The sequence below is a fragment of the Loxodonta africana genome, chromosome 4 (assembly GCF_030014295.1).
Source record: "Loxodonta africana isolate mLoxAfr1 chromosome 4, mLoxAfr1.hap2, whole genome shotgun sequence".
NCBI classification, from domain to species: Eukaryota; Metazoa; Chordata; class Mammalia; order Proboscidea; family Elephantidae; genus Loxodonta; species Loxodonta africana.
Window position 1 is genome coordinate 151,981,964 of NC_087345.1, and position 1,153,433 is coordinate 153,135,396.

General features: G+C 41.1%; 7 protein-coding genes, 1 long non-coding RNA gene and 1 other non-coding gene across 26 annotated transcripts; 7 read left to right on the top strand and 2 right to left on the bottom strand.

The window, feature by feature from the left end:
• Positions 1-19,273: 19,273 nt before the first annotated feature.
• Positions 19,274-103,246, top strand: DHTKD1 (dehydrogenase E1 and transketolase domain containing 1). Its single transcript, XM_023548919.2, has 17 exons — positions 19,274-20,054; positions 41,985-42,140; positions 47,723-47,934; positions 48,779-48,973; positions 51,229-51,498; positions 56,031-56,202; positions 58,250-58,448; positions 59,951-60,263; positions 69,653-69,737; positions 70,580-70,719; positions 78,180-78,330; positions 83,295-83,401; positions 90,876-91,040; positions 94,054-94,136; positions 95,313-95,482; positions 97,084-97,169; positions 98,048-103,246. Exons 1-17 carry the CDS (start codon positions 19,901-19,903, stop codon positions 98,147-98,149), a joined length of 2,760 nt encoding a protein of 919 aa, XP_023404687.1. The 5' UTR covers positions 19,274-19,900; the 3' UTR covers positions 98,150-103,246.
• Positions 103,247-103,474: 228 nt separating this feature from the next.
• On the top strand, positions 103,475-130,990 carry SEC61A2 (SEC61 translocon subunit alpha 2). 5 transcript variants are annotated; one of them, XM_064284857.1, is made up of 12 exons: positions 103,475-103,579; positions 105,902-105,969; positions 107,701-107,766; positions 112,584-112,662; positions 116,634-116,765; positions 117,183-117,292; positions 122,575-122,728; positions 123,713-123,873; positions 124,190-124,387; positions 126,431-126,622; positions 127,132-127,208; positions 129,908-130,990. In XM_064284857.1, the coding sequence occupies exons 1-12, from the start codon at positions 103,573-103,575 to the stop codon at positions 130,092-130,094; spliced, it is 1,431 nt and encodes a 476-aa protein (XP_064140927.1). In that variant the 5' UTR covers positions 103,475-103,572; the 3' UTR covers positions 130,095-130,990. The 5 variants fall into 5 exon arrangements, with proteins under 5 accessions (XP_064140927.1, XP_064140928.1, XP_023404681.1 ...); XM_064284861.1 differs by having other exon boundaries at positions 103,493-103,611; XM_064284858.1 differs by lacking the exon at positions 127,132-127,208.
• Positions 130,991-133,062: 2,072 nt separating this feature from the next.
• On the bottom strand, positions 133,063-161,827 carry NUDT5 (nudix hydrolase 5). 7 transcript variants are annotated; one of them, XM_003410582.4, is made up of 11 exons: positions 161,619-161,827; positions 149,305-149,346; positions 149,087-149,190; positions 147,752-147,819; positions 141,827-141,876; positions 140,275-140,382; positions 138,810-138,905; positions 138,082-138,183; positions 136,344-136,352; positions 136,159-136,212; positions 133,063-133,629 (listed from the first exon to the last, which is right to left on the bottom strand). In XM_003410582.4, exons 3-11 carry the CDS (start codon positions 149,147-149,149, stop codon positions 133,520-133,522), a joined length of 660 nt encoding a protein of 219 aa, XP_003410630.1. In that variant the 5' UTR covers positions 149,150-149,190; positions 149,305-149,346; positions 161,619-161,827; the 3' UTR covers positions 133,063-133,519. The 7 variants fall into 7 exon arrangements, with proteins under 7 accessions (XP_003410630.1, XP_064140935.1, XP_023404685.2 ...); XM_023548917.2 differs by lacking the exons at positions 133,063-133,629; positions 136,159-136,212; positions 136,344-136,352 and adding an exon at positions 152,688-152,788 and having other exon boundaries at positions 137,410-138,183; positions 149,309-149,346; XM_064284863.1 differs by lacking the exons at positions 133,063-133,629; positions 136,159-136,212; positions 136,344-136,352 and adding an exon at positions 152,688-152,788 and having other exon boundaries at positions 137,413-138,183.
• Positions 161,828-161,907: 80 nt separating this feature from the next.
• On the top strand, positions 161,908-223,589 carry CDC123 (cell division cycle 123). Its single transcript, XM_003410581.4, has 13 exons — positions 161,908-162,196; positions 166,846-166,917; positions 177,867-177,924; positions 178,469-178,501; positions 185,398-185,493; positions 187,780-187,886; positions 200,206-200,254; positions 203,961-204,036; positions 205,411-205,533; positions 206,635-206,663; positions 216,750-216,878; positions 221,298-221,435; positions 222,074-223,589. Exons 1-13 carry the CDS (start codon positions 162,123-162,125, stop codon positions 222,098-222,100), a joined length of 1,011 nt encoding a protein of 336 aa, XP_003410629.1. The 5' UTR covers positions 161,908-162,122; the 3' UTR covers positions 222,101-223,589.
• A 100,131-nt stretch (positions 223,590-323,720) lies between these two features.
• CAMK1D (calcium/calmodulin dependent protein kinase ID) lies at positions 323,721-815,184 on the top strand. 5 transcript variants are annotated; one of them, XM_010590728.3, is made up of 11 exons: positions 323,721-324,211; positions 511,392-511,523; positions 629,589-629,663; positions 734,093-734,231; positions 740,209-740,335; positions 764,867-764,942; positions 795,527-795,639; positions 796,928-797,006; positions 804,130-804,217; positions 806,152-806,273; positions 808,173-815,184. In XM_010590728.3, the coding sequence occupies exons 1-11, from the start codon at positions 324,120-324,122 to the stop codon at positions 808,195-808,197; spliced, it is 1,068 nt and encodes a 355-aa protein (XP_010589030.1). In that variant the 5' UTR covers positions 323,721-324,119; the 3' UTR covers positions 808,198-815,184. The 5 variants fall into 5 exon arrangements, with proteins under 5 accessions (XP_010589030.1, XP_023404679.1, XP_003410782.1 ...); XM_003410734.4 differs by having other exon boundaries at positions 323,726-324,211; positions 806,152-806,269; XM_064284866.1 differs by lacking the exon at positions 323,721-324,211 and adding an exon at positions 498,244-501,047 and having other exon boundaries at positions 806,152-806,269.
• Positions 389,301-447,880, top strand: LOC135231272 (uncharacterized). The gene is made up of 2 exons (XR_010321953.1): positions 389,301-402,378; positions 402,420-447,880. It is a non-coding gene; the product is annotated as an uncharacterized LOC135231272 (long non-coding RNA).
• LOC111750889 (U6atac minor spliceosomal RNA) lies at positions 419,147-419,272 on the top strand. Its single transcript, XR_002785946.1, has one exon. It is a non-coding gene; the product is annotated as a U6atac minor spliceosomal RNA (small nuclear RNA).
• Positions 815,185-868,458: 53,274 nt separating the features above from the next.
• On the bottom strand, positions 868,459-984,426 carry CCDC3 (coiled-coil domain containing 3). Its single transcript, XM_003410733.4, has 3 exons — positions 983,795-984,426; positions 981,063-981,237; positions 868,459-871,398 (listed from the first exon to the last, which is right to left on the bottom strand). Exons 1-3 carry the CDS (start codon positions 984,190-984,192, stop codon positions 871,123-871,125), a joined length of 849 nt encoding a protein of 282 aa, XP_003410781.3. The 5' UTR covers positions 984,193-984,426; the 3' UTR covers positions 868,459-871,122.
• Positions 984,427-1,087,235: 102,809 nt separating this feature from the next.
• Positions 1,087,236-1,142,052, top strand: OPTN (optineurin). 4 transcript variants are annotated; one of them, XM_010590726.3, is made up of 14 exons: positions 1,087,237-1,087,407; positions 1,094,923-1,095,099; positions 1,096,303-1,096,505; positions 1,098,175-1,098,336; positions 1,103,010-1,103,083; positions 1,105,730-1,105,864; positions 1,112,302-1,112,404; positions 1,114,664-1,114,779; positions 1,116,148-1,116,297; positions 1,116,676-1,116,769; positions 1,118,325-1,118,483; positions 1,124,117-1,124,247; positions 1,125,108-1,125,187; positions 1,134,218-1,142,052. In XM_010590726.3, the coding sequence occupies exons 2-14, from the start codon at positions 1,094,934-1,094,936 to the stop codon at positions 1,134,343-1,134,345; spliced, it is 1,701 nt and encodes a 566-aa protein (XP_010589028.1). In that variant the 5' UTR covers positions 1,087,237-1,087,407; positions 1,094,923-1,094,933; the 3' UTR covers positions 1,134,346-1,142,052. The 4 variants fall into 4 exon arrangements, with proteins under 4 accessions (XP_010589029.1, XP_010589028.1, XP_023404677.1 ...); XM_010590725.3 differs by having other exon boundaries at positions 1,087,238-1,087,407; positions 1,125,105-1,125,187; XM_010590727.3 differs by lacking the exon at positions 1,116,148-1,116,297 and having other exon boundaries at positions 1,087,236-1,087,407.
• The last annotated feature ends 11,381 nt before the right edge of the window (positions 1,142,053-1,153,433 follow it).

Sequence of the window (1,153,433 nt, forward strand, 5' to 3'; positions counted from 1 at the left end):
AAGAAAACAGTAAGGAAGGAGTCACTAACTTCAATGAATTAAGGGGATAGACTAGGACATCAGAAGGTAACTCAAGAGCTGAGGTAAACTAGATGGTGCCTGGCTACAACCAATGACTGCTCTGACAGGGAACACAACAGAGAGCCCCTGAGGGTGCAGGAGAGTAGTGGGATAAAAAAAAAAAAGTGGGATGCAGACCCTAAATTCTCATAAAAAGACCAAGCTTAATGGTCTGACTGTGACTAGAATGACCCTGGAGATCGTGGTCCCCAGACCTCCTGTTAGCCCAAGACAGGAACCATTCCTAAAGCTAACTCTTCAGACAGGGATTGGACTGGACTATGGGATATACAATGATACTGGTGAAGACTTAGCTTCTTGGATCAAGTAGACACATGAGATTATGTTGATATCTCCTGTCTGAAGGGGCGATGAGAGCGTAGAGAGGGTCAGAAGCTGGCCAAATGGATATGAAAAGAGAGAGTGGAGGGAAGGAGTGTGCTGTCTCATTAGGGGGAGAGCAATTAGGAATATATGGCAAGGCGTTTATAAATTTTGAATGAGAGTCCTACTTGATTTGCACAATAAAAATTAAAAAAAAAAAAAAAGCTGAGGGAGCTGGGGGTACAGACAGAAGGACTGAGTCCAAAGGAGCAGATGTTGAAAGGGAATGAAAGACAATGAGTTTAGAAGCTGCAGTGGAAAGCAGAGAACATGCAGCTATGAAGTCAGACTTCCTGAGTTCAAATTCTGGTTCCAACACTTACTAGCTATTTGAACTTGGGCTAATTATTTAACCAGTTTAAAATCACAGCTTTTTATCCTTAAAAATTGTGATAATACTAATACTTTTTGTAGGGTATTGTGAGGAGTAAATGAGGTAATTCAGATAAAAGCACTTAGCAAAGGGCTTATAGTATGTGCTCTGTGTTAGCTTTTACTAAATCATTCTGGAAACAGTAACACACACTTTTCTTCGGATAGGCATAAATATGGGTCTCTTCTAGTCAGTTGGCCAGGTAGCTGTCTTCCAAATTTCTTGGTATGGACGAGAGAGCACTTCCCACACTGCAACTCTTTGTTGAAACATCTCAACTGGTAGTCAAGCAATTTCTGGAGCCTTGTTTTTCACCAGTGCCTTCAGTGTGGCTTGGAGCACTTCCTTCAATACCATTGATTCTTGATCATATGCTACCTCCTGAAATGTTTGGCTGTTGACCAATTCTTTTTGGTAAAGTGACTATATGTATTTCTTCCATCTTCTTTTGATGCTTCCTGTGTCATTTAATGTTTTCCCTATAGAATCCTTCAGTATTGCAACTCGAGGCTTGAATTTTTTCTTGTTCTTTCAGCTTGAAAAATGCTGAGCATGTTCTTCCCTTTTGGTTTTCCAACTCCACGTCTATGCACATGTCATTATAATATTTTATTTCTCAAGCCACCCTTTGAAATCTTTTGTTTGGCTCTTTTACTTTGTCATTTCTTCCATTTTCGTTAGCTACTTGACATTCTAGTGCAAGTTTCAGAGTCTTTTCTGACATCCATTTTGGTCTTTCCTTCCTTTCTTGTCTTTTTAATGACCTCTTGCTTTCTTCATGTATGATGTCCTTGATGTCATTCTACAACTTGATTGGTCTTTAGTCATTAGTGTTCAATGTGTCAAATCTATTCTTGAGGTGGTCTCTAAATTCAGGTAGGATATACACACGGTTGTACTTTGGAAAGTGTAATATAATGACACTTTGTAATCTCTGGTTTCACTTCATTTGCAGATAACTAGTATTCTTTGGAAAACTAAATGGCCTTAATTTTTAAATTTCTGAGCTTGTCATGGATTGAATTGTGTCCCCCCAAAATATCTGTAACTTTGGCTAGGTCATGATTCCCAGTATTGTATTATTGTCTACCATTTTGTCATCTGATGTTATTTCCCTATGTGTTGTAAATCCTATCACTGTGATGTAATGAAATGGATTAGCGACCGTTACACTGATGAGATCTACAGGATTAGATAATGTCTTAAACCAATCTCTTTTGAGATATAAAAGAGAGAAGCAAGCGGAGAGACATGGGAACTTCATACTACCAAGAATGAAGAGCAAGAACACAAGTCCTTTGGACCCAGGGTACCTGTGCTGAGAAGCTCCTTGACCACGGGAAGATTGATGACAAGGACCTTCCTTCAGAGCCAACAAGACAAGGCCTTTCCCTGGAGGCGATGTCCTGAATTTGGACTTGTAGCCTACTAGACTGTGAGAGAATAAATTTCTCTTTGTTGAAGCCATCCCCTTGTGGTATTTCTGGTTATAGCAGCACTAGATGACTAAGACAGACCTGTATTTCTAAGTCTCTGCTGTGGGATATCTATGATGAAATATTCCACATATGTTTAAACCTAAAATGTCCAACACCGAACTTAGTGTTGGTTTCCTCCACCCCATCTACTTCTTTTTCTGTTTCCGTTTTGGTTAGTGGTGTCTCAGTCTTCACTCACCATCCCTTATCCAAATGCAATCAAAATGTCTGAAAAAGACCTTGACTATGTCTTCCTCAATGTCCCCACTGCACAGTCATCTCAAGTCCACACTATTCCTGCCATGTCTCCTAGTTCTTCTCCCTAATTGCTTCTAATTGAGCCTCTTCCTTACATTAGAGAGTATTGTTTCAAGCACAAGTCTAAACATTTTACCCCCTGCTAAAAACCCTTCAGTGGCAATGGTCTCCAAACTTCTTTGATCATGCAACCTAGTGGGGTGGGGTAGGGGGCACTGTCACGATCCACGTATATTTATTTAGCTGTAAATTGGATATATATGTACTACTACACAGATGTATTATGCACATTATAATAAACCCCCAAAAACCCAAACCAGTTGCTGTCAAGTCCATACACACCCCAAAATAGAAAAGATAAGATGAGAATAAATATAAACAGAAATTCTAATATTTTTGCCTAAATGCACCATCTTGTATATTCAGGGATGTGCAAATTGACTTTGGAAGCCAGTGATTTACAGGGTAAAATTCATAGTCACTAGTAGGAGCCCTTCATAATGTGACTCTAGCCTATATATCTAGGATCATTGCCGGCTACTACCCCACAAATAACTTGCATATACCAGACTTCTTCCCTCAGGACACATGTTATGCTTTTGCCTAGAATGCCCTTCCTCCTGTGGATGCTTGCAGACTAGCTGGCTTAAGCATTATTTTCCTAGGGAAACCATTCTTTATTACCACCACCTCACATATCTTGAATTCGGTCCCTGTCCCCACCTAGGTTCTCATAATAGCCTCTGAACACCTCTGTCATAACATTCATTATGTTATATTGAAATAATTTGTTTCCATTTTCCTCATAAGACTGTGAGCTCTTTGAGCCTATGATTTATATCTCATTAATCTTTGTGTCGACATAGTGGTTAAAAGCTACAGCTGCTAACCAAGAGGTCCGCAGTTCGAATCCACCAGGTGCCCCTTTGAAACCGTGTAGGGCAGTTCTACTCTGTCCTATAGGGTCCCTATGAGTTGGAATCAACTCGACAGCAATGGGTTTGGTTTGGTTTTAATCTTTGCATCTTGTTGTTGTTGTTAGGGGCCATCGAGTTGGTTTCCACTCATAGTGACCCTATGCACAACAGAACAAAACACTGCCCAGTCCTGTGCCATCCTCACAATTGCTGTTATGCTTGAGCCCACTGTTGCAGCCACTGTGTCAATCCATTTTGTCAAGGGTCGTCCTCTTTTTCATTGATCCTCTACTTTACCAAGCATGATGCCCTTCTTCAGGGACTGATCCCATCTGACAGCATGTTCAAAGTATGTGAGACGCAGTCTTGTCATCCTTGCTTCCAAGGAGCATTCTGGTTTTACTTCTTCCAGGACAGATTTGTTCGTTCTTTTGGCAGTTCGTGGTATATTCAGTATTCTTTGTCAACACCACAATTCAAAGGCCTCAATTCTTCTTTGGTCTTCCTTATTCATTATCCAGCTTTCACATGCATATGAAGCAATTGAAAACTCCATAGATTGGGTCAGGCTGCATGTTAGTCCTCAAGGTGACATCTTTGCTTTTCAACACTTTAAAGAGGTGTTTTGCAGCAGATTTGCCCATTGCAATGCATCTTTTGATTTCTTGACTGCTGTTTCCACGGGTGTTGATTGTGGATCCAAGTAAAATGAAATCCTTGACGACCTCAATCTTTTCTCCATTTATCATGATGTTGCTTATAGGTTCAGTTGTGAGGATTTTTGTTTTCTTTATGTTGAGCTGTAATCCATACTGAAGGCTATGGTCTTTGATCTTCATCTGTAAATGCTTCAAGTCCTCTTCACTTTCAGCAAGCAAGGTTGTGTCATTGGCATAACGTGGGTTAATGGGTCTTCCTTCAATCCCGATGCCCCGTTCTTCTTCATATAGTCCAGCTTCTTGGATTATTTACTCAGCATACAGATTGAATAGATATAGTGAAAGGATACAACCTAGCACCTAGGTTGTATCCTAGGACCATATAAACCCATTGCTCTTGAGTTGATTCTGACTCATAGCGACTCCATAGGACAGAGTAGTACTGCCCCACAGGGTTTCTAAGGTTGTAATCTTATTGGAAGTAGACTGCCACATCTTTCTTCTGTAGAGTGGCTTGTGAGTTCAAACCCCCAACCTTTCAGTTAGCAGCTGAGTGCTTAACCACTATACCACCAGGGCTTTTTTCTAGGAATGTAGAAGGCATTTAAGAACATTTTAGTAGGAGGATTAATAAATGAATGAGAGCATTCCTGGAGGGGTAAGGAGAGGTAACCTGCGTATGGAAGCAGTAGCATGTAGGATTAAACTAGAAGGAAAAGTATTTTTCAGAGGAAGTAGTCATAGGCTGGAGTTGCATTTTTATTTACCAAGCAATATACCAACTCTTAACAAACCAAGTATAAGATTCCATACCCTTCTTGTGATTTCCATGAAAACTAACTCCAATTTTTGACACTGATAGGTCAAATGGATGGACAGAGAGAGATAAACAGATGCCTCTATGTTAGAGTGTGTTGGGCATTGATCCACTCAATGATTCTATTTGGTAGGTAATATTTTCCGTTTTTTACAAATGGGGAAACTAGGGATTAGTGTAGTTAAATAATATGCCCAAGATCACACAGCTGCTAAACAAGATTTCAGCTCAGGCCTATGCGATTTCAAAGTTCATGCTCTCATGTAATATTTCCTTCTATTTTAGGATACTTCCTCCACCTTATACAACTGAGTATACCACTTATGGTAATACATATATTCCCTTTTACACAATCAGAGTATATAATGAGAAAAGTAATGATTTTATAATCTAGTTCTAATAAGATCAACCAATACATTTAATAAAACAAGAACATATACCTTGATCAGACCTATATGTTACTAAATCTATAAAAAAAAAAAAAAAAGTTGCGTATGAGTTGATTCTGACTCATAGTGAACGTACAGAAGAGAGTAGAACTTCGCCACAGGGTTTTCAAGGAACAGTTGGTGGATTTGAACTGTAGACCTTTTGGTCAGCAGTCAAGGTATTAACCACGTCACCACCAGGGCTCCGTACCCAAGGTAGTACAGTAGAAAGAGGACTGGGCCACAAATCAAAGACCTAATGTCTGGTTTTAGAGCCCTGCCACTGCATGTCCAACCTGTCAAACTAGGGCAAGTCATTTTTAACTTCCCTATGACTCAGACACTCATTTCAAAAATGAGTAGATTATATCTTTATGGAATCAAAGTGATAACAGCAACTCAAAAGATTAGATAGAAAACTTAGGGGGCAGTCAGTTTATGTTAACAGAGTAGGAACAACTCAGAAAAGAAGGGTAAGAATGGTTGCACAACTTGAAGAATGTAATCAGTGTTACTGAATTGTACGTGTAGATGCTGTTGTATTGGTGTATGTTCTGTGTACATTCTCAACAACAAAAATTATTTTACAAAATGAAGATTAGATTTCATAATTAGACTTTTATGATTTTAATTTAGTTTTGGCAACACTTCACTACTTCCAAGTAGCTAAGAATCCGAGTGAAAAGTGGTTGCCTTCATAATCCAGGATTATATTGTCACATTGAGAAACATAGCCAGAAAAAATATTGCTGGGAGTCTTCTGGAATCACTTCATTTCTTGTATCACTTGTTAAAGATATGGTAAATAAATGGCTTATTTTTCTTCTAGAAGGTATCATCCTGCAGACATAATAATGTATACATTGTACTTACATAAAATTTCCCCATGGAAGTTGTAGAAATCATCATTCTATTGTGTTTTACCCCTTTTTCATACTTAATGAAAGACTCATTTAAACAGCGATGTCACAGTTAAAAACATGATCCCCGCTCTTGAAGATGTTGTCTTTTGGGAGAGAAGGTAAGTGGGGGAGGAAGGGGGAGGAAGTTAAATAGAATGGCGCTGCCTCTGTGCACTATAGGAATTCAGGAAAGGGAGAGTTTGATTCTGTTGAATTAATTAGCAGTTTCACAGAACATGGGTGAGAAGGCTGGACTGAGAGTCTCAATCCTGATGAATGTACCTTCTGAGAGAGTGAGTGTAGAGATAGAAAATCAGAAGTTGGAAGAGGAAAATGACTGGAAAAGGAGTCAGAGTAGAAATGGAAAGAATAGGAGAAGACTAGTAAGACAAGACTGTCATGGCAGCCGGTGGAGGAGTTACATGAGACAGTGCATGATAACGCATTGCCATCAAGTATGGCAATCCTGTAGGACAGAGTAGAACAGCCCCATAGGGTTTCTAAGGCTGTAATCAGCTGTGAAGATGGTGCAGGACTGGGCAGTGTTTCACTAATCAGCAGAGGAGATGGTTAGTATCAGTATTAGGTTACAAAAAGTCTGTGGCTTCATTTTGGGTGTGCTTTCTCTCACTCTGAGGGAAGCCAGCTGCCATGTTTGAGCTGCCCTATGAAGAGGCCCACATGGCAAGGAACCGAAGGAGGCTTCTGACCAACTGCCAGTAAGTGAACGACACGAGTGAACGTGGAAGCTTGATTCTCTCCCAGTGGAGTCTTCAGATGGGATCAAAATCTCAACCAACAGCATTACTGCAACCTCTTGAGAGACCTTGAATTAGAGACACTCAGCTGAGCCATGTCTGGATGGCTGGCATACAGAAACTGTAAGATAATACAAGTCTGTTGTTTCAAGCCAATAACTTTTGTGATAATTTGTTACACATAACAGATAACTAATATAATGGGTAATGATTAAGTGAATATTACATGATCTGTACATATAGGGTTGCTATGAGTTGGAATTGACTCGACGGCAACAGGTTTCGTTTTGGTTTTATACATATATTTATATACACATATTTTCATACATATGAAATGTTTCACAATTTAGGGAGGAAAATCATGAAAACAAAGAGCTTGAGTATTAGCCAGAGGAAAAGAAATCAGAAGTTGTTGTTTATAAGGAATTGTTATTAATCAGGAAAGAAATGAAACCAAGTGACAGCAATAGAGAAAAGATGTTTTCAGCCTAAAGAATTCATGTGAATAAATTTCACCTTTTCCTTCTCAGGGTCTGAATAGTTGGTCATGTATACCCTACTCTTCTTAACATTTCTAATAAATGTGGGAAGGTGTAAGGAAATGAAATTAGTCAACTTGGTGATAGGTAAATTTTGGACTATATATAAAATTTAATAATGCACTCATGTGCCCCATTATCACAATAATTCGAAAATTGCTTTTAACGAAATGTTACAAATGGAAGAAATTAGTTTCAAAGGTATAAATTCTAGAATGTCCATTGCTTTAACAAATAAAGAAAAGGACTTCTCTTCAAAAGTATAATAGGCCATTGGCTAGCTTGGTGAACTAACTGTATATTTGAACCCTCTATTAATGAGGCAAGCAGCCCTGGTGGCATAGTGGTTAAAGCACTTGGCTGCTAACTGAAAGGTCAGTGGTTTGAACTCACCAGCCTCTCTGTGGGAGAAAGAGGTGGCAGTCTGCTTCTGAAAGACTTACAGCCTTGGAAACCCTATCGGGCAGCTCTACTCTGTCCTCAGGGTCACTATGAGTCGGAACCGACTCAACGCCAGTGGGTTTGGTAATTTGGTTTGTTAATGAGACGGAATAAGCAAAACCTACAAAGATCTTTACCCTCATGCAACTTATATTTTTGTCAGGGGAGACAGGCAGTAAATGATAAAGAGGTTATATAGCAAGCTAGGAGATAGTATGTGTGATGGTAAAAATAAAAAATAGAGCAGGTTAAGGGGATCAGAAATACAAGGAGTGATGAGATGAGTTGCAGTTTTAAAAAAGGTATCATGATGACCTCACTGAGAATATAACATTCTTTTTCTTTTTTTTGTTATAATTTTTAATCATTTTAAATGTTTAAATTTGAAAGTATTTTAAAATGTTGACACCCATGTTCCCAGCACCCACAATTTAATAAATACTAGCATTCTACCATGTTGGGTTAAGAATTTTCTAAAGAACTAAAACGTTGCAGACGTCATAGAAGCCTCCTATCCCTCCCCTCCTATTCCTCTCCACGCCCCAACTATAGTCAAATGCGCTAAAATTTATATGCATCTTACCCCTCCATATATTATACTTTTACTCTATATGCACAACAGTCATAAAACACATAGACTAGTTTGGTATATTTCTTAAATTTATGTGAATATCATTTATATAATCTTCCCTTTCAACTTTGTAATCTTGGGATCTGTTTATGTTGATATGTGTAGATATGGTTCATTCATTTTAACCTCCAGACAGCACTTCATTATATGAATAAGTAAAGCCCACATTTTTAACTTCTCATCTAGTGGCCCAATGTGCATCCTTTTAGTTTTTATATTAGGTCTTAGAATCAAACACATGTAGAACTTCAAGGAACTTTAAAGACGGTGTAAGACCATGAGGAAATAGAAAGGTTGTGCTCTCCTGAGGTCACATAGCCAATCAGTGTAAAAGATGGAATTAGAACCTAGCAGCAGTCTCTGGGCGGCACGAATGGTTAAACGCTCAACTGCTAACTGAAAGGTTGGAAGTTCGGACCCACCCAGAGGCACCTTGGAAGAAAAGCCTGGTAATCTGCTTCCAAAAGGTCACAACCATGAAAATCCTATGCAGCACAGTTCTACTCTGACTCATGTGGGGTCACAAGGAGTTGGAATCAACTCAACAACAACTGGTGGTCGTGGTCATAGCCTGATACCCATGGAGTTCCTGAAGGGCGAATAATTAAGAACTTGGCTACTAACCAAAAGGTTGGCTGTTCAGACCCACCTGGAGTGCATTGGAAGAAAGGCAAGGGAATCTGCTTCCCAAAGGTCACAGCCATGAAAACTGTACGGAGTGCTGTTCTACTCTGAAAACACACGGGGTTGCCACGAGGCAGCATTGACTTGAAGGCAACTGGTTGGTTGGTTACTTAGTTTAGCCTGAGACCCAGCACAGTGCTCTCTCAACTACTACAACACTGTACTTTATATGTCTATATAGAAATAAGATATTAATAAAAAAAAAGGAAAACAAAATATTAAAGTTTTCCGGGAATAATAACATTATTAAGCTAAATGATATAGACTATAGTCTAAGAAACAGCCTTAATCACCGCAATTCCATTCCTAGGTATATACCCAAAAGAACTGAAAGCAAGGACTCAAACAGATAGTTGTACACCGAGGTTCATAGCAGCATTATTCACAACAACCAAAAGGTGGAAACAACTCAAGTGTCCATCAACAGATGAATGGATAAATAAAACATGGTATATTCATATAATGGAATGTTATTTAGCCACAATAAGGAATGGCATTTTGATACATGTTACAACATGAATGAACCTTGAATACATTATGCTAAGTGAAATAAGCCAGACACAAAAGTACAAATATTGTATGATTCCACTCATATGATATACCTAAAATATGTAAATTCATAAGTACGGAAAGTTGATCAGTGGTTACAAGGGACTAGGGAGCGGAGGGAGTGGGGATTTATTGTTTGATGGGTACAGGGTTTCTGTTTGCGTTGATGAAAAAAGTTTTGGAAATAGATAATGATGAAAGTTGAGCAACATTGTGAATGTAATTAATGTCACCAAATCGTACACTTAAAAATGGCTAATGTGACAAATTTTATGTTATCTATATTTTACCACAATAGAATTTAAATAAGAATAGCATTAATAATCTATTAATGTTTGTAATTGTGCATTTCCCAAAGTCTGCTATTTAAGTATTTTTTAAAAAATTGAATGTTCTTATTTTAATACTTTTGTGTCTATGTTTTGCTTTTCTTTAGGAGATAAGAAGACCTGACTGCTCAGGATGAGGCTCTCTCCCTAGTTTGGTTACTACTAAAGGCTCCAGGAAATTTGAGGTACCATTCTAAAACCTAGTTCTCCCAGAACAAATGCAGAGGAAGCTGATCCTCTTCTCTGCTTCTGTTCTCTTACTGCTTAACTTTTCCACTGTTACTTGTACATTCACTTGACTGGGACGTATTGATTGTCGCATGTACAAAGGACTGTAATTCCAAAGTCATCTCCTTAAAGGAAGAAGTAGTTTCAACACCTATGCCTTACCACATTTAATCCAGAAATACTTAATTTTGTTGACTAGAAGATTAAAAGAAACTGTTTATAACAGTCCTAATACAAGAGATTGACTTTGGATGTGGTAATTAGTTGGGAAAGCCCATTCAGACAGATTTTGAAATTTTTACATTATTTTCCATAATCAAAACCCCAAAACCCATCTCTTTCTTGAATGGATAAAGCAAATAAAACGAATTTTATAACGAAACTACAATGCAGTATATGCCACTGGCAACTGATGGGCCTTGTGAATTTGAAATATTCAAGTCTAAACACTTTAAAAATATGACCACATTAACCCTTTTGCTATATAGCCCCTAGGCCTCTGGATACTAGCCCCTCCTTGACACAGCATTTGTGTAAAAGCAATTCTAACAGTCGGGAGTTCTTAATTTTCATCCCGTTTTGCTTTATCCTAAAGAACTAGTGAGTCATATAACCTCTTTCTCTATAGGAAAAGGTATTATTATCCACCTACTTTCTAGAAGCTCTTTAAATGCTGAAGTATAATGACTTTGTAGGGAGAAAAAAAAAACCTGAAGTGTTGGCATCTTTGGAGAATGTGCCTTTCACCTTTTCAACTTGCCTGAAGCCTGGTTCCCACTGCAGTATTTGTGAGTAGGGGATTGGATGTGTGTCACTTCCAAATATTTCTCTTCTTCCTTCCTGTAAAAACTTTATCCCTTCAGAGCTCATTGCCAACTGGCTATATCATCCTGGATGCTCTCTGCCTCAAAACTCCTGGTAATTTTCTCCTCATTTATTCAGACTTCAGATCTGGCCCACAGTCTCCTTTATAAACTCCTCTCTTTTTAACCCCATTTGAATTCAACAGATTCCTGCATTAAGAACATAGTTTATTTTCATTTATTCACCCATTCATTATCCATGCATGCAATTTTTAATAAGTGTTACTATCTATCAATCACTGTTTTGGAAATCGAAAAACAAAAATGAATAAAGCAGTATTCTTGGCCTCAAGGAGCTAAAATCTAGTGAGAAAGACAGGCAGAAATTGATAGTGACGAAGTTGTATGAAAGGCCCGCCGTTATCCTAAGCCATTTCATTGTCCAAATGGAAGATCCTGTCCGGCACACTGCCCTCACTGTACTTTAATTTCAGCTCTGACAATTTTTACCCACACCCCACTTTAGCAAGCTCCTCCCAATGACCATACCCTGGGGCGGGACTGACAGGCAAAGGTTACATTTCCAAAATCTCAAACACCAATGTATCACTTGCTGACAACTTCCTTTCCTTCAGCTCTCTATCCTTTTTAGGTTTTGTGTGTGTGTATAAGTACATACATAACAAAAAGTTTGTTGTTTCCACATTTTTACATGTACAATTCAGTGACTCCCCTTTTGAGTTTTAACTTACCTTCTCTTCTATCTCCACAAGATATCGAGCTTCTTGAGTTCTCATTTTCTGCCAATCCCCTTACCTTAGTTTATTCCCTTCTTTATTCACTCCTGTCATACATAACTCCAACTTCGTAATTACTCTCTTAAAAAACCAAACCCAGTGCCGTTGAGTCGATTCCAACTCATTGCGACCCTATAGGACAGAGTAGAACTGCCCCATAGAGTTTCCAAGGAGTGCCTGGTGGATTTGAACTGCTGACCCCTTTGGTTAGCAGCCATAGCACTTAACCACTATGCCACCAGGGTCTCCATTACCCTCTTACCCTTTTAATAATAATGATGGTGTTTTAAACAGAGAAGAAAACATTCTTCGATGGTTACGAAGGTGGGGAAGGAGGGAGAGGGGAATTCACTAAGTATATAATAGACAGGGATAGGGATCATCTTGGGTGAAGGGAAGCATAACACACAATACAGGGGAAGTCAGCAAAACTGGACTTAACCAAAAGCTAAGGAGTTTCCTGAACTCGACCAAACACTTCCAGGGACAGAGAAGCTGGCATGGGGCCTGGAGACCATGGTTTCAGGGGACAACTGGTCAACTGGTATAACAAAATTTATTAAGAAATTGTTCTGCATTCCACTTTGGTGAGTGGCATCTGGGAGAAGAAAGTTTAAGAAAAATAAATAAATAAATAAATAAAAATGATGATGATGATGATGATAGCTGCTATCTATTGAGCATCAACTAGGTTCCAATCATTGCGATAGGTGTTTTACATAAATACTTAAGTAAGCAATTTATAGATGAGTATACAGTCTAAGGAAACCCTGGGAGCATAGTGGTTAAGTGCTACTACTGCTAACCAAAGGGTCGGCAGTTCGAATCCGCAAGCGCTCCTTGGAAACTCTATGGGGCAGTTCTACTCTGTCCTATAGGGTTGCTATGAGTCGGAATCGACTTGATGGCACTGGGTTTGATTTTTTGGTTTTATATGGCCTAAGAGTTTAAAGAACCTGCCCAAGGGTATGCACTAAGTGGCAGGACCTGAATTCAAATCTGAATCTCTCTGACCCAAAGCTCATATTCTTTCCACTAGGCCACATTGTTCTTTAGCCTCTGAAGACCTGTTGTGTTCTGGGAGGAAAAGCATTCTGCAATCTTATACTGGCGCCCAAGATTAAGAGTTAGTGTCATCCTTAAATTAAGAACTGGTGAGTAGAAGTTGAAGATCATAATTTAAACTTTTACCATTTTATTATTAGCTTTATTAAGAATGAATATTTTAGAAGGACAGATATTTAAAATGAATAATGTCCTTTATAAAATAACATGCATTATAGCAACATTGGAGGAGAATGGGAAGTATTAAATTAAACTTCAGATCTGAAAAACTGAATTTAAGTCCTACCTCTATTATGTATTAGTTGTATGTGCCTGGGGTCTGTAGGAAATCAAATCTATAAAATAAAGTTGGTACTACTCACCTTAAGAGGGCAGTGGTGGTTCCGTGGTAGAATTCTTCCATGCAGGATACCTGGGTTTGATTTTCGGCCAATGCACTTCAAGCACAGCCACCGCCCATCTTGTCAGTGGACGCTTGCGTGTTGCTGTGATGCTGAACAGGTTTCAGTGAAGCTTCCAGACTAAGATAGACAAGGAATAAAGCGGACTGACTCAATGACATCTAATAACGACAACCCGCCTTAAAGATCGTCTAATCTTTAGAGCTGTATTTCCAACTATGTACTATGTATCTCCACCCAGATGTCTCACAAACACTTCCAAATCAGTATGTGCAATTTGGTATGTCCAGAAGGCTCCTACAAGCCTTTTCCTCCAGCACACTCTATTTCATTAATGGCATCATTAACCATACAGAGGCCCAAACTGGGTGATCCTTGTTTCCCTGCCTCCCTACTTGTTCTTCATAGCTAATCACGAAGTGCTATATTCTATTTTTTTTCCGTTAATTCACGTATTCGAAATTTATCTACTAAGAACCTACTAGGTACTGGATACTGTGCATCAGGCACTGAGGATACCCACACTCTTGTAGCTTATAGTTCACAATGAAGTCACATCACAATCGCATTTAAGTTACATCAATTCAATCAATTACGCAATTATGCTTGGAGGGAGAAAGAGCGAATGACCGATTTAAATACTATAATTAGACAAAAATTAAATAAGTACAATTATGATATATCTGGTAGCCAGGGAGCACTTATCAAAATTGTAACTATTTAATGAGGAAATGTACACTGTACTACCAGAATGTATAGTAGGGAAACTAAAGTAGCCAGGGAATCAGGGAACAGTTTTCAGGAAGTAACTCTAAGCCAAGTGCAGGAGGAGAGGTAGCGGTTATCCAGATATGTGTTACTGAGGGTGGAGTGGGGAGGAAGGGGAACTTTCTAGGCAGAGGAAATTTGTTATTTGTCATTAGGTACCACTGAGTTAGTTCCAACCCATAGCGACCCTATTTACAACAGAATGAAACACTGCCCAATCCTGTGCCATCCTCACAATTGTTATGTTTGAGCCCACTGTTGCAGCCACTGTGTCAATCCATCTACTTGAGGGTCTTTCTCTTTTTTGACGGCCTATACTTTACCAAACATGATGTCCTTCTCCAGGTACTGGTTCTTCCTGATAACATGTCCAAAGTACATCCTTGCTTCTAAGGAGCATTCTGGCTGTACTTCTTCCAAGACACATTTGTTCATTCTCTGGCACTCTATTTAATATTTTTTGCCAACAGTATAATTCAAAGGTGTCAATTCTTCAGTCTTCTGTATTCATTGTCCAGCTTTTTGCGTGCATATGAGGCAAATGAAAACACCACGGCTTGGGTCAGGCATACCTTAGTCCTCAAAGTGACATGTTTGCTTTTTAACACTTTAAAGAGGCCTTTTGCAGCAGATTTGCCCAATGCAATATGTTGTTTGATTTCTCGACTGTTGCTTCCATGGTCATTGATCATGGATCCAAGTGAAGTGAAATCCTTGACAACTTCAATCTTTTCTCCATTTACCATGATGTTGCTTATTGGTCCAGTTGTGAGGATTTTTTTTCTTTATGTTGACGTGCAATACATACTAAAGACTGTGGTCTTTGATCTTCATTAGTAAGTGCTTTGAGTCCTCTTCACTTTTAGCAAGCAAGGTTGTGTCATCTGCATAACGCAGGTTGTTAAAGAGTCTTCCTCTAATCCTGATGCCCCATTCTTCTTCATATAGTCCAGCTTCTCGGAATATTTGCTCAGCATGCAGATTAAGTGTGGTGAAGGGGTGCAACCCTAATGCACATCTTCCCTGACTTTAAACCACGCAGTATCCCCTTGGTCTGTTCAAATGACTGCCTCTTGGTCTACATACAGGTTACACGTGAGCACAATTAAGTGTTCTGGAATTCTCATTCTTCACAATGTTATCAATAATTTGTTGTGATTCACACGGTCGAATGCCTTTGTGTAGTTAATGAAGCATAGGTAAACACCTTTCTGGTATTCTTCGCTTTCAGCCAAGATCCATCTGACATCAGCAATGATACCCCTCATTCCACTTGTGTGCGATGTTAATGATGTTAATGATCGTGTTCAATAATTCCCACATTCTGTTGGATCATCTTTCCTTGGAATGAGCACAAATACGAATCTTCCAGTTGGTTGGCCAAGTAGCTGTCTTCCAAATTTCTTGGCATAGATGAGTGAGCATCTTCACTGCTGCATTCATTTGTTGAAATATCTCAATTGGTATTATGTCAATTCCTGGAGCCTGGCAGAGGAAATAGCAAGTGTGAAAACCCTGAAGCAGAAAAAGTATGGCTATTCAAGGAACTAAAAATAGAGTCAGGTATGATAGAAAGACCAAGACCAAGAGGCAAAGGAGTCTAAGATATTGGTTACAAAATGATGTGCAATAATTAAAAATGGATCCAAGCTGAAAAAATAGGCAAACCAATATGGAATGGATTGATGAAAAAAGGGAAGGGAAAATGGGTTACAGGTTCCTGTGAGGTTGAAGACTGGATGCTAGAGAAATTCAGCCAGAAGGACAGAAAGTTATAGTTAGAAAAATAGGATGTTTGATTTGATGATTTTAGAAGTGATGCAAATTCTAACTACCAGGAGAGTGGTTGACTAAAAAGGAATGGGGAAGAATGTCATCAGAGACTGAAAGCGTGGGTTTTTAGATGAGTTGTCTGTATCATCTTGGATAATGGCAGGAACTGAGGTGTCTAGGAAGACTTGGTAAATGAAAAGGAGTGACTAAGAAGTTGGCAGATGATATTAATGAGGAGAAGTGGATGTAGTACATCCCTAATACGTGAATTCAAATCAACAAGGAAATTTGTAAGACAGTAGGCAGTTCCTGGGGCTAAGGATGATATAGATTCCACCTATGGACCCTAAACTCATCCAAAATAGTTCCCAAATCTGTCCACTCTCCATCATTATTGCTAGTCCAGGCCATCATGACCTCTCTCCTATCTGACAGTGGAGGCTTGCATATTGCTATGATGCTGAACAAGTTTCAATGAAGCTTCCAGACTAAGACCAACAAGAAAGAAAGGGGGCAACACTAGCTTTTTTAACTTGCCTTGTTTTGGATCTTTCCCTGGCTAGCCATACTTAATACACATTGAGTCAGAGTGATCTTTAAAAATTAATATCTGATCAGGTCATTGTTGCCTAAACCCATTCAATAGCTCTCCGTTCTTCTTTGGCTAAAGTTCAAATGCTTTAACATGACTTAAAAGCTCTTTAAATTCACAAGGAATGACTGGAACTAATAGAAGATTTCAGCAAAGTATCAGGCTACAAAATAAAGCATACAAAAATCAGTTGGATTCCTCTACACCAACAAAGAGAACGTCAAAGAGGAAATCATCAAATCAATACCATTACAATAGCCCCCACGAAGATAAAATACTGAGGAATAAATCTAACCAGAAAGGTAAAAGACCTATACAAAGAAAACTATAAGACACTACTGCAAGAAACCAAAAGAGACCTACATAAGTGGAAAAACATACCTTGCTCATTGATAGGAAGACTCAACACTGTGAAAATGTCCATGTTACCCAAAGCAACCTACAGACACAATGCAATCCCAATCCAAATTCCAATGGCTTTTTAAAAATAAGACGGAGAAACAAATCACCAACCTCATATGGAAAGGGAAGAGGGCCTGGAGAAGTAAAGCATTACTGAAAGAGAAGAACAAAGTGGACTCGAGGCCTCACGCTACCTGATTTTAGAACCTACTATGCCGCCACCATAGTCAAAACAGCCTGGTACTGGTACAACAACAGATACATAGACCAATGAAACAGAATTGAGAATCCAGACGTAAATTCATCCACCTATGAGCAGCTGATATTTGGCAAAGGCCCAAAGTCCATTAATTGGGGAAAAGACAGTCTCTTTAACAAACAGTGCTGGCATAGCTGGATATCCATCTGCAAAAAAAAGAAACAAGACCCATACCTCACACCATGCACAAAAACTAACTGAAAATGGATCAAAGACCTAAATATAAAAATCTAAAATGATAAAGATCTCGGAAGGAAAAATAGGGACAATGCTAGAAGCCTAAAACATGGCATAAACAGAATAAAAACATAACTGATGAGGAAAATATCAGCCCAAGAGACAGAAAGGTCCACATATACCAGAGACTCCATCAACCTGAGACCAGAACTAGATGGTGCCCCGCTACCAAAAATGACCGCTCTGACAGGGAACACAACAGAGTCCCTGATGGAGCAGGGGAAAAATGGGGTGCAGAGCTCAAATTATAGTAAAAAGACCAGACTTAACAGCCTGAGTGAGACCAGAGGGATCCCAGAAGACATGGCCCCTGGAATCTCTGTTAGCTCAGAACTGAAACCATTCCCAAAGCTAACTCTTCAGACAAAGATTAGACTGGACTATAAGACATAAAATGATACTTGTGAAGAGTGTGCTTCTTAGCTCAAGTAGCTACATGAGAATAAATGGGCAGCTCCTGTCTGGAGGCAAGATGAGAAGGCAGAAAGGGACAGGACCTGGCTGAATGGATACAGGAAATACAGGGTGGAAAGGAGGAGTGCGCTGTCACCTTATAGGGAGAGCAACTAGGGTCACATAACAATGTGTGTATAAATTTTTGTATGGGAAACTAACTTGAACTATAAACTTTCACTTAAAGCACAGTAAAAAAAAAAAAAAAAGCTCTTTAAAGATCCCTGATCTTCAGTCATTTCTTAAAACTACGGTCTTCCCTTTTTCCCAGCTAGAAGCTTCAACGTGGTGTGTTTTCACACTAACTTCCAAACATTTGCATTTGCTATTCCTTTTCTTCCCTTTCAAACCTCCTCCCATATCTCCTCCCTCCTTCTTTCAGCTTGATCTTGCTTAATATTTCACCAGAAAAAAAAAAAAGAAGCAGCAGCAGCAGAAAATAACTTCTTCATCCTTCCACCATCAACTCTATCAATCCACCTGAATATGTACTCTTATTCTCTGCCTTTCCTCTTTGTGTATACAGGAGGTGTCCCCACTCCTGTCCAAGGATAACCTTTTCACTTGTGGATCAAGTCTTCTCTGGGACTTGATATAAAAGGACATTGATCCTGTAACTGGTTCCTCCCTTTCTACTCAAAACTCTTTTAGTTATCCAGTATCCCATATCTACCTTTCCAGCTCTATCTCTTAATATGCACCCAATTCTCGAGCCTTTTCTAACAACTTGCCATCTCAGGCTTCTTTGTTCATGCCTTTTCTTTTCCTTGGTACACCTTTCTCTTGTGCATTTACCTAACTCGTCATCCCTCAAGATTCTATTCCAGCGTCTCTTCCCTTGGGAGGTTTCCCTTGGCACACCTGTCTGTGCTGAATGTGGCTTCTCTGTGCCTGAAGGGCACCTGTGCATACCTGTGTTGTAGCATCTATGATACCGTGTTGAGTCCAGTCTATAACTAGACTGGAAGCTGATTAAGGGCAGACACCATATATTATTAATCTTTGTAACCCAACAGAGTCCTTTGTAAGGATATTGAATGAATGAGTGAGGAGGAAAGATATCTTGGGATCATAAGTATAATGTTCTTGGGAGTATAGGGGTATGGCTGCACAACTGACTGGAATGTTGAATGGCTGACTGGGAAAGGATTCAGACCCCTCTCTCCTTCACCACACAAAAAAAAAATATACAGCCAAAGTTAAAGGTGAGTCACAGAATAAAATAGTTTGGGAACCTTTCTCAGAGATAGACTAAGGAAGAATCTCAAACATCTCTACATGGATGTAATCTGTCATGCCCGATTTCTTTTGACTCATCCCTTTCTTGAACGTTTCCCCCTCTCCTATTTTCTTCTTTCTTCATCAGTGTTTCTTAAGAAAAAAAAAAGGGGAGGGGGGAGGGAGAGGGGATTGATTTGGTAGCTCTGTCATACATTCTTTCCCTTTTTTCCTCCCCTGGTTTCAGTTCCAGCTACTTTACGTCAACCCTGTCGTTAATTTTTTATTTCTGTACGAGAACCCTTGTTGCGTCTGTGTGTTTGTATTCTGGGGTTTTCAGGAGAAGGGTGATAGGTGAATGCTCAGTAGCGGGAGAGTGCAGGATATACAGATATACCGTGTTTTGTACTATTAAGCCAGTAATGCTCCGTTCAGCATTGCCTCACTTTCCCCCGCAACCAAATCCGGGACTAACGCCACTCCCGAGGATTACCCCGGAGTCCCGCCCCACTGCGCGAGTAAGCCTTCGCTCCACTGGACGCTCCGGCGGGCGGGTCCCTCCGGGCCAGTCACGCGCGGGGGCGTCGTCCCGGGGCGGGGTTTCGGACCCCAGGGCTGGAGTCTGCGGTCCCTGAGGCTTTCTGCGCTCCTGGCCTCATGCTGCAGCTGTCTCCCGGGCCGGGAGCCAGGCTGGAATATGGCCTCGGCCACTGTGGCAGCAGCGACACGGGGCCTCGGCCGGGTACCCTGCCTCCTCCGGCGCGGCTACCAGACCGAGCGGGGCGTCTACGGCTATCGGCCGAGGAAGGCGGAGAGCCGGGAGCCCCGGGCCGGCCTGGAGCGCCCTACAGGTCGGCGCGCGGCTGGGGATGCGGCCCCGGCTTTGGGGGTGGGGAGTGGGGGGCTGCGACTGGGGAGGAAAGGGATCCCCTGCCTGGCCTGCGGTGGGGTACTGGGAGGGGGTCGTGCAGCCGGCCTGCGAGGGTGCGCAGGCCAGTGGGCAGGAAGGGGAGGCTGACCGCGAGCTCGGCCCCTTGTTTAGGACTGACTCGCCGAGGGGGCAGCGGGAGGCAGGCGTGGGTGTTGGCAGTGTCGGGGGCACCCTCCTGTCCATCCTGTATAACTGGGGATCCCGGGGTCGGGGTCTCAGCGTTGGTTCCACGCTTGGGGCGTCTTCCCGCCTTCTGAGTTAGAACCTGGTTTTAGGAGCTGTTGTCTGTTCTATTTATTGGTTAGTAAACTTGTGGGAACTTGTGGCAACTTAGCACTTCGCCGAGGCAGGGCTGTAGGAAAAGACAAGTAAACAGATCTCCCAGCTTCTCGAGGTAACACTGGGATACATTTCCCGGGCCATCTCCAAAACTTTTGTTTCTTGAAGGGAAAGGGGTGAGCCAGAGGTGTGTGGGGTCCAAGACTGCTGCTTGGGAGAAAAGGGCACTTAGTTCATTGACTTGGGTAACGGCATGGTATTTATTGTCTAGTTGCCTCCTGGTCCTGGCCTCTTTTACTAAACTTGGAACCATGTTACTGGTGGTTTTAATGGCTCAGGAAAAATGAGTATCAGTTTTTGGACACTCTGTTACATGCTTATCTGCAAGAGACAAATTTTGAGTATTTGGTTTATACTCCATAGTTCATGTATTTTCATTTCTCCTCCCAGAGTAGAAAATGAATGTGAGTTGATTATTAGAGAAAAACCATTTGGCATCTTTAGATCCAATTATCAGATTAACAATTAAGATCCCTATCCTCATCTAAGTAACTGACCTTTGAATCTTATTTCACACACTGAAACATTAATATTTTGCTCTTCACTTTAGGGGGAATTTAATATAAAACTGATTTCTCTCTCTTAAATTCATTGAAGTTCTTCTCTAGGGAAGCATTTTGGTCAACTAAATTGTTAATCCCTTGGAGAGAAGACTGCATATATTTTATCCCACTTTGCAAATTGACAGTCTAGAATTTGATGTCAATTGTTCTCAAACGTAAGTACGCATTCAAATCCCCTTGAGTGCTGTTTGAAATGCCAGTTCCCAGGCCTCACCTCCTCTGAGGTTCTAATTCAGTGGCCTGAGATGAGGTCCAGAGATACGTGCTTTTATTAAGCACCCTCCAGCTGGTTCTCTAGCAGGAGGTGCATTGGGCATCCTTGGCCAAACACTGTTATAGTCGTAAATGATTTATGTACATAACGTGTTTAATAGCTCCCTCTCCATTTAAGGTCATTTCAGCCTGTGCCCAATGCACAGTGACCTCGCTTGATGTTTTACCTTACAGTTGAGTCTCTATTTTATTCCTATTAACAGTCTGGCCGCTGAGAGTTAAGGCTTGCTTGGGAGATTACCTGGGCCAGTGGTTCACTCTCAACTGGAAGATTGTATCAGAATCATCTTGGGATCTTTGGACTGGTGTGGTTTGAAAAATATCTATGGAGTTAATTTTATAATAAACCCCTTCCTATTACTTATCATCAAATTGTTTTACCCTCTCTCTGTTAGTGAATTCGCTTTATTGTGGGGTGTTTGGTGAAATTTGAAAGTTCAGTATTGAGGCAGAAATACAGGCCAAGGGTATACATTAGTCCCCCCTTATCCAAGGGGGATATATTCTAAGACCTACAGTGGATGCCTGAAATCCAGAACAGTACCGAACCCTACATAGAAGACTATGTATACTATGATTTGTCCTATACATACATACCTGTGATAAAGTTTAATTTATAAGTTAGGCACGGGAAGAGATTAACAGCAATAACTAATAATAAAATAGAATAGTTATAACGATATGGAAACCCTGGTGGTGTAGTGGTTAAGTGCTATGGCTACTAACCAAAGGGACAGCAGTTTGAATTTGCCAGGCGCTCCTTGGGAACTCTATGGGGCAGTTCTGTTCTGTCCTATAGGGTCACTATGAGTCGGAATCGACTCAACGGCACTGGGTTTTTTGGTATAACAATATACTGTTATAAAAGTTAAGTGAATGACGGAGTGGGATGGCATGAGATTTCATCATGCATACTCATTTAACGTGTTCAAACCACAGTTTACCTCAGGTAACTGAAACCTCGAAAAGCAAAACTGTGGATAAAGGGGGCTGGCTACTGTAATCTTGTGTGGCGTTGGGAGGGAAGGGTAAAAAAATCAATACTCAGAAATACAGTTGTTGCACCGTTGCAGGATGTGGCTTAAGGTATATTGTTGCTAAGAGTAATAACTTTCTTTTCACTCTCCTTAGTTTTTGTAATTGTTCGAATAAAACGTAAAGCCAAGTGGGCCATTTTGTAACTTTCTTCAAAATTACCGTTGTACGTAGATCTGTGATTTTTTTCTGTTTTCTGTTTCAGGACTTATCACATTATTATTATTATGCTTTAGGTGTAAGTTAACAGCTCAAGTCAGTTCCTCATACAAAAATTTATACACACGTTGTTGTGTGACCCTAGTTGCTATCCCTTTAGTGTGACCACACATTCCTCCTTTCCACCCCTGATTTCCCATGTCCACTCAGCCAGCTCCTATCCCTTTCTGCCTTCTCATCTTGCCGCTAGACAGGAGCTGCCCATTTAGTCTTGTGTATCTACTTGAACTAAGAAGCACACTCTTCACAAGTATTATTTTATGTCTTATAGTCCAGTCTATTCTTTGTCTGAAGAGTTGGCTTTGGGAATGGTTTTAGTTCTGGGTTAACAGAGTTCAGGGGCCATTTCATCTGGGGTCCCTCCAGTCTCAGTCAGACCATTAAGTCTGGTCTTTTTATGTGAACTTGAATTCTGCACCCCACTTTTTTCCTGGTCTGTCAGGGACTCTTTGCTGTGTTCCCTGTCAGGGCAGTCATTGGTGGTAGCGGGGCACCATCCAGTTCTGGTCTCAGACTGATGAGTCTCTGGTTTATGTGGCCCCTTTTGTCTCTTGGGCTAATATTTTCCTTGTGTTTTTGGTGTTCTTCTCCTTTGCTCCAGGTGGGTTGGGACCAATTGATGCATCTTAGATGGCCACTCGCTGGCTTTTAAGACCCCAGACGCCACTCATCAAAGCGGGATGCGGAACATTTTCTTAATAAACTTCGTTATGCCAGTTGACCTAGATGTCACCTGAAACCATGGTCCCTAGACCTCTTTCCCTGCTGCACTGTCCCTCAAAGTGTTTGGTTGTGTTCAGGAAACTTCTTAGCTTTTGGTTTAGTCCAGTTGTGCAGACTTCCCCTATATTGTGTGTTGTCCTTCCCTTCACCTAAGATAATCCTTGTCTACTATTTAGTAATATAATTCCCTCGGGTTATTTTTTAATAACTCATTTTGTAAATCTTTATCTCCTACTAGGCTGTGTGGGAGAAAGGGGGAAACAGAGTTGAATATATCACTTCCAATAGTATCCGATTGGCCAGAACTCAGTCACATCTCTACACATACACATCTACAAGGGAGATTGCAAAGCATAACCATTATTCAGAGTGGCTGCGTACCACTTAAAACTTATTTTGAGAGAGAAGTGAATACTGTAGATATTGGGAAACAACTAGTAGTCACCACATTCCGCTTCTTTTTCTACTCAAGTATCCTAAGCTTTTCTTTCTACACATAGAATGTATTCCCCTTCTCTGTAAGGGAGAAAACCCCAAAGTCCTATTCAATTCCTGAATCCAGCTCTATTCTAAGTCCATTATCTTTAGGAAATGTGCAATTCTCTCCATCAAGTCTGGCTGTGGCTCCTCATGGTCTGGCATGTTATGAACTGCCATCTACCCCATACATATATATATATATGTATATAAACACACACATCCAGTATACAAAGATAACTCCCATTTGTAAAAGGAAAGAATGAGGAGTCCACAGCAGTCACTGGCTCGAACCAGTTATCAAATCCTGTTAGGCAGGAATTTAAAAAACTCCTCGATGTGGCAATGTAGTAAATTCCTTAGTTTATTTGACCTCCGCCAGCTGTGCCCTCTTTTCATTCCCCAGGCTTTGCCTTCTGGGTTCTTCCTTGACCATTATTTTCTGTGGCCATACCTGAGGTGGGCATTGTAGAGTATCCTCCTTTGAGGCTGCACAACTTCCACAACCTGCTTTATTCTGATAAGGAGCCTGAGAGTTACTTTGTTGTTTTTGTTAGTTGTGGTGAAGTTGATTCCAACTCATGGCGATCCCATGTGTGCAGAGTAGAACCATGCTCCTCAGGGTTTTCAGGGCTGTGACCTTTCAGAAGTGGGTTGCCAGTACTGTCTTCTAAAGTTGCCCTGGGTGGGTTTGAACTGCCAACCTTTCGGCTAGTAGTTGAATGCTTAACCATTTGTGCCATAGGGGTTATCAATGATAGGTTTTTTTTGTTCATTTGTTTTTCTAGCCACATTTGGAATTTCTTTGGCAGTGCACTTTTCTTATAAAATTCATCGATGTGCAGTATTTATGCTTCTGGTCATTACGAGAGCAAATTGCCGCGGTCAGATCTCATCTAGACAGTTTTTAAACCTGAAAATTCTGGTCTTTTATTCACTGCATCTTTGCTCTACTCATTTCCCTCTCTCTAAAATTTTAATGGTGTCTACCTTGAGACTGATGGGGGTAGTGGTGGTTCAGTAATAGAATTCTTACTTTCCATGAGAGAGACCTGAGGAGCCTGGTCCATGCACCTCCTCTGCCCATCCATCAGTTGAGGCTTGTGTGTTGCCATGATGTTGATCAGGTCTCAGCGGAACTTTCAGACTAAGATGGACTAGAAGAAAGGCCTGGCGATCTACTTCCAAAAATCAGCAAATGAAAACCTGATGGATCACAATGGTCTGATCCACAACTAATCATGGAAATGGCACAGGAATAGGCAGCATTTTGTTCCATTGTGCTTGAGGTCACCACGAGTTGGGGCCAACTCGATGGCAGCTAACAGCAACAACAACCTTGAGGCTATCTGAAGTGATAGGCTTGAGTGGGAAGATAACCACTAATCTGATCTTAAAGCTCATTGTCTGACATAGAATGCCTACCTGAAGGTACTAGAGGAAGGGTCCAGTCTACTCTCTTATCTCCAGCTAAGACAGCCTCTTCAGAACCACCTTTTCTAATTGCTTCTGTTATTGTTTTTTTTTGGCTTTTTCATCCTTGCCACATTATAGGCACTGAGGCCAGAGACAGAGAGCACCTCCCTGTAGTTAGCTAGGTGCCATTGAGTCGACTCCGACTCATAAACAATCCTACGTATAACCAAATGCAGTGTTGCCTGGTTGGTCCTATGTTATCTTCACAATCGTTGCTATGTTTGAGCCCATTGTTGCAGCCACTGTGTCAGTCCATCTCATTGAGGGTCTTCCTCTTTATCGCTGACCTTCTACTTTACCAAGTACAATATCCTTCTTCAGGGACTCGTCTCCTGATAACGTGTCTGAAGTACATGAGACAAAGTCTCGCCATCCTTGCTTCTAAGGAGAATTCTGGCTGTGCTTCTTCCAAGACACACATTGTTTGTTTTTCTGGCAGTCCATGGTGTATAGCCAATATTCTTCACCAACACCATAATTCAAATGCATCAATTTTCTTATTCATTGTCCATCTTTCACATGCATAAGGCAGTTGAAAATACTATGGCTTGGGCCAGGCACACCTTAGCCCTCAAAGTGACATCTGCTTTTTAACATTGTAAAGAGGTCTTTTGTGGTAGATTTGCCCAATGCAATACGTGGTTTGATTTCTTGGTGTTGATTGTGGTTCCAAGTAAAATGAAATCCTTGACAACTTCAATCTTTTCTGTTTATCATGATGTTGCTTATTACAAATGACAGGTTTACCAGATGTTTTGTCATATAGCATAAAACTACTCATCAGCTTTCCAGTCTGAAATATCTATGTCCTTGGCACCTATTGCTGGAATGCTAAGCCAGTGTGTCTTATGTATTTTAGGTTCTGTTATGACAGCAGCCACCTCTGATACCAAGTTCTGTACTAGAGAGGATGAGTTTAGACAGACTTCAAATAACAATGGCTTAAATAAGTAAAAGTCTGAAATGGCATGACAGCTTTGCTCTGCAAAGTCATAGAGAGTCAACTACCTTTTGTCTTGTCCCTTTACCATTCCATGGGTGTTGTTCTCAACTATTTGATCCAAAATGGCTCATCACTGCAACCACATACTACCCAGTACATGGCATCTTCTTCCATTAAAGATGACACAGTGAAGAGGAAGGAGATATGGTCAAGGTTATGGTGACCCCTACTCCTCTGTGCCCTTTGATCAGCCTTCTTTCTTCATATGTTTATCTTGGATAAAGTAAATTCCTGCAAAGGATGACTGCATGATTCACTGAGCCTTCCTTTGTATTAAGGTTTTAGGGATATTGAATTGGCTTCTAGTAACCTTTTGGATGGTAGTGGTATGACTAGTTAAAATTTGACTTGTGGTAGGTGTTCTGTGTAGCTGGCTATTAGTAACAGCTTGTACTTTAACCTCTATTTCCAAGTAAACTTGGAATTTCTCAACAATCCCAATTTAAGATGGAGGTGAATAGTGATTCGTGGGTATAAATTTCATAATGGAGGCTTTGTGACCTGTTATAAAACATAGCATAATTTAGAGACCATCAGGAAGTGGGAGCCCTAGGATTCCAAATAGCATTTGGTGGCTATCGAAGTGACATACTGAGCTTTGGTCATTGAAATGAAGTTGTAGGGTTGTTGCATATTGGTAATAACAGGAGGCTTTACAGGAGTCATAGGAAAAAAAATTGAAGAAAAACTGATTGCATTAGAAATTTTTTAAAAATCTAGATAATTCTATAGCACAAATGCAGACCAAAGGGAAAAAAAAGGCTAAGGACCTTAGCTTTTAAACTTTCTCTCTTTTTTAAAATGCCTAATGGCTTCTAGTTTGTTCATTGCTTTTTGTATAGGCTCTTGACTTTCCTTTTCAACCTTTGTTACGGTGTGTTTGATAGAACACTGAATTTGAAGTCAAACACACCTGAGTTCAAGTCCTAGATTCTTCATTACCTGATTGTGTCACCTTCTGCAGGTCTTACCCTATTGGGTTTCAGTTTATTTTTCTGCATATAAGGATACCTATTTCAGAGTTGTTGCAAGGATTAGGTAAGATGGTGTGTGTGAAAACATTCAATACAGTGTGCAGTAAATGATCACCATAATTTACCATCCATCTGCGAGCTTTACTTACCCATCTTGGCAATAATTTAAGACAGAATTAGGAAAAACAAAACAAAACTGAAAGGACCAGAAAAAGCTGTCTTTTGAAAGTATGGTTATTTATAAGAAATAAATATATAGCAAAATAAATTGATTTTATAAAGCTATGTATGTGTTGGAAACCCTGGTGGTGTAGTGGTTAAGTGCTATGGCTGCTAACCAAAGGGTCAGCAGTTCAAATCTGCCAGGCCCTCCTTGGAAGCTTTATGGGGCAGTTCTACTCTGTCCTATAGGGTCGCTATGAGTCGGAATCAACTCAACGGCAGTGAGTTTTTGATATGTATGTGTTTGAGGTGGTAATGGAGGAGAGGATGTACAATGAACTCAGTCACAACCTAGATCTTGCTGAGTTACTTGTATAAAATATAGTGCTCTGATTCAAAGCCATTCAGCCTTTAATATGGCCATTTATGAAGTTCCTAAGTTTTTTTTTAAGGTGAAGTTGGAGACCCCCATCTCGTTTTCATAGAGTTCTAAAGGAAATTCTCCTTTTTGGAAGTCTTTATTGTTTTTATATATATTCAGCTCTCCCACTTGCTTTAAGTATATGCTGCCTTGAATAACAATAAGACTGCGAATGTGTTCTAGATATTTTTTGGGAAGGTATATATATATATATATATATTTTTTTTTTTATTTATGACTAGATGATGAAAAAGAACTACCATTGACTTTCAGTTTAAGCACAGTTACCTGTTAGTGTGGAGTCCCTGGATGGTGCAAATAGTTAACATGCTCAGCTATTAACCAAAAGGTTGGAGGTTCAAATTCACCCAGAGGTGCCTCAGAAGAAAGGCCTGGGGATCTACTCCCCTCAAAAAGCAGCCATGGAAAACCCTATGTAGCACAGGTCCGCTCTGACTCACACGGGGTCACCCTGAGTTGGAACTGACTCAGCGGCAACTGGTTTACTGGTTACTGGTCAGTACACTTCACACTGGCTAATACGAACACTTTTCCTCCTAAAAGCAAACACTTCAGTGCTGCCCCCGCCCCCACCAGCATGTTTTTTTTATGGCAGAGAATGAAGTAATTGATGTAGACATCTCTATCATCATTATTTTTAGCTTTTGTATTAGTCAAGATTCTTTTATTTGCTATCAACAGAAACCCACACTGGTTATCTTAAGCCAAGAGGGGACTTTATTTGAATAATATAAGGATGTCTCCTAGAATTGAAGAGTGAATCAAACGACCAAGACGTGGGAAGGGAAAAACCAGAGCTAACTTTGGGAATATCAGCAGAAGGTGTGTGTAGACCAACAGGGCGTAGCCGTTAATGTGACTCAGCTCCTGTGGCAACTACACCATGTGGGTTGGGGTCCCTAAGACCACCCTTATGTGTAGAGAGAAGGACTCATAGCACTCAGCATATAGCTGTACTCGTGGCTGAGATGTACTCCAGTGGTGTGAGAAGCTGGATCATCATAGAAAAAGGCACAGAGTCTGGAGGAATCCCTGTGTAGCTTCCTTATGCACTCTCCCTCTCATGAGGGGCCACACAGAGTGCACTCTTCCTCAAGTGATGAAAACTTAGCAACGTGTGTATGACATTTCTGCACAGGGAAGGCCAAGGTTTTTTTTGTGAGCTGCTAATGTAGGCACCCTCTGCTTATATCAAAATTTCACACTTCCAGAAGGAAAGCAGGTGATCGGCATAAACCTCATTGTCTGCACAAACAGGCTAGGCATTTTGGGCTACCTTTATCAGTTAGGGAAAGGTGGGAATCCTCCTGAAATCCAAGTTCTCAGACACCAGCCAAGGGCCAACCTTGTAAGCAGGCCTTTCTGAGGATAAGCAGTCTCAGGCTAACTCTTTTCCCACAACATGTCTCTGAATTCCAAGTCTCAAATTCTGGAAAGATTGAATCTGTCTCACCTTGACTCAGGTGTCTTTGGAATCCATTAACTGTGGCAGGGAGGCTGATTAGAGTAACATAGACATGGCTCCTGGAGACCCAATCCTTGGTATGGGAGGGTGCAGTTCTCAGAAAAGAGGAATTTAAAGTGAGCAAGAAGAATCTAGTTCTTGTGCTCCAAGTTTGAGGGCACTGGAGAGCTTTCACTCTTTTGCAATATGCTGAATCTCAGGACTTCTGTCCATCTGTTCAAGTAATACCACATATTTCTTGAGTATCTACTATGTGCCAGGCTCCTGAGCCAGATGCATCCCTCCAATATTTTCCATTTTATTTTGAAGAGAAATGTGCATGTGTATATGTGTTATGTTGTTTTCCCTAATCCCTCTGGCTTTGTTACGGGCTTGAACACCCAATTACTGTATTTCTACGCAAATAACATGTGCGTTATACGTTTTTGCCCTCTGCGCCACCCCCTTGCGTATTATGTTCCTAGGCACGCTATGCATGTTACACGCATGGGTGAGTTATTTATGTTATTTCCCCCTAGTTTTCTTTTTTAAAATCAACTTTATTGAGTTATTTATGTACAACAAACTGCATCTGTTGAAAATGTACAATCCAATGCCTGTTGATAGATGTAGACAATTATGAAACCACCACCACAACGAAGCTACAAGTATTTCTATCACTCCCAGTTTTTTCCTGTGCTCCTTTGCAGGCTATTCCTCCCTCCCTAACTGCTGCAGCTGCAGACTGGGAGTTGGATCTTGCAGCCTAAAATATCTTTTAACAGGAAGGTTTTTTGTTGTTGTTGATGTTATTGTTTTAAGAATACCAAAAACCAAAACCAAACCCACTGTCATTGAGTCAATTCCAACTCATAGTGATCCTGTAGGACAGAGTAGAACTGCCCCATAGGATTTCCAAGGCTGTAAATCTTTACAGAAGCAGATTGTCACATCTTTCTCCTATGGAGCAGCTGGTGGGTTCGAATTACCAGCCTTTCGGTTAGCAGCTGAGTGCTTCACCACTGCACCACCAGGGCTCCTTTTTAAAATGAATATATTCATTCTATTGCTATGATGGAGCCCTGGTGGCACAGTGGTTAAGAGCTCGGCTGCTAATCAGAAGGTAGGCAGCTCAAATCCCCCAGCTGCACCTTGGAAACTCTATGGGGCAGTTCTCCTCTGTTCTGTAGGGTTGCTATGAGTCAAGAATCGACTTGATGGTTTATTGCTATAATATCATCCTTTTTAATATTTTGATTTCATGATTTGCTACAAAAATAATACAACAGAAGCACTTTTATCTAAAACATTTGAAACTGGAACCTGGTTAGTTAATTTTTAAAAAAGCAATTTAAAGAACGGAGAAGGAGCCCTGGAGGCACAACGGTTAAGTGCTCAGCTGCTAACCAGAAGGTTGGCAGTTTGAATCTACCCAGCAGCTCCGTAGGAGAAAAATCTAGAGATCAGCTCCCGTAAAGCTTACATGCTAGGAAGCCCTGTAGAGAAGTTCTACTCTGTCCTGTAGGATTGCTATGAGTCACAATCGACTTGATGGCACACAACAACAAAGAACAGTGTCATGAAGAAATGAGAGATGACTTAAGTATTTTATTTTGGCTTAAATATGTATATTTTTTGTTTGTGTATATGCAAATCTTTGAAATGAAAAGAACCTATGAAAGCAGTCTGCTTGCGGAATATCTCTAGATCTTTCTGATTTCTTCCCCAATATTTTGCTTTTTTTCCCACAGTAACAGGCTTAGGAACAAATATAATGTACAACTATATGATTCTTCAAATATATAGTCAACTGGTGAAGACAGGTATGCCAGGTGTACTAGAGAGGAGTCTGCCAATCCAAAGCTCTCAGAGTGCAGTGGCAGCAAGTCATCTAAATGGCTGCAGTTAAAAGAGCTCTACGGTACATGTTCACTGTGAAGAATTTAGAAAATACGAGAAGGAGAAAGGAAACGCAAACCAGGAACTTCTACACTCAGGAATGATCACTGTTAAGTTTTTGGTCAATTTCATTCATATGTATACTAATTCTCTTTCTCCACACACATATATGCAAACTAACAAAAAGTAAGCTTATGCTATATATACACCATTTTAGAGTCTTTTTTTCTATCTAAATAGACTGAATTTTTTTCATTTAGCATTCTTTTACAACATTATTTTGTAGTGACTATACAGAAATGAAGATTAGTTAAAATTATTATCGCGTGACCATCGGAAGACTTAGGGTCTATAAGAAGGTAGAGGAGTAATGATATGGAAATGTCAGTGAGGAATGAGGAAGCTTTGACTCCACCTTCAAAATCTGAGGGCTGTGGGTATGGGAGTCGGAGCAGCTTCACCTTCTACTCGTGTCCTCTGGGGAAGACCAGATTTCAGTTAGGACCAGGAGTATAAGAAATGTCTGGGGTGGGGGGGATCTCATACTACCAAGAAAGCAGTGCCAGGAGCAGAGCGCATCCTTTGGGCCCGGGGTTCCTTCTCACAGAAGCTCCTAGTTTGGGGGAAGATTGATGAGAAGGCGGACAGAGAGAGAAAGCCTTCCCCTGGAGCTGAGACCCTGAATTTGAACTTTTAGCCTACTTTACTGTGAGAAAATAAACTTCTCTTTGTTAAAGCCATCCACTTGTGGTATTTCTGTTATGGCAGCACTAGATAACTAAGAATTTGGTACCAAGAGAGTGCTCTAACAGATACATAAAATGTGGAAGTGGTTTTGAAACTGTGAATGGATAGAAGACTTGGAAGAAACACCAGAGAAGGTGCAGATGGTAAGAAAGAGCAGCAGAGGACCTGCGGCAGCAGAACCAGGAGACCAGTGCTAGACACTGCTGGAGCCGACCCACGGAGCGAGAGAGCTGAGTGCCTGTGCACAAGAGGCTTCCTGGTGGAGTGAGGTACCTCCAGGCAATTATTGGTGGAGCTACAGAGCTTTGGAACAGGGCAGGGCAGATGCAGGCGTGAGACACAAGGAGCCGAGAGGCCAAGAAACCGGGAAGCAGAAGTTGAGGAGACAAGGAACGCAAAAAGCTGAGCTGCCTCAGTCTCAAAAGCTTCCACCAGGCACATATGGGCAGGAAGTTCCTATGGACGAAATGACCCCTCTGGTTATTGCAAAGAAGTCCTTAGGTACCCAGCTCCATCCTATGGAGGACAGAATGGAATGTGAATCTCCAGAGCCATATCTACTTCGAGATAATGAGTCATTTTCATGGCTTTCCATGGTGTCACAAAGTGTAGGTGACGATAACTTCAGTAACTTAGATGCTAATGAAACAGAAATTGATCCAGAAAACATGAGAGAAGAGTTCTTCAGAAGCTTAGCAGTGTTACTGGAAAATGAAGGTAATAACAGTAAGATGTTTTCTAAAACAAAGTACTGTCAATTGTTAAGGGAAGTGAGAGAGGCTAAAGCTAAGGAAAAAAGGAATCAGTTCACTACTGTTGTTTGGCTGGATTTGATGTGATCCTTGTCCAAGGAAATGAGAAACTGATTCAGGCTGTAAATGGGGAAACAGGTAAAATATGGTATTATTTACACAGCGAAAATTTGACATTCTGCATGATACGCATCTCAGTAATGGACATGGAGGACACACCTGCATGGAAAAAAAGAATTACAAGTGAAATATAAAAACATTACAAAAGAAGTTATTATGCTATACCTGACACTCTGCAAACCATGCTAACAGAAAAATTCAAAATCCAAGAAAATTTTAACATCACAGTCAATTAAGGAAGTTAACTTAAGATGCCAAGTGGATCTTATAGATATGCAATTGAATCCTGATGTGGAATACAAATTTATTATGCATTATCAAGACCTCCGTACACGGATAAGTGTTTTGAGGTCATTAAAATCCAAATGGCCCAAGGAAGTTGCACGTGCTCTTTTAGATATTTTTACAATTATTGGAGCACCCAGTGTCTGACAATGGGAGGGAATTTTCAAGCCAGATTGTTAGTGAACTCAGTAATATTTGGTCTGAGTTGAAAATTGTCCGTGGGAACCCTTGGACCTGCCAAAGCCAAAACTCTATGGAGAAAACTAATGTGGATATCCAAAATAGGATTATCTCCTGGAGGCAAGCTAACAACTTATCACACTGGGCTGAATTTTTGTGGTTCATTCAGATGACCCAAAATCAGCCCTAACACAGAGACATGCAACAGATTCCAAGAGAAGGTACATTTAGCCCTGAAGCAAAACCGGGCCTGTTTCATTCTCAGTTAACTGAAGAACTTGTGGCCAGCCTGAGCACAGAAAATGAGTTAGAACAAGCTGACGAAGAGTTAGAAAATACTCTAAGACCCAGTATGAAGAAAACATTGAGACTGGAACAGATAGTAGTAATATTGAAGAGAACCTTTTTATTACAAGGAAGATGGCGGAAAAAAACCCTTCTGAAAGTAGACCAAGATTTTTATCTTGTGTAGTTTGTGAAAAAGAATGCACAGGTGCTAAGAGTTGTATATCATGGGATGGAAATGTCCATGCAATCTGTGGAGTGCCCTCAAAGTGAGACTGATGGCGATGGCCGCAGGATAACTTGTAGTCTTTGTTATAAGACCACTCCAATGAAAAGGAAACATGATGAGCCTCAAAGACGTCTGGCTGTTCGACCATGTAAAATGCTAAAGCCTTCAGAGACACTGTTTTTACCAGGAAAAGGAAGAGATTGAATGGCGAAACAAGCTTCACTGGATTTTTTTGTCAATAAGAGACACACTTTCTGAAGACAGTAGTAATAGGAAAAGAAATGGTAACAATGGAAGTCATTCTCAAAAAGTGAAAACCAAGTGAATGCATACTAGTTTTACTTGGAAGTACGATCCCTCATATACTGAGTTTGGTGTAGTAGCCGTGATTGATGGTGAAGTGCTAAAACCACAGCGTGTTATTTGTGGAGCTATACTGGCTAATGAAGCAAATGAAACCATCAAAACTTAAGTGGCATTTATATTCAAAACATAAAGAAATAAGTTCATAACCAGAAGAATTCTTTGAAAGGAAAAGTGAATTAAAAAGCCAACCAAAGCAGGTGTTCAATGTTTCACATATAAAATTTAGTACTTTGTGGGCTTCTTATAAGGTAGCACTTCCAGTTGCTAAGTCTAAAACGCTGTACACAACTGCCAAAAGAAGTTTACTTGGAAATGTTGGGTGAACCTGCAGCAAAAAAAAGTAGCTCAAGTACCACTTTCCAATGATACCATAGCTCGATGTATTCGGGAACTGGCTAATGATATGGAAGACCAACTCATAGAACAAATAAACCTAGCAAAGCACTTTCCTTTGCAACTTGGTGGATGCAGAGATGTGGCTAATGTGGTAATTCTTTTAGTATACGTGAGGTTCAAACATGATGGTATAAGGGAAGAATTCTTTTTTCAGCTGCTTTGCCTACAAACGGAAACCCTCGTGGCATAGTGGTTAAGTGCTACAGCTGCTAACCAAAAGGTCGGCAGTTCAAATCCACCAGACACTCCTTGGAAACTCTATGGGACAGTTCTACCCTGTCCCATGGGGTCGCTATGAGTCGGAATTGACTTGACCGCAATGAGTTTGGGGTTTTTTTTTTTTTTGCCTACAAACAACTAGCTCAGAACTATATGAAGCTGTGAAGAACTACATTGTCAACAAATGTGGGTTGGAATTTAAGTTCTGTGGAGGAGTATGTTCTGATGGTGCAGCTTCAGTGACAGGAAAACATTCTGAAGTGATTGCACCAGAATGTGAAACAACCCATTGCTTCGTTCATTGGGAAAGTCTTGCTATGAAAAAATATCAGCTGAACTAAATAGCGTGCTTGCCGACATAGAAAAAATTGTGAATTATGTGAAGGCCAATGCGTTAAATTCAAGGTTATTCTCTTTTTTTTATGCGATAATATGGAAACTGATCATAAGAAACTGTTGCTGCATGCTGATTATCATGGGGAAAAATTTCCTTGAGAATGTTTGAATTACGAGATGAACTCGTAGTGTTTCTGCAAAGCAAGAAAGCAGTTTGCTCCCAGCTTTTTAAAGACCGAATTGGACAGCCAGACTTGTCTGATATCTTCAGCATTTTTAATGACCTTAATGCTTCTATGCAAGGAAAGAACGCAGCATGTTTTCCAATGGCTGATCAACTTGAAGGACAAAAAGAAAAGTTAGAAACGTGGAAAAGTAGAGTGTCTGCAGATTGTTATGACATGTTCCATAATTTAACAACAATTATCAGTGAAGTAGGTAATGATCTTGACGTTGTACATCTGTGAAAAGTCATCAATGAGCATCTAACAAATATGTTAAAATGTTTTGAATTTTATTTTCCATCAAAAGGAGATCCACAAATAGGAAATTCATGGATCCAAAATCCATTTCTTTCATCAAAAAATAATTTAAGTCTAACTGTGTCCCTACAGGATAAGTTGTTGAAGCTGGCTACTGATGAAGGATTGAAGATGAATTTTGAAAATACAGCATCACTTACTTCATTTTAGGTAAAAGTTAAAAATGAATATCCTGAGCTTGCTGAGATTGCTTTAAAATCGCTTCTATTCCCTTCAACATACCTCCGTGAAACTGACTTTTCTAAGCCTTGTTAGAACAAACCACAGAAACTCACTTTAAATATTCATTATTTCCTGTGGGTAGCATTGTCATCAATTTAACCTCAACTAGACAAATTCACAAGCAAGAAGCAATCTCATTTGTCACATTAAAAACTTTAAATATTGATATATAAGGTGTCCAAAGTATGGATATAGACAGTGTGAGGAATTTGCTATTTCACTTTTAACTCTCTGTTTAGTTAAAATTATAGAACTCTGAAAAGCTGTGAGTATAATTAGTAGCAATTCTTTATGTAAATTGCCTATATGTACACTTTCATTGAAGATTGTGTAAAGTTTTTAGAATTCTTTTTATTTTTCCCTATTACGTTTGTTATATTTATTAAAATGTAATTTTACATCTGTTAATTCTAATAAAAATTTGGTCTTGTTACAAAAAAAAGAAAGATATTCAGGGAAGAGGCTAAGAATGTAGTAAATTTTGTTAATCATGAAACAGCATTCCCGGGGTCACAGTGCAGCATCTGGGAGGGATAGAGGGAAGGCAAATGAGATTGGTCTGTTAGAGAAAATCAGAGCAATGAAAGGAGGGCCTGAGAGAAAGTAGATTTCCAGGATGGATATAGGATGCTGTGCCCAGAACTATCGGGGAGGAGAATATTCCTCTCTCTGGGTCTGCCAAAACAGCCTGTGCCACATGTTCTTGGGGGGTGAGCAGTGTCATTTTGTGCCAATTCCCACATCCATATTCTAGTGTACCATTAAAAGCCTGCCTAGTGAGTAGTTAGAAATAGAAGCAGTGATATTTAGGAGCTGATGTGAGTTTGTTAAGGAAATGTTTTCTGTAGGGGTGCTAGATTCCTATGAGGGTGTTAATAAAAATCGGAAACCCTGGTGGTGTAGTGGTTAAGTGCTGCGGCTGCTAACCAAAGGGTCGTTAATACTCCTGTATATTTATTATTGTACTTATCACACTAAAGATGTAGTTTTGTGGATGATAATTGAAGCCATGGAAAGTGAAGGAGACCACCCAGAAAGAAACAGATTGAGAAGAAGGCTCTGAACAGACCCAAGGAACACCAATGTTTTAGAGATGGGCAAAGAAGAGGAGCCCCTAGAAGTGACTGCAGTTGAGTAACCAGTGAGGTAGGAGGAAATCCAGGAGCTTGCAATGCTGTAGAGCCTAGGCAAGATTTTTTTTTTTTTTAAAGCAGAGAGTGGTCAACAGAGGCAATGCCTTCGATATAGTCTATCTAGATTTCAGCACCAAATATGAAGATATAGTCATTTCCTGGGGCAACCATTACTACAAACTTGGTGGCCTAAAACATCAGAAATTTATTTCACAGTTTGGGAGACTACAGGTCTGAAGTTAAGGTGTCATTAGGGCTATGCTTTCTCTGAAGGCTGTAGGAGATGTAGGAGAGGACCTTTACTTGTCTCTCCCTAGCTTCTGGTAGTTACCAGCAATCCTTGGCATTCCTTGGCTTGTAGCTGTTATCTCTTCTCTTGTGTTCACATGGCCTTCTTTCTGTGTCACCGTGTGTTTTCACATGGCCTTTTTAGAAGGACACCAGTCATTGGGTTTAGGGCCTATCCTAATCCATCCAGCATGACCGCATTTTCACCTAATTAGATCTGCAAAGACCCTATTTCCAAATAAGGTGACATTCTGAGGTTCTGAGTTGGACACAAATTCTGAGGTTCTGAGTTGGGGGATCCTATTCAACCCAGAGGAACTCTGGTGGTGCAAATGGTTATTTGCTCAATTGCTAACTGAAAGGTTGGTGGTTCGAACCCACTCGGCAGCTCTGCTGGAGAAATATCTGGGAATCTGCTTTTGTAAAGATTACAGCCAAGAAAACCCTGTGGAACAGTTCTACTCTGTTGCATGAGGTTACTACGAGTTGAAAACGACTCATGCAACAGCAACAACAAATTCAACCCAGTACAGAAGGTTTTCTTCTTTATAAAACAGGGACTAAAAACTTAAATTAAGGTTGAGAATACCATCACGTGTCTGTCAGCTTGTCATACGGTGTGTGTGTTGCTGTGATACTGGAAGTTTTGCTACTGGCATTTCAGATACCAGCAGGGTCACTTTGGTGAATAGATTTCAATGAAGTTTCTAGACTAAGACAGACTAGGAAGAAGAACCTGGCAGTCTATTTCCAAAAAAATTGGCCAGTGAAAACCTTACAAATAGCAGCAGAACATTGCTGTGCTGGAAGATGAGCCCCTCAGGTTGGAAGGCACTCAAAATACTAATGAGAAAGAGCTGCCACCTCAAAGTAGGGTTGACCTTAATAACACAGTTGGAGTCAAGCTTTCGGAACCTTCATTTGCTAATTTGCCACCACTCAAAATGTGAATAACAGCTGTAAACACCCATTAATAATCGAAATGTGGAATGCATGATGTATGAATCTCAGGAATCGGAAGTTATCAAAAATGAAATGGAATGCATAAACATCGATATCGTAGGCATTAGTAAGCTGAAATGGACTGGTACTGGCCATTTTGAATCAGATAATCATATGGCCTGCTATGGCGGGAATGAAAACTTGAAGAGGAATGACATTGCATTCATTGCCAAAAAGAATATTTCAAGATCTATCCTGAAGTACAATGCTGTCAGTAAATGGATGATATCCATACACCTACAAGGAAGACCAGTTAATACGAATGTTATTCAAATTTATGCACCAACAACTAAGGCCAAAGATGAAGAAATTGAAGATTTTTACCAACTTCTGCAGTCTGAAATTGATCAAACATGCAATAAAGATGCATTGATAATTACTGGTGATTTGAATGCAAAAGTTGAAAACGAAGAAGGATTGGTAGTTCGAAAACATGGCTTTGGTGATAGAAACTATACCGGAGATCACATGATAGAATTTTGCAAGATCAATGACTTCTTCATTTCAAATACCTTATTCCAAGAACATAAATGGTGACAATACACGTGAACCTCACCAGATGGAATAACAGGAATCAAATCTACTGTTGTTAGGTGCTGTCAAGCTGGTTCCGACTCATAGCGACCCTGTGCACAATAGAACGAAACACTGCCCAGTCCTGAGTCATCCTTACAATCGTTGTTATGCTTGAGCTCATTGTTGCAGGCACTATGTCAGTCCACCTCGTTGAGGGTCTTCCTCTTTTCCACTGACCCTGTACTCTGCCAAGCATGATGTCCTTCTCCAGGGACTGATCCCTCCTGACAACATGTCCAAAGTATGTAAGACACAGTCTCGCCATCCTTGCTTCTAAGGAGCATTCTGGTTGTACTTCTTCTGAGACAGATTTGTTCCTTCTTTTGGCAGTCCATGGTACACTCAGTATTCTTCATCAACACCACAGTTCAAAGGTGTCAATTCTTCTCCAGTCTTTCTTATTCATTGTCCAGCTTTCACATGCATATGATGCAATTAAAAATAGCATGGCTTGGGTCAGGCACACCTTAGTCTTCAAGATGACATCTTTGCTCTTCAACACTTTAAAGAGCTCCTTTGCAGCAGATTTATCCAATGCAATGCGTCTTTTGATTTCTTGACTACTGCTTCCATGGTTGTTGATTGTGGATCCAAGTAAAATGAAATCCTTGACAACTTCAATCTTTTCTCTGTTTATCATGATGTTGCTCATTGGTCCAGTTGTGAGGGTTTTTGTTTTCTTTATGTTGAGGTGTAATCCATACTGAAGGCTGTGGTCTTTAATCTTCATTAGTAAGTGCTTCAAGTCCTCTTCACTTTCAGCAAGCAAGGTTGTGTCATCTGCATAACACAGGTTGTTAATGAGTCTTCCTCCAATCCTGATGCCCCATTCTTCTTCATATAGTCCAGCTTCTCAGATTATTTGCTCAGCATACAGGTTAAATAGGTATGGTGAAAGAATACAATCCTGATGCACACCTTTCCTGACTTTAAACCAATCAGTATCCCCTTGTTCTGTCTGAACAACTGCCTCTTGATCTGTGTAAAGTTTCCTCATGAGCACAACTAAGTGTTCTGGAATTCCCATTCTTTGCAATGTTATCCATAATTTATTATTGAGATGTTTCAACAAACAGATGCAGCGCTGGAGGTGCTCACTTGTCTATGCCACCAAATATGCAAGACAGCTTCCTGGCCAACCGACTGGAAGAGATCCATATTTATGCCTATTCCCAAGAAAGGTGATCCAACCAAATGTGGAAATTATGGAACAATATCATTAATATCACATGCAAGCAAAATTTTGCTGAAGATCTTTCAAAAACAGCTGCAGCAGTATATTGACAGGGAACTACCAGAAATTCAGGCCAGTTTCAGAAGAGGACGTGGAACCAGGGATATCATTGCTGATGTCAGATGGATCCTGGCTGAAAGCAGAGAATACCAGAAGGATGTTTACCTGTGTTTTTTTGACTATGCAAAGGCATTTGACTGTATGAATCATAACAAATTATGGATAACATTGCGAAGAATGGGAACTCCAGAACACTTAATTGTACTCATGAGGAACCTTTACATAGATCAAGAGGCAGTTGTTCAGACAGAACAAGGGGATACTGATTGGTTTAAAGTCAAGAAAGATGTGTGTCAGAGTTATATCCTTTCACCATACTTACTCCGTCTTTATGCTGAGCAAAAAATCTGAGAAGCTGGACTATATGAAGAAGAATGGGGCATCAGGATTGGAGGAAGACTCATTAACAGCCTGCGATATGCAGATGACACAACCTTACTTGTTCAAAGTGAAGAGAACTTGAAACACTTACTGATGAAAATTGAAGACCACAGCCTTCAGTATGGATTACTCCCCAACATAAAGAAACAAACATTCTCACAACTGGACCAATAAGCAACATCATGATAAATGGAGAAAAGATTGATGATGTAAAAGATTTCATTTTACTTGCATCCACAATCAACAGCCACGGAAGTAGCAGTCAAGAAATCAAATGACACATTGCATTGGGCTACTTTGCTGCGAAAGATCTCTTTAAAGTGTTAAAAAGCAAAGATGTCACCTTAAGGACTAAGGTGCACCTTACCCAAGCCATGGTGTTTTCAGTCTCCTCATAAGCTTGTGAAAGCTGAACAGTGAATAAAGAAGACCAAGAGAAATTTTGATGCATTTTAATTACGGTGTTGGCAAAGAATATTGAATATACCATGGGCTGCCAAAAGAACGAACAAATCTGTCATGGAAGAAATACAGCCAGATTGCTCATTAGAAGCTAGGATGGCAAGACTTCGTCTCACATTCTTTGGACGCATTATCAGGAGGGATCATTTCCTGGAGAAGGATATCATGCTTGGTAAAGTAGAGGGTCAGCGAACAATTGAAAAACCCTCAAAGAGATGGAGTAACACAGTGGCTGCAACAATGGACTCAAGCATAACAAGAATTGTGAGGATGGCATAGGATGGGGCAGTGTTTCATTCTGTTGTACATAGGGTCACCATGAGTCAGAACCAACTTGATGGCACCTAACAATAACGACAACAAAATAGTCTAAGATAGGATTGGGTTTATTGAAAGATAATGACTTCCATTTAAGTGGAGTCCAGGCAGTCACTCATCTGGGATTTTATAAAGGGTATTTTTTTTTTTGGTGTTATATGAGTGACTAAATAATCTCTAAAATCTTTTCCTAATCTTTTATGAGTTATAAAATAACTGTGTACCTGGGGTCTTTGAGACATAAGGGAGGAAATGAAAAGTTGATTTTGTAGTTCTACCTACAAATTTTTATTTTTATGTAAGATACAAGATATAAAATATGAAAATATTTCAGGAAAAAACTATAGTTATGCATAATCTCAGCATTTTAGCAATATTTTCAGTTTTGGGGGTATTTCTAATGCTTATCCATCTACATAGCTGTTTTTTACAAATGTGCCTGCTGTTCTATTTCCTTTTTTTTTTTTTTCCTTCCAGTAGCTTCAGCTATCACAAGATAAATTTAAGTAAATCCATATGTTTACCGAGATTCTGATAGTCTTTAAACCTGAAAATCAATGGCAGATGTAGTGGGCAGGAACAATGCATAAAAAATGTCTAAAGCCACAAAGCCTTCTTTCAAAAGCTGATTTTGCACTTGTGGGCATTTCCTAAACTGTTTGTGTTGTTTTGTTTTCCCCTGAATTAGTTGATCATGGCCTTGCCAGATTGGTTACAGTATATCGTGAACATGGTCATAAAGCTGCCAAAATCAACCCTCTCTTTACGGGACAAGCCCTGCTGGAGAATGTCCCTGAAATTCAAGGTCTTGTGGAGACCCTTCAAGGACCCTTTAATACCACAGGTAAAGCTCATTAACAGCCATGGTGGGAGCAGAGAACTGCCAATGTGAGCTGGGAATCAGTATCTTTGGACTGTCATAACAAAGTACCAGAAAGTGGGTTGCTTAAAAATGACAAGAAATTTATTCTTTTGTAGTTCTGGAGGCAAGAAGTTTGAATTCAGGGTGCCAGCAGGACCTTGCTCTCTCTGAAGGCTCTAGGGGAAGATCCTTTCTTGTCTCTGGCAGCTTCTGGTAGCCCCAGGCATTCCCTGGCTTGTAGCTGCAGCATAATTCTAATCTCTGCCTCCATAGTGATATGGCCCTCTTTCTGCTGTGCCTGTACCCTACTCCAGTATGACTTCGTGTTAACCTAACTGATAGCACGTTTAAAAACCCTGTTTCCAAAAAGTCATGCTCACAGGTACTGGGACTTCAACATATGTTTTTGGGAGACACAGCTCAATCCATAACAAGCTCCGTTCTCCGTTCTTGAAGAAGCTGCATGCCCACCGGAGCTGAGGCTTCTCTGAGGAGACAATGAGGAGCATGTTTCAAGTGCTGTCAGGGAGGAGGAGTCTTGAGGCACTAGAGTGGTCTTCTGAGAGGGCTTGTTTCTTGTGTTCAAAACTTATTGAGCTCCTGTATGTGCCAGAGGAGCCCTGGTGGCACAATGGCTAAGTGCTCAGCTGCTAACCGGAAGGTTAGCAGTTCTAACCCACCAAGTGGCTCCATGGGAGAAAGACCTGACAATCTGCTCCCATAAAGATCTATAAAATGTTATATATAGTAGTAGCCTAGAAAACCCTATGGGGCAGTTCTACTCTGTCACATGGTATTTTGCTAAGTCAAAATTGACTCAACGGCACCCAACAATAACAACAACATGAGCCATACACTTTATATGTTAATACATTCTTGCAACCACCCCCGAAAGTTGTTACTACCATCTTAATGGAGATACTGAGAATTTAAATAACTTGTAGCTAGAAAGTGGCAGAGGTGGAATGATGACAACCCAGGTCTGACTACTTTCAAAGCCTCTCTTCTTTACTACAACCTGTGTTCTTGCCCATAACTTTCTACTTTTCCTAACCTGGGAACTCCAATAAAGTTGGGCCTGCATCACCAATCATGATCTTGGGGTCCTGCCTCATGTTACTTCTTAAAGGTAATCTTGGAAATGTCAAATTCTGGTTATTTATCAATTAGTAATATCCTGGCTATTTATTGTTTATAAATTTATAAACTACCATAGAACAGGAGACCCTGGTGGCATAATGGTTAAGTGCTACAGATGCTAACCAGAGGGTCGGCAGTTTGAATCTGCCAGGTGCTCCTTGGAAACTCTACGGGGCAGTTCTACTCTGTCCTATAAGGTCATTATGAGTCAGAATCGACTGGACAGCACTGGGTTTTTGGTTTACCAAAGAACAGTGGCTTTAAAAGCACAACACTTTATTATCTGTTATGGTTCTGGGGATTGACTGAACCCAGGCAGGTCATTCTCAGCTGGGGTCTCTCATGAAGTTCCAGTGAAACAATGGTCAGGCTGGAGTCGTTTAAAGATTCAGTCACTCACATGTCTGGGGTCTATGACTCAAACAGCTGGGGCTGGAATTCAGCTCCTTAGGTATTTCTCTCTATGCCTGTGTAGTCTCTCCACATGGTTTCTCCAGCTTGGTGGCTTCAAAGTAGCCAGACTTCTTATATGATGGCTCTCAGGACTCGAAAGGTATGTGTCTGTACAAAGGGAGCCAGGCAGAAACTGTATATCACTTTTTATGACCTAGCCTTGAGAGTCACATGGTGTCACTTCTGCCAAACTCTACTAGTCAAGGCAGTTACAGAGGCTGCCTAGGTTCAAGGGGAGGGGATAAAGACACCACTTGTGGTGGGAGAGTGGCAAGGCTCTGGAAAAACATGTGGGATAAGAAATAGAGTTGAAGCCACTTTTGGAATATTCAATCTTTGAAAAAGAAAATTCTGCCAAAATTAAAATATGTGTGAAGACATTTTGTGATCTATAAAATGTTATATATATATTGAGTAGTAGTTAATTACATATGTATTAAGGGCAGGGACAGTTGAATGAAAATTTGAAGTGTATATATACTGAGTTAATGCCAGAAGACATTTAGAGTTAAGGTTGTGTGTGTATATGTTGTCTTAGTCACTACTCAAAATGTTAAATCCTTGGTCATCTGACATCTCTGATCTGCTGATATGATTCTTCTCCTTTAGTTCATCTTCCTCCCACTGTTATCTCCCCAGCTCTTTATCGTGTCCTTTGGAACTCCATTCCATTGCACCCTCCCATCCTCGACCTATTTACACAACATCCCATCAATGTTTCTCTCTTAACTGCAGCCTGAAAGTTCAAGTTTCTTAAAGTTCCCTGTTCCTTTGCAGCTTTCAAGTAGAAGCTGCCTATTTTCTCTCTTTGAGGTATTTCAAGTCTCAGGGGAGGAGGAAGGATAGAGAAAGCCCTACATGGCTACTTCCTCCCACCTTCTAAGAGAAATTCCTCCTGCTTTACAACTCATGCTGTATGGCTATACCTTCTTTTGCCTTACTGCAGTGACTACTGACCTCCAGTTCATTCCATCTGTTATCTGACTCAATCTTCCTCTTCATGACAACTCTTGCCATTACTTGGGAGACTTGAACATCCACATCAGCACTTCATGTGACAACACAGTCTACCACTGTGGCTTTCTTTAGTCCAAGACCATCACCTACAATCCACTTTAGCTGCTATGTCTCTGAAATCTTAATTACAATATTTAACACTCTTACCGTAATTAATCCATCCTTCCAGCTACTTTACTTTACCAGGCCTACTACCATTGAGCTTTGAGCTCAGTCTGACCCCTGGTTCTTTAGCTTCTCCATTTTTTCCCAGTTAACCAATTCCTTTCTGGCTTTTCCTCCTTTGCTTCCCGATATAAGCCACGTCATTTCAACCAGTTTCACTACCACCCTCAACTTTCTTGCATTTGTACAACAAGTTTTCAATGGTAATAGTACAAAGATATGGATTTTTCAGGCTTTCTAGTGAACTAAGCGTGATTGATCCATGCAACCATGGTTCCACTCCAGGTTCGCGATTTCAACCAGTCCTGTTAATGCCACCCAGCTATCCTTTGATTCATCCTTAGTCATATCCCATTAAGACTCATCTTGAAATATCCCTACTCCTTCTGCCCTCTTAAAATGATGCCTGCCCTTCTGCCCTCACCCTCATCCTCCTACTTCACTGATAGGAACCACTTTTGCTCCCTGACTTACAAGGTTATCTAATTCTAGACCCAGCCACAACTCTTTCACCTTCCTTGAGGAAGAAGTATCTCTTAGCTTATCCTTGGCTAATCCTTCTACCAACCTATGGTTCTTGCTCCCTTTGCCTCCTCTGGGATCTCAGTTCATGAATTATCTTCTCTTCAACTCCTCTTCTCCACAGGCTTCTTCTTTTCAGCATATAAAGTCAAGGTTTTTACATCTTTAAGATCCTTTCTTCATCCCTCCCCCTTTTTAACTACTGCCTTTAATTCTTCTTACTTTTCTAGCCAAGATTCTTGAATAGCCTGTGGAAATTGTTCCTATTTCCTTACCTCTGATTTATGGCTCAGTGGTTAATTGTCTGGCTGCTAACCAAAAGGTTGGCAGTTGGAATCCACCAGCTGGTCATTGGAAACCATATGGGGCAGTTCTACTATGTCCAATAGTGTCGCTATGAGTCCGAATCAACTCAACAGCAAAGGGTTTTTAATTTACTATTATACCAACTTTGATCTCCCTTTTCCTCTACTGGTCTACTGAAATTTCTCTTGCAGATTTTACCAGTCCACTTAACTGCCAAATCAAATAGAAAATTTTAGCCCTTATTTGATTTATTTTAGTGGCACTACAAATGGCTGATCATTTCCTTCTTTAGTGTCCTATAAAAAGTGACTTTCTTCCACTTTTTTGAACATGCTTTCTGTCAGACCATGAGAACGTGCTCACTGCTCTTGCTGACCAGACTTAAACTGATTTTTTTCTTTTTTTTGAAATTACCTTTCTGCCCTGCTGCCCTTTTGTATTTAATATTTTGAACTATTCCAAGCTCGCATTTGAGAACATTCTCCTTTGATTTCTTAGGACACCAGCCTGCTCATCCCACTCTCCTCCCCACCCCACAACCACACACACATAACACTCAACAGTCTTGGAGAAGAATTTGGGTAGTCTTGGTTCCCATAACACTCCTCTTTCCTGTCCTTCCTCCTCTACCTTTGAGATCTTTTTCATCTCTTTTGTGGGATCCTCTTCAAGGGGTAAGATGTAGCAACCATCCTGCTCTGTGAAGCTTGCCAAGTAGCTTGCCAAGGTAGACTTCAATATTCCTTCATCTATGCTCTCACAGTACTGTAGGCAACCCTCAACAATAGCACATTTACCAAAACAAACAAAACATTTAACTTGACATCAGAATAAAACTACCTTAAAAATATTTTCAAATCCTCCATTCAGCATTTGACTGAGACATGAAGGTACTTAACGCAAAGTACATTCTTCTTACTGGAAGAAACCACCAGTCTATAGGGTCACTATGAGTTGGAATCGACTCGATGGCAATGGGTTTGTTTTGGTTGGTATATGACATATTGTTGTTATTTGTCTCTAAATCTTTCTTCTCCTGTAAGGCTATGATTTTCCTTGAGGGAAAAGACTGTTTCTTAGTCATGTTTGTACACTCAGTGCTAACACAGTTCCTGGCGTGAATGAATACTCCAGACCTGTTTACGGGATGAACAAAGTTATCTTTAACTTTGTATAGCTAAACTACTGTTTATCTATAACTACATATCTCTATATCCTCTTTTTTTAAGGGTTTTGAAATACATATAATTCATAAAAATAAACAGAAAATATGAGAAACCCAAAGCAATTTTTACAATTGAATGGTCAATCAATATCAAAGAGCTAAAGCTTATTGTAAGAAACCATAAGCAATATAAAGTAAGTGTTGGTTTGTTAGATCCATGTTGTAGGATTAGAGAAGTGACTGATGACTGATAACTGATTTGGTGCTGAGCTAATGAACTGTCATACAACCCTTCCTTTTATTTGGCTGAGATTCAGGTACATTTCCTTTTACCTTAAAATGTTGCTTTGATATTAACATTAATTTACGTTTAAATTCACACTAAGATCAACTGTTCAATGATAGACATTGATTTGTAGATATTAGTAAGATTTGAATATTTTGGTAGATAAGTGTTTCAGCTAAAGGTAGAATGTATGATTTTTAGCTATAAAGCAGATGAATATAGGTTTCAAATTTTAGTTTGAAATTACTGTAGAATTAAAACTTGGCATAAAACAACACGGTTGTGTTCTTGTTAAAAAAATTTTTTTTTCCTTCCTAGTTTTACTACTTTGTGGCCTTTGGCCATATTTTTAGTTTTGCCTTTAGAAAAATCAAGATAAGCATTGATAATGACCCTAGTTATTAGGAATGAAATTCCCTGAATTGAAACTTTTATTTTGGTGTGTTCTAATATTTGTTTTCTACATGGTTGGTTATTCTTTAAAATGATCCCTTTGATTCTGTTTTATAGGATTATTGAACATGGGGAAGGAAGAGGCTTCTCTTGAGGAAGTATTAGTCTATCTTAACCTAATCTACTGTGGACAAGTTTCTATTGAAACCTCTCAGCTTCAGAGCCAGGAGGAGAAACACTGGTTTGCGAAGCGATTTGAGGAGCTGAAAAAGGAAACATTTACCACTGAAGAGCGAAAATATCTGTCAAAACTAATGCTGGAATCTCAGGTATAAAAGTAATGGATAATTTTTTTTTTTAATTTTTATTTTGCTTTAAGTGAAAGTTCACAAAGTAATGGCTAATATTGATGGAATAGATCAGCTCATATTCTACAAAGATATAAATATTGAAGAAAGGGAATTAAGGCACAAACTCTCTGAACTTAGCCCCACCATTCCCTCGACACAACAGACAATGTAACACACATACCACTTCATTCTGAGTAGAAAAGAGTAGAACCTCAAACAAATGAGCTGTTGGTTCTCCTCAGTCAAAATACCTTTTATGCATTTATCTATTCATTCTACAGAAAACTACAAAATCCTTAAGATCTGACTTCTCTTTTTATTACCTGAAGTGATCGAAAGGACTATGTATGGAAGAGACTGTCAATAAAAATTAATGGAATCCAATCTCAGTTAGGGCTATGATCAGGACTCAGGCATTCTTAGATGATAAGGTGCCATTTCCCAGTTGGTATAGTTTGCAACCTTGATTAAATAGCTCTGTAGAGCCCTGTAGTAAAACTGACCAGGTGAGGCAGTACAATCTGAGGTCAGCTCTTTTACTGGAAGAAAAAGCCTTCAAATGGGGTTCCTTTTTGAGTAAATTATTCTACCATCCAGGTTATTCTCCTTGTATCCCACACTTTTGTCTAGTGTCCTCTGCAAAGTTTTTCCTACTGTGCTCTGTATTACTATGTCCGTCTCTGGGATATATAGCAAAGGGGCATTGCTCAAGCCACTTGAAGTAGTGTCGTATCTTCTTAAAACATACATAAACTTGTCTGTATTTTACTGGAGTAGTCAGCTATCTTCTTGTAACTAAAGTGTCTGCTGTGATGTTCCATAGGAGTTTGACCACTTTTTGGCTACCAAGTTTGCCACTGTGAAGCGATATGGAGGTGAAGGGGCTGAAAGCATGATGGGCTTTTTCCATGAGTTACTGAAAATGTCAGCCTACAGTGGAATAACCGATGTTATTATTGGGATGCCCCACAGAGGGAGGCTTAATTTATTGACAGGCCTCCTGCAACTCCCTCCGGAGGTAAGGCACTTTCCCTGTTTCTCACTAGCAATGAACAATTAACCATTTCAGAATAAAAACAATGATAATTCTTCCTTTTAGAAAGCCAGCTAAGCATACGAGCCAAAGGTCCAGGAGATAGCTTAGTTAACTGATCGAACTTAATGCTTCGGATAGAAATGGTATTTAGTTGATTTTCTCCATATTCTTGCATGGATTCTTTACATTTAAAAGTTAAAGGGTGTTTTTCAAGGGTGATGCAAGAGATAAATTCTGTTAGCAGATGCACGTTTTCTTATTTAATAAAAGTTGTTGAAATGAACACAAAGATCTGTGCAATTTTACCCCTAAGAAGTCATAGGTCCATTTATTTGCAGAGTTAATATTTAGTCAATACACTAAAACTAATAAGACATTGTTTTCTCAAGAGTCTACCCAAGTGAGTGCTTTTATAAGTAACCGAATCTTGGTATTCCCATTCGGTTCAATTCAGCTGCTTTGTAAGTATCTCAAAAGACTTGGTATTCAGGAATGAAGATTTTATACTAGGGACCATCAGTGAGACCTGACATTTAGTTGTGACCATTATGCATGGGTTAACCTCACTAATGTTCTAGGGCAGGATGTAAAAAACAATTATAAATGTTAAAGGGCCAGTCAAAGTTAGAATGCACAAGTCCTATGGAAGGAAATATTAGCCATAAGACCATTAGAAAATATATGTGATGTCATGTCTAAGGACCAAAATCTGTCACTACTACTCATACTTCAATTTTTCTGTTGTTAAAAACAAAAAACAAAACACAATTGCTGTTGAGTCGGCTCCAACTCATGTGTGTCATGTGCTTCATAGGGTTTTCAGTGGCTAATTGTTTGGAAGTAGATCACCAGGCCTTTCATCCAAGGTGCTGCTCGTAGACTTGAACTCTAACCTTTTGGTTAGCAACCAAGCACATTAACTATTTGCATCACCCAAACCAAAACAAACCAAACCCTTTGCCACTGAGTCAATTCTGACTCATAGCAACTGTATAGGACAGAGTAGAACTGCCCCATAGGGTTTCCAAGGAATGACTGGTGGGTTCAAACTGCTTACCTTTTGGTTAGCAGCCGAGCTCTTAACTACTGTGCCACCAGGGCTCCAAGGGACTGCGTTAAGAGGCTGATAATCAGCTTTTAAAAGAGAAGAACCTTAGAAAGGTAGAATATGGGAGAATCAAAAAAATTGACAAATGGAGGTATATGCTGAAATACATGCAGAAATTCTTAAACCAAAATTTTCTTTTTAAAAATATTCCAGGCAAAAAACTAAGTAAAGAGGTAGAGATTACTGTAAATTTTTGTATTTTTGAGAGACACCCATGTACTCATACTATGTAAGTATGTATGTTCCTATTTGCAGATAAGTCAATGAGAGGCTGTTGGGTCATTCAGTTAATTTGGATAATTTAGAAAAAAACACCATTTTTGGTAAATATTTTTGTTTGAGATCCTTTATTAGTTATTAGCCAAAGACATTTAACAATTTACTTCTCTTGTTTGTCCATTTCTAAATAAGGTAAAAATACCTATCTCATAGAAGATTGTGAAAATTAAGGGAGAGGATGTATACAGAAAAGTATTCTGAGAATTGGACAGTACAGTTATTTATATCAGACTTGAGCTAAGCAGTATACTTGACCACCTGTCCAAATGGATTAAATATTAAGTTTCTATTCTATTATTTTCCTCTCTAACCTTAAACAGATTAAGACAAAGTTCTTAAAAGATTTTCCTTATTCCAAGTCAGAAGTAACTTAATATTTGTATCATGTTATATCTCTCTTGAAATGTTGGTACTTCATTTCATTCTGAAGATCTCCAAATATTCTATGCAGTTGAGCAGTTAGAAATTCGTGCTTATCTTTAAATAATGCGTGCTTATAACATGCATTATTTAAAGATAAGCACAGTTATAGGGAGTTTCTGGGTGGTGCAAATGGTTAACACTCTTGGCTGCTAACTGATAGGTTGGAGGTTTGAGTCTACCCAAAGGCACCTTGGAAGAAAGGCCTGGTGATCTACTTCTAAAAAATCAGCAATTGAGAACCCTATGAAGCAGTTCTACTTACATATACATGAAGTTGCCGGGAGTCCAAATCAATTTGACAGCAACTGGTAATAATAGTTGTAAAGCAACTATTTTCTTTTTTATTGTATGGTTTAGAACAACCACCTCTTCCTTAGTCTTTAGTGTGATAAAATATTCTTTTCTTTTATATCTATTCATAAAATAGCTGATGTTCCGCAAAATGCGAGGCTTAAGTGAATTTCCAAAAGATTTCTCAGCCACTGGAGATGTCCTGTCTCACCTGACCTCTTCTGTTGACCTGGACTTTGGTGCACACCATCCCCTCCATGTGACAATGCTGCCTAATCCCTCACACCTCGAAGCTGTTAACCCCGTGGCTGTCGGGAAAACTCGAGGAAGGCAACAGTCTCGACAGGATGGGGACTACTCTCCGGACAGTTCAGCTCAGCCGGGGGACAAAGTCATTTGTTTACAGGTACTTGTAGCTGCAGAGAGTGAGGCGAGAGGTTGGGAAAACTGGGAAGAAAGAATGTCAAGGTTAGTAGGTCTGAAAAGAGATTGCAGATATTCGAGATGAAACCAAGATGAACATATGGGAAAAGAAGATTCTGGGGTCATTTTAAAAATTAATAGTAGATATGAGGTCTAGGTTTAAGGCTGCTGACTTTAGACTGGGGTTTTCTCTATCTTTTTTTCTTTCTTGAGTTATGTATTAATTATGAGGGCATTATAATGACAGATGTCTTGCTGCTCTGAAAGTATGCCCCACTAGGAAACTGCATGGTGTTCATATATCTAACAAGGCCACCGATTGTGGATTTAGTTTGTTTTAAAATGAAGATTTTTGACGTGAAGGCAAACAATACAAATAATTATGTGGCTCCTACCCTCAACCCCCAATTTTTGCTAACTTGACAAGCATTTTTTAGAGATTTGGACTGTGGGTCACATTCTCTTCTTCGAGTACTCATTTAAATATAAATCTTTCACTACTAGGGAATAATCCATCCTGAATATCAGTGTCTTAGTTATCTAGTGCTGCTATAACAGAAATACCACAAGTGGATGTCTTCAACAGAAGTTTGTTTTCTCACAATCTAGTAGGCTAGAAATCCGAATCCAAGGCACCAGCTCCAGGGGAAGGCTTTCTTTCTCTGTTGGTTCTAGGGGAAGGTCAATCTTCCCTGGACGTGGAGCCTCTCAGAGCAGTGACCCTGGGGCTCTATTCACCTGGCTCTTGCTTCTTGGTGGCATGAGGTCCCCTTGTCTCTCTGCTCACATCTCTTTTTTATATCTCCAAAGAGACTGGCTTAAAACACAACCTAATCTTGAAGATTGAGTCCTGCCTAATTAATATAACTGCCAGTAATACCACCTCATTAACATCATAAGCCAAAACCCACTGCCGTCGCAGGGTAGGATTTTCAACACATAGGAAAATCACTTCAGATGACAATCAGTGATTGAGTCTTCAAACCCAACTGAAATAGATAAATCTTTAAGGCAATAGAATATTCTGCTAAGTATACAAATAACCACATTATCCTATTCATGTTCATTTTTCATGGGCCAGAAACTTGTAGTATATAAATTGGGAGTAGACATCATTGAATTTGATTGTGATATGGTATTTCAAAACAGAAATTTTCAAATCATTAGCCAGACATTCGCTTTACCTCTCACTTGTCTTACTTCATGATAATCTGAAGTATTTTAGTTATTCGTATTTACCCAATACGTTAAGCAGATCTTAACATTAGCTTCGGAAGTAAGAGATGAAAATGGCGTTTTCTTTTAAAGCTATGAAAACTCTTGCCCTCCTTTGTCTACTTTGTATTCTAGATATATTTTTCCCTACTATGTCTGTACATGTCTTGCTTTTTGTTCCCAAACACCATTCTTCTTTCTTGTGGGAACTCTAAATGTGGAACCTGTAAAATCACAGTTAATAAGATTACTGCTGTTACTTTTTCTGCCTGTCATCTGTTTATCTTGGTCTTGGACCTGGCAAAAGTGAATTCTCAATTGTGATCTTCTGTGTGTGTTTGGTTGACCAACCATGTGTTTGCGCAAATGGCCCCCTACTCCCACAAAGTTTTATAGGGCATAGTGTAGTGGTTTCTCTTTTGATTTAAGAAGGAAAATAAAATGAGCAGATAACAAACACATGCATGCCTTAATGCCAAGAATCCTAAGACCCTGCAAATATGTTGCAAGTTGTGAAACGATGTCATGTTCTTATCAGATAAAACGAGCAAAGCCACTACTATAACATTTTTTACAAGGAACAGAAGAGGCAGACATGCTCTCTTCATTGCTTTACTGATCCTTTACATCATTGTTGCTGTTTGTCTTAGTCATGTAGTGCTGCCACAGAAATGTCACAAGTCGATGGCTTTAGCAAAGAGAAGTTTATTCTCTCACAGTCCAGTAGGCTACAAGTCCAAATTCAGGGCGACGGATCCAGGGGAGGTCTTTCTCTCTCTGTTGACTCTGGAGGAAGGTTCTTGTCATCAGTCTTCTCTTGGTCTGGGGGCATCTCAGTGCAGGAACCTCAGGTCCAAAGGACGTGCTCTGCTCCTGGCACTGGTTTCTTGGTGGTATGAGGTTCCCAGCTCTCTGCTTACTTTCAGGGTGCAGGCCACACCACAGGGAAACTCTCTTTATATTGGCTCAGGGGTGTGACCTGGTAAGGGTATGACAGTCCCACTCTAATCCTCTTTAATGTAAAATTACAGTCACAAAATGGAGGACAACCACAGAATTCTGGGAATCATAGCCTAAGCAAGTTAATACACCCATTTTGGGGGGGACATATTCAATCCATGACACTGTTGTTGTGTGCTGTCAAGTCGATTCCGACCCATAGTGACCCTATAGGACAGAGTAGAACTGCCCCATTGGGTTTCCTAGGCTGTAACCTTTAAGGGAGCAGGTCGCCAGGTGTTTTTTCCCTTGGAGCTGCTGGTGGTTTCGAACCACAGACCTTTCGGTTAGCACCCAAGTGCTTAATCATTGCACCACCAGGGTTCCTTTTTTTTTTTTTACATCATTCCCCATAAGAAATCTCATCAGCAAGAAAATAAAACAGTTTGGATATCAGGAACTCCTTGGCCCTGTGAGGTCTGGGTGTTGGACTTTTCACTACTAGTATGGTATAGAAAAAACATGGAGCCAAGCAGACCTGCCTCTGCTGCTTTCTACCTCAGTGAGCTTGGCTCTGTTACTTAGGTTCTCTGAGCCTCAGGTAAAATGGCAATATATTCCACTCCTCAGTGTCTGAGGAATAAATGAGAACATGTATATGAGGTGTTCAACCCAGAAGAAGGGCATCAAATGTTTAGAAGGTGGAGACATATGGTGGTTAAGTAGAAAAAGCAGTTAACTGAGGCATCAGAATATCTAGCATCTAGTCTAAGCCATGCAAAATATATAATCCTTCTGAGCCTTTGTTTCCTTATCTGTAAAAGAGATCACAGTGACTTCCTTATCTGGCTGCCTCAGTAGGTTGTTCAGTGGGTTAATGGAGATAGTGTATTAAAAAAAAAACACAAAAAACAAACAGTTGCCATGGAGCAGATTCCAACTCATAGCAACCCTATATGTATGGAGCTGTGTAAACAATAGAACACCATATATATGTAAAAAACCAAATGAAGCCCTTTGCCATGGAGTCGATTCAGACTCATAGCGACCCTATAGGCATAGATACTATACGAGGCATAGAAACTCCAAACTGTCAGTCATCCCTATGAAACCAGTCATCGTTAAGTTAATCCTGACTCATGGCCACCCCATGTGTGTCAGAGTAGAACTGTGCTCCGTAGGGTTTTCGGTGGCTGATGTTTTTGGAAGTAGATCACCAGGACTTTCTCCTGAGGCATTTCTTGGTGGACTTGACCCTCCAACCTGTCAATTAGCGGTTAAGCGTGTTAACCATTTGCACCAACCAGGGACTCCAGTCATACCTACGCCCTTTGCCATTAAGTGATTCTGAGTCCTGGTGATCCTATAGGACAGAGGAGAACTGTCCCATAGGGATTCCAAGGCTATGCATCGTTAGGAAACAGACTGGCAAATCTTTCTCCCACTGATCAGCTAGTAGGTTCGAACAAATGAGGCTAGAGGACTTTAGAATGTTTTGCTGTGCATTATGAATTGAATCTCTGCATTTTCTTGATTTTCAATTACAGTGGGTATCAAACTATTGCTACTACAAGTGGAACTGTGCTGGGATTGGGCAATAAAAGAGTCTCAAGTTTACACTAGTTACAGATAGAAACCTCATCAACACCATTTTCACTGTCTTCCAGGCGCTAAATTTTGGAGCAATCATTGGTTCTTTCTTTTCCTTTGTTCTCCATGCCCAATCAGTCTAATTTGTGCCAAATAGCACATTATGGATGTTCTGTCATAATCATTAACTTTATTTTTCCTCAAGGCCACCTTAACTTAAAATACCTATGATATATTTATCTCCCTCACCTCTGTGTCTTTGCAGTCACTTTACTCTCCCTGGTGTTCACCTCACCTAGTGAGGATTAAGTGATGTGAGCTACAGGCCGTCTCTTTTCAGGGGGGCAAGATGATTGGGGCAGAAGGAAGAGTTCAAGGTTTGTGCGCTGCACTGTTCCTTTGTGTCTTGCAAGCTGTTTTCATGAAGACTTTACCAGAGCTGATTTTCTCTCTGTGCCCCCAACAGCCCCTCCTTCTGTGGTGTTACTGTATATACTGGAATGTTCGCTTAAGTACTGAGGACAGGTGATGATATGGGGAAAAGGAATGGATCAACTGGTCGTGCCTGCAAGAGGAAAAGGACTGATTTACCATCTTTGAAAGATGCTTTTTGAGATCAGCCCAAGTATTCTAGAAGATCCATAACTAGCAAAATTTAGGACAGGGGAGTAGTGAGAGGGTGGTTGTTTTTAATCCTTTTTAGTATCTTAAAACAGTTTATTCCAGTAGGAAAACCTAAATTATGTTCTTTCTTTTTTACCCATGATTTAGGTTCATGGTGATGCTTCTTTCTGCGGTCAAGGGATTGTTCCCGAAACATTTACACTCTCCAACCTGCCACATTTCAGAATTGGTGGGAGTTTCCACTTGATTGTCAATAACCAGCTGGGTTACACCACTCCAGCAGAGAGAGGACGGTCGTCCTTATACTGTAGTGATATTGGTATGTAACACAGGGAGCAGTTGATGTTGCAAAATCAGACAAGGAATTCCTAGAGAAGCTTCTAATTCACGCAGAGCAGTGTGCCTCATTGGCTATCCCAGTATTGCCAATATTGTATTTAATATTCCTTTTAAAGTCTGCGTGTGATCCAAGGGATAAGAAAAGAATGGAACTTAGAAGGTGCAATCTCAAATTGACTAAGCAACCAGTTGAATAATTTGATAGAAACCACAGATCAGAATAGTACAACAGTATATTGTCTTTAGGATATTGAAACTTGAAGTGCCCAGAATCTTAGTCAAAAAGGATATATTCAACTACTAAATTTGGTTGGAAAGCGTGAAGAATCAAAGTCAACTTGTACAAAACCAAAAAAACCAAATGCATTGTGGTTGAGTTGATTCCGACTCATAGCGACCCTGTAGGACAGAGTAGAACTGCCCCGTAGAGTTTCTAAGGAGCACCTGGCAGATTCAAACTGCTGACCCTTTGGTTAGCAGCCATAGCACTTAACCACTATGCCACCAGAGTTTCCAACTTGTGCAAAGGCAGGCTTTTATTATCCAGATGCCTTTTGGGGATGTCTGTATGAAGCCTTTGTGATTAGTTTGATGGAGATAGTTAAGATTCATTCTAGACCTTCTCTTTGGAGAAAATCTATCTATTTCTAGGATGCATCCTTTCATGACCCTTTATCTTAGGAGGTAAAATAATAGTAATCTATACTATATATATATGTATGTAGGTATATACGTATATATACATACATAAATACGTATATATACATACATGCATATATGTATAAAACCAAAAAACCAAACTCCTTGCTGTTGAGTTGATTCTGACTCATAGCAACCCTATAGGACAGAGTAGAACTGCCCCGTAGAGTTTCTAAGGAGCACCTGGCAGATTCAAACTGCTGACCCTTTGGTTAGCAGCCATAGCACTTAACCACTATGCCACCAGGGTTTCCAACTTGTGCAAAGGCAGGCTTTTATTATCCAGATGCCTTTTGGGGATGTCTGTATGAAGCCTTTGTGATTAGTTTGATGGAGATAGTTAAGATTCATTCTAGACCTTCTCTTTGGAGAAAATCTATCTATTTCTAGGATGCATCCTTTCATGACCCTTTATCTTAGGAGGTAAAATAATAGTAATCTATACTATATATATATGTATGTAGGTATATACGTATATATACATACATAAATACGTATATATACATACATGCATATATATATAAAACCAAAAAACCAAACTCCTTGCTGTTGAGTTGATTCTGACTCATAGCAACCCTATAGGACGGAGTAGACTTGCCCCACAGAGTTTCCAAGGAGAGGCTGGTGGATTCGAATGGCTGACCTTTTGGTTAGCTGCCGAGCTCTTAACCACTGACCCACTAGGGCTCCATATATAAATATAAAATATTTATATACTATACTGTATTTTTACCCAAATCGTGTGTACTTTCTATGTTGTTTACCAACCGCTCCCTCCCCCTGTGAGGTATTTTTGTAAACGTGCTATGCTGATTTTTTTTTTACAGCAACATGTAAAAAAAAAAAATTGGTATAGTGAAGCTTATGAAAATACCTCCTGTGGGGAGGGAGCAATCAGCAAACAAATGTAGAAGGCACACATTATTTGCATAAAATATGGTAATTTTATTACTACTATAATAAATACAATAACAGAATAAATATTAGCCATTATGTACTAGTCACTGTTAAGCACCTTATATACATTATCTCATTTAAACTTCATATAACATCACTAAGAGGTAGGACCTATTGCCTCAGTTTTATAGATGAAGAGATTGAGATTGAATGAGTTTTCATAACTTTACCAAGGTCACACAGTAAGTCACAGAGCTGGAACTTGAACACACTTTTGACAGCTTGACTCCAAAGTTCAGGTTCTTAACAACCAAGCCAAACTACCTCTGAAGATGTGGGCTCTCCTTTCCACGCAGGCGACATGACTTGGAGGTGGGCTAAAGTTGTTCTGGGTTACCTAGCCTGCTTCATCTTGGTCTTCTCTACCTCAGGGAAGCTTGTAGGCTGTGCCATCATCCATGTCAATGGAGATAGCCCAGAGGAAGTGGTCCGTGCCACGCAACTAGCTTTTGAATACCAACGCCGGTTCCGCAAAGATGTGATTATTGATTTGCTATGCTACAGGCAGTGGGGCCACAATGAGCTGGATGAACCTTTTTTCACCAACCCAGTCATGTACAAAATCATCAGGTACTAGTATAAATCTTCCTTTAATGCTCCCCTCCCATTCACTCGTAGTGCTTTCTATTATTATTTTCATTAAATGCTTGCCGGTAGAGGCGCAACTATGCCTGGGACTGAAGGGTTTCTTGGAACATGAAACATTCAGTGCTAAAACTAGAACAGTCTGGGTAAAGGTGGGATGGTTGGTCACCCTATGGGTCTCGGGAGAGTTCTCCATGTTCTTTAAACTCTACATGCTTCTTCATTAAATAGAGAAAGGGCAACTTAACTTCACTTAGCAGGCCCAGGGAAAGTTGAAGTACAAGGACTTAGCAGAGCCTTGCCCAAAGCTACTTAGTGTGACACTGACAGGATTAGAAATAGAGCCTCCATGGTTCACGTCCGTATGGAGCTGCTTTGTGCCTTGGAGAGAAGTAACCTGAGGAATCCTGATGAATATTGACACTGTGTTGTCTAATACAGTAGTCACTAACCAGGTGTGGCCTTTGAGCGCTAGAAATGTATCTAGTCCTAACTGAGATGTGGTGTATGTGTAAGTGACACACCAGATTTCAGATACAGTATGAAAAAATGAATGTAAAATACCTCATTAATGATTTTACATGGATTAGATATTAAAATGATAATATTTTATATATATTGAGTTAAAATTTTAAAATAATGATATTTAAAAATCTATTACTAAAATTAATTCCCCCTGTTTCTTTTTACCTTTTCTACTGTGACTACCAGGAAATTTAAAACTACCTATGGAATTTGCATCACGCTTCTCTTGGACAGCACTGATCCAGAAAGTTAACCTGACAGGGAAGAAATGTGCTATTTTGGAAGTTTCTTTTTAAGATACTAGAAAATAGAATAGACCTCCCCCTCTCTCCCCTGCCATTTTATTTCTTCCTGGATAGACATTAAAGCAAAGGAATAAACTTGACGCTTTGTGAGCCTTTCTGGTCATCAGTAGCAGAAAGAGCTCTGCTCCGAGAAGAACAAATCTGTTTAGCTCCAAATTTACCAGCTGAATGACTTGATGAACCTCACTGCCGCATTTTTGAGAATCTATCCTGCCTACTTGTCATTTTTGTTAGGGTTAAACAGAATGATATACGTGAGCAGACCATGGCATTATTATTGGTGTTGCAAAATCCAGGTGACACTTAGTATAGCTACGGGATTCTTAATGCAACTAGAAACAGATGTCAGCAACTTTGGGTTCAATACTTTTTTAAATAAAGAGGTGCTGAGTAGGTAGACAGTGTTGATCAGTCTTGTAAATAATGTTCCCAATCCACAGAAAAACTCTACTACTAATTATTTCTACCTGGATGCATATGAAAGCTTATAAAGATAAATTTGCTTTCTCTGTTGCTTGCCTGGAAGAAGTTGTTTTCCACCCTGGTGAGTGCCTTTTTGTAGCAGTGATGCTCTGCAATGCACTTAACAGTGACTGTACCTTTCCCTCCTAGGTTTTTACAGATGAGATTGATTTTTTTTTCCTCTTTCTTGGATAGAGCCCGAAAAAGCATCCCCGACACATATGCAGAGCATCTTATTGCCACTGGCCTCATGACCCAGGAGGAGGTGTCTGAAATAAAAGCCTCCTACTATGCGAAGTTAAATGATCATTTAACTAACATGGCCCACTATAGCCCTCCTGCCACTAACCTGCAGGCACACTGGAGGGGCCTGGTCCAGCCGGAAGCTTGCGTTACCACCTGGAACACAGGTGTGCCCTTAGAGCTCCTGAGGTTTATTGGTGCAAAGTCTGTGCAGGTACCAGAGGAACTCCAGATGCACAGTCACCTTCTGAAGATGTATGTTCAGGTAGGTCCTTTCCAGGGAGCATTGAAATCTTTTGCTATTGTTTTGTCTTCTTGCTCAGCAAAGGAATTGGTGCTGGTCTGGTTGTTTGGGTTGGCTAATTCATTTGACAAATATTTATTGTGCGTCACTAAGTTCTACAAACTGATTTTAGTGTTTTGGTATTTCTGTAATAATCCAGCGGCACCTGAACCCAAGGTCGGCTGTGTCTCCAAGAGACCAAAGAAAGACTCCGGAACCAGTGATCATGACATGTGGTTTATTGGGGAGCTTACTTACAGGATTTTTCTGTTTTTACTTACAGGATAGTTGGCCCAGGGCAGTGGCTGGACCAGTTCAGCACTCCACAACTGCCTTGCAGGGGACACAAGCTTATATACTGTTCCAGCTGGGACTGAGGCTTATTGTTTTTTTTCTGAAGAGCTTAGGCAGTCAGCGTTCCCTGGGACTTCATGCCCGGGCCTAGATGTTTTTCTTCTTGTTGCTAAGGTGTTCCTCATCCTTGGCCACCAGCCCATTCATGCCACTCCTGGCCTTGTACCTTAGCCCGAGTCCATCCCGAATTCATCCCCAGCATATTGTGGGGAAGAGCAAAGCTGACTCCATTAGGAGGGAATGCATGTAACTAAATAACATTACCTTACAGGATTGACAGTCAATTAGACGACATTTTGTCTACTTCTCTCTTTCCTTTCTCCCTTCCTTCGTTCCTTCGTTCATTCCTTTCTTCCTTTTTCCCTTCCCCTCCCTTCCTTTCACTATCTGTCTTTCTCAAATAATACAAATTTAATATATGTACATTGTAAAAAATACAGAAATGTTTGTTTTGATTTTTTTCTGAGCAGCGAGTAGAATATAATTCTTTTGGGTAGCTTAAATAAAAAATCAACACACATACGCCAATGGCAACCATTTGGACTTCTAAATATGCTGAGGTCACACGTATCAATCATCTTGGTTGGCCTGGAACTTAGAGTTTTCTCTGACTGCGTGACTGTCAGTGCTAAAATCAGGAGATCCCCGAGCAAAGTGGGACAGCTGGTTACCCCAAGTTAAATGCCTTTGTTTTTCTTAAGCTTGAATAAAAAAAACTTTGCCCTCTGAGTTACTTCAAAGCACTAACTTCATTTTTAAGTTTTTGTTATAGGTAGAGACTATTACAACAAACTATGTATTATACTTGCCATCCAACTTCAGAAATAGAATATTACAAACAAGGTTGCCCATGTTTCCCTCCCTGATTACTTCTCCTCTCATACATCTGCACGGGTAACCAGCCAAGAACCTGAAGTTCATGTTCGTTTTTTTGAAGTTTATGTAATCGTTATCATACGTTAATGTATCTTTCTGTGCTTGCTTTTTTTATTTGACATTATGTTTTTGATACTTTGTTGTATTAAATTTTTTTTAAATAATTTTTATTGTGCTTTAAGTGGAAGTTTACGAATCAAGTCAGTCTGTCACATATAAGCTTATGTACACCTTACTCCATACTCCCACCTACTCTCCCCCTAATGATTCAGCCTGCTCCCTCCTTCCAGTCCCTCCTTTCATGATGGTTTTGCCAGTTTCTAACCCTCTCTACCCTCCCATCTCCCCTCCAGACAGGAGATGCCAACACAGTCTCAAGTGTCCACCTGATACAAGTAGCTCACTCTTCATCAGCATGTCTCTCCAACCCATTGTCCAGTCCCTTTCATGTCTGATGAGTTGTCGTCGGGAATGGTTTCTGTCCTGGGCCAGCAGAAGGTTTGGGGACCACGACCCCTGGGATTCTTCTAGTCTCAGTCAGACCATTAAGTCCGGTCTTTTTATGAGAATTTGGGGTCTGCATCCCACTGTTCTCCTGCTCCCTCAGGGGTTCTCTGTTGTGCTCCCTGTCAGGGCAGTCATCGGTTGTGGCCGGGCACCAACTAGTTCTTCTGGTCTCAGAATGATGTAAGTCTCTAGTTCATGTGGCCCTTTCTGTCTCTTGGGCTCATAATTATCTTGTGACCTTGGTGTTTTTCATTCTCCTTTGATCCAGGTGGGTTGAGACCAATTGATGCATCTTAGATGGCCACTTGTTAGCATTTAAGACCCCAGACAGCACACTTCAAAGTGGGATGCAGAATGTTTTCATAATAGAGTTATTTTGCCAACTGACTTAGAAGTCCCCTTAAGCCATAGTCCCCAAACCCCCGCCCTTGCTCCACTGACCTTCGAAGCATTCATTTTATCCCGGAAACTTCTTTGCTTTTGGTCCAGTCCAGTTGAGCTGACCTTCCGTGTATTGAGTATTGTCCTTCCCTTCGCCTAAAATAGTTCTTATCTACTAACTAATCAGTAAATAACCCTCTCTCACCCTCCCTCCCTCCCCTCCTCGTAACCACAAAAGTGTGTGTTCTTCTCAGTTTATACTATTTCTCAAGATCTTATAATAGTGGTCTTATACAATATTTGTCCTTTTGCGTCTGACTAATTTCACTCAGCATAATGCCTTCCAGGTTCCTCCATGTTATGAAATGTTTCACAGATTCATCACTGTTCTTTATCGATGCGTAGTATTCCGTTGTGTGAATATACCATACTTTATTTAACCATTCATCCGTTGATGGACACCTTGGTTGCTTCCAGCTTTTTGCTATTGTAAACAGAGCTGCAATAAACATGGGTGTGCATATATCTGTTCATGTAAAGGCTCTTATTTCTCTAGGGTATATTCCGAGGAGTGGGATTTCTGGGTTGTATGGTAGTTCCATCTCTAACTTTTTAAGAAAACGCCAGATAGATTTCCAAAGTGGTTGTACCATTTTACATTCCCACAAGCAGTGTATAAGAGTTCCAATCTCTCCGCAGCCTCTCCAACATTTATTATTTTGTGTTTTTTGGATTAATGCCAGCCTTGTTGGAGTGAGAAGGAATCTCATCCTAGTTTTAATTTGCATTTCTCTAATGGCTAATGATTGAGAACATTTTCTCATCTATCTGTTAGCTGCCTGAATATCTTCTTTAGTGAAGTGTGTGTTCATATCCTTTGCCCACTTTTTGATTGGGTTGTTTGTCTTTTTGTGGTTGAGTTTTAACAGGATCATGTAGATTTTAGAGATCAGGCGCTGGTTGGAGATGTCATAGCTGAAAATTTTTTCCCAATCTGTAGGTGGTCTTTTTACTCTTTTGGTGAAGTCTTTAGATGAGCATAGGTGTTTGATTTTTAGGAGTTCCCAGTTATCTGGTTTCTCTTTGTTATTTTTGGTAATGTTTTGTATTCTGTTTCTGCCTTGTATTAGGGCTCCTAGGGTTGTCCCTATTTTTTCTTCCATGATCTTTATCGTTTTAGTCTTTATGTTTAGGTCTTTGATCCACTTGGAGTTAGTTTTTGTTCATGGTGTGAGGTATGGGTCCTGTTTCCTTCTTTTGCAAATGGATATCCAGTTATGCCAGCACCATTTGTTAAAAAGACTATCTTTTCCCCAATTAACTGACACTGGGCCTTTGTCAAATATCAGCTGCTCATATGTGGATGGATCTATATCTGGATTCTCAATTCTGTTCCATTGGTCTATGTGCCTGTTGTTGTACCAGTACCAGGCTGTTTTGACTACTGTGGCTGTATAATAGGTTCTAAAATCAGGTAGAGTGATGCCTCCCACTTTCTTCTTCTTTTTCAGTAATGCTTTACTTATCCAGGGCTTCTTTCCCTTCCATACGAAGTTGGTGATTTGCTTCTCCCTCACATTAAAAAATGTCATTGGAATTTGGATTGGAAGTGCATTGTATGTATAGATGGCTTTTGGTAGAACAGACATTTTTACTATGTTAAGTCTTCCTATCCATGAGCAAGGTATGTTTTTCCACTTAAGTAGGTCCCTTTTAGTTTCTTGTAGTAGTACTTTGTAGTTTTCTTTGTATAGGTCTTTTACATCTTTGATAAGATTTATTCCTAAGTATTTTATCTTCTTGGGGCTACTGTGAATGGTATTGATTTGGTGATTTCCTCTTCGATGTTGTTTTCGTTGATGTAGAGGAATCCCAGTGAGTTTTGTATGTTTATCTTATAACCTGAGACTCTGCCAAACTCTTCTATTAGTTTCAGTAGTTTTCTGGAGGATTCCTTAGGGTTTTCTGTGTACAAGATCATGTCATCTGCAAATAGAGATAATTTTACTTCTTCCTTGCCAGTCCGGATGCCCTTTATTTCTTCGTCTAGCCTAATTGCTCTGGCTAGGACCTCTAGCACAATGTTGAATAAGAGCGGTAATAAAGGTCATCCTTGTCTGGTTCCTGTTCTCAAGGGAAATGCTTTCAGGCTCTCTCCATTTAGGGTGATGTTGGCTGTTGGCTTTGTATAGATGCCCTTTATTATGTTGAGGAATTTTCCTTCAATTCCTATTTTGCTGAGAGTTTTTATCATGAATGGCTGTTGGACTTTGTCAAGTGCCTTTTCTGCATCTATTAATAAGATCATGTGGTTTTTGTCTTTTGTTTTATTTATATGGTGGATTATTAATGGTTTTTGTAATATTAAACCAGGCTTGCATACCTGGTATAAATCCCACTTGGTCGTGGTGGATTATTTTTTTGATATGTTGTTGAATTCTATTGGCTAGAATTTTGTTGAGGATTTTTGCATCTATGTTCATGAGGGATATAGGTCTGTAATTTTCTTTTTTTATGGTGTCTTTACCTGGTTTTTGTATCGGGGATATGGTGGCTTCATAGAATGAGTTAGGTAGTATTCTGTCATTTTCTATGCTTTGAAATACCTTTAATAGTAGTGGTGTTAACTCTTCTCTGAACGTTTGGTAGAACTCTGCAGTGAAGCTGTCTGGGCCAGGGCTTTTTTTGTTGGGAGTTTTTGATTACCTTTTCAATCTCTTTTTTTGTTATGAGTCTATTTAGTTGTTCTACTTCTGATTGTGTTAGTTTAGGTACGTAGTGTTTTTCTAGGAATTCATCCATTTCTTCCAGGTTTGCAAATTTGTTAGAGTACAGTTTTTTGTAATAACCTGATATGATTCTTTTAATTTCAGTTGGGTCTGTTGTGATATGGCCCATCTCGTGTCTTATTAGGGTTATTTGTTTCCTTTCCTGTATTTCTTTAGTCAGTCCGGCCAATGGTTCATCAATTTTGTTAATTTTTTCAAAGAACCGGCTTTTGGCTTTGTTAATTCTTTCAATTGTTTTTCTGTTCTCTAATTCATTAAGTTCAGCTCTAATTTTTATTATTTGTTTCCTTCTGGTGCCTGTTGGATTCTTTTGTTGCTCGCTTTCTATTTGTTAAAGTTGTAGGGACAGTTCTCTGATTTTGGCTCTTTCTTCTTTATGTATGTGTGCATTTATCAATATAAATTGACCTCTGAGCACTGCTTTTGCTGTGTCCCAGAGGTTTTGATAGGAAGTGTTTTCATTCTCGTTGCAGTCTGTGAATTTCTTTATTGCCTCCTTAATGTCTTCTATAACCCAGTCTTTTTTGAGCAGGGTATTGTTTTTTTTTTTTTTTTTTTATTGTTCAGTTTCCAAGTATTTGATTTCTTTTCCCTGATTTTTCTGTTATTGATTTCCACTTTTATGGCCTTGAGGTCTGAGAAGATGCTTTGTAATATTTCAATGTTTTGGATTCTGCAAAGGTTTGTTTTATGACCTAATATGTGGTCGATTCTAGAGAATGTTCCATGTGCGCTAGAAAAAAAAGTATACTTTGCAGCTGTTGGGTGGACTGTTCTGTATAAGTCTATGAGGTCAAGTTGGTTGATTGTAGCAGTTAGGTCTTCTGTGTCTCTGTTGAGCTTCTTACTGGAAGTCCTATACTTCACTGAAAGTGGTGTATTGAAGTCTCCTACTACAATTGTGGAGGTGTCTATCTCACTTTTCAGTTCTTTTAAAGTTTGTTTTATGTATCTTACAGCCCTGTCATTGGGTGCATAAATATTTAATATGGTTATATCTTCCTGGTCTATTGTCTCTTTAATCATTATGAAGTGTCCTTCTTTATCCTTTGTAGTGGATTTAACTTTAAAGTCTATTTTGTCAGAAATTAATATTCCTACTCCTGCTCTTTTTTGATTGTTGTTTGCTTGATGTATTTTTTTCCATCCTTTGAGTTTTAGTTTGTTTGTGTCTCTAAGTCTAAGGTGTGTCTATTGTAGGCAGCATGTAGACGGATCGTGTTTCTTTATCCAGTCTGTGACTCTCTGTCTCTTTATTGGTGCATTTAGTCCATTTACATTCAGCACAATTATAGATAAGTATGTGTTTAGTGCTGTCATTTTTATACCTTTTTGTGTGTGTTGTTGACAATTTCATTTTTCCACTTACTTTTTTGTGCTGAGAAGTTTTTCTTTGTAAATTTTGTGTTCCTCATTTTCCTAGTAGTTGAATTTATGTTTGCTGAGTCATTATGTTTTTCTTGATTTTTATTTTGAGTTATGGAGTTGTTATACCTCTTTGTGGTTACCTTAATATTTACTCCTATTTTTCTAAGTAAAAACCTAACTTGTATTGTCCTATATCGCCTTGTTTCCCTCTCCATATGGCAGTTCTATGCCTCCTGTATTTAGTCCCTCTTTTTGATTATTGTGATCTTTTACATATTGACATCAATGATTCCCTATTTTGAGCATTTTTTTCTTTTTAAAATTAATCTTAATTCATTTTTGTGATTTCTCTATTTTGAGTTGATATCAGGATGTTCTGTTCTGTGCCCTTGTGTTGTGCTGGTAACTGATATTATTGATTTTCTGACCAAACAATTTCCTTTAGTATTTCTTGTAGCTTTGGTTTGGTTTTTGCAAATTCTCTAAGCTTGTGTTTATCTGTAAATGTTTTAATTTCACCTTCATATTTCAGAGAGAGTTTTGCTGGATATGTAATCCTTGGCTGGCAGTTTTTCTCCTTCAGTGCTCTGTGTATGTCATCCCATTGCCTTCTTGACTGCATGGTTTCTGCTGAGTAGTCTGAACTTATTCTTACTGATTCTCCTTTGTAGGAGACCTGTCTTTTATCCCTGGCTGCTTTTAAAATTTCCCTTTATCTTTGGTTTTGGCAAGTTTGATGATAATATGTCTTGGTGATTTTCTTTTTGGATCAATCTTATATGGGGTTCGATGAGCATCTTGGATAGATACCCTTTTGTCTTTCATAATGTCGGGGAAGTTTGCTGCCAACCGATCTTCAACTATTCTCTCTGTATTTTCTGTTATCTCTCCCTGTTCTGGAACTCCAATCACATGCAAGTTATTCTTCTTGATAGAGTCCCACATGATTCTTAGGGTTTCTTCATTTTTTTAAATTCTTTTATCTGATTTTTTTTCAGCTATATTTGTGTCAATTCCCTTATCCTCCAGGTCCCCCAGTGTGCATTCCAGTTGCTCGAGTCTGCTCCTCTGACTTCCTTTTGAGTTGTATAATTCTGTAATTTTACTGTTAATCTTTTGGATTTCTGAATGCTGTCTCTCTATGGATTCTTGCAGCTTATTAATTTTTCCACTATGTTCTTGAATAATCTTTTTGATTTCTTCAACTGCTTTATCAGTGTGTTCCTTAGCTTTTTCTGTAGATTGCCTTATTTCATTTCTGAGGTCATCCCTGATGTCTTGAAGCATTCTGTGAATTAGTTTTTTATATTTCGCATCTGGCAATTCTAGGATTGTGTCTTCATTTGGAAAATATTTTGATTCTTTAATTTGGGGAGTTGTAGAAGCAATCATGGTCTGCTTCTTTATGTGGTTTGATATTGACTGCTGTCTCTGAGCCGTCTATAAGATATTGTAGTGCTTTATTTTATATTTGCACACTGAGTCTTCTCTTGTTTTGTTTTCTTTCAATATACGTAGATGGGCTACTAGATTGCACTGTCCTGATTTTTGTAGCCTTTGAATCACTTATGTCCTATTACCAGCTGGTTAGAGCTGTTACCAGATATATAAGCCTAAGAGTCCATTCACTATTCTTGAGTAGAATCTGATTTTGGGTCACCAAGTGTGTGGTGCAGGCTGTCACCTATCCACCTAGAGGAGCAGCGGTGATAATTGTGTGCACCGGATTCTAGTAGCAGCAGGGGGTCACACTCCAGGGGGGGCAGGGTGCTGACAGGCTTCCCCCAAGTGCCAGTGAGGTCGTGTGTCTCTATTCCTAAAGCACTTCGTTGGGTGGGCTCTGCAGCTGTACCTTAGGCCCCCAATGCAAGTACCTCTACAGATTGGAAGGTGTCACCATCTTCAGACCCCTAAGACAGGAGGCTAGGTGGTCTGGGGGGAGCTTCAGCCCTCAGTTCCCCATTGTGGGTCAGTGAGGGTTCTGTTTGATATGCAGAGATATCAGACCTGGGAAACTTGTCTTTCCAGTAATCCGCTAAAACAATTACAGTCAGATCCCTATCAGAATTGCCTTTGCCTTAGAATAGCCACCTTGTTCCCTGTAGGGATGAAAGCCCAAGACTGTGGATCTCATATGCTTGGCTGGAGCTGGTTCTATATTTTTATTCCAATTTTGGGAAGTCAGGGAAGGATTTTTGGTCCCTGTGTGTTTTGTAGCTGCTTCTCTCAGGCCAGGAGAATGGGCTAGGAAAAGACCAAAAAAAAAAAAAAAAAAACCACAGAACACTTCACTCTCTGGCTCAGGAAATTCCAATGTTAATGAAGCCGCCTGGGAAGGGGAGGGGAGGGATCAGAAAGATAGGAGATAGGAGAGAGTAGCACCCCAGAATATAGACAAAGTTACTTATCTTGCTTGGTGAGGACTGTTTTATCTGAGATTCCGAGGGGTAGGTAGCCTGTGTGTAGTTGGCTGGGTCGAGATTGCACCCGAGGGCCAGGCCCACGTCCTGTGCATGTGCTGTCTCAGAAGCTGTGGTAAGTTCCTCAGCTCCCAGACCAAAGCCCAGCACCAAGGTTCCCCGGCTGGGACGCCATACTCCAGGCTCCAAAACCAGTCGCTGCCTCCCGGTGACTTCTCCTCCTGTCAGCCGTGTCGCTGCGCTGCCTGCGTGCACTGGCTGGGCTTCCCCCGATTTCACTTCTGGAGGCTAGGGCTGCGTCCCCTGTTTGCGCCATCTCAGGATGCTGTGCTCAGCTCCCCTGCGCCCAGTCCAAAGCCCGGTGCCAAGGTTTTGTAACTGGGGTGCTGGCTCCAGGCTCCGAAAACAGTCACTGCTTCCCCGTTGCTGCTCGTTCTCAGTCTATGTCACTCAGGTCAACTCTTTAGATGTTTGATGTGCTTGATGGTCGGGGTTCGTAGATTGTCATGTATGTGATCCATTCACCTGTTTTTCCAAGTCTTTGTTGCAAGAGGGATCCGAGGTAGCTTCTACCTAGTCAGCCGTCTTGGTCCCCTGTATTACATTTTTTGAACTCAGTGTGAAAAAGGATGTGGGCTCTTAAAAGTTTCTTTTTTCTTTGACCCCAATTGTATAGTCCAGAATGGAGAAAGTGATGGATGGAACAAAGTTAGACTGGGCCACAGCAGAAGCTCTTGCCTTGGGCTCATTACTTGTTCAAGGTAAGAAGTTTCTGTTTAGCTGCTTAGCTGGTAGGGAATGCTTCATATGACATTTGTTATGTGTGAGCTCTGTGGTTTTTGTGTTGTAACTACCTTTTGTTGCTTTCAGTGACTAGAGAGGTTCTAAAATGTGTTAACTTTTCTTTCCTGACAATTTTACTTAATCATAGTATAAGTCAAGTTGACAATCTTCATCAGAGAATAGACTATAGATCAGCTATACCTGGGAAACAAAGGGCTCGTGTTGGACATATTGGAAAGATAATTTTCTCTAAAAATTGTAGGGCAAGTGATAACTCTCCATCCTTATATAACCTCACTTTGACCACAGTCTTCTGAATATAGGACAGGTATATCTCTTTTTTTTTATATCTTAGTAGGGATAATCTATTATCCTAAAGAAAGTCCTCAGGATGAACTGATCTATAAGAATTCAGGATCACTATACCTTATTTTAAGAGCTCAGCTTGCTAACCAAAAAGTCAACAGTTTGAATCCACCAACCACTCTTTGGAAACCCCATGGGGCAGTTTTATTCTGTCCTATAGGGAAGCCCTGGTGGTGTAGTGGTTAAGTGCTGCGGCTGCTAATCAAAAGTTTGGCAGTTCAAATCCACCAGGCACTCCATGGAAACTCTATGGGGCAGTTCTACCCTGTCCTATAGGGTTGCTATGAGTCTCAAGCAACACAAAAGCAACAGGTTTGGCTTTTTTTTTTTATAGAGTTGCTATGAACCGGAAGGGACTCAACAGCAATAGTTTTAGTTTTTTGGTTTGTATATCTTATTATTACTTAGATTATTCATGGCAATCTGGATTTTTTTTTACTCTTCCTTCCATAAGGTTTTAATGTCCGCCTGAGTGGCCAGGATGTTGGCCGTGGAACTTTTAGTCAAAGGCATGCAATGATTGTTTGCCAGAAGACCGATGACACCTATATCCCTCTGAACCATATGGATCCTAATCAGAACGGGTTTCTAGAGGTAGGTTATTTCAATATCTATTGTAAAATTTAGGTCATAAATTTGGAATAGAAGTAACATACTAGGCAATAGGCTAGAGCTGTTTTACTCTGGCTTTATCTGTAATTACACAAATTTCAAAGGGGTGTGTGTTTTGTCAATCCAAAATTGACATTATAATCTGCATATTGCTGTAATTCATTAAAGCAAGTCAAAGATGTGAATAATAAACATTTCTTTCTTTTTTTTGATGAAGGTTTACAGAACAAGTTAGTTTCTCATTAAACAATTAATACATACATCGTTTGGTGACATTGGTTGCCAACCCTGCAATGTGTCAACACTCTCCCCTTCTCTACTTTTGGTTCCCCATTACCAGCTTTCCTGTCCCCTTCTGTCTTCTTGTCCTTGCCCCTGGGCTGGTGTGCTCATTTAATCTCGTATACATGGTTGAGCTACATGTATTATTATTTGTTTTATGGGCCTGTCTAATCTTTGGCTGAAGGGTGAACCTCAGGAATGACTCCTGGGGGCCCTACTCTCAAGGTTTCTCCAGTCTCTGTCAGGCCAAGTAAGTCTGGTCTTTTTTATTTCAATTTTTTGCGAGTTCAAATTTTTTCTACATTTTTCTCCAGCTCTATCTGGGGCCCTCTACTGTGGTCCCTGTCAGAGCAGTCAGTTGTGGTAGCTAGGCACCATCTAGTTGCGCTGGACTCAATCTGAAAGAGGCTGTGGTAGTTGTGGTCTTTTAGTCCTTTGGGTTAATCTTTCCCTTGTATCTTTGGTTTTCTTCATTCTCCCATGCTCCAGACAGGGTGGGACCAGTGGAGTATCTTGGATGGCCACTCACAAGCTTTTAAAGACCCCAGACACTACTCATCAAAGTAAGATATAGAATATTTTCTTTATAAACCATGCTATGCCAGTTGAGCTGGATGTCCCCCAAGACCATGGTTCCCAGCCCTCAGTCCAGTAATTTGGTCCCTCAGGGAGTCTGGATGTATCTATGAAGCTTGTATAACTTTGCCTTGGTCAAGTTGTGAAGACTTCCCCAGTATTGTGTACTGTCTTACCCTTCAAAGTTACCACTTATTTATTGTCTAGTTAGTGCTTTCCCCTCCCCACCCCTTCCCTCCCTTGTAACTGTCAAAGATTGCTTCTTTCTGTGTATAAACCTTTTCATGAGTTTTTTATAATAGTGGTCTCATACAGTATTTATCCTTTTGTGACTGACTTATTTTACTCAGCATAATGTCCTCCAGATGCATCCATGTTATGAGAGGCTTCACAGATTCATCATTGTTCTTTAGCGTTGCATAATACTCCATTGTGTGTATGTACCATGGTTTGTTTATCCATTTGTCTGTTGATGGGCACTTCAGTTTTTTCCATTTTTGAGCTATTGTGAGTAATGCTGCAGTGAACATTGATGTGCATATGTCTATTCATATGACAGCTCTTATTTCTCTAGGATGTATTGCTAGGAATGGGATTTCTGGATCAAATGATATTTCTATTTCTAGCTTTTTAAGGAAGCACCATATTGTTTTCTAAAATGGTTGTACCATTTTGCATTCTCACGAACAGTGCAAAAGAGTTCTAATCTCCCCACAACTTCTCCAACGTTTGTTATTTTCTGTTTTTTTTTTTTTTTTTGATTCATGCCAGAAATATCAGGGTGAGATGATATCTCATTGTAGTTTTAATTTGGATTACCCTAATAGTGATAGCGAGGATTTCCTCATGTGTCTATTAGCCCCCTGAATGTCTTCTTTGGTGAAGTGTCTGTTTATGCCCTTTGCCCATTTTTGAATTAGATTATTTGTCTTTTGTAAACTAACATTTCTTGCCTCCTAAAAAAAATGAAACACTTCCTCAAGGCTACCTTATTCCCTTGGGTTTAATCGGCTCGGTGAGCATGTATTACCACGTATTCTTGTGTGCCAGTTGCTGTGCTATACTCTTTAGAGCCTTAAGGGCAGGGACTGAGTCTTTTTGTTTTTTGTTCCCCCAGTAGCTAGCACAGCACCTGACACAAAATGTTTATTAAAATAAATCTTCTTTAGGATAAGATTAATGGCATGTGTCTTCTTTCCTTCTCTAGCATTGGCTTGAAAGTATAATCTTGAGTTCACTGATACTCAGTATTTACAAAAAATTCCCTTGGCAAAAACAATACTTTAGAGAGATTACATAAAAGACATGAGGCTCATCTTTTCTGTAACATAGTCTAAAATCCATCGCTGTATCAAGTTGGACTGATGATCTAGGTATTGAAAGGTTTACTATTCCTCCCACCTCAAATGTCTCTTATTGGGTTGTGATTTGATATATAGTACCAATTTGTTTTGAATATTGCTATTTAAAAAGCCTTAATTAGACTGCTTGCATCTGTTATGCGAATGCTGTTAAAGATAGCAGTTTTTGTCTAATGCCACTTCTTTTATATGAAGGCCCTGGGAGAAACTCCTTCTTAATCTTGGTATTGAGAATAGTTGTCATTCCCTTCGGAGCTGGTTTGCCTTTATTGTATATTGTTGTTGTGTTTTTGTTAGGTGCTATCAAGTGGGTTCCAACTCATAGCGACTCTATGTACAACAGAACGAAACTCTGCCTGGTCCTGCACCATCCTCGTGGTTGTTGTTATGCTTGAGCCCATTGTTGCAGCCACTGTGTCAATCTATCTTTTTGAGGGTCTTCCTCTTTTTCACTGACCCTCTACTTTACCAACATCTTTCTGTTACTCACTGTTTTAATGAAGATCCACCAGGCATCAGTGATGATATCCCTCGTTCTACATCCTCTTCTGAATTCAGCTTGAACTTCTTTGTCTATACAGTGCTGCAATTGCTTTTGAATGATCTTCAGCAAAATTTTACTTGTGTGTGATATTAATGATATTGTTCAATGGTTTCCGCATTTCGTTGGATCACCTTTCTTGGGAATAGGCAAAAATATGCATCTCTTTCAGTTGGTTGGCCAGGTAGGTGTCTTCCAAATTTCTTGGCATAGATGAGTGAGCGCTTCAGTGCTGCTTTCGTTTGTTAAAACATCTCAATTGGCATTCCATCAATTTCTGTGTGTAAACCTTTTTATGAGTTTTTATAATAGTGGTCTCATACAATATTTGTCCTTTTGTGATTGACTTATTTCCCTCACCATAATGTCCTCCAGATGCATCCATGTTATGAGATGCTTCACAGATTCATCATTGTTCTTTAGCGTTGCATAATACTCCATTGTGTGTATGTACCATGGTTTGTTTATCCATTTGTCTATTGATGGGTACTTCAGTTGTTTCCATATTTGTGCTATTGTGAGTAATGCTGCAGTGAACATTAGTGTGCATATGTAAACATCAACAGTGTCTTCAGTGCAGCTTGGACTTCTCTTCCTTTAGTGCCATCAGTTCTAGATCAGATGCTGCCTCCTGAAATGATTAAACATTGACTGGTTCTTTTTGGTACAGTGACTCTTTGTATTCTTTCTATCTTCTTTTGATGCTTTCTGCATCATTCAGTATTTTGCCCATAGAATCTTTCAGTATTGCAACTCAAGGCTTGAATTTTTTCTTCAGTTCTCTCAGCTTGAGAAATGCTGAGTGTGTTCTTCCCTTTTGGTTTTCTAACTCCAGGTCTTTGCAAATGTCATTATAATACTTTACTTTGTCTTCTCGAGCTGCCCTTGGAGATCTTCTGTTCACTTCTTTTACTTCATCATTTCTTCCATTTGTTTTAGCTACTCAACGTTCAAGAGCAAGTTTCAGAGTCTCTTCTGACATCCATTTTGGTCTTTTCTTTCTTTCCTGTCTTTATAATAATCTTCTGCTTTCTTCCCATATGATGTCCTTGATGTCATTCCACAGCTTGTCTGGCCTTCAGTCATTAGTGCTCAATAGGTCAATTCTATTCTTGGGATGGTCTCTAAATTCAGGTGGGATATACTTAAGGCTGTACTTTGGCTTTCAGGACTTGTTCTAATTTTCTTCAGCTTCAACTTGAACTTGAATATGAGCAATTGATGGTCTGTTCCATAGCAGGCCCTTGGCCTTGTTCTGACTGATGCTACTGAGCTTTTCCATTGTCTCTTTCCACAGATGAAGTCAATTTGATTCCTGTATATTACATCTGGTGAGGTGTGCATGTTTAGTTGCCATTTATGTTGTTGGAAAAAGGTATTTGCAATGAAGTAGTCATTGGTCTTGCAAAATTCTATCATGGGATCTTCGTATGAATATCGTGAATTCTCTACCTGACCAGCGTTCCCTTTTCAATATTGGCTGCTAGGAACGGTTGGTGGCCATGGTATTATCTCTGGTAATTGAGTAGGTTATCAGATGTGCCTTTTTCCCAACTCTGATCTATGTCTGAACCATTATTTAGCTTCTTTCCCTCCACTTAATTTACACTATCATGTTGTACATTATATATATTTATAAGCCACCTTAAATACTTTTTGAATAAGTAAAAGCATTAATAGAGTCAATAAGATAAGATGTACAAGTGTACATAAATGCACAAGGTGCAATGGATACATAGAAGAAAGAACAGTTGCATCCGCTTAGCGAAGTCAGAAAATGCTTGGAAGAGGGAGCCACATGAGCTGAGACTTGAAGAACATTAGGAATTGTCACTATGCATTGGAATCGACTCAATGGTAGTGGGTTTCTAGTGTAATAAGTGTAGAGAGAACATTCTGGGTGGACACAGGAGCACATATAAAAGCCTGGAATTGAGAGAGTCTGACATGCTCAGGGAACGACAAATAGCTTCATGTGACTAGAGTTTAAGCTGCTAAGTGGATATTTAGAGGACACAGAGAGGAGACTGGTCTGATAAAAAAAAAACTGAGAAAGACTTTGGATATTATGGAAAGGAGGAGCCATGCAGAAATTTTGAACAGATGATCAGATTTTTGAGTTAGAAAGACCACTCCTGAGAGTACTTTTGAAGCTGAGATTGAAGAAGGATGAGACATTAGATAGGACAACTGTTAAGGTTTCTCAGTCATCTAGGCAGGAAATCATGGGGACCTGAATTAGAGCAATGGCAGTGTAGATGGAGTATGAGGTCAGATTTGAGAACTATTTAGGAAATGAAGTGATGGGACTTAGTGATAGATGTAGGGGGTAAAGAAGAAGGATGAATCTAGGTTATCTCCTAGCTTTCTGACGTGGGCCACTGTATATAATGATGACATTCACCCAAATAGAGAGTAAAGGAGAAGGGACAGGTTTGGTAAGGAAGATGATCTGTTAGTTTTTGAATTTTTGACTTTGAGGTGGCTGAATGATACAGAGGTTTCTATCAGGCAAATATACGTACATACACATTATGTATTATATATATGTTTATATATAATACATATATGTGTATTTTATATTATATATATATATATGACTAATTAAGGGATCTCATCTTGAGATATAGATTTGGAAGTAATCAGGGTATAGGGATGTTTGAAACCATAGTGGTGGGAGAATCTCCCTGAAAGAGGAGAATGAGAAAAGGGTCAAGGGATGGGGCCCTGGGAAAAATAACATTTAAGGGACTGGCAGCAGAAAAGTGCGTCACAAAAGACCACACAGAGAGGCAGGAGGAGAGCCAGGAGTCAAGGTGTCATTGAACTCAAGGAGGGGTGAGTCAAGTAGGATGAAGAATCAAATGCCCACTGGATTTAGCACCTGGAATGTCAAGGATTGACCTTGTATTGAGCTACTTCATTGGAGTGCTAAGAGCAGAAACAAGATTGAATTTAGTTGAAGGGTAAACAGGAGTTAAAGAAGTAGAGACAAGTAGATTAGATTATTCTCCTAGAAGCTTAACTGAAGAGAAGCAATGGCTGGAGGAGTACTAGTCAGGGGAATATTTCATGTCTTCAAACTTTTGATTGTTTATACACAGAGGGAAGAAAGCCAATGAGGAGAGGTTCAGGAAAGAGGGGTGAGGTGATGGAGCCAGATTCTGGAAGAAGCAGAAAGAAGGCATGGATTAAGAATACAAGTGGATATTTCAACCTTGGATAGAAAGAAAAATAAGAAGGAGGTGAGGATAGGCAGAGATGCAAGTAAAGTGACCAGTTCAAACCCCATTTATAACACACACATAAATCTGAGAAAAACAGCAGTCTTTTTTTTTTTAAAAAATTAACATATAGATTATAACTGAAGTAGAAATAGAACTCAGAAAAGGTCATTTATATATATACAATCCTACCTATTAATAAATCATCTATTTTCATGATTCTGTGTTGTCTTTGAGTTCTTGTCCATATGTCACAAATTTTTGTAGTTATAAACATAACACAGATATATTTTTCTGAGGTTTTTTAAAAATTTAATAAAAGCTTTTTAGAGATATAATTCTCATACCATAAAATGCAGCCTTTCAATGAGTACAATTCAGTGGTTTTTAGTATTTTCACAGAGTTGTGCGATCATCACCAATATTTAATTTCGGAACGTTTTCATCACACCAAAAAGACCCCATGTCTATTAACAGTAATGACAATTAGATTCTTTCTTCTCCCCATGGCCTGATAACCATTTATCTACTTTCTGTTTCTATTGATTTGCCTATTTTGGACATTTCATACAATATGTGGCCTTTTGTGACTGGATTCATTCACTTATTATAATGTTTTCAAAGCTCATCCATGGTGCAGCGTGTCAGTGTTTCATTCTTTTTTATTGTCAAATAATACCCATAAAGCCAGATAATATCTGCATTTTTAAATATTAAAAATTTTTTTGAAACGAACAGAAAATTACAAAAAATTTGGATACAGAAGCTTTTCTTCCTCCTGAATCATTTCTGAGTGAGTTGTCAACCTGATGCCCTACAGTGTGTATTTCCTACAAACAAGGATATTCTCCTATACCACCACAGTACCGCCATCAAAATCAGGAAGTTAACATGGATACATTGATACATTACTACCCTCTATTCCTAAAATCTGGTTCAGAATCATGTTACATTTAATTGTCCTGTCTTGTTAGCCTCCACAGACATGTAATTTTGTATCCTACTTTTTTAACATATCATGATAGTTCTTTTGATTTATTGTGCAAATATGATGTTAGAAGATTGTATTCTACTCAAAGGTACGCCTTTAATTTACAACTTTCTCTCCTTTGTTTTATATTTACATTTTAAAAAAGCTTGTATAACACAGTTTTGCCCTCACCTCCAAAGGTGGGGCATCTGAGAAGTTAATTGTGCTTATCCTTGAAGAAAACCTTTAATACTCATATTCCAACCTCATTTATCTCATCCTCTCTTTGACCCAACTTTTCCAATACGCATCTGTGATAGAGCTCGGTAGACCTTTGTCAAAGGAATGCGGTGATAAATGAAAATCAAGCCCCCCTGCACCCCCCTTCCTCTATGAAAGGTTTGTATAAATGTGATGCTTTACCTCTACTGACACAGGTCAGCTGTCTTCTTGCGTGACAGTGTTTCTGTTCTGTTGCTTCTGCCTAGATCAGCAACAGCCCCCTGTCAGAAGAGGCTGTCCTGGGATTTGAATATGGGATGAGCATTGAAAGTCCGAAGTTACTGCCCCTCTGGGAGGCTCAGTTTGGCGATTTCTTCAATGGTGCCCAGATCATCTTTGACACGTTCATCTCTGGAGGTTGGTATTAGTTTGTGGAGGTGAAACAGATGCTTTGCAACAGCCACACAAGGAGGATTGAATGAAAAGGGTTGTTGCTGCTCATGAGGCTCCTGTGTAGCACTGCACCACCAGAGAGTTGTCCAGTGGGGTGTGGTGACTATCATACAGTTAAATTAACCCCTGGGAAGAGCGTTAAATCTGCCATCAGGAGGACTGGGGGACCAGGTAGCTTCTGTGCAGGGAGCACCTGTCCATTTCATGAGGAATGTGCATGGCTGTAGGAAGCAGTGGATATGCTTGCTAGCTCCCAGGCTGTTTGATTTTGGGTCTGTTCTTGGGGTATATTGAATAACTACAACATGAATAATTTGTAGGTAATGGAGCAAGAGGTTTTGCGCTCGACTCCTAGCTGAAAGACTGGCAGTTTGAACCCACCCAGAGATGCCTCAGAAGACAGACCTGGCAATCCGCTGCCAAAAGGTTACAGCCTTGAAAACCCTATGGGGGAGTTCTACTCTGCACATATGGGGTCGTCATGAGTCAGAACTGACGGCAACTAATAACAACAACAACTGTGACATAGTGAGGATTTTTGGTGAGAGTGGATGAAAATCAGCTTCCCTCGATTCAGGTCCACTCAAGCATCTGCAAGTTATAAAGTTGCATGCCTTTATTATTATTATTTGATCATCATTTACAAAAGCAGCACTTGCTTATTGTAAGGATAAAAAGTATATGAAGTAAAAAGTCAAAACCTCCTCCCAGGCCCTCAATCCCATTTTCTGGGTGTAACCACTGTTCAGTCTTAAGTGTATACTTCAGATCTTTCCTATAGTTGTATTTCTCTATAACTTTGTAGTTGTGAGGAAGAAAACTGCCTTAATTTGACTGGACTTTTGACAGGTGCAAAGAGTATTCTAAAGTGTTCGCTGCCCTCAGTTTGAGGGCAATAGCCTATGTTGTAAGCTGTGCAATGAGGAAAAGTAGGAGCTGCCCATTCTTGGTAAGAGATGTGCCTGAGATGAAATCAATGTGGTGCATGCTGTCATAGAAGCCTGGACTGTCATCTTTGCATTTGTCTGTCACTTGCTTAAGCCCAGTACATGTGTCATCAAAAGCTTTCACCCAATAAAATGGATATTTTTCCTCTAAGTATGGCATGGAAGTCATCAAAAATGAAATGGAAACATATAGACATCGATATATTAGGCATTAGTGAGCTGAAATGGACTGGCATTGGCTATTTTGAATCAGACAATCATATGGTCTACTATGCTGGGAATGACAAATTGAAGAGGAAAGACATAGCATTCATCCTCAAAAAGAACATTTCAAGATCTATCCTAAAGTATAAAGCTATCAGTGATAGGATAATATCCATACACTTACAAGATTACTTAATACGACTATTATTCAAATTTATGCCTCAACCATTAAGGACGAAGATGAAGAAACTGAAGATTTTTACCAATTTCCGCAGTCTGATCAAATGTACAATCAAGATGCATTGATAATTACTGGCAATTGGAATGGGAATGTTGGAAACATAGAAGAATTTGTAGCTGGAAAACATGGCCTTGGTAATAGAAACTATGCCAGAGATTGCATGATAGAATTTTGCAAAACCAATGACTTCTTCATTGCAGATATCTTTTTTCAACAACAAAAATAGCTATTATATATATATGTAGATCAAGAGGCAGTTGTTCAGACAGAACAAGGAGATACTGCATGGTTTGAAGTCAGGAAAGGTGTGCCTCAGGGGAGTATCCTTTCACCATACCGATTCACTCTGTACGCTGAGTAAATAATCCGAGAAGCTGGACCATATGAAAAAGAATGGGGCATCAGGATTGAAGGAAGACTCATTAACCCACGTTATGCAGATGACACAACCTTGCTTGCTGAAAGTGAAGAGGATTTGAAGCACTTACTGGTGGAGATCAAGGACCATAGCCTTCAGTATGGATTACACCTCAACATAAAGAAAACAAAAATCCTCACAACTGGACCAATACGCAGCATCAAGATAAACAGGGAAAAGATTGAAGTTGTCAAGGATTTCGTTTTACTTGGATCCACAATCAACACCCATGGAAGCAGGAGTCAAGAAATCAAAAGATGAATTGCATTGGGCAAATCTGCTGCAAAAGACCTCTTTAAAGTGTTGAAAAGCAAGCTGTCACCTTGAAGACTAAGATGCGCCTGACCCAAGCCATGGTATTTTCAATCGCATCATATGCATGCAAAAGCTAACGATTAATAAGGAAGACCGAAGAAGAACTGAAACCTTTGAATTGTGATGTTGGCAAAGAATACTGAATATACCACAGATTGCCAAAAGGACAAACAAATCTGTCTTAGAAGAAGTACAACCAGAATGCTTCTTAGAAGCAAGGATGGTGAGACTGCATCTTACACACTTTGGATTTGTTGTCAGGAAGGATCAGTCCCTGGAGAAGGACATCATGCTTGGAAAAGTAGAGGGTCAGCATAAAAGAGGAAGAATCTCAACGAGATGGACTGACACAGTGGCTGCAACAATGGGCTCAATCCTTGTTATGCTGTGTTATGTTAGGCAGTGTTTCGTTCTGTGGTGCGTAGGGTCGCTATGAGTTGGAACCGACTCCATGGCCTAACAACAACCTACATGTGGACACAGGAATCAAATCGACTACATTGTGGAAAGAGACAATGGAAAAGCTCAATATCATCTGTCAGAACAAGGCCAGGGGCCAACTGTGGAATAGACCATCAACTGCTCACATGCAAGTTCAAGTTGAAGTTGAAGAAAATTAGGACAAGTCCATGAAAGCCAAAGTACGACAAGAGTATATCCCACTTAAATTTAGAGACCATTTCAAGAAGAGATTTGATGCATTGAACACTAATGACCAAGACCAGACCAGTTGTGAAATGACATCAAGAACATCATACAGGAAGAAAGCAAAAGGGTCATTAAAAAGACAGGAAAGAAAGAAGAGACCAAAATGGATGTCAGAAGAGACTCTGAAACTTGCTCTTGAATGTAAAGTAGCAAAGGGGAGAGGAAGAAATGATGAAGTAAAAGAGCTAAACCAGAGATTTCAAAGGGCGGCTTGAGAAGACAAAGTAAAGTATTATAATGAAATGTGCAAAGACTTGGAGAGATAGAAAACCAAAAGGGAAGAACACGCTCGACATTTCTCAAGCTGAAAGAACTGAAGAAAAAATTCAAGCCTTAAGTTGTAATATTGAAGGATTCTACAGGGAATATATTAAGCAACGCAGGTAGCATCAAAAGAAGATGGAAGGAATACACGGAGTCACTGTACCAAAAAGAATTGGTCGACATTCAACCATTTCAGAAGGTAGCATATGATCAAGAACCAATGGTGTCGAAAGATGAGGTCCAAGCTGCACTGAACGCATTGTTAAAAAACAAGGCTCCAGGAATTGATGGAATACCAGTTGAAAGGTTTCAACAAATAGATGCAGCACTGGACACACTTAGTAGTCTATGCCAAGAAATTTAGAAGATTGCTACCTAGCCAACCAACTGAAAGAGATCCACATTGGTGCCCATTCCAAAGAAAGGTTATCCAACAGAATGTGGAAATTATCAAACAATATCAGCAGTACATCAACAAGGAACTGCCAGAAATTCAAGCCTGATTCAGAAGAGGACATAGAACACGGGATATCATTGCTGATGTCAAATGCAACCTGGCTGAAAGCAGAGAATACCAGAAATGTGTTTACCTGTGTTTTATTGACCATGCAAAGGCATTCAACGGTGGATCATAACAAATTATGGATAATACTGTGAAGAATGGGAATTCCAAAACACTTAATTGTGCTCACTTGGAACTTGTACACAGACCAAGAGGCAGTCATTCGAACAGAACAAGGAGGTATCATGTGGTTTAAAGTCAGGAAAGATGTGTGTCAGGGTTGTATCCTTTCACCGTACTAATTCAATCCGTATGCTGAGCAAATAATCCGAGAAGCTGGGGTATATGGAGAAAAACACAGCATCAGGATTTGAGGAAAACTCATTAACAATCTGTGATATACAAATGACACAACCTTGCTTGCTGAAAGTGAAGAGGACTTGAAGCACTTACTGATGAAGATCAAAGACCACAGCCTTCAGTATGGATTACACCTCAACATAAAGCAAACAAAAGTCCTCACAGCTGGACCAATAAGCAATATCATGATACATGGAGAAAAGATTGATGTTGCCAAGGATTTCATTTTATTTGGATGCACAATCAATGCCTATGGAATTAGCAGTCAAGAACTCAAACAACACATTTTATTGGGCAAATCTGCTGCAAAAGACCTGTTTAAAGTGTGAAAAAGCAAAGATGTCACTTTAAGGGCTAAGGTGCACCTGACCCAAGCCATGGTGTTTTCAATCACCTCATGTGCATGTGAAAGCTGGACAATGAATAAAGAAGACTGAAGAAGAATTGATGCCTTTGAATAGTGGTGCTAGCCAAGAATATTGAATATACCAGGAGAACTAACAAATCTGTCTTGGAAGAAGTGCAGCTAGAATTCTCATTAGAAGCAATGATGGCGAGGCTTTGTCTCACATACTTTGGACATATTATCAGGAGGGACCCGTCCCTGGAGAAGGACATCATGCTTGGTAAAGTAGAGGATCGATAAAAAAGAGGAAGGCCCTCAAAGAGGTCAATTGAAACAGTGGCTGCAACAATGAGCGTGAGCATAACGATCATTGTGAGGATGGTGCAGGACTGGGCAGTGTTTTGTTCTGTTGTACACAGGTTCACTATTAGTTGGAACTGACATGATGACACCTGACAACAACAACAAATATGGCATGGCGAATGCTAGAAAGTAAATGTCATGAAGATAGCTTTAGGGGGCCTGGCAGCACACTAATACTTGTTATCACTAGTCAAGTCGTGTCAGGCTGTTTTGTTCCTGCTTTCTAGCGTTCTCAGCCTATATACATTACACGTTTCTAGGAGAGGCCAAGTGGCTCCTACAAAGCGGCATTGTTATTCTCCTTCCACACGGCTATGAAGGGGCTGGCCCAGAGCACTCATCCTGCCGAATAGAGCGTTTCTTGCAGGTATGTTGAATGCCTTCTGGATTCCCAGAAGCTTTTTCCTGCTTCCTAGGTACTTTGAAAGGCACAGAACTTTCTCCTACGAATAACTTATTGTGCACTTTAAAGTGTAAGACATTGTAATATTTGAATAAAACGCGTCCAACGCAATGTCAGTATTTTTCTGGAAAAATAATGCCTTAGGCAAGTTAGTTTTTTATCTAATTAATTATATGGTTTTAGGTATTTTTGTACTTTTTTTTTTTTCCTGTGTTATGTATACGTGATTCAATGGCAGTTGAAGTACCTCAGATCAGTGGCTCCTCTATTTGTCCTTTAGTGAATGACTTATTTCACTCAGCATAATGTCTTTAAGCTCTATCCACATTGTAGCATGCATCAAGACTTCATTTCTCTTTCTGGCTAAGTAGTATACCCCCATGCGTCTGTCATTTTGTCGTACTGTGGGGGCTTGCGTGTTGCTGTGATGCTGGAAGCTATGCTACTGGTATTCAAATACCAGTAGGGTCACCCATGGCAGATAGGTTTCAGCTGAGCTTCCAAACTAAGACAGACTAGGAAGAAGGACCTAGTGACCTACTTCTGAGAAGAATTAGCCAATGAAAACCTTACGAATAGCAGTGGAACATTGTTGAGGAGGATCATGCTTGGTAAAGTAGATGGTAAGTGAAAAAGAGGAAGGCCCTCAATAAGATGGTTTGACACAGTGGCTGCAACAATAATGGGCTCAAGCGTAACAATGATTGTGAGGATGGTGCAGGACTGCACAGTGTTTCGTTCTGTTGTACATGGGGTCTCTTTGAGTTGGAACTGACTCAAGGACACCTAACAACAACAGTATTCCATTGTATGTGTGTACCACATTTTGTCTGTCTATTCATCCATTGATGGCCATTTAGGTTGTTTCCACCTTCTGGCTATTGTGAATAGGGCTGCAATGAACATCGGTATACAAATATCTGTCTCAGTCTCTGGTTTCAGGTCTTTTGGGTACATACCTAGGAGTGGAATTGTTAACAATTACCAATCTGACACAAAGGGTCCTTGTCTTTTCCCGAGTAAGAATACACGAGAAAGACAAACTTTATCTTCAGCAAGCTTTATTTTGCTTGAGTCCAGCAAAAGGAGTCAGTGGGGATCTAAGCTCTCCAAAAGACTGACTTGAAATGGGAAGCACGGCTAGGGCTTATATGGGTTCGGTGGAGACAACTGAGTAATGAATATTTAGTGGGCTTCTTTCAAGGGGCAGGTACTTCTCAGAATGGTGGTGCATGTTAATTGGGTTGTGCACACATCTGGAATCCAAGATGGAACCCGCTGGTATTCAAGATGGAGTCCTCTTGGCAGCCCTTGACATCACTTATTTTGGGATATAGCATGAGCGCACTGATCTTTGGCACCACATCACCATCTTCACTGATCTTTGGCACGATATCACCATCTTCGGAGGGCTAAGGAAGGTTAAGTGGTGGTCACACTTTGTTTTTCTGTGCATGGGGGAGCCTGTAAAGGGGGAAGTGACTAGAAAAATGCTAAGAAAGAGATAGTAATTCAAGAGCTATTTCAGCCTTATCTCATGTTGACAGGGTGTGGTTCCTGTTTACCCAACTTTTAGGTGGTAATCTTTTAACAGCTCTTCCCCTCTCTCTCCCAGGAACAACCACATCGTTTTCCGTAACAGCTGTACCAGTATACCATTTCCACCAGCAATTTTCCCACATCATTGCCAACGTTTGTTTTTGTTTTTTTTTAATCTTAGATATCTTAATGGGAGTGAAATCGTATCTTATTTGATTTGCATCTTGCTGATGGCTAATGATATTGTGCATCTTTTCATATGTTGGGTATCCATTTGAATATCCTGTTTGGTGAAATGTCTATTCAAGTCCTTTGCCTATTTTTCGATTGGGTTATTTGTCTTTTTGTTGTTAGTTGTCAAAGTTTTATATATATGTTGGTTATTAGATTCTTATCAGATATGTGGTTTCTGAAGATAATCTCCCAGTTGGTACCTGGTCTTTTTACTTATTTAGCTTGTAAAATCTTTGGATGAACAAGGTTTTAATTTTTATGAGGTCCCATTTCTTTACTTTGTGTTTTACTGTTTGTGCTTTTATTATTATATTAGATAATTTATAGTTAAAAGGCTAGTCCTGACAGTCTTGTTTCTGCATTTTCTCCTAAGAATTTTATAGTTTTAGTTTTCACATTTAGGTCCTGTTTTAGTTATCTAGTGCTGCCATAACAGAAATACCACAAGTGGACGGCTTTAACAAAGAGAAATTTATTTCCTCACAGTCTAGTAGGTTATAAGTTCAAATTCAGGATGTCAGCTCCAGGGGAAGGCTTTCTCTCTCTGTCGGCTCTGGAGGAAAGTCCTTGTCCGCAATCTTCCCATGGTCGAGGAGCTTCTCAGGTGCAGGGACCCCAGGTCCAAAGGATGTGCTCTGCTCCTGGTGCTGCCTTCTTGGTAGTAGGAGGTCCCCAATTCTCTGCTTATTTCCCTTTCATCTCTTCAGAGATAAAAGGTGGTGTATACCACACCCCAGGGAAAATCCCTTTAATATTGGATCAGGGATGTGACCTGGTAAGGGTGTTACAATCCCACCCTAATCCTCTTTAACATAAAATTGCAATCACAAAATGGAGGACGACCACAGTTTACTGGGAATCATGGCCTAACCAAGTTAATACATACGTTTTTGGGGGGACATAATTCAGTCTATAAGAGACGGTGAGGATGGTTGTACAACTTGAAGAATGTAATCAATGTCACTGAATTGTACATGTAGAAATTGTTGAATTGGTGTTATGTTTTGCCGTGCATAGGAGCCCCAGGGGCACAATGGCTAAGTGTTCGGCTGCTAACTGAATGGTCAGCGGTTTGAACCCACCAGCTGCACCATGGAAGGAAAGACCTGGCAATCTGTTCTTGTAAGGATGACAGCCAAGGAAACCCTATGGGGCAGTTCAACTTTGCCCTGTAGGATCGCTATAAGTTGGAATCAACTCGACAGCACACAATAACAACTGCTATGTATGTTCTCATCTTAGGATGGGTTCTCTAGAGAAGCAAAACCAGTAAACCGTATAAATATATATAGATTTATATTAAGGAAACAGCTCACGCAATTGTAGGGGTTGGAACGTCCAAGTCTTTGGATCAGGATAGAGTCCTTTCCCAATTCATGGAGCTGCAGAAGCTGGTGAACCCAAGATGAGCAGGTTGGAGAGCAGGGATCCCACCCACAGGTTGTGAGGGTCGAGGAATCTCTAAGGACAGTAAGCAAGACTGCAAGGTTTCTCCTGAGTCACTTAGCTGCAGGGGCTGGCAAACCCAAGATAGGCAGGTTGGGGAGTAGGAATCTTGCTCTCAGGCTATGAAGATCAGTGAATCCCAAGGGGGACAGGTAAGCTGCTAGCTCAAGTCCCAAGAACCAGAGGTCAGAAAAGAGACAGCTGCTGGATCCAGAACAAGCCAACAACATTTGCAAGGCAAGCAGGAAGGAAGTAGGCAGCAGAAGGTGGAGAGATGAAGGCTGAGGGGGCAGTGAGCAACCACAGGCCCCACCCTTGCTGGTACCACTCAGCAGATTTCATCATGGGGGTGATCACATATTGAATTTCAACAGGGAAGCAATCACAACATCATACAATTGCCAAAACACTGAGAATCATGGCCCAGCCAAGTTGATGCACAATCTTAACCATCACAGGTCCTTAATCCACTTTGAATTTGTTTTGGTATTCAGTGTGAGGCATGGATCCTGTTTCATTTTTCTGCATGGGGAAATACAGTTTTCCCTACACCATTTATTGAAGAGATTCTTCTTTCCCCATCGAATGGATTCAGTGGTCTTGTCAAAAATCAATTGGCCATAGATGTATTTGTTTTTGTTTTGAACTTAGGAAAAATAACAGCATGTTTATGTGATGGTAGGAGTAACCCAGTAAAACCAAAAAAAACCAAACCCACTTCCATCGAGTCGATTCCAACTCATAGCGACCCCATAGGACAGAGTAGAACTGCCCCATAGAGTTTCCAAGGAGCGCCTGATGGATTCGAACTGCTGACCTCTTGATTAGCAGTCGTAGCACTTAACCACTACGCCACCAGGGTTTCCAAGTGACCCAGTAGAGAACAAAAAGTAAAAAGATGATGATGTAGAGTTGAGGGCAGAATAATGGGAATGATTTCCTTTAGTGGGCAAGATAGGATAGGATCTGGTACACAAAGGGATGGGTCAGTTTTAGAGACAAGCATGGTGAGTTTGTCCAGGATAATAATTGGAAGGTGCAGATGATAGTATAGGAGTAGATGTGTTAGGGGCCTGAGGAAATACTCTGAGGTCATCACTTGATTGAGGAGGATGTGATGGGGGCTGGAAAGGTATGAAATAGTCATCTGGGAGAGGAGGCAAATGAATAGACTAGGAAAATAGAGTATAATAGTCTAGCAGCATTAAGGGCCCACTTGAGCTTGGTCAAGATGTTAAAGTGAGATCAGTCAATGTGATTGTTTTCTTCAGCTATTTTCCCTGCAGAGGCACGTATGTGGAATATGTGGAAAATTGGGATAAACTAGGGTTATGGTTTAGAGTGGGAAATGGTCAAGGAAGTCAAGAATATACAGAAAAGAATGATTATAAGGATTGGCCATGGAATTTAAGCTGGATAAACAATATTTTTAAACAGGCAGGAGGAGATGTGGTAAGAGTGAAGGACACTAAAAAGATGATGGGTTCCATGAATTGAAGGTCTCAATGAGGTTGAAAGATTTCTGGAGTCATGGTATTAAAGGGAGCGAGCTAGAAAGATAGGAAGTGGTGGTCAGAGATGGGATGTATAAATAGAGCTTATGGAGAGATTTCTGTTATTGGTCATAACAAAGATATTACCATGGGAATGGATTGCAAATGTAGGAGAAAGGACAAAGTTATTGGAGGCCAGGAGTTCAAGGAACCAAGAAGCCAGCGTATTGATAGGGTCATCTACACATAAATTAAAGTCACCGTGTTAATAATATAGTACCTACCTCATAGGATTGCTGTGAGGCATAGTCAATATATGCACACGGCTCAGAATAATAATTGCCATTTGTAAAAACGGCATGGTGGAGGCATCTGACCTCCTCAGGTAACTTCACAAAGGGAAAGGGGAGAGAATCATTATCAGCATCAACAGCCCAAGGCTGCTTGTTATAAGGAGGAGGTCAGACATGCCACCTGTCTCCGATCTTTTAACCAATTCTCACACCATCTGTGCCTCCCACAGCACCTTCTACTTTTCTACCGGGTTCAATAATTCATTGCAGTGGTCACAAAGAACTCATAGACTATACTCACGATTATGGGGTTTATTAGGGAAGTACCAGGTTACAATTTCAGGATCAAAAAATACTTAGGATACAGTTCTTCAATCAGGGCAGCCTCTTCGCTATGCTCGCAGGCAGGCCTCTCTCTGGCCCTTGCCCACTTGCCCCAGCCTCTGCCCTGCTCAGGCAAGTGTTACAAAACACATTAGCTCCACCAATAAGTGCCCAGGAGCACCCTACCCCACCAGGAAGTCTTGGCCTGAAGTTGCTCAGCTCCCTTGCTCTGTGGGCTGGAAAGCCCACTGTGCCATCTCCTGCTGGTCTCCTGGTTCTGCTGCTGCTGATTGTCACTCTTGCTACTGCTACATCACTGTCTGTCGCTGTCTTCCCTGGTACAGCTCCCTCTGTCTTTTGGGTCTAGGAGGGTCTCAGTGCAGGGATCCTGGGTCCAAAGGATACCATCTCCTCCAGTCTCTTCATCTTGGTGGTAGTCAGGTCCCCTTCTGCTCTGGCATTGGCTAACAGATGGCAAAACTGACCAGTCCACTCGTGAGGGTTCCATATGCCTTATTTGCATGCTCCCACCCCCACAATGGTGCCATGTACTTTATTTACATTATTAGTAAGCTATCCAATCCTCTTAATGGGCCACAAGCACCTCATTTGCATAGCCCATCCAGTCATTTTGTGGGCATTACAGAGACTGGCTAGAAAAGCCATGTTAAGTAATTCACTGCACCATACCATTTATATATTTACTATTATTGTTATCATTAATCTGCTTTTATTGTGATTATCTCAAACTCTTTGTTTATACCATTAGTTTTATTTTTAGCCCTGTATAAGAACTATTACTTGTAAAGTGCTTACAAGAGTATTTGTTGCTTACATGTGCTTGCTTAATTCCTCTGCTTTTACTGTGATTATCTCAAGCTCTTTGTTCACGTCATTTATTTTTAGCCTTCTCTATTCTGTTTCTTGGAGTTTTGATTTTGGTTCTCACTTTGTTTTCTTAGCACTGCACTCCTTTCTCATCTAATTCTGTTGTGTTTTATTTAAAACTGTCTGCCTTTTAAATGTTACGTTCCTTTCTTATTTTTCTTAAAAGTTATTCTGGCTGTATGATATTTACTCTTACTATGTCATTTCTTTTCATCTTTGGTTATTTGGAGCAACTCTGTCAAGATCTTACAGTTGCTCTGAGAGGGCGTAGGCGAAGTCCTTTAAGTACCATTTCCAATTGGTGCTGACTTATCTCCCTGAAACAACAGTTGAGTTTAGGCTCCACTTTTTGGACCCTGAGGACTTGGAAGTGGGAGGGGAGAGCCCTGTTGGGCTGAGCATTCTTCATGTTAAATTCTGCTCTCCCTTCTGAGATTCCAATAACCACCCCATACAAGGGCCCACTCCCCTCAGTCAGGAGCGTGTATCACTTCCATGGCCATCTTTCTTCGGCAGGAAGCAGTACCCTAGAAGAGGCAAGCTTGGCAGCCCTGACTGCTTCTCCTGAGATCCGTAGGGGCTTCTACTCTAGAAGATTTTACCTTTTTTTTTTCCCCAGGGTTGCCTACTCACTCACTGTCTCCAAAGTGGAGGGTGTTAGTAAGGATTCTCAGGATTTTGTCAACTCACTTGCTTTTCTCCCCACTGCTTGTGGAGTGGGATTAGGAGCTGTGCCACAGTATTATGCCCCACCAGGATCTTCCGAGATTATTTAGTTTCCTTGCTTTCAACCTTTCAACCTCGTTTTTTAGCTAATTTTGATTTTTTCCCCCCTCTTAAAAAAAAAAGCACCAGTTTGGTTTATTTCATTCATTTATTCGTTCATTTATTTCAGAGTGAGATTTTGATAGTTTCCTCCTACCATCCTAACCCCATAGTACTCAGAATCTTTTTTTTAAGTCTTCCCCAGATGATGATTGCAATCAGCTGTGTCTGGGAAGCACCATGTTAGAAGACACAGAATTGGGCAGATGGGGAGAGCTGTCTGAGCTCTCTTTTGATTCATACTCTACAGGTTGTAAATTTACGTTGTGGTATTGTTCTATGCTGAAGAGAAATCTCTTTTCTTTTACCAGTTGAGAACCTGTGCATTTCCCTTTGGGTAGCATATTGTAATGATGATTGACATAGATGATCTGAAAGCTCTCATTTTTCTTCCAGATGTGTGACAGTGCAGAAGAGGGAGTGGATGGAGATACAGTGAACATGTTCGTGGTACACCCAACTACGCCTGCACAGTATTTCCACTTACTTAGAAGACAAATGGTCCGGAACTTCAGAAAACCCCTCATTGTTGCTTCTCCTAAGATGTTACTCAGGTTCCCTGTAAGTAGAAAAAGGTGGTGAATCAGCCTTTCTCGTTTTGTCATTTTATTGTACTCTATTTTTCCGTATTTTGTGATGTAATTATATTTCTTAATTACAGAAACATCTTTTTAATTGGCCTCGCTGCTTTCATTTTTTTCTTTCTTTTTTTTTTAACCTTTCAAGAATAATGGGAAATACAGCTAGCTCTGAGTTTCCATTGTAACGAAGGACAGGGACACCAGGACTATCACTCTGGTGTCCTAATAAGAGCAGAAGTAATTTTTTAGAAAAAGTTTAAAAGTCCAGACGGTCTAAGCACTACTATATAGATAGCAGCAAGTTGGGAATTTAACGTATTTTGATGAAAATGAGTGGTATTATTCATCAAACTTTATTTAGTTTTTTTCTGTTAAGTGATTTATCTATCACAGGTGGAATCCTGTTTTAATAAGCATAAATATTATAACAATAAAGCTTATAGTTACAGTGCTTAAAATAGACATTTCCTCTTGATTTACCTTAACTGTTAAGTGCACAATATATTTTTAAATCACAAAAATATGCTAGTTTTCCAATAGCAGTATTCAAGATAATAAATAATACCGAACTCGAATTTATCCCACCTGCTGTCATTTCCTCAGTGTCATATAAGAGTTTTAATTAGGATTAACATTTAAAACTTTTTGCATTTATTTGGATGCTACTGTCGAGGTGAAATAAGACGTTTAGAATTTTTGTGCTGCTCACAAAGGTTTTAGAGTGTATATTTGGAATTGAGGGGTGCTGAGGAAAGTGGCTGTGATTTGCTTTCACCAGTTGTCTTTTGAAGCAGGTGTTAGCATTTGGAGGGGGATGAGAAGACACTCAGGGTTGTCACACAAGTGTAGGGTTGGTACTTTCATGAACCTCGAGGGGGTGTCTCCTTACATTTTGCGCTCTGGTCACCTCAATTGCCTCACTATCGTTCCGACCCTGGGAGTCAATATGGAGAAAATCCACTTCAAGTTATTTCACCAATAGTGGTGGTTCGTTCATATTGGCCTACTTATTCTCTCTTACCCAGCGTTCCTATAAACAACAATTTTGGCATGGCTTCCTGAGCCTAGGAGCATCACAGGTATTTCATGAAAACTTAATGCAATCCCTTTAACACACTTTTTCTGATGGAGCTCTTTTGACACATATATTTTCAGATAGCAATATTAAAGGACCAAGTCAAAATGTAAAATCACCATGATTTATTTCTAGGAAATATGTACATCTGGGATTCTTTTGACCCAACTTTCATTATATCCCTAAGGTTTACACTTCCTTCCTCAGCCATAGCTATAAAAGGAGCCTCAAAACCACTGTCGTTAAGTCCAACTCATAGTGACCCTATAGGACAGAGTAGAGCTACCCCACAGGGTTTCCAAGGCTGTAATCTTTACGGAAGCGGACTGCACATCTTTCTCTCATGGAGTGACTGGTAGGTTCGAACTGCTGATGTTGTAGTTAGCAGCTGAGCACTTAACCACTGCACCACCAGGGCTATAAAGGAGCTTAACAGTCTTAGATATAATGTATTTATATTGTTAAGTACTGAGTGAACTATTAGAAATTTGTTGAGAATTTTTTTGCTGTTTGAAACTGAGATTAAGAGATCGTATTCTGGCCCTTATATTCTCCTGTCCTCACCAACTCTTACCTAATTTATCAATATGTACTTGGGAGTCTTAAAAATATAGCAACAGCCATCCTCTAGATTTTTAGGTGAAAAACTAACAACTACTATTAAGCAATTTTCTTCATTAAACAGTAATTCCACTAATTAATTGAAAATGAGCCTGACCGTTACTGAATTTTGCTTTCTCCTTGAAAACTGAATTATTGGTATAAGCGACCTTTCAGAATACAAGTCAACCTTTTCTCTCAAGGCCTATTGGGAGATGATTTACCATGTGACACACATGACTCAGGGCTATCTGGAGTTTGAGTCTCGAGTGGTCCCTAAATCCCACTCCATTCCCTACCCAACTCTGTACCCCGGCTCCTTTCAATTCCTGCCCTAAGGAAGTGGGAACCACAGTTTAGAATGGAGAAGCATTGCGTCTATTACACATTATTTGGTAGTAAGAATAAATATTTGATGTTTGTTTTTTAAGTTATATCAAAATATCCCAGCATCAATGTGGCTGCTTCCAGTGGCCTAATCAAAATGTCATATACCCATTTGGGGACTAGAATACAAGGAAATTAACTAGATGAAAGAAAAAGAGATCAAATCTCCAACTTTGGCTTTATCACTTATCTAAATTCTTTTTAACGAGTATATATGTAAATTGAGCTAGGTGACCATAAATTAGCTTTTATCATAGAAATATTCAAGTATTTCTATATTCTTACTTGTACTGACTGAATAGGTTTCATTTATAGTAAAAACAAACAAAAACCCTAAAAGCAGAAACCAGAATTGCCCGAGTTTAGCTGTTTTGGTTCACAATGTAAATTGTATAAAATAGTGTTTCTCATTTTAAAAATTAAACATAATTTTATTGATAGTAAAGTTGTGTGATCAAACTGAAATTTTTCTTCTTAAATTTTTATTGTGGCATCTTTATTGTAGAGCCAGACAAAAGGTAATCTTATATAAAAATCAGTTGCCATCAAGTTGATCCCAAGTCATGGCAACCTAAGTGTGTCAGAGTAGAACTGTGCTCCATATGGTTTTCAGGGGCTGATTTTTCAGAAGTAGATTGCCAGGCCTTTCTTCCACGATGCCTCTGGGTGGATTCCAACTGTCAGCCTTCTGGTTAGCAGCAAACGTGTTAACTGTTTTCACCACCGGGGAGCTCCAATCTTGGTTAACCTAAAAAATAATTTGTATACAGACTGATATTTAAAAAAAGAAAAGTTACGTATGTTTCCTTGTTGTGCTGGGCTAGAATTTTTTTTACCCTATTTTTGGGTAAAGATCTCTTATCGTTAAAAGCACCTTCAGCTTATTTCCATTGGTTGATACATTTGTGGCTTCCTCCTCCCCCCTCTTTAGGCAGCTGTGTCAACTCTTCAAGAAATGGCACCAGGAACAACATTCAAACCAGTCATTGGTGATTCATCCATGGATCCAAAAAAGTAATTTGACGTGTATTTCTGCTTTCAATCTGTACATACGGTAGAATTTTAATTGGTGTGGAAACTAAAAAAAAAAAAAATCAAACCCATTGTCATCGAGTCAATTCTGATTCATAGTGACTCTCTCTATAGGACAGAGTAGAACTGCCCCAAGGCTGTGTTCTTTACGGAAGCTGACTGCCACCTCTTTCTTCCATGGAGTGGCTGGTGGATTCGAACTGCCTGCCTTTCAGTTAGCAGTCAAGCGCTTAACCACTGTGCCTCCAGAGCTCTTAGGTGTGAAAACTAGTTCATGTTAAATAATCCAAAGTGACCAAAATCTCCTCTACCCTGAGGTATTAGTTTCCAAATTTCCACAATTTGGTTGGCTTAAAACACAGAAATTTATTCTCTGATAGTCCTGGAGCTAAAAGTCCAATATTAAGGTGTCATTAGGGCTGGTTCCTTCTGGAGGCCGTGAGGGAGAATCTTCTCCACGCCTCTCTCCTAGCTTCTAGTGGCTGCCACAATCTTTGGTGTTCTTTGGCTTGTAGATGCCTCACCCCAGTCTCTGCCTCCATCATCTTATGGCCGTGCTCCCTGTATGTCTTTATGTGGCTTTCTTATCAGGACACCAGTCACTGGAGTTACGGCTCAACTTAACCTTAACTAATTACATCTGCAAAGCCCCTATTTCCAAATAAGGTCACGTTCTGAGGTTCCCAGTGGACACGAACCTTTGGAGGACACTCTTCAACCCTGTACATTCAAATTGCTCATTAGTGAGTCGTTTGTGGATCCTGAAAACGTAATCTGATGTGTATCTGTTTTCATCCGCTGCAGTAGATTTTTAATTAGTGTGAGAACTAGTTTATGTTCAGGAATCCAAAGTGACCAAAACCTCCTCTAACCTGCTGTAAGTTCTTTTAGTTGATGGAGTAGGAGTTAGAGTATGCATTTGAAGAGTAGACTTTGGAGGCATTTGGAGCTGAAGAAGGATTGCTAGAGCATAACATACGACTGACTCCAACTGCACAGCTTCATTAGTGAAGCATTTAAACCTACACTGTCTCCCTTTCTTCTGACAAAAGGCCTTTATTCTGTAGAATAAATGTTTTCATTACAATGGAACACTGAGCACATATCTCGGTTTAAGATATTTCTCTCCCATCCCACTACCCCTTTTACACCCAACAGTGTTAAGAGACTAGTGTTTTGCTGTGGCAAACATTTCTATGCCTTGCTGAAGCAAAGAGAATCTTTGGGGGCCAAGAAGCATGACTTTGCTATCATCCGAATAGAGGAACTGTGCCCTTTCCCATTGGATTCTTTGCAACAAGAGATGAGCAAATACAAACATGTTAAAGGTAAGAGGTTGTTCTTGTTAGGGTTCTTGGGTTTTCATGTATCTGAAACCTATTCAAATTAGTTTAAATGAAAAAGGGTTGTGGGTGTGAGCAGTGAGAGTTATTAGAAAATAGAAACTTATGGAATCTGAGGATATAAAAAAAAGTATCCTTGGGAATCAAGTTACTCTGTCTCTAGTCTCTCTTGGTGTCCTTCAGAGTCTGCCCTTCTCTTATCTGAAACAGCTAATTTCTTGAGGTTTGAGGATAATCAATGCTATACCATCAGTTATGAGAAATTCAGTAGAATTTTATTAAAAGACAGGCCTTCTCAACAAATGAGGCTGGAATAATTTGGATATTCATATGTACCTTATATAGAAATTAATGCAAAATGGATCATAACCTAAATGTATAATGTAAAACTATAGGACTTCTAGGAGAAAATCCTTGTTACGCAAATGTTCTGGATATGACAAACAAAAGCACAGTCCATAAAAGAAAAATTGGACTTTATCAAAATTGAAGACCTTGGTACTGTGAAAGATACTCTTAAAAGAAAAAAAGACAGGGCACAAACATATTTGCAAATCACTTATCTGACAAAGGACTATCCAGAATATTTTTAAAACTCTTCACACTCAACATGAAGAAAACAAATAATCCAATTTAAAAACTGCATAAAAGATTTGAACAGGCATTTCACTACAGAAAGGATGGCAAATAAGCACATGAAAGGCTGCTCAGCATCATGAGTCGCTAGGCAATTGTGAATTAAGCCACAATGAGGTATGACTACATACCAATTAAAATCGCTAAAATTAAACACACACACAAATCCCCACCCCCCATATTGACAATATCAAATTCAAGAATACAGAGGAGATGGAATTCTCATACCCTCCTAGTAGGAATGCAAAATGGTGCATCCACTCTGGAAAACAGTTTGGCAGCTTCATATAAAATTAGAGTTACCGTATGACTCAGCAATGCCACTCCTAGGCATTAACTCTAAAGAAATGAAAACTTTTCTTTTTATTGAGATGAAATTGACAAAACATAAAATTAACTGTTTTAAAGTGAGGGAAACTTTTTTCACACAAAAATCTGTATATGAATATTTATAAAGCAGCTTTATCCCTAATTGCCAAAAACTAGAAAGATCCAAAATATCCTCCAACTGGTGAATGACAACAGTCTGTGGTACATCCACACAATGGCATATTACTCAGCAGTACAACAAAATGAACTATTGCTGTACATAACGACGTGGATGAATTCCAACTCTATTTTGCTAAATCAGGGAAGCCAGACCCAAAAGGCTGCATATTGTATGATTCCATATATATGACAATCTGGTAAATACAAAACTGTAGGGACTGAGAAAAGAACAGTGGTTGGCAGAATTTGGGGCGGGAGAAGTTGGCTACACAGGGATAGGGTGGGGGTTGGTGGAACTCTTCTGTATCATGATTGTAGTGGTGGACATATGTCTACGCACTTGTCGGAAAAAGACAAGCAACACTATGGCATTTTGGAAAGGCATATATTTACTATATATGTTGTATATGCTTCCTTGAAGCATATGTTTACTTGAGATAACGAATTTTCTTCTTTTATAGATTTTATTTGGAGTCAGGAGGAGCCTCAGAACATGGGTCCGTGGTTTTTTGTTTCTCCAAGGTTTGAAAAACAACTGGCCTGCAAGGTAATGTCTCTCTCTCTCTCTCTTGCTTTCATAGTGTTGTGCGTGCGTGCCTGCGTGTGTGTGTTGTTTCCCCGTGATTACTAACAAATGGATTTATCCCCATTACTAATCCAATTCTTCCCTTTAAAGATAAACTAAAATAGAAAATTTACTTTTCGGCGGTTCCTTCAAAATAAAATGCTGAGTGTTTATCGAGCTGTATGTATGTGTACATATTAACATCATATAAAAAAGGTTGTTAGAGTCAAAAAAGCAAAAGCCCTTATCTGTCTGCTACCTTTCCCACTAACCAGCTCAGCAGGTCTTGACCTAAAGGTCAATATCCAAGTCCTGGAGAAGCAAGGTGATGAGCAGGCTTGTTTTATAGTATGGGACTAGAGACACCCACTAAGACACTCTGTCCTGTCCCGTCTACAAAGCTGGCGTACATCAAAGGCCCCATTCTTCCTGACGGTATCTTAAAAAAAAAATCTTAGGAAGGGAAAAATAATTAGAGGAATAATCATGCTTCTGTTTATCTTTCTTTTCTGCTTTGATTAGAATGCGGTTCACTCATTTGGTACTTGTTTGTTAGGCTCAAATCATTTTCACATGTAAACAGTTCTAACTGAAGAAAGTTCACAACTAAAACCAACTAATGGTTACCTTAAGACTAGAAAAACCAGGAATTTATCCTTCCCTCTCGTGCTTGGGATTTAGTTAGTTTTTGGTTGTGACATATATTTCCCTCCAATCTAGTCTATGTAACTCATTATTTTCCAAAAAAGCAACGCATGTTTAGATTAGCTAAGAGAGATACATGCACCTCCTTGGGGAAGCTAAGCAGAGCTCTGATCAAGTCAAAATGCCAGTTTATTTCTTCTCTGCTCCAATTATAGCTCCGTCTTGTGAGCCGACCCCCTTTGCCAGCACCCGCTGTAGGAATTGGTGCAGTTCACCTGCAGCAACAAGAAGATATTCTCACCAAGACCTTTGCTTGATGATATCATTTGAAGAAATACTATTTCCTTTGTAGACAGCTGCCAAGTAAGGAAAAGCCTACTTCCTTTACTTTCTCCCCCTTGCATTAGGTAGTACTCGAAGACTGTATTCCTCTAAGATATTGGGATGGATGAAACCAAATCTGTTGCAGAGTAGAACTGCCCCATAGGGTTTCCAACTAATGTCTGGTGGATTTGAACTTGAACTACTGACCTTTTGGTTAGCTGCTGAAGCTCTTAACCACTGTCCCACTAGGGTTTCCGGGATGAATGAGGGCAGTCTAACCGGGAGTGCATGCAGTAGCCAAGGGAAACGTTCACAGATACATGAATTCAACAAATAAACGTTATACTTCAAAGTATTATAGTGTTATGGTTTAGCTAGATCTGAGTGAGGTGTAGAACAGGTCACGATTCAGATTATTTTAGACTCTACTCTTTGTAATTAATTGTATATGGCCAGGAAAAGTTCTCTAGCCTGAGTTACAGGCACAGATAGATTACCTCAAAACTGCCTCTCAGTTTGTTTGATGTGTGTCACTTCCATTAATTCTTTTTTCAAAATTCCTCTGACTACTGGTATTTTCATTTTATGTAATATCTGGTGCTGCTCTCCAGCCACTGTGAAAATGCTTCATCAAACACTGTAGCGAAATCAGATTATTCCTGATTTGTGTTCTTCAATATATGTGTCCTTAAATATAAGCTCTTTTAAATACAAATCCCTGGGTGTGTGATCTTTCAGCCATAATATTATTAAGGAGTTTTAGCTGTAACGAAATTGGTTTGTGGTCTATTTGAACATAGTATCTTTATTTTTTTCCTTTTCAAATTGTTGTTGCAGTCACATCTTAGTATTTTTAACTGACTTTGGGTGTCTGATAGGGGATTTCAGCCCCTTGTTCATCAGCCTTGCCTCCGAAAGTCCCTGCTGCAGTGTGATATCTGTTTGTAATGCATAAAGAAAGAACACTTTAACTTTGACAGAGGGAACTTCCTAACACCAGGTGCTTGGGGACTTTTAGAGGTCACCGACCCATCCCCTCAGCCTAAAATTAGAACTAGTAGCATAAAAACAGTATCACTCCACTTGATTTTGTGCTGTGGAGGCTCTACCATTCTTGCATCATAACAGTGTTTCTGTCAGAAATGATGGGGAAAGTACCAGGGGACTAGAATGAGCCCATGCCCTCTCTACTTTTACTGGCAACTAGTGTCTTTCAGAATCAGTGTATATGCTGGTCTTGCCACAGCGGTAGATTCATGATTTACAGTTGAATGTAGTTAAGCATTAGTGCGTTGATCTAATGTTTCCATAATATTCACATCCATTTTATCTCTGTATACCTTAATGCTTGTTAATGCTTGTAACTTAGTGCCAGTTACATAAATCAGTAAAATTACAAAGATCTATTTAATGAGAATGGTTATCAATGTTGTGTATTTAACTAGAAAAAAAAAAAAAAAAAGGCAGAACATCATGTTTTTCAGAGCTCTTGGTTCTTGGTTCCTCAAAAGGCTAGGCACAAAATGAGATAGAAAATCAGTTTTTGTTTCCTTGTTTTAGTTTAGATCTTTCCACATTTCTCCCCAACTTTACACCTCACAAGTCTGTTTGTGGTTTGTTGTTACATCTTATCCAACTTGAACCATGAAATATGTTTTCTGTCACCTTAACCTTCTTACTCTGAGTCCCTACTGCATTTTGAATTATCTTGCAGGAAGGAACCATCTGAAGAATTTCAAATCAAACACTCTTTATTTCACTTTATTCTTCTTTACTCCTCTTAAAATTTGATGTGATATTTGTATCCCATATTATGTGTGTGTGTGTATGCCAAATTCATGTTCACTGAAGAATAGAGTTTAAATTGGATATTCAGTGAATGGAAATATTAGCAACAATGAAAATACTTCTTTTGTCTAAAATGATATATTATTTTTAGAAAAATAAAAATTTTTACTTCGTAAAAACCATTTTGCTCAATTTCCCTCTGTTTTCCACATACACATTTTTGGGAAAAATATTCCAAAGCATAGACTTCTTCTACTACCTTTGAATATTGAGCGATTTTTTGTAATCCCTTGACTGACGATAGAAACAACATCCCTTTTACAAAACTGAGGAAATAAGGTTTAAGAACATTAGGACTTGCACAGGAAGGAAGTCACGATGAAGAACCGAGACTTTTGGGGGTCGAGGTTCCAAAAGCGTCACCTGCATGTCTTGGATGTACGCGGACATTTAGTTTCAGTCTTCGCATGGGGTCCAGGCTAAAATTATCATATTTTTGGGAAATTTGGACAAAATGTTTAAATCCTCAATATTTATAGCATACTATTGGATAAATAAATCCTAAATCACCCTATCGAAAAAATTTTCATTTAAATCTGATAAAGCACAATCTAAAGGAGACTATTATTTCCCCACTGCCAATTGTAAAGTCATTTAATTTTAGGAAAATTTTATTAGAAATATATTACTTTAGTCTTTGTTTCCTTGAGTCTTCTCTGTTTCATATGGAGCATCAACTACAATTGAACAAAAGCAAGAAATGGCCCTGTAAGAGTAGAATGGTGTTTCATCAGTAGATACTTCATTGGAACTCCTACTACATGTATGACATTGTTCTAAACATTAGAAACACAAAGAAGTAAAAGATAAAATGGATTGCCCCCTGTCCTCAACAGACTAAAAATCTGAGAAGACAAAGCATTTTTCATGTAGAGAAGTTCTTTGGTTGGATGGGCTAAAACAAGGTGGGATGTCAAGGTAGGGTGATATTCTTGACCAATGTAAATCAGGTGTCATAATATGGTTATTCAAGGAAAAGTCCTGGGCAGCATGCAATTGCCTCATATGCATGCAAAAACTGGGCAATAAATAAGACCAAAGAAGAACTGATGGCTTTGCATTACAGTGTTGGTGAAGAATAAGGAATAAAGCATGGACTGCTAGAAGAACGAACAAGCCTGTCTTGGAAGCTATGAGTCAGAACCCACTTGATGGCAACGGGTTTGGTTTTGGTTTTTTGGGTCTTGGAAGACGTAAAGCCAGAGTGCTCCTTGGAAACGAGGATGTTGAGACTTTGTCTCATGTACTTAAGATGTATTATCAGGAGGGGCCAATCCCTGGAAAAGGACATCATGCTTGGTAAGGTAGAGGGTCAGCAAATAAGAGGAAGACCCTCAATGAGATGGATTGACACAGTGGTTGCAACAATGGGCTCAAACACAGCAACCACTGTGAGGATGGTGCAGGACTGGGCAGTATTTCGTTCTGTTGCACAGAACAACAGCAGCATGTAATAGTGGAAAGACTGAAGAGTCCAAAGTATGAAACTTTATTCCTAGGCTCTTGAAGCATGGAGCTATCCCAGAAATAGTAAAGAGGAGGTATAGGCTACTCTTTTCTTTCTGTCAATTAGATGTTCAATTTAGTGCATCTTTATTGAAAGGATATTGTATTCATGAAATTAGCTCAAAGTCAAAATTGTATTTAAATTAACCATTTGCAGGTTACTCTAGATAATACAGAAACTAATAAGCCCCTCCCTGCCATCTAGAAGTGTAGTAAACAAAAAACAAGCCAAATCAGTTGCTGTCTAGTTGAGATTAAGTAAGTATGAAAATTACTAATACAGAGTAGGGTAAGGATGAGTTCAAAGAATGGGAGATTATGACTGTGGCAGATTCTATTTTCCAAAAACGGCTACAACAGCAGCCCCACGTGCTTTTCCAAAATCTTGCCACACCCCCTAGAGGTGGAGTCTATTTCTCCTCCCTTTGAACTTGAGCAGGTCTTCGTGGCTGCTCAAGTTCATTGCATAAATGCAATGCAGTGAAGGTGATGTTGGGTAACTCCCAAGGACATCCTTTGGCACCCAGCGACCATGTTGTGAGGAAGCCCAGGCCACACGGGGAAGCCACCTGGAGGTATTCACACGGACAGCTTCAGCTAAGGTCTCAACTGACAGCACTGAATGCCAGACTTGTGTGTGAGCAAGCCTTCAGGTAATTCAAGCCCACCCACACCCCCCAGCCTTGGAGCTACCCCAGCTGACTCCACGTGAACAAAGACCTGTGCAAGCCCTGCCTAAATTGCCCCTCCCCCAGATATACACACGCATATTTTGCTCCCTTTTTGGACAAAGATTTAAATATTAGAACAGCTCATTGGATTTGATGACTACACATCATTAATTACCTTTGAAATGTTTCAGTAGCCATTAGAAATTAGATTGCAAGGGTTTAACCTGTGAGTATGAAGTTTGAGGGTCTACGATGTATGAATTTCTTAGCTTTTTGTCCACGCCTGTAGGTAGAGATTGTCTGTATTTTACCTATATAGCTCAGTAAGATTAATTGCCCAAAGCCACACAATCAGTAACCAATAGAGGAAGAATTAAAATGCAGCGCTGCCTAATTCATACGACTCTGCTTTTGCTTACACTGTGCTGCCCATGAGGGTATAAACGGAGACTATAGGGTCGCTGTATGAGTCGGAATCGACTCGACGGCAACGGGTTTGGTTTTTTGTTGTTTTTAGTGTATATGTCATTATTACAGTCAGGAAACGGCTTCAGGAAACAGTTCAACGGGAGGAGGCATAAAATCCTCTGTATCTTGGAGGAGCATAAGTTAACAGATGAGAGTTCATAAGCTATTAACGATACATACTGTGTCAAGTTAAAAACAACAACAAGAAACAAACTCGAAAAGGTTACAAGATGGAAGCAAATAAAAAAGGCCGATACGGTCACGCCTGCTCTCCAGGTAGCCCAGCTCCCGGTCTCGGAGGAGCCCCGGGCCCCGCGCTCCTCCAGGGTCTGGGGGCGCCATTGGGGCTGCTGCATTGGCCCCGGATCCAGCGCCGCCCCCGCCTGGCAGGACCGCATCTCGGCCTCCCCCGCAGGGGCGCCCAGGAAGCCAAGATCGGACACGGCCATTTCTTGACACTGAGTTTTGAAACGTGTCTCAAGAAATGAAAAGCCTGGGCCACCACGGCCGTTTTGGAAGACGGAGACCTTCAAGGGCTCCAATAATCCCCAGCCGACTGAAACAAGCCAACCCGCAACGGGAAGCCGAGCCTCGGCCCGCAGCCACGCAACTCGGAGGCGGGGCAGGCAGCCCTCGGCGCAGAGGAGGCGGGGCGAGGAGGCCGCTCTGGGCCCGCCCCCGCGCTGCGCCGGCGGTGACCATGGCAATGGAGAGTACGTCAGTCCAAGCGCCCGCGGCCAACGTCTGAGCCCGGGTTGGGGGCGGGCCTGCCTGGGCAGCCGCGCGGGGCACGTGACGCGGGGCGGAGCCTGCGTGGGGCCGGCCGGAGTTCGTCGGGAGCCGGTGCCGGGGCCCGAGCGACAGGACCCGAAAGAAGGGGACGCGGAGGCTGCTGTTCCCGCCGGCCCTCCCCAGCCGCCGCCATGGGGAGTAGGTATCCCGGGCGGAGCCGGATCCGGCGGGTGTGTGCGTGGGGAAGCGGGGCTCTCGCCCGGGGCACGGGTCCCGACAGCGCTGAGGGCGGGTGCGGCGCTTGCCCAGTGCTGGCCAGCCCGCGGCCGGGGATGCGCAGGCCGACCGGAGCGCTGCGGAGGGGCCGGGGCGGGGGCCTCCAGCGAGGCTCCTCCAGCGGTGCGAGGCCTTGGCCGGGCCGACTTCGGGGACCGTGACCCGGCGGCCCGGGGTTGTGCGCGATAGGGGGCGAGGAGCGGAGGATGGCGCGGGGAGGCTGTTGGTTTGGGGGGCGGGGAGTTAGGAAACCGGGCTAAACCTGTACCACTTTTAATTTTTTAGGAGCTTTTTTGGAAGCTTGTATTTCTTTTAACTAATCACCTTTTCTTGCTATGCTAGTTGTGATGAATAAAGCTCTCTGACTCGACTAATTAAAAAAAAAAAGTGATGCATGAAATGTATGTTAGGGGCGGAAGGGGGTGTGATTAGTAACATGGAGTTTTTCTTAAAATTTTCATTTTAATTATTCTTTAGCATTCACTGGAATGTTCCTGTGTGTAGGGTTGTATAAGTTCTAGAACTAGGACCTTGTATTATGGGGATCTTTTGAGGCCCTTCCCCAAACACCACCGCATGTATACAGCACTTAACATAGCTGTTCAGATGTTTGCTGGATAAATGGGTAACTACATACTTAAGCAGTGCACTATTGGCCAATTTATTGGACGTTTGGAAGAAGTTAAAAAGGAAGTAGAGGAGACTCTTGGCCTTGAATTTGCAGTGTAATGGGTAAAATTCTACAACATAAGAATAGACAAGTGGCAGACAGAAGCATTGCTTGAACATGAGTACCCCAGTACAGATGATCATAAGTACCAAGAAATCTGGGAGAGTGGCTTGGATTGAGGTGGAAAGGGAAAAGATTCTGGGAAGTTTCCCGATGTGAATGATACTTATTTTGCCCTAGAGATACAGTGCTTTTGTAATTCAGAGGTACAGGTTTACTTTCCAAATAGCCCATGAGAATTGCTGAATTTTTCTGTTAAACGTTAGTGATTGTCATCATTTTGAGAGGTTTTTATAAAAAGATAAGAAGCCTTGGTGCTGCAGTGGCTAAGCACTGGGCTGGCAACCAGGAGGTTGGTGGTTCGAACCCACCTGCTGCTCCATGGGAGAAAGACGTGGGAGCCTGCTTTATGTAAAGATGACAGCCTTGGAAACCCTACGGGGCAGTTCCACTCTTGCTTGTAGGGTCGCTATGAGTTGGAGACAGCAAGGAGTTTGGTTTTATAAAAAAATAGTATAATCAACTTTCAGCTAACCGTGGGAGTGTAATTAATCATACCAGTTTTAAAACAACGTCAAGATGTTAGTAAACAGAATCCAGTGCTTATAGGGGAAGATGATCGTATCTAATAGCTAGCTGTGGCTTCTTGTCTTCTGTGTGTTACAGACTCCTGGCAAAGGACTGACACTTGAGAGATTATCATCTTCATCCTCCAGTTGTCTGGCAGGTTTTGACTTAAACCATAACAGAAGACAGTTTCTAACCTGTTCTTAAAGATCCTTAGTTTATCTTTTATATACTTTAAGAGTTGTCTGGGAAAGCAGTACTTCTAATGAAATGTAATTGTTCCCTGGGTTGATTGTGGTACATAAACAAGTACTTTGCCATTACTTGTGGGAGGATGATCAAGCAATATTAAAATGTGGCTGAATGAAATGAAGTAGCGATTGTATACTTTAAAAGGTTATCTGTATTCTCAGTGGAGAATGGCATTCTCCTACTCTGAGATTTCTTATTTTCTTTTATAATGCAGTGTTTTGTGGGTACAGTCCAGTCCAAACGCCATCCAGTCTATTCCACCAATGCAGATGCCACAGTAGACTACATTTGCTTTTTTTTTTTTTTTTTTGACTTAGTGGTGATGCTCTTTGAATAATTCCTTTACACACACACACACACACACACACACACTCACTCACTGTCACTCACTGGATACAAGCATGGGGAAGCAAAGTCATGGTAAATGGATACTCATTTATTATTTTGCTTCTACTTAACTAGCCCTCAGTCCTTTTGGATTCTTTTTTCACTTGAATTATTTCTCTTCCCTTATGTATTCATTCGAAGTACAGAGTCTTGTAATTAACTAGTTTGAGAGGTGGGGTAGGGTGGGATGAAGATAAGGTTGATGGCTATTAAAAGTTAGAGAGCATTTATATTTGATTCTATAAAAAGATATGTCTTTTTTTTTTTAAACTTGTAATAGGGTCATTTATTCTTTTTCTTTTTAACAGTCAAATTTTTAGAAGTTATCAAGCCTTTCTGTGCAGTTCTACCAGAAATTCAGAAACCTGAAAGGAAAGTAAGTATGATAGTTTAATACTATAGAAGGTGGTTAAATGACGCATCGTGCTAAAAAAACAAGATTTATTTATTCTCCTTAGCCCCTCCCCCCCATTTTTTTTTGGATCCTGGCGACATAGTAGTTAACGGCTGCGGTGAGCTGTGGCTGCTAACCAAAAGGTCAGCAGTTTGAATATACCAGCTGCTCCTTGGAAACCCTATGGGGCAGTTTTACTCTGTCTTATAGGGTTGCTATGAGTCAGAATTGACTCGATGGCAGCCGGTTTGGTTTTTTGGTTTGAACCCTTTTTTGGTTATAATTGGAAAAATATTACCTGCTCATCCTTCTTGCATGAGGCACAAAATAAATAAAGGTCGAAAAGACCTCAGTCTAGATAGGTTATCTCATGGTTTCAAAAATGACTGTTCTTTAAATTGTAACATGTCCAAACCAAGTATGTCTTTGGCCTATGTGTTAGGTAAGATAAAGTTTATAACCCATTGCTGTTGAGTCGAATGTGACTCATAGTGACCCTGTAGGGCAGAATAGAACTGCCCCCAAAGGGCTTTTAAGGCTGTAATCTTATGGAAGCAGACTGTCACACCTTTCTCCCGTGGAGCACCTGGTGGGTTTCAGCTGCTGACCTTTTGGTTAGCAGCTGAGCACTTAACCACTGTGTTACCAGGGCTTCTTCAGATAGTCTATAACCACATCAAACCTACTGCTGTTGAGTCCGTTTTGACTCAGAGTACCCGATAGGACAGGGTAGAGCTGCCCTAAAAGGTTTCCAAGGCTGTAAATCCTTACTGAAGCAGTCTGCCACATCTTTCTCATGCAGAGTGGCTGGTAGGTTTGAACCTCTGACCTTTTGGTTCGCAGCCCAGCGCTTTAACCATTGTGCCACTAGGGCTCCTGATATTGTCTATAGTGATCCTTTATGATTCCTGTAGTGTACGGTCCATCGTACTTGCTAATGATGTGATCCGCTGGCCTATAAACAATCCAGTCTGTTGGATAAATTTTGATGAGTAAAGCTGTTTTAAATAAATGAATTGCAATTGTGCACGTATGTACCTCTCATTTTTTGATCCACATAATGGAAAGAAAAATCACGGGAATGCATTCAGAAGATACTCTGGCTGGATCAAATAATTCTTCTGTCATTGTGCACTTTTGGAGCTAAGGTATTTAAATTACAGATACATTATTAATACCAAACTGGTCAGTTCCCAGACATTCCTTTTCTCTAGGGCTTTTGATTTCTCAGAAACTAGCAGGAATAGAGACATAGATAGGTAAAGCTTTCGTTCAACTTACTGTTTTATTTAGAAGTGTATTTCTTCTTTATTGCTTTGCGATAATAAAAATAGTACCTCCAGTTACGTTTAAGGTGTCCTAAGAAACTGGAGCTTTTCATGTTCTGTGAAATATCTGCAGAATAGTGTTACAGGCAGTCCTAGCTGCACAGTACATATTTGAACATCCATTTCAGTTTCAGTTAATATTGTACTGTAGTGAGTAAGGACTGCCTGTATTTAAATTAACTTTGTTGTTAGAAAAATTAAGGAAGTTATTTTGGAGAAGGTCTGCTGTTTGTTTTAGCTGCTGCTAACTAGGGTGAAAGGAACAGGTTAAGAATAAAAAATAGGTACATATGGTAATGGGAGAATTTTGGTTATGATTTAATGTCTTTTGCTTTATATTTGCCATTTCTTGGTTTTGATTGATTTCAATTGGTTCTTTATACAGATTCAGTTTAGAGAGAAGGTACTATGGACTGCTATAACTCTCTTCATTTTCTTAGTATGTTGTCAGGTATGTAACCATAATATCCAAACAGCAGTACATTTGTTCTGAGGTTTTGGTTGGTTAGAATTTGAAAAATTAATTTTCATATGATAAATATATGGAAATATATTCAGCATTATTATCATTTTTAATCTGAGCTATTTTAATAGTGAAAATGGTTATCTTGTTCCACTATGCATTGGTTTACTAGTGGGGCTGAACATTTTTTCATTTTTAGTTTTCAGCTAATGGTCTTTCCCATTTTTCTCTTGATTTAGAACAGTTTCTTGTGTATAAAGGTGCCAAAACCTTTGCCATATATTACAAATTTTATCCAGTTTTTTTTGTCTTCTATCATGTTGCAAATAGCATATGTTAGTATAAGAATCCCGAGAAGCCAGTATTTAGAGCCTCTGATACATAGCGTTTATAGCTTAATAAGATTTTGCCAAGAGATTAAATTCATAAAATGAAGATAAGATGTGACCTGGCTGTGTCATAGGGTGCCAAAATACATATAGGGGGCTTTTTAACATGTATTTTATGCTGGGAAACAGTAAAACAGATTAGGTACTTAATGTGGAGGATCGCCAAATATATTTTTTGCTGGATGAAATGATTAGATCATTTAATTGTGCTTAGTTCAGTTCCATTCCTTCCCCCCTTTTGGGTAGTCAGGGAGCAAGAAATACAGAAAAATAGAAAATAAAAAAGAACGATCATCCTTATTTTTACTATCTTATTTTAACATCTTGGAAATTTCCCTCTTTTCCATCAAAAACAACTTTATTAAGTTATAATTTATAAACAATAAAGTGCACCCATTTTAAAAATGCTTGTTTTGAGAGTTTTGGCAAATGTATGCATCCAGGTAGTCACTACCTCAGTGGCTATAGGACATTTCCATCACTCTAGAAAGTTCTCTGTGGCCTTTCTCAATCAGTCTTCACCTCACCTCCCCAGCCCCAAGCAACCACAGATGATCTTCTTTCACTAAAATTTGATTAGTCTTTTCCAGTGTTTCATTAAATAGAATCAGATAGCCTACCCTCCTTTCTCTACCATTTTTTTTTTTTAATTCATCCATGTTGTTGATATATCAGTAACTTCTTCCTTATTTCTGAGTAGTTTGTTCATCCATTCACCTGTTGTCAGGCATTTGAGTTGTTCTCACATTTTGGTAGTAAATAATAAAGCTACTATGAACATTTCTTTACAGGTCTTTGTGTGGACATTTATTTTCATTTCTCTTTGGCAAGTACCTACGTGTGTAATTTCTGGGTTGTGTGGTAAATGTACGTTTAACTTTATTAGAAACTGTCAAAATGTTTTCTGAGAGTTTGCCTCATTTTTTGTTCCTTTTTTTTTTATCAGTAGTGTACGGGAATTCTAGTTGCTCTGTATCCTTGGCAACACTTGGTATTGTTGCTTGTTTCAGTATTAACCATTCCAAGGAGCGTGATTTTAACTTGCGTTTCCCTGAATAATGATACTGAGCATCGTTTCTTGAAATTATTGGGTATTTGTTTATTGGTAAAGTGTCTTTTCGTATCTTTTGACCATTTGAAAGAATTGGATTATCTTATTATTGAATTATAAGTTTTTTTTTTTTTTTTTTTTTTAGTATTTTCTGGATATAAGTCCTCTGTCAGATATATCATGAATATTTTCTCCTAGTCTGTGACTCGTCTTTTCATTTTCTTAGCAGTGTTTTTGAGGAGTAGAAGTTTTCAGTTTTGATCTTCAGTTTAGGATTTTTTCCTCTGATGGTTCACGGTTTTTGTGTCCTATCTAAGAAATGTTTGCCCCTCCTAACATTGTGAAGATTTTCTCTCGTTTCCTTCTAAACATTTTGTAGTTTTACCTTGTATGTTTTGACGTATGATCTATTCCAGGTTAGTTTTCGTGTTTGCCATGAGGTAAGTGTTGAGATTCACCTTTTCTGTGTGGGTACACGGTTGTTCCAGCACCAGCTGTTGAGAAGGCTGTCCTTTTCCCATTGAATTACCTTGGCATCTTTGTTCAAAATCAGTTCTGTGCTTTCTGTTCCGTTCCATTGACCTATTTGTCTATGCTTTTTTTAAACCACACTGTTTTTCATTACTGTAGCTTTATAGTAAGTCCTGCAATTGGGTCATTAAAGTCTTTCAGCTTTGTTCTTTTTCAAAGTATTTTGGCCATTCTAACTTCTTCATATTTCCATATATATTTTTGAATCAGCTTGTCAGTTTCCTCAGGAAAGCCTGCCGCCATTATGATTTGGATTGCTTTAAATCTGTAGATCACTTTAGAGAAAATTACGTTCTTGACAGTATTGAATCTTCTGATCCAGGTGTCTGCAGACATTTTTCTGCAAAGGGACAACAGTAAATATTTTAACCTTTGTAGCCATAATCCAAGAAGAACAAAATATAAACAAGGAAAAGAATGACAGAACAATTTATGCATTTTATGTTACTTTATCTCCCTCCCCACCCCCAATATGTTTACATAGTTGTTGAACTGCATATTTTTGTCTTTTTCATGCTTAGGTAGCTCTGCCCAGTGTGGGTGATTTCTTGACTTTTCTTCTACTCAAACAGGTTTATTCCCCCTCCCAGCCAGATTAAGAGTTTAGTGATTCCTGTTCTATCCAGTTTTCTTTGGGGAGGAGGGAAGGAAAACTTTTCTGAGACAAAGGTAGTAAATGATAAAACCCGGTCTCTGCTCTTCTTAGATTTTTGTTAGGTGTGAATGTGAGAGTTCTCACCACCTGATTGGGGCGGGCTGTATTCCATTCCAGACTTCAGATCCTTCCCCAGTCCCAGTTCAGTGCAGCTGTGTAATTTTCAGTTACATCAGAGAAAGTCAGCCCAGCTGCTGTTTCTGCTCCCTCATAGCCAAAAGACGGAAAAGATAAGGGCATCTATGCAGAGTACTGTTTCTTCAGATTTGGATTGTTATTGGGGATCCTGCTGACTTCCTGTGTGCTGGTGAGGAGTAGCTGTGTGATGAGTCTCTTTACCCCTTAGTTGTGTTTTTGCCTCCCATAGTGACCAGTGTTTGAAGTTCTGTTTGGCTACTTTATGACCCCTGTCTCCCCCCTTTTCATTTTGTTAGCTATTTTACATGTTCTCATTACGTAGCAGGGGAAGGAAATGTAATGTAATCTCAACTTGCCATGTTAATCTGGAAATACCTTGTTTGGTTCTCAGATCCCACTGCTTTTGGAAACCCCTAGTGATAACTTTCTGTTTGTCTGTCTGATTAATTCACTATTTCCATTGAAGTACAGAATTCTTTGTTTCTCCAAAGCGCTGTACTGTATTTTGTCAAGCCGAAGCCCATTATTATATGTATTACAATATAAACTTTGGACTCTTTTCAACTGATAGGTTCATAGAAAATAGCTCCTGTTACTGCTTAACTGTTGTTGGGTATCGTCCTGTAGTTGGGGAATTTATTAAGAGAAATAAAATTAGAAACTGATTTTCATAATCCTACTGACTGCAGGAAAGGAGGGCATATCGTTATTTAGGGGAGGTAGGCTGACTTTCTTCAAAGTCCCACAAAGCGTTTAACCATGGAGGCAGTGGTGTCTCTGTTAGACATAATTATGGAAAGTAATTTGAGTGAGTAACATCTTTCCCACTTAAGAGAGAATATTTTGATAAGAGCTGTCCTGTAGTGCTCCTAGGTTTTTAAACAATGATTTCCTTACTCCCTATCCCTCACGTTAGCTGAAGAGTATCTACAGCTACAGGGTGCACATAAAATATCCACAAGTCTTGCTAAACCAGTTTTGCAACTCAGCTAATAAATTTAGGTATCCAGAGAGGTTTAAGTTGACCAAACGGTTTAAAATTTCTGGCAGCATCTTAGAGATAGTTTTTGAAATTGGAAATATGTTTTTTGTGTATGTGTCTGGTCCCCGCATAATAGGGAAGAAGTATGACCAAGTTCTGTATCTTAAACATGGGTCACGTAATAGGAAGTAATCTGAAGTTAAAGTTTTTTTTTTTCCTCATTAAAAGGTAATATGTGCCCCTTATTAAAAATTTGATAAATACTGAATAGAATAAAAAAGAAAAAGTCAGCCGTAATCCCACCATCACTCTTTTCAAGATTAAAAAAGATACTTACTCTTAGTTTTATTTTCTATGTGTAGTTGCACAGTATTTATATTTTGCTTTGTTTATACAATTTTGTACCTTTCTTTTTATACCAGAGTTTCTTAATAGTGGCACTATGGACATTTTGGGCCAGATAGCTCTTTATTGTTGGGGACTGTCCCATGTCTTGTAGGATTTATAGCAGCACCCTTGGCCTCTACCTGCTAGATGCCAGTAGCAACCTCCTTCCAAGTAGTGACAACCCAACATGTCTCCAGACATTGCCAGATGTCCCTTAGGGCAAAGTCTACCTTGGTTGAGAACAGCTATTTTATATTTAATATTATGAGCACTTTCTTATTGTATCATAAGCTTCATAAGCATAATTTTTACTGACTGTGTGATTTTCCATTTTATATACCATCTTTAGTTGTACACCTAGGAGTGTGACCTTTACTGTCTTTGGTACCCATACCTTTGCAAAATTATTCTGTGATTAGAAAGATATCACATGCTATCATATTGATATCCTATCTTATAATCTGTTGATAGGAGTATTTACTAGTGAAATGCACTAAGTAATAATTTCTGTTGTTTTTATTTTCATTAAAGAACTTACATTTAAATATTTGCTTGTTTTTGTTGTAGAACATGTTTTTTCCCCCTAACTGTTCCAAACATTAAGTGAATGCATTATAAATTAACTGTGAACTTCATGTGTATTTTTATAAAGGATTTTATTTAACATTATAGATACCACTCTTTGGAATCATGTCATCAGATTCCGCAGATCCTTTCTACTGGATGAGAGTTATTCTTGCATCCAACAGAGGTGGGTATTCTCTTGTTGGTTGTTGCCGTCCACGCTACTTCTGTCATCAAATAGATCTAACAATGTGTATTAACATCTATTTTTCAGTGTCTGCAGGGAGGGGGAGGATATGAGAAAGGAAACGCATTGCCTAGGAAGAGAGGCCAACGTGTCATTAATTTTACAAAGCAGTGTATTTATTGTAAGACTAGAAGTATGTGCAGTGTATAGAGGTACTCCAGAGAATGGAGCAATTGGCACTGCCTAGAGCTTTGGTTCTCAGCCCTTTTATGGATCATGTTTCCTTTGAGAATCTAATTAAATTTGTGTATTCTCCCCAGAAAAAATGCAGGTACCCACGCACAATGCAAATTTTGCATAAAATTTCAGGAGATTCATGGACCCTCTGAGGTCTGTCTTTTTTTCTTTTTTTTCCGTGAGACCAAGAAACCCTGGTCTGCTGCGTCAAGAGGAGCTGGTGCCTAAACAGCACTTTGAACTGAAATTCAGTATATGGAATGGTAGGAGAAAGGGCATTCCATTCAGAGGAAAGCATGAGCTAAAGCAGAAATGCATAATAATAGCATGATGTAGTCTGGTAAATTTTGGGCGGGGAGTGCTGATAAATGAGGCTAAAGAGGAAGGGAGGGGCTGGATCATGAGGTTTTCTGCTGTAAGGAAGAGGGAAAGCCAGAAAACCAAACCCTTTGTCATTGAGTCAATTCCGAGTCATAGTGATCCTATAGGACAGAGTAGAACTGCCCCATAGAATTTCCAAGGTTGATTTGAACTGCTGACCTTTTGGTCAGCAGCCGAGCTCTTAACCACTGTGCCACCAGAGCGATGCTTGTTTGTTTTTTTTTAAACACTATAATTAGTTGGCAGGTACTTTTTAGTAATTTTTTAGGTTATGAAAGTATTATTTGTTTATTATTTTAAAAATGCATCACATTCATATAAGATTTAGATGAACCTGAAAATGAGAAGTTTCAGCTCTCAGGGTAACTCCTGGGAAGTTAACAGGTTGGTGAATGTTCATCCAGATTTCTTCTCTGTATATACATTCACATGTATACGTTTACATACCTTTTTTTTTTTTTAAACTAAAAAAGATATATATGCCGTTCTGTTACTAGTTTACTTAACATCTTGGATGATCTATTTCATTTAGTGGCTATATACTATTCTATTGTATGGATATGCCATGATTTATTTAATCATTCAGCAAATATTGGTTCTTACTGTATAATGGGCTTTGTGCCAGACTCTGGAATTAGAGCATGAAACAAGACAACATTTCTATTGTCGGGGCATTTATATTCTATTTGGGATCTACATGAAGCATGTTGGGTGGGGAAGAACCCTCTAAGGAGGTGACATTTGAGCAAAGAACTGAGGAAGTGCGAGAGAAGGCCATGTGAAGATCTTGGGGGAAAACATCCTAGAGAATAGCAAGTGCAAAGGCCCTGAGGTGGAAGTGTGCTTACTATGTTCGAAGAACAATAAGGAGGTCAAAATGGCTAGAAGAGAATAAGGAAAAAGGGAAGAGTGGGACTTGATGTTGCAGATGTGGCCAAGAGCCAGATAATGAAGGGCTTGTAGACCATAGTAAGGAAGTTATATTTTAAGTATGAAAGGAGACTGTTGCAGGCCATTGGGGTCCTCTCCTGCCATGCGTTTAGATTTTTTCTAATTTTATATTATAAAAAATACTGCTGTAGTGAATGTTATTGCACACTTCTGTAATTTTTTAGTACAATGAATTTCTAGAAGTTTAACTGTTTGGTTACAAGGCATGTACACTTAAAATTTTGAGGGATATGCTAAATTATCTTCCAAAAGGGTTGTATTATTTTTTACCCTGAGTAACAGTATATGAGAATGAAATTTCTCTTCCTACGTGGATATTATTAGTTTTTTAATCGTCAGACAGGTGAAAATTTGTATATATCATTAATTGTATTTCTTTAAATATTGATGAGCTTGAACATCATTTTATATTCTTACTGAATATTTGTATATCTTCTAAGTATGTATTTGTATTATATATTTGTATCTATGAATTCTATTAGTCTGTTAAATTTCTTTTTGTTATAACTGACTAGTTTAAACATAAAAATGGAATTTATTGTAAGCATACTGGTTAATTTTTGGAATCTAAAGATGAGGTAACCATTAAGCCTTGGGAAGAGGGGGAGCCCTTAGATTTCAGCAGCAGGGACTTGTGAACTCCCACATTTCTTCTTTCTTAGTTCAAAATTCCAAATTATCAGGTTCAATCAGCTTATGTTAGAGTTTCAGGGTTACATAGTACAAATTTTGGTACTAGGGGTCCACTCCCATATTGTGGGCATTTTCCTGAGAAAGATCATTGGGAAGAAACATTGGAAACACCCACACCATAAATCTGTTATTTCCTTTTTTTTTCTATTGCTTGTTTATTTTTTAATTGATTTATAAGTGCTCTTTGTATATCAGAGACATGAGCTCTTTGTCATTGGTGTTTGAGTATTTTTCTTTTGCCTGTTCATGCTGTCCTTTGCCATATGGAAGTTTCATAGTTGCATCTAATTATATCTTCCCTCTTTTTCTTTGTGGCTTCTAAGTTTTTGTAATGTTTAGAAAGGCTCCTCTCTCCCCAAGATTATAAGCATACTCACCCAAGTTTGTTTCTAGTAACTTTTGTGGTTTAGCCTCTATGTTTAAATTTTCTATACATCTAGCATTTTTTTAGATGTAGGGTATGAGGTAAGGAATCTAAGTTTATATTGCTGTAAATGGCCAGTCATCTGCCAAAGTCCATTTATCCTTTTTTTTTTTTTTTGTCTACTGATTTGAAGTACTATATTCCATATATAAAATTTTCATTAAAGCTCAGTTAGATCTATTTCTAGAGTGGATCTGTTGACAGTTATACATTTTGGTGACTCGACTTTAAAAAGATCTATCGATTGTTTACCTCTTCTTTAGATTCCAGTGGCCTTAACAATAAGAAATGTTTTCATCTTTTACTGTTGAATAAAGTGGTAATTTTGCCTATCTTAGACAATGTCAAGAATCCACTTAATGGAGTATTTTCTCTTATTGAGGGCACCTCTTCAGTATTTATAAAAGCCAAGATTTTAAGGGTATACTGTGACAGAATACAGAATGTACAGTGAAAACATAGTCTTGACCATGTAGCATTATTTAGTTCTACATTTTACCTTACACACTTGGCATATTTGGTCTTCTTGTTTTTCTCTATAAATGCAATACTTATTTTCTATAAAGAAAAGAACTTGGAAATCAGAAGCAAAAAGAAGACAACGGAAATCATTCACAATCTAGATGGGTAAAAATAACAGTAAACATCTTGTCAACCAGACTAAATAAGAGAAAACTATTTTTCCACCCAGATATAAAATGAAATCATACTGTACATGCTATTTTCTAGTCTTTTTTTTTTTCTTTGTCATCCACTAGGTCATGAACATTTTTCATGTCATTAAATATTCTGTATTGTTTTAGGTGACTTTCTATGTTGTTTTTAAATTTTGCATTAACAGTTACAGAATATTCTTCAATTTTTTTTAATTGACTTGGTATATTAATTTGGGGGTTGGTTTGTAATTTTTTATTGTGTGTTAAAACAAAAATGTTTAGTGTACTTGCTGGGAATAATCATTTGGGCAGAAGTTGTGGATGATTTCTTTCAAAGGTTTTCTTTAACATTTTAAGTTTAGGATTTATAAAAATTTACATTTTTATAGTATTGTCATTTTTATTCAGTGCATTGTTGCCGGGTAGTGTTAATAAATGATAACCTTTTAGAAATTAATGTTCAAGGAATGAAAATTTGTTAAAATTTAGGGATGTGTTACAATAGAAGTAGTTAGGGGTGGGGAATGTTTCTAAAATTATTCTGCATATAGTAATTGTGTATGGTAAAGATTATTGTGTACAATAAAGATTTATTCTTTATTCTTTACATCTTTCTCCTTCCTTTATAGGAACTTTAATGGAATTGGGTATCTCCCCAATTGTAACATCTGGTTTGATTATGCAGTTGTTAGCCGGAGCCAAAATCATTGAAGTTGGAGATACACCCAAAGACAGAGCTCTCTTCAATGGAGCCCAGAAACGTGAGCATTAAATTGTGTATAATTAAAGAGGCCTTTCCAAATTTGAGAATGTTTATGATAAAGACTTTTTTTCCCTTTCTTTTTTTAATTATTTATTTTTGTTGTTGTTGTTAAGAATATACACAGCAGAACACATACCAGTTAATAGTTTCCACATGTACAAGTCACTGACATTGATTACTTTCTTCGAGTTGTGCAGCCATCCTCACCTTCCTTTTCGGAGTTTTTCTCCCCCATTAACGTAAACTCACTGCCCCCTGAGGTTCCCATCTAATCTTTCTAGTTGCTGTTGTCAGTTTGATCCCATGTAGATAGTGCTTAAAAGAGCATAAAACTCAAGGGTAAAGATGTTTTTCTATAGTCTTTTTTGTCTTTGGTTGTAAGCATGTACTCCTTTTCCCCCCTAATTTTTGTCAGTATTTGGTATGATTATAACCATTGGGCAAGCCATTGTGTATGTCATGACGGGCATGTACGGGGATCCTGCTGAAATGGGTGCTGGAATCTGTCTTCTTATCATTATTCAGGTAAGAAATTATACTTTATCATATCAGGTAACGAAACAGTTTGATCCTTTTTTTTTTTCCCTTTCTAACAACTTTTTAGGTAATTGATGTATTTATTTTCCTATTTTTGAATTATTTTACTTAATTATAACATTTTGATTATTAAAGTGACATAAATTGTGTCGATGTGAAAAAATAAGAATTTATTTGAATAGCCTTGTGGCTGGGTAATATAAAGAATCATGGGTGTTTTATTAATTCCATTAATTCCAGGGTGCACATTTTTCACATTTTGATGTCTCTGAAATCAAGATGTTTTCTTGCCGTCGATACTGGTTTACTGTCACTGTCAGTCAGATGCACTTAGGGCAGCATCCTCATTGCCTGCACAGGTGTGTCAGGTTGGCCATAGTTGTTCCTATTGTCAAACAATACCAAATATACATACGTACATGTATTCTGTGGATTTTTTAAAGGAATGCTTTGTAATGGAATTTTTCAAGGCAAACATAATTATCACAGTGTTAAATGTCTTAAAATAGGTAAAATCTGAAAGGTATTTCTTAGAGAAGTTAGACAAGAACAGATTGTACTTAAGCCATGTGTAGTTACTTATTGGCTTTTGAAGAGAATTAAACTGGGGGGTGTAGAGTCCTGGTTATCTTGGAAGTTTTCTTGTTCATTGTATGAAATTAGGATTAATTTAGGGTTTTTTTTTTTTTTTTTTGGAACAGTTGAAAGAACTGAGGTCAGAAGAATATTTTTAAATAAAACTAAAATACCAGTTTATTAGTAGAGTTATTGAGAAGTATGACTTTCGGACTGGCATGATTGGCCATTCTTTATAGGAAACCATAGGGAGCAGATCACAATAGGGAGGATGTTTAGTAAGCATGATTCAGAACAAGGAACGTTAGATGGTTCAAATATTAATTGATATCTCAAACAGTAGAAGTGGCTTTTGTAATGAGTTGAGAATAGTTTGTCTTTTTACCAGGGCAGGAATTTTTAATGGATTGTCAGGGTTTTTGGTAGTTTTCTGAATCCTGATGTGTTCCCATTTGGTATAAGGTGCATTTCTTTAAGGAGTCCTGGTGGCGCAGTGGTTAAGCACTTGGCTGCTAACTGAAGGGTTGGTAGTTTGAACCCATCAGGGTCTCTGTGGGAGAAAGATGTGGCAGTCTGCTACCTTAAAGATTACAGCCTTAGAAACTTCACTATGAGTCGGACTCGACTGCAACAGGTTTACATTTCCTTAAAGAATGACATTGTCCTGTTTCCCTATTTAACAAAACACTTGATTGGCCAATTTATTTAGCCCTTGGAAATTAGAGGACAAAGAGGGCAATGGATTGGTATAGATGATACTCTGATTTTAATATCTTTCAGTGCTTAGGACTTTTTCGTTTATTAATTAATTAATTAATTAATCATTAACTTTTATTGAGCTTCAAGTGAACGTTTACAAATCAAGTTAGTCTGTCACATATAAGTTTACATACATCTTACTCCGTACTCCCACTTGCTCTCCCCCTAATGAGTCAGCCCTTCCAGTCTCTCCTTTCGTGACAATTTTGCCAGCTTCCCACTCTCTCTATCCTCCTATCCCCCTTCCAGACAGGAGATGCCAACACAATCTCAAGTGTCCACCTGAAGTAATTAGCTCACTCTTCATCAGCATCTCTCTCCCACCCACTGACCAGTCCCTTTCATGTCTGATGAGTTGTCTTCGGGGATGGTTCCTGTCCTGTGCCAACAGAAGGTCTGGGGACCATGGCCGCCGGGATTCCTCTAGTCTCAGTCAGACCATTAAGTATGGTCTTTTTATGAGAATTTGGGGTCTGCATCCCACTGATCTCCTGCTCCCTCAGGGGTTCTCTGTTGTGCTCCCTGTCAGGGCAGTCGTCGATTGTGGCCGGGCACCAACTAGTTCTCCTGGTCTCAGGATGATGCAGGTCTCTGGTTCATGTGGCCCTTTCTGTCTCTTGGGCTTTTAGTTATCGTGTGACCTTGGTGTTCTTCATTCTTCTTTGCTCCAGGTGGGTTGAGACCACTTGATGCATCTTAGATGGTTGCTTGTTAGCATTTAAGACCCCAGACGCCGCATTTCAAAGTGGAATGCAGAATGTTTTCATAATAGAATTATTTTGCCCATTGACTTAGAAGTCCCCTTAAACCATGGTTCCCAAACCCCCGCCCTTGCTCCGCTGACCTTTGAAGCATTCATTTTATCCCGGAAACTTCTTTGCTTTTGGTCCAGTCCAATTGAGCTGACCTTCCATGTATTGAGTGTTGTCCTTCCCTTCACCTAAAGCAGTTCTTATCTACTAATTAATCAATAAAAAACCCTCTCACTCCCTCCCTCCCTCCCTCCCTCCCCCCCCATAACCACAAAAGTATGTGTTCTTCTCAGTTTTTACTATTTCTCAAGATCTTATAATAGTGGTCTTACACAATATTTGTCCTTTTGCATCTGACTAATTTCGCTCAGCATAATGCCTTCCAGGTTCCTCCATGTTATGAAATGTTTCACAGATTCGTCACTGTTCCTTATCGATGCGTAGTATTCCATTGTGTGAATATACCACAATTTATTTACCCATTCATCCGTTGATGGACACCTTGGCTGCTTCCAGCTTTTTGCTATTGTAAACAGAGCTGCAATAAACATGGGTGTGCATATATCTGTTTGAGTGAAGGCTCTTGTATCTCTAGGGTATATTCCAAGGAGTGGGATTTCTGGGTTGTATGGTAGTTCTATTTCTAACTGTTTAAGATAATGCCAGATAGATTTCCAAGGTGGTTGTACCATTTTACATTCCCTTTTTCATTTATTTTTGAGGTTACTAATAGACCAGTTGTTGCTTCATGTTTTGTTTCTTTATAGCATTTACTTTTGTAACATGTATTTTAGAATATCCCTGATTTTTAAGACACTCGAAATTGGCATCTAGCTCTAAAAAACATTATGGATCAGTAAAAATTTTCTGGTATTTTACTAAGGATAAATTTATACTTTTTTACAGAACCTCAACTGAGTTCTGGGTTAATGTATTCTTATAGAGATTTAAATGGCTATAAAAGAGTTAAGCCATTTTAGTTTTATTTTCCCAGTATGAAGAATACCTATATCGTAAAGTGGATATGTGCTAATTTGTTTACATAAATTCTGGTATACAGATACTTGAATTATGGCTGTTCTAGTGTTAATGAATAAAGAAACATGTTGTATTTGATTGTAGGTTGGCAGTGACCCCATGTGTTTTTTTGTAGCATTGCTAATGTTGAAAATGTGTGGATACACTGAATAGATACGATTGGATTAGTGTATTTTCACATAGATAGGTTTTCAAAACTGTTTCCTTGCTATTATATATAGTATCGTAATTGTTGCTTCATTTACATGGTCAGTGTTTCATGTTTTTCAACTAGTGAGTTTTGGAATCTAAATAGTGGGTCTTGAGTAACATTAAAAAAAAAAAAAGAATAGAAAATATCAGAATGCATGGCACGTAGTAAAAGTAAGTATTTTGTGAAACTAAGTCGTTTATGTGTGTGTGCGTTGTGCACGCACCTACATGCAAGTGCAAGGTTGAAATGTAAAGTGTTGTTTTTATTCCCACTTTAGAGATTTGTATATGTTGTATATTCTACATGAACATGCAGTTAGTGTTCTGTTCTTACCAGTGCTCTAGTCAGTGAGATGCTGTAACTACCCATTTCTCATCCTTTTCATAGGCATGCATCTTTTTTTATCATCCTTTACTTTATTCCCTTAGTTATTGAGACCATTTCTCTTTTAGGTTTCTCTAATTCCCTTCTTCCATCAGGAGAGCAGAAGACTTTGATTTTTACAGGATATATATGAATCACTCAGTAATCTTATCTGAACAGGGGGTCTGAGAATCCTGGTAGTTTCAGACCTGCCCATGTGACTTTGGACGAGTCATTCAGTCAGAAGCCCATGATAACACTTTTTGGTTGGGATTGTTCATGGACAGCTGTTACTCCCTGCACTGGGACGGCTTTCTGTATTTACAGTTGGATACACTCATTACATAATTGTGGTCAAAATAAAGTCAGCAGATCTTACCTTCTCTGTTATTTTGTAAAATGTCAGACTTGGTTTTCAAGGAGTAAGGGATGGGCATGAGCTCTCTTCATTGAGAATTGTACCCTTTTCCAGTCCATTGAGAGTCAAACAAAAAAGACTTAAGTAGGCAAGTTAGGCTCTGTACAACCGTTGAAATGACAGAGAAGGAAGAAAAAAAAAACCAAAACAAAACACTATGTAATGTAAAGTAAGCATGCTTAGAATGGTATAATGTAGTTAGTTTGATCTCTCTTCTAACAGGTGATATTGGGTAAAGTGAGTAAATAATGAGGGTGGGAGACTTGAGAGCTGGGAGGAGTGGAAGTGGTGTTTTCCAGCTTTGGTAGGAGGGTGTCTTTAAAGTGGGGACATGTGGGAGATTGGGGGCATAGAAGCATATTTTCTTCCCCTTTTGATTAGGTTACTGAAGTGTGGGGAAGGAGTCATATGACTGAGGAGGTGTCACTTGCAAGGCTATGGATTGTTTTTAATTGATGCATGCTTTTACAGAAATATCTTCTCCAAGAAGAAAATTAAGAATTTTCAGTATCACATAAATTAAAGTTAGTATGCTTTTTTTTTTTTTAAATTATGAGTTTAAGAACTTGGTGAACTCTTAACTCTGTCTTCAAGTTTACGTTTAGTCCTTGTCGCTGTATGTATAGAATACATTTTTACATTGTTATAATCTTTGTACATATTAATTTATGTTCTCCTTTTTGACCTGTATATGTTATATTTTAAAAGATATATCTAGTTCACTTATTTGTTCTTTAATGGCAGTACACAATTCCATCTTGTTATTATACCATAATTCGTTTGGCCTTTGACTTACTTGGAGGTATTTGGAATGATTTCACGCTCTTGCTATCATAAATTTTATAGTTGCAAACATTTTTTGTTTTAGGGTGTTAAATAGTCCTTATTTAAGCATTTTAAGGGAAACTATTCAGACGGTGTACAAATGTATTTTAAAAGTTGAAGAGTCTACTTTACAATATAACACTATTTTCAGTCCCGTAATTTTCAGAATTGGCTTCTGTCTAAACTAAAGCAGGTTAAAAAATACAGATAGTCATAATAGTGATATTGTAAGAATTAGGTTTTAATGTTACAAATGCCCATACTTTGAAAATAGTCAATGGTGTTCACCTTCCCCCTTTCTTGAGTTTATTCTTGCTTCAGCTTACTTGCCTTTCTTTCCCCACAGTTGTTTGTTGCTGGTTTGATTGTGCTGCTGTTAGATGAGCTGCTACAGAAGGGTTACGGCTTGGGGTCTGGTATTTCCCTCTTTATTGCCACCAACATCTGTGAAACCATTGTCTGGAAGGCCTTTAGTCCCACTACCATTAACACTGGCAGAGGTACATTGCACAGTGACTGCAACTGCATGAGTTTTGCTGGATGTGTGCTGAAAACTAATACATAATATAGCCATACATGCCTCTAGATACGCTGACTTGCTATCCCAGGGAACAACTAATGCTAACTGCTCAAAAGTTAATAAGCAGAGATTTGTGGAGTATGAAACAATTAAAAAAAAAAAAAAAGTACAGTTTAGCCTTTGCTCATTTAAAACTTGTGGTTGCAAACAGATTTTTAAAATTTTGTTTGTTAACCTTGCTTAAGCCATTGCTGCATAAGTTATTTATTTGACCAGTTTCAACATTCCTAGGATAAACTATTGGTTTAGATTTTTTTTTAATGAAAAAAACTTAGTATATCATCAGGGAGGACTAATACTTTGCTGCTGTTCTACTTGGCTTTGTAATAGCACCAGAATTTTGAAATATTTTATTCTGTCTCTCCCCTTAGCCATCTCCACTTCTCTCAAATGCCATCGTACATTCTTTTTGGTTAACATGTAAACTCTGATTCCAGCCTTAAGAAAATAGCAATGATGGCTTATTAATGTTCTTGGTAAAATAAATTTAAAGGCAAGCTTGGTAGGGCAACATGTATCTTTTGATTCTGACAGCTTTATTTGCTTTGCTGCTGCTGCTGCTGCCTTTTCCCCCCTACAAATACTCCTTTTTCTTTCCCTAAAGTAAAAGAGAGGCAAATCTTTATGAACTAAATATTTGCTTTGGTTTATTCTATTTTGGCTATTTTCATCAAGAGTAGTCCCTTGAGAAAACTTCAGGTTTTATGTGAAAGAAAGCTACATTTGCCTCAACGATTACTTATTTTTAGCACCTCCACACATGGCTGTTTCATGAAACAAACATTGACAAGTTATTTTGACTCATATTTTCTACTGTACGCTGGAGTCTCAACGTTATTTGTTTTGACCGTTGGAACGACTTTGGATAATGAATCTGTAGTTAATTTCTGTCTTGATTTATCAGGTACCGAGTTTGAGGGTGCAGTCATAGCTCTGTTTCATTTGTTGGCCACCAGAACAGACAAAGTTCGAGCTTTAAGAGAGGCTTTCTACCGTCAGAATTTACCCAATCTCATGAACCTCATTGCTACAGTTTTTGTGTTTGCCGTTGTTATATATTTTCAGGTAAGCTTAATCTCTTCACTGAACTAAGGGGGTTGTGGGTTTTTGTTTTGCTCTTAAGGACAATGTCATGAAATGTTGTTAGTGTCTAACAAATGAGTGTTTCAAAATCTAGTCACACAAATAATCTCATTCTTTAGTCTCTAATTTTAAGGTGCAAAAATATTAGTAGTTATGAAATAGAAAAAGATTTTAAAGTCTGTTTGCAAGGGGAAATTTTTTTGGTGGCATTGTCCTTTCATATTCCCTAAATTTATTTGTTTTGCCTCTCTTTTCTTGATGTATACATTTTCTCTTACTCTTAATTTTTGTTTTTTAGGGATTTCGAGTGGACTTGCCCATTAAGTCAGCCCGGTATCGAGGCCAGTATAGTAGCTACCCCATCAAGCTCTTCTACACCTCCAACATTCCCATTATCCTGCAGTCGGCCTTGGTTTCAAACCTGTACGTTATTTCCCAGATGCTGTCCGTTCGATTCAGTGGCAACTTCTTAGTCAATTTACTAGGACAGTGGGCTGTGAGTATTTTGTTATTTATATTAAGTGTTTAAAATGTATTATAATTTGAATTTCATCGTTACGTTTTTACCTGAAAGAGATGAGGCATAATTGAAGCAGTTGTTCTAACATTTTGAGGTTCTCTTACGTATAGTAGGATTTACTATATGTCTGGAAGAATTAGTGAGTGTTGTAAAACTAAGATCCGTTAAGTGTTTTTTATTATTTTACTACGTAGGAAGCATTTTGCCATCACATTTTTATTTCATTTTTAGGCTAAAGTCATAGTTGCGCTCATAAAAACGATCCTGTTTTGTAATCTTACTTTACTGTTTTTCATAATAACAAGGTTTCATTCATTTATTTTTTTTTAAAGCTATTTTCTGATAATATAGAGGATACTAGAATTATCCTTTCCTCTCCCTGTCTTCCCTGCCCCACCCTTGTCATGGCCAGAACGGCAGTAAACTAACTTGTGATTAACTGGACTGGAGAAAGGCATGTAATTAACTAGACTGACGAGAGAGAGCAGTGTTGCTAGAAATAGAATCCACCAAATTCTTACTTCCTTTTATAGATCATCTTCATCATAGCTGCTTCTGAAGCACTCCAGCCACATTGTTCTTGAAGTCTGAGTTAATGTAAAATTGATTTTAATTCTGTCACCTGACATAGGGTATTTTTCCCACTTAAAGCTGTACAATTATAATGTCACTTATTCTTTAGCAGAGTATATAATTCTGGAATTGGCATTTTTATCAAAGAATAGTTTTTTTTTAACAAGCATTATCCTTGAAATATGTTGCTTATTCTGTTCATTTATGGTAATTAATAAGTTATCTTTGGCATTGTAAATTGTAGTGACTCATGTCTTTCTCCCTTTACTGAAGGTCTGTTTTTTTAGCTTAAGTTTAACAGGATAAGATAGAAACTCTTGAATGTTAATTGAGGGAACTCTTGAATGTTAATTGAAGGAAATAGGATTCCTTTTATCCAGAATATTTCTTTTCCATTTATTTGACAGATGTTTGTGTGTTGTTGTGTTGTGGTCATTATAAATAGAGAGGGATGCAGAGGGAAGTAAGGATTCTGTCCCTCCCCTCATGAGCTAACAGTCTAGCAAGAGATGATTTTCATAGTAATGAATGCATAGATTGTATTGTGATCTTAAGATTTTTTTTTTAATGAGATAATTATTGGGAAATTGAATTTGTCTATAAACAGAACTTTTGATCTGGGATTAATGATTCTAGGGCATACTAATCATTTGGAAATTGTAAATTCAGAAACCAGATATTTTAATCATTGTGACTAAACATTGCTTTCCTATCCCCTAGACCCCAAAACTTTACGTAATATGAGCAATGCATGCTATTCCCATTTATATTATAAAAATTAATAAAATTCCCGTTATGCCAAATACTCATTAAAAGATTTTGCCTTGTAATAATATCCAAACCATGTAAAGGTTAGGCCAAAATTGTTCATCTTCTGTCAGTATTTCAACTGATTGCATTGTTTGTTATTTTTGGTGAAAACACACAACACAGCATACACCAACAATTTCTACACGTACAATTCAATGACATTGGTTGCATTCTTCAAGTTATGTCACCTTTCTCGATATCCTTTTCGAAATTATTTCACCATCATTAACATAATGATTACATTATTAACAAATATTTTCAAATAGAAGAATCATGCAGACGAATTTTAATATGTAGTTCAGAAAATTTCAGATTCTAAACGTAATCTTGATTGTAGGTGTAATCATATTCCTGTCTTTGTGAAGTAAAGATCTTGTAGGTGTATTACGATGGTGTTTGTTTTTTAAAATAGCTTTTCTGTTAATAATATATTCAGAGTGTCCTACACATAATAGATGGTCACTGTGATTTTGAAGAAATGAAGATATTAGAGGCAAAAGTAAATTCTTAAGGAATCATTGGCTACAGGTGCTTTGAGCTTAAAACGGGGCCATAGTTTTTGAGAAATCTGAGAAGCCGTAAAGATGTATGCTTGACTAGTTAGGTTGATTTGTCTTTTTTATTCTTGGTCTGTAGGATGTCAGTGGAGGAGGACCTGCTCGCTCTTACCCAGTTGGAGGCCTTTGTTATTATCTTTCTCCTCCTGAGTCCATGGGTGCCATATTTGAGGATCCTGTCCATGTAGTTGTTTATATCATCTTCATGTTGGGCTCATGTGCATTCTTTTCTAAGACGTGGATAGAGGTGTCTGGTTCCTCAGCCAAAGATGTAAGTATTTGGTTTATTTGGAAAGAAGAAAAAAATGGGAGGCTTGGGAGAAACATAATTTTTAGCTGTCAAAATAGTAATTGATGCACTCATATTATTTTGTAATTTAAACTTTAATTCATACATTCTTAATGAGGAGGTGTCCCACCCATGGGGGCAAAAATTGGTTCTTAGAGGGTGAAAAATTCTTAGATATTACAGTGGTTTGTAGCGCTCCAAAGCTCAGCCTTACGCAACAAAATCTTGTTCCTTAGTTACTGAATATTTCAACTTAGGGGGATGATAATGAAACAAGGTTAAGAAACACCAGTGTAATATATGGTTAGCATGGAGTTTTGCAGCATTGTATCCTGTTTCCTCAGGCTTAAGATGGGAGCGATGTGACAATGCCTACTTGAGTGTTCTTGTATTTTATTTGGTAGTGTGTAGAAAGCACTTCTCACAGAACCTAGTAGGTAGTAAACAGAAATGTTAGAGTTTTATTTTAAAAGTTGTTTTTCTCTTGGCAGGTAGCTAAACAGCTTAAAGAACAGCAAATGGTAATGAGGGGCCACAGGGATACCTCTATGGTTCATGAGCTTAATAGGTAAAGTCCTTAGATTTAATCCTTTCTAGGAGAGAGAGAACTTGTGTGTACATATGTACTTGCTCTTTCAGTCCATGTTACTCTTTATTTGTTCAAATTCATATTTAAAGCATTTTTCTACTTCATACAGAGAGAGCAAAAATTTAACACAGAACTTGTCATTCACATCAAAATCGAGATCTAAACTGTTATTTTAGTTGAAATTATGTTCCCTTCCTTGGCCAGCACAGGTCTAAAATGTGGTTCTCAGTGCTGACTGGCTGCACATAGAATCACCATGAAGCTTTTAAGAACTGCTGATACCCCACTTTCAGGAATTGGATTTAGTTGGTTTGGCCTGGGTCCCAGGCATCAGTTTTTGTTCTTCAATAACAGCTTTATTGAGATCTAATTCATATACCACGTAATTCCCCCATTTGAAGTGTACAGTTCAGTGGTTTTCAGCATATTCAGAGCTCTGCAGTCATTACAATCTAATTTTAAAACATTTTCATCACCCCCAAAAGAAACTGTCTTAGTTATTTAGTACTGCTATAACAGAAATACCTCAAGTAAATGGCTTACAGTTTAGGAGGCTAGAAGTCCAAATTCAGAGTGCCAGCTCCAGGGGAAGGCTTTCTCTTTCTGTTGGTTCTGGGGGAAGGTCCTTGTCATCAATCTTGCCCTCATCTAGGAGCTTCTGAATGCAGGGACCCTGGGTCCAAAGGAGGATGGAGTCTGCTCCTGGCACTACTTTCTTGGTGGTATGAGGTCCCCTTATTCTCTGCTTGCTTGTCTCTCTTATATCTCAACAGAGATTGACTTAAAATACAATCTAATCTTTGTAGATTAAGCCCTGCTTCATTAACATAACTGCCTCTAATCCTGCCTCATTAACATCATAGCGGTAGGATTTATAATACATAGGAAAATCACATCAGATGACAAAATGGTTGACAGTCACACAATACTGGGAACCATGGCTAGCCAAGTCAACACACATTTTTGGGGGCACAATTCAATCCATAATAGAAATCTTGTACCCATTGCAGTCATTCCCCATTCCTGTGCTACCCTCCTACCCCCTTGCCCTATGTAACCAGTAGTCTACTTTCTCTTTATAGATTTGCCTATTCCAGGTTTCATATAAATGAGAATCATAAAACTTATCTTTTGTGAATGACTTTTTACTTAGCATGTTTTGAGTTTATCCATGGTTGCAGCATGTATCAAAACTTCATACCTTCTTATGGCTGAGTAACATCTCACTGTATTAGATAGATACCACTTTATATCTGTTCATCAATAAAAATTTGGGTTGTTTCCATTTTTTTGGCTATTGTGAGTAATGCTATTATGAATACATATGTACAAGTTTTGTATGGATGTATTTTCATCTCTAGGAGCAGAAGTATTGTGTTATGTAGTAACCGCTTGACATTTTGAGAAACTTTCCGAAGTGGCTCTATCGTTTACATTGCCGGTAGCAATGAGGGAGGGTTCCAATTGCGACACATTCTCGCCAGCACTAGTTATTGTCCTTTTTATTTTAGTCATCCTACTGGCTGTGAAGTGGTATCTCATTTTGGTTTTGATTTGCTTTTTCCTGATGACTAACGATGTAGAGCATCTTTTCATGTGCCTATTGGCCATTTTTATATCTTCTTTGGGGAAATCTCTATTCAGATACTTAGCCCATTTTTTTTTAATTGGTTGTCTGTTATTGAGCTGTAAGATTTTTTTTTTTTTAATGTATTTTGGATGGAAGTTCTTGGTCAGATATGTGAGTTGCGCGAATGTTTTCTCCCATTCTTTGGGTTGTCTTTACATTTTGATGGTGTCCTTTGATGCAGAAATGTTTACTATTGAGGAAGTCCAATTTTTTTCTCTCTGGTTACTTATGCTGCTTTTGGTATTGTATCTAAGAAGCCATTGTCTAGCTCAAAGTCACGAAAATTTATTCCTGTTTTATTCTAGGAGTTATATAGTTTGAGTTCTTGCATTTAGGTCTATGATCTAAATGTTCTAGTTAATTTTTGTTTAGTGTGAGGTAGTGGTCCAAATTCATTCTTTTGCATGTGGGTACCCAATTGTCAGCACCATTTGTTGAAAAGACATCAGTTTTTATTTATTTAGAAATAGAATCCATATACCCAACAACATTCAGTCTTAGTTACCATCATCCTGCCATTTGTGTTCATCTACTACCTGCCTTGCCTTTTAATTTTTTGGGTGGGGGGCTGGAGTATTTTAAATAAAGCCTTATTGTTTTTAACAGTTATTCAGGTGATTCTATCATGCATCTAAGGTTAATTACTGAAGAATATCAGAAAAATTTTGCCACATAAATTTATGTTTAGAACGCATTTTGAAACTTGCTTCTTTGTTCCACTAGAGACAGCTGAAGGTTACTTATTTTAAAATATTAAACATCATCATGCTTAAATCTAAATCTTGAGGGTTCTAATCTTTTGCCCTAAAAATCACATATTGTCTTCCTGGGCTATTTATTGGTTTCTTGGAGAGTCAGAATCATTTTCATAATCACAAAGTTTTCATTCACATGTAATTTTTTATGTAGCCTATCAATACTTTATCCTTTTTTGATTAGTTTAATTGTACTTTGGAGAGAACAACTGTTGGCAAAGCTTTGACATATTATTGGTTCTGTTGTCCCTTTTCATATTCTCCAGCACTGACTAAGGATTTTTGTTTTCTAGGTACATCCCCACAGCAGCTGCATTTGGCGGTTTATGCATTGGTGCCCTGTCGGTGTTAGCCGATTTCCTGGGGGCCATTGGATCTGGCACAGGAATTCTGCTTGCAGTCACCATTATTTATCAGTATTTTGAAATATTTGTTAAGGAACAGGCTGAAGTTGGCGGGATGGGTGCTTTGTTTTTCTAAATGTTCAAATATTTTTGTGTGTGTGTGAAAGGGAAAATATTTTGACACATTGTTTTTGTCAAATAATGCTGATTCCCCTTTTCTTCCCTGTCAGTTTTTTGTTTTCAAGTGCTAACTGTGCCCCATTTCTGAAATGGGCACTGAGCTAAGCCTGTGTGCAGCATTAGTACCAGCTGCCTTAAAACTAAAGTTTACATTATTTGTTCATAATGTACATCTAGTGTTGCCTGTAATGCCAGAAACCAGTGTATCTACCTTGCTGTGTTAAATCACGACAGTGAGATGGTGACATGGATTAGTTTTGCGCACAACATTCAGAACACTTAATATTCCCCCACTGGTTTAAAAATAAATTAGTTCGAATTGCTTCTTTCCAGTATTTTTGAGCGTATTTGAGTTCTGAAACATTTATATCTAATCTATTTTAGATAATTCCTTTTTATACTTTTTTAACTCATAGTATCCACATTCCCTCCCCACCTTGTGCCCCCCTTTCCCACCCCTTTTTATCTGGCCCTTATCAAAGCAGCCACTTAGCCCAGATGGGTAAAGTTAAGCTTCAAAGTGCTATGTCACTAGAAAAAACTGCTTCTAAATACTCTTCCTGTTTTTCATTTCTCCCTTCTTCCCGGTGACAGCATAAACAGTGCTGTTTTACTGTATTGGCTATGCCTTCTAATTGCAACAAGTCACTTGAGAATACTCTTTCAAGATACTATGCCCCAATTCTTTTTTGTTTTTAAAACTGCTAAAAAAAAGATTGAATTCTTCAGCAATGTCTGTAGTTCAGTGGGGGTGAACAATGAGTATTCATGCTAGGGATTTGTGTATGTTGTTGTGTTGTACAGCAGCAACATGAGTGGAAACAGTAGACAATAAACTTTTATTTAATAAAACTGTTTCAGTTGTGTTAGAAAAATAAAGAAATCTGATATTAAATGTTTTCTAAGATTGTTTGTATAGGTTCATTGTACTTATACAAAATCCATCCTGAGGTGCCTATTTAAAGAGGTCAGATGTAATTACAGTTTAATATTTTCCTAAAATATTGAGGGACAGTGACTAATTTAACAGTACTCATTTATGTGACTAACATCTGGGAAGAAACAGGAAAGCCATGGTCTCATGAAAACAATATCATTCTAATCTTCATTTGAAATGCACAGTTCTTTGCAAATAATTCCTTTTTTAAAGTATACTTTATTTTCCCCCCCAAAAAGATCAAACTTAATTTTTTCAAGATCCTCTTCAGAAGTATGAGTTTCCATCTTTTTTTTACCTTCTCTGTAAGTGTAGGAAGTACCTTGTTTAGCTTAATGTCACAAACCCAAATATTGTAGGTGCAAATAAAGGCAAGCGAGATAGTAACCACGGTCAACCGGGGGATATCTAAGGGGCTCAGACCATTGTTATCAGAGAAATATGGACCCAGTGTTAACTACGTCTGATTTTTTTTCCACGAGAAGTTGGAAATCTGGCTTTATATGAAACCCTCACATTTTAAATGTTGGCAAATATACTTTTATTAAACAGTGCCAGTAAAAACAGTGCCAGTGGAAACATCCAGTCTGCCAGCTCTCAAACTCTGATTTAATTTCCAAAACACAGCCTTTTGATGTTTATAAATAATACAAATGGCATTGGGGCTATATATTTTCTAGGATTTAGGTGTCGCTTCTAAATCGCATTCTTAGGAAAAGAGAAGAAATGTTAAGGTTACAAAAAGGGCAAAGGCCATTCTGCATTGAGGAAGATGGTAGAAGAGACATAATTCTATGTAGGCTTCCAGTCTAGGGAAAGATGGACCTAATGGCCAAGACAAAATGTCACTCCTCTATCAGCATTTAGGTTTCTCATTCCCATGGGGAGTGGCTTTGGAAGTGGGCTGTTTGCTTTATGCCTCATTTCTTGATTTTGAAGTAGGATAATGACAAAGGAAATTATAGAACTTAGTCCTTGAGAGCTCAGAGAAAAGGATTAAGGTCGTTGGAGACTTATGATACCCATGATTAGAAACAGAGTTTTAAAAAGGGTTACAGGCACAGGGGAAGGCTGCCATTAAAGCAAGTGGTTGGGGCTTAGTGTGCACATTTACAGGGAGAGTGGATTTGACCTACTAGGTTCTATACTTCTATAATTCTTTAAGTCCTTGTTTTAAGAAGTCCAATATGACCTTGTATTTTTACTCATAAAAATACTTCTGGTTAAGACAGTGAACCTGTAGACAAATGAACTATATGGCAGCAGTTTTGGCATTAGCACCCTGATTTTATGTAGAGAACCACTTTTATATTGTTCTGAGAGGTCTGACTTAACCTCTGGATTTAGGGCTAGAAACGTGACAGGGCTGGCCAATGAGAATCATCCTGAGACTTCTGTTGGATTTATCAGGAGGTGGGCTAACTGAAAAGGCAACAATCCTGGAGCTACTAAAGGCCATAAAAGGTAACATAAGAGGAAAGCTTAGTCAAGAGATTGACTCAGTATCACTCTTAGTCAAGAGAGTAATTTTGGTAGAACCTTTGGATGACGGGCTTTAGGCATGACATGAGCCAGAAACAATCCCCCATTTTTCCCTTTAAGATAGTTTGTATTGGGTTTCTGGTACTTGGAAACTTTGCTAGCTACACTTGTCGTTTAACACCAAGACAATAATGGCCAAATCCATATAAATCTTTTTCTTTAATCAACTTCATTTTTGGAAATTTCAAGTACTTTTTGAGATAGGGATGGAAAATCAGATTCTAAATGTATGTGCTCATGTCTAAGAGTAGGACCTATCTTTTCATTAGTCTCTTATTCTTAGTATAGTGAATGGAACTGACCAGTTTTCATTACATAAGAGCTGGTTCAGCTTCAGTAGTTAGGCGTAAATAATTGCTTATCAAGAATGTTACCGTCTTTATTGATTTTACACTGGGTTTTTTGGTTGGGCTATCCAGTTGAACTGTACACAGTAAACAGTTCAATTAGGAGAGGCCAAAAAAGTCTCTATATAGGTTTTTTTTTTTTTTAAACTGCTTGAAATACTAATGCAGTAAATAGTTATCTGCATACACAGATTTTATATTTGGGGCTGAGTGTCAGAAGAGTTGACCTCATTTGGAATTCATGTCTATTTTCCTACAAAATATCCTTGTGTCTAGGGCTAGATTAAAAGAGTAACAGTTTTGCTTTTTAATTCGGAGGAACTATGTCTGCATTTATGTTCTTTTTCATTAACCTTGGCTGGAGTTTAATAATGTCAAATGAAGGTGACAGTCTACCCGTAATTATAATTTCATACCACCATGTGCATTTTATGTTGCTTTATTTTGTGAAAAAGCTAATTTTAAATCTGCATTAAACTATGTTGAATACAAAGTCTGAGTGAAGACGACGTGGTGGACTTGTTTACAAAAACACGGCCGGTGTCCTTTTTGACCTTAAAATTTTAGGAAGGGCACTTCAAATGGCTTAGTGTTTGCATGTTTCAACGCCAGAGCATAGGAGTAGACTCTAGAATCCACTGTAAGATGTTCTTCAGCTACCAGAGCTATAGGAAGCAAAGAATACAAGTTAGACAATGCAATTAGTAAAGGATAATACCCGCTTATCATTCAGTCAGTATTTACAGAGCAAAGTTCCTATGCTAGATGCTGGTGATAACAGCAGTGAACAGAACATTTTCTGCCTTCAAGGATCTTAATCTGGTGATGGGATAAAGGATATAAAAGTGAGATTTCAGTCCCAGCATAAGAAAAAAAAAAAAAAAAAAGATTTAAGACAAGGGGATATATAACAAAGATAATGATTTCACATGTTAAAACAGCAAAGCTTTTTAAGTTTATAGATCCAATTGTTACACATTTATAGTTCATTGTCGGGCTCTGTTCTGAAACTAAATGGTGATGATTAAACAATATCTTAGGGATTCATGTGTCTTTTCCACTGGCAGGGGATACACATTTTCCCCATGTGAGTTAAAACTTTGCAGGGTAGGACTGGAATTATACTACCGAGAATGAGGTCTCAGAGTCTTGTTACGATACATGGAGGTTGTCAGGCTTCTGATCTGTCTCTAGTTTTCCTAGCTACTTGTTTACGAACAAGCTGAGACATTTTGATCCTTGAAAGCAGGAATCAGGTGCATGGCAGATGCTGGGTGAGTGTCCAGTGCTATTTCCTGTAGCAAACTGAACTTAAAATACTTTCCTCACAACTTCTCAAATGTTACTTGTTGAATAAATGATTATTCTCGTTCTAGTAAAGCTAGGCAAACTGGTGTTTTTATCCCTCCCTTTCTATGTATCTCTCTCCCCTTTTTTTCCCTCCACCTCCATTTTCCCTCTCTTCTAAGACCAGAAAAGAAGTTCAATTATGTGGAAAGGAGAATAATGGAATTTTTATAAAAGGATATTCTTCCAATATAGAAAAACAATATAAACATATGGCATATAACATTTAAGCACTGTGTTCCAGGCGTTTTCCATACATTTTACTCATGCCTCATCAGAAGTAGAAGCTATCATTGTTCTGTTTGATGAGAAAAGCTTAGAGAGACTAGCCAATAATTAACCAATAACTAAGAATGAATTCCTGGTCAGATGAGCCTCAAACTCAGTCGGGCCTGTCAGACTCAAAAGTGTACTGTTTATTATAGATAGCCATGGCTTTCTCTGAATGAATGCCTAGTTAATACAGTTAATAAAGGATAATACCCCTTCACTGCAATTCTTCAGCACTATTATCCTAACTCTGAGATCATGAGGTGGTGTTATCACTGCTGGTGATAACAGCAGTGAACAGAACATTTTCTGCCTTCAAGGATCTTAATCTGGTGATGGGATAAAGGATATATAAGCGAGATTTCAGTCCCAGCATAAGAAGAAAAAAAGATTTAAGACAAGGGGACATATAACAAAGATAATGATTTCACTTGTTACCTTAGGTCTAGTTTTTAAAAGGTACAGTAGGAATGGAAGCTATCTGGGAGTCCACGTCTTCAGTATAGTATCTCGTGTAGTTGTATAAAGCTTTATAAATCAAAGGACATCTGTCCACGTAGCCTTACTTATTTTACAAAAGCCCTATGAGATGGGCTGGCCAGGAATTACATAATGTAACTACATGAGCAGTGATTTACTAGCCACACAGCTAGTTAGTTTTGTTCATTATATCAGCATATCACACTTAGTATATAATAAAAAAACAACAGATACCTCAAATATTTATTGAATGAATATTGTTAAATTCTCCTTTAACTGAAATCTTACACAAAGAACCATACGACATAATGGTGTATTTGAGGAAAAGCTAAGATACATCTACTTATACCTTTACATTGCTATGGATTAGAGATTTTACCTTTTTGTGAACCAATTATTTTCTGCTTTGAGTTTTTTGTTGACACCATGTGTTTTCATTAATGGAAGCATGCTGAATCACTGAGTATGTCTGAATTTTTGATAGGTAGTATGGATTTTTTTTTTCTTGCCTACCCTGAGTGTTTAGTGGTACATATGCAGTAGCAATAATTAACAGTCCCCACTGGGGTCTACTGCTACATATATATAACAACAATTTTCAGAATTTCTATTTTCCTACCCAAAATTCAGACACCTCATACAACCCTGTAAAAACAGTGATTTCTGGCACACGCCCATTTCCTCAGTTTCAAATCGTCATAAATGCCTGTGCCTTGAGGCAGCGTGCACTGTCAGTGATACAGCAGCTTCCCAATAAACCTTCAGAGGCAGGAAAAAGTACTTGGTCCCTAAGGTACCTGTGAGCACAAAAGGGCTAAAGTATAGAATAGCTGTGGCTAGTGAGCAGGAATATATTCTTGGCTATTCCATAGAAAAACAGCCCTTATTGCATTGAATGTTTTGGTCATAATTTCAAACACGCCAACATGCAGAAAGGAAAATTAATATCAGTCAACTGCATTTTTACAATAATTTCTAGGTATCTGACTAAAATGAGGAAGAAGATAAAAGAAATGGAGTTATATTTAATACTCCATTTGCTGAGGCGGGGACGGGAAAAATACAAAAAGTTAGGTAACAGTCTTAAGAGTGCTTACCATCAAGTCTCTTCAGCAGGTCATTCTTTGGTAAGGAAATTACTTCCACAAATTCTAAACAAACAAAGTGTAGGTGAAAACAGAGCCAGAGAACAAGAGAGTCTACCAAAACAACCCAAAATGTCTAGCCATTACCACTACCACTAAGCCATATGTGGTCAGCCACTGGGAGTTGAATAACATACCTCCATCCCCTGAAAATAAACAGAGGGAGAAAATTTTAGCAAGGCCTAGAGTGGTAAGATACTGAAAGATATTTGTACAAAACATACCCAAAAGGCTCTAAGAATTAAACAGAAACCAGGATCTCCACTAACAATTTATATACATAGTAAAAAAAAAATCCAAACAGTACAAAGTTGTTCTTATTCTTCAAATCAAATATTGATTAGCAAAATTTAAAGTGTATTCTGTAATATGCATATTTACTAGTGTAAAAATTCAGCATTTAAAATGGGCTGCAATGTGATACTGAAACATGGATATGAACAACTAAAGTGGGTGAGAAATTAGAGAATATCACTCATACATGATTTACTGTGGTTATGTACAGTCACGCGTTGCTTAGCATCCACGATATGTTCTGTGAAATAGGACTTTATGTCATTTGGATGTTGTGTGAACGTGCCTAAGTAGTGAGTAATGGCATTCACTGATTTTCCACCTTTGTGTTGTTTAATAACCTTTTGTCTCACTTCCAAATCGATACTTCTCCTCTGATTCTTGCTGCTGCTATCTCTGTGAAGCACTGGTTTTGCTGCATTTGGGAGCTATGATGCAGTTCACCGTAACATTTTCAAAAGAAAAACAGATAATGCTACAACACTTGAGATGCCTGATACACGAGATCGGATGCTGCTGCCTACGAGATGAACCACACACTATTATACAGTAAACTTTTTATTTGTAAGTAAGGCAAGTTTGGAGCCCTGGTGACATAGTGGTTAAGAGCTCAGCTGCTAACAAAAAGGTTGGCAGCTCAAACCCACCAGCCACTCCTTGGAAACCCTATGGGGCAGTTCTACTCTGCCCTAGAGGGTCACTATGAGTTAGAAGTGACTCAACGGCACCTAACAACAACAGGGAAAGTTCACATTAAGATAACAATAGAAAGTACAGTACATACACAAGCCAGTAACATAAGCATTTATCATGACTATCAAAGCATATGTATTATAGATTATATATGTACTGTACCATTATATGCCTGGTAGCACAACCACTTTCTATACAAGAGACATGAGATACATGTGCTGCATGTGGGAAGCTGTTGCGTGCCCTCTATCTGGTTATGACTCCTCCGTCTTGCTCTCTGATCAGGATTTCTGAACTCTATTATAAACCTTAAGGGACCACGGATGCATATGTGGTCAGACGTTGCCTGAATGTATGTTATGTGGTGCCTGATTGTATATAAATATCCCTCTTTAAGAGGATGGGAGACAGAGCATGGGATTGACAGAGGCGTTACAGCTTTTGAGTCCAAACTTTCAAAGAAATAGAGCAAAGAATTTCCTAGCAGCTTCTCTAAATACTGAACTCAATAAGGAATAATTAATTAAGCTGCTGCCCCCTTAACAATTAATTACTTATGCAATTCTTGCAATACACGTGAAGACAGAAATCAGGGTGATTTTAAAATTTCTATTTCCTACTTAAGCCTATAGCTCATGTTACTAAATAAGAATAAACTCCATACAAAAAATATGGAAATACATAATTTAACATTTTATATAAAGTACAACTATCAATGAAGTAGTAAAAGAATGCTAAAATACATGAGATTAAGAAAACAGCCAAGAATATTGATGAAATGTCTATGAAAGGCTACTATTCTTTTAACAAGTCTAAAATCAAACCAGCAGCAAGTTAAAAATATTTCATGCAATTCAACCACCTTAAGCACAGCCAACACACACTTACCAGGCTTTGGCTTAGGTCTTACATTTTCAGCATCATCTCCATTAATGGTTACTGTCACGATGTGCACAGTACAATTTGACAGACCTGGATCCATACATAAAACTACAGAGAGAAGTAACAGATAACCTTAAAAGACACCAGTCAGATGCTTCAATTGCTTTTGTCATTTGTTTCACTCTTTATATGTAATAAGAAGGGCTCATAACTCAGAGTTAGCATAGAATTTACGCAGGAAAATTACAGCTTGTCATATTCACTCAGTATAGGTTGTAGGACTGCAGAGCACATATGTAGTAAGTATTCATATTTCTCCCAGAGTTCTGGAGTAAAGTTTGGTAACTCTGAGGGGTTACATGGTACTGTCAATTCGTAAAATCCTTTCACCACAACAAGAAAAAAAAACAATCAAAATCTTCTAGTGAGGAATGTGGCATGTGGATGAGATGCTAATAAAAAATAAAGCTTAGAATGTAAGAAATTCTGAAAGGGAACTTAATGTCAGTTCTTCTCCTTCCTGCTCAAACATTCTCTCAAGGAAGTTCACTTACACATGGTGACCATCCTAATTGATTATTTCCCTTCAGTGAATTAGCTGAAATAAAAGCCATCTTGAATTCTGATTGTAAAGAACACCCAAATAATCAACTCTTTTATGCCCAGAAGAATCTATTGCTGGGTTAATTCTCACGAGTTTGTCCTGAAGTACACAATTAGAAAGCAATACAAACCTGGAGAACATTCAGCAATGTCACCTTTATAACCAGTTTCTTCCTCAAGCTCCCGAAGAGCAGCTGCTTCTGGGCTCTCATTATCATCTATGAGACCTGGAAGTCCAAATCATTTGTAAGGTGGGATGGGAAAGTCCAGTAGTTTTTGAACCTCTCATTCTTCTAACATAGCTGCTGCTGAGCTATGTTAGAAGAATCAGAGAATTGTGAAAAGTGGTCTTACAGATAAATCTGAGGAGGCGTAGAACTTCTACAGGGGGAGAAAAAAAAAAAAGAGCAAAAAGAATAATACCCTAGGCAGATTAAGTAGGCTCAGACAGCTATCATCTGTTCCTCTTATTTAAAGATCTTAGATTTTTTTTTTTGTTTTCATGAGCACCTCAACACTAACATTTTCACAGGGCAAGGACAGCATTTATCTCCTGGGAAGATAAATGACTTGGTGGTGGTTAAATGGCCTAGCTATGTGGCTACAGCACAGGAAGCCTGTAAACGTCTTCTGTTTTCTCACATGTAAGATGGTGACAATACTGCACATCTTGCCTTCCTCCCCACCCCAGAAAAATAATGAGGCCTCATAGTGAAATGCCAAGACGAATGTGTCACTTGTGAGGAGGAAGAACAGAAAGGCGTGAACTGAAGGCTGGTGGACTTTAAGTAACTACTATGGTCGTTGTAAGGACCAAGTAGAGAGAGGCCAAATGAAAGGAGGAGAGCAGGAACTCAGATTCTTCTTCCCGAAAGGTATAAAAATATATAAAGAAAAGTGAAATATACGCTATTTAGTTAGTTTTAAAAACTTAATTCATGCAATTTATGCAAATTAATTTCTTCAATCAGGTTGTGAGTAAAAGAAAAAAAAAAACAGTTAACTATACGTTATGACAGGACTTTAAAAGATACAAAATATAAACAATTAATGACAAATAAATGAGATTTAATCTCTACAGACTGACACAATCCAATGAAGTCCTATAATAAAACAGTTTATTAAAAAATTTGGATAGCTTTATACTTACTGCACAAATAAAAAATTGTTCTAGTTGAAATTAAGACAATTTCCTTGGTCAGTTTACGTATGGCTGATCAAGACGTTTTTCTATTCGTAGCTTGTGTCCTACTTATTACTGTAAGTTACTTGTCAGGGGAAAACAGTGATAGAAAATGAAATAAGTTGACAAATTGTGGAAAAGCAAGAAATTACTCAAAGAGAGGCTACAGAGAATGTTGTGAAGAGGGTGGCATGGCTTGAAAGGTATGCTGTAACACCAGGTCTTTTACTTCACCTTCTTGGGTTCAGATGATCTTTAGAGAGGAGCCTCTCTGCAGAAATGGCTTTATTGTATAACCACAGGGACAGATAAAAGGGTGTTAAATGTTGAAGCACTGCAGTTCCCAGGCTTTGCCCTGGGCCCGTCCAGCAGCCCCTGAGAAGCAATTCTATTGCCTCTGTTTAGTCACTCACCTGCAGGGAATTCTAAGCAGTAGCCACCAATGGGTGGTCGGAACTGTTTCACCAGAACAATACATTCATAATGAAGAGTTCTCTGCAGCACTGGGATGACGGCCACACCTGCCACCAGAAAATGCAACCAAGGAAATCCACAATGAAAGATCAGTGGTGCCAGTCATTTGTTTAGAGCAATCTAACAAAAATCTCGTATTTTAAGAAGCCAAAACCTACCCTCTATATGCCATTTACAAGAAGTGAACTTAATCTACAATATGGGCAGTTAACTTTGGAAGCTACTCTCAATTAAAGAAAAAATAATCACACTTACATGTTGTTTGAATTTTCTTTTTTATAAAAAACTTGTTTTTGTTGTCATAATTTCTTTAAAATAAAATCAAAACAAAAGCTAAACGTTCAGCACAAGGTTAAGGACATAAAATTTCTGTCTACATCAATCCCCACGTAGAACCATTTCTCATCATGTGGCTAGATCATTTTTGAAGTCTTAAATTTCCTTAAAGCAATAAATCAAGTAAGTTTCACTGTAGTATATGCTAGCTAGACTGAATTTTATTTTATTTTTTTAGGGTAAAAGACCTTTTCTCTCAAGTTATTTGGCTTAATCAAAACAACAACAAAAACCACTGGGTTCTAGAAAACACAAACCAGCCAGAGGAGCACTTGGTTCCTCCTAAATGTTTTTCATCAGTTAATAAAAGTAGCTGCAGCAGAGCAACTCTGTTTGCTTCAGTACAAACAGAAAATAACACAAAGTGGAAAAATAAAAGGGACAAAAAAAAAGACCTATTGCCCAACTTCCCCTAGACCAGAGGTGATTTTCAGGATTGTTTCTGGGATCTTTGCAGTCAAAGCATTCATGCCTGGAAGGGAAAGTGAACTGAATGAATAGTCTTTTTCCCAATTCTGTTTCCTCTCAACTTCGAAAGCAAGTGTTTGGTAAGCATAAAGTTGTGCCAAATGATTTTTCCAAACTAAAGGCTAGATCCTTTGGACAGAATATTAAGCATTTCTAGAAGTTATAACATCTAGACAATATGTAGCTTCAAGTTATGATTTAGGTTTGGTTATAAATATCAGTAGGAGTCCCTGGGTGGTGCAAACGGTTAAATGCTCAGCTACTAACCGAAAGGTTGGCAGTTCGAATCCACCCAGAGGTGCCTCGGAAGAAGGGCCTGGCGATCTACTTCCGAAAGATCACAGCCATTGAAAACCCTATGGAGCGCAGTTCTACTCTGAAACACACGGGGTCGCCATGAGTCGGAATCGACTCAACAGCAACTGGTTTTTGGTTTTATAAATATCAGCATATCTTCCCCTGCAAAAGCAGTGTTCTAAGCTTAGATAGATAATAGGAGCCAGAAGTTATTTATAAAGAAAGTTTGTTTTAGTAACATAGCATTGAAAAAACTAACAGTAGATACAACACCACAATTGAAGATAACTGCTCAGAGGTCTTGCTTAGAGCAAAAAAAATCTACACCTGGCCTCCTACAACAAAAGTTGCTAACTTATAAAGATAGTTATAATAAATCTGCAATCATACCATCAGCAGACTGTCCTTTCCTGGTTGTACGTTTCACAGTTTCCCAAGTTCTGTTCAGCAGAGAGGGAAAAACAAAATCATTAAAGAGGAGAATGTTCTTAGGTTTTCTGTGTATAACCAGAACTTCACAAATGCAAGCATGAAAATGTTATCGGTTAAGAAGACTAGATCAATAAAAACATGTATTTAAAAAGAGCCAATCGTGCTTTCCTACAGCTTCTGAAAATTACCAAAAAAAACAAACCTGTGTCACCCTACACCTAGCCCTCTGGGTGCCATCTAAATATAAGGCCTGTTCACTTGAGCTGAAGCTTTCAAATCATTTACTCTAAGTACTTTAACTTGGTTCATAAGTCTACAGACGAGCAGACAGCTGGTGATTTCAGCTGTAAAGGTTTTAAGCAGTTTACGCTTGAAAATTCTAGCCCTACCTCTAAAAACGACTGAGTACAATGTGAATTATTCAGATAGTTACTTACATAATTTATATTCTTAAAACATGTGATTTGAAATATACAATTTAGGAAAACAGGCCCTTTCCATTGAATAACTGAGGAATTATTAAATTGTGGTAAATGCTTTGCATTCGAGATCTTATCTAAGAAGAAAAGCGGTCACTAAATGAAAAAGTTAAGTGAACAACAACAGACTCCTGCTTCCTTTTACGGCTTTATTTCTAACTCGCTATTTGTTTCTAGCTGTTTTTTTTACCTACTTCAGTTTTTCAGTAACATTTGTGATAGTACTTTATCTCCCAGGAACATGGGGGAGGATTGTGCTGGAACGATCACGTTGTTTAAACGGGGAGTAGTGTAGGGGGGACAGTCCCTTTCACTCTCTTATCCCTTAAATAGTAAAAGGCAGTGGCAAGAGGCAGGAATGAAGACGCAAATAATTTTAGGATCTTTTCTAACAGAAGTAAGACATCTGAGTGGCTCTGGGAACTGGGAAAAGGTGTTAAAATCTGCCTCCCTGTGTTGTTGTTGTTAGGTGCTCACAGTGACCCTATGCACAACAGAATAAAACACTGCCCAGTCCTGTGCCATCCTTGTAATTGTTATTCTTGAGCCCACTGTTGGAGCCACTGTGTCAATCCACCTCACTGAGGGCCTTCCTCTTTTCCGCTGACCCTGTACTCTGCCAAGCATGATGTTCTTCTCCAGGGATTGATCCCTCCTGACAACATGTCCAAAGTATGTAAGATGCAGTCTCGCCATCCTTGCTTCTAAGGAGCATTCTGGTTGTACTTCTTCCGAGACAGGTTTGTTTGTTATTTTGGCAGTCCATGGCATATTCAACATTCTTTGCCAACACCACAATTCAAAGGCGTCAGTTCTTCTTGGGTCTTCTGTATTCATTGTCCAGCTTTCACATGCACATGATGAGACTGAAAATACCACGGCTTGGGTCAGGTGCACCTTAGTCTTCAATGTGACACCCCTGCTTTTCAACACTTTAAAGAGGATCTTTGCAGCAGATCTGCCCTATGCAACGTGTCTTTTGCCTCCCTGCAGTAAGGGTTAAAAAATGCACTGCCCTAAGGAAACCTCTTGTTCTTCACTTTTTACCTAGTTGTTCCTAAGGTTTGGACCTTGCCACACTTCTGTAAAAAATTTCTAATACTTCATTTAGTAAAAAAAAAAAAAAAATTTCTATGTACTGAAGATGTATCCACATTGTACCCAAATTCTAAAGGAAACATGTCAAAATGAACCTATGAAAATCAGACTACTATGACAACACACAGCCTCTCAACATTCCTGTTAAGTAAGTTGCAAGAAGCCAACCAACAAGCAATTCTGAGAAGTAAGCAATATAGGTTATAAGAGACAAAAACACCTTTGGCACAGCTCTCACATCTGCCTTCTAAGGTTAGTCCTAAAGTCTGAAGAAGACAGTGCTGGGAAAAGTACTGCAGATCCCATCCCAAATATACTAGGAATAAGGGGGAAAAATAGTATCATTATAGGGATTAAGATGTAGTGAAGAAGCAGTCATGAGCCATAAATGATAAGCAATAAAATATAAATGCATTTATAAGAAATACTGAAATAAGAGTGCCCCGTGACAGTGCCCCAGACAGAGCTCTGAGAGATGTACATTTGACTGGGGGTAGAAAATCTTAGCCTCTACTTGCCTACTAGCTAAACCCTAAGCCAAAACCTCCCTGACACTGTTTGATTATTTGTAAAACTAGGAAATTAAGAGTATGTTACCTTGACAGTCTCTTCTAGTTTGAGAATTCTGATTCTAGTTAAGTTACTCCACCTTTTGGTCTCCTACCTTAAAGGAAACATAGTTTTGCTTTCTTCCCTCTAGTCAACCAATATGGGACATAGGACGGATGACAAAAGATGACTTCAATAGTATCCTGAATGTCAACGAAGGGGCATATGCCTGCATATTTTTATAGTTCTAAAATTAATTCCATATCCTCTTCCACGAGAAGACAGTGGCACAAAGGATTCTCTAGCTGATATTTTACCCCTTATATACATGCTTTGGTATCTGGTAACAGATAAAAAACACTTTATAAATTTATAAAATCATGGTCTACTGTAAAGTACAGAGATTCACTCTTGAAAGCCTGATACCTGGTATGAAATATTAATACTTTACATAACATCTCTTCTGAGGCCACATAGAAGTCCTCTGTATGGAAGAATGAAGGTGAACACGCTATAAACATGCCACATAAATGTGGTAGTTTGATAGAGACTTTGGAAACCCTGGTGGCATGGTGGTTAAGAGCTATGGCTGCTAACCAAAAGGTCAGCAGTTTGAATCCACCAGCGCTCCTTGGAAACTCTATGGGGTACTTCTACTCTGTCCTATAGGGCTGCTATGAGTCGGAATTGACTCAATGGCAGTACCACTCCCAATCTACTGAAACAGACTCTTAGGAGTGAGGCTCAGACATTGGTGTTTTGAAAACATACCCTAATGATTCTGATGCACAACTCTGATTAAAAAATACTGAAGGGGAGGACAGTCAGAGAAGAGACAAGCTGATGTAAACCGACACATACTCTACAGATTAATTAGCGTTAAGGGTTATAGTTTGTGTTATAAACTTAAACAACTTTACAGAAAAGAGAAAACCAAACTGCATCACTATAAATTGGGTTCCAATCTCTCTATATTTTCACAAATATACTTAAATATAAATACATTTGAACTTACTGTCCTCCCTAAAAAAAGGCATCTGGTAATTCCAGGAAGGCACCTTCATCCAGAAGATCTGTTGATTCTTTGTTTTGAGAGCTTGTTGAGGTGATCGTGGTCTGTTTCTTTATGTGACTTGATACTGACTGTTGTCTCCGAGCCATCCATAAATTATTGCATTAGTTTATGTTTGCTTACTGCATCCTAGCTTTTTGCTTTGTTTTGTTTTGATATGCCCAAATGGGTTGCTTGAGCAAGCTAGCTTGATTATTTTTGCCTTTGAAGTGCTGACGTCCTGTCCCCAGATGGCTAAAGCTGATGTCAGGTAATCAGTCTAGGAATCCATTCACTTTTCTTGTATGAATTCAGCTCAGGTGTCCGGGTAGCTGATTATCAAGTGTGTGGAACAGGCATCGTACAGTCTTAGAGGGGCAGGGGTGACTGGTGTAGGTACCGGCATCTGGTTGCAGCAGGGGGTCATGCTCTGAACAAGGCAGGGGGCTGAGAACCATCCCCCGAAAGTCTGTGAGGAAAGCGCGTCCCTGTTCCCTAAAGCATGCAGGTGGGTGGGTTCTGCACACAGACCATGGGCACTCAATGCTTTTGTTTGTAAGGACCGGGAGGTACCAGTTATCCTTGGACCCCTGTCACGGGGGGCTGGGTGACCTGAGTGGAGCCACCAGTCCTTATGCCCCTGTTGTGGGTAAGTGAGGACCCTATTTAATAGGCAAAGCACTGTCAAATATCAAACACCCACCTCTTCACCGCACAGCTGAAATGGTTACAGTCTGCCAACAAGGGCCTATTCTCCTGAAATAGGCCCACACAGGTCCATGCAGGGGGGAAAGGTATTCAAAATCCATGGACTGTTTATGCCTGGACAGGAGCGGCTTCTGTCCTGAGCTTTCCTGGTTAGTGGAGCTGGCAAACTATCTTTTCCCCAAATTGTGAATTTATTCCTACCTAAGGCCAGAGGATGGCTCAGGGTGCTCAACACAGCCTATCTCAGGCCCAGGGAAATCAACAGCCACCAAAGCCGGCTTGGGGGCTGGGGACACAGTAAAATATACGCAAGTACTCAGCTTTTGCTGATAGCGCTGTTCTTCTCTGGTTCCAGAGGTGTGAGTAAGCTCTGCAGTTGGCTGCTTCTCCCTGAAGAAACTGCAGCCGAATGCTACCACCAGCATGCTGCAGCCGCTCCTGGGATCCCAGTGATTCAGGTTCAGTTACTCCTCTTCGCTTCTGAAGGGTATCTCCTCTCCTGGCCGCTCAGTCCATTTTCTAACTTTGCCTCTGATGTTCAGGCCTCCTAGCTTGTCATAAACGTAATTGTTTCACTTGTTTTTTTTGGGTCTTTGTTGTAAGGAGAATCGCAGGAAGTGTCTGGCTGTTCCATCACCTTGGCCCTGCCTCTTTGAAATGTTCTTTTTGACAATGAACATGACGCTGTTCCTTTTCAAATGTGTCATTCTTGTTGCAGTCGACCATATCGTCGTCCTATTCAAAATGGCCAACACCAGTCCATTTCAGCGCATCAATGCCCAGGATATCTATCTTCAAGCATTCCATTTGATTTTGGACACCTTCCAATTTTCCTCGATTCATACTTTGTACATTCTATGTACTGATTATTAATGGATGTCTGCAGCTGTTTCGAGTCATACCACATCAGAAAATGAAGGACAACAGCAAACGAAGGATTTTTGAATTGATGATACCTTATTTCTTCACACAGAAACTATGTTACTTTTATTTGATTAGTTTCAAAACAGAATTTTGATATTAACTTGTGGATTTATATCATGTAATCCTATTTTCTCATTGTTTTATTCTTTTATATTACATTTCACTAAATAAATACTTAAGGTATTTAGCATATTTTTTTGATACTTATAATAGCAAAAGACTATAAATAGTTTGAAAAGTAGAATAAAAAGGATTAATTGCACAGCTGCCATTAATATTTTGCTAGTTTTTCTTCTAAACTTTTCTTACATATTATTAACTTTATGGAGTTTAAAAACATATATAAGATTTTCTATTTTGTTTTCAACTTATTAACTTTTTCTATATTGCTAGGCTGTTTTCATAATCTGCTTTTTAGATGGTTGCACAGATTTTACCAAATGAATACACTATAATGGAAAACAATTTCTCTATTTTTAAGATGTTTAGGTTGCTTTCCATTTTTTGTCATTTAAAATTTCGATGAACATTTTTCATTCATAAGTATGATTCCAAATAATAATTTCCTTAAAAGATTCTCAGGAGTGGTATTTACTGGGTCAGAGGGTCTGATATCTTTGATACATATACATATTTTGTGAAATGCTTTACAAAAGGGTATACCCAATTTACATTTCCATGAGCATGGTGTAGGCACATAAGTTTCACCTCAAACATAGCAATGTTTCTCTTTAATTCCTCTAGAGACTAAAAACTTAACTGGATTATTTTGCCACCTTATCAGAAATAGCTTCAGTAAGGCTTGGCTCCAAAATTTTAGGTCCACCCTAGCTACTTAAGGAGAATGGCGTTAAAATAGATTCCTGGTTAGTTGCTATAACCAATTTACAACCCAGTTTTATTCAGAGACTATAAATGATTCAAACATTGTAACAATGAGAATAATAGCTAGATTATTTGACAGAGTTTATAATGAGGACACAGTATATCACAATTTATGCCAAAACTAAACAGAGACCCTGATAACCCATTACTGAGCATTTTACAAGAGGGTAAAAAAAAAAAACAGTTTACCTAGTTTTACCAGTAGGATCCATGTAAGTTGTTCTTTCAAGCTTGACCCATTTTCCTTCTGAAATCAACTAAAAGGAGATCAGATAATAAATTGGGAAACTTTCAAACCAAACTGGTTTTATAATAATCAAAAAGGTTTTTGGTGTTTCTTTCAAATTTCTCTATGTGGCCCTCCAGTAATCTTATTTTCCTCCTAATTGTGGTCAAGTTTTCAGTTGAGTAAGTATTAAAGGTTGTTTTCCTGAAGGGTGGTTCTGCTTCTTTTGGGGGTTTTTGAGGTAGTACTGGAGGTGAAAAGAAATGATAGTGTAAAAACTCCCTGGTCGGGGGTGGGGAGTGGTAAGGAGCAACTGGAAGGAGAACAAAGGGGGGCATGTCTTAAGGGATGCTCCTAACATTCTATCTTCTTCTCTGGGTGCTAGTCACATAGGTGTGTTTACTGTGTAAACATTTATCAATGGTATTTTATGTCAATAACTACACAGGGAAGCTGATTGTGGGGAAGCCATGTCCAATGACTGGATTTCCTACAATGACATATGGGTGTCCCACCCCAGGATTGTTCTGCATTGACATTAGGGAGTTTAACTTACAAGGACTAACTTACCTATGGCACTATACTGAACTGAGCGGAAAGCTTCACTGTATACATAAAGCAGTAGCCTTTTTCTTACTATCCTATCTTTCACTTCTTGCCAACAGCAACCTAATAATTATCAGCAGATCTGTTCACAAACATGAAAAGATTTTAAATCAAAAGAATTCCAAAAGGTGTCAAGATCAGAGTTCCAAGATGAAGGATTTAAAATTTATCCATTACAATGGTTCCTGCAGGAAGATAATGGCTAAACTGAGTAATATACAAGGTATGTTAGTTCTAGAACTCACTGGAATTGGACTACAACTAACAATTTAGGTTTTTATTGTTCTTAATCAGACATGTTAGAAGTGTAAACAGCTCAGATGTGATATCTAAGTATCAAATGTCTAAGCCCTATAATTCACACATTATTTATTTTTCTATCCAGAGAAACTTTTCAGAAGAACTGAAAATTTTTCTATCAAGAGCCAAAATCCACTTTAAAATGGTCTCACTTTACCTAGTTCATATAACTAAGACGGCTAAACTATGGCTCCTAAAAAAAAAAAAAAAAAAAAACTATGGCTCCTACACAAGTGCAAAATATCCCTAAGCCCTAAGAAGAGAGGAGGAACAATGTTCAAAAATTATCTTTAAGAATATAAACAATCATTAGAAACAACAAATAGCATATACATTTTTCTTAAACTCAGATCATCTGGGGAAGGGGAAGGGAAGTGAAAGCCAATTTATACCTCTTCTGAAATAATAGACTGTTTCATTGTTTGAGAAGAATCCATTGGTTCTTGGTTTTCCATTTTAAAACTAGTCTTTATAGTCCTCAGGTAAGACGTTCACGCTGTAAGATAATGAGATTTGTTTAGGCTAAAATTATTTTCTGAATTTAACACATTTGTCTATAGACCACTGGTCAAAGCACTTAAATGATTAAAAAAAAAACACAAAAACTTACCTACCAGCAAAGCAGCTTCTCTTGTGTGAAGATCTGGGAGAACTGCCCCAGAAGGAAAAATGCAAAAAAGTAAATGCAAATGCCCCAGGAAACATTCAGAAAAGAACTTAAGGCCACCCAGTTAGATTCAATTAACTACTGTGTTCCCACATGCACGTAGGGAGCCTGGAAAGGAGGCACTTAGATACACTGTTAAAGAGATAGTCTTACTTCAAATCTAAAACTCTTTCCAAGGGGAAACAGCAGAAAAATCGTATACCTCTCTCCAAGCCCACTCTTCAACTATCGTTCCTTGTCAATTCTTTACAGCAAAACTTTTTAAGAGTTGTGTGGGCTATCTCTACCTCCTATTCACTTCAAAGCACTTTTAACACTTATCGAAGTCGGATTTGGGTATAAACAGTTAACTAGTAGGACAAGGTCTTTATAAAAAGAGCAGGTCCCTAACCCTCCCCTCCCAGGTCCCACTCCCCAGAGGCAACCAATCTCAACAGCTCTGACATTTTGATAACTCTAAAGAAACATGCTTCTATTTCACTTTCCTCCCAGAGCAACAGTTGTATCCTAATTTTGGACAGCACCACCAAGGGGATCTGGTTCAATATTGTTAGGTGCCATTGGGATGATTTTGACTCATTGTGACCCCATGTGACAGAGAACTGCCCCATAGGGCTTTCTAGGCTGTAATCTTTCCAGGAGCATATCACCAGGTCTTTCTCTGGTGGAACTGCTGGGTGGGTTCAAACCGTAGACCTTTCAGTTGGCAGCCAAGCGCTTAACCATTGCGCCACCAGGGCTCCTAGTTCAGTAGAATTATGACAATATATATGATTCGCAGCTGATCTCTGCAGCATTTACTTTTCCTTTCATGTACAATCCATTGTACCATTTGCCTACTTTTATATAAACACATTACTAATTGAACAATAAACTCACTTGCAGTTCCCTAAAATCTCCCCTTTACACATTTGCATCAAGTATTTACTCTTTGTATTCTATCAGTTTTATTTTCTTAATTCTCTCCTGGAGCCCTCTGGCCTGCTCCAGGGCTGGCTGCCCCCTATGCTTCTGGCAGAGCTCTCCTTTCGTGACCTCCCTTCATTGTCATCCTGGTGTGTGTTGGGATCCAATTTGTTGAATACCACTACTTCTTCTTTTCTTAGTTTATGCCTTCAGTTTGGAACTTGCAAGTCTAAAAATCTTTTCTCTGTCCTCACAACAGATAATCTGACCAAATACAGAACTACAGGTTGAAAATAATTTTCTATCAAATTCTTGAAGGCATTGCTCAGTTATCTGGCTTCTGGTGTTACTGTTCAGAAGTCTGAAGCCATTCTAATTCTTGATTCTTCACCTGTTCTCTTTCACTGGAAGCCTGTAGGTTATGTGTGTCTTCATGTTGGTGTACCTGGGGGTGGTAATGGTTACATTGTTTTGTGTACTCAAGTGGGTCCTTTTAACCTGGAAACTACATATTGTGCTTCTTTACAGGGAACTTGAATTATTTCACTGATAATCTCCTCCACTCCATTTTCTCTTTCAGAAAGTTTATTTAGCTGTTGGACTTCCTGGATTGATCCTCTTATTTTTTTTTCATTTCTATTTTCCAGTTCCTTGTTATCTTATCTACCATTCTCAGTGGCTATCCCAAATGTTGACTACTCTTAAGTTCCACAGTTCCCTACGCCATCTCCTAACCTTCACTTCAGAGAAAATAGAGACCTTCAACAATCAACTCTCTTACCAACTGTCTTAGAGGAAAAAGCATCTTCCCTCTTTGTTTCTTCTGGGACCCAGAGCAGTAACTATATTACCCATATGAGTCGGAATCAACTTGACAGCACTGGGTTTGGTTTTTTTTTTTTTAATCAATCTTCAATTTCTACCTCATACAGCTAGTTACTTCTATCCCAAAATATAATACCCAACAACACAAAAATCAATCAACTTCTCATAATCTGTTCTGTCTTCCAACCTTGCCAGACTTCTGGAGAGAAAGAATGACACCACTGTTTATCTTTATCTAGCCACTAGCAATCTTCTCCTCTAACACCCAATGGAAACTATTTTTTCCATTGCTTACAAATACTAGTGTTTCTCGAGAGTTCTTCTTGATCACTTCCCTATCTAAGCTATTTCTCTGATTAACCTCATCTACTTATGGATTCAGCAATCATTTACACAACAATTACTAATTTTTACTTGTTTCTGCCCTACATTGGCTGAGCTGTGCCTACAGATGTCTTGCCTATACCTCACACTCACCTCGTCTAAGCCTGAGTTTACTCCCTTAACCACATCTACTCATTGTCCCCAAGCTAGAATTTTAAGTATCTCCAATTCTTTATTCTTCTTTTTCAACCATAACTTATCAGTTATAAGTCCTAAAAATTCTATCTCTAACATTGCTTGAACGTGTCCTCTCTCTATCATCACTGCTCTGGTTAAAAACCTCAGTGCCTCACACTTGGGATGAAATGATTTCCAAAACGATCTCCTAGACTCTAGTTTTTTCTTTATGTTGCCCAGCCTTCAACATTGCTGACAGTTATGTTTATATAAAACCCCCCTAAAATCACTGTCAAATAAACGAATGAATAAAGTGAATCTGAACTGGGTAAGTCAAGAGATCCATTCTGTTCTCAAACATTAGGTTAGTTTGGGGCCTGGTTAGGCTTGTCCTAAAGAGCAGTTCTTTCTCTACTCCTCTTTATTTGACTAAGTTAATCAAACTCAATTTGAAAACTATGTTGGCACGAAGTTAAAGGATTCACATTTCCTGATTTCCAAACTTCCAACAAAGCTATATAGTAAACAAGATGGCGTGGTACTGGCATAAGGATAAACATATATTTATCAATGGAATAGAATTGAGAGTCCAAAAATAGACCCCATACATTTATGGTCAACTGATTTTCAACAAGGGTGCCAAAACAAGGATGCAATTCAATGGGGGAAATAATGTTTTTTTTTCAACAAGTGGTATTCAGGCAACTAGACACACACATGCGTAAGAATGAAACTGAATTTCTACCTCACCATATACAAAATTAACCCAAAATGGATCAAAGACCTAAATGTAAGAGTTAAAACTATAAAGGTCTTCTAAAGCACAAGCAGCCAAAGAAAAGATAAATTGGACTTCATCAAAATTAAAAACTTCTCTGCTTCAAAGGCACTATCAAGAAAGTGAAAAGACAACCCACAGAATGGGAGAAATATTTGCAAATTACGTATCTGATAAAAATATATGAAGAACTCTTACAAAGATAATAAAAAGACAAATAACCCAATTTAAAAAATGCGCAAAGGATCTGAATAGACTATCTCTGAAGATATGCAAATGGCCAGTAAGCACACGAAAAGATGTTCAACATAATTACATTTTTATGCAAATAACGAGTGTTTCTATGTTAGCCAACTGCAGCTTCCTTCCGCGAGGTATTTTTATAAGTACGGCTATACCATTTTTTAAAACATGTTCCTGTAAAAAAAAAAAAAAAAAAAAGTTAGCATAACGCGCTTATGAAAATACTTCATGGGGAGAGGACACGGTTGGCAAACAAACGTAGAAGGCGTGTGTTATTTGTGTAAAAATACAGTAGTTACTGTTGTTAAGTGCCGCCAGGTTGATTTCAACTCATAGCAATCCCATGTGACAGAGCAGAACATAGGGTTTCTTTGGCTGTAATCTTTACAGGATCATATTGCCAGGCCTTTTCTCCCACAGAGCCCCTGGGTGGGTTCCAACTGCCAATCTTTCACTAGCAGTTGAGCACTTAACCCTTGCACCACCAGGGCTCCATAATAAAACTACAATGAGCTACTACTAGAATCACTATAATCAAAAAGAAGAATAGCAAATGTTGAGAATGTGGAGAAATTAGAGCCCTCATACACTGCTGGTGGGAATGTAAAAAGGTGTAGCCTCTTTGGGCAACAGTCAAGCAGTTCCTCAAAACATTACGTAAGCATAAAGTTCCCACATGGCCCACTCTCAGGTATACGCTCAAGAGAAATGGAACACGCTCACACAGACAACTCCTACAGGAATGTTCACCGCAGCACAATGTGTAACAGCCCAAAAACAGAAACAACTCGAATGTCCCTCACCTGATGCGTGAGTAAAATACGGAATATCCACACAATGGGTTATTCGGCCACAAAAAGGAATGAAGTATTGATTTGTGCTACAACGTGCATGAATTTTGAAAACATTATGCTACGTGAAAGAAGCCAGGCACAAAAGATCACAGGTTCCATTTACAGGAAATATCCAGAATAGGCAAATTCATAGACAAAATGTAGATTAGTGGGGCCAGAGGCTAGGAGAACGAAGAATCCAGGTGGCTGGGGTTTCTTTTTGATGAAAATGTCCTGGAATTAAATAGTGGTGATGGTGGTACAACTCTGTGAATATACAGCCTCATTTAGTGCACAAAATACTCTTGTCTACAACAGTACAAAATGCTTTGGATTAAGTTTCTACCTCTTTTTTTCAAAGTAACAGTCTGATCATATATAACTTTTCTGTGCATGCCCACATTTCTTAAAGGGAGAGAACTGCAGTCTTGAAAAGTATAAGCACTACTAGAAGACACTGAAAGAAGAACTAGATAATTTATTTCCTCCAAGAAAAGGGTTCTTAATCTGTATTCCCAGAAACTCTAGGCAAAATGGTAACACATAGTGCAGGAAAGGATAGTAACACCTGCCCACCATGTGAGTATCTTTAGGAGTAAAGGGGCACTAGCTAGTCCCTACAGATTTACATAAAACCTCTGACATTTATATTATCTGCTAGGCCCCCTTATTCAAATATCTTTATAGTTACCCTCACATTTCCAAAGGGATTCTTGACTGCCAAAAAAGATGGTTCTATTCTGAAGGACAGTTTCTCATTTACAATTTTTCATTTAATTAAATTAGTTAAACTCAATTACAAAACAGTCTTGGCAATATCAAGATAGACCCTAAGCTGGCAAATGCTGAGCTATAGAAGAGTTGTTTCAAGTAGATTTTATTCAAAAATATTTAAGGTAAAACATTAGAAAAAAAAAAGAGAACTAAAAAACTGTCATTGTATGCTATCGAGTCGATTCCGACTCATAGCGACCCTTATAGACAGAGTAGAACTGCCCCATAGCGTTTCCTAGGCTGTAATCTTTACAGGAACAGATCACCAGGTCTTTTTTCTCGCAGAGCAGCTGGTGGGTTCGAACCACCCACCTTTCTGGACCTTTCCGTTAGCAGCCAAGTGCTTAACCATTACGGGGCTCCTTATAGAACAGCCTACAGGCATGTATTACCAAAAAAAAAAAAAAGGTGGCAAACAGGCTGGACCCCTCTACAGCAAGTAATTACTTAGAATGCAATCAGCCCTAGTTGGAAAGTAAGAAAAAACCATAGCCTGTAGCAATCTACACACAGTACAAATAACAAAAAATAAAGCCATTAAAGAGTGACGTCAAAAGTATTCTTTATTATATAATTCCCAAAATGCTTCAAAAAGAGGTATAAAACCACCTCAAAATTAGGACTGAAACATGGAAAGAATATTATGTTCAGTACCATTTCAGAAAAAAAAAAAAAATTTCAGAAGCAGAGGCTAAATGGTACCCTTTTGGGGCCAGTCATTGCCACGTAACCTGCCACAGAAAGAAGCAAATGAAGTTTAAATTCAATGCCTCATACTCTATTACTAACACAGGACTTTCCCAGGTTGACTTAAAATACTATTTCATGATTTAAAAGTAAAGTTTAATTTGCATTTTATTCACTTTATTAACTAGAATTTAAGCTCATTTATATTGTATTGCTAATATGTGCTACGTTTACTTTAAAATACACATGTACATAATGTTGAGTGCTCTACAATTTCAATTATGATTGTCCTTAATGTTCAACTAAGTCACAAACTCATCAACCTGTTTTAATTCAGTTCAGTCTGATACATCAGCTGTACAATGTTCCAGGGTTATCATATACAGGTTAGAGAAAACGTCACAAGAGTCTTGGAATTCTTATTTAGTGGCAGGAAGGAGTCTCTAGCTTTGTGAGTGTGGGCAATTCAAATGTTTGAGTACATATTAAGTATAAACTGACCACGATTCCTGCCCTCACTTGACTGCTAAATGAAAGGTCAGCGGCTCTAGTGGCTTGGTGGGAGAAAGGACCTGGCTATCTGCTCCCCACAAAGATTACAGTCTAGGAAACCTTGTGGGACAGTTCTACTCCGTGCTATCGAAACCAAACCAAACCCATTGCTGTCAATTCAATTCCAATTTATATCGACCCTATAAAAAACTGCCCCATAGGGTTTCCAAGGAGCAGCTGGTGGATTCAAACTGCTGACCTTTCGGTTAGCAGGTGAGTTCTTAACCATTGCACCAGCAGGGCTCCACTCGGTGTAATAAAACAAGCCAAAAACCAAACCGGTTGCCGTCAAGTTGATTCCAACTCATAGTGACCCTATAAGACAGAGTAGAACTGTCCCACAGGGTTTCCAAGGAGCGGCTGGTGGATTCGAACTGTTGATCTTTTCGGTTAGCAGCTGAACTCTTAACTACTGTGCCACCAGGGCTCTACTCTGTTCTATAAGAATCCACTCAACTGCACACAACAATTAACACTCTTATTCCTGTGGACTTTATCTTTTAGCACACAAATAACCAGAAGGGTAAAAGCCTGCCACAGAGAACACAACACCAGGGTATTTTAAATGAGGGAGGTGGTGAGGAAGACAAAAAAAAAAAAAATTTTTTTTAAAGGCTGCTACTAAAAGGTAGTTTGATATTAAGGTACGATTTAGAGACCAAGAAAGTAGAGAAGGCATTCCGGTAAAAAGAGACACATGAACAAAGAGAGAAAAACTAAGTTGGGCAAGGTCTAGAAATTACTTGAGAGTCTGGCAAGCCCCTTAGTTCTCAATCCCCCACCACCACCCTAAACAAACAAAAAGCACACACATTATAATGGATGATGTTAACATTTGCAAGGGCACACACAGAGTTGATTGGCTCTCAGCCCCTCTCCTCCCCCAAAGTTTCATGCAATAAAGCACACAACAATCCAGCTGGCATACCACAAACTCTGGCTGCTATAAAAGCTAGTTCGGAGTTAGAAAGCAATCCCTCACTGAAAGGGAAAAATAAGTGATTAATCATTCACAAACTTGGGTATTTCGGTGTTAGTAACAACAGCTAGACTAAAGTGGGAATTACTAAGACTCAAGAAGTTAAACTGAGACTCTCAAAAGTCAGCCTGAGTTTGCACTCAGACTCCTTCATTACCATAAGTGAACCCCTGTAATTTATTGAGGTTTCAAAGTAATGCAAAAAATCATAACAATAAATTATTTGTTGGCTAGTTGCTCCCTGACAAAAGTTGAGTATTATAAACACCAGCAATATTCAACCAAATAACGGATATAGGAGCTGAAATCAGAAGAACCCTTTTGATTGACAAAAAGAGGATCAGGCAGTTGGTAAGTTTAATAATTGAATAGGGAAATCAACAAGGCACTTTGAAAGAAAATATTGCTTAGGATTAAGTGGCAAAAAGCCACTTAATTTATAAGGAACAAAGAACCAAAGAATCCAGATAGTTATATTGAATAGTTTCGGTTATAAGAAGAAAACATTTAAAAATTCAGTTTTTAAAGATAATACTCTAATCAACTCTTTTTTGTACCATTTATGGTAAAATCTTGGTATTCATATCAAGTAATTCACTTTAGGCGACCTTTTCTTTGTTGACACCAATTATCCTCAGATAGCAACGACTTCCTGTACTTTAATTTGGTAAGGATGGAAACCACTGATAGTTTTTTCTTTTGACAGGTCTGGGGGAGTAGCCAACGCGGGAACCAACATTTACTGAGATTATGCTATTGGTTAGGTGATTCATAATGATTTTACCACATTTCTGGTTCAGTAAGAGTGAACTGACTATAATTACCCCAGGAAGATTAATGACTTACAGCAGTATAGTAATGAGATCAGTAAAGAACCTCTTCTAATAGTCCAGGCAAGAGATAACAGGTTTGGACTAGGGTGGTGGCAGTGGTGAGGAAACAGGTTTAATTCCTTGCAGATGAGAGTTTATTACTTGTTCTAAAATAGCTTCTGATTAAATCAAACCTAATTTCAAGGAGGAGATGCTCTACAGGAGACCGGGACATCAGGAGGAAGAGGTGGTGCAATGCTCAAATTTGGACACCCCATGTTTGAGATGTTAGCAAGATATACAAATGGAGAAAACCACTGTAGTTAGAAATATTAATCTAGAAAAATTAGTCAAATTTTATGGATTCAGAGAATTAGAGGCGTTTTTCATTATTTAACTTGGAATTGCACAATAAATGTCCTCAACCAAAATCATGTGACTGTGACATTTTTCAGCATGCATGAGAAAATTCAACTGTTTCCACTACTGTTAAGGTTTTACTAAGTAGTTAATGGTGGCAAGACAGTTAAGTGCTCAGCTGCTAACGAAAAGGTTGGCAACTTGAATCCACCCAGCGGCTAGGAAAAAGACCTAGCAGTCTGCTCCCGTAAAAATTAAAGCCAAGGAAACTCTATGGGGCAGTTCTACTCTGTCACATGGGATCACTATGAGTCGAAACTGACTTGATGGTACACAACAGTAAACGTTTTATTGAACAACCTTGATAAGCACTTCATGCCTAAGTAAAGACAAACATGGTGGCTAAGAGACAGTGAATGCTAATTTAGCTATGTTGCTGATGTTAGCTGCCCATAAGTTGATTCCAACTCATGGAGACCCCGTGTGCCGTTTAAGGCTGCTCCATAGGGTTTTCAAGGCTGTGACCTTTTGGAAGCAGAGCACTGGGCCTGTCTTCCAAGGTACCTCTGGGTGGGTTTGAACTACCAACCTTTGGCTAACAGTCAAGCACTTACTTAGCCTTTTGCACTAACCAGGGACTCTATAATTTAGCCACAGCCTTTCAAAATACTTGAGCATCTCCTGTTAGTAATGCCGATTTATTTCATGTGTATCAATAGTTAAAACCAACCACGAATATTACTAAAAATTCACTGAACACACTTCGAAAGTATGCCTGAGTGAAGAATCTCTACCAAATTCCTTCCCTGTAGTATGTGTATATTTAAGTTTATAAATTTAGCTGCTTCTCTACAAACAACTGCAATTCAGTATTAAAGCTCTGCAGCAGCCTCAACCTCTCACTCAAATAATGTTTCCTGTGCTATTAAAGTATACGACTCCTGAAGGAATATGTTCCTGGCTTCCGCTTCCTTCTATACATCTATTAATTCCTATCTTCAACATGTTTACTTTACTCAAGTTCACAAAGATTACATTTTCTTCAGCTGTGACTTCATTTCTAGGTCATATCAAAACAAGTATTGTAGAGCCCTCTCTACTCTCTCATAGATCCGGCAGTCTAGCACAATTCTCCCAGCACATATAAAATATTGCTTCCAGCTTTCCCTCAAAAGAGAAAGGTTTGCATAATCCTCAATTTTTGAATTAGGTGTAATGAACTGTTATAACTCCCAGGGACACATATTGCAACATTATAATCATTTACCTCTGCTTTGAAAATGTATCTTTAAAGGCAATGTTTCCAGCTAAACCACTTAACAGTTAACATTTTTGAGAAAATGAAACAAAGTTTATTACTGGAGTGAGAAAGAGGACGGACAGGGAGAATGGGGGAAAAGTAACTCAAACACACATCAAAACCAAACCATTGCGGTTAAGTCCATTCTGACTCATAGCCAACACAAGTTCCAGGGATTTTTCCTAATGAATCTTTAAGAAGCCTGCAGTGGATGGGGTTCTTACTTCTTTCTAATTTAAAGTTGCTTAAGAGAACCAGTAAGAATGTGGAATTTTAAGGAGAGACCTAAAATGTGTTCCCTTAGGTGGAGGTGCCTAGAACAGGCCCAAGGCTTTTAAGCACTACCAGAAGTAAAAGACATTTATTACCAGCGAGTGATTTTGCTCTCTTTTAAATACACAAACAAAACTGAAATTTCTTAACATGTACTGTTTTCTAGTTGGCATCAAAAAAACAAACAAAAAAAAAACCCAAGCCAAACCAGTTGCCATAGAGTCAGTCTTGACTCACAGCGACCCTACAGGACAGAGTAGAACTGTCTCATAGTTTCCAAGCAGCAGCTGGTGGATTCGAACTGCTGACCTCATGGTTAGCAGCCTTAGCTCTTTTTTTTATGTTATATATATATATATATTTTAATTTTTATTGTGCTTTATGTGTAAGTTTACAAGTCAGTCTCTCATACAAAAATTTATATATGCCTTGCTATATACTCCTAGTTGCTCTCCCCCTAATGAGACAGCTACACTGCTTTTCTCCACCCTGTACTTCCGTGTCCATTCAGCCAGCTTCTGTGCCCCTCTGCCTTCTCATCTCCTCTCTAGACAGGAGCTGCCCACGTAGTCTCATGTGTCTGCTTCAGCCAAGAAGCTCACTCTTCACCAGCATCATTTTCTATCTTACAGTCCTGTCCAATCCCTGTCTGAAGAGTTGGCTTTGGGAATGGCTCCTGTCTTGGGCTAACAGAAGGCCTAAGGACCATGACCTCCAGGGTCCTCCTAGTCTCAATCAGACCATTAAGTCTGGTCTTTTTATGAGAATTTGGGGTCTGCATCCCACTGCTCTCCTGCTCCCTCGGGTGTTCTCTGTTGTGTTCCCTGTCAGAGCAGTCATCGGTTGTGGCTGGGCACCATCTAGTTTTTCTGGTCTCAGGCTGATGCAGTCTCTGATTTATGTGGCCCCTTCTGTCTCCTGGGCTCATAATTACCTTGTGTCTTTGGTGTGCTTCATTATCCTTTGCTCCAAGTGGGCTGAGACCCATTGATGCATCTTAGATGGCCACTTACTAGCGTTTAAGACCTGAGATGCCACTCTCCACAGTGGGATGCTGAATGTTTTTCTAATAGATTTTATTATATGCCAACTGACCTAGATGTCCCCTGAAACCATGGCCCCCAAGCCCCCCGGCCCTGCTACGCTAGCCTTCGAAGTGTTCAGTTTATTCAGGAAACTTCTTTGCTTTTGGTTTAGTCCAGTTGTGCTGACCTCTCCTATATTGTGTGTTGTCTTTCCCTTCACCCAAAATAGTTCCTGTCCACCATCTAATCAGTGACTACCCCCTCCCTCCTCACTCTCATAACCATCAAAGAATATTTTCTTCTCTGTTTAACCTGTTTCTTGAGTTCTTACAATAGTGGTCTCATAGAATATTTGTCCTTTTGCAACTGACTTAATTTCACTCAGCATAACGCCTTCCAGATTTCTTCATGTTAACGAAATGTTTCACAGATTCATCATTGTTCTTTATTGGTGCATAGTATTCCATTGTGTGGCTATACCATAATTTATTTATCCACTCATCTGTTTATGGGCACCTTGGTTGCTTCCATGTTTTTGCTATTGTAAACAATGAGCAGCCATGGCTCTTAACTGCTGTGCCACCAGGGCTCCAATCTAAATGGGAGCAGATCGTCAGGTCTTTTTTTCCCCCCACGGAGCCACTGGGTTCCAACCATTTACCTTTTGGTTGAGGTTAGCAGTCTGTTAAGGTTACAGCCTAGAAAACTCTTTGGAGGCAGTTCTACTCTGTCTGTAAGCTCACTAAGAGTCGGAATCAACTCAATGGCACACGACAAAAGAGGAGGAAAAACGCGTGATAAAGGGATGGCTGCGAAAGAGAAAAAAAGACTGATATTTCAAGTTCGACTAGAATTCTTCCAGTCTTATGATTGCGTCATTGCAAAGATACTGGTAAAATCTGGCTGTGTTTTTCTAGGCTTATAATTCTGCGGGGCATGAGTAAATGATGTTTACACTTCAAGAAGACAACTCTTCTCTGAAAACTTCCTCTTCTCTTTTATCTCCAAAGTCAAACTCCTCAGGATGGTATAGACAGGATTCCCTCCCTCTCTCTCTCTCATAACTCTGGCCAACCAACGAAGAGGAGGCATTCTCCCCATGTGCAGCTACCTCAACCGTTACACACAAATTTATTATTTAACTGTGGTGTTTCCCGCTTTCTTTACTCCAAGTATCCGAGGCCTCTTCTCTCCCAATTCCTAGTTTTCTTCTGATCTTGTTCTCCTTTCCGCGCTTCCAGAGCGCTACCTCCCTCGCTTTCCTGGATGTGAGCCCAGTCCGCAGTAAGGGAGACACGCGCGCGGCTGCCTACGCTGGTCGCACGCTCCAGATGTGTTCCCTCTCTATCCTCTCACCGTCTTCCCCAAAGATATTTGATACGGTAATTAGCCTGTGCCCAGTTACTTACTCCAAAGTGTCGAGTGAAGGGAAGGTTATTCCTTTGGGAAGGGCGATGAAAGAAGAAAAAGCGCGTCCGATGCAGCACTCTCAGCAAATGCGGGTATTACTGCTTGAGACAGCCGCGTCTCGCGTTGGCTAAATGATGTGCGCTCCCGTCCCTCCCGGCACCCGTAGAATCCCCGCCGGTGACATCGCTTTAGATGATTATCTTCCGGGTCGCTGCGCGTCTAGAGGGTAGAAATTGGAGCCGTAAACTTCATAAAAATTCTTTTCCCAACATTTCCGGAATCCCTCTTCCGGGACCCAAACTCTGTGTGTGTGCGTGTGCGTGTGTGAGTGTGCGTGCTGAAAGTACCTTCCCCTTTCCATTTTCTTCTAGCGCCTCTTTGATCTGCAGACCGGAAGAATCCTTGAACCAAAATAGCTCGGCGGACACTTCCGGGACCAGATACCAGGGTTCCGGGAGAGTGCTGGAAGAAGAGGGAAAGGCAGTGGCGGTGGCAGTTGGAGAATGAAGAAGGAGCATGTGCTGCACTGTCAGTTTTCCGCGTGGTATCCGCTGTTCCGAAGCCTCACCATCAAGAGGTAAGGTGGGAGGAGTTACCCCGGGACGATAGGCAAAGGGGAAGAGCGATATTTGGGACAAAGCCCATTTTCGTTAAAAAAGGCAGGCCTTATACAGACTGGGTGGGAGCGACAGTGCCGAGATTTCGACTTTCTGGTGGTATTTGATCACTAGGACCGGGCGTTGTTTCGTTTTGTTGTACATAGAGTCGTTATGAATCGGAACCGACTCCGTGGCACCTAACAACAACAGTGCTATTTAAAGTGGGGAGATTAATGAAGGAGATTAGTATTTGCCGTGCGCCCTACTGCGTGTCCGAAGTGTGCTAGAGGAGTAAGGAAGGTGGGTCGTGGTTCAGTGAGGGTCGAGGACGGGATGAGTAGTGGACTAACCTAGTTTAGGCTTGAGAGTTGTGCCGTTTAGAACGAGGGCATGGGCCAGAGAGGCAAGGTACATCAGGAGAGCTGGGTAGTCTGGGCTTTGCCACTAACTCGCCTAGTCGCTTAATTGCTTTTCGCTCCGTTAAAATAACACTGGTACAGAAACGTCCAACGTCAGTCTGTTGTTAAGCTCCAAGATGATAATGTATGTGGAAAGCATTAGTAAAGTATAGATATATATTGTTAGAGATGGTAATGTACTGTGAGAGAAAGCAATATGGAAAAGGAGTGGAACGGTATTAGTTTCCTAGTTCTTTGGTCTAGAAAAAGAACTCCACCCCTGGTTTGCAGGACAAAGTAGAGGGTTAACTGTTTCATCCTTCACCTGGTCATTTAAGGTATTGTGGGCAAGGCAGCCAGGAGAATACTCCCAACTTTTCAAAAGCAATCTAGTACTTATGCAAGAGTAGGCTGTCACTAAGAGGGATGGAGCAAAGGACTGAGTTTCTTTGGATAGAATCTTCCATATTTTACCCTCTCTCCCTTTAGGTCTAAAAAAAAAAGTGGGTCACTTATTTGGATACCATCTCTTCCTCTGCATCTGTGCGCAGAGAGTGAGTACAGAGGAAACTTTTGAAATTCTGAGGGGTTGGAAGAGCACGTGGAGGTTATCAAAAAAGACAATTCTTTCTCATTGTGTTAGTCATGCCTAAGAAGCCCTAGTGGCGCAGTGGCTAAAGCAATCGACTGCTAACCCAAAGATTGGCAGTTCAAAGCCACCAGCAGCTCTGCAGGAGAAAGGTGTGGCAGTCTGCTTCCTTAGAGATTTATAGCCTTGGAAGCTCTGTGGGGTCACTATGAGTCGTAATCGACTCAAAGGCAGTGGGTTTGGTTTTGTTTATTGATACGTAGAACCTGCTTCCAGTTATCCATGGTGTAAGGGAGGCTTGGGCAACTCAAAGGCATAGAGTCTTTGCCTTTAATGATGATGGAAGTCACATCAGAACAAAAGAAAGAGTCCCAGCAGCAACAGCAGCAGCAGCATACATTGCCCTCAAATGTAGATGCGATCTTCCTATGTGGTATTCTAGTCTCTCATTACTTTGCATGATTAAAAGTAGGCTCTGGGTTCGAGGTGATGCTGGGGTTAATTCTTTAGTATTGGTGTGACAGAAGGTATATTGGTGAACTTGTCAGACATTTTAACTCCGAGTATGCATAAAACTGACGTTTGGTTTCTGTGTAGGTACCTTTATGGCCTCTAGCAGACTTTGTCTTTGCTTTTAGCAGCAAAGCATAGTGGTTAAGCACTGGACTTGGGAGTCAGAGCCATCTGCCTGGCTTTGAATCCTGGTCCCACCAGCACTTTGAGCAAATGGCTTATCCTGTTTAAGCCTCATCTGGAAAATTCAGAAAATAATAGGATTGCCATGGAAATTAAATGAGATAAAGCATTTGAAATGCTTGCTACTATTGCTGGCATATAGTAAGCCCACAAATATATTACTTGTTGTTATATTTTTAATTTAATCAAAGCTTCATGGGAGCAAAATAATTTTAGTTTACTGAAAATGCGTACCATTCATACAAGTGGAAAATAAATACACCCCACAGGTATGGTATTTTCTGATACTACTGGCCAGTCCACAACTATACCATGTAGCTTCAAACTTCTTTACTCTGTCTTTAAGTCATTTCTTCAGTCTATTTAGTTTTGTGGTGATCACTGCAACCTAACGTACAGCTGGATATCCCTCCACACTGGAGGCCAGTCCGGTGGGGTCATGCTTTGGCCAACATCAGCTTAAATGTTGAAAGACCATATTCTAGTTATTGTCTCAGCATTATTATTTAGTATCTATTTATTATATCTATTTATTGGATTCTGAGATGATTAATATGCAGATAAGACTACAGGTTTATTTTTTGACAGGTTCTGGAACTTTGGCTTAGGCTTAAGAATAATTAGCTAGGTGACATTGGCCAAGTCACTTAACCTTTCTGAATCTGTTTTTTTTCCTAAAATATGAAGATGATGTTAAGTAATCTTTCAAAGGTCCCTACTAACTCCAAAATTCTCTTAGAGCAACTTGTTTATACTGTGAATAGGGTCATATTCATTTGATGCAATAGATATTTTGTATTTCTTTTTTTTTATATCTGTCAGTCAGGCCTCATTGGACTCTTGCCAGCATGGTGGATTTCAATGACCAATTTAAGCTCTTTTGACAACCTCATTTGTGTAAAGCTTGCATTTCAGTCTTTCAGGCATAGTTCCTTTTTCTTTCACATTTTGGTAGCACTTGATTCATCTGTATTGCAGCACTTACATTGTACTGTGATTTTTGGGGTGGGTAGGAGCTATCATCCCTCTTCCCCCAGGCTTTGAGTTCTTAATGGAAACGCCTTTGGATCCTTGTTACCTTTCATAACATAAATGCAAGATAATGTCATTAGGATATCCTTAGAACTGTGACTGTATAATTGGGTGACTCATGAGAACTCTGCAGAATCTAACTGGATGTCATGTAATATCTGTGGGAATTGTGGACCTGCCAAATAGGAAGAATATGTAAAGAATTTAGAATAGAATCAAACAGTAAGTAGATATTTTGTATCTAATCAAGGGATAATGCCACCTGGAGGGGGACTGCAGATTCAAATCAGAATTGAAACCAAAAACAAGGGCTGCAGACTCAGAAATCATCCCATCTGGGGACTTAGAGACATTGTTGGCATAAAAGAGGACTGTATCTGCTCTCATTATGATGAGGAAAAATCACCCTAGATATCTAGAAACTCACATCCCTGCTCCGAGAAGGTAAAGTGGAATTTCTCTTGGAAAGGTAGTCCCTGATCGTCACGGGAAGAATATTATCTTAGTGGGTAAGTATCTTTAACCCCAGGAAGAAGTACAATTAAATACAGAGATAATCAAATAACTCAAATTTCAAGCTGTATTATTTTTTGTGTTAAATTTATTTGGTGTCTTTAAGAATTTGGAGAACAATTTAGTGCATACATAACAGATTAGCCTTATGGTACCAACTGAAATTGGGTAATTGTTTTAGAATTGTGATGAGTTAAAATGTATAAGAAGAAATTTTATGTTCTTAAATAGCACTGGAATGTTTAAGACAATCTTAGATTCACTATATTTACAGTTTAATTTGTTAGCCTTATGAGTTATATACGTGGGAAGGCTTATTTACACTTAATTGAAGTATTTAAAAAGAAAGTCAAATAGGTTATTTCTATAGAGTTTAAATTTATTAAGGGGCTTTAAGCTGCAAAGGCTCACTTAAAAGTGGTTAAAATTTAGTAGATTTATAAATAGAATACTAAGATTTGTTAATTGAACTTAAAAGCCTGAGGAAAGACTAGGCTTTTGAATTTGAAACTGAACATTGATAAATCAAATATTAACACTTAAAACCCAAGTGGCCCAGTAGTCCTTTCTGTGCACAAAAACCATTCGTAACGCAACCCAAAAACTCAGTGAATAAATGAGGCACTTTATAAGTCAGTGGTGTTCTAGTAACTCTCTAAAAGCTGGCTGTTACCTTTTTCACTTTTTAAAAAACATGTGCTTCAAGTTCAAAACAGTAGTATCTCTTAGGTATCAGTGGCAGGGATTTTTGATGATTTGTTGTAACAGGATAAGAAGCAAATTATCGCATTGGTTTCTAAGTAACTTCAAGTAGGACTTTGCCTCCTTAATGATTATCTGAAACAAAGACGCGTATAGCAGCTTTTTATCTTTGGTGATCACTTGAATAGATCCCCACCAAAACGTATCTTGGATTCTTAACCTTACGTGCTGTTGCCAACCACAGAATGGTTTCCAGATCAAGTCTGCTTCTGCTGTTTGTCTTAGAAAGTCGTCAAATGCTGTTAATCTTTTGGTTTGTTTTGTTGTATTTCCTATGTTTCTGCAAATATTTGCTGGTCTCTTTTTTCCTAAAGGCACATGATCATTGTGCTCACCCAGAATTCTTTTGAGCTTTCATACCGTGATTTCAGTCTGGTTCCTTGAATTTGGTTGTTTTTTACACCACAAAGACAATTGTGGTAATTATATGACCCTAAGTTGGTTTGTTGTGATATTTATTAACATTATTCACATTCCTAGTCAGCTGCTACCAAGTGTACATGATTAACATTTTCACTTCATACTAAAGTAAAGGAAACAAATATTTCAAAAATTAATTTCGTTTGGAATTTTTTTCTCTCTGCTTATGGCTGGCCTTTTAAAATGACACCTTTTTGGTATGTGTGTTTTTTTTTAGTGTCATTCTTCCACTTCCTCAGAATGTGAAGGATTACTTACTCGATGATGGAACTCTGGTGGTTTCAGGAAGGTAAAGTATATAAGAAAAAAAAGCCTTTGAACATTTTCATAAAGAAACGTTATAGTGATGGAAACTCAGCTTTTACTGTCTAAAATGAGTAAATTCTTAGCTTAGGCACCATTCTTTCCCTGGAGGTCTTCTCTTTTTTTCCTTGCTAAGATTGTGCTGATCTTTCTCCTTTATTCCCAGTTAGTGCTTAATCAATAATATTTCCAAGATTTAGCACTCCGCCTTCTAATAATTAACTAGTTGTGAAGTTGAACAGCTCCTTTCACAGGTGCCTTTAGAAAATGAATAGGATGGGAACTTTTTCTCCTGAAGGTGGTGGGGTGGGGAAGCTGTGTTATAACCCTTTAAAAGCCTTGAGTTTTTGAGATAAAATATTAGTTGTTTATTGCAAACAGAAAGCTTTATTAGGATTTATCATTTAATTCCTTAACATTTTGTTCCCCACAATTTACCCACCGTGGCCCCACCTTCACTTTCTTTGTTCAGTTAGTTCCCTTATTTGTAAAGGGAAGAAGTTACCCTTTTCAATCTTTTTTTAGTGCAAACTTGAAAAAGCTTAAGAATCATTGAATTTAATAGATTCCTACTTTTTCATTCAGGTCTCTGCTTCAGAAGCCAGATTATCTGAATGTTTTTCCCTTGCCATCTTTTCTAAAATAGCATAGTAGAAATTCTTGTTGGCACATCATAGTTTATCCTTCCCTTTGCTTTATTTTTCTGAATAACACCTCAGGGTTTGTGAGGATAAAAAGACATAATGTATAAGGGATAGTGTATTAACCCAATGCCCAATATATTGTATGCTCTTAAGAAATGCCAACTGCTGTCATCATCATTATTAATATTAGTAGAAATGAACATTAAACAAACATACAAGTAAATACTATATACTAAGTGAGAAGTGCTTTGAAGGAAATGGTGGGGGGAGTCATTGACATTAAATTGCTGGGGAGCAGAGGATTGTAAGCAGAGTCAGGGAATTCTCTGAAGAAGTAACTTTTGAGTCTCTGAGATATGAAGGTTGGGTGGAAGGTAACCAGTTGAAGGGTGGAGGGAAGAATCTTCTAGGCTGAAAGAAAAGCATTAACAAAGGCTTGTAGGCATGGAAGATCATGACATGGTCAAGAAACAAAGAGAGGGTCATTGTGGCAGGAGCATGGAGATGGAAGGGGACAGCGGTACAGGATTCACAGTAGGTGAGATGGGGGAAGTGGTTTGCACTCAGGTTAAGTGTGTGTGTGTGTGCGCGCGCGTGTGTGTTGGGGGGTGTCATAGCTTACAATTTATTCTGAAGACAATAGGAAGGTATTGAAGGGATCTGAGCGGGAGAGTGACTTGATTTGATTTCAGTTTTGGAATATGATGGGTTACTTTGTAGAAAATAAAGACCAGATAGGAGGTTGTTGCATCGGACTAGATGAGACCTAATAGTGGTTTAAACTAAGATGGTGGACACTGAAGCAGGGAGAAGTGAATGGGTTTGAGATATTTTTTGATGATGGAGAGGAAGGTGTCAAGAATTACTCTCGTATTTCTGATTTAGCTGTTGGGTGAACGAAAATACCATTTACTGAGACTGAGAAAAGCTTCATACTGAATAAGGCTCTTTTCGATTGAATCACTTTTGTAGGTAAAAACTTGAAAATTATAGTTATAATTTAAGTGAGGTACATTTACGGATCTTAAATAGTATATTTAAAATATACTGTAAAAGAATAAAGGAGAAAAGAGTCCCATAGTTCTACTACCTAAAAGCAAATTCTTTTTACATTTTAGCATATTTTCTTTAGTCTTTTTAAATACGTCTTTTTTTAGCCTAAGTTGTGAGCATACTACTTTTAGGGTTTTATATTCTTTTTATTGAGCATTGTAGCATAAGCATTCTCTTGTATTTAAAAAATAACATGAAATTATTTTTAATGACTTCATAATATTCATGTATATGCATTTGCCATAATCGATTTAATAATTTCCATGGTTAGTTTTTAGACATTTAGGTGATTTACACCTTTACTGAAAAATAATGCTTCAGTGAATGTATTTTTGCATAAAGCCTCATTTGCAGTTAGGATTATTTCCATAGAAAAGATTCCCAGACACAAATTATAAGGCAAATAACTTTCACTAATGGTTGTATCAGTTTATGCACTCTTCATTAGTGTAGTAGAATACCTATTTCAGAAGATGAAATTCCTGAATTGGACAGTTTTCAGTTTTCTTTAAGTTTCAAAGTTATTTGTTGTATAAAACCAAACCCACTGCCATCGAATCGATTCTAACTAATAGCGACCCTTACGGGACAGAGTAGAACTGTCCCATAGGATTTCCAAGGCTGTAATCTTTACGGAAGCAGACTTTCACATCTTTCTCCTGAAGAATGGCTGATGGGTTCGAACTGTTGACCTTCCGTTTAACAGCCCAGTACTTTAACTACTGTACCACCAGGGCTCCTTATTTGTTACATAGAAGTTAAAAAAAAGCAGAACATGTCTGAGTATAATTTCATCAGTCTCTAGTACCATGAAATAAGTGTGGACTTTTTGCTCTTTGCACTCGTACCTAACCTCCTGCCACGAATCGCCGTCTTATGTTTGCTCTCTCTGTCAGTCGGAATGATTTTGGTTGCAAGTCATAGAATATCCAACTTTAAAAGTGGCTTAAACAATGAGGCAAATATGTTATTTTACATTAATAAGAAACTCGAAGGCGTGGCAGTTATTGGAAAATTAAGGCGTTCAGTGATGTTAGGACACTTTCTTGGTTTTCCTCCCCAGAGTACAAGTTAGCTGCAGTATTTCCATGTATCATGTCCTCCCTCATACCGTCACATCCAGAGGCTGGGACAGGTGAGTTCCTGTCTTGAATCCATTTTTAAGATCAAATAAAACTTTCCCTAGAGCACTCTAGTAGACCACTCCATTGGTCAGAGTCGGGTCACAGTTCATGGAAGGGAGATGGCATAACCATGATTGGCTTGGATTAATTTATAGTTACCATTTTTTTTATTACAGTTGGGGAGAGGGCCATAAAGCACAGAAGCACTTAATACCTGAACAGATTTCGTGGCTATTGGAGTCTGCCATTGTCCCTAATTCTACATGCTCCATCTCCCATTACTTTCACGTATAGTACACCAGAATATAAGCACTCTAAGATGTTTACAGTTATAACGTAGCAGAGAATCTGGGCTCAATAAGTAATTGTTGAGTGAATGAATGAATATGGTTACTTCACTCTTTTCCATGATAGCCTATACTAAGAGTCAAATGAGTAGTATAGACCAAGGATGCTAACTGGGTTTATCTTGTTTACTAGCTCAGATCTATTGGTAATGGTTAGCTGGAGTGATGTGTTGAGAAGCATGCCGAGGCTGTACCCAGGATTCAGTGAGAAGGAAAGCTTGGTTTTATTATTATTGCTGCTGTGAGTGTAGGAGAGGAGGCAGATGACATGCATTTCTGGTAGAGAGAGTGATTCATTTTCACTCTTGGGTGCTTCCTATGAGGTGAGCGCTGAGCTTGCTACTGGAATAACAAGATGAGTGGGACATCCTACCTTGGGAATCCAGGCTTGGTAACAAAGCCAAACATGAAAATACACATCTGCATTCTGTGTTTTTTTGTTTATTTCTCTCTTTCATTTCTTTGTTGTGGTGAAAACATACACACCAAAACGTCTGGCAACGCAACAACTTCCACATTTACAAGCTAATGCTGAGTTGTGTTTTGAAAAATATTTTGTAAAAAAAGCATCAGGTAGTCTGGTAAACAGGGTTTTTGGAGTTTAAATAATCATTGTAAGCTGAGGTGATCCAGGAAGTTTTTATAATAGAGGTGATACTTGAACACGGCTCACAGGTTGGTCTGACTCAGAGGATCTCTCCCCTCCAACTACTAATCCTCATCATCCCTATTGGTCCAGGGTTCTTTCTTTCCTGACCCTATCTCCCTTAAGATAGGATAATGATAGATACCAGTTATAAAACACACATTATGTTCATATTTTAAATCTTCACAACTACGTAGAGTAGCTGCTGTTATCCGTTTTATAGATAGAGGTGCAAATCTCTTGACCAACAATGGCAAAACCAAGACATTCAGACTGTGTCTGTCTTCTCCAAAACCAGTGGTCTTACCGCTGTTTTCCAAACATAATTTTTTTTTTTAGACATCAATGCCTTTGTTTGTAATATTTCTTCTACCTCGAAGACCTTCTTCTATATTCCTGATAATATTTTGTCATATATTTATGCCTTCACTCCCCTACTAAGTGGTAATCTCTTTACGTTCAGGGACTACGTTACAGATTTTGGCTTCCCCTTCAGCGTACCGCACCAAGATTTATATTTATAGATTTGATTAGTAATAACACTACCAGACCTTGCTAGATATGATAGATATAGAAAATATAAAATACTTCAAAATATAAATACTGTATTTTTATCCAGTCCTTAGTATTTAGAGGTTTACTGTAGAAAGCCAAATCTTAGTAAATTTGCAAATTTATACACTTTTTTATCAGAGTGACCAAGTTTTAAAACATACCCTCCAGTAGACATTGCAATAAATTCTTCTGAAGAACTATACGAATACACTGCTTACAAATGTTTTAAAAATATATTTTGTTATACTAAGAAAAATCATAAATGATTTTTAGAGTGATAAAATACATTTTTCAAGTTGCCGAAGTACCTTTTGTATTGTAAGACTAAGTAAACCATGATAAAGTTAATGACGCAGTTAAATATAGAATGTGGCATTAAAGAGAGATGTAAGAGAAAGAAAGCCTAGCTGATTGTGCAGAGATTCCCAAGTCGATAGTGTGTTAGTATTATCTTTGTAGTATAGGACGTGGTTCTTAGCCTTGTGAATCTGGAAACTCAATTCTGTAGGATTACAAAGAGTTTATTATGATCTGGGGAACGGACACACATTGACCAAAATCATAACAAATGATTGATAAACCAGTTTGTCAATTTCTTGATTTAAGGAGGAGGATATGTCTTTCTAATGATTGCTACCGCTTGGAAGAACACGACACATAGTACCCCCTCAAAAAGTATGAACTGAATCACTCTCTGTAGCTTTATATTTCCTAACTATATACCTGTACTATTATTTCTTAACGTTTTCTCCATTATAGATATTATTTCTTGACTTTCTGTTCTGAAATTTGAAGATATAGCTCTCTTATACCCTCTTAACTTTTGTTATAATTCTTGGTCAAGTCAGTAGTCAATGTTTACAGTGTTATAACATCTCTCTTCACTACTCAGCTATGTTATGTATTACAGTTACCTTTTTTTTCTTTTATGACTCTGTTTTCCCCGGAATGAATAATCACGTTTTTGTATTTGCTTTATTTCCTATGTGTCTATCACTAATAGTTTGCAGATGTTCCAATAAATCATATGCCTACTGGCTGTCTTTCTAAATACTCAAGTACAGTTTCAAATCTAGCCAATTCCATTTTTTCTTCCCTGGAGATCTCTTAGGCAACCCTCCATCTTCCTGTTCCAGTCTGAGCTGGCAGTTCTCCAGGTGTGGCATGCAGCTGTTAACCTGGGACCTTTCTTCATTATTCTTCTGTGTTGGATTTTATGGTTTTTCATACCACATTTTTGTTTCTCGGGGTTTACTTGTTTTATTGAAGCACATGCTGCACAGTGCACAGGAGGGATGTCTTTTGAGTGTTTGCATGTCCGTAAAAAAGAAAAAAACTTGATTTTACTCTTATATTTGATTATTTGGTTTAGCTTAGTAGGGAATTCTAGGTAGAAAAGTAATAGTCACGAGTTTGAGGTAATAAAAATGAGTTCCTTGTACAGTGGTGCCTTGCATGTTGCTGTGATGCTGGAAGCTGTGCCAGTGGTGTTTGAAATACCAGGAGGATCACACATGGTGGACAGGTGTCAGTGGAACTTCCAGGCTTAGATGAACTAGGAAGAAGGCAATCTACTGCAGAAGAAAAACTGGCCAGTGAATATCTTATGAATAGCAGCAGGACATTGCCTGATACAGTGCTGGAAGATGAGCCCTTCAGGTTGGAAGGCACTCAGAATACGACTGGGGAAGAGCTGCCTCCTCAAAGTACAGTGGACCCTAATGATGTGGGTGGAGTAAAGCTTTTGGGATCTTCATTTGCTGATGTAGTACGACTCAGAATGAGAAGAAGCTGCTGCAAATACCCGTTAGTAATTGGAAGATGGAATGTATGAAGTATGAATCAAGCAAAAATTGGAAATTGTCAAAAATGAAATGGAATGCTTGAAGGTCAATATCCTAGGTATTAGCAGAAATGGACTGCCAACTGGGCAATCATATGATCTACTATGCCAGGAAAGACAAATCGAAGACAAACAATGTCACATTCATTATCAAAAAGACCGTTTCAGGATCTATCCTGAAGTATAGTGCTGTCCGTGATAGGGTAATATCCATATACCTACAAGGAAGACCAGTTTATATGACTATCAATTCAAATTTACACACCAACCGTTAATGCCAAAGATGAAAAAATTAATGATATTTACTTACTTCTACTCACCCAGTGTCCGTTTGTCATACTGTGGTGGCTTGCGTGTTACTGTGATACTGGAAGCCTTGCCACCAGTATTTCAAATACCAGCAGGATCACCCTTCATGGACGGGTTTCACTGTAGCATCTAGACTATGATAGACTAGGAAGGAGGACCTGGCAGTCTACTTCTGAAAAAATTGGCCAGTGCAGTCTGAGCAATTAAGATGCACTGATAATTACTGGTGATTGGAATGTGAAAATTGGAAACAAAGAAGGATCTGTAGTTGGAAGATACGGCTTTAGTGATAGAAACAACACCGGGGATCATATGATAGACTTCTCCAAGACCAATGACTTATTCATCAGTTGAAGCTGAAGAAAATCAAAACAAGTCTGCGAGAGCCAAAGTACAATCTTGAGTATATCCCATCTGAATTTAGAGACCATCTCAAGAATAGATTTAATGCAATGAACGCTAATGACTGAAGAACAGACAAGTAGTATGAAATCAAAAACATCATGAAGAAAGCTAAAGGTCATTAAAAAGACAGGAGAGAAAAGAACAAAATGGATGTCAGAAGAGACTCTGAAACTTGCTGTCAAATGTAGAGTAGCTAAAGCAGATGGAAGGAATGGTGAAGTAAAGAGTTGAACAGAAGATTTCAAAAGGCAGCTAGAGAACACTAAAGTATTATGATGAAATGTGCAAAGGCCTTTTTGGTTTAGAAAACCAAAAAGAAGAATACACTTGGAATTTCTCAAGCTGAGAGAGTTGAAGAAAAATCTCAAGCCTTAAGTTGCAATATTGAGAGATTCTATGGGGAAAATATTAAATGATGCAAGAGGCATCAAAAGAAGGTGGAAGGAATACGTGGAGTCCTTGTGCCAAAAGAATTGGTTGACGTTCAGCCATTTCAGGAGGTAGCATATGTTCAAGAACCGATGATATAGAAGGAAGAAGTCCAAGTTGCACTGAAGGCATTGATGAAAAACAAGACACCAGGAGTTGGTGGAATACCAGTTGAGGTGTTTCAACAAACGGACACAACAGTGGAAGCACTCACTCATCTATGTCAAGAAATTTGGAACACAGCTACCTGGCCAGCCAGCTGGAAGGGATCCGTATGTGTGCCTATTCCAAAGAAAAGTGATCCAGTGGAATGCAGAAATGATTGAACAGTATCATTCATATCACACACAAGTAACATTTTGCCAAAGATAATTAAAAACCAGTTGTAGCAGTACATCGACAGAGAACTGGCAGAAATTCAAGTTGGATTCAGAAGAGGACACGGAACGAGGTTTATCATTGCTGATGTTAGATGGATCTTGGCTGAAAGCAGAGAATACCAGAAAGAGATGTTTACCAGTGTTTTATTGACCATGGAAAGGCATTCAACTGTGTGGATCATAACAAATTATCAATAACATTGTGAAGAATGAGAATTCCAGAACACTTAATTATGCTCATGCAGAGCCTGAACATAGACAAAGAGGCAGTCGTTCGAACAGAACAAGGAGATACTACATGGTTTAAAATCAGAAAACGTGTGTCGGGGTTGTATCCTTTCACCATAGTTATTCAGTCTGTATGCTGGGCGAATAACCTGAGAACCTGAACTATCTGAAGAAGAATGTGGCATCAGCATTGGTGGAAAAGTCATTAACAACCTACGTTATACAGATGACACAGCCTTGCTTCCTGAAAGTGAAGAGGACTTGAAGCACTTACTGATGAAGATCAAAGACCACAGCCTTCAGTATGGATTACACCTCAACATAAAGAAAACAAAAATCCTCACAACTGAACCAGTAAGCAACATCATGCTACAACAGAGTTTGAGGTAATAAAAATGAGAGAAGATTGAAGTTGTCAAGGATTTCATTTTCCTTGGATCCACAATCAACGTCCATGGAAGCAGCAGTTAAGAAATCAAATGATGTATTGCATTGGGCAGACCTGCTGCAATAGACCTCTTTAAAGTGTTGAAAAACAAAGATGTCACTTTGAGGACTAGGGTGCATCTGACCCAAGCCATAGTATTTTCAGTTGCCTCATAAGCATGCGAATTCTGGACAGTCAATTAGGAAGACCAAAGAACAACTGATGCATTTGAGTTATGGTGTTGGTGAAGAATATTGAATATACCAAGGACTGTGAGAAGAATGATCACATCCATCTTGGAAGAAGCACAGCCAGAGTGTTCCTCAGAAGCAAGGATGGCAAGACTTTGTCTCACTTACTTTGGACATATTGTTGAGAGGGACCAGTCCTTGGAGAAGAACATCATGCTTGGTAAAGTAGAGGATCCATAAAAAAGAGGAAGACCCTCAAGGAGTTGGATTGACACAGTAGCTGCAACAGTGGGCTAAGCATAACAAAGATTGTGTGGATGGCGCAGGACTGGGCAGTATTTTGTTCTATTGTACTTAACCGTTGCTGTGAGTCAGAACAGACTGGATGGCATCTAACAGCAACAACAACGTGATTTTGAAGGCATTGCCTGCTGTCTTCTAGTATGCTGCAACGTCCCGTGTCATTCTGATTTGTGTTTTTTATTGTGAGATGTTTTTCTTTATGAAGGTTCTCAGTATTTTCTCTAATGTTTTTATATTTAATGATAATCATCTGTGTCAACCATCAGTTGTGACTTAACACGCCACCCCAAACTTAGTGGCTTAAGACAATAACTATTCTGTTTGTGAATGATTGTTCAACTGGTGTTGGGAGACAGTTCTCCTTCGTTCTCTCATATTATTATCGTACATCTTCAAGCAAAGGCACTGCCAACTTTTATCCCTGACTGTCTTTTTAAGGATGTGTTTTATATATTAAGCTGCCTTTGAAGATGCAGTTTCTCTCTTCCAAGCAGAGAGCAGATTTGTTTTCTGTCCAATATAATGAAGATAATGTCTCTTTTCAGGTAAAAATTGGGCGGATTTACTTGCAGCACATTGTAAAAGATGGGCTTCGTAAATTCAGGGCTCTTCAGTTGTGATGCAAAGTTGCTGTGTGCACAGCATCCACATGGACCACTCTGTGAGGGACAAGAAGGAACTGATATGAAGACGAAGCTCATGCTGCATGCCGTGTCATGAACAATAAGAGTCCTTTCTGTCTGACCTAGAAGTCTCATGTTTTCTGTCAGCATCTATGAAACTGTGGCAGGCTAGGCTGTTAGCTTGCAAGTAGGGTAAAATTTAGACCCTTCACAATTCTTTACTCTGGGCAGGTCTTCTGTTGCCCTTGTTAAGATCACTCACGTGGCTGCAGTCATCAGGTGGCTCAACTGAGCCAGTCTTAAAATGGCCTCACTCACATGTGTGGTGGTTGATGCTGACCAGCAGCTGAGCCTCTTTTCCATGTGCTTGCTCATCCTCAGGAAGGCCAGCTCTGGGGTCTTTATATGGCAGTGGCAGCCATTCCAAAAAGATGAGAACGGAAGCTATGAGGGCACTTGACATCGAGGCTCAGTATAACATGGTGTCACTTGTGCTACATTGTATTGGTCAAAAGGAGTCCTGAAACCAGCTTAGCGTAAAGGAATCCATTGCCATCAAGTTGATTCCAGCTCAGGATGACCCTGTATGTTACATATGTAATCTTCACGGAAGCCTATCACCAGACTTTTCTTTTTTTTTTGTGGAGCCACTGGGTGAATTCGAACCACCAACCTGTAGGTTAGCAGCTGACTGCAAACTGCTTCCACCTCCCAGGTACCTTCAATTAAAGGGAGAGGGAAATAAATGCCATTTCTTGATAGGAAGAGTAGAAGAGTCACCATGTAGAGTCACATAAAGAGATGGGAAAAATTACTGTGGTCATCTTTGTAAACAACCCATCACATCATCTGAATTCTTTTTCATTCATTGTGCTGTGTGCAATGTTTGGCCCTTTCGTTCTACAGACTTAGATTTTTAAATTTGGGCCATTTAAGAATGTTTTATCTTTGATAATTTCCTCTTTTCACTTCTCTTTTTCTGGAACTCCTGTTATTTAGATCTACTCGATTAATCCTGTGAATTTTATTTTTCTTTTGTTGTCCATCTCTTTGTTTTCTTTGTTCTACTTTTTGGGTAATTTCCTTGATTTTGCAATTCTTTTTGCATCTTTGGCATTCCTTACTTGTATGTTGGGATTGAGAGTTGTATCATTCTCATTATCATCAGAGGTAGTGTTTGAGGTTTTCTTTCCCTTGTTTTTAGTGATTTCTGAGATGAGAGCTGAAAGTTTTTATTCTGCCATCGCTTATTGGAAGTGTACTCTCATTTATTTCATATTGGTTTTTATTAGTTTCAGTCTCAGAAAGTGAACTTTTCCTAATGTTGCCCTCCAATTCTAAGGCTTTCTAGTTTTTTTATGTACTCAGTACACCTAAAATTATTACTCTGTGATACCAAAGCCTTTTTCTTTTCTTACGTTTTTCTAGGGAAGACCCACCAACACGTTCTCAGCCAGACAGTGATGATGAGGCAGAAGAAATACAGGTTGGTACAAAATAAAATGTCTGTTCTGTAGACTGTTCTAATTTAAGTGATCTCTGAAAAGGTTCTGACATTTAGATCTTAGCATACATTTAATAAAAGTAGAAAATTACATGAACATCTCACTTTGACATATACTTTTACATGTTTTTTGTTCTGGGAAAAGATGTCTTCTATTTATGTGTCATCGTTAGATGGAACACTATTTTTGGAAGCCAATACACTATTTAAAAAAATTTTTTTTTTAATAATATTTTATTGTCTTTTCAGTGAAGATTTATTTACATGGCAGTTTAGGTACCTGTTTGACAATTTCGACACAAATTATTCAGTGACATTGGTTACATTCATTACGATGTGTGCACATTCTCAGCACTGTTCATGGTTGTTCATTTCCATTAATCTAATTTATCTGCCCCCTTACATTCTCATCTTTGTTTTCAAGTAGTTATTAACTGTTTGGTCTCATACAGATGATTTTTGAAAGGAGCACAGTACTTATACTATTTAAATCTAATGTCTTGTTTCCGTCCTCTTCCCCATGCAGTGGTCAGATGATGAGAACACGGCCACACTGACGGTAAGAACAGAGCAGCCCCTCCGTGAAGACAGCCTCACACTGTCACACAAGGGTTAGCGTTAAGGATTAAATGCACACCTCTCTAAATCCCCATGTTCTCACCATTTCAAATATCTTTTTCTTTGTGAGCTATTATGTGTTATTTTGAAAAAAAAACTTAAGCAATTGTTTAATGAGTGAACATGGTTTGCCCTTTTTTCCCCTCTGATTACAGAGGAAGTATTCTAGATGTATATGTGATGCTTGGATTTATTTCTGTTGAGTATTGAGAGAAGACATCAAGCCTAACGTTAGATTTCTGAGTTTCTCTGGATCTGTGGAACCTAAATCAAAGTGAAAAAATCTATACTTACTTATTCAGTACAAAAATCTATGCTTTTTGTACTTAAATGACATAAAAATTACAGTTCCTTTTAAGTGAGAGCAGAGAAGTACATGACTTTAACCAAAATTTTATATAAAAACGTAGAAGTTGATTAAACATAGTCTTTCAGAGTAAGAGTGTTCTTGTCAATTTTAACTTAAAATATTTTTCTTAAAAAATATTTTAAGGGAATGACTGAGCAAAAAGTATACTTCTAAAAATACAGTAGGTAAATGCCCTGAGATAAAAGAGAAAGATTTTTATAAAATTTCCTAAAAATAAATGTAAAGTCACAAAATAGAAAACTAGCTTTAGGAGAAGGGTATATTCTAATGCAACTAAATAAGAAGACGCTTTTTTTTTTTTTTTAACGAAAGAAGTATAACAGTTTCTGTGGTACCAGAAAAAAAAAAAGTGGAGATACGTAAAACCAATATATTTTCTTCAGTATACGTAGAAATGGAAAGTTTGCATGTTTATTTTACTCTGGATATCATGCAGGTCAATTGCTCTTCCTTTATGAGAATTTAGTTCAGTTCAGCATATACCTTATGTATCTACCATATTCAAGGCACTATACTGGGTACTGTGAGGTAAACAAGGAGCCCTGGTGGTGCAATAGTTGAGCACTTGGCTGCTAATCAAAAGGTTGGCAGTTCGAACTCACTCAGCAGCTCCATGAGAGAAAAGACCTACCGATCTGCTCCCTTAAAGATTACAGCATGAGAAACCCTATGGAGCAGTTCTCCTGTGTCACACAGGGTTGCTGTAAGTCAGAATCAACTCCACGGCCTACCACAGCAACAGTAATGAGGTAAACAAAGCTGAATATGATTTGATTTCTGTCATTAGGGAGCTTATAAACCAGAGAAGAAAGATGACACAAAGCAGGGGTTCAATGACAAAGTACTGACAAAACAGAGAGAACAATTACAAGTCAAAGTATCTTGAAATGCTTAAGGGAAAAAGTGGTATTTGACCTGAACCTTAAAAGTGAGAAAGATTATCAGTGTCAACTCATGGTTTTTAATATATGTAGATAAATAAACACTGAAATTAATAATATAAGTGTGTCTGTGTGTATGTATGTGTGTATATTTACCAAACTCTGTCCACTGAGGTCTAGAAGTAATGACATCATGGTAGCAATGAGTACACTTAGTGGCCTGATCTTGGTTTTCTAAATACCATTCTCCACTAAAGGAATCAAAGCTTCTTGGAGAAATTTAGTACTGCAGCTACTCCGTTGCTCTTGAGTCAATTCCGTGACCCTATAGGACAGAGTAGAGCTGCCCCATAGAGTTTCCAGGGAACAGCTAGTGGATTCAAACTGCCGACCTTTTGATTAGCAGCCACGGCTCACTGTAGCTCTTAACCACTGTGCCAAGTTAGGAAAGTAAAATGAGCCTGAAAAAACATATGCCAGAAGGTAAGGAAATGCTCAATGAATGCTAAAAACCAAAAAAAAAAAAAAAAACCTGTTGCCGTCAAGTCGATTGTAACTTCTAGTGACCCTATAGGACAGAGTAGAACTGTCCTGTGGGGTTTCCAAGGATCAGCTATTGGATTCGAACTGCTGAGCTTTCACTTAGCAGCCGAACACTTAACCACTGCACCACCGGGGCTCCAAAAAATGATGTGGACATGACAAAAAAGACCCAGAGCCAGCTTGAATGAGCTTTCATTGGCCAAAAAATTTGAGCGTTATAACAAAAAATGGTGGTAATGATAATAATAAGTAGTAATAATAATACAATGGGACAGAGTAGGACAGCCGCATAGGGGATTGAATAAGTAATAGTAATAAGAATTAGAGTCCCTGGGTGGCACAAGTGGTTAAGTGCTTGACTAGTAGCTGAAAGGTTGGCAGTTCAAACCCACCCAGAGACAACTCAGGTGATAGTCCTGGCAATGTGCTTCTGAAAAATCACAGCCTTGAAAACCCTGTGGAGCAATTCTATTCTGCACACATTGGGTCACCATGAGTTGGATTTGACTTGACGGCAACTAACAACAAGAAAAAACAATAAGAACTGATGATCCCGTACTAACATAATGATTAAATTAGTTGGGGGAGAAGGGAAAGCCCTTTGCAGTAGAAAAGGCACTAACTAAAGGATGTAGCTGGTGGAATTAGAAATCACTATTTGACAGCAGCCATTGTAGTAATGATTGAACAGATGTTAAAACTAGAGGGTGAATATTTGATGAGAAAGAATATTTGCGTATTCTGAAAGTATCTCTCCCCAAATTACTTTTTAGTTACAAAGGGAGAAATAACAACTTTGCAGTGGAAAAACCTGGCAGCTACCATCTTAACCAAGTGACCAAAGTTAAACTCATCAGTGAGGGGACAGAGCTGTTTCTGTGCTTCTGGGTAGGATGTATCAGGAAAGACAGCATCACTGGTGGCGTCCCTGCCAAAACTGCACATCTCATCGTGAGGAAACATCTAACACACTTAACGTTTTAGAAATTGTAGAGACTAACTGCCCTCCTGTGCTCTTCAAAAACGTCAGGATTGTGGAAGATAAAGAATAGCAGAAAAGAACTGTTGCAGATCAAAGAGACATGACAGCTAAATGCAGTGTATGGTCCTAGATGGTTTTTTTTTTGCTACAAAAGATATTAGGACAATTGGCAAAAAACTAGTAAATCCTATAGGTTAGGTAATGGTATTGTGTCAGTGTTAGTTCCCTGATTTGGTAATTTTATTGGGTTATATAAGAGAATATACTGTTTTCTAGGAAATACACACTGAAGTATTTAGGGATAAAGAGAGATGATGTCTGTAACTTAACACTCAACGGGGGAAAAAAAACTCAGTTGCCATCAAGTCCATTCCGGATCTTGGTCACCACATGTGTATGTACACATGTATATATGTAGAGAGAGAGGAGAGCGGAGGTTGGCGGAGAATGATAAAGCAAATGTGGTAAAATGGGAAGTCTGGGTAAAGAGTATAGAAGAATTTTTTGGGGGGTGTTGGGGATTGAATTGACCAAACTATTCATTCATTGACTAAACATTCAGCTGGCCAAACAGTGAATCCTTCACTTAATATTCATGAAAGCGTTGCTGTTTGAAGAATAGAAAGATGACTGCCCTAGTATTTGAGAATCCTTGATACTCTTCTTGTAACTTTTCTGAAAGTATTTCAAAATGAAAAGTTGACAACAACAACAAAAAAGTGGTTTACTCTCATTGGTGGAACTAGGTGGAGTAGAGCAGGGAACTCACTCATGGCAAACACCTTAATAGGAGAAAAATGTGAGTCAGAACCTAGGGTGGGAAAGTAAAAGATACTGTAAGAATGATGAAGAATTCAGTGGTGTTACTACATAAACATTGAATTAAAAATGATTGGGGGGAAGAAATAACCGAGGTGGGTGAATCTCAAAAACACAGTGACGAGTTTAAGAAAGTAAGTTGCTAAAAGTATATAGAATCAAAAGACAGCATTTATGTAAAATTTTATTATTTATGGATGAGCACACATATCGTAAGTATAAAGTCGTGAATATAGAAGTCACCCAATTTTGAAAGGGTGATTGCCTGTGGGGAGAGAGGGGGAGGATCAGGGAGGAGAACAAGGACAGAAGAAGCTTCATTTCTATAGCTAATTTTTTTTTTCCTTATAAAATTTAAAGGTCTGAATCACATACACCAAATTACTTAATTTTTGGATCCAGAAACATGGGTATATATATTTTTTGTAGATTTAAAGCACTTCATGATTTTAATAAAAAATTAAGAAAAGAAACTTACCCTTTGTGAATGAGGGAGATGCAGGAATGCTGTGCTGGGTAAGGTTGGAAAGATCAGTGAGTCCACATCACAGAAGGTCTTCACATATCAGATTGAAAACGTGTGTTTCATCCCATTTGCGATGGAAACCTTTTCAGGGACAACTGAGGTGCTACATGTATTTGAAATTGGTAGTTGAGCTGTGCGCTTAAATGAATTCTATTAATGAAATCGGTTGAAAAGTAATTTTCAGGGAAAGGTAAAAAGGCACGACTCTCATACAGGTAGAAAAGTCTTTAACATACTAAAGAGCCTATTTAACTCATAAGGGAACCAGGCAAACATATTAACTGGTTCAGAAACCCCCAGACAGATACATTCATACATCAGGAATATTGAAATAAATACGTAAATGAGGCGAAGCTGGTTTTGTCCCTCTCCATTATAGAAACGTAGACCATTCCACCTCTTCCAGACAGGATGGAGTTTGCATGTCTGTAAGAATTATTTTACATTGCTTTCACTTCCCTATGTTTCACTTAGTTGTAAAAGAGCTGAAAAACCAAGCTAGAATTAGATTACCTGGGAGGGTGTCCTGTGAGTTGATAATCCATAGACTTCTGGTGAAGCCTAAGTTTTTCTCTACGGTGCGTAAACTTTAAGTTTGTTTTAGGACCATTATGGCAGGATTTCCTAAAGCTGACTAATTTGAGGATTTGAGGGAACTGATCACATCTTTTAAAATGTAATATGTAAATATAAAGCAAACCTTAGATTTTAAGTTTTATGGGCTAGGAACATTATTTTGCCCTTGAAGGTTGAGCCCTTTTATGTGGTAAGGTTTGTGTAACTGCCATTCAGAGGAAATACTGCCGATGCAGATCTAAGTGGTGGTTATTGATACCACTTTAGGGGAGACAAAGCAGCAACTTCAGGGGATTATAAGGAAATTATTGGTTTAATGTAAATTGTAATGTACTTTGATGGGGAGAGGTAAATGGAATTTTTAATGCTTTTATTCATTTTGAAACCCTCTCTAAAGTGCTACAGTTTTATTCCAAGTATCGAAGTTAAATAAGTAGTCTAGCAGAAGATTGAAACAATGGAAGGCTAGAAATAACTAAAAAATACTGTTCACCAGTGTGAAGATCAGACATGTTCAACAGAAAGAAATGTAGCCTAGTCTGCACTTAATCTCTCCCTTCTTTACCCAGTTGTTGGGTATAGTGGAGTCCGTTCTGACTCATAGCAGCCCCACCTGACAGAGTAGAATTGCCCCACAGGGTTTTCTTGCTGCAATCATTACGGAAACATCACCAGGTCTTTCTCCCACGGAGCTGCTGGGTGGGTTTGAACTGTTAACCTCTCGATTAGCAGCCTAGCGCTTAACCAATGCACCACCAGAGCTCCTTTACTCAGTAGCCCTTTGTTTAAAACTGATTTCTACCTTGGGGGATACGCTGCCATTTTTAAAATGTACGTTTCTTTGATCTGTTTCCCAGACTCTTGTCATAGTTTTCTCTCTGTGTTATAACTAGGTTAGGTCTTGAAGGTCAGCATAAACCAGTTGATTTGTTCCTGGGCAATGTAATTTAGCTAACTCTAGATCCATTCTAACTTTTTTGTATGGAAGTTGTTTATTAGCATTAATGGAGTTTCTCAGAACTTGCAATTGCCCAGTAGGGGGCAGCAATTATAAGGGTGATAACCCAAATAAGTGGCTATGTGAAGAATATGTTAATATTTTTCTGTTTTGTCTTTCATCTGAAAGCTTCACTTCCATCTCTCTTAAAATGATTTATTCCTCCTTTCTCTTGTTTATTTCTGTGCAATCCTCCGGTGGTGGCATAAGTCTCAAAAAAAAAAAAATTTTTTTTTTCAAGGCAGTGCAAAATGACCATCAAGTTTAAGTTCCTTAATCACTTCTTCTTTTAGTCATTTGCTTATATAAAATAGGAGCCCCAGTGGCACAGTGGTTAAAGGGATCGACTGCTAAACAAAAAGTCAGCAGTTCAAAACCACCAGCAGCTCCTCGAGAGAAGTATGTGGCAGTCTGTTTCCACAGAGATTTACAGCTTTGGAAACCCTACGGAATCGCTGTAGTCAGAATTGATTTGGTGGCAGTGGGTTTGGTTTTTTGGTTTGGTTGAACACTTAGAATGTTTTAGTCACCTGATTATATAAAATGTATTTTAAAATCAACCGAAAAGGAAAGAACATTTTTAACTTGACCAAAGTTCTATTTCTGAGTTTTGTTTACATTAAAACTTGTCTGGAAATAGCAGTGTTTAAATACAGTTTATCACATAATTTTTCATTCTCATAAAGCCTTTTGGAGATCTGTCCGAGATTCTTTCCCTCCAAATGGGAAGGCTTCTGGCACTTTAAATATGGGGTGTTGTTTGTAAGAACTGGAGTATGTGTACAGGTAGTATTCCATCTGCCTCGTTTCACTTAAATATTGGTTTAAGTAGGTATATTTTAAGAGATTCATTCCTTCCTCGCATTCCTAGATGCTTACTGAACTCTGTCTTTTTTAGCTTTGTGAATTTGATCCTTTTGGAAAGTGCCGTTTGAGCTGTGCCCCTCCGTACCCTCCCCTTCTGGTTAATGTTATTTGATCTATGATTTTATTTAGCTGAGTTCAGAAGCTCTGATAGTAATTTGTATTCTAAATTCTGTTTGTAATATCCTAAACTATAAACTTGAGATTTTGATCTTGCTTTCCATGTTTATTTCAATTATATTGATTTGCCCAACTGATTTCTTTTCTTTCTTTCCGTAGGCACCAGAATTTCCTGAGTTCACCACTAAAGTTCAAGAAGCTATCAATTCCTTAGGGGGCAGTGTATTTCCTAAGCTTAACTGGAGTGCTCCAAGGGTAGGAATACATAAGTGAATTTCTTACTGTTTGAATATTCTTTGTTTTGCTATTGATTTCCTTTTATATTCCCGTCGAGGGTCTAATTATATTCCTAATTCTAAAAAAGATGCTCTGGAATTTATTACTATTTTCCCTGTTATTTTATTTTTCTTGTTTTGGTATACACTTTCCTAGGTTTGTGAAATGCTGTTCTTTCTGGCAAGAGACAGTTTCATCCTCTTATACTGCAGATTGCGTTAAAATTTTGAGATGCATTCTCTGTACTTTTTAGAATTTTAATCATTCACTTAAGTTTAACAAAAAGGCTTTTTGTGTTGAAAAGTAATAAAAACAAAAATGTCACAGGATCTAGAAATAGAGCAGTTTGAGAAATCAAGTGATTATTTTCTTCTTGAATTATATTTTATTAATGTTACATTGACAAGATTTTTTGAAAAGTTAAGGTCTGGAAAAATTTACTTTTTTTTTTTTTGCTAATCTGATAGAAAACAATTTTATGTCAGCAAAACTTATTTAATGAGTTGAAGACTTATTTGTATTTTCGAAAATCATCTCATACATTTTTCTTATTGTAAAATTAATAATGAAATGTATTGAGTCTTTGTTTTATTTTACTTTTTAAAATTAGTCATACGTGTACATAGTTTAAAATTTCAAGGAGATCTGGAAGCTTGCTACAGAAGTCAGCAGGCCCTGGCACCTCTTTTGCTGCACTGTTTCCCTCTCCCCAGAGGCAACCACTCAAACATTTTAGTAGATTATTCTGTTACTTACCTCTGTTTCTTGCTTTTCAACTTTAGGTATTATTGACCTTCCACTCAGAAACAGAAAGATTCAGCTCTCTTTCATCTCTTGTCCCTGTTATTTCTATTCCCTCATCCTCATTATAGTTATATCATAATTGTGGTTAGATCAAGATGTAGTATTTACAATTATTATGATACTGCAGACACTAAGCGTACCTCCAATATACATTTACTATAATTACTTGTAGTAGAATGTATGAGTACTTGTCCTGGAGAAGGACATCATGCTTGGTAAAGTGGAGGGTCCGCAAAAAAGAGGAAGACCCTGAATGAGATGGATTGACCCAGTGGCTGCAACAGTGGGCTCAAACACAGCAGTGATTGTGAAGATGGCACAGACTGGGCAACATTTCATTCTGTTGTCCACAGGGTCGCTGTGAGTCAGAACTGACTCAGCAGCACCTAACAACAACATGATTACTTATGCTTTTTATTCAACATTTTATTTTTCATGGAGTTGATAACTGTCGTGTTTGTTCAGGTGTGTGATTTTCTGTGTACATACTGGGTTTTTTTCCCCTTTGTGAAGCAGATGTGTGTGTTCAGTACACCATCTGTAACCAGAAGTTCATCATCTTCTTCACTGGGAAAAATTATAGCGATGAATAAGTTATTGAAACTCATTTTGAGTCCTTCAGTAGTCAACTTTTTATCTATATATGAGAATATTTCTAGTCATTCCTTGCTGCTGATCTGGATTGAGGCTTTCCACTTAAGGTGGGTAGATTATTTGTTCATTTATTTGTTATTTTTGAGTGCAATCTAGGTACCAGTGCCTTCTTCCATGTAGCGTGGAGAATTGGGTAGTTCTTGCAGTTATTAGTTTTCTTAAAATTAAGTTGATATCCTGTGTCTGATCTGTCTATAGGAGGGGTATTTTTTTTTTTAAATAAATTAATTAATCTATCACTTTTAGGCATGTTTCACTAAACTTTATGAGACAATCTGCATTTAAAGTTGTGATGGTTCAGAATAACTCACCTCGTTCTCTCTCAGACTTGATAGACATGTGTCTTCATTGCCCTAGTCATCAAACTTCAGGTGTTCCAGTTGTCACTTTCCAGAAACAGGAAGAAAGAATGAACCTCTTTTTCCTTAGAGAGTAGCTGTTCAGGCTATTTCTTTACTATCTTAATAGTCCAGCTCGTGTATCAGTGTTTCTGATACTTCTTGCCCCTCTTCTTTCATCATCAGTAGGAAAAACATTGGAAAGTGGGCCTGAGCTGAAGGGCGAGGACCCTAACATCTCAATTTTCGTAACTGAGTGTCTGATATGCATTGTAATGCTCTGTTGTTTAAAAATGCAGTTTGGTATTAGACAATATAGTTAAATTTCTTGACCTTTTTTTTTAAGCCAGTGAAGTCATATGCCTTATTGATTTGTTTATAGGCTTGAGCTTCAGTCATAGCAGCTTGAGCTTCATTCATAGCAACTAACTTGAAATATTTATTAAATAGCATGTGCTTTATCGTTTAGGATGCATACTGGATAGCAATGAATAGTTCTCTGAAATGTAAAACCCTCAGCGACATCTTTCTACTTTTCAAGAGTTCTGATTTCATCACTCGTGACTTCACTGAACCGTAAGTATGTCTCTTGTTCTCTGATGTCAGTAGTTTCAGTATTTGTGCAAGTTTTTCTACAGGTGAAATTCCATGAACAACAGTTCCATGTAACAGCACTCTTTCGTGTTTCCCAAATGACCTATTAAAGCAAACCTGTCTTTTTCTTTTAAGGTAAATGCTATAAGATGAATATCTCCATGTATCAACTACTTTCTATATCTCTGAACATTAAATATTTTAGTAATTTTTTTCTTATTATAAAACCAACATGTGTTTATTTTAGAAAAACAAAATTAGAGTCTATTGGTAAACAAAAACAGGAAATGTAAAAACACCCATCATCTCATCACAATTGGCTCTGTGTATTTCTAGGATTCTTTCTGTGGGTAGGTATAGTATAGATATACCTGTCCCCACCCAGATCTTTTTTTTTTTTTTTTAACAAAAATGGGATCAAATAGTTCATACTGCTTAGTAGGCTGCTTTTGTACTTACCAATATACAGTGAATATCTTTACAGGTCATTGAGTACCTTAATCCCTCATTATTTTTAGTTCCTGTAAGAGGATTCCACTGTATAACTATAGCATGATTTGTTTGACCAATACTCTATTCTTAGGCATTTAGGTTAATTCCTAATTTTGAATATTACAATCTGCCATGAAAGCCTTGAGCTACATCTTTGTGCACTTCCATAATTATTTCCCTTTAGGATGTGCATTTCTAGAAGTGGAATTGCTGTGTTTTCTTTCTTTTGCCAGTTACTGTAATGCTAAAGAACTCATTTGCTATCTGCATTGTAGGCCTCCTTGGTCAGATCCCCTACAGTGATCTTTGTGTTTCTTTTGTTCTGTTCTGGAATAACAATTCTTCTGGACTCCTCAATCATTCCCATTTTAAATCTGTTATCTCAATTAAACTAATCTTTTAACTGACCTCTAATGTAAAACATATCACAAAATCTAGAAGCTAAGCAGGAGAACAGGGGTGAAAATATTGCATATGCATGTCACTCTTCCCCATCCATTCATTTTAGTTTGCCCTGGCAGTTCGCCCTCAGGTATTTTTTTGAAGTGGAGCCTAGCATAAATAGATGAATTCACTGCATGACACTTGTGCACCAACTCTTTACGCCTGAATGCTGCAGCTTAGGCATATGGTGTTAAAAAAGTACTGTATTAATTAATGAAAAAGGAAGCAAAGTAACTAAATGGGTATGGCTGTATTGCAAGTTTATTATAGAAGGATTTTACCTATATTGGAATTTCTAGTTCATTTACAGAAAAAATATTATTTTGACATTTGTCACTTTTCTTTTTTTAATTGTGCTTTAGGTGAAAGTTTACAGAACAAATTAGTTTCTCATTAAACAGTTAATGCATATATTATTTGTAACATTGGTTGCCAAATGAACAACATGTCAGCACTCTCCCTTCTCGATCTTGGGTTCCTCATTTCCATTTGTCCAGCGTTCCTGTCCCCTCTTGCCTTCTTGTCCTTGCTCCTGGGCTAGTATGCCCAGTTAGTCTTATATACATGGTTGAACTATGTGTGTTTTTGTTTGTTTTATGGGCCTGTCTAATCTTTTGCTGAAGCAGAACCTCAGGAGTGACTTCATTACTGAGTTAAAAGGGTGTTCGGGTGCCATACTCTTGGGGTTTCTCCAGTCTCTGGCAGACCAGAAAGTCAAGTATTCTGTGTGTGTGAGAGTTTAAATTTTGTTCTACAATTTTCTCCAGTTCTGTGGTCCCTGTCAGAGTAGCCAGTGGTGGTAGCCAGACACCATCTAGTTGTGCTGGCCTTAGTCTGGTGGAGGCTGTGGTAGTTGTGGTCCATTCGTCCTTTCAAATAGTTGTCAACTTTGTGTTGGCATAGATGTTATCAAATATTTAGTAGCTCTTGTTTTGGTAATATTATAGTAGCATTATTTTAGGAGGTACTCTCTGATTAGAAGAAAGTCATGTCTTTTTTTTTTTGCCATTATAAAGCTTTTTGACACTTTTATAAGTTAAGTGAAGAGACTAACTCTGTACCTGTTAATGCATCTCATACGGATTTTTATGTACCTGTAGTATTAGTTGCAGTGAGAGTGTGAGGACACCTTTTTTTTTTCCAAAAATAAGTATAAATCACTGTTAATTCTCTCAAGCTGATGGTTTAAAACATTTTTTTTGTTTGTTTCTCATCTTTGCAGCTTAGCTACTTGCTGCCTCTTTAACCCATTCCCCTTTTTACCTTATGTGGAGTTAACTGCGGTTCCAGTGGAAAGTAGAAATACCAATCACTTGTTTTGCATTTTGTACTCCTTGACTTTTGTGTGGGGAGGAAGTTAAATCAGCAGCTGAACTTGAAGCTTTGGATTAAGAGTGTTTACCCACAGAATGCCATCCTTCTGCTAGTATAAATAATTGCGAGTTGGCAGGAGCAAATACAAAGCACTGAGCTTTGAGCGTTTTAACTGGACACCATTAATGTGTCACCCTTTTCTGGAAATACTTGTTGGTAGTCAGTTGCATAGCAATTAATGTCAGTTCCCTAACAAGAAGTATTGTCATCATGTAAAAATTCTTTATTGATAGAATTCATTAAAGATGAACTTTTGTCAAAAAGGCCTTGTTAGGAGTTCTTAAAATGTGAAGAGCATAATTTTTTGGATTACGCAGGATTTCACTGATGATTTAATCTAACCCTTTCATAATACAGTGTCAATAGTCGAGGCCTAAATTTGTTCAGTAATTTATTAAAGGTCCCATAGCTAATTTGTTAGTAGAACCAAAACCAGAATAGAATTGCAATAATGTAATCCTAAAAGTTCTTTGTTGTTTCATTTAGTAAAGTCACAGCATTTTTTCTTTTAAAAATGCTTCTAAGATACATATCAAAAAAAAAAAAAAAAAGGTTGCATTGTTTATACTGTTTTGGCGCTCGCCTTGCAAAGAGAAACAAAGATGTTACAGTCAGGATTGCAAGTTAACAGAAGACCAACTAAAAATAGATTACATCAGTGAGGTTTTATAAGTATATATTATTTAACAAGGAGTCTGGAAATTGGATATTCCAAGGGTTAATTAGCAGCTTACAAAGGTCACCAAGGGTCCAGGCTCTTTTAGTCTTTCTCCTCTACCATCTTCAATTTATTGGTTTGGTCTTCGGTCACAAGATTACTGCTATAGTTCCAGAAATCACATGAAAACATGACTACGTCTGCATCAGAAATAGGAGGCATAGGTCTATTTCCTCCCACTCATCTCTTTATGTGATTGAGTAAAGCACTCCTGGAGGCTTCCCAGAAGACTTCCTCACAGGTCTCATTAGTTACAGAAACACTTGCCCATCCTCATCCAGTAGCTGGTAAGGAGAACAGAATTGCCATGATTGGTTTAGACCAGGGGTTCTCAAATTTTAGCATACATCAGAACCACCTGGAGAGCTTGTTAAAATAGTTTGCTGAACCCCATTTCCAGAGTTTCTGATTTGTAGGTCTGGAGTGGGGCCCTAAAATAAATGCATTTCTAGCAAGTTCCCAGAAGCTACTGATGCAGGCATTGAGGACAACTTAGCTTAATCAACACAGGCATCTCTGGGACTAGAAGGGGATCATGAAGCACAGGTGCTTCCAGTGTCTGAACCAGCAAGATTCTGTTAGCAGGGATGACAGTGGGGGATAGCTGGAGGGAAGACCAGAAGTGTCCGCCATAGTTGTAATTTGATAAAGAATATTAAGTACCCTTTTTCCCCTCTGTTCCTCAAGTGGTTATTATAGGCCCGAAACTTGAAAAAGTGGAGGTTGAAAATGACACATTTAACATAATTTGCCTGCATTGTATTTGCTGACTGAATTACTTGTCTAGCTATAAACATTCTATATGATTAGACTTAGTGAATCACAAGGTTACTTTCATTAATTATTTTATTGATTAAGTGTCACTTAAGTAGGCCAAGGCATGTAAAAAAACCTGATATTCATTGGACATTTAGAAGAAGGGGTTGAATCAGTGAAAAAATAAACCCATTAATTATTTCTCTGAGGGACTCGTGGCTAAGGAGAAATAAATTTGAGCAGGAATCAGCAAATTTCACCTGTTTCAGTAATTTAATAAACTCAGCTATACTTTTTTTCTTAAGAATAACATAAAACTAATTATTACTCCTAAAATTCAGTAGGAAACAGTCATAAGATTTAGTGTGTGAATTGACCCAGCAGAACCTTTTACCTTGTGATGTATGTAGTTGTTATTAGGTGCCATTGATCCAATTTCGATACATAGCGACCCTTTGTACCACAGAACGAAACACTGCTCGGTCCTGGGCCATACTCACAATTGTTGCTGTGTTGGAGCCCATTGTTGCAGCCACTGTGTCAATCCATCTCATTGAGGTTCTTCCTCTTTTTCACTGACGCTTTACTTTACCAAGCATGATGTCCTTCTCCAGGGACTGGTCCCTTCTGATAACATGTCCAAAGTATGTGAGATGAAATCTCGCCATCCTCACTTCTAAGGAGCATTCTGGCTAATGTGATGAATAAGGTCCATTAATTTAGATGATAGTTTTTCTGCTTTAGATTGTTTTAATTTTAGGTACTATATGTATGTATCTTTTTGAAAAACAATTCTAATGAACACACCCAGTCATTTACTTTTTTAATTATCATTTTACTTTTTTCTTTTTCACCTCCAGTGACAGTCTAAAGAAATGAGATTTGTGTATGGAAACTCTTAGTTTAAGTTTTAATTCTTTTAACAGCAATAAAAGTTACAATACCAGAACTTTGAAGTTTAACTTTTTCCTGGCTTTGAATTTTTTTCTATTTTTCTGCCCATGATTTAAAAATTTTTTCTTATGCTTTAGGAGTTGTTTACTATGAGATACAATATAACTTGCCAGTGTTTCAGAAAAGCTTATCAGTGAGGATTGTGCCCTGGAAAATACCTAGGATGGTATGCAACTTAAAAGCCTTAATAGTTTTTGTTTTCTGCCACTTAAAAAGCTTTAATGATGATGTTTTCTCATTACCTTTAAGATGACAAAACTGTGATCTCAGTCAATGGGTTTAGGTAATACCAAAGTTGTTCAGAGTGAGTAATTCACAAAGGTATTCTCAAGATACACTAATGCTGTGATTCTCCTTCAACTGTTCCTGCCACACTGACTGGTCTCAGTCAGATACAACTGACACTGTTTTAGTAGGTGATATTGTAAACCTACACCACCAGTACTAGAACCTCATACCTTGACCCCAACGATTAGGATTCGTCTTCAACTTAAGTATTTTTCACTAGAGGAGCCTCTTGTTTCCACCTCCTTCTAGCTTTTTCCTGCACAACATATTTAAGCGTAGCTCAGCTCATCATAGTACATGTAAATTATCCTTTCTCAGCCTTTTTCTTCTGTCTTTGTAACAGCGTCAGGAACATTCCACTTCTTTATACTATACCCTATTTTTCTGATTGTCAGTGCTCCCCTATTTCCACAATTCCAGATACGCATCCTTATCATTGAATGTATAAAATGTGTTCTCTTCCAGTGTATGAAATATTTGGACCAGCGTGGTAAACACTGTGCGTTGATCATATTTAGTTATGAAGTCCACAGAAAAAAGTATGTCAGTCTTAAGACATGCTTAAGACATGACAAATATGCCTATTTCTAGTTAGACTGTTGGCTGGCAGGAAACCTAACTTTAAGTTGAGAGAATAATTTGGCAAATAATTTAGGTAGAAATTTTTTTTAAAAGATGACATTTCTGTCAGTCATCAATTGATAGCTAAGCATAGTTCTTGTATGTCCCTTTTCCTTTTCTTATTTCATAATTCAAACGAATATTCCAAGTATTATTTAAACTTAGTTGTTGAGTCAGAACAGGAAAAGTGTTAAGTTTTGCTGCATATTTTTTGCCTTTGTTCATAAAATAATTTATAACATGTACTACAACTTTTGGAGCCCTGGTGGCATAGTGATTAAGCATTCAGCTGCTGACCAAGAGTTTGGCAGTTAGAACCCACATCTGCTCCATGGGAGAAAGATGTGGCAGTCTGCTTCCATAAAGATTACAGCCTTAGAAATCCTATGGACAGTTCTGCAGTGTCCTCAAGGGTCGCTATGAGTCAGAATCTACTGGAGGGCAATTGGTTTGGTTTTTTTTTATTCCTTTATGTTATATGCTGAGCTGGGATTTGAAAATTTGTGCTACCTCTTACCTTGATTTTTTGCTTACATGTTCATAGAAACAAAGCTAAAAGAAAGTTAACAATACAATATTCTTTCTCAGTATAAATGGCTTTCCTTTTTAAGAGGGAGGTGATCAGTGACTTACTGTTACTCGTGGAGGTACTGCTTTGATAATCATAAAAATGGTAATTTTGGAAATAAGGGAATCAGCTTAATTTTTTTCCCTGTTTCAGCCAAAAGTTTTTGGATCATCTATGTTCTAGTTTAGCCAGCAAAGGGAATGATACACATATTTTAAATTGATCTGACTTAAGATACCTCAGTGTTTCTATTAGAGTGCTCATATTTTCTACTAGTATTTTCAGTAGACTTGGTTTAAGGATTTTTGGTTTGGTTTTGTTTTGCCTAACCTGGAATTTTAGGATCGTTAATTTATATAAGAAATTTAAAAATTCAAGGGTTATTATTAGTATTCTTAATTATCTTACTCATTCTTTTTTTTGCTTCTTAAACTTACATCGTCAAGAATATAAATGGAATCTAAATATTCACATGCAAAACTTTCTTTGCAATATTTCAGCTAAACTCCTGAAACTGTCGTTGACCTCTATATCCAGTCGTAACCTGATGGCTCAGCACTTTCTTCTCCTTCCAAGAAGGATACTTGGTCATCTAGTTAATCACCTTAATAAGAAAAAGCCTTGTACAATAATTTCATATACCCTATGCAAATACATATCAAAATGTATACCTATTTTAAAGTTGCCATAAGAAGAATAATCAGGAGTTGAAAACAGTATTTGTAGGGATATAGAAGCATTAAAAAATTTGATGGTGAAGACCTCTGTTTTGGAATTGTCCCTTTTGATTTTCCTTTAGTATTTTTAGGTAAATACAAAATCTTTATCTACCTTGTTCTTTATAGACTATCTTAATAAAAAAAAAAAATCCTCTATTTTTTACAAAGATTCTAGTACCCACATGGTTTGAAGTTAAACAGTTCAAAAATTAAAATGATAGTAGTTCTATTACTACATTAACCATTAAGATAGTTCTGTTATTGTTGGTTCTAATTCTTGTGTCATTTTACCTCCTGTATCTTTTAGATACATTTATATTAAGAAAAAATAGGCAATTAGTTCAGATTTTATTGTGATAATGAACTATTTGTTGGAAGCTAAAATAGTAACTTTTAAAGAAAACTTGAATTGGTTTTCTTGTTATAAAAGCAATACATGCATACTTTGTAATTCCTCAAAATTAGAAGTCAAAATAAAAGTAATATGCGTTCAATATGATAAGTATAATGTTACAAATACTGATATAAGTATTAGAAGAAATTAACAGCCAGTGCTGGGAAGTAACCATTGTTAATATTTTGGTACTTATTGTACTGTTACCCCATGTATGGTATAGGTTTATTTCACAAAAATGAGATCATACTGTATATAGTTTTGGGACCTTTTTTCACTTTTTTTTAAAGTATTCTGTATTGTAAACATTTTTTCTATCATGAAAAAGTATTTTACCATATAATTTTTCATCCTTCATACTACTTTATGGATTTTTAACATTCATTGTTCATCTTTTCATTTAAGACTTTAAAAAGAGTTGAGAAAAATATTTTGAGAATAAAATTAATTAGTATAATAGGATTCTTAATAAGATAGATCCAGGGTTCCATCTTATTTAGTCACAGACTTGGGAGATATAGTGTGGAGTGGTCACTTCCTAGCAATTGAACACATGCTGAATTTTGCAGTGACTTTAATGGAGCCTAAATGACCTTTTCTGGAGCCCTGGTGGCGCAGTGGTTAAGAGCTACAGCTGCTAACCAAAAGGTTGGCAGTTCAAATCCACCAGCTGCTCCTTGGAAACCCTGTGGGGCAGTCCCACTGTGTCCTATAGGGTTGCTATGAGTCAGAATTGACTCTTCATGGCAGTGGGTTTGGTTTTGGCAACTGACCTTCTCTAGCTGAAGCCACTGGTTTGAAGGCTGTGCTTGGATGCCTAGCTGCTCTGACTGGATGCTTCCTGTCTTTTCCTTGCTTTTTCATTTCCCTAAGAATGGTGCAAGTCCACTGAAGGGGCCTGTAACTGACCAACAAACATCTCCTAGGGTGAAGTGTAGATCCATTTTCCCAAGAACCTCTTATAGTTTTAGAACTGGGGATACTTCTCTTATATTTTCCAAAATATATGGTTCTGGTTCCCACCTTGAACCCATTGGATCAGAACCTCAGGATGCATTTTGAAAAAAACAACCCAGTCATTCTGATGTGTACTTTCATTTTCAGACCTGTGTTCTAGAAACTCTGACATATCCTGAGGTTCAGTGTGTAGGACAGGTGGTTACCTGAATACAAAGACAGAATGGGAAGAAAAGGAGGCGAGGCAAGTTGTCTACAAATTTAATTGCATAAAGAACCTTAGAAATCACCTAATTCCATCCACCATTTTACTGCTGAGGCAGGCGAGAGCCGGACAGAGAAGTTAATTGACTTTTCTTAGATCATATGCTGGTATAGAATCCCAGATCCTGATTTTTTTTAACCTCTGCTCAATTGTTTTTTTATTACTTGGAACATTTTTCTTTTTTATGTAGGTTATTCAATTCAGAATATTTTATTTATCTCTGTACTGGTTATATGTCCAAACATAAATTTCATAAATGATAGAAAATGTATAGTGGACAGTTCCAGAAACGTGCTTGATGGTTATCAATCTGCTGGGGGTAAAAGGGTTTTCTTTCTTTTAAGGATAAAAATAATTATGGTAATTTTGATTAACCTGACAATTCATTAACTTAATTTTGATTAACATAAAATAATTCATGAGATTAATTTTTATTTAACATTTCTTTAAATAAACTTAAAAGTTTTCTGGTTTTAGACTATATAACTCTATAACTAAAGGTCATACACCTTTAAATTAGTTTGATCCGAAGCAAGGGATTTTTGCTTTCCAGAGAAGAATAAGGTCTTAAAATAGCACCAGCATTTGCCTGTATGTATATAAACGCTGAGGTTTTACATATTAGTGTGTTGGAGATCCACATTATATTACAGAAATAGGCCTGGTTAATGGGAGACCTATTTTTTTTTTTAGCAGTGGTACTGCTTGACTTTAAAGTCCTGCAGTGGTTGGTGGTTTTTTTCTTTTTAAAACGTAAATCTGAGAGCTTTAACGGCAACTCTAGAACTTCATCCTTAAGAGGGGGGGTATGTTGTTGCTTCAGTGTCCTCTCTAAGCCTTGGTATCCTCACATGATAAATGTGGATAATAATAGTAGCACCTTCATAAGGGATTATTGCAAGGATTAAATGAGGTCGCAAATGTAAAATGCTTCATACCATGCCTGACACATAAATGTTCAAAAAGAAAACTCACTGGTAGAAAACCTGGTGGCTTTTTAACAGAACACCCTATGTCTACCTTTCCTTTGTAACTCAGATTATGTCAGTCAGCGCCCAATTGTTAGTGGTAATAAAAGTTCTTATTTTCTCAGGATGTCAGCCAGTCATATAAACTAGAATTGTTATTGTTTGTAGTATAAATAATAAACAATGGTGGAGAATTTCAACTTAGTAGTATATTTAGGGAAGTTAAAAGGCTTTTCAAACTAAATTTTACTTATAAACTGCATAAGACATCTTTAAAAGTAGCAGCTCCAAGTTTTAATATAAGGTAACCTCACTTTCTTTCCTTTTCTCTTCCAAATGGTCAAACCCTCTCTACTGATTCACTCCATTCTTAAAGACTAAAAAGCAGAAACTAAAGACAGCCACCTAAACTTTAGCCTTCCTTTTCTCTATGTGTCCTCTCTCTCGTACCTTTCCTCATCAAGCTGGTTTGAAATATTTCATTTTGTCTTCTTATCTTCTATTCATTTCTTGGTTCTCTGCAATTCGGTTTCTACCTTTGTAACAGTACTTTAAAATTGCTCTGGCAGAAGTCACTTGATGCAGCAAATGTCCCTTGTCTAACTTCTCAGTGACAGTTGAGTCATCGTCCTGTTTCCATATTGAAACTCTCTTCCATTGGCTCTCAGGACACGGCTTTCTTATCTTCTGTTCATTTCTTGGTTCTCTGCAATTTGGTTTCTACCTTTGTAGCAAAAACCACACACGCTGCCATCGAGTCAATTTCGACTCATAGCGACCCTAAAGGACAGAGTAGAACTGCCCCGTAGAGTTTCCAAGGAGTGCCTGGCGGTTTTGAACTGCCGACCTCTTGGTTAGCAGCTGTAGCACTTAACCACTATGCCACCAGGGTTTCCACCTTAGTAGCAGTACTCTAAAATTGCTCTGGCAGAAGTCGCTCGATGCAGCAAATGTCCCTTGTCTCACTTCTCAGTGACAATTGAGTCATCTTCCCGTTTCCACATTGAAACTCTCTTTCGTTGGCTCTCAGGACACGGCTTTCTCACTCCTCTCCTGTTTCTGTTAGTCATCTTTTCTAGCTTCCGCTCACCCTTTAATTGTTATTTCCTAGGATTCTGTCATCTGTCTGAGTTGATTTTTTTCTGCTTCTTTGATTTTAGCTGTTACACTCAAATGATTATTACTTATAAGTAATTACGTTGCAATCCCTCCTCCTTTTTCAGTTTTAGGCGCTTATTTCCAGTTGCTTACTAGACATCTTAGTGTGATTATCCCATGGATATCTTCAGTTCTACACATGCCAAAAACAGTTATGTCCTATCTTTTCCCCACCCCACCCCATACCACCTGCGTTTCCTTCTGTGTCCTTTGTCTTAGTGAATAGTATGCCATCACCATCCAGTCAGTCATCAAAGCCAGACACCAGAGTCATCCTGGCCTCTTTCTCCCTCATCCCCCGTTTTCAGTCAGTCACCAAGTTTAGTAGTATTGACTTTGCCTCCTAAATATTTTTATATAGTGCTTCTCTTTTCCTTCTGCACTCCCATTGCCTTAGATAGACCCTCATCTCTCACCAGGACTATTGCAGCAGCCTTCTAACTGGTCTCTCTGTCCCCCAAGTTGTCACCCCCACCCCAGGTGATCCAGTACCACTGCCATAGTGATATTCTTAATTGAAACCTAGATGTCATTGTCTCCCTCACATATTTAGAAACCTTTCATAGCTCCTCATTTTTTATTTAATAAGCACAGTGTCCCTAGTGAGACAAACAAGATGCTTCACAATTCGGATACCCTTCCTTGCTCATCGTTTCCATCCAAACTCATTTTTTGACAATTCTCTTGTATTCTCCTCTCCATCGATATTGATCTTCTTGTAGTTCTTCAAATACTATGTGGCATTTCTCACCTCCCTCCCTGCCTTAGCACGTTTCCCTTTGCCTTAAATGTGGTCCCCTTTGCTTCCTGTTGAATGAAGCCCTCTTAACTTGTTAACATGCACACACACAAAAAACAAAGTTCATCAGTTCTTTCTTTATGCTATCAGAGTATTTTTCTTGTTTTTTTCCCCAGCGTTGTGAAATTCTTTCTCTACTTTAGACTGTCTCCACCAAACTAACCTCCTAACGAACAAGGGAGTCTTAGCATTTTAGCATCCCCAGTGCCCAGTACAGCACTTGGCATGCAGTAGGCATTTAATAAATGATATGAAAAATTATTCATGAAAACTGAGAAGTTTTAGAGGGGAAAGGAATATATTTAATAGAGGACTGAATAGGTCTTTTTAATCTTTTTTTAATGGTATGTAGAAAAGGGATTATTTTAACTTTGGGTGCCCTTAGATGGCAGAATTAATGTTACAGAGAAGTAGGCTTCTGGCTCAGCCACAACGATAGACATGACGAAAATGTGTAAAATGGCAGTGCTGTCCTGCCTTCATTTAGGATCTGGAGTTAGACTGTTTATTCGAGTTATAGTCCTGGTTTGTCTCTAAATTTGGATTTTTCTGGGTCTTAATAAAGAAGCCTTTTGACATAAAAATGGAGATTATAATAGCAACCTCATATTGTTTTGAAGCTTAAATAAAAGAACATTGCAGAGTGCCTAGGATAATGCCTGACATAGAATAAAATGCTTAATAAATGTTCATTGAATTTAAATTAGTCTATTTCTGGATGCATTTTATTAGTAAAACTTTATTCTTATGTTGAAATATAAGTAATATATGTGCATAAACTGACATCATTATACAAAAAGATTCTGTTGCCTTTTTTTCCCCAAAGATTTATGCATTGTACTGATGATACCCCAGATCCTTGTATGGAATTTGAGGTAAGAAACTTTTTGTATCTTAATGAAGTTGATAATCCTAGATGAAGCTGTGTTGGTAATTGCTATTTATTCTTAAGTGAAATGAATGAAATATTTTTGGGAACCTAGAGCCATTGAATTTTTAAATTATGAAGTAATATACATAAAAGAATTTGTTTCTCATGTATTAGAGTATATATGCAGAATATATGTAATTTATATGTGTATGTGTCTATCTGTCTATAATTATCATTTAGGTCCAACGGACCTTTTTATTTTTTATATTTTTCACTCATTTTACAAATCCAGAAGAATAAAAGGATAGTGAAAAGCAGCTTTATGAAAATTTAATAGAATTTAAACATTGCAAACCCAATTTTTTATTCCATGTTTTCCTAGTTTTGAAGTTTTACACACACATAAACACACATTCCCTGAAATGGGCAATGTCCTTGGATGCAGCTAACTGCTCATCAGCTGTCATCAATGAATATGAGACATACCTTTCTTATAAATGCTGCTTCCAGGTTTCAGCTACATCCACAATACGCTATCATTTATCATTACTCCGGTTCTTCTTTTTGCGCTTGTATTGTCATATGCAGTACTTTTGAAAATTTTGACAGCTTATAATTTGTTGAAGACAGGATGACCATCTTAGCTCCATGATTGCAAGACATTTTTATTATTAGATTTATAACACCAATTAGAATTAGTCCAATGAATTTTTTTTTAATTTCTTCATTGTTTACTTCCAGCCATCTCTGTATATACATATGCCTTCAAAATTTGTCCACTGACTCAGTATATCAAGTAAATTATAGTGTGTTGAGCATATAAGTTGGCATATCTTCCGTGATTCTACATTGTATGTAGAATGGTTAATTTGCTGTTTAATTTATTATTTACCAGGCCACCAAAAAATTACTAGATCTTAGAGCACTTGTAATTGAGATCTTTACATACCACTTGTGAGAATTTTTTTCTTTCCACTTGATAGCATAGTGTGGACGTTTTCTCAGGTCATTAAACATTCTTTTATAATGTTACTTAGGTGTGTATAATACATTCACATCTTGTGTTTCACTGAACAAACGTCTGTATTAAGCACCTGGTGTGGTTTATTACTTTGTGCTGGGAACACAAAGATGAAAAAGGCTGTTTTTTTAGCCATGCCCTGAGGCATGATCTTTGTTGAAATATCATCTAGTCCCAAGATTTATTTCACCAGCACTTTGCTCTTTTATTGCTTTTTTTTTTTTTTTAATACACTATTATCATGTCAGTGCATAGGATTTACAGGAAAGTGATATTCTTAGAATTAAAATTTGAAAAACTACAAGCAGAATCCTGTGTATTGTGTGTTACTGTCTGTGAGTATTTAAAATGATGTACAGTATAGGCGTATATACTCTTAGAATACTTCTAGAAAGGTAGATAAGAAACCAGTAGCACTGTTTTCCTCTGAAAGGAGAACAGAGATACTGGGCGGGAGGGAGAGTCACCTTTTCCCTTTTGTATTTCCTCCAGCCATAGCATAGGAATTGCCTATTCGGAGCATTATTTCAATAAGGTTTATGCAAATTTCAAAAAAAAAATTGATGTTAGTACGGCACAACTGTTCCTTACAGCTGATGCACCTCCAGTGCAGCCACCACCCGTCTGTCCGTGGAGGTTCTTGTGTCGCCGCGGTGCTGAACAGGTTTCAGGGGAGCTTCCAGACCGAGAGTAGAAGAAGGCCTGGCAACCTGCTTTCAAAAATCAGCCAGTGAAAACCCCATGGATCACAATGGTCTGATCCCATTATGCATGGGGTCGCCATGAGTTGGGCTAATTTGATGGCAGCTAACAACAAATAAAAGTTACTGCGGTTGTCAAAATTTATATGTATTTCAGTGTATGTGTGTATACAGACAGATTGATTGGCTGATTTTAGTTTGGGGTTTTCTATTTAATAATTAGGTTTTTTTTTCCTTTAAATATGACATATACAGAGTTTGACCAAGAGCTCGCAATAATGAAAAATCAGTGTATTTTGAGTTTCTGAGACATACATTTTAAGTTTCCTTTTTACTGGAAAAGACACATTACCAAAAATTTAAAAATAGAAGAAAATTTGAGGAACCTACCACCCAGATATTCCTCAGTATTAACATTTTGGTCTTTAACTTCCCTTTCTTGGAATATGTATATTATCTGTGTGTGTGTGTGTATATATATACACATTCTTTATAAAATACTTGTGTACCATTTTAAGCTATTTTTCACTTATAGAATAGTGTTATCATTTTCCCAGGTTATTAAATCTTTTTTTAATAACATGATTTTTAGTGACTACTTATCTCATATATTTGTTATTTCATTTGAGAAACATTTATTCAGCACCTGGTGTGTATTACCTACTTGGCGCTAGGAACATAAAGATGAATAAGACCCAGTTCCTTGCCCTTAGGGAACTTGCTATTTAGTAGGGGAGGTTTGTATTAAATTATCATGGTACAACATGGCATGTGCTTGCTATAGAAAGTTATGCACAAGAAACCATGGGAAACACAGTGGGGCGATATTGAGCCCACTAGGGAGTTTCAGGGAACAGTGCCTAGAGTAATTCAAGTTCCATCTCACAGATCTTGATGAGCAAAGAGGTATATGCCAGGATAGGAGAGGGTGGAGATGCTAGCAATTTATTATCAGTTAATAGTCCAAAAGAACAGGATTGGTTTTCCCCAAAGAGTTGTTTTTAAATGGAAACAAGCATACATTTGTCAAGTGTGCTATTTATAAAATTACAGCAATTCAATAACATATGAGTATTTGCACATATTAAATAACAATTACAGTAATAAGACCCATTTATGGCTTGGGCCCCTGGTTTACTTTCAAATAGGAAAACCATGGAAGGATTATAATGATTTTTTGTCATCAGCCATAATAATTATTTTTATCAGAGTAAGTGCTACAGAGGAAATGCTGGTGGTGTAGTGGTTAAGACCTATGGCTGCTAACCAAAAGGTCAGCAGTTTGAATCCATCAGGTGCTCCTTGGAAACTCTATGGGGCAATTCTGCTCTGTCCTGTAGGGTCATTATGAGTTGGTATTGACTTGACAACAACGGGTTTAAGTGTTATAGAATGGTGCTTAAGGTAGATAGTGTTTATTTTATCTTTTGATAAAATATATAAATTCCACTCTCACTGCCATTGAGTGGATTCTGACTAATAGCAACCCTTTAGGGCAGAGTATAACTGTCCCATAGGGTTTCCAAGGCTGTTTATCTTTAAAAAAGCAGAGTAAGCAGAGTGCCACATCTTTTCTCCCACCGAGTGGCTGGCGGATTCGAACCACTGACCTTTTGGATGGCAGCTGAATGCTTTAATGACTGTGCCACCAGGACTTCACATATAAATTACAGGTCAACTTATGACACAGTCATGATAAAGTTTCCCTTGGTGTTTTTTGGTGTTAAGTATTATGTCAGAGCTTCAAAATGATGAATAAGTGACAAAGATATATTTTTCATTAAGCATTTTAACAAATTTCTCCCTGCTCATTAGAATAATAGATCACAATTCTCTTCCTCACTTATCTAGAATGTTTTCTGATACTTTTTTTTTTAAACCTTTGATAATGACAGTTGGTAAATACAGTGTTGGCATAAAATAGTCTATTAGGCCAGTAAACATTCCCTTGTTGCATAGTAGTGTAACAGTTTTTCAATTCACTGCAGCTTGTTCTTCGGAAATGGTGTGAATTAATTCCTGGGGCTGAGTTCCGATGTTTTGTCAAGGAAAACAAGCTTATTGGTGAGTTTTTTTATCTTTGAAAGTAATCTTTAAAAGAAGACAGGCTTTCGATGGAAGTAAATTTTCAATAATTAGGGCAAGGATATTGATCAGCTTTAACCTCTGATGCCCCCTCTGACCAGTTGGTACTGGCTGTCTGGAATGCTGTGTTGATAAGGATCCTGAAGCCAAAATCAGCTTTCACAGAGAAAGATGTTGACTCTTAGAACTCCATAGATGAGTGATGGTCTTTACCTTTCCAGATTTAGGGTTTATGTAATATTAGCTGCTGTCTCTTTGAGACTTTCTTGAAAATTGCTATCAGTACATTGCTTATTTTAGGCATCATAAAAAGTGAAGTTTCTTTACCTTTATTTCTATTGTTGAGGTACTTTTTATTCTTCTAGGAAGAGAAAATGTGGACAAGTAAGTGCATTACTTTAAAAGTCACCCATTTTCTTTCCTCTCAGATTATTTTGTTTGCTGTGATTTTATTCAAGTTAAATATTGAAGAGAATTTGTTCTTTTTTCTCTATGCATGTTTTCTATCAGGTAAAGTTTCTCTTAACTAAGAAAAGTATGATTTGAATAAAATCATATTAACACTACTTATTTCTTGAATATGATGTTGACACTTATTAACCTACCAAAAAGAAATTTGGGATGTTTGAATTTATTATATATTCCTGGAAAAAAAAAATGCAGCCTAAACACAGCTTAGGAAGGGAGTTGTATTGGCATGTGGTTGAGGAATTGAAAGCCTTCTTTCAGAGCAGAGACCTTTCCTAGGACTGGAGCAAATTGAGGGAATTCTTACAATAGTCCCATTGGTGTGTTAGGACTTATATCAGCAAGTCATTCTGAAAAGAAATGTTTATTTTCCCATGGCTTAAAAGGTCAGATGTATGAGGCAGAGTAGCGTATATAAACAAGAAAATTGCCCCTGTGAAATACAGTGAGAACATGGAAGACATATGGTGAGGAACGTTTTAAATTTCCCTCCCAAAAGTGGAAAAGAATACCAATTTGGCAAGACATGTTTGGAAAAATCAAAGAAGCAGTTGACTATGTGTGTCCATTTCAAGTTGCTTCTTTTATTTTTTATATGGTATATTTATGCCTTTGGATTCTTTCCATTGTACTAAATAAAAATAACTCATTTCCAAAAGTAAGAATGCATGGTAATATGGAACTTTAGTAGTCACCCATTCATATGGATCTCTACAACTGCTAAGTTTTATATTGTGTAAAATGGTGAATAATTTATAATGCCATAACCTTCTGATTGGTCTCCTGATCTACTTTAATGGTTCTCTCAAAAACAGGTTAAAATCACATTTTGGTGTTCTTGAAAAGAATATTGTATAATAACAATATAAAATATTTTCTTGTCAGGTATTTCTCAAAGGGACTATACACAATACTATGATCATATTTCTAAACAAAAGGAAGAAATTTGCAGATCCATACAAGCCTTTTTCAAGAAGCACATCCAGTATAAATTCCTAGATGAAGACTGTGAGTATTTATTGACCTAGTGAAATACGTAGTAATGTTACTAAACCTTGTTTAACAGTGGTGAATATTTTAAAACTAGATTGAAACACTGCATTTTAAGCTTTATTATTATTATTATTTGGTATTGTTGATAGTTTGCATGTTAATTTTACTTTAATTAGAGGTTACTTTTAATACGGAGACAATTTTCTCTCTTCTCATTTCAGATGTTTTATTATGTATTTTAAAGGGTGTGTCTATAGCGAGGAGCCCTGGTGGCATATTATGATTAAATTCGCTAGCCAGCTGATCTACCTTTCTAGCTTCTTTATTCGAACGATCAGACAGGACAGGGTACAGGGTAAACATTTGCGATTTGTTTTTAAGAATTGAAAGTACGTTGTATGTATAGGGAGTCTTTATATGTCTTAAAATTATATCCGTTATGATGTACATGGAGCCCTGGTGGCACAGTGGTCAAGAGCTTGGCTGCTAACCAAAAGGCCAGCAGTTTGAGTCCCCCAGCTGCTCCTTGGAAACCCTGTGGGGCAGTTCTGCTCAGTCCCGTAGGGCCGCTGCGAGTCGGAATTCACTTGATGGCAATGGGGATGATGTACATTTTCTCTGCTTGCCAAGCCTGGATTCTAGAGCAGTTTTGATTAAAAAGGATTAATCATGCCATAAGCATAGCTAGATTTTTGCTTTCCTACTGCAAATCTTACTCATTTCATTACCCATCAAATAAATGGCTGATGCTCTGTCGCTAGTGCTTCCTCAGTGGCAGCATCCTTTGTTCCCATACAGCGAATTTATGAACGGGGAACTGGTTGAGATGATGTTAGTGTTTGGTTTGAATTTTTTAATTTAAGGGATTGTGATTGGGAGGTGGAGAAAAGGAAAGCAAATCATGTAAATAAAGCATTGCAGGGTGCCTTTTTATGTTTGTAGTTTTGAGATTTACGAGCATTAAGTCCTCAAAGTCAATTCTTTTCTGCAGTGTTTGATAAACTAATAATAGAATGCATTTTAATTTTTAAAAAGACTTAGACCTTGAAAATATTAGATCATCTGTTAAAATTGTGTTCCTTTATTATTAACTTGGAGTTTTCTTCTCCTTTACAGTTGTATTTGATATATATCGAGACAGTAGGGTAAGTAAAAACCATATTTGGTATGCTTTAAGTAAGCAGAGTACCATTACACGTGTAAAGATCCCACTACTCAAAATATATCCCAAACCAACTAAGGTGCTTGGAATTTTTGTGCAAATATTCTACAGTGGTCAAGAATCTCCACTTAAAATATACCTAATTAAGGAGACATATAGGTCCCTGAGTGGCCTAAACGGTTTGTGCTCCACTACTAATTTAAATGTTGGCGGTTTGAACACATCCAGCAGTGCCAGGGAAGAAAGGCCTGGTGATCTGTTTCTGTAAAGACTACAACCAAGAAAACCTATGGAGCAGTTCTACTCTCTAACACGTGAGGTCACCATGAGTTGAAATTGTTTGTTTTTGGTTTCGAGGAGACATAATATCTTGCACAATTATGTGTCACAGGTTTTAGGATTATTAATTTAACAGATGGCTAAATGGCCACTTTATGTCCTACTTTACACTTTTGTAAGAGGTTTGGGCCTGCTTAAAACAGTTCATTTGCACACTAACATGTGGCCAGGAATTCGTCACTTGATATTTAGATAAACATTTTTTAGTCTACTAAAAGATTCTTAGCATGATTTGAATCCTTTTTATTTTTAGACTGAAGGTGAGGATTAGAATAGTTAAGATTTATTCTTTAAATCTTAAAAGTGACGAAAACTTCTATAATGAAAAAGAAAAAAACCTTATTTAATAAAGAAATCCTACAGAGATTTCACTGTTAATAATGAAATTAATTTTAATTTTATTAATAAAAGAAAACTAATCTTTTCAGAGACACGTGGGCTATTAAATGTTGTCCTGTGATTAGTACTCATTGACTGAGCTGTTAAGAAGGTGGCAGATATATTTTCCAAATATGTTACCTATACACCTACAGAATTTTCTTATTCCCGTGCTCATTTCATCCTCACTGTGGTGACGCATGTGATACTCTTGAATTAGTTTTTAGAGAAAAAGATATGGCCCATATGGTCGAATTCTAGAATAACTGTTAACTGTTTACTAACTCTGGCATTTCAGACGGCATCAAGTACTATATTTTCACCTCTCTCGTCAAGGATGATGATATCTATTAAGAGAAAAAAAGGGGCTATAAATTTAGATTTGGCAAAGAAAAGAGATGTTACTTGGCCAAGTCTCAACTTTGTGGAAACAAACCTTAGTAAAAGAATGGGAAGCCAGTATGATGGAATGGCTAGAAACCTGAACAAGAGCCCAAGGTTCTAGTCCTGGCTTTGCTTCTAAGTGATAGGCATTAGACAAGGCATGTCACTCATGAAGCCAACATTTATTGAGAGCCTGTAAGATGTTGTGCTTCTAACAAGAAGTTTCAAACAAGATAATATTCCAACCCTTGAGGAGCTTACCTTCAAGTGGGGTCTACAGAGATGTCAACATTCCAAGAAATGGCCTGGTGCCAAGCAGGATCAAGTCAGTTAGTGAGTAAACCTAGCCCATTGCCTTGAATATGCAGCTTAGAAGAACACCATTCTCATTTAGTTGGTATCCTACTTAATCAATATAACCCTGTCAGGTATGTATTACTTCCCCCATGTTACAGATACTAAAACTAAGGCAATTGTATTTTATAGTGGCATTTGAAAATTTTAGAATTTGCCAAAGTCTCTCAATATATCCCTGGCTTATGTCAAGGTGTACTATAATTCATTAGGGCTGGGTGGTAGGTACAAAGGTATAAGTTGGTGAGAGTTATATGGATGTCTTTCTTACGTGAAATTGGACATGTGCATGAATAATTACTGCTGTTACCTCACAGAACTGAAATTAGTTATTTATTTATTTTTTTTTAGTGAGAAATATGCTGGTATAAACATTCAGACAATTTTTAAGAAGAGATTTAAGCCGTGATCTCAGACTCACTTGCATTTACTCAGTGGCACTTGTATCAGTTTGTTAGGCACTTTTTTTTTTTTTAACTTAGTGCGCATTAAGTGAAAGCTTACAAATCAAGTGAGTCTTTCATACAAAAACTTAAACACACCTTGCTATGTACTCCCAGTTGCTCTCCCCCTCATGAGAGAGCACATTCCCCCTCTCCACCCTGTATTCCCTGTGTCCGTTCAACCAGCTCCTTGTCCCTTCTGCCTTCTCGTCTCACCTCCAGGCAGGAGTTGCCTACATAGTCTCATGTATCTACTTCAGCCAAGAAGCTCACTCCTCACCACTATCATTTTCTGTCTTATAGTCCAGTCCAATCCCTGTCTGGAGAATTGGCTTCAAGAATGGTTCCAGTCTTGGGCTAACAGAAGATCAGGGGACCATAGCCTCCCAGGTCCCTCTAGTCTCAGTCAGACCATTAAGTCTGGCCTTTTTACGAGAGAGAATTTGAGGTCTGCATCCCACTGTTCTCCTGCTTCATCAAGAATTCTCTGTTATGTTCCCAGTCAGGGCAGTAAGGGTGGTAGCTGGGTACCATCTAGTTCTTCTGGTCTCAGGCTGATGGAGTCTCTGGTTTATGTGGCCCTTTCTGTCTCTTGGGTTCATCTTTACCTTATGTCTTTGGTGTCCTTCATTGTCCTTTGCTTCAGGTGGGTTGAGACCAATTGATGCATCTTAGATGGCTGCTTGCTAACATTTAAGACCCCAGATGCCACTAACCAAAGTGGAATACAGAATGTTTTCTTAATACATTTTATTATGCCAGTTGACCTAGATGTCCCCTGAAGCCATGGCCCCCAGATCCCCATCCCAGCTACTCTGGTCTTAGAAGTGTTCGGTTGTATTCAAGAAACTTCTGTGCTTTTGGTTTAGTCCAGTTGTGCCAGCCTCTCCTGTATTGTGTGGTGTCTTTTCCTTTACCTAATATAGTTCTTGTCTACTGTCTAGTTAGTGAATACCCTTTTCCCTCCCTCCCCACCCTCGTAACCATCAAAGAATATTTTCTTCTGTGTTTTTCTAGAGTTCTTATAGTAGTCGTCTCATACGATATTTGTCCTTTTGCAACTGACTAATTTTACTGAGCATAATGCCTTCCAGATTCCTCCATGTTATGAAATGTTTCACAGATTCATCATTGTTCTTAATCATTACGTAATATTCTGTTGTGTGAATATACCATAATTTATCCATTCATCTGTTGATGGGCACCTTGGTTGCTTCCATGTTTTTGCTGTTGTAAACAGTGCTGCAGTGAACATGGGTGTGCATATATCTGTTCGTGTGAAGGCTCTTACTTCTCTAGGATATGTTCCAAGGAGTGGGATTGCTGGATTGTATGGTAGTTCTATTTCTAGCTTTTTAAGGAAGCGCCAAATCAATTTCCAAAGTGGTTATACCATTTTACATTCCTACCAGTGGTGTATAAGTGTTCCAGTTTCTCCACAACCTCTCCAACATTTATTATTTTGTGTTTTTTGGATTAATGCCAGCCTTGTTGGGGTGAGATGGTATCTCATTGTAGTTTTGATTTACATTTTTCTAATGGCTGATGATCATGAGCATTTCCTCATGTATCTGTGCACTTTCTCGAATATATAGTTTTGTGGCCCTTCCTGTAGGAAACTAACTTTTCTTTTATGGTGGTCTCTTAGATGAAATATAATTGAAGTGTGTTTGAACTTGGCACAATGTTGCTGTTTCCTCTTCCTTATTGTGCCTGGGCAAGGTGACTCAGTGTTAATAGATCTAACCATCTTGTATGTCAAAGTGGTGACGCACTGATTCAGTAGATCTGTGGTGGCTTAGCTTCTTAGTGCTGCTATAACAGAAGTGCTACAAGTGTGTGGCTTCAATGAACAGAAATTTATTTTCTCACAGTTTAAGAGGCTAGACGTTTGAATTCATTTTCTCATAGTTCAAGAGGCTAGACGTTTGAATTCAGGGTGCTGGCCCTAGGGGAAGGCTTTCTCTACCTCTCGGCTCTGGGGGAAGTCTTTGTCTCTTTTTCAGCTTCTGTAAAAAGTTTTTTTTTTTTTTTTTCACTTTAAAAACCATGAAAAAATATATATATTTCCTAACTTTTTGTCTGCTCGATTTATCAATTACTGAGCAAGGTATGTTAAAATCTCCTTCTTCGTAATTCTGTCAGTATTTGTGTTACTTTTGGGTTATGTTCTTAGACACCTGTTAGTTTAGAATGGTTTCATTTTCTCAGTGAATTATGTCAGACACAGACCCAGTGGTAAATGATCCTGTACACATGTCATTTCATATATGTGCAGGTATATCTATAAGATAAATTACCCAGAAGTTAACATTACTGTGTCAAAAGGCAAAACGTATTTTAATTTTGATAGATATTGCATTTATCCTCTCTTGAAGTTAGACCAGATGTAATCCCTCCAGGAGCGTATGACAGTACCTGCATGCTTTCTCCAAGCTTTGCAACAGAGTATACTGTCAAACTTTGGGACTTTTTTTTTTTTGGCTCTGATTGATGAGAAATGATATCTCAGTGTAATTTGTATTTCTATTTTTCTGTTATGAGTGAGGTTAAAGTTCCTCTTTTCATGTATTTAAGAGTCATTTCTGTGAACTTTTGTTTCATGTCCTTTCCATTTTTTTCTGTTGTCTTATTTATTTGCCCCTCAGAATATAGGAGCTCTTTTTTTTTTTTTTTTATATGTTATAAGGTCAGTGGTGGTTCAGTGTAGAATGCTCAACTTCCCCACAGGAGACTCATTCAATTCCTTGCCAGTGCACCTCAGGTGTAGCCTGTCCCTGAAGGCTTGCGTGTTGCATTGATGCTGGACAGGTTTCAGTGACACTTCTAGACTAACACAGACTAGGAAGAAAGGCCTGGTGATCTACTTCCAAAAATCAGTGAATAAAACCTGTTGATCACAGTGGTCCAATACCATTGTGCCTAGCGTCCCCATGAGTTGAGGGCTGACTCAATGGCAGCTAACAACAACAGTTAGGTATTACAGAGGTTAGGCCTTTGTTTATGATTATCTCAGTTTGTTGTTAGTCCTTTATAAGAGATCAAATATATTGATCATTTTTATGGCTTCTGAATTTGAGTCATCATCTTAAAAAAAAGACCTCCCTGTGTTTTTTTCTAGTTCTTTAATGATTTTTTATTTTACATTTAAATCTTTAATCTATTTGGTATTTTTCCTGTTATACAATATAAACCCAGCTTTATCTTTGTATAGATTTGTCTCAACTCCAATGTGTTTATATTGCCCTTTAGATTGATGATGATTATGCCAAACTCTTGAGTCATTAATCCCATTTGTTGTTATTTGCAGACTCTTACTCATTGCTTTTTTTTTATTCATTGTTTCCTTTTGGTTTTGTAAATTAACCAGTTTGTTCTTTTACTGTGAGTTCATCTTTAGTGAGTTTTGTTTTGTAGGAATTCCAAAGATCCAAAGTTTTGAGTTTTTCATTGGCTTTTACCATTTTCCCCAAAATCCAGTCAAAGGAAGGCATGCTTCATTATGTCCTGTTCCAGGAGCTAGAATTTTTTTCTCATTCTCCCTTTACTGAGGTGGCAGCCCTCTGAGGTTCACTTCTCAGCCTAATTCCCTTCCTCAAGGGCAGTCTCTCCTAGTCCTTTGTGTTCGTTAACACCCATGCCCTCAGGTTCGTGGGAGGAAACTCAAGGGTTCCCACAGCCTAAGTTTACTTCTCTCTGTTTATCAGGTTCTTCTTTATTTCTGGCTTCAGGAGATTCTCCTTTCTTTCTTGTAATCTCATTTATACGTTTAAAGGGATCATTTTAACCTGAACTTCATTCTGTTTAGGACCAAAAGAAAAACCAGACCTGTCAATTCCAACTCCTGGCCACCCCATGTGTTAAAGTGCACAATGGCTCCATAGCGTTTTCATGGCTGTCATCTTTCAGAGGCAGTTCATCAGGCATTTTTTCTGAGGCACCTCTGAGGGGTTCAAACTGCTAACCTTTGGGCTAGTAGCCCAGTGCTTGGCCGTTTGCAGGCGGCTTTTAAGGTCACTATAGCCGACTATAATTCTGGAATCCTCATGTATTTACATCGTAGTCAAAATAACCTATTCCTAGAATGGGCCATCATTTTAGGACCTCTGCTGTTGTTTTCCCCTGAAATGGTCTACCCTTCCTTCTAACATCGCATCCTGGGTCATCATGGCTAACCATTACCGTTTAAGATCCAGCTACTTTGGGAAGGTTTTTCTAACCTCATCATGCAAATTTAGTTAGATTCCTTTCCATATATTCCACTGTAGTCTTGTAATGCCCTTTTCTTACCTTTGTTAACATATTGATCACTCTGTATTGTAATTGTTGGATGGTTTGTGTGTGTGTGTGTGTGCGTGTGTGTGCGCGCGCGCATGCTGGTCTGGTACATAGAGACTTGTTTGAGTAGATGGACAGATGGTCAGTTGGTAGAGATAAGCAAGGTTAGTTTGGATGTTCTTAACTGATGGGTTGCCTAGAAACAGAATTTCCCAGGAAGTCCTGTGTCTGTGATATCACATGAAAAATATAGCTATAAAAGCCTGATCTTTATAGTTTTATGCCAGATTACAGCCATTTTCCACCACATGTCTGTCATTTTGTCAAAAGAAGATGGGAGGAATACACAGAGTTACTGTACCAAAAATAATTGGTTGACATTCAGCCATTTCAGGAGGTAGCGTGTGATCAGGAACGGATGGTACTGAAGGAAGAGGACTTCCAGAAATTCCACAAATTCAAGGTGAATTCAGAAAAAGGGAACAAGGGATATCATTGCTGATGTCAGATGGATCATGGCTGAAAGCAGAGAATACCAGAAAGATGTTTACCTGTGTTTTATTGACTATGCAAAGGCATCGACTGTGTAAATCATAACAAATTATGGATAGCACTGTGAAGAACGCAAATTCCAGAACACTTAATTGCACTCACGAGGAACCTGTACATAGACCAAGAGGCAGTTGTTCGAACAGAACAAGAGGGTACGCATGGTTTAAAGTCAGGAAAGGTGCGTGTCAGGGTTGTATCCTTTCACCATACTTCTTCAATCTGTATGCTGAGCAAATAATCCGGGAAGCTGGATTATATGAAGAAAAACACTGCATCAGGATCAGAGGAAGACTCATTAACAACCTGCAATGTGCAGATGACACAGCCTTGTTTGCTGAAATTAAAGAGGACTTGAAGCACTTACTGATGGAGATCAAAGACCACAGCCTTCAGTATGGATTACACCTCAACGTAAAACAAAAATCCTCACAACCAGACCAATAATCAACATGATGATAAACGGAGAGAAGATTGAAGTTGTGAAGAATTTCCTTTTACTTGTATCCACAATCAACACCCATGGAAGGAAGTCAAAAAATTAAATGATGAATTGCATTGGGCAAATCTGCTGCAAAAGATCTCTTTCAGGTGTTCAAAAGCAAAGATGTAGCTTTAAGGACTAACGAGCGTCTGACCCAAGCCATGGTGTTTTCAGTTGCCTCTTATGCTTGTGAAAGCTAGATAATGAATAAGGAAAACTGAAGAAGAATTGATGCCTTTGAATTATGGTGTTGGCAAAGAATATTGAATATACCATGGACTGCCAGAAGAATGAATAAATCTGCCTTGAAGGAAGTACAGCCAGAATGCTCTTAGAAGCAAGGATGGCTAGACATTGTCTCAAATACTTTGGACATGTTATCAGAAGGAATCAGTCCCTGGAGAAGGACATCATGCTTGATAAAGTAGAGTATCAGCGAAAAAGAGGAGGACCTTCAACGAGATGGATCGACACAGTGGTTGCAACAATGGGATCAAGCATAACAACTATTGTGAAGATAGCATGCAGGACCAGGAGTGTTTTGTTTTGTTGTACCTAGGGTTGCTATGAGTCGGAACCAACTGGGCAGCACCTGAGCACAACAACAGCTAGTTTGTTTTTGTTTGAACTGGAGGATAGCTTCTAAACTACAGAATAAACTCTGCCAGCTGTTATAAGTCCTAACTGGTGATTTGTTTTCTTTTTTTTGGTAGTGTGCCACATTTTTAGTTTGTAGAACTCAATATTCCTATAATAACAGGTGGGATCTTTTTTTTTTTTTTTTTTTAATAGTGGAATGGTTTTACTGGTTATAGAAAATCAAGTAAAAAGGGTTTGGTGGTTAGAAAATAATCCATTTTGTTAAAATAACATACAGTATATCAAAGATAGCTTTGTAATAGCCCAGAAAACAAAGCTGACATCTTACCAAGAAGTTGATTAAGGGCCGATATTATTTCACATAATCAAAGAATGTAGAAGTGAATACTGAATTGATGTGAGGAAACAAGTGGCAAGAGATATTTGTAGGATTTCTCCTGGGGATTGTATCAAATAAGAATCCTATCCAAATGGTGTTTGGCTGAAAATTCCTTTAATGCTTCTTTGCCACTTATTAGAGGCTTCTGATGCTTGAAACAAATCCTAGTAAGAGTTTTTCATCTTAAAATCTTACTTCAACTCAGGTGAGAAACAGTGCTAGATACTAGTAATGCTGCCCAGCTCCTTAGGCATATGTAATTTTTACACTCACGTATCTGATCAGGACCTGTTTGGTATACATTTATAGCAAAAAATGAATTAATTGTAAACAACAGAATATTACACCTATATGAATGGGTCAGTGATAAAAATCAGCAGAGTAAAGATAAAAATATCAAACATTTAACTACTAAATGTTACATATATCTCTGTGATCAAATGTGTTGGTTTACTTCTTGGCATGATTTCCCAGAGTCCCGAGCTCTGTTACGTCGGTGCTATGCCAGTTTATATTGAGATGCACCTGACTCCAACTGTGACCAGTCTGACTTGAGGCTAGAATATAACAGATTGCCCACCACTACTGTCAGAATAAAAAAGGGTAGAGATTTCTTTAAGAGGTTTTTATATATACTTTAAATATCTGCTTCATATGCAGATATTTAAAGTATATATATAATGTAATATAAATATTACATTAAAATTCAAAATAAAACTGAGCATTTCCATAGTTTTTTTAGTATGTTAAAAGAAAGTGTTTTTTTATTTTTATTGTGCTTTAAGTGAAAGTATACAAATCAAGTCAATCTGTCATATAAAAACTTCTATACATCTTGCTACTTACTCCCAATTATTCTCCCTCTAAGAAACCCAATCCCTCCCTCCACTCTCTCTTTTCATGTCTATCTTGCCAGCTTCAGCTGCCTCTACCTTCTCATCTTTTCTCCAGACAGGAGATGCCAACACAGTCTCAAGTGTCCACCTGATCCAAGTAGCTCACTCCACCAGCATCCCTGTCCAACCCATTGTCCAGTTCAATCCATGTCTGACAAGTTGGCTTCGGGAATGGTTTCTGTCTTGGGCCAACAGAAGGTCTGGGGCCCATGACCACTGGAGTCCTTGTAGTCTCAGTCAGACCACTAAGTCTGGTCAAAAAAAAAAAAAAATGTTCTTCATAGCAGCCTTTCAGGAGTAAGAAGTGGTGCTGAACACTTCTAGCCATCTTCCCTTCATCTGCCTGCTTCCTTGTGAAAGTATGTTGAAGGTGCTCTTGAACTCAGTCATACTACTTATTTTTGTGCTGTTGTTATACCCCTTGCCATTGAGTTTATTCTGACTCATAGCAACGCTATAGGACAGAGTAGAACTGCCCCATGGGGTTTCCAAGGCTGTAGTCTTTATGGAAGCAGACTGCTACATCTGTCTCCCGCGGAGCAGCTTGGTGGGTTCGAACCGCCGACGTATCGTTTAGCAGCTGAGCCTTTAACCACTGCACCACCAGGGCTCCTTTCAGTCATACTACTTCTACTTTGGGTGAAACTTTTTGTGAGTTTTTCATTTTTCTCACTTGGATTTTTTACTTAAAATTTTAATGTGACTAGAGGAGGGAGTTAGAATATATCTCTTCTTCAGGGCTTTTCCTTCCCAGATCCTCCTTTTCTGCCTTCATAGGTGACCTTCACTTTAGATGTGTGGCTACTTTATCTAGACAGGTGGCCTTTCCTCAGATAGGGCCTGGAGGAAACATCTTTTGAAATAAGTTATAAGATTGTCTTTTGGGGCAAATAATATAAAGAGTATCTTTCTGATAAGAACAATTATAGACTTTAAGTATTTGTTTCTAATTTATGCTTAATAACTTTTTTTCTCTATACTACAGGGTAAGGTGTGGCTAATTGATTTTAATCCATTTGGTGAAGTAACAGATTCACTGCTGTTTACTTGGGAAGAACTGATATCTGGAAAAAACTTGAAAGCTGATCTTAATGAAGGAGATGCTCTGGAGCAGGTGGGACATTAAAAAAGATAGAAAGGAAATAAATTCATTAAATAATTGCTTGCTTGTTCTTTAGGCACTTGGATATGCAGTGACTTGTACCCTTGGGAAGTGCATAGTATAACACAGATTTACTAATAGTTACTTGCTCATGGAGGTGATCAAAAAAGGATATACATTGTGATTCATTCAGCTAGCCCTGTATAAAAAAAAATAATGATCATCTGATACATTTTTCTAGTTAATTTTTTCATGGCTTTTTCTGTCATGCCCACCTGGAAGAAGTCTCAGCCCTGCATCAAGCCATACGTCTGTGTATTCTGATTCCCTCCCAAGGCTGCTGAACACTGATAGGGTAAATTGCCCAGGTGCTCAGATTGCTTGATGTCTCTTCACATTTGTGGCCTCCATTTTCAAGTGGGCCCTTAATGCAGTGTTTTCCTAGTCAGCACTGTCTTTCATTATCATAGCGTATTCCACTTTCTCCACCCTCCTCAAATCTGCTATCCTGTTATTTCTTTCTGTCCTCTTAGCAGATGATTTCACTTCCTTCTTCTTAAGGAAAAAATAATCTGTCGATGAGAATTCATTCGATTTAATTGTCATCAAACCTACAAACTTACCCGCATCCTTTGTCCTAAATCTCATCTCTCTACCTGCTCAACATACCATTTCCTTTCATCTCTCCAGGTACCTTGTGTTACTATTTATTTTCTTTCTTATTTTTTCTTTTTCTTTTTTAATGGTACTTTAGATGAAGGTTTACAGAGCAAACTAGTTTCTCATTGAACAATTAATACACATACTGTTTTGTAACATTAATTGCCCATCCCACGACATGTCAACACTCTCCCCATCTTGACCTTGGGTTTCCCGTTATCAGCTTTCCTGTCTCCTCCTGCCTTCTTGTCCTTGCTGCTGAGTTGGTGTGCCCATTTAGTCTCGTTTTGTTTTATAGGCCTATCTAATCTTTGGCTGAAGGGTGAGCCTCATGAGTGACTTCATTACTGAGGTATAAGGGTGTCCAGGGGCCATACTCTTCAGAGTTTCTCCAGTCTCTGTCAGACCCATAAGTCTGGTCTTTTTCTGTGTGTGTGTGTGCGTGTGTGTGTGAGTGTGAATTTTGTTCTACATATTTATCCAGCTCTGTCTGTGGTCCGTTAGTCCTTTGGACTAATCTTTCCCACGTGTCTTTGGTTTACTTCATTCTGCCTTGTTCCAGACCGGGTCAGACCAATGGAGTATCTTAGATGGCTGTTCACGCTTTCCTATTTTTTTATGTCTCTTCCTTTCTACCAACTCCTGTCCATCAGTATTTGACCATGTTAATATTCAGATAGCTTCCATCTTAAAAAACAAACAAATTCCTTAACCCGGTACCTTTTGCTACTCCCCTTTCTCCCTCCTCACAGCCAAACTTTCTTTAAACAACAACTTTGTATTGCTTTTTTTCTGGCTATGAAAGTCATACACTTTCATTTTAAAAGAAAATTATAAGATCACCCATAATCTCACCCCTTTGAGAACGACCGTCTATATTTTAGTATAAAAAAAAAACCAAATCCGTTGCCATCGAGTCGATCCTGACTCAGCTACCCTGTAGGACAGAGTAGAACCGCCCTATCAGATTTCCAAGGAGCGCCTGCTGGATTCAAACTACCAACTTTTTGGTTGGCAGCCATAGCTCTTAACCACTATGCCACCAGGATTTCCATATTTTAGTATATAGCATACATATAACACCTTCTCCTCACTTATTGACTGTCTCATTATCTGACATTTCGCATTTATGACAGTAGTAAAAAATTACTATTTTGCACATTAACAACATAATATCAGACAGTAACGAATGCTGAGGTGCAAGGTGAGAGTAATACTGGCTTTGATGGTTAAGGTTATGTGTCACCTTGGCTGGGCCATGATTCTCAGTGGTTTGGCCAGTATATAGTGATGTAATTTGGCAGTTACGTAATGATGTAACTTGGCAGTTATGTAATGTGGTCATCCTCAATTTTGTTATCTGATGTGGTCTTCGTCCATTTTCACATAACACTGATTTTGCATAACAACCCAGTCTTTGGAACCTAACCATGTGGATAAGTGAGGAGAGAGGGTGTACACATACATATGAACCTTCTTAAATGAATGAGATTATATGCAGTGTATGTGTATCCTGAGTTTTTCACTTAGCATTATATTGTGAGCATTTTATATCTTTCAAAAAATAGTTTTATTTTCACATGGTCATTTTAAAAAATAGAATTATAAAAAGGCAGGACTTGAAATCCTACCATCTAGAAATAGCCATCCTTAACACGTCAGGTAATATTTTTCCAGGCATTTCTTTGTATGCATAGACACACATCTTTTATGTAAGTGGAATCATGCTAGTTTTAGTCAGTGCTTTTTTTTTTAACCGTTGAGTACTTTATATCGCCACAGGCAACTTCCTTAAATGGTCATCTGTTCTTATTGCCTGTTGGTTCTCACCCTCTCATCTATGTACCGTTCAGCCCTCTGGCAGTTAGCTTCTGCCCCTACCACTCCACAGAAACTGCTGTTAGTTGGGTCACCTACGACTTGTCACAAATTTCAGTCAACAATGCACAGTCCTCATCTTATAACCACTTACCAACATTTGAAAATGTTACCCTCCTTTTTATTCTTGTCATGCTTCTCCCTTGGTTTCTGTGGCACATGTTCTTCTCCTGGTTTTCTTTCTGCATCTCTGCCTTCATTTTGAGCATCTTTTCTTTTGCCCATGTCTGAAATATTTTTATCATTCCTGTGTCCTGGGCGCTCTTTTGTCCTGTTTCTCTAAATCTGAGCTAGATCTCTACTTACCCTACATGACACTTGCCACACAGAATTCTACTGGCATGTTGACTTGCCTATCCCTTGCATAAGATTGTAAGTTTACGAGAGCAGGGATAGTGTGTCTCTTGTTCTCTGTGTATCTGCAGAGCTTAGCACAACGCCAGACACAGTATTTGTTGAATTAATGAATGAAGGGATTTTATCCCTGCTGGCATCTTACAGTTGTGGGCCATTAAATCTGAGAGACCAAGGAGGAGAATGTAATTATATCAACACTGTTGTTATTTTTAAATATGGGGGACACAATTATTGGATAGAAACAGTTTGTACAAGATTAACTCTATGATCCAAATTTGTTATTCTCTTTTCTTCGTATAAACAAAATTATAGTGGAGGCTGAGGGATGACAAAAGAAACAGAAACTGGCTCCTGCCTCCTTCCCCGTGCTTATTCCACTGCACAGAGAACTGGCCTTTTCTCCACGCCTTGATGCTGCAGAGCCCTGCCTTGCCTTAAGATCTCTGCACTAGTCGGGTCCACTGCCATCAAAGCTATGTCCTGCTCCCTGATCCTTGCAAGACTGATTTCATCATACCATTCAGGTCTCAGTCCAGATGTCATCTTGACGAGGTTATACCTGGCCACCCCCTCAAGTAGCCTGCATAATTGCCCTCTTATTATATCACCCTGCTTCTTTGTTTTCATAATATTTTGTACTACCTGAAAATCATCCTGTTAATCTGTTTGTTTGCTTTTTTTGTTGTCTGTCTACCAGCGTTTTTTACCAATTTATCTCCAGTACCTAGAACAAGGCCCAGCACAAAGTAGATGTTTAAGAAATATTTGCCAGATGTTTGGCCTGTCTGTCATAAGATGTGGCCTGCTTTCTAGGGCTCCAAGGTCACCACTGTTCCTCACCTAGATATCTCCCATCCATGAAGTCCAAACCCAAGCAGGCTCTTCTGTCTCTGCTTGTTAATGGGCTTAGCAAATATTACATTCAGCTATACAAAATCTTTTTTGGCCCTTGGCAACATGTCAGTATTATATGCAAGACTCTGCAGATACGTTAAAGAATGTGAAAATTCTCTAGATATGATACTTGAATTTACATAGACGATGAGACAGATATACAAATAAGTAAGTTAAATGACCAAAAAAAGGTACAAAAAAAAAAAAAGTGTCGTGAAATTCAAAGCAGTCATTTGCCCTCACTATTAACTTTATCCTCCAACGCAGTACTTCCTAATCAGGCACCCAAACGATAGTATATACAAAGCGCTCTGGCCTATGTGAGACTGCTTGAGGCCAAGATGGCTGGCCTCAGGCCTCTGGCCTCCCCAGGTCTAAAGTAATCCATAGCCCATTTGCGACACACGTGGCCGTACACTGGTGGCATTTAAGGATTGGTAAGTTCCGCTCTTGGTGTAATCGGATCCTAGCTCTCTAGGAGGATACTGTTTTCAGATTCCTTCTATTTATTTTCTAGTGAATATGTAGAATTATTTTAAAATCTTGAAATTGTTTTGCTAGGATCTTTTTTAGTTTGGAGGATAGACTCCCCCCCAAAAAAAATTGCTCTCAGTAATTACTTCTTTTTTGTTCCTTTTAAAGGATTCTCCAGCTTTTCGTTGTACAAACAGTGAAGTTACAGTACAACCCAGTCCTTACCTGAGCTATCGACTGCCCAAGGATTTTGTAGACCTCTCTACTGGTGAAGATGCTTATAAACTCATAGATTTTCTTAAAGTGGTAAGATATATATGTGTGTGTGTGTGTGTGCGTCTATGTATTTATGTAGCTTTTTTTTTTTAAGTGTATTGGTCATATTTGTTTTGAAATTGGCTTTTTAATATTTTGTTCTAGTCCTGTACTACCTAGACTTTAATTTTATGATTATGAATTAAAGGAACAGAATTGAGTTAAATCATTTTGTAATGAAATATATAATAGCATTTCTCTTTGAGCCGAAGGAATAATTTATTGATTAGAATGGCTAGAAAATGTTTTTATGTTGTATGTACTATTTGAATAATTTCATACTACTTCTCATTTTTAAGAAAATATGTACACTATTTTAGGGCTAAGAGAAGATCAAATCTCTGCTGTGGTTTCTCAGGGGGTAGTGTGAATATTTTTATTTGTGTGTGTGTGTCTGTGGGAGTGTATGTATGTATGGAAGAACATATTCAAATACCTGAGGACAACTTGCCCGGGAGCCAAAATCATAAACTAGTGGGTTAATGCATGTTTTTCCATGATAATTTTCAACCACATCTTTTTCCAAGACCTCTAGAAAATTATTCTTGTGGCAGAGAAAACAATCTTGGCTGAGCAAATATCCCACTTATAAAGTGCTATTTTAATGTATTCTTGCTTTCTTTTGACAGAAAAGAAATCAGCAAGAGGATGAGTGATTAGCATTCAAGACCAAGTTAAAGAGGAAGCCGTCCCCTACACCAGGAGACTGTTCATAGGCCACAACTTCCTATCAATCCTAATCTGATGGGGGTGGGAGCGGGCAGTGTGGAAATCAATAGCTTTTTATATTCATGTATATTAATTTGGGATAAAAATGGAGGGACTTTGCTACTTGTAAAAACTAACAATAAATAGATCGTAAACACAGGAAACCATGCTGTTCTGATGATAAAGTATTTTTTATGAAACACTTGCTATTTTGGCGCGGCCTATTTATCTAGGTTTCTTGTGCTGGTATTTTTGTACCTATCAAGTAGATGGGCAGATTTATATTTGTTATACAGAAATGGATTCTCTATTAATTGCTTCTCCACTAAAAAAAAAATAGAACCGTATTTACTATAGAAAATATTTTTTCTACTTTGAGGTTTTTCTTATAATTTTCCTATCAGGTTAGCTTCAGTTTCGGCATAGCTGAAAGAATGTAGACTTCTCAGACTGTCAGATAATCATGAAAATTTATGTGTATCATAACCACCTTACTGTATATTAGTAAAACTGTCATAGATTTGGAGCCCTGGTGGTGCAGTGGTTAAGAACTCAGCTGCTAACCAAAAGGTCTGCAGTTTGAGTTCGAATCCACGAGCTGCTCCTTAGAAAGCCTATGGGGTAGTTCTACTCTGTCTATAGGGTTGCTGGGAGTCAGAATTGACTCAGTGGCAATAGGTTTGGTTTGGTTTGGTTTATCACAGATTTAATTACAATTTGGCCTTTAAAAAAAATTGGAATTTTTGAGGGTAGACTCCCTTTTTTCAACCACCATTTTAGTCGCCATTCTCTAGTGCTCTAAATGATGATGATGATGATATCTAGTTTACTAAACACTTGCTGTGTGCCAGGTACCTGCTGTGTTTTTTGTGTATTATTTTATATCAACCACAGTTTGAAGGAAATACACAATTTCCCAGGGTAATGTGGTATCAAAGAATATTTTACTAGTGGGAGTTATGTTTCTTATCACGTGATGACACATCCGGGTGCTGCCCATAGGAAGATGTAGAGAGCAGTGAGGCAGAGTTTCCTCTTTCTTTGCAGTGAAGGCAGGTTATGTGTAATAGTGGAGATAGTCCTTTTTGGTTATCTCGAACTCTTTGACTTTGTGTGTGGTTTCACAGCTACAACCACTGATACAAGTATTTTGAATACAAAAATACAAAGTTAAGGTTGTGATCTTTGTATTCCGTGTATCAAATGCCATTTCTGAGGCCACTTATTTGAGTGAGGGTACAGGCTCACTCAAAAAAAAAAAAAAAAGCTCATGCCGTAGAAAAAAATGCTTTTTGTTTTTTAAGCTGCTCATAGGTGTCTGTTCATCTATGATGGAGGGATTTAGTATTGTGAGTTGATTTAAGATTAGAACTGAAAGTTGGCTTCTCCAAAATTACGCAAGTGGAAAAAAAAAAAAAGTAAATGTGTTTGGTACCAGCTGAAAAAATGTAGACTATATTAGAATAAAAACAACTCAAGCAAAATGTAGCAAATTTTTCATAAACAGTACAACTCTTGGAATAAAATGCGTTAATTTTCCTGAGGAAATTCTCAAGTTTAACTCTCACTTCACTTTTAAAAACATGATTTTTGTACATTGTTTCCCTAGTATATTCAATTTTAATTGATTATCCTGATGTTAATATTAAATATAGACTAATATGAAGGAAATATCCTCCTTCATTCAGATATCATTTATGCTGCCCGAAGGTTAGTTTTGAATGATCTTTATATTTTATTGGCAGTATCTGTTCTTTCTTTGAGGTCCTTAAGATTTGTGCTTAAATTTAGAAAATTAATACATATGTGATGCCTTAGCCTGTTCCAGTATCCTTGCATTTGAAGAGAAGACATTACAGCTGCTGATTTTGATAGGTTGAGATAACATGTTTTCTTTGTCCAGCAAGCAGTGGCGTGTAGCAGGGGCCCCCAGTACAGCAGACTTTGCCAAAAGTTGTTAAAAAAAAAAAAATTTTTTTTTTCATTTAGATTTGCATTTTCCCAGTTTATGAATTTTATCTACCTCACCCATTTCTCTTTTTGGTGATTAAGGATTGTGTCTATTAAAAAAGCAAAAAAAAACTTTATGTGACAGATACTTTTGGCTTGAGTTTGTTTTCTTACCTATAAAATGGCAGAATAATAATCATAAGTTGATTGTGTCCATTAAATGAGAGATAAGCCCCCAACAAATGGTAGCTATTATTATCATCATTCTTTTTTTTGCAGACCATGGTGTATTAAGGGCAAGTTCTTTTTAACAGAATCAAGAAAATTTTGAGTAGGAAGGGACATCTGAAGTCACTCAGCCCAGTTTCTCTTCTCTTCCTCCCTCCCTCCCTCGCTCTCTGCCTTCTCTCCATCTCCTCCCCTCTTCCGGCTTGTCCACTTCCCTCTCAAGTCTTCCCTCCCCTCCTTCCTCTACTTTTCTTCTTCTTTTCTTTCTTCAGATGAGAAAACTGCTGTCCAGAGTAGTTAAAACTTGTAGAAAATCTTAATGGTAGCAGAATCAGAACAAAAAAAGAATTTTCTGATCTAATGGTTTTTTTTCTAAGGGTTTCTACCTTGATACTTTTTATAGGTAAGTTTTAGACAAGACAAAATGTTATTTTAATAATAAAATGTTGAAGAAAAAATTTTAAATAAAAGCAAGTACAAATTTATTTGACACATTTGTGTGTAGGAAACCCTGGTGGCGTAGTGGTTAAGTGCTACGGCTGCTAACCAAAAGGTTAGCAGTTTGAATCCGCCAGGTGCTCCTTGGAAACTCTATGGGGCGGTTCTACTCTGCCCTATAGGGTCATTGTGAGTCAGAATCGACTCGACAGCAGCAGGTTTGGTTTTTTTCTTTTCTTTTTAATTTTAGATTAAATAGAGAAGTATTAAATAATAGAGGAATTAAATGAAGAAAGAGCTGTCTTTGAAAGATCAATGCAATTTCATGTTCATATTAACCAGGCTGACCCTGAGAGATGACAGCCATTTTAAGATATTTTAAAGGCAGACTTCCCAGTTTAACTAAATGTGATCATTTATTCAAGTGTTGTCTTGGTTCATAGAAAACAGTTTCAGTAACTATGCCAAAAAAAAAAAGGAATAAATAATGATAAACTCGCCAGTCATACACAACACAGGTATATTAAGTATACACATTAAGAAAAGGCCTGAAGAATAGAAATACAAGACATACTAGCAAAAAAGTAGTTGAAATAACTAAAAGCTGTATGTTATGGGACTTCAGCAGTGAGTCTGTCAGTTAATAACCTGACGAGATAATGGATTCAAATATATTCCCTTTTTTTAACCAAAGAAAACCAAAATAAAATACTCCTAAATAAATATAGACTGTTTGAAAAGCTAATAGAAATGGGTCCTTAAGGTATGTATACGGTTGCACTCACTCATTCATTTCACAAATGTTTACTGGGCCCAGGGCTGTGTTGAGTGCTGTGCATATTTCCTGCATGTTACTGTCTTCATGGACCTAACAATATAATAGACAATGAGAACTAAGTAAATGAATAGAAATTATGATGAAACTGTGAAGGAACAAAACAGGGTAAAGAATAAGCAATGGGGTATGGACACAGATATCAACTTTGAGAGATGGAACTTCTGAGGAGGGAATAGTTAACCTGAGATCTGAGGATGAGAAGAAACCACCTATATGTTAAGAGGGGGACACATTCCCCACAGAGAAGAGCATGCATAAGATGGTCCTAAGGAGCCCTCATGGTGCAGTGGTTAAGTGCTTGGCTGCTGACTGAAGGATCAGTGGTTCGAATCCACCAGCTGCTCCACAGAAGAAAAGACCTGGCAATCTGCTCCCTTAAAGATTACAGCTTAGGAATCCCTATGGGGCAGTTCTACTCTATTACGTAGGGTCACTACGAGATAGAATCAACTCGATGGCACACAACAATAGCAAGGCGAGGAAGGCCTTGAGTGGAGTTGGAGCAGCTCAAACAGGACCATTGTGGGGAGGGGAGAGATGGGCAGGACCCAGATCATGCACAGCCTTTTTGCCCAAGGTTAGATGTTGGGATTTCATTCTAAGGTGAGGTGAAAAGCCACTGGGAGGGTTTAAGCAAAGGAGAAATGTAAACTGATTTATCTTTTTAAAGTGTTTTTCTGATTTCTATGTGGAAAACCCCCCACACATCTGTCAGTTTCTCGTACCATGGGGGCTTGTGTGTTGCTGTGATGCTGGAAGCTATGCCACTGGTATTCAAATACCACCAGCAGGGTCACCCGTGGTGGACAGGTTTCAGCTGAGCTTCCAGACTAAGACACTAGGAAGAAGGATCTAGCGGTCTACTTCTGAAAAAAATTAGCCAGTGAAAACCTTATGAATAGCAGCGGAACACCGTCTGATACAGTGTCAGAAGATGAGCCTCTCAGGTTGGAAGGCACTCAAAAGACAACAGGGGAAGAGCTGCTTTCTCAAAGCAGAGTCAACCTTAATGACATGGATGAAGTAAAACTCTGGGAACTTCAATTTGCTGATGTGGCATGACTCAAAATGAGAAGAAACAGCTGTAAACATCCATTAATGAATGTGGAATGTATGAAGTATGAATCTAGGAAAATTGGAAATTGTCAAAAATGAAATGGAGTCCATAAACATTGATATCCCAGGCATTAGTGAGCTGAAATGGACTGGTATTGGCCATTTTGAATCAGATAATCATATGGTCTACTATGCCGGGAATGACAAACTAAAGAGGGATGGAGTTGCATTCCTTGTCAAAAAGAACATTTCAAGATCTAGCTTGAAATAGATATTATTCTGTTAGTGACAGAATAATATCCATATGCCTATACAGAAGACCAGTTAATGTGACTACTAGTTCAAATTTACGCACCAACCATTAAGGCCAAAGATGAAGAAATGGAAGATTTTAATCAACTTCTGCAGTCTGAAATTGATTGAACATGCAATCAGGATGCGTTGATAATTATTGGTGATTGGAATGGGAAAGTTAGAAACGAAGAAGGGTCAATAGTTGGAAAATATGACCTTGGTGACAGAAATGATGCTGGAGATTGCATGATAGAATTTTGCAAGATCAATGATTTCTTCATTGCAAATAACCTTTTTTCTACAACATAAACCATGACTATATACATGTACCTCACTGGATGGAATATAACCAAAAAAACCAAAAGCAGTGCTGTCTAGTCAATTGCGGCTCATAGCAACCCCATAGAACAGGGTAGAACTGCCCCATAGAGTTTCCAAGGAGCACCTGGCAGATTTGAACTGCAGACCCTTTGGTTAGCAGCTGTAGTGCTTAACCACTACGCCACCAGGATTTCCTAGGATGGAATATACAGGAATCAAATCTACTACATCTGTAGAAAGAAACCCAGTGCCGTCGAGTCGATTCCAACTCATTGGAGAGAGACAATGGAAGAGCTCAATATGATTAGTCAGAACAAGGCCTGGGGCCGTATTCATCAATTGCTTATATGCGAATTAAGTTGAACTCGTTGTTGAGTCAATTCTGAGTGATAGTGACCCTATAGGACAGAGTAGAACTGCCCCATAGGGTTTCCAAGGAGCACCTGGTGCATTCAAACTGCTGACCTTTTGGTTAGCAGCCATAGCTCTTAAGCACTATGCCACCAGGGCTTTATGGAAGAAAGCAAGAGGTCATTAAAAAGACAGGAAAGAAAGAAAAGACTAATTGGATGTCAGAAGAGACCCTGAAACTTGCTCTTGAACTTCAAGTAGCTAAAGTGAATGGAAGAAATGAAGTAAAAGAGCTAAATAAAAGACTTTAAAGGCTGGCTTGAGAAGACAAAGTAAAGTATTATAATGACATGGGCAAAGTCCTGGAGTTAGAAAACCAAAAGGAAAGAACATGATTGGCATTTCTCAAGCTGAAAGTACTGAAGAAAAAAAATTAAGCCTCAAGTTGCAATAGTGAAGAATTCTATGGACAAAATATTGAATGATGTAGGAAGTATCAAAAGAAGATGGAAGGAATACACAGAGTCTCTATACCAAAAAGAATTGGTCAACATTCAATCATTTCAGGAGGTAGCATATGATCAAGAACTGATAGTACTGAAGGAAAAAGTCCAAGCTGCACTAAAGACACCGGTGAAAAACAGGGCTCCAGGAATTGATGGAATACCATCGAGATGTTTCAACAAACAGATGCAGCTCAGGAAGTGGTCATTTGTCTATGCCAAGAAATTTGGAAGACAGCAACCTGGCCAACCAACTGGAAGAGATCCATATTTATGCCTATTCCAAAGAAAGGTGATCCAACAAAATGTGGAAATTATTGCACAATATCATTAATATCACACACAAATAAAATTTTGCTGAAGATCATTCAAAAGTGGTTGCAGCATTACATCAACAGGGAACTGCCAGAAATTCAAGCCAGATTCAGAATAGGATGTGGAATGAGGGGTATCATTGCTGATGTCACATGGATCCTGGCTGAAAAATGTTTACCTGTGTTTTTGTTGACTATGCAAAGGCATGGAAACCCTGGTGGCGTAGTGGTTAAGTGCTACAGCTGTTAACCAAAGGGTTGGCAGTTTGAATCCACCAGGCGCTCCTTGGAAACTCTATGGGGCAGTTCTACTCTGTCCTATAGGGTCACTATGAGTCAGAATCGACTTGACGACACTGGGTTTTATGCAAAGGCATTTGACTGCGCGGATCATTACAAATTATGGATAACATTGTGAAGAATGGGAATTTCACAACACTTAAGAGTGCTTATGAGGAACCTGTACATAGATCAAGAGGCAGTCATTCAAACAGAACAAGGAGATACTGTGTGGTTTAAAGTCAGGAAAGGTGTGTATCAGGGTTGTATCCTTTCACCGTACTTATTCACTGTGCATGCTGAGCAAATAATCTGAGAAGATGGACTGTTTAAGAGGAACATAGCATCAGGATTGGAGGAAGACTCATTAACAACCTGCGTTATGCAGATGACACAACCTTGTTTGCTGAAAGTGAAGAGGACTTGAAGCATTTACTGATAAAGATCAGAGACCACAGCGTTCAATATGGATTACACCTCAACATAAAGAAAACAAAAACCCTCACAAATGCATCAATAAGCAACATCATGATAAATGGAGAAAGAATTGAAGTTGTCAAGGATTTCATTTTACTTGGATCTGTAATCAACACCCATGGAAGCAGTAGTCAAGAAATCATATGATGCATTGAATTGGGGAAATCTGTTGCAAAAGACCTCTTTTAAAGTGTTAAAAAGCAAAGACATCACTTTAAGGACTAAGGTGCACCTGACCCAACCCATGGTGTTTTCAATCCCTTCATATGCATTCGAAAGCTGGGCAATGAATAAGGAAGACCAAAGAAGGATTGATGCCTTTGAATTATGGTGTTGGCGAAGAATATTGAATATACCATGAACTGTCAAAGGAACCAATAAATCTGTCTTGGAAGAAGTAGAGCCAGAATGCTCCTTGGAGGCACTGATGGTGAGACTTCATCTCATATACTTTGGACATGTTATCAGGAGGGATCAGTCCCTGGAGAAGGACATCATGCTTGGTAAGGTTAAAAAAAAAAGGGTCAGAGAAAAAGAGGAATACCCTCAATGAGATGGACTGATACAGTGGCTGCAACAATGAGTTTGAGCCTAGCAATGATTGTGAGAATGGTGCAGCACCAGGCAGCGTTTTTTCTATTGTACGCAGTCTCTGTAAGTCGGAACAGACTTGATGGCACCTAACAACAACAACATATGGAAAGTAGGAAGGTCAGTTGGAGAACAATGCCTGGTGGTAATAATGGTGGTTTCTGCTACAGTGGTGGAACATGAGATAAAATGATTGGTTAGGATGGTGTTGTGCTTATAGAAGGTAGTTCTGGTTTTGCGTTGATTAGAGATATAGTTGAGAGGTAGTAATGACAGGAGATATAGCATGAAGGAAAAGAAGAAATCAGGAATAATACTGAGGTTTCTAACTTGAGCTACTGGGCAGTAGATGACACGATTTTTTAAAGTTATTTTTGTTGTTGAGAAGAAACACAGCAGAACATACACCAATTCAACAATTTCTGTATGTACAACTCAGTGACACTGATTACATTCTTTGAGTTGTACAACCATTCTCACCCTCCTTTTCCAAGTCGTTTCTCCCCCATTAACATACACTCGCTGCCCCCTAAATTTCTAATCTTTCAAGTTGCTGTTGTCAGTTTGATCAAAGGTGATTCAGTTTTGCTAAGATGGGAAAGACTAAAAGAGGAATCAGTTTGAGAGGGAGATCAAGATTTGGTTCTGGACATAAAGAATTTGAGATTCCAGTGACTTATCCAAAGGAAGATATCAAAGACCATTGGATAGATGTCAAAGGGGGTAGTTTGGATTAGAAATAAAAATTGAGGGAGTTAGCATGTGTTGACACTTAAAACCACTGGAATAGATGGTGCTACCTACAGAGAAAAGGCCCAAGGCCTTACTGAGGTAATTCCAAATGATTAGAATTTGGGTGAATAATAGGAGTAAGTTGAAAAGGCCTGGCCAAATCGAGAAAGAAAATCAGGAAATAGCTTTATGAATACTGCTAAGATTTTGAATAAGATGACAGAAAATAATTGTTCTTGTGTATTATGAGAAATGATCTCTTAATTTGTCAAAAGACCTAATGTGGTATTTAAGGTGAATTTAGACTGCATATTGATTTTTTTATGCATAAAGTACAAATATCTTCACACAATAGAATTTAACACTATTTAGGAATATAATCACTTTGAGATTCTCTAACTATGATTCAATTTTGTTAAAGCCTCAATATGAACTGAGGATGCCAGAATGTATTTTCTGCATCATTGAATTTCTTGCCTATTTGAGACTATTGAATGTGTCTTGTTCTTAGATGGGATTATCTTGTCATGTATTTATGGACTTTTAATCAAGTAAATACTTAAGCTGAATTTCCCTCTACTAAAAAAAATTTTTTTTTTTTTTTTAATTACAAGTGGGCTGCTCCCCTTTCTCAGAAAAAAAAAAAAAAAAATCTATAAAATGTCATCAGTAATTTTGGAACAAGGCAAGTCCCGGGAGAGTCAACTATTCTTTCATAGCATATATGCAATCAATCATTGGGAAACTGAGTATAAATAATGGAATGACCTTCAGAATTTGTGAAATTCTTAGTATTTTGAAAGGACATGAGATTTCTTCGAGAATCTGAAGAAGCCCATGGACTCAGAAAAATGTTTACAAACAAGTTTAGGGAGTTGTAGACCCCAGATTAATAATCCCTGGTCTAAAGCCATATACACCCACGTGTCTGTCAGTTTGTCGTACTGTGGGGGCTTGCATGTTGCTGTGATGCTGGAAGCTATGCCAATGGTATACAGATACCAGCAGGGTCACCCATGGAGGACAGGTTTCAGCTGAGCTTCGAGACTAAGACAGGCTAGGAAGAAGGACCCAGCAGTCTACTTTTGAAAAGTATTAGCCAGTGAAAACCTTATGAATAGCAGCAGAACATTGTCTGATATAGTGCTGGAAGATGAGCCCCCCAGATTGGAAGGCACTCAAAAGATGACTGGGGAAGAGCTGCCTCCTCAAAGTAGAGGCGACCTTAATGACGTGGATGGAGTAAAGCTTTCAGGACCTTCATTTGCTGATGTGGCACAACTCTAAATGAGAAGAAACAGCTGCAAATATAAATATCCATTAATAATTGGAACCTGGAATGTACGAAGTATGAATCTAGGAAAATTGGAAATCATCAGAAATTAAATGGAACTCATAATAAACATTGATATCCTAGGCATTAGTGAGGTGAAATGGACTGGTATTGGCCATTTTGAATCGGACAATCATATATGCTGGGAATGACAACTTGAAGAAGAATGGTGTTGCATTCATCATCAAAAAGTACAATGCTGTCAGTGATAGGATAATATCCATATGCCTACAAGGAAGACTAGTTAATATGACTACTATTCAAATTTACGCACCAACCACTAGGGCCAAAGATGAAGAAATAGAAGATTTTATCAGCTGCTACAGTCTGAAATTGATCGAACATGCAATCAAGATGCATTGATAATTACTGGCAACTGGAATGCGAAAGTTGGAAACAAAAAAGAAGGATCAGTAGTTGGAAAATATGGCCATGGTGATAGAAACAATGCCGGAGATCCAATGATAGAATTTTGCAAGACCAATGACTTCTTCATTGCAAATACCTTCTTTCACCAACATAAACGGCGACTATATACATGGACCTCACCAGATGGAACACACAGAAATCAAATTGACTACATCTGTGGAAAGAGACGATGGAAAAGCTCAATATCATCAGTCAGAACAAGGCCATGGGCCGACTGTGGAACAGACCATCAATTGCTCATATGCAAGTTCAAGCTGAAAGTGAAGAAAATCAGAGCAAGTCCACAAAAGCCAAAATATGACCTTGAGTACATCCCACCTGAATTTAGAGACCATCTGAAGAATACATTTGACGCATTGAACACTAGTGACCGAAGATCAGATGAGTTGTGGAATGACATCGAGGATATCATACATGAAGAAAGCAAGAGGTCATTGAAAATACAGAAAAGAAAGAAAAGACCAAGATGGATGTCAGAGGAGACTCTGAAACTTGCTCTTGAGCGTCGAGCAGCTAAAGCAAAAGGAAGAATTGATAAAGTAAAAGAACTGAACAGAAGATTTCAAAGGGCATCTCGAGAAGACAAAGTAAAGTATTATAATGACATGTGCAAAGAGCTGGAGATGGAAAACCAAAAGGGAAGAACACACTCGGCGTTTCTCAAGCTGAAAGAACTGAAGAAAAAATTCAAGTCTCGAGTTGCAATAGTGAAGGATTCCATGGGGAAAATATTAAACGACGCAGGAAGCATCAAAAGAAGATGGAAGGAATACACAGAGTCATTTCACCAAAAATAATTAGTCGATGTTCAACCATTTCAAGAGGTGGCATATGAACAGGAACCAAAGGTACTGAAGGAAGAAGTCCAAGCTGCTCTGAAGGCATTGGCGAAAAACAAGGCTCCAGGAATTGATGGAATATCAGTTGACACGTTTCAACAAACAGATGCAGTGCTGGAGGTGCTCACTCGTCTATGCCAAGAAATATGGAGGACAGCTTCCTGGCCAACTGTCTGGAAGAGATGCGTATTTATGCCTATTCCCAAGAAAGATGATCCAACCGAATGTGGAAGTTATAGAACAATATCATTAATATCACACGCAAGCAAAATTTTGTTGAAGATCATTCAAAAATGGCTGCAGCAATATATCAACAGGGAACTGCCAGAAATTCAGGCCGGTTTCAGAAGAGGACATGGAACCAGGGATATCATTGCTGATCTCAGATGGATCCTGGCTGAAAGCAAAGAATTGCAGAAAAACGTTTACCTGTGTTTTACTGACTATGCAAAGGCATTCGACTGTGTGGATCATAACAAATTATGGATAACATTGAGAAGAATGGGAATTCCAGAACAATTAATTGTGCTCATGGGAAACCTTTACATAGATCAAGAGGCAGTTGTTTGGACAGAGCAAGGGGATACTGCATGGTTTAGTCAGGAAGGTTGTGCATCAGGGTAGTATCCTTTCACCATATCTATTCAATCTGTATGCTAAGCAAATAATCCGAGAAGCTGGACTATATGAAGGAGAATGGGGCATCAGGACTGGAGGAAGACTCATTAACAACCTGTGTTATGCAGATGACACAATCTTGCTTGCTGAAAGTGAAGAGGACTTGAAGTACTTACTAATGAAGATCAAAGACCAAAGCCTTCAGTAAGGATTACACCTCAACATAAGGAAAACAAAAATCCTCACAATTGGACCAATGAGCAACATCGTGATAAACAGAGAAAAGATTGAAGTTGTCAAAGATTTCATTTGATTTGGGTCCACAATCAACAGCCATGGAAGCAGCAGCCAAGAAATCAAAAGTTGCATTGCATTGGGTAAATCTGCTGCAAAGGACCTCTTCAAAGTGTTGAAGAGCAAAGATGTCACCTTGAAGACTAAGGTGCGCCTGACCCAAGGCATGGTATTTTCAATTGCATCATATGCATGTGAAAGCTGTACCATGAATAAGGAAGACTGGAGAAGAATTGACACCTTTGAATTGTGGTGTTGATGAAGAATACTGAGTGTACCATGGGCTGCCAAAAGAACGAACAAACCTGTCTTAGAAGAAGTACAGCCAGGATGCTCCTTAGAGGCAAGGATGGCGAGACTGCGTCTTACATACTTTGGACATGTTGTCAGGAGGGATCAGTCCCTGGAGAAGGACATCATGCTTGGCAGAGTACAGGGTCAGTGGAAAAGAGGAAGACCCTCAAAGAGGTGGATTGACACGGTTGCTGCAACGATGAGCTCAAGCATAACAACAGTTGTAAGGACGGCTCAGGACCGGGCAGTGTTTCGTTCTGTTGTGCATAGGGTCGCTATGAGTCGGAACCAACTCGACGGCACCTAACAACAACAACAAAGCCATATAGAGTAAGATTAGGAACGAAGGCTTCTGCAGTCATAAGAACAGAGCCATTTTACAAACAGCAAGTTAGCAGACCAGCTTTACTTTCAGCTTAAATACCATTTCTAACGATGGTGTTTATGTAATTAATTTATAGTACTTCCCCCTCAGAGAAGTGATTTGTCAGCTCTCATAAACAAAGTAAGTTGTTATCAGTCAGGGTTCAACTAAAGAAGCAGAACCAGATTTTTAAATATATGTATTTACATTTATTATACTACATATAATCTTTATTATATTTAAAAATATAAAATGGGTTTATTACTCAATTGTGGAGGCTGGCTAAGCAAGTTTGAAGTCTGTAGGGCAGCCAGTCAGGCAGGGAAAAGCAGGAGCAGACTGGAACTCCCTGGGCACAGGCTGAAGCTGCTGTCCACAGGTGGCGTTTTTTCTCTCAGAAAAGCCTTGGCCCTGCTCTTAAAGCCTTGTGACTAAGTCAGACTACCAGGATACTCTCCCATACTTAAAGTTTATAGGGACTTTAATTACATCTGGAAAAATCCCTTCACTGTACCACCTAGATTAGTGCTTGACTGATTTAGTGGTTTTTTTTTTTTTTTTTTTTTTTGTAGCCCAGCCACGTTGACACATGAAAAGCCATCACAGACTGGTTAGGAAGGTGTTGCACTTTGAGAATCTAGTTCTGGCACTGGGTTGTAATGGATCTATTTTAAGAGTATACTGTGTGACTAAAGTAATTCGGTGTTTTTTTTGTTTGTTTGTTTAAAGTAGCAAACCGATTATTCACTTGAATAGGTGTTTTCCTTGAAACCACCTGCTCTAAAGAAGACTACACACTTTTGTGAAGTTGCTGCATTCCAAAACCTCTTCTTGCATCTTTTGGAAGTTCCATCAGATCCATTCATAAGCCACAGAAGAAAATCTTACTACTTTTATTCAATACCTTCTTTATTTTATTTTTACCTGGTTCCAGGACCCCCACAGATGCCAAAATCCGTGGATGCTCAAGTCCCTTACACAAAATCGCTTCGGCTGGAGAACCTAGCCCTGTCCCCATTCCCCCCCACCCCTCCCTGCTCTGGCCCCAAGGCCCCACCTAGGGCAGGCACTCTGATCCACCTGCCTGGAATGGCCAAGCCAAAGAGACTCCAAAAAAGGAAGATTAGGAGGTGAAGGTCTGAGGTCTGTGGGGAGCCGTATCTGGCAGTCTGCTGCCCAAGAGGCACACGCAGCAGAGGCGATGGCTCCAGGCGAGCTGGGGACCACCAGTGACCGTGGGTAACTGAAACCTCCCAAAGCAAAACCGCGGATGGGGGGTGCTATTTTTGTATATTGGTCCTTGGTTTTGTGAATCCTCGGATGCAAACCTGTAGATACGAAGGGCTGACTGTGTTAATACAGCTGCATATCGCCTTTCTTTTTTCACCATTTTTGGTTCAGAATCTTTCCACAATTCACATGTTAGCTTCATGAAGACTTTATCCATCCTATGCACCACTAGGACATTAGTTTTCCTGAATTGTAGTCAAATTTGAATGCTTAAAACCTCTTAAAAGTACAAACTTCTCAAATGGGCAATGAAAGCCATTGCAGTATTGCCTCGGCCTGTCTGTATGGCCTAACTTTTCTCTTACCTGCACATACTATTCTCCAACTAACCTGTATTACTTGAGATATTCAAGGATGTTTTGACCTTTCTCACCTTTTCCTTTGCTTTGCATGCACCCTCTCACCACAACTCATCCCTATGCAACCATCTCCTTATTAAAAGCCAGCCTTCAAGGCTTGCCTCAAAAGTCTGCTTAGAACACTGTCTCGTATTGTAGAATTTATGTGTCCTAACTGTACTAAAGGAGCCCTGGTGGCGCGGTGGTCAGCAGTTCAAATCCTCCAGCTGATCACTGGGAGAAAGATGCAGCTGTTTGCTTCCGTAAAGATTGATACACCTGGAAACTCCATGGGGCAGTTCTACTCTGTCGTACAGGGTCACTGTGAGTCAGAATTCAACTCAACATCAATGGGAATGGGAAGTCTACTAATTGGAAACTTACGGAAGGCCTAGCTTTGTGCCTTGGCTTTGTTTCCTCATAGTACTTGGTATGGTGCTCTATCTTGGCCAAATGGAATGTGATTTAGCATCATTGATGGTGTTCTGACTTAGGAGCAATTCAGAATGCGTTTCAGAAACATTTTCCACAACAAAGATAACACTGAAACTATTGCATCACTCGCGAGGTTGACAGTTTGAATAGTGCAACACTCAATTATATATGCTAATCTGTTCTTTTTATTCACAGTATTGAATCACTACTACAAAGAGTTTTTGAAGGGTGCTTGGCCTTTCCTTAACTGAACCAAATTATCATAAACCTTATTGCTGGTCTTTTATCTCATAACATTTGGTTGAACATGTTCTAGCCCTTAAAGTGAATAAATTCCACCTGAGTAATTACTTCTGCCTACATGTTCTAAAAAAATCCTGCAGAAACTCTGTCTGGCCTATTCTATGACTGCTTGCCTTTCATTTTTTTCAAGCGCTAATATCTCTTTCCCCTCTCCCCATCCCCAACATTAACAAGCACTACCTCGATATTAGACATGTACAAGCCTAAACCCAAACAGAACTGTTATCATTGTCTGGGGTGCTATGCCTTCCCCATGTTTCAAATTTTTGTTTGTTTCGCATCTAAGGAGAAAATTTTCCTGTTGGTTGTTGCACATCACATAACCTGGCAGTTACTCAAACGGACTCTAGAGCCAGACTCCCTGGGTTAGAATTGGCTCTTTCACCTGCTAGCAGCACAATCCTGGGCAAGTTACTGAATCTCTCTGACCCTCTGTTTCCTTCTATAAATTAGGGATAACTGTAGTACCTACTTCATAGAGTTGTTGCCAGAATTTAATGTGGGACACTGCCTAACATCATAGTAAATGCTCAGTAAGTATAAGCTATCGCTTCTATTGAACTATGTTATTGTCTTTATATAACTTTCAGCAATGAGCTGTCTACATCTAAAATGTAATAATCCAATAAAATTTTTTGCTTTCTACCTTCCTCTGTGTTGGGGGGAAGGGTTATGGTGGGAGATTCCTTTGTGTTTGTTTTCTCCATCCTATCTGCATGTCCATCCTTTGCCCTACCATAATATAAATGTAGAGAGCCATTGCCTCGAGTGGAACCAGTATTAACCCAACTCCCCAAATTCTCACTGTACCTGAGATACAGTGTGTGCATCTCCACAGCCACCTCATTTGACCTGGGAATAAGGAAGGGACTGCATAAGGATAAATGTTTTGCTGAAAATAAAATGCATTATCAGGAATGCTTAAAGTACAATTAGACTAAAGGAATAAATTTTGGACCAAGAAAAATGCATCCATTAAGGAGACACAAGAAATGACAAACCTAGTAATAAATAATTCTAGGATAAGGAATGCCAAATGCTATCTGTACATTATCTAATTTATAACTCTACAGCCATATGAGTTCAGCAACATTTCCCCTCATTTTAGAAAAGATGGATCTTCAGCTCAGATAACTTGCCCGAGGTAACAGCTAGTTAGTTAAAATCCAAAGCCCGTGTTCTCCACTCTACATTATTCATCTTCAAAAACCACTTAAGAATATCCTGAAGTTTGTGCAGGTTTACGCAGGCTATATTCAATCTGTAGCCCTTATAATTTTTACCTAAAAGTTAAAATTTATACAGTCTTCTGGGAAAATTCTAGTGGTGGCCATAAAGTGGCTCCTCCTTTCATGAACTAGATACCAAGTACAGGAACTTGGAAGTATACAAAATAATACTTGGAATTTCCTTACTCCTTTTAGAGCTGACTTTTTTCATTGTGTTATTTCAGGTATTAGCGATTCTTTCACCATTTCACCAGCCAGGTTGTGTTCACTTTAGTGCCACGGTGGGATTCTGGGAGGCCGCTGTTCTTCCCTCTGGCCAGGGAGACAGCCCTGAGAGTGTTCACTCTGCTCCAGACTTCCACAGTCGTCTCTGCTCTGTTATGGTTCTGCAGTTAATGACACTGCTCACCATCCCATGTTTCTGTTTTTATTGTGTGCCCCTGGGTAAGCTGTTGGCTTAATGGGGTCCCTTCGGGTAAAACAACAGTGAAGCTGTATGACTGGGCATGGTGCCATAGTGTTCTTGGGTTACATGGATTCTAATGGAATAGCTCAATCAACTTTCATTGCGTTTTGAGGGAAACAGCTATTAACAGATCAGCCTTGTGAGTAGTTTTTTTTTTTTTTTTCAATGTTGAAATTTGAAAGCTTATATGTTGATACTGGGTGGGTCCATTTTGTTATTGCCCTTCTCCACTGTAGAGTATAACCACGATGCATCTGTACAGCTGCTGGGAATGAAAATTGCCAACAGGGCAAAATTTTAGAACTTTCATTGGTTTTTGAGCCTTAAGTTGCTATGTGTTTTTTTCTCTGACTGTTCCTTTTCCTGATTCTTTGATTCCCTTAGTTTAAGTTTTCAAAAGCCCTTGACAGTTATCCTTTACCATTACCATTGAGTCCATTCCGGCTCATAGCAACCCTAGGAGGCAGTAACTTCTGATCTTGAGGAGATTTACAATCCAGTGGTGAAATAGGGACACACACACATACACACACAGTATCTAAGGAAAAATGTGTGCATGGATATTAAGTTCACGGCCAAATAACGGCAAATGAAGATGTGCTTGGATTTATAGTAATGGGTTAAGATGTAATAAGTAAAATTTTGTGAATTAAAAGTTGGTTTAATAAAATTTATTGTGTTTATGAGAAAATAATCCTACAGTTAAAAAAAAAATCCTGCCATGATTGCTACCCATCAAATGATCACTTATACAATTTGTTGCATATCTGTTAACTGTCACACAGGCTCCATACACTAGTATGACATTTGAGAAGTGAGGAAAGGAGCCTCGTTGAAGGAATTGCACTTCTATGTCAGCTTTCCTTGGCTTGGACAGAATGATTCATGGTGGTGATTGGGAGAACCAGGGCACACAAGGATACTTTAAGGGTGACTAAACTCACAAGTACAGTGGGCTTTAAGAACCACACGTGCACAAAGCCGTTGAAAATCTGTGGTCCCTGCCTTCATGCCTTGCCTTTATTTGCAGTTCACAGGGTGCCTAACTGCTAAGAAGTCCAGCCAGCAATTTCTCTGAATAGGTGGAGGCTCGTTTGTTCTTTTGATGGGATGATCTGTTGAGTAGGAGTAAGCCAGTCCTTAATCTCACTGTGTTCCTTCCAGTCACATCATTATAAAACATTGGACTAATAGGCATGGCTCCTTATTTACCTTCCTCCCCATCCCCAACCACACCCCCAAATAAGAAAGGTGAGGTAGAGATGGGAGCAAGAAAAATCCAGGTGTGTATATGTGTTTTTGTGTGTGTGTATATTCACACACTCATATGTACATATTTTTTAAATACAAATGTCATTTTAAAATTGATTTGTTTTGGTATGCAGGGAAACACTTGAAGTGGGAATAAGGACGTAAGCTAGTAAAACAGAGGAAAACTCATCAAAAGATGTAATACCACAGCTTCAGGAAAGACTCTGAGAATGACTTAATCTCTCTGGAAATTCCTCAGTGCAGTCATAAACTGGGATAAATGGAAGCAGAACCAGACCAGAACTCTCAGATGTTTTTCTCCAAACTGTCATCCCAGACTCACAATATTCACTAGATAAATTGTAGGTTTTATCTCTTTCTTCTTTCCTACTCTTCTCGTTTCCCCACCTTTCCCCTTTTTTTGCTCATAAGAAACCATCTTGTTTAGTCACGGTTGATAAGTAGGGTCCATTGTTTAGGTCCAAGGAACTGGACAGGACTATACCCAGCACTGTGTATTTATTCTTATCTGGGAAGAACTGACAGCTTGTTCTTTAATGTCTACAAATTGCTTTGAAGATGAAAAGTGTTGCATAAATGCCAAGTAACATTGTTGCCTTTAGGGATGTTTGTTTTCAGTCTGGTAAAAAGCATTTAACTCTAGGACTAATGAAAGCTCAGACTTCCATACCCAGAAGTTATCTTTGTTTCTCTCACACACACAAGTTTTGGTAGTGTTGGGGGCGTTATAGTTCTTAAATACTTAAAAAAAGAAAGAAAGAAAAGGAAAAGTGATCACTCAAACAGCAGCACACCAACTAGGAGGACAGGATAGAAGGGATGAAGATGAATACCCTAAAGACTGTTCAAGGGCATCTGACATTGCGAGGGTATTCAGAGTGGGAGAAATAGATGGCCTAGGAAGGGATACAAAGTTTTACAAAGGCAATTGAAAATATAGTCCAGTACAGGAGGATCCCAGATACCTGTTTCAATAAATTAGGTATGAGATATGAAATGTGCAAGGATATCACATGGCTGCTTCCTGTCACTGTTTGTTGTCATGGAGTTCTCTTCTTTGAAATCAGAATGAGAATGCCTGGGATGAGCCTTAGAAAAGGAGAGATAAAGATTCCAGGATATGATCTGCTCACTTCTGGGATTTTGGAATGCAAAATAGAGCTCAGGCAAAACATGAATAATGGGAAGAAATGTGGTAAATCAGTTAAGAAGCTTTGGTTGCAAGCAACTGAAATTAACTCTGGTTAATTACTGCAAAAGGAATGTATTGGAAGGATATAAAGCACCTCAGAGAATTAAAGGCAACACTGCGTAAGCAGGCCGTGGAGAGGACAAGAACACAGGAACTATAGAGATTCATTCGATGGTATCTCCCGGGCTTGGCCACTAGAGAGAATCTGGCTTCTGTTGCTGTTATCCTGCTCAAGTTTGAGAATCCTAGGAGAGACAGTCTGATTGCCCAGCTGTTAGTTTTGAGCTACGTGGACTATAGTTCTCTAGAAATTCAAAGAAGTTGGGGGATGGAAGGCATATTAATCAGCAAAGACCTCAGGGAGTAGGAGAGGTTTATGGCCACTTGTGTGAGGCTTAATGTTTAAATATTGATTCGAAACCCTAGCCAAAGGGGGACAGGCACTTTTTTAGTGATACTCTCAAGACTGCATTCACTGGGAGCAGAGAAGTTCCCTAAAGGAAAATTGAGGAATCAACATTAATTTCTATTTTTGGCCACATTTAGTTTCACATTTGGATGTCTACTGAGGTGTTCCAAGTTAACCTCTTTTAACTTTTCATTCAACCAAAATGTACTGAGCAGTTATTTGTTGTTGTTTTGGGCCATCGAATCAATTCTGACTCATAGCAACCCTACAGGGCAGAGTAGAGCTGCCCCATAGGGTTTCCAAGGCTATAATCTTAGGGAAGCAAACAGCCACATCTTTCTCCAGTGGAGCTGCTGGTGAGTTTGAATCGCTGACTTTTGGTTAGCAGCCAAGTGCTAGACCACTCCACTACCAGGGCTCCTGCAGGGGGTGATCCCAGGCTAACAGAATCCACAGTACAGATGCCTAATGAGCACATAGCCTATTGACTGTTTTGCAGTGAAGTATCATTACAGTCAGAAGCCCTGGTGACACAAATGCTTTTGCACTCAGCTGCAAACAGAAAAGTTGGCGGTTTGAACCCTCACAGCCACCCCAGGGAAGAAAGACTTGGTGATCTACTTCCGTAAGGATTGCAGGCAAGAAAACCCTATGCGTACAGGGCTGTACTGAAGTGAGAGGCTCGAAGTAATAAATTCTGCCTCTCCATTGCTGGTGTTGGAGAAGTAAGCTGCCATGGCTTCTATAGCAGCATGTGTTTGGAAGCTGGTCCTTCTCTACTCAAGCCTCCAGATGAGAATGCAGCCTGTCTGACACCTGACTTCAGCCATGTAAGACCCTGAACAGAAGACAAGATAAGCTGTGTCTGGATTCATGACCTACAGAAGCCATGAGGTAATGAATGGATGCTGTTTTAAGTCAGTAATTTGTGATAATTTTTTAACACAGCAATAGAAAGCGGATACAGAGCTCATTTACTAAATCCTGGAACTAGGGTCCGCCATTTAAAGCCCAAATGAAATTAGTTTTTGAATGACTAAAAGTCTGACCTAACACACTAGAGAATAAATTTATGGAACCCGTTATCCAAAGAACTGATAAAAATACAAAGGTTTTAGAAGAATTTTAATGATCTCATGGATGATCTTTTTTAAAAAAAATTTGGCATTTACTCTCTACCTGCTTCTAAAAATGATTTAAGCGGACTTCTGAGGCATTTTTGATGAAAATGGAAAAGACAAATACCAGTTGCTGTTGAAAGGAACTCAGTTGGTACAATGATTAAAGCACTTAGCTGCTAACTGAAAGGTTGGCATTTCAAAATCACCAGAGTCTCCTCGGGAGAAAAGACCTGGCGATCTGCTCCCATAAAGTTTACAGCCTAGAAAACCCAGTGGGGATGTTCTACTCTGTCCTACAGGGTCTCTATGAGTCGGAATCGACTCGATGGCACACAGCAGTTGCCACTGAGTTGATCCAAACTCTTGGTGACCCCACGCGTGTCAGAGTAGAACTGTGCTCCATGGGGTTTTCAACGGCTGATTTTTTGGAGGTAGATCACCAGGCCTTTCTTCTGAGTTGCCTGTAGGTAGACTCAAACCCCAACCTTTCCGTTAGCAGGCAAGCAAATTAACCGTTTGCACCACGCAGGAAGTCCAAAGGAGACAAATAGAGAAAAAGAAAGCACAGAGGATGAGGAATAAACTATGTCAAATATCTTGGCTAGTTATCATGTGGAATTTAGCTTTGCATTTCTTGAAAGTCAAGATATTTCTAAAAGGGTAAAACAATAAACTATTTATAGCAGGGATTTTTAACACTAGGTACACATTAGAATCCCCTGGAGAACTTTTTAAAAAACAGCAATGTCTGAGTCCCATCCCCCAAGGTAAGACTTAAGCCGTAAAAGTGTCCCAGGTGATTCTAATCTGCAACCTCAGTTTTAAAAAAAAAAACAACCCATTGTCATTGAGTTGATTCCAACTCATAGCAACCCTATTGGACAGAGTAGAACTGCCCCAAAGGGTTTCCAAGGGAGCAGCTGGTGGCTTTGAACTGCTGACCTTTTGGTTAGCAGCAGAAGCTCTGAACCATTGTGCTGCTGGGGCTCCAACCTAGGTTGAGAAAATAATAATTATTATATATTATTATGTTTATATTTATTATATTTGTGTATATATAAATAATATAAATGTAAATTATATTATTAAACAAAAGCAGACGTATTAATTTATCAGGAGAGGTACATTTTCTCCTGGAATTTTTATTATGAAATTTGTATAATGGAGAATGTCTTTGTAGTTTTGCAAAAATGCAAAGATATTCTTCATATGGCCACTTCTGATATCAGCTTTTGACTAAAAGCCAAAGACATATCATCAAAATGTAATTTTGTGAAGGCTTTTCTATGGGAAATGTAGGTAAATAAGTTTCTGATGGTATACCCCAAGAAAGGAATCAGAGTTTAAATTACTTAGAAGTATGAATGGACATTTCTGTCTTCCAAAATCTACTTCAAATATCAATGACCTTAGGAAAGGTTTTTGATAAAGACTGGATAACAAACAATTCAAGACTGTGGTCTCCAGTGAGAATCTGTGATAAAAACATTCTGTTCGGCGGAATGAAGGGAGATGATTAAGCCCCACATATCAGACTTGCAGGTGGCAACATTGGTATTCATCTGTAAAAGCCTACACGCCAATTTACATTCTGTTTTACACCACTGACAACTGAGATTTGATTTCTCAAAAGAACATTCCTAACTGTTCTGATTTTCAAAATGTTTTGATACAGAGTCTACAAAAGCACAAGTAGCAGTGTTATGGATTGAATTGTGGCCCCCGCCGCCAAATACGTGTCGTAAATCCTAACCTCTATACCTGTGGTTGAGGAGCCCTGGTGGCACGGTGGTTAAGCACTTGGCTGCTAATCAGAAGGTCAGCAGTTGGAACCCACCAATCGCTCTGTGGGAGAAAAATGTGGTAGTCTGCTTCTGTGAAGGTTACAGCCTTAGAAACCCCATGGGGGTAGTGCTACTCTGTCCTATAGGGTCACTATGAGTCAGAATTGACTAGACTGCAATGGGTTTGGTTTCCGTTATACCTGTGGTTATAATCCCATTTGGGAATGGCTTTTCTTTGTTATGTTAATGTGAAGTATTAAGTCAATCTCTTAAGCAAGCACAAACGGCAGGAAAGATACATGCCACATGATCAAACGGCAGGAAAGATACATGCCACATGATCACCAAGGCTTTCTCCCAAAGCAGAGAGAGAGGGACAGCCTTTCCTCAAAGCTGGCTCCCTGGATTTGGACTTACAGCCTCCTACACTGTGAGAAAGGAGCCCTGGTGTCCCAGTGGTTAAGTGCCTGGCTGCTGACTGGAAGGTTGGTGGTTTGAGCCCACCAGCTGCTCCGAGGGAGAAAGATATGGCTGTCTACTTCCGTAACATTTAGAACTTGGAAACCCTATGGGGCAGTTCTACCCTGTCCTTCAGGGTCACTATGAATTGGAATCGGCAGCAGTGGGTTTGGGTTTTTTGGGGTTGCCCTCCTTCATTCCTAACGATCCAAGTTTCCCTCTGGCACCATTTCCCTTCAGCCTGAGGAACTTGCTTTAGGATTTCTTTTGGAGCAATGAAAAGAATGCTGACAGTGAATTCTTTTAGTTTCCCTTCATCTGAGAATGTCTTTATTTCTCCTTTATTCCTGAAGACTCTTTCCATAAGGTACAAAATTCTGGATTGAGGGTTTTTCTTTCAGCATTTTTAAGAAATCATTTCACTGTCTTCTGGTTCCCATGGTTTCTTAGGATAGAACTGTAAAAGGAGTCTCTGGATGGTACAAGTGGTTTGCGCTTGACTACTAACCTAAAGGTTGGCGGTTCGAACGCGTCCAGCAGCACTGCAGAAGAAAGGCCTGGTGATCTCCTTCCATAAAGATTACAGCCAAGAAAACCCTGTGGAGCAGTTCTACGCTGTAACGCATGGGGTTGCTATGAGTTGGAACCTACTCAACACAACAGACCATTATTTTCCTTTAAATAATATGTTGCTTTTCTCTAGCTGCTTTTGAGATTTTTTTTTTCCTTCCCTCAGCTTTCAGCAATTTGATTATCATGTGTGTGGACATAGTTTCTTTTAATGTATGCTGTATGGGATTCGTTGAGCTTCTTGAATCTGCAAATTTATGTCTTTTACCAAATTTAGGAGGTTTTGGATCATTATTTTTTCAAATATGCTTTCTGCACCAGTCTCTTTCTCTTCTTCCTCTTGGACTCCAATGTCATGAATGCTAGATTTTCTGAAAACATTCCACAGCTTCCTGAGGTTCTATTCCTTCTTTATTTTTTGCCAGTATTTTTTCCTCTCAATTTTTTTTTTCCTCTGTGGGACTCTTTGCAGTGCTTTTCTTTTTTTTTTCCTCCAGCAAAGACCACTTTATTTATTTTTTTCGTGCTTTAGGTGAAAATTTACAGCTTAAGTTAATCTCTCATTCAAAATTTTATACACACACTGTTTTGTGACATGGGTTGCAATCACTACAACATGACAGCACACTCCCCCTTTCCACCCTGAATTCCCTGTGTCCGTTCCTTCAGTTCCTGTCCCTTCCTGCCTTCCCATCTTGCTTTTGGACAGGAGCTGCCCATTTGGTCTTATACATTTGATTGAACTGAGAAGCACATTCCTCATGTGTTATTTTTTTGTTTTATAGGCCCATCTAATCTTTGTCTGAGAAGTGGGCTTTGGGAGTGGTTTCAGCTCTGTGTTAGGAGAGGGTCTAGGAATAATAGTTCGGGGGTTCCATCTCTCAGCTCTTCAGAATGGATATTTCTTTCTCCATCTTGACTGGCTCTTCCCTCCATCATCTCCAGTCTTTGTCTTTCCTGAACATTATTCCTTCATACCTGTGGAATGTGCGTGGAAAGCGCCTATAGACAATTGTTATTGCTCTGCTCTTTCCTTGTATCCCGTTTGCAACAGGGAATGTGTGGGATCGATGGGTGGGGTGGAGGAAGTGAGGAGACCAGAGAGAAATCACTTCCCAAGAGAAGCTCAGATTCCTTCATTTCTTGACTCAGGGGTCAGAGCAGACCCCAGTGGTTTTGACCTCAACAGGCCAGAGAGAGCCAGCTCCTCACCCCAAGAGGCCTCTCGACTGGCAGGTGGTGTGCTATACACAGTGGGCTGTGGGCAGCAGAGAAAGCAGCAGCTGTTGCCTCCTGGAAAGTTCTGCTCTTAGAGAGCCTGTGTGCTGCTTCTCTTCCCTCAGAGTGTGTTGTTTAAGATAGCCTCAGGAAAGTGGGCCCTCTTTTGGAGAGTGGGGGACAATGAACAGAATCTTTGTATTTTTCCTCTTATACAACGTTGTCTGTTCCAAACGCAGTTAGCTCATTAACCCATTGCTGTTGAGTCGATTCCGACTCATAGCAACCCTGCAGGACAGAGTAGAACTGCCGCATAGGGCTTCCAAGGCTGTAATCTTCGCGGAAGCCGACTGCCACATCTTTCTCCAGAAGAGCTGCTTGGTGGGTTTGAACCACCGAACTTTCGGTTAGTAACTGCATGCTTAACCACTGTACCTCTAGGGTCATCATTAACCTGGTAAAGAGGGCAGAGGCTGGGCCTGACTTGTAGTTGGAGAAGGGGCATTGCAGGGGAGGGGGACAGCTGGACTGAGTCTCCTCAGTGTGTCAGGATTCATTCAGGCGGGTGATACTGCCCTCCCATCATAAGCTCAGCCTCTGCCTCCCCATTCCCCGACCCCAGTCTTTGCTTCTCCCCGGTTCTCAGCACACTGCCGCTTCTCTCTGAGGATGACTTTGTAAGTGCTACTTTCATTTCCTCTCTAGGGCGTTGCAACTATTTACACTGCTTCTCCCAAGTCTATTTTTCCTTCTCCAACTTGCCTCCCACTGTGTAATTATGTGCTAGGCGTTTCTCTTTCCATCTCTATCTGTATCTTTTGGGGGCCTCTCCCCTTCCATCCAGGTTGGTGGATCACAAATCTGTCCGCAGAGTATTTTGGTAATGGAATAAGAAGGAAATGGATAAGCGAAATCCACAGAGTGTCACCCTATCATACTCCACTAAGCCACTTGTGTTAATTTTCTTTTCAGAAACCCTGGTGGCGCAGGGGTTAAGTGCTACAGCTGCTAACCAAAGGGTTAGCAGTTTGAATCCACCAGGCACTTCTTGGAAGCTCTATGCGGCAGTTCTACTCTGTCCTATCGGGTCGCTATGAGTCGGAATCGATTCAATGGCACTGGGTTTGGTTTTTTGGTTTTCTAAAATTTTACGTTGGCTGCTAAGGCTTACAAAAATAAATGCTTCTAGTTTTAGACCCTTTACTCTCTCCGCTCCATGAAAAGTTAGTGAGCAGTGAAATGGGAGAAGGAGGGCAGAAAGGGAAATACAAAATCCTCACACTCATTCGAGTTGATCTGTCAACACATTTTCCGTCTTTGTACTTTAAAATTTTCACCAAAATGAGTTCTGTTATGAGGCTATCTGTGGCTTCCTTGGAAGGTCCTCTCTTCCTGAGAACCTGATGGCCAACTTCCAACCACATTGCTTCTGATCTCTTATTTTTCTCCAGCCACATCTTACTTCCATCTCTCACCTTACTGATGGCATTTTCTTATGGCTTTCTATGTCCCTCCTTTTAAGCTATACCCAGCATCTGGCTTCCGAACAGCTGAAGCCAGGTGCCCTTCTGCCCCCCCAAGTCACTTTCAGGCCCCTGGATTTCCCTGGGAGCTAATTGTGACGCCCCTCAGCCAACACTGCTTATTTCTTTCAGGACCGTGACTTCCCACTACAGTGATTCATTTCATGCTTGTTCTTGTTGTTATTAGTTGCCATCGAATCAATTCTGACTCATGGAGACCCCACGTGTGCAGAGTAGAACTGCTTCATACAGTTTTCAAGGTTATGACCTTTCAGAAAAAGATTTCCAGACCTGTATTCCGAGGCATCTCTGGGTAGGTTCGAACTGCCAACCTTCTGGCTAGTAGCCAAGTGTTTAATTGTTTGCACCACCCAGGGACTCCTATTTCCCGTTTACCAAAGGATAGTCTCACTCATCCAGGCTGGCTGTACAAATTAGCCTAACATGAGAATATATGTGACTGAGCCTGGCACACATCAATGAGCATTTAATAAATGTTTGTTGACTCAAAATTTAAACAAAAGAACTCAGAACTTGGGCAGGAGAGAATTTTGATTTGAATCGTATACACAGAATATAGTCGATGAAGTTATTTATTCAGTGGCTTTATGTTCCAGGCATTTGGGTTCTTCTGGTGTTCACTGTGATGAGATGGATCCTTAGTCAACCCGTGAGAACATTCACTGAGAAACTTCCATAAACTTGACACTGTTGTATCAGCAGAAAGTAAGAGAAGGACTTAGGGAAATTTGGGGGTTGGGGTGTTTTACAGTTGGTTCTTGTTGTTATCTGTTTTTTCAAGATCTGGGATCTATTTTCTGTATGGCTGGGCTGACATAAAGAACCCTGAGAGGGACCTGGAGCTTTGCCAGGCCTAGACTGGGCATCTTGTTCAGGCACCTTACCTCAGCTACTCAGCTGTAGACCCACAACTCGGATTGCACCACCACCCAAAATGCAGAACTTAACACCACTCTGAACCAGTGTGGGTTCACTGCCTAAGCACTGAGGTCTGTATTTAAGACTGTGGAAGTAGAAATGAGGAAACCTTAATTTCAATCCTGGTTGTACAGGTTCGGAATTTGGTTGTGTGATGTTCCCATAAGTTATTGGACACCCTGAATTCTTTAAATGGAAGTTTCATGGAGACAGCACCTGCTGACCCTTTCTCAAAACAAAACAAACAAATAGAAACACACAGAGGATACATGCTCAGACCTTAAGTTCTTCTCAGGCTCTTTGAAACCAGTCTGTTAATGACCATATCTGGAAAAATTACCTTTTAAACCATTCAGACAAGAGGTGGTACAGGATGGTCTAGGGCCTCAACCTTTGGATGCTGTATTTTTTTCAAGTGATGAAAGGTAATTGTCATTTGTTTTTACTTGTTTTCTGTGAAACAGTCAAATTCCCTCAAATTTTCTTACTGGATTTGTGATTACTGACCTTGGAGTGAGGAAATCTCAGTCAATATTTATTAGCTCTTAGGTTCAGTGGAAAATGTATCATGGATTTTGTTTTGTTTTTTAATTAGGAAGTGTAACCTCGGGCTGTTTTCTTAACCTAGTCAGAAGTAGTCTAAATACTGTACTTCACAAAATGTATAAAGTAGAAAAAATTGGCCTCCCGTTTCTTTGAAGTTGCTGAAAGGATTCGCCACAAGATGGCACCATGTATTTGGTAGTTAATATAAAGGCTTCCCCTGTACATAATATTTATCTTACGTTAGGTCCTCCTGGAAACCCTGGTGGGGTAGTGGTTAAGTGCGATGGCTGCTAACCAAAAGGTCAGCAGTTTGAATGCACCAGGTGCCCCTTGGAAACTCTATGGGACAGTTCTACTCTGTTCCTATGAGTAGGAACCAACTCGTTAGCAGTGGGTTTGGTTTGGTTGGTTTTAGGCCCTCCTACTTTTTTACTTAGGAGGAGTGGCATATGGCACATCTAATAATACTGTATACATGCCGACAAATGTCTGCCTTGCTTCATGAGTCCTTAGTGACTCATGTCTTCCTCACGCTCCTCACATGTGCTTTACCTTTCAACTAAGCTTCTTTAGTAACATGCTAGCCACATGACACCCAGCCCGCGGTTACTTAACATATTTTGAGGAGAAGGTGGCTTAGTTAAATTGGCCTCTGAAAGCATTTGTTAAGTCTTTCCCTCAGTTCCTGATGGGAAGTGTGGGAGGGTTGTATTATGGGTCTTCTCTCTGTCATGTTCTGTTATTGTTGTTGATTTGTTTAAACACAAAACACTTGGTTTCCTTAATTTATCTGTGGAAGATCAGCAGCACTACTAGAAAAGCATGTCATGCTTATGATACTCACTTCTGTGAAGAGAAGGATGAGTCTGAACGCCAAGGCCGGCTGATGGCCATTCGCTTCACAAGTGAAAGCAGACTTAATAATTTTTCCATTAGATGTTTAAATCCTGGATGACTGGATGATTTAGAAATTAAAGAGCTGTTTTTTAACACTTGGGAAGATAGCCATGGAATGGGTGTAGCCTTTTTTATGTGTGTACAGAGAATGGAGTGTGGGCCGTGTATCCCTGAGGTTGAATAGAACTGCCCTGGTACTGCCCTGTTGCCATGTAGCTAGGTAAATATTTGCAAAGCACCTACTGCTTCTGTGGATTTGGGGCAAGTGCCTACTAAGTATGATATAAGCTCTGTGGGGAAATGAGCCTACCCAGTTCTTATCTCCCTCTTGCAGCAGAGTTCACTGAATATGACACAATCTCCAGAGGGAAGGGAGGCCCACCAGTTCTTATCTTCCTCCTTCAGCTGGTGCTGGGACACTCTGGTGGCAAAAACAATGGGTCTATGCAGGAGCCCTGGAGACAAGAGGTAGACCCACTAGTTTGTCTTCTGACCACAAATTCCTGCCATTGTAGTACTTCCTAAGGGGCTCATGATCAGGGCACATTGAGGGGCAGACCAGGGGGCTCCGTGGTTGTTAGGGGTGCCAGTGTGTGAAAAACACTAAAATATCACGGAAGTATAAGGAAGTGGAAAATCAAAAATTTCAGAAGTCTTCTCGGACAGGGAAGTTCTAAGTGGTAGGAAAAAATACTTTAATAAGGGGCTTAAGGTGGAGGTAAGACCTCTACTCCTACCCTGCCACAATCCTAAGGTCACGTGAGACTAACAACAATCTCATTGCTTGCTAGTGGGGTACACAATTGTGGGGCTTGAGGTAGATTATCAGACATGCTTTCCTCTTTCTCCCCCACCCAGGGTTCAGGCTCTCATCTACATAATCATCAAGCAAATAGGGGAAGACTGTGGTTTTGAAGGTGTGCGCAGTTATGAGCCTGTTGAGCACCACGTGTCTTTACCATGCCCCGGTGAGGGAGAGTAATTGGAAGAGCTTCTCAGAAAAGTGTAACACAGAGTTTCATATGAAAGGGCATTATCAGAGTGTCTACGCCACAAGGACCTCAGCTCTTTACCCCTGCCTCATCTTTCCTCACTAATCACCTCCATCTAATAACAGTAGCCATACATCCTGAATTTTCAAAAACTTTCCAATTTTAGATATTCTGTCCTTTTGTTCTGTTAAGTATGTTCTTACTGTCAGTCAGATTTTGGGTCCTGACTTTTGGTTCAGAAAATTAGTCACCACGGACTCAAAAACATTGAATTCAGCAGTTCTTTCTTTCCTGCAGTAGAAAATTCCCTGCAAGAGGATCAGAGATGGCCCACTTGGGACACTGTCAGGCCAAGGGCTAGAGATTGCTTTGTTTCAACCCTGCTGGGCCACCATTGGAGATGGGTAAGTGAACTGGTAACTGTGGAATAAGATGAGATGGACGAAAGGCCGTGCTCAAGGAAATAGGTATTTTCAGAGAGCTTTGAGTTATTCAGACAGGGTCCTTTATGAAGTTAAGTGTGAAGGGAGCCACAGAAACTGAAACCCGATGTTCTAGCTCTAGACTTTTGCTGCTTGACAGAGGCTCTCTAGGTAGACCAGTGAAGGGCCGCGTCTTCTGGGTCATATTTTATTGCCCTTCTTTCTTTTATCCCATTTCTTTCTCTTTTTAAATTCCTCTTTTGTTTTGCCAGATTAATTTCGGGAGTAATTTTTTCATGGTGGGCACATGGGTTGTGAACTTTCTGAGTTTCTACATGCATGTCTTCTTGTCCCTTGACATTTGATTGATAATTTGAGTGTAGAACTCTAAATACAAAATTGTTTCCCATAAAAAACTTGGATACATTACTGCCTTCGAGCATAATTGTTTTAAGTTTAAAACACGCAAATCTTTTATTTCAGCCATCATATCTCTCCACCCCTATTGACTTCTGCTTCTTAAGCAAACCATTTCCTCGTAACCAGGGTAGCGTGATAACTTTTTGTCACCAACCCCTCTGAGGGTTCAACTGTCTCAAGCAGATCAAACAGTTATTCTCAGGATGAAAAGCCTTTGATCTTTAGTGCTAGGGGCTGGAAGTAGGACCTTTTATGGAATTTGTGACTCATTACCCAAAGGCCCAAAAAATCAATTTGTTCCTGTTGGGCTCCTAACTGCCTGGGCTGAACTTCAGCTAGACACCTGAAATCTAGCACTTAGACATCATTTTAATTAACCTGGGAACCACATATTTCTGATTGTGTGCTGGAGAACAGATGTAAATTGTCAACATCCAGTTCTAACAAAATGCCTGCAGCTTGTGTTGAGTCACACGGTAGGAGATAGCTAGGACACTTGGATGCCAGGACAAGGGACAGGATTAATTAATTTTCTTAGCAAGAGGTGATAGCTGATTATAGTTCTCTCAGCATAATTGATGATTGTGAACTAAGAATTAACCCAAGGTGGAACTTCCTAGTGGAGCTGAGTAAAGGCGTCATGGACTGCCTTGGAAATCAGTGAGTTCCTCAACACGAGAGTTATCATTGCTGGCAATATTGTAAAGCAGAGCCAGGAACCAACTGAGTGGTTGGAATACATGATCTTTAAGTTCACTTTCAATGGTGAGAATTGGTTTGCAGTACTCTACTTAGTGTAATGCTTGGTCAATAGTAGCTGCTCAAAAAACCTAAAAAACTAGTTGCCATTGAGTCAGCTCTGACTCATGGCAACCCTATGTGTGCAAGTAGAACTATACTCAATAAAGTTTTCAGTGGCATGTTTTTCAAAAGTAGATTGCTAGGCCTTTCTTCCAAGGGTGGACTCAACTTCTGACCTTTTGGTTAGCAGCCTAGTGCGTTCACCGTTTGCACCACCCAGGACTCCCAGTAAATGCTCAATATGTTCTGCATAAAATGTTTATTGAGTACATCACACCACAGCTGTAAAGATTTATGGGATCAGTGTTTTCACTTCGTTTACACTAAGCAGACTTTAGTCACAGCTATCACCAGCTACTTAGGTCAAAAAATTAATAGAATATTCTCTTTCGCAAACCGTGGCTGAGTTTGGACTGGGGACTCAGTTTGGTCCCAATCACACTACTGCTTGACGTAAACATCTGCGCTGCCACAAACTTGGAATTGTATGGGTATAACCACCACATACAGGGCATGGGCACAAAACAGTTAAACAGCAAAGCCCTACTTAATCGTCTGGATTAGGCACAGACTGAAGGGCTTTTGAATAACAGGAGAGAGGCTTCCAGGCAGCACTTGGTCTGGAAAATATGGCTTTTCTTGTCTGTGACAGTAGAAGAAGGCTTTCCATAGCATGGCCCTTCTCCTCTGGCTCCTGTGCTTACCTGTCTGAGCAGTGCCTTAGGAACAGATTCTGTTAGAGTGAGTGCCACAGAGACACAGTTGATGGTGTCCGTTACTTCAGTTAGATGGAGCATTTTAGATGGGATTTAGAGAGGCAGCCCATAATAAACATTGTTGTCATCGTGTGCAGTTGAGTTGCTTCTGACTTGTAGCGACCCTATAGGACAGAGTAGAACCGCCCCATAGGGCTTGCTAGACTGTAACCTTTATGAAAGCAGATGGCCAGGTCTTTTACCCTCAGAGCGGCTGGTGGGTTCGAACTACGGACCATTTGCCATTAGGTTAGCAGCCGAGTGCTTAACTGTTGCGCCACCAAGGCTTCTTATAATGAGCATCACAAAGTTAATATCAAGACATGACTGGCCTCCTGGCCAGCTGACAGCTCGTGTCAGAGATACGATCAAGGGCAACGAAAAAGGAAGGGGGCCTGGCAGCCCAGCCAGACTGCTCTAGCCACTCGTGATTTCTGAATCAAAAATTGGAACTCATGGCAGCATAAAGGCTTTTTATTGTTTTGTGAGTTTACTTTTATGTAGGAAAGTAATATTCCACGCTTATAGGGAATTAGAAAATAAAAACTTTATCGATACTCATCACTCTAACATAACTTTATCTTGTTTATTAAGTGCCTCCCAGGCTTTCTGCAGCCGCATAGGGCTTATTAGAGATATACAGTTTAATACACTTGTAATGCAGATATAATTGGCTTTTTTTCCCTACTTATTATATCCTACACATTTTTCTAAATATTTTTTCCCAACCTTTTTTCCAGTACTTTTAGCTTGTGGTTAAAATCATATTTTGTCAAGCAGAAGGAGTAATAATAATATCTAATAGTACTGAGGAGTCCCTGGGGGGCACAAATGGTTAAGCAATCAGCTACTAATAGAAAGACTGGACGTTCAAACCTACCCAGAGGTGCCTTGGAGGAAAAGCCTGGCAATCTGCTTCCGAAAGGTCCCAGCCATGAAAACTGTATGGGGCAGAGTTCTACTCTGCAACACAAGGGGTTGCCGTGAGTTGGAATTGACTCTGTGGCAATGGTACTATGTTTACCGTCTGCAAAACTTAATGCCATGTATTTTTACATGCACTATCTCATTTAATCCTCACAGCAACTTTTAACCATAATGCTTGATCATTCTCGATTTGGACATTAAAATTGCTTTCTTTTTATCTTTTGCTGCAATAACAAGGCCAGGGGCCGACTATAGAACAGACCATCAATTGCTCATATGCAAATTCAAGTTGAAGCTGAAGAAAATTAGAACAAGCCCACAAGAGCCAAAGCACGACCTTGAGTATATCCACCTGAAGTTAGAGACCATCTTAAGAATAGATTTGATGCATTGAACACTAATGACTGAAGACCTAATGATTTGTGGGATGACATCAAGAATATCACACACGAAGAAAGCAAGAGGTCATTAAAAAGAGAAGAAAGAAAGAAAAGACCACGAAGGATGTCAGAGGAGACTCTGAAACTTGCTCTTGAAGATTCAGGTAGCTAAAGTGAAAGGAAGAAATGATGAAGTAAAAGAGTCAAACAGAAGATTTCAAAGGGTGACTTGAGAAGACAAAGGAAAGTGCTATAATGACATGTGCAAAGACCTGGAGATAGAAAACCAAAAGGGAAGAACATGCTCAGCATTTCTCAAGCTGAAAGAACTGACGAAAAAATTCAAGCCTCGAGTTGCAATAATGAAGGAGTCTATGGGAAAAATATTAAACAACACAGGAAGCATCAAAAGAAGATGGAAGGAATACACAGAGTCACTATACCAAAAAGAATTGGTCAATGTTCAACCAATTTCATGAGGTAGCACATGATCAGGAACCGATACTGAAGCAAGAGGCCCAAGCTTCACCGAAGGCATTGGTGAAAAACAAGGCTCCAGGAATTAACAGAATACCAAATGAGATGTCTCAACACACGAATGCAGTGCTGAAAGTACTCACTTGTCTATCCCAACTAGTTTGGAAGAGAGCTCCCTGGCCAACTGACAGGAAGAAATTCATATTTATGCATATTTTAAAGAAAATGATCTAACCGAATGTGGAAATTATCCAACAATATCAGTAATATCATACACAAGTGAAATTTTGCTGAAGATCAGTCAAAAGTGGCTATGGCAGTATATTGACAGGGAACTGCCAGAAATTCAAGCTAGATTCAGAAGAGGACATGGAATCAAGGATATCATTGCTGATGTCAGATGGATCCTGGCTGAAAGCAGAGAATGCCAGAAAGATGTTTACCTGTGTTTATTGACTATGCAAAGGTATTTGACCATGTGGATCATAACAAATTACAGATTACATTGGAAAGAACGGAAATTCCAGAACATTTAATTGTGCTCATGAGGAACCTGTATGTAGATCAAGAGGCAGCCATTCAAACAGAACAAGGGGATACTTCGTGGTTTAAAGTCAGGAAAGGTGTGCGTCAGGGTTGTATCCTTTCACCAGACTTATTCAAAGGGGCATGCTGAGAAACTGAACTGTGTGAAGAAGAACAGGGTGTCAGAATTGGAGGAAGACTTATTAACAACTTGCATTATGCAGATGTCACAGCTTTGCTTGCTGAAAGTGAAGAGGACTTGAAGCACTTGCTGATGAAGATCAAAGACCACAGCCTTCAGTGTGGATTACACCTCAACATAAAGAAAACAAAAATCCTCACAAATGGACCAATAAGCAACATCAGGATAAACGGAGAAAGGATTGAAGTTGTCGAGGATTTCATTTTACTTGGATCCACAATCAACACCCATGGAAGCAGCAGTCAAGAAATCAAAAGACGCATTGCATTGGGCAAATTGGCTGCAAAAGACCTCTTTAAAGTGGTCCAAAGCAGAGATGTCACCTTGAAGACTAAAGTGCGCCTGACCCAAGCCATGGTGTTTTCAATTGCCCCGTATGCATTCAAACGCTGGACAATGAATAAGGAAGGCCGAAGAGGAATTGACGCCTTTGAATTATGATGTTGGTGAAGAATATTGAATATACCATGGACTGCCAGAAGAACAAACAAATCTGTCTTGGAAGAAGTACAGCCAGAATGCTCCTTAGAAGCACGGTTGATGAGAGTATATCTCACATACTTTGGACATGTTATCAGGAGGGACCAGTCCCTGGAGAAAGACATCATACTTGGTAAAGTAGAGGGTCAGCAAAAAAGAGGAAGACCCTCAACGAGGTGGATTGACACAGTGGCTGCAACAACGGGCTGAAGCATAACAACGATTGTGAGGATGTTGCAGAACCAGGCAGTGTTTCGTTCTTTTGTACACAGGGCTGCTATGAGTCAGAAGTGACTCGAAGGCACCTAACAACAACAACAGACAACGTTATCTCCGACCCATTCTCTAGATACAGAAAAAAAATTTCTATCTGTTTTCCTTTAGTCTTTCTATTTGGTTAAAAAAAATACTATTTGGAATTTATATTGATGTTTGGTGTGAAGTATATGCCTAACATTCTCAAGGCTGTTTCATAACAAAACCATATCACAACCCCCCTCTAACTACTACTCTCTTTCACCATTTCTCACTTCCCATTCTTGCTTTCACTGGCTCCAATTTGGATTCCACCTCAGTTACATCAACAAAACTTATCTCTCTAACCTCATCAATAACCTCCATGTCCTTAAATCTAGTGGACATTTCTCAGAACTCATCTCGTTTGACATATTGGAAGAGTTCAGAACTTTTGTGCATGCCTGCCTTCCTGTAAACCTCACAAAGAGGGAAGGGTCACATTTCAGGGAGCAGCTATGTTGCAGAATACACACAAGTGGGGCTCAACCAATTGGTTTTAGAGGTTGGTTTAACTGAACCTAACACTGAGCCTGGGACTGAGAAAAAACAGACAATTCTCTTCCCTTGCCTTTTTTCCCCAATAGTTAAAAAAATTGAGGTGTTATTTTTAAAATTTTATCATGCTTTAGGTGCAAGTTACAGCACAAATTAGTTTCTCATTCAAAAATTTATACACAAATTGTTTTGTGGCATTGGTTGCAATCCCCACAATGTTGAGGAATTATTTTCATGCAATAAGATGCACATTCAGTATTTACCGTTTTGTGTCTGATGTCTTTTGGTCAACATAATATTTTTGAGATTTATGCATGTTGTTGCATGTATTAGTAATTTCTTTTTATTGCTAAACAGTATTTCATTGCATTAATATACCAAAATTTGTCTATCTAGTTACTGGTTGATGGGAATTTGGATTGTTTCTAGTTTGAGACTATTGTGAATAAAACTGATATGAACATGTTTGTATACATCTTTCTGTAGAAATGTATTTATATTTCTCTTGGGTAGAGTCCTAGGAGTGGAATTGGTGGATCATAGAGTAGATACGTATTTAACCTTATTTAAAAAAATGCTAACCTATTATCCAAAGTTTTTGTGCCATTTTGTACTCTTACTAACACTGTAACACCATTTTGTCTTATCCTTACACCAAAACGACCCTGTTTTGTAGTCTTTCTTAAAATCAGGTGGTATAAATCTTCCAGCTTCGTATTCAAGGTCGTTTTGGCTATTCTAAGCCTTTACATTTTAGAATCAGCTTATTAATTACTACAAAAATTCTGAAGGGATTTTGATTGGGATCCTGTCGAACCTAATTGTATAAAAAAAAAAAAAATTTTTTTTTTTTTTTTTATATGCACCTTTTATCCTATGATGTCGATAAATTCACTTATTTGCTTTAGCAGGGTTTTTTGTTTTGTTCTTTTTTTTTTTTTTTTTTACAGATTTCTTAGATTTTTTTACATACACACAGTTTCACTATCTACCTACCCACCCACCCAGCCACCCGCCCAGCCGCCCGCCCATCCGTCTGTCCATCCATCCATCCATCCAGTTGCCTTTCTTGCACAGGATAGAAGCTCCAGTACAATATTGAGTAAACATTGTAAAAGCTGACCTCCTTGCCTTATTCTTAGTCTTAATGAGAATGCATTTAATACTTCAAGTGTGATATTTTATCATGAATGGTATTGAATTTTGCCAAATGCTTTTTCCACATCCATGGAGATGATCATATGATGTTTCTTATTTATTTTTGTTACTGTGGTGAAATACAAGCATTGATTTTTAAATATTAAACTAATCTTGCATTCTTGGAATAAACTCTACTAACCAAAAAACCAAACCCACTGCAGTCAAGTTGATTCCAACCCATAGCGACACTATAGCACAGAATAGAACTGCTCTATGGGGTTTCCAAAGAGCTACTGGTGGATTCGAACTGCTGACCTTTTGATTAGCAGCCAAACACTTAAGCACTTTGCCACCAGGGCTCCTAAACCCTGCTAGGTCATGCTTTATTATTGTATATATTGCTTACTTTGCTAATTTCTTAAGGATATTTGTATTTTTTGTTCTTGAGAGATGTTGGTCAATACTTTTTATTCGTAATGCTCTCGTCAGGACTGGTATCACTGTTATGCTGGCCTCAGAAAATGAGTTGGCATGTGTTTTCCCCTCTTCTGTTTTCTGGAAGAGTTTGTGTGGGATTAGTATTATTTCTTCCTTAAATATTTGACAAAATTCACCAGTGAAGCCATCTGGGCCAGTAGTTTCCTTGGAGGAAAGATTTTTAGTTATGAATTCAATTTCTTTAATAGATATCAAGCTACTTACATTTTCCATCTTCTGTGTCAATTTTGGTGAGTTGCACTTTTCAAGAAATGTGTCTGTTTCATCTAAGTTTTCCGATTTATTGGCATAAAATTGTTTATAATATTCCCTTATTTTCCTTTTAATGTCTGTAAGATATATAGCATATCCTCTCTTTCATTCCTGATATTGCTGATTTGTGTTTTCTCTTGATCCATGTAGATACCAAAACCCAGTGCCATCAAGTTGATTCTGGCGCATAGAGACCCTATGGCACAGAGCAGAACTGCCCCAAAGAGTTTCCAAGAAGCGCCTGGTGGATTTGAACTGCCGACCTTTTAGTTAGAAGCCGTAGCTCTTAACCACTATGCCACCAGGGTTTCCATACCATCTGAATAAGGAGTTATCAATTTTATTAATCTTTTCAAAGAGGCAAATTTGGGCTTTGCTGATTTTCTTTCATGTTTTTACTATTTCATTGACCTTCACTGTTGCTTTTAATATTTTTTCTTCCACTTACTTTGGATTTAATTTGCTCTTCTTTTTTAGCTTATTACAATTCAAATGTAGATAATTGATTTTAGGTCTTTCTTCTTTTCTAGCATACGTATTAATTATAAATTTTACTTTACGGTTTTAGCTGCATCCCATAAATGTTTTTTTTCCATTCATTAAAAAAATTTTTTTTTTAATTTCCCTTCTCATTGTTTCTTTTACCTGTGTGTTATTAAGCAGTGTGCTGCTTAATATCCAGATATTTAGGTGATTTTCTTTAGCACTGTTCAATAGAACTTCCTTTGATGATGGGACTACGCACTGTTCAATATAGTAGTTAATAGCCACATGTAGCTATTGTATACTTGAAATGTGGCTGGTGTGACTGAAAAATGGAAGTTTTCATTTTATTTAACTTTATTTAATTTAAACTTAAAATGTCACATGTGGCTAATGGCTACCATACTGAACGTACTTTAATTATCATTGGTTCCTAATTCTGTTGTGGTCAGAAGACACACTTGGTATGAGTTCAGTCCTTTTAAATGTATTGAGATTTGTGTCATGGCTCAGCATATTGTCTACCTCAGTGACTGTTGCATGTGAACGTGGAACACTGTGTCTTCTGCGGTTGTTGAGTGTTGTGTTCTATAAACGTTAATTAGGTCAATTTGATTGAAAGTGCTGTTCAAACCTTCCTTACTGATTTTTCAGTTTACTTGTTCTATCAATTACCAAACAAGAGTGTTAAAATTTCCAATGATGTTGTGGGTTTCTCTAATTTTCCCTTTCGTTCTGTTGATGTTTGCTTCACCTTTTAAAGCTCTGTTGTTCAGTGTAAAAAAATTTAGGATTATATTATCTTCTTAATCCTTTTATCATTCTGGAATGCTCCTCTTTTTCTTGGGTAATACTCTTTGACCTGATGTCTACTTCGGTATTAACACAGCTCTTCCAGCTTTCTTATGCTTAGCGTTGTCATCGTATATATTTTTCCATCCTTTTGTTTTCACTCTGCCTATGTCTTTAGAGTAGATCTCTTATAAATAGCATATTATTAGGTCTTGCTCTTTTAAAAAAAAGTGGTCTGATTATTTCTGTCTTTTAATTGGTATTTACATTTAATGAAATTATTGATAAGGTTGGGTTCACGTCTACCACCTTACTATTTATTTTCTCTTTGTCTCCTTTGTCCATTGTTCCTTGTTCTCCTTTCCTCCTACTTTTGGTTTAATTGAGTGTTGCTTGGTATTCCATTCTATATCTTTTATTGACTTTTTATCTATACCATTTTTTTAAAAATAGTTTCCTTTGGATTACAATAAGCGTCCTCATCTTCAGCCTATCTTTTATTAATATTATACCACTTCACATCTAATGTAAAATCTTATAACAGTATAATTCAGTTTACACTCCCTCATTTATGGTATTGTCATATATTTTTCTTTACATATGTTTTAAACTCCACAAGACATTGTATTGCTTTTAACAGCTAATTACCTTCAAAGAAAGGAAAAATCAGTCTTTTATGTTTACCCACATATTTACCATTTCCAGTGGTCTTCATTCCTTCCTGTAGATCTGAATTTCCTTCAGGTATCACTTCCCTTCAACCTGAAGAACTTCCTTCACAGCTCTTATTGTGTGGGCTTGCTAATGACAAATTATTTCAGTTTTTGCTTTTAGGAAAATGTCTTATTTTTCATTTTTGAAAGATATTTTCACTGGGCATACAATTCTAGTCTGAGAGGTGTTTTTATCCCCCAGTACTTTAAACATGTAGTTTTAGTGCTTTCTGGCCATCATTGTTTTCTGATAAGAAGTCAGCTATTGTTTTTATTATTTCCCTTTATGTAATGCATTTGTTTATTTATTTGTTTACTTACTTACCTGTTGCCATGGAGTCCATTCTGACTCATAGTCAACTGCCCCATAGGATTTCCAAGGAGCACCTGTTGAGTTCGAACTGCTGACCTTTTTGTTAGCAGCTGAATGCTTAACCACTGTGCTATACTTATTTACTTACTCTGGCTGCTTCTAAGATCTTTATTCTCTCTTTGGTTTTCAGCATTTTGACTATGATGTGCCTAGATGTGGTTTCCTTACATTTAGGCTGCTTAGGGTTTGCTGAATTTCCTAGATCGTGGGTTGCAGTTTTTTTTTATCATGGTCGGAAAATGTTAAGCCAATGTTTATTCAAAAATATTTACTGCACAGTTCTGTCTCTCCTCTCTGTGACTCTAATTACGATTATGCTATGCTAATTTTTTCCAATCTCCTTTCTCTTTGCCCTTTAGAATATTTCTATTGACCTGCAATGATTCTTTCTTCTTAAGAATCTTAAGAATACATAAGATACATAAGAACCACCTTTGGATCTTATTAAAATGTAGATTCTGATTCAGTATATCTGGGGTGGAAGTGCAAATTCTCAGCAGGTGGTCCAATGAAAGGAACTGTCAAAACTCTGGTTTTGCCTTCAGTCCCAGGCTACAGTCTTTATATCCAAGCTGTGGCCCTTCTGTTTTTTTTTTTTTTTTTAATTGGAAAGGCTGAAATGTTTACCAATTCCTCAATTCCTCTAACTTGGCAGGATTTGACCTCAAAATTCTCTCTCCCAAGTATCAGACAAGTGCTGAAATTTATGCTCATCTCTATTAGCCTTCCAGCTATTTTGTTTCACAGGACTTTCACAGTCAGGTTCGGCAAAGGATTTGAGGGAAATTTTTACACACTTTTTGGGGCCCCTCCTGAGTGGGTCCCTTCTTTCTGGGATTCCTCCTTCAATTTTCAGTCATTCTGGCAAACTCCAGTCTCTGATTATTCAGCTCAGTAAGATTTCTGCTTTCAGCTTGAGCTCCATTCCACGTGTTATGTGGACTGGTGGGATCATCTCTGGGGAAAAGCTGATTAGATGTGAATCTTGCACAATGTGTTTACCTTCTCGTAAGGGTCATATTCTGCTTTTAGTTGCTCTTCAGTGCATTCAAACAGTATTTTTTTTTTAAATATTTTGTCTGAGTTTATTATTATTATTGACAGGAAGATTAGTTAGATGCAGGGTACTGGTAGCAGAATTCTTCTCTCCTTGCATTTTTACATTAAACAAGTAATAAGACCTGGACTCTAGTCCCAGCTCTGCTACTCACTAGCTCTGAGATCTTGGACAAGTTACTAAATTTTTCTGAGCCTCAATAATTTTCTCATCTCTAAAATGAAGGAATTAGAATAGCTGTCTTCGCGCTCTAAGATTCTGAGATTTTAGGAGGTGTTTGCTCAGGTGTTGGCGCTAGGACTTAAGTAGCAGGTATGGGGATGAAAGTTTTAACTCTTCTGCCTCAAAAAGTTCTGCTGATTGAGAATCTTATCTCCAAGCAGTTTTGCCCAGGTGATTACCTTTTCTAATGCAGCCAGTCAGCCCCAGCTAACCCACGCTGAGCGTTTACCTTTGAAGTATTATTTGTCCCTATATCTTTTTCTGGAGGAAGCTACCTTTGAACTGGAAAGGGCATCTTTGCAGATGAGCAGGGTGGAGAAAATCACACAGCAGAGCAAATTGGTGACACGAGAAATTCACCGCCAATGCAAAGTTTTTACTCCACCACAGACCTACTGAATCAGAAACTCTAGGGGTGGGGCCCAGCACTGTGTGTTTGTTTTAACAGTACAGGTGATTATGATGCATGCTCGAGTGTGAAAACCAGGGGTGTGGGGGTAGTGTGGAAGAACAGAGCAGGAACATACAGCAGTCCTGGAGATGGGGCGGGAGTCAGGTGAAAACACTAAAACCACTTAGAGTAAATTTTTTGGGCTTTTATTCTTAAACATAGAAACTATTTTGGTCTTTGGAAAATTGTCATTTGGAAGAGTGGGTGGCATTGTTTAGATGATATTTAGGCTGTTGTAAAGAGAGAATTGAGGCACGAACCACATGGCCTAGGGGTCAGAGTGGGAGTTTCTTCAGACCATTTCATTCCAAACCAAGCAATTTCTTTGGTCCCCACAGGCTGAGGCACTTTAGGAGGGCTGTCTTGGAACTCCACTGGTTCTTGTGTGGATGCACCAGGCTCAGCATTGGTTGTTCCCAAGTAGGTGTTAAAGTTTGACCCCTTAACCCCTCATGGAAGCCACTTCCTCAGTTCCTGTGGCAGCCTCTGAGTGGTCACTCAACCTACAGATGGGGCTGGGCAGGTAGTCCTGGCAGCTATCTGGAAGGTTTGGCAGACCTGGCTGGGAGCACACAAGCATGTGTTATGTTGGAAGCATACCGGGGCCTACGGTTTCGTTTCCAAACAGGGGGAAAAGATGGAAACATTTCTCTAATTGCCAGGGCAATGGAGCATTTACCCTCTGAAGTCAAATTTTGTGAAGCAATTGCAAACATATGTGGAATTAAAAAAGAAAGAAGAAAAACCAGTTAATGGCTGGGATAAGAAAGAGTCTTTGTTTTTAGGTGGTTTAAAACCAGAATACGTTTGGTAAAACAAGGCATGTAGGCTTGTCCAGGATGGAGAGAACATGCTCTCATATGTTTACTGGTTTCCTAGGGATTACTGTACTTAAAATCCTCTTGAGAAATTCTGCTACCTGATAAAGCATTTAGTTCATCACATCGTTCTCTAGGCTAAACCTCCTTCCTGCCTGCCACAGGAAGGCTGCCTTTCACTACCACCTCACACCTGGCCTCTTTCCCAGGCTTTTAACAACCTTCCTTAATTTGGTGCATTCTCACTTTCCAACCTCATCTCTGAAATCCTACCTATACTAACCTCTGCAGGGCAGTACCCTTACCTGTCCTTGCGTGTCAGCCTCTCTCTCATTGCCATGGCTTTGTGAACCCTGTTTTCCTACCTAAAGTGCCTTTCTCTCCCCCGAGCTAAACTGCCCATCTTCCATGATCCAGCACCCCCTCCCTGATTCTTTCAGCCCATACTATCCTCAGGCATTTGCAGGCTCTACCACCAGTTTAGGAGCCCCTGTGTGGTGTAGTTAATGCACTTGGCTGTGAATGGAAAGGTTGGCGGTTCAAGTCCACCTAGAGACGCCTCAGAAAAAAGGCCTAGTGATTTACTTCCGGAAGATCAGCTATTGAAAATCCTGTGGCACACAGTTCTACTCTGACTCGTATGGGGTCGCCATGAGTCCTAGTCTGTTGAACAGGATCTGGTAGTGGTTTACTACCAGTTTAGTGCCTACATGAACACTGTATTGCATTTTTACTAATTGGCTGTCTATCTAGTTGGCTAGTTCCATGAGAATAGAAACCTTGAGGTCAACTTCCTTTGTATTCTCTGTAAGACCTGGCACAGGGTAGACTACAGGGAACATGAAAATAATGTGTTCATTGTCTGGTAGGGTAGCGATGTGGCATGTTATGTACCAATGTACTGAACTGAGGAGTTCTTTAGAGAAGCCCTTCCAACTATGTTCCAAGAACACTCGTTGGGTATGATGTTAATTGCTCCATCCAGGATGGAGCCTCTGAGCATCTTAGAATGAGGACTTTCTTCCCCAGTGGCAACTATTTTCCATATTACCAGCATTGCACTAAGTTAAAAACAACTGGCTAAAGCTCAAACAGAACAGGAGAATGAAAGCAGGGAGGAGTAAGAGGTCTGAAAACTCAGCTTTATTATTTTGCTCTTTAAATCACAATGCTTTGTCTATTTGGGGGAGTATGTAAAGAAACATGAAGAATATTTCTCATGTTTCAAATTTAAACATGGTAATTTAAAAATGCTAAAGGAGGAGGACAGAGAGAAGGGGGCCAAAGAGACTGACTTTCTAAGGAGGTCCTATATTTTTCTCCTGGCCATGTCTGGTCAATTCATTTGGGTCACAGCTGCTGGCCATGACTCTTTTGTATATCTTGCTGATGGGCTGTAGGGTGTGCTTTAGTTTTATGAGAAGTGGCCCCCAAATACACAATGGTTGTAAAAGTTTCACAGATTGCATCACATCTCCTAGATATAATGAAGTTGGAATGAATAGGTCTCACCAATACTGAGGGTACGTGGTGAGATACAAATAGAAACCAGCTCCAAAAATATCCCCTGAAGTCTTATTAAAACCAAGTAGTTTAGCTTAACTAATAAGAAATGTCTGCCTTGAGCAGTAAGCTCTCTTAAGAACTATTATATGGGATCAAGTGACAACAACAACTTTAAAGAGTAGGTAGGTGCCTTAGGGGGCAGTGACTTTATGGTAATGGGGAGGAAAGACTCAGAAAAGGAGGGCGAGACTCCTTGCATGACCAGAAGAATGTGATCAATGTCACTGTATTGTACATTGAGAAACTTGAATTGGTATAAGCTTTGCTGTGTATATTCTCAACAATAAAATTTTTTAAATAAGAAAAAAAAAATCTTTGCACACCGGTAATTGCTACTCTTTCTCTACCGACTTCGGTGTGTGCGCACCCACCAAAAACCAAAACCAAATCCATTGCCCTGGAGCTGATTCTGACTCATAGCGACCCCATAGGATGGAGTAGAACTGTCCCATAGGGTTTCCAAATCTGTAATCTTTACGGAAGCAGACTGCCCTATCTTTCTTCCGGCTGAACAGCTGGTGGGTTCGAACAAGCAACTTTTGGATTAGCAATAGAGCATTTTAACCACTGCACCGGCAGGACTCCTTGTGTGCACTCACATACACCCTTAAATCTCCTTTGCTTGACACAGACAAAAGTGACAACCACGTCAGTGATAAATGAACACTTGACCACCCCTCACTTCCTTTTTTCATCTCTGAAGTTCCTTTTTAAAACTGTATTACTTTTACTATGCAAATACTATAGGACGAATTAATAAATGTCAGAAAATATAGATAATAAAAAGAAAACATTTGCATGAAATTATGTCACTCAGACATAACAATTGTTACCGTTTTGTCAAATACCATTTCAGGCTTCTTTTTTTCTATGAATGTATATATGGAAATGTATATACTTTTAAGAGTGGTAATACAATAAACATTATTATAAAGTTTTTTTTACTCATCAATGTTTTTTGATCATGTTTTCATATCATTAATTATCTATATCGGCATTTTTAAGGGCTAATTATACTTCCTTTGCATGGAGGAAGAAGTATCTGGGTGACACAAATAACGGGTGACACAAATAGTTAAGGGCTGGGCCATTTGAATCCACTTAGAGGTGCCTTGGAAGAAAGGCCTGGTGATTTGCTTCTGAAAGGTCGTAGCCATGTAAACACTATGGAGTGCAGTTCTGCTTTGAAACACATGGGGTCGCCATGAGTCAGAATCAACTCGATGACACATGGTTTGGCTTTTTTGGTTTGTATGGAGGTACCATAATGTTTTAACCACTTCCCATTGATAGATATTTAGGACTTTGTTTTTGTTTTTTACATTTCTATAAATAAACCTTCAATGTGTGATGATCTAAGAATAAATCCCCAAAAGCAAACTTAGTAGGTCAAAGAGTATGCATTCTTTCAGGACATCTCATACAAATTGCCAAAATGCTGTCTGTAAGTGTCCATTCTGTAGATTCCTGCCAACAATAGACATTATTCTTACCTTTCATCTGACTCATCCTATTGGTTTTGATAAAAACTAGTGTTTTTATAGCAGTAACAACTAGATCGATGTGTACAGAGTGACCCAGAATTGGCTTGCAGTCCCAAAAGAGAATGCTGTGGAAGTTCCTTACCCGTGGAGATGTTAGTGTAAAACATCACAAAGCTGCAGTGTGAATCAGGGATCGCGTCGAGCTTTTGTGCCCTAAAGACAAGCTTATTGGTAGGATAGGCCCTGAACGTAAACAAAGCTACCTTTTTATCAAATCCCAGCCTCGATACTCTGCAGCTGTTTTATTTCTTGCAGGCCATTCTGTCCCTTACTTTCTTCAGGCCCCAAACTCTACTGGTCTAGTCCCCTTCTCTGCTATCCAAATCTGCAGTCAGGAGATCAGGTTATCAGGCGTTCCCATCTTAGTATACATTAAAGTCAATGAGCTCATTCTTCTAAAATTTATTCCTGTGTAGTTGTTAGGTGCCCTGAGTTGATTTCAATTCTTAGCAACCCCATGTTACAGGGTAGAGCTGCCCCATAGCATTTTCTTGGCTGTCATCTTTACAGAAGCAGATCAACAGGTCTTTCTCCCAGGGAGTGGCTCCAAGAAAAACCAAACCCAGTGCCGTCGAGTCGATTCCGACTCATAGTGACCCTATAGGACAGAGAAGAACAGCCCCATAGAGTTTCCAAGGAGCACCTGGCGGATTCGAACTGCTGACCCTTTGGTTAGCAGCCGTAGTACTTAACCACTATGCCATCAGGGTTTTCCAGGGAGTTGCTGGGTAGGTTCAAACCAACCTTTAGGTTAGTAGCTAGGTTCTTAGATGTTTGCACTATCAAGGCTCCTTAAAATAGTACCAGAAAAAAAAAAAAGCATTGTTCTCAAATAAAGAAATATATCAGTTGAAGGATTTTGGTTTTATTTGATTTTAACAGCTCTTACAAATCAACACAGTGAGACTCTCTACTAAACAGAGTTAGAATGTACCTGAACTGCCTGGGGAATTCCAACTTTTCACATAGACCATCAGTCAATAGGAGTAATATTATAATAACTAACTTTTCATATCGAGTGCTAGGCAAGGGGCATGATAGAGACATGTTCTTCCCCTTGTCTTAACAAGGGGAGGTGATTGCTCTGTGTTTTGGATCCCTGCCTTAGTCTATAGGTGTCTTAGTCATCTAGTGCTGCCATAACAGGAACACCACAAGTAGATGGCTTTAACAAAGAGAAATTTATTTCCTCACAGTAAAGCAGGCTAAAAGTCCAAATTCAAGGCGTCAGCTCCAGGGGAAGGCTTTCTCCCTCTGTCTGCTGTGGAAGAAGGTCCTTGTCCTCAATCTTCCCATGGTCAAGGAGCTTCTCAGTCACAGGGACCTTGGGTCCAAAGGGCGTGCTCTGCTCCTGGTGCTGCTTTCTTGGTGGTATGAGGTCCCCAACTCTCTGCCTACTTCCCCTTCCTTTTAGCTCTTCAGAGATAAAAGGTAGTGCAGGTCACATCCCAGAGAAACTCCCTTTATATTGGATCAGGGAGGTGACCTGAGTAAGGGTGGTGTTACAATTCCACCCTAATCCTCTTAACATAAAATTACAATAAAAAAATGGAGGACAACCACACAATACTGGGAATCATGGCCTAACCAAGTTAACACATTTTTGGGGGGAGACACAATTCAATCCATGACAGTAGGATTGCCACAATCAGAATTACCTTGAGAATACTACGCCTCAGTCTGTACGAGTGGTGTGCTTGTAAACCAGCTCTCTGGGGGAGAAAGTGACTTGATTAGTAGCATTTGCTGATTTCTGTGGTGTAAATAGTCTCACATGGTAGATTTTCCAGCTACGAATGATTTAACAACTATCTCCCTAAATTTCTGAATTCTTAGCAATCAGCATTTCTGTCAAGAAAGTCTCAGAGATTGCTTTTACAATAGAATTCATTTTTCAAGCTGGTATTCAGGGGCCACACCTACCTCATCTGTTTATATGATGGACACAACTGGAGGAACTGCTTCTCGAGGTCATGCATATTTTAGGAGCCAAAGTATGTCATTTTGGGATCATAGCAGTGAACTGCTACCACCTGTCTTTCTTTGAAACATCAGCCTAAGTTATTTCTTCTGTATTTTATGGTGCACAGTATTGTGGTTGTAACCAGGTGCTCACGGGAGGTTTCAGGCAGGTACATAATTCTTTGCTGAAAAAAATACGAGTCCTGCTTGCTTTGGGAAAGATGGCCTTTCTTTGAGGAAGAGAATATAGGTCAGACCCCTTAATGATCGCAACAGTTTGTCAGTTCTCGTAGGTGGCAGCAGTCATCTAAAGAATAGGGGATTCTCTATCTAACAATGCAAATAATATGAAAAAAAATGCTTATGGGATTACAAACACCCATTCTTTTCTAGATCACAGTGTCTCAAAGTTGAGTGGGCATCAAAATCACTGAGGGAGTTTCGAAAGTGTAGTTTTCTACATCCCTCCCTCCAGTATTCTGATTCAGTAGGGATGGGTTGGCCCAGGAATCTACATTTTATAAGCAATTCAGCTGAGTCTGATGCAGGTGCTGGGGAGGACATACTTAGTGAGGCTCTGGTGTAGACCTCTGAGTCCCACCCTTGTATTAACGTTGGTCATCAGACATGAATATGTTCAGACCTGTAGAAAGGCCCTTGCCCAGCTGCAGTTCAATGTTCTTTTTGTATTAATTGATTTTTTATTTCTCTCTAGTGGCAATATACATAGCCAAACATATACCCATTCACAATTTCTACACAAACCGCTCAGTGACATTGGTTACACACTTCAGAATGTCTCATTATTCTTTTTCTACCCACATTGTTTCATCACCATTAATGAGGGCTCTCTACCCCTTAAGTTCCCATTTGTGTTTTAGGTTAACTGTTATCAGTTTACACTCATATGGGCAATTCTTTATAAAAGCACTATGCTTGAGGCAAACATTCTTTATTAATTGGGCTAAACTGTTGTTTAGTTTCACGATGGCTTCAAGGGATAGTTCCGGTTCAAGGTTTAAAGGTTATTTCCGGGCATTAGATTCAAGGGTTCCCCAAGTCTCAATGGATCCAGTAAGTCTGGTTTCCACATGAGTTTGAAGTTCTGTTCCTTGGTTTTGCTCCTTTTGATCAGGATCCATCTATTGGGTCCTTGATCAAAACATTCAGCAATCATAGCTGGGCACTGTCCATTTCTTATGGTCTCATGGTAATGGAGTGTGGTTCATTATTCTATGCCCTTGACTTTTATCAATGGCTAATACAAGAAACAGTTATAAGAAGTAAAAATAGTGTTTTATATAGATTTAATAATAAATTCCTTTCAGAATTTAGTTGGGGGGGGGGACTCTTTATTATCTGAAGCAGGAGCCATCACGTATTTTTTTTTTTTTCCTTAGACCTGGCAGATGCTCAGAGTGAATTAAATTTAGCGTTCAATAACAATACTTGTCCCATCCCTGGTTCCTGGTATAATTATGACTGCCTTTTCTCCATATTTCTGATGTCTCAGCTTTTATTTTAAGGTGCCATAAATCTTTTTTGGAAATATACAATAGGTAACAAATGAAAAAAACAGGTAAAATATAGAGAGAGCTGTTAGGTATCATTATATTAACAGGGGACATAATTTATCTCTTGGTACATCTGAAGCTGAGGACTAGTAAAGGACTTTATAACATCTGAAGCTGAGGACTAGTAAAGGACTTTATAACATAATTTTACCTTACCATTTTTCTGTTGCCTTTTATATCGAATTCCTTTCCTCCCCACCCTCATTAGCATAGGGCCACCTACACTATTTATGGGCACCTGCTTTACACCTCAGAAACCCTGGTGGCATAGTGGTTAAGAGCTACAGCTGTTAACCAAAAGGGTCAGCAGATCGAATCCGCCAGGCGCTCCTTGGAAACTCTATGGGGCAGTTCTACTCTGTCCTATAGGGTTGTTATGAGTCAGAATCAGCTCGACGGCAACGGGTTTTTTGGTACTTTACACCTCTAGATAGTGCAGACAGTCAATGGTTCACGTACCCTGTTGCTAACCGAAAGGTTGGGGGTTTGAGCTCATCCAGAGGCACCTCAGAAGAAAGGCCTGACGATCCATCTACTTACAAAAAAACAGCCATTGGAAACCCTATGGAGCACAGTTCTACTCTGACACACATGGGGTCACCATGCGTCGAAATCGGCTCCACAGCAACTGGCTCACTGGTTACCTTACACCCAGTACTCTGTTTTGATCCATCGTTCTCTAAAAAAGAGATGGAATAGAGCAAATTTCTAACACTCGACAAGAGTCTAATTTTCATATTCCCTACTCACGGAAGGCCTGGTCTCCTGTCAAGTTATCTTATTTCCAGATCTGCTCTGTGACTTTTTCTGACAAATACAGTCCCAGAAGAAAGTGCCATCCCACCCCAGACCAGAGGAGGAGAGCCATCAAATCCACCCCAGCTCCAGAGGTCTGCGCCCCCATCTCCCTGCTCCCTCACTGTGAGTGGGAAGCCTCCTCTGTGGACCCCTAGCAAGAAGCCTGCTATCCTGAAGGTTGGCTCTGAGGTCCACTGTGAAAGGCTGTCCCCCAAAGCGGCACCCTCAGGGCTCTGAGCAGTCGCATAGTAACGACTCCTTTTTACCTTTGAGTAATCCAGGGTTTCTCAAACAGATTTGGCCATAGACCACAACGAGTTGCTGTGGAGTTGATTCCAACTCATAGAGGCCCCATGTGTGTCAGAGTAGAACTGTGCTCCACGGGGTTTTGAATGGATAATTTTTTGTAAGTGGATCACCAGGCCGTTCTTCTGAGGTGCCTCCAGGTAGGCTTGAACTTTCAACTTTTTGGTTAGCAGCTGAGCGCGTTAAATGTTTGCAGCACCCAGACACTCAACCATAGAACCCCTCCCTTTTTACTTTTACTTTTTCAATAATGCCTGTTAGATATCAGCAAAGGTTGTATTCAAGCCCTGGCTCCAATGAGCAACAATAAATTTCATTTCCTTCTCCAACGTGGCTCCAGTTTTATATGCCAACACTTCAGTTGCCCTTTTGTCTGCTCCGAAAGAAATCTTCACTACTGGAGAAAAATACTTTTTCTTTTTTCTTTTTTTTTTACTACAGAGTCCAGAGCTATAAGGCAGTTATAAGGAGGCCAGCTACAATATCGAAAAAAAGGATGGCGCAGTCTACTGATGGGAGATGCTGTGAAGAACAAAATGGTTGGAAGAAAATAATGGAGATTTAAAAGTCTGTGAAACAGAAGAGAGGAAGGACGGGGGGAGAGGAACACACATGTATCTAGAAAGTGAATGATTAAAAGTAGGGATTATAGAATACCCGGATCCGACATATAACCTGTGGCAAGAAGCATACCTCTCATTTGTATTCTTGTTCTGTCTCTCATTTCTCTCACATTTTGATCTGTAGAACTTCCTGGAAGACTAGACAAGATAGGTCACTGTCTTAGTTACCTCGTGCTGCTACAACAGAACTACCACAAGTGGATGGCTTTAACAAACAGAAGTTTATTCTCTCACAGTCTCGGAGGCTAGAAGTACGAATTCAGGGCACCGCCTCCAGGGGGAGGCTTCTTCTCTCTGATGGCTCTGGGCGAAGGTCCTTGTCATCAATCTTCCACTGGTCGAGGAGCTTCTCAGCGCAAGGACCCTGAGTCCAAAGGACATGCTCTGCTCCCAGTGCTTCTTTCTTGGTGGTATGAGGTCCCACTCCTCGCTGCTTGCTTCTCTCTTCTATATAAGAAATATATGACTCAAGATACAACCTAATCCTGTACATTGAGTCCTGCCTCATTAACATAATGGCCTCTAATCCTGCCCCAGTAACATCATACCTGTTGCAGTCGTCAATTTCAACTCATAGCCACCCTATGGGACAGAGTAGAACTGCCTCATAGGGTTTCTAAGGAGTGGCTGGTGGATTCGAACTGCTGACCTTTTGGTTAGCAGCTGATGCTTAACCTCTGCACCACCAGGGCTATTAGGATTTACAACACACAGGATAATCACATCAGATAACAAAATGGTGGACAACTACACAATACTGGGAATCATGGCCTAGCCAAGTTGACACATACTTTTTGCAGACACAGTTCAATCCATAACAGTCACCCACCCTTTTTTAGGAGACTCAAGACTCCCTGCTTTTTACTCTACAGTCTTTAAGGCCTCTCAATCAGCTGTAGACTTCTTGAGTGCTCCATTGCTAAGTCACTGCTTCAGACTCAAGACTAATGGATGGAAGGGGGACAATTAATTCATTGATTAGTGTATAGGATCAGAGCCAGGCCTTTGTTCATGCTGAACTGTGCTTTGGACTCAGAAGTTCTGCCAAAAGGTTCTGTGATGATGCAGTCCAATGTGAGATTGGAGCCATTAATCTGGAAACAAAAGACTTTATGATTTCCTATTATATTTCTCGACTCCTTCAGTGAGCCTAAGAGTGGGTCCTCCCTTACATATAAAACTGAAAACACAGATGTCTGTTGAGATTTGAGCCATAGGTAACAATAATATCACAGCAACTAGCATTTCATATCACATGTGACATTTTATAAGCACTTCTATCTAAATCGTCTCATGGATTCTGAAGAAAACCCTTTGTCTTAGCATCTCCCTGTGAAGCTCAGAGAGGATTACTGGCTTGCCTAAGAACATATTGTAATATGTCTAAAGGTACAGAAACAGTGACAGAGCTAGGATTTGAACACTGCCCTGTCAACACCCAGGGCAGGAGGTGGTTTGGTGATTACTAAAGTTGTAGAGATGTATTGGTAAAACTAAGAGGAGTTGCTGATGGAATAGACCCACACACATATAAAGCCCTATTTGACATTGAGTTTATGTTAGCTGTGGTGGAATATTTTGGAAAAGGATAGCGATAATGGTGGCACGGCATGAAAAATGCAATCAATGTTATCAAATTCTAAACGTGGAAGTTGTAATTGTGTTGGATGTAAATAAAGAGAAAAAAAAAAAAACCTTATTTGAGAATAAATAAAATGTGGCACAGCCATACAATGGAGTATTATTTGGTCATACAAAGGAATGAAGCACTGATTCTTGCCTCGATACGGATGGACTTTGAAAACATTATGCTGAGTGAATGAAGCCAGCTACAAAAGACCACATGTTGTATGATTCCATGTATATGAAATGGCCGGGCAATTCTATAGACAGGATAGGGAAATCTATAGACAGAAAATAGATTAGTGGGTGCCAAGGGCTGGCGGTTGGTAGAATGGGGAGTGACTACTAATGGTTATGGGCTTCTTTTTTTGGCATGATGAAATGTTCTAAAATTGATTGTGATGATGGTTGCACAACTCTATAAATATACTAAAACCCATTGAATTGTATACTTCAAGTGGGTGAGTTGTATGGTATGTGAATTATATCTCAATAAAGCTGTTATATTATTATTTTAAATCCTGTTTGGTGCAGTAGTTAAGAATTCAGCTGCTAACCAAAAGATCTGCAGTTTGAATCCACAGGCTGCTCCTTGGAAACTCTAAGAGGCAGTTCTGTTCGGGCCTATAGGGTCGCTATGAGTGAGAATCGACTCGAAGGCAATGGGTATTTGAGTTCTGATATCCTGTTTGATCTCATGAATCCATTATGCTGGACTGTTCAAGGATCATGCCTGACAATGTGGACTACAAATACAGCATTGCTGTGAAAGTGGTTGTGATCTTAAGGATTATGAGGGTAATTTCTGTAATTCTGATAAGAGTTCTGTCATTTCCCCAAAGGGGTGAGGACCTGGCCCAGAGAAAATGGTTCTCTTTGGTTCCAGCCTACAAAGTCCTGCAGCATGATGTCAGCTCTCTACTAAGAGGGCCTCCCAGATCCCATGGTGGAAGGCCAGGGACATGGACCATGTGGACGATATGGACGATGTGGATGGGCTCTGGCTACAAGATTCATGACAAGGAGCAGCTGGGGTTCCAGGCCATTCTGGTGATGGATCTGGGGCTGTGTCTGACCAAGAACCTCCCAAAGGCAGTTCTGCTCTCAGACTGCTGGGCTAGGGGCAGCTACAGGGACCAGGGATGACAACACTCCTGATTACCAAAGGCTAAAAATATGGCCCCCAAGAGATAATCTTTCTCTCATTCTCACTGTCCAAAAAATCCATTAAGGCACAGCCTCATGAGAAGGGTCCTGTTTTGCCCTCTCCTTTACTAGAACATTCTCTGCACACTGCCACTCTGTCTCTTTAATTCCTGGGTCCATTTCTTGTACCCAAAGCAGTGGAAACTATGCAGAGAGCAAGAGTGGGCTAACCTGTGTGGTGTCGGTTGAGAAATTGGCACTGCCGCTTCTAGTGTTCATGAAAATTGGTTTCTCCTTCTACTTGCGAAGACAATTCAGAAAGGGAGGGGCTTTTGTTGCCTCAGGAGGTTTTCAGGGGAATATTCATCAATGATTGCTGTCATGGATTGAATTGTGTCCCCCCAAAATACGTGTCAACTTGGCTAGGCCGTGATTCCCGGTATTGTGTGATTGTCCACCATTTTGTGATCTGATGTGATTATCCCATATATTGTAAATGCTACCTCCATAAAGTTAATGAGGCAGGATTCGGGGCAGTTATGTTAATGAGGCAGGACTCAATCTACAAGATTAGGTTGTATCTTAAGCCAGTGTCTTTCGAGATATTAAAGGGAGATGGTAACAGAGAGACATGGGGACCTCATACCGCCAAGAAAGCAATGCTGGGAGCAGAGTGCACGTCCTTTGGACCCAGGGTCCCTGTGCTGAGAAGCTCCTAGACCCAGGGTAGGTAGATGACAAAGACCTTCCCCCAGAGCAGATAGAGAAAGCTTTCCCCTGGAGCTGACGCTCTGAATTCGGACTTCTAGCCTACTAGGCCGTGAGAGAATAAACATGTTTGTTGAAGCCACCCACCTGTGAGACTACTGTTACAGCAGCACTAGATAACTAAGACCATCGTGATACTAAGAGATAAGGAAGAAAAGTTGTTAAGTGCTGAACCACTGGGGAGAGAAGGGGAAAGTGTGTCTGTGGATGTTCAACATGATTCTTAAGCAATCAGGGCTGGAAAATTCAGCCAAGAAAAGCTGGATGGAGTTTGGAGTGAAGAGATAGGCAAGACCATATGAGTGTGCAGGTGTAAAAGCCCCATCCTCTGTAGAAGGACCAGCCCCAGCCTTCCCCTAGGAGGTCCAGTGTTTCCAAGGCAACATTATTCTCGTTGATCAAAGAAGAGCAAGAGAATAAAGGCAGAGGAACAGCAGACCCACTGGGGACTAAAATGCATCCATAGCTGGTTGGAGACCAAAAAGTTAAGAAAATACAATCCTAGCCTTTTTGTCTCCACACAGGACATCTGGTTTTACCTAAGTTAGCAAATATTTATTGAGCAGCCACCCAGCACTGGGTGTTAGGCAGAATTTATTTACTGTAACGTTATGTGTCCCTGAAACATCTTCACCCTGGGCCAGAGATAGACTCTGCTTCATAGGGCAGAGTGACTCTTCTGAGGTATTTAAAGTCAAGTTCTGCAGAGACACAGAGAGCTGTCCTTGCCGGTCAAAGTTTCTCCGAAGTGAAAGGGCTTGCTCTGGGGGTTGAAATCTCAAAACTACAAATTCTGAGGGTATTCACATTTTGACAAATAGATAATATTGTTTTTTTCTTTAATGGATACATTACTACTCTTCTCATGGTTTCATTTGCCTTTTAATAGTTTCCAGTTTTGTACATTGCCATGGTTGCAAGAAAAACATCTTTAAATCCTCGAGAACTGAATTAAAGTCAGGGAACTTTTTCTTGCTTAATGTTATGAGAACACTTGTCAGGGGAGAGCCTTGGCAGAACTCCCCCTCAGAAACTGGAGAGTGTTCTCGAGGCAGATTACCATGTGTTGGACAAGAAAATGTCTACCTCTTACAGCTGGTTTTTGTTTTTTAAATAAGAAATTGTCACTCTTAGGTGCACTTTACAAAAACTACAATCAATTTTGCAGACATTAAGTGCACAAAAATTCTGAGTATAATACTAACAAAAGCTCTTTTTCTGTAAAAAAGACAGGACAAATATGTACCCAGTTCATTTAGGATAATGTCCTAAAATTATCCTGAATTACTATAAAAAATATTGAGAGGAATATAATTCTTAGAGAAAAATTTTTATGAAAGAAAATTTGTATTTTAATATTCAAAACCTCAAGATGACCGTCCAATCACTTCACAGCACCATCAGCTGATATTTGGGTGGGGGAGGGAAAAATGAGGTGTAATCCTCACCCTTCAGGATCTAAATTTTGTACTTGGAACGTTAACTATTTCCTTGAAGACAGTAAAATAGCATCTGCTTTAATTCTTCTTGATAAAGCAAACAGAAAGCTCACTTGGTTTAACATTATAATTGATTTGATCCCTAAAGCAATTTGCTTAAATAGTTCCACTGGGAATTTGGTTTGGTTGTTGTCGTCATCTGTTTATTTACTCGACATTTATTGAGCGTCTGTTAGGGACCAGGCACCACACTAAGCGTTAGAGATTTCGCAGCCAACAAGTAATCCTATGGCTTGATTGGATGGGTGGGTTTTGCCAGCTTACTTTGCAGTGGGGTGGAGGTATATGCAGTAACGTTAGAATAGTTTCCCATTTCCCCGTCTTAGACTCCCTCTTGGGCCTGAGAGAAGCCCAGATGTCTGAGACGAGCAAGAAGTGAGAGTTTTCTTTCTTATCAGCTTTTCCTCAGCCTACTTTCCTGAACCTCTTCATACTGCAAGGGATTGGTCCTGTTTCCACCCGTTAAGTGCTCCAAGTGTCCTCCTGGCTTTTTCACTCAATGGCATTCCTCACTGAAGGCCTAATGTCACGTAATGAAGTGGAAGTGTGAGGATTCTGCACAATGAGGACTCTCAAAGAGGAAAACCATATTGTTCCTTGTGAAGTTCAGAAGTGACTTGAAGGAAGTCTATCAGTGGAGTTTGTGGACTTCCACGGTTCATTCACTTCGGTGCTTTCTGCTTCCCGATGCCCAGAACTGTGGTCTTCTCAGTCACTAAATGTCAGCACAGGAACAACCTGCAGCACACTGTGTTATGAGACCGCTCCTCTCAAAGCTAAAATGACTACTTGCCATTCTTTACGTGCAGTAAAAGACCTGGTTGGAAACTTGGGATATAGAGCATGTCCCTGAGGAGACCTCTCTTACACTGTCTACTGTTGGGTAGTTGAAGACACTCTTCTCCCACTGGAGCTTTCATTGGAAGCTCTAAACCTCATGTTATCAGTTCCTTGCAGCCAATCTTATTGACCACCTACTGTGTGCAAGAAGTGTTCTAGATTGACAGATTCAAAGCCCCAACTAGGAGTAGGAGAGACTAACAGGAAGATAGTCACATGAAATCTTGATAGTTCTATGAGTTTATGCCAAGTTCTATGGGAGTACAAGGGAATAAGATATTACTATCTGAATGTGTTTTAAAAGATAAGAATTCAGTAGGTGGTAGTTAGGGTTAGCAATAGTTCAGGCAGAGGGAACATCAAGAGCAAAGAAGAAAAATGAGAAAGAGCATGGTATGGGGGACCTCAGGCACTGCTGTGACCGTGGGCAACATGCATTGGGGAAATTTTGAGAGATGAGAATACAAGAGGAAGTGGTGACAGATGGAAAGGGTCTGGTGTATGTCATGCTAAGGAGTCAGGACTCAAATATTTATTACACCTCTATTACAAATGGGGAAACTGAGGTACACAGTCACTACACCTGTTACCTAAGGTAACAATCACAAAAGTAAGATTTGGGGAAGAAATCCACAATTCTCCTGCCTATTAGGAAAAAAAAAGTAAATAGGCAGAGGTGGAAGAGACTGGTGTTTTTCATACAATGAAACTTACTGACAAACCTTCTGCAAACAAAGGTAACTCAAATTTCCTGGGCACAGCACCTGAAGGGAGGTAACTGAGTGGCACAAAGGATTAAGCACTCTGCTGCTAACTGAAAGGTTGGAGGTTCAAAGCTACCCAGAGGTGCCTTGGAAGAAAGACCTGATGATCCGTTCGCAAAGGATCAGCCATGAAAACCCTGAGGAGCACAGTTCCACTCTGCCACGTGGGGTTGCCATGAGTCGGAACTGACTTGAGGGCAGTTGGTTTAACGGCAGGAAAAGGGAATGAGACCAGTCTTTTCGCTGAGCTCCATTGGCCCTGGAATCAGACAGCCTACTTGTTAACCAGGGGATGTTAAATGAGTTTCTTTGCCTTTCTGGGCCCCAGAAACAAACTGGAGGTGATTGTATCACAATAACAACTATCTTGAAGTTTTGTTGGGAGGGGTAAGAGATGATCAGTGTGAAGCTCTTAGCATCACACCTGGGACATGGTAAGTGCTCAATAAACAGCAGGCTGGTTCCCCTAAATCCTTTTTCTTCTCCACCGGGCTCTTATGTAATTCCTGGCTCTCCTCGGAGGCCTAAATTCCCTATTGTAGCCATCCTGGGGATCCTACTCTGCAGCCTCCATGTCATTGTGTGCCTTCAAGTTGATTCTGACTCACAGTGACCCCATGGGGTTTCCTAGGCTGTGATCTTTACAGAAGGAGCCCTAGTGGCACGATGGTTAAACACTTGGCTACCAACCCTCAAAGGTCTACAATTCGAACCCATCAGTGGTTCTGTGGGAGAAAAGACTTGGCGATCTGTGTCTGTAAGGATCACAGCTTTGGGGCAGTTCTATTCTGTTCTGTAGGGTCGCTATGAGACAGAATCAACTCGACGGCACACAACAACAACAATCTTTACAGGAACAGATTACCAGATTTGTTCTCCTGCAGAGCCACTGGGTGGGTTCGAATCCTCAACCTTTTGGTTCGCAGCTGAGGACTTAACCATTCATGATAAAGATAATTCCAGCTAATGTTTATTTACCACCTACTGTGTAGGGGTATAGGGTTGCTTGGTATGAATCGGAAGTGATTTGAAGGCAATGAAGTTTTTTGGTACATGCCAGGCACTGTCTAAACGCTTTGTATGTATTAACTCACTCAATCCTTGTGACTACACAAGATAGGAAGTATTACTATTTCCAGTTTAGAGATGAGGAAACCGAGGCACCCAAATCCACTGCCTGCGAGTCAATTCTGACTCGTAGCGATCCTGTAGGACAGAGCAGAACTGCCCCATAGGGTTTCCAAGGAGCGCCTGGTGGATTCTAACTGCTTACCCTTTGGTTAGCAGCCAGAGCTCTTACCACAACGCCACCTGGGTTTCCAACTGAGGCACCAAAGCCGAAAAATCCAAACCCACTGCCATGAGTCGATTCTGACTCATAGCGACCGTACTGGGGCCCTTTTATACTCCTGAGCTGTCGCAACTAGGAAAGCAGGTCATGAACCTCAGGGTTCAGACTCAGACCTATCCCTTTGGCTACACTTTTAATTAATTGTGGACCCTTTGTGGACTTGATCAGAAAAAAACCTAGCAAGTATTTCTAACACCTTTTTGAGGAATAATGTGTTTTGTATTCCAAAAACTAACATTTCTGTGAACGTTTGGAATGATGTTTCTTTGTCAAACCAGGGCTGCTGGCATTTCAGCTGGAGGAGGGGTTGGTGCTCCTGAATGTCTGTCTGGGCAGGGCCATGTTATAAGGTAGTCACCCCACCCCCACCACAGAGCTGCAGTGCTCATTTCCCATACATCCAGGGTGTGATTCTTCTAAGTCAGTGGGTCTGGCAGGCTTCCAGCAATTACTTTATGCTTTTGGACAATCCACCTGGACTGGCCTAGTTTCCGGTGCCTTCCTACACACAGCTCTCCAGAGACGGCCCTGCTGTTTAAAGTGCAGGGCTCCCATGTGGGAGGCCTCCTTTACAGAATGGATCTTTGGGTTACAAAACATTTTAACTATTACTTGTCATTTGCCTTAATAGATTTCCCATGTCCTTTCCACATGTTAGCAGCAGGATGATGGAGTAGTACTTTCATCTTTTCTGTCCCTTATTAACTTAAGAGGGATTTTTGTCCTTGGGTGATACAAGTGGTTAGGCACTTGGCTACTAATTGAAAGGTGCCTAAGAAGAAAAGCCTGGTGATCTACTTTTGAGAGGTCACAGCCTTTGCAAACCCTGTGGAGTACAGTTCTATAGTTCTATTTTGACACATATAGGGTTTCCAGGAGCCCAAGTCGACTAGACAGCAATTGGTTTAGTTTCGTTGTTGTTGTCGTTGTGCCCACGTAAAGAATTCTTTACTGCTGATGATTAGAGTAGCTATTATTTAGTGAGTCTGTCCTGTGTTGTGGGCAGTGTGCCAAGTTCTTTAAATGCATTCTCACCAATTTCACAGATGAGGAAACTGAGGCTCAGAGGAGTTAGACTATAGATAGAGGTGGAGTTGAAACTCAGTTCTGTCTAGTGTCAAAACCCGTTTTCTTAACCATCAGGCTCTACTGCCCACAGCTGCCCAATGATCCTCTGTAGGAATAAAGTGTGGGTAACGCAGACAGTGGAGCCCTGGTGGCGCAGTGGTTAAGAGCTTGGCTGCTAACCAAAAGGCTTGCAGTTCGAGGCCACCAAATGCTCCTGGAAACCCTATGCAGCAGTTCTACTCCGTCCTATAGGGTTGCTATGAGCAACAGGTTTAATGTAAACAATAGGTTGCCTTCAAGTCAAATCCAGCTTATGGGGACCCCACGTGTAGAACCGTGTTCCGTATTTTCAAGGGCTGATTTTTCAGAAGTAGATTGCCAGGCCTTTCTTCTGAGGCACCTCTGGGTAAACTCGAACCTCTAGCCTTTCAGTTAGCAGCCAAGTGTGTTAACTGTTTGCACCACTCACAGACTGAAAATATGTAGAACTTTTATAAATTCCCCTTTGCTTCTGGAATCCATTATTTATGGAATTTGTTTTATTTAGGATAATATTGAAATTAATTTGCATTTCATGAGTTTACAGCAGCTCAGGGTAGGAAGGTGAGGAGGAGGGATGGAGAACATCTTGGAAGCCTGGGAATCAAGTTAAAATCAGGTTGAGATTCAAAATTAGCCTTATAGAACCAACAGTACAGTTGCTGTAGAAGTGGGTAACCAAGGATTGGCTATGTGCTGAAGCTTTATGGTAAAATATAGAATAATGAGCTTCAATATGTAACGAAGTTTCATTAAGTTCAGACACTTCTAATTTGGAACTTACGGTGATGGAGCAGCAGCTGAGTTAAAGCTTTCCTGTATTTACTTAGCAAAGTAATTTATTTAAAGAGAGTACAAATGAATAAGATAAACAAGGTCTTGGGGGACTGTTTAAGATAAGCTGTTTTTGGTGAGTTTTCAGTGTCTTAAATGCATTTTTTTCCAGACAACAATAAATATAGAGTATACATTTTAGTCTCAATTTACTAAAGTGGTCCCCATGGAGCCCTCTATCAGGCAGCCTTCTGTCAGCCGAACTTCCCATACTTCTTTTTTTAAACTTATGGGATTAAGGTTTTCTCAGGTTCTGATCAGTCTTTCCTTCTGATTTAATGAGCATTGACTTGTCGCTGAAGCTTTTCATAACTGTACCCACAGTTCTTCAGTTGCCTGGTATGTAATGGTGTCACACACCTATATATGTGTATATAAGCAGTGAGGATATTAGTGTCGAATGTAAGGAAAACCCAAGTAATCGCTGTACAAAGTGGTTGGTTCCCTGTTCAAGACTCCCTTTCTCTTCATGGCCATTTCTGGAAAAGATGAGCCGTCCTCAGATTCAAACAATTCTAGGGCTGGTGTTGTGTAACAACCCAGTGGCACCTGAACCCAAGGTAGGCCACATCTCCAAGAGACCAAAGAAAGACACCAGAACCAGCAATCATGACATATGGCTTATTGGGAAGCTTATTTATGGGACCTTTGGCCCAGGATGGTGGCTGGGCAAGTTTAGTGCTCTGCAACCGCCTAGCAAGGGACACCGTTCCAGCTGGGAACAAGGCTTATTGTTTTTCTCCCAAGTCGTTGGGCAGCCAGCATTCCCAGAGACTTCATCTCCAGGCCCAGATGTTTTTCTTCTTGTTGCTAAGTGTTACTTGGCCTTGGCCACCAGTCCATTCGCGCCGCTGTTGGCCTCGTACCTTAGCCTGAGTCCATCCTGAATTCATCCCCAGCATGCTTTGGGAAGAGCAAAACTAACTCCATTAGGAGGGGATGCATATAGCTGAATAGCATTACCCTATAGCTGGTCAAAACCAAATCAAACCAAACTGGATGCCATCAAGTCAATTCCAATTCATAGCAACCCTACAGAACACAGTAGAACTGCCCCATGTGGTCACCAAGGAGCAGCTGGTGTATTCGAACTGCCAGCCTTTTGGTTAGCAGCCATAGCTCTTAACCACTGTGCCATGAGGACCCCATAAGCAAAAAAACCAAACCCATTGCCATCAAGTCAATTCTGACTCATAGCGACCCTACAGGACAGAGTAGAACTGCCTCAGAGTTTCTGAGGAGTGCCTGGTGGATTCAAACTGCCAACCTTTGGTTAGCAGCCATAGCACCTAACCACTATGCCACCAGGGTCTCCCAGGGCCCCATAGGGAGCAATAAATAAAGCACAGACCTTGTCTTCCGAGAGCTCACACACAGCCTAGCAGGTAAGGTGGATTGACTTTATCTGAGAGGATGGGCATCTTGAGCTGTTTTCTAGTGATGATGATGAGTTGTACTGACTCCCAGCTTACCCAGAGTGTGCTTGTGGACCAGGACACTCATTTCACATGGCCAGTTGAGTGCAAGGAACACAGAGTGGAAGGAGGCTCAGTGACCTAGGCCTCACTGGCACCATATTCTGCTCAACTAGGCTGGATGGACTCAGCTGTGATGTGGCTTATGATGATGGCAAAGGCTACAAGTTAAGCTGATTTGCAAAGTCCATACCAGGGAAGAGAAGGAGCCCCGGTAGCACGGTGGTCAAAATGCTTGGCTGCCAAACAAAAGGTTGGCGGTTTGAACCCACCAGCTGCTCCGTGGCATAAAGATGTGGTAGTCTGCTTCTGGAAAGATTACAGCCTTGGAAACCCTGTAGGGAAGTTCTACTCTGTCCCATAGCGTTGCTATGAGTCCAGGTTGACTTGACAGCACACAACAACATATCAAGAGTCCTAAAGATATTTATACTCGTTGGACACAGAACTTCCCATCATGAACTAATCAGAGTTGTAGATAAATCTTTATGTACTGGGATGCTCATTGTGGCATTATTTATAACATTGAAAAATTGGAGGCAACTTAAATGTTTCCACAGAGGGCAATATTAATAAAACCATGGTAAATCAAGAAAATTGATTACGTAGCTAGTAAATATCTTATTTTCAAAGACTATTCAATGACATGAGAGAAGTCTCATGATACAGTGTTAAGTGAAAACAGCAGATACACTGGTCCCCTTTTTGAAAGAACAAAAACTATGTTTAGGAATAACACAGGAAGAAAACAGGCCAAAATGTTAACAGTGGTGATCTCTGGTTGACAGGATTACCAGTGAGGTTTTAGCTTTTACTCTTTTCCAGATTTCCTAATAAACTCATATTGCATAAAGCACAGCCTAAGTAAGAACCAAGCAGGAATAAGTAGCAAGACTTATTATGTACAGTAAACAGGAAAACACTGCCATGTGCATTTTTATTATATTTCTGTTGTGCTCAGAATCCCTTGTTCTCTGTCACAGAAAGAGACAATCCAAAGCCCTTTGTCTAGAATTCAAATCCCTTTGCTGTTGACTACCTTTGTCTCCTGTTATTTCCTGTTACTCCCAGCCCACCCTCTAGCTGCCCAGGCTGGCCTACACCCTGTCCCCCAAACAGGCCTCACAGGTCTCCTTCTCCCCCTCTGCACGTGCTGTTCTTCCAGTCTGGAATGTTCTCAGTGCTGCTGCCTGCCGCTCCCGGTCCTCTAGAGTTGCTCCACTCAAGTCCTTACTACTCCAGTAACATCTTCCTAGTTAGGTGTCTGAATTCCTACAAGCTTTTGTTATATTTCTGTTAACTTTCTCAGTGAGTGTCTGTTTCTGCAACTAGATTGCAAGTACCCACAGGACTACCGCTCTGTGGCTTCCAGTACAGCAATCAAAGGAGCCCTGCTGGCACAGTGGTTAAATGCTCGGCTGCTAACCAGGAGATTGGCGGTTTAAACCCACCAGCCACTCCGAGGGAGAAAGATGTGGCAGTCTGCTTCCGTAAAGATTTACAGCCTTGGAAACCCTATGGGGCAGTTCTGCTCTATCCTATACGGTCGTTAGAAGCCGGAATTGACTCAAAGGCAATGAGTTTGTTTTTTTGGTTTACTACAGTAATCAGTATACAGAAAGTAGCATTAGTACACATTAGGCACTCAATAATCAGTGTTGATAACCTCATTCCCAATCTAATTGTGGCACTACTGGCTACTGCCCATTTGGAAACAATTTCTTTTTCATGTTTCTTCCTCCCACACCCCATCCGCTAAAAGAAGGCCATTAGAGACTGATGGACCAGCCCAAAGGCAATCACAGTGAGGTGAATGAGCAGGCCAGACTGAATGAGATTAGGATATACACCTGTTATTATCGTTAATTGCCATGGAGTTGATTCCAGCTCATGGATGTACACCTAGCAGACATTCTTTCCCCCTCTCTTCTTTTCGTTGCTTTTCCTACATCTCTCTGCTGGTAAGGAATCACTTTGTATATTAACTCCACGCAGATGCTTGGACCCTTGTATCCTTTTAACCTAGCAAAAGAGAAGGAGTTGTAAAGAATAAAGACTTCTTATAGCTTTTGAAATAAATGAAGTCATCCTTCATTTTAGTTACTGGAGTTTGAAGGAGAATGGGGCCTCCCTTACTGGGCTAGCGCCCAGCTGTGTTTCTACTAGAAGTCAGGGCTGGGGACTAGGAATGATGGCAGGAACTGGTGGCCACGAGATAGAGACGAGAGGTCAGAAACTCACCTGCCTACACAGGTCAGGCAGGTAGCAAGTACACCCACTGGACTGGGTGTGAAACATCAGGCCGCGGGTGGGGACCAGAGGTGGATTTACCATGGAACCTCATGAGCTCATGACATCTCACTTGCTCGGGCCTTTGGAGGGGCCCTAGCAATTTTGTATTTACAATTTTGATTTATTCTTCTTAAAGTGGTTGCCCCGATTATGTAAGCTTCAGGTCCCACAAAGCCAGGCTTTGCCCTGGTGGACCTGTGGTGGCCTGTGTGGCCCTGGGTAAATGAGTGGCACCACTCAGCTCCAAGCGGTGACTGCTAATCAGAAGTGTTGCTAGAACTTCAGATCGTTCAGTCGGTAGGAATCTAGATTTTTGTATGAAAGCTCTTTCTTGTTAATGTTGACAACTTAAAAAAAAAAAAAAAAAAAAAACTCTCCGGGCCAAACAAGTCACATCGACAGGCTCAGTTGAGTCCATGGGCTTCCTGTCTGTTATCTCTGGTTACAGTCTGTAGAAAGGATAGAATTGCCAAATGCTAGGGATGGCTTTAAGGCAGGGTACACCTCTCTCCTTGTCCTCTGCCCAGTCAGAACCGGTTTGGACAGGTCTAAACCAGTGAGCTTTGGTCTTTTCCCTGATTGTAGCCAACAGACAGCCATTCTTTAAGTGTCTGTCACTGGTCAGAAGGGCAGGGAGCTGGCCGAGAGGGTGTGGGTAGATGGATTGGTATAAATTCATCCTTGCAACCGGCAAAGCCAACCAAAACACATGGCCCCCTGACAGTGATGGAGCAGCAGAGTCACGTTACACCTGAGGACAGCTTGGGGTGGCGGCTGTTTTTCTTCCTGGCACCTAGTAGTGTTGTAGGTGGGTAAGTGAGGATTCTATACTCCTCTGTAGAGCTGCAGCAAATGGTTTCAGGAAAGATTTACAGAATTGCTTCGACAAGGAGTCATTCACTTCTCCATAACCCTCAAACTCTCCTGAGGCTATAATGCAACCCCCAATTTCATATCTGCAGTCTTTCTGCTCTTTAGAAACTTGGAAAGAGCTCAAAAAAATAAAGGGATTACTTCTGGGTACCATATCATGTGCAGAACATGAGTGCTTTTATAAAGCTCCCGGCGTGTCAGAGCAGCAGATGGGGCCACAGGCTGGAATTTGATGCAGAATGTGGCAGAGAGGGCTATAGGAGAGAGAGATACAAGGCCCGTGGGAACCAGCGACGCTGAGGGTTGGGAGGGAGGAGGGCCCACCGCGCTCAGCTCAGATGGCCCATAAAACTGCCTTGAGTGGTTGTCTTTGGATTGCCGATTAGTCTTTGTGGAATCTGCTTTGCCCGAGAGTGGCTTTGGGGGCTGCTGCTGCTCCTTGGCTTTCAGTTATCTACCAGAACCCGTTGTGGTGACTAAGTGTGTGAAGCATGGGGCCAGAACCAGGGGGATCTCTTGTATAAACTCCACTTCTGATTTGAACAGAGGCAGAAGCAGGAAAGCGTGGGAAGGAGGGTATAGGGGGAAACTGTAGAATATTTAATTCTATAGGACTTTACGGAAACATGCCTTGTGCAGTGGGCTTCTTCTGAGAAAGGGTGTATCAGAATTCCTGGGGCCTGTTTTGAACTAAACTTCTCACCACTACTCAGAGATTCTGGCAAAACATCCCCATCTCTGCTCACTTCCAAAGGCCCCTATGGTTTGGCCTATTAAACCCAGTTTATAACCCCTTTATCTTGCAGCTGAGGCACTGGGCCCCAAGGAGTGAGTGACTTGCTTGCAGGTGGAAGGTGGCAGGACTGAGCCTGGACCACCTTGCTTACAACTTCATACCCTACTGTCAGGGATAGAATTGTGTCTGCCCTCCCACCCTGCCCTGTCATGGATTGAATTATATCCCCTAAAATGTGTGTATTAACTTGGTTAGGCCATGATTCCCAGTATTCTGAGGTTGTCCTCCATTTTGTGATTGTAATTTTATGTTAAAGAGGACTAGGGTGGGAACTAACACCCTTACCAGGTCACATCCCTGATCCACTGTAAAGGGAGTTTCCCTGGGGTGTGGCCTGCACTACCTTTTATCTCTCAAGAGATAAAAGAAAAGGCAAGCTAGCAGAGAGTGGGGACCTCGTACCACCAAGAAAGCAGTGCCAGGAGCAGAGCACATCCTTTGGACCTGGGATCCCTGTGTGGAGAAGCTCCTAGTCTAGAGGAAGATGGATGAGAAGGCTGACAGAGAGAGAAAGCCTTCCCCTGGAGCTGATGCCCTGAATTTGGAATTTTAGCCTACTTTACTGTGAAGAAATAAATTTCTCTTTGTTCAAGTCATCCACTTGTGGTATTTCTGTTATAGCAGCACTAGATGATTAAGATACTGCCCCCCCACCCCCTCCCCCTCCCCCCAGTATCTGTCAACTTGGTTAGGCCATGTTTCCCGGTGATTGTCTACCAATTTGTTATCTGACGTGATTTTCCCAGGTGTTGTAAATCCTACCTCTATGATGTTAATGAGGCAGGATTAGAGGCAGTTATGTTAATGAGGCAGGACTCAACCAACAAGATTAAAAAAAAAAATTAGGTTGTGTTTTAAGTCAGCCTTTTTTTTTTTTTATTAACTTTTATTGAGCTTCAAGTGAACGTTTACAAATCAGGTCAAACTGTCACATACAAGTTTATATACACCTTACTCTGTACTCCCACTTGCTCTCCCCCTACTGAGTCAGCCCTTCCAGTCTCTCGTGACAATTTTGCCAGCTTCCAACTCTCTCTATCCTCCCATCCCCTCTCCAGACAGGAGATGCCAACACAGTCTCAAGTGTTCACCTGATACAAATAGCTCACTCTTCATCAGCATCTCTCTCCTACCCACTGTCCAGTCCCTTTCATGTCTGATGAGTTGTCTTCGGGAATGGTTCCTGTTCTGTGCCAACAGAAGGTTTGGGGACCATGACCCCCCGGATTCCTCTAGTCTCAGTCAGACCATTAAGTATGGTCTTTTTATGAGAATTTGGGGTCTGCAACCCACTGATCTCCTGCTCCCTCAGGGGTTCTCTGTTGTGCTCCCTGTCAGGGCAGTCATCGGTTGTGGCCGGGCACCAACTAGTTCTTCTGGTCTCAGGATGATGTAGGTCTCTGGTTCATTTGGCCCTTTCTGTCTCTTGGGCTCTTAGTTATCGTGTGACCTTGGTGTTCTTCATTCTCCTTTGATCCAGGTGGGTTGAGACCCAGTGATGCATCTTAGATGGCCGCTTATTAGCATTTAAGACCCCAGACACCACATTTCAAAGTGGGATGCAGAATGTTTTCATAATAGAATTATTTTGCCAATTGTTAAGTCAGTCTTTTTTGAGATATAAAGAGAGAAGTGAGCAGAGAGACAAGGGGACCTTATACCACCAAAAAAAGAAGCACAGGGAGCATAGCACATCCTTTGGACCCAGGGTCCCTGCTCTGAGAAACTCCTCAACCAGTGTAAGATTGATGACAAGGAGCTTCCTCCAGAGCCGACAGAGACAGAAAACCTTACCCTGGAGCTGGTGCCCTGAATTTGAACTTCTAGCCTACTAGACTGTGAGAAAATAAATTTCTCTTTGTTAAAGCCATCCACTTGTGGTATTCCTGTTATAGCAGCACTAGTTAACTAAGACACCTACCTTCTAGTTTAGTCTCTTTTGACTATGTCCTACCCCCTCCCTGAGCAGGATGGTAGGATTTCACTGACTGCAGGATTTCTATAGTCAACTGTGGACAGGAGCAGGAAACCCCAAGGAAGGCTATTCAGTGTACAGTAGGGAGATCTGTTACAGTGCTCTTACTACTTCAGGGTCATGGCCGTCTTTTCCATGCCCTATGGTGCTAGTGTTTCCTACCAAGTCCAAGATTGTACTTCTCAAAGGAACTCAATAAACAGCAATTTCATAGAAGTGAATTTCTGCCCTAAAATTTAAAAAGCCTTCATATTTTTTAGAAGCCATTGAGTATAATGAGTAATGAAGAAGAATTTTTCTTTTCCCTAGGGTGTTAGACTGTCCATCTGACTGTCTGAAGCCTTTCTGTATTCTTGTTGTGTGCCACGTAGAATTATCTCACTTTGTCTATTAATTCATTCACTCACAAATTAATGTATGGGCTCATATTACAGACCAGGCCTGGATCAGATGCTGAATATATAAAATGAATGAAATACAGTCCCTGGTGTTTGGAGTACCCATAAAGAATAGCATAAAAACTAAATCTCCCCTCTCCTGGACTCATCACCTCACCCCGCCTTAAAATTCTATTTTATCATAGCATATATGAGGGCCTTGGTAGCACAAATAGTTAAGTGCTCAGCTGCAGACTGAAAGGTTGGAGGTTCAAAGTCACCCAGCAGCTCTGCAGAAGAAAGACCTGGCGATCTGCTTCCGTAAAGATTACAGCTAAGAAAACCCTATGGGGCAGTTCTACTCTGTCACATGAGATTGCTATGAGTAAAAAATGACTTGACAACACCTAATAACAACAGCGTGATCACATACGTAACTGTATCCATTGAGAGAAGAGTGAAATATTTTTATTTCCTTATCTTCACCTTGCCCTTGCTGATTCTTTTGCTGTTATTTGAGTTAAAAATCCACTTTCCTTGGCCTGCTGATATAATGTGATTTCTCTGTTCTGATAACGGTTAACTAGTTGAAGCATTTAGGAATGTTCTAGAAATCAGGGTAGTTTCTGCTCGCCTAAAAGAGGGCCACTTAAATTGACATAGGCTGCCATTGACCCAGCCAGAGTGGGGTAAGAGGAAGGACAGAGAGAGCCTGTGGAAGGCTTGGTGGAAGAGATCAGTTGGTGAAGCAGAAAGAAAGCCAAACTTGGCCTCAGATGGTCTAGGTTCAAGATTTCTATTTGTTTTTGTTTGTCTGCAGTTTCTCTACACCGTATCTAGGTGTGAATTTCTTTTTACTCATGCTGCTTGGAATTTGTTGGGCTCTTAAAACCATGAATTGATGTCTGTCATCAGTTCTGGAAATGGCCATTACCTCTTGAAATAATTGGCTGTACTCCAAAATCTCTTTCCTTTTTATGGATGTCAATTAGATGTATGTTAGATCTTTTTTAAAGCATCCCCCATTTACATTTTCCTTCCTTTTTTTTTTCCTCTCCAAGATGAATTCTGAGTAGTTTTTTCCTGACCTATCTTCCAGTTCACCAATTCTCACTTCAGCTATGATAATCTGCTGTTAACTTAGCTGTTGGGTTCTTAACTTCAATGACTGTATTTTTTTCAGTTTGAGAACTACCGTTTGGTTCTTTTGAAAACTTTTATGTCACTTTCTGTAGTTTCCAGTTTCCTACTGACATTTTCAAGCGTGGTTTTTATGCTTCCAAATATAGTAAGCAGAGTTTGTTATGGATTGAATTGTGTCCTCCTAAAATACATGTTGGAATCCTAAACCCTATACCTGTGGCTTTAACCCCCTTTGGGAATAGAGTTTTTGTTGTTGTTGTTGCCATGTTAATGTTTCCTAAGCCTAATCACTTCTGAGTTATAAGAAGCGGTATAGACACAGGGACATGCAAGCACAAACAAGGGGAAGATAGATGCCACATGAAGACTGGCTGGGAACTGAGGAACGCTGGAGCTACAGAAACTGAGACAAGGAACTTCCCCTAGAGCAGACAGAGAGCAAGCCTTTCCCTGAGAGCTATCCCCTAGAGCTAGTGTCCTGATTCAGGACTTTTAGCCTTTTTAAACAGTGAAGAAATAAATTTCTGTTCTTTAAAGGTTCACACTCATACTATTTCTGTTACGGCAGCACTAGGAAACTAAGGCAAAGTTGTTTTATAGTCTGTGTCTAAGAATTCCCATTTCTGAAGTCCTTGTGGACCCCTTTCCACTGTTGGCTATTTCTGCTATTCTTGCTCATAATGTCTTATTTTCTTGGGTGTCAGAGTTCTCTTAGATGGTATTAGGCGTTGGATTAGGCATTGTACATGTGTATATATATGAATAATGGAGGAGTCTTCTTCTAGGGAGGCTTTTCAGTTGTATCTGCCAGGCGTTAGGGGAACTACCATTCTGGAGCCACCTTAATTCAAGTTCAGAGCTTGAGACTTTGGATTACCCAGATGATCTGAACCTGTCTTCACTAAATTTAAGGCCCATATACTTCCTCTCCTTCCCCAACCTGAGGACCCAGCTTAAAATGGAGGGTGATTTATCTTAGTCCCTAGCTTTGGCAGGCCTGGTCTTTGGATTTTGTTCCCCTAGCCTTCTGAGGTCATCAAAAGAACAGCTCATTTCCCAAGTTGTTTTTTTCCGGGGTGACAAATGCCTCAGGATAAAAGCAGATTCGAAGGCTTAGCTAACCTCTCCTGGATTTGTCTTCTCCTAGATTTTGGCAGGTATCTCTTCAATACCTTATCATCTCTTTGATGCTTTTAAGAAAATTAAATATTGCACCCATCTTTTCAAGCTGTCTTTGGTGGGAGGGTTGATTTGAATTACTTAGTCTGAGTTGCCAGAAGCAGTAGTACCAGATGATCTAGTTTCAAACCCCAGGTTTGGCACTTATTAACCAGCTGATGCTGGCTGACTTTGTGTCCTCATTTATCAGATGCGTACATTAAACCCCGCCTTCTTGACAGGGTGGCTGTAAAATTTAAGCATGAAAGTTTTTATGAAGCAGAACACTAACTTTTCTGTTTATTGTCTGTGTTCACCACTAGAATGTAAGCTCCAGGACGACAGAGAGTTTGTTCTTTTTTTTTTTTTCACTATTGTTTCCCTAACACCTAGAATAATGCCTGGTACCTAGTAGATGCTCAATAAACATTGACTATGAAATTTTTTTTTTATGAAGAGTTACTTTGTAAATATAACTAAGTGTTTATGAAAGTACATGTATTTAAAAATAAAAACAGATTAGAAAACTGTACTTTGAGGAGTCAAGCTGGAATCTTAACACCAGCATCTAAATTTTAGAAGAGGTAGCTTAGTAGTTAAGAGGTTAGCTGCTGACCAAGTGCTCCGCAGTTGGAATCTACCATCTGCTCCTTGGAAACTCGATGGGGCTATTCTACTCTGTCCTATATGATTGCTATGAGTTGGAATCAACTCTATGACAACAGGTTATTCCCTTTTAGAAGCCCTGGTGGCACAGTGCTTGGCTGCTAACCAAAACGTAGGTGGTTCAAACCCACCAGCTGCTCCTCAGGAGAAGGACGTGGCAGTCTGCTTCCATAAGGATTACAGCCTTGGAAACCCTATGGGACAATTCTACTCTGTCCTATAGGGTCACTATGAATCGGAATCAACTCAACACCAATGGGTATTCCCCTTTATTGTTTTACATACATGCTTGTTATATTAATACAATCATTGTTATTTTTTCACTTGATATTATTTTGAATAAATTTTCATCTTAAGTGAAAATATGGTATTTCATTGCTTAGTGGAAATGTAGTCCTGACCTGCTGGACGCTTGCACTGTTTCCAGTTTTTGGCTACTATAGATAATGCTGTAGATGTTTGCTGATGACAGTGAAAAGGATAAGATGTATCCATTGCCAAACTTTGACAATCTGCTCAGGATCATTTCAGAAGGAGCATGTCTTTCAGTCCTTAAAGTGTAACATCCTCTAGACTGTAAGCAAAACCAAGAAAAATTGATCCCCAAGTCTCCAAAGAGAAAAGTTAAGGCTACTTCCAAAGGAGGCCAAGGAAGAAAGACATTAAATATGGAACTCAGTGTCACTGTTGAATCTTAATGATTAACTTTTGTATTTATTTTGACCAAAACTTTTCCTCGGGAAAACTTGTTTTATTTTAATGAATGCTCTGTCAATCATTGTCACAGCTTTTTTTTTTTTAACCAAGGGGTGACTTGGAAATTATAAGTTTTACCTTAAACCATGGAAGATGGGATGCTCGACTGTCTCATTCATTCTCTTCTGAAGCTTTTTAGATAATTAAATATTTTTGTAATCAGAGCAATGAAGTAACCCAAGAATGTTTTCATTTAATGATCAAACAATTAAGTGAAAACATCACTACAACAATAATGCTGGCATGTATTGACTATCTCTGAGTTAGATGCTTTATGTTCACTCATTGTCTAATTTTCTCAGAACAATTCAGTAAAGTAGATACTGATATTATTTCCATTTTTCAGATAAGAAAACTGAGGTTGGGAGAGATTACGCAGCTTGTTCAAGGCCACAAAGCTAGAGAGTGGCTGAGGCAAAACAATAGTGTCAGACTCCAAAGCCCATGCTCTTTCCACTACGCTCACTGCTCTCCGATTTTGCCTCACCATTAAAGGAAACAATGACATTTCCTACTTGTGGCAGCTCTTCAAGTTGCACTCTTTGAACCTACTAAGGCCTGTGGGGAAACCCTGGTGGCACAGTGGTTAAGAGCTACTTTTGCTAACCAAAAGATCAGCAGTTAGAATCCACCAGGTGCTCCTTGGAAACTCTATGGGGCAGTTCTACTCTGTCCTATAGGGTTGCTATGAGTCAGAATCCACTCAACGGCAATGGATTTTGGGGTTTAAGGCCCAGGGGATTTGGGTATTAATAAATTTCAGTAAGTTATTTATTTAGGACCCAGCAAGTATTCGCCAGGGCTGTGGGTAAGACAAGGTGGGTATAAGACACACTATCTGCCTTTTGGTCTCAGTGAGGAGATTAGAGCTCTGTGCACCCATAAACAAGCAACTCAAGTGGCGACTGGAGTGGTATAATCAATACTTCTGATGGGCATGCTTGGCTGAAGGTTCATGATGAGCTAGCTTCTCTCTCATGAGATCAGAAGTCTAGGATTTAAAAGTTCCATTTTATAGATATAAAAGCTGAGATAAAAGCTACCCCCATAGGGAGCAGTCCCTGGATGATGCAAATGGTTAACATGCTTGGCTGCTAACTAAAAGGTTGATGGTTCAAGTCCACCTAGAGGTGCCTCGGAAGAAGAGCCTGGCAGTCTATTACCAAAAAATCAGTCATTGGAAGCCCCCTGGAGCACAGTTCTCTGACACACATGGGGTTGCCGTGAGTCAGAGTCAACTCCACAGAATCTCGTAGTAGTACAAGCAGCCCATCAAACCTGAACCAGACCCACTGCCATCGAGTCAATTCCGACGCATAGTGACCCTGTAGGACAGAGTGGAACCGCCCCATGCGGTTTCCAAGGCTGTAATCTTTACCGAAGAAACTGCCACATCTTTCTCCTACAGAGCAGCTGGTGGGTTCGAACTACCAATCTTTCGGTTAGCATCCAAGTGCTGTGTCACCAGGGCTCATGGGAATATCAATTTGAATGATCATACGAGGCCAAATTTGATGTAAAAAAAAATTTTTTTTTCTTTCCTGAGTGTTCAGGAATAGCACAAGCTCAGGATTTGAGGTTGGAAAATAAAAGAAGTGAAACTACCCTTGGCTAGCACCCATTTCCCCCAGATCCCATCCATTAGCCATTTCTCATCTGCCAGGAAGGTGGAGGGAAGGATGGGAGGGCAGAAGGAAGAAGAGAACATCCTGAAACCCTGCATTCCTCCTGGCTCCCTTCTGAACTGTTCCCGCCTTCTCTGAGCCTGTGAAAATCCTGACTCCTGATGAAAAAGCTGAGTGCAGAGGGTCCGACTGGATCAAATTAAAACTTTGGGTCTGATGTAGGAACAGCAACAAAAAAAGTTCAAGTGTCTCGTCCAAGGATACATATCAAGACAGAAATAGAAGTCGGATCCCTGGCCTGCCAGTCTCGGGCTGGCGTGGCCTCGCTGTGGGGACTGCCTCTAACGTAACGTTCTGTGTGAGTCACAGAATTATGTGGTGCAGGGAGGCAAGTGAGGGGCTCAGCATCTTTTCATAACCCTCGGTAGCTGGGTTGCGGCAAAGAGAGAATTTTTTGTTCATGATCTCATTCCAATCAGAATGTGTCCAGACGCCCAAATATTTGATTTGAGCCTGGTTGCTAAGAGACCTCCCACTGGGACCCAGCTGCCTGCGGGCAGGAGGGCGGTATTGGCATCACTTCAGATTTCTGCCAATTTATTTTGAAACCAGAAAACCTGGAACCTCAGCCTCCTCAAGGCAGCCATGGGGAGAGGAGAGATCTGAGTCAGCCAAGTAACAGAGGAAACACCCCCACTGACCTTCTGCCACGGAGCTGCGGGAGGTTTAGGACAGAATGATTACATTGTGGTTGTTTACTTAATGTGACATGTGCTGGTAGGATAGTAAAGAAGAATTTGGAGCTTTGTGCTGGGAAACGCAGGTGACATCTTGCAATAACCTCAGGGATCCCAGAGCGATGCTGGATTTCGGAGTAATAATTGGGCGCTGTGAAAGCTGCCGTGATTCAAAATCAGAACCACGCACCCTGGTTCTTAGGTTTTAGTTGCCTGGTGACTTAAACCCCCTAGGGGAATGGCATGAGCAAAGCTGTCATCGGTGAGGGGTCAGCACACATGGGCAAGTTGGGGAAACACCACTCCTGGCTTCTCTTGTTTCTCAGCAGAAGGCAGACAGCTGAACACAACAGGCTTGATTTCCTTACTGTCATCACTGGATATGACTGCATTCCCACACTACTTGAATAGAACCCATACGGCACGACGCCTGTCCCCAGTGCCATTCTCAGGACCAGATAGTGATATACCCAGGTCTTGAATTTTCTTTCATTTTTGAACTTCTTAAGAGTATTTTATTTGTTTTTTGAATTTGGCATTTATTTGTAGGAGTCCCTGGGTGGTGTAAATAGTTAATGTACTTAGCTACTAACTGAAAGGTTGGTGGTTGAAGCCCACCCTGAGGCACCTTGGAAGAAAGGCCTGGTGGTCTACTTCTGAAAAAATCTGACACTGAAAACCCTAAGGAACACAGTTCTACTCTGACACGTATGGGGTCACCTTAAGTGCCTCGGCAGTGATTGGTTTTTATTGGTTAGAAGAAAGTCCTGCCCACAACTCAAGGAGAGAGGATGCCATAAGGGTGTGAACACGAGGAGGCAGGGATTATGGGGGCTACCCCAAGAATCTGTCTGCCACAAGGGGCAAGGCCTGGGTCCCATGAGAGCATGATGTTGGATATGAGATCCCTCATTAAGCCAGGACCTTGAGGAACCACACTTTCATCAAAAGGGAGATACCAAGGAAGCTTATCTGTCTTAGCATGGGCTCTGAGTGGGGAAAAAAAAAAGTTGCCCGCAAGAATTCATAATCACAGGCTATACCGCCTCTGTCGGTTTGTTGTACTCTGGTGACTCGAACGTCTCTATGATGCTGGAAGCTAAGCCACCAGCATTTCAGATACCAGCAGGGTCACCCATGGTGGACAGGGTTCAGTGAAGCTTCCAGATCAAGACAGATTAGGAGGAAAGGCCTGGTAATTGACTTCTGAAAAACCAGTCATTGAAATCCCTATGGAACACAGTTCTACTCTGACACACATGGGGTGGCATGAGTAGAATCTACTCTGATGGCAGCTGGTCTTTAACTGGCATTTACTGGGAAATATATTTATGTGAGAAACATAGGTTTTGCTGTCAGGATTTTTGGATGAGAGTAATGTAATGCTTTGGATGAGTAATGTAACATTGTTGTTAGCTGCCACCAAGTCAATTCCGACTGATGGTGACCTCATGTGTGCAGAGTAGAACTTCCTTTCGGAAGTAGGTCACCAGGCCTGTCTTCTAAGGCACCTCTGGGTGGGTTCGAACTACCAACATTTTGGCTAGTAGTTGAGCGCTTAACCATTTGAACCACCCAATGGTTACCCTTTATTTCCAAACAAAGTCCTACTTTCAGCTATTTCCTTGGATGCAGTATAGCACAATGGTGTTGCTTTCAAATAGAGCTGCATTCCAGGCTCCATTCTCCTTTGACTAGCCATGTGACCATGGGCAAGTTCTGAAGCCTCAGCTTCCTCATCTGTTAAAAGTCATCATGAAACAAATACTTCAGGGATTTGAGAAGAGTGGGTAGTAATTTGGGTACTTGGAAAAAATCAAATGGAAGTAAGACCTGTGAAAATCCATTGCCATTGAGTAGATTCCAACTCAGAAGTGTCCCTATAGGACAGAGTAGAACTGCCCCATAGGGTTTTCAAGCTGTAAATCTTTACAGAAGTAGACTGCCACATCTTTCTCCCTAGGAGCAGCTGGTGGGTTTGAACTGCTGATCTCTGTTATCAGCTGAGCCCTTAATCACTGTGCCACCAGGGCTCCTTCTGGGAAGCGGGGGGAGCTTGAATTTAAATATGGAAATAGGAGTTCAAAGGGACTAGATCTGGGTTCAGCACAGCATTGGGTGCACAGTAACTAGTTTTTAAGTAGTTCTGGATTTCCTTTGAGAGGGTCAAATGAAATTTGCTTGGAAAAGAAGATGAGAAAGGAGATATGCACCCAATTCCGTAGAAAGAGAACTTCGAAAGCCAAAAATTCATAGTTTTGAATGTGATGTAGAAGGTAATGGGGAGCCATGAATGCATTACTCAGCTGGGTCTCATGGTTCCAGAGGGTGTCAAATCAGCAGACAATACAATTTCCATCTTACAGACCAGGGAAAAGAAATCCTAACAAAGTGAAATATCCTTCAATACAGAGAGAATGCCCTTCAATACAGCCAGCTTTTGCTGTGAAATCTGTGTGCTGAAGCAATCTCCTAGAGGTACTTAAAGTTTTTCCTCTTTGCTTAATACACCGTGTTATCCAAGATACTAATGATTTGTTTCCATGATAGATGCTATGATGTCACAGGTGCTGCATTATGATGTCATCACAGGATCCCTTAGGCGTCTGACCAGGAGAGACAGTCTCTTGTTTTGAATACAGATACTCCTGCTAATGAGGAACATTGGCAGGGAGAAGAAGAAGGCCACTCCAAAAAAGATAAATGCGGCAGACGGAGGGCCAAATTCTGTGTGGAGATCTTGAATATAACACAGGAGATTCAGCCAAAACTTGTCTCTGAGTTTTTCAGTAATGATAGATGACAAAGCCTGGGGTAAAAATAAACCCACTTCCATTGTTGTTTCTGGCTGGTTCAGTGGGGAACAGAGTTGTTAACCTTGAAGGGACTGGGGAGATTTTTGAGATTTGGGAGCCTGGACCCTTCCAGGGAGAATGATTGGGTGAAAGCTAAGGAGCTACGAAGCCACTCTGCCTTAAGCTCCTTGTGTTCTCTTTTCTTACTTAGTTCCTGTGTAAATTTAATTAGGAGAAAGGCTCTCATTGAGGCTGGCAATTTAAACTTCTTTCCTAAATGTGTCAGTTGAAGGCCAGTGGTAGGCAGAGTACCTTCATTTTGTCCCTGGTGTAGTTAATACCCCAATAATCCCACAGGCTGGCTTTCATCCATCTTAGGTGAAATTCCACTGATGCCTCAATTTGTGAACCCTGGAAAAGGCAGTTGGGTCAGGAATACTAAGAAGCACTTGACTGATTTTTTTGCCTTGTAACTTTTTGAGTTGATGTTTTTCCCCTCCACCACTCCTCTGTCAGTTTATCATACTGTGGTGGCTTGTTTCTTGCTGTGATGCTGGAAGTTATGTCGCTGGTATTTCAAATACCAGCAGGGTCATCCATGGTGGACAGGTTTCAGCATAGCTTCCAGACTAAGAAAGACTAGGATGAAGGACCAGTGGTCTACTTCTAAAAAACTAGCCAGTGAAAACCTTATGAATAGCAGCAGAACATTGTCTGATATGATGCGAGAAGATGAGCCCCTTAGGTCAGAAAGCACTCAAAATATGACTGGGGAAGAGCTGCTGCCTCAAAATAGAGTTGATCTTAATAACGTGGATGGAGTCAAGCTTTTGTGACCTCATTTGCTGATGTAGCACAACTCAAAATGAGAAGAAACAGCTGCAAACATCCATTAATAATCAAACTGTGGAATGTAGGAGTATGAATCTAGGAAAATTGGAAGTTGTCAAAAATCAAATGAAACGCTTAAAGATAGATATCTTAGGCATTAGTGAGCTGAAATGGACTGGTGTTGGCCATTTTGAATGGGACAATCATGTGGTATACTATGCTGGGAATGACAAAGTGAAGAGGGACAGCATTGTATTCTCTGTCAAAAAGAACATTTCAAGATCTCCCCTGAAGTACAACACTGTCAGTGATAGGCTAATAGCCACAGGCCTACAAGGAAGACCGGTTAATATGATTATTGTTCAAATTTATGTACCAACCACTAAGGCCAAAGATGAAGAAATTGAAGATTTTTATCAATTTCCTCAGTCTGAAATTGGTCAAACATGCAATCAGGATGCATTAATAATTACTGATGATTGGAATGCAAAAATTGGAAATAAAGAAGGATCAGTAGTCAGAAAATAAGGCCTTGGTGATAGAAACAACACCGGAGATTGCATGATAGAATTTTGCAAAACCAATGACCTATTCTTTGGAAATACCTTTTTTCAACAACATAATTGGTGACTAAACACATGGACCTCGCCAGATGGAACACACAGGCATCACATTGACTACATCTGTGGAAAGAGACTATGGAGAAGCTCTATATCACCAGTCAGAACAAGGCCAGGGGCCGACTGTGGATCCAACAGACCATCAATTGCTCATATGCAAGTGTAAGCTGAAGCTGGACAAAATTAAAACAAGCCCATAAGAGCCATAGTGTAACCCACCCGAATGTAGAGACCATCTCAAGAATAGATTTGACAGATTGAATGCCAATGAAGACAAGATGAGTTGGGAGATAACATCAAGGACATCATACATGGAAGCAAGAGGTCATTAAAAAGACAAGAAAGAAAGAAAAGGTCAAAATGTCAGAAGAGAATCTGAAACTAGCTCTTGAGTGGCTAAATCGAAAGGAAGAAATGATGAAGTAAAAGAGCTGAACAGAAGGTTTCAAAAGGCAGCTCAAGAAGACAAAGTATTACAGTGAAATATGCAAAGACCTAGAATTAGAAAACCAAAAGGGAAGAACACACTTGGCATTTCTCAAGCTGAAAGAACTGAAGAAAAAATTCAAGCCTCAACTTTCAATATTGAAGATTTCTATACGCAAAATATTGAACAATGCAGGAACCATCCAAAAAAGATGGAAGGAATACACAAATTCACTGTACCAAAAAGAATTGGTCAATATTTAACTGTTTCAGGAGGTAGTATATGATCAAGAGCCAATGGTACTGAAGGAAGAAGTTCAAGTTGCACTGAAGACATTGGTGAAAAACAAGGCTCCAGGAATCGACAGAATACCAACTGAGATGTTTCAACAAATGGATGTGGCGCTGGAGGCACTCATTGTCTATGCCAAGAAATTTGGAAGATAGCTACCTGGCCAACTCAGTGGAAGAGATACATATTTGTACCCATTCCAAAGAAGGTGATCCAATGGAATGCAGAAATTATCGAACAATATTATTGATATCACACACAAGTAAAATTTTTCTGAAGATAACTCAAAAATAGTTGCAGCCAGAATTCAAACCAGATTCAGAAGAGGATGCGGAATGAGGGATATCACTGCTGATGTCATATGGATCTTGGCTGAAACCTGAGGATACCAGAAAGATGTTTACCTGTGTTTTGTTGTCTATGCAAAGGCATTTCACTGTGTGGATCATAACAAATTATGTTTAACATTGCCAAGAATATGAATTCCAGAACACTTAGTCGTGCTCATGCAGAACCTGTACATAGACCAAGGGGCAGTCGTTCGAACAGAGCAGGGGGATACTTGGTGGTTTAAATCAAGAAAGGCGTATGTCAAGGTTGTATCCTTTCACAGTATTTTTTCAATCTGTAGGCTGAGTGAACAATCCAAGAAGCTGGACTACATGAAGAAAAACCTGGCATTAGGGTGAAGGAAAACTCATTAACAACCTGTGGTATGCAGATGAGATACAACCTTGCTTGCTGAAAAGTGAAGAGGACTTGAAGCACTTACTGAAGAAGATCAAAGACTACAGCCTTCAGTATGGATTGCACCCCACATAAAGAAAACAAAAATCCTCACAACTAGACCAATAAGCAACATTATGAGAAATGGAGAAAAGATTGAAATTGTTAAGGGTTTCATTTTACTTGGATCTACAACGCCTATGGAAGCAACAGTCAAGAAATCAACCAATGTATTGCATTGGGAAAATCTGTTGCAAAAGACCTCTTTAAAGTGTTAAAAAGCAAGGATATCACTTGGAGGACTGAGGTGTGCCTGACCTAAGCTATGGTGTTTTCAATTGCTTCATATGCAAGGGAAAGCTGGACAATGAATAAGGAAGACTGAAGAAGAGTTGATGCGTTTGAATTATGGTGTTGGTGAAGAATAACGAATATACCGTGGACTGCCAGAACAACGAATCTGACTTGGAAGAAGTACAGCCAGAATGCTCCTTGGAAGCAAGGATGGCGAGACTTTGTCTCAGGTATTCTGAACATGTTATCGGGGGGACCAGTTCCTGGAGAAGGATATCATGCTTGGTAGAGGGTCATCTAAACAGAGGAAGACCCACAAGGAGATGGATTGACACGGTGGCTGCAACAATGGGCTCAAACATAGCAATGATTGTGAGGATGGTGCATGGGGGTCGCTATGAGTCCGAACTGACTTGATGGCACCTAACAACATTTTCCCTTTCACCTTTCCTCTTTTTAGAAACACTTGGAGAAGTAGAAGACACATTGTTGCTTGAAGGAGCATCACTTATTTTTTTTAATCAAAAAGTTACAAGTCATTTCCTTTTATATAAATATTGGCCTCTGCTTGAGGTTTTATGCTTTAAAGATAAAACCTGCTATATATTTCTGGTTATAGAAGAAATGTTTTGCTTTAGAGCTAATGCCCAGTGGCAAAATACTCTTAGGAAATAATGTATTGAGAAACCAGTTGCCATGAAGTTGATTCTGATTCATGGCACCTCCATGTATGACAGAGCAGAGCTGTGCTTCATAGGGTTTTCAGTGACTGATTATTTGTAAGTAGATTGCCAGGCCTTTCTTCTGAGGTTCTTCTGGGTAGACTTTGACCTTCAACCTTTCAGTTAGCAGCTGAGCGTGTAAACCGTTTGAAATACCAGGGACTCACCTAGGATTTAGCTAATTGATAGGTTTTCTTCAACTAGAAAACCCCTGACTGAAACAAGAACTTTGTGAAATTCTAGGATTATTTACTTCTAACACAAAATGCAGCAATCTAGTGGAAGTCTTTTGCCAGATGTGACAGCTATTTAAAAAAAAAGTTTCATACTGTTAATACCTTATGTTTATCTGCTGCCTTTCTTCTGAGAAGTCCAAAGTGCTTTGCAGATGTTATCCATCCCCATATGTTATCCCCATTTGAAGAAAGGATTGGAAAATCCCTGAAGTCAGGGAGTGAGTTAGAGGTCAGAGGAGCCCTTGGTTCTCTTATTCTGCACAGCACCTTATTCTGGTTTTACTCTGTATCAGTGCACCAGTATTGGGACACAGAGCGATGTCTTTCACCCAAGTCAAGTTGAAAACCCCTCTATTGCACCCACTCAGTTGTTTTGCAGTAGCCCTAAGGCAAAAGCCTGAACATGCAAACAGCTCTTACCAGGCCGACTGACAAACCCAATTACTTGTTGGCTTGTTTCCTGTATCAGGATGTTTGCAGAGTCACTTGTGAGTGCTGTACCTACCCACTCACCAATAACACAATTCCAAGGTCGCAGCTCGGCTGAACTGAAGTTAAGATTCAGAGAAGGGATCCTGACTCTCTCTGAGGTTTCAATGGCTGCAGGGATGCTCAAACAGTAGATTGCATTTCAGAATCCTGGCTAATTAGAACGTCTGTCTTTGGCACATTCCTAGGACTTCATCCCAGACTCAGGATTCCTATAAGTGAAATCTTTTACTAACATCAAGAAGTGGAATGGTGGGAAGGAATAATGCAGTTTTCCCTGGAGCTTCTGGTCTGAATTCCTCCATAAGGCGTGTAGTGTTCTACCACGGTTGAGGTTGGACTCACCCAGTATTAAAAAAAACACAGCCAAAAGCGCATGCTCTTTCTGTGGGTGGCAGTGTAATGAAATGTACAGTGGGGTGGCTATATCTTTAACCCTGATAGTCATACTTGCTAAAGCACTTAAAAATATTAAGCGAGAACATTCAAGGTCCTTCACCATCAAATCCTTAAAGGTTTCTCCTGCCTTGTTTCCGCCACTTCCTCCTCCATGCCCACTACACTAACCAGGGTACACACGCCACCACTTGTTGAACACATAGCTTCACAAGGTATCTTTGTGGCAGTCACTCACACTGTTTGTCATGGTAGGACTGCACTTCCCAGCCCTTTTGTGGTAGGACAGGGCTGTGTTACTACATCTGGCCAGTTACTCCTGAATTGAAGGGATGTGTGTTGACAGAGCAATTAATTGTCAGAGCAAGGCCTGGCTTGCTTTCCCTCTACCATGTTGTTGTTAGCTGTCGTGGAGTTGGCCCCTGATTTATGGCACAATGGGATTGGACTGTTGTGATCCATAGGGTTCTCACTGGCCGATTTTCAGAAGTAGATCGCCAGGATTTTCTTTCTAGTTTGTCTTAGTCTGGAAACTCCAGTGAAACCTGTTTAGCATCATAACAACACACTAGCCTCCAGTGACAGATGGGTGGTGGCTGCACATAAGGTACATTTGCCAGGAATCACACCCAGTGTCATGGATTGCATGGTGTCCCCCCAAAATATCTCTCAACTTAGCTGGGCCATGATTCTCAGTATTGTGTGATTGTCTACCATTTTATGTGATTGTCCACCATTTTATCTGATTTTCTTATGTGCTGTAAATCCTATCACTTTGTGTAATAAAAAGGATTAATGGCGATTATATCGATGAGGTCTACAAGATTAGGTAGTACCTTAAGCCAATCTCTTTTGCTGTAGAAAAGAGAGAAGCAAGCAGAGAGACATGGGGACCTCATACCACCAAGAAAGAAGCACTGGGAGCAGAGCGCATCCTTTGGACCTGGGGTCCCTGTGCAGAGAAGCTCCTACTCTGGGGGAAGATTGATGAGAAGGCCAACAAAGAAAGAAAGCCTTCCCCTGGAGCTGACACCTGAATTTGGACTTTTAGCCTATTTTACTGTGAAGAAATAAATTTCTCTTTGTTAAAGCCATCCACTTGTGGTATTTCTGTTACAGCAGCGCTAGATTAAGACACCCAGGTTTCCCACATGGAAGGCAAGAATTCTACCACTGAACCACCAGTGCCCCTCATTCCCTCTGCCATAGTGACTAGTAAGTTTAAGCTGGTGGTTGCTTCCTCAGCAAAGCCCCCACCCAACTCGTGATGGACATGTAACATGGGAAACAAAAGTTTGTTATTTTAAGCCACCATGATTTTGAGGTTTTTACCAAGCCTAGAATATTCTGATACACCTGTCTTTGATTTTTGTATTTTCACTTGTGCTTTCCCTTTTGCTTGTAATCTGCACTCTCTCTTCTCGGCTTGACAATTTCTTACTCATCTTTCAAGACCCACTTTAACAGTCATCTTTTCTGTGAAGCTGCTCCTGACACCTCCAGGAAGTTGGACCTTCTCTAATCTGTGATTCCACACTCTGTGCAGACATTCACAATAGCCTTGTTGTTGTTAGGTGCCATCCAGTTGGTTCCCACTTGCAGAGACCCTATGTACAATAGAATGAAACACTGCCTGGTCCTGTGCCATTCTCACAATTGTTGTTATGCTTGAGCCCGTTGTTACATCCACTTCGTCAGTCCATCTCATTGAGGGTCTTCCTCTTTTTCCATGACCCTCTACTTTACCAAGCATGATATCCTTCTCTAGGGACTGGTCCTTCCTGATAACATGTCTAAAGTATGTGAAACAAAGTCTCACCATCGTTGCTTCTAAAGAGCATTCCGGCTGTGCTTCATCTGAGACAGATTTGTTCGTTCTTCTGGCAGTCCATGGTGTATATTCAATATTCTTTGCCAACAACATAATTCAAAGACATCAGTTCTTCTCCAGTCTTCCTCATTCGTTGTCCAGCTTTCACATGCATATGAGGTGATTGAAAACACCATGGCTCGAGTCAGGCACACCTTAGTCCTTAAAGTGACATCTTTCTTTTTTGACACTTTAAAGAGGTCTTTTGCAGCAGATTTGCCAAATGCAATACGTCGTTTGATCTCTTGACTGCTGCTTCCATGGGTGTTGATTGTGGATCCAGGTAAAATGAAGTCCTTGACAACTTCTGTTTCTCATGTTGCTTATTGATCCAGTTGTGAGGGTTTTTGTTTTCTTTATGTTGAGGTGTAATCCGTATTGAAGTCTGTGGTCTTTAATCTTCAAGTCCTCTTCACTTTCAGCAAGCAAGATTGCATTATCTGCATATCACAGGTTGTTAGTCTTTCTCCAATTCTGATGCCCCGTTCTTCTTCATATAGTCCAACGTTTTGGATTATTTGCTTAGCATACAGATTGAATTAGTAAGGTGAAAGAATACAACCCTGATGCACAACCTTCCTGACTTTAAACGACACAGTATCCCCCCTGTTCTGTTAGAACGACTGCATCTTGGTCTAAGTACAGGTTCCTCATGAGCACAATTAAGTGTTCTGGAATTCCCATTCTTCACAATGTTATCCATAATTCATTATGATCCACACAGTTGAATGACTTTGCATAGTCAACAAAACATTGATAAACATCTTTCTGATACTTTCTGCTTTCACCCAGGATCCATCTGACATCAGCAATGATATTGTTGTTCCACATCTCTTCTGAATCCAGTTTGAATTTCTGGCAGTTCCCTGTTGATGTACTCTTGTAACCACTTTTGAATGATCTTCAGCAAAAATAGACCTAATCACAGTTTAATCTCTCTCTCTCTCTCTTTTTTTTTTAATACTTTTTATTGTGCTTTACGTAAACATTTACAAATTAAGTCAGTCTCTCACATAAAAACTTATATACACCTTGCTACATACTCCTGGGTTCTGGGACATACTCCCCATTACTCTCCCCTTAATGTGACAGCCCACTCCCTCCTTCCACCCTCTCTTTTCGTGTCCATTTCACCAGCTTTTAACCCCCTCTACCCTCTCATTTCCTCCCCTCCAGGCAGGAGATGCCAACATAGTCTCAAGTGTCCACCTGATCCAAGAAGCTCACTCCTCACCAGCAACACTCTCCAACCTATTCTCCAGTCCAATCCATGTCTGAAGAGTTTGCTTCCGGAATGGTTCCTGTCCTGGACCAACAGAAGGTCTGGGGGCCATGACCACCAGGGTCCTTCTGATCTCAGTCAGACCATTAAGTCTGGTCTTTTTATGAGAATTTGGGGTCTGCATCCCACTGGTCTCCTGCTCCCTCAGTGATTCTCTGTCATGTTCCCTGTCAGGGCAATCATCGATTGTAGCCGGGCACCATCTAGTTTTTCTGGTCTCAGGATGATGTAGTCCCTGGTTCCTATGGCCCTTTCTGTCTCTTGGGCTCATAATTACCTTGTGTCCTTGGTGTTCTTCATTCTTCTTTGATCCAGGTGGGTTGAGACCAATTGATGCATCTTAGATGGCGGCTTGCTAGTGTTTAAGACCCCAGACACCACTCTTCAAAGTGGGATGCAGAATATTTTCTTAACAGATTTTATTATGCCAATTGACTTAGATGTCCCCTGAAACCATGGTCCCCAAACCCCTGCCCCTGCTACACTGGCCTTCGAAGCATTCAGTTTATTCAGGAAACTTCTTTGCTTTTGGTTTAGTCCTGTTGTGCTGACTTCCGCTGTATTGTGTGTTGTCTTTCCCCTCACCTAAAGTAGTTATCTACTATCTAATTACTGAATACCTCTCTCCCACCCTACCTCCCTCCCCCCTCTCGTAACCACAAAAGAATGTTTTCTTCTCAGTTTAAACTATTTCTCAAGTTTTTATAATAGTGGTCTTATACAATATTTGTCCTTTGCAACTGACTAATTTCACTCAGCATAATGCCTTCCAGGTTCCTCCATGTTATGAAATGTTTAACAGATTCCTCACTGTTCTTTATGGATGCATAATATTCCATTGTGTGAATACACCATAATTTATTTATCCATTCATCCGTTGATGGGCACCTTGGTTGCTTCCATCTTTTTGCTATTCTAAACAGTGCTGCAATAAACATGGGTGTGCATGTATCTGTTCGTGTAAAGGCTCTTATTTCTCCAGGATATATTCCAAGGAGTGGGATTGCTGGGTTGTATGGTAGTTGTATTTCTAGCTTTTCAAGGAAGCACCAAATTGATTTCCAAAGTAGTTGTACCATTTGACATTCTCACGAGCTGTGTAGAAGTGTTCCAATCTCTCCACAGCCTCTCCAACATTTATTATTTTGTGTCTTTCGGATTAATGCCAGCATTGTTGGAATGAGATGAAATCTCATTGTAGATTTGATTTGCATTTCTCTAATGGCTAATGATCATGAGCATTTCCTCATGGATCTGTTAGCTACCTGAAAGTTTTCTTTAGTGAAGTGTCTATTCATATCTTTTGCCCATTTTTTAATTGGGTTATTTGTCTTTTTGTCATTGGGTTTTTGCAGTATCATGTAGATTTTAGAGATCAAGTGCTGATCGGAAACGACATAGCTAAAAGCTTTTTCCCAGTCTGTTGGTAGTCTTTTTACTCTTTTGGTGAAGTCTTTGGATGAGCATAGGTGTTTGATTTTTAGGAGCTCCCAGTTATCTAGTTTTTCTTCTGCATTCTTAATAATGTTTTGTGTACTGTTTATGCCATGTATTAGGGCTCCTAACATTGTCCCTATTTTTTCTTCCATGATCTTTTTCGTTTTAGAGTTTATATTTAGGTCTTTGATCCATTTTGAGCTCGTTTTTGAGCATGGAGTGAGGTATGGGTCTTGTTTCATTTTTTTTTTTGCAGATGGATATCCAGTTATGCCAGCACCATTTGTTAAGAAGACTCTTTTCCCCATTTAACTGTTTTGGGGCCTTTGTCAAATATCAACTACTCATATGTGGATGGATTTATGTCTGGATTCTCAATTCTGTTCCATTGGTCTATGTATCTGTTGTTGTACCAGTACCAGGCTGTTTTGACTACTGTGGCGGTATAATAGGTTCTAAAATCAGGTAAAGTAAGGCCTCCCACTTTGAGCTTCTTTTTCAGTAATGCCTTACTTATCCAGGGCCTCTTTCCCTTCCATGTGAAGTTGGTGACTTGTTTCTCCATCTCATTAAAGAATGTCGTTGGGAATTGGATCGGAATTGCATTAAACATATAGATCGCTTTTGGTAGAATAGACATTTTTATAATGTTAAGTCTTCCTATCCATGAGCAAGGTATGTTTTTCCACTTATGCAAGTCTCTTTTGGTTTCTTGCAGAAGTGTACTGTAGTTTTCTTTGTATAAGTCTTTTATATCTCTGGTAAGATTTATTCCTAAGTATTTTACCTTCTTGGGGGCTACTGTAAATGGCATTGATTTGGTGATTTCTTCTTCGATGTTCTTTTTGTTGGTGTAGAGGAATCCAACTGATTTTTGTATGTTTATCTTGTATCCTGATACTCTACTGAACTCTTCTATTAGTTTCAGTAGTTTTCTGGAGGATTCCTTAGGGGTTTCTGTGTATAAGATTATGTCATCTGCAAACAGAGATAATTTTACTTCTTCCTTGCCAATCTGGATGCCCTTTCTTTCTTTATCTAGCCTAATTACTCTGGCTAGGACCTCCAACACAATGTTGAATAAGAGTGGTGATAAAGGGCATCCTTGTCTGGTTCCCCATCTCAAGGGGAATGCTTTCAGGCTCTCTCCATCTAGGCTGATGTTGGCTGTTGGCTTTGTATAAATGCCTTTTATTATGTTGAGGAATTTTCCTTCTATTTCTATTTTGCTGAGGGTTTTTATCATGAATGTTGAACTTTGTGAAATGCCTTTTCTGCATCAATTGATAAAATCATGTGGTTCTTTTGTTTTATTTATGTGGTGGATTACATTAATTGTTTTTCTAATGTTGAACCATCCTTGCATACCTGGTATGAATCCCACTTGGTCATGATGAATTATTTTTTTGATATATTGTTGAATTCTATTGGCTAGAATTTTGTTGAGGATTTTTGCATCTAAGTTCGTGAGGGATACAGGCCTATAATTTTCTTTTTTTTTGGTGTCTTTACCTGGTTTTGGTATCAGGGATATGGTGGCTTCATAGAATGAGTTTGGGAGTATTCCATCCTTTTCTATGCTCCGAAATACTTTTAGTAGTAGTGGTGTTAACCCTTCCCTAAAAGTTCAGTAGAACTCAGCAGCGAAGCTGTCTGGACCAGGGCTTTTTTTTTGTTGAGAGTTTTTTTGATTACCTTTTCAATCTCTTCTTTTGTTATGGGTCTATTTAGTTGTTCTACCTGTGTTTGTGTTAGTTTAGGTAGGTAGTGTGTTTCTAGGAATTCACCCATTTCTTCTAGGTTTTCAAATTTGTTAGAGTACAATTTTTCATAGTAATCTGATGATTCTTTTAATTTCAGTTGGGTCTGTTGTAATTTCGCCCATCTCATTTCTTATTCAGCTTATTTGCTTCGTCTCCTGTTTTTCTTTTGTCAGTTTGGCCAGTGGTTTATCAATTTTGTTGATTTTTTCAAAGAACAAGCTTTTGGTCTTGTTGATTCTTTCCATTGTTTTTCTGTTTTCTATTTCATTTAGTTCTCAGTGGCTCTGGGTATTAGTATTTCATTTAGTCCTACTCTAATTTTTATTATTTGTTTTCTTCTGGTGCCTGTGGGTTTCTTTTGTTGCTGTCTTTCTATTTGTTCAAGTTGTAGGGATAATTCTTTGATTTGGGTCCTTTCTTCTTTTTGGATGTGTACATTTATTGATATAAATTGGCCTCTGAGCACTGCTTTTGCTGTCCCAAAGGTTCTGATAGGAAGTGTTTTCATTCTCATTGGATTCTACGAATTTCTTTATTCCATCCTTAATGTCTTCTATAATCCAGTCTTTTTTGAGCAGGGTATTGTTCAGTTTCCAAGTGTTTGATTTTTTTTTTCTCTGCTTTTCCTGTTATTGATTTCTACTTTTATGGCCTTATGGTCAGAGAAGATGCTTTGTAATGGTTCAATGTTTTGGATTCTGCTAAGGCTTGCTTTATGACCTAATATGTGGTCTATTCTAGAGAATGTTCCATATGCAATAGAAAAGAAAGTATAGTTGGTTGCTGTTGGGCGGAGTGTTCTGTATACCTCTATGAGGTCAAGTTGGTTGACTGTGGCATTTAGATCTTCTGTATCTTTATTGAGCTTCTTTCTGGATGTCCTGTCCTTCACTGAAAGTGGTGTGTTGAAGTCTCCTACTATTATTGTGGAGCTGTCTATCTCACTTTTCAATGCTGATAGAGTTTGTTTTATGTATCTTGCAACCCTGTCATTGGGTGCATAAATATTTAATATGGTTACATCTTCTTGGTGTATTGTCCCTTTAATCATTATATAGTGTCCTTCCTTATCCTTTCTGATGGATTTAACTTTAAAGTCTATTTTGTCAGAAATTAATATTGCCACTGCTGCTCTGTTTTGATTGTTGTTTGCTTGACATGTTTTTTCCTATCCTTTGAGCTTTAGTTTGTTTGTGTCTCTAAGTCTAAGGTGTATCTCTTGTAGGCAGCATACAGACAGATCTTGTTTTTTAATCCATTCTGCCACTCTCTATCTCTTTACTGGTGCATTTAGTCCATTACATTCAGGGTAATTTTTTTAATAAATTTAGTGCTATTGTTTTGATGTCTTTTTTTGTGTGTTGTTGACAGTTTCTTTTTCCCACTTAATTTTTATGTGCTGAGTAGAGCATATATTGTCCTTTCCTCATATTTGTTGTTATTGATTTTGTTTCTGTTGAGTCTCTATTTTTTTTCTTGTATTTTATTTTGATGAGTAGGATAGTTTGTCTTCTTTTTGGTTACCTTATTATTTACCCACATTTTTCTAAATTTAAACCTAACTTTTATTTCCTTGTATTGCGGTATCTTCCTCTCCATATGGAAGGTCTATGATTACATTTCTTAGTCCCTGTTTATTATTTTAATGTTGTCTTCTCTTATATAATAACATCACTGTTACCCTGTTTTGAGTTTTTTTTTTTTTATAAACTTGCTTTGTTTTTTTGGATTTCCCTGTCTGGGCTGACTTCCGGTTGTTCTGCCCAGTGTTCTAGTTTGGGTTGATACCTGATATTATTGATTCTCTAATCAAAGAACTCCCCTTAGTATTTCTTGTAGTTTTGGTTTGGTTTTTATGAATTCCTTAAACTTGTGCTTATCTGGAAATATCTTAATTTCACCTTCATATTTAAGAGACAGTTTTGTTGGATACATTATTTTTGGCAGGCAATTTTTTTCCTTTAATTTTTTAAATATGTCATTCCATTGCCTTCTTGACTGCATGGTTTCTGCGAAGCAGTCTGAGCTTATTATTATTGGCTCTCCTTTTTACGTGACTTTTCGTTTATCCCTCGCTGCTCTTATAATTCTCTCTTTATCGTTGGTTTTGGCAAGTTTGATTATAATATGTCTTGGTGACTTTCTTTTAAGATCCACCTTATGTGGAGTTCGATGAGCATCTTGGATAGATATCTTCTCATCTTTCACGATATCAGGGAAGTTTTCTGCCAACAAATCTTTGACAATTCTCTCTGTATTTTCTGTTATCCCTCCCTGTTCTGGTACTCCAGTCACTCGTAGGTTATTTCTCTTGATAGAGTCCCACATGATTCTTAAGATTTCTTCATTTTTTAAAATTCTTTTAGCTGATTTTTCTTCAAATATATTGGTGCCAAGTGATTTATCTTCGAGTTTAGAAATTCTGGCTTCTACGTGGTCAATCTGCTCCTCTGACTTTCTATTGAGTTGTCTACTTCTGTAATTTTATTTTTAATCTTCTGAATTTCTGATTGCTGTCTGTCTATGGATTTTTCCATCTTATTAAACTTTTCATTATGTTCCTGAATAATCTTTCTAATTTCGTCAATTGCTTTATCTGTGCATTCCTTGGCTTGTTCTGTGTATTGCCTCATTTCCTTCCTGATGTCTTGAAGGGTTCTGTGTATTAAACTTTTGTATTCTGGCTCTGGTAATTCCAGGAATGCATTTTCATCAAGAAGATCCCGGGATTCTTTGTTTTGAGAGTTTGTTGAGGTGATCGTGGTCTGTTTCTTTATGTAAGTTGATATTGACTGTTGTCTCCAAGCCATCTGTAAGTTATTGTATTAGTTTATGCTTGCTTACTGTGTTATAGCTTCTTGCTTTGTTTGGATATACCCAAACGGGTTGCTTGAATGAGCAAGGTTGATTATTTTTGCCTTTGGAGTTTTGACGTCCTGTCCCCAGATGGCCAGAGCTGTTTTCAGGTATGTCAGTCTAGGAGTCCATTCAGTTTTCTTGTATGAATTCAGCTCAGGTTTCCAGGTAGCTGATAATCAAGTGTGTGGTATAGGCTCTGTCCTACAGTCTTAGAGGGGTAGGGGTGTTTGTCATATATACTGGTATCTGATTGCAGCAGGGGGTCACGCTCTGAACAAGGAAGGGGGCTGAGATCCGACCCCCGAGTGTCTCTGAGGAAAGCGTGTCCATGTTCCCTAGAGCGTGCAGGTGGGTGGGTTCTGTAAATGGACCATGAGCACCCAAAGTTCTTGGTTGTAAGGTCTGGGAGGTACCAGTTATCCTTGGACCCCTGTTGTGGGTGGCTGGGTGACCTGAGTGGAGCTACCAGTCCTTAGGTCCCTGATGTGGGTAGGTGAGGACCTTGTGTAATAGGCAAAGCAATGTCAAACATTAAACATCCACCTCTCCACTGCACAGCTGAAACGGTTGGAGTCTGTCAACAAGTACCTATTCTCCCAAAATAGGCCCACACAGGTCCATGCAGAGGGGATAGGTGCTCAACGTCCACAGACCATTTACACCTGGACCATTTATGCCGCTTCTGTCCTGAGCTCCCTGAGTTAGTGGAGCTAGCAAATTATCTTTTCCCCCAATTGCAAATTTTTCCCTTCCCCAAGGCTGGGAGAATAGCTGTAGGTGCTCAAGAGTGCCTATCTCAGGCCCAGGGAATTCAGCTGCTGAAGCTGGCTTGGGGGTGGGGGGTGGGGCGTGTTAAAATATATACAAGCACTTAGCTTTTGCCAAGAGTGCTGTTCTTCTCTGGCTCCGAAGGTGTGAGTAGGCTGTGTGGCTGGCTGCTTCTCCCTGAGGAAACTGCAGCTGAACGCTAGTAACAGCCTGCTGCTGCTGCTCCGGGAATGGTGCCTGAGGGCACCCTGCGATTCAGGTCCGTTAACTCCTCTCTGCTTCTGAATAGTGTCTTCCTCCCCCTGCCCCTCAGTTCATTTTCTAAGTTTACCTTTGAAGCTCAGGGCTACCAGCTTGTCACAAATATACTCGTTTTCACTTGTTTTTTCAGGTCTTTGTTGTAAAGAGGGCTCGCAGGAAGCTTCTGTCTATTCCGCCATATTGCCTCTGCCTCTCAAGGGTGTAAATCTTTATGGAAGCAGATGGCCACATCTTTCTCCCCTGGATCAGCTGGTGGGTTTGAAAGGGCAACCTTTGGGTTAGCAGCCAAGTGCTTAACCACTGTGCCAAGTGGGCTCCTCTTTGTAAAGACTGCAGCCTAGGAACCACAGTTTATTCTTGCTGTTTGCATGTATGTCTTCCTCTCTAGTTGTTGTTAGTTGCCATCAAATCAGTTCCAACTCATGGTGACCCCATGTGTGTCACTGTAGAACTGCTCTACAGGGTTTTCAAGGCTGAGACCTTTTGGGAGCAGATCACCGGGCCTGGCTTTGGAGGCTCTGAGAATCTTTTATTTATTTTAATTTTTATTGTGCTTTAAGTGAAAGTTTACAAATCAAGTTAGGCTTTTATACAAAAATTTATACACACCTTGTCATATATTCCTAATTGCTCTCCCCTGATGAGACAGTACACTTATTCCACCCACTCTCTCTTTTCTAGTCCATTTGGCCAGCTTCTGACCCCCCTCCGCCCTCCCATCTCCTCTCCAGACAGGAGATGCCAACATAGTCTCTTGTGTCTACTTAATCCAAGAAGCTCACTCTTCACCAGTATCATCTTCTATCCCCTTGTCCAGCCCAATCCCTGTCTGAAGAGTTGGCTTTGGGAATGGTTCCTGTCTCGGGCTAACAGAAGGTCTGGGGACCATGATCACTGGCGTCCTTCTAGTCTCAGTCAGACCATTAAGCCTGGTCTTTTTATGAGAATTTGGGGTCTGCATCCCACTGGTCTCTTGCTCTCTCGCTTCTCTGTTGTGTTCCCCGTCAGAGCAGTCATGGGTTATAGCCGGGCACCATCTAGTTCTTCCGGTTTAGGGCTGATGTAGTCTCTGGTTTATGTGGCCCTTTCTGTCTCTTGGGCTCGTAATCACCTTGTGTCCTTGGTGTTCTTCATTCTCCTTTGTTCCAGATGAGTTGAGACCAACTGATACAACTTAGATGGTCGCTTGCTAGCATTTAAGACCCCAGACACCACTCTCCAAAGTGGGATGCAGAATGTTATCTTAATAGACTTTATTATGCTGATTGACTTAGATGTCCTGTGAAACCCTGGTCCCCAAACCCCTGCCCCTGCTACGCTGGCCTTTGAAGTGTTCAGTTTATTCAGGAGACTTCTTTGCTTTTGGTTTAGTGCAGTTGTGCGACCTCTTCTATATTGTGTGTTGTCTTTCCCTTCTCCTAAAATAGTTCTTATCTACTATCTAATTAGTGAAAACCCCTGTCCCTCCTTCCCTCTGTCCCCCATTTCATAACCATCAAAGAATATTGTCTTCGGCTCTGAGAATCTTGAGGTTAGTGTTTGTACTTCATTCATTTTTGTAGCCCAAGTGTTTATTTCAAAGCCCAGTCAGTACACAGCAGAAGGTCAAGAAATGTCTCACAGAAATTAAGGCACTCAGGAAGGTTGAGGGACATATTCAAGGTCAGTTCACCAGTGTTAGAATTCACAGTTCTAATATGCGAGATCTACCAGCACTGGTAATTTATCAACTATAGGAAGATGTTTTTTTAAGACTGGTTTCTCTCTGTGCTCTTACAATACATAAGTAACTTACATTTCAAAAAAGTTTGTGGTTCAAGTATCTAAAACGGAAGAAAAAATATGTTGTAATGAGGCTCTCATCTGATAATTACACATTTTTACAAGAGAAGATCAAAAAAGATATGGGGTTTTGGAGAAAATCAACCATCATGGGCAATTTTTTGAGACCACTGTGGTTGTTTAAGGAGCCCTGGTGGTGCAGTGGTTAAAGCAGTTGGCTGCTAACCAAAATGTGGGCAGTTTGAACCCTCCAGTGGCTCCATGGGAGAAACATGTGGCAGGATGCTGCCTTAGAAATTTACAGTCTTAGAAAGCCTATGGGGCAGTTCTACTCTGTCCTATAGGGTTGCTATGAGTCAGCATCAACTCTGTGGCAGTGGATTTGGATTTTGGTTTTGGTTGTTGGTTAAGCCTGGTTCTGCTTATTTGAAAGAGTGTATTTGATTCGGTGCCCTTAACTTGTGTAAATACATTTATGCACATTATCAAATGCACCTCCCTCAGTTGTCTAGAATATACTATTAAGTTCTAATACAAATTTGATGAGATTCTGTTTTGCTGTCTATTGTAGATGAAGCAAAATCCAATTCTGGGTAGAAAATCAAGGGAGGTCCTGTTTTTTGTTTTGGGCTAGTTCCTTATAAGAGAGGCAGCATGTTTATTGCTGCAGTATTTAATTTTATAAATGCATGTGTGCATATTGCCAAATGCACTTCAATGAGTTGTTAAGATTCTAACATGAACTGACAAGATTATGTTTCAATGTCTGTTGTAGAAGAAGCAAAATCCAGGTGTGAGAGAAAATCAGGGAAGGTTCCACCCTTGTTTTAGGCCTCGGTTTAATGCCCACTAGGTAAATACCCAAGGGGGGTAGGTTCGTTTAAAAATTTCCTGATTACCTTTTAAACTTGGGGCTGAAACCAATCCCAGAGGTCACCTCTCAGTTAAATAACCGATTGGCTTATAAAATAACAATATTAATGTGAGTACTTTGTTTTTTAAAAAATCATCTATATGAGAAGAAACAGTCAACATTTACCTTAAAGCAAAGATGAGAAGTTAATGGGGGGGGGGCATGGAAGCTAGATTAATGGAAACAGAACCACCAGAATGAAAGTAAGGATAATGTTGACACATTGTGAAAGATGTAACCAATGTTACTGAACAATACGTATAGAAATTGTTAATTGGAAACCAAATTTGCTGTATAAACTTTGACCAAAAACACAGTAAGATATTATAAGAAAAAGTATCCTGAGGTTTGAAAAGATAATATTGGAAAAATGGCCTGAATAATAAAAATATAGACATTTGGGGATCTAGCAGTCATTTAATTCTCCTATTTTAGCTTTGAACAAGTCTATAATTCTTTATTAAAAGGTGATTTTTACATTATGGTGAACATTTATTATGTTTGTCTTCTCATATCCATTTCTCTTTCTTCTTTTAACAGCTTCTCAGTGTTTTGTCTGATGCCTTTTATTGAACATCATGTTGACAGAAGCATTATAGTGTAGTAGTTAAGAGCATGGCTCTGGGGCCAGGTTGCTTGGTTTTTTTTCACTTATGTTATATGACCTTGGGTACATCACTTAATCTTTCCAAGTCTTGGTCTTTTCCACTACAAAATGGGAATAACGATACTGCCTACTTCCTAAAATTGATGATTAAATAAATATATAATAGGTAAAGAACTTAGAACATGGCCTGGCACATAACATGAATTCTGTGTTAGCTGCTTTATAGAATTCTTATATCACAGTTGTTTTCGTTGGGGGTTTAATAGACATTATATTCTATTATTGGCTGTGGCTATGGAAAAGTCACTAATATATTTCTTTCCCCAGTACATGTGACTTGATTTTTTTTTTTCTGGACGTACTGAAGGATTATTTATCTTTGGAGCTAAGTAGTTTGACTAGGACATGTCTCAGACTTGATCATTCTGTGCCATATATTTTCTGATATATGATGTAACTGTTCAATCTGTAGATTAAAGAAAATCTTCTTTACTAGAAAGTTTTCTTGAATAACATCTTTAAATATTTTTGTTCCATTATTCTAGGCTTTTCATAGGGGAATCTGTTTATGCATGTATTGAACTTCCTTTGTGTTTCATATCATTTTCTTGCTAATATGTTCATTTCCAGAAACCCTGATGGAGTAGCGGTTAAGAGCTATTGCTGCTAACCAAAAGGTCAGCAGCTTGAATCCACCAGGTGCTCCTTGGAAACCATATGGGGCAGTTCTAATCTGTCCTACAGGGTCACTATGAGTCAGAATCGACTCCACAGCAATGGGTTGGGTTTATGTTCATTTCCATTTTATTTTCCTCAATATTCTTGATTTGGCCTCTATATCTCTTACCAGGTTTTTTTAAGCAGTTGTCCTTATGCTATTGCCAAGGTGGTCTTTATGTTTATGATTGCTTTATTTATCTTTCTGCTTCTTTCCTGAGCTCTTCCAGTTCATGTTTTAACTCCTTCTGTTGTCTTGACCTGTGCTCCCTGAGCTCCTATGTCTTTGCTTTAATTTCTTGTTTTATATAACAGGTGTTTTAAGTTATTAAAAAAAACCATGTTTTAATGTATTTTTAAAATCTCTTCTATAGCATTTTTGTGTGTGTGTGTGTTGAGTCTTTATCTGCCATTTGTTTTTGCTTTTCCAATTTCCTTACTTTTTTTAATTGGAGGATCCCTGTAATGATTTTGTGCTAGTCTCATACTGATTTTTCATTATCTTTGAACTAGATGAGTTTTTTCATGAAGATATATTTACAAGAGGTTCAGGTTAAAGAGGGGGACTTAGCCATTTTCCAGGCCAGATGAAATTCTTCTTGAATCATTCTTGGGTTCTTTACGACACAGCGTTTTGACTAAGGGTTCTTTTAGTTTTAACTTCTTTGAATAGAGATCTGAAACTATAATGCCGAGTCCCCCTTCTCCAGTTTGTCTCTCTGACAGACTGCTTTTTTGCGAAGGTGGCAGTTTTGTGTGATTCCTGATTTAGCTATGCTTTTCCTTGGTGCTCTAATAGTGCACAGGGTCCCTTGGTGGTGCAAACGGTTTGTGCTCCACTACTAACCTAAAGATTGGCAGTTCTAACCCACTCAGAGGTGCCATAAAATAAAGGTCTTGTGATCTGCTTCCATAAAGATTATTGCCAGGAAAGCCCTAAGGAGCAGTTCTTCTCTGCAGCACGCAGGCTGTGCCATGAGTTGGAATCGACGGCAATGAGCTTGATTTTTGGATCATATTGCATGCTGTCAACAACTTATGTTAATCATCAGTATATAGGAAACATGCTCTAGTAACTCCTTTTTAACTGTTTATGAACTAAGTACACAATTTAAGATGCTAAAGGTTTTGCAGCATTTGTGAGAAGAGGCCACTAACATTAAGTGTGGTGAAACCATCAATTTGATGGAGAGGATAACATCCAATTTTTAATAAGGAATTTAACAAAAAAATTGAAAAAAAATTCCTTATTAAAAAACCTGCAATGTTTCTTGTTGAAATTTGAACAAGTTTTTTATGCGGTGTGTAACTATATGAGATCACTCAATAGAATGTTTTGACCAATGCATTTTTGGATCAAATAGTTCTTAAGTTTTCAAAAAGAAACTAATGATATTCTGTATATCCTAAACTTTTCATCTTATGAACAAATCATTGGTCTAGGAGTCCTAAAAAACCATCCAGTTTACTTACCATATTCCCTTCTACAAGCTGTACTCTATAGGCTTAGGTGGCAAAGTGTCTTATGTACAAACTTAGTGGCAGAGCTGAGACTTGAGCCTAGTTTCCTGGACTTGTAGTTCTTTCCACCATCGCAGCTTACCTTCCTGGCTTATAGCTTTAGGTATGAGAGGTTAAACAGAAGTAATTCGGAAAATTTCAAATTCAGTCTGTACATCCGATTTAGCTAGTGTTTACCCACTCCCCCCGCAACACACACCATTTGCCCAGTACTGAACCTGGGCCCGAGAAACATGATCTACTGGCACGAACGGTGAGTTGAAAAGAGTGTGATGGGCATGTAACTTGTAACTCTTTAATGATGGGCTATTAAAAATTCCTCTTCTTTGGGACCTTTAACTAAAATTTAAAACACTTTAAGGAAATGTAAGGACTAGGGCATAAACTTTAAAGAGCCCTGGTGTCACAGCTGTTAAAACACCAGCCCCTTTTGTGGAGAAAGACATGGCATTCTACTTCTTAAAGATTTACTGCCTTGGAAACCCTATGGGACAGCTCTACTCTGTCCTCTAGGGTCTCTATGAGTCAGAATTGAGTTGATGGCTATGGGTTTGGGGTAGGACATAAATATTAGTAAGCCAGAATATCTGGCAGAGCTTTCTGGAGAGGAATTGTTAGGGAACAGTGACCTTTTCATAAGGCTTAACTATTCTTAGGGAAGGTGAATTTTGTCTTTGCAGTTTCCAGGACCAATATCTTTTATTTTACATGGTGTCTCATAAATTAGATATAGCCAGACTGAATTAGTCTTTGGCATTTATACCTCTTTCTTTGGGTCACAGGGTCCATTCTTCTGGGCCTGGCCTCCCCAACTTCCCCATTAAAACTTTGTGTTCTTTCTCAAGGACCTAGTCCAGCTGAAAATAACTTAATAATATTGAATGAATATCACTAAAGAAAGTTTGGGAAAGAAAGAAAGCTCCCCATAGCATTTCCACCACTACGAAAACACTACAGCCACTACCAAATAGCTGTCTTAATTCTTTTTCATTTCTGTGTCCATTCAACACATATTTATGGATCATCTACTATGTGTAAGTCACCATGCCGGGTGCTGGGGATACAGTGGTGAAAAACCAACATGTTTCTTGCCTTCTTGGAGCTTACAGCCAAATTAGTGGACCTTACAGCTGTGGCTACAGAGCCATGTGCAACTTCTCTCCCTGCTTTCTCTTTGCCTGTACTGCTTCTGGAAAACTGCCCTCTATGACAGGGAGGAAAACCGTGGTGGCGTAGTGGTTAAGTGCTAGGGCTGCCAACCAAAGGGTCTGCAGTTCGAATCCACGAGGCGCTCCTTGGAAACTCTATGGGTCAGTTCTACTCTGTCATATAGGATCGCTATGAGTTGGAATCGACTCAACGGCACTGGGTTTGGTTTTGGTATGACAGGGAGGAAGAGAAGAGAGAGCATCAGGATTTTTTAGCTCTGGGGACAAAAGCTGAGACTGAGAACAGTCTTGGTGAGCTCTAGGGGCTGATCCTTAAGCAAGGGAGCAAGCGTGGAAGTTGGATTTGTTGATTTAGCCGGCGTTCCTAACAGCCAGCTAATCCCCTATATGCTCTTCTCAGCTTGGAGAGCCTTAAGCGAACGACTTCTGAAAGATGGAAATCAGCATGGAGGAGCGGAGGGATCAGGAAAGGGGGTGGAGAGCTGCTGAGTCCAGACGACTTCCAGGAGAGCATTCGGTTTCTCACTCAGCCGGTCCTAACTAGGCTGAAGGCTTTGGATGAAGTTTCCTTTTCAGGGACTAGCTTTTTTTTTTTTTTTTTTTTAACTTTTATAGTGAAATTGGAACAGTCGTGGGAAAGTGGGACAGGTGTCACCAATCAAGAAACGGGGCTGTTTACTCAACTCAGAGGAAGGGACGGGCAGTCTTGATAAAAACAAAGCTAAAAATTTCCGATAAACCCCTGCAGGTTGGGGTCCAGGGTTCAGGCCGTGAGTCCTCCTCTGACAGGTGGACATTGGGAGAGGGGTGGGCAGACCTCAGAGATGAGAGGCCCGAGGGAACTCTTTGTGCTGGTTTCTCTAGCCTGCAGGATAGGATGTTTCCAGGTACACGACCCTAACCTGGGTATCCAACTAAGCCAGTTGCGGGTGGGGCTCAGGTGCAGCCCTCCGAGGACGGTGTAGGGCAACCGGCGGCGGGCTGCCGCTCGGGCGCAGACGTTGACTTTCCACAAAGTCAGTTTCAGCCGATGCCGCAGAGCGTCAGAAGGAGTGAGGAAGAAGCTAGGAAAACCCAGAAGGAGCCAAGAGTGAGCGAAGGCCCGCCCAGGCCCGCGGGCACCCGCCGGTCTCTCTAGCAGGGCTTGGGGGGCAGCCCCAGCCGCGCGGAGCCTGCGCGGTGCCGTCCCGGAATTCACTCGCCGCCCAGGCCGGCAAATAACCCCGGGAGTTTTGCTCCCAAAAGGAAAAAGGGGCATTGCTTGGCACGTCCCCGCCTCCCGAGGCTCCCAGGCTTTCGCCTATTCACCAGTCCTCTTCCCTCACCACACCCGTCCATAATTTGACGTGAGCGCGGATTTTGGTGCAATGCGAATTAGCTCCAGTCACCGAGTCAGGAGGGGACCGACAAGCTCGGGTAGCGCCAGCCACAGGCAGGCGCCTCGGGCTCGGAGTCAACGCCCACCTCTGGCTCCAAGCCCACCGCCGCCTCCCATCGCCATAACAACCGGGCCCCACCCACCGGGCTCAAGGAGGAGTTGGGGCGACTGCGGACCTCTCGGGCGATCGCCCCGGACGCGAGGCGAAAGCGCAGGGACTGGGAGAAGGCGCGTCGGCCCCCGCCCTCAGCGCCCCGCAGTGGGGCGGACGCGCACCCTTCCCCGCCCCGCCACTTCCGAGCGGAACGCAGGGGCGCCCCCTCCGGCAGCGAGGAAGGAAAGCCCTCTCGCCCCCGAGACTTGACTTTGCAGAATTAATAAAGCACCCCAAGGGGCTAGGAGGCTCCCGTGTGCGCTCCGGCGCTCTGCACCTGCTTGGGTCCCCCGCACCTGCCCTCTCCCGGGTTCTGGGGTTGACGCGGGGTCCGCGCGCGGCGGCCGGGGAGCCTCGCTGGGCCGCCGACAGCCGGTGCCCTCCGCGCTCGGGGCACGGTGCTCCCGAGGAGCAGGACATCCCCGAAGGCGGCAACGCGCGGGAGGCGGGGAGGCAGCCGGGGCGCAAGGGGAGGGCGGGAACCCGAGGGGAGAGGAGGGGGAGGAGGGAGCGAGCGGGCGGGCGGGGAGGGAGGAGAAGGGAGGAAAAAAAGTAGCAGAAAGTGAGGTTTGCAGCAGGCGGCAAAGGAGTCCTTCAAGCGGCGGCGGCTGAGCCGGCAGCAGCAGGGGCAGCGGCGGCGGCGGCGGCGGCAGCAGGAAGTCTGTGCCAGAGACGAGCAGAAATAAGAGCCAGGGAGGGACCGCGGCGGCGAGAGAGTGAAAGAGGAAACTGCTGAAGAGGAAGCTCTGCCGCAGCACAAAGTCTGCCGCTGGCTCCTTCGCGGAGCATCCCCGCGCCGCCCGCCCCATCCTTCCCGAACCTGCTCGCCTCTGCTCGCCCCACCTTTGTGCCCCGGACCGTCGCCCCCTGCGCTCCTGTCACCGGGCGCCTCCTCTTCAGCGCCCCCATCTCCGGCCCCGGCGTCCCCTGGCCCCTCCACCTCGCCGCGCTCCGCACACGCCGCACTCGTCTGCCATGGCCCGGGAGAACGGCGAGAGCAGCTCCTCCTGGAAAAAGCAAGCTGAAGACATCAAGAAAATTTTCGAGTTCAAGGAGACCCTCGGAACGTAAGTGGGGACTGGGGAGAGGAGGGTGGAGGTGACAGCGGCAGCGGGTGCACAGGCGGCTCATGCTGCCACCGCCGGCGCCGTGGCAGGAACCAGGCTAGTCGTCGCGTCCTCATTGTCCGGTTCTCGGCTCTGTGGAGCCCCCCGCGCGCCCAGCGCCTGGGTCTGCTCCCTCGGGGCGCGAGTGGGCACTGCTTCTGGGCGGGGGGGAGAGTGCTGGGCTTTCAGAGAACGGCCCACGCTGGCGGGCGACTTCCCACTTCCCCTGACACCGCCGCCTTCTCGACTTATTTCTCCCCACGCGTGACTGTGGGCTGAGCATGGTGGGTATTTCTGTTGACTGAATGTGTGTGTTTACTCATCGTGTGTATGGGGGCACTGTCGACGAGAGATATGGTCACGAGAAAACCAGGTTTTGGTCATTTCCATTTCTGTCCTTACATCATGTATTCATATAGAATTGACATCTGCACGTACGAGATGTAGGCAAGACTTTGGATGGCCACGCAATTACAGGAGGAAGGAATTTCTCTCTGTTCAGGTCACATGTGGGCAGATCCTTGCCTAAGCGTATGCACAGTGCACATAGGCTCAGCCGCACTCACGGGGTGCGTTTCGCTATGGGAGGGTCTGTGAGTGTAGCTGTTCAGGCGGTTTCTCTTCAGGCAGTATTTAGTCCGATGCAGATGGCTGCGTCTCAAGAAAGCAGAAATCAGAAGTCGATGGCATGAACGTTTGAAGCGTGTGCTGCTGGCGCAGTTCAGCTGCTTTTCCGCTTCTGCCCCAGAGTTGGGTTTTCTAACAGGGCTTTGAACCGGTTCATTTCAGTGGGAGCCCCTGCTAATAATTTGCATTTCTAACAAGTTCCCTGCTGAGAATTTGCATTTCCACCCTCGTTATACCCTATCAGAACCTACATTTTAACAAGATCCTCAGGTGACTCTTAGGTATAACTTCCTGGGAACTTGTTAGAAATGCAAATTCTCAGCAGGGGTTGGAACCAAGAGGGACCCGTTTGAAGCCCTGATTTTGTTTTGTTTTGTTTTGGAGTGCCTCAGAATAGGTAGTGAAAGAGAATTCAGCACTGCTAAATGAGTCTGGGAAACCGTGGTGGCGCAGTGATTAAGAGCTGTAGCTGCTAACCAAAAAGTGGGCAGTTCAAAACCACTAGGTACTCCTTGGAGACCCTGCAGGGCATTTCCACTCTGTATGATGAGGTTGCAAAGAGGAGTAGGAAGGAGCTGGATGGCAATGGGGTAAATGAGTCTGAAGTTCAGTTATTTTCTTACCTTATATGATGGTTTTTTGTTGTTGATCAGTCTTTGTCAGTATATATATATATTCACACACATACATGTGTTAGATGAACCCAACATTTTGCAAGGGGTCATTGAGGTGTTGATTAGGCTGGGAAGAAGAAGAAGGGGTGTTTCATGGGATAAATCAATGTGATGTTGGATGCTCTTCTTTTTCCCTCTCTCCCTTTTTTTTTTTTTTTGCAGAACCACACTTTCAAAACCCAGACTGTCTTTTGCTCCATACTCAGGGTCCATTGCAGTTGTTCAGTCTTTTTCCCTCAGCCCCACCCCAGTATCTGCAGTGGGTCCACCAGAGAAGTTGTGAAGTCTGCATATGAGTTCCTCGCTGTCCTGCTGAATCTGGGGAAAGGACCTGTGCTGGGGACTAGGATAGGGTGTCCCTGCTGTTGGCTGCTGTCACTGTGCTTCAGGGTAGGGCACCCGTGGGTATAGAGTGTCTACCTTTGTTAAAATAAAGAAGGATTTGGTGCTGTCTCTCAGCACGGCAGGTTAATGGGTTAGTTTTGGTAAAAAAAAAAAAAAAAAAAAAACTTGAAAATAACCACTGAGGTTTGTTCGAGTTTGGGGTTGTGACTCTTAGGTGCTCAAGTTTCTGAGAAAGAATTGTGCTTGTCTTCCAGGGTCTGATTGTGTGGCCGTGGATGAGGGGACAGGGCAACGTGGAATCCCGTCATGTGAGAGTGCATTCCTTTGCCTGGCCTACCCCCACCTAAGCCCCTGACACTGGTCACTTGGCTCACAGCTTCCAGGCAGACTGATGCAGTCTCCCCTAAATGACTCCTGCTCCACAGGAGAGTCCTGCAGCTGCACCTCTGCAGTGACAAAGCTGCTGAAGCTCAGTGAGCTGTGGCTTCACTGAGAGGCTCATGCTGTAGCAAGTGTTGATGATGGGGGATGAATGTGGGTAGTTCCACGTCTGTGAAGAATGGGGATTTGCGTTTTGGTGTGGAGACTGGAGAGCGCCGGCAGAGCGGCCTCTTGGACTCTGGCCACGGTCCCAGTGAGCCTTGTGTGTGGGTCCCTCTTAGGGTCCCAAAGCACTGCCTTCTGCCTTGGAAAGAATTCTTAGAAAAGAGACTTCCCATTGAGGTCCCGTAGTGTTGGGAAGGGCTCTAGAAGAGCAAAACACAAACAATGTAATGATCGAGGTGTTTTAACTAAGTGATGTAATAATAGTAATGGTTTTCCTACCTGACATTATTAAATGAATACCAAGTGACAGACATTATTCTAAGTGCCTTGCATTCATTAACTCATTTAATGCTCATAATAACCTTATGAGGCAGGTATTTACTATTATGCCCAATTTATACGTGAGAAAACAAAAACAACAGAGAGATTAAGTAACTTGCCAAAGGTTAGCTAGCTATTAAGTGGCAGAGCTGATAGGCAAAGCTAGGCACAGCCAGCTCTTATCCAAATGGAGTTGAGCCACTTGGTAGATTATATAATAGCAAATGTTTGATAATAGTTTGACTTAACTTTAGTATTTGGAAAGATAATTTTAATGTGAATGTAAAGAAAGCATAATTATGGGACAGCCTGTTATATAAATATGTCAAGCTTTCAAAGCAAAATATAAATGGCCTGGTGGTGTAGTGGTTAAGTGCTACGGCTGCTAATCAAGAGGTCGGCAGTTCCAGTCCACCAGGTGCTCCTTGGAAGCTCTACGGGGCAGTTCTACTCTGTCTCAGAGGGTCACTATGAGTCGGAATCGACTCGATGGCAGTGGGTTTTTGGTGGGTTTGCATTATCAACGTCACCTTGTCTCCTTGAACTTCCTAGAAGTGCTCCCAAGTTCAGGGGATGCCTGCTTCACCCTGCTCCAAGTCCAGTGACCTTGCCCTGAGTCTAAATATGGAAGTCACTTCTGGTCCATTCTGTGTGGATTTAGAGTCTGGGCTCTTCTCTTGTTTGTAATGAAACCTTGTGTGAGACAAAGGCATCACCAGTTACGAATGGAATTCATTTCCAGAGTACTCTGCAGTTGCATTAATTTTGTCACACCTTCATCATATGTCTTGAAGATTCTCAGGCAGGAAAGCCCTGCTAGAAGCAAGACTGTCAGCTTACAGTGTTAAGATGCTTTTAAAATAAAGCATTTTAAAGGCCTGAGGAGTAGTCCCTTTGCCAGCTTTTGTAATCTGATATTTGGCTGCCTTATCCAGGTGCCTTTCCTTGCAGAGTGGAACATTCAAGCGTTCAGAGCTAAGGAGTAGAGCCATTCAGCTTGTGTGGTTCGAGGGACCTTGGTGGAGTGTGGGGGCCAAATGGGAGTGAAGGCTGGCCCAGAAGATGGGAAAAGAGATTGAGGAAGGAAAGGGCAGTGCCAGTGAAAAGACCATTATTCATGGTTTAGACACGGTTACCTAATGGCCCTGTGAGTCAGGCCTCAGGAAAAACCTTTTAACCCGTGGGCTGCAGCCAAGCCTCCTTTCAAAGGGAATCTCAGAATCTAACCGTATCTTTGAATTAGGTGGTAAGACTTAATTACTGTTTATTAATCAATGGCATGTTTTCAGATCCTTGGCACACAGGGAGAGCAAATAAACGTTGTGTAATTAAAAAAAAAAAAAATTTTTTTTTTTAACAGCAAATTAGGAATGGTAAACATTTCTGCTGCTGTGTTTGCTGAGGCTGTTGACACCATCTTTCCTGTAGAAATCCTTCAATGACTCCTGAAACAAAGTAGTTAAAATATAGTACCTGGAGAAGTATATGAATGGGAAGAAAGCTTTGATGTGGTATCTAGGAGGCACCCTAAACTCATGGAAGTTACTATGATAGTTTCCAGGCTATGAAATGCACCTGAATAGGGAAGGTCTTAATCCTTGGCACAGCACAGAGTGACTTTCTAGTACATATCATATCCCTAGAGTATGGGAAATGGCATGTTCTAGAAAAGGTGTCCTTGTGGGTATGAATCCATGTTTTCTTTATAAACTGGATGTTTTAAGGTAAAGTAATTACTCCCTGTAGGTGAGGGGCTAGGTAGGCATAGTAGAGAATTTGGAGCCTAGGCTCCAGGGATCTGGCTCAGTTACTAACGGGTTGTATGTCCTGTAAGCTGTTAGTCCATTGCCTACTTTATATCCTCTCCGTGTCTTGGCCTCCTTATGTCTAAGATTGGGGGTGTGTGTGGGGGTGGCGATGAGGGAACTAGATGATTTTTAAATACCTTTAAAACCCTGAACGTTTGTGGCTCGCGTTTGCAAGGAAGGTACATCTTATTGGTTTCCAGGAGCTTTCCTTGTGTGGCTAGGTGCAGCTCATTTCTGTTTGTTGTTGTTCGCTGCCGTTGAGTCGGCCCCTGGCTCTTGGCGACTCCATGCACAGTGGAACAAAATGCTGCCCGCTCCTGTGCCATTCTCATGATTGGTTGCAGATCACGGACCATTGTGATCGGTAGGGTTTTCACTGGCTGATTTTTGGAAGTAGGTTGCCAGGTCTTTTGTCCCAGTCTGTCTTACTCTGGAAGCTCTACTGAAATCTGTTCGGCATCATAGCAACAATCAAGCCTACGGTGACAGAAGGGTGGTGGCTACGCATGAGGCTTGTTAACCAGGAATCGAACCAAGGTCTTTCCCCCCAACCCCTGTATGGAAGGCGAGAATTCTATCACTGAACCACCACTGTCCCCATACTCATTTCTGTTTGGAGGGACAGTTTTATGCCCCTGCTAGCAGTAAAGTTAATAGCTTAGGACTGGAGGACTGATCCCACTTAATGTCCATAGCGGTGGGTCCTCTTTTTTGTCAAAGGAGTGCAGTGGCATTTCTAGGTATTGCACTGGTCCTGGGTGCATGGTGCCACTGAGTGGTTTCTATTAACCCAGCATGGCCCAGAGTCCTTCCTCAAGCACTGTGATGTGTTAAAAGATTAACGAGCTTGACTTGTACTTTTAGGCTGATATTATGGTGAAGTTATATAAGAGAGGGGTGTCATATGTTTGGACGGGGGTGCAATTTCAGTACCTGCCGTAGGCGCCATTTTCTATAGCTATGCGGCTGCTGTTCTGGGTTAATAGAAACTGCTTAGTGGCGCCGCCACAGGCCTAGGCCAGTGCAATACCTGCCAGACCTGCCATATCCTAGTTGTGCCTTTGAATGAGTGCCTGCTGGGTGCTGCTGTAGGAATAGTATAAATACAAATTTCTATGGGGCAAGCACTGTCTTTTTGTACCAGTATCATACTTACATTACATACTCTGAAACTGCTCAATAAATACACCTGTTGAGGATATGGATGATTGATTCATCTGACAGCCCAGCTGGAAAACAGACACAACTTTTTTTTTATGGGCATAGGGACTAGGGGAGAATGTAAAGTCACTTGAAATTGCTTGTACACTTGAAATTACTGATTTAATAGTGTCTTCTGGGATTACTCAGAATTTTAGAATCTGTGACAAGCATTTGAAAGCATATTACTTTCAAATGTAATATGGATTTTTCAGCCCTCTTTTTTTTAAAGAGACATGATACAAATTCTGCCTCTCATACATATAAACAAATTTATTGAACAACTGCTGTATTCTAGGTACCAGGGATATAACAGTGAACACACAGAAAAAAATGCCCACTCTTATGGAGCTTACATTCCATTGGGGGAGCCAGAATATAAAAAGGATAAATAACTAAAATGTAGAGTATGTTACATAGTATACACATTGTTATTGTTGTTAGCAGCCCCTGACTCATGGTGACCCCCTGCACAATGGAAGGAAATGCTGCCCAGTTGTATGCCGTCCCATGAGCCATTGAGGATTGGACCATTGTGATCCACAGGGTTTTCACTGACTGATTTTTGGAAGTAGATTGCCAGGCCTTTCTTTTTAGTCTGTCTTAGTCTGGAAGCTCTTCTGAAACCTTCATCATCACAGCAGCACCCAAGCCATCACTGACAGGTGGGCGGTAGCAGCACATGAACTACATTGGCCAGGATTTGAACCTGGGTCTCCCACATGGAAGGCAAGAAGTCTACCACTGAACCACCAATGCCTTATGTATACACATTAGGGAGAAAAAGCAAGGAAAGGGGATTGTTGGGGGTGGTGATCATAGTTTTAGGGTGGGTAACCAGGGAAGGCCTTGCTGAGAAGCTGATAATTGAATGAAAATCTGAAAGGGCCTTGAGGATTTCTAAGTTGTTCTAGCTAGAGGGAACAGTATGGGCAAAGGTCCTGAGGTAGGAATATGCCTTATGTTTTTGAGACAGAGTGACTTCAAGGAGGCTAATGTGGCTGGAACTAAGTGATCAGGTGGTAAGAAGGGCCTGATGAAGTGGGAGGGGAAGGGGACAATGTAGAGGGGAGGTGGAAGGGTCTTGTGGGTCACAGTGGGCTTTTGCTCTGAGAGAAATGGGGAACATTGGAGGGTTTTGAGCAAAGGACTAACTTGATCTGACTTACTTTTATCATGATTTCTGAGGTTAATGTGTTGAGAATACACTGTAAGTGCTCCAGGGCAGAAGCCGGGAGGCCAGTTAGGAGGCTATTGCAACAAACCAGGTGAGAAGTAATGGTGGTTTCCACATGGGAGGTAGTTATGGGGGTGGTGAGAAGTGGTTGAATTCTGGATGTATTTTAAGAGTAGAGCCAGTAGGATTTGCTGATGGATTGGATGTGGGGTGTGAGATCCAAGGATTTGGGGTCGGAAGAGTAGTACATTTGGTGGTTTTGTTCTGCCTGTCTGAAGTATTTTCTAAGCACCTGCTCTGTCTGGTCATTGCCCATCTGTCTGTCCTTCTGGGAAGTTCTTGGTAACAATTTACAGGGCAACCTCATGCCCTTTGGGCTTCTGGTGACCCCTCATGAACGACTTCTACATTTTAAGGTGAAGCACCTTCCAAGAGCTTGCATCTGGAAAGGGCTTTTGAGTTCCAGTCATTGTGATGATCTGGAAATGTTAGCACTGGGAAGAAATGTTTTACTTCCTGTCAAAATATTGTTTTTTTGTTTTGTTTTTGCCTTTAGCATTAGCAGTAGGAAGAGCTAGGTCACTTTAGCAAGTGGGTTCATAACCTATAACTCTCTCACTTGATTTGGAATTTAAAGCCCAAACATTTAGTAGACAATAATAAACATGAGAATGCTTACTACTCCTTTCTTTGATAGGATATTTGGAAAGGAAAAGCCAAAAGTTTTTCTTTAATGAAAAAAGATAAACTGTAGTGTCCCTATTGATTAGTAGAGAGGAATTTGGGCAGTTGGACTCTAAGTAGAATATGTTACAGAGAGACTAATAAGGACTGTGTCTCAAGTACAAAATTCCAGTTCAAACATGGAGACTTAATGAACAACAATTATGCTTGGCTGGTGCCAGGTGGACATTTGTGTGCTCTTGGGGGGAAGATTTTAGGGGTTAACTCATTGGGTTTTTCTTTGGCTGGGTCTCTATAAATCCTTTAATCTTTCCTTTCCTACGGATAAATCTCTTTAAATCCCCTCAATCTCTCCTCCTCCTCTGCCCTCTGGGAAGGCTTAGGCATTGGTCCAGTGGGAGATTGCATAGGATTGGTCAACTTAAACCCAGAGGGTGGCAGACCCCAGTACCTCCTGCCCCCAACCCTTTACCCTGTGTCAGATTTCAGAGCAATCATCCAGGAGCCCAAAGTCCTACGGGGACATGGTTCTTTCTTTGTTTTGGGGTGGGGGTGGTGGGGAGAGGGAGGAGACACGTTTCTTGATGAAGGAATTGCTTACGGGTGGCCAGCATGAAACCTGGTGACCCAGCCACTGACCCAACTTTTTTTTCTGACTCAAGATGGTCAACTAAGTGCTTATGTAGCTAAAACAGGAGGACGCATGGACTGTGGGACAGATACCAACCTGTTCTTCGCCCTCAGTTCATATTGCCTGTGTCCCTTTGACTTTCTGTGGCACAGGAGATCACTTTTTCCTTGGGCTTGGTTTTCATTACAATCCACATAATTTTTTTATGTTTATCATGCAGTGTGTGGATTAGTCAGGCTCCTGTTAGACAAAGGATAAATTCCAGTTGGATGTCATAGTCCAAATTTACTCCATGGTAGACCAAGTTCATACCATGTCTTCAGCTAGCAGCTGTGTGCCTTGTGCTGTTTTTCCTAGTATTTCAGTAGGACTCAGAGATGGAGGGGTTGTGACCCTTGGTTAACATCAGTCTTGAAGACAAGCCATTAAGATGGCATATTTGCTGAGGGCAGGTAGGCCTTTGAGAGCAGGGCTTTGAACCGGTTTGTTCCAGTTTGCACCCCTGCTAAGAATTTGCATTTCTCATAAGTTTAGAGGAAGTTATACATAAGAATCACCTTGTTAAAATGTAGATTCTGATTCAGTATATCTGGGGTGGAAAAGCAAATTTTCTGGCAGTGAACTTGTTAGAAATGCAAATTTTCATCAGGGTACGAACCAGTTTGAAGCCCTGTTTAGAAGACAATAGAGACTTAATAGAAAGGTTGTTCCGGCACAACTATTCACAGCTGTGTGACTCTGGCGTCAGTTAAGGAGGGAGTGGAAGTTGCTGGCTCGTAGGACTGTTGTAAGGATTCAGTGACGTACATAGGGTGCCTGGCACATAATTGGGACTGAATAAACAGTAACTGTCATCAAGCTCTAGTTGCCTTCAGCAGCTGTGGTTGACTACACTTGGGTATTCAAGGCCAGTACCAGTGGGGAAGAACATGTCAGTATCTGTTGAAAATTGATTTTTGGAAGCTCTTCTTGTAAATATGCAGGATGGAGCATATTTAACCTTCAAAAAAAATTGATTTAAGAAACCATAAACAATTCTTCACTGAGCCAGGGGAGAACAATTATTGGTTGTTCTTCATAGCACAGTGAGTAGATAAGAGTGTAGGCTCTGAGGCCACACAGGCGTGGGTGCAAACCTTGAGTCCATTACTCCCTAGCTTCATGGCTCTGGGCAAATTATTTTACCATTCCGGTCCTCATGTCCTCATCTGTAAAATGGGACAACAGTAGTACCTAATCAAAGGGCTGTGGGGAGGCTTAAATGAGGATGATGTGAACCACTCAATACAGTGCCTGGCACTTGACTGTGTGCTCAGTGCCGAAGGTTCTCTTTCATTAGTCCCTGCTGTGTGAGAACATTGCTCCTCAGAGGCCATTTGCAGATTTGGAGGGTGCATTTAGCCATTCAACATTCGCTCCGGGAGGAGGGCGATTAGTTCATATAGTGCTAGCATTAACCAACAGACTCAGCCTGAGATGCCCTCTGGGCCAGCTCATGTGTTGGAGTGACCTAGTTTGCTATATATCACAGGCTCATTCCCTTCCTCTACTTATCTCATCAGCATTGTCTCTCTGCACCTCTCTCTGCACCCTGAACTGGTTTTTTTTTTTTTTTTAATCAGTCCCGATCTACAGCTTGTGCAAGAAGCCTTTTCTAACTGCACTTTCTGTCTTCTCAAACTGCAAATAGGTCTTGGTGCAGCTGTGGCCCTTCTTCAGCTTCAGCACGCTTTAGTTTTCTGACAGTTGCTTCCACGTTTCTGCTTTGTTTCTTATTGGAAATAATGTTTTCATTTGATGATTTCAGGAACTTATTTACCGTGACTTTTCATCCTGGCCTTTTGTAGCTTAAAATCTAGATGTATTGCATTTATTTTAATATTGGAGTGTTTTAAAAATAGTGGCATGCATCTGAATATACCATATAAATGTATCTAACAACTTATTTAAACTCTCCTCAGGGGGATTTTTTGGGTGGGTGGATGGGGACAAAGATCTCAAATGCTTTTAATTTCACAGGTCACAGGGATGGAGGTATAACAGTTGTGGAGCAGATTTCCAAATTGGGGTTATCCCTCACCTTGACCTTTCCATTTTTGTCTTTTTGATGGCCAAACAGGGTCACAGTTTATTGATGCCTCTATAATAGGGGAAACTCTGTGGGGCAATTCTACTCTGTCCTATAGGGTGGCTATGAGTCGGAATCGACTCGACGGCACTGGGGTTTGGGATAATAGGGTGAGCAGGAGAAGAAAAAACTCCCCAAACTGAAAGTAGCCTATATTTCTACTTGCTGAGAGGACCTTTGTCTGTCTTTTACGACCACAACACAGATCATTGAAATTAGTTTTACAGGAAATTGGATTTGGTGCTGTGAATGGGACCTAAAGGTATTGCATTACATAAAACCGCAGACAATATCTGATTTTAAAGTACACTCATGCCTGCCTCCCCATGCAACTCTGCCCCCATCCACCAAGGCCCATAGTGTTGTAAAGCCATGACAACAACAACAACAAAAACCTTTGTAGGTTTAGACAGCCTGTGGGTAGAAGAAGGAGAAGCTGTGCAAAGCAGGAAGGTCTGAGGCATTAGACATCCCAGGCAGGTCCAGGACCCCTACTCCCTAGTGGCTTCTCATATCTGGGCTGAAACTTCTGCAACCTTGGAGAAAAAAAAAAAACAAATGCTTGAAATTTGCCTTAAAACGTTTAAACATATAAATACCTTGAAGTAGGTTGAGGAACTATCAGCCATTTACTATGATTTTACAGAAAATACTCTTTCTCTAATACTTAACTGCACTCAGAATTAGTGTTTGAATGGGAGAGAGGAAAGAAAATAGATAATTCTGATCTTGGAATTCTGGGGGGATTAGGGAGATTGGGAAACCCTAGTTGCATAGTGGTTAAGTGCCACTGCTGATAACCAAAAGGTTGGCAGTTTGAATCCGCCAGGCGCTCCTTGGAAACTCTGTGGGGCAGTTCTACTCTGTCCTATAGGGTCGCTATGAGTCGGAATCGACTTGACGGCATTGGGTTTTGTTTTGGTTGGGTAGGGAGATTGAGTCCCTGGGTGGTGCACATGGTTAACATGCTTGGCTGCTAACTGAGAGATTGTTGGTTTGAGTCCACCCAGGGTGCCTTGTAAGAAAAGCCTGGTGATCTCCGTAAAAAAAAAATCAGCCATTGAAAACCCTAGAGGACGCAGTTCTATTCTGACATACATGGGATCATATGAGTCAGAGCTGACTGCACGGTGACTTGTTTTTGGGGAGACTGAGAGGGGTTACAAACTGGGGAGTTGAGGGCTGAGTGAGGCAAAGGAGAACTATGTTTTTAGACTCTGGGGAGAAGGATCCCAAACAGACTTACTTGAGCCATTACAAAATTAGGTCCAAGACTGGCCTGGGCCCTGGAAAGGAGGAAGCTGTCGCCTTTCTTCTCTCTTTCTGCTCTTCCCCATTCCCCAGCATGGCCTCTGCTTCCTAACACTATAATTCAACTCTGTCATGGACTCAGACTTCTCTAGACCTGTAGGATCCTAATTACCATGAAAATCTTTACTCCTTTAAAAAACTGTACCTCAAATAACAGCAACAAAAGCTTAACTTGAACTTTTGGAGCAAGCCTAGTATATAAAGCCTAGTATATAAGTTGGGGACAGCCTGTATTTGATGATAATGTATAAGAATTCTATACCTTGGATTCTTTATGTCTATTTTAACATAGTCAATAAAAATGGAGTTTATGGTCCTAGTAATGATTAAAAAAAAAAGTTGGCTTTCTGTGACTCTTTCGGCTCTACTGACAAACAAAACCAAACAAACCCATTGCCATCGAGTTGATTCCAACTCATAGCCAGCCTACAGAACAGAGTAGAACTGCTCCGTAGGCTTTCCAAGGAGCCCCTGGTGGATTTGAACTGCTGACTTTTTGCTTAGCAGCCGAGCTCTTAACTACTGCTGCACCAAGGCCTAACACACATGGAAAGTATCATTATGTTAGAGAGATTGTAGGTTTCAAAAACATTCCTTTTTCATAAATGTTAGTATCATGCATACTTCTTGAAACCTAGCTGTCATCTTTTGGGCAGGGTTCTTGTAGACGTTGGATCATATGCTGACCTTGACTCTGAAAGTATCAAAGACGAACTTTCATCTTTCATAGTGTATGTTTCTAGCTCTATCCAGATGTTATGTTGTTTTCATTCTCAATGTTTGATTGGCACCTGCCTTAGTCACTAGTGCTGCTATAACAGAAATACCACAAGTGGATGGCTTCAACAAGAGAAGTTTATTCTCTCACAGTCTAGTAGGCTAGAAGTCTGAATTCAGCGTGCTGGCTCCAGGGGAAGGCTTGCTTTCTCTGTTGGCTCTGGAGGAAGGTCCTTGTCATCAGTTTTCCCTTGGTCTGGGAGCATCTCAGTGCAGGAACCTCTGGTCCAAAGGACACGTTCTTCTCCCGGCGCTGCTCTCTTGATGGTTTGAGGTCCCCAACTCTCTGCTTGCTATACTTTCCTTTTATCTCTTGAGCGATAAAAGGTGGTACAGGCCACACCCCAGGGAAACGCCCTTTGCATTGGATCAGGGATGTGACCTGAGCAAGGATGTTACATCCCATCCTAATCCTCTTTAACCATAGGCAGAGATTATGATTTATAACACACAGGAAAATCACAAAATGGAGGACAAACACCTAACCAATGACACATATTTTGGGGGGAAACAATTCCACCCATGACAGCACGTTAAGACAACTTTTTTTTTTTTAAAAACAGTATGTTGTCCTAGTAGAGAATTTGAAGAATATGAAGAAGAAAATAAAAATGATTTGTAGATAAAATATTGTTAACATTTGGGCATATTTTAGGGGATTTCTCCATAGAAATTAACTTTCTGGCTTGATGGATCCTGGGCAGTCCCTGGGGGTGGGGGGTGGGGAAGACCTCGGGAAGTGGCCTTGGAGGTCAGCAGTGGGGAATACCCATAAAGATAGAGTGGGACTATGGTTATTTATCAACCAGTAGGAGCACTGGTGGCACAGACAGTTAAATGTTTGGCTGCTAACCAAAAGGTTGGCAGTTCAAACCCACCCAGTGGCTCTGTAGGAGAAAGACTGGGGCAATCTGCTTCTTTAATTATTACAGCCAAGAAAACCCTATGAGGCAGTTCTGCTCTGTCACATGGGGTCACTGTGAGTTGAAAATAGACTTGATGGCACCCAACAACAACATGGAGGTATTTCAATATTTTAACAACTGGTTTGATGGAACCACTGCATTTGGGTTGAGTATCGGCTCTGGAAATAGGGGTGGCTGCCTTCATTCAGTGCTGCCATCTGACTTTCTTCAGGGTGTCAGTATCTCACATTAGCTCTGTGGTGGTGGTGCTGGCATTGTTTGGATTATCATCATAATCCCTGTGTCACCCTTATCACCACCTCTAAACACCTAGGGTCAGCGGTGGAGTAGAACATTCTGCCTAGAGGAGGCCCTGCTCAACAAACTTCCAGTGAGCTATTAGACATGGGGAAAAGGAGATAAAAAAAAGTTTGTATCCAAGTGTGGCTGACTCTCCCTGGTTGGAATGAGAACATAGGATTGTGGCTTGTTAAGCAGTTAAATTCGTTTTAGTCATTTGGTGATATAAAATAAATATGCTACATGCGTAATCCTGCCTTTGGCCAAATTGCTGACACTTGAAACTTTAAAACCATCCTCTCTTAGGACGTAGTATCCTCAGTCAACTCATTCTTGTGATGAGAATGCCAAATCTTATAACTCAAGTGAAGATCAGCTTGGCCAGGTCTCTCATTTTGTGGGTGGGGAAACCGAGGCACATGGAGATGAAGAGACCTGCCCAGGGCCACACAGTGAACCTTGACCACATCCAGCCCTCTGGTGCTTTGACTAAGCCCCTTCCTGTTGTTTTGTTATTCCTAATGATGGTAACAGTGAGCACCATATCATAACATCAACATAATGATGGTTAACAGAGAATAAACAATAATGTGCTAGAGGTCTTCCTGCTTTAGTTATTGTTTTTTACATTCTTTTATGCTTTGTAGTTCACCTTGTTGTTGTTGTTATTAGGTGCTGTCATAGAGTCGGTTCTGACCCACAGCGACTCTATGCACAACAGAATGAAACACTGCCTGGTCCTGTACCATCCTCCCAATTGTTGCTATGCTTGAGCCAATCGTTGCGGCCACTGTGTCAGTCCATCTCGTTGAGGGTCTTCCTCTTTTTCACTGACCCTCTACTTTACCAAGCATGATGTCCTTCTCCAGGGACTGATCCCTCCTGAATACAGGTCCAAAATATGTGAGACATAGGTGATGTACAATGAGCGACAGAGTGTGTATTTTGCTCCAGAGAGAATTTGGAGCTGTGAATGTTGGACCCCTTGTCCCCTGCATGTTTCTTCCTGCTGTGCTATATTTGCTGGCCATATGTCCCTAAGTAGGTGAGAGGGGATGGCATTCAGAGACCTGAGAGCTTGGACTCCCGTGATCCCTGCAGGGATTCACCAGCAAAGCCCTGAAGTTAGGATAATCCCATGCTAAGGCCCATGTGAAGCCTTCCCACCTCCAGCAGAGATGAGGTCACACAAGGCAACTCCTAGTTAAAGTTTGACACCTGCATGTTTATTGAGTAAATGAATAAATGGAATAAAAGAAGGAAGACTGGCTTTGGAGCTAGATTAATGAAGTTCAAATCCTAATTGTGCTATTTACTAGCTGTGAGACCTTGGGCAAGTTGCACAATCTTTTGGAGTTTCTGTTTTCTCATTTTTTTTTTTTTTAATGGGGATAACAGTACCTACCTTCCCAGCTTGGTATGAAGTTTTATTGCAAAAATAAGGAATAAAGCATGCCATATATTAGAGATGATAAGTAAGGGAGAACTGACTTGATTATTAAGCAAATAGGTATTAACCCCATCATGTGAGTCAAACTTTACTGAAAAGCTCTTTACCTGATGCCTTTAGGAATACCTTTAGAGATTTCATTCCTTTGGCTTACAGCTTCTTCCCGAGTATGAGAAATTAAGCATTAATAGTCTTTATAGATCAGTATAAAAGAGCTTATGTTTTGTTAGCAAGAACTTGGAAAAAGAAATGGGAAAGAGATCTTGAAAAACCACAAGGGGTTGGACTAGAATTAAGGGGTGGCAGTAATGCTGATAATACCAAGGAGGAGGCTGAAGCCTGGTAAAGTCAGCCAGAGTCATAACATTCATTCATTCATTCACTAATTCATTAATTCATTTATTCAACCAGCAGCTTTAAATGTCTACAGAGTAAGAAATTCCATGAGGGTGAGGCGTGTTCTGTCTCAATGGCCTGTGATGATTGTACTCCTTATGATCTTGAAGGTCTGTCGGGGAGCCAATATGGAGAAGAATGTGACTTGTTTTCTGTGGGGGCATGATTCTTGCAGCTACCCCTATTGCTTCAGGCGAAGGAAGGGCTGTGCCTGGTGTCAGTGGGAGACCCTGTCTTGGCTGGTTAGGCTTATGGACAGGACCTGATGAAGGAGTGGACGTGGTGGTCCCGGAGTCTTCAGGACCAATGACCTGGGATCACCGCATCCTAGGCTGTTCCCAGTGCCAGTCCTTTCTTGTAGGAATTCCAGAACGTATGTCCCCTGGGTGTGACCTCATCCTGGGAATGTGGGAGCGGTCCAGGTAGATGCAACCAAAAAAAACCAAACCTGTTGCCAGTTGAGTTGATTCCAACTCATAGCTACCCTATAGGACAGAAAAAGAAGGGTCCTCCGAAAAGGCTGATTAACTCTGAAGGTCGTAAGAGCTGGGCACCTTTCAAAAGCTCTCCAGGAATTTAGATATTGGGGTATTCTTTGTGGGTTGTCAGCATGGTCAGTGGATTATTGTCTAAACAGATCCTAACCCTGAAGCAAACTCCTGAATTCATGGAACGCTGGGTGAACCGGATCCCTCTTTATAAGCCCAGTCTGCCTTATGGGAATTAGAGAAACTTGAATTGGTTCTGGTGCTGGAAATTCAAACGGGCTTGTCTGGCCGGGATCACCTGGGAATGAGCCTTGGTTTATTCCCCTCAGTCAGACTTCTGATAATAATTTGGAAAATTGTGAGACTGACTCCACAGACTTTTTTCCCTTTAATTTATCAGATACTGTAGATTTAGACACTACTGTGTGCCAGGTGGAGCCCCAGTGGTGCAGTGGTTAAGAGATATGGCTGCTAGCCAAAAGGTCAGCAGTTCGAATCCACCAACCACTCCTTGGAAACCCTATGGGGGCAGTTCTACTTTGTCCTATAGGGTCCCTATGAGTCGGAATTGATTCGCTGGCAAAGGGTTTGGTTTTTGGTTTGGTGTGCCAGGCACTAAGGAAATGTAACAAAACATGATTCTTGCCCTTGGGAAACTTTTAGGGGATACAGACGCATTACCGTGTGATTGCAATGCAGTCTGATAGGTGCTGCAGTCGGGGACCTACACAAACTGGAAGCCCAGAAGCGGGGTGCCTCATCAGATTTGGGGGCTTAGGGAGGGGGAGCTGGGCTGTTGCCTCAGAAAGTTCCAGAAGTCAGAAATGGGAAAGATTTAGCATTCCTCAGTCAGTATTTAAAGAGCCTCTGCTGTATGCCAGAAAGAATACTGGCTTCTGTGAGTAAGGCACAGAGCTTCAACAATGTATTATGCTTAATATATATGTTTAAGAATAGTTTTAATAATAATAATAGTAATAATAATTCAAACAATAAGAGCAAACATATATTGAGCACTTAACAAGGTACTAGTCACCGCACCTTGGAGCCCTGGTGACGCAGTGGTTAAGAGCTCAGCTGCTAACCAAAAGGTTGGCATGTTCGAATCTACTAGCTGCTCCTTGGAAATCCTATGGGGCAGTCCTATAGGGTCCCTAATAGTTGGAATTGACTCAATGGCAGCGTTTTTTTTTTTTGTTGTTGTTGTTGCCATGCCTTAATTGTGCTCATGTGGAGCCTGTACATAGACCAAGAGACAGTTTTCAAACAGAACAAAGGGATAGTGTGTGGTTTAAAATCCGGAAAGGTGTCTATCAAAGTTGTATCCTTTCAGCATATTTATTCAGTCTGTATGTTGAGCAAATAATATGAGAAGCTGCACTATATGAAGAAGAACACGGCATCAGGATTGGAGGAAGACTCATTAACAACCTGCAATATGCAGATGACAGAACTTTGCTTACTGAAAAACAAAGAGGACTTGAAGCACTTACTGATGAAGATGAAAGACTATGGCTTTCAGTATAGATTACACCTCAACATAAAGAAAACAAAAATTCTTAAAACTGAACCAATTAGCAACATCATGATAAATGGAGAAAAGATTGAAGTTGTCAAGGATTTCATTTTACTTGGATCCACAATCAACACCCGTGGAAGCAGCAGTCAAGAACTCAAATGACTATTGCATTAAGCGTATCTGCTGCAAATGACCTCTTTAAAGTGTTAAAAAGCAAAGATGTCACCTGGAGGACTAAGGTGCGCCTGACCCAAACTGGTATTTTCAATCGCTTCATATGCATGTGAAAGCTGGACAATGAATAAGGAAGACAAAGGAGAATTGATGCATTTGACTTATGGTGTTGGTGAAGAATGTTGAATATGCCATGGACTTTCAGAAGAACACACAGTTCTGTCTCGGAGGAAGTATAGCCAGAATGCTCCTTAGAAGCAAGGGTGGAGAGAGTTTGTCTCACGTACTTTGGACATGTTATCAGGAGGGACCAGTCCCTGCAGAAGGTAAATTAGAAGGTGAAAAAGAAGAAGACCCTCAAGGAGATGGATTGATACAGTGGCTGCAACAGTGGGCTCAAACATAGTAATGATTGTGAGGATGGCGCAGGACTGGGTAGTGTTTCATTTTGTTTTACATAGAGTCACTATGTGGAACTGACTCAATGGCATCTAACAATAAGAAGTCACTGTGCCAAGTACAGTATTTTACATGAATTCTCTAATTAGATCCTCACAGCAATCTAATGAAAGAGGTACTATTGTTATCACCATTTTAGAGATGAGGAAACTGAGGCCCAGAAATGTTAAATAATGTGTCACAAAGACCTGTCCGTGTGGCAGAATTGGGATATGAATCTAGGTTACCTGCCTGGGGCCAAACCTGTGTACTTACTTCCCAGTAGAGTCTTCGCTGCACAGGTTGGTAAATTCTGCCCCCTTTGCTCTGACAGGAACCCTGGTGGCGCAGTGACTAAGAGCTTGGCTCCTTACCAAAGGGTCAGCAGTACAAATCTACCAGATGCTCCTTGGAAACTCTATCGGGCAGTTCTGCTGTGTCCTATAGGGTGGCTATGAGTTGGAACTGGCAACAGGCTTACCCTAACAGAAAACTGGGTGTGTACCCATATAACCACGATGCAAGGCAGCATATGCTAAGTGATATAATCATGATACAAAGTGTTTTGTTAGTTATAAAGGGAGTAAAGTAATTTTTAACAGAATGTAATAAATGGAGATGAGTCACAAGCTGTAAAGTAAACTGTTTTCTAGCATAGCTTCTGTTATGGCTTTATTTGTGGCCCCCAGAAAGATATGTTGAAGTCCTAAACCCTAGTACTTGTGACCATGACCTGTTTTTGAAATAGGGTCTCTGAGGGTGTTATTACTTAAGTTAGCATGAGCTCATACTGGACCAGGGTGTGTCCTGTTACAATCATACTGGTCTCCTTGTAAAAGAAGAATAGAGACAGAGAGACAGACTCTATTTCCAAACAGGTCACCTTCACAAGTACTAGGGATTGGGACTTCAGCATAAGCTTCTCAGTGATCCAGTCCCTCTTGGCTATTATTTGTTCGTTTCATAAATGTTTGTTAAGTGCTTACTTATGGCCAACACTCTACCAGCTGGGGCTGCGGGGGCGAATGAGAGATGTGGTCCCCTTCTTCCTGAAGCTGACAGTCCTGTGTCCTACAGGCATGCCAGACTCATTCCAGCTCCATGCCCTTGCTCATGCAGTATCCCCTGCTTCCAGAGCCTACCCATCGATTCTTCCATCAACGTAAGCTGACCTCTTGCACAGAGTTTCCCCAGATGTATCCAAACCACCCTGGACTTCCCTAACTCTGTTCTTGTAATCTTAGAATCATATATATATATATATATATATATATATATATATATATATATATATATATAGTGGTAAATATATAACAAATCATTTGCAATTTCAACATTCTTCACATGTACAATTCAGTGACGTTAGTAATGTGTAACATGTTGTTCAACGATTACCATTATCCATTTCCAAATTTTCCCATCACTCTTAACAGAAGGTCACTGTCCCCTGAGCAGTGAGTTCCCCTTTTCCCCTACCTCCCACCTGTCCCTGGTAACCACTAATAAAATTTGGTCTCTATATACTTGCCTATTCTAGATGTTTCATATAAATGGAATCATACAACATTTGTTCCTTTGTGACTGTGACTGAGTTATTTCACTCAGTGTGATGTATTCAAGATGCACCAATAGAATCGTACTCTTCAGGGCCAGTTGTTCCATGTTTCTTCTTTTTTGAATTTTTATTGAACATTTTATTGTGCTTTAGGCAAAAGTTTATATAGCAAATTAGTTTTCCAATCAATGATTCTTACACAAATTGTTCTGTGACATTGGTTGCAATCCACACAATGTGTCAGCCCTCTCCCCATTTCCTCCCTGGGTTCCCCATTTCCATTAGCGTGGCTTCCCTGGACCTCCCTGCCTTTGCATCTTTGGTTTTGGGCAAATGTTGGGCTTTTGGTTTTGTGTAGTTGATTGTTCTAAGGAGCACATTCTTCATGGTTGTTGTTATTGATTTTATACCCCCTATTTGGCTGAAAGGTAGCCTCTGGGAGTGTCTTCAGTTTCAATGTAGAAGGTTGTCTTAGGGCAATAGTCTTGGGGTTTCTCCAGTCTCTTTCAAACCAGTAGGTAAGTCTGGTATTTTTTTTTAATTTGAATTTTGTTCTACATTTTTTACCAATTCTAACCAGAACATTCTATTGTGGCGTTGGTCATAGTGGTTGGTAGTGGTAGCCAGGAACCATCTAGTTCTTCTCGTCTCAAGTTAGAGGAGACTGTGGTTCATCTGGACCAATTTAGTCCTTTGGTCTAATTGCTTCCTTGAGTCTTCAGTTTTCTTTGTTCTCCTTTGCTCCAGGTTGGAAGAGACCGATATTTGCTTCTTAGATGTCCACTCTCAAGCTTTTAAGACCCCAGGCTAGGATGTAGAGCATTGTCCTTATGAACTGTGTTTTGCCAATTGACCTAGATGACCCTGGAGACTATGGTCCTTAGCTTTCAAGTCCAGTAGGTCACTCCCAATGTCTAAGTAGTAACTGTGCCCCATATGTGCTCTATTATATATATGAGTATACATGTAACTGTCACAAATATGTGTGCAGAAATATCCACAGCCTACCTTTACATGTATGTAGGTGTACTCCTGTACAACCTCCCTCACCTATTTAGCATACATATTAGCCTATGTATCTACTCACAAATTGTTGTCTGTTATTACTGTTGTTGCAGGATTATATATGTTATAGCATTTATCGTAGTTGACCTTCATCCTTGCATACCTCTCAGTGTCTTCCTTTGCCTTGGTCACCTTATGCTGACTTCCCCGTGTTGTGTATTGGCTTTCCCTTCACCAGAATAAACACTTGTTTACTGTCTTGTTAATGATTTTCCATCCCTTCACCTCCCATCCCTGGTTACCATCAAAGAATGTTTCTTTCCATGAATAGACCTGTTCTTGACTGTTTATAATAGTGGTCTCATACAATATTTGTCCTTTTGTGATTGACTTATTTCACTTAGCATAATGTCCTCCAGATGCCTCCATGTTGTGAAACCTTTCATAGATTCATCATTACTCTTTATCGTTGCGTAGTATTCCATTGTGTGTATGTACCATAGTTTGTTTATCCATCTGTTGAGGGGCATTTAGGTTGTTTCCTTCTTTTTGCTGTTGTGACTAGTGCTGCAGTGAACATGGGCATGCAAATATCTATTCGTATTTCTTCTTTTGTGAGAGTTTTCTCTATCAGATGCAACTGAAAGCTCCTTGAGAGCAGGGGGCATTTTCTTACATGTGATTCCTTCTGTATATCCCTCAATAGCCAGCACATTGAGTCGTGGACCGAGAGTTTGCTTGATTCAGTTATAAAACTCCTAATGACATTTTCTCCTTGGTCCCTTAGGAAGCTTGCTGTTCTAAATGTCGTCATTACTGATAAGCTTCTCAGAATGTTCCCCCCATATTTTATTTCTTTGGGTTTTTTTTCCTTTCTAAATTGTCACTGGTTTTCCATGTGTGGTTTACACTGTGGATTAGCTGTGGTGAATTTTTAATCCGTGGGGTTTCCTGCCTTGTTTTCTTTCTAGCCCGTGGACAGGCTTTGCCTCTTTGTGGCCATTGGGACTGTGCAATGAGAAACACTAGCTGTAAGATAGCTATAATTAGGATATAGATGCGATATACTGCTACTGCTCAAAACAAAAAAAAATCTTCCTCAGTAAGATGCAAAGCTAAATACAAATGATATTTAGATTGTTGTCACCATGACACCCTTCTACTAGTTGGGTATTCAAGGTTATCTGTGTCCTATGGTGTCCTGTGGAACACAACTACTTTATTATTTTTCTCCTTGGGGTTTCCCCCTCTCAAGTGGGTGGCTTGTTGTAGTTTTGCCATTATCTGCGGAAGCAGTGTGTAGTTTTGGCATTTTTTAATCTTCTCTGTCACATGTCATTCCCTTTAAAAGTTTTACGATATCTTTCTACATGCCAGTTAGTTAAAACTAATTGGGTGTAATTATCTACTGCATTATTGTTCTTTAAAAGATCTGATGTGTGTAGAACTGAAGATAGAATGAGAAATTTCTGGGCATTTATAGTAGTACCTCCTGATTTTCTTTCTTTCAAAATATTGCAAACTCTTTATCTCATTCTGTGTCCCAGATTCATAGACTTTGAAGTAAAACCCTCCTTGCAGTTGGTACGCGGCCCAAACTTTCTGAGTAAAAAATGTCCAGTTTCCCTTTTGCCAACATGTATGTGCTAGATTTTCTGGGGAGGTAGCCAGGGCTGGTGTTGGAGCGTAGGGAGGTGATTAGAAATAGAATAATAATGGCTACTAAAATTTGAATATCTGCTAGGCATGATGTACTTCACTAGACAGACACTTGACCCAGGCAGTTGTTTAATTTTATCCATCAACAACCCTGTGAATTAAGCACTCATTGACAGATGAGGAGAAGTGGCTGGCTCCAAGTTACACTGCTAATAAGTCAGAGGGCAAGGATTGAATTTAGATCTATTAGAAGAAGCTTCTGGAAGGCTGTGCCAGGCTTATAGCTGTGGTGACTGAGGCTGAGCAGGTTTCTCCAGAGGGAGCTTCCAGCCTCCTCTGGGTTGTGTCCTGAGAGACTGCACCATTGGCAGAGACCTTTGTGTGCTTGTGTGGAATCTCTTTATTACTGTTATTATTTGGTCTCCAGAGTTTCACCCCTGCCACCCTTCTCCTCAGGCTCATTAACAGGCCTCAACCTTGAGACTGGAGCTGGAAGGTTGTGCAAGGCCCACTTTGCAGGTGAGGATGCTCTGCTTGGAATCTATGGCCCTTGATCATGCTCATAGGAAAGGTCTGTGGTAAGACAGGAAATTTTTTTTTTTTTTTTAGTTAAGACAGGAATGGGTCTAATAACCATTTTGCAGGTCAAGAATACATTTTGTTATTGTGTTGCTATTTCTGGACTGGCAAAGTGAAGAAAATAATTTTGAAAACATCTAGAGAACTCTGAGATTTCCCCTCAGACCATTTGAAAACAAACAAACAAACAAGCAAGCAAGCAAACAAACAAAAACCCCCAGAAAACAACTATAGCACTCATCCCAGGATTCTGGCAAACAAAATGTAGTATTTTCTGGAATTAAAAAAAATACACATCATTTAAAGCTTAGGTATCCATTAGCAAAAGGTCATGGAAAATTCAGGCAGATATCCAGAAATTCAGAAAAAAGTCTGGCTTATTTTCTCAGTGGCTAAAACATGTACGGGAATGTGATTTCTCCTTTCTCTCGTATGAACTGGTTTCTTAGTGGCAGGCGAGTGGCTAGAACAAATACCCTTTGACATACAGCTTAATATTCTTTCCCCTCATTGGAGATACATATTTTTCACAGTAAAATAATTATCTTTCTTTTCTTTTTGCAGCATATTGTAAATGTTTTTAAAAAAGTTTGCTAGATTTCCTTTTTCTCATGGTTTGGTAATTTAAAAAGCTGTTATTGTATGATAAAGGACTTGTCATAGGTCATGTACCTCCAATAGTTTCTTTATATTTTCAATAATTGGAAAACACTAGATTAAAAAAAAAAAAAAAACTAAGCTAAAATAAACCTCTTGCCACCGAGTTGATTCTGACTTATGGCAACCCTATGTGTTACAGAGTAGAACTGCTCCATTGGGTTTTCTTAGCTGTAATCTTTATGGAAACAGATTGCCAGGCCTTTCCTCCACAGTACCACGGAGTGGGTTTGAACCTCCAACATTTGAGTTGGTAGTTGAATGCAAACTGTTCGTGCCACTCAAAGACCTCACTAGAAGATAGCCAATAGGAAAATTAAAAATTTTGATCATCCACTCTATTACAAAATATATACCAGCATGAATTATAAAAATACTCATTATTTCTGTTTAGGATATGCTTTGAAATTTCTGTTTTTCTAATTATTGATATGCTAAGTGACCTTTTCATGCTGTCACAGGTAACTTCTAAACAGTAAGAAACAGTCAGAACCACATCTTGTATTGACTTAACATCTAGAGGTATCACAGGCCAAGCCTTTTAACATTCCAGTCGGAGATTCCGGTTTCGCCTGTGGTTAATTCAGGAGAAGGCGTCTGACACAGGCGACAAGCTCACAGACCATTTCACAGGCTATTACTTCTCGTTCCTCTGGAGCCGGGGTGATCTCCGGAGTCCTAGATACTGATCTGCATCACTTTCGGGGGTCGTCCTGCTGAGGGTGTATCCCGTGCAGCTGGACAGGGCCCCCGTGCTCAGAAGGGCACCTGGGTTTGTTTAATGTGTCGCTGTCGCTGTCTTGAAATGCTGGATAATTTTTGAACAAGGGTCCCCGCATTATCTTTTTGCACTGGGTTCTCCAAATTACATAGCTGGTCCTGTTCTCTTCTAAATATAAAGCTTTCTTCTCTACTCTTTTCAGCCTATTATTAAAAGTATTTTATTGACTGATTAAGTTTTTTTTTTTTTTTTTGGGTCAGTGGTTAGAAAAGTTTATTGAATACTTGGAAAAGTCTCTTACTGTGAGATCCTGGGTGGTAAACACCATCCAGGTATGTTATGAGTGTGCATTTATTTTTTTACTGTAGTTTTCACCCCTCACTCCACTTTTTAAAAATTGTGGTAAATACATAGGTAAATGAAACATTTGCCATTTCACAGTCTTCACGTGTACAGTTCAGTGACATTAAATATGTTCATCATATTGTTTAACCATCACCATTAACCAACCCAAGTTTTTCCATCACCCTTAACAGAGGTGTGGTATCCGCTAGGCAGCATACTTGTTTTAGTATATAAAAAATCTCTGAGGCACTACTTTGAAAGACTTGAGATGTTCCTAGAATGTTGTGGCTTGCTTGGTTAAAAAATCTTGTAAGTAGGCAGTGGTCTCTGGACATAATATTCCCTGGGCTGGAATCTCAGCTCTACAACTTAGTAGCCATATGTCTGTGAAAGTCCACAAACCTGGCTGAGCCTCGATTTATAATTCATTAAATGGAGATAATAATGGTACATATAATATAGGATGGTTGTGAGTTTTTTTTTTTTTTTTCAGTCATATTGTGTTTTCATTGAAGGTTTACATAGCAGTTTAGGTTCCCATTCAGCAATTTCTACACGAGTTGTTCAGTGACATTGGTTATATTCTTCACGATGCGTGAACATTCTTATTCTTTCCGTCTGGTTGTCCCGTTTCTATTAATCTAGTTTCCCTGCACCCTTACATCTTCATCTTTGTTTTAAAGTCATTGATGACTGTTTGGTCTCACGTAGGTTTTTTGTTTTTTTTTTTAAAGGAGCATAGTATTTATAGGTGATATTCATAATTTTGTGAGCCAATCTGTTATTTAGGTCCAAAGTGACCTCAGGAGTTAGTTGTGGTTGGTTATGAGGTTTTGATGAGATAAATTATGTAAGATTTTTTAGCATAATGCCTGGTATGTACGAACTGTTCAGTAAATGTGAGCTGAAATAACTTAATTTGGGGTCAGTTTTTGCCACTCTGATTTATGGCCAAATATAATTCCTCTAACTCTCTCAAAAATGTCTTATAAATCCGTTAGGAGAATTAAAAAAAAAGAACCCTTTTGAGGTGTTGTACTTGCATATAAAGGGTAAACTAGTTGCCGTTCAGTCGGTCTGACTCAGGGCGACCCCACGTGTGTCGGAGTAGAACTGTGCTCCACAGGATTTTCAGTAGCTGGTTTTTTGAAATAGATCACCAGGCCTTTCTTCTCATATGCCTCTTAGTGAACTTGAACCTCCAGTCTTTCAGTGAGCAGCTGAATGCGTTAGCCATTTGCAGCACCTGGCCGGAGACGCCATATGAAGGGTACTCATACCCATGCCCATTGCCGTAGAGTTAATTCTAACTCATAGGGACCCTATAGGACAGAATAGAACTGCCCCACAGGGTTTCCAAGGAGCACCTGGTAGATTCAAACTGCTGACGTTTTGGTTAGCAGCCAAGCTCTTAACCACTGCAGCTGGCAATCGGAAGTCAGAGTGTAGCCAGAAGCATTTAGTATTTGGTGTGTCAATTGAAAAGAGGTAAAAAAAAAAAAAAAAAGTGGTTTAACACACAAGTGTGCTTGCATACACACACACTTCTACTCTATTCTAGATCCTATGTATGCAAAAATGAATAAGATACTACCCCTCCTCTCCTCCAGGAACACTAAGAAGGGACCCTGTCATGTAACATGGTCCCACAGAACTAGACTGCCCTAGAAAAAAAGGAGATGTTTGCCCATGCATTTTCGTCTGTGATGGCTGCCATTTAGGGGCCATGTGCCAGCGGTGTTTTAGGACTCTCATTGCAAGGAATGATGGGAGAAGGGCGTACATGTGGCCTGGAAAACTGTAAGTGGGGGTGGGATGTGAATGGGTTGAAGAGGAGGGATCTCTGTGCACCATGTAAAGCCCTTTTTCCTCAGGTCTGAATCCAGCAGAGCCATTATTGTGATACTGCTCAGCTTCCAATTAAGAGGATACATGATTTTAAATATGAGAGTACAGGTTTGTAATGCTTCAAGGAATCAACCACACTTGTAGCTTATTTTATGTAGTAATTATTTGGGTTGACAACAGAAAGGGGGCCAAAAAAAAAAAAAATCGTTCCTTTCATAAAGCAGGTATCATAATGGTACTTCTGTTTTTCTTGTGATCATTGGATTGTTGCCCTTGTAAAATGTCATGATTTTTATCATAGTGCACCCAAGTCAATATATTTTTAAGAGTGTTTTTCAACCAATTTAAGGCTCACACATTCAGTAATGATATACTTGGCTAGTTGGTCATTAATTCGTCTCTTCTGGGTTACAGTTAATGGTTTGAGGCTTAGATACAAACAATTAAAAAGTACATATCTATGTGAGGTAGCTAGTGCATTTTATTATTTTCTTCCATTTTGATTTAGCTGAGAACCTTTTCCCTTAGGCTTAGAAATAAAAAAGGAGGTTGAAGGGAAAAGAAGATCCAGCTGTGCCTTCAAAATAATAATAAAAGAAAGTCAGTTGTGTACATATATTGAGCACCAACAATGGGCCAGACACTTTATAAAGTCATAGAATTAGTCCTGCTCCTTTCTTGGTGTACTCACAGCTAGACTTGGGCAAATATGATGAAAATCTGAACCCTATAAAGAGAAATCTTGGTAACATTTCTTTAAAAAAAATGGCAGGTAGGAAGAACTAGAAAAACATCACGCTGTATTGTAAAACATGTCGCTTATGAAACTCCTTTGGTAAACAGACTTAGAACAGGGGAGATATTCGATATTCTCAAACTTGGCAGTCTAAAATGCACCTAACGTCTGCCCGAGGCAAAACAGAGAATTATTATTCAGAATATCGAATCTGGGGAGGGCTCTGTGAACATCTTCATTGATCAGATTGAGAACAGAGAGACCTGGGTCACCTGGGTGCCTTTCCTGGGGCCACACAGTGAAAAAGAGACAGATTTAGCCCAAAATCCCAGAGCTTTTGTGTGCAAGGGCACTTTCTATTATTACCCTGGGATTCTAGATGCTACCTTCTTTATGGGGGCAAAAACGTACTCAAATTTATGTTTGCGTGAATAATATGACTTATACTCTTTCTTCTTCTTGTCCTACTCCTGATTCTTTGTCCAAAGCCCATTCAGGGAGACAGTGAAGGGTCGTTGGAAGCCTGTCTCAGGTTGTCATGAGGATTAAATGAACTAATGTATGTAAAGTTCTTAGCGCAATGCCCGTCTCAGAGCAAGTGCTCCATCAGCCCCAGCTCTTACTGGCATGAGTTATGCAACATGGGCGGGCAGTGCTATCTGTGGAGTGGACATTGTTTTAGGTGCCTTATGGCCATGTTGCTTTTGTCCTGCAGTCCGAGGTGGTGCAAATGTACTCACTGTTAACTGAAAGGTTGGAGGTTGGAGTCCACTCAGAGATACCTCGGAAGAGAGGCCTGATGCTCTGCTTCCCAAAGAACAGCCATTGAAAACCCTGTGGAGCACAGTTCTGCTATGACACACATGGGGTCCTCATGAGTCAGAATTGACTAAATGGCAATTGGTTTGTTTTTTTTTTTTGGTTTTTGCCTTTGTCCCGAAGTGCCTCAATCTAGCTTTCCTGCCTGAGGGACCAACTTTTATTTCTGGAAATCTTGTCTAGGAGTAGCCCCTACCTGCTAAATTATTTCTGAGTTTATTTCTGTCATTGCTTGATGAATTTTCATTGTTGATTAGTGGTCTCCTGTGGCTGACATTGCTAATAATGAGAAAGCCCTGTGTGTTTGTCTTTTTGCATACAATAGACATCTTATACAGGTTTAATCAAGTTTTGTGTTGTCTATTGAGAAAGTCCGTGGCTCAGCTAAGCCGAGTACCTGGGACATGGCAGTTGTCGGGCTGTGATTGTAGGATGAGTACAAGTTGAGCGTCTGGGTCTAGTTCTTCTTTCAATAATTGCTATGAAGCAGACATAGCCCCTTCATTTTTTTTTTTTTTTTCCTGCTTGCGTATGTGATGCTGACCTTTTGGAGACTGGGACTTTCATCAGGTGCATGTAATTGTCACAGCTAGGAAATATATTTTGTCTTTAGACTCATTCTCAAGCTTTCATACCTTCTCCAATTTGGTTAGAACTACACTCTGAGTTTTCTTGAGGTTGTGGTGGGGAATACGGAAGCAGGAAGCAGCCTGAGTTTGCCCTAGTAGATCTGGTCAGTTTTCACTTTCTTGTTAATAGGATAATTTCAGATGTGCCAGTTAGCCTATGTCAGGAGCACGTTAAAATGGCAGAAACGAGGAATTCTGCGGTGCCATAGCCTGATTAGTTTTCAGAGTGTAGGCATGGCCTTTCAGGTGACTTGGAGATACAAGGTAAGAATAAAGCTTTCAGTTCATTGCCTTTTTTCCTGTGCCACCCTTTTAAGGAAAATGGGGGGAAAAACAAAGGAGCCCTGGTGGCACAGTGATCGACTGCTAATCGAAAGGTCAGCCATTCAAAACCACCAGCTGCTCCGAGGGAGAAAGATGTGGCAGTCTGCTTCTGTAAAGATTTACAGCCTTGGAAACCCTATGGGTAACTATGAGTCAGAACTGACTTGACAGCAGTGGGGTTTGACTATGGGGAAAAAACAATTACATCAGCTAATATTTGGGATTTACTAAAGAAAACAACATTTTAGGGATGTGTGCTGGCTTCTTTGTTGTTAGTCCCATTTCCTCTACCTTCTGTCTCTACAATACTGTGTAATGATGATACACGTCAAGTCCTTATGGCATGTATCACATCATTTATACTAGATTATCAACCGCTTGTGGATCAGCCTGATGCTTCTTTTGGTAACTTAAGTAGAATCTCGCACATGGAACGAAAGATGGAATTGCTTTTCTGTGTGCTATTAAAAAAAAAAAACAGGAAAACTAAACCCATTGCTGTCGAATCGATTCTGACTCCTAGCCACCCTACAGAACAGAGTAGAACTGCCCCATATGGTTTCCAAGGAGCGGCTGGTGGATTTGAACTGCTGACCTTTTGGTTAGCAGCCGAGCTCTTAACCACTGTGCCACTATAATACTCAGACATAAAAAAATAATGGCATTGTTTAGGAATTGGAAAGATTTTTAGCTATAAACCTTGAAAATCAGACATTTAAATAGACTGGACAGCCCCATTTCCTGAATAATTTAGTTAAAAAAATAATGCTACCAATGATAATAAACAAAAACCAAATCCATTGCTGTTGAGTTGATTCCGACTCATAGCAACCCTATAGGACAGAGTAGAACTGCCCCATAGGGTTTCCAAGGCTGTAGATTTTTATGTACGCAAACTGCCCACATCTTCATCTTGCCCAGTGATAATAGTAGTAATAAAAACCAAACCGAGCACAGTGCCATCCAGTAGATTCTGAATCAGAGTAGTCTTTACAGAAGCAGACTGCCACATCTTTCTTCCTTGGAGAAACTGGTGGATTTGAACTGCTGACCTTTCAGTTAGCAGCTGAGTGCTTAACTATCACACCACCAGGCTCCTAACAGTAGTAAGAGTACCAGCTAATAAGGAGCCCTGGTGGCATGATGGTTAAGCACTCAGTTGCTAACCAAAAAGTCCATGGCTCAAATCTACCAGCAGCTCCTCAGGACAGAGACCTGGTGATCTGCTCCGGTAAAGATCACAGCCTAGGAAACCCTATGGGGCAGTTCTACTTTGCCATACAGGGTTGCCAGTTGACTTGACGGTGTACAAAAACAACATGTTCCAGAGACTTTATAAATAATTTGTCATTTAATTTTTAAAACACCCCTGTAAGTTAGGGGTTTTTAGCTCTCTCTTTTTTTTTTTTTACAGATGACACTTAGTGGCTAAGTCAGTTGCCCGACGTTACACAGCTAGTAATGGACAGATCTGGGATTTGAAGCCAGGTCTAATGCTTGAGTAAGATGTGGTGGTCTGCTTCCGTAAAGATTATAGCCTTAGAAACCCTCTGGGGCAGTTCTACTCTGTCCTATAGGGTCCCTACGAGTTGGAATCAACTTGACAGTAGTGGATTTTGTTCTAACTCTTTTAAAGTCCAGACTGACTCCCTTGTACCTCTGCGTATGTATCCCAGCTAACCAAGGTGTTGTTCTAATATAATTTGTTTAGGGGCGAAACCAGATAATCTGGTTTTCAGAGTATAGTTTTTGAAGTCTCTGTATGACTAAATACTAACCAAATTAAGTAAATAATCAAATCCCTCTTTGCTCTAGGATTTACAGATCAAAACATAATAGAGCTTTTCAAGTATTTTTTGGTTATTGTAAAGAGCCTTTTATGATAGAAATGATTTTGGTGAGCAAAGGAATGAGAACTCAGGGAGCATCCAGGCAGGAAAATTGATATAAAATTTCAGACCATGCCCAGGATAAAGTCTTCTGCTCTGCAATGAATTGAGTGGCCTGACAACTCAGGAAAATGTCAAATTGACTTTAGCTTAATGCCCACTGTGTGGGCTTTATATTAGCAGGTGTTTATTTCACCTGACACAGATATTGGATTTCATTAGATTTGTCCATTTCATGTCTTGAACTTCAGAATTACTTGAGTTTTTTTTTAAAAACATGTCAGTGTCCGTCTCCTACCTATTACAAGTACAAATAACATTGAAATTCTGTTGGAGAAATAAATACAAGGAAGTTGCACATTTAGGATCTTTTATGAATAACATTGAAATAGCCTCATGACGAAGAGCTTTAAGAATTCTGCCTTGCATAGGTATCATTATACTTAATGGTGAAACACTGAGTGGTTTCCCACTAAGATCGAGAACAGGATAAGCCTGTCTTTTTTTCTCAAAAGATTAAACATTGAGTTACCATATGCTCCTGGTATCTACAAAGAAATGAAAACACGTATGTATGCAAAAACTTGTCTGTGAATGTTCATAGTAGCATTATTCATAGTAGTCAAAAAGTAGAAACAACTTAAATGTATGTTAACTATTGAATGGATAAATAAAATACGGTGTATCAACACAATGGAATATTATTTAGCCATAAAAGGCGTGAAGTTCCTTTACATGTTATAACGTGGCTGAAACTTGAAAACATTATCCTAAATGAAAGAAGCTAGTCACATATATTATAAACCAAAAAAAAAACCAAACCCACTGCCGTTGAGTCAATTCCCACTCATAGAGACCCTATAGGACAGAGTAGAACTGCCTGATAGAGTTTCCAAGGTCGCCTGGCGGGTTTGAACTACTGTGGTTAGCAGCCATAGCGCTTAACCACTATGCCACCAGGGTTTCCACATATAAAAAAATAGGATACCATTTATATGAAATGTCCAGAATAGATCAATATAGAGACAGAAGCTAGATTAGTACTTGCTAGGATTGGGGAGGTGGAAGGGAAACAGGGTGACTGATGAAGGGTGAGATTTTTTAGGGGGGTGATAAAATGTTCTAAAATTGACTGTGGTAATGATTGCACAATTCCGTGAATGTACTAAAATCCATTGAATTGTACATTTTAAATTGTGAATTAAATCTCAATAAAGCTGTTAGAAAAAAGAATTCTTTACCTATTATATACGTGTGTGCAGTAGTATTTCCTATAGTAGTGAAAGTTGGAAACAGCTCATATTTAATAGCATAAAATTTGTAAAATAATGGGCACACTATGCAGACCTTAAATTGTGGTACAGAATATTATTTAAGGGCGTGAAAAATTAATATATTGTTTAATGTAAAAATTTTTCTATCAAGTAATATGATCCCAGTTTTGTGGCTGAATGTATATAATTATATGCAAAGAAAGAGGACTGGAAGTATGTGCATCAGTTAAAATAACTGTAGTCATCTGTGGATGTTGAAATGACAGGTAATTTTAATTTTTTCCTTCTTGTCTTATTTTCTACAATAATCATCTATTAGTTAGCAGAGAAATAAATTTTATGTAAAATTTATGTGTAATAGAATGTTCTAATACTTTAATAAAATAATAATAATAAACTAAGAAGATCACCTTATCCTTGTATACTTAATTTTACAATTATTGCTATTCTCAGAACAGTAATTTTCTTCTATGCTTTGACATTTAAACATACACATTATATTATGTAATATATAATAGCTAACTTTTATTGAAAGCTTAAATATATATGAGATAAATACTACACATACAGATACTGTAAGCTCTTGGTTAAGAGCTCGGCTGCTAACCAAAAGGTCAGCAGTTTGAATCCACTAGCTGCTCCTTGGAAACCTTTTGGGAAAGTTCTACTCTGTCCTGTAGGGTCACTATGAATTGGAACTGACTCAACAGCAATAGAGTTTTTGGTTTTATTATGTATGTATATTGTTGCTGGTGTTAGGTGTCATCGAGTCGGGTCCAACTCGTAGCGACCCTATGTACAACAGAACGAAACACTGCCCGGTCCTGCACAATCCTTACAATCGTTATGCTTAAGCACATGGTTGCAGCCACTGTGTCGATCCATTTCATTGAGTGTCTTCTTCTTCTTCGCTGACCCTCTGCTTTACCAAGCATGATGTCCTTCTCCAGGGACTGATCCCTCCTGACAACACGTCCAAAGTATGTGAGACGTAGTCTTTTCATCATTGCTTCTAAGGAGCATTCTGGTTTTACTTCTCTCAAGACAGATTCGTTCATTCTTTTTGGCAGTCCATCGTGTAGTCAATATTCTCCTCCAATGCCACAATTCAAAAGTGTTAATTCTTCTTTGGTCTTCCGTATTCATTGTCCAGCTTTGTATGTTATCATGCCATAATAATTGCTCAATAAAAGCTGTTGTTGTTAGGTGCCCCCAAGTCGATTCCAACTCATAGTGAATCCATGAGACAGTAGAACTGCCTCATAGGGTCTTATAGGCTGTAATCTTTACAAAAGCAGGTCTTTCTCCTAAGAGCTGTTGGGTGGGTTCAAACCACCAATCTTTCGGTTAGCAGTCAGCACTTAATCATTGTGGCACCAGGACTCCAATAAAAGGTAGATACCATCTTCTGGAACGTAAGTTCTGAAATATTTTATTCATTTAAAAAATACAGGGCATGAAACTATGTGTCTTTCATACCTGCCTTCCCTCTCCAGTACCAAGTTCCTTTCATGAGTGATTGAGAAAGTGGAGCCCAGGAGGCAAAGTTCCTGTGAAGAAGAGACCTCAGATGTTTCTACCCTGGGCCTTCCTGATTTCTGTAGGTATCTTGCCAGCTTAGCATCTCTGCTGTGGGTCGTGTTCTGTGCACGGCTGGAGGCAATTCCCGGAGCAGTGACTCTCAGGAGATGTCCAGTCCACTCGCCGATGATGTCTATATCCAGTGGCTCCTTTGTTGATATTTCAGGAGACTGTTTTGGGGCACTAGGTTGTTTTCCCCTCCACTTTGGGAGGAGAATGGAATACTAAGCCCTTGTTACTGTAGAATTTTACCTACGTCAGCCCTGAAACTTAGTTTTCTCACTTTCAGTTTTTTCCCCAGACTCCAGCTTTTCAATCCTATGTCTGCAAATAAATGGTGTCAAGTAAAACTGGTTAAAAGCAGAAGAGAAAAAAGCTTTGGAATATGCTGGAGTGCCTTCTTTTCCCGGGAAACATTGTTTGGCAGTCTCAGTGTTTGTGGCCTCTGTCAGGGGCTGTTAAGAGGCATGAGAAGGGTTACCTGTCTGCTAATTTCAGAGGTTAAAAGCAAACACAAAAACACATTGGATGTGCCTTTTAAACTAATAAATCGTTAAAAATGCTTAATTGCAAGGCTTCTGTGGTGGGTGCTGCTAACCACCTCTGTGATTACTTAGGATTAGCGGTTCTGGCGATTTTTCATATAAACTGTGTGGTGACATAGAGGTTTGTCAGTTCTGAAAAGAAAACTGTCACACCCTGAGGAAGTGATGAGACATGGCATGAATGTGATTGTGTTTCCATGCCTCAGGAGTCACATTAGTGCTGTTTTAAAAAGTCTGTTGTTGGGGGAAAATACTTCATGAGCCTTAGATACGGGTGAGTCTTGAGCAGTTTCCAATTGTGAAAACCATTTTCATTAAGTCTGCCTGATTTACATCCTGGGGAGCTGATGGACAGGGTGCTGCGCTGAAAGTTCTTCCAGTCCGTGTGGTGTCGTTATGGGACCTGGAAGATGAGGCAAGATTGTCTCTCTGTGTGTGAGGACAAGCTTCTGGTCGATTCCGACTCGTGGTGACCCCATGTGTTTCAGAGTAGAATCATGCTCCGTAGGGTTTTCAGTGGCTGCTTTTTCGAAGTACATCACCAGGGCTTTTTTCAGTGTGCCCCTGGGTGGACTCGAACCTCCAACTTTTTGATTAGCAGCTGAGCACATCAACTGTTTGCATCACCCAGGTACCCTGGCCGGTATTACAAATGCAGCTATACTTGATCAATGTGCCAGGCACTGCGTGAGTGGGAGGGAGAAGGCAGGTCTAACATATATATTCTGATATTTTCTAGGCGATCTTTAGTTGCAAATATACCATATCACACCAGTAGCTGTCGAGTCGACTGACTCACGGCAACCCCATGTGTGTCAGAGTAGAGCTGTGCTCCTAGGGTTTTTCAATGGCTAGTTTTTTGGAAGTAGATCACCAGGCTTTTCTTCCGAGGTGCCTCTGGGGTGGACTTGGACCTCCAACCTTTCAGTTGGCAGCAGAATGGCACCATCCAGAGACTCCCTGGTTAGATATGAGCCTTGTTATTCAAGCTTCTGGTGATTCATTGCTAGCTCCAGATTTATTTGTTCTGCGTAGTAAGATGGAAACCCTGGTGGCGTAGCCGTTAAGAGCTATGGCTGCTAACCAGGAGGTCAGCAGTTTGAATCCACCAGGCACCCCTTGGAAACTGTATGGGGCAGTTCTACTCTGTCCTATAGGGTCACTCTGAGTCAGAATCAATTTGATGGCAGTGGTTTTTTTTTTTTTTTTTATGGGCATAGTAAGATTGCACAGGGCATGTATGATTGGCTACAACTAAAATTACACGTGAAGTGAGCGAGGGCTTTGGGTGTGAGTTTGTTGTCTGTTACATGTGTGTTCCACGTGCATTTTTCATGTTCTGCAAGTCCTGGGTGTGTGTGACCTAGGTTCTTCCCACTGTTCTTGGGAAGGCTCTTTAGGATATCAAGGATTTGGGGAACATCCTGTCACTGCCCCACTTGGGTGGTTTGTTGCCAGAAGTGGCTTTCTCAGGCTTCAAGGAGAGATGCTGAGTATGGAGAGTGAGACTCAGCCTTTACACAGCTCCACCAAGAAGTTGGCTTGGAGCAGCTAAGTGGCTCTTTATCCAGGCCCAAGTGGGAATTGACCTAGTTATTGGGCCTCTTAGCCCATTGACATGATAACCAGACCTTGCTTCCTGCTGTCCTCACAGCAAGAATAATTCTGCTGAGCCTCTTGGGAGGTGCTGGGCCAGTTTTAGTAACATGCCCTTTCCTGGTTGGCTGTTGTCCAGTTATTTTGGGTGAGTGTTAATGGCTGTGAGTTTGAAAATTTTATTTATAAGAAAACGGTCTCTCTTGACAATGGTGTTTCTTGTCAGCTGTTATCTGTCTGAATCTACTTCCTTTTTGGGCAAGAGGGCTGAGAGCAAAGTAGTCTCAAAATCCACATGGCCATGGATTTCTTCTGGTTTTTTTTTTAATGCCGTCCATCTGGATTTAGGCCAAGGGAAGGGGGTAAATTCAGCGGAAGAACTTGTAGTAGAAGATCTCTTCGAGCTCCAGAGAGAAGGCAGTTTCTTACAGGCCATTTTAGTGCTGTCCATGGGGTGCCCCACCCCACAGTGCAAGGCTAATTTAACGTTGGAGGTGGTTGGTGGTCCTGGATGGAATTTCACTTTAGGTCACGTGTGTGTGACCAGTAAACTGCTTTGGCTGCTTCTGGAGGAATGAATAAGTGATGTTTATACTTTACCTTTTATAAAGCACTTGGACTACGTGGTCTGTCCATTTTCAAGGGCAATGCAGAATTTTCATACACAGCTTGGTGATGATTTGGATCAAGTGGCTGAAAATTATAAAGAGATTTGGTATCTATTTTACTCCAGAGTGAAAGGGGTTTCTAGATAGATCTCTAGAACTAGAGGGGACTTTGTGTGTATATATATATATGTGTGTGTGTGTGTGTGTATCTTAGCTCCTTGTTTTATAGGTGAAAATCAGGCACAGGAAAGTTAAACACACATCTTAGAATCACACAGTTAGTTAGGGGCAGAATAGGGCCTAATATGCTGTAGCAAAATCCAAGTAAGTGCGAGGCTGAGTCCAAACGGGACCTCTGGGCCTTCTTCGGAAGACTGCATGGGCCTCCAGTCTCAGTTCCTGTTACTCTCATGTTAAGTGAGTGCACCTCTCATTTACCCACAGGAAGCAGAAGGCTAGAGGGCTTGAAGGACTTGCCCAAGGTCATACAGCTAGTCAGTTGTTGATCCTGGTCTGAAATGCAGGTCCAGCAATTCCCCGTGTGGTGGTCCTTCTGGCCCACTAGATTCAGAATGTACTTAGGCTCCATGTACGTGAATATGGAACTCAGCACATAATCTTGATGTCAGGGTACCGGTGACAGACAATGAATGAGATGGATGGGGTTCAGTTTGGGGTCTCACTGATCTAGAAGCATCAGATAAAGCCCTGTCCTTGAAGCTTTGTGTGGCTAAGAACGTAGATGATGGTGCTGTGCACAGTTGGAGTAGTCACAGTAACAGCCACCATCTGTCATGTATTAAGACAGCAAATGTGTTGCCAGGTCCTGGAGAAGTTTATAAACACAATATCATTCCGTCCTTACATAAAGCCTGTGAGGCAGGTCCTATACCATACTATACCAGTTTCTGTTGGTTGAGTTTGCTCTGACTCATGGTGACCTCGTGTGTGTCCAAGTGGAACTGTACTCCATAGGGTTTTAAATAACTAGTTTTTTGGAAGTAGTTTACCAGGCCTTTCTTCCAAGGCCCCTTTGAGTAGACTTGAACCTGTTTACACCACCCAGGGACTCTGAGATAGGTATTAGTATCCCCATTTTACAGATGAGGAAATGAGTGTTGATCAATGTGCCAGGCACTGCGTGAGTGGGAGGGAGAAGGAGTTCAAGCCCAGGTGTGGCTGACTCCACAGCCCAGGTATGAAGCCACTACCCTTCTGTCAAGGGTGAGGAAGCCCTTTCCTCAGGGAATAGTGTGTTGTGTCCCACCCAGTCTTTTGACCCTGAGAGGTATAAGGAAAAGATTTTCTTTTAGGTCAAATTTTTGCCAGGATTCTTGTTGTTTTCAATACCAAACAAAATAGCTTAAATTCTGTTTGAGGCCCTGGGGACAAGTTGTAGGTATACTTTTTCCTGATTAAATCTAAGTTATTATGTAAATTAACCTTGCAGAGGATTGGGAATTCCTAAAGCAGACTTAGGGCTGGTATCACATATAAAGAAAATACATCAAGCTAGTCACTCTTAGAAGCTCACCTTCTATTCAGGGTTTCCACACGAAGGCAGTTTCACCCAGCTAGGATCACTGATTGCTTTTTCCATTCTTAACTCTTTTGCCAGTTTTCCAGATGCCTTTGGAAATTCGAGCTGTTTTTTTTTCTTTTCATTCCATTTTGAGTACTGAATATTTTCCCCATCACTACTTAAACTGGCATGAATAAAATATTCCTTTTCAGGATGATGATTTTCAAATGTTTCGTACTTAAAAAACAAAACACCCCAGTTGGTTAAATTTAGGAGGCCCGTTAAAACATCTTCACAGTGCCATTGGGTACATTTGAGAATAGGAATTCTGTCTTTCTGTAGACCCCTGTGTCAATTATAGTGCCTTGCATGTAGCAGGTATAAATAAACTGGAATGAATAGAAACAAATCATTCAAGACTCAAAGTAGAGTTTCCTTCTCTCAATAATCTGGTTATCTATACTAAATTTATTGGTTATCTAGTGTCACTAACAACCAGTATAAATTAAAATGGTGAGTGATTAAAAAAAAGAATACAAAGAGTAAGCATAAAATATTCCATTCGTTCATTGAATAAAGTTTCTTTTAGCTGTTACTAAATGTAAGGTATTGTCCTGGCTCCTTTGAGAGAGACAGAAATTCTGCACTCAAGGAATCTATGGTGTTAGTAAGGAAGAAAACTTATAACTATAATAAAATCTAGAAAAGTAATAAATGCCATGAGTGAGGTAAGGTGAAGAGATGCTAAAACATGCCAGGCATTTTACATATCTTTCACACATTATCCTCATAACCTTGGTGAGGCAGGTTCAGAGATTTTAATTTTCTGACTCAGGGACATTCAGCTAGTAAGTGATAAGAGTTGGGATTCAGACCCATCACTGGTACAATGTTCCTCTACCTTCGGTAAGCAGAGCTAAATGCTATGTGAGTTCAGAAATGGAGAAATTAAGTCTACTGGGCGGGGGGTGGGTGCAGGGGCGGGGGAGACTGGGTGAAAGTGTTAGAACTTGAGCCAACCTTGAAGTATAGGGAGGATGTCCAGATTTAGAGGTGGGAAGGATGAGCAAGCCATGGAGATGGTAGGGTTTACATGAAAGTAGTTCACATAGCTGGAATGATGAATACATGGAGGGACCAGTAGGAAATAAAGTTAGAAAGGTAGATAGGGCTCAGATCATGAGGAGTGTTAAATTGTAGGTTAAAATGTTTGTATTTTAGCTGGTGATACCAGCTCTTAGAATATCCAGGATGTGGGGATGCTGGCAGAGCTGGACTTGAGAAACGGACCTCAGTGCCTGGGGTAGTGTTCCTCGCAGGTCGGGTGGCTGATCAGAAGGCTGGCACGGTGGTCCCCAGCAAGGCAGGCCTGAACCACTTTGATGGGAGAGCAGAGGAGAGGGGCCAAGTGTGAGAATTACTCTACATGTGACCTTGTTGGGACCTGGTGGCAGGTTCATGTGGAAGCTGGGAGAAGACAGAGCTGAGTTTTGGTGCTGCCCCAGGTGAACATCCCGCAGTAGCACAGTGCCCCCCTTTCCTGCCTAGCTTGACTGAAATGTAATTTGTAGTTATTTCTTGATGGTAGATATTATATTGAGTTGGCCTCTGACTCATGGCAACCTCATGCACAAAGGAATGAAATGTTGCCCAGTCCTGCACCATCCCTGTGATCTGTTGCAAATCGAATCATTGTGATCCATAGCGTTTTCACTGGCTGATTTTCAGAAGTAGGTGGCCAGGCCTTTCTTTCTAGTCTGTCTTAGTGTGGAAGCTCCACTGAAACCTGTTCCATATCATAACAACACGCAAGTCTTCACTGATAGATGGGTGGTGGCCTCATATGAGGTATATTGGCTGGAAATCGACCTTGGGTTTCCCCATGGAAGGCAAGAATTCTAACACTGGACCACTAATGTCTCTGATGGTAGATAGAACATTTATATATTTTTAATTTAAATATATAGCACTTTGTGTCAGATTTTGTTCTAAGAGCTTTACAAATATCCATTCATTTACTCTTCAGAACTATGCTCTAAGGTAGACTATATTATTCTCATTTTACAGATGAGGAAATGAAAACTGGCCAGCTCCCGGATCTCTACTCTTAACCATTACTCTAAGCCTCTTACTTTGGTGTTAATTGTACATTTGAGATCCAGATTTTAGTGTAAATCCCTGAATCCTGACTCCCTTCTTTTCCCTTCCTAAAATAAAATGGTTGCATCCATTGGATACTTAATCTACATAGTGAAAGTGGTCTATGAAAATCTAGAACATTGAATTGAAATTGCTGAGCCAGGAGAACTGGCGGATGTTGCAGTGGGAAGGGACCGAAGAGATTATCTGCTGGTGAAATTTTGGCCTAGCCTCCTCAGTCCTTAGGCGGGAAGAGAGATGCAAGGGGAAAAAATGTCTTTCAGGAGCCAAGGAGAGACACACTGGAATTCAGGGCATCTGATATCTAGTCAGGAGCCCTGGTGGTACAGAGGTTAAGTGCTTCGCTGCTAACTGAAAGGTCGATGGTTCGAACCCACCAGCTGCTCTGAGGGCAAAGATGTGGCGATCTGCTTCCATAAAGATTGTTGTCATTAAGTCCATTAGGCAGTTCTGCTCTGTTTTACAGAGTTGTTATGAATTGGATTCAGTTCAACGGCAGTGGGTTCTGTAAAGATGACAGCCTTGGGAACCCTATGGGGCAGTTCTACTCTGTCCTATAGGGTTGCTATCAGTTGGAATTGACTCATTGGCAATGGAATATCTAGTCCAATGAAGAATGCTCTATTAGCTTTTTAGAGAAAACTTATTGACGAACAGTTGGTTTTCAGGTATTTAGTAGCCCTCAATCCAAGGTTCCTTAAACTAAAGCCCACAGTAGCCTTGGAGAGAGGGGATGCTGGGGACCAGGATGGGGAGCCTCAGCTGGTGGTGTGGCTTGGGGGACGGGCAGCCCCTCTCCCCCTCTGTTGAATAAAATTATTATTTTTCTGGTGAGTTTATTTTTTATTTTTAGTATTAGTATTAGGGCTTACATCTGGTGAGAATGTGCTCAGATTCTGGCTCCTCCAACCAGAATGCCCATAAGGGTCTTCTCACAGTTAATTTTCTTTTTGCTGTGTATGAAAAGAAAACCCCAAACTGCTCTCACTGGTGAAAGCTCCTTTTCTTACAGGTCCCCATGTGGAGGAGGGGCTATGTAGGCAGTATTTTACCTCTTTTCTGGTTTCTTATTATCCCTACTTCTGACCTAGGCCTTAGCAGAACAGATCTTTGAAATTATTTTAAACAAGTACTCAGAATGTCGTTGGAGTTAAGATCAACAGTTATGTTCGTTGCTCCCTTTGGCTGGCTCCTCCAGGCAATGACTTTCCATCCCTGAGGCCGGACTTCCAAGCCATCCATCTCCTTACACAGCTGCTGCTGGCTCAGCTCTGTCACCCCGGGTCATGAAGGCTCCCTCCTGTCACTGCCCACAGGGCAGGCGCCTTGCCTGTGTATTGACGCCCTGCCGCATGCTGTTTCTGACGTTTGGGTTTTTCACCCAAATGTCATCCCTAAGGATTGAATTATGGGCCTAGGAAGAGGCAGATTTTATGCAACATCTCTGCGTTTGGCACACAGCTGTGTTTGTGTGATTTCCAAACAATTTGTCTCTCATCTTGACGTTGCCCCGTCGTCTGACCCAGCTCATCTGTAGCCATCGGTAATCTCAGTTTTAATTAATCTTTCAAAGAAACAGATTAAGTTGATTGCTTCACAGGCTGAGTTCTGGTGTGTGTACCTTTCAGCTGCCTTATAGAAGTGATTAAAATAAGAATTTTTATATGAGCTTCTATGCCCAGTTAAGATTATTTTTGGATCTTGTCTCAATGTTTTTTTTTTTTTTTTTCCCATCATGTGCCTGCTTTTAACATAAGAACTGAAAAATGAGGAGAGGGGCTGGTTTTTGTCTCACTGTCGGTGTTCTTTTCTTTCTAAGAGCCTGCCATGATCTTTGCTGAATCACTAACATACAAATCACATCTTGTGTTAGTTATTCGGGGTGCTCCCATGCCCCTGCCTTCTCTCCACCCCCCAGCTTACCAAAATAAATTAAAAGGGTTAGTGACAACGCTCAGTGAGATGGATTGGCACAACAGCCACAACAATGGACTCAGACACACCAACGACCCTGAAGATGTTACAGGACCGGGCAGTGTTTCGCTCTGTTATACGTAAGGTTGCTGTGAGTTGGAGGCGACTTGACAGCAACGGACAACAGCAGTTCCTGACCTACCCAAGCAGAAGTCATTTTGCCGTTGTACCCAGACTCTGGCACTGAATTTAATAGACTGTATTGCAGATGTTCACCTCCTTATCTGCTTGTCACTGTCTCTCCAGACTGTGTCCTCTTGAGGGTCACTCTGTGTCCCAGCTACCTCTGCACCCCAGGAGGTTCCCAGTCAGGGTTTTCTTGAATGAATAGATCACCTTGAAAAAAAAATGTTGCAGTACGGTTGATTCCAACTCAAGTTGGCCCCCCGTGTGTCACAGTAGAACTGTGCTTCTTAGGGTCTTCAGTGGCTGATTTTTTGGAAATAGATCTGCAGGGCTTTTTTCTGAGGTGCCTCTGGGTGGACTCCAACCTCTAACCTTTTGGTGACCAGCGAGTGCGTTAACCCTTTACACCATCCAGGGTCTCTGGATCTCCTTTAATAGTATGGAAAAAAAAAAAAAAGCTGACAGAGGGTAAATATTGCTTAGAACGCAGGTGGAAAAAATGTTAGTCTGTAGATGGGTTTGGTTTGTCCTGCACAGTATTTAAACAATTTTTAAAACAACACATTAAAAAACGAGTAAGTTGTACATAGAAAATCCAGATTTTCAGCTTGTCTTGAAAAATGTGAAGACCTAGACTATGGCCAGCATGTGCTGGAACTGAGAGCTGAGGCTTCCCTGTGAGGGAGCTGTACACTGCCTTATCTCAGCCCCTCTGGGCCTTGCCACTCACCTACATTTTTGCTGCTTTATCTCTGTAGGGTTACTATGAGTCGGAATTGGGTGGGTAACCATTAAAATGATTTTTTAAAATCATCTATCTCTTCACATACTTTGAGTTGGTAGCTAAAATCTTTCATCATCTGCAAAGGGTGTTATTTTCAACTTGTAAATATTGACATCCTTAAACAAAACAGTTACTTCCCTGTTTTAGGTGTAGCCAATAGAATCTAAATACCATAGAGGCTTGGTACTCCCCATCATCCATTTAAAGAGACCATGAATAAGCTCTTTTTTAACTGTTGGAAATTTTACCTTATTCTTGCTTTTCCTTGAATTCAATTTCTGGATTCCCCCTAGAATTTTATCCTAGGGTATTATATTTGTTTGTGCAAAAAAATAAATATGTGTATATATTTAAGTTACATTTCCTGTGGCTGTAGTCCACCAGGCGCTCCTTGGAAACTCTGTGGGGCAGTTCCACTCTGTCCTATAGGGTCGCTATGAGTCAGAATTGACTCGACAGCACTGGGGCGGCGGGGCGGGGGCGGGGGGATAAAGGTCTAAATATATAAGAAGCTTTTGTATTTAGTTATTATTATCATCCATTTGCACAAAACATATTACAAATTTGATAAATATAAAAAGGAAAATGTAAAATTTACTTGGAAATATATCTCCTAATGAAATGCATGGAGCTTTTTTTTTTTTAAATTGGTTCATGTGTCCATGAGTGAATATTAATTATTGCTAGGATGAGAAGGTTCAGCCTCATTAGTTCTGTTCCTATTTTTGTGTTTTTATAAATGTAAGCCCATTTAAAAAAAAAAATGACTGTTTCCATTGAGTTGATTATGACTCATGGCAACGCTGTATGTTACAGAGTAGAACTGCTCCAAGGTTTTCTTGGCTGTAATCTTAGCTGCTGGGTGGGTTCGAACCGCCAACCTTTCAGTCAGTAGCCAAGAGCAAACCATTTGTGCCACCCAGGGACCTTGTAAGTACATGGAAACCTTATATATCGAAATAAGTAGATAACAATAGAAGGAGTTATGTTATAGCAGTCCCTCATCTCTTTGAAGTCCTTCTGAGTTATATGCCAAGCTTATTCTGTCTGCATAATAGTTGCTACTGTTGGCTTTTCCTTCAGCAGGTAGTTCCCAAGGAGACAGAGCATGCCTTTCTGGGAAATGGAGTGGGGTCTGCATGGGGGTGGGGTGGAGGTGCTGTCACACCATGTATGTGTCCCTTTGAGACTCATGGGCAGCAGGGAGTGTGAGGTATTTTCCGAGTGTCTTCAGGTGGATAAAAGATACAGGCCATTGCTAGACTGTAAACTCCTGAAGAAGAGGAACCATGCCATGTTTTAGTGCTCTTGGGACCTCCCACAGTGCTTTGCACCTCGTGCTCAACCATATTTAAACATCAGATAAACGAATAATTCATACATGGCTGTTATGGCTTCAGAAATTTAAGAAATAATTTCTGGGCAGTGTCTAGGTAGACAGGCTTTCCATTTAGAATATGAAGGAAGCAACAGTATTTTATTTTATTTGTACAAGATAGTCTTTTAAAACAGTTTGGTAACACAGTGGAATTCGTTAGAAAGTTTTTATAGTTCATCCGAGGGGGTAATGTTCTAATAATGAGAAATGCCTTTGCTATTTAAACTTAACTGTGAACTTACTTCTGGCTGTGTACTTAAAGTCGGAGCACTCAGAGGGCTGAGTAAGGAGACCAGCATCTGAGCTACTCTTGTGTTATTTGACTAAAGCTTGTGTCACCAGAAGATAAAAGACCTCAGAGAAGAAGCATGACGTTTGGGAGCTTCACTGACATCCTAATTTACATTTAGAAACCATGATTTTAGTCTCTGAGTTCCCATGGTTTTTAACTTTTTAATTTTATCTTATTTTTATAGCTGCTAGTCCCACAATCACTAATCCCTGCTAAATGGTACATAAAATGTAATTGTCATGGTTTTGAGAAAATTTATATTCTGGGGAACAGAGTGTATTTTAAGATGTGACTTTATTCTTCTGGAATCCCCACTTGAGGGCTTTGCATTTTAGTGGACTAGGACTTACAACCTCTACCCAGAGTGGATGTTGGCATTCAGGAAATAAGTGTTGTTACTTAATGCTCCTCTCCTCTCTCTGGGACAAATCTTTGGTCGAGAAATACCTTTCCTCCCCTTGCCTCTTCCCTTTACAGAGTATTTTTAATATCAAAGCAGATTCCAAGTCTGAGTCCCCCTTCAATAAATTGTATAGTTGATGATTTTCTTTCATTCCCATGTGTGCTGTCTTTAGTCATATTTATTTAGTCAGTCACTACTACTGAGCCTCTATTTTGTTCCTCGACCTGTGTTGGGTGCTAGAGGTGCAAATGGCAGCATTGACTGAACCTTTTAGGATCCTAGGGAGAAGGATCCATTCAGCAGTGTGGAGAGGCCAGTAGTGGGGGGTGGTCAGGGTGCCTCTATGTTTATCTGCGAGAGTCAGGGAAGGCTTCACAGAGAAGGTGGTGCTGGGCCTGAGGCTTGAGGGATGTGTAGGAGTTACCAGCTAAGGAAGGGAGGGAGGGCTTCCAGGAAGGTGGACCAGCTTTGGTCCTAAGATAGAGACATGAAAGACTTAGGCTGTGTTTTGGAGTTAAAGCAAGGATGAGGACAGTGGGAGAGGAAAATCGAAAGGGAGTTAAAAGCCTTGGTTGTCAAGGACTTTCTATGTCATGTTGAGTAATTAGGATTTTATTCTGTAGGTGGAGAGTTGAAGGAGAAGGAGGATCAGCCTTTTTTGTGTCTTTGAGAGACCATGTTGTAGCTGTACTTGAGAAGTGTGAGACAGGTGTCAGGGAGACCAATTAAGTTGTCCTGGCAGTCATCGAAGGGGGCAGTTGGGGAGATATGAGTGCTTTAATCTGGGCAATGAGGATGGAACAGAGGGGCAGATGAGATACATGGAGGTGCTCACGTTCACATACTTGTGAGCATTTTGGGTATGAGCGCACCAGTCAGGGAGAAGGGCTAAGGGATTTCATGCTTGGGCAACTGGGTAAATGATGGTGCCTTTCACTGAGAATACACAAAGAGGAGCATGTTTTAGGATGAAGGCGGTAGGTTCTGTGTGTGTGTGGACCAGTGACACCTCAGCAAAGATATCCAGTAGGCATTATTCTAGTGCTGCTATAACAGAAATACGACAAGTGGATGGCTTTAACAAAGAGAAATTTATTCTCTCACAGTCTAGCAGGCTAGAAATCTGTATTTATGGGGCCAGCTCCAGGGGAAGGCTTTCTTTCTCTGTTGGCTCTGAAGTAAGGTTCTTGTCATCAATCTTCCCTTGGTTTAGGAGCTTCTCCATGCAGGAACCCCAGGTCCAAAGGATGTGCTCTGCTCCTGGCACAGCTTTCTTGGTGGTATGAGGTCCCCACATCTCTCTGATCTCTTCTGCCTTTTATATCTCAAAAGAGATTGGCTTGAGACACAATCTAATCTTGTAGATTGAGTCCTGCCTCATTAACATAACTACCACTAATCCCATCTCATGGACATCATAGAGACAGGATTTAGAATGCATAGGAAAATCATATCAGATGGCAAAATGGTGGACAGTCACACAACACTGGGAATCAGGGCCTAGCCAAATTGATACACATATTTTTGGGGGACACAATTCAATCTATGATAGCAGGTGAATGGACACATTGCTGTAGCATAAACACAGCTCCAAGATTACATCCAGGAAATGAAGTTTATTTTTTTTGTCTCGTTTGTTTTTGCCTGTATTATCCAGTTAAGTAATTTTGTGTTGATCCTTTTGTTAGTAGAAAAGGAGCATGGAGCAAAATGTGTGAAAATATCATCGATTTTCACTATTGGTGTAACTGACTCGACGGCAACTGGTTTGATTTTTTTTTTTTTTTTTAATATTCCAGAAAGTCACTGTGAATACTGAAATAGCAAATACTGAACCATTGCTGTTAGAGGAAATAAAGGGTTAGGTTTCTGAGAGCCTCTGGTCACAATATTTTTGTCAGTCAGTACATAACCTTGTTTTATGTGTGCTTCTATTTAAAAACACATTATTTAATATATATTGTTGAATCCTTAACAGTGAACTCATGGCCAGTAGCACGATGACTCATGCCTGAACAAAGCTGTCTAACACATACCGTTTCTCTGTAAGGTACATCACAGCCTTCTTGTGCTTGGAAGCACTAGACAGCACTTTAGAACTATACTTGGAGGCCATTTTAAACAGTGAAATTACCAATAAAAAGCACGAAAATGTGAAAAACCCGGCTGGCACTAAATAAACTGCGAAAAGGATGCTTGTTTACAATGAGAGCTGAAACAAGAAGGCACAGTGTTGGCTTGCTCCACCTTAGCTAGGACCAGGCTCATCGGGTAACTCAGATTTTTTGCTGCTCTGCTGCTGTGAATGACTGTGTAAGTGCCATGAATATTGATTTTGGAGTTACAAATAAATTTTAGCAAGTAGGTAAATTCGCAAATATAGGATCTGCATATAATGAAAATCTGATGTACCTGGGAGGGAGAAGAAAGCCCAAATAATAGGAACTGGTGACCAGTGTGGAAATGAAACACTGGATGCAGTGAAAGGCTATGGGTTATTTTTCAGAAGTGCTTCAGGACAAGTTATCACCTGCCTGATACCCTGAGTTCATGTACTCATCTGCCTCTGGAATTTCACAGGGGCCAAAAATACCAACCTGGCTTCAGATGTACCTAGTTCACCCATTCACTGGCATGTGACCTTGGACAAGTCCCTGCTCTGTGCCTAAATGTCTTTCTTGTCTAATGGTGATGATGTTGTTGTTGTTGACTCCTAGTGACCTATAGGGCAGAGTAGAACCATTTTGTAGGGTTTCTGTCAGTTTGTCATACTATAGTGAGTTACACGTTACTATGATGCTGGAAGCTATGCCACCGAGATTTCAAATACCAACAGGGTCACCCATTGTAGATAGGTTTCAGTGGAGTGTCCAGACTAAGAGAGACCAGGAAGAAAGGCCTGGTGATCTGCATCCAAAAACGAGTCAGTGAAAACCTTATGAATCACAAAGAACATTGCCTGACTTGCTTGCTTTGGACACGTCATCAGGAGGGATCAGTTGCTAGAAGATGACATCGTGTTTGGTGAAGCTGAGGGCCAGCAAGGGTGAGGGAGACCCTTGGTAAGATGGATTGGCATAATAGCCACAAAGATGGATTCTGTCATGCTGGCGATTGTAAGGATGACACAGACTGGGTAATATGTCCTTGTGGATAAGGCCACCATAAATAGGAGTCAACTGGACAGCAGCTATCTGGCTATACTCATGGCAGGAATAACTTAGTGTGAAAGTTGGGATTATAGAGTTTTAGAAGGACTCTTAAAGATGAGCTTTTTAATCACGATGACAAAAGAAACGATATTTTGAAGAGTTAATTATTTTCTTTTATGTTTTTATTAATAAAAGACATACCTCACTGCCAGTGAACGCTTCACCTCAGCATGAGGTGAAGGATGGCCACTGCACTTTGAGTTGATAGAATCCTAGTCCAAAGCAAGTATATTTTAGCCTGTGCCATCTTACAATGGGGTAAATGTTTGGTTTCTCTTGGGTCCCTTGAAATACTGAAACCTCTGGTGCCTTCATTACTTCCTTTGGGAACACCCACAGCTGGCTCCAGTCCAACCAGCTTACTTTACAGACCTGAGGAGTTTAAGTCACTTACCTCAGGTCTAGGATGTAGGGACATTGTAAGGCAATACATTGCAGCTGGTGCAAATGTAGTGCCGAGAAGTCTATTGCACCAATCACTTAGCGAGGTGTCATGTTCTTTGTAGAAAACATGATGATATGGCCGTAATACAGACTTTTTATGTTTAGTCAGAAGGCAGGCAACGAACTAGCAACAATATTCCATTGTTTGCTTAGTGTGTCTGTGTATTTACTCATATGCACACGGTCCAATCCAGGTAACTATCTCAAAGAAATTAGTCACAGTCTGTCAGATATAAACATAACACAATTAACACCTGTAATTATCTTGCTCTATAAGTACCGCATGTCAAAAACCCCAGTAAAACCTCATTAATCGGGATCACCATAAATTTGGAATGCCAAATGATAATCAACAGGGCTATTCTGAAGTTGGTTAGAGCAGTATTATGAAAAAGGAGTTTGCTAAGCAAACTAGTGATATCAGTAACAATGTGGACATATTGTTTAACCTTCTTATGAGAGCAAACACTTAGATTTAATATTTGTATGTGTAGTTAAGTGTTTATTACAAGTAATTCTTATCAGGACCAACAAGACTCTTGCTTAGCTGTAATTTGCCAGTTCTTTAAAGTTATGTATTTAAAAAACATTTAAATAGCATTTCTTTTCAAATGTTTTTGAAATCAGTGGAGAAAGGGCAAGTGATAGTGTCTGACTCGTTTGCACCAGTGCCTACGAGTGTATTTGGCATAGAGGAGGCGCTCAGGACTTATTTGTTAAATGAATAATTGAATGCCTGAATTAAAAAAAAAAAATGGCGCTGGGATTATGGGTTAGCTCATTGGAAAAAACAGCTCAGTGTGTTTCTTGGTGGAGGCTCTGTTGGCATTTCAGCAAGATGATTCTTCATTGCTCAGGATTGTCTTGCACGTTTCCGGATATTCAGCATCCCTGACTCCTACCCTCTAAAAGCAGAAATACCCTCCTCCCCTCTGATCAACCACAAAACCCCCACTTATTTCCAGATGCCCCGAAGCGGGCGGCGCCATCCCTAGTGGGGATCATCACTTCTCACCTGACACCAAACCAAATTCCAGGTGTTAGGGAGTGGAATTAAAAAAAAAAAAAAAAAAACAATAATCAAGTAAGTAAAAGCAAATGCAGGTTAATATCTGACAAAAGATTTTTCTTTTTAATTAAGCTTTTTGATTCTCTGCAAAGTCGTGCTTTCTAACTCTTCCTGGGCCTCTTCTGCTACATAAATCTTTATCTCTAATTGTGGATTAGATTTTCTCATGGACTGTTTTAGCCCATTTTCATACTGCTTATTACTCGTGCCCTATTTTCCCTGCTGCTTTGCAGAGGAGATTGGAGCCAAAGTGAGTTCTCGCAACTTCCATTCTCCCAACCTCAGAATTCCTCCTTTCTTTCTGAGGAAGACTCCTCTGTTGGGTACTCACTGCACTTGCTTCCTTGGGCCTTGCTTCTACAGTCTCCTCCCCGCTGTCCCCCAGCATTTCCAATTTTGTCTTTTTCCTCTTTCTCTGTCTTTGCACACTGCCTATATAACCCTTAGCAGATGTCCCTAAATTCTAAAATAAACCTCTAACACCCATATTCCTGCCTCAGCATCTACCAGCCAATCTTATTCCTTGTGTTTATGGCTAAACCTCTCAGTAAGTTCTCCTTGTTGTTAGGTGCCATCGAGTCAGTTCTGACTCATAGTGACCACATGAGGCAGAGTGGAACTGCCCCACAGGGTTTCGTTGGCTGTAATCTTCATAGAAGCAGATTGCCAAGTTTTTCTCCTGCACAGCTGAATGCTTAACTGTTTGAGCCTCCAAGAAATTCTCCTTAGCGTGGTTGAAAGAGCATGGGTCTTGTAATTGGCAGCTTAGGACTGTTGTGTGGTACTTATTTGACCTCTCTGGAGCCTGATAAGTAAAGCAAGAATAATAAAACCTACCCTGGAAGAAAGGTCACCCTGAGTGATGGATCTAAAATGCAGATAGGATTATGTCACTGCCCAGTGTAAAATCCTTCAGTAGCTCTCCTTTGCCAGTAGAAAAGAACCTAAGCAAATTATTAAATGGTCCTGCTTCTTTTCACATTTTTTTTTTTCTCCCCATGCTTTTCCTTAGGCTTCAAATTTCAGTCACACAGAGCAGTTGATGGTAACCCACACTGCCCCACTCCCCTGCTTTACTGTGTCCCATTAAACTATCTGCTTTACTGTGTCACATCTGTGTCTTTTCTTACTATGGTTCTCTGCTCAAATGCTCTCCAGTTCCCCCTCCCCTGTCATGGTGAACTCTTGCTCACTATAGTGTGGTAACCCTTCTTCCAACCACCCACCTGTCAGTTTGTTGAACCATGATTGGCTTGCGTGTTGCTATGATGCTGGAAGCTATGCCACTAGTATTTCAAATACCAGCAGGGTCATCCGTGGTGGGCAGGTTTCAATGGAGCTTCCAGACTAGACAGACAAGGAAGAAAGGCCTGGTGATGTACTTCTGAAAATTAGTCAAGGAAGACTCTATGGATCACAACAGAATATTGTCTGATACAGTGCTGGAAGATGTGCCCTCTAGGTTGGAAGGCCTCAGAACACACAGTGGCCACACAATGGGCTTGAGCCCAGGACTGGGAAATGTTTTGATCCGTTATACATGGGGTTACCATGATTTGGAGCCCACTTGATGACAAATAACAACAACAACCCTTTCTTCAGGATGGTTTCCTGAAGAAGCCTTGCTGTTGCACTCCTCTGCTGTGTGGAGCTCTGTCACTGCACACACAGAGTGTATTACAGCCACCTGTGGTGGTGACAGTCCCCCCACCCCCACTGGACTGTGACCTGGGCTACTTCAGCTTTACTAGCTCCCAGCACCCAGGAGGTATCAGAGGGTTGGTGAAGGAACAAATGGTCTAACTAACATTAAATGTGGGAGAAGATTTGATTTATCAGTACAAGCTGTGGTAGAAATTGACAAGCACCATCCAAATAGGTGATTTTCTTGAGCATTTTATAATGGTTCATAGTCTATGTGCTTTACCCAAAAGAAATCTACTTGGGAAAAAGAAAAACAGAATTCTTCCATAGGAACGTGATTTGCTGACTTTTAAAGTTTCAAATGCTAGGTTGGAAACACCACAACCATAATTCCAGATATACTCACGGCATCGTTGACTTAATTTGCTCATGAAAATATTTGAACCAAAGATAGGTACACTCTCAGATCTTTTTCCTGAGAATTACTCATATCCATCTCATATCCAAAACAGACTAGGAGTTCAGGTTCACATGGGCATGTCATGCGTTGCTGTGGGAAAGCTTTAGTGACTCAGGAGCTCAGAAATGTGAGCAACTCTCCTCTCTCAACTTGATGGCATGCACAGTACATGGTCCGGTGGAGCTGCTGTTTTCCTATGTTCATCCTTTTCAAGTAATATTATTAGTTGATGCTGAGTCAGCTCCAACTCATGGCAACCTGAGGTACAACAGAATGAAATGTTGCGTGGGCCTGTACCATCTTCATGAGCATTATTGGTATGTTTGAGTCCGTTGTGGTGGTCACTGTGTCAGTCCATCTCATTGAGTAATTCTCTTGCCTTTGCTGGTGCTCCACTTTATCAAACACGATATCCTTCTCCAGAGATCCATCACTCCTGTTGATGTGTCCAAAGTGAGCAAGTCAAAGTTTTGGACAATATTCTGTGATCCATAGGGTTTTCATTTGTTGATTTTTAGAAGTAGATCATCAGGCCTTTTTTCCTAGTCTGTCTTAGTCCAGAAGCTTTGCTGAAATCTGTCCACCATGGGTGACCCTACAGGTATTTCAAATACTGGTGGTATAGCTTCCAGCATCACAGCAACATGCAAGCCACCACAGGATAACAAACTGACAGATGGGTGGTGGTCAAGTAACAGAGGTTTCCTTTTTATCTTTTATGATTTTTGTCCCTTTCCTATTTCCCATTTCTTATTTACTTCATTTACTCAATTATAAATGTTTATCCAGTGCTCTCCTTGAGCCAAGTGTCATGCCAGGTGCTAGGGAATCAACAGTGAGCAAGAAGACACCCATGGTCCTTGGCTTCGTGTACTTGACCCCTACACTCCCGGCTAGGAGCGAGGTGGGATAAAGACTATGAATATGTACACAAATAAAGCAGATAATTATGCTTGTGATAAGTGCTGGGATGGAAAATAAGGGGGGGGAATAAAGGGACAAACTATTTTAAATAGGAGGGTCAGTAAGCCCTCTTATGCTACTTGAAATCTTGATACATATTTTTACATTTTTTAGGGCTTCTCCATAATTCTCATCAGGTTGACTTGCCAGCCATATTGCTTGCAAATATTTCTTGATCAACTGAATTTACTAAGATGATGTTGATGACAATCCAGAAATGCTTGTGTATGTATATGTGTGTGTGTGTGTGAACTATGCATGTGTGTGTGTGTGAACTATGTGTATTTTTCTATATCTCAGATAAGCAAGTTTGTCTTTGGCTTGTGAACATGGCTGGAAAAGATAGTACTTGGGCAGGGGTGGAATTGCAAGGACTTGGAGTGATTCACCCTACCCTCCAGCCCATCCCCAAGGTGTTTAAAGGAAACGTCAGGCTCATTGAAGCTGAACATTGTCCTGATTTACTCTCAGAGTCTGCTTAATACCAACTTGTATCTGTCTCTTTGTAATAAATGTGTCTCACGGGGCTAAGGAATGCACAGGGAAAAAATAGTTCTCTGGAGGGCTGCTCCCTAGGGAAAATGAATGGATACATTTCTTGTTTGTTCCACAGATCAAAGGAGGACGCATCCAGTATGATAAGACAGTGAGGCAAATATGTAACGTGTTTGACAATAGCTATTCTCTCTCAGATGAAATGGCACACACTTAATACTGTGGCCGGAGACAAAGTGGTTCTAGACTTAGGTGGAGCCTGAACTTTGCAGAGCCTCATTTTTATCTTGAAAGATATCTTTCACTCTCGCTTCTTTTATTGATTATTTGTAGCGTGTGTCTGCAGATCTGTTCAGCTTGCTTACTCTTCTTGGGTTTGTAATAATTGGCAAAGGCGGCAGATCATAATGATTTGTTGTGGTGGCCGCTGTGTGTCTGTGGCATTTCTAGAATGTGCATGGTGAACCCATACCCTTCTCTTCTTCCCAGATCCTATCTTGAATTGAACTATGTCCTCAAAAATCCATTGCACTTCATTAATTTATTAAGCTCGGAGCTCATCTCATGGTCTCCCCTTACATCAGCTCATTAAACCTTGACTCATGGTTTGGACCAGTCTGGGTGCTGAGTCATCATCTCTAGGCTAAAAAGATCTCGGCTAGCCTTCCATGTCTTGTTTTCTTATTCCACGGGCATATCTAAGCCTTGGCAGTGCTTTGGGGGGACTGAGAGAGTGCCAAGAACCTGAGCTCAGATGTTTCTGGCTTTAGTTGAAAAAGAATTTATACTTTACCTTAGAGAGTTAGGCTGTGCTCATCCGATGGGAATTCCTGTTGAGATCCCCAGCTTGTGCAGTCTTGCAAAGCTGCTACTTGATGGCTGGCTGTACAGGTCCTTGCTGCAATGGGGATCCACATGTGGGTTAGGTAGTTCACAGTGAGAGGAGAGGTGGTCATGGCTGCAGGAGAGCCCTGTGAATTCTTTAATGAGACGCCACTGCGTTCATCCTTCCTTTGCCCAGTGCTTATACACTGAGGGGTTTTGAGTAGAAATATATTGTAAATGGCCTTTTGTGCTGCTTGAAATCTTGATATGTCATTGTTAGGTGCTGTCGAATCAGTTCCGACTCATAGTGACCCTATAGGACAGAGTGGAACTGCCCCCATAAGGTTTCCCAGGAGTGGCTGGTGGATTTGAACTGTTGACCTTTTGGTTAGCAGCCAGGCTCTTAACCACTGTGCCATCAGGGCTTCCTCTTGATATATACTTTTAATTTTTGGGGGGGCTTCCCCATGATTCTCACCAGATTGATTAGCCTGCTATATTGCCAGTAAATAATTCTTGATTGAGTTTATAGTTTTGGCTTCTTATGTCTGTTGTGAGTAATAGTTACAAAAGCAGAAAACAAAATAATGACTCCAAAACAAAGGGTGGAATATTTACTGAGGACTTTTGCTCAGTGTTGCTTGAGGTTTGGAGTCTGTCAGAGTGAGCTGGTTTCTCAGGTGGTGGGTGGCATTGGGTGAGAGTAACGGAGTAGGAGACTGAAAATTAGGGCTTTAATGCAGATGTGTTCTGTTTCCACCTGTTTACAGCAGTGGGGTCCTCTCTTTCATCAGAATCCTCATCTCCTGATACTTCCTGGGACCCCACCTGCAGTGCAAGCTTTTGGTGTTGGTGGCTCTGGACAGAAGGAGGAGAGGAGAAGTGGGCAGCTGTCTGCTTTCTTTCCCCAGCTGGCTCCTGTATGTCCTTTTTCCTCTTTATAGCCACTAAAGAAAGAAAAGTAGAACGGGTGTCTATTAAAAATGAAATCAATTGTAAGTCGTAGCAGATGCCTGGGGTGAGTCTAACAAAAACAGGCTATGGTGAAGTGGGGGTGTTTGGCGCTGAATTTTCCTGCCACCTTTTTCTTCCCCTTTCTTAGGTGACTCACTTGTTAATCTGTGTTTGGTCCTCTTGGGTTCTTTCTGTCCCTGGAAAGAGTTCATGAACCCATCTGACTGCCCTTTTCTACTTGACTCACGATGGAGCTGAGATTCTGCCTCTGCCGGCTCTGCATTGTGTTCACAGGACCGTGCCAAGGTGGTGTGCTCCATCATTTCCCTGAGTGCAGCTCTGGGCGAGGTGGATGGTTAGATGAAAGTCAGCCCTTTTCACGTCTCTGATGGTCTTGTTCTCTTGAGTTCCAGAAGTAATGCCAGACAACCCTTGGCAGGTGGGTAAGTTTAGTCATTTGGGATAGAAAGGACCCACCTTGCCTTTAGCCAAGTGGAAGGCTGGCCTTGCCGAGGTGCAGGAAAGTCTGAGAAGTGCATGGCGGTGCAGGGATGCCAAGGGCTGGCCATGGTGGACAGACAGCAAATCACTTGGTCTGACACTGTGAGTTGAGCTCCTATCCCACCTGTGTGGAGGGATGTGCTGGGAGGCCCTCTGGGGAGACTGGCGAGAACTTCTGCAGCAATGGGTGTGCAGTAGGTCATCACGACAGACTGCTAAGCTTTCTTGGGAAATTGTAAATTTGGGAATTGTACTTGTTGGTTGCAACAGTTAGGCACTTGGCTACCACCTAAAAGGTGGCTCTGTGGGGGAAAGACCTGGTGATCTGTTTCCATAAAAATTACAGCCTAGAAAAAAACCCTATAGGACAATTCTACTCTGTAACATGGGGTCAGTGAGGCAGAATCAACTTTATGGCACCTAAAAACAACAGCCACCACCGCCATAGGGAAGGACTCATGCCGTACTGGATTCCAAGGGATAGAATGGAAGATAGAGACTTAAAAAAAAAAAGAGCCTCCTGTTAAGAGCAGAAATTAAATGTCCTCTCCAAGCCTCAGGTTCTGCATCTGCCAAATGGGAATAATAGTCTGTTGTACCTACTTCATGGGGTTGTTGAGTTGATCAAAGTGGAAATCAAATATTGAAATTGAAAATTGTTTTGACGTGGTAAGTGGTGTAAGTATTGTAAGACGTGCAGGCTGTTGACAGTATTGAAGAGGAGCCCAGGAGAGCAGGGCATAGAACTGTGTTGAAGAAGAAGGAGCTAGTCATTTGCTGGTATTTATGGGCAGTGACCGGACGTCCTGGATTCTGGGTAGATCAGATTTCAGTTATTGAGTGCCATTGTCAGACCATGTATTTCAGACTAAAATATTGCCATTGTTTATTTGGAAAAAATCTTAACTGTATTTTCATGAAGTATGGAGATGAGGAGCCTGGGCCTGACAACCTTGAATCAGATTCCCTGGACTTTTATCAGAGTTCTGAAATCTATACTCTTTATATGTCCTCTGTTTTTAAGGACCGGTGGTCCTCAAACTTCTGCCTGCGTCAGCCTTACCTGGAGGGCTTGCTAAAACATAAATTGCTAGATGTATCCCTAGATTTGCTCATTCAGTAGGTTTGGGGTGGGGCTTGAGAATTTGCATTTCTATCACGTTCCCAGGTGATGTTGCTGCTGGTGGTCCCAGGCCCACCCTTTGAGAGCCCCTGCTTTATGTCAGTTTTTCTCAGTGTTGGTTCAGGATGAAGTTTTTTTACTTGTGTGCAGTAAAATGAAAAAAAAAAAAAAAAATTGAGATGTTCGGAAATCCAAATGTATCAAATGAAAAGGATTATCCTTTTTGCTCTCCTGAAATTATGCTTTCCTGTTTTTTCATGATAAAATCTTATTTCTTTTATGAAATAATGGTGATAGTAGATGGTAGTTTGGGTATAATGATCTCATTTGAACCCTAATCTAGTCCCATGATTTTTGGGAAACTTTTACAGTTCTCTGAAATCCAAAAGTCTGAGACCCATAATCTAACAAATATGGTAGTTGAGTTCTTTAATTAAAAAAAAAATTCTCCTCTAAGACAGGGACTAGTGGGGAATGAAGGTTCCTGGGTGGTACAGACGGTTTGTGTTTGTCTACTAGCCTAAAAGTTGGTGGCTTGAACCTAACTGGCAGTGCCATGGAAGAAAGGCCTGGAGATCTGCTTCTATAAAGATGACAGCCATGAAAACCCTGTAGAGTAGTTCTACTCTGTTCTACTCGGTTGGAATTGACTCAGTGGCAGTGGACTTGGTTTTTTATTGTTGTCGCTATTTAGTGGGGAATATAGGTGGTGAAATAAGAAGTATGTGTTTATTAGTTTGGCTAAGTCCTAGATGTTTTATTTTCTGATGATGATGGTGGTAAACTTTTTCCATTTTGCAAAATCCATGTTCCTTAGCAATGAACTTGCTGTACAAAGAAGACAGCAGCCTGTGTGCATCAGGTATATTGGCTGTGACATGTTTTATCTTTGAAATAATCTTTTTTCCTCTGTGGTTTCAGAAATAGCTGGGGAGAGTGGTTGGCGACGAGGATCCTGGTTTGAGTTTTTGATCTGACGTTGTCTCTATTGTGTTTCATTATCTCATATGCTGTGGGCGGTGTAAGCTTCGTACAAATATTTTACAATTTTCAAACTTTTTACAGTTTTTTCAGGCTTAGTCATTTGAATAAATCTAGCACTGAGATGCCTGCTTGTAGGCGCCTTTTTGGAAGCGTTCTGGTGAGCTTTCATCATTGCTTTGGAATATTTTAGGCACAGTGTTGAAGAAAATTGAGCAACTGTTTCCCTTTGATATGAACTAATATAATTGTTAAACTGGATAGGTGCCTTGAAAACCCTCTTGTTTAGTCACAATGTGATTGATTTACCTAGATCTGTTGGATAATTGATTATCTTAACTCTCCATTGGCTGTTGCCTGTGTAGACATAGTTTTATTTGAGCTTTTTCAAATCTTGCTTGATGACTAATTTCAGCTCAAAATAAGGAAGAAAATTATGGAGACTCAGTCCTTCATCTGTTATCAAAAGCTTCCATTTAACATTCATTTTGGATTTTCACTGAAAAAAAAAAATCTAGTTAGAAGAGAAATAAGTCCTGATACATGCTACAACATGGGTGAACCTGGAAAACATACTGAGTGAAATGTCAGCACAAGAGGACATATATTGTATGATCTAATTTCTATGAAATACTTAGAATAGGCAAGTGTATAGAGACCAAAATATATTAGTGATTACAGGGGTGATTGGAAGGGAGGAGGAAAGGAGTACTCAATACTTAGGGGACACTGAACTTCTGTTAAAGGCGATGGAAACATTCAGGAATAGATAAGGGCTGTTATTGAACAACAGGATAAACATAATGTCACCGAACTGTGCACGTGAAGCCGTTGAAATGTCCAATGCTTTGTCACGTAGTTATTTGCCACAATAAAAACAAAAGCAAAGTAAAAAATGCAAAAGTTCTACCCTCAAAAAACGAACCTTCTTTGATTTCCCGTTGTAAATCTGTTTTGTTTCACACTGTATTTTCATCATCCTTCGCATGTTTACAGACTTTTTCCCCTTTATTTTCATGTTGTGGTTGTTAGTTGCTGTTGAGTCAATTCCGACTCATGGCGACCCCACGTGTTTCAGAATAGAACTGTGCCATGGAGCTTTCAAGGCTGTGACTTTTCAGAAGTACACTGCTAGACCTGTCTTCAGAGGTGCCTCTGGGTGGGTTTGAACTGCCAACGTTTCGGCAAGTAGTCGAGTGCTTAACCGTTTGTGCCACCCAGGGGACTTCATTATTACAGTCAGGGCCACCTTTCTCAGATTATTAACTTCCATTTTCTTGAAGATTGATGTTGCATTCTTACAAAGCTTGCCTACAAAAAAACAAAAAACAAATCCGTTGCTGTTGAGTTGATTCCGACTCATAGTGACCCTATAGCTTGTCTAGTCTACTAATATATCCTGAAATGTGTGGGATTTTTTTCTTTTTTCAAAAATAAATTGAGTTAGTAAGTCATTTAGCCAGCTCCTTTAGTACCTTGGCATATATGTTGGTAAGGTACGTTTATGTCTGCAGGTATTTATATTTTCTCAGAATTAAATCTTTCATATAAGTCTGTGATTATTTTTTTCAAGGTGTTATTTACTTTGACAGATTTTGTTTCATTATTTTAAAGACAGTACTAAGAAACTGTTTCCCTGTTAGAAACAGGTTAAAATCACAGTTATTATGTCTTTTGAAAAAAATGGTAGGTGTTCGATAGGGCTGAAGTATTTACAAATATATGATCGTGGTTTTTCTTGTGCTAAGACTTGTGCACTATAGCGGAATAAACGTATTTTTTAAAGTTTATTTTTTTCAATATCTTTGTTGGTTTTCTAGTGTCTAAATAGTTTTTCTTTAGGAAATACCAGGATATTTCCTTTTAAAAAATCAGTATTTAATATGATAATGGTGAAGTCTCTGCAAATGTATTTAAAATTGACACGTTTAGTTTAAACTTTGTGGAATCATTCGTGTAATGCCATTTGCAGTTGCTGAGATTTTGTATTATTAATAGAATCGACAGATCAGCATTTTGTCAGTGTATGTAAGACTTTGCTTGTTTTTCCTGTCTTGATTGCTGGTGGCACATACAATTCAGAGAAGGAAAAAGAGTGTAGTGCAGAAAGGAAGGGTGGTGTTAGAATGACTCAAGGCTCCCTGAGTCCTGTTTCTACTTCTACTGCAGCAATCTGGCTGGAGGCCTTCATGGACACACCGTCTGCATGGTGCAAAATAATATTAGTCTAGTGCCCAGAGAGATGGGGAATAACCCCGCAGATTGTGTGCGGGGAAAGACAGTGAAGGTGAAAGAGCTTCCTTTGCAGAGTGGCGTCGCTGTAAGGCGGGGATATCACTGAGCACAGGAGGGCTCTGGCTAGTATTTGGCAGTTGGAGAGAACTAGAAACCCTTTGCCACACTCTGTCATGGTCTTTGTTTTTCCGGGGTGAGTGGAATTCTCTTTTGCCTGTGGATTTTGCTGCCTTTGCAGTCTTGTTCCTTTCTTTTCTTCTGTCCTCGTTAGTTCAGCTGACCCTGACCCAGCGCTCCTCCATCACTCCCAGCTTTCCCAGGATGTTCCGCCAAAAACGAGCCTCATCTTGGGTGTGCCGGAGTGGTTTGGTGGTGTGCTCCCTAAAAATCTTCTAGTGCTGGAGATGCCTTAGACGGCTGAAGCCTGTGGATTTTTTTTGTTAATGTCGTTGGGGCTCCTGAGTCAGACTGCCTGGGTCTGAATCCCAGCTTAGGTATATGATTTGGGGCAAGTAACTTACGTTCTTGAAGTCTATGTTTCTGCATCTGTAAAAAGGGTAAAAAAGGAATAGTACTTGTCTTGTAGGACAAACCATGTAAAGAACATACATAGTACAGTGCCTGGCATGTGATAAGTTTTCAAAAACTGTTGGCTACTATTACCATTATTGTCTAAACATAAGATGATGGGCCATATGATATGACCTTTTGAGTTTTCTTCCATTCTTTGTGTGTGTGTGTGTGTGTGTGTGTGTGTGAGTGAGAGAGAGAGAGAGGGAGAGAGAAGGAAAGAGAGAGAGATTGAAAAGATCACAACCACTCTGCAGACTTTCGGATAGGAGATATTTGAACAGAGTTTCAATGCCCTGTCTTTGAAGAAAGCCAGGAATTTTGGGGGTGCCACTGTGCCAGAAAAAACAGGTTCCAGAGAAAGAAAACATAGGCGGGATCACTTGCAGAGCAGCACTTTGTTTAGGGTGGCATTCGGCCAGGGGGATTGTTGGTCCCTGCTCAGTGGTTCTACAGAGAAGGTGGCTCTGGGGCCAAGGCTGGAGGGGGAGGAGCCCGGGGGAGGAAGGACTTTGGTGGGGGCTGGGGAAGAGAGTGAGGGCTGTTGGCCTGGGAACCTTGATTAACTTGGGGAGCCTCCTGGCCCCTTCAGAAATGGAGCCTGGGTCAGGCCCCGCACCTGGCAAACCTCAGGTAAGGGTGCGAGGGAGGAGCACGGAGCTTCTCTGATGCAGTGACTGCATTCTAATGTTGACATCAAATGGACATTGGGTGCTTTTATTTTCTTGAAAAGAAGACCTCTTCCTGCAAATTGGGCTTCTCATGCTAACTGGCATAATAAGGTAGGCAAGAATGAACAAGCGTCCCCAAGGTGTTGGAATGGAATAAATTGCTTAGCATCCAAGGTAATGTTTAGACCATTCCTTGCCCTCAGGGAACTCTCAGTCTAGTAGGTCAGAGGAAGTAGACAACATGTAATCAAAAGAAACACGTGATTACAGTATCATAAAAGCATATGGAGGAGAGAAGTTTGGCCAGCTATTGACAAATTAGAGATGGACCCACTTTATTACTAGAGACAGACCTACTTTATTATTTACACACCCTAAATTACTATCGTTCTCATCAACTAAGTTGCGTTTACCAAAGTTGGTATCATACCTAATGTATCATTTTGCACCTGATTTTTTTCTCCAACAGTATAAACCTAGGGTAATTTACCATGAATTATATAGCTGTTTGGAAATACCTTTTTAAATGGCGTTTCAATATCTCATTGTCTGGATGTTCCTTAATTTGTTTATCCACTCTCCTATTATTTAACATTCAGCTTGTACCATTTTTTTTTACTGTTATAAATAACATAAGCAGTGAATATCCTATGCATAAATCTCTGCACGATCCTGTTTATTTGACTGTGATAGATTCTGAAAAGAGGAATTAAGTTAAAAGAGATAAATTTGTTTTAAGGGCTTAATGATGCCCAGAAAGGGTTTTACTAATTTTTACTGCTACTAGTAATGTATGAGAAGGGGCCTTGGTGGTGCAACGGTTAAGCGCTAGGCTGCTGACCAAAATGTGGTCAGTTTGAACCTACCCAGTGGCCCCACGGGAGAAAGACCTGGTGATCGGCTCCCATAAAGATTACAGCCGGGAAAGCCCTAGGGGGCAGTTCTGCTTTGTCACATGGGGTCACTATGAGTCAATTGACTCCATGGCACCTAACAACAACGACAACAACAGTAATGTATGGGAGCCCCTAGGTTGTGCAAACAGCATAATCAGCTGCTAATCAAAATATTAGAGGTTCAGGTACACCCAGAGGTGCCTTGAAAGAAATGCCCGGCAATGTACTCCCAAAAAAATCAGCCACTGAAAATCTTATTGAGCACAGTTTTGCTCTGACACACATGGGGTTGCCATGAGTGGGAGTCAGCTCAATCTAACTGGTTTAGTAATGAATGAGCACCTTCATCTTATCCTGTCTTTGCCAGTGGTTATCATTATAATTTATTTGCTAATTTGATAGTCCAATATAGGATCCCCCTCAAACTAATCCGGGTATTACCTACCAAGAAAACCTTCTGTGTTCAGTTGGGGAAGGTGCCAATGATTGCACTTGTCCAGGAGTTTTGGACCTCCACATGGTAGGAAATGGGGAATGACTGTCCACCTCTGCTGCTGGATGTCTCAGAGATTTACTGACTTCTTGGTGAAAGATTTCAGCTGAAGGTATGGTGTGGTGTAAAGCATTGCTCATGTGAAACTTTAGAACAACTGCCTGTTCAGTTTTGTCTGACTTTTCCTAGTTGAATGGGTTTCTCTGTCTCTTTTTGATCTAAAATTTAGAAAGGTACCTAAGAGGTCATTCATTTCAAATCTCATCTCAAATGAATGGAACCCATTTCGCTTCTTAAAACCCTGGGGGGAGGAGAATTCATAAGCATTAATGGTTTCACCATCTATTTTCTTCAGAAATTGACAGACATGATCTCATTAATCTTCCCACCCTTTTTTCAAGGGGTGAAAATAAGTAGAAGGCAAAATTGAAAAAAATAAGCCCCATAAAGTGAATTTGCTTGCCTGAGGCCACATACAAGAGATTCCAAAATTAGAATTGGGTTATCCTGACACCTACTAACTTTGGGCAGTAACATTTTCCAATGTTGGGCAGGAACATTTTCTAAGAAACTGTGAAAAATGGGAAAATCCGCTAGATACCCAGAGCCAAGTCCTGTTTCCTGACTTTTCCACAGCCTTTACTGACAACATGCAGGGCACACATTAGAAATGAGTCAGCCCTATGGTTTTCCTAGTGCTTAAAACACAGTACACAAACAGCTAACTCCCTGTTGGGCCTCGGTGGATTCTGAATGAAGCCAGAAAGTGATTCAGACTAAGATCAAGAGGAAACACACACATACACACCAAAAGGAAGCACACACATACACACCAAATGGAAACACACACATACACACCAAAAGGAAACACACACGTACACACCAAAAGGAAACACGCACATACACACCAAAAGGAAATGCACACATACACACCAAAAGGAAACACACACATATACACCAAAAGGAATCACACACATACACACCAAAAGGAAACACACACATACACACCAAAAGGAAACACACACATACACACCAAAGGGCAAAAAAGAGTTTCTATTATTTCTAGGTTGTAGAAAATACTAAGGTTGGAAAAACTGGCCTCCAGCTTCTTAGGATTTCATTTTCTATATTGGGTTTTCTAGTAGGGTTTTCTTTTGTAAATATGTAAACACCATGGCTGTTTAACCTGGAATGTGATTCTGGGAGAATTTTACTTTCATGAGTTTTAAGACTTTTTAGTAAGCAATGTAGAATTGAAAATAATCATTTTTTTTCCACAGCCTTGCTAAAAAATCTCATCTATGTGGAACAGAATTTCATATTCTCATGGAATCCAGACTTTCTGGAGCCATGGAGGCTGAATGAACCCCTGAAACTATTGCCCTGAGATAACCTTTAAACCTTAAACCAAAAATATCCCCTGAAGTCTTCTTAAAATCAAACAATAGTTTAGCTTAACTAACTAGTAAAGAATGTCTGCCTTGAGCATTATGTTCTTCTAAGATCTATCTATATGGGATCAAATTGACAACTGCAACTTGAAAGATTAGGTAGGAAACTTAGGGGGCAGTGAGTTTAATGGGGGAGGAACAGTTTGAAAAAGGAGGGTGAGAGTGGTTGCACAACTTGAAGAAGATAATCAGTGTCACTGAATTGTACATGTGGTAATTGTTGAATTGGTATATGTTTGCTGTGTGTATTCTCAACAACAACAACAAAAATAAAATAAATTATATGAAGAAATATGGCACTCTAATGAAAGAGGCAGCAGAAACATGATGTTAATAGCCATTTGAATATTTTACGTGGATGACGCACTTCAGATTAATAAGCATTTTATAATTCTTCTTGTTATTTTGTGAATTATATTTGTTTGCATAACTTCCACAAGGCATTGTTTGCAGTGAACTTTCTGGATTACTAAGATTTTGAGGTAATTGAGGTTTACTAACTTAATTAACCTTTTATTTGTTTCATTGAGATGCCTTGGTGGAAATCTTAGTCAGTATGTTCTCTTTTGAGTCGTCTAGGAAAACACAAGCCCAGACTGCTTGGAGTTTCTGGTTATTTCGAACACCCTCTCTCATCCAAAGGGCTGTCATGTAATCTAGGAAGACTGAAGGTTTCAGGAAAAAATCAAGTGCATAGTATCAGCAAACACATTTTTATAGTCAGTGCCAAGTTACTAGCTAGCCTGAGAGTGACTTCATTTTTCTTCTGTAATGTAAAACGTCAAATGTATTTTCTTCCATCTCCAAAGGGCTTTCTTCTTTCCCCTGGGCTCAAGTGAGTGTGTGAAACAGCTGAGGAGTCCAGTCCTGTGGCCATCTCGCACGGAGCATGGCTGGGCGCAGATGGGCTTCTTATAGTACCACTGCAGCAACTGTTGTGTGAACTTGGCGCTCACCTCCATCTGGAGGAGATGAAAATACTGCTTTCCCTCATGCAAGAGAAGACCCTCTTACTGGTTTGAACTGTCTACTCAGGACCCTGCAGAATTTATTATGTGATCTCCAGCCTTCTACAGAATAAGATAGGAGAGTCTAAATGGCACCATGGTTTCCAGGTGACACCAAGCCCAGCTGCCCGCGTTTCTGGGTAAGGAATTCTATGACCAGGCAGGTATTAGGTTCCTTGTGGTTAGACCTGGTCTTCCCAGTTTCATATTCAAGGATAGGAGGAACTTTCTCTCAAGCTTTAAACAGCCTGTACTCTCCCCCTGTAAGCTTAGTGAGAAAAGGAGTTAAATTCTATTAATAACCGAACCAAAACCAAACCAGTTGCCACTGAGTTGATTGCGATGCATGGTGACCCCATGAGTGTTAGAGTAGGACTGTGCTCTACAGGGTTTTCAATGGCTGATTTTTCAGAAGTAGAGCTCCATGCCTTTCTTCCAAGGCACCTCTGGGTGAACTTGAACCCCCAACCTTTTGGTTAGTAGCCAAGCACATTGACTGTTTCCACCGTCTAGGGACTCCCCTATTAATAAAGCACCCAGTTTATACTGCCGATACTAAGGGCCAAAGCTTTTGCGGGCAGAGCAATGTTCAGTGTGTGTTTTTTTCATTGTGACTGAAAGGAGCTTAAACATCCTGTATTGCCTAGGCCAGCAACATAACAGAATAACATAGCCTTATTTCACTGTCCCCTTGATTATGCCTGGTTGTTTGACTCCTTCTTCTTTTAATAGTTCCCAATCATGCCCTTGTGGTTTTATTCTTTTCCTTCGGAGCCAGGCATTCAGGAAATATTTTTCACTGATATCCGGTGGTTACACCGTATGATAATTCCCTCCTTGGTTCAACTGCTCACACGTGCTGAGTGGCAGATACATCTGTTGGTGATGAAGCTTTAGTAAGGGTTTCAGCTGCATATAACAGGAGGGAATGGCGTCTTTCCTTTCTCTGGTTATTCTTGATTTTCAGCGTGTGCTGGTAATGAGATAATTACATAATGATCAGAAAGTAACTCACCAGCTCTGACTGAAGGTGCCTGATGTCCATCACCACATAATAACAGGTATTATGAGGAGACGCGGTTGCCTGGATGTGAACAACTGCTGAATTTCAAGCTCTAGCCTGCTGGGTAGCATGCCACCGGAACACCCAGCCAAAATGGAAGAGAAGCCTAGAACTTAAAGAGCTTGCTGGCTTATGGAAATGTTTTACCAACCTGATCTCTCTTTTGAAGTGATGGGTAATGTAGTATTTTTGGTTAATACAAATTTACGTAGCATTAATGGTTTCTTTTGGAGAGGGATTTGCTTATAGAGGAGAAATTGCTTATGTCCCTGAAGCTTGTGCTTATATTTCGAAAGCATGCTAAACAAACTCTTTGCCCTTGAGTCAATTCTGACACATAGTGATCCTATAGGACAGAGTAGAAATGCTACATAGGGTTTCCAAGGAGCAGTTGGTGGATTCGAACTGCCAACCTTTTGGTTAGCAGCTGAACTCTTAAGCATAGGATGTTTTTGTGGTACAGAATGACAGAGGAGAGATGGGATCTTTATGCTACTTCCCTGTTCATATTCCAGGGACTTGGGGGTTTTCCTTTGTACTATCCATGAACCTAATTTAATATTAAGAGAGTGACCATTTAACTGTGTATATAAACAAAGAGGCCCCCTACATTCTGCACTGTGACATATAAGTGCAGTTACCTCTGGCCACTGAGTGAGATGCTGAGGTATCTCCAGGTACACACCACCTCTGTCTGTGTGGAAGGGCCAGTGGCAGATATTCAGTCTTCCTTTATCCAGTCAGAGTGAAGCCAGCTTGAAATGATAGTTTCACTATCTCAGATTTGGATGTAAGAAACATTTCCCTTCAGGTTTTCTCAGACAGCCTGACTAATTGGGTTGTTTTAGGGTTTGGTTTCTGTGGTACCGAAGTCAAGAAAAAGACCCTGACTGGTGTGTATTTGAAATTCAGGAGGCCTTTTCCTAGTGCCTGGATGATTAAATTTGCCTCTGTGTAGGGGTGACCAGTACCCTCCTGCTTCCTGTCTCGAGCTGCCTTGCTCAGTGCCTCCCCCTCCACTGGATTACTTCCTTTCATGCTGAATTAATGTCTTACCCTCTTTGCTTCTTCATTCTGTCTCTTCTCCACTCACTGTAGTCTGTACACCCCAACCCTCCATGGAAACTTCTGTCTCCAAGGTTATCACAGCTCAACCCAACCCAACCAAACCAACTAAATCTGTTACCATTGAGCCAATTCCAAGGGCCACTTTGTCATACTTATGTTGTTGATTCTCAAGCCTCCATTTCTAGCCCAGATCTCTTTCCTGAGCTCTGGTTTCTGTAATCAGCTGCTCCCTGGATGTCCTTAGATATGCAAACCCAGCATATCCCAGAGTGAACTCTTCACTGGCATCCTCCCTCTTCTCCCCACATCTCTTTCCCCTCCTAAGTTCTCCATCTCTGCAAATGGCCTTATCCCTTCTCATTTTAATTGCCCAAGCCAAAGACCAGTTAATAATTTGACTTCTTTCTGTCCCTCTCAACGAATCTGACTGCCCATGCTCCCCAAGTCTGATTAATGCTGCTTCTTGCGTTTCATTTTAAACTTGTTGAATTTATTCATCAACATTGACCTTCTCCCACTCTCATACTATGAGTCCTAATTATCTCTTCCTTGGATTTCTCCAACAGCATCTTTGCTGGTCTCACCTCCTTTAGTTTTGGCCCCTTTCCACTTTATTTTCCACAATGGACCCAAACTGGTTTTTCTAAAGTATAAATACGGTCATGTTACTCCTCTGTTTAAAATCCATCAGGAACTTCCTATAACCTGTGAAGTTTGAACTGCTCATGTGTCATTTAAGTAGAACAACCTTGTATCTTGTTCATCTGGGACAGTCCCAGTTTATACCTGATTTCTGAGTACAAACATTTCACTCTTAAACATGTCCTGGTTGGATGATAAATTATATGGTTCCCGTAGTTATAAGGCCGTTCAAGATCTGCGACCTCCCATCCCATCCCTCAGCCTCTTATTTATTTTTATTAGTGGCAAATATATATGTAACAAAACATTGGCCATTTCCACAGTCTTCACATGTATAGTTCAGTGACATTAACTATGTTCATCATGTTATTCAACCGTCACTCTTCCCGTTCCCAATTTTTTCATCAGCCTTAACAGAAGCTCAGTGTTAACTTCTGCCCTCCCCGTCACACTCTGCTTCAGCCACACTGAACTGCTATTTGCAGACTTGGGACTGTGCCATGTTTTCTCTTTTACCTCCAGCGTTCGCACATATGGGTCCATGCCTGAAATCTGACCCACTGGCCCCTCTCTCTGGCTAGTCCCTTGTGATCCTCCTGGCTTCCTCATGGATTTCACTTCTTCCTGGAAACCTGCCCTCTTCTAGATAAGGGGCCATGCTCCTATATGCTCCCCTAGTAGTCTGTTCTTAGCTCTAAACCCAACCCGGTGCTGTCGAGTTGATTCCAGCTCATAGCAACCCTATAGGACAGAGTAGAACTGCCCCACAGAGTTTCCAAGGAGTGCCTGGCGGATTCGAACTGCCAACCCTTTGGCTAGCAGCTGTAGCACTTAACTATTACGCCACCAGGGTTTCCTTCTTAAGAAATAGATGAACAAACAAGCAATTATAATACAAGCCAATAAATGGTTCTTAGCTCTGAGTATTGTATTATATTGTATTATAATTGCTTGTTTGTTCATCTGCTTCTTCAACTGGATTCTAATCTCCTTGAGCGTAAAGACTATGTCTTATTCACTGCCCTTTCTCTCAGGGTTAGCACATGGTAAATGTTTGATAAATATTTGTTGAACAAGTAAGTAAATAGGCAAGGTAAAAGTAGGATTCCTTTCAAACAAAGAGTTATAGTTCATCAATCATCCCAGTTCAAATATGGTGACAGGAAGACTTTAAAATCCTGCACTGGGAACATTTTTTGAGTGTGTTGGTGGAAGAACTGAGAGTACAGACTAGGAAAATTCTCATCCTGCTATTAAATAATTTAGGTTCACTGTGATTGTACTGGAGAACAGCCCAGGCCAGGTATACGTCACCCCTTTAACATTAGCTAACTTCAGCTGATACTAGTATTATTTTACAATTTCCTCTTTGGTATACTGTTCATGGAAAGCTGTTATTTGGAGCACTGCAACGATTCCTCTTTAATGAAACATCTTGGAGCTGTGGAATATTTAGATCTGATGTGGAGTCAGCCTCCTGACACCAAGAAGGCACTTTACCTTGCTCAGTACTTGCTTGTCGAGGCTGCTGTGTTTTTGCCGCAAAGGTTTTTCAAGGCTGCTGGGCATCCCTAGTGTTCAGACACGGTCCCTGCAGGAAAGAGAACTTGCTCCAGATGGTTCAAATGGAGAGACTTTAACGGAGGGGCTACTTAGGTACAGAGGTGTGGGTAGGGTTAAGGGATGTTCAGACACCAAAAGGTTAGCAACAGCAGGAAACCGTTACCACCCTGAGGCTAAAGAGCCAGGGGAGGAGCCCAGAGAGCCCTGGAGTTCTGAAAGAATGGTTGCCTGCCATTGGGGGATACAGCCATTGTTAGAGCCTCTACCAAAGCACAGAGAGAATAGGGAAGAAATACTCTGACCTTTTTCTCCTCTTGCCCTTTGCTCTCATGATGGTGTCTCCACTGCCCAACCCTGACCAAGGGAGCCTGGGTGATGCCGCCTGCTAAGGATGGTGTCTTAGTTATCTCCTGCTGCTATAACAGAAATACCATAAGGGGATGGCTTTAACAAACAGACGTTTATTTTCTAACAGTTTAGGAGGCTGGAAGTTCAAATTCAGGATGCTGATTCTAGGGGAAGCCTTTCTGTCTCTGTTGGCTGTGGAGGAAGGTGTTTGTTTTCAGCTTCTCTTCCTTGGTTCTTTGGTGATCTTCAAGTGTTGTGACATCTGTCTTTCCCCCATCTCTGCTTGCTTCTCTGTGCCTAATCTGCACATTTTATATCTTGAAGGTGATTGGCATAAGACATACCCTATGCCAATATGGCCTTATTAACAAAATAAAGAAAACCCTATTCCCCAATGCGATTACACAAGTATAGGGGTTAGGATTTATAACACGTATTTTTGGGAGGCACAATTCAAGCCATAACAGACAGCTTTCCTGACAGAGCAGGGTGGGGGAGGGTGGAAAAATAGATCTGGAAGGGCAGAGAATAACCAACATCCTGGTTCTGTCTTTCCCCTGGCAATCTTGGAGGTCAGTATTCTGTTCCCCTTCATTTGGTTTCATGCATTTTACTCCAGGGGAAATGTCACAGGGCTAGAAATATTATACCACTCTAGCTTTACCGAACCTACTCTTTCCTGACAGGAGAGTGCTGGGTTGTGCCCAACCTGCTCAGAATCTTCTCTTAGTTTGTTTTCTTTTCTCTGCTCTTCTTTTTATGGTTTTATTGTGGTAAAAATATGTATAACAAAACATTTGCCAATTCATCATTTTTTACATGTCTAACTCAGTGACATTGGTTAACATTCATCACGTCGTGTAACCATCACCACTGTTTCCAAGTTATTCCAACACCATTAACAGAAAGTCAGTGCCCTAACCTAAGGCTCCCCTTTTGTCCCCCACTCCAATCCTGGTAGCCACCGGTAAACTTTGGTATCTATACATTTGCCTGTTTTAGATATTTCATATAATTGAGATCATACAATATTTGTCCTTTTGTGACTTATTTCACTCAGTGTAATGTTTTCAGTGTTCATTCATGTTGTAGCATGTATCAGGACTTCATTTCTCTTTATGGCACAGTGATATTCCATTGTATGGATATACCACATTTTGTTTATCCATTCATCTGTTGATGGACATTTAATTGTTTCTTTTTGCTGGCTTTGCTTTCTTGAGCCCTCTTGCCTAGGCTCTTTATTTGTGAACTAGACTGAGAGTCTTTACACCACTGAAATTAAACACTCATTAAATGCTCACATCTCAAATTCTTTCTCATCAAAGTTTCTTTCTTATCCCACTTTCAAAATTCTACCTTATATTATTCCTCAGATGTGTCCATTTCTCTCTGATCTATACTACCACTCTCCTATTACAAGCCATCATCTTTTCTCCCCTGGGTGGATACAATAGCTTCCCAGTGGTTCTCCTCCCTTCCATTTTTGTCTTTCTCCGATTTGGCCTCTCCACAGGAGTCAGTGTCATCTGGGAAAATAGCAGTCAGATCATGGTACTCTGCTGTTTCAAAGCTTCCATTAGCTTTCTCTTGCACTCGAAATACAATCCAACTTCCTTTCTGAAAGGTCAAAGGTGATGCGGCCTTGACCCACCTCTCTATACCCACTCTTATCTGTTACCGCTACGCCTGTCTCACTACCCCCTTCAGCGGCCCTGGCTTCCATTGGGTTCCTCCAGAGCCCCAAGCCCATTCCAATCTCAGAGCCTTGTGCATCCTGTTTCCTCTTTTCTAACTATGCCTTCTCCCCCATCCCTCACCGCTCTCTTTGCCTAGTTGGCCTCTTCTCATACTTTAGCTTTCAGGTTAAATGTCACCACCTTAGAGCATTCTTTGCAGACCATCCCATCTCGTACTTGTGCTCATAACACCCTGTGGCTCCACACATCCATCTTTGTGTGCCCGGCACTTAGCAGCACAGTGCTTGGCAAGCAGTCGGCCTAAGTTCAGGCTCGAGCAAGATATAACTGATGACAGGTGCATTTGGAAGACTGGGCCACACGAAGTTGCCTCTTGCAGTAGCATTTTCTTGGATATTTTATTTACGATGAATTCCTGGACTGCATGCATGAATGTGTACATTTATTTAGTTTACTTGTTTAGCATCCCATGGGCTACATGGGTCGAGTGAACTCAGTTCTTAAAACAACACTTCACCACACCCAGAACTTGCGTGGCAGTGGGTCACCCACTCCTTTTGTTTAGTCTCCCACATTCTAGCCTGCTTGTTTCCTTTTTTTCCCCCTGCCTTCTAACTTCCTTTGCTTCATTTTCATTGTCGTACATAATGATGAGAGAATACATACACCATTTCTCTGTCACTCTTCTCTCTTGGACAGGAGTCAGTAGCCAGTACAATTGTAGAAAACCCTTATTATTTCATATCCTGCTTTATTGGAATTTGTGTGCATTTAGATAGCACTAAGCTGATGGTGATTCAGTGGTAGAATTCTCACCACTGAACCCATACAGGAGACCCAGGTTCGATTCCCAGCCAATGCACCTAATGTGTAGCCAACACCCATCTGTCAGTGGAGGCTTGCATGTTGCTGTGAGGTTGAACAAGCTTCAGCAGAGTTTCCAGACTAAGACTAGGAAGAAAGGTCTGGTGATCTGCTTCCAAAAATCAGCCAATGAAAACCCTATGGATTACAATGATCCTATCCACAACCTTTTGAGGGGATGGCTCAGGACTGGGCAGCGATTTGTTCTGTTGTATGGGGTTGCCATGAATCTGGGTTGACTCCCTGGGAGCTAACAACAACAAGTTGGTGTTGCTTTCTCTCTCCAGGAAGAGAGGTATTGCTCTGCAAAGCAATATGATAAATAAGCGTCCTAGGGAAAGACATCGGCTCTCTAAGAGGCACTTGCCACCCTTTGTAGGTGGCTCATGAGGAATAAGTCTATTATTAGTGCAACAGCTTGGCAGCGACCTGTAGCCCTGAGTATTTATTTCTGATGAACTTGAAAAGGATCAGTGTGCTCGAGAATACCTAGAGCTTTCACTAAATCAGATTAACCTTTACCCCAAATCATTTGAATTAATCACACAACTTTTCTCTTATACCTGCCTTGTGCTTTATTGGAGAATGGGGCAGTGCATTGCAGATTTTGCTGTTGAGGAAACCGAGGCCCCAGAGCTAAACAGACTATGAAAGACCAGACACATGCTTTGTGGTTGAGCCACAGCTAGAATCCAGGTGCCTTAAGTGTTTGGTTTCTCTCTGGGGCTTTTCTTTCCCTTATTTTTGTGCCCTAAGTGTGGTTAATATTTTAAAATGCTCTTATTGGTTTTTGAATAACAAATTAGGAGAATAACAAATAACAAAAACAAATTAGGAGGTGGCATCATTTTCTTATTTTTTTCTTTTATGCTTCTTCTACCTTGTTCTTATGGCCTTGTTATTGTACAGAGAGGAAGAAAAAATTAAAACAATCAACTAAAATGTTAAAAGCAGTTTAGTGGGAAAGTTAATCAAATACACATCTCACCTCTACATATATGCCTTTTGGAGCCTGAAGCTGTTGTTCACAGCTACTCTGTAATCCCTGGTTATTGAGAGCAAGGGTAGAAACTGAGATCAGCTCTTAGCTCATTTCTAGCCAAATGCGATGCAGTTGAGTGGCTAGAATGGAGCCAGGGCATACAGTTGAGTCTGGATGATCTTGAGGCTGTGATCATTCTGTGTCTGAGGTATGAGTAGATTTAGAAAGGAGTAGACAGAGAGATGAGGGGAGGCTGATTCTCGGGCTCCCGCAAGAGAATCAGTTATTCAAGTACTCTATCAAGAGATAATAAATGATATCGCCACTTCCCCAAGGAATAATTTGTATAAAAGATACACTGTTATTGGGAGTTGCTACCAAGTTGACTCCAACTCATGGCGACCCTGTGTACAACAGAATGAAACATCGCCCAGTCCTGTACCATCTTCACGATCGTTGGCATGTTTGAGTCCATTGTTGCGGCTATTGTGTAGTGCCTTCCAACCTAGGGGGCTCATTTTCCAGAACTTTTATATAGGACAGTATTCTGTTGTGATCCGTAGGGTTTTCAGTGACTGATTTTTCCGAAGTAGATTGCCAAGCCTTTCTTTCTAGTCTGTCCTAGTCTGGATGTTCCACTGAAACCTTTCTACCACGGGTGACCCTGCTGGTATTCAAAATACTGGTGGCATAGCTTCCAGCATCACAGCAACGTGCAAGCAGTCACAGTCCGATAAGCTGACAGATAGGCGGTAGAAAAGGTATATGCAAACACAGGAAAAACATGATGATCTTGCTAGACCCCAGCCTGTCTAGTGAGGAGCAACTGAGGAGCAGGTGAGTCGGGATGAGAGGGCTCTCTCTTATTCCAGGGGTCGGTGAGATTCAGAAATGTGTAGTCAGCTTTGTAAGGTTCCTCATCTTTGCTTGCATGACCAGCTCTTGACTTGTTAGCTTCTTTTCACTTCCCTGAAGGGACTACATAGGAAAGTTAAAAGTGGTGTGCATTCAACTTTTTGATGTTACATTTTAAGATTTACAAATTCTTCACTTCCTCGAGGATTTGGGGACGTTCTCTTTAATCTCTTACAGCTCTGGGAAGTTTGTTTTTTTTTGCTATTAACTTTCCTTTCAGCCATGTGTTGGGGCCTGGAGAGTCAGAGCATACATGGGAAAAGACAATAATAAGAAGGCTTGGCTGTGTCTCCTTGAGCAGAGTTAGCTGTGGTGAATCTTTTGATTTGGCATTACACGTTGGGAAGAAGGATTTTAAGGGCGATGGAAAAAGTTGAAAATGGGTAATGATGATGGTTGAACAACATGATGAACATAATTAATGTCACTGAATTGCACACGTGAACGATGTTGAAATAGCAAATTTATGTATATGTGTGCATGTGTACATATGTATATACACATACACATATATATACACATAACAATAAAATTGATAATTATAGAAAAAAGCCCAGGATTTTGGATAAATCTAGCGAACGAGGATTTCCAGATTGTGCAGGCTCTTTGGAAACATTGGGTAACGTTTCTCCTGGGGCCTGTGAGCTTTTCTTCGCCTTTGGTGATGGTGACAGGGAGAGTGGGAGCCGTTTGGCCCACAGAGGTGGACTGGAACTTGCCTGTGGCTATGGATCTGGAAGAGGTTTGCCCAATTCTGTGAGGCTGTGATTCTGGCATTGTCTTCCATTAGCCTCACCTTCATTTGCAGGCAACTCTGTGAATGATTCCAGAGTTCATTTTTCTACTCTGTGTTCAAATGTGGCAGGTTCAACTGTGAGGCTGAGGTCAGATTTGAAGCCTGTTACTTTCCCTCCAAAGTGTGATTTGTGAATGAATGAATGAATGGTGTCAGGGCACAAGCATTTGCCTCTGCTGCCAGAGATGACAGTCCTCCTGGTCCTTGAAGGCTCCCCTTGTCCAGCCTTCTTGGAGCCTTGTCAGCCTGTGGTCTGCTGCTTACTGGGGCTGCCCATGCTTGGCACTCCTGGGAGCCCAGATTTCATCCAGCTGCTCCTCCCAAGATGGTGACTGTTTGCAATCGGAGCTTCTGCAGAGCAGGGGGAGTCCCTTTGGGAGAGTCTTGTTCAAGGTCCACAGAATTCAAGTAAGTACAAATGCTATGTAGGGATTTAACAGTCCCTGAATTATCTGACTGAAGATAACTGAAAAGAACCACAGGATGTGCTCAGATGTATTCTCAGGGTATGGGGGCAGATGTGACGTGAATTACTTCATACCACCAGAGAACAACCAATAAACCACACACCAGGTTTCTTCTCAACCAGTCTCAGAATTACCCTTTTTTATGCTGTTCTTTTAGAAATTAGGGGAATATAGGGCTCCCCTAGTCTTCCAACTGAAAACATTTTCTGCCCTGGGATACTTTTATGCCTAACACTTTCTTGGAGATTTGCTGATTTTTCTCTGCATTACCAAATGCCCTTCTGCTGTCTACAGGACTTAATTACCAACTATTGATATTTTTGTTTTTGCCCTCATTTCCTGCTCCAGGTGGATAGTATTTTTTTCTCAGATTAAAGGTTCTGATCTTTTATATTTGCTTTTTAAAACAAAATATTCTAGACCTTTTTATAGCCATCTCCAGTTTTGCTTTGTTATTTAGTCAGCAAAAGAAGGATAAAATTGGACTAAGGAAAGCTGAATCTGACAATTACAATGCATGGAATTTTGGAGCAGTTGTTCAGGATTCACTTGATTTGAAGGGATCTGGGATCATATTGTTGGTATCTCCCCAAAATGCTGTACATGTGGCTATCCTGAAAGCTGGCACTTGGTATGTATTTGCTGAATGGAGATCACAGAAAAGAAGGGAAAATAGGGTCATGGATTCAGAATATTTGTGCAGTAACATGTTGATGAACCTGCAAAATAGCAAATGCTTCAGGGTCTGCCCCTTACATCTCTCAGCTCTGTGTCTTCTAGGGTGCCACAACTTGGTAAAACCTCACCTCGTGCAGGGTTGTGTTGAGAACATCAACATAAATGGGAAGAACTAACTGTCCCAGTTGGGAAGGGTCTTAGGCTCCCAAATGCTTCCTCTTGTCTACGTTTGGTTGGATCTACAAGTGTTGCTTCTGAAGCCTGAATGACCCCTTGAGTTTTCAGTATCATTCGTACCTTTGTGTAATGGGAAGAGAAACTGGGTGTCCCTCTTTTACAAGGTGAAGGGTTGGATGATGTGAGACCCAAGGTCCCTTCTGGTGTTAAGATTTCTTGATTGTACTTGAGCCTGATCTCTACTTGGAGGACGATAACACTCAAGGTTCCAGAATTTTGAGTGGGATCAAGAAGTGTAAGAGGAAGCTTGGGAGTGCTTTAGCCTAGGTAAGGTGGGGCATGAGGGCACTAAGTTTCTGGATGGCAGGGGAGAGCAGCCAGTGGTTCGGAAAGAGGGGTGAGGATGACAAGGGCAGGTTTTGCCTCCTTTTGAGATTTAGCCTCGTTAACAGGCCAGGTGAGATTTGGGAGGCTGCCAACCTCAATTTTTTCTCAGTTCAACTGATTCTCCCCAGTTAGAGTTTATCCTGGCTGCTCTTGGATGACCCCTCTTTCCAGTGGTTTATACTATTAGGGCACTTACAGTTTCGAACTCCTTGTTTTTAATTCCTTGTTTTGGGCTGTGACCTTTCTCTGAGTCATGAGTGCCTGGAATCTATCCATAAAACTGGGCTTTTCAACAGCCTTTTTCTTATGGAGGCCTTGGTAGACAGAGTGCATTTTTTTTTCCCATCAACTTTGTCTTCCTTGTATGCAGCTGGTACCTGAATCTCAGTGGCTTTTCCTTCAGTCCTTGGGACCTGACCTAAGCTGGGGCCATTCATCTTAGCAAACCCTTAGACTTCCAAAGATCTAGAATAATATTGACTATTTTTGTAAATGCCAATAGATCAAAAGCCCTTACTTTTCTATTGCTTTCTTACCTTGAGTAACCAGTCCTAAAATTTTTCTATTGCAAACAGTCTTTAGAAAGAAGTATTTCTCAAATTGTTGTTGGTAGTAGAGTCATGGTATAAAGAGTGTGTGGAATTTGGAGTCAGACACACGCCTTGATTCGTGACTTCTGTCAAGTTGCTCAACCTTTTTGACTCTCATCTGCAAAATGGGAGTCTTTGAAGATTGTGAGGTTTAGTGATAATGTGTATGAAGGGCCTGGCACTGAGCCTAGGTTATTGTGTTCAATAAGTGGCCACTATTTTAATTATCAGGAACCAGCAACATGGCTAGATCTAGTAAAAATTGTGGGTAGGCTGTCTCCTTGGCTTATGTATTGTAGTCAAGGTTGTTCTTCCAGCTAACTGTGAGCCCTCATCACTGGCCTATAATCAGCTGGTGGTTTGAGAGGTAGTAGCATAACAGGTGATTACTTGCGGATTCCAAAGATTTAATGCTGTAAATTAACAAATATCTATCCGTAATTTAAAAGTTAAAAAATTTCTTGAGATATTCTCAAGCCTATTAAATGTACCATGAAATATATTTAAATATATAAACTCTAGTGTACCAAGTAATGCTCCCAAAATACTCAGTGTTACCCCAGACACCTTAATCATATTGGTCTGTCAAGTATTCTGAGACTTGAAGGATCTGGGGAAGTTCAGTTTTGAAGAGGCTGACCTGAAGCATGACCATAAGCTTCATGTATAAGGGTTATGGGGCAGGGGCAGCCTTGTTCAATTATCCAAGAAGAGTCAGGAGGGGAAAGAGACCAGGTGGCCCAGGAAGAACCAGGAGGGGAGAGTGACTGTGTGGCCCAGGAGGAACCAGGAGGGGAGAGAGACCAGGTAGCCCAGGAGAACCAGGAGCGGAGAGTGACCAGGTAGCCCAGGAGGAACCAGAGGGGTAGAGTGACGAGGTGGCCCAGGAGGCACCAGGAGGGGAGGATGACTAGGTGGCCCAGGAGGCACCAGGAGGGGAGGATGACTAGGTGGCCCAGGAGGACTCAGGAGGGGAGAGAGACCAGGTGGTCCAGGGGGAATTGGTGGTGGTGGGGGGAGTGACCAGGTGGCCCAGGAGAAACCAGGGTGGGGGGTGATGAGGGGTGGAGAGTGGTCAGGTGGCCCAGGAAGAACCAGGAAGGGAGAGTGACCAGGCAGCCCAGGAGGAATCAGGAGGGGAGATTGACCAGGTGGCAGATTGCAGTCCATATACAAAGAAGCCCTGTTAACACTGACAGCACTTTAAGCTTAGCTTTCCAAGCTGAGCTCTAGGTCCTCTGCTTGTTTCTTCTTTCTCTCTCCTTACATGCTCAGCACCTTGACAGAGTCTTCATTTGTATTGATTACAGGGCTGGGATTGTTTTGCAAGGGGCTCCTGTAGATTGTCATCTTTTTGGAAGAGGTTGGAGTTCCTGTTACCTCCAGGCAATATGGTGTCTGTCCGGTGAACCCTGCTCACCGCACCTCTGCCCAGGTTGGGGTTGGCAGGTTAAAGAGTCCAGGAGATGAGACCTGCTCTGTGCCTGACAGCTGTTTGAGGTGATTAGCGAAATCAGGGCTCTGCGAGTGAGGGGTAGTAATACTGTTCAGGCCCCCCTGCTGATTGTCATCCCTCTTAACATTTTGATCCAAAATTCAAAACCTGTTGCCGTTAAGTCGATCCTGACTCCTGATGACCCTGTGTTCTTCAGAGTAGGACTACGCTCCATAGGGTTTTCAGTGATTGTTATCTTATGGAAGTAGGTCACCAGACCTTTCTTCCATGGTGTTGCTGAGTGGACTCAAACTGCCAACCTTTTGGTTAGTAGCTGAGTGCAACTGTTTGTACGACTCTGGGGCTCTTTAGTACTAGCTGGGAATTCTAACAGGCTGAAGACCTATTTGGAGTTCCTGGGTGGTGCATACGGTTAACGTGCTTGGCTGAAAACCAAGAGGTTGGAGGTCGGAGTCCACGCAGAGGCTCCTCAGAAAAGAGGCCTGGTGATTTACTTCCAAAAAATCAGCCACTGAAAACCCTTGGGAGCACAGTTCTACTCTGACATACATGGCGTTTCCTTAAGTCAGAATCCACTCCATGGCAGCTATTTTGGTCTTTTTTGGAAAGATTAATTTGTTTTCATTTTTTAATGGTTGAAGGATGCAGGACACCTGTAGCTGTGGAGTATTTTCAGAGGTATCAGGGAATGCAAACGTTTTATAACTCAGTGGGTGAGCTCTGTTGAATCCTGGCAAAACCCCTTCTCATTGTCTTTGTGTTTCTAATTCAGCGTGATCCCTCACAGGCCCCAGTGAATGTTTAAATAAATGAGTGAGTAAATCTATGCATGCTCCTTTACAGAGTATGGGAAAGAAACCAGCAAGAGGGTCATCTGGTCTTAGAGCGCATTGAGTTTTATAAATGAGGAGGATGGTGACAGACTGGGCTCCCAAACCAAGATGCCTGAATCTTAGGCATTGGACCTGCCTGTCTTGACTGCTTGCAGGTAAACAGCCTGAGTTGGTAGTGTTCTTCCTTTGCCCAGACTGGGAAAGAAGCCTGTCTGTGGGGGTGGGTAAGAGACTCTTAGTGCCATTGGCTCCCTAAGACCCTTGTTCACCCATGACTTAGGCTTGTCCTTAGCCTGAATGCTTCGCCAGGTCATTGGTCTTTCCACAGTTAAGTGCTTGGCACATGCCCAGCGGTTGTTTCTGGTTTCCGAGGCCAGGCTAGGGGTCATTGGCCATGGAGTCTCAAATCTGCATTGAACCTAATGATTGCTGGATGCTTCCTCCTCACATCCACAGGAAGCTGCACACTGCCTCTCAGGGACTGTTTGGATGAAGACTTTTTCAAGGAGGATACAGGACAGCGACCTTGGAAGAATATCTAGGAAGTTGGTCAGAGGGATGTTATTGAGAATTTTGTGGAGGCTTGCTAATTTTTTTCTTTCTTGAAAGCAAGAGCAACTTTTGATTTCTGTGAGGTTTCTCCTCACTGGTGGTGATGAGGTGGCAGTGAAGTCTTTGGGGCATGGATGGGTTGTTTCCCTCCTGGTGGGAAGAGGGTGCCTGAAGTTTCTAATCTCCGAAGCCCAGGAGCTGTTATTAGCCCTTCACAGACCTCTCCTGAGGAAGCCCATCTCCTGACAGCAGAGCTCTGTGGGGCATCTGTGTGGGTGCATTGGCATTAGAACTTGAGGTAGAATCCTTGAGACCAAGGGTTGGGTCTCTTTTCAGGATCTGTGATATTTACCAGAGCTTAGTGGGCCATTCACAAAATGAGTATCAAGTCCTCAGGTGTCGAGGGTCCCCAAGACCACCCTCAGGTTCGATTATTCACCAGGAGGACTCACTGATTACCTGTTGCCATCGAGTGGATTCCAACTCATAGTGACCCTATAGGACAGAGTAGAACTGAACTGCCCCATAGAGTTTCCAAGGAGTGCCTGGTGGATTTGAACTGCTGACCTTTTGCTTGCAGCCATAGCACTTAACCACTACACCACCAGGGTTTCTGGAGGACTTGCGGGACTCAGCATGTAGTCATACTCATGGCTATGATTTATTACAGTGAAAGGTTACAGGGCAAAACCTGCAAAGGGAAAAAGCACATGGGATGAAGCCCAGAGGAAGCAAGGCTCAAGCTCCCAAAGATCCTCTCCCAGTGGAGTCACACAGGATGTGCTTAATTTGCCCAGCAGATGAGTTGTGACAATGTATGTGAAATATTGCCAAGCAGGGAAGCTCACTAGAGAGTGCCAGGCATTTTTTGGGGGCCTGGTTACGGAGGCACCCTCTGCCTAAAAAAAAAAAAAAAAAAAAACTCTGCCTAGCAGATACCAAAATTCCAGGCTCCTAAAAGGGAAGCCAGGTGTTCAGCATAAAACATATTGTTTGTACAAATAGGTAAGGCACAGTAAGCCACTCTTCTCAGTTCTGGAAATGGTGGAAACCCTCTGGAAATCCAAATTTCTGCCAGCCAAGAGCCAACCTTATAAGCTAGCCTTTCAAAGAATGGCAGGCTACTCTGTTAAGTCTTTTCTGTACACCCCAATATGTATCAGGCTTATCATGGAGCGATTTAGGTGACTGAAGTCACTGGCCCTTCACCCCGAGTGTAGGCCTTCATTGAATCACAGATCTGATTCTGAGTGGCTCTTGGTGTCCTTTGTCCACCTCTGGCACTTTCCTTCACGTTGGGTAGGTAACTGCGTTCTTCCACTGCCCTGATGTAATTATGTATATGGCTATTGCCCTCTCTGAATTGGAGGCATTAAAAGGTGTAATCCCCCCAGGCCATTAATTCAGTCCGTTTCTTAAATGGCATCTTCAGCTTCTAAGAAAACCCTGCTTTCTAAGTATAGGACATTCCATCAGTAGAGGTCCCTGAACGTGTCTTTTTGTCACAGTCACATTCCTGTTCTTGCTGTGACCCCCGTTTATTTCACTGGTATGGGAGTTAAACATTCTAGTGAGATTTGCTGACTACTGTGGCCCTCTTACTCAGAGACAGTGGCTCTGCATCTTAGGTGTTGTGCTAGGGCTTACTATCCTTGAGATACAAAATTCTCGCCATAGCTTCTGCAGTCTGAGGCTTCGTGGCAGAGATGCAGTTTGTTTACTCTTCTCTGAAGAGTAAGCCTTTCTCTTTCCTTCCTTGCTCCATTCTACCATACAGTTAAAGTTTTGATTTTAGTTAAACAACAACAAAGAAAGAGTTGCATTTGATACTAAATGCAAACTGCACTAAATACAAATAGCACCATATTACTGTAATTTTTAAAAGAGACAAAGTACTTCTATACAATTTTGGCTTTCCATGGAAATTTCCCAAGACCTCAGCCCTCTGGTACAGAATTCTTTCCCATCTAACCCCCACACCCCCAGTTATTAAAATGGAGCCATCCACCCATGACGTGTAGGAGGCTGTCGCCAGGGTAGGAAAGACGTCAGACACTATTGTCAGCACCTGTCAGGAGCTATTATACCAAGTCCTGATGCCCAGATTGTCTGAGGACTATCGTTTTGTAAACCTTAGGCTAAGATTATTTTTCTTTTCCTCAGCTCCTCTTTGAAGTTATGGGTAAAAAAATGTGTGTGCCTGAGAGACCTGAGCGGTTGTTTATTGTGGGTTAGTGTTTATTGAAAGCTCTATGGAAGTACCTGTTGGCCATTTGGAGGCCAGACAGTGGGAGCTACGTGTTTTCAAAATTATTCTGTGGATGTACATCAGTTTGTATTTGCAGAAAGCTTCACAACTATTTAGTGAACTACGGAGTTTAAATTGATATGACTGAAATGTTGTGCGTTTTGCTATTTGACTGCATTTTAGGGCTTGGTTGTGATAACGACTGTGGATTTTGCTCTTACTGCCCCTCCTCCCCTTCCTTTATTCAGCGTTGCTGATGTGAACACCTGCTAAATGAAACAAGCAGCAGAGGTGTGCTTCTGAATGGTTTGCAGCTTAACCTGAGAGTCCTCAGAGGGAGGAAAATTTACTTTGTTTACTTTGCTTCTTCTCCCGTGTCTTTGATGTAAGACAGCCTGAGGAGATTTGGTTTTTCTAAACAAAATGGGGAAAAAATTAATGGCCTGATTTGTCTTATTTTCTAGCAGGAAATTCTCTGGTGAAGGGCAGAGATGAAGCTCTCCTGACCTGGGACCCATTCCTCATAAAAGCAGCATTTTAATTATGTAGTATGAGTTTTGTTAGGAGTCGGAACTGACTTGATGGCACCTGACGACAGTATGAAACAGTGAGGCAGTGGTGGTTCGGTGGTAGAATTCTCACCTTGTGTGTGGGGACTTGATTAGTTTCCTGCCCAATGCACCTTAGGCACAGTCACCTGTCAGTGGAGGCTTGTGTGTTGCTATGGTGCTGAACAGGCTTCAGTGGAGCTTCCACACTAAGATGAACTAGAAGGAGTGGCCTGATGATCTGCTTCCAAAAATCAGCCAGTAAAAACCCTAATGGATCACAACAGCCCTATCCACAACTCATCACAGGAATGCCGCAGGACCAGGCAGTGCTTTTTCTGTTATGTGTGGGGTCGCCATGAGTTGGGACCAACTCCATAGCAGCTAACAACCACCATAACAGTATGAAAGATATAGATCTTTGTTCATTTTTTCTCCTCCTATTATATGTTATTCTTTTTCAATACATATATTTTTGTTCAAGTTGGTATAACAAAAGCCAAACTGTTTTTTGTTCTTGTCTCTCAGTCTGAACTTAACTTTTCTTTATATATTTTACCCTGTAATCAAAGATGGAGCTAAACCCCTGAAATAAACTGGAAAGCACTCGATACCAATCCATTTCAGTGAAATCTCCAGAACATAGAATGGATTGAGAATTGTGTAAATTGATTTTTTTTGTGCATAAAAATGTTTAAAAAAATGAAAATTTACAATTTAGTTAAAATTAGAATCTCTTTGATGGCCATAAAATACAGGTGTGATAATTCTTTCTGCTTTATTGATGAATTGGAATGGACCAAAAACTCAATAAAATTGTAAAATACAGGCTAAAAGAGTGATCAAAGTAATGTTTGTTAGTACTTTACTTTTCTTAAAACTTTGATTTCTGTTAAACTTTATACAAAAATGGAATTTTATTCTACTAACATTTTATTTCAGGTAGACCTACAAGACCTTCCCATTCATATTCCCTGTTTTTAGTTGCTTCCCAAGACCTTGAAAATTCACCTTCAGTCAGAGTTTTCACATGTCCAAAGTCTTTCTAATGATGTTACCTTTTTAGGTTGTAAAAGGCTATATGTGGAGTATTGTCTTCTCCTGTCCTATTGTACAGCCCTGGTGGTACAGTGGTTAAGAGCTCAGGTGCTTACCAAAAGGTCAGCAGTTCAAGTCCACCAGCCGCTGCTCGGAAACTGGATGGGGCAGTTTTGCTCTGTCCTGCAGGGTTGTTATGTGTTAGAATTGATTTGATGGCAATGATTTTGTCCTACTGTATCCTATTGTGTCTTTTCCTAACCTATGCTATCCTATCCTATCCCATTCTATTTCATCCCATTTTTTTTTTTTATTCTTAGAAAGAAAAGACTAACATGAAAATTTCATCTGTTGTTGAAGATTTTGGCAAAAGTGAAAATCCATTTGTACGGAGAAGTATGTTAGATGTGAATTCTCCGGAAAATGTCCACAATTCAGCCATAGGAGGAGACAGTGATGGCAGTTTCCAGCCAAAACTCTGAAGAAGACAGGGTATTCTTTGCCTCTTTCCCATTGTCTTAGATATAGTACTGCTATAATAGAAATACCACAAGTGGATAACTTTAACACAGAGAAATTTATTTTCTCATTGTCTTAGATATAGTACTGCTATAACAGAAATACCACAAGTGGATAACTTTAACACAGAGAAATTTATTTTCTCAGAGTATAGTAGGCTAAAAGTCCAAATTCAGGGCATTAGCTCCAGAAGAAGGCTTTCTCTCTCTGTTGGCTCTGGAGGAAGGTCTTTCTCGTCAGTCTTCCTCTGGACTAGGAGATTCTCCCTGCAGGAACCCCGGTACTTCTTTCTTGGTGGTATGAGGTCCCCAACTCTCGGTAGTATGAGGTCTTTTGTAAGATAAAAGGTGATGCAGGCCACACCCCATGGAAACTCCCTTTACAGTGGCTCAGGGATATGACCTGAGCAAGGGTGTTACATTCCATCCTAATCCTCTTTAACCACAGGCAAAGATTATGATTTATAACACATAGGAAAATCACAAAATGGAGGACAACCACTTAATACTGGGATCAGAGCCTAACCAAGTTGACATATATTTTTGGGGGACACAATTCAACCCATGACACCCATTTTATCTTTTTCTCTGATTTCCTTTACTTTTTCTACTTCTTTTCTCTCACTCTTTCCTTTCTAATCTTTCTCTTCAGCTTTGAGCCATTTTCTTTTATTCTCTTATTAGCTCACAGCAGTTGATAAAGTGATCCTCTCTCAGAGTTATCTATTGTTTTAAGGACTCTGGAAGTCAGTTAAGAAATTAACCTTCCATAGTGAAATTTTGGCCTGAGAAGAGAAGATATTAATGAGCAGAAAGTTTGTTCAGGGAATTGCTATTTATAAAATTTATTCAGTATTCATGGAACAGATATGATGGGTACCTACTGTGTGCCAGGCCCTGCAGTCAAGCACAAAGATGGATAACACACATTGCTTGAATTTTGGGAAGCCCTGTGTTTTTTTTTTTCTGTGTTAGCAGGGAAGGGGGCAGAGGTAAACATAGAGATTAGTATTTGCAATATAACGTGCTAATTTCCCTCACAGAGGCATGAGCCATGTCTTTTGTTCATATAATCAGGCACCAGACTGGCCATGGAATTCTCCATTTCCCTGGCCTCTGCAACTTTGAGGAGTGGAGGATGCTGATTAGAGTTAATGTGACAGTTCCAAAATAAAGTCAACTTGGAGCCTGTTTAAATATTGCACAGCTAGAGTTTAGTTAGACTTAGCTTTAGTTCTACCCTTTTTGTTTTGGTTTCCTTTGGCATGAAGGATGGGCCTTAGTTCTGCCCTCTCTCCTTGTTAGTTGCCTAGCTTCCATTGTTAGGACTGCCACTGAAAAACCCCATTGCTGTAGAATTGATTCCGACTCATAGTGACCCTATAGTACTGTCATTACGTACCCTGAGTTTGGGCAAGAAAGGGGAAGACATGATTGGACTTCAGAGTACACAAACTCTCCTTCAGGTATTCAAAGTATCACCATGTACACTTCCTTTTTTTTGTTTTTAATTGTGGTGTAAATATACACAGCAAAACCTTCATCAATTCAACAATTTCCACATGTACAATTCAGTGACATTGACTACATTCTTCGTGTCATAAAACCTTTGTTGCTATCCTTTTCCAGGTTATTCCATCACCACTAGCACTGTGTACATGCTCAACATAAATTTTTAGACATGAAGCTTTCCCAAGGACTTTTTTTTTCCTGACTGGCCTTTAGCCATTATAATAGTTGCATTTGTACTGTCTGTGGTAATAAAAAGAAAAAAAAGTTCCCAGCCTATCTGAAGTAAAAGTCATAAACCATGCCTTGACAACTGTAGCAAATTATATTACTAATTTATTTTTATTGTTAGTATAAATTTTAATTGCCTTACTTATCTTCTTGCCTGAGTATTGTTTTGGGGGATGAAGTTAATGTTTTGAAAGTCAGTTCAGAGATGAATGAATGATGTGGTCATAATAGCAGATACAGACATGTCGCTGGCATTTTGTGAATGTCAAATACTAATTTTAACAACAGTAAATTTTTATAAAGAACAAGTAGTTCCCAACTAGTGAAAGGAAGGTGATCTGTGTGAGAGACGGTTATTTGTAGATTCCACTGTTCATTTCTATTGCAGATATGCGATAGAAAAATATTACCTCTTTGCCTTGTCACCTTCATCATTTAGCCTGCTAATATTTGAGGAAGCTCAGATCTTCAAAGTAGAGAGAATGGCCATGATATACTCCTTTCTTTTTGTAATCTAGGCCCTTTTCAGCAACCTCTATACCAGTAATTGCCCAACTCTTTGGAGTTGGAACTTTCTGTCCTTGTCGTTTTGGTTTTATTCTACTCTTCTCCCTGCCTTCCAAATGTTGTATGCTATATCTTGGTTTGACTTTGACTTCCTTTGAGAATTCTCTGACTTCCCCAAGATTACATGGGACACCCTTTTTCTTGTTGGGAATAATCGAACTAAATTGGAAGAGGCTCTGGCATAGGACTGAGGACCATTCTAAGAAGCCGTTTTCTTAGTTCGTCCTCAGAAACCTCACCTTTTCTAGGATGGCCTGTTTGGATCTAATATTTTTGGTCTTGTTTTATTTTAGCTTGGAAGGCACAGCTTCAGAGAAGTAGTTTAATTATAAAGACTCATTGAGAGTCATTGTCAGTATGGGAAAAGTTAGTGAAGGGACTGGAACGTTGGCTGCAGTTGTTGTTGGTAATTGCCATCAAGTCAGTTCTGAGTCATGGCGACCCCATGTGTGCAGAGTAGAACTGCTTCATAGGGTTTCCAAGGCTGTGTCCTTTCAGAAGCAGATTGCCAGGCTTATCTTCCAAGGCTCCGCTGGATGAGTTCAAAGCACCAAGCCTTCAGCCGGTAGTTGAGTGCTTAGCTGTTTGTGCCACCCAGGGACTCCATGTGAAGACTTTTTCTGCAGAAATTTATCCTTAAAGGGAATGATCGGCCCTTTCTGTCATATGGCGAGAGGCTGAATGGGGAGCCTCGATCCTCTGGGTGCTCTGAGCAGCTCCCAGTTAGGTCTCTAAAGGAGAAATTGCAGAACTGCCTGGACTTCTTGCTCAGGTTTGTCCAGAAAAGAGTCAAGCAGCAGTTGAATGATTTGTACTTTCATGGGAGAAACAAAGTAAAAGGTTTTTTTGACATCAAATTTTGTTTTAGCTGGGGCAGACTTTTTTTTTTCTTTCACTTTTTGTTTTTGATTCTTCTGTACTATTTTTAAAGTAGTGAGACGGAATTATCCCTGAACAACTTCTCCCAGGTGTCCAAAATGCTGACTCTATTACTTAGAGCTCAGTGGTCCTCTTCAGTGTTCTTGAGCTCTGTGTGCCCAGTTACTTCATCTCTATAATGGAGACGGTAATCTCAGTGGATGTTGTGGTGATTAACTGAGATAATTCTTGTAAAGTAATTAGAATCCACCCATTGCTGTCGAGTCAATTCCGACTCATAGTGACCCTATAGGACAGAGCAGAACATCCCCATAGGGTTTCCAAGGCTGTAAATCTTTATGGAAGCAGACTGCTGTATCTTTCTCCTGTAGAATAGCTGGTGGGTTCAAACCACTGACCTTTAGGTTAGTAGCTGAACGCTTTAACCACTACATCCCTGGGGCTCTTTTGAAACAATTAGAATAGTGCCCGTTAATGGTTACTATTGTAAGATTATATACTAGTTCTAGTTATGGAAGATTCTAGTTTCTTGGTGCACAGGTATGGTCTTTGAAACCCTGAGCGGATGTCTATGCAGGCTAATGTTAAATTAATATTTGGTCATTTCTTGGTTATTTGAATCAAACAAGGAAGCCAGTCCAGGAACCTATGCTTTTCCTTAAAGCCTGGTTTGCCATACCATTTGGAAGATGTGCAGCCTCTCCTTAGCTGAGTGGGTAGAGTCAAATAGTCCTCTGAGGCGGTGCCAGTGTGGAGGTCATCTCCTGTAGCTGCTCCCGTGTAACCCAGAAAACCACGTAGAGGGTATGAAATGCTGAGAATAGCCCTGGGAGGAACCATGCTTGGCTGTTAACCAGCTCCACCACTAGCCAGCTGTGAGTAACTCAGGTCAGGCCAACTCTTTATATATTTATTGCACTCACTCCATTTGTAAAAAATGCTGAGGCATTAAAATAAATTAAAGACATCTTGATATTCCACTTCTAATAATAACACATAGTATGGATCGGAAAGAAGGAAAGAATAGAAAAAATGAAAGTTTTCCCTATGTAACCAGAATAACATTATCACAACTAATAAGAATTGATAAAAATTCTTAATGTCACCTACTATCTAGTTCATGGAAACCCTGGTGGCATAGTGGCTAAGTGCTACGGCTGCTAACCAAGGGTTGGCAGTTCAAATCTGCCTGGCGTTCCTTGGAAACTCTGTGGGGTAGTTTTACTCTGTCTTATAGGGTCGCTATGAGTCGGAATTGACTCGATGGCAGTGGGTTTGGTTTTTTCATTAATTTTTTTAATCCAGTTCATATTAAATTTCCCCCATTGTGGTTAGGTCATATACTGAATTTATAGTACTGTCATCTCTTCATCTGAGGAATGAGGAGGTAGACCTACCTAAATGATATGAGGTTCATATTAGTATTACTACTTTGAAAGCTTAATACCCTTAGGAATTGCCACTGTTCCTTTGTTCATTTATTTCTTGTTTTTTGGAGGAGGATATAAGCTTTAGAGACAAAAACTGTGGCTCTAAAACATGATGAAATGGAAATTTGGAAGTTATTTGGTTAATGGACTCAATAGATACAGATTGGTGTTGCCTCAAACTGGGCTTGAATCATAGATTGGGCAGACCTAGCATTTACCCTGGTTAGGTAAATTGTATAATTGCCAGAGAGAAGGAGATAGTATATTAGTTTTAGGCCCAATGGGTTTTGGGGTTTGCATTTTATAGTCTCCATAAATGTTCATGATGCCCTTTACAGTTACAAGAAGAACTTGAACAGTCTTCTTGATTTAGTTTTGTTTTGACATTTGAAATGCTGATGTTTTATTCAAGGAAACTAAATGGTGGGTCTATCAGATTACCTGCCTAGGGAAACTCCCATTGTTCCAGAATAAAAGAAGAATGAAAAAGTCATGCTTTGGCTGCCTAGTGGATATCAGGTGGCAGCAGCCCAGAGGTCACTGCTGTTTGGCACATTCTCTGCCTCGTGCAGGTTCTCCTGTGAAGACCCTTCCTGGCTTCTTAGCCTACCCACCAAAACCTGCCCAGGCCACCTCGTTGTGTATGTTAGGAATGAGATCTCCCCCCTGAGTTCTGAACCAGCTGAAAAGTAGGACTGTGGGGTCAGGCAGATGGAGATCAAAATATTAACTTTATTACTTATAAAAGCTAAATTGGAGGGCTTGTGAATCAGTGATATGTGAAAACAAAGGACTTTTTAATCCTGAACCTCAGAATTGGACAGACTTGCCTAGTGGGCACAGGCAGGGTGGTGCCGCAGGCCTCCTCTCCTGGCATGGAGGAGAGGAGCAGTGTGTGGGCCCCTGGCAGGCAGCTGGCTCCCAAGAAAAGGAAGAGAGAAAGGGCTGAGCAACCCTGACCAGTTCCCCTCTGCCGGTCAGGTAAGTCCTTCCTCTGGTTATTCACCTTTCAGTACTCTAGGAGGCAGTATTCCCCAGGGGCCTATCTCATGGCCGCTTTGTGGGTCTTCTCCCCTGGGGCAGGCCCTTCCCTCGGTTTGGCTTCATTGATATATTTATTTATAGGAGTGAGAGAAATGAGATATGTTCTGGTAATAGTGTTCAATAAATATTGTCATTCATATGATATACACTCTTTGAATAGGTTAGAAATTTTTTTTTTAAATTCACCATTAAAATTTCCCCCAAATCTGAATATTTGTTGAATGGGTGAATATACTGATGGCTCTTTTTGCATTTGGGGAGCTGAGACTTGAGGTTGGTTGTATGCTTTGGGGAGGAAGAGGAAGTGGGCTGGAGAGCTAAGAATTTCCTGAAGGTTTACAGCCTAGAGGAATTCCAGGCACTCTGGAAGGGGCTTATGCTCTGAGCATTCTGGGAGCTAGCTCCTCCCACTTATGGGCTTTCTGCTCCTTGGTTCTGGGAACCAGGGAATCGTAGACATTGAGAACTTGGGACAACACTTCTTTTGGAAGCCTCCTCCTTTCCCAAGTGGCCAAGCAGTCCCCTCATTGAGGGAGAAGCTTGGGACTAGCCACCCAGATCCCATGAAGAAGCTGATGAGAAGGGGAAGGAGGAGTCAAGGGCTTGTAGAGCTGGTGGGTGGGGTAGGCAGAACTTGTTGATCCCTTGCAAAGTATAGAAACCATCTTTTGTGTCAGAAGTGTTTTGACACAAAGTAAGGAGCACGAGAATGACCTTTGTTCTAATTAATGGAATGGAAGGTTGCATTACATTTTTAAAGCACACTACTGAAATATATGTGTTGCTTTTTTGGTCATCACAGCACACTTCTGATTCACGTTGAATGTGAACTTATTATCTTAAACCCCTACAATGCTTAAATAACAACTGTTACACATATTTTTATTACCTTGTCTCTTTTGACCTGAGTCATTATATTTTCTGTACCTAATTATACGTTAAACCTGTTAGATCCAGACCATGGAACCAGACTGTCATGATCTTTTAGAATGTTGAGTTTTTTATCTGGTTTGATTTTGGGTTGTCTACAAATATGATGACCATATCCTCTTTGTCTTTACACAAGTCACCAAAAAAAGTGTGGAAGAGGAAGGGGTCTGTGACAGAGCCCTTTGGGATGCTGTGGAACATTACCCCTCCCCATTGGCTTTGGGTATTGCTCTGCAGTTGTTCACTTAGCTAATTTTTCTTCCACCTAGCCTGTATTTCTTCATTTTGTTCACACAGATTCATAAAGAGACTTGTCAGCATGTTGTATGTCTGTACATTTCCATGTTATTAACAGTCTTCAAACTTGTTAAGAACTGAACTAAGTCCAGTTGGTCATATATGCTTCTAGATTTTTTGTGGGGATAGGTAATGATAGCTGCCAAAAAGTTTTAGGTGAGTGAGGGTTAACTATTTTCCCAAATCCTCACCACCAGTTTATAATGAAAGTGAATTTCAGACTAAATTTAGCCTAAGACATTTATTAAGTAGACATGTATTAGCAAGCAGGCATCATTCAGTCTGTATGGTTGATTCTGTCAGCTAAAGTCCCAGCTCTCAGACCCCCTTAGGTGCTCTGACCACCACTTTGCATTAAAGCTTTCCTTGAGAGACTGGAACACTTATACATTGCTGATGGGAATGTAAAATGGTACAACCGCTTTGGAAATTGATTTGGCGCTTCCTTAAAAAGCTAGAAATAGAACTACCATATGATCCAGCAATCCCACTCCCTGGAATATAGCCTAGAGAAATAAGACTCTTCACACGAACAGATATATGCACACCCATGTTCATTGCAGCACTGTTTACAATAGCAAAAAGATGGAAACAACCAAGGTGCATATCAATGATGAATGCATAATTAAATTATGGTATATTCTCACAGTGGAATACTAAGCGATGATAAAGAACAACAAGGAATCCTCAAAACATCTCCTAACATGGATGAACCTGGAAGGCATTATGCTGAGTGCAACTAGTCAGTTCCAAAAGGACAAATATTGTTATGAGACCACCATTAGAAGAACTGAAGAAAAGGTTTAAACACAGAAGAAAACATTCTTTGATGGTTACAAGGGTGGGGAGGGAAGGAGAGGTATTCATTAACTAGATAGTAGACAAGATTTATGTTAGGTGAGGGGAAGGACAACATATAATAGAGGGGAGGTCAGCACAACTGGACTAAACTAAAAGCTGAGAATTTCCTGAATACAACCAAACACCAAACACTTCGAGGGACAGAGTAGCAGGGTCGGGGGTCTGGGGACCATGGTTTCAGAGGACATCTAGGTCAATTGGCATAATAAAGTTTATTAAGAAAATGTTCTGTATCCCATTTTGGTGAGTGGCGCCTGGGGTCTTAAAAGCTTGGAAGTGGCCGTCTAAGATGCATCAATTGGTCTCAACCTACCTGGACCAAAGGAGAATGAAGAACACCAAAGACACAAGGAAAATATTAGCCCAAGAGACAAAAAGGGCCACATAAACTAGACTCCATCAGCCTGAGACCAGAAGAACTAGATGGTGCCTGGCTACCGCCAATGACTGCCCTGACAGGGAACACAACAGAGAATTCCTGACGGAGCAGGAGAAAAGTGGGGTGCAGAACTCAAATTCTAGTAAAAAGACCAGACTTAATGGTCTGAGTGAGACTGGAGGAACCCCGGAGACATGGCCCCTGGACTTTCTGTTAGCCCAAAACTAAAATCATCCCTGAAGTCAGCTCTTCAGACAAAGATTAGACTGGACTATAAGACATAAACTGATGCTCATGAAGACAGTGTTTCTTAGTTCAAGTAGATACATGAGACTGAATGGGCAGGTCCTGTCCGGAGGTGAGATGAGAAGGCAGAAAGGGACAGGAGCTGGTTGAATGGACACGGACACGGGAAATCTGGGGTGGATAGGAGGAGTGTGCTGTCACATTATAGAGAGAGCAACTAGGGTTATATAAAAATGTGTGTATAAATTTTTGTAGGAGAAACTAACTTGCTGAAAACTTTCACTTACGGCACAATTAAAAAAAAAAATTTTCCTTGAGGTCGATTTGCCAATATCCTGCCTTTTACCTTATGATAGACATCAAACAAACAAACAAACAAAAAACCATTGCCGTTGAGTCAATTCTGACTCATAGTGACCCTGTAGGAGAGAGTAGAACTGCCCCATAGGGTTTCCAGTGAACGGTGGTGGATTCTAACTTGCAGACCTTTTGGTTAGCGGCTAAGCTCTTAACCTCTGCACTGCCAGGGCTCCATGATAGACATCAGACAGCCAGAAATCCTCCAAACCATAGGCTGGACTTTTTTAAGGATTACACCCAAGGGTACAGGCTATAGGCCTTGCTGGGTGGATTCTTATACCCTTATACCCTATATATGCAAGGATGTTGTTGTTGTTGGGTGCCGTCAAGTTGGTTCCCACTCATAACGACCACGTGTGACAGAGTAGAACTGCCCCATAAGCTTTTCTTGGTTGTAATCTTCACTAAAGCAGATTACCAGGTTTTTCTCCTGCAGAGCTGCTAACCTTTTGGTTAGCAGCCAAGTGCTTAACCATTGTCTCACCAGAGCTTCTTGATAGGGAGTATCTAAAATATTTTAGTTCATTCTTAACATTCATTGTGCTAATTAACAAACTACTAATTTCATCAATAAAAACCCATTTCTGATATTCACCCTTCTTGGTGTCTGTGTTACTCAAGTATAGATAGCAGGATGTCTTGATTAAGATGCTGGCTGACCAGCTCTGGACTGTGAACTATAATTCACGTACAGTAAAGTTCACAAACATTCTGGTGCATGTCCTGGGTGAACAGAGTATAAGTTATTGATCAGGGTGACTAACAACATCTAGAGTTGAAGTTTAAACTGACTAGCGGTTAATTAGCCCATGCCGAAGAATTTTAAAGTAAATCGAAGGCATTATACAAAATGATACCAAACAAAAGGGTGAATTTGGTGTAGTGTGATTTGTACTTAGAGAAGCCAGGCTGGTACCGAAGTAGATCGTTACTTTTGTGCTTTTTGCCTGTAACAGATATTCTCAGCCAAACCAAAATCCAAACCAAACCCATTGCCATCGAGTCGGTTCCAATCCAAAGCGACTCTATAGGACAGAGTAGAGCTGCGCCATAGAGTTTTCAAGTAGTGCCGGTGAATTCAAACTGCCAGCCTTTTGGTTAACAGCTGTAGCATCTAACCACTGTATGCTACCAGGGTTTCCAATTCCCAGCCAGAGGATCAATTTCCTGAAAGCAGAGATTCTCATGTGAAAGCATGTTGTTCCCTCATGCCTTCTCTAGAAGGGTGGGAAAAGAACCTTTTTGTTAATTCTGCAAATAGGCATGCATTTTCTAATTTTAGATTCTCACTGTGAAGAAAGTCATGAATTACTAAAAACCCAGAGAATATAAGCTAGTATTTAGGGGTTCCCCTGAGTTGGAATGAATAAGGTTTTTAAATATTCATTTGTATATTTCTTTTCATGTCGTTTTGTGTAATATGATGAAAAAATGTTTGCTGCTGATTTAGAATCTCTGAATACTCTTATAAAAATTTAATTCCACCCATATTAACTTGGTTTTAAAGGCTTTTTTAAGGGTCTGTTTTCCTCTAATAGGTTGCTAGAGGGAAAATCTGTTAGCCTAAGAGAATTGATGGGTGGAAGTAGACTAGGGAAACTGAACTCAGACCAGCACTGGGGGATGCTGCATTGATTTAAATTTTAAAAACCCAGACCCAGTGCTGTCGAGTCGATTCCGACTTATAGCGACCTTATAGGACAGTGTAGAACTGCCCCACAGAGTTTCCAAGGAGCGCCTGGCGGATTCAAACTGCCGACCCTTTGGTTAGCAACTGTAGCACTTAACCACTATGCCACCAGGGTTTCCTTAAATTTTAAAAGGGTCTGCATTTTATGAAAGTAAAGAAGGTTAGTGTTCCTTTTGGCATGGATGGAAACGATTCTGGTTGACCTGTACCACACATGCAGAGATAAGGCATTACCACCCCTTTGTGGCACCTCATCATGTTTTTGAACATCCCCAAGGGAGGGGAGTCTGGCAGTGTGAACCAAAATTACAGACGAATTTCCCCTTTGAGCCAGCATCCTATTTGGGATTCTATCATACAGATATACCTGCACATGTATGAAATGACATTTGTACAAGGTCATTATTGCAGCTCTGTGTGTAACAGCAGGTCATTGGAAACCACCAAGTGCCCATCAGTAAGGGGCTGGTTAAAAGGACTGTAGTGGATGCCTACAGTGGAATGCTCTGCAGTTACCAAAAGAGAACATTGGAGACCTATGTTATGATATGGAAAGATCCCCAGGATACATTACCAAGTGAAAAAACCACGGTGGAGGTTACTATGTACAGAAGGATACTCTTGTGTCAAAAAAGGGGGGGTATGAAAATATCTATTTGAATTTGCTTACGTTTGCATAAAGAAACACTGAAGGGCAAACAAGAAACTAATAAAAATGCTTATCTGTAGTGGGCTGAGGGAATAGAGTGATTGGGAATATGTGTAGGACTGACTCCTCTGCATATATCTTTTTATATTGTGTTTACTTTTGGATCACACATGGGTCGCCGTGAGTCACAGTTGACTCTATGGCATCTGATGGTTTACACTGAATCATGTAAAGAACAACCAACCCATCAGTCAACCAACTAACCAACCAACAAAAGTGAATCTGACGAGTCCTTGGGTGGCACAAATGGTTAAGTGCTGGAATACTAACTGAAAGGTTGGTGGTTCAAACCCACCCAGAGGCACCTTGGAGGTAAGACCTGGCGATCTGCATACAAAAGGTCACAGCCTTGCAAACCCTATGGAGCAGTTCTACACTGCACACATGGGGTCACCTTCAGTCAGGGTCAACTCAATGACAACTAATAATAACAACAGTGGTGGTTTCATGCTACAATGACAGAGTTGAGCTGTTGGGACGGAGACCGTATTGCCCACAAAACTGAATATATCAAGGAATGACCTTTGACATAGAACTAGACCAAAAGTAAGAGTCAGAAAGTGCAGCTGGTTCAATACATGATGAAAGGGTGAGGCAATCCACTTGACTTCTTAAGTTGGACCATTCGATGAACAAATGCTTAGGGAGCCCCTTCTACGTGCCAGGCACTATTTTAGGTGCTGCAGGCACAGCTGTCAATGGGAATATTAAGTCCATGCTTTCATGGAGCTGACATTCTAGAAGGGGCAATTAGACAACGAATAAGTGATGAAAGGAGGTCAAAGGAGGGAGAAAAGGCTCATGCACTAGAGTCTAGTGAGGAAGGGCGAGAGGAACCCACAGGAGGTTAGAAAGGAAGGTTAATTGGTGATCTATTCCTGTGTATTTATAGTGCATTTATGTACAATATTATCACACGTAGCATAAGAAAGTGGTGTAATTCTCACATTTAAATGTTTGCAACAGCAGTCAAGATTTCATTTTACCATCATATTATCACATTACCTACGTTTCAAATAAAGAAAAAAAGAACACGTTATTCAGGTCACTGTACCCCAGTCTACTGCTGTGTCGTGAGAGACTAGAATTTAGTCGAATAAATAAAAGGTTGATTTGACCGTGGGAGTTTGCTTTCCCAACAGTTGGCTTATATTGAGGATAATGTTATCTATATGATTTGTGACTGCAACCAGAGGTTATTTAACAGTCAAAACGTTACTAGGAAAAGTATTATTTTTTTCCCCTTGAGGAGTGGTTAAAATTTAAATTGCCTCTTTTTTTTTTTTTTTTACTATATAATATGTTAACTACAGAAAATGAAAACACACACACACACAGACACACACACAGAGGAACCACATAATCTTCACATTCCATCTAATCTTCGTGACAGTCATTGTCTGCAAATACCACTCAGCTCTTTCCACAGCACATGTTGTAGGTATTGGAAACATACTTCTATGTTTACTTTTTTCTTCGTCTGGTCTTTTACTGGCAGATTTCTCTTTCATAGTTTCTGAATCAGATGAAAGATGAATATGGTTATTTAGAAGAAGTTTCTATAATGATTTTTTAAAGAGACAGATTTTTCTCTGTCCCTTTGGGTTCAATTAAATTTGTGGCAAAACTTGAGAAATAATGAGAAACAGATCAAAGTCATAGGAAAAGGCAATGACCAAAGTGTTTTCTTGCATCTTAGACTCTACAACAGTGGTTGAGTCTCGTTTAGATATGAAGGAATAACCAACACAGACTGGGCAGCCAGACTTGGGAGTCTGGGTTATTCCTGACAGCCAAAGACCAAAATTTAAACCTGTCTGATATGGGAACAGCAAATTCACAAGCAATCCTAGAATTGTGATTTAGCTAAGAAAGCACCAGAAATCAGATTTGTTTTAAGGGTTAAAAAATGTAGAGTATTACAGATCTTTATTTCATAATCGTGAGAAATTCCACTCCATGGAATAGTAAGGAAGGCGCTCCAGGAGTCCCAGGAATTGGCTGTCATCCTAGGAAATGCAAAAAAGAGGTGAGAATGGAGACTTGTCATTGTACTTCCCTATTCTCTATTGCTCAAAAGGCTTGGGTCATTCATTGTCTTTGTGACTGGCTGTTTCAGAACTTTGTCAGCTTGGTACCCTGGGACCCTCAGGGTGATATTAGGAGGGTGAGATGTTGCTCCCAGAAGGTGGAGAAAGAAGGGTATACAGTAGCAGCACAGCCTCTTCCACTCTGCCACACTTACTGGCGAAGCAGGAATATGTGCTGACATCACTGGAGTTGGCTGGGGAAGTTCTAATGCGAGTCCAGTCCGCGATGGCATGACTGTTCACACTCACTGTCATTAACAGTGAGGTAACCTTGCAAAAAATGGTAGATTTGCTTTAAGCAGCTATGCTTTTAGGTATAGCAAGGAACCTGCGAACTGCGAGGATATGTCGCCAGTGCTCCCTAAGTTGCATGTTCTTTCTGAGTTTAGTTTCTAGACAGATAGTAAGAACCAGGAAGCAAACATGAAGAAGGGCAACGGGGAAATTCAGTGAAGCGGCTGATTCTCCAGTACTGTTTGCTATTTCAGGTAGCAGTTTAATGAATGGACGTTATTGTAAGTATGCATATCCAGAAGTCATGCAACAGCATATGAAGTATTTCACAATTATTTTTAGGCATTCTTCCTCTTTGAACGTAGTCAATGTTGTTTGTTGTTGTTAGCTGCCGTCAAGTCAATCCCGACTCATAGTGACCGCATGTGTGCAGAGTAGAACTGCTTCATAAGGTTTTCAAGGCTGTGATCTTTCAGAAGCAGATCTCTACGCCTCTGGGTGAGTTTGAACCACCAACCTTTCAACTAGTAGTCAAACACTTAGCCATTTGTGCCACCCAGGGACTAGTTACATTGAAGGAGACTGTATTGTTTTGCCACAGTATCTATGAAATAAGAAGTTTGTTTTCCTTCATAGAAACCAAAGACCTCTTTTCTTGGAAGCAACTCACTGTTTTCTAAGTACACAGTAAAGGCTGTTCTCTGTATCCACTTCTTCAGTGTTCTCCCAGCCAGTACTTCATACATCTTCGCTGCAGGGGAAGATCCTTGGCACTCTTGTGAGTCAGTCAGTGAGAGAAGATAAGCTTATGTTCATAATAGTTTTACGGTTCTGCCAAAGCTTCAATTCTGTTAATTTTATGAAATATAAATGCAGTTTCTTATGGGTCTATTTTGATGAATTACAATTTGTATTTATGGCCTCCTAGGAGTTTTAAAAACTGCTGATAAGCATTTGAGTCTATTTGTGAGAGTCTCAAGGCTGTCGGACAAAATTGGTATAAGATATGATAGTATCAACAACTATAAAAATAGTTCACATTTGTGCAGTGCACTGGAACTCATTATACACAGTTCCTATGTGCTATATTAAGCACGAGAAATAGGGTCAAAGGGCAGGCATAGGTTCAGTGGACTGATTTGAGTCCTGGAGCTCTTTCTGACCAGTTCAGGCAACGGGGTTGTGCAGAAAAGAGTTGACGTAGCGTGTATAAACTGCTATCCTTGAAAAGGCCTGCTTGCACGATTGGCCCTTGGCTAGTGCCTGGGAACTTAGATTTCAGAATGATTCCTAACATTTACTGGTAATAGTGGCTCACTGTCCCTAAATTGTGCCAATAATATGGTTTATGTAGGACCCGTACTTTCCCTTAAGGAGTCTGGAGTTTTGGTATGTGCTAGGCAGGGGGTACTAAAAAAAAAAAAAAAAAAAACCTAAACCTGTTGTCAAGGAGCCCTGATCGTTCAGTAGTTAAAGCACTCAGATGCTAACCAAAAGGTCAGCGGTTCTAACCACCAGCTGCAGTAGAAAAATGTGGCAGTCTGCTTCTGTAAAGATTACAGCCTTGGAAACCCTATGGGGCAGTTGTACTCTGTTCTACAGGGATGCTGTGAATCAGAATCAACTTGATATCAATGGGTTTGCCTTAAACCCGTTGTCATGGAGTCATTTCTGACTCATGATGACTCTATAGGGTTTTCTTGGTTGTAATCTTTAGGGAAGCGGATCCCCAGGTCTTTCTTTGTGGCCCTTTTGGGTGGGTTTGAACTGCCAACCTTTAGGTTAGTCGTCAAGCACAAACTGTTCGCACGACTCAGGGACCTTGCCTATATGATTAGATACCCTGGGCACTTAGTCTGTAACGAGTTGCCCTGGTTGGCAACATTTCACACATGTTATCACAACTCATTGCTGGGAGAATTAAAGCGTGTCCTGTGTGACTCAACTGGGAGAAAAGTCTCGGAAGCTTGTGCCTGGTTTCCCCCTAATTTTACCGCATGTGTCTTTTTCTTTACAGATTTTGTTTTGTATCCTTTTGCTGTAATAAATCATAGCCATGAGTTTGCCTGTTTGTGGAGTCCTCCTAGCAAATCATTGAACCTGGGAGTGGTCTTGGGGATCTCTTGACACAGGGGTCCTTTCAGAGTTGACTTTAATGAGAATAGCTCAGAGGGCAGAGCTTATCAGCAGCTTGGGCTGTGCAGAATTGAGCATTATACCAGACAAGGAGCATCTCTTTTCAAGATTCTGTCAGGCAAATAGTGGCTGGAATTTGTGCCGTGAGTCAGAGGGTGAATCTCTCCGACCGATTAGACCAAGATTATAGAGTTAATTTATTTCCTGACTAATTGGGTTAAGGGGAATGAAAATAAATTTTAAGAGCTTTTTAAAATATCAGTCTATCACATTTTGGTACTTATTAGTATTTTAGTTCATTTTGCATATTTATTTATAATCCCAAATTTATCTTCTGAAGTAAATAACAAGAATGTGTAATGTACCAGCACATCCATATATCAGCCAATTTTTCCACCTCTAAGGTGGCCAGCTGTTGAGTTTTCACTACCAAATTCCCGGCTGTTTTTTTCACCTAGTCCCCGCCACGTGAAGGATTGATACACATATTACTGGGGTCCAAAACGCCCAGTTAAAATATATCTCAAAGGGATAGTAAAAATCACAGACTGTTACGGCACCTACCTTCCCTCTCCTCCCCAACCCCAGTAATGTTGAATGACTAAGTAAGAAATCAGCGAAGACGGTATGTGTGAAAACACCTCACACAGGCCCTGGTGGATGGGTGTCCAACACACCATGTTTTCCCTCATCCTCAGCAATGCTCATCGCCCTTCCCCCAGAGTATTCCTAAGTGCAGAGAGTACTAACAAATGAACTGGGACATTTCCAGATGTTTCCCAGAGTTACACTGATGTTCCAGGAAGATGCATGTTTGTGATCTTGTGGCTTCGGGCCCCCCGGCATATATACTGTAATTTAAGAAGCTTATAGTTTGTGGCAAATGTCAGGCAAGGCAAAAGGGAGTGATCAAATTCATCCCAAATCTATTTTGTTGTATTTTATAGTCTTTGAAATTTGAGCACTTGTATATGGTTCGGAAACCCTGGTGGTGTAGTGGTTAAGTGCTACGGCTGCTAACCAAAAAGTCGGCAGTTTAAATCAGCCAGGCGCTCCTTGGAAACTCTATGGGGCAATTCTACTCTGTCCTATAGGGTCGCTATGAGTCGGAATCAACTCGACGGCACTGGGTTTGGTTTTTGGTTTGGTGTATTGTTCAAAAGGCAGTTTGCTTAAGCAAAGTGTTAAACAGCACACCTATTCTCCAGCCATTCTGGACGTCAGGCAGGAAGTAATCATTCCTAAATTCTGCTTTTGCATTTGTAGCCATAATGTGACAATCTGGTGAGAACAGTGGGTAAGGACTTGGGTTTAGCCATCACCCAAGAAATACTTAGGGTTCCACGGATTTTAGTTAAATGCAGAGGTTTAATAGTGTATTTTTAATTGAAGGATAAGATAATGGGGCAGCATTTCTCCACCAGCTTAGATAAAAATCCTCTTGCTCATCTGAACATTTCTGTAGTAGCCACTAATTACAGACAGTCACCAATTACCATGAATCCAGAGATTCTTACAGATAATTAAAATTCTCTGATGATCCTGAAATTTCACTTTTGCTGTTGGTTCCTATTTTCACTAAGCCAATTTTATTATATATATATTTAATTTTTATTGTGCTTTAAGTGAAAGTTTACAAATCAAGTCAATCTCTTATACAAAAATTTATATACACCTTGCTATATACTCCTACCCCGGTGGTGTAGTGGTTGAGTGCTACGGATGCTAACCAAGAGGTTGGCAGTTTGAATCTGCCAGGTGCTCCTTGGAAACTCTATGGGGCAGTTCTACTCTGTCCTGTAGGGTCTCCATGAGTCGGAATCGACTCGATAGCAATGGGTATATACTCCTAGTTGCTCTCTCTCTAATGAGACAACACACTCCTTCCCTCTACTCTTCGTTTTCGTGTCCATTCGGCCAGCTTCTGACCCCCTCTGCCCTCTCATCTCCCCTTCAGACAGGAGATGCCCACATAGTCTCATCTGTCTACTTGATCCAAGAAGCTCACTCTTTACCAGTATCATTTTCTATCCCATAGTCCAGTCCAATCCCTGTCTGAAGAGTTAAGCCAATCTTATTTTAAAAACAAATTTTAACAAGCATCATAAAGTCATCGTTTTGGAGCAATGGCCGCATATTTTATCCATGTTGTTGTATTTAATTGTCCCATTGCCCTGCAGTGTGGGCATTATCCCGACATTACAGGTGAAGAGACAGAGGCTCAGACAGGCTAAATGCAAAGTCACACCTTAAGTCATAGAGCTGGGATACAACTTCACTTTTCTGACTTAAGGTGCACACTCTCCCTGTGTGTGTGTTTTTTAAACTACTGTCTACCACTGGTAGGGGTCGTTGTGGTTTAGTGGTAGAATTTTTGCCTTCTATGTGGAAGACCCAGGTTCAATTCTCAGCCAATGAACTTCACATGCAGCCACTGCCCATCTGTCAGTGGAGGCGTATGTGTTGCTGTGATGCTAAACAGATTTCAGCAGAGCTTCCAGACTGAAATGAACTAGGAGAAAAGGCCTAGTTATCTTTTGGGAAAATCAGTCAGTGAAAACCCAATGGATCACAATGGTCTGGTCATTTTGTGCGTGGAGTCACCATGAGTTGGGGTGGATACCACCGCAGCTAACAACAACCCACTGGTAGAAGTATGGTGAAATGTTTTGAAAGCAATCAGGAGGAGGCCAGAAAAAAGCTTGATATAATCTTGAATCTTCAATTCCCGAGTAACCAAGAATTGACAAATGTTTGAGAGAGTTAACTTCAATTTCTTCATTTAAAAAATTGGGTTGGTAAGTATCTTTGTTATCTAGTGCTGCCATAACAGGAATACTGCAAGTAGATGGCTTTAACAAAGAGAAATTTATTCTCTCTCAGTCTACTAGGCTGCAGGTCCAAATTCAGGGTAGCAGCTCCAGGGGAAGGCTTTCTCTGTCAGCTCTGGAAGAAGGTCCTTGTCATGAATCTTCCCCTGGTCTAGGAGTATCTCAGGCACAGGAACCCCAGATCCAAAGGATGCGCTTTGTTCCCGATGCTGCTTTCTTGGTGGTATGAGGTCCCTCCTATCTCTCTGATCGCTTCTCTCTTTTATATCTCAAAAGAGATTGATTTAAGACACTCTCTGATCAATATAACTGCCACTAATCCATCTCATTAACATCAAAGTGATAGAATTTACAACACATAGGAAAATCACATCAGATGACAAAATGGTAGACGGTCACACAGTACTGGGAACCATGGCCCAGCCAAATTGATACACATATCTTTGGGGGACACAATTTATGACAATAAGTTTTTCCTATTTTTTTTCCTTTGGGTATTGTTAAGTAGCAAATGAGATAGTGTATTAAAAATTCTTCGGTAAGTACTACCAGTGATACGTATGCCAAGGAAGGTTATTGCTCTTTGAAAGCTCTGCTCCTCTGAAAAGAGTCTGGGCCTAGGACTTTGTCTTTGGCTCTTCAGACTTTGAGGGAGGTCTCCATGGTAGATACGAAGGACTTTTTACAAGAGGTGAGAGCCAGGTCTGGCCCAGACAAATAATAACTGCCAAACAAAGCAGTGGGTTAAATGAGGATTGTCATGGCTGGGAGCACCCTTGTTTGTTTAAGATCTCTAGAACTTTCTGGCTGGGAGGCACATGGGGTTTTGTTAACTCATTTTGAAGCAAACCAGATACCCTGAGGTTGCCCTCCATTTCAGGTTTAAATCTCTGCTATCTCTTGGCCCCTTGAGAAACTTGCTCACAAATATAAGGAGGGCGGAAGGAATGAAAAGATGTTGCCACATTTTGAAGTGTTCTAAATAAATACGAGATGGTAGTTGGGTATCCACCCACGTTTTCTTTACAGTTGGAACTCATTTACGGATGAGTGGTTACTTAAACAACTTCCCAACCGAAGTAGTATGGTTATTTAATGTGTACCTTTTTAAAAATGTTTTCACCTCTCTTTTTTTTTTAATTGACAGCTGTAAGAGGTCTATCTAAATGACTTTTCTCTCATCACTGTTCACTTTCTGAGAACATCATTGAAGAGAGACTTCATAATGCCTGGCATGGTAACTGACACAATGTAGGAATGGCATATGTATTTGTTGAATAAATGAGCTATAGGAGCATTGACAGAGACCAGGCTCGGTTTGCATTACCATCTGCAAGTCAAATGACCTCTTCTTTGGTCTTTATTCACATGACTTTTATAAAATATGTCCTTTGGGTTATTTTTAATTGAAAAAATTTTGAACTAATAGTATATTTACATGAAATTGTAAGGAATTACGAAGACAGATCTTGTATACTCTTCACCCAACTTCCCTCATTGGTAACGTTTTGCAAAATTATAGTACAATAACAACCAGGATATTGACATTGATGGAGTCCACCCATTTTATTCATACAGTCTACCAATCTTATTCAAGTATATTGTTTTTATTGTGGTAAAAATGTATATAAAAAAACATTTTCCAATTTGGCATTTTTTTACATGTGCAATTCAGTGACATTGGTTTCTTTCATGACGTTGTGCAATCGTCATCATTATCCATTTCCAAATTTTTCCACTGCCATTAACAGAAACGCATGACCCTAAAGGTAAGACTCTCCCTTTCTCCCTTCTGCCTCCTACTTACTGTAACCCTTAATAAACTTTGATCTCTATATATTTGCCTATTTCGTATAAGTGCAATCATATAGCATCTGTCCTTCAACTATGTTTTTTACAGTAGTGGAGTGTGATTAGGGAAAATAAAAGCCAGGTTGTGTGCTCTGGTGCAAAGGCGAAACCAGAGTTTTCTGCACTTCTGTTCAGTTCCCAGCTTCAGAGGAAAGGTGAATTTGGAATGATGAGGGGAGTCCCCCAGGAGCCCTAGTAGCACAATGGTTAAGCACTCAGGTGCTAACTGAAAAGTTGGTGGTTTAAACCCACCCAGTGGCTCCGTGGGAGAAAAACCTGAAAATATGCTTCTGTAAAGATTACAGCCAAGGAAACCCTGTGGGGCCGTCATACTCTGTTTTACGGAGTTGATGTGAGTTGAAAATTGACTCAAAGGTACCCAACAACAATAGCCAGGGAATCCTTGTGGGTGAGGAGAGGTTTTCCCAGGGTGGCATGGGGTGGAGAACAGTAAAAGACTGTTTGGGAAGTTCACAGGGCAAAGAAGCAGCACTGTTCTGTATTTTCCAGGGAAAGGCCAGCTTACTGTGGTTGACCATCTCAGTGCCCATCCCATCTATGGTCCCTCATCCACCCTCAGCCCCCAGCCCATGTGCTGGGAACACGCGGAGTAGTTTATGCTTTTTGGAGCCCAAAGTCTGTTCTGCACACAAATCCTGGCCCACATCCTCCCCTTCTGAGTGAGAATTTCCAGAAGGTTGGAGAAGAATTAGCCTCTGTCTTTGTCATCCTTTCTTTTCATGTGGTTGTGTTTCTTATTGGATTCAAATAATTAGGTGTTGGAGGGATGGTGGCACCTCTTTTTATTCATTATTTAGCAGCTTCTTCTCCGTCTACATTACAGAGTCTTCCCTGGGCAGGCCCCGAATCTCATCTGTTCTCAGCAGTCCACATAGCATCCTGCTCCATAATAATTAATGCAGATGGAATTAAGTGAACTGCTCCATAGGGAGGGATTCAGATGGAATAAAGACCTGCAGCATTCCTGGTAAAGAGAATGAGGAGAGGAGGGCAATCTGCAGCCTGGGTCAGGGAGCACTGTTGTATTTCCTGTATCCTTGAAGTCCACAGTCCTGCTGAGCCTTAAAGGGACTCCTCTCAATTGGGAATTTGGCCTTGTTTCTATTTAGGGAGAGAACAACCACCCAGCCTTTTTGCACGCCTGAATTAAATCCAGCATTCTAGGTTAGAAGATAGCAGTTCCCCCACCCTTCCCTTTTCTTATGTAGCCTTAGAAAATGTCTGGATTTCAGCCTGTACAAGTAACTCACGGAGTTAACCCTTTCTTCTCAAGCAGGCCTACCCTCTGGGGTGCACAGGCGACAATACATTTAGGCACAGCCAACCAAGGCAGCATTTGCATAATATTCCCTAATTTGCTTTCCTAAAATCTGCCATAGATTGGGAAGAGAAAAATACACACCTTTCACAGGAATTACTAATCCATGAGAAAATAACCACATAACAACAGCTGACCACGTTGGAACCCTGAAAGACTTTTTTTTCCCCTAGGAAAAGCTAATAAAATTCTTCTGTGAAATGCTTATAGTACAATATTATTTAATAAGGTTTAAGAACCTGGTTTTTAAGTTTTTACCTTTTGGAGAAAATAATGTCATATTTTACTTGGAGAACAATTTAGTTGGAATGACCCTTTCAAAAGGAGCCCTGGTGGCTCAGAGGATAAGTGCTCAGGTGCTAACCAAAAGGTCAGCAGTTTGAACCCACCAGCTGCTCTGTGGGAGAAAGATGTGGTAGTCTGCTTCCATAAAGATTACATCCTTAGAAACCCTATGGGACAATTCTACTGTGTCTTATAGGGTCGCTATGAGTCAGAATTGTATCGATGGCAATGGGTTTAGTCTTATTTTTGGTTTTTGAGCGTTTCGGGGGATTTGAAAACACGTGTTAAATTATTCTTTAAGCCATTTTATGTAATCATTTCTCTCAGAACCTTGTTATTCCTGGCAGATTTTCTTTCCTTTTTTTTGTTTACTAGGTTATTATTTTAAATGAAGTGAATGAATACCAGAAAAAAGGACAGTGAGTTTCTGGTTGACTGCTTTGGATTTTCCTTTGGATCCAAAGGCGTATCTAAATGATTCCAAATGTCCACATATTAGTAAGCAACCAGAAAATTAGATTTTCAGATTGCCTCAAATGTCATTATTGCGTACATAAAACACAGCTAGCCTTGAGGTCTACATTTGCCTTTAGGATTTTGTAATGATTTTCTGTCAGGCTTTGGGAAACTTCGATTTTCTATGTGATACACATACAGCTGCTTGTTTTAAGTTAGGGAAAGTGGGCTTCTTTTTCTTCATATGACATAAGAAGACAGGAAGAAGAATGTGAAAAATCAGCTCCAATCCCACCGCTCAGAAATAACTGTTGTTAAATTTTTGATGTATTTTTCTGTGCATAAATAGTAAACACAGTTACTTTCATGTTGTGTATTATATCTTCCATTTTCCTCTAAATGTCACATCTTGGACATTTTCCCATATTGTAAGTCTTTCCCCCAAATATTATATGTGCCTGTCCACCCCAGGTTTTTCTTTCTTTTTATTGTGGTATATATGCATAACATTTGCCACTTCAACCATTTTCACACCTTGGCGACATTAATTACGTTCACCATGTTTAACTGTTGCCACTGTCAGTTTCCGCATTTTCCTATCACCCATAACATCAATTCGGTGCCTCTTTAAGCAATATCTTCCCTTTCTCTCCTCCCACCTGCCCCTCGTAATCACTAATAAACTTTGGTCTCTATGCATTTGCCTAGTATAGATATTTCATATAAGTAGGATCATACAATATGTGCCCTTTTGTGTCTGACTTATTTCACTCAACATAATGTTTTCAAGCTTCATCCATCTCATAGCACATATCAGGACTTTATTTCTCTTTATGGCTGAACAATACTCAGTACATATATGTAGTTGCCCTTTGGTATTTGAGGGCGATTGATTCCAGGACCTCCACGGGTACCAAAATGCAAGGATGCTCAAGTTCCTTATATAAAATGGCATAGTATTGGCATATAACTTATGCACATCGTCTTTAAATCCTCGCTGGATTACTTTTAATACCTAATACAATGTAAATGATGTGTAAATAGTTGTTAATGCTTACACTTAATGCTTTCTCAGTCTTTGCAAGCACTTTATCACGAACCGGAAAGACCATTTTTGCCATTGTAGGGGCAGCACTAACACGTCCATGAATTTCAGCCTCTTTCTGATTTATTGTGTGAATGCTCCATTTGTTTTTACTGACCTTACAGCCCACTTCGGCAAGCAACATGCCACTTTTTAAAAGATCTAAGATTTTTATTTTCTTGTTGAGAGATAACACTTTAGGCTCCCTCTTAGTCTTTGAAGGATTGCTTGACTACTTCGTTGCTTTTTAGGAGCTATTCTTTCATAGAAACAAAGGGTGTACACAGCACAAGTAGCGAATGAACTGAGGTGAACAATGCTCAGACAATGAATGCTGGAGACACAGGATATGTGAAACGGCGGGAGGCTACAGCAGGGTGTGCCTACACATCACTTAATTCGAGTGGTTTCAGCTTAGTGCTTGGCGCTCTGCAAATTCAAGTTTTGCATACTGGAACTTTCTTTTTTCTTTCTGAATATTTTTGATCTGAGGTCGGTTGAATCCACAGATGTGAAACCTGAAGATACTGAGGGCCGACTGTACTACATTTTATCTGTTCATCTATTAATGAACATTTGGGTTGTTTCTTGGCTATTGCAAATAGTGCTGCAATAAACATTGTTGTATAAGGATGTTCGCCTCCCTGCTTTCAACTTTTTTGGGTATATACCTAGGATTGATGTTGCTGGATCATATGGTAGTTTTATGTTTAACTTTTTGAGAAACCACCAGACTGTTTTCCACAGCAGCTGCACCATTTTACATTCCCACCAGCAATAGATGAGGGTTCCAGTTTCTCTACATATATGTCAACACTTGTTGTTTTCTGTTTTTCTGATAATAGTCAGCCTAGTGGGGGTGAGATATATGTATCTCTTTTGAATCCCAAGAAACCACCCAGTCCTAGCTTGAGGTCCAATATACTGCTCCCTCTATGCTAAACAGTGCCTTAGTGTGTGGGTGGGAGGCTTATGCCAGAAAACACCTGGTTCATTCCTTTAATTTTGTCTGAGTATCATTTAATGTCTTCTCATCTTCCCCCTTTGCTCATTTTACTTCCCCATGTATATTTTTCCCACGTTATTTTTTAACACATTTTTAGTTCTAATTTCTTGTTTGCCGGAATTGATCAGAAGCTTGAGGCTGAGTGACCATTCATTGATTACTGATTTCTCCCTGCCCATGTGTTCACTGCAGGCTGTAGGAAGCAGGCTTGTTTCTCTTTGAAAGTGATAGTTAGCCTCTGGCCTGGATCAATGTGTCCCCATTACAAAAGTGAGCAGTTTCTTTTATGATTCTCTTTCATGTTAACTTTTGGGCATGAGACCCACAAGCTCTCTATGTTGACATCTAATTGAACATGGCATCTAATGCAAGATGGCAGACCTATTTTTTAGTGCCCAGTGTGGAATGGGCTTTACATAGCAGGTGATGATGTTAAACGTGTCCTGAGTCCTTTGGCTAGAGCTCAGCAGCCAAAAGGCCTGAGGAGTATCCTGTCAACCGCTGGAGGCCCTTCAGCTCATAAGTTCCTGAGAATCAAGAAAGATAGGATTTAGAATACCCTACTCTGGTTCTCTGCTTGCCTCCCCACTTGCTGAATGAATCTCAGCTTGCTTTCATTACTGCTAGCACAGTAAAAAGGAGGTCATGTTGAAAAAGCTAGGTCTCTGAGCTTGACTGTGATTCCATGTTTAATCTGAGACATGTCTGCCCTTTTGTCCTTCTCCTTTGCCCAGTACACAGCCATTTTCGGCGTATAACTCATTTTATTAAGGAGTGAGGGCATTTTGAGATACAACATGCCATCCGTACAATTTCCCATTATTTGTCTCTGTTTATTCATGTCTAAAGATACTATGTGCTTCCAGTGTTCTGATGGTTTCAGGCCCCAGCAAGACCCATGAACTCTTTAGGTGGTGTGTGCACAATATCACTAATGGCTTCACCTCGTGTGTCCTTGCTGATTCTTTCCTTCCTGTGATTAAAACCCTTGGCCAACTTCCTCTCACTTGCACGTACCCTGTCTTCCTATATAAAGCCTGTCTCATCTCTCAGATCGCGTCTCATTCTTCCCTCTTCTTTTATTCCTGATCTCTATCTCCATATTTTTATGTTTGTCATTCATTCATTCATGCAGCTTTAACTGAACATCTTCTATGTGCCAGGCTGTATGCTTGAGGCTGAGTGTACAGGGTTGATCAGACACTGTCCCTGCCTTCAAGGTTCCCACTATTCCTTACCTAGGAGCTAAGTAAGCAGGCAGGTGTCCAAGGTGGGGCTTGTTCTAATGATGCTGTGGACAAGGGGCAATGGAAGCACTGGAGGTTGAGCATAAGTCTGTCCAGGGGGTTGGGAAAGACATCAATGGTGAACTGCCCACCCTTAAAGGAGAAGTAAGAATTTGCTAGGGGCAGGAACAAGAGGGCACACCAGGCAGAAGAAACAGCAAATGCAGAAGCTGGAGGTATAAACAGTGAGTCGTATTTGTGAAGAATAAATTTGTTTGTTAAAGCCATCCATTTGGGTTATTTCTGTTATAGCAACACTAGATAACTAACAGTAGGCTAGCAACGCTGCTCTTCAGAAATCAAGGGGCAGAAGTCGCACTTGGAAAAAGTAGGCTGTGGCCACCTCATGAAGACCCTTGTATATCAGAATAGTAACAATAGCTAACACTTAACATGGTGCTTATGTGTAAGACACTGATCTGAACACTTTATAGATGTTAACTCATTTAATCCTTGTAACAACCTAAGAGGTAGGTACCGTTGTTGTCTCCATTTTACAGATGAAAAAACTGCGGCCTAAGAGGCTAGGAGACAAGGTCACACAGACAGCAGGGAGTAGAACCAGGGTTTGTATCTTGCCCAGTCTGCTCCCCTAACTGCCCAGCTTTCTGCCTCTCACACTTTATCATGCAGGCCTTGAGGAACCATAGAAAGATGTTAAGTAATGGGGAGTAGGACCCACATTTTGTAAAGATAGTTCTTTATTTTTAGAGACAGTTGGAGACTTGATGCAGGGAGACTGCTTAGAAGTCCCTGTAGTTTTTTGAAGGGAACCTGATAGAATATTCCTTTAGAAACTTTTTCTCAGAATTATGTATGCTGACAAAGCATTCTCTTGTTGTTAGGTACCGTTGAGTTGATTTGATTTCTTGCTCATAGTGATCCCACGTGACAGAGTAGAACTGTCCATAGGATTTTCTAGGCTGTAATCTTTATGGGAGTAGATCACCCGGTCTTTCTCCGGCAGAGGTGCTAGGTGGGTTTGAACTGCTGACCTTTAAGTTAGCAGCTGAGTGCTTAACTGTTGTGCCACCAGGCTCCTTAAAAGGCCATCTAGAATCTATTTCTAAACCAACATTAGTTTATAACAAGGCCTGGTGGTGTAGTAGTTACGGCTGCTAACCTAAAGGTCAGCAGTTCAAATCCGCCAGGCGCTCCTTGGAAACTCTATGGGGCAGTTCTACTCTGTCCTATAGGGTCGCTATGAGTCGGAATCGACTCGACAGCAAATGGAGAGGGTGCTAAGAGATTACAGAGTGTGAATCTATTTTGGGCCTCTCCAAAATAGGAAAGGTTGCTCCCTGCGACCTACAGATATCTACAGGGTAGGGATAATTACAACATGGCTATGTGATGGAACTGGAAAATGAAATAAAGATACTGGAAAATGAAATAAAGATACTGTATAATTATTGTAAATTTAGATTCTTACTCAAAGAAGAAGGTTATATTTCTTTACAAAAATTCCTCTTATTGTGTCAGGATTTCTTAATTTTGGGAATCTGTACCGAAGGATAATATTTTCTTGGTTTCTTTCAAAGCTGGCAACTAAGGGAACTAGAATAATGTGTTATTGAATGTTGTATTTCCACCTATTTTTTTTTTTTTACACTATTTGAGCTTCAATTTGTGTTTAGTTACTACAAGTTTTCTCTTACTAATACCTACATTGCCTGGCCCTGTAAACCCTTTATTAACAGGTTTGCGAGTCTTCATTCCTGAGCAAACCTAGTTCTCCGTTTTCTCTGCTCCAAGTTCTGTTATTATGGAATTGCTGTAAGGAATACAGTACATGAAAGGTAGTGAGTACACTTTCAGATATATGGAGCTTGAGATGCTGGTGGCACATCCAGGGGCCATGTAAGCAGGCACTCTACTATGTCTACTCTCTACTTGGCCACATAAGTAGGTGGTGGGATGGGAGGGTCTAGTATTTAGGATTGACCTGAGGCTGGAGGCAGATATGGGTGTCATCACCTATGCCAGGAAGGATAGGATTGCCACAGAGAACAGAAGGCACAAGAAGAAGAGACCAAAGACAGAAGACCAGCCTATCCTTTGTCTACTCTTGTCTATGTTGAGATGACAGAGTAAGCAATAGAACCAAGATTAAAAGAGAGCATCTTACCCAGAGCTTAGTCCCATTTCACTATCTTTATGTGCACAACAACAGTCACTAGAGCAGCAAGAATGGGATTTTAGTAGACAGGCTGAAATAGATAAGACCAGGTGTAGTAGCCACATGGACCAAGAATGGGAAATCCAAAGGATACTGAGAGGGCATGGTTGGAATGATAAGATGGGAACTAGGACAGATTGGGGTTTTAGAAGTCAAGAGGAAGAAAGTTCAGGGAGTTGCAAGTGGTCAGTTATTAGATGCCAGAGGGTTCAAAGATGATTGATAAGTGTCCACTGCATTTGGCTTTTAGGAGGCCATCACGACCTTTGCCAGAGTCCTTCTAGGTAATGGTGGTGTGAAATCCAAGATGGGATCCTTCTACCTTGCTCTCCTCTTAACTCTTGAATCCTAGCCATTCTGTCAGCCTGGACACTATGCTTCTTTATACCACCCTTTCTTACCCTTCATCACTTCAGAACATAACCTGAAGACTTCTCCTACACATTTTAAATGCCAGTATTGGAGCCCAGACACCTCTAATCCTCTGTCAGGAGGCCTCTTCTCAAAATTCACAAGTATCCTAATTTTAATAGAAAAATTGGGTTTGTTTTTAATTTCTGAAATTCCAAACATCCAAAATGCTTGAGGAGTCAGAGTTTCCAGAATTCTCTGTGGCTCTTGAAATCTGAATCTCAGGAAACAAGGATTAGTGAACCTGGAGTCCTGGGGGAACTGTGGTCTCCAAGTCCCACAATGTACAGTTCCTCTTAGGTTTTCTACCCGAACTCTCTTTTAAACCACTTCCCTGATAATCAGAGCTGTGATGTTACTCCAGCTGTTTGTGAGTTATTGCTGTTTTGTAAATCCTACTGACATTGATTAATAATAATAATAACAGCTACCATGTGTTGAATGTCTACCATCTTTGGGGCATGAGACCAAGTGCTTGACGTACATCATCTCCTTTCACTCTTCCAATCGCCTTAGGAAGTGAGTGGTAGTAACCTTTTCTGATGAATAGAAAAGTTTCTCAAAGCTAGTGGTTCTCAAACTTGAGCATATGTCAGAATCACCTGGATAGCTCGTTCTGACACTGATTGCTGGGCTCCACCCCCAGACTTTCTGAGTCAGTAGGTCTGGGGTAGAGTCCAAGGAATAGTATTTCTAACAAGTCCCCGGGGGGATGAGGATGCTGCTGGCGTCCAGGACCACACATTTGAGAACACTGCTCTTGTCACACAGCCAAGTGGCAGAATAGGATTCACCCCTGGGCCTGTCTGACTCCACAGGCGTGCTCTTCCCTTGTAGGAAGTGTGACTACTTAGGAACCTGCAATAGAGAGAAGTCTGCTCACACCCAGGATAGACTAAGGGCTTCCTAGGAGATTCAGGTTAGCAGCAGGTGAGATCGTGGCATGGGTGGGTGTATCAAGGCAAAGGGTGTGCTTAGGTGCAGGAAATAAGGGAGAGCATATAAAAAGTTATACAGAACTTAAAACAGTAATAAAATTGACTAAAAGTCAATGTGGTTTTTATTGTCTGTATGTGTTGACAATTCTGAATAATATCAGTGATAAACACTTTTCTCTCTGTTCCCCTGTCTACCATTGCTTGGCGGCTAAAGAGAAAAAAGCCTAAACAGCCCTTTGTTGTTGGCGTTGTGGTTAACTCCAAATTCAGGGACCTCACCTTCTCCTTCTGTTTTCCACACATATCTGGGCACTGGGTGTTTAATCCACACCTAATTGGTAAATATTTCCTCCTCCTTCTAGATTTTGATGCTAAAGTACACTAATTTAAAATATTTAAGGGGACAAGCCAAAGACTATAGAGATACACATCTGTTAGGTAAGTTTAACAGCAGTCCCTTCTCTGTACCAGACAGCAGGCCAACCACCTGACCCATGTGGACTCATTTAATGCTCACAGTAACCTCCTGAGGTGGGTTCTGTTATATCATTTTACACCTGAGGAAGGGAGATGCAGAGAGCTTAAGTAACTTGCCCAAGGTCACAGTAAATGGGCAAAGCCAGGATTCACACCTGGCAGCCTTGCTCCAGAGCCCAAGCACTTAACCACTGTATTATACTGGCCCTCTGGCATATAAAAGCAACAACAACAAAACTAGTTGCCATAAAGTTGATTCCAACTCATGGTGGTTCCAACTCATTAAAAAACAAACAAACCAACCTATTGCCATGGAGCCAATTCGACTCATAGTGACCCTATAGGACAGAGTAGAACTGCTCCCACAGGGTTTCCAAGGCTGTAGTCTTTTTTTTTTTAGTCTTTAGAGAAGCTGACTACCACATCTTTCTCCCACGGAGCGGCTGGTGGATTTGAACCACTGACCTTTCAGTTAGCAGTTGAGCACTTAACCACTGCACCACCAGGGCGCCTCCAACTCATAACCCGACCCTGTTACTGTCAAGTCGAATTCCAAATCCTAGTGACCGTGTAGGACAGAGTAGAACTGCCCCGTAGACTTTCGAAGGAGTGGCTGGTAGATTCATACTGCTGACCTTTTGGTTAGCAGCTGAGCTCTTAACCATTGCGCCACCAGGGCTCCAGCTTGTAGTGAGTGCTTAATAAGTGCACATTGGATAGATAGCTGCTGTTGCATCGACTTCAGCTTATGGTGACTTGGTATGTACAACAGAATGAAATGTTGTGCAGTCCTATGTCATCCTTACAATTGCTGGCATATTCAAGACTGTTGTGGCTATGGTGCCAATCCATTTCACCCTTGCTGGCCCTCTGCTTCACCAAACATGATATCGTCCAGCGATTGATCCCTTCCTGATGACTTGTCCAAAGCAAGTGAGTTGGACAATGTTTTGTTGTGACCGATAAGGTTTTCACTGGCTGACTTTCAGAGGTAGACTGCTAAGCCTTTCTTCCTAGTCTTAGTTTGGAAGCTCTGCTGAAACCTATCTACCGTGGGTGAGCCTGCTTGTATTTAAAATACAGGTGGCATAGCTTCCAGCATTACATCAGCATGCAAACCACCATAGTATGACAAAATGACAGACGAGTGATGGTTACAATGGATGGTCAAATGAAAACAGGCTTACATGGTGCAAGCAGGCCAGGGAGCCTCAGTCACCAATCCGAGCAGGGCATTCTGTGGGTCACTGGCAATACTCAAGTGGTTACTCCCAGTCCACTTAAACCCAGTCCACTTAGGGTGGTAGAAAATCCCTCTTGGCTACATCACGTCCACTGTAATGAAATGCGCTTTCCCTTGAGGGAGTGGTTATTGGTATTTATAGAGCCTCTTATAGCCGAAGGCCTCCAGAAGCAACAATTACCTCTCTAATCCTTTTAGCATCTCCCTGAAAGAGGGAAGTGAAACATACAGCTTGTTTCTGCTTCCTGTCTTTTCTTCTCCCCACTCCTGCCCCACTACGGTTTACCTGTAGCACATAGTATCAAGGTGGGAAGAAAAGAGGGGGGATTTAGAGGGAATTTTTAGTCATTTATTAAGGAGGCCTGGTGGTGCAATGGTTAAGCACTTCTACCCAAAGGGTTGGTGGTTCGAACCTATCCAGTGGCTCGGTGGGAGAAAGACCTGGTGATCTGCTCCCATTAGGATCATAGCCTAGAAAACTCTGTGGGGCAGTTCAGCTCTGTCACATAGGGTCGCTAGGAGTTGAAAATCAACTCAGTGGCACCGAAAAACAAGTCATTTATTGCAAGTCATGTTCTGAGCAGAGTGGAAGTGCCGGGCTGCTTGTGAGGGCCTTGAGGTCAGCGCGCCTGCTATTCCACTTTTTTTTAATATCTGGGAGCTAAATGGAGAAATAACCTTCTTCCTCCTAAAGAAATCTCACCAGGCACTTTTCACTATTCTCCTTATGAGCGAGGAAAGAAAGTTTGAATAATAGAATTCTCTTTTTTTCTCAAGCAGTGAATTCTTCTGTCTTGGCAGCTACAGTGTTCAAGATAAGTTATGCAGGGGAACAGCACAGAAAATGGAAAGAGATGAGGTCTGGAAAACTTTTATTCATTGCTAGTGGGTTTTTCCATATGTGTGTATATATTACACACATTTGCATCTATGCCTGCTTCAACAGCAGCCTATTGGGCACGTCGCCAATAGCCCTGATTGTGACTGGCTTTTGTTATGCATGTGTAATTGAATTCAGTGATAGTACCTGAGGATATACTTACTGCAAAGAGATAAGGTTAATTTTGGTCATCCGGAGGAACAGACCAAGGGATGCCGTGATAGTGCTGGCGAGTTCCTTGTTTATACCAGTGTTTTCTGTTACTAAGGGTAGAATAAAGCCTAGATAAATAAGATCTGCTATTGCCGGCCTTCAGGAAATTTGCAGATGTTAGGAGCTCCTATTTCAGGATTGTTAATAATCCTTTCCTGCCCAGTGCTAGCTAAGTGTACAAGAGACATAATGCAGTTAGAGAAATACTCTTAGCTTCCTGGGTTTTGTTTTTTCTTCATTATAATATCTGGCTGGATTAGCTTCCTCCTTTAAAGGTTGGTGGTTCAAGTCCACCCAGAGGCGTCTTAGAAGAAAGGCCTGGCAATCTACCTTTGAAAAATCAACCACTGAAAACCCTGTGGGGTACAGTTCTACTCTGACACAGATGGAGTTGCCCTGAGTTGGAGTCGACTCAATGGCAAATAGTTTTCTTTTCTTTCTGCCATTAACCATTCTCTGCTGGGCCACATCCCTGTGTATGTGAAGCTGGGTGAGGCCCCCCCATTTCCAGTTTCTGGGAGACTTCAGTCTGTCTTTGTCGAAGGACCATCATTCAGCATTCAGTCTCATGCTTTCTTTCTTTTTAATGAGCTGATGTCATACCTGGTGAACAGGTGTTCAAGGCTGATGTTCCCAGCCAAGGTCTGGCCGCCTGAAAAAGGCAGATCCGAGTTGGCATTCTGGGTGCTTCATCTATGCGCCTGTCACCCATGAGCTTTGAAACAGGAAAGACATGAATATTGTACCAGCTGGGTTCTGAGCTCTGGCTTCACCCCAAGGCGTCAACCTCTCTCTTCTTCCGGCCCCAGCACTGCAGTTCCTGCTCCTCCCCCTCCTCTCCTTCAGTACTTTCTCTGTGGCCAACAATATCCAGTCACTTTCCCCTTTCCTCGTTTCACCTCCAGATACAGAAAATGTATTAAGTATGTGTTAGGAGAAAGGAAGGGCCAATTAAAGAAGATTCTGGAAGAAAACAGGAAGAAGGAAGCATGAGTTAAGGACTTTAAAAATCGGTCACACAATGATTCTACCTCCTTCCCTACAGGAAAGCAAAGATAGGAGACTGAGAGCTGTCATTATCCTCCACTTAACGACAGGAGAGCGCCAGAGTTCTTGTAAGTGCCAGGAAAGTCAGGGAGCTGCTGGCAGCTGAGCTCACTGGTTCTTCCGAGACAGCCAGTAGACGCTCAGTGCCAGCGGGGACACGGCCGAGGATGCCAGTTGGGGAAATTAGCTCGGGGTCGGATGAGCTCATACAAGGGGACCACTGTGCTGTGGAAATAGTGACTCCCCTGGCCTCAGATCAGATGAGGAAAAGATTTTCCAGGAGGTGGCTCATGGAGTGAAGCCTGGTTTGTGGCTTTCTTCAGATGTTCTCCAGGTTTCTAACATGTGTCATGCGGCTCCAATAAAGAGGCCGTTCTACAGCTGCATCAGTGGTAACAGTGATGGCCGGGGCTGGATGCTGCCCATGGAGCTAGGTGTGAGAAGGGGGAATCGGGCTAAGTCCTTTGTGTGCCCAGCGGAAATCTGTTTCCTTATTGACTTCTTCCTTTCTTCTCGTATCCTAGCCTTTTCTATCACCAATTACCATCTAGGTGGAAAGCTTTGCTTTTCAGATTTGTGTGCAGAGCACAGGCAAGCGAAGAGAAACCTTGCTGAAAGAAATGTCGTTATAGCATTTTGCATGTTTTCATTGCTACCAACACAGGCATTTCTAAGGAAGAATGCAAACACGCCCGAAATAGAATGCATTAGTAAGTGTAACTGAGGAGGGAAGTATATTTTTAGCAAATATGGCTAAAGCAGATTACTGCTGTGAGGAGTTTTTTGGCTTTAACAAAAAGAAGTTTATTTTGTCAAAGTTTAGGAGGCTTTGTTAGGTGCCATTGAGTTGATTCTGACTCGTAGTGACCCTATGTACAACAGAACGCTGCCTAGTCCTGCAACATCCTCACAATCGTTGCTATGTTTGAGCCCATTGTTGCAGCCACTGTGTCAATCCATCTTGTTGAAGGTCTTTTTTTGTTGACCTACCACCTTACCAAGCAATATGTCCTTCTCCAGGGACCGGTCCCTCCTGATAACATGTCCAAAGTACGTGAGATGAAGTCTCTCTGACCTTGCTTCTAAGGAGCATTATGGCGGTATTTCTCCCAAGACAGATTGGCTCTTTCTTCTGGCAGTCCACAGTATATTCAGTATTCTTCACCAACACCATAATTCAAAGGTGTCAGTTGTTCTTTGATCTTCCTTATTCACCGTGCAGCTTTCGCATGCATGTAAGGCAATTGAAAACACCATGGCTTGGGTCAGGCATGCCTTAGTCCCCAAAGCGATATCTTTTTAATACTTTAAAGAGGTTTTTTGCAGTAGATTTGCCCGATACAATACATTGTTTGATTTCTTGACTGCCGCTTCCACGGGCGTTAACTATGGATCCAAGTAAAATTAAATCCTTGACAGTTTCAGTCTTTTCTCTGTTTATCATGATGTTGCTTATTGGTCCCACTGTGAGGATTTTTGTTTTCTTCACATTGAAGTACAATCCATATTGAAGGCTGTAGTCTTTGATCTTCATCAGCAAGTGCTTCAAGTCCTCTTCACTTTCAGCAAGCAAGGTTGTGTCACCTGCTTATTGCAGGTTGTTAATAAATCTTCCTCCAATGCTGATGCCCTGTTCTTCTTCATATAGTCTAGCTTCTCTAATTATTTGCTCAGCATGCAGTTTGAATAGGTATGGTGAAAGGATACAACCTTGATGCTCACCTTTGCTGATTTTAAACCATGCATTATCCCCTTGTTCTGTTGAAACTGACTCTTGGTCTATGTATAGGTTCCTCATAAGCACAATTAAGTGTTCTGGAATTCCCATCCTTCGCAATGTTATCCATAATTTGTTATGATCCACACAATTGAATGCCTTTGCATAGTCAATAAAACACAGGTAAACTCTGCTCTTCTCTGCTTTCATCCAAAATCCCTCTGACATCAGCAATGATATCCCTCATTCCACGTCCTCTTCTGAATCCAGCTTGAGTTTCTGACACTTTCCTGTCAATGTACCGCTGTGAATGTTTTTGAATGATCTTCAGCAGAATTTTACTTGCGTGTGTTATTAATGATATTGTTTGGTAATTTCCACATGCTGTTGGATCAACTTTCTTTGGAACGGGCACATATATGGAATTCTTCCAGTCAGTTGGCCAGGTTGCTATCTTCCAGATTTCTTGGTGTACAGGAGCAAGTCCTTCCAGCGCTGCATCTGTTCGTTGAAACATCTCATTTGGTATGCTGTCAATTCCTGGAGTCTTGTTTTTCACCATTACATTCAGTGTGGCTTGAACTTCTTCCTTCAGCACCATCAGTTGTTGATCATATGCTACCTTCTGAAATGGTTGAATGTCATCAATTCTTTTTGGTACAGTGACTCTGTGTATTCTTTCTATCTTCGTTTTTGATGCTTCCTGTGTCGTTCAATATTTTGCACATAGAATCTTTCAATATTGCGACTTGAGGTTTGAAATTTTTCTTCAGTTCTCTCACCTCGAGAAATGCGGAACGTACTCTTTCCTTTTGGTTTTCCAATTCTAGGTCTTCGTACATTTCATTGTAATACTTTATTTTCTTGAGCTGCAACTTTGAAATCTTTTGTTCAGCTGTTTTACTTCATCGTTAGGAGGCTAGAAGTTTGAATTTAGGGTGCTGGCTCTAGGGGAAGTCTTTCTCTGTTGGCTCTGGAGGAAAATCCTTGTCTCTTCTGAGCATCTGCTCCTGGACAGTCTTCTTGTGGCTTGGCATCTCTCTTCCCCCATCTCTGTTTCTTAGCTTGCTTGTTTAATCTTTTTTTATATCTCAAAAGAGATTGACTACACCCTACACTAATTCTGCCCCATTAACATAACAAAGACAAGCAATTCCCAAATGGGATTATAACCACGGGTATAAAAAAAAAAAAAAAATCATTGCCATGGAGTTGATTACAACTCCCAGCGACCCTATAGGACAGAGTAGAACTGCCCCGTGGGGTTTCCAAGCCTGTAAATCTTTATGGAAGCAGGCTGGCACATTATTCTCCCATGAAAGTGGCTGGTGGGTTCGAACCACTGACCTTTCAGTTAGCAGCAGAGTGCTTCAGCCACTACACCACAAGGGCTCATAGAGCTTAAGAATTATAACACGTATTTTTGGGGGACACAATTCAATCCACAACAGTGAGTGAGACTAAAATGAGGGAAGGGCAAAGCTTGGACGGGGTGGTGTTGAGGAATGTGGCTGCTTGGATGGGGTGGTGTTGAGGAACGTGGCTACCTCCCAGCTGTCCTCTGGAGCTGATGATGGGGCTGCGGGGTCATGTCATAACTCCTGGAATAGTCAGGGCTTCTGGAGGATGCTGAACTGGCTTTAAAGACCCTGTTCTCCAGCTCCTGCCTGTTGTAGGCATAGGTAGCACAGCTGTGGTGAACCCTGTGGCTGGAGCCCAGAAAGGCAAATGGTGCCCCCACCCCCTAACATGGCTGCTGTCATTCACCTCTCTAGATTGAGGACAAGAAGGCCTGGTTAAACGAAGCTGGTTACCTTAAAGGAAGTCAAGGCACTGGTTAGTGGAGCTGTGAGTCCAGCAGGAACCCTGGAGGGAAGGCAGGAACTTGGGTTTCAGCTCTGTGCCTGCCAGATTGTGGCACCTGTGCCAAATCAACTCACAACTCTCTTTAATTCAGTTTCTTTATCTGTGGACAGGGAGTGTTAATATTTCCTCAGGGAACCTTGAGTCCAGACAAGGTCACCGATAAGGGAAGCCTTGAAAATTTGAAAGAAAATTGATAAAGATGCCAAGATGTAATCTTATTTTTCCCCTGAAGATTAACTAAGGTTTAACACTGATAGCGATATGAGTATGTCTCAGCCACTTGTAAAGACATTATTCACAGTAGAACGAAGTTCAACCCAAGGTGAACCATTCTGGTATCCATCTGGGGCTCTGGCTACCAGATTACCGGATTATAAAGCAGTTTCTCCACCGAGGAGTCCCATGTTTGGGACGCCAACACGCTTGTTCTGACGTCTCTGGCCGGGCCAAGTGCCTTCTGGGATCCGCAGCCTCGCGTACATCCCTGACACCCCTTCCCGTAGGCTTTCTTGCAGAAAACGGCCATCGCCATTCACCCAGGCCTCCAAATCAGAGACCTTGAAGTCTGCCAAGTAAAATCTTACATTGCGACCCAGCCATAATGCCACCTTCTTTCTTACAGGGTTCTAAAAGAAGGCACGAACGAGCAGAGTAGTAAAGTTCGGAGTCTCTCACAGTGTACTCTGTGCCGTAGGCGGTGGGCCAGAGAATTACAGATGTGAGGGCCTTACTTTTAGGAAATTCAATGCATGGCAATTTAAACCTATACAAAAGTGAAAGCCATGAGCTAATTTTTAATCATTTTAAAATATGATTTCACAAGTTTCCTTTAATTACCAAGTTCTTAATTTTAATTGGAAAATTTTTGATTTATACTAACCTTTTCGGGAATATGTGGATTACTTCAAATATACTACCCCTCTACTGTTTTTTTGTTTTTTTTACTGTCAGCCTCGAATGGCATACAAGTGAGTGGCCTTATTGATCAATTCATGAGGTTTATAATCTGACTTGTTTCCTACACTGTTCTCCAACAAATGGCATGGAGCTGCCCTGTGGCAGAGAGAGCTTTGGTTGATTTGTACTTTTTTGTTTGTTTTTTCGGGTTTGATTTTATTGAGTTGACTCTAAAGTTGTCTTTGAGTTCTTTTCTAGTCCTTCAGTGCCTGTAGCGAGCCGCGGCTCATCATTGCAATGACATATATCCCAGACAAAAGGCTCCAAGTAACTGGCGTAATTTCTGATGGATCCTATAAGGTGCTCCTATCATTAGGAAGCTGTATCAGGCCCAAAACAGTTCTGAACAGTTAGTAGTGGCACTGAGATTTTCTCTGTGTTCTAACAGTAGAATTCTGTGTTCTACTGAGACCCTTTGCAGTGTCCAGCAAATGTCAATAATATCTGAAATGGAAAGTGTGAATTAACCACACTGCAAAAATATCCACTTAATATATGCTTATTAAATAATAAAACAAAGCTTATGGGCTTATGGCCTCTCCTTTGTTGTTTTGACAACCTTAGCATTTCAGGATCTCAACAGGACGACTTCTGTTGATGAATGCAAGCCTGGGAAATACCCTCTCCTAGGCCCTCTGAAGAGGCAACAGTGGTTCAGTGGTAGAATTCTTGCTTTCCCATCTGGGAGATTCCCGGCCAGTGTACCTCATGCACAGCCACCACCTATCTGTCAGTGGAGGCTTGCGTTTTGCTATGATGGCGAATAGGCTTCAGCGGAGCTCCCCGACTAAGGCAGATTAGGAAGAAAGGCCTGGTGATCTATTTCCAAAAATCAGCCAGTGGAAAACCTTATGGATCACAACTGTCTGATCTGCAAACTCTCATGGTGATGGTGCAGGACTGAGCAGCATTTTCTTCCATTATGCATGGGCTAGCCATGAGTTGGGGACCTGCTTGATGGCAGCTAACAACAACAACAACAACAGCCTCAGGAAGTCTCTTTCCCAAGCTGCCCTCCTTATCTGCTTGAATTCTCATGACATCATTCACTTTAAGGTGGTAGTGACTGGTAACTTAGTATTATGCTTCATAGAGTTGGAAGTCTGTAATAAAGTTTCCAGTGTTAACCATTTAATGGGCGTGGATTTTTTTCTCTGAGGATGGGGGCTTTCTAAGCCACCTGAAATCATAGAGGTGGGTGCCAAAATCATGTGTGTGTTGGTGGTTAAATCCACCCAGTGGCTCTTCCACAGGCCCGGGATGAGTGTGATATGAGAAAATGGCTTTCTCCTTAGAGTGTCTTCTATAGAGCATGAAATGAAGGGTCAACTCGATTTATCAGACCACAACAGTAAGCAGTGGCTCTACAGAATGCAGGCACAAAAGTAGACTTTTTTTTGATAGAGACTCTAACCAGTTGCCATGCAGTTGATTCTGACTCATGGCGATTCCATTTGTGTCAGAGTAAAACTAAGCTCCATAGGATTTTCATTGGCTGATTTTTCAGAAGTAAATCACCAGGACTTTCTTTTGAAGGGCCTCTGGGTGGTCTTGAACTTCCAACCATTCCATTAGCAGCCAAGAATGTAACCATTTGCACCACCCAGGGACTCCATTAAAAAAAAAAAAAAACCAAACCCAGTGCCATCGAGTCGATTCCGACTCATAGCGACCCTATAGGACAGAGTAGAACTGCCCCGTAGAGTTTCCAAGGAGCGCCGACTCCGTAGACTGTCTAAAACCCATTGCTGTTGAATTTTCAGTCATAGCAATCTTATAGGACAGAGTAGAACCGCACCATAGGGTTTCCCAGGCTGTAACCTTTATGGAAGCAGACTGCCACATCTTTCTCCCTTGGAGCGATTGGTGGATTTGAACCGCCTACCTTTTGGTTAGCAGCCAAGCCCTTTAACCACTGCGCCACCAGGGCTCCTTATAGACTGTATACACGCTGTAAGTTAATGGAATAACTTCCCACTTTTCCCTTTCATAGTGGTTACTGTAGTGTATCACTGCACATACTTTCTGTGCCCCTCTATTTAATTTCCCACTTTTATCTCAAGCTCTCACGTAAATTTGCCTTACGTTGACCCTCCGCTTCCACAATTGCTTAAAGGCAAAGCCTGGCTCTGCAGAGTACCACGTGCCCATATCCCTGCTGCTCCCCGGAGCTCAGACACCTCTGAAGGTGCATTCCAGCCTTCCTCACAAGAGGAATGTGTCGCTGGACGCTGTGTTCCCTGGCTAGATAGTGTGGGGCAGCTGTGAATGGGGTAGCTACACTTGCAGGTCCAGGTGCTAAAGGTGTTGGTGACACTTGGCCAGCATGTAGGAAGGGTCAGACAAGCACATGTCTATAGCGATCGTAGCTGGGAAATGTTTATCTTAGTGGAATCTTTTACGGACCCTGAGTGAGAGCAGCGATCCCAGTATATCGTGGCCCTCGCCTCTGCTGTTAAGCCTTAATTGGGCCTGGAAAACCACTTGAGGGTTGTCTCCTCCCTGCCTAGCGTGCTTCGGCAAAGGGCTCGAGAGACGTTGTTTTGAAATTAGTTAGAGTATGATAAGTGTTGTGAAACAGCATTGCAGCCCTTGAAACCATCATCAACGTGAGCTGTTTGCAGGGCGCCGTAATACTCTTTACTGGCTAGATTGTTCTACCATCCGTGACCGCTAGGTTCCTGTGGTGTGGAAGGGAATTTAGGGACCTCTTCCAGCCCAGAAGGTGCAGGTTAAGCATTCGACTGTTAACCGAAGGTTTACGGTTCGAACATACCCAGCGGCTCCATGGGAGCAAGACCTGGAAATCTGTTCCTGTAAAGATTACAGCCTCGGGAACCCTGTGGGCTTGCTATGAGGCAAAATTGACTCCATGGCACCCAACAACAACAACTCAGCTTAACTGGAATATAGAGAAATGATAGTAGGGGAGAGAGGTATTAAGACTAAGGGAAGAAGGGGGAAGGGTGTTGAAGGAAGATATCAGAATGCCTGGCCCACACCTCAGTTGTGACATTCTTAGTATAATGGAGTCAGGCCAGGCTCACCTACTTCATTCACTGTATAATGAAAAGGAAAATGATGCTGTACAGACACAGGGAATTTGATAAATGCTTATCGAGTTGAGACGCAATTGGGTTTCCGTGGCCACTCTGTTCCTTTCAGGGAATCATCCCAGTGCCACACATGTTCCATTGTAACTGTGGGTCACTCTAGGGTATGCCTGTGTGGGTGCCAAACATCTGAAGACAGAACCTTAAGCTTAGAAAGAAAATATCTGGGCAAGTTTGGGTTGTGCTGTTCTGGCATGTAACTAATGGTGATTGACTGAGCTCATCGGGCTGGGCCAAGTGTCACTTTAAAAACCAAAAACCAAACCAGTTGCCGTCAGAATGTCCCCAACTCATGGTGACCCCATGTGTGTCAGGGCAGAATTGTGCTCCATAGGATTTTCAATGGCTTATTTTTTACAAGTAGTTCGCCAGGCTTTTCTTCCAAGGCGTATCTGGGTGGACTCAACCTTCCAACCTTTTGGTTAGCAGCTGAGTGTGTTAGCCCTTTGCACCACCCAGGGATGCCTTCAACAGAGGTTTAAATCAAGTGATATTCTTTTCAGAAAAACTTTTATTTATTTCATTAACCAGTGTGTTTTTTATTATAAAATTAATACTGCTTCATGGGTAAAGGTAAGTTTAGAAACACTAAGGTGATGCAGTGATAAGGAAATAAGTATTTAGTTCTGTGTCTGGGAGGATAATTCCTCTGTCTAAAGGAAAATTCCATCAGTATTTAAGATACTAAAGTCAACTGTTGGAAATTGTATAACAGAAGAGGTCTGACTTCAGAGTCAAACAGTCCTGAGGCTGAGTCCAGGCTCTGCCGCTTTCCAGCTGTGAGAACTGGGCAAGTTATGCTTCATTTCCTCACATGTAAAGTGGTGTTAGACCCCAGCGTGGTGCAAGTGGTTTGCACGTGACTACTAACCTAAAGTGTGGCAGTTTGAACCCGGCCGTCGGCTCCCTGGAAGAAAGGCCTGGTGATCTGGTTCCATAAAAATCACAGCCAAGAAAACCATATGGGACAGTTCTACCCTGTAACACCTGGGGCCCCCATGAGTCAGAATCAACCTAAAGGCAATGGATTTGGTTTATGTTTTTTTTAAAGTGGCGATGATACCTCAGAGTATTACCTGAGGTAATGCATATGAAGTGTTTAGCACAGAGCTTGGCACAGAGAGACCAAAAAAAAAAAAAAAAAAAAAAAAACCCAAAAAACGGATCCATTGCTGTCGAGTCAATTCCGACTCACAGTGACCCTATAAGACAGAGCAGAACTGCCCCATAGGGTTTCCCAGAAGCGGCTGGAGGCTTTAAACTGTCGAACTTTTGGTTAGCAGCCGAGTTCTTAACCACTGCACCACCAGGGCTCCTGGCACAGAGAGAATATCCACTAATTGTTAACTGTTAAAAATCCTGTAACAATGATATTTAATCACGTTCAGTTTAATACATTTCTAACTAGAGGCTTTATTATTTTTTTGACGTGGTCTCTTTGGATAGAATGGTCCTGGACGGCACTGACTGAAGGCCTCGGGCCTGTGTCCTCCTGCTCTGAGGCTGCTCTCTGAGGTGGGAGCTCATATAGGGAGCCTCGAACACCAGGCACAGTAAAATACAGCCATTTCTGGAATGGACAGAGAAATAAAACTGTGGGTTCTCTTCACTAGGGAGCTAGCGTCATAAAAATGCACGTGCAGTTGGTGTCATTGACAGCCATAACTGGTTAGTCAAGGCCAGTGTGGTTAGAGGGGAGATCTTCCCCTAGAGGGCTGGGCCTCCCCTCAAGGTTTTGGCCCGCTGTCCTCCCACAGTCATTGGTGGGGTCCCAGGCTGCCCTCCTGGCCCACGTAAGTGGATACAGATGTGGACCTGGGAGCTCCCTGCACTGTGAGGAAGGGACTGACTGGATGCTCCTGTCATTGTTGTTGACCCTGGATCATTAGTGATTTTATTTTATTTTTAAAATAATTTAATACTCTTTTTATTGTTGTAAAAATGTAGATAACACAACATTTGCCACCTCAACTTTTTTTTCACGTATGTGATTCAGTGAGGTTAATTATGTGGGTAATGTACAAACCATTACCAATACCCTTTGCCAAATTTTTCATCCCTATAAAAAAAAAAATTTTTCTTTTTTTATGAAAAAAAAAAAAACTCAGAGCTCAGAGCTTACTAAACATTAATTCCTACCCCCCGGCCCCTACCACTCTTTATTCCACCCCGATACCAAACCAAACCATACCAAACCCATTGCCATCGAGTTGATTCCAACTCATAGTGACCCTGTAGGACAGAGTAGAATTGCCCCACAGGATTTCTAAGGATGTAAATCTTTACAGAAGCAGATGCCACATCTTTCTCCCATGAAGTGGCTGGTGGGTTTGAACCATCGACCTTCTGGTTAGCAGCCGAGTTCTTAACCACTGTGCCGCCAGGGCTCCTCTCTGCCCCTGGTGACCACTGTTAAGCCCTGTTCTATATGTTTACTTGTTCTAGTTTTTTTTTTAGGTATTTCATATTAGTGAGTTCATATAGTATTTGTCCTTTTGTGACTGACTTCTTTCACTTAGCATAATGGCCTCACTCTCACCTGTTTCTGACGGGGTGCTGAGTCCCAGCACTGTACCTCTGTCTCTGGCATCACTGCCTGTCAGCTTTGGCAGGTAGAGTGTAGTTTTATTAATTGATGAAACCATTGAACGCTTACTTTGTATATTCTTGTTAATAACAGCATTGTGACATGTTTAGTGAACTGCATAGGCAAATCATTTCATGGTATAATCTCTATAATAAACAACTTTTTTTTCAGTCTCCACAGTCTGTTCCTGGAGGCTGCTCCCAAAACAGGTCTTGGTGTCTCCGAGAAGAAAGAAGCAGTGTGGGCAGCAAAGTGCTTCCTATGAGGGCTGAGGAGTCCAGCTGAAAGTTCGAACTGGGGAAGGCACCTTTGGGGTGCTCATAGTGACCTTGGAGAAGGTGTGGCAAGCACCAATAGCTTGCCTACCCTACAAGTGGGGTTATTAAGTATTAGGACAGGAAAGAACCTTCTAAGATTCCCTTGTGTATCCTCTTAACGTTTTTGACGTTGTCTAAAAAAACCTGATGTGTAGGGTTGCTGTGAATCAGAATCGACTCAATGGCACTAGGTTTGGTTTTTTTTTGGTTTAAGCTGTGCATCCCCTTACAGTAAAAATGAACATATGCACCATGTACCTGCAATTTTACAAACAATTTCAGGAGTTCAGTTGCCTGCAATAGTCAGTGAAACCTGTGAGAGCCAGAATTTGTAGGGACTGCCTTGTTTTTCCACTGCTCTACTAGTGGTTCTCAGAATTGGTTCCTAACCAGCAGCATTAACATTGCCTGGGAGCTTGTTAGAACTGTAGATTCTCAGCGGGGGTCCAAACTGACCAAACCTTGCAGCCCTGGTTCCGGAAGGGCTAAGAAGGAATGAGAGTTTGTGCCATCAGACCCGGATGCAGGAGCTTGTCTATCCCACTTGGCTAGATGTTCCCATTTTCAAGTGGTAGTTTGAGCATAGGGAAGGTACGTGAGGTCATTTTGGAGCTGAGACATTTCCTGGTAGGGGAGGGCTGGTCTTGATGAGGAGCCCCAGTGGCCCAGGCATGACCCACAGTGTGGTTTCTATAGCACTACACTGCCTGGTTTATTGAGGCTCTGTTACACATACATTCCCTGCAAAACGTCATAAGACAAATACATGGCATGTTTGAGAAAACCTTGATTTTATTGGAACACCTGGCGAGTATGCTGAGCAACTACCTGAACCAGTAAAATTTGCTTGGGGTGGAGTTAGGGAGAAGAAAGAGTAAAAGTGTGGGCTCAACACCCTTCATTGAATGATTGTGATTTTCCTGTTTGAGCTGGTGGGGCTAGGACTTGGAAGAATCCCACATCTTTGTTTGTAAGTATCTGATTTCTCAAACCCAATTCCAGTTGTCCTGTGGTCATTGAGAATGAACATTCCATGGAAATTACATTTTTATTAATGATGTAGATTATGTTTCTTTGGCAGTGGAGAAATCATACCTTCAGAGAATGCACAAGCAAATTAAAGACACCCACCAACATGACTAGGTGAGGAAGTCATAAGTACATTTCTCATTGAGGGAAGATGAGTTAGCCTTTTAGCCTAGAATAGTGACTGTGGTATGACCGTATTTGGATCTCTGTCTTAAGTTGTTCATTTTATAATGTGGAATAGCATCAAGAGGATTGAAGCTTCGCTGCCAGAGGGAGGCCACGATGGTTTTCTGTTGGAAGCCCGTCACCTGAGCTTTAACAGGATGAATGGGACATGTGTGTTGTTTTAAAATGTACGAATTGCAGTTTGGGGAAGGTGACAGGGAATCCTGTGGGGTGACTAGTTGAAGGCATATTCTAGGAGATTTTTCTAGAATGAGACCCAGGTTAATGTGATAAACATGTCTTCAGCGCCATGCTTGGGGAGGGAGAAATACTGACCCTGCTGGGAGCTTCCAAGGCGAGCTATGGAGAGCCTGGCAGAGTGGGTGTCTCAGGACTGACAGGTGTCATGTCAGCACTGACATGCCAGAATCTCAGCCATTTATAGTACAGCACACCAGAAGATAAATACTAGCAGAAGCTTAAGCTCCGTTACAGAACCAGATTATCTGTGGGAAATGTTGAATCCCAGGTTAACTTCCCTGTGTATATTTTTGGCATGCCGCTTATTTTGAACCATTTTCCCCCGTCAGCTGATATGTGCTTAGGGAATGCATGCTAATTTTTAACATTAGCCTAATATTAGTATTCTATATTAGAAAGTCCTAGGTAGGCAGGCAAATTTGCTGCCTCCTGGTCCCCCCACCCCCATTCCAATCTAGTGTGTTACAAAGCCCGATATTTTTGTATTCACTTTTGTATTTGCTGTTGTCTTGAATTTTCTTCTCACTTTTCATCTTCGTTGGTTTGGTTAATTTAAGAGCTGACTCTCTCATTTTTGAAATTAAAGATCTAGTCATAAAAATTGATTCTAGACATCAACTAGCAATCAGTGGAGTAAGTGTGGTTTAGACATGGGATTTCTGTTTTAGGTGAAAACCTTGAAATTATATCTTTTGTAGAATTAGAAACACCACTATCAACACACTACAACATGGATAAACCTTGAAAACATTATGCTGAATGAAATGAGTCAGTCACAAAGGGACAAAAATTATATGATTCCACTTAACATGAAATACCTAGGATGGCCAAGTATACAGAGATCAAAATGTATTAATAGTCACCAGGGCAGATGGGAAGGAGAGGAACAGGGGGACTCACTGCTTAGGGGACACTGAGCTTCTGTTAAAGGTGATGGGAAAATGTGGAAACCGATAATGGTAATGGCTGGACAACATGATAAACGTAACTAATGTCACTGAATTGTACATGTGAAGAATATTGAAATGACAAATTATTTTTTACATATATATTTACCACAATAAAAAAAGAGCCCCCCCACAAACGGAAACAAATCCATTGCTGTCAAGCCAATTCCAACTCATAACGACCCTATACAACAGAGTAGAACTTAATCCTTCAATTAAAAAAAAAAATGTAAACTGAACTTGTGAGCTGAAAACTTAGATTCTAGTTACTTTCAAGTAAATTCCAAAGCAAGCATATCTTTTCACTATCTGAATTTCTTAGAACAAAAATTACTTCCCCAGTTAAAGCCCATGCCTTTCACTAAAAAGGAAAATGCCTTCAACTTACTTACTTCCAAAAAATTCACTGATGCAGGCAAATAATTGTTTTGTCTAACTTCCATAGGTACAAATGATGCATAATGAGGGATCAATAATGGCATCAATTTTAGTGATTTTTTGTTGTTGTTATGTTCCATCGAGTCGGTTCCGACTCATAGTACAACAGAACGAAACACTACCCAGTCCTGTGCCATCCTCGCAGTCGTCGTTATACTTGATCCCATTGTTGCAGCCACTGTGTCAGTCCATCTCTTTGAGGGTCTTCCTCTTTTTTGCTGACACTCTATAGTGACGTTTTAAAATGAACTAAATGTTATCAAGGAATGTTTCCAATTAATCAAACAATTATATGCTTCTTCCAGTTATCCAAAGCACTTTTCTTTTAATGAGTCAGTTCTTTCCAGTTACTTTTACCTATCTTATTTTTTAAAATCAAAGACTTTTTTTTCCAGTTAAGGGAGAAAATATTTAGTTCTCTAAGGAACTCAGAATGCCAGATAGTTCATGTAGGTGGATTGCTCCTTTAAGGTTTGATGTTCTTCGGAAAGTTAAGGAGTAAAGATTTAGGTAATTTTGAAAGGGTCAGTATACTCCAGTACATTATACAAGTAGAATGCAGAAAGAGAGATGTAAAGAAGGATTCATTGTGGTTGTCAAGGATTTAGTGACGGGAAAGATCAGAAAATTGGCAATATTTGTCTACTGTAGGAAAAACTTCTTTTTTTCTTAAACGGTCCTTTAGATGTGTGTATTTTCTTAAATATTCCTTTGTTCTCTAAATGATAAGTGTATTCTCAATAAATCACCTGATTTGTTAATGTTTTTATGAAGTTCACGTTCAGCTTTATAACTTCAGATGTTTAAACCCTAATGACCGTATCAGGTAGCATTAGGATTGGCTGCAGGTAATAGACAAGTACAAGTAACTATGGTTAAGACAAGAGAGGAGCTTATTTCTCTCCTATACGAGTTCTGTTCGTGGTCTAGGGCTGGAATGGTTCATCATGGTGTCAGGGACCTGGGCTGTTTCTATTCTGTTGCTCTGTCTTGCGTGGCCTTGAGTTCGCGGTCTCAGATGGGGGCATCCATGTTGCAGGCAGTAGAATAGAGGAAGAGATAAAGAAGAAGGAGCAAAGGGCACCTGTAAACTGGTGAGAACTTAGATACTTAGGCATGCCTAGCTGCAAGGGAGGATGGGAGATATAATCTCCATTTTGAGGTATATAGATCTAGCCACAAACCAGGAGCTCTATCTCCATAGAGGTGCTTCGGAAGAAAGGCCTGGTGATGTGCATCTGAAAAATCGGCCGTTGAAAACCATGTGGAATACAGTTTTACTCTTATATATATGGGGTCGCCCTGAGTTGGGATCGACTCAACGGCAAATGGTTTGGTTTGGTTTGGTTTGGTTTATCCCCATAGAAGAAAGGAAGAGTAGCTATTGGGGAACTTTAGCTATAAATATGATAGGGAAGGGTCCATTAATAACATTAAAAAACAAGTTGAATTTTCTTTTTATAGTTTTGTATTGGCTTAAATTTTGTTAAAAAAAAAAAAGAACCATTGCTGTTGTGTCCATTCTGGCTCGTAGTGACCCTATAGGACAGAGTACAACTGCCTCATAGGGTTTCCAAGGAGCGCCTGGTGGATTTGAACTGCCGACCTTTTGGTTAGCAGCTGTAGCTCTTATGACACCACTATGACATCAGGGTTTTAATGAATAATAAAAACAACTTTTTATAGTTGTTACAGGCTTAAATTCTATTAGCTTTAAGATTTGGTATGCCTCATATTTCAGGACCTGAAGTAAGTGCTATTTGTTTAAAACTATGAAATGCAATTCAAACTTTAATCTATGTTTTTATATCTGTGCCTCATACAGCTAAAATTGAAAAGTACACAATAATTTTTTAAAAACCCTGGTTTATGAAAATTAACTAAACTTCCCCCTAGGAAATGGGAAGAAAGTACAAATTAGATGATTAGACTGGAAAGTACCTAAACCAGGCAGAGTAGATGAAGGGCATCATAGGAATATATTTATCTGAGTGGGGTGGGGGACAGTGGGAGAAAGGAGCCGAAAAAAAAGAAAAGAAAAGAAAAATGTGAGGTGGTTAGAAGTCAGAGGAATGAAGATTTGGTGAATATTAGAAACCCTAGACCTGGTGCTCCAATACTACAGCCTGATCCAGTTTAAAGAGACTTACTTATTTGCCTTATGGCAAAAATCTTGGAGAACACCTGGTACCAACAGAATGAAGGAGAAGACTTTGGGGTTATGCAGGTAGAGAAGGTATAGTGGGTTTTGGTAACTAGAGAGAGACACCAAGAAACTCTTTGGCTGAGATATGGCTGAACTCCGTATCCACTCAAATATCCAGTTTCCCACTTGTATAAAACCTAGACTCTTAAAGAAAGAGAACACTACCTTAGGAAGCATGGAGTTAATTCCCATCACTGGATGTGTTCAGAGAGAAACTAGAAGACAACTGCTGGTTGAATGATGATGTAAGACAGGAGACTCTGACTTCTGGAGTGGAGATGGGTGATGGGTAACAATGGGGAAGATAACCTCTGAGATTGAGAAAGGATGGAAAAATAGATGAAATTAAGACTTTTGGGGCCTCAAGAAAACATCAGAGTCATTGTAGCTGTTGAACACTGTATTCTTTTACACTAAAGCTTGTTGGAGTGCAGTTCAGTTCTTTGCCATCGTGATTACCAAATAGAGAAGTGAAGTGATATTGATACTGTCTTGCTTTTTATGTAGAACCTTTTTCTTCCATGGAACGTCATCCGTCATTCAATTTAAGGATTTCTGTCAGTTTTCATAACAGAATTGAGGTAAAATATTTGTGCACAATTTTAGCAGTGGATCTTTAAAGATCTTTTCAATCAATAAATAAGGAAGACCAAAGAAGAACTGATGCATTTGAATTATGGTGTTGGTGAAAAATATTGAATATACCATGGACTGCCAGAGAACAAACGAATCTGTCTTGAAAAAAGTACAACCAGAATGCTCCTTGAAAGTGAGGATAGTGAGACTTCGTCTAACTTACTTTGGACATGTTATCAGGAGGGACCAGTCCCTGGAAAAAGACATCATGCTTTGTAAAGTAAAGGATGAGCGAAAAAGAGGAAGACCCTCAGCAAGATGGACTGACACAGTGGCTGCAACAACGGGCTCAAACATACCTACTATTTTGCGGGTGGCACAGGACCAGGCAACGTTTCATTCTGTTATACTTGGGGTTGCTATGAGTTGGAAATGACTCCACGGCACCTACCAACAACAAGCAGTGTATAAATTAAGGCAAAGATTACGAATGACTTGCTTTGGGTCATACCTGAAATCTACTTTAGTTGCTTCTAAATTAGTGCTTTTTTTTTTCCATCCTTGTGAAACTTAGTGCTTTAAAATAATTTACGTTACTGATTAACGGGCTCAATGCAAGAGGAATGGAAATGGATCAGGTAAATAAAACCTTCCTGGGCAGTTCTTCCATTTGTCATTTTTATCAATCTCAGTTACTTAGAAGCTGAGCTGGTAAGGTCATTTAGGGTGACCAGTAACCTCGGCTAAGATATGGCTGGATGATTCTGGGTCTCATTTCACTGCCAGGAGCCTGCCCCACTTTTCTCATTCTGATAAGAACGGTTCTACTTTATCTTTACTGCCCACAATTCATATCCGCATGCATAGTTCATGATTTTCTTACCTTCCAGTTGCTTCTGAAAAAAATTAAGAAAGGAAGGTATGTCAGAACTGAAAGCAGAAGTAAAAACTTTCACATAGCTGGCCCTAAGGCATTAGGATTGATTTCACCTGAATCCCTTGCATGGAGATACTGTGTCTGGGAGGTGGTACGTGTAGGGTTTTCTGGTGTGATTTGGCTGGAAGAACTCAAAGGAGGGGCTGTTTTTTTACTTTCTTCAACAAATGGACTGTAAAGAGGAGGATTTTGCCTTAGATCAGACCAATGGGAGAAGGACATAAAATTATTAGCAGATTGTCTACCCTTTAGCTGGCGGGTTTTGAGGAAACTCTTACACAGGGGATTGATGGGGAGTTAGCAGCCCTGTTACCTAGCAATGTGTCTGTTAGGCGTGCATTTCCCGGAGGTCCTTACATCCGCTCTGGGACAGAGTGCTACTACTGGCCATGGTCTGCTTGAGGAGAGGAATTACAGGAAAAAGAACCCTCCAGGGGTCATTTAGGAAGACCATGACAAAGTCAGGGTGCTCAGAGAGGGAGTTGTTTTTTGGATCCATGGAGGATCGAGGGAGCCCTGGTGTCATCGTGGTTAACAGCTCATCTGCTAATGAAAAGGTTGGCAGTTTGAATCCACCAGCCGCTCCTTGGAAACCCTATGAGGCAGTTCTACTCTGTCCTGTAGGGTCGCAATGAGTTGGAATCGACTTGACGGCAGCGGGTTTAGTTTATTTTGGAGGACTGAGTGTGTAAAAGAAAGCTAGAGAACTGTTCTTTAGTCTCCTGGATCAGAATAATTCACTTTGTATACCTGTCTAGGGCTTGGCTCACCTGTTTTTAGACCTCACTGGGGACAGAGGAAGATGAGGCCCAGCATTACCCTGAGTGAATCTGCTCTGGTGGTGACAAGCACGTAGCTTGGTGGAGCCTTTGTTGTCATTGCCAGTGCTGGGCTTGGGGTACCTTTCTGGTGATTGAGAATTTTGTTGGAAAAGTAGGATATTTAGGTAGACAGCAGAAAAGGTTAGACTTTGAGTCCTGGTACTACTGCTTGCCTAATGATTATGGGTAAGTCACTTTACCTTTCTGAACTTAAATTTAGATGGGACTAAAAAAAAAAAAAGGAGTCCTGGTGGTGCAGTGGTTAAGTGCTTGACTGCTAACCAAAATATTTGTGGTTTAAACTCACCAGCTGCTCTGTGGGAGAAAGATGTGTCAATCTGCTTCTGTAGAGATTACAACCTCGGAAACCCTATGGTGCAGCTCTACTGTGTTCTGTAGGGGCACTATGAGTTAGAATTGACTTGATGTCAATGGGTTGGGTTTGGTTTTTAGCTAACTGAAAGGTTGGAAGTTTGAGTCCACCCAGAGGTACCTCAGAAGAACGGCCTGATGATCTACTTCCAAAAAAATCAACCATTGAAAACCCTATGGAGCACACTTCTGCTCTGACACACATGGGATCACCATGAGTCTGAATTGACTCCATGGCAATTGGTATTAATTTAAAGAGGGTTGGTACGTTTCACCAATTTGTCATCTAATCAGTCCTTCTTTTCGAAGACCCCAAGGTATGGGTTCTTCATAGGGGACTTATCAATTAACTACAGACCCACACTGCTCTGCACTTCTTATTTTGTCTGTTAAGAATTTTATTATCAAATTTTCTGGTTAGTACAAAGAAGAGGGAGTTGTACTGGTATCAGATGCCTACACTGTGCTCACTGCTTTCACATAGATTACCTCAGTTGAGCCTAACAATAACCTTCTGTGGTTCTGGGATGCAGAGATTCAGAAAATCTGGTTCCTGTTTATAAGAGAGTAAGGGACATGAAGGGCTTAACTTTTAAACACAAGCCTTGGTTTACCTAGGAACATGGGTTCCCTGTGCTAAATGCTGTTCCACAGCTCTGTCACATATGTGCCTTGTCCTGTATTTATTCGTGCATTCATTTGTTCCAACAAGTATTTACATCCTGTCTGTTGTATTCACAGCACTGTACTAGGTGCTTGGAGGAAATAAACAACATGGATTGTGTTCTCCAGGAGCTCATGGTTTATTTGGAGAGACAAGGTATATCCTAGTGGTTCTTAATTGGGGGTGATTTTCTTCCCCAGGGGACACTGGCAATGTATGTAGGCATTTTTGGTTGTTATAATTGGGGAGAGTGTTACTGGTATCTAGTGGATAGGGTCTGTGAATGCTACTAAACATCCTACAATGCATAGGACAGCCTGCAACAAAAAAGAATTATCTAGTCCAAATGTCAGTAGTGCTGAGGTTGAGAAGCCCTGGAGTACTATCCCAAGGGTGAATTCCAAGAAGCCATTTAATACTACTGGGGCAGCGTGTGATCATTGCTGAGGTAAGCAATACCAATATGACTTCTGTGGAAGGGAGCTGTGGCTGAATGGAGCCCTCTGGGCTGGAGTCCCTGGGAGGAGTTCAGTGGAAACTGTACTGACCATGAACCATGCTAGGATTCGGGCAGCTGGAAGGACAGTGGCAAGAGTAGGTAAGGGCTTAGAGTTAAAAGTACGGAGGAGCCCTGGTGGCATAGTGTTTAAAGCACTTGGCTGCTAACTGAAAGGTTGGTTTTTTGAACTTATCAGCCACTCAGGGATTGTAAAGTTTAACAGCCTTGGGGCAGTTCTACTCTGTCCTTTTGGGTCACTACGAATTGGAATCGACTCTACGGCAGTGGGAATGGTAGAATGGAAAAATAGAGGAAGCAGGGATGGTGAGGAAGACCAGCCTGTGTGGGGAAGAGGGCTTTGTGTTGGGAGGCCTGAGGAGTTTGGACTGTAAGGTAATGAGGTGCATTGTAGACTCCAGGGCAGAGTAATGCATGATGAGCCCAGTGTTTTAGGAAGATTACTGTGGCGGTGATGGGTAAGCCTGGTGGGAGAAGGATGGACTGAAGCAAGGAGACTCCAGGAAGGCTGAGGGCAGTGTGTTGTAGCAGATGGAAAATCAGATGGTAACAAATTATTACCTGGAAGGAACGTTGGCAATCGTTGATCTGTTTCTCATCTTACCTGTAAGAAAGTTGGGTGCAGGAAGATTAGGTATCTTGCCTTGGCTTATCGACTTGGCTATGGTAGATCTAGGACTAGGATAACAGAGTACAGTGCAGTTGCTAAGTTGATTCTGACTCATGGAGACCCCATGTGTGTCAGAGTAGAACTGTGCTCCATAGGGTTTTCAGTGGCTGGTTTTTTGAAAGTAGATCACCAGGACTTCCTTTCTAGGTGCCTCTAGATGGACACGAACCACCAAACTTTTGGTTAGCAGCTGAGCATGTTAACTGTTTGCAGCACCCAGGGAATCCCTAGGATAACAGAACCTAATGTCTACTGAGCATCTGCTAATCATTATGTGGAAAATCTTGTTCATTGCTCTCAGCAATCTCACAAGCTTGGCACTATCATTTACATCCATGTTACAGAGGAAGAAATGGAGACACAGAATCCAGTAACCTGCCCAAGGTCCCATCCAGGAAGTGGCAGAGGCAGGCTTCAATTTGAGCCTTTTGACATCAGACACTTGCTCTTAAGCAGGAGATGTGGCCTAGCTCCCAGTATGCAGCAGCTCATGATCTAGGTGTGAGGGGATCCCACCTGCCCCCGGGTGCCTGGAGTAGGAATGGAGAGAAGGAATGATTCAAAAGGGCATCCTGAGGGAAGAATGGCCGACTTGGTCCTTGACAGACACTCTGAGATCCATTGTGTGGCTGAGATCCTGCGAGGTTTGTTTGTTGGCCATTTTCATTCTTTTCTCCTTGGAGCTCATCTTTACTTCAAGGGGGAATTGGCTTTGCCAGCCCTTTGTTTCTTTCATAATTTTAGCATCTCCACATTCTCTCCCTTGGTACAGACTTAATCAGTTTTGCACTGTTGCCCATTGAGTGTATTAGCATGTGAGTGAGTATACGTGTGTGTGAGTGGGCGAGTGTGTGTGTGTGTTCCCCTGTGTGCTGCTGGGATTGCTGGGGGCGGGGGCGGGGGGGAGCTCTGGGCTGACACAGCCAGGTGGCTGCATATAATGTATTTAAATGCATGCAATGAGATGCATGAACCAAAAACAATTCCTGGGAGCCCGGTTTACAGCCCAGTAGCAGGCCTGCTCTTGGAGTCTGTCACAGCAGTCTGGTGGCCTGGGCTGCTTTTAACAAGGGAGGAGAGAGGAAGGGAAGGAGGCAATGAAGAAGGGAGAGAAGCAGGGAAAGAGAGCATGTGGGAGGGAAGGGGTGTTAGAAACAGAGCCTACAAATGAGGAAATGGGAGGAACATTTGTGAGTAGAGATTTTATCATGGAGAGAGAATTCAAAGTATGGCCAGACTTAGCTAAGCTGACTACACCCTTTATGAATAAATGCATCTGAAACTAGAATTAACTGAGAGTGATGACTTACTCTGGTATTTTTGTATTGGGTTTCTTAAACCACTTGCCTTCTCGATTCTGACTCATGGCGGCCTCGTGTGTGTCAGAGTAGAACTGTGCTCCACAAGGTTTTCGTCGGTGAAATTTTCAACATAGATTGCCAGGCCTTTCTTCTGAGCCACTTCTGGGCAGACTAGAACCTTCAGCCTTTCTGTTAGCAATGGAGTATGTTAACCTTTTGCACCATCCAGGTGCTCCCTATGTTTCTTAACCAAACAGTCTTTCCCCTTTTCCTTTCTTGTTGGGCCAACCTTTCAGAATTAGATGTTCAGGCCTCTGCAGGGTAGTATATAGGATGGAAGATCATAGTGGAATTTTTTTCTCTTGGAATCCCACTTTGCAGTGATGCTAAGGTTAGTGTTCAAAAGCCTAAGTTTTTAGGCAGGAAAAATACTAGACTTAGGGTAATGGGTATTACTCAAGGAGACTTGAAGTTCCTGTTTGAGGGTGTACACCTGGTTTTAATAGTTGAAAATATCCCTCAGTGTTCCCAGTGTCCTGCATTAAGTGGAGTATATCTGTCAGGTGGAGACCTTGACCATATTAATAAAAGGTGTGGGTGTGCAATTAGTTTCCTAGGGCTGCCGTAACAGATTCCACAAACAATATGGCTTAAAAAAAAAAAAAAACCCAGAAATATATTTTCTCACAGTTCTGGAGGCAAGAATTTTGCATGTCGGCAGGGCCAGGCTCACTGCAACGGCTGTAGGCAATGAAAGACCCTTTGTCTCTCCCAGCTTCTGGTAGCCCCAAGTGTTCTTTGGTTTGTGGCAGCATGACTCCAGTCTCTGCGTGAATGGGTCACATGGCCTCTTCCTGCGGTGTCTACGTCTGTGTCTCTTTTTATAAAGACACCACTCACACTGGATTAGGACCCACCCTATTTTCCAGTATGGATGTCATGTTAACTAATTACATCTGCATAGACCTTATTTCCCAACAAGGTCACGTTCACAGGGACTGGGGTTAGGACTTCAACATATCTTTTTTTGGACACACAATTCAGCCCATAATGACCCTTCTCTTAATACCTCCTATTGTTGTTGTTGTGTGCCATCGAGTCGATTCTGACTCATAGCGACACATTAGGACAGAGTAGAACTGCCCTATAGGGTTTCCTAGGCAGTAATCTTTATGGAAGCAGATCACCAGTTCTCATCTCCTGTGGAGACATGCTGACCTTTCAGTTTTAACAGCCGAGTGATTAACCATGGCGCCAACAGGGCTCCTTTAATACCTCCTCAGAGTTGGCTTCTCTTAGTTTTGCCTTCATATTCTGGTGTGCCGAATTGGAGGCGTAGTCTTGGGTTACTTGACCCCTTGCTCTGCTTTCTTGTCCTCTTTGATGCTTTCCTGAGGTGTGAATCTAAATCTTTCTTGTAGGCAGGGACAGAAGCTGCCCTCCTTAGGAGTTTTAGCTGGAAGACCTTTCATTGATATAAACAAGGGAGCATGACAAAGGTCAGGATTTAACCTCTGCCTGCTTCCAACAGTCATGCTCCATCACCCTCTTGTTTCTTCTTAGTCTTTGGCATGTTTTGGCTGTATTGTTGTTTATTTCTGAGGTATTTTATAATCATTATTAACCCCATCATGTCCTGATAGGTGCAAAAGCAGTGAGAGTGTTGGAAGTGTCAGTGAAAAGAGGTGTATGGTTGTAGTGGAGTGAAGGTGAAACTCGGCAGCCATGTTGGCTGCTGGCATCACATCCCTTTGGTGTTAAGAAGATGGACTCCCAGAGAGACTGCAAGATCTGAACTTGTTTGAAAGTAGAGGAGCTTCTGTACCTCTTTTCTTTCAAGTGTGTGAAGGAAGTGAAATTCTTCTGCAAAACCCTGTGTTGGGTAGGAACATAGAGGTTGTTAAACCTGCCCTATAATTTTAAAGGCAATAAAACTATGGTGTAGAAAGCTTCTCAAAGGAGGATCAAAGCTTCCAGATGTTACCAACGTCAGTGAAACTTCTGACTCTGAGGCTAGTTTCTCCTTTATGTAGGGATTTTTCCTGGCTGTGTGGTCCATCCAGCTCCTTCCCTGGTCCACAGAACAAGCTTCAGTCAGGCTCTTCACCAGCAGTACCTGTCTTTTTTTGCTTGTTCAGCATGGTTGCAGAACAAAGAATAAATAATGATGAAAGCAAATGGGCCAGCACTAGTGTTTCTTTTACGAGGATTTAATGATGTTTCTCATGGCAAAGTTGGATTTCTTCTTTGTGGCTTTATCACTGTGTGGTCTTTATGAAGACCAGCTTGTTTGCCCTAGCGTGTACCAGATACTAACGAAATAGAGCAAGGAAAGGCTGATGACATAATTTCAGACAGCTGCCTTCCTCCTCCTCCACCTCCTCATCCCATGTTCTAGCTCCTAGGCATATCGCATGTATATTAAAATCTATCATTTCCCCCCAAAGAAGGGGACACTTGAGAATCCATTCTTTTGTACGAGCCATAGATTTGAAGAAAGGAGAATCTAGTTTGACTCGGGCTCCACCACATCCACATTTGTGAGGACTGACAAATGGCTGGACTTCTCTAAGCCTTCACGTTCTCGTCCATCCATTGACGTATTCCACCCATCTAGCTTGTTTTATGAGGTTACTGTGATGATCAAAAGAGATAATGTACAGAAAGTGCTTAGAAAGTTGTAAGATTTGTAAAGGAGTAAGTGGAAGGACCCAGTCCCTCTCATTCATGGTCACCCAGCACTTGGTTTCAGCGGTACCACCAAGCACATGGATGGGGGACCCTGTCTACTTTGGGTCACGTTGTATGCTTAGTTCCTAGTGTAGTGTTCAATAAACATTTGTGGAATTAATGAAAGTGAGCAAGAGAAAGGTCTTTTAATATTCCCAATATAAATGCGCAACCGGGAACATTTTTCAAATTACCTGTACTAATTAATACAGGGAATGATTTATTGGCTTGTTGTTAGAATGCTGAGCACCTCATTAAAATTTTTTAAGGATAGATGAGGATAAGTTTCTGAACTGTTCTGAAAACTTTGGAGCTACCATTTGACTGCACTCACTGGTCCGCAACCTGGACCTTTTTTTGCAGCCCTGTCTCCTCATGATTCTTTGTTCTAATTGGTGCAGTGCAAAATACATCCCTCAAGCTAATAAACACAGCACAGAACACAAAGAGGCTGAAAAAAACCCCATGAAGCCCTGGACAGAGTGGAAATGGGGTTGGGTGGTGCAAACAGTTAACACACTTGGCTGCTAACCAAAAGGTTGGAGGTTCGAGGATCTACTCAGAGGTACCTCAGAAGAAAGGCCTGGCCATCTACTTCTCAAAAATCAGCCATTGAAAACCCTATGGAGCACAGCTCTACTCGGACATACATGGGGTCACCATGAGTCAGAATCGACTCCATGGCAACTGGTTTTTTGGTTCTAGAAGCTCAGATGCTGTCTGCCTGGTACAGGTGCTAGCTTTCAAGAGCCTGTCCCTAGAAAGGAGGAACTTCTCAGGAAACTGAGGTTCCCTTTCTCTTTCTAATTTCCGTTAATCAGATGGGGGAAGGCGGAAGTGCACTGTGATGAAGTACATTGTATCTAAGTAGGAACTCAACTCCTGGTTTCTACTGATAGTATGACTTCCCCCTAAAATCAGGAAACCTGGTAGTCCCTTTTCTAGGAATGACAGAGGAATTGAGCCCAGCAGCTGGTTAGATTTATACAGGTTTTTGGCCAAGGGGCACCCAGAGGAAAGGAAGCTTTTTCTTGTTTACACAATGGTGCTGTATCCACTAGTGAGTGGTGCCCTGGGGTTTAAATTTCTAGAAAACCACCAAACAAGGTCCCCCTCAGATTCATGCTGTTGACCTCAGCTGGGCCCTCATTGTTAGTCTTGATTCTTTTATTGATTTCCTGGCGTATCTCCTGCGTTACTAATTTCTCTTCTCTGTCTCCTGGGGTGGCTCATTTTTATTCTTTCTTCTGGCAAATGTAGATGCTTCTCCAGATGATGTCCTAGAACTCCCCCTCTTTTCTCTCTGTGTAGTCTCCCTTGTTCAGCTCATGTATTCCCCAAGCCTCAACCATAACGTGTAGGCCAGGTGTCCTTAGATATCAGTCTCCCAGGGAACTTGTTAAAATATGGAGCCCTGGGTCCTGTTCCCAGATTATCTGATTCAGTAGGTGTAGAGTAGAATAGAATAGAGAAATTCACGTTTTTAACAAGCATCCCAGGGTACTTTGAGAGACTTCTCTAGGAGGATGATTTCCAAACGCAAATCTCCAGCTTGCTGCCTGCCTTCAGTGAGAAGTCCTCATTTCCAACTCTGTGTGGGGTATTTCCCTCCATGTATTTCTTTGGTATGTTAGTTAGACTAATCCTTCCCCAGGTCAGCACATCAGCCCCCCTTCCTCCCAGCTAAACTCCTCCTTTCTGAGTTCCCTATTTAGTTAATATAACCCTAAGGAGAGGCATTGGTGATTTAGTGATAGAATTCTTGCCTTCCCTGTGGAAGACCTGGGTTTCAATTCCTGGCCAGTGCCCCTCATGCACAGCTACCACCCATCCATCAGTGGAGGCTTGCATGTTGCTATGATGTTGAACAGGTTTCAGTGGAGATCCCAGACTAATATGGACTAGGCAGAAAAACTTTTTGATCTACTTCCAAAAATCAGCCAATGAAAAAACCCTATGGAACACAAAGGTCAGATTTGTAATCAATCCTGGGCATGGTGCAGGACTGGGCAGTGTTTTGTTCCATTGTGCGTGGGGGGTCACCATGAGTCAGGGCTGACTTGACTGCAGCTAACAACAGCAACCCTTAATAAAGCTGGAAGGGGTCCTAGGGAACTCACTTAAGCCAAAAGTAGTTCTTGCCTAGGCTCTCTTTGAGAATATTAAAGGAAAATGAATTCATGAGCGACGTTAACTTCAGAGAACTTCCTTTTCCCTCAGAGTTTTCTCCTTCCCTTTACTGTGTGGATTGACTTAGTCTCTCTGGCAAGAAGCAATCCTCCTCCTTAGTGGGCCAGATGGACTGGTTAGGCAAATTCTGGTGGTGGAAATCATCTTGGAGAAGGGTATGTGGGGAGAAAGGCTGTGACAGGGCAGGGAGGGCAGGAGGGCATCTCAGAAGAGGAAGCAGCATATGCCAAAACACGGAGGCCAAGAGAGCTTTCATTTGGGTAATTGCAAGTCCTTCAGTTTAGCAGCTGCTGATGGGAAGGGGCCCAGGGCAAGAGTCAGGCAGGCAGTCACTGCCTCCAATGAGTGTGCTAATTGCTACCCCAGCTAGACATACAACACAACCATTTTCTTGATCTAGAATCCAACACGTGGCAGAAACATGATTTTTTTAAAAAAAAAAAAAAACCAAACCTACTGCTGTCGAGTCGATTCCGACTCATAGCCACCCTATAGGACAGAGTTGAACTGCCCCATAGAGTTTCCAAGAAGCGCCTGGTGGATTCAAACTGCTGACTTTTTGGTTAGCAGCCATAGCACTTAACCAGTATGCCACCAGTGCTTCCAGAAACGTGATTAGAGACCAGCATTTCACCAAACCAATGTTGTCGTTGTTATTATGTTGGTGGACCTGGATTGTCAGCTTCCTTGTAGGTGTGATTTTGCTTGTCTTGACACAGAAGGAATGATGGCACTCTTTTCTTCTAGAACGTTGTGTGTTAGCATGTGACTTCAAAGTGATCCTTGTCTAGAAACAGGTTTTAAGCCCAGTCCTGCCACTATGGTTATTAAACTGCAGTTTTTCCTTAGTTCACCCAGGACTTTGTCAGTGATTGTGGCTCACAAGTCAGCCACACTGTCAAATGCATAGAGACAAAAGTTTATTAGTGGTTAATGGGTTGGGAGTCCCTGGATGGTACAAATGGGTAATGTCCTTGGCTGCTTACTGAAAGCTTGGAGTCCACTCAGAGGCACCTTGGAAGCGAGGCCTGGCAAACAACTTCTGAAAAGTCAGCCATTGAAAACTCTATACAGCACAGTTCTACTCTGAGACACACGGGGTAGCCATGAGTTGGAATCAACTTAGAGGGAGCTGGTGCCAGGGGGTGGAGGGAGGGCAGAACGGGAGTTATTGTTTAATGGATTCAGAGTTTCTGATTGGAGTGATGAAAAAATTTTGCAAATAAATAGTGGCGATGGTTGCACAATGTGGTGAATGTGATCGTCACTGAATTACTGAATTGCACACTTAAAAATAGTTAAAATACCAAAATTTTGGTTATGTATATTTTTTACCACAATAATAATAATAATAAAAGTCCCATCACACCCTGTGAGTTCTATGGAGACCTGAGTTAAGCAGCTTCTCTCTGGCTGTGGCCAATTCCCTGTGGGCTTTCTAGCTGGATGCATATTTCCTATCTGGGTGCTGGGACCACTGCAAACAGGATTTGGCTGTTGTTGTCTGCTTTTATTATTGTAGGGAGGAAATGCCCTTAGGTTTTAACACAGAACTCATGCTGTGAGTACATTAAAACCTGACTGTGAACTAAAACATTACCATTACCCTTTAGCAACACTATGCCTTGTAGGCCCTTAGCTCAGGGTGTCTAACTGCTCAGTTTGAGATGATTTGAGAAGGTGCGTGGACTATATGAAGTCACCTCTGAAGCTGTCTTAAGATCTCAATCATTTCCTGTATCCACCGCAAAAGCACCCCTTCTTCCGCACAGATGCCTGAGAATTGAATGTGTGTTCATTACGGTGGCTACTCATGAGTGAAGCAGAAACGGCCTCCGTTTGCCAACAGGGAGTGGTGGCCTGGTCTTTACTCTGGCTGCCAGTGTAGCTTCTGGGACCACCCAGTAATTCAGTTCTTCTCAGGAGTAACAACTACATGCGATTTCATTTTGGGAACCTCTGAATGAATCCGATGAGTGCCTTTTGCAGGATGCAGTGGGGACACGAATGCACAAGCTTGGCATTTTCTGGATTGCTGTGCATTGATTCTGCAGGGAAGACAGTGAAAATGAATGCAAATGGATGCAAACCAGCAGTCCTGAGAAGCAGTGGAAAGCCTTAATTCAGCAGTGTGCACACAACTGATTTCTCGTTCCTTAAAGGCAGTCCCTGCTCTCTGGTAGGAAATGGAGTCTGAAGGAGGGAAAGGATTGGGCACAGTTAGGCTTTGCAAAGACCCAAATTCTGATGGTTTGACCTTCACTTTTCATTCCCTCAGTACTTAGGCAGTGTGTGTAATTGTAATTTGCATTCGGTTGTCTGCTTTGTTGTAAATATGCTGAAGTTTTTCTTCAGTGGTATCTACCATGTCCCCAACGTCATCGTGCTATAGTTTTTGGAACTGAACATCTTCCTTACTCTGGCCTTTATGGATTATCATCCAAATGCTGTAGTCGGCTAAGGTATTTATTACCTAGTAGGGTTCCAGGATTTCATTTTACTTGGATCCACAATCAATGCCCATGGAAGCAGCAGGGAAGAAATCAAACGACTTATTGCATTGGGCAAATCTGCTGCAAAAGATTTCTTTTAAGTGTTGAAACGCAAAGATGTCACTTTGAGGACTAAGGTGCTTTCAGTCACCTCGCGTACATGCAAAAGCTGGATAATGAATAAGGAAGACTGAAGAATTGATGCCTTTGAATTATGATGTTGGCGAAGAATATTGAAGATACCATGGACTGACAGAAGAACAAACATATCTGTCTTGGAAGAAATACAGCCAGAGTGCTCCTTGGACATGTTTTCAGTAGGGACCAGACCCTGGAGAAAGGCATCATGCTTGGTAAGGTAGAGGGTCAGCAAAAAAGAGGAAGACCCTCGACGAGATGGATTGACACGGTGACTACAACAGTGAGCTCACACGTAGCAACGATTGTGAGGATAGTGCAGGACTGGGCAATGTTTCATTCTGTTTTACATATGGTTGTTATGAGTCAGAGTCGACTTGATGGCACCCAACAACAACAACAGCAGGGCTCGAGGAAGAACCCCTGGTAGCAGAGGGGTCAAGTGCTTGTCTCCTAACCAAAAGGTCGACAGTTCCGCAGGAGAAAAGACCTGGTAATCTGTTCTTGTAAAGATCTCAGCCTAGGAAACCCTATGGGGCAGTTCTACTCTGTCCTGTAGGGTCGCTATGAGTCAGAGTCAACCCTACAGTAATGGGATTCAGAGGCAGAGGCAGGGGCAGTGGTGGTTCAATGATAGAATTACTCTGCTCTGTGATGGAGGCCCAGGCTCCATTCCTGGCCAGGGTACCACAAACTCAGCCACCACCCGTCTGACAATGGGAGTTTGCATGATGCTATGATGCTGAACAAGTTTCAGCGAAGCTTCCACACTAAGACAGGTTAGGGAGAAAGGCCTGGTGATCTACTTCTGAAAATAGGCCAGTGAAAACCCTACCGACCACAATGATCAGATCTGGAAACTATCATGGGGATGGTGCAGGACCAGGCAGTGTTTTGTTCTGTTGAGCACTGGGTTGCCACGAGTCCAGGATCGACTTGAATGCAACTAATAACAATTGCAGCTCCAGTAGGGCTAGAGGCCAGTGGTTTTCAACTGTGACTGCAAATTGGAATTTCCTGGGGGAGCTTAAAGGAACCCTGGTGGTGCAGTGGTTAAAGTGCTTGGCTGCTTACTGAAAAGTTGGTGATTTGAATCCACCAGCCGCTCCTCAGGAGAAAGGTGTGGCAGTCTGCTTCTGTAAAGATTTACAGCCTTGGAGACCATGTGGGGTGGTTCTACTCTGTCCTGTAGGGTCACTAGGAGTCGGAATTGACTCTCTGGCAGTGGATTTGGTTTTTGGGGGTAAAACTTTAAAGAAATACACATGCCTGTGGCCCAATCCAATCCAGTTGAATCAGAATCTCTGAGGTGGGCCCAGCATCAGTATTTTTTGACTCAGCTCCTCTGATGGTTCAAATGTGCAACAGAATAGAGAGCCTGTGGGCCACACAGAGGGCTCCACACCCGGGATGGGTGTGGAGACTGTTCCCACAGCAGGGACCGTAAGAATGAGCTATCTATAATCTCTCACCATGCCAGAGGCAAGAGTGTGGAAACCCCGTGTCCTCTACTGTTAGCACTGTTAAGCTGTAAGATCGTGTGCAAAATGTGTTTTGTTTCTCAGTTTCTTCATCTGTGAAATGGGGATAATAATACCTGCTGTGTATTCTTCACAGGCCTGTGTTGGAAAGGAGTTAACGAAACTGTACATGTGTGCAAAAGCACACTGGAAATCATAAAAGCACTCTATTAAAGGAAGTCATAATTATTCCTGGCATATTTAGGTGTAATAAAAAGCCCAAATACATTGTAATTCTGTCTGAAACCTTAGGGTGGGCACACAAATAAGTATCAAAATACGTCGACTCATGAAAGTATTTATGAAACACCTTCCACACAAATGAATGGAGTGGATAAGTTTGCGACTCATTTGGGATAATCATTGCACATAAGACACTGCCTTAGAGCTGTCTCTGGTTTCAGACCACCTTGGAGTCTCCACTACCAGCTCCACCAAAAGCCTACTTCTTTTTGTACCCGCCCATAGGGAAGCTCAGTGCTTCTTACTGGAGATGTTACTAAACGTAGCATTACTTCAAAGTTGATTCCGATTCATAACAACCCCATGCGTTTCAGAGTAGATCTGTGCTCCATGGTGTTTTCAGTGGCCGATTTTATTGGAAGTAGATTGTTAGGCTTTTCTTCCAAGGTGCCTCTGGGTGGACTCAAACCTCCAACCTTTCGGTTAGCAGCCAAGCACCTTACTGTTTGCACCAACCAGGGACTCCTATAAAATTTAGCGTGGTTTTATTTGAATAGATTAGGCTTCATTCTGGCTTCCAGGATTTAGCCTCCTTGGTTGCCTTGGTCATGTTGTTTTTCTGGTTTCTGGTTGCTGCTTTGTAGACGCCTGTGAACCTGGGAGTGGATGTGATGCAGTGGAAAGCCCATCTGTGTCTTTTGTTACACGGAGGAGAAAGGTTGTGCTCATAAATGCTCAAGAAAGCTTACCTGGGGTGTTTGCTTATTTCTGAGGGAAAATTTTCTCTTGGTCCAGGTGATTTCAGAGCGCTTAAAGAGTGCAAGGGAAAAACAAGCAAATGGCACGGGGCTAATATTGACAATTCCCATAATAGACAGGCCAGAGAAAGCAAACTTTGTTTAACTTTGCTTCAGCTGTTTTCTTTTCCTGAACAGAATTAACTGCAGAGACCTGAAAGAATACAGCTGGTATTGAGTTGTCATCCCATCAGGGGTATCAGAGGTTTGGACTGACTGCCCAGTGCCACTCAGAACAGAAGATTCTGACTCATCTTTGTCACATTTCCCCAATCAGGTGTTTTCGGTTGCAGCTGCTTAGCTGAGTGTTTTGCTGGTTTTATTGACAGGCCTTTTATTCTTTTCCCTTCTTGAAGGTCTCTCTCCTGGCCTCTCTGAAGGCTACTTTATAAGAAGATATGTGTCTTAGGACAGCATATGGAGTACCTAAACCTTTGTGAGCGCCATAGACACCTGGACTCAGGCAATCTTGGGGAAGTCATGTATGTCAGGCTTGAGAGGTCTTGGGAGTAGGCAGAAATATTGAGTAAATCTTAGCAGGGAGTCCCCTGGGTGATGCAAACGATTAAACACTTGGTTGCTAACTAACAGGTTGGTGATTTGAGCCCACCCAGAGGTGCCTGAGAAGAAAAGCCGATGATCTACTTCTGAAAAACCAGGCGTTGGAAACCCCATGGAGCACAGTTCTACTCCAATACATATGGGGTTGCCGTGAGTTGGAGCTGACTCAATGCCTGCTGGGTTTTTTTTTTTTGAGTCTTAGGAGAGTGAAACAACATTATCATAAAAGCGTGGGCCTTTTGGCTTTCAGTACTAAATCACTAACTAATCAAGTCATATAATATGCAGCAGGCCCACAAGTTGAGAGGGCTGTTACACATATGTGAGCTTCTTGAGGACAGCGCCCTTGACTTATTCATCAGAAGTGCTTAATAAATGTTTGCTGAGCTAATGCATTATCCTCTATTTTAAAGTGGATTGAAAATTCAAAGTAGTAGAAGCTCCAGTGACGGATGTGGCGTCTCTCCACATTTTACCGTCTGTGCTCAAGTCAAACGTTGAGTTAATCTCTTAGTCTACTTGACTGCAGTGGTGGGCTGTGCTTGACACTAATAGGATTGTAAGCTGTGACTGCATGCAGGCATTTGTCACTGTGCTGTCCTAGAGAGCAGAGTTTCCCTGAGTTGTTAGGATGAGGCAATGACAACGGATCCAAACATGCTTCTCAACTGGAGAGCAGCGTGGAAATGTTAAGGCATCATTAGTCACAATTAGCTGTTTCATCTGACTGCTTTCATTATGAGGCAAGTAGGTGATAAAGAACATTGTGGACGATTAACACAAGAGTAGCCCTGAACACAGGAGTTCCTGGGTGGCTCCAATGGTTAAGTGCTAGACTGCTAGCCAAAAGGTTGGCAGTTTGAATCCACCTAGAGGTGCCTCGGAAGACAGGCCTGGCGATCAGCTTCTGAAGGTTCACAGCCTCGAAAATTCTATGGAGCAGTCCTCCTCCACACACGTGGAGTCACCATGAGTCAGAATCAACTGGATGGCAACTAAAAAGAACAACAACCTTGTACATACATATATTGCAAATATTTAGCTTGTTATTTATTATTAGGTGAAATTTAGTAACAATTTAAGTCTACCTTGGAACACTTCCTGGAGTGTTTACATCAGATAAATAAGAATTTTTCAAGTTGCACAAAATACTGTGCTACTACAATTATAAAAAGAATAACTTCCATTCAATTCTAGTCTACCATATACAAGGCCCTGTGCTGTGGATGCACACCATTTAATTTAATGCCCCAATGACCCAGTGAGGTTGTATTGTTATTCCCTTGTTACAGATGAGGAAACTGAAGTTACTTACCTCAAGTCACATAGGAAAGATGTAGAGCAGACAAGATTTCAGCTTGTAGGTCTACCTTGCTTCAAAGTCTATATTGTTAATTATCATGCCTTCAACAGTGTAGTTCAGTTGGCTCCTTGGCATGCATCTTACAAAGTGTGCTAGGCTAGCCAGGCTTCAGTTAAAGCTGGTTTGCTCCTTGAGGAAAGAAACTGTATATTATTTGCTTTTCTTAATAAGAAGTGCCTAATACAGTGCCTGATACATAGCTAGTAGTGCCATGCATTTATCAGTGTTTGTTTGTATCTTCCACTTTTTAAAAAAATGCTTTTACGATTTATATACAGTAGAATACACTTTTTTGGTATATACAATTCTGTGTGTTTTGACACATTGAGTCTTGTAACCACCACTATAATCAAAATACAGAACAGTTCCACCACCCCCCAAAACTCCCTCATTCTGTCCCTTCATTGCCAAACCCTCCCCTTGGCCCTTGTCCTTGGCAACCACTGATCTCTTTTCTGTACCTTCTGTTTTTCTTTTCTAGAATGGAATCGTACAGTATGTAACCTTTTTAGTCTGGCTTCTTTCTCTTTACTTAATGCATTTGAAATTCATCCATGTTATAGCATATAAATAGTATGTTCCTTTTTATTGCCAAGCAGTATGCTATTATATGGCTGTCCAACAGTTTATCCATTCAGCAGTTGAAAGACTTTTGGGTTGTTTCCAGTTTTGGGCAATTGTGAATATAGCCATTATAAACACCTGCAAATCGGTGTCTGTATGAACCTAAGTTTTCATTTATCTTGGGTAAATAACTAGGAGTGAGATTGCTAGGTCATCTGGTAAGTGTTTAAAGATGTTCCTAAACTGTTTCCAATGAATCTATATAATTTTATATTCCTACCAGCAGTGTATGATAGTTCTAAGGCTTGTTATTGTCAGTTCTTTGGTTTCTTTTTTAAAAAAGTTTAGCCATTCTAATAGGCATGTAGAGGTTTCTCACTGTGGTTGTAATTTTCACTTCCCTAATGACTAATGATCTAGAACATCTTTTCATGTACTTCTTTGCCATTTGTATATCTTTGGTGGAGTGCTTGTTCGAATTTTTTTATCTGTTTTTAAAAATTGAGTTGCTTTTCTAATTGTTGAGTTTTGAGAGTTCTTTATATATTTTAGATATAATTTCTTTGTCTGGTATGTGATTTGCAAATATTTTCTCTGAAGTTTATGGCTTTTTTCATCTTTTTAAGAGTATTTTTTTTGCAGAGAAGTTTTTAATTATGATGAAGTCCAATTTATCATTTTTTTCTCTTATGGATTATGCTGTTGATGTCATAGCTGAGACCCCTTTGACTAACCTGAGATCATAAAGATTTTATTCTAAGAGTTTTATGATTTACGTTAAAGTATATGATCCATTTTGAGTTATTTTTGTTTGAAGTAGGAGTCATTATTTTAGGGTTGAGGTTTATTATTTTTGCAGAAGGATTGCTCTGGTGCCATGTGTTCTAAAGATTGTTATTTCACCATTGAGTTGCCTTTGTTTGTCAAAAATCAATTGACCATATTCGTGTGGGTCTATTAATGCACTCTGAGGAGCCCTGGTAGCACAGTGAATAAAATGCTTGGCTGCTAACGAAAAGGTTGGTGGTTTGAAGCCACCAGCTGCTCCTTGGGAAAAAGATGTTATAGTTTGCTTCCATAAAAATTACAGCCTTGTACAACCAATGACTGCCCTGACATGGAACACAACAGAGAACCCCTGAGGGAGCAGGCGAGCAGTGGGATGCAGACCCTAAATTCTCATAAAAAGACCAGACTTAACAGTCTGACTGAGACTAGAAGGACCCCAGTGGTCACGGCCCCCAGACCTTATTTTGGCCCAGGACAGGAACCATTCCCAAAGCCAACTCTTCAGACATGCATTGGACTGGACAATGGGTTGGAGAGGGATGCTGGTGAGGAGTGAGCTTCTTGGATCAGGTGGACACTTGAGATTATGTTGGCATCTCCTGCCTGGAGGGGAGATGAGAAGGTAGATGGGGTTAGAAGCTGGTGAAATGGACACAAAAAGAGGAAGTGGAGGGAGGAAGCAGGCTGTCTCCTTAAAATTAGGGGGAGAGTAATTGGGAGTGTGTAGCAAGGTGTATATAAGTTTTTGTGTGAGAGACTGACTTGATTTGTAAACTTTCACTTAAAGCACAATAAAAATTATAAAATAAATAAATTACAGCCCTGGAAATCCTGTGGGATAGTTCTACTTTGTCCTGTTGGAGTCAAAGTTGAACTCGATGGCAGCTGGGTTTTGGTGTATTTATGCAGTCTATTTTTTTTTTTTATATATTCTGTTACATTGGTATGTGTGTTAATCTTTTTGCCAGTACTACACTGTTTTTATTACTGTAGCTTTACAGTAAGTCTTGAAATCAAGTAATGTGAGTTTTTCAAGTTTGTTCTTTTTTCAAAATGTTTTTAGCTGTTATATTTCCTTTGTCTTTCCATATAAATTTTAGAATTAGCTTGTCAATCTCTACAAAAAGCCTGCGAAGATTTTGATTGGGGTTGTGTTGCATTTGTAGATCATTTTGGGAAAAATTAACATCTTAACAACTTTGAGTCTTTCAATTCATAAACATGGTCTGTCTGTCCATTTATTTAGGTTTTCCTTGATTTCTTTCATCAGTGTTTTAGGGTTTTCACCCTACAGATCCTGGGTATATTTTGTTACATTTATACCGAAGTATTTTATTTTTTTTGCAACAACTGTAAATGGTATTTTAAAAAATTTGATTTCTAATCACTCATTGCTAGTATGTGGAAATACAGTTGGTTTTTGCATATTGACCTTGTATCCTGTGACCTTGCTAAACACCACTTAATAATTCCAGGTGTTTTTTTTGCCAATTTTTTGGGATTTTCTATATAAACAATGACGTCATCTGCGAATACAGTTTTTTTTTTTCCCTTTCTTTTCAATTTGAATGCTCTTTATTTCTTCGCCTTACTTTGTTGCACTGGCTGAGACTGTGAGTATTGTGTTGAATAGGAGCTAGGAGTGGTGATATATGACAGCCTTGCCTTGTTCCTGATCTTAGGGGGAAAACATTCAGGCTTTCACCATTAAGTGTTAAGTTAGCTCTAGGTTTTTATAGATGCCCTTTATCAGGTCAGAAGCCCTGGTGGTGCAGTGGTTTAGAGCTATGACTGCTAACCAAGAGGTCAGCAGTTTGAATCCACCAGCTGCTCCTTGGAAACCCTACTCTGCCCTATAGGGTTGCTATAGGACGGAATTGGACTTGACAGCAACGGGTTTGGTTTTTTGATTTTTATCAGGTCAAGAAAGTTTACTTCTAGTTTGCTGGAGTTGTTGTTTTTAAATTATGAATGGATACTGAATTTTGTTAGATACTTTTTCTATATCTATTGAGATGATCATTTTTTTTTTCCCTCTAGCCTATTAAATGTTTTTTTTTAGCCTATTAAATAATGGTACATTATGTTGATTGATTTTCAAACGTTGAACTAGTTTTGCATTGCCAGGATAAAAACCACTTCGTGTGATGTATTATCCTTTTTATGTATTGCTGGATTCAATTTGCTAATAGTTTGTTGGAGACTTTTGTGTCTGTGTTTATGAGGCATATTGGTACCATTTTATATTCCTACCAACTGTATAACTTGTAATGTCTTTGGCTCGTTTTAATATCAGGGAAATCATTGACTCAAAAAAATAACCTGGAAACTGTTCCCTTCTTTTTCAGTTTTCTGGAAGGGATTGTGTAGAACTGACATTATTTTTTCCTTAAACGTTTGGAAGAATTCATTAGTGATACTGTCTGGGCCTTCAGTTTTCTTTGCTGGAAGAATTTTGACTATGAGTTCAATTTCCTTAATAGATACAGGAGTATATTCAGGTCATCAATTTCTCTTTAAGTGAGTTTTGGTGGTTTTTATCTTTGGAATTAGAACATCCCCTTTCCTCTGCCTTTATGGATTATCATTCAAATGCTGTAGTCAGCTCAGATATTTATTATTGAGTAGGGATAGAAACAGTGGTTTTCAACTGTAGCTTCAAATTAGAATCTCCTGGGGAGATTTTTAAAGTATACATATGCTGGGGTCCATTTCAACCCAGGGGCCTAGGCATTGGTATATTTTTTTTATCAGCTTCTCAGAAATTGGTCTCTTTCTTCTAAGTTAGGTGCTAGCAAACTAAGGCCTACAGACCAGCTGCCTATTCTTATAGATAAAGGTTTATTATAACATAGACATGCCTATCCAATTGCTTACTGTCTGTGGCTACTGTTGCAGTATAATAGCAGAGTAAAGTAGTTAGAACAGAGGCCACTTGGCCCACAAGCTTTAAATATTTACTACCTGCCCATTTATGAAAAAGTTTGCTCACATCTGGTCTAAGTTGTCAATTACACAGGCTTAGGTCTGTTCAGATTTACAGGCTTAGGGTTGGTCAGGAGTCCTTGAGTGGTGCAAATGGGTAGCGTTCTTGGCTGCTAACTGAAAGGTTGAAGGTTTGAGTCCGCACAGAGGTGCCTCAGAAGAAAGGCCTGGCGATCTACTTCCAAAAAAATTAGCCATCAAATACCCCGTGGAGCACAATTCTGCTCTGACACACATGGGGCAACTGTTTTTTGGTTATATAAGTTTATGTGACTGTTGAATCGGTGGCAATTAGTGGTAATGGTGGAGGGTTTTCATGATATTTTTTAATGTCTGTAGAAAAGGAGTCCTGCTGGCACAGTGGTTCAAGCCCTCGGTTGCTAACTGAAAGGTCCACAGTTTGAATCTACTAGCCGCTCTGGAGGAGGAAGATGTGGCAGTCTGCTTCTGTAAAAATTACAGCCTTGGAAGCCCTATGGGGCAGTTCTGCTCTGTCCTATGGGGTTGCTATGAGTCAGAATTGTCTCAGTGGCAGCGGGTTTAGTTTTGAGTTAATGTCTGTAGGGTCTGTAGTGATAACTCTTCATTTGTTCTTTGTATTGGTAATTTGTGTTCTCTCTATAGGGTCGCTATGAGTCAGAATCGACTCGATGGCAACGGGTTTTTCTCTCCTTTTTTTGGTCAGCCTGCTAAGAAAGGAAACCCTGGTGGCGTAGTGGTTAAGTGCTATGGCTGCCAACCAAAAGGTCAGCAGTTCGAATCTTCCAGACACTCCTTGGAAACCCTGTGGGGCAGTTCTACCCTGTCCTGTAGGGTTGCTATGAGTCAGAATTGACTCGACGGCAAGGGGTTTGGTTAGAAGTTTATCAATTTTATATATCTTTTCAAAGAACCAGCTTTTGGTTTAATCGATTTTCTCTATTGTTTTTCTCTTTTCAATTTCATTGATTCCTGCTCCTATTTTTTCCTTCCTTCTGCTAAATTTGGGTTTAATTTGCTCTTCTTTTTCTAGTTTTTTAAAAGTAAAATCTTAGGTTATTGATTTGGGATCTTTCTTATTTTCTAATACAAGCATTTAATATATTTTCCTCTAAACTGTATTTCACAAATTTTGGTATGTTGTATTTTTATTTTCGGTCAGTTCAAGATATTTTCTAATTTACCTCTCTTTGACTGATGTGTTATTTAGGAACGTGTTGCTTACTTTCCATATATTTAGGAATTTTTTAGATAGTCTGATATAGATTTCTCATTTAATTCCATTATAGTCAGAAAACATACTTTATTTGATTTCGGTTCTTTAAAAATTTGCGGTTTATTTTATGGTCCAAAATGTCATCTATCTTGACAAATGTTCCGTGTGCACTTGAAAAAGTGTGTTCTGCTTTTGGTGGGTGGAGTGTTTTATAAAGTCAGTTAGATAAAAAAAAAAATTGATAGTATTATTCAGGGCTTCTATAGCTTTGCTATAGATTCACTATGAGTCTGAATCGACTCTATGGCAATGGGTTTTTCTTACATCCTTGCTGATTTTTTGTGTAGTTGCTTTTTTGATTATTGAGAGAGGGGTGTTGAAGTCTCCATCCAAGTAGAATGTTTTGGTTCCATCAGTTTTTGTTTCATGTATTTTGAAGCCATGTTTTTAAATGCATACATTTAATATTATTATTTCTTCTTGGTGAATTTATTATTTTATCATTGTATAATACCCTTCTTTATTCCTGGGGTTCCTTTATCTAGGTTTACTTTGTCTGATGCTAATATCCAGCTTTCTTTTGTTTTGTGTTTACATGACATATCTTTTTCATCCTTTAATTTGATCCTGTCAATATTATTATAATTATTATATATTACAATATAATTTATATAATAAAACCCCAAACCAAATCCATTGCCATTGAATTGATTCCAATTCACAGTGATCCTATAGGACAGAGTAGACTACTCCAAAGCATTTCCAAGGCTGTAAATCTTTTTTTTTTTTAATTTTAATTTTTTAATTTTTATTGTACTTTAGTTGAAGGTTTACAGAGCAAACTAGTTTCTCATTAAACAGTGCACATTCTGTTTTATGACATTGGTTAACAACCCCATGACACGTCAACACACTCCCTTCTCAACCTTAGGTTCCCTATTACCAGCTCTCCTGTCCCCTCCTTCCTTCTAGTCCTTGCCCCAGGGCTAGTGTGGCCCTTAAGTCTCGTTTTGTTTTATGGGCCTGTCCAGTCTTTGGCTGAAGGGTGACCCTCAAGAGCGAGTTCATTACTGAGCTGATAAGGTGTCCGGGAACCATATTCTCACGGTTTCTCCAGTCTCTGTCAGGCCAGCAAGTCTGTTTTTTTTTTTTTTTTTGAGTTAGAATTTCGTTCTACATTGTGATCCCTGTCAGAGCAGTCAGTGGTGGTAGCCGGGCACCATCTAGTTATACTGGACTCAGTCTGGTGGAGGCCATGGTAGATGTGGTCCATTAGTCCTTTCGACTAACCTTTCCCTTATATCTTTAGTTTTCTTCACTGTTCTTTGTTCCCGAAGGGCTGAGACCAGTGGAGTATCCTAGATGGCTGCTCATAGGTTTTTAAGACACCAGACGCTACTCACCACAGTAGAATGTGGTACATTTTCTTTATAAACTATGTTATGCCAGTTGAGCTAGATGTTACCTGAGACCACGGTCCCCACAGCCCTCAGCCCAGTAATTCAGTCCCTCAGGGAGTTTGGATGTATCTATGGAGCTTCCATGACCTTGCCTTGTATGAGTTGTGCTGGCTTCCCCAGTATTTTATACTGTTATCACTTATCTGTTGCCCATTTACAGTTTTTCCATCACCACCCCTCCCCACCCTCATAACCATCAAAGATAGTTTCTTTTTGTGTATAAACATTTTCATGTGGTTTTACAATAGTGGTCTCATACAATATTTGCCTTTTTGTGGTTGACTTATTTCACTCAGCATAATGCCCTCCAGATTCATCCATGTTATGAGATGGTTCACAGATTCATCGTTGTTCTTTATCGTAGTGTAATACTCCATTGTGTGTATGTACCACAGCTTGTTTATCCATTCATCTGTTGTTGGGCATCTAGGTTGTTCTCATCTTTTTGCTATTGTGAACATGGGTGTGTATATGTCTATTCATGTGACAACTCTTATTTCTCTAGGATATATTCCTAGGAGTGGGATCATATGGTATTTCTATTTCTGGCTTTCTAAGGAAATGCCTTATCATCTTCCAAAATGGTTGTATCATTTTGCATTCCTACCAGCAGTGCATCTCCCTGCAGCCTGTCCAACATTCGTTATTTCCTGTTTTTTTTTTTTTTTTTTTTTGATTGCTGCCTGTAATACTGGGGTGAGATGGTATCTCATTGTGGTTTTGGTTTGCATTTCTCTAATGGCTGGTGATCTAGAGCATTTCCTCATGTGTCTGTTGGTTGCTTGAATGTTTTCTTTGATGAAGTGTCTGTTCATTTCCTTTGCCTATTTTTTAATTGGATTATTTGTCTTTTTGTTGTAGAAGTATTGGATTTTCTTGTAGATTTTAGAGATTAGACCTTTGTCTGATTAGTAATAGTCAAATTTTTTTTCCCCAGTTTATGGGTCCTCTTTTTACTCTTTTGGTAAAGTCTTTTGATGGGCTGTAAATCTTTATGGAAGCAGACTGCCCCATCTTTTTCCACTGAGCAGCTGGTGGGTTAGAACTGTGAACCTCTTGGTTAGAAACCAAGCACTTAACCACTGTACCAGAGGACTCCTCATATTTAAAACATATAGTTTTTATGTATATATATATAAGTAACATGTATAATATAGGGTAGCTATGAGTAATTTTTTTTTTTATGAGTCAGAATCTACTTGATGGCAATGAGAATTTATGTATATATATAGATATAGTTATAGAGATATATATAGTAATTTTTTTTTATGAGTCAGAATCTACTTGATGGCAATGAGAATTTATGTATATATATAGATATAGTTATAGAGATATATATAGTAGACACTATATACTTGGATCTTGTTTTTTAATCCACTCTGACAACCCCTGTCTTTTAATTGGTATGTTAGGGCTATTTACATTTAATGTAATTATCGATATAGTTGTATCTGTTGTTGTTGTTGTTAGTTGCCATTGAGTTGATTTGGACTCACAGTGGCCCTATGTGTGCAGAATAGAACTGCTCTATAGGATTTCTGAGGCTGTGACCTTTCAGAAGCAGATTGCCAGCCCTGTCTCCTGAGGTGCCTCTACTATTTTATTATTTACTTTCTGTTTGCCTTCTTGGGTTTTTGTTCCTCTCTTCAACTCTCCTGCCTTCTTCTAGGTTATCTGTTTTTAAATACCTGGTTTAAATTTATTTACTGGCTTTTTGAGGATGTACCTTGGACTGCCAAAAGAATGAACAAGTCTGTCTTGGAAGAAATACAGCTGCCAGAGTGCTCCTTGAAAGCGAGCATGGTGAGACTTCATCTCATGTACTTTGGGTGTGTTATCAGGAGGGATCAGTCTCTGGAGAAGGACATCATGCTTGGTAAAGTAGAGGGTCAATGAAAAATAGGAAGACCCTCAATAAGATGGATTGACACAGTGGCTGCAACAGTGGGCTCAAACACAGCAAGGATTGTGAGGATGGTGCAGGACTGGGCAGTGTTGCATTCTTTTGTACATAGATAGAGTTGCTATGAGTCAGAGCTGACTCGATGGCACCTAACAGCAACAGTAACATTTTGTGTGTGTGTGTTTGCTCCAGGGATTACAATATACATGCTTACCTTTTCATAGTCCACCTTGAGATAGTATTTCACCACTTTAAATTTATAAGTCCTACAGCCAGATAGATTCCTTTAGTGTCTCCTCTTTTTCTTATAGTTGTTGTATTATGTATACATGTGTTTAAAAACCCTGCCAAAGAATATTTTAATTTTTGCTTTCAACAGTCATTCTAATAAAAAGTAACTATCATATTTACCAAGATATTTGCCTTTTTTTTTCCTCTAGCTTTATTCTTGAATTTCCAGATTTTCTTTTGGTACCAATTTTCTTCAGCCTGAAGTAATTCCTTTTAAAATGTATTCTCTGATGATGAATCCTGGTTTTCCTTCACTGAGAATATCTTTATTTCATCCTTATTCACAAACAGTATTTTACTTCATATAGAACTTCACTGGGTAGAACATTTAAAAATCTAAAGATTTGCTTCACTGTCTTTCAGCCTCCATCATTTCTAATAAGAAATCTGCAGTAATTCTAATCATTGTTCCCCTATATGCTTTCAAGATTTTTTTCTTTGGTTTTCAGCAATTTAATCATTATTTTTCTGGGTATTTTCTTTGAATTTATTTTGTTTGGTGTTTGCTTAGTTTCTTAAATTTGTAAGTGTATGTCTTTCACTGTATTCTTCATCATCATTATCATTATAGATGTGTTTGTAGGACAGAGGTGTCCCAGGTATTTTGCTGGGTATACCTCTGATCATTAAAATAAACTTGCAGGGTAGATATTATAATCCCCATTGTTTTAAATGCAAAGAAACCAACGTTCAGAGATGATAGATAACTTGCCCAAATAAGGTGACACACTTGGGTCAAGATTCGGTTATACTTCTTTGCTAAATACTTCTTACCTATGAGTAATTGCTATATTTACTATGTAATATATTGTCCAAATTGGTGAAAGGGGGCACTATTAATAAATTATACTGGTATCATCCTGGACAAATTGGGACATTGGGTCACCCTACATTTGAGCCTTCATTTCCAAATTGCATATTATATATTTGCCATTAGTTTGTTTGATTTCTATTAAATAAAATACCATAGATAGCAAGTGTACTTGAATGTTTATCAGTGGATATCTTAGTCTTTTTTGAGGTCTCTGGAGATGAACCATGCAGAGCTGGACAGTCCTTTATGCGGTGGAGGGAGCTTGCTTACAAATTTTGCTCACTGTTGCTGAGCAAGAAAGACCATCCTTTAAGCAAGCACAATTTTAAAGTATGAGTGCTGTGAAAAATTGTAAAGCTAACTGTTAAGCCAATATGTGTTTCAAAGCTTTTCTCCAGGGCTAGATACTCATGAGCCTTTCAGAGAGAATGTGATTAAATATGAATAAGAATAAAATAAGATACCCTTTTCCCTATATTTCACTGAGACGAAAAAGATCTATTGTCATGTGCTTTGGGAAGGCAAGGCTTTGAAAATCGAAAAACTTAAATGTGAATTTTTCCTTGCATACTCATGAAAAAGATGTTTGACCAGCTGTCCACCAAGTCTTAAGCCAGGTACCATGCCTATGATATATATAAGCACATTAATGCTTATTGCATTTCTCAGGAAGGAAATAGTATCCTTATTCTGTGTATGAGGAAACTGAGGCTCAGGGTGGTTAAGTTACTTCTACAAACTTGCACAGCTAATTGAGTACTGGTGCTGGGATTTGGCTTGAGGTCTGGTGGCTCCAAAGGCTCTGCTCTTAAGCACTGTTCTGTACTGAATTGGAATACTCTTGGCATTTAACACAGGAAGCATGGATAAGCAGCTCCCTTCAAGGGGTGAATGAGGAGCCCTGGCCAGGCACACTCTCAAATGAACATGAGAGCCTTGTTTGGGGGCAGTACTGGGTTGAATTATCACCCCAGTACTGTAACTGACTGTTGTGGTACCTTGGGCAAAGCATTCTACTTTTTTGGCCTTAGTTTCTTCTTCTGGGAAATGAGGGGATTAAACTTGATGATCTCTATGGATGTCTCACCCAGGTCTAACAGTCTGTGATCTAAAATTGATTGGGGGCCCCATTCAGTGCGGTAGGCATTCTGATGGGAAAATATAACCCACTAATTTGCGTGTTACTATTTTAGGTTTCTGCAGCTTAACAAATGGAGAAGCAAAAAAGTCCTGTTGTGGTTTTTATAGGACTCAGGAGACTTTATAGGGTTTCAGGAGAGTCTTTCTGCAGTCTTAGGGGTCTCTGGGAGGCAGTGGTTCCCATGTGCTTTCAGCTAAGAACTATTTTTATATCTGGCTTTTGCAGACCCCTTCCGTCTTTCTGCATTGCATTGCCAAGATTCCTCCCTTTCTGTTCCATTGTTATAGTTGGGAGACTGAGGTGATCAGAAGTCCAAGATTGTCCAGGATAAGACAATTTTGTTGTTAGCTGCCGTAGAATTGGCTCCTACTCATGGCAACTGCATTCACAATGGAATGAAACACTGTCTGGTTGTGTACCATCCTCCTGATTGGCTGTGGATTGGATCGTTGTGGTCCATAGGGTTTTCACTGGCTGATTTTCAGAAGTAGGTCACCAGGCCTTTCTTCCTAGTCTGTCTTAGTCTAGAAGCTCTGTTGAAGCCTGTTCAACATCTTAGCAACATGCAAGCTTCCACTGACAGAGAGATACGTGAGGTTCATTGGTTGGGAATCAAACCCAGGTCTCCTGCATGGAAGAAGCTTAAAGGATCCTAAATGTGAGGTTTCCCTTATGGAAAGTAAAACAGGAAGTAGACGCCTACATTAAGTTAAATTGATATTAGTATTCTTGCTTTGGATGTTAGTGGAGAGACCATCACAACTGGATGATGAAATGCTTATACATGTTTTCTTCAGAAGTATACAGTATACATTAGGCACACAGTCAGGCAGAAAGCAAAATGCTTTCTCCAGCAACCTGCCCTGAGTGCATTCATTCTCTTTCTGCCTTATTCTGAAATGAAGTAATGGTTGCTGGGATGCCTGGAAATTACCAACATCAGTAGGTTCCTAGCACCCTGTCTCTTTCTCATCTGTATGCATCACATTTGCTTAGCATATTTTCTGTGGGCAAAGTCCAATAATTTGGAACCAAGTCACTAATGATAAACATAATGACTACAGGATCTGCCATTGTGAACCACAGTGGAACAGCACAGGCTACAGAAAGTCATAAGAGTTGAAAAACAGAACAAACCCTCACATTTTGCACAGAACAGCATTGTATGACACTCCTTCAAGGTTCAGCTTCCATGCTCAAATGATAAAAAATAGCATGCAGAGTACTTATAACTGAGAAGCAAAACTTGAAATTGCTGTCACCTGATGGTGCTTTCTCCTTTCTTTGTTTCCTAGCAATAATCTTCTAATGTTCCATCTGGGTCAGTCACAAACTGAAAAATTGCTTTTGCTGGCTTCCCGTTCAGGGTGGTTGATGTGGCAAATAACTGTTAAGTGATAATTTCTGATATAGTAACTGAGGCCAGGGACTTGATAATAAAGGCAAAGGGGACTTTGTCTCTAATTACAAAGACATAATTGAGGAAGAGAATGTTCTTCATAGTTAATTTCTAACAGGTCTTTTATCTGGCTCTTCCCAATAAAGAATTGTTCCCAGCAATACACAGCAGAGTGCTTTGGCCAGACCAGCCTGTCATTTCCCCTTGACAGCCCTCTCCCTGGGTAGGTTATTGAGCAAGTAAATCATTCCTATAACAGAAAATTGGTAATTTTTCCATTCATAATTGGATGTCCTTAAGTTGGTAGAGCACGTTGCTCCTTTTCCTCTTTGATGTTTAGGCTTTTAAGAAATGTATTTTGTCTTCATTATTCATTCAACACATGTGCATGGATCACTTGGCAAAAGAACCATGTTTTAATTCTTTTCATTTTGTTTTCAAGACTAACCTTTCTGTATGCACCACTTTGCTTATTGGCAGAGGTTGGCTTTTCTCTGGATTGTTTGTTCAGTTGTGAGATTATTAGAATGGAAGGAAGTGTCTCATACATCACTCTGTGTATTACCTCCTGGTCATATAGGGTCGCTATGAGTCGGAATCGACTCGATGGCAGTGGGTTTGGTTTTGGGTTTATTATTCCATAACGTAATGCAATTCTCCTTCGTAGACTGACCAGTCATGTGTTTATCCACTTAAAGAGTGATTTTCGTGATGAACACTTCTAATCTCTCTGCCATGTAGTCACAGTGTAGATAGTTTTTGTGCTTTACTTTTTAGATAAAGTTTTTTTTTGTGTGTGTGCTTTTTCAGTCTTCTTTCTCATTCTTTTTAAAGGCTCTGTGTTATCACTGTGATCCACCTTACCTCCTGCCAGCCTTTAATATGACACAGCCTCCTTATTCTATTTGGGTAGTTCTTATGGGCATTTTATTAGTAAAGAGTTGAGTTTGACTGATAGATAGCAACAGAGTTCCAACTAACACAGATTACAGGTTTATTATCTGGTATATAAGAATTACGGAAATAAGGGATCCAGGCCTAGCATGGTGATTCCATGAAGACCAAAGAGATCTCGGTGCCTCCTATTTTTCTGTTCCATTACCATTAGCAAGAAACATTTATCCTCAAGGTCACAAACTGACTACTGAAGATCCAGCCATCATGTTGCTATTCCAGAAGAAGAGGAAGGGCAAGGTACAAAAGAACATGCCTCACAGTTGAATTAACCCCTTTTAACGAGCTTTTGGAGCCATGGTGGTACAGTAGTTAAGAGCTCGGCTGCTAACCAAAAGATCGGCATTTCAAATCCACCAGTGGCTCCTTGGAAACCCTGTGGGACACTTCTGCTCTGTCCTGTAGGGTCACTATGAGTCAGAATCCACTCAAAGGCAATGGGTTTTTAACCAGCATTTATGTAAGCTTCACTCAGTGACTTTGGCTTAAATCTCATTGGCCACCTCTGGCTGTAATTTGGTGTATTAGGGTAACATTAGCTGTTGTAACGCATCTCCGAATTTTAGTGGCTTATCACACTAGATTTTGTTTTTCTCTCATCAGAGCACAATACGGTTGGCCTTAGGTCTTCCACGTGGTAACAGAGATGAGGGCTGCTAGCATCTTGTGGCAGTATCCTCCTCCAGGACCTTGGAGTTCTTTGCATTTAGTGGGGAGGTGATAACAAAGAGTGGACAGTCCTGTGTGGGAGGTGTTTGTGGGCCAGCCTCGAAGTGACTCATGTTGTCCACTTAGGTCCCATTCGCCAGAGCTTAGTCACCTGGCCACACCTCACTGCAAGGTTGGGAACTAGAGTCTTACTCTGTACCTGGGAAGGAAAGGAAATAGGTTTGGTGAGCAGCTAGCCACTGGGCATGTTTCTGCACCAGTAACATCAGGATCCTGTTACTGGAAAGTCATTAAGACAAGCTGAAACACACGAACTGGGTTAACAGTCACTGCCACAATCCTATGCATGCTCCCACTCGCTTTTCCCAGGCCTGGCCTCTTCAAGACCCTGGTTGCATAGTGGTTAAGGGCTTGTCTGCTAACCAAAAGGTCTGTGGTTCACATCTACCAACCGCTCCTTGGAAACTCTAGGGGGCAGTTCTACTCTGTCCAGTAGGGTCGCTATGAGTCGGGATTGACTTGACAGCGACGGGTTTGGTTTTTTTTTTTTTCCTTCTTGGCCTCTTCCAGGTCTGTCTGATAACACCTGCCATTGCTGTTTTCAGAGTCCCTGGGTTGTGTAAACAGTTAACACACTGAGCTGCTAACAGAAAGGTTGGCGGATAGAGTCCACCCACGAGTTACCGTGGGGTCTATAATGAGTAGGAATTGACTTGCTGTCACCTGGCTTTGCTGTTTTCACTGTTCTCTTATTTCTTGTCCATACTACCAAGTTTACCTTTTAATTTGTAGGGACTGGTTTAATTTGCTCAGTATTTTCTGGGTCTAGTTTTTTGTTCCCTAACCACATGAAAGGCATGAAATTTATTCTTAGCATCCATCATTATTAGTAGGCGAATGTGCCCCACTAAATGATCTTTCCTCTTCATGGGGATGGCTAACAAGTCCTCCGGGAAATCAGTTCAAAGAAATGAGTTCAGAAGTGAGATAGTTAAAGTTCATGGTTTCTGGCCAGCATCCACAGGCCATTCTCAGGACAGCTGGGCCTCTTTCTTCACATTCTGACATTGTCAGTAGTGTTCTCTGTGAACCTAGAGAAGGCCCTCACCTCTTGACGTCTCAGTTTATTCTAGAAAATCCCTACTCCTGAGAGATTACTCTTCTGCGAAGGCTCAGTGCTCTGTTTTGGCCAGGCGAAGTTTTATTCTCCTTCGTTTGACTTCTTGTTACATTTTGTGAATGTTTTTGATTTAGGACCTGTTGCCTCATCCAAATAATTAATATTTATTGATCACAGCTTAGCAAGTGGCGAGTGCGTAATTCCCACCCTTTCATTTAATCTTTACAACAACTCCATGAGTATGTGGTTGTTACTATATTCATTTCACTGATGAGGAAACAGACTCAGAGAAGTTAAGTAACTTGCCATGGACCCTTTTGAGAAAGAGAGTGAGGCCCATTAATTATTATGCTGGGACAGTACATCTAAACAGGGACTGTTCTGAGGAAACAAGGATATACGATCTCTTTCTTTATATACATGCAGTTTTCTGAAGGCACCATTGCCTGTCATGCTTTTGGTCAATTACCAAAGAAAATCATGAAATACAATTGTGTGCTACGTGATGTCCATCCAGGCAACGTCCAACTACATATATGTCAGTGGTTCCATAAATTCAGAAATCCCAACCAGAGAATGGGACTTAGCGGATGTAGCCAGGAAGGAGCTACTACCTTTGCGTCTTGAACCAGCTTGTGCTTGGGGAACCTACCCTGGGCTTACTCTGGGTCCCTAGACTTCATCCTCATGGAACTGGGCCTGCAGGACTGTCCAGGCCTCCAAAGGGCCCAATGCCTTCCTGAGTGGCCCAGGCCCTCATCTAAAGGCCCAGTTCCCCGGCTCCGCTAGCTCAGCATGTGTTCTCACCACACCCTCACTCCCCTGGGACACAGCCACTGACCCAGCCTGGGCAACAGCAAGTAGAACTCCAGGACCTCCCTGTCCCTTGGTAAGTAACACTTCCACTATCTCAGAATTGACATAAGAAAATAATATGGTGTTCATACAACATCCAAATCACATAATGTCCTATTTCATAGAACATATCATGAACAATAAGTGACATTTGACTGTATTTCAAATTTACTAAAAAATACAGAAAAATAAATTAACAGACCACCATGTACCCACCACCCAGACTGAATAAATGTTAATTAGCATTTCACCATGTTTGCTTCAAATTTCTTTTAAAAAAATGTTGCAGATATACCTACATTTCTACATCTCTTAAACCGTTCTATTCCTTCCCTCTCCAGAGGCAAACTTTACCTGGAGCTGGAGTACCTTCATACTGTGTATCTTTATACTTTACTATATATGTATCTGAGTCCCTGGGTGATGCAAATGGTTAACTTACTCGGCTGCTAACCCAAAGGTGGGTGGTTGTGTCCCTACTCCGAGGCTCCTCAGAAGAAAGGCCTGGTCATCTACCTCCGAAAAATCAGCCATTGAAGACCCTGTGGAGCACAGTTCTACTCTGACACACATAGGGCCGCCATGAGTTGAAACCAACTTGGTGTATCTACTATATGCTGTAACAGTGTGTAGCTTAGTATTTGTCTGTGTATGTTCTCTAAATTGACAAAAATGGAATCAATAATGTATGTTTTTTTGTAACTGGCTTTTTTTTCATCTATTATTATATTTTTAAAATTTACCCAGTTAATGTAGATCTCATTGTTTAACTGCTGCAGAGCGTTCCACTGAATAACTATACCATGGTTAACCTTTTTCAGTCCTCTAAATGAGAAGCATTTGAAGTATTTATATCCCTCTAGATAAATAGATAAATAGATAAGGAGTCCTGATGGTGCAGCAGTTAAGTACTCAGTTGCTAACTGAAAGGTTGGTGGTTCGACCCCACAAGACACTCTGTGGGAGAAAAGATGTGGTGATCTGCTCCTGTAAAGATTATTGCCTAGGAAACCCTATGGCAGGGTTTTACTCTGTCATAGAGAGTTACTATGAGTTGGAATTGACTCAACAGTATACAATGACGACAACGAATAAATGCATACAGCTCTCACTCATTCTTTCAAATAGCTATGTGTTATTCCATGGTATGATTCCATTATTAGTAGAAATTCATGTTGTTTTCATTACTTTCCACTTCTTATAGTGCTGAAATAAACATCTTTATACATATAGCCTTATGGTGTAGTGGTTAAGTGCTACAGCTGCTAACCAAGAGGCCGGCAGTTCGAATCTGCCAGGCGCTCCTTGGAAACTCTGTTGGGCGGTTCTGCTCTGTCATATAGGGTCGCTATGAGTCAGAATTGACTCGACGGCAGTGGGTTTGGTTTTGGTTTGGTACATATAGCCTTACATAATGGTGCTTTTATTTCCATAGGATAGATTTCTTAAAGTGAAATTTAATAGCTGTAGCCAGATTAATTTCTGAAAATGTTCTAGCAACTTAGACTCACCAGATTTCCCACATAAATATACCTTTTCCCCATCTGATGAGAACAATGGCTGTGTTCTTGAGGTTTTATTTAGAGTTTTCCAGACTACCAGTGAGGTGGAGCATCAGTTAGTACGTTCATTGGCATTTGGTGAATTGCATGTTGACATCCTTGTCTACGTTGAGCAGCTCCACTGTGCATAATCTCTGTGAACAGCGCCCCCTGGAGTTGTGCATTGACAGTCTTGGTAGGAAGCCATTTGTGTAATAGGGACATTAACTCTTTGTCACATGGGTTGCGGTCATGTTCCCTGCTCCTCCTCCTCCTAGCCTATCATTTGCCTTTTGATTTTTACCTTGCCCAATTTTTTTAGGACTTGAGTATTTTCTCTTTTCCTATGTGATTTTTGGGTTTTGCATCTTGTTTAAGAAGGTTAAGTTATATGTGTCTTCTAGTATTTCTCTTCTAAAATGTTTCCAACATTTTTATTATGTTTTCTTATTTAGGAATTTCACCAGCACTAACTCTTAAGGGAACCCAGATTTTCTTTATATGCAATTACAGTGTGGCTCAAGCATCGAAACTCATTTACTGAATATCATTTGTTTTAGATGCCTTATCAGCTGCTTTCCTGAAAAACAATGATGTGATATGTGTTCTCATCTTTTCTGTTTTTAAATTTACACTTCGATCTTTTGCGTTCAAATACTGTGAGGCTCATGGAGAGGAAAAGGTACCACTACCTAATGGCTACACACACACACACAGATGGGAGACCTGCTTGGTTTAGCTTATGCTGGTTGGCATTTTTTTCTTTAAAAATCAAGTAAAGAAACAAGGCTGTTATAATTGTCTCTGATATTTACCCTCAGGAAAGATGCCAGAACTGAATGAAGCATCCTAGAGACTGACAGCTGATCTCTTTAGCAGTAAAATCCTATCCTTCGGGGGAGTTGAGACACAGTGATTTCTTCCTGCAGGTGGAAGGAAGGAGCAGTGACTGGAGACAGGGAACTTGTTTTACTGCTGCGTGTGAGGTGTATCTGATTTGATGATGAAAAACAACGTGTGCGTCCAGTTTTTATTTTTATGGATACTTTTCATAAGCATTAAAGTTTGTGGCAAAGGAAAAGAATTAAATTGTACTAGTATTACTTTTTTGCGGTTTAGAGACATTTCCATAACCTTCTTTTTTTGATACAGGAAATGCCTTTCACCATGAGGAGGACCGAGTACCAGTTCCAGGAAGGCCCGAGGAGGTGCAGACCAGGTGCTAGGCATCCAGCAGATTAGTGATTAGAGGCAGAGTAGCATTAGCATTCTGCATGCAGCCAGGCCTGAGGCAGGAGACAAACATCTCTGCAGTCAGAGGGTGGAAAATGGGGGTTGTCCGAGTACCGGGGTAGGGCTTTTCTGCACAGTGGGGTCTGGGAGCAACCTGGAGTGAACCCCGCAAATCGTGTCAGAAGGAGGATGTGGGTTATCATCTCCGTCTTGCAGGTGGCAAAACGGAGGCAAAAGTGGACAAATCCAGCAGCTCCCTGGGATGATTCAGGCAAGAACCAAGGGCCTTCCCATAGACCAGTGAGGAACTTTGACTAAGTCAGTATCAGTTCTACTTTTTAGGAAGCATAAGAATGACTGGTTAACTTAGCTAGAAATACGGTGTTTGTGAAGCCAATACTGGGCTTGATATTTTGTGTTTTTTTTTTTTTTAAAAGAGCTCACCCAGGAAAAAAAATCGCATCCTACAACCAATGGATTTACACATCTTTTGGAATAAAACGACAGGTCCTTGCCATGGTCCACAGGTCGTAATGTTCTGGTCGGATTTCTCAGACCTCCTCTCTCCTTCACACAGCTCCAGGCACGGTGGCCGCCTGCTGGCCTTTACAAGGGGGTGCCTGCACTCGTCTCACACCAAAAAAATCTTTGCCGTCGAGTTGATTCCAACTCATAGTGACTCTATAGGACAGAGCAGAACTGCCGCATAGGATTTCCAAGCAGTGGCTGGTGGATTCAAACTGCCAGCCTTTCGGTTACTAGCCGTAGCTCTTAACCACTGCTCCACCAGGGCCCGCCTTAGGCCCTTTGCATTTGTGGTCTTGCCTCCTGGGAAATGCTGCTTCTACACCTGCTGGTGGTTCTCTTTCTTGTTCCACTTAATTCTCAGCAAAGAGGCCTTCCCTAGTCCCCTGTCTATAGTTATACACACTACTTTAAAAAAAAAAAATTGTTGCACTAGAATACATATAACATAAAATTTGCCATTTTAACCATTTTAAGTGTACAACTCGTGGCATTAATTACATTCACAATGTTGTACAACCATTACCACCATCTATTTCCAACACCTCAACCAGAAACTCCATACCCAGAAAGCAGTAACTCCTCATCCCCTCTGTACCCCCAGGCCCTTGTAACCTCTCATCTATTTTATGTCCCTATGGATTTGCCTATTCTGGATGTTTCATGTAAGTGGAATCATGTATTTCTCCACTTGTGTCTGGCATCTTTTACTCAGAATAATGTTTTCAAGGTTCATCCATGTCGTACCATGTATCAGAACGTCATTCCTTTTTTATGGCTGAATAGTATTCCATTGTATGTATGTACCACATTTTCTCTATCAGTTCATCACTTGGTGGACGCTTGGGTTGTTTCCACATTTTGGCTATTGTGAATAACACTGCTGTGAACACTGATGTACAAGTATCTGTTTGTGTTCCCGTTTTCTATTCTTCTGTTTAGATACACAGGAGTGGAATTGCTGGAATATATGCGGTGCAGTGGTTAAGAGCTCAACTACTAACCAAAAGGTCAGCAGTTCGAATTCACCAGCAGCTTTTGGAAACCCTATGGAGCAGTTCTATTATACCATATAAGGTCACTATGAGTTGGAATCGACTCGACAGCAGCGAGTTTGTTTTTCTATTTTGTTATGGTAATCCTGTGTTTAACTTTTGAAGGGCATGTACATATTATTATTTTTTTTTACCCTGATTTTTTTTCTTTATAGCTTTTACCAACACCTGACATATATGTTTAGTCAGTCTCCTTTCCCGCTGGCATGTAAGCTCTGTGGGGCAGAAACCTTGTTCCATTTACCTCAATAGCCTGGTGTGTAGTAGTTCTCAGTACACGTTTGTTGAGTAATGTGCGGAGCTGTTTATCCCCTGTTGTCTCACAATGTGTGACCTGCTCACTGAGGCACCAGCAGGGCCAGGGGATACCTTGACATGCTCCCTCAGCACCTCTAGGAAACCATGCAAAGTGGAAGGGCTACGGGTGTGATCAGCAGCGGCGTGTAGTCAGTTTCTTTGAAAGTCCAGTTAATCTTCACAAGGCCAGAGCTAACTAATTTTTAAACTAGGAGAGTTTACAGTTTCATTAAGGGCTTACTGCTGAGCAGGTGCTAATGGCTTCAAGTGGCACGCTCTCAGGAAATATACTTGGTTCCGGAGTGGATGTCAGCAGATATGTAGCTTCACCCAAAGAAGTGGCTCTGTTGATAGGCTAGGATCCCTGGTGGCATAGTAGTTAAGCGCTCAGCTGCTAACCGAAAGGTCAGTGATTCAACCCACCAGCCACTTGCCACATGAGAGAAAGATGTGGCAGTCTACTCCTGTAAAGATTACAGCCTTAGAAACCGTATAGGGCAGTTCTGCTCTGTCCTGTAGGGTTGCTATGAGTTGGAATCAACTCGATGGCAACAGGTTTGGGAGCTATCAAGCACCTTAACGGGCCAATTTGGGGAGGTATTTTTTGGGCAGGCAAGCCTGTTGGAATGCCCTAAATTACCCTGCCCAGGCATCTGATTGCCTCTGGGTAGGCCATGTTTTACCTTTCATAAATCACAGAGCAGCCATCTGTGGATAGTGCAGGGTCAAGGAAGGAGAATCAGGGAGCTTCTAATTGGCTCATTTTGCCTTGCACAGTGTGGGCAGTGGTGGTTCAGTGGTAGAATTCTTGCCTTCAGTTCAGGAGACTTGGGTTTGATTCTTGGCCAATACCTCATAAACAGTCACCACTTGCCTGTCATTGGAAGCTTGCATGTTGCTATGATGTTGAATGGGTTTTGGCAGAATTTTTGGGCTAAGATGGACTAGGAAGAAAGGCCTGGCAGCCTACTCTGAAAATCAATGAAAACCAATGGTTTGCCGTGGTCCAGTGGCACAGGGCGGGACAGCATTTTGTTCCGTTGTCCATGGGGTTGCCGTGAATTGGGGGCTGACTTGACAGCAGCTGACAACAACCACCTTGCATGGGGAGAAAAACAGATGTGTTATTCTGCTAACATTGTGTATCTTGGCCCTGATTGAAAGGGTGCCTGGCTGGGGAGAAGCTGCGTGGCCTGGGACTGTAGGCCTCTACGGGTTCAGAGCACTTAGGCTGCAGTTCCTATCCTTGGTGAGGGTAGAGCAGTATGTTCATTTCCACTATCTCTGTGATGGGTAGTGATTTCCGTGGCGAGTAATTGAGACAAGCCAAGTGAACTTCCATGCTTACATGGTCTGGCCTTCATTTTGCATGTAATGGTCTGGTCTCAGGGAATGATCTTTTGTTTCTGTGGGTAGCTACAAGGCAGATGTACCCTTATTTTGGGCCAGAGATAATACAGTAATCAGCACCTCATAGTAAATTGATTAGTAGTTTGTGTATGCGTGATTGAATGACGGATAAAGCTTTACACCGAGACTATAAAGCCTACGGAGAAATGGGCTTTTGTTTCAGCTGGAACAATCTTAACGTGATTAAAAAAAACCAAACCAAACCCATTGCCATGGAGTCGATTCTGACTCATAGCAAACCTATAGGACAGAGTAGAGCTACCCCATAGAGTTTCCAAGGAGCGCCTGGTGGATTCGAACTGCCAACCTTTTGGTTAGCAGCTGTAGCTCTCGACTACTACACCACCAAGTTTTCCTTAATGGGATCATGTTGTAGGAAATGGGAGGACTTGTCAATTGCATTTGAAGATGTAAGTAGCTCTAGTAATCAGGAAATGAATAATAAGATGTGTGGGTAGTTCAGGATTAGCAAGAGGGGCAACATAAAGGACCACCCTTGACTCTAGTGAGTATACTTTTGAAAAGAATGGAAGGTATTATGTAGACTTTTAAGACGCAAAGGCAGTAAGGAGGGGGCCAGATTCTAAAACACTAGGGGTAACTTTGGAACGCGGACAGAAGGTCCAACTCAAAGATTTTTCCACACTGTCCATTAGTAGAGGGTGTGGGTTCATTAAAGTAGGAGGGAAGAGAACCTTCCACCTTCAGACCTTGGGACTGAGGTAGACAAATACTGTAAGAAACTTAGAAGGAAGCCAAAGTTGTTAGGGTTTCATTTCAGTGTTTCCTCTTCAGGAAAATGTCAGTGAATTTACCCATCACAACCCAGACTGCCGTTGACACAGTATGGATGAGAATTTGGGCAGTGTTTTTTGAAAAATTACAGTGGAAAAACAAAAAACCTTTGTACTCCACCGACTTTTCTTGCTCTCTGAATTATCAGATTCACTATTCCTCGAGTGGCAGCATTGTTTAAAATTGAAAGAGCATGACTTTGGAATCAAATCAGCGTTAGAATCTCAGTTTACTACCTAATTAGCAAATTTTTCACCTCTCTGAACCTCAGTTTTCTCAGCTGTAAAGTGAACATGATAATGTTAACATTCAAGGTTGTCCGTAGACTTGGAAAATGGTTATCAGTTAACCCAAACCACTGCCGTTGAGTCGATTCCGACTCATAGTGACCCCATGGGGTTTCCAAGGCTGTAAATCTCTACAGAAGTAGACTGCCACATCTCTCTCCCTTGGAGCCACTGGTGGCTTCGAACTGCTGACCTTTCGGTTAACTGTTAATCGCTTTAACCACCGCATCACCAGGACTCCTTTTATCAATTGATAGCAGGCTTTTAGTCAATAGTATTGATGTTGGTGATGATGATTATCTAGGTTAGGAAAACTTCAACCTTTGCATAATAAGTTGCCTTTCTGAGGGAAGGAATTGGTTCTCTGTGCTCCAATTCGATACATACAAGGAAGCACAGAATAGCACCTCCTGTTTTGGTCAAGTTCTTGTTTATGGAACTGTCCAATGTGCAGTTCAGCGATCAAAAGGAGTGCAGGGCAGTTCATCTCATTCATGTAGGGAGATCTAGCCAGTTACAAAGCAATCACTAAAGTATAAAGAAAGAGAAGGGGATTTTCAAGGTAAAAGTACATAAGTTATTTTTTTATATCGGCCAGTAGCATACACAGGGGAAACGTTTGCCATGAATTTAGTGCAGGGCAAAGCTGTATCAGTTTGACAAGGAGGACACATGCCTGTTTCTCTTCAAAATTATGTAAAAGAATACAGAAAATTGCCTAAAACATATTTAATTGGACTGGGAAGTCTGGTTGTTAATCAGCTCTGTTCGTTTGACTCATTTGTTCAAAATCTTATGCCTTCTTACTGTCCGCTGCATTAAGTGCATACTCTTCGATCTGAGGGTCAAAATGTGCACAGTGTGGTCCCCAGCTATCTTTCCATCCCATCAGCCCATCGAACGTGGGCTTGAATCCTGGCATCTCTGGCTCTGAGGTTTCAAGGTGCTGGCGTGGTTGCCCAATCCTGCACCATCCTCACAATTGTTGCTGTGCTTGAGCTCATTGTTGTAGCCACTGTATCAATCCATCTCATTCAGGGTCCTACCTCCCCTTACAGGATGCTTGCAATTACAGTGAACCTACCTGGATAATCCAGGGCAGTTTCCCATTGCAAAGACCTTAACCTAATTACATCTGCAGAATCCTTTTGGTCACGTAAGGTAACGTATTTACAGGTTCTTCTGAGGATTAGGATATAGACATCTTTGCAGGCTATTGTTCTGCCTACTGGGGGCCTGGTGGCACAACAGTTAAGCCCTTGGCTGCTAATTGAAAGGTTGGTGGTTCAAACCCACCCAGTGGCTCTGCAGAAGAAGGACCTTGTGATCTGTTTCTGTAAAGAAACCTTATGGATAAGTTTTACTCTGTCACGTGGGGTTGCTTTGAGTTGAATTTGACTCAGTGGTGCCGGTAATGGATTGAATTGCATCCCCAAAAATGTGCGTTAACTTGGCTAGGGCATGATTCCTAGTACTGTGTGGTTGTCCATTTTGTGATCTGATGTAATTATCCTATGTGTTATAAATTCTAACCTCTGTGATGTTAATGAGGCAGGATTAGAGACCGTTATGTTACTGAGGCAGGACACAATCTGTATTTTGAGTCAATCTCTTTTGAGATACAAAACAGAGAATAGAGCAGAAGGGAGAAGGGACCTCCTACCACCAAGAAAGAATACCTGGGAGTAGAGTGTGTCCTTTGGACCCAGGGTTCCTGTGCTGAGAAACTCCTAAACCCAGGGGAAGATTGATGACAGGGATCTTCCTCCAGAGCCAACGGAGAGAGAAAACCTTCCCCTGGAGCTGGTGTCCTGAATTCATACTTCAAGCCTTCTAGACTGTGAGAGAATAAATTTCTGTTTGTTAAAGCCATCCGTTCGTGGTATTCCTGTTATAGCAGCACTAGATAGCTAAGACAACACATAATGACAACAAGTTTCTGTCTACTAACAAGTGTCTACCGTGTTGTTGTGGGTATAAGCGAGATATTATATATAAAGTTCTTAGCCTTGTGCTTTGCCCAGTGAATTATCCCTGTCTTCCCTACACTCCTCTCACATGTGTACCATCTGCCTTATTCAGACAGGGCCACTGGCCTGCAACATGTTCTACTTGTTGCCTTGCCCTTCTTCACTTTCCTCTGTCTTCCCTTTCACTTTCGTCTGTTGAAACATATTTATCCCTCAAGGGCCATTTCAAGTTCCCCCTTTTCCATGAATGAATTCCCTAGTGTTATTTATGAATGATCTCTGTGAAGAAAAGTTTTTCTTTAAAAAGTTCTTGAATTTCTTCACCTTCGAAGATGTCTGAGGTAATTGTGAAGCAAGTTTAGAGGGCTGAACAACCAGTTCATTCCAGCCTTATTTAGATGAGTTTTCCATACAACACAAAGGGTAAACTGGGCTACATAACAGGATTGTTATTAAGATCTCATCAGTGAGGTATAGGTAGTCAATCCAACTAAAATATCTAGTGCTGTTGTTTATTGCCATTCAGCCGACTCCAACTTGTGGCGACCCCATGCACAACAGAACAAAACGTAGCCTGATCCTGTGCCATCTTCATGATCGTTGATGCACCTGAGTCCATTGTTGCAGTGACTGTATGTTGAGTGCCTTCCAACCTAGGTATTTCATCTTCCAGTGCTATATTGGGCAATATTCTGTTGTGATTTATAAAGTTCTTATTGGCTGATTTCAGGAGTAGAACACCAGGCCTTTATTCCTATTCTTTTTAGTCTGGAAGCTCTACTGAAACCTGTCCACCATGGGTGACCCAGCTGCCTGCATCATAGCAACATGCAAGCCACCACAGTGTGGTAAACTGATAGATTGGTGGAAAATATCCAGTACAAGGCTTTGTTAGTTGGATAGTCTTTTTGCGTTGATAGTTCTCATTTTTCCCAAAATTTTCTCCACTTTATTAATTGATTTTTAATGGAAAAAACAGTATATATACATAGTCAAATGGGTGAAAATTAAGTTTCACAACCCGTTCTCATGCACTCAGACTCTCTCCCTAATGCTGTTACTTGTTCGTGTATATTTTTCCAGAGATCGTGTGTGTGTGTGTGTCTCATACAAGTGAGAGAATAATATACACATTGCTCTCTGCCTTATTATTTTTTTCACTTAATATACCTTGGGGATAATGCCACATCAGTACACAAATCTACATAATTATTTTAAGTGGCTGGATAGTACTCTATTGTATTTTTAGACCAATATTTACGTAACCAGTCCCCTATTGATGCATATTTAAGATATTTCCAGTGTTTTATTATTTCAAACTTTTATTTATTTAATTATTTAGCCAGGTTATTGATAGGCCTCTTGTTTTCTCTATGCAAGGGGACAGCCAAATGTAGTAATTGTTGTACTCATAAAGACCCTGTTTATATTTTTTTATTTTTATGAAGGAGCTTATAAAACTAATTAGAGTATATTGATGTGAGAGTTTGGTTGGCGTGGAGCTTAGAGGAATTTACTTTCAAATTACCTGTTACTTCTTCTCTGAACGAAAGTTAAATAAGCTCAAAAAAGTAATTAAAACAGGTGCCCTCCAGAGCATCCCAGTGAGTGAGATTGGCCATTTGATGGATAGTCAGCTGTGATTAATCATAAATATCCTGGTCAGTCTTAGCTTCAGGATTATGATTTTGCCCACCATTTGATGATGATGTCTGCCAGCCAGCCCCTATGCAGGCTGCGTTTAGCATTAGCAGGGCATTGGATCTTCACAGCAACCACAGAAGGGGGATATGAGTGTCTTTAGGTCTGGTTTCCCTGCCATACAAGGTGGAAATGAGAGAGGGGGGTACTTCTCAGAAGAGCCCAGCGCTGTAGGGAGAGATCTTTGTCAAACAGGAGATCTGTGAGGGCGCCAATGAGATGTACCACCTAGGGGGTCTGCACAATCGATGACGAAAGATGAAATGGGCAGAATACATATACTGTATTTTTTTTTGCCAGTCATGCAACCCTGTCGTGCATTATTTTCTAGGCTTGCTATGAGCATTATATGTGTGGGCATGTTATTTGCAAAAAAAAATATGGTACTGGGAGTTACAGTTTCATCTAAGTCATTACCTCTCATCCAAGTAAAATATACCCTTGCAACAGATGCACATATGGTCCACACGGACACTTTCTGTTTCTTTTAGTGTTACTAGCTTTTAAATCTGTGGCTACAATGAGACTTTGTAATTCCCAAAGAACGACATCTTCTGTTTTGTCACCACCTCAGAAAAACAGGCTTCCATTAATGCTGTCTGTTGTTGTGCTAAGAAAATGGCAGACTCACTTGGGTTCCATATATTAACCTTTAGCATGTAATTCAAGAAGTGCAGATATAAAGTATGGGACCCTGTCAGGGAAGTGAAGGGGAAAAAGTTGTACTATTAAATGAAGCATATTCTTTCAATTATGGCAGTATGCATTCATTTAGAATTTATTTGTCCTCTGCATTTGGATCAGTGAAGCTATTAACAGTAAAGATTTAGAGCCACAGAAAAACATTAAGGGACCAAAGATGTCACAAGCAATGACTGTGCCAGTGTTTTGATACCTTCTCTTTTCATAACCCAAACCTGCTCCAGTGGTTTTAGATACAGGAATGTACTCAGAATGAGAATTGATCTGGGCAAAAATCAGGCTAATCGTATGAATATTTAAGAACATCTCATCATGGTTCTTGAAGCTATTATGGAAAGTTGCTTGTCATTGTGGCATTCACCCGTTGAAGAGGAAGATGGGAATTTTTCTGTAAAATAGAACAGCTATTTTCAGTAAGTCTCCCTGTTCCTAAGCATCAATTTACTAAAGTTAAGGATATGTCTCTAATTTGAACGGGTTGGTAAGGAACTGGTCCAAATTAATAAGGGCTTCAATTATAGAGTATTTTTTAAGAAATGGAATTTTAATAGTTTTAGCTCAAACATTAACCCAAACTAACATGTGGCTTACTATCTAATTGCCAGGTAGAGGGTTTTAGAACACACAATGTAATGAATAGATGTTATATCTAAATTGGATACCAGTTTTCATGCATACCTATTTGTTTTTGAAGTGTGTGAAAGCAAGACTTCTCTTTTTGCTACGTTTGCTTGGCAGAGCGTTATTTTTTTTAGATTGGGCATGGTTTTCCTTAGGTCAGTGAGCTAAATTAGCACTACGAAATGTCATTAGTGGTGTGTGAATTAACCAGAACAAGTAACCAATTGCCATTGGGTCGATTCCAATTCACAGTGACCCCACGTGTGCAGAGTAGAACTGTGCTCCACAGGGTTTTCAATGGCTATGGTCTTTCAGAAGTAGATGGCCAGGACTTTCTTTCGCAGTGCCTCTGGGTGAGTTTGAACTTCCAACCTTTCTGTTAGTAGTGGAGTGCTTAACTGTTTGTGCCACCCAGAGATACCTGTGTGAATTAGTGAAGATTTCTAACTAAAGATTCTACCAGAAAGAGTTAACGTCACTTTTAAAAGTGCCATATTTGTGCCTGGATTGCTGCGTAGGCATCGAGAGAATCTGACTCCACTGTTGTCCTTATCCAGTTGGATTCTCTGAGGTCAGTATGACTATTGTTAGGGTTTGCAGGCAGTTTTTCCATTTTAAGAATTGATTTTGCTCCGGAACAATAGGTCTAAAAGGTGTCTGTTTTTTTTCATGGATTTTCTAAAGCCAAATATCATCAACTTCATTTTTTGCTGTCTAGGATTTTGCCATCTTCTTCACTAGCCCTTAATGTTGTCCTGGTCTGCTACTGGGGAAAATAGTTTGCTTAGTACGAAAGAACTTCTTAATTTATTGTATGAAGCCTGGGGGTAATGTCTGCTAGCCCAGTTCCACTGTACAATAATGGCAGCAGGCTGGAGGCTATGGTGTTAATAAAGTTAATAACACAATCAATCTGATTTGTACATAGAATGACTAAAAAGCATGAGAAGGCAATGATCCAATAATAGCTGACTCTAAGTTAATAGGGCAGATCATTTTAGCACTATCTGATTATTTCTTGGCCTAATTTGGGATGGATGTAATTTTACTGAGTGGTTGGTTTTGTGCACTGTCATGAATCAGAAAGGCAGCTCTTGAATTCCTGATTCTTGTTGAAAATCAGAGGAGTCTTTTTGAGGTCCCACCAATTCAATTTGACTAGCATGTATGAAGCACCTAAAATGTGCAAGTCATAGTATGTTGTTTGGAGGCTAAATTTTTGTCCATTTTTGTGATTAAGTTGTTCTTGCATGCAAAAAGAATTTATTTTTAAGTTATGGGCACTTTGAACAATGTGGGCCCTACTCTTCCTAGATGATTTGATATTTAGTGGGGGCAGTGGTGGTTCAGCAGTAGAATTCTTGCCTTCTATGGGGGAGATCTGGGTTTGATTCTCAGCCAATGAGTAGTACAAATGGCGAATATACTCAGCTTCTAACCGAAAGGTTGGAGGTTGGAGTCTACCCAGAGGCACCTCAGAAGAAAGGTCTACTTCAGAAAAAGTTGCCATTGAAAACCCTATGGAACACAGTTCTACTGTGACACACCTAGGGTCGCCATGAGTCGGGGTTGACTCGACGGCAGCTGGTTTATCTGATATTTGTTCTTGACAACTTTAGGATGAGAATTATTAGAAACTGGGAAAACAGAATCCATAGATTCTTGGTTTTGCTTTTTATAGCAGTAATTGGTAATTTTTTTTTTTTTTAGGTAGGTTAGCCAGCACAAGTCTGGGCTTGGCTTAGCTCTGAGTTCTGATCCCAGTATATAGCTGTAGATCTGGAGTTAACTGTGCCCTGAATGGCTTTATGAATTTTTTAACAGTCGGAAGGAAGGTAAATGTCTGTCTGAAATTTGCAAAGCACTTAAATGTCTGCTTTCAGCCAGTGTATCCTCAGGGCATGTGGATTTTGTTCTGCTTTTTCAGCAACTCAGGAAGAAAAGGAATTACTAGAACCTTTTTTTTTTAGTCCCACTTCTAGTCTTTGCCCTCCCATTGGTCGTTTGGAATTGTGATCATTTCACTCGTAGAGGATTGGGTGTATACCTTCTGGGGTGGGCTTTATAGCATACCTGGGTGGTGCAAATGCTTAGCATGCTTGGCTGCTAACGGAAAGGGTTAGCAGTTCAAGTCCACCCAGAAGCTCCTTAGAAGAAAGGCCTGGTGATTGATCTACTTTTGAAAAGCTAACCATTGAAAACCCTATGGAGCACAGTTCTCCTTGGACATACGTGGGATCACCGTGAGGTGCCCATGAGTCGTAACTGACTCCAGGGCAACTGGTAAGTCAGTCAGAGGCGTACAAACAGGCCAGTGTGCTTGGCTCCTAACTGAAAGGCTGGCAGTTCAAGTCCAACCAGGAGCGTCTCAGGAGAAAGACCTGGTGACATACTTTAAGAAAAAAATTAGCCTTTGGAAACCCTATGGGACACATGAGTTTGCTATGAGTCAGAACTGACTCAGTGGCAACTGGCCACTCTACCATGATGAGCCCAGGAATTGTTTCTTAAAATTGACTAGATAGAGCAAAACACAACAGCCTTCTTTTAGAGCCATCAGTTATGAAGTCACAGGCATAAGTCGTCGTTTCAAATTCTTTAGTCAATATAGAAAATGTGACATTTCTCTTTAGTTTTGGAAATTCAGTTCTCAAAAGATTATTTCCTCCTGGCTGCCTGGTTTACAAGCAGAATAAGCGGCCACCAGATGATGATTTGATTTTCTTTGAAATGTGGAAGAAAAGGGAGAAGGATTCAACTTTTGTAATTTTTACAGCTTATCTTCAGGTACAGAAAATATTTAGCATTTCGAGAATAACTTTTTGTTTGACCTTTCCTGTAATTTGTCACAGAGATCTAATTTAGATGGAAACCCATTGTGTTCTTTTAATAGAACAATGGTTTTCTTTATAATTTAGATAAACATCTTGGCACAACCTGAAGAAATGCAATTTTCAAAACACTGAAATTTTTATTTCTCCCATAATTATGTATTTTCTAATGGTCTTGGAAACCCTAGTGGCATAGTGGTTAAGAGCTACAGCTGCTAACCAAAAGGTCGGCGGTTCGAATCTACGAGGTGCTCCTTAGAAACTCTATGGGGCAGTTCTACCCTGTCCTGTAGGTTCACTATGAGTCAGAATCGACTCCACAGCAACGAGTTACGAGTTAATGTTCTTTTGCCTCTATAAAAATCTGCCCTCCTCTCTTACCTACATGGGGTATTTACTTTTAACCGGTTTGAAGATTTATGGGCAGAAATATATCATAAATTAACAAATCTAATATTCTAACTGATCAAGACAAACAGTGATCTCAGGATTATTCAACTGTAGAATATCATTTAAGGATTCAGGCACATAAGTGCATGGCTTAAAATATGTCAGGAAAGACTCAAAGAATTTTTGTGCTTCAAGAGAAACGTTTGAGGTTCTTTCTGCACGGGGTTGCATAAAAATTTAGATCAATACATTACGGAGGAAGAAAGCGAAAATACTATTTTTCTCAGCATTGAATGGAAGGTTATTAGAGTATGTTACTTTTTTGATGGATCTACCAAAAAAAACAAACCAGTTGCCATCGGATCGATTTTGACTCATGGTGACCCCAGGGTGTCAGAGTAGAAATGTGCTCTATAGGGTTTTCAATGGTTGATATTTTTAGAAATAGATCACCAGACCTTTCTTCTGAGTACAGACCTACAGCATAGGAGAAATATGGAAAGCTTGATAAGGGGATCAGAAGAGCCCCAAATAATGTAGATCATCAAAACTGGCTTGGGCACAAGTATGATTAGTTTCCCAGAGCTGGTATAACAAAATACGCAGACTGGGTGGCTTATGACAATACAAATTACTGTCCCACAGTTCTAAAGCTAAGATTCCAAATCAACCTATGGTCAGGGCCATGCACCCTCTGAAGTCTCTAAGGGAAGATTCTTTCTTGACTCTACCAGCTTCTTGTATCCTCAGCGTTCTTTGGTTATAGGTGCACCTTCATATGGCTACGCTTCCTGTGTCTGTCTGTCTGTGTATCTTCTCTTTTACAAGGACACCACTCAGATTGGATTAAGACCTCATGTTAACGTACCTGATGACATCTTCAAAGATGCTCTTTCTGAACAAGGTCATGTTCACAGGTACCAGGGGATAGGATTTCAACCTTTTTGGGAGACACAGTTCAACCCATAACACATTGTTAAGTGTGGAGGCACAAAGAAGAACGGCATTTAACTCCTGCTGTCACATAGGCAAGCATGTAAAGGAACACAGTGAATGTATCCGTGTGGGTAACAATATAATCACATCTTTGTTTTAGAAAACTGATTCCGGTAGCAGGTGGCTTGCTGGTGACAGAGAGACCAGTGAGTTGTGTTGTTAGGTGCCATCGAGTTGATTCCTAGTTATAATGACCCCATGTAATAGAGTAGAACTGCCTCATAGGATTTTCTTGGCTGTAATTTTTACATCTTTATGGAAGCGGATCACCAGATCTTTCTCCTGCAGAGCTGGTGGGTGGGTTTGAACCACCAACCTTTCAGTTAACAGCCAAGCATTCAACTGTTGGTTACAGCAGAGATCCTTTAGACTGGTGAGGGAGCCACAGAGGTAGTCCAGAGAAGAAATAGCGAGGACTTGAACCACAGGAGCAGTGTAGGTATGGAAGAGCAGAAGGGCATTTGAGTCTTATCGGTGGAAGACCTGTATATACTTAGTGATAGAAATGACAGAGATAACCCACCCATTGCCGACAAGTCAATCCTGACTCATAGCAACTGTATAGGACAGAGTAGCACTGCCCCATATGGTTTCCAAGGACAGCCTGGTGGATTCGAACTGCTAATCTTTTGGTTAGCAGTCTTAACATTTAACCACTATGCCACCAGGGTTTCTCTGTAAAGATTACAGCCTTGGAAACCCTATGGGGGCAATTCTACTCTGTCCTATAGGGTCACTATGGTTGGAATCGACTCCGTGGCACCAGGTTGGTTTGTTTGTTGAGATGGTGGAGTAAAATAGACAGGTTTCTAGGCTGGGTTACTGGATCGCAGGAGATGAGAGAGAGAATATAAGAGAAAGAAGTTTTGGGATGAAGATACTGTGTTTTACTTTGGTTATGATATACATGAGAGGCTGGCCAGGGGATTCATCTAGAAAGGCCTGTTGGTGGTTGGAAAGATGAGATTTATATGAGAGACTAACATATAGAGAAAGGTTAGGGGGCCATGAAGATATATGTGGAGGTTGAAGCCATGAGGGTGTAGGTGAACAACAGATTTTCCAGGAGGAGGACATAGTCGAGGAAGAGGAGAGGGCTGGGGATGAAAGCTTGGGGATCACTGACATTTGAAGGGAGGAGGAGCAAGTGAATTCCGATAGAGAATGGAATAAAGATGGAAGAAGTGATCTGCGTGTAGAAGCCAAGATGAGGAGAGTTTTAGGAGAGGGGAGGTCAAGGACATCAGGGTTACACAAAAGACCAATAGGACGAGCACTGAGAAACCACTGGGCCCAGCCAGCCTGGTTCCAGTCACGTGATGGGGTGGGGGTTGGGGAGAAGTCAGATGGTAGAGAACAGAGTGGGGCGTGGGTGCCAGGCTAGTGCCGGCCACCATTCAGACTCTTCTCTCAAGATCCAAGTGTAATTCCATCTGGCTGGAGCGAGCTAGCATCTGTTTTTAACTTCCAGTACGATGTTCCTATTTCACAGTTGATTTAGTGTGAACTGCTTTGACCTCCTTGTATTTTTAAAAACTTTGTTGTTACTCTTCATCCTTGCTTTTGTTCCTAGGAATTTATTTTCTTGAGTTGTCTGAAGGCTTTACATGCTCAGATAATTTTTCTTGCTGTCTTCCTTCCTGCCAGGCAGCCCCCCTCCCGCCCTCTCTTCCTCCCTCCTTCCCTTTCACTCTCTCTCATACACACAGATACACAAATCACTTTGTTGTGTAATTACATTGAAAGTGCCCAAACTCTTCATTCATGAGGGTTTGTTTATTTTTTTTAATCAGCTTTCTTGAAATGGAGGAATGTCTTCAAGTGATTTCTGTTTATTGGAAGAACAGTAATAATTTATGCCAATCTTACATCCCCTAAGAAGACCAGAGAGAGGGCTTTGTGTTTGGAAAGCTTGGAGGAGGTAACTGCACATTGCCAGGCTAATGATACAACCAGGTCGCACTGCACACTCAGGGCGTGATGGCAGCTCACCCAAAGACGGGGTCTGAGCCCCCATCGCCTTCATGTTCAGGGCTCTCTGGGCAGCACTGTGTATCAGACCAGCATTGAAAACAGCCTTGGAGGGGTTAGGAAACCCAGGCTTTGTTTTCTGACCCTTACCACCTATGCGCTGAGCCTCAGTTTCCTCATCTGTATGAACAGCGAACCTCTGAACTTCACGAATGAACAGTCTGGACACTTTCAATGTAATTACACAACAAAATGGAGGTGGCAGACACATCTCTGCATACTTTGTGGGGGTGCTGTAATAAATGGATCAGTTGGTGTCTGCCAAACCAATTGCCATTGAGTTGACCCTGACTCGTGTTGACCCCATGTGTGACAGAGTAGAACTGTGCTCCCTAGGGTTTTCGATGACTGATTTATTGGAAGTCGATCACCAAGTGACTCTGGGTGGACTCAAATCTCCAGCCTTTTGGTTAGCAGCCAAGCGCATTAACTATTTGCATTGCCCAGTGACTCTAATATACGCCAAAACACTTTGTAAATATCAAGTGGTACACATTAATTGGTACCCTACAATATTCATATGACTTCTCTCTCTTTTAGAGAGGTAATGAGTAAAAAGATTTATCGGACCTTTTCAGTGCATCCATCCCCAGAACAAGCTAAAGTTCTTAGGGACATTGTAAAGAGCCCTGGTGGCACAACAGTTAAGTGCTTGGCTGCTAACCAAAAGGTTGGCAGTTTAAACCCACCCAGTGGATTGAACCCTCACATTGGCTCCGTGGGACAAAGACCTGGCAATCTCCTCCCATAAAGATTACAGCCCGGAAAACCCTACGGGGCCGTTCTACTTGTGTCATATGGGGCCACTATGAATCAAAATTGACTTGATGGCACTTAACCATCACCACCACCACCACCACAACACGGATGCTGTGCTCCCAGCCAAAGCACAGCACCCAGGCACCTGCTAGCCAACGGGAGATGACAAGGTGTGGGCAGGAGGCGGGCGCTGAGGGGCCGGCCCTGGGCCCCCCGACCACAGGGCACCTCTCAGGCCAGAGAAAAGGACTCTGGTCCCAAGTGTCCTGGTTAAATGTTCAATATGCTTCTCTGCACTTGCAGAGTTAAACCCATATTCTCAAGCAGACTAGTGTCCGCACTCAGGCATCAGTGCTGTGTGGTTTTTGTTTGGTTGGTTGGTTTAAAAAGAAATACACTGCTTATTGAAGACTCACATACCCCTGCCAATTAATTACCCCGTGTCAATACCACGTGTTACACCAACTCACACTCTAATTACATTCTTACCTATCTGTGAGAATTAATTAAATGTTTGTGAAGTGTGCTGAAATTTATTTGGGTGCGAGGGCCTGTGTGCAATCTTGAAATGTTAGTATTACTTTCCAGTCTACCTGGGAGGCAGTGGGGGCGCTACCACCTTCAGATGGATACAGTCTTTCTCTGCGGGAACCTTTTCTAGGAGTGTTTGCTTTGCTCCACAGTGACTGTGACCACGCTGCCCAGCAGGGGTGGTGGGTGGCCCAGGGAGGTGGTCAAACTCCTGTAAACACCCACGTGTTCTTTTGTATGGGGGCATATTTGCATGCGTGTAATATCTTTGCATAAAGAAGTTTGGTAGGTGTGATGGTGGATGAAAAGTAGCAACAATGCTTGCTATTATGCCTCTTGTTATTATTACTGAAACTGGCAGTAGGATTAGAGGAGCTGCCCTGAAACCAAAAGCTCCAGACTCTTAAGCTGCTTCTTTTTTTTTCCTCTTTGTTCACAGTGGTGCATTTTCTGAGGTGGTTTTAGCTGAAGAGAAGGCAACTGGGAAACTCTTTGCTGTCAAGTGCATCCCTAAGAAGGCGCTGAAAGGCAAAGAAAGCAGCATAGAGAATGAGATCGCTGTGCTGAGGAAGTAAGTGCCCGGCGGGATGGGTGCCTTGCTCTGGCTGCCTGTGCATTGATTGTCTGGTCCCTTACCCAGTGGAGAGAGCTGGCTGCCCTGAGGCCAGCTTCATCGAGGTCAAAAAGGGCGAAGAGAATGCTGGCCTAGAGAGAGAGGGTGGTCACTGCTAATGCTGGCTAGCATTTACACAGTGTTTTCACAGCACTTTTCATATATATTACTTTATATAACATTTGCGGCTGTTATTTGAGTTAGCTGTTACTTCAAAAAGAGCACAAAAATCAGGCAGACTTAAAAAAAATTTATTATAATGAAATATACTGTAAAATTTTGCTTTTGATCATTTTTAAGTGTATAATTCAGTGACATTAATTACATTCACAATGTTGTGCCACCATTAAAAAAAAAAAAAGAATTTTTTTTTTTTTTTTTTTACCACCATTTCCAAAAGTTTTTTATCACCCTCAACAGGTACTCCATAGGTTCTTGTTATGTTATCAAATAGCAATCACTCCACACCTCCCCTTTCCTCCCAGCCCCTGGTAACCTCTTATCTACTTTCTGTCTCTTGGAATTTGCTTCTTTTAGGTATTTTATGTAAGTGCAATCATACAATACTTTCCTTTTTGTGTCTGGCTTCTTTCGCTTACTGTGATCTCCAGGTTCATCCATGTTGTAGCATGTATCAGAACTTCATTCCTTTTGCTGGCTGACTAATATTCCATTGTATGGATAAACCACATTTTGTTTACCATTCATCTGTTGTTGGATGACTTTTATTTTTGCTCCCATATGTAATAGGACAAATAAGAATCTTCTCCCTTCCAGTATAATGGCACACAGAGAACCATTTTCCTGTTGCTGAATTCACCCAAAAGATCTGTCATCGGTATGGCATCCAGTGCTTCTCCCCCATCGTCATTATTAAGCCATTCCACCATATCTCACAAGGTTTGGGGAACAAACCCTTATATGGTACCCGTTTTGGCATGTTTGGAGTGTATCTGAAATATGTGCTATGGAAATTTTAAGAGTACCATTAAGAAAAGGTGTTAGAAATATCCTTGAAATTTTTGAGGTTTGGAATCAGCACACAGCAAGACTCTCTGTACACGTAAGCAAAGCAGAGTGAGAACAAACTTTCTTGGCCTTAAGACGTGTCACACTCCCTGCATTCTCCTACCTGAGTAACCCATCTCTCCCGCTTTGGTGTCTCGCTGGAACTGACAGGCCCTCTCAGCAGTGCTTTGCTACCATAAATATAAAGCCAACACTGCTGGGTGAATCAGGACAGTGTCTTCCGTTCTGACCTCTGTGTGAGTCACAGAGAAGACCTGCAGCATGTGGGATATGTTCCTGGACAAATGTCTTGGCAGCTTGCAAGGATTTTTACTTATTTATTTGGTTGGTTGGTTGGTTTTTAGGTTCTCTAGATAGTCTATTAGAGACCCGAAGAGTTTCAGATTGTGCTGTGGAGGATCACAGGAAATGATTATATCAAAGAGAATTGGGGAAAACAAATTACTCTAAGTACATTAGCATCAGGCAGGAAAACACTATGTTAATGAAACATTTATTTAAATTGCTTATTTTCTAAAACGAAATCAGTGCTTGGAGAAAGAGGTATCCACTGGTGACAGTAAGTAGCAAACTCATTGCAGGTATTTGACATTTTAGATGGAATTCTGAGTGGGCCCAGAGCCTTCCAAAGGTTTTGTGTTGGGTGCAGGGGCTGCTGGGCCTCTGCTAAATTGGGAGAGAAAGTGCCTTAAAATTTTATGTGACTTCCTTATGGGCTTAGAAGTAAAAAAAGCTGGGGAAGTAAGTTTCTATTCTTAGTGTTATCTTTGGCATCTGTGAGTAGGGGGCATGTATGTAGACCTTGTAAGTCAATCTTGGTTTATGCACGGACACTCTGCTTTAATTACTGTCTCCACCCTGTGCCCCACTTCCAGGGAGAGAACATTTAAAATCGACGAGGCTCAGGCATTTGGAATAACTCATTTCTATAGTTCCTCCCTGTTAGCTGTTAGAGTGCCTTGAAGCGTGACCCTTCTTTCAGGAAAACAAAAACAAAAACAAAGAAATGATTTTTTCAGAGATAACAAGGTGATAGATCTCTTGGTCTGATGTATTTCTCGGTCCTTTGCAGATGATTTACAGGTGGACTAAGAGGCAGCTGGACAGCATAAGCAACAGGAAGCAGAGCATATGAGCTGTAAAGAAAATAGCTCGGAGCCTCTGTTAGGATGCTGTCACTGAGATGTTCATTCATTTAACAAACACTCTTTAAATTCCCACTCTGCAGCAGGCACCACTGCTAGGTACTGGGGTTTGAAGGCTAAAATCTAATTCTTGACCTCAAAGAGCTCACAGTTTTGTTACTAAATGAACGCAATAAAGTTACAGATGCTGTGTTAGGAGTATGAAGAGGGGTTGAAGGGTAGAAGTGCCCAGTAATTCCTTTAGGGTGGATGTGAAGAAAGGAAGGAGCCCTGGTAGCCCAATGGTTAAGGGCTTGGCTGCTCACCGAAAGGATAGTGGTTCAAATCCCCTAGCCGCTCCGTGGGAGAAAGATGTGGCAGTCTGCTTCAATAAAGACTGCAGCCTTGGAAACCGCATGGGACAGTTCTACGCTGTTCTGTAGCGTTGCTATGAGTCAGAATTGACTCGACAGCAATAGGTTTTGGTTTTGGATTTGGTGAGGAGAGTTTTCATGGAGAAGGTGGGTCCAGACAATGAGAATGTTTTGCTGGGGTCAGAGAGGCATAGGGATATTCCAGCCAGCAGAAGCAGCCCAAACAAACGTAAGGAGATGGGAGACAGGCTGGTGTGCTGAGGAACTCTAAGTGATTCATCTAACCCAGGCAGAGTGTTCAAGGGTAGGATTGTGGAGAGCCTTGTATATAATAGTTTAGACTTTGAACTTCATCCTGTAGACAGTGGGGAGCTGTTGAAGGGTTTTAATGAAAAGAGCAATGTAATCAGGTTTGTTTTATAACAATTATTGTGGCCCAACTTGGAAGGATAGTTTGGAGGGGGCAGGACTCAATATAGGGAGAACAATTAAGAGTCCATTGGAAGAGTCCAGCTGAGAAATGAAGAAGGAACAAATTAGAGCAGCAGTGGTGGGAATAGGAGGAGTCCCTGGCTGGTGCAAATGGTTAATGAGCTTGGCTGCTAACCAAAAGTTTGGAAGTTCAAGTCCACCCAGAGATGCCTTGGAAGAAATGCCTGGTATCTACTTCTGAAAAATCAGCCATTGCAAGCTCTATGGAGCACAATTCTAATCTGACACACATGAGGTAGCCATGAGTTGGAATCAACTTGATGGCAACTGATTATGGGGATGGGAAGGAGGAGACAGATATTAGGTATGAACAAGGTAGTATCTCTAGAACTTAGGAATTTGATGGGAGTGGGGAGATGGTTGAGGGAGAGATAGGATTCTGTGATAACTACTGGATGTCTGACTAGACAATGACCTTATTAACCGAGATCAGAAATATAAGAGCAGGAGGACAGGTGATGAGTTCTGTTTCAGACATGCTGAGTTTGAGGGCCCAGGTGAAGATGACCAGTGGGCAGTTGACTATCTAGGTCAGCTGTGATCTGTGCTTGTTGGCTGTTAAAGTTTTCTGAGACAACATAAAAAATGATCTTTTGGTACTTTCAATAACTAACTCATTGTCGATGGGGTCCCAAATGGACCTGCTTTACTCTGAATTATGCCAGATAGTCCCTGGTCATTTGTGCATTTTCACTCTATTTTTTTTTTAACCCATGTAGGCCCGTTTGAGAGACTGCTGTCCCTCCTACATACAGATTTTATTGCAGGGTGAGAGATTTATTTATTTCATTGGAGTAATATAGCTAATATATCCTTAAGAATGTCTTTGTACTTGCTCTGAAAATAGTTGCAAACCAAATTTTCTACGTGATAAGTAGATACTAAACCAAGCTCAGAGGGAAGGAAAGCAATATTCATCGTGGTAGGCTGTTGCTATGCAGCAGAGAGAGCTACTGGTCTGACATTGGTGTTCGGTGAGCTCAGTCTCTGATTCAGCATGAGCTTTTCCAGGTGGACTGTTAGCTGTGGTCCCACGAACAGAGTATTTTATGCATTATGGAATATAACGAATCAGTATTACACACCTTGGGTTGGATTTTATAGGGTATATAGGTTCTGTGATATTATTTACTTAGAAGGCACTGCCCAAATCTAATTTCAAGGCAACACATCAAGCACTTTTGGAGAGGTAGAAAGGCAAATATATAAAGTCTGCATTTAAATGAGGGATGAAGAGGGAAGGAGGTACATAAAGCTGGAAAATGGGAGTCATGTATTTAGAACAGTCCTTTCATTAATCGTTGTGTAAACTGAGGTTCAGATTGGTTAAAGAGGTACTGTCTGAGGAGCTTGTGGTGCAAATGGTTAACGTGCTTGGTTGCTGACTGAAAGGTTGGAGGTTCAAGTCCACCCAGAGGTGCCTGGAGATCTACTTTTGAAAAATCAGGCAATAAAAACCCTATGGAGCACAGTTGTACTCTGACACACATGGGGTAACCACGAGCCTGAATTACAGTGACTAGTTTGGTCTGAATGAAGCATGGTGCCAGCATTCAACATGCTTTTTGGATGCTTACTTTGTAGGTAACGGAGGTAGTCTTGCCCTGGGGAAGGGGCCTAAGCAGGAACTGCTTTTAAATTGCATGTTCTCATCTATCTGGGTACACGGGGGGTCTCAGCTGAGTGGTCTTTGCCTCTTTCTCTCTAACATGTGGCTCTGAACCCTGGCTTGCACGTTGCAATCACTTGGGGGAGTTTTTAAGAACCTACTGATGCCCAGGCCCCCTCCAAGACAAACTGAGTTAGAATTGGAGGTTATGGTGGGCATCAGAAATTTGAAACACCCTTGTCCCTGTGATGCTAACAGTCGGCAAACCTGAACATTGAGAATAGCTGCTCTAGGGCTGACCCTCCTGGTCTCACCTTCCACGGGGTGGAGATGCTTTCCTTGTGTCCAGGAGTATGAGCAGATGTTTCCTTTAGGTTGGAGGCTTCCTTTACAGGAGGAAACTCAAACGTGGTTCCTTAATGAAGCAGGATTACCAGAGAGGTGAATTGAGTGGAGTCCATCAGTGTATCAGAGGGGAGCAGGTACCAGCCACCGGCTGGGCTCAGCGAGAGCCTCATTCTTTGAGGGTGGCTGAAGGAGAGGGGCAGCAACGGCCAGGGCCTGGCCTGGACAGGCTGGGGTAGGGATCGGTCAGGTCAGTACCATTTGGCACCAACCACATTATCAGAAGGGGACTGAGGCCACTAAAAGTACTAGATGCCAAAGCCTGGGGTCCTGGCCTGGAGCCCCCAAATTCCTGTGGCCCAAGGTGAGGATGGATGGCAGGAAGTGTGGTGTGTCTAGGCCTTCTGGAGGGAGAGAGAGTCAGTGCCTAGCCATGAGGAGAGGGGGGCTCCAGGGCCTGGGTTGGGAGGGCTGGGCCTGCCCCTTGCGATAGCTTCATACTCTGGTTATCATGGACCAAACACACTTTTCCCGGCATAGAATGAGAAGAAGAATGGCAGCTTCAGCACCCACAGGAGAAGACAGCTGGTTTTGTATCAAGTAATAGCCTTCAGAGAAAGGCTTCTGTGTAGATTAACTCATTTAAATCAGGCTGGCTTCTCCTGCTGCCGCTTTGTTCTGATGGCAGGCTGGCCTGCTCACTTGTTTAAATCACTGCCAAGTGCCCGTTGATTGTGTGTGTCAGGGAAACACATGCCTCAATAGAAATTCATTGATTCAGAATGAACAAAACCACTTTTCCAACGACTGAAGGTGGCCGAGCTGGTAAAGCAGATACTTGAATTTCTCAGGCACTGATTCAGCTTTTTAAGAATTGGTCTGATCTACCTGAAAAGTAATATTCTAAAATAGAGAGGCTTTTTTTCCCCCCAAAAGGTGGCATTAGAACTATGGAAATAGGCAGGAAGTGTGGAAAGTAAAAGCTGAAATCCATATGATAACAAGTAGGGAGACAGGTGTGTCTTGTATGATTCTAGAACCCTTGGCTACCTGGAAAACCCTTATTGAATAAGTTCCCTTGAGTTTGAAAAAAACCATGCAATTCAAGTAAAGCAGTAGTTCAGGGATGTGGTAAATTGTTTGGTGGTGGTTAATTGGTGCAAATAGTTAATGTGCTTGGCTGCTAACCAAAAGGCTGGGGGTTCAAGTCTATAGAGAGGTGCCTCAGACGAAAGACCTGGCGATCTCCTTCTGAAAAATCAAGCAGTGAAAACCACGGTTCTATTCTGACACCCATGGGGTCACCGTAAGTTGGAATTGAGTCTGGTATATTGTGTTGTATGGTTAAAGTAAAAATCTTGCCAAGCTTTTAGCGTGCACATGTGAACCTGTCTGCTGAATGGCCTTAGGCCTGCTGGAGTCTTAACACAACACATTCTGGACCTGTTGAAACTATGTTTTATGAAAGCATCTAATCACAAAGAGTTGGGAATCTTCCTTATGGCCCTACCAGAGACCTGGACTCAGAATTTTGCCTTATTTCACTTACCAGTTGTTGTTCAATTGATTCTGACTCAGGGTGACCCTGTGCGTGTCAGAGTAGAAATGTACTCCGTTGGGTTTTCAGTGGCTGAGTTTTTGGAAGTAGATCACCAGGTTTTTTTCCCAAGGTGCCTCTGGGCAGCCTTGAACCTGCAACCTTTCAGTTAGCAGCCTAATGAGTTAACCATTTGCACCACCAAGAAACTCCCTATTTCATGTTCTTTATCCTTTTTTACTCTATAACCAGCCTTGCTAAGTTTAGCCCTGCTGAACTTATTCCTGAACAATGAGGCTCTCCCTTCGAGGCAGACAATGCTTTATTTCAGAGCAGTCTTTGGTGGTCATTGTTTATTTCGTTCTGACAGTGTGCATGTATGTAAGAAGAAATAAAATTAACCGTCTGAGCCCAGTGCAAGTTTACAGCCAAGAGAAGATACATTTGATGCTTCCAGACAGCCTTTGCACAGTGCTTTGTCCACAGCAGATAATCAAGGAACGTTCATTGATTTGATTTGAAATCCATAAACAATGTGTTTTTATGACTTCTGTCAATTTCTTAGGCATTGCTCACAGAAATCCATGAATCGAATGAAGATAGCATTGGTTTTATCTCTTACTACGAAACAAGGATATTCAAATTAGTTTGAGCAGGCATGTTGGTTTATCTTTCCCATGACCGTGTATCTCTGGGGCCCCTCCTTCCCAAATATTACATTAAGTGTGGCTGTCATGGAACAGTTAGTCCGCTTTCCTTCAGTCCTTTCTCCCTCAGCACTCCGCAGATGAGTATTTAAATGCGCATCTGATGTTGACCCTTCCTGTCTTAATTATAAACAGCCCCCATGGCTCAGTGGTTAAAGCACTTGGCTGCTAACTGAAAGGTCGGCTGTTCAAATCCACCAGCCGCTCCATGGAAGAAAGATGTGGTAGTCTGCTTCCATAAAGATTGCAGCCTTGGAAGCCCTATTTGGGGCGGTGGGCAGTTCTACTCTGTCCTATAGGGTCATTATGAGTCAGAATTGACTCGATGGCGACAGGTTATCTTAATTATGGATGGTGCCCTGGTGGCGGAATGGTTAAGCACTTGGATGCTAATGGAAAGGTTGGTGGTTCAAACCCACCCAGCAACTCTGTGGGAGAAAGACCTGGCACTCTTCTCCTGTAAAGATTACACCCTAGAAAACCCTATGGGGCAGTTCTACTCTGTCACATGGGGTCTATGAGTTGGAATCGATTTGACAGCACCTATTAACAACAACATCTTAATTATGGAGCACCTGCGTGGTGCAAAAGGTTAGCACACTCAGCTTCTAACCAAAAGGTTGGAAGTTTGAGTCCACCCAGTGGCACCTCAGAAGAAAGGCCTAGTGATCTACTTCCAAAAACATTAGCCACTGAAAATCCTGTGGAATACAGTTCTACTCTACTCTGACACACATGGGATCTCCATAAATTGGAATTAACTTGGCAGCAACTGGTTTGTCTTAATTACAAAAAGCCACCAGCTTGATAAAACCCAAACTGCTTTGTAAAGACACAGCCCCCTCGCCCCCCGCCCCCGCCAACCACCTCGTGATCCCTCTCTCTAGTTTTCACTTCCCCAGCTCCACACCCCACATTTCAGTCTGGTTCCCCAGAAGGGAGCAAATGATTGCCTCTGCCTCTCCTCTTCCTCCCTCCTTTCCTGCACCAGTGGGCTGAGTCTCAGTGTGAGAATCATTTCCTTCAAGACTCCCCTTCTTGGTTTTTGAGTCTGGGCTGGCACTTCTCTCTGAGATTCCACGGCACCAAGGTTTACCTCTATCATTCCTGGCTCTGCCTGGGTTAGACCGTGGGCTTCCTGAATTCAGCGGTAAAGGCTGCAGCCCTGAGCTAAAGGCAGTGATGGCGAGAATAGAGAATGGGGGTGGAGGACCCAAGTGATAGTAAAACCAGTTGCCGTTCAGTCAGCTCTCCACGTGTGTCAGAGTAGAACTGTGTTCCATAGGGTTTTCGGTGCTGGTTTTCCGGTGGTAGGTCGCTAGGCCTTTCTTCCGAGGAGCTTCTGGGTAGACTTGAACCTGTAGCCATTTGGTCAGCAGCTGAGCTAAGGGATAGTAATTAAGGAGGTTAGAAACACTGGGGCTTGGGCACTGATTTAGGAGAAGGGGAATTAGAATAAAGGAGCAATCTCAGCTAAATTCCAGGTCTCTCTGGCTTTGGTGACCAAGTGGATGGCATGTCCATCAACCAGTATGGGGCATTCTAGAAGAGGAGGTAGGTTTCAGGGGAAGATGATTCTCCTATGGCAACAGGGAGTACTTAAATCTAGTCTGGCTGTTCCTACCACCTTTTATACTATATATATTACTCTGTAGATATTTAGAGTAGTTGAAGAAAAAATGTGTTTTATCACACTTTCAGAAACAGTGTCAGTTATTCGCATGCTTATTTCCTTGTGCTAGCTCCTTGCCATCTTATCTAGTTATTTACTTGGGGAGTTCAGCTTTTGTGTAGATTAATTGGTGATTGAAATCCTTCTGATGATATATCTTGGCAAATATTTTTCTATTTCTTCTGCAAACCTATTTAGCTAATGATTTAGAGAAACTTCACTTAAATGATTCCAACAGCAGTGTATATATATACCTTGTAGCCTAATATTCCTAAAAAGTCAGAATAGCTTACATTGGAGGATCACACTACTTGAAGGATTAAATGCAAGAACTCTTGAAATGGACTAGAATGACAAATACAGAAAAAGAAATAAATATACACCAAAGGTTTTCCTTTTTCTTTTCTGTTAAACTTAAGATTGTGTCAATTTTGTGGTCTACATGGTTTTGGCATTATTTATTATGGGTAGATAAATTATTTTAGTGTTTTATTTATGATTCATTAACTAGTTTAAACTATATATAATTTGATGAGTAGATTTTATTTCACATAATTGATGCCCAGGGCTGTCATTTGAGGGGTGTAATAGTTTACCATTTTAAAGCTATATAACTGACTTCCCTCTCCAAGGTCAGCCATATTTCAACATCAGCTTAAAATTCAAGTCAAAGTCTTAGGTCTGGCCTAGAGCTAGGTTTTGGAAAATCTACAACTGAATGAATTGTTTCTAAAAAAGTCTGTAGTTGCATGGAATTTGGGGAACCTAATACCTATTTCTTTTAGCCATTTGCATTTTTCTTTTATGAGATTTTAAAAAACAGTCTTGACTATATGATATGGACATCTGGTATGTATCACTTTGGACTCCAAACACATAGAAGGATATTTGTTAACAAATACAGTTCTGTGATTAAAAAAAAAAAAAAAAAAAAAAACCCGTTGCCGTTCTGAGATAGATGTGGTGTTTTAGCCTGTGTTGAAGATACAAAGCTCACACACACACACACACACACAGACATTTTAAATAAGTCCCTGGGTGGTGGAAATGTTTCATGCACTTGGTTGCTCATCGTAAGGCTGAAGGTTGAGTTTCCCTAGCAATGCCTCAGAAGAAAGGGCCGGTGGTCTACTTCTGAAAAATTGGCCATTGAAAACCCTGTGGAGCACAGTTCTACTCTGATGTACATGGGGTCACCATGGGTTGGAATTAACTGCATGGCAACTGGTTTTTTAGTACTGAAGAGCAAAAAAATGCTTTTGCTTCATTTGGTTCATGAACCCCCAAAGTTGCCAAAAACTTGCCAGCTAAATAAGATAACAAATGTGAAAGGCTTTTTTTTTTTTTTTGTGCTTTAAAGGTGTATACAAATGTTAGATATTAGTACTCTCATTATCCTATTTTGAGAGTCCAGAATATTTCTGTAAGAGATGTAAAAACGGGAGTTATTTTGTCCATTTTATGGAAAGAGAAACTGAGGTACAGGGTGTGTAATTCAGATGAGCGATGGAGCTGGGGCAAGAGCAGAGAGCTGTTCGGTTGGGGAGCTGTTCTTCCTTCATTAGAGGACCCAGCCCTCCTTCTGTTAGAATATTGCCACTGGAACTTTGGACACTCTAGGAAACAGTGTTATCCTTCTTAAGCTAATCATTCTCAACTAATTTTATCCTTCTCAACTAATGATGAGAAGTAGATGTCAATTAATTAACTTAATAGACTGATAATCTTAAAATTAGAACCCAACATTTTGTCCAAAACTAGTCTCCTGAAACCCAGAACAGTTTATATCCATCATTTGAGATTTTAAATCCAAATATTTTTATCTTGCCATAATTTAGAAACTAGCTGGGCATTCTACAAGCATTGTTGCATTTACTCCTCACAATAAAGCTATGAAGTGGCTATTAGTATATCATGTGATGGATGACGAACTTGGACTTACGTAAGTATTTCTGGAGGCTACATAGTCTGTAATTGGTAGATCAGGAAGTCAAACCCAGGTCTGTCTGCCTCTTTCCATTATGATGTGACCCATCTGGTTCTTCCAGATTCTCTCCTTAAGACCAAAGAAACAAACAAAACCAAATCCATTGCCGTAGAGTCGATTCCAACTCAGTGACCCTACAGGACAGAGTAGGGCTGCCCCATAGGATTTCCAAGAAGCAGCTAGTGGATTCGAACTGCAGACATTTTGGTTAGCAGCCAATGTCTTAATCACTGCATCACCAGGGTTCCCTCCTTAAGACGGGGACCGCATATTCTTGATAGAGGTAATGTCCCACTATATGCAGAAAGTAGTCACTGATGGTTAGAGAATACATCTCTAATTGTGACTTTTCTGCCATTGTTGTACCTGTTGTTGTTAGGTGCTGTCAAGTCAGTGTCAACTCATAGTGACCCATGTGATAGAATAGAGATGCCCCATATGGTTTTCTAGGCTGTAATCTTTATGGGAGTAGGCTGCCAGGTCTTTCTCCCATGAAGCCACTGGTTGGGATTGAACTGCCAACCTTTAGGTTATCAGCTGAATGCTTAACCTTTGCACCACCAGGGCTCCATTTCCTGCCATTAGAGAGGCAGTATAAAATATTGAAGACCTGAGAGTTGGCCTGCCTGAGTTGGCATCCTGACTCCACCATCTAGAAGCTGTGTGACTTTGGGCAAGTTATTTCAGCTCTGTGCCTCCAGTATCAGTAGAATGCGGATAGGTAATATTAGCACTTGACTCAATTATTTGTTGTAGTGATTGAAGAATCAATGCATGCAGAGTAGTTAGAGCAGTGTCTGGCACAGAGTATGGCTTACAAATGTTTGCTATTTATGTTATTATTATACGTAGAGGGGACACCATGTTTGGCAGTGGAATAGGGAGAAGGTAACTTCCCAGAAGTCACATCACACCAAGTATGACTTCTCCATAAGGCTCCCCACTGGAGCCCAGGGAAGCCCTGATGTCATAGGAAACAGTGCCAGCAGCAATGAGGTGGCTGGCCCTTCCCTGTGGAGGGCATACTGCAGGGATAATACCCAGTGTAGTTGCAACATTGTCAAGAATATGTCAGTTTTACTATTTTTCTTGCTGGGAAAACCCCTGTGAAAGCTGCTTCTCTCCTTGTCTCCCTTACTGTCTGCTTCCCCTAATGTCAGAGCCACAGAGCATTGGCACTGAAAAAGGAGCTTGGAGATCTCGGCCCAGCTTTCTTGATTCCCAGATAAAGGAACAGGTCCAGAAGGGTTAAATGACTGGCCCACGGTCACAGAGCTAGCTAGCACAGGCAGACGTGGAGCCAGAACAATGGTTTCTGGACTCATAGTTCAGAGCTCTTCCATCACCACACTGCCTCTTTCCAGAGAATTCTGCAGGAAAATGCAAGAAAACAGCTCTTCCTCATCTTTAGAAGCCCCTTGGTATGTTTGGCAAGGACTAAAGAACCTTCCCCAGTAGCTTGGCCAGATTCCAGTGTGGGATATTGAATCTGGTTTCAGAAATTTCCCCAGCGATTTCAATGAGATGTGCTGTTCTTTCTGCCTTCCCCTGTCCTCAGAGATGCAGGGTTGCTGTGGGCTGCTGTGAGCACTGTCATGCTCTGCCCCATGCTTCCTCCGGTTCTCTGGTTTTCCGGTATTCACTGGGAAGAAGCTCAGAGGCCAGCCTGGAAGGAGTCTGTGTTAAAGATTAAACACTGGAGATGCTTCATTCCCATTTTAGGTGTGTTTGATGAGTTTGGCCCTTTGGGCCAGTTTCTTGTCAACGGAATGACGCTAATACTTCTTGAAAGTGTAACAGGAAGAAATCAGCTACAGACTGTAGAATAATTTGGAAAATAAGGAAAGTGCTATTCTGGTATGAGGTCACAATCCAGGAAGACCTTTTCCATTCTCTCCATCTGGCTGCAGGCCAGGGAGACATGCTGAATACCCCCGAGAGCCGTTCATATTTCTTTTTTGCCCTCTCTGTACCTTTCCAGGTTGCTCTAGAAACAAAGGAAGGGCTGGCTGTCTCATGTACCATCACTTACAACAGAGTGGGCTTCAGGAGTTCTTTCCATGTCACCGCTGCCTCTCTTCTAGAGCCTCCTTCAGGAGAATGCAAGAAAAAAACTCTTCTTCATCTTTAAAAGTTCCTTAGTACGTTTGGCAAAGACTAAAGCACACACCCCAGTAGGGATCATCCTGAGGAAGACACGGAGTCCCTGTGTGGTACAAACGATTAACAAGGTCAGCTACTAACCAGAAGGTTGGTGATTCAGGTCCACTCAGAGGTGCCTTGGAAGAAAGGCCTGGCAAACAACTTCTGAAAAATCAAACACTGGAAACCCTATGGAGTGCAGTTCTACTCTGACACACATGGGGTTGCCATGAGTCAGAATCAATTCAACAGCAACTGGATAAGGGAAGCACAGAGTCGGTAAATTAGGGAAAGGGAGAGCTCATGAATAGTAATTGAGCAAACCATTTAGAGATTATTCATTTGCATGATGAAGCCAACCTGTTCAAGAAGCCATGGAATTTTCCTCGGTGACAAATTTTAAATTAGTATGTAAATTTTTCAAGGTATAAAGGTAAATTTACAGTAAAAAAGTTTTTTTACTCAAGGATTGTTGATATTACTTCTAGTGAATCTTTGCTAATTTTAGAGCAAAGGGGAAATGCAACTATTTCTTTAAAATGAATGTTTGTCTGGGTCAAGTTAAGTTGGTTTGTTTGAACTGTATTTCTACAAATCCAAACCTTATTTCCTGGCTGTGCATGCTGGTGTTTGTTTTAATCCTGGTAGGACCTCCTCTGGGACAAAGCTACTTGATAAAAAAAAAGAAAAAGTGGCCCTGTTGTTGTGTGCCATCAAGTCAATTCCAACTCATAGCAACCCGATAGGACAGAGTAGAACTGCCCCATAGGGTTTCCTAGGCTGTAATATTTATGGGAGCAGATTGCCAGTTCTTTCTTCCATGGAGTAGCTGGTGTGTTTGAATCTCCGACCTTTTGTTAGCAGCCAAGTGCTTAACCACTGCACCACCAGGGCTACTTAGGGTGTCCCTAAAGGATGACAAAATGCACATTTAATGGAGTGCATATAATATATCTTGGGGTTGGATTAGAATGTTAGATATATTTTGTATATAATGTTAAAACTTGGGAGGCAAATTGGTTTGTGGGCTCTTTTATCTGTCCAGCTAGATGAAGCTCCCACTTTCTGTTGGATTCAGAATATGGCACATTCAAGATGGGTTCTGGAATCCTCTATATCCCGTTTTTATTGATTTTTTTTTTCTTTAACGTTATCAGTAGAATGGTTGAAGCTTTGATTGACTTGTTCCTGGACCCGTGTGAATTTCTTTTTTCTTTTAGTATTTTTGTCTTTTTTGGAGTGCTTCATTTCTTAAAACCTTGTAGAAGATTATTGGAACAGGTTGGCTAGCTGAGTTTGATTCATCAACTATATCCGTAAGGTGCTTATTGAAGTAATTCCCAGGAGGAATGTGGCAAGTCGTTTTTACTTTTCTAAACAAAGTCATTTAAGTGACACAGTGTTTCATTACTCAGACTTAGGTGCTTTAGCTCATTTAGGCGATTTGTTTTGGGGACAATCATTAATAAGTTATTATTATGTCCATCATTATTATTGCGTAGTCAATATAACTAAAAAAAAAAATCTGCCCCTTTTAAAAATAATTTAGAATGAGTAGTGTTTTCTTCATAAAGGTCACAGTGTCACGCAGTATAATATAAATTCCCAAGAAAACTTTGTTCTGAGGAAACAACTTACTCAAGAGATATTCCTGAATATTTTCATAATTTTATTGCCCAGTCAGATGAACAGACGGAGCCTGCGTGCCAGTGAGACTTTTCAGAGTACATATTTCAGATTCCTGTCTTCCCTGTATTCAGGAGTTCATTCAGTCAATGTGTATATTTCATTTCCTTTTTTCAGTAGCAAGCCTTGTTCACTCACTTATATAAATCTTAATGATTTTTTTTCCTTTTTATTCAAGAGGGCCCTGGAATTAGCATTTCATAAGTACCGTCGTGTGATTCTGATGCAGGTATGAGTCGGTCCTCCTTAGAGAAACACTACCTTGAAATAAAACTTAATTATTTTAAATTACATCATATCATGAGTGGGAATCGACTCGATGGCATTGAGTCTGGTTTTGTTTTATCATCATTATATCATCTAAAATTTTTTCATAGTATCTCTTTTGAATGGCGTCTTAGCCATCTAGTGCTGCTTTAACAGAAATACCACAAGTGGATGGCTTTAACAAAGAGAAATTTATTTCCTCACAGTAAAGCAGACTAAAAGTCCAAATTCAGGGCACGCTCTGCTCCTGGCACTGCTTTGTTGGCGGTGTGAGATCCTCCAGTCTCTCTGCTTGCTTCTATCTTTTATATCTCAGGAGATTGCCTCAAAACACAATCTAATACTGTAAATTGAGTCCTGCCTTACTAACACAACTGCTGCCCATCCTCCCTCATTAACATAGAGGCAGGAATTTCAACCTACGGGAAAATCACACAATACCAGGAATCGTGGCCCTGCCCAATTAATACACACATTTTTTGGGGAGGACATAATTCAATCTATGACAAATGGTATTGTCTTCTATTTTTATTATGTAAAATTTTGTTATTTTGGACTCTTTACTCAGGATACAGATCAAGTTGAAGTTTGTCCTTTCTGCTACCCTAAAAAATTATGTAGTGAGCATATGATAGAATAAAAAATATTTTTCAAGGTATTATAAAACTCACCTAAAAATATGAATATTTTCAAGTTCTTGAAACCAGTGTGCTAAATGTCAGTAATTATCTCTTCACCTAAGTAGATGTGGCAGTGACTCTGGGTGGCTGTAGGTTTGCTTCTACAAGTACTTAAAATCACTAGACTCTTTAAAGATATTGTAGAACTCAGACTTTTAAATAATTTAGATTTGTTTTCTCCTTACTCTGGATTAGAGAACTCTTAAATCTATTTAAGAATGCCACGCCACACTTCCAATATTATTGATATTTCACTTGTTGTTAGCTGCTGTCCAGTCAGCCCCTCGATGTGTGGTGACCCCGTGCATGATGGGATGGAATGCTGCCTGGTCCTGCACCATCCCCATGATCAGTTGTGATCACGCTGTTGTGATCCATAGTTTTTTTAATGTGGTAAAAATATGTACAATAAAACATACAGCAATTCAACAATTTCTACACATACAATTCAGTACATTGATTGCTTTCTTCAAGTTGTGCGACTATTCTCACTATCTTTTCCCAAATTATCCCACCACCAGGAACATATATTTAATGATCCATAGGGTTTTTGTTGGTTGATTTTCAGGCCTTTCTTCCTAGTTTATCTTAGTGTGGAGGCTCTACTGAAACTTATTCAGTATCATAGCAACAGGCAAGCTTCTACTGACAGATGGGTGGTAACTGCACATGAGGCGCGCTGGGCAGGAATCAAACCCGGGTTTCCTGCACAGAAGTTGGGAATTCTACCACTGAACACCAATGTCCCTCCTGATACTTCCCTAGATGCCTTTTATTTTTACATGGCTTTTCTTTATTTACCTCTATAAGGCCCTAGGGAGAAGGAGTGGCTAGTGTTGTGGTCTTTCCTCTGGCCGTTTTCATATCATTTCCTCTGCCTGTAATGCTGACTCTCCTGGCCTCAGTTTTGGGGTCTAGTCTTCTGGTGCTTGCACTTAGCATGTGGTCTGCAGACCAGCAGCATCAGCATCTGTGTTAGTCAGCTAGGGCTGCTATAACAGAAATACCACAAGTGGATGGCTTTAACAAATAGTGTCGGCTAAAAGTCCAAATTCAGGGCGTCAACTCCAGGGGAAGGCTTTCCTTTCTCTGTTGGCTCTGGAGTAAGAGCTTTCTCGTCAGTCTTCCTCTGGACTGGGAGCTTCTCTGCGCAGGAACCCCGGGTCCAAAAGACACACTCTGCTCCCGGTGCTTCTTTCTTGGTGGTATGAGGTCCCCCTGCCTCTCTGCTTGCTTCTACCTTTTATATTTCAAGAGATTGCCTCAAGACACAGTCTAATCCTGTAGGTTGGGTCCTGCCTCACTAATACAAATTCTGCCCATCCTCCCTCATTAATATCATAGAGGCAGGATTTATAACATATAAGAAAATCACACAATACTGGGATTCATGGCCCTGCCGAATTGATACGCACATTTTTGGGAGGCTATAATTCAATCCATGACAGCATCTCCTCGGAGCTTGCAGAAATCCAGAATCTCAGGCCCTGCCCCAGAGCCACTGAATCAGAATCTGGATACTAACAAGATGCCCAGGTAACTGGTTTGCATGCTCACATTTAGCAGCTCTGATCTAGGGCAATTTAGTGGCTCCTTTGTGCTCAAGTGACATCTGGTATTTACCTTTGTTCTATCCTTATCACAATATAGAGTAATTGCCCATTTACTCGTATTTCTTTCCCACTAGACTTAACACTCCCTGAGGACAGAGATGATATTTAGCATTCAAATCTATTTCTCATTCCTGGAAAAGTCCTTTGTACATAGTAGGTTCTTGTACCTTTTTGTCAAATTATACAGAAGAGGGGAGATTGAAGAATACAACATGCATTCCCTTCGCTCTAAAAATCAAAATGCTTTGTTGCCTGGAGTGAATAAAATCTTCAAAATTTTGAAAATGTAAGCGCATCCATCCTAACCGCCACGGAAAAACTCAAGAAAGAAAGAAAGAAAAAAAAAATCCAACCTAATACATTAAATCCTTGGCAGAATTGGCACAGAATTTTCAGCTTTGTGGTCAGTTCTTCTCAGATGGGAGTCCTTGGGTGGTCTGAAGAGTTAATGCTCTCCACTGTTGACCAGAAGGTTGAAGGTTTGAGTCTACCCAGAGGTGCCTTGGAAGAAAGGCCTGGTGGTCTGCTTCTGAAAAAGCCATTGAAAGCCCTGTGGAGCACAGTTTTACTCTGGTACATACACATGGCGTTACCATGAGTTGGAATCAACTTGACTGCAGCTGGTTTTGGTCTTCTTAGATGGGACATGTAATATCTCTGAAAATGTAGACTGCATCATGAAATGTGAGAATTGCATACCAAAGACATGCCCCTCTTGTGTTACCTACTCTGGTTGAGATTTGTCTCTCATGTTTACAACTCCAAAATTTTAAATATGAAAAGGCACTATTAAGGTTTGGAAGTTTCAATGAGTAAACTGCCTTCTGGAAGATGTTGGCACTGTTTTAAGCCGAATTAAAAGGCTTTCATTTCTTGAACCATGTTGATCACTGTATACACACTTCAAAAATTAATGAAAGATAATCCACACTTCAAGGAGCCGATGGTTGAGATAGGGAGGCTTCCAGGAACACCCACAACTGTGCAGGAAAGCTGCCTGAGGGTAGTGTGAGAGGTGCAGACACTTTGCAGAGCGGTTCACAGAAGGGAGAAATTGTAGCCAGCTGGCGAATCCAGAAGATACTGGCAATGGAATTGTCTTTAAGGATGGGTAGACTTTTCCTGGGTGGAGGCAGGAGGAAATTGGAAACATCTAGGTGGATGGACTAACTAAAACATTTATAGAGGTGAAGGAATGAAAAGTGGGGACTGTGTTTGGAAGACTGGCTGGAGTGTTTGAGAAGATACAAGTGAGGAGTGAGAAGACAGGTCAGAGCATAGAGGTGCTCACCTGTGAAGCTAACAGGTCTGTACTCCATTTTCTAGCCAATGAGGTAACCACTGAAGATTTTTGCATAGAGGAGGATTGGGAAGGAGCATTGGAGAGATTAAGAATGATTCCTGTGGTGTACAGGATGAGGGTGGAATAGAATAGAGACTGGGAAGCCCCTGGGGTACAACCGTAACAGTCCTGGGTAGAGGTGAGGGGCCCTAAACAGCCATGTTGACCTTGCCTGAGATCCTGAGAGCAGGAGCCAATGGAACTCAGCCATTAATGGGAGATAATAAAAGAGGGGAGTCAGTTTGTTAAGTCTGAGTGTTGGGAATATGCAGGGACCACTAGCAGACATAGAGAAGTGAGGAAAAGGACAGAACATGGTGGTGTTCATGCAGACATTTCTTTTTACTCCCACTGAGATATCTAATGACAGAATTAATTAATAGGATCCCATTTTTTTATTGGCCTGAGAGAGATGAGGCCAGTCCTGAAAGCCATCAGGCCCAGACCTGTTAACACTGTAATTGTAATAGCAAATGAGGTGTGTTGCCCTTACTTTGAACTTGTTCCATCAGTGATACCTGTAGGGTCAGATGTGCTATTGGGGGTCCTTGACCAGGGTAGGAGAGTGGGCATGTTGTGAAACAGATTGTATCATTATGCAGGGCTAATTGGCATAGAAACAGAAGACACCAAGTATTATGATGGTGTGTTATGGTTAGTACTGTTGAGATGCATTACAGGCTTTAGTATACAAATTCATGCCTATGAGATGAGTCAAAATTATACTTTGGGTTTTTCAGATGGTCATGCTTAATGTTATTGGTAGTACGTAGTGGGGGATTCATCCTCTTAGGTTCTGACTTCTGGAACAATGGTTTTCACCCTATAAATTTTGATGATTTCCAGATGTTCCTAATTTTCCCCTTCTTTTTTTTTCTCCTTCTCATTTTTCCTCCCTTCTTTCCTTCCTCTTGCCTTCTTTCACCACTGAACTTCTTTAAACAGTGTTTCTATGTCTATAACTGTACTTCCTCACTTATCAACTCTTTGGTTATATGTGCATTATCCTATATCCTTCCGCATTTACCAACTCAATCACCAACCCCTTTACAATAGGGCTTATGCCCAACTGCAATACTGAAAGTGTTTCCTCTAGAGACTGACAATTTATTTTGGGTTGTCAAGCATAGAAACTTTTTCACAACGTAGATTCCCCTGGATTTTTCCAATACTTTAGGCGCTGTTGATCAAAATTTGACTGACGTTCTCTTCTTAAAAATTTGAGATTCTGTAATGGGTATATTGCTGGGGTAATTTGCCTCCCTCCATTTCTGAGGGCTCTTTCTTCTCTTCTTCCTCCCGTTTCCTAAATGGAGTCATTTTTCAAAATTTAACACCCAGTCTGCTTTGCTCTCCATATGCTCATCTGTGAGAATGTCCTGGTTTTGTCTCTTACTTTAATTTGGAGAGCTTCCAAGGCTGTACCTCCAGCCCTGATGTCTTGCTAAAGCAGTGGGCTGCAAAGTGGGATATACAAGATGATCCACTGAGATGCAGAAAGAAAATGTTAGAACTTATATTGATAATTTTTATCTTAAAAAAAAAATTAAGAATCACAAAAACTGTTGAGAATTGACAGTAGTGCCCTCAGCCAGTTGTTTTGTGAGGCAGACAGTCAAAGGCCCACAGAAGGGCCCTTGCTGCCTCTTGTCTTCCACCCGAGAAGACATAAGGAAGTCTATATATGCCCATTTAAGTAGATTTGTGGGTTACAATATCTTGTTTTACCTAAACTCACCTTCACAAGGAGTCCCTGGGTGGTGCAAATGGTTAATGTACTCGGCTGCTAACCGAAAGGTTAGAGGTTCGAGTCCATCCAGAAGCACCTATGAAGAAATGCCTGGCAATCTACTCCCAAAAAACCAGCCATTGAAAACCCTGTGGAACACGATTCTACTCTGACACATATGGGATCGCCAAGAGTTGGAATTGACTTGATGGCAACTGGTTATTCGTTGTATGTGCTTTGTCCCGTACCCTCACAACAACCGTGTTAGGAAGGTCCTATTATTATCCTCTGTTTACAGATAAGGAACATGAACATCACAGAGGTTAGGTAGCTCCAACAAGGCCATCCGGGTAGGAAGTGGCAAAGTTTGGATTTGAAGTAGTTCTGTTGAACTCTAGAGACCACAAGCTTAACCACTACTGACTATTATGTTCCAGGTACTGTGTGGATAAGGGGGTTACCAAGTCAGATAGGACAAGAATCTTACATTAGGGAGTTTACTGCCTAGTGGGGGACCCAGAAGCATAAGCAGAGGACAATAATCGCTTGATAAGTACTCAACAGAGGGGAGGCTGGATGCCCTGGGAAATCAGGGGAAAGGACACTAGGCCAGTGAAAGGGGGCTTTTCCTGAGGAACTGTCATCTGAACTAAGTCCTGAAGGAAAAGTAGAAGCTGGTCAGGTGGGTGTGGTAGTGTAGTAAGTCCTCAGAGGACAGAGGGAGCAGCCTGAGCGAGGCCAGGAGGTCAGAGTACATGACATTTTCAGGGATCTACATCATTCCCTGAACTAAAACAAGATGAGAGAGAGTGCACCTCTCCTGGCTTCACTCCTGGGTTAACAAAGCCTTGCAGAGTATCTCCTGTATCTGCCTCTTCCTTTGCATTCCTTCTTCTGAATTCCTATTCTGAATCTTCTCCTTATACCTGGACAATTACAACAGCCTTTATTCTCTACCTCTTCTAATCTATCCTGTATTACTGAAGCCAACTAATCTTGTATCACTCTCTGATCATGTTGCTCTCTTGCTTAAGAATGGCTCTCCACTGCATATCAAATAAGGTCAACTGTTTAACCTGGCACTCAGGCTTTGTGTTTGGGTGTTAGTCTCTGTTTCTGTTTTATCTTTCGTGACATACCTATCTCTTCCCACTGGGGCAAACAGAATAACTTTTTATCTTCTCTCAATATACTGTGTTTCCCCATCTTGACCTCTTTTTGTTGTTGCTGGCAGTTCCATAATCCTCTCACTCTTATTTCTCGCTACCTATCAAAATCTTGTCCATATTTCAAGGCCATCTCCAATGTTACTCAAACATGAAACCTTCCCTGATCAGGCCAGCCAGAATCATCTCTCCATTCTCTAAAATGCTATAGCCTCACAGGGAACCTGGACTTGCATCACGTTTTGTCATTGTTCCCACTCTGTAAGGACAGAAACTGGGTCCTGGTCTCTGTAACCATCCCCATAGTTCCCACCAAGATAAGTCAGAGGTTTAACAAGTGACTGAATTTCAAAGGGACCTAAAAAAACCTGTTTCCCTTGCTCAGGAGGAATCCTCTGTTTAAAAAGGTATCCACTGCGTCCTACCCACTTGGCAAGCAGCTGAGAGTGCTGAAGTGCCCCTGGTCACCTGCCATACTCTCCCATCTGCCACCCTGCCCTTGAGCAATACTGAACACTCTGGTGCCCCAGGTTGCCTGTCACACCCCCTGCCTGCTACCCTGTCCACCTGGCAAGCAGCAGTGAGCATACCTGTCCTGCTGGTTGCCTGCCGCACTCCTCTGCCTGCTGCCCTACTTAGGTGGTGAGGGGCAGTGAGCATGTCTGTGTCTCTGGTTGCCTGCCACACCCATCCCACCTGCCATCCTGCCCACTCAGCAAGTACCATTGCATGCTTCCATGTCGCTGGACCCATGACAGGTGGTGCCTTACACTTACCCAGCCTGCCCCTAGCTTCCCCACATGCCCGGTGAACAGCAATGCATGCTTGCCCTGCCCGCCACTGCATCATCCACCCAGCAACAGGTGGTGAGTGCTCTTGTGCTGCCAGATGAGCCATCAGCAGAGCACACCTGCCTGTCTGCTCACCCTGATATCTCAAAAACCAACCAACCAACCAAACAAACAAAAAATCAGGACAACCAAACATACAATACCTAAATCAATAAAATAACACCTTAATGTCTTGGAAACAGCAGACACTAACAAATTATACGAAGAAACAGGATAAGATGGCTCAAACAAGTGGGCAAAATAAGGGGAAAGAGAACCTTCCAGGAAGGAAGGAACAAGAATAGAACTACCTGAGAAGGAATTCAAAAGATTAATATATAGGATCCTCAAAGAGATCAAGGAAAACATTGAAAAAAACCCTAGAAGAATTCAGGAAAACAATACAAGAACAAAATGACAGACTTAATAGACAATTAGAAACTGTTCAAAAACAACAACTAGAGATTCAGAGATTAACAATAAAATATCAGAAATGGAAACGCAATGGAAGGACACAGAAGTAGAATTGAATCAGTAGAAGAAAGAATCAGTGAGATAGGGGACGAAGGAAAAAAATGAGAAGATGCAAATAATCAAAATAAGATTTGAAATGGGCAACATTACAACAGAACCAACCAAAATAAAGAGGATTACAACAGAATATTAGGAAAAACTGTTGGGTACTCTAACAAATTTGAAAACCTAGAAGAAATGGACAAATTTCTAGAAACACATACAGAGGTAGAAAACCAAAATAGACCAATAACAAAAAAAGAAATTGAAGATATTATAGGAAAAAATTTCCCAACAACAACAAAATGCCCCAGTCCAAATGGTTTCACTGGAGAGCTCTACCGAACATTCAGAGAAGAGTTGACACCAATTTTACTCCCAACTATTCCAGAACATAGAAAAGGAAGCAATACTTTCTAATTCATTCTGTGAAGCCAGCGTAACGCTGATACCAAAGCCAGGCAGAGATACCACAAAAAAAGAAAATTACAGACCAATATCCCTGATGAATACAGATGCAAAAATTCTCAACACAATTGTAGCTAACAGAATACAATAGCACATCAAAGAAATAATATATCATGATCAGGTGGGATTCATACCAGGGATGCAAGGATGGTTCAACATTAGAAAATCAATCAATGTAATTCACCACATAAATAAAACAAAAGAATCACATGGTCATCTCCATTGATGCAGAAAAGACACTTGATAAAATCCAACACCCTTTCCTGATAAAAACTCTCAGAAAAATAGGAATAGAAGGAAATTCCTCAATATAATTAAGGGTATATATGCAAAACCAACAGCCAGCAGTGTTCTCAACAGAGAGAGATTGAAAGCATTCCCCTTGAGATTGGGAACAAGACAAGGATGCCATTATCACTACTCTTATTCAATATCGTACTGGAAGTCCTAGCTGGAGCAATAAGCCAAGAAAGGGAAATAAAGGGCATCCAAATTTGTAAGGAAGAAGTAAAATTATCCTTGTTTGCAAATGACATGGTCCTATACATAGAGAATCCCAGAGATTCCACAAGAAAGGTACTGGAACTAATAGAAAGGTTCGGTAAAGTGGCAGAGTACAAAATCAACATACAAAAATCAGTTGGATTCCTCTACACTAACAAGGAGAACTCTGAAAAGGAAATCAAGAAAACAATACCATTTACAATAGCCCCCCAAAAGATAAAACTCCTAGGAATGAATCAAACCAGGGACATAAAAGACTCATGCAAGGAAAACTACAAAACACTACTGCAAGTCAAAAGAAACCTGCGTGAATGGAAAAACATCCCATACTTGTGGATTGGAAGACTTAATGTAAAAATGTCAGTACTACTCAAAGCAATTTATAGATATAATGCAACACTGATCCAAATCCCAACAACATTCTTTAATGAAATGGAAAAACTAATCTCCAAATTTATGTGGAAAGGAAAGAGGCCCAGACTATCTAAAGTGTTATTGAAGAAGAAGAACAAAGCAAGAGGCCTCACGCTTCCTGATCTCAGAACTTACTATATAGCCATGGTAGTCAAAACAGCCTGGTACTGGTACAATGACAGATACATAGACCAATGGAACAGAATTGAGAACCCAGAAGCAGATCTATCCAACTATGGACAGCTGATCTTTGACAAAGGGATGATGTCCATATGACAGGAAAGAGATAGTCTCCTTAACAAATGGTGCTGGTAAAACTAGATATCTATTTGCAGAAAAATGAAACAGGATCCATACCTCACACCATACACAAAACTAACTGAATGGATCAAAGACCTAAATGTTAAACCTGAAACTATGAAGTTCCTGGAAGATAACAGGGACAAAGCTAGGGATTCTAATTTATGGCATAAATACACTATCAAATATAGCTAAAAGTGCACAAACAACAGAAAATAAATTAGATAACTGGGACCTCCTAAAAATTAAATACTTATGGTCATCAAAAGACTTTACAAAAGTTAAAAAAGAGAACCTATAAACTGGGAAAAAATTTTGGGCAATGGTACACCTACCAAGGGTCTAATCTCAAAAATACATAGAAAACTTAAACACCTCAACAATAAAAAGACAAACAGTCCAATCAAAAAATGGGCAAAAGACATGAACAGACACTTCACCAAAGAAGACATTCAGGTGGCTAACAAACATAGGAAGAGATGCTTGCAATCATTAGCCATTTATTGTTGTTAAGTGCCATTAAGTCAGTTCCAACTCACAGCGACCATATGTACAACAGAACGAAACACTGCCTGATCCTGCACCGTTTTCACAATTGTTGGTACGTTTGAGCTTATTGTTGTAGTCACTGTGTCAATCCACCTTGTCGAGGGTCTTCCTCTTTTTCACTGACCCTCTACTTTACCAAGCATGGTGTTCTTCTCCTGGAACTGGTCCCTCCTGATAACATGTCCAAAGTCTTGCCGTCCTTGCTTCCAAAGAGCATCCTGACTGTATTTCTTCTAAGACAGACTTGTTCATTCTGCCAGTCCATGGTATATTCAATATTCTTTGCCAACACCATAATTCAAAGGCATCAATTCTTTGGTCTTCCTTATTAATTTTCCGGCATTAGCCATTAGAGGGATGCAGATCAAAACTACAATGAGATACCTTCTCAACCCTGCATAAATGTCACTGATCAAAAAAACAAAAAGCAACAAATGATGGTGAGGTTGTGGGGAGATTGGAATACTTAGACACTGCTTGTGAGATTGTAAAATGGTACAACCAGTATGAAAAACGGTATGGTGTTTTCTCAAAAAGCTAGAAATAGAAATATCATATGATCCAGCAATTCCATTCCTACGTATATATCCTAGAGAAATAAGAGCAGTGACACGAATAGACATAAGCATACTCATGTTCACTGCAGCATTATTCACAATAGTAAAAAAATGGAAACAAACTAAGTGTCCATCAATGGATGAATGGAGAAACAGATTGTGGTACATACACAAAATGTAATACTACACAAGGATAAAGAATAACAATGAATCTCCATGACACCTTATAACATGAATGAATCTGGAGGACATTATGCTGAGTGAAATAAGTCAATCACAAAAGGACAAATATTGTATGATACTACTTTTATAAAAAGTCAAGAATCGGTTTACACACAGAAAGCAACATTCTTTGATGGTTACTAGGGATGGGAGTGTGAGGGAGGGAGACTCGCTTACTAGAAGGGAAAGGCAGTACAAAATACGGGGGAAGTCAGTACAATGTGACCAAGATAAATGAAAACACTGAGAGGTACACAAGAATAAAGGACAACTGCAGTAAATGCTATAACATGTATAATTTTGCAACAACAGTACTAACAACCAAAAATTTGTGATTGGTTACATTGGTAGATATGTATGCTATATAGGTGTGGGAGGGTGTATGGGAGTATATACGTGTGCGCATACAGGAATAGTTGTGGGCATTCATATATATGTATTTGTGCTGCATATATATTCATATATATAATAGAGCACATAAGGGGGAGAGTTACAGAAACTTCTTAGACATATCCAAACACCTCGTGGGACAAAGTAACTAGGCTTAAAGGCTGGGGAAGATAATCTCGGGGGACATCTAGGTCAATTGGCATAACATAGTTTATAAAGATAACATTCTGTATCCTAGGTTGGTAAGCTGCACATCTGGGGTCTTAAAGCTTGCGAGTGGCCATCTAAGATACAATTCTTGGTCTTTTCCCATCTGGAGTAAAGGAGAGTGAAGGAAACCACGGACTCAAGGAAGCAATTAGTCCACAGGACTAATGGCTTACAGGAACCACAGCCTCCCCTAGCCTGAGCCGAGAGGAACCAGATGGTGCCTGGCTACCACTACCTACCACTCTAACCAGGGACACAATAGAAGGTTCTGGTTAGACTAGGAAAAGAATGTAGAACAAAACTCAAATTCATAAAAAAGACTGGACTTACTGGACTGATAGAGACTGGAGGAACCCCTGAAACCTTTGCTCTTTTAACTTAGAGCTGAAGCAAATTCAGAGGTCACCTTTCAGCTAAATAATAGGTTGGCCTATAAAATAAACAGTAACAAGGGTGAGGAATGTAGTCCTTAGAACCTTCAACTATCAGCGACCAAATGGGCAACATTTGCCTGAAAGCAAAGATGAAAAGACAAGGAGGGGCAGGATGGGAGAGTGCTGACGCATTAAGGGGATAGTAGCCAATGTCATGAAACAATTTATGAATGAATTGTTGAATGGGAAGCTAATTTGCTGTGTAAACTTTCACCTAAAACACAATAAAATGTTAAAAAAAAAAAAAAGTGTCCAATGTAAAGTTTTTCTGTTGTGCCTTGCTTGGACATTGTTCCTTGAGCAGAAAATCTAATCGTCTTATCTCGTGAGTGAAGGAAAAGATTACTGTGGCAAAATTTTATAGGTCCTTTGGATAGAGCCAGACTCTCCCAGTGAGGGGTTTCCTGATAATTTACTCATCCAAACCTAGCCACATGAGCCGGATCTCTTCTCTTTCCGGATAATTCTTAAGGTTACAATTTGCTTGTCAAAATGATCTGTAAGTAATTTAACTAACAGATGTTTTTCTAGGCTGTACCAATGCAGTCAGACTAAAAAAATACTAGTTTCAGTAAAAGACTGGAATCTGCTGGTTGACAGTTTGTCTTCGGGGTCACAGGATTTGGTATACAAAACTAGTGACACTGCAATTGTTGAATTAGCTACAGGTTAGTTCCTCTGAGAATTTTGTTTCAGATGTCAGAGGGAAATACACTTTGAATGCAGAAACCTTACTGTTCAAACAGGGCTTGCTAGCCAGATCAAGTTTCACTGTGTACTTGAAAAATATAATGTAAATCTTCACTAAATGGATGTATCATTTAAGCCCCACTAGAAAAAGAGAGTAGCCCTGGTGGTGCAGTGGTAAGAGCTTGGCTGCTAACCAAAAGGTTGGCAGTTCGAATCCACCAGCTGCTCCTTGGAAACCCTATGGGGCAGTTCTACTTTTTTGTGTAGGGTCGCTGTGTCGGAGTTGACTCAACACCAACAGGTTTAGGAGAAAAGAGCCCTAGTGGCACGGTGGTTAAGCCCTAGACTGCTAAGCAAAAGATCAGCAGTTCAACCCCACCAGCTGCTCCACAGGAGAAACATGTGGTAGTCTGCTTTCATAAAGATTACATACAGCCTTGGAAACCCTCTGTCCTATGGGGTCATTGTGACTTGGAATCAACTTGACAACAACATGTTTTAGAAAGAGAGAAAAAAGCAAAGAGTCATGGAGTATGGTGTCCTGTTGGGGTCACGAGCCTAAGAGGAATTCGGGAGTGCTTGGAGATGGTGCCTTGGGGAGCCATTAGAATGGCCAGAGGTTGGACATTAGGTTCTGGGAGGAGAGCGAGAAGTAACTGGCATTATATTACTGGAAAAATTCAACAACTGGTGTCAGTTGACATATATTTGTTATTGTATATGAGTGGCCAACATTCTGTTTGGGGCTCTGTGCTTTTTTTCTAAGTCCTTGAAGAATTAGAATCATGACATACAGAGCTCATAATCCATCTCCCTTATCTTGCAGTGAGGATAATGAGTCCTGGAGAGATTAAACAATTGCAGTTTAGCTTAGGATCAGATCATGGGGCCCGAGGATACAGAGGTCAGAAATGAAATTTAGGTTCGATAAAAACCATTTCTTGATAGAATTATCTAATATTGGAATGAGTGACTGTAACCTCTTGTCTGGAGAACTTTGAAACTACAGTCCGTACTGGGACAGTTAAACAGCCAGCCCTACCTAGAGGCCGGAGAATGGATGAGTGGATTTCTCAATGATTCTTCCAGCATGATGGCTCCAGTCATAGGAGTTAGTTTTTCCTTGGCATGTGACAGAAGAGAAATTGTTCTGGTGAACATATAGTTTGATACTTGCCATTGTTAAAATACAGTTTTAACCTGTCAGTCAAAAATGCCCCAAGATAAACAGCAAAGATGATGCTGCTTTCCTGATATGACTATGGAATTTTATCTGGCATTATCAACAGCTGAATTGGTTTGATTTCCTCCATGTTCCTAATAGACTCTGTGTTTTGGGCCTTCTTATTCAGGTTGTGCTTTTCCTTTGAGTTTTTATCTTTTTGAGGACCGTGTCAGTGTGACTGTATGAACAAATTTACTGTAATCTGAAGATTATTATGGAAAAGTGGCTGTTAGATCGGGGCACAGATTTATTGTTCTATTTTATTGCGGTAAAAATATAAATAACAAAACATTTGCCAATTCAGTGTTTTTTACATGTATAATTCAGTGATATCGGTTATATTCCTTATATTGAGCAATCATCATCACTATCCTGGGACACAGTTTTTGTGTCTTCAATATGAAAAAATCTCTTCACTCTGGGAACGCCTCTTTATCTTTTAGTCTTTGCATGCTTGGAGAGCAGGAAGCTGGGCTTGCATGTCTATGGTTTTGGTTAATATCTTATGAACACAGATTCTTAAAGTAGTGCCTGAACCCCAAAGATTGTATAAGCAAGTAAATAAAAAGCTGTTGTTGTTAGTTATCATCAAGTTGGCTCCTGCTCACAGAGACCTTATGTGTAACAGAATGAAACGTTGTCCAGTCCCACGCCATCTTCGTGATCTTTGGTATGTTTGATCCCATTGTTGTGGCTATTGTATCAACCCATCGCATTGAGCGTTTCCCTCTTTTTTGCTGACCCTCTCCTTTACTAAACATGATGTCCTTTTCTAGGGCTTGGTCTTCCCTAATGACGTGCCCAAAATAAGCAAGACAAAGCTTCACCATCCTCGCAACGAAGGAGTATTTTGGTTTTATTTCTTCTTAGAAAATAAAAAGCTCACAAATGTAAAAGACTTGTCTTAGGTATCTTGATTTTATTTGGAAAAGTAGCAATAACTTTTAAGTGAGAATGATAAGAACAAGTAAAATGTGATTCCCTGGAAAGAAAAAATTGGACTTCTTTCACCAAGTCATAGGGGCCGCTGTCCAAGAAGCAGGCCATAAATATAAAATGACTTGGCAGAGGAGACATGATAACAATGATAATGATAAACAGGTTTTGTCCTGGTCATATTAGTCATTAGGCTGGTTGCTCATATTTAGACGAAAAGTGCCGACTCCCCTACAAAGGGAAAATTGAGGACAGTTGCTGAGAGATTCACTTACGACTAGGCCAATCTTTTCAGGAAATAATTGGAGATGTAAACCAGTGGTTTCCAAACTTTAAGGGGCATCAACATCATTTGTGGGGGTTATTAAAACACAGATTGCTGAGGCCTGAGAGTCTGCCTTTCTGACACCCAGTGCTGGTGATGCTGCTGGTCCAGAGACCACACGGAGCAAAGCACTGATGTAAGGGGCCGCAGTCCCAGGGTCTCTACTCTGACCCTGCAGTTCTTTCTCAGATGTGATTGTATTAGTTTCTTAGGGCTGCCATAACAAAGTACCACAAATTGAGTGGCTTATAAGAACAGAAATTTAATTTCTTACAGTTCTGGAGGCTAGAAATCAGGGAATTCATGTGTTGATTACTTATGAGGACTCCAAGGGAGAATCTGTTCCACGCGTCTCTCCCAGCTTCTGGTAATGGCCTAGCACCCTTGGCATTCCTTGGCTTGTAGATCACTCCAGTCTCTGTCTCCAACATTACATGGCCATCTTCCCTTTCTGTGTCTGTCTGTGTCTCTTCTCCGTTATAGGACACCAGTCATACTGGATTAGGGCCCTTCCTACTCCAGTATGATCTCATGTTAACTTCCCTACTAACATCTTCAAAGACCGTGTTTCCAAACAAGGTCACATTCACAGGTCCTGGGGGTTAGGACTTCAATATATCTTTCTGAGGAGACGCAGTTCAATGACATAACAGTGATGACCAAGTGCAGAGCCTGTGAGGACTCTGAAGGTCGGCCTGGACCACTATGGTCAGACCTTAATGACCTGCCTTCTTGGTCATTCTTAGGACTAGTGGAGGGTGCAAGATAACAGCATCTGATTTGCTCAAATGGGCATTTCTTCCTCAATGAATGGAGTGCTCTGAAGCATGTTTGGCTTACATTGCAACTGAGGGTCAACTGTGGCAGATGAACCACCAATTCCCATCAACTTCTTTCATGCCTTTCCAAAAGAGGGGGATTCCCAGAGTAATCATGTGGCTATAGGGTTTTATGGTATGAGTATCGTAGACTCAAATATTTATGGAAAGCCCACTATGGATTAAACATGCAATGGCTTTCTCCCACCAAACCTATAGAAAGTCACATTTTGAGAAATATTTTAAGTGTAAGTATCTTTTAAATTGTTCTATTCTATTTTTCAGTAATTGCAGCCTAACACACACCTATAATCTTTCTGTATTAGCTGAAGAAAACCAATTCCAAGGCAGCTTAAGCTAAAGAAGTTTATTGGAAGGGTATTGGCTTATCTTAGCTAATTGAGGAAAAAAATTGAACAACTGAAATTTGCCTGGAGAAGCAACCAAGCCTGTTCTGGGATGTCATGTTAGGAATATAGGATCTTCTTTCTGGGGTGTAACTATTAGTATAACTAACTCCAAGCCCCAGCCCCCTCGTCTCTCTCTCTCTACCTTTCCAAATTTTAGATTCCTAAGATAGCAATTAACCCAAATCCATTGCTGTGGAGCCAATTTCAACTCGTAGTGACCCTACAGCAATAGAGCTGACTTGGGTCAGGAGTCTATCCTTGGATCAGACAGATATTATCAGTCTACATGGCATAAATGTGGTCCTTAGGGACCCACCTTAGTGTATCAGAAGCTGTGCCCAGAAAAAGGGACACCATTAAGAGTTGTTTGCCACATCTAGTTCTCAAAGGTGTGCTCCCGTTTAAGGAGAATCAGGGAATTTAAAATACTAGTTTTATCCCTCTGAAGAGGAACCTTTCTGTTACTGCAGCAGAGGTGTGCGAACTTGTCCTGTTTGCAGTTTAAATGATGTGCTCACTGTTGTCCTCACCGGGTGCCTTGTAAGGAAGGACTCAGCCCCCAGAGAGATGCATAGCATCCTGATGACTGTAACTGGCTTTAGGCCTTTGTGAAACATTCAGATAGTTTTTTATCCTGTGGAGTTAAATCCTCATGTAAACAGGTGACAATCTCATGACTGAAACACTGTCTGCATTGGCACGCCCTCCTGAAGCCTGTTTGTGCCATAGCCGTCTGGTGCCGTGCTTTGAAGGGGCTGCAGCAAGATTCCAGGATTCCAGGTGGCTTCCTTTCTGCCCTCCTCTTGTAGAGTGCTCACTCCACTTGGCTTCAAATTTCCTGTGAGCTATTCTCAAAGCCCTTCTCTAGGCTAGAGGCTGGTCTCTGCTCAAGAAAGCTGCTATCCAGGCCCTTATATTCCATGGGACGGAAATGAAGAGACAGGGGCAGGGGAAGCTGGGAATGCCCCTCATAGGCATCATCCTCTGAGACTTTAAAGAGCTTAAGACTATTAAAATAAGACCACTGTAGATTAAAAAAATCAGAATGTTTATGAAAATAGCGAACAGGGCCTGTTAAAGGAGACAGATGCAATGTAAAGGTAAACTTTACATTGTTAGGAGACTGACTCCCTCATTAAAAACAGCGCCCACTCTTCAAAGCTAGTACCAAGGGAAGACCCTACTAAAGAGAGAGCACCTGAACCACAGCCTCACCTGCAGCCCCCAGAGTGATCTCTCCTTAGTGTCTCTTGCTGAGAAGCACAGCCACTATCTGTTGTCCCTTTAACACGAGGACCCAGACACCAGCAAACAAGTTTTCTTTGGTCTGTATTCCTTTGGTTCCTTGTGACACTTCTGAGAGTATTAAATCCTAAGGGATTACAAAGGAAAAAATAAACTCAGAGAGCTCCATGAATCAAGATACTTCAGTCCTTCAAGAGATATGTTTTGCTATCTGTGGCTCAGGGGTTCTGCTAGTCCTATGGGTGTCTTCTTCCCTAGCTCCCAGGTTGTCTCCACCATCCCTGGTTTCACCTTCACAACCTGATTTTCCTGTCTAGGGAGGGCCCATCCCACCTCCCAGGTGATGGACACCAAAAAATAACTGCACTTTTCAAGCAAGACTTTGCTTTTACCTCTGCCCATTTCCCCATAGTCTTTAGTAGATGTATCCGTATCAGAACACAAAAGGCTACCAACAGCTTTTGTACAACAAGTACTTACACATAGAGAGGTAAGAGTGTTTTCCTCATTATTCACCTTCCTATTTGAATAGGGTTGACTCATTGATCGGATCTAACCATTTAAATATATTGTAGATAAAGCAAAGAGATTTCTTTGAAGTATTAATCTGTTGCTGGTTGCCAAAGGGTATTAGGTATGCTCTTATTGGTTTAGAAATGTACTGCATACCTCATACAGTACAAGAGCTGTTGATTCAATTGTTCAGGAAACGTTTATTGAGCAGCTCTCCCTCTCTCTGTCTCCAAACCAGCTAAGTCTATTGTTAACACCATTTCACAAAGGAAAACATGTAATAACATCATACAGAATTTAAGAAAGATACAATCTCAGAATAAAGATCAACCTTTTTAAATAAAAGGCGGCGGGGGGGGACCTCACTGTCCTGTACTTATTTTTCTGATTGCATTACTGACAGGCAAGAACTTGTCTGGAGCCGGTCCCTCAGCAACATTTGAGAACTGCTGTTCTGGTCACTTCTCTCATTTTACACGTAAGGAATGTGAGTCACAGGGAGGCAGCTAGCTACCTAGTAGCAGAGACTGTTCTTAAGCCACATCTCCTACAAGAAAGTTTGGACCAGGATTTTGCTTTCTTGGTTACTTCTCACTTCGGGCATCTTTCCATTGTTAGGTGCCATTAAGTCAGTTTTCAACTCATAGCAAAGTGGAACTGCCTCATAAGGTTTTCTAGGCTGTAATCTTAATGGGAGCGGATTGCCAGGTCTTTTCTCCCTTGGAGCAGCTGGCTGGTTTTGAACTACTAACCTCTCAGTTAGCAGCCAAGTGCTTAACCATTGTACCACAAGGGCTTCTTATCTTTCTATTAGTGGTTTTAATTTTATTCACTCTGGGCATCAGGTTCTTCCTGTGTAGTTGGAAATGATCTCGAATTACCAACCCAGCTCTAGCTTGCTTTCATTGTATGGTTTCCTTTCCTTTTAAAGGTCTCTGCAACGTTGAGTTTGTGATGGTAAGTAACCTAAAATTAATAAGCAACAACTAGGGAGTACCAGCCCACAACCAATTTCCTAAAATACACTCTGACTCTCAGAATAAGCAGGCACAAACAACAGTTTGGAGCCCCTCTAATAACATCCTGTACATACAGTTCAGGGAGATTTGGGGCTAGGAACACATTGACTCTTTGGTTGTCTGGTTGTATTCAGAGTTTATGATAGATCCGGAGTGACTCGTTGGCTTTAATTACAGTTGGTGGTTCTGGACTCTGTGTATTCAAACCTCCTGGGGAACAAAAATGCCAATTCCCAGGCCCATTCCAGATCAATTAAATCAGAATCTCTAGAACTGGAGTCTGAATATGTTGTTTTTGTCCATGTCAACATTTCTTACATGTGCAATTCAGTGACATTAATTATGTTCATCATGTTATGCAACGATCATTACTGTCTCTTTCCAGATTTTTCCATCGCCCTTCACAGAAGCTCAGGGTCCCCACGCAATGCATGCCTCTCCCGCTGTCTCCTTCCTCGCACCCCTGGTAACCACTCATGAACTTTGGTCTCTATACATTTGTTAATTCCAGGTATTTCATGTAAGTAGGATCATACATTGTTTACCCTTTTGTGACTGACTTATTTCACTGAGCATACTGTTTTCAAGGTTCATCCATGTTGTAGCATGTATCAGGACTTCATTTCTCTTTATGGCTGAGTAATATTCTGCAGTGTGTATATACCACATTTGTTGATGGACATTTAGGTTGTTCCTACCTTTTGGCTATTGTGAATAGTGCTGCAGTGAACATTGGAGTACAAGTATCTGTTTGTGTTCTTCCTTTCATTTTTGGGGGGAATATATCTAGGAGTGGAATTGCTGGATCATATGGTAATTCTATGTTTAACTTTCAAGAATTGCCAAAATGTTTTCCACAGTGGTTTTATCATTTTATAATCCTACCAGCAATGAATGAGGGTTCCAGTTTCTCCACATCCTTGCCAATACGTTTTTGGACGTGAGTATTTAAAAAAACCTCCCCAGGTGGCTCTAACATGGAGCCAGGATTGAGAATCACTGGGCTGAACTGACAAGGGCAGTGAGGGATCCACTAGGCATATAAGGTAGCATGGCTTGTGCAGGCCGCACTGGAATTCTTTTCCTTCTTGCAGCAAAACAATTCATATTCACACATCCCTTTAGAAAATGTTGTCATGCTTATTTTCTCATCTGATGCTCAAGAGAGAATATTTGGGTTTGTCTTACCGTCTCTCTAGGTGTTTTGTAGATATACAACCCTGTCTTCAGTCAACCGAAGAGATAAATTAGGGAAGGGCCTTGCTGTGGAAAGGATTTATTGATTTATTAAGGATTTTGCCTTCAAGCTCTTTTAAATGGTGGCTTTCTTGGTGATTGTAATTATTAAAGGGTATATTTACATGTGGCTTTGCAGGAGAACGTGAATATTATCTATGTAGTGTTGATATTAACTAGTTTACAAGCTGTTGTGGACTGAACTGTGTCCCCTTGCAAAATGTGTGTCAGCAGGCTAGGCCATGATTTCCACTATTGCATGGTTGTCCATCATTTTGTGATCTGATGTGATTATCTTATGTGTTGTCAATCCTAAACTCTATGATGTTAATGAGGCAGGATTAGAGGCAGTTATGTTAATGAGGCAGGACTCAATCTACAGGGTTAAGATGTATCTTGAATCAATCTCTTTTGAGATATAAAAGAGAGAAGCGAGCAGAGAGGAGAGGGACCTCATACCACCAAGAAAGAAGTACCGGGACTGGATCACATCTGTTGGACTGAAAAGCTCCTCGTCCAAGGGAAGATCGATGACAAGGACCTTCCTTCCCCCAGAGCCGACAGAGAGAGAAAGCCTTGCCCTGGAGCTGGTGCCCCGAATTTGGATTTCTAGCCTCCTAGACTGTGAGAGAATAAATTTGTTTGTTAAAGCCATCCACTTGTGGTATTTCTGTCGTAGCAGCACTAGATAACCAAGACACAGGCAATCAAAATAAAGTAAGTGAATTTGAATATTCCACTGAAAAAACCAAACCAGTCTTCGCAGAGTCATTGAGTGTGTCTGAGTAGAACTGTGCACCAGGCCTTTCTTCTGAGGTGCCTCTGAGTGGATTCAAACCTCCAGCCTTTTAGTTAGCTGCCAACCTCCTTAACCATTTGTACCATCCAGGGATGCTGAATATTCCAAGAAAAGAAAAAAAACCAAACCAACCCCAGTGCTGTCGAGTTGATTCCGACTCACAGCGACCCTATAGGACAGAGTAGAACTGCCCCCCAGAGTTTCCAGGGAGCGCCTGGCGGATTCAAACTGCCGACCCTTTGGTTAGCAGCCATAGCACTTAACCACTACGCCACCAGGGTTTCCAAATATTCCAAAGGGGGCCCCAAAAACTTCAGTAGTTCAATGCTTATTGAAACAGGGCATTTAGGGATTCCAGCTGCTTTTTTACCTGTATCCCATATGTGGGCGACAGCTAGCCAGGCACAGAGCTCTCTGCTCAAGGTGTGATAATGACTGGGTGGGAGGAGCCCACAGCTGGTCTGGCCACATGAAGATGGTGAACTTGTTAAGAATAATGATTAGGCATCCTGCATATTTGCTGACTGTCTACTTAGCCTAGTTCAAAAGTGGCCTCATCCCTGAGGGCTTTTAGTCACATAATTTAAATAGGAGGCACACCCATGAGAGTGCAAGGAAAACAAAAGGAAATTCTACTCTCAAAAAGTGCCTGCTAATTGTTTTGGGGTTTGCAATAATAGAATAAATACCAAGTGGAACCTCCAAGTCCCTCATCAGATTGAGTAAATACTGAGTCATTATTTGTGTGCATTTTCTAATTGTCAAACCAAGTGGGCATCGTTTCTGAGAACTTCTTGTTTTCCGCACCCCAGCCACTCTCCCCACCACAGAAACAAAACAAAACAAAAAAACAACGTTGCCGTGGAGTCTCTCCCAGCTCATGGCGACCCCCCTGTGTGTCAGAGTAAAACCAGTGGGCTCGAACCGCCAACCTTTCCGTTAGCAGCTGAGCGCCGCATTAGTGGTCTGCACCACCCAGGGATTCCTTCCCCTACCACACACCTGCTCAACTGTCTCTTGAGAGAGTGGGGAGAGCTGGGCCATTGTAAATGCCAAAAAACGAGCAGGGCTCGATTCTGAAGGAGCCAGGACTGATTTTTCCATAACCCCCATCCAAAGTGAGGAGGAGCATTTTCATTTCTGTGTGCTGAGCCTGGATCAATAAGGAACCATCCCAACCCCCTTCTCCCTGACCTGCAGAGCGAGTAGCACCTGTGTATGGCCGCAACCTGCTTTTTCTAGCTGCTTCTTTAGGAAATGTGCTCGCTTTCATGGTGAAGGTAGTGGGGCCTCTCTAGGGCTTCCTAGTCCCTTCTCTGCCTCACCTTGTGGTTTTATGCTTGTTATAGTGGTGAACTGACAGGGGATTTGAAAAACCGTATAGTCCAAGGGAGGAGCGCTGGTGGCACAGTGGTTAAGCACTCGGCTGCCAACCAAAAGGTAAGTGGTTCAAACCCACCAGCAGTACTGCAGGAGAACTGTGTGGCAGTCTACAGGGGCAATTCTACTCTGTCCTATAGGGTCTCTCTGAGTTGGTATTGACTTGATGGCCATGTTTTTTTTTTTTTTTTTAATTTTTTTATTATCCCAAGGGAGTCCCTGGGTGGTGCAAATGGTTACTGCACTGGGCTCCTAAGCAAAAGGCCGAAGGTTTGAGTCCACTCAGAGGGCCTCATAAGAAAGGCCTGGTTATCTACTTCCAATAAATCAGCCATTGAAAACACTATGAAGCATAATTCTACTCTGAGACAAATGTGGTCACCATGAGTTGGAGTTGATTCAATGACAACTGTTTTCTCATGATCCCAGGGCCATGTTTTACAGCTTTTCTTCCCTTCCCCAGGAGATTCTCAGCCACTGCTTGGGACCAGCTGAGAGAACAGGCTCCAAGTTATGCAGGACACCATCTCTAAGTGAAGGAGGGCACAGTTCAGCACAGTCTGATCTTTGAAACAACCCTCGGGCTTTGAGAATCCCACCAGTGGGATTCTTGATCCTCTGACTCATTCAGTTAGCCCCTCTCACTCTCCCCTTCTCAACCTTGGATTCTCCATTTCCATTTGTCCAGCTTTCCTGTCCACTCCTGCCTTCTCGTTCTTGCCCCTGGGCTGGTGTGCCCATTTAGTGTTGTGTATATAGTTGAGCTACATGTATTGCTGTTTTATGGGCCTGTCTAATCTTTTGCTGAAGGGCAAACCTCAGGAGTGACTTCAGTCCTGAGTTAAAAGGGTGTCCAGGGACCATACTCTCAGGATTTTTCTGGTCTCTGTCACACCAGTAAGTCTGTTTTTTTTTTATGAGTTTGAATTTTATTCTACGTTTTTCTGCAGCTCTGTCCAGTACCCTCTGTTGTGATCCCTGTTAGGGCAGTGGCTGGTGGTAGCCAGGCACCATCTAGTTGTGCTGGACTTCACCTGAGGATCTTGTTAAAGTGTAGTTTCTGATTCAATATATCTGGGGTGGAAATGCAAATTATCAGCAGGGGATCAAACCAGAACAAACCGATTTGAAGCCCTGGTCTCAACCTTGTTTACACATAGTAATCCTGTGGGAAACTTAAACACTATTGGCTTGGTATATGGCCTGGCTCCTGGATTTTTTTAATGCTTCCTGGGTGATTACAGGTAAGGCTGAGAATCTCTGCTCTAAGACCCTGCTCCTCAAAGTGTGGTCAGGAGACCAGCAGTATCAGAGTCTCCTGGGCCTGGTTAATAATGCAGAATCTCATGTCCCACCCCAGACCTGTTGAATCTGAATCTTAATTTTAACAAGATCCCTGATGATTTGCACGTACATTAAATTTTGAGAACTATTGATCCAGAAAGTAGGTTCTGGGATTTGTTTATTTCCTGAAGCAGGAGAAGGAGCAACCCATTTGCACATCGGCCCTAATAAGAGATGAAGTAGACCCCTCAGCCAGCTGTTTCTGCATACGTACTTTCCCTAGATTACCAATGAGAAAAGTCATCCTGTTTTCTGCAGGGTAGACTATGTGAGGCCTGGAGAGAGGGCTAAATGGTTAACCATCTTAACCAGTCACTATCTGTCTTAGTCATCTAGTGCTACTATAACAGAAATGCCACAAGTGGATGGCTTTAACAAATGAGTTTCTTTTCTCACAGTTGAGGAGGCTAGAAGTCCAAACCCAGGGTGCCAGCTCTAGGTGAAGGCTTTCTCTCTCTGTCAGCTATGGGGAAAGGTCCTTGTCTTCAGTCTTTCCCTGGTCTAGGAGCTCCTCAGCGCAGGGACCCTGGGTCCAAAGTACACAACACTCTCCTCCTATTTTTCATTCTTGGTGGCATGAATTCCCCAGTCTCTCTGCTACTTTCTTTGTTTTGTATTTCAAAAGAGATTTACTCCAGATACAACCTAATCTTGTAGATTGAGTTCTGACTCATTAACATAATTGCCTTTAATCATGCCTCGTTAACATCATAGAGGTAGGATTTACAACACATAGGTAAATCACATCAGATGACAAAATTGTGGACAGTCATACAATACTGTGAATCATTGCCTAGCCAAGTTGACAGACATTTTGGGGGGATACAGTTCAATCCATACCATCATCCAGTTCTAACTCATTGTGACCCCATTTGTATCAGAGTAGAACTGTGCTCTGTATGGTTTGGTTGATTTTTCAAAAGTAGATGGCCAGGCCTTCTTCCAAGGCACCTCTGGATGAACTCAAACTTCCAACCTTTTGGTTAGCAGTTGAGCACGTTAACCATTTGCAACTGACCGTACAATTCTCTCCTGAAAGATGAAGATCTCTGGAAACATGAGGACAGGCAAATAGGGTTCTCCCTAACACAGGAGTTCTCTGAGTGTGGTCCGTAGGCCAACAGCATTAGCGTCACCTGGGAACTTCATAATGCAAGCCTGTTATAGATTGAATTGTGTGCTCCCAAAAATACGTGTTGTAAATCCTAAATCCCATGTGAAACCTGGACAGTGAATAAGGATGATCAAAGAAGAATTGATACATTTGAATTATTGTGTTGGTAAAGAATATTGAATATACCATGAACTGCCAGGAGAAAACAAATCTATGTTGGGAAAAGTACAGCCAGAATGCTCCTTAGAACCAAGGATGGCGATGCTTATCTTACTTACTTTGGCCTTGTTATCAGGAGGGACCAGTCCCTGGAGAAGGATATCATGCTTAGTAAAGTAGAGGATCAGCAAACAAGAGGAAGACCCTCAATGAGATGGATTGACACACTGCAAAAATGGGCTCAAGCATAGCAACGGTTGTGAGGATGGCGCTGGACTGGTCAGTGTTTCGTTCTGTGGTACATCGGGTCGCTATGATTCGGAACTGACTCGATGGCACCTAACAACAGTGACACATCTGTGGTTATAATCCTATCTGAGAATTGGTTTTCTTTGTTACATTAATGAGACAGTATTAGTGTAGGGTATGTCTTAAGTTAATCTCTTTTGAGATTTAAGAGATTGAACAAGCAAGAGAGCAAGCAGAGATGGGGGAAGAGAAATGCCATGCCACATGAAGGTCACCCATGAGCCCAGGCTCAAAAGAGACAAGGACCTTCCTCCAGAGATGATAGAGAAAGCCTTCTCCTAGAGCCAATACCCAGAATTTGGACTTCTAGCCCCCCAAACAGTGAGAAACTAAATTTCTGTTTGTTAAAGCCACCCACTTGTGGTATTTCTGTTATAAGACAAGGGTAACTAAGACAAAGCCCCACCACAGACCAACTGAATCAGAAACTCCGGGGGTGGGGCCCGGCAATCTGTGTTTTTATGAACACCGGGTGATTCTGATGTATGTTCAAGTTTTTACTACCCAACATTTATCTGTTCAACTAACAGTCACTCATATGGCTTAAGGTAACTCTAAAAATCAGCATTCATCTTTGTCTTGGGCAGGAAAAAAAAACCTTTCCACTGAAGTGGCCATCTAAAAACAGACAACCAATTTGCCATTCTCAACTGCTGTTCAAGAAATAACTTATGCCCTGCATCACACTTAAGAGAGTTGCGTCAATTTAAACGGCCTTCTTTTGTATAAATTTTTCATAGGGGCAGACTGTGCAAGATGTAACCCAGAAATATTTGGTCCTTGAGAGGCTGACCCGTCTGTCCACTGTGGTTAGAGGCAGTTTGAAAAGCGTGTCTGCAGGCGGTAGCTGTGCTTTGCTGGTGCAGGCACTTTGCTCTTTGTGATTTGCACATGTTTCTCTTAAATTGGAGAAAATTTTAGCATTTTTGGGTGACAGCAACAGAGCCGCAGATGTTAAAGAACAAGCTTCCCCCCAGGAAGGGGTGAGTGAAGAATCTTCCCTGGCCTTCTCTTGCTACTGAAAATGTAAGGCGTTTTAGTTTGCACTTGATTACAAACCTATAGATTGGCTGTTTGAACCTACCTAGCAGTGCCGCATAAGAAAGCCCTGGCAATCTGCTTCTGTAAAGATTACTGCCACGAAAGCCCTATGGAGAAGTTCTGTTCTCTAACGCATGGGGTTACCATGAGTCAGAATTGACTAGATGGCAATGGGTTTGGTTTGGCTAGTATTCAAAAAAACTGCATCTTAAAAAAAAAAAATTGGATGAATACATAGGCTTTAGAACAGACTCGTCCGCTATGATGAGTAGCTTCTGATGGGGAAGGGTGGCAGCAGAAAATTGCATTTTTTTCTGTTTACCACTTCCTAGGAAGAGAGACGGTAATGAAAATCAGCTTCATGGGAACATTTGCTGCAGTTATTTAGTAATTTCTGAGACTGGGTTTTCTCTGGCCAGAACGTTCTGTAAAATATAGAGCTGCCAATATTCTAGCATAAACCCTCCTCGTTAATGCCCTTTGCAGCGGAGAACGGCTAGTATGACTGATATGCCAAACACCAAAGCCAAGGGGAAAAGGAACAGGTGCAGATTAAACGTGGAGCAAACGAGAATTCTTTGCACATTCTCATAGCTAAAAAATACAGCTTCCGCTGATCATTCTTTCTAGAACTTTTAGGGAGGCCATCGGCATATACAAACCAATTTGTCATTTTCTGTAGCACTTTCTGTATCACTTTAGGGCATCCAATACTTTATTTCTTGCTGTAGAGTTAATTATGCCCATGTCTTTACTTCTATAGTCCTTTAGTGCTGGGTCTCAGTCTTTTCCCTTGTTTCTTCCAGGGCACCTAGGAGATCTCCTGATTCAGTTACTGTTTCATGATTATTATTGAATGAAAAAAGTGGACGTGATTCATTTTGTTTTATAAATTCACCTTCTAATGAATTGTGTACATGAGGTCCCTATGTGGTACAAATGGTTTGCGCTCAACTGCTAATCTACAGTTTAGCGGTTTGAACCCACCCAGCGGTACCTTGGAAGAAAAGCCCTGGTGATCTGTTTCTGTAACGATATAGCCAAGAAAACCCTATGGGGCTCAGTTCCGCTCTGGAACACTTGGGGTCTCCACGAGTTGGAATCAACTTGACGGCAGCTAACAGCAACAACAGCTGGGCTGATGCGTAGAATAAAAGAGGCCACCAAGTGACCAGAATCTTAGAGCCATAAAATTTTAGAATCACAGAGGACCTGAGAGATTTTTTTAATCCAACCTATTTTACAGATGAGCAGTTATGGCTCACAGAGATCAAGTGACTAGCTCAAGGTCACAGAGCTAGTGGCTGATGAATCAGCCAACCACGTTACTCATATATCGATTGTTGTTGTTATTAGTTGTCTTTCAGTTGGTTCTGACTCATGATGAGCTTACGTATAACAGAACAAAATGTTGCCTGGTCCTGTGTCACCTTCATGAAAATTGGTATGTTGGAGTCCTTTGTTGTGTCAATCCATCTCATTGCGGGTTTCCCTCATTTTTGGTGAACTTCTACTTTACCAAACTTGATGTCCTTTTCTAATGAGTGGTCTTTCTGAAGACGTGCCTAAAGTAAGCAAACCGAAGTCTGGCCATCCTTACTTTTAAGGAGCGTTCTGGTTGTATTTCTTCTAAGACTGATTTGTTTGTTCTTCAAGCGATTAGCCACATATAAACTGACATTGCTGACAACTGTTTAAGCTGCCTATGGTAATATATTTAAAATTCGTTCATCTCTATACCCATGGGGGATTTTCTTTTCTTTTTACTTTTGTCTTTTCTGAATTTGCGGTTATGAGTCTTTGGGCTCATTAATTTTTTTGTTCTGTCTACTTTTTAAACCTTCTCCATGCTACTTTCAAGAAAATTGACTTAAGCAGTCTGCCTGTTCTTGCCACGTGTAACCTGGGGAACCTAAGCCCGCAGAGGGGTGGTGGGAGAGACCCAGAAAGAAGACCTGGCCCTGCCTACGCCGCTGCTGTCTCTGATTATGATTATGCAGCCAGAAACAACAGCATAACATTGGTCTCGTCCTTTTTCGAAACCGGGACAAACCAGTTGGCACGGTGTTGAGTCCGACTTATGGTGATCCCGTGCATGCCAGAATAGAACCACACCCCACAGAGGTTACAGTGGCTGATTTTTCAGAAGTTGATTGCCAGGCCTTTTTTCTGAGGTACCTCTGGGTGGATTCGATCCACCAGCTTTTTGGTTAGTAGCTGAGCACGTTAACCATTAGCGCCATGCAGGGACTTCCCGTTTTTCAAAAGGATGTATATATAAGAGAAGTCGTGGTCAGCTACTTTACTGAAATCAACACACTGCCTGTGGCGTTCCTCCGACTTACCAACCTGGTAGCTCGGCCAAGACAGCAAAGGAGGTGGGTGCTGGCACAGTTATCACCTCATTTAGAACTTTTATGAGTTCTAAATACCCATAAAACTTTCATTTAATAATCTCTCCAGAATTTCACCAAGAGGATGATGTCAGGCATCATCTATTCTTTTCCTTTCTGGAATCCATCTTTTTCTCTTCTTTTGAAAAATCTTATTCTCCAGTATTTTTCAATATTGATTTAACGTCTGAATTCACAGATATGGTTCATGATTTATCAGCCAGGGTATTTTTCTTTTGAAAGTCAAAAATTAACTTCATTGACTGCGGTGAGATGATCTTGTTTTAGATACCTTCTGTATGTTCATTCTCTCTGAACAGTGACATTGCCTAGGTGCTTAATAGTATGTATTGAATGAATGAGGTGGAAACCGAATAGGCATTGAGGTCTGCCGTCTGTTTTTTATCTGTTAACAGCATACCACTGTTCTCAGTCTTTTTGCTAAACCTTTTCTTTACCTTCTGGTTCTGAATATGTTTTTAAAATAAAATCCTCCTCAGTAGTCTTTTTTTCCCCTGCCCCTGCCTCCACCAAGTCTAGCCCCCTCTGGACTTATTTCTCTGCCCAGGCTTGTCCCATTAGATTGGTAATATCAGCCCTTAGTCAGTTTCTGGGCCAGATCAGACTCTGTGTTGCCTTCTTTTTTAAATGAACCATGGGAATGAAGTTATGTGTATGTCATTATAGAGATTAGCTCCACTTCAGAGTGTGATGATATTCATAATTCATATTACAGAGAAGAACACTTGGACATGTCAAATTGGTATTAATGTGACTTGGGAGAAAGAAAACAAAATGAAACAAAAAAACAGCCACCACCTGGCAACCCTACCTCCAACATTTCAAGATGTAGTCATTTCTTTTCTATTAAACAAGTTTGTTTTGTTCAACCCTGCTTAGGTTGATAGGTGTGATCGTTATTTTTATGGGCAACTAATTGTGAAGTGACATTTGGGACGTGCTGATCCTAATTGTATTTCTCCTGCGTGATGAATGCCTTACTGCTGGGACTGTCAGCTCTCCTTAGCCTCCACAGACCCAAGACTTAGAGAGAATGTGCAGTCACCACCAACCGATTCGATCATGACAGGCTCTGCGTGTTCTTTCCTTTCCGTTTCTTGCTGTAAGTTTTCAGGGAGTCAACGAATTCCAACATTTCTCAACGCCTTCGATGTAGAAATGTTTCCCATGAATAGGAAGCTAAAGGCTAGTTTAGGTTATAAGCAGTTTGTCTGCTTGCGATATACTTGTCACTTTCTTTCTTGGTGAAGAACAATTGCAAGAGGTTGAACCTGTGGTACTGGTCTGTTCCAGCCAGCGCAGTGTTCAAGAGGTCCCAGGAAGTGACTGAATTAGATGAGCGGCTGTTTTGTAGCCCTGCCCCATAGCCTGGGAATGAAGGCTGTGGGAGAAGTGTATACCTGTTAGGGTTCATTTGCAAAGAGCAGATACCACTCTCATTCATTTAGGCACAAAGGGATGAATACAGTGAGGGAGTCAGGTTGTCTGCACAGTCATTGGAAGGGCTGGAGAAGCAGGCTTTATGCTGAGCTTCTGGGAATGATTCTCAAAGCTATTCTGGGATGATGCCCCTTTTGCCACAGTCAGGAGGCTGGAGAAGGATCAGGAGAGCGGGGAATTATCAGAACCTGGGGAGTCCCTGAGATGCTGCTGGCTATGGAATAAACCCTCCCCTGACTCCAGACTGTTGAGCTGGACTGCTCAATGGCTCAGTGGTGGTCCAGAGATCCAGGACCGGCTTCAGGAGCATGCGACCAGTGCAGTTACATGGGGCCTTGGGCGCAGATGGGGGCCCTGCATTTGGGGTTTAATACTCTGTAGTCTCCATCTTAAAATTCTTAATAATTTTGTCTTTGAATTTGTGTTTTGTAAATGAAACACGATGGTGCATGTGCTTGGAGCCTGGGCACGATGTGAAGTTCTGCTTCCTGCTGCCTCAGTGCCTTTCCAGGTGGAGTCTCAGCTACCCACGCCTCTGCCCCCACCCAGTGACCACTGCTGCCCTCTGCCCACTTGGGCCTGGGTGAGTGTGGGAAGGCGGGGGCCTGGCGCACATGCTTCCAGTGCAGAGTCACAGGTGGGGCCCCAGGTACCTGGGAGGGTCTACATTCCCCTTTTGAGTATCCTTGTGCTCGAGAGAATGACATTAAATAGCAAATAAAGAACACTATGACAGGTCAAGAACAAGACACTGAGGAAGAAAGGAGCAAACTTTTCCCCCTTGCATTTTGAACAAGGGGGCTTGCATTTTTATTTTGCATTGGTGTTGTTGTTAGCTACCTTTGAGTTGGCCCCTGACTTATGGCGACCTCTTGCATAATGGAACAAAATGCTGCCTCATCCTTGGCATCCTTCTGATGGGTCATGGATTAGACCACTGTGATCCATAGGGCTTTCATTGACTGAATTTTTGAAGTAGGTCTCCAGGCCTTTCTTCCTAGTCTGTCTTAGTCTGGAAGCTCTGCTGAAACCTGTTCAGCATCATAACAACACAGGAACTTCCACTGACAGATGGGTGGTAGCCGTGCATGAGGTACATTGTCTGGGAATTGAACCCACATCTCCCACATGGAAGGCAAGAATTCTGCCACTGAACCACATAAACCCAAACCCAAATCAAACCCATTGCCGTTGAGTCGATTTGGGCTCATAGGGACCCTATGGGACAGAATAGAACTGCCCCATGACGTTTCCAAGGAGCAGCTGGTGGATTTGAACTGCCGACCTTTTGGTTAGCAGCCGTAGCTCTTAACCACTGTACCACCAGGGCTCCACTGAGCCACATAGGATGTTTAAAATAAACGCTGAAGTGAGACATATTAAGTCTTCTGTGGATTTCAGGGTCGAAGTCAATCAACGTTTATTGAGCCCCTACAATAGACCTATCAGCAAGGTTCCCAAATTATAAATGCAGGGCTCCTGCCTGGTAGGAATTTGCAGCCTAGTAGGGAAGCTAGCACGGCTCCCCTCGCTAGGTTCAGGCAGTTGGAGAACAGCGTCTGTTTGGAAAAACAAAACACACTTCTGAAAGCCAAACTTGTGCCCTGTGGTGGCTGCTCTTTAATTTCCTGAATGCAAGGTGTTGAACTGAATCTGTCTGCCCTCCGTGGTTGCCTAATTACTGGTGAAACATCAGTCACCCTCCTGAGAACTGAACTCAGCTGCAGTGCTGCAGCCTCAGCTTCTTCACTTTGAATCTCTAGGAATTGAGGCCACGGAGTTCTCCAGGCAGGGTCCTGTAGCCCACTCCTCTGTCTTCCTCGGTCTTTGGCCTGCAGACTGGCCTGAGTCTCCTCTTCGGCTGCCTGGATGCATTTACCATCTGCTGAATAAAGGATTTCCTTTCCTGGGAGGCTTTTCGGGGGATAGCTGCCCTGGAAGCAGGCGGCTGTAATCTCAACCCTAAACAGACAGGAGTCCCTGGGTGGTGCAGAGGGTTAAGTGCTCAGCTGCGAACCGAAAGGTTAGAGGTTCGAGTCCATCCAGAGATGCCTCAGAAGAGAGGCCTGGTGACCTACTTCTGAAAGATTACAGCCATGAAAACCCAATGGAGCACAAATCTACTCTGACACACGTGGGGTCACCATGTGTAGGAATCCACAGGACAGCAACTGGTTGTTAAGCAGAAATGAGTGCCTTTCTTCTGGGAGGGTGGCACTTCTGTGGCCCAGGGGTTGCCTAATTGATGTTGTATGGAGGGACCCAGGTCCTTCCTACAAATTGCAGTTGTTTCAACTTTAGGTTCTTGCTCCGTTCAGATCCTTGGCCAGTTCTCCTGGGCCAGCTGTGGGACTGTGCTCACTACCTGCCAAGAGTTGTCCTGTCTCCATCCAAAGATGGAGGAAGCATGATATTCACTGATGTAAGCTGGGTAGCTGAGAAGTATATGCTGCTATCGAGACACCTTGAATGGTTACCTGGATATAATGCCAGTGCTGGCATCACTGTCAAAACAAACAAACATTTGTTAACACCAAGTTAATATATTACTGTGCTGTGGTTAAGAGCTATGGCTGCTAATCAAAAGGTCAGCAGTTTAAATCTACCAGCTGCTCCTTGGAAACCCTATGGGGCAGTTCTACCCTGTTCTGTAGGGTTGTTATGAGTCAGAATCGACTCAACAGCAACGGGCTTGGTTTAGTTAGATGATATAGAGGAGAAACCATTGCACAGTTCTGCCATTTAAGAGCTTACATTAAGATAGACGACACTGTGAAACTGGGGAAGCTGTACAAGCTGTAGAAAGTCACCATATGTAAGCACTCTAGTCGCATTTCTTTGGTGAAGGATAATCACATATTAGCTTCAGAAAGGCCTCACTCGTGCCTTGATTTTCAGTCTCCCCATATGAAAGTAATAGCTGAACCTGGGTCCCTGCTGTGAAAATGAAAACACTTAAGGATATTCAATTGCTTTTTCATTATTCATGTGCATCAGTGGTAGAACATGGTAGCAGAGCATCTGCTCAAAGCGCGAGATTACTTGTGGGCTCCCCCTTCAGCCTGAGATTGTTGCGTTCCCTACGGCTGTTCCCCAGCATGATAACACTTGAATGAGGCAACTCTTTTGCTGACAAAGTGCTACTGGCAAAGTGGGGAGCAAAGAGAACCAAAGATCTAGAGATCCAGGGTTGTTTTCAACCAGTATTTGTTGAGTACCTGTTGTGTGCCAGAGTTCCTGGTGGCACAAATAGTAGAGCACTCAGCCACCAACAGAAAGATTGGTGATTTAAATCCACCCAGAGGTACCTCAGAAGAAAGGCCTGGCAATCTACTTCTGAAAGGTCACAACCATTGAAAACCCTATATGCAATTCTACTCTGAAACACATGCTGTCTCCATGAGTCACAGCTGACAATTTTTTTTGTTTGTTTATTATGTGCCAGCCACCCTTTGACATATCTCAGGGAGCAAACTTGTTTTCAAAAGAAAATGGAATGTACTTTGGGCCATCGTCTACTTCCTGCAGATTCAGAACACACCACAGAGAAATTAAATCCCTGGGTGCTGTTTTTGAATTTGCTGAAGTCTGACAAAATGCAAAGCTGAAAGCACACGATCTTTGTAATGCCATCTGGACCGTAGGGATGAAGGCAAGACAGAAGGTATGAAGACAGGAGAAGGATCTGTATTGCTGGGTTCCTGAAACTTTCTTTACTTCTAGGTTGTGGATTGAGCATCTGCGGTCTAGAGACTACCCTAGCCTGGGTGGAAGCAAAATTAAATGAGGGCAGATTAACCTTTAATGAGTGGCTTGTAAATGACATGCTATCTGCTTTATATGTGCTGCCTGGATATAGCAAATCTGTTTTTATTAGATCTACAAAGATCAAAATATCTCAATACATGTGATGTGATCTCTGCATTTGGGGTGGGAGTTGAGTAAGGAAAGGGTAGAGAATACAACTACTTTGGATTCAGCAAAAATGTACACCATTAATGTTTAACCATTCGAAAGAGTGATCAAAGAGCCATAGAACTGAAAAAGGGGATACAACCTCCTCATAAATTCAGAACAGTAATACATGTTTCTGGGGATTGTCTAGGTCCATGTGGTCCTATGGCTGACAATAAATGTTCATTGTCAGTATTGACTGAACAATCTTGGTGACTTAATGTCTCTTTTTGGATTACTTGGACTGTTTGCTTGGTGTTCTTGAGTTGTAAAATTATGGTCCAGGTCTTGGATTAGAGGGCTTGAAATAGAAGTGTCCTCCCTGTCATCTTTGTTTTGAGAGTTGATTGGGCAGAGTCAGTCAATTCAGGGAGGCAAGGTGCTGCTGCCTTCAGGTGCTCATTCAGTAACTGAGGTCTCTTGGAGCCTGGCGGGGTGGTGCAGGCATATAGAGAAGACAGACAGTCCTGAGAGATTGCATGACCTCACTACACCTAACTGACATCATGACAGTATGCAAAGGAGTGCTACAAAACAGGTTATTTTGACCAAGGCATATGCAGAGTAAGAAGAAAAGGCCCAACCTTTCTTTGCACTGTAGTGTTTCAGGGTTCCCTCCCCAGTGAGTCTCTTTCATGACCAGCCTCTTAGCTGGCAAAGGCTGGAGCATGAATACAATCAGGAGAGATAGGAGCAACCCTAGCACTTTGGCCTTTGTTTCACCAATTAAGAGCGTCGGAATTGACTCAATGCAACAGGTTTGGTTTTTGTGTGTGTGTGTGTTTCTAATAATTATTATTGTGCTTTAAGTGAAAGTTTACGAATCAAGCCAGTCTCTCACATATAAACTTATGTACACCTTACTACATACTACCATTTACTCTCCCCCTAATGAGTCACCCTGCTCCCTCCTTCCAGTCTCTCCTTTCATGACCATTTTGCCAGTTTCTAACCCCCTCTGCCCTCCCATCTCCCCTCCAGACAGGAGATGCCAACATAGTCTCAAGTGTCCACCTGATGCAAGTAGCTCACTCCTCATCAGCATCTCTCTCCAACCCATTGTCCAGTCCCATCTTTGTCTGATGAGTTGGCTTTGGGAATGGTTCCTGTCCTGGGCCAACAGAAGGTTTGGGGACCATGACTGCTGAGATTCTTCTAGTCTCAGTCAGACCATTAAGTCTGGTCTTTTTATGAGAATTTGGGGTCTGCATCCCACTGTTCTCCTGCTCCCTCGGGGGTTCTCTGTTGTGTTCCCTGTCAGGGCAGTCATTGGTTGTGGCCAGGCACCATCTAGTTCTTCTGGTCTCAGGATGATGTAGTCTCTAGTTCATGTAGCCCTTTCTGTGTGTGTCTGCTTTTTATGAGTACTTATGAACTCTTGGCATTTAGGACATAGCATTCCTGCCCATAAGTATTGACAGTTTCCACAGGGACACCAGGTGCTGCTGGTGTCTGGGCTTAGAGCTTCTTCAGTGTCAGCCACTGGAGATAAGAATGCCAAAATTGTATAAATCTTATATTATCAACTAGAGGATTCTTGAATGTATACATTAAGACCAAAAAAGTCTGTTATTGCCAAGTGATCTTATTGTGTTAAATAAATAAAGTTTATAAAAATACCTAGTCTAGAAGAACAAAAACCCAAACCCATTGCTGTCGAGTTGATTCCAACTTATAGCAACCCAACAGGGATGAATAGAACTGCCCCACAGCATTTGCAAGGAGTGGCTGGTGGATTCGAACTGCCAACCTTTTGGTTAGCAGCTGAGCTCTTAACCACTGCACCACCAGAAGAACAAAAGGAGGAGAAATACCAAAGTAGGTTTGATTCCAACCTTCCCCCCTTCTTAAGTGGGAAGATGTGTATTGTCTTACCTCAATTCTGATTAAGTATTCCCTTTGAGCTCTCCTCAACTCAAGGGGTGACTTCAGAAACAGTGGACCAAAACAACAGACCTTACATTTTAACTTTAAAGTTAGTGTGTTATATTGGGAAGGGAAACCTAGAAAGAATCCCCACTTCATACCCACTCACCATCAAATGTCTGCTCAGGTTCCAAGGAAACACCAAGCTCTTTTGTTTAGCAGATGTGGAATTTGGTGGGATTTCGTAGCTTTGCTGTTTTAGCAACCAAAAAGTCTGATAGCAAAAACAGTACTCTTCAGTTTACTTACCCACACGAGCAGTTTGCTCAGAGATCTTGAAGCCCTTTATCAATATTTTGTGGAGTACACCCACAAGCATTCCACATCCTGTAAATTATTTGAGCAAATTTGTTTTGTGATACGTTTTGTTTCATTCAGTTCTGCCTGTCGCTTATGTGACTCTACGTAGAATGACAAAAAGCACATCCTCTGATATTCTCTAAATCTCATGTGGTTCTGTGACCTGATAGCTGTGTGGTGTGACATGGCTTCTCATATGGGAGTATCAGTTCAGTCTTCAAAGATACAGTCGATTCTTCTCAGTCGTAGTAGTTATGTTCTGGAATGAACACTGAACCAGTGTTCCGAGGGGAAATTCAGAGTTAGATTCTTTCAAGCCTCTGTTCACATTTTTGTCAACCGATCAATACGTAACCTTGTTTTATGTGTATTTCTGTTTAAAATCACCTTAAACAAAAAAAAAAAAAAGACAGTTGCTGTTGAGTCAATTCTGACTGACGACAACCCCATGTGTGTCAGAGTAGAACTGTATTCCACAGAGTTTTCAAAGGTTGATACTCGTTTGGAAGTAGATCCCCAGGCCTTTCTTCTGAGGTGCCTCTGGGTGGACTCTGTCCTCCAATCTTTCTATTAGCAGCCAAGTGTGTTAACTGGGTGCACCACCCAAAGACACCTTAGTTAATATATATTGTTGATGCATTAACATTGAACTCATGGCCAGCAGCACTGTAACTCATGCCTGAACACATGTATTTTCTCCATAAGGCACATCACAGCTTTTGTGGGCTTAGCAACACGAGAAAGCACTTGAGGACTAAGCTTGGGGCCATTTTAAACAGCGGAATCACCAATTAAAAGCATGAACACGTGAAAAACATAGCACTAAATAGGCTGCAAAAAGGATACTTGTTTACAGCATGAGAGCTGGAAACCTCCTTTGGGAAAGTGCAGGTGAGAAGACTCAAAATTTTACCTCTCTATGCACGTCTGCAAAGGTGCCAGGAGTATTGATTTGGGATTACAAATAAATTTTAATGAGCAGGCAAATTGGCAAATATGGAATCTGCGAATAATGAGGATCACTGTACAGGTTTTAAAAATGACTTTCTTCTCACGCATAGAATCATCCTGACCTTGTTCACTCATTGCAACTCACCCAGTGTGCATTAGACACCTGTGGACGGGGCAGCTCAGCTCTTTGGAGAGAAGTTTCTCTACCTATGATTCCTGCCAGGGGGAAGGATTTCCTTCTCTTTCCAGGATAAAGACCAAATCCTTAACTTGGGACAGCAAGCCACTCATAATTTGGCCCTATAGTCTTTCCAATCTCGTCTTCCACCCCCCTGCAACTCCTGAACATATATTCTAATTATGAAAACACTATGGCCCTTGAGGTCTCAGGGACCTTGCAGTCCATCTCCTGTGCCTAGAATGTTCTTACCTACCTGAAAAGTCTGCTCCTACTCCACAACCCTGCCCACACCTGGCCATTTGTTGCAGCTGGCCCTGAATCTCCAGGCAGAACAAGCCTGTTCCTTCTCTGGACTCCCATAGCATTTGTAAATGTCTCTATCAAGGTTGTCATAGATCTTACCGCTTTTCATTATACTTATTTACCAATCAGCCTTCTCAGGTAGAAGGTGTGCCTCCTGAGGCCTGGGACAGTCTATTTTTCTTTAAATTGTTAGCACCTAACCAAGCCAGTGGAAATCCTGGTGGTGTAGTGGTTAAGTGCTATTGCTGCTAACCAAAAAGTCAGCAGTTCAGATCCACCAGGTGCTCCTTGGAAACTCTATGGGGCAGTTCTACTCTGTCCTATAGGGTCACTATGAGTCAGTTTCGACTCAATGGCAGTGGGTTTTTTAGTTTAACCAAGCCAGTGTTTGGTACAAAATTCTCAGTGCAAAGGAATGTAGCAACACAGACAATGTGGTGAGATGGGTACTGTGCAAACAATTCAGATAAAAATCTCGAGGATGGTGAAAACTGGGCATAGGAAGCAGTACAAGTGCCAGCATCTTTGAAGATGATTACTAATAGTAATCAAATAAAACATACAAAATACTGTAAGTCTTTGACTTTTTAGTAAAAGTGCTTGACAGCATGGGAAAGCTGAATTTTTGCCTCACCCAAGGTATAATCAGTGTATTAGCTTCTCTGGGGAACTTTCCAGAAACACTTATTTGATGCTGTTTAGAGGGCCTCAGGAACTTGAGGGCCACTCTTAATTATGGACAGTTGAATCATTCTTGAGAAGAAGAATAATCTACCACCTAAAACTTCCAAGTGATATTTTGAACATTTCTAGGGCTTGCTTCAGAGGTTTCAGGTTCCAATTAATATTTAGAATGTGTATTGATCACTTATTATGTGTCTAGGGATACAGAAAACATGAAGGGTATGATTCTTGTAGCTGCACCATGAATTGCCAGCAACAGGCAAAGGGTGCATCTGTGTTGGTAGTGTGAGGTGTTTCCAAACTTACTTGGGCCCAGAACCCTTTTTCCTAGAGACTAGGGTACAACAGATTTATGCTTGGAGAAATGGTGGTCCAAGCCAGTGTTTCTGTTTTACAAAAACAAACGACCCGAGGCCTGGGCAGATGAAGGCCACAAGACTATGAAGTGATAGAGCAAAGACTGGAACCCAGATCTCCTGGCTCCTAGGTCAGGGCACCTCCCTGTGAACTACACGATCTCTAAAGTGTAAAGAAACTGTGTGTGTGTGTGTATGTGTGAGAGAGAGACAGAGATAGGCACATGCATGTACTTGCGCGCACGCAGGCACGCACACGCAGCTTGGCCAGAATTGGCCCTGGGCACCATTGAGCAGTAGACAGTATTTGGATCAGTGTCAGTATCTGCTCACCTGGCCCCCCCTTTTCAACAACATTTTGACATGAGCCACCCACCTCTTCCAGTACCTGCTTAGTCAGGGGCCCCTCTCTGACCTCCAGTGGCTTTTCTCCATCCTCCAGTCTGTGATCCAAGCAGCAGTTCTAATTCCTGTCCACTTTGTTTAGGGAAGAGTCCCTGGGTGGTACAAATGGTTAACATACTTGGCTGCTCACCAAAATGTTGGAGGTTCAAGTCCATTCAGAGGTACCTTGGAAGAAAGGCCTGGCGATCTACTTGCAGACAACCAGCCACTGAAAACCCTGTGGAGCACAGTTCTACTCTGACACACATGGGGCCACTGTGAGTCAGCAACTGGTTTGCTGGCCTTCTGGGATGATTCCAAACAGGGGTGAAATGAGGAAGATGGGGGCCTGTGTCACTGCATTTTGCCTTTCAGCCCTGATCTGGCCTTGGATGTGGCCATTTGTGGCTGCTTCCCTCTCTTTCCCTTTGGCAGGGAGTACTTGGAAACAGGAGTTATTGGGAAACCAAAAGTAAACAGCCCAGCCTCTGCCCAGGGCCTCAGGAGGCTGTGGCCCTGGCCTGAAGTTGTTGGTGCCAGCTGCTCCGCTCAGAACGTCTGTGGATTCTCTGGGGAGACGCAGAGGTGAGAGCCTCAGGGCAGACTTTGGCAGCAAGAGAGCCTGCCTGTGCAAAGGAATCCATGTCCTGACTTTTAGGAGGTACAGTCAGATTCAGGTCAAAGAAAAGGGAAACCGTAAATGTACTGCTTGCATTTGTTTCCTAGTCAGGCAACTTGGAGTTGAAAAGAGCCCCAAACAAGAAGCGAGGCAGTGCCCACTTTGAGTTAAAAACCAAGAAAGCCTGTGGCCTTCCAGTCGATTCTGCCTCAGGGCAACCCTGTGTGTTGCAGAGTAGAGCTGCTCATAGGGTTTTCTTGGCTGTCATCTTTATGGAAGCATATTGCCAGGTTTTTCTTCTGTGGTGCTGTTAGATGGGCTCACACCTCCAAACTTTTGATTCGTAGCCGAGGGCAAACTATTTGTGCCTCTGAGGGACCATACTCTGAGTTAAGGCAGGTGTAATTGTCCTCCCTTTATGGATGAGCAGAGAGCCTGTGACTGACCAAGGTCACGCAGGAGAGGAACCACCAGACCCTCGGACTCCAGGTCCCACGACTTGAGCACTGTCTTTTCCTCCAGTCCACAGACCTCTCACAAATACAGCAGTGTTTAGGGGCAGAAAACCTAGGTTTCAGGGAGACTACCACTGGCTGCTGGTGAGTCAACTCTGACTCATGGTGACCCCATGTGTGTCAGAGCAGAACTGTGCTCCACAGGTTTTTCAGTGGCTGATTTTTTGGAAGTAGATCACCCGGCCTTTCTTCCAGCATGCCTCTGGGTGGACTCAAACCTTCAACCTTTGGGTTAGCAGCTGAGCACATTAACTGTTTACACCACCCACGGACTCCTCAGAGTCTGAGATACTAAAGAACTCCCAGGAAATAGACCAAGCTCATTTTGCAATACTGTCCTAATCTGTCCATTTTCCCTTCACAGTGTTTGCTTGAGGTTTGAAAAATCAATAGATATGGGCCTTGGCTCTGCGATCTGCTGGCTAGTGGTGGGAATTGTGGACTTTCCCCACAGGGTGATGTTCATCATGGAAGGCAGAGCATTTTGGCTTATGGCTTTCTGATGACTTTGGTTGTGGGAAATACTTTCCCCTGTGAAGTCCCTGTTCTAATTGTAGCACCTGAGCCAGGGCAGAGGCTTCTGTTTCACTCCTATTAGCATGTGATTTGTATAAGAAAGCCTCCTCTTTATTGATGCCCTGCAATGTGTCAAGCACCATGCGTGCTTAGCACTCTGGATAATATATGAGCCTTTTTAATCACTCTAAAGGTCCTGTGTGTTAGATACTATTATACACATTTTATAGATGAGAAACCTGAGGCTCATCTTTCCCGTGGTCCCACAGCAAGTAAGTGGCAAACAATTTAAGCCCAGGTCTGTCTCTCTAGCCAATCCATGCTCTAGCCACCTCCTGGTAGCGTGAATGTCTATTTACTTGTAGAGGGGCCAGTTCTTGATCATCCATGCTGACCGTTGGCCAAGGGCAGAAAACACCTGAAACGCGCTGATAATGCAGTCTCAGTGTGATGTTCTGACCTCTGTTCACTCTTTGACTCTGGAAATGAATTGACATTTCATCTCCTCTCCTTTCCGTGAAGAAGATGGGGAGGCGGAGGAGGGAAGGAGGAGATCATTCTTCAGCTTTAAAGGTTTTGGTGCAGTAACCACATTTGGGGATCAGGCGGTGTCACGTGGTGGTACAGGGGTGGGCTCACAACAAGCCTCAACTTCTTACAAACCAAGTGAGCATGTTGGCTCACTTCGCTCCGCCCCGGTTTCTCCGTCTATACAGAGAAGCTAAAAAAGTACTAATCTTGAAGGTTGGTATGAGATCGAGTGAACTGACACCCATAAAAATATAAGAACAGTGCTTGGCTCATAGTATGCTCAATAAATATGAACTATTTGTATTAGTTGGGGTTTTCTGTGTATTTTTGTTTTTTCTCCTTCCATGTTTTCACTTTCAAATATTTCTCCAAATAGGTCTGGCAAATTACTAGCTATTCTGCTAATATTATATATCTACCGGGCCAGGAGTGTGAAATTCAGTGAATTGACCGTCTCTTTTTTAGGGAAGGTAGGGGTTGTTTAAAACTAGGAATTTAAAAGCTCTGTGGTAGTGGTTGCGCATGTGAGCACTCCTCCACCATCTGCGGCCACCCTAGGGCACAGGCAGCTCTCACCTCCGACCTGTGTTCAACTCTGTCCCCAGGTCGTACAGCATATACATAGAGGTCACAGACAGCTGTGTGGGATGGTTTCTAAAGTCAGCAGAATCATTTTGTAAATGAAATCTTTAATAATATAATCAAGGCTTGTTTTGCTCCTTGGATGATATAGGGTTAGAGAAATGACGCTGTTTGCTCTAATGAAAAGAGTTATATGATTGATCCAAAAATAGAACTGTATTTAGGGCTTTCTCTTCTTTCTACTACCCAAATGCTTGGTTTTGGCCAAATCATTCAGTGACCATGGGTGACTCAATGTGGCCACTCTGGGTAGTAGCTGAGAGCACAGGCTTTGAAGTAGGACAAGGTCAGTGCTAATCCCGCTTTCTTCTTGGCTGGGTGACCTTGGACAGTTGTCCCCCTTTCCGTAAGCCTCACTTTTCTGTCAGTAGTAATATGCAGATATTAAAGTCCTACTCATAGAGTTGTTCTGAGGATTAAATTAAAGGCTCTTCACGGACTTCTCTACATACTCCCCTTCCCTGTATAAGGAACCACTAAGCAGTGGTGAGTTTGGGAGGAGGGCTTGAGCACGCGCGGTTCAGCCCTTTATGAGCATGTGCAGTTCAGACTTCCATGAGCCTTTTGCATCTTCAGGGGCACCTCCGACTGCCCTGCCCTGCCCTGCCCTGCCCTTCAGAGTACATTCTTGTCCACGTGGGAGGCCTACAGTGTCTTTGGGGACTAGTGTTTGGGCAGGTGGGGCTACCTAATTCAGGGGTCATATATTAGCTAACTCACATGTCTGTTAAGTAGAATCTAAAGCCAAGTTTTCCTTTTGGTTTATCAGGAATAAAGCACGCATTTTCATCTTTAGCCTGTGTTTTTAAATCCTATGTCATTTCTTTGGTTTTAAACACAGCAGGAGAAGAAGGGCATGTTGTGTATTGACTCCCTGAAGCCCAGGAGTGTTTGGTATAGAAACCAGACAAAACCCATTGCCATTGAGTCGATTCTGTGTTGCAGAGTACAACTGCTCCATAGGGTTTTCTTGGCTGTAATCTTCACGAAAGCAGATCACCAGGCCTTTCTTCCACAATGCTGCTGGTGAGTTTGAACCATCAACTTTTAGGTTAGTTGTTGTTGATAGATGCTGTCGAGTCATTTCCAACCCATAGTGACCCTCTATGTACAACAGAATGAAACACTGCCCACTCCTGTATCATCCGCGCAATCATCGTTATGCTTGAGCTCGTTGTTGTACCCATTGAGTCAATCCATCTCATTGAGGGTCTTCCTCTTTCTCACTGACCCTCTACTTTACCAGATATGATGTCCTTCTCCAGGGCGTGATCCCTCCTGATAACATGTCCAAAGCATGTGAGATGAAGTCTTGCCATGGTTGATTCTAAGGAACATTCTGGCTGTACTTCTTCTAAGACAGATTTGTTTGTTCTTCTGACAGTCCATGGTATATTCCATATTCTTTGCCAACACCGTAATTCAGAGGCGTCAATTCTTCTTTGGCCTTCCTTGTTCATTGTCTAGCTTTCACGTGCATATGAGGTGATTGAAAATATCATGGCTTGGGTCAGGCACACCTTAGTCCTCAAAGTGATGTCTTTGCTTTTGAACACTTTACAGAGGTCTTTTGCAGCAGATTTGCCCAACACAATCCTTCATTTGATTTCTTGACTGCTTCTTCCATGGGTGTTGATTATGGATCCAAGTAAAATGAAATCCTTGACAACGTCAATCGTTTCTTTGTTTATCATGATGTTGCTTATTGGTCCAGTTGTGAGGATTTTTGTTTCTTTATGTTGAGGTGCAATCCATACTGAAGGTTGTAGCCTTTGAACTTCATCAGTAAGTGCTTCAAGTCCTCTTCGCTTTCAGCAAGCAAGGTTGTGTCATCTGCATATCACAGATTGTTAATGAGTCTTCCTTCAATCCTGATGCCCCGTTTTTCTTCATATAATCTGGCTCCTTGGATTATTTGCTCAGCATACAGATTGAATAAATAAGGTGAAAGGATATACCCCTGATGCACACGTTTCCAGACTTTAAACTGTGCAGTATCCCCTTGCTGTGTTCGGATGATTGCCGCTTGGGCTATGTACAGGTTCCTGATGAGTACAATTAAGTGTTCTGGAATTCCCATTCTTCTCAATGTTACTGATAATTTGTTATGATCCACACAGTTGAATGCCTTTGGGTAGTCAGTAAAACATAGGTTAGTAGTCAAGCGTAAATCATTATGCCAACCAGGAACCCTTTACTTGATATGTCAAACCAAAAATCCAAACCCATTGCCATCAAGTCAGTTCCAACTCATAGCGACCCTATAGGACAGAATAGGACTGCCCCATAGGGTTTCCAAGGCAGTAAATCTTTATGGAAGCAGACTGCCATATCTTTCTTCCATGGAGCGGCTGTTGGGTTTGAATCTATGAAATTTGATTAGCCAAGTGCTTAACCGCTGTGCCACTAGGGCTCCATACTTGGTATATAGTAATGCTCAAATGGTGATGATGACGGGAGCCAAGTAAAACCGAATCATAGAACAGTGAACTTGGGATCAGAGAATCTGGATCTTAGATCTTCCATCCATTTACATAAGATGTATCCTTGGTTGTGTTACAAACATGAAATATGAGACTTAGTATTCCTCATCTGCCTCATGGAGAAAATATAACAACTCTATGAGCTGGGTCTGACTAATTAGATGGGATAACAGAAAGAGCTCAGTTCTCAGTAAATGTTCAGTGAATGGATTTAGTTTACCAAAATACAGTGGTGTTAAAGGAGAAAATGGGTATGCACTCATTGTCTTCTGAAAAGAAAGGAATGGAGTCAAATTTCAGGTGAATCACTTTGGAGATTATTTCAGGGACCCTGGTCCCAGGCTCCCAGCCATAAGAGTGGCAACTTTAGACTTACAAAGGTCTTCAGACTGGGCAGAACAGGCGTTTCCAACTCCACGTCTTTCTTCTTTTTTTTTTCCTACTGGGCTTTAAAGCCAAATAAAAATTTATCACCCGCATGTCTTTCCCTCCATTAAAGAGAATAATCCAGGGTTGACCGTACAAGCATCTTCTCATAAACTATCCTACAGCTTCACCGTACAGGCTAAATTGCTCTTGAGAGGTGTTGTGGATTTTGTAATGAAAGGAGCTCGGCAACCCTCCTAGGCCATTTAGTGATGTGTTAATTTCCCAGGGACATCTCCCCTGCACTGTGCACATCCACTCAGCCTCCCTTAACACGGCTGCATTGCTGCAGACAAAACAGTGTGCACCATCCAGTCAGTACCTGACACCCTTTAATTACCTAGAGGGTCAGAGGCAAGTGACAACATACAATTGCAAAAATGTATTTGTGGAACGTTCTTACCCAAACACAAGATGCTTTTGCTTTCAAAATTAACACTCAAACCCAGAGGATACTTTTTATTTGTTTTAGGAAAGTGAGATTAAATCACAAACCAAAAAGATCTACCAGTGAAAATATACAGATATTAATGGAACTAATATCAGATTTACATGGCTTAAAGTGTTTTGCTGTTTTGGGGAGAGGTTTAAGAGTCAGGTTTTCGGTAGCATTTTTCCCCCTTCCATAGTATGTTAATACTTGTCATGAAGGCAGGAAGGAACCTCACGTTGTGCTTTATAGTACAAAATCCCTATCCCTGTGGGCCCAAAAAATGATAACCAGTAAGCCAGTTGCTGCGGAGTCGACCCCACGTGTGTCAGAGCAGAACTGTGCTCCATAGGGCTTTCAGTGGCTGCTTTTTCAGAAGTAGATAACCAGGCCTTTCTTCTGAGGTTCTTCTAGGTGGATTTGAATCGTCAGTCCTTCGGTTAGCAGGCAACCATGTTAGCCGTTTGCATCACTTGGGAACTCCTGAAAAATGATACCTGGAATGAACCACCATTAAAAATGAGAAAGATTTTTAAAATAAATTGGATTTAGGAACTATTTTATTTATTCCACAAATATTTCTTAACAATGACTGGCACCGAGACTGCAAAATGCCTTCTTTTACAAAGCCCTCCCTGGCCTTTCCTCTCCTCCCTTTTCTTTTGCCTTCAAACACATATTGGATCCATCCAGTGACCAGGATACACACACTAGAAAAGGTATTGTAGGGCAATGGTTGAGTGTATCGGCTTTAACACCTGCCCTTTGGGGTTCATATCTAGCCTGTGTAATCTTGGGCAAGTTATTTCAACTCTCCAATATCAGGTCTTTCATGGGAGGAATCATAGCGTCGGTGTAAAGAATAGTTAGAATAATCCGTGTAAAGCACATGGCGTAGTGCCTGTCAGGTGGTAAGTACCCAGTGGCAATATGTCTGTCATTATTGGTTTTGTTATTGTTGCCTATCCTCCAGGTCCTTATACCCTAGGAGAGAGTCATACAAGTAAATAGACATTCATCTGTGGTGGAGGCAAGGACAGGAGTGTATAGAAATGGGCATAAACCAGACCATGTGGGACAGGGAAGTCTTCCTGGAGGAGGTGATGACTCAGCTGTCTTAAAGGACATATTACAGTGATGAAGGAGAGAACAATGAGGAACACTGAACATTTCAGGGCCTGGTGGGAGAAGGAAAGCTTGTAGAGGCTGAGAAAACGTGCCTAGAAACAGAAAGAAAATAGAGAATCCTAGATGCTAGACAAGAGAGGAGTTTCAAGAGAAGAAATGATCAGCTGCCAAACAAACTAGAAAGTGACTAGACTAGGAAGTGTCCATTGGATTTAGTGACAAGGATGTCATCTGTGCCCCCATAAGGGCCATTTCATTGAAGTGGTAGAGAAACATCCCAGTGGTGTGCTGGTAAATGTTTAACAAGTGGCTTTCCAGGTGGCGGTGAGGAGCAAGGGTGGAGAAGCCCTGATTGGTAGCATGCGCCATGGGGACACTGGTGATTAAGTGGTAGAATTCTCGCCTTTCATGGTGGGAGACCCAGGTTCAATTCCCAGCCAATGCACCTCATGGGCAACCACCACCCATCTGTTAGTGGATGCTTGTGTGTTGCTATGGTACTGAACAGGTTTCACTGGATCCTCCAGACTTAGATGGACTAGGAAGAAAGGCCTGGCTATCTACTTCTGAAAATCAGCCATGGGGATGGTGCAGGACCAGATAGTATTTCATCCTGTTGTGCATGGGGTTGCCATGAGTCAGGGGCAGATTCCACAGCAGTTAGCAATAGCAACAACCCATTTCTGTGGTGTAGATACTCCCACGATGGCTGAGCTAAAGCCACCAACTTGAGGTCATTGAATGCGAATTGGGAGGAAATGCTCACAATCAAGAGCCAGTCCTCACTGAAGCACACCACTGAAGCAGCCTGACTTCAGTGGTCACAGAAAAATGGGTAGGTGACAAAGCAGAGATGGCCAGGTAGCATTAAGTTTCAAGATCACTCACTTTCTGCATTATTGACATAAACAACATAGTAATGTGTATGTTGTCCTAATACAGCTACCCTCTGCAGAGTCTTGAGGCTGACATTTAGCCCTGAGAAGCCCTGGTGGCGTAGTGGTTAAGTGCTACAGCTGCTAACCAAAGGGTCGGCAGTTCGAATCCGCCAGGCGCTCTGTGGAAATTCTATAGGGCGGTTCTACTCTGTCCTACAGGGTCGCTATGAGTCAGAATCGACTTGATGGCACTGGGTTTGGTTTTTGTTTGGTGTTCTTTCTGGGTTCACCCCTGATTCTATGGTGCTCTCTCATCTCTCATCTCAGCGGACTCTCCTTTGCTTTCTGCCTCCCAGAAAAACCTGCTGTCTTATTGTGAATAAGCTTAAATCAGGTTTTCCCAAGACTATCTATATGATGGACTATCAAAAAGAAATAGTTTGAGCATTAAGAGTTGATCAGTCTCTAACGTATTTCTAGGCAGAGAGTGCCCTGATCAGCCAGCACAAGTATTCGGGTCCACTTGAGAGCTATAATCTTAGGAGTGGAGAAGTGACTCGCTTTTCATTGCTTGACAATCCAGGCAGATGGTCTGACTCTGGGCTCTAAACACAACCTTCTGATCTTAATCTGGTTTCTCAAGTTGACTTCTCTTTTACTTGAATGAAAATATACTATTGGGCTAATCTGACTTCCCCATCGACTTGCTGGTTATAAGTCTTGATTAAAAATTATATATTGACTTTCTGGCTAACCCATCATTAGTATTCTGTGAGTTTGGCTAATATGATTCAAGACTGATAACCCCTAAGGGAAGTGATAATAACAGCAAACAATATATAGACTTAATATATACAAGGCAGCCTTTTAAGTATGTTACCTGTCGATCTAAGCAAGAACCTTATGAGGTAGGTACTGTGATTATCTCCATTTTACTGATGAGGAAACCGAGGCACAGAGATATTTAGTAATTGGTTCAAGGTCTTTTTTTTTTTTCAAGGTCACACAACCAGTGAGTATCAGAAGCAGGATTTGAATGTAGGCATTTGGTTCTAGAATCTGTGTCCTTACCTCTACCCTGTGCTGCCTCCTCACTGATGAATTCTAGAGCTGAGAATGAGGCTCTGGACCTGATCAAACTGCAGAGAACCTAGGAAACCCCACCCAAACTATCTGAGAGCTGGCTTTCTGCCTATATCCGGAAGGGATACAATAGAGGCTACTCTAGAGCTTCTAAGATCCTCCTTCCAACTTTGAACTAACATTCTACCTTTGTAGCTCTTCTACCCTCACCTGGTTTCTTTACTTCCAGGGGACTCACCTGCGATTATTCTGGCCCCAAATATCTGCTCCCTAGTGGAGAGGTCCACCTATGGCTCTGAGGAACATCCCTGGTTAAGAGAAGCTCTGATCTATAGTACCTACCTGCCCAACTAATGAATTCTATCCTCCCTGCACCCCCAGTTCTCTGGATACTTCAGGAGAATGTCATTTGAATTTCTTTTAGCCCCAGGTTATCCTGATACTGTTTGATTTCTCCACTTCATTGGGCACTGCATGTTTCAGGCTAGATCATTAAGGGGCTAACAAAAAGGAAACTCCTTGGATGCAGTAGTTAAAAATACAAATCTAAACCTCTTAAGAGTCTTCTCTTTGGCTCTTTAATGCTTTGTGAGAAGACTATAGGCTTTTGCCTTTGTCTCCTCTCCTTCTTGCACCTCAGGGGGATTCTACTGTGAACTATTCAAAACTCTGAGCTGGAAAAAAGACAATGAGGGCTTTAAAGTGTCAGGGAGAGGCCTCCTTGAACAGCAAAAATAACCCAAGGCAGAGGGGAGAGTTGATATTCTCTGGCATGTTCTCATGTCGGTTGTCTCAGGGTGAGTTTTAATAATATGGGTTAAAGGGCATAAGGAAGGGTACAGGAAAGGTCACTGGATCAGGGGCAAGAGGGAGCTGAACTTTTCCCGTGCTCTTCCTAGTAGAAGAAAAAGACCTTTGCAGAGACAGAAAGGCGGTTCTTCTCAAAGGGTGTGGAAGTAGCAGTATTCCTCTTCTGCTGCAGCCTTGGGTGGGTCACTTCACTTCTTTGGCCACCAGTATCCTTGCTTATTCAACAAAAGGCCTGGATCATGGGATTTTCCAAATGCTTACAGACATAAACTGTTTATGATTTTGTTGGCAGCAGAAAATTCTTACAGAGACTTTGTTGCTGTTAGCATTGTTCCATTAAAAACAAAACAAAATTTAAAATAGTTCAGTCTTGGTCTTGACACCTTTGAGGTAACTACATGACAGCAGTTCATTTTTGGAGAAGGTATCTTCAGGGGATAAGATTGCTAGAGGATGAGTGTCCCCAACTAGTAGTTCTTAAGACCTGACTTGATGGCATGTAGGGTGAATGCCTCTGCATTTATCAAACTAAAGGTGGATAGAGCCAAAGAATGAATATATACATCTCCTTACAGTTTATGAATAATGAATCCAACCTTCTCCAAGGACTCAATTTACAGCATCTTACAGCATCTTCAAGTCCTTCCTCTAACAACCTCAAGACTTCAGGAAACAAAAACAAAATCAAAAAGAAAAGAAAGAAAACCATTTCTGTAAATGAAAGTTTGGAAATCCGTATTTAGAATTTCTATCTTCTTTACTGGTGCCTAAGTATGATAGAATGTTGTTGTTGTTGTTAGGTGCCATCGAGTCGGTTCTGACTCATAGCAACCCTACGTAAAACAGAACAAAACACAGCCCGGTCCTGCACCTTCCTCACAATCGTTGTTATGCTTGAGCCCATCGTTGCAGCCACTGTGTCAATCCATCTCATTGAGGGTCTTCCTCTTTTTTGCTGACCTTTTGAAGCATGATGTCTTCTCCAGGGACTGATCCCTGCTGATAACATGTCCAAAGTATGTGAGACGTAGTGTCACCATCCTTGCTTCTAAGGAGCATTCTGGTTATTCTTCTTCCAAGACATATTTGTTTGTTCTTTTGGCAGTCCATAGTATATTCAATATTCTTCTCCAACACCACCATTGAAATGCATCAAATCTCCTTCGGTCTTCCTTATTCATCGTCCAGCTTTTGCATGCATATGATGCGATTGAAAATGCCGTGGCTTGGGGTCAGGTGCACCTTAGTCTTCAAGGTGACATCTTTGCTTTTGTAACACTTTAAAGAGGTCTTTTGCAGCCAATTTGCCCAATGCAATGCATCTTTTGATATGATAGATGGCTCCCTATAATGGGAAGCTAGTGCTCATGACAACATAATAGTCATGTCACAGCCATCATCATTGCATGGGACTATGAAAAGCCATAAAAAAAAAAAAAATAGGACAGGGTAGGTCAGAATCCTGACTGCATTTTCATCGTATAAAATATGTGAAACAGCTTTTTAAACTACAACTTTTTCTTCTTTGATACTTTGGAATCAATTTCAGCACTTCCACCAGTACAGTTGTTGCGGGTCAAAGGGACAGTTTTCTTGCTGATATTAGCCAACTAGCTTTGTTAAATCTTATTTTTCCACATTGCTGGCTATGTCTTGATTATTTTAAAAAAAAAAATAGTGAGAAGTAAATAACATAAACGCATGGTAAGATTTAATGAGTATCAAAAAATCAGTATGGTAAAAACAGACCTTCAGAAAATATGTTTATTGGATAACCATTTTTGCCTCGTTGACTTTTTTGGGCCTCTTAGGGCCTTGTTTCCCATTTGGTTTCTGTTAGTTTCTTCAGAGTTTGGCCAGGATCCTGAAAACCCTACAAGTGCCCTGAAAATACCTGCATTGACCCAGGCTCTCACCTGAGTGAGTGGTGGTACAGGGCGTGCTGTCTCATGTGTGCACTATAAGATTAGGGACACAAGTGAAAGAGCCTGTGTCCCCATCTTCCACCATGGGATGAAGGAAGCTTCTGCCCCAGTGGTTTCTGCTTAGTGATGTGGCCATTCACGGTTCTGAAGTGTGGGCTGTAATAAAATTGCCTTCTGGAGAGAATCAGATGCCCACGCAGGTGGGTCACTATTAGATTTTGGATAGGATTTACGGTGGGAATTTGCTTGGAAGAAAGTAACCAATATTATCCCTATTTTACAAAGAAGATAACCAAAAGGTAAAAAGGAGAATGTAACTCAGCCGTTAAGTGTGGGAGTCTGATTGCAGAGTTTGTGCTGGAACACTGCGTTCTACTGCATCCCTTGGTTTTCTCGGGCACCAGCTTTCACATGCCCCCTCTTAGCGCCCCCAGCCCTCCACCACACACCCTCATCAGGTATTACTTCAAAACTCCTGCTTATCTCCTTTTAATATTTTTGGTTTTGTAATGTTACTAGAAGAAGCCCTGGCTGCACAGTGGTTAAGTGCTCAGCTGCTAACAGAAAGGTTGGTGATTTGAACTCACCAGCTGCTCTGCAGGAGAAAGATGCGGCAGTCTGCTTCTGTAAAGATTACAGCCACAGAAACCCTGTGGGGCAGTTCTACTCTGTCCTATACAGTGGGTTGCTATGAGCCATCGACTCCATGGCACATAACAACAACGTTATTAGAGCTAACTTCCAATACTACGCATGTGAACTGACCTTTCCAACAAACATACAATGGGAACTTTCCCTGGCTAGTTCTGGACAACGTGTTAAGTGGTCTAAGAATCCCATTCATTTTTTTTTTGGTGGCTACATCATATATTTGCTCTAGTTGAGTTTGCTCTAGACGAAAATCTATAAGATTTTCCCTCCACAAGTCTCTGTTAATTTATAACTACCCCAGTCTCTACTTTTCTACTTAATTATGATTTTTTTTTTTTAAATCCTAAAGGAGGCAGCATAGGGTGTGGCTAAGAGCTGGTCTCTGGAGCTAGACCATCTTGGTTTTCCTATAAGCTTCTCTACTCAGTAGGCATGTCAGCTTGATCAGTTTACTTGTACTATCTATGCATGTCTCAGTTTCCTCATCTATCAAATGGGGATGATAATAGTATTTACCTCATTGAGTTTTGTGAATTAAATTAATACTTACAAAGCTTCTAGAACAGAGCTTGGCATGTAGTAAATTTTCAATAAATGTTGTTTCCCCCAGCTTGTGTTATCTGCAAATTGCATTCAAAACACTGACAAAAATTTTGAACAATGAATTTCCATTACACACACATTTAACTTAAGCAAATTCAACCATATGTATCTCTTTTTATATAATTAAAAATACTGTAAAGTTATAGTTTACACATAGTATGTGTTCTGTACTATGTAATTTCCATAGTTTTATGTGGTATAAGGTTCTAAATATGTATTACTGTGTTGTGTTGTGTTGAATACATAAAAACATATGTGCCATACTTTACTGGCAATTTAAAGAATTGTCAAGGGAAATTTTTATTACTTTAGGTAGTGGTTAAGTGCTACGGCTGCCAACCAAAAGGTCGGCGGTTCGAATCCACCAGGCACTCCTTGGAAACTCTATGGGGCAGTTTTACTCTGTCCTGTAGGGTTACTATGAGATGGAATCGACCCAGTGGCAATGGGTTTGGTTTTTTTGGCTTTGCTGACTTTTTAGCCTAGTTTTATCCTTGTAAGTTATGATTGGATGCATATAGAGAACACCGTGGTAAAACACGGGCACCTTCCACCCTGCCTTCCCCAGGTGACCAGTTACCTATTTTTGTGCTCCCCCACACTCCACCTAGCTCATTCTCCTTGGTGGTGCTCAAGGGCTGGTAACTGCTATAATACTAGAAGACTGCCATTTAGAACATGTAGTGGGTTGGCGGAATCCCTAAATAGTGCAGCAGTTACTGTACTCAACTGCTAACTGAAAGGTAGGAGGTTGGAGTTCACCTAGAGGTGCCTTGGAAGAAAGACCTGGCAATCTACTTCTGAAAAATCAGCCATTGAAAACCCTATGGAGTATATTTCTACCCTGACACGCATGGGGTTGCTGTGAGTTGGAATTGTCTTGAAGGCAACTGGTGTAATAGAGATGTGTCTCATGTTCTCTGGTTCTTTGAGTGCCAGCTGGTTATTGTGTTAAAAAAGTGCTGACCAGGAAGAATTAGCCAAAAGTCTTCAATCTTATGGACCTTATAAAGAAAGACATGGGCCCAAATAATTACAATAAATCATGAACACAGTAGATGCCCAGAACCTGGCGATTCCCAGGAAAGGTTTCAGAGAAGGCGATGTTTGAGATAGATAGGTTTAAAGACTTGGGAGAAGCTTCTGGAATGGAGGACTGAGAGGGTATTCTGAGAAGGAAGAATTGTAGGTAGGAAGTCTTGAGAGCTTTACAGGATCTTCGGGGAAAGTGAGGAGTTTGTGTGACTAGAGGTTGAGAGGGAGGAAACAGAGAGGGGACGAGAGAAAGACCTGGAGGACTTCCTGGGCCACCCTCAGGAATCAAGACTGAAATCTCTCAGGTGATTGGCAACCATTGGCAGTTTCAAGCAGAAGGAACTCACTGGTTTTTTGTTTTGTTTTGTTTGACTGTTGATTGTGGTTTTCTGGTTTTTATATTTCACTGCAATCTAAATATGGACATAAAAAAAACATATTTGAGTAATTCCATCGAGTATGGTTTCTAGAAGGAAACTGTTCAATTTCTTCTTCACCCCTCTTTGGAAATGGAACTGTCTGAGGAAAGAATTCTGTGCACGTGTATGCGTGCGCATGCATATATGTGTTGAAGATATAGTAAAAGTTTGTAAGGAAATATAAAGAAATAAAAATCATTTATTGTGTTAACCATTATATTTCTTATATAATGTTTCAAAATTAATTGAAATCTTGTTAAATAATTACAGTAGCTAACATTTATTGAATGCTTGTAATGTTCCAGGCATGGTTCTAAGCTCTTTACATGAATTAACTCATTTAACCCTTAAATGAACCTTTCAAGGAGCTACAATTTTTATCTACCCTTTACAAAAAAGTCCAAAGGTCGAAAGGGTTAAATAACTTGATTGAAGTTTCACAGCTAGAAAGTGGAGGAGCCAGGATGGAACCCAGGCAGCCTGACTCCCCAGTCCTCACATATAACCACAAAACTATATGACACCACATTGTTAAGTAAATAGAATTTGTGTGTCTGCAGGGGAGAGGGGATGCGGGGTGGCAGGAAATTTAGTCCTGGGATTGCCTTCTCAATATTTGTTCCTGTCCAGTCACAGGAGCTTAAGACATGCTATAAGCAATTATACCATGAGCATATCATAAGCAAAGTGACTGGTAGATTTTCTTTCTCAAGGGCACAGGCAGCCAATAGGATTCAGAATAAAGTTATTAGTTTAAAATGCATTTATATTTTGCAGTAAAATTGCTAGTGTACCAAAGGGAACATAATATTATAAGCCCTCTGACTGATTAACTTGTACTGTCATTTTGTATTTAGATGTTTTATTGCTTTTCACAATGACCAAAGCAATATATGTGCTCACAGAAGAGAAATTAGGAAAAAACATATAAGCAAAAAGAGGGAAAACACTCATAATCTCACTATCCAGAAATATCTGCCGTTAACACTGGTATCATTTATGTTAAGTATTAGCGTTCATTTCTCTTTTCTGAATGTACTAATTAGGATCAGCCTTTGGTTGGGGTGAGAGGATGAGCTGCTAGTGTGATGTACAGATATAGACGATATGATGGCCAGAAAATGAGGAACCCTAGAGCATGGTGATTTGTATTTTCCACTTCCAGGAGAGCTGTTTATTAACTTCGAGGAAAAGAGTAGTTTTCTGTCCCACCTGTATGTGTTTTCTGACCCTGGAGAGCAAATGTCAAGGACTCTGACTAACAGCACACCTTACTTTAGCTCTTCTAGTTGCTGAGATACCTGGTGGGTTATTTTCAGTCCTCCTGACTGCATGTCTCTGATTCACCAGTGATAAAAATAGTGAAAGAAGACAGAAATGAGAAAAAAAAAAAATGCTAGTGTCACAGAAATGCTATTTTTCACTGGCCAAATCTTTGAAATGCTGATAATGCCTTTTTGAAATGATACATAAAGTACTAGGTGTTTTTCAAACCATTAATTTTGGTATATCACATCAGTAATTGGATGAGAGTGGGTTGTTGGTATTTATTTTGAAATGACAATTTGGAGAGAAATGTTTTCTCTTTAACTTCTACCTCTGCAACAAGGCCTAGGGTAGAATGCCGTCGCTATGTATGCAATTATTCACTTGTTTTGTATTAATTTAGATTTGTTTTGGACCCAGGTATCAAGAAGTGACTTAATTAGATTTCAGAGTGTATAGCTCTCTTGTTTTTTTATCCCTATCATCCATGATCCCTTAGTCCTCCCCTCCATAGGTGTCCGCTGTAATGGATTTGATGTCTTTAAATAGAGGTATCCTTTTAAAATTTGTTGTTGTGTTCATGAGCATGTGTGTGTGTGCACACGCACTTTTGTTTTTAACTGTACATCCAATTTAAATACATAGTTTACATTTGTTTTTAATTTACATTCCTTCTTTTATCATTTCCTTTTTGTTTAGAGAATTTTTAATCTTAGTTTATTCCTGTTGTATTTTTTGGTTCTAAAATTTGTTTGACTCTCCTTTATGTCTGAGGCTTTCTAGTTTTCCATTTGTTTCAAGCATGTTTGTTATTGCTCATTGAAGCACTTTAATGCCTTAAAATCTTTGTCAGATCATTTCAATATCTCTGTCATCTTGGTGTTGGCATCTATTGATTATCTTTTTTCAGTCAGTTTGAGATCTTCCTGAATCTTGGTATGATAAGTGATTCTCAATTGAAACTTGGACATTTTTGTGTTACCTTAAGAGATTCTGGATCTTATTTGAATCTTGTGTTTTAGCTGGTTTTCTCTGACACTGTTCCAGCAGAAGCGCCATGTTCTGCGAGTGCCAGGTGGAGGCAGAAGTCCTGAGTCCCCACTAGTGCTCCACTGATAACTGGGTCCTGGCTCCTCCTTATAGCCAGGTGGGAGTAGAAGTCCAGCCTCCCTACGTGGTCTTTACTGATAGCAAGGAAGGGTGGGGGAGGGCAGGCCTTGCTACCTGCCACCACCCTGGTGGAGATTTTGGGGCACCTTGTTAAAACCTTGCCAGGATGGAATTCCAGGTTCCTTACTTGGCCTTTGCTGTTGTGGGTGGTCATAGGCTATGGTTTTTTTTTTTTTTTTTGCTTTTGGTGGTATTTGACTAGAGTAGAGCAGTTATTGTCTAAACATTTTGTCTTGCTAGCCTATCCCTTCCCTAGTACCTTGATTCGAGAGAATAGGCTTTTGTTTGGGCTTCTTTTGACTGTGTCCATTTTCTTCCTCATCTCCAAGTCCGAGATGTTACTGTTGTTATTAGGTGCTGTCGAGTCGATTCCAAACCATAGTGATCCTATAGGACAGCATAGAATTGCCCCACGGGGTTTCCAAGGCTGCAGCCTTTACGGAAGCAGACTGGCTGGTGGGTTCAAACCAACCAACCTTTTGGTTAGCAGCCAAGGGATTAAACACTGCATCACCAGGGCTCCGCTAAGTCCAGGATGGATGAGGCATAAAGAAAACCCAAAGAACTCAAAACTGTCTTGTTTCTTGGGTCCCAAAGTCCCTAGCAAGTGTGCCTTCTTCTCTCCATATTTCAGCATCTTAAATGTTTGTTTTATATATAATTTCTAGGGTTTTTGTTGTTGTTGTTGCACTTAGCAAGTGGAATAGAGAAAAGTACATCTACTCCTTCCTGGCATCAAGAGTAGAGAGCTTGATTTTGAACCACAGTAGTTTGGCACCTGGGAGCTTGTGCTCACCACTCTCCTCTGTTGTTAGGAGGTGCCATCGAGTCAGTTTCGACTCAGAGTGACCCCATGTGACGGAGTAGAATTGCCTCATGGGGTTTTCTTGGCTATAATCTTTATGGAAGCAGATAGCCAGCTCTGTCTCCCACAGAGCAGGTGGGTGAGTTTGAAATGCCAATCTTTCAGTTAGCAGCTGAGCACTTAACTATTTGCATCACCAGGGCTCCTTCACTTTCCACCAGGACCTCTGAAAGGAGAGAGAAGTGTGGGTTTCAGTGGTCAGGGAGGCATTTGTGAATAAACTCAAACTCAAGTCGGTTAGAAAACTTAACAGGTTTTGAAAAACTAAGGAAGAGAAAGAATGGCATTTTTCTTCCTGAAATAACCTGAGTAGAGGGAAGGAAGTGGGACTTGAAGGTTTTTGTTTGGAACTAGCACTGAGTCTGGGTATCAGGCTGTAATATGTCTTGCTTTAGAGATGAGGAACCCAAAGTGGGAGTAGCCAAAATGTCCCTCCGCCCTCCTTCTTTTCTTCCCTTCTTCCTTTCTCCCTCCCTTCCTGCTGTACTGGGGAGCCTATATAATTAAAAAAAAGAAACCCAAAACTCTTCTTGATCCATATGAGGCCAGTTCAGCTGTTAGTGAATTCTGCTTTAGAGGAAAAAATGACATTTGCCTATTCTAGGTATTTCGTATAAGTGGGATCATAGATTGTACAGTATTTGTCCTTTTGTGTCTGATCTAGTTCGTTCAGTGCTGGATCATTTTTAAAGTAAGGTGGAAAGCAGGAGTACAGCCAAAGACTCTTCAGGTTGGCTGAGGAATATTTTGTTTCTGATTTTCCATGTGGCAACAATAACTTCGATTGGAATTTTGTGGAAGCAAATCTCAAAACTCCTTCTGGTGACAAAGGTAATTATTTCCTCAATGATAGGCTGTGACCCTCCTTGTGAGCACTACAAGATCTTCGACAGGGAAACTCCTCATTCCCCACTGAAGAGAAGGACTTTATAGAGGTTGCTTACCTGACTGATCTGAGAGGGATTATTTTTTTTTTCCTTTCAGGAAAAATAAGTTCTGTTCCTGTGGCCTTTGGAGACTCACAATGTTTTCTTTCTGGACCCCAGGGAACAGCGCCAAGACTGATCTTATTGAGCGTTGTGACCCATCTCCAATTTCTGTTTTTTCACTGTTCTGACTTTACCCACACCTAAGAAGTCCATTTCTCCATAGACAGTGGAAGCCCCTGCCATCCTGTGAAGCTGTTGCCATGGTTTCAGGCCTGCACAGGCGGGCATGCGTGGTGACTGCTGCTAGGGAGAAGTCTCCAGAGTTGGAATCACAAGGAGGAAGTTGAAGTGGGGCAGGCAGCCTCCTTAGCCTGTGAGGGGTGGTACCCTTTCGTCCCTGCCCCACCCCTGTGGCAAGAACTGACTTCTAGGTCCAGACCAGAGCTTTCTAGCCTTGTGACCAGGAATAGCTCAGCTTTTCGAGCATCCGATGCCCGTTCTGTAGAGTAGGAAAAATGACATCTCATCTGTCTTCCACACCAGGTGGTAGGAATGGAGTGAGATAATGTGTAACAGTGCTTTCAAAACTATAGACCTGTATGCTAGGTTAGACATTCTCCCTGCAGCGTTCTTTCCTAACACCCTCTGAGTTTGATTATACATTTCCTGGGTGTGATTAGCTGAGTGATACCTGTCTCCCACGAAGGCAGGGACTGCATCTTTTTTGCACCACTGTGTCACCAGTACTAACCACAATACTTACCAAGTGAATGAATGAGTATATAGAGATACGGAGAGCCCTGGTGACACAGCGGTTAAGAGCTCGGCTGCTAACCAAAACGTTGGCTGTTTGAATCCACCAGCTGCTCCTTGGAAACCCTATGGGGCAGTTCTACTCTCTGTACGGTCACTATGAGTTGGAAATGACTGGATGGCAACGGTGTTTTTTTTTGTTTGTTTGTTTTACCTCACTCTTGTGACTTTCTGGAATTCATGGAATCATTTAACTTTCATAATAACAGTGACCTCAGTGTACTGAGTATTCACTCTGTGCCAGACACTCTGCTAAGCACTTTATAATATTATTATAGTATAATTAATGTGCTATCATTATATAATAATGATTATTATTCCAAAAAAAGAAACCTGTTGCTGTCAAGTCGATTTCAACTGGTAGCGACCCTATAGGACAGCTTAGAACTGCCCCACAGGGTTTCTGAGGAGCAGCTGGTGGATTCGAACTGCTGCCTTTTGGGTTAGCAGCGGAGCTTTTAACCACTGTGCCACCAGGGCTCCATTGGTGCATAGTAAGCACTCTGTAAAATTATCCATCATCATCATTATTACATAGTAACAAAGTGAGACACTTACATAAAAAAATTCCAAGGAGCGGCTGGTGGATTCGAACTGCTGAACCTTTTGGTTAGCATAGCAGCTGAGCTCTTAACCACTGCACCACCAGGGCTCCATGATTATTATTATATTACACAAATTTATATTAGCTTATTTAATCCTCACACTAGCCCCATGAGGCAGATCCTAAGAGCCTCCCCTCTCCCTGGCATTTTACAGTTGATAAAAACAAAACTTAGAGAGGTAAGGTAATTTGCCCAAGGACTCTCAGTGGTAAGTGACAGAGTTGAGATTCAAACCCAGGTCTTTGTTCTGTGGCCCAGACTCTTCACCCTCATACTCTATTGTCTCTTATATTCTGTTGGCCAGTATGTAGTCATATCTTTTTCCTCAGTGTCCTATCACATGAGATCATTGCAGCTCCTCTAGAAGCTTCTCCTTGATATATTAGTGTTATGCTGGTTGATGTTTCCACCTGTTTAAAAAAAAAAAAAAATACAGTTAAAGAGCCTCAGACTCTGCTATATCCTCATAATTGTTTTTCTGTCCATCCAGTCTTTCCTTTTTAAATTCATCATCCGGAATTACTTATTTTAACAAACACGTACTAACTATGCTCTGAGTCCTTCATATACGCAAACTCTTTGGTCCTCAGGACAATCCAAGGGGGTAAGTACTATTATTATCCCTATTTTATAGGTGAGAAAACTGAGGCACAGAAGTTAAAGTGCCCAAGGTCTCACAAGTGGAATTGGTAGACCCAGGATTCAAATCCATGTTCTTAATTCCTGGGCTTTGCTGCTTGATGTTAGTCTCTGTCCAGTCAAAAACCTTTGGTAGCTACACGTTTGTTAATTGCAAGGTGTTCAGATCTTTTGCCTTGGCATTCAGAGCCCTTCAGAATTGCTCCCCAACTTATTTTGTCTGGCCTCATTTCCAGAAAAACTGCCCTTTTATCAACCTTACTATAACTTGTTGAACACTGCTTCCAGTGTCTTGGCCTGGCAGCTCAACGTCCCTCTTGTTTGTTTGGGTAAGGGCGTGTGCAGGGGATTATTCAGGATATAGTAGGAATGTTCTCACTAGGCCCTTTGTTAAAGGTCTACGCTGGGGCACAAATGCAGAAATCAATGAAATTAACACAGTTTTAGTTACAGTGTGCATTCATCTAGACTCTTGTGGAAAGTGTCCCATTCTGTACAAGTCTTCATCTTCAGCATCTCTATCTTTTCTTCCCCTTTGGGGTGGATTGATGTAGCTTTTCTGTTCTGAAAAAGAGAGCTTTATATACACAGACCTAAGCTGGTTTCTTTCCAAGAATGCTGGAAAGAGTTTTTTCATATCTCACATTTTCTTTATAGAGCTTATCAAAGATTAAAATTCACAATTAGAAATAATTTGTCTTGAGCAGTACTTCTTTACCACGGATATAACAGGAAAACCTGTGGACTCTTCAGAGATTCTGTCGCAGAAGGTCTGGGGTCAGGTCCTGAAATTTGTGTTTTAAAAAGCCCTCAACTTGATTCTGAGAGTTCCTGTGTGGTACAAACAGTTAACGCGCTTGGCTGCTAACCGAAAGTTGGAGGTTCAACTCCACACAGAGGCACATCAGAAGAAAGCCTAGTAATCTACTTTTGGAAAATCAACCTCTGGAGCACAGTTTTACTTTGACACATGTAGGGTCTCCATGAGTCTGAGTCGACTCAATGGCACTGGACTGGACTTGATTCTAATGCATTCACCCATTTGGGCTGTCTAGTCTTAAGGATGTTGCTTGTTGAAATGTATTTAACTTTGGAAGAGGTAAAACGGTAAGCAGTAACGAGGTGCAACAGACTTTGCTGCTCTTACAATACCTTACAGTCAGTTGCTCTGCAAAGTATTATGGATTTTTATAGAACAACTGAGAAATCATTGTCTATACTTTAAGAAAGGGGGTATGTCTACTAGATACTGAGTTTTTGTTTGTTAGTTTAAAAAAAAAAAAAAGACAAGTATTACCCTTCTGTTTAATGTACCAGGAAATTTTTTATAGTGATTTCTAATATAACTTCATGCAATAAACTTTGTACTCCACTTGAGGTAATGGAAGCGTCTTATTCCGAGGTATTGAAAATGCAAGATGACAATAAACACATTTATGTATAGAAATAAGTAAAACAAGTAACGAAACAGCTGAAGTTTTATCCCTTCTTCCAGAACCCTTATGTGTTGTTCCCACGTTGAAGTTGTCAGAATATCACATGAGGGAAAGTTAGAGGCCTTATGTGCTGGCTGTTAAGTCAAGAGCTGATTGTGTGGGAAGATCCTGATTATAGTCATTAGAGACGAGGACATATTCTCTACCTCTGGTTTTGTTTCAACCTCCACATTCTGTTAGAGAAAAGTGCTAAACGGTAACTCTTACAATATCTGAACTGTTGTTTTTTAAACACCAGGGTTACTGATTTTGTTGTACCGTTTCATTTCCTGGGCTCAAGCCAGTGTTCATTGGTAGCATCATCAAAAGTGAGGGGCTCCAGGTACAGAAAGAAGGTGACCATCCTTTGAGACCTTCCAGTTGGTTCCACACGTGTGATTGTCTTTGACTGTGTGTGTAGGTATCTCTCCATTGCGGTGAATGAACCGCTGGGGTGGACAATTATATCAGTGGCCAGTGATATGTAAAAGGGAACGAGGGTGGACATAGACAGGGTTGCATCATGCTGTAATGATAATCTGCTCCTTAGAGAGTGAGGTCAGAGGAACATCAGGGCAGAAAGGCATTAAATCTACCCAAAGATGGACTTTTATCTTGCCATTGGGTATAGTTGAAACTCAATGATCTCTGAAGTTCATTACAAACCTAAGGGTCCCAAAAACCCACTGCCATAGAGTCGATTCCAACTCATAGTGACCCTACCTAAGGGTAAAAAAAAAAAAAAATTTTTTTTTTTGTTTGGGTAGAGTATACTAAACATTAACCCAGATTCTTCACCTTGATGTTTGAAACCATTCGTAACCTGGTTACCTCTTGCCTAACTTCATACCCCGTCTTCTGCCCAACATCTTCTCCTCCCTGGCGAGCTCACTTCTGCCTCTTGGCATTCTCTCCTGCTTTTCCCCTCAAAATGCCCCTGCCATACACACACACACACACACACACACACACACACACACACACACACACACACACATACATACCGTGACCATGTGTATGTTCCCTCTCTCTCCCTCCTTTTTTTTTAATCCAGATTCTGCCCAGGAAGCTTTACTTTGTTCATCTTACCAGTGATGCTTTCCCTGCTGACCTAAGCATCCCTCTACATCTCCCTTTTTTGAGTTCCTGTGGTACCCACTTCCTGTACTACAAAATATAACAGTTTTTAAAATGTTTTCTTTTAGAGTGAGAGGCAGAGGTGTCTTTAGAGGCTATACCTAAGGGTCAGTGAAGGAGGGAGGTAGGGGGCAAGGAAGATGCAACCCTGGGGGAGGATGAAGCATGGTCCTCCTGACTGAGTGGAAATTCCTTGAGAAATGAAACCCAGCCTTAAAATCCTCAGGATTCCTTCTTAGTACTTGATGATTCATTATCTTACAACATAAACAAACAAAAACCAGGTTAGGGAACTTTTCCCAGGGTCTCCAGAGATCAGCAGAGCCCTGGTGACACAGTGGTTAAGAGCTCGGCTGCTAACCAAAAGGTTCGCAGTTTGAATCTACCATCCGCTCCTTGGAAACCCCTTGGGGCAGTTCTACTCTGTCCTATAGGGTCACTATGAGTCAGAATCGACTTGACGGCAACAGGTTGCTTGGTTTTTCCCGGAGGTCAGCACAGACCCTTTGAAGCTATGCAGGGCTATTCTCACCATGATTTTTGTGGGTGTAAAATATTTATTATTTAGGTAGTTAAAGGATTTGGGAGTAGAAGCTTTAAGGAGAGTGGTGAATCTTTGTAACAAAGGTTTCAATCTATTGAGAAGACCAAAACAGAGTTCATTGTAGCCTTGATAAAGTCGACAAGTTGTCAATCATTGTTCAGAAGAGGGAATGATCAGTAAAACAATTTCAGATGCTATGAAGGGAATAAAGCCATGGGACAGTAGATAGAGTACTTGAGAATATGCATTTACCACTCTCTGAAGTTTAGCCATGAGGGCAGAAACTGTTTCTGTCTCTGTCACCAATCCTGGCTCAGTAAATGTCTATTGAACGAATGAGTGCGTGAATAAAAATTCTAAAGTATTATGCATAAATTGGTTGCTACCAATATAGCTAACTCAATCTTTCCCTATGCCGTGTGATGCCCCCTGCTCTTCTGGTTGATGGATGAATCAAGGCCACCCTGAAATTTTGGCTTCTCAGTGGTTTGGAGACTTTGTAACTAGAGTCACCTCTTTCCTTAAAGTGCGTGCTCCCAAATCTTACCCCCAGTTTAATGTGTGACTGCTTTCAATAGAGGGTGTTATGGATTGAATTGTGTTTCCCAAAGAGGTATGTTGAAGTTCAAATCCTTGGAACCTGTGAACATGCCCTCGTTTGGAAATATGGTCTTCGAAGATGGTATCAGTGAACGTGAGGTCACGCTAGAGTAGGGTGGTTCCTAATCCAGTATGAGTGGTGTCCTTATAAAGGGAGAAGAGACACAGACATAGACACAGGGGCACACAGCCATGAGAAGGTGGAGGCAGAGATGGGAGTGATGCATCTATAAGCCAAGCAATGCTGGGAACTACCAGAAGCAAGGAGGCAGAGGCATGGAGGATTCTATGCTAGAGCCTCAGAGGGAACATGGCCCTGATGACATCTTGATTTGAACTTCTGGTCTCCAGAACTGTGAGAGAGTAAATTTCTGTTCTTATAAATAACCAGTTTGTGGTACTTTGTTATAGCAGCCCTAGGAAACTAATACAGGGGTAAGACAATGTCAAGTCTCTGAGGAGACATTTGAGCAGAGACTGAAGGTGTGAGGAGCAAGCCTTGCAGGGACCTGGGGAATGAGACTTTAAGGCAGGGGAAATAGGAATATAAAAGCCCTATAGGGAGAACAACCTGGGACTGTTGGGGGACAGCAAGAAGACAAATGTGGCTGTAGCAGAGTAATGACTCCAGGGATGAGAGGAGAAGACAAAAAGTTTGAGAGGACTGCTCACGTTGGGGTATGCAGGTTGTCGTAAGGAGACTAGGTTTTGTTCTAATTGCATGGGGAAGCCACTGAGGGTTTTAGGTAGGAAATTGTATCTGACTTAAGTGTTTTCCCGTGTATTGGAGCTTCATAGCAACCTGGAGTAAATAAGTCAGATGTTACTCCGTTGCATCCCTGGGTGGTGCAGATGGTAAGTACACTTAGCTACTAACCTATTTGTTGGCAGTTCAAACCTACCCAGCAACATCCTGGAAGAAAAGCTTGGAAAACTGCTTCCACAAAGATTACAGCCAAAGAATCCTGATCAAAAAAGAGAAGAATGCAGAGCAGAATTTGAAAATCCAGTCTTTCTGAAGCTGTTGAGGCTGCTTGAGTCCCTGAAACTATAGCCCTGACATAATCTTTAAACTTTAAACCTTAAGACTATCCACTGAAGTCTTCTTTGAACCAAAAAATAATTTATCTTAATAAGTAAAGTATGCCTGCCTTGAGCATTGTGATCTTTTTAAAGAGTTATCTTTGTGAGATCAAATTGGCAAGAGCAACTCAGATGGTTAGATAATATGCTTAGGGAGTAGTGAGTTTAAGTCAGTAGTGGTGGGACAATTTGGAAAAGGATGACAAGAATGTTTGCACAACTTAATGTAATCAGTGTCACTGAGTTCTATATGTAGAAATTATTGAGATGGTGTATGAATGTGTATGTTTTCACCAAAAAAAAAAAAAAAAAAAAGTGATGAGGTAGGGAGGTTGCAGCCAAGAAAGCCCCATGCAGCCATTTTACTCTGTAACACATGGGGTCACCATGAGTCAGAATCAACTCAATGGCATCAGGTTTGGATTTTTGTTGTTGTTGTTGTTATTCTGGTTTTAGAGATGTGGAAAAATGAAACTCTGAGAGATTGGAAGGCTAGAACCCAGATCTTCTGAAGGTGCATTCATGTTCTTTCTTTATGCAGCTTCATGTTTGGCCTAAAATGTGGAGTGTTTCCCGACTTGTGGGTCTCCCTAGGTTGGCCCTAAGAGACTCACCAACAATGAGCTGTCCTTTCCTGCTCTTATAGTTAAAAAGAGAATAACGTGTTCAGAGTTGAGCATAATCCAAGAAGCCACTTACCAAAACACCATTTTTCTATTGGCCTCACCATCACTGGAGTGTCATATTTAGTTTTGGCCACCATGCTTTAGGAGAATGTGGAGAAATTGAAGAGGTGCCAGAGAATAGCAAGGCAATAAATTAAAGGATGCATTAGTGGTCCTATGGGAGAAAGCTAATGGAATTGAGGTGCCTGTCATCAGATGCAGCAGTGGGAGAGGTGAGGTAACAGTGATCCTTAAATAACTGAGGTTTCTGGCTAGTTACTCTCCATTTCTGTGGAAGATTGAGCTGGGAAAGGTCAGATTAAAGTGTAGGGCTGTGGACAGTTGGGCATAATGGTCTTATTAACAATAAGCATTGTAGTACCTTAACACACTGCTAAGGGTGGTTGTAGAAACTTGACCCCAAGGCTGTGTGAAAATTAAAGAGTTATTCTTCTTGAAAGATTAGGTACAGACTTTCACCAGAGACGTACTGACCTCTTGCAATCACCTTCATTCTCTGAGCCTGTAGTCCAGGTAAGTTTGAAGTCTGCCGAGAAAGACTGTTTCTCAAGTTTGGCACAACATGCCCTTGAAAAGGGAATTCCCTCTGGGCTGCTTTGTGTTTCTCAAGTGGTGCTGCCATCTTATCCTCCGTGTAGGGGAAGTCGAGGCATACTGGTGAGGTTCTTGGATCACACTGGTATCCACTCAGAGGAATGTTTTGTTTGTTTCTTGAAGATTGACTTGGTTGAATCCCACCATGGTTGAAAACAATAATTTTCCACATTTCTGGAGCAGCTTCCTTTATGAGTCCTTGAGTGTCAGCATCCCCTTTCTCACCTGAATCTTTTTCTTTCCCAAGCTGCACTGCATAGAACGTGTGATGACTCATGTGGGAGATAAAAAAACAAAACAAAAACCAAACATCTGCTTTGTCAGGAGACACCTCCAACAGCTGTTTGCTGCTCTATGACAGGCCCCAAGTGACATCCAACTGTCCCATCAATTGCCCTTCAGGCAGTAGTTCAATGAGGACAGAGCCTGGGATGGGAGGTTGCTCTGCCCATCACATAGCTCAGTGGCGTGGGAACCAAGGCGCTCTTGCCCCTGTCCAGCTCGCCCTGAATATCTCTTTTCTTCTGTCAGATTCTGTTCAGGAGACACTGTGTCCAGACCTCCAAAGTGGCCAGATCTTCCTGGACAGGCACGTGTCATCATAATTCTTGACTTTCTATGATGCCAAGGTTTCACATCCTTGCAGCCAGAATCTGGTGCAGCTGTTCTTTTTACCAGACCATTCACTGTTTCCTGCCACTGAGAATCAACCCTCAGAGCTCCTTGAATGGGAACCCTCACCACAACCTGAGCCAGGCATTTCAAAGTCATGGTGGTGGCCAGTAAAAGCAGGAGGTTAGCATTTGTTTTGTTCAGTCCTTCATTTGTTCCATTGTTCATTCATTCATTTGACATGTGCCAGGTACTGTGATAGAAGATAGGATGCAATAGGGATCAAGATTGACAAAGTCTCTGTTTTGATGGAGTTTACGTTGGAGGAAGAAGTTGTGGGGAAGAAGACAATAAGATCATTTCGAAGATGAGATGAGTGATGAAGGACATAAGACAGGATGATGTGAGGGTGAGTGATGGAGGAGTGGGGGTTGAGGAGCTGGGGGTTAGGGAAACTTCTCTGTGGATTGTACACTGAGATCCCAGAGGTCCTGGCTCCGTGAATGCTCAGGTACGGCCCAGAATCTGGTTGTGGTGGATGGCACCACTGAGAACTGTGATCCTCTGGGAGTTCCAACCCAGCCCCCTCTCACTTGCTGCCTTGAAGTGTCCACTTTCCACTTTTCTTGGGAAGTTCACAGTTCTTTTAAGTTGTTTGTTTTAATAAATGTAATCAATGAAACATCTGGGTTAGTACAAAACTGTTCAGAGACTTTGTCAAGTGAAATAGATTAAGTATGAAGTTATAATCATTCACCAATGATCTCCTGAGTATCCTCTAAGCCCACAGTGCTATGTGGGGAACACTGGACCAGATCCTGCCCTCAAGAGCTGTCTGAATTTCAGATCCTTTAATGCATAAAACTTGTTACTATAGAGTCAATTCCAACTCATAGTAAGCCTATAGGACAGAGTAGAACTCCCCCATAGGGCTTCTAAAGAGTGGCTGATAGATTTGAACTGCCGACCTTTTGGTTAGCAGCTGAGCTCTTAACCACTGTACCGCCAGGGCTCCATTGGTACATAAAGGACCCTGCAAATGTCTTTAGTGCAGTAAAAATAAGGCTTACATATTTTAATGCGGCAAAACTGTTTTTGTTTATAAATGTTAAGATGGAATTAAGAATAGGAGCAGTGCTGTGCAGAGCTCAATGGGTCTTTTATCTTGTAATGATCCGTTTTTCCTTCCCTCTCTTCTAAAATATATAATTGCTGATGAAAACCACTGTTTCATTTTATATTTAAGTGATGCTCCATTGAACATTTTATTACTACCTACTCACTATTTAAAATGTATGTTTCAGTAATGAGGAACAATAGCTAGCCTTGAGAGAAAACCAACCTATTTAAGGTAGAAAAAAATCTCTCTCTTGATTACTGAGAAAATTTCTCCATCCAGACATTTTAAACACTTTCCAAATAGTCATTGGGTTTTTTTTTTTTTTTTTTTACAACTCCTCTTGCTAATTGATATAATTTATTGAACCAAGATACTATGCCAGGTATTTTACATATGTTATCTGATTTAATTCACATCATAATCCTATAAGGGATATATTATAGACACCATTTTTACCAGTGAGAAAACACACCCAAAGAGGCTAAGGAATTGTTTTCAGTTATACAGATAATAGATGTTAGAATGGCAATTTGGACCCAGTTCATTCTTCCTCCAAAGCCAAGACTTTTTTTGTGGTTCCATGATAATTTTCAGTTCTACATCTTGACTCTGGCCATTTGCCCTCTGCCAATAAGTGTTTCCAGCACAGATGAAAATACTGTTCACATTTTCTCAGAACACATGGCGTGTTTCCTTTGTCCTCAGACTTTCTTGATCAGTAAATACAAGGAGCCACTGAGCACCAACACAACAGGCGACCGTATAAAAGCAGCTAAACATTAAAACCATAATTTCTTTTTGAACAGGATCTGGAAACATACATTCCTAAAATGTGGCTACAACATATTTATAGTATTTAAATGTTCTCCCCTTCTACAAAGTCCTACTTTGGTTCTCAACTCTGATCAGAGGAAGTGAATCTCCTGGCTTTACATTTACCTTCCAGCTCAATGAGGATGACATTTGTATCTTTCTTTTACATGGACATTTGACATGAGTTTCCTTCCACATCTCCTCATTGGCCCGGCCCAGTGTGTACAGGTAGGTAGTGGAAATGGCAATACTGTAGAAGGCCCAGGGAAGGGTTAGTGATATTGGGGTTACTTGACTTGCCAATCTAAAGGTACCCTCATTTTTAGGGGAGGCAAGTCAGTTGCGTAAAATTGTGCGAATATTAGCAATCTTTTTTGTTCTTGGAAGAAACAGTCTGTTAAAGAATATGGCTAAGAATTAGCAGTAAAGCATCCTCAACTCCTTTACCCTTTATGAGGCTGTGGTGCTATATTAAGGTATATCACTCACATGGTGACACCAAGCATATGGTTGAAGAGGGAAAGAAACATGTTCTTTCTCTAGTATGATAGGCAAATAAGAGGGAAAACACTGCAAAGGCTCAAGCTGGCTTCTAATCTTAGAGAGTAGAGGGAGCCACCCCAACACCTCAGACTGGTAGCCTCCTAATATCACCTCCCGTTCCCTCCATTGCCCTCCCTGGCCTGTGCCTTCAGTGGCCAAAGGCTGCAGAATGGTGGGGGGAGGCGGGGGTGGGGATCTTGAGGAAGGAGGGCCTAAGGTTCTGGAAGAGAGTTCTGGGTACTTGCAGGTGGCACTTCTTGTTCCTTCTCTCTCTGTCTCTGTCTCTCTCTGTCTTCCTCTCACACACACACATAGTAAGAACCCACTGACTGAAGAACAGTGGGAAGAGGAGGGGGCTGGAGGAGGCAAAGCTTCTAGCAGATTTTTTTGGTTTTCTCAGGCGCAGACCCAAAGCTTTCTTTTCGTTGCCTTCCTCTACCCTGAGCCCCTAACACTGGTCTGGTTCCCCTTCTGTGGGCTCCCATGACACCTCATATTAACACACTAGCCTGGTTCCTGGAGGGTCTCTTCAAATAACCCGAGGGATTTTAGTCATAGTTGTATCCCCTCAGAGCTCGATAAATACTTGCTGAATGAATGGGTAAACCCCATCCAACATTTGCTGCTCAGTACTCCCTGCCTGTCCCTCACTGGCGTAGTAGTTAAAAGTTTGGCTGCTAACCAAAAGGTTGGCAGTTCAAATCCACCGGGTGCTCCTTGGAAATCCTATGGGACAGTTCTACTGTGTCCTGTAGGGTCACTATGAGTCCAAATTGATTCAACGGCAGCGGGTTTTGTGTCCCTCATTGTCTATCATCAAATATATAAGCCTGGAGGCAGGGTGGGAAGGCAAGGTGAAGCTCTCTCTGCCTTCCCTTCTGATATTGTAGAACAAGTATCCTGAGAAAGGCCTTCTCTGACCACCTTAGATCTGTTATTATTGTTGTATGCCGTCAAGGTGATTGCAACTCATAACGACCTTATATGACAGAGTAGAACTGCCCCAGTGAGTTTCCTGGGCTGAAATCTTTACGAGAGCAGATCGCCAGGTCTTTTCTCCTGTAGAGCCACTGGGTGGATTTGAAATACTGACCTTCAGGTTAGCTACTGAGTGCTTAATCACTACACCACCAGGGTTCCTTTACCTAATGAGGGCCATCTCCATTCCTCTCCTCTGCACCTGCGCACTTCTCTTGTAGTGCTTTTAATAATCTGAAATTCTGTTGGTTGCTTTTTGTCTTTCTTTACCTCCACTTGGCTGTCATCTTCATGAAGGCTGTTATTGTTGGATGCCTTCTAGTTGATTCTGACTGATAGTGACCCCATGAGACAGAGTAGAACTGCCTCATAAGGTTTTCTTGGCTATAATCTTTATGGAAGCAGATTGCCACATCTTTCTCCCACAGAGCCGCTGGGTGGGCTTAAACTGTCAACTTCTTGATTAGCAGCTGAGCGCTTAACCATTGCACCCCCAGGCTCCTTTTCATGCGGGCAAGGGCCTCATTTCTCTTTTTCATTATTTTAGCTCTAATGCACAGCTCATTCTTGGGACATAGGGCATGCTCAGTATCTATTTGTTGAATATGTAAATTAATTCACATGGCTGTAATATATAGGACTTCCAGCATCAGAAAGAAAAAGCCCTATTTCTCCTTTTTGCCTTACAAATATGGAGAAAAAGCTTTTCAGGAGGTATTTTATAATTAAAATCTCAAAGGGCTTTAAGGGTTAGCTAATCCAGCTTACTGCCCCCCCCACTATCAAGGAAACCTCAGGAGAATTTTCTTCTGCATTTTCCCTAGAACACAATCATGTAAAAACTTGTTTTAAGGCGATCTAATTTTTATTTACTTTATAATTAACATTTTGCTTTGTTTTTCAATGTCCATCTGTTTATTATTTGTTTAATTACATCAATTTGCATACCATTGTATTAATTACTAGGTAATTTAAGCCGTTAGGTATTTCTCATCACAGTGCTCTCTCTAAAAGGATTATTAATTAACAATCAGATGACTCGTTCTGTTCCCGTTGTCATGGAGTCAATTCTGATTCATAGCAACCCTATAGGACAGAGTAGATCTGCCCCATAGGGTTTCCAAGGAGCATCTGGTAGATTCGAACTGCCAAGCGTTAGGTTAGCAGCTGAGCTCTTAACCACTGCACCACCAGGGCTCCGTCAGGTGACTAGTATACATCTATTTCTTATTTGGAGACTCTGTGTCTCCTGGAGTTTAATTGAAGCCTTCTAGGCACCTGGAATTCTACACGAAAACGCTCTTGTAGGTCTTCTAGAACAATCGATGATTTCTGATAGCACCAGCCTCTCAAGCTCTGTGACTTTAATGAGAGGCAAAAAGACGTAATATAATGTTCTGCGAAAGTTCCCTTTCTCTCATCTTTTGGATTATAGAAACTGACAGATGTCCTTATTATTATTCTGCAGAACAGCTCCTTCCTCTCACTGAAAAGAATCTGTGTTCCTAGCCTAGCAATTCCTACTCCTAGAAAACTTTTTATTTGCTTTGCCCCTGAGAGTGTTTCTCCTGGTTTTGAATTTTGTATGCTGTCAGCTTGCTTCTACCTCTTTCAGTTAGGCAGGGCTTTGTCTGTTGTTACAGGTTTTGCCAGCAGGGATAGTGGAAAGGCAAAGGGCTTTACAGTCAGGAAAACAAGACTCCATGGTATTTGGCAGGTTAATGAGCCTCTGTCTGTTCCACAGTTCCCTCATTGTAAAATAAAATCCATTGCTGTTGGGTAGATTTCAACTTGTAGTGACCCTAGAGGACAGAGTAGAACTGCCCCACAGGGTTTCCAAGGAGCTGCTGGTGGATTTGAATTATTGACCTTTTGGTTAACAGTCGAGCTCTTAACCACTGCACCACAGAGTTCCCATTGTAAAATTGGAATTGTAATATCTGTCTCACAAGTGGGCCCTTGACGAATGCTCTTTCTCATTCCCATTAGAAGATAGGCTAGTTGTGTTGTCTTTTTTGCACCGACAGCCTCACATCTTCCAATCTGAATCATTGTGATCTTCGGGCAAGCATTGCATTTAGGGAGCTCTCTGGCCTGGGTAAAGGAGCCTTGGTAGAATAACAGTTAAGTACTTGACTGCTAAGTGAAAGTTTGGTGGTTCGAACCCACCCAGTGGCTCCCTGGGATAAAAGACCTGGCGATTTGCTCCGTAAAGATTACAGCCTAGAAAACTCTGTAGGGGCAGTTCTACTCGGTCACATGGGGTCTCTATGAATCAGAATTGACTCAACATCACCTAACAGCAACAATTGGACTGAGTCTCTAGGTGATAGTCGTTGCCATCGAGTTGGCTCCAACTCAGGGTGACCCTATGTAAAACAGAACAAAATGTTGCCCAGTCCCACATCCGCTTCACAATTGTTGGTGTGTTTGAGTCCAAAAAAACTCACTGCCATTGAGTTGATTCTGACTCTTAGTGACCTAGGACAGAGTAGAACTGCCCATAGGGTTTCCAAAGCTGTAAATCTTTACTGAAGCAAGCTGCCACATCTTTCTCTGTGGAGCAGCTGGTGGGTTCGAACCACTGACCTTTGAATTAGTGGCCAAGCAGTTAACCACTGTACCGCCAGGGCTTCTTTGTTTGAGTCCAGTCAGATGATATTCCGTTCTGATCCATAGAATTTTCATTGGATGATTTTCAGAAGTAGATTGCCAGGCCTTTCTTCCTAGTCTGTCTTAATGTGGAAGCTCTGCTGAAACCTGTCCACCATGAATGACCCCAGTGGTATTTAAAATAGTGATGGCATAGCTTCCAGCATCACAACAACATACTAGCCACCACAGTATGACAAACCGAAAACAGGTAGAGTTTCAAAATGTCAGATAATAAATGTATGTTGTGTTGATGGAATGGATTCTCGCCTTGGGATCTTATTATTTGCAAGCCTATTGAACAAATGACAACTACAAAATTTCAGAAGCAAGTAGCACTTTATTTTCTTTGAGGGAAAAGGAGAGAGGGATAAAATGTTTTCTTTCATAAGATGTAATCAGACGATCTGCGTCTCGCTGTAGCTCGTGTAAAAAGAACATTATACACATTCTTAGGGAACGTTCCTAACCAGAGCTTTTCTGTGTGCAGTGCTGTGTGCCGTGATACACATGAGTCTTATGAGGGTGGCCGGGCACCTTGCTGGGAGGAACTTAGCCATTTCCTCCACTGTGTTCTGCAAATATTCTCATTTTTTTCAGTTGTATGGTGATATGGAAAAGGTTGGGAATGCCTACTCTAAGCTGCATATTTTAAGTCAATTCTTTCAAACTGGTTTAAAAGAAAAATTCACCAGTAATCATAGATGATATCCTTTGGCTTAAGATATACTTTTGATAAGCTATTTTACCTTTTTTAAAAAAATGAGTGAATGTTTAAATTATAAAAACATTTAAATCTATGAATATAAGAAATAATTTGGTCCTAGACAGATTCTAAGGTCCCTGGGTGGTGCAAGCAGTTTGCACTCAACTACAAACCTGATGCTTGGCGGTTGAACCCAACCAGTAGCACTGCAAAAGAAAGACCTGGTGATCTGCTTCCATTAAGATCACAGTCAAGAAAACCCTACGATACACAGTTCTACTCTGAAATACGCATGGTTCCCATGAGTCGGAACCGACTTGATGGCAATGGGTTTTGTTTGTTTGTTTGGACAGATTCTAAAACATATCCTTGAAGGTATGTGTTGTAAGCGCTTTCCAGAAAGGGAGCTGGGATCGCTCTGAGCTAGCATGGGTTCATTGTTTTCAGGTTGTGCTTTTGTTTTGTTTTACATGCCAGTGAAGTTGGTAAATCATTAAAAAAAGCAGACACGTTGGTACACTGAATTTTCAGCGAGAAGTTTAACACAGATGAAATCCCAGGTGGTCACTGAATAACACTGAATTGTAATTGTTTACTAATTCATCAGTAGATTAGACTGATTTCTTCGAGGCCAGGGCTGCAAGTCATTTATTCCAGCATCTGCAGGGCCCAGCACATGAAAATATTCAATAGATGATTATTGAGTGAATTAATAAATACTGTAGGGTCACTATATGGGGCAGCTCTCCTCTGTCCTGTAGGGTTGCTATGAGTCGGAATCAACTCGACGGCACTGGGTTTGGTTTTTTTTTTTATTGTAGGGTCGCTATGAATCGGAATCGACTTGATGGCAGTGGGTAGATGAGATGGAAAATTATGAACTAAATAATATCACACTTGAATGGACTGATGATTGGCTGAGCAATATGCTTAAAGGCTGTTGACCTGTGCATGAGTATCAACCTGAAAGGAATTTTCTAGGGATTTTTCCCAAGGCTGGCACAAAACATATTTTTTTCAGTATTTAAAAAAAAAAAAATAGCTTGAATGAAGACATGGAAGGCATGCTTATTAAATTTACATATGGCCAGAAGCTAGATTCAAAAATAATTCTCCCAGTAATAAATGGTACAAGAAATTAAATAGTACCCTACCTGACACTTTTTTTTTCTTTAAATGCTTTTAACCTAATTGATCAGCCACCCTCTTTAGTTTATTTTGGGGCTTCTATTTCTGACTGGATCTTGACAATATAGAGTTGTTGGGAAATGTTCTGTGAAGAAAGCTTAAAATTTATTTCTAGTATATTTGAGATAAAATATACATAAAAGACGGTGAGTCAGGGTAAAGGTTTTGAAGGTCATTTTGGGAGAGTGAGATTACAAAATTTTTTTTTTTTTTCTTTAAAATGACTGTAAAAATGAGGGATAATGTCTTTTCTCCCCAGGCAAAACTATGTACTTGTTCTGTGTGCTCTGTGAGCAAGCCTTCTTTGGATTGTAGAGGTTCCCCTTTTGGCCTCTTACCTTGTTGTCCCTTTCACCAAAGCTGCCTGAGTAAAGTGAACAGGGGAGAACACCTCTTTGAATTTTGCATCTTCTTTTCTGATAAAAATAAATGTCTTTTTCCATTAGTGCGAGTCAAAAATAAACACAAGTCAAAGCCAAGGATTGTGCCAAGTGACTAAACCTTTGACACTAACATCCAATTCTTTCATTTTTGTGATGAATCAAATAGCTTAACATCTTAATATGCCATCAAATTTAATCCTTCCTTACTCAGACACTTGCTTGTACCATAACTGGAAATCTCTATTACCTTCCTCCTCAGAGGACAACTTTCTTAGTTTTTCCTTCTCATTGTTGCATCCACCTCAGTGCTTAGCTTACTTCACCTTTTCCTCAAGGGTGTTTCGTGCTGAGCTGCAGGGTTTCTGGCTCTTCTCAGCCACCTGGGTTTTGGAGCATCCCCTGTAACTTCAATAACCTCAAATGTGGAAGTGTCCCTCTGTTCCTGAAGGCACACTCTAGGCCTTTTATACTAAATGAGACATTTTCCTTACCAGCAGTGCATGCTCTGATTCATATCTTGTGTAACTCCATAAAGAAAATGACTTTCTACATCATTTTTTTCATAAGCCATTGCAAATTAATATTAATGTCATTGCGAATATTCCTGTAAGGCTGCATTAAATGGATCTTTATTTCTGAAAAAAGTAGAAATAGGTATCGAACTGCTCACCTAGAAATTCCTATGTTAGCAATACATTTCTAATACATAGAAATCCAAGTGGAATGTTTGAAGGTTAGGTAATCTTCACAAATGCTTTAAATCCATTACATTTTTTTTTTTCCCTGCAGAACCGTCATTTTTTTAGCATGTGACCTTTGCCACTTGCCTCTGATCCCTTAGAATCACTCCAAAGCTCGGCTCCTCCCCCTGCCGTTCTCGGTCTTTTCACATTTTTAAAATGGTTGAGCACTTTCAGGAAGTATATGAGGTGCAGTTGACATTTTCCCACACTTTCAGTTTGACAGGAACAACCGTTTATCCTCTACTATTTTTAGTCAGGGTTAATAAAAATGACATTCATTATTGAGCTAGCACTATAATTTTCAAATTTACTTCTAAACCCAGATATAAAATATACCTCTATTTTTGTTTGCACTGTGGAATAACTTAGAAATATATGAACTCCCTTACTTGGAGTTGGACCATTGGTATCAATTAGGATACATCTGATGGTAAGCAACAGAAAACAAAGCTCACATTAGCTTAAACTATAAAGGAGCTTAATTTATTGATGTATAATTTATTGACGTGTCTGATCATCCAAAGATGGGGTGGACTTATATTTGGTTTTATTGAGTAAAACAATGAGACCAAGTCCGTGGCTTTTGTCCATCTCTTTATTCTGCTCTCCGTCACTTTGTTCTATAGCTAGCTCCTCCTTATAATCATGAAGTCTGTGGGTGATGCAAAGAGTCAATGCACGTAGCTGCTAAATGAAATGTTGGAGGTTGAGTCCACCAAGAGGCATTTAGGAAGAAAGGACTGGCTATCTACTTCCGGAAACTCAGCCATTGAAAACCCTATGGAGCACAGTTCTACTCTAACACATGTGGGGTCACCATGAGTTGGAAACGAATTGGCCACTGGTTTTCTTTTGGCCACAAGATGGCTGCCAGTGACTTCCTGAACATTTTGAACAACTGCTTCTTTGTTTAAGGCCTAAGCCTAACGCCCTAGTCTTACATCCAGAGGTTGAGCTAGCTTTCCCCAAAGCACAAGCTGTGTGGGGTGATGTGGACAGCCACGTAAAAAGACTTACCAAAGGCTGTTGGGAGGCAAACCTTGTATCTACCACACCATCTGAGTTTCTCAAGTAACTTACAAGTAAAAAAAAAAAAAATGTAGTTCATCTAAAAATGCTACTCATAAAGTAAATGTTCCTAAGGAAACGTTAAAGTTAATTTTTTCATTTTCTTTATGAGGCTGTCTGACTTGATTTAAATTATTTTCATATTCTTTAAAGATTTTCTGTAATTTCTCATACATGTCTAGTTTTTAAGTAATTGAAACATTGTAAATACTGTCTTCTGTTTAGTGTCTTCCATTAAACAGAAAATAACTTTCCATGAGGGAATTATTTACTTTTTAAAAAATTTTGTTATTTCTTTTTGTCCAAAAACTGGATAAAAACTGGAATCTTGCCATGGGAAGTGATTTTTGAAGTCAAACATCTTTGTAATTGATTTTAAAAGGTTTCTTTCCCTGAAGATTCTATTAGAATAGTCCTTTCGTGAAATGTCAGTGAGGCTTTTTAATAATTTTTCTTTTGTTTTAATAGTCAATACCTTCTCTGTATCTGACTTTTCTGGCTCTAAAAAAACAAAACAAAACAAAAAACCTCTCTGACCACAATTACAGATAAAGTAGAAAAAAAAATATTGTTATGTAACTAATATTGTGATACTATTATAGGAATAGTAAAACTTCTCTTTCTTTGGAAAAACTAACTTATCTTAAAGAAATAAGAAGAAATACACCCACACTTCTATCTCAAAAGCAATTGATGCAGTGGAAAGAAGCGAGCTTAGGAATGAGACAGTCATAAATTTACATGAAGGATGTGCCATGTAACAAGCAGTGAGGCATTAGGCAAATGACCTAACTTCTTAGGATCTCATTTTCTTCCTTGTAAAATAAGGACAGTAGTCCTCACTCTTAGGCTTTTCAGTTGTCCCAATAGGAGATTGAATGAAGTGTAGTTAGCCCAGTGTCTCGCACACAGCAAGCCTTAAGTAAATGTTAATGCAACAAATAAGGGGCTAAACAAGAGAAGAAATGTCAGAATCTGACAAAATTGTAGGAGATTATTACTTTTGTTTTTAATATAATTTACTTGACTTTTTGTTGTTGTTGAGAATATACAAAACAGAACATACACCAGTTCAACAAATTCTACATGTACAATTCAATGACATTGATTACATTCTTGAAGTTGTGCAACCATTCTCACCCTCCTTTTCCAAATTGTTCCTCCCCTATTAACATAAACTCACTGCTCTCTAAGTTTCCTATCTAATCTTTCAAGTTGCTGTTGTCAATTTGATCCTATATATATATAGATCTTAAAGAGCACAATGTTCAAGGCAGACATTCTTTACTAGTTAAGCTAAACTATTGTTTGGTTTTAAGAAGACTTCAGGGCATATTTTTGGTTTAAGGTTTAAAGATGATCTCAGGGCAATAGTTGCAGGGGTTCCTCCAGCCTCCATGGCTGCAGAAAGTCTGGAGTCCCTGAGAATTTGAAATTCTGCTCTGCATTTTCTCCCTTGTGATCAGGATTCTTCCATAGAATCTTTGATCAAAACCTTCAGTGATAACTGGGCACCATTCATTTCTTCTGGTCTCATGGCAAGGGGTGTACTTGTTCATGGAGGCAATTAGCCACACATTCCATTTCCTCCTCCTATTCCTGATTCTCCTTCTTCCTCTGTTGTCCTAGGTGAATACAGATTAATTGATATACTCTGGATGGCTGCTTGCAAGCTTTTGAGACCCCAGGCACTATGCAACGAACTAGGAGATAGAACAGTAACACTAAACATGATATTAGGCCAAGTAACTGGGATTTCCCATGAAACCATGACCTTAAAGCTCCAATCTAAGAAACCAAAACCCATGAAGTGTTTGGTTGTACAAAAGCAGCCTCACCAACTGCTGTTTATTTGTTGTTGTTGTAAATATATCTATCACACAACTTTTGCCAATTTAACTTTTTGCAGGTGTACAACTTATTGACAGCAACTACATTAATCAGCTGTGCAGCCCTACCCTTAATCAGTGTGATTTTCCATCACCATAAACCTAAACTCAGTGCTCCATAAGTAATAACCCATCTTTCTCCCTCCTGTCCTTGGTAACCACTAATAAACTTTGGCCTCTATACATTTGCCTCTTCTTGTCTGTTTATATAAAAGTGAGATCATAGAATATTTGTCCTTTTGTGATTGCTTTATTTCACTCAGCATAATATCTTCAAGCTCCATCCATATTGTAGCATATATCAAGAGTTCATTTCTCTCTGGTTGAGTGTATTTCGTTGTACATATGTACCACATTTTGTTTATTAAGTGTTGCCATCTTTTGGCTATTGTGAACAGTGCTGCAATGAACATTGGTGTACGAGTATCTGTTTGAGTCCCTGCTTTTAATTTTTTTGGGCACATACCTATGAATGGAATTGCTAGGTCGTGCGATAGTTGATATGAGTGAAAATCAACTCGATGGCGATGGGTATGATCATTCTATTTTTAGGTTTTTGAAGACTTGGCATACTGTATTTCATAATGGCTGTACCATTTTGCATCCCCACCAGCAATGGACAAGGGTTCCAGCTTTCCCACATTCTTGTCAACATTTGTTATTTTCTTTTTTTATTGTAGACTTCCTAATGGGAGTGAAATGGTATCTCATTGTGATTTTGATTTGTATCTCTGATGACTAATGATGCTGAGCATTTTTCATGTGTGTGATGGCCATCTGAATGTCCTCTTTGGTGAGATGATCCTCTTTTGCTCATTTTTTGGTCGGATTATATGTCTTTTTGTTTTTCTCAAAGTTTTATGTATATTTTGATTATTAGATTCTTATCAGATATATGGTTTCTGAAGATATTCTACCCGTCAGTAGCTTGTCTTTTCACTTCTATTTGGTAAAGTCTTTTGATAAACAAAAGTTTTTAATTTTTATGAAGTCTCATTTATTTATTTTGCCTTTTGTTGTTTGTGCTTTTGTTATTGTATTAGATAATCCATTGTTAAAAGTTCGGCCCAACAGCCTTGCTCCTGCATTTTCTTCTAAGACTTTAATAGTTTTAGTTTTCACATTTATGGCTTTAATACATTTTGAATTTATTTTTGTGTATAGCATGAGGCATGGATCCTGTTTCATTTTTTTGCATGTGGAAATCCTTTTTTCCCAACACCATTTATTGAAAAGATTCTTCCTTTTTCTTCAACTGTATTTAGCACCCTTGTCAAAATCGGTTGGCCATAGATGTGTGGCCTTATATCTAGACTCTCGGTTCTATCTTACAGGTTTATATGTCTATTATTATACCACTCCATTACTTTAAAAACTAGAAATTCTTTATCTTTTAATAGTTTTCCTGGATTCATTTACTTTCGAAACACGTAATAGTTTATTTTAAATGTTTCTGTACACCAGTGTTTAATAGGGAAAGCTTGGGTGGCATAAATGGTTAAGTGCTCAGCTACTAACTAGAAAGGTTGGTGGTTCAAACCCACCTAGAGGCACCTCAGAAGACAGACCTCGCGATCTGCTGAAAGGTTGCGGTCTTGAAAACCCTATGGAGCAGTTCTACTCTGCACACACGGGATTCCCATGAGTCAGAATATACAGCACTAACTTCAACAACAACAACAACGTTTTGTAGAAGTGCAGTTGCTGTACAGTGTATATACATATTCATATAAGAATATACATGGAAAGGTAAAGAGGATGACTTTCCATCGGGCTAGTTCTGTCTTTCTTAAGCAGGACACTCATAGATCTGGATGAGAGGGGCTCCTGCTGTAGAGGATTCCCCTCTGGCTGCCAGGAGATATTCCTACCCAGTTCTTTTTCTCTCCTTTCTACCTCAGAAATTCCTTTCAAATGACCGCAAATGTGCTTCCAGGGCCTCTCAGGCTCCTTTCTGTGTCCTTCCTCCTGCGGGCAGACAGCACTGCTGGTGTGCGTCCCTCAGCCCAAGGGAAGTCTGTGTGCAGGCTTGTAGGTGGAGTTTGGATGTACAGGCTGAGGTTCTGGACCATCAGGAATGGGAGGAGAAATGAGGGGGAGGCAATTCTCCCCATATCACCACCTGGTGAGAAGTCCCAGAATTCAAATTCAAACCTGGTAGGAGCGTAGAGGCCTCATGCACAGCCACCAGCTATCTGTCAGTGGAAGCTTACATGTTGCTGTGATGTTTCGAGTTTCAGAAGAGCTTCCAGACTAAGACAGACTAGGAACAAAGGCCTGGCAGTCTACTTCTGAAAATCAGCACATGAAAACCCTATGAATCACAACTGTCTGATCCACAACCGAGGGTAGCATTTTATTTCATTGTTCATGGGGTCACAGAGTTGGGGCTTACTCAATATCAGCTAAAAACAAGAACAGAAGGATAGAACATAATTTATTTCATAGTTTAATTTAGTAGATTATTATATAATATCAATAGTATTGCCAATAGTTGATTATTGATTTAATAATTTGATTTATAACTTAATAGCTTATAAGAAGAGTTGTTTCTTTTTAAAATATTAAGAAAGCGTATTTCACTACTTACTGTCATCATGACTAGTTGAGACTTTGTGGGGAATTTACTTAACTTTCCCATCTATAAATGAAGGGCTTGAGTAGAATATTGGACCCCAAATTTGGCCAATCATCAAAATTGCCAGACACTTCAAAAAGTATACGTGATTTCCAGGTTCCACCTACCTAGGGATGGTCCTTTTGTAGGACGGGGTAAGAGCTAGAAATGCGTGTGCTTCAGATATGAACCGGGGGAGTCTGATGATCCCTGGCCTTGGCTACCACTCCACTGGACAGACTTCAGTGGTATTCTATTTACTTTAATCTCTACTTCAAAGATTATTTTCCAGAATGTGTGATGATCAGGGCTGATGATCATTGGGGAACATTTTGTTTATTCTGTGTCTTTTAAGATCTGTGCCCTGCCGAGTTTGAGTGCACACTAATAAAGCAGAGGTACCCGTTAGGTGTCCATTGCCTTGCTTTTCCTGCTGTGTTGTTATTACATTCCAAGTTTGGGTGACTATTAAGATAAGAAAAATAGAGCAGATAGCGATCTCTCTGAAAAGAAAAGGAGGCCATGCTGATGAATGGCCAGAGACACTGCTCAGAGCCCGTGGAAACTTTAAGTGAGTTAAGGTGAAGCCCCTTTGTATTATCAGAAGCTCCCTCCAGTAGCTGGTAATTTCACTACTCAAAATGTTTACTGTTGAGGAAAATGAAAAAGGCCTTCAAATATGTACAGTGCATTTTCTGAAGACAACAACAAGTATTTAGTGCATGGTATTTTTTTTTTTTTATTCTAATTCTGAAGCCCTGGTGGCACAGTGGCTAAGTGCTTGGCTGCTAACTGAAAGGTCAGCAGTTTGAACCCACCAGCTGCTCTATGGGAGAAAGATGTGGCAGCCTGCTTCCATAAAGATAACAGCCTTGGAAACCCTATGGGGTAGTTCCGCTCTGTCCTTAGGGTCACTGAGTTGGAATTGACTGGACAGTAGTGGATTTTTGAGTTATTCTAATTCTGGAGAGGTAGGAAAACTTTAAAGACAGAAAATCTACGTAGTGATGGATACTAAGTGTTTTCTTTCTCACAGTTCCCCTTTTCTTAAGGTCCCTGGGTGGCTCAAACAGTTTGCCCTTGACTGCTAGCCTAAAGGTTGGCGGTTGGATCCTACCGAGTGGTAACACAGAAGAAAAGGTCTGGCAATCTGCGTCCATTAAGATTACGGTCAAGATAACCCAATAGAGCAGTTCTACTCTGTAACACATGGGGTTGTCATGAGTTGGAATCAACTTGATGGCAATTAACAAAACAACAAAGTGGTTTTTTTTCTCACAATTCCCCTTTTTCTTTAGAGGAAAAAAGAATGAGTGGTGAAAAGAGCCATGAACATGACATTTTGCAGAACTCCAATCTTTTCACTGCTACCTATTAAGAACCCCTGTGTTTACCTCAGTCTCCAAGGAAATCAAGACATTTACACTGTGGTCAAATTGTGGGTATGGTTTTTCCACCTGGGAAATGAAAAATGGGGTAAAGTGAAATTTTTTATTAAAGTCACATTATTAGCAGCAGAGAGAGGGCTTGGACTCTAAATATGGTTTGTGAGGACCTATTTCACATTTCAAGTATTTCAATTTAAATATCCCTGTCAAAATAAAATACTATATTTACTTTTTTTAGAGCTGGATTTTTACACTTTCCTATGCTCCATTCCTTTAGCATAAAACCCAAACTGTTGAACTTGGCAACAAAGCCTCTCATAATATCCCCCTAATCTACCTTTATAAGGAGTCCCCGATAGTACAAATGGTTAACACACTTGGCTCGTAACCAAAAAGTTGGAGGTTCAAGTCTACCCAGATGTGCCTCAGAAGAAAGGCCTGGTGACCTACTTCCGAAAAATCAGCCACTGAAAATCTGTGGGGCACCGTTCCATTCTGACATGTAGGGAGCCTCCATGAGTTGCAGTTGACTTGATGGCAACTGGTTCCTAGTTACCTTTATACATTTGTCTCCTACAACTCCTCATCCACTTGAGTAGTCCTCTGTTTTAACCACCACACGCCTCACTCTCCTGTGTCATTGCAAGTGCTGATCCTTCTCTCTGGCATGCTCTTTTTCCCTTGCTCTTCTATACCTGGCAAATGAGCCAACATCTGGAGCCAGCCCTGAGGTGCCCCAGCAAAGTAAGGTACTGGCCCAGCCTTTACTCCCATAACCCCGTGTGCGGCCCTCAGGCAGGACATTGATGGTGCTGTGCATAAACAATATAAACAGTGTGTATGAACAGTGTGCACGCTGGCTTGTGACTCGCTGGGCTTCAGGGACTGAGTTTTACTTACCTTTATACCCCCTTGCTTAGCCTCATGTCTGGCACCTGTAGGTACTCTGCTGATGTTTTAGGAAGTCCAGGTCTCTGAGTTTTATGCACGTTCCCTGCAGATAATGTGGCACGATGCTGTGCCAAGGGCTCTTGTGTGCAGTGAACTTTGAGAAAAGACGATGAGGACAGTAAGAGGTCCTACTTGTCCCTTTCCTTCTCCTTCTGCCTGGATCACGTGTCCCCTCCTCCACCTGCTCCCATCTGCAGTGCCCTCTGAAGCATCGTTATGCAGCATCCCTCACGACATTGAAAAAAAAAAAGGGCTGCTTTATTAAGCAGAGCGTCTCCAGGTTTATTCGTTCTCAAACCACATTAGAGTTCCAGAGCTGCTCAGCCCACATGCAGAATCCACCATCAGCACCATCATTCGCCTCTCACCACTCCCACCCCTCCCCTGCCCCTGAGAAAAAGGAGATAGAGAAAAAAAGATAAAGGGGAAAAAAAACACCAGATGGTTCATCCAGTTCCACACACTTCCTGCAGGCTCCTAGAACTGCGTTCCCCCAGATTAGAGTTTGCTTCCCCCCTAAGTCTCTTAAATTAACCTTCATACTTCAACACAGGGCTTCCGCTACCTCTGGATTTTGCAAAACAAGATGGGCAAATTATTCTCACTCAGACTTTTGAATGCTTTTCAAGAGGTACCCCATTTTTCTTTTTCCTTCACTCATATCCTGATTCTTTCCATTTCTTTACCCCTCAAATGTTCTTGGCATCCCTTCCCTGAGATAAATCATTCTGGCAGGTTCTCCATCTGCAGAGTGAATTAAACAGTACTGGCTGCCCCCAGCCTCTGGTGAAATAGCAACTCCAACATTGTTGATTCAGCAAGTATGTGACTTTTGACTGGCCTTAAGGAAAATGGTCCAGATATTCTATGTACGTGTGTGTGTATGTATCTGTGTGTGTAAGCATCCCCTCACCGTCTTTCTTGTTTCCATTGTTGCATTGTTGGCTTTTTTTCCCCTGATTTTAACATGACTCATAAAAACAAAACAAAAAAAAAAAACCCAAATCTCTGAAGATTCAGGAAGAAGAAGTCTGTTAGCATCTTTGGGAATAACTTTTTGAAGACAGGTCTTCCCTTTGTGTTTGAAAATATGCTAATAATAATAGTCTTTGCTAGGCAGAGAAGAAACCTCGTTATTCTACTTTTGACTTGTTTACAGTTTTTTTTCTTCTTCATTTTTGGTGACATAATCCTTTTTAAAAAATAAGCCCTTAGGTGGAACCTCAATACATAAACAGATAAAAAGAAGTGTAGTGTCTTATCAGTGTGAACTTATAATTTCAATTTTATAACATTTCTTTCTTATTAATTCTATCAGTGAGAACACAGATTGACTTCCTGGCAGTCTCCACGGTGTTAACATTTGGTATCTGTTGCATTTAGATAGGCCTGTGCAGGTTGTATTCCATTACAATCTTTAAAATATTGACCCTGGAGAGTTTTAGGCAAAACCAAGCTGAAAAACAGTGGTCAAAAATGATCTTAAGTGAAGTCTGTTGTTGTTGTATGCCGTCAAGTTGATTCCATCTTGTATGGACCCCCAGTGACAGAGTAGAACTGCCCCATTTGGTTTTCTTATCTGTAATCTTATGGGTGCAGATCACTGGGCCTTTCTCCCACAGAGCTGCGGGGGTAGGGGGGGATGTTCAAACTGCCCACCTTTCTGTTAGCAGCCAAGCGCTTAACCTTTGTACCAAAAACCCACTGCCATCAAGTCAATTCCAACTTATAAGGACCCTATAGGACAGAGCAGAACTGTCCCATAGGGTTTCTAAGGAGTTGCTGGTGGATTAAAACTGTCAATCTTTGGTTAGCAGCCTAGCTCCTAACCACTGTTGTACCACCAGGGCCTTACTGAATCTAGCCCTTGGACTAATGTGCTCTGATGCCTGCCTCCCAAAAGGAGGAGTGGCCTAGATATACCTGGCAGCCTGTGTCTGACTGACCTCGGCCCTGCCTGCCCTCCCTGCTCTTTCACTTGCAGACTAAGGCTGCCATCTGGGCATGTCAGCTGCTCCGAGGAACTCAGGACAGCAGTTACTGCCACCCTCACTCTCCCTGGCTAACTTTGTGTAATTGCTGGGGACAATCCATATGGCTGGATTTCTCCCTTCCCCTTAGGGCACAATTGCTTCCCTAATTCCTCTTTAAAATGGGGAGTGGAAAATTGAGTGAGCAGTGACCAGTGTAGGAGCCCTGGTGGCACAGTGGTTAAAGCACTTGGCTGCTGACCTAAAGATAAGCAGTTCAAAGCCACTAGCCACTCTGTGGGAGAAAGATGTGGCAGTCTGCTTTTGTAAAGATTTACAGCTTTGGAAACCCTGCAGGGCAGTTCTGCTCTATCCTATAGGGTCACTATGAGTCAAGATCGACTTGATGGCAGTGGGTTTGGTTTGGTAGTGACTGGTCTATTAGCCACAGTCCCTTAACAGTAACACTGCTGAGAATTTGCAAATAACATCAGAGTTCATTCTGGGAAGTACTTAAGAGTTACCATACTTTTGGTTAAACAGTCTTTTATTAAAAAAAACCCAAACCCATAAGACATAATAAAACTATAAACCCGAAACAGCCTCAGCATTTCACACCCATCTACTATAAAACTGCGATTTGGAGATATAATGTGTTAACACACACCTTCTTTTAAAAAATCCTCAATGGAGCAAAACATGTGCCTCTTGAATGAAGAACACCAAAGACACAAGGAAGATATTAGCCCAAGAGACAGAAAGGGCCACATAAAACAGAGTCTCCATCAGTCGGAGACCAGAAAGACTAGATGATACCTGGCTACCACCATTGACCACCCTGACAGGGAACACAACAGAGAGTCCCTGACAGAGCAGGAAAAAATGGAATACAGAACTCAAATTCACATAAAAAGACCAGACTTAATGGTCTGACTAAGACTGGAGGAACCCTGGAAGACATGGCCCTTGGATTCTCTGTTAACCCAGAACTAAAACTGTCCCTGAAGCCAACTTTTCAAACAAAGATTAGACTGGACTGTACAATATAAAATAATACTTGTGAAGAGCATGCTTTTTAGTTCAAGTAGATACATGAGACTAAATGGGCAGCTCCTGTTCGCAGGTGAGGTGAGAGGGCAGAAAGGGACAGGAGCTGGTTAAGTGGACATGGGAAATCTGCGATAGAAAGGGGGAGTGTGCTGTCACCTTATAGAGAGAGCAACTAGGGTCACATAACAAAGTGTGTATACATTTTTATACGGGAAACTAACCTGAGCTGTAAAATTTCACTTAAAGCACACACAAAAAAAAAAATGAAAGAAAAAAAAAAAAAAAACGTGTTCCTCTTTCTACTCGTGACTCTAATCTCAGTTATGGAGAAACCTGCTCTTGCTTTCTCAAGAAAGAAAATAGAGTTTCCTTTATTATATACCCTGATTGAGATGATCTCTGTGCTATTTCTTAATTACAAAAACAAAAAACCTCACACAACCAACCACAAACACCCTCATGAATTCCCAACATGTAAGTGCTTGAAAAATGTTTCCTTCCACTTGAATGTGCCTGATTTTCTCAAGTCTCCTTCTGACCTGAACAAATGGTGTGACAGCATTAATTACTGGTGTGCAAAAACTAAAGCGCACTCGAGCCTGGACCACTGTCTCTGAACGTGAGTACTTCCCAGGACAGGAAGAACATTCTACAGAGTAAGTTCAATCCCCTGAAGTCTCAAAATGATGAGAGCTTAGGCGGTTGTTCAAAGCAGACTTCCCTCCTCTATATTTTTTAGATACTATTTTCACCCGATCTTTTTTTTACAATTTACTCCTCTCTTCCTAAATAAATCTATCCCAGTATACGAGGGTCATATTCACCTGTGCCCAGATTCTTCCTTATCTGGTAAGAGCAAATGCAGCAGCCTGTCTCCTCCTTGCCCCTTACCAGTGTGCTAGGGTCTCTATGTTGATGTGAAGGCTGTGCCTTCTGCCCGGGCCAGGAAGCCAAGCCTACAGACGACTGCCAACCCACTAAAAAACCAATTACCATCAGGTCAACTTTGACCCAATGGTGATTCCATGTGTGTCAGAGTAAAACTGTGCTTCACAGGGGTTTCAGTGGCTAATTTTTGACACCTGATGGGTTGGCCGAGTTCCTGAATGGTGCAAATGGTTAACATGCTTAGCTGTTAACTCAAAGATTGATATGATAGCTTGAGTTTACCCAGAAACACCTCAGAAAAAAGGCCTGGCAGTCTATTTCCAAAAAAAATCAGCTACTGAAACCCCTGTGAAGCACAGTTCTACTCTGACACACATGGAATCAGCATTGAGTCAAAGTTGACTTGGTGGTAGTTGGTTTTTCAGTGGGCTGGCAGTCGTCTGTGGTTAGAGTTGTGAGGTGTAAGGACCCTCCCTGCCCATATCAGCACGGAGAAAGCACAGGGCATTAGTGGTAGGAAAGAAAAGAGAAATGATACATTTCCCCAAGATTCTGATGCATTGTTTTAGGCCTCTTTCACTTATGCTAACAAAAATGCAAGCCTATCAGAGCTAGGAGCCTGGAGATCCTTCCTGAATTCAAGCCTGGTGAATTCATACTGGAGCATGGAGTGTACTCTATGTGATGAAGCCAGGTAGTCAGTGCTCAGCCGTATGTCATCAACAGCGTTTCACGTAGAAATGGTTTCTCAACTCCCATCGCAAGCATCAGCCGAGAACCTGGAACAAAGCTTCTGAGATTTCCCCTTCTCGGTTACCTTTGGATGCTCCATTTTCACATCACTAAATCAAAGTTACAGGAGTTCATCTCTCTTCACAGGCAAGCAAGCGCCTTGATGTTCTCCAAGATGCCAGGCGTCTATCCTCCATTATAAAAATACTCAGGAAAATATGTATTAGGATTGGACAAAAAGTTACCAAAAAACCCAGAGAAGGAAACAACAACATCAGCATTCCTCTACATGTGTTAGTGAATCAAAGCCTTACTAAGAGATGGTAGAAGCTAAGGTTGAGTTAACCAGTTTCAATTGGTTAAGTTTTCATACTCTTTCCTGACAGGAATAATGTGTTGGCCATGTATCCTTGAACCTTAATCCTTATGATGCCCTGATTCTTTCTTTAAAATCTGGCCTATGATGAAGTCAGTGTATACTACCAAGATAGATTCAGTATGGACACTAAAATTGTGGAATTACACAAACTCCCAACTATCAAATGGTGGATCCCTTTCTCAGCATCTAAGGTTCTCAGTAATTTACCAGTGGTTCTCAAACTTTGCTGCACATTTGAATCACTTGGGAAGCTTTAAAAAATATCTGGATGCCTAGGCCACACCCCAGGCCAAATAAATCATAATCTCTGAGGGTGGATCCAGGCATCAGTATATTTTAAAGCTCCTGAGGTAATTCTACGGTTCAGTCAGCTTTGAGACCCATTGGTAAATTATCATGAGTGGTAATAGAAGTAAGGAAGAAATATATAACCTTTTTTTAGTTCAAGTATTCAACCTTTTGAGTGTCTTTGGTCTATAAGACGTTAGGAAGACCAGAATTAATTGTTCATTTATTCGTTCATTCGTTCCATCTTCCACAAACATTCCTTGAGTGTTTGGTATGTGTCAAGCACTGGGCAGTCAGGTTTCTCACATGGAGTTGAATCCTTGCAAATCCCTCAGTTAGTCTTGGACCTAAATTATTAGTCCTTTGGACAAAAGACAGCTAGGCCTCAGATGGATCTTCTGAAGTTATTCTACCAGTTTCTCTCAAAATGGTTCTGACTTATAGTGACCCCATGTGTTGCAGGATAGAACTGTGCTCCTTAGGGCTTTTATGGCTGTGCTCTTTTGGAATTAGATCACCAGGCCTTTCTTCTGAAGTGCCTTTGTGTGGATTTGAACCTCCACCCTTTTGGTTAGTAGCCGAGTGCTTAACTATTTGCCCCACCCAAGGACTGGAGCTATTCTGGACATGAGCAAATCATTTCGGGCTTTTCTGAAATGGTCCAGGGCCTTGTGGAGGCTGATTATGGAAGAGGGAAAAGAAGGTCTTTTCTGTGTAAATGGGCTCCCATCTCAAGAAATTCTACGCCGTGTGTAACTGATAAATTTACCAAGGCTGAAGAAGAGCCTATTGAAGCGTGAACTGTAATCCAGGCTTCTGTGCAAAAGCGTTATTCCAGAGAACACTGAATTCTGACTGGGAATCAAGATTTGTGGGCCACGTATATGGGGTGCACATAGACCCACTGATAGAGCTGGAAAGGATCTCAGAGAGTGTCTCATCTGACTGGTTAATTTCTAGATGAAGAAATTGAGGCTACAGAAAGAGATGTGACCAGCACATGGCCACATAGTCAGTGACAGAGCTACGCCAGCCTCGTCCGGTGCCCGTTCCATGGCACCATACAGGCTTTAGCCTGCCCACCTCCATACTAATACTGGCTACACCCTCACCCTGTGTTGGACTAAGGATGCCTCAGATGCTTTTCAGAAAATATGGTTGACTGTGCACAAGAGTTTTTGTTGTTGTTTGGTTGCTGATTTTAAGATTCAAAAAAAGTTATTTTGCTCTGAGAGACCATCAATCTGTGGTATTTAATCCCAGAAAAAACAACAAAACACCTGACTTGCACACTTAAGATGCAGTTGATTCAGGTACGATAGTTTTTACTCCTTTGTCTCCCATTGATTCTAGCTCCATCTGCTGGCAGCAAAAAGGTGATTTCAGGTCTTGGATTTTGAATTCTGGTCATTCCTATGGCTGTATATTCTTTTTTTTATTATTATTTTATTTTGTCGTTGAGAATATACACAGCAAAAGATACACCTATTCGTGGCTAATATTCTTAATAGAGCAGACCTCTCTTTCTCTATATATACATATATAAAAACAAACCTATTACCTTCGAGTTGATTCCGACTCATAGCAACCACATAGGACAGAGTAGAACTGCCCCACAGAATTTCTAAGGTTGTAAATCTTTATGGAAGCAGATTACTACCTGTTTCTCCTGTGGAGCAGCTGGTGGGTTTGAACTGCCCACATTTTGGTTAGCAGCTGAGCACTTTAACCACTGCACCACCAGGGGTCCTCCATATACAGTTAAGCCCCAGCTTACTATGAAGTCCGTTCTGACAGTTCCATCATGTCAGTTCTGACGTAAGTTGAATATCTCCTTTTTTAGTTTTCATTATTATTGCCTTTTATTCGTAGTATCTTTATAAATCCAGTCTTTATTTGTCTTTGGGGGTTGGCATGAGAATGATAGATAGCATCAGCAAATTATGCACTGCAGCTTTGTATGTAGTACATATTACTAACGGTAAGATGTACCAAAAAAGGAAAACCAAACAGCAGCATTAAGTGCAGTTCGTTGTATCTCCAATACATCATAAGTTGAGGATCACCTGTATGTATACACACATATGTATGTGTGTGTGCATATATATATGTTTCTGTACATACATGTACACACGTGCATGCTCACACTCCCACATACACATGTATGTGTGTGTATACATATATCATGAGAGGCCACGTATTTTAATACGTTCATTTAACAAATGAGGAACTTAATTCAGAGGATATTTAATGACTTCTACAAAATCTTGCAGCTAGATACGTTCAGAGCTGAGACTCAGCCTAATCTCCTGATTGCCTTGCAGTTCAACTCATCAGTATGTATTTCTTTGTGTCCAGCATTATGGATTTATTTTGGTGAACTCGATGTTAATAGTTTTGATCACAAACTTTAAAAAAAAGTGCCTCTTTGTAAAAGTTTGCCAATACAAAATTTCTCTATTTAAATTCAGCAAGAGAATCAAGCCCTAATGCCATTGTGCATTCATTATACATTAGGAATTAACTAACTTATCTCCTGTGTAAATAGGTTGGTCCCTCCTTGGGTGAATTGATAAAACAGGCACTCAGATCTTTTTTGTGTGTTCTGTGGTTCAAATGGAGGACTCTAGTTGAGAAAAACTGGAAGGTGAAAGTCCCCTCCCCGCCCACTACACTCACCAGAGGTAATACTAGTTACCAGTTTGATGTGTATACTTCTAGACTTTTTTCATTTAAGTATGTACACACATATGCGTGCAAACAGATACTTAGGATACAATGCAGTAAGTACAACAACAGGGCTTTAAAAGAACTGGGTGGCCCAGAGGCAGAGGTGAGTAGTCCTACAAGAGGTAAGGAATAGAGGCGGGTTCTTAGTGGAGGTGATGTAGAACTAAGACTTGGAGGATAAGGAGTTTAGTAAGAATATACAGAGGGATCAGCTCACCCACATGGCCAGAGAAGAGGGTGTGTGCAGGTGGTGAGGGCAGGTTATGTGAGAGCTTCCTGGGTTTGTAAGACTTTGGTGTGCTGTAGAGGTGGAAGATGAGATGGGGAGGGCAAGTGAGGACCAAGTAACAAAGGACCTTGTAAGTCATGCCAAGTAGTTTGGGCTTTATTCTGGACTACAAGGAGCCTTGGCAGGATTTTAAGCTAAGTAGTTTGATCAGTTCTCTATATTGCAATGATTGCTTGGGAGACAGTGTGGAGAATGGCTAGGAAGAGAGGGAGACCAGAGGGAGGCAAGTGAGAACTCTATTAGGTGGTTATAAAGTGGGAACGATCATCTGTAAAGTAGAAATTACAATGACTACTTCATGGGATTGTTTTGTGAGAATGAAATAACATCTGTGAATGTACCCTTACATTATAAAAGTGAAAAGTATTCTTTTTTTTATACCATCTGGCAAATATTTCAACTCTACGACTTCCGTGATTTTCTCAGCATTATTTCCTGACAATATCCTAATTTTCTCAGCATTAGTTCCTGTAGTGTTTATAATGAAGAGAAAAATATGACCCAAGAAAGGCAGAAAATAGTTTTTTTTTTTAAATTTCAAGAAGACATAAGAGTTTACATAGACAAACAGGAGTGTTTGTCAGGATATCAGAGTATTCTCCAAATATTTTTGCCAGAGAACCATTGCTTCTTTCTGTGAGTAAAATTTAAACTTTCTGAGATATTTGGAAAAAGCAGGAGAGGGGTGGGAGGTGAAAGGCTTAGTCTTTTATGGAGGGGCGGCAGTGAATCAGGAAGTGACTGAGAGAGGAGGACGGGAAGCTGGTCAAGGCTCACTGATGTCACTTCCGCCCTGGTCCCCTGCAGGGGATTTGTTCCTCCTTCATTGTCCTCCAACCCTGCCCTCCCTGATGATCTCCTTGTCTACTGTCTCTTCTGTTTGTATTTCTTTCCATATCTTATCCATAGCCTCTTTAACCTGAGTAAACAGGTGACCATTTCCAGAGATTGGTGATACAAAGGACTAAGGTTTTGTTGCCTTTTCCTTCCTCTGAAGACTTCATAACTGCTGCCACAATTTTTTTCTCCTCCAAATCAATGAACCATGATAGAATGAGAAAAAGTAAACAAATACTAAACTTGCCTTTCTCTCCTTTTCTGTTCTGTCATTTTTTCTCACTTTTCTCATTTTACATGGAGTTCAAATTTTGTGAGTCCTTGAACTGTGGAGAATTAGGCTGGAGGGAAAGACGATGTGCCTATCCCTTCATAGGACCATGTGTATTCAACAGAATTCTGGGCCTTCGGGCTGGGATGTTTCCTCCAGCTTGGAGGCTTTGGAATGGAGGTGCTTATGCATTTGGCACTCATTTTTTTTTTTTTTACCTTTTGCATGAATTCATTTTAAAATGCTTTCCTGGCTGTTTCTGGGGTTTTCTTGCTTGGCCGTCAGTTCCCATGTAGGCAGACCTCTGCATTAGTGCCCATGTGCTGTTTTCCCATTTGACTTTTCCCTCTGCCTGGGCCCACTTGCCTCTACCTGCCTCATATTTCCATTATTGGGGACCCCTTAGTGTAAATTGCTGTCTAAGCCATTTATCCTCTGTATGTAGAGATACTAGCTATGTTTACTTTGGGGCTTGTAGATGATAAATGATGATGATTAAGTGAGGTACTTGTCATCACCTAAAATTGCTTTCAGTGACATTATTATTCCTTTTAATTATATACATTTTTCTGTTTACGGGTGAACATTCCTCATTTGTGAAGGTCTTCTTGGATATGCTTTGGAAAGACTGAATGTTGACCTACAGGGATTTAGCTATGTGAGGTACAGAACCTTGGGGTTCCATTGCCTGTGCCTGGTATCCTGCCTCTTTTCTCTTTTCTTCATTTTGATGACACCACAGATCTGGGATGATGAGGTGCTTTCTAATGATTATTTCTGGACTCCCGAATATTATTCTTTTTGCTACTGAACATCTCTTCCTCTGGCTCACTTAGACCCGCTGGGATTCCATCTGTCAGGATATTTACAACCAAGTATCTTAGAGCTTCCTCTAGCTTTCAGGATAGTTCAACACATGCCAAAATTCCAGAAGTGAACATTGTATTGTTAGCGATGAAAGTAATACCTTGACTTTAGGTATTATAATTTTACATAAATAACTCTGAATTTAATGAGCTCTTTGATATTCTTATTATAACTCAGTTCCAATAAAGTGATAACATAATTGCTTTAATATGCACTTAGAAGTCAGCAAAGACTTAGATTGAATCTTAGCAATGCCAATTACTAGTTGTATGGCATTGGAGTACTTAACCTCTTGGGGTCTTACATTCCTTTTTTTTAAAACAAATAATATTCTGTAGAGCTCTTGTTAGTATTAAATGAAATAATTAAAAATAGAGTCTTGGCACATAGTAAACACTCAATAATGGTATATATAAAACAGCTGCACTGAGTTTTTTTTTTTTTTTACATAAGTGAGATCTAAAAGTTATAAAATTGGTTCATCGCTAGATTCAGATGTGTTATATCCTAGAGGACTGAGGAAATTGCATTTATCACAAAAGGGTCACAGTTAAAATATTCAATATCCTTCCCCAACACCATAATTCAAAGGCATCACTTCTTTGATCTTTCTTATTCACTGTCCAGCTTTCACATGTATATGAGGTGATTGAAAACACCATGTCTTGGGTCAGGCGCTCCTTAGTCTTCAAGGTGACATGTTTGCTTTTGACCACTTTAAAGAGGTCTTTTGCAGCCAATTTGCCCAATACGATGCATCTTTTGGTTTCTTGACTGCTGCTTCCATGGATGTTGACTATGGATCCAAGTAAAATGAAATCCTTGGCAATTTCAATCTTTTCTCTGTTTATCATGATATTACTTATTGGTCCAGTTCAGGATTTTTGTTTTCTTTATGTTGAGCTGTAACGCATACTGAAGGTTGCGGTCTTTGACCTTTATCAGTAAATGCTTCAAGTCCTCTTCACTTTCAGCAAGCAAAGTTGTGTTGTCTGTATAGGGTGTTAATGAGTCTTCCTCCAAACCTGATGCTGCATTCATCTTCATGTAGCGCAGCTTCTCGGATCAATTGCTCAGCATACAGATCGACTAAGTATGGTGACTGGATACAACCCTGCCACACACCTTGTGATGTGTAGGGCTGAGGAATGCCATTTCAGCAAAGCATCGAATTGGTTCCTTATGTATAAAACCAAAAAACCAAACCCATTGCCAACAAGTTGATTCCGACTCATAGCAACCCTATAGGACAGGGTAGAACTGCCTTGTAGAGTTTCCAAGGAGCACCTGGCAGATTCGAACTACAGACCTCTTGGTTAACAGCCATAGCACTTAACCACTACACCACCAGGGTTTCCTGCTTTTAGGATGGTGAAATATGGGCTAGGTGATAGTACTGCAGGATTTACAACTAGAAGACAATTGAAGTCAGATGATTAATGTCATGGTGATCTTGATGGGAATCTCTAGTGGAATACAGTGGAGCTCTGACCTAATGTCATCAAAAGAGATATGAGGCGTTTGAGAAGATTTGTTCTTAGTAAACCCATGTTGGCTCCCAGCAACCACTACAGTCTTCCCATTTAAGATTTTAATTAGGATGAAGACATATGGGATAGATGTCTACCAAACATGCAGGTGGCCCAAATTTGGGAGGAATAGTAGATACAATAGACAAGCAAATCAAGATTCAGAATACTCCTGATCATCTGAGAAACTGTATGGAACCAAAAAAAGTTAAAGGTGAAGATTTTACATTCAAAAGATCAAGCCTGAGTAAGAAAGAGGGAGGTCCTGTCTCATAGAAGTTCAGGTAAAAATGATCTGGTGATTTAATTGACCCACACTTAATATTCATTCATTCATTCATTTGTTCATTCTTTCACTCAACAAGTATACTATCTGCTGTGTACATTTTCTTGGATAGGGGAGACAGTAGTGTAAAAAAAAGTCTCTACCTGTGGTGAAGCCTTATATTTCTTGTGTGCCAGAAGTTGTGTAACTGCCTAAGAATGTGAATCTAATGTTAGTCTTTATTTGCAGAAATATCCTATCCAGCTCAAGGTGGTTAATAGTCTACTCTGGTTATTTATTTATTTTGTCCTTCTCCTGATCTCTCCTACCTCCTCACTCTTCACAACTGGGTCTCTCATGACCGCTCCCACCTCTACATTCCCCACACCTGAGTAGCCTCTAGGCCTTCCTACCTTATTATTACCCACATCTGGGTATTGTCCTAGCTCTTCTCACATCCTCACATCTAATACTTGGGCTGCTACCTAACTTCGTCAACCTCATTGCCCCCTCCCACCTCCTAATTCCCCACACCTGGGTGTTCTCCTGAATATTCCATAGCCTCACTTCCCACAGTTTAGGATTCTCCTGACATCTCACATGTCTGCAGCACCCCCCCCCCGCCCCCACTAGGATTCTCAAGGGCCCTCTCACATCCTAAGTCCTTAAATTGGGCAACTCATGACCCTTCCCCCTCATTCCCTACACCCTCCTCAGTATTCACAATACGGCCTCCTGGGTCCTAAGAATTCCTCACTGGCCACAACTGTACCTTCTTGGACCACTTACCAAGCACCTCCTTAATCCCCAAAGCTCTGACTTCTCCTACCGCTTCCTCAGTCCCCACACCTGGGTCTTCTTCTGGGCTCTCCCACCTCCTCACCTTTTTAAAATTCTGGTAAGATAAATAAATAATACGTATGTGTGTGTGTGTAACATATATATATCTATATGTAAATACACCTCCTCCTCACTATGGACTAACTCGTTATTTGGCATTTTGCATTTATGACAATAATAAAAAATCTACAATCTGACCATTTTGTGCATTAATGACACACGTCTGGCAGTAAAGAATGCTGAGGTATGAGGCGAGAGCAACACTGGCTGTGATGGTTAAGGTTATGTGTCAACTTGGCTGGGCCATGGTTCTTAGTTGGTTCTGTAGTTACATGATGATGTAACTTGGCAGTTATGTAATGATGTAGTTATCTTCCATTTTTGTGATCTGATATGGTCATCCTCCATTTTAACATAACACCGATTTTCACATAACAACCTGGACTTTGGAACCTAACCATGTCGATAAGTAAGGAGTGTGGGCATATGTATGTATATGTATATATATGTATGTATGTGTATGTATTTGCCATTTCAACATTTTTTACCTGTATATTTCAGTGACGTTAATCACAGTCATCATTTTGTGCAACCAACACTACTACCCATTTCCAAATTTTTTCAACACCCTTGACAAACTCAGTACTCTGTTTTTTAATATTCTGTTCTTGGTACTGTATTTTACATTGGGGTCGTTACTTTATGAATAACATTGTCTGGACAAACAAGAGTGACAAGAAACCATATTGTATGAGGGTTGATCGATGATAAGAGAAGACAAAGGAGAGACATTATATCCCTCAAATATTTGCAGGCTCTATGAGAAGAGGGTATAAGCTTGTTTCCTATTGTTCCCAGGAATCACTGCTAACTACAAGTTGGCTGATTTCTAGTAAATATAAGCCAGACTGCCTGTGAAGTGTTCTAGATGCAGCTAGATGCCCATCTGTGTGAGCTCCATCAGAGCTAAGAAGATCTGTCTTGTGCCTTGTCTACCACTAAATTCATAGTACTTAGTACTCTGGCTGGTACGTTGTGGGTGTATAACACATATTTGTTGAATGAATGATGAAGAGAGAGGAATTCAGCATTTGGTATGCTGGAGTTGAGCATTCCTTACGTTCTTTCTTCTCATAGTCCTAGAGATGTATAGATATTCATATGGCATTTGTGAAGGTAACCTATGTATTCAAATAATGTTAAAATTTTCACTTCAGTTTTTGTATATCTTAAGGACTCTGAGGGTTGAGTAAAGTACCTGAGAGACGATGTAGGAGGTAGAATGTTTTCTTTTGTCATGTTTCTAACAGCTTCAAGTTAATCAAACCACATTTCTTTTTTTGAACATTTTATTGTGCTTCAGATGAAAGTTTACAGAGCAAATTAGTTTCCCATTCAATAATTTATACACAAATTGTTTTGTACATTGATTACAATCTCTGCAATGTGTCAGCATCCTCTTCCTTTCCATCCCAAGTTCACCATTTCCATTTGTTTGATTTTCCTGCCCTTTCATGCCTTTTCAACTTTGCTTTTAGGCAGCAGTCGCCCATTTGGTCTTGTATACTTGATTGTTCTAAGGAGCACATTCCTCACAGGTGTTATTGTTTGTTTTATAGACCTGTCTAATATTTGGCTGAAAGGTGAACTTCAGGAATGGCTTCAGTTCTGAGTTAGAAGTGTGTCTAGGGTCGCTAGGCTCTGGGCTTCCTCCATTCTCTGTCAGACCACTAAGTCTGGTCTTTTTTGTGAATTTGAACTTTGCTCTGTATTTTTCTCCCACTCTACCCAGGACCCTCTATTATGATCCCATTCAGAGTGGTTGGTGGTGGTAGCCAGGCACCACCTAGTTCCTCTGGTCTCAGGCTAGTGGAGGCTATGGTTGATGGGGTCCATTAGTTCTTTGGACTAATTGCTTCCTTTGTCTTTGGTTTTCATCATTCTCCTTTGCTCCGGACAGGATGAAGCCAGTTTTGTAACTTAGATGGCTGTTCGCAAGCTTTTGAAACCCCTGACGCTACTAGTAGGAGTAGTGGGGTGTAGAACATTTCCTATCATGTTATGCCAGTTGACTTAAATGTCCCCTGAGACTATGGTCCCCAGCTCTCAGCCCCAGCAACTCAGTCCTATGAGGTGTTTGGTTGTATCTAGGAAGCTTCTATGTCTGCCCCCTGTGTGCTGTATTATATCTATAAATATAAATGCAGCACATACAAATATATATGTAAAAATATCCACAACCAGACCTATATATGTACATTGGTGTACTCCTATACTCCCTCTTACCCCTATTCAGCATACATAGTTATCTATGTATCTGCTTGTAATTTATTGTTTGTTTTTACTGTTGTTGTGGGGTTGTATATGTTAGAATATTTACTGTAGTTGCCTTTTTGTTTTGTTCTGTTTTTGCATTCCTCTCAGTGTCTTCCTTTGCCTTGGCCAAGTTGTGATGACTTCCTCTGTATTGTGTATTGCCTTTCCCTTCACCAAAGTTAACACATGTCTACTGTCTAGTTAGTGATTTTCCCTCAACCCCTCTCCCCCACTGGTAACCATCAAAGATTGTTTCTTTCTGTGTGTAAGCCTCTTTTCGAGAGTTTATAATAGTGGTTTTATACAATATTTGTCGTTTTATGATTGACTTATTTTACTCAACATAATGTCTTCCAGATTCATCCATGCTGTGAGATGTTTTGTGGATTCATCATTGTTCTTTATCATTGCTTAGTATTCCATTGTGTGTATATGTACCACAGTTTGTTTATCCATTCATCCATTGATAGGCACTTAGGTTGTTTCCATCTTTTTGCTATTGTGAATAATGCTGCAATGAACATAGGTGTGCGTGTGTCTATTCATGTCTCTTGGATATATACCTAGGAGTGGAATTGCTGGATCATAAGGTATTTCTATTTTTAGCTTTTTGAGGACACACCATACCATTTTCCGTGATGGTTGTACCATTTTACAATCCCACCGCCAATGTGTAAGAGTTCTGATCTCCCCATGACCTCACCAGCATTTGTTGTTTTCTGTTTTTTTGATCATTGCCGTTTTTGTAGGGATGAGATGGTATCTTATTGTAGTTTTGATTTTCATCTCTCTAATGGCTAATGATTGTGAATACCTTCTCATGTATTTGTTGGCCACCTGAATGTCGTCTTTGGTGAAGTGTCTGTTCATGTCTTTTTCCCATTTTTTGATTGGATTGTTTGTTTTTTCATTGTCGAGGTGTTAAAGTTTTCCGTGTATTTTAGGGCTTAAACCTTTATCAGATAAGTCATTGCCAAAGATTTTTTTCCCGTCTGTAGGTTCTGTTTACACTCTCTTGGTAAAGTCTTTCAATGAGCATAAATGTTTAATTTTTAGGAGGTCCTAGTTATCTAGTTTATCTTCTGGAGTTTGTGCATTTTTAGTTATGCTTGACATTCTGTTTATGCCATAGATTAGGGCCCCTGGGGTGTCCCTATGTTTTCTTTCATGGCCTTTATAGTTTTAGGTTTTACATTTAGGTATTTCATCCATTTTGAGTTGGTTTTTGTGTATGGTGTGAGGTATGGATCCTGTTTCATTTTTCTGCAAATGGATATCTAGTTTTGCCAACACCGTTTGTTGAAGAAAATATCTGTTCACCATTTAATGGACTTCAACCCCTGTGGAAGATCAGGTGTCCATAGGTGGATGGATTTACTCCTGGGTTCTCAGTTCTGTTCCATTGGTCTGTTGTTGTTCCAGGTTGTTTTGACTACCATGGCTGTATAATAGATTCTGAGATCAGAAAATGTGAGATGTCCCACTTTGTTCTTTTTTGTCAATAGTTTTTTACTTATCCAGGGTTCTTTCCATATAAAGTTGGTGATTAGTTTATACATTGCACTGAAGATTGTTGTTGGAATTTGGATTGGGATTGCATTGTATCTCCAGGTCACTTTAGGTAGTATTGACATTTTCACAATGCTAAGTCTTCCTATCCATGAGCATGGTGTGCTTTTCCAGTTATGAAGGTCTCTTTTGGTTTATTGCATTCGTGTTTTATGGTTTTCTTTGTGTAAAAGTCTTTTACATCCCTAGTTAGAATTATTCCTAAGTATTTTATCTTTTGGGGAGCTATTGTAAATGATACTGTTTTCCTAATTTCCTTTTTGGAGTTCTCTTTTTTAGCGTAGAGGAATCCGACTGATTTTTATATGTTCACCTTGTACCCTTCCACTTTGCAGAATCCTTCTGTTAGTCAGTAAACTCTAACACACATGGGGTCTTCATGCGTCAGCGTTGACTTATTGTCACCTGGTTTTGATTATGCAGTGTACACAGGTGAAATGTGAATTTAGTATAATTCCCATAATTTTAGCTCCTGTAAAACAACTACCGTAACTAACAAGAGCTATAAAACCAAAACAGAGCAATGCCACTCTTAGTTAAGTATTCTATTCTTCCAACTTCTGTTCAAAGAAAAGATAATATTTTTGTTTGTTCCACCTCATGAATTTCTTTTTAGGGGAAGGCATTTCACACTTAGGAAAACAGCCTCCATTTTTCCCTTGCTCTTCAGTGGCAACAATCTTTAAACATTATTCATTCATTCAGCAAACATTTATTAAGTAGATCTGTGCTAGTCATGAGGAGAAAACAAAATAAGCTGTAGTCCCTGTTTTCAAGGGATTCAGAGGATTCTGCATATTAAATGCTTGGTTTCAAATTGTTTAGCAGTCATTTCGATGAAAGGCTTGTGGTAAGAGCTATTTAGCTCATTGAGTAATGAAATGATTCTTCATTCAAATACTTTAAGTAAACATCAAGCCTTAGGTTCTAAGCAGAAACTACTCTTAATGGATAGTTCCAGGGACTAGAGTCAGGCTGTTTCCTTCTCCCTTGGTCCTGTAGTTAGGACTTTGCTACTTAGAATGTGGACCACAGACCAGCAGCATCAGCATCTCCTGGGAGTTTGTAGGAAATGCAGACTCTCAGGCCCTGCCCCAGACCCATTGAATCAGAATCTGCATTGTAACAAGATCCCCAAGTGCTATGTTTGCACATCGAAGTTTGAGAAGCACTGGTCTAATATAATATTTCTCAAACTCTAGCTTATGCATAGATCATCTGGAGACCTTCTTAAAATACAGATTCCCAGGCCCTGCCCTCAGGGATTCTGATTCTGTATGTTTGGGATGAGGCCTGGGAATTTGCATTTCTAACAAGCTCCCAGGAGATGCTGGTGCTGTGGGATACTGAGTTGACATTTGGTGGTGGTGGTGACATCTAGAAACTCAGTAATGGGGCCAGTCTGGTTTTCCTTTGCCTACACAGGAGTCATGAACGTGATGGTGACCCCGTTCCCTGGAACACATTGCTTGTTATGGGGGCTGATAAATTCACTGTTCAGGCCGGTCTGTGATGATGATTGGAAGACTGTGAAGAGGGATCAATCACATTCTGACTAAGGGCTTCGCCATTTGAGTTGGGCTCTGAGAGATAAGGGAGAAGGAATTCCTGTCTATCCTATTCCTGGGATTCACATGAATAAATGCAGAGAGGCTGGAATATACATGAAGGAACAGTAGTTAATCCAGTGTTGCTAAATTATAGAGTAAATAGCATTAGGAATAAAGAGGAGTAGGGAGTAGGGGAAACCCGGCTGGTGTAGTGGTTAAGTGCTACAGCTGCTACCTAAAAGGTCAGCAGTTCAAATCTATCAGGTGCTATTCGAAAACCCTATGGGGCAGTTCTACTTTGTCCTTTAGGGTTGCTATGAGTTGGAATCGACTCGATGGCAGTGGATTTGGTTTTTTTGGGTTTTTTTAGGGAGTAGGGGAGGAAGATTGGGAAATGGGTCTGGAAAAAGTTTGAGGACAAGATTGTGATGAGTAGTAAATGCCCTGTTAAGCTTCCTGCTGACACTTGTAACTTTTACTTTTATATCTGTTTTTAAAAGCTTTCCGGTCTAATTATACTTACTATTGTGTGTGTGTTTTTTCTTTTCTTTTAGGATTAAGCATGAAAACATCGTTGCCCTGGAAGATATTTATGAAAGCCCAAATCACTTGTACTTGGTCATGCAGCTGTAAGTACCTTGATTAATTGTTGTGTGCAGATTAGAAGTTGCAAACTCAAAAGGGCCAGTCAGTAAAATAAATTAATGTAGTGGGCCAGGTATGACACAATAAGAAGTGGTGAGAACTGTGGGGCACTGGAGAAGGGTGTATCCAACTAAAGACATTGGAAGGCACACAGCAGTGTGCAGGCCTCACCTGGTCTAGTTTGCAGCCCCTGGGCTAGACTGAAAATCCAGAGCCCTGACAATGGAATCTGCTGCTGCTATTGCACGTTGTCTATATTCAGGATGTCTATGTTGCTTTTTAATGTGAGAGGCCCAAATATTGCTTCCTGAAAATACTTCAGTGGGGCCACTGTGAAGTACACTCTGCTCTTGTCTCTAGGAGAAACTCCCACCCTGTCTTCATTTCCAGGGATGCCGGGGGAGGGAAGCAGATGGTAGCTGTGTGTCTGTGCCTATTCCTTCTACTCTTCCTCTGGCAGATAAAAGCACATGCAGGGACCTATCTATGGAAAATAGCACCTATGACAGTTAGTTTTAAATTGCCTAGTGATCTGTCACAGCTGGCCATGGGAACTGCTCATTAGTGTCCTTCCTCAAGCTGAGCCCAGGGCACACACCCTACCTGCCATACCTTAGTTAGACCTCAATATGTGACTGATTTGGGAATTCATGCCAGACATAAGAAAAGTATAATTGCAGTCAGACCATGACATTATCACCCCATTAGATAATTTCTGCATTCCCGTAATGCTGGAGATTGCCAGAGGAGGGAAGAGATAAGAAAGCTGAATGCTCTGGTAGAGACTTTACTTGAATATGGTTTTTAAACTTAAAATGAAATTAGCCCCCCCTTGCATAAATGCTTTAATAGGTATTATAATTCCTAAGAGTATCCTGGAACTAAATTGATTAGAATACAGTGAAAGAAGTGGTATAAGAGTATTAAGCTTTTACTATCACCTGAGTACATAAATAAATTCTGGAATATCATATTAATGACTTTTATGATTGAAGCAGTTTTTTTTTGTTTGTTTAAGATCAGAATATATACTTAAATTTCATTACTTATTAATGATTTTCAGACTCCATATTGCTAAAGGTATTTAGAAGAACTGATGGTTACGTTAATTATTTTTCATGTTTTTTCTTTAAGAATGTTTAAATAGCACATGAACTTGGGATCATGTTAGAATGCAAATAACTGTTCATCAATACATTCATTTAATCCTTTGTTGTCTTTACAATATTTTCAGTAGGTAAGATTTTTTTTATGATTTATTTTTAAAAATATATATTTTTTAATTTTTATTGTGCTTTAAGTGAAAGTTTACAAATCAAGTCAGCCTCTCATACAAAAATTTATACACACCTTTCTATATACTTCTAATTGCTCTCCCCCTACTGAGACAGCACACTCCTTTCCTCCACTTGCTATTTTCGTGTCCAGTTGGCCAGCTTCTGACCCCCACTGCCCTCTCATCTCCCCTCCAGACAGGAGATGCCCACATAGTCTCATGTGTCTACTTGATCCAAGAAGCTCATTCTTCACCAGTATCATTTTCTATCCCATTGTCCAGTCCAATCCCTGTCTGAAGAGTTGGCTTTGGGAATGGTTCCTGTCTTGGGCTAACAGAAGGTCTGGGGACCATAACTTCTGGCATCCTAGTCTCTGTCAGACCATTAAGTTTGGTCTCTTTACAAGAATTTAGGATTTGTATCCAACTGCTCTCTTGCTCCCTCAGGGATTCTCTGTTGTGTTCCCTTTCAGGGCAGTCTTTGGTTATAGCTGGGCACCATCTAGCTCTTCTGGTCTCGGGCCAATGTAGTCTCTAGTTTATGTGGTCCTTTCTGTCCCTTGGGCTCATGATTACCTTGTATCTCTGGTGTTCTTCGTTCTCCTTTGCTCCAGGTGGGTTGAGACCCATTGATGCATCTTAGATGGCCGCTTGTTAGCGTTTAAGACCCCAGACGCCACTCTCCAAAGTGGGATGCAGAATGTTTTCTTAATAGATTTTATTATGCCAGTTGACTTAGATGTCCCCTGAAACCGTGGTCCTCAACCCCCCACCCCTAGTACGCTGGCTTTTGAAGCCTTCAGTTTATTCAGAAAACTTCTTTGCTTTTTTTTTTTTAGCTTAGTCCAGTTGTGCTGACCTCGCCTGTATTGTGTGTTGTCCTTCCCTACACCCAAAATAATTCCTATCCACTATCTAACCAGTGAAAACCCTCTCCCTCCCTCACTCTGTCCTTTTGTAACCATCAAAGAATATTTTCTTCTCTAAACTATTTCTTCAGTTATTATAATAGTGGTCTTATACAATGTTTGTCCTTTTGCAACTGACTAATTTCACTCAGCATAATGCCTTCCAGATTCCTCCATGTTATGAAATGCTTCCCAGATTCATCATTGTTCTTTATCAATGCGTAGTATTCCATTGTGTGAATATACCATAATTTATTTATCCATTCATCTGCTGATGGGCACCTTGGTTTTTTCCATCTTTTTGCTATAGTAAACAGTGCTACAATGAACATGGGTGTGCATATATCTGTTTGTGTAAAGGCTCTTATTTCTCTAGGATATATTCCAAGGAGTAGGATTACCGGATCATATGGTAATTCTATTTCTAATTGTTTAAGGAAGCGCCAAATCGATTTCCAAAGTGGTTATACCATTTTACATTGCCATCAGCATTGTATAAGTGTTCCAGTCTCTCCACAACCTCTCCAACATTTATTATTTCATGTTTTTTTTGCATTAATGCCAGCCCTGTTGGAGTAAGATGGAATCTTCATTGTAGTTTTGATTTGCATTTCTCTAATGGCTAATGATCGTGAGCATTTCCTCACGTATCCATTAGCTACCTGAATGTCTTCTTTAGTGAAGTGCCTGTTCACATCCTTTGCCCCTTTTTTTAATTGGGTTATTTGTCTTTTTGTAGTTGAGTTTTTTGCAGTATCATGTAGATTTTAGAGATCAGACACTGATCGGAAATGTCATAGTTAAAAACTTTTTCCCAGGCTGCAGGTAATCTGGAAATCCTGATGACGTAGTGGTTAAGTGCTACGACTACTAACCAAGGGGTTGGTAGTTCAAATCTGCCAGGCGCTCCTTGGAAACTCTATAGGGGCAGTTCTACTCTGTCCTATAGAGTCACTATGAGTCGGAATCGACTCGACAGCAATGGGTTTGGTTTTGGTTTTTTGACAGGTAATCTTTTTACTCTTTTGGTGAAGTCTTTGAATGAGCATAGGTGTTTGATTTTTAGGAGCTCCCAGTTATCTAGTTTCTCTTCTGCATTGTTGCTAATGTTTTGTATAGTGTTTATGCCATGTATTAGGGCTCCTAGCATTATCCCTATTTTTTTTTTCCATGCTGTTTATCATTTTAGATTTTATATTTAGGTCTTTGATCCATTTTGAGTTCGTTTTTGCGCATGGTGTGAGGTATGGGTCTTGTTTCATTTTTTTTTGCAGATGGATATCCAGTTATGCCAGTACCATTTGTTAAACAGACTATCTTTTCCCCATTTAACTGACTTTGGGCCTTTGTGAAATATCAGATGCTCATACATGGATGGGGTTATGTCTGACTTCTCAATTCTGTTCCACTGGTCTATGTATGTGTTGTTGTACCAGCACCAGGCTGTTTTGACTACCGTGGTGGTATAAGAGGTTCTAAAGTCAGGTAGAGTGAGGCCTCCCACTTTGTTCTTCTTTTTCAGTAATGCTTTACTTATCCAGGGCCTCTGTCCTTTCCTTATGAAGTTGGTGATTTATTTCTCCATCTCACTAAAAAATGTTGTTGGAATTTAAATCGGAATTGCATTGTATCTCTAGATCACTTTTGGCAGAATAGGTATTTTTACAATGTTAAGTCTTTCTATCCATGAGCAAGGTATGTTTTTCCACTTATGTAGGTATCTTTTGGTTTCTTGCAATAGTGTCTTGTAGTTTTCTTTGTATAGGTCTTTTACAGCTCTGGTAAGATTTATTCCTAAGTGTTTTATCTTCTTGGGGGCTACTGTAAATGGTATTGATTTGGTGATTTTCTCTTCTATGTTCTTTTTGTTGGTGTAGAGGAATCCAACTTATTTTGTATGTTTATCTTGTATCCTGATTCTCTGCTGAACTCTTCTATTAGATTCAGTAGTTTTCTTGAGGATTCCTTAGGGTTTTCTGTGTATAAGATCATGTCATCTGCACATAGAGATACTTTGACTTCTTCCTTGCCAATCTGGATGCCCTTTATTTCTTTATCTAGCGTAATTGCTCTGGCTAGGACCTCCAGCACAATGTCGAATAAGAGTGGTGATAAAGGGCATCCTTGGCTGGTTCCCGATCTCAGGGGGAATGTTTTCAGTCTCTCTCCATTTAGAATGATGTTGGCTGTTGGCTTTGTATAAATGCCATTTATTATGTTGAGGAATTTTCCTTCTATTCCTATTTTCCTGAGAGTTTTTATCATGAATGGGTGTTGAACTTTGTCAAATGACTTTTCTGTATCAATTGATAAAATCATGTGGTTCTTTTGTTTTATTTATATGATGGATTACACTAATTGTTTCTCTAATGTTGAACCATCCCTGCATATCTGGTATGAATTCCACTTGGTCGTGGTGAATTATTTTTTTGATATGTTGTTGAATTCTTTTGATTAGAATTTTGTTGAGGATTTTTGCATTTAAGTTCATGAGGGATATAGGTTTGTAATTTTCTTTTTTGTGTGGTGTCTTTACCTGGTTTTGGTATCAGGGATATGGCGGCTTCGTAGAAGAGTTTGGGAGTATTCCGTCCTTTTCTATGCTCTGAAATACCTTTAGCAGTGGTGGTGTTAACTCTTCTCTGAAAGTTTGGTAGAACTGTGCAGTGAAGCTGTCCGGGCCTTTTTTTGTTGGGCGTTTTTTGATTACCTTTTCAATTTCTTCTTTTGTTATGGGTCTGTTTAGTTGTTCTGCCTCTGTTTGTGTTCGTTTAGGTAGGTAATGTGTTTCTAGGAATTCTTCCATTTCTTCTAGGTTTTGAAATTTGTTAGAGTACAATTTTTCATAGTAATCTGATATGATTCTTTTAATTTGAGTTGCGTCTGTTGTAATATCGCCCATCTCATTTCTTATTTGGGTTATTTGCTTCCTCTCCTGTTTTTCTTTTGTCAGTTTGGGCAATGATTAATCAATTTTTGATAATTTTTTCAGAGTACCAGCTTTTGGTCTTGTTAATTCTTTCAGTTGTTTTTCTGTTTTCTATTTCATTTAATTCTGCTCTAATTTTTATTGTTTGCTTTCTTCTGATCCCTGAGGGTTTCCTTTGTTGTTCTCTTTCTGTTCGTTCAAGTTATAGGGATAATTCTTTGATTTGGGCCCTTTCTTCTTTTTGGATGTATGCATTTATTGATATAAATTGGCCTCTGAGCACTGCTTTCACTGTGTCCCAAAGGTTCTGATAGGAAGTGTTTTCATTCTCATTGGATTCTATGAATTTCTTTATTCCATCCTTAATGTCTTCTATGACCCAGTCGTTTTTGAGCAGGGTGTTGTTCAGTTTCCAAGTGTTTGATTTCTTTTCCTTGCTTTTTCTGTTGTTGATTTCTACTTTTATGGCCTTATGGTTAGAGAAGATGCCTTGTAATATTTCAGTGTTTTGGATTCTGCTAAGGCTTGCTTTATGACCTAATATGTGGTCTATTCTAGACAATGTTCCATGTGCACTAGAGAAGAAATCGTACTTGGCTGCTGTTGGGTGGAGTGTTCTGTATATGTCTATGAGGTCGAGTTGGTTAATAGTGGCATTTAAATCTTCCATGTCTTCACTGAGCTTCTTTCTGGGTGTCCTGTCCTTCACCGAAAGTGGTGTGTTGAAGTCTCCTACTATAATTGTGGAGCTGTCTATCTCATTTTTTAATGCTGTTATTTGTTTTATGTATCTTGCAGCCCTCTCACTGGGTGCATAAATATTTAATATGGCTGTATCCTCCTGGTATATTGTCCATTTAATCATTATATAGTGCCCTCCTTGTCCTTTGTGGTGAATTTAACTTTAAAGTCTGTTTTGTCAGAAATTAATCTTTTTTGATTGTTGTTTGCTTGATATTGTTTTTCCATCCTTTGAGTTTTAGTTTGTTTGTGTCTCTAAGCCTAAGTTGTGTCTCTTGTAGGCAGCATATAGACGGACTGTGTTTTTTAATCCATTCTGCCACTCTCTGTCTCTTTATTGGTGCGTTCAGCGTAATTATGGATAGGTATGAGTTTTTTTTTTTTTTTTTTATGAGTTTAGTGTTGTCATTTTATTGTCTTTTTTGTGTGTGTTGTTGACAGTTTCCCTTTCCCGCCTAATTTTTTGTGCTGAGTAGTTTATCTTTATATTTTGTCCTTTCCTCATATTTGTTGTTGATTTTTTTTCTGCTGAGTCACTATTTTTCTCTTGTATTTTATTTTTTGGGTTGGGGGATTTTATTTTGATGAGTTGGATAGTTAGTCCTCTTTGTGGTTACCTTAATATTTACCCCTATTTTTCTAAGTTTAAACCTAACTTTTATTTCTTTATATTGCCTTGTCTTCCTCTCCCTATAAAAGATCTATAACTACATTTCTTAGTCCCTCTTTATTATTTTCTTGTTGTCTTCTTTTATATAATAACATTGCTGTTTCCCTGTTTTGGGCAGTTTTTCATCTAGATTTATTTTTGTGATTTCCGTATCTGGGTTGACTTCTGATTGCTGTGTCCTGTGTTCTAGACTTGGGATGATACCTGATATTATTGATCTTCTAACCAAAGAACTCCCTTTAGTATTTCTTGTAGTTTTTTTTTTTTTTTTTTTGGTTTTTATGAATTCCCTAAACTTCTGTTTATCTGGAAATGTCCTAATTTCACCTTCATATTTGAGAGACAGTTTTGCTGAATATATGATTCTTGACTGACAGTTTTTTTCCTTCAGTGCTTTCTGTAAGTCATCCTATTGCCTTCTTGCCTGCGTGGTTTCTGCCGAGTAGTCAGAGCTTATTCTTATTGACTCTCCTTTGTAGGTGACTTTTTGTTTATCCCTAGCTGCTCTTAAAATTCTCTTTATCTTTAGTTTTGGCAAGTTTGTTTATAATATGTCTTGGTGACTTTCTTTTAACATTTACCCCATGTGGAGCTCGATGAGCATCTTGGATAGATATCTTCTCATCTTTCACGATGTCAGGGAAGTTTTCTGCCAACAAATTTTCAACAATTCTGTCTGTATTTTCTGTTGTCCCTGTCTGTTCTGATACTCCAATCACTCGTAGGTTATTTCTCTTGATAGAGTCCCACATGATTCTTAAGGTTTCTTCATTTTTTTAAATTCTTTTATCTGATTTTTCTTCAAATATATTGGTGCCAAGTGCTTTATCTTCAAGCTTACCAATTCTGCCTTGCACTTGCTCAATTCTACTTCTCTAACTTTGTACTGAGTTGTCTAATTCTGTAATTTTATTATTAATCTTTTCAATTTCTGATTTCTCTCTTTCTATGGGTTCTTGCAGCTTATTAAATTTTCATTATGTTCTTGAATAACCTCTTAATTTCTTCCACAACTTTATCTGTGTGTTCCTTAGTTTGTTCTGCATATTGCTTGATCCCCTTCCTAATCTCATTCCTGATGTCTTGAAGAGTTCTGTACGTTAATCTTTTGAATTCTGTGTCCGGTAATTCCAGGAAGGCACCTTTATCCAGAAGATCCATTGATTCTTTGTTTTGAGAGCTTGTTGAGGCAATCACGGTCTGTTTCTTTATGTGACTTGACATCGACTGTTGTCTCCTAGCCATCTATAAGTTATTGTATTAGTTTATTTTATGTTTGCTTACTGTATCCTAGGTTATTGCTTTGTTTTGATATGCCCATATGGGTTCCTTGAGTGAGCTAGCTTGATTATTTTTGCCCTTGAAGCTCTGACGTCCTGTCACCAGATGGCCAGAGCTATTATCAGGTATATCAGTCTAGGAGTCCATTTACTTTTCTTGTGTGAGTTCAGCTCAGGTGTCCAGGTAACTGGTGATCAAGTGTGTGGTACAGGCTCTGTCCTCCAGTCTTAGAGGGGCAGGGGTGATTGGTGTAGTTACCAGTATCTGGTTGTAGTAGGGGGTTCATGCTCTGAATAAGGCAGGAGGCTGAGAACAGTCCCCTGAGTGTCTGTGAGGAAAGCGTGTCCTTGTTTTCAAATGCGTACTCTTGGGTGGGTTCTGCAGACGTAGCATGGGCACCCAGTGCTTTTGGTTGTAAGGACTAGGAGGTACCATTTATCCTTAGACCCCTGTTGTGGGTGGCTGGGTGACCTGAGTGGAGCCATCAGTCCTTAGGCTCCTTATGTGGGTAGGTGAGGACCCTGTTTAATAGGCAAAGTGGTGTCAAATACTATACACCCACCTCTTCACCGCACAGCTGAAACGGTTGTAATCTGCCAACGAGGGCCTATTCTCCTGAAATAGGCCCACCCAGGTCCATGCAGGGGGAAAGGTATTCAAAGTCCATGGACTGTTTATGCCTGGATAGGAGCCGCTTCTGTTCTGAGCTCCCCCATTTAGTGGAACTGGCAAATTATCTTTTCCCCAAATTGTGAATTTATTCCTACTCTGAGGCTAGGAGAATGGCTCCGGACGCTCAACAGGGCAGGGCCTATCTCAGGCCCAGGGAAATCAACAGCCTCTGAAGCCGGCTTGGGGGTTGGGGGCACGGTAAAATATATAGAAGTACTAAACTTTTGCCGAGAACGCCATTATTCTCTGGTTCTGGAGGTGTGAGTAGGCTGTGCGGCTGGCTGCTTCTCCCTGAGGAAACTGTAACCAAACGCTACTAGCAGCCCACCGTAGCCACTCCCAGGAATGGTGGCTGAGGGATCCTGGAGATTCAGGTCCAGCAACTCCTCTCTGCTTCTGAACCATCTCTCCCTCCCCCTCCTGCTCTATTTTCTAACTTTGCCTTTGATGTTCAGGGCTCCTAGCTTGTCATAAATAGAATCATTTCAATTATTTTTTCAAGTCTTTGTTGTAAGCGGGATCGCAGGAAGCATCTGGCTATTCTGCCATCTTGGCCCCGCCTCTGTATAAATATTTTTAAGTTTCCAAACTGGAAGCCTATGTATGATTTTTTCTCTTTTATTCTCCTGGAGGTCAAATGACAGTCCTAGGTGTTGACCATCAGTATTGCAGATTTGTACAGTCAGCCATGAAGCTGTCAGTATAAGCAGTTTTTGACTGTGTCATTCCACATTAACCCCCCAATTGTTGTTAGCTGCCATTAAGTCAGCTCCCCACTCGTGGCTACCCCGTGATCAATGGCATCAGACCAAGTGTGATCCATAGGGTTTTGAGAGGCTGATTTTTCAGAAGTAGACTTCTAGGCCTTTTTTCCCAGTCCGTTTATTCTGGAAGCTCTGCTGAAACCATCATAACAACATGCAAGCCTTTACCGACAGACAAGTGGTGGCCACACATAAGGTGCTTTGGCCAGGAGTGGAACACACGTCTAATTGTAAGACGAGAATTCTATCACTAAACCACCACTGCTTCCATATCTCCCCAGTTATAAGGCAATCCTCTGTTTCTTTTACAATTTCCTACATTGCTGGTTGTTCCTAAAGAGCAGTGGATCTCCCCAAATCTGGGGCACGTCTTGGATGCTTATGTGATTTTGTTTTATGTAGAATCTACTCTTAAAGAAGCAGGTTCATCACTTTCCCAACAAATATTGACTGCCCAAGAGGAAGAATATGACACTTTGGTGATTAGCAAAAGCCCCAGAAAATGTCAGTAGTATATTTAAATGTGTGCTTTTTAATGGTCTTTCAAGAAAAGCACTGATACTTGAATCCAAAGCTATATGTATTTATTTGCTTTAGTTTTCTGTTTGTGAAACTATAACTAAGTCAGTCAGTTAAAAGTAACCCAAATATATAAATCCTAACTATGCCTCTTACTAGTTGGGGGAATTTGGGCAGATAATTTGACCTTTCTGAGTATCAGTTTCCTTAGTGGGGAAAAATGAGTATAGTAATATTTAGATTAATGGGCTGTCGTGGGTATCAGAGTTCCTGGGTGGCACAAATGGTTAAGTGCATGACTGATAGCTGAAAGATTGGCAGTTTGAGCCCACCCAGAGGTGATCTGGAAGACAGGCCTGGTGATCTGCTTCCAAAAGGTCACAGCCTTGAAAACCCTATGGAGCAGTTCTACTCTGCGCACATGGGTCTCCATGAGTTGGAATCAACTCAACAGCAACAAACAGCAACAACAAGAGTAGGTATTGAGTGTGAAAAATGTGTGGGGAATAATCTCTCAAACAGCGGGTCTTCAGTGAGTACTGGTTTCTTTCCTTATGAACATTTACATCATTTACCAGTATGTCTCTGCAGATGGTCTTTAATCTTATAAGATAAAGTTCAAGTAGATTTAAATTCTGCCTTTCTGAGCAAGTTTGTTGTATGCTTACTAGCATAATTTTACGTCAAGATAGGTTGTCTTGAGAACAGAAAAGTGTGTATAACGGAACCAGTCTTAGAACTAAACTTTGAAGTCATGTTGTTGGCACAGTTACCCCAACTGCGGCAATGAGGTTTTATATTAAAGTTGCCCCCTGCCCCAACCTTTTGCAGTTATAGCAAAGCTTCATTGATATGGACCACATCTTTCAGAATTTTTAGTAATTCAGTGGAGTTGGGCTGAAATTAACCTTTGGGGGGCCATATATGAGGATTATCAGCCTGATTAGTCACAAAATCCAGATGAATGCTTGAACTGCCTAAGGAAAAAAACTACTTACATGTGCTACTAAGCAGTTTATAAGCACTATTTATGTAAACATTCAGTGTGCTATTTACAAATTGTTAACTGATCTTCTTTTTTCATTGGTTCTTATTGCTTTAAAAAAAATCAACTTTATTGATGTATAATTTACAATTAACTGCATCCATTTAAACTGAATTCAATGATGAATGTGAGGGATACAAACCAGGGAAACGCCACCATAATCACGATATGGAAAATTTCCATGACGCCCAAAAGATTCCCTGTGCCCCTTTGCTATCCTTCCTCTCTCGCCCCGTCCCCAGGCAACCAGCGATCTACTTTTGCTCACTAAAGATTATTTTATATTTTCTAAAATATTATATAAATGGAATCATAAAAAATATGGTCTTTTGTGACTGGGTTCTTTCACTTAGCATATGTTTTCAAGGTTCACCCATGTTGTAGCATGTATCAACACTTCATTCTTTTTTATGGCTGGATAATATTCCATTGTAGGTACGTACCACATTTCATTCATCCATTCATCAGTTGATGGGCATTTGAATTGTTTCCACCTTTTGGCAATTATGAATAATACTGCTAAGAACAATCATCTACAAGTTTTTGTGTGGATATATGTTTTCACTTCTTTGGGGTATATATCTAGGTTATATGGTAACTCTGTGTTTAATATTTGAGGAACTTCTAAACCATTTTCCAAAGTTACTGTACCCTTTAAAAATCTCACCAGCAATGTATGAGGGTTCTAATTTTTCCATATCCTTTCCAACACTTGTTATTGTCTGTATTTTTGATTATAGTCATCCTAGTGGGTATGAGTGTCATTTCATTCTGGTTTTAATTTGCATTTCCCTAATGACTAATGATGTTGAACTTTTTTTTAAAATAATTTTTATTGTGCTTTAAGTGAAAGTTTACAAATCAAGTCAGTCTCTCACATATAAACTTATATACACCTTACTACATCCTCCCACTTAACTCTCCCCCTAATGAGTCAGCTTGCTCCCTCTTTCCAGTCTCTCCTTTCGTGACCATTTTGCCAGTTTCTAACCCCCTCTACCCTCTCATCTCCCCTCCAAACAGGAGATGCGAACATAGTCTCAAGTGTCCACCTGAACCAAGTAGCTCACTCCTCATCAGCATCTCTCTCCAGCCCATTGTCCAGTCCAATCCATGTCTGAAGAGTTGGCTTTGGGAATGGTTCCTGTCCTGGACCAACAGAAGGTTTGGGGATCATGACCACCGGGATTCTTCTAGTCTTAGTCAGACCATTAAGTCTGGTCTTTTTATGAGAATTTGGGGTCTGCATCCCACTGTTCTCCTGCTCCCTCAGGGGTTCTCTGTTGTGCTCCCTGTCAGGGCAGTCCCCGGTTGTGACTGAGCACCATCTAGTTCTTCTGGTCTCAGGATGATGTAAGTCTCTAGTTCATGTGGCCCTTTCTGTCTCTTGGGCTCATAATTACCTTGTGACCTTGGTGTTCTTCATTCTCCTTTGATCCAGGTGGGTTGAGATCAATTGATGCATCTTAGATGGCCACTTGTTAGCGTTTAAGACCCCAGATGCCACACTTCAAAGTGGGATGAAGAATTGAACGTCTTTTCATGTGCATTTTCGACCAGTTTTATATCTTTGGAGAAATATATATTCAAATATTTTTGTCAATTTTTAAATTGGGTCATTTGTCTTTTTCCTGTTGAGTTCAAGGTTTTTTTTTTTTTTAATTCCTCGATACAAGTCCCTTGTTAGACATCATTTGCAAAAATTTTCGTCCATTCTGTGGGTTGTCTTCGCTTTCTTGATGATATCGATTGCAGCACAAACAATTTTCAGGTAGTTCAATTTATCTATTTTTTCTTTTGTCACTTGTATTTTTGGTGTACTATCTAAGAAACCATCGTCTACTTCTTAATGATACCTTTTGAAGAGGAGAAGTTTTAATCGCGATAAAGTTCATTGTGTCAGTTTGTTTTCTTTTATAGTTTGTGTTTGTTGTGTCCTCTGTGAGAAGTTTGTGACTACCCCAAGTTTGCGCATATTCTTTTCTTATAGAAGTTTTATAGTTTTTGCTTTTCCATTTAGGTCTATGATCCATTTCAAGTCAATTTTTATATATGGTATGAGGTAAGGGTTAATATTAATCCCCCCCACAGAAATATCCAATATTCAGCACCATTTGTTGAAACAACTTTTTTTCTTGTACCATTAAATTACCTTGGCACCTTTCTCAAAATCAGTTGACCATAAATGTCTGGGCAACTTCTGAACTCTCTACTCTGTTCCATTACTCTTAAATATCTGTCCTTTTGTCAATTCCACACTGCCTTCTTTACCCTAGCTTTACAGTAAGTCTTAAAATCAGGTGGTGTAAGCCCTCCAGCTCTGTTATTCTTTCCTTAAAATTGCTTTGGCTATTCTAGGTTGTTTCCATTTTCACAGAAATATTAGAATCAGCTCATCAATTTGTTTCATAAAACTATGAAGATTTGGGTGGTGAATTGCTATTAATATGTCTATCAATTTGTGAACCATTGAAAAATTAATAAAATTGAATTTTTCAATCCATAAGAATGGCCAAGCTGTCCATCTATTTTGGTGTTTTTTACATTTCTTTCAGCAATATTTTACAGCTTTCAGTGTATAGATTTTCCACATCTTTTGTTCACTTATACTTAAATATTTAATTTTTTGTTCTATTATAGATTTTAATTTTATTTCATTTTTCCAGTTGCTTGCTGGTAGTATATAAAATACAGTTGATTTTTGTACCTGTAACCTTGCTAAATTCATTTATTAGTTCTAGTAGTTGTTCTGTGGATTTCTTAGAATTTTCTATATAAATAATCATATGATCTGCAATTACTAATCCTAGTTGTTCCCCAAAGGACTTCTACTTGGTAGAACTGATAGTTTAGCTTTAAACATTAAATGTATTTTAAGGTCATAGTTAAATTTCTTTAAAACGTTTTGTAAGTTATTTAAAAATTCAAACTAGCCTCTCTCTTATTCCTTACTTTCCTTCATTTATTGTCTGAATTAGTGAGATTTTTAAAAAAGTCCTCGCAAAAAAAGCAAAACCAAATTTGTTGGTGTTAGTAGTTGTTGAGTCAACTTGAACTCATAGTGACCACATGTGACAGAGTAGAACTGCTCCGTAGGGTTTTCTAGGCTATGATCTTTATGGGAACAGATCAATGACAAAAAATCCTTGATGTATGAAAGTATAATAGCCCACTCCCACTGCCGTTGAGTCGATTCCAACTCATAGCGACCCTATAGGACAGAGTAGAACTGCCCCGTAGAGTTTCCAAGGAGCGCCTGGTGGATTTGAACTGCCAACCTTTTGGTTAGCAGCTGTAGCACTTAACCACTATGACACCAGGGTTTCCAATGGAAGTATAATACTACAGGGAAACTGTTTGATTTGGTTTGGGGTTTTGTGGAGATTCTTCTTGTTGTTGTATTTTTGTTTTGATTTGACAAGCCTCAGTGGTTTTTTGTTTTTGAGCCCCATATCTTTTCAATGTGGGTCAGTGATAAACTTTTTTTTTTTTTAAGGGTTTAGAAAGTCCTTGATTTCTAAATAGTTGGGAAGGATCTAGAACATAATATTTTGGGAACTATACTTCACAATATTTGTGCCTGGGAGGTTTTTGGTTTCCTAGGAAACACCATCATCTTGGTAACTGAAGCTCAGATACAATAGAGGGTGCTCATGCCCCTTAATTTTATTACTTATCTAATTGCTATTTTGATTCTGAGTATTGTCGCATATTTTTTCTTGTGATGCTGTAGCACAGGAGGCTGGATTGTTTATAGATGTCTATATTTAAATTTTACTTGTGTTTTTAGACAAATATCATCTTTTTTTCAGAATGCTTTTTTTTTTCTTAACATTCTTCCTTAGATAGTGCGAGGTGAATATGGCATTTAGGTAGACATGTTACAGGTGAAAGGTAAGTTTGTTTAGCATTTATTTCTCATTAGACTTTGCTTATGGGATATCAATGTGTATATTTGGAGATGAGAAAGGACACCCCCTCAACTCTTCTACTTTGACATCTATCACAATTTAGAAAGTAAAATAAACTTCAGGCTGGTATAATTCAAAGGACACATCAGAAATACTTTTTTTTTTAAAGAAAGAGATTAAATTCCCTATTGAATTATATCATGTTTTCGGTAAGACTTATGTAGATGATTCACAAATGATATCATCATCCCGGACCTCTCCCTTAGACCTGATGTGAACTCGAGGCTTGTACATCTGTCTGCTCACTAGCACCACTTGTTTGTATAATAGGCATCACTAGCTTAGCAGATCCAAAATAAATTCCTGAATTCTCCACAAAATCTGCTTCTCCTACTGTCTATCTCATCTTAGCAAATGGCGGCCCCATTCTTTCAGTTTCTCAGACCAAAACCTTGCGGTCATTCTTGACTCATCTTTTTCTCATACACCCTACAATCCCCTCCATTGGCAAATTCTATGGCCACCATCTTCAAAATATATCAAGAATCCAACCATTTCTCCTGATCCTATCACCATATCTGCCACCCTCGTCTAAGCCACCATTATACGTTAACCAGTTGCTGTGGAGTTGATTCTGACTCAGAGGGACCCCATATGTGGCAGAGGAGAACTGTGCTCCATAGGGGTTTTAATGGCTGGGTTTTGGAAGTACATTAACAGGCTTTGGTTCCAAGGTACCTCTGGGCAGACTCAAACCTCCAGCCTTTCGGTTAGCAGCCAAATACAGCAACTGTACCACCCAAGTATTCGCCATCATATATAAAACCTCTGTTTCCTCCCCAACCCCACCCTACTGCACTGTTTTCTTTCTGAGTCATGTTAGCTAGACCTTGTCACGCCTCTGTTGAAAAGCTCCCATGGGCTTCCCATCTCAGAGTAAAAGACAAAGTCCTGCAGAGGCTTCCAGGGTACTATATGACCGGACCCCTATCTGACCTCATCTCCTACTCCTCTCTCATGCTTTCATTCAGCTGCAGCCACATGAGCTTCCTTTCTGTTCCTCAAACATGCCAAGCCTGCACCACCACAGGCCCTTTGTACCACTGTTCTCTCTGCCTGGAACACTTTCCCTTAGATATCTGCCAAATGTCATCTTTTCTTTGAGATATTCCCCAGCTCCCTGTGTAAAATAGCAACTCCTACCATCACCTTCCACTACACACACATTCATTCCGTCTCACTTGCCTAGCTTTATCTTTCTCCATAGCACTTGTCACCATCAGAACATTTATGCCTACTTTGTTCTCTGCTAGAACAGTGCTTGCACATGGTAGGTGCTTAATAAATATTTGTTCAATTAATATGATTGATTACACTTACTTATTTGCTCGTTTAATCCTTACAATAAAGCCGGGAGCTACTATTATCACAATTTTACATGGAGAACCTGAGCAGAGAGGTTGGATAATTTACCCAAGCCAGTGAGTGACCCAGTATATACTCTTAACCACTGTCATATACTGCCTTCTACAGACCATGTAGGTAGTTCACTAGTAGAATTCTCACCTTCCATGACAGAGACCTGGGTTCAATTCTTGGCCAATGCACCTCATACACAGTCACCACCTGTCTGTCAGTGGAGGCTTAATTGTTGCTATGATGCTGAACAGGTTTCAGTGGTGCTCCCAAGTAAGATGGACTAGGAAGAAAGACCTGGTAATCTACTTCTGAAAATCAGCCAATGAAAACACTGTGGATCACAACGGTCTGATCTGTAACCAGTCACGGGGATGGTACAGGACCTGGCAGTGTTTTGTTCCAGTGTTCATGGGGTTGCCATGAGTGAAGCTGATTCAATGGCAGCTAACAATAACAGCAAACCACTGATAATGTTTCCTAAGAAAAGCCTTTTAGGTACTATTAGTGTGAATAATTAAGTTTATCTGAAGAGCTCTATTAATTATTATTCCATAAATATTGCAAAAGCAGAGCCAAATAGAAAATACCCTGTATGTTGTAGTGGTCTGGAAAAAAAATAAATTTACTAAATAATATCATGGGATATCACTAGAGCAATCTCAATTCATTCATAGAAATTATCATGTTTCTTAATTTTTTCAGTTAGCGAATGAATGAGTTTGTTTTACGAATATTGTGATATTTTTGCATTGTATTTGCTCCATGTGAAATACAAATATTTCTAGTATTTCTAATATTTGTTTCATTTCATGATAGCATTAAGATAGGTACAACTAGTTACTTGCTGCATTTGAAAAGCTAATGATAAAGCACACTTTGTTTAAAGAATATTAATTTGGTTCCTTGACTAGTCAGAGACATGAAAATATACGCAGCTTCCAAGAGAAAATATGGTTTCTCTACTCCATTGGCTTGTGCAGGAGCTGTTTGCACAGTTCCCTGTTTATGGGGGTTGCCAGTGTTAGCTTTCATGTGGATATTGTATTCATAATTCATACAATGTGTTCCCAGAAACAGTTTTAATTAGAACACAAATTATTACTCCCAATAGAAAATCTTTTGTAAGTAGCCAAGTATAACAATGAAGAAAAAAAGTGTTTCTGAATATGACACCTTAATATATTTACATATAAATTAACAGAGCCTTATCTTTGTTCACAACAGACACTAATTGAAAGCCTAGTGAGCCCTGTGATTTATGTTCAGTATCGGGTGGGCAGAAGGGGGTTGAAGAACACAAATAAGGCACAGAATGTGCTCTCCAGTAATTCTCATTTTTGTGGGGGAGTGAATATAACCCACAATGATTGCTTTCCTCAAGGCTTTGGAGGGTGCTCTGGGATCAGAGAAAAGGCCCCTTGCATGGAAGGGTGATTAGGAGTTAGAGGGCTGGTTGTACCAAGGGTGGGGTGGGCTGTGCTTGAGGTAGAAGAGCTGGCCATTATGCATCATCATTATCATTCATTCATTCACAAAACAAATATTTATGAGTCTGATGTATTAGCTAGTAGGGATACTGCAGTGAGGGAATTAACTCCCTACCCTGGAAGTGGAAGAGACAGACAACAGAGAAACAAATATATGTCAGGTAGTGATAATGTATATAAAAAAAATAAAGGAAGGTGATAGGGATAGGGAATGTAGGAAGGTACGTATTATATAAGATGCTCAGGGAAGACCTGATAAGGTGACATTTGAGCAGACCTGAAGGAAGTAAGGTGGTAAGTCATGTGGCCAGGGCCAGGTTCATGGTGTGAGACCAGTGCACCCACACAGGACCACACACTTAGGAGGGCCCCACAGTTGGGGTTCAGTGTTCCGTGGTTTCCATCTTAATATTATTAATAATTTCATCTTTGAGTCTATGTATTGTAAGTGAAGTCTGATGGGGCTTGGAGGCTTGACTCATGTGACGTTCTGTTTCTTACCACCTTCCCAGAACAGGTTCTTGGCTGCCTACTCGCCTGCCCTTGCCCAGTGACCACTGCCACCAGTAGGGGCCTAGATACAGGAATGGGGAAGGTTTGGGTCAGGTCCATGCACCCAGCAGACCAATGTGGGGGAGCCCAAGTGCCTGTGAGGATCTGCACTCGGCCCACAAGTAGGTCTCCCCATGATCAAAAGAGCACGACATTAAGTAGCAAATAAAACACACCATGATGGGTTGAACAATGATGATAGAAGGAGGGAAAAATCTTTATTCCTGCTCTTATGAACAAGGGGCCCCACATTTTCATTCCGTACTGGGCCCACAAATTATATGGCAAGCCCTGCACGTGGTCATCAGAAAAAGAGCCTCCTGGGAAGAGGCAAAAGCAAGTGCAGTGTCCTGAGACCAGGGTGGGTCCATGGGGTCAAGGAGGAGCAAGAGCCCTTGAGACTAGGGCCAAGTGAACAGCAGACGGGCTCTGGGAGGAGTGGGGAGGCCACATCAGTTAGGGCCAGGGTTACTGAACTCAGTGATGTGGGAAGAGGGGTGAGTGGAGTGTGGAAGAGCCTGAGGAAGGAGCCCTGAGAAACTCCAGAGATTACCCACGTCGTCGTGAGTTTACTTTTTAGTGATTATACCCCGTCTTGCCAATTTGAACATGAGTTGATAGAGGAAAGGGACCATTGAATCATGGAATGTAGTCCAGTAACCTTGGAAGATAATCTAGTCCAACCCCCAACCTCTGCCCTCTGAATTAGTCACTGCTTTTTTTTTTTTCTTCATGGAAATCCAAATGGTTTTTCAGAGATTGTTTCATGGGAAAAAATTGAGGCTGTATACGCCCTCATTTTCCCATCCGGGAGATTTTTTCAGGCATCTGGAAAGATTTCACAGGGCTTCATTAAGAAATCAGAGTCTGTTGGGTGATGCAAAAGGTTAATGCGTTTGGCTGCTAACTGAAACGTTGGAGGTTCGTGTCCACCCAGAGGAGCCTCAGAAGTCAGGCCTGGTGATCAACTTCTGAAAAAATCAGCCACTGAAAACCCTATGGAGCACAGTTCTACTCTGACACAATGGGGTCACCATGAGTCAGAATCAACTCCAGGGCAGCTGGTTTAATGAAGAAATTAACTCAGGAATGTTGTAAAAGAGAAGGCACTGACTGGACCGGAATCAGAGTGTAGACCCCATGCTCCTCCCTGCTTTAGCTCAGTACCTGGCCCCTCTAGGTCTTGTTGTAAAGTAGTGGGGTTTTTGTCACTGTTGTTGTTGTTTGTTTTAGATAAGCCAAAGGTCTTATGTCTAAAATCCCATGGCCCCATTTTTGCTGTCCTTATTTTCTCAGTGTGAATTTCCGTGACACAAGCGTGGACGTCAGAAATCCAGCTGTTAGGTTTTCTGTGTTTGCTAGTGAAGGCTTTTTTTATTTCCCGAGGTGGTATGTCTAAAACTGTGTCCCATCTCTTTGAATCTCCAGAGCTGTATAAATAAAGCATGTTGGTGATGATGTTGGTTTGGCAGCCCCGATGAATGTATGAAATTTGATGTTTCACACAAGGGAGAAGGGTCATGACTGGGGTTATTACAGGCATTCAGAATTCTGCTGGATCCCCTTTTGCTACATCCAGATTATTAATTTTCCTTTGATGTAAAATCCTTACTCCCTTGTGGCTCAGGTGCTCTAGATATGTTGCCGGCCAGCCTTCCTTGTTTCTGCCAGTACCTGAATTTTGGCCTCTCCCTTTTATACATGGAAGGCTTTAGTGTCGGCTTCACAGATTTCTTCCTACTCCCCAGCTTCAAGAGCAGGGTGATCACAAGGGTACTTGCGGGGTCCATGTGGACAATCCATAATAATCCACAGCGTTCCTCTACCAGCCTCCCTCCTGCAATTCTGCATTTAAGCAACACAACCCCATGGCCGCACACTACAACAGTATTCCTCAGAGCTGCCACAGCTCTGTAATCTTAGTCTCCGCTGCTCCATGTCTGTCTTCAGCCCAGTTGACAGCAAGCCCTCAATTTCTTATTCCTATGCCTGTTCTCTGCCTTTACTGAGAATACTCCAGTGTCTCCCTCCCTGGGCCTCCCTTTTCAGCCTAACCCCTTTAAGCATGTCCATGATTGCTCTCTTGCCAGCATCCTTCTTTCTTTTTCTGCTGCATCCACCCTGCAGATTGGAAATTCGACAGCAATTCCACACTGGCTCTGCTTGTATATTAGGGCTGCTGGGTCTTACTGGAGGAAGTCACACAGTCAGATAGATTGGAGCTTCTTAAAATTAAGTGGTCACCAGTGTCATCCCAGCCCTCAGCACCAACTCAGCTCTCCTTCCATGAGATTCTGGTCAGATCCTTCTTCTATTCCTTTGTACTCCATTTATTCCATCCCTTCATTGTTCTTCCTCAGCTACCTGCTCCTTCAGTTGGATATTAGAACTGTATGAGCCTCTGAGGGAATACTTTGTCAATCAATTTAAGTGTCTTAAAATAATATCAGACTTCTTTATAAACAAGTCCTCCCTATTTCAGTTGCATTGGGTTGAAAATCTTTAATCAAAGTATTTAACAAATGCCAAAAAGTCAGCTTTTGAAGTTTTTTTAGCAAATTGCAATTGTTGAAAACAAAACTTGGCATGCATCCCTACAAAAAGAAGAAAAACGCTGAAGAAATTAAATGACGGAGCTTAACTGGTATATGAGTTAGTTTTGAAATTCTGTAATTGTGCTTTGGAATTACTCAATCTGTGGGAAGGGTCTTGATGGAGCTCCTATTTTAATTGGATAATTTTTATATCTGTACTACAATCGAATAGGCAGATTATTTTGGGTAGGCTGACTATTTTGCAGCATCCAAATTTGGAGAAATGCTCAATCATTAATAGAGACAATTTATTTGACACGACTTGTCCTTTAAAAGTAGTTGTCAAAGAAAGTAGTAAACTGATAGTACCTGTACAAAACATAAGGTGCCCTGGTGGCACAGTGGTTAAGCACTCAGATGCTAATTGGATGGTAGAGGTTGGAATCCACCAGCCACTCCGCTAGAGAAAGATGGGGCAGTCTGCTTCCATAAAGATTTGCAGCCTTGGAAACCCTGCAGGGCAGTCCTGCTCTGCCCTATAAGGTCATTATGAGTCAGAATCAACTCTACGGCAATGTGTTTGGTTTTTTTGCTTTGATACCTTCGAAACACTTGGACTGAAATTTTTATATATTTTGATTAAAAATTTAGAATTGAGGATTTAGCCATTTAGCAGAGTTTGCTCTGACGTTACCATTTGTTTGAGCACTTGTAAGTATTTTTCAAGGTTAAAATGTTATAGTTACTAGAGAAGAGTTCGTTGAAAGTGTCAACAATATCATGTTTAGTTTCCATAAAACGTAACTCTGAAGATTGTATGCAATTTTATGAAAAATTAAAAATAGTAATTCCATATTGAAAAAATGAGTTCTTCAGATATGATTTAGAGAAAGATGTGACTAAAATGTCGATTAAACTGTGTGAATGTGTGTCGAGTAATTATTCTGCTTATGCTATTTTCTGATATTCGAATAATTAATAGAAAAAAAAATTTTTTTTATTTGAACATACATGCATAGATCATTTTGGTTTTTTGGAAATAATTTAATTTTTGAAAATAGTTATTAAATAAAATTCTTTATAGGCCTACCAATAAGATAAAACCATTTTGTCAGACCATAAATAAATATTTCAAAACTACGTGATTAAATTATTTTTAATGGCCCCTTTCACTCTTAAAAATGGACTGGTTGGATAGTAAGTTATGTAGTTATCCGTCTGTGATCCTCTTCCTAGCCTTGCCCTCCCTCTAAAGGTTAACCCATACCCTCTATGTGTTTTCAGTGTGCTATATGGTTTGATCATGTTATCTCTGCTCTTAGTTGCTTCCATTGCTGTCTTTTCTAACTGTAAGCTCCTTGAAAACAGGATTATTGTCTTCTTATTTTTGTATCTTCAAGGTGTAGCATGATGCTCGGTATATAATAGGTCCATAATAAATGATTATTAAGTAAATGAATTTAGGAATCTAGGTTGAGCTTTTTTTAGTAGAACACCCCCAAATAAACTGAGTAAAAAAAAATAATTTAACACTGTACTTTTCTTTTCATCACTCTTTCCACAATCATTCATTCAGACACCTAATGTCTACACATGAAGCCATGGTGGCATGCTGGTGCTCGGCTCCTAACACGAAGGTCAGTGGTTCAGACCCACCAGCCCGCTTTGTGGGAGAAAGATGTGGCAGTCTGCTTCCATAAAGATTACAGCCTGGGAAGCCCTATGGAGACAGTTCTTCTTTGTTGTATAGGGTTGCTATGAGTCAGAATTAACGCAGCAGCAATGGGTTTGGGTTTTTTTTGTTTAGTGGCTAAGCAAATGAGACTGAAAACATTTCAGGGCAGCTAAACATGGTATTTTTCATTCATAATGGATGCATGAGGGCACTCTAAAAGGTCGCATTGCATACAAATATGAAATTTAATGCTTTAAGGACTGTATAACACAAATGGTGAACCCTAATGTGAACTTGGACTTTAGTCAATAATAATGTATCAGCATTGGTTCATGAGTTCTAACAAATGTACCACACAAATGTGAATGCAAGGTGTTAATTAATAGGAGAGACATTATCCAGGTGATAGAGAGGGTATATGGAAACTGTACTTTCTGCACAATTTCTCTACAAGCCTAAAACTGCTCCAATGAATAAAGTTGCATTAAAAAAAAAAAAAAAGAAGAATGAATGAAGCCATAAAGAAGACAAAAAAATAAGCAAGGGGACCTTCTTAACTGTGAGAGCGATATTGTGCACAGACCTCTCCAGTGTATGTGCCACAGAGCCCACAGCCCACTTACAACAAGGCAGAGAGGCCTGTGAGGTACTCGGCGGCAGCATCGGACGATCTCTAACAGCTTGGTGTTTAAGAAGCCATTATTCTCCCTGGAAGAGTTGAGTGCTTTCATCGGTGAAGGCTTTTAGTGGATCCGTGACATCTGAATGCATTCTCTGTAGGGCCAGATATGATGGAAAAGAGAAACCGAGTGGGACCAGACACTGGGGTGAGTGCTTAGAGACAGCAGGATCAAAGAAGTATTCTCAATCAGGATATTTCTTGCAGATTTGTGCCAAGTTCTTTGCAAGAAAGGGCCCCAGCATTTTAGGTTGTAAGTCCTTGCTGAGAGTCCTCAAAGGAGGTAGCTATATTTTTTAAGACACTCCTAATACAGTTGTTGTTGTGTACCATTCGAGTGGATTCCAACTCATAGCAACCCCATGTGACAGAGCAGAGCTGCTCCGTAGGGTTTCCTAGGCTGTAATCTTTATGGGGACAGATGGCCAGGTCTTTTCTCCTTGTGAGTGGCTGTTGGGTTTGAACTGCCATCCTTTTGGTTAGCAGCTGGGCACTTAACCATTGCACCACCAGGGCTTCTTCTGAATATAGTACAAGATTATTTATTCATGTATCTAAGTACTAAAAACATGAAAATAACAAGATTGTTCAATAATAATTCTTAAACGATTGCCTATTTTTAAAAATCACATCACTGAGCTGGCGTCGACTGTGAATAATGGTCACACAACATGACTAATGTAATTGATATCACTGAGTTGTACACCTAAAAGATGTTGAATTGGAAAATGTTGTGTTACATATATTTTTACAACAATAAAAGAAAAATCACGTCACTGTAGGGGTTTGAACAAGTTACTGTAGCCATGGTATGTAAAGATGTTATGATCTGTCAGCTTCTTGTGTAAGTAGATATCGTACATCCTCATTTGTAGACCTTACAATGAAAAAGGGGGAAAAAAAGAGAGCGAGAGAGAGAATATATGCAGAAGATGTTGGTGGTTGGGTAAAAATTTTTTCAATCATTGTAATTTGTATTTATTTTGGGTGTTGATCCCTAAATGCTGCAAATATAATTAACTTGGAATAGGTTTCTTTTTCCTATATAAAACAAACAAAATTTTATCTAGGGTGGTTAGTATATAAGACTGTAGATGGAAATGGAAGAGGAGTAGCTGCCACCTCAGATTACAACAAGGTCTGTAAATGAATGATGTTTTTCGAGGGCAACTATTATGAGTTAAACCCTGTTTTCCAAAGGTTATCTAAAATTAACCAGTTGCCATTGAGTCAATTTCTGACTCATGGCAACCCCATGTGTCTCAGAGTAGAACTGTGTTCCCTAGGGCTTTTCATGATGGATTTTTTTGGAAGTAGATAGCCAGGCCTTTCTTCCAGAGGGCATGTAGGTGGACTCAAACTTCCAACCTTTTGGTTAGCAGCTGAACTTGTTAATCATTTGTACCACCCAGGGACTTCTATCTAAAACTAGTTATTGCTAACCCCACTGTCCTGGGACTGCAGCCTTTAATGCAGATACATGTGAGAAGTATTTGGAAATACCGAGCATGCAGTGAGTTTTAGCATCTTTTACAAGGACTCGTACCTGAATGATAGTCCCTCTGGCATCTGGGAGAGCCACCGGGATTCACTAATAGCTACAGTATTAACTTTGGTAAAAAATCACCTTTCCAAGAAGTGCAACTTGTTAACTGATAGTAAATTGACCCAGGCCTTGTATAAAGAGCCAGGGTTGTTCATCATCTGTTTCCAGGAATAGTTCTTCAGTCACTGAATTATGCATATTTTTATTCTGAAAAGTCACCCAAGGCCCTCTTGGCGGTGATTCACTGTCTCCCTGTTCTCAATCATCCTGGGCTTGATAGAGAGAGAGGATGGAAACCAAGTCATGGAAGATTAAGAACTGGTGAGTGCTCGAGATGGATAGACTGACCCTTCAGAACAGATGAGTGGACAGTAAATGGGAATTGTAGACTCTTGAGGAGGGTTTCACAGGAGATGGTGAGGATTAGGTAGGACTCTGCCATGCCTGCTCTGCCTTCAAGTGTCTTATTTTGCTCCATCATCTCCCAACTACAACTGCCCTTCTGCCTGTGACCCAGAGAGCTGGTGCACTCACTGTGTAGATAAAGGAACACATTTTTCTGGGTTAGAGTAACAATGACAACAGTAAGACCTATTAAGTGTATAGTTACACAGGGACAGCTCATTTCTAAGGCTCTTTAATGCTCTGTTCAGCCCATTTGGAAGTTATATCACTTATACATTGAAAGTTATATCATTTAGGATGTCATCCAAAAAAAAATCCAAATCCGTTGCCATCGAGTCGATTCTGACTCATATCTAGTAAAAAAAAAAAAAAAAAAGCCAGTTGCCATTGAGTCAATGCCAACTCATGGTGACTCGAAGTGTATCATTGTAGACTTGTGTTGATTTTTCATAAGTACATCACCAGCCCTTTTTACTGAGACACCTCTGAGGAAACTGGTATCTCCAACCTTTGGTTAGTGGCCAAGTGTGTTAACTGTACCACCCAGGGATTCCTTATCCTATATACATACATGGAAATATTATGCCCTTAATGAGATTAATTTGTATGTGTTGATATGGGATGATTGCAAAGGTATGTGTTAAAGAATACGCTGTATGCATAACATTGTGTAGAACACACTCTTATTTATGTTTTTAAATAAGGCTATGTGTACACATGCATTGGAAATGTCTGGAGGAATATACAGAAAACTGTTAGGGGTTGATTCTTAGAGGAAAGGTTGGGTATTTGGCATAGAAAGAAACCTCATTTTCCATTGTATATCTTTTTACCATATTTATTAAATTTCTTTTTTAAATAAAAGGGCCCAATTTGCACTTATTCCCAGGGTTTTAAGACTTAATTGTCAAAATCGCTTACCAGATCTATGAGAACCTTTGATTCCCTCCAGCAGGCTGGATCTTTTGCTACCAGCCTCAAATAGTTAATTATTTTGCTACCACCAATAAATCTCAAGCAGAGAAAATCAACTGTCAGTGTGACAAAAAAGTTCATTTTGCCAGCGTAATAAGAGCCTAAATCTTCCTCTGTAAAGACATGATTGAGAGAGTGAGGTAGCTACATTGATGGGTAATATCATACCCTAAATAGAGAGAGATCTGATGTGGTGCATTTTCAGAAGATTCATTTTTAAATTTCAGCCTTCTTACTGAGTCCTTAATGATTTGGGTCTTTAATTATCTCACTGAGCAATTTATGTTGATTCAAGAGCAGCTATTCTCTTTGATTTATTGATTCTATGCTCAGAAAAAAAAAAATTATACAGTATGTTTTGACAAAGGGCCTTTTAGCACGATGCCTCCTGTGTTTTGTCCCAGAAATTGTGTGCCAGCAAGTTTTACATCTGTTCTTTCTCTACTGGGTTTTACATTTGTAATATATAAAAGACCTTCAACCTTAAGATGCTGTTTAACTCACATTCCTACTCCAATACAGGACTGTGGAATCTTTGTGAGTTCCTGGGCTTCTAATTTTATTGTAATGTGAAATGGTTGATGGATGGGCATGAGTGGTGCATTAATCATAACAAAATTATATTCTCTCATTATCAAATCACTAAACTAAACCAAAGGCATATGTGTGTGTACAGCTTGGAGTGCCCAAATCAAAGGAGGTTGAAATTGCCTAGACTAGGAAACAATGCGTGGCACAGTGCAAGCAATAAAAGGCTTTTCTCTCAATTCTGTAAAGAAATAACAAAGAGGCTAACATTGAAGTTAATAGCTACTAAGTGCTGCAGGGAGCCCTAGTGGCACAGTGGTTAAGAGCTTGGCTGCTAATCAAAAGGTTGGCAATATCAGGAAAGCCTTTGTCTTAGGCATGGTTCTCTAGAGGAGCAAAACCAGTGAAGCAAATACATATAAATATATATAGAGAGATTTTTCTCAAGGAAATGGCTCACACACTTCCAGAGGCTGGCATGTCCCACATCTGTGGGTCAGGCATCAGGCTGGAGGCATCTCCTGACTCACGTGGTTGCAGGGGCTGACAAACCCAAAATCGGCAGGTCAGGCAGAAGGCTGCTGGGTCCTGGGGTTGTGGGAGCTACTGAATCCCAAGATCTGCAGGTCAGGTGGCAGACTGCTGGCTCACGTCCCAAGTTCTAGAGGTTAGAGGAAGATGAGTCAGATACAAGATCCAGAGTGTGTGAGCTTTGCTAGTTGATCTGTATATATTCGATGCAGGCCACACCCCCCAAGGAAACTCCCTTTTCAACTGTTTGCTCACATCAGATCATAAACTGGGGGGGTGACTACATCAGATCACAAAACGGAGGATGATTATATCATTACATAACTACCAAATTGCATGTTTACATAACTGCCACTGAAAATCATGGCCCAGCCAAGTTGACATACAACCTTAACCATCACAGCCTTGCTTTCCCATTGTAGAACTATAAGACGGTAACAAATTGTGTTTTTCTGCCACTTTATACCTTATGTTCTTCTCTCACAATATCTCAGGGACAGCTCAGTGCATAAGCCCCACAACAGTACGTTTCAGTGTTTATGATCGATAGGCTTTGAGAATGGCCATAAATATACTTGATTAATAACCTATATTTGCAGGTTTCTCATCTAAGTGTTAAAATTAGTTGGAAACAAATGATCCCTGCTCAGAAAACAGCAGGGGATTAACTGAATGAAATATCATTTTAATTCCAGCTCTGTTTGGAAGTATCTTTATGTTCTAATTTTGTTTTGTAAGGTTAGATAATATCTTTGTAACATATGTTGTCTTGTTTTCAAGACTAGCGTTTCAGGTGCTATTTAGTTCCAGGCCTGAAGCCTCTCCTGGTTACCAGGGAAATGAGTGGTTTGAGGTTTCACCTGTGTGGGTCAATCGGCAAAGCTTCTATTTGGTATGAATGGTGACATCATAGAGGGATAGCATCCGACAATTCAGTTGTGCTTTCATCCTGAAAAACAAATCATTTACAGAAATAAAGATAAATACATATCTGTCACTAATTACCTCTTTTTAGCTTCTCAAAGAAGATGTATATTGAAGAACAAGATTTAAAGATTTTCAAACAGCTCAATAGAATATGGTGCCTTAATTTTATCAGTATTTTCCTGTCATGTTTGGGTAGAAAACTCACCATGAATCTTTTGGATCAATCTGTCAGTGAGGTGGGGAAGCCTTGAATTCCTTGTTTCCAAAAATGCTTACAGCTTTAGCTTATCCCCAGATGTCTCCATAATGAGTTATATTCTTTTAGATTTTTTTGGAAGGCTGTTTATGCTCATGCGAAAGGAAGCAGTAAGTTCCCTTCTCAGCAGTCCCATATAATACTTTAGAAGAGAAAAATTGGTTTTCCACCCCATTGCCTTTCTGCTTCATACAACTTAGATTAAATTGAAATAAGAGAGATTATGACCACCCTACTGGGTGACAATATCTTTTCACTTAGGAGGTTTCCCTAGCAACCAACTTTAATAACTTACTTAATTCTCTTCTCCTATCCACCCCCTCCTCTTTTAAACAAAACTTAATCTCTGTTTATTGGTTAAGTATACTCATTACATAAACAAAGTGTACTTTTTATAACCTATTTCTCCTTTTGGCAATTTGAAAACCCATTTCATAAAGAGTTTGTGTTTCTCTCTCAGCCCTCATCCAAAATTTAAAATACATTTGAACAGAACAGTCAGTTAAAAGCTTCTATAAAGCAGTTTTCTAACAAAAGTGTAGGTATTGACAACTGGTTGGAACTGAGCCTCCTATTTAACATTTTAAATGTTTTTATGTCAGTTTATTATTAAGTGGGAAAAAATGAGGTTTAAGTTTGATCAGTTCATTTTTATGGTTCATTCTGATTTGAAGTTCACAGTTTGAAAGGTTTCTACAAAGTAAACAATTAAGACATTAACATACAGAGAACTCTATAATGTACTGGGTGCTGATAAATATTTGTAATGTTTTAAAATTTGGTCTTGACAATAGGGCCATCCTGCAATCTGAGTACTGGTGCTGTGTTTCCATGGACTAGTCAGCTCTCTTGGTCAGTGCCTGAAGCTTCAGCTTCACTCACCCACTGCACTAACCTTGTATCTCACGTGACTATAAACTTGATGGCAGGGAGAACTGACAAGAATATGCGGTAGTTGACATTTATTGAGCACTTACTGAACTAGCTGAAGTTGCATGCACTATGCATGTGTTAACTCATTTGATATCTCAGTGCCTATTGTTGAAATTGGAAACCCTGGTGGCGTAGTGGTTAATTGCTACAGCTGCTAACTAAGAGGTCGGCAGTTCAAATCCGCCAGGTGCTCCTTGGAAGCTATATGGGGCAGTTCCACTCTGTCCTATAGGGTCGCTATGAGTCGGAATCGACTTGATGGCAGTGGGTTTTGGGTTTTTTTGGACTGTTGAAATTAACTCAAGTCACAGATTCTGTTGGCAACTGGTCAACACCATTGCTTCATAATGATAATGATGACACGTGTGTGGCTGAACCACTGATCCGTGAAGCAAGTGGCAAAGAGGGTGTTTGTAAACTTTGTTTCTTGCCCCCATATAATCGAGGACAGCCTTTAAAGTAATGCTTGAAACAGAAGAGGAGCTGAAATAGGTAGGGCCTTCTGGAAACTGGATGGACCCATGAAGTTGCAGAGAAGTTGAGCAAATACAAGAGCAGCATCTAGTGACAATATGAATGAATGGGCACTTGTGTGTTGGAATGAAAAGATTATGGACTGAAGAGATTAAATATCTGGCATTGTTGTTGTTAGGTACCATCGAGTTGGTTCCGACTCATAGCAACACTGTGCACCACAGAATGAAACACTGACCAGTCCTGCGCAATCCTCACAATCGTTGTTATGCTTGAGCCCATTGTTGTAGCCACTGTGTCAATCCATCTTGTTGAGGGTCTTCTTCTTTTTCGCTGACCCTGTATTTTACCAAGCATGATGTTCTTCTCCAGGGACTGGTCCTTTCTGATAACCTGTCCAAAGTACATGAGATGTAGTCTCGCCATCCTTGATTCCAAGGAGCATTCTGGTTGTACTTCTTCCGAGACAGATTTGTTTGTATCTGGCACAGGGTTCAGTTTCTCTACTTTGGATATACGATATATGTAGCATTCTATCCTGTGAATAAAATGAAGAGGGGGTGGAGGAGGAAGCCTTGCATAACCAAACTAAAATGTACATTCTATGCATGTAAATTTTGACATTGCCAGTAACACTAAAGGCAAGTGACATCGATTCCTCAGTAGCTGTGGGAGCCATCTCTGACCTTCCTGTCAAGCTGAGTTTGGCTCCTGTGACTGACATAGTTTAGTAGTGTCACCTTTGATTCCAAAGAGAGGTGATGCAAAGCTGGCAGCTTCTGTTTTCTGTGTGTATGTGTCTAAGGTGAAGTTATCTAAGCCAAATCGTTGAACTGTTTTCCTCTGTCACAAAGAATTCTATTAACAATGCATCTGTTTTATTTCACACATCGGCCATTTTCTTTCCCCTTCGAAGCTGTTTCTGTATTTTGGTACAGCTGTTCAATTCAGCTGCAAAACTAGCCTATTCAGTAATCTGATAATAGAGTGTGACTTGTTTTTTCTCATAAAAAAGAAGCCCATTAGTATGTAGCAATTTAGGTAATAATGTGATACAGATGTAAGGGGACAGGAGAGTTCCAAAATAGAAGTTTCACCCCCCCCATACACATCTGTGTGTGAAAGAACACATGCACACACACACACAATTTGGTAGATGTTCATGATAATACTTCAGACCAGTGGAGAAGGTAGATTATTCAATAAATAGTGCTATTTATTTGGGGAAAAAAAAACAGATATCTATCTCACTTTTTCATCCAAAATAAATTCTAGGTGTACCAAAGATATGATTGTAAAATAATAAAGTACTTAATGTGGTAAATTTTTTTTTTTCATATTGGAGTTGTGAAGCCCTTTCTAAGTATGCTAAAACTTAGAATTCATAAAGAGTAGTATTAATAACTTTGACTACATAAAAATTAAAAACACAAACTATATGTCCAAAAGTAAGTAAAAAAAAGTAACGGGAAAACTATTTGCCAAACGTATAACTGACAAAGTGTTGATTTTTATGGTAATCAAAATGCTGTTACAAATCAATAAGAAAATAGAAAAATGGGCAAAGGACATAAACAGTCAATTCTCAGGAAGAGACATTTATTCATTTGAGCATCTACTGTTGTAGATGTTGGGAGTTCACAGTCAACCAAACAGGCAAGGATCCAGGTCTAAGAAGCTTACATTATAGTGGGATTAATGGACAATACACAAGTACATAAACACATTCATGAGAAAATATCGTGCTGTTAAAGTATTAATGATGAAAATAAAATGGGGTAGGCTTCTTTGAAGAGGTGATATTTAAGTAGAGACCTTTAAGACGAGGTGGAAGCAGCTGGGCCAAGATCTAGGAGAAGAGAATTCCAGACTGAGGATATAACTGGTGCTAAAGCCTTGTGGTTTTTTTTTTTTTTTTAAAGCCTTGTGGTGGGATATGCTTAGCGCAGATGAGGAACAGAAAAAGGCAATTATGGCTGCAGCAGAATAAGAGATGGTGAGAGTGGTAAGATACAGTGTCAGAAAGATAAGGAAAAGCCTGCACATACAATCAACAAAAAACCAAAAACCAAACCCGTTGCCGTCAAGTTGATTCTGACTCACAGTGACTCTGTAGGACAGAGTAGAACTGCCCCATAGAGTTTCCAAGGAGTGCCTGGTAGATTGGAACTGCCGACCCTTTGATTAGCAGCTGTAGCATTTAACCACTACACCACCAGGGTTTCATCACACTGGCAATGATTAAAAATGTTGATAATACTCACGGGACACTAGATTATGGGGTAATAAGCATTTTCTTGTACTATCAAAACAGTTGCTCCTTGGAAACTCTATGGCGAAGTTCTACTCTGTCCTATAGGGCCGCTATGAGTCGGAATCGACTCGTCGGCACTGGGTTTGGTTTTGGTTTTATCAAAACCAAAAGCCAAACACATTGCCGTCAATTCCGACTCATAGTGACCCTGTAGAGGGATTCAAAATGTGTGCAGTCATTTTGGAGGGCAGTTCAGGTTTATCGCTTAGGGTTTTAAATGCACACACTTTTGGACCCAGCAATTCCAAGTCTAGAAACTTACCCAACAGATTTATTGCGTCATTATTTGTGCTAGCAAAGCAGAACAAACAAAAGCAAAAACAAAGTATTAATAGGAGACTGGTTAAATAAATTATGATGCATTGATAAAATGGAGTGCTACACAGATCTGTAGGTACTGATGTGGACAGTTACCCAAGATTTACTGTTCATATGTATTAAACACACAAACATATTTGCATATGCCCTTTGTGGGGGGAAGATGACATGTCATGTATATGTTTATGTTTGCACAGTACGTTTCAGGATGGACGGGATAAATTTGAGAGCAGACACACAAGAAACTTTTCTTTGGTTTATTCTAGAAAGTAGGAGGAGAGATAGGAGGAAAACTGATATATGCCATTTTACTCCCTTCTGTACTATTTACATTTTGAAACGATGAGCATGTATTGTTTTTATAATTTACAAAATAGGTGTTCCTTAAAACAACAGTGACATATCACTACACAATTATTAGAAAGGCTAAAATTTGAAAACAACAAAAAACAACTGGTGAGGATGGGAAACAATAGGAGCTCTTATTCATTGCCGTGGGAATGCAAATGGTACAACCATTTTGGCGGACCATTTGGCTAAACCTAGTCTTGCCATACAATCCAGCAATTGTGCTCCTAGGTATTTACCCAACAAAATTGAAAACTGTTGTTGTTAAGTGCCGTTGAGTTGGCTCTGACTCATAGCGACCCTATGTATAACAGAATGAAACACTGCCTGGTACTGCGCCATTCTCACAATCGTTGCTACGTTTGAACCCATTGTTGCGGCCACTGGGGCACTGTGTCAGTCCATCTTGTCAAGGGTCTTCCTGTTTTTCGCTTACCCTCTACTTTACCAAGCATGATGTCCTTCTGCAGAGACTGGTCCCTCCTGATAACATGTCCAAAGTACACAAGACAAAGTCTCGCTATCCTTACTTCCAGATAGCACTCTGGCTGTAGTTCTTCCAAGACAGACTTGTTTGTTCTTCTGACAGTTCATGGTATATTCAATATTCTTTGCCAACACCATAATTCAAAGCATCAATTCTTCGATCTTTCTGATTCATTATCCAGCTTTCATATGCATATGAGGCAATTGAAAGTATCATGGCTTGGGTTAGACATACCTTAGTCCTTAAAGTGACATCTTTGCTTTTAAACACTTTAAGGAGGTCTTTTGCAGCAAATTTGCCCAATGCAATACAATTTTCCCAATGCAATACAACCATGTCCACACAAAAACTTGTACACAAATGCCTATAACAGCTTTATTCATAATTACCACAAACTCAAACAACCAAGATATCCCTTAATAGGTGAATGTACTATAGTACATTCATACAATGGGATAGTATTCCATGACAAAAAGGAATAAGCTATCAAGCTATTAAGGTATAGATGAATCTTAAATGTATATTGCTAAGTGAAAGTAGCCAGTCTGAAAAAAGCTACATATGATATCCTGGAAAAGGCAAAACTTACAGAATTGGTAAACAGACCAGTGATTACAAAGGGTTTTTTTGGGGGTGGGGTGGGGTGAGTGGAGGTTGAATAGGTGAAGCACAGGATATTTTTTTAGGGTGGTACAACTTCCATATGATACTGTAATGGTGGCTACATGCATGACAATATGCATTTTCTTGCTATGTCATCTGAGAGGCCCCAGTAGCAATGAGCATACCTAGCACCCAGATTTTGGCTTCTAGTAATTCTCCAATAAAAGGAATAATGGCTCCTTGGAGAAATGATTGATTCTAGGATTGGGGTAGGAAATATACAAGATAAACCTGGAGTGTCTTTTAGTGTCAGAATGTTAGGAAGTACTCAAAAACAAAAAATAAAAGCACAATGCTAGGGGTTTGTCAAAAGGACACAGGAGTCAACTGCAAGAAACCCCCAAACTGGAACAATTTGAGCAACAAAATAAATAAAGTAATATTGGATTATAAGCCAAGGTATAAAATACATATCCATGGGTCCATACTGATATAAATAAATATGCTTGAATAAATAAATAGATGAAGGAAAATAAGCAAATCTCCAGTGTAAGATAATTTCAAATAATTTTTGTAGATATCCTGCCCTCAAGGAGAGAGGGCATAACTCTCACTCCTTAAGTATGGGCTACTCATAGTGACCTCCTTCTGAAGAGTAGAGAGTGGAAAAAGGAACAAAAGAATAATTTTACAGTAGAAAAACTTGGCACATACTTCCTCAGCCAAGTGATTGAGGTTAACACCAACAACGATAAGTCACGTTGAGAGTATGCACCCTTGATATGATGTAATGAGAATGGCACTTCACCTCTGTGGTCTTCCTCCTCCAACACCGTAACCCCAGTCTAATCATGAGAAAAGCAATCAGACGCATCCCAGCTGAGGGACATTCTACAAAGGGCTTGACCAGTGCTCTTCAGAACTGTCAAGGTCATCAAAACCAAGGAGAGTCTGAGAAACTGTCACAGCCAACAGGAGCCTAAGGAGACACAACAAGTAAATATGGTATCCTGGATGTGATACTGGAACAGAAAAGGATATTAGATACAAACTAAGGAAATATGAATAAAGAATAAAGTTTAGACTTCAGTTAAAATTAATTTATCAATTTTGGTTCATTAATTGTGAAAAATATACCATGCTAATGTAAGAGATTAGTAATAGGAGAAATGAGAGTGAGATCAAAAGCCCAGGATGGTGTGAACAGTGAAGTGCTCAGCTCAAGTCCACCCAGAGGTGCCCTGGAAGAAAGGCCTGGGGATCTACTTCAAAAAAAAAAAAAAAAAAAAGCCATTGAAAACTCTGTGGAGCACAGTTCTACTCTGACTCACATGGAGTCACCGTAAGTCAGAGGCACCTGGATAGCAGCTGGTTTTGCAGTGTGAGATATATGGGAATTTGCTATACTGTCTTTGCAATTTTTCTGTAAATCCTAAAGCTTTTCTAAAATAAAAAAATTATTTAAAAAATAGATATCCCAGATGATTTTAGAAGTATATGAACAAAACATCAACAGAGGTTATCTTATGGTAGTAGGGTGATAAATGACTTTATACTAATTTTTTATGTAATTACTATGTGTTATTTGTTTAATTCTACCACTCATCTGTCAGTTTGTCAGACTGTGGTGGCTTGCACGTTGCCATGATGCTGGAAGCTATGCCACCGGTATTTCAAATACCAGCAGGGTCACCCATAATGGGCAGATTTCAGCGAAGCTTTCAAACTAAGACAGACTGAGAAGGAGAACCTGATGATATACTTCAGAAAAAAATTGGCCAGTGAAACCTTATGAACAGCAGCAAAACATTATCTGACATAGTGCCGGAAGATGAGCCCCTCAGGTCGGAAGGCACTCAAAAGACAACTGGGGAAGAAGAAATTCCTCCTCAAAGTAGAGTCAACCTTAATGACGTGGATGGAGTAAAGCTTTCAGGACCTTCATTTGCTGATGTGGCACGACTTAAAAAGAAGCAACTGCAAACATCCATTAGTAATCAGAATGTGGCATGTATGAAGTATGAATTAAGAAAAACTAGAAGTCAGCAAAAATGAAATGGAACAAATAAAGATCATTATCCTAGGCATTAAAGAGCTGAAATGGACTGGTATTGGCCATTTTGGGTCAGACAGTTTTATGATCTACTATGCTGGGAATGACAAATTGAAGAGGAATGGTGTTGAAAACATTTCAAGATCTGTCCTGAAGTGCAGTGCTGTCAGTGATAGGATAATATCCATATGCCTACAAGGAAGACCACTTAATATGACTATTATTCAAATTTATGCACTAGCCACTAAGGCCGAAGATGAAGAAATTGAAGATTTTTACTAACATCTGAAATTGGTCAACCATGCAATCAAGATGCATTGATAATCACTGGTGATTGGAATGCAAAAGTTGGAAACAAAGAAGAAGGACTGGTAGTTGGAAAATATGGCCTTGGTAATAGAGATGAAGCTGAAGATGGCATGATAGAATTTTGCAAGACCAACGACTTACTCATTGCAAATACCTTTTTTCAACAACATAAACAGCGATTATACATGTGGACCTGGCCGGATGGGATACACAGGAATCAAATCAACTACATCTGTGGAAAGAGACTATGAAGGAGCTCAATATCATCAGTCGGAACAAGGCTGGGAGCCAACTAAGGAATAGACCATCAATGCTCATATGTGAGTTCAAGTTGAAGCTGAAGAAATTAAAACAAGTCCATGAGAGCAAAAGTATGACTTTGAATATATCCCACCTGAATTTAGAGCCATCTCAAGAATAGATTTGGTTCATTTTATACTAATGACCAAAGACCAGATGACATCAAAGACATCATGCATGAGGAAAGCAAAAGGTCATTAAAAAGACAGAAAAGACCAAAATGGTTGTCAGAAGAGACTCTGAAGTTTGCTGTTGAATATAGAGTAGCCAAAGCAAAAGGAAGAAATGAAGTAAAAGAGGTGAAGAGAAGATTTCAAAGGGCAACTGGAGAAGACAAAGTAAAACATTATAATGAAATGTACAAAGACCTGGACTTAGAAAACCAAAAGGGAAGAGCACACTCGGCATTTCTCAAGCTGAAGGAACTGAAGGAAAATTTCAGGCCTTGAGTTGCAATAGTGAAGGATTCTATGGGAATTCTCCTGAAGTGGAGGGTCAGCAAAGAAGAGGAAGATCCTCAATGAGATGGACTGACACACTGGCTGCAACAATGGGCTCAAACAGCAATGATTGTGAGGATGGCACAAGACCAGGCAGAGTTTTGTTTTGCCATGCGTGGGGTTGCTCTGAGTCAGAACTGGCTCAACAGCACCTAACAACAATAACAACATTTGTTTAATTTTTTTTTAAGATTTAAAAGTTGTTTCTTTTTAATGTTAATTTGGCTGAACTAATCAAGACATGGCTAGTATAGTCCAGACTTTACTTTGCTTTCTACGTCCCCACCCCCAAATTTACTTGTCTTCTTTAAAATCTCAGGGGTTTTATGTTTTGTGTTTGAAAGAAGAAAGAGAAGTTTTGCAATAACGATGCATATTATTCAGGTCTCATTCAATTACAAGTACTAGCAACCCAATACAAACTGGCTTATGTAAGAAATATTGGTTCCAAACTAAAAATACAAAGAAGTAAAATTGCCTTCTGACTTGGTTGGATTCCAGTGCTGAGATGATTCTGTTCCAAGTCTGTTTCTACCCCTTGGTTCTGCTTCCTCTTGGGCTGTTTTTATTTTCATGCAGGTTCTCCAGCTGGTAGCCCTAGACTCACAACCTCACCCTGCACAAAAGAGGGTCCTTTTCCCTCCATCCAGCAGAAGCAGGAATAGTGCTCAATGGTGCAGATTGGCCAGGCATGGAATCTTGTGGCTCTTGATGCTAATCATCATAACCTGGGAGAAGTGGGATCAGCCCCACCCAAAGAACGTGGAAGAGGGAGGGATGGTTTCTCAAAAGAAAATTAGACTACCGTTAGCAGGAGAAAGGGGGAGTAGATGCTGGATATGCAAACAGCAGATACTCACTATACTCCAGAAAATACGTATTAAACTTACAGAAACAGTGGGAAGAATTGTATTGAACCATGTATCCATTGGTTACTCTGCCCTTGAAACAGACCACGTCAGGCCCTGCTATTTCCAACCTGCCCAGTCATTGACTTAGAAGACTTTCATCTTTCAGATGCAGCTCTGCTAAGATCTGTCCTGATTAATGTTGTTGTTGTTGGATACAGTCGGGTCAGTTCTTACTCCTAGCAACCCCATGTGACAGACCAGAACTGCCCCAGAGGATTCTCTTGGCTGTGATCTTTAAAGTATATTGCCAGGTCTTTCTCCCTTGGAGCCGCTAGTGTGTTTGAATTGCCAACCTTTCGGTTAGCAGCCAAGCGCTTAACCATTGTGCCACAAAGCCTACTTGTCCTGATTAATACAGGAAGGGTATTAACCACAAGGAGCCCTGGTGGTGCAGTGGTTAAATGCTCAGCTGCTAACAGAACGGTCAGCGATGGGAACCCACCAGCCACTCTGAGGGGAGAAAGATGTGGCAGTCTGCTTTTGTAAAGATTACAGCCTTGGAAACCCTGTGGGGCAGTTCTACTATGTCCTATAGGGTCACTATGAGTCAGAATCAATTCAGTGGCAATGGGTTTGGTTTGATTGCATTAACCACTATTTCTCCTCTAGTAGGAGGAGCCTAGAACACGATCTCTTGCCCTAAGCTATGCATCTGGAGTGACTCCTTGAGTGTTTCACCTAGAATTTATGGAAAACTGTGGAGTGAAGCTTGATATGAATGGTCCTGAAATCTCTCAAAGTGATTCTACCTTTTATATGTCCAATACACAGAAATAGAAGCAGACCTGGTAGAACCAGAACTAGAATTTGTCCAGGGATTCTGCAGGGATCAAAAAATAGTTTTCAACTTCTAACCTCCCGACTTGCTATGTTGTTGCTAAATGTAAAGCAATGAAAGCTGAGAATAGGAATCTGGGTTCAAGTTTAGCCGTGCAGCTAAGCTTTTGAAGAATGGAAGGATGCTTTTCAAAATCAAGGGCAAGTGAAAGACCCTTGAAATAGACTCTCTTCTGTGCTTCCTATGTCCATTGTAGTTCCTGAACCTCAGCCTGTGGTCTGGATTTTGGCGAGGCATCACTCAGTGTTTGGGGCAGAGGTGTTGGGCTGTGCCCATTTCCATAGCCATGTGGCACAAAAGGCTGGTAGGCTTTGCAGGTAGCAGAAGGTGTTGTTCTGCAGGTAGTGTCTCTTATAGGTCCAACTGTTGGCTTCTAAAACTCACGAAGTCCACTGGGTTTACTTAGCAAGAGTTTTTCATTTAATAGAAAAGCTTGTGTGGCCTCGGAGTGACTGCTGTTTGCTGAGGTAGTGGTACTAGTGAGGTCAAGTTTTCCAAAGTGGTAACTTCATAAATACTACTCTGTTGTCTGGCTTGATACAGTTTTTATGTATGACTAAATTGCAGATAGATAGTGTTTGTGGAAGAGTTTAGCATGATGTCTGATATATACTGGGTGCCCATGAGATTTAAAAATACCCTTATCTGCTGGAATATTTAGGTATGTAGTATTACTCATATTTTAATTTTTTTGTTTTTTACTGAACAGCTTTCTCTACAAATGTAGAAAACACAATGTTTCCCCCCTTTGTGTGTGATTGGAAATTTAGTATACTTATATTGCTTTAGCACATCTTTCGTAAATAGCTGACATTTCTACTCTTTAGTTGCCTATCACTTATTTATTACTGTCCAAAGAGTTACATTGCCCATGGCTTCATTCTTGGGGTTATAAATTTAAGTGCTTTGCAAATAAATGTATACATACATACATGAATCTTTAAAAACCTGCACCAATCTTCGAATTAATTAGTAGTTGTCATTTCCCTTTAACTACATCCCTGAACAGATGTGTGTGTGTGTGCGTATATGCTGTATCCCTGGACAGGTTTTAGACTTCCTCCAATACAAGCTGGTCTAATAGCGGACAGGAGCACCGAGGGCTAAGCCAGCTCTCGGCCAGCTAGATTGCTTCCTCTCTTTCAGTTCAATTTTGTTTAAAGTACTGTGCCTTCTTAAGTGGCATCTCTGTAATAAACCACCCTGTGCTTTTTACTTCCAAATAGTTATTAAATATCCATCTTCCAATGAACTTCAGATCATTTCCTAGTATTCACTTTAGGAGCCCGATATAAATGAAGGTAATTTTATTTTTCTCTGAACACATGATGCATACTCACTTGCTCCTAGAAAGCTGTAGTTCTTTTCTGCCAGAGCAGATAATCCCAAATCTCGGGAATTAACATGATAGAAGCTTATTTTTCAAGGAGGTAATACTGGGAATCTGGGCTAGGGATTCTGCTCCTGTAGTCATTCAGAAAGCCTCGTTGACAGAGGCTCTGACATACTTAGCCCAGATTCAGAGATCTCTAGCCCACAGACAAAAATGGACCAGAAGACTTTAGAGGAGCAGCAGGTTTTTGTGAGGGGCCTAGAACCAGTGTGCATCCCTTCTGCCACATTCCTTGGCCAGGGGCACTAGTGTGGCTGCCACTCAGTTGGGTGGCAGGAGGGGGCTGGACATGTGTGTCCTGCCTAGCTGGCCACTTCCCAGAAACAGCACTCTGTTCCATGAAAGGAGGGCACAAATTGTTCATGGGCAGCAAAAGCTGGAAAGCTGGAGGAAGACTGCACTTGGGGCCCAGGTAGTGAAATTGCATTAGAGCTGATGTCCACATTGAGGACATGAGATTGTTGGCATATTTCTGTCAAGTTGTTCCCATTTCCAAGCTAGATCCCCATTAGTGTCACACTTCCAAGGTGTAGAAAATTTGTTTTCCCCATTTAGGTTTCAGGCAAACACAATGTATGCCGTGAGGATCTGTTTTTGACATTCACTGGCGCTATTTGAAGACAGACACCATCCTGGATGTAGTGTGTAGGAAACACTCTATAGATGTAAGTTGAACCAACGATCATTCTAACAATAAGGATATTATTGCAGTTTTTGTGTGCCATCGGGTTGATTCCGACTCATAGCGACCGTACAGGACAGAGTAGAACTGCCCCATAAAGTTTCCAAGGCTATAATCTTTACGGAAGCAGAATGCCACATCTTTCTCCCGAGGAGCAGCTAGTGGGTTCAAACCACCGGCCCTTCAGTTCACAGCAAAGGGCTTAACCACTGTACCACCAGGGCTCCTTTTATAATAATGATAGCTAGCATTTACCGTGAGTGTATTATGGGTAAGACTCTGTGCTGAGCTCACACTACCAGGTAGGTTTTATTATCAGATTCCCAGTTTTGCTGAAGAGAAAACAGTGTGTACAAAGGCACATAGTTTGCTTGCTCTCACATAGCTCGTGAGCTAGGACTTGAGCTCAGGCCATCTTCCACCGAAGTCTGTGGAGTTGTTAAGCTGGGGAGAAGATTCTAGTGAGTGAGATGCCCTTAAACTCAAGATTATTATTGGCTCCAGCTTAAAGGATGTGCTTAAATTGAGGTGTGGGGGGTGGTGGTGAAGGAAATGGTAGCTCTGAGGATTAGCGAGACATATTGTCTCACCTCAGTACTTCCTGACTGTTTCACATAGCCTGTTCCAAAGTGACTGAAGGGCATCAGAACTGCTCATTACCTTAAATCGCTGCCAGAGAGCTACCAGTATTCCTGTCAGATCGTGATTCCAGGAACTAGTGCTAATGAGGACTTTACAGTCATACAATTTCTATTTTACAGGCAGAGAAACTGAGGCTCAATAAGTAAATGTCATGCCCCACTTTCCATAGTAGGTCAGAGTTGTTTCCACAAACGTTCACCTGACTTTCTGAGTTCCTTCCAAGCAATAACTAGTCACCATCAAGAAGATTATTTGGTCTCAAATAAGCCTGAGATTTTCCTGAAATTTAGCTACTACTTTTTTTTTTTTTTAATAAATCTATATTTGTAAAAAAAAAAAAAAAGCTGTTATAAGCAATTTTAGTCCATATCAGTACCTCGGTCTCTCCAGAATTGTACCATAAACTTGGTGTCATCCCTGTTGGACCTACATGCTCAGCCATAGAATTAGGTCAGGTGAGAGATTTGGTTATTGGAATTGCCACCTCTGATCTTCCCATGCCACAGGCAGGACTCATAGCAGCCCTGGATGGAAGGCCCCAGACTGACAGGCTATAGGAGGTGAGTCCCCCATTGGCTTTTTACCTGATGAGTGAAGTCAACTGGTAATACTGTAAAGAAAAGCACTGACATTGCACCAACCTAGAAACGGTGCACATTTAACTACTTTGTCAGATAGGAGCCATTGTGTGTTGCCCAGATACTCTTAAAGTCAAGTTCGAGTCCAGTAAAGGAGAAGTGAAAAGCTCTCATACTTATTCAAAGGTATAAATTCCATAGGTGAATCATCTGAGGTACGAGACTTAATTCCCTTTTGTTGGTGAGCCAAAAATAAACCAATGTTGTCGAATTATTTCCTAGCCTTTTGGAAATGTGTGTGTGTGTGTGTGTGTGTGTGTGTAGATGTATGTGAAATAAGCTCCTTAACTGACCCTCCAATTCATGGTATTAACACTTACTGCAGGTATATTTGCAGCTGTGCTGTAGTCATCCTTTTTTTCTTTTTTTCCAGCGTTTTAAATATCATTTTAAGAAGAAGCCTTATTAGGGTAAATAAGGTTAAAAAATAGAACATTATTTATGTAAAACCCTTGCTGTTATCATCATTCAATACAAATGTAGTTGATTACAGTCAGCGGTCCCCCACCACTGCTAGAATATAAATATGAGCTCATTGTAATCATTATAATTATTGTCTTAGTTTTGTAACAGAAACTGAGTGAAAATGGCTAGGGACAAATGAAAATGTGGGCAGGATGCAGTCCTCAGACCATAGACATGGCCCCTGGAGTTTTGAGTGGAGAACTTTGTCAGCCATAGCCAGTCCTCCTGGAAAATGTTACATTTTCCAGAATCTCCTTTTTTCTGTATTTAAGGTGATAACACTCACGAAGAAGAGAGATTTCCCCACAAACGACTCATCAAGTATTGGAATTCAAGCAAATTTCATATTCTGGGTGATTGACAATTTATAAAATGACAACCAGGAATAAAATTGGTTCCGTAAAACTTTGCAAGTAGGGAGTAGTGTAATGATATCATTAGGCAGTAAGCATTGTTGTCATGCAATTCTTTTAAATGTTTGATAATAATCATTAATTAGGAGAGGTCTGGCTAATTATACATGTCCCACAGACAGTCTATTTCTTACTGTGTAAGTATGTTGTTGTGAGCTGCTATTGAGTTACTCCTGACTCATGGAGACCCAATGCACAACAGAATGAAATCTGCCTGGTCCTGTGCCAGCCCCATGATCAGTTATGTATCAGACCATTGTGATCTATAAGGTTTTCATTAGCTGATTTTTAGAAGTAGATTTCCAGGCCTTTCTTCCTAGTCTGTCTCAATCTGGAAGTTCTGCTGGAACCTGTTCAGCATCATAGCAGCATGTGAGCCTCCATTGACAAATGGGCGATGGCTACGTATAAGGTGCACTGGCTGGGAATCAAGCCTGGGTCTTCTGTATTAAAAAAACCCACTGCCATCGAATTGATTCCGACTCATAGCGACCCTATAGGACAGGGTAGAACTGCCCCATAGAGTTTCCAAGGAGTGCCTGGCGGATTCAAACAGCCGACCCTTTGGTTAGCAGCTATAGCACTTAACCACTACGCCACCAGGGTCTTCTGTATAGAAGGCAAGAATTCTACCACTGAACCATTAATACCTCATACTATGTAAATAGAAAGTTAAATATTACTTATTTTTATTCCTGTTCTACTAAATTATTCCTATACTATGGCAGTGTGGCTAGTAGTAGTTCTAGGAACATGAAATAAAACCTAATAAAAATTGCCGGGCAGAATCAAAATATGGGGGCACTAGGCCTGCTGTCTCATAGTCCAGTACCCTGATCAGCAGAGATCAGGAATAAGATAGCCCATTGTGTACTACAGCTTAGGTTTTTTCATAGTTGGGTCTTGACCCATTATCGAGTACTGAAATCAATTTGGTGGGTCATGACCAACATTAGACCAAAAAAAGGAAAGAAAACAGAACAGAATAGAAAAATAATAGAATGTACCACACATAGTCGGAGTCCCAGGGTGGTGCAAATGGTTAAGCACTCAACTATTAACTAAAACGTTGGTGCCACCAGAGGTGCCTCAGAAGGAAGCCCTGGCAATCTCCTTTGAAAGGCCACAGGAAACCCGACGGAGCACAGTTTTCCTCTAAAACACAAGGGGTTGCTATGTGTTGGAACTGACTCAGTGACAACTGTTTTTGTTTTTAGCCGCACATAGTAAGGGTAAGAACATACCCTTAAGGGAAGAGGTTACTTAATACAACTTTTGTTTCAGTGCTATGAATGTGTGTGTATAGAGTGTGTGCTGGCTTAGGATGATGAGTCTGGCCTTTGATTATGACTGTGGATGTTCATTTCCATTGGACAGCCACTTCCATTCAAGGCAACAGAAACCAGGAACAAAATGCATTGCATGTAACAAGTACTTAGGCCAGAATTCAGCTGTTTAGCTCTCTTGCCTGAGTTTAGATGTATTTTCTGTCATACTCATGAAAATAGATGTATGGCCTGCATTACTTTAAGAAGAGCAATATCTCACTTAGCTGCAATGCTTAGGGGACAAGAATAGTTTTATTAAATGAACAGTCTGATTAACTAAAAGTCCTGTTAACCAGAAAGTCCTGATTTCAACAACAGTTGAACATCTTTATGAGATGCGTTGTAATACTTCAGCATCCTGACTTAGTTCTTAGTTACACTAAAGCTGTTTAATCTTTATCGATTTAGGAAATTACACTATCATCATTCTAAAATCAAGAACCACAATGCAGTAATGTAGACATTGATATAGAAGATGTAAATATCTATTTTTTACTCTTTCCCTTGTTTATTCTTTCATACAAGCCATTTTTGAGCACCTATTTTGTGCTGTGCTTTGGGCACATAAAGATGATAGATAAACTTGGCCCTTAGTCCAGAGGCAAAAACAGATATATAGACACACACACACCCCTACACCGACACCCTTGCCATTGAGTTGATTGCAACTCATGGTGACCTCACATGTGTCAGTGTATAACTGTGCTCCATAGAGTTTTCAATGGCTGATTTTTTGAAAGTAGATCAGAGACCTTTCTTCTGAAGCATCTGTGGGTGGACCTGAACTTCCAGCCTTTCCATTAGCAGCCAATAGTTCTAACCATTTACATCATTCAGGGACTCAGATGTGTAGATACATGATGGCCATTCATGGTGGGAAGTGCTAGAATAGAAAGAGAGAGACATATAAAGTTATCTGGGGAGCTAAAGGAGAGGCACTAGCTGCACAGTTTGGCGAGACATCACTCATCACAAAGATATTTGAAATAAAACTTGACAGGCCAACAAGTTTCTCAGCCAGAGAAAGACAGGGGTTGGAGAGGGGTGGGGAATGTATCCTGACATTAGGACATAACCTGGAATTTGTTTTGCTCTATCAACACTTGATGTGCTTTGAGTGTCAATTGCCTCTTTCTCTTAAAAAGAGAATCCAGAAAAAAAGTAATTCTGGTTTTCCAGGGTGCCAATTAGCAGAGGTCAGAATAATTAACCTTTTCCTATAACTTTAGTGTATCTGAAATAGGGTTATAATTATTTGTTTTTGCTTTAATTAAAAGAATATTTTTTGTTTGTTTTGACTAGGATAGAATTTAATCTGTGTTTTGATTTTGAGTTCTCAGTTACTAATCCAATTTGGCATCTCATATTGACTTCCCAACAAGAATTTCACACGTTTATAAAAAAAGGGGGCGAGAGATAGAAGGTCAAGTAAAGCATCAGTAGCAGCGGCAGGTGGCCAAAGCCTGCAGAGAAAGAATGGGGAATGTCTGCTGGGACATGTAACAGAGCAGTGTGGAGTGAAGCAGTCAGAAAATAGAGAGATGGCAGAGAGGTGACTTGACCAGTGTTGGGAGAATTCCAGCACTCAGAGGGCAAAGGCCAGTACAATTTATTGAACATTTGTTTCCTGACTAACCTCTCTTGGATTTGTTGTTCTGTCAGTATGATGGGGACATGTACATGATTTGAGGGAGTGTGGCATGGTGAAAAGAACAAGGCTAAGACTCGCAAAGGAGCCCTGGTGGCGCAGTGGTTAAGTGGCTCAGCAGCTACCGGAAAGGTCGGCAATTTGAACCCACCAGCAGCTCTGTGGGAGAAAGTTGTGGCAGTCTGCTTCTGTAAAAATTACAGCCTTGGAAACCCTATGGGGCAGTTTTACCTTGTCCTCTAGGGGCACTATGAGTCGGAATCAACTTGATAGGGTAATGGGTAAGAGCTTGCACACCTTCATTCAAAGCCCAGGTCTGCCTTTCCTTGTCCCATGTCACATTGGGCAAGCACCTCTTCGAACCTACTTCCTTAGCTGTAAAAATGATCATAAAAATACTCCCCTCTTGCAATATTTTGGTGAGGATTTCTGGGATTTATATATGCTTAGCATGGAGACTGAGACACAGTATATGCTCCATGCATGGTTTTGTTCTTCCCTCACCTCTCATTGCACATACAGTTTTTGACTAGAAATTATCAAGATGGCATTGTTGTTACAGTGTCTAGGGCATGTGCTCTATTTAGTTTAACTTTTTCTCTCTTAAATTTGGAAAATCTCCAATGGAGTAAATTTCAGTGCAGTATAAGCATACAGTCATTTTAGCTGTGGCCCCAGTGGCCCACCCAGTGGTTTCATGGATGTGCAGCTTGGATTCCACCCCCTGTGAACTAGGGATGATACCCCAAGCTGATAGTGCACTCCCAGCTTCAGCCTGGAGGTTCTTAAAGTTATAGTGGTATTTGAGTGTGTCTGAGCCTCTTTTTGAAAGCTATGGACTTTGAGTTGTGGTAGTGGGGAGGTAAGACGTAGGATGAAGTAATTTAATTCAGTTCAGAGGTCAAAAAGCATAGGAACGTAGGCATGTGTTTGTACGTATGTTTTCACCACAATAATAATTTTTAAAAAGCATAGGAAGGTCAAATATCCCCTGTACATCTACTTCCACTCTATTCTGCCCAATTCCTGATTCTAGTTTGACCACTCAACTTAGAATAATAAATAGAACCGTGGTCAAGATAGCATAAACGCAACTTTTGCTTTTTGTTAAACTCTATAATACCCTTTTTCACTTGCTGCTATAAAATCTTCAGACGACCTCAGCAAAGGAGTTGGTAATTTCTTTTCTTTGCCAATAAATTAAAATAACTTGTGTGTCTTTATACTCTTTAATTGCACCGATTTCCTCAAATCATTTTGCAGATATTAACTCTCAAGACAGCATAATCCTAAAAGCCTTGCAGACAGGTGGGTTGCCTACCACTTTTCATTTTGAGGTTGTTATATCATGAACTACATGGAATATGATCTAACTAATCCAGGATATTAAAAACCTAAAAACCAAACCTTTTGCTGTCGAGTTGATTCCAACTCATGGCAACCATAAAGGACAGAGTAGAACTGCCCCATAGGGCTTCCGGGGAGCAGCTGGTGGATTCAAACTGCTGACCTTTTGGTTAGCATCCCAGCTTTTAATCACTGTGCCACCAGGATTCTAACCTAGGCTATTAGTGGGCATTATGTATAGATGATTTGTTTGATGTATTTGATCTTGTTTTAAATGACTCCAATTATATATTAAGGTCCCAAAGTTCTCAGGTCACACAGTTAGGAAGAAGTTGAACTAGAATCCACACTCAACGCTGTCAGACTTCAAAGTTCATTTTCCCCTTTCTATACCGATCGGAGTTTCTTATACAGTGTTTACCCCCCAAATAGTTTATTTTGGGGAATATGTTACACACAGACCACCGCATACAGATACAAATTCTTTCAAAACCCTGTGTTGTACGATTGAAGTGAGTTGGCTCTTGATGCCCAGCTGGGATGCTGATTTGGGGAGAGGTTTTTTCAGTGGCAGGTGGGTTTTTTGGAGGGGGAAAAAGTGACTGGAGAGTGGCTTAGAATTCCAGGAGCCTCTTAGAGGGAGGCCGTCCTCTGCTCGAAGTCCTGACGCAGGCTAGATGCTGAGTAACCTCACAGGAAAATGCTGAGTAACAATTTATGTCATGTAATCAGTTTAAAATAAAACAGTCAAAAAAACAAAACAAAAAAAACCCTGAGAATGTGAGAGCTAGATGGCACCTTTCCAGTTGGCCTCTCCCAGTTCACCCCAGTGGTCTCACAAATCCAAGCACTGGATCATTCAGTGACTTCTCTGGCTAATTTGTGGCATTTCCTTTATTCTCATTTATGAGTATGATGAGCTGATTTGAAAACCTGTGGGATAATTAATTTTGGAACTGATTTGCAATTTTGTAGTAATTGTCAGAAACCCTGCACAGTATGAAAATAATACGGAACGTTAGGAGTAAAAGTACAAATGGTTAATTTGCTTGGCTGCTAATTGAAAAGCTGGAGGTTCGAGTTCAGCCAGAGGCACCTCGGAAGGAAGGCCTGGTGGTGAAAAGTCAGCCCTTGAAAACCTTGTGGAGTACAGTTCTACTCTGACACACATGGGGTCGCCATGAGCTGGAACTGACTCAACAGCAACTAGTTTTATGGCAACTGGTTGCCTTTGTGATTTTAACTGAGCCAGGCTTCAAATTTGGTTCTGGAGAGCTGCCTATAATCAAAGATTTGAGAGCCTGAAGGAGCCTTCCAGGACACAGAAGCCTGGAGGGGTTGAAGAGAGACTGCCATGATTGCTGCTGGCAGCTTGCCTGGCTTTAGGCGTGAAGCTGTGAGCTTTGGGAGAAGAGGCGGGGCGGAGGTGTCACCTCGTAGCAGCATCCCAGTTCCAGTAATTGCCAAGAGAGCAGGTGCTGCTTCTCTGGGAGCTCTCGTGTTGCTGAGGGAGGAGGAGGGAACAGATATATTGGGATAAGGCGGCTGCCCAGGTACAGGCCTCACACATCGTTCCTCATTGTTAGGCCTCCCTCCCGGTGAGTCACCCTGTCTGGGGGGTGGGTGAGAACCAGGTTGTGGAGGCTCTGGGAAAGCCCACATGAAGCCCTGAGCCTCCACAATTTTATAAACGGAACTTCAAAAAAAAAAAAAAAAAGACGTTGAGGATTTGTGTAGATGGAATACATTGTAGCTGAAAATTCTTGGCTGAGAAAATATGGGGAGAGTGCTAAGGTGGTTGTTAAAGGATTTTTTTGTTTTTCTTGGTGAATAGAGATATTGACTGCAGAAGGGGCCAGCTGTCCCCGCCCCTTCACCATGATGGAGACAAGCATAGAAGTAGAAAAGAGGAATTGGGAATGCGATGAAAAGCCTGGGGGAGGGAAAGTGGAAATATGGGAAACATAAAGAAGTGAATGCATTCTTAATTATTAGGAGAGTTAAAAATACTGAGAATCTAGACTCAGTCCAAAGCTAAGAGTCTTCAAACTCAAAACTAGCAAGAAGCATTTTTACAAGAAAAGGAAACACAGCACTTGAGGTATACAAAGGTTTCAGTAGGGTCTGGGTTCTTTCATCTGCCTCCAAATGTCTTCCTTCTTTCCTTGTTGAATTGGAGGATGTCATCACATCAGTTTCCTCTCTGTTGCAACATCCAAGAGGATATCTGTTTACCCAATGCCTTGGGAAGGCATTAGATGAATGTATGATAATCTGTTTCAAAATATTCCTACAGTTATGCCGCTTTGTTCTATTTTATTTCCTTCCTCCCCTCCTCCCTCCCTCTTTCTATTTACTTATTTATGTGTTTATTTATTTCCTGGTAGCTCATGGGCTTTAGGCATATTTAGCAGTTGGGAATTTCTAAGGAAAGATTACTTAAGTGGAAGCCAATGGGAAAGGAATTTTACAAAGTGAGCTAGATGTCCAGAATTTCTTGTTTAAGTTGTGGTTACCACATTTGCTGTTCTTGTTTTTAAGCTGGTCCTGTTACCAGGTGAAAACCCCAGGTTTTGTTCTGCATTACTTGTTACAGCCAACAAACAAGAGGCCGAGGTGGGAGATCAGAAAGATGCCCTTATTTCATGGTATAAGGAAAAGAGCAATCAAGGCTGTTGCCTCCAAGACTGCTGGCAGGCAGCTTGGGGAGGTAGGCTTTTATAGAAAGCAGACAAGGAAATGTAAATTCATCCTGAACATTCAGGGTTGAGCTTCACACAGGCTCTCTCTCAGACCTTGGGGATGACTATGCATTTTCTTTAGAAAAGGGTTCGATCCCCAGGGTGGAGGAAGAGGTTGATTTTCTTTTGTTAGGATTTTAAGTCTCTACCCCAAGGCAGGTTGAAGCCATCTATGACCTGTTCTGTGGTTATCTTGTCAAAGACAATTTCAGAAGAATGTGCAACCTATTCTGTTTGGTGTAGGAAGATAAGCCAGAGAAGGTAGCTCTCAGAATTGTTGGGCTCTGAGGCTGCCTGCCTCAGTCCTATGTATACATGATGATAGATGGCAGGGCCAAGAGGAGCCTGTCCTCTGGGGGCTGAGAGGAAGCCTGTACTCAGGTGGCTGAGAGAAGGCCTGCTCAGTAGAAGGGAGACTTTGCCTACATGCTTCTTGACCCTGATCCTGAGTTGTACCCTGTACCTTAATAAACCACTTGACTATAAGTATGCAATGGATTATTGACCCCAGAAGAGAAATAGAAAATGCCATGGGAGGCACAACTGGTGTCAGAATTGGTAGAAAGGTTGGAGAGTGGAGATATGTCTGACCTCCACTCATAGGGATTAGCCTTGGGCTGACCTTGATCCTGGCCGTTATCCCTTCTGCAGTTAGATGCTAACTACTACTATTACTACTAGAATTTCACACCTTTTCTGTTTTCTTTACAGCCTCTCCCCTGCCTCAACTCTCCTCCTCCTCCTCCAGAAAGACCAGGAAGTATCATTCTCATTTTAATATGTTGAAAATAGGGTCCAGGAAAGATATAAGTTTTTCTAGGTCTACAGCTCTTGGCTATTTAGCAAAGAAGACAGAGTTTCTAATCAATTGGTTCTTTGTTTTTTAATTGTGGTAAAATATGTATAACATAAAATTTGCCGTTTTAACAATTTTAAATATGTAGTTCAGTGACATTAATTATATTCACAGTGTTGTGCAAACATCACCATGGCTTGGTTTTTAATCAAAGACTTATGTCCTTAGACCAAGGCTAGGGAACCTTCTGTCTTTAGGCCTTGAGTTCACTCATTTTGTTGATAGGTCAAGCACTCAGCTTCCTCAGATGATTCCATTATCTACTGTTGTGAATATCCAACATGGCTTTAAGAGTATTTCAGATTGTATCACAAAATGGTTTCCCCTCTCTCTCTCCCTTCATGCATTTGTTTGTTCACTTCTTAGTTCCTTCCATCTTTCTTTAACAACTACTTATTAAGTACCTCTACCAGTCACCATAGAAGGTGTTGTAAATAAAGATATGAACACAATAGCATCATTGCTTTTCTTACAATTTGAAAGGAAAAAGAACAATTGAAACAAATTAGTGCAATGAAATTTTGTCTTCTGGAATTAGACTATGTAGCTCAGCTGCTAACCAAAAGGTCAGCAGTTGTAATCCACTAGCCACTCCTTGGAATCCCTGTGGGACAGTTGTACTGTGTCCTAGAGGGTAGCTATGAATTGGAATTGACTTGATGGCAAGAAGGCAAGGGGCTAGTTTGGATTATTTCCTCTAAAAGATAAATCCTTTAATGGTAGGTAACTCATCACAAAGGCTTAAAAATAATTGGAATGCCTTAGGCAAATTTCTTTTCTACCTTATATTGCCAATCACTCTAGATCCAATCTATGGACCAATATGGGATCTTACTCGCTTAATTACTTGGTCAGTCTAAAGAAAGGGGGCACAAAGATATAACCCTAATAGCAGGATTTCTAGTGGAGGTGGTGTGATATCCTCGATTTTTGCAATAGAAGGTGGGATAGGAATCAGAATTTGGTGGTTGGTCCTCAGGCTTGTGAGTTCCTCTAAACATAAGCCCTGAGAAGACTTCAGTGTTGTGTAGAAAGGTGATCTGATCACAGGAAAAATCAGACCCATTCATCACTTTTCATTCAACAAGTATTTATCCTTGGAAAAGGGCTCCTTAATCTCTTATCCAAGCCTGTTGCTATCGAGCGGATTCTGACTCATAGCAACCCTATAGGACAGAGTAGAACTACCCCATAGGGTTTCCAAGGCTATAATTTTTATGGAAGCAGATTGCCACATCTTTCTCCTGCAGAGCAGCTGGTGGATTCGAGCCGCAAACCTTTCAGTTACCACATGCTTAACCACTGCACCACCAGGGCTCCTTCAGTGTCCTATAAATTCCATTGCTGTAGAGTCAATTCCAACTCACAGCAACCCTATAGGACAGAGAACTGCCCCCATACGATTTCCAAGGCCTTAATCTTTACAAAAGCAGATGGCCACATCTTTCTTCTACAGAGCAGCTGATGGGTTCGATCCACAAATTTTTCGGTTAGCAGCCGAGAGCTTATAACCACTGTACCACCAATGTCCTCTAAAAAAAAATTTTTTTTTTTATGTCCTATAGTTGTTATTAATTAGAAAAAGACAGCTGTAGAGGTAGTTGTAGAACTTGTCTACTCCTGGGATAATAGTACAGAATTACTTATCAGTCTGTGCACAGCTCTTTATAGTAGCGGACTCAGCTCCTGAACAGTAGTTTTCAAACTTGTCCCCCAGAGTCCTAAATTATGCTGAGGAACCTGGGATAGAGGCAGTAGGGGTGAGCCTAGACCTCTATTCCTACTTCAACCAGAATCGGTTCGCCTTTGTACATTTTCTAAAACCATAAGCAGTTGTTGCCTCTGGGCCATTTGTGGTTACAGTGTCATCAGAGGATGGTGTGGAATACTGGTTATGTCTACTCTGATGTATGATGTAGAAACAGAAGTCAATAACTGTTGGGTAGAGCGTGCCCAGGTTGGCACACCTGTAACCAATAAGCAATGGAAGTAGATGAGCAATGGTATGGGTATGGAAGAAAACATTAGAAACTGAGAAGCCCAAAGTTCTTGCTTTGTTTTATTTTGTATAAAGCCCCTCGTGGCCTGTTTTGAGAGATGGTGAAAACGAACATTGATCTACCTGTGTAAAACGAATACCTTAAAATTTCCAGTGTCATAGTTTTCTCCCTTAAAAAAAGTATTTAATGAACTGAAATAATATAGGACTTAGAATTTTTTTTTTTTAAATTGACTGCATCTTCTATCACTCTAAAATTAGCCTGTGTGGTAGAGGCTGGCTAGCTGTTCATTAAACCCACTACCTGTTCTTCCTAGGCACAGAGCTAGATTATATTTTTTAGTCAGTCCTGCAGGTAAATTCGCCCAATGACTGAAGGCCTGGCCAATGGAGTATGACTGGAATTGATATGTACTGCTTCCAGGCCTGACTCATCAGAACCTCCCCTTCCAAATCCTTTATGTTCTCTCTCCTTCTGTGGATTGATGGAGATGAGCATCCTTCCTGCTGAAGAAAATGGAGCAACCAGAAGGATGGATCTTGGGCATCACGCCTTGGAGGAGACCACTAAACATAAGCACAGGAGCTTTGTGTGAGCAAGGATTAAGTTGGCATTGTGTTTGAACCACTCTACATTTTTGGGCTTGTCACAGCAGTTAGCATTACCTAACTTATAGAGCATATTGTCATAATTAGAGAATAGAATCTCCAAGAAGCAACAGAGATTCTGAACAGAAAGGCTAGCAACTTCCTTTAGTGACAGATGGTGAATGTGCAGGAGTATCATCGTCACTGGTAAGGATGAATAAAGCGGTATTTGCAAAGACCTTCCAGCCCTCACCTCCCAGCAAGAAGGCACTGGTATTAGTATGGCTATTGCTTAAGGCTTTACCATGAAGAGAACTGGAGATGCCACACAGTACAGCAAGGCGCTACAGTGTAGTGATGAAGAAGACAAGCTCCAGAGTCAGACTGTATGGATTTACATCCTGACTCTACCACTTACTATGTGACTTCGAGCAAATCACTTCATTTCTCTTTGCCTCAGTTTCCCCTCTTTAAAATGTGATAATAATAGTACTTACTGGATATATTGTTATAATTAGCAAGTGGGATGCAGTGCTTTGAACAGTGCCTGTCACATATTAAGTCTTTAAATATACTAGCTATTATCATCTGTAACTATCTGATTCAAAGACTCAAATTCTTTTTTAGCTTTCCCTGTTAGACTCCAAGGTACATTTCTGCAAATAGGTACAATGGTTAGGCCAAGATGGAATGACATTGGTTTGTACTGTAAATAACATACAGTATTATGCCAACTTAATCAGAATATTTTGGAAAATGTGTTGATATTTATTCTGCCCATGTTTATTGAGCATCTACTATGTGCTAGGAACTATACTAGCTATGCAAGTTACCAAGATGAAAAAGAGCTCACAGATTAGTGGGAGAGACAAGTGCTTTTGATACGGTGTGACAGCTACAGATTTGACCAAGAAGGTAACTCTGTAGACAAAGACTGGGGAGACCAGGGAAACAGGCTTCTTTAGGACTCAGGTCATGCAGGTTGTGGGGTAGGAACTAGAGTAATTCACAGCTAACAATACTTGCACTAACTTACCCCTCGCTGCCCAGATGAACACTATCCAACCTTACTCAGTGAAATTGCAAAACTTTGGGAGTCAGAACACAAAGCAGAGGGATAGCTTGCAACAAACAATGCTTTATTGCACTAAGAAAAAATAACTAACCATACAGCACTATGTTTAGTATACAAACAAAAAAAAAAACCTGAGATGAACAAAACCGTATCATAGACATATACCCCCAAGTGTATGCCAAGGTATCCACGAGCGCACCCACCATCCACAAAGTAATACAAATTCTTGTTGTGTTTGACATTTGATCAATCGTAATTGGTGTTTTCATCAACCACCTCGGACTGTGACATGAGTATTGGTTTTGTAGACTATGCATATATGTATGTATGTATATGTATTTGCTGTTGTTAGGTACCTTCAAGTCCATTCCGACTCATAGCAACCTATAGGATGCTCCATAGGGGTAAAACTGCTCCATAGGATTTTCTAGGCTGTAATCTCCATGGGAGCAGATAGCCAGGTCTTTTCTCCCATGGAGCTGCTATGTGGGCTCGAACCACCAACCCCTCAGTTAGCAGCCAAGCACTTAACCATTGCATCATCAGGACTTGCTCTCTCTCACTATATATATGCACAGTATAATATGTGTGTGTATATATATATACATATACAGTATAATATATACATATACATATACATATACATATACATATACATATACATATACATATACATATACATATACATATACATATACATATACATATACATATACATATATCGCTTGTGTGATTTACAAGAAAATCAAAATCCATCTCCCGCATAAACCTGCTGAATAGAACATGCAGTCATGAAAGCTTTTCCTCTCTTCTTCTCTGCCTCTTTGTATTAATTTCAGCTTAATAAAGTCTTCTGGCCCTGTGATTCCAGGAACAGTTGGTTTCTGGTTAAAAGCAAAACAGAAAACTATGCCTGCTTTCAGTCCCATAAGGTGATGCGACAAGAGTCCTTGCTTCTGAGGAAAGCAGGATCTGACTAGTTACAGCCAGGCAGGCAGTCCTAGCAGACTGGTACAGACCGCCGCCTGCAGGGTTCAGGGAGAAAAACACAGTGAGAAACTAGCTGAGACTTTGCCTTACCTGAAAGGAGTGAAAAGGGAAAGGAAAGGCAGTCTTACATGATAGAAAGCAAAAGACTCAGCAGGCTACTTTTAGATAAATGTACATGAGAATGCATCGTTGCAAGAGCTCTGACAAATTCTCTACATTCTTGCCTCTTGAAGTTTTCAGAATGTGTTATATTGCATTTTTATTTGTATTTTTTCTTCTTCAGAGTGTAGAGATCCTAAAGTCATCCCCAGGACTCATTCTCTGGTTGCTCAGTGCTAACTGCTGACTGACCTTCTAAGAAGAGGCAATGCTGTGCAAAGCAAATATTGCTTTAATAACACCAAGCAAATGCCGTTGCGTTCCTGGTACATATGAGGAAGGGAAGACATTATGGCCACTAGCTAGCATCCTCAGACCTCTTCGGCCTCTTTTCCTCTCTAGCAGATCTAAAGATCTACTCCACCTGTACCCCTACTTATCCCTAAACAACAGCACTAGTCTAGAATTAAGGGAAATATTAACAGTGCTGATTAGGTGTGTGTGTGTGTTTTTTTTTTTAATGCCACAAAAAATGCCCCAAATAAAGAATTTTTCTGCTTAAGTATACACTTCCTGTATAGGTAACATTTTTTTTTTTTTTTTTTCTGAGAGAGGTCTAATTTCAAAAACTGTGTGAGTTAAATGTTATGAGACGAAATCAACTTGACGGTAACTGGTAGTGGGTATGTGTGCCCTACTATCAGATCTCGTGTCCCTTAAGTTTTTGTGTGGAAAATGTATCTGTTGAACATATTGCTCGTCTTCTTTTAGCTTTGCTCACTGCTGCTTTCATGAAGCAAAGGAGGATTTATTTGCTGGTTTATGCATTCTGTCAGTACATGTCTATTAAGCACCTGCTAGTTTAGCTATTGTGCCAGGTCCGGGAGACACGGCAGATGTAGAAGACACTCTCAAGAAATTCACCAAGAAGCTCAAGAGCTAGGATTAGTTGCACTAAGGGAAGCCCTGCTTTTCTTTGGCTAAGCTTCCCAGAGCTAATATGAACTGACATTTCTTAAGCATCACATTGTGGGAGTCATTATGGCAGATAGAACCAGTCCTTGTTTCTCGAGTACTTATACCATATTTTTTTCACAAATAGTGTGCCCATGTAAGTAACATGCACACTTATAACACACAGCAAGTTTGCTTATGAAAAAGGGGGGGGGCGGTTTGCATGGTTGGCAAAAATGTATAACATATGTGTTATTTGCCTAAAAATATGGTAGTCAAGTGGAAGGCAGGGGGCTAGAACAGGCACTTACATAAATGTAATACCAAGTCAGCCTCAAAAGCGCCAAAGGAGAGATACACAGGGCAGAGGAGAGGATGGTTTTGTAGTGGGCACATTGTTCTAGAGAATTATAATCTGATGCACTGCCCTAAACAGAGACACACACTTTTATTGATGAGAAGGCTGAAACAGAGAGGGAAAGGCCCAGAGCTTAGCAGCAGCAGGTGACATTGCCAACTTGATACCTTGAGGAACCTGAGTAACCATTCATCTGTAAAAGGAGGAAAGAACAGTCATGTGAAAAAATCCATTTCAGTATGGAACAGAATCTTTTGAAATTACTAGAGGCATTGAACCAGTTTCAGATCTCTGTAGGGCTTCTATTAAGTGGTGCTTCCTTTAAGAAATCAAATGACAGGTGACTTATAGAAGATGCCTTAGGTGTATTATGAGTTTTATTTTAGCTTTGGGGTTTCCATGAATTGCCTTTTACCCAGAGGTTGGTGGAAGGGTGGCATTAGGTTAACTTGGCTTCTAGGAATTCCAGGGGTGCCCCAGTCTAACTGGCTTTTTATGGCAATGACACGTGAGACCTAGATGCTCTGTGTTGGCCCAACTGATACTTGTGCACCTGCTGCTTGTTGGTAAAAAGCTGGGGCAGGAAAGCAGACTTTGATCAACATTTGTAGAATTCAGAGCAGGAAGGGCAAAAGAGACGATGGCCTGATCATCCCCATGTTTGTATTCATTCTGTCGCAGGTGTTGATCAGGATTGGGTAACACTGGGGAAGGTTACCTGGACAGGTAAGCAGGCCCCCACAGAGTGACATTTACCTGGATAGGCTCACCACTATCCAAGGTCTAGGCCTCAGCTGAGTTGTCAACACACCAAGAGTAGATCTTTCTGTCAGAACAGAATCCCATTGACTGAGACAAAAAGACAGGGAAATAACAATTTTATTAATTCATAATGAAATATGTAATTATTAAGTGAGCTAATATTTGCTAAGCAGCATATTCTTTCCCTTTAGGCAAAAATACTTGAAAAGGCAAACTATAATTTGAAGATTGTTCAGATGTGTGGAATTGGAGCAAAGGAAGGGAGTGGGATTATTTTGATGTCTGATGCTTTTAAATCCAAAACCAAACCCAGTGCCGTCGAGTTGATTCCGACTCACAGCAACCGTATAGGACAGAGCAGAACTACCCCATAGAGTTTCCAAGGAGCGCCTGGTGGATTCGAACTGCCGATGCTTTGGTTAGCAACCGTAGCACTTTAACCGCTATACCACCAGGGTTTCCCTGACGCCATTAGGCTGTGATAAACCAGTTGCTATCATCAAGTCGATTCTGACTCATGGCCACCCCGTGTATGTCAGAATAGAACTGTGCTCTATAGGGTTTTCAATGACTGATTTTTCCAAACCAGATCACCAGGGCATTTTTCAGAGACACCTCTGGGTGAACTTGAACCTCCAGTCTTTTGGTTAGGAGCCAAGTGCGTTAACTGTTTGTACCACCCAGAGAATCCAAGCCACAACAGATAGCCTGAAGTCATTGCCTCCACTGCCAGATCATACCTATTGTAGTCTCTGGTTTTGCAACCCCAGGCCAGGACACTGCCTTCCCTGGATGGTGCTAAATAGGCACTGCTGACACGGGTGATGGTGGCCTCTCTGACCCTCTCTGTTCTATGCTTCCCATACTCAACAACTACCACCTTCACCCGCCATTACTACAGACACTTTTTCTTTAGAACGTTAATACAGCCGTCTACCTTTATACATGATGTATTCCCTAAAATGTGTACCAAATACCAGTGTGAAAAAGCTGAATATTATACATATGTGTTTCTCTCTCTCTGTGTACATATATATGTATATATCTCGACTCGACAGCAGTGGGTTTTACCCTATAGGACAAAGTAGAACTGCTCTGTAGGGTTTCCAAGGCTGTAAATCTTCACAGAAGCAGACATCTTTCTCCCGCAGAGCAGCTGGTGGATTTGAACTGCCAACATTTTGTTTAACAGCCAAGCACTTTAACTACTGCTTCACCAGGGCTCGCTCTTTCTGTCTCTCTCTATGTATATTTGTGATCCCTAATTATCCCTAGTCCTTTATTCACAGTTTTTAGTGATATATTTCTAACATTTCATACAATTTTTTTCTTTCAAGTTTTGTTCTTTTCATAACTAAATGCAAACTAGCTACAGTCCAGTAAGCATCCAGTTGCCCCCTTAAATGAGTTCCATCTTTGTCTCACCTCACCTGCCTTACTATTGTGAGGTCTTCATTTCTATCATTAGTGGCTTTGGTTGCATTTTAATCATTTTCTACTCATTGTTATAAATGGTAAAATGAAAATGCCATAAAATATTCAAATAATTGACCAAAAACTGTCAACAAATACAGTGATTCTATTCAGGCTTATCATTTGGCTGGAAGTTATTGTGACAAGACAAAGATAGATTATTTGTGTGAAAATCCAAAGTTGGTGTACAAAAGGCAATATCACCATGTGATATACGATAACATGCTTTGTTGTTGAAAGTTAAATATAGAAAAATAAGGTATGTTTATACCCTCAATCAAATTAGACTCTACTCGGATCTTGGTGAGAGTAGGTAGACATTTTGCTTCTTTCAATAAATTTGGTAAATATATAGTGAATGCCTACCATATATCAGGTACTGTTCTAGGCACCTGTTTTCCAGTTCTAGGTAGTGGTAGAATGAGGGGAATACTTCCCTCTTGTCCTTGTGTGGAGCCCTGATGGCACAGTGGTTAAGAGTGGCTGCTAGCCAGAAGGTTGGCAATTTGAATCCACCAGCAGCTCTTTGGAAACCTTATGGGTTAGTTCTACTCTGTCCTGTAGGGTCACTATCAGTTGGAATGGACTCAATGGCAACAGGTTTGGTTTGTTTTTTGGTTCGTCCTTATGTATACTTACAAATACTCTTCAAAATAACTTTAAAATCTCATCGGAGCAGCGATCTTCAGCCTCGGCACTGTTGACATCTTGGGCTGGATAATTTTTTGCTGTGAGGGACTAACCTGTGCACTGTGGGATGTTTAGCAGCATCCCTGGCTTCCACCCACCAGATGCTAGTAGCAAACCTCCAGTCATGAAACACAAGATGTCTCCAGACATTGCCATGTGTCCCCCAAGGTTGAGAACTACTGCATTGTTGAAGGAGACTCTCCAAATTTATTGATTTTTGCAGAAAAATTTGCACGAGGGTTACCTACTGAGTATATTGCTTTTTGAGCCAATTTGTTGCAAAAGCCTTCGAGCTGTCCAGGTGAGACAGAAGGGCTGTGGAGGAGAGATCACAGTCAATTCATGACAATATACATGTGCGGCTTAATGAGAACTCTTGTCACTTCCACATTTTGCAAGGCCAGACTCATCACACTCAGCCCCTGCACCTCCTTTGCTTCTTCCCCATCTCACAAGATGAAGGCGGTGCCTATATAATAATTTAAACATTTCAGTTAAACTAGCCGTATGGTATCTTGTAGACAACATGCCTGGACAATTGGCTGAATGTTTTTTAAACTAAATTTCTGGAACTGAACCAGTGTCTTGGCCCAGTGCATACTTAGCATACAAAACAATAATGGTAGGACTACCACCATCAGCCACAGTCCAACTATTAAAAAAAACTATTAGGACTCCTTTACTGGAGCAAGGCCAGGGGAAAGAGAGGTGTGACAGGAATCTTTCATCCCTTTCCATACACAGTGAGTGCTTTTGCCCTCCTAAGAAGCCAGGGTGTATTCACTGGAACACACTGTGACATTTTCTCATTTTAAATGCATTGTCATCATTGTTAGGTGCTGTTGAGTCAATTTCAACTCAAAGCAGCCCCAAGTTACAGAGCCTAACTGCCAGCCTTTCAGTTAGCAGCCAAATGCTTAACCATTGTGCCATCAGGGCTGCTGTAAATTCATTGGTTACTGTTAAAAACAAAATGACATTACATTAGAAGTGGTGCAGTGAGAATATACATTTCATAAACTATTAATGTTATATTTGATTTAAATTATAGTCTAGGAGACCCAATATCTTTTTTTTAAGTAGTTTTTGTGTTGGTTTTATGAGTAATTTGAAAAATGACCTTTTGCTTTTCAACATTTATGCCAAGTTTCTGGTACATTTTTACAGCCAAGTTATACTTTTAACAATGAAGTAGGAAGGAAATAATGAGAAACTCTTAACTGCCGGTGCCTCCTGGTTGCCAGTGAAATCTGTGTAATTAGGCTTTCATGCAAGGAACTGCGTTTTCCTGGTGCTGAGTTAAGGAGCCCGGGTGGCACAACAGTTAAGTACTCGGCTGCTCATCGAAAGATTGGCAGTTCAAACCCACCCAGTGGTTCTGCAGAAGAAAGACCTGGTCATCTGCTCCCATAAAGATTATAGCTTAGAAAACCCTGTGGGGCAGTTCTTCTCTGTCACATGGGGATGCTATGAGTCAGAATGGACTGAATGGCACCCAGCAACAATAACAGTCAGAGTGATGGAGGTTCTAGAAGAAAAACTTATGAAGTTTATTGTAGGAAAACCACTTCTTACTCAAAGGGAACTTTCTGGAATTTTGCAGCGATCTTACCTCCTTCCTAGTGAGAGAAAAATATCTACATTTTCTTTACGGAAAAAAAAAAATTACAGAGGAAGAAATTTCAACATTGGAAGAAACAGACAGTACTCAAACCATTAACAATCTCAGTGTGCCATATTATAGATGGGAAAGAGATGGTATATAAATACTAAATTGTTTTTATTAACACTGTTCAAGAACTGAAGTTTATTTTTCTGAGCAGGGGCTATATCTTTTTTAAGATACCCACACCCACCTCAACTGACTGTGTCTTACAAAGTAGGAGTGAGATACAAAGCTAATCAAAAGTATGTGCTACGTCAGTGAGTCATTGACTGTTTTTTTATTTCTATTTTTTAATTATTGAATTGTTTCCTCTTATATGTGAGACACGCAATCCTGAAGCAGAGTTCAAAACGCAACCATCCTTCTATCACTCATAGACATTGTTTAGTTTCTTTTTCAGAGCAATTAGAGAAAATATCAGAATTACTCTTAGTCACCCTTAATTTTGGTTTAATTTGATCTAAATTACAATTTTTGACTTTTATACAGAAGAAGGACATTTTTTTGTCGACTGTGGTTTATCTCATTGGCAGTTATCTCCAGTGACGGTGCCCACATTGTAGGAATCTTGTGCCCATGAGAAGGATTTTAATTAGCAGGCAATCAAGCCACCAGATGGCTCCCTTAGGTTTTTAAATCTCCACTAGGGGGAAAATAAATTGACTTTCCCTGAAAACATTACTTGAGTAAATTTTACAGAATGCTAGCAAGTCATAATGTGGGCAGGTCTTCACAGTTTCAAACTGAATTTATAGATTTAGAGTTGCCAGTCAAAAGGTTTTGTTTCTTTGTTTAATGATTTAAAAATGGAGTATATTGTACGGGATCCATCTCCGTTGGTTTTTCTTTTTAGTGGTTTTTTAATTCAAAGATGAAATGAGTCGTAATTTTTTTCTTTTTCTGCCTTCTAGCCTTTCCGTACTGAATGCAGTGTATGTACTAGGAGCTTCGTCACTGGGCCTAACCCTCCCAGAGACAGTGGAGGGAGTTCGCACCCAGAGCAGAATGGTGAAGTTGTGTGTTTCTCATCTGACTTCAGTGTTCCCTGGTCACCTTGCCTACTCGTTTGCCATGGTTCTTTTGGGCACTTTCGTATCTATGAGGTGCTCTGAGATACAATGGAGTAGATTCACTTAATCAAAAAGAAACTGAGGCAAGCTTTGACAATTACGAGATTTAGTCCAGAGTTTCTCATTGAAGACTCACCCTCCAGACTCTTGAGAGTTTCACTAGTTTCATAAACGTACCACTTTAAGTCTTTTAGTGTAGATTATCGTAATGATGAAAGAATCTGCATGGGGAAATTCACCTGTTAGCTCTGTGACCACCAGAGGTGAGGCCAGAAGAAGCGAGCAGACTGAATTGAGCAGGTCTTCATCAATAGTCCTTTTTTCTTTTTAGGGTTAGCTAAAATCACTTACAAGAAAATTCTAGGGTCTCAAGGAGAACCAAGTACTAATACTGAAACACTGCCTCCCATGCCATTCTGAATACTTCTTCTTTAGTGAACAGTTTTTATCTAGCAGGCCTCTTTTGAAGCTATCCCAGCAGTTGTAGGGGTCAGAAAATAATTACCCCTTTTACCCTTTAAAGTCTAGTTCTCTAGAAGTGTGGCTGAGAAATCAATATGGGAGAGCATTAGAGCAGTGGTCCTCAAATTTTAACATGCATAAGAATCACCTGGGGATCTTGTTAAAGCAAAGATTTCTGGGCCCCACCTTCAGAGATTCTGATTCCATAGATCTGAGTGGGAGACAGGGTATGAATTTGCATTTCTAACAAACTCCCAGGTGATGCTGCTGATGCCGCTGGTCCAAGAATTCCCCTTTGGGTAGCAGGGCCTTAAAAAACATGCTTCTAATATTCAGCAGTTGGCACCGCCGAGGAGAAATACCTTGGTGAACAATAAAGCAATGCCACATTAAGCCATTTGCAGTCTAAACCATGCATGATTTTATGGGACTCAGGATTCATGACTTTGATTAGGGTGTAAAAACCCAACTTGGCCATCTAAAGAATACCTAGCAAAAAGGAACTGTAGGGGGTAAATGAGAGAAGAGGCATAGGGCATCATCTAGAGAATGCTGGTTTTATGACTTCGTTTATGTCTAGATGGAGATGATTGAGAGAAGTCTCAAGACGTCATCCCGTTAATAACTCAGAAGAACTGACACCTGTTGTTGAACAGGAGAGGTATTATTGAGTGATGAGAAATATGGCAAATCTTGTGACCAGTCTCCTCCCATAAGCTGCTTCAAGGCATTCTTAGGAATCTGTCAACCCAATCATTGCTCAAGGGTAATGAGACCCAAAGGTGAGACCTTAGATAAGATGACTGTTGACAAATTCTCCGACCTCTGCTGAGGTAGAAGCAGATCCATTGTCCCAAGCCAGTGACTGGCACAAAGCCCTGATTGTCTTGGATAGAGATTTGACTCCGTTGGAAATAGAAGCCTTCAGCCTTTTTTGAGAATGAAATTGCTAAAAGGAGGATTTATTTTTCTCTGGAATGGCCCTGAAGAATCAACAAGGATTGCTATCGAAGACTTTTAAAATCCAGGGAAAAGTGGTTGTCCTTGGTAGTTTATGCTGAGAAGCCCACTGTGTGCTATAATCCTTTAGTCTTTTCAGCCTTAGAATTAGTTGGAGGCTGAGGAAATAATATATAACCATGTGAGTAGTTCCCAGAAGCCAACAGTGGGGCACCTATCTTCTGGAACGTATTAATTCATTCAACAGAGACCTTTGATCAGGCTCTCTGTGAGATAATGCAATGTAGTCTCTGAATCACGAGGCTTGCTGTCTTTAAGTGAGACATAAATGTATGTACACAAGTAATTGTAGACAGGTTAAACCATGCCTTGTGAGTTGCAGACCTTGAGCCCTACACAAAATGCTTTGGAAGCATCAGTGACGGACTGACTGGTGTTGCTCGTGAGGGCCATGTGAGAACAGCCTTGAGGAAGGAAGAGGAATTTGCCAGGCACAACAGGACTCCTCTGAGGGGCTACTGTCTGGAAAGCATGGGCATATGGAATAGCAGCAGTCCTTAGGTGATACAGACAGTTAATGTGCTCCACTGCTAACCAAAAGGCTGAAAGTTTGAGTCCGCCCAGAGGTGCCTCAGAAGAAAGGCCTAGTGATCTACTTCAGACAAATCAGCCATCAAAAATTCTATAGAGCACAGTTCTCCCATGACACATATGGGGTCACCGTGAGTTGGAATCAACTTGATGGCCACTGGTGGTGATGGTGGATGGAATAGCACAGCCATTAGACTGTAAGCTCAATGGGGACAGGGACTATGTTTGAGGTTTATCACCAGACATTTTCTCACAGACTAAGCATCCTTGATGACAGCTGGCGGTTTCTCGGCTACTCTCTCCCTCCACATCCAGCTTATGAAAACACCTTTTGGAACTCCACATCAGAAAGAGTGTAACTTAATCAGCTTGTATTAGATGTATTAGGAAGATCATTTATCACTCAATTTTGTACTGTTAGTGACAGATCAAAATCTGGGATCAGTGGTATTGGATAGCTCAGAGCCTCAAAATTTAGTGTTGCTTTTTTCTCTGGCCAGTATTCATTCATTCATCCACTCATAAAACACTTACTGAACACCTGCTAGGTTCCAGCCACTTTCCAGGCATCAGGAATCCAGCAGTGAGCAAAACAGACAAGGGCCTGCACACATAGAGCCCATGTCCTGGTGCAGAGAAACCCGTACTCAGAAGTAAGGACATATTGAACAAGGTGCTTTCAGATAGTGGTGAGTGTTGTGAAGACCACATAATAGCATGGTATGATGGGAAATGACTGGTGGAACATGGTAGGGTTGGGCAGGCTGGAAGTCTCTTCTGCAGACAAGCACTACTTACGGGCACATAACTAGTAATGGACACTGCGCTACACTCTAGGTCTTTATGTGTGGTGTCAGAATTGATGTAGACCTAGCCTTCGACACCAAAGTTTGTATAGGGGTTATTTACACCTCTTACTGCTCGGAAACCCTGGTGGTGTAGTGGTTAAGAGTTTGGCTGCTAACCCAAAGGTCAGTAGTTTGAATCTATCAGGTGCTCCTTGGAAACCCTATGGGGCAGTTCTACTCTGTCCTGTAGGGTCAATGTGAGTTAGAATTGACTCGATAGCAATGGGTTTTTTTTTTTTTTTTTTTGCTTTTTGTTTGTTTTTTTGACTGCTAAGTATGGTAGATTCTCTCACTGGAGAGACTTCTGTCTTACTGACTCAGTGGTGGGTTAGCGTGTGCGCCCGGAGGAGGATAGCAGGGCAGAGTGAATGGCTCCATACAGCAAAGGGAAGGAGAAAGGGGAGAAATCCAGGGAGAGAAACCTGGAGTCAGGTAAGCTGAGAGGAGGAGGAGCTGGAAAAAAAGTAATAAAACCCCTGGTGATAGATTGGGCGATGAAGGACTTTGGAGTGAGAACAGAACTGCCTCAGGAGGGTTTGTTTTTACGTTGTTTTCTGTGCCACCTGATAAGTAAACTCTCTCCTCTGCTTCCTCAAAAATTTCAGCTCAGTCTACATTGCTCTTTAATGCTTTTGAGTGCCTGGATTCTTTTTGGTGAATTCAGTGAGGGACTGAATCCTATGTCCAGGCTGGGGTGGGGCATGGCAAAATCTGATCAGGGGACACAGGAGTTGGAGGGTCAGTAGGAGCAGCTGAAACTTGTGTTGTTGTTTTGAAGTGCCATCCAGTCGATTATGACTCACAGTGACCCCATGTGATAGAGTGGAACTGCCCTTCAGGGTTTCCTAGGCTAAAATCTTTACGGGAACAGATCGCCAGGTCTTTTCTCCCACAGAGCCGCTGAGTGGGTTTGTACCTCCAACCTTTCAGTTCTCAGTTGAGTGCTTCACCATTGCACCATCAGCGCTCCTTACACTTTAAAATAATTCCCAAAGCAGTTTGAAACTAGCAAAAAATCGTAGTCATCTCCTAGAAACAATAGAAATGTGCCCTTTGGTGTCTTCATCTGTGAGGTGGAGAAAATAGTACCTCATAGAACTTCATATTTATGAATATTTAGCAGAGTGCTTGGCTTATTGTAGCCATTTGGCAAATGTTGGTTTCCTTCCCTACCACCTACCAAGGAATTTGGACCAGGTAATATCTAAGGGCCTTACCATTCAACATTTGTGAAGCTGTATTATGAATCCTGTCCTCAGTGAGTTTATAGTCTTATTCACTCAAAGTGAATCCTATCCTTAGTTACTACAGAATAAAACCCATGCCATGGAGTCAATCTCTACTCATGGCAGCCCTATAGGGCAGAGTAGAACTGTCCCATAGGGTTTCTAAGCCTGTAATCTTTACAGAAGCAGACTGCCACATCTTTCTCCCATGGAGCAGCTGGTGGGTTTGAACTACTGAACTTTTGGTTAGCAGTTGAGTGCTTAACCACTGCACCACAGACCTCCTTTACTATAGAACAGGAAACTCCAAAAGACCCAGAACACAAACACTGAACCAGATGGTCGTTTCTCCATACACACAGATGCCATTTTCTGTGTCACTGGAAAGGCTGTAATCTATTGGGGCCTACTTGCAACAAGAGTGAAGAATTAGAAAATCGGGTGGACAGTCAAGAAATATTTAGTGAACAAATGAATGACTGAAAGTACCAATTAGTATATTTCTAGTGGCGGTGCAATAGGGGCCATTGAGGGAGGTAGAAAGCTATGTGGGCTAGAACATGAACAGAGAGTGATAGGGACATGGTAGAAGGACAGGTGTTTTAGAGTCATTGGTGGGAGAAAGAACAACATGAGCACAAGAGTGGAGATAACAGGTGTGCTTTTTAGTAAAGGACTAGAGCCTCCAGGGTGCCATATTGTGGGTTCATGTGTGTGCCGACCTAGGCATCTTCTTTATCAAGGCAGTCTCCTTGAGTTATACTTATTTAGAATTTATGGTTATTCAGAAAGAGATAGCCTACGGTTTGACAGAACACAGATTTGTGAAGTATTTGAATGGTGTGAACAGGAGAATTGTAGGATTTAATTCTAAAAGGAAAAAAATACTCTATATTGCAGATGAGGCACCTGAGGCTCAGAGAAGTTAGGTAGCTTCCCTAACCTCACATAGCTGGTTAATGACAGACCCAGAACTACTTAAAGCCCACATTCCCTAATATCATTTTCAGGGCATCTCATTTTATCACAGAAATACTTAAGGAATCACAAAAATACCGTAGATGTATCAGTTGCATAAAAGCAGGCAGTAATTGCAATATGGCACAAGTGAACATACATCTTTTGCTACTGTTTATTTAAGCTCATCACTAATCAGCCTATTTATTAATGAAATCAAGACCTCCACGAGGCAGCACAGTTACTATGTAAGTTCAAAGTAAAAAGATTTCTATTAAAATACACCATGGACTACCATTTCTATATCCTTGTAGTAGTTTTAATTTACATTAAATGTGTTTCTGGGTACATCTGGATATGTATCTTTTTGTCTTTTGTTGTCTTTTTGTTTTAAACGTACACAGAAAAGGGCATTTGTGTGTATGGAGAAGGAGCCACCTGGTTCAGTGTTTGCGTTCTGGGTCTTTCGGAGTTCCCTGTTCTGTAGGAAAGGAGCCCTGTGGTGCCGTGGTTACATGCTCAGCTGCTAACCAAAAGGTCAGCGGTTCAAACGCGCCAGCTGCCCCATGGGAGAAAGATGTGGCAGTCTGCTCCTGTGACGATTACAGCCTTGGAAGCCCTATGAGGCAGTTCTACTCTGTCTTTAAGAGTTGCTGTGAGTGGGGATTCACTCGATTGGCAAAGGGTTTTGTCCTACAGTAACTAAGGATAGGATTCACTTCGAGTGTTTTTTTGCTTTCACGGGGTTCTCATATGCTTTAGGTTTATTACAACTGTAACTCAGCATCTTCTGATGTAAGAATGAAATGTGATTGCTGGACAAAAAGAAAACCTTGTAAATCCACTTTCAAAGAAGCTATTGAATGCGTTCCTATTGTCGTAGACACTGGGATGTCCTTACATTGAAAAAAGGCTGTTTGGGGGAAGGATTAATGCAATAAAGAGCTTGATGCCAGGCATCCTGCTGCCTGAGATTTATATATAAACAAGTGTTCCTTCTGCCTTGATACAAAATAAAGGCTTTTGCCTAGAAGCAGCTTTACCTCTGTGAACTGTTCAGTTGCCATCGAGTCAGCCCGGACTCATGGCAACCCCACGTGTGTTAGAGTAGACCTGTGCTCCACAGGGTTTTCAGTGGCTGATTTTTCCAAAGCAGATCACCAGGCCTTCCTTCTGAGGCACCTCTGTGTACCTTTCTGTTAGCAGCCAAGCACTTCGACCATTTTCACCACCCAAAGACTCCTCTCTAAACCTTCACTCAGGTCTGGGAAAAAAAAACAACAAAAAAACCCTGTTTCCATTGAGTCAATTCCAACTCATAGCAATGCTGTAGACAGAGTAGAACTGCCCCATAGGGTTTCCAAGGAGCAGCTGGTGGACTTGAACTGCTGACCTTTTGATTAGCAGCCGATCTCTTAACTACTGTGCCGCCAGGGCTCCATCAGGTCTGGAAAGGTAATATAATGGATCTAGCTGTGTCCCAGCTTCTGCCACCTGAGATATTTGATGGAGCCCTGATGGCACAGTGATTAAGAGCTATGGCTGCTAACCAAAAGATTGGCAGTTCGAATCCACGAGCCGTTTCTTAGAAACCCTATGGGACAGTTCTACTCTGTCCTATAGGATCGCTATGAGGTATTTGATATAATCATGGGAATATTAAAGGCACATTTCTTTCTACCATGATTTGCTGAGAAATGTAAACTTCAGAAAGAATAACCAACCACATATGTGTAGTGACTCAGCAGAAGAGAGAGTTCCCACCGAGTTTCTCTGTAGCCATGTGGCTTAGGTGAGTCAGGTTACCATCTCTGATTCTCCCACCTTGTCTGTAGAATCATGTTGCAGACCCCTGCCCTGGATCTCACCAGATTGCCACAGGATTGACAAAGAAATTGCACATAAAAGCACTTTGTCAACTATGAAAATCCTCACGAATGTAAGGCATTAGTGTGTTCATATGTGTGAAGATACAAGTCAATGTGGATCCTTCATATTTAAACTCAGAGTAGGGATTTTTTTCTTCCTCAACAAAGAGAACATAAAAGTAGTCATTTTAAAGAGAGAGTAAAATGTAACATTAACGTAGATATATTAATTCAAACATGATTTAAAATTTTTTCTTTAAGAATATTCATCCAGAACAGTCATCAGCCAACGTATAACAGCTCTCTGAAAAAGCTCTAAGTGCCCACTGGCAATGTCAGTTATTAGCTTTTCTCAGCCTTCATCTTCTCTCATCTTGGAATCTGGCAGGTAAGACTGATATCATCAGGCTTTGTCTCTACCTGTTCCTGAGTGAGAAGGAACATAAGAGACTGCAAAATAGCTCATGTCTTCCTAAGAGCAACAACAAACACTGCTGAATAGTATGGTTTTTAAGTATAGAAATTATTTCTCTTCTTGAAGAATCTATGGAATGCACACAGGTTCAATATCCCAAAAGATTTTATTGTACTTCTTAGGACTTTCCGTATGAGAGACATACTCAAAATAGCATTTGCTGTACAGAATTTCCGATTTCGTTTCACAGTCGATGACCATCACAAAATGGATTTTTGGTATAATATGCTGAGTATATTTAAAATTGTTGCTGCCCCACAAAGAGAACTTGATCACTTGCTTTTATTTAAATCCCATTGTTTACATAATGGGTTTATACTACTCATTGCTGTCGAGTGGATTCCGACTTATAGCGACCCTGTAGGCCAGAGTAGAACTGCCCCATAGAGTTCCCAACCTTTTGGTTGGCAGCTATAGCTTTTAACCACTATGCCACCAGGGTTTCCAATGAGTTTATAGGCAGCTTGTAAAATTTTCAAAAGAAAATAACATACTTTTTTTTTTTTATTACTTTCCCCACACATTACAGACACATTAAAAAGGAATTTTCATGGCAAAATCTTTCACTCTTTCATCCCTATGCACTAGCTAATAAATAGTTCATCAGGGTTTTTACTCAGCCTGTAAAATAGAATCAATGACGTTTTAATGTTATAAAAGGAATACTGAAGTCAAACAGAAAACATATTGTCCACTTTAATTAGATCCAGCTCTGCAGCAGAATTCAAAGAGACGTGCCCCGAACACACAGTTCTATAGAAGCCAAGTCCATTGCCATCGAGTTGATTATGACTCAAAGTGACCCTGTGTAGAGCACTGCCCCATAGGGTTTCCAAGGCTGTAATCTTTACAGGAGCAGGCTGCCATATCCTTCTCCCACAGAGCAGCTGGTGGGTTTGAACCTCTGACCTTTCGGTTAGCAGCTGAGCGCTTAACCACTGCATCACCAGGGCTCCTTGTTTATTGAGCATATGCTGTGCTATAAGTGCTTTTTGTTATTCATTAAATCCTCGCAACAGTCCTGAGATTGTTGAGGAAACCAAGATTTAGGTGAGTACATAGAGCTTGGATTTGTACTCATGTCTTCCAGATTCCCAAGCCCATGATCTTACTTACTACAACTGAATTTTCAAATATGGAGCAGGATTCTGAGTCCCCAGATCTGTTTCCACCAGAATAGCTCATTTTGAAATTCTTTGCACCTGTTTATGCACCCAGGCAAGAGTTCATTTATGCTCCTGTGCTTCTGGCCCTAGGCCCATGGTGAGGAGTAGGTGTGCTAAATCTAGACTGTGGCAGCTGCTCACCACCAGTGTGTCATGCTCTGTCAGTGTGTCATACTGTGGTGACTTGCAAGTTGCTGTGATGCTGAAAGCTGTACTACCAGTATTTCAAATACCATCAGGGCCTTCCATGGTGGACAGGTTTCAAAACTAAGACAGACTAGGAGGAAAGGCCTGTTGACCTATGACCAAAGTTAGCCAATAAAAACCCTATGAAGCACAACAGAACATTGTCCAATAGAGTGCCGCAAGGTGCGCCGCCTAGGTTTCAAGGCACTAAAATACACAGTGGCCATAAAATAGACTCTGGCATACCAGTGATAATGAAGATGGTGCAGGGCCAGCTAACATTTTGTTCTGTTATACATGGGGTCACCATGAATTAAAGCCGGAGCCACCTCGATGGCAAGTGATAGCAATATGGCTGCCATGCCTATGACCACACCCAGTCCTCAAACCACCATGCCCCAGGTGCTCTGCAGCATGCAGGGAGCTTCTGCTGAGGGGGGCTTGTGCATTGTGAGGGCCAAATAGCCAGCAGCAGGAGCTTTACTGTTTTCTAAGTTCAAGGACATGCTATGCCTTAAAACTCATCAAACAACAAGGGAAGCAAAAATAAGGTTCATTTTGATTATGATAGGCAACCACTTAAAAACTCCTGGAGACTTGTAAAAAAATGATCATTTTCAAGTCCAGAAATGTTAGAAAGGCTGTGACTTAAAAACACTAAGTCAAAATGTGTTTGTGATCCGAGTTTAAATAATCAGTAAGGACAAAGCAGATAGCTCTGGTGTGTGCTTTCGTACAATATTTCTTAATACTTGCTTCAGATAGCATGTTTACTGACAGATCATATGAATATATAAGTAGGTTGTGTTTTGACAACATTTGTAGTTGTAGTTTTGGCCCATTATATTTCTTAGAATAAGTGTAAATACCAAGATGGTAGATAAAACCTTTAGAGGCATAAGTTACATACAACTGGGACAAGAGATGGTTTTTAGGCACAACCTTCCATATCGTGGTAAACCAAACAAAACCAAACCCAGTGCCATCGAGTCGATTCTGACTCATAGAGACCCTATAGGACAGGGTAGAGCTGCCCTGTAGAGTTTCCAAGGAGCACCTGACGGATTTGAACTGCCGACCCTTGGGTTAGCAGGTGTAGCACATAACCACTATGCCACCAGGGTTTCCATATCATGGTAGCTCCCTGAAATATAGCACAGCCTTAAACACAACTACCAATATCAAGGCAGTGAGGCTTGCTTCTTTTTTTTTAAATCTGATCATGTACAGTGTCAGATTCTGTTCTATCACTGTATATCATAGGATGTATCTAAAAGCCACAGAATTTTTCAAATGGAGCGTATTTCTAGGAGCCCTGGTGGCACAATGGTTAAGCACTTGGCTCCATCCAAAAGGTTGGCGGTTTGAACCCACCCAGTAGCTCTGTGGGAGAAAGACCTGGCGATCAGCTCCTGTAAAGATTGCAGCCTAGAAAAGCCTATGGGTCAGTTCTGTTCTGTCATATGGGTCACTATGAGTCAAAATTGACTTGACGGCATATTTCTAAATAGATCACAGTATATTTCTATATAAAAAAAAAAAATAGATCTGGAAAATGTGTTCAAGTGCCCCCCCCCATGACCACCACCAGTGAGTGAAGCAAGATGGCAGCAAATTGCATCTGCAGATTTATTGCAAGCTTTCGAAGGCTAATCCAGTCATGGCATTGCCTTTCTTGATAAATGTGGCAGATTTGCATTCCTTTAAAAGTGGTAAAGATTTAAGGAATCGATGCATGTTTTTATAGCTACCCATCTTGTTCTAACATCTTTCAGAGATTGCCCCATCTGATTTGTTACCCATTTGGCTGCATGTTCGGATCCATGGGCAGCAGTACTAGTTATGCCTGTACAAGCAGTTGAGTTGTGTTGCAATGTTAGACCATCAGCAGAGCCTCTGTCTGAGTATAATTTGCCACTACAGAGCTGAGATAGCCTGTGGTTGTGAATTAGCATCAAAGAGCGAGCAGTGTATTCCTCTGCAGATCCTTTGATCAAAACATTCAGTAATGATATCTGGAAACCAGTTATTCTGGTCTTATGGAATAGAAGGCAGATATTCATGGAGGTTTCCTTTGCCGTTACACCAGAAGAACTGGGTAGTCCCTGGCTACCATTACTGAATGTTTTGAATAAAAAACCTATAAGAGAATCTTGATCAAAGGGGGAAAAATGTGGGACAGAATTTCAAATTGTCATGGAATCTAGACTTTCTGAAGCTATTGAGGCTGGATGAACCCCCCAAACTATTGCCCTGAGATAATCTTCAAATCTTAAACCAAAAATATTCCCTGAAGTCTTTTTTAAACCAAACAATTGGTTAGCTTAATTAGTAAAGAATGTTTGTCTTGAGCATTGTACTCTTTTAAAGAAATATCTGCGTGGGATCAGACTGACCACACCAACTCGAAAGGCCAGATAGGAAGCTTGGGGGGCAGTGAGTTTATGTTAAGGGGGAGGAACAATTCAAAAAAGGAAGGTGAGAACAGTTGTACAACTTGAAGAATGTAATCAGTGTCACTGAATTGTAACATGTAGAAATTGTTGCATTGGTGTGTGTTCTCAGCAACAATTACAAAAAAGTAAAAAAAAAAAAAGTATATTAAGCGGCCTAATGTGATCCAATTCTTGGAACTGTGTGCTTGAGTGACAGCATATTGGGAGAGGCAGTAAGATACTTTCTATCTGGTACTGCGTTATTGGTGTGACAACAGACCTGAGCCAGAGACTTTGCTTCTAAAGTCATTATTAAAAAAACCAAACCTGTTGCCATTGAGTCAATTCCAAGTCATGAAGTCATCATGGGGAGATGGTATCTCTGTGCTGCTGACTGCTGCGTTAGATCGGTTCCTCTGTCCGCCCTGTAAACTCCAGTTTCCTTCCTCCTCTTTTTCATGCTGTAGAGCTGTGTGCCTTGCTGCCAAGTGTCAGTAACCCCACAGAGGTTGCTGCTGTTTTTTGGGGTTTGGAGTGTGCGTGTGTGTGGGTGTGTGTGCTTATTTCTGCCTTTGCTCATTCTTTTTGTCAGTTGCCTGCTTACAGAAAAGTTAAGAGATTTGAGTACTTGAGATGATCATTTGCAGAATCTCTTCCCAAATTGAGAGATTACAACTACTACAGATTCTTTAACTAGGGAAATTAAAAAAAAAAAAAAAATTCCAGTATCTTTAAGAGAGCAAGAGAGGGCATCAAGTGGGTCAGAGACACTGGAAAGATGATGGATAGAAAAGATAGATTGGAGGTTCCAATGGGATTGGAGGTCCCGGTGGGGTTCAAGGGTTATTAGAGTCTGTGTGTTATCAGGAGTGGGCTGGAATGGTTGAAGGTGGATATCAGAGAGGAGGAGGCCTGATATTAATATTATAGAGTGGTTGTAGTTATTGGTAATGTCAAGGTCTAGGGTAAGACTAAGAACATGATGAATGATGAAGTAGGGTGGAGGACCTAATCATTGGAGGAGTAGACCAAGAAACTGAAGATCATCTACATGCATATTAAAATTACTAAGTATTAAGGTAGAATGGTGCTGGAGAGTATGACAGAAAGCAGGGAGTTAAAATCACTGAAAAAACAAGAGGGAGTAGTTTGGAGTTAATAGGTGACAGCCACAATGAGGGATAGAGGTGATATCATGTGACAGCATTATTTGTATCTTAGGTTGTCAGCCAGGCTTTGGAGCAAAACTAGACCTCATTTCAAATCTTGGCTCCACCACTTACTATCTGACAAGTCACTTAACCCCTCTCATTTTCCATTTCCTCCTCTGTTGAATGGAGACAGTAATAGTATATGCCTCCAAGACTGGGCAGTTCTGACCGGTGAATGTGATAAAGTACATGAGATGTTAAACACAGTGCCTGGCATATAATAATTACTTAAAATATCATTATGATGTCACTGCCTTGCTCCACATCTTCATGCAAGACCCTATGTATGCCTCTAGTTAGGAGTATAGTGTCAGTTTATCTTTCTATCCTTATATAGCAACAGCTGTTTCCTAAATAAAGTTAATTCTATATTTTTTAGCTTTGGCTCCCTGGTAGTGTGGCAAGTCGATCTGAGGAGGACAAGACAGGAAGGAGACCAGCTAGAAAACTATGCTCATAGCTGAGAAGGATGAAGAAAGGTGTCTTCCTTGGTTGTAGCAGTGAATCAGAGGAATGGAGAGATTAGAACTATTTTAAGAGCAAAACTTGGCAGACTTTGAAGGCTGAGTTAATGTTGGTGGAGAGTTATAGATAGCTCTCAAGTTTCTGGCTTTGATGACCAGGCAGATGAGATAGAAAGCAAGCAGGGAGCTTCCAACATTTCATGGCAAACGGCTGCTTCATTACTTGATTAGATTTCCATCAGTCTTGGCAATAGCCTGGGCAAGGGCCCATTTTGTCAGTCCTTAACAAATTTACCATCCCAACGGTGTATACAGCTGTAGTAGAATTACAACAGATGCTTGGAAAACATCAAAACTGAACTGCCAACCAGTGGCTCTTCACACCCAGTACCTTTCATTTGTTATGCCATATTCCCCAATCCAATTCATTTATTTCCAGTGATCAAATTGTTAGTATTTCTTCAAGCCTTTTTAGACTGTGGTTTCAAGGGTCCTGAATTTAACAGGCTTTCTTAACTAATAAGTTCAAAACAGGTATTCATTTTTTTATTACTTATAAAATCATACATATATATTATATATATGGTCATTGTATGTGTGCTCAATTTCTAAATTATTTAAAAGATTTGGAAAAGTCAGAGATTCAAAGAGGAGAAGGTCAAATCTTAAACTTGGTAGATTAAGCCTCCTACGGTGGCCTCCATCCACATCCACATCTTTTATACAGAACTTTAACAACTAAAAAAAATAAAAAAATTTTTTTTGTGTGTGTGTTAAATTATAGACACAAGGCTCTTTGGCTTGGCTGTATCCCCCGTTGACCTCGCTACTAGGAGAGGCTAAGAGCCATGTTTGTGGCCTACTTCCCCCAAATACATAGAACTTCATGCCCTGACTTTGTGTACTCACCCCTCCCCCTCCATATCTTAGCTTTATATTTCTTACTCGTGTTAAATATGCTTTATTTTCCTGTATTGTCTGCATCTTTGCAAACTGTCTTCTATTCTCTTTGGAACAAGGTTGGCCGTAATACCAAAACCAAAAAACCAAACCAGTTGTCACTGAGTCGATTCTGACTCATGGCAACCCCATCTGTTTCAGAGTAGAACTGTACTCCATAGAGTCTCCAATGGCTGTGATTTTTCAGAAGTAGATCGCCAGGCCTTTCTTTCTAGAAGCCCCTGGGTGGATTCGAACTGCCAGCCTTTCAGTTAGTAGCTAATACTTAACCATTCCCGCTACCCAGAGACTCCTAGGCATAATTAGTTCATTATTGATGGCTTGAGCATTTGGACAGGTCTCTCGCCACACCTAGCAGGGTGCCTGTCACAAAACAGGCATTTTGTAAATGTTTATTGTTGTCGTTAGCTGCTGCCAAGTCGGCCTCTGACTCATGGAGATCCCACGCACAGTTGAACACAGTGCTGCCTGGCCCTGCACCCACCCATGATCAGTTCCAGATTGAACCGTTGTGATCCATAGGGTTTTCATTGGCAGATTTTCAGAAGTAGAACACCAGGTCTTTCTTCCAAGTCTGTCTAAGTCTGGAAGCACTGCTGAAACCGGTTCATTATCCTAGCAACACACAAGCCTCCACTGACAGACAGGTGGTAGTTATACATAAGGTGCATTGGCTGGGAATCAAATCCAGGTCTCCTACATTTGTTAAGTTAGTGAAAATTTACTCGATCCCATCTGTGAAACAGAGAAATAATTCAAGCATTTATATAACTTGAAGTGCATTAGAATAATAATTATATTAACAATAATAGTAGTAATGGCTAGCATTTCGAAGTGCTTGCTCTGTATCTAATTATTTTTCATACCTTTTCTTATTTAATCCTCCCAATGATACTCTGAAGGAGCCTTGGTGGTGCAATGGTTAAGCACTTGGCTGCTAACCAGGTTGGCAGCTTGAACGCACCCAGCCGCTCGGAGAGGGAAAGACCTAGTGATCCGTTCCCATAAAGATTGCATCCTAGAAAACCCTCTAAGGCAGTTCTACTCTGTCATATAGGGTCGATATGAGTCAAAATCGACTTGACGGCACCTAACAACAACAGCAGTGATACTCTGAGGTAATACAATTATTATGTCCATTTGACAGATGAACATAGATTTTCCAGAGAGGAAAGTATCTTGTCCAGATTCCTGGAGCTAGTAGTAGAGGAGCCAGGATCCAGCCTTCAGCACATAGGCTCTTCACCACTACGCTGCAGTGTAACCAGGTCCGGATGGCCCACGGGCTGAGTTCTGCCACCTAATCTGTAGTAAATAATTTCACAAGTAAGCACAAGTCAGCCTGTAATCCATCCCTGTCAGTGATTGTAAATGTGAAAAGAGGCTTTGATTCTGTAGGACAGTGCTGTGGGGCTGGGAGAGAGATAGATGCCAGCCATACCTAGAAGCAGAATCTTTGAAGTGGTGAGAGGACGTGAAACTGTTCACTAGAGATGACATGACCTGGGTAAGCATCATGCCTACCTTGCCTATTGGATAATTCACCCTTGAAGGTAACATTCACGTGAGAAGGCCGGAGGAAGCTTGTGTCCTCAGGGAAACTTAAAGAAGGAAACATAGAAGGAGCCTGTGACTCTCATTCATCCGGTGACATGAGCCCTTTCTCTGTACCATTTGGTCCTGATCACCAAAACCTGTGGCAAATGGCCCGCTCTGACCCTGAACAAGAGTGCAGGCTGAGGTGTGGGGCTGGCACCCTGGCAGCTTCTAATCCCAACAGGGCTGTGGGGCTGCATACTATCTTTTTTTTTTTAAAGAGAGAAATGCAAAAGCCTCATTCACCCCCACCCCCACCCCCACCCCCACCCCACCCTGTCAGATTCTCCATTGCTGTAGGGTCAAGAGATGAATGGTGGCAGGAGCAGATTGCAGGGTAAAGAAGGATAAGCTGATTTTGATTGAAATTCCACTGTAGGCCTGTGGAGGAATTTCCAAGTAGCACTGTGCAAGTGACTGCTGTGGGTGCCTTTTGTTTAGATTTGGCACTGGCTGGCAGACACTGCTGCCAAAGGGAGGCTAATGTGGAGAACAGCCAGATCTGCAGCAAGTCCAGAAACATGGCCTTTTTCGATCCAGAGATTTCAATCCGGTGCAGATGCCAGGGCTTCTGTGCAGGCCCCGTTGCTCCAAGCAGCCCACCGAGTTTCTTCCCCCGTGAGGAGGAGGACCCCACTCTCACCTTTCTCCTTCCCCTCACTGTCTCCTCAGTTATACCCATGCCCAGCCCCTGCGCCCTTTACCTTGCACCTGTGTCCCTGTGTCGCCATGTAGTGGTATAAGAAGAGCACATGCCATGAGTAGCCTTGACCCAGGAGACCCCAGTCTCTAATTGTTGAATATATAAGCATCTTAATAGTGTTAAATTGGACAGTTTTGTTTATTCATCCAACTGCCAAATTCTAGTAAAGATAATGCTGACAATGCCTTGGTTTTTTTACGCAATTAATTTTTAGAAAAACAAAGGAACTTTGATCATAAAATGCTTTTGTGGTATTTCTTAAATATGGATTTGTACTTCCTAATTTTGAAAAATATTTAAGTACAAAACCCAATAAAGGGTACATGAAAAATGAATAATAAGTAAGCCAATTTCACACACTAATGTCTAAGTGCCTGCTATATGCACTTACTTGGATCCATCCCGTGAGGTCTAATTCCAGACTTCTTCTCATCCCCCTCCAAAACGTCATCATCTACTTGATTGTACAAGCCAGAATTCGGCAGGACACTGTATTTAGTTAAGACTCCTTTGGTTGCAAGTGAGAGAAACCTATCAGGAATTGGCCAACCAAAATCAAACATCTGCCTTAGGGACAAATGGCTCCAGGAACTCGTATGCTGATCCTCTTTCAAGTGCATTCATTCTCCCTCTTGATACTAGTTTCGATCTCCTATCTCTTATTCTTTATGCATGTTGGCTCATTTTCTCCTTCCATGGAGAGACTCTGCCCACGGAGTGGGGAGTGTGCATACACTGGACCCACTTCAGCACGTGGAGCTGCAGGGCAGGACTTGTGTTGGCATAGCCTGCCGCGTTTTACACAAATAACACTCATGTTACGTGTTTTTTGCCAACCACCTAACCACCTTGTGTGTTATTTTCCTAGGCATGTTATATGCGTGGGCACATTCTTTGTGAAAAAATATGGTTAGGTCACAAGGTGCTAAAGAGACATAAACATCTCTCTCTCTCAAACATTCTCCCTCATCCCTTTTCCTCCCCCCCTCCCCCGCACCACAAACAACTACCAAGTTCTAACAATGGTTTTTCCTAATGATCCCTCAAATTCTTCTCTTCCTTACCCTCCCTGTTGCTTCTGCTTTGGCCTGGGCTTTACTCATCTTTCTCCTGGACCGTTGTAATAGCCTCTTGATGGTTTCCATGTCTCTGTTACTTTTCCACCTCATCTCTTCTCCAAACTACTGCCAGAATGATCATCCTAAGACATAAAGCCAACTGTGGAGTTTCTCTGCTCAAAGCACTGTGTTTCTGTCATCAGTGGAATGAAGTCTCAAGTTCTTGGAGTAATAATCAAGGCCCCTCATGGTCTGGCCACCTCTAACCACTCTGGGCCTTCGAGTCTGGCGATACAGCCTCTCTGTTCCCCAAATCACTGTGCTATTGGGTCTGCCGTTCTCTCAACTTGGAAAGCCCTTCCCCACGGTTCTGAGATGTAAACTGAAACCACCCCTGGTCTTGTCTCTTACTTCTGGCTCTTGGATTACTCACTCCTCTCTGCTATTACTCTACCTTATAATACTTCTGTTGTTGAGACTTTATTATAAAGATTTATTTGTGTAGTTGTCCAAAATTACTAACACTTGTTGCTTCTTACCAGATCCTTGATTATACAGCTATTGAGTCACTTTTTGGTAAACGGAGACATAAGCTGCAAGATAAGCAAAAATAAATAATACTTTAAGAATGACTATTGTAGTGCCTAAAATAAGCAAACAGGAAATACTACAACCTGGAGTTTAGTGAACACCTGTGCCAGTTATATAACCTGAGACCAATATAACACATACCAAAATACATTCCAGATGGATTAAACAAGTAATGCAAAAAGGCAAATCAAATCACAAGTTATCTAAGAAGTATTTATATGATCTTTGGAAGAAGGAAGACTCTTCTTTAATAAAGAAATGATGAAGGAAGATGTAGACAGATTAAATTACCTAATAAGATTAAAATACATATATATATATATTTGTAGGTGGGAAAACATGAAAAATATAATTAAAAGACAAATATTAAACTGTGAGAAAACATTTAAAAAATTATGATATACCTCAAACCATAATAAGAACTTGTACTGATTTCTCTCAGTAGGTGCCGTCAAGTCAACTTTGACTCATAGCAACCTCATGTGACAGAGTAAAACTGCCCCACAGGGCATTCTAGGCTGTAATCTTTATGGGAGCAGATCACCAGGTCTTTTTCCCGTGGAGCCAATGGGTGGATTCAAACCACTAACCTCACTTTAACCTCATTTCCGTAGTGCACAAGGGACATAAAGAGTGAGTCTGCACAGATGAATTAGAAGTGGCTGATAAACATTGAAAATGCTCAACCTCACTATCAATCAAAGAAATGCAAATTAAAGCAATATATGCTGCACCTGCTCACATGCAGAGACACATACTTTAAAATGCATAAAGATTAAAATGGCGCAAATCCTGGCAAGGATGGAGCGAGCCTGATGTTCTGTAAGACAGCACATTCTTACCTCACAGTATTCTGGTCCACTGCTATAATTCCTTTCCTAGGAACTGAACCCAAAGACACAGCCCCAAATACAGACAAAGGTATTTATACCAAGTTGTTCTGCTGAGTTTTATTTATAATAACAAAAGTATTTCCAAAGGGTAAATTGTTAAAATAAATTACCCTATAATCATATTTAACATTATGCAAACATCAGATTTATGTAATGAAATGTCTATTACTGTTGGGAAACATTTGTAATATATTACTTGAAAAGCTCAATACTAAATGATAATGTGTAATTTAATCTCAATATAATTTAGAAAAAAGACTGAGAGGTTAAAGGTAAAATGCTAATAGTGGCTTCCCTTGGGTGGTGGGGTTTTGGGTGATTTTTTAAAGTTTTGTATGCTGTTTATACATTTCCCTATTTTCTTTACTGAGCATGTATTATTTGTAATCAGAAAATATAAAAGGCCTCTAACAGAATGGTACTTTCTCAGACTCTGTTCATTTCAGCTCAGTTACTAACCAACCAAATCATTTATCCTTTCTGTAACTTGGTTACCTCATCCTTAACACAAGGGCAATAATAGCTTGCCTTGTGAAGCAAATAAAATTAATACGGTTGTACAAGTGTTTTTGAAAAGTAAAAGAATCAAACACTGAGTTGAAAGGTGCTTTATGTATGCCAATTTTTCTTCCTAACTTGTAAAAATATTACATAATAGCTAAGATGGTAACAGAGTAGTCCCGTTTGCTACTCTATCACCAATCATTCGGGGTTTAATCTTTCTGATTTCCCACACTGCATCTCTCTGCCAGTACCCAGCAGCCCCTTGACCTTCCTCTGCCCTGCATTGGGGCAACTCTCTCCAACACTCCTGGCTTGGGGTGGGGGGCGGGGGGGATGCACAGAAGTCGGCCTATGAGGGAAATTCACCGGTTGGAGAGGACCTCAGTTCATGGAGGTACCATGTTAAGGGTTAAGAGACAAGATTAGAAGCCAGGAGATGGAGCTAGAAAGTCCAGCAGAGCAGTGGTATAGGCGGTTTTACAACTGGAGGAGCTGAGCCTGAACAAGGCACACATACATGAGACAAGATAGTTTTGGAGCAAATCCCAAGAATTTGGAAGATGGTGCCTCTTTTGGAGAGATCTCTTTTTGCATACGGCAGCTCACTCCATCATGCAGGGTACAGAGTTGGACCTGTTGTTAGTTGCCATCAAGTCAGCTCCGACTCATGGTGACCCCATGCAAGCTAGAATGAATGCTGCCCAGTCCTGCACAATCTTCATGATCATAGCACTATATCAGACAGTATTCTCTTGTGATCCATATGTTTTCACTGGCTAATTCTCAGAAGTGGATCACCAGACCTCTCTTCCTAGTCTGTCTTAGCCTGAAAGCTCTCCTGAAACCCGTCCACCACAGGTGAGCCTGCTGGTATTTAAGTACCAGTGGCATAGCTTGCAGCATCTTAGCAACACACAAGCCACCACCACACAACAAACTGACAGGTGGGAGGTGAGAGTTGGACCTACCATAACAAAATCAATAATTTACATCTCTTCAGTTGAGGACTTTTTAGCACAGCACCAGGATGGGCCAATAGGACTTAATAATGGTAAGATAACCAGAGATTTCTAATAAGATTTGGAATTTTTTAAAGCAAGGCAATTTCAGATAATTGGTGGCTCCTGGACTCCCCGAAAAAAAAAAAAAATTTTTTTTTTCGGGGAGTCCAGGAGGAAAGGGGATTTCCCAGATCATCCTTTTGATGTCACAGACTGAATATGTGAAATGCTCTCTAAAATGCTACACTATCAGTGGCTTCAAATAATTTAATCACAGAGATCCTATTATCCTCTTGCCCGCAGGCTTTCTAGCAGAGGGTGCAATTATATTAAATGTAGGAAACAAAAAAAAAAAGGGACTCAAAATTCAAGTGTGGGTACAGACTAAGCATCTCACTGGCTTTCCAAGAGTCTTGTATCTCTCAGATTTACTTGTTTTCTTTTCTTCCTGCTGAACACAGACCACCCACTCTTGAAACAACTGCAAACAGGTTGAGAAGAGGCTGTCTAAGTTCAACAAGTCCTGTCTCTCACTTAGAAGACCTGAGTCTAAACAGATGGAGAAATACCTTTTGCATCTCACAGTCCTTAATGAAAGAGCAAGGAAAGCACTGACATCAGTGAGCAAGGTTCCTGACTCTTCAAACTCTAGAAGCAGAGAGGGCCACCTTCTTGTTCTCCCTTGTTCTATGTCCTTCTACTATTGAACAACGAATGTAGTATTATCTGGGGCCCTAGTAGCACAGTGGTTAAGAGCTTGGCTGCTAACCAGAAGGTCGGCAGTTTGAATCCACCAGCTATTCCTTGGAAACCTTATGGAGCAGTTCTACTCTGTTCTGGGAATCGACTCAATGGCAAAGGGTAGTATGGTCTACGGAGTCTGTGAAACATCACATACATTTTTCCTAGGGTTTGTGGTACTTCAGTTTGGTGAACTTTTTTTGTTGTTGTTGCTTTTAATCACAGGACATTTTAGACATTTTCACAAACAGAATAATGTAACAAACTTCTGTTTTGCATCAGGTTCCCCAGAAACAGCCTCTGAAGCTGAAGTTTGTGGGCAGGTGGTTTTCTGGGGAGAACCATGGATATCAGCACTTGTGGGGAGTGAAGGAGGCAGGACGGGGCAGAGGGAGGAGCTGAGCTGCAAAGCAGTCACAACAAAGACCTCAGCCCATCTTGGCAGCACTGGAATTGGAAGGGCTCTTCACAGAGATTCCTGCCTTGAAACAAGGGATGTGGGGAGGTGGGAATGGATGGATATTTATATCCTCTCATTGCCTAATCCTTGAATGTGGCCTGTCCCCAGTGAGGGAAGCATGACCTTGAACGAGCAGTGCTCTTATACTAAGGGAAATGCCTTGAGAGAGACCCCCCTAAGAGCTGCCATCAGCCAACACTCCAGCATCCAGGGGTGTCCTGAAGGGGTGATCCGGTGGCACACAACAGCATCCACTATGTCAGCCAGCTCCCACTCTTGCCAACTCACAGCTAATCTTGCTTTTCTCTCTACCTCTACCCACTTCTCCTCCCCTCCCCCTGGTTTATTTTTCTATTTATTTTTCTAACAGCCTTAACGAGGTATAATTTATATGCCATAAAATCCACCCATTTTAAGTGTACAGTTCAATGATTTTTAGTAAATTTACCAAGCTGTGCAAACCGCCTTCATAATCCAGTTTTAGAACATTTTCATCACCCTAATAGCACTCTCCATTTTTAAAAAAATTACTCAATATATTTCAAAACAAATCACTTTAGTGAGGTGTTAAAGCAATTAAGTTCTTCGCTACAGAATTGGGAAAGACTCACATCCCTATGAGTGAGATGCCATTTAACAGTCATTTGAGGTTACATAATAGAAGATGTTGGGAGATACAACTAACTAAAGGCTGTTCCCAGAGAATGATTCCAACTCTCTTTGTTAAGTGGTTTATTTCCAGAGGTCATCTAAGAATACCACGTCTAACAAAGGGCTTCATGTTCACAGTTCTGTTTGGTTCCTCAAGATAAGAACCTGTACTAGAATCAAGGGGGCTTGTTAAGTAAGTATAGATGTGTGCAAGACAGCAGGCAATAAAAGAGGAGTACAAAGGAAAATAGTAGCACCTTTGAGAGACCATCTTTAGCATGTCATCAGAAAGGAGAAAAACAGATATGGAGAAGACTGGAAAGGAAAACCAAGTTGAGGAGAAAACTCCATCTGTTAAATGTCTAAGAAACAAAACTAGGTTATTTCTAAGGTTGGTAGAAGAATATGACTTCATTTTACACATTTGTCACCCTGTTGATGAAACATTGTTGTTAGGTGCTGTTGAGTCAGTTCTGACTCATAGAGACCCTATACACAACAGAACAACACACTGTCCAGTCCTGCACCATGCTCACAATTGTTGTTATGCTTGAGCCCATTGTTGTAGCCACTGTGTCAATCCGTCTCATCAAGGGTCTTCCTCTTTTTCGCTGACCTTCTGCTTTACCAAGCATGATGTCCTTCTCCAAGGTCTGGTTCCTTCTGATAACATGGCCAAAATACGTGAAAAGAAGCCTCACCATCCTCACTTCTAAGGAGCGTTCTGGCCGTACTTCTAAGACAGATCTGTTTATTCATCTGGTAGTCAATGGTACATTCAGTATTCTTTGCCAGCCCCATAATTCAAAGGCATCAGTTCTTCTCTGGTTTTCCTTATTCATTGTCCAGCTTTCGCATGCATGCGAGGCAATTGAAAATACCATGGCCTGGCTCAGGTGTGCCTTAGTCCTCAAAGTGACATCTTTGCTTTCTAATACTTTAAAGAGGCCTTTTACAGTGGACCTGCCTAATGCAATATGTCATTAAGGTTGACTCTATTCTGAGGAGGCAGCTCTTCCCCAGTCATATTTTGAGTGCCTACCAACCTGAGGGGCTTATCTTCTTGCTGTATATCAGACAATGTTCTGCTGTTATTTACCAGGTTTTCACTGACAAATTTTTTCAAAAGTAGACCACCAGGTTCTTCTTCCTAGTCTATCTTAGTCTGGAAGCTCTGCTGAAACCTGTCCACCTTATTTGATGTATCAGTGGCCTAGTTTCTAGCATCACAGCAACATGCAAGCCACCACAGTACAACAAACTGACAGACAAGTGGTGGGCTGATGAAATCATAGTCTGAAAAAGGAGAACACTTTTATAAAATTTACCCTTTTAAAGTATGTAATTCAGTGGTTTTTAGTATATTTACAAGGTTGTGCTACTATCACCACTCTGTAATTCCAGAACATTTTCATTACCTCAGAAAGAGACTCTGTACCAACCTACTTTATATGATATCATTTATATGAAATACCTAGAATATCAAATCCATAGACACATAAAATACTTGCTAGGGTTTGGGGGGAAGCAGGAATAGAAAGTGGCTGCTAACAGCTATGTGGTCCTCTGTGACTTGCTTCTTCCACCTAGCATGAAGTTTTCAAGGTTCATCCATATTGTAGCATATATCAGCAGCCCATTCCTCTTTTTTTTAATTGCTGAATAATATTCCATTATATGGTTATATGGCATTTTATTTATCCATTCGTCAGTTGATTAACATCCAATTTGTTTCTACTTTTTTCCCTATTATGAATAATGCTGCTGTCAACATTTGTTTAAAGTTTTTATATGAACACATGCTCTAAATTATTTTGGGTTTATACCTAGGAGTGGAATTGCTGGATCATATGGTAATTCTAGGTTTAATTTTTTGAGGAACCACCAAACCATTTTCCACAGAAGGTGCGTTTTACATTCCCACCAGCAGTGTCTGAGGATTCCAGTTTCTCCACATCCTCTCCAGCACTTGGTATTGTTTGTTTTTTTTAATTGTAGCTATTGTAGAGAGTGTGAAATTGGAAGGGATCTTTCTAAAAAGACGCTGGCAGTAGAAAAGGTGAACATTAAAACTGAATGTGGATTCTATGCTAGAGGCTCTCAGCTCTGTGCCCACAAGGCTCCCTTCATTGTTCATGCTCAGTGGTAGATCAGTGGCCATTGCTGCTGAGAGCCCTTGTCACCCATGGGAGCGTCAGGGCACCCATCCTGGCCTGTCTCATTGAACAGACCATGCTCTGTTTATTAAGATCCAGGTTGACCAAAGCACAAAAGTATTTTCAAATCAACATAAGCATATGTGTACTCACACGTGTGCATGCACATACACACACAAAACTGGAACACTAGAAGCAGACCGTGCTGAAGAGAATGAGAAAGATGAATAATTCTGGTAATACTAAAGAAAGGACATTTCTACCTAAGGTGATTTTTGTGGCATTTTTGTGTGTTTGTTTGGCTGGTTGGTTGGTTGGTTTTTTTGTGTATATATGTGTAGGTTTTTTAAGCGTTACTGTATATGGATTTCCCCCCCTCCAAATACAAGGAAGGATAATGTGAGAAAGAACTTCCTTCCAAAAAACCAGGAATCAAAGGCAGCGGCTTTGTTGAAAGCATGTCCCAGGGCTCCTTTGGTACTTAGACAGCATTTTAGACTTCTAATTGGCGTTGCAAAGTTTTTGTCATCAAAGGTATGTTTAATATTTGGCCCTGGGCCTGCTGTTACTTGGGGCTCTCATATCTGAGAAAAGCTTGCTGGAAATTGAAGGGCAAGTTGAAGCTGTAGGTGAATTATTTATAAACGTGAATTTTCCACACTGTATATTCCTACTCATATTACAGGGACGTGTTTGAGGGGTTCCTGAATAGACTAGACCGCTCCAGGGAACATATTCTCTTTCTTTATCACTTTCCCTCACCTCCTCTTTTATTTTACTCTTCTTCTTTTCCACATTGGTTTTTCTGCCATCTATTTTCCCTTCTGTAATAGTTCACAGAGTGACTGAGGAAAGGGTCTTTTCACAAAGAGGCAACAGGTCCAACACAGCTCAGAGCATCAGCTTCCCCATTGATAAGAGAGGAGTTTAACTAGATGACCTCTAAGGTCCCTCCATTGTGGAGACCAGGCATTTATCCTTCAGAAACCACAAGATGATGCCATTCACTGGGGTTGGGCTCAGGAGTCTTCTGGACTTCTGGAAGCTTCTGACCTCCGGAAGCTGAAAGCCTCAGTCAGAGATGCAGAGAAGAGTTGCTGATTTCTCCAGGCATCTGGCCTGACTCAGACCAGCACAATTTTATTCTTCTCTGCACCCTTCATATCGCATGATATTTAAACTTTTCTCATTCTTATTTGTTAAAAATATTTTCTAAATTGTTCAAAAGTAAGCATGGTTAGTGTCTTTTAAAATAATCTGAGTCAGAAATAATTCTGTCAGAGGTAGCTTGTAGAACTGCAGTAGTGAGAAACCATTATCGGATAGGACACCAGAGTAAAGAACAGGAAAGAACGCATGAAGGTCGTATGGTTGTCTGATTGGAGGGGAGTGAGGGGCTGGGAAAGGAACCGTGCGGGATGTGTGACCACAGAGTTCTCCTTTGGGACAGTTTTAATACTTGGAGAAGGAAAGGAATCTCGGAAAGAGCTTTCTCTTTGGAGCCTGAAAAACGCTGGTAGTTGCTACAGGCAATTGGTTTTCAGGGCATCAACAAACCAAAGTGATTTCTCTACCAATAAGGACAGGCAACTATTGACACGGCCCCCAAGAATGGGCTTTTTACTGTACTGTGCCTCAGAGTCCCTGGGTGGTGCAAACCGTTAAGCACTTGACTATTAGCCGAAAGGTTGATGGTTCGAACCCACCCAGAGGCACCTCAGAAGACAGGCCTGGTGAAAGATCACAGCCTTTAAAACTCTGTGGAGCAGTTCTACGCTGCACACATGGCATCACCATGAGTCGAAATCAGTTTGACAGCAACTAACAGCAACAATAACCTGCCTGAAAATCTACTGCTGGCATGGGTACGGCAGGGCACTGACGGAAATGGTCCTTAGTGGTGAGTGATGATCAGCTAAGTGGGGTCTGAAAAGGCACAGATCCTTTCCATGACTGGGCTTCTCTATTAAATTTGATTGTAACTAAAGGATTTTTGTACTGTTATTTTAATAAATAATTTTTATAGAGGGAGAATTTCAAGTATAAAAGCATGAATTTAGGTCTTATCAGTTACCCACATCTCCTAAATTTCAAGCGTGGAGATTAAAAAAAAAAAACCCCAATCCCATTGCCATTGAGTCGATTCTGACTCATAGCGACCCTATAAGACAGAGTAAAACTGTCCCATAGAGTTTCTAAGGAGTGCCTGGTGGATTCAAACTGCTGACCTTTTGGTTAGCAGCCCTAGCACCTAACCACTATGCCACCAGGGTTTCTGACAAGCATGAAGATAGTAATTTTAAATTACCTCCCAAATCTCTGGATAGTAATTTCCACACAGTTGCTGTCTGGTCTTTTGAGATAGTGGTATCCATCCTTAGTAGACCTTATAAACTTTGAAAAAAAATTGTTTTTTGTCATTTACTTAATGTTGAAGCTAATACATAACACAAACATAGTGTTTTACAAGTTGTTAAAAATGTTGTCTTTGAGTCCAGCACAACTAGATGGTGCCTGGTTCCCACCACTGACTACACTGACAGGGATCACAATAGAGGGTCCTGGACAGAGCTGCAGAAAAATGTAGGACAGAATTCTAACTCACAAAAAAAAAAAGACCAAACTTACTGGTCTGACAGAGACTGGAGAAACCCCAAAAGCATGGCCCCCAGACACCCTTTTAGCTCATTACTGAAGCCACTCGTAAGGTTCACCCTTCAGCCAAAGATTAGAGAGGCCCATAAAACAAAAGGAGACTAAATGGGCACACCAGGCTAGGCGCAAAGACAAGAAGACAGGAGGGGACAGGAAAGCTGGAAATGAGGAACCCAGGGTCAAGAAGGGGAGAATGTTGACATGTCATGGGGTTGGCAACCAATGTCACAAAGTGATATGTGTATTAATTGTTTAATGAGAAACTAATTTGCTCGGTAAGCCTTCATCTAAAGTGCAATTAAAAAAAAATGTTGTCTTTGAACATGATGCAATGCTCACGTTCAGTGTCAGGTGTGCGTCTTATTTCCCTTTATGCTCAGTGTGGCAGGTGAATGGGTGGGTTCTAGAAAAACCATTAAATCCATCACCAGGTATTACTTGGACCAATATGGTACTGGAACATATAGGAAATATATTTTAAAGGCTGCCTACGCCATAGCCACGACGGGAGGTTTTGTGTTCTCAGATCTGCAGCAATTTCAGCTGAGTGAGAAAAGCAAGTACAGTGGATACTTACCTAGAATGTCTGGCATCTGGTTTGCTTCATTATCTTAACTCAAAAAGAGCACATAACTGAAGAAGATGTTTCGGTATGTGGTGTACATTTGCACATTTGTGCCGCGGGAATGCTTTTGAAACAGCTACCTGTCAAAGTACACAAATGACAACAAACTGCCAAGGCTTAAGTGCTTTCTTTTCACAGAGCACTTTTGTCTGTTTTTGATCTGTCCCACCCAGCCCATGTGGCACGGAGTCAGCCATGACATAGGCAGCCAGTCATCCACTCCTGGGGGAGTACTCTGTCCCCACATGCTACTCAGTATCATCACCCACTAACGCATCCTTTAGCAGCTCATTCTAGATGGTTTGGGGGCATGGTTGTTAAGATAGCTGATTATAAAAATATGCTGAAGAGCTGTCTCGTTAAGATGCTTTTAGGTATGACCTTCTATCATGGGAAGTCACAACGTGTCTATTCAGTCTCCCCACTCAGGTCAGGTGGGAAAGCCATTCACTTGGCAGCAACTTCTTTGAAAGGACCTGGGGAGACATTCTAGAGCTGGGGGTGCCTGTCCAAGCAAAAATTGCAAAACCTAGAGGTATAGGGGTTTAGGGGAGGTATAACTGGTGAGATAAATGTGTAACATGCAGACAAGTAGCAAGCATAGGTAGCTGGGAGAGTCAAGAATAAACGAATACAAGGTGATTGGCCCAGCTGCCAGTCTGCAGAAGAGCCTGGGCCTCAGAACACTTCTGTTTTGTGCTACATGGCATGTGTTTTGAGGCTTTGCTGGACTGTTTAAAGGTGTCTTCCCAGACCTCACTCACTATACATCTTTGCAGAACATCTTTCTTCATTCAACAAAGAGTTAGCTTTTCCTCTTTGTTAGGTACCATGCTAGGCTCTGCATGGGGAGACTGACAATGAGACCGACATTCTCTGCCTTCATGGTGTTCAGTCTGGGACACAGTGGGGGCGGGTGGGAGGATGAGCATCACACTGATATATAGCTAATAATTGACTATAACTGGTGAGTGCTATGCAGAAATACAGGGTACTAAGAATGTGGAGTCCCTGGGTGGTGCAAATGACTAACACACTCAACTGCCAACCCAAAGGTTGGAGGTGTCAGTCCACCCAGAGGTGCCTTGGAAGAAAGATATGGAAATCTACTTCTGAAAAATCAGCCACTGAAAACCTTATGTAGCACAGTTTTCCTCTGATCTACATGGGGTCTCAATGAGTCTGAATCAACTTGATGGCAACTGTTTGTGTTTTTTAAGAGTGATTTAATGGGGGACCTAATCCAGTCCAGGGGACAAGGGAAGGCTTTTCTGAAGTAGTGACATTCAAGCTGGGCCCTAAGTGATGAATAGGAAGTAGAACCATACAACTATATGGGGGTTCAGCAGGTTCAAAGGGTCTAGTATGAGCCAAGGAGCCCTGCAGTGGGCAACCATGACAGTGCACCTTTGTAGACGCTGTTGATAAAAAGTAAACTTGGGAGCTCCTCAGACTGTACCAGCAAAAGCGTTGAGCGTTTTACAAGGCTGAAAAATGGACAGGAAATTTTCGTCTTATTTTTGCTTTTTCCAAGGCATTGCTAGACCTTTTTTGAATTTTTTAAATACATGTGCCCTCCCACACACCTGCTATAAGAGTTTCAGTAGAGATCTCTGTTGGCTGAGAAACGCTAGAACTAATATAAAGACATATAGTAAACTCCCATTAAAATTGAAATTGTCAAGGATTTCTTTTTTACTTGGTTCCACAATTAATGCTCATGGAAGCAGAAGTCAAGAAATCAAACCACATGTTGCATTGGGCAAATCTGCTACAAAAGACCTCTTTATTAAAAAGCAGAGCTGTCACTTTGAGGACTAAGGTGTGCCTGACCTAAGCCATGGTATTTTCAGTCACCTCATATGCATGCCAAAGCTGGACAGTGAATAAGGAAGACCGAAGAAGAATTGATGCCTTTGGATTATGGTGTTGGCGAAGAGTATTGAATATATCTTGGACTGCCCGGAGAACAAACTAATCTGTCTTGGAAGAAGTACAGCCAGAATGCTTCTTAGAAGCAAGGATGGTGAGATTTCGTCTCTCATACTTTAGGCATGTTATGAGGAGGGACCAGTCCCTGGAGAAGGACATCATGCTTGGTGAAGCAGAGGGTCAGTGAAAAAGAGGAAGACCCTCAATGAGATGGATTGACACAGTGGCTGCAACAATGGGCTCAAGCATAGCAACAATTGTGAGGATAGCATAGGACTGGGCAATGTTTTGTTCTGTTGTACATAGGGTCACTGTGAGTCAGAAGCCAAAGGATAGCTCCTAACGACAACAACAAACTCCCATTAAAACTGAGCAAACAGAATGGAATTAAAATTTTTTTAGGCTTGTCATAAAATTGGGGCTCTGTCAAGTTATCCTCAGATTCTGTATCTACAAGCATATGTGAGATTGCATAATTGTTCCCAATCAGTTTGGAACAGTCACCCAAGATAGACAAAGATGTGCTTACAGCCAACTGTCAATTTCTTACATGTGAGTTACCAATTTTATGGGCTGTTTCCAACTAAGTCATGCTCTTATACCTATGCCAGAGCCTCTCCTTTCTTTCAGTTGTTATCTACTCGAGGAAAGCAAAAGGATTTCAACATTAGAAAAAATGTATATAATAGGAAAATAAGTGCTTTGCCAAGTAAAATCTTCCTAATTGGAACTAATTGTGGAAAGGCCAATATGTAATATTCAAGTAGTTAATTACACATTTTTTTTTCCAAATATTATACTTAATGCATTCAGGAACATATGCTAGTACAAGGCTCAGGCTGTCTGTGCTCTATCAGAAGGTCACAGTGAGTACTTCCTTAACCTAGAACAGCATCTTAGGAAATATGCCATACCAGTTGACCCTCACTTTGCAAATCCTCTTTATATAAGGTTAAACACCAGTTGCCTCTTGGCGATTCTGACTCATGGCAACCCCATGTGTGTCAGAGTAAAACTGCTCCATAGGGCTTTCACAGGCTGTGAAGCAGATCACCAGGCTATTCTTCCAAGGCACTTCTGGGTGGACTCAAACCTCCAGTCTTTCAGTTAGCAGCCAAGTGTGTTAACCATTTGACCACCCAGGGACTCCTATATAAGGTTATAGAAAGATAATTACCATATTTCTACTCAAATATAAGGCACACCTTCTAGATTTGTTTGCCAACCAGGACCTCTCCCTGCAAGGTATTTTTGTAAGAGCTGCTATGCCAATTTTTTTTACATGTTGCTGTGAACAAAAAAAAAATTAGCATAGTGCGCTTACCTGGTGGGGAGGGTGCGGTTGGCAAACAAACGTAGAAGATGCACCTTATTTGTATAAAAATACACTAATACAGAAGTCACAGTACTAAATTGTGAGATTATGTGTTCCCACCCAGTGTCGTGGAGTCGATTCCGACTCATAGCAACCCTAGAGGACAGGGTAGAACTGCCCCATAGAGTTTCCAAGGAGCGCCTGGCGGATTTGAACTGCCATCCCTTTGGTTAGCAGCCATAGCACTTAACCACTACGCCACCAGGGTTTCTAGATTATGTATTAAAATATTAGGGGTGATAATTTCACCGATTGCTATCCTAATTGAGTACAAGGCTATCTTCAAAAGCCCCAGCCTGTGGGGAGGCATGGAGAGGGTGTGGTGAGCAGGGAGCTGTCCTGGCTGGAGAACCAGCAGCCCCTGCATCATCCCCCCTGGATGCAGCTTCTTCACCTAGCAGCAACTTTCACATGGATCCCCTGTCGGTCAGTGGCTTGGCCCTGCCCCTGAGATCCCTAGAGGAAAAGGAGACAGGAATTAACATTTATGAAGTTCTTAAAGCATGCCAAGAGTTTGCCTAGGGACTTTCCTTTCATTGTCTAAATTAATTCCTAAAACATGTATAATTACAGCTTTTATTGATGAGAAAAAATGGTGCTCAGAGAGGAGAGCTCAGTCTTTTGTAATTTTCTCTGTGCGCTCAGAATCAGTAGTTCTAAGGTCTGGAAGCCAACTTACATGCCAACGACCCCTGACTCTCTACCTCCAGCCCTGGCCTCCATCTTGGCAGACACAATGGGTGTTTCTCTGTCCTCATCTTACTTGGTCTCTCAGCAGAATTTGTCAGAGCTGATCAGGCTCTCCTCCTTGGTTTCTGTGACACCACACCCTTCTCCTTTGCTTCCCACCTCTCCGTCTGGCCCTTTTCTGGGCCTTTCTTATCTGAGTGTTGAAATAGGGCTCAGGTGGCTTTCTGTTCTCCAGCTGTACTCAGTGGCTGATCATATCCAGCCTCTTGGCTTTAAAGACTAGCCACTTGCTGATGACTGTCTAATTTTTAACTCTAACCATGGTCTGCCTCCCTGAACTTCTGAGTTACATCTACAACTACTTGCTTAACTTCTCCATCCAATCCAACAACAACAACAAAAAACCAAGCCATCAAGTCACCTCTGACTCATGGCAACCCCATGTGTGTCAGAGTAGAACTGTGCTTCATAGAGTTTTAATGACAGATTTTTTTCAAAAGTAGATCACCAGGCCTTTCTTCCAAGGCACCTCTGGGTGGGTTCAAGCCTCTAACCTTTCAGTTAGCATCTGGGCACATTAACTGCACCACCCAGGGTCTCCTCTCCATCTAACTAACATCTCAAGTGTTGCATCCTACCCAAGGCTGTAGATCTGTACTACCTGATATGGCTATTTACATTCATTGAAATTAAATAAAATTTAAAAATCAGCTATTCAGTTGTACTAGCCACATTTCAGATATACAATAGGCACATGTGGCTAGTGGCTGCCATATCAGACAATGCAGATAAAGAACATTTCCATCATCACAGAAAGTTCTGTTGGTCAGCACTGCCTTAGATGTTTTACTCCTCCAAACCAGTTCTTTCTCTGGGATCCTCATTTCAGATAATGGCCTCATCACCTACTTGTTCCCCAAGCTAAATATCTAGGAGACATTCTTGATTCCTCTTCTTCCTACATGCCCCGCATCAACTCCATCAGCAAGTCTTGTCTACTATATTTTCAAAACATATCCCAAGCCTGTCCACTTCCCTCCAGGTGCTGTACCTCCCCCTCCGAGCCACCATGCTCCATCACCTGGATCACAGCAGTAGCTCCCATCTAAGTGTCTGCCTCATTCACTCTTCACCTCTATAACCCATCCTCCACACAGCAGCCAGTAATCTTTGAAAAACATAAATCAGTTTACCTGTCTCTTGCGGGAAACCTTCCCTCCAGTGATTTCTCAGAGTCCCTGGATGCTGCAAATGGTAAATGCACTCAGCTGTTAACTGAAAGGTTGGAGGTGCGAGTTCACCCAGAAACACCTCGGAAGAAAGGCCTGTCAATCCACTTCCAAAAAATCAGCCATTGAAAACCCTAAGGAGCACAGTTCTGCAGTTCTACTCTGACATACTTGTGGTTAGCATGAGTTGAACTCAATGACAACTGGTTTTTAATTACTTCTCATGAAACATAGAATGAACCCACCATCTTTAAACTTAGACTTACCTGGCATTTCATGATCTGGGCCTTCCTTTCTCTCTAACCGCATCTCAAACCCATTGCCCACCGCACTCCAGTCACCTCCCCTTCTTTTTGGTCCCCGCGTACCTCTAGACCTGTGCTCTCCTTAGAGTCTTAGGACAGGCCGACCCATCTGCCTGGAATGCTGTCCCCCTGATTACATAGCTGGCTCTTTCCCGCCACGTGGGGGGGCATTCTCTTAGCTCTTTGGCTGCACCAAGCACACATCTCGAACTCTCTGTCTTCTGCACAGCATTTCTGACTCTGGTATTTTCAGCTTTGTTTATTCATTTATTTGTTTTCTTTCTCTTCCTGCCTCCCATAAAGTCTTACGTGCTAGAGATTCAATATGAATAAAATATAGTATGTCCTCTTGGAATGCAAGCAACAAAATTTACTTTTAATTAACTTCTCTCGGTTTTTTTTGAATGTGAACAAGTGCTTTGAGTTAAAAAGAGATCAGCTATTTCTTCTTGAAATCCTGATCATGCTCATAATTTCTTAATAAATCCTGTAACCCTTTTCTTGTAAGTAGTGCAAAAGTAGGATTTTTTTTTTTATTGGTCTCAGCAACTAAGTTTCCCAAACAAAATAAAAGTGGCTTTTGTTCTTTCTTACTCATGGTTTGGAATATAACCACACTCCTCCTGGCCAGTTTGAAGGAGCAGCTGGGTGGGAGATAAAGGGTCATAGCTGGAAAGCAGAGAGTAAAGATGGCTTAAGGAGTCACTGAGGTCCCACCCCAAGCAATGCAAGTTGCTGCCTGGATGGCAGCAAAGTCAGTGCACACCACAGAGCTGGCTGACATGCATTCGGAGGGAGAGAATCGCTCCTCTGAGCAGACCTGAGGTGGCAGGAAGTTTGTAGGTCTGAGAAGAGAAAAGCAGTGGGCCTCTTGAATGGCAGCTGCAAAGCTTTGTTGGGAAACAGCACACCCAGCGTGGAAAGGACTCTTGTTCCCTCACCGCACACCCACAGACACAGATCGTAATCGGTCGCTGTAGCATCTCTTTCAGAAAAGGGCAACTATAGACAACAAGCAACTTAGAATTTACCGTCATCAGATGGAGCAAACCTAAGCTCCACTGTTTGGCTTTCAAAATTCTTCATGACTTGGCTTCATTCTTACCAGCTGCATTTTCCAGATAAATTAGGCTTCTGTACATACTTTGTTCATTCCTGTCTCTACCCTAGTCTCCCTGACTGTCATGCCCTTTTTCCTAACTCCCAATTTTCAAATGCTATCCTTCCTTCAGAAACCCTGGTGGTGCAGTGGTTAAGCGCTATGGCTGCTAACCAAAGGGGGGCAGTTCGAATCTACCAGGTGCTCCTTGGAAACTCTATCGGGCAGTTCTACTCTGTCCTATAGGGTCACTACGAGTTGGAATTGACTCGATGGCACTGGATTTGGTTGGTTTTTTTTTTATCCTTCCTTCAAGAATTTGCTTAAAGTTTTCCGTAATTCAACAAATGCTGTGCTGAACTCCAGGGATGCAAAGGTAGCTAAGACGTCTCCTTTAGGAAGCCTTCTTTAACCATTGAGCCCTCGCTTCTACAATGTCCTGTGGTGCATCCAGCCAGGTCACAGTTTGGTAATTAGTCTCTGGTGATCTTGATTGCAAAATTGAGCTTCTTATGTAGCTCTCCAAACAGACTAAACTAGACACCAAGTGCTGGGCTTATCCAAGGGGCTCATTTAATGCTTCTTTAATTAAGTCTACTTCCCTGAATTTCTTGCAGATTGTCGGTTCGCCAAAAATTCCCTTCAGTAGCTCCCTCTTCTCATGATAGTTCAAATTATGGGGCTCTGCCTGTCCACTGGGCTTTTCTCCTCTTGGCTAAATACTGCTTCTCCTTTTAAGACAGCCCAGGTTCACCTCCTGTTGGCTCATCCTCTGGTCCCCTTCTAGATATCCTTCTGTAGTTTCCAAGGCACATTCATGCTGCCCCATTAGAACCATCCACACTGTGTTTTACTTGTCTGCATATGTTGGTCTCCCCCACTAGACTATAAAATCCATTGCTGTAGAGTCGATTCCGACTCATAGCAACCCTGTAGGACAGAGAAGAACTGCCCCATAGAGTTTCCAAGGAGCGCCTGGCGGATTCAAACTACTGACCCTTTGGTTAGCAGCTATAGCTCTCAACCACTGTGCTACCAGGGCTCCTATAAAACCAAACCCACTGCCATCGAGTCGATTTCTTACACCTCTTAAAATCAGGAACAACACATTGTCTGGCCCAACACAAGATTGTTGGATGATTGGGTGAATTAGCAAAGCATATAAAGCAAACAAAGTAGCAAAAATGGCAGGACTTTTTCCCAGTAACCCTTGAAAAAATATATCAAGTGAATATCCATTCGAATACACTGCATGAATATAGAATATCCTTAATGTTGCCAAGATCTTGAGAAGGCAGAAGAGCTAGCATCAGTGTGGCATGGAACACAAGGGGTTAAATCCATCTGGGACATGTAATGGAGAGGCGTATGTTTGTGTTTTGGAAATTTCTGAACAGATTGAGACTTAGAAGATATTATGAAACTGAATTCTAATAATAAAGGTATTTTTATTATTAAAGTAGGATTGGTTGAAGGAGAAAAATATTAAGGGCAGAGGTTACATGAGATAAAACCTTAATCTTCCCAGAGTGGGTGAGCGAAGACCCCTCCCTCCCCGCCCAAAGCCAAATCAAGCATCCAGGATATGAGTACAGCCTCGGATGATGAGCAGCTGCCCCCATGGGAGGAGTGAAATCCCCGAGGCTGCCAAGACAGGCCTGAAGAAACCATTGAGAGGACAAACCCTTGTCCGGGCCAGATTAAAAATTATATATATCTGCCTTTGGGGCCTAAAGTTTTCGCAGTTGACTTATCAACAATAGTGCATTGTTTGTGGCCTTGCCCACCCAGATCATGGCATGTAAGATTTACAAGGAGTTTGCTGTGCCTGTTAACGTTTGTCTGATGTTCATGTAAGTATATCCAAGGTATGAGACATTGGTGGCTCAGTGGTAGAGTTTTCACCTTCCACGTGGGAGACCCAGGTTTGATTCCCAGCCAATGCACCTCACGCCCAGCCACCACCAGTCCGTCAGGGGAGGCTTGTGTGTTGCTGTGATGCTGAATAGGTTTCAGCGGAGCTTCCAGACTAAAACGCTCTGAGAAGAAAGGCCTGGCGATCTGCTTCCAAAAATCAGCCAGTGGACACCCTATGGATCACAAAGGTCCAGTCCTTAACCAATCATGGGGATGGCACAGGACTGAGCAGCATCTCATTGTGTTGTGTACGGGGCCACCGTGAGTCTGGGCCAGCTCAACAGCAACTAACCACAACAGCTACCCAAGGTGTTCTGTACTTACAGATGTCTTTCTAATATGAAAAGCTTTTTTTTTTTTGCTAGTGTCTCCTGTGTCTAACTTTCAAGAGTTCAAAGGGTATCACAAACAAAATTATCTGAATTCCTCTTTAAGGTGGAGTCACTTTGAAGGTAGGTGTGCTGCACAAAAGATGTGTGCAGAGGTCTCTCCTGAGTCACAGCCTGGATAACGCAGGACTGCCTTCCCCTTAGGACTGAATGTGAAGAGGGGACGTGTTCTTCAAAGCACACATTTGTAACCAGCCTCGGTCTGGGCGTGTTAAGACCACCTTGCTGCTGTGGTCACCGCGTCTTGTCCACTATCCCTGCCTATTACATGACAGTCATTGTGAGTTTCAAGGTATACTTGCTGTAACACTGCTTTTTTTATTATGCCAGCATCATGGCTAATACTTCTCAAGCTGCTCTTTCTAAAATTAACAGCACACCATTGACTTCCTTTATATTATTTTCTTACACCTAACTTTCTTTTCTGGAGCAGTAGATTTTTTGGAGTCCGTTTTTCAGAACTGGCACAAGTACTGCCTTTTTTATGAATGCTTGGGTAATATTGTTATAAGATACATTGTTGCTGTTAGTTGCCACTGAGTGGATCCTGACTCAAGGTGACCCCTGTGTGCAGAGTAGAACTGCTCCCTAGGGTTTTCAAGGCTGTGACCTTTCAGAGGCAGATCACCAGGCCTTGTCTTCTGAAGTGCCTCTGGGTGGGTTCAAACCACCAACCTTTTGGCTAGTAGTTGAGAGCTTAACTCTGCCACCCAGGGTCTCCTGTTACAAGATTGAAAGGATTTTAAATTATAATTACCAGTAAACATTAAAATAACACCATAATATAGCTACCAAATCAGAGAGAAGTTCAAGTTCATGTAAATAACAGCATAGCTTGCCCAGTACTAACAAAGGATGCAGGAGCCCTGGTGGTGCAGTGGTTAAGCATTCAGCTGCTAACCGAAAGGTCGAAGGTTTGAACTCACCAGCCACTCCACAGCAGAAAGGTGTGGTAATCAGCTTCCATAAGGATTACAGCCTTGAAAACCCTGTGGAGCAGTTCTACTCTGTTCTATAGGATCTCTATGAGTGGGAATGGACTCTATGGCAATGGGTTTGGTTTTTTTTTTTTTTTGGTTAACAAAGGATGCAGAGAATACTGACAAAGTGTAATAATATCTCATGACCATAGTATAATCAGAGTTTATATAGTTCATTCGTCCAGCAATGTGAAGTTATAGGATTCTTGACCAATTTTTGAAATTTAAAGAGATTTGCAGTACATAAAATTTTGCACATAAACTCAGATTTTATATCAAACTATTTCACGTTTGCATAAAATTCACATACAGTACGATAGTAGTATACTATAATAGACAAAGAAGAATCAGACTGAGCAAACCCAAGTTCACTGCAAGGGCATGTTAGTTCTAAATAAATCTCAAAGTTCAAATTCAGAAGAGTAGAGAATTTTTGAGCTTTTTATTCTGTATCCTGCTTCTTTGCTCTTTGTTAGCCAGTATATCCTTCCACATTTGCCTCACACAAAATGGGGCCTCTCTCCCATACCAGAATCCAAACCCATTGGCTGTCTAGTCGATTCCAACTCACAGCAACCCTGGATAAAAAAAAACAACAACAACAAACCCACTGCTGTCGATTACCGACTCATAGCAACCCAACAGGACAGAGTAGAACAGCCCGTATAGAGTTTCCAAGGAGCGCCTGGTGGATTCCAACCACCGACCTTTTGGATTGGCAGCTGTGGCTCTTAACCACTACACCACCAGTGTTTCCATAAAAATAGTCACCCTTAATTAATTTCACTCATTTATCTTTCCATTGTTATGGTTCTAATCCTTTTCCCCAATCACCTGACCCCCCCCCAACCCCTTCTAACTTTATTCTGATGCTTTGCAAGTTTGAATTGAGGAATTCCATCTTTAATGTGGTGCTTTAAACCATGCACATGGGACACTTGCCCTAGTAGGTTACTGAATCTAGCAGGCAACCTGTCAGTCAACTCGGCAGCCAAACAAACAGCCCGAGCACACTCTGCAGATTGGAAAATGGGATACACCTCTTGCCATGATTCGAAACCTATTTTCTCATCGGTGATTCAGGAACAGGAGCCCTGGTGGCACAGCGGTTAAGTGCTTGGTTGCTAACCAAAGTGTTGGAAGTTCCGACCCACCAGCCACTCCACAGGAGAGACGAGGCAGTCTGCTTCCACACAGATCACAGCCTTGGAAAGCCCGTAGAGCAGTTCTGCTCTGTCCTGTGGGGTTGCTATGAGTCGGTATCTGCTCAACGGCAACAGATTTGATTTGGAGGCAGTAATACCGGCCCTGCCTACCTCGGGAGTGGTTTTGAGAATAAGTGGACTTTTAAAATGCAGGCTTCAGGAGGTTTTTGAAAATTATCAAGTCATTTACAAATATAAGTGACGTTTATTAGTATTGTTAAATTTTATGTTGGCAAGTTTTAAAACGTTTTCCATGTGCCTCAGTTTCTAAGGAAACTGAATTATTTCTGTGAATGGTTAAAAAAAAAAAGTAATAAAGCCTTAGTGAAATTTAAGAGCAAAGTATTAAATGAACAGAGCATTGAAATTCTGTGGCAGCACCTACAATGGCAGTGTCTCAGACTTCAATAGTGGTGGTTCAGTTCTCCCTGCACTGCTGCCCTATTGCAGTGCAAATATTTGTATTCAGTAGAATCTGTTAATACTTTAAATATCACATAGCAGAAAAGAAGACCTTGAAAAACAGGACAGTTCAGTTTTGAGAGATTGGGCAAGATTCGGGTCGTAGACTATTAAGGGCAGGAGGTAAGGGAGGTAGAAGGGCCGACTGTTGTTGCCTGAGGTCCTGCAGCAGCCCGCAGGGCAGAGGAGGTGGGTGGCAGCCCGACTAGTGGTAAGAAAGCACTAGAAAAGGTGTGTAGTTTGTGGTTGATGGCCGTTGAGTCAATTCCGACTCATGGCGACCCCATGTGTTACAGAGTAGAACTGCTCCGTAGTTTTCTTGGCTGTAACATTTAAAGAACAGAAAATTTTATTTTTCTCACAGTTTGTTGCTGTTAGGTTGATTCTGACTCATGGGAACCCCATGTATGCAGAGTAGAATTGCTCCACAGCGTTTTCAAGATTGTGACTTTTCGGAAGCAGATTGCCAGGCCTCTCTTCCGAGGTGCCTCTGGGTAGGTTTGAACCGCCAACCTTTCAGCTAGTAGTTGGGCGCTTAACCACTTGTGCCACACTAGTAAGAGGTGCTATTATTGGAGGATGAGGTTCAGTTGTAGAGGACGTGGAGGGAAATAATGAAAACAACTTTTCCTCCTTCACAGGTAGTGCTGCTTTGATTGCCACCAAGTGTGCAAGGTAGCTGACCCGTAACGTTGCTGGCAGTAAATGTTGAAGAGGTGGTTAAATAAATTAGCAAGTGAATGCCTCCAAGGCACGGAGATCCGGCCGGGCGCCTAGCAGCAGTACATCTTACACCTCACGCAGTCCATCCTTGACGCCTACAAAGCTTCAACATTGAAATTGTTTGTGGTGGAAGGTTCTAGATCATTGCGGAATGGAGAGAGCTTGGTATCAGTTGCCAAGAGGTGATGTCTTGGGATGTGGGCTTACCTACAGATGGATCATTTCGACAACATGGTCATCAAAATGTGGTTTCTCCCCTGTTGTTTCAATTTCCCTTCATTCTTTGAATCACTTTTTGTCTCTCCTGAGTGCCTTTCTTATCAAGATTGCCCAGTTTGCTTTGGAAACAAGCCGATGTTGTTATCCAAGCACAATATATTGTCTGGAATGACTATAGGTCATAGAAGACGCTCTAACACATAGGGCTTTTATAGCTGCAATTGTTTCATCTTTATGAGTTTTTTAAAAAGAAGATTTCAATGGATCCGTTATTGCACATTAATTGCCGTGACTTGCAGGAAAGGAATCATATCTTGCTGTGTGTATATGTGTGTGCTACTGCTAGGAGACAGCTTTCACTGTATCTAGTAAAGCTATAAAAGGTGGTTTTGCAACTGTTTTGTGATTTTAACATTTCAAAAAAATCTTTCATTTTGTTTTTGGAAATTTGTGTTTCTTTTTTTGTTTGTTTAATAGTGTTAATATATCCCTTTGAAGTTTATTTCCAAGGTGGGTTAATTGTTTGAAAGAAGCAGTGTTTTTCTTAGAGACGTATACGCTTTACTGGTTGAGTTGTTTCTGTTCAGGATTTTACAGTTCTGGTACTTTGTATAACTCAGAGTAGCAGAAAGTATCAAAGCCAAAGGGCTGAGGCTTCTTGAACCTTGCCAGCCTAAACTTTCCATAAATACAGTAATAATAATAATATTATCAGAAATTCTCTTTCAGTGTAACCTGAAATTCAAAAAAAAAAAAATTCAAAGCAAATTAAAATTACCTATTGTCCCCAAAAATAAAGCAGGGCAATGTGATAAACTGTTATTTTTCTTTCTTTCTTTTTTTCTTTCTGTAAATCACCAGTGGCTTCCAGGTTCTGATACCTCCAAGAACATGTCACTGCCCTCAGTTGAAAATGGTTGGCTAGGTTGACCCCTCATTTACAGGGGGAGGTTCAGGAAACCCTGGTGGCATAGTGGTTAAGTGCTACGGCTGCTAACCAAGAGGTTGGCAGTTTGAATCCACCAGGCGCTCCTTGGAAACTCTATGGGGCAGTTGTACTCTGTCCTATATGGTCGCTGTGAGTTGGAATCGACTCGACGGCAGTGGGTTTGGGATAGAGGTTCAAGGAGCTCATTCTCTCCATTTAGCAAATTAGGAGCAGATCTTGGTAAAGAACCCAGGATCCTGCTGGCCAGGCCCATGCTTTATGCACCACTCCCCCAGGCTTTTATGATTTGCTTTCATGCAAAGGTGCTACGGCTGCTAACCAAAAGGTCAGCAGTTCAAATCCACCAGGTGCTCCTTGGAAACCCTATGGGGCAGTTCTACTCTATCCTATGGAGTCCCTATGAGTTGGAATCGACTCAGTGGCAACGGGTTTGGTTTAGTTTGGTTGGGCTTTTCATGTAAAGCAGCATCTTACCCAGCACCACCTCCCTATGTCTGATGATGCTGACATCAGGAACATTATTTTGATTTTATGTCATCACAGCAGGACAAAGGCCAAGGCCAGGAGAGACTTCTCTGGCCTGACTAGTCCATGGGTCCTGGTTTGTTTTTATTCTCTTGATTTTTTTCCTGGACATTTGTACCCCCATGTCATAGAAACATAAAATATCAAAGCAAAAGGGGCAACAGTCGTTGTCCCATGTTGACCCTTGCTAGCCTAAACTCCTTTCCATAAATCCAAATGATATAAATAATGTAATCAGAAATTCTCTTTGAATGTAAACTGAAACTCAAAGCAAATTAAAATGAAATATTGACCCCCAAAATATTGTTCCCTGATAGAGCTTTTGGGGAATAGATGGGGCAAAATCTGAATTTGAAAGTGGATTCACTTTAAAAATAATGTTTGAGTCTGTTATCACATTGAGAGTTCTTACAGTTTTCCCTGCAACATTTAACAAGTCCTCTCCAACTTTTAATTCTTTTTTTTTTTTTTAACAGTGTATCTGGTGGAGAGCTGTTTGATCGGATAGTGGAGAAGGGATTTTACACAGAGAAAGATGCCAGTACCCTGATCCGCCAGGTCTTGGATGCTGTGTACTATCTCCACAGGATGGGCATCGTCCACAGGGATCTCAAGGTGAGGCCATTGCTTAGCAACATCCTCCAGCCACTCTCCAACCCACAATGCAGCTGTCAGAGTGAATTGGCTCCAGTGGAGGGATGAGGCCACTTGGATGTAGATATGGGTGGAATGGGTAGTGGAGGGTTTGTATACTTTTAGGTGTCAGGGCCTTTGGGGCCAGCAGTAGCTTGAAAGAAGATGAAGACCAATCAGACTGGTCATTGTTTGGAACATTTTATAACCATTAAGCAGCCATAGGGCCGGAGGGAGTTCAGTTCTATATTGCTTCAAGCCCATCTAATCTAAAAGGAAATTTTGTTCAAGACATAGGTTGTCATTAGTTGCCGTCAAGTCAATTCCAATTCATTGTGACACTATGTGTTACAGAGTAGAGCTGCTCCATAGAATTTCCTTGGCTGTAATCTTAACGGAAGCAAATTGCCAGGCCTTTTCTTCTGCAGTACCCCTTAATAGGTTCAAACCGCCAACCTTTAGGTTAGTGGTTGAGCCCAGAGCACTTATGAGGTGATGAAAAACCCTTCACCCGGTGCAGTTCTTCACATCTTCTCCCAATTCCAGCCCCGTATCAGCACAGCACACTGTATGAAAGAAGAGGAGAAGGGCAGAGGGCATGAGAGACAAGGCAAGTAGGTCAACAGGAAAGAAGTTAAATGAACTCCAATTGCAGCCTTCTCCTTATGTCCCACGGATTCTTTTTTTATCTCTTCCTTATGAGCTTTTGGCTTCTTGACCCTTCACCCATGAGCACTGAAGGAGCTGGGCCTTCTTGGGCACCTCAGCATCACATGCCTTCTCAGGTCTACATAGATATCAAAGGGTATATATCAAAAATATCAACTTGAGGAGTGGTGAAAAGCAATATTATTAGACCCAAGGCTGTAATGTGGCTTCTTTCTACACAGTTATTGTCCAGCCTGCAGAGCACTGCACCAGTCGAGATAGAAACCACCCCATATCATATCATAAATAAATTCATATCACAAATAAAAGGATTATACTGTAATGAAGTCATGCTATATCCAACGGTGGGAAATCTAAATCAACTTAAAGGATAAATCATAGATATTTGTTAAAATTGAATTTTAGCACCTGGGTGGTGCAGAGTCCCTGGGTGGTGCAAATGGTTAAGCGCTCGGCTGTTAACTGCAAGGTTGGAGGTTCGAGTCTACCCAGAGGTGCCTCTGAAGAAAGGCCTAGTGATCTACTATTGAAAATCCTGTGGAGCACAGTTCCACTCTGACACACATGGGGTCACCATGAGTTGGAATCAACTCGACAGCAACTGGTTTACTGGCACATTATCTGGTACTGGGTTTTAAGGTATAAAATGGTGTAGCCTTTTCTTTCTTAAAGGCTCACTATAAAATTTCTCTTCTTTTTTGGTATTTCCATGTTGTTGTTTTCCATTGACAAGGGCCAAACCAAACTAAACCTGTTACTGTTGAGTCAATTCCAATTCATAGCGACTGTCATAGACTGAATTGTGTCCCCCCAAAATATGTCAACTTGGCTAAGTCATGATTCCCTTGTATGATTGTCTACCATTTTATCTTCTGATGTGATTTCCCTGTATGTTGTAAATCCTATCACCATGATGTAATAAGATGGATTAGCAGCAATAATACTGATAAGGTCTACAAGTTTAGGTAGTGTCTTAAGCCAATCTCTTTTGAGACATAAAAGAGAGAAGTGAGCAGAGAGACATGGGGACCTCATACCACCAAGAAGGCAGTGCTGAGAGCAGAGCGCATCCTTTGGACCTGAGGTTGCTGCCCTGAGATGCTCCCAGACCAAGGGAAGACTGATGATGAGGACCTTCTTCCAGAGCTGACAGAGAGAGAAAGTCTTCCCCTGAAGCCAGAGCCCTGAATTTGGACTTGTAGCCTACTAAACTGTGAGGGAATGAATTTCTCTTTCTTAAAGCCATCCATGTGTGGTATTTCGGTTACAGCAGCACTAGATGACTAAGACAACAACCCTATAGGACAGAGTAGAACTACTCCACAGAGCTTCCAACGCTGTAAATCTTATGGATGCAGATTGCCACATTTTTCTCCCGTGGAGTGGCTAGTGGATTCGAACTGCCAACCTTTCTGTTAGTAGCCGAGCGCTTAACCACTGCAGCAGCAGGACTCTCATTGACAAGGGCAACGGTCCCTAAATGTTCATGGGTATTAGAATCATCTGGAGGGCTTGTGAAAACGCAGATTTCTGGCTTCCCTTTACCCCATCTCTAAGAAGTTCTGGCTCTGTAGCTCTACAGTGGGGCCTGAGAATTTGCTGATGCTGGTCTGGGGACCATTCCCTAATACCACTGGACTAGGTATTTGGGAATATTGGGTGAGTCCTTGCAGCCTTAATGGACATGAGGATAATCAGCTGATCTCCAGGGACTTGTAGGCAGGGCTTCAAACCTCCTCATTCCAATTCAAATCCCTGCTGAGAATTTGCATTTCCACCCCAGATAGACTGAATCAGAATCTACAGTTTAACAAGATCCCCAGGTGATTCTTATGTATGACTTCCTGGGAACTTGTTAGAAATGCAAATTCTCAGCAGGGGTTCGAACCTGAACAAATGGGTTGGAAGCCCTGCTTATAGGCTCTTCAGAGGGCAAGGTAGGCCCACCTGGCCTCTCCCTGCCAGGCAGTAGTACCTTCTCTTTTCTCTTGTGCTCCTGCCAGATGTCTGTAGTGTGCTTTCAAAACACAGCAGGCAGCTTCTTTTTCTGAACAAGTTAGCATGGTGACCACGAAGATGTGGTGTGAGTAGGCTGGTTGTCTATACTTATTAGAAATAATTTCTTAGCAGATAAGCTGTTTCCTAGAGGGGAAGCGTTTATTTCCCCTTAGAAAGGCAGATTGGCTATATGGGAGATATTGTTTTTTACTCCTACATCAATCTTAGGAGAAGTACTTGCAACTTCCGGCCTGGGGAGTGTTAGGATAACCAGGCTTATAATTTTGGAAAGAACATTGCCATTTTAGGACCTTTTTGTGATCTCTTTCAGAGGCACAAAGGGGTTTGATCTATATGGAGGAAGTTGGGTTTGGGATATTAAATATCCATAAACATTTAAGAAAGTTAAAACAACCTATATAACCTTCTAGACTAGAGCGAAGAACATGATCACTTTTATTTAAGATTAGCGCAGAGTCTGGGGTAATATCCTGACATGCATACATACCTCTTTCTCCCTGCAGAAAGGTATTCTTATGCCTCATTGACTGAAGAAGCTACTAGAGACAATCAGTTGTTCTTCTGGAGGAACTGAGACAGGAAGTGCCCACCACTGCCTCCTTGGATTATGATAGGGTTTCTCAATCACTGCACTATTGACATATTGGGCCAGAAAGTTCTTTGTTGTGAAGGGCTGTCCTGTGCATTGTAGGATGTTTAATAGCATCCCTCAACTCTACCCACTAGATGCCAATGACACCCCCAGAGTTCTAACAACAAAAAATGTCTCCAGACATTGCCAAATGTCTTCTCGGGAGTGAAACTGCCCCCAGCTGAGAAACACTGGATCAGAAGTGTAATATTTAATGTTACTAAAACTATTTATTCAAATAATTTTAAAGTCTTATGTGAACTACTGAAGGGTTGGATTTAACCTTCCACCTCAGGTACTGACTACCAGTTGTCTCGCAAAGATTCCATAATGTACAGAGAAAATAATTTTTTAAATGAGCCCGGGACTCCCAAGACACTGGGTTGAATTGCCATGTAGTGTGGGCAGGATTTCCTGCCTGCTGCTGTTTTGAGCCCTGACCCATACCCTCATGCTGCCACCAGGGGGCCTCTCATCCAGAGTGACAAGTCTGGTCACTCCACACAAGAATAGTTCCTAAAATTCAGTGCTTAGGAGTCCAAATTTCACCACAAAGCTCAGACAACAGAGACTATTGCTTCATTCTTGGGGTTGGTAGGAGCACCACACAGGGAACAGGTGGAAGAAAATGATCTTCCCAGTTCAGGTTCTTCACAATGCATATCCTTTAAGATTATGTAAATGAGAGACACAATTAATTATTGAGTAAATCTTCAGATGCATTCCAAAGCTGGACAATGAATAAGGAAGACCGAAGAAGAATTGATGCCTTTGAACTATGGTGTTGGCAAAGAATATTGAATGTACCATGGACTACCAGAAGAATGAACAAATCTGTCTAAAAAGAAGTACAACCTGAATGCTCCTTGGAAGCAAGGATGATAAGACTAGGTCTCACATACTTTGGACATGCTATCAGGAGGGATCAGACCCTGGAGAAGGACATCATGCCTGGTAAAGTGGAGGGTCAGCAAAAGGGAGGAAGACCCTGAATGAGTTGGATTGACACAGTGGCTACATCTATGACCTCGAGCATAGCAAAGATCATGAGGATGGCACCAGACCAGGCAGTGTTTCATTCTGTTGTGCATAGGGTCATTATGAGTCAGAACCAACTTGACGGCACTTAACAACAACAACAAATCTTCAGAATTAGCGTGGCGAGTCAACGTTGTTGGACAGTAGGAGAGGGATCAGTCATTGACATCATCTCCCAGGGTGACAGCATCATCAACTGAAGCAAAGCTTCTAAAAAAAAACTGTGGTCGCCTCTTCTGTGTTCAGGTTCTCAGCCAGGCAGTGCAGGAGACACAAAATGAGGGCCAGCTCTGAGGCTGTAGCACCTCCCTCAGTCTCCACAAGCCCTTAGCCCATTCTTTGCCAAAACAATGACCAAACCCAGTGCTGTCAAGTCGATTCCGACTCATAGCGACCCTACAGGACAGAGTAGAACTGCCCCACAGGGTTTCCAAGGAGCGCCTCACGGATTTGAACTGCCGACCCTTTGCTTAGCAGCCGTAGTACTTAACCCCTACACCACCAGGGTTTCCAGAACAATGACAGATTCCCCAGTTTTACATAAAATGCTAGGCAAATGAAGCTTCAAGGTCTTGCCTCAACCCTAGGGCTACCTCCCCTAAGCCCCTCCTACTCAGACCTGATGTAGGTGCCACTGATGTTGCAGAACCCCAAGGGAGACAGAAACACAGAAACTAATAAGACCTTGGCTCTGTTTAGTGCTTCATTTCTACTATCATATACCGTACAGGATAGCGAACATCGCCGCCCATGTTTTACAGGAAAAGCAAACAAAAGCTCAGAGTACCTAAGGGCACATGGCTAGAAAATCCTGGATCTTCCAACTCTGATTCATTCTGTGACAACACTCGTGCTTCCGGGAGGAGGAGCAGATGTCAGCTGGCCTCAGTAAAGGGAAATACGCAGCTCATCTGCCGGGACAACAGGCCACCACGGGATGTGGCTGAGAACAGGAGAGAGACCCTTGGAGGAGAGAAAGGTAGATAACAAGGGTCACTAATTAAAAAAAAAAGAACAGACTAGCACCTGAAAAAGGAGCCCTGGTGGTGACGTTAAGCACTCGGCTGTTAACTGAAAGGTTGGTTGTTGGAACCCACCCAGCAGCTCTGCAGGAGAAAGACTTGGCGATCTGTTCTGGTAAAGATTAAGCCTAGGAAACCCTATGGGGGCAATTCTGCTCTGTCCTATAGGGTCATTATGAGTCAGAATCGATTCGACGGGACCCAACAGCAACAGCACCTGAAAAAGCAATTTTATTTCCTGGGAAGCCTGCTTTTCCTGACCCAAGAAGTGAATTGACAAGTGTGAGAAGCATCAGCTTCCTGGATTGCCTCAAAATATTGTTAATTTTTTAAGTAGAGAAAATGCTGAAAAGGGAAAGGGACTAATATTTATAGAAAACTTCTTTGTGCCAGCTCCTGTGCAGGGCCTGATACATTGCTTTTGTTAGACAGTTTTTCATTAATGTGTTTCATAGGTCTGATGGTCAAGCATATTCTTAGATTGTTCTGAAAAGGTTTTGTAGTTTGGCTTTGTAGTTTGTAGTTCCCCACAATTAACTTTAAACACAGTTTGTAAATTTTTTTCTTACTGTGTTTCTAGCCGGAAAATCTACTGTACTACAGTCAAGACGAGGAGTCGAAGATAATGATCAGTGACTTTGGATTGTCAAAAATGGAGGGCAAAGGCGATGTGATGTCCACAGCCTGTGGAACCCCAGGCTATGTTGGTAAGGACACTGTGGATGTGTGTACGTGTGTGAGAGTCTGTAAGTTTGTGTGTAGATGTATGTGTCTGAGTATGTGTGTGTAAATGTGTGTGAGAGTATGTGTGAATGTGTGATATATGTGTGAGTGTGTAAGTTTGTGTGTATGTGTGTGTGTGAGTGTGTGTAAATGTGTGTGTGTGAGTGTGTGAATGTGTAATATATGTGTGAGTGTGTGACAGAGTGTAAGTGATGTTAGTGTGTAAGTGTGGGAGAGAGTGTGTGAGCATGTATAAGTGTGCGAGTGTGTGTGTGTGTTTGTGAGAGAGGGTGTGTGTTGTGTGTGTGTATCTTGTCAACTTCATCAGTCATCTTAAGGCATTTGAGCCTAGCTCATGATCAAAGCTGCATTCGTTTCCCTTGAGGGCAGAATAAAAAGATTGAGAGACACTAAAACGAGTAAGAAGGGACATTGAAGGGAAGTGATTTCCCCTGAAACCTTTTAACAGTTGAGTAGAAATCCCGTTTGATTTGTGTGTGGGCCTGACTGGAGGCTGGGGAGTTGATCTGGATGAATTCCCAGGCTCTAATACCCAAAATGTTTCATATATCTGTTTTTGAATGATTTACGGTAAGACACTGAGATAACAATAAAGTACAGACACAAATAAAACACTTAAAATGTTGAGATAGAAGTGACCAGAAAATACTGTTTTGAGGAACTTGGTTTAATTCTTGATTTAGTCACCACCTTGCATCAACCCACCCTGATCTGTACTGCCTAAGCCAAGAATTAAAGTTTTTCCTAAAAAAAAAACCCTTTTGTTATATTCTGACTAAATGAAGTCGGTGTGGAGAAGACTACTGACAGATCTAGACACTTGGATACGGAGATTGTCTTCTGTCCTTGGGTGACCTGGGGAAAGAAGGCCATTGGAACTATTTCAGAAATTTTTTGAGACCACATTCACATTAATGTCTTAGTCAGGGTTCTCTAGGGAAGGAGAACTAACAGAACCAGATGTAGTCATGTATCTGTGAGCCTACAAGGGTCTCCAGCCTTTCATCTGACCTGCGGATTTTGGATTTGCCAGTCCCTATAATCAATCCCATGAGCCAATTCCTTTTGACTGATTTACTTCAAAGAATTGGCTCACATAATTGTGGGGGGCTGGCAAATCCAAAATCCATGGGTCAGGCGTTAGACTGGGGACTCCGGAAGGCTTGTGTTCCAAGCTCCTTAGGTCAGACAACCGGAAGAATGAAGTGACAGTTTTGCCAAAATACCTATTTATAGTCTAGAGGCAGAACACATCCTGCGGAAGCTTGCTTTTTGTTCTTAAGACCTTCACTTGGTTAACTATATTACATTAGATGATATCATGGAAGATAATCTGCTTTATTACTTAAAGCCAACTGATTTAATCATATGTAACTACTTCGTAACAGCAACTAGACTAGTGTTTGGCCAAACAACTCGGAACCATACCCCAGCCAAGTTGACACATAAAATTAACCATCACAATTAATGTAGTCATTCATTCTACAGATGTATGTTAAGTCCCTACTCTGTACCAGATACTGGTCTAGTACCAGAGTTATGGTAGTGAACAAGACAGTCAAAGTCTGTGTCCTCATGGAGCTTACATGTTACTTGGAGTGACAACCAACAAAGAAACAAATAAACAGGGTCATTTCAGATCATGATACGTGCTATGAAGAAAATAAAACAGGGGCATGCAATCAAAGATAACAAGGAGTGAGAAGGGAATTAGGATTAGATTAGGATGATGAGAGAAAAGACATCTGAGCATTCACCTTAATGATGAGAAGGAGCCAGCCATGTCACAGTCAGGGGACAGAGTGTTCCAGGCAGAGGAATCAGCGTGCAAAAGCCTTAAAGTAGGAAAAGGCTGAGGGGATACAAGCTAGGTACGCTTGAGGGAGCAGAGAAAAAATGACATTAGAAAAGAGTCACAGAAAATGGAGACCATAGCTAAATTCTTATCAGGTAAACCATGATGGCCTTTCTTAATGAGAACCTTAAATCAACTGTGAAAAAGAGGAGGTAATGTTATACCATCAACGTTATTCCTGTTTGTCTTTGGATGCAATAGAGTAACCTTCCCAGGCAGCCGGAGGAAAGCAGGCCTCAAATTAACCAGCCGGGGGGCACCAGAGCACTGTAGGAAACTTCAGATTACTTTGGAGGCACTTCACTGCCCTTCAGGTCTTTCCATAACAAGTATTATGTCAAACTGTTATGGGTCACAACTGTTTCACTTTTAAAATAACTGAAATGAGGGGGGAAAAGGGCAGGCTGAGGGAAATGGAGAATAAAATGGGGGAAAGGAATAGACAACAGATGTTTAGACCAGACCAGTTGCTCTCAAGTTGATTCCAACTCATGGTGACCCCATGTGTGTCAGAGTAGAACTTCACTCCATAGGGTTTCCTATGGCTGGTTTTTCAGAAGTAGATCACCAGGTCTTTCTTCTGACGCACCTCTGGGTGGACTTGAACCTCCAAACCCTCAGTTAGCAGCCAGTGTGTTAACCATTTACGCGAGACCAGGACTAAAAGGAGGAGATAAGAGATGGTGAAAATGTGGCAGCAGAGGAGAAGCTAAAGTCCGTATTGCTTACTTCTTGACTGTTCCTGTTGTTGGTGGAGATCATGCCCCTGGATTATGTATTTGTACTAGACAGAGAAAGAGAGACTGCTCTGATCATTTTTACCTCAGGCCTTGATGGATATTAAAGGCATCGTAAGCAATCTTTCTGTTCTAGGATGGTAGAAAGATGGTTTCAGGAATACCTTGGCCCTTTCCGGAGGTTTGGAATTCCAGTTGTGGTGTGTGATACACGTGGGAATGCATGTGGATGCCTGGGGTGGGGATGGGGTGTGGAAATGTGAGTGTACACGGTGTGTGTATGGAATTCCCCCTGTTCAACCCAAGCCATTAGGCAAGCGGCAAAAAAAATGAATGAGACAAGTTTATTCTCAGAATCTTTAAAAGATGGGGGAAGCTGCCTAGTCCAACCACAGTGAATCATAGGCATTGGAAAAGGAAAAGACCTCTGAGGTCACGGCGTCCTTCTGGCCAGGATGGGTTTGTTCTCTTCGGCAGATTCTCTGGTGCCCAGCCTCCTCTGGGCTGAGAAGCTTGTGGCCGGCCCAGCTTTCCCCTTCAGGAAGTCAGCTGTCAGGCTATGATTTAACATACACATTAAATGTACACATTTACATATACATCACACTGTTCTCACGGTCGGCTCTTATGTCGGAAAGCTCTAGCACTTTCAAAACGGATTTTTTCAACTTTGTGTTTTGGCAGTCTCTCTGGGTTTCTGAGTGGAGTGGTCTGGTTCTGTTGACTGCTGTGCCGGGTGATGATGAGTCTGGGACTGGTGTTTAGATGTGACTTTTGCTCTGACTACCTAAGTGGGAGCCATTGCGCATTTCTGTTGTCAGAGACGGAGTTTTCTTTGAGCAAGGGAGGGGGAAGAGGAGGATGTAGGAATATAGCTATTCAGTTTGCTAATGTTTACCAAGTGTCCTTGGAGATTCTGACCTTGGATTAAGCCCTGTGGAGGGCCACAACTCTTAGAGCAGGACAGAGGCTAGCCTGGGGAGCTCATTTCTACATAGACATGCCCTGGGCAGTGAGCAGCTGAGCTTGGGCTATTTCCTTCCCCACAATCTGTATGGAAAACTCCTACTTGGCCAGCAAAGCCCAGTTTACCTGTTACCAACCATTGATTGCTTCTCCCCACTCCCATCCTTTCCTTTACCATCTCAGTTCTTTTCTTTGACCTTTCTCTCATCACAAGACGGCTGGTGGTACAGTGGTTAAGCGCTTGGATGCCAACTAAAAGATCAGTGGTTCAAACCCACCAGCTGCTCCATGGGAGAAAGAAATGGTAATTTAGTTCCATAAAGATGACAGCATTGGAAACTCTATAGGGCGGTTCTACTCTGTCCTATAGGGTCCCTATGAGTCAGAATCGACTTGATATAATGGGTAATGGGTTTTTACGTCACAATTCTGATGACATTGCAAAAGAGTATATATTTATGTTTGTCTCTCCTCAACTGGAATGTGGGTTTTTCTAGATCAGGGACAGTGTCTGATTCATCTTTGCAAAGATGCTTATTGAATTGAATACAAACCCAACAAAACTTAGCCATCTTTCCTTCCTGTCCTCCCCTTCCATTCATTCAGTATACATTCACTGAAGCGCTATTATGTGCCATGCACGGTACTTGGTGGTAGAAATACAAATATGAGTAAGGCATAGTCTCTGACCTCACAGTTCACAGTGTTGTGAGAAACAGAAGGCAAACACATACAGTTAACAATGCATGGGAAGTACTGCATCATTAATTCAGTGGATAATTATTTATTTAATGCCTACCTTCTGTTCTAGGCACTGGGGATACACCAGTGGAAAGAAAAAGAGACAGATAAAAACTCCTACCTTCATGGCACGCACTTTTGAGTGGGAGAGAGATAGACTAAAGCAAATAGCTCAATAGATTAATAGATGTTAGATGGCACTAAGAGCTCTGGAGAAAACCAGAAAAGAAGATAGGAAGTGTGAAGGTATGTGTGTGCATGTCAGGGGTCGGAGGGTTGTAATTTTAAATACGGTGATCAGGATGGCTCTCACTAAGAAATGACAATGAGTAAAGATTTGATAAGGAGACCCAGTAGCCCAATGGTTAACAGAAAGGTTGGCAGTTCAAACCCACCCAACAGCTCCAAGGGAGAAAGACCTGGAGGTCCGCTCCCGTAAAGATTACAGCCTAGGAAGCCCTATGGGGCAGTTCTATTCTGTCACATAGGGTTACTGTAAGTTGAAAATCCACTCAACAGCACCTAACAACAAAGATTTGATAGAGGTGTAGGAGCTGGCCATGCTGTTACTTGAAGGAAGAGCATCCAAGCAGAGGGAAGAGCAATTGCCAAGGCCCTGAGGCAGGAGCATGTGGGGGAACAGCAAGGAGTGGAATGAGCAAAGGAGAGAGGAGTAGAAGATAAGGTCTGAGAAGAAATGGACAGGGGTGTGCAGACCAGGACTTAGAAATCATTGTAAAGATTTTAGCTTTGACTCAAGGTGAGATGGGAAGCCACTGGGGCCTCTGAGTTGAGGCGTGATGTGACCTGACTTTTAACTTGATCTCTCCATAGGGGATAGACTGGGACAGGGATAGACTGCAGTAGGGAAGGGCAAGGGCAGAAGCAGGGGAACCATTTAGGAGTCTTTTGCATTAATTCAGGTGAGAAATAGCAGGGGGTAGGACCAGGTTAAGGTGCGCTGATGGCACAGTGGTTAAGCGCCTGGCTGCTAACCGAAAGGTCAGTGGTTTGAACCCAACTAGGCTCTGCGATCTGTTCCTGTACAGATTACAGCCTAGAAAATCCTATCAGGCAGTTCTACTCTGTAACACATGGGTCGCTATGCGTTGAAAATCGACTCAACAGCAGCTAACAATAACAGGACCAGGTTGGTAGCAGTAGAAGCTGTCAGGTTCCGGATATATTTTGAAGGTAGAGTCTTCAAGATTTTCTGAAAAATTGACAGTAGGATATCAACAAAAGAGAGAAGTCAAGGATGATTCCATGGTTTTGGGGGTTGAGCACCTGGAAGAGTGTGGTTGCCTTTAATTGTGATGGAAAACCTATGGGAGGAGCAGGTTATGGAAGTGTATTACCAGGAGTTCAGGTTTCGATACGTTAAAAGTTTGCTGGGTCAAAGAGCAGATGGAATATCAGTCTGGAGTGCTGAGGAGAGACTTAGAATGGAACTATATACAGTATTTGGGAGCTGTTAGCATTGGGTGCATTTTAAAGTTGGGAGACATGAGATCATCGATGAAGGTGGGTATAGACGAAGGACGTGTAGACAGAGGTAGATGTAGACAGAAGAGAGGAAAAGTCAGAGGATAGAGTCCTACAGAATTCAGTATTAAGAGGTCAGTGAAATGAGGAGGAACTAGCAAAGGAGACTGAGAAACGGCACCAAGAGAGCACGGTGTCCCGGAAGCCAAGTGTAGAAAGGATTTCAAGCAAGAGAAACTATCAACACATCAAGGGCTGCTACTAAGTCTAGTAGGAGGAGGACTGAGTATTGACCATTGACTTTGGGGATTTTGAATCATGAATTGGTGGAGCTAGTAATTAAGTTTGTGGGAGCCCTGTAGTCAGAGGAATGCCAGGAGGAAGGTGAAACAGGTCTTCATAAGTGCATACCAGCGTGATGTCAACCCTGGGGCTAGACACAGCCAGTCCTCCACCTTTCTCCCAACCCTCAGTCCACTGCATCTAGTGGTTTATCTCTGCAGCGTTCTTGGGAGACTGCTTTGGTTCTTAGACAGAGTCCAGGACTTCATTCCTGCTGGGCCACTTTAGATTTGAGCATGGCAGAGCCCAGCCCCATTTCTGCGTCTGGAAGACAAGAGAGAGAGCATGCTCTTCTCCAATCCTGATTCCGGGGGCCTCACTGTTACCTGAGCCAAAGCCAGGAACAGGGGAATGCTGTCTGCTTCTGGGTTGGCCTACTGTCTTTGAATTTAGAAAGAAATGTCTGAATGCAGCATGACGTAAAGCTTCTTTTCCCCATAGCAATATACAACTTCATAGCTTTAGTTCAGACTCTTATAGGTACAAGTGTTGGTTTTAATTTGTGAACCACTCTTGTTTTTATTATTAATATCTGAATGACTATTCAGCTGAACAGTTAATTTTCCAAACACCAAGATTATTATTTCTATTTAAATGAGCCCTCTAATAATGAAGAGATAATGAGCAAAGAATTATTTTTTTCCTCAAGTATCCCAGTGCACATGGTACCTTAGAAGAAGGGAGCAGGAATCTAAGCACTTTGAACTTCACCCTTGCACATGTAATGGCTTCCAAGTAGCCAGATTTGACACACTTATTGTAAGGCACCCTGGCTGTGGAGACAGAGTATCCCCACACTGAGGGTGGGAGCTTGCAGGCATCTCTCCATACACATGTACGGAGTTCCTACTGTAGGCAGAGCCTAGGGCTGGCTCTGTGAACACTAGGTGGTTCTTCATCCATTGTGGTAGTTGGGAGATATAGATCCATATATGGTAGCATGTTCCAAATATGTAGTAAGTGACATAATTGAGAAGCAACATAAAGAACCCAGGTGAGAGAGGGATCATAAGGGCAAGAATGACCAGGGAAAAATACATGGGGGAAGTGGGATTTGAAGGAAGAGCAGAACTCAAAGAAAGATGAAGAGAGGTACAGATAGGGGGCAAGGAGTCGAACAAAGACCCAGAGTTATGAACTGCCTCTTGTAGGATCTGGGAAAAATGAACAGACTCATGTGGCTTGCAGAGAGAGCTTGTGTAAATAAATTGTTGTTGTTAGCTGCGTCGAGTTGGCCCCCGACTTCATGGCAATCCCATGCACAACAGAATGAAACACTGCCCAGTCCTGCAATACTTTCATGATTGATTGCAAATTGAACCATGTGATCCTTAGGGTTTTCTTTGGCTGATTTTTAGGAGTAGAATGCCAGGGCTTTCTTTCTATCTTAGTCTGGAAGCTCTGATGAAACCTGTTTAACATCACAGCAGCTTGCAAGCCTTCAATGATGGATGGATGATGGATACACATGAGATGCATTGGCCATGACTCAAACCCAGGTCTGCTTTATGGCCTCCTGTATAAATAAGTACTTGGAGATAATTAAAGAGAAATGATAGGGCTCTGTTCTGTGGAAATTAGCTCCTCAGTGTAGCCTGGTGACCAACAGTATGGTATTGACTGGGATTTGGAATCCATCTAATTGATTCAGGTATAACAATCCCCTTGATGTCAATAAAAGATAAAAGTCAGAGCTAAGAAAGTTAGTGAAATTACTTATGTTGTCTGCTTGGCTGCATTAATTAAAATATCCAAATGGGTGTCTTGAATCACTGAACTTAAACAGTAAGTCATAGAGCACATCCATTTCAATCATGTAATTGATAAGAAACTAAAGATGACAAACGCACTCCTATTTGGTAGAGGAAAGCCTGGTGTTATATTTCTTAATGTTGTATTTGCGTGCCACGTGATTTCTCAGATTCTGTGGGTCTAGGTTGTCTGGTTTTGAAAAGCAAAATTAAACTCTTTTAAAGGAACTTTGAGCCTTTGTCTGTAGATCAAGTGGCAAAGAGTCTCTCCAGAGGAAGGCAAACACGTGTTCTATTATTAGCAGGGTGATTCAGGAATGAGCCCTGGTGGTTCAATGATGAGGCACTCGGCTGCTAACAAAAGGTTGACTATTTGAACCCACCCAGCAGCTCCATGGGAGAAAGACCTGGCAATCTTCTCCCATAAAAATTGTTATTGTGTGCTCCCAAGCCAACTCCAACTCATAGCAATCCTATAGGACAGAGCAGAACTGCCCCATAGGGTTTTGTAGGCTGTAATCTTTAGGGGAGCAGATAGTCAGGTCTTTTCTCCTGCAGAGCTGCTGGGTGGGTTTGAACCACCGACCTTTCAGTTAACAGAGTGCTTAACCATTGCAACCACCAGGGCTCTTTACCCCATAAAGATTACAGCCTAGGGAACCCTATGGGGCAGTTCTACTCTGATGGCATTGCTGTGAGTCAGAACCAACTAAACAGCCTGTAACAATGACAACAAACTTCACTTTAGAAAGGGAAAAGAGGCAGGGGTGGTGGAGCTTTAACTGCTCTGTGATGTTTTTGAGCAAAATGAAATATGTTTTTTATTAAGCCTTGTTGAGTGGTGATTCATCATCTTGCAAAATTTCATTTGGGGTACACACCAACAACCACACACTTTAATTATTGGGTACTACTCAAAAATAGGAAGGAACGTTTACATCTGATCCATCTTTCTGTTTACCAGCGGAACTGCACCATAGTTCTGAATACGGTGGCTAATTGTTAGGTTATTAAGGTTGGTGAGGAAGGAATCATCCCAGCTTCCTTCAATAACTTGATTGCAATTTTGCCTGAACATCCATCACAGAACTCTTTGGTCTAGTTCTAGCTTAACTTGCCTGAAATACTTTAAACAAGGTTCATCTTGTCCTTTTCTAAATGGAGATAGAGAACAGTAAGTCAACATGCTCAGCATATTTTTTTTTCACACAGTTAGAAGAATACTTTTAATTCATAGGATCACCACATTTTTAGAGCTTGGCATGGGACTGGAGATTACGGTATCTTGGAAACCAGTGGCTCCATCCAGCACAGTGTTCAGATGTGGGCCTTGATTTGTCAAGGCCACCCAGCCTTGAATGCAGGTATCCTGAATATCTCTGCCATTAGATAGATATGAGGGAGGCCTGAGCCCTTAACTTAAACCTTCAGATTCTCAGGTTTTCATACGTAAAATAAACACGCTGGACTAAATGATTTCCACGATTTTTTCTGCTTCTGACATTGTGTTTCTACAAATGTGGGACTTAACAGTAATCCTTTAAGTATTTAAATAGCCATATGTCAAGAATATCAACCATGGGTTTTTGTTTTGTTCGCATTCCATCTCCACTCAGAACAATCCCAGACAAGAAGAAGTTGAATTAAATTGATTGATGTCCCACATTTCTCTTCTCCAAAGCCTAAGTAATCTTGATTCCTTTCATCTTTCCTCATAGGTCCTCTTTTCCCAACCCTTTAATCTTCACTTTTCTATGTGGTCGTTTTCTCCCCACAGAGCTTGATTTGTACTTGTTTTCCACTTGGTTAAATATCGTATTTGGATACACGACTATAAGCATGACATCATTGTTCTCATTCTCTCAGACTACTGGTGTTGAGACAGAACTTTATGTAACTGATAAATTGTCACCCAGGACACAGATGAGCAGGCAGGCAGAAGGTCCAGATAAGAATCTTCTCTTTCTTTCTTTCTCAGCAGCTAGTCAGTGACAACCCGCATGGTGCCTTTCATCATACCCCGTGCTCCGACTAGACCCGTTTGTTAGGGAGAACAGGGCCCCCTAGGTGGGGAGACTTTTAGGGCTGCTCCTTTTATTGGCTTTGACATAGTGAACATGGACAGGGGACAAAAAGCTCATTATGAGAACGTGGGCAAAGTAAGCACAGCCCTGCCTTTGAAGATACCCTCCTCCACATGGGCAGTCCCACTAAATCCTTCTTAGTATGGTGTTTAGAGTGCCCTTCATCCTTCTAGAATCCCTTACCAGCTCAGCTCTAAATACCTGATGTTGGGAGGCAGTTTCACACTCTCAGGACTGGTACCTTTTCGTTGAGGTGAACAGGAAGTGGAGCTGAATTGTGCTGTGTGCCCTTTTTATTTATTTTTTTTCTTTGTAATGATTAAAAAAGAGTTCCCTGGGTGGCACAGAAAGTTAAGCACTCGACTACTAGCCAAAAGGTTAGTGATTTGAACCCACCCAGAGGCACCTCAGAAGATAGGCCTGGTGATCTGCTTCTTAAAGGTGATAGCCTTGAAAACCCTGCGGAGCTATTCTGCTCTGCACACATGGGGCCATCATGAGTCGGAATTGACTCGATGGCAGCTAACAACAACACAATTAAAAAAAAATAACAACATTGGAATGACTATAAAAGTCTTGTAAATTTTGAAGTGTAGCTTCTTGTCAGATTTCAAAAGAATATGGTGGCTTAAGTATGCCATTGCTGTCACAACTCATTAGGGTGAAAGGCTGAATCTCGGGATACACTATAAGGAACACACGGTAGAGTTATTTGTTGCCACATTGCTTTGAAATGTCTTACTCAGAACATTTTCTTTCCTCCATCCCACTGAATTCCAGCTCTCTCCCACATTTTAAAACACCAGCTGCCCTCTTACTTTCCACTCCCTTCCTATTCTGTAGCCTCACTCCTCCACCCACCAGCCACATTTTGGCTTTGGCGGCATTTGAGCAGAAACCCCAGCTCAGGTTAGGATTGTAATTATTAAACCAGTGTGGTGCTTTAGTGGAGACTTGTCATGTCTGTGGTGAAATCCAAGAGGCTACTAGGAAAGTCAGAGCGAACTACTCTTTAGTGATACATTTTTAGCAAATTACAACTCAAAGTGAAGTCCTGTCGTAAGGATAAGAATGAGAGAAGAAATCTATACCAGCAGAAAAGAACGGAACTGTCCCAAGGGACTTCTCCTCCTCCTCTTAACTTCTAAGACCTGGGATTGAAGACAAACCACAGACAAGAAATGAGTCTCTATTTCATCTATACTATTTTTATTTGCCAGCAACCTGGATTGTACCACTTCAGACCTCCTGGAAGAAAAACCTACTTCGAAAGCAAAATCTCCTCAAAGCAAAAACTAAAACTGTTTGTCAGGGTGCTCCCAGTGCCTCATTATCTAGCTTTTTCTTTTTGAATACCCCTGCTGCTGGAAAGTCTACAGCTGTCAGGAACAAGAGCTGACTCAGCATCACCTGCTTGCTGTGATGCAGTTCCTACTGAGGCCACGTTCTCCACTGAAATCTACATGTGACGTTCTAGCAATACACAGCTGAACTTTATTTAATTGATCTTTAGAATTTTATTTCCCATCTCTGACAAGGGCATTGCTGGAGAATATGACAAATGGATAGAAATGGCATCTCTTTCTACCTTTCTGTACGTGCAGTATCACTAGCTCTTTGAATCCGCATCATGGATTGATTTAGACTCCTTCACTCATCCACTAGCAAGGAGAGTTGTGTTTTTTCTCATTATCTGTTGGAAGTTCTTCAAGCATAGGAATTTGAGTGTTTAACCCTGGACACAAATATCTAATGAGATTCCTGAAAAGGTGAGGCCACATTTCCTCTTCATTTGAGCAATAGGAAAGTGCTTACATTCTTTTTCAAAAAGAATAACTCTATGATGCAGTAGTAGGTACCCTTTAAGATGGGAAACTGAGACATAGAAAGGAAATGAATTTCCAGGATCTACTGGCAGAGCCCAGCCTATCATTCTGTCCCCTGATTCAGTGCTGGGCCTGAGATAACAGAGATGGTGGTACCACTGTATATGTGTCCAATCTAGTCATTTTTCAAGCACTCTCATCTAAGTCCCCACTAGACCACCCTGCTTCTCTGTTAGGCCCCTGCCTGTAAAGACCCCATTGCATTGTCTAACCTATCTGGCAAAATTGGAGGTGACAAAAGATTGAACTTGAACCCAGTCATCCTGCTCCCCAGGGTGCTCCAGCCAGTTCACTTTCTGGTAGACGAGTGAAAACAGTCAAGATCAGACTGTAATGTGCCTGCTTAAAACCAGACAGCTAAAGTATAATTTCCTATCCAGGCAACCATTTCATTTAATTCTACCTCACATTTAATTATAAAATGCTTCCTCTTACCTCTCCTACCCTTTTTTTTCTTTTTCATTGTGGTAAGTCTAACTATCTCTTTCTCTGTCTCTCTCTCTCTCTCTCCATATATGTATACATAAAAAAAAAATACATACACATATAACAAAACATCTTCCATGCCAACATTTTTTACAGGTGCAATTCATTGACATTAATTATGTTCACGGTGGTATGCAACCGTCACCGCTATCCATTTCCAAATCTTTCCTTCACCTTTAACAGAAGCTCATGTCTCCTAAGCAATGACTCCCTCTTTCATATTTTAAACTATTACTTTATTCTTAGAATACAGTGTAAACACAGATTCTTATACGACCCCTAGCCACACCTGTTTCTTTTACCCTGCGTTTCATTCCTATCTCTCAATTTTCAGCCTCTCCATCCTTTGACTACTGGAGGAAATATGCATATGTACCATCAGTGTTTTCAGAGTTTTACTTAGAGTACATTAAACTTGAGAATCAAAAACACCTCTCACATCTTGCCCTGACCTTGCCTGTCTTGGCCTTGGCATCTTCCTTATGAAGGACTCTGAGGCTGGTACATGATTTTGTTGGTGGCTTGTGTCTACACTCAACACCCAGGAGAACAGGAGCACAATGAGGACCGGAGCTAGGTCTGCCTTCCTCACCCCATAAAGCTAGTGTCTAAAATGGGACCCAACCCATGGGAAGCACTACAGTAACTATTCATTGACTGAATAAAGGGAGAGACACCACCCAGGTCCCATTGGATTTCATTTTCTGGCATCCAGAGCTGCTCCTCTCCTCTCTGGCCACTCCCTCCTGACTGTTCCTGCCTTTCTTCCACTAGAAGTGGTCATCATTGGAGTACTGAGAGGGGTGGTAGAACCACAGGTAAACAAATAGCAAATACCCATGCATATGAGCTTAGTAATAGGGCAAGACCTCCGATTCCTCCACTCTCAGCAGAAACTGCTCCTCAGCACATCCTTGAGAGCTCAGGAAACAGGAAAATTATTTTTCTAGCTTATGAAAGCGTGAAGATTGATTACTGCCACTTCCCATCCCAGCAAGACAGCTGATCTCTTAAGTTTTCAGTTACACTTGCTTGAGCCTTTTTCTTTTCCTGCCTTCAGGAAGGAAAATTGGCAGCTTAATTGTTTTGAAAACAAGATGAAGGGTTTCTGAAATTTTTTTTTTTTTAAATCTCCAGAATTCTTCCCTTTACCAGGAATACTTGTTCTAAATCAATAAAATATAAACCAAAACCCATTGCCATTGAGTCACTTCTGACTCATAGCAACCCTATAGGACAGAGTAGAACTGCCCCATAGAGTTTCCAAGGAATGCCTGGTGGATTTGAACTGCTGACCTTTTAGTTAGCAGCCCTAGCTCTTAACCACTTGTTGAGTAACAACCCAGCAGCACCTGAACCCAAGGTCAGCTATATATCCAAGAGACCAAAGAAAGACTCCAGAACCAGCAATCATGACATATGGTTTGTTTGGGAAGCATACTTACAGGACCGTGCCCCAGGGCAGCAGCTGGGCCAGTTTAGCACTCCGCAACCACCTAGCAAGGGACACAAGCTTATGTACCATTCCAGCTGGGACCAAGGCTCATTGTTTTTCTCCCACGTTCTTGGGCAGTCAATGTTCCCAGGGACTTCCCATCCAGGACCAGATGTTTTCCTTCCTGTTGCTAAGGCATTCCTCAGCCTTGGCCGCTGCCCCAGTCATGCCACTCCCAGCATTGTACCTTAGCCTGAGTCCATCCCAAATTTGTCCCCAGCATGCTTCGGGGAAGAGCAAAGCTGACTCCATTAGGGAGGGGATGCATATAGCTGAATATCATTACCCTACACCATTATACCACTAGGGTTTCCAAATCAATAAAATATAGCTTGGTTTAAAAAAGAAATTTCACCTAAGTACCCATCAGTGGATGAATGGATAAACTGTGATACACACACAAAATGGAGTACTGCACAACAATAAAGAACAATGATGAATCTGTGAAACATCTCACAACATGGATGAAATTGAAGGACATTATGCTGAGCAAAATAAGTCAGTCACAAAAGGACAAATATTATATGAGACCACTATTATAAATAGTCAAGAAAAGGTTTACACACAGAAACAGTTTTTGATAGTTACCAGGGATGGGAAGGAAAGATAGGGAAACTCACTAACTAGAGAGCAGACATGTGTTAACTTTGAAGGGAAAGGCAGTACACAACATGTACACAACTTGACCAAGGCAAGGGAAGACACTGAGAGGTATGCAAAAATAAAAGGCAACAATAGTAAATATTATAACACACACAATCCAGCAATAACAGTAATAACAAACAATAATTTATGAGTAGAAACATACGTAGACATGTATGCTAGATAGTTTGGGAGGGTATATGGGAGTACACCCAAGTGCATATATAGGTTTGGCTGTGAACATTTCTACATACATATCTGTATGTGCTGCACATATACTCACGTATATAATAGAGCATACAGGGAGCACAGTCACGGAAATAGCCTAGACATATCCAGATACCTCATGGGATTGAATTACTGGGCTTAAGGGGTAAGGACCACAGTCTTGGGGAACATCCAGGTCAACTGGCATAACATAGTTTATAAAGAAAATATTCTACATCCTACTTTGATGAGTAGCATCCGGGGTCTTGCAACCAGCCGTCTAAGGTAACAACTATTGGTTCTTTCTGTCTGGAGCAAAGGAGAGTAAAGAAAACCAAAGACTCAAGGATACAATTAGTCCAAAGGACTAATGGACCACAGGAACCAGAGCCTCCACCAGCCCGAGACCAGAAGAACTAGATGGTGCCTGGCTACAACTACCGACTGCTCTGATCAGGATCACAGGAGAAGATTCTGGTTAGAGTGGGGGAAAATATGCACAACAAAATTCTAATTCATAAAAAAGATCAGGTTTACGTGTCTGAGAGAGACTGGAGAAACCCCCAAGACTAGAGCCCTTAGACACCCTTCTGTCTTGGAGCTGAAACCATTCCTGGAGATCACCTTTCAGCCAAATAACAGGCCTTTAAATAATAACACACATGAGGAAAATGCTCCTTAGAACAATCATCTACATGAGACTAAAAGGACAACATATGCCCAGAAGCGAAAATGAGAAGGCAGGAAGGAGCAAGAAAGCTGGACAAATGGAAATGGGGACTCAGGGTGGTAATGGGGAGAGAACTGACATATTGCAGGGATTGCAACCAATGTCACAGAACAATTTGTGTATAAACTGTTGAATGGGAAACTAATTTGCTCTGTAAACCTGCACCTAAAGCACATTAAAAAAAAAAAGTCTACTTTGAGCATTATGTTCTTCTCAGAGCTGTCTACATGGGATCAAACTGACAACAGTAACTCGAAAGATTAGATAGGAATCTCAGGGGGCAATGAGTTTGTTAGTGGGGGAGAAACAGCTCAGAAAATGAGGGCGAGAATGGTTGTACAACTCAAAGAATATAATCAACGTCACCAAATTGTACATGTAGAAACTGTTGAATTGGTATATGTTTTGTTGTGTATATTCTCAACAAGAGCAACGAAATAAATAGAATTAAAAGTATTAAAAAAAAAAAACTAAGAAGACGTTTCCCACAAAGTGTAATTTTCCATAGGTGGGTTGATAGTGAGTCTCACAGTAGTAAATTTAATTTTTTTTTTAATTGTACTTTAGGTGAGTGTTTAGAGAGCAAATTAGTTTCTCATTAAACAATCAATACGCATATTGTTTTGTGACATTGGCTGCCAACCTGTGATGTGCCAACACTCCCCCCTTCTTGACCTCAGCTTCCCCATTCCCATTCATCAATCTTTCCTGTTTCCTCCTGCCTTCTCGCCTTTTGCTCTGGGGCTGGTGAGTCTATTCAGTCTTGTGTACATGACTGAACCATGTGTGTTACTGTCTGTTCCATAAACCAAAAAAAAAAAACCAAACCCAGTGCCGTTGAGTCAATTCCGACTCATAGCGACCCTATAGGACAGAGTAGAACTGCCCCATAGAGTTTCCAAGGAGCACCTCGCGGATTTGAATTGCCAACCCCTTGGTTAGCAGCTGTAGCGCTTAACCACTATGCCACCAGGGTTTCCTAGGCCTGTCCAATCCTTGGCCGAAGGGTGAACATCAGGAGTAACCCCAATACTGAGTTTAAAGGGTGTTCAGGGGCTATATTCTCAGAGTTTCTACAGTCTGTGTCAGACCAGTAAGTCTGGTCTTTTGTTGTGAGTTGGAATTTTGTTCTACATTTTTCTCCAGTTTTGTCCAGTACCCTCTATTGTGATCCCTGTCAGAGCAATTGGTGGTGGTAGCCAGACACTATCTAGTTGTGCTGGACTCAGTCTGGTGGAGGCTGTGGTAGTTGTGGTCCATTATCGTTTGGACTAATCTTTCACTTGTGTCTTTGGTTCTGTTCATTCTCCCTTGCTCCAGATGGGGTGAGACCAGTAGACGTATCTTAGGTGCACACTCACAAGCTTTTAAAACCCCAGATGCTACTCACCAAAGTAGGTTGTAGAACATTTTCTTTATAAACTATGTTATGCCCATTGAGCTAGATGAGCCCTGAGACAATGGTCCCCAGCCCTCAGCCCAGTAACTCGGTCCCTCAGAGAGTTTAGAAGTGTCTATGAAGCTTCTATGACTTTGCCTTGATTAAGTGATGCTGACTTCCCTAGTATTGTGTACCGTCTTACCCTTCACCAAAGTTACCATGTATCTATTGTCTAGTTAGTGCTTTTCCATCCCTTTCTCCCCTCCCTCATAAACTATCGTAGATGGTTTCTCTCCATGTGTAAACTTTAAAAAAGTTTTTATAATAACGATCTGATACACTATTTGTGCTTTTGTGATTGACTTATTTCTTTCAGTATAATGCCCTCCAGATTCATCCATATTGTGAGATGTTTCAAAGATTGATCATTTTTCTTTATTGTTGCTTAGTATTCCATTGTGTGTGTGTACCATAGTTGGTTTATCCAAATTCTAAATCTACTGTTTTACTAAAGAGAATGAGTTAAGCCTGGGGCTCAGCAGGAGGACCACTGTGTCCACAGAGAGATCGTCATAGCTTGGTATGCTCTGCTGAGGCAACATGGTTTACATGGAGATTAACTTTGATTTACTTGTATAAACTAAGGCTACAGAATACCTTTCTGTCAGGAATAGCAAAGAAAACAGAATAACACACAAGATCTGACCAGGCAGGGCAGGGAGGAGGTTCTGAGAGATCATTTAACAGAAACTTTTCTGCCCTTTAGCCCCAAACCTAGTAATTCAAAAATCCCTGTGAGAAAAAGGTTTTGAAAGCACAACTATGAATGACAAACATATATGCTGCAGAGAATTTGGGTAATTCTGCCTCTTTTATCCCCAACATTTACATCAGAAATCATTTGCTTATAGAAAGGTATTTAGCAATCGGTTTTGCTTTGACCTAATATAGATACTTCTCAATCTACCAGTTGCTTGTGTCCCAAAATTCATTTGTCTCCCTCTCTCTTTTTCTCTCTGCACCTCCTCACCAAAAGTATTTGAGCAGCTAAGTTTATTCGAACCCGGTTGCACGGAATTTGGAAAAATCATTTCTCGTAGAAACAACGGTATGCATGGTGACTAGTTTGAGTTCAACTGAATAAACATTTGTTGACCCAGCTGAACACGTGAAACCCTGAAAATACAAAGACTACTGTGTGTGGTGTCTGGTGTTTGACAATGTGATTGACACAGTAGTGAAAGGTTGTATAAGGTCTGGTAGGAATCCACAGGAGGCTAATGTGTTACAGGATTTTGGTGAGTAACCTGGAAACCCAACTGTCATGCCCAATGCATGTCATCCAGATGGAGCTTTCCTCACCCCAGACCCACTTTCTGTACCTCAAAAATGCTGACTTTGGCTAAGCCTAAGGAACAAACAGAAAGAAACCCTGGTGGTACAGTGATTAAAGCTCTCATCTACTAACTGAAAGATCAACTATTCAAATCCACCAGCTGCTCCATGGGACAAAGATGTGGCAGTCTGCTCCCATAAAGATTCCCATTGCTGTCTAGTCGATTCCGACTCACAATGACCTGATAGGACAGAGTAGAACTGCCCCATAGGGTTTCCAAGGAGTAGCTGGTGGATTTGAACTGCCAGCCTCTTGGTTAGCAGCCAAGTTCTTAACCACTGCACCACCAGGGCTCCCCTATAAAGATTACAGCCTTGGAAACCCTATGACACAGTTCTACTCTGTCCTATAGGACTGCTAGAAGTTGGAATTGACTCAACAGCAACAGGTTTAGCTTTTTGGTTATGGGACAGTAAGAAGGTTGGACTGGCTTCCAATCTTGCATATGTCCTTTCCAACACCTCCATTAGTGTGGGTCTCTCTGTTGCCACCTACAGCCCCCAGGAACTATCGTCCCACTCGAGGAATGTGTGTGTCCTTCTCCACTTGAGTCACTTTCCCTCTGTCATGGCTGTGCCAGGAGAATAGGTCCTTTCCTGCCCTGCCTGGGGACTGATGGCATTACAAACAAGCCACAGGGCCTTTTAATGACTGTTGTCTTTGGCAGTAGCTCCAGCTAGGTTCTTTTTCAAAGCCTCCCTTTATTAGAAGATGCCAGAGTAGCAGGGAGTTGTTTCCGGTTGTTTCCACTACACGTGAATTCTGCTATGTACAATTAGAAGAGAATATTATTTCTCTTTGAAGTTCTTTGGCGTGTCCAGGCAGGATTAGGGGAGAGATGGACCTGTGGTGGCATGGCTCAGAGAACCCTCATTACTTTCCCAGGCTCCAGATGGACATTACTCTGTCCCACCAGAGCCTGGAAGAGCATTTGTCTTTTGAAAGCTTGTAAACTGGATGCTATGATTTTCAGATTTGCAGAAGAATTCTTGATGAGTGGTGTAAGATTGATAACATAATACCTGGAAGTTTGGCAGCTTCTCAGTGTGAATCCACCACCCCCACCAGTTGTCACTGGGTTGATTCCAACTCATGGTGTCCCCATGTGTGTCAGAGTAGAACTGTGCTCCGTAAGATTTTCAATGGCTGATTTTTCAGAAGTAGATCACCAGGCCTTTCTTCTGGGGTGCCTCTGGGTGAACTCAAACCTCCAACCCTTCAATAAACAGTCAAGCGCAATAACAATTTGCAGCACTCAGGGACTCCCTCAATGAGAATTGTTATTGTTGTTGTTAGTCGCCATCGAGTGATTCCAACTCATGGCAGCCCCACGTATGCAGAGTAGAACTACTCAATAGGGTTTTCAAGGCTGTGACTTTTTGAATGCAGATCTCCAGGCCTGTCTTCTAAGGTGCCTGTAGACAGGTTCAAACTGCCAACCTTTTGGCTAATAGTTGAGTGCTTAACTGTTACCACCACCCAGGGGCTCCTTCAATGTGAATGTTGTTGTTAGTTGCTGTCAAGTCAATCCTGACTCATGGCGACCCCATGTGTGAATAAAACCAAAAAACCAAACCCAGTTGCCAGCGACACTATAGGACAGGGTAGAACTGCCCCAGAGGATTTCCAAGGAGCAGTTAGTGGATTTGAACTGCCAACCTTTAACCTTAAAGCCAAACTTTAACCAACTGCACCACCAGGGCTTCGTGTGACCTCTGAAAAGATTAGAATAGTAGACTCAGCCCTACATACTAGGCTGTAGCCAAAAGGAATCAGGAAAATGGGAAGGTGTTGGATATACATGGCCAGGTGAATACAACAGGTTGTTGAAACAGGGCCAACTGTAGGACACAAAAGGAGGACATCAAGAGAAGAAATATCCCAGCCGATCTCATGGGTTCGTCATGATTTCATCCCTACATCGAATTGTCAGGCGGGTTTTGAATATTGCCTGAGGATTTTTTTTTTTTTTCAGTCATTACTGTGACATGAAACGTAGCTACTTGACAGTGAGGGAGGTACTTTTTCAAATTATGTTCCAAAGAATCACATCAAAAGTGAAATTAGGATTTAGGCTATTAGTGCATGTGCCATTATAAATTATAAAGGATATTTTAAGTTGATGAGACTATTATTTCAAAATCTTGTTGCTTTTAGTTGTTACAGTACACTTCTATCTTCACTCTCTGCATCTGTTTCCCCGTGCTTGACTATTAGCCAAAAGGTTGGCAGTTCGAACCCACCTAGAGGCACCTTGGAAGACAAACCTGGCCATCTGCAATTGAGAACCTCACCGGAAACCAAACAGTTCAACGGCCTCCATTTGGTTACAGAATATTTGTGTTGTTCTTATCACTCAGATAAGAAACAACACAAAAAAGAACAAGAAATGTTTAATACAAGTATATAAATATCCGCCTGCAATATTACTTACTACCTCAGGGGTGGGTTAACCAGTAAGCAAGGTATGCACTAGTTTGCATTGAACAAGGTAGGCAAGGGCTTAATTGTATTTACTTGCTAATCTGGGGGTGAGCAATTTCACATGGGTTTCACCACATAATTTGATGTAGTGGGGGACAGGTGAAATTGTGCACTGCTGATTGGTGAGAAGGCACAACTGGGCCCGGGTGTACCTTGTTTATTGGGTAATCCAGCCCTGCTGTTACTGATCTGTTAATAATTTAGAACTTTACCATTAATGTCCAGGTTACTAGGTCCAAACCGACAATCTTTATTTTTTTTTAACCATACACTTGATGTTATTATCAACCTTATCATTTGAACAAAATCTCATTTAAAAAATTATATAAATGTAGTTTGTGGTTTCAAGAATTTAAACATCTCAAGTAACATCCAAGTTTCACGTTGCATGAAAAACCAGCCACTTACTTTTCAAGTCTGTGCACTGCCTTGTACTGTTCTCCCAAAAGATGGTGGGTTTGCCAGATTGAAGGCGAAAAGTGTGATGTGTAAGTGGCCGCAGGCGTGCGATTTCTAGAGCGAAACCATGATCCTTGTTTTCTCGTTCTCTGAGCAATGGATGGTAGCCAGAACATTTCTCTTTTATCAGATGATAAAGATGGGGAGGAGGATGAAGATGTTGTTCTTGTACAGAATCCTCCCTCCCACAGTCCACAGTGCTAGGACTGTCAGGATGGAGAGCTCCAGAGTACACAGAGTATTAGTTCTTCTTCAGAATAATACCGGCTCTCAAGTATTGTAGGCTCTTATTCCCAATGTAAAGATCATGGCTTTTTTTTTTTTTTTTTTTTCCACCACCCATCTGTCAGTATGTCATAGTATGGTGTCTTGCATGTTGCTATGATGCTGGAAGCTATGCCACTGTTATTTCAAATACCAACAGAGTCACCCGTGGTGGACTGGTTTCAGTGGAGTTTCCAAACTAAGACTAGGAAGAAAGGGCTGGTGATCTAGTTCCAAAAATGAGTCAGTGAAAACCCTATGGATCACAACAGAGCATTATCGAATATTGTGCTGGAAGCTGAGCCTCCTAGGTTAGAAAAAAAAAGAAGACACTCAAAAATACACAGTGAACACAACAATGATTGTGAAGATGGTACAGAACTGGGCAACATTTTATTCTGTTGTGCATGGGGCCACCATGAGTCAGAGCTGACTCAATGGCAGCTAACAACAATAGTAACAAAGACTATGGCTCAGGGGATCGACCCAATCTTTGTTCATAAACTATGAAAGCAGCTTATTGGAGCTGCCTGCAGCTTCCTTCTCTATGCTACTTCCCCGTGGGTCTGTCTCTTTTGCACCTGCTGGGTGACATGAGTTCATGCTGTGATTTGCCCTGAGCTCCCAGTGCTTCTGCGCCATTTGGCAGCTGGTTGTGTGGTGTGGCTGAACCAGGCTGGGTCAGCCATCTAAGGAGCACTGCAGCCCTCTTTGACAGGGAACCAAGGCCCTCTACCTCAGCAGGTTGGCTTTGTGCTCGTGACATGTTGCCGTCAGCTGGGCTGGGAGGGAACACAGGGTCAGGCTTTGTCGTATGACCTTTCTCAGCCTCTTTCAAACTTGCCATCAGGCCACAGGGATGGCCCTTGAGGCTCAGAAATATGCTCCTTGCTAATGCAGTCCCCTCACACCATCTGTGCCTGTGTGGCTGCTCAGTCGGGAACGTCAGCTCAGGGAGCGCATACCTCTTAAATCAGGAAGGCATTTACTGTGGTAAATGACTCCCTTTTGTCAGCTGCCATAATAGAAGAGCCTGAGAAATATGCTCTTAACAGTTATGGGGAAAAGAAACATCAAGGCAGCCGGCTCATAATTATCCAAGGGCTCCTTCTCCACTTTTCGAGTTCCCTAGCTTTGTGGTCGTTTCTCCTCTTGCAACCTGAGTTGAGGGCAAATATAGCAAAGGAAGGATGTATACATTTATTTTGTTCTTGTTAAAAAAAAAAAAATCTAATAAGTTTGGGGGAATTGGAAACAAACCTGAAACGATATTTGAGGATTATCTGTGGGTTGTATCTCTCACTGTCATAACAAGAGATGATCAACAGTAGTCTGTACCCTTCCCTATTCTTGCTCAGGAAAATATCTATCTTCAATAGAATGAAGGATAGGGTTTCTCTGTTACTGTTTCTGCAAAGAGATTTTCTTGCAAACTGAAGAAACGCTGACCTTGACAAGCAGTATATTCTAGCAGAAGGAGCAGGGACAGGGACAGAAAGGCCTGGGCTCCAATCCCAACTCTTCTATATCTTCCTGTGTGACACTGGGCAACTTACTTAACTTCTCTAAGGCTCATTTTCCTTAACTCTAAGGTACAGATGGAGCCCTAGGTGGTGCAAACAGTTAACATGCTCAACTGCTAACTGAAGGGTTGGAGGTTCGAGTCCACCCAGAGACATCTTAGAAGAAAGGCCTGGCAGTCTACTTCAAACAAATCAGCCATTGAAAACCCTATGGAGTACAGTTCTACACTGACACACACGGGGTCCCCATGAATGGAAATTGACTCGATGGCAACTGATATAAGGTGTAGATAATGACAATTGCCAGAGTTTCTAATCATCAGGATCACGGTAGATAATGTTTATGAATGACTAGCAGAAGACCCAGCTCATGGCAGGCTCTTAACACAAGTTAGGTCCCTTTTGAGAGAAAGCTGGTGTAGAGGCAGCCCTACCAGGCCCAAAGCCTGGCCCTGCCACTTGGCAGCTGGATAACCTTGGAGAAGTTACTTGACTTCTCAGTTACCTTCCTTTTCTCACTTGTAACTTAGGGATGATGATGATAATAACACTTCTACCCAACCCCAGGATCACTGGGGTGAGTGAGCGAATGTACCCAAAACTCTTAGAACACACAGTGCAGCATATAAGCTATGGCTGGTTTTTAAAAGGGTATTTCCTCTACCTTTCTAATTTCTCTGGAAAGCCTATTCTAAAGATACCTGAATAAGATTTAATGTGTTTTCTTGTACTTATTTAGTCTTTGCACAAATATTTATTGAGTGCCAACTGTGCCAGGCGTGTGACCCAGGGAGGCTGTAGCCATAAGGCCAGGAACAGGGAGAGTGAGAATAATACAAAATAAACCCAATTTCCCTCCCCTTCAGGGTGGATGACCTGATGAATAATGGTTTAGGAACAAGAAAGTGAGATTAAATAACACTTTTCCTGTTCCACAGATAAGCAAATGAAAAGACGATTCCGACAGATAACCTACCTCAATCCTTACAGAATGAAGTAAGAGTAGGCCTCGTACAAACTTCCCAAAGACCACATTTTAGCTCCAACCTCTACTGGGTTTTGAGCTCCATGAAGGCAGACTGAGGAACAACTAGCACTCCACGGAACCTAGCACCCACCATCCTATAGCACCTAGTGTCCAGTACCCCACAGCACCTAGCACCCCACAGCATAGGACCCAGCACTCCTCAGCATTTAACAAGGCCTTACACACAGGCCAGAAATGGTTGAGTTGAATTGAGATGAAGTCACATACCCCAGACCCTAAATTGAATATTATCTTTCTTTGCTTCAGTCTGGTATGAGCTGTGGGCACAGTGCCGACCTATAACAGACATCTATTAAGTATTTGTTGATTGATTGATTGATTTTGACTGATAATTTCCAGTTACACACACATTGTCCTCATTTTTTTCTGGTTAGAAAAGCTGACAAATAAAATGGGTCTTATCTCCCTTCTCAAGTTTTAGACTTACAGAATGTTCAGTCCTTGTAACACACAGAAAAAAGAAGCTAAAAATTATTTTATGTCATAGGCATTTAAATTGTTAAGTTTGTGTCTCCCCTTTGTCATTTCACAGCTCCTGAGGTCCTCGCCCAGAAACCTTACAGCAAAGCTGTTGACTGCTGGTCCATCGGGGTGATTGCCTACATCTTGTAAGTATTGCTTCGCCATCCTGGCTTCGGATAGAGACCACTATGGATGTATTAGGACATCTCTGAAAGAACTCACAATAAGAAGAAACATAATGAGAATAGAAGCTCAGCCTTTGGATTCCTCAGGTCTCTATCCATAACAACTACGGACATGCCGTCCCAGGCCATGGGCAACTTGTAGTTGTTGGAAGATGATCAATTTTTTTTGTTTTTTGTTTTTTTTGCTTAAGTCCACTATAAGGTTATTTTTAAATTATGATTTCTTTTAACAATTATATTTCAAATGCTTGTTATGGAACATGTTTTTAAAATGGGGTTAGGTGAACTAGTTTATCTAAATGATAGGAAATGAATTTCCCCTCCTTGTCACCCCCAAGGAAGGAAAGATTTTCTGGCAGGCAGAGCCCCTACACACAATGAAAACCTAGGGGGTTGTGATCAGAGAAAGGCTGACAGTATGTGGCATCCGGCTGTCCTCAGGGAATGCTGGAAACATCCCCTCTGAATTGACTTTGTCTCATTATCTGGGAAGCAAACAGCCTTTCTACAGCACACATTCAGCTGGGTAAGCTTTTGTAGCTTCGTTGTGTGGATTTACGTGACAGCTCCTGTAGATTCTTGCTGTTATCGCAGGAGAATTTTATCCGTTATAATGTGCTTGGCCTGTAGGGTTCCCACTTATAGAAATAGGTAAAGGCCAGGTTCACGTGAGCTGTAAAACTAAGATATTACATTTATATTTTGCTTTGACTTCCAAAGCATGTCGACCATCTTCTGCAAGTTTCATTTTTTTTTTTTTCCTTTCGGGGCTTGAGGAGGGCGGTTACAGGCCCTTTTAAGACCGGAATGAAAGCTGTGGACCCTCTCACCAGATAAAGTCACGCATACACAATTTAGGGTGGGGCGGGGGTTCCTGGGTAAGCAGATACCCCTGTGTTGTTTACCCTGCTTCCCTAAATCCTTAACTAAAATTCTTATCAGAGGTCCTGCCTTGCCCAGCTTGATGGTAAAAAGGTTTAAAGAAATGAGTGCTAGGCCAGTCCCCTTCCTGCAAAGGACTGAGTCTGCTGTGGGCTAGAGAACTCTTCTCTGGGCTTGGGCAAAAAAAGTCTTTGATCTGACCTCTGCTTGTTTTTCCTTTACATCTGTGCTGATTCTTTTTTATTTTATTGTGATAAAATAGATATTTTAAAAGCTTGCCATTTTAACCATGTTTAAGTATACAGTTCGGTGACATTTATCCCACTTACCACATTGTGTACCATCACCACTATCCTCGTCTAATGTTTTTCAGTTGCCCTTAACAGAAACTCAGCACCCCTTAGGTAGTAACTCCCATTTCCTCCTCCCCCCAGCCCCTGGTAACCACTAACAAATTTTTATCTCAATGCATTTGCCTATTCAAAATATTTCATGTAAGTGGGATCACACAATATTTGTCGTTTTGTGTCTGACGTATGTCACTCACAGGAGCCTTGGTGGCACAGTGATTAAGTGCTCGGCTGCTAATAAAACGGGCAGCAGTTGAAACCCATCAGCTGTTCCATGGAAGAAAGATGTGGCAGTTTGCTTCTATAAAAACTACAGCTTTGGGAACCCCATGGGACAGTTCTACTCTTTCCTGTAGGGTTGCTCTGAGTTGGAATCGGCTCAACAGCAATGGGTGTGGGTGGTGTATATTTCACTCAGCATACTGTTTTCAAGGTTGTAGCATGCATCAGAATTTCTTTTCTCTTTATGGTTCAATAATACTGCATTGTATGGATGTACCACGTTTTGTTTATCCATTCATCGTTTGTTTTGATTCTTGAGCCACTATTCTGATGTACGCTAATGTCTACAGATTCCCATTGAGTTTGCGTGTGTAATTATTTCCCTGAAGTCTTGGCATTGGAGTAGGATGACGCTATGGCTGTGAGGAAGTGTTCCTTAGAATCCTGTGGCCTGGGTTGGTGTGGGTGGCACTAGGCGGGCCCTGGAGTTAGAACTCATGACTCTCAGTCTCAGACTATTGCTACTTGCCACTGATCCACTGTGCCTGGTCTCCCAGTCCCATCCATTGTTTGAAGACTTATGAGCCAGGCTGCCGAGCAGGCTGTGACCAACAGGCAGCACACTGGGGAAGCTGATTACCCACAGGGATCTGCACAGAGCTCCTCATTGCTCATATCAACTGTAATGGAAAAGCGGTTCGCCTCTACCACTTTTTGGAGAACGGCACTATTATTTTCATTTGATAAACCAGTCACACTAAGATACCAGACTGCAGCAAAAGTGCCTGTGACAGGCCGCGGACCCAGATTTTCCTCCTCTCTGCATGCCGTGTAAACATTCCTCAATGTCATACTTGATGGCTTAGCTCTCTTTTGAGCTCCATGCTCATTTTCATGTTATCCATCATTTGGAAAAGGAAATATTTTTTCCTATCAAGGATACTCATTTTTTAAACACAGTTGATAGGTCCTTGTTCTGCCAGGAATCTTCCTTTGGGTTTAGGACTTGCACAAAACAGCTTTGCCTACATAGCTTAAGCTGCTGGCCGGGACAGAGGTCAGGGTGTGCAAGGCACCCCAATGAGCATGTTGGTGCCCATTCTTGGGAGGTTGGCTCAGCCAAGACAGCACAAGTTCCATGGAAATAAATTTTCCCACTCGAGAGGAAAATGAGCATCTCATTGGTCGAACCCGATTTTGTGCTAACATGTAGTCTGCCTTTCTTCTCACAACTTCAAGGAGATTATTTAATGATCACTTGCCCCAATTGTGTTCAGAGATATAAAATGCTATGGAGAAGCTCAGCGAATTTTTGCTGGTATAATCTGAGAAAGAATGAAAGGAGATTCCCACCCCCAACCTGAAGCAGGCAGGTCAAAGGCATTAGAGCAGGCTGGACTAGGATGGACTTGACCATGGATAGAGAGGATACTTTTCCATGCTGTGACCTCTGACCTCTCTGCCCAGAAGAAACTCTAGGCAAAATACGTATGGTAAATCCCTTTAATTTTTTTACTGGCCTCCTGCATTGTTCAGTTTCCTCAATTAGGTCATATACATGTTGATTTGCCCATAAACCCATCGCCATCGAGTCGATTCCAACTTATAGCGACCCTATATGTACAGTTTAATTAGCTTTGTAGCAGCGGAACTATGAATGCCTAATCTGCGGGCTGTATCCATTATCTGAGACAAAGGTGATCCTCACCAAGGCAGTCCCTGCCACTTTGAACCGTTGACACCTCACTCTTTACGGAGTCCATATGTCCAAGGGAAACCTGGTGGCGTAATGGCTAAGTGCTATGGCTGCTAACCAAAGGGTCAGCAGTTCCAATTCGCCAGGCACTCCTTGGAAACTCGATGGGGCAGTTCTACTCTATCCTATAGGGTCGCTGTGAGTCAGAATCAACTCGACGGCACTGAGTTTTGTGTTTATGTGTCCAAGGGAGAAAATGTTAACTAAGTTTCGGTAGGAGAGAGTAAAGTGTAATTATTGAGCGCCAGTGAAATAACCACACCTGGGGTATTTGAAATGGCTGTTATTACTATGAGTATGCGAAGTGCTAACTTTCATAAGAACAATTAACTAGCACTGCCAGCAACCAGCAGTGATTTGTTTTTATATTCATTTACCAGGTGGGCCATACTGCCTGGGTCAGGTCTGCATGGGCCCAGGGTCTGGACCTTGATTTAGAAGTTTAGAAACTAAGTTAGATCTGTTTATTCATAGTGCTGTGTCATGGGTGGTCCTGAAGTGCACTCAGCTGCTAACCAAAAGGTTGGAAGTTCAAGTCCACCCAGAAGCACCATGGAAGAAAGGCCTGGCAATCTACTTCCAAAAAATTAGCCACTGAACACACTATGGAGCACAGTTCTCCTTTGACACACATGGGGCTGCCATGAGTTGGAGTCTACTCAACAGCAACTGTTTTTTTTTCTTTTTTCATTTTTCATATTGCTCAAATGATCCTGGTGAATTGATCCCTATTAGCCAGACTCAAAAGAAACTCAGAAAAAACCCTGGAGTGCCAATTTACTAAGTCGTGGTGAGATTTGTGCCCCACAAGGTAATTGGATACGGATGGCAGCAAACTAGCGTGCTCTCTCCCTATAGGAAATGCTCCGTGAGGAACCAAATTAAAACCAAAAGGTTTCTTTACGAACAAGGAATCTGAGCTTCTTTACAAGCAAGGAATCTGAGCAGTGGAGTTGGATGGCCTCAGATATGTTCACAAAGGTTGTATTAGTCTCCAGGTCACCCTTCTCTACCACAGGGGTATTTCTGTCAAGAAGCACAGCTACTCCTCTTGGCTAGTCAGAATGGCTACATGCTGACCAGTCCTTACACCCGCTCCTGTCTCCACCTTGAAGACAGCCACCACCTGGCTTTTTTCTTTATCATTCTAGGACCATCACTTTTATGTCAGCAGGCACTGATTAATTGTTATAATCCCCAAGTTTACTGATATGATATCATTGACTACATTTCAGTTTAGCTGCTTTCTGAGGGTTTTCAGAAAGGTGCCACAATCTCCCATCCACAGTAGAGGGTGAGTGGATCCTTTGGATGGTGGAATGCCATTTGCGGGTTTTAGGTCCCTGTAGCGTTTTTAGCTTCAGTGTCAGACACAAGTACTGCTTGACCCAATTTCAGCTTTGTTCCGGGGCTCTTGACCCTCTCAGCACTGCTTCTGGAGTTGCCTGTGACAGCTGTTTTACCTCTAACCCCTCAGGAAATAAACCATTGCCACTGAGTTGATTCCAACTCACAGCGACCCTGTAGGACAGAGTAGAGCTGCCCCATAGGGTTTCCAGAATTGCAAGTTTTATGGAGGCAGATTGCCACATCTTTCTCCCATGGAACAGCTGGTGGGTTTGAGCTGCTGATAGAAGGTCTCCTTCCTTAGGAAATAGCAAAACATTAAATTTTCTTCTCTCAAAGAGTGGATGCAGGGTGATGGGGGGAAATTCTGTAAGCAGTGAGACTGAGATCCAGAAATACTACATTTTAGATGTGGTAGGAGCATTTTCCTGCCAGTGAACTCGAGCAGGTGGAATCCATCTGTATCTATGCCATTGTATTTGCAAAGGCCGTTGGGTAGAGAAGGCATTATGCAGGGAAAGCTGGGGAGACTGTCTCAAAGGCATCACTTTCACTATGAATTATGCAGCTTCAGGCCAGATAGAAAACATTTTGCTTCCTCTGTGCTCTCGTTTCCATCTCAGCATCATCTCCTGGAAGCTGTCATTTAAGTAGCAGCTAGATGCTTACGGATATTTATCGTGGAGAATGGAAGGCATGGGGTTGATATTCATTCATTTACCTAACATTATTGAGCCTAGTATGTGTCAGGCCATATTATGGGACTACGGAGAGGGCTTTATTACCGCCCCTGCTTCAGGGGCACTCGCTGTCTGCTGGAGGAGACAGACACATAAACAGATACGTTACAGCGCAGTATTACTGGCTGTCAGCTGTGAGGAAGGCTCTGGGGAAGCTCCTGGGGCAGAGCCATGAACTCGGCTGGGGGCCTTGAGGCGATAGTGATCTGAGTTTGGCAGGACGGGTAGGTATCTGCCAGGAGAAAGCTGGTTCAGGGTACAAAAATAGCTGTCTTCAAACATCTGCAGGGCCACCATGGGGGCAAGGGAGACCTGCTCTGTGGTGCTCTGAGAACATCCATGACAGGACAGACCATGGCTCACAGCAGGAGAAATTCGCTATTGCAGCTGCTCCACATGAACAGACTGCCCTGTGTTAACATGAGTTCCCTGTCACTGTCAGGGACGTTATAGAAATGGCTAGAAATTTCTAGATCAGACCAAGTGACTCTCAAGCTTCCTTCTACCCATTTCATTCTGTGATTTTAGTATCTTCTACTCTAAGCCAAAGGAGCCCTGGTGTCACAATGGTTAAAGTGCTCATCAGCTAACCAAAAGGTCAGCAGTTCGAATCGCCCAGAGGCTCCCCAAGAGAAAAGACCTGATGATCTGCTCCCGTAAAGATGACAGCCGAGGAAACCCTGTGGGACAGTTCTACTGCATCGTGTAGGGTCACTATGAGTCGGAAGGGACTCTGCGGCACACAACAACAACAGCTCTAAGCCAACTTGAAAGAAGAAAGGGGCCTAAGCTTTTCTGCGCTGTAGGGATGGCAGAAGGAAGAGTGTTCACTCCAACGGCCTGTCTGCCACCTCGGGGTTTCAGGGATTGAGCTCACCTGCGGTGAGTGCCAGCGAAGGATGGGCCTCCATTCGGCTCTTCCCTGGAAGAAACGTTCAGAAGCAAGATTGATGGTTTATCCCTCAAGACCCAAATATCTAGATATATGATGTGCTTACTGTGTATGAGAAAAAATGTACCGTTCAAGCTTTAAACAGAATCATAAACATATAGCTTGAAAGATTTAATCCAGCATTGAACTTTTGTTATCTAAATGTGGGGATGGGGAAAATATAATCTCTGGATTATCAGAATTTTTAATTCACCTAGTCCCATACTAGGTCCCTAGGTGGCACAAAGGGTTTGTGTTCAGCTGCTATGCTAAAGGGTGGTGGTTTGTACCCACTCAGTAGTACCGCAGAAGAAAAGCCCTGGTGATCTGCTTCCACTAAGATTACAGCCAAGAAAATACTATGGAGCAGTTCTACTCTGTAACACATGAGGTCTCCATGAATCAGAATCAACTTGACAGCAACTAACAGCAGCAGTAGCAGCAGCACCATACTGAGCAAATTAAAGAATCAAAGGAGGCCCTTATGTCTTTAAATATTTACTATCTGGAATGAACAGCACAACATGAAGGCAGGAGGGAAGCAGTATACCTATAGCAGAAAGAAGAAATCCGTGCCAGAGAGGGAGGAGGCCAGCTCACCAGGAGGTGGTACAACAGCAAGAACTGTGAATTCAGACACTTGCTCGGAGCACGGTTTGTGACTAAGAGAATGGAGGCAGGAGGGGGAGAGATTCCACCCCACACCCAGCAAATCAAGAAAACCTTTGTGGAGGTGATAAGAGGACCCCAAAGGCAGATCATAAGCCCATGACTCACCAGATAACATGGGCACCATGACTAGACAGCACCTGAGCCCACTCTCTGGCCTCTGATCTCCTTGCTGTGTTCTCAGGACTTGCTTTCTAGTCAGTCTCAGAGTACACTGTGGGAGAGTAAACCAAGGCTAGAAGGACAAGTGTGTGATGAAAGACCAAGGCCCTTGGAATGGAGACACCAAGGCCTTTCCAACATGTGGTTATGAGTCATAATTGCTTACCTGTCAGAACAGAAAGAGTGAGAGAGAGAAAGGAAGGAAGGAAGGAAGGGAGCCCCGGGAGTAGGGGTGTGGGAGGGAAGAATTAAACAAAAAAAAACTAACAACCAGGAAAGCAAAGTCTAGATCCAAAAATCTGATTAGAATCCATCAATAGATGAGTAGATAAACCAAATACGGTATATCCATACAGTGCAATATTAGTCATAAAGAGGAATGCTGCTATGGCATGGGTAAACCTTGAAAACATTTGCTTGAGGGAAATAAGTCAGTCACAAAAGGACAAATACTGTATGATTCCACTTATATGAAATATCTAGAATATGCAAATGCGTGGAGACAGAGGTTTATTCGTGGTTAAACGGGCTGGGGAAATGGAGGGTTGTGGCTTATGCAGTACTGAATTTCTCTTAAAGATGATAAAAAAAAATTTGTAAATGGATAGTAGTGATGGTTGTACAACATAGTGAATGTAAGTAACATCACTGAATTGCACACTGAAAAATGGTTAAAATGGCAAACTTTTTTAATATATGCATTTAACCTCAATTAAAAAAAATCTAATTGGAAATACTCCAGCGTTTCTGGACCATCAGTTAATACTTGGTGTTAATCACCTCCAGACTGGATGTCTGTACCCCTCAGTGCTTTAGTATGAAATTCATTACTCATGAGAACTAATCTTAGCTGCTGAAAGTTGAGCTGTTTTTTTCCGAACGCGACATTCCTGGGTGTTGGAAGCGCTCCTCACTCATCCTCTCTCTGTCTGTTATGTACTCAATTCCACTGTTAGCACAAGCAAGCCGAGATTATGGTGGTTTTGTGCACACTTTTTTCAAATGTGATTGACCCTACTTGAGGAGCTCACTGCCTATATGCCCGTCCCCCAGACTTCCTCGCTGCACACCCATTTGGCTGACGCTGGTGTGAATATGTTACATATACTTGGAAGTGGGACTATGTCTTACAACACGAATTAGAGCTTTGAATGGTTTGTTGTTGTCTAGTCCAAACTATTACTATGTGTAGATTTTTTTTTTAATCTCTTATTTTTGGTGCTGTTGTTGAGAATATGCGCAGCAAAAGATACGCCAATTCAACAGTTTCTACATGTGAAATTCAGTGACATCGATTATATTCTTCAAGTTGTGCAACCACTCTCACCCTCCTTTTCTGAGTTGTTCTTCCCCCATGTCTTAGTTATCTAGTGCAGCTATAGCAGAAATACCGTGAGCAGATGGCTTTAACAAACAGAAATTTATTCTCTCGCAGTCTAGGAGGCTAGAAATCCAAATTCAGGCTGCCAGCTCCAAACAAAGGCTTTCTCTTTCTGTCAAGAGAGGTCCTTGCCATCAGTCTTCCACTGGTCTAGGAGCTTCTCAGCGCAGGGATCCCAGGTCCAAAAGATGCGCTCTGCTCCTGGCACTACTTTCTTGGCGGTATGAGGTACCTCTGTCTCCCTACTCACTTCTCTCTTTAAGATCTCAAAAGAGATTGACTCAAGACACAGCCTAATCTTGTAGATTGAGTCCTGCCTCATTAACATAACTGCCTCTAATCCTGCCTCATTAACATCATAGAGATAGGATTTACAATGCATGGGAAAATCACATCAGATGACAAAGTGGTAGACGATCACACAATACTGGAAATCATGGCCTAGCCAAGTTGACACATGTTTATGGGGGACACAACTCAATCCACAATACCCCATTAACAAAAACTCACTGCCCCCTAAATTTTCTACCTAATATTTCAAGTTGCCGTTGTCAATTTGATTCCATATAGATGGATCTTAAAAGAGCAGAATGCTCAAAGCAAACATTCTTTACTAGTTTAGCTAAAGTACTCTTTGGTTTTAAGAAGACTTTAAGGGATATTTTTGGTTTAAGATTTAAAGATTTTCTCAGAGCAATAGTTTCAGGGGTTCGTCTGGCCTCCATGGCTCCAGAAAATCTGGAATCCATGAAAATTTGAAATTTTGCTCTCCATTTTCCCCCTTTTGATCACGATTCTTCTATAGAGTCTTTAATCAAAATGTTCAGTAGTGGTAGCTGGGCACCATCTACTTTTTCTGGTCTCCTGGCAAAATTGGCAGTTGTTCTTGGAGGCAAGTAGCCACACATTTCTTTTCCTTCTCCTGTTCCTGATTCTTCTTCTTCCACTGTTGCTCCAGGTGAAAAGAGACCCATTGTTGTACTTAGGATGGCCACTTGCAAGAATTTTTAAAGCTATTTTACTCAAAATGGATTATGCTGCTAGGTTCCCAGGCTTGGAGAAGTGTTTTCACTCTTGGTCTCCACGTCTCAAGTCCCTCCCGGTCTATAATCTTTGGCTCCAGTCCTGTATAAACTAAGGAATGTGTTTCCTTTTGCCCCTTCAGTATTCCCTTTCCTTTCTTCCCTAAATGTTCACTCATCTGTTTACTCTTTCCTCAGCTTTCTAAGGCATTATTCAGCTGTCAGGGAATGATGTGGGGAATTTCATAAGAAATAGAAGTTGCAGTTGCATAAGACTGCAGTGCTGGGGTTGGTGAGCACATGGTTTTAACAGGTGACCCATTATTTCCCCTACCTGAGCTCTTCTAAGTCTGCAAAGAGAAAGCTCTGTCGTGCACAGGATCAAATATATAGTTACCAAAATAACTGGATTGTATTTTTTTTAATGATTCATGTCTCATCAGTCATTGTATTCTATAAATCCAAGTAATATGCTGAAATCTGTTTTGCTTACTAAGTTGGCCTTGAAAATAAGTACAAAAGATTTATCAGCTTAAAAAGCTTTGCTTTATTTTATTATTCTAAAAGGTCTATTATATTGTCCAGAGTAAGATGAATAAAACCCAGATTCCTTAGTACAGGTCTAGGACATTCATTCCGTAAACACCTGTTGAATACCTAACAAATGCCAAGAGAGAAAGACAAAGGGTGTTGTCTACTGGTTGTTTGCTACTGAACAGACTCTCGTTACCAAAGAGGGAGGCCCAGATTTCATTGATTTGCTAGCGGTTTTCAAACACTCATCAGGTCTGGGTTGGCCTTATGTAGCTTACCTAGTTTGCAATATATGTATAGGTTTGTTGCTTCAGTCATTTTTATGGCACCCTCGTCTAGTCGAGGTCCCTAGGTGGCACAAGCAGTTTGCGTTTGCCTGCTAACCTAAAGATCAGTAGTGCAAACCCACCCAGCAGCGCCATGGAAGAAAGGCTTGGCGATCTGTTTCTGTAAAGATTATAGCCAAGAAAGCCCTATGGAGCACAGTTCTACTCTGTAACACATGGGGTCGCCATGAGGCAGAATTGACTCAACAGCAGCCAGTTTGGTTTGTTTTTTATCTAATTGCATCAAAATTCTTCCTTAACAAATAGGTCTTTGAGCATGTATTCTCAGGAAGGCTTGTGCTATTCCTAGAATTGAGGGCTCCTTGACTAAATTCTTGGGAATATTGGTACAGAAAGGTCAAAGTTGAAAACCGGGTCTCTAGTGCATTCTGTCATCATGATCATAGCACAGTACACAAGTAATCACCAGGGACAGCGTCTCTCTCTCTTCTTTCTACAGCAGTTTGGAAGTTTAGGTCAGGGTACATGACTTCAGTGGATGGTTCTGAGACTGTACAAAATTAGAACCCACGTGGCTTCATTTTCACATTTAGAGCCGTGGGACACTGAAATGAGTCCCTCAGGGCTCCTCTCCTCCTCCCTCCCCCTCGCTTTTCTCTTTCCTGAGGCTGAGCAGCCGCCCTCCCATTTCAGAATGTTTCAGCTGAAGGAAACTGAGAAGGATTAGACCAAGTTGGTGAGATGCAAAAGAGAAGAAGGAGATTAAAGCATGGGAGCTAGCATTTACTGATTGCTTTATGGCAGACACTTTCATACATTTTATCCATATTATGTATTTATGTGTGCAATATATATGTGTGTGTGTGCCTATATATATATAAAAATATATATATACACAATTTGACTCTGACTGTGCCTCATAAGGTTTCAATAGCTGATTTTTCAGAAGTGGGTCATCAGGCCTTTCTTCTGAGGCACCTGCGAGTGGACTCAAACCTCCAAAGTTTTGATTAGCAGCATTTGCACCAAGGATATGCACACACACACACACACATACACACACACACTCTCTCTATTAAAGGGGGTATTATTATCTTCATTTTACAAAAGAAACTGAGACTCAAAGAGGATAAATCATTTCCCCATGTCACTCAACTAGTACTTATTAGAACTAGGATTTGAATCTGTGTCTCCTGACTCTCGACCTCAGGCTGAGAAAACCATACCACACAGCCTCTCTGAAAGCAAAGTCAGAGCTGGCTTTTGGGAGTAGCAACAGATCTTTCCTTGAAAAAATCTCTCTCCTTTCTCCTTCTGAGCCTTTTCATTCCAATTAAACTAAAATAGAGAACACTGGGTTGCCATTCACTGATGATTATTCAGTTGTTAGTGTGGACTCTTGCATTCAAATACTTTTTATATAAAATATTTAAGAAAATTTTCAGTTGTTAAGTGGTACCTTTCAGATTCTGAGACTATTCCACACTTGCGCATATTACTTTATTTCCCAGTTGCTCCAGGTCAGGGAGGCATGCCTGGACTCTGCCTACTCCGTACAGTTCTACAAGGTTTTGACAGACGGAGGTTTTAACTCCTCTCAGCTGCCTCACAGCTCTGTGTGGCAGCAGGGCCCTGAAGGAAGACTATTTGATGTGATCATATTGGAATTTGGTTCAATACAGATGCAGGTTCATTTTTCTCCAGTCCTTCTCCCTGAGACAGGGCCATAATGGTCCTAGCCATTCTTCTTCAATCCATCTTTCAGGAAGGCAGGCTGGATAGAACATTAGGCATTGATTTTGTAATTACAAGGACTCTGAGCTGTTCTTTATTTCTTTGTCAGGTCACACGACCTTGTTTCTGGCTTTGTTTTGAAATGAATGATTTGGGAAAATTATGACTTCAGAAGCAGGTTTAGAAGGCGTGTGTGGACAGTATTTCCCCACAGCTTAAAGGTTAATATGGCTTGGTCTGGAAATTGAAGATTAAAATACTTACCTTATAGGTATGCATTAAATGAGATAATACATATATATTACATAACCCAGTGCCTCATGCTATAAGTGTTCAATTGGTGGTACCCAAAAAAACTCGTTGGCATCGTTAATTCCGACTCATACGACAGAGTAGAACTGCCCCATAGGGTTTCCAAGGTTGTAATCTTCTCTTCCCTACAGCAGCTGGTGGGCTCAAACCACCAACCTTTTGGTTAGCAGCTGAGTATTCAACTGCTTCACCACCAGGGCTCCTTCAGTTGATGTTAGCTATCATTAATGCTGGAGCTCCTGGGTGGTGTAAACAATTAAGGCACTTGGCTGCTAACTGAAAGGTTGGAGGTTTGAGTCCACCCAGAGATACCTCAGAAGAAAGGCCTAGAGATCTATTCTGAAAAATCAGCCACTGAAAACCCTACAGAGCACAGTTCTACTCTCACACACATGGGGTCATCTGAGTCTGAATCAACTCAACAACAACTGGTTATTGTTAACTTTTACAGGACACAATACTGTTAGTTTCTCTACTCTAGAAAAGTAAGCATTCCACTTGTCCCATTTAAATGGTTGGATGGTGAACTGTGAGCAGCAAGATCCATGTCTTTGCTGTTCACTGCTAGATCATCAGCTCTTGGCACACAGTAGGTGCTCAGTCAATGTCTGTAGATAGATGCCCTGGTCTGCCACTGACTGTGGCCCTGAGGGAATCTCTTTGGCTTTCTGGGACTCACTTTCTCAGTTCCACAAACAAGCGATTGAACCAGATCATGAATTTGGGACCCCAGCATAAGATTCTGTGCAAATCCTCCTATCACACAAGTACTTCTTCAACATTATTTCAGCTTCTGGTTTGATGATTCAGGCTGGGACCAGGTGTCCAACCTGTGAGTTATGTCATCAGATGGGCAGTTGCTGGTTGGAGGAAATCCAGAACAGGGAAATTGGTACATGTAAAGTAGGTCATTGGATAAATGTGCTCTTAGAGGATATTTGTTGAGGTTTTGCAGTGTTCATTCCAATCTGCCTTGAAAGATATCACTTGCAGCAAAAGCTGTTGGCCAGTAGGAGGCTTCATGGCAGAAATTACTGAAAAAGTATTACACCTGGTAAAGTTTAGTAAAAAAAATTTTTCCAGAATAAACACCCATTTCAGGACATTCAAGGTCCCTGGGTGATGCAAAGGGTTAACGCTCAACTACTAACATAAAGGTTGGCAGTTATAACCCACCTGTGGCACCATGGAAATCTGCTTCTGTAAAGAGTACAGCCAGGAACACCCTATGGAGCTCAGTTCGACTCTGTAATACGTGGGGTCACCATGAGTCGCAGTCGACTCAACGACAACAGGTTTGGTTTGGTTTTGGTTTCAGGGCGTTCAGCCTTACTTCTTACGTCAACTTTAGTATATGCCGTTATGTGCACGCACACATACACACACAGAGACATAAATGTTTCATGTGAAGTATTTACTGTTTATCAAAAAACAACCAATCAACAAGTATTTATCGAATAGTGTTGAATGTTAATGAAAGACATAAAAGAAATACCATATGTGACACAGTCTCTGTCCTTCGGGTAGTCATAATCAAGATGGAAAGATAAAAGTTATAACCAGGAAATAATAGTTTTAAAATTTCTTGAGAGGAACCTAGAGAGAGATGGGATGTGAGCTGGATTTTGAAGAATGGGTAATGTCTGGAGAGGGGTCAAGTGGGTGGGGTGGCTGCCCTTGAAACACTTACTGAAGCATTGAAGGATTCATTCACCCAGCAGGCATTTTTGAGCACATACTATGTCCCCAGCTAGGCACCAGGATTATAAAAATGAATGATACCATTGCCACCCTCCAGGAGCTCACAGTCTAACAGAGGAGATGGTGGGACAGAGAGAGAGATAAACGAGCTTGTGTACCATAATAGCAGTGCCTAGGATGTAGGGAAGGGGCCCTGGTGGCGCTGGGGTTAAGCGCTCAGCTACTGATCGAAAGGTCAGAGGTTCAAACCCACCAGCCACTCTGTGGGGAAAAGATGTGGCAGTCTGTTAGATTACAGCCTTGGAAACGCTATGAGCAGTTCTGTTCTGTCCTATAGGGTCACTATGAGTTGGACTCAACTTGAAGGCACACAATAACAACGGGATACAGGGAGGGAACAGAACCAGGGTGCCTGGCCTGGCTGGGGTGGGGGTCAGGAAAGCATCCAGAAGAAGGGCCACACACAGTGAGCTTTGGGGAATCAGGAGGAGTCAGTCCCATGGACCCAAGAAGAGCATACCAGGCACTAAGAGCAGAATACGAAAAGGAATATTCTCGACCGAAGACGAAAATGCTGTGGCTTCCCATGGCCAGCTGCCCATTGCCTTCTCTGTTTATTTTGAAGGTTAGTGCTGAGTGTCTACCCCATCCACCAGCTAGACTGTAGAGTCCCTGGGTGGTGCAAACATTTAAACTGCTTGAGTGCTAACTGAAAGGTTGGAGGTTTGAGGCCACCCAGAGGTTGAGAGCTTGAGAGGAGAAACTGACCAGCTTCTTCAATGCTGTATTCCTCTGCGTGGGACAGAGTCTCTGCTCAGTCAGTATTTGGTGACGGCCAGGGGACCACCTGACCAGCAGTCTTCCTTCCTCTATCCTCAGTGGAAGGAGTCCTGGTGGTGCAATGGTTAAGTGCTAACAAAAGTCTGTGGTTCAAGCCTACCAGCCACTCCTCGGGAGAAAGATGTGGTGGTCTGCTTCCGTAAAGATTACAGCCTGGGAAACCCTATGGGGTAGTTCTAGCCCATCCAATAGGGTCGCTGTGAGTCAGAAAGGACTCAACAGCAGTGGGGTTTCTGTTGTTGTTTTGGTTCTCAGTGGAGGATCAAAGGGGCTGTGCTCAGGGAAGGCAGGAGAGCCAGGGACAGCTCCCATGGAGCAGTGCCCTGCAGAGCCAGCCTATGCTCACTGTGGGGCCAGGAGACCAGAAAGGTGGCCGGCTACGATTTGATGAAAACCTCAAGAGGGAAAAATCAAGAGTATTCCCTGAAGAGGGATCATTTTTGTTCATGCTGGGGACTTCCTGGCACATGCAAAGAAACAAACTGGCTGTTCTTCCTACACAGCCATCCAGCCTGTGCTAAATGTCCAGGCCATTTGCATTCTAGTTTGGAGATATTTACACACATACACATATTTACATGCTTGCATGTGCCAGGGAAATTTCTGAAAAGCATTCATAGGAAATTAATAACAGGTGTGGGGATAAGGATCTGGGAGCAAACTTTTTCTTTACACTCTGCTGTACTATTTGAATTTTTTAACAATGAGCATGAATTACTTTTATAATTAAAATAATAATAATAATAAAATAAAGATAACTAGGAGTCCCTGGGTGGTGCAAACGGTTAAACTGCTTGACTGCTAACCAAAACACTAGAGGTTCGAGTCCACCCAGAGGTGCTTCTGAAGAAAGGCATGGGGATCTACTTCCAAAAAATCAGCCACTGAAAACTCTATGGAGCACAGATCTGCCCTGACACACATGGTATCACCATGAATCAGAATCCACTTGAGGGCAACTGGAAAAATGGGTCCCATCCTCACAGATTTGGACACACTCAATATTGGAATGATCCAGAGCATCTTAATTTTTTCAAGATTCCCGGGTGACTGATGGCAACCAGCCTGGAATTGCTTATCTAGATCACTCAGGTGACACTTCCTCCAAGGAGCCTTCCCTGATCACTCAATCACAGACTTCTCACTCTCTCCTGAATTCCTGCAGCAATTACCAAGGAGAAATTTACCCCACACTTGGGCATCTAGCTTGTGAGCTCTGACTGGCAGCATCACTTCTCTGGCACCACTTGTACCCCGGCAGCACCTAACGTGGTGCAACAGCTCCTCTTCTCCTTAACAGTTGCATGCTCCAGGGCTCCAGCCACCACTAGCCCTCAGTCAGTAACTCAAAAAAAAAAAAAAAAAAAAACTGCTGTCGAGTCGATTCTGACTCATAGCAACCTTATCGGACAGAGTAGAACTGCCCCATAAGGTTTCCAAGGAGCGCCTGGTGGATTTGAACTGCCGACCTTTTGGTTAGCAGCCATAGCTCTTAACCACTGCACCACCAGGGTTTCCATCAGTAACTTAGTAGGGTGGAAAGTCAGGTAGATAATTTACATACGTGACCAGCTGGGTCTATATCAACCCCTTTCTATGCACAAATACCACAAGTACGTGGCTTTAAAAAACAGAAATTTATGTTCGTGCAGTTCCGGAGGCTAAAAGTCTAAATCAGAGTCTCAGCCATGTTTATTCCTTCCTTGTAGGTACATATATATATATGTAGGTAGTCCCGGGCATTCCACGGTTCCTTGGCTTGTAGATACTCCTCATATGACGGTTGTCCCCACCCACCCCCACCACAGATGTCTCTAAGTCTAATCTCCACTTTTTATAACTAAGAGGTGATTAGATTTAGAATACACTCTACTTGGGTTTAACCTACTCAACACAACAAAAAACCCTGTTTCCAAGCAGGATTACATCATCAGGTACTGGGGTTAGGATTCCAACACATATCTTGGGGAGGACACAATTCAATCCATAGCAATGGGCATCCAAATTCAAAATTGTTTAAAAACACTGCTGGCCAAAAAAAAAAGACATCTGTGTACCAGATTAGGCCTGTGGGGGGCCTGTTTGCAAGCCCTTTGTCTGCAGATTCTCACTGAGTGATCTTCTGCACTCTCCCAGCTTTAATCCAAAAGCTGATGGCTCTAACTCGGCACCCCCAGGCCAGACCATGTCCCTGGGCTCAGCTCCATATCCAACTTCCTGCTGGCTGCCTTAACCAGGATCCCTCACGTGCACCTGGTCCAGCTGTCCGAGACCTGAATGGAATTGCTCATCTTATTCCCTTTAGCATGTCGGCACTTCTAGTTGCAAATAACAGATTCTCTCTAAACACCTTAATTAAGGAAAAGGGATTTGTTGTCTGTCTTGGGCTTCCTGTGGACTGAATTGGAGGCCCCCAGCACTGATACAGCCCCAGCACTGGCTTCTCTCGCAGACTCACCCTATGCACAGGTCTTCCCCACCTGGCGTCTCTGCTTCTCCCTCCACATCTGCGCAATCATCTCTTCTCAGCCCTCTCTTGGTCTTCAGTTCAAACCTAGGCAAGATCCAGTGTAATTACCAGAGCTAATTACCACCGGAGGGCAGTAGTGGTTCAGTGGTAGAATTCTCACCTTCCATGCAGGAGAACCTTCCTGATTCCTGGGCAGTGCATGTGCAGCCACCACCTGTCTGTCGTTGGAAGCTTGCGTGTTGCTATGATGCTGAACAGGCTTCAGCAGTGCTTCCAGACTAAGATGGCCTAGGAAGAAAGGCCTGGCGACCTACTTTTGAAAATCAGCCAGTAAAAACCCTGTGGATCATAACGGTCCCATCCACACTGATCACGAGGATGGTGCAGGACAGGGCAGCATTTTGTCCCATTTGCATGAGGTCACCATGAGTTGGGGGCCAACCCAATGGCAGCTAGCAACAACAACAACAAATTACCACTGGTGTCAGGCTCCCTCATAGGCCACTCTGGGTTGGATTAGGTTCCACTCCTCCTGCCCCCAAAACACACACACACACACACGCATGCACACACGCACACACGCACACAAAACTGCCTGGCGCTGCTTCCATGAGTGGGGCATTGCCGCTGAAAGGAGAAGTTGGGCTTTCCAGGCACTGTGTCAGTGCACCCGGGCCACCTCCAGACCTGCCCTCCTTCCTTTATGTTCTTCACGCCTCTTGACAGCAGCTGTGCTCTTTCTGGCCCTCACTTGCTGCATTGCTAGGCTCCGAATCCTCCCAGTCCTATCTCTGAACTGTGAATCTGTCTGTACCTCCAATTCAACCACCACTGCCTTGGCTTAGTCACCCATCTCTCCTTTGCCTGGGGTACAGCAGCTGACTTGTCTTCCTGCCTCGAATCCTTCTGCCTCACAGCTGCCAAGGTCAGTCGTCCATATGGCTCCTCTGTCTACACCTCTCAGAGGCTTCTTGCCAGCTACCAGGGAAAATCCCCACCTTAGTGGGGGGCATAAGGCCCCCCGGGATCTCACCCCTGTCCATGTCACCACCCTCATCTCTCACTGCTCACTGACTTGTATTTTATACTCCAGCAGCAGCAAACTTCCCTTCATTTTTTGAGGCCTGTATGCCTTTACTCCTGGTCTGCCACTCCCACCTACAGCCCCCTCTCTTCCTCCTACAAAACTTCTGCTCATTGCTAAGCTAAAGCCAAGGCATCCACATCTTCCCCAACCCCCAAAACAACTGGGGTTAGATGCTCAGGCTGTATGTACCCATAGTACTCCATGCCTGTCTCTCTTATCATTGCTACCTTATTATCTTATTGTCATTATTATCTCTGTCTTCCCCTCAGCCAAGCTCCTGAAGGCAAGAATGGGTTCTTATTTATCATTGTATCTCTAGGATCAAACTCAGTACCTAGTGTGTAAAACCAGTTGCTGGTGAGTCAGTTTCAAGTCCTGGCAACCGCATGTGTGTCAGAGTAGAACTGTGTTCCATAGGGTTTTCAATGGCTGATTTTTTAAAGATAGATTGTGAGGCCTTTCTTTCAAGGCACCTCTGGGTGGACTCGAACTTCTGACCTTTTGATTAGCAGCTGAGTGCATTAACCATTTGCACCACCAAGGACTCTACCTGGTATATTGTTGTTGTTGCTGTGTGCTGTCAAGTTGATTCTGACTCAGAGTGACCTTAAGGATGGAGTAGAACTGCCCCATAGGGTTTCCTAGGCTGTAAATCTTTATGGGATCAGATCACCAGGTCTTTTCTCCTGCAGAGTAACTGGTGGGCTTGAACCATCAGCCTTTAGATTAGCAGCTAAGTACTTAACCACTGTGCCACCAGGGCTCCTTACCTGATATATAAAAAACTTGTTGTTGCCAAGTCAATTGCAACTCATAGAGACGCTATAGAATAGAGTAGAACTGACCCACAGGGTTTCCAAGGAGTGCCTGGTGAATTCAACTGCCAAACTTTTGGTCAGCAGCTGAGCTCTTAACCGCTGTACCACCAGAGCCCCTACCTGATATTTAGTAGGTGCAAAATAAATGAATGAATGCTAAGTATACATAAGCCACTAAGTGAATATGTGTATGTTGGCTGATTAAAAATGATGACCTTAAAGTACTACAAGATCCATCTGGAAATGTGTTTTAGAAACCACTGCCTGACGTCAACCATGGCTAGCATTCTTCCCACCACTACCCCTGACACTGCTCTCTCCTGTCCTTCTATCTGTCTCTGGTGCCAAAAGGCTTTGAGAAAAAAACAGAACCCTAAATACATAATTGAAGGCCCAAAGGTTTGCAAGAACATAGAGGGTGAGGTGAATTGTGGAGATAAAGGTACATAAAGAGGTAAAAAGGTAACAACTGATCATTACTTGGAAATCCTTTCAGCAGGCATCTGTTTTGTAGGTACACAGTTGCATGGCCAAGGGCAAACTGGCAGAAAGAACATAACTTAATGAAGCATAATTGCCATTGTAAACTCACAGGGCCTCTCAACAGAAGCCTTTATACTATCAGAGCATTTCTGTTTCCAAGAAAAATTGTGCACTGCCGAATGAGTCATGATTGGCCGTTGTCGATTTTCACATTCACGTTAAAAAGCTTTCTCCTTGATGGGAAACCTTCTTCTAGAGTGTGTCCACACACAGGAGTGGTATCTTAGGTAAGGCAAACCACATTGCATTCTCTGCACAAAAGCAGGTTAGTTTCTTCTCCACACTGGGCCCTACACACCTAGTTCTTCTGAGATGTCTGTCAATGACGGGAGCATTGTCCTTTCCAACACCTCCACGAGTGGGAGGAGTCAGGTTTGGTGGTTAGTTTGAGATAGCGGTGGGCTCTCTTGTGTCCTAGATCCTTGTTCTTTGTCAGATCCCAGCCATGGGGCCGTAAGAGCAAGGAATAAAGCCTCTTCCTTAAGAGTGTTTATTCATTCACGCATTTATTCAGCGTCTGTGATGGCCAGGCCATGGGCTGGACACTGAGTTCAAAGACAAGAGTAAGACCCCTGCCCTTAAGGAGCTCATGTATGTAAGGCCCCTGCCCTTAAGGAGCTCATGTTGGACAGGTCAGGCCGGGCAGAGTATAGGAAGTGTCACCTGGAGCTCCACCCACTGTAGTGGGAGCACAGAGTGGAGCACCTAACCCACCTGGAAGCCAGGGGCTGGGTCTTCCTAGCAACACCCGAGCTAGTCTTCAAGAGTACACCAGAGTCAGGTGAAGGCACAAAGGAAAGGCAGCTCAGGTAAAGTACACAGCTTTACCTTGGTCCAGAAACAAGCAGGCAACTGGTGGGTGGGAAACTAACTCTAAGCATTTTAGTATACAAGACACAGAGTGTATGGGGTGCCTCCAAAAGGATAAAATACCTACAAATAAACCTAGGCAGGGATATAAAAGACTTATACAAGGAAAACTGTAAAACAAGACTGAAAGAAACTAAAAGAGATCTACATAAATGGAAAAACATTCCATGCCCATGGACTGGAAGATTTAACATGGTGAAAAAGTCAATGCAATCCTGATCCAAATTCCAACAACATTCTTTAATGAAATAGAAACACTGATCTCTATCTTTATATGGAAAGGAAAGAGCCCCTGAATAGCTAAAGCGATACTGAAGAAGTACAAAGTAGGAAGCCTCACACTTCACGGTCTCAAAACTTGCTCTACAGCTACAGTAACCAAAACAGCCTGATACTGGTTCAATGACACACAGACCAATGGAATAGAATTAAGAACCCAGGAGTAAATTCATCCAGCTGGTCTTCGACCCTTTGGGGAAGAAACAGTCTCTTTAATAAATGGTGTTGGGAAAACTGGATACCCATTTGCAGAAAAAAATGAAACAGGATCCATACTTCCCACCATACACAAAAACTAACTCAAAATAGATCAAAGACCTAAATGTCAAAACTGAAACTATAACATTTCTGGAAGATAGCCTAGGGACAAAACTAGGGGACTGAATTTTCATCATGAGTAGCCTATCAAGCACAACTAAAATTACACGAATGACAGAAGATAAATTAGATAACTGGGACCTCCTAAAAAGTAAATACCTATGCTCATCAAAAGACTTTACCAAGAGAATAAAAAACGAGTACCTACAGACTGGGGGAAGACGTTTGGCAACAACATATCGATAAGGGTCTAATCTCTAAAATATATAGAAAGTTTCAGCACCTAAACAACAAAAAGACAAACAATCCAATCAAAAAATGGGCAAAGAACATGAACAGACACTTCACCCAAGAAGATGTTCAGGTGGCCAACAACTACATAAAAAGATGTTCGCAATCATTAGCCACTAGTGAGGTGCAAATCAAAACTACAATAAGAAACCAAATGCAAAAATGGCAATGATCAAAAACAGAAAACAACAAATGCTGGTGAGGTCATAAACCCATTGCCATCGAGTCAATTCTGACTCATAGAGACCCTATAAAACAGAGTAGAACTGCTCCATAGAGTTTTCAAGAAGAGCCTGATGGATTCAAACTGCTGACCTTTTGGTTACCAGCCAAACTCTTAACCACTATGCCACCAGGGTTTCCTGTGAGGTCATGGGGAGATTGGAACTCTTATACGTTGCTGGTGGGATCGTAAAATGGTACAACCACTATGGAAAATGGTATGACACCTTCTCAAAAAGCTAGAAATACCTTATGGTCCAGCAATACCACTCCTACATATATATCCAAGAGACATGAATAGACACGTATGCACACCTATATTCATTGCAGCATTATTCACAATAGGAAAAAAATGAAAACCAACGTCAGTGTCCATCAATGGATGAATGGATAAATCGTGGTATATACATAGAGTGGAATACTACCCAACTATAAAGAATAAATGAGGAGTCCGTGAAACAACTTACAACATAGCTGAATCTGGAGGACATTAGCTGAATGAAATAAGTCAATCACAAAAGGGCAAATATTTCACTATTATAAAAAGTCAAGAATAGATATATACTCAGAAGACAATGTTCTTTGGTATTTACCAGGGATGGGAAGGAAAGGAGGGGAAATCACTTTCTAGATAGTAAAAAAATTAGACACTTGTTATTTTTGGTGATGGGAAAGGAAGTACCAAATATGGGTGAAGTCAGCACAACTTGACCAAGGTATATAAAGACACTAAGAAGTACACAAGAAAAATGGACAGTTTTGTTAAATGCTATAACAGAGTGTATGGGATGGAGTTTGGAAAGGTAGGGTCAGATCATAGGATTCTACTTGAAGATGCAAGGGCAGATGGGGCAAAGTAAATGATCTGCAGGAAGAATTCAAAGTTAAGGCTGAAACACAAGGCTGAGTTTTCAAGCCTCCGTCCCTTTAGTGAATGAGCAAAATAGTTCAGAACAGAGACTTGAAATCACACAGAATAGGGCTTAAGTCCTAGGTCATAATTAGGTGTGTGACCTTGGACAAATCTCTAAACCTGAGTTTTTTTGCCTTTAAGCATTGTATGGTAAAACAGAGGAAAAACTCAAAAGAGGATAATTTAAGAGGGGTTTATATACAAGGGAAAAAGGACCCTTAGCACAAACGATTAAGAACTTGGCTGCTAACCAAAAGGTTGGTGGTTTGAACGCACCCAGCAGCCCCTCAGGAAAAAGACCTGGCTATCTGCTCCCATAAAGATTATAGCCTAGAAAACCCTCTTGGGGGCAGTTCTACTCTTTCACATGGGGTTTCCATGAGTCAGAAACAACTAGAGGGCACCTTACAATGAAAGCAAATGTACAATGACTGTTTACAAAGATGGGGGTGTGAGGGAACCACAAGGCATAGCAGATTGACCCTGGACTTAGTAGCAGCTGATCTAGACCCAACGGGATGAAGAGGGAGCATTTACTGCAACCCAGAGAGAATGGCTGGTAGAGTCAGGTGCCTTCAGTCAGGGATATAATCAGCCTGAGGGGAGGCTGATGAGAGGGACTCAGAGGAGTAGACAGTGTGACTTCCATTTCCTTGGTCCGCTACCATCTCCATAGGAGTCCATATTGGCTGGACTGTATCAGAAGTCAGAGAGGTCAATAACTCATGTATCAGTGCATAACAAGTCAGCCTCCCAGGGCACAGGGCAGAGTGGAGTGGCTCTAAAGTGGGTGAACTGAAGATGTCTAGCCCACCCACCTCATGGGAGGTGATTGATGGTTGAGTGAGATAATGCAGTAAAGCTTTCAGCGGAGTTCTTGACACGAAATAAGGGCTCAATCGAAGTTTAACTAGAACAAATTGGAATCTAGTAGTACAGTTGCATAAATGTGTTGCTGGTAGATAAGATGACAAATTAAATAACAGCTGAAAAGACTAGAAAGATGTAACAGTTCTTCCTGGAAGATAGGGCTGAGGCTGGAATAGAGGAGATGGAATGTCCTTTAAAGCATTTGGACATGGCTTTCTTTGAGTTGGGGAATTTAGATATTATGAACCATAAACTTTTAGGCCCAGAAAAGTTGGGACTGGGTTTATTGTTTTTGAGTACCCATGGAGATATCATTTGTAGATTATTTGAATGGTTTAATATATAAAATAGTTCACACTTAAGAAACATCAGTAAAGAGCGTGGCGATTACAAGCGCAAATAGGCAGATCCTTGACCACAAAGCTCACATGTTCTGTGTAAGAAGATAACAGCCCAAAGCTGTTCTCTCTCGTATTTGACTGCCTCTCTCCACACGAACTGTCTAATGAAACAGCCTGGCCAGGGAGCTGTCTGTGAAATTTCTAGATCTGAGCATGATTTTACAACTTCTGTTTGCTCCTCTGTTCTTATTTTAAAATCCTCTTTCTTCATTTTAACTTACACTCCAAGCTGGGAGCAGTGGTGGTCCAGGGGTAGAATTCTTGCCTTCAATGCAGGAGACCCAGGCTCGATTCCTGGCCAGTGCACCTTATACACAGTCCTCACTTATCTGTCAGTGGAGGTTTTCATGTTGGTATGATGCTGAACAAGTTTCAAGGAGCTTCCAGACCAAGATTGACTAGGAAGAAAGGCCTGGTCATCTACATCCAAAAATCAGCCAGTGAAAATCCTACGGATCACAATGGTCTAATCTAAAACCAATCATGGGGATGGCACAGGACCAGGTGGTGTTTCATTCTGTTGTGCATGGGGTCGCCATGAGTCAGGGGCCAACTTGACGGCAGCCAACAACAGCAACAACAATATGCTCCACTCAAAGCTAGGCCCATTCCTTCAGTACAGCCGCATAAACACAGTATTCTGTACAAAAAAGAGCTAAGGCTAGAAGAAATTGGAATACATGTTAAGAAAATTGGCTCAAGAATAAAACTTCCCTTGGGTTTTCTTAAATGTGTTTTTTTTTTTTTTAAAGAAAGCCAAATAATAAAATAAAACACTGCTGTTCATTAACAAAAACCTCAATTACCTAAAATCTAGTTTTTTCCAAGATGAAATAACTTTTCCATCTGCCTGCCTTTCCTAATTAAAAAAAAAAAAAATGCTGTCAAGTCAGTTCCAATTCATAGTGACCCTACATGCCCCAAAGGGTTTCCAAGGTTGTAATCTTTACGATAGCAGACTGCCACATTTTTCTCCTGTGGAGTGGCTGGTGGGTTTGAACCACAGACCTTTCAGTTAGCAGCCGAATGCCTTTCCTAACAGGCGCATTTCATTTAGCCTAGATCCTCATTATGGGACGTATTTACGTATCCATCTACTGCTTCAGGGTTTCCTTGGGCAGGGAAATATGTGCTTGGTGGTTTCAGAAGCACTGAGGTTCATTTAGCCAAAAGCAGCAAATCTTTGAAAGTGAAATTTTCCAGGCACTTAGCCCCTAAGTCAACCTTGTGGGGATAGATGAGTTTGAATCTTATCGGCCCACAGAATGTCTCACAGCCTTTAAAAATGTCATCAACCATTCCCCTACACAGCAGTGGCCTGGTGATATTGCACCTCAGGGTAGGAGGCGCCTGAAGAATGACTGACCCAAGGCTGTTTTTCTAAGCTTTATTAAATTTCTTACTTGCCAATAGCCCAATCCCTCACAGGCGTGGAATCTGTTGATTCCTGTTCATTTGTTCTTACACTGGTTTCCAGGCTGAAGCTGTGTTTTGAACAAACTTTGGTGTTGTGGGAAGATTTAGGGCTCATTTGGGGACAGAACTCCCACTGTGGCTGCCATCTCTGGGTTGTTGAGACTCTAGAGCTGGAACCATTTGATGCCATCCAGCTTTGCACCTGGGCTTCCAGAGTCAAGCCCACCTGCCTTCTGCTCTGTTGATCACATACAGCTGCAGCCTCAGGCCCACCCACCCTTCCCACTCTCCAGTCCCAGCCAGAGCCTCCCCTGCCCCCATGTGCCTCCAGCACATACAAGGTCTTTTCCTAAGTCTTTATCCAGCAAGATAAACTGGGAGAGGGGAGTTACAGAGCTAGGGTATCTCAGAACTGGAAGGAATATTAGAAATTTTTGAATTCAGCCTCTTCATTTTTAAATGAGGAAATTTTGGCCCCCAAAAGTGTGTTAATGGTCAACTGAAAGTCACATTAAGGACCTCTGGTGGCACAGTGGTTAAGCGCTCTGCTGCTAACCCAATGTTGGTGGTTCGAAGCCACCCAGCGACCTCACAGGAGAAAGACCTGGCGATCTGCTCCCACAAAGATTACAGTCTAGAAACTCAACCATGTATATGAGACTAAATGGGCACACAAGCCCAGGGGCAAGGACAAGAAGGCAGGAGGGGACAGGAAAGCTGGACAAATGGAAATGGGAAGCCCAAAGTGCAGAAGGGGAGAGTGTTGACACGTCATGGGGTTGGTAACCAATGTCACAAAACAATGTGTGTATTAATTGTTTAACGAGAAACTAATTTGCTGTATACCTTCATCTGAAATGCAATTTAAAAAAAGATTACTGCCTAGAACCCGCACGTTTGTCATACTGTGGGGGCTTGTGTGTTGCTGTGATGCTGGAAGCTATGGCACTGGTATTCAGATACGAGCAGGGTCACCCATGGAGGACAGGTTTCAGCTGAGCTTCCAGACTAGGAAAAAGGACCCAGCAGCCTACTTCTGAAAAGCATTAGCCAGTGAAAACCTTATGAATAGCAGCAGAACATTGTCTGATGTAGTGCTGGAAGATGAGCCCCCCAGGTTAGGAGACAATCAAAAGATGACTGGGGAAGAGCTCCCTCCGCAAAGTAGAGTCGACCTTAATGACGTGGATGGAGTAAAGCTTTCGGGACCTTCATTTGCTGATGTGACACGACTCAAAATGAGAAGAAACAGCTGTAAACATCCATTAATAATTGGAACCTGGAATATATGAAGTATGAATCTAGGAAAATTGGAAATCATCAAAAATGAAATGGAACGCATAAACATCAATATCCTAGGCATTAGTGAGCTAAAATGGACTGGTATTGGCCATTTTGAATTGGACAATCATATAGTCTACTATGCTGGGAATGACAACTCGAAGAGGAATGGTGTTGCATTCATCGTCAAAAAGAACATTTCAGGATCTACCCTGAAGTACAACACTGTCAGTGATAGGATAATATCCATACGCCTACAAGGAAGACCAGTTAATACAACTATTATTCAAATTTACACACCAACCGCTAGGGCCAAAGATGAAGAAATAGAAGATTTTTATCAGCTGCTACAGTCTGAAATTGATCAAACATGCAATCAAGATGCATTGGTAATTACTGGCGAATGGAATGCAAAAGTTGGAAACAAAGAAGAAGGATCAGTAGTTGGAAAATATGGCCTTGGTGATAGAAACAATGCCGGAGATCGAATGATAGAATTTTGCAAGACCAATGACTTCTTCATTGTAAATACCTTCTTTCACCAACATAAACGGCAACTATACACATGGACCTCACCAGATGGAACACACAGACATCAAACTGACTACATCTGTGGAAGGAGACGATGGAAAAGCTCAATATCATTAGTCAGAACAAGGCCAGGGGCCGACTGTGAAACAGATCATCAATTGCTCTTCTGCAAATTCAAGCTGAAAGTGAAGAAAATCAGAGCAAGTCCACGAGAGCCAAAATATGACCTTGAGTATATCCCACCTGAATTTAGAGACCACTTCAAGAATAGATTTGACACATTGAACTCTAGTGACCGCAGACCAGACGAGTTGTGGAATGACATCATACATGAAGAAAGCAAGAGGTCACTGAAAAGACAGGAAAGAACGAAAAGACCAAGATGGATGTCAGAGGAGACTCTGAAACTTGCTCTTGAGTGTCAAGCAGCTAAAGCAAAAGGAAGAATTGCTGAAGTAAAAGAACTGAACAGAAGATTTCAAAGGGCCTCTCAAGAAGACAAAGTATTATAATGACATGTGCAAAGAGCTGGAGATGGAAAACCAAAAGAGAAGAACACGCTCGGCATTTCTCAAGCTGAAAGAACTGAAGAAAAAATTCAACCCTCGAGTTGCAATAGTGAAGGATTCCACGGGGAAAATATTAAACGACGCAGGAAGCATCAGAAGAAGATGGAAGGAATACACAGAGTCATTATACCAAAAAGAATTAGTCTATATTCAACCATTTCAAGAGGTGGCATATGATCAGGAACCGATGGTACAGAAGGAAGAAGTCCAAGATGCTCTGAAGGCATTGGTGAAAAACAAGGCTCCAGGAATTGATGGAATATCAATTGAGATGTTTCAACAAACAGATGCAGCGCTGGAGGTGCTCACTCGTCTATGCCAAGAAATATGGAAGACAGCTTCCTGGCCAACTGACTGGAAGAGATGCATATTTATGCCTATTCCCAAGAAAGGTGATCCGACCGCATGTGGAAATTATAGAACAATATCATTAATATCACACGCAAGCAAAATTTTGCTGAAGATCATTCGAAAACGGCTGCAGCAGTATATCGACAGGGAACTGCCAGAAATTCAAGTCGGTTTCAGAAGAGGACGTGGAACTGGGGATATCATTGCTGATGTCAGATGGATCCTGGCTGAAAGCAGAGAATACCAGAAGGATGTTTACCTCTGTTTTATTGACGATGCAAAGGCATTTGACTGTGTGGATCATAACAAACTATGGATAACACTGCGAAGAATGGGAATTCCAGAACACTTAATTGTGCTCATGAGGAACCTTTACATAGATCAAGAAGGCAGTTGTTTGGACAGAACAAGGGGATACTGATTGGTTTAAAGTCAGGAAAGTGTGCGTCAGGGTTGTATTCTTTCACCATACCTATTTAATCTGTATGCTGAACAAATAATATGAGAAGCTGGACTATATGAAGAAGAACGGGGCATCAGGATTGGAGGAAGACTCATTAACAACCTGCATTATGCAGATGACACAACCTTGCTTGCTGAAAGTGGAGAGGACTTGAAGCACTTACTGATGAAGATCAAAGACCACCGCCTTCAGTATGGATTACACCTCAATATAAAGAAAACAAAAATCTTCACACCTGGACCAATGAGCAACATCATGATAAACGGAGAAAAGATTGAAGTTGTCAAGGATTTCATTTTACTTGTATCCACAATCAGCAGCCATGGAAGCAGCAGTCAAGAAATCAAAAGACGCATTGCATTGGGCAAATCTGCTGCAAAGGACCTCTTCAAAGTGTTAAAGAGCAAAGATGTCACCCTGAAGACTAAGGCGCATCTGACCCAAGCCATGGTATTTTCAATCACATCATATGCATGTGAAAGCTTGACAATGAACAAGGAAGACCAAAGAAGAGTTGACGCCTTTGAACTGTGGTGTTGGGGAAGAACATTGACTATACCATGGACTGCCAAAAGAATGAACAAATCTGCCTTGGAAGAAGTGCAGCCAGCATGCTCCTTAGAGGCAAGTATGACTAGACTGCATCTTATATACTTTGGACATGTTGTCAGGAGGGATCAATCCCTGGAGAAGGACATCATGCTTGGCAGAGTACAGGGTCAGTGGAAAAGAGGAAGACCCTCAATGAAGTGGATTGACACAGTGGCTGCAACAATGAGCTCAAGCATAACAACGATTGTAAGGATGGCGCAGGACCGGGCAGTGTTTCGTTCTGTTGTGTATAGGGTCGCTATGAGTCGGAACTGACTCGACGGCACCTAACAACAACAAAAACACTGCCTAGAAGACCCCATGGGGCAGTTCTACTCTGTCATATGGGGTCAGTATGAGTTGAAATTGACTCGTCGGCACCCAACAGCAACAAAAGTCACATTGGAACTGAGCACAGAACTGGAGAATCCGTGATTCTATGGAATGCATTGTATTTAGGGTATTTAATCAAAATTTCTACCCCTATTAAGTTTGTCAGGTGAATACTGGTACCTCTAGAACAATAAGTGGTTTGCACCAGCATCCTAATAAGATTTTTTTAAAATCAACTTTGAAATTGTTCAGTGGCTGAAATGGATAACAGTATTATCATAGTGCTAACCCCTGCTGATACCACGTATTAACGGGCAAGACTGTTGTTTGCCGTCACGTTGATTCTGACTCACGACGACCCTAGAGGTCAGAGTAGAACTGCCCCATTGGGGCTCCTAGGCTGTAATCTTTATGGGAGCAGATTGCCAGGCCTTTTCTCTTGTGGAGCCACTGGGTGGGTTCAAACCCCTGACATTTTGGCTAGCAGCTGAGCACTTAACAATTGCGTCACCAGGACTCCTTAATGGGCAAGACTATAACCCTTCAAATACCCAATTTGAGCATGGCAGGCTAGGGCCACTATGGCAACAAGGTTGTAGAATTTTCTTTTCTTCCTATGATGACTTTTGAAATAAAATAAACCTAGAAGGGTTCTGAAATGTTTACGAAGTATATATTTTGTTTGCTTGTTTTCCACCAACCCACCATACACTCACAGAAAAGAAGATCATAGCATTTATACAAAGAAGGTTGTTTGGTAGGTTTTTAGGGTATATTGCACTCTGTGGCTAATAACATGCAAAGTAAGGTAAAGCCAAACATATATTTATCTTTGATCATTACCTGAGTTAACGATTTCTGCTGCTTGTTAAATCAGAAGTTTACTTCTTTGCTACCCATAGAATGTGTGATTTCTTTACTGAGATTATATTTGTAGCACACACAGGGCAGGTTTCTTTAAACGCGATTGATAAATATCTGTTTCTTCTGGGAAAAATCTAAAACTACCACTTTCGATATAAAAAAGTTTCAGATCCTTATGCCATCTTGTCTTCCAGGCTCTGTGGCTACCCTCCTTTTTATGACGAAAATGACTCCAAACTCTTTGAACAGATACTCAAGGCAGAATATGAGTTTGACTCCCCCTACTGGGACGACATCTCTGACTCTGGTAGGTCTCCATCACCTCCCAGTGGGCAGTCCCTGGGACCCCTACCACCAGACCATCTTACCCTGGCAGGCCCAGTGGGAGTCAGAATGGCCCCAAGGCTCCCAAAGAAGCTTCATGAGCTACATATTTGGGTTTGACTTGCAAAGCTGAGGAAAGACTGGGGCCATTTGATCTGAGCCAGGCTGAGGGATGTGGGGCTCACCCATCTACCACTCCTAGCCCTGGTCTGGATGCTCCAGGAATGAAACAATATTACCCCAAAACCAAACCCCTTGCCATTGAGTCGATTCTGACTCATAGTGGCCCTTTAGAGCAGAGCAGAACTGCCCCATAGGGTTTCCAAAGAGTGGCTGGTGGATTCAAACTGCTGACCTTTTGATTAGCAGCTGAGCTCTTAACCACTACACTACAAAACAATATTAAGTAACATTTATTTGCACTTACTGTGTACTGAGCACTATAAGCTCTATACATGTATTAACTCACTTAGTCCTCAGGACAAACCATCAGGTAGGTCTTACTATTATCCCATTTGATGGATGAGGAAACTGAGGCACCAGAAGATTAAATAACTCAACCAAAGTCACACAGCTAGCAAGTGGCACAGCTGGGATTTGAACCCAAGTTCTTATTCTAGCCCACGTCTTATCTACTATGCCACACTGAAATATTCCCAGGAAAGTTTGCCATTTCTTCCTCAGGGGTAAAGATCAAAACCCAAGCCCCAAGTATTTTGACTAAACCTCTCTGAGCCATGAGTTGGAGCTGACTTGACAGCAACTAACGAGTGGGCTACAGATGATGCTTCTTGAAAGTTTTGTATCCCCAGTGCCTAGGCCAGGACCTAGCGAGCTTAGTAGGTGCTCAGCGAATTTTGTTGAATCAGCGATGTCTAAAACACGTAGGGACATCAACAAAACAGCACTCTCCAGCAGTGGGGGGCCCAATAAAAGGCACAGTATTATGAGGATATTTTATCTCTTCTTTAAATTTTTTTTTTTTTTTTTTAAACAGAAGGTGTCTAGAGAGACACCTGCTAGAGAGAAGGAAACTGAAGCTGTAGAGCCAGAGTCCTAGGCCTCACTCACTTGGTGTCCCAAGCCTTGGCCTCCCTTTTTCTCAAGTGCTGGTACTGCGTACCCTTTGCGTCTAAGTACAGTAGGGCCAGTGGAGGGCTGGTCTTATATTCCCCATGGCACACACTGTATTCTCAAAAATCTGGTGGTGTCATATTGTCACATCTCAAGACACAAACTCATTCCTACCCTTCTGCTTTGTTTTTAAACAGCTAAAGACTTCATTCGGAATTTGATGGAGAAAGATCCAAATAAAAGATACACGTGTGAGCAGGCAGCCCGGCACCCGTGGTAAGAAAAATCACCCAGGGTCAAGACCATGTCGTCTAATGCTTTCCCAGTATAAACTTCCTCTGGGCTGTTCTTAACTGTGAAAACCACAGGTAATCATTCCATCTCACTCTGACTGATGGCTCTACTCCTTCCACTGAGCCAATAGTTGACTATTTTGTTCCCTTGGGACACAGTCTTCTTCTGATTACACCAATGAGAAATTAAGTGTGCACGAAAGATGGCTGTAGCTTTTTCACTTTACGTGAAGCTTTTTAGGGTTGCTTTTATTGAAGGTAATTGCCCACTGAGGCATTAAGACTGGAGATTATTCTTGAGTTTATTCCTCAGTAGTTGGATGAATTGAAGTTACACTTTTTTCCTTTTAAGGTGCATCTCATGTTAGTGTTTCTTCAACTCCAAAAGGATTCCTGGACAGTTTATGGCATTCTACACGATGTTTTCAGCAGTGTGCTTTAAGCTACACCTGTTTTTATGCTACTGACTAGTTGTGAATCCAGCTTCATTATCTACCAGCTGTGACTTTTGGTTTATACTTCTCTAAGCATCAATTTTTTTCATCTTTAAAATGAGAATAACAATATGTAAAGTACAGGGTTGATTTGAGGAATAATTGATTATGCATGTTTAGGGCTTAGCACAATATCTGGTACATAATAAATGCTTAATTAATTGTAGCTATTAGGCACCTTGGAAGAAAGGTCTGGTGATCTACTTTTGAAAAATCAGCCATTGGAAACCTTTTGGAGCATATGGGGTTGCCATGAGACAGAATCAACTTGAGGGCAACCGGTTTTGGTTATTATTAAAGCACCATGAGCATCCATATTGAAACAAACGCCACGCATGGCAAAGTAGCTGATAAAACATTCTTCCTAAGTCTCATATGCTAGTTAACCTTTCAAAGGAGATCTGCTTAAAGGTACTGATCTCAGTGAACTCAATATCACAGTGTTCTTATGTGTAATAATGGCCGTTGTTCACTAGCGCTTGTTATGTTCTAGGTGCTGTGCTGATTGCATTAAAATAGTATTCCATTTTTACCTCATAATTAACCCTGTGAGGTAGGTTTTTTCTCCATTTCAGAGATGAGGAAATTGAGTTAGAAAGCTAAAGTAACTTAGCTACAGTTACACAACTAGCCAATGGCAAAGCAAGATTCCAGCCAAAACTGATTCCACTGCTTATATTCTTCGTCACAGCTCTGGAAGAAGGGGAAGAAAGAGAGGGTTTGGGGGAGAAGGAAGGAATTTTCCAAGAGTGAGCAGGGTTGAGGCTATATCATCTTGACATATGTGTATGTATATATATGTACATATGTGAGTCCTGATGACACATGCTTAAGTGGTACCTGGCTGCTAACCAGAGGTTGGCGGTTCAAACCCACCCATTGACTCCACGGGAGAAAGACCTGGTGATATACTTCCGTAAAGATTACAGCCAAGAAAACCCTAGGGGGCAGTTCCACTTCATTACACCGAGTCCCTATGAGTCGGAATCAACTTAGTGGCACCCAGTAGCAACATGTATGTGCATGTATATATATATATATATTTTTTTTTTTGGTGTGGCAAAATATATATAATAGAAAGCTTGCCATTTCAACCATTTTGAAGTTTACAATTCAGTGACATTAATGACATTCACCATGTTGTGCTACCATATCTTGATATTTTTTAATGGCACTTTGGACAATAGGTCAAAGTGACAGTGAAGATAGAGGTTTTCTTACTTCATAAGCTTTAACACTGTGAAAGACTGTTGAGATCATCTCACAGAGGAGGAAAATGAGCTCAAAAGAAGTGAAGTGATTTGCCTCTTAGTGCTCATTCACTAATCCAGCCCCACTCTGTAGAAGCCAGGAAGGCCAGTAAAAGCCTAGTCTTTCTTCACCAAACATTTTTGAGGAACCAAAGAAGGGAGAGATCAGCTTTACTGAGGGGGGTGTGAGTAGGGCAGAGTCTGCTCAGCAGAAACCAGAAAGACTTCGCTGAGGTGTTGATGCCCACGTTGAGTCTTACAGGACGAGAAGGCTTCCACCAAGTGAGCCAGAATGCAGAGGGGATTCCACACAGGACAAGCAACCTGGGCCATACTGTGGAGGCTAACACTTCACACCCACTCATGGTGTCACAGGCATTTGATGTTTCTGGAGTAAGAATAGACAAAGAAGAGGGACCAGAGATGAGACTAGAAAGGAAGGCAGGAAGTAGCAGAGTTCTGGTGTGAATTCTCCTATAGGCAGAATCCAAGCCCTGGGTGACCTAGGGCAAACTGCTTAACACTTTGGGCCTCATCTGTGGAACTGAATAATAAATGACAACAACGTATATCCTGTAGGGATGCATTTGAAGGGGTGGGTTAAATGAGATAATACGTATAAAGAAGAAAAGTACCTGGCACAGAATAAATTTCAAGTATATATGAGTTGCCGTTATTTTATTGTGCTGTACTAAGGAACTTAGTGGGGGCCCCTGTGGGTTTTAAGCAGGGTGATCAGATTGCATTTTAGACATTTCAGTCTGGCTGCAGGGTAGAGGATGAGTTGTGGAAGAGGGGGCATGGGATGGTGGCGAGAAGGGGCAGACCAGAGGTGGAGGTGAGGCTGTCCCAGAGGAAGATGGTGGAGGTCAGCCCAAAGGCAGCGCAACAGGGACAGAGAGGGAAGGAGGGGGCTGTGAGAGACACTCAAGGAGCGGAGAAGTTACAGGTCTTGGACAGAACACTGGTGGGGTGTACACTGGGGCAAAGAGGGAGCTAAAATCATTCCCAAGCTTCCAGTTTAAGGGACCGGAAGGATGATTTCACTGGGGAGAGAAGCAGATTTGAGTGGAAGAGAATGAGTTCAGCTTTAAAAAAATTTGGGCATGCTGAATTCGAAGTCTTGGAATCATCTAGATCAAGAGCTCTGAAGCAGTTTGCTATTTGAGCCTGGAGCTCAGGAGAGGTCAAGCTAGAGATGAAGACTTTGGAGTCACCAACATGTGCCACATTGTAAGATTTACTAGCATTGGAACTGTACAAGCAGAGGTGTTTTTTTTTTTTTTCTCCAGTGTTTTATAGTTTTTACTGTGCATTTTAAAGCTCTCAAGAAGTCAAACATTGGAAAGTGATAAACATGAATGTATTCAGCTCAAATGTCATGGAAACTCCACACATGCCTGCATTTATGATACGCTTTTCTCTTTTATATAAAATTACCTGGGCAAAGGAGAACATGGATTCAGCTGAGAGCTGGCAGAAAGTAGAATAATTATTCCAGTGATGCATACATAGCCTTTTCAGCATCACCAGCCTGGAAGCTGTGGTCTTGGCCTATCAGTTATATCCAGAGAGCATCGTCTGTTGTTCTGCACTTGTCAACTTAGTCAGGGCCACCTAGAGCTAGGAGAAACCAAAACCAAGCCCGCTGCCGTTGAGTCAATTCCAACTCGAGGTGACCCTATAGGACAGAGTAAAACTGCCCCATAGGGTTTCCAAGGCTGAAATCACAGACTTCCGCATTTGAACCACCAACCTTTCAGTTAGCAACCAAGTGCATAACCACTACACCACTAGGGCTCACAGACACCTTCCCTTAGCCTCCAAACAGGCCACTCTAGGCAGGAGAGGGCACTTTTCAAGTCTCTCCTAGTAGAAAGCAGCTGGCTCGTTCTTACCAGATGTTTCCCAAGCCTCTTTCTCTTGTAGTGTGTGGTAAGGAACAAAACAGGCTGCTGACTGATGGCCAGAGAGCAGAGAACTGCAGGTGGCAGAGTGGGAACCCATTCAGGATGTCTTCGCTTTACAGTTATAGGGAAGAACCTTGGCAGAGTCTATTTATCTGGTTTGAATTGTTCTGAACCTTTGTCTCCAGCTTCATTGACAAGAACACTAAAGTGACAGTACTGACCATCAGGACCAGAGGTTGCACTCAGCCAGCTCCAAGGCTTACAACGAACAAGGGCAATATACCCACCTGGGGGAAACACGTGTACCTTGCAGGTCAGGGTGGCATCTGCAGCCTCTCCTGAATATTCACTGAGACCCCATCTGCTCTTCTGGGCTCCATCCACGGAACAGCTATTAGAACAGTTGGAAAGATGGAAAAAGCTGGGAATTCTGGTTGTCCACAGGAATTGTGAAGCAGCCCAAGAGACTGGTGAAGCATTGTCTGGGTTACCCACCAGGCATTGCCAAGCCTGTCTTGAGCAAGTGATTGGAAAAACACAATATCAGAGCTGTAGAGGTAGAGGAAACCCTATACAAAGAGCAAAAACACAAAAAGGAAAGATGATGATGATCTGTGAGAGAGAAGGATAGTAAGACAGGCCTCAAAAGGGTGTGATTTCTATCAATGCCATCTACATTGTTTGTTGTTGTTTTGTTGTTGTGTACCATTGAGTTGATTCCAACTTATAGTGACCCCATGTGACAGAGTAGAACTGCCCCAAAGGGTTTTCTAGGATGTAATCTACAGAAGCAGATTGCCAGGTCTTTCTCCCGCAGAGCCATTGGGTGGGTTTGAACCACCAACCTTTTCAGTTAGCAACTGAGAGCCTCACCGTCAGTAGTACAGGGGTTAAGACTGGAAAGTAAGGAAGAATATGAGACAAGAACCAAAGGTATGTACCCATAGTTTTACATATGTGTGTGTGTACAAGATTTATAAAGAAATCTTTCTGTATCAGATGTGTTTATCAATTCCTAAGACAATCTATATGACAACTAAGATCGCTTGCAATTCTAAGTGTTGGTGGCTCCCATTTTTCTGATGACTAATTCTGAAGTTAGTAATGCTGAGCATCAGTGAGTGTCATGTATTGTCATTGTAAACTTCCTGGCTATCCTGTTTTCATGGTGGTGCCTATCTGAGGAAAACTGTTCTATGCTGTTGTGGCCCAAGGTAGCTGTATCTCCCCCAAAAGAGTGCCCAATGGGGTGCTCGGACCACCTTCTGCCCAACTGGATTTTTCCCCAGCCACAGTATACCCTAGGACTGTGGGAAGTGAGCTTGAAGCATTCCTAAAATAATTGGGCATTTGCATTTTCCTCACATCTCAGCTCCTGTGAACCTACAGAGAAGGTGTGGGAAGCAAACTACAGGGAACAGGACCGAGGCTCAAAGCGTTTCAGGCCACACTGCTGACAGTCAGTGGAGCCCAAGTCCTGGAGTCCTGGGCTCCCCATCACCGGACTGTTTGCTTTGGAGCACAGGGCTCTGTCCTGAGGCAGTGCTCAGCCCAGGGAATTCCATACTTCCTACCACTTCTGCCCTGTTGTTTCCAAGAAAGAGTTGGCCGCTGACAAGTTTGAATTGGCATCGAGTTGTGAGGACATAGATTTTATAAACAGTGTAGGAGGAAGCAATCACAGGAGCTCTCTAGGAGAGAAAGCTTAATCAAGACTTGTACAGTTCCTCATGAGTCTCCCCATTGCTCCTGTTTAGGACATATTTGTCCATTCAGCTATCCTATTTCTCTCTCATTGATGTGTGTGTCTGGGAAAAGGAGACCATTGACAGTTATGGGAAATAAAAATCTGATTCTCTACAGTTAATTTCCTACTGTCACCTTGGCATGTATTTTCATCCTTGCTGGAAAAAAGAAGGGAGTGTATTTGGGGGAGAGTTGCTGAAACTCTCAGACTCAACTTAGTATCCTCAACTTAGGTCAGCATTGCACAGAGTGAATGTCTGGTCCATCAACCATGTCTTCAGTTCTAAAGTGAAAGTCTGGGTGGGCGGGAAAATATTCTTTATTCAGGGATAATTTCTTGACTGACTAAGCCCTAAGCATTTCCTTTCACTTCCCAGAGCAGTTGGAAGGAATAGCCTGTGGCATCCAGGCTGTTTCATGCAAGGGCAGTCTGGGTCTGCGAGATGAAAGCTTTCCCCACTTACCAGTTACCTTCCAGCCAGGGAGGATGTGGACAGTCCCTGGCATCTGCCCCTTAACTTTTCCCAGACTCAATAAACTACTTCTTAGGCAACCATGCCAACCTAGAATTTAACAGTTTGGTGCTAAAGAAGGGGAAGATGGAATGGTCAAAGCCTAGAAGAGGTTGAAATTGGGGGTGAGGCCAAGTGGTTGGGCATAGATGGAGGATGATGTTTAGGCTGAGAAGGGTCTGTGTGAGAGAAGAATGAGCTATGAGGTGACCTCCAGGTAATTAGTAAAACTGGAGATTGTAAGTCAAGAGGGAGAAGTAGGAGGTGTGAGACTTAAAAAGAGAAAGTGGGAGGATGATAGAGCAGAGGGAGGAAATAGTAGGATGAGGGGAGACCCCAAGGAAAGGAAGTCAGGAGCAAACCTAACTTCTTCCCTGACAATCAGAAAAGGCTAAGGAATAAACAAGAACTAAATATCAAGGACGCAGCTTAAAGTAGACTGGCCCTAGTCCTTTTAGTACCAGGAATTTTTCTAGAAAATGCAGGAATAGAAGATACACCAAGTGTGCCTGAACTGTGACTGGGAATCCCCTCTCCAAGCTAAACAGAAGGTGAGGGGGCACAGGGTCACGGGTGTGGGTAAGTAGAATGTTGTAGCGCTCACTACAGGTAGGACGGAGCCAAAGGAAGCTGTCAGCTCGGGGCTGTGAGCAGGGCATCAGGCAGAGGTCCTGGTGAGGGCTAACTAAGTAGGGGCCTCGGGTATGGTGGAGGCAGAAAGCAGGGTCCCTGGGTGGGGATCTTGTGGTCAGGCCAAACAGGGAACAAGCTTGAGACCACAGAGGTGAACTGTTGCAGGTAGGAAGCTGATGTGGAGGGAGAGGGATTTAGAAAGAGGGAGAAGGATGGAAAAGTATGAATTCAGGTTTCATGGTCATCATGGATTCTGGGGTAGAAAAAAGAAAACAAGAGCCACGTACTGATGTCAACCAGGAAGACGGTGGCAGATCCTGGGGAGGGTATAGAAGGTGGAATAGGCCTTGGTGAAAATTGGATGGATTTAAATCACTGGTAGCTGTAGTGGCAGCAGCTCATGGGCTCCGAGAAGAGCCACAGGACGAAATAAACAGCCTGGAAGGGGCAGTGGCAAGCCGCCCTGTCAGGACCCTGAGGAAACGGATAGGAAAGCAGCTTGGGACCTAGTGTCACGGCCCCCAGAGAAACACTTCTGAAAAGCATCTGTTTCTGTTTCAGGATCGCTGGTGACACAGCCCTCAACAAAAACATCCACGAGTCTGTCAGCGCCCAGATCCGGAAGAACTTTGCAAAAAGCAAATGGAGAGTAAGTCTTGTGCTTATTAAATCCTCAGTGAATGCAACTACTGTCCTGAAACTTGCTCTACAATTTGAGTCTTTCTAATTTGTAAAGGTTACTATCACTTGAGTTGGAGCCCTGGTAGTACAGTGGTTAAGAGCTCGACTGCTAACCAAAAAGGTTTTCAGTTCTAATCCACGAGCTGCTCTGCATAGCAATCTGATTCCTTAAAAATTTACAGCCTTGGGAACTCTATGGGGCAGTTTTTCTCTGTCCAATATGGTTGCTATAAGGTCGCTATGAATTGGAATCGACTTGACGGCAATGAATTTTTTTTCACTGAGTTTGGACTAAATTCCCCAGAACCTCATCAAAATAAGTTTGCTAATTTCAACAAATGAAGACTTGGAGTATTAGGGTGTAAGAAGGATAAAGTATGCAACTTAACATTTCCCCTCTGTGACTTACAAACAGTAATAGAGCCAGCTCTTATTCATTTGCTATTTCTTCATATAATCTTCCTTGTAATTTCTTCACTTTGCTAGCACTTTGAATAGTCAACTTTATTAAAGAAGTGTTGTGAGGAAACCCTGGTGGCATAGTGGTTAAGCGCTATGGCTGCTAGCCAAAGGGTCGGAGGTTCAAATCCGCCAGGCGCTCCTTGGAAACTCTATGGGGCAGTTCTACTCTGTTCTATAGGGTCGCTATGATTCGGACTCGACTCGACGGCACTGGGTTTGGGTTTTTATAAGGAAAAAGGAATTCCCTGAGTGGTGCAAATGTTTAGCACACTTGGCTGCTAACCAGAAAGTTGAAGGTTCAAGTCCACCCAGAGGCAGCTCAGAAGAAAGGCCTGACAATCTACTTCTGAAAAAATCAGCCACTGAAAACTCTATGGAGCACACTTCTACTCTGACATGGGTTGGCATGAGTCAGTTTTTTTGTTTTTTTTGTTTTTTTTTTTGAGGGAAAAGAACCAGAAATCTGAGTTGAGCTCATCAGTATTTTCTGGCAAAAATGTGATAGATTTAAACCATCGAGGTTTCGTGACCAGCAGTTCGTTACCTAAACTCTTTGTGTTCTAATCAGTGTGGATAATTAAGAGCTGGCTGTTTTGCCACAAAACCCACCAGTGAGAGTCTATATAGAAGTAAAATTAATTCCACTGACCTAGTTTATTCAGAAAGGAGCCCTGGTGGTGCAACGATTAAGTGCCTGGCTGCTAACTGAAAGGTGTGCGGTTTGAACCCACCAGTGTCTGTGCGGTAGAACAGACCCGGCGATCTGCTCCTGTAAAGATTACAACCTGGGAAACCCTAGGGGACAGTTCTACTCTGTCCTATAGGGTCCCTATGAGTTGGAATCGACTCGACGACACACAACAACAGTTTATTTAAATCAATTGTTACTCTTTAGAACAGAAGTAGTATCAATAATAAAACCCATTGCCATTGAGTCAATTCCGACTCATAGCAACCCTGTAAGACAGAGTAGAACTGCCACATAGAGTTTCCAAGGAGCACCTGATAGATTTGAACTACCAGCCTTTTGGTTAGCAGCCGTAGCTCTTAACCACTACACCACCAGGGTTTCCAGTACCAATAATAGAAAAATAAAAACTATTTTAAAATATCACATTTTACAGTAGTATAATTTGCCTTTTAATGTAAATGTCATTTCTCTTAAATTATAGAAAGAATTGGTTTACATTTATTTTATATATTTATTATAGCAGAAGAAAAAATTTTTAAATCTTCAAAATACATTTTGATGGGGGTGTCAAATAAATTAGTGTACTTTTGAAAGAAAGATTGAATCAACATCCGTTTCCTTTATAGAGTGTCATGAGGATGTTTAAGATGTTTAAACTGCTTAGGGTAATGGGAAAAATAATAGGACACAGTCTGAGTCTTCTAATTAGCCAGAATATTTTGTCTGCTTTTTTGTTTCTTAAATTTCAGCAAGCATTCAATGCCACGGCCGTTGTGAGACATATGAGAAGACTACATCTTGGCAGCAGCCTGGACAGTTCAAATGCAAGTGTTTCGAGCAGCCTCAGCTTGGCCAGCCAAAAAGATTGTGCGTATGTAGCAAAAACAGAACTCTTCAGCTGGCATTTAAGAACATTCTGGGGTGGGGAGGAGGGAACTATCATTTGTTGAGTACCTACCTGCTGTTTGGCAGGCACTTTCAAGACTTTATCCCATTTAATACTCATAACAACCTCGGATGTAGGTATTATTATTTCCACTTACAGATAAGAACTCTGTAGTTCAAATTGTACACAGCTGGGTCTGTCTGGATAAGGCCCAGGTGCTATCTGATATACCTCCCTCCCCTCTGATTGGCTTCTCACTGTGGAGTCACTCTTAGAAATTGAGGACAGGGTAGCAAAGACTCAGGATCCTATTAACTTTTACTACATTTTTTCTTTTTAGTGAGGACGATAATTTGAGCTAATATGTATGAAATGCATTGGCTTTGCAGTAAAGAAGATGGAATAGTCATTCATTATCCATCTTTGCGTGGCATAGCACATCAATGAAGGCACATTCCACTTCACATTTCTCTCTCCCACTCCCCCTCTTGATGTGTCTTTCTCTATAGATTTATCTTAATGTTATATTGGGCCATTCCAGTGGCTCCTCTCCAGTTAAGATCTGTTGCCTTGATCTTCTCCCATCAGCCCTCCTATCCCTAACACTGAGCAGTTCTTCAGCTTTTCCCAGCTGTATTAGCTTCCTAAGGAGCCCTGGTAATGCAGTGGTTAAGTGTTGGGCTGCTAACCAAAAGGTTGACAGTTTGAACCCACCAGCTACTCTGCAGAAGAAAGATTTGACAGTCTGCTTCTGTAAAGATTTACAGCCTTGGAAACCCTATGGGGCAGTTCTACTCTGTCCAATACTTCTTACAATGATAGTATGTATTCCGTACCAGTTCAGTGCCTAGTACATAGTAAATGCTCAAGAAATGGAACCTATTGTATTATGGTGGAGCCCTGGTGGCACAGTGGTTAAGACATTGGCTGCCAACGAAAAGGTCAGCTGTTCAAATCCACCAGTCTCTCCTTGGAAACCCTATGGGGCAGTTCTGCTGTGTCCTGTAGGATGGCTATGAATCAGAATCGACTTGATGGCAGTGGGTTTTTTGGTTATTACATTATGGTGACTTAAACCATGTAGTTTTCTAATACAAAGCAGTTATAATTATTATAATGAAAAAAGGAGAGGAGATTTGGGCCTAAGAACAAAGCATTTTGACACAAATACTTTCCTATAGTAGGTGTCTTAGTTTGCTAAGGCTGCAGAATAAAAAATACCACAAGTGGATGGCTTTAAAGAACAGAAATTTATCTTCTCACAGTTTTGGAGGCTAGAAGTCCAAAATCAGGGCATCTACAGAGCCAGGTTCCATCTCTCTCTATATACGTGTTTCTTGGCTGCTTGTAGGTGTATCCTCATATGCATTTGTCTCCTCCTGTCTGTGTCTGTGTCTTACTCAAGACACCACTCCAAAAGAATTAGGTTTAGGGCCCACCCTACTCTGGTATGTCCTCATTAATGTAATGAAACAAAACCCCTATTTCCACACAGGGTCATATTTACAGGTACACGGGTTAGGACTTAAATATAACTTTTTGTGGGTCCCAATTCAATCCATATAAAAAAAAATTGCTGTCCAGTCAATTCTGACTCATAGCAACCCTACAGGACAGAGCAGAACTGCCCCATAGAGTTTTCAAGGAGCACCTGAAGGATTCAAACTACCGACCTTTTGGTTAGCCGTCATAGCACTTAACTACTATGACACCAGGGTTTCCATTCAACCCATAGCAGTAGGTAAAAATTGTACATGAAGTTTGGTCCATCACAAGCCCAGCCCATATGATACCCTTGCAGTGGGAATGGGGATTGGGTATTTTCTGTAACTACAAAAACCCTTCTGAAGCTTTGACCCCCTTGTGTTCACTGTTCCCCTCCAGGCCTGGCATCCTCCGCCCTCTGTAGTTTCATTTCCTCCTCGGGGGTCTCAGGAGTTGGAGCTGAACGAAGACCGAGGCCCACCACTGTGACGACGGTGCATACTGGCAGGAAGTGACTAGCTCTGGAGGCAGGGCCCGGGGGCGGGGCCTCAGATGGGCCCAAAGAGTGGGGCCTGGGGGTGGAGCCTCGGGAGGGGCCTGGGAAGGGGTGCCCCCACGGCCTCCAGTGCCAAGAGCCCCTCCAGAGCAATCTCACCTTGCATGGTGCACCTTCCTGCACAGGACTGGAAGACAGAAGTTTTTTTATGGCCATATTTTATACTGCAATTCTGAAGTGTTCATTTCTCACAAACTGTACTGACTCAAGGGGAGCTGATTTAATAGGATCTGGTGCTGTACATATGAATCTTGCAAAGCTCTAACTGAATGGACCTTCTTATTCCTCACCCCAACTCCCTGTCGTTTCCACTCTTCTCAGTGTAGGTAACCGTCTATGTTGTATTTTTTCATTAATGAGGAAAAGGTTTCAACTGGATTATTTAATATTGGTAAATACTGTGCTTTAGGTTTTTTTTTTCTTTTAAGAAGTGTGTCCTTTCTAGTTATATGACCTCTATCTTTTGTTCATCAATAAGTAGAGATTTATGTTAACCCTTTAAAAGAACTTCTTCCCCCTCTGAGGAGAATTTCAAGGTATTTTTAAAAATTCTAATAAGAGGATCCAGCATCTGTCTCCAAGGCTAAGAGTGCACTTTACTTCTTTTCCTTCTCTTTTCCTCCCCTTTCTTGGGAGGATCAGCTAAAATGACAACTCAGCAGTTCTATAGGGCTGTCTTCTCCATGAAGTCTTTGCGGGGGAACCTGCAGAAAACCCGTCCTAGCAGCTCCTCCGAAAAACTCCAGGCCAACCAGAGACCCTAGCAACTCATCAGTGGTCAGAAATAAACGTGCTCCCTGGGGCTAAACTTTGCGGGCTGACCTTGCTGTGAACGAGGTGCCCCACAAAGCGAAGATGCCAGAGCCTCCTTTACAAAAGGAATGATTTGCCCTTTTGTTTAAAGGGAAATTCCCACACCCAGCGCTCACCTCTCACAAGGAGTAACACAGCTGAAAGCAGTCTTAAAATTAACCTCTCTCTCTCTTTTTAATGGAATTCTAAACTAATACTTAGAATAATCTCCAACTCACACAAGTTTTTTCTCCAAATGTTTGCCATATTCTTAGTATGAATGCTATCCAAGGGAGAGGGAGAGGACCAACTTTGGAAGAGAATCCATTTGTCTGGGGTGCTAAGGGAAGGTGACCTGCCAAGCAAACAGGACGTTGGCCACCTCAGAGATGGTCAGAGAGCACCTTAGCCAGGCCCAGCTGGGCTTGAAGGCAGCTTTGCGAGCAGCGGAATCTGAAAGCCTAAGACCTGTGGTGGAAGGGTGTCCAGCCATCCCAGTTTGCCTGGGACTGAAGGATTTACTGGGACACTGGACTTTCCTAAAACAAGGAAAGTCCCAGGTGAATCAGGCCAGTTCATGGATAGCAGGCAGAGTGGGCACAGCGTGAAACCCAAGGCAAAACCACTTTTCAAGGAGGCATCAAGGATGAGCTCTTGTCTGGCCGAGCAGGTGGCTCCAGCCAACCAGCTTGGCAAAAGCCCTCCCTGGCCTCACACCCGTCTAGCACCCAATTACAGCCCTTACTTCTGTTCAGTGTGAGTGTGAAGTCTGCACAGTCAGCCTTGAGCTTGCCAAGGATCCCGGGAGCTCTGCCTGTGCTGCAATGATGATCCTGGGCTGACTTCCCTGGCTGTTGTCCCTGTGCCCTTCTCCTACAGGTGGACAGACTGATCAGGTCCTGCTGGTCAAACCATCTTTGTCACTTCTACACCTTTGCATGTGTCCAGGCCAAAATGTTTCTGTTATGCTCACTCCCTACCACCCCTCCACATACACACACAGATAGTGTTATTTGGTTCAGAGCCTAGAATGTGTTTGATGGCAGTACTAGTATATATGAGCACAGCTGGAAAGATGGGCAGCTGGTCCACCACTGTCCCCACATGTGTTAGGGGCATGCGGCCACTTGGCAGGAATCCTGCTTGGAGTCTGCCACACATGCATACAAAGGGAAGAGCAAGCCATTACTCCGAAATGTGTAAAAGGCCTGGGAAAGTTGATTTAATAACAACAGACCCAATTAATAAGCAAGCATCACCAAAGTTGGGTATGCCTCAACCCCTCACCTTCAGAAGGACAATGACATGAATACTGTAAACAATATTAGAGAAATATTTGAGAAAACTGCAGAATCTCTTCAGGAGGTTTCTGAACATGTCTCTTATTAACAAGTGTAATGGAAAATTCAACTTCATAGAGATAAGAAAAAAAGTTGGTAGAATGTTGTAAGGGGACCTGAATTTGCTACCTGTCATGTGCTGGAATAGTCATGGGCTGTTTGTGCTGTGTGCTGTACACAGCCATTTGCGTTTAAAAAGCAAGATTTGAAGCCATATTCTATTACTGGTGATAAAAATATTTTCTGGAGCCAGTATACGTGGTGCGTGGAATATGCAGTTTGAAAGGATGACTAACCTGAAAAGTGCAGAGTAGCTGAGATGTACCCTGTTGCAGGTGGCCTCTTTGCTGCTTGGAGTCAGTCCTTGGCCATGCTCTGGCTCCACCTAGCACACATCAGGTCTCAGTAACGCAGTACCAGGAGGTGGAGACTGGCTTCAGGCCAACAGTAGACTCTGCTGGGCATGACATCAGGGCAGGCCTAGGCTTCCTCTTAGGTTATTTCCTATCGTTTTAGGAAGAGGAGAAAATAAATACCACACAGAAGAGCTTTTGCTCTTGAGGGAGCCCCAGTGGTAAAAGGATAAAGAGGTTCTCTTCCAACTGTGCTTGGTGTAGTTCATGTCTTATTACAAAACAGGAGGAGAACCCAGAATATACCTCTTAAGACCTGGCAAATGAGATGGCATAGCCCTAGGACCCTTACTGATGTCAAATTCAGCAGGTATTAGCAGAGCATTTAATATGTGCAACCAGGCTAGATGTGCCTTGAAGCCAGCATGTTGGTGAAGCTCAGGGTGGACACATCACAGGTCTTTTTAACCCCAAACCCCAAACTGGATATCTTCACGTTTTCAAAGCAAAGGAACTTTTTTTCCCTCCTCACTTGAATACTAAATTTTGAAATTTGTGTCCTGGGGTGGTCTTTCCCTCACCTGCCTGTCTCTCTGGCTTTGCTTCCCTGATCTTCATCTCGTAAATGAGGCAATAAGAGGAGCTTATATTTGTCTGAAACAGTGAGTCCACACCCTACTCTGGCCTCTGGCACCTTTGGAAATATTGCTGCTACCTTTGCCAAGGTACTGCTGGGGTCTTGGCTGCCACAGATCCCCATCCTCACATGGGGGTCTGGAGCATCGGGTTGGGTGGAGCAAAGTCAGTTGGAGCTGAGAAGGGTAGAACATGCGAAAGAGATGTGCACACACACAAAAAAGTTACTGTCAGTCAGTTCTGACTCATGGCAATCCCATGCGTGTCAGAGTAGAATAGTGCTCCATAGGATTTTCAATGGCTGGTTTTTCAGAAGTGAATCACCAGGCCCTCTTCTGAGTTGCCTCTGGGTGGACTCGAATCTCCAACCTTTTGGTTAACAGCCGAATACATTTTGTACTGCCTAGGGATGTGCACATACGAAAATCCCTTGAGAAAAGAGGAGGCTGCCCAGCCGGATAGATGGTGACCCCACGGTTGCTTGTGGCTTTTGCAGTGAGTGGTGGTTGACGTCCACACCCTCTTACTGTCCCTGACTGCATAGAACAGAAAGGATAACCTTTTTTTAAGAAAAGAATTACACAGAAACGATGCCCCTCCGCCAAAAAAAAAAAAAAAAAAAACAGGCGTGGTTTAATGTTCTTGACCTTGGCAGTGATTCTGGTCATTTGTAAAGCCTCACCACAAGGACAGGCCACAGCCTCAAACTGACATAGGAGAACCTTTGAGAGGGTCCCAAGTAGTTTTTACAGCTTTGTGTGCAAGGAACCCAGCAGTCCAGCTTAGGGCAAAAGAAGACGCCCTTGGCTAAATAAGCAAAGCTTTGGCTTTTTTTTTTTTTTTTTGGCTTTAGAAAACATTAACGGTTTGATAAAAGGGTTTTGATGTATTGAACCCCAGATTCAGTTTACCTACTTAGCATTAATCCACCCTGTCTGTCTGCCTTGGTATTCAGCTTTTCCTGGATGGATTGTGGATGGTAAAGGGAGCGTCTCCTTTAGAACAAAGGCCAAGAACACCAGGGACACAGGGAAGGGAGCCCAGATGTTCCCCTCCTGAAAGGCATTGACCCTCTTTCTCGTGGAGTGACAGCCTAGTCTGATCAACCCACTGGGGTTGGATGTTTATGAGCAATTTTCAACAGGAAGACCATACCCCAGTGGGGGTAGATTCAGTATTTGATGGCTTTGGGCACCATAGACTCTTGTTCACCCAGAACCTTGGCCAGTATTGATTCTTCACATTGGGGAAGCCACACTGGAAACATTTCTCCAGGGCAGAAGGCAGGAGAGCTGGCTAACGCACGTCAGATTTAGCCAGCAACATTCCCTGCTTCATATAACTTCTGCAAGCGTGCCACAGGGATTCCTTTGAGTCTGTGAACAGAAGGCAAGGGCAGGTAAAGGGCAGCTCCTCCAGTTTCCATCAACAGAATTCAGATGTCCTCTTTCCCAGGTTTGCAAAATCACTTCTGGCAAATGAAATGATAGATCCTCTGGTTCCACCAACGCACGAAACCTTTGCATGTTACTAACCAGTACAACTTTCGCTTTGTCTACTCACACTTTGCAAAGTTTGCCTTTTCCTTAAACACATTCCAGACCAAACACTGTTCAGTTTGTTTCCAAAAAAACAATGTATATACCTGTACGTAATTCACCACTCTTTTACGGGGTACTTGGTCCTGGGTTGGGGCTGAAAGTATAGCAGGCATTTGCAAAAAGTGTTCCAACCCTTCGATATTCAGAATGGAAACTGTTGAGATAGAAATGCTGAATTGGGAAAATAGATTCCTAAAGAAAAAAAGTTGATTTCCAAAGACTCCATGAAAATCGGTACGCAGATGAGTTAGCTGGAAAAACTCGACTGTGGGCAGCAGGCATCTCTGAGGAGAGGAGAGAGAGGAAGGTACAGGCCCACACCCCGTTCACTTGGTACCTCCATTGTGATCCAGCTCATCGTGGTCTGCAGCTCGTGTCTACACAGGCACTTCTCAGCCTGCGCAGGACCCCAAGCCTGCTGCGAGGTCTGCCCTGCGTGCTGGCGAAGGCCGGGCCTGCTCCCTCCTTCTAGCAGCAGCCCATGCGCCCTGAGCACAGGAGTCTGCCCTTCTGGACCTTCTGCCGCCTGTGTCCTGAGCAGCCCCGCTTGTGGCTTTGGGGGGCTCTGCTTCTTCAAACGCAAAGGCCGTCCATTTGGATGCTCAACACTCAGCATGTGGCTGCCAAGTCTGGTTTTGTGGACAAAGCAAACCGTGGAATGGCTTCGGTTTCTGTATCTTTCTACACCAAAGGGACAAACTGTCACGTTCACCCTTTGTACTAATGCCGCTTCTGCATTCACCATGTACATTTTTAACCTTTTTGTCTCTAGGGAACTTCAAATAAGGTTCTGATATCTTCTGATTATTTACCATGTCATTTTACTTACAGGTGATTTTATTTTCTTATGGACAGGAAAAACAGAAAAGGAGAGGAGTGTTTGAGGCTTTAGTCATAGAGTTAAGGCATCACCAGGACTCTGTAGCCCCAAACACCAGGGGCATAGCGAGGGAGAGAGAGGGGGCACTTGCCCCCAGGTGCAAGTCCAAGAGGTGCCAGACAGGCACAGAATGACATTCCGAGGCACCACAGATATAAAAGGCGCCTGAATGAGGCAGCCAGACAAGAGGGGGATGTCATTTTTTCTATGTCTATTCATCTTGAGGAAACCCTGTTGGCATAGTGGTTAAGAGCTATGGCTGCTAACAAAAAGGTCAGCAGTTCAAATCCACCAGGCGCTCCTTGGAAACTCTATGGGACCAGTTCCACTCTGTCCTATAGGGTTGCTATGAGTCGGAATCGACTCAATGGCAACGAGTTTGGTTTGGGTTTTTTTTTTTTTAATTCATCTTGAAATTGCGGGGGGAGGGACTAAACTTTAGAGTTTGCCCTGGGTGCTCGTTACCCTCAGTATGCCCCTGCCAAACACTAAATTGCTTCTCAAAGGAAAATACATGGACAGACTAAGATACCTGGCCTCCTGGTAGCCCCACACTTGGGGGAGCAGGACCCTGGGGAAGGGCTGGCAGCCAGACTTGGGGAGAGAGCTAAAGAAGGGACAAGAATGTCAACTGGAACATTCACCCTGCAGCCCCAGGACTGAAGCCTGTGCTCTCTCTTCCACGGGCTCTTGGGCTTTTTAGAAGAGGTGCAAGATGCCATCCAAATGGCAGCAAAAGTGATGCCACATTGCAGCAGCCTCATTGTTTTGGAAGATGGGGCGGCAAGTTTCAGGGAACATTTTAGTCCCAAGTTCAGGTTAGAAGACATGAAAGGTACATTCTGTCCAGAGTCAAAATTGGAACAATTTCTAAATTGGCTTTAGTCACTACACATAAAGAAATTGTCCCTCTCTCTGCTCCCCCAACAGTGAGCATGTTTTCCAAAAGCTTACAACACTGAACTCAAGAATACCCCGTGTCTATTATTACCAGGCTTGCGATTGGTTCAATTGTTTCCGTAAAAACGTGCTTGTCTAAAAGAAGGGAAACTGCATTTATTCCATGCATGTAATAAACTCTGCAAGAAGTTCAACCCAAATAGGTTTGTGACACTGCAAAATTGTTAATGGGTCTATTTAGCAAATGATTCTCTGCCTTGACAATCATTTACACATATCAAGATTTCTATCATAATGGTAACGAGATTGATGACTTATTGTTTTCCTCCAATAAAGACAATTAATCACCTTCAGATGCCTGTGGTTTGTTTTGTCCATAAAGAGCAGGAGGTGAGAAAAGAGAGAGTGGAGGGAGAGAGCGGGCTGTCTCATTAGGGGGAGGGTAATTGGGAATGTGTAGCAAGGTGTATTTAAGTTTTTATGTGAGGGAGACTGACTTGATTTAACTTTCACTTAAAGCACAATAAAAATTATTAAAAAAACAAAATAAAAAAAAAAAGAGCAGGAGGTGGGGGTTTCAACATCTCCACCTTCTTTCTCGGAAGTTTGCATTCGAAGGAAGGAGTTTGAATTGAAAGCCTGGAAACTCCTGAAAGAAACAGATGCCATCAAGTCAGTTCCAACTCATAGCAACCCCACATGTGTCAGAGTAGAACTATGCTCCATAGGGTTTTCAATGGCTAATTTTGGGGGAAGAGATTGCCAGGACTTACTTTCAAGGAGCTTCTGGGTGGAGTCAAACTGCCAACCTTTTGGTTAGCAGCCAAGCATATTAATTGTTTGTACCACCCAGGAACCCAGAAACTCCTTAATTTCCCATAAATATTTCATATTATTTATCCAATGAGCCAGAAGCGGCAGGGCTGGGGGAGGGGAGAGAGAGAGGGCTCGTCTTGGCTTTACGGTTTGTGGTGGGTACCCAAGTTCAACACCCTGATGGACAGGAAATCTCCCCCTTTTCCTTGCTACTGCAGAAGGTGGCTGGAGGCAGCCCAGGACCTCATATCACGTTAACCATGTATTTATAACTTGCTGTCGGGAGGAAAAGCCAACATTGACTCCCCAGGAAGCATCTCCCTGAGCAGGGGGTACATGGCAGCCCCAAGGCTGGGCAGGCACACACTCATGCACTTCCATTTCCACAGACTTGTAGTTCACAGTGCCCAAAGTAAGATCTTTTTCCCAGTAGAAGGTTGGCTGTTTTATTTTTTTGATGTTGGTGTAGGAGTTCAAAGGAAGGAGTTCAAATTAAGATCCTACCACTATGATGTTCCTAGTTCATCAGATGTATTGTGGGGATTAGGTTTGGTAACCAGACAATTCCTCCAATCCAAATAGCAAGTGGTTATGTAAGGAACAACAACAAAAAAAAAATCGGACATGTGTTATAGAAATGTAGAATTAACACCATCCCACACCACCAGTATCAAAACATCATGGGCCTTAAGAGAAATAAGGCTGTATGCCCAAAAGACACATAATATACACTGTCTGATGTCTAGTCTCTTTTTAATTGGTTATTGGGTCTCGTAGCCCAGAGCCTGATTATGAAGTATGTCAATGCAAAGGGATCATTCAGTGGGTGAATGGGTGACACTGTTAATGCAGACTTTATGGAGAAAAGGAATTTGGTATCTGTCTTAGTTTCCTAGTGCTGCTGTAGCAGAAATACCACCAGTGGGTGGATTTTAAAAGGAGAAATTTATTTTCTCACAGTTTAGGAGGCTAGAAGTTTGAATTCAGGGTTGTCAGCTCGAGGGGAAGATTCTGGTCTCTTCCAGCATCTGTAGCTCCAGCGTTCCTCAGTTCCTAGGAGATCCTCATGTTTGTGCTTGCTTCTGTGTCTAACCTACTTTTTATAACTCAGAAGTGATTAGGTTTAGGGCACAGCCTACACAGATATGTCCTCATTAACAAAACAAAGAAAACCCTATTCCCTGACAAGATTATAACCACAGGTATAAGGGTTAGGATTCTAACACATATTTTGAGATGGGGGAGGACACAAGCCAAACCATAACAGTAGCCTAACTATTTGTGGGGTTCTATTATAGAGAAGGCTCGCCAACCGTGATTGAAAACTCAGTCAAAGCAAATGCATAGAAGTATAAAACTGACCCTAATAGAATTGCCTCATATGCATGCGAAAGGTGGGCAACGAACATGGACAACAAAAGAAGAAATGATACCTTTGAATTATGGTGCTGATGAAGAATATACCAGGGACTGCCAGAAGAACAAATAAATCTATCTTGGAAGAAGTACAGCCAGAATGCTCCTCAGAAGCAAGGATGGTGAGGCTTCATCTCACATACTTTAGACGTGTCATCAGGAGGGACCAATCCCTGGAGAAGGACATCATGCTTGGTGAAGTAGAGGGTCAGTGAAAAAGAGGAAGACCCTCAACTAGATGGATTGACACAGTGGCTGCAACAATGGGCTCAAACATAGCAAAGGTTGTGAGGATGGTGCAGGACCAGGCAGTGTTTCGTTCTGCTGTACATAGGGTTGTTATGAGTCAGAACCTACTCGACGGCACCTGACACCAACAACGATAGCAGTAGAAAAAAAAAAATTTTTTTTTTTTTTTAAAGCTGGCTGTAATTAGGGCCTCAGAGCTGACATGTTTAAGGTCACACTTTTCCTTGCTTGGCTCAGTCGCACTGAGAAGACCAACACCTCTGTCCTTCAGGCGTCTTCACCCAAAAATGTTCTACTTGCGCTGACGTTCACTCCAAATTTTCTACACTTTTCAGATAAATTTCAGTCTTACGTGTGGTCTCATGAATATCTATCATTGACCATAATGCATCTAGGAGCTGACTTTCTCTGTAAAACAAGTACAAGACGTAAATAAATTTCTTCTTCTACATTTACAGGACTGAGCTATTCCTGCACATAGTAGGCAGAGACTGATAGCAAAAAAGGAGATACAAATTGCATGCACCCTGGCTCTCTGTTCCCCAAAGGAGGATGACCATAACATGAAAACTCTTTTCCACTGAGAAAAGTTTCCAAAAACAGAGCATTTTAAATGTGTATGCATTTCAAGCCTTTTGGCCAGGCTAGTTGTGGTCTCAAGAGTGTGTACATACTTGGCTTGTGTCAGTGCTGTCCAGTTTGAGAAAGAACAAGAAAGAAGAACCGTACCTAGGCTCCATTTTTCACATGATTGGCTGCAAAACCTGTACTGAGCCCCCAGAAGTGTGCAATACCCAAAAGAGCACCACATATGAGAGTGTGTTTGTGTGTACACATGTGTGTGCATGTATATGCACCACGCAAGGGCTTCCACCCAAGGGAGCTGGTGGGGGCTGTTTTTCAGTCCACACCCTGCATACTAAGCCATGCTCCTTGGCTCAGGGGAAAGGTGCTTTTTTTCCCCTCCAATTCTTATAAAGGTGTCTGTCATATGAGGGCCTGTCAGCTTGTGTGTGCCCAGTGGACTTTGGAGCATTTGGTTGCAAGCCATAGGACAACTGAAATTTTTATCAGGTTTTCGAGGCTGGAGAGAACTGCCAACTTAGAGCTCAGAATTGAAGCACAGGCCCCAGGGGGAATTCATCTGCTCCTTGTTCAGGGATGTGAGGAGAAGAGCATTAGCTTACAAGAGGCTACCACTAAGGGGGTGGTACATATGAAAGCACTTTACAGATCTCCTAAGGCATCACAGCTGCAGAAAAATGTGTTGGCCTCCCTTGTCTCCTTCACAGATGAAGGGGTCCAAGGAGAGCTGGCCTTTCATTCAGGTCCATTGGCAGCAGTGGCGCTAGACCTTAGAGCTTTCAGAATCGACAACCTTTCCTGATCTACCCCCTACTGGTCCCCACCAGTGACTTTCAGGTGGACCCAGTCATAGCTTTTGTTCATTCATTCATTCGTTTAACATTTCTTGAACACCTACTATATTCAAGGGCTTTGATTCATGCTGAGAAAAACAAGGAAACCTGATGTGGACCCTACTCTCAAAGGCTGCAGAAGGAGGGAGTACTTGAGCTGACCCTGGAAGGAAGGGTAGAGTTTGGACAGGAAGAGTTTAGTAGGAACTGTGTGAGCCAGAGCAGGGAGGCTGGTATACAGTAAGCAGACAGAATAGCGTGTATTTCATGGGCCAGGAGCATGCGGTGTGGGCAAACAGTAAGGAGAGAAAGGTGGACTGAAGAGCCTTGTTATTATGTCATCAACAATAACTAATAATAGTAATGCTATGTATTGACCATTTACTTTGTTCTGGATACTGTGCTAAGTGCATTACATTCAATACCTCATTAAACTATCACATCAGTCCTACAAGGAAGGGACTCTTATTAACCTAATAGGTTCAAAAGTGTTCAGTGATTTACCTAAGGTCAGCTCCAAGTGTGAGCAGTCTCAAACTCAGCCAGGACCGACACCAAAAGCCATTCTGCTAGATTACCTCACATGATTTTGTGGAGTTCAGTGAACTCCATGCAGTGAAATTTAGACTTATATTTATTTAGTGGACCCCTGGTGGCCCAGTGGTTCAGAGCTTGGCTGCTAAGCGAAAGATTGGTGGTTCGAATCCACCAGCCTCTCCTTGGGAACTCTATGGGGCAGTTCTACTCCATTCTGTAGGATTGTTATGAGTCAGAATCAACGGGAGAGCAATGGATTATTTATTTAGTAGGAAGCCATTGAGGATTATTGAGCTGAGGAGTGACATAATCTAATCAGCTTCTATTTGGAATATCACCATTATTAACGTCCAGCCTATGCCTCCAAGCAAAATTTCTCAGCTGTAACAGCTCAGTCTGGCTTCACGTGTAGTCCAGTAACTACGGCCCTGTGGAGAGAACAGAAGCATTATTGTGTAACCAGCCCATATGTTTTCTGCGGCTCTGTTGTTGCATTTCTCAGAAGTATTACAGAAGCCAGATTCGATCTAGAATCAGAGATGCAGACACTAATGATAACCCTGTGGGTTGTTGTTGTTTCTGGTTTTAGGTTAGTCTATTCTATTGCTCTGATGAACAAGTCTGGAGAGCCCTGTTCATATGTGCAGCATTTCATCCCTGACACGCAGGCTCTACCATCGTCTGCTCCACTCCAGATCGCCTTCAAAGCTACTGATTTATTTTCAAGAAAAGAGTCTCAGGTTTCTTGTCTTCTCCAAGCCTCCCCTGAGAGGAACTGCATTTAGCATGAGCTCATCTTCCTAATTTGTTTTCATCAGCAAGCACCAACTCTTTCCAGAAAGATTCAGGGGGGCAGGAAAATGCAGTTCTTGGGCAACTGGTTAACCCTTTGTCTCTTCCCCACCTCTTTGTTTCCCACCCCCTTGCTCTAACATTTCTTTAGCTCCAACAATGATATTTTCTTCCTCGGGTACATACAGATCTAGACATTTCCGTGGGCCTTGCTGGGCTGGGCAGTTTGCACCAGCATGTGGAGAAAGGCTCACTTGGGATGCTGAGCCGCCCGGCCAACCGGGCTCTGATTACGCCTAAGAGCACATGTGGCTGTAATGAGAGCCAGCTGCTTCTGAACTTGAACATGGAAAACAGCTAATTTTTGTAGTCACCTAGTCCAAGGTGCTTGTCACATGGCACCCCTAGGGGAGCAGAGAAAGCTTGCTCCAGGCTTGAGGTAACCTAACCCCCACAATGAAGGAAAGTCTCCAGAACTGGCAGGTGGGAAGGTCTTCGCATCGCTTCTGGTCAAGTAAGCCAGGCTCCGCTACTGGGAGAGGACTACTTACTCGACTGTGCTCCCAGCAAAAGATCCCAAGCTTAGGGCTTCTCCTTAAGCCATCTTATTAAAATACAGATTCTGGTTGAGCCTGTCTGGGGTAGGACCAGAGAGTCTGCATTTCTAACCAGTCTCCCAAGTAATGCTGGTGCTGCTGGTCCCTGGACCACACTTTGAGTAACAAGGGACTAGGAGAAGCCTCTTCCAGTGATTTTCATCCCTGGCTGCACATTCGAGTCACTATGGGAGCATTTCAAAAATGCTGATGCCCAGGCCATTTGAATCAGACTCTCTGGTGAAAAGCAGGCCATCGGTTATTCTCAAAGCTGCCCTCAGTGATTCTCCAGTACAGTCAGGGTAAGAACCACAATAGCCTCGCCCATGACCTGGGCCAGCAGGTCACCTTGAGCTGAAGGACTGAAGAGCTGCCAGGAAACTCCATAGATTCTAACTGAAAAGATCTGTACCGTGGCTATAAATGAGAACCAACCTCCCTCTGAGAGATTAAGCCTTCTTCTCAGGGTTAAGTCTAGCCCAAGCCTCCCAGGACTTGCTTCAACCAGTATATGGTACATTCTCTTGTCTGCTCTTCTCACCCCTCCTAAGTCCTTCTACTGTGCCTTCTGGAACTCACAGACTCTCGTCATCAAAATTCCCTGTATTCTAGGTGCAGCTGAAGAGGGCCCACAGACCTAACTGCTAGACTACTTGGTCCCCTTAGCCTGCAATTTGTGTCTACTACCACATGTTAGAGACTGCCTTGAAAGCCCCGAGGAGCACAGCTCTACTCCACACACATGGGGTCACCATAAGCTGGAGATGATTCCGTGAAAACTAAAAACAACCACCTGTTAGAACCACAACGTGCAGATTTATTTTGGGAGGTTTATTTAACAAGCAAGGAGCCCTGGTGGTGCAATGATTGAGCACTCAGCTGCTAATCGAAAAGTAGATGGTTTGAACCCACTAGCGACTCTGCAGGAGAAAAGACCTGGCAATCTGCTCTTGTACAGACTACAGCCTAGGACACCCTACCTGGCAGCTCTACTCTGTCACATAGGATTCCTATGAGTTAAAATTGACTTGATAGCACACAACAGCAATTTAAGAAACACTTATGGCATTAACTATGTGCCAGCACTGTATTAAACATTCTAAATTAACTCCATCAATCCTTACCGCAACCCTATTATATTAAAAAAAAAAAATTGCCTTTGAGTCGATTCCAACTCATAGCAATCGACTAGGACAGAGCAGAACTGCCTGATAGGGTTTCCAAGGAGCAGGTGGTGGATTCGAACTGCTAACCTTTTGATTAGCAGTCTAGCTCTTAACCAATGCACCACCAGGACTCCCCCTATTATATAGGTATCATTATTATCCCAATTTTATAGGTGAGGAAACTAAGGCACAGAGAGGTTACATGACTTGCCAAACCACGTAGCTAATACATGCAGAGGCTGGATTCAAATGCAGGCTGTTTAGTACCAGAGCCCAAGCTCTTGTCACTTTGCTACGGCAGTTGTTGGTGGCATTCCATCTTGCTCAAACCCACTCTTCATCTCTTTCTTCACTTCCTTTCCCTCTTCATTTTCTCCAACGCTTTTCCACCTTTTCTCTTTTCTCTCCACCTGTATTAGTTATCTATTTTCTGTGTAACGAATTATCGAACACCAAGTGACTTAAAAAAACAAACATTGATTATCTCACAGTTTCTGGGGGTCAGGGATCCGTAACGGCTAGCTGGGTGCCTCTGGTTCAAGGGCTCTCATGAGGTTGCAATCAAGCAGCTGAGTTGTGAGTATCTCAAAACATGAATGGGGTGCAAGGATCCCCTTGCAAGCTCTCTCATGTGGTTGATGCAGGCATTAGTTCCACATGTGCTGTTGTGCTGAAATCCTCGGTCATCACTACAACACATGAGCTCTTCATGCCCACAACATGGCAGCTTATTTTTCCTGGCATGAGTGATCCAAGAGGGAGAGAGAGCACCAGTACCCAGGTTGGGAACCATAGTCTTTTTATAACCTCATGTTGGAAGTGACATTCATTTGCTTCTGCCATATTGTACTCATTAGAAGGGACAAAGTAAGCCCAGTCCACACTCAAGGGGTGGGTGCACAACGGTGTGAATTCCAGGATGTGGTGGTCATTGGGGGCCCTCTAAGAAGCTGCCAAACACACCATCATCCCTCTGTCAGTGGTGCTCAGGAACACCACGGCCTCCTGCTGACGAGAGCGAATGTGGAGCCTCGACTGTGAGCCTGTGGTCTAAGTAAGTGCAGTGGGGTAGAGGTAAAGTGGGGACAAGGCTGCTTGATGCTGGAGAGCTCAAAACTAAATACATCAGTGCTGGACTACTAACTGAAAGGTTGGCGGTTCAAACCCATCCAGAGATACCTCAGAAGTAAGGTCTGGCGATCTGCTTCTGAAAGGTCACAGCCTTGAAAGCCCCGTGGAGCAGTTCTACTCTGTACACGTGGGGTCGCCGTGAGTTGGAATCAATTCAACAACTAACAACAATAAAGTCTGATTGATTAATTTTTATTTACCCTGAGGAAGCTTCAAGCTTAAAGAAACAGCATTTCCTATGTGTCCTGAGAAGGACCTTCGAACTCTTTAGAGAAAAAAAGTAAGCTTCGACCAAATGCCTCATCTACAGGCACACCCTATCTTCCAAATGGTGTCAACACGCTCCTTTTTAAAGAACTGTGGTTTCTGATGCTCCACACGGAGGTGGGAAATGCACTCCTGTACCTCGGCACCTGGTCCTCAGGATGAAGGATCAAACACCTCACGCAGAGAATGCCTGGAAAGGGTCTTTCCACAGAACCAGGTAAAACAGATCTCCCCTGACAGAAGAAGAGCAGGGACAAGCTCACACAGGAAAATGCGCCACTGGGCTGAAAAGATGTAGCCTCCGCCCTCTAACGGCAGCGCACATTTGCTGAGGATTTTACAGTTTCTGCAGCCTTTTACTATGTTTTCATTCCATCCTCACTACAGCCCTGTGAGGCAAGTGGGAACGGCATACGTCAGTATTTCTGCCTCATACAGGAGGAAACTGAATCCCAGAGAGAAGAAGTGACGTCTAAGGGCCCGAGTCAGGCCTGGAATGAAGGGCCCCTCTCCACAAAGACCCACACTCTCTCTCTCACCCACAACCCAGCAAACTAGGAAGGGGATAGCAGAAACCTGACTAAATAGACTGCCTGGACTTAGTTCATAGCATTGGAAGGAAAATAAAAAGTGAGTTTTCGCTGGGGCCTCATGAGCCAGCAGTGGATACAATGAGGCCCATGAGCAGGTCAAAGCATACAGAGAAGGAGGTAGACCGGAACATTCCTTCAGTCCCTCTCTTGGTTGGACTTCCAGCCCTCAACTATCTAGCCACTCACAAGCCCAGCATGAGCAGAGTTCACAACTGGGCTTCTCCCTCCTCCACCTCCTAGGTGAAGCCTTTTTCACTCAACAAAAATTTTCTAAGCGCTTCCTATGTGCACGGGCCTGTGCTAGGCATGGGGATACAGTAGGGACCAACTCACACACAAATCCCTGCCCTCATTGAGTTTACATTCTATCCCTCACTCTCCTGTTTTGGGTCTCTCAGCCTACACCATCTGAGTACCAGGCATGATCAGAAAAGCTGAAATTGCCAATCCACCATCCAGTGCAAGATTCTAGGTTGAAAAATCACCAAGTAATTTTTTTCTCTCCATGGACCAAAAACCCCAAACCCGTTGCTGTCGAGTTGATTACAACTCACAGCAACCCTATAGGACAGAGTAGAACTGCCCCATAGAGTTTCCAAGGAGTGGCTGGTGGATTTGAACTGCTGACCTTTTGATTAGCAGCTGTAGCATGCAACCAGTGTGCCACCAGGACTCAGGGCTGTATAAACTGAATTTTCCAGGCTGGCGATTTCATGATTCACTCATAAAATGTACCCTACATGGGCATACCAAATCCGGGGCATAGGATCTGGCCTGGAGAGTCAACCCCCAGGAGGTTTCTGTTAGAACAGTCTGGAATCGCTGAATACCAGACATTATCTAGTTGTGTCTCATCATAAGCCAAACACCATCCCTGTTCCTCACAGGACTCCACATACATCACTCCCTAAGGGAATATCAGAGAGTCAGCATGCGCAGAGTCCAGAGGCTTGGTGGTGGGCCTGGATATGCCACTAACGAGCTGTATAGATCTTAGATGAATCATTTCAATCTTTGTCCTTGTTTCTTCATTCATACCATGATGGGTTTGACAAAGAAGGTCCCTAAGATACTTTCTAGCTCTGACAGCCTCATTGATACTCAGATATAGCAGAATCCCATGCTCTGATGACATGGGGCTCCAATGCCCCACTTTGAGTTTTGCTCCATGTCTGGAAAAGAGTGCTTCCATGTCAGGCGAACCCTGTTTGCTTCCTGAGAAACATGGAGAAGAGTCTCACTGGAACCTGTCGATTTCAGGCTTGTCCAGACTTGGACCCCAGCCCAGAAGCGGGGAAGAGCATGAAGTAGAATTTGTTATATCAATAATGAAATGCACATTTTCTGACACTTTTTTCCAGTCTGGTGTTACATTAAGAAGCTTAAATGTGAACATTAACAAGAATGACTCAGACCTAGAGAATGTGGTAGCATGACATGGGCTTTAAATAATAGCAGTAAAAAGACTCCTTTTTGATCCGTTTGTTGACAAAAGATAGCAAAAGATCATTAATCTAGTTCAGTGATCTCTAGACATTTTTGATTGCAAACCCTTATGATAAAATGTTTTTGAGTATGTGTGTACGACTAATACATGAATATTTATATGCTTGAAAATTACTCATGAAACCTACTTATGAACGTATAAAACACATCCCCCCACAAAAAAAATCCATCACCATCGAGTCGATTCCAACTCCTAGCGACCCTACAGGACAGGGTAGAACTGCCCCATAGGATTTCCAAGGCTGTAATCTTTACAGAAGCAGACTTTTTCCCTCAGGGCATCTGGTGGGCTCAAACCGCCAACCTTTTGGTTACAGCCAAGTGCTTAACCACTGTACCACCAGGGCTCCATAAAACATACACAAAGAGAAAATTAAAAGGAAAAGATAAAGATACAAGAAACTATTTTCAACAGAACAAAGTTTTAGCTTTTTTACAATAATGCGATTTAGTAGATTTTCATTGTTATTTTTGTTTGTGTTGGGTTTTTTTTTTTTTTTTTTTTGAGTCCCTGGGTGGTACAAATGGATAACTCACACGTTTGGCTGCTAATGGAAAGGTTAGAGGTTTGAGTCACCCAGAGGCTCCTAAGAAGAAATGCTTGATGATATATTTCTGAAAATCAGCCATTGAAAACCTTATAGACCATAGTTTTACTCTGATATATATGGGGTGACAATGAGTAGGAATCAACTCTATACCAACTGTTTCTTTTTTAATCATAATTCAACAGTTTGTAATACAGCAATTTGAAAGTCTGATTCCAAGTCTAGTTTTTGCACCACTCAGAGGCTCAAAAACAAAAAAAATCCAAACAACCCTATAGGACATGGTAGAACTGCCCCATAGGGTTTCCAAGGCACAGCTGGTGGGCTCAAACTGCTGACCTTTTGGTTAGCAGCCAAGCTCTTAATCACTGAGCCACCAGTGCTCTGGTTCCAAGCCTAGTTCTTCTAAACTCTTGGTTTTTAAGGTCTGTTGTCACTGAAAATGACAATGGAAAAATACGTAGATCTAAATGGAGGAAGTCCATCCTTTGGGTGTTTTCAGTGGTGGATGGGGTTGACCAAATGCAAATTGGAAACTTGCAAGACTGAGGTAGGGGCATTACAGATCAGCCCTTCTTTCCAATCTCCTTCCACCCTTCCTGCCAAGGATATTCTTAAGCCCTTTAAATCTCATTACATGAACATGTAACTATAATCCAGGCACTATTAGTTCCCCAGAGACCCCATTTCTCTGTAAAATAGGTTAACGTTTATATTTAATTCTTAATAAAGACTTAAATCTTTTGAAAACTCACCACCAAATAGAAAACATATACTAATGTCTTTCTCTTGGTTAAGACAGTCCAAGGGAGCCTGTAGCTCCAGATCACTAGAGCAGTGATTCCCAGTCTCTTCTAGAATGTGGCCACTTTTCATGGAGCCCAACATACCCACACGTGGTACAAAGAGCTTCTTTAAATAAATAAATTTGTCTTTCATTAATCAAAGTGGCATCTATATCTATCTGATGAATAATAGTAGCATAGCTAAGACGTGGCCAGAGTACCCAATAGGCAAGGTAAGCACTGTGCTTATCTTGCCTACCAGATCATCTGTGGTAAACAATTTCACATGGGTTTCACCACAACTTTGATTGTTCAGTACAAATTAAGTAAGCACAAGTAAGCCTGTGCTTATCTTGCTTACTGGGACATTGCACTGTCAGGGATTATAAATTTGAAAAGAGGCTTTGATTCTGTAGGAAGGTGCTGTGGGGTTGGGAGAGAGACAGATGCCTGCCATACCTAGAAGCAGAATCTCTGATGTGGTGGAAAAAAACACGAAATTGTTCGCTAGAGATGATCTGGTAAGCAAGATAAGCACCACACTTACCTTGCCTATTGGATATTCCACCCCAACGAGACATTTCATCAACCTATGCTTGGAACATATGCAGGCAATACTTGGAACACTTATGAATTGCCTACTCTTGCAAACAGTTTGCAGCCCTAGACCGTAAACAACCAAGACCCCTTGAAAACACTTCCCTGCTGAAGGCAAAGCATTTGGGAGTAAATATCCAGATCTCCTAGTGATTGTCTTGAAAATCCAAACCTATGACCTTGTGACAAACTTTATACCACTAAAAAGGTCACACAGTAGAGCAGGTATTGTCAAAGTGTCATTTCTTTCCTAGTCTGTGTGCTGAATGATGCTTAAGACCTTTTGGGAGAAAAAGCAAAACAGATTTTGCCATTTCAACATTTTTTATATGCGCTCACCACAATTAAGAATAAAAAATTTAAAGATAGTAATTAAAAAAAAATTAGGTGGAGACACAGATAAAATGCACAGAAAGAGATTGAGTGTAATGGAGGTACCGGGCTTCGCCAGTGCAGTGCCTCCCAGACTAAACGTGCAAAGGAAACAACTGAGCATCTTGTTCAAATGTAGGTTAGGATTCAGTAAATCTGGGGTGAGGCCTGAGATTCAGCATTCTAACCAGCTCCCAAGAGGTAGGATGCTGCTGGTGGTCCGGGACCATATCCCGAGTAACAAGGTCTTAGCATGTATGTCTCTTCAACACGGGAGCCCAGTCTTCCTTAAACCTAACTCAACTTGCTGAATGAAAGCAGCAGGCGAGTGTAGAATCCAAGTGGAAGCTGGCCTTGGTGAGTTACAGATAAAACACCAAAAGGTTAGCTAGGGGTTCAGATCTACCCAGAAGTATCTCAGAAGAAAGGCCTGGTGATCACCTTCTGAAAAACGAGCCACTGAAAACACTATGGGGCCCAGTTCTATCTGACACACAGGGAATCGGAATCAACGTGAGGGTGACTGGTTTTCACATAAAGCACAGCAGCTATGGTAGTGATCATCAGGAGGTTGGCTGCCACGACTCAGGATTACTTCCCGTCAAATTAGATGGCACCTGTGGGTTAAACTTCTTCCAAACCCAGGGGGCAGAAGTAGCAGTTAAACTGAGGAGGGGCAAAGCTGGAGGACACCACAGCAGAGGTGCCAGAAAGTAGGGCTCCACATTTTGCCTTAAGGCTCAATTGGAATCAGGTTCAAAACCCCTACTTTTACTGCCTTACTCATCTTGCTTGTCTTTCCTCTTGTGTCTAGACTGGGGGGCTTTTAAGCTTTAAAAGGTATTGGTTCAGAGAGAACAGCCCCCACCTAGGACTTAGAAGCAGTAGTGGATTCTGGGAAATGGCTGGAGCCCACTCAGCTCCACAGGGAATAGGAGGCCACCAGCCTGCCTGGCCTTCTCCTTAGTGTGGGTGAGGCCCGCCCACCATAACCTCTTCCACCACTAGGGCAGTCATTTACCCAGTCTTCAGGTTTTAACTCTGCTTGAGCCATTAACAATTCCTGTACTATTCAAAGGGGCAGAATTTAGAGTCTATTTAATGAAAGTTCCCTCTCTTTCCATCAATCAGCAGGTTATGTGCAGCTGATGCATTCCGGATGCCGCGGAGAACGCCGGGAGCTTTGGGACGCAATCAAGAACAGACGTGGTTTCCTCCCACAAGGAATTCACCAGTTGGCAGGTAGAAGAGTGGGTGAGGCAGATTTGGGGGTGGGTGAGGACTTCCCCCCAGGTGCCTTGATGGTGATTTTGAGGTTCTGAGGAGGGTCAGCTTCTCTGAGAATGAGGTACAGGACTAGGGAACCATGAATTGGGACCTGGAGCAGATAGGGATCCATCCACTTTCGCAGACCTGAGACGCGGACGGTCTACACATGGTGGGGGGTGGGAGGGAAGGCTGTGCTGGGTTATCACAGAAACTCATTGAGGGCACCTTCTCCCCACCCTGCTGCACCCATCCCCTCCCTGCCCCTAAGCTTCCCAGTGGGGATTCATCTTTGCTCTGAGAATATGTACTGCATGCAGCTGCAGGCCTGAAACACTTATTCTCTCTGCCAGATGCTTTATTTGTTCTGGCACAGCTATGAGCAAGGACAGGCCTCCTTGCCGGCTTCCCTGTGGCCCAAACTCCTGCTGGCCACACGGCCATGCATGAGCAAGCCTGAAATAAAGGGCCAAAGCCTGGCCCAGGGAAGCCAACAAAATGTCTAAACACTCAAGCTGCCTGCTGGCTAATCCCACCTGGGGGTGATTTGCTCAATCTTGGCAGCTGCTCTGTTCAGGAAAGAGAGGGGTTTAGGGGATGACCTTCCTCACTTCTTGTTTTAACTCCTCCATCTTGGCCGAAGGAGCCCTGATGGTGCAGTGGTTAAGAGCTTTGCTGATAACCGAAAGGTCAGCAATTCAAACCCACCAGGCACTCCTTGGAAACCCTATGGCGGCAGTTCTACTCTGTCCTGTAGGGTCACTAGGAGTCGAAATCAACTTGACAGCAACAGGTTTTTTTCAGTTTTATCTTGGCTTAATCTCAAGGACCTAGCTCAGTGGGTCTCTGTGTTGGCGCACATTGAAATCACCTGTGAGTCTTCATTGGTTGTGACTGAATTGGTCTGGGGCATGGCCTAGGCATCAGGATTTTTAAAGGCCCCTCCCCAGGTGATTCCAATGTGCAGTTGAAGTGCTAACCACTGGCCTAACTGAAGCATTTATACATCTGATGGGGATCAAATAGCCTGACCCACAGGCTCCTTATCTTCCTCTCAGGCCCTCAAACCGGTTCGTTCTGGTTCAAACCCCTGCTGAAAATTTGCATTTCCACCCCAGATGTACTGAATCAGAATCTACAGTTTAACAAGATCCCCAGGTGATTCTTATGTATAATAAGTTTTGAGAACCACTGCTCTACTAGCGGCTCTCAGAGCTGGTTCCTAACCAGCAGCATTAGCATGACCTGGGAACTTGTTAGAAATGCAAATTCTCAGCAGGGGGTTGAACTAGAAAGAATGAATTCAAAACCCTGCTTCTTCTGTCTAGTTTATACAAAGAAGGGAGGGCTTGGAGAAGAAAGATTTCTTTAAGATACGTCTGTCTATGGCTCCTGTAGAAGCTTTTCTCATGTTTTTCTCCATGTTCTTTCTGGGAAAATCCATCAGTTGACTGCCCTCTTCCCTTCTGAGCAGAGGCTTTTAAAACACTGGGCCACCAATTATGTATCGCACATAGGATTGCCAGATAAAACAGAGGATACCCAGTTAAACTGAATTTCAGATAAAAAATAATTTTTAGTGTAAGTGTGTCCCATACAATACTTGGGATATACTTATACTTCTTATTCAAACTTAGCTAAGTGTTCTATATTTTTATTTGGGAAATCTTACATACTTTGGACATGTTGCCAGGAAGGATCAGTCCTTGGAGAAGGACATTATGCTTGGCAAACTACAGGGTCAGCGGAAAAGAGGAAGATCCTCAACGAGGTGGATTGACACAGTGGCTGCAACAATGAGCTCAAGCATAACAACGATTGTAAGGATGGCACAGGACCGGGCAGTGTTTCGTTCTGTTTTGCATAGGGTCACTATGAGTTGGAACCGACTCAACGGCACCTAACAACAACAACAACAACAGCAACTGTATAGATGCATAAAACAGAATTTTTGTTACAGGTGACAAAAACACAACTCAGGTGATTTTAAGCACACACACAAAAAAGGGAATTTATTAGTTTAGGTGAGTGGTTAAATGAAAAGTCCATGTATTTAGACTGTATTGAGATATCTCATTTCTCAATCAAGAGTGCCTGGGTGGTACAAGTAGTTAATATACTAGGCTGCTAACCAAAAGGATGGAGGTTCAAATCCACTTAGAGGTACCTCAGAAGAAAGGCCTGGCAACCTACTGCCAAGAATTCAGGCACTGAAACTCTATGGAGCATAGTTCTACTTTCACACACCTGGGGTCACCATGAGTCAGAGTCAACTTGGCAGCAGCTATTTGTTTTTTTTAAGATATCTAAGGGATCTTTTTCTATCCCTTGGCTCTTCTTTTCTTCAAACAAGTCTTTCCAAATATAGGAAATAAGGCCCCTGGTAGTTCCAGGATTATATTACCATTTATATTTTTGTTTTTAGGTGCCACCGAGTTGGCTCTGAGTTATAGCGACCCCTATGTCCAACAAAACGAAACACTGCCTGGTCCTGTGCCATCCTCACAACTGTTCTTATGCTTGAGCCCACTATTGCAGCCACTGTGTCAGTCCATCTCTTTGAGGGTCTTTCTTTTTTTCACTGACCCTCTACCAAGCTTGATGTTCTTCTCTAGGGATTGGTCCCTCCTGATAAGTGTTCAAAGTGAGTGCGACAAAATCCGCCATCCTCACTTCTAAAGAGCACTCTGGCTGTACTTCTTCTAAAACAGACTTTTTCACTCTAACAGCTTATAGGAGCCCTTGTGATGCAGTGGTTAAGGCTCTGCTGCTAACCAAAATGTCAGCAGTTCAAATTCACCAGCCACTACTTAGAAACTCTATGAGGCAGTTCTGCTGTGTCCTACAAGGCTGCTATGAGTTGGAATCGACTCGATGGCAACGGGTTTTCAAGTTTAAAAGCTTATAATTCAAGTGGAAGAAAGTCTTTCCTGAGAACTTCAGAAACAGAAAAGGCTGATTTTTCTCACTTGAACACATGTCTACTCCTGAACATCCGTGGCCATAGAAATTACTCTGTTTGGTCTTGTATGCATCACATGCCCGCTCCTGGGGCCACAGGGATGGTGCCTCCCCAGCCAATCACATGGACTGAACAGCATTGCAATAGACCAGGGTATGAGTGGTTTTCCAAGGGAAGGGCAAACATGTTTACAACATTCAAAGAAGAAATGCACTTCTTATTCATCACAAACATGAGAGCACCTCCTGCCTAAGGAAAGGAGAATCTAAATTAAGACAGCCTGGAAGGTCAGAAGGAGTGGATGATCCCTATGGAGTCCCTAAATGAACCTACATAGTTCTAGCACCTTACCTAGCCCTCCACCATTCAGCAAGTTCTTCTATATGTTGAAGAGATGAGGGTCTTCAGTCTGTCATTTTGGGGATGGGCGTAATGCTGTCTTTGGATGAGACATCCTTTTCCAGCTCTCTACACCGCTTATGAAGCAGCCAAAACATCCCCAGCCTATGGGAAACCTCTCTGTCTGCTATGGGTTGAGGCACTTCTGATGGCTTCATGACGCATCTGCAATACCCTCAATGCCACTGTAACCCAGTAACCTCATCAAGGAGATACCTGAGCATTCTCTGGCCCTGTGGGTGGGTGACCAATCGCTCCTCCCAGGGCCAAAAAGCAGGAGATCTATAGGACTGACTGCATCCTACTTTGTGTTGTAAACTTTCTTTTAATGCGTCTCATGCCTGAGCTCTAGACAGTCCATCCCATTACAGCATAAGCTTCTTGAAGGCAGGGATTCTGTCTTCTCTTCCTCCATATTGTTCAGTAAAGGGCTCCGTTGAAGGTTTTAAGTTATTGGAAGAATGGGGCAGAAGGCTCCATTCTCCTCTTGTCCTTAGTTGTTCTAAGTCAGCGTTCCTACTTCACATACCACAGCAGGGGATCTCAGTCAGGTGGTGCATATCAGAATCAGCTTTTTCAGAACAAAATTGCCCACCTCCTAGCTCAAGAAATTCTCATTGAGAAGGTTGGGTTGTAGGGTTGGACTGAAGTGTGCATTTTGGTTTTGAAAAGCTCCACAAATGACTGAAAAACTGCTCTCTCCATTTCCCCACAAACCACCTTCGACTGAAAATAGTTGTGAAATAATTCTCTCTGATTGCTTAGAATATCAGAACTAGGCCTGGAGCAATAACGCCTGTGATTTGATCCCAAAACGTCCTCACACTAAGACATACCACAATTGTGCTTGAAATAATTCTGTAGAACTGTCGGTCAACCCAAAGTTGCATGCTGCTAACCAAGTGTAATATTTACAAATAGTTTTGTCCAAGCAGGAAAAAAAAAAAAATCTTCCAGAGTTTCCTTAATTAAAGGAGGCGGTTCCCCTTCTTAGTCTAGCTTAGGTTTAGTTCTGACAAAAGTTTGGGATGGAACTCTAGAGGAACTCACAGTTCTTCTACCTCTCTACATGTTACCTGGAAAACTTGTTGTGACAGTAACCCCCAGGATATCTCAGGATGAAGCTGCTGTTAACAACCTGGGATATTAAATATGGTGATGAATGAATGCTCTCTTTGTGCTAACTCATGTTACAACAAACATGAATTAAATCCTTGCCCAACAATATCAAAAAGTGTTAGGAGCTGGGAAGCATAAGGCAGAGCAATAGCAATAAGACTAACTCAGTATGGGATTGCCAGACTTGTCGAATAGGAAAGTGGTTGATAACAGCTGGGCGCATTTGTAGACTTTCCATTTACTATGGTACTATATGCATGAATTTCCTTGACACCTCTTAACACTTCCTGGAATCAGTTCATTTCTCTTCATCTGGGCTATAATTTTAAGACAGAGCATGGATTCTTTCCATTTCTGAGACTCAGGAGTTGGAGAGAGGAAAGGTAGAACTCTGCTTGGGTTGTGCACAGAGTCCTATGCTCTACTGTGCTACCTCAGAACCCTTTAAATGTCCTTGGCCCACTCCATCTGGGCAATGTATTCCATTCTTTTGGATTCCAGAAACTTCCTGCAGCCCAGCACAGTGCCCTAGCAGATAGAAAGCAGTGAGTACTCTTTCTGCCTCTGTTGAGGTTCCACTAGTAAAGGGAAAGAGAAGCAAAATATTATTATATAATCATAAGATATATTTCTCCCTTTAAGCTGCCACTTATTAATAAAACTGTACTTCACAGTACTTGTAGGTGAGGATGCTCTTGGTCTAAGAAACCTAAAAGTTACTCTCTGTAAAGTCACTTGTTTTTTTCCTGGTCCAAGACCCATGAAAACAAACAAAGACGAGGGAAATATCTATACAAAGCTTCTATAATAAAAAAGCAGATTGTAAAAAATGAAATTTTTTTAGCTAAAGAAAATTCTGCCCCCCAAATAAACAGTTATAAAGCACAGAAAAGCTGTAACACTACACTCATACATGAATTAAATATGACCAAACAAGCAATGGCAGGCAGGAAAGATCAACATAATGTGGAAATTCAAAACTCAGAAAAAGAACAAAAAAGGACATATTTTTAAACATTTAACTGAGTTCAAAGAAATTAAACAAAAAGACAAAATCACCTCGCCAGTGAAGACTAAGTAAGATGTCTAGCAGGGAATATATTTGACTAGAAATATAATAAGGAACATTGAGGAGGAAAATGAAAACAGCTAAGAGAAAAATATTAAATAAAGAGATAAAAGGGAACAGAGAAAATGATAGATTTAGAAGGTAGGCAAATGAGATTCTAATTTGCATATAATTAGTGTCCCTGAAAAATAAAAAAACAATAATTGAACAGAACTAACATTCAAAGCTATCATCCCCAAACTCTCCAGAAATAAAGATGGCCTAAAACTACATATTGAAAGGGTCCATCATACACCTGGAAAAAGTTATCCAGAATGGTCATCCCAGAGACATATCCCAGTAAGCTTAGATTTTAAAGAAAGAGAATACCTTCTAGCCTCTAGGCATATCATTTACAAAGGAGAGTAACATACGCATCTAGGTGAACAGTAGAGTAACATTTTGCAGAAGCTCAAGATAAGAATGTATAGGCCAAGAATTTTATATCCAGCCAAGCTATCTTTCAAGTATGAGGATTATATAAAAACAATTTTCAACATGCAAAACCTCAAGGAATGCTATCCCCATGAGCTGTTTTTGAGGAATCTACTAGACGAAAGGCTTCTCCCACCCAAGAGATGACTGGAAAAAGTCATCAAAAGGACTGACAACAGTGAGAATCAAAGGTATTTAATTGTGGATGTAAGGCTAAGATAACGGTGAAAACAAAGCATACTCTGAAAAAGCAGAAACAAGACCACTGAAAAATGAGAGAAGAAAGATTGAGGAAAAAAAATAAAACTCATCAATTGCTGCATAAAACCAAAAAAAAAAAAAAAACCCAGTGCCATTGAGTCGATTCCGACTCATAGTGACCCTATAGGACGGAATAGAACTGACCCATACAGTTTCCAAGGAGCGCCTGGCGGATTTGAACTGCCGACCCTTTGGTTACCAGCCATAGCACTTAACCACTACGCCACCAGGGTATAGGTAATAGATTTTTTAGGTATTTTTGAAAATTGAAAAGCAAAATACTAGAAGCCTCAGGGAAAAAGGCAGGAACTATGGGTACTATAAATTTTTTTAGTAAAAAGAGTAACCAATGGAACAAAACATAAACCTTCCTAAATACCAGAGGAAATACAAAAAATAGAGGGTCTGACAGATCCTGTAGGAAAGGAAACATAGTAAATAAAATATAACAAGTATAACACAAAATAATACAGCAGAGTTGAGACCAAACATCTCAGTCATATCCATAAATGTAAATGGACTTAATTCATCTTTTAAAACAAATTTTTAGAATGATTCACAAAACAAAACTCAACTCAACCTTATGCTGTATATAAGGGACACATCTAAAACAAAGGAATTCAGGAAGGCTAGCAATCAGAGACGGGCAAAATTATTCCAGGAAATGACAACAAAGTAGGGGTGAGATCCTAATATCAGAAAAAGTAAAAATAAGGCCCTGAAGCCTTACTTGAGACAAACAAAAAAAAAAAAGGACAGTGGAAATACTGCAAGTGGATGGCTTTAACAAAGAGAAGTTTATTTTCTCACAGTAAAGTGGGCTAAAAGTCCAAATTCAGGGCAGCAACTCCAGGGGAAGGCTTTCTCTCTCTGTCGGCCTTCTCATCAATGTTTCCCCGGGCTAGGAGCTTCTTCCTGCAGGTCCAAAGGATGCACTCTGCTCCCAGCACTGCTTTCTTGGTGGTATGAGGTCCCCCTGTCTCTCTGCTCCCTTCTCTCTTTTATATCTCAAGAGATTGCCTCAAGACACAATCCAATCTTGTAGACTGAGTCCTGCCTCACTAACACCACTGCTGCCCATCCTCTATCATTAACATCACAGAGGCAGGATTTACAACATACAGGAAAATCACACACCAGAATCATGGCCCAGCCAAACTGATAAACACATTTTGGGGGGGACAAAATTCAATCCACGACAACCACAATTCATAGTGAAGATACAACAATTATGATTATATTCCATACAGCATAGCAAATACCTTCAGAAAACATAAACTAAAGCAGATGGAATAATAGTTCTAAAACATGTAATCAGTATCAGATTATATGTTGTTGTTGTTAGCTGCCGTCGAGTCGGTTCTGACTCATAGCGACCCTATGCACAACAGAACGAAACACTTCCCGGTCCTGCGCCATCCTTACTATGGTTGTTATGCTTGAGCTCATTGTTGCAGCCACTGTGTCAGTCCACCTCACTGAAGGTCTTCCTCTTTTCTGCTGACTCTCTACTTTGCCAAGCATGATGTCCTTCTCCAGGGACTGATCCCTCCTGACAACGTGTCCAAAGTATGTAAGACACAGTCTCGCCATCTTTGCTTCTAAGGAGCACTCTGGTTGTACTTCTTCCAAGACAGATTTGTTCATTCTTTTTGCAGTCCATGGTATATTCAATATCCTTCCCCAACACCACAATTCAAAGGCATCAATTCTTCGGTCTTCCTTATTCATTGTGCAGCTTTCACATGCATATTATGTGAATGAAAATACCATGGCTCGGGTCAGGCACACCTTACTCTTTAAGGTGACATCTTTGCTTTTCAACACTTTGAAGGAGTCCTTTGTAACACATTTGCTCATTGCAGTGCATTTGATTTCTTGACTGCTGCTTCCATGGCTGTTGATTGTGGATCCAAGTAAAATGAAATCCTTGACAACTTCAATCTTTTCTCCATTTATCATGATGTTGCTCATTGGTCCAGTTGTGAGGATTTTTGTTTTCTTTAGGTTGAGGTGTAATCCATACTGAAGGCTGTGGTCTTTGATCTTCATCAGTAAGTGCTTCAAGTCTTTTCCATTTTCAGCAAGCAAGGTTGTATCATCTGCTAACACAGGTTGTTAATGAGTCTTCCTCCAATCCTGATGCCCCATTCTTCATATAGTCCAGCTTCTCGGTTTATTTGCTCAGCATACAGATTGAAGAGGTACGGTGAAAGGATACAACCCTGACACACACCTTTCCTGACTTTAAACCAATCAGTATCCCCTTGTTCTGTCCAAACAACTGCCTCTTGATCTATGTAAAGGTTCCTCATGAGCACAATTAAGTGTTCTGGAATTCTCATTCTTCGCAATGTTATCCATAATTTGTTATGAGCCACACAGTCGAATGCCTTTGCATAGACAATAAAACACAGGTAAACATTCTTTTGGTATTCTCTGCTTTCAGCCAGGATCCACCTGACATGAGCAATGATATCCCTGATTCCACATCCTCTTCTGAAACGAATCTGAAAATCAGATTATATATGTATATATAATTATATATAGCCAAAAACCTGTTTCCATTGAGTCAATTCTGACTCATAGTGACCCTATGGGACAGAGTAGAACTTTCCCATAGTGTTTCCAAGGAGCGTTTGGTGGATTCAAATTGCCCACCTTTTGGTTAGCAGCTGAGCTCATAGCCACTGTACCACCAAGGTGCCATATATATATATAATTTTATATCCTGATAATAGAGAACACACATTCTTTTCAAGAGCACACGGAACATTCACAAAAATCAATCATATATTAGGTCCCAAAGAAATTTTCTGTAAGTTCTATAAAGTAGAAATATTACAAATGACATTCTCAGATCATAATACCCTTCCACCTGAAAATTTAAAACCCTCTATTAAATGATTCATGGATCCAAATACAAAGCAAAATTGGAGAATTTTCAAAAATAATGTTAATGAGAATAGTATATATCAGAATTTATGGAATGCATTTAAAACAGTGATCAACCTCCCTCTTGATAATTGAAATGCAAATTAGAACTACACCGAGATAACATTTCTTCCCTATCAGATGGGCAAAAATTCTAAGTTTGACAACATACTCTGTTAGCAAGTCTACGAGAAAGTCACCCTCGTTGATTGCTGGTGGGAATCTGAAATGGCACAACTGCTATAGAGGGGAATTTGGCAACATCTAGCAAAATTATGTATGTTACCCTTCAACCCAGAAATCCCATTTCCGGGAATCCATCCCAAAGACACACTGAGACTTTTGCATAAGGCAGCACTTTTTGTGAAAGCAAAAGGCTAGAAATAACCCAATGCCCGTCTACGGGACACTGGTTGAATACACTGTGGCGCACTATACAACAGAGTATTTTACAGCTTTAAAAAGGAGGAAAAATATCTGTATATATTGCCATGGAGTGACCGCCAGTATAGATTGCTAAATCAAAAAAGGTAAAATGGATACAGGTGTGTACATTATGCCACCATTTTTCCAAGAAGGAGAAAACAAATACAAATATACATATTATCTTAAATAACAAAAAAGGAGAAATACACCAAAAAAGGAGAAGGGGGAACAAAAGAGTCAGGAATAAAAACTAGACCTCTCTAAATATACCTTATTTTGTAGATTTGACATAATTATAAAGAAATTTTTTAATTTAAAGCAATCTCTAAAAACTTAAAAGCAAAATGAAAAAACAAAGAAACCCTGAATATCTCAATATATTTAATCGGTGGCATAAAAACGGGGAAATTCTTTCAAGTGACTATAAAATATTTGATTGTTTAAGCCTGGTGGGATATGCTATAGGAACAAAAAGAACTGCTAATAAATACCAAACAGTTTTCAATAATCATGGTACTGTTGATACTATTAGTCAAACCGTTACATGTGTATTGTGGGCAAACTCGAAGACATATGTTAGTATCATTAGGAAATGGAGTTTCCATTAGTGGAGAAAGGATCAAAGAAGGTAAGTAAAGAGGTACATAGTCCTGAATTTGAACTGGAAATATCAGTACGAATTTATAATGAAGCTTATATTAAAAAAAAAAAATTTTTTTTTTTTTTTTTAATTTCTTACTCTTTCCACTAGAACAAGTAAACGCCTCTATTGCCCAGAGTATGGTACCTGAGTGCCATTTCTTATTATAAAAAATCAGAGCTTCTCAGAGAAAATGTGGATTCCAGGTCTGGAGCAGAAATTATACAAAATGAGCCTGGAGCATCTTGTAGTACTGGAAAGCAAAGAAGCTATATCAAAAACTGCTTAGGTTGTGTCAAAGGACTCAGGAGCCAAATTGTTTTAAAAACTAAGTAAGGGACAGGGGGAGGGGTACTTCCTTAGAGAAATATTCCAGAATTAGCATATCAATATTTGAAACCCTAATTAAGTAATAGATCTGGGCAATAATCATCAATGGCTGCTAAAGGAAATAAGCAGATAATCAGACATTATGTCCCTCCTGATGGAAGCACCAATACATATATATGGAGCCTTGGTGCACAACGGTTAAGCACTTGACTACTAACTGAAAGGTTACCAGTTTGAATCTACCCAGTGGCTATGTGGGACAAACATCTGGTGATCTCGATCCATAAAGATTACAGCCTAGGAAACCCTATGGGGCAGTTCTACTCTGTCCTATAAGGTTGTTATGAGTCGAATTGACCTAACGGCAATGGGTTTGGATTTGGTTTTTTTAATCAAGCCCTAAACTCCAACGACTGCTTTATAGTACACAAAGATTGCAGGAAGTTCCTACGTGGTACAAATGATTAACACACTCAACTGCTAAGCCAAAAGTTAGAGGTTCAAGTCCACCCAGAGGTGCCTTGGAAGAAAGGCCTGGTAATGTATTTCCAAAAAATCAGCCATTGAAAACCCTATGGAGCACAGTTCTACTCTGACACACGTGGAGTCACCATGAGTTGGAGTTGACAAAACAACTGGTATGGTGAAAAGTACAGAGGACCATGTTAAATTTTAATCTCCTCCAAGTAGTGATTCAAGATACAGAGCAGAAACCTGTTCAGACTTTCTGGATGGAAGAGAAAGAGGAGAGAGGAGATACTTAGAAGCTAGGTACAGGCCCACTCCCTACCAAAGTCTCTCTCTCAAGCCAAGCTCTCAACAAAAGACAGTGTCTCTACTGCCAGAATGTTTGTTTGCTACTCTAGATGTATCTGATCTCCTACTCAGGTCAGCACAGGATGGAACTACCTGGCTTCTGGCCCCAGACCTCCCTTAGTCAAACTCTGCTTTCAGGGGTTCTGGAGAAAGCAAAATCCTGCAGAAACAGGTACAAGATAATGATCCCACTGCTGGGATTATTAATATTTGCCAATGTATTTTGTCTTGGGTTACTTTTTTCTGATTCTGTATTTGTTAGGATATGGCTTTGTAGCTCCCCTCACTCCAGCCCCAAATCAAAATAACAGTAGCTTAAATAAGATAGACATTTATTTGTCTCTCATGTAAAAATCCAATTTGGTAATGAGTCCAAGAGGTGGGGGTAGCTCCGTTCCATGAATTCTTCTGAGGACCCTGGTTCTTTCCATTCTGTTGCTCCACTTTCCCACTAATGTTCTTTCCACCTGCATGCTCAGGAAGAACCCTACCCCACCACAACCATGCCCATGCCCCAGCCAATAAGAAGAGGAAATAAGAGTGATGGATAAATAGCTACCATCTAAATACCCAACCCAGAAATCTCTATATGGGCAGCTCAGTACAATGGATTTCTCTTATATAGGGCCTTTCTGGCCTTGGATTTATAATTCTGCCAGAATAATTAACTAGGCCACAATCTTACAAAGGAATTGGTTAGTTTACTATGCAAATAGGGTGTGTAAAACTACCCAATAGGATTAAGTGACCTTGTGGGAATTGGTGGATTACTATGCAAATTGAGTGGTTATGGTCTACTGAGGGGGTTGGTCAGTTTGTGGTCTGGCTGGGAGGGCCATGCCTTGAATATAAGGGCCAATCCCTCAGAGTTTGAGGGAGAACCTCACTACCACCAAGAAGAGCCTACAATGAAGCGTGTCCTTTGGACCTGGGGCCCCTGCACTGAGAACCTCCTAGGCACAGGAGAGCTATAACACTGAAGACGGTAAGAAAAAAATGAGAATCAGCAACAAGCACACAACAGAGCCCTGTGGCAGAGAAATGGTGGCAGCAGTAGGAGCGGCAGGAGACCGAAGCAAGGCAGGTGCAGTGGGATTGCTGGGTCAACGATAGAAAGAGAGCTGAGTTCCTTCAGCAGGAGGCTTGCTGGCAGAGTGGTGTGCCTCTGGGCACTTGCTGATGTAGTTAAAGAGCTATAATCCTTACCCAAGCAGGGCAGAGGCCCAGAGAAGGACCTGTCGGCTCGTGTGGCTGAGAGAAGGGCCTGCTTGCAGGCATGATTGGGAAGAAGCTGAGAACTTGGACGTTTTCCTGATTGAGGAACTGTATCCTGTCTCCTGATTTGTATCCTGTTACTTTCAAGTTGATCCTAATCCCGAGCTGTAGCCTGTTAATTCTCTGATAAACCACATAATCATGAGTTCTGTATGGCCATTGCAAGGAATTATCCAGCAGAGCAGAGAAGTAGAGAGGGCTGGGGGACGATGGTTGGTGTCAGAAATGATGAAAAAGTTGGAGAGTGGAGGTATGTCCGACCTCCACCTCATAGAAACCAGCTTTATGCTGATTCTGATTCTCATACCTCCTCCTGGGTGTAGATGAGTTGCTAGTAGACTACCCAAAACCAGCTGACTACAGCAGCTAAAACCTGCGGGATTCTAGTAGTAAAATGAAAAAGGGGTCAACTAGCAGCCTTTTCCAAGAATCCTCAATCAGGCTACCTGATGACAATATCCAGAGGTTCCTCCCATCTTTGGCCTCACATTTCCCTGTAAGTCTTCTGCTCCCATTCTTGTATCTGCTCTTATCTCCTTCTCAGATTCTGCTACCCCTTTGGGATATCATGCCTTCAGAAGTAGCTAAGGCAAGTTCTTTCAGAGCCCCCAAGACCTAACATTTGCCTTATAAAGTAGGAACTATTGAGAACCCAAAGGCCCTGTTAGGCAGATTCCACCACCATTGTGTTTTGTAACTTTAGTTCTTTGATTGCATGGTGAGCAATTGGAACCCTTGTTTTCATTTTCATGATAGTCAGGTTTTGGATGAGGAAATGAAGCAGCTTGGGGGGACGATAGACTAGAGAATGGAGCTGTCCCACTTTCAAGAGAAGGTGTAGAAGACTGGTTCTCAACATTAGGATCAGCCAGGGAGCTTCTGAAATTCCCACTGCCCAACTTGTACCATAGGCGAATGAACCCTCCAGAGGTGAGACCCAGGCATTAGTATGTTTCAGAACTCTCCAGGTGATTCCAAGGTGCTGCTAAGGTTGAGAATCACTAGTGTAGTTTAGAGGAAACATCGCATTTTGCAAACCCAACTGTACATGCTAATAGATCGGAAGGACAAGGGTCACGGTTACCTACCAGCAACTGCATCTCAACTCTGGCAGCTCAGACTTATATGGCCCAGAACCTCGTATAATTGTTTATGCACATTTAGGCTATGAGATAGAAACCAGAATGCTCGAGATAATTCAGCCACCTGGGAATAAAAAGCACAACAGTGAATCTGATTCCTATTTCAGTTGCTACATCTGTCACAGCTTCCTCTCTGCTCTCTCTTTTGAGCAGCCTCTCACTTCCCCTGGGTCATATCTAATACCCTGATATTGTTGCCAACAGGAAGGGGAAGAGAACATATGGAGAACTGGGGGCTGGTTTATTGAGAGATTTGGGAACACTCTGGAGTGGTTCCAATTTCTAAATCATCTCTCGTGTGTGCCTTCTTGTTGCTTCAGGTGTGCCTCATCTTATATAATAAATGGGTAGCCAGGCAGAAAATCTGGTTGCAGTGTCAACTGGTTGCTGTAATGCAGCAACTAATTCCTATCGGGGGAGAAAGGACTGATCATGGACACACGGGGAGTTCAGAAGCCAGAGCAAGCCTCATTACCATCACTTTTAAGTGAACTTCCAATACACCCTGAGTACCTCAGATGGGCTCAGGAAACCACCTCTTCCTTGGTTTCTCTCTCCTTCCCTTACAATCCTTCCGCCCTCCTAATCTGATCCTGGCTCTAGTCTGCTTCTCTTCTTGTATCAAAGTCTGGGCCACACATACCTGGCTCCATCCTAGAAGGGCTGCGACGGTGGTGCTACATATCCCTTCATTTTGAGCACCCTCAAGGCCTCTCACCTACCAATGTAGATTCCTTCAAGCAGCCTAACACTGTGCATCATTACTCTGAAAGTCCACAACCCTCCCTGCCATGGACAGGAGCGGGATGGGTGGGGAGGAACAAAGAGAGGAGGCAGAGAATCCCATCCTGCTTCACGCTCGTCTGCCTTATGTGCCAACAGGGAGGGCACTGGGTTGACAGTGTGGGCTGATGTGGACCACAGAGAGCAGGAGCCATCTGCAAGAGCATCACTGAGCTGCCCAGGGGCATCCAAAGTGAAGTAGAAGGTAAAAGCAGTTAACAGAACATAATCCTGCCCTGGGAGTCCTTAGGAAAACAGGTATCAGATTGTAGATTTTCAGTTACATGAGAGAGGGGCACATGTATTTTGTTCCCATCAAAGAATGTCTCCAGAAGACTTGGAGAGATGTTCAAACTACAGATCTAAATTGAATAAAATCACGTTAAAGACAAAATTGTACAGCAGGAGTCACTAATCTTTAAAGGAATCATTTTATACAGTGGCTAATCGTAGGTGAGGGCAGTCATCTTTTGGGTGGTGATGGGCACACTGAGAAGATGTGGACCTTCACAGATTCTGCCTCCACTAACACCCATGCTCCCCACACAGAGTTCTCTCCTTGACATTTTGGATTGTTCCACTTACCACTTTCATGCTACCTTCAGATTGCATTTGACTAGGCTGACTGGTGAAATTTGTCTCAATGTTTGGCTTCTGTGATGTTATTCTTCTTTATACTTCTACCATTCTGAAAGGAGCTCTGGTGGCATGACGGTTAAGTACTTGGCTGCTAGCCAGAAGGTTGGCAGTTTGAACCCACCTTGTGGCTCCATTGGATAAAGACCTGGTGATCTGCTTCCGTAAAGATTACAGCCAAGAAAACCCTGTGGGGCACTGCTGCTCTGTCATAAGGGGCTGTTATGAATCGGAATTAACTCAGTGGGCCTCAACAACATCATCATTCTGAAGGTGATGTATCTCCCTCCTTTACAGTCACTTCCCTCTCAAGAGCCCAGGGTTCAGTTCTCCCCTTGTGGCTTTTCTCACAGTTATAATCTCTACTAAGAAGAGATTTTTGACTCTCCTTTGCATAATAAGGAGCCCTGGAGGCACAGTGGTTAAAAGTTCAGCTGCTAACCAAAAGGTCAGCAGTTTGAATCCATCAGCCTCTCCTTGGAAACCCTATGGGGCAGTTCTACTCTGTCCTATAGGGTTGCTATGAGTCAGAATTGACTCGACAAGAGCAGGTTTTTTTTTATTGTTGTTGCGTAATAAAATTAGTTGCTGTGGAGTCTATTTCACCTCATGGTGTAGGGTTCTTATGGCTGTAATCTTTTGGAAGTAGATTGCCTTTCTTCTGAGGTGCCTTTGTGTGAATTTGAACGACCAACTTTTCATTTAGCAACCAAGCATGTTAACCGTTTGTACCACCAGGACTCCATAACAAGGACCGTCAAATTTACTGCCTATGTAGCCTTCAGTGTGACTCACAGTGTGTTCTGTGAGGATAGAATACAAAAAATGGAATGTAAGTATCTAGAAATGTCTTATTTGACCTTGCCACAGCATCCAAGTGGGTAACTTTGAACTTTACATGATATTCCCAGTTATCAACCATACTCTGGTTGTAGTGGGCCCTGGAGTTGCTAAAGTAGCTTGAGGAGAACGATGACCCATGCCGTATGTAGGTTCTTACTGACCTCAAGCTGCCAATTACATCATCATAGTTGCAAAATGTAGTATGTAAGATGGCCTTCTGTCTTGGTATGCCTGGGAGAGTCTCAGTTTATAACTATTGTCCCAGCATAATTATATGCCCCTTTTCTGTCTCAGAAGTATCCTGGCTTGGATGGTAAATTATGTGGTCACTCTATGTTGTGGGTTGAGTTGTGTCCCCCAAAAAGATATGCTGAAGTCCTAACCTTCAGTATCCGTGAATGTGAACTTTTGTTTTTCTATTTTATTTATTTATTTTTTTAGGTACATTATAATTTAATGATATTTTCCCTTGATTCATTTTGATCAATACCTACCTTTGTGTACTGTTTTATTTATTTATTTTTTAATATTTTTATTGTGCTTTAAGTGAAAGTTTACAAATCAAGTCAGTCTCTCATACAAAACCATATATACACCTTGCTATATACTCCTAGTTGCTCTCCCTCTATGAGCACATTCCTTCTCTCCACCCTGTGCTTCCATGTCCATTCAGCCAGCTTCTGTCCCCCTCAGCCTTCACATCTTCCCTCCAGATAGGATCTGTACCTATAATCTCATGTGTCTACTTGATCCAAGGAGCCTACTCCTTACCGGTATCATTTTCCGTCTTATAGTCCAGTCCAATCCCTATCTGAAGAGTTGGCTTTGGGAATGGTTCCTGTCCTGGGCCAACAGAAGGTCTGGGGGCCATGACCACTGGGGTCCTTCTAGTCTCAGTCAGGCCATTAAGTCTGGTCTTTTTATGAGAATTTGGGGTCTGCATCCCACTGCTGTCCTGCTCCTTCAGGGATTCTCTGTTGTGTTCCCTGTTATGGCAGTCATTGGTTGTAGCCAGGCACCATCTGGTTCTTCTGGTCTCAGGCTGATGTAGTCTCTGATTTATGTGGCCTGTTAGGACTCTTGGGCTCATACTTACCTTGTGTCTTTGGCGTTTTTCATGAAAGTGAACTTTTTTGGAAATAGGGTCTTTGCAGTTGCAATCAGATAAGTTAACACAAGGTCATACTGGAGTACAGTGGACTCTATTCCACTATGACTGGAGTCTTATAAAAAGAGAAGAGACACAGACAGACAGACACAGAAGAAAGACAGCCATGTGATTAAGGAAGCAGTGATTGGAATTATGCTTCCACAAGCCAAAGAACATCTAGGGCTACCAGAAGCTGGAAGATGCAATGAAGGATTCCTCCTCTACAGCTTTCAGAGAGGGCATGGCCCACTTGTACCTTGATACTGGACTTCTAGCCTCTAGACTGTGAGAGAAGACATTTCTGTTCTTTTAAGCTATCCACTTTGTGGTAATTTGTTACAGCGGTCTTAGGAAACTAATACACTCTACTTAAGCCCCATCCACATGGCACTGCTCTCTATGTGTTCAGCCCCTTCTCATCACCCAAAATCTCATATACATAGTCACAGTGATTTCAGAGGAGGCAGGAGAAACCTTCCATCCAATTCAAATATGTTTTCCCTCAGAGGTCTAATCCTGGGATTCTACTTTCTTTTGTAAGCTCTAGGTGCCTTGTGGCTTATATGCCTACCAATCATCACTGGGAAATTCCTTCAAGGGGAGGAGAGACCTTATTCAACAAAAAGTTCCTGCAGTGAGACATCCCAGGAGCCAGGGGGTGCAGGATGGAAGGTGATGCTAGAGGCAGTGCTTTGCGAGTTTTCACTCTGAAGTTGCTGGTGATCTCTCTAAATGGGGAATTGGTTTCGCTCTTCCTGTAGGCACAGTCCAAGTAGTGTCAGTGGGAAGGCACTGAAATTCTCACTTGCCTAAAAACAAATCTGCCCCTTAACCTGTTACTATGTATTCAATTCTGGCCTTCAGAGCTACTCTTTCTATTAAATACAGGAGCAGATCTCTGTTAAAATGCGAATACCCTGTTTTAGAGAACTGAACCCGAAGGTCACCTTACTGCCATGTCTCATATAGAGCACTGGGAGAATGGGACATGGGGCAGGCACATTTTGAAAGGAATATGAGTGAAAGAATGGATAATAGAACCTCAATATGGCAGACAGGTGTTAGGGCAGTGGGAGGCCGTTAGGCTCCAGAGAGAAAAGGCTAGGAGGCTCCATCTTGTACCTCATAATTTAGCCCATCATCGGCTTGAGGTCACCGTATGTAACAGGTTGCCTAGTGGGATTTTCCTGTTCTCTCAGAATTTCAGCTAAGGCCTAGAGTTGAAAACAAAAGGCCCTGAGTTCTCCCACGTTCTTGAGAGAGAGAGTTGCCAAGGAAAGCCTCAAATGCTCAAATGCTTGAGGCTTTTATCCAAAATACCACTCTACCCTCTCACCTCACTGTGAATAGAAAAACGAAAAGGGAAGAAATGGTAGTTGTGGTTAACATTGTGGGAATACAGTGTTCACGGTGATGGACTGTCTTTGAGGGAGAAGAAGGGTGTCTTCCCTTCATAGACACCAAGTTGTAAAGATTGGGCTGCCAGCAAGATAGGGCGACCAGCATTTGTATTTTCTGGCTGATCGTCAGTTCAGGCAACAGGCTCCCTAATCTGCCTCTGCACTTTCTCAAGAAAGAATACTTCCTAGCTAACCATGCAGAAAATCCCTCATACCAATTCTTGGTGCTCAACTATTGTTAGTTACCTAATGTTGCCATTTCAAAAAATAGTTCAAGTGAATGGCTTTAAAAAACAGAAATTTGTTTTCTTAGAGTTCAGGAGGCTAGAAGTCCAAATTCATAGCTTGGTTCTAGGAGGAAAACTGTCCTTTCAGTAGCTCCGGGGGTTATTTGGCATTCCTTTGTGCTTGTCTTCCTGTGTCTATCTCTGTATCTATTCTGCTCTTTTTATAACTCAGAAGTGATTAGGCTTAGAATCCACCCTACTCTGGTATGACCCTCATTAACATAAAAGAAGAACCCTATTTCCAAACAGGGTCCTATCCACATGTACAAGGGCAGGGCTTCAATACATATTTTAGGAAGATGCAATTCAAACTACAACAACTATGAATGGCTCTCTTTAATATGAGGGTTACCTAGTATACTTTTACTTTTTAATACTTGGCCCTTAACTAAAATTCCGGGACAGTATTCCACATTTCTTTATACTGACCCTTTCCCCCCAAATCTGCCCCTGGTTCCGGCAATGGAAATGGGGAAGCTAAGCTCTCCCCACTTGAGCAATGTGAGAGGTGCAGGGGCTGAGAAGAACTGTGAGGCCATCCAGAAGCTGGCACAAACAATGTCCTGGCTCCAAACAGGGAAGCCAGATGCAAGGTGGGCACAGAAATGATAGCAGGAAAGCTGGCTGGGGCAAGAAGTCCAGGTGCATGGTGGGTTTTGGGGAGTAAAGATAGTTTCATAGCCAGCTTGGAACAGAGAACATGGAGAGAAACCCCAGCCTCTTAATCTGTGCTGAACTTGGCCAGTGCTTACTCCTGCTGGCAAGCCCAGCTGGAACTCTATGTGGAGGAATGAGGCATCAGATAAGCTTTGCGGTAGAAGACAGCCACAAATCTCAGTCTAAATTTGGTAATTAGAGGGAAGCACAAAAGCTGATCCAATGGAGCTTGTGGCCAGTGATGCTCTGGTGAATCTGAGGCAGAAATTTGAGTGTACTCTAAAACCTTGACTGTTTATAGAGAAGTGATCCTGGGAGGAAGACATCTGGGCCATAGTCTTAAAGAAATTAGGGTTGACTCAGAAGTAGGCTATGGACCTAGTAAGAACTTAGTTGTTCTTTGCTTTCTATTTTCCTGATTTTTTCTTTTGGATTTTTATTTGAATCAACTATATTTGAGAGAAGGAGATTTACGAAAAGGCAAAATTCTTGTTTTTCTTAACTTGGCAATAAGAGATCCACTAGAAGATGAGGATGACTAAGTTGACACGGGGTTTTTGTGAATAATGCGTTGGCAGCCTGGGTGTGCTGGTGAACCAGCTCTCCGTGGGTGTAAGAATAAGTCATAATTTGTAGTATTTGCTGATTTCTGTGGTGCACATACGCCTACCACAGACAATTTCAAGCTGCCAACGTAAAGCCACTGAAGGTGGAGTTGGGAGGAGGTGTGCACAATCATTCTTGATGCCAGGACAATCTGCTCCAGTACATCACGGGTTGGGCGCAGATGCTTGAGACAGACATTTTTTTTAGGCTAACAATCTTCACAACTTTTCTAGAGTGGGGCAATAGGACTAATTCTGGGGTTCTGTATTTTTGTGGTGTGCATTTTGGAATGTTTACAACTAATCCACCCTCCTTAGTTCTAATGCTAGGTTCTTCCCTGATGGTCTATGGGGTTTGGAGAATTCAACCCCACTTCTCACAGGAAAATTGAAGTCAAACCAAACACTCCTCAAGCTGGAAATACTTTGTGGGTGTTCAGGTCCAACCCATTTTTTCAAGATGAGGGGAGTAGGGCTCAAGGAGATAAACTGATTCAACCAAAAACCCAGGGGAAATTAGTGAAGAACTAAAACTAGAGTCTAGGTCTCCTGACTCCCTATGTAAGCATGTGTGTATGTGTTTCTATTACAATTTGTTGCTCTTCCAAGATGGAAAAACATAGGTCCCTGATATGAAATGCAAAATGTATAAAATTCAAACAAGTTTGAGGACATTTAAATTCATTATCTCTTATTCATTGTAGTTTTAAGAAAGGTAGACTATTTCCCTATCTGCAAAACGTGGGCAGTAATGCTTATTCTACTTCATTTGCTTTCTGTGAGGATCAAACCTGATTATGTTTATAGACCCTATGGAAACAAATGATTATACTATTGCAAGTTGTAATATAAGGAATTATCGATAATAACTATTTACTGAATGCTTGCTACATACCAGGCACTATTCCAACAGCTTTTCTTGTATTATCTCATGAAGTCCTCACAACAATCTTTTGATATGGTATTCTTATTATTCCCATTTCACAGATGAGGAATCCGAGACCCAAAAAGTTTGCCAAAGAATGTGTAGTTAGGAAGTGGCGAAGCTGGGATCTAAGCTTGGCTTGCACCAGAACCGACATTCTTACAGCCACTTTTTATCATAAAATTTTGCCAAAATGTATTCTGCGGAGCACTAATCTTAAAGATGCCTTGCAAAAAAAGAAGCTTTTTGCAGTCAAAATGCTTGTGGTCAAACTACATACTATATTCCCTTTATAAACATTCTTAAGGAACATTCAAATACTAAAGACTCCAAAAAGTCCCACAGAAAAGAAATCTGCTCAACTTTGTTTAATCCAACGTATTTGATCATGCAGTCCTTTGGCGATTCTACGTATGCTGTTGTTGTCAGCTACCATTGAGTTGGCTCATGGCAATCCTGTGTACAACGAAGTTAGGCTGTTGTGATCCATAGGGTTTTCAATGGCTGATTTTTACAAGTAGATTGCCAATCCTTTCTTCCTATTTGGTTTTAGTCTAGCAGCCCCATTGAAACCTGTTTAGCATCTTAGCAACACACAAGCTTCTATTGACAGATGGGTGGTGACTGCAAATGAGGTGCCCTGGCCAGGAATCAGACCCTGGTCTCGCACATGGAAGGCAAAAATTCTACCTCTGAACCGCCACTGCCCTTGATTCTACGTATAATACGTACTTATATCCCACAGGCAAACACAGAAAGCAGCGTTAGGAGACGAGAGAGATCAGTTCTGATGACATCATTTGATATTTAGCTGCTCCTGAAATAAGTAATCCTGAACTTTTCCAGTCCATGGACAATAAATTATCCCCTTTACAAGTGAGGAAGTTCATGTTCTGAAATGGAATAAGCAATCTCCAATATATATTTTTAGGTTAAAATAAAAAGTAAAGTGAAGAATATTAAGTAGTGAGTGATCTGCTAGTGTGTGTGTGTGTGTGTGTGGGTGTGAGAAACGATACACAAGAAACTTAAAAATGTAAAAATGTGGTTGGTTCTGGAGAGGAAATCAGGGTGGTGCAGAGATTTGGGTGAGAAGGAGACTTTTCACTATACATCCTTTGCTACCTTTGGAATTTGGGGTTATGTGAATGTGTTACTAATTAAAGAATTCATTAAAACTAAATTTCTCAATTTTTGATGAATATAGTTTGAGTTGGGTTTTCTATTGCTTGCAACCAAAGAATCCTGATGGATGCATCTTCACGGCTAGAAACATTTAGCTTGTTTCTATCCATGTAGCAGGTATCTGTTTCTCACATACCAAATAGTCAACATTACTTGTTTTTTCCCCCTCCCTTTGTGAGTTCTGTATGGATTTCTCCATGTTTCCAAATGCTCACTTTACTAGGTAATTAAATGAAATTTCATCATGGAGGGAGGGACCTTATATTATGTGCTTAAAATGACATTCCTCACAATTCAAGAGAAAAGCAGTTAAGAAGTGAAACCTTCCCAGGGGACCCTTCAGTGACATAGTCCAGTTCCTGCCCATTTCCTAAAGTGCCTCACCTTTACAACCTTCCAACATGTAGGAATCTGTCCACCTCGAATGTACCTCGTGGTGCCTGAACACCTTGTGAGAGCTCATAAAATGGTAGCTCTTATTGGTATTCCTCCTGTGCAGTTAGTTTGGTGGTGAAGAGAATCCTCTGGAGTCAGGTGCTCAGGGTTCACAAACCCTGCTCCATCACTTACTAGCTGTATGATTGGAGTAAATTAGCCTTTATGACCTTTATTTTCCTCATCTGTGAGATGCGGATCCATTTTATATTTGTAAAATACTTCAGGCCTGAAGATTCAGTAAGAAACCACAAATATAAAAGCACTCAGCCCAGAGCCTGCCACAGAAAAAATAACAGCCCAGGGCTTTACATTGGTGAATTCCTCCACACTGGGTCACAAGCCACTGGGCATAGTTCTGCATTCATATAGCAGCTGTCTCCTGTCTGCCAGTCAGAATGCAACTCTCCAATGGGGCTGAACATCTTTTTATTAACATAAGGTTCATAACCAAGATGCCTTTAATCTAGCCTTCACTTTCTCCATCTCACAGTACCCTTTTAAGGAAAGAACTACTTGGCAGTATCAAATAAGGCCAGCTGCCCTAAATTAAGTTTTTTAAACATTAATTCTAGTTTGAAAAGAACTAAATGTCTCCCAAGAGTTCTCTGATATCTGGAGTTCTTTTTTTTTTTTGGAAAGTGCACCATTTTGTACTCTGAATGCCTTGGAGTTGGCTATTCATGAGACATTACATTTTGGGGGGACTAAAGAATTGAAATATAGGCTCTGTTCCAATGGTAAAAATGGGCGGTTTTGGGTCTCCCTCATGGGAAGCAAGACTTTGGATGTAAAGCTTAGTTCTACATTTCCTGAGAAGGGGAGATGGGTTTTTAGGAGTGAGCTCTTCCTGGCCACTGCACCTCAAGCAAAGCCAATACCTGTCAGCTGTGGTGCTGAACAGGTTTTAGCAGGGCTTCCAGACTAAAATGGACTAGGAAGAAAGGCCTGGTGATCTACTTGCAAAAACCAGCCAATGAAAATCTTGTGGGTCACAACAGTCCAATCCCATCTTTCATGGGGTCACCGTGAGCCTGAGCCATCTTGACAGCAGCTAACAACAATAACAGCTCTTTCCCCTACTGCTGTACTGCCTCTGCTTTCAAAGACAACTAAATCAGTAGGACATTGCTTTGTTGGCTGTTGGGCAAAGACTTCTGCTTTAGGAACTTCCAGTCCATCCAGATCAATTGAATAGTCTTGTAGAAATGAGAATGGTGTTTGGGACCAATGAAGAGGTGTGAGTGAGGTGTAAGAACTGTCCTGGATGGGCCTGGAGTCAGCAGATGGAACACAGGTGATCTGCAGACCGCACGGGGAAGTCCTCACATAGAAACCTCGTGGGCCCTTGAAGCAACGATATGAGCAACTATTATTATTCAGATTCCAGTCCAGGACTGTCTGACCCCAAAACCTTGCCATTTTGACTACCCTAGGCTGCCTCTCCTCTAGAAATGAGATGAGATAACCATAATTCCAGGCTGCTAGGAAAGATACCACTTCTGTAAGGAAAAGGTCACATACTTTCCCATTCTCGTTATTAATATTCTGATAGTATCAGTCTTCCGCCTGTGTCTGCTTTCTTCTGTGCCTAATCTGATCTTTCATATTTCAGAAGTGATTGGCTTGAGATACATCATACATTGTTATGGCCTTGTTAACATAACAAAGAAAACTATTCCGAAATGGGGTTACAGCCACAGGTATTGGAGTTAGGATTTACAACATATATTTTGGGGGACACAATTCAATCCCTAACACCTACTATGTGTCGGGCACTGGTTTAGGTAGTAAGGATGGACCCGTTGTTCTGGGCAGTGTAGCAGTAAATAAAGCAGACAGGGTCCCTGTGCTTGTCATATTTACTTTCTAATGGGGTGGGGTGGGAGAAGCATAGATGAGTTAAAAAAAAAAAAAAAAGGATAATTGCAGATAGTAATACATGCTATGAAGACAATTAAATAAAGTAATGAAATTAACTACTTACATTAGAGAGAAGCTCAGAGAAAGGATCCTGAGGGAGGTGAAAGAACAAAGCTTTAAAGGAGGAGAAGGTCAGGCAAAGATCTGAAGGAAGAGGGCTCTGGACAGAAGGAATAATGAATGTGAAGGTCCTGAAGCAGTAATAAGCTTGGGTAGTTGTTATGGGTTGATTTATGTCCCCCAAAAGATATGAAGAGACACAGACAGACAGACAGAGACAACAGCCATGTGAAGATGGAGGCAGAGATTAGAGTTATGTTGCCACAAACCAAGGATCACCTGGAGCTACCAGAAGCTGGGAGACACAAGAAATGATCCTTGCCCAGGAGATTTCAGAGGGAGCATGGCCCTGTCGACACCCTGAATTTGGACTTCTAGCCTTCAGAACTGTGAGAGAATAAAATTCTGTTGTTTTTAAGCCACCCAGTTTACACTACCTTGTTACAGCAGCCCTAAGAAGCTAATACAATAGTAAAGAAACAAAAAGGCCAGCATGGCTGGAAAGTCATGAGCAAGAGTGAGAGTTGAGAGCAAGAAGAGAGCGGTCAGAGATGGGTCTGAAGGGGGCATTGATCAATCAATGGCTGATCAGGATTCTGAAGGCCACGAGAAGCCACTGGAAGGTTTACAAAGGGGATTAATAAAATCAGATTTAACTTTAAAACATTTACTCTGGCTATGCTATGGAAAATTAGTTGTAGAGGAGAATAATGGCAGCCAGGAGACCTGTAGGAGGCTATTGTAGTAGTACAGACTCTGATGGCTTGGACCACAGCAGTGGCCCTGGAGAAGGAGAGAAGTGAATGGATTCTGGATATATTTTGGTGATAGAGTCAGCAGGGCTTGCTGATATAGTGTATGAAGGGGATGAGAAAAAGAAAAGAATCAAGAATGACTCTGAGTGTTTTTCGCTTGTGCCATGTAGATGTTGTACCATTTGTTGAGGTAAGGGAGTCTCAGGTAGGAATTCAAGAATTCTGTTTTAGACTTACTAACTTTTAGATGCCTATTAGACAACAATATGGAGACATCATATAAGCAACTGTATACAAAAGTCTGGAGTTCAAGGGGAAAAAATCAAGGCTATGTTGTTATATATGTACAGATTCATGCAGAACTTGTACATAGACCAAGAGGCAGTCGTTGAACAGAACAAGGGGTTACTGTGTTTTGATTTAAAGTCAAGAAAGGTGTGCATCAGGGTTGTATTCTTTCACCATACTTATTCAATCTGTATGTTGAACAAATAACCTGAGAAGCTGAACTATATGAAGAAGAATGCCACATCAGAATTCGAGGAAGACTCATTAACAACCTGCAATATGCAGATGACACAACCTTGCTTGCTGAAAGCGAAGAGGGCTTGAAGCACTTACTGGTAAAGGTCAAAGGCTACAGCCTTCAGTATGGATTGCACCTTAACATAAAGAAAACAAAAATCTTCACAACTGGATCATATAAGCAACATCATGATAAATGAAGAAATGATTGAAGTTGTCAAGGATTTCATTTTATTTGGTTCCACAATCCATGCTCATGGAAGCAGTAGGCAAGAAATCGAATGATGTATTGCATTGGGCAAATCTGCTGCAAAAGATATCTTTAAAGTGTTAAAAAGCAAAGATGTCACTTTAAGGACTTAGATGCGCCTGACCCAAGCCATGGTGTTTTCAATCACCTCATAGGCATGCAAAAGCTGGACAGCGAATAAGGAAGACTGAAGTATTGACACCTTTGAATTGTGGTATTGATGAAGAATATTGAATATACCACAGGCTGCCAGAAGAATGAACAAATCTATCTTGGAAGAAGTATAGCCAGAATTCTCCTTGGAAGTGAGGATGGCAAGACTTCATTTCATGTATTTTGGACATGTTATCAGGAGGGGCCAGTCCCTGGAGAAGGACGTTATACTTGGTAGAGGCTCAATGAAAAAGAGGAAGACCCTCAAAAAGAGATGGATCAACAGTGGCTGCAACAAGGGGCACAGAACCAGGCAGTGTTTTGTTATGTTGTACATAGGATTACTATGAGTCAGAATTGACTTGACACCACCTAACAACAACAATAACAATAACAACATATCTTTATAAGGAAATGTCCATAGCAACATATTGTTATTACCTTTCCTTGCAGTTGCAGGGGTTACCAGTTTCTCCTGTTTCTCGCTGAGGTACAGTTTGTTCTCCCTGCATGTTTACAGGACAGGGCACAGCAGAAGTATGGGGCAGGAAGGGGAGGCAAGCACAGAGGTGGTTCTCAACAGCCAGTGGTTCTCAACTGCAACATTCCACTATTTCCCTTTCCTGAGGGATCATGCGTGTGTGTGTATATATATGTGTGTGTGTGTGTATACACTTACACACATATCATGTCTGTATATATGTATACACACACATACGTATATATGAATATATGTGTGTATATATATATTTTAAGTGTATGGCTCAATGCTACGAGTCGGAATCGACTAGACAGCACTGGGTTTGGGATGGCTCAATGAATTTTTTTGGTGAAAATATACACAGCCATACACCATTTCAACAGTTTCTACATGTACAACTCAGTGACTTTGGTTACATTCTTCAAACATTCTTGCCATTCTTTTCCAGATTATTCTACCATTTGATGTAAATTCACTGCCCTTTATGCTTCTCATCTAACCTTTTGAGTTGCTGTTGTTGATTTGATTTGATTTCACAGATAATTCTTTAAAACTGCACAATGCTCAAGGCAGACTTATTAAGATAAACTATATTTTTGGTTCAAAGAAGACTCCAGGGGATAGTTTTGGTTTAAGGTTTGCATTTAAAGATTATCTCAGGGCAATCATTTTGGGGTTTAGCTAGCCTCAATGGCACCAGAAAGCCTGGGTTCCATTGAGAATTTGAAATTCTGTCCCATATTATCTCCCCTTTTGATCAAGGTTCTTCTATAGAATATTTGATCAAAATGATCAGTAATGATAGCCAGGCACAATCCAGTTCTGGTACCATGACAAAGGAGGCAGTTGTTCATGGAGGTAACCAGGGTGGCAATATATTTCCTCCTCATATTCCTGACTCTCCTTCCTCTGCTGCTCCAGATGAATGGAGACCTATTATTGTATCTTGGATGGCCACTTGCTGGCTTTTAAGACCTCAAGCACCATGCTACAAACTAGGAAGTAGAACAGAAGTATTGAGAAACAGTATTAGGCTAATTTATTGAGAGAGGAATCATGTACATTTTCAGGTTCCCTCTAACTCCTTCTCATTTTTCAGTTCTCACTTTAAAAATCACCTTCAGAAAGATCTTCACTGACCATCCCATCTAAAATGGGTCTTCCACCTTGGTCTCCACCTCCACTAGTATTATTTCTGCAACCAGAACACAGTTGATTTCATTCACAGGACTCATGTATGAGTTTATGGTATTGTTTCTCTTCTCTATTGGATTTTGAATCTATGATGGAAAGGAACGTGCCTATCTTGGTCATCACTCTCAGCCAGAACTAGCACAGTGCTTGGCACAGAGTAGGTGCTCAATAAATAGTTGTTGAAGAAATTAATGAGCTGCCTCTGAGATCATGGTTCAGAGTGGATTAATTTAAGCTCCAAGCATGGGCTAACCTGCTGCCATCGAGTAGATTCTGACTCATAGCGAGCCTATGGGACAGAGTAGAACTGCCACATAGGGTTTCCAAGGAGTGCCTCATGGATCTGAACTGCCAACTTTTGGTTAGCAGCCGTAGCTTTTAACCACTACACCATGAGGGTTTCCAAGCATGGGCTGGGGCAGTCTTATTCCAGATCACTAAGCTCTCAGTCCAAGATGAGAAACAGTTTTCTAAAGATGGCACAGGGAACAATTATCAGGGAGTATGGAGACAAGCAATGTGGCAAATTTCCAAGACCTGTGGACACTGGTGCCATTTGCATTAATCACTGAGCACTGTGGCATATGTATCCTTGTTAGCAGGATCATGGGGCAGAGATGGATGGATCCACTCTGACTTCCTGCTCAGCTCTTGAAATGAAAGGTTCTTGTAAGCATTTTGAGTTGTTCTCATGAGACATCATGACCAGCACACTGAAAAACCATGTGGCTATTTGCCAACTGCCTGGTTTAAAATCTAGCCCCTTCTATGGAAAATGAAATTGAGAAAGTATTTCAAGATTTCTAATCATAATCTATCCCCTGCAGGGAAGAAGGCTATTTTTATGTTCAAACCCAACACACTAGAGAGTTCTGGGAATGCAGCATGCATCCAACTTCTATGAGAGAGACTGGATCAGAAGCTAAGCACCAGCACTTCTCCTAAGGAGGAAGCTGAAAATATCACACAGCTCTCTGGTTTCTCAAGCAAGCTTTATCCTTCAAATCTATTGAAAGATAGAAGGAACACAGTGGGCCCAGTTAAAAAAGTAGACAATGAAGTGGCAGGAAAATTTCAAAGTGGAAGTTAAAATGGTGAAGACTTTTGTTAACCTGAACTAGGGGTCTGCTTCTTTTCTGAAGAATTTAGCATATGGATTAGCCAACGGGGAGACATTAAGACAAAGGGAAAACCTGGCGAAGTTTCCATCCCGCAACAGCAAGTCAGAGTTCACAGGCTTAGTGAAATCGTGATGTATGCAGGGAGATGTTAGAATTTGTTTCTCTTTTGAAATATTGTTTATGCCTCTTTTTAGTGAGATGAAAAAGCTCTCTTCTTCACTAAATAGTGTGATAGAGTGCTGGAAATGTCTGTATGTGTCAGTCACAAGAAAGGGAAAGCAGAAAAAGAAGAGGCTAAATCTTTGCAGCCTGAGTTTCCAGGGAAGAAGAACTGGTGACTCCCCAATCCCTAAAGCTCACTGATATTTGATTATTTGAAATTGAGAAATGCTTAATGTGTACAACCCAATGGCTTGACAGCACTTGGTGTCCAACACTGAAATGGTAAAAATGAGTTTGCGAGTAAAGCCTGTTCTTCAGAGATGGTTCTTTCTGAAATGCTATGTAGTTGCTTTTTATGTGCTCTGATTTGTGGGTTATAATGTTCCTTATTATCACCACCACCACTCCCCCCCCACCAAAAAATAATAATAAAGGACAAGAATCCAATCTTTGAAAGTCCTACTGCAGAAGTAAAATGAAAAAGTGACCAATTGCATAGGTTGAAAACGTGTAACCATGACCAACAGGATTTTTCAAGCAGAAATAGATTCTATGTGATGGGAGTAAGCACTGTGGGAGAAACTTCTATTCTTCCCAAGGTGAATGCCAGTTGTCACCCCTCCCCCATACCCAGAGTCCCTGCCCCCATCAGTGACCCTGCTGTATGCTACTGGTGGGCTGTGAGTCATGGTGTGGAGATAAGGGAAGTCTCCTGGAGGCCCAGCTCACACTACTTGCTAGGGTGAATGATGGATGGGATGAAATTCTGCAGTGATAGCAGGACAAGAATTCTACTCCTCATCACTGATGCGCCTGATCAAAACAAGCAAAAAAAAAAAAAAAAAGAAAGAAATTAAAAAAAAAATCTATCTCAAACTGTGATGTGTTGCTTTTCCCTCTGAAGTCTTCCGTGGTTCATAGTTCTTGGCAGGCAGGCCGACTGGGTGTATCTGAAAGGTTTATACCTCTGGGACATTGACAGGGGTTACCTGGATGAAAGCCATGAAAAGGTCGAGCCGGCCGCTCCCTTCAGTTGATGCTTAGAAAAACTTTCCACTTGGCCTTGGATTAGGTAACCCAGAGATTTGCAACAGGTTTCCTCTTCCAAACTAAACACTTGGGTCTGAGTTTTAACTCCCATTAAAGAAACTGCCTTGGGGAATCCAAAGTAAAATCGAACTTACAAAGAAAACCAGTTGTAAACACTGCTTGCAAACAATAATGTGGGATTTAGGTAAAGCTGCACTTGGGAAGACATCCATGTGCTTGAGCAACTGTAGAAATTAAATCCTTATCATCTATTTCAGAGGCCACTGTTGGACAGCAAATATAGATACAGAGATGATAGATGATAGAGAGATAGAGCTAGATGAATAGATAGGTAGGTAGGTAGGTAGATAAACTTTAAATTTATTGGCGGGGAGACTAGTACAGAGAAGCTAAATCATCTCTGTGGCATCATAGATAGAGAAAGCATTTCCAAGGAACCAAGACAGAAATTCAGCACTGTGCTTTTTCCTCTCACAATGATGGACTTCTGTTTGTGAAAGTCTCTCTATCCTTGGAAGTTTCCCTATGGAGCCTAAGCAGCCATCAGAGAGAGCACTATTTTACAAAGGGATCTGAGTATGGATTGGAGTTGGACTAGAGAATCTTTAGAGTTACTTTATACCGTGGAATTCCATGTGTTTTTAATTGAGTCTTATAGGCTCTTTGTTGGATGCCGGACTACATCCAGGAGACAAGGGGAACTTATCAATGATTCTGTGATTTTCAGCTTCCTCCAGTGTTGCTAGTTGTCTTTAGTAAAAATAGCAAACAACCAGTGATGGTGGGTTAGGAATAATGGGACAGTGATAAAAATCTACCTATAAGGATTTGCCCTCCTTGCCATAACCATAAACAAAAAATAAACTTATTACCGTGGAATTAATTCCAACTCATAGCGACTCTATAGGACAGAGTAGCACTGCCTCACAGGGCTTCCAAGGAGCAGCTGGTGTATTCTAACTGCTGATCTTTTGGTTAGCAGCGAAATGCTTAACCACTACACCACCAGACCTGCTTTTACACTATTCAACCCCTTAAGTTGAATCATTAAAGCCCAGCGGTGGCAAACCCAGTGCCATCGAGTCGATTAAGGTAGACTCTAAAATGGCTCCCACTGATCCCCTCTCCTAGTATTCCTGTCCTTGTGTATTTTTCTCCCCTTAAGTGTGTGCAGGACCTGTGACTTGCTTCTAACCAATAAAATATGGCAAAAGTGATTGTATATCACTTATTGATTAGATTATATAAGATTACAACTTTCCTCTAGCTAACAGACTTCCCCTATTGTCTTTTGATGAAGCAAGCAGCTAGGTTGGAGAAGCCCACATTGCAAGGAACAGAAGATGGCCTCCAGCCAACAGCCAGCAAGGAACTGAGGTCTCAGTCCAACATCCTGCAAGGAACTAGACCTGCCAACAACCATGCAAGTCTGGAAATGGATCCTTCGCCAGTTGAGTCTTCAGATAAGACTGAAGGCCTGGCCAGTGCCTTGATCGCAGCTTTGTAACAGATGCTGAAGCAGAGAACTCAGCTAAGCCCTGTCCAGATCCTGGCCTATGGAAACTGTGAGACAAAACAATGTGTATTTTAACCCACTAAGTTTATAACAATTTGTTATGGAGGAGTAGATAGCTAATACATCAGTCTCAAGTATCCGCACTTGGATCACTTTACCAATATTCAGAAAATACTTCAAGTACCTTGACATATCTTCTTACCAAGGGGGTTCCCTAAAATAATTCCTCCCAGAATAAAGTGTTTATCCCATAGAAAAATAACCTCTTTTGCCCTCAAAGCAGTCATTCTCAACTCTGGCTGCATATTATCATCATCTGGAAGGGGTTTGGTTTGGTTGGATTTGTTTTGCTTTTAATACTGATACTGGAAACCATTCCAGGTGGGGAGGGGGCAGGCTGGCAGGTAGGCATCCTTTTGTCTACAGCTCCCCAATTGTTCCTAATGTGCAGCTAGGGTTGAGAACCAATAGTTTATAATCACGGTATAAAATATTCTGCCACCTTCAGAATGGCAGTTTTATCCCTGCTTCTAGCATTCAAAGGTTCAGAAATATTGAAGGCCACTCTCAGAGTACCCAGCTACACAATTAAGAAAAGATTTTTAATAAGAGAAAAGGGCATTTACGTGTCTGGTTGAAATTTTCTCATTTTATTGGACTGGAAGAAAGGGAATCCCAGGCTATCCAGTTCGTGCCTAGCCACATGGCAACTGGAGATTCATCTCTTGGGGACGGAGTGATGCAGCCAAATCAAGATCCTTTAATGGGGAGCAGGATTAATTGGAAAAAAAAAATAGATAATCTGAAGTTTCATTTTAGTTCCTTTTTTTCAGTCTTCTTGAGCCTTTAGTGAAAGCTGAAGAAAGCAGCAGACAAACTAATTGGAGTTTTATCCCTTCACTGTTCAGCCTTCAGCACTGGGGCCAACAAGTGCTGTAGACACCAGGGGGGTGGCAGCAGAAGTAAGGGGTCAGGGGTAGAAAAGCAAGATTTTTTTCAACCCCTTCCCTGGAGAAAGTCTTTGCCAGGAAATAACTTTTTCAAGTTGTTCTCTTCTTATGTGTTGGTTGTAAATGGTGGAGAGCTGATGGTACTTCAAGGATATTTTGTAGGTGCCTGTGTCAAGGAGAGTTAGAAAGCAAGGAAGAGGCTGAACCTTTATAAATGGAAAAATAGCTTTGGATAATGGCACTTCAGCTGCTTTAGGATATTGGCAATGGAAGAATCTGTTGTGAAGGTAGACTTTTTCTTGAGGTCAGCAGCTGAAAGAAGCCCAGAACCCGTGGAGTAATCACTCCTGCCTCTGTTGTTGGCCAGGGCTGAGGAAAGATGCTAGACCAGGTTGTGGAGGAAGAGGAGGGGGCCTGGGTGATGAAGAGAGTTGTCTTTTGCCTCCCTCCCTTCATGTCTCCGTTCTTAAAATTCTGGAAGGGGTGGTGTATGATACTGCCTTCTTCATTCCTTCATCCTTCCTTGACAAGCATTTGGTTAGGGCCGTGCTGTGCTAGCCACTGAGGATTCAGAGCTGAATTAGCCACAGGTCCTGCCCTCACGAGGCTTACAAGTTAGTAAAGGGGACGGACACAAAGAATTAACAACAACAACAAAAATGTAGCCAATGCTAGAATAAGAGTGTGCCTCAAAGGCTATGGAACTTCAGAGAAAGGAGTAATGTATTCTAGTTAGTGGATCAGGAAAGGCTTCACAAATCAAATGATACTTAGCAAAACTTTCCAGTTGGGCTTAGATCGGGTAATCCAAGGCTTCTCAATAGCCACCCACTGCCAACTTATAAAATATTAAAGGATTACAACAGTTGCTATGGTGAATGAGAATCATAATAGCCTTTGAGCAAGATTTTGAAACTTGAATAGAATTTTCTCAGGGGATAAAGCGAGGCCAAGGTGAAAGGCCGAGGGAATCATATAAGCAAAGTCGCTGGGCTCTGGGTGAATTTCTTCCATTTTGGTTCAGAATGAGAGAGTATGTATGATAAGAAAGGGAAGGCAGGAGGACCTAAAATGGTGATTTTTTTTTAATTGGGATAAATTCAGTATAACATAAAATTCACCATTTTAGCCATTTTAAAGTATACAATTTAGTGATTTTAGTTTATTCACAACGTTGTGCAAACATCACCACTATCTACTTCCAGAACGTTTTCATCACTCCAAAAAGAAACCTCGTACTCACTAGCAGTCACTCCAGATCCTCCCTTCCCCCAGCCCCTGTCAACCACTAATCTTCTTTCTCTCTCTCTGGATTTGCCTGTTCTGAACATTTCCTATAAATGGAATCATACAGTATGTGGCCTGTTGTGTCTGGCTTCTTTCACTTAGCATAATGCTTGCAAGGTTCATCCACGCTGTAGCCTGAATCACTACAAGTAGTCCCTGATTTACAACAGGGTTCTGTCCCAATGATGCCTTTGTAAGGCAGTTCTGACATTAAGTCAAATACCTCCTTTTTTTTTTTAGTTTTCATTACTATTGCCTTTTATTATCAGTATTTTTATAAATCCGATCTTTATTTGTCTTTGGGGGTTGGAAACATTATGTGTAAAATTACAGATATGATGACATCAACAAATTATGTGCTGCAACATTGTACACAGTACTTATTACTAATAAGATGTACAAAAAAATAATGGACGGCCGTAAGTGCAGTAAGTACAGTTCGTTGTAACTCAGATATGTTGTTAAGTCAGCAACTGCCTGTACCTCATTCTATTTTATGGATGAATAATATTCCATTGTATGGATATACCACATTTTCTTCATACATTCATCAGTTGATGGACACTTGGCTTGTTTCCACCTTTTGGCTATTGTGAATAGTGCTACTATGAACTTTTGCGTATACATTTTTGTTTGAACACCTATTTTATTTTGTGTATAGGTCTAGGAGTAGAATTGCTGGGTCATATGGTAACTCTATGTTTCACTTTTTGAGGAATTGCCAAACTGCCTTCCATAGCAACAAACCATTTTACATTCTCACCAAAAATGTATGAGGGTTCCGATTATCCACGGCTTGAAAAACACTTGTAATTTTCCTTTTTTTAATTATGTCCATCCTAGTTTTTTTAGTAAGTACAAAGTGGTATCCCTCTGTGGTTTTGATTTGCATTCTCCTAGAGTCCATGGGGAAACCCTGGTGTCATAGTGGTTAAGAGTTATGTCTGTTAACCAAAAAAAATGCCGGCAGTTCAAATCCATTAGGCACTCCTTGGACACTCTATGGGGCAGTTCTACTCTGTCCTATACAGTTGCTATGAGTCGCAACGGACTCAACAGCAAGGGGTTTGGTTTTGTTTTCGAGAGTCCATGGACTCTAATGATTAATGCTGTCTAGCATCTTTTCAGAAACCCTGGTGGTGTAGCGATTAAGAGCTATGGCTGCCAACCAAAATATCGGCAGTTCGAATCCACCAGGTGCTCCTTGGTAACCCTAAGGGGCAGTTCTACTCTGTCCTACCAGGTCGCTGAGTCAGAATCGACTCGATGGCAACAGGTTTGGGTTTTTTTAATTTTTTTTAGTTTAGCATCTTTTCCTGTGCTTATTGGTCATTTGTCTTCTTTAGAGAAATGTCTGTTCAAATCCTTTGCTCATTTTAAACTGGGTTGCTTGTCTTTTATTGCTGAGTTGTAAGAGTTTTCATATATATATATGTATATTCTTGATTGGTTCCTATCAAATATATGATTTGCAGACATTTTCTCCTATTCTCACTTTCTTTATAGTGTCCTTTGATGAACAAAAGTTTTTAATCTTGATGAAGTCCAATTTATCTTTTTTTTTCTTTTGTCACTTGTGCTTTTGGTATCATATTTAAGAAACAGTAGCCTAGTCCAGGGTCATGAATATTTACACTTAACGTTTCCTTCTAAGAGTTTTATATTTTTAGCTCTTACATTAAGGTCTTTGATCCATTTTGAGTTAATCTTGGCTGAAAGCAGAGAACAGCAGAAAGATGTTTACCTGTGTTTTATTGACTATGCAAAGACATTCAACTATGTGGATCACAACAAATTATGGATGACACTGAGAAGAATGGGAATTCCAGAACACTTAGACATGCTCATGAGGAATCTGTGCATAGACCAAGAGGCAGTTGTTCAAACAGAACAAGGGAATACTGCATGGTTTAAAATGAGGAAAGGTGTGTGTCAGGGTTGTAGCCTTTCACCATACTTATTCAAACTGTATGCTCAGCAAATAATCTGAGAAGCTGGACTATATGAAGAAGAGCGCACCATAAGGATTAGAGGAAGACTCATTAACAACCTGCATTATGCAGATGACACAACTTTGCTTGCAAAAGTGGCGATGACTTGAAGCACTTAGTGAAGATCAAAGACTACAGTCTTCAGTCTGGATTACACCTTAACATAAAACAAACAAAAAAAACACCAAACTTGTTGCTGTTGAGTTGATTCCAACTCATATCGACCCTATAGGACAGAATAGAACTGCCCCACAGAGTTTCCAAGGCTCAGCTGGTAGTTTCAAACTGCTGACCTTTTGCTTAACTGCTTAACCACTATGCCACCAGGGTTTCCACTTAACATAAAGAAAACAAAAATCATCACAACTGGACCAATGAGCAACATTATGATAAACAGAGAAAAGACTGAAGTTGTCAAAGATTTCATTTTACTTGGCTCTACAGTCAAAGCCCATGAAAGCAGAGGTCAAGAAATCAAACGACATACTGCATTGGGCAAATATGGTGCAAAAGACCTCTTTCAGGTGTTAAAAAGCAAAGATGTCACTCTGAGGACGAAGGTGCACCTGATCCAAGCCATGGTATTTTCAATCGCCTCAAATCCATGCAAAAACTAGATGATGAATAAGGAAGACTGAAGAATTGATGCCTTTGAATTATAGTGTTGGCGAAGAATATTGAACATACCATGGACTGCCAGGAGAATGAAAAATCGGTCTAGGAAAAAGTACAGCCAGAATGTTTTTTAGAAGTGACAACGGTGAGATTTCATCTCATATACTTTAGACATGTTATTAGGAGGGACCAGTCCTTGGAGAAGACCATCATGCTTGGTAAAGTAGAGGTTTGGCAAAAAAGAGGAAGACCCTCAAGGAGATGGATTGGCACAGTGCCTGCAGCAAGCGGCTGAAACATAGCAATGATTGTGAGGATGGTATAGGACTGAGCAGTGTTTTGACCTGTTGTACATTGGGTCACTATGAGTGGGAGCTGACTTGGCGGCAGCTAACAACAACAACAACATGAAATAGGGGGTCCAAATTCATTCTTTTGTATGTGGATATCCAATTGCCATAGCACTGTTTGTTGAAAAGAATATTCTTTCCCCATCAAATAGTCCTGTTGAATATCAATTAACTATGAACGTATGGGTTTATTTCTGGACTTTCAATTCTATTCAATTGTTCTGTACATCTATCCTTATGACAGTACCACAGTGTTTAGATTACTTTAGCTTTGTAGTAAGTTTTGAACTTTGAAAGTGTGAATCTTCCAGCTTTGTTCTTTTTTGAGATTATTCTGGCAATTTGGAGTCCATCGCATTTCTATATGAATTTTAGGATCAATTTGTCCATCTCTGTAAAAAGGCAGTTGAAATTTTGATAGAGATTACGTTGAATGTATGTATCAATTTGGGGTGTGCTGCCATCTAAACAATACTAAGTCTTCCAGTCGGTAAACATGGGATGTCTTTACATTTATTAGGTCTTTCCTTAATTTCTTTCAACAATGTTCTGGTACTTTTCAGTGTACAAGTTTTGTACTCCTTGGTTACATTTATTCCTAAGTATTTTATTCTTTTTGATGTTATTATAAATGCAAGTATGTCTTAATTTCATTTTTGGGCCATTCATTGCTAATGTATAGAAGTGCAACTGATTATCGTATATTGATTTTGTATCCTGTCACTTTGCTGAACTCATCTTTTATCTCCAATAGCTTTTTAATAGTGTTCTCTTTATATAAAATGATGTCATCTGTGAATAGAGATAGTTTTACTACTTCTTTTCACATTTAGATGATTTTATTTCTTTTTTGTGCCAAATTTCACCGGACAGAACTTCCAGGACAATGTAAAGTAGAAAGGGAAAGAAAGGACATCCTTGTCTTGATCATGATAATAGATGGAAAGTATCCAGTCTTCCACCATTAAGTATGATGGCAAAACTTTGGAGATTTGACATGAATGAAAGGAAAAATACAACATATCAAAACTTATGGGATACAGCAAAAGCAGCCCTCAGAGAAATTTATAATGGTGAATAGTGTCAAATGCTGCAAATTTAAAGTTTGATAAGATCAGGGGGAAGATGAACTTGGTAATCTTATCCCTTTGAGAGCAGCAGTGTGGCCATATACTAGATTCCAATGAACCAAGGAGGCAATAGAAGGTTTGAAAATGTGAGTCAGCACGTATAGATGACTCCTTAAGAAATTCAGTCATAGATTAAAGAACAGAGCTAATGTAATAACATCAGGGAGAATCAGGAGCCAAGGATGACTGTTACTGTAGTTGTGGTCTGTTGTGGTTTGTATGTTTTTGGCTTCTTTCCTAGGAAGGGTAGATCTGAGTATGGCTGGAGGAGTCCTCAAGAGGAAAATATATGATAAAAGGGAAATATTGATAGAGTCAGATAAAAGGGAAATATTGGAGGGGAGCAACATGAACTCAAGAAGACAGGGAAAAGGTTTGGCCCTAGAGAGGTGAGGTGCGAGAGAGGAGAGAAGGATGGGTAAAACTAGTCTGTCAGTGGGAAGGATGTTGAGGAAACTTTCTGATGGATTATATTTTATCGGTAAATGTAAAGGAATGATTAACTACTGAGTGTGAAAGAAAAGGAGATGGCTCAGGAATAAGAAAAATGATAAGACCTAGAAAAGTTCTATAGTGATTGGGAAAGAAGCTACAGTTCAAGATGAAGATTGAAAAGAAAATTATATGGAATCCCACCTAATATTCTCTTATTTCTGACACATATTGGGCCTTTTAGGTGAATATTAATAATAAAAATTATTATTATATGTAACATCTATTGAGCGCTTTCAGCGTACCAGGCACTGGGTTAAGCATTTAAATGTATAATCTCAATCAGTCCTCATAACAGTCTTTGAGGTAAGAATGATTATTATCCCATTGTACAGCTGAGTAAGTATAGAGAGAAATGAAGATGGAGTTGAATCTTTGGTTGACCACGTGTACTAGCTACGTATCTTGGGAAATTTTCTTAAACTTTCTGAGCTCCAGATTACTCTTGGAGAATGGGGATAACTATTTTATTGTTAGGAATAGTAAATGAGATAATATTCCTATATTGTGAAAGGACGAAATACCTGCTGGGTGTTTGATTGATTGATTTTTTACTGTAAAACCATCATAGGATATGGAGTGTTGCTGAGCCAACAACTTGATCCCAGATCACTGTGATTTGAGTTTGTATTCTCTCTCCTCAAAGTTAGCCTGGGCCTTGCACCTCAGATATGAGAGCCCCTATTAACTTCTGCAGCCAAGCAGGAACCATAAATTCAATCTGGACTAAAATAATAGGGGCCATTAGAGACAGTGGCTCAAACTGGAGTCCTGCCAAGGGCATTCACGTTCAAACACACTGTGGAAGCCAAAGAAACCTCACCCACAGGCTAGGTGTGGCCCATGTGCTGCCAGTTTGTGACTCCTGGTGATTATGGTTTAAAGGTTCCAGGTTCCACCTGCCTCTCGCTTAACTATGTGACTTTGGAAAAGTCACTGGCCTCCTTGTACCACAAAGTATAACTAAGCAATGGCCTGCATCTCAGGGATGGTGCCAGGACAGGCTGGTGAAAGTCGGCCAAGTTCTGAGTATTCTTGGAGTCAGACGCATGAAAAATTCCTACCAGTACAGTTAACAGGTGGCAAAGGCTGGGGTGAGATGACAACACAACAGATAACAGATACCTGGGGAGTTCCCTTTGGCAACAGACCTCAGTGTACTTTTGGAGACACTGATTAATGGAGGTGCTTGTCCCTTGTGAGCAGCAGGTCAGGATAATATTGCTTTGCTGCAGGTGTGTAGAGAGATGGGAACCTGGGGAGAGTCAGGGTTAGGCCATGTCCAGACGGGGACAGCAGGAGAGCTTGAACTCAGGCTCCTAAATGCCCCAGGCTTTTCCCCCAAAGGATCTCAAATCACTTTTCCAGGCAAAAGCTGGAAATCCTGAAACCTCCCTGACCCAAAAGAAACACACATTGCCTGGTTGCTGTGGTTGAAATCACTGCTCACATTTATTGAAAAAGCAGAACGTAAGGCATCTGTGGGGACCCAGCTTCCAAAGTCCCTCAAGTGCTTGCTGTAAATCACCCTCAGGCTTATCATTCCCTTGGGTGGATGCGGCATTGCTATAATGAAACGTCACCAGGAAGGATAAACTAGAGGATACACCTCCTATTGTACCATCCTATGAAGAATACAACTAACAAAGCAGCAGCAGAAGCTTGGAAATGCAAGTACCCGTGAACAAGACCCCCTGTTCCATCCAATACAGGGCACAGACTTCTCCCCAAGGTGCTTGGCTATATCCCCTACTCCCTCCCGAGCAGCAGCCTGCCACCAAGACTCAAGTGAACACACGGGTCATCTCCCCAGAATGGCTGCCAGGGCATGAAGTACAATGTTTTCCTAAAGGAAGAATGTAAATCTGATAGCAACTGTCATTTTTGATGGAGAAGACAGTATAACCAGGGCCCAACAGTACCTAGGGTCATTTATGGGTGCCAGATTCATATGTGGGAGGCAGCAGTTTCTGCCAGTGGAATAGCACTTGGTTTGGGAAGTCACCATTAGAAGATGACCAAGAGACAGCTGCACAGCTGACTACTTAATAAGACAACTGCGACCTGATCGCATGTGCCTATGTCAAGGCCTCCAGTGATCAGGTATAGTGAAGAGTCTTTTTTATTTGCAGTATTGTTTTAAAGAGTCCCTGGGTGGTACACACAGTTAAGTGCACAGTTACTAACGGAAAAGCTGGCACTTTTAATCTACCCAGAGGCACCTCAGAAGAAAGACCTGGAAATCTGCTTCCAAAAGGTCACAACCATGAAAACCCCATGGACTGTGGTACTACTATTCTGCACACACGGGGTTGCCATGAGTCAGAATCAACTCCAAGGCAACTAATTTCTTTTTAAAATTCTTTTCAAAGTTTTCTTTTTTAAAGAGGATGAAGTGCTGTGATTATGTATAGGAACCAATGTACAGACACATGACAGATGTGCAAATATTGCTGTCAGGGCATAGACAGCGCTGGTGGATGGGAAGTGTTTACGTTGAAAAGAAGAAATAAAACTGTCTGGAACAAGATTCCGGAGAGTCTGCATGGGAATAAGTTCACCTGAGCCCAACGTGTAAGAAGGGGTCTTTGTAGAATGGAAGTTTACAGTGTATTGGGTCAGTTCACTTTGAATTTGGAGAAGTTAGAAGCAATTACGGAGCAAACAAATACGTTAGGAGTTAGCAGGGGGTGAGGTATTGCTCAGGCTCCCCCCATATAGAAACGTGGTTTGATGAAACATGACAGGCTTATAACTGCAATTCCCCTCTAGAGTCAAGTGACCCATAAGTATTATCTTCAGCTCTGGTAAATGGTGTTGGAAATCAGGTATAATTCATCCTGTTTAATTACCTGCTGCCCCACTCCCAACTCAATTCCCTTACCTGTGATGAGCTCACGAAGCCTTTATGTGCCTTGGCTTCGAGGGAAATGCTGGCTGGGTAGAGATGCCGTGCGCATATTTATTCATATACATCCTTGGGTACTTTGCAATGCTACCATCTCCCTTCCGATGATGTGGAAAAGGAGGCTCCAGAAGGTTCTACGACTTGCTTAAGATCGCCCATCAAGGTTGTACTGAAGCTTAGAGTTTAGAACCCACCGACCCTGCTGAAATAAAGGCTAAGCCCTTGGCTCTCTGGCACATCTAGTGTTCTTTCCCCACTCACTGCCCTTTCCCCCATCCCTCAGTTAGGGGTTGTGACTGGAAGCTGAGAACTGACCTGCAGGCAAACAGAGAACTTCAGAGCACCACCGGGCTAGGGCAGGCAGCAGGTGAGGTGTGATGCTGAGGACAGCAAGGCTAGTAACCAACGTGAAAGCAAACTTGCCATTTTAACAAAGTAGACTCTACCAAATGCATAGTAAAAATATCCTGTATAAGATTTGAAATATGTACACACAGAAAACCACCATCATTTTCAATCGCCTGTTGACAGGAAATGCCCTAAGCCCGCTCCGTCCGCGTGGCCCGAGCCCTACCCCCGGAGATAGCTGGCACGGGCGTGCTCGGGCTTCAGGGCATTGAGGTGCGGGATCCGGCCAGCGGGTGCCCCCAGCTTCTCGTTGAGTTTCTGGTTCACCAGCTCCAGGTGGCGGCTGTTCTTCCGAGCCTGCCGCAAAGACCGCTTGACCTTTTTCACCCGCTCCCGGAGCTGCTTGTTTCGTTTCTCAAGGGTGGCCACCTTCTGCTGAAGTTTCTTTACGTGGTCCTCTTCCTCAAACAGGGCCTTCTGCACCGAGGAACACATGAGCTGGGGAAACAGCATGGAGGAAGAGGAAGGTGAACTTCAGAAAATCTCTCCCAGGAAGTTGCCCTGAGTGTGTGGAACCTCCCAGAAACAGACTCCAAGGGCACTGACAGCCTCACCCCAGGACAAGGACACACATATGAGTCCACCTCCACACCGCTTTGCTCTTCCTCCCACTCACTGCCAATGCTTGAGTTCAAGCCTCAGGGCCCCTTGTTGGGTTTTCACCCCATATGGAGTCCCTGGGTGGTGTAAACAGTTACTGCTCTTGGCTGCTAACCAAAACCATGGAGGTTGGAGTCCACCCAGAGGCATCACAGAAGAAAGGCCTGGTGATCTATTTCCCAAAAATCAGGCATTGAAAACCCTGTGGAGCACAATTCTCCGACACACACGGGATCACCATGAGTTGGAGTTTCAAGATGGCAACTGGTACTTCCATGTTTGGAGTATAGAAGTCTCTCCGAGAAATCCCGCCCCCAGCTGCAAATATGAGCACAGACTCTCTTTTGCTTTATATACTTAGGTTCCTTGTATGATTTTGTTTTTAAAAAGGTAATCTAAATATTTGCCATGCATATTGTAGCAAAGAGCTGTTGCAAATCAATAAGTAAAAGAACAAAACCTCAAACAGAAAAACAAAGAATATGGGTAGGTCACAGAAAAAGAAATATAAATATCTCCTAAACATATGAAAAGATGCTCAACCTTACTCATAATAAGATAAATATATATTAAATCCAGAATCAAATACTATTTTTCATATGCTAGAGTGGCAAAATCAAAGAGTCAGGATTTGGGGAAACACTTATACATTGCGGGTGGAATGTAAACCTCTATAAAAAAATTTTTTTTTTTATATATCAACCCTGATGGTGTAATGGTTAAGTGCTGTGGCTGCAAACCGAAAGGTAGGCAGTTCTAATCCACCAGGTGCTCCTTGGAAACTCTTATGGGGCAGATCTGTTCTGTCCTGTAGGGTTGCTATAAGTCGGAATCGACTTCACCGCAACAGGTTTTTTATATATATATATATATATATATATATATACATCTACCCTTTGATCTAGTAATTCTGGGTCTTTTATAGAAAAACTCCCATGTGTGTAAAATGTCACATATATTACAGCATTATTTATTATATAAGGAGATTGAAAACAATATAAGAATACCCAAGAGTGGACTCGTTAAACTATAGTGTAGGTTTGCAATCAGCTGGAATCGACTCGATGGCAGTGGGTTTGGTTTTGGTTTACAGCTTTGTTTTGCTCCTGTTAGCTGCTGTCGAGTCAGTCCCCGACTCATAGCAACTCCATGCACAATAGTACAAACACTGCCTGGTCCTGCACCATCCCCATGACTGGTTGCAGATCAGACTGTTGTGATCCATAGGGTTTTCATTGGCTCATTTGTGAAAGTAGATTGCCAGGCCTTTCTTCCTGGTATATCTTAGTCCATAAGCTCTGCTGAAATCTGTTCAACATCATAGCAACACAAAAGCCTCCACTGATGGACAGGTGGTGGCTGCACATAAAGAACAAAGCAGCTCCTTATGAATTTCCGTGTAACAATATCTAAGTTATGTTGTTACTACAAAAAGGCTTCAGTTAGGCTTCAGTCCCAACTTCTGTATGCTTAGAGAAATATCCATTGGCTCCCCACCATGTACACTGTGGAATGGTTAAAAGCCCAAATTCTGAGGCCAAGTGCCTTGGGTTCAAATCCTGCCTTTTCCACTGACAAGCACTGTGACTTCATGCAAGCTTCTTAAGCTCAGGGTGGTGGCTTCTGTGCCACATCACCCAGATCCAGCTAGAGGACTGAAGGATTTGTTCCCCCAGCTGTTTGGAGTGCTGCTAGCTGACAGCGCCCAGCCAAGTCCCTCTCCAGAAATGGTCCCTGGCTTAAGGGAACCACCTCACCTAAGGTCATAGCCCCTTCCCTGGCATACAATAACTGATTGACACAGGGTGTAAAAGCCGGGGTCCCTCGTGCCAACTTGGAACAACTCTGAAGGGCCATCCCAGCTTCAGAGCGTCCCACGGGGTAGGCTGAGCCCGTTGTTAAGACTGCATCACAGTCCAACTTCTCCCTCTGCTCTGTCCTGCTTCCTTCCTTTCCATTCCCTTCCCTTCCTAGGTGTTGATCCCAAGTACACTCTCTAAAAAACCTTCTGCACATTAATCTCCATCTCAGAGTCTGCTTCCCAGAGAACCCTGCCTGCAACCCGCAGTTTCCTCTTGTGTACAATGAAATAATCATGGTACCTGAGATGGATTGAATTGTGTCCCCGAAAAAGATATGCTGAAGTCCTAACCACTCCATTGTAAATGTGACCTTGTTTGGAAATAGGATTCCTCTTTGCAGATGTTATCAGTTAAATTAAAGGAAGTCATATTGGAGTAGGGTGGGTCCTAACTTTAATCCCTTCTGAGTGATATCTTATAAAAGAGAACAACAGACAGAAACAGAGTCACAAACACAGGGGGAGGACAGAGGCCCTGTGATGATGACAGCAGATGGATCTGTAAGCAGCAAAGAACACCAAGGATTGCTGGCAGCCACCGGAAGCTAGGAGAGAGCTATGAACCGTTCCTCTCAGTGCTGCCGGAAGGAATCGACATGGCCGAGATACTGAATTAGACTTCTAGCCTCCAGAACAGTGAGAAAATAAATGTTTATTCTTTAAAGCCACCCACTTTGGTGTGTTTTGTTATGGTAGCTCTAGGAATTTAAACTAGTACCTATCTCGCAGGGTTATTGCAAGGATTTAGTGAGTCTTACTTGCAAACTGCTTAAAACCATACCTGGCACAGAATAAATGTTCACTAAATGTTAGCCATTATTATAGGAAAAAGTTAAAACTCTTTGTGACTTGGACCCAGCCTACATCTCCAGTCTCATCTCTCATCTTTCTCCTCACAACTTTATGCCCAGAGCAAACTGGCTGCTGGTTGTTCCCCCAATACACCTTGTACTTTCCCATCTCGGAGCCTCAGAGGGCTGAGCTCTGCCTGGCAATCTTATAGCCATTCTGCGGGTTCACTGTCGTAATGCTTCCCCCGGTGTCCCCAGCTGGTACGTAACAAAGCACATACCAAGTACCACGGAGCACAAGGGTATGTACTTCTCAACATTCTTCTTAGATCACAAACTCCTTGAGGCCCATTTCATACTCATCTTTGTATCCTTGTTGCCTGAACATTGAGGCATACAATAAAAAAAAAAAAGTGCCAAGTGTCCCTACAATACGGAGCTTTGGCCTGCTGGGGATGCCACTGTTCCCATGGGAAACCACATGTGCAACACTGCCCTCTTCTGGCCAGAATGAGACCCCTCAAAAAGAAGAGACGTGGGCAGGAGAAACTCCTCGGAGAACTCATTATTTATATTGTGTATGACTAGGAGCCCTGTTGGCGCAGTGGTTAAAGTGCTTGGCTGCTAACCAAAAACTTGGCAGTTCGAACCCACCACCACTCTGTGGGAGAAAGATGTGGCAGTCTGCTTCTGTAATGATTTACAGCCTTGGAAACCCTAAGAGGCAGTTCTACTCCATCCTATAGGGTCATTATGAGTCAGAATTGACTTGACAGCAGTGAGTTTGGTTTGAGTTGGTATGAATAAATATTACGTATATAATATATAATTTATCGAGGGTTTAACATGGTCAGGTATCAGCTAAGCACTTTGTTTCCACTCTTCCATTCAGTCATGGTCTTTCTATAAATTAAGACAGATTCTTCAAAAATAGGATGAAAGAATACAAAGAAAGTCTAGTATGACAAACTGATTGGTGTTTTCAAAACTGTCCAAATTTTGAACAAATAGAATCCAACAGTGTGTCAATGAGAAGTTCAAGCCATATTTCATGACACGCTTCAAACACTGCATTTTAAAATAATAAATAAAAACATAGTGGGATGCAAAACTCATTGCACATTTGGTGAGACCTTAGTGATCACTTTTTAATACAGCATCTTTCTAAGATATCAACGCTCTTCATAGGCATCCCCCTTACCATGGGGCCAGCTGTTCCCTACTCTAGGGAGGCTAGAACCAGATGATGAATTCATCTCCAGCAAGACTAACACAGCCTGGCCAAGAGGAGGAATTTCTTGATGATGACCTGAAGAAACCAAGATATTACAAAGGATCACCTTGACGTGTGTGTGTGTTGGGGCAGGGGTTTGAGGGGGAAATGCAGGGAAGTTATTAAGATGGAATGATAAATTCTAAAGCAAGGCTGTAGTGTGGAAGGGATGGATGGGATAGCTGAAGTGCCTTCGTGACTATGCCATTCTCTGATCCTCACAGCCTCTTTCATATAGGTAGGGTTTAAGTAAGAGCAAAAAAGACACAGGAAGACTCTTAGTAACTTGTCCAATATCACCACCAGCAAAGCCATGATCCAGGGCTCCTTACCAAGCAGAAGGTCCATATGTGCGCAGCAAAGTGGGCTATTGCCTCCAGGTAGGAAGAACCTAGGATTTAATGGGCAGTAGGTATGTCTGAGTCTAAAAGGAGCCTGGGTGGTACAAGTGGTTTGCAATAGGCTGCTAACCTGAAGGTTGGCCATTTGAACCCACCCAGCTGCTCTGCAGGAGAAAGGCCTGGTGAACTGCTACTGTAAAAATGATAGCCAGTAGCAAGCGCCCATCTAAGATGCATCAATGGGTCTCAATCCACCGGGAGCAAAGGAGAATGAAGAACACCAAAGACACAAGGTAATTATGAGCCCAAGAGACAGAAAGGACCACATAAACCAGGGACTACATCAGCCTGAGACCGGAAGAAATAGATGGTGCCCAGCTACAATCGATGACTGTCCTGACAGAGAACACAACAGAGAACCCCTGAGGGAGCAGGGGAGCAGTGGGATGCAGACCCCAAATTCTCGTAAAAAGACCAGACTTAATGGTCTGACTGAGACTAGAAGGACCCCAGAGGTCATGGTCCCCAGACCTTCTGTTAGCCCAAAACAGGAACCATTCCCAAAGCCAACTCTTCAGACAGGGACTGGACTGGACTATGGGATAGACAATGATACTGGTGAAGAATGAGTTTCTTGGATCAAGTAGACACATGAGACTATACTGGCATCTCCTGTCTGGAGGGGAAATGAAAGGACGCAGGGGGTCAGAAGCTGTCTGAATGGACACAAAAATGGAGAGTGGAGGGAAGGTGTATGCCGTCTTAGTAGTGGGAGAGCAATTAGGAGTATACAGCAAGGTGTATATAAACTTTTGTATGAGAGACTGACTTGATTTGTAAACCTTCACTTAAAGCACAATAAAAAATTTTAAAAAGTTAGACAATTAAAAGATAAATAAAGGAGACCTCCTGAATCCTGGGCATAACTGCAGAAGAAAATTACATTTTTTTTTTATGAAGAAAGTAAGACTTTCTAGAGAGTTGCACTTTCAAATATACGTATTTCTTTAAGAAGCTCTCCTTTCTCTGGAATGTTATCCAGATAAAATCAATCACTTTAGAAAAGTGCTTTAAAAAAAAAAAAAAAAAAAAGTCAGGACCTGTTATTTGCTCATTTAGCTTTGTGGTATTTTTTGTAAACCGAGACGAGGCAGAAAGGCCAAGCCAAGCTGTAACAGGTACTGCTACATTTTCTTTGAAGAAGAACCGAAGAGAAACAAAAAATTATACTGGGCAGCCCCGAAGCAACAGATAGGTAAGATGCTGGCACATCTGGCAACTCCAAAGCCCCACCCTCAGGCCGGCAGCACACCAGTGCTGGTTGGCTGTGGAGGACACAGCCCTCGCCTGCCAGACACTTCAGGCAAATGGTTCACTTGTGGCAGAGTTTCCTCTGGAGGGTTCCATGTGGTCAATGACATCTGCTGCAGGGCGGATGGGAGGGTTGCCATAAGGGAGCCTGCTCTTTTATTTTCAACAAGACAAAAGGTAGTCTGGGATACCCATCCTTCATCTTCTTCTTTTAAAGATAACACCTTTTTCAAGTTTAAAATCAATATGGGCTTATTGCAGAAAAGCTTTTAAAAAAATTATGGGACAAAAAAAAAAGGCAAAATTAAAATCACCTGCAATTCTATCCACAGAGATAGCCACATAGACATTTTAATATATTTCCTTCTAGTGTTGTTTCTATGGTTATAGGTAAACAGATAAATATTTTAAACAAAATTGGAATCATCCTGCTATTAGATTTTAGGTTCTGCTTTTTCCCCAGGACATTCTAACATGACAACTTTCCCAGCATCCATTTGTACACCTCTACTGAGTGTTCTGGAAACCCTGATGGTGTAGTGGTTAAGAGCTACTTCGGCTGCAAACCAAAAGGTTGGCAGTTCGACTCCACCAGGTGCTCCTGGGAAATCCTATGGGGCAGTTCTACTCTGTTCTATAGTGTTGGTATGAGTCAGAATTGACTTGATGGCAAGGGGTTTGGTTTTGTTTGTTTGTTTTTGACTGAATGTTTTGATGGAAGCTGGGAAGGGTGAATCAAGTATTTCTGTTTAGCCACCGTAAACCTGCAGACTGGATCACTAGTTGTTAGTTCTCCTCCATCCTTATGCCCACAGGCGATGGGGAGAGATGCCGAGACTGGTGTTTATGCACCCATGAGACTGAGTGAACATAGTGTGGCCTTTTTTGACATGTCTTCAGTGACAGGACAAACCCATGAGGAGTTCCTCACCTGTGCCTCTACCTAAAATCTTCCCATGCGTTCTCTGGTTTCCCCAGGATGCTCAGGTACTTGGGAAAGTTTCATAATCAAGATGTAGAAAGGCTAAGAAAATGTATCCATGTTACAATATAGAATCACCTCTGCCATTTCTAAACAGTATCAGCTTCCCTATGTACATTCGTCCCAGCAAGAAGAATATATTATGCACATAATGTGTGCCTGGCATTGTATGGTACAGAAAGTTTTCCTGAATGATTCTGTAGTATGTCAATAAATTCTCTATCTAGCTATTCAAAAAAGACAGAGTGTTAAAAATTACTATTTCAAAACCCCGAGAGTATGGCCTCCAGACACCCTTTTAACTCAATTCTGAGGTCACTCCTGAGATACACCCTTCAGCCAAAAATTAGATAGGCCTACAAAACAAACAATAATACATGTAGCTCAACCATAAATACGAGACTAAATGGGCACACAAGCCCAGGGGCAAGGACAAGAAGGCAGGAGGGGACAGGAAAGCTGGACGAATGGAAATGGGGAACCCAAGGTCCAGAAGGGGAGAGTGTTGGCACGTCATAAGGTTGGCAACCAATGTCACAAAACAATATGTGTATTAATTGTTTAATGAGAAACTAATTTGCTTTGCAAATCTTCATCTAAAACACAATTTTTTTTATTAAAAAAAAAATTGCTATTTCGTGGCAAGAGACATATCAAATCTTCACTGAGAGGATTCTTGCCTTCACAGCTGCTTTCAATTTATATAACCACCTATAAAGACAAGACAAAGTGTACTTTCTGAAATGTAAAAAAATGAGGAAAAGAGAGTCCAAAAGCAACAATACAGACAAATAGCTTGCCGTCTTAACACTTTGTTCCTCTTCCTGGGATTCAAAGGGAAGAAAAAAGGAAAGAATTAAAATGTAGAGCGAGGGGTCAACAAATTATGGCCCCTGGGCCAAATTGTGCCTTCTGTTTTTGCAAATAAAGTTTTATTGGAACACAGTTATGTTCATTTATGTATTATCTATGACTGCTTTTGCACTACAATGTCAGAATTGAGTAGTTGTGCCAGAGACCATACAGTGAGCAAAGCCTAACATATTTACTCTCTGGCTCTTGGCAGGGAAAAATTCCCAAATTCTGGTCTAGAGAGGGGCTCAGGGCAAACAGAGGTGCAAAGGTATCAACTGACAATTGGATGGGTTTGAGGGGAGACAACTACAGCCAAATAACAAAGGAAGAGTGAAGTGAAGGAAAAAGTACCCTAAGGCCCTCATACTCACCCGTTTCAAAACCCTCGCCCTTCCCTACCACTTTCAAAACACTGATTTATGATTATTGCTTTGGGCTGTCAGGCTATAGTTTCAGGTCTCAAACACCCTTGTCAAGGATTCTTTTGACTCCATCTCAATGGACTGATACCAGTTTCAAACTTCCAAATGGAAGTCAACAAAACAGCTCTTTCCAAAATGGCCAACCAACTCTTTCTAGAATGATTCCCCAGTGACACTGAAAAGATAAGTTTTCTAGAACCCACAGATGATCACTGCTGTGTCACAACAAACATCAGCGTGGAAAAGCACTCCAAACAGGATCATTCTGGTCTCGAGATTTGTCAGTTAATCTGAAAAGTTTGCATTGCGGTGTTTTTTGACCCAGTACACAGCAGAGACCAAGATTCAGTAGTTACGTGCATCATTCAGGCACTGTTGGGAGGTTGATGGTCAGCCAACAGTCCTCTTTGGCCCCTTCGGTAGAAGGGTAGAAATGTAGCTGTGTCTCTGCCATTGTTTTATACCTTTTAGAGACACGGATCTGTGAGGCGAGCGGTAGACCAAATCAATGCAGAATGGTTTCCTGAACGACTCTACAGCAACAACCAGGATTACACCCAGAGCTACTGAAAAAACCACTCAAACCACGGAAGTGACAACGGGGCAGTTCTTCTGAGGACTCTCTGGATGGACAACCTGAGATTCCTATTACTGTATTTGACTTGGCATCTGGTTCTTTACTCCACCTAAAGTCAAAAAAGCTGTCTCCTCTGATGCCCAGAGCTAAGAGAAGGAAGATTCATGACTCATACAGGCTGTGGCAGGAGGGTGAGGCAAGTGGAGAAGAGGAAAGCAGGGAGGGGGTTCAGGCAGGAGGTGAGGGGACAGAGCTGGAGCAAGGTTCTCTTTCCACTGTAAAACACCTCAAAGGCTCCCCTCGACCTGGCTTGGCACGAACCCAGCAGCCCAGAGGAGGCAGCATAGCATTGTGGGTGGGAACATGAGCTCTGCAGCAGACAAATCTGACATGTAATCCTGGCTCTCCTTGAGCAGACAGTGGGTTGTTTAAGTCAGTGACGCTATCTTAGCTCAGTCTTCTCAATTACAAAAAGAGGACAGTAGTACCTCCATCACAGAATTGTTATAAAGACTAAATAACATATGTAAAGCATTTGACATAGCACCTGGCGAAGGGTCAACAGTAAATGACAGCTTTTATTATTATCATTCATTCTGAGCTCAAGCTTTATTAATTAAATTGCTACTCCTTAACCACACTGTGCCCTCCCAAGTATCTATGTCTTTGTCCTTGTAGTTTCTTCTACTTAGAATAGCTCCACCTTCCAGCCCCTCACCCCTTTATCCAACTGGCTAACTTCTATTTACTCTTCAAGCCTCCTTCAGGAGTCACCTCCTCTGTGGCGCCTTCCTTGATTCCTTCAGACAGAGCCATGTAATTGATTCCCATTTCCAATGTCCTGTTTATTGCTTTGGGCTGTAACTGTTGTTGACTCTGACTTTCTCCTACACTGTAAGCCCCTTGTACACAAGGGCTTCATCTTTTATTTCTCTATCCAGAACTTGTTGTTAGGTGCCTTAGAGTGGCTTCCAACTCATAGCAACCCTATGTACAACAGAATGAAACAGTGCCCTGTCCTGTGTCATCCTCACAATCATTATGTTTGAGCCCATTGTTGCAGGCACTGTGTCAATCCATCTCATCAAGGGTCCTCCTCTTTTTCACTGACCGTCTACTTTACCAAGCATGATGTCCTTCTCCAGGGACTGGTCCCTCTAGATAACAGGTCCAAAGTTCACAAGATGAGGTCTCATCATTCTTGCTTCTAAGGAGGATTCTGGTTGTACTTCTTCTGTCTTAGTCATCTACTGCTGCTATAACAGAAATACCACAAGTGGATGGCTTTAACAAAGAAAATTTTATTTCCTCACAGTAAACTAGGCTAAAAGTCCAAATTCAGGGTGTCAGCTCCAGGGGAAGGCTCTCTCTCTGCCGCCTCTGGAGGAAGGTCCTTGTCCTCAATCTTCCCCTCATCAAGGAGCTTCTCAGGCCCAGGGACCCCTGGTCCAAAGGATGCACTCTGCTCCTGGTTCTGCTTTCTTGGTGATATGAAGTCCCCAACTCTCTGCTTGCTTCCCTTTCCTTTTATCTCTTGAGAGACAAAAGGTGGTGCAGGCCACACCCCAGGGAAACTCCCTTTTGGATCAGGGAGGTGACCTGAGTAATCCTTTTAACCACAGGCAGAGATTATGATTTATAACACATAGGAAAATCAGAAAATGGAGGACAACTACACATGGCCTAACCAAGTTGACACATATTTGGGGGCACAAATTCAATCCATTACATCTTCCAAGACAGATTTGTTCATTCTTCTAGCAGTCCATGGTATGTTCAATATTCTTCAACAACACCATAATTCAAAGGCATCAATTCTGCTTCAGTCTTTCTTATTCATCATCTAGCTGTCGCATGTATATAAGGCTAATGAAAATACCATGGCTTGGGCAAGGTGCACGTTAGTGCTCAAAGGGACATCATTGTTTTTTAACACTTTAATAAGGTCTTTTGCAGCAGATTTGCCCAATACAATACATCATTTGATTTCCTGACTGCTGCTTCAATGGGCATTGATTACGTATCCCAGTAAAATGAAATTCTTGACAACTTCAATCCTTTCTCCGTTTATCATGATGTTGCTTATAGGTCCAGTTGTGAGAATTAGTGTTTTCTTTTTGTTGAAGTACAATCCATGCTGAAGGCTGTAGTCTTTGATCTTTTTCAGTAAGTGCTTCAAGTCCTCTTGGCTTTCAGTATGCAAGGTTGTGTCGTCTGCGTATTACAAGGTGTTAATGAGTCTTCCTCCAATCCTGATGCCACATTCTTCACATAGTTCAACTTCTCAAATTATTTGCTCAGCATACAGATTGAGTAAGTATGGTGAAAGGATACAACCCTGCCACACACCTTTCCTGATTTTAAACCACACAGGCTCCCCTTGTTCCGTTTGAATGACTGCCTCTTGGTCTATGTCCAGGTTGCTCATGAACACAATTAAGTGTTGTGGAATTCCCATTCTTCATAATATTATCCATAATTTGTTATGATCCACACAGTACCCACATTGCATTGGGCAAATCTTCTGCAAAAGACCTCTTTAAAGTGTTGAAAAGCAAAGATGTCACCTTGAAGACTAAGGTGCACCCGACCCACGGCACGGTGTTTTCAGTCACCCCATATGCATGCAACAGCTAGATAATGAATAAGGAAGACTGAAAAAGAATCAATGCCTTTGGATTATGGTGTTGATGAAGAACATTGAATATAACATGGACTGCCAGATGAACGAACAAATCTTGGAGGAGGTACAGCCAAAATGCTCCTTAGAAGCAAGGATGGCAAGACTATGTCTCACATACTTTGGACATGTTATCAGGAGAGATCGGTCCCTGGAGAAGGACATCATGCTTGGTAAAGTAGAGGGTCAAGGAAAAAGAGGAAAACCCTCAAGGAGGTGGATTTACACAGTGGCTACAATAATGGGCTCAACCATAACAAAGATGGTGAGGATGGTGCAGGGCCTGGCAGTGTTTCCTTCTGTTGTACATAGGGTCGCTATGAGTCAGAAGTGACTCAACGGCACCTAACAACAACACCACAGTACCAAAAAGAATTGGTCAACATTCAATCATTTCAGGAGGTAGCATATGATTAAGAGCTGATGGTACTGAAGGAAGAGAGCCAAGCTGCACTGAAGGCATTGGCAAAAAACAAGGCTCCAGGAATTAATGGAATACCAACTGAGGTGTTTCAACAAACGAATGCATCACTGGAGGTGTTCGCTTCCCTATGACAAGAAATTTGGAAGACAGCTGCCTGGCCATCCGACTGGAAGAGATCCACATTTGTATAAATTCCAAAGAAAGGTGATCCAACTGAATTCGGAAATTATGGAAGAATATCATGACTATCACACAAGTAAAATTTTGCTGGAAATCATTCAAAAACGGTTGCAGCAGTACATTGACAGGGAACTGCCAGAAATTCAAGCCAGATTCAGAACAAGGGATATCACTGCTAATGTCAGATGAATCATAGGTGAGAGCAGAGACTACAGAAAGATGTTTACCTGTGTGTTATTGGTGGTGTCGTGGTTAAGTGCTACGGCTGCTAACCAAAGGGTTGGCAGTTCGAATCTGCAGGTGCTCCTTGGAAACTCTATGGGGCAGTTCCACTCTGTCCTATAGGGTGGCTATGAGTCGGAATCGACTTGACGGTGCTGGAAAAGGGGATACTGTGTGGTTTAAAGTCATGAAAGGTGTGCATCAGGGTTGTATCCTTTCACCATACTTACTCAATCTGTATGCTGAGCAAATAACCTGAGAACCTGGACTATATGAAGGGCATGGCATCAGGACTGGACAAAAACTCATTAACAACCTGCCATATGCAGATGACAAAACTTTGCTTGCTGAAAGCGAAGACGGCTTGAAACACTTACTGATGAAGATCAAAGACCACATGCAGCCTTCAGTTTGGATTACACCTCAACATAAAGAAAACAAAAATCCTTGCAACTGGATTAATAAGAAACATCATGATAAATGGAGAAAAGATTGATGTTGTCAAGGATTTCATTTTACTTGGATTCACAATCAATGCCCATGGAAACTGCAGTCAGGAAATCAAACAACACATTGCATTGGGCAAATCTGCTGTAAAAGACCTCTTTAAAGTTTTAAAAAGCAAAGATGTCACTTTGAGGACTAAGGTGTGTCTCACCAAGTCCTGGTGTTTTCAATCACCTCATATGCATGTGAAAGCTGGACAATGAATAAGGAAGACGGAAGAAGAATTGATGCCTTTGAATTATGGTGTTGGCAAAGAATATTGAATATACCATGGACTGCTAGAAGAATAAATAAATCTGTCTTGGAAGAAGTAAGGCCAGAATGTTCATTAGAAGCAAGGATGGCGAGATTTCATCTCATGTAGTTTGGACAGGTTATCAGGAAGGATCAGTCCCTGAAGAGGGACACCCATCATACTTATTAAAGTACAAGATCAGTGAAAAAGAGGAAGACCCTCAATGAGATGGATTGACACAGTGGCTACCACTATAGGTTCAAGCATAACAACGATTGTGCATATGGCACAGGGCCAGGCAGTGTTTCGTTCTGTTACAACAGAACATAGGGTCACTATGAGTCAGAACTGACTTGATGGCACCTAGCAACAACAACAACCACACAGGCGAATGCCGTTGCATAGTCAATAAAACACAGTTAAACATCTTTGTGGTATTCTCTGCTTTAAGCCATCTGACATCAACAATATCCTTTGTTCTAAGTCCTCTTCTAATCTGGCTTGAATTTCTGGCAGTTTACAGTTGAGATACTGTTGCATCCATTTTTTAACTATTTTCATCAAAAAAAATTTTTTTTATACTGGGGAAGCCAGCACAATTTGTACAAGGCAAGGTCATGAAAGCTCCACAGCACATCCAAACTCCCTGAGGGACCGAATTGTGGGCTGAGGGCTGTGGGGGCCATGGTCTCGGGGAACATCTAGCTCAATTGGCATAACATAGTTTATAAAGAAAATGTTCTACATTCTACTTTGTGAGTGGCCACCTAAGATACTCCACTGGTCTCACCCCATCTGGGGCAAGGGTGAACGAAGAAAACCAAAGACACAAGGGAAAGATTAGTCCAAAGGGCTAATAGATCACAACTACCATGGCCTCCACCAGACTGAATCCAGTACAACTAGATGGTGCCTGGCTATCACCACAGGCTGTTCTGACAGGGATCACAATACAGGGTCCTGGACAGAGCTGGAAAAAAATGTAGAACAAAATTCTAACTTACAAAAAAAGATCAGACTTACTGGCCTGACAGATACTGGAGAAACCCTGAGAGCATAGCCCCGTGCACCCTTTTAACTCAGTAATGAAGTCATTCCTGAGGTTCATTCAAAAATTAGACTGACCCATAAAACAAAACGAGACTAACGGGGCACACCAGCCCAGGGCAAGGACTAGAAGGCAGGGGAGAACAGGAAAGCTGGTTATAGGGAACCCAAGGTTGAGAAGGGAGAGTGTTGACATGCCGTGGGGTTGTTAACCAATGTTATAAAACAATATGTGTACTGTTTAAAGAGAAGCTAGTTTGTTCTGTAAACCTCCATCTAAAGTACAATAAAAAAAAAAAAAAAAGAAATGCATTATGCAGCAATCTCAAATTGTGTTCTGAGCAAAGCTCTGTGTACTTTTTTGCATCTCTGAGCAATTGTTGAAAAATCATGTGTTGCTGTCAGGCCTGAAAGGTAGATTCAGCTGAACATTTGTGTTTGAAGTAATTAGCTTAGCTGGTATTTGTTTCCAGAGCCTTTAGTGCCTTTCACAAAGATCAAATGGGCAGTTTCCATCCAGCAAAATCTTTCGTAACTAAAATTAAACAAGAACTTCAAAAAAAAAATTTTTTTTTGTTTTTGTTTTTAACTTGTGTGTGATATTAATGATACTGTTTGGTGATTTCAGCATTCTGGTGGATCACCTTTCTTTGGAACAGACACTAATCTTTAGAATGGATCAATTCCAGGTCGGTTGGCCTGGTAGCTGTCTTCCCAAGTTCTTGGCATAGACGAGTGAGTGCTTCCAGCATTGCATCTTTTTTGTTGCATTCCTGGAGCCTTGTTTTTTTGCCAATGCCTTCAGTGCAGCTTGGACTTCTTTCAATACCACCAGTTCTTGATCATATGCTACCTCCTGAAATGGCTGAACACCAACCAATTCTTTTTGGTATAGTGACTCTGTGTATTTCTTCTATCTTATTTTGATGCTTTCTGCGTCCTTCAGTATTTTGCTTATTTAAAAAAAAAAAAAACCATTATTGAGCCAATTCCAACTCACAGTGACCCTACAGGACAGAGTAGAACTGCCCCACGGGGCTTCCAAGGAGAAGCTGGTGGATTTGGACTGCCGGCCTTTTGGTTAGCACTATAACTCCAGGGCTCCATTTAATCCTTTATTATTGAATTTTTTCCTTCATTTCTTTCAGCTTAAGCAGTGTCAAGTATGTTCTTTCATTTTGGTGTTTTAATTCCAGATCTTTGCACATTTCATTATAATACTTTACTTTGTCTTCTCTAGCCGTCCTTTGAAATCTTCTGTTTAGCTCTTTTACTTCATCATTTCTTCCATTTGCTTTAGCTACTCTATGTTCAAGAGCAAGTTTCAGAGTTTCTTCTTACATTCAGTTTGGCCTTTCTTTCTTTCCTGTCTTTTCAATGACTTTTTGCTTGCTTCATGTATAATGTCCTTGATGTTATCCCACAGCTCGTCTGGTCTTCGTTCATTAGTGTTCAATGTGTCAAATCTATTCTTGAGACGGTCTCTATATTCAGGTGGGATGTACTCAAGTTCATACTTTGGCTCTCGTGGACTTGTTTTAATTTTCTTCATCTTCAACCTAAACGGGTACATGAGCAATTTATGTTCTTGTTCTGATTGATGATATTGAGCCTCTCCATCATCTCCTTCCAGAGATGTAGTTGATTTGATTCCTGTGTATTCCATTTGGCAAAGTCCATGTGTATAGTTGTTGTTTATGTTGTTGAAAAAAGGATTTCCGGTGAAGAAGTCACTGGTCTTGCAAAATTCTATCCTGCTGTCTCTGGTGTTGTTTCTGTCACCACTGCCACATTTTCCAACTACTGATTCTTCTTTGTTTCCAACTTTTGCATTCCAATCACCAGTAATTATCAATGCATTTTGATGGCATGTCTGATCAATTTCAGACTGCGTAAATTGGTAAAGATCTTTAATTTCTTCATCTTTGGAATCAGTGGTTAGTGCATAAATTTGAAAAATAATCCTATTAACAGGTTTTCCTTGTAGGTGTATGGATATTATCCTATCACTGATAGCCTTGTACTTCAGGATAGATCTTGAAATTCTGTTTTTAACAATGAATGTGATGCCATTCCTCTTCAATATGTCATTCCCAGCATAGTAGACTACATGATTATCCAATTCAAAATGGCCAATACCAGTCCATTTCAGCTCACTAACGCCTAGGATATCGATCTTTATGCTTTCCATTTCATTTTTGATGACTTCCAATTTTCCTAGATTTATACTTCATACATTCCACATTCTGATGTTTAGTGAATGTTTGCAGCTGCTTCTCATTTTGAGTTGTGACACATCAACAAATGAAGGTCCCAAAAGCTTGACCCCAACCACATCATTAAAGTAGACTCTACTTTGAAGAGGCAGCTCCTCCCCATTTGTGTTTTGAATGCCTTCCAACTTGAGGGGCTTCTCTTGTGGCTCTACATCAGACAATGTTCTGATGATATTTGTAAGGGTTTCACTGGACAATTTTTTAAGAAGTAGATCGCCAGGTCCTTCTTCCTAGTCTAAGTCTGGAAGTGCCACTGAAACCTAGCTACCATGGGTGACCCTGATGGTATTTGAAATATCAGTGGCATAGCTTCCAACATCATAGCAACACATAAGCCACCACAGTATGACAAACTGACAGACGAGTGGTAGATCCAGCACCTAGCATGCACTAAATAATAAATGAATGGAAGAGGGGATTCAAGTTGTATTAGAAAAAAGTCCAATCACTCAAAATGGGCCACAAATGGAGAAGCAGGAGAAACCTTCTGAAAGTTGGTGCTGCGCTTGCCATGATCCCTACGCAGCCCTCCTTCCCAAGAATAAAGTCAGTTCTGTCTAATTGTTTCGGTAAGTTCAGGAGCTGGCTTTCAGTATCTCTGAAATGAGTGTTTTCTTTTTCTTTTTTAATTTTTGATACTCCCTCCTCCCTGTGGCTTGGGGTATTTTGTACATTCAGAACAAGTTGCAGAACATGATGGAGATGAAGAAGAAAGTGAGTTTTAGAAGGGAGATGCTGGGTTGCTGAAAACCCAGCTAAATTTAGGAGAACCCACTGCCGTTGAGTAGGTTCTGACTCACGGAGACCCTATAGGACAGAGTAGAACTGCCCTGCAGGGTTTCCAAGGCTGTAAATCTTTATGGAGGCAGACTGCCACATCTTTCTCCTGTGGAGCAGCTGGTGTGTTAGAAAGACCAACCTTTTGGTGAGCGGCTGAGTCCCTAACCACTGTATCACCAGGGCTCCATATTTAGGAGAAGGGATCCCATACAGAAGGGGGCAGTGCTGGCCCAGGCCAGCCCCACACTTGGGCCAGAGAACAGCAATGGCTGGGGACTGAGAGGAGGGAGACAAGATCTTAAATGGCCAGGGTTTAAATTCTACGTTAACCATGATTAACACCAGGAAAGACTGTAAATTCCCCATCATCAGAGCTAAGGGGTGTTCATGAGCTAAGTTCAGTGATAGAAAAATAAAGGTAAATTTTTCAGTAAATCCACTACAAAGTGTTTCCCAGATTGGCCTCTTCATAACACTAATCTTGTGAGATGATTACGTGGAGGAAAAGGGAGCTTTGGTTAAAGAAAGTTCGGAAATGCTGCCTATTGTGTCTCATTCTTTGATGTAAACTCCTTCATATATTAGCTGTGCATGTTGGTCCTACATTAAACAAACCTCTATAATTTGGTTTCAGTGGGAATCTCATTTGACCATAGCAGAGATTCCCAGCATGCAGCAAGAACAGACTACATGGGGGGCGGGGGGGATGCTGATCCTCTGGGGCCCAGAGGCAGCCAGATTTCCCCTCCCTCCCCACCCCTTCCCACCGCCACCAACTCCCCTGGCCCCAGAGTCCACTCAGCTATGGGCAGCCTTCTGCATTTCCTCCAGAGAATTTTGCAAATACCATTTCCATTGTCCGTGATGTGGAGAAGACTGGGAACCACAAGGCCATGACCCCCAAAGCTTTCCTAGACCTACTAAGAGGAGGAAACGCTGAAGCCTCAGAACCTTGGGTAAGAAGGCTGCTTCTGGCTCTCACTTAGTGCTGACCACTTTCCATGGTGCAGCGGAGAAAAGACTCCCAGGTAAAGTGGGAAGGCGGATGTTTTACTTTTGTTGGGGTTCCCAGAAATGCACCCCAGACTATCAGCATCACAGTTGCAGGGTGCTGGCCTTGTGCACATCACCTCCCTCAACTCCCAATTCTGCTGCTGCCGAGCTGGTGACCTGGGACAGTCATGGCCCTGTCTGAACCTCAGTTTCAGCTTCTGAGAGACAACTTCTGGTGACTCTGAATGTTTCATCAAACCTCCTTGGGCATCTTAGTCCTGAGGTTAGCCAGTCAAGGCCAGGGCTGGGATTCTCTCCCTTTAACACGGCAGGTGAGAAATAGGCCCACTACAGACTTGCTAAGGCAGGAATTCCCTTGAGGGGATGGGTACCCCTCAGGGTTACTGGAAGCACATCCTTCCATAACGATTTGACCGTTGGCCTTCTACTGTGTGTGTACTCAGCCTCCATGGCATCCCCAGCTTTGAGAGGCAGGGGTGGAGGGGTGTGAAAAACCCTGATGACTGTTGCATTGTCCCCCAAAACAGCAGTTAAGAGGTGTGCTACTGGGGAGTGGGGTGTTCATTCTTGCCTGGCCCTGGGTATGCTGAGCCTGGTGAATGAGGAGCACTGAGCTCTTGAACCGCTGCTGACTGGTCACTAAGCTCTGTGTTGTGGTCTCTGCTACCACCCAAGGGAATGGAAGGTCATTACCCAAGTCAGGCTTACACTTGTTCTGTGGAGAGCTGAGTTCTGTCAAGGAAGATCTAAAGGCATCCCCTCCTGACCTCAGAGCATAAATATGAGGCTGTAAGGGCTATAAGGCTGCTCCATGGACCAAGTGTCCAGGGTACCAGGCCCACCAAGGAGGGTACTTCTAGAGGAGAGACTGGTCCCAGAAACACAGCTGGGCTGCTGTGCTCTGCACCCTCTTCCCCTAGTGCTGCCAGCCTGACCCACCCCTGATCTGACACTCATTTCACCTTGCCCTTTCACAGTCATGGGTATCAGGAATTTGGGGCTCAGTCTTCAGCTCTTCTCCTGGAAAAGGCAACTAAGGGTCAGATTCTACTTTTCCTTCCAATGGCTGCTGTGTTTTCCTGGCATTGTCACTACTGGCCGGAAACCCCAAAGGGCTCCTGCCACCCGCCCTACTGGGGAATGTGAGGGAGATTTACGAGCTATGGGCAAGTTCATGTTTATTTCCCAACAACTGATGACTTGTCCACACGACCACAACCACAGCCTGATTTTGCCGAAAGTCTGTTGATTTGGGACAGTTTATCAAACCCAGATACTGTTTTTTCTGCTACTGAACCAAGACAGGTGGCCCTGCAGCCAAGATGGCCTTCAAGCTTGTCTCTCCTTAGAGAAGAAAGAGTAGCATTGGTTGGGATTTAGGGAGACCTGGGTTCAAATGTAGCTCTTTTCCTTCTTTCATAAAGTAGAAATACTGATAACATTGGTAAGAATATTCATAGATGTATTTTGTAAACTGTTGTTATTAGTCCGTAGTGCTAGGTTCAGTCAATATCCTCATATCCCAGAATCAATTCTCAGTTAATAGTTTATTAGGTAAAAATATTATTGGAAAACCTTTAAACAACAAACGACAAACAAATCTAAGCACAGTGATGTATGTTTCTGCATCTCTCAAGGGTATGAGCTGCCCTTTCAGGCTTGGTAGCTGGTGCAAGTCTTGCAAATTTAGAATTTTCATTAACATGGCCAGGACAAAATCTACATGTGAAGGGCATTAGATTACAAAATCCTACTCAGTGCATAATTATAGCCAGACCCTGCAACAAATGAAAAATGGATATTATCTGTGAGAAGAAAATTTAAATATGCCTTAACTATTGCTCCATGATACAAGCTGAGTTTTTCTTGGAAACCTCTTCAACAATTTGCTGTTCCACCTTCCTATAATACCGTTCCATGACCCTGCATGGCAGGCTCATTCTCATCCTTCAGGTTTCCATGTCACTTCCTCAGAGATGTCTCCCCTAAAAGGGTTGTACTAATTTAAGGTTTAATTTTTCATATTTATTTCTTTAGTTTACCTAGAACCTATTTGGGTATATGGTATAAAGTGAGTATACAAATGAAACTTTTTCCAAATAGCAAATCAGTTATGCCTCCATATTTTATAAATATTTTACAAATTCCTTCTCACCGATTTGTATTACCACCTTCGTTAGGATTCTTATTTATATTAAGGTCTGATTGGCCTGCTTCACCCTGTTTAGCTATGGGTTATTACCCCAACACCACATGATTTTGGTTAAAGTAGTTTTATAAGATATTATAATATCTGATAGGATGTTCTTTTTTACAAAAATTTCTTGGCCATAATTTTTAAAATTTAGAAAGACACTATAAAGATCTTATAAGATAGCTTGGAACCTATGCAATGCCATCCATGTTGTGAATGAACACAAAAGTTCAGATGAATATTTAATTAGTACAAAGTTATACTTCAAAAGAGGTTTAACGTATACGCTTATCCGACCAACTCCCTGCCCATTATCTTTTCCTGTTATCTTTGATTCCATTGTTGTCTTACTCCTATACAGGAAATGAAGCTGTGACATTTCATGTTTCATTCTGAATTCACCTGTCAAAGTTCTGTTTTTCCTCTTCTCACTATCTGTCCAGAAAAACATGCACAGATGTTCGTAACAGGGATAAACAAGGGTGGACATTTCAGTTTAGAAGCCAGAAAAACTAGGAACAACATTAATGCCCATCAACAAGGAAATGGCTGAGTAAACTACCGCCCATTCACACTATGAAATACTATGCACAATTAAGAAGAAGTAAGTGGAAAGCTCTTTAACATATACCCTCGAGTGGAGAGAAAAAAAAAAAAAGTTTCAGAACCATCAATATACTATGATACAATTTATGCAAAAGAGAAAAAAAAGAGAGGCCACAAAACTGCATTTTTAAGGGCACATGTATATATATGTAAAGGTGTACTCAGAGACCTGGAAGGATCTTTAATGGCAATGTGGCCACCTCTGGGGAAGGGCCTGTGGCTTAGAGTGTAAAGCGAACTGTTTACTTGTAAGGCTTACATTTGTACACAGATACTTCCTCTCTGTCCTGTAGGGTCCCTATGAGTTGGATTCAGTTTGGCCGCAATGGATTTGATTTTGTCTTTGGTTAATGTATTCATATACATTTTACATTAGAGATAGATAATAAGAGTAATTAGAGATAGATAATATTTTAAGAAGGATACCTGGTGGTACAGTGGTTAAGCTCTCAGCTGATAACCAAAAACGTCAACAGTTTGAACTCACCAGCTACTCCACGGAAGAAAAGACCTGGTGACCTGCTCATAAAGATTTCAGCCTAGGAAACCCCATGTGGCAGTTCTACTCTGCCCTATAGGGTCACTTTGAGTTGTAATCAACTCCATGGCAATGAGTTTTTACAGATAATATTTTAAGTCATGCTTTTTGAATGGTGTATGGGTTGTTGAGAGGGGCCCTGGGGTGCAGTGATTAAGCACTCAGCCGCTAACCAAAAACTCAACAGTTTGAACCCACCAGCTGCTTCACAGGAGAAAGATGTGGCAGTCTGCCCCGGTAAAGGTTTACAGCCTTGGAAACCCTGTGGGGGCAGGTCTACTCTGTTCTATAGGGTCACTATGAGTTGGAATTGACTGAGTGGCAGTGGGTTTGATATGGGTTCTTGGGCTGCACGCCCCCTGCACACACTTTGGTGCCTCAGTGTGATGCAGTTCCTCCCATGGACACACAAAACGACTGCACCCCAGTTGGCCCAGAGCTCGCGTGCCCTGCAGCAAAGATGGGCAGTCGGCCCCAGCAAGACGTGCCATGAGTAAATCCTTGCCCTGCAGGCATCACAAAGCCTCTGCAGCTGGCATTTAAGATAAGAAAAGCAGTGCTCAGGAAAAAGAGGGGACTTGATCAGGGACTGCTGTGACTTGGAGACCAGTCAAGAACAGAATCTACGATTCCCAACCACAGTCACAAATTCCTTCTAGGGGGCCAGAGAGGGCTCCCAGCAGAACATTCTTTCAAGTGAAAAAGAGTATTTGCAAACCAAGCTAACTTCCTCAGGACATCAAATGGGGGGCTGTTCAGAGCTTGTTGCCAGCAGTGGGACCGGGTGAGCAAAGAGGGAGCTATTTACCCAGGGCAAAAAGACCCCCAGACTTGGGGCTTTGTCTTCAGCTATTCTGACATTGGAGAAAGAAAAACAATAACTACAATTTATTGAGCATTTAGGAGTCCCTGAGTGGCACTGAGACGGAACTGACTCGATGGCAATGGGTTTGGTGTTTTTGGAGGGTTTGAGTGGCACAATTGGTTAAGCACTCAGTTACTACCTGAAAAGTTGGTGGTTAGAACCCACTCATAGATACTTCAGAAGAAAAGTCTGGTGATCTGCTTCCAAAAGGTAACAGCCTTGAAAACCCTATAGGGCAGTTCTACTTTGCACACATGGGGTCGCCATGAGTCAGAGTTGACTCGGCCGCAGTCATTTTTGTTTTGTTTTTTCATCGAGCATTTAGTACGTGCCAGGCCTGTCCGTCCTAAGAGTTTTGGATACATTCTCGTTAAATTCTAACACCCGGCCCATAAAGTAGGCTACACTGTTTTCCCAATACTATGGATGATAAAAATGAAGCTCTGAGCACTGAAGTAGCTTGCCCAAGGCCCCACGGCAATTGATGGAGTTTGCATTTGGAGTCAGACTATCTATCTTGAAAGGTTGTGCCCCCATGCTCTTAATCCCTAGGATACACTGCCTAAGGGAAAAGTCAAGGTCTTAAAGAGATTCAGTTTGCAAACCAGAGGCTTGGGAGGAAGGCTGATCCTGGGACTCAGGGCTCAGTGTTCCTTTCTTAGCTCTCCCTAACCTCAGCAGGACATACAAGGGCATTCTTCTTGCAGAACAACTACCTCTCACTACTCTCAAGAGAAACTTGAGCAACCTACATATTACGATATTTGCCTGGGACATCGTGGTTTTAGTTAACAAAAAATAAAACTGAAAACAACCATTCCAGATGACTGCCTTCTCATCTCCTTCCATAATCCCACTTGTAAGCAGTCTGGATATTCAATTTAAAATGAATTAAGGAGGCAACTTAAGTGAGGAAGGACGTCAGTCCCAGCTTCTAAAAACTCAAAGTTAATGAACATCAAATTCCACTCTAGGCCCTGAGAAGGTGACCTTTTGACTCATAAACTTCATACATCCTCTGTGGCCAGAGCCGCCTCTGTGCCAGGACCCTGTCCCCAAGGCTGGCTGAGCATGTCTGCAGGAAAGTTCAGTCCCAAGAGTCCAGAGTGGGTCTGTGCAACCCCCAGGCAACTGGCCTCCCACTCACTCCAAATGCGCTCCAGCAGCGCCCTCTGATTTCACTTGATCCAGGAAGCCCTTCCAATGGATGGACTTCATTGACCAGCAGAAAAGCCAGGCTTTATCTTTTGACTCCTTGATTGCTTCCACCTTACCCTCATTTCTCCTATCATCTGTTTGGGTTCTGCCCCTACAAACTGATTTCCACTTCTCCAAATGGTTCTTTGCTTTCTTACACAGGCATTGTGTTTCTGAATAAAGCCTCCAGTGTGACCAGCCTCCTGAGTTGCTCCCAAATTGGGGGGACTTCTTGAGTCTCTCTGCAGACCCAGGTCAGGTCTCTCTTGTCAGAGGGGTCAGGATCTGCTGCCTGCACTGATCCCGAAGCAACATCCTGGCCAAGGCCCTGCATCTCACCCTCCCTCTTTCTCCAGGCTTCTCCAGGTGGGTGGGGAGGCAACATGTAGAAGCAGGCAGTGGAGATGGTTTGTAATCAAGTGTTGTATCTGGGGTGAGAACCTCAGGCCTCCCTTAGCAGCTGTGTGGCCTTGGGCAGTTGACCAAACCTCGCAGAACCTATTCACTCCTCCACAAAATGGCACCACCTATGCCTAACTATTAAGGTGGTTGTGAGAATTTAAAAAGGAAAAAAAAAGAATTAAAAGTTGCCCATCAACAACAGATGGATGGATAAACAAAATGTGGAACATACATACAGTGGAATACTACTCAGCCAGTAGGAGAAAAGAAATCTTAATACATGCTACAATGTGGATGGAGCTTGAGGACATTATGCTGCGTGAAATAAGTCAGTCACAAATGGACAAATACTGAATAACCTCACTTATATAAAAAGATAAGAAATGGCTAATGGACAGAGATCAAAGTTTATTAGTGGTTACCAGGGGCAGGAAGGAGGGTGAAAAGGGAGGTTAACACTGATGGAAAAATCACATTGAAAAAGGATTGGGTTGCACAGCCGATTGTTGTAATTGCTGTCAGTAAGTTGTACAAGTATAAAAAGATGAATTGACAAAAGTCGTGTGATAGATATATCTACAACAATGGGGAAAAAAAGTAGCTGCTGAGGGTATTTATGTACAACCAAAAACCTCAATTTAATTCCTTGGCTTGGAGGTTTAGGGTCATGGCTTCATGAGACAGCCCAGTTACTTGGCCTAATAGCGTGTTTACCGCTTCTGTTCTACCTCCTAGTTCACTGCCTAATGCCTGGGGTCTTCAAAGTTTGCAAGTGGCCATCCAAGGCACGACCGTTGGTCTCTATTCGCCTAGAGCAACAGAGGAAGGAGGAGAGTCAGGAATAGGAGGAGGATATGGACTGTGTAGCTAATTGCCTCCTTTACCACAAGACCAGAAGAACTGGAGGGTGCTTGGCTACCATTACTGAACATTTTGATCACAGATTCTATAGAAGAATCCTGATCAAAAGAGGGAAAATGAAGAAGAGAATTTCAAATTCTCATGGATTCCAGACTTTCTGGAGCCACAGAGGCTGGATGAACCCCTGAAGCTATTGCCCAGAGATAATCTTTAAACCTTAAACCAAAAATATCCCCCTGAAGTCTTCTTAAAACCAAACAATAGTCAGCTTAACTAGTAAAAAAAAAGTCTGCCTTGAGCATTATCCTCTTTTAAGAACTACCTATAGGAGATCAAAGTGACAACAGCAACTTGAAAGATTAGCTAGGAACCTTAGGGGGCAGTGACCTTATGTAAATGGGGGAGGAACCACTCAGAAAAGGAGGATGAGAATGGTTGACAACTCAAAGAATGTAATCAATGTCACTGAATTTCACATGTAGAAACTGTTGAATTGGTATATATTTTGCTGTGTATATTCTCAACAACAACAACAACAAAGATTGTCAAGGGCCTGACACCTGATAGGCCATGTTATTGCTGTTGTTAGGTGGCATTGAGTTGACTCAGACTTATAGTGACCCTATTTTTTTTTTTTATAGGACAGAGCAGAACTGCCCTGTAGGGTTTCCTAGGCTGTAATCTTTATGGCAGCACATTGCCAAGTCTTTTCTCCTGCAAAGCCACTGGATTTGAACCACCAGTCTTTTGGTTAGCAGCCGACTGCTTAACCGTTGTGCCACAAAGGCTCATTTTGACAGGCCATAAACCAAAAATCCATTGCCATCGAGTCAATTCCGACTCATAGTTACCCTATAGAACAGAATAGAACTACCCCATTGGGTTTCCAAGGAGCAGCTGATGGATTTGAACCAGTTCAGGTTAGCAGCCATAGCTCTTAACCACTGCACCACCAGGGCTCCTTGACAGGTCATGTTAGATGCTAATTGCCATTGCGTTCTGCTCTGTAAGATTATCCTGATCTGCTGTCCTCTCTAGCACCCCATCTCTCTCCTTCGCTCTTCTGCTCTTTCTCACGTCCTTCTTTCCCAGCTCTTCCCTCCACAACACCCTCTTCCTCTTCCACCCCCCTTCACTCTTTGCCTTCAGTGGGAACCCAGAATGTTTAAGTTATCCCAGGATGTGGTAGAAAGTAAGAATCTGGTTCACTGTTGTCTGGTCCTCATAAACTTTAGTTTCTAATCTCCTGCCTTTGGCTGAGTCTGCCAGAAAATGCTGCTAAGACGTCATATCTCATAGTATGGAATGCATCGGAAGAGACAATCCACCAAATGCCAGTTTACAGCCAGAAGAGGAACCCAGAGCCTCCTGGGCTCTGGAAAACATGCTCTTGTTCGGGTACTTGCCAAATTGTTCAATATAGAAACTGACGACATCCTATCCTTTCTCCCCCATTTGTGAACAAGATAAGAAAGATAACCCCTCCATGGATTTGCAGAATAAATCACTTATTTTTAAAAGTCAGTTGGGGAAACCAGAGCATCTGGATGCTCTGAAAGCCTCAGGACACAGGAATGAAACCAAGCAGACAAAAGCAGATCAGAATAGCCTTTCACAGACTTCCCATGGGCCCACCGTCTGTACCTTTAATCTTCTAGAAGGGAAGGAAAGTGCTCTCTGGGTGATGTTACCTGCTTGGAGGAGACACGCTGATATACTTGCATGATGTCATTTTTTCTGCTCAAAAAATTTCAAAAGCCACCAGAGCCTGCATGAGATGGTCCTCACTTCCGCTTCCAGATTCGGCATCACTCACAAGCAACTAAAACATAGTCACCCTGGGCTATCCTCCCTCTTCCCTGAACATAACCCAAACATCGCTTCTAAGTCTTTATTCCTGATATTTCTTCCACCTGGCATATCCTACCCACCCCACCTCAGCCCATTTAATTCAAACCCACTCCTCCAAGACCAATTTCTGATGCCACTCTCACAAAGCCTTTCCTGGACCTGCCAACTGCATATAATCCACTACCTTGGACTCCCATGGTTCTTGGAACCTCCTTTTTGCGTTCATCCTATGGTGCCATGCATCACAGTCATGTATGTGCTATCTTTACCTCTGCCCTAAATGAGAAACTCCTTAAAGGCAAGGTGTGTATCTGACTCTAGTTTGGTACCACTCACTGCCCTAGTTCCATGCCTGGGGTTGAGTGCACACTCAATAATGTTAGTCTATTGTACTTTACCAGCCTAAATAACCCCACTCTGAGCATTTATGGACACGACCTCCTCTGCCATGTGCATCTCTACACATGTTGATATGGATGCCTGAGCTCAGCAATTCACACTCCCCACATGGAATGGCTGCACTTGGCAGTGAAACCAGAGAAGGGTGGAATTTCCTCCCTTTGGAGGGTTGATAAAACACTAGGTTTGGTGTGAGAGTCATTTAGGAGCTCAATTTTGTGTCTTGAAGGAGACTGATTTGAGATGCTATAATGTTGTCATGGCTTTATTTTCTGCTTTAAGCACCTGGGATCATTAGTATAGACTATGTAACCTTCTAAATGAACCTCTGAGATTTTAGGATCCTTCCTAGTCTCTTAGAAAGCTGTAAAGGCAACAAAGAGCTGGGCGTTCCATATTTCCAATTCTTTCTTAAAATCCTCTTGCTGTACAGTGTGGTTTAAGACACACTGGTAGGCTGCAACTGCTTTTAGAACAGAAACGAGCTTGTTATATTCTTCAGCTATGCTTTTAGGAAATTCTATGCCTGTGGGTTGAAGGAGGAATCCTAGAATGCCTTCCGAACCGAATATCCGTTGCCAAAGTGGAATTTATAGCTGTGTTGCCATGGTAGCCAATCTGTCACGTCTCACTCAGCCTAAGAATATCGAAACCCTGATGATTCTGAGAATAGGCTAAGTGGAACAGCCAGGTGCAATCTCCACAAGGGGCCAGGGGTTAACATCTCTTTTCCTCCTCCTTACCCGCTGCCTTTCTATGGAAACCTAAAAATTCCTGACTTCTTTCTCTGAATGTCATTGGGGGGACATAGGTTTTCAAACTGGAATGTCACTGCTGTAACTCTTACTTTTCTTTCCTGTTGTGTGTGTGTATACATATGTGTGGGGGCTCTCCAAAATACGTGGTCAACTTGAGTTGAGGGACAGGTGGAAGAATGGAGAATGAAGTGAGAGTAACTAGTGCAGCTCTGAAAAGTGAGACCTGAATGGGACCTGGTTCACAGGTAACACTGAGTGAAGGTGTGGAGGCTGGATTCAAACTGAAGTTCCAGAAGCCAGTACTGTGTGCTGGAGGAGAGGGAACCAACAGGGGTGAAGTCAGGTTTGGAAGGCAGAGATGGTCTGAATGAAGCACATAGCCCAAAGAGAGCCCGAGAGGGGAGCAGCAATCCTGGGTCCAAATCAGTAGGTCTCCATCAGGAAGCAGGCAGATGGGAAAGGGATTCAGGGAAGAGGAATAAGAGGCAGAAATGCCCTAAGGTGCTGAGAAATTCAGACACTGAAAGAGCTGTTAAGGTCCCCAAACTGGTTTGTACTCTTTGCCTCTTTGGTTTATGTTCAATAGTTAGCTGAGCCTAGTCAAAAACAATCAAGATCTCCTTTTCCCTCTTTAAAATCCTTTGTGACATACTATTAATCAAGAATAATTTCAAAATCCAGACTGGTTGAATTACATTTTTAAGAGGTCATGCAGGCAACCTCTCTTACCCAGTGAGTGCATCCCTCTGTAACTCTGCAACTCCTCCGGCAAGTGACCAGTCAGCTTCTGTCCTAACACCCAGTGGCAAGACACTCCAACTACTCCTGGCATCCAACCCACCTTTTTTTATTTTTTTAATTTTTTTAGCACAACTGCCTATCCCAAAGGTAACCCACCTCCATGTCTTATAACAAAATATAATGTAACTGATTTTAATCCTTGCCTGTGGAGCCATAAAGAATAAATCCATTTTTTCTTTCCAATGTGGTATTTGAACACAGCCCTCATGTCTTCTCTAATTTCTCTATCCCAGGGTAGACATTCCTGGCTCTCTAGGCCGTATCACATATTACATTTTTCCCAGACCTCTCATGCGCTGATTCCATGTCTCAATAATTCTCTAATCCATCGTAATGTACCCAGAACTAAGCACAGTGCTTAAGAGATGATCTCACCAGGGCTTACGAAATGATCTGACCAGGGCTGTTGCAGCTTAAACCTTATGTATGAGTCAAGAAGGAGTAGGAAGAGGAAGTACTGGGAACTCCTATGAGACCAGCTCACCAGGGTGGGACAGGCCTTAGGAGGCCTGATGGCTGCAGAAGCAGAATCTATAGGTGCAGTGAGGTATTTAAGATGCTGTGTTCGAGAGGCACAATAAATAGTGTCTTTCATGATTCCACATATACATATTCCAGATGAGTTGCTGGGGTCCCACCAAGTGCCTGGAGATTGGCAGCAGGCTAGGTAGCCATCATTTGAGAGGAAGGTCTGTGGAGTAGGCTCAGCCGCAGAGGAGAGATTGGGCAGAAGCACGGAAGGACAGCTGGGCCTCTGTTGATGCAATTAGAGTCTAGGACAATGCCCCAGTCCTGGACAGGGACTAGGACCCTGGGTAGGGTGGAAACAGGTGAACGATCAGAAGTAGTGACCAAAACAAGAGCACAGGTCCATATGCTATGGTATCAGGAACATAGGCGGAGTGTAAAGACAGCTATGACTTATGAATAACAGGGTGATCTCTGATCCATGCACTGGGCTGTATGTAACTGTTGTTATTGTTGTTAGATGCCATCAAGTTGATTTTGACTCATAGTAACCCCATGTGACAGAGTAGAACTGCCCCAAAGGGTTTTCTAGGCTGTAATCTTTATGGAAGCAGGTCACCAGGTCTTTTTCCTGAGGACTCGCTGAGTGGGTTCAAATCACCTACCTTCTGGTTAGCAGCTGAATGCTTAACCGTTGTGCCACCAGGGTCAACCAAACAAAACCAAACCCATTGCCACTGAGTCTATTCTAATTCATAGTGACCTTACAGGACAGAGTAGAACTGCCCATAGCATTTTCAAGGCTGTAAATCTTTTTGGAAGAAAACTGCCACATTTTTTTCCCACAAACCAGCTGGGGGGTTTGAACTGCCAACCTTTCAGTTAGCAGCAGAATGCTTAACATCAGGGCTCCTTGCCACCAGGGTAGTAATTATCAAATACGGAGCCTAAGAAAATGGTAAAACCTAAGCTCCACTGGATGAGATACTAAAGCAATATATTTAAAGACATTTATATATTTCTCAAGTAAGCCAAGAACTGTGGCTAAACTGAATCTAAGGTTGGCAGACAGCAGTAGCCTCAGGTATGAGATCCATCAAAAGGTGGGCAGGGCTGATATGATGCTCAACTCCAGGATACATCATTCATAAGTTATTGGAATTATGCTCCAGGGAGCACCATTTTCAAAGAATGTGATATGATTCTCCTAGAGTTTTGCATGTACCCATATTGAAAGGGCTTAGTTTCCTTGCTGTGTATCCTATTTTTGTATTACAGCAGCCTAAGACTACATTAGTTGTTTGATTGTTTGGTTCTACCAATGGTAGAGGGAAGAAGGTAACCAAAGGGTCCAGAGTAGCTGCACAAGTTCTCTTGTGGGCTCAGACACTGAAAATATATTTGTAAGAATGAATAGAAAACAACAGCATAAACCAAAAAAAATACAGTATGGGCATAAAAATTTCATTTCAACTTTCTCTCTCAAAGAGAATGATGTTAAAAAGTAAAGGGTAAACAAGGAGAAGAGAGAATTCTTACCTAGGACATTAAGCAAACAGAAAGGTAGCACCTTTAAATTCTAGTTTAAACAAGTTTAAGTCCCCATATCCAGATTAATTACATTTGTAGACAGTGAAATGACTTTCAAATATTATTAAGGAGTTATTGTAAGAAAACTGTAAAGGAGAACTTAAGAAGAACCATAGGATTAGAAAGACACCAATGTCCTGATTTTCAAAAGCCCACTTTCTAAACATCGGAGATTGGTGACAATTGGCAAAATTTTAGAGCATATTATTAAAATCCTATGAACATACAATATAAGGAAGCAACAATCACAAGAAGCCAACATGCGTTCACAAAACATAAATCAAGACAAACCAACAGGATTTCCTTTACTTGACAGACTCACTGCTTGGCCAATTATAGGAATGACACAGCATGCCTGGCTTCTGTAAGACACCTGACAAGGTCCTTCAGAGTATTCTATGCGCAAGACAGAGAAACATGACTAAGACAGCTGTGCAGTGAGGAGCCACAGCTATATATCTCCAGAGATGGCCTTTTCCATTCAGAACCAACAGAAGATTAAAAATATTAGCTATGTCTTTCCTTTCTAAAAAAAAAAGTACTGAAAATTTGATTCACTTAAACTCAGGGAACAAAAATTCCCATTCTGATAATAATAAAATAGCTTGTATTGGACTAACCTTCCTGTTGCTAACAAATATGAAGTCTAAACAAGATTTAAAAAAAAAAACTCTCTGAAGGCCCTGGAAAGCAAACAAAGGCCAGCAGAAATGGAGAAGACATGGTCCCTGAAAGAAAGGAAGAAAACTAAGGGAAGATCTACATTTAACTAGCTTTTACCCTTTTTACTGCAATCTGTTACCTCCCAGCTTGCAGTAGCACATGAGGTAACAGAGCTCAATCAGAATGCAGCAGGCATACCAGGCTGAGTTTGGCTACAAAAATTACTAGAAATTAAGTCTCAAAATTAAAAGGGAAAATTCCAGAAAGATGGTAGATATAGAAGAGGGAGCCACACATTCTACAATTTCTGTCAAATCTTTGGCTAACTCTCTGTAAATGTGCAGACCAAGACCCCAAAGGGAGCAAGAGACAGAAGCAGGTGGGAGGCTAAATAACTGAGAAAATATTTCAGTCCAGCAGCTATCTGGTGCTGGAGAGACAGAATTTGGAGTTCAATTGCTGCCAAGTTAGAGGAGTTTGGAAAACATGTTGAACTTTATATTGAAACCCCAGGATGGTCACACCTTAGGAAGAAAGACCACCCCAGACCTAAAGGAGCAACTGTAGGACTAAGGACAGCTTAAAATAACTCCATCCAAACAAACCCTAAAACCAAGACTCCTTGGATCAAGATAATCCACAGTAATTTAACTGCTTGCCAGAATGAAACTCCACATTTTTTAGAGATGAATAACAAAATCTAGAGTTCCTACACCATATCATTCAAAATATCCAATATCCTTTAAAAAACTAGCTAGATATTAAAAGAATGGAAAATTATGACACAAAAGAGTCAAAAGAAACAGATATAGAGGAAACATGGATAATAGAATTAGCAGAAAAGAACTTTAAAACAGTTATTATAAATACATTAAATGATTTCCAGAAAAAGATAGATGGAGTGCATGAACAGATGGAAAATCTCAATAGAGAAATGAAAACTATAAAAAAGAACCAAGTGGAAAAAAATAATAACTGAAATAAAAAAATTGTGAAATGGCCTTAAGATTGGGCACTGCAAGAGAAAATATCAGTGAACTTAAAGACAGGCCAACCAAAATTATCCAATCTGAAGCACAGACAGAAGAAAATATTTTAATACAACATAACATGCAGAACCTTTGTCACCTATTAAACAATACCAAGTGGACTAATATCCATATAATTGGAGTCCTAGAAGGAGAAAATGGAGCAGAAAAAAAATTTTAAGAAATAATGGCCAAAGTATACAAAATGCGCTTAAAAACACGAATCCAGAGACTTAAGAAGAAATATGAATACAAATGTATATTACAGTGAGGTGATGTACATAATTAAACTATGAAAACCGAAAATGAAGAAAAACTCTTAAAAGCTACCAGAAACACACACACATACACTACATATAAGAAACAGGAGAATGATGACTGACTTCTCATCAGAAACAATGGAAGTCAAAAGAAAATTAAATGGAACCTTTAAGTATTGAGAAAACAAAAACAAAGCCATAACTCTCAACCTGAATTCTATTTTCAGCAAAACTATCCTTAAAAGATGAAAGTGAAATAAAGGCATATAAGTGAAAGCTGAGAGATTTCACTGCCAGCAGACCCACGCTACAGAAAATGTGAAAAGAGTTTCTTTAGGCTAAAAAGAAATACCATACTTAAAAAAAAAAAAAATTCAGATCTATACAAAGGAATGAAAAGTACCAAAAATGCAAAATATGGCTAAATACAAAAGGCTATTTTTTTTTCTGTCCTTAATTTCTTTAAAAGAAAATTGACTGTTTAAAGCAAAATCAATATAATGTGGGGTTTATAAAATATGTAAAAGTAAAACATATGTAGCACAAGAATGGCAAAAGAGTAAATGAAAATTTTACTCTTGTAAAGTTCTAACATTATCATGAAGTGAAATAATATTAATTCGAACTAAACTCTGCTGCATTAAGGAAATATATTGGAGTCCCTAAACCAAACCCATTGCCCTTGAGTAGACTGTGACTCATAGGGACCCTACAGGACAGAACAGAATTGTCCCATAGGGTTTCCAAGGAGTGGCCGGTGGATGCAAACTGCTGACCTTTTGGCTAGCAACCAAGGAATTCCTAGCTCACCACTAAAAGAAAACTATACAAACAGCTTATAAGACAATAAAAATAAAAAATAAATAAATAGAGGAGATAAAATAGAATTAAAAAAAAAAAACCTTATTAACAAAAAAGAATATAGGAAAGGAGGAACAATGGGAAAAATAACAGATGGGACATATAGAAACAGACAAATAGAAAACAACAACAACAAATAGTAAAATGGTAAACTTTAACTCAGCTACTTAATATGAATGGACTAAGCACAACTAAAGGGCAGAGACTGTCAAACTGGATAAAATAGCAAGACCCAACTATATGTTCTTTACGAGAAATAAACTTTAAATATAAAGACAAATAGATTGAAAGTAAAAGGATGGAAAAAGATATACCATGCGAACACTAAGCATAAGAAAGCTGGTATGATTATACTGATATCAGGCAAAGTAGACTTCAAGACATGAAATACTACTAAAGATAACAAGGAATATTTCACCAAGGGTCAATCCATCCTGAAGACATTATAATCATAAATACCTATTCACCTAAAACCAGAAAATATATGCTGTAAACTCAGGGAACATTTATTGAGCACTGTTAAGAGCGATGGCTGCTAACCAAAAGGCTGGCAGTTCAAATCCACCAGCCGCTCCTTGGAAACCCTATGGAGCAGTTCTACCCTGTCCTATCAGGCCACTATGAGCCAGAATTGACTCCAAGGCAATGCGTTTGGTTTTGGCTTTTTGGTTGGCATTAGAAAGATGAATAAAACATAGCCACTACCTCCAAACAACTTCCAACTTGTAAAAACCAAACAAGTATTTTAAAACTTTTGGAGTAGTATATTAGCAGCAAAAAAAGAAGAAAAAAAAAGAGGTCCCAAGATCTTGATCTTCTTCTTATCAGCTAATACGACATTTGCAAGCTCCCATTTTCTGCCCCAACTCAGAAAAGGAATCCTTTTTGAAAAATTCTTTTTATTATAGAAATTTCCAAGCACACATGAAAGTAGAGAGACTGGCATAGTGAACATCTCATCACCCATCACCACCCACCAACCAAAACGCCAAACTCATTGCTGTTGAGTGGATTCCGACTCATAGCGACCCTATAGAACAGAGTAGAACTGCCCCATAGAGTTTCCAAGGAGTGGCTGATGGATTCGAACTGCCAATCTTTTGGCTATCTGCCAATCTTTTGGCTATCAGCCAAATGCTCACAAAATTACAGCATTTTGCTACTCTTGTTTCATCTATCCCTTTTTATTCCCAACCATTTTTTGCTAAAGAATTTTTAAGGAAATATTGGACATCGAATCATCTAACCTATAAATACTTCATTATACATCTCTAGCTGATAAGAACATTTTAAAAAGCATAACTACTATGCAATTACCACACTTAACAACATTTATAATAATTCTTTAATATTAACCAATATTGAGTTCAATTGCCTCACAGCTGTCTTTTTGTATTCACTTTGTTCAAATAGTGATTCACACAAGGCTCATGGTTGTTATACTTCCTGAGTCTCTTTTATTCTACACCAATCCTTCCTCCTTTATTTTTCCCCCATAAAGCCATTGATTTCTTAAGAGAAACCAGGTTATTTATGCTACAAAATGGCAAAAAGGGCTTTTTAAAAAATTTATCCAAGATTTCTTCTAGAAACTATTACCACTACAAAAATAAAGGACAATAATATAGAAGTTTAGGAGTGTATTCTCTAACATATATTCTTTGTTCCAAAACACTCCTATGAGATTACTTCTCAACTCCCAGGAAATTCATCAAATCTATTTAAGCCAACTGGAACCCCATTAGAATCCCAGGACCCCCATTAGGATCACCTGAGCAGAGACTTTCTCTATTCAGTTTTGAGTGAAATTCAATCTACATTTCACTAACAAGATGCTTAGGTTCTATCAATCCCAAACTGCACACACAACCCAGAAAAGTAGCTGAAACGGAGAAAGAATTCAGGGGGCCCCCCTAGGTCTGTAAGAGATGAACATTGCCAAGTCATAAATAACTATCTAGTTTTCTTCCTAACCTCAAGGCATGCTGGGGCATACGGGAGACATAAGGAACGCAGGTGTGCACACCCTTGGCCCTGACATGTTAAAACATAGCCAAGAAAATGGCATAGTGACGCTGTTCAAATAAAACTTAATATAGACATACTCAGAGCTTAGATGAGATGCTTGTGACCACTTTGGCGCATGAGGTAAGTCAGCCAGTTCCTCAGGGAATAGTTTCTACCCCTTGACCCCACCAAACTCAAACTTAGTTTTTTCTTAAGCAGGTTGAAAATCATGGGAAGAAGAGGTTCAGAAAGCACCAGGCCCAGGAGAGAAGAATACAATAATGAATACAGCGAAAGGAAAAAAAGAGAAAGTAGAAAAAATTTCCTCTCTCAGCAGTTTTCTATTAAGTTTCCTTCTAGCCCTTTTAGGAATTACAATACTGGACACCCTCCGCAGGATACATTAGCAAGTCGAAGAGGTGAACCAATACCAGTTTATCATTAGCAATCCCTCTTCTTGCCTCTGGCTGTACTGCACTTACCCACCAACTTGAAGGTTGTCTCTTCAATAGGAGCTTTAATAATCCCAATAGCCTCCCTCTGAGGGATTCATTTTAAAGTGTATAATTTATACAGCCACCATCCGTCTGTCATACCGTGGTAGCTTGCATGTTGCTATAATGCTAGAATCTATGCCACTGGTATTTCAAATACCAACAAGGTCACCCATGGTGGACAGGTTCCGGTGAAGTGTCCAGACTAAGACAGCCTAGGAAGAAAGGCCTGGCAATCTAAGTCCAAAAATTAGGCAATGAAAGGCTCATGGATCACAACAGAATATTGTCTGATTTGCTTGCTTTGGACACATCATCAGGAGGAATCAATTACTGGAGGAAGACATCACGTTTGGTGAAGTAGAGGGCCAATGAGAGTGAGGGAGACCCTCAGTGAGATGGATTGCACAGTAGCTGCAATGGACTGGAACATGCTGACAACTGTGAGGATGACAAGGGACGGGAAACATTTTATTCTGTTGTGCATAAGGCTGTCACGAGTTGGAGTCTACTCAAAGGCAGCTTTCTATATCTTATCTAATTATATAGACAGCTGAGTCTTAATTTTCATCCAAGTCAACTGATTTACCAGCCTTCCTATACTGCCTCCCTGCAGGAAGGAATTTGCCCATAGAAGCCCTGGTGGGTGAGACTGCGAAGCAGCTAGGTATTCTATCCCTCTCAACAATTCCAGCCCTGGAATAGCACTTGTAAAGCATCAGGCCTTCCTGCATAGCCAGTTCTGATGTGACAAGGGGCCCTAGCTCCATTTAAGACATTTGTAGTTCTCCAACATCCAAAGTGAGGGAAAAAGACAGGTTTCAATTACAGCACCACCGTTGTTAAAGGGATCTCTCTGACACACTGCCAGGAGTAAGAACAGCTTTGGCAGTGCCTGGCTGATATGAAATTGAGATGAAGATTCAGACCAACTGGAGGTGAGGACCCAGGTCAACTGGAGGTGAGATTCCAGACCAACTGGAGGTGAAGACTCAGACCAAATGAAGGTGAGGATCCAGACCAACTGGAAGTGAGGACCCCGGTCAACTGAAGGTGAGGACCCAGGCCAACTGGAAGTGAGGACCCAGGCTGACTAGCAGTGAGGACCCAGGCCAAATGAAGGTGAAGATCCAGACCAAATGGAAGCAAGGACCCAGGCTAACCAGAGGTGAGGACCCAGGCCAACCAGAGGTGACAATCCAGGCCTACTAGAGGTAAGGACCAAGGCCAAGTAGGCTCATCAGACCAAAGGATGAATCTGAAGTTCAACAGGAGAATGTTGCCTAAACAGAGTCCCTGCCCTCCTCTCAGTTTTATTTTTGTGCCCTGTAATGTTGGACAAATTATTCAACCTGCCTCTGCCTTCTCTTCAAGGTCACTAAAAATAAGCTGCAGGGGATACCCTCTCTCCATGGCTGTGAAAAGCCCTGATGAGGGGCTTTCAAAGAAACAGTGCTTGTGAGCTACAGTGTGATGGATTGTTTTCGTATGGCCTTTCTCATCACGGTCCTATAACTCCCACCCAAGTGATTGGGCAGGACTGTGCAAATAAGGTAATTGTGGCCAACCAAAAGGATTAGTCAGTTTGCCATCCTGCTAGGCTTAAAAGGAGCCAACCCAGAGATGGGAAAAAAAAGATCTCACCCACCACCATGAAAGAAGGGCCAAGAGTGGAGCCTTTTGGATCCGGGATCCCTGGACTGAGAAGCTCCTGAAACAAGGAGAGTGGCAGGAGACCAGGAGGAAATAGCATGGTGGGCTTCCCAGCCCACAGAATGAGAAAGCTGAGTGCCTTCGGGCATGGAGGCTTGCTGGTGCAGTAGGGTGCCTCCAGGAACTTGGTGGAGCTAGGTCTGCCTCCTCACTGAGCTAGGGCTGAGCGCCTTTGGGACCGAGGCTTACTGGCAGAGTGCAGTGCCTCAGGGCATTTATCAACAGAGCTAAAAGAGCTTTGTAACACTTGGCAGAGCAGGGCAGAGGCCAAGGAACCAGAGAGAGGTGTACCTACAGGCATAGCTGGGAAGAGGCTGTCCAGATGGAAGAACTGTATCCTAAGCATTCCTGAACCTGAGCTGTAACCTGTTACTTCTTTAATAAACCCCATAACCTGTAAAAATCCACTGCTGTTGAATCGATTCCGACTCATAGTGATCCTATATGACAGAGCAGAACTGCCCCATAGAGTTTTCGAGGAGCTCCTAGTGGACTCGAACTGCCCACCTTTTGGTTACAGCCATGGCACTTAACCACTATACCACCAGGGTTTCCAGTAAACCCCCATAATCATAAGTATTGTCTGTGAGTTCTGTGTGGCCATTGCAATGAATTATCGAACCCAGCAGAGAAGTAGAGAGTGCCGTGGGAGGGAGGGTTGAAGTCAGAATTGGTAAAGACGGCAGAGAGAGGAGGCGATATCTGACCTCTTCTTCAGAGGGATCAGCCTTGGGCTGTCGATCTTGATTCTCCTTCCCCCTAGTGAAGTTAGAGGAGGTCAGATGCCTCACCCACACCATTTTTACATGAGTGCTACTTGAGATGGCTGCCTCTGCTTCTGTGGTATATCATTTTCCCTGTGAAGCCCAAGTCCTTGCACTGATGGATGACATCTATATACCCTGATGCTGGTTAGAATCCATGGAGAATGGAGCCCACTCTGCCCCCCTCTGCATAAATTTTCTCTTTTTTAAATCACCCATATGCCACTGAACACCACAGTGACCCCCTCACCCTCCGTGGCCCCCTGGTACCAGTTCTTCTCCCTCCTCCACTGGTCCGGTCCATAAGATTTCAACATACGTCAAGGCTGTGCCCATCTAAGACAACCTAACACCGTGTTATCCTGAGCTAATGACCTTTACCTCTTGAAACCTGTTTCCTTGTGTTTAAAATGGCAGTAACGATACCAGTCTGATAGAATTTTGAGAAATACCAAACATGAAAATAAATATGAAGGATCTTTGAAAATTGTAGAAGGCCATACAAAAGTAAGCTAAGAAATCAAAGTGGGAGGGGTTCGCATAATATTCTGGAGAGTCATGGGGTACACTAAGATAAAAGCTACAAAGGATTTTCAATTTTTGATCTGGCCACTGAAATTTCCTTTTTTAATGAGAAGGTGAAAGGTAAAGAGCCTGCAAACATAAAATGAGAAAGAAATGATGATTAATAGTTATGTTTCATTTTAAAATAAAATTACTGTTCAAGTATCTGTATATTATAATGGGAGATGCTAAGTTGAGAGCAAGTTATGATGGTAATTTTCCGTATTTACAGAGTTGAAATAGAATTCCAGATGTCATCAAGTCCATACTCTGGTAATTATAGGTCATCTACTTGCAACGTGCCCTCAAAAAAATTTACATATTACAAAACAATATAATTTTGAGGAAAAGCATTACCTAATTTCTACTCACTAGTATAGTGAACAGGAGCCCTGGTGGCACAGTGGTTAAGTGTTCAACTGCTGACTGGAAGATCAGCAGTTCAAACCCACCAGCTGCTCCGTGGGAGAAGAGACCTGACCACCTGCTTCTTTAAAGATTACAGCCTTGGAAACCCTATGGGGCAGTTCTATACGGTCTTTAGGAGTTGTGATTGACTCAATAGCTATGGGTTTGTCTTTCTGGTTTTTATTGTGAGCAATGGAAAACATTCTCTTTCCCTGATTCCTCTCAATTTGTTAAATTTTTTCCATGTTGTTAATTTTTCTCTATATTATTAGTTAAAGGTTAATGTGATATTTGACATTAAAAGGATGGAATGTCATTTTGATATGTGCAGTAGAATATTCTTCCTATGCAACTGGTAACTGCCATAGCAAACAGGGAGAGTGGCTGCTACCATTGGGTTAACAGCTGACACCATATTCTAAAGCAATGGTTCCAAAACAGGGGTGATTTCAATCCCCAGGGGACATTTAGCAGGCATTTTCGGTTGTCATGACTGGGGGATACTGCTACTGGCATCTAGTGGGTAGAGGCCAGGGATGTTGCTAAACATCCTACAATGCACAGGACTGACCCTCACAACAAATAATTATTTAGCCCTATATGTCAGAGGTGCCAATGCTAAGAAACTGTTCTAGAAGGAACTCAGAGCAGAGAAGGGGCTTATGAGGATGGGGCTTCAGTGAGAACTCCAGTGATGTGTGTCTGTCCTAGACTCTGGTCCAAATCTGACTCTACGCAGTGAGGGACGCAAATTGATTTAAAGCTATGATGAGCAGCACCATATTCACAAGCCTTTATGAACAAGGTTCACTCATAAATGTAGCAATTAACAACTTTATGCGTTTCTAATTTCTGTGTATGGCAGAATGGTGAACTGGGGATCAACCGCCTTCTGGGGTCACTTCCTTTACGACAGAGTCTGGGAAGCTAAAAACTACACTTCCCAGACTTCCTTGCAGCTACTCTTCTGGTTGAATTTATTGTTGTTAGGTGCCTTTGAGTTGGTTCCAACTCATAGTGACCCTTTTTTCAACAGAATGAAATGCTGTCCAGCCCTGCACCATCTTCACAATCCTTGCTATTGTTGAGCCCATTGTTGCAGCCACTGTGTCAATCCATCTCCTTGGGGGCCTTCCTCTTTTTAGCTGACCCTCTACTTTACCAAGCACGATGTCCTTCTCCAGGGACTGGTCGCTCCTGATAACATGTCCAATGTACATGAGACAAAGTCTTGCCATCCTTGCTTCCAAGGAGCATACTAGCTATACTTCTTCCAAGACAGATTTTTCATTCTTCTGGCGGTCCATGGTATATTCCCAATATTTTTCACCAACGCAATAATTCAAAGGCATCAATTTTTTTTTCAGTCTTCCTTATTCATTGTGTAGCTTTTAGATGTATATGAGGCAACTGAAAATATTATGGCTTGGGTCAGGTATACCTTAGTCCTCAAAGTGTCATCTTTGCTTTTTAACACTTAGAAGAGGTCCTTTGCAACAGATTTGCCCAATGCAATGCGTTGTTTGATTTCTTGACTGCAGCTTCCATGGACATTGATTGTGAATCCAAGTAAAATGAAAGCCTTGACAACTTCAAACTTTTCTCCATTTATCATGATGTTGCTTATTGGTCCAGTTATGAGGACTTTTGTTTTCTTTATGAAAGCTGTGGTTTTTGATCTTCATCAGTAAGTGCTTCAAGTCCTCTCCACTTTCAGCAAGCAAGGTTGTGTTACAGAGATTAGGATTTACAGGCATAGAGGTTAGGATTTGCAACACATATTTTGGGGACACTATTCAACCCGTAACACTGGGCCTATGCTCTGCATGGATGTCCATGCAATTTTTATACCAGGGTTTTGGATGGAACCTCAAAGACAAATGGTCCACTCATGTCTCAGTCTATTACCCAAAATGTTGGCCCCTTCATTCTTCCACCCTGTCACACTTTCATTCCAATTTTCTGTATGTTTTTATGCCTTTGACCCAACCTCCCCCAACTCTCCTCCCTCTCAAATCTCTGGACCTCTGCACTACAGAACATAAATCCCTGACTATCTTCAACCCACATGGAGTCCTTTTCCTCCACCTGCCTATTTAGCTGAAGTCTGGCTCTTTCCCAAGAACACAGCTTCTCATCTCCTTAGGCTTCCAGGTGGGGAGGAAGAATTAGCTTTTTCTCCCTCAGTGATTGCATTTCTACACTAGTCCTCCTCTACTCTCATATAACTCTTGAGCTTTTGGACTCAGACCACCTGCTGTTTATCATCATCTACCCAGCGCATAGTGTCAATTCCGACTCATAGCGACCTTCTAGGACAGAGTAGAGTATCTACACCTCTTCATTTTTGTCATCTACTGGTTTTTTACTGGCCTTCTAATCACCAGCCCACACTCATGAATGCTCTTGGCCTCTGGCCCACAGTCTTCTCTCCCTAAGTCCCATTGTCATTCCAGGGGACTTCAGTAACCACAGAGATGACAAATCCAGCACTCTTGCCTCCAGTGATCTTCAAACCACTTGCTTTAGCCATTTGATTTCCTATAGATACTCCCAATGCTGTATAATCACCTGGAGCTACTCCAACTTTAAATTTCTGCATCCCATTCTGACCAGACGCTCATAGAGGTAGTACACTACTGTGTGAAAAGCTTGACCTTTGATGCCAGATTGCCTGGGTTCAAATCCTAGCTCTGCCATTTACTACTTGGGAGACCTTGGACAAGTTACTCAATCTTTCCATGCTTGTAAATGGAAATAGTAATAACCTACCTCATAGGGTTCCTGTGAGAATTAAATGAATTAATACATGCAAAGAGTTTAGAATAGAGCCTGGCACATAGTCATAGCTATTTAAATGTTGGATTCCATTATCATTCTTTAAGATTTCTCATTCTTTCACTTCCTATTTCCTTGCTTTTTGACCTCCTGAGGTCTCTAGTTCCCTGGAATTACTATTTTCTCCAAAACTGTCTGTCTACTCCTGCCTCCGCCTCCCTCCTTAGCCAGCCACACTGTCTTCCACACAGAGTTCGCTTAAAAAATATTAGTTTAATGGATGAATGAATCAATGATCAACTATGTTCTCATTAGTACCCTCAATCCCCTTGCCTTCTTGTCCTTTTAACAACGACTCCTGACAAAGCCCCATCCCCAGATGGAACCAAAGATCTGTCTCCTCTGCTTCTTTCCCTGAGTGCTGACTGCTTCCATTACAAATTCAACATCTTCAGCGTAACTCTCCTTTGCCACACCTTATATGTCTCAAGTCAACTCTCTTTCTCATTACAACAGTAACTTGGCCTTCAACATGCTCTTCAAATCCCCTCTGCCCCTACCACCTCTCCCTTCACTCTTGGCAAAAGACCTTGTGTCTTAGTCATCTAGTGCTGCTATAACAGAAATACCACAAGTGGATGGCTTTAACAAAGAGAAATTCGTTTTCTCACAGTCTAGTAGCCTAGAAGTCCAATTTCAGGACATCAGCTCCAGGGAAAGGATTTCTCTTTCTGTCAGCTCTGGACGAAGGTCCTTCTTGTCATTCTTTGCCTGGACTAGGAGCTTCTCCGTGCAGGAACCGTGGATCCAAAGGATGAGCTCTGCTCCCGGTGCTGTTTTCTTGGTGGTATGAGGTCCCCCTGTCTCTCTGCTTGCTTCTCTCTTTTATATCTTGAAAGAGATTGGCTCAAGACACAATCCAATCTTGTAGAGTGAGTCCTGCCTCATTAACATAACTGCCACCTATCCCACCTCATTAACATCATACAGGTAGGATTTACAACACATAGGAAAATCACATCATATGACAAAATGGTGGACAATCACACAATACTGGGAATCATGGCCTAGCCAAATTGATACACATATTTTTGGGGGACACAATTTAATCCATGACACATTGCTTCCTACTTCATAGAGAAATAAAGGCTCCCAGATAGGGACTTCCTCAACTTTCTTTCCCATTCCTTAAACTTATCTGCCCTTCCAATTCAGTGGAAAAGGTGTTCTTTTGAGTAAGGAAAATTTCTGGGAGGTTCAAACAATTAACACACTTGGCTGCTAACAAAAAGGTTGGAGGTTCGAGCCTACCAAGAGGTACCTCAGAAGAAAGGCCTGGAAATCTGTTTCCCAAAGATCACAGCCTTGAAGACCCTATGGAGTAGTACTACTCGGCACACATGGAATTGCCATGAGTCAGAATCAACTCAAAGGCAACTGGTTTTTGTTTGGGGTTTTTTTGGTGCTTCAGCTTCTGTCCAATCCGTTCGATCCATAGCTTCTGAAGCTGCATGAGAAGCAAGTCTTATCCTTTATAAAGAATGTTATTAGTATGTAATTAAAGGTAGAAGTGATTGATTCTGTCCAGATATCAACTGACCTTCTAAGAACAAATTAGACACTCTGGGAAGGTCAGCTTCACACAAATTATTACATGACATAATAGAGAGTCTAACTAAATCATAATAATTACCAAAAAAGGGTGATAAAAATCCAGGCCTGATCAATCCCATCAAGAAGATCAAAAATAAATAAATAAAATAACTCCTTTTACAGTTAATAGTTCAATAAATTATTAACTATTAGTTAATTCTAAGAATTTCCTGAATACGAAGATTGTTAGGTACTGGCATAGTTTATCAGAGGAGGTTGGAGGTCTTTGAAGATGGATGATCCGGTCAGGGTGGATTAGGCGCCCATTCCAGGGCCTTTACCATCTGTATTAGCACGTCAGTCCTGAATGTTGGGAAACATGCTGATGTTTCTGACAAAGCACAGGCCCCTGCTGGTAGATGTTTTGCATAGAAAAGAAAATAGCTCTAAATATATCAGACTATTTCAGTTATAGAGCAAGAGCTCAAAAAGAAAAATAAAGCATCTGGAAAAAGAGTAACTGAAAGAGTTTTGTTGTTGTTTTTTTTTTCCTAAACCAAGATCTAGTTTACTCTTTCTCCTGGGAATGAACTTTTATAGTTGGGAAATGTGATGTGGAGATGAAGCTGTTATATTTCAAATACATTACTGGTGCAGAGGAGAATATAATGAAATGATCTGCAAGGAACTCAAAATAATACAAGCCTCCAGAGTTACACTAGTAAAATCCACTTAACGGATGAGCTTAGATGTCTGCAGAAGTCACCTTCCAGGCCAGGGTGGTTCCCCAGTCAAAGGACAAAAATCAGGGTCAGGCATTTGGTATCGCAGAAAAAGCACAGGGTCTGGAGCCAGACACACAACTAGCTGCATGACTCTGTGCAATCATTAGCCTATTAAAGTCTTATCTTAGGATATTTCGCGGCTTTAGAGTCGATCCTGATTCATAGCGACACTGTAGGACAGAGTAGAACTACCCTACAGGGTTTCCAAGGCTGTAAATCTTTACTGAAGCAGAATGCCACATCTGTCTCCTGCAGAGCGGCTGCTGAATTCAAACCACTGTCATTTTGGTTAGCAGCTGAGTGCTTTAACTACTGTGCAACCAGGGCTCCGTCTTCGAATACAATCATATTTATTTCCTACATTGGTGATGACGATCAAATTAAGTAATATGTCAAGTACACATAAAACAAACAAACCTGTTGCCCTCAAGTTGATTTCGACTCATAGCGACCCTGAGAGTAGACAATTAATTCCTCTTCCTTGCTTCCTACCCCTAAATCTAAACAAGGCATAATTGCATGAGGAAGAGCAGGTAGCCTAACCATTGGTATTACCAGTTATGAAGTAAACACTGACCAATAAAAGGGAGTAGCCTAGTGGAAGGCAGGAAAAGGGGAAGCAGTGAACAGGCCAGGGTTTATCTAGCACTGTCCATTGAGAAGAAAGGGAGACACTGAATCTAGGGAGTACCAGCTTCTGATCTCTAGGAAGAAGTTGTTAATCTTTGAACCCCTGCTGTTCTGTGGATGGGCTTCAGGGAGCTATGTAAGCCCCTTGACAATGAATGAAAGTGTAGCATGTATATAAAAGCATTTTTCCAGAAGAAGTTCATTGCTTTCATTAGATTCTCAAAGAAGTATATGACCTGCAAAAGCTTAAGGCCACTACACTGGACACTGAAGGGCAGTTAAGATATTAACTTTTCATCATGACCTGTCTGAACTCGCCCCAAGACCAGCAAACTCCATTCGCTATTGTGGCAGGATAAGGTTTTCCTTCTGCATTCTGTCTAGCACCTTTTTTGTGCTAGGCATAATATAAAATTGACCGTTCTAACCATTTTAAAGTGTACACAATTCAGTGGCATTAAGGACATTCATCATGTTATGTAACTATCAACTCCATCAAGTTGCAGAACTTCTCCATCACTGCAAATGGAAATCCTATACCCATTAAGCTGTCACTTCCTGTTCCCCTGGCCCCATCCCCTGGAAACCAGGAATCTGATTTCTGTCACTATGAATTTCCCTCTCCTGGACACCTCGTATAAACGGAATTGTACAATATGTGACCTTTTGTGTCTGGCTTCTTTTCAAGGTTCATTCATGTTGTAACATGTACCAGTACTTCGGTCCTTTTTATGGCTGAATAATATTCTGTTGTATGGATATACAATCCGTTTTATCCATTCATTGGTTGATGGCCATTTGGGTTGTTTTCACCTTTCGACAATGATGAATAATGTTGTTATGAACATTTGTGGACAAGTTTTTGTTGAAATACCTGTTTTCAATTCTTTTGAGTCTATATTTAGGCATACATATACTGAAAATATGTAACTGTTAGGTCATGTAAGTCTATGTTTAAGTTTTTGAGGAACCACCAACCTGGTTTCCACAGCAGCTGCACTATTTTACATTCCCACCAGCAATGGATGAAGGTCCCAATTTCTTCCACATTCTTGCCAACACTTGTTATTTTCTTTTTTAATTTAATTATGGCCATCCTAGTGGGTGTGAAGTGGTATGTCACTATGTCATTGTGGCTCTAATTTGCATTTCCTGAATGACTTATGTCTAGTACCTTTTTCAACTTTTATCAATATGCATTTTTTCCCTCAGCACATTCAATACTTGGGAATGATTACTGTTATGGTTTGAATTGTGTCTCCCAAAAATATATGCTATAAATCCTAACCTGTGGTTATAATCCCAGTTGGGAATGAGTTTTCTTGTTATGTTAATGAGATACTATTAGTGTAGGGTGTGTTTTGTGTCAATCTCTTTTGAGATATAAAAGAGATTAAACAGGCAATCAAGAAGCAGAGCTGGAGAAAGACAGACATCACACCACATGAAGACTGCCAAGGAACCAAGGAACAAAGACCTTCCTCCAGAGCTGACAGAGACAGAAAGCCTTCCCCTAGAGCTAGCATCTTGAATTTGGACTTCTAGTCTCCTAAACTGTGAGACAATAAATTTCTATTTGTTAAAGTCACCTACTTGTGGTACTTCTGTTGTAGCAGCACTAGATAACTAAGACAATTACCTTACTCGAGGATAGGTCAACCCCAGCTTCATCTCATCCTATGCTGCCTCAAAGCCTGAAACCCACATGTTGACTTGCCCCTGCTAGACTAAGGGAGGATAAATGCTAAAAGAAGAAAACAGATCATAGAAAACCAAACAAAAAAGCAGAGACCAGCCCCTCTTATTGCTGATTCTCCTTTCTGTTTCTGTCTCCAGAGTTTATATTCTCTTATTTTCTGTCAGTCAAAATTTTTCCCCAAATCCTAGCTGAAGAACTTTGAGGAAAAAACCCAGCTCTTCCTCCTTCTCTAGTTACTGGTGTACCTGATTTGGCTTCAAAGCAACCTCCACATTCCCATTCCAAGGCAGCCTCAACAGGGAGGCGTCAGGAGAGAGGAGGATCCAGGTTAGGGGTTTAGATTATTAAGGGCTTTGAGTATCAAGTGTTTGGTAAATGTGATTTGGATTTGAGCCTCCAGTGAGCTAGAGAATATGATACTTTACCTCAACTTCATGCCGGGGATGACCAAAGGGTCCACATTCATTTATTTATCTTCTGTGCAGTTTTCTACATCAAAGAGTTCTTGAGCATCTACCATGTGCCTGGGTGGTGGGTGCTAGAAATATATAAGGCACTGATAGAATAGCACCTAACCTGACTTTTCTACTTCTTAATGGTTAACACTCCACATGTAGTAATCATTACGTCAGCTACAGGCTATGTTATCACCCCTGTTGTTTTGTATTCTCGAATAGATTACAAGCTCCTTGTGGGCAAGAACCTAGATCTTCTAGCTAATTATTTTGTGCTGTACAATAGGAGCTATGCAAATGGAAGGTACTCAGTGTGTGACTGGTACATTAGCAAAAGTCAGGCTTCATAATAAATAATAAATTAATAAAACGCCTCCCCTATAATGAAAAGATGATTTAGGGGAGAAAATGGCTTGTAAATTCCTGTAGAACAATAATAATGGCTAATATTTGTAGAGACCTTACTAGGGGCCAGGCAGTGTGCTAAGCATACCTTCTTCTTTTTTTGTTGTTTTTGGCTTTTTTTGTGTGTGTGTGCTTTAAGTGAAAGTTTACAAATCAAGTTGGACTCTCATACAAAAATTTATAAACATCTTGCTATATACTCCTAATTGCTCTCCCTCTAGTGAGACAGCACACTCCTTCCTTCCACTCTCACTATTTGCATCCATTCGGCCAGTTTCTGACCCCCTCTACCCTCTCATCTCCATTTCAGACAGGAGATGCCAATATAGTCTCATTTGTCCACTTGATCCAAAAAGCTCATTCTTCACCAGTATCATTGTCTATCCCATAGTCCAGACCAATTCCTGTCTGAAGAGTTGGCTTTGGGAATGGTTCCTGTCTTGGGCTAACAGAAGGTCTGGGGACCATGACCTCTGGGGCCCTTCTAGTCTCAGTCAGACCATTAAGTCTGGACTTTCTACGAGAATTTGGGGTCTCCATCCCACTGCTCCCCTGCTCCCTCAGGGGTTCTCTGTTGTGTTTCCTGTCAGGACAGTCATCAGTTGTAGCCGGGCACCATCTAGTTCTTCTGGTCTCAGGTTGATGTAGTCTCTGCTTTATGTGGTCCTTCCTGCCTCCTGGGCTCATAATTACCTTGTGTCTTTGGTGTTCTTCATTCTCCTTTGATCCAGGTGAGTTGAGACCAATTGATGCATCTTAGATGGCCGCTTGCTAGCATTTAAGACCCCAGAAGCCACTCTCCAAAGTGGGATGCAGAATGTTTTCTTAGTAGATTTTATTATGCCAATTGACTTAGATGTCTCCTGAAACCGTAGTACCCAAACCCCCACCCCTGCTATGCTGGCCTTCAAAGCATTCAGTTTATTCAGGAAACTTCTTTGCTTTTGGTTTAGTCCAGTTGTGCTGACTTCTTCTGTATTGTGTGTTATCTTTCTCTTCACCTAAAGTAGTTCTTATCTACTATCTAATTAGTGAAAAACCCTCTCCCTCCTTTCCTTTCTCCCTGCTTTCATAACTATCAAAGAATATTCTCTTCTCTAAGCACAGCTTCCTGACAATCCTGTGTTACGCTTACAATTATTAGCATCATCCTTCAGTTTATAAATGAGGAAATTAAGCTTAGTGGACAAACCTACTACGTTCTAGCAATTAAGTACCAGAGCCAGGCTTTGAACTCATGTGGTGTGACTTCAGAGTCCAGTTCTTAGCCACTACGGTATTTTGACTCTCAGGGAATGGAAGAGACCAGAACCTCACAGACACGTTGGATATCCAGGATAAGAATTTGATGTAGCTGAAGAAAGGAAAGCAACACACATGCATCAAAAGATGGGAGGAGCTATCTTCACCTCCAGAACCTCTTCTCTTTTTTCTTTCTTTCCCTCTCTACATTCAGAACTTCTCTTAGAGTAGCCGATCTCTTTTTCAACCTTAACGTGATGGTCATTGTCAGACAGGGCTTACCCTTCTTAGACACTGGATTCAATGCCTTAAATTATTAGGAGCACTAAACAAATATCTGATAATCAAAAGACTGAAGACCAAAATGGTTCATAACTCCAGTTCTTACTCTTAAGCAATTTTTTAAAATATTTTGTGACACTATGGGGCTACCTGGGCAGCAGATGGCCTGTGAGTGGACTGCAACATCACAGAAGATTTTTAGGGGTCTTGGGAGGGAGAACGCTATTGGTTAGCTAGATAGAAAAAGTGCCAAACACCACTGAGAGTGATCACTCAGTACCAGTTCTCCCCTGCTTCCTCAGTAATAGAGAGTCCCTAAAAGAACTGCATAACCTGGCACAATGCTGCCCAGAAAAAAGACCATGTATCCCAGCCCATCCTGAAGCCAGGTATGGCCATGTGATTAAATTTTGGTGGAGGGATGTAAGTAGAAGTGTGTACAACTTCTGGGAAAATGTTTCAAAAAGAGAAAAAGTATGCCCTCCCTTTATCTTTTCCTTTCTGCTGGTTAGAACGCAAACATGATTACTTGGACCATGAGTTAAACATAGAAACATGTATAACATGTAGTAACACCATGAAGTTCCATTCCAGCCTGGACTACATACCGGACTTTCACATGAAAAAGAAATAAACTTCTACCTGAACCACTGTTGTCTGGGTTTTCTAATCCTTAAGTTGAGCTTCATCCTAAATAATACACATCAACTTGCCCAACAAGATATGACTGGTTGGCTTGCTTACTGAGAGAAAATTTACAATAATAGGCTCACAGTTCTGTTGTTGTTGCTAGGTGCTGTCGAGTTGGCTCCTGCTCACAGCAACCCTATGTACAACAGAACAAAAGACTACCCTAGTCCTGTGCCATCCTCATGATCATTACTTTGTTTGAGTCCATTGTAGCAGCCACTGGGTCAACCCACCTTGTTGAGGGTCTTTCTCCTTTTCACTGACCCTCTACTTTACCAAGCATGATGTCTGCGATGGTTAAGATTGTGTGTCAACTTGGCTGGGCCATAATTCTCAGTGGTTTGGCAGTCGTATGATGTTGTGATCACTTTCATGTTGAGGCCTGATATGATGTGATCACCCCTTGATGACATCTGCTGTGAGTAGCCCATCAGTTGAAATGGAGTTTCCTTGGGCGTGTGGCCTGCACTGAGTATAAGTGGACATTCTGGCAAGGCTTGAAGACTTTTGCTCACTCTGGATCCCGCAGCTGTCTCCTGTTCATCTGACCTCCAGTTCTTGGGACTTGAGCTCACCTGTGGACTTGCCTGCCGATCTTGGGATTTGTTGATCTTCGCAGCCTGTGAGCAACAGCCCTGCTCTCTGACCTGCCAACCTTGGGTTCACCAGCCCCCCTGTGGCTACTTGAATCAGGAGAAGCCTCCAGCCTGACCCATGAATTTGGGACCTTCCAGTCTCTACAACTGCATGAGCCATTTCCTTGATATAAATCTCTCTATATATATATTTATACACTTTACTGGTTTTGCTTCTCTAGAGAACACAGCCTAAGACAATGTCCTTCTTCAGGATCTGGTTGCTCCTGATAACATGTCCACAGTATGTGAGACAAAGTCTTGCCATCCTCACTTCCTGAGGAGGATTCTGGTGGTACTCCTTCCAAGACAAATTTGTTCATTCTTCTGGCAGTCCATGGTATGTTCAATATTTTTCACCAAAACCATAATTCAAGTGCATCAATTCTTCTTTGGTCTTCCTTATTCATTGTAGACCTTTCACACGCATATGAGGAAATTAAAAATAGTCCTCAAAGTGGCATCTATGCTTTTCGACACTTCAAACAGGTCTTTTGAGTAGATTTGCCCAACGCAATACATCATTTGATTTCTTGACTGCTGCTCCCATAGGTGTTGATTGTGGATCCAAGTAAAATGAAATCCTTGACAAATTCAATATTTTTTCCATTTATCATGATGTTGCTTACTGGTCCAATTGTGAGGATTTTGGTTTTCTTTATGTTGAGGTGCAATCCATACTGAAGGTTATAGTCTTTGATCTTCCTCAGTAAGCGCTTCAAGTCCTCTTCACTTTCAGCAAGCAAGGTTGTGTCATCTGCATATTGCAGGCTGTTTATGAATCTTCCTCCAATCCTGATATCCCATTTTTATTCATATAGTCCAGCTTCTTGGGTTATTTGCTCAACATACAGATTGAACAAGTGTGGTGAAAGGATACAACCTTGAAGCACACCTTTCCTGATTTTAAACCACGTTGTATCCACTTGTTCTGTTTGAATGACTGACTCTTGATCTGTGTACAGGTTCTGCATGAGCACAATGAAGTGTTCTGAAATTCCCATTCTTCAAAGTGTTATCCATAATTTGTTATGATCCACACACCCGAATGCCTTTGTATAGTAAATAAAACACAGGTAAACATCTTTCTGGTATTCTATGCTCTCAGCCAAGGTTCATCTGACATCAGCAATGAAATCTCTGTTCCACGTCCTCTTCTGAATCAGCTTGAATTTCTGGCAATTCCCTGTAGATGTACTGCTGCAACTGCTTTTGAATTATCTTCAGCAAAATTTTACTTACATGTGATATTAATGATATTGTTTGATAATTTCTACATTCTGTTGTATCACCTTTCTTTGGAATGGGCACAAACATGGATCTCTTCCAGTCGGTTGCCAAGGTAGCAGTCTTCCAAATTTCTTGGCATAGATGAGGGAGTGCTTCCAGCTTGCATCTGTTTGTTGAAACATCTCAATTGGTATTTCATCAATTCCTGGAGCCTTGTTTTTCACCAATGCCTTCAGTGCAGCTTGGGATTCTTCTTTCAATATCATCAGTTCTTAATCATATGCTACCTCCTGAAATGGCTGAATGCTGACCAATTCTTTTTGTTACAGTCATTCTGTGCATTCCTTCCATCTTCTTTTGATGTTTCCTGCATCATTGAATATTTTGCCCATAAAACCAAACCCATTGCTTTTGAGTCAATTCTGACTCATAGCAACTCTATAGGACAGAGTAGAACTGCCCCACAGAGTTTCCAAGGAGCTGCTGGCAGATTCAAACTGCCAATCTTTTGGTTAACAGCTGAGCTCTTAACCACTATGCCACCAGGGCTTCATTAGAATCCTTTAACATTGTAACTCGACGCTTGAACTTTTTCTTCAGTTTTTCCAGCTTGAAAAATATCAAGTATGTTCTTCCCTTTTGGTTTTCTAACTCCAAGTCTTCACACATTTCACTGCAATAATTTACTTTGTTTTCTCAAGCTGCCTTTTGAAATCTTCTGTTCAGCTCTTTTACCTCATCGTTTCTTCCATTTGCTTTAGCTACTCTACGTTCAAGAGCAAGTTTCAGAGTCTCTTCTGACATCCAATTTGGTCTTTTCTTTCTTTTTGGTCTTTTTAATGACCTTTTGCTTTCTTCGTGTATGATGTCCTTGATGTCATCCCATAACTTGTCTAGTCTTTGGTCATTAGTGTTCAATGCCTCAAATCTCATTCTTGAGATGGTGTCTAAATTCAGTGGGATATACCGACAGTCATACTTTGGCTCTTGGGGGCTTGTTTTAATTTTCTTCAACTTCAACTAGAACCTGCATACAAGCAATTGGTGGCCTATTCCACAGTTGGCCCCTGGCCTTGTTCTGACTGATGATACCGAGCTTTTCCATTGTCTCCTTCCACAGACATAGTAGCTTTGATTCCTGCGTATTCCATCTGGCGAGGTCTACGTGTATAGTCGCTGTTTATGTTGTCGAAAAAAGGTCTTTTCAATGAACAAGCCATTGGTCTTGCAAAATTCTAACATGCGATCTCCGGTGTTGTTTCCATCGCTAAGGCCATATTTTCCAACTACCAATCCTTCTTTATTTACAACTTTCTCATTCTAATTACCAGTAATTATCAACACATCTTGATTGTTTGATCAACTTCAGACTGCAGAATTTGGTAAAAATCTTCAATTTCTTCATCTTTGGCATTAACGGTTGGTGCATAAATTTGAGCAATAGTTGTATTAACTGGTTTCCCTAGTCGACATGTGGATATTATCCTATCATTGACAGTGCTGTACTTCAGGATAGATCTTGAAATGTTCCTTTTGATGATGAATGCAACGCTGTTCCTCTTCAATTTGTCATTCCCAACATAGTAGACCATGTGATAGTCTGATTCCAAATGGCCAATTACCAGTCCATTTCAGCCTACTATATCACTCTTCAAGTGTTCCATTTTATTTTTGATAACTTCCGATTTTCCTAGATTCATACTTCATGCATTCCACATTCCAAATATTAATGGATTTTTGCAACTGTTTTTCTTTTTCATTTTGAGTCATGCCATATCAGCAAATGAAGGTCCAGAAAGCTGGATTCCATCCACATCATTAAAGTTGACTCTACTTTGAGGAGGCAGCTCTTCCCCAATTGTATTCTGAGTGCCTTCCAACCTGAAAGACTCATCTTCTGGCATTATATCAGACAATGTTCTGCTGCTATGCATAAGGTTTTCACTGATCATTTTTTTAAAGAAGTAGATCATCATGTCCTTATTCCTAGTCTGTCTTAGTCTGGAAGCTCCACTGAAACCCGTCCACTATGGGCGACCTTGCTGGTATTTGAAATACTGATGGCTTAGTTTCCAGCATCACAACACACAAGACACCACAGTACAACAAACTGACAAATGAGTTTACTGTTCTAAATTAATGGAATTAATAACTTGGCCTAACTCCATCAAGGATATTACACCAGATACTTGGACAACAGACCATTAATACCAGTACATCTAGTTTTTCTGACCAGAGGAAAGTGTAACATGTACTCATATATAAAGCAGATCATTATGCGTACAGAGACTGTCAAGAAATTAGGTGGTGAAATTAGGCTGAGGCTATATGCTGTTGGTGATTGTGTAGGCCCAGAAATGTATGCATTAAAATGGCGGAGAGAATGGACTAAGATCCATTCTGTAAGCCTATCTCTGTGACAACAATTCAGGTCCACACAACTGTGTTCTCTACTGGCTGGCGCCATCCTTCACATCCAAGCATATCGTCACCTCCTGTGGTCCTTCATCTGCTCACCTCTTCTTTTCCTTCTGCCCAAGCTGCACCCCCTGCTTTCCTCTCCCCTTTCTCACATCTGCTATTCTGTTAAGGCACAAGGCCAGTCCCATCTCTTCTGGGACACCTCCCTTGCCCAGTCCTGGCTACATTGATCCTTTTCTTATCTGGTCTTCTACAGAACCTCTCCCCTAAACACTAACTAACCCAAGGGGTTACTCTGACAGGTTCAAATTCAATAAATGCTTATTGAATGAATAAAATAAACTAAATATGATCAATAGCACTAAGGTATGAGAGTTCAAGCTCACAGAAAACTCTCTCCAAAGCCCCCCTCTCCCCCTAGGAAGCCAGGAATCAGTTTACAGTTAGGAGAAAGAGGGACTCAACCTAAGAGGTCACCAAGCTGCTCTGCCCAAGGATTGTTTTAACTGGAAATAAAGAAAGGAGCACTGCCCGGCTGGGATGCTAAGCAAGAATCTGTGCTAAGCAAGGACTAAAGAAACAAACTCATTTTCCACTCTGTCAGATTCCAGCCACTGTGACTGGGATCAGTTCAGGAGCAAACAGTGGAACGAGATAAAATGTTCTCTATTAAAACAAACAACCTACAATGCTTTAACATGTTGGACAACCTACAGTGCTTTAACATGTTGGGGATGGTGAACCCCCAGAAAAACTTGCATTTGATTGTCATTTTTCCTCTTATCTTGGATTTTCTGACAAAATCTCCTGTATACATTAGAATAGGGAGGACAAACATTTCTAAATTTCCTGCCTCCGCCCTCGCACCAGAAACTCTTGCAAGAGCCTGTGCACCCAATTACAGCAGACTGCACAAGCTCAGACCTGTGGTTTTCTCCAGGGAGGGGTGCCATGACACATTCATTTATTCACAGCTGAAGGTCCTACCGACTATGAAGAAGGTGATGGAGGTAGGCTTATCGCCTGCCACACCCGATTCCATTTAATGTCCAGCCAAAGTTATTTTGCAAGGTCAGGCTAGGTCACCTTAAGGGGATACAGTGTGCAGTAGGGTAAGCATGGCTGGGTTTCCTTGACAATACAAAGGCTGAATTATCTATGGTTCGATCTATGCACAGTTGCTTGGGTTATAAAAGGCCAACCAGGAACTGAAACCATCAACAAGTACTTAGTGAGCACTGCGAAAAATGTAAAAAGTTGAAAAAATCCTGTCTCACCCAGGAAAGAATGTTCGATTCAATGCAATGTTTCTTAACCTACAGGTCATGATCCAACAGTAGTGTGTTGCGAAATCAATTTAGTGGGTCTCTACCAGCATTTTAAAATAAAAAAGAAGACTAAGAAGTATCAGTGCATCATTTTCATAATTAAGTGAGACTTTTGTTTCAGTTATAAAATGTACTTCTTTGTGTGGGCCACAGCCAAAAATGTTTGGAAACCACTGATTTAATAAATGATGGATAGTTCATGTCCTTGGGGGAACTCTTTATGTCTTATGTGCATTCTCCATCCATGGAACTAACCCCAGTCTGCTGATTTAGGAGACAAAATTGGAGCCATTATTCCCAGTCCTTAAGTATAAAGAACACAACCCAGCTGGAGCTGGACTTACAAGGACCCACAAGGACTCACAAGGACATATCAACTGGCCCCTGAGATATAAAGACAATAGCTAGGACAATCTTGGAAAATATCTTTTAGGGGATCTTTCACATAAACTGATTAAACAGAGCACAAAAGATCCGTATGCTTTCCACTCTTATCTTTTTCTGTTAGCATTTAGTAAATAGAAAGATTTCTTGGACCAGCGAAGACCATCCTGACTGTCATTGCTGAAACCTGCACCAATGATTATTAAGAAGGACCATTCAAAATGTAGAATCATGGTGATTTAGCGGTTTTTAGCCAATCTGTAAAATGTGAAGCTTTCAATGATTTTACCCATTTGTGATGTTAATATATACTGATGATTCTGTAACATTTCCTCAGACTCGGGCAGAAATGGCTCTGGCAGCATGCTTGTCCGTTTCCTACTTTTGCCTCTGGGAACATATGCCGAATATCACCTTTCTTTTTGCTTTACTATAAGCTTTGCGGTGATTTTACCCTAGGGCACTGTACAACATCTGATTTATTCTTCTGGTGTTTTCACCAAAGATGTCTATGGTTATAGCTTTTTTTAATAGATAAAGAAACAAAGGTGCAGAATAGAAAAAGACAAAGCCAAAATGACTGTGTCAAAACCAGGTAAGACCAGAAGACACGCTTATATGATTCTCCTCAAACCTTCCACGTAGCCAAACAATGAACAGTCACAAATATTTACTGGGCGACAGCTAGAATATGAGCTCTGTGAGTTCCTAGAACAGTACCTGGCACAAGGTAGACCCCCAATAAATATTAGTTGAATGAATAATTTAACTAAGGAATGAATTAGGACAATCCCAAATCCAAAAATAATTACTTATTGACATGGACAATGTACTACTTCATCCTATGAAAAAAATCATGCTTCACTGAGGTGCAATAAATATGTTCAGATAGACTTAGAGAACTAGTTACAAACAAAACCAAAAATATGTACTTCCAGCTTAAAGAATTGGACAGCATCTCATCATCTAGAATACGCACTAAACTGGCACATGATGTCTCTTCATATCCTAGTTCCCTCCTACATTTCTAGCTGCATCTTCCTTTTCTCTCTCACCCCATTTTGAACTTCATTCTCTAGCAATAATGAACACCTTTAACTTCTCCAAACATACATAGCTGTTTTATGGCTTGATGACGTTGTATATTCAATATCCTCTGCCTGAAATACCACTCTTCTTTGGGATCCCAGAAAAATATGCTATCCTCCTGTAAGCCCCAAGCCAGGTGTGACTTCCTCGAAATTGTCTCTAATCTCATGCCTTAACCCCAAGCCGTGCAGAGTAAACCAAGCTCTCATCATGCTGCCACTGTAACATGTACACACTTCCAATGTTGTATTTCTAACGTTCTGTAGAGATTTATCTGTTTACAAGTTTTACAGCTCACTGGATGTTGAACTACTGATCTTATTCAATCTATTGAATCTTATTCAATAAATATTTATTGGAAAAATGAATAAATGAATGAGTAATCTAGTCAGTCTTCTTGGACCCCCATAGCCCATCTCATCATATCCCCAAAATACTCAGCAAACAAGCAGCCCCAAATGGATCACAAATATGAAGGTCACTATCTTTCAAGCTACAGAGATAGCTCCTTGAAAGATCCCTGCACTGACTTATTTTATTCTTCTGTTCCTACTAAAAAAGTTCTTTCTCTTGGGATCCAACCTTGTGAGCTTTCCCCAAGGCTGAGCGCCTGTGAGCTCCCTGGGGCTTTTGCTAAAAGTCAACAGTTGCACAAAGTTTAAACCACAACAAAAAAGGGACCTCAGCTTATGCTCTTTCAAAAAACGAAGGCCAGGGGGTTCCCAGTCCTTCATGTTCCTGGAAACTACATCAGGCCTAAGAAATCAGGTTAAAAGACTCTTTGAATGAGGCTGTAAACTAAACTCCAAGAACTCTGATCCTCTAAACACCAAGGACTCCGATCTGTAATCCTTATGTGGGAGAAGATCAGTCAAACCACATCTTAGGTCTGAGCCTGCTTACCTGGTCTGGAAAATAGGGTTGAATGTAGGTTCCTATCCTAAAGAAGAGTTCTTAGTGATGACAAGCACACTGGACAAGCCCAGAGGACCACGGGATGTGGGTCAGCAGGTCAAACCCTTCCACAGAAAGGCACTGCTGCCCTTCAGAAGTTCGAGGCCTTAGCCTCTTCCTGCCAAGGCCCTTTCACCCCAAGGCTTATTCTTTCCTCCTGCCCAACTCAGCCTACTTCATAACTGAAGAAATTTTATTCCACTCCAGAATATGAAGGACATAATTTGTGTGTTCTTTATCTTGTTGATAAATCTGGTAGCATTGTTCATGCTGGCAAAAAAAGGGCAGGGGGAGGAATAAATCCCCATCCATGGGAGAAAAAGGAGGAATATATTATGGTTCGTTCACACCATGGAATATTACGCAGCCAATAGAAAGAATGAATTAGTATTCTACCAGTTAACTTGGAGGAATTTCCACAAGACATTGTTGAGTGAGGAAAAAACAAGATACAGAAAACATATATGATGTTTTCATAAAACTACAGAGGCTCCTCCTTATATACTATCTATGTGAATAATCTATGTGAATGTGTGTGTATGTATGTATACATGAATACATATATATCCACACATGCTAAAAATATTTAGTTTTTAATATGAATAATTTTGTGAGGTGCTGATGTAGATATGGAGGAGAAAGAGACAGGAAAGGGAAAGTCAAGCAAAAAAAAAAAGCAAGTTTATGATTACGTTTGTGTGTTTATATAAATTATATATGTGGGAGTATACTGGGGAAATTAAATAAAAATGATTAAAATATACAGACACAAAGCAAATAAAATGGAGATATGGTTCAAAACAAGAGGATAATAGGTAAATGTTGGATCATGTTTTAACAGGTCTACCATGGATAGTCATAAAGACCCTATAGGACAGAGTAGAACTGCCCCACGGAGTTTCCAAGGTGCGCCTGGAAGATTTGAACTGCCGACCCTTTGGTTAGCAGCTATAGCCCTTAACCACTACGCCACCAGGGTTTCCGCTATGAGTTGGAATCGACTCGACAGCAATGGGTTTGGTTTCTTTTTTTTTTTTCCGTTTACCATGGATAAGTTAGTAGTCTACTGCTCAGGCACATACTGTTTAAACATGGGCAGGGAAAATTCTACCCTGAATCTCAGTGCTGACAAGCTGAGCTCACAGCTTTAACCCTGAGGAATTGTGATTTAGGAAGAGCCCCACGGAGCTCACAGGCACACAGCCTGAGGGAAAGCTCTCAAGGGCTGATCCCAAGAGAAAGGGCCTTTCATGTGGGACAAGATCTTGGAAGGATCTAGAGCAGGGGTCTGCAAACTTTTTAGGTAAAGGGCCAGAAAGTACATTTTTTCAGCTTTCGTAGGCCACACAGACTCTGTGGCAACTATTCAATTCTGCCACTGTAGAGTGTAGACAGCCACAGACAATGTCTAAATGCCTAAACGTAGCCATGATCTAAGAAAACTTTATTTACAAACACTTAAATTTGAATTTCATACAATTTTCATGTGTCACAAAGTATCCTTCCTTTTGTTAATTTTTTTAACCGTTTAAAAATGTAAAAATCATGCTTAGCTCAGGGGCTATACAACAGGCCGGATTCGACCTCCTGTCCAGATTTGGCGCGTGGGTCCTAGTTGGCCGACCCCTAGTCTAACACAGAGAAATCATGCTATATCACAATGCTTGAAAATCTTCACCCAGAAAACAAATACTGTAGAGGACAGTTTGCCCAGAGTGCCCATCATCTTACCTATTCCAAATTAAACGCATTTCTAGAATTTGGATATTTAAAATCTAAATGAACACAATGTTCAAAAATGAGTGTATCCAACCCAAACAGTTTTGATTTTGAATGATTCTGGTTTTTCTTTCCATAATACGGATTATTGAATAGGACATAAAATATACATTGTTGTTAGTTGCTGTCAAGTCAGCTCCAGCTCATGGTGACCCCACGCGTTACAGAATAGAACTGAGCTCCATAGGGTTTCCAAGGTTGTGACCTTTTGAAAGCAGCTTGCCAGGCCTGTTTTCTGGAAGCCTCTGGGTGGGTTCACACCAACAACCTTTCTAGCACTTAACCATTTGCGCCACCTAGGGAGTTTATAAAATATATGTACCAAAAACCAAACCTGCTGTCGTTGAGTCAATTCTGACTCATAGTGACTCTATAGGACAGGGTAGAACCTCCCCATAGGTTTCCAAGGAGTGGCTGATGGATTCGAACTGCCGAACTTTTGGTTAGCAGCCTGAGCTCTTAACCACTGCGCTACCAGGGCTCCATAAAATATATATACACGTTCAATTATAATCCAGTGCTTCACAATGACTGTCATTTATGAAGACATATAAGGGACTAAGAGAGCCATGCTGCCTGTGTTACCCATGAGCATCTCCCTGTTTTCAGGGTGTGGACTGGCCCACCTAGACATCACCAGTTGTCACTCACAACCTACCTAGTACATCACACAATCACCACATACTTCCAAGACAGCAAACTGTTTTTTAATTTTCTTTTTTTTAAGGAAATCTCCTTATTTAAAAAATGTCTAGAGCAACTCTTGTTTGGATGTGTCTGGAATTTAGACTCCTTGGTATACCCAAATGGATTTATTAGTCACATAAAAGAAACTTTCTACAGTTTCCATAAAGATTCACTGTAAGATTCCTTTAAATATCAAGCTCTCCTAAGTCAAATAAAATATAATTTAATTAACTTTTCAAGTTCGGCTGCTCGTGGTATTTAGCTTAAGAAAATCCTACTACCCACTTTCAAGTTAGGATCGATTCATTCTTCATTCTGCCCTATCACTTCAGATTCTGATTCCTGTCTGAAAATACCACCTTCCTGACACATGGCCAAGTTATTTCAGGTTTGCCCACAGTTATTACAGGGAAGGGTGTTGGGAGTGAGGAGAGGAGGCAAGTTCAAAGAGAGAGAAGATAAGCCCTGAGGAACATCTGGATTGTAACCAAGCTCCAGATTCAATAACTTCATCCTTGTTTCAGTGATTTTTGACCACTGCTTTGCTGTTCTGCCAAATCACCACCCCCACAGTCCAAAACAATAAGCACAAAACCAACTTTCTAATCCCATCATTCTATGTCCTTCAAGATATACTGCACTGTCCTTGAGTGAGCTGAACAAATTATACTCTTCAGATCAATTTTCCTATAATGGCATTTCTATGGAGCAGGAATATGGTTGATTGTTAGGGCCCTTTCTCAACACAGCTGGAAAGTTGGCACACAGACATTCAGGGGTCTCCGCCCACTTCCCCTTCTTTCTGCCCACAGAACCTTGATATTGCTCACCATCTTCCTGGTCTTGAGCTTAGGGAAGGAGCCGCTACTTAGCCCCAGGAGATGAATCTTGATGAGTCTAAGGTTAGACTCTATGCCAATAAGGGAAATTACATTTCTTTTGCCACCATATAAACCAGGACCCTTGGTGGCTTCGTTTATCACAGACAGGGAACACAGCCTTCGGCCAAGGAGACACTAGGGTAAGCCTGCTAAGGGGCTGCTAATAAAATTTTCCCCTGGGATTGAAAACAAACTGAAACAAAAAAGCAAACAAACAAACCCCAAGACCATGAAGAAATTTTGGGAGAAACTGCCATTTGGGATAAAGCAGCTGTGTGAGGAGATGATTTCGAGAGCTGCAGCAGCCTCCCAGTACCATGAGGGGACAAACTTAAGGGCCAAGCCAGCAGCTATGGATGCCAGAAGCTGATGACCTGAGGCACCGAAGGCAATGAACAGCCAATCCTGGGCCTTAACTGCCCAGCTTTTGTTATATGAAATCAATATACACCCAACTGTTTAAGCTGTTTTTGGTACGTTCTTATAGTCAAACTCATCCTGATTCAATCAACTAGGGTAAAGAGCTGCCCAGAGAGTGGGACAGAATAGGCAGAAGTGCCTAAGGAGTAGTATTGAGCTCAATTCAATTGTAGGTAACAGAAACTCAAGCCAAAGCCTTAGTAGCAGAAAGAAAATTCTTTTGGCCTATGTCTTAGTTATCCAGTACTGCTATAACAGCAATACCACAAGTGGATGGCTTTAACACAGAGAAGTTTATTCTCTCAGCTTAGGAAGATAGAAGTCTGGATTCAGGGTGCCAGCTCCAGGGAAAGGCTCTCTCCTTCTGTTGGTTCTGGAGGAAGGTCCTTGTCATCAATCTTCCCCTGGCCTAAGAGCTCCTCAGCGCAGGTACCTCAGGTCCAAACAATGTACTCTGCTGCTGGCTCTTCTTGCTTGGTAGTAATGAGGCCCCTCTGCTCAATTCTGTCTTTTAAATCTCAAAAGAGACTGACTCAAGATACAAACTAATCCTGTAGATTGAGTCCTGACTCATTAACATAACTGCCTCTTATCCTGCCTCATTGACTTCATAAAGGTTAGGATTTACAACACACAGAATAATCACATTAGATCACAAAATGGAGGACAACCACACAATATTGGGAATCATGGCCTAGCCACGGTGACATGCATTTTGGGGGGACACAATTCAATCCATAACAGCCTACATAACTGACAAGTCCAAGCCTGCTTCTAGATTCTGGCAGAGCTGGACTGAGGGGTGCTAGCAATGCCATTAGAAACCCTCTCTTCTCTTCACTCTGTTTTCCACAGCATCGATCACACCCTCAGCAGGCTCACTTATGTAGTGGTGAAGACAACCATCAGCAGCATTAGGTTTATGTTCCTCTAGCTGGGCAACCCCGAGGAAAAGAGTGCCTCTTTCCCAGTAATTCTAGCAAAAGTTTCATTGGCCTCTCTTAGGTCTCTATTCATTTCTTAACCACTCACCGTGGCCAGAGCATATAGGAAGTTCTAATTGACCAGGAGGGGGGCAGTGATGGTTCAGTGGTAGAATTCTCACCTTACATGCAGAAGATCTAGGTTCCCTTCCCAGCCAGTGCACCTCATGCGAAGCCACCACCCATCTGTCAGTGGAAGCTTGCGTGTTGCTATGATGCTGAACAAGTTTCAGCAGAACTTTCCAGACTAAGATGGACTAGGAAGAAACATCTGGTGATCTACTTCTGAAAATTAGTCAGCCAAAACCCTATGAATGACAATGGTTGGGTTGATAACTGATCATGGACATGGTGCAAGGCCAGGCAGCATTTTGTTCCTTTGTGCACAGGGTTGCCAAGAGCTGAGGGCCAACTCAACAGTAGCTAATAGCAACACTTGGTTGGCCTAGGTCACACAGGGATGTGATCAGCCCAATGTGGAGGGTGGCCAAAGAAAAGTCAGCGTGCAATTGCCAAAGGCAAGAGCCAGGCAAAAACAGCAGATGTCCACAAACAGGAAGGATTGAAGAAGTAAATCTTAGAATCCAACTATTACTGTAGCTGCCCTAATTCACTGTAAATTAGAGACGGCAACAACTCCACCTCACCCCACCCTTGTTATTTCATAAGCTACAGAGGGTAGGCATTGTTGCCGTGTGTCACAAATGTCCCTGGCATCACAAATATCAAGTCAATTCCAACTCAAAGCGACCCTATACGGCAGAGCAGAACTACCCCCACGGAGTTTCCAAGGCTGTAATCTTTATGGATGAGCTCTGATGGCACAGTGGTTAAATGTTCATCTGCTAATTGACAAGTTGGCAGTTCGAGCTCACCAGCTGCTCTGCAGGAAAAAGATATGGCAGTCTGCTTTTGTAATGATTTACAGCCTTGGAAACACTATGAGGTAGTTCTACTCTGTCCTAAAGGGTCGCTATGAGTTGAAATTAACAGCAATGGGTTTGTTTTTTCTGAGATCTTTATGGAAGCAATTCAAGGTCTTCTCTTCCGTGGAATGGCTGGTGGGTTCAAACCGCCAACCTTTTGGTTAGCAGCCAAGGGCTTAACCACTATGCAATCAGGGTTCCTTAAGATAAAAAAAAAAAACAAAAAAAAAAAAACCAAACCATTGCTGTCGAGTTGATTCCGACTTATAACAATCTTATAGATAGAGCAGAACCGCCCATAGAGTTTCCAAGGAGCACCTGGTGGATTCGAACTGCCGACCTTTTGTTTAGCAGCCATAGCACTTAACCACTACACCACTAGGGTTTCCTCCCTAGGTTAAGAATACCCTTTATTATTGCCCTAGCCTCAGTCCTTAGCACAGTGCCTGGCATATGATAGATACTCAATGAATACCAATGACCCAAATGTTCAACCATATGCTTATCAAGGGGTCAGGGTGAGCCAAGGATCAACGGATAGGAAACCATCTTCATAGACAGCGGAACTCCTCTGCCCAAACAATCAAATGTCAGCAATGAAGGGACTTTATTAATCATCCAGTCCAAAGCCCAAGGTCTACAGCTGAAAGACCTGAGTGAGTTCCAGCGAGGGTAAGTGGTGAGGTCCAGACCTCACGGCTAGTCAAAGCCAAAGTCAGGGCTGGAACCTCGTCCCAGCCCAGTGCTCACCACTGCATCACGTGACACCCAGAATGCACACATGTGAAACCCAAAGAAGAATAAAGTGTTCATCTATCTCCTTTCCTAAGTGTTTTCTTAGCATAATTTTACTGTGCCTGAGAAAAGCAATGAAAAGAATAGAAGACTTCTGAATATCTTTTGCTTTTATTATCCCTTGGCACTACGGATCTTTGGTATTATCTTATTGTTTTTTGTGTGTGTGTTTCATTTGTGCATGTTTGGGAAGAGGTGGGGAGGAGCCAGAATGAAGAAAGACTGAGGCTGGAGAAATGGCAGAGTGAGTCTGGGTCCTGATGCTTCAGAGGATGGAAATTCCCAGCCCCTGGGTCCAAGGCTTATCTGCTCATTGGCCCATGGAAGGCAGCTGCCAGGCCGGGAGGATTTATAATGTGACATTCCAGCCCTGATCTACTGCTGAATAAACAGACCAACCCCACCAGGCTCAATATGCCTCTAAGTGCTTTTGTGTGAAGTTCAAGAAGCTTTCCTACCACAATGACAAATTACACAGAATCAGAGCAGGAGGTGGGGCAGGGTGAACTCCAGAGTGGGGAGAGGCAAGAAGCGTGGAGGATGGCCAGGAGGCCCGTGAGGGGTGAAGGCTGCACTGCCCTCCTCTAAACCCAGGGTTTGGAAACATCACTACAGCTTCAGAAGAACTCCGCTCCTCGAGCTTCAGATCACAAGTTTGGGGATTTCTCACCTCACATCCAGAATGAGCCACACAGACCAAATTAAGCAGGATAATAAGTGCAAAAGCGTTCTGTAAATGATAACGTGCTCTGTACAGACTCACGGGATTTTTGGTAACCTTCAGGCTTTCTTACCTTCTCTTTATTGAGTCGATACAGACTCACAGCGATCCCACCTGGTGCAGAGTAGACCTGTGCTCCACAGGATTTTCAATGGCTATAATCTTACGGATTAAGGAGTCCCTGGGTGGCACAAATGGAAACCCTGGTGGTGTAGCGCTTAAGAGCTGTGGCTGCTAACCAAAAGTTCAACAGTTCAAATCCACCAGGCACTCTTTGGAAACTCTATGGGGCAGCTCTAGTCTCTCCTGTAGGGTTGCTATGAGTTGGAATCAGCTTGATGGTAATGGTTTGGTTTTTTGGGGGGTTGCACAAATAGTTAAGTGCTCAACTACTAGCCAAAAAGTTAGCGATTTCAGCCCATCCAGAGGCACCTCAAAGACAGGCCTGATGATCTTCTTCTGAAAGGTTACAGCCTTAAAAACCTTAGGGGGCAGTTCTACCCCACACACATGGGGTCACCATGAGTCTGAATTGACTTGACAGCAAATAACAACAAACAACAAGAATCTTATGGAAGCAGATCACCAGGCCTTTCTTCCACAGCACCACTGAGCAGATTCAAACCACCAGCCTTTGGTTAGTAGCCGAGGACAAATCCTTTGTGCCACCTAGGGACCTTTTCACCCTTTATTCTCTGGTAAGTATAAACATTCTTTCTTAGAATGTAATGTTTCAGTGAGAGATAAAGTAGGCAGGAGGTGGAACAGAAGTGTCTAACTGCAGGAGAGTACCCTAGAAATGTACCTTCCTCTTAGCAACATTGATATCTTTTAAAGTGTTGGAGAGGTGCAACCCCATCCAGAAATATCTCCGTACAGAACTGCAGTCATGTGATCTGGAAAAACCCAAGCCCCAGCTCAAATTCTGCACCCCACTAACTGAGTGACTTGGCCAAGTGGTTTAACCCCACCAAGTCTACATTCCTGTCTGTGAAACAAGGGTGATGACAGTATACGCATCACACGATTGTTGTGAAAATCTGGTGTCATGAGTGCCTGCCACCCATGACTACTGGGTAAATCCCATTGCCATTGAATCAATTCCAACTTATAATGACCCTGTAGATACTACCTACTAAATTTCCTCTTTACAAGAATGTGTCAGGAAAGGAAAAGACGGGTGGGTCAACTCATTCATGAAGACCTATATTTCTTTTAAAGCCAAATAATAATGGGATCCAAAGAGCATTAAAAATGGAGAAAGACAAAAGCTTCCATCAGTCTCAAACTATCCCAATCACAGCGTATATAGCAAGTCTGTTCATAGAAACAGTCATTGTGAGTCCTTGAAGATGATTTTGGCATAAATAACTTTGGTGTTCTTTACATTGCTTCTTTCTTACGGCACTGAGACCACAGCATAAGTGTGTTCTAGTTCCCCATTTTAAGCCTGGGGCAGTTCAGGATGGCTAGTAAAGCCCGGTAGATTAACTTCCACAGGAAGTTAAGGGAGCTTCAGCCCATGGCCTGGTGGAAACAGAAAAGAACCCCACCCCCCACCCCCCGCCAGCTGAAAGTCAGCACAGTTTCTATTTCAACCCTCTCCTTGGTGATCCACGCTTCCTGTGATCACCCCGGTAAGGGGCTTCCAAATGGCTGTAGTCTATCTCAAAGAAAATACTCCAGAAATAAAGACAAAGAACCCTCGAACCCATTTTTTGAGGGGTTGAGTGGGAGGGAATGGAAACCTCTGATAAACGAAGAAATGATTATTTGGACTTGCGTACATCAAACGCCAAACCAGATAGATTGGCAAACATCACATTTTAGGAGGTTGATTATAAATAACGGAACATTGCTCTCTGAGGCGATTGAAAGGAAAATCTGATAAAAGGCCAAGAAAAATGAAAACAGAAACTGCTGTTTTCAGTCCAGAGTTAAGAGTTCCCCAGTTTCTCCAGGCCTCCTTTGGCTTCCTTGAAGGGGAAGTATTTGTGCAAAGCACGTTTTTAAAAAGCACATGCTTTTATTGCTGTTTGCCATCGAGTCGATTCTCCCTCCTAGTGACCCTATAGGACAGAGTCTAACTGCCCCAGAGGGTTTCCTAGGCCGGCATCTTTACCAAAGCAGATTGCCAGGCCTTTTCTTCCTCAGAGTTGTTGGTGGGTTCGAACTGCTGACTGCCGACCGCCGACCTTTCGGTTAGCAGCCACGCACTTAACTATTGCACCACCAGGGCTCCTGAGAAAAATACATAACAACCAGCAAACCCCAAGAATCTTTTTAAGGCTTTAATAACAACACTTGAGGTATTGACCAAAATGAGCTTTTACATTTAGCACTGCTTTTTCCTGTTTTCTTTGGAAGTTTTTACAATTGTCACCTGTTATTTTTAAAATACCATATCCAGTGATCAGAACCAAAAGGGCTATGTCACAAATGGTATAAAATGCCATCAGGTACAGCAGGGATCTTAAAGTCAGACAGTGCCATAATGAGCTCTCAAAGCACACAGGATACACAAAAGGGAATTCTTTTCTTGAACAATGTACAAAACATGGACTAGGATGATTATTTTTAGTTATAACTGAAAGCTTTAGAGAAACCACTTCTTTTCCTTTCTCCTGGTTGGGATTGTTAAGCTTGTATATGGTTTCTTATGAATGTTTGTGCTTTTTATAAAGAGGTACTTAAATTTACATACATAAACATACTCAACACACTATTTTCCACCTCCATTCTCCCCCCACCAAAAGCAGTAAAATCTAAACTTTTGGGGGGGTAAGAGACCTCTGACTGTTTTAAAAATACTTCTGCAGTTAAACACCACTTTAAACTAGTGAAAGAAAATAGCTGTGGGAAAGAGGAGGCTATTGAGACCAGATTTCATTAACACATTGGGCAATAGTATTTTTTCTTTATTTAGAAGACTGTTCTAACTCATCCCAATATAAACACTGTGACCAAACATAGCCAACTGCTCACTCCATCTCTCTTTGCTTCTGAGTATCAATGAGATTTCCTTCCTTGTTTTGTGTCTGGCATCCATTTCTATTTATTTCTCTGTAAAAAAAATTATCTTTCAATGTATGGCACTCTGAGATTTATCAAGTTCAATGATTAATCACAATAATAATAGCAAACACCATATATGGCACTTTCCATATCCCAGGCACTGTTCAAGAGTCCCTGGGTGTTGCAAATGGTTAAGCACTCTGGCAACTAACACAAAGACTGGTGGTTTGAATCCACCAGAGGGCTTTGGAAGAAAGGCCTAGAGATCTACTTCCAAAAGATCTTAGCCATTGAAAAACCTATGCGTAGTTCTGCTATGAACACGTGGGGTCACCATAAGTTTGAATCAACTCAATGGCAACTTGTGAGGCACTGCTCAAAGAGACTTATATGTATTAACTCATCAAATTATATGTTATGCCATCTACTCATAATAATCCTATAGGGCTTATTCTCTTGGTTGCCTACACTCTTCTCCCACCCCTACTGAACCCCAATTTTGTTGAACTTCCATTCTGTTTCACATAGCTGTTACCTCAGAAGAGGCTGTCACAGTCCCAGCTTCAGGAGATGGGTCCTTATCGGTGTAAGCTTATTAAGAAAGCCCGTTCCCTTTGCCAGGTATCATTTGGCCAATGATACGTGAGAGAAAGTCTGCCGGTTGGGGGAGGAAAAGGGAGGTTGCTCATGAGAACAATTGTTGTTCTTAGTAAGTCACACAGGAAGAGAGAGTATCTCCCTCCTTTGGATTCTGTGGCATCTGGAGTTGATGCCTTGAACCGCTGCAGTCATCTTGTAACCATGAGGTAAGCGAGCCTGAGGACAAAAGCTCCACATGGAGAATGGCCAAGCCAAGAAAGTCCTTGAGAGAAAGGATTGAGAAAGATATCTGAAGCTGCCCTAGCTTTTGCTTTCTTGCCACATGAGATAATAAATTTCTTAGTTGTTTTAACCCTTTTGTGACCAATTATTTTCTACTTGGAATTTTTGTTGATACCATGTGTTTTCTTTAATGGAAGCATGCTGAATCATTGAGTATGTCTGAATTTTTGGTAGGTAGTATGCATTTTTTGTTGCCCCCCCCGCCCACACACAAAAACCTATCCTAAGTGTTTGTGGTACATATGAAGTACCACTAATTATACTCCAGAGTCCCTACTGGGGTCTATTGATACATATGTGTACCAAATAAAAGAATTTACAAAATTTCTATTTTTCCTACCGGAAATTTAGACACCTCATACAATACCCTGTAAAAACAGTAATTTGCAGCACATGCCCATTTCTTTGGTTTCAAACGGTCATAAAGGCCCTGCCTTACAGCAACACACACTGTCAGTGATGCAGCAGCTTCAGAGGCTGAAAAAGTACTTGGTCCCTAGAGATTTCCCTAGAAATACCCATGAGGACAAAAAGGGTAAATTAGCTGAGTCCAGATTTTTCTCTTACTTGCAGTCAAAGGCAGCCTTAATGATATCGTTACCTCCACTTTACAGATAAAGAAATAGACTGGGCGGCCAAGAGATTTACTTAAAATCATAGTACTAATATTTACTAGGAAACCCTAGTGGCATAGTGGTTAAGTGCTACAGCTGCTAACCAAAAGGTTGGCAGTTCAAATCCACCAGGCATTCCTTAGAAACTCTATGGGGCAGTTCTACCCTGTCCTATAGGATCGCTGAGTCAGAATCGACTTGACAGCAGTGGGTTTGGTTTTTTAAAAAATATTTACTAATATACTAACAGCATGCAGGCATTGGGGACTAAAGTTTGTAAATAAAACTGAAAAGGAGTGCTAAGAGAAAAACCTTCAAACACCAACACTTTATAAATTATATGTACATATGCTATCCTACTCACACACACACACAGATACATCACACACAAGTAATCTTGAAATCACAGTTTAAAAAATTCATCAGCTGGAGCTCAGTACACAATTCTGATTCCTAAACCCAAATTTTTCTGAGGTTTTGTGTGTGTATGATTACAGATGCAAGTCACTGAAAGTGTCACAAGGCATATGGCAAACATATTATCATTTTTTCTTGAATTCTAATGGCCTTGACTAAGACAGTTCACCTAAGGAAAAACAAGTGATTAGCCATGACATTCAAAATATAAACAAAAGAGTAATTTACTGTTAACTGCTAATGCTTCTTTTCTCATGTAAGCATGAGTCATTAATTTTTGGACACTAGCAGTTTGAGGGTTTTAGCTGTAAGGAGGCATCATGAAAACAAAACCCAGAGATGGCTCAGCCCTAGGGAGAAATCTTCATTACTATACAAACTATAATGTAAACCATATGAGCTATGTAAACCAAACCTATAAAATAACACGTGGAAAAGGCAGACTGCACCCAAGTGTGTACGTGGCAAGTAGGATTCAGAATATAAATCATTTTGGATGATAAATCCCTGAGATCCACAAAACAGAATAGAGTTCACTTTTAATGACCACAAATCATTAAGAGTCTCCAGTATAAAAAGTGACTTCTCCCTTCCAGACATCTTACTTAAGTTCCCTTTGCAACCCAGATATTCCTAAGGTGAGACATATCTGTCACAGGCTATAGACAAGAAGCATCCTGAATATAAACAAACAAATGAGCAAACAAAAAGCAAAACCTGTTGATTCCAACTCATAGCAACCCTGTGGGACAAAGTAGTACTGCCCCACAGGGTTGGGTTCCAAGGCTGTAATCTTTATGGAAGCATACTACCACACCTTTCTCCTGCGGAGCGGCTGGTGGGTTCTAGCCACCCATCTTTACCGGTTAGCAGTTGAGCACTTAACCACTGCACCACCCGGGCTCCTTATTCTGAATATAAGCAGGCTTTATTAAATTCAAAGCCCACAGAGCAGGTTCTAGCTCTCATCGTTGGGTACTGAACTACTTCTAAATGACAGTGTCTGTTGAGGAAACCTCCTTCTCCTAGCCCTCCAGCTTCTATGTAGACGGTCTTCCACACTGTCCACTCCTGGCCTCTCCCCAGCCCCTGGCTCACACCTGCCTGGGGACAGGAGTGAATTCTGATAGGTGTTTGCCGGGAGGGAAGTAAGCATTCCCAGCCCAGACGCACCCTCTTCCCTTATCCTCTCGGGAGTCAGCTGACCACAGGGAACACCCAGTCATGTCTTTTCATCAAAGCTGAACATTTCAGAGCCCCCCGCCCCCTGCCCCCAGACCTGTGGTTTCTCAGGGCCACCTATAAATGGCTAGGTGGGTAAATCCATCTTATTCCGAGACTTGGAATCAACCCTCTCATCACCAGAAATAAGCCACATTTTCCAGAACCATCTTCATCAGTTAAAAAATTTTAAAAATGTAATCTTGGAGTCAGTGAATCAGAACATGAGTGAGGAAGCAGATGGCCATTTCTTGGGCTTCTTCAAACCCCAGTGTTTTCTGAAAATAGAAAGGCTGACTTAACCATACCTTCCTTTGCTTGAAGGTTTCCAAAGCACTTTCCTTTATCTTATCTCTTTGAACCTTCGCAACAAACCTGGGAGAAAGGCAGGGTTTATTAACCCAGTTTGACATCGGTGTGGAAACCAAGGCCCAGAACATTAGGTACCCTGTCTGGGGTACAGCCAATACAATGTTCCAGGCCTCTCAGTTCCTATCCATGTTCTTGCTCTTTCTGGAGCACCTTCCCTCCCAGGCTCTCTCCAGGTCTCTAAGAATAGAATAGGCTAAGGACTTGTCCAGGAAGGGGCAGACCCTGGTACCAGGACTCCCTCCAAACAAAGCAGTCCTGCCTTTTACATGCTGCCTCCATATACAACACGATTTATTGATTTGTGAGCCATTTAATAAATAGCCTAACTTACTGGGAGCCCCAATTTGAATTTTTCCTAGCTTCTGAGGCTCCTATCAGGCAAAGAAGATAATTAAATTAATTTTTTTGTTATTTTAATGACCTATTTTTCACTCTCAAGCAGTGTGTCTCTATCCAAATTTGAGACTTTTTAAAAGATCTTTTTTAAAAGTCACCCACAAACTGGCTAACAAGCTAAGCAATTATAAAGCACTTCGCAAACTCAGACATGTCATTAAACCCTTCTCCTTCCCAGTGCCCATAATTTAAATTGGGAGTCTGTCTACTTAGGTGCACTTAAGCATAATGTCAAGGCTAATTAGTGTAATCTATAAATCCCTAAAGTTACAGTATTTCGAAGAGAAGAAAAGTCCTTGACTGTCACGATGTAGAATCAGACCCCAACCTGCCAACTGTCCTCAGACTCCTTCCTCCCTCTCTGTCTCTGAAGTCCTCATAGACTATACTTACACGATGGAATAAAACCTAAACTAGCTTAAAAAAAAAACAAACCCCATTGCCGTCAAATTGATTCCAACTCACGGTGACCTCATGTGTTACAGAGTTGATTGCTCCATAGGGTCTTCGTGCCTTTGATCTTTAGGGAAGCAGATCTCCAGGCCTTTCTTCCTGGCACCACTGGGTGGGTTCAAACTGCCAACCTGTAGGTTGGTAGCTTATCGCAAACAGCACGGGCCACCCCGAGATCCTGGACTAGCTGAAGTGCACAGGAAAGGGACCGATGTGCAAGAAAACACATGTGGCTTCTATCCTTTCTAAAACGAATGAGGAGATTTTCTTGCCTCACCAGATCCTGCACAGTGAATATAATTTCTTCTTTGATGACCACAGATCATTCCGTCAGAGCATAAATTCTAATTGTAGGTGATTGTAGATGGAGATGTGGGAAAAGTAGGTAAGTGCATCCTGGAGTCATGAATGGCCCCCTTCTTGACAAATCCAGAGTCCTTCCTCTGACATGAATCTCACCTGCTGCACTGCTCGCTGCCTTCCTGGTAGTCTCTGTGGGTCCCCCGGCCCCACTCTCCTGCTCTCCTGTCCACATTTCAATGGCCCCTTCTCTGGTGGCATGTCTTGTCCTTCCCTCTACCCCAAATGCAGTCAAACACCCAAGGCTTTGTCTCCTGTCTCCCCCAAGAGGAAGTCATTCTATCTCATGGCTTCATCAATCACCTCCCTCTGCTGGCGACTCTGAGCCTCAGCTTCTCTCCAACTCTCAGCTCAAACGCCTGCAGGGCAGTTAGGTTCACTGTCAAACTGCCGCCTCACACTATAGCCAATCCAAGCCAAGCTCATTACACCTATCCCAATGTGCAAACTCAACCCCCCCTTCCCACCAGTGAAGCCCTGGTGGCGCAGTGGTTAAAGTGCTCGGCTGCTAACAGGTTAGCAGTTTGAACCCACCAGCTGTTCCGCGAGAGAAAGATGTGGCAGTCTGCTTCCATAAAGAGTTACAGCCTTGGAAGCCCTATGGGGCAGTTGTACTCTGTCCTATAGGGTCACTATGAGTTGAAACTCACTCCACGGCAATGGGTTTGTTTGTTTTGTTTCCCAACTTCAGTCTTTTTTTTTTTTTTTTTCACAATACACTCTGCCAAGCAGCAGGCTTAAACTCTAGGGACCACAGGGTGCTCAGGCTTCCTCTTCTTCTCACCTCCAACTTCCAAAACCAGCCAGGGGCAATTCCCCCCAAATCTCTGCCATAGGTCCAGGCCACAGTCTTGTTTTCCAGCCTGGAGCACTGGGCTTCCTGCTGGGCCTGAATTCCCACCCTAGCCACATCCCATTCTTAGCTGGAGCCCTGAATCCTCCTACCAGTTAAAAACCAGTTACTGTCCAGTCAGTTTCAATTCACAGAGACCCCAAGTGTGTCAGAGCAGAACTGTGCTCCACAGGGTTTTCAATGGCTGATTTTCTGAAGGTAGATCACCAGGCCTTTCTTCCAAGTTGCCTCTGGGTGTGCTCAAACCTCGAATCTCTCAGTTACAAGCAAGTGCATTTGCCGTTTGCACTGCCAAGAGACTTTGGCACCCTCCTAATTCTTGCCAAATAACCTTCCTCTGATAAACCTTCCTCTGATATGGAGGAGAAATCTGTCCCCAGCTAATTAAAAAACAAAAAAAAAAATCCATTGCCATCAGGCTGATTCTGTCTCATAGCGACCCTACAGAATAGAGAATTGCCCCACAAGGTTTCCAAGGAACAGCTGGTAAATTCGGACTGCCAACCTTTTGGTTAGCAGCCAAGACTCTTAACCACTGCACCCCCAGGGCTCCTCCCTGTCCAATAGTCTGGACGTAGTCCAGAAGACTTAAAAAAAAAAAAAAAAATTCCAGAAATCAGCTTGATTTGTTGTCAACAGTTTGTTAGGGGAAATAGGACGGTATGGCTAAAAGAACCCTCACTTCGGATCTAGACAGGCCTGGGTTTGAATCCCACTCTTGCAATTCACTGGCTGTGTGACTCAGCAGGCTTCTCTAAGCCTGTTTCCTCATCTGTAAAATGGGGAGAACAACACCTTGCTTTCAGAATTGTTGTGTGGAGTAAAGGAAATAATAAGAACAATGATAGCAGCTATCATTTATAGAGCCTTTATTATATGCCAGGTGCTCTGCTAGGGAGTGAGAAGGCAAAGACAGCATTGCCCACAGTCTGTTTCATTTCTTTAAGATGCAAGGTCTCTTTTCCCAATAAATTGCCTGACGGATCCCAGAGGAAAGGAGACTGGATGGGACCTGCCTTTAGAGATATAAGAAATGATGTACGGTGTAAGCTCCTGGCCCCAAGCCATGAGCCCTGGTCCTGGGACCCCAACTACAGCAGCCCAACCCACAGGGTAAGTCACAGACTGAATGGAGGAGGGAGGGGCTGTGCAGAGAAATCAGCCAAGACGGGAAGGTCCAAGTAATGGGAAGAAGCAGAGAAACAGGCAACCACAAATATCCTGGCCTCAACACTGAGTGCTGCAGAAGCTCCTTTGGGCAATGCCATCGGTTCTTGCCTGTTTGGACTAGCACTGTTTGTTCAGGGAAACTTAGGAGAGTCAACCCTGCTCTTTGAGGTATGGCAATGCCCATAAGGTCGCAGGCAGTCATTGAGTTCCCAGCACCACCAGAAGGCTGTTGCTGCCTCTGTGTCAATGGTAAGGTTTAAGTTTCCCTTTTACTCATCTCACATGGCACTGAATTTATACTGTGCTTCATTCAGGCTTCTGACCCAGGTCTTATATCCCCAAAGCCTCTGCATATGAGCCAGTCTTTTCCGAAGTAGTGTGATGTAGTGAAAAAGGCACCAGACCAGGTATTAGGAGACCTGAGTTTTTTTTGTTTTTTTTTTTTTTTTTCACAGCCATGAATATATGACCTGGGAAAGTCACTCACTTCCATGTTCTCACCTATAAAACGGGTATAATGACTTCTGTGGTCATGATAGTGAGAAGTGAAAGCACCCCCAGCAACTAGGCAACATTCCAGAAAGGTCCGTTAAGGCCAAGGGACATAACCAATAGCCCCTTTAATGGAGGGAGGTATGGGGTGATGGAGAGAGCATCCAAAAATCGGAAGCAACCCAGGCCACCATATTGAAATATGATGAGGATAGGAAAGCTTGCTGGGTACAGTGAGAAAAACCTCACCCCATGCAGAAAAAGCAGGGCTAGATTTTCAAAGTTCCTGTCTGGAGTTTCCATTTGTGGACAGGCTGCTCTGTGAGCCTGGCCAGGTTGGTTGGCTGCTCCCTGAGGAGTTATCTGTGTAGCGTACACACAGGGCAGGGCAGCACAGGTCAGAGGTTTCCACTGCCTCCAAAATGACTGTCCCATTGGCAGGGGCTGCTCAAATTCCTCTCCTACTGTTTTCCTCTCAAAATGTGTTTTTACAGTCGTTATCTCTATCAGCAGAGGTGGCCGATTGATATATTTAGGTAATATCAAGTATTCAGAATTTGGAAACCATATATGTGGCCCATTTTATCCACTGAAACACAGCCTCATAATAGCCTCCTGAAGGCAGAAGGGAAGGGTGGGGTAGGGTGGACAGGGAATTATTACTGGCGGGAACACGAGGTACCGGGAAATGGAGGGTGTGGAGCAGGAGCTGACTGAGTGAGTTCAAGTGATGAGTCACGGTGAAGCCCAGAGCTGAGCTCACATCCAGAAAGGCCTGAGCTGTTCTGCTTCCCCCAAGCCAAAGAAGCACCCTGATCTTTCTAGGAGAAAGCAAGGATGAGAGGGTCAAGAAGATGCCAAGTTCTTCCTAGTGATAGACTCTCAGCTCTGAATTCCAAAAATAGGAACTGTGAAGGTGTTTTAAAAACCTTCTCCCTGGCAGCCCAGAGAAGACCTCGATACAACCCAGGGCCAATGCTTTGCTCATTTCCTGTCTGTCCTGGAGGACCATCCATCCAAGTCCCGTGTGGACACTCTCTTGCTTGCTACCGAAGTGGTAGGAACCGTCCTTAGGGAGAGCAAGACCTAATTTCTGCCAGCAAAGGGGAAAAACTGGGCTGACTCAACACATCAGAACAGAGGCATGTGGGTGGGTGATGAGGCAGGATGAAGACAGCTTCCACAAAATAGGCAGCTCGGCCAGCGCCCTCCCCTTCCTGTGGTTAAGGAAATTATTTGGAGCCAAAATCCAAGGAAGGAGAGGATAGAGTAGAAGGGGAGAAAGAGGTAGAAGGTAGATAACCACAGTAAGAGTAACAATAAGAGCCAATGTTTATGGAGCCCTTACTATACGATGGGTACAGTTCTCAGTGCTTCACATGAATTAATGCATCAATGCACTTTACCCTCTTAACAACCCTATGAGGCAGGTTCTACTCTTATCCCCATTTTTCTGATGAAGAAGTTGGTATTGATGATTCATACTCATGGCAAGTGTCTGAATACCACCTCTGAGGCCTCTAAGGCATTTACTGTCACTCTGCTGAGCAGACATGAGAAAAAGGCAACATGCCTAGGAAAATGCCACTCTGTGGGGCAAAACAGGAACTTGGCTTCCTGTTGTTGAGAGTGTTTGAGAAAGTATAGGGAAAAGGGCAGACCCAGTCCAAAAGGGCCTTGGGCACCCTGTGGTGTTGACCACCAGCTGAGGCACCGTATTTCTGAACAGCCGGGTCTTTGCAGTCAGTTCCCTGGTGGGTTCTCATGATCCTAGATCACAACCTGACCAGGGGGGCTTTCTGTGAGCTTTTGGTCTTTTTAACATCTTTGATTCCCCAGAGGGTCTTGTTATAACATGACACAACCAAATTCCATTCAAGGATGGAGGTTTAATGACCAGGTTTGGATCTTCTTAGAGTTTCATTACAATATAGTCCCCCAATAACATGTTCCCCCAACTTAATAATTGATAACCCACTGCCCACTGCTGTCAAATTGATTCCAACTCATAGCGACCCTGTAGGACAAAGTAAAACTGCCGCATAGAGTTTCCATGGCTATAAATCCTTACAGAAGCAGACTAATGCATCTTTCTCCCTAGAAGCAGCTGGTGGATTTGAACCACTGACCTTTTGGTTAGCAACTGAGAACTTTAACCACCGCGACTCCAGGGCTCCTGGAAATAATTGATAGTTACCTCTTTTTTTTTTTACATCTACTAGAGATACATAGTACCTGTTGCCTTCGGGTTGATTCCAGCCCATAGAGACCCTATAGGACAGAGCAGAACTGCCCCATAGGGTTTCCAAGGAGCAGCTGGTAGATTCAAACTGTCGACCTTTTGGTTAGCAGCCTGAGCTCTTAATCACTGTGCCACCAGGGCTCATAGACACATAATATATGATGCTGTATATACACTATGTCATGAAATTTTCACCCCTTCAATGTAGGCGTTGTTATGCTTCTCTGGTATATCACATGACAGATGAAGACCCTGAGGCTGAAGTGGTTAAGGGATTTCCAAAAGGTCAAAGAGCTGCTGAGCCAGGGGTCAAGTCCATGCCTTACTCTCTGGGTCAGTCCCACTGGTAAGTTTAAATTACGCTTAGCATGTGGGCTTAGGTTCTAATATTCACACCCTCTTCCTCTGCCCCTGACCCAGCAGAGAGCAATGGGCACTCCTTCTCATGAATGTCCTCCCTGCTGGCTCTGTCAGTCCTCTTCCCATCTCAGAGGGCTCCCCCCATTACGCTCTAGTGGTTCATTTTGGGCCGAGCTCCCAACCTAAGTTCTGTACAGGCAGGAATCTTCTAGGATTCTGTTCAGCCCTACCTCCATCTGCTTGCTGGTCATTAGTTCAGCCTTATAAAGGAATAAAAGCATAATGAGAACTTAAAGGAAGACTTAAAGACAAAACCAATCCACCAAATTGTTTAACCCTCGTTTTTCAGCCAGAGGAAGGATAGGCAAATCAATAACTAAACCAGGGTGTGTACCAAGTTCTTGACGTGAATATCCCATTGAAATCTCAAAATACCCAGTGCAAAAGGTATCATTATTTCAGCTTTATAGGTAAAGAAATCAAGGCTCAGAGAAATTAAATGACTTGCCGAGTCGCAGAGTTTGTAAGTAGTAGTACTCAGATTCACCCTGGTGTCATGGATTCAATTGTGTCCCCCAAAAATATCTGTCAACTTAGCTGGGCCATGAGTCCCAGTATTGTGTGATTGTCCACCATTTTATGTGATTTTCCTGTATGTTGTAAATGCTATCACTATGATGTAATTAAATGGATCAGCAGCAATTATACTGATGAGGTCTACAAAATTAGGTAGTGTCTTAAGCCAATCTCTTTTGAGATATAAAAGAGAAGCGAGCAGAGAGACAGGAGGATCTCATACCACCAAAAAAGCACTGCAGGAAGCAGAGCGCTTCCTTTGGACCTGAGGTTCCTGCGCTGAGATGCTCCCAGACCAAGGGAAGACTGATGACAAGGACCTTCCTCCAGAGCCGACAGAGAGAAAGCTTTCCCCTGGAGCTGGCACCCTGAATTCAGACTTCTAGCCTACCGGACTGTGAGGGAATAAGCTTCTCTTTGTTAAAGCCATCCACCTGTGGTATTTCTGTTACAGCAGCACTAGATGACCAAAATACCTGGGTTGACTCCAAAGCTCAAGACCTATCCATCACTTTTAAGTGTCTGGAAGACAGTAAGCAGTGACATCTAAAATTTCCAGTGGTATCCCTAAATGCCTATCTATACCACTGTTGATAAAGCTTCTAAAAGGAAGAGTGGGAACACACCACCCCTGTAGAGTTACTAGCTGATTGCAATGCTGACAATGATAGCATCTAAAGCTAATTCCTTAGCTAGGTCTCTCCAGAAAGCACGGAACTCCAACCATGTGAGAAGCATATTTGCAACAGAATTGGCTGGAGGGAAAAGAAATGACATTCACTGAGAGCTGCAATTAATTAGTGTTTCTTATAGCACAAAATCCAAGGCCTCACAGGGCCTTTCCAATAAGACTTCATAAGCAGTTTTCAAACACAAGGAAAATTTCTTGCTGATTCCATCAATCATATTAATAGTCTGCCATTAATAGATACATATCGAGTTTTTATTGTTCATGAAAAGAACTGGATTTAAAAGATATGATTCCTGTTCTTTAGCAGTTTATGACCAACTTGTTGTTATGCTGTTGTTAGCTGCAATCGAGCCAACTCTAATTTATGGTGACCCAACGTACAGCAGAACAAAATATTCCCTGGTCTTGCACCATCTTCTTGGTCATTGGTATGTTTGAGTCCATTGTTGCTGCTATTATATAGTATCTTTCAAACTAGGGGGCTAATTTTCTAGCACTATATCAGGTAATATTCTGTTGTGATCCATAGGGTTTTCAATGGCTAATTTTCTGTAGACCACTAGGCCTTTCTTCCTAGTCTGTCTTAGTCTGGAAGCGCCACTGAAACCTGTCCACCAAAGGTGACCCTGCTGGTATTTGAAATACTAGTAACCTAGTTTCCAGCATCATAGCAACATGCAGGCCACGACAGTACAAGAAACTGACAGATGACAGGTAAATACTCATAAAAGACAAGCTGGAATAACTGTCAGTTTAGTTTTTCTCAGGGGGAACGGACTTAAACTTTGGCTTGCACACAGATGGTGTCCCCTATCTGAGGGGATATGAGAGACTCAAAATATCCAGAAAGGAAAAGCTGTTTTCCCCACTCTTTCTCGAAATGCTTACTCCACTCACATTTTAGAGTGAAGAGATTAAAAGCTTTAAAATCTAAATGTTTAGGTACAGGTAGTGAATAATGCCATTGCTACCCTATTATACTTTAACTTGAATTATGCCAGGGGATAAGCCTTGGGGTGACATGACACAGGTCAGAAAAGTATTGGTGGAGCAGAAAAAATCTGTGGGGACTGGAGAACAGGACACTAAGTGAGAGAGAAGGCCAGGGAGGGCATTAGGATGGGAAGTGGTGGGCACCAGGCAGGTGGCCAACCTGGGGTCTGCAGGGAGAGCCCAGAGAGGAGAAGGCAGAAAGACAGTCAGCAGAGAGACCTGCCTTGATGTTACTGTCCAGCCTAGGCCTGGCCTGCACTGGTCTCTGGGCACAACGCCAACCATTTCCCTGAAAACAAGGAAATTAACCCTTCTCTCTAGTGGCAGAATCAGGAAATGGGAAGAAGGCCCTCTTCTAGTGAGCAAAGAAATAAATAGAAGTCATTTAGAAAGCATCTAGAGAGTTACCATCTGGTACTATGCAAGAATGTTCTTCCTGGAGGCGGGGCCAAGATGGCGGACTAGGTGGACGCTACCACGGATCCCTCTTGCAACAAAGACTCGGAAAACAAGTGAATCGATCACATACATAACAATCTACGAACGCTGAACAACAAACACAGATTTAGAGACGGAGAACGAACAAATACGGGGAGACAGCGATTGTTTTCAGAGCCAGAAGCCAGCGTAACAGGCAGGTGACCTTCGGAGCCCGATTTGGGGCAGAGCCCAGGGGGGCAGATGGCACAGACAAGGGGCCCATCCCTAGCCCCCGAACTCATCCCAGGAGGGAGCCCAGCCAGTTGGCATGGGCGGAGTGGCGGCGCAGCCGGTGGGAGAAGTCCCCAGGAGGCAGTGACTGGTCTTGGAGTGGGGAGAGCAGCGTTCCAGCCGGGGAACCGTCCCGCCGGGAGTTTTGCGGGGAGCAGGTGTGGCACGACCGCGGGGACCAGCTACATTTCCCCGAATTGACCCCGGGGGGGGCCCAGTCGTTCGTGCAGGCGGGCCCACCCAGTTTGCGCCAGCGGCGCTGCGCGGCGCCACGGAGGGAGAAGTCCCCAGTAGGAAGTGACTGGTCTTGGAGCGGGGAGAGCAGCGTCCCAGCCGGGGAGCCGTCCCGCCGGGATTTTGGTGGGCGCGGGCGGGGCTTGAGCGTGGGGATCAGCTACGTTTCCCTGAATTGACCCCGGGATGGTCCCAACTGGTTCGCGCGGGCCCAGCCGGTTCGCACGGGCGGTGTGGTGGAGCAGCCGGTGGAAGAAGTCCCCGGGAGGCAGTGGCTGGTCTTGAAACGGGGAGAGCGGCGCCCCAGCCGGGACGCGCAGCTGCGGCTCAGGCACGGGGACCTGCTCCGCTCTCCTGAGCTGACCCCGGGGGGGGGGACCACAACCCACCCGGTTCGCGGGAGCGGCGCGCGACACGGCTAGCGGGACGGGGAGTCCCCAGGAGGCAGCGTCTGATTTTGGAGACGGGAGTGCACCAATCCAGTAGGGGAGCCTTAACCTTCGGGGTGGGACTGACAGCGGAGGATCTGACCGTGACGCCAGCGGGCCAGAACCCCCGAGGGGCAATCTCCACACAGCCAGTACATTTAGGCGACACGCCCTGTGGAAATCTCAGATATAAGAGTCATTCTAAGTAAGAAAAACAACTCTGGCTATATTCTGAGGTGCTACACTCCTAGCTCTCTGATCCCTCCCCCACCCTCGCCAGGCGGCTCCATTAACATCCAAATAGCCGGAGCCAGAGGGAGAACTCTGATAGGGATCTGACTGCATTTTTTTTTAGCGGATTTTCTGGAAAAATTAGTTTCCTGGTGATGACTCGGAGACAGCAGTCCATATCAAACCACATAAAGAAGCAGACCATGACAGCTTCTCCAACCCCCCAAACAAAAGAATCAAAATCTTTCCCAAATGAAGATACAATCCTGGAATTATCAGATACAGAATATAAAAAACTAATTTACAGAATGCTTAAAGACATCGTAAATGAAATAAGGCAAACTGCAGAAAAAGCCAAGGAACACACTGATAAAACTGTTGAAGAACTCAAAAAGATTATTCAAGAATATAGTGGAAAAATTAATAAGTTGCAAGAATCCATAGAGAGACAGCATGTAGAAATCCAAAAGATTAACAATAAAATTACAGAATTAGACAACGCAATAGGAAGTCAGAGGAGCAGACTCGAGCAATTAGAAGGCAGACTGGGACATCTGGAGGACCAGGGAATCAACACCAACATAGCTGAAAAAAAATCAGATAAAAGAATTTAAAAAAATGAAGAAACCCTAAGAATCATGTGGGACTCTATCAAGAAGGATAACTTGCAAGTGACTGGAGTCCCAGGACAGGGATGGGGGACAGAAAACACAGAGAAAATAGTTGAAGAACTCCTGACACAAAACTTCCCTGACATCATGAAAGACGAAAGGATATCTATCCAAGATGCTCATCGAACCCCATTTAAGATTGATCTAAAAAGAAAAACACCAAGACATATTATCATCAAACTTGCCAAAACCAAAGATACACAGAAAATTTTAAAAGCAGCCAGGGAGAAAAGAAAGGTTTCCTTCAAGGGAGAATCAATAAGAATAAGTTCAGACTACTCAGCAGAAACCATGCAGGCAAGAAGGGAATGGGACGACGTATATAGAGCACTGAAGGAGAAAAACTGCCAACCAAGGATCATATATCCAGCAAAACTCTCTCTGAAATATGAAGGAGAAATTAAGATATTTAGAGATAAACACAAGTTTAGAGAATTTGCAAAAACCAAACCAAGGCTACAAGAAATGCTAAAGGAGATTGTTTGGTCAGATGACCAATAATATCAGATACCAGCACAATACAAGGTCACAAAACAGAACGTCCTGATATCAACTCAAATAGGGAAAGCACAAAAACAAACAAATTAAGATTAATTCTAAAAAATAAATAAATAAACAAAATAATACACATAACAGGGAATCATGGAAATCAATAGATAAAAGATGACAATAATCAAAAGAGGGACTAAATACAGGAGGCATTGAACTGCCAGATGGAGAGTGATACACGGCAATATAGAACAATACAAGTTAGGTTTTTACTTAGAAAAATAGGGGTAAATAATAAGGTAACCACAAAAAGGAATATCAACTCCATAACTCAAGAAAAAAGTCAAGAAAAACGTAACGACTCAACTAACATAAAGTTAAACATTATGAAAATGAGGATTTCACAATCTACTAAGAAAAACGTCTCAGCACAAAAAAGTATGGGGAAAAATGAAATGGCCAACAAAACACGTGAAAAGGCATCAAAATGACAGCACTAAAAACTTATTTATCTATAATTACGCTGAATGTAAATGGACTAAATGCACCAATAAAGAGACAGAGAGTCACGAACTGGATAAAGAAACACGATCCATCTATATGCTGCCTACAAGAGACACACCTTAGACTTAGAGACACAAACAAACTAAAACTCAAAGGATGGAAAAAAATATATCAAGCAAATAATAAGTAAAAAAGAAGACGAGTAGCAATATTAATTTCTGACAAAATAGACTTTAGACTTAAATCCACCACAAAGGATAAAGAAGGACACTATATAATGATAAAAGGGACAATTGATCAGGAAGACATAACCATATTAAATATTTATGCACCCAATGACAGGGCTGCAAGATACATAAATCAAATTTTAACAGAACTGAAAAGTGAGATAGACACCTCCACATTTATAGTAGACTTCGACACACCACTTTCGGAGAAGGACAGGACATCCAGTAAGAAGCTCAATAGAGACACGGAAGACCTACTTACAACAATCAACCAACTTGACCTCATTGACTTATACAGAACTCTCCACTCAACTGCTGCAAAGTATACTTTTTTTTCTAGTGCACATGGAACATTCTCTAGAATAGACCACATATTAGGTCATAAAACAAATCTTTGCAGAGTCCAAAACATCGAAATATTACAAAGCGTCTTCTCAGACCACAAGGCAATGAAACTAGAAATCAATAACAGAAAAACTAGGGAAAAGAAATCAAATACTTGGAAAATGAACAATACCCTCCTTAAAAAAGACTGCGTTATAGAAGACATCAAGGAGGGAATAAGGAAATTCTTAGAAAGCAACGAGAATGAAAATACTTCCTATCAAAACCTCTGGGACACAGCAAAAGCAGTGCTCAGAGGCCAATTTATATCGATAAATGCACACATACAAAAAGAAGAAAGAGCCAAAAGCAGAGAACTGTCCCGACAACTTGAACAAATAGAAAGTGAGCAACAAAAAAACCCATCAGGCACCAGAAGAAAACAAATAATAAAAATTAGAGCTGAACTAAATGAATTAGAGAACAGAAAAACAATTGAAAGAATTAACAAAGCCAAAAGCTGGTTCTTTGAAAAAATTAACAAAATTGATAAACCATTGGCTAGACCGACTAAAGAAAAACAGGAAAGGAAACAAATAACCCGAATAAGAAATGAGAAGGACCACATCACAACAGAGCCAAATGAAATTAAAAGAATCATTTCAGATTACTACGAAAAACTGTACGCTAACAAATTTGAAAACCTAGAAGAAATGGATAAATTCTTGGAAAAACACTACCTACCTAAACTAACACATTCACAAGTAGAACAACTAAATAGACCCATAACAAAAAAAGAGATTGAAACGGTAATCAAAAAAACTTCCAACAAAAAAAGTCCTGGCCCGGACGGCTTCACTGCAGAGTTCTACCAAACCTTCAGAGAAGACTTAACACCACTACTACTGAAGGTATTTCAAGCATAGAAAAAGACGGAATACTACCCAACTCATTCTATGAAGCTACCATCTCCCTGATACCAAAACCAGGTAAAGACATTACAAAAAAAGAAAATTATAGACCTATATCGCTCATGAACATGGATGCAAAAATCCTCAACAAAATTCTAGCCAATAGACTCCGACAACACATCAAAAAAATAATTCACCCTGATCAAGTGGGATTTATGCCAGGTATGCAAGGCTGGTTTAATATCAGAAAAACCATTAGTATAATCCATCACATAAATAAAACAAAAGATAAAAACCACATGATCTTATCAATAGATGCAGAAAAGGCATTTGACAAAGTTCAACACCCATTTATGATAAAAACTCTTACCAAAATAGGAATTGAAGGAAAATTCCTCAACATAATAAAGGGCATGGATGCAAAGCCAACAGCCAATATCACTCTAAATGGAGAGAACCTGAAAGCATTTCCCTTGAGAACGGGAACCAGACAAGGATGCCCTTTATCACCACTCTTATTCAACATCGTGCTTGAAGCCCTAGCCAGGGCAATTAGGCTAGACAAAGAAATAAAGGGTATCCGGATTGGCAAGGAGGAAGTAAAGTTATCACTATTTGCAGATGACATGATCTTATACACAGAAAACCCTAAGGAATCCTCCAGAAAACTACTGAAACTAATAGAAGAGTTTGGCAGAGTCTCAGGTTATAAAATAAACATACAAAAATCACTTGGATTCCTCTACATCAACAAAAAGAACACCGAAGAGGAAATAACCAAATCAATACCATTCACAGTAGCCCCCAAGAAGATAAAATACTTAGGAATAAATCTTACCAAGGATGTAAAAGACCTATACAAAAAAAACTACAAAGCTCTACTACAAGAAATTCAAAAGGACATACTTAAGTGGAGAAACATACCCTACTCATGGATAGGAAGACTTAACATAGTAAAAATGTCTATTCTACCAAAAGCCATCTATACATATAACGCACTTCCGATCCAAATTCCAATGTCATATTTTAAGGGGATAGAGAAACAAATCACCAATTTCATATGGAAGGGAAAGAACCCCCGGATAAGCAAAGCATTACTGAAAAAGAAGAAGAAAGTGGGAGGCCTCACTCTACCTGATTTCAGAACCTATTATACAGCTACAGTAGTCAAAACAGCCTGGTACTGGTACAACAACAGGCACATAGACCAATGGAACAGAATTGAGAACCCAGATATAAATCCATCCATGTATGAGCAGCTGATATTTGACAAAGGACCAGTGTCAGTTAATTGGGAAAAAGATAGTCTTTTTAACAAATGGTGCTGGCATAACTGGATATCCATTTGCAAAAGAAGGAAACAGGGCCCATACCTCACACCATGCACAAAAACTAACTCCAAGTGGATCAAAGACCTAAACATAAAGACTAAAATGATAAAGATCATGGAAGAAAAAATAGGGACAACCTTAGGAGCCCTAATACAGGGCATAAACAGAATACAAAACATTACCAAAAATGATGAAGAGAAACCAGATAACTGGGAGCTCCTAAAAATCAAACACCTATGCTCATCTAAAGACTTCACCAAAAAGAGTAAAAAGACCACCTACAGACTGGGAAAGAATATTCAGCTATGACATCTCAGACCAGCGCCTGATCTCTAAAATCTACATGATTCTGTCAAAACTCAACCACAAAAAGACAAACAACCCAATCAAGAAGTGGGCAAAGGATATGAACACACATTTCACTAAAGAAGATATTCAGGCAGCCAACAGATACATGAGAAAATGCTCCCGATCATTAGCCATTAGAGAAATGCAAATTAAAACTACGATGAGATTCCATCTCACACCAACTAGACTGGCATTAATCCAAAAAACACAAAATAGTAAATGCTGGAGAGGCTGCGGAGAGATTGGAACTCTCATACACTGCTGATGGGAATGTAAAATGGTACAACCACTTTGGAAATCCATCTGGCGTTATCTTAAACAGTTAGAAATAGAACTGCCATACAACCCAGAAATCCCACTCCTCGGAATATACCCTAGAGATACAAGAGCCTTCACACAAACAGATATATGCACACCCATGTTTATTGCAGCTCTGTTTACAATAGCAAAAAGCTGGAAGCAACCAAGGTGTCCGTCAATGGATGAATGGGTAAATAAATTGTGGTATATTCACACAATGGAATGCTACGCATTGATAAAGAACAGTGACGAATCTCTGAAACATTTCATAACATGGAGGAATCTGGAAGGCATTATGCTGAGTGAAATGAGTCAGAGGCAAAAGGACAAATATTGTATAAGACCACTATTATAAGATCTTGAGAAACAGAAAAAACTGAGAAGAACACATACTTTTGTGATTACGAAGGGGGGAGGGAGGGAGGGAGAGGGTTTTTTATTGATCAATCAGTAGATAAGAACTGCTTTGGGTGAAGGGAAAGACAACACTCAATACAAGGAAGGTCAGCCCAATTGGACTGGAGTAAAAGCAAAGAGGTTTCCGGGATAAAATGGATGCTTCAAAGGTCAGCGGAGCAGGGGCTGTTGTCTGGGGAACATGGTTTGAGGGAACTTCTAAGTCAATTGGCAAAATAATTCTATTATGAAAACATTCTGCATCCCACTGTGAAATGTGGCGTCTGGGGTCCTAAATGCTAACAAGCGGCCATCTAAGATACATCAATTGGTCTCAACCCACCTGGAGCAAAGGAAAATGAAGAACACCAAGGTCACACAACAACTAAGAACCCAAGAGACAGAAAGGGCCACATGAACCAGAGACCTACATCATCCTGAGACCAGAAGAACTAGTTGGTGCCTGGCCACAATCGATGACTGCCCTGTCAGGGAGCACAACAGAGAACTCCTGAGGGAGCAGAAGATCAGTGGGATGCAGACCCCAAATTCTCATAAAAAGACCAAACTTAATGGTCTGACTGAGACTAGAGGAATCCCGGCGGCCATGGTCCACAGACCTTCTGTTGGCACAGGACAGGAACCATCCCCGAAGACAACTCATCAGACATGAAAGGGACTGGTCAGTGGGGGGGAGAGAGATGCTGATGAAGAGTGAGATAATTAAATCAGGTGGACACTGGAGAGTGTGTTGGCAACTCTTGACTGGAGGGGGGATGGGAAGATAGAGAGAGAGGGAAGACGGCAAAATTGTCACGAAAAGAGAGACTGAAAGGGCTGACTCAATAGGGGGAGAGCAAGTGGGAGAAGGGAGTAAGATGGATGTAAACTTACATGTGACAGACTGATTGGAATTGTAAATGTTCACTTGAAGCTTAATAAAAGTTAATTAAAAAAAAAAAAAAGAATGTTTTTCCTTTACTTTTTATGGCTATATGTATGCATGCATGTATTTACTGGTTCACTTCAATGACGTTCAGCACAACAGCTTTGCTTTACTACAAACCTGTGACTAACAAGGCTCCCACCCTTTGGGAACCCTATGCTAATTTCTCCTAATGTTTCTAATAGTACTATCATGGATCTTATTGTTATTGAAGGTCTCTGGGTGGCACCAACGGTTTGTGTTCTGCTACTAATTGAAAGGTTGGCAGTTCAAATCTACCCAGTGGTGCCTCAGAAGAAAAGCCTGGTACCTTCATCTAAAGTACAATAATAAAAATTTTAAAAAGTAGAAGAAAAGCCTGGTGATCTACTTCTGTGAGATTACAGCCATTGAAAGCTCTGTAGAGTGCAGTTCAACTCTGACATACATGGGGTCACCATGAGCTGAAATTAACTCAACAGCAACGGGTTCGTTTTTGCAGTTTTTTTTTTTTTTTTTGGTTTGTTATTTTGCATTTAAAGTCAAGATAGCATCATACAGACACATACTGAAAGTTGTAGCTGTGGGGTAGGTCTTTGTTTTCCTGTAAAATTATTTTGCAGTGTTACATTAAGGGGTTGGACTAAACAACCTCTTGGGTCTCTTCCAACCTTGACATTCTTCATTCCATGTCTATGCAAAGTAAATGGACTGACCTTGAATGTGCTTTGTGATGTCTAGGGGAAGGAACCCCCTGGAACACGCTGGCAGCATCTGGAATTGCCTAGGCCCCCAGGGGAAGCGTGGCCTTCCCAGGTGTCACAGCTGATTTAACTAAAATGAAGATAAGAAACAGCCAGAGGAACTCAAGCTTGACAGCATCCCTGAGGGTCTGTCCAGTGAGAGCCAATACACGATGAGGGAGACAGGATGAGTTGTCCCCTGGCCCAAGATTCACAGGCAGTGCTTGTTGTAAGCACTGTGATGGATCTCTAGAAACTTCCCCACCAGTCTGCAAAACCACGGCGCATGCTTAGACAGGGGACAGCTGAAGCTATCGGTCGACTCCTGGGGTGGGGATGATGCAGGAGCAGGGGTCTACAAAGAGGAAGGGGGATGTGGAGAAGCAGTTTGCATGAGCTAAGAGGTCCACTGGGGAAGTTCAGACGGTGGCAATTTGTCTGCATCGAAGACAGACTGGGGATAAGTGATTGCCATTTCTTGCTTAAAACCACAGCTTTATGGTCAGGGATCTTACAAACATCTTATTCCTCTTTGCAAAGCCCCTGCAAGGACAGTCAACATATTCAGCCTCCATGTCCACATGGGAACAATGAGACAATAAAAGAGAATTTAATGAAGTAAGCAACTGTACAAAACTTGGGAACAGAAGTCAGAACTTCTATTTCCTAGCCTACAAGCATCTCAGAAGACCAGCTTAGCTTTATTTTGCTTCTTTCAAGATTTATTTCTAGTACTAGCCTGGAATAGGTGCCTCATGAGGCCACGTAAAGGCTGGCATGAGGATTCTCTTCTTTGGGGGCACAGAAGGCCCTTTATGGAGGGCCGGGCTCCTTTCTGATTCCCTCCCCTTCCACCTCAGTTACTCATGTACTGAGGCACTCTGGGACAGCTTGGAGACTGAAGTGTGCACTTAGTTATATAATAAAAGACACAAAAATTAAGAAATGAGGCCTCTCAGTGAAACATTTTCAACAGACTAGAAAGAAAACTTTCTGCTCCTGACTTGATTTTTTTGGCATAGGTGCTACAACTGATGGCATCTATAAGGCAGTCCATGGGCCGCAGTACTAATAAAAAAAGTACTAATAACCTATTTTAAAAGCTCGGATTTTAGTTAATCCAGATTCTATTCCATAATGATGGAGAAACAGAGTTGTGGGAGATCCCGTGATTATCAGCAGCCCTCAAAATGAGAGCTGATCCAGCTGGCATCACAACCTATAGCTATGGGTACCTTAACGTTTGTGTCTCTGATTCAAACTAATATTACCACAAAGAAAAGATTGAAAACTTTTAACTTATACCATTAAGGGAAAGGTCTACAGCCAAGGCTGTAGTAAAAATAAATGGCAAAAATTGACAAAATACAGTGAACAGTCATTTCACTGAAGAGGCCATACAGATGGCAAATATGCAGGTGAAAAGATGATCAACATCATTAACCATTAGGGGAACCCAAATTAAAACGTCAGTGAAAAAGACAACTCACAGCATGGGAGAAAATATTCATAAATCATATATATGATAAGAGTCTAATATCTAGAGTTATAAAGAAGTATTATAACTCAACAATAAAAAGACAAATGACCCAATTAAAAAATGAATGAATGAATGGACATTTCTCCAAAGAAGGTATACAATGGTCAAAAAGCACATGAAAAGGTGTTCAACATCATTAGTTATTAGGAAATGCAAATGAAAACCACAATGAGATACTACTTCAAACCCATTAACCAAACCCATTGCCATCCAGTAGATTCTGACTCATAGCAGCCCTGTAGGACAGAGTAGAGCTGCCACCCAGTAGGATGGCCATAATCAAAACTTTCACCTAAAGCAAAATTAAAAAAAAAAACCAAAGGCAATAAGAAGTGTGGCATGCATGTGGGAAAACTGGAACGCTCATATGCTGCTGATGGAGACATAAAATAGTGCAAACATTTTGGAAACACATCTGGCAGTTCCTCAAAAGGCTAAACATAGAGTTACCATAGTTGTTGTTGTTGTTAGGTGATGCTGAGTTGGTTCCAACTCATAGCAACCCTATGCACAACAGAACAAAACACTGCCCAGTTCTGCGCCATCCTCACAATTGTTGCTATGCTTGAGCCCATCGTTACAGCCACTGTGTCAATCCATTTCATTGAGGGTCTTCCTCTTTTTCGCTGACCCTTTACTTTACCAAGCATGATGTCTTTCTCCAGGAACTGACCCCTCCTGAAAAACATGTACAAGGTATGTGAGACATAGTCTTGCCATTCTTGCTTCTAAGGAGCGTTCTGACCTTACTTCTTCCAAGACAGACTTGTTTGTTCTTGTGGCAGTCCATGGTACATTCAATATCCTTTGCCAATACCATAATTCAAAGGCATCAGTTCTTCTTCGGTCTTCCTTATTGTCCAGCTGTCGAATACACACGAGGTGATTGAAAATACCATGGCTTGGGTCAGGTGCACCTTAGTCCTCAAAGTGCCATCTTTGTCTTTAACACTTTAAAGAGGTCTTTTGCAGCAGATTGACCCAATACATCTTTTCATTTCTTGACCATTGTTTCCACGGGTTTTGATTGCAGATTCAAGTAAAATGAAATCTTTGACAACCTCAATACTTTCTCCATTTATCATGATGCTGTTTATTTGTCCAGTTGTGAGGATTTTTGTTTTCTTTATGTTGAGGTGTAATGCTTGCTGAAGGCTGTGGTCTGTGATCTTCATCAGTAAGTCCTTCAAGTCCTCTTCACCTTCAACAAGCAAGGTCGTGTCATCTGCATATAGCAGATTGCTAATGAGTCTTCCTCCAATCCTGATGCCCCGTTCTTCTTCCTATACTCCAGCTTCTCAGGTTATTTGCTTAACATACAGATTGAATAGGTATGGTGAAAGGGTACAACACTGACACACACCTTTCCTAATTTTAAACCACACAGTATTTCCTTGTTCTGTTTGAACCACTGCCTCTTGGTCTATGTCCAGGTTGCTCATGAGCACAATTAAGTGTTCTGGAACTCCCATTCTTTGCAATATTATCCATAATTTGTTATGATCCACACAGTCAAATGCCTTTGCATAGTCAGGAAAACACAGGTAAACATCTTCGTGGTATTCTCTGCTTTTAGCCAAGATCCATCTGACATCTGACATCAGCAATGATATCCCTCATTCCACATCTGAATCCAGCTTGAATTTCTTGCAGTTCCCTGTCGATGTACTGCTGCAACCAGTTTTGAATTATCTTCAGCAAAAATTTACTTGCATGTAATGTTAATGATATTGTTCAATAATTTCCATGTTCTGTTGGATCACCCTCCTTTGGAATGGGAACAAATCTTTGGAATGGATCATTTCCAGTCAGTTGGTCAGACAGCTATCTTCCAAATTTTTGGGCACGGACAAGCGAATGCTTTCAGCATTGCATCCATTTGTTGCATTCCTGGAGTCTTGTTTTTCGTCAATGCTTTCAGTGCAGCTTGGACTTCTTCCTTCAGTACCATCGGTTCTTGATTATCGCTACCTCCTGGAATGGTTGAATGTCAACCAATTCTTCTTGGCACAGTGACTGTGTATTCCTTCCATCTTCTTATGATGCTTTCTGCTTTGGTCAATATTTATCCATACAATCCTTTAATATTGCAACTCAAGGCTTGAACTTTTTCTTCAGTTTTTCAGCTTGAGAAATGCCGAGCATGTTCTTCCTTTTTGGTTTTCTAACTCCAGGTCTTTGCATGTGTCATCACAGTATTTTATTTTGTCTTCTGGAGCTGTCCTTTGAAATCTTCTGTTCAGCTCTTTTACTTCATTATTTCTTCTATTTGCTCTATATTCAAGAGCAAGAGTCTCTTCTGACATCCAGTTTAGTCATTTCTTTCTTTCCTGTCTTTCTAATGACCTTTTGCTTTCTTCATGTATGATGTCCTTGAAGTCATCCTACAACTCATCTGGTCTTCAGTCATTAGTGTTCAAATCTATTCTTCAGATGGCCTCTAAATTCAAGTGGGATATACTTAAGGTCGTACTTTGGCTCTCGTGGACTTGTTTTAATTTTCTTCAGCTTCAATTTCAACTTACATAGGAGCAAGTGATGGCCTCTTCCGCAGTCAGCCCCTGGCCTTGTACTGACTGATGATATTGACCTTCTCCATCATCTCTTTCCACAGATATAGTCAATCCAATTCCTGCGTATTCCATTCGACTAGGTCCACATGTATAGTCATCGTTTATGTTGTTGAAAAAAATGTATTTCCAACGAATAGGTCGTTGGTCTTGCAAAATTCTATCATTCTATCTCCAGTGTCGTTTCTATTACCAAGGCCATATTTTCCAAGTACTGGTCCTTCTGCTTTGTTTCCAACTTTAGCATTCCAATCACCAGTAATTATCAATGTGTCTTGATTGTATGTTTGATCAATTTCAGACTGCAGAAGTTGCTAAAAAAATCTTTGGTTTCTTCATCTTTGACATTAGTGGTTAGTGCGTAAATTTGAATAAGTCTATTAACTGGTCTTCCTTGTAGGCATACAGATATTATCCTATCACTGACAGTCTTGTACTTCAGGATAGATCTTGAAACGTTCTTTTTGACAATGAATGTGATACCATTCTTCTTCAGTTTCCCATTCCTGGCATAGTAGACAATATGATTGTCAGATTCAAGATGGCCAATACTAGCCCATTTCATTTCACTAATGCCTACGATGTTCCACTGCTATTCATAAGGTTTTCACCGGCTAATGATTTTCAGAAGTAGACTGCCAGTGAAAACCTTATGAATAGCAGTGGAACATTGATATAGTGTTGGAAGAGGAGCCCCCCAGGTTGGAAAGTGCTCAAAAGATGACTGGGGAAGAGCTGCCTCCTCAAAGTAGAGTTGACCTTAATGACGTGGATAGAGTAAAGCTTTTGGGACCTTCATTCACAGATGTGGCATGACTCAGAATGAGAAGAAACAGCTGCAAACGCCCACTAACAATCAGAACCTGGAATGTACAAAGTATGAATCTAGGAAAATTGGAAATGGTCAAAAATGAAATGGAACACATAAACATTGATATCCTAAGCATTAGCGAGCTGAAATGGACTGGTACTGGCAATTCTGAATTGGACAATCATATAGTCTACGATGATGGGAATGACAACTTGAACAGGAATGGTGTTTCATTCATCGTCAAAAAGAACATTTCAAGATCTATCCTGAAGCGCAACGCTGTCAGAGATAGGATAATATCCATACGCATACAAGAAAGACCAGTTAATACGACTATTATTCAAATTTGCGCACCAACCACTAGGGCCAGTGATGAAGAAATAGAAGATTTTTATCAGCTGCTGCAGTCTGAAATTGATCGAACATGCAATCAAAATGCATTGATAATTACTGGCGATTGGAATGCAAAAGTTGGAAACAAAGAAGGACCAGTAGTTGGAAAATATGGCCTTGGTGACAGAAACAATGCCAGAGATCAAATCACAGAATTTTGCAAGACCAACGACTTCTTCATTGCAGATACCTTCTTTCACCAACATAAAGGGCAACTATACACATGGACCTCAAAAATCGCCAAAATCAAATTGACTACATCTGTGGAAAGAGACGATGGAAAAGCTCAATATCGTCAGTCAGAACAAGGCCAGGGGCCAACTGTGGAACAGACCATCAATTGCCCTTATGCGAGTTCAAGCTGAAACTGAAGAAAATCAGAGCAAGTCCAAGAAAGCCAAAATATGACCTTGAGTACATCCCACCTGAATTTAGAGACCATCTGAAGAATACATTTGACGCATTGAATGCTAGTGACTGAAGACCAGATGAGTTGTGGAATGACATCAAGGACATCATACATCAGGAAAGCAAGAGGTCACTGGAAGTACAGGAAAGAAAGAAAAGACCAAGATGGATGTCAGAGGAGACTCTGAAACTTGCTCTTGAGCGTCGAGCAGCTAAAGCAAAAGGAAGAATTGATGAAGTAAAAGAACTGAACAGAAGGTTTCAAAGGGCAGCTCGAGAAGACAAAGTAAACTATTATAATGACATGTGCAAAGAGATAGAGATGGAAAACCAAAAGGGAAGAACACGCTCGGCATTTCTCAAGCTGAAAGAACTGAAAAAAAAATTCAGGCCTCAACTTGCAATAGTGAAGGATTCTATGGGGAAAATATTAAATGATGCAGGAAGCATCAAAAGAACATGGAAGGAATACACAGAGTCATTATACCAAAAAATTAGCCAATATTCAACCGTTTCAAGAAGTGGCATATGATCAGGAACTGATGGTACTGAAGGAAGAAGTCCAAGCTGCTCTGAAGGCATTGGCGAAAAACAAGGCTTCAGGAATTGATGGAATATCAATTGAGACGTTTCAACAAACAGATGCAGTGCTGGAGGTGCTCACTCATCTATGCCAGGAAATATGGAAGACAGCTTCCTGGCCAACTGACTGGAAGAGATCCATATTTATGCCTATTCTCAAGAAAGGTGATCCAACCGAATGTGGAAATTATAGAACAATATCATTAATATCACATGCAAGCAAAATTTTGCTGAAGATCATTCAAAAACAGCTGCAGCAGTACATTGACAAGGAACTGCCAGAAATCCAGGCTGGTTTCAGAAGAGGACATGGAACCAGGTATATCATTTCTGATGTCAGATGGATCCTGGCTGAAAGCAGAGAATACCAGAAGGATGTTTACCTGTGTTTTATTGACTATGCAAAGGCATTCGACTATGTGGATCATAACAAACTATGGATAACACTGTGAAGAATGGGAATTCCAGAACACTTAATTGTGCTCATGAGGAACCTTTATATAGATCAAGAGGCAGTTGTTTGGACAGAACAAGGGGATACTGATTGGTTTAAAGTCAGGAAAGATGTGTGTTGTATTCTCTCACCATACCTATTTCATCTGTATGCTGAGCAAATAATAAAAGAAGCTGGACTATATGAAGAAGAGCAGGGCATCAGTATTGGAGGAAGACTCATTAACAACCTGCATTATGCAGATGACGCAACCTTGCTTGCTGAAGGTGAAGAGGACTTGAAACACTTACTAATGAAAATCAAAGACCACAGCCTTCAGTATGGATTGCGCCTCAACATAAAGAAAACAAAAATCCTCACAACTGGACCAATGAGCAATATCATGATAGACGGAGAAAAGATTGAAGTTGTCAAAGATTTCATTTTACTTGGATCCACAATCAACAGCCATGGAAGCAGCAGTCAAGAAATCAAAAGACGCATTGCATTGGGCAAATCTGCTGCAAAGGACCTCTTTAAAGTGTTGAAGAGCAAAGACGTCACCTTGAAGACTAAGGTGGGCCTGACCCAAGCCATGGCATTTTCAATCGCATCATATGCATGTGAAAGCTGGACGATGAATAAGGAAGACTGAAGAAGAATTGACGCCTTCGAATTGTGGTGTTGGCGAAGAATATTGAATATACTATGTTCTGCCAAAAGAACAAACAAATCTGTCTTAGAAGAAGTACAACCAGAATGCTCCTTGGAGGCAAGGATGGTGAGGGTGTGTCTTACATACTTTGGACATGTTATCAGGAAGGATCAGTCCCTGGAGAAGGACATCATGTTTGGCAGAGTACAGGGTCAGCAGAAAAGAGGAAGACCCTCAATGTGGTGGACCGACACAGTGGCTGCAACAATAAGCCCAAGCATAACAACGATCATAAGGATGGCTCAGGACCGGGCAGTGCTGCGTTTTGTTGTGCATAGGGTCGCTACGAGTCGGAACCGACTCTACAGCACCTAACAACAACAATGCCTATGATATCAATCTTCAAGTGTTCCATTTCATTTTTGACAGCTTCCAATTTTCCTAGATTCATACTTCATACATTCCAAGTTCCGATTAGTAATGGATGTTTGCGGCTGTTTCTTCTCATTTTTAGTCATGTCACATCAGCAAATGATAGTCCCGAAAGCTTACTCCATCTAAGTCATTAAGGTCGACTCTGCTTTGAGTAGGCAGCTATTCTCCAGTCGTATTCTGAGTAGCTTCCAACCAGAGTGGCTCATCTTCTGGCACTATATCAGACAATGTTTCGCTGCTATTCATAGGTTTTCACTGGCCAATTTTTTTAGACATAGATTGCCAGGTCCTTTTTTCTAGTCCGTCTTAGTATGGAAACTACTGAACCTTGTCTAACATGGGTCACCCTGCCGGTATTTGAAATACTGGTGGCATAACTTCCAGCATCACAGCAACATGCAAGCCACCACAGTACGACAAACTGATAGATGCGTCATGGTTTACTTACATAACACTCTGGAAATACAAAATTATAGAGATGGAGAATCAATTAGTAGTTTCCAGGGTTTAGGGAGAAAGGAGTAAGGAGGGTGTGGCTATAAAAGGGTAACATGAGAGAGCCTGTGGTGATGGAACAGCCTGTATCTTGATTGTTTGGGTGGTTAAACAAAGCTACACATGTGATAAAATTGTATTACGTTTAACAAACAAATGACTGCATGTATAAATGGTAAAATCTGAATAAGCTCTGTGGATTTTACTCATGTCATTTAGCGGGCTTTGATATTGTATTATAATTATACAAGATGTTAATATTAGGGGAGAATGGGTGAGTGGTACACAGGAGCACTTTGTACATTTCCTTGTAACTTCTTGTGAATCTATAATCATTATGAAATAAAAGTTTAAAAAAAACCTATATAGTGATGCTCATCACCTGTCTGTCAGTTTGACATACTGTGGTGGCTTGTGTGTAGCTGTGATTCTGGAAGCTATGCCACTGGTATTTCAAATACCAACAGGTCAGCCATGGTGGACAAGTTTCAGCAGAGCTCCCCGACTAAGACAGAGTAGGAAGAAAGGTCTGGTGATCTACTTCAGAAAATTAGCCAGTGAAAATCCTATGGGTCTATATTGTCTGACACAGAGCTGGAAGATGAGCCCTCCTAGATAAGAAGGCACTCAAAACACATAGTCGCTGCAAGAATGGATTCAAACATACCAACAATTGTGATGATGGTGTAGGACCGAGCAACATTTTGTTCTGTTGCACCTGGGGTCGCCATGAGTCAGAGTTGACCTGACGGCAACTAATGACAACAACAACACCCACACTCAAAAACAAGTCAGAAGTAACACCAGTTTGCACCTGCCTTCCTTTCTCCGTATTTCCCTCTACTCCACAGCATGCAGCTCCACTGTTTACTTATGTGCCCTCACTCGCACCTCTGTGTCTTCATTCATGCTCTTTCCTGTCTGAATATCTTCTCTCCTCTCCATTATCCAAGCTCTTCCCATCCCATAAGACCAGCAGAAGTACTCATCCTTCCATATGGGTAAACTCTTAAAGTCCTTGAATTTAAAGACCAGGTCTTAAAATTCTTCTACTCTATCCTCTATAATACCCAACACAGCACTGAGAATGTAGGGGGTACTCAAAATTCCTTGTTGATGGAATAAAGGTGTGTCTGCGTAGAGACCTTTATTCTCACTCTTGTGAGCTATGTGATGAAGAAGAACAGGTACATATAGGGGTGAGAGAGCCATCATGGACACTTCACATATAACCAGTAGGTTATACTTTTAAATATGTTATTTCAAGTTTTTGGTTTTTTTAAATACATCCTAATGAGTTAAGCATAGTAGGTATAATTCAACCCATGTTGCACATAAGGAAACTGAGTTTAGAGTGGTTAAGTGACATCCAAAGTGGCGGAGTTGGTGGCGAGCCAGTTAGTACCCAGGATCCATTCTGAAGCCCTATCATGATGCAAAGTAATGTGTTAAGACTTCATTTTTAATAAGGCAAAGTATTAATTAATTCAGGTGCAAATCTTCCCAAACTTTTGTACTGCCAACACCCTGGGAGAGGCCAAGGACCTATAGGAAGAAGATAAAAAGTAAATGTCTTAAACCAGGGATAAAGGGGTGGGCTATGATCAAAGACTAATTGGAAGAACACAGGAAAAGCTCCAATTCCAAAATGTATCCAGAAGCTAACCATTTCTCTGCAGCTCCACTTCTACCTCCCTAGTACAAGCCTCCATCCACTCTAGATTTTGGCTACTGAGAATACAACAATGAATAAGAAGGTGTTTACGAGGAGTTTACATCCTGGTTGGGGGACATAAATTATACACCAATATGTTCACAAGTCACAATTTAATTGTAGTTACGAGAAGTGCCACAAAGAAAAATAAGTGTGCAGTAATGGTATAAGTGGAGGACAAAATCCAGGCCATCAGGGTCAGGGAAGTAACAGTTACCCTGTCATCTGAAGGTCTCTCAGCTTTGCAGGGCAGAAGACCAGGTAGCTAGCAAGATGGGACAGCAGAAACTGCAGGAACCTCAGGTCAGGAGACCCTGGTTTCTTAGTTTCCTAGTGTTCCCATATCAAAATACCACAAAGTGGGTGGTCTTAAAGAACAGAAATTTATTTTCTTACACTTCTGGAGGCTAGAAGTTTGAATCTGGGGTGTTAGCAGGGCTATGTTTTCTCTCTCTTTCTTTCTCTCTCGTCAGCTCTAGAGAAAGATCCTTCCTTGTCTGTTTCCACTTCAGGCAGCCCCAGGCATGCTATCTATCATCCCCGTGTGTGTGTGCTGTTTCCCTGCCTGCACTTCTCTTTTATATCACTAAGAAGGGATTAGGGATTAGGATCCACTCTATGCCAGTATAACTTCATTAGCTTAATTGATAATATCTGCAAAGAAAAACCCTATTCCCTCAAACAAGGTCACATTCACAGGTACAGGGATTAGGACGCCAACATATTTTGAGGAGGGACACAACTCAATCCATAATATTGGTCTTACTTCCAACTCTGTCACTGTCTATCCACATACAACTTAGCTTATCTGAGCCTTAGTCGACTCAACTGTGAAATTAAGAATAGAATCTCTGTTTCTTGTTTATAGAACCCTCCGAGAAATAAAATATAACCCCTTTATTTTCCAGAGAGGGAAATTATTTAATTTAAAAGAATAAAATATTTATTGAGTTTATATTAATTATGTGCTGAATTGATTTGCCCGAGGTTACCCTTAGTTAGTGGCACAGTCCAGGTAGAAACCCCGGTTTCCAAAACCCAAGATTCTTTCCAATAGTATTTACAGCCCTTCATATTCTGACCGAGCCCTTCCTATGCAACCTCTCACTATTCTCAGTGCTAGAAGCTCAGCTGCTAAATCCTTTCCAAGTTCCATTGTTACACCAAGCATTCTGAAATTCTGAACCCATACTGAGGTTCACAATCCCCTCTGCTCAGGCTGTTAACTCTTCCCCACCCTAAAGAGGTCAGCTCAGGCAACAACTCCTCTTCTGCCATTCAAGCATCATCAAGTTGGTCTAGAGCAGTGGTTCTTAAAGTCTGCAGATTCCTCAGGATCCCCAAGGCCCTTTCAAGTGGTCCATGAAAACAAAGCCACTCTCATAATAACATAAAGATGTTATTTGTCTTTCACTGTATTGACATCTTCACTGCTGATGCAAAAGTAAAGGTGAGTATAACTGCCGGCACCCTGGTACAAATCCAGGCAGTGGCACCAAACTGTACTAGTTTTTATTCTTTTATTCTTTCCTGCCATGTGCCTTATAAACAATTAAAGTTTATTAATTTTATATTACTTTCATTAAATCCTGATTCTTGGGTACACATGTTCTCAATACTCTGTATGAAGAAATGAGGCATACACTATAAGTACTCCCACAGCATACTCAAGTGCAGTAGTTGTCTCAAAAACATTTCTGTGATTGAGCTCTGAGCTGAACTAATGGCTTCTTTATGAAACACTGTTTTTCACTAGAAAGAATGAATGACAAACCATAGTTATTCAGATTTGAGCATTGCATAGACATTTTCTTAAAAATGATTAAAGTAAGGCTGTCACTTCAAATAAAACAACTGACAGTATTTGTGGCCAATGATAAAATTTGAGCTTGCAAATAAATAAGATTTTTGATATTGTGTCAACATTTGGAAGATCTGTATAACTTAGTGAGATAATATTTTCCAAATGGCCAATGCATGAGGTTATAAAATCAGGTAAAAGATCCATTCAAAGTTCAAGACAGACAGATCAATGGGTTTTAGTGTAGAAATACAAAAAATTCATTTAAATGGTTTCATATTCCACATTAGAACTAACTTTTCAAAACCTGCTACATTTTGAGTTTTAGTGCAGTATCAAAGAAGAATAAATACCAGAAAAAGAGATGCTTAACCGGTGCCCAAATACTTAAAGCATGGAAGTTATAGTCCTCCATCCCTAAGGGATGAATATATTTGTTTTTGAACAAATGATCCATTAGACTAGACTGTCTCGGCACACTTCCAGGGATACATTTAAAGCAAATAATTCCGGGGCTATTTACAAAGTGTCTGTATGAACCGAGCTCTGATTTTCTTGACACAACTTCACTTTGGGGGCTTGAACCTCACTTATAAAAACTACAGATCCTCTCCCCATCCCCATTTTCCTTCAACTCACCAGAAAATAAAGCAAATACTGCTCTTTCTCTCCCTGCTGTATGTTCCACCAAAACTTGACCATATGTCCTTAATAGGTCCAGTCAAAGAGATGCCTCAACTTCCAGTGCCAGTCAAGATAAAGTAAAGCCGATGATACCCTATGACTCCCACTTATTACAACCAAAATCTCTGTACATAATATAAAAAACAACTACTTGAGAACTTAAAACTAAACAAGTAGAGGCAATGGGAACCTGACCTGAGAGTAGGTTGAATTGTGGAACTATGCAGTGAACACAGGCGGTAAAAAAAAAAAAAAAAAAAAAAAAAACTAGAGGAAATCCCCTATTTCTGTACAGAAGACCGATAAAAGGGGCTCCAGTGTGCTGGAGAGCCTGGAGGAAATCCTTGATTTTCTCCTCTTCTCACTCAGCCTTGCCCCAAAGCCAATCAGCCTTGAACAACAGAAGCAGCAGCAAAGGCAACTAAAGCCTTGAGAGAAGACCGAACTCTCTGGTCAGAGGAACCAGAAATGAGACCCGTGTTGTTCAAAGAGTGTAAGAGGGATCACACTCATTTTTTCTCTTCTCTTATCAACTTACCCTGAAGGTGTCAAGCATCGCACAGAACTGCATGACAGCATGGGGGACTAAAACCCTGAAAGACACCTGGCTTTTTAGGCTGAGGAACTCAGAAAAGGGGGTCCAGGGAAGTAGATAGTATGGGAAAAACCCAAGAGAGGGGAGAGCTGGAAAAGTAGATCTCTCTAATTCTGTGTATAATTTGACATAAATTACAAGCTCACCCCTAAGCAGCATATATGTGGAAAAGACCCAAAGAAGCAAAGCAATTGCCTGGAGAACTATGATATAAACCAGTGCCCAAGATCCAGAGCAATCCTTGAGTGGTGTATGGGAGGGACATTCCCAGACAACATAGCGAAGACTTTGAAAAAGGAACTGAACTTGAAACCACTGCCCATACAAGGCAAGACAGAATTTGTGTTCTAAATCTAATTGAATTGATTGCCTGCTTTAAAAAAAAAAGAGAGAGAAATCAAAATGCTCAGTATATGATCCAAATTTACTCAGCATACACAGAACTAGAAAAATTTGACAATTTCTTAAATGAAAAGACAATCAACTGACACCAACCCTAAGATGACCCAGATGTTAGATTTATCAAAGAGTTGAAAGCAGATATTATAACCATTCTCCACATTCTCTTCAGTCTTATACAATCTCAAGCTAGAAGTCCTAGCCAAGGCAATAAGATAAGAAAAAGAAATGCAGAGGCAGACAAGTTGGAAAGGAAGAAATGAAACTATCTCTATTCACTGATGGTATGATTATTTACAGAGAAAATTCCATGGAATCTACAAAAAGCTCTTAGAACTATTAAGTGAGTTTAGCAAGATCACAAGCTACAAGGTCAATATACAAAAATCAATTGTATTTCTATATACTAGCAATAAATAATTAGAAAAATTTTAAAACAGTACCATTGACAATAGCACCAAAAAAAATCAAAATACTGAAGAATAAATCTAGAAGGATCTGTGTGCTAAAAACTATAAAACATTGATGAAAGCAATCAATGAAGACCTAAATAAATGAAAAAATACTCAGAGTTCATGGATTGGAAGACGAAGTGCTGTAAATAACTTAATTCTCCCCCAAATTGATCTATACATTCAATGCAATTACATTTAAAATACTTGCAGAATTTTTGCTGATATCGACAAACCATTTTCAAAACTTCTGTAGACAAAGAAATTAAAATGGTATAAACAATTTTGAAAAGGACAAAGTTGGAAAACTCACACTACCTGATTACAAGACCTATTATAAAGCTACAATAATCAAGACAGTGTGGTTTAGGTTAAAGGACAGACATATGGACCAATGAAAGAGAACAGAGGGTCCAGAGATAGAAGGTCCATAAATATAGTCAATTTATTTTGGACAAAGATTCAAAGGCAATTAAATGGAGAAAAGGTGTTCTTTTCAACAAATAGTGCTGGAATAATCGTCCATATGCAAAAAGAAAAAAAAAAAAAAGGAACCTCGACCTATACCTCACACCTTATACAAAAATTAACTCACAATGGATCACAGACTTAAGTGTTAAATATAAAACTATAAATACTTTAGAAGAAAACGTAAAAAAAAGTCTTAGACACAACACCAAAAGCATGAACCAGAAAGAAAAATTTGATAAAATGGATTTCACAAAAACTTTTGCTCTGTGAAAGACAGAGAGTGATGAACAGAAGAATGAAAAGGCAAGCCACAGATTGGGTGAAAACATTTGACAAGATTTTCTACCTAGGAAATATAAAGAAAACAAAAAAAAACAATTAAAAAAAAAGCAGCCTTCAGATGAAGATTGGACAGGACTACAAAACAAAAAATAACATATGTGAGGAATGTGCTTCTTAGTTCAATCAGATACACGAGACCAAATGGGCAGCTTCTGTCTAGAGGCAGGATGAGAAGGCAGGAAGGAACATGAGCTGATTGAATGGACACAGGGAACCCCGGGGTGAAAAGGGGGAGTATGCTGTCACATTGTGGGGACTGCAAATAATGTCACAAAACAACATGCGTATAAGTTTTTGTTTGAGAAATTAACTTGAGCTGTAAACTTTCACCTAAAGCACAATTAAAAAAAAAAAAAAAGGGCAAAGTTTGGATAGATACTTCACCAAAGAACATACACAGATGGAAAATCAGCACAGGAAACGATGCTCAACATCAGTAGTCACTAGCCAAATGCATATTAAAACCACAATGAGATATTGTGTAACAGTATTGGTATTTTTTTTTTTTATAGAATGTCTAAAAAAATTTTAAGCTGACAATACCAAATTTTGATGAGGATACACAGCAACTTAACTCATACATTACTGATGGGAATATAAAATGGTACAGCCACTTTGGGAAAGGGTTTGGTAGTTTCTTATAAAGTGAAACATACTAACCATAAACAATATACATATATGTTGCCATCAAGTCGATTCCAACTCATAGTGACAGAGTAAAACTCTTCCACAGAGTTTCCAAGGACTGGCTGGTGGATTTGAACTGCTGACTTTTTGGTTTACAGCTGTAGCTCACCATAGCTCTTAACCACTATGCCACCAGGGCTCCATATGACCCAGCAATCCCATTCCTAGGTATAGAGATTAAAACTTATTTTCACACAAAAATCTGTACATGGATGTTTATAACAATTCCAATAGCCAAAAACTGGAGATAACTTCAATGTCCTTCAATTGGTGAATGGATAAATAAAACTGGAGTACATCCATCCAATGGAATACATCTCAGTAATAAAAAGGAATGAACTATTGAACACACAACAACGTGGATGAATTCCAGATGCATTATGCTAAGTAAAAGAAGCCAAACTAAAATATGCAACATATCTTATAATTCCATTTATGTGCCATTCTAAAGATAAAACTATATAGTGATGGAAAACAAATCAATGGCTGCCAGGACTTCAGGGTGGGGGAAGGGTTTGGCACAGACAGCACAAGGGAGATTTTTTTTTTTTTTTTTTGCAATGATACAACTTTTCTGTATCTTGATTATGGTTGTGGTTAGACAACTTTACGCATTTGTCCATACTCATAGAACTACACTCAAAAGAGTGAATTTTACCATATGTACATTTGAAAAATTAATTTAAAAAATTAAACAGAGAGAAAATACCTCTGCTTTACTTAAGCCTCAGGGCTCCTTGGGTGAGAGACACAATTCATTTAACAAATGTGTAAATGCCATAAAAATGCACCTAATATACAACAATAAACAAAACAGATATCCTTCCCCTCAGGTGGTTTAGTTTATTTGGATACACAGTGTCTGAAGTGTGGGAAAGCAAGAATCAAGATGGTTTGGACAGGATGGCTTCCATCGTTAAATTCAACAAAGCACAACCCCTCCCTGAACCCTTCTGCTCCCTTCACCTGCAACCTTCACTATATTAAACTTCCTGAAAGAGGTGTCCAGCCTCACTATCTCCTCATCCTCTCTACCCATTCACTTCTCTTACCACCACAATCCAGATTCCACTTCCTCACTCTGTGGAAACTGTCCTTGTTGAAGCCACCAAAGTCAAGTAGTCCCTTTTCAGTCCTCATCTTATTTGACTTCCCAACAACTGTTGGCTCTGTTGATCACAAATCCTTCCTGAAATACTCTCTGCCTTTGACCATCAGGACAAAGCCCATGATCTATCAATACCTACATGGTCTAGCCTCTGCTTAACACTCTAGCTTCATCTTTCTTGCTCACTCTCTTAAATACAGCCATGTTATTGTTGTTGTCATTAGTTGCTGAGGAGTCAGTTCTGACTCCGGTGACCCCACATGTGGAGAGTAGAACTGCTTCATAAGGTTTTCAAGGCTGTGACCTTTCAGAAGACAAGGTTCAAACCGCCAGCCTTTCAGCTAGTAGTCAAGCACTTAACTATTCATGCCACCCAGGGACTCCAAATACAGCCATAGGTGCTTGCTTTCATTTCCTCAAAAGCACCATGTACCTTCCCGCCACAGGCCCTTTGCACAGATTTTCCTCTTTCTCTGGATTGCTATAATCTCCCTGATCCCAACAGTTTATAGTTTACAAAAGAGCTTTCAAATGTACCTTTTAATTTAATCCCTACAAGAATCTTAGCCAGTTCGGATATCATTAGCCCTGTTTTACAGATGAGGAAAAAGAAGTCGTGAGAAATTAAGGGATCAACTGAATGCCATTCATCTCAATATGGCAGAGCCAATCTAGAGCTTTTGATTAAAAGTTTACACTCCTTCTAATGCAGCTTTGGGAATGATAGCTCCCATATCTTCCTTCCCAAATCCAAAAAGGGAAAAAGAAAGTGATGGCAGCCGGACCTTCACGGACTTTGTTTCTACCCCATCACACTTTATGACAGATTGATGAGAGCACGGGTTAGTCTGGGTCTCTATCTCAGGGGAGAGGACTTGCAGAGAGAGGAAAATATCCAACTTCTGTTTTGACAGTTACACTATCCCAGCAAGAGAGAACAGAAAAAGGAAAAATGTCCTTGGCTGATCTGGAGAGAACCCTGCCAGTAAATCTGGTGGATACGCCAACTTGCCGAAGACGTCCCCGAAGTCCCATTAACACCATGACACCAAACCAGAGAGGCTTTGAATGTTTAGTAACACTGCTGACTTCTTGGCAACTTTTGAAAGCAAGATTGTGTTTCTATTTATCAAGGTGTGGGTGGGATATTCAAAGTTGGAAAGGCATTGGTAAGGGACTGAGAAGTGGGAGGATTCTGCTGCCAAGAACTGGGTTGAATGTCCCTCTGAGTGTGGATCACAAAAGTTTTCCTGCCAAAACTCTTCCCTGTTCAGCTCTTAACCTCTGGACTGGCTCTGGAGTCCCAGATTCATGTTATCCTTCCAGATAAAGAAAGTGAGGAATATTTTTTAGGAGTCCCTGGGTGGTGCAAATGGTTAACATGCTCAACTGCTAATTGAAAAGTTGGAGGTTAGAGTCTACCCAGAGGCACCTCAGAAGAAAGCCTGGTGATCTACTGCTGAAAAATCAGCCATCGACAACTGTATGGAACACAGTTCGACTCTGACACACATGGGATTGTCATGAGTTGGAATCCACTTGACTAGTTGTTTATCAGAGAAGAGGATGAAATGTGCTCTTCATAGCTACAGTCTGGACCCACTGTCCAAGCTGAGCGGAAGCTTAGAGAGCAACAGCATAAAACAGTGGGAAGTACAGAAGCTCAGCAATGTTCCTGCAGGATTTCTACTTTAAGATATACCATGTGATACAAGAAAGGCAAAAAGCATTTGTGCCAAGGTCAGAAGCATTCATACTTGGTCCCTGAACAGGTGGAGGATTCTGATTTAATAGGAAATCTAACACCCATTCCTATGGAATAGAAAAATGCCCTGGACAGCTCTTCTGATCTACCTAGGGCTGAGGAACACCACACAGTAAAAAATACAGGCTGCTTCTGACATAAAATGATGTATTCATGCTGGGTAGGAGAAATAACGAAAGGCTTACCTTCACACAGAAAAAGGCAGAGAATTTTCAGCTTCTTTCAAAGAAGGGACCAAGTAAGTAATTGTCTATAGTTCTGCAGTAACTCTGAAATCTTCTATTAACAATTGCTTTAATTGCTCCAGAGTAGGTAGAAATATCTCAAGGAACATCATAAAATGCTTCAAAATAAATTGAATTTTAGTTTAAATTAAGTTTAACACTAATTAGCTACTTTAATTTAGCTCTAATGTGGTGCTTTTCAAAGTAGGCAGGGAATACAAATGAAAGGAGCAAAGGTGTTGAAAAGTGCAGGGTATCTCAGATCTAACTCCTAAATTTGGCTCCGCACCAGCTCAGCAATCTGGAACAATTACTTTCCTACCCTGAAGCTGTTGACTCTCCCTCAAAGCAATGTAGCACTCCCACAGTTTGTTATCTAAGAGGCCAGGGTGATTAAATGGAAAGGGAAAAGGAATTCTCCCCAGGATCAACATCTGAACAGCAGAAATACGGCTGCCTTCACACTAAAACAATTCTCCATGGATCCTATTATTCTATTTTTTTCAGATGATGGAAAATCTAATTCCAGGGAAATGTTAATAGCTTCATTATGTGAACACAGGGCTAATAAATTATACTGCTAAAGAGTTTCGGGGCTAAGCTACAAAGGTATTTTTGGAATAATATCTAATCTCTTGGTGTAAATCCATGGTTGTCAAGGGTTTGGCAGTGTAAGCCAACCCCCCACAAAATAAAGAACCAAAGGGCTGAGCCTAAAAAGGATTCACTTGGGATACACCTAGGACTTAGGCTTGGTGAGTCAACTCAATATGGAGTGGGCAATTGTATAGATTAAGAGAGGGGGAAAACTCAACAGGTGCTTAGAACCATGTTGGGAGCAAAATATACAAGGGTTCAAAAAATTCTGGTAAACCATGGAGGCAGGGTTACAGGAGTCTAGACTGCTGCCAATAGGGTCGGCCTAAGGAAAGAACCTCTTGATAATGTCAGAGAAGTAAGAATAAATAATTTCCCTTCTGGCAGATGATGAAGAGGTTTGGAAGAATAGGCAGTTACCTCAGGCCAACCCAGCAGATGAGAGAAAGGCACATCCCTCAAACCCTTCACAGGTTAGTGGAAAGAAGGCAGCACCTAACATGTACAAATCAGTTCACTAACCTAAACCACTGCTGCCAAGTAGACTCCGAGTCATGATGGTTCCATGTACATATGTGTCAGAGCAGAACTCTGCTCCACAGGGCTTTCAATGGCTGGTGTTTTAGAAATTGATCACCAGCCTTTCTTCTGAGGCATCTCTGGTTGGACTTGAACCTCCAACCTTTCAGTTAACAGCTGAGCACGCTAACGATTTGTACCACCCAGGAACTGAGCCACCAGGGCTCCCATTTATCCATAAAAGGTCTTTATTCCACGTGGTACCCACGTTCCCTATTGGAACTTTTTTCAGGTCTTTCACATTGCCCTAAAAACATCTCCAACTGGCTCTGCAACTGAGGGTGATGGGCCATCACCCCACATTAAGCCTAGACCGCCCTATTCCCACTACCATATGAACTCAGTTGTGACAGTGCCATTGCTTTGGAAAAGTGACGATCCTCAAAATGTTCCTGCAACTCTGGCGTCTGTCCCAGAGCACGATCCCTTTTACATTTTCATGCCCAAAACCATCCTGATCCTTATATTCCACCCTGTACCTCCAGGACTAAACTATAATAAGCACCAGAGAAATGTTAACTATGATAAGTTATTTTATTTCATTTTTCTTCAGGACATTTTCTTTCCTTTAAGAAAACTCCTTATACAGTTCCATGTTGTCAACAATAACAATAATAGTTCACATTTGAGTGCTTACTCTGTCAAGCACTATGCTAAGGGCTTTACATATTTACATTTCTGACATATTTAATCACACTGCATCAGCCCTATGAGGTAGATGCTACAAGTGTCCTCATATTACAGAAAGAGGAAAATGAGGCAGTGTGCCAACATTGATCCTGTCCTGTTCCCTCACTTTATGAAGAATCCCCCCATCAAATAGTAAAGCCTCGGGAATCCAAAGTTTATGAGCAGTGGTTTTTAACTGCTGGGAGAGAGGAAGAGAAAGAGAAAGCGGAGAACAATACTCCTTGGTCTGGGCTTTTGAAAGAGCATTCTCGACTCCTTTGGTCACAAAATCCATGTAAGATGTAGCTATTCTATTATTTTGCTGTGGCACCAGGTACAGCCAGTTCTTACCCTATTATCTTCCTGGATCTCCCAGTCACTGGAGAAAGTCATCAGCTGCTGCCCCTGAGAACAGTTTGAAAACTGGAAAAGGCTGGAAAACATCCTTCTGTTCTCTTGAGTGTCTGGAAAGATGGCATCTTGAAAATTGACCCCATGAGGCAAGAGGTTATAATTTTCATCCATCCTAATGAAGAGACAAACAAAAAGCAGAGATGTAAACTGGACACCCATGGGTATATGGGTTCAATCAAGAGTCACAGAAGACTGTTAGAGTCTTGCCAATTACAAGACAATCTTGCATGGTTCTCAGTAGAGAAGCTAGTACATCTAATTGACTGCCTCACACTATAGGTCTCTGTTCTTAAGGTTTTCAAAAAGAAGAGTTTGGGTGAAGTAGAGGAAAGTGTCTGTGTGTACATATATGTGTGTGTGCATGCATGAGTGTGTGTGTTTGTCTGTATTATCTCCCAGGTCTCCCAAGGGACTGTCTTTCTCATAAAAAGATTGTATCTTGGTAAAAGGATGATCCATTGTAATGACATGGGTTCAAGTACTTCAGAACACTTATCTCCTGTACAATATGAAACCAATTTCTTAAATCCTCTAAGCCGCAATATTCCAGTCTGTAAGAAGAGGATTATAATAGTATCTACTTCTTGGTGGTGTTCTAAGGATTGCATTAGAAAAGGTATGTAAATAAGTCAAGTCCTTGACACGGAGTGAGAGCAGTATAAATATTAGTTAACATTTTTACAGAACTTTAGTCTACATAGCTGGTTATAAAGAAATCATGAAAGGGAGAAGAAAGATGGGAGTTACACTCCAGCTCAAAGGGGGCATGGAGGGCTCACAGTGAGTCTCCACCACCACTTTCCCGCGTGACACTGACCAGAGCCTGTTCTCATCCCAGCGGGCCCCAGAATAACAGGGCAGGAATGATTTGTATGCAGTTGCTAACACACTTCAGGGTTAAGACAGCCCTGTGAAATGGAAATCTGTCAGGCTACTGTCTGACTCTGTATTTCTACCCTCGCTCTTTGTAAATATGTCAGAGCAAAAGATGAAAGAGTTGGCTGCACACCCTAGAGACACTGGACAAAATTGTTTTTCATGATAAAATCGGAATAAAATAATGTCTGCTCAAACACTTGGAGACTTTTTTCCTTTGGAAAACGACATTTCGTTGTTGAATATTTTTATAGCCAGGTTCTCAGCATTTTTCCTAAATAAAAACATGAAGAACCTGAGTTAAGATTCTCTGTATCAAGAAGGGTACCATCTCAGTCCTTGCTGACATTGTTTAGAAACTACACTTGCCTGACAATTAAATTTTTTTTACTTAATTTAGCTAAACCATGCAAGCCAACACAAAGCACAGCATGTATTCTAAACTTAGATTTTCTGGCTTGAATATGGAAAACATGTGTTGCCAGGAGCTTATGAACACCCCCCTGTGGAACTTAACTGTTTTCTTTTTCAGAGTCACCAGAAATCTCAAGAGCTAAAAGTGAATCTGCAGACCTAGGTCACAGCCTTTCCAAATACCATTATTCTGCTACTTCCTGGAATGGGGAGACTGGAACTATTTTCAATCACACCAACATTGGTTTAATTCATTCACTATCTTGATATGTATGTTAAGATTCCATTTTGTTATTCTGTATCACTCTCCCAATTCAACTGGAGACAGCCAATGAACCTAGGGTTCCACCTGCTGTTCTGTTTCAAACTTCAGTAGAACCCGCTGACTGAATTCTTATGCACATAAATTCCATCTGGAGGGCAGGCAACTTGCATTGAACTTCACCAGATCCCAGTGGTCTAGAATCAGCCTGATTCACCTTTATGCTCTTCACAGTGCTGTGAGCTAGAATCTTATACCCAGCCAAAAAAAAAAAAAAAAAAACCATTGCCGTGGAGTTGATTCTGACTCATAGTGACCCTATAGGACAGAGCAGAGCTGCCCTGTAGGGTTTCCAAGGAGTGGCTGGTGGATTCAAACTACTGATCTTTTGGAGAGCAGCCAAGCTCTTACCTACCCTGCCACCAAGCCTCCTGTAAACCTTTGCTACTTTGAATAACCTGGCATTGGGATCTGTTGGCAGCTGATATGAGACAGTGAAAGAAGAAGACAGCCGGCCTGCATTCCATACCATTCACATTTTGGCATTTAAGTGGGCGGACAGAGGAGAAAGGGAACTCGTGTTTGTTATGCACCTACCCTGCAGCAGGCGCTTTGAATGGGTTATTGTATTTCAGTCTCAAGCAACCTTGTTTCTCACATTACAAAGGTGAAGATGTTGAGGCTCTTGAGAATGTAAGTAACTTGTTCAAAATTACAGTTCGGAAGGGCAGAGCCAGGACTCCACCAACAGTCTGACTTCAAAGATTTCTTTTTTCTCACCAGCCCAAGCTGCTCCCACTGAAGCTAGTTGAAAAAAGATGAGTCAAGTGGATTGTTGGAAACCACATCGAGCTTTTGCCGGAAACACTCTTCTGTGTTCTAAGCTCAGATACCATCTCTGTTTTTTTAAAGTCAGCCCTTAGCCAGAGATCCTGAGGATCTTTGCAGAGACTTCGGAGAGAGAATAAAGAATAGTAAGAGGCGGCGTCTAAGGATTATTCTAATTTGGCACAGGCAATATTCCATGGGAGTTCCTCGCCTGGCCGCAGATAACGGTGACCTGGGGGGGGGGGGGGTCATGCAAATAGGTAGTGGTGGCAGAAGGTGTCGGGCTCACCTGAGGAAGAAGAAATAGGAGTAATCCTGAACCACGGTGTGGGAATGGCAGGAGAAGTAGCCCAGGCCCGTGAGGTTGAGCCTGGAGCCCGCGGGCACCTCCAGCATGCTGCCCCACGCCTGGTCGCACAGCATCTCGATCTCGGCCGAGTAGAAGAGCCCCCCCTCGCTGGCCTCGTACTGCCACGGCAGGTAGTTGTACATGCTGTACACCTCCTGGTGCAGCGCCAGCACTTTGGCGTACACAATGATCTCGGCCAGCTCTGCACGGCAGCCCTCGCTCAGGGGTCTCCACTCGGAGGGCAGCTGGCAGCCGCGGCTCGGGCCCAAGCGGCCGGCGAGCCAGAGCGTGGCGAGGAGCAGCTGGTGCAGCATGCCGGCGGCGGGACCGGACGGCATGCCCGTCGCGCGCCCAAAGTCCGCGCTGGGCCCCGGGCGCACTAGCCTGGGCGCATGATGGGGACTCCCGGAGCGGGTGCAGCCGAGCCGAGGCGCGCGGCTGCGAGTGGCAAGGGGCGTCGGGGAGCCCGGAGCGCCAGCCCGGGTCTACAGCGCCGACCTGCCGACCCAACAAGGACAGCTCTCGGCGCCAGGGTCTTCTCGCCGCTCCCGGGAGCTCGGCGCGCGGCTTTCTCGCCCGCGAGGCTGACCATGCCCGGCCCTCGCTGACGACGTTTTAAAAGGGTCGCGGGGACCAGCGGCCGCCCGCCTCCCGGTCGCCCCCCCCTCCCCCGCCAGCCCCCCTTACTGGGGCGGGTGCGGCGGCAGAAGGGGGCGGGGAATCGTCCCGGTCCGCCCGCGGTGGCAGCTCCCGGTCGGGGATGGGGCGGGGACTGGGGGTGCGCGGTGGACCGGGAGAAGGGGCTCGCGGTGGGCTGCAACCGGACTTTGCGTTTGGGGGTGCGGCTGCCACTGCGAAACTAAGTGGTGTGCTTAGGGCAGTGGCGCGGGGAGGAAGGCATTACTGAGGGGCAGAAGTCTAGCCCTTCCTAGCTCCCCCCCGATGGTCTGGGCCAAAGCTTTTGAGGCACAAAGAATTGTTCCTAACGCATGGCATCCTTGAAACGATGGCTCTGCATCTGCATGATTGTATGAGTTTTTGCATTTTCTACGTAATTCATTAAGGAGCCCTGGTTGCACAGCGGTTAAGCCCTTGGCTGCTAAAGCCCACCAGCTGCTCTGCGGGAGAAAGATGTGGCAGTCTGCTTCCATAACTATTTGCAGCCTTGGAAACCCTATGGGGCAGTTCTGGTCTGTCCTACAGGGTCGCTATGAGTCAGAATCGACTTCACCGCAGTCTTTTTGTTTTTTAAATGTAGTTCATTTAGAATGAAAATATACAGAAATGAAACCTGATTTTACCTTCCCAGAGGAAGGATAACTAGGAAAGGAAATGCGGTCGGATAGCCTTTTTTGGATCTCTTTCTCTCTCGGATTTTTTTTTTTTTAATTTAATAAAGGTTTTAGAGAAGACTTGATAAAAAAAAATATTTGAAAACTAATTTTGCCCTGATTTTCCTAAAGTTTGGTAATTTACCTAATCTCTATTTCCAGATATCTGAACACTCTCCACCTGAAAAAATAAATGAAGAAATAAATTCCAAACAGCTTTTCACAAGTCAGTGAGTAAACTTGAGGAGACTCCTGCCTTTATCTCTAAATTGCCTTTATTGTTCTAGCGTAGTCAGAAGAAGGAGAAAAAAAGAGGACATGTTTGTTGTTTATATTTTATTATATATTTATAAAAGATTTATACACACACACACACACACAACCCGTTGCCATCAAATCAATTCCGACTCATAGTGACCCTATAGGACAGAGTAGAACTGCCCGGTAGAGTTTCCAAGGAGCGACTGGTGGATTCGAACTGCTGACCTTTTGGTTAGCAGCCATAGCTCTTAACTGAATGCCACCAGGGTTTCCTTTATACACAAAAGTACCTTAAAATGGAAGGCTTTTTGTTCAGCAAGTATCTTATTAGTTCAGGTTTCTGCAAGTTTGAGCCTAGGATCCCACTTAAATTCTTCTGTGTACCAGAGGGAGAAAAGTTCCTGCGGAAATCTTGAAAGAAGGGGTGAGAAGGGGCGAGGACAGAGAAGCCGGAAAGAAGATTCAAAGGTTGGACCTTGCAAGATGTGACTAACCCTTACCTCCCCACGACCTCCCGAGTCTTTTTCCTGTGATCCATTAATCTTCTGTTAGGGTGATTAAATTTGTGAATGCTTACTGTGAGCGACATTTTGAAAGGCAACTTGGAGGTGTAAATCTAGCCTGTGCTGAAGAGGGACTCAGGAGGAACGGCCCATGAGAAGGGCAGCACTCAGGGAAGTCGAAGAAATCCGAGATGGGGCTTTGGACAGCCTCAGCCAATGTCATGATCACGATTCCAGCCAGTGTTTCCCCAGCTCTTGAGGGAATGGAAGGCCACAGCCGATTCGAGTGTCACAGTAATCCAGAATCTTATCAGTGAATCAATCAACAGAATTCTTAAGCTTAAAAATCTTCTGTGAGAGGCTCAAAAGCAGAAATAAGAGACAAAGACAATAGCTAATCCTGCATATCAGGTACTCAGCCTAGAGCCTCAATACAATTTTTGTAGGAAAAAAAGTTAACACCAGAGTAAATCAAGTGGGCAGTAGCCCCAGTGGTATGCATGACTCCCCCACCGCAAGCTACCATGCTAGATACCAGCCTTTCATACCATTGGTTAATGGTATTCAAGGATGACATCAAAGTCTCAGTATAGCAGCACTGCTAGTTTTTCTCCTGGGGACACAGTGGTTAAGCCCTCAGCTGCTAACCAAAAGGCTGGTGGCTCAAACCCACCAGCTGCTCTGTGGGAAAAAGATGTGGCAATCTGCTTCCATAAAGATTTATAAAGATTACAGCCTTAGAAACCATAAGGGGCAGCTGTACTCTGTCCTACAGGGTCGCTATGAGTCAGAATTGACACGACAGCAGTGAGTTTGGTTTGGTTTGTTTTAATTTGTCTCTTAGTGAACATTTAAATTATGGAAGTTCATAATATCATTTAGCAGTTGCTCTGCAGGTTTGTGTACATGCACACACACACGAGAGACACAGTGTGTGAAATAGTTTATATTCCTGGAAAGCAGACTTACAGCAAGCATTGCCAAATTATAATATTAACAATTGCTAACATTTACTCATTGCTTATTGTGACCAAGCACTGTTGTAAGGACTTTACATGTTATCACAATTAATTCTCCAAAACAATATTGGGAAGTAGGTACTATTATTATTATCCCCATTTTACAGATAAGAAAACTCAGAGAGGTTAACTGACTTACCCAATATCACAAATCTAGCAAGGTGAGTCAGGATTCAAGCCCCAGCAATCAGACGCCACAGCCCATGCACTTAACTACAACACCAGAACGTGGGCAAAAAATAGGAAACGCTCTAAAGACAAAAGTAGGCCCTTTATCTTGAATATCAGTAGAGTTTATGAATAATAATAGCCTTAGCATAACCACCTAAAACCCAAAACCAAACCCATTGCCATGGAGTCATGACCCTATAAGACAGAGTAGGACTGCCCCATAGGGTATTCAAGGCTGTAATCTTTTATGGAAGCAGACTGCCACATCTGTGCCTCAAGGATCAGCTGGTGGGTTTGAACTGCTGACCTTTCAGTTAGCAATCAAGCACTTAACCACTGTGCCACCAGGGCTCCTAGCATAACCATCAATAAGATAAGTATGTAAGTGTCCTAACATTTTGTATTACCCAGCATCCTTGCTCTATTTTAGTTCTATGTTACAACTTATGCAGAGAAGGTATTAAGAAAGCTTTTATTTTTAATTGCATCTTCAGCCGCCTCAGAGGGCTGGAAAAGATTTATCTGCTTCTACAGACCTTAAAACTCTAACTTTTCTTTCCATTTTAGACAAGCAAATAAATAAAAATTAGTATGAGTGGTTGTTTCCTCTCTTCTTGATAAACTTGAATCAAAACTCTGCCAATAATATCCACAATGTATTTTCCAGAAGCGAGCACCTTCAAGAGATTGTCTTCTTCATGGATTTTTACAAACATATTAGTCATGCTCTACTTCTCCTCTGTAAAGTCTGGAAGAGTGCTTTATACATAATAAGTTCATTATAAAGATTTTTCTACATAAAAAAAAAAAATGCCTTTCCTACCTCTTCCCTGAGAAAATCACACTAAGTGTGATTATAAAGAAGCTTTTGACTTTTGGACCAGCAGTAGTCTGTAGGACTCCAGAAAGAGCAAATAAATAGTTGTGCCAGTCTAGAAGTTCTTGAACAAATCACACCCTTTGGGTTTCCCAAGACAGAATCAGTATCACAGGCCCAGCAACAGAACACAGTGGAGTGCTCTGGGATGTAGTAGGTTAAAAAAATCCCTCAGGATACGAATCACCTTTGCCAAGTTTAGTTCTCTACTCTGGTGAATTATCCATCAGGCCAGGCCTCTCTCTCTTCTAGGTTTTGTTTCTTAATCTAAAATGCCCTGAAATGCTATGTTCAAGAGTTCTGCCTTTATAGTCTTGCCCGTATATTCCAATTCTATTGACTTTGCTCACTGACTTACAACTTTTGTCTAGTTTTATATAATCTACTGGAAAGAATACACCATCTTCAATGAGGAATGTTGGGTTCCAGTCCTAGTATACCAGTTGGAATCCAAACATGGGACATAGTCAGCAAGTAATTTGAATAGGGAAATTTGAATATAAAGAAATACAAGAAATTAATAGGCCCTGGGTAGGCTTACTGTGAAAAATGTTCAGAGCTTTCTCCACAACAAAGACAACTCTCCAGAGGGTGTATTGCCATGTCCTTGTCCCAGAGCAGTGGCAAAAGGGCATTCCTCTCACTCAAGCTTCTTCTAGAGCTCCTATCTCACCTAAGAGGGGATGTGTGGAGACAGCTATATAAGAAAAAACATTGTAAAGCTTTCTTCAGAGCAGAGGTCCATGCCCACTAAAAAACTGAGATTTGACTGGGATATTGTAGAAAGCTCTTCCTCCCCCACACAGGGCTGCAGTATCATAGTGGTTATTACAGCTGAAAAAGATGCAAGACACAGACTGTCCCTGAGGAAGGGTACTTATGAACCCCAAAGTCAAGAGGAAAGATCAAAAAAAAAAAAGACACTAGAAAAATTTGAAGCCCCTAACACTTACAGCTACAGCAAATGTTAAACAAAAGCCCAACTCCCAGCTAGTTTAGATCAATCCTGGCCTATTTATCTCAGCTTCTATTACTCAGTACAGCATATCTTTCAACAAAAAAATTTATACAGCATACCAAAAGGCACGTAAAAACATAGTTTGAAGAGACAAAGCAAGCATCAAAACCAGACTTAGTCATGACATCAGAAGTATCAGACAGGAGACATAAAATAACTATCCTTAATATGGAGCCCTAGTGGGACAATGGTTAAGAACTTGGCTGCTAACCAAAAGGTCAGCAGTTCGAATCCACCAGCCACTCCCTGGAAACCCTACGGGGCAATTCTACTCTTTCCTACAGGGTTGCTTTGAGTCGGAATCTACTTGACAGCAATAGGTTATCTTTAATATCCTAAGGGCTCTAATGAAAAAAGTGGGCAACATGCAATAAAAGATGTATAATGTAAGCAGAGAGATGAAAACTCCAAGACAGAATCAAAAGGAAATGCTATAAATAAAAAACACATTTAGAAATTAAAAAATAAAAATGCCTTTGAAAGGTTCATCGGTAGACTGGACACAGCCAAGAACAGAATTGGTGAACTTGAAGATAGTCCAAAAGAAACTTTCAAACTGAAATTCCAATTGAACAAAAGAATTAAAAACACAGAATAGAATGTAAAATAACTGTGGAACAATTTCAAAAGATGTAACATACATATAATTGGAATACCAGAAGAAAAAGATAGAGAACAGGACAAAAGAAATGTTTGAAGTAATAATGACAGAGAATGTTCCAAAATTAATGACAGACACCAATCCATAGATTCAGGAAGCTCATAAAACACCACCAGAATAAATACCCAAAAAACTATATCTAGACATATCATATTCAAACCGCAGAAAACCAAAGACAAAGAAAAAATCTTGAAAGAAGCCAGAATAAAAAAAGCACCTTACTTATAGAGGAACAAGGATAAAAATTATGGTGGCCTTCTCATCAAAAGCCAAGTGTTTTAGCAAAACCAGTGAAGCATGTATATAAATATACATAGAGAGATTTACTTCAGGAAACTGCTCACACAATTGTGGGGGTTAACAAGTCCCAAATCTGTGGGTGAGGAAGCAGGCTGAATGCTTCTCCTGATTCTCATGGTTGCAGAGGCTGACAAACGCAAAATCTGCAGATCAGGTTGCAAGCTACTGGCTCATGGAGTTTTCGGAGCTGGTGAATCCAAAATCTGCAGGTCAGGCAGCTGGCTGAAGATTTCTCCAAGAACCAGAGGTCAGACCACAAGATGAGTGCAGGATCGAGAGAGAGAGAGTGTACAAACTTTGCCAGAACATCCATATCTATTGGATGCAGGCCACATCTCCCAAGAAACTTCTCTTCCAATAGATTGGCTGCTCACAGCAGATCACAAAATGGAGGATGATTACATACTATCTGCCAAACCACTGAGAATCACAGCCTAGCCACATTGATACATAACAATAACCATTACACCACATAAGTAAGAAAAGTGAAATATCTAGCTTTGAAAGAAAAAACCCCACCAGCCTAGAATTCTATATACAGCAAAAACTATCCTTCAAAAGTTAAGGAGAAATAAAGACTTTATCAGGCAAACTAAGCCTGAAGAAATTCATTTCCAGTAGATTTTCTCTGCAATAAATGTCAAAATTTTTTTTCAGATAGAAGGCAAATTATGTAAACCAGAAACTTGGATCCACATAGAAAAAGAAAGAGAAGGAGAAGGAATAAATGAAAGTAAAATAAAATATTTTATTTTTCTTGATTTTAATTAATCAAAAATATAACTGTTTAAAGTAATAATAGTAAGAATGTTTTGAATGATTATAGTCTACAGAAAATTGAGATAAATGACAGCAATGTCAAAGGGACAAGAGAGAGGAATCAAGAATATGATGCTATTAGATACCTGTGTTACATCTGAAGCAGAGGATGTTATTTGAAGGTGGACTTGGATTACTTAAAAATATATATTGTAAACACTGGAGTAACCACCAAAATTTTTTAGAAGTATAATTGATTTAACAGTGGAAAAGATAAAAATGGAATCATATAAAATGCTCAATTAAAACCAAAGAAGGCAGAAAAAAGAAAAAAATCCGGAAGTGAATAAAAAAGAGTTATAACATCATTGATATTAATCCAAATATATCAATAATCATTTTAAATATGTATGGTCTAAATACACCAATTCAAAGACAGAGACTAGATTAAAAAAAAAAAAAAAAGACCCAACTATATGTCGTCTATAAGAAACCCACATTAAATATAAAGACTCTGATAGGTCAAAAGTAAAGGGATGGAGAAAGATAAACCATGCTAACGGTAATCAAAATAAAGCTTCGTCAGCCAGGTTCATGAAGAGAAAAAAAAGAAAGACAAAAATTATTAAAATGAAAAAATGCAAGAGGGGCAATCACTACTGATCCTACAGACAATAAAAGAATAATAAAGGAACACTGGAGCCCTGGTGGTGCAATGGTTAAGAGCTATGGCTGCTAACCAAAAGGCTGGGCGTTCGTATCCACCAGCTGCTCCTTGGAAATCCTGTTCTACTCTGTTCTATAGGGTCACTATGAGTCAGAGTTGGCTCAATGGCAACGGATTTAATGGAATATTATGAACAACTCTATGCCAACAAATTTGATAATATAGATGAAACAGATAAATTCCTTGAAAGCTACAATCTACCAAAACTCACACGGAGAGAAATAAATGATCTGAATAGACCTATATCTACTAAAGAAAATGAATCAATAATTAAAAACCTTCCAAAACATAAATCACCAGCCTTAGATGGTTTCACTGGTGAATTCTATCAAACACTTAAGGAAGAAATTATACCAGTGGTTCAGGGAAAAAAATTGTTGGTACCTCACTTGGATCCCTTCTATAAGTTTGAGACTATTAAAAAGGAAGAAAGAAAAATTAGTAAATGAATGAAATAGCTTAAAAGTTTTTGAAAGAGGATCAATGAGAGAAATATTTGCCCTGTAGTTGCAAGAAAGAACAAGGAAAACAGGAGAACAAAATAGATACCCCTGCTACAGATGTTTGTTTATAAAAGTTTGATATATGATGGGAGTCCCTGGATGGTGTTTCAGTCCACCCACAGGTGCCTCTAAAGGCCTGATGGTCTACTTCAGAAAAACTAGCCACTGAAAACCCTGTGGAGCACAGTTCTAGTCTGACATACATGGGGTCTCCATGAGTCAGAATCAACTTGATGGCAACTAGGTTTTACTTTTATAACCAAAACCAAACCCAGTGCCATCAAGTCGATTCCGACTCATAGCGACCCTACAGGACAGAGTAGAACTGCCCCATGGAGTTTCCAAGGAGCGCCTGGCGGATTCAAACTGCTGACCCTTTGGTTAGCAGCCGGAGCACTTAACCACTACGCCACCAGGGTTTATATATATATATATATATATATATGTATAACGTGGGAACAACCCAAATTGCCAACAATCCGGTAGTAGTTTGCAAATTATAACATAGTGATATATTTGAATACTGTATCACAAACATTGTTTTTAAACATTCAAAATGACATGCACACGTTATAATGCTAGGTGAAAGAATACAAATGATCTTTGGGATACTGACAATGCTGTATTTCTTGACCTTGGTGGTAGTTATATGGTCATTCACTTTGTTTCCTAAATATGTTTTAGATACTTTCCAGATGTATATTAGCACAAAAGATTGTTAAAGAATGTAAAGGACCCTTTATCACACTGCACTGTATTCTAGACATTGAGCTGGTAAGTAGGTCAAATTTTATCACCCCGTATGCAGATGAGGAACCAAGTTTTAAGAAGGTTAAACCGTTGTTCTCCAGGAGCTGGAAAGTGACAAAGCCAGAATTTACCATTTACCATTGGTGATCTTGCCAAGCACCACCCCGTGTCCCTAGCACCAGCATTAGAAAAACTAGCACTCATCACAACAGTTACCATGACTGTGTACCCCAAAGTGCATCACAAAGTGTTCTGGCCTCCACACACACCATCTTCTCTAGCCGTCAACAACACTACAAGCCTGGTGTTATTGCCCCAATTTACAATTAAGGAAAAGGGTACACATAACTGATAGAGGGAAGCTGTAATTCAAATCCTGGTCAGTTCATTCATTAAATAAGCTAACGGCAGCTGTCTATCAGATACTGGAGAGACAGTGGAGATTTAATGACATAAGACACAATCCCTACTCTTCAGGAGCTTACCATCCTGGTGAATTAATTGAGGCCGCTCCGTCAATGCCTACTGCTGTTCTCCAATAAATGTGCCTGTCTGCAATTTTCTAAATACAGTCTAAAAACAGATACTTCTTCCAGTAGCAGCCAAATTATCTCCCCCAAAGTTTCTCTCCCTCTAAAATTAAAGCATGAACCAACAAACAAACAAAACCAGCAGATGTGATGCAGACTTATCGTGCCTAAATTCAGAACTTCCTTTAACGTTTGCTTGTTATTTTAATACTCTACGTAGGTAATAGACCCAAAAAGCCTGAACAGGGGCTATAAAATCAGAGGCGTTCTGCCTGTTCTATCACGTTTCCTGGTCTTGCCGAGCCTTTCTTGGAGGCTCCCAATGTGCTATGCAAATGATAACTCGTTCTTCCTCTGGTATCCTTGGGAAGCAGGAAGCCAATGTTATTTCATAGATAAAGAAACTGGGGTCCAGAGAGGTTAAATGCCTTGCCCGGGGTCACATAACTGCAGGCAGTAGGGGTGCTGGGAATGGGGCTTGGGGTTAGGACTCCCTGCCTGGGGTCCTCGGGCTCCCAAATGGGGCCTCCTTCTTAAAAGATAACTTTGTATGTTAAAACTCTGTTGGAGGCTTATTCTATAAAGGGAATGTTATGGGACTGCTGCAAGAAACATACATTTTTCTTCCCCTGCGTATTAGTGCTTGCTACATTTGCAGGAGGCAAGTTTGGGACAAGCAGTCATTGCCTATAATAGTCTCCAAGTTCATCCAATTTGGAGACTAAAATGTAGCTTAAGTGACCCTTCCAGTGCTGAGTCCATGACAATTCTGTCAGGAGAGGTCGAAAACTAAGGGCCTAGACTCTTGTCAGACATCCCAACCCATGCCATTTTAAGCATCTGCATTCCGGAACTAAAAAAAAAAAAAAAAAAGCTAGAAATGCATTGCTCTTTGTTAGATGCTGTGAGCACTTTCCACCACCCATCTGTCAGTCATACTGTGGTGGCTTGTGTGTTGATATGATGCTGGAAGCTAGGTCACTGGTATTTTACATACCAGCAGGGTCACCCACAGTGGACAGTTTCAGTAGAACTTCCAGATTAAGACAGGCTAGGAAGAATGGCCTGATAATCTACTTCAGAAAATTAGCCAATGGATTTGCTTATTATCCTATGTAGCACAACATATGCTACATATGTTGCCAGGTATAGTGCTAGAAGATGAGGCCCCTGGGTTGGAAGTCACTCAAAATACACAGTGGCTGCAACAATGGAATCGAGCATACCAACGGTCATGAAGATGGTGCAGAACCACCTGTGTAACTGATAAGAAGTCCCCAGGTGATACAAATGATTAACACACTCAGCTGCTAACCGAAAGGCTGGAGGTTCAAGGCCACCCAGAGGCACCTTGAAAGAAAGGCCTGGGGTTATACTTCTGAAAAATCAAGCACGGACAACCCCATGGAGCACAGTTCTACTCTGACACACATGGGGTCTCCATGAGTCAGAGTCAGTTCTCCAGCCAACTGATTCCATTGTAACTGACAAGACTAAGATTAAGCATGTCAGAGTCTCAGCTGAGTCTCTAAAAAGCCAACTTTTATCTTTTAAACCATAATGAACCCTCAGAGAGAGAGCAAGGTGGGTTTCGTGGACCTTCCTTTCACATCAGTACCCCTGGAACGAAATTTTTTTAATTAGCTAAAGTTCAAGGAAGGGCGAGAGAAGGAATGTAAGTGATTATCATAAAGCTTAGAAGTTTCCTTGAGATGCTGTCAGCAGATGGCTCTTTCCCATAGGAAGCGACGTCTCCTGGGAAAGTGGTCGAAGCCATGATGGGACGGAGGAGTGGAACAAAGTTCTTAAAAAGCTGAAGGGAAGACCTGCAGCCATGCTCCCTCATCAGAAAGCAAATTCACTAACTGTGCACACTAGGCCAGTTTTCACCTCTGAGGCACTGGCCTGGCGTCTCAGAGCATTCATATCTGCTCAGGGAGTGGGGAAAGCTGACAGAATAGCAGGGCTGGGAAAGTTTATAAGGACTCCAAACATGCATGCCACTGTGTGTTTTCAATTTGCTGCTTCACTGTTTTGGCCAGCCACACGAAAGAGTTAAAATCGTGTCGAAAGCCCACTGGAGAAAAAGTGCCTCATTCCAGAGAAAGGATCTCACAGGATTTTCAGCTTGTCAAGGAGCCCTAGTGGCACACTGGTTAAGAGCTCAGCTGCTAAACAAAAGGTCGGCAGTTTGAACCCGCCAACCGCTCCACAAGAGAAAGATGTGGCAGTCTGCTTCTGCAAAGATTATAGCCTTGGAAATCCCATAGGGCAGCTCTACCTGTCCTATAGGGTCACCACGAATCGGAATCGACTTGACAGCAATGAGTAGGACATCTGATGACCGTTGAGAAATGAATACTTGGCCAGAAACTTTGGAAGAAGTTTGAGTATTCTAATGTTTATTATGGAAGCACTGCAATGAACCAGTTAATAAACATTGCTCTGAAAGATAAATAAAAATAAATAGCACTGATTTCAGCCCTTTCCCTTCATTTTTTTTTTTTTTTGCATCAGGAAAAAATCTGACTGGTTCATTTGTAACCAAACTCCAAAGCCATCTCAATTGGAGTGCTATTTCCCTCAGCCATGTTTCACTTGCTGTCTGCATTTATTAACCTTTCCGTCTCTGCTTTCATTGCTAAGGCATATCGTGATAAGTACTTCAACAACTTCTACCCCCAAGGGAAAGTGCTTTGTAAAAGAAATTCTGCTTTTTCCAAATTTTCCACTACTGAATTTGTTCTGTTTAAGAATATCATAACTTAGTGTCTATGATTCTACTTTATACATTCTGCGGTTAAACGGTTGCCATTGAGTTGATTCTGACTCATGGCAACCCTAGAGGACAGAGTAGAACCACTCCATAGTGTTTCCAAAGCTGGTGGATTCGAACTGCTGACCTTTTGGTTAGCAGTCGAGCTCTTAACAACTGCACCACCAGGGCTCCTTATACATTACAGCTTTTAAAGATAAGTTTTCTACACCTACCTTAACAATATGAACACTGGATATAATGACTAGCACTGAGCAGACACTCAAATATTTATTGAATGAATGAGTGAATGAATGAATGAGTATACAACTTCAACTTCCTGGAGCTTTCTTCAGCATTAAAACTGCTTATTCAATTTAAATGCTCTGTTAACATGTATTTAATTCATGTGCTCAAATTAAAAGGTGTGGGCTTTCCGGGTAGGTGATAGCTATATTATACTTACCATACCCATTGCCATCGAGTCAATTGTGACTCGGAGTGACCCTATAGGACAGGGTAGAACTGCCCCATAGGGTTTCCAAGGCTGTAATTTTTATAGAAGCAGACTGCTACATCTTTCTCCCATGGAGTGAACCACCAACCTTTTAGTTAGCAGCCAAGAATTTTAATCACTGCACCACCAGGGCTCCTTCTAGAGCTATAAATGTTCTGTTTATTCTTTACAAAAGGAAATAACTAAGCTTAACATTTGAAAGTACATAATCCTCATAACTTTTTTAAATAAACCAATTCAAGGTACAATAGGTTCTTTTCCACCTCTTTAGTCTTACCAATCACGGCTTAATCTTTCACTGATTTCCAAATCTTCATTCAAAAGCTTCTCACTTTGCTTCAATTCTCCCCTGGTGTCAACTCCCTCCCAGTTCTAGTACCAGACTTTGGGTCAATTTAGCTTCAAAAAATCCTGCAGCTGTTTTAGCAATAAGCTCTGACAATTTCAACTCAGACAAGAGCTCATTCCTGTGCCTAGCTTCTCCTAGTGGCTGTTAGAGCAATTCCACTCAGAAGTGTGGTTTCCTTTGCTCAATTCTTTTTTCTCCTTTCCACAGAGGGAAGAAAGAATATAGAGTGATCTACCTTCTGAGTATAACACCTATAATGAATTGAATTGTGTCCCCCACCCCCCAAAATATGTATCAACTTGGTTAGGCCATGTGTGATTGTCCTCCATTTTGTGATTTTCCTATGTGTTATAAATCATAATTTCTGCCTGTGGTTAAAAAAGGATTAGGGTGGGATATAACACTCTTGCTCAGGTCACTTCCTTGATCCAAAGTAAAGGGAGTTTCCCTGGGGTGCGGCCTGCACCACCTTTTATCTCTCAAGAGATAAAAAGGAAGGGGAAGCGAGCAGAGACGGGGACCTCACACACCAAGAAAGCAGCACCAGGAGCAGAGCGCATCCTTTGGACCCAGGGTCCCTGTGCCTGAGAAGGTCCTCAACCAGGGGAAGATTGAGGACAAGGACCTTCCTTCAAAGCTGACAAAGAGAGAAAGCCTTCCCCTGGAGCTGACACCCTGAATTTGGACTTGTAACCTACTAGATTGTGAGAAAAAAAAATTTCTTTTTGTTAAAGCCATCCACTTATGGTATTTCTGTTATAGTAGTACTAGATGACTAAGACAACATCTATCTCCTTTCTCCACTATGTGGCTTCCCAACTTCCCATTACCCAACGGGCAGTTTTCTCTCCAATAAAATGGATATTGTAGAAGGAAGGAATTCTTCAGTATTATCTTCCTACTCCATTATTTCTCTACCCCCATCCTTCCTACCTCTTCCCACAGGAGATCAAGGTTTGCTGATTTTATTGATGAAAGCCTAGAATATTTACCAGTAAGCAGGGTCATGGTGCCTTAAAGGACACCACAAATGGACAGCCCTCTCTCTTTACCTTCCTTCTGCAGACTCTGCTAAGGTTATCTTCTTAGAGAAGTCCTCTGTATTATTTTTCCCACCTTCTCCACACCTATAATGGTAGGCTAAAATGGGCCAGGACCTCATCTGAGGATCCAGGCTTTTCTCTGGCTTTCTAAACAAAGTTAGACTTGATTGGCTTGGTGCCAAGATTTAGATTTAGGTTGAAAAGTAGAAAGTCTCTCTTAGACCATAAGCCTCAACCTCCTGCTTCACCTCAGCTTTTTTTCAGAAAGTCCAACATTGTCTAATACTAGGGCCTTCTCAGATAGTGAGTATCCATTATCTGAGTTATTTAAAAGAAGCAAACTCATCATAAGGCAAAACTATTTATTAATAGCCTAACCACTTAAAAAATTAATCCCCAACTAAATTTCCTTCCTTTCAAATATTAGCATCTATCCCTACTGACTTTGTAGCAAACGATAGAATTCAAATACAATAGAGGTCTATTCTGAAGCAAAATTGTAAATATTGAAAAAGATACGGAGTTTTATAAAGTTGATGAAAATAATATCAAAGAACTGCTTGAAATAATACACCATTAACAAATGAGAATCCAGCACAATTTGACCGGTTAACAACTGAAGAAAAAATCAACAAGCGATTCAAATATCAAAGGATTAACAAAGCACTTGGGAAAATTAAATTATGCCCTTGAATATTTCTGGAAAACCAGTCCTTTTCATAATTGTATAGCAAAAGTCAAATGTGAACTAAAAGATATTTTACCCTGCTATTATACAATTTTATCTAAGAATAACAAGCCTCCTGTTTGGCTTAACTATTACTGTATCATAAGTCACCCATAAATGTAATGATTTAAAACTACAACAATTTACTACTTCTCACAGTTCTGTGAGTTGATCTGGTAGTTCTTCTGTTTCAGGTGTTATTGGCTGGGATGCTGGAAGGACAAGAGAATCCAAAATGGTTCATTCACACAGTAGAAGTTGGTGCTGGTCATTGACTAGGAGCTCAGCTAGGAGTGTTTGCTGGGGCCTCGGTTTTTCTCTGTATGTTCGTTTGAGCTTCCCTGTAGCTTGGTGACTCAGTTTCAGAAAGGAGTGTTTCAGGAGGACAAGCCTGAATGTGTAAGAGCTTATCAAGCCTCGGGTTACATACATCATACTTTCTAATGCCCCATTTTCCAAAGCTAGTCTCATGGCCAAGCCCCAGGTCAACGTGAGAGGGGACTACACAAAGTATGAATATCAGGAGGTGAGGTTCATTGAGGGCCACCAAAGTACAGTCTACCACAAAGCGCCCTCTGGTCCCTCATGATCTATGGTTTTCTCAGATGCAAAATATACTTATCCTCCTTCCAAAGGTCCCAAGGTCTTATCCCATTATGGCATCCGGTCCAGAATCTCATCCAAAGCAGGTCCAGGTACAAAAGAGTTTCCTCAGCTGTAGCTCATCTTGATCTGAAGAATTATGAGCTAATCAGACAAGTTTTCTGGCCCTCATACTCCCAACATTCAATGATGAAGCAGGGACAAGAAAACTGCAATAGATACTGCCATTCAAAAAGGTTGAAACTGCGAAGCACACAGCACTTACTGGTGCCGAGCAATTCTGGATTCCATCCAGCCACGTGTTGCCAGTTTTCTGCTTCACATATTGTTGGCTTGAAATTAGGATGCCTAGAAGGTCCAAAATGGCACCACTTATACGGCTGGAAATTGGTGTTGGCTGTTGGCTGGGATTTCAGCTGGAGTTGGCTATGGGCCTCAGTTCTCCATCTGGGCTTCTCCGCACGATTACTTGGGCTTTCTCATGTTGTGGATGGGTTCCAAGAAGAAACATTCCAAGAGGATAAGCCCCAATGTGCAAGGATTTATCATGTCACCACTTTTATCACTCTTGTAATAATGTTCAATTGGCCAAATCCAGTCATACAGCCCAGAATCAATGTGTGAGGGGACTCAAGGGTGCAAATACCAAGAGGCATGGTTTACTGAGCACCATCAAAGTAACAGCCTATCACATCCTTTAAATTAACACTCCATCTATTCTATGTTGATCTAATGACTTAAAGGGCACCATCATTTGTCAAATACAAGACACACAAAAAAATTACTTTTATAAATTTTTATTTTTAAAAAACATCCATCAAACCTGTTTTGTATTGTCTGCTATGATATTTTGGTGGCCACGTTAAGTGGATTCTACTTGATGGCCTTTTTCTAGTGTCAATTATTCTCATATAAAAATGTCCCATATTTTGTTTCCCACTTGGCTTTTGCTCCTGAAGGCTCACTTCCAGGTCAAGAGCCCTTTGCAGAGGGAGAGTGAGTCACAAAACAGACTTTGGGCTTTAGCACCATCATAATAGCACCAGAATATCCTCCCTTATCCTGACAGATAGCTTTTTATACTTGACTCTTAGAGAAGAATCAAGTGGTCACTCTGCTACCATCTTTCTTACTGGGCACTGATAACTAAGTGTGACTTGAAATTACATGCAATAATACTTTCCTGGTCATGTCTTAATAAACTGCAGCGTTTCATAACCTGCTTTAGTATGAGAGTTCGACAGAAATGAGTTCCTGAAAGGCTTATAGTCCTTACACAGAACATTTAGGACAAAGGTACACTTTTAAAATAGAAGTTTGATTTTGTTCTCTGCTACATGTTTAAGCTTTAAATGACATTTTAAAGAATAAGAGTACTTTGTGTTTTATACCGCTATGCAGTCTGTACTTAGCATTGAATACCTAGGATATGTCTTCTTCACATAACCAGTACCAATTGCTGTCAGTCAAACCCGAAATGTGTCAGAGTAGAATCATGCTCAATTGAGTTTTCAGTGGCTGATTTTTCAGAGGTAGATCACCAGGTCTCTCTTCCAAGGTGTCTCTGGGTGGACCCAAAGCTCCAACCTTTGCGTTAGCAGCCAAGCCCGTTAACTGCACCACCCAGGAACTCCCCTCTTCACATAGCCAGAGGAAAAAAAAAATCTGAAGTGACTAAATTCACTCAAAGTTATGAAATGCTGTACATTCTTATCTAATCCTCTATGAAACTACAGATTTAAAAAAAATTTTTTTAAGGGGATTTACAACCTAGCCAAGAAGCATATATGCTCACTATTTTGTTTTTCTCCCCAAAGGCTGTCAGCTTAATCTTATAATAATCAATGTAATATAAGCTGATCTTTCTTCACCCTGGCATGAATCTGAGAGGTAATGTAACTAAAGCTCTCTAACCAACGTGCTTGCACAGAGCCAGTGATTTCAACTGTGTTGTTTTGGCCCCCTCTGAGGGTATTGTTGCCTAGTCTTTCAGTTGCTATTCTCGAACGCATCTATCATTTTACCATACCTGAACCTCCCTTTCCTTTCACATATCTTCATAAGCAATTAAGTAAAGATGGCCACCTTGGGGCTTTGTCATTTCGCCTTTGGCCTCCATGGCAATCTTGGTAATCGGCTTATAAATGCTGCTTTTGCCAAACTTGAAAACAAAACTGATGAAGGACAATGAGTTGGTTTATCGAAAAGCTGGAAGGTAGGGCCATTGTTAGGGATGAGCTCATGAGAAGGGTCAGTGTCTAGGCTCATGTGTGAGTCTCGATAGCAATGACTCTGCTAACGGACATTTCCCAGAACCCACGCACACCTCAGAGGGTAATCAACTCTATATCGGTCTCTAACAAAAGGATACTGACATATTTTAAGGAACCTAATGAGAAAGAGGAAACCCTGGTGGTGTAGTGGTTAAGTGCTACAGCTGCTAACCAAAGGGTTGGCAGTTCGAATCCACCAGGTGCTCTTTGGAAACTCTATGGGGCAGTTCTACTCTGCCCTTTAGGGTGGCTATGAGACAGAATTGACTTAATAGCAACAGGTTTGGTCTTTTCTTTTTGGAGGCCCCACTAAGGAGCCCTGGTGGGGCAAGGGTTAAGCACTCAGCTGCTAACCGAAAGATGGTTGGAACCTACCCAGTGTTCAGCAGGAGAAAGGCAATCTGCTCCCATAAAGATTACAGCCTAGGAAATCTTACGGAGCAGTTCTACTCTGTCACATGGGGTCCCTACGGGACAAAAATTGACTCCATACACCAAAAAACATCAAGTCCCATTAACTAAATAACTGACTTGGGTTGGAGTCCTAGGGGAATGAATTTATGGCAATTACACACACATAGAATAAAAGGACCCAAACCCACTGCCATCAAGTAGATTGCAGTTCATAGCAACACCACAGGGTTTCCACAGGTGTAAATCTCTACGGAAGCAGACTGCCACATCTTTCTCCTGGAGAACCCCTGGTAGTTTCTAACTGCTGACCTTTGGGCTAGTAGTCCATCATTTTAACCACTGCACCACCAGAGTTCATTAAATAAAAGACAAAAAAAAAAAAAAAACGACAAAAAACAAAAACCCGTTGCCGTCGAGTTGATTCCAACTGGTAAGTGACCCTAGAGGAGAGAGTAGGACTGCCCCATAGGGTTTCCAAGGAACAGCTGGTGGATTCAAACTGCCAAACTTTTGGTTAGCAGCCTGAGCTCGTAATCACTTTGGTTCTGCCTCTTTTAAAAAAAGGAATTATTCCAGGTATTGTTGGTTCATAAAGGACATAACCACAGGAACCATGATGTCTCAGCCTTTACCACACCACAAGCCCATTGCTGTTGAGTCAATTCTGATACATGACAAGCCCATGTATTATATAGTTGAACTGCTCCATAGGATTTTCTTGACTAATCTTTACAGAAGAGGATGGCCAGGCCTTCTTTCATGACACGGCTGGGTGGGTAGTGAAGGACAAACCATTTGTGTCCCCTGGGGTTCCCTCCATACCATTAAAAAACCAAAACCTGTTGCCGTCAAGTCAATTCCGACTCATAGCGAGCCTATAGGGCAGAGTAGAACTGCCCTATATAGTTCCCAAGGAGCGCCTGGTAGATTCAAACTGTCGACCTTTTGGTTAGCAGCCATAGCACTTAACCACTATGTCACCAGGATTTCCAAAGCCCCCAGCAAAATGATCACCGTACTGTCAGCTCTCAACATATATTTATGGATCCTAAATCTGAAGCCAAACCCACTGCAGCAGGGTCAATTCCAACCCATAGTGACCCTACAGGACAGAGTAGAACTGCCCCATAGGGTTTCCAAGGAGCAGTTGGTGCATTCGAACTGCCCATCTTTTGGTTAGCAGCTGAACGCTTAACCACTGTACCACCAGGGCTCTAGTAATGAGTGAAATTCTTCTTCTGATTCAGAGTAACATGTTCTATAACGAAGGAGTCCTAATGGTGCAGTGGTTAGGTGCTCAGCTGCTAACCAAAATGTCAGTGGTTCAAACCCACCAGCCACTCTGCAGGAGAAAGATGTGGCAGTGTGCTTCCATAAAGATTACAGCTTTGGAAACCCGATGGGGCAGTTCTACCTGATCTTATAGGGTAGCTGTGAGTCAGAATCAACTGGACAGCATTGAAGTTGGTTTTAGATTTGGTCCTACAACTAAATAGTTAGGGAGTACAGTTGTATGATCGTGAAAGTGAAGGCAGATAGGATGCCAGCTCCCTCCCACTTGCCTACCTCCCTCAATCCTGTGCTCTGTGGTGTCCTCTTTGACACCATTGCCCCTACCACCATGACCACCTCAGAGCCCACCTGCAAGTTCCAAGCTTCTGGAAGAGTGCTGTGACTTGAGAAAAGCTGTTTTGACACTGCCTCAGGAACTGGCTTCATTTTGTTCAGTTGGGTTAAAAACAGGAAGGACTGAATGAAATTACTGGAAAAACCATTCCTAGCATCATTTCAGATGCCCAACTAGCCAGTACCATTTCTCTCTCCATTTCTAGGTGGCAGTCTTACAGAGGAAGGCTTTACTAGTGGAAGTGACCTCTTCATGCCCTCAGTGCATTTTCTCCAGTTTTTGCTCTAAAAAAAAAAAAAAAAAGCTCTAGCATGTCTTAAACTATTTTTTCATCTAACTTCCTGAAAGCTGAACAAAAGAAATTCTCACTTTTTGGCATGACTTCAATGATTTATCTTCTTGCTCAGGAGTTATACAATATACTTTAGAGACGAAAAAAAAAGAAAGAAAGAAAATTCAAACTAGGAAGATAAGTCTCAACTTGGTTCTGGAATGAATGGCAACATCCTTCAGAAACACTTTGCCAGGACTGGTCTCCTACCCTACATAATCCTTTCAAAAACATTTCAATTTTCCTGTGGCTCCACAGTGTCATTTTAGTTAAACCTGTGAGCTCGTTAAGGGTGGCAACCATACCTCATTTGTATATTTTCCACTGAAGAAGCATGCTCTGCTTGCCTGATTCGTGTTAAGAGCCATATTATCCCAGGATGCTTTTTTTTTTTTTATCAAGGACATTAAGGTCTTTTGGTCACCATTAATGCACAATTCGTGGGGCCCTGGTGGTGCAGTGATTAAGAGCTTGGCTGCTAACCAAAAGGTTGGCAGTTCAAATCCATCAGCCACTGCTTGGAAACCCTAGGGGGCAGATCTAATCTGTCCTGTAGGGTTGCTATGAGTCAGAATCCACTCGACAGCAATGGGTTTGGTTTTTTCTCTTTTGGATTTGACTAAAGGTGCTCTGGAATTGGCACCCACTTGGGAAGACATTTTAGGAAATGGACTGGAATAGAAACAAGCCAAATGATCTGAAGTGTCTAATACCCCCAAGGAAGTGGGTGTCTACCAGCACAAAGTAATGAGAAAAAGAAGAACATGGAAAAAATAATTGCCTTGGGAGTGAGAGGTATTGTCAAGAACCCTGTTCTACCTCCTTTAAATCACTGACATCACTGAATTTGCAGTTGTCCCAAAACCTTTTCAAAAATCCATAAAACACACAGATTTTAGGTAAATCATACCAAACATTGCAAATAGATACTTCTTTCCCAAAGAATTTAAGTCAGACAGCTTTTAGAAGAACGTACTCTCTGTAAGCTAGACAGAAGGTAAAGGCCTTATGTACCTTTGAGTCCTTTTTCACATAATTAATTCCCATATATTTTATTAAAATATTTAATTTTTCCTTTTTAAAAATTTTTTAATAAAAAGTTTTAAACATACCCCAGAGTACAACAAACCTCCAGGGCACCAATTACCCAGCTTCAATAACCCTCAACAGTTTCACATTCTCGTTTCATCTATATTCACTTTTTTTTTTTAAGCTGGAATATTTTAAAGCAAATTCAAGTTTCCAAGTCATTGTATCACTAAATACTTCATTAGGCATCTAAAAAGAAGAGAATATTTTATTATATAACCCTGATACCATTATTACCCTCAACAAAATTAACCATCTAATATCCAATCTTTCATAAAAATTCTATGAAATATCTAAAACAATCTTTTTACCATAGGTTTATTTGAAACATTGTATAAGGTTATTATGTCTTTTAAATCTCTTTTAAATTTCTCTATAACTAGAACATGCTCTTCACCCCTCCCTGTTTCTTCCCAAGACACTGGGTGGTTGAAGAAACCAAGTTATTGTCTTAAAGAATTTGCCACACTCTGAATTTGGTTACAAAGCCATTTCTTTAACCTTGAAACCCTTGTCAGCTAAGACTTCCAGAGGAGCATCCCTTGGTCTTCTTGTGGGCACTCTGCCTTGCCTCTTTTAGTAAAACTGGCAAGTGTATAACCTGAGTGCCCACTCTACCCCATTCCTCCACTGGATCCACGGAGAAGGAATGAACCTAACAACTTAGAACCTTAAGAAGGATCTTTTCTCTAGGGAAGGTCTCCAACAGATTCCAAAGGAGAGCTGCAAGAACAGCTCAGCAAAAAGATAGAGCAGCCTAGGGCTGTGTAAGGAAGCCCTGGATGGTACAAAGGGTTAAGTGTTTTACCTTTTAAAGGTTGAAAGGTTGGCAGTTCAAATTCATCCAGAGGTATCTTGGAAGATAGGCTTGGCATTCTGCTTCTGAAAGGTGACAGCCTTGAAAACTTTACAGAGCTGTTCTACTCTGCACATACTGGGGTCACTATGAAGCAAAATCTACTTAACGGCAACTAGCAACAACAGTAGGGCTGTATAGAGGTGCCTGAGTGGTACAAGCGGTTTGCACTTGATTACTAGCTGAAAGGTTGGTGGTTCAAATCCACCCACCCAGCCAGCGGTACCACAGAAGACCTGGTGATCTACTTCCATAAAGATTACAGCCAAGAAAACACTAGAGTTCACTTTTACTCTGCAAAACATGGGGTCACCGTGAGTCAGAATCGACTTAATGGTAATGAGTTTGTTTTTGTTTTTGTTTAGTTTAGGGCTGTGTAGGAGCTCTGCTAGGAGATAATAAAAGTTGATTATTTAAGGAAAAAAAGGCATTAATGCTCCAGAAGAGGAAGCTCCCATCGCAGACAAATATATAGGACTTACTGAGGCTTTGGAAACCCTGATGGTATAGCGGATAAGTGCTATGCCTGCTAACCAAAAGGTCGGCAGTTCGAACCCACCAGGCGCTCCTTGGAAACTCTATGAGGCAGTTCTTCTCAGTCCTATTGGGTCACTATGAGTCGGAATTAACTCAATCGCAACGGGTTTTTTTGGTTTTTTTGGTTTACTGAGGCTTTAAGTACATACTTAGTGTCTGTGATGGTTAAGGTTGTGTGTAAACTTGGCTGGGCGAAATGATGTAGTTTGGCAGTTATGTAATGATATAGTTTGGCAATTATATAATAATATAGTTATCATCCATTTTGTAATATAATGTAAGCACCCCCATGATGTGATCTGATGCCATCAGTTGATCAGTTGTAAGGGGAGTTTCCTCGGGGGTGTGGCCTACATCCAATATATGCAGATGTCCTGACAAAGCTCATTGGCTTTTGCTCGCTCTGGATCCTGCATTTGGCTCTTCATCATCTAATCTCCAGCTCTTGGGACTTGAGCCAGTGACCTGCAGTATTGCCTGCCGATCCTGGGATTCATCAGCTTCCACAACCTGTGAGCCAGCAGCCTGCCGTCTTACCCGCCAATCTTGGATTTGTCAGCCCCTGTGGCTATGTGAGTCAGGAGAAGCCTCCAGCCTGACACCTGACCTGTGGACTTGGGACTTGCCAGCCTCTGCAACCGTGTGAGCCATTTCCTTGAGATAAATCTCTCTCTCTCTCTCTGTACATATGTATGTACACACATATATTTACACATACATATGTGTGCGTGTGTATACACACACACATGCTTCACTGGCTTTGCTTCTCTATAGAACCCAGCCTAACACGGTATCTCTTGGAAAGGCGTATGGCAAGAAGCACCCTGGGGTGCTCAAATGCATTTCCTTCTGTCTGCTCAGCCCCATTCCTTTCTTTGTATCTACAGTCAGAAAGCCCAGGATCTGCAGATGAGAACAATAATAAGGATAATGTTTGCACCGCACCTCGTTCCAAGCAGCTTGAAGCACCTGGCAGGTGTCATCTTGCTCACGCTGCTGGAGCTCCTGTAAGGGAGGTATTTGTGGGTTGGCAGGAGGTGGGGGGCTGTTCTACACCACCCAGACCAGCAGCACCTATGCCTTGTTTTGGCTGCATCTTGCACACCTGCCTCAAGGTAACACTCCTACAGCTCGCATTCAATTTCAAGCCACTTTTAAAGGCCCATTTCCCTGGGCAGGAGCCCCTGGAGTAGTTAACAATGAAACTCCAAAAGAAACCTTTTGACAAAATATCTGGGGGTGGGTGGGTGAATAGCTCAAATGCTTCTGTTCAGATGAAGGGCACTGGCTGGCTGTCAGCTGCATTGCATGCAGGGAGCTCAGCACTGAGGTGTAAAGAAGAATAGACCACCTCCTACCCTCCAGGATCTTCCGTTTAGCATGGTCATGTACCTCCAGGCAAGCCTGATCATTTTTAAAAGAACTTCCAGGATGGATTAGAATTTAAACTCTTGCTCTGTAATGTATACTGGTATATTGATATTGCCTTGAGCTGAAAACGAATAATAATTTTTGGTAGTTGTTTACTCTAGTCTTTTGTCTAGGATTTTAAAGTATTTCAGAAAATACTGGTCATAAATAGTAAATTAATTCATGTATTAATCCCTACATTACTGATAGACAGTAGTAGCAGGAGTGAGATTAAGACATCAGGGTAAAATTTTGACTCCATTACTAATTTCCATTATGACCCCAGGCAAGCTACTTCCCCTCCCTGGATCTGGGTTTTCTACCCTCGCCCTCTTGGTACGAAGGTTAGGAGCTTGGTTGCTAACTGAAAGGTTGGCATTTTGAGCCCAACCAGTGGCTCCAGGGAGGAAGACCTGGGGATCTGCATCTGTAAAGATCACAGCCAAGAAAACCTTATGGGGCAGTTCTAGTCTGTCACATGGGGTCACTATGAGTTGGAGTCGACTTGAGGGCACCCAACAATACAAGGTTGTCAGCTATGGGTGGCACTGCACTCCCCCTAGCCCCATGCCCCACTCCCACTGAAGTGCTTAGAAATGCGGGAGGGGGTGGTTTTTAGTTGTCACAATGATGGGGAGGATGACTACTTGGCATGTAGTGGGCAGGGCCCAGGATGCTGTTTGTCCTGCACAGGAAATCTTCACAAAAAATAATCTTCCTCCCCTGAAATGCCAAGAGCACCCCAGGTGATCATTTATTCTGGTAAATGATCTCAACATCCTTTCCAGTTTGACAGTCTATGAATAAAAAAAAAAAAAGTACCCATTGCTGTCGAGTCCATTCTGACTCATAGCGACCCTGCAGGACAGAGTAGAACTGCCCCATAGAGTTTCCAAGGAGCACCTGGTGGATTCAAACTGCGGCCCTTTTGGTTAGTAACCATAGCACTTAACCACTAGGCAGCAGTTTCTGAAAGTCCAGTTGCAAGGAGACTAAGTTCTGTGATCAGGTTAGAATTGCAGCTCTAGGCCTTGTTCTTTCCAGTATTGCCTAACATTCTTCCCAGCCTGTCAGTCTGTGAATAGCAGTTCCTAAAAGTCCAGCCACAAAGAGATTAAGTTCTACGTTAAGGTTAGAACTGCAGCTCTAGGCCTTCTTGTTTCCAATGTTGTGTCCCTGAATAACAAGTCCCATGCTTGGTGAGGATGGTGATGACATTTCAGAGCCAGAGGTGAGCAGAGAGAATTTGGATTTTTTTTTTATCATTTGCAAGTTTTTCAGGACACCCAACTCTTGCTTGGGAAAGTCTCCACTGTTTCACCCAGTTTTGCTTTAAGTTCCACAGAAGAATTCAATATTTGTAAAATGTCAACTTGAGTTACATGTTCACCAGCCCAAGATAGATTCTGACAAATGGGTCCCAGCTATAAATGGAGCCTTACTAACCAGCGACTTGAGTTGTACTCAAAAGTAAACAGTTAAAGCAAACCAAAAAAAGCCATTGCTGTTGAGTTGATTCATAGTTATCCTATAGGACACTATAGGACACCCATGGGACCCTATAGGACAGAGTAGAACTGTGCCATAGGGTTTCCAAGGAGCAGCTGATGGATTCAAACTGCCAATCTTTTGGTTAGTAGCCAAGCACTTAACCACTGCAATGAACACAGCTATAATACATTCTATGTTGCAAAACTCCTGGCTGTCTGCACACCTGAACTTCTTTGGCCTTTGAGGCGATTTTGCACTGTATACAGGCTGTAGTCCTTTCTTTAGTAAATTATTTTCTTCAATACTCTAAGTGGAATAAAATTATTTACCGTGTATCTTACCTACAGATTTATTCTTTTAAGACCTAGAGAATCTGTCACTTCTAGAAATCTCAGTTAACTTTATATTGTCCTCAAGGACTAAGCCTCAAATGAAATACCTCACCCCAAGGAACAAAGAAATCAATCCCCAAAGACAGACCAATTTTTTTTCAATGTCTATGTCTAGTAGCTTCTACTGCCTGAATGCACTGAAAAAATGTTCTCAAAACTTTTCAAAAATAACACACAAAGCGGATTTAAGTCAATTTATTCAAACAGAAATATGTATTAATTTGTACCCTGGGAGGTAAGTTGAAGCAGATTTAGTAACTTCTTCTCTTGGTTTCTGAAAGTCTTTGTCTTTAATTAAAAATAACTAAAGCTAGATGCCTGGTATTTTGACATCCGACCAAGTCTTATTCTGGTACAACTACACAGACTAAAACATGCTCACGGCAAATCTTGCACATTTTTATGTGAATGTTTATTTACATTCATCTTATCTTGGCTCCACACCATAATATCTTGTTCCCTGTTAAGTATCTGTGTATGTTGATTTTCCCCTCTCTGTCTGTAAATTCATTCCAAGCGTCTGGCTGAGTATCTAGATGGAGGATCCCCGAGAGTGGCCCAGCCATTAGACAAGGGGACCGTGGCCAAAATCCACCACCATCTTTAGAGGGTGGGCTCATGAACTATGCTAAGTGGGCCGTGCCAGACCCAGGAGATCCCAGCTGGTTTGCTTTGGCCTTGGACGAAAATAGACTTCCCAGGGGCACTGAGATGTCATAGATAAAGCACAGAGTTGGAAGACAGATGACCTGGCGTCAAGTATTAACTCTGCCATTTCTTGCTGTGTAATCACAGCCAAATTCCCTAAATTCCTTGACTCTCAATTTGAGCCTGGGCAGTGCAAGCAGTTTGCAATCAGCTGCTAACCTAAAGGTTGGCAGTTCAAACCCACCCACTGGCTCCACAGAAGAAAGTCTTGGCAAACTGCTTCCATAAAGAAAACCCTATGGAGCTTTTCTACTCCGTAACACATGGGGTCGCAATGAGTTGGGGGCCAATTCGACAGCAGGTAACAACAACAATCTGTAACATACAGAGGAAAGAACTTAGAAAACTACAAACCTACAAATGATTAAGGTGGCTGGAACCAGGACCAACTTTGGGCTCTTGCTGTCTAAGGCTTTCTGGGGCTTTGAGTCCAGAATGAGAAGGGAGTGTAAGTTAGAGGACCCTGCCCCCTGAGGCAGTTCACCTGAGGTAGTCCCAGTGTCAAGTCAACACGATCAGTTATCAAGTATGAAGTTGAAATGACTGCTATCCTGAAAGGAGAAAATTAGTGATATTTTGGGGAATTAAGCAGGGAGTCAGGAAACCTAAAACTTGATTGAAAGTTTTTAGGTGGTACAAACGATTTGCACCTGACTGCTAACATAAAGGTTGATGGTTTGAACCCACATACCATGGAAGAAAGTCCTGGCAATCTGCTTCTGTCAAGATTACAATTAAGAAAACCCTGTGGAGCAGTTATACTCTGTAACACGTGGGGTCACCATGAGTGGAAATCTAACAAAAACAACAGGACTAGATTGATGTGGAAGCCAGGCTAGAAAGACAGGCAGAGAAAGGGGATCAAAGGAAGTGTGAGGTGAGTGTGGGCCCTGCAGAAGCAATTCAAAGCCTCATTTAGGGCAAATGTTGCCATCTCTGAATACCTGCCTTTCCATTCTTCTTATATACTGTTTGATGCAGAGACCTAAAAATTCTTGCTCAGTTACCTCCTAAAATAATTTTTTTTAATTCTGTCTTCTTACCCGTTTTTTATTTTAACAATTAAAATGTTTCTGCATATGTTTAAATAGTTGCAGAGGATCTCATTTCTGGTGAATTGGAAATACTGAACAATTAATAATAAAATATATGATTTTTAAAAATATTTCCAGTGGAATCTAAATAGCAATTTGATATGCACCATACCAAAAAGAATTGGTTGACATTCACCATTTCAGAAAGTAACATAGGATCAGGAACCAACGGTACTGAAGGAAGAAGTCCTAGCTGCACTTAAGGCACTGGCAAAAAATAAGGCTCCAGGAATTGATGGAATACCAATTGAGATGTTTCAACAAACGTATGCTCCGCTGGAAGTACTCACTTGTCCATGCCAAGAAATTTGGAAGACAGCTACCTGGCCAACTGACTGGAAGAGATGCATATTTTTGCCTATTCCCAAGAAAGGTGATCCAACTGTATGAGGAAATTATCAAACAATATCATTAATATCACATTCAAGTATAATTTTGCTGAAGATCACTGAAAACTGGCTGCAGCAGTACATTGACAGGGAACTGCCAGATATTCAAGCTGGATTCAGAAGAGGATGTGGAACTAGGGATATCATTGCTGATGTCAGATGGATCCTGGCTGAAAGCAGAGAACACCAGAAAGATGATTACCTGTGTTTTATTGACTATGCTAAAGCATTAGACTGTGTGGATCATAACAAATTATAGATAACATTGCGAAGAATGGAAATTCCAGAAGACTTAATTGTGCTCATGAGGAAACTATACATAGATCAAGAGTCAGTAGTTAGAATAGAACAAGGGGATACTGCATGATTTAAAGTCAGGAAAGGTGTGCGTCAGAGATGTGTCCTTTCCCCATACCTATTCAATCTGTATCCTGAGAAAATAATCAGAGAAGCTGGACTATATGACAAAGAATGTGGCATCAGGATTGGAGGAAGACTCATTAACAACCAGTGTTACGCAGATGACACAACCTTGCTTGCTGAAAGTGAAGAGGACTTGAAGCACTTAACGATGAAGATGAAAGATCACAGCTCAGTATGAATTACACCTCAAGATAAAAAAAAAAAAAAAAATCCTCAGAATTGGACCAATAAGCAACATCATGACAAATGGAGAAAAGCTTGAAGTTGTCAAGGATTTCATTTTACTTGAACCACAATCAACTGCCATAGAAGCAGCAGTCAAGAAATCAAAAGACGCATTGCATTGGGCAAATCTGCTACAAAAGACCTTTTTAAAGTGTTGAAAAGCAAAGATGTCACCTTGAAGACTAAGGCGCACCTGACCCAAGCTATGGTGTTTTCAGTAGCCTCATATGCCTGGGAAAGCTGAACGATGAATAAGGAAGAATGAAGAAGAATTGACACCTTTGAATTCTGGTGTTGATGAAGAATACTGAATGTACCATGGACTGCCAAAAGAACGAACAAATCTGTCTTAGAAGAAGTACAACCAGCATGCTCCTTGAAAGCAAGGATGGTGAGACTACGTCTCACATCCTTTGGACATGTTATCAGATGGGATCAGTCCCTGAAGAAGGACATCATGCTTGGTAAAATAGACGGTGAGCGAAAAAGAGAAAAACCCTCAAGGAGATGGATTGACATGGTGGCTGCAACAGTGGGCACAAGTGTAACAATGATTGTGAGGATGGTGCAGAACCGATCAGTGTTTCATTCTGTTGTACATAGGGTCGCTATGAGTCAGCATTGACTAGATGGCACCTAACAACAATAATAATTCATTTTAAATATATGGGAACAAGTTCTTCTTTAATAGGCAAAACATTAACACATTTCCTCCGTAAACTTGTATTTCCATTCTACTTTCCTCACATAATTTTCTTTTAATGTGATGTATTTTGCCCTGAAATTCTTTATTGATCACCCCATAATAATTATCTGAAACAAAAATATGCATATAGAGCTTGGGAGGAGAGCCAAGATGGCAGAATAGACAGACACTTCTGGTGAGCTCTCTTTACAACAATGACTCAAAAAAACAAGTGAAATGACTATATGTATGACAAGCTACGGTCCCTGAACATCAAAGGCAACCTAAGAAAATGAACCGAGGGACAGGGGGAAGAAGAGACGGTTTAGAAGAGGAAAGGAATTACCAGACCAGAATCACAGGGAGCCCTCAGGAACCATTCCTGGAGCAGCGGCGGTGGGCTGATACTAATGTTCAGCCGCAGTTTCCTCAGGGAGAAGCAGCCAGCCACACGGCCTACTTACATCTCTGGAACCAGAGAAGAACGGCGCTCTCGGCAAAAGCTAAGTACTTGCGTATATTTTACCACCCCCCTCACCCCAAGCTGGCTTCTGTGGCTGTTGATTCCCCTGGGCCTGAGATAGGCCTGACTGAGCGCCTAGAGCCATCCTCCCGGCCTTGGAGAAGGAATGAATTTGCAATTATTTGCCAGGTCCACTAACAGGGGGAGCTCAGGACAGAAACGGTTCCTGTCCAGGCATAAATGGTCCATGGAATTGAGTACTTTTCCCTTTTGCATGGGCCTGTGGGGGCCTATTTCAGGAGAATAGGCCCCTGTTGGCAGACTCCAACCATTTCAGCTGTGTGGCAGAGAGGTGGGTGTTTAATGTTTGACATTGCTTTGCCTATTAAACAGGGTCGTCACCTACCCACATCTGGGGCCTAAGGACTGGTAGCACCACTCAGGTCACCCAGCCACCTGCGACAGGGGTCCAAGGATAACTGGTACCTCCCAGTCCTTACAACCAAAAACATTGGGTGCCCATGGTCCGTCTGCAGAACCCACTCACCTGTACAATCTAGGGAACAGGGACACGCTTTACTCAGAGAAGTGTGAAGGATGATTCTCAGCCCCCTGCCTTGTTCAGAGTGTGACCCCCTGCTGCAACCAGATACCATTACCTACACCAATCACCCCTGCCCCTCTAAGACTGTAGAACAGAGCCTGTGCCACACACTTGATGATCAGCTACCTGGACACCTGAGCTAAACTGATACAAGAAAAGTGAATGGACTCCTAGACTGATATACTTGATAACTGCTCTAGCCATCTGGGGACAGGACGTCAGAGCTCCAAAAGGTGAAAATAATCAAGATAGCTCACTCAAGCAACCCATATGGGCATATCAAAACAAAACAAAGCAAGAAGCCAAGATATAGTAAGATAAAATAATACAATAACTTATAGATTGGCTTGAAGACAACAGTCAATATCAAGTCACATAAAGAAACAGACCATGATAGCCTCAACAAGCTCTCAAAACAAAGAGTCCAGGGATCTTCTAGATGAAAGTGCATTCCTGGAATTACCAGAGGCAGAATACAAAAGATTAATATACAGAACCCTTCAAGACTTCAGGAAGGAAATGAGGCAATACACAGAACAAGCCAAGGAACACACAGATAAAGCAATTGAAGAAATTCAAAACATTATTCAGGAACATAATGAAAAATTTAATAAGCTGGAAAAACCCATAAACAGCAATCAGAAATTCAAAAGATTAATAATAAAATTATAGAAGTAGACAACTCAATAGAAAGTAAGAGAAGAAGATTCAAGCAAGTGGAAGGCAGAATTTCTGAACTTTAAGATAAAGTACTTGGCACTAATATATTTGAAGAAAAATCAGATAAAAGAATTTAAAAAAATGAAGAAACCTTAAGAATCATGCGGGACTCTATCAAGAGAAATAACCTACGAGTGATTGGAGAACCAGAACAGAGAGGGATAACAGAAAATACAGGGAGAATTACTGAAGATTTGTTGGCAGAAAACTTCCCTGATTGCACGAAAGATGAGAAGATACCTATCGAAGATGCTCATCGAATTCCACATAAGGTAAATGTTAAAAGAAAGTCACCAAGACATATTATAATCAAACTTGCCAAAACCAAAGATAAAGAGAGAATTTTAAGGACAGCTAGGCATAAACAAAAAGTCATGTACAAAGGAGACCCAATAAGAATAAGCTCAGACTACTCGGCAGAAACCATGCAGGCAAGAAGGCAATGGGATAACTTATATAAAAAATTGAAGGAAAAAAAATGCCAACCACAAATCATATATTCAGCAAAACTGTCTCTCAAATATGAAGGTGAAGTTAGGACATTTCCAGATAAACAAAAGTTTAGGGAATTCATAAAAACCAAACCAAAACTACAAGAAATACTAAAGGGAGCTCTTTGGTTAGAAAATCTATAATATCAGGTATCGACTCAAGACTAGAACACTGGGAAGAGTAATCAGAAGTCACCCCAGACAGGGAAATCAAAAAAATAAATCAAGATTAAAAAAAAAAACGTTCAAGACAGGGTAACAGCGATGTTATTATGTAAAAGAAGAGAGCATTAAAACAATAAAGAGGGACTAAGACATGTAATCATAGATCTTCCATATGGAGAGAAGATAAGGCAATACAAAGAAATAAAAGTTAGGTTTAAATTTAGAAAAATAAGGGTAAATAATAAGGTGACCACAAAGGAGACAAACTATCCTACACATAAAAATAAAATACAAGAAAAAAATAGAGACTCAGCAGAAACAAAATCAACAATAACGAATATAAGGAAAGGACAATATATAAAGATAATCTACTCAGTCCATAAAATTAAGCAGGAAGAAGAAACTGCCAACAACATACAAAAAAAGACATCAATATGATAGAACTAAATTCGTACCTATCCATAATTACATGGAATGTAAATGGACTAAATGCACCAATAAAGAGACAGAGAGTGGCAGAATGGATTAAAACACACGATCCATCTATATGCTGCCTACGAGAGACACACCTTAGACTTAGAGACACAAACAAACTAAAACTCAAAGGATGGAAAAAAATATATCAAGCAAACAACAAGCAAAAAAGAGTAGGAGTGGCAATATTAATTTCTCAAAAAATAGACGTTAAATCCATCATAAAGGATAAGGAAGGACACGCTATAATGATTAAAGGGACAATATACCAAGAAGATATAACTATATTAAATATTTATGCACCCAATGACAGGGCTGCAAGATACATAAAACAAACTCTATCAGCGTTGAAAAGTGAGATAGACAGCTCCACAATAATAGTAGGAGACTTCAACATACCACTTTCGGTGAAGGACAGGACGTCCAGAACGAAGCTCAATCAAGACACGGAAGATCTAAATGCCACAATCAACCAACTTGACCTCAAATGCACCCAACAGCAGCTAAGTATAATTTCTTTTCTAGTGCACATGGAACAGTCTCTAGCATAGACCACATATTAGGTCATAAAACAAGCCTTAGCAGAATCCAAAACTCTGAACTATTACAAAGCATCTTCTCAGACCCTAAGGCCATAAAAGTGGAAATCAATAACAGAAAAAAGTAGGGAAAAGAAATCAAATACTTGGAAACTAAACAATACCCTGCTCAAAAAAGACTGGATTATAGAAGACATTAAGGATGGAATAAAGAAATTCATAGAATTAAATGAGAATGAAAATGCTTCCTATCAGAACCTTTGGGACGCAGTGAATCCAGTGCTCAGAGGTCAATTTATATTAATAAATGCACACATACAAAAAGAAGAAAGGGCCAAAATCAAAGAATTATCCCTACAACTTGAACAAATAGAAAGAGAGCAACAAAAGAAACCCTCAGGCACCAGAAGAAAACAAATAATAAAAATTAGAGCAGAACTAAACAAAAGAGAAAACAGAAAAACACTTGAAAGAATTAACAAGTCCAGAAGCTGGATATTTGAAAAAATCAACAAAATTGATAAACCATTAGCCAAACTGACAAAACGAAAACAGGAGAGGAAGCAAATAACCCAAATAAGAAATGAGATGGGCGATATTACAACAGACCCAACTGAAATTAAAAGGATCATATCAGATTACTATGAAAAATTGTACTCTAACAAATTTGAAATGCTAGAAGAAATGGATGAATTCCTAGAAACACACTACCTACCTAAAGTAACACAAACAGAGGTAGAACAACTAAATAGATCCATAACAAAAGAAGAGATTGAAAAGGTAATCAAAAAACTTCCAACAAAAAAAAAAAGCCCTGGTCCGGACTGCTTCACTGCAGAGTCTACCAACCTTTCAGAGAAGAGTTAACACCACTACTACTAAAAGTATTTCAGAGCATAGAAAAGGACAGAATACTCCCAAACTCATTCTATGAAGCCACCATATCCCTGATACCAAAACCAAGTAAAGACACTACAAAAAAGAAAATTACACACCTATATTCCTCATGAACTTAGATGCGAAAATCCTCAACAAAATTCTAGCCAATAGAATTCAATGACACATCAAAAAAATAATTCACCATGACCAAGTGGGATTCATACCAGGTATGCAGGGATGGTTCAACATTAGAAAAACGATTAATGTAATCCATCATATAAATAAAACAATAGACAAGAATCTCATGATTTTATCAACTGATGCAGAAAAGGCATTTGACAAAGGCCAACACTCATTCATGATAAAAACTCTCAGCAAAATAGGAATAGAAGGAAAATTCCTCAGCATAATAAAGGGCATTTATTCAAAGCCAACAGCCAACATCATCCTAAATGGAGAGAGTCTGAAAGCATTCCCCTTGAGATCAGGGACCAGACAAGGATGCCCTTTATCACCACTCTTATTGGACATTGTGCTGGAGGACCTAGCCAGAGCAATTAGGCAAGATGAAGAAATAAAGGGCATCCAGATTGGCAAGGAAGAAGTAAAAGTATCTTTATTTGCAGATGACATGATCTTATACACAGAAAACCCTAAGGAACCCTCAAGAAAACTACTGAAACTAATAGAAGAGTTCAGCAGAGAATCAGGATACAAGATAAACATACAAAAATCAGTTGGATTCATCTACACCAACAAAAAGAACATTGAAGAGGAAATCACCAAATCAATACCATTTATAGTAGCCCCCAAGAAGATAAAACTCTTAGGGATAAATCTTACCAGAGATGTAAAAGACTTATACAAAGAAAACTACAAAACACTTCTGCAAGAAACCAAAAGATACTTACATAACTGGAAAAACATACCTTGCTCATGGATAGGAAGTCTTAACATTATAAAAATGTCTATTCTACCAAAAGCCATCTACAGATTTAATGCAATTCCTATCCAAATTCCAAGGACATTCTTTAATGAGATAGAGAAACAAATCACCAACTTCATATGGAAAGGAAAGAGGCCCAGATAAGTAACCCAAAGAGAAACAAAGTGGGAGGCCTTGCTCTACTCGATTTTAGAACCTATTATACCGCCACAGTAGTCAAAACAGCCTGGTACTGGTACAACAACAGATACATAGACCAATGGAACAGAATTGAGAACCCAGATATAAACCCATCCACATATGAGCAGTTGATATTTGACAAAGGCCCCAAAACAGTTAAATGGGGGAAAAGACAGTCTTTTTAACAAATGGTGCTGGCATAACTGGATATCCATGTGCAAAAAAATGAAACAAGACCCATACCTCCCTCCATGCACAAAAACAAGCTCAAAATGGATCAAAGACCTAAATATAAAATCTAAAACGACAAAGATCATGGAAGAAAAAATAGGGACAACGTTAGGAGCCCTAATACATGGCATAAATGGTATACAAAACATTACTAACAATGCAGAAGAAAAACTAGATAACTGGGAGCTCCTAAAAATCAAACACCTATGCTCATCCAAAGACTTCACCAAAAGAGTAAAAAGACTACCAACAGACTGGGAAAAAGTTTTTAGCTATGACATTTCCAATCAGTGCCTGATCTCTAAAATCTACATGATACTACAAAAACTCAACTACAAAAAGACAAATAACCCAATTAAAATATGAGCAAAAGATATGAACAGACACTTCACTAAAGAAGACATTCAGGTAGCTAACAGATACATGAGGAAATGCCATTAGAGAAATGCAAATCAAAACTACAATGAGAGGTGGCAGGGCCAAGATGGCGGACAAGGTAGACGCTACCTCGGATCCCTCTTGCAACAAAGACTCGGAAAAACAAGTGAATCGATCACATACATAACAATCTACGAACCCTGAACAACAAACACAGATTTAGAGACGGAGAACGAACAAATACGGGGAAGCGGCAATTGTTTTCAGAGCCTGGAGCCAGAGTACCAGTCAGGTAAACTTCGGCGCCCGATTTGGGGCAGAGCCAAGGGGAGCAGACGGCACAAACACGGGGCCCAGCCCTAGCCCCCGAACTCACTCCGGGAGGGGGCCCAGCCGGTTCGCACGGGCGGCGTGGCGACGCAGACAGTGGGAGAAGTCCCCGGGAGGCAGTGATTGATCTTGGAGCGGGGAGAGCAGCTTCCCAGCCGGGGAACCGTCCCGCTGGGATTTTGACTGGGCACAGGCACGGCATAAGCACGGAGAGCTGCTCCACCCCCCTGAACTAACCCCGGGAGGAGGCCCAGACGGTTCTCGGGGGCGGCACGGCAACGCAGCTGGTGGGACAAGAAGTCCCCGGGAGGCAGCAACTGATTTTGGAGTCGAGAGTGCACCATCCCAGCAGGGGAACCTTAACGTTGGGCGTGGGGCTGGCAGAGGAGGATCTGACCGTGACTCCAGCGGGCCAGACCCCCTGGGGGAAATCTCCACACAGCCAGCACGCATAGGTGACGCACCCCATGGGAATCTCAGATATAATAGTCATTCCAAGCAAGACAAGCAACTCTGGCTATATTCTGAGGTGGTACTCTCCTAGCTCTATGATCCCTCCCCCACCCTCCCCAGGCGGCTTCATTAACATCCGAATATCCTGAGCCAGAGGGAGAACTCTGATAGGGATCTGACTGCATTTTTTTTAGCAGATTTTCTGGAAAAACTAGTTTCCCAGTGATGGCTCAGAGACAGCAGTCCATATCAAACCACATAAAGAAGCAGACCATGACAGCTTCTACAACCCCCCAAACAAAAGAATCAAAATCTTTCCCAAATGAAGAAACAATCCTGGAATTATCAGATACAGAATATAAAAAACTAATTTAGAGAATGCTTCAAGACATCACAAATGAAATAAGGCAAACTGCAGAAAAAGCCAAGGAACACACTGATAAAACTGTTGAAGAACTCAAAAAGATTATTCAAGAACATAGTGGAAAAATTAATAAGTTGCAAGAATCCATAGAGAGACAGCATGTAGAAATCCAAAAGATTAACAATAAAATTACAGAATTAGACAACGCACTAGAAAGTCAGAGGAGCAGACTCGAGCAATTAGAATGCAGACTGGGACATCTGGAGGACCAGGGAATCAACACCAACATAGCTGAAAAAAAAATCAGATAAAAGAATTTAAAAAAATGAAGAAACCCTAAGAATCATGTGGGACTCTATCAAGAAGGATAACTTGCGGGTGATTGGAGTCCCAGGACAGGGATGGGGGACAGAAAACACAGAGAAAATAGTTGAAGAACTCCTGACACAAAACTTCCCTGACATCATGAAAGACGAAAGGATATCTATCCAAGATGCTCATCGAACCCCATTTAAGATTGATCCAAAAAGAAAAACACCAAGACATATTATCATCAAACTTGCCAAAACCAAAGATAAACAGAAAATTTTAAAAGCAGCCAGGGAGAAAAGAAAGGTTTCCTTCAAGGGAGAATCAATAAGAATAAGTTCAGACTACTCAGCAGAAACCATGCAGGCAAGAAAGGAATGGGACGACATATACAGAGCACTGAAGGAGAAAAACTGCCAGCCAAGGATCATATATCCAGCAAAACTCTCTCTGAAATATGAAGGCGAAATTAAGATATTTACAGATAAACACAAATTTAGAGAATTTGCAAAAACCAAACCAAAGCTACAAGAAATACTAAAGGATATTGTTTGGTCAGAAAACCAATAATATTAGATACCAGCAGAACACAAGGTCACAAAACAGCACGTCCTGATATCAACTCAAACAGGGAAATCACAAAAACAAACAAATTAAGATTAATTAAAAATAATAATAATAATACACATAACAGGGAATCATGGAAGTCAATAGGTAAAAGATCACAGTAATCAAAAAGAGGGACTAAATACAGGAGGCATTGAACTGCCATATGGAGAGTGATACAAGGCAATATAGAACGATACAAGTTAGGTTTTTACTTAGAAAAATAGGGGTAAATAATAAAAAAAAAAATAAAAAAAATAATAAGGTAACCACAAAAAGGTATAACAACTCCATAACTCAAGATAAAAGCCAAGAAAAACGTAACGACTCAAATAACATAAAGTCAAACACTATGAAAATGAGGATCTCACAATTTACTAAGAAAAACTTCTCAGCACAAAAAAGTATGTGGAAAAATGAAATTGCCAACAACACACATGAAAAGGCATCAAAATGACAGCATTAAAAACTTATTTATCTATAATTACGCTGAACGTAAATGGACTAAATGCACCAATAAAGAGACAGAGAGTCACAGACTGGATAAAGAAACACGATCCATCTATACGCTGCCTACAAGAGACACACCTTAGACTTAGAGACACAAACAAACTAAAACTCAAAGGATGGAAAAAAAATATATCAAGAAAACAACAAGCAAAAAAGAAGAGGAGTAGCAATATTAATTTCTGACAAAATAGACTTTAGACTTAAATCCACCACAAAGGATAAAGAAGGACACTAAATAATGATAAAAGGGACAATTGATCAGGAAGACATAACCATATTAAATATTTATGCACCCAATGACAGGGCTGCAAGATACATAAATCAAATTTTAACAGAATTGAAAAGTGAGATAGACACCTCCACAATTATAGTCGGAGACTTCAACACACCACTTTCGGAGAAGGACAGGACATCCAGTAAGAAGCTCAATAGAGACACGGAAGACCTACTTACAACAATCAACCAACTTGACCTCATTGACTTATACGGAACTCTCCACCCAACTGCTGCAAAGTATACTTTTTTTTCCAGCGCACATGGAACATTCTCTAGAATAGACCACATATTAGGTCATAAAACAAACCTTTGCAGAATCCAAAACATCGAAATATTACAAAGCATCTTCTCAGACCACAAGGCAATAAAAGTAGAAATCACTAACAGAAAAACTAGGGTAAAGAAATCAAATACTTGGAAAATGAACAATACCCTCCTGAAAAAAGACTGGGTTATACAAGACATCAAGGAGGGAATAAGGAAATTCATAGAATGCAACGAGAATGAAAACACTTCCTATCAAAACCTCTGGGACACAGCAAAAGCAGTGCTCAGAGGCCAATTTATATCGATAAATGCACACATACAAAAAGAAGAAAGAGCCAAAAGCAGAGAACTGTCCCTACAACTTGAACAAATAGAAAGTGAGCAACAAAAGAATCCATCAGGCACCAGAAGAAAACAAATAATAAAAATTAGAGCTGAACTAAATGAATTAGAGAACAGAAAAACAATTGAAAGAATTAACAAAGCCAAAAGCTGGTTCTTTGAAAAAATTAACAAAATTGATAAACCATTGGCTAGACTGACTAAAGAAATACAGGAAAGGAAACAAATAACCCGAATAAGAAACGAGAAGGACCACATCACAACAGAACCAAATGAAATTAAAAGAATCATTTCAGGTTACTACGAAAAATTGTACTCTAACAAACTTGAAAACCTAGAAGAAATGGATGAATTCCTGGAAAAACACTACCTACCTAAACTAACACATTCAGAAGTAGAACAACTAAATAGACCCATAACAAAAAAAGAGATTGAAACGGTAATCAAAAAACTCCCAACAAAAAAAAGCCCTGGCCCAGACGGCTTCACTGCAGAGTTCTACCAAACTTTCAGAGAAGAGTTAACACCACTACTACTGAAGGTATTTCAAAGCATAGAAAATGACAGAATACTACCCGACTCATTCTATGAAGCCACCATCTCCCTGATACCAAAACCAGGTAAAGACATTACAAAAAAAGAAAATTATAGACCTATATCCCTCATGAACATAGATGCAAAAATCCTCAACAAAATTCTAGCCAATAGAATCCAACAACACATCAAAAAAATAATTCACCCTGATCAAGTGGGATTTATACCAGGTATGCAAGGCTGGTTTAATATCAGAAAAACCATTAATGTAATCCATCACATAAATAAAACAAAAGACAAAAACCACATGATCTTATCAATTGATGCAGAAAAGGCATTTGACAAAGTCCAACACCCATTTATGATAAAAACTCTTACCAAAATAGGAATCGAAGGAAAATTCCTCAACATAATAAAGGGCATCTATGCAAAGCCAACAGCCAATATCACTCTAAATGGAGAGAACCTGAAAGCATTTCCCTTGAGAACGGGAACCAGACAAGGATGCCCTTTATCACCGCTCTTATTCAACATCGTGCTTGAAGTCCTAGCCAGGGCAATTAGGCTAGACAGAGAAATAAAAGGTATCCGGATTGGCAAGGAGGAAGTAAAGTTATCACTATTTGCAGATGACATGATCTTATACACAGAAAACCCTAAGGAATCCTCCAGAAAACTACTGAAACTAATAGAAGAGTTTGGCAGAGTCTCAGGTTATAAAATAAACATACAAAAATCACTTGGATTCCTCTACATCAACAAAAAGAACACCGAAGAGGAAATAACCAAATCAATACCATTCACAGTAGCCCCCAAGAAGATAAAATACTTAGGAATAAATCTTACCAAGGATGTAAAAGACCTATACAAAGAAAACTACAAAGCTCTACTACAAGAAATTCAAAAGGACATACTTAAGTGGAAAAACATACCTTGCTCATGGATAAGAAGACTTAACATAGTAAAAATGTCTATTCTACCAAAAGCCATCTATACATATAACGCACTTCCGATCCAAATTCCAATGTCGTATTTTAAGGGGATAGAGAAACAAATCACCAATTTCATATGGAAGGGAAAGAAGCCCCGGATAAGCAAAGCATTACTGAAAAAGAAGAAGAAAGTGGGAGGCCTCACTCTACCTGATTTCAGAAGCTATTATACAGCTACAGTAGTCAAAACAGCCTGGTACTGGTACAACAACAGGCACATAGACCAATGGAACAGAATTGAGAACCCAGATATAAATCCATCCACGTATGAGCAGCTGATATTCGACAAAGGACCAGTGTCAGTTAATTGGGAAAAAGATAGTCTTTTTAACAAATGGTGCTGGCATAACTGGATATCCATTTGCAAAAAAATGAAACAGGACCCATACCTCACACCATGCACAAAAACTAACTCCAAGTGGATCAAAGACCTAAACATAAAGACTAAAACGATAAAGATCATGGAAGAAAAAATAGGGACAACCCTAGGAGCCCTAATACAAGGCATAAACAGAATACAAAACATTACCAAAAATGATGAAGAGAAACCCGATAACTGGGAGCTCCTAAAAATCAAACACCTATGCTCATCTAAAGACTTCACCAAAAAGAGTAAAAAGACCACCTACAGACTGGGAAAGAATTTTCGGCTATGACATCTCAGACCAGCGCCTGATCTCTAAAATCTACATGATTCTGTCAAAACTCAACCACAAAAAGACAAACAACCCAATCAAGAAGTGGGCAAAGGATATGAACACACATTTCACTAAAGAAGATATTCAGGCAGCCAACAGATACATGAGAAAATGCTCTCGATCATTAGCCATTAGAGAAATGCAAATTAAAACTACGATGAGATTCCATCTCACACCAACAAGGCTGGCATTAATCCAAAAAACACAAAATAATAAATGTTGGAGAGGCTGCGGAGAGATTGGAACTCTTATACACTGCTGGTGGGAATGTAAAATGGTACAACCACTTTGGAAATCTATCTGGCGTTAAACAGTTAGAAATAGAACTACCATACAACCCAGAAATTCCACTCCTCGGAATATACCCTAGAGATACAAGAGCCTTCAAACAAACAGATATATGCACACCCATGTTTATTGCAGCTCTGTTTACAATAGCAAAAAGCTGGAAGCAACCAAGGTGTCCATCAACGGATGAATGGGTAAATAAATTGTGGTATATTCACCCAATGGAATACTAGGCATCGATAAAGAACAATGACGAATCTGTGAAACATTTCATAACATGGAGGAACCTGGAAGGCATTATGCTGAGCGAAATTGGTCAGAGGCAGAAGGACAAATATTGTATAAGACCACTATTATAAGATCTTGAGAAATAGTAAAAACTGAGAAGAACACATACTTTTGTGGTTACGAAGGGGGGAGGGAGGGAGGGAGGGAGAAGGTTTTTTATTGATTAATCAGTAGATAAGAACTGCTTTAGGTGAAGGGAAAGACAACACTCAATACATGGAAGGTCAGCTCAATTGGACTGGACCAAAAGCAAAGAAGTTTCCGGGATAAAATGAATGCTTCAAAGGTCAGCAGAGCAAGGGCGGGGGTCTGGGGAACATGGTTTGAGGGGACTTCTAAGTCAATTGGCAAAATATTCTATTATGAAAACATTCTGCATCCCACTTTGAAATGTGGCGTCTGGGGTCTTAAATGCTAACAAGCGGCCATCTAAGATGCATCAGTTGGTCTCAACCCACCTGGAGCAAAGGAAAATGAAGAACACCAAGGTCACAGGACAACTAAGAGCCCAAGAGACAGAAAGGGCCACATGAACCAGAGACCTACATCATCCTGAGACCAGAAGAACTAGTTGGTGCCCGGCCACAATCGATGACTGCCCTGTCAGGGAGCACAACAGAGAACTCCTGAGGGAACAGGAGATCAGTGGGATGCAGACCCCAAATTCTCACAAAAAGACCATACTTAATGGTCTGACCGAGACTAGAGGAATCCCGGCAGCCATGGTCCCCAGACCTTCTGTTGGCACAGGACAGGAACCATCCCCAAAGACAACTCATCAGACACGAAAGGGACTGGTCAGCGGGTGGGAGAGAGATGCTGATGAAGAGTGAGCTAATTATATCAGGTGGACACTTGAGATTGTGTTGGCAACTCTTGTCTGGAGGGGGGATGGGAGGATAGAGAGAGAGGGAAGCCGGCAAAATTGTCACGAAAGGAGAGACTGAAAGGGCTGACTCAATAGGGGGAGAGCAAGGGGGAGTACGGAGTAAGATGTATGTAAACTTATATGTGACAGACTGATTGGATTTGTAAACTTTCACTTGAAGCTTAATAAAAGTTAATAAAAAAAAAACTACAATGAGATTTCATCTCACTCCAACAAGGCTGGCAGTAATCCAAAAAACACAAAATAATAAATGTTGGAGAGGCTATGGAGAGATTGGAACACTTATACACTGCCGGTGGGAATGTAAAATGGTGCAGCCACTTTGGAAATCGATTTGGTGCTTCCTTAAAAAGCTAGGAAAAGAACTACCATATAATCCAGCAATTCCACTCCTTGGAATATATCCTAGAGAAATAAGAGCCTTTACACGAACAGATACATGCACACCCATGTTCATTGCAGCATTGTTTACAATAGCAAAAAGATGGAAGCAACAAAAGTGCACATCAGTGGATGAATGGATAAATAAATTATGGTATATTTATGCATCAATAAATAACAGTGATGAATCTGTGAAACATTTCATAACATGGAGGAATCTGGAAGGCATTATGCTGAATGAAATTCGTCAGTTGCAAAAGGACAAATATTGTATAAGACCACTATTATAAGAACTTGAGAAATAGTTTAAACTGAGAAGAAAATATTCTTTGATGGTTATGAGAGTGGGGAGAAAAGGAGGGTGGGAGAGGGGTATTCACTAATTAGATAGTAGATAAGAACTACTTTAGGTGATGGGAAAGACAGCACACAATACAGGCGAGGTCAGAACAACTGGACTAAACCAAAAGCAAAGAAGTTTCCTGAATAAACTGAACGCTTCAAAGGCCAGCGTAACAGGGGCAGGTGTTTGGGTACCATGGTTTCAGGAGACATCTAAGTCAATTGGCATAATAAAATCTATTAAGAAAACATTCTGCATCCCACTTTGGAGAGTGGCTTCTGGAGTCTTAAATGCTAGCAAGTGGCCATCTAAATGCATCAATTGGTCTCAACCCACCTGGATCAAAGGAGAATGAAGAACACCAAGGACACACGGTAATTATGAGCCCAAGAGACAGAAAGGGCCACATAAACCAGCCTGAGACCAGAAGAACTAGATGGTGCCTGGCTACAACCAATGACTGCCCTGAGAGGGAACACAAGAGAGAACCCCCGAGGGAGCAGGAGAGCAGTGGGACGCAGACCCCAAATTCTTATAAAAAGACCAGACTTAATGGTCTGACTGAGACTTGAAGGACTCCAGTGTTCATGGCCCCCAGACCTTCTGTTGGCCCAGGACAGGAACCATTCCCTAAGCCAACTCTTCAGACATAGATTGGACTGGACAATGGGTTGGAGAGGGGTGCTGGTGAGGAGTGAGCTTCTTGGATTAGGTGGACATTGAGACTATGTTGGCATCTCCTGCCTGGAGGGAAGATGAGAGGGTGGAGAGGGTTAGAAGCTGGTGAAATGGACACAAAAAGAGAGAGTGGAGGGAGGGAGTGGGCTGTCTCATTAGGGGGAGAGCAATTGGGAGTATGTAGCAAGGCATATATAAGTTTTTGTGTGAGAGACTGACTTGATTTGTAAACACACTTAAAGCACAGTTAAAATTTTTTAAAAATATATGCATATAAATTTAAATTAATTTTAAATATTTCCTGTGACCATATGGCTTTGGTGTCAAAAATATTTCTGCATTGAGTTATTATTAACACATAGTTTATCAAAACAGTATACAATATAATTTTTATAAATAATTGTTAAACATAAAAAGCATTTCAGTGGAAATGCTGCTTTTCATTTAACATCTTGCTGAAATAGACAGTTCCTCATCAGTTTTACTCCCATTTTGTAATGATTGTTATTACTGTAATTGTAAGCACCTTTTTCATATAAATAAATAGATGAGAATGGAAGGAATTTTATCTAAGCAAAGTCAATTATTTGAACTCCTTCTGAGATGGTGATCTATCAGCAAAAATAATTTTTAATGATCTAACCCTCTGAAAACTCAGTTTTGTCTTCCCTCAATTTTCATGAAAGCAAAGAATTAGAAACCACTTGAGCTGCATTTGGAGATCCTGGTGAAATAGTGGTTAGGTACTGCATCTGCTAACCAAAAGGTCAGCAGTTCGAATCTACCAGGTGCTCCTTGGATACTCTGGGGCAGTTCTACTCTGTCCTATAGCGTCGCTATGAGTCAGAATTGACTCGATGGTGATGGATTTTTTAGCTGCATTTATTTAATAAATTATTAAATGATATACTATTCAACTTATAAAACTATTCACTTTCTCAAAAACAACGTTATGTCTGGTACCCCAAAGATTTGTCCATCCTGAGGCAATGCCCCATAGCAAGATGAGGGAGGGTGAGAGACAGGCTTTGCTTTTATGAAAGGACTATTATGAAAGGGGAGTCTCTGGGTGGTGCAAACAATTAACGTGCTTGGCCCAAAAAGTTAGAAGTTCGAGTCCACCCAGAAACACCAAGAAAAGAAGGAAAGCCTGGTGATCTACCTCAGAAAAATGTTGTTATTGTTGTTGTGTGCCATTGAGTTGATTCCGATCCTATAGGCAGAGTAGAACTGCCCCATTTTACTTGGATCCACAATCAACACCCATTGAAGCAGTAGTCAAGAAATCAAAAGACGAGTTGCATTGGGCAAATTTGCTGCAAAAGACCTCCTTAAAGTGTTGAAAAGCAAAGATGTCACTTTGAGAACTAGGGTGCGCCTGACCCAAGCCATGGTGTTTTCAAATGCATCATATGCCTGTGAAAGCTGAGCAATGAATAAGGAAGACTGAAGGAGAACTGACATCTTTGAATTGTGGTGTTGATAAAGAATACTGAATGTACCATGGACTGCCAAAAGAACAAACAAATCTGTCTTGGAAGTAAAAACAGAATGCTCCTCAGAGGCAAGGATGGTGAGACTATGTCTCACATACTTTGGACATATTAGCAGGAGGGATGAGGCCCTGGAGAAAGATATCAAGCTTGGTAGGGTGGAGGGTTGACGAAAAAGAGGAAGACTGTCAATGAGATAGACTGACATAGTGGCTGCAATGGGCTCAAGCATAACAACGATTGTGAGGATGGTGCAGGTCCGGGCAGCGTTTCATTCTGTTGTAGATAGGGTTGCTAAGAGTCAGAACCGACTCAATGGCACCTAATGACAACAACAACAACAGAACTGCCCCACAGGTTTTCGTAAGCTGTAATTTTTACAGGAGCAGATCTTCAGGTCTTATAAGCCAAAAAAAAACCATTGCCGTCGAGTCAATTCCAACTCATACCAACCCTATAGGACAGAGTGGAACCGCTCCACAGGGTTTTCAAAGAGTTCCTGGTAGATTTGAACTGCCCACCTTTTGGTTAGCAGCGGTAGCTCTTAACCACTATTCCGCCAGGGTTTACTTTAGGTCTTAAAAGCTGTTGAAAATCCGATGGAGCACAGTTCTACTCTGACACACGTGGGTCACTGTGAGTTGGAATCAACTCCACGGCAACTGGTTTTAACATGAAAGGGAGATGAAAAAGGAGAACCTCCGTTCAGCCATAATGGCTCACTGGTAGTGCAGTTTCAGGAAAGAGTGCATACTGACGTTGTGGAACTAGAAATTGTTTTTTGTTTTTTTTTTTAATGTACTTAAGCACCCTCAGAAAGTCTTCATCTGCCCCCAAAAATTTGGGTACCTTCTATACCCTCTTATTCTGTTGGAATGACTGCCTCTTGATCTATGTACAGGTTTCTCATGAGCACAATTAAGTGTTCTGGAATTTCCATATATATATATAATTTTTTTATATATATAATTTGTGTGTTATATATAATTTGTATATATAATTCATAATGTTATATATAATTTGTAATGATCCACACAGTCGAATGCCTTTGCATAGTCAATAAAACACAGGTAAACATCTTTCTGGTATTCTCTGCTTCAGCCAGGATCCATCTGACATCAGCAATGATATCCCTGGTTCCATGTCCTCTTCTGAAGCCAGCTTGAATATCTGGCAGTTCCCTGTTGATGGACTGCTGCAGCCCTTTATGAGTGATCTTCAGCAAAATTATACTTGCATGTGATATTAATGATATTTGATGATTTCCACATGCGGTTGGATCACCTTTCTTGGGAATAGGCATAAATATGGATCTCTTCCAGTCAGTTGGCCAGGTAGCTGCCTTTCAATTTCCATATATTAGAATGTTCCCATTAGGCTAGGGGCTGGATCTCAGTGGAGCTGGACGACTCTAGACAACTGGAGCATCCCTGGCTTCTCCAAACGGTGTTTTCCAAACTGGGTTTTATGGAACATTAGTGTCCTTTAAAATATAAAAGATTCCTGGTGAAAAGGGAATAAGTTTGGGAAAAGCTCCCTATTATTTTTCCTTCTTAGATAGTCACAGTAACACCAGCATAGTGAAAGTTAATCAAACCTGCTTAACTTTATTTAGTGGAGAATTTCCCAAACTAATTTGATCCTGCCCTCCTTTTTTCCCATAGAATATCTAGTTAGATATAAAGGGGCCTTAGTGACCATCAGGGAACACTGCTCTGGAAGAGTCTGGTTTGGTTCTAGAGCTCCACGCTGAATCTGCTGTACCTTCCTGTGGGACCTGGGCTCTTCATGCCCACTACAGATCTCTCTACAACTCTGCAAAGAACCAAGTACAAGACTGGTTTATCTCCTTGCTCTTCACACTGTGGACTCTATTATCTCCTCAGGAAAGACAACCCTCTGCCCTAGCTTTCCTATTGATGCCACCCAATTTTATATGTAGGTTCTGTGCTATGTCAGACTTGGGCAACACTCACTGTGGCCACAAGCCTGAAGGTGATTCCTAAGCATTATGACCAACTCTGAAATAACCAAAAGTAGATTTCACCTTTGTGCTTCTCCAGCTGTTCTGAGTTCCCTGGTCATTGACAGTAGGGACCAAGCCAAGCAAAGATTGTAACTAGATAAAGTAAAAATCCAAACATACAGGATGTTGCGGGGGTGTGTGTTTAAGAAAAAGAGAGTGATACCGTGTCTGAGAGTATGTACCTGTCTTTCATCACAACTAGAGCCGGATGATTTTGTTTTTAATCTTCTGGTTTAAATTTTCTGTCTTCATCACAAAGCATGAAGAGTTGGCTATATAGTAATGATAAAGAAGAGCATACAAATGGCAAGTGTCACAGTTGGGGAGAGGCCTCCTAGGTTGGTTATTGCACAGGAACAAGGTTTGAATCACCTGAATTGGGTGATGGCTTAGGACATCTCAGGTCTCTGATTTTTCTCACCTACTAATGGTACACAAAAATAAATCCGTGGAGTCACTGGGTGGTACAAATTGTTAAGTGTCTAAGAAGAAAGGCCTAGTGATCCACTTCTGAATAACCAGCCACTGAAAACTGTATGGGGCACAGTTCCACTCTAACACACATGGGGTCACCTCGAAAGCAATTGGAAATCCTTTCCCTTCATTCACAAGGAAGGCTCGAGATAGAAAGTAGTCGATACTCTATGCACAAGTCATGAACATTTTGGTGAGCATGGAGATCCAATTAGACTCTCCATTCTTAACTGGGGCTCACAATTTCAACAAATCCACCAGTACCTGCTGGAAGAAGAGTAGAGGAGAGAGTCTACACAGCACAGTTTTTTCTTGGAATACAGGAAGCATGAAGCATTCCTATCTGAATATTAGCTCTATTCACCTATTCAGAGCAAGCAAGTTGGACGGAGCCAAGGCTAACAACGTGGATGACCAGCTGTGCCTCAGCCAGACTCCATTCTGCCCCTTGGAAGCCTCTGTGCCCACCTGTGAAGCCAATAAACATGAATGAATTTTGATAAGCCACCACAAACCAAGGAGAACAAAACTCAAAAGAACCGGAAGAAATGAGATAAGGAATCAAAACTAGCTTTTTGTTTTTAAAACCACTTGAGATTTCTTGGAAAACTATATATACATATACACACACACACACACACACATATAAAATCTCTTTCACAGGAAAACAAAGGCAGCAGAAATTAAACGGTTTGTCTACAGTTTAAGGAGGAGTTTGACCACAATAGAGCCCTTAGCACTTCAGGTCTCAGGCTCTAGACTTAAGGCTCTGGAAGAGCCTCATGATAGATGACACAGCAAGACCATCAGTTGGATGTTCACCCTGAGGGAAAATGAAGAGCTTTCTAGAGCCTCAATCAACATCTGTTCCCTGCTTAAAGGCTCTCTACCCAGGTTAGGGCGATGTGCAGGCAGTCAGGGGCTGTTTAGCTGTTCCTTGGCCAGGAAAAGTCTCCCACTCCCTTTTCGGAGGGCTGTTGCATTTAATTCTGATTAAATTTATCCCAGGTATGAAGAACAGCTGTAGCCAATTTTCAGGGCTCCTCTGTCTGTTTTCCAAGAAAAGAGATGTTTTCCTCCTCCTCGGCGCTACCGGGGAGTCACAGAAGGTGGGGAGAATCACTGAATAAAAAGTGTCATTGCTCAAGGGCACTTGCTGATCCAAACCCACGGCATTGTATAAATCTGCTGTTTTTGATTCCACTGGAGAGGCCACCAAACCAAAACCAAATCCATTGCCATTTAGTTGATTCTGACTCATAGCAACCCTATAGGACACAGTAGAGCTGCCCCATCGGGTTTCCAAGGAGCAGCTGGGGGATTCAAACTGCTGACCTTTGGTTAGCAACCTGAGCTCTTTACCACCAGGGTTCTTGAGAGGCCACAGCAGCCCTGAAAAGTGGGAAAGCGGGCTGAACCCAGGTGTTGAGTGTGTAAGGCAGGTAGAGAGAAGCATCCTTTGCCAGGGCACTGGCCAGGGGTGTGGGTTTGGGGTTTCTGTTTCCAGTTTTATTAGCTCTGTGATTGTGGCCATGCTGAAGAAGTCTTTTTTATACACAACAAAGAGCTGGTGCAGCCACATACTGGGGAGCAAGTGCTCTGGGCTGTTGCAAATCTACGTTTTCTCCCTTGTTAGCTTTCGAACCTGTCAGGCCACCGGAAATCAAACTGCTGGTGGATGGGTGTTTGTGTGTATTTAAATGTTTGAGTGATCTCTGTGTGAAGGCTGGAGTCCTGGTGCCGCAGTGGTTAAGCATTAAGCTGCTAACCAAAAAGCCAGCAGTTCAAATCTATCAGCCGCTCCTTGGAAACCCTATGGCGCAGTTCTACTCTGTCCCGTGGGGTCACTATGAGTCCAAAACGGCTCGACAGCATTGGATTTGGTTGTTTTGGTTTATATGAAGGCTGCACCCATGGATTATTTCTGGGCCCTGGGCTTTGAAACAGTGATAGCAGTAATCGGTGGGTTAGACAAAGCTCTAGAAATTGGAATTCTTTTTGAGTTATTATTCTGATCCTATTCTCCTTTTCTTGGCTGGGTGGGGTGGTCAGAGCCTACAAATTAGATTGTTTGCTGTATGAAGAAGGGAAGGGGAAGGGGAAGCGAAGTTCTTCTTGCCCAGTAAGGCCGTTCTGTGCTGATTTCATGATAATATAAAATCATACCCATCACTCTGGGTCCCGTTGTGGTGGCAAGAAAAACAATGTTGAGTGGCAGAAAGAGCCAGGCTTTGGTGGTAAGGAGTCCAACTTGTGTGCAAATTTCAGCTCAGATATTCGGCTTAAACTGTCAGCCTCAATTACTTCATCCCTAAAGTAGGGATAATGTACTCACCTTACAAAGTTGTTGCAAGTGTTATAGATTGTCTTGTACAGCACAGGGCCCATAGCAGATATATCAATACAACTATTATTCTATTGTTATTATTCCTTCAAAATAAGGGAAACAAAGTTAAGTTACCAGGTGCGACGCTAGTTTATGAAAGACAAACTTTAGATATGACCAAGGTTGCTTCATGGAGTAAGGCAAGGGTAAAAAGGGGAGGCAGACTGCTGGAGAGAGTAGACAGGATGTCAGGAGGTTTGTACCTGGGACAGGTGAGGCTCAGTGCCCCGGACCCAAAGATAAAGGAATCGGGTGAGGAGGATAGTGGAAAAGGTAATTATGAAGGCACCAGATGGAAGGAAAGTTCTCCACTGGGGAAGGAGTAGGTTTCAGGACTAAATAGTTTTGCCTGGACAAGACCAGCAGAAATGAACGGGAGCCAAGGAATGTGCTGCCAGAATGGGGTGGCAGATAATTTCATTTTTCTGAGTTCCTTCTGCAGAAGATGGGTGGCTGTTCAACGCAGGGTGGGAATAGGAGGGCCCCTCCCACAGGGCTCATCCATGATGAGACGTGATATAATGTGATTACCTCCATGACGCAATCTACTGTGAGAAGCCAACCAGCTGAAAGGGAGTTTCCTTGGGGCGGTGGCCTACATCCAATACAGGTGGACTCTCTGGCAAGGCTCTCAGGCTTTTGCTCTCTCTGGATCCTGCAGCTGGCTCCCACTAGTATGATCTCTGGCTCTTGGGACTTGAGTTAGCAGCTTACCTGCTATCTTGCCTGCTAATCTTGGAGTTCATCTGCCTCCAAAGCCTGTGAGCCAGTAGAAAGCTCCACTCTGACCCAAGGACTTGGGACTTTGCCACCTCTGTAACTGTGTGAGCCACTTCCCTGATATATATCTCTCTATTCTATATATAGATATTTATATGCGTTACCAGTTTTGCTTCTCTAGTGAACCCAGACTAAGACACTGGGGGAACAAATTTATTCGTATGATTTCAACTTTCATCTTGAAAATAGGTCATACATGACTATATGACTGGATTAGAACACCCAACTGGAAGGGGTCTTGTAAGATCTTCTGATTTCCTCATTTTAAAACTGATAAAAGTACGAACCAGGTAATGGCAAACCTGGGACTAGAACCCAGGTCTCTTAAATCTAGTAAAGTGCTCCATTGTAATTGGCTGCTTTCCTTACAAAAAGAACTTTCACATGCTCCTCTTTATTTCCGTATCTGTGTTTACCTCTTAAGCCTAATTTCACAGAAAGATAAACTAAGCCAAAGCTAAACAAACAACTCTTCTCCCTCTTCCTCATAATTTGTGGCTGGTGCCTGTTAAATGAAAATTATTGCTGTATGAATTTCCTCTAATCTCCTGCACTTACCAAACCAATAAATATTCTAGACCAGTTGCTGTAGAGTTGATTCCAAGTCACAGTGACTCCATGTATGTCAGAGTAGAACTGTGCTCCACATGACTTTCTTTCTTTTTTTTTTTGTAATTTATTTTTGTTGTTGTTAAGAATGTACACAGCAAAACATACACCAATTCAACAGTTTCTACGTGTACAATTCAGTGACACTGATTACATTCTTCAAGTCGTGCAGTCATCCTCACTCTTCTTTTCTTCACAGCCTATGAGCAAGAGCGCTGCTCTCTGACCTGCCAGTCTTGGGTTCGCCAACCCCTGTGGTAACATGAATCAGGAGAAGCCTCTATCCTGACCCACGGACTTGGGACATTCCAGCCTCTACAACTACATGAGCCATTTCCTTGATATAAATCTCTCTCTATATTTATATATTTATACGCTTTACTGGTTTTGCTTCAGTAGAGAACCCAGCCTAAGACAGGCAATTTTTCCAAACTTTGTTCATTGCTCACCTGGTTTGATCAGGCACTCTCCATACCATATACTGCCAGAACAATGAACAAATCGTTCTTGGAAGAAATACTGCTAGAATACACTTTAGAGACGAGATTGGCAAAAGGATGCCCCTCTCTCTCAATCTCCTTCAGCTACTCATCAAATCTCTTCATCTTATACATTCAACTTAAGCTTTTAAAATGGATTGCTTCCTTTTTTTTTTTTGCCTCCTTTGTAAACCCAACTCAATGACAATTCCAATAATTGCCCGTTTGCATTTTTTGCACTTCTGTCTCGCTGTGTTTGCTGTGAGCTCCAGAGGACAGGAGTTGTATCTCAGTGGTCTTTGGGTCCCCCTGGTCTAACACAAGGAGTTCCTGAGTGGCGCAAACGGCTAAGCGCTTGACTACTAACTGAAAGGTTTGAGGTTTGAGTCCAGCCAGCGGCATCTTGGAAGAAAGACCTGGTGGTCTTCTTCTGAAAAACCAGCCACTGAAAACCCTATGGAGCACAATTCTACTGTGATACACCTGGGGTCGTCATGAGTCAGGATCAACTCAACAGCAACTTCTGCTGGTGGTGGCCTAATGTAATTTTGGTTCACAGAAGAATTTAGTAATTTACTGTTGAATGAGTTTATTCTGTGTGCCACTGGGTCTTATCCCTGCCATGCCCCTGGGGCACCCAGCTCTTGTTTCAGAGCACTTGTCACTTACCCTATTGCCACACAATAAACCACCCAAACTTAGTGGCTAACAACATGTTTTATTATTTCTTATGATTCTGTGGGCTGGCTGGATTTAGCTCAACAATTCTGCTCCATGCAATATCGATTGGGGTCATTTATGGGGCTGCATTCAGCTGGGGCCAGAACAGTTGAGAAAACTTCACTCCAATGACAGGCAGTCATTGAAGTGGTGGTCCTCAATGGGACCCCCAAGTTCTTCCCAGCACAGCCTCTCCTCCTCTAGTCTAGACTGGCTTCCTCACAGCAGGGTGACTGCATTGCAAGAGAGTGGAGGTGGAAAATGCCCAGGCCCACATCACTTCCTCTGCGTTCTGTTGGTCAAAGCGAGTCACCAAGCCAGCCCAGACTCAAGGGGAGGTGAAAAAGACTTGAAAGCTTGCTGCGGGGAGAAAAATGTATATACTTGGAGGGGAGAATTTGGTGGTAACCAAATTTAAAGACGATCTCCACCACCATGAATAGTTCTTACTATAGTATCTTTATTTCTAATGAAGGATTTACTTCACTCTTATATGCTTGACAACTTATTGGCTACCTGCTTTACTCATGGAAACCCTGGTGGTGTAGTGGTTAAGTGTTACAGCTGCTAACCAAAGGGTTGGCAGTTTGAATCCACCAGGTGTTCCTTGGAAACTCTATGGGGCAGTTCTTCTCTGTCCTATAGCGTCGCTAGGAGTCAGAATCGACTGAACAGTACTGAGTTTGGTTTGGTTTTTGGTTTGGCTTTACTCATAAACAAACATGATTACATGATGCCATCTCTCTCTCTGTCTTTATCCTGAGCTAATTTGCATTCTCACTGCTAGCTGCCTGCCTCCCAGTCTGCAAGTCCTCTGTTTGTTGAAACAATGTGGGGTATGAAGAAAGAGGCCTTTTAAAAACCTCTTTGATAGGGAACAGTCACTTCCTGTTTGGAGTCTGATGTGGAAAAAGATCCATTACTGTCCAAAAACTTGGATGCTTCTTGTGAAACCCCATTAAACATCTTCTCCAAGAACACCACATGGGGTGTTAGAGTTTCACCCATTAATATTTGTACCAGTAGGCAATCAGCGACACAACAAATTCCAAAATTTCAGTGGCTAAACATATTAGAACTTAATTCTTGCTCATGTAACAGCCCAATGTGGGTTCAGGTCAATGAGGTCACTCAACACCATGCAATCATGGGGTCCCAGGGTGAGTGCAACTGTTACCTTTGACACATGGGTTCCGAAGTCATCCTGGATATTGACGTCCAACCACTGGAAGGGAAAGGGCGTGAAGGATGTCATGTGGGAGGTTTTTATAGGCCATGCCTGGAAATAGCACACATCACTTTCTCTCACAACTTAGTCACGTGGCCAAATCCGACTACAACAGAAGCCAGGAAATGTAGTTTATCTATGAGTCCAAGAAGGAGCAGAAACAAGTTCAGTGATGAGCCAACAGTCTTTGCTAAAATGTCCAGTACCGTATAAATTACACACATACAATATTACTTGTGCCTGTTAACACATGGCTCACACGGTGACCAAACCTGGGAAGAGGAGGATGAGCATGTCTACAAAATCAAAGGAGTGTTCAGCAGGAAGCTTGAGCACATTGTCCCTCAACTTTCCCTGGCTATAGAGAAGATCTTTCCAGATTTGTGCATAGTGCATCTGCTGCTCAGAATAAAAAGCAGGAAGAGAGATTGCCTTCAGTTTGGGGAACAGAGTAACTGGGCTAGAACAGTCAGAATTTAGTCCTCTAGAATCTTTAATGGAGTCCCAGGGTGGTTTAAACAGTTAACACACTTGGTTGCTAACTGAAAGGCTGGAGGTTTGAAGCCACCCAGAGGCGCCTTGGAAGAAAGCCCTGACAATCTACTTCTGAAAGGTCACAGCCATTGAAAACTCTATGGAGCAATCTATATGGGATCAAAATGACAACAGCAACTCAAAAGATTAGAAAAGACACTTAGGGGGCAGTGAGTTTATGTTAATGGGGGAGGAACAACTCAAAAGGACAGTTAGGATGATTGTACAACTTGAAGAACATAATCAGTGTCACTGAATTGTACATGTACAAACTGTTGAATTGGTGTTTGTTTTGCCGTGTACATTCTTAACAACAACAACAAAAATAAATTACAAAAAAAAAAAAAAGAAAGAAAATCTTGTGGAGCACAGTTCTACTCTGACACGCATGGAGCCACCATGACTTGGAATCAACTTTACAGCAACTGGTCTAGAACCTTTATTGGTTTGGTAACTGCAGGAGATTAGAGGAAATTCACACAGCGATAATTTTCATTTAACAGACACCAGCCACAAATTGTGAGGATGAAGGGAGAAGAGTTGTTTGTTTGGCTTTGGCTTAGTTTATCTTTCTGTAAAATTAGATTTAAGAGATAAACACAGGTATGCGAATAAAGAGGAGCATATGGAGCACTTTACCAGAGTTAAGAGACCTGGGTTCTAGTCCCAGTTTTGCCATTACCTGGGTTGTACTTTTAACAGTTTTAAAATGAGGAAATCAGAAGGCCTTACAAGACCCCTTCCAGTTGGGTGTTCTAATCCAGTCATATAGTCATGTATGACCTATTTTCACGATGAAAGTTGAAACCGTATATATAAATTGGTTCCCCCAGTGTCTTAGGCTGAGTTCTCTTTAGAAGCAAAACCGATAAAGTGTATAAATATCTATATATAGAGATTTATATCAGGAAAATGGCTCACACAGTCATAGAGGTGGGAAGGTCCCAAGTCTGTGGGTTAGACTGGCTGCGAAGACAGATGAATCCCCAGGTTAGCAGACAAGACGGCAGGTAAACTGCTAGCTCAAGTCCCAAGAACCAGAGGTCATACCAGTGGGAGCCAGCTGCAGGATCAAGAGAGAGTAAAAGCCTGAGAGCCTTGCCAGAGAGTCCACCTGTATTGGATGTAGGCCACACCCCCAAGGAAACTCCCTTTCAACTGATTGGCTACTCAGAGTAGATCCCATCATGGAGGTGATCACATTATATCAAATCTCATCATGGACGTGATCACATCATCGTACAACTGCCAAACTACATTATAACTGCCAAACCACTGAGAATCATGGCCTAGCCAAGTTAACACACAACCTTAATGATCACAGTCATGTACAACCTGTTTTTAAGACGAAAGTTGAAACCATATGAATAAGTTGGTTCCTCGAGGAAGAGTCTTTTTTGTTGTTGGTGGTGGTGGTTTGTTTTCTTATTCAAAAAACTCAAATCCATTTGTTCTGATTTCCGTATCAGAAACATCTATTACTTACGTTTTTAACAACATAAATACATATGTATTTTTAATTAAATAAGCAGGACTTGCTGGCTGAGTGGATATAGGTGAAGTGGAAAAGGAGTTTTTAGCTTGGAGCAACCGGGTACCTGATGAAGTTCTGTAACTAATTAGTAATAATAGTAGTCACCAACGACTGAGCATCAACTACGAGTCAGACATCTTCTAAGTGCTTTAGGTAGGTTAGCTCAACTAATTTTCATGATAATCCCTGTGAAGAGGTACTGTTGTTAGCCCATTTTTCAAAAGAGGAAACAGATACAGAACATACTAGTGAAAGAACAAATCAGAAATGAGGAGGAAGAGAGAGTATGACACAGATAGCTAACTGTCCTCCAAAGACTGGTGCTATGCTCCCCTCCCACAGTGTAGACTTATTGCTGTGATTTGAACATTTCCCAGCCTCCTCTTGCTTCTAAGAGGGGCCACCAATGGAATGGCAACAGAAGTGAAAATGACACGATAACTTAAATGTACCTTCTCCACATTCTCTCTTCTCCTTCCTCCTGTCTGGTGTTGACATCAAGGGAACCTTGGAAGCCACATGTTAAAGATGGCAAAATGTCCTTCAGTCTGGGTCTTTAAATGACTTTCAGAAATGGCCATCCCGTACCCTACTCTGCCCCCGACCTTCTCACTGGGAATGCCTACAGATGAAAAAATAATTTCTTATTGGTTAAGCCACTGAAATTTGGGAGTACTTTTGGTACAGAGATAATATTGGCAAATGTATTTCTACATTTAATTAAAACTGGAAGTAAAAATAATAAATTAGTTGTTGGACATACTGAGTTTGAAATCTTCTGGGACAAAATGTCTATGAAAATATCAAGTAGACAGACACTGAGGACTTGGGTGGAGATACGTAAAGTTAAAACATATGCAGATTTATGCGCTTGGTCTCAATTAGATCAATAGTAGAGAGAAAGAACTATTTATATTTTCCTTTTTTGTCATTTCACTCCAGGGCTATATACTGTAAAAACAAACAAACCTATTGCCTTCGAATTGATTTCAACTCATAGCGACCCTATAGGACAGAGTAGAATTGCCCCGTAGAGTTTCCAAGGAGCAGCTGGTGAATTCAAACTGCTGACATTTTGGTTAGCAGCCGAGCTCTTAACCACTGCACCACCAGGGCTCTACATGCTCCATATGCCCTAAAGGGACCATGAAATAGGTGGTACGAACCTGCCGTTGCTCCACACATTCTCATTTCCCTCATGCATCTCCCAATGTGAACATCTCATCACTGAGTATAATCTCAGTCTTCTAAAGAAACTTTTTTCTTCCCAATATAATGGCACCAAACTCAAGTTGGCTGTTTCATCTCCTACTCAACTGAAGAAAACAGTGAACATGCCTCACATTGACAAAATGTTATTTTCGCTTCAGACGATGACGTTAGTTAGAACTCAACCCCACATGAGATGTGACTCTACTGTATATGTTTGGGAGTTACTGTTTTCAAGATGGGAGCTGAATTCACGAGAGAGAGGGTTGGCTCTGTTGGGGAAAATGTGTGGAGTACGATTAGGCGAAATCAAACATGTATATTGCATTGGGCAAATCTGTTGTAAAAGACCTTTTTAAGTGTTAAAAATAAAGATGTCAATTTGAAAACTAGGGCACACCTGACCCAAGCCATGGTATTTTCAATCACCTCATATGCATGGAAAAGCTGGATAATGAATAAGGAAGACTGAAGAATTGATGCCTTTGAATTGTAATATTACTGAAGAATATTGAATACACCATGGACTGGCAGAAGAAAAAACAAACCTGTCTTGGAAGAAGTACAGCCAGAACGCTCCTTAGAAGAGAGGATGGCAAAATTTTGTCACGCGTACTTTGGCCATGTTATCAGGAGGGGTCAGTCCCTGGAGAAGGACATCATGCTCGGTAAAGCAGAAAAAAAAAAAAAAAATGAGAGTCAGCAAAAAAGAAGACACCCAACAAGATCCATTGACACAGTGGCTCCAACAATGGGCTCGAACATAGCAATGGTTGGGGGACGATGCAGGACCAGGTAGTGTTTCATTCTGTTGTACATAGGATTACTATGAATCAGAACCAACTTGAAGGCACCTAACAGCACAACAAGATGAGGAGAGGACCAAATATGGAACCCAAGGAAACTCCTCAGTGGACTGCAAGTAGGACTGGAGAGGAGTAGCTCTTAAATGCTAATAAGAAGTGGTTGGAGAGTTAGGAGGAGAACCAGGAATGAAGTGTCCCAAAAGAGCATGGAATTTCAAAGAGTGAATAATTAACTGTTTCAATTTTTTTTTTATTTTTATTGTGCTTTAAGTGAAAGTTTACAAATCAAGTCAGTCTCTCATACAAAAATTTATATATACCTTGCTGTATACTCCTATATGAGACAGCACACTCCTTCCCTCCACTCTCTTTTTTTGTGTCCATTCAGTCAGCTTCTGACGCCCTCTGCCCTCTGGTCTCCTCTCCAGACAGGAGCTGCCCACATAGTCTCATGTGTCTACATGATCCAAGAGCTCATTCTTCACCAGTATCATGTTCTATCCCGTAGTCCACTCCAATACCTATCTGAAGAGTTGGCTTTGGGAATGGTTCTGGTCTTGGGCTAACAGAAGGCCTGGGGACCATGACCTCCGGGGTCCTTCTAGTCCCAGTCAGACCATTAAGTCTGGTCTTTTTACGAGAATTTAAGGTCTGCAACCCACTGATCTCCTGCTCCCTCAGGGGTTCTCTGTTGTGTTCCCTGTCAGGAGAGTCATCAGTTGTAGCCAGGCACCATCTAGTTCTTCTGGTCTCAAGGTGATGTAGTCTCTGGTTTATGTGAACTTTTCTGTCTCTTGGGCTCATAATTATTTTGTGTCTTTGGTGTTCTTCATTCTCCTTTGCTCCACATGGGCTGAGACCAATTGATGCATCTTACATGGTTACTTGCTAGTGTTTAAGACCCCAGACACCACTCTTCAAAGTGGGACCCAGAATGTTTTCTTAATAGATTTTTTTATGTCAATTGACATAGATGTTCCATGAAACCATGGTCCCCAAACCCCCGCCCCTGCTACATTGACCTTCAAAGCATTTGGTTTATTCAGGAAACTTCTTTGCTTTCGGTTTATTCCAGTTGTACTGACCTCTCCTGTATTGTGTGTTGTCTTTCCCTTCACCTGAAATAGTTCTTGTTACTATCTAATTACTGAATGCCCCTCTCCCGCTCTCCCTCCCCACTCTTGTAACTCTCAGGAAATATTTTCTTCTCTGTTTAAACTATTTCTTGAGTTCTTATAACAGCAGTTTCATACAATATTTGTCCTTTTGAAACTAATTTCGCTCAGCATAATGCCTTCCAGATTCCTCCATGTTATGAAATGTTGCACAGATTCATCATTGTTCTTTATCAATGCGTAGTATTCCATTGCGTGAATATACCATAATTTATTTATCCATTCATCCATTGATGGGCACCTTGATTGCTTCCATCTTTTTGCTATTGTAAACAATGCTGCAGTGAACATGGGTGTGCATATATCTGTTCATGTAAAGGCTCTTATCTCTCTAGGATATATTCCAAGGAGTAGAATTGCTGGATCATATGGTAGTTCTATTTCTAGCTTTTTAAGGAAGTGCCAAATCAATTTCCAAAGTGGTTGTACCATTTTACATTCCCACCAGCAGTGTATAAGTGTTCCAATCTCTCCAAAACCTCTCCGACATTTATTATTTTGTGTTTTTTGGATTACTGCCAGCCTTGTTGGAGTGAGATGAAATCTCATTGTAGTTTTGATTTGCATTTCTCTAATGGCATTTCCTCATGTATCTGTTAGCTACCTGAATGTCTTCTTTAGTGAAGTGTCTGTTCATATCTTTTGCTCATATTTTAATCAGGTTATTTGTCTTTTTGTAGTTAAGTTTTTGTAGTATCATGTAGATTTTAGAGATCGGGCACTGATCAGAAGTGTCATAGCTAAAAACTTTTTCCCAGTCTGTAGGTAATCTTTTTGCTCTTTTGGTGGTCTTTGCATGAGCATAGGTGTTTGATTTTTAGGAGCTCCCAGATTTCTAGTTTCTCTTCTGCATTGTTAGTAATGTTTTGTATAATGTTTATGCCTTGTATTAGGGCTCCTAGCATTGTCCCTATTTTTTCTTCCATGACCTTTATCGTTTTAGATTTTATATTTAGGTCTTTGATCCGTTTTGAGTTAGTTTTTGTGCATGGTGTGAAGTATGGGTCTTGTTTCATTTTTTTTTTTTGCAGATGGATATCCAGTTATGCCAGCACCATTTGTTAAAGAGTCTGTCTTTTCCCCATTTAACTGACTTTGGGCCTTTGACAAGCATCAGCTGCTCATATGTGCATGGATTTATGTCTGGATTCTCAATTCTGTTCCTTTGGTCTATGTATCTGTTGTTGTACCAGTACCAGGCTGTTTTGACTACTGTGGCAGTATAATAGGTTCTAAAATCAGGTAGAGTGAGGCCTCCCACTTTGTCCTTCTTTTTCAGTAATGCTTTACTCCTCCGGGCCTCTTTCCCTTCCATATGAAGTTGCTGATTTGTTTCTCTATCTCATAGAAAAAGTCATTGGAATTTGGATTGGAATTGCATTGTATCTATATATCGCTTTTGGTAGAATAGACATTTTTATAATGTTAAGTCTTCCTGTCCAAGAGCAAGGTATGTTTTTCCACTTTAGGTTTCTTGCAGTAGTTTCTTGTAGTTTTCTTTGTATAGGTCTTTTATATCTCTGGTAAGATTTAGTCCTAAGTGTTTTATCTTCTTGGTGGCTACTGTAAATGGTATTGATTTGGTGATTTCCTCTTCAGTGTTCATTTTTTTGGTGTAGAGGAATCCAGCTGATTTTTGTATGTTTATCTTGTATCCTGATTCTCTACTGAACTCTTCTATTAGTTTCAGTAGTTTTCTTGAGGATTCTTTAGGGTTTTCTGTATATAAGATCATGTAATCTGCAAATAGAGATACTTTCAAGTCTTCCTTACCAGTCTGAATGCCCTTTATTTCTTTATCTAACCTAATTGCTCTGGCTAGGACCTCCAGCACAACGTCGAATAAGAGTGGTGATAAAGGGCATCATTTTTTTTTTTTTTTTTGGTCTAGTTCCTGATCACATGGGAAATGTTTCAGATGCTCTCCTTTTAGGATGATGTTGGCTTTTGTATAAATGCCCTTTATTATGTTAAGGAATTTTCCTTCTATTCCTGTTTTGCTGAGAGTTTTTACCATGAATCAGTGTTGAACTTTGTCAAATGCCTTTTCTGCATCGATTGATGAAATCATGTGGTTCTTGTCTTTTGTTTTATTTATATGATGGATTACAATAATTGTTTTTCTAATGTTGAACCATCCCTGCAAACCTGTTATGAATCCCACTTGGCCAGGGTGAATTATTTTTTTGATATGTTGTTGAATTCTATTGGCTAGAATTTTGTTGAGGATTTTTGCATCTAAGTTCATGAGGAATATAGGTGTGTAATTTTCTTTTTTTGTGGTGTCTTTACCTGGTTTTGGTATCAGGGATATGGTGGCTTCATAGAATGAGTTTGGGAGTATTCTGTCCTTTTCCATGCTCTGAAATATCTTTAGTAGTGGTGGTATTAACTTTTCTCTGAAAGTTTGGTAGAACTCTGCAGTGAAGACTTCCGGCCAGAGTTTTTTTTTTGTTGGGAGTTTTTTGATTACCTGTTCAATATCTTCTTTTGTTATGGGTTTATTTAGTTGTTCTACCTCGGTTTGTGTTAGTTTAGGTAAGTAGTGTGTTTCTAGGAATTCATCTATTTCTTCAAAGTTTTCAAGTTTGTTAGAGTACAATTTTTCATAGTAATGTTATGAATCTTTTAATTTCAGTTGGGCCTGTTGTAATATCACCCATCTCATTTCTTATTTAGGTTATTTGCTTCTTCTCCTTTTTCTTTTGTCAGTTTGGTCAACGGTTTATCAATTTTGTTGGTTTTTTCAAAGAAACCAGCTTTTGGTCTTATTATCTTTTACCATTGTTTTTCTGTTCTCTATTTCATTTAATTCTGCTCTAATTTTTATTATTTGTTTTCTTCCGGTCCCTGAGGGTTGCTTTTGTTGCTCTCTTCTATCTGTTCAAGTTGTAGGGATAATTCTTTGATTTTGGCCCTTTCTTCTTTTTGTATGTGTGTGTTTATTGATATAAATTGACTTCTGAGCACTGCTTTTACTGTGTCCCAAAGGTTCTAATAGGAAGTGTTCTCATTCTCATTGGATTCTATGAATTTCTTTATTCCTTCCTTCATGTCTTCTACAACCTAGTTGTTTTTGAGTAGGGTATTGTTCAGTTTCCAAGTGTTTGATTTCTTTTCCCTGCTATTTCTGTTGTTGATTTCCACTTTTATGGCCTTATGGTCAGAGAAGATGCTTTGTAATATTTCAGTGTTTTGGATTCTGCTAAGGCTTGCTTTATCACCTAATATGTGCTCTATTCTAGAGAAGTTCCACGTGCATTGGAAAAAAAACGTATACTTGGCTGCTATTGGGTGGACTATTCTGTACATGTCTATGAGGTCAAGTTGGTTGATTGTGGCATTTAGCTCTTCCGTGTCTTTATTGAGCTTCTTTTTGAATGTTTTGTCCTTCACCAAAAGTGGTGTGTTGAAGTCTCCTACTATAATTGTGGAGCTATCTCACTTTTCAGTGCTGTTAGAGTTTGTTTTATGTATCTTGCAGCCCTGTCATTGGGTGCATAAATATTTAATATGATTATATCCTCCTGGTATATTGTCCATTCTTTTTTTTTTTTAGTGTCCTTCCTTATCCTTGGTGGTGGATTTAACTTTTTATTTCATCAGAAATTAATATTGCCACTCCTGCTCTTTTTTGATCGTTGTTTGCTTGATAAATTTTTTTCCATCCTTTGAGTTTGTTTGTGTCTCTAAGTTGTGTCTCTTGTAGGCAGCATATAGACAGATCTTGTTTTTTTTTTATCGATTCTGCCACTCTCTGTCTCTTTATCAGTGCATTTAGTCCATTTACATTCTGCATAATTTTGGATAGGTACGAGTTTAGTGCTGTAATTTTGATGTCTTTTTTTGTGTGTTGTTGACAGTTTCTTTTTCCCACTTAATTTTTCTTGCTGAGTAGACTATCTTTATATATTGTCTTTTCCTCTTATTTATTGTTGTTGGTTTTGTTTCTGCTGAGTATTTTATTTTGATGAGTAGGATTGTTAGCCTCCTTTGTGGTTACCTTAGTATTTACCCCTATTTTTCTAAGTTTAAACCTTATTTTTATTTCTTTATATTGCCTTGTCTTCCTCTCCATATGAAAGGTCTATGACTATATTTCTTAGTCACTCTTTATTGTTTTAATGTTGTCTTCTTTTACATAATAACATCGCTGTTTCCCTGCTTTGAGCATTTTTTTTAATCTTGGTTTATTTTTGAGATTTCCCTACCTGGGTTGACATCTGATTGCTCTGTCCAGTATTCTTGTCTTGAGTTGATATCTGATATTATTGATTTTCTAGCCAGAGAACTCCCTTTAGTATTTCTTGTAGTTTTGGTTTGGTTTTTAGGAATTCCCTAAACTTCTGTTTATCTGGAAATGTCCTAGTTTTGCCTTCAAATTAGAAAGACAGTTTTGCTGGATATATGATTCTTGGCTGGCAATTTTTTTCCTTCAATGCTTTATGTAAGTCATCCCATTGCCTTCTAGCCTGCACGGTTTCTGCTGAGTAGTCCAAGCTTATTCTTATTGACTCTCCTTTGTAGGTAACTTTTTGTTTATTCCTAGCTGCTCTTAAAATTCTTTCTTTGGTTTTCACAAGTTTAATTATAATATGTCTTGGTGACTTTCTTTTAAGATCTACCTCATGTGGAGTTTGATGAGCATCTTGGATAGATATATTCTCATCTTTCACTATATCAGGGAAGTTTTCTGCCAACAAATCTTCAACAATTCTCTCTATATTTTCTGTTATCCCTCCCTGTTCTGGTACTCCAATCATTCGTAGGTTATTTCTCTTGGTAGAGTCCCACATGATTCTTAAGGTTTCTTCACTTTTTTTTAATTCTTTTACCTGATTTTTCTTTAAATATATTGGTGGCATGTGCTTTATGTTCAAGCTCACCAATTCTGCCTTTCACTTGCTCAATTCTTCTCCTCTGACTTTCTATTGAGTTGTCTAATGATGAAATTTTATTATTAATCTTCTGAATTTCTGATTGGTGTCTCTCTATGGATTCCTGTAGCATATTAAATTTTTCATTATGTTCTCGAATAACCTTTTTAATTTCTTCAATTGCTTTATCTGTGTGTTCCTTGGCTTGTTCTGCGTATTGCCTGATCTCCTTCCTAATCTTGTTCCTGATGTCTTGAAGGGTTCTGAATATTAATCTTTTGTATTCTGCATCCAGTAATTCCAGGAAGGCACCTTCATCCAGAAGATCCCTTGATTCTTTGTTTTCAGAGCTTGTTGAAGCAATCACGGTCTGCTTCTTTATGTGATTTGATATTAACTATTGTCTTTGAGCCATCTATAAGCTTTTGTATTAGCTTATTTTATGTTTGCTTACTGTATCCTAGCTTCTTGCTTTGTTTTGTTTTAATATGCCCAGATAGGTTGCTTGAGTGAGCTAGCCTGATTATTTTCGCCTTTGAAGCTCTAACGTCCTGTCACCAGATGGCCAGAGCTATTATCAGGTATGGATTCAGCTCAGGTGTCCAGGTAATTGGTCATCAAGTGTGTGGTACAGGCTCTGTCCTACAGTCTTAGAGGGGTAGGGGGTGAGTGGTGTAAGTACTTGTATCTGGCTGCAGCAGGGGGTCATGCTCTGAACAAGGCAGGGAGCTGATAACCATCCTCCAAGTGTCTGTGAGGAAAGAGCGTCCCTGTTCCCTAAAGCACACAGGTGGTTGGGTCTACAGACGGACCATGGGCACCCAATGCTTTTGGTTGTAAGGACTGGGAGGCGCCAGTTATCCTTGGACCCCTGTCGTGGGTGGCTGGCTGACCTGAGTGGAGCCACCAATCCTCAGGCTCCTGATGTGGGTAGGTGAGGACCGTATTTAATAGACAAAGTGGTGTCAAACATCAAACACCCACCTCTCCACTGCACAGCTGAAACAGTTACAGTCTGCCAACAAGGGCCTATTCTGAAATAGGCCCACTCAGGTCCATGAAGGGGGAAAAGGTATTTGAAGTCCACTGCCTGTTTATGCCTGGACAGGAGCCACGTCTGTTCTGAGCTCCCCAGGTTAGTGGAGCTAGCGGATTATCTTTTCTCCCAATTGTGAATTTGTTCCTTCCCCAAGGCTAGGAGAATGGCTCAGAGTGCTCAGCAGGATCTATCTCGGGCCCAGGGAAACCAACAGCCACTGAAGTGGGCTTGGGGCCCGGGGGTGCAGTAAAACATACACAAGTAATTAGCTTTTGCCGAGAGCACCGTTCTTGTCTGGTTCTGGAAGTGTGAGTAGGCTATGTGGCTGGCTGTTTCTCCCTGAGGAAACTGAGGCTGAATACTACCACCAGCCCTCCACAGCTGCTCCCAGGAATGGTGCCTGAGGGTTTCCAGCAATTCAGGTCTGGCAACTCCTCTCCGCTTCTGAACTATCTCTCCCTTCCCCTGCTGCTCAGTCTGTTTTCTAATTTTTCCATTGATGTTCAGGGCTCCTACCTTGTCATAAATATAATCATTTCACTTGTTTTTTTGGGTCTTTGTTGTAAGAGGGTTCACCGGAAGCATGTGACTACTCTGCCATCTTCTGTTTCAAATTTTTCAGGAAGCTGAGAAAAGGTTACTAGATTTGACAATAAAAATATCACTGGTGATTTTGCCAGAGCAATTTCAATGGAGTTGCAGCCATATAAACCAAGTTTTAATGGATAAAAAAGTGAAAGAGAGGTGACAAAAAGGGAACAGGAGTTCTAAGAAGTTTGGTGATAAAGGCATGGCTAAAGACAAGTGTTGTTTGTAAAGACTAGAGAAGGTATCATAGAGTCAGCAGAATTGAATCCTCGTTCCACGATATATTGGCTGTCCAACCAATCTCAGACACAGTTTATCTGTAAAATGGGTTTAGTAATCCCTGTCTCAGAGGGGTTGCTGAGGATGAAATGGTAGGACATTGGAGATTGTGTTTTAAGAAACTATACAGCTTGAAAGGAGTGTAAGCTATGGATTATCTAGACATTCTACAGACTTTTCCTGGACAGTGAGCCAAGTACCTGGACCACACAATTCCATCTCCTCATATAATTGCTTTTCTGAAATGTACTTTGGGGTGATGATTTGAGGAATGTTATGGGAAGTAGCCCTATGAAACCCATTGGTTCATTTGCTGAAAAGATGTCGAAGATGTTGTTAAATACGTTACACAGCCTTATCTCAATGACGACATTTAGGAATATCCTCTCTGGTGTTACTATAAGGAGTATCTGTGCTTCTCCTAAACAATTGGCATGTTTTTATCTGGTGGGAAACTGATTAAGCTTCCCTTTTTGCAGTGGCTGCTAGAAAGCTTAGAACCAAGCGTGTGACACACCCATTGCATGTACATAAGACACCACGGTTTGCGTTTCCGTGCTAATGTCACCTCCAGTCCTTTTATGTCTTCACTTCTGCTCTTCTATTTTAAATCTATGCCACATGATTTTATATTACACACTCTTATAAACACTCTCAAATGATTTCTATTACAAGAGAAGATGTAATTTTTCCTCAGAGGAGTCTTAATAATTTTTAGTCCTATATTATATTTTTGAGATGGATTGAAATGGTGGCTGCAACAACAGGCTCAAACAAAACAAGGATTGTGAGGATGGAGCAGGACCAGGCACTGTTTTGTTCTATTGTACATAGGGTCACTATAAGTTGGAACCAACTTGACAACGCCTAACAACAACGTAACTCAACCAAGTCAATAAGTGAGAACTGGGTGTATAACTTGTTAACTACCCTCAGAGGAGAAATAAAGGATGAAAAGCCAAAAGTTCCTGAATTGTCAACATCGTCTCCTGTATTTTCAATATTTGGATGCCCACTGGACAATTTTTTACTTCAATAAGTTGATAAATGGTAGGATATGGCCTAACATTGTCATCTATGTATACATATCAACTATTGGATGGAAGTTCCTTTTAGGCAGGAACTGAGTCTCCTTCTATTTATTATGTCCCACATCACCTAGTAAAATGCTAGGGCAGAAGAAACGTTTGTGAATTAGTGAATTCAGGAGGGAGTGAATGGACAAATGAGTGAATAGCAAGTGGGTTTGAAGGGCTCCCCAAGTGACCAAACTCTGCCTTTGCTTACCAGTACCAGTTGCCATTGTGTTGATTCCAACTCATGGCACCCACATATGTGTTACAGTAGAACTATGCTCCACAGGGTTTTCAATGGCTGGCTTTTCAGAAGTAGATTGTCAGGCTTTTCTTCTAAGGCACCTCCAGGTGGACTAGAACCTCCAACGTTTTGGTTAGCAGTCGAGGGTGTTAACTGTTTTTCTCTGCTTAGGGCAATTTTTCTTGAAGTGAAGTCTGTGAATCTTCTGCATCTGAATCACCTAAAATAATTATTTAGCATGCAAATTGCCAGGCTGTGCCCCTAAGCTCTTTAATCAGAATTTCTGTAATTAGGCCTAAGAATCTGTATTTTAACAAGCACCCATGGTAATTCTTTATCACATAAATTTGAGAGCCACTGTTTTGTAGATTCAGAGCCCTGGTGGCGTAGTAGTTAAGAGTTTGGCTGGTAACCAAAGGTCTGCAGTTTGAATCCACCAGCCGCTCCTTGGAAACCCCATGGGGCAGTTCTACTCCATCCTATAGGGTCGCTATGAGTCAGAATCAACTCAACAGCAATGGGTTAGGTTTGGTTTTGGGTTTCGTAGACAGTTTTTGGAGGATTAATCGAAGTAGTATGGATTAAACACCATTCATCTCCCTCCTCTCTATAAAATCATAGATTTTGTAATTAAACTTATACATGTAACAGCTTGGATATAAGGGTATAACAACCTGGAACTGAGTCTTTTTGCAAGGAATCAATTTTCCTGAAAGAAAAGCTTTTCTAGTTTTTTGGCAACAAATGTGCTATAATTGGAATTGAGATACGTTACAAGGCACGTAATATTTGTATTCTTATGTTTTCAAGACACTTCTGCTTGTGGTACCATTTCAGTTAGGAGTTTTATAACTTGTAAGAATTCTTGAGAGAAGCAGCGTTCTCCTGGGGCAAACTATGGTTTCTTTGTTTTCTCGTCCATGGTTGCCTCTGTGCATGTTTTGGAGTATCTCGTGAGTGCTTTTGTCTTCCTTTTTTAAATGTCTCAGGATAGGTGACATGGGATGTTCAAGTGTAAAAACAAAACATATAAACACACACAGAAAACCATTTTCCAAACTAGACTGCAGACAGTCATACTGTGGAAGTAGCTTCTATATCAAACGGTAGACCTTCACTTGCGCAAGGATTAAACCCTCTCTTCTCATCTTCCACCTTATCAGATGCAGACTTTCTTCTTTTAATGGGAGATTGAAAAAGCTCAACAAAGAGAAAGTGAGCCCCATAGGTCTACTATGCCAGCTCAACTTTGCTTTTTTCTTTTCTCCTTGCCCACAGTAGGGAGTTTCCTCTTTCAGTACCTAAACCTTTGATGCCATTGCCCTAACAGGTACACCAAGCAGTGTGGATCATTCCTACTCTTTGTTAGACCCATGGTATGCACTGAGTAAGAGTCTCTTGAAGTGAAGAATTCCACTGGATTGGTTCTAGATGAATTGGTGTCTTTTTTCCCCTGGTTCTTCATTTATATGTTACTCATTTGAATTTCAAGTCACCTATTGTTAGGAGTGTAAGAAATAGAGGAATGGAATCTTTTCTTCTGAATTTCTCATAATTAATACCTTTAAACAAAGTTTCCTAGCTCTTGTCCTCAATCTCTCTCTCTCTTTCTCATACATCTTCCCCTACTTCTTTATTTGCTGTATAGGTTTTTTATTTACTTTACCCTTTACCTTTTGTCTTAGTTATCTAGTACTGCTATAACAGAAATACCACAAGTGGATGGCTTTAACAAAGAGAAATTTATTTTCTCACAGTCTAGTCTAGTAAGCTAGAAGTCCAAATTAAGGGCATCAGCTCCAGGGGAAGACTCTCTCTCTGTCTGCCCTGGAGGAAGGTCCTTCTTGTCAGTCTCCCCCTGGAATAGGAGTTTCTCCATGCAGGAGCTCTGAGTCTAAAGGACACACTCTGCTCTTGGTGCTTTTTTCTTGGTGGTATGAAGTCCCCAAATCGCTGCTTGCTTCCCTTTCCTTCTATTTCTTGTAGGATAAAAGGTGGTACAGGCCACACCCTAGGGAAATTCCCTTTACATTGGATCAGGGATGTGACCTTAGTAAGGGTGTTACAATCCCACCCTAATCCTCTTTAACATGAAACTACAGTCATAAAATGGAGGACAACCACACAATACTGGGAATCATGGCCTAGCCTAAACTGATACACATATTTTTGGGGGGACATAATTCAATCCATGACACCCTTTTCTGAAGTATTTTTCATCACTTCCATTCTTTACTCTTCAGTTCTTCTCCAAACCACACATACGCACACAAACACACGCACACACACACGTGCATTCCCCAGGTTAGCTCCCCATGCCACTGATGCTTGGGTACCATTTTACTGGCTTATTACTGTGTTTGGCCTGAATCCCCCTTATTTTGCAATATTATCACATTCCAAGACAAGCAACCATTTTCTTGTCTGTTTCTTTCTTGGATCCACATGTCACACCCAAATGAATCAAAAGAAAGGGTCACAGACAGACAAGTATGAGTAATTTCTTTATAGCTAGCCTTACATAAATCCATTTCTCGTTTTCCAAAGGGGAGCTTCTGCAACCTAGTATAACCAATCATCTGGTGCCATCTGCTGGACAAAGTAAAGAGGCTCAAGGTGAGAAATCAGACCTGATTATTAGGCGTCAGGTGCCCACTGCGTACCTGGAACTGTTCTGAACAAAATGTTTTCTGCTGAAACAATGTTTATATTTGTTCACAAAAAATTTCTTCAACTTCTAATAAGAAGTTCTCAAAAAATCTCTCCAACTAAAAAAAAAAAATCCAATTTCCGCTGCAATTTCATAAAGTACCTTTGCTTCTTTTACTCAGGCAAGTCATGATAATTAACAGTTCTATGTTGGTGAGAGAAACACTGGTGGTGTAGTGGTTAAGTGCTATGGCTGCTAACCAAAGGGTTGGCAGTTTGAATCCGCCAGGCGCTCCTTGGAAACTCTATGGGGCAGTTCTACTCTGTTCTATAGGGTCACTGAGAGTCGGAATTGACTCAACAGCAATGGGTTTTGGTTTTTGGATGTTGGTGAGGAAACCCTGGTGGCATAGTGGTTAAGTGCAGTTTGAATCCACCAGGTGCTCCTTGAAAACTATGGGGGCAGTTCTCTGTCCTATAGGGTAGCTATAGGGTTGCTATGAGTCAGAATCAACTTGATGGCAGTGGGTTTTTTTTTATGTAGGCAAAGAATATTGCATATACCATGGCCTGCCAAAAGAACAGACAAATCTGTCTTGGAAGAAGTATAACCAGAATACTTCTTAGAAGCAAGGATGGCAAGATTTTATCTCACATACTTTGGACATGTCAGGAGGGCCCAGTCCCTGGAGAAGGGTACCATGCTTGGTACAGAACAGGGTCAGCGAAAAAGAGGAAGACCCTCAATGGGATGAATTGACACAATGGCTGCAACAATGGGCTTAAGCATAACAAAGATTGTGAAGATGGCACAGGGCCGGGCAGTGTTTCATTGTGTTGTATGTCGGGTTGCTATGAGTCAGAAACAACTCGATGGCACCTAACAACAACAATGACAACCCTGCATTTCATGAGCAGCCACATGTTTGTGATGCTGAACAGGTTTCAGCTGTATTTCCAGGCTAAGATAGATTAGGAAGAAGGGCCTGGTGACCTACTTCTGAAAATCAGCCAATAAAAACCCTTTGGATCACAACAGTGGGATCCGCAAGCCATAACTGGGATGGTACAGGATTTGGCAGTGTTTTGTTCTTTGTTCATGGGGTCACCTTGAGTTGGGTCAACTCAACAGCAGTAATGACAACCCAGCAACAAGCAATTGTCACTGTATCCCTAACATATAGCATAGCGACTGGATGTGGTAGAAGCTCCAGAATTGGTTTGTTTCTGTTTGGCTGGCTGGTTTTGGTGGCAGCTTTATGGATGAAAGAATAAACAATTAATATCTGAGGTGAGGAAGATGGCACACAATTGTCCTTATATTAAAGAGAAAGGTTTTTCTAACCTTCCTAAGCTGGGTGGGTAATGGTTTTAATAGAAAAAAAAAAAAAACTCCTAACTAGGAACCTTTTCCCTATCTCTTTTGAATTTGTTAAGAGTAAAAGAAGAAATACTAAAAAGAAAAGCAAATCAACAACAAACACCCAAGGGTGAGGGGAAGCAGGAAGAGTGAAGAATTTACATTTTAGATTCTCCATGAAACCTGGGCCTAGGCTTGGGGGAACACTAGATGTTCCATATACTTTTAAAAATTGGCAATGTGTTTTCCCGGAACTGCACTTTAATGTATATTCTACATCACTGGTTTTTAAACTTTGCTATGCATCAGGATATACGTCTTTTGAATCATCGTCTGCAGTACATCCCAGGGTATATGTGTTTTTAATAACTTCTACAATTGGCACGCTAAGTTTAAAATTATGTTATGTGTGTCATACCAGATTTGATTAAGAGCTTTTTGATGCATAGTATGTGCTTACTGGTGTCCCTGGGTGGTGCAAACAGTTAAGAGCTTGGCTGCTAACCAAAAGGTTGGTCATTCAAGTCCACCCAGAGGTACCTTGGAAGAAAGTCTTGGTCGTCTACTTCTGAAAATCAACCCCTGAAAATGTTATGGAGTGCAGCTCTATTCTGACATACATGGGGTCACCATGAGTTGGAATTGACTCAATGGCAACTGCTTTCTTTTTTTTTTTTAATGTGACTTATCATGTATATCCGGGCAAGGGAAAGGGATGTAACATTTATTGAACACCTTCTATGTGCCAGGTACTGGACTAGGCTCTCCCATGTATATTATCTCATATCTCATCCAATTCTCTTAATATTACAAAACAGGTCTAATTGCCTTCAAGATGCCCATTCATTTGTTCATCAAATATTTTCGAAGCTGCTATGGTCAGGTATTTTGCATGGTCCTGGGGAGAGAAAGGTAAATGGGAGACATGGCCCCCTCATGGAACTAAAATTCTAGAAAGGATAGCCAATAATAATCAAGCAAATAACAGCAAATAAAATTTTATGGTATGGGTAAAGTGCTATGAAGGAAATGAATGGGTTGACGTGACAGAGAATAACGTGGGGTGGGTCAACCATTTAAGTTAGTCAGGGAAAATAGGTTTTGCTCTTTTTTTTTGCCTAGAGCCATCTATCCTTTGGTACTGAGACGTAAAAACCAGACCCACTTCTGTCCAGGACCTACCACATTATGTAAGTGCTAATCATTTCTGCCTATACAGACCCATTTCAGATAGAGATGAAGGAGAATTTACCCCAGATTCCAATTTGAGTCATCCTCCCTTCTTCCCATCCTTCAACCTTCTGCTTTTCTCTAATCCTCTTAAAACCAGCTGCTGTCAAGTTGACTCCAACTCATGGTGACACCAAGTGTGTCAGAGTAGAACTGTGCTCCATAGGGTTTTAAGTGACTGATTTTTTAGAAGTGCATCACCAAAGGTCTTCCTTCCGAGGCACCTCTGGGTAGACTCGAACCTCCAACCTTTTGGTTAACAGCTGAGCTCATTAACTGTTTGCACCACCCAGGGACTCCCTCAACCCCTCATAGCTGATTTTAAAATGTGCTTCCAAATTCTTTGACACTCTTCCCATCCAAGGCAAGGGTCTATGTCTACTCTCCCACCCCTTGAGCATGGGCAGACCTTTGTGACTGTCCCCACGAGGAACATGCATAGAAGCGATGCAGTGTTACCTCTGAAGCTACACATGTGATGCACCTTCCACCAGGTCCTCTTGGGACATCACTTTGCAAATTCTCACCTGCCATGGAAGAAGCCCAGCAGCCCAGCTACCCCAAGGCAGCCACATGGAGCAAGATGGAGAAGCTGAGGGGCCCAGAAGTTTGAATCTTGCCAGTCCAGACACAGGAATGAGCATTTTTGAGATGACCCCACCCTAGCCACCACCTGCATAAGAAACCCTGAGTGAGAGCTGCCTAGCAGAGCCTAGTCAAGCCCCAGATTCAAGAGCAGAATAAATGATTGTTATGGTTTTAAGCCACTGTTTGGAGGTGGTTTCTCATACACCAGTAGACAGCTAGAGCAGCTCCACTGCATTTCCAAAACACACACAACTTTTGTGAGCATACTTCAGTAATTAAGAAACATTTATTGATTGATTTCAATGAAAAGCCACTGCCCTAGGCTGCATATGTAAAGCTGGTAGAAAAAACAGCAACACATGGTTTATCCCTCAAGAAGCTTTGTTGTTATTGTTGTGTGAGGTGAGTCAATTACGATTTATAATGACCCTACTAGACAGAGTAGAACTGCCCCATAGGTTTTCCTCGGCTGTAATCTTTATGGAAGCAGATTGCCAGGTCTTTCCGCCATGGAGCAGCTAGGTAGGTTCCAACACCAACCTTTCAGTTAACAGCCGAGCCCTTAACCATTATGCCACTAGGGCTCCTTCCTTGATTTTCTAGTGGTGGTATAATCTTGTGCAATATACCCTTTCTGAGTCTATTTTCTCATCAGCGTAAAAGGGACTCCAGTATCTATACCAAGTGAGAATCAAATGTAATAGTGGATGTGAAAAAGACAAATCATGCAAAGTGTGATTCATTCCTATATTTATTTGTCAATTTATTGAATACACAATATATCCAAATACTGTACTGTTGTTGTTTTATGCCTTCAAGTTGATTTTGACTCATAAAGACCCTATATTACACAGTAGAACTGCCCCATAGGGTTTCCTGGGCTGTAATCCTTACAGGAGTAGATCACCAGGTCTTCTCTCCTGTGGAGCAGCTGATGGGTCCAAACCACTGTCCTTTTGGTTAGCAGCCAAGTGCTTAACCACTGTACTCCAGCTTCTTCAAGAAGCTTACAGACTAGAAAAAAAAATAGCCATAAATACAAGGTTATAAGGGCAGTGATGAAGCATCCTAAGGTTGTCACAGATATACAAAGACGGGGCACCTAACCCAGCCTGGGGATGGGGCTTCAGGGAATAATGGTTGGAAGAGGTTTCAGCTGAGCTGAGTCTCAAAGAATGAGAAGAATCAAGCCAGGAGAAGAAAAAGGAGAAAGCGGGTGGTGCAGATAGCATAAAAAAGGCACTGAGGGAAGAACAGGGATAATCCTTCAAGGTAGCTATAAATGACCCTGGAGAGGTAGACAGTGTTGTCTTATCCAGAGTTCAGTACGCTGGGTAGAAGGTGTGAACTGAATTATCTAGGTGATAGGAAGCCATCAATGTCATTGAAGCAAGGCAATTACAAGGTCAGATTCATGTTTGGAGCAGACCTCTTTAGAAGCTAGTTAGAGAATGGCTTTAAGGGAAGAAAAGGTTGGAACAAGAGGGAAAGGCTAAGAATGCATCAGTGAGGGTTGGAGTCAGGGGTATACTAGAGCTGGCTTGTACCACTTCGCAAAAACCAATTTTTAGAGCTATTTAACACAATCAACCAACTTGACTACATAGACATATACAAAGCACTCTACCCAACAGCAGCACAGCACACATTCTTCACCAGCACACATGGGTCATTCTCTAGAATAGACTATATTCTATGCCAAAAAGCAAGCCTCAATAAATTCAAAAATATTGAAATAATACAAAACATCTTCTCAGAACACAATGCTATAAAATCAGAAATCAGCAACAGGCAGAACAAGGAAAAACAATAAAATACTTGGAAGCTGAACAACACCATGCTTAAAAACCACTGGGTAATAGATAAAATTAAAAATAATTCCTAGAATCAAACGAGAATGAAAACACAACACACCAAAACCTTTGGGACACAGCAAAAGCAGTGCTCAGAGGTCAATTTATAGCAATAAATGCACACATCAAAAAAGAAGAAAGGGCCAAAATCAACACCTTAACCATAAAACTCAAACAAATAGAAAAAAGCAGCAAAAGAAGCCCACGGCTGCAAAAAAAAAATGGAAATAATAAAGATTAGAGCAGAAATAAATGAAGCAGAAAACAGAAAACAATCAACAAGACTAGAAGCTGGTTCTTTGAAAGCATCAATAAAATCGACAAGCCATTGGCCAAATTGAGTTTAAAAAGAGACGAAGATGCAAATAACCCAAATAAAAAATAAGATGGGTGACGTTACAACAAAACCAACTGAAATAAAAAGGATTATATTCAGAATCGACTCGACAGCAACAGGAAAGCATAATACTATGAAAAATTATACTCCAACAAATTCGAAAGCCTAGAAGAAGTGGACAAATTTCTAGAAACACACTACTTATCTAAACTAACACAAACTGAGGTAGAAAATCTGAACAGACCCATAACAATAGAAGAAATAGAAGAAATCATTAAAAAAAAAGAGAAAAAAAACTACCAACAAAAAAAAAGCCACAGCCCTGACAGTTTCAATGGAAAATTCTTCCAAACATTCAGAGAAAAGTTGACACCAATACAACTTAAACTATTCCAGAACATAGAAAAGAAATACTCCCGAATTCATTCTATGAAACCAGCTTAAGCCTGATACCAAAGCCAGGAAACGACACCACTAAAAAAGAAAATTATAGGCCAACATCCCTTGTGAACGTTGACGTAAAAATTCTCAACAAAATTCTAACCAATTGAATCTAGCAGCCTATCAAAAAATAATAATAATAATCATACACCATGACCAAGTGGGATTCATACCAGGTGTACAAGGATGGTTCAGCATTAGAAAATTAATCAATGTAATCCACCACATAAATAAAACAAAAGAATCACATGATCATCTCAATCAACACAGAAAAGGCATTTGATAAAATCCAACATCCATTCCTGATAAAAACTCTCACCACAATAAGAATACAAGGGAATTTCTTCAGCATAACTAAGGGCATATTCACAAAATCAACTGCCAACATTATTCTCAACAGAGAGAGACTGAAAGCATTCTCCCTGAGAATGGGAACCAGACAAGGATGTCCTTTATCACCACTTTTATTCAACAGCGTACTAGAAATCCTAGCTAGAGTATTAAGACAAGAAAGAGGCATCCAAATTTGTAAGGAAGAAGTAAAACTATCCCTATTTGCAGATGACATGACCCTACACACAGAAAACCCCAAGAAATCCACAAGAAAGCTATTGGAACAATAGAATAGCAGATTCTGCAGAATAGCAGGGTACAAGCTCAATATACAAGAACCAGCTCAATTCCTCTCACTACAAAGAGAACTTTGAAAAGAAAACAATACCATTTACAATAGCCCCCTGTCTTAGTCATCTAGTGCTGCCATAACAGAAATACCACAAGTGGATGGCTTTAACAAAGAAAAATTTATTTTCTCACAGTCTGGTTCAGGGCGTCGGCTCCAGGGGAAGGCTTTCTCCCTCTGTCGGCTCTGGAATAAGATCCTTGTCCTCCATCTTCCCCTGGTTGAGGAGCTTCTCAGGCTCAGGGACCCCAGGTCCAAAGGAAGCACTCTTCTCCTGGTGCTGCTTTCTTGGTGGTACGAGGCCCCCAACTCTCTGTTTACTTCCCTTTCCTTTTATCTCTCGAGAGATAAAAGATGGTGAGGCCACACCCCAGGGAAACTCCCTTTACATTGGATCAGGGAGGTGACCTGAGTAAGGGTGGCATTACAATCCCACCCTAATCCTCTCAACATAAAATTACAATCACAAAATGGAGGACAACCACACAATACCGGGAATCAAGGCCTAACCAAGTTGGTACACACATTTTTGGGCAGACACAATTCAATCCATGACATTCCACCCTTTGGCCCCTATAAAATCACATCCTTGCAACATGTGAAACATTCATCCCATCATATCATAGCAAAAGTCTTAACTCCAAGTTCAAAATCCAAAAATTTCTCTTCACCTGTGAAATTTGGAATACAAGTTGTCTGCTTCCAAAGGTACAGTGGCAGAACAGGCACAAGCTAGACACTTCCATTACAAATGTGACAAACTGGAGGGAAAGAAAGGATAACAGACACCAACCAAGTCAGCTGAACACCTTACATTAGCTCTTAAGGCTTTGAAAATAATCCCCTGTTCTCTGAGACAATTTGCACAATGGCCCTGCCCTCCAAACTCTAGGTATTGCCATACTTTTCAGATTCTGAGCAGAGACCCCTCAGCCCTGGGCTTCAGCTCCACTTTCCAGGCCCACTGGGATAGCAACTCTGCTCCCTTGGCTTTAGGTGCACCAGTCTCCTAGTCCATCTGAGTGGCAACTTCACCCTTAGAAACACCAGAGGTTATGGCTCCACTGTTCGATATCCCTGAGGTCATGGCCATACCTTTTGAGACTGAGGCAGCTCAGCTTCTTGTGATCCTTGTCTCTTTTTGAGACAAGGTTTTTTTGCCTCTCAGCTCCCTGGGCTCCACACCTGCATCTGCTTTGCTGGGGCAAGTGTTCTAAAGCTTGGTAGCTCCACCCATAAGTGCCCGGAGGCACCCCACCTGCCAGGAAGCCTCCTGTACACAGGCATTCAGCTCTCTGGCTCTGTGGGTTGGCAAGCCTAGCTCCACCAATAAGTGCCCAGAGGCACACCACTCCACCAGGAAGCCTCCTATGCACAGGCACTCAGCTCTCTCACTCAGTGGATTGGCTCTAGCACTTTTTCACACTGGTCTCCTGGCTCTGCTGCTATTGGTTCTCTGCTGTTGCCGCTTCTCTGTCCCTGCAGGTTCTCTGCTGTGCTGGTCCTCTGCTGCTGTCGCAACTCTATCCATTCACAGTTTCAAAATCGCGTCAACATTTTAGGTATCTGTTAGAGCAGCACCCCACTCTCTGGGTACCAAATTCTGTCAGAGTCATCTAGTGCTGCCATAACAGAAATATCACAAGTGAATGGCTTTAACAAAGAAAGAAAAATTTATTTTCTCACAGTCTAGTAGGTTACAAGTCCAAATTCAGGGTGTCAGCTCCAGGGAAAGGCTTTCTCTCTCTGTCGACTCTGGAGGAAGGTCCTTCTCCTCAATCTTCTCCTGGTTGAGGAGCTTCTCAGGCTCAGGAACCCAGGGTCCAAAGGATGCACTCTGCTCCCGATGCTGCTTTCTTGGTGGTAAGAGGTCCCCAACTCTCTGCTTACTTCCCTTTCCTTTTATCTCTTGAGGGATAAAAGGTGGTGCATGCCACACCCCAGGGAAACTCCCTTTACCTTGGATCAGGGAGATGACCTGAGTAAGGGTGGTGTTATAATCCCACCCTAATCCTCTCAACATAAAATTACAATCACAAAATGGAGGACAACCACACAATACTGGGAATCATGGCCTAACCAAGTAGATACACACATATTTTGGGGGACATAATTTAATCTGTGACACCCCCAAAAGTTAAAATACTTAGGAATAAATCTAACTAGGGATGTAAAAGACATATACAAAGAAAACTACATAACACTGCTGTGAGAAACCAAAAAAGACCTTCATAAATGGAAAAAGACACCACGCTCTTGGATAGGAAGATTTAACTTGTGAAAATGCCAACACTACCCAAGTGACCTGTAGATACAATGCAATTCCAATGCAAATTTCAACAACGTTTTTAACAAGATGGAAAAGTAATCACCAACTTTATATGGAAAGGAAAAAAACCCTGGATAAATAAAGCATTACTGAAAAAAGAAGAACAAAGTAGGAGGCCTCACACTACTTGATCTCAGAATCTACTATACAGACACAGTAGATAAAACAGCCTGGTACTGATATGACAGACATATAGACCAATGGTCAGAACTGAGAACCCAGAAGTAAATTCATCCACCTGTGGACACCTGATCTTCAACAAAGGGTTAAAGTCTACTAAATGGGGAAGAGACAGTCTCTTCAATAAATGGTGCTGGCAAAACTGGATATCATTTGTAGAAAAATGAAACAGGATCCATACCTCACACTGTACACAAAAACTAACTCAAAATGGATCAAAGACCTAAATATAAAACATAAAATTGTAAAAATCATGAAAGAAAACATAGGGACAATGTGAAGGGCCCTAATTTATGGCATAAATAGAATATTAAGCATAACTAAAGATACACAAACTCCAGAAGATGAACTAGATAACTGGGACTGCCTACAAATTAAATACTTATGCTCATCAAAAGAGAGTAAAAAGAGAACCTAGAGATTGGCTAAAAATCTTTGGCAATGACACATCAGATAAAGGTTTAATCTCTAAAATATATTGAAAATTTCAACAACTCAACAATAAAAAAAAAAAAAGCCACCCAATCCCAAAATGGGCAAAGGACATGAACAGACACTTCACCAAAGAGGACACTCAGGAGGCAACAAATACATGAAAAAATGCTCACAATCATTAGCCAGTAGAGAAATACAAATGAAAACCACGGTAAGATACCATCTTAACTGTACAAGAATAGCATTGATCAAAAATTTAGCAAACAATAAATGCTGGCGTGGTTGTGGGCAGACTTGGAACTCTCATACATTGCTGGTGGGTGTAAAATGGTACAACCACTATGGAAAATGATACGGAGCTTCCTTAAAAAGCTAGAAATAGAAATACCATATGCTCCAACAACCCCACTCCTAGGAATATATCCTAGAGAAATAAGAGCCTTCATACAAATAGACATATGCATACCCGTGTTCATTGCAGTATTATTCACAATAGCAAAAAGATGGAAGCAATATAAATGCCCATCAACAAATAAATGGATAAACAAATTATGGTACATACATACAATGGAATACTACGCAACAATAAAGAACAATGATGAATCCATGAAATATCTCACAACATGGATGAATCTGGAAAGCAGTATACTGGGTGAAATAAGTCAATCACAAAAGCACAAATATTGTATGAGACCACTATTATGAAAGCTGAAGAAAATGTTTGGACACAGAACAAAACAATTTTTGATGTTTACCAGGTAGAGCGGCCATGGGGAGGGGAAATCACTAACTAGGTAGCAGACAACTGTAACTTTGGTGAAAGGAAAGAGAATACACAGCATAGGGGAAGTCAGCACACCTTGACCAAGGCAAAGGAAGACACTGGGAGGAATGCAAGGGAAAAAAAAAGCAACCGCAGTAAATAATATATACAACCCTACAACAACTGTATAAACAAACAATAATTTACAAGCAAATACATAGGCAGATACATATGCCAAATTGGGGAAGGAGGGTGTATAGGAGTATACCCACATACTTATATAGGTAAGCTGTGGATAGTTTTACACACATGGTTGTATGTGCAGCATGTATATTCAGTTATATAATAGAGCACAAAGTGGACACAGACATAGAAGCTTCCTAGACACATCTAGATGCCTTCAAGAACAGGTTATTGGGGCTGAGGGCTGGGGACCATGGTAGTGGGGGACATCTAGGTCAATTGGTATAACATAGTTCATAAAGAAAATGTTCTACATCCTACTTTGGTGAGTAACTCTGGGGTCTTAAAAGCTCAGGAGTGGCCATATAAGATACATCTATTGGTTTCATCCCATTCAGAGCAAAGGAGAAAGAAGAAAACCAAAGACATAAGGAAACAATTACTCCAAAGGACTAATGGACCACATGAACCACAGCCTCCACCAGCCTGAACCCAGAAGAACTAGATGATGCCCACATATCACCACTGACCACTCTGACAGGGACCACAATAGAGGGTGCCAGACACAGGAGAAAAATGTAGAAATTGAAATTCACAAAAAAGACAAGACTTACTGGTCCGACAGAGAATAGAGGAACCCCTAAGACTAATAGCCCCCAGACACTCTGCTAACTCAGAACTGAAGCCACTCCCAGAGTTCCCTTTCAGCCAAATATTAGACAAATAAAGTCGATGGAAGGAATACACAGAGTCATTATACCAAAAAGAATTGGTCGACATTCAACCATTTCAGGAAGTAGCATATGATCAAGAACTGATGGTCCTGATGGAAGAAGTCCAAGCTGCACTGAAGGCATTGGCGAAAAACAAGGCTGCAGGAATTGATGGAATATCAACTGAGATGTTTCAACAAACAGGTACAGCGCTGGAAGTGCTCACTCATCTATGCCAAGAAATGTGGAAGACAGATACTTGGCCAACTCACTGGAAGAGATCCACATTTGTACCCATTCCAAAGAAAGGTGATCCAACAGAATGCAGAAATTATTGGACAATATCATTAACATCCACACAAGTAAGCTTTTGCTGAAGATTATTCAAAAGCAGCTGCAGCAGTACATCGACAGGGAACTGCCAGAAATTCAAGCTGGATTCAGAAGAGGCTGTGGAACCAGGGATATCATTATTGATGTCAGATGGATCCTGGCTGAAAGCAGAGAATACCAGAAAGTTGTTTACCTGTGTTTTATTGACTATGTAAAAGCATTCAACTGTGTGGATCATAACAAATTATGGATAACATTGCGAAGAATGGGAATTCCAGAACACTTAATTGTGCTTATGAGGAACCTGTATGTAGACAAAGAGGCAGTTGTTCAAACAGAACAAGGGGATACTGCATGGTTTAAAGTTAAGAAAGGTGTGCATCAGGGTTGTATCATTTCAACATACTTATTCAGTCTGTAAACTGAGTAAATAATCCTAGACGCTAGGCTATATAAAGAAGAATGCGGCATCAGGATTAGAGGAAGACTTATTAACAAGCTGTGATATGCAAGTGACACAACTTCGCTTGCTGAAAGTGAAGACTTGAAGCATTTACTGATGAAGATCAAAGACTAAAATCTTCACTGTGGATTACGCCTCAATACAAAGAAAATGAAAATTCTCACAACTGAACCAGTGAGCAATATCATGATAAATGGAGAAAATATTGAAGCGGTAAAGGATTTCATTTTCCTTGGATGCACAATCAACAGCCATGGAAGCAGCAGTCAACAAATCAAACGATGCATTGACTTGGGCAAATCTGCTGCAAAAGACCTCTTTTAAAGTGTTAAGAAGCAAAGATGTGACTTTAGGGACTAAGGTGCACCTGACGAAAGCCATGTTGTTTTCAGTCACCTCTTATGCGTGAGAAAGCTGGACAATGAATAAGGAAGACCAAAGAAGAATTGATGCTTTTGAATCATGGTGTTGGTGAAGAATATTGAATATACCATGGACTGCCAGAAGAATGAACAAATCTGTCTTGGAAGAAGTACAGCCAAAATGCTTCCTGGAAGCAAGGATGGTGAGGCTTCGCCTCACATACTTCGGACATGTTATCATGAGGGACTAGTCCCTAGAGAAGAACATCATGCTTGGTAAAGCAGATGGTCAGTGAAAAGGAGGAAGACCCTCAGTGAGACAGATTGACACAGTAGCTGTAACAACGGGCTCAAGTGTAACAAGGATTGTGAGGATGGCACAGGATTGGGCACTGTTTCATTCTGTTGTACACAGAGTCGTTATGAGTTGGAAGCCACTCTAAGGCATCTAACAACAACAACACAAAACAAACAATAACATCTGTGAGGAACATGCTCCTTAGATCAATCAAGTATACAAGACCAAATGGGCAACACCTGCCGAAAAGCAAAGCTGAGAAGGCTAAAGGGGCAGGAAAATCTGATGAATGGAAACCCGGGGTGGAAAGTGGGAGAGAGCTGACACATTGTAGTGACTACAACCCATGTCAAGAAAGAATTTGTATATAAATTTTTGAATGAGAAACTAATTTCCTCTGTAAACTTTCACCTAAAGCAGAATAAAATGGTAAAAAAAAAAAAAAAAAATTGTTAAATTTTTAGCAATTGTTGGGAGAGGTCCCAACAAAGTCAAACATGGTAGTAGTATTTACACAGCAGCAATCACCAAATGCTACATATCAAGGCTTCCCCCAGGAGCTGATGTTAAAACATTCATCAGCCTGCCACTCAAGTAAACAGAGGTGCTAGTGGGTTCCAGAAAAGCCTAGGAAGTAAAAGAGGCAGGCCTCAATGGCTAACTCAATATGGGGGGAAGAGTCAATGCCTGCTAAATTTTTAACTTAATGCAACTGGGCAAATGTCAAAGACATAATTTGAGATAAAAATAGAAAGAAGAAACCGATTTGGTGAAGGTAATGATTTGAAGGTTGGAACATAATGATTTTGAGTTTTTTTTTTAAGGGAGTGCAGTGGTTAAGCACTCTCCTGCTAACCAAAAAGTCTGTGGTTTGAACACACCAGCCACTCCGAGGGAAAAGATGTGGCAGCCTGCTTCCGTAAAGATTACAGCCTTGGAAACTCTATGGGGCAGTCCTATTCTGTCCTATAGGGCCACTATGAGTCGGAATCAACTCTACGGCAATGAGTTTTTTTTTTGGGGGGGGGGGCAGGGGGCGAGCAAGGCATTTCTAGCAAGCAATTAGTTACAGAAGTCTGAAGATTGGAGGTGGGTGTGAGGAAAACCATGAGAGTGGGAGAGATTGACCAGGGAGAGGAAGGACAGTGGGAATTGAAGAGTGCTGAGGAAAAAACTGGGGTCACAAAGATTTCAGCTGTGAGGGAGACGAAGAAGGAGCACTCAGAACAATGTGAAAAGAACCAGAATGGGGCATGACAAGGACACCAAGACTATGATCAAGGGTGTCAAATCCAAAAGAGTGGGCCAATAAAATAACTAAAAAGTGAAGTGTTTACAAATGGTACGTCATCCTATTTCACCATCTTGTGGTACAAAAAAGGGACTTTTCTTTAATATTCAAACCACAATGACAGCAAGTTCCCAGCCCACTAAATGTCAATAGCCCATTCTAACCTTGAAATGGCTGCAACCCCTAGAGATGCTTATCCGGTCCAAGGAATCCTTCCCAGAAAGTGTCATTTTACAGAAAAGAGGCAAGAGATGTAGCCAGTCCACGGGAGGCCCTGTCCTCCATGGCATCTCTGCTAAAATCACCAGTTCCATGCCAGGCCCTATCTGCTCCAGGAAGCATTCTGGAAACCGAGGACTACAGCTGCTGCCAGTCTAACAATACAGGCTGTAGGAGGCAAGGGTGCCTTTCTCCTTACTATTACCTTGAGACACAGGTGTTGCATGCCTAATTAGGCTTGAACTCCTAGGTACCACTCCATGGTGTTACAGTGTCTTTTAGTGTGTGTAGACAGCATAAGAAGCAGGTATACACACACATACATACATGCTGCCCTTTCCCCCAGGGACTTCCAAGGTGTTGGGATATTTGGAGCAGGAGGAACTGTAACAGACACCTATGTGCATGGAGCAGCCAGCCATGGAACTGAGCACAAACCACGTCTCCTACAACATGGCTCCTCCCAGGGCTCTCCAGGGTCCCTTCCCACCAGCGGATCGTGGTCTAGGCTTCTCACTTCATTAGACCCATGCTAATACATTTTAAGAGCATACATCTTCCTCATTCCTAGTGTTTCCTCCTGGGGTGGGGGAGCTCCCCTTGGGTGACTCTCTCAGATCTCTCTTCCTCTTTACTTAGTTCAACCCAGGCATGGTTGGGTGACTTCTCTACTTGGTAAATTTGGGAAGAATCAACCAGGCATGCTTATTTCAGCTCTTCCCTTTTTCCTCTTGGAAGTGAGCTGCCCCAAAAGAGCACACACTCCACTCTGCTTCTCCAGGAGCACAGGCGTGTGGGAGCCTGAGGTCTCACCAGGGTGGTAAGTCTGTTCAAGGCTAAAGCTCGGCAGCAGTAGGCCGAGTTCTCCAATACAAAAGCCACAGCCTCCAGCCAAGCCTTTAGCAGTCATAAAGGGAATCGTTTTTTATCTTCCATCTGCCTTTCTCTTTTGTCTTATTTCCCAATTTTTTTTTATTGTGCTTTAAATGAAGGTTTATAGAGCAAATTAGATTCTCATTAAACAATTAATAGACATTGTTTTGTGATATTGGTTGCTGTAGGGTAATGCTGTTCAGCTATATGCATACCCTCCCTAATAGAATCAGCTTTGCTCTTCCCCGAAGCATGCTGGGGATGAATTTGGAATGGACTCGGGCTAAGGTACAAGGCTGGGAGTGGCATGACTGGGCCAGCAGCCAAGGCCAAAGAATGCCTTAGCAACAAGAAGGAAAACATCTGGGCCTGGATGTGAAGTCCCTGGGAAAACTGACTGCCCAAGGACGTGGGAGAAAACAATGAGCCTTGGTCCCAGCGGAAACCCTGGTGGGGTAGTGGTTAAGTGCTGTGGCTGCTAACCAGAGGGTCGGCAGTTCGAATCCGCCAGGTGCTCCTTGGAAACTCTGTGGGGCAGTTCTACCCTGTCCTATGGCGTCTCTATGAGTCGGAATCTACTCGATGGCACTGGGTTTGGTTTGGTTTGGTTTGGTCCCAGCTGGAATGGTATATAGGCTCGGGTCCCTTGCTAAGTTGTTGCAGAAAATACTCCAGCAGGCCACCACTGGAGAGCAGCTGCTTGCCAGTGTGAGTAAGTTTCCCTGAACGTATGAATCTGGAAAGGGCCATGTGTCAGTTCTTCGGATTATCTGCCAGCATGCACAGTGAGGGTCTTTCCTTGCTGGGGCTGTCCCCCGACAGTTGCCAACCCCACAACATGTCAACACTCTCCCCTTCTCAACCTTGGGTTCCCCAATACCAACTTTCCTGTCCCCTCCTTCTCGTTCTTGCCTCTGGGTTGGTGTGCCCATTTAGTCTCATTTTGTTTTACGGACCTACCTAATCTTTGGCTGAAGGGTGAATCTCAAGAGTGACTTCAGTACTGAGTTAAAAGGGTGTCCAGGGGCCATCCTCTCAGGGTTTCTCCAGCTTCTATCAGACCGGTAAGTCTGGTCTTTTTTTGTGAGTTAGAATTTTGTTCTACATTTCTCTTATTTCTTAATTTGTTCATAAAGTAGGCAGGAAGGATGAGCACTACTGCAATGGCTAAGTTTACGTATCAACTTGGCTAGCCTATGGTTGCCAGTGGTTTGACTAAACACTAGTCTAGTCGCTGTTCCATAATGTAATGTAATGCGATGTGATGTAATGCAATACAACATAGTGCAATCACTTTCCATAAAGCAACCTAATGTAATATGATCAATCAATCAGTTGAAAAGGAAATTTCCATAGGGTGTGTTCTGCCTCCAGACTATAATAGATACTTTGGTAGAACTCTCTTTCTCTCTTTCTTTATTCTGCATTCTTTGCATTGCTTGACCTATGGATCTTGGGATGCAAGTTTGCAGAAGTCTGCAGTCTGCTGCCTGTCCTGTAGATTTTGGATTTGTCAGCCCCCCAAAATTGCATGAGCCAATTCTTTGAAGTAAATTTCTCTCTCTCTCCACATGTATATATAGTGTATATATATATATACAGTTACTTTCTGAGCCCCCTAGAAGACCCTGACAGTACAACAAAGAGAAAGGTTTGAAGTGTCTATATCCTCCTCTCCAGAAAGCTTTCTGGTTTCTGGAAAAAGTGCCACCCACATCCCAGCAACATTTAGATAGGGGCCAAAGCATGGGGTCTATCTGCCTACAGAGCCAGAGCCCCAGCTCCTGCCAAGGCAAAATAACCAAGTGAGCGTGCTGTGTCATAGTTACCTCAGAAACGCTAAAGCTGTGTAACTAAAAGCCTACTCGAGTGGTTCCTCCCAGAACAAAGAAAGGCTGCTCCAAGATGACTCAGTGTCTCTAGGCTGGAAATAGAAATGACTGGCAACTTTGAAATGTCAATTTCTTCTGCTAAAAACAATTTTCTATTTGGTTACATGTCCACTGAATTTAGCAACAGGTCATTACTGATCTTGGATGAGCAAAAAGGTTCCCAGTCAAGAGCACTGAGAAAACACTGAATCCTGTGTCTCCTTCTCAGGGTTTCATAATACACATCAGCGTATTAAAGGTCATGGAGAGTAAACAAATCTCCTAAACTGTGCTTAACAGAGACTTTGGACCCACAAGTCTCTTTTTCAGGCAGAAAACCTATCAATAGCTCATAAAACACTGGAAATACTCAAATATTCATTTAAGAAATTCAGATGAAAAAGAAAATGAGTTAGAAAAGATGGTAGTACAGGAAAAAGCAGTACCAAGAGAGACTTTATTTATTTAGTGATTGAGCTGTTTTTAGAACGGTTGTTGTTTGTGGCCACAAAGTCAATTCCGACTCATGGTGACCCCATGTGTGCAGAGTAGAACTGCTCCATAGGGTTTTCAAAGCACTGACCTTTTGGAAGCAGATTGTCAGGCCTGTCTTCCAAGGTGCCTCTGGGTGGGTTCAAACCGCCAACCTTTAGTTGAGTACTTAACTGTCTGTAGCCCGCAGGGACTTGTTTTAGAATGGTAGGGACTTCCACATGTTCACAGGGCAAGACGAGAAAGCGTAAGAGAAGGAAAAGATAGCCAGTATGAGAAACAGAATAATTTATGAAGCCAGTCCCTCAAAGAATTTATAGTCTAGTAGCTTCTACTTAGTATTTTCAATTTCTATGATAAATGAAAGGAAGTAAAGCCCAAAGCTTGTGACATTTTGGGGCAAAATAGATTAATAGTCATTCTTTCAAGACCTTTCCAAAGCAGTTAGCATAACAATTGCAAGTCACTCGTATCATCTATATTTAAGATTTAAGGCAGTTGTTCTTAGTATTTTGGAAGTTATGATAAAACTCTGAATCCTTCCCTCTACAAGAAAGTTCCTACCATAGTCATCGTGCGGCTCACCACTAGTGTTCAGTTTTGCCACCAAAACTGTGGTCCATGGAGTCAGGAAGTTGCAGCTGCTACCCAGAGGTCAGTAAAATACAGAAAAGCAGTGTCCACAGTCACAGATGCCCACAGCCCCAGTCTGAAAACAGTCAAAGGAGCATGAAAAGGGCTGCAAAACTCACCTGTTCAAACTCGGGCACTTGTCACAGCCACTGCTTTTGAACCTGGCACAGACACACCTTCTAAGCCAGATCCTGAAGCCGCTGGCGAGTGAGTCTTAGAAATATAGTTCCCAGGCTTCCAACCACTGTGACACAGGGAAGAGCATAAAAGGAATAGGAATGGAGTTGACAATACCTGTTACAGCTTTTTTCCCCTCTCCCTTCTCCGTGCCTACCCCTCTTCCCTCTCTCTACCAAGAATCAAGAGCAGGGCACCAGGTGACAGAAGACCAGTCAGACTGAAGGACTGAAAACCAGGCCGAGAGTGGTCAGGGTGCTGGAAGTAGGGGCAAGTGAAGAAAAGCACAGAAGGGCTGTGAGTGACAGGAGGGAAAATTAGGAAGTCCGAAGGGGAAGAGGTTTTGCTCCCTAACACAAGAGAATGGCCTTGTTGGAGCAAGAAGTATAGTCTAATACCAGTGGAGAAACTGGAGGAAGAGAGCTAGTGGTATACAACAGAGAAGCTGTATCTAAAACTCCCTTCAGGAGCTCTGAAATGGGTTGAAATGCACAACTGGAACCTGGAAGTAAGAATTATATGTTCATCCAGACTCTTGGGTGTGCTTGACCATTTGGGTGAGGCCTGTCTTGCTCCCTTCCTTCCGTGACAGCAGAGTAGGCTGAGGATCTATGTAAAATGATCAAATCCAGGACTCTGTTAGTTGATTCATGGGCTTCGTGTAAATTAGAAAAAGGAGTTGCTTCTCTGGAAAGATGCAGCTCCACAAAAAAGTACATGACTTGATGAGTGCAATGCCAGCTGTACTTTAGCTTGTATTCAGTCTGTTGGCCCAGCAAATTTGTGCAGTGTAAATAACCTGCACAACTGTATAAGCAACCCTGATCAAATTCTAGCAAAAGACTAATCAGCAGTAAATTCATGCTAGCAAATTTATACACAGGAAGTTTGGGCAGTCTTATTCACCATTTAGCAATTTTATTAGCATTGGTAATTAGTTATCATTAAAAAGACTCAATGCTTTAGACATAGTGTTGACAAGGATAGAAAAGATTTACTGTCTTTTGCAAAGATAGAAATATTCTATTCCATAATGAGAGAGAGAAATCTGAGACTAAATGAAAGGGGAATATGAATTGCGCAAACCAGTGTTTGTAAGTACAGGAAAGGGGCGTCATAAGATGACATCCCCTAAAATCCAGGAGACTTTATATTAACTACAATTAGCATAAGCCTCCAAGTAGGATGACTCATTGAAAAACTGGTTTTTGATCTTGAAAGGAAACATGAAAACTAAGACTCCAAGAGTGGACATATTGCAAATAAAGAAAGCAGCAGGGATAACATAATGAGACAGGTTGCCTCTCACCTGCCTGTCCTTGTCTCCAAAAAATTAGGTCAAAGAAGCAAAAGTGGCATTGAGCAGCAACAGAGAAACAAGATGGGAAGGAGTGAAGCATTTTTTTTATTAACTGAACATTGAGATACATGTAGAGTTAGTTTTGGAACAAATTTTCTCCTTGATTTCTCCAAGGCCTGATTCAGGTCCATGAGATGCACTGCTGATCATATAAAATATACCTTGCATTTACATATAGTGGTCAGCTCTTTAAAAATAGTCATTTAACAAGAATTTCTTGATTTAAGATTTATTTATGAATGTATTTTATAACATAAAGAAAGCAAGTAAATAACTCAGCATTATTATTTTAAGCTTTTGAGGTCAATGGGACCTGCTTACACTAACATCTGTAAATCTCAAAGCTGCTTAGTCCCTCTGAGAGCTTGGTGGCCTTTGACACTTTTCAGGGCCCCTCCTTCTCACACTTTTCTTCCCCTCGCTTCTGGAATACAGCACTCTCTGAGTTCTCCGTTTTCCTCTGGCTCCTCCTTTTGCTCTCCTCTTCAACCTTTTTTCACCATCTCTTAAATTAGAGTCTACCTGCTCTTAAGTCAGGAAAGGTGTGCATCAGGGTTGTGTCCTGTCACCATACTTATTCAATCTGTATGCTAAGCAAATAATCCTAGAAGCTGGACTATATAAAGAAGAACACAGCATCAGGATTGGAGTAAGACTCATCAGCAACCTGTAACATGCAGATGACACAACCTTGCTTGCTGAGAGTGAAGAGGACTTGAAGCACTTACTGATGAAGATCAAAGAACGCAGCCTTCAGTATTGATTGCACCTCAACATAAAGAAAACAAAAATCCTCACAACTAGACCAATAAGCAATGTCATGATAAATGGAGAAAAGATTAAAGTTGTCAAGGATTTTATTTTACTCGGATCCACAACCAACGCCCATGGAATCACCAGTCAAGAAATCAGACAATACATTATGTTGGGCAAATCTGTTGCAAAAGACCTCTTTAAAGTTTTGAAAAGCAAGAATGTTCCCTTGAAGACTAAGGTGCACCTGACTCAAGCCATGGTATTTTCAATAGCCTCATATGCATGCAAAAGCTGGACAATGAATGAGGAAGACCAAAGAATTGATACCTCTGAATTATGGTTTTGGCAAAGAATGCTGAATATACCATGGACTGCCAGAAGAATGAACAAATCTGTCTTGGAAAAAGTATAACCGGAATGCTCCTTAGAAACAAGGATGGCAAGATCCCATCTCATGTACTTTGGACATGTTATCAGGAGGGACTATTCCCTGGAGAAGGACATCATGCTTGGTAAAGTAGAGGGTCAACAAACAAGAGGTAGACATTCAAGGAGATGGATTGACACAGTGGTTGCAACAACGGGCTCAAGCATAACAACGATTGTGAGGATGGCTCAGGACAGGACAGTGTTTCCTTCTGTTGTTCATAGGGTTGCTATGAGTCAGAACAGACTTGATAGCACTGAAGAACAGCAACAAATTTGAGGAATTCTCTAGAATTGAGCCTCCATAGATAAGATCTCTGACAATGACTCCTGTGTTTCTATTTCCAACTCTAGTCTCTCCCCTGAGGCTCAAATCCTTTTCTCCAAAATGATGCGAACATCTTCACTCACCTACCCCAGGGGTGCTTCACTCACCTACCCCGTGGGTATTTCACTCACCTACCCTACAGGTATTTCAAATTTCTCAGACAGGACTAATCATTTTCCCACCAACACTGCTGCCTGTCCTGTGTTTCCATCTCACCTAATGGTCCTGCCATCTATCCAGTCATCCAAGGCAGAATTTTTTAACTATCTTTAGCAACTCTCAGCTTCTCACCCCTCGTACCTAATCAGCCTGAAGCTCTGTTTGCATCACCTGTATAAATGTTCACAAATTCATCCCTTTTGTGTACTCTGTGACCATCGCCCTACTTCAGGCCTAAAGCTTTTCTCTTCTGAATGGTGGTAGTACACACTTCTGCTATGGTTATGTCTCCAAAATTCATATTTGATTGGGTGACTCCTCAGAAGACTTTGATGATATTCACTGTCTTCTGAATAAAGGCCCAATGATGTAACATAGTATGTGAGACCTACCCAAATCTGACCTACTTGCCTTTCTAGCCTCATCATCCATCTTTCTCTCTCACACATACTATTCTCCTCAAATAAAGGACTCATCTGCTATTTTGCAAACAAAGCAGATATCTTCATGATTCTATGCTTCTATTTATGCTAGTCCTTCCTCCTAGAATGCCCCCTGTCATGGATTGAATTATGTTCCTCTAAAAATGAATTAATTTGGCTGGGCCATGATTTCCAGTATTGTGTCGTTGTCCTCCATTTTGTGGTTGTAATTTTATGTTAAAGAGGATTAGGGTGGGATTTGTAGCACCCTTACCCTGGTCACATTCCTGATCCAAGGTAAAGGGGGTTTCCCTGGGGTGTGGCCTGCACCACCTTTTATCCTACAAGAGATAAAAGGAAAGGGAAGCAAGGGGAGAGTTGGGGACCTCATACCACCAAGAAAGAAGCACCAGGAGCAGAGCACATCCTTTAGACCCCGGGGTTCCTGTGCAGAGAAGCTCCTAGTCCAGGGGAAGATTGACAAGAAAGACTTTCCTCCAGGGCCGACAGTAATGTCAAAAGCTAGCTGTCAGACGACAGCAAGCTACTTCCCCTTTATGTTTGTCTCCTCATCTGCAAGGTAAACAGGATAACCCTTTGCACATGAAAATAGTCACAATTATGATAAAGTAAAATTTTAAGACTTTATTTGTAGCCAAGATGGAGGTCCCTTATATGTCTGATTTCAAGCTTACTAGGGAGGCCCTACTCCTTAAAAAATAAATAAATAAATAAAACTCCCTACTTGCTTTAAATTCTTTTCAATTTCTTGAAATTCCTTTAACAGAAAAGTTGTAGATTACAAACATTATTAAGAAATAATCTTTAAAACACAAAAGGCCTAGAAAGATTGTGAGGTGCCATTGAGTAGATTTTCGACTTATAGTGATCCCACGTGACAGAGTACAACTGCCCTGTAGGGTTTTCTAGGCTGTATTCTTTGTAGAAGCAGATTGCCAGGTCTTTCTGCTGTGGAACCGCTGGGTGGGTTTAAACTGCCAACCTTTCGGTTATCAGCCATGCATATTAACCATTGCACCATCAGGGCTTCTTGCAAAGATTGTTTAGGGCCCTGGAAACACCCTAAACTGAAGGCCATACAGCCTTCTGATGAGAAAGATTGATGAAGGGAAGACGGAGTGATAGTACAAAACTGGAGGGTGAGGGGTGCAACACAGGGAAGAAAAGGTGCAGGGTGCAGAGAGCAGTGGCCGGGGTGATACGACATGAAGAGGCAGACAAAGAAAGTACACTCCAGTCAACCAAGCCAGATTCAACTAAAATATACTTTTGCACTGAAGGTGAATAAAAAAATTCACGAGTATGGGAGCCGAGGTATACAGGAAATGGTTTTACAAAAATATTCACAGAGACTTCTGTTTTGTTTTTATAATAAACAGAATGGAGCCATATCCCAGCATTATAATAAGACACAATGAACAGGGAAGGTCTGAGTTTATGTGAGGTAGGCTTTTGAAGTCTCTGAAATTGTTGCAGCGGGAAGTGCTGCCTAAGCACCTTCAAGTTCACAAACAGACCTTCTTCTTGGAGTTTTCACAGCCCACTCTTCAAAACTTGGCCATCACTGCCATAATATCCCATGAATATCCAATTGTCTCTGCAAGAGCTGTATTATGGCTGGGATTTGTTTCTGCCTCCCTGAGAGCAGATCAAATTAACTTGGTGAGAATTGCTTTATGTGAAGACAACCCACGTTGGAATAAACTTACTGGTAAGTTGATTCCAACTCATAGCGACCCTATAGGACAGAGTAAAACTGCCCCACAGGGTTTCTGAAGCCATAATGTTTACAGAAGAGCAGACTGGCATATCTTTCTCCCATGGAGCAGCTGGTGGGTTCGAGCCACTGACCTTTCAGTTAGCAGCCGAGTGCTTAACCACTGTGCCACCAGGGTTCCTCATTGGAGTGACTCCTATATAATCTAAATCTTTCTCTCTTTGTTCCCAACTGAGCTAGAAAGAGGAATGGATGAGGTCAGAAATAACAAAAGGTCATTGGTTGCAAAGTTTAAAGATATGTCAGCTGGAAAATCGAAACAAGGAAAGAAAGAAATGTACTCTTGGCATCCAGTTGTAAAGATCTGAGGAAGCCCAGCCCCACGGAAAGCTGTGTCACTGCTCCCCAGGGCAACGTGTCTATAAATTTAACAACTATCTACTGGTCTGTGATGAGGGGAAAGGGAACTCTGCCCACAAAAGCAGAAGAGGGTTCATGCAGCCTGGTAGGAAGAACGCTGACTTTTTGTGCATATAAAAGGCCACAGGCAACCCAGCTAAGACAGTTTGACTGTAGTCTATTTGGAAGCCACAAATAAACACACTTTCTCATGAAAACAGGGGACTTAGTGACTTTTCAAATTCTAAAATCATTGATGACAATTTAGCTAGCCAAGCATTAAGTCAGTCTCTACAAGTCCGTCTCTACAGAAGGAAGAAGCCTAAATTGCAATTAATTTGGCATCTACCAAATAAGATACCAAATACAATAAACCAAAAGAAATGAATCCTAGTCTGTTTGGAGCTAGAGGAAAGTTCAGAGATCATTTGTCCCAACAACTTTACTTCTCTGATGTAGAAGCAAAGATCCAGGTCAATTGGCCCCTTTCTGAGCGCTCAGATCAAACCCAGGCATCCTACATCCCAGTCCACAATGCATTTCTTCGGAGAACCGGGACATCTCATTTTGGAAAAAATAAATGAGATGGAAAAAAGACAAATCACCTATGCTTCAACACTGACGGATCAATTATTTAATCAGAATCAGGAAGGTAAAACTATTTATAAAACTAGACATCCAGGCCATTTCTCACTTCTCAGGCATAAAAAGATGATAATGGCAATATTTTTCAGACCATGAAAGAATTGTGGTATATTACAGTGATTATTTTCCCAAATCACTGGCTCTGGCTAATTAACACTTCAACAGAAAATTTTGCTCCAGGAACCCCTAACCGTTTTAGAGCCAAACAAGGAAACACAGATTTAACATGTAATCCATGCACTGCTTTGACTCCATAAAGAAGGTGGCAGGACTAAGGCACTCTGTGCATGTACATAATGGGGAAGGAGTAGGAAGTAATGAATTAATAAGTAGTATCATTACTGATGGAAACCCTGGTGACATAGTGGTTAAGAGATACGGCTACTCACCAAAAAGTTGGCAGTTTGAATCCACCAGGCACTCCTTTGAAACCCCATTGGGCAGTTTTACTCTGTCCTTTAGGGTCGCTATGCTGCTGGAATTGACTCAACGGCACCAGGTATGGTTTTGGTTTTGTTTTTTTTTGTTGTTGTTGTTGCTGGTATTATTACTGGTGGCAAAGTGGTTAAAGCACTGGGTTGCTAATCAAAGGTGGCAGTTTGAACCCATCAGCCACTCCACTGGAGAAAGATGTGGCAATCTGCTTCCATAAAGATTACAGCCTAGGAAATCCTATGAGGCAGCTCTACTCTGCCCTGTAGGGTTGCTATGAGTCAGCATTGACTCGAGGGCAACAGAGCTGTTACTGAGGGGCATTGGTGGTTAGTGGTAGAATTTTTGCCTTCCATTCAGGAGCCTCAGGTTCAATTCCCCGCCAATGCTGCTCAAGCACAGCCATTACCCATCTGTCAATGGAGGCTTGTGTGTTGCTACGATGCTGAACAGGTTTCAGCAGAGCTTCCATACTAAGACGGACAAGGAAGAAAGGCCCGATGATCTACTTCCAAACATCAGCCAAGGAAAACCCAATGGGTTACAACAATCCAATCTCATTGTGGGTGGGGTCGCCATGAGTCAAGGGTCAGCTTGACGGCAGCTAACAACAGTACCATTACTACTGTATTTTTAATTTACTCTTTATACAGGACCAATGATCAGATCACCTAAGAGATAAACACCGGTGCTTCTCAATGTGTTTACTGTCTCAAGATTTAGAGACACAGGGACAAAGCAGAGGAAGGAAAAGCAGACCACGCCACACAGATTGTAAAACAGAGCCACCATTCTTGGATACTTGGCTAAGGCTGTTGTAAAATGACAGCCGATTAGGCCCGAATCTCAGAGTCTTCTAATGGAAGCCTCAGCTCCACACTTCACTCTTCATACGGACAGATGCTGTAATGCCAGGGAAAGAAAATCAACCTGTCAGAGGCAGGGAGTTTGTACCAAATGTAGAATTTAGTTCATAATTCTATTGCTATAAAACAGCACATTACCTATAAAATATCAAATCCACATTTGCTGCTGTTAGCACCCATCGAGTCAACTCCAACTCCTGGTGACCCCACGTAAACAGAGCAAAATACTGCCTGGTCTTGAGCCATCTTCATGATCACTGGTATGCTTGAATCCATTGTTGCAACCACTGTATATTTTGATTACCTTCGAACCTAGAGGACTCATCTTCCATTACTATCGGACAATATTCTGTTGTGATCCATAGGGTTTTCACTGGCTAATTTTCAGAAGTAGATTGCTAGACATTTCTTCCTAGTCTGTCTTAATTTGAAGCTCCACTGAAACCTGTCCATCATGGGTAATTCTGCTGGTATTTAAATACTGGCGACATAGCCTTCAGCATCATGGCGACATAGCCTCCAGCATCATAGCAACATGCAAACCACCACAGTACGACAAACTGACAGGTGGTGGAATCCATATTTGCTGCCTTAAGATTGATGGAAGAAATTCTAAAGAAAAATAAGGATTCTATAGATTTGGCTATATAGGATAAAACACTTCACTATTTTTTTAAAGGTGGGAGGAGCAATGAATATTAGGAGATATCATGGATTGAATTGTGTCCCTCAAAAATATCTGTCAACTTTGCTAGGTCATGATTCTCAGTATTGTTTGATTGTCTACCATTTTGTCATCCGATGTGATTTCCCTATGTGTTGTAAATCCTATAACTACTGAGATGTAATGAGATGGATTAGTGGCAGTTATATTGATGAGATCTACAAGATTAGATGGTGTCTTAAGACAATCTCTTGAGATAAAAAACAGAGAAGACAGCAGAAAGAGAGGGGCACCTCACACCACCAAGAAAGCAGCGGTGGGAGCAGAGCGCGTCCCTTGGATCCGAGGTTTCTGCACTGAGATACTCCCAGACCAAGGGAAGATTGATGACAAGGACCTTCCTCCAGAGCTGACAGAGAGAGAAAGCCATCCTCTGGAGCCTCCACCATGAATTCGGACTTCTACCCTACTGGACCGTGAGAGAGTGAACTTGTGTTTGTTAAAGCCATCCACTTCTGGTATTTCTGTTATAGCAGCACTAGATGACTAAGACAGGGGGCAAATAGCAAAACGGAAAAATATCTTCCAGTTTCCTAAGAAGGGCAGACTAAGGATTAATTACAGTACTATATAAGATACTATAAATAAAGACTAGATTCGACTTGGGGTTAAGGTTTTGGAGTCTGGCAGACCTATATAGAATCCTAGCTCTAACGCTCACTGGTTTTACATTGGTCAAGGTGATTAACTGTCTGAACCTCATTTACATAGAGAGTCACCAATGATACAACTGATTACCTACAAAATCCAAGAAATTGAGCTATAAAATACTTAGAACAAGAAATTTCATAAAATTGGCTGGGTTAGAGATAAATACGTAACAATCAGTAGCTTTCCTTTATATGGGCGATATTCAGTTTAAAACTATAAGGGAAAATAAAACTCCATTCATAAAAGCACAAAATATATAAAATTAAATTTACACTAAATCTACAAATACTATATCCATTGAAGTATGGGCTATCACTCTTTCCTTCTCTACCTCTAATTCTGCTCTGGGGGAGTCTTAGTAGAAGAAAATATTTAATTGAGTCCATAAGTGAATGTCTGTGGGGTCTTTTACAGCAGTATTTCCCAAACTGTGGGCTATCCAGACGGTTCCAGATGGTAAATGAGAGGATTTTAGGTGGTACATAGATGCGGCACTAAATATTACTGAAAGTCACTCCCTTTAAATATTTGTTTCAGTCCTTCAGATTACACCTGCTAGTGTAGCTTTAACAACTTTCTAACGCCTGTTAATCTCCTTTTTTAGCAGAGAAAAAAGACCTTGGGATAAACAATTTAATATATGGCAATAGCTGTCCAACATTGTTCCTTTTTTATCTTTTGGTTACTTTCTACTTTGGCAAGTGACCAAGTTTTACATTAACAGCAGCCATATAAAGTTCCTTTTAATTATATTGCTGATACTGCACTGAACTAGCACAGGCTGATAGCTCCTTCTCCAAAAACCAATCCAAGAAACAACAAAAGCTGTGGCGAAGCGGCGAGAAATTGTGAAAAAATTTCTGAGAGAACAAAGACTGTCATAACCAGATGTTGAGGGATGGAAGGAACGCAAGAGATAAAGACAGATTGGCCATGGACTTTAAGCTCTTCCCTCCTTAAATTGGAGAATCACAGTCTGTCCCATCCCCAAAGTAAGACAAGTCTTCCCCAGTACAAAAGCCCTTTGGGGTGGTGAAAGCAGAGGAAGGCTGACCTGCCATCATCAGTCATTTCCTTCCACTCCTCCACCTCCAAATCTACAAGGGGCTTCTTTCAATGAGTTTAAAGGTGCACCCCTGACAAAGGAGGTGGTTGGTGGAATAGCAGCAAATGTGTGCGTGTGTTGGGGGGATTCCCACTAAACCAAAAAACTATCCGCTGAGGTGCAAGATATTGCAGGGTGTGAAAAGCTGATATCGAGGCTGTAAAGCTTAAAGAGATGTTAGAATCTTGCCAGTCCTCATGTATCAAGTCCTGCTGAAATCCTGATTCCACCCTCAGAATATTTGAAGCCAGTGGTGAACCGAATCTTACTGTGATGGCTGAAGTTATGTGTCAACTTGGCTAGGCTACGATTCTCAGTAGTTTGGCATTCATGGTGCTCTTCCATAACATAATATAATGTAATTACCTTCCATGGTGTGAGCTGGTGTGATCAGCTAATCTGCTGAAAGGGGAGTTTCCATGGTTATATGGCCTGCCTCCAGTGTATAAATGGATGTTCTGGCAAATCTTGCTCTCTCTGGACCCTGCACTCGTTGCCTACCTTCAGTTCTTGGAATGTAAACCTGCAGAAGCCTCCAGCCTGCCACCTGATCTACAGATTCACCAGCCCCTGCAATCCCATGAGCCAGCAGAGGTCTCCAGCCTTCTGCTTGACCACAGACTTACCAGTCCTCACAGTTGCATGAGCGATTTACTTGAAGTAAATCAACTTCTCTCTCTCTCTCTCTATATATATACACACACATATACACATATATACACAATGTCTCACTGATTTTGCTCTTCTAGAGAACATAGACTAAGATGCTTACTAAAGCCAAAACAAAGCCCAGACCCAGTTCAACTATCAGAAGAAGGGGCATGCCATTTTATAGGACATAATTATTATTCACTTCAGGCTCTTGTGTTCTTTTTGTTGTTGTTTTTGCAGCTTTGTTGGGGTATAGTTTATGCGCCATGAAATTCACTCATTCTAAGCATGCGATTCAATGATTTTCAAGAAAATTTGCAGAGTTGTACAACTATCACCACAATCCAGTTTTAGAATATTTCCATTCTAAAATTCCCTTGAGCTTGTTTGAAGTCAAAGCCACCAAGCAACCACTGGTCTGCTTTCTGTCTCTATATATTTGCCTTTTCTGGACATGTAATACATATGGAATCACAGTATACGTAGTATTTTGCATCTGATGTACCAAGTGTGAATATTCATCTACTCACTCAGATATGCATAAAAATGTTCCATATCTTTATTCTCTTTAAACCCAGCCCCTGACCTGCTGCAGTGTAGGGAAATCCACTCCCAGGCATTGCTGGGGACTTGAAAGTGGAGGCTCTCCTTCTCTTGGGTCATATAAAAATCCAGGACAGCTTTTGATAGCCATTGGTGTAAGGACCATTTATTTTTCAGTACATCAACCTTGCTGCTGATATCCTCATTATCCAACATAAGAGTCCGTAGAAGGCAGGTGGGGCTCTTATTTTCAGTGACGTGCCTGGGCACCTGAATCTGCTGAAGCTATGAGACCAGGTTCCGAAGGGCCAAACTCCCTAGCTGTATCGCAAAGCTGTTTCACCCAAGAGCTTTCCATCTGCCATGGGTCCTACAGGGACTGACTTGAGTCCTTGATGCTCATGAGACCACCAGCCCCCACCGTTGTCCCAATCTGGGGGAGTCACTCCTCCCTCCAAATGCTGTAAAAGCCCCTCACCCCAACCTGCCTCTTTTCCCTCTCCCTCCAGGATGCATGGGGTAGATAAAGTATTTACTGAGATTAGGTTTTTCCAAAAGACAAGAGGAAAGTTTAGTCTTCCAAGAGCCGTTGCTTAGAATCCTACAAAATGCCCTTATATAGGAAACACAAAGGGACTTGCCACCTCCTCAAAACAGAGGGGGTGGTGGGGGAAGGAACACAGGAAGCATAAAACCCAAGTTAATATCTTATGAAATACCCTACCACACTGCTTGGCATTTACCTACCACAAAAACCCATCAATGAGGAGTTAAAAGTATTTTATAAATTCAGTCTTCACAGTTCCACTTAGATTACATCTACTCATCAAAGTGTGATGGAACATGGAGACGCCAAACTGGACTATTCAGGCTGGAAAACAGAACTGGCTCTAGCACTAGCAATAAAAAAATAAAGAAAAACCAAACCCGTTGCTGTTGAGTCGATTCCTACTCCTAGCAATCCTACAGGACAGAGTAGAACAGCTCCATAGAGTTTTCAAGAAGCATCTGGTGGATTCAAACTGCCAACCTTTTGGTTAGCGGCCATAGCTCTTAACCACTATACCACCAAAGTCTCCAGAAATAATAAGTAACATTTACTATGCACCAAGCACTGTTCTAAGTGTTTTTTTTTTTTTTTTTTTAATATGTATTATCCCTTTAATCCTCGCAACATCCTTAGGTAGTAGATGCTACATGTCCAAAACCCTCATTTAAAACCCTTGGAGCCATCTCTGTTTTGGAACTCAGAAATTTTTTGGATTTCAGAAAGGTAACACAATGCATGTAATTTATAAAACATAGTATTTGCAACGGGGTCTTAAGCAGCCCCTATACAAATGCATTGTTTCTTCAACAAAGCGTATGATCAACCACGTGGTCTAAGGAATCAGCTGCTATCCAGTCATCTCCGACTCATGGTGACCCCATGTGTGTGAGAGTAGAACTGTGCTCCAAAAGGTTTTCAATGGCTAATTTCTCAGAAGTGAATCTCAAGGCCTTTCTTCTGAGGCACCTCTAGGTATACTCAAACCTCCAACCTTTGGGTTAGCAACGGTGTGTTAATCGTCTACATCATCCAGAGACTCCAGTGGTCTAAATAAAGACTATAAATACCTTTATACCCTTTTATGTCAGGTTTTGCCACCAAGTGAATTAAGAAAATACTTTTGGTTCTCAGAATTTATCAGATTTTGGACTTGTATTATAATCCCCCATTTTACAAATAAAGAAAAGGAAGCATAGCAAGATGAAGTAACTTGTCCGATATCATACAGCTAAGAAGAGGTGGGGATGCTCAACACTTCAGAGGCCCACCCTGCTGAGAGTAAGTAGCCTGGAGAAAACTACCTAGATTACTTTCTCTACAAGAAGCTACAAGCCCACACTTCCCCACTCCAAAGTCTTGCACAGCAGTGTGCGTGTCCCCTCTTTCCCTTCAGAACCTTCCTGGATGCTTATTTTAACCCACCTTAATATGGTTTAAAATAGAGGAAGCGAGCCCAGTGGAGTGCTACTCACCCTGGGAGTCCTAACGGGCCCAGGGAGGATCCTTCTCCACTGTTTCCAGAGAACAGCTGTGACAAAGTCTCTTCTGCCTAAATGACCCCAATAGTTAAAATATGTGTGTGCGTATGTGTATCGAAGACTTTATCCCATTTTCTCTAACCCTGGTGGTGTTAAGTGCTACGGCTGCTAACCAAAAGGTTGGCAGTTCAAAGCCACCACACGCTCCTTGGAAACTCCAGTTCTACTCTGTCCTATAGGGTCATTATCAGTCAGAATCAACTTGATGGCAACAGGTTTTTTTTTGGTTTTATATTTTCCTAAACCGGTTCTGCACTGCACTGATTTTTAAAAATTACCCCTTGCTCCCCCTTAGTTTCCTAGGTGGTGAAAACAGCTTGCAATGAACTGCTAACTTAAAGGCTGGCAATTCTAACCTACCCAGCCACATGGCGGAGGAAAGGCCTGGCGATCTGCTTCCCTTAAGATTACCGCCAAGAAAACCCTATGGAGCAGTTCTACTTTGTAACACATGGGGTCGACCATGAATCAGAATCTACTGTACAGTAACTAACAACAGTGACGACGGGGTGGCTCACTCTATCACCACAATCCAAAAAGGCATCCTCTCACATCTCACCCCTGTGCCACATCAACTTTACCCATTGCTGTCGAGTCGATTCCGACCCATGGTGACCCTATAGGACAGAGTAGAGCTCTCCCATAGGGTTTCCAAGGTGCAGCGGATGGATTCGAACTCCCGACCTTCTGGTTAAGCAGCGGTAGCTCTAAACCACAGTGCCACCAAACCAGAGGGTAGAAAAGGTAAACAGCATGAATATGCAACCACGTGCTGCTTATTCCCACTGATTTGAGCAGCATCAGCCCCTTCATTCTCAAATCAAGAACTTCCCCTCTAGGGCATCCTTCTTTGTCTTCAGGACAAACCTGCTCCCAGACTTTTTCCCAGACCAGCTCAGATCCAGGCTTAATTTCTGTTTGCTTGGTTTGCACAAGGGTTTGGTTGCCGGCAACATCCTTGACGGAGACCTTGACCTGGGAATGAGATGCCATCTGTGTCATGTGTCTGCGTCTTCGCTCATTCACCTTCACGGTTTAGGATGCAAACTATCCCATGATTCTCCCTGTTTTCTCCTTTTGTTTTCTACATTTTAATTCTACTGTCTAGTCCAGGTGCATTTCCCTCCTCCCGCACAGTAGATCAATACATCCAACATAGCAGCAAAAGCTGGTTCCCAGATATAACCCAGGTCAATCCATTAATCCTACCTGCTTGGGGCACCAGACACATCCAGATATTAAGAGATGGCCTGTTCCCTGGGAACAAGAGCCCAAAAAGCATCCTGCAGGCTTTTTTGTTTTTAATTAAAGATTTTTTTTTCTTAAGGCAAAATCGGGTGGAAAGAAACGTACGCTCAGTTAACTATGTCTAGACGTCAGGATTTCGACTCAGATCGAGGTTACATTCCGAATATTTTTCGGATCGTCCTCCCAGGCGGCAACTTCCCGCGGGGTGCAGCGGCCCCCTGTGGCTCTGGTGTTCTTCTATTGTAATTAACACCGTCCCTCGCGGCCTCCATACTGATACCTCGGCGTACCCACCGTCCCCCCGGTCTCCGCCGTGTTCAGCGCCCACCGACAGACTACGGCGCTGCGGGCGGGGCGCCGGAGAGAGGAGGGCTACACGTCGTGGCGCACTGCGGTGGAGCGTCAGGGGCGGGGCCTGGGGCGGGGCGGGGCCTGGGGCGGGGCCTCGGGGCGGGGCCTCGGAGAGACGAGATCAACGGAGGGGCGGGGCCTGTGGGGCGGGGCCTGGGATTTTCCCTGCGGGCGACGCAGGCGGTCGTGCGGCAGTCAGCTGAGCGGCACTGGGCGGGGTCGCGAGGCCCCAGGCCTGCCCGTGGCTCCCCAGCTCGGATTCCCCGGCCTCTGTCCCCCGGCCGGCGCCCCTAACCGGCGTCTGCATCCGGGTCCGGAGCCCTCCCCTGGCGGGCACGATGCCGAGGAATCAGTGACGCCGAGAGAGGCCGGAACGCGGGCGGCCGGGTGAGCCGGGGCTGGGGGTGGGCAGGGGGCTCGGAGAACGGAGGTGGGTCCTTCTCTGGAAGACGCCTCTCTGCCCTGGACTATGTCCTTGTCCCCCGCCTTTCTGCGACACGGAGCCTGGAGGGGTGTGGGTGGGTGGCGACGGGTGGGGCGTCTCTTCCCGTGGGATTGCTGCCTTGGCGGGTGTCCAGGTCCCGAGGCCGGGGGAGAGCCTCGGCGGATCCTGACCTGGGTGAAAGGGCAACGGGGCGACCATCCCAGAGGGCCCCTCCCCCCTCCCTCCGCAGGTCACAGGGGTGGTTTCAGGGTGATACCCTCCCGCAGATTGGGAATGACAGTGCAGGCAGCTCTCACTGTAAGGAGGAAGTGGTTAAAGGTATATACCTTTTGAAAATATAAAATGATTACTTTTATGAGATGGCCCAGAAACAATAAAGAATGAATGATCTCTCTCTAAAGCCGACAGGATTACGAAACAGCTGAAAGAAATCTACATAAACCATTTGTCTGGGCGAGCTTGTGTGTATGTATGTGTGCGTGTGAATGTAGTGAGGCTGAGAACCTTAAAGAAATTGTTTTTACGGAAGGCAGTGTGTGAATTGGAGGCAGTAGAGCGACTCGCTAAGAGAAAACGAAACCCAGGTTCTGGTTTAGCCTCCAGCACCAGAAACGTTGTGTGGAAATGTGTGCCACAGAATTGTTTTAGGATGGAAGACTAAAGCAGGAAGAGTAAGGCGGTGGTCACACATTGTGACCTTTCAATTCTAGTTAGAGAGATGGCACTCACTGTTAAACAGAAGAATCCACCTTGATCTTTTGACCAAGGGAGAGAAGAGTTAGGGAGCCAGGCTGCCTCTCAGGACACTGCCCAGTTTGTAGTGGGCTGGAGGGTCCTGGCAGCACAGGGCAAGGACAGAGAATTGCCCTGAAATGGGCCAGGTGGTGAAGTTTCAGTGTGGCCTGTAGAAAGGGGACGGTGATTGATTTGACTGTGTGTGTGTGATCATGATTGTTTCACCTGGTTTTTACTGGGCCAGTGTTAGTGGTTCTTTAAATATGGTGTACCATACTATAAAGTAACAACTTTTTTATTAGCAACCTTCAGGTTGCAAATTATGGTACCGAATCTAACTAAAAAAAAACAGCTCTTTTCTTGGAAGGAGTTTGTCACTGCATTACCTTCCTACAGAACCCTTCCTTTAGGTTATTCTAGCCACAAAATATGCCTTCTTGTTCCCCAAACCTCTCTTTCTCTGAATTTTATAGAGACTTGAGATGTTTGATACATTCTTGGGAATTTATGGAGTAGAAAATCCAAAGGAAAAGGAAGAAATTAAACTCTTTTTAAAAAAATCTGTTTCATTCAGAAAGAAAAAAAAACATTTTGGAAGTTTTTATTATATACACCTTGACATGTATATGAGGATTGAAAAATAGACTGTGTATTATGAAATGATGTCCAGATACCTTTGTAGTGATACTAAAAAAAAGCAGTTCTAATTTTAAAACAAGTTTTAAAAATTGCATTCAGGAATGCAATTCCTGAATAGAACTGTAGAAAAACTCGTAATACTAGCAAGCAGAAGTGTTTTTCAGGTGTTAGACTTAAAAATACCTCATTTTCCTGTATTTTCATTTGATTTCAACAAACATTTACTGAGAAGTGCTATATGCCAGTCTCTACATACCCATACCCATTGTCATCAAGTTGATTCGGACTCACAGCAACCCCACAGGACAGAGTAGAGCTGTCCACTAGGGTTTCCAAGGAGTGACTGGTGGATTCCAACTACCAACAGCTAAATGCTCAACCACTGCGCCACCCGGGTTCTGTGCCAGGATCTAGTAAGGAGAAAATAGAGGCCTTGACGTTAAGTTTAATAGGAAGGTAGACCAGTATAGGATAATTGCAGTATATTGTGAAATGGGCCAAGGAGATAGAACACTCAAAGTGCTATTGGGTGCTCAGAGGAAGGAGCCACTAATTTAACACAGGAAATCGTATTTGAGCTGGACATTGAACTGCCCAGTGCATGTTTGCCAGGGGCAAAAATGATATCAGGCATTTGGGGCAGAGGGCAGAGCAGGTGCAATGGCACAGAGGCAAAAGAATGCTGAGGACTGTGAGATCTTTAACGTGCCTCAGATATGAGTGGGATGTTGGCGGGAGCTGATTCTGTGGCTTGGTTGGTCTAAACTAAAAGGCCACGATTGTCTTGCTAGGGAGCTGGGACTCTGTCTCTTGTAAGGGAAGGTTTTTAAGTAGGCGGTTGGCTTCGTGTTAGGAAAGAAACCATACAGACATTTTCTGTATATTTGTGAAGTACAAAATCAAAATACTATTTCTGGCACATAAAGTTGAGGCTTCTTTCACCCCACCAGTAGGACACGTACTTTAAGTTCTTCTTCCATGGTAGTTACAGGTTTAGTTGATGCGGTCTTGGAATCTTACTCAGCCCCCTTGTAAAGCCAAACTGGAATTTGCCAATAGCCAACTATTATCTCTCACAAAGAAACAGGTTTTCATTGTCTAAAAGTAATTTATCCCTATAGCGATTAAACCAGTGAATACTTAATCTAGCAAATTTGGAGAATGTGCCACACCATGGTAAAGGCCTAGGCTTATTCTGTGTTATGCTCACCGATCCATTGCGTAGTGGTGGAAGTCAGTATAAGGCAGATTTCTGCCCAGTGTGTAACCACTTTCTGGCAGTCAGTTATCTAGTGCTACTATAACAGAAATACCATAAGTGGATGGCTTTAACAAACAGAAATTTATTTTTTCACAGTTTACAAGGCTAGAAGTTTGAATTCAGTGTGCTGGCTCTAGGGGAAAGCTTTCTCTCTCTGTTGGCTCTGGAGGAAGGTCCTTGTCTCTTTGAGCTTCTGTTCTGGGTGATCTTCATGTGGCTTGGCGTCTCTCTTGCCCCATCTCTGCTTCTTTTGCTTGCTTGTTTAATCTCTTATATGTTTCAGAAGAGATTGATTTAACATGGGGAACATCTAGCTCAATGACATAACATAGTTTATAAATAAAATGTTCTGTAGTCTACTTTAGCACCTAGGGTCTTAAAAGCTTGTGAATGGCCATCTAGATACTCCACTGGTCTCACTCTGCCCAGAGAAGGGTAGAATGAAGAAAACCAAAGACACAAGGGAAAGCTTAGTCCAAAGGACTAACGGACCACAACTATCACAGCCTCCCCCAGACTGAGTCCAGCACAACTAGATGGTGCCCAGCTACCACCACTGACTACTCAGACAGATATCACAGTAGAGGGTCCTGAACAGAGCTGGAGAAAATGTGGAACAAAGTCCTGACTCAAACACACAAACACAAAAGACCAGACTTACCGGCCTGACAGAGACTAGAGAAACCAGAGAGTATGGCCCCTGGACAGCTTTTTAGCTCAGTAATGAGGTCACTTCTGAGGTTTACCCTTCAGCCAAAGATTAGACAGGCTCATAGAACAAAATGAGACTGAATGGGCACACCAGCCCAGGGGCAAGGATGAGAAGGCAGGAGGGGACAAGAAAGCTGGTAATAGGGAACCCAAGGTTGAGAAGGGAAGAGCATTGACATTTTGTGGGGTTGGCAACCAATGTCACAAAATAATATGTGTATTAATTATTTAATGAGAAACGAGTTTGCTCTGTTAACCTCCATCTAAAATACAATAAAAAATTTTTTAATTAAATCAAATGCATTAAAAAAAAAGAGAGATTGATTAAGACATACCCTACACTAATCCTACCATTAACATAACAGACATCCCATCCCCAAATGGGATTATAACCACAGTCATAAAGGCTAGGATTTACAGCACATGTTTTTGAGGGGACAAAATTCAGTCCATAACAAGCACCATCCTGTAATGGAATAGGCAGTTGCATGATAAGGTCATTGCTAATATTTTGTCATTGAAGTGTTCAAGCCTGCTCTATATGACTGTCTGCTATGGAATCAAGATAAGACATTATTGCATTGAATAAGAAGTTGAACTGGATCATTTCTAGGCCAAGTTGGGAATGAAATTTAAGTCCGTGCCTGCAAGGTCAAGTCATTGCTATAATTATTTGACATTTAGAGTTAAGAATGGTAATATATATTATGAGGAACTTAGCAGATCTGGGAATAGAAATTGATCTTCCACCCACCAGGAAGTTCTCATTCTTCCTCATTAGTGAAATCTTGAGAAATCCTGTGCTGAATTAATTCACCCTCCCATAGTTAAATATCACCTTTGCTGAGAAATGACATATTTCAGATCTAGATTAGTTAGATTACTATGAGAAGTTCTGTTATTAGACAGAACTTTGGGATAAATGGCTTAGTTCCAATTTCAGTAACCTTCAAAGATAGGTGCAAGGATTTATAATATATCTTTGTGTTTGCCCAATTGGAAGTAGTTCAACAGACCTACTCGTAGACATTTCACATTTGCACTGTACAGTAGTAACTCCTAACGATGCCCCCAAGGTATTCTAAAGTAATAAAGTACCTTCGAATCATCAAAATCAGGTAGATTACTTATAGTAAAATTGCAGTAATGAGTATTTACATTCTGTATTATATACTCTAACTTCTTATTTATTATTAATAATGCTGGATAACAAAGAGTTTACTATAATTAGGGCAAGGATATGTATTAGAGAGAGGAGATGGCATGTCCATGAGGGTACTGGTCGTATGTGTGTGTGTTGAATGATGGGGGTTGGATTGTGAGCTTGCTAGAAGCTTAAAAATACTTTTCACGGGTTTTTGAGCCGAAAGCAGCCATGCTGATCATCATCTGCAAGAAGAGTCAGTAAATAATAATAAGAGTTCAGGTGTCTTCCCAAGGTCACACACCTGGTTAGCGACATCCAGTGTTTTTTCTACTATCTCTCTTGGCACAGGAGATAGTAGAAAATCTGTGTTCAAAAGTTCATAGCCTTGAAAACCCTGTGGAGCAGTTCTACTCTGTGGAGTTCTACTCTGCACACATGGGGTCTCCATGAGTCAGAACCAATTTGATAGCAAGTAACGACAACTCTTGGTTTTTTCCTTGCGCTCTTGTCTGAATCTGGGCACCTTGAAAAAGAGGCATGGGTGTAACAACTAGGACCGGTTTTAATTTTATTATGGTTATATCCAAAGGCTTTGTGGAGTCATAAATGAAGATCAAAGAGGAAAAAAAATCTGAACAATTTTCAAGGGAAAATCTCTCTTCCCTTTCCTTCTGTTCTCTTCCTTCCCCTCCCCTCCCCTCCCTTCCTCTTCCCTCTGTCTTGGAAAAATCATTAAGGAGAAATTTGTGGATATAATAAAATGAAACCAAACACATCTCCGGATGCTTGTTTAGATACTTTTTTTTTTTTTTTTTAAATATTTGTTAAATGTTTCCATGGCCTTTGCAAAGTATAGTGAACGTCAGGAAATTCAGTGTTGACAAGTAAGTAGATGATACGTATCACAAGGATTTTATCTTTAGGTCTATTGCCTAGAATTTCAGGGTTCCTTTGCAAAATAGGTAGGAACATTGTTGCTTAAGGAAATCCCATTTTTATGAAAATCAGATCATTCTATGTGAAAATGAATTTTATGAAAAGCAAGAAACTGGCAGTGTATCCAAATTATTTTATTGAGGCAAAAGAAAATCCAGTCTATCCTAGTCACCTAATGCTAAGGGATAGAACACTATAGCATTGTACCTCTTTTCTAAATGAATCATTATGTGTAAAACATAGATACTTACAAAAGGTTGGAAATTGAATAACATGCTTTATCAGTGTTTTTCAACTCATAAAGTTGCCATCCTTATTAAATAATTGCTTGAAGGAGAAGTCACTGAGGGCAGAAGTGCCCCATGGCTTGCTGTCCCTTGTTAATAGTAACACTGACTCTTGATTACCTGAAGTTCCTTCAGACTCAAAGCAGGTTGCCAGGCCCTCAGTTCCAGTGGACCTCCAGAGGGCCCAAGGTATTGCCTCCTGTCGGGGTGGGGAAGAATCATGTCCTGCATTCAATGAGTTTCCTTTTAACATATGGATACTAAGAGAGCAAATACAGATGTTAGGATACATCACAAAGAATACAGTTCTCTTGCCTCTATTTTCCAGTGACTGATTTCATGCATAATTGACCCTGCAACTCAAAGTTAGAAACTTAGTCCTCACTTCCCAGCTCCTTCTTCATCCCAGAGCCTGTCATCTCTACCTTTCACGGTGCCGTTTGCTTTCTGCCTTATCACAGTTGTATAGCACGCATAGTTGTTTAATATGTACTTGTTGGCTGGATGGATTTAAAATTACCTTCTAAGGGTAAGCATCTTAGAGGAGATAATGTTATACTTTTTCAGGTATCTCTCGACATTTGCCACTTTTTACCTTTGTAGCAGAACTGTGCGTGTGTGTGTGTGTGTGTGTGTGTGTGTGTGTTTATTGGAGGGGTGGTGGTAGGGGTTGCCTTCAGCGTATTGCTTTATGATCCGTCTGCAGTCCCTCATGGGAAAGGCTTATCACGTTCAGGAACAGTGAAGATGAAAATTTTTTGCCTGGAGCACATAGCCAGTCATTGGAAGAGAGGTTCTGTGTTTGTCCAGGTGGTAGGTGTTACAGAAGTGGAGCTGTGGTACACTCATCTACCTTATATTTATATGCTGACATTGGCCCCTCTACAAAGTAAAGTGGTATGTGTAAAAATACTTCCAGAATATGCAATAACTAAGGAAAATTTCTTACTCCTTTTTCATTTGCTTTGAAATATTGTGTAATATATGATTATATAATATTACATAATAATTATAATACATACTTAAGTAATACTATGCAATAGTACTTTTATTGCATTATAAGATTAGATTGTGCCACTTACTAATTGACCTTGGGCAAGCTGTAAACCTTTGTCAACTCATATTTCTTAACCTGTAGAACAGGTATCTAGTTGAGTTTTAGTGAAGAGTAGAGACAGTAACTTGTGTGGTACGGTGATCAACACACAGTTAGCATTCAAAAAAAAAAAAGATATTCTCCCTTTCCTCTTAACCGAAATTAGCAGAAGTAAAATATAGAAACTTAAACAGCTTTATTGAGATATAATCCACCATACAATTCACCCAAAATACGGAATTTGAATTTGGAAATTTAGATGGAGAAATTGATTTAATGATACTGTGCCCCCCAAAAAACAATATATGTATATGTAAGGTCTATGTTATAGGAAAACCTCTTGAATTCCTCATGTTAGGATTACTGATCATTGTGCTCCACCCCTTCCTGCTATATTTCCTAAACTCCTCACAGTGATCCTTTATCTACTCATGTGAACAAACACGTGTGCACATGTGTCTCTTAAGCTGGGATAGACCTTGATTGTTTAAAAGGAAGAATCAAATATGTTCAAAAAAGTAATTGGAGATAAAATAGGCAACTCTTGGAACAAATATTAGCAGTTACTAATAGATTTGTGGGATTCGCGAGGACCTCCTAGCAGAGGGGGGACAGATATATTTTTAATTTGTAACTTTTCCATAGGAACTGCTGCCATGTCCCACCAACCACTCAGCTGCCTGACAGAAAAAGGGGACAGCCTTGATGAAAGCCCAGGAAATGGTCCCCCCAATCTGGCTCATCCAAACCTGGACACGTTCACCCCAGAAGAGCTCCTACAGCAGATGAAAGAGCTCCTTATTGAGAATCATCAGCTGAAAGGTGAGCAGTAGCTGGCCCCTCACTTCTCCATGTACCTTAGGCCTTCACGAAATGTAACCCATTTGTAAAAAGGCTTGTAAGTGGACTCCCTTCTCTGTTTCCCTGTGAGGAGAAGGAGCGTAGGGTTTAGCTTTTGGTAGGGCTAAAACTGCTTCATTGTTTACTTTTGGATGCAAGTAAGAATAAAAAGTACTGTATATATCTCAGGGAAATAGCATAATGGCATTTAGCCCATTTATTTTAAGTTTTTGCATCCTAGTTCATGGACATGCACATATGCATATAATAAAATAATTATTATTACTACTTCATCCACTAAACAAGTGGTCTGTGTTAGTAGGGTTTATGTTCTTTGAGAGCAAGTAAGTAAAGTTTCTTGTTCATTTTATGTTCCGTAAACCGAAAACCCGCTGGTGTCATGTTGATTCCAACTCATAGCAACTCTGTAGAATGCAGTAGAACTGTCCCATAGGGTTTCCAAGGTTATAAATCCTTATGGAAGCACACTGCCACATCTTTTTCCCATGGAGCACCTGGTGAGTTCCAACTGCTGACCTTTTGGTTAGCAGCCGAGCACTTAACTGTTGTGCCACCAGGGCTCTTTTTCAAAAGCAGGAAAGGCCACCAGTATGTTATAGAGTTAGTCTTAAATATTACATTGTTAAGAGAAAGCAAAGGAGCCCTGGCGGTGCAGTGGCTACAGTGCTCGGCTGCTAACGTTAAGGTTGGTGGTTTGAACCCACTAGCCACTCCACAGGAGAAGGAAGTGGCAGTCAACTTCCTTGAAGATTTACAGTTTTGGATACCTTTTAGGGTCACTATAAGTCAGAATACACTCGACAGCAGTGAGTTTGGTTTGGGTGGTAGAAGAAATATCTTGAGCCATGGCTTTTGGCAATGATAAGACCTTCCTCAGTCCCCTAATTATTAATAGGTATCCGTGTTGTAGTGGGAACACCCACATCGATTCTGTTTTCTTAGGGCTTTTGATGACTAGAAATGACATTAGACCCACTAGTCCTGTGTGGAAGCGAAAACCACTCATCTTGCTACAGTCTCTTTCCTGCTGACCCTGGGGTCCATGCCAAGCATGACATCTTTCAATTCAGAGCCCGGTAGTAAAGCAGTCTTAGGGGATGTTTGATTCATGAAACGAAGTCCACTCCCCTGGTGTGTGACACTCTCACTCTTAACCCCAAACAGAGGCCATGAAGCTAAATAATCAGGCTATGAAGGGTCGGTTTGAGGAGCTTTCTGCCTGGACAGAGAAACAGAAGGAAGAACGCCAGTTCTTTGAGATACAGAGCAAAGAAGCCAAAGAGCGCCTAATAGCCTTGAGTCATGAAAATGAAAAATTGAAGGAAGAACTTGGAAAACTAAAAGGAAAAGCAGAAAGGTCATTTGAGGTGAGCAAACTGATCACTTATGATTTTATTAGTACTTGTAATAGAATCTTATTTGTCTAGATTTCTAGATCAAAATCTTTCATGTTTCAGGCTAGAGTGGTGGTTTGCATTGTCTTAGAAGAAGTGGTTTGCTGAATAGATTGATTGCAATTTAAGAGTCATGTGTAGCCTCTTTTGGTGGAAGGAGTTTTATACAGCTTAGCCATGTATTCAAAAGAATGTTGAGATTATAAATCAGTGTTTTGTATTATAGAAAGTCCAGAAGAACCTCTGCCTAGAACCATCCAGTTGTTTCATTTTTAGTTTATGTCTTTGGTATAAACTTACATTTTCTAGAAAATCTGTTACTCAGAATTTTTACTCATTGGCCTTGTCCCTCTTCTCAGGCTAAAAGAAAAATTACTCACTTTACATTTTCCTTTCGGAAAAGTGGTCTGACAAGTGTCACATCATGAGAAGAGGCTTTAGGGTCACCACAAATAAAGAGGGAAGTCGATGCATTTTTACTGACCCGAAGAACCTGGGATATGGTGCTCACACCCGAGAGTGAATGTCAAAAAGAGATGTTAGTGAAAAAAATTAATTGGAGCAAATTTGAAGTTCCTGCCCCTTCTCCAGGGCTCACTGGCTATTTTTCATTTAGATGGACCTCTGCTGTTCATTTTCTTCCAAATCTGGAACTTCACGACCCTAAGGATGGAGCACTGGGTTGGTTCGGGGGGATTTATCTCTGATGTGTCGTGAGACTTTACCTTGAACTTTGTTGGTCTCTAATTTCTTAAATGAATAAATAGTGGAAACAAAGAAAGGGAATAATGAAAAGGGGATGATAGAAATAATACAAGGCACAGAAAGTTGTACTTTACATTATAGTTTATATCAGTGATCTCACTTATCCACTCCTATTTATGGGACAATTAAAACATCCTGGTTTAGTACACTTATATTTGTATTGAAGTGTTCAGTTTTCATCAGATTTATCACATCTGATGTTTCAACTTGTCTGACTTGACATTAGTGAAATATTAATGTATATATAGACTGAAATTTAATTTTTTGACCCTTGGTACCAGCTCCCGAATTTTCTTTTTTCTCACCAGACTTAACTTTTAGCAGCCTTGAAACACCAAACAGATTTATAACAACCAGCTTCATATCTGGGAGAATTTTGAATCTTTCATTGTGTTTTCTCATATTTTACCAGAAATGTTAGTCCTGTGTTTTGGCTTCGAAACAAACATGACAAGAATAGAAGCAGAGGTGGGTGAGCATTTGTGAGGAGATTGAGTTATGGAAGCTTTTGTTCTTATTTTCTGGAATTTTGGACCACAAATTATGAGTCTACCATTGCCAAAATCCAGTTGGTTATTTTCATTATATCAGCTGATTCCAGTGTCTGAGGAAGCCTTTCTTTCTTGTCATAGGATATTTTAATTTTTTGTTTGAATACCATCAAACAATGTAAAAATTTGCATTAAATGTTATGTCAAAATAAGTTGCCAGGTAAAAGCGAGAATTTTCCACTTTAGCACAGGGGACAAAGATATTGAGAAACTGCCTTGTCTGATGAGTATGGGGTACAATTAAGTTTGATGGCCTGGTCCTTAGTTTGAATTATAATTTGCTTCACTTTTCTTGTCTTTTCCAAAACCCAACTGGTGACTCCAAGGTTCCCAAGACAGAGCCAGAACAAGAAATGGAACAGCTGAAGACACAGGTGATTCGCCTTCAAGCTGAAAAAGCAGATCTGCTGGGTATTGTATCTGAATTACAACTCAAGCTGAACTCAAGCCGTTCCTCCGAGGACTCCTTTGTTGAAATTAGGATGGCTGTAAGTTTTTTAAAAAATCAAATTATAAAACCTCATGTGGACAGTTGGAAAAAAGTACTACCATTTCTTTTTAACACAGGGAAGCCAAACAGTGAGGAAATTTCAGTGTAGCAAAGATAAATTGGCTCTCATTTTTTAAAGAATAACAATGCTTAAAAAAGTTGTCATAATTGGAATGGAAAACTATTGATTACCTTTTATCACAAATGGGATAGTCTTTTTGTTATTGTTGTTCAGTATGTCCTGGCAAATCAGACATTTTTGTGACTGACCTAAAAATACAAGTATAAACTTTCTATCGTTTTGCAGACCAGGTCTCAAAGTTGTGTTCAGCCATTCATTTAAGTGAGCAGTTTTGTGATCAGGTACAGTAAATGAATGGCTTTTAAGCACTTTTTAACACTAGAACCCTTTTTCCAAACAAAGTCTTATGAGGAACCATGGTATATTAAAAATAAGAAGAGAATTCCCCTTGACATCAGGAACAAGACAAGGGTGTCCACTCACACCACTTCTATTCATCCTAAGTAGATCAATAAAACAAGAAAAAGGAATAAAAGTTATCCATATTGGAAAGGAAGAATATGTGCAGTAGAACATACACCAATTCAACAGTGTCTACATGTACCACTTAGTGACACTGATCACATTCTTCAAGTTGTATAACCATTCTCACCCTCCTTTTCTGAGTTGCTACTCCCTCGTTAACATAAATTCAGTGCCCCCCAAGGTTCCTCTTTTATCTTTCAAGTTGCTGTTGCCGTTATAGTTGTATAGATAGTTCTTAAAAGATCATAATGCTCAAGGCAGACATGACTGTATGTATAGGAAATCCCAAAGAGTCTGCAAGAAACCTTTTAGAGTTAATAGAGGAATTTAGCAAAGTCATAGGGTACAAGGCCAACAGACAATCATTTGGGTTCCTATACACCAACAATGAGAAATCTGAACAGGAAATTAGGGAAACAATTCCATTTACAGTAGCATCTAAGAGAATAAAATACCTAGAAATAAATTTAACCAGGGATGTGAAAGACTTATACAATGAAAATTATATAACACTGCCGAGAGAGATTGAAGAAGATTTAAATAAATGGAAAGATGTTACATGTTCATGGATTAGAAGACTTAATATTGTTAAGATGTCAATACTACCCAAAGTGATCTATAGATTCCATGCAATCCCAATCAAAATTCATACAGCCTTCTTTACAGAAATGGAAAAACCAGTCCTCACCTACCTTGAGACCAGAAGAACTAGATGGTGCTCAGCTACTACAACCAGTAGATGTTCTGGGATAGAATGAGAGAAAAGTGTAGAACAAAACTCAAATTCCTAAAAAAAGACCAGACTTACTGGACCAGTAGAGACAAGAGAAAGCACCAAGACTATCACCCTGGGATACCCTTTAAGCTTGAAACTCAAACCACTCCTGGTGATCATCTATCAGCGAAAAGACAGAGTGGCTCATAAAATAAATAATATCACTCAAATGAGTACTGCATTCCTCTAAACAGTCATCTAAATGAGACCTAACAGTCAACCTTTACTGTATTTTTACACAAATACACATTATATTTTTTGCCAACTCTGCAACCCCCTCATGCATTATTTTCCTAGACATGATATGGGGATTATATGCATGAATACATTGTTTATATAGGCACATTATTTGTGAAAAAATACAGTACTCTCTCCCAAAGATGAGCAAGTAAGGGGGGACAAGGAAGCTAGATGAGTGGAAATAGAACAACCTGAATGGAGATAATGAGAATGTTGACACATTGTGAAAACTGTAACCAATGTCACTGAATGATAAATATGTGTAGAAGTCGTTAAATGAGAACCTAATTTGCTGTGTAACTTTTCTCCAAAACCACAATAAAATATTTTAAAACAAGGTGGAAGCAACCTAAATACCCATCAATGGATGAACAGATAAACAAAAAATGTGGTACGTACATACAATGGAATACTATTCAGCTAGTAAGAGAAATGAAGTATTGATACATGCTACAACATGGATGGAGCTTGAAGATATTGTGCTGAGTGAAATAAGCCAATCACAAAAGAACAAATATTTTATGACCTCACTTGTCATTTTATGACAAGAACAAGCAAGTGTATAGAACCAAAGTTTACTAGTGTTTACCAGGAGTGGGAGGGAGGGGCAGAGTGGGGGTTATCGCTTATAGAGTTTATGGTGATGGAAGAATCACACTGATTAAGGGTAGGGTTGCACAGCCGATTAATGTAGTTGCTGTCAATAAGTTGTACACCTGCAAAAAGTTGAATTGGCGAAAGTTGTGTGATAGATTTATTTACAACAATGAAAAAAAGAACAGTTTATGTACAACCAAATGCCTCGTATTCAGTTCCATGGTTTGGAGGTTTAGGGTCATGATTTCATGGAACATCCCAGCTAATTGGCCTAATAATATATTTAGTGCTTCTGTCCTACCTCCTAATTCATTGGTAGTGCCTGAGGTCTTAAAGATTTGCAAGCAGCCAGCCACAACACAACAATTGGTCTCCGTTCACCTGGAACAACAGAGGAAGAAGAAGAGTGAGAAATAGGAGGTGGAAATGGAAGGTGTGGCTAATTGCCTCCAAGAACAACTGCCACCATTGCCATGAGACCAGAACAACTGAATGGTACCATTACTGAACATTTTGATCAAACATTCTGTGGAAGAACCCTAATCAAAAGGGAGAAAATGCAGCTAGAATTTCAGATTCTTATAGAATCTAGAGTATCTGGAGCCTTGGAGACCTGAGGAACCCTGGAAATTATTGCCCTCATAATCTTTAAACCTTAAGCTAAAAATATCCCCTGAAGTCTTCTTAAAACCAGACAATAGTTTAGCTTAACTAGTAAAGAATGTCTGCCTTGAGCATTGTGCTCTTTTAAGAACTATCTATATGGGATCAAATTGATAACAGCAGCTGAAAAGATAGGAACCTTAGGGGGCAGTAAGTTTATGTTAATGGGGGAGGAACAACTTAGAAAGGAGGGTGAGAATGATTGCACAACCCGAAGAATGTAATCAGTGTCACCGAATTTGCACATGTAGAAATGGTAAAGTGGGTATATGTCCTGCTGTGTATATTAACAACAAAAATAAATAAAATAAAATATTTTTAAAAAGAAGAAGAGAGGTAAAAAGAAAGAGCAGAGCTTCCCTGGCTGTAGGTTGAGGGTAGAGAGTACTTTGGCTTCTCCCTCCCAACATCAGCTACTCAGGATCCTCAGAGCACTGACTGTGAAAGCAGTGCTTTCAAACTTGGAGTTGTGTGTACCACAAGATGAAGTGAGCTGAGAGAGATGGCACGTGCTAACACGTTGCTAAGCAGCTGTGAAGCATCTATTAATGACTGTATCTGAACGTACAGGCAGTCCTATTAAAGAGCAAAACAGGTAGATAAACCACGAAGGGGCCTAAAAAAAAGATAATAAGGGAGGAAAAACTCGAGTATAAAATCCTCTCTAATACAGACTGCCGTTTAAGCTTTGTCAGAGTACACACCCCGCTATAGGAAAAGAGAGAAATTGTGTCTGTGGTAGAGAGAGGTGTATCTTGTAGATAAGGGGTGGAGAGAGTAGGGAGGAACTTGCAAAGAAGCTGAACTCCTGAATGTGTCTGAAATATTAATATGTGGCTTTCTTCACTTTCTGATTCATTTGCTGCTCTAAACATAAACGGGGTTTGAAAACAGCTGTTAATTACCTTGCCATCCGTGCCCCTTAGTAAATTTTAGATGCATTAATAGTGGCCGAAATTGAGAGAATTAACCAGTTAAAAAGCATGCTTTGCCCAGGTCCCCTTTATGTAAATGACCAATGATTACTGAAACACAAGTTTGATCAAAGAACTTTAACTTTCTGCAAATAACTGCTAAAAGGAAGCTCAGAGAGCATATCAAAGTTTCCAAATGAGGTTCTTCCTTCAGAGTGCATGTTCAGCATAATATTCTCCTTCACACATGAGTGTCAGTTAGTGTAAGCATGTTTTTCTCACTTTGCTTCTATGAACTAGGAAACACTGCCCAAGACTGAGAGTTTATGCAAGCAAAATTATCTATAACAATCTTTGTGCGTCTTTGAAGATTTTCTCTGCTAGCTCATTGGAATATAAATGACTTGTTCCATAAATGGCCTCCAGTGCATAAGAACTTCAAAGAGGAGCCACCTTGACAAAGATGATGCTTTGTAAGCCTCTAAAAAGGAAAACTGCCAGTTTTACAGCTGTGCATCAACAGGTTCTAGCATTTTGCATTTTAAAAGCAGCACCAGAAGGGTGTGAGTTGTCACTAGCTTTTTGCAGCCTTAACCTAGGGAAGGAGGGCACTGCCAAGGAGAGAGGGAAGGAGATAAGCTTTCACGTTTACGGAGTCAGGGTGAATGTGCAGAATGAGAGGAGACTGTCCTTGAAGCCTTAACATAGATATTTATAATCCTGACAGGGTATAGGGGGCAGGAAGAGGGGGGTAATGGAAGAGTAAATTGCTATTCCATTTGAATGACTAAATTTAAACATTTCACATCTAAATATTTGATAGGTTCCTTGGGTTGCATGTCATCAAAATTCTTGATCTTTTGTCTTTTTTCCTCAGGTAAAGAATTCGTCTTGCATAATATTGACCTAAATCCCTTTCGTTTCTGCTTTCTCAGGAAGGAGAAGCAAATGGACCGTTCAAAGAAATCAAGAATAGTCCCGGCCCCACAAGAACTGATGCCATTGACAAGTATGTGAAGAAGGATTAGGGCTGTCGGGCAGAGGGGGCAGTCTTCTCGACACTGGGAGGTTAAACATGGGCTACAAAAGTAATGTCTTACTAGGACCTTTCAAGAATATTAGTTTTGAATGCTATTTGATGTTACAGCCCAGACTGGCAGGGAATAAAAATAGTATTTGGTACCTTTTTAGGCTACATAATGCTCACCACTCTATTATAGATGTGATAGGTGAAAATGTATTTATCCTTAACCAAAAGAAGCTACTTGTTTTTCATCAGAAGACCCACGTTTTGTTTACCAATGTCATTTGATCCGGATCAGGCTGCCCAGCTAGATAAGTGAGGTGTTTCCATTTTCTTCTTTCTGTTCGTTGCCACTTGCAAGCCAAAGTGACTGATACTGGGTAATCTTCTGTAACAATGGCTGTTACTGCTCTGAATCTTTGTGGGCGGTTCTTGAAAGCGTCCAGATACCTGTGGAGCCTTGAGTTTACCTGTCTCAAGGACATACTAGCAAACCACCCGCTGCCATGGGGTTGATTCGGACTCAAAGTGACCCTATAGGACAGAGTAGAACTGTCCCATAGGGTTTCCAAGGCTGTAGTCTTTTCAGAAGCTGACTGTCATATCTTTCTCCTGAGGAGCGGCTGGTGGTTCAAACTGCTGACCTTTCAGTTAGTAGCCGAGCACTTAACCACTGCGCCACCAGAGCTCCTCATACTAGCAGACATCTTAAATAGTGGGAGGGACGTTGCAAAGGGCAATGGTAGAGGAGGTGGGTACTGGAAACCCCCAGTTTGACTCTGGCAGGTAGCACTCACCCAGAATAAAACCCACGGCTGTCCCATCAGTTCCAACTCACGGCAACCCTGTGTATTACAGAGTAAAAATACTCCATAGTGTTTTCTTGGCTGTAATCTTTACAGAAGCAGATTGCCAGGCCTTTTCTTCCACAGTGACTCTAGGTGGGCTCGAACTGCCAACCTTTAGTAGTCCAGCATAAACCTTTTGTGCACAAACCCAGGGGCCTCTCCTCAGCCAGAACAGGCTTAGCTAATCCTCTGCAAGCAGGTTAACCCAGTGCCGTCGTTGTTATTAGTCCACTTAAGAGACAGTTACCTGAAAATTTCTCTAAGAATCTTTCCTCATAGACTTTTAAAATCTTTTTTTATTATTATTAAACTTGATGGATTGCATAGAGATTGACTTACAAAGCCATGACAAAATTTTTTTTCCCCTTTTATGCTCCCAAGCCCTTGTATAAGAGAGAAGATAAGTGTTAAGTATTTTTTCAACAAACAGGGAATAAATGAATGTTGTTTCCTTTTTTGTTAAAAAATTCCTCAGCTTTTCCCCAAATTGTTATTTTAATATAAAAAACTTTCCTGGAAGTGAGAGGAAGGAAGCTAGCCCTGTTTGAGATGTTCAAACCACTTCCTCCTAATTTACGTCCATGTGAAAAGTCCACTTCCTTTTAGCCACACTGCTGTTTTTTAGTAAATAACATCTTTGCCCTATGTGTGAGCATCATAAGGAATCAGAAATTGGTTACTAGGTTTGGAGTTTAAGCTTCGGGTCAGGGGACTGGGATTTAATACTGGCTGTTTATTAGATGCTCACCTTCCATGCAGGATTCCCTGGTTTGATTCCCAGCCAATACACCTTATGTGCAGCCAGCACCTGTTCGTCCGTGGGAGCTTACATGTTGCTATGATGCTGAACAGGTTTCAGGGGAGCTTCCAGACTAAGATGGACTAGGAAAAAAGGCCTAGGGATCTACTTCCAAAAACCCTGAATCCTGAGGGTTCAATCCCTATCCGGTCTATGAGGAAAGATTCTTGGAGAAATTTTCATAGGGCAGGCAGCATTTCATTGTCTTGTGCATGGAGTTACCATGAATCGGTGGCTGACCTGATGGCAGCTAATAGTAACAACAGCAATTTAATAGATATGTGAATTTTAGTAGATTACTGAAATAGTAGCTGCTATTAACATCATCATACTTATCCTGAATGTTTTGTTATTGTAGGGGTGGTTTTGTCACTGAAATGTCTTTGTATTAATCAGATGTTGAAATCAAGAAAAATATTTGGCTACCAACAGTGTCTGCATTTTTCTCCTCAATTTAAAACCAAAAAGTGTAAAAATTTTTTTCCCCCAGTAATTTGATGGTTTTCCGTCAAGTTAAAGAAGGCCAAGGGGTCTGTGTGTGTGTGTCCCCAAAGGTAGCACATGTTCTTATATACTTGTCTTCCTACAGTCCTCTTTGAGACTAGACCTCTAGGAAAGCCTGGCATCCAAAAGAGGGCTGTGCCTGTTGAACTGCTTCGGTGGGTTTTGTGGTCAGATGTGTATACAGTGAGTGTTTGGAGGAAGTGAGCTCATGCAGCCTAAGGTTGGCCTCTCTGGAGCCTCACTCTTAGTTCCCCACCTGGTTTCGTTCCTTGGAAACCACAGAGGAGTGTGTTACTGGGGGTCATGGGGCCAGCTGTGCTTCGTCAGTGAGTAAGAATCAATTGGAGAGTATTCGGTTAAGCAGTTCCTTTAAGTTGGCTCCACTTACATTGGGCTACTCTGTTCTTAGACTTCAGCATTCTTATTTTCTGATGAAAACCTTTTAACGTTCATACTGAAAGTGAGATTGTCTCAATGTAGAAGCAGATCTGCACAAGGAGCCAGGAATTATTTGGAATTTGAAGAATTAACTGTGAGCCAACTCCTGCATTGTCTAAGAGAAGGAAACCAGAAGGTAGAAAGACTTGAACTTGCACTCAAGGATGCTAAAGAAAGGTATGAAATAGATATACATTGTTTTTTGTAACAGCTTTATTGAGATGTAATTAGCATTCCGTACAATTCAGCCATTTAAAATGTACTGTTCAGTGTATTTTAGAATATCCACAGGGTCATGCAACCATTAAAAATTACTACAATATAACTGTAGAAAACTCTCTCCCCACAGAAACTCCATCCCTTTAACACTCACTCCTTCCTCCCTCCTCCTCCCAGCCCCTGCCAGAAGCTAGTCTACTTTCTCTCACTGTAGATCCACCTATTCTAGACATTTCATATAAATGCACACATACAATACGTGGTCTTTTGTAACTGGCTTCTTTCACTTAGAATACCATTTTCAAGGCTCACCCATGTTGAAGCTTGTGTCAGTACTTCATTTCTTTTTGTTGCGTAAATACCATTCCATTGTAGGGGATAGATCCCATTTTATCTGTTCATCAGTTGATGAACATTTAGATTGTTTCCACTTTCTGCCTATTATGAATAATGTTGCTGTGAACATTCATGTACAGATTTTTGTATGGACATGTGTTTTCAATTCTCTGGGGTGTACACCTAGAGTGGAATTGCTGGGTTACATGGTAACTCTTTGTTTAATATTTTGAGGAACTACCAAACTTTTCCAAAACAGCTGCACCGTTTAATATTCACATCAGCAATGTGTAAGGGTTCCAGTTTTTCCATATCCTTGACAACGCTTGTTGTTGTCCTTTATTTTAGTCATCCTAGTAGATGTAAAATGGTATCTTACTGTGGTTTTGATTTGTATTTCCAAAAAAAAAAAAAAAATTTTTTTTTTTTTTTAAGTAACTAGTGATGTTGAGCATCTTTTCATGTTGACCATTTGGAGAAACATCTGTTCAAATTCTCTGCCCATTTTGCTTTTACTGGATTATTTGTCCTTTTATTAATGAATTGTAAAAGTTAGTTATATATTCTGAATACAAGTCCCTTATCAGATATATGATTTGCAAATATTTTCTCACATTCTGTGGGTTGTCCTTTCAATGTAATAGTTTCTTTTGAAGCACAAGAGTTTACTTTGATGTCATCCAATTACCTATTTTTTCTTCTTCCACTTTGTGCTTTTGGTGTTATAGCTAAGAAACCATTGCCTAACCCAAGGTCATGAATAGTTACTCTCATGTTTTCTCCTCAGAGTTTTATAGTTTTGGCTCTTACATGCGGGACTGTAATCCATTTCGTGTTCGTTTTTACGTAAGGTGTAAGGTAGGTGTCCAACCTCGTTCTTTTGTCTGAGAATATCTTCTTGTCCCTGCATCATTTGTTGAAAAGACTATTCTTTCCGCTACTGAATTATCTTGGTACCCTTGTTGGAAATTGACTGACCATAAATGTAAAGGTTAATTTCTAGACTCTCAGTCCTATTCCATTTTGATCTATATGTCTACCCTTATGCTATAATACCACACTGTCTTCATTACTATAGCTTTGTAGCAAGTTTTGAAATTGGGAACTGTGAGTCCTTCAACTTTTTTCTTCTTTTTCAAGATTTCTTTGAAATCCTGGGTTCCCTCTCTTTTCCCTATGAAGGGTTCCTATTCAGCGTCCCTTTTCTGTATGAATTTTAAAATCTGCTTGTCAATTTCTACAAAAATACTTGGAATTTAGATAGGGATTGTGTTGAATCTGTAAATTTGGGGAGTATTGCTGCCTTAACGATGTTAAGTTTTCTGATCTGTGGACATGAGATGTCCTTTTTATTTAGTTCTTTAAATTCTTTCAATGATGTTTTGTAATTTTCAGTTTATGAGTCCTGCACTTCTGTTTAATTTATTTCCAAATATTCTAGTCTTTTTTATGCTATTATAACCATTTACATTTGTTTTCTTAATATTTTGATTGTTCATTGCTAGTATATAGAAGTACAATTGAATTTTATAAGTTGATTTTAAATTCTACAACCTTGCTGCATGTGTTTATCAGTCCTAATAGTTTTTTAGTGGATTCCTTAGGTTTCAGTATATACAAAATCATGTCATCTACAAATAGAGATAGTTTTACTTCTTCCTTTCTAATCCAGATGGCTGTTATTTCTTTTTCTGGCCTGGTTGCCTTAGCTACAACCTCTTGTATAATGTAAATAGAAGTGGCAAGAGCAGACATCCTTGTCCTGTTCTTGATCTTAGGGGCTTTTCACCATTTGGCTTAGTTGGAAATGGTGCCTGTGCTGGTTAGGTTTGACACTTTGCAACAGGTTACTAATGTTTGTTTTACTCTGTATCATCACTAAGTTTTTTTAATTTTTTTAATCAGTTTCCCATTGTTTTAAGGATCAGTTCTTCTACAAGCTTCTTACGGAAAAACAGCAGTTCCTTCATCAGTCCTCTCTTACCCCGTTTTCCTGCTTCCCAGACAACCACTTTCAACATATTTAGCTGCCTCTTAGATGTTTACCTCCCTATATTAAGTTTGGAGCCCTAGTGTTGCAGTGGTTAAGCATTCAGCTGCTAACCAAAAGGTTGGCAGTTTGAATCCACCAGCCTCTCCTTGGAAACCCTATGAGGCAGTTTTACTCTGTCCTGTAGGGTCACTATAAGTCAGAATTGACTCAAGAGCAACAGGTTTAGTTTGGCTTTCATATTAGATTTAAGGAGCCCTGGTAGCACAGTGGTTAAAGCTTTAGACTGCTAACCAAAAAGTCGGTGGTTCGAAACCACCAGTGGCTCCATGGGAGAAAGATATGGCAGCCTGCTTCTGCTCCTGTAAAGATTTACAGCTTTGGAAACTCTATGGGGTCGCTGTGAGTCAGAATTGACTCGACAGCAGTGGGCTTTATATATAAGGTTTATATTGCTACTTCCTCATTTCTATTTTAAACAGAACCTATTGATTTACCACTGTGAAGGATGAGGATTTAACTATCTTTCACCCCATCGTCAATCACTACACACATGTGCTTCTGAACCCTTCTTCTGATCCCCCTTCCCCCACCAAAATTAATTTATTAAGATTTGATTAGATCACTACTCAATGTTTACGTTATTATGCATATATATATGTGATAGTCACAGTTAAGCTGTATACTATGCCATGATTGCCCTTTTTTTTTTTTGGCTTTAACAAAGAGAAATTTATTTTCCCAAAGTCTAGTAGGCTACAAGTCCAGATTCAGGGCATCAGCTCCAGGAGAAGGCGTTCTCTCTCTATTGGCTCTGGAGGAAGATACTTGTCATCAATCTTCCCCTGGTCAAGGAACTTCTCAGCGCAGGGACCCCAGGTCCAAAGAACATGCTATGTTCCCGGTGCTCCGTTTTTGTGTGTGTGAGATCACCGTGTCTCTCTGCTGGTTTCTCTCTTTTATATCTCAAAAGAGATTGACACTTATCTCAAAAAAGATAAGACACTATCTAATCTTGTAGGTCTCATCAGTATACTTGCCGCTAATCCATCTCATTAACAACATACCCAGTGCCCTCGAGTCAATTCCGACTCATAGCGACCCCATAGGACATAGTGATAGGATTTATAACACATAGGGAAATCACATCAGATAACAAAATGGTAGACAGTCATGCAATGCTGGGAGTCATGACCTAGCCAAGTTGACAGGTATTTTGGGGAGACACAATTCAACCCATGACAATACTTTCTATAGTTTTAGTTTTTTTTTCCTATGGAGACTGCCTTATAATCTGTGTATAATAAAAATAATGCCTTTTCTTTCTTTTTCTTGGCTTATTGTAATAACTTAGATCTCCATTTTCAATGTTTAATAAAAATAAAGTGTACTTTTTATTGCTGATTTTAAAGGAAATGTCCAATATTTCATGTAATACCATATTAATTGTAGTTTTCCAGGTCAGGGAACATTTATTCTGTTCCATATTTGCTCAGAGTTCTTATCTCTCAGTGGGATTTTTTTTTTTTTTTAATTAATTTTTATTGTGCTTTAAGTGAAAGTTTACAAATCAGGTCAGTCTCTCATATAAAAATTTATGTACACCTTGCTATACATTCCTAATTGCTCTCCCTTTGATGAGATAGCACAGTACTTCCCTCCACTCTGTCTCCTCGTGTCCATTCGGGTAGTTTCTGGCCCCCTCTGCCCTCTCATCTCCCCTCCAAACAGGAGATGCCAACATAGTCTCATGTGACCATTTGATCCAAGAAGCTTGTTCTTCACCGGTATCATTTTCCATCTCCTTTTCCAGTCCAATCCCTGTCTGAAGAGTTGGACTGCCTTTTTTTTTTTTTTGCACAATTTTTATTTCATTACCTTTTTAAAATTTGCATTGTTTCTCCAAACTCTTCCCCCAGTGAGGAAGTCTCTCAATTACATTCAAATATGTTAGTAGTCTAGGGGTATTCTCTTCTTGAAGACCTTTCTCCTGGTGCCTGGCCTTGTTGCTTCTTAAGTCTGCTTTATAGCAGTCATCTTGGTATGTCCGTTTGCCATTATCTTGGGGGAAACCCTTCAGCTCTCCTGTGTTGGATCACCTGTTCCCTAAAACCAATGCCTTTCTTATTCCTTTTTACTATTATTATTATTATTTAAGTAGAGCACACCTCCAGTGACTTCCCAAAAAGAATTTCTTGAGATCTTGCATATCTGAAAATTTCTGTTCCTACCTTTTATGGCTAATGGATAGTTTGACTAGATACAGAATTCTAGATTGGATATAATTTTCCCTCAAAATTTTGAAAACATTGCTTCATTGTGCTCTGGCTTCTTGTGTTACCATTGAAAAATCCATTGCCATTCTGATACTTAATCTTTTTTGAATGAAACTTCTTTTCTTGTTCTTCCTCTCTAAAGGTTCTTCGCTTTGTCCCAAGTGTCTTGAAGTTGTCCCATGTGCCTTAGAGTGAGATTGTTTGTCGTCTATTTGTTCTGGATGCTCTCCGGCCTTTTCATTTTGCAGATGTGTGTCCTTTTCCAGTGCCGTCGAGTCAATTCTGACTCATAGCGGCCCTTAGTTCTCAAAAAATGATCTCAAATTAATTTAGCAATAATCTCTTATCCTCGATTTTTTTCTGTTCTCTCTTTTTAGAGCTACTGTTATTTTGAATTGGGTCTCCTGGACTAGTCCTCTAATTTTCTTTACTCTTTGTTCCTTCTTTCCATCTCTGCCTTTTATTGCTCCTTTCTAGTAGATTTGATCAGCTTTCATCTTAAAATTTTTTTGTCCTTTGTTCCTTTTTTTTTTTCTTAATGGATGCAATGTGTTTCCTTACATCTCTAAGGATATTAATGACAGTTTTCTTTTCCCCCTTAAGTTTCCCTCCATCCCCATCCCAGCATATTCTGTTTTCAGCAAGTTGCTTTTTTCTGTTTTACTCTTATTCTTTAATTTTAGAAGTTTTCCTCAAGTATCTAGCAATCTTAGCTGCTGGTTCAGATTTAAGAGGGGGAAGTTAGAAGCTGGTTGAATCTCTGTGTGTATGTATATATAGAGCAGTCCGGTTGGGAGGTTTCCTTGGGGAAGCCTTTTGTCAGTAACTTTAAATCTTTTCCCTTGTGCTGGCCAGATTCTTCAGAGAAGACTCTTCTAGCCTCCTGCCTGGGAAGTATTTTTGTAGATACCTATAGGAAAAGAAGGTTGAGGATCTCAATATTCAGTATGTGAATCCCCTTCTTTTCCGTAGGGAGCTCAAGCCCTCAACTCTGCCTAGTATCTCTTAGTCTAGAGACCCTTTGTTTTACCATCTTCAGTCTTCTAGTCTTCTTAAGCAGGCTTTTAACTAATCCTCCTGTTTTTAGCCCCAGCTTCATTGCCCCTTCCAGAGATACCTGGTGCCACCAATTCCTGAGCCTTGTGGAGGCTCCACAGTGTGAGTAGGGTTACTTCCTGGCTCCACCTGCTGTTGGTTTAGGATCCTACCATCTTGGTATGAGTTAGTTCCCACTTGTGTCTGTGCTTTCCAGCTTCTAAGATTTTCTTGGTATTATTTCCTTTCATTTTCTCTTTGCTCTTGTAATGTATTCCTTTTAAAATGCGTTTTTAATGAGGTTTCGGGTGGGAGAAAAATTACATGCATGTATTTAACCTACCATCTTTTTCCATCTATTGTATTTGGATGGCTTTCATGCAGTTATGATTAGGGATAAAAGAGTATTGCTGCATTTGGTTGTTTGCTCAGGGGCTTGTCAACTCAGATGGGTCCAAAAGGAAAATCTTCCCTTCTTCGCTGAATCCTTATAAAGAAGAGTCACACATGCATGTAACACCTGTGCGTGTACATGTGTATACACACAGTGACACTATAGGAATTCATCTTTTAAATTGATTCTAGTCAGTTCTATGATGAAAAATAAAATGGAACTACCATAATGAATGTGAAAAGATTTTGAAAACCCCTAACCCTGTATCCAGAATTTGAACAGTGTCCTTTTCAGAGCTTCTGCAATCATTATTCCTCTTGAAAACAAAGAGAAAGTGACTTTTCTATGTTCTATGACTTTTCAGAATTTCACATTTTGAAAAGAAAGCAAATGATCGTTCTGAGATTGAGACCCAGACTGAGGACAGCGCAGGAGCAGAAAAAGAAGAGGAGAAAGGCACAGAAACTGTGGGTAGTAAGACTCCGAGACGGCTAGCACATACCCGGTGGACGTGAGAATAGTGTAGAAGCCGGATTCAAGTGTTTGTTGTTGTTGTTGTTGTGTGCCATCAAGTCGATTCTGACTTGTAGGAAACCTGGTGGTGCAATGGTTAAACACTTCACTGCTGACCGAAAGGTCAGCGGTTCAAACCCACCAGTGACTCTGCAGGAGAAGAGACCTGGCGATCTGCTCCTGTAAAGATTACAGCCCAGGAACTGTGGTGCCATTCTGCTCTACCCTATGATGTATGCTTTAGAAGTATAGAAAGAATATTAATGTTGAATACTTTCTATTTCTCTCTTATTTCCTCGTCCTGTCTTGAATTTGATTCAGTATAAATTGTAGTGGGATGTATTCCTATCAGTAGTCTAGGAAGTCATTCCTATATCTCTTCTTGACTGATTTCTTCTCCTAAATACTTAAGTGAACTGGCCAGCTTGGTGAAAATGGAATTTTATCAACTTTATAATACAATCATATGAGTGTCAAAAATAAACAATTCAGAACGCCATTAACCGATTACTACACAGGTTTAATAGACCACTTTAAAGTTGAGCAACATGTCGTTACCGAGTAAACCAGTGCTCCGATTAATTAACATTTTCAGGGTACTTATATATTTCAGGATACATAAATCTTACAAGAAAGCAGTATGTGCTTAAACACTATCAAAGCTTAGATAGGATCCTTACTAAGTAACCACAAGATCAGTGAGCCATGATTTTAAGACCTCCAGAGTCTTGGAAACAGGACATGTTCATTAATCTTTGATTGTTTTCTGAAAGACTAAGTTTCCAGTGTTTCAGTGAGCCTGATCACCTCGATACAATTATGCGAATCTAGACAAGCTACTTCTAAAAGTTATAGTTCAAGACATAGCTTATAGGCAGTAAAAATTATGTATATATTTATGATTATACAGCACATAGGTTTCTAACATTTAATAAGAAAGTCTTTAGTGTTGTGGATAAGAGAACTCTCTGTTTCATAAGCAAAATTTATAATTTTATTTCATATGAGGAGAGGACATGACCAAGAAACCTGAGGTAGAATTGAAAGATCTTGGTTCTGTTGGTTTGAATAAAATTGAATGTGTGTGTGTGTGTGCGCGTGTATGTATGTACAGTTTTCTGTCATAGCTTAGAGATGTGCCTTTGCGCCAACAGCCTTAAATTTAGGGAAAGTTAATGAAGCCATGAAGCGATAGTAGACATAGTAGCCCATGTGAAGACATTTAAACAAAGTACTCACTGTAGCTAATTCAGGTACTTAGGACATGTTATCAGGAGGGATCAGTCCCTAGAGAAGGACATCATGCTTAGTAAGGCAGAGGATCAGCAAAAAAGAGGAAGACCTTAGACAAGATGGATTGACACAGTGGCTGCAACCACAGGCTCAAACATAGCAATGACTATGAGCGTGACTTAGGACTGGGTAGTGTTTTGTTCTGTTTTACACAGGGTCGCTGTGAGTCAGAACCAACTCAACGGCACCTAACAACAAGTAAAACTAATTCAACGACTGTTAATAGAAAATTACTGAGACTTCCAGAGCAACATAAAACTCATTTACAGAATTGACTCGATGGCACTGAGTTTTTGGGTTGGGATAGAGCTGCAAAGAAAAAAAAAAAGCTATACAGCAAAAATAGCTGAGTAAACTAGAAATATAAGTTGGCAAGGGAACGTGAGGGTGAGCTGGATAAATAAGATTGTGGTTTTATACCACGGTGATCTGTGATCTCCTGAACTATGGGTTATTGTTAGTTGCCATTGAGTCAGTTTCTACTCATGGTGACCCCATGTGTACAGAGTAGAATGAGTTTTCAAGGCTGTGACCTTCAGAAGCAAATTACCACACTGTCTTCTGAGGCTTCTCTAGGTGGGTTCAAATCGCCAGCCTTTTGGCTGGTAGTCAAGTGCTTAACCATAAGCTCCCGGTAGGGACTCTTCTAAACTGTGATCAGGGTTCATTTTAATTATGGTAAAGCCATTATCAGAAATGCATCCGCATTGACCAGTAAATGCTCTACAAGGAAACAGAGTTGTGTCCGAAACATTTAATATAGTTGGGGTATTAATTGTCAGAGTTTAACCAGTTCACCGTTCATTTTTAATTAGATACTAATGGTTCAGATGTTTTCTCACAAAGAGGTTCGTTTAAAGAAATTAAATCATCAGAGGATGATAATCACATATCTGTGTTTGAAATTTCCTGTATGATAGGTTGGAAGTGAAGTGGAAATGTTGAAACATCAAGTGACAACTCTGTTTAAAGAGCTTCAGGAGGCTCATACTAAACTCAGTGAAGCAGAGCTAATGAAGAAGAGACTTCAAGAAAAGTAAGAATGACAGATGAATTTTGTCCTCCTAAAAACGTACATTTTTACAAAGTATGCTCCTGTATTTCTATATTTTTGCACGATATGTTACTATGTAAAAATATAGTGACTATGTGACTGCGCTGCCGACTAAAAGAAAAATAGAGACCTAATTAAAATGTGAATTTAGCAAACGCTAATGTACAGGTTAATGCACAAACATGAAATATTTCTAGTCCTGTGGGAGGTGGGGCCAGGGGTTTTGATTCTGCTGTTTGAGGGCATGTGTTAAGTATACCAGCCCACGTGAAGACCCGTGCAAATCAGTGAGCCAGCTTTCCTGTGGTTTATGTCAGCTGACAGCGCTGACATGAATAAACATAAAAGAAAGTTGAAAAGACCAGAAAGACCTTGCATGAGATTTATTTAGGAAAAAAAAAAAATCATTTTCAATCAATTATTAAGGCTACCATATAAACTGAAAATTTTGTGTTTGCTAGTTTCTCATGATGTAAGAAGTTACCCAAAATTTAGGAAAACTAAATTGATGTTATTCTATTGGATTAACTGGCAAACAGATTCCCAGCACAACATATGGGTGTATGTTTTCTTGGATTTGTGCTTTTTTTTTTTACCACTATACAGTGTTATGGTAATCTGGTACCGCATAGCGGCTAAAGCTAAGGACTTTGGACAAACAGACTAGGTTTAAAATATGGGTTTACCACTCATTCGTTATATGACCTAGGGCAAGTTATTTAACCTCTCTGAGCCTCAGTTATATCTTTGTAAATTGTGTGTCATAGATCTTCATATAAAAAAAAAAAACTTTTTTTTTTTTAACTTCATACATTCTATTAAATGAGACGCTGTTTAAGTGCTTGGCATTAATGCCTTGCATATAATTTGCTATTATTATACTGGAATTCTCTTTTTGGTCTTTAAGAGGACATAGGGCACTTCTTTTCCCCTGTTGAATCTTTGTCAGAAGTCCTAGTCATTGTGTTCATCAGAACCAGCAGCTTCTTTAAATATAAAAGGTATCCATAGATCATCACTATATGAGAAGTACCTTTGGCCAGTTACTACTTTCATCTGTGTTTAAATACAAATAAATATTAGCAAGACTACTTAAATCAGTTATTCAAAGTGGATAGCTGTTGTGATCTTAGATCTGTAGTTTTCTATGTTTAGGCCTAAGGGTTCAAAAAATGTCCGTGTCTAGGAGAAAAGCAAAGAGGATAAAATATTTTATTTTATACTATTAAATCCTTGAAAATTACAACCCTAAGATGTATTATATTTGCTACATAATCCTGGTATTTGTTTAAAAGCCACTGAGAAGTGAAGGACTAATTTTTGTCCTCAAGAAATCATGATCTTTCTTAGGTGTCAGGCCCTTGAAAGGAAAAATACTGCAACCCCATCAGAGTTGAATGAAAATCAAGAACTTGTATATAATAACAAAAAATTAGAGCTGCAAGTGGAAAGCATGCGATCAGAAATCAAAATGGAGCAAACGAAAACAGAGGAAGAAAAGTGAGTATGCCGTGATTGAACGGCTGCTTGCTAAAAGGATATAGAACAGCGATTTTATACAGATTGGCATTAGGATTTCAGAACGAAATTACAAAATTTCTCTTTTATTTATTTGAAGGAGTACTGGGAGAATTTTCCAAGGGAATAAGTTTTATCTTAACAAATTATGGAAATTATATGCACTCTGTCTTGTCTTTAAGAGTTGGAAAATGCTAGTAGGTGGTGGAATATAGATAGGAGAGGAGATTTTGCTAGTTGAGCACTCGGAAGAAGGTTGGGAGACAAGGCTATAATTACGTTTCTGTGATTTTTTCCCCCCAAGAGTCCTTTTTTTTTAATGTTTCCTTTTTTTTTTTTTTTTAATCTCTTTTTTAATAGGGCCAAATTAGCCACTCTACAGTTGACACACAGCAAGCTTCTTCAAGAACACAATAGTGCATTGAACACAATTGAGGAACTAAAAATGAAAGAGGTATTCATGGGAAAAATATTATTTTCACAGCCTAGTAATGAATGGAAGCTATCAAACTTTTTATATGTAAAATAGTTACATTAATCCCTAATGAAGTGTGGTTTCAAAGGTTGTTTTTTAGTTTATGATTGATTTTTTGTGCCTAAATATTTACAACTTCTGATATTTTATATATATACAGTCCTGCACCACATAACGTCCGTTTGGGCAATGTCCAACTGCATGTACGTCTGTGGTCCAGTAATGTTGTACTCTTTATTCCCTACAGAGCAATGAATAATAAGAAGCCTGGGATTCTAATCCTTGTTCTGTCATGAGTGTGTTGCATGACAAAGTACCTCCCTGGGTCTCTCCTCTGCACAAGGAGAAGGGGTTACCCTCAACATTTGCCAACATCCTTTAAGGCCCCAAAGTCAGAACCAAAGCTTATGCATGACTGAAGGCCTGCTCACCCCAGGCTCGTGGGCTCCTTGATGTGGATTTGATTCATAAGGATGTGAGGGCAGCGAGGCTGTGGTCCGGCTAATCCACAGTCCCCACCGTCCGGGATCACCACCCCCAGGCTTGCAGGCACCCCTCCCACCTGCCCCAAAGTGCACAGAGAGCTTCCCAGGGAGAGGGGTGACCACCATAACCTGTACACAGCCATGGGCATAGCTGGGGCAGAGGAATCTGGGTTTTCAGTGCTAAGAGGAGGATCCAAAGTGTCACAAGCGATGTTGTTCACCTAACGTCCTATTTCAGTGAACGTATCATGGATTTTAAGTGATGCTCGACTGTATGTGTGTGTGTAATCTTTGAAACCAGACTTAATTAAATATGTGTACACACACACAATGCTCTTTGTATACAAAGATGTGCTAACGTCCTCCAGTCTGGGAGTAAGCTTTGAGTGTTTCTAATGGTCGGTTTGTAGAGAGCTGACAGCATGCATGCACTCCTCTGTGAATAGTGCATAGTCAGACAGCTGGCTGCAGTGAGAGGTGCCACCTGGTGCATGGGACTCTGCAAGGCTGTCAGGGAAATCTGAGACCCTGAACTCATTGACGTGCAACTTAAATTAGTAATAATGCCCAGCATGGTGTGATAATTTAAAGACCATGGCAGCCTTGAATTAGAAGGGGTCTTTGAGTTTATAGCCTTGTAAATATACTCTTTGTTTTTTATTTATCTTTATATAGAATATATTTCTTCTCTAGGAACCTAGTAGATTTTTAATTGAAACATGTTTCTTCTTTCCCACTGACTTCACAAAGTAGGAGTGACATGAGTGGAAACATAACAGTATCAGTGAATCACAGCCTCATTGAGATTGGGGTTTGTAGTTTTCTCCCTTAATTTAGTGTGCTATTTTTATCATTATTGTAATAAATTAGGAAATGATTATTTGCAAGCTGTAAGTTAAATGGACACAATTTTCTGAGTAAGTTAGCATCAGTAATTAATGTAATAGTTTAGAGCCAATATATTTTTTAGAATGAACCTCTATCTAATATTTTACTCTAATAGGTTGAATTATTTCAGCACCATTCTATAATAAACGTGTCTGTTTCAGTCAGAACAAGTGGACATGGCACTGCTGCAGGAACTAGACGAAAAACTGGAACTGGCAGAGAAGGCACTGGCTTCCAAGCAGCTCCAAATAGATGAGATGAAGCAAACCATTGCCAAACAGGAGGAGGACCTGGAAACCATGACTGTCCTCAGGGCCCAGGTAAGATACACTCTGAAACATGGGCTCGGATTTTCTATTTCAAGTGGGAGAGTAACGTGGTTTAAAATGCATATTTTGATTTTGTATTTTCCATCATTGTATTTTTTAAACTTTTTTACTGAAATATAACACGTGGAAAAGCACACCAATCTTAAGTGTAGAGCTCAGTGAATTCACATAGAGCAAACCCTGGTGAAACCACTCATCAAATCAACAACAGAGCATTATCAGCCTTCTGGAAACCCTCCTCCTGCTACCTGCTTCCCATCCGGCCACGACCTCCCCATTTTTTCCCACAGGTAACCATCATTCTGACATCTAAAACCCTAGTTTAGTTTTTGCCTCTTTGAACTTTAAATGGAATCATACATTTGTATTTTTTGAGATTGGCTTTTTCCATCGACATTAAGCTTGTGAGATTCATCAGTGTGGTTCCAGTAGCTGTAGTTCCTCCATTTTTATCACTGTATTGTATTTTGTTGTATACAGTTATTTATCTACCTACACTATAGTTGTTGGATAGTCCGGTTATTTCCAGTTTGGAGCATTATGATTAATGTTGTGACTTCTTGTATATGCCTCTTTGTTCACATGTGCCCTTGTTTCTATTGGGTACATAGCTGGGAGTGAAATTGCTGACTCACAGGATATGCGTGATATTCAGTTTTAATAGGTAATTCCAAACAATTTTCCAAAATGGTTGTACCAGTTTTTTCTTCCATCAGCAGTGTTTGAGAGTTCCCATTGCTGTACATCCTTATCAACACTTGTATTGTCAGCCTTTTTTAGTTTAACCATTCTGACAAATGTGTTGTATCTCATTTAATTTCCATTTCCCTGGTGAATAATGAGTTTGAGTACTTTTTCAAATGTCTGTTGTTCATTTAAGTATTTCTTCTTTTGTACTTGATCAAGTATTTGTTTTTCTTTTGGTTTGCTTGACTTTTTCTTTATTTTGAAGGACTTCTTTATGCACTCCTGATACAAACCCTTGTCAGTTATATTTGTTGCCAGTTTCTTCACCATGTGACTTGCCTTTTCACTCTCATGAAAGGAGTCTTTTGATGAACAAAAGTTCTTAATTTTAATGTAGTGTAATTTATCAGTCTTGTCATTTATGGTTAGTACTTTCAGTGTCCTGTTTAAGAAACTGTCAGTATCCTAAGGCCATGGAGATATCCTCTTATGTTATCTTCCCAAAGCTTTATTGTTTTGTCTTTTACATTAAGATCTAAAACCATCTGGAATTGGCTTTTGTATATGAAGTGAGATAAGGGTAAAGAGTCATAAGATTTTCCTACGTAGGTATCCAGCTCACTTGGCACCATCTATTAAAAAGGCCATCTTTTCTTAATTGCTGTGTTGCCCTCTTTGTCATAAATTGTGTGCATGTTTTTATGCATGGGTCTCTCCGTACTGCTCCATTGGTTTGTTTGTGTGTCCTTGATCTGATACCATACTGTCCTTGACATCTGGTAAAAATAAGCCCTCTTACTTTGTTAATATTCTTTAAGAGGACTTTAGGTATTCTTTCCTTTTTGCCTTTTCATATAAATTTTAAAATCAGTTTGGCATTTTCCATACATACTTACACGCAAACATGTTGGGGTTTGGATTGGAATTATATTGAATATTTATAGATCAATTTGGAAAGAATTACCATCTTTACACTATTGACTCTTCCAATCCATGAACATGGTATAAACCAAAAAAAGCCAAACCCATTGTTGTTGAGTCGATTCCGAGTAGACCTGCCCCATAGGGTTTCCAAGGAGTCCCTGGTGGATTTGAACTGCCGACTTTTGGTTAGCAGCTGTAGCTCATAACCACTATGCCACCAGCGTTTCCAAACATGGTATATCTTCTTTAATTGTTCTCAGTAATGTTTTTCATCTTCTTAGTAAAGGTTTTGCTCATTTTCACTAGATTTATTCTTAGATGTATAAAATAGCTAATAAAAATGTAAATAATAACATTGCTAATAAAGATATGCCATCTGTTATGGTTTTTTAAAAATATTTTTTAAAAACTTGATTTCCCAAGCGTTGCTCATATATAGAGATACAGTTGATTTTTTGTTTATTGACATTGTATGCAACAAACTTGCTCAACTCACATTTTAATTCTCATAATAGTTCTAAATATTCTTTTGGGCTTTCTACATAAATAATCATATCATTTTAATGACTTTTTTCTTTCTTGATCTTTCTGTTATTTCTTTTTCTTGCTTTATTGCACTGTTAAGGACTCCCAGTATAGTGTTGCATAATAGTAGAGATAGCAGACAGCTTTGTCTTGCTCCCAGTCTCATAGGCAGCGCTTTTAACATTTCACTGTTAAGTGTATGATATTTGCCATAGGCTTTTTGTAGATATAATTTATCAGATAAAAATTCTTTTCTCTTTCTCATTTGCCAAGATTTTTTTTTTTTATTGTGCTTTAAGTGAAAGTTTACAAGTCAAGTCAGTTTCTCATACAAAAACTTACATACACCCTGTTTGTTATGTGACCCTAGTTGCTCTCTCTGTAATGAAGAATTTTTGTTTTGAGCAGGTTTGAATTTTATTTAGGAAATTTTTTTCTTCATATAATATAATTAGATATTTATATGCTTTTTTCCCTTTAACATGGTGAATTATATATATATATTTTTTTTTTAATATTAAACAAACCTTGAATTCCTTGAATTATCCTTAGTACATGTTGCTGAATTTAGTTTGTTCATTTTTTGCTTAGGATTTTTATATCTATATTCTTGAGTAAGATTGGCCTAGAATTTTTCTTTTGCTAATGTCCTTGTCAAGTTTTGATATCAAGTTATCCTGGCCTCATAAAAACAAGTTAAGGCACATTTTTTTACTGTTCTCTGGAATAATTTTTATAAGCTTGGCTTCTTGTGACTATTTTAATCTCTGATGCTGGTAGTTGGAGTGCTTGGGGAGATTTTATTTGCATGTATATAAGAGAATATATCCTGCCTGAGATGTGAAATCACATAAAACAAGAGGGAAAACCTTTTTTCCTTTTAAATAACCAAAAATCTCAGAGGAGGTTTTAGGATAATCTGGTACTAAAATCTTTTAAATTTATTTTTAAGTTATATAAAAAATGCTACTTATTATAAAACAAAATATTTAGACAATACAGAAATATAGAAAGTGAAAATCTAACTTCTCCGAATTCCATCTTGATAAGGGTTAAAAAAGAAAAAACCACTGCCGTCGAGTCGATTCCGACTCATAGCGACCCTATAGAACAGAGTAGTACTGCCCCATAGAGTTTCCAAGGTGCACCTGGCGGATTCGAGGTTTTTTCTATTTTTATTTTGTTGGTTGGGTTTAATTAAAAATGAAACCACACTATACTTTTTGTACTACATTTTTGCTAATTGTCTATCTTGGACATCTCTCCAGGGTTGTACTCACAGCCATCCATTATTTTTTTTAGCTGTTGCATTGTGTCCCAAAGGGTGGGTTATCATGATTTAACTAGTCCTGTATTAATGGACATTTAGGTGGTGCTAATATTTTGCAATTACCAACAATGCAGCAGTGAACATTTTTGTATGTGCCTTTGTGCACTTGTAGAATAATAGAAATGGAATGAGTGAGTCAATGGATATGTACATTTCAAGTAAATACTACCAAATTGTCTTCCAAAAATACGTAACCTAAATTATACTCAGCAAAAGTGTATAATAACTCCTGTTTTCCTCACATCCTTGCTATTGTTCTTTTAAATCTTTGCCAATCTGATGAAGATAAACAGATTGTTTCTTAATGTAACAAAGTCAACAATTTATCATTCTCCATATATACACTCATATACTGCCCGGAATGACTGACTCCCGTGGAATGGAGCATCTCCTTTGCATTGGGTACCTTATGCTGTGCTGGGTTGTTCTACTTTCCTGTAGTCATATATTTTTGCCATGTTCTGTGCATTGATACTTGTTTTGTCTGAATGGATACATTTGTTCATTCATTCAACAACACTTTTTCTAGTGTCATTAATATGTCAGACACTGGGGCTTCTGGGGCTGTAGGAATGGACAAAATAAAGACCCTATTCCTACTGGATCAAAGCTAGCAGTTATAGGAGTGAGATTGTAACTTGAATTTAGGTCTGACTCAAAAACTCATGATCCATCAATAATATGCTGGATCACTCACAACTGGTAGAAAGTCCCTTAAAACGATCCCTTTATTTTTCTAACTGCAGTTTTGATAGAATATTTGGATTTTTGTTAGTTTTACTTTTAAAAGTAATGGATAAACGTAACTAATATCACTGAATTGTACATGTCAGGAATGTTGAAAAGATGAATGTTTGTTACATGGATTTACAACAATTTAAAATAATGGATAATAATTTCTGTCCTGGGACAATTAAATTTGAAAAGAAAAAGCCTACAATTTTAAACACAGAAGGTTAAAAACTAGTAGTAGAATAATGCTCAATTCACTTAAATTTCTAACATTATTAAATGGTTTGTTTTTACTTTATAATTTAATAACAATGAAGAAATTACTGTCATGGCATATTAATTATCTATTGCTGTGTAACAAGTTATCTCAAAACTTAACAGCTTAAACCATCAGTAAACAGTTATTTTCTCACACAGTTTCTGTGGGTCAGAATCCAGGAGCAGCTTAGCTGGGTGGTTCTGGCTCAGTGTCTCTCGTGAGGCTGCACCCAAAAAGAGAAGATCCATTTCCAAGATGTCTCGCACATATGGCTGTTGGTGGAAGACCTCACTCAGTTCCTCACCATGTGGGCCTGTGCATAGGGCTGCTTGAGTGCCCCGATGACATGGCAGCCTCCTCCACAGCAAATGATCCAAAAGAGAGGAAGGTGGAAGCCACAATGTCTTTTGTGACCCAGTCTCAGAAGCTACACACCATCATTTCTGCAAAATCCTAGTGCAGAGGTTGGCCGTATTCATTGTGGGAGGGGCCACATAGGGCATGAATAACGAGGTGAGGATCACATCTTGGAGGCTGGCTACCACACACGAGAAGTGGTATGGTGTATGGAAAGAGCATAAGTGTCTGTCTGAGTTCAAATCCTATTTTGGCCACTTGACTAATTTGCCCAAAGTTAAGCGCTATTAAGCTTGCTTGTAAAATGAAGATAGCAATTCCACATTCCTAGGATTTTTGATAAGGTGAAATGAGAATCAATATAAAGAACCCTACATGTTTAGAATTCGGTAAATAGCATCTATTTAATTTTATCATTTTAAACTTAGCTTAACGTCAGCCTTTATAAATATACCTGGTGGGGCGAATAAATCATTTGCAATGGTTGAGTTAATCCTGAACGTTATTTTTTAAAAATTAAACATTTTACCACACTATCAAGGGACAGAGAAGTTTACTGAATTAATGGTATGTATTTTTTTTTATAGTATTTAAACAACTTGTATCATTGTAGTTGCTGAGTTCTCATTGTTTAAATCACACACACATACACACACGACAACTTTCATCTTCTGTTTGGATGTAATTGGAAAGTCATGATCATTACACTGGCTTCTAGCAGAAATATGTACCTGCCATTTAAAAGGCGTATCACAGGAAGCAGCAAATCCACATTCGTCTAGTTAATAACCTCTGTATCTTCTCTAACAGATGGAGGTTTACTGTTCTGATTTTCATGCTGAAAGAGCCGCAAGAGAGAAGATTCATGAAGAAAAGGAGCAACTGGCATTGCAGCTGGCAATTTTGCTGAAAGAAAATAATGTTTTTGAAGATGGAGGCAGGTAAGGTAAAGGAGAGGAAGACATAGAGCACGCACCAGCTTGGACTCTAGAAGAGGTGGTCCGTCAAAGACATTTCATAATTTGAGCTAAGAATTGTTCAGTATACTTCATTTACTTGTGTCCCTAACATTGAGTTTGGCTTAATGTAAGGCTTTGCAGAGTCTTATGGGAAGCTGATTGAGTTCCTTGCTTATAGATAACTTATAAAAACATGACATTATATGTTCTGATGTCATATCTTGCCGTTGTCATGGATAAAATATTCACAGCTCTTTAAATTCTGTGATGTGTTTTAAAAGAAAATACTACCAAAATTACTTCTGGTTTTTAAAAATTCATTTTGAGAATTATAAAACTACATACACCAATATGTATGCCATCCAGAACTGGCAGTTGCTAATATTTGCTTCAAGTATTTTTTTAAAACAAGATAGTATTAATTTCCATGTGTTTAAGTTGTAAAGTTATCACTCTGTGTATCGTTTTGCAATTTGCTTTACACAGTGTTGGGATTTTAAACTCTGTTGGTAGTTGCAGATTTAATTCATTCTGTTTAATTGCTGTGTACTGTCTTATTTTAGAAATAGGCCACTTTTTCCTAATCTATTTCCCCATCAGTTGACAGTTTGGTTATTTCCTGGTTATTTTATCTTAATTGTCATTTACTTTTACTATATTGTGTTCTAGTGCTGATACTATTTAAAACTCAAATTAGTCTCTGGTTCTCGTCTCTATGAACCTTGGCATTGTAGTTCAATTCTTTTTTTCCATCATACTTCCATTGAAAATGTCTGCTTAATGCTGTTCATGTTTTTAGGGTTTCTGCACATCACATACAGTGTTGCTTTTAATCCCAGCAGGCAGTCCCTGATGGAGATGCAGAGCCGTCATGGGGCCAGAACAAGCGACCCAGACCAGCAGGCTTACCTCGTTCAAAGAGGTGAGTGCCGTGGACTCTAGGTTTTTTCAGGCTTCCAGTGAGTCACAATATCCTATGAAGAAGATGCTTAAAGAAAAAAATCCACTACATTCTATACAATGCATTCCAAATGGATCTTCCAAAAATATAGCACCCATCAGTCTTATTTCCACGATACCATACTTTCTACCCATTACCTATTGGGTAAAGACTAGACTCTTCACTCTGGTCTTCATCCAGTTAAGGTGGGGCACTGCCAACCTTTGAAGCCTTTTAAGGTAACTCACTCTAGTCTACCACAGACCTTAGCCAAACTGAGTCATTCACTGTTCCTTGAACTTGTCCTAAGCTTTTATACCAACGTGGATTGCTTATTCTGTGCCCTTTACCTAGTATTCCTCCAGTCTCTTTTCAGTAAACTCTTACCCCATCTTTAAAACCCAATTCATGTACCATCGCTGTGAATCCAAGAGAATGTGACCTCTCCCTCCTAAATCTCCAAAGTATTTTATTATTGTTTTAATACTTTCCTGCTATTTTAAGTTATGATTATTTATGTGTTTTAAATACACATTTATACTGTTAAACGATAAACTTACCTTTTCACCCACTACATGCACATAATGATATTACCGTCTGAGAGTTTTCTATGCCCAGGCACTGTGCTAATCACTGTATACATATCGTATTAATCCTCACAAAAGTTCTATTATATATTATTAGCACCATCATACAGATGATGAAACTGAAACTTGGCAAGGTTAAATAATTTGCCCAGGATCACAAGGCTAATTAGTGGCAGAACTGGAAGTGAAACCCAAGATTATCTGACTCTTAACCATGACACAGAAATTGATCATAGCACTTATTAAAAGTATGACGCCATATTTATTGTTGTTGTTAGGTATCATCGAGTTGGTTCCAACTCATAGCGACCGTATGTACAACAGAATGAAATACTGCCTGGTTCTGCACCATCCTCACAATGATGCTTAAGCCCATTCTTGCAGCCACTATGTCAGTCCATCTCATTGAGGGTCTTCGTCTTTTTCACTGACCAAGCATAATGTCCTTCTCCAGGGATTGATCCCTCCTGACAACATGTCCAAAGTATGTGAGATGTAGTCTTGCCATCCTTGCTTCTAAAGAGCATTCTGGTTGTTGTTCTTCCAAGGCAGATTGGTTCGTTCTTTTGGCAGTTCATGGTATATTCGATGTTCTTCTCCAGCACCACAATTCAAAGACATCAGTTCTTCTTCAGTCTTCTTTATTCATCATCCAGCTTTCACAGGCATAGGAGGTAATTGAAAACACCATGGCTTGGGTCAGGCACACCTTAGTCTTCAAGGTGACATCTTTGCTTTTCAACACTTTAAAGAGGTCTTTTGCTGCAGATTTGCCCAGTGCGATGCATCTTTTAATTTCTTGACTGCTGCTTCAATGGGTGTTGATTGTAGATCCAAATAAAATGAAATCCTTGACAACTTCAGTCTTTTCTCTGTTATCATAATGTTGCTTATTGGTCCAGTTGTAAAGGTTTTTTTGTTTTATGTTGAGGTGTAACCCTACTGAAGGCTGTGGTCTTTGATCTTTATCAGTAAGTGCTCAAGGTCCTCTTCACTTACAGCAAGCAAGGTTGTGTCATCTGCATAACACAGGTTGTTAATGAATCTTCCTTCAATCCTGATGCCCCGTTCTTCTTCATATAGTCCAGCTTCTCGGATTATTTGCTCAGTATACAGATTGAATAGGTATGCTGAAAGGATACAACCCTGATGCACACTTTTCCTGACTTTAAACCAATCAGTATTTCCTTGTTCTATCCGAACAACTGCCTCTTGATCTGTATAAAGGTTCCTCATGAGCACAATTAAGTGTTCTGGAATTCCCATTCCTTATAATGTTATCTGTAATTTGTTATGATCCACACAGTCGAATGCCTTAGCATACATAGCCAATAAAACTGTTAAAACACAGGTAAAAATCTTTATTGTATTCTGTGCTTTCAGCCAGGATCCATCTAACATCATCAGTGATATCCCCAGTTTCATGTCCTCTTCTGAATCCAGCTTAAATTTCTGGCAGTTTCCTGTTAGTATACTGCTGCAGCCATTTTTGAATGATCTTCAGCAAAATTTTGCTTGCGTGTGATATTAATGAGATTTTTCAATAATTTCTGCTTTCAGTTGGATCACATTTCTTGGGAACAGGCATAAATATGGATCTCTTCCAATCGGTTGGCTAGGTAGCTGTCTTCCAGATTTCTTGGCATAGACAAGTGAGCGCTTCTGGCCCTGCATCCAATTGTTGAAACATCTCAACTGGTATCCTTTTAATTCCCAGAGCCTTGTTTTTCGCCAGTGCCTTTGGTGCAGCTTGGACTTTTTCCTTCAGTACCTTTGGTTCCTGATCATATGTTACCTCCTGAAATGGTTGAATGTCGACCAGTTCTTTTTGGTGTAGTGACTGTGTATTCCTTCCATCTTTTGATGCTTCCTGCGTCATTTAATAATTTCCCCATAGAATCCTTCAGTATTGCACCTTGAGGCTTGAATTTTTTCTTCAGTTCTTTCAGCTTGAGAAATGCTGAGTGTGTTCTTCCCTTTCGGTTTCTATTTCCAGCTCTTTGCACATGTTATCATAATACTTTACTTTGTCTTCTCGAGCCAGCCTTTGAAACCTTCTGTTCAGCTCTTTTACTTCATCATTTTTTCCTTTTGCTTTAGCTACTTGACGTTCAAGAGCAAGTGTCAGAGTCACTTCTGACATCCATTTAGGTCTTTTCTTTCTCTCCCGTTGTCTTAGTCATCTAGTACTGCTATAACAGAAATACCACATGTGGATGGCTTTAACAAAAAGAAATTTATTTCCTCACAGTAAAGTAGCTAAAAGTCCAAATTCAAGGCGTCAGCTCCAGGGGAAGGATTTCTCTCTCTTTCGGCTCTGGAAGAAGGTCCTTGTCCTCAATCTTTCCGTGGTTGAGGAATTTCTCAGGCATAGGGACCCCAGGTCCAAAGGACGAGCTCTGCTCCTGGTGCTGCTTTCTTGGTGATATGAGGACCCCGACTCTCTGCTTGCTTCTCTTTCCCTCTGTTTCCTCTCTTGAATCAGGGAAGTGACCTGAGTAAGGGTGGTGTTACAATCCTACCCTAATCCTCTCAACATAAAATTATAATCACAAAATAGAAGACAACCACAGGATACTGGGAATCATGGCCTAACCAAATCAATACACTTATTTTTGGAGGGACACAATTCAATCCAAGACACCTGCATTTTTAATGATCTCTTGCTTTCTTCATGTATGATGTCCCTGATGTCATTCTACAATTCATCTGGTCTTTGGTCATTAGTGTTCAGCACGTCAAATCTGTTCTTGAGATGGTCCCTAAATTCAGGTGGGATATACTAAGGGTCATACTTTGGTTCTTGTCGACTTGTTCTAATTTTCTTCAGTTTTAACTTGAATTTGCATATGAGTAATTGATGCCCTGATCCACAGTCGACTCTGGCCTTCTGACTGATGATATTGACCTTTTCCCTCATCTCTTTCCACAGATGTAGTCAATTTGATTCCTGTATGTTCAATCTGGTGAGGTCCATGTGTATAGTCACCATTTATGTTGGTGAAGAAAAGGTATTTGCAGTGAAGAGTCGTTGGTCTTGGCAGAATTCTTTCATGCAGTCTTTGGCATCATTTCTATCACCAAGGCGGTATTTTCCAACTACCGATCCTTCTTTGTTTCCAACTTTCACATCCCAATCACCAGTAATTATCAGTGCATCCTGATTGCATGTTTGATCAATTTCAGACTTCAGAAGTTAGTAAAGATCTTCAGTTTATTCATCTTTGACATTAGTGGTTAGTGCATAAATTTGAATAATAGTTGTATTAACTGGTCTTCCTTGTAGGTGTATGAGTATTATCCTATCACTGAGAGTGTTGTAGTTTAGGATGGATCTAGAAGTGTTCTTTTTGATGATGAATGCAGTTTCATTCCTTTTCAAGATGTCACTCCCAGCATAGTAGACCATATGATCGTTCAATTCAGAATGACCAGTATCCCTCTGTTTCAGCTCACTAATGCCTAGAATATCAATCCATTCCATTTTTGATGATTTCTAATTTTCCTAGATTCATACTTCGTACATTCCCTGTTCCTATTATTAGTGAATGTTTGCAGCAGTTTCTTGTCATTTTAAGTTGTGCCACATCAGCAAATGAAGGTCCCAAAGGCTTAACTCCATTCACATCATTAAGGTCGACTCTACTTTGAGGAGGCAGCTCTTCCCCAGTCGTATTTTGAGTGCCTGAGGGGCTCATCTTCTGGCACTCTATCAGACAGTGTTGCACTGCTATTCATAAAGGTTTTCACTGGCTAATGCTTTTCAGAAGTAGACTGCCAGGTCCTCCTTCATCCTAGTCTGTCTTAGTCTGGAAGCTCAGCTGAAACCTGTCCACCATGGGTGACCCTGTTGGCATTTGAATGCCAGTGACATAGCTTCCAGCATCACAGCAGCACACACAAGCCCCCACAGTATGAAAAACTGACAGACGTGTGGGGGTCCACATGTATAGTCACCATATATGTTGGTGAAAAAAGGTATTTGCAATGAAGAAGTCGTTGGTCTTGCAGAATTCTATCATGTGACCTCTGCCATTGTTTCTATCACCAGGGCCATATTTTCCAACTACTGATCCTTCTTTGTTTCCAACTTTTGCTTCCACTGTCCTGTAATTGGCAATGCTTCCTGATTCCATGTTTGATCAATTTCAGATTGCAGAAGTTGGTAAAAATCTTCAATTTCTTCATCTTTGACCTTAGTGGATGGTGTGTAAATTTGAATAATAGCGCATTAACTGATCTTCCTTGTAGGTGTATGGATATTATCATACCACTTACAGCATTGTACTTCAGGATAGATCTTGAAATGTTCATTTTGATGATGAATGCAGTGCCATTCCTCTTCAAGTTGTCATTCCCAGCATGGTAGAACATATGATTGCCTGATTCAGAATGGCTGATACCAGTCCATTTCAGCTCACTAATGCCTAGGATATCAATGTTTATACATTCCATTTCACTTTTGATGACTTTCAGTTTTCCTAGATTCATACTTCGTACATTCCACATTCCAATTACCAATGGATGTTTGCAGCTGTTTCTTCTTATTTTGATTTGTGCCACATCAGCAAATGAAGGTCCCGAAAGCTTGACTCCATCCACGTCATTAAGGTCGACTCTACTTTGAGGAGGCAGCTCTTCCCCAGTCGTCTTTTGAGTGCCTTCCAACCTGGGGGGCTCATCTTCCAGCACTATATCAAACAGTGTTCTGCTGCTATTCATAAGGTTTTCACTGGCTAATGCTTTTCAGAAGTAGACTGCCGGATCCTTCTTCCCCGTCTGTCTTAGCCTGGAAGCTCAGGTGAAACCTGTCCTCCATGGATGACTCTGCTGGTATTTGAACACCTTTGGCATAGCTTTCAGCATCACAGCAACACCCAAGTCCCCACAGTACAACAAACTGATAGAAATGTGTATTTATTATGTGGTTTTAATACAATAATAATAATATTCTGTAGTTTAAAATAGGTCACTGTCTATGGCATATCTCTAAAAGGAGGCCTTATTCTTGTTTCTAGGTATAAAAAAATAAAATTCAAGCAATCAAAGACTGACATAGCTAGCAGAAAGGTTAGCAGCAATGTCACTGAAAAAGAAGAGTCTGAGTTTAAGATGCCATCTTAAATTTCACATAAAACTTTTTTTTTTTTCATAATGCTGGATCAGTCTAAGTCACTCTCACATACCAAGTGACTGCTGAAATGGAACGGCATCACGGTGTTTTCATCAGCAGGGGAACAATATTAGTATCTATAGTAAACTATTAAATTTTGGGCAAATTTCTGATTATTCCTTTTGCCCACCCCGCGCCCCTAAAGTTCTTTTACAGGAGGAAAAAGCAGGTTAAAGTAAATAGAGGTAGTAATTCAGGTTAGGAATAAGCCTAGTATTCATGGTACATATACAGAAGGGGAGGAGGTAGCACATGGGCTGACAAACATTAGCCTTAAGTATTTCTTAGCAAAAGCAGGTAAAGCTTTATTCTTCTCTGAAAGCTGCATCTACCCACTTAAGCACTGCTAGGCGTTTTCACTATAACCTGATCTTAAGTGTCCTAGGAACACTCATATACCTTATGTCTACACATGTCCTACAAGATTGTCAGGTCAAAAAGGACAATCTATTGCACCTAAATTTCTTACGGAAGATTTTTTATCTTCTTAACTATATGAGGGAAATGTCTATTTACATAAAGAAGAACTGATCAAACAGTCTTTGACTTACATTTATAATCTAAAAATTTCCCATTGTGTCTGTTTATTCCAAACAGAGACTGCCTTAAGAGTTTTTAATTTCATAACAAAACTGCTTTAAACAATATTCCATTTCAGTATATTTTATCATCATTGCCATCAGCAGCCATTTGAAGTGGCTACTCTGTTCTAGGACATTCTGCCAGGCACTAGGCAACAAAAAGGCATAAGTCATGGTCATGTCCCTAAGGATGTATGGCCTAGTTGGAGACACAGGATGTGCACATAAGAAGAATTCATAGTACAACATGAAATAGAACTATTCGTGTTGGAAGATCAGAGGAAGGGCCATCATTGAGGGCCAGGAGAGTTGAGAAAGGCCTTGCAAAATTGTGGTTTTAAACTGGACCTTGAAACAGGGATTTAGATAAGTATGGTATGAGAATAGAAGGGCAAAAGCAGAAAAGAGCGTGATGTGTTAAATAATGAAAAATAACTAAGCTTGTTTTAGGGTGAAGAGTCAGGAGACAGAAGGGACCTGTTAGTAGACTGGTACAACAGCCCAAATCTGAGCTGGAAACTAAGGCCAACACACACATGAAAAGCACAGATAGAGGCAATAAAGTTTAAAATGAAGACTGAACAGTCCCTAGTAAGAGTCTGGTTGTCGTCTAGAGCAGAAATTGACAAACTACAGCCCACAGGCCAAATCTGACCTGTTCGCTCTTTTTACAAATAAATTTTTATTGGATTACAGTCATGCCTATTTGTTTACGTATTGTCTGTGGCTTCCTTTATGCTACAGTGGCAGAGTTGAGTCGTTGTCATGGAAATTACATGGCCCGCAAAGTCTTAAATATTTACTCTTTACAGAAGAAACTTTGTTGAACCCTGATCTAGAGCAACTAGACAATTAGAAAACTCCCTGCTTCAGAAATCATGCCTTGTGATAAATATTTCTATCTAAAAATACTTCTAATGTTTGCTTAAAACAAACTGTAACAGTATTACATGTTATTAAGTTCAAATAATGTGTTAGAAGCAAATAACCATGTTAAAGGTTATCTCTGCTGTCATTCTCTGGCAACAAACATTTTGGGGGCTGAACCAAACTGTAGGGGCCTGAGATTTTTCTGAGACTCTGAAAAGTCAAAACGGTTTGCATTGGTCGAGAAGGTTCAGGTCAAAACGATGCCACAAGAGCCAGAAGTAATTTCGAGCATTGATCAAGTCAACACTATTTCAAGCATTCTTTAGTATCAAACCTCAGTGTGACTCCAAAATTGGGAGAAATTACAGGACTCATTTTTCAACTGAAGAAGGCCTGGTGGCATGATGGTTAAGTGTCTGGCTGTGAACAGAAAGGTTGACCTTTGAACCCACCCAGCAACTCCTCAGGAAAAAGATGTGGCAGTCTGCTTCTGTAAAAATTACAGCCTTGGAAGCCCTATGGGACATTTCTGCTCTGTTACATGGGGTGGCTGTGAGTCAGAATCGACTCAAACACACACGCACACTTTAATTCTTTACCCTCGCTTACTTTCTTAGTCATCTAGTGCTGCTATAACAGAAATACCACAAGTGGATGGCTTTAACAAACAGAAGTTTATTCTCTCACAGCCCAGTAAGCTACAAGTTTGAAGTCAGGGCGTCAGCTCCAGGGGAGGGCTTTCTCTCTCTGTTGGCTGTGGAAGAAGGTCCCTGTCATCAGTCTTCCCTTGGTCTGGGAGCATCTCAGCACAGGAACTTCAGGTCCAAAGGATACACTCTGCTCCCAGCACGGCTTTCTTGGTGGTATGAGGTCCCCATGTCTCTCTGCTCACTTCTGTTTTTTATCTCGGAACAGATTGGATTAAGACACTATCTTATCTTGTAGATCTCATCAATATAACTGCCACTAATCCATCTCATTACATCATAGTGATAGGATTTACAACACACAGGGAAATCATATCAGATGACAAAATGGTAGAGAGTCATACAGTACTGAGAATCATTAGCTACCCAAGTTGACATATTTTGGAGGGACACAGTTCAGTCCCTGACACTTATTTTACCTCGGCCTAACTCCACTTCATTCTTATGACTCCTTTCAAGTTTAATCACTCTTATCCCAGAAGTCTTTCTTAACTGAGTAGCCTAAGTTGGATGCCTTTCTGTGTACATCTGCTGAAGCACCTTATGCAAAACACAGTCGTGGCGTTTACTACTCTGCCTGTCATTGTCAGTATTCTTGCCGGAGGTCCCACCAGGTCTGCATCCCTGTGCATAGCACAGTCTCTTGCACTTCCTGGAGTACACAAAGGTGTCTGCTGAATAAACCTAAGTATTGTCTCTGCTTCTGGGAGGGTACGTCCTGTTCCAGGATACCTCTATCATGCTCTCTTCATTTTTTTCCTCATTCTCTCCTTCTTTTGCTTATATCGTCATCCATCTCTTTTCTTCTCTCAGATGTTCTAGTTTTTATTAGAATATCTATTGTCACGTGCCTAGAACTGAAATCATGTATTTTTATGGAATGCAGTTGAAATCCTAAGGGAATAAAGAAGCAGAGTACCATCTGTGGATATTTTATGTGTTAAAGAAAAAAAAAAATCAGTATTCGCTTCCCACTAGGTATTGATGACAAAGTTTAACTTGTGTTAATATTAGCCCATCTGTTATTAAAGCCAACCAAACAAAACTGCTTACAGTACGAAACTAATGACATTTCATTGAATGCTTATTCCCAGGAGCCGAGGATAGAAACTGGCGGCAACAACAACAAAGGAATATTCCAATTCATTCTTGCCCCAAATGTGGAGAAGTTCTGCCCGACATAGATACGTTGCAGATTCATGTCATGGACTGTATCATTTAAGTGTTGATGTTTCACCCACCCAAAATTGTTGGTAAATGTCAGATTTTTTTCCTCTAAGACTTGCACTGTTGTGTTATTTGTTTTCACTCAAACATTTTCTCTTATTATGTTTGTTTTAGGAGAAAGAAAACATATGTGTTCTAAGTAGGACATTTTTTGTGAATTTCCATAAGCTCACAAAATAGAATCCTAAAGCATACCATTCTTCTTAGAATAGATTCAGGTTTTTTTGTGTTTGGTTTGTGTGAGCACTGCCCCATAGACATCATGTGACAGAGTTAATGTAATTAGATGGAGGAAACTTCACTGATAAATTTTAAGAACCTTTAAGGAAGCAGGAAAAATGAAGTGGTCACAGATACAATCGAGAAAAATGTCTTCGAAGTATTTTTTTAATAAATTGTTATTTTTCGTCATCCATTTAAAATGAATCTATCTGGGGTTGTGTGTATATCTGTGTGGTATAGTTTCATTGCAGCCACAGTAATTGTACCAAAGCTAGGATATGGCTTTTTTCGTATAAGCACTGTGAACTTTTACTTGCTATCAGGACAAGTGGAAACATACTGGCATACATGAAGTAGATGCCAGAAGGTTCACTTGATTTCGTATAACCATTCATAGTGTAAAGAAGTTACCTTTGTTCTTTCATTGTACAGCGCTGCAGATACATGGGCTTGTACAGTAGATAGTTTGTTAGCTTATAAAAAGAACGGCTATCTATTAACTTTATTCTTGGATCAGGTTACATCTTCATAATCACAAAAAAATACTCATTGCAAAATAAAATTTTGCTTATGAATCTTTTACATTCTTCATATATGACTAATTTCATAGTGTGCATTTTCTGTCTTAAGCTTATTCAGCTTAATATTAAGAGCAGTTTGGTTAATTCTATGAGAAAATTCCTGTTCTAGAGACTAGTACATGTTATTTGAGTTGGAAGTTAATCTTGCTAAGGGAAAGAATTGATAGTATTTGCCATATTTTTGTAAACTTGGAGGTTACCCAGACTAGCTAATATTAGAACAGCCATAAAAATATTGTCCTTATGCATCTAGGTTCCAAAAACATTTAAGAGCAATTAAAAGATCTCCCTTGTTGGGATTTTTCATAAGAATTTCTCATAAGCAAACTTGATCATATATATTCAAATAGAAATCAAAATAGTTAGACATTTTCCTGCCAAAAGAATACACTGTACAAATTCAACAATGATTTCAATTAAAAGAAAATAGATTTCTGTAGTATCCTTAAATAGAGGAGCAAAGCAAATGGTCTCCCATTTAAGGTACTAGGGATTTCTTTTTACTTTGTTCAAGTAAAAGTATTAAGCAGATCCGAACTCTGAAATGATAGCATGAATGGCCATATTAAGCCTGTGATCAAACTGTTTGCTCAATAATTAGAAGGACTGCAAATGAAGGAAGGCAAGTTCACATGAGTGATTTAAATTAAAGCTATTGTTTTGAGGGAATCAAATAGCAATAAGATAATCAAGTTGAAAACTCTGTGCATCTCTTATCTAATTAGTTTAGTCAGAGATCACATCAAAGGGCTCATTCCATGTTACCAGTTAATTACACCTCAGTAATCTTTGCCCCTCATCCAGGGCCTTCCACAGTACTCTTGAAGTCTGGTTAAACAGGGAACAGTGGAAAGATGGAAGCAGGGAAGAAACACAAATGAGGCAATGAAAAAATCCTAGTTAAATCATTTTACAGTAATAAGTCCTCAAATGTTATATTTAAAATAACTTTGAATCATAAGATTACTTAATATGAACACACCTATAACACATTGTGTACATCATAAACTGTAGATTGGTTAACACTTCCATTTGACCCACAATAAAAGGGCTAACTTGGGATTGTCTTTAAAGAAACATTAAGACTTCTGGTGAACATGGTGCCATAGACAGAAGCACCACGCCATCCCTGCACAGGAAAGACCCAAAAAACTAAGTAAAACAGAGACAGACGTCTTTACTGGAACCTGAAGTGTCAAATAAAAAGATAAAGTACTCAGCCAAATAACTGGATATTCATCTGCAAAAAAATGAAACAAGACCCATACCTCACTCCATGTACAAAAACTAACTCAAAATGGATCAAAGACCTAAGTATAAAATCTAAAACGATAAAGATCATGGAACAAAAAATAGAGACGTTAGGAGCCCTAATACATGGTGTAGACAGTATACAAAACATTACTAACAATGCAGAAGAAAAACTAGTACCCAGAAAAAATCAAACACCTATGCTCATCCAAAGACTTCCCCAAAAGAGTAAAAAGACTGCTTACAGACTGGGAAAAAGTTTTTAGCTATGACATTTCCGATCAGCGCCTCAGCTCTAAAATCTACATGATACTGCAAAAACTACAAAAAGACAAATAACCCAATTAAAAAATAGGCAAAAGATATGAACAGACACTTCACTAAAGAAGACATTCAGGTAGCTAAGAGATACATGAGGAAATGCTCACAATCATTAGCCATTAGAGAAATGCGAATTAAAACTACAATGAGATTCCTTCTCACTCCAACAAAAAAAAAAAAAAAACAAGGCTGGCATTAATCCAAAAAACACAAAATAATGTTGGAGAGGCCGTGGAGAGACTGGAACACTTACACACTGCTGGTGGGAATGTAAAATGGTACAACCATCCAATCCAGCAATCCCATTCCTTGGAATATATCCTAGAGAAATAAGAGCCTTTACACCAACAGATATATACACACCCATGTTTATCGTAGCACTATTTACAATAGCAAAAAGATGGAAGCAACCAAGGTGCCCATCAATGGATGAATGGATAAATTATGGTATATCCACACAATGGAATACTATGCATCCATAAAGAACAGAGATGAACCTGTGAAACATTTCATAACATGGAGGAATCTGGAAGGCATTATGCTGAGCAAAATTAGTCAGTTGCAAAAGGACAAATATTGTATAAGAACTCGAGAAATAGTTTAAACAGAGAAGAAAATATTTGATGGTTACGAGACAGGGGAGGGTGGGAGAGGGGTATTCACTATTTGGATAGTAAGTAAGAACTACTTTAGGTGATGGGAAAGACAACACACAATACAGGCGAGGTCAGTGCAACTGGACTAAACCAAAAGGAAAGAAGTTTCCTGAATAAACTGAATGCTTTGAAGGCCAGTGTAGCAGGGGTGGGGGTTTGGGGACCATGGTTTCAGGGGACATCTAAGTCAATTGGCATAATCTATTAAGAAAACATTTTGCGTCCTACTTTGGAGAGTGGCGTCTGGGGTCTTAAATGCTAGCAAGCACCCATCTAAGATGCATCAATTGGTCTCAACCCACCTGGATCAAAGGAGAATGAAGAACACCAAGGACATAAGGTAATTATGAGCCCAAGAGACAGAAAGGGCCACATAGACCAGAGGCTACATTAGCCTGAGACCAGAAGAACTATATGGTGCCCAGCTACAACCGATGACTGCTCTGACAGGGAACACAACAAAGAACCCCTGAGGGAGCAGCAGAGCAGTGGGATGCAGACCCCAAATTCTCATAAAAAGACCAGACTTAATGGTCTCACAGAGACTAGAAGGACCCTAATGGTTACGGCCCCCAGACCTTCTATTGGCCCAGGACAGGAACCATTCCCAAAGCCAACTCTTCAGACAGGGATTGGACTGGACAATGGGTTGGAGAAGAATGCTGGTAAGGAGTGAGCTTCTTGGATCAGGTGGACACTGGAGACTATGTTGGCATCTCCTGCCTGGAGGGGAGATGAGAGAGTAGAGGGGGTTAGAAGCTGGCAAAATGGACACAAAAAGAAAGAATGGAAGGAGGGAGTGGGCTGTCTCATTAGGGGGATAGCAATTGGGAGTATGTAGCAAGGTGTAGCAAGGTTGTGTGAGAGACTGACTTGATTTGTAAACTTTCACTTAAAGCACAATAAAAAATATATTTTTTAAAAAAGGCCAAGGACTGAATGGAATAAGAAACAGAGGACAGAGAGCAAGGAGAGATATGTGCTGAAGGCCCCATCAGCTAATGCAGCACAGATCCGCCATCTTGGACTCCTGTCGGGGATCAGCAGACAGGAAGTACAGGAAAGCAGCTTCGCGGAACTCCCAGCAGGAGACAGAGCACCTGATAACAAGTGACACATGCTTCCCCCCCGCCACCCCGCCATTCTCTCCCCACTGCTCTGCCTCCAAGCTTCCTGACTGGCTGTGGTGGCTTGGCTGGCTGGGAAGTGCAGCGTCTGTGCACTTGGATTCACCTCACCCACGGAGATCAGCAGACAGGGAATATGAGATAGCAGCTTCACGAAGTTCCCAGCAGAAGACAGAGCACCTGGTAATGAACGATATCCCTTTTCTAACTGCACCTCCCCCCACCCCTCAGCTTCCTCTCCTTCCTGTCAGCCACAGTCTCTTTGCCAGGAGGCAACTGCTTTGGCCTCAGGCTGCTTGGATTGGCTGGGCCCCTAAGCTGGACCTGCCCTGCTGCACCACAGCTGAATGACCGGCCTTGCCCATTGGACAAGGAGGTGAAAAGTACCATATCTACAGAAGAGCAAACCACAAAGAATACGCACCCTGCCTGCTCAGACATAACCAAATAAAAAGGCAGGACAAAACAAATGAATCTACAATCAAGAAATGAAAATGACTACTGAATGTCCCGAAGACAGCAGACAATATCAAAACATATTTAAAAAACAGAACAGGATGGTTCCAGTAGGTGCCCAAAATAAAACACCAGATGATTTTCCAGTAGAAGAAAAGGTACTAGAACTAGCTGATCGGGAATTCAGATCTCTAATGTTCAGAGCAATCCAAGAGTTGAAGCAAAAAGCAGACAAAAATGAGGAAAAAATAGACAAGTTTATGGAAAAGGCAGACATATTCATGGAAAATACAGACAAAAAAATGGAACAATTCAGGAAAATAATACAGGAACAAAATGCCAAAATAAATTCACAACTAGAAATCATTCAAAGCAACAGTTAGAAATCCAAAAGATAAACAACAAGATTTCAGAAATGGACAGTGTCATAGAAGGGCTGAGGAGTAGGTTTGAAATGATGGAAGACAGAATCAGCAAAATTGAAGACAAACACTTAGATACAACTCTGAGGAAAAATCAGGAAACAATGAAGAAAAATGGAGAAACCCTGAGAATTATGTGGAATACAATCAAAAGCAAAAATCTGCTAGTGATCGGAGTTCCAAAACAGGGTAAGAAAATGGGAAACAGAGAGGGGCTCATCGAAGGATTTCTGATAGAAAACTTCCCTAATATCACCAATGATGAAAAGCTGGCCATTCAAGAAGCTTTACAAACTCCACATAGGATAGACCCCAAAAGAAAAACACCAAGGCATATCATAATCACACTCACTAAAACCAAAGACAAAGAAAAAATCCTGCAAGGAGCTTGAGAAAAACAAAAAGTCACATACAGAAGAACAAAGTGGGAGGCCTCACTCTATCTGCTTTTAGAACTTATTATACCGCCACAGTAGTCAAAACAGCCTGGCACTGGTACAACAACCGATACATAGACCAATGGAACAGAATTGAGAATCCAGACATAAATCCATCCACATATGAGCAGCTGATTTTTTACAAAGGCCCAAAGTCAGTTAAATGGGAAAAAGACAGCCTTTTTAACAAATGGTGCTGGCATAACTGGTTATAAATCTGGAAAAAAATGAAATGACCCATACCTCACACCATGAACAAAAACTAACTCAAAATGGATCAAAGACCTAAATATAAAATCTAAAACCATAAAATCATGGAAAAAAAAATAAGGGCAATGCTAGGAGCCCTAATACATGGCATAAATATTATACGAAACATTACTAACCATACAGAAGACAAACCAGATAACTGTGAGCTCCTAAAAATCAAACACGTATGCTCATCCAAAGACTTCACCAAAAGAGTAAAAAGATTATGTACAGACTGGGAAAAAGCTTTTAGCTATGACATTTCCAATCAGCGCCTGAGCTCTAAAATCTACATGATACTGTAAAAACTCAACTACAAAAAGACAAATAACCCAATTAAAAAATGGGCAAAAGGTATGAACAGGCACTTCACTAAAGAAAACATTCAGGTAGCTAACAGATATATGAGGAAATGCTCACGATCATTACCCATTGGAGAAATGCAAATCAAGACTACAATGAGATTCCTTCTCCAACAAGGCTGGCAGTAATCCAAAAAATACAAAATAATAAATGTTGGAGAGGTCGTAGAGACACTGGAACCCTTATACACTGCTGCTGGGAATGTAAAGTGGTACGAGCACTTTGGAAATTGATTTGGCACTTCCTTAAAAAGCTAGAAATAGAATTACCATACAATCCAGCAATCCCACTCCTTGGAATATATCCTAGAGAAATAAGAACCTTTACACGAACAGATATATGCACACCCATGTTCACTGCAGCACTGTTTACAATAGCAAAAAGATGGAAGCAACCAAGGTGCCCGTCAGTGAATAAATGGATAAATAAATCATGGTATATTCTCACAATGGAATACTACACATCGATAAAGAACAATGGTGAATCCGTGAAACATTTCATAACATGGAGGAATCTGGAAGGCATTATGCTAAGTGAAATTAGTTGCAAAAGGACAAATGTTGTATAAGACTACTATTATAAGAACTGGAGAAATAGTTTAAACAGAAAAGAAAATATTCTTTGATGGTTACGAGACAGGGGAGGGAGGGAGAGGAGTTATCGTTAATTACATAATAGGTAAGAACTATTTTAGGTGAAGGGAAAGACAACACATAATACAAGAGAGGTCCGCACAACTGGACTAAACCAAAAGCAAAGAAGTTTCCTGAATAAACTGAATGCTTCGAAGGCCAGCATAGCAGGGGCGGGGGCTTGGGGACCATGGTTTCAGGGAACATCTAAGTCAATTGGCATAATAAAACCTATTAAGTAAACATTCTGCATCCCACTTTGGAGAGTGGCTTCTGGGGTCTTAAACACTAGCAAGCAGCCATCTAAGATGCATCAATGGGTCTCAACACACCTAGAGCAAAGGAGAATGAAGAACACCAAAGACACAAGGTAATTATGAGCTCAAGAGATGGAAAGGACCACATAAACCAGAGACTACATCAGCCTGAGATCAGAAGAACTAGATGGTGCCTGGCTACAACTGATGACTGCCCTGACAGGGAACACAACAGAGAACCCCTGAGGGATCAGGAGATCAGTGGGATGCAGACCCCAAATTCTCGTAAAAAGACCAGAGTTAATGGTCTGACTGAGACTAGAACGACCCCGGAGGTCATCATCCCCAGACCTTCTGTTAGCCCAAGACAGGAACCATTCCCAAAGCCAACTCTTCGGACAGGGATTGGACTGGACTATGGGATAGAAAATGATACTGGTGAAGAGTGAGCTTCTTGGATCAAGTAGACACATGAGACTAAGTTGGCATCTCCTGTCTGGAGGGGAGATGAGAGGGCAGAGGCGATCAGAAGCTGGCTGAATGGACACAAAAATAGAGAGTGGAGGGAAGGAGTGTGCTGTCTCATTAGGGGGAGAGCAATTAGGAGTATATATATATATATAAAAAAACCACGCAAGGTGTATGTATATAAATTTTTGTATGAGAGACTGACTTGATTTGTAAACTTTCACTTAAATCACAATTTAAAATTAAAAAAAAAAAAAGAATTACCATATGATGCCACAAAAATAAAATAAAAATCACATACAGAGGAGAAATAATAAGACTCAGCTCTGACTATTCTACAGAAACCATACAGGCAAGAAGGCAATGGGATGACATATATAAAACCTTCAAAGAAAAAAATTGCCAACCAAGAATAATATATTCTGCAAAACTTTCATTCAAATATGATGGTGAAGTAAGAACACTTCCAGATAAACAGAAATTAAGGGAACATGTAAAAACCAAACAACACTTACAAGAATTATTAAAGGGAGTCCTTAGGTCTGAGAACAAACAACATCAGACCACAGCCTGAATCTAGGACACAAGATTGTACCAACCAGATACCAACCAAGGAAATGAACTCTCAAGGACTATCCAAAGACCAAAAGAATTGCAACAGGGAACCAGAGGTTAATCTGTAAATGACAACAACGTCAGAACTATAAAAGAGGGAATAAGCGGTATAGGTATAGAACTTTCTAATGGAGACGCAGGCAAGGCAATTCCAAGTAATAAAACATTAGCTACACAACTTCAACAAATAGAGAACAGCAAAAGAAGCCCACAGCCACCAGAAGAAAGGGAATAATAAAGATCAGAGCAGAAATAAATGAAATAGAGAATAGAAAAACAGTAGAAAGAATCAACAAAACCAAAAGTTGGTTCTTTGAAAGGATCAAAAAAATCGACAAACCACTGTCCAAATTGACAGAAGAGAAACAGGAGAGAACGCAAATAACCCAAATGAGAATGAAATGGGGGGGCATTACAAGAGGGCCAACTGAAATAAACAGGATCACAGCAGAGTATTCTGAAAAACTATACTCCAAAAAATTTGAAAATCTAGAGGAAATGGACAAATTTCTAGAGATACACGACCTACCCAAACTAACACAAAATGATGTTGAAAACCTGAACAGACCCATAACAAGAGAAGAGACTGACAAGGTAATAAAAGAAAAAACCTCCCAACAAAAAAAAAACCCTGGCCCAGATGGCTTTACTGGAGAACTCTACCAAACATTTAGAGAAGAGCTTACACCAGTACTACTCAAATGATTTCAGAACCTAGAAAAGGTAGCGATACTTCCAAGTTCTTTCAATGAAGCCAGGATAACCTTGATACCAAAACCAGGCAAAAACACCACAAAAAAAAGATCACATACCAATATCTCTCATGAATATAGATGCAAAAATTCTCAACAAAATTCTAGCCAATAGAATTCACCATCATATCAAAAAAATAATACACCATGACCAAGCAGGGGAAACCCTGGCGGCGTAGTGGTTTAGTGCTATGGCTGCTAACCAAAGGGTCGGCAGTTCGAATCCGCCAGGCACTCCTTGGAAACTCTATGGGGTAGTTCTACTCTGTCCTATAGTGTAGCTATGAGTCGGAATCAACTCAACAGCACTGGGTTTGGTTTTTGATTTGGACCAAGTAGGATTCATACCAGGTATGCAAGGATAGTTCAACATTAGGAAATCAATCAATGTAATCCACCACATAAATAAAAGGAAAGAAAATAATCACATGATCATCTCAATCGATGCAGAAAAGGCATTTGACAAAGTCCAAGACCCATTTCTGATAAAAACTCTCAATAAAATAGGTATAGAAGGGACATTTCTCAACATAATAAAGGGCATCTATGTAAACCAACGGCCAACATCATTCTCAATGGAGAGAGGGTGAAAACATTCCCCTTGAGAACAGGAGCAAGACAAGGATGCCCTTTATCACCACTCCTACTTAACATTGTGTTGGAAGTCTTAGCTAGAGGAATAAGGCAAGAAACAGAAATAAAGGGCATCCAAATTGGTAATGAAAAAGTTAAACTGTCCCTATTTGCAGATGATATACTAAGAAAATCCGAAAGACTCCACAAGAAAACTACTGGAACTAATAGATTCAGCAGAGTTGCAGGATACAAGATAAACATATAAAAATCAGTTGGATTCCTATTCACCAATAAAGAGAACGATGAAAAGGAAATCAGGAAAACAATACCATTTTTAATAGCCCCTAAAAAAATAAAATACTTGGGAATAAATCTAACCAGGAATGTAAAAGATCTATACAAAGAAAACTACAGAACACTACTGCAAGAAACCAAAAGAGAGCTACATAAATGGAAAAACATACCATGCTCATGGATAGGTAGACTCAACATCGTAAAAATGACAATTCTACCCAAAGCAATTTACAAATACAATGCAATACCAATCCAGATACCAGCAACATTCTTTAAAGAGATGGAAAAACTTATCATTGACTTTATATGGAAAGGGAAGAAGCCCCACATAAGTAAAGCGCTATTGAAGAAGAAGAATAAAGTAGGAGGACTCACACTACCTGATCTCAGAACTTACTATACAGCTAAGGTAGTCAAAACAGCCTGGTACTGGTACAACGACAGATACATTGACCAATGGAACAGAATTGAGAATCCAGATGTAAATCCATCCACCTATGGTCACCTGATCTTTTACAAGGGCCCAAAGCCCATCAAATGGGGAAAAGACAGTCTTTTCAACAAATGGCACTGGCAAAACTGGATGTCCATCTGCAAAAAAAATGAAACAGGACCCATACCTCACACCGTATACAAAAACTAACTCAAAGTGGATCAAAGACCTAACTATAAAGCCCAAAACCATGAAGTTCATAGAAGAAAAAAATAGGATCAACACTAGAGGCCCTAATACACGGCATTAACAGGATACAAATCACAACCAACAACATACAAGCTCCAGAGGATAAGCTAGATAACTGGGATCTTCTAAAAATTAAACACTTATGTTCATCAAAAGACTTCACCAAAAGAGTAAAAAGAGAACCTACAGACTGGGAAAAAAATTTGGGCTATTACAAACTGGACAAAGGTGTAATCTCTAAAATCGACGAGAAAATCCAACACCACTACAACAAAAAGACAAATAATCCAATGAAAAAATTGGCAAAGGAAATGAACAGACACTTCACCAAAGACATTCAAGCAGCCAATGGACACATGAGAAAATACTCATAATCTCTAGCCATCAGAGAAATTCAAATCAAAACCACGATCTCAGCCCGGCATTACTGACACTAATCAATAAAACAGAAAATAAATGTTGGAGAGGATGCAGGGAGATCAGAACTCTTATGTACTGCTGGTGGAAATGCAAAATGATATAACCTTTTGGAAAACAATATGGCTAGAAATAGAAATACCGTTTGATCCAGCAATCCCACTCCTAGGAGTATACCCTAGAGAAATAAGAGTCGTTACGTGAATAGATATACGTACACCCATGTTCATTGCAGCATTGTTCACAATAGCAAAAAGATGGAAACAACCTAAATGCCCATCAACAGATGAATCGGTGAACAAACTGTGGTACATACACACAATGGAGTATTACGCAAAACTAAAGAACAACATGAATCTGTGAAGCATCTCATAACATGGATGCATCTAGAGGACATTATGCTGAGTGAAATAAGTCAGTCACAAAAGGACAAATATTGTATGAGACCACTACTGCAAAAACTTATGAAAAGGTTTACATACAATAATAAACAATATTTGATGGTTATGAGGGAGGGGAGAGGTGGGGATGGAAAAACACTAAATAGACAATGGATAAGTGGTAACTTTGGTGAAGGGTAAGACAGTACACAATACTGGGGAAGACAGCACAACTTGTACAAGGCAAGCCCATGGTAGCTACATAGGCACATGGACCTGAGGGACCGAATTGCTGGGCTGAGGGCTATGGGGACCATGGTCTCAGGAACATCTAGCTCAATTGGCATACAGAGTTTATAAAGAATATGTTCTACATTCTACTTTGGTGAGTAGTGTCTGGGGTCTTAAAAGCCTGTGAGCGGCCATCTAGGATACTCCACTGGTCTCACCCCTTCGGGAGCAAGGAAAAATGAAGAAAATTAAAGATATAAGGGAAAGATTAGTCCAAAGGACTAATGGACCACATCTACCACGGCCTCCACCAGACTTAGTCCAGTACAACTAGATGGTGCCCAGCTACCACCACTGACTGCTCTGACAGGGCTCACAATAGAGGGTCCCAGACAGAGCTGTAGAAAAATGTAGAAAATTCTAACTCAGAAAGTCCAGACTTGCTGGCCTGACAAAGACTGGAGAAACCCTGAGAGTATGGCCCCTGGACACCCTTTCAGCTCAGTAATGAGGCCACTCCTGAGGTTCACCCTTCAGCCAAAGATTGAACAGTCGCATGGAAGAAAACAAGACTAAAGGGATGCAGCAGCCCTGGGGCAGGGACTGGAAGGTAGGAGGAAATAGGACAGCTGGTAATAGGGAACCCAGGGTTGAGAAGGGAGAGTGTTGACATGTTGTGGGGTTGTTAATCAATGTCATACAACAATGTGTGTACTGTTTGATGAGAAACTAGTTTGTTCTGTAAACATCTAAAGTTCAATTAAAAAAAAAATTAAATATATTGTACCCACCCCCACCCAGTGCCGTCGAGTTGATTCCGACTCATAGCGACCCTACAGGACAGAGTAGAACTGCCCTATAGAGTTTCCAAGGAGCGCCTGGCGGATTCAAACTGCCGACCATTTGGTTAGCAGCAGTAGCACTTAACCACTATGCATCACTAATTAGTGGGGGAAAGCTGATATGACGGAGAGTTGCAGTTTTTAAGTGTAATAGGAATCAAGTATGTGAAACAATATTCAGAGGTTTTAGTGGAAAAATGAAATGTACCAAGGCTGTTTTGCTATGAAAGGCAGATAGAAAGTATAAATTAGTTTTAGCATCCTTTTTGGCATCATTTGATTTACATAGTTTGTCATTTAAAAAGTTATTGAAATAGCATTATGTACTCTTGCTAAGAAAAAGTCATCACTGAGTAATTTAAATGTTGTTTTTCTTTAGCTAAGTAACTGCAAAGATGTGAAGTGTAATACAAAACGTATTGATTCAGGAACCCTTACTGAGCTGATAAATGTGTGTCGCAATTTTGTCCTTTAAATATATGGAGCTATAATCGAGGGGCGGGGGAGTTATTTCACATATATAAAATATATGTTGTAGTTATTAACCCAGCAAAAGCAAGAATGAAATGTGTTAAACTTTCTCATGAATTAATTAAAACCACCACAGCTAGAGTCTCTTATTGGCTTCCCTTTGCACAACTTCAGTTAAGGTAACTAGATGAAAGAACATTCCCTGTTGTTTAAAGAAACCTCTGGGTTGGTTGAAAAGCAGTAGGCAGTTAGTTGGGCGGCAAAGACAATACACTGTTATGAACATGAAGAAGACTGCGTTTCTTCTTTTTCAGAGGGGCCATTTCACCTGTAAGTAGAGGGTTATCTCTGAGTTCAAGGTCTTTGTCCAGTCAGTTAGACAAATTCAAGTCTTGAGATAAGGGCCTAGAGAGTTCTGCACCATGGTGCATGGAAGATGTGAGGGCAGATATAAACAAGGGGGTGGGGGGGTGGGGCAGGGGCATGGAAACCCAAGGTGATTCCCAGTAGAAGGTCTGATTTTGAATAGCATTGCCTCCTGCTGGGCCTAAGGATCAAAGAATCGGTGTAGTCATCTGGTACATTAGCCAGGTGAACATACCCAAAGATATTCTGCTTCTGTGTTCTCTAGAGAACTCAGCTACATTCGCTAAGCCAGCACCCCAGACCTGCATTTGAAGCACTGATGTGCCCCCGGCTTCAGTCACAAATCTAAAGGCACCTGCTGAAATCTCCACGTTTATGTCTTCTACTGCACCATCGTCTCAGATTGAACTCATTGTCTTTCCACTGCAAAGCAAGCTCCTCTTTTAGACTTCTAGCCTACATCTGTAGTTCTGCCAGTCTCCCAGCTATTGTCAGCCTCGCCATCACCCTCTCCTTTTCCTATAGCCAGTCAGTTACCGAAGCAGCAGATAGGTTTTCCTTCATAATGGTCCCCATATGTCCCTTTCAACTCTTATAGTCTGAATTTATCCTTTATTTACTTGTATATTCAGTTCCTGAGTACCTTTCTTTGTTAGCTTAATCTTCCTAAACAATGCCTTATAAAGTAGTGAGAATATTAGTTAATACACACTTAATGCTTACATATGCTGAGGACACTATGCATATTTTCAAGTGTTTCTCGTTCAATTCTCACAATGCCCTAAAACTACTATTATCGCTATTTTGCAGATGAGGAAGTTGAGGCCCTGAAGGGGTTAAGTTACTTACCCAACGTTGCATAGTTAGTATGTGGCAGTTAAAACAGTCTTAAGGTCTCTGGATGGTGCAAACGGTTTGTGCTCGGCTGTTAACCTAAAGGTTGGTGAAAGGTTGGTGGTTCGAACCCACTCAGCAGAACCATGGTAAAAAACAAGCCTGGCAATCTGCTTCCATAAAGATTACAGCCAAGAAAACCCTATGAAGCAGTTCTACTTTGTAACACGTGAGGTCTCCTAAGTCACAAATCAATGACGAAAACAAACAAAAATGTATACAGTCTTAACTCCAGAGTCTGAGCCCTTAACCACCTTTCCCTCTACACATCTGTTTCCCCCCCGCACCGGCTCAAACACGGTCTCTACTGCTTACACAATAAAGCTCTTGGCCTGGTGTTCATCAGCCTCCACCCTATTAGTTTCTACTGACTTTTAATATTTCCACTTGCCGGTATGTTCCCTCCTCTCCAGCAAAATTGGTCCCCCTTGTCTACCTAATGTTACTTACCTTTTACGCATATGTCATAGCTCCCTAATTAGACTAAATTCCTAGAATATGGACCATATTTTTATATTCCAGCACCTTGTACACATAAGGCAATAAGTGATTATGGCTGATAACAGATGTGTGGATATGTACTGGAAATTCTCATTTGATCCTCCCTAATGCCCTGTTCGAATCCACCAGGTGCTCCTTGGAAACCCTGTGGGGCACGTCTACTCTGTCCTGTAGGGTCGCTATGAGTCAGAATTGACTTGACAGCAGTGGGTTTGGTTTTTGGCTTTAAAACCCTGTAAACCAGTATTGCTATTAATTATCTGTGCTTTACAGGTGTAGAAACTGAGCCCAAAATTGGTAAGTGACGTGTTAAGGAACGAATTCTATTCAGTATTTTCTTCAGTGAATATTTATTGTGTTCCAGGCACTAGCATCAAGAGAGAGGAAGGAGGAAGGGATAGAAAGGTGAACAGTACACAGTTCCCTTACCTCTAGATGCTCACATTACAGTGGGAAGAAGCAGAAGACATAAATAAGTACAGTGCAACGTGGCAAGTTAGGAGCCCTGGTAGCAAATTGGTTAAGAGATCGGCTGCTAACCAAAAGGTCAGCAGTTCAAATCCAGCAGCCAATCCTTGGAAGCCCTATGGGACAGTTATACTCTGTGCTATAGGGTTGCTATGAGCTGGTGTCAACTCAACAGCAACGAGTTTGTTTTTGGCAGCAAGCTCAATAGGAGAGGTCAGTCCAGAGTTCTAGGAAGTACTGAGTAGGAACACTTAGCCCAAGGGATCCAGAAGAGCTTCACAGAGGAGGGGATGCCTGAAGTGAGGTAAGTTGGATGAGTTGGAGCAAATGGTTGAAAGTCCAAGCAGAGGAATCTACATTTACAAAGTCTCTGAGGCATGGCAGGGCCTGGAATATTTGAAGAACAGGAAATAGTTCAGTATGACTGGAAGAAAGACTGAACCAGTGGGGAAAGACAGGAGTTGGGGTTAGTGAAAACATAGGCAGCAGTTGGGCCTGTAAGTAAAGATATTGAATGGCAAGTTTAAAATTTATAGGAATTGAGGAGCTACTGATGGATTTTAATCAGGGAAAAGTCATGTGAAGATTAGTGCTATAAATGGCAGCAGCATGGGAAATGAATTAGAGCTGGGTGAGATTGGAAAGAGACCAGTTAAGAGGTGGTAAAATGGAGAGAGATGATAATTGCTTAAAGAGGGTCCCAACAATGAGCATGTAGAGAAGAGGATGAGTTCAAGAAACGAGATATAATCTGTAAGACTTGGTAATTGGATATGAGGGATGACGAATTTAGGCAAGGGTGACTAGGACACGTACTTAGCAACATAGGCCAGAGGCGGTTTGAGGGGTAGGAGGCTTGCAGCAGACTGACCTTTCCCTCCTCTTCACTGTTTTCCTTGTTTTGTGACGTGTTTTAAAAAGTCTTCCAGGTGATTCTGATACATACTAAAGTCTAAGAACCATTGCTAGAGAGAGGAAATAATTACAAAGGTTGAACCCCACCCCCAGGGTTCCTGAGTCAGTAGATCTGGCATAGTGCACAAAAATTTTATTTCCAGCAAGTTCTCAGGTGATGCTGATGTTGTGGGGCCGGGAACCAGACTTTGAGAACCACTGCTTTAGAGCATTGACATTTGCCACTTTTTTCCGGCATCCCGTGCTGCCGCTTTCCTTCAGGCCCACCCCTTACACTGGAAAAACCTTGGGCAAGGATACAAACAGAGGCCCACATACCCTATGTGTAAAATTAAAAGTTTATAGGTAAAACTAACAATCTCTTTGGACCTTCAAACTAAAACATGGGTGCTTGAGAAGTGGGCCCCAGCCCCTGAAACCTGCTTCTTTTCCCTTCCTGGGCTCAGTTCTGCACTGCCCTTGGGGTCCTCTTTCCTAAGTGTAGAGACACCCCAGCCTGCTATCCAAGCTCCCTTCTCCCCGCACCCCACAACCACCACCAAACAATCATCCTTTGGTTACCCCTTATACCTGGGATTTCACCTTTGGAAACACAACCAGGGGAAGAGGCTCACACAGGCACTAGAAGCAGGCTTGGGGCCATTTGGGTGGACAAAGATAGATTCCAGTGCCTAGAAATTTGGTACAAGGAGTTGCCCAGGATCTGCCCTTGTCCTTGGGACTCATCACCCTATGGGGAGGGGCACGGTTGGAGGAGGAGCAGAGCAGGGCCATGTGAGGTGCAGGTCCTGGGCAGGGCACCCTCTTGCCTCTGTCTAAGGTGGTACTGTTTTTCCTGAGCTCTCTGGGAGGCTCCTGCTCAGCTATTTGGCTCCTCCTGTGTTACCTCAGATGTTTGTGCTCTCCAGAGTTCTGGTCTTCAATACCAGAGGTTTCTTATAGGGTCACTATGAGTCAGAATCGACTCGACAGCAGTGGGTTTTGGCTATGGATTGAATTGTGTTCCCCAAAAATATGTGTCAACCTGACTAGGCCATAATTCCCAGTATTGTGACTGTCTATCATTTTGTCCTCTGATGTGATCTTCTTATGTGTTGTAAATCCTACCTGTATGATGTTAATGAGGCAAGATTAGAGGCAGGTATGTTAATGAGGAAAGACTCAATCTGCAAGATTAGGCTGTATCTTTAGTCAATCTCTTTTGAGATATAAAACAGAGGAGTGAGCAGAGAGACATGGGGGACTCATATCGCCAAGAAAGTAGCACCAGGAGCATAGCGCGTTCTTTGGACCCAAGATTCCTGCGCAGAGAAGCTCTTAGACCGAGAGAAGATTGACGACAAGGACCTTCTCCCAGAGCCGACAGAGAGAGAAAGCCTTCCCTTGGAGCTGGCACACTGAATTTGGACTTCTAGCCTCCTGGACTGTAAGAGAATAAATTTCTTTGTTAAAACCACCCACTTGTGGTATTTCTGTTACAGCAGCACTAGATAAGACAGAGGGGCATCTATACATGAGCTTCAGGAAAAATATGTGAATGCCTCGAAAAGGTACACAAAATCTTGAATGTATGAGTGTGCATTTTTCTGGGGGAAAGAAGCTATCATTTTCATTATATTCTCAAAGAGGCCTGTGATCACATACCCTCCTGTAATGGATTGAATTGCGTTCCCCAAAAATGTGTGTCATAAATCCTAACTCCTGAATCTGTGGTTATAATCCCATTTGGAAATGGGTTTTCTTTGTTATGTTAATAAGGAAGTATTAGCATAGGGTGTGTCTTAACTAAATTTTTTAAAAAAATTTATTGTGCTTTAAGAGAAAGTTTACAGATCAAGTCAGTCTCACATACAAAAACTTATATATACCTTGCTATGTACTCCTAGCCACTCTCCCCCTAATGAGACAGCACACACTCTTCCTCTCTGCCCTGTATTCTCCGTGTCCTTCAACCATCTCCTGTCCCCCTCTGCCTTCTCATCTCCCCTCCAGACAGGAGCTGCCCACATAGTCTCATGTGTCTACTTGAGCCAAGAGGCTCACTCCTCACCAGTATCATTTTCTGTCTTGTAGTCCAGTCCAATGCCTGTCTGAAGAGTTGGCTTCAGGAATGGTTCCGGTCTTGGGCTAACAGAGGGTCCAGGGGCCATGACCTCCGGGGTCCCTCTAGTCTCAGTCAGACCATTAAGTCTGGTCTTTTTACGAGAAGTTGAGGTCTGCATCCCACTGTTCTCCTGCTCCATCAGGGATTCTCTGTTGTGTTTCCTGTCAGGATAGTCATCGGTTTTAGCTGGGCACCATCTAGCTCTTCCAGTCTCAGGCTGATGTAGTCTCTGGTTTATGTGGCCCTTTCTGTTTCTTGGGCTCATATTTAGCTTGTGTCTTTGGTGTTCTTCATTCTCTTTAACTCAATTTCTTTTGAGATATACAAGATCAGATTAAGCAAGCAAGCAAACAGAGATGGGGGAAGATAGATGCCACACCACATGAAGATCATCAAGGAACGAGGGAACGGAAGCTGAGAAGAAACAAGGACCTTCCTCCAGAGCCAACAGAGAAAGAAAGCCTTCCCCTAGAGCTGGCATCCTGATTTTGGACTTTAGCCTCCTAAACCATGAGAAAATAAATTTCTATTTGTTAAAGCCACCCACTTGCAGTATTTTTGTTATAGCTGCGCTTGATAACTAAGATGCCATACCACCACCACCATCACCAAAAAGAAAGGTTAAGAATCACTGCAATGTAGACTCTATGTTTTAGGCATCATTCATATGTATGTTGATGACTCTCAAAGCTGTTCTCTGGTACAGACCTCTTCAGAACGCAGGTCTAGAGATCAGCTGGCTACTGGGCCTTTCTTAAGCAGCATTTCACACATCTGATTCTGAAATCCAAAACTAAATCTGTCTTCTCCCCTAAACCTGTGCTTCAGTGTGTTGCCTCAAACTCTGCCCAACTGCACAAATGAGGAAACTGAGTCATTCTAGATATCTTTACCTCTGTTCTTCCTTCCCACCCTCCCTCTCCATCTCCCTCATGTCCCCACATTCAATGGGCTCTGAATCTATTCTCCTAATTCTTGAAATCACCTCCACCTCTCAAATTCTAGTGTCTCACTATACTAATTCCAATAACAATTGCTTGGTCTCTCACTCCAGGAAGGTTTCAGGGCTTAAATTGGTACTGTTTCCTACTTCTTGTATGGAATTGGATGCAAGGAGGACCTGGAAAGGCAAG

Coding starts and splice junctions, on each gene's coding strand:
- DHTKD1 (XM_023548919.2), top strand. CDS start 19,901: ATGGCCTCGGCCACTGTGGCAGCAGCGACACGGGGCCTCGGCCGGGTA. Junction 48,974..51,228: donor TCCTGCAACTCCCTCCGGAG/GTAAGGCACTTT, acceptor TTCATAAAATAG/CTGATGTTCCGCAAAATGCG. Junction 91,041..94,053: donor AGATGTTACTCAGGTTCCCT/GTAAGTAGAAAA, acceptor CCCCCTCTTTAG/GCAGCTGTGTCAACTCTTCA.
- NUDT5 (XM_064284864.1), bottom strand. CDS start 149,149: ATGGAAAACCAAGAACCAATGGATTCTTCTCAAACAATGAAACAGTCT. Junction 141,877..147,751: donor GATCCTACTGGTAAAACTAG/GTAAACTGTTTT, acceptor TCTGCTGAACAG/AACTTGGGAAACTGTGAAAC. Junction 140,383..141,826: donor GAAAGGACAGTCTGCTGATG/GTATGATTGCAG, acceptor TTCTGGTGGCAG/GTGTGGCCGTCATCCCAGTG.
- CCDC3 (XM_003410733.4), bottom strand. CDS start 984,192: ATGCCGTCCGGTCCCGCCGCCGGCATGCTGCACCAGCTGCTCCTCGCC. Junction 981,238..983,794: donor TCCTATTTCTTCTTCCTCAG/GTGAGCCCGACA, acceptor TCTCTTCATTAG/GATGGATGAAAATTATAACC. Junction 871,399..981,062: donor AGATCCAGGAAGATAATAGG/GTAAGAACTGGC, acceptor CTGTTTCCCCAG/CTCATGTGTTCCTCGGTGCA.
- SEC61A2 (XM_064284857.1), top strand. Junction 105,970..107,700: donor TTCAGAAACCTGAAAGGAAA/GTAAGTATGATA, acceptor TTCTTTATACAG/ATTCAGTTTAGAGAGAAGGT. Junction 127,209..129,907: donor ATGGTTCATGAGCTTAATAG/GTAAAGTCCTTA, acceptor TTTGTTTTCTAG/GTACATCCCCACAGCAGCTG.
- CAMK1D (XM_003410734.4), top strand. CDS start 324,120: ATGGCCCGGGAGAACGGCGAGAGCAGCTCCTCCTGGAAAAAGCAAGCT. Junction 734,232..740,208: donor TCGTCCACAGGGATCTCAAG/GTGAGGCCATTG, acceptor CTGTGTTTCTAG/CCGGAAAATCTACTGTACTA. Junction 795,640..796,927: donor GGACGACATCTCTGACTCTG/GTAGGTCTCCAT, acceptor GTTTTTAAACAG/CTAAAGACTTCATTCGGAAT.
- CDC123 (XM_003410581.4), top strand. CDS start 162,123: ATGAAGAAGGAGCATGTGCTGCACTGTCAGTTTTCCGCGTGGTATCCG. Junction 185,494..187,779: donor TTAACTGGAGTGCTCCAAGG/GTAGGAATACAT, acceptor TTTATCGTTTAG/GATGCATACTGGATAGCAAT. Junction 206,664..216,749: donor ATATATATCGAGACAGTAGG/GTAAGTAAAAAC, acceptor TCTATACTACAG/GGTAAGGTGTGGCTAATTGA.
- OPTN (XM_010590725.3), top strand. CDS start 1,094,934: ATGTCCCACCAACCACTCAGCTGCCTGACAGAAAAAGGGGACAGCCTT. Junction 1,103,084..1,105,729: donor AGAACTGATGCCATTGACAA/GTATGTGAAGAA, acceptor GTCTCAATGTAG/AAGCAGATCTGCACAAGGAG. Junction 1,112,405..1,114,663: donor AGGAGAAAGGCACAGAAACT/GTGGGTAGTAAG, acceptor CCTGTATGATAG/GTTGGAAGTGAAGTGGAAAT.